The sequence below is a fragment of the Pelophylax lessonae genome (assembly GCF_965119305.1).
Source record: "Pelophylax lessonae genome assembly, chromosome: 7".
Classification (NCBI taxonomy): Eukaryota; Metazoa; Chordata; class Amphibia; order Anura; family Ranidae; genus Pelophylax; species Pelophylax lessonae.
In genome coordinates, this window is record NC_138774.1 from 150108456 (window position 1) to 151048455 (window position 940000).

At 42.7% G+C, this 940000-nt stretch overlaps 3 protein-coding genes across 3 annotated transcripts in view; 2 read left to right on the forward strand and 1 right to left on the reverse strand.

The window, feature by feature from the left end:
- Window positions 1-179400: 179400 nt before the first annotated feature.
- Window positions 179401-695624, forward strand: TRPC5 (transient receptor potential cation channel subfamily C member 5). Its single transcript, XM_082263564.1, has 11 exons — window positions 179401-179937; window positions 352529-352927; window positions 456655-457176; window positions 530973-531309; window positions 561310-561449; window positions 567552-567874; window positions 593583-593778; window positions 659079-659288; window positions 659464-659505; window positions 671276-671365; window positions 694284-695624. The coding sequence occupies exons 2-11, from the start codon at window positions 352550-352552 to the stop codon at window positions 694989-694991; spliced, it is 2946 nt and encodes a 981-aa protein (XP_082119690.1). The 5' UTR covers window positions 179401-179937; window positions 352529-352549; the 3' UTR covers window positions 694992-695624.
- On the forward strand, window positions 468726-479233 carry LOC309559815 (uncharacterized protein; the record flags this gene model as incomplete). The annotated part of the gene is made up of 3 exons (XM_082263250.1): window positions 468726-468739; window positions 470969-471080; window positions 478604-479233. The coding sequence occupies 3 exons, from the start codon at window positions 468726-468728 to the stop codon at window positions 479231-479233; spliced, it is 756 nt and encodes a 251-aa protein (XP_082119376.1).
- A 175232-nt stretch (window positions 695625-870856) lies between the features above and the next one.
- The window catches only part of LOC309559816 (UDP-N-acetylglucosamine transferase subunit ALG13-like), a gene marked incomplete at both ends in the record, with an annotated part of 487662 nt that continues 418518 nt past the window's right edge, over window positions 870857-940000 (reverse strand). Inside the window, 4 exons of the mRNA XM_082263251.1 lie at window positions 870857-871131; window positions 890447-890609; window positions 912958-912998; window positions 931202-931291. Coding sequence (XP_082119377.1) covers window positions 870857-871131; window positions 890447-890609; window positions 912958-912998; window positions 931202-931291 — 569 coding nt within the window. The remainder of the gene's footprint in view (window positions 871132-890446; window positions 890610-912957; window positions 912999-931201; window positions 931292-940000) is intronic.

Here is a 940000-nt window from a genome sequence, read left to right on the forward strand (position 1 = left end):
AAATGTGATTCAATATTTCTTTTATGAGCCTCTTGTCTGGACAACAATGAAGTTGAATGATAATAAAATATGGTAAGGACCGCGCTCAATAATTTTATGTGTTCAAATAAATAAATATCTATTCAAATAAATACGTGATGAAATTTGGATTAACTCTATAATACACCAATATGTGACAAATGGAAATTCATGTGACTATCTTATTTGTGATATTCACATGAATTTCCATTTGTCACATATTGGTGTATTATAGAGTTAATCCAAATTTTACCACTTCATCCATTATCATCCCTGGGTCTCTGTTTTCCTATATGCAATATAGACAGATCATGGCTGGTGGGAAAGACTGTCAGGGGGCTGTGCATAGCTTCTTGAAAACATCATAACACCCTGCCTCAGTATTCTTTGTAAAAAAAAATTTTTTTCCTACAGTGGTCACTTTTTTCTTCAGAGATACAATTTTCATGAAAAAAAAAAACAGCTTGTAATTACTCTACTTGCAAAAAAGCAGTAAAGAAGTACTGCAACAAGCTGGCCATTGAACATGTTCAGGGGATTTCAATGAAGCACTGTGCCAGACTGGTAACTTAATGCCCCGTACACACGTGCAGATTATCTGAAGACTTTTGTCTGCAGACTTACCAAAACCATATAATATGAGGTCAAACCTAAACACTTTAAATTTGTATGCAATCCGGCAGGCCCTTGCACTACATAGAAAAGGTAAATCTGAAGATAAAAGTCTTCAGATAATCTGCACGTGTGTACGGGGCATAAGGGCTTGTTCACACCATACCTGCATGGAAACTGATAGGAAAACCATGCAGATTTCACTTGCAGAGATATCAGTTTCACATGAGTTCACATCAGTTTTCATGTGTTTCAGTGAATTTTTATGCTTGTTGACATCAGTTTTCATGTGCGTTGGTTATGTGCCTTATTATTCACATCAATGTTGATGTCACATCAGTTTTTTTCCTGTGCAGAAAACTGCATACACTTCGCAGATTCCTGCGCAGGAAAAAATCTGCACGTTGTGGTGTGAACAGGGCACATAGAGATCTATTGTTGTTTTTGTGTCTTTGCAGAAAACATGCAGAAAAACTGACATCTCTGCGCCATGGTGTCAGCGAGGCCTTGCTGACACATGTGGTATTTTCTAATAGCTCCACTTTTACAAAGTGGCACTAATAAATGAACCAATTTAAAAAACAATTACCTTTAGTTTGTAGATAACGAAACTGAAGGTAATTAAGACTTATGCTGGCCATAAATCGTTCGAAAATCTGTCATTTGGTCCGTTCGTTTGTTTTTCCTCCAGTTAATGGGCACAAATAGAAAATCGGTTTTAACTTTTCAGAGCCGAAAAATCGACAGAACAGTTTGGAAAATTCTGCTGAACGAACGAGAAATTGAAAGGTTAATGTGTTTCTTGCCCAAACTGTTTGCACTAGGCATATGTGACAAACTAAAGAAAAACGAATCAACATATGTCCATTGAACGATTTAGCGTTCAAAATTTAGTCATTACATGATGGCACGATCGTCTGCTCTCACGGCCGATTTTTCGTTTTTCGAGAATATGGAGAAAATGGGGTTTTTATAACCCTACATTTTCTTCATGGGATGGGAGCAGGTTTTTTAATATTTTAAACGTTTTAATATAAGTCAGGATTCGGTTCTGATTAAGACTATTTCTAGTATGGTGAAGGTCAGGCTGAACTTTTGACCTGGGCAATGTCAGTTTCGAATTTCCCACCCAGAATAGCCAGGTCTCTGGGCAGATTTTTAAGTTTTCCATGGTTTCCCGCTCATGGGAGCAGTATCTCCAGGCAGATTAGCGCGTGGAGCCCGGCTCCCACCTGAATCTTCCCGCTTCTGGGGGCTAACCAGCCCCAGCCAGTCCCGATCCAGGGCTATTTAAGGGTGACTGTGGGGCTCCGAGTCACTTCATCACCTCAGGAGCCTTCAGGACGGTTCTCTCTCCCCCCCCCCCCCAAAAAAAAAAAAAAACCCTAGTTTGTCGCGGCCAGTTTATAAATTATTTGACTTGTTGCTGTCGCCTTAGCTAAAGTGCTTTGGTGGATGAAATTGTTTTACGATTTTGATTAATGAGATGTCGGAAAATGTTGGTTGTAAAAAAAATTAAAAAAGATATTTGGAAATAAAATTATTTTTAATGTTATTTATTGTCAGCCCGAGCCGTGGTGGCTGGGCTGGTTCTGGACGTTTTAAAGTGATTTCTAAACAAAGTCTAAAGTATGTTTTCATTTAAGAGTCAATAATAAAAAACAGCCGCGGCCTTTGTCCAAACCTTTTTCTTGTCTGGTGTTATTTATTTATTTATAAATATTTTAAAGTATGTTATAGGATTATTTATCTTAGGCTCCTTTCACACGGCCGCTCCGTGTGAAAGGTCCGCTGCGGGACTTTTTTTTTTTTTTTCCACGGAGCGGATGACATTTCTGTCATCCGCTCCGTGTGCCCGCATATCATCCCATCCGTTTGCGGATGATATGCGGACATAATGTATGTCTATGGCACTGCGGATGTCAGCGGATGACACCGCTGACATCCGATTTTCCTTCCTTTCCGTTTTTTACACGGAAGGAAAAATAGGGTTCTGTTCCATTCATAAAAACGGAACAGAACTGACAGGAGGAAAATCGGGTGTCAGCGGATGGTATTCCGCTGACACCCGCAGTGCAATTCACTTACATTATGTCCGCAAATCATCGGCAAAAAAATAGGATGATTTGCGGACACACGGAAAGCAGCGGAGCGGCCGTGTGAAAGGACCCATAGTTAGAAAAAGAACATCCTGCTTCCCATTCCCATGAGTCTGAACGATTTTTCGGCTAGTGTATGGCCAGCTTTACTCTAATTTAGCGTACAGAAACAAGCAAAGAGCCTATCCCTGTATGCCGTCCACAAAAGTAGCACATTTGCTGCCACTACCCTCTCCCTGTCTCTGGTTGTTAAGGATGCTATGAACTTTGCAACCAACTGCCTCCTAGCAAACAGTGATGCTGCACTAAGGGGAGCCCAATGTGGAAGCTGAGATACTAGCTCCCAATCAGGTCCATTCTCGCCTTGCAACTGACAGCAGTCAGTGGGTGGATTATATAGCCAATAGCAGGCTGTCTGTTGGCTAAGGAGCTACCCATTGCCCCCTGTCAATGACAAGGGAAGTGGAACTAATGGGAAACTAGTGTCTGTGAATCCCTATCAGGCTCTGCCCCCAAGGCACAAAACTCCCCACCGATGCACTGTCTGACAGGTGCAGTGGCCGGATAGAAGTGCATTTGCCTCAATGCACCTTCCAATATGGTGCATATCTCAGATTATTGTACCTATATACAATTGGTACATGAATCTGTCAGCTGCACCAACATTTATTGTGTGGAGGCACATCGGATTTCTAAACAGTGTCTTTATGAATTCCTCTGATTATGTTCTGAGGACAGAAGCTGGAATGATCAATGTGCTTCATGAGCTGATCAATGTGCCTGCAATTACTAGGTGAGTTTTCTTTCCAAATGTGTGACTAATCATCTTTGTTATTGTAGAGATTTATGGAAGCAGGAAGTCACTTGCGGCTGAAATATCTATGCTTAATTTTTCTTTACTGTACAGAGGGAAAGAAAAAAAAAAGTAGGCTGAAGAAGAAAATTTCAAACAACAGTAAGAATAAAAGAAAAAAATGGGATGCATTTTGCTTATATAATCAAACGAGTATCTCTTAGAAATTGAGGACATTGTGAGACGCTTAACTTCTACTTCAGATATCTTTTTGTGCTAAGATGGAAAAGCAAATGCTGCAGAATACAAGCACCGCAAGTGAAGTGTTCGCATGAAGTGCAATCTTGAAGCCTCTGCAATTAAAGTAATCCTTTTGGTTAAATGTAAGAACTCACATCACTAAAATAGTGGATTAAGTGGTCATAAGGCCTCTCTGTATATTGAAGTGCAAGTTCATGATTGTCCCCTAAAGTTTGTCCTTGCCCTTCTGGTTCATGGCACATCTCAAAGTGGCCAGAACGGAGAATTTAGTTTTGCCAAAATGTTGTACTAGCAAATGTACTGGCTGAAAATGTACAGAAAATCTGTGATGTTTATATGTTATTTTTATATACTGCCCAGGATCTGCATTGATGTTTTAACAGGACCAGGACCAGGATGTGAACTTCTAGTACAATCCATTATATATGTATTTTTTGTTTGTACGGCTATATTTATAAAGTTGCAAATGCAACTTTGACCGCACATTTTAACACATTTGCTAGTGAAGTATTCATTGTTTTTATAAAGCACATTCACAGGGAATGATCACTTGCACATTTACTAGATCTAGCAACATTTGCTTGCAGTTGTTCTTCAATGGTAGGTGGCTCTTACTGTACAATTTGCTTTATGTATAGCACATAGAATGTCAAATTCACTGCATATTCACCACTCAATATGTGACAGTACTAATTGGTCCAGTGCTGTCACATGTCGAGTATTTCCTTTGGCTCCTGGATCTAAAAAAAAGTGCACATGAGTTTAAAAAAAAATATGATTATATTCTAGTGAGAGGTGGTAGGAAAACCTGTTGCTTTGGCCTGGGTGGAAAAGATGTGGTAAGTACACACTCAGCTTCACACGCACAGATTTTCTAGTTCTGAGGACAACAATCTTAGCACCCGCAGACCGCAGAGTGATCATTGCTGGAGCAGGTTAACTGAACAGTTTACCCTTTACACACAAACACAGTGGAAGCCACAACATGTTTTAATGGGAAAATTTACTGATCACAGCACCTGCTGTTACAATTTTGACCTTGAAAAAATTTCTGTATCGCTTGCTGCCACACCAAGACAACAATGTAACAGAGTTTACATTGTGATAGCTTTTCAAAGCAAAGTGCTTTTAGACGAACTGGAAAACAGGGGCAGCAAAACGGAGTTACTTGAAGAACTGCGCGATAGCGATTCGTGGGAAAATTCGTCATCAGGTATGGAAAGTGACAACGACAGCAACGATTCTGCGACTGAGCTCAGTGATGTGCAGACTTGGTACTCTATTGACTGCGGTACGGATCAGGCAGTGCCCCCAAAATTCCCATTTACAGGAGCACCTGGTATAAAGGTTGATATTGACCATGACAACCCCTTGGCATACCTCCAATTATTTTTGACCGATGAGGTTATTGAAAAAATTGTTACCGAGACCAACCGGTACAAAGACCAACAATGCGCTACGCATCAGAGGTTTGCAAGATGCAGAAAGTGGGAACCAGTGACTAAAGATGACCTTTGGACATTTCTGGACCTAATAATTCTTCAGGGAGTGGTGGGGAAATCCCTGCAGAAGTGGTATTGGACAACCAATTCATTATTCGCCACTCCATTCTTTGGCACGGTCATGTCAGAATACTGATTTTCCCTCATAATGAAATATCTGCACTTTGAAAATAAGGAAGAATTTGATGAAACTACCCATCCTGCGCCAAAACTAAAAAAAATCTGGGAAGTATATCAAATGATTCTTCAGAATTTCCAACGGAACTATGTGCCAGAAAGAGACATCAGCATAGATGAAAGTCTAATGGCCTACAAGGGAAGGCTCCACTGGGTTCAATACATTGCATCAAAGAGGGTACGATTTGGCGTAAAATCCTACATGCTGTGCGAATTATCAACTGGCTACATTTGGAATTCAGTGATATACACTGGAAAAGGAACAAAATTTGATGAAAAATACAGTAATTATGGAATGGCAACATCTTCTGTTCTTTCACCGATTGAGCCATTGCTAAATCAGGGCTATTGTGTAACAACAGACAACTTTTATACGTCTCCTGAACTTTATGAGGTTCTACTGCACAACAAAACTGATGCCTATGGAACCGTAAGGGCTAACCGGTGGGACATGCCGCCAATGTTTGGCAAAAAGAAGCTGAAGACAGGAGAACTGGTTGTCTGGCAGAAAGGCAAAATTATGGCACTGCGATGGAAGGACAAGAAAGATGTGTGCCTAATGAGTACAGTGCATAACACCTCCACTGTTATGGTACGCATGAAAGGTGGGAAAGAAGTCATGAAGCCACAAGTAGTGATAGACTACAACAACACCATGGGAGGTGTCGACAGAGCTGACCAAGCAATAACATTCTACCCAGCTATGAGGAAGCAGCAGAAAAAAAATACTATAAAAAGATATTTAGACATCTTCTTGAGCAATGCTTGTGGAATGCATACATTCTGCTCTAAAAAGAGTGACAAGCCTTTGATTCATGCAGACATTACTTGGAAAGTTGCCGAACAAATCTTTTGGAGTCACCAAACACCATCAATGGCTGTGAACAGATCTGGACATCGTGCTGTGGGTGTTGCCAACCCAGGACGCCTGACTGGTCGTCACTTCATGGACTACATCCCACCAACTGAGAAAAAGTTGGCACCTACAAGGATGTGCATGGTTTGTTGCTCGAAAAGAGATGACAGCGAAAGGAAAATATGAATAGAAACCAGATACTATTGTCCCGATTGTGACGTCGGACTTTGTGCAGTCCCACGTTTCAAAATATTTCATACCCGAGATGATTACTGAACCTTTATTACAGTGACTAGTAATATCGCACCCCTTGTTTGTACATATTTCAGTGTTTTTGGTTTGATTATATTATTGGATAAAATGTATTATTATTATATTTTAATTTTATGATTTCGTGTTTCAAACTTTATCATACCTGGGATGTCTACTAGACTCTTGTTTGGACAGATTTAAGTGGGTTATTCCTAAGAATTACAGGCCTAAAATATAAAACAACAGATTTCCATGGAAAACAATGTACCGCTTTTAGTACAAAAATGATGACATAATCAGACCGCCAGTGAGGTTAATAAATACATAAGGCATTCTTCTGGACCTTGTAAATTAGGTGTTTTTCATGTCTTATTGATATCTTTGTAAACATTTGTATATCTTCTTAATACAATTATACACTGCTCAAAAAAATTAAAGGAACACTTTGAAAACACATCAGATCTCAACTGGGAAAAATCTCATACTAGATATCTATACTGATATGGACTGGATAATGTGTTAGGAATGAAAGAATGCCACATCGTTTGATGGAAATGAAAATTATTAACCTACAGAGGGCTGAATTCAAAGACACCCTGAAAATGAGTGAAAAACTGATGCAGCAGTAGTTTGTATGTCCCCCACATGCTTGTATGCATGCTTGGCAATGTCAGGGCATGCTCCTAATGAGGCGACGGATGGTGTCCTTGGGCATTTCCTCCCAGATCTGGATCAGGGCATCACTGAGCTCCTGAACAGACTGAGGTGCAACCGGATAGACCAAAACATAATGTCCTTGAGGTTTTCTATTGGATTTGGGCCAGGCGAATGTGGGGACCATTCAATGGTATCAATACCATCATCCTCCAGGAACTGGCCACATACTCTCTCCACATGAGGCCAGGCATTGTCATGCACCAGGAGGAACCCAGGACCCAATGCACCAGTGTACGGTCTGACAATGGGTCCAAGAATTTCATCTCCATACCCAATAGCAGTCAGGGTGCCATTGTCTAGCCTGCAGAGGTCTGTGCTTTCCTCCATGGATATGCCTCCCCAGACCATCACTGACCCACCACTAAACCGACCATGCTGAATGATTTTACAGGCAGCTTAACATTCTCTATGGCTTCTCCAGACCCTTTCACGTCTGTTACATGTGCTCAGGGTGAAATTGCTCTCATCTGTGAAAGGCACAGGGCGCCAGTGGCGCACCTGCCAATTCTAGTGTTAAACGGCAAATGCCAATCGAGCTCCACAGTGCTGGGCAGAGAGCACAGGGTCCACTAGAGGACGTCAGGACCTCAGGCCACCCTCATGAAGTCTGTTTCTGATTTGGTTAAAGACATTCACACCAGTGGCCCGCTGGAGGTCATTTTGTAGGGCTCTGGCAGTGCTCATCCTGTTCCTCCTTGAACAAAGGAGCAGATACCGGTCCTGCTGATGGGTTAAGGACCTTCTATGGCCCTGTCCAGCTCTCCTAGAGTAACTGCCTGTCCTCTGAAATATCCTCCATGCTCTTGAGACTGTGGTGGGAGACACAACAAACCTTCTGGCAATGGCAAGTATTGGTGTGCAATCTTGGAGGAGTTAGACTGCCTGTGCACCTCTATAAGGCCCAGGTATCACCTCATGTTACCAGTAGTGACACTGACCCTAGTCAAAAGCAAAGCTAGTGAAAAACAGTCAGAAAAGACGAGTAGAGGAAAAAATGTCAGTAGCCATCACTTGTAAAACCATTCTTGTTTTGGAGGTCCTCTCATTGTTGCCCATCTAGTGCACCTGTTGGTAATTTCATAAACACGAAAACAGTTGAAACACCCCCCTCTGCTACTTAACTGACCAGATCAATATCCCAGGAGTTTTATTGACTTGATGCTATACTCGGATTAAAAAGTGTTCCTTTCATTTTTTTGAACAGTGTATATTAGTGTAGCCACTTTTTTGGAAGATAACTCAATTACCATAGGAGTTAGGTATTGTGAGTTAGGGTTAAGAGATTGAGATGTATGAAAGGTCAGATCTAGGTTAGTATACCAGACTTATGTATGTTTTTTAAGCTACACACAGGCTGTTTAAAATTTGACCGTTTATGACAGGCCCTCATCAGCAGTCCTTTAAAGACCCTGTTAAATAAGGTTTATGATGCTTCTGCATTCCTTCTAACGTAGTCTGCTGTTTGTAAAATTAGTTTTAACATGGCTGCCTAACACAGCAGTGAGATTTAAACCTTACTGCCTTTGTTATTCATTTTGGGAAAATGAGGGTTGCACTGCATTCAGTACTACTTCCATATTCAGACCTCACTGTTGTTACACAAGACACTGGTTTTAGTTTACCCATAATTGATGACACAGTTTTAGGTGGATGTTGTTGGATTCAGTCACTCTTTGGCCTTTTAATCTAGTATGAATTCACAGCAGGGAATGTTTTCACCTGAAATGTCAGTAGACCTTCATAATTAGGCAATTTCAAAGTAAACCTGCTTTAACTACCAAAAAATTGACACAATCACATACTGAAATCCACCTGCCAGCAGCTCAGAAGTTTAGAATGCTGGTACTCAATCTTATAATCATCCACTCTGTTATATCCCCTAATAATAGAAAATTGGTTTGACTAGCTATTGAAATTTTCCAAGAGAATTTGAACTTAGTGTATGTGGATATGATCACCAAACTTGTTAGATCTACTGAAAACATAGATACATCATTTTTACGAATATTTTCATTATCTATACTGCTTGACCACTGCTTAGATAACCAACAAGGACAACCGTCAAGCAATATTATATTTCAGTATCTCGTCCTGGAATGACCTTAGTCCTCTCAATCCATCTGTAAAGATGCATCCAAAACCCATAGACAGCAAAAATACAACAAAATGTAAATACAGTAGATATGGTTTGCCTAAGTACATTGAAATGCAAATACATGCATGCGTTCCTCTTTTGCTTTAGATTTTTATTCAAAATTACTGATTAAGCCTAAGGCTAAACACTGTGTGCAGACATTCTCATTGCTACAGCAAGATTATCTACGTTGTTATAATATTTGTGTGGTAATAAAAGCACATAGCAATAAGAGTTTAAACAATTTATTTTGTATTTTATTTTTTAGATTATTTTGTTTAGGATCAAAGGAATAAATAAAAATTGATCTTTAACTGATGTTAACTCAGTAAACTCAAACCTGATTGCTGCATATGGTCTACTTAATTATGCAGTTTAGCTTCTAGTTATATATGTAATGTAATATGTTGGCACTAAATAAATACTTGAAATGTGTTAAAATGTCTAAAATCTCCTCATCAGAATTACTTACATTTGTCAAAAACAGATGCCTTCAAAGACCTTAGAATTATAAGAAGATTATTTATTTATATTGTTAATTGTTTTGACAATGAAAATTTTTAATTTTGTAGTAAAGGGTCATTTATTATTTTTTTAACTGCTGCTATGGCCTTTCAACTCCAAGGAAATACAGTCTGTTTTTCTTTATAATTAAGTTTGATGGGGCTTATTCAAGGTTATGGCAGCAATACCTCAGTCAGGAAGCACAGAGATCGAGTGAAGGTAAAATATAAGCTGATTAAATTTCAGTTTTAGGGACATGAGATACTTTCAAGCCACATCGACCTTGTTCATATCTGATCAGTGGTGCAGAATTCCATGTTAAATTTGGAATTAACCTGTTAAGGAAAATTTGTTAAAAATGTTAAAAAATCGGTAGCAATACTTATGTGGAGTTAATTGATGTTCCCTTGATACATCCAGCTTCTCAGGTTGAGTAAAAACATCCAAAACAACATGGTACAACACCGAAAACACATCTAAAATAGGACTTGCATTTATTAATGGTTTTATCTCTATGAAACCAAAAAGTATTTTTCTCTTTTTATCCTTACCACATAAACCTAATTTAAATCTGCATTCAGTGCCCAAACAAATAGCCAAGATATCTTTCCTGCTGCCTGTGCCATCGAACACCATTGGACCTTCCAGAAAAAGTTTTTTGTGAACTTCGGGGGGGCATTCCTATTGAATAAAGTCATGTTTTGTGGTGCAGATAGTGGGGAAAAAAAAGTATTTGCAGTTTGCTTTAGGGTTTGCTTTAGGGTATTTTCATGACAGGATGGTTTTACCTACTAAACTTAACCATTAAACCCAAATGAAATGTTACTAACCGAGGTCCAGACTGGGGAAGGAGGGAATTTGACCAAAGAAAGGTGAGTTTCTTAGGTAAATGTTTTCTAACACAACACCCACATTTTCCATGGCCACCAATCACTGAGGGACAGTTTGTGTGGAACACTTGCGATCGCCTGACGAAGGAGCACGGATGCTCTGAACGCGTGCAACCCCTATTTTTCTCCTGCCAGGAAGTGATGTCATCAGGGATCAGAAGTCGGCAGCCGGAGCCCTGTTGTGCATGCTCCGCCGTGGCCAGTGACAACTAGCAGCCCCACAGCGGCTCGGCTATACCTCTGGAACCTCACCACCTTCTCCTATGACCACTATCCTGGAAGAGGAAGATGGATGACCCTAACAGTCTTTGTGTACCGGTCTCACCCAACCTCGGACAGTGAGTCACCAATTTTAACAATAAACTTGTACTATACTAAGCTGGCGCCGCTCTCTCCTTTCTTTCATTTCAAAAAGGGTCCTGTGCGTTTTTGGGTCTGGTTCAGGTGCACCTGGCCGGTGAACAGGAATGCACCGTGACCAGACCCTGGACTGCAAAACGCAGCTGGAAATATGTGAACCCAGCCTCACACACCAACACTGTCACATGGGGGTAGAGGGGTGTGAATTACATGCTTCTGCCAAATTATATAGGGTGAATAAATGCTGCTTCTAAGACCACCATGAATGTGAACCAGGTTTTAACCCTATCGTAATGGAGAAAAGAGTTATGCCAAAATTGTCCAGCATTTAATTTATGAAAATAAAGAGATTTCAATTTTTTTTTCCAATAATGCAAACATTTTTAAATGTTCATTTTTAACCACTTTAAGACGGCTCACTGTGCTGCTACTGCGGCACTGCGGCTCTGCTATGTCCAGCGACGTAGACCTACAACGCTGGACTCCTAGTAGTCTCGGTGGCTCGTGTGAGTCAAGCCAAAGGAGGAGAGGCGATCGCCGCCTCTCTTCCCCGATTGTCGGGGAAAGTGTGAGAAGATCCACCCCCTTGTGTAAACAAAGCAGGCGGATCTTATCTGTGACAGACAGGGATAGATCACAGGATTCAGCATAGCTAAACCTGCGATCTCTGTCTGTGTCCCAGAACCCCCTCCCCCCACACACGTCAGTAAGCATGAGGCATACATTTAACCCCTTGATCACCAACAGTGTTAACCCCTTCCCTGCCAGTGTCATTATTACAGTAACAGTGCATATTTATAGCACTGATTACTGTAGTATTGTCACTGGTACCCCCAAAAGTGTCAAAAATGTCAAAAGTGTCTGTCTGCCGCAATGTCACAGTCCAACAGAAAAAATCACAGATCACCCCCATTACTGGTAAAAAAACAAAACAAAAAAAAACAATAAAAATGACATAAATCTTTCCCGTAGTTAGTGAACGCGATAACTTTTGCGCAAACCAATCAAAATACGCTTATTGCAATTTTTTTTACCCAAAATATGTAGCAGAAAACAGATTGGCCTAAAATGTTAAAAAAAATTGGGATTTTTAAATTTTTTTTTTGGAAATGTTATATCAGAATGTGAAAATATTGTTTTTTTTTCAAAATTGACGCTCTTTTTTTCAAAAATTAAAAATCGCACAGGTGATCAAAGAAAGAAAGCTCTATTTGTGGGAGAAAAAAGGACATAAATTCCATTTGGGTACAGCGTCGCACAACCGCACAATTGTCCGTTAAATTAACACAGTGCCGTATCGCAAAATATGGCCTGGTCAGGAAGGGGGTAAAATCTTCTGGTCTTAAAGTGGATAAAAATACGCTCATTGAGAATTTTTTTGTCAAAAGACATGTAGCTTAAATACATTTTGGCCTAAATATATGACAAAAATTGAATATGTTAATTAAAAATATATGAACTGATATATTTCCACGCGCCACTGGAAAAAAGGGTTGAATGTGGTATAATGTGCAATCTAATAATGATTTCTATTAAATAAATATAATTTTAATTAAATATAAAAGTGGGGTAGCAGCTGCTGTGGACAATATCAAAATAGTTGTAGGCAATTGGTCTAACAGACCAAATACAGCGCTTGCTGATAATCAATCTAAAAGAATTTGGTGGATATAAAGTGCAATAGTGTTGGATAAAATTAATGAATCACACAAATATTATTATTAATAAAAATCAATTGTGAATATATAAATAAACTAGATAAAAATTCAATTCCTGTGAATAAAAGGTGCATTAATGTTGAAGAAATAAATAGTATTTTTGGAATAAAAAAGTGATTAGTGGTAATTTCAAACAAACAGTGTCCTTAATAAAAATGATTGTCCAAAGTTCATACAAAAAAGTGCTCGTGCTCAGGCTTGATAAATATAATCTCGGCTGTTTCTTATCCCAAATGAGTGATGTAGTTGGGTCACTTACCAAATGATGTGGATACTGAATGCCATACGGCACCAGGACCAATCAGGCTTTATAAGCCCCCTGAGCTCAAAGGATCTCCTCAAGATATTATCCCATGGGCTGGCAACGGTCCCTCAGGCTCCCATAGTATACGATCCAATTCAATATGGGGGAGAAAGAATGCTCCAGATAGTGCAGTATTGTAGTTTAAGGCAATTTATTTACCCTATTTAGGGTTTTTCAGCATAAAAAATGACTTGTAGACATTACATTGGTGGCCAGCGGTGCGGGCTGCACGTCCTCTCGGAACTAGCTTCCGGCTTACGGCTTGCGCTCCAACCAACGTTGATGGAAGCAAATGCATATTTAAACTAGGTGGGCTGTGTGGATCTTTCTAGTGAGCTGATATACTCAAATTCTCCTGAATATGTGCAAACAAATTCACTCTACCTGCTAAGAATTATGCAGTTCAGGATTCTGGAATGCATGGGATTCTTCTCAGATGGCAGCAGTCAGCATGCACGTGAATAAGAGAATCTGAGAACTGCAATAATCATTGCACAATTCTCTTTTCTTATAAAGAGCAGAATCCGTCCAGTTTCCATCCTGTGTGAGTATTATAAATGCTCTCCATTAAAGTTAAAAGCATCATCGTTTACTGTGTTGTAAATTGTCTTTTTCAAGCAGCCATCTGCTGAACATACTCAACTACTGTACATTGCAGTGACACAAGGTAGATGCATACTCAGCGAGATAGATTCATAGACATGCATGCCCATGAATCCATTTATTTCTCACAGGTACTGTTAAAATGCATTGCTTGTATTACAGTCTAAGCAAGTGCTGCTGTATAAGATGACATATATAAGAAGGACATTGTGCCACTGAATAGTTTTATTCTACATAAAGAGGACTTTGTTTCAGTTAGGCCAAGCACTCTGTCATCCTAAAGCTGCCACCTCATTATTGTGGAACCTCAACTGAATTAAAAATCTGCTACTTAGAGCTTGGCAAAGTAATTCCATTAAATTCAGCTGCTAAAACCAATCCTTAAAATCAAGAAAAGCACAAGGAGAAATGCAAAGAGCTCACACATTAGCACGGTCGGAAGAAAGAAATGCTTAGACTAACAGCTGTTGCGGTAAATGTGTTTATCTCCAAGAAGGAATAAGTGTCAATAAGGAAGTATCTCCATGTACATTTCTCCAATTACTGAGCAACATCTGTGACCTAACAATTATAGGTGACAACACAAAAAATAAAAGTGTATAACCTTAACAAAATCACAGCAGCGTAAAACAATGCAATTCACATTTTCTTTGTGATCCTACAAGAAATGAATAAATACGAACTTATCCATGCATACACCATAAAAAATAAAGCAATATTTAACATTCTACCATTTTTAAGAACTAGAGCTAAAGGGAAATGGTTTTGGGATCATTTTATTGGATTTTTTTTAAGGTTATTAAATGCTTACGCTGATGCTGTATACCTTCTTCTGTATACAATATATGCTGATTTTTCATATAATCATTCAAAGGTTGCACATTTAGTGCACTTACTCTTAGTGAGTTTTGATGTCCTCCATAGCATCCTGGGCAAGTTACAAACTTACATGTCCCTTTTTTGGCAATATCTTCATTGTGCGGCTTTCTTGGTGCTGCAAGCCTCTTCCCCAAAATACACACTGTTGGGTCCTGCTCCTCCCATGCATGCAAACTGCAGTCTATGTTTACTTCTGTTAAAAGTCTGTACTAACATAACACAGGGTCTGATGTGGGTATAAGGCACAATTACATAACCTTTGAAAACGTCTTCTAGGACGAAACGTCGTTAGGTGACGGCGTGCTGACGCCATCCCTGGAAGCGTTCCAATTGAGCGGATGTGCCTTGTCGTCCGGCCGGCGGCTTTACATGCGTCTTGACTTTTATGGAATGTGAGTGTGTTTCCTTTATTTAAATAAAATAGTTGTTATGATTTTACACTATTGGCGTTTTCCTTTGCATTTGGGATTGGCCGTGGCTTACTTACTGGGATCATTATCTGACCTGACCCTTATCTATGAGAATAACCTGCTATCCTCGCTGAACGCTGGTGGAGCAGTTTTGTCCTGATTCCCTGCTACTCTGGGCGATCATTCAATCCCAATTTGGTAAGGGGCTCAAGTTGTCATTGTTGGCGGTTTTGTCATTTTCTGGGAATATTCCTTACTCTGCCTTTATTATCCTCAATCCGGTAAGGGGCTCTCAAATCGGTGGTGGTCTATCTAATCCACAATTGCCTTCTCTTTGTCATCAATTATTGGTAAGTGTCTCTCTGTGTGTTGATTTATGTCCTTATACAAGTATACTTCTGGTAAGCAGTTTCACAACTGGTGACGGATACACAAACCTTTTATTCACCTGGTGCACTCTCAGGGTGTTTAAGCAGAATATTTGCTGTGACGTTATTATGCTATGGCGTTTTTTCTTTTTTCTATGACTCCACGCCATCATATCTTGTGAGTTCAATTTGCGATCTTCTCCAATCAAGTCGTCTTTGCATATAATACTCTGCATACACTTATTGTTTATCTGGTAAGCGCATTACCTAAGGGATTCTGGATTCCTTGTGTGCTGATTACATTACCCCACATCACTTTTGGATTTTTGAGTGACCAATTTCACTTAATTGTATTATCAGGATTTAAGCTACAATTTTGGACATTGATTTGTGCTTTATCACTAAGCGCAACTTAATTTTATGTATTAGTTTAAGGGTGTGGTCACACTTGAAGTTGCTGCTTATTTTATTATTCACCTTTAGCGCGGTTATTTTTCTTTTTTTACATTTCTTTTTTTACAATTACATGTACAGCATATAGTAAGCTGGCACAGTACAGGGTCTGTTGAAGGTAGAGGGCACAGTACAGGTACAGTGTATGGTAAGCTGGCATAGCATAGGGTGTAATGAGAGCAAAAGGCACGGAATAGGTACAGTGTACAATATGCTTGCAAAATTGCAGGGCTTGTTAAGAATAGAGGGAACAATGCAGATACAGTATATGGTAAGCTGGCATAGCACAGGTGTGATGACGGTAGAGGGCATGGGACAAGTATAGTGTATGATAAGCTTGCAAAAGTGCAGAGTCTGTTGAGGGTAAAGGGTACAATGCAGATACAGTGTATGGTAAACAACCACAGTACATGGTATGTTGATTGATTGATTGTAGAGGGCACAGTATAGATACAGTGTGTAGGAAGCTGGCATAGTACAGAGTATAAAGAGGGTATAGGGCATAGTACAGGTATGGTAGATAGTAAGCTGACACAGACAATGTAAGGTGTAGGATAGAGGACACACAGAGAGGGCATGGGTGACTGGCATACACTTCGCTTAGCACACACTGCCATCTCCTACACATACAAAATGACACTCATTGGTCTTGCCTAGGCTGGTCACTAGCACCAGGTACAGAGTTTACATTCCCAGTGCAACACCTGTAAGACCTGCTGGGCTCAGTTCTCGTTCTCTATCTGGTCCTCTTGGTAGGTTGTTGCCACTGGCACAGAGCCCATGCCTCTGATTTTTCTTGTGACTACCCAGAGCGAACCCCTAAAATTGGCAGAGATGTCATGAAAGAGGGCTCCACCAATCAGAAGTCGAGCAGAGGCAGGTAAGTGGCATGATGCTGCACCCAAAATATCAGCCCTAAAATTGGCAGAGATGTCATGAGAGAGGGCTCCACTAATCAGAAGGCAAGCAGAGGCAGGTGAGTGGCATGATGCTGCATCCAACAAGTGCCCCCCTATCAGTGGTCCTGATTAATGAAGTCACCTTCTATATTTCTCATCCTTGTACCTTCTCTTAAAAATGTAATTTTATGCAAACTGGCCTGCCCCTCTTCACAAACATCCTCATGCACACTTGCAGATAGAGAAAGGGCATGTCTAACCAAGGCTGTTCAATTAAGAAGTGCACTGGACAGTTTTTTCAAATTCTGGCACCTGTTGTAATCATATACAGACTTGCCGCACATCACCTGTGGCAGGAAAGTAGAGATAACACCATGAAATAGAGATTGTTGAGACAACATGTATCTATCTATTTCCATGACTTTAACTAGATTTCAACTTGATCAGATGTTAGATCCATGTTTTATTTACAATTGTCATGAAATTCATGAATTCCACAGTTTAACTTTGTAACTGTTGCAAATACTTGACTTTTCGCATTGTGCAGAGGACACCACAGATTACACCGATGGACAGTGTTCAGTGCTATGGTGCAGTTGCACTGTAGGAACTTGCTCATGATCAGACCGAAATGGAGAGTTACATTGAAAAACATGCTCATCCGCAAGCCACCAAAAGGATGTAAGACCTTAATCTGTTTTGTTATAATAAAGCCTAGATTTTATATAATTATAACTGTTAGAAGTTCTGTATATAGCCCTACAGAACAGACAGACAGTGCACAGTCCACATGGGCTTTGCTGCTTAATTGGAAACAGTACCAGGAACTTTTATTACACAGAGAAAAGATATAGAGATTAACCATAACCAAGCTTTTAACCACTGCCGTATAAGAGAGAAGTGCTGATATATGTGGAATATGTAGGTGTCTCAGTCCCAAATTTGAACACAAAAACACAAGGAATGGCCCGCGGGACTTTTATAGAGACAGATACCCAATATTAAAATCAAACACATTTATTGCACATCATATTTTAAAAACAATGACAACAACATAGTGAATTAATTAATAGAAAAAAGCATTAAAAAATAATGAAATACAAATTCAAGCTATATACAACTTCATATGTGGATAATGATTGCATTGTAAAGAGCCTGTTGTACACAATATCATACAGGTGCGACAGTCTGTGCTGCATGAATCTCAATGCCATTCGCAAAATGTTAGATTTGCTTCATCAGGAGAAGTACAAATGTGTATCTAAAGGTAAACCTAATAAGAAACCTAGACTATTAAAAGGAAAAAAAAAAGGGGGGGGGGGGAGGAAGGAGAGAAAAATTGTTCCACTTATATGCAAATCTTAAAACTTACAAATAATGCAGCAATACGGATCGTTGCAAATGACCCAACAAGGGTCTAACATATTTCAACGGTCATTCCATCAAAATAAGTTGTTGATGGAGGTAACGGAAGAAACCCCCCCCCCCAAAAAAAAAATATATAAAGGTTGTGGACATGCCATTTTTTTTTCATTCTCTTGGCATGTAATTTGTCTATTATAATCCACAATGATTGTTTGCTAATTCATTCTTATAATAACCGATTGATAATCCATTTACTTGGATGTCACTTTTTCATAATTTACATAATCATTGTGGTGAATTTCACCACTTCACGTGTCTCCTTGCATCATTTTATTATTTTCCCATAGTATGCATTTGCAATATATTCAGATTCACCTTATCCATTTCTTTATGTGCACTTTGTTTCAAGTCCCTTCACCGGTTATTTTCTTTTTTTTTTGGGTCTCTTGGGAATCCATCACCTCTTCACTTTGGAGACCCCTTTCGCACACAGCACTTTTGCAAATTATTATTTTTCCATATTGTGCATTCGCAATATATTTAGATTCATCTTATTTATTTTCTATATGTGCACTCTGTCCCAAGTCCCTTCACGGGTTATTTTCGATTTTTTGGGTTTCTTGGGCATCTATCTCCTCTTCACTTAACCCTTTATTTTATTTTTTTTTTGGTTTATTATTTACTTTACATGGGTTTTTTTTCTTTAAGGGAATGCTGGCAATTTGCCTGTGACCCGACTTTCCTCCCCTCTCCAACTCCTGGGGGAAGATTCACACACCTTTATATATATTTTTTGGGGGGGATTTCTTCCGTTACCTCCATTGACAACTTATTTTAATGAAATGACTGTTGAAATATGTTAGACCCTTGATGTCCTATGAATGGAACAATTTTTCTCTTCCCCCCTTTTTGTTTCTTTCCTTTTGGTAGTCATGGTTTCTTATTATGTTTCTTTACCTTTAGATACACATCTATGCTCTTCTGATGAAGCAAACCTAACATTTCGCGAAACGTGTTGAGATTCATGCGGCACAGACTGTCACTTTTATATGATATTATGTGCAACAGGGTCTATACAATACAATCATTATCCATATATGAAGTTATATATAGCTTGAATTAGTATTTCATTATTTATTTATGCTTTTTCTATTGAGGGATTCACCATGATGTTGTCATTGTTTTTAAAATATGATGTGCAATAAATTTGTTTAATTTTAATATTGGATATCTGGTCTCTTCAAAAGTCCCATGGGCCATTCCTTGTGTTTTTGATTTTTAACCACTGCCATCTACTGGCTGATACTTGTGAGGGTAGGTAAAAGGAGCGCCCAGTATCAAAAAGATGAGGTGAATAAATAGACGTTTTATTGAAAGTGGCAAAGCATGATAAAACCAACGCGTTTTGGGGGAACAGAGACTCCCCCTTCTTCTGGGCTGCTGCGTGTGCTGTGAGGGGTGGGGATGTACCCAAACTGGTGTGTCTTTGACACTAGAATCTGGAAGGTCGTTGAGTAATCCGGAAGTGGCAGCATGCTCCTTTTACCTACCCTCACAATTATTTGCGGAAATGACCTCGAGGCCATACCCAAAGGTAGCAGCCCTAGTCCCTCTAAAGGACTCACCACCACGTTTCTGCCAAGGTGGGCTGGATCCATCGGGAAGCGAGCTCTCCCAACACGCCCCCACCATTACTTACTCACTGACCCTCAACCGAGTGAGTCAGTCCAGCATGGTCTCCCACCTAGAAGAGCTACTGGCTTAAGAATATATTGTAGTTGTTGGACAAAAATACATGAACAATGCATTCCAACAACCCCACTCAACAACTACTCCTTATATAGGTCCCAACCCGGATGTCAGTTTTATATACCTTTTTCTTGTAGACTGTTTTGTCAAAGCTTCTGATCCACTTTTGTTTCTCATGTGTTGGAAGTCTTTGTATCTCATCTCATGAATCTGGCTATGGTTTTTATGCTACGTGAGCAACATAGGACAGACATTTGACTGGAATGCCTTTATTGCTTCTGGTGGGTTTCCTGATTGAAGCCCTTTGTTCCCTGGTTTCTTCTTTTACAGTGTTTGGATTGTCTGCGTTAATTTCTATTTCTGTGTCACTTTGTTGCTTATCTTCATGTGCCACGGATGTGGAATTTTCCTCAGTTTGAAGTGTTTGTGTAAGTTCATGAAATATTGATTACACTAAAGTTTCATGAACAATTACACTTCTATTGATGGTGTTGAGATTCACTGTACCCCACAAGTACACCTCCCTTTGCGCAAGCATCCCATTTTGTATTTTTTTCTTTTGGGTTGTGCACAAAGGCTTTGCTTCCAAAGATTTTTAGATGATTTAAATTTGGTGTTTTTCCATTCCACAGTTCATATAGAGTTTTCTTAGCGGATTTTCCTGATAGTTGATTTTGGAGATTGCATACGGTCATAATTGCCTTCCCCAGCATGTGGTTGGCATATCTGCATCAAACAGCATGGTTCTTCCACTCTCAAATAGAGTAAGGTTCATTCTTTCTGGAACCTCATTTTGTTTTGGGTTGTATGGTACAGCGGTTTGAAATATTATGCTGTGCTTACACCTCGAAAATGTCTTTATCTGTCCTCTTCGAAATTAAATGTTGTTATTGTTTTGTCATCCGCGTGTTCCCACACATACTTATGTTATGCACAACAAGATATTGAAATTAATGTTCACCTTCTTTTTTCCTGCTGCTCTCTCTGAAAATTTGAATAAAACATTCTTGAACAAAAAATATTATGCCGTGCTTTCTGAGAATCGCCTGTGTGTTATCACCTGTATATTCAGTTCAATTGTCTGTGCGCAATACACTCAGAATTTTACCAAATTTGTTGCTTACTCGAGCCAATTACTGTTCAAGTTTCTCTGGTACTTCACTTTTGTTATGTAACAGATATGGTGTAGTATATCTGGAGTAATCATCTATACAAGTGAGAAAATACCTCTTCTTTCCTAGAGTCAGATTTTTCCATTGGATTGCGAAAACCTAAATGAATAAAATCCAGGGGTTTCTTAGCTCTGCTGCTACTCTGCTTCGGAAAGGCTTTTCTTGAAATTTTTCTTTTTATATTGCTGGTGCATTTCATTGTTTGATCACATGCAGTAATTTTTATTCCACTTGCATAGTCATTCTCAGTTAATTTCTTTATTATGCCAGGACTTCTGTGCCCAAGGCATCTGTGCCATGTGCGAATGCACTTTGAATGTTTTTCCTCTATGTCAGTATTAACCACTTCATTACAGTTCAGCTGATACAGTTCATCTGTAATTTTAAAGGGTTGGTGTGGTTCCGCGCTTCGGATAGGGGGTATATAAGGAAAAATTATGATACCACACCTAGCTGCTGCCCACTTCAAAAATGTCACCCTAAAAGGGGGGCATTTGAATATGAAAAGGAGGGAAAAGAAGTAATTGGCGCTGCTTGGTGGGGTATTGGGAATATAAATTATGGTTGCCGGCCTGTTAAATTATTTATATAAAAAACAAATATATTGTGATTTTAAACCAATAAAAAGATAAAACTAGGTCGATCTATATGTGGAATCAATGGTATGTCATGTGTAAATCAAAAACATCTAAAACAATCTTAAAATTTACAAACAGCCAGCATATACATACAATGTGTACAATCGGTGGGATTAAAGTGCAACAAAAGGTGCAATAGTGTATATCAAAAAGTGGGATGGTGAAATAATAAAATTAATTAAAATCTCCAATCATAAATAACCCACCATATCATCACAATCCATAAATATCACCATAAAATTCTAATACATATAAGTGCCAATAAAGTGCATATATATATATATAGCTGCCAAAAAAATATATATACGCGTGCAAAAGCGTGAAAAAGTGATCAAAATGATCTTTTCTGCTATACTGCTGTGAAAAAGAGAGAGAAACGGCAGCACAAAAAAAAAAAAAAATTTTTTTAGTGTCCTTATAAATTATAAAGCAAGTAAATTCAAAGCCTAGGTGCAGTCTCAGTGGTTCTGACAGATCCAAAGAAGTCCTAGATGGTATAGTCCATAGTGATTATGGTGCTCTTTTCTCTATGCCCAGGGTGTGGTGAATGGGCAGAAGGAAGAAGTGTTCCCCTGAGCCTGGGGTCCTGCGCTTACCAGATTCCCTTACCCCTACAGGGGTAAACAGCGGGTTGATAATAAGGGATCGCTCCCATACACTGGCAATCAGGATATCCCAAGATCTTGGTCTCTCTCCTTACAGGTGTCCGCTCAATAGGTATAATCAATTCCCATTCAGTACCAGGGTATGTGGAAGAAAAGGGAAGGAGCCTCCGATAGTGTAGTATCGTTTTTAAAAACACTTTATTAATAAAAGAAGGACATGTACTCACATAAAAGTATAACCTATCGTATGCCCGTCTGGCATAGGAACCGCAACCTCCTCACTTGCGGTGCACGCTAGTGGATGGCGTGCGCGTCAACAGCCGGATGTGCGTTCCAGGCCTCGGGTTCTGAAAACGGAAATGACGTGGTCACGCTCTCTACCGGTTTCGTCTCACTGATGTCATCTGGAGAAGCTTCTCCAGATGACGTCAGTGAGACGAAACCGGTAGAGAGCGTGACCACGTCATTTCCGTTTTCAGAACCCGAGGCCTGGAACGCACATCCGGCGGTTGACGCGCACGCCATCCACTAGCGTGCACCGCAAGTGAGGAGGTTGCGGTTCCTATGCCAGACGGGCATACGATAGGTTATACTTTTATGTGAGTACATGTCCTTCTTTTATTAATAAAGTGTTTTTAAAAACGATACTACACTATCGGAGGCTCCTTCCCTTTTCTTCCACATACCCTGGTACTGAATGGGAATTGATTATACCTATTGAGCGGACACCTGTAAGGAGAGAGACCAAGATCTTGGGATATCCTGATTGCCAGTGTATGGGAGCGATCCCTTATTATCGACCCGCTGTTTACCCCTGTAGGGGTAAGGGAATCTGGTAAGCGCAGGACCCCAGGCTCAGGGGAACACTTCTTCCTTCTGCCCATTCACCACACCCTGGGCATAGAGAAAAGAGCACCATAATCACTATGGACTATACCATCTAGGACTTCTTTGGAACTGTCAGAACCACTGAGACTGCACCTAGGCTTTGAATTTACTTGCTTTATAATTTCTAAGGACACTAAAAATTTTTTTTTTTTTTTTTTTTTGTGCTGCCGTTTCTCTCTCTTTTTCACAGCAGTATAGCAGAAAAGATAATTTTGATCACTTTTTCACGCTTTTGCACGCGTATATATATTTTTTTGGCAGCTATATATATATATGCACTTTATTGGCACTTATATGTATTAGAATTTTATGGTGATATTTATGGATTGTGATGATATGGTGGTTTATTTATGATTGGAGATTTTAATTAATTCTATTATTTCACCATCCCACTTTTTGATATACACCATTGCACCTTTTGTTGCACTTTAATCCCACCGATTGTACACATTGTATGTATATGCTGGCTGTTTGTAAATTTTAAGATTGTTTTAGATGTTTTTGATTTACACATGACATACCATTGATTCCACATATAGATCGACCTAGTTTTATCTTTTTATTGGTTTAAAATCACAATATATTTGTTTTTTATATAAATAATTTAACAGGCCGGCAACCATAATTTATATTCCCAATACCCCACCAAGCAGCGCCAATTACTTCTTTTCCCTCCTTTTCATCTGTAATTTTAGCCTTTGCAATTAGGATATTCCCATTTGTGGTCACACAATTGTCATCTTGGAAGGTCCCTACATTGCCTTGTTTTGTGAGCTTCCTCACTGACAAAATATTAGTTTCAAAAGCAGGGACAAAGAGGACATTTTCCACAGGTATCTTTCTGGTGACACACTGGAAAATAAGACAGTAAAGAAAACCGTCTCCTATTCCCTCTGATTCCATTATTTGCCCATTAGCTGTGGTGCTTTGTTTCTGTTTTACTCTGCTCTAGTCAAGGTGAATAAAGAAATTTCTGTAATTTGTCATGCGACTCGTAGCTCCTGAATCAACACGCCATACCTGCAAAGATGAGGTGCAACTTTTGAATTAAAAAAACATTAACTGAAGAAAAATCAGTTTCTTCCTTCACACTTTTGGCCTTTTGTAGTTTAGTTTGTTTTTGCATTCTAGCTTTTCAGATTCTGCAATCTACTTTTAAATGATCTTGTTTCTTGCACACAAAACATCCATGTGTTAGTTGTTGCATGTTACTGTTTTTATTCCTAACTTTTGTCTTTAAAGCAGACCCTGCAACAGAAGCACCATCACTATTAATGCTTTCTGTTGTACACTTATATTCATCCACAAGTTTTCCATTAACATATTCCAATGTCACTTTATCATCTGGACGCTCATCAAGTGTTGTAAAAAGCGTTTCTGGTAAGCTGCTAAGTACTGTAATAGTGCTGCGACACGAAAATCTTTTATTTCTTCTCCTATACCTCTCAGGTGTGTTTTTTGTAATCCTGCATATCCTGGCCTTTCTTTTGCTTTGTTTGGTATAGCTTTCTAATCAAACACAGTTTATTTCTGAGATTAGCTCTTTCATGCACCTTTTTCAATCCTTACCACATTTCTTTAGCAGTTTTACACTAACATATATGTATAATTTGATCATCTTCTACGCTAAGAGAGATTGTGCTCTGAGCTTTTTGGTCCTTCTCTATCCACTCATGTGAAGGGTGTTCTGGTCTGACTTTATTTATACATTTCCATGTTCCTTCTCTTATTTGCAGCGTTTTCAGATTGAATTTTCAAGACTGGTAGTTCTGGTTTGCCTTTTTTTCAAATGAAAGCTTTGTTGCGGCTGTGTTACTGGCCATTTTCTTTTATATTATGTTGCAGTCTTCTTTCTGTTGCTGTAGCTTGCTCTTACCTGCCGTAGCTGGCTAAAGCTGGGCTAAGATTGGGTTCTCCACTTTTCTCTGGGTAGGTGTTTGGTCTATGCCAGGACCCATAACCTGTTAGAAATTTTGTATATAGTCCTACAGAAAAGAAAGACAGTGCACAATCCACATTGGCTTTCCAGCTAACTGGAAACAAGAACAGAAACTTTTATTATACAGAGAAAAGAGTTCATCCATAGATGCAGCTACAAACCCTTAAACACTACCATCTACTGGCTGAATCTTAGTTTTTTTTACAGAAATGCAGTAGATTATCAATGTATTCCAACAATAACTAATTCTGAATCAGGCAAGGAATGTAATTGTCTAGTTTTAGAGAACAACTGTTTTCTTAATGGTCAAGCAATGGCATTTCAGATCCTAAATTCATCATTGTATCTCTGTAGTAGACTATCACCAACCAAATTGATAGATGGTATAGCACCACACCATACAATGTATAATACCTAATCTGGTGACTAATGTATTATATTATGTATTATATCTGGTATTGTATTATAATTAGTGATGTAAGCAGGGAACTTGCGAGTCACCTCTGCAGTACTCTAGGGCACCATACAACTTTACCTCTGGCTAGGCTAGTCACGGATGGTGACCATACATGCCTTTTTGATCTTATTGCTATAAAGGTTGATTGATCTTACGTGATCAACTACGTTTGGTGAGTTGGCAATCTACCTACCTCACTGACACCTTGGGATGCTTTCACCTACTATCTCTTCACCCACTGGGTGCATGTAGTGGTTAGAGCTGAAAAGGGGTGAAAGTGAGATGTGGATGGGGGATGCAGAGGTAAGCAGCTATGAAAGAAGGCTGAACTCTATACTCTGTTTGTAGCGCATCCCGAAATCTGCACGCAGCACACCCCCAAACTCTGTACGCAGCACACTCCCAAACTCTGAACATAATGCACTCATGGTATTTAATGCTTTTAATACCCTCACACTGTTAGTGAAATTGGACCACACCCACTATTTGGTGCGGTTTGGAGGGTGTGGGGGGCGGAATATCGAGGGTCGTGGTTGAGTTTCTGCACCTTTTTTCTGAGAAAAAACCCTGTGCATAACATTAAAAAAGCTTGAATGTGTTTTCTGTTGCATAGAATGTAAAATTAAAATTGAATAAACAATATTTTTTTTCAAGGTTTTCCAGCCTGATTTATTTCAGTCCCTACCCATTCTGCTCTAACCCCAGACTGTAAAATAATAGCATCCATACCTACTTTTTCAGCACTCTGTTTCTTCCAATACCACAACTTTGCTGCTCCTCAACTGTTGCAGGCAATTAAGACCTCTGGTAGGGTGAATACCTAAACCACCTGCTGCATTCTGTATTTGCTCTTGCTGGCTCAGAGATCAATACAGAACCAAAGTACAGGCAGGAGTGGGGTGCCAGAGTGTGGTGTCCAATGCACTCAGAAGCATGGAATACCTGCAATGGCCACAAAGCTGCAAAGTGGTGTCATTTGAATACACTGGTCACTGAAAAGGTAGGTAATTAGGTAAGCAAAAATATAGGTATAGCTGTTCCTATACATTTTATTAATAAAGTTGAATATTTGTGGTGAGATTCTGTAATTACAGTCACTCAGTTCTGTAGTATAACAAAAACATACACCCTAGTATCCTTTTTGAGGTGCAAATGTTTAATACAGTAAACTTTTGAACATTGCCAGACATCTGAAAGAGATTCTAAGCCTATTACTTGTTATAGCTGCAAAAAAAAAAAAAAAAAAAAAGCAATGCCATGCTGTAGAAAGAAGAAGGATATTAAAAAAAACCCTTTAAATCACAGAATGATTTGTGTTCTCAGCTATATACAGTATGTTACATCATTTTTAATAGAACTGAAATTTTTATTTAAATCGTTGTTTTTTTTATCTTGTCTAGACCATTTATTCACTCTGGACTTGAGAAAATATTTTGTGGCATTTGGTTTGGGAATTATTCTACCAGACCTCCTTTCCATAAACATTTCCTAGAATAACTTTCAATAAAAAACTACCTATTGTACTGGTGCAATGGGAAAGAGCCACCTGCTCAGCCAATTACTATGATGTGCTCAAGTTGATACTAATGCCTGCTTGTGCTGCTTTATGGATTATTACAAAGTCCGAGTGGCTGTATTAAACCCTGGCAATCTAGTATATGAAAACCCTATCACTCTAATGCTTCTGCTAAGCCACCTAATAGAAATGTTTTTGTGCATTTGCATCAATTTAATTGTATTGTTTTTATTTGTTTCTATTTTTGGGTGCTTTTAAATATGAGAGACTGACAGCCAAAAGAGTTATATTTCAGAGCAGATAAGCAGCTAGGGAAAAATCAGACCCATATTATGATAGCTGGATCTACTCTGCAGTGCATGAACTTATGGATTAGAGATGTGTGTTACAAAATTGGAAATTAAGTAGCAAACAGAAATGACACTTAGCTCACTTAATTTAGACACATACACACTATAGAGGGATGTGCTTTGTTCATAATTCATGTCTGAGGTTTACAACCACTTTAAACACACAATCATAGCACATCACAGAGGATTTGATCCTTCCTTTTACTATAAAGCTTTCAAGTTAGCCAAATGTGGCAAACTCGCTTATCTCAATGCTATTAAATGGGTTGAAATAGAATTGAATGCCACAATGTGATGTCATCGCTTTATAAACAGTAATATTTGTTCACACTAAGGATACAAAACAAAACCTATATATAGAGCTTATATACTTCAACCTTGACTTCCCCAAAAACATTCAAAAAATATTTTGCATAGCTTGTCATTAAAAGGGTGTGCACTTTATGCAATATCACAAATGGTATAAAAAAAATCCCAGGACAAATGGAGCTACCAGTGTTCTTTGCATACCTACATCTCAAAGTTTATGTTTTCAGAAAAGTCAACTTCCTTGTTCCAAACCATGTCTGAAAAGGAATACAATCAAAGTCCAAATAGGTCTAAATGCATTTCCACTGATTACATGGCAAGCTGAAATCTGTTCTTTCACTTGACTTATCTCTTCCCCACTAGGGAGTATCTCTCTCGCTAGCTTTCCTCCAAGTAATAGTAGATGCATTCGGCTACATGATCTCTATTTAAGGTCACTATCTCAATAAATATTCTATTTCTTTCAAAGACACGTACCATACTCATGCTTACAATAGCACTACCATAAGTTAAGAGGCACACAGCCATTCATGTTAATGAAAGGCTGTATGTTGCACCTGGACTTCTTGGGCAGAGAAAACATGGCCTCAGGCAATCTGTTTGCAAGAGCCCTAATTAAACTTTCCTTTAATGGGCTTGTTTTGAGGTCTGAGATTTCAATAATATCCATTTTTTAAACTGATATTGCAATATCTTTGTATGGTTGATGACAGAGTGAGGTTATGGCAATAATGTCAATAAAATGTCTTTGCTACTGAGAGATACTTGCTGCTTGTTGGCCATTGCTTCAAGTACAGCACACCAAAATCAATATGATACTACTGAGATGACTGTTAACAAGTAGTCAAATCTCTCAGTAGCAAAGAGATATAATGGATAGTGTAGCCCTAGATTTTGATAATGTTAATATATTAAGACAAAGCAGGACTTTCCAAGTACCTCTGGGTGAGTCTGTGGTCACTGGTTCTTAGCTGTGCAGTGGCTTTTTTAACACAAGGCTTCCTGTAGAATGTATTGAATATGAATCGAAAGTATGAACAACAATCAATTTTTTAGGCATGTACAGTATATATTTATTGAATATAGCAAGAAAATTAAAAGTACATCACATAGCATTTCCGTTAGTATTGGCATATGTTAGAGCTTCTTACATATACACAAAAGCTGGCATTCTTGCTAACATATTTTTCAGTATAAATAGTAACAGTCCACTACCCAATCCTAAGATGTACAATGAAATACAACGTATATAAAGAAAATTGTACTGTGTTAGAACTAGTAAAGTGTACAGCCATAATGCAGAGTATTGTTAGATAACAATAACTTCTAACAATATGAAATAACACTTAACATTCTAACCAGAAACCTAATTGCCTCGCAACATGCACAGCATTAAGCAGATTATCCAGTCCACAAATACACCATGTTGTTAACATTCTGCCTCTACACATATACCAAATAAAGGACATCTAGCTTGCCTAAAGTGTCCTGAAGCATCTCTGTTCTGTACAAGAAAGTGTATTGGAAAGTTGGCATAGTTTCTACCAGTTGGACTCTAGATATTTCAGAGCCTGAATATGTAGACCAAAATTTGAAGAATGAAAAACGGATTTCTCAGGGTATTAGCTTTTTTGATCAACATTAGATAACATAATATAGCTTGAAGGTCCTCCAGTTTATTAAATTAGTTGTCAGCCAGTGTGTCAATATGATTTTCTTGGTGACCACAAGACAATGGATTTTCAACCTTCCTAATAAGGGCAGCTTACTCCTGCCCCTTTCACTCTCTCTCTCCTGTGTTGAATATATAAGAGACAAATGGAGGAGCAAAGTGGCTAATATCTGAAACCTGTTGTCAGGGATCTAGTTCAGCTAATACTAGTTCTCGTACAGCTAATGCTAATTCTTTGTGCAGCTAATGTTAACCCTTGTTCAGCTAATGCTAATTCTTCCTCAGCTAATGCTCATTCATGTGCACTAGCACACAAGCTCAGGCTAATGCCCAGCGTGCACTGACATGTAGGCGCGTCTCCGCCAATGCGCACAAGTGCGCACGTCTTCGTGCATTGGCGCCAAACGGCCTATTTAAAGAAAACCATGATGGATGCTAGCTGCTGGATGTTCTTTCAGCTTCCCCTGATCCGTGTTCCTGTGTTCTTGCCTGTGCTAACTGATCTCCCATTGCTTACCCAGCTTGTTCTTAACCTCGCTCTGTGGATTCTGACCTCGGCTTGCCCCTCACTATTCTCTCTGCCTGATCTCCTGGTTCCGACTTTGGCTTGCTACTGGACCTTGCTCTGTCTGCTTCCTTGATACCGACCTGACCTGCCTATCCTGCTATCTTACCATGTATGACCCCAGCTCACTTTGACAACGTCCCTGACTGCGGCAGTCGCCTGCTATCAAGCTACCAACACTCGTGCTTGGCAGTCACCTGCTATCAAGCTACTGGCACCCATGCTTCTTTGAGCCTTGTACTTCTGTTCCCACCTCCAGGGGTGCTCGGACCAGAGCTGCAAGGGAAGCCCTCTCATCAACTCGGCCTCCAACCAAGGTACCTGACACCTGTGTATAATAGTTTTCCAATAAATTGTAATAATTGCTCCAACAGGTGTAGAACAAATTAGGGCCATCCATATTACATTTAGGACAACAGCTGATCCAATAAAATTATGTTAAAAGCTTGATAAGCCCCATCTATAAGTTTCAATTGTATTACATTATTTACATTATTCTTTATTGACTGACAGCCTGCTTAGTGCATAACCAGCTTTGTTGGAAGGATTGGCAGGGTTTCTGAATAGTGAGGTTTAAAAGGCTGCCCGCTTAACAATAGGATCTCATGGCAATAGTGGGGTCCAAACACAAGGCTGCCATTAGGGTTGAGTAGAACCATGATATATTCCTTTTGTCTGTGGTTTCTCTAGGACTCAAGTGAGGCCCGGTGAATAGTAAGGCTCCGGCAAGGGCAAATCTAGGTATATTGAAAATATTTGATTTGGGCATAATGTAGTAATTGTGTAGGTGGGACATAAACTAAGCATAGAAGGACAGCGGCCTACCTTCAGTGCCTAATACTTGCCTGATACTCTCTATCCCTTTTGATTGCTAGTATCTAAGTACTGAGGAATCAGATCTCTGGGGTGTAAGGGATTTTAACAGAGAGTTAGGACTACGGAACTGTATGATCTTGCCTATCTACTTCCAAACAATGAGAGCGGCCTCAGAAGGAGATTGTGCTTAATATATCTGGGTAATTCACCCAGTGAATTATATAGTATTCCTAACAAGAACCATGGTTCCACAAGCCTGGCTTCGAGCAATACATTTTGTATAGTGGAAAGTGTTGTTTACGCAAACATAGTTATGACTGGATAAATCAGACAATTTATATAGCCATATATTAGGCAAGTTCGCCCCCACAGGGACTTTGGGCAGTTGTAATTTAGTAAAAGATCAATTTATCTTCTCTAGAGTTTTAAGCCTCAATATATAACATTTTTATTGAGCTACTCTATGTGCAGCTTTTTATTTCACTGTCCAGTTACATGCTGGGGTAGGTCCGTGACAGCCTGGGTTTAGATTAAGTGGGTTGAAAGATGCTAAACATCAGACTATTTATAGTTATAGATAGCTAGTGTCAGAAGAAAAGTACTGTTAGGGAGAGCACTGGTTTAAAGGTGAATGTTGCTGCAAAAAAAGTTTTTTTCAAATGTTTTCTTTAAATGGGCTTTTCAGTTTTCTTTTAGTCTTATTTTGGGCTGGAGTTTCTTTTTAATTGTGCTAGCATTTAGTCATAACTAAACACAGTTTTTAGGTGGACTTAGGCCCCTTTCACACAGGGCAAACTCTGTTTTGATCAGCAGGGGATCTGTTCACTGATCCCATGCTAATGAAAGGAGAGCGGGAAAATGGCAGGTCCCTGTCTGCTCAGGTTCTGCAGAGCGGACACAGACAGAGCCAACTCTGCTCTATGGGCAGCCGGCTGTAAACTGACTCTGCTGTCCATTTACACCCAACTACCTCTGATCTGATCTGCCTAGATGGAAGGGGATGGATCCCTTTCAGTTTGTTTTTAGTGGAACAGAGTGGATCAGAGGTAGGCAGGTTAATTTATACCCACCAGTCCATAGGGGTAAATGGACTGTCAAAAAAGGTTTTCATAAAAAACTGACAGACGGACCTGATCAGAATGTTCGTGTGAAAGGGGTCTTCAATTTAATTTAAAGTTTAAATGCAGTGTTTTCTTTAATACATTGCTAAAAGTATCCAGAACTCACTGATTCTTTTTAAATCTGTTTTTTAGATTATTTAATACATGTTCAAATTTAATTGTATTATTTTAATTTCTGCTTTCTACATTCTTTCCTGTCACCAAATCTGTGTGACTTCTTCCACTGGGAACTCAGTCAATCTGGTTTTGCTCATTTCTAACATTTTCCTCCAAAGTGAGAATAACACTGCAACATCAAAAGATGCCATCTGCGTTTAAATATTATTTTATGTATGTAATTACATTTGCTGTGCTTTTAAAGGAAAACTCCATCAAAATATTTTTAGTGAATAGGAGCTAGGTGATACATATGGGGATACAGAGGAAAGTCATGTTGGCAATAGGTCTTAAAATAGTTACCTTTATGCAAAATCTGCAGGTCTTTTAACCGCTTGCCGACCATTTACTGCGGCGGTCAGCCCCTCGCAGGCAAAGTGACGTAGGGCTACGTCGCTAGCCTGTGAGGGTCAAGGGAGCGAGCGTGCGCCACGGGGGGGGGGGGGGGGGGGGGTCCTTGACCGCGCAGGAGCGCGCCTCCGGCGGCGCGCGCTCGATCCCTAGACCCTCACAGGCTAGCGACGTAGCCCGATGTCCCGCCGGTCACTCGCAATCGTCCGTTAGAGCAGGAGAAAGGCAGGCGGCTGATGTAAACAAGCCGCCTGTCATTCTCCCCTGTGTAGTAATAGTGAACATAGGGTTCTACTATGTAGGACTGTTGATCACTGTTCCTACACCTCAAGCCACAGCCAATCACAGTTAGAATCACGCCCCTAGGGACACACATAACCCCTCCCTCTCAAAAAAAAGTTAACCCCTTCACTGCCAGTGTCATTTTACAGTAACAGTGCATATGTATAGCACTGATTACTGTAGTAATGTCACTGGTAACCCCAAAAGTGTCAAAAATGTCAGTCAAGGGTCCGATCTGTCCGCCGCAATGTCACAGTACCGCAAAAAAATTCGCAGATCGCCGCCATTACGCGTAAAAAAAACAACAAAAATTACAAAAATCTTTCCCTTTGTTAGTAAACGCGATAACTTTTGCGCAAACCAATCAAAATACGCTTTTTGCAATTTTTTTACCAAACATATGTAGCATAAAACAAATTGGCTGAAAATGTTAAAAAATTTAGATTTTTACATTTTTTACGGGAATTTCATATAAAAAAATGTGAAAAATATTGTTATTTTTGCAAAATTTACGCTATTTTTTGTTTATAGCGCATGATCAAAAAATCGCACAGGTGATCAAATACCACCAAAAGAAAACTCTGTTTGTGGGAAAAAAAGGATGTCAAATTCGTTTAGGTACAGCGTTGCACGACTGCACAATTGTCCGTTAAAGTCACGCAGTGCCAAATCGCAAAATAGGCCCTGGTCAGGAAGGGGGTAAAATCTTCCGGGGCTTAAGTGGTTAAAATGTATTCCCAGCCAAACAGATGAATACACAGTTAAAATATCTATGTGTAAGCTGTCTTCCCTGCACTTTGGTTCAGCTGCTGTCAAGAATCTTGACAGATTCATACAGAATGAAACCAAGAATAGGAGTGGTTTCATAATTATCAATCAGCTGTGGCAGCTGAAGGGCTCTAATGAAGAAAGTGACAAGGTTTGCATCCCTTTAGAAGCGTTCCTATTGGGAGTATCTTACCAAAAATTACATTTTTGTTCCAGGGGATGCCTGAAATCTGACTTGTATCTTAGGCAGACTTCTGGGAAAATTGATGAGCCAATCACAAAAGCAGGAAATGAAGTTTCAGGGGTGTGTTCTGTATACATTCTGTGTACAGAACAGCTCCAGGTAGCCATATTACATTGCAATTTCAGAAAATTACAGCGGTTGCAGATTAAAAAGGAAAGGTAATTTTTAATAACATTCAATTACAATATGATTTGTGTCACAATTGTATATGCAATATTATTTTTTCTTTATTTGCTATTTTTTTCTCCATGAAAGTGGAGTTACCCTTTAAAGGCTAAATTCACCTTTGGGAAAAAATAATAAATGCATATATTTTTGCAGGAAAACAAATGTGCATTTATTATTTTTCCCTGCAGGAGCCTGCAAAGCATTTCTCCCACGATCAGTGGATCAAGGGTACAATGGCAGGCTCTTGCAGACAATCCCTGCAGCTTTTAGCCCAATACCTCTGTATGGGCTGTCAATTTGAAAGCTGCAGGGCTTGTGAATGAACTACAGGCACGTTCATCAACATCAGGGGATCATGGTGGTGGCAAGGAGGACATGTACTGGAGCATGCTACACATTACACGCTAAATATGGGTGTAATGTGTAACATGCTCCAGAAAATGAACTTAAAGACTACAGATGGATACCCTAATGTGTGGTGACCTCTTTTTTGTGCACAGTTCAGTGTTTGGAAATGAAGTTCAGTAGTTACTGCAAATGGGTATCGCTTCAACCACTTATACTGGGCAGTTTCAACCCCTTGTTGCCCAGGCCAATTTTCAGCTTTCCATGCTGTTGCACTATATTTTTTCTTTTGAGATTTTGTTCAACATTATGAAGGAAGCACTATAAAGGAGTTACAACAAGAGAGGACATCACTGAAGTTGCCTGGTCTGCATTGTACTTGTAAAAGTTTGAGAAAAAGATTCTTTGGAAGGACATTGTTTTTGATTGGGACTTTTTGAAGTTTTCAAGTAGTGAGCGTTGATTTTACAGCTTTTTAAGTTTTTCCCTATTGGGTTTGTGAGGTTTTTCTGCTGCTAGAACATCTCAGTAGATATTGGTATAGCCCCTAGTGCACTAATTTGTTCAAAAAGTTTTTTTTTTAAACAGACACGGATGACACTTTTGTGGGGTCTGTTCCGTATGTCCGTTTTTTATCAATCCGTTTGCGGATGAAAAACGGACATAATGTATGTCTATGGGATTGCAGACGTTAGCGGATTAAACCACTGACATCCGTTTTTGTGTCCATTCCATTTTTAAATGGAAGAAAAATAGGGTTCTATTCCGTCTCAAAAACCGGAAATGAACGCAAACAGATGGGAGGAAAAACGGACATATATGAGATATGTGTGAAAGGATCCTAAATGAGATATGCTGTTTTTATTTTTCATTTCAGAGGTTTACCACCATGTTAACTCTCTATAGTACATAAAAAAAAGATCAAAATAACAATAAAAAACAATACTTCCACTGTCTGATCTGCTTCCCTGGTATCGTGTGACATGCAATATTTGCTTAATAAAACAATGTGCTAAAACAAATTGGTTGCCCTATTAGGAATCTATTTTTTAATTGTGAATTTCAATTCAGCACAAAATAGAATGTACAGAAAATACCTTTGTGAACCCTTACTTATATTGTATGGCCATGTGTGTGCAAAAAGGGAGCATGACAAGAAGAAAGTACATTGTTCATTTATGTTGGAACCCTTTGGGTGATTACTTTTATCTCTGTTGATTAACTGAAGAAAAGCAAGCAGTAAGAATTCTGCTGTGTGAGAAGATCATGTACTGGGATGATGATATGAAGTCCTATGGTATTAATACATTTACTAATATTCTAACAGGAACAAATAAATGTATTCAGATTAAATCGCTCTAAATTTCTTGCAGCAGTTGCCTATTTATGGTCATGTGCTTCATTTTACTGTGTTCTATTTCAGGGCTACTAATGGTGTTTCATGCAGTGAAACAGAATACTCAATATTCATTGCAGTGTCTCCCTCTAACAGTCTCGGAGTAATAGAATATATATATAAACTTCTCATACCTTTCAGAACAGAACTAAATTAAATGACTAACTGATATAGGAAGAAGTCAGTAATATTCTGCAGACAATGCCATGATGACTAGTAATAACAAAATAAAAAAATGTACTTAATTATGAGTATTGTAACGAAAAATCAGTTCAGTTGCTATGAGCTGTAATAAAGAATGAATCCGAACTGCTCATATAATGCAGCTTACATAATGTACAAAATAACTGATGTATCCCCTAATATAATACCTTGTAATACCTATGAGCCATGTACTTAAACATGTGATTTGGTAGGTTAGGATATAAAACATATTTTATGTTTGCAATTATATGAAATCCAATGGAAGCAATGAAAATGTATTAAAGGTTTCAGTGATGCAGTTAGTTTATTTAAAGGAAAAATATTTTTTTTCATTTGAATAGAGTAGGGGACAGTTAAGCTGGCTATAGATGGGCTGGCCACATTTCGATCCATCTATGGCCATTTCTGCTTGAGAAGAGTCAACCTGATCAGCTGCAGCGCTGATCACTGTATACTTGCATTGGAGGAGTCCCACTGTCAGAATGGTGTGTGGATGGGGCAATTCTTTCAGTTTTTTTGATCAGCCTGCTGGCTAATCACAAGAAAAAAAAATCAGATTAATTATGGCCAGCCTCACAGAAAGTGAGGGGAAGTCCAAACATTTTTGAGTTGTCATCCGAACAAGAGGTGAAAGGAAGTCTTCAAATGGGGACATCTCTTCCTTTGACAACTCACTAAGATGAAATTTGCTTCACTTTGGAAAGATACCCTTATTTTCCTGTAGCATCTTTAGAACAGACAGTGAAGGGAAATCTCCTCAACAGTATACAGACAGCAAAAAGTATCTTGACAGGGGTTTTAATCCTTGATCTACAACTAGTAAACAGTAAGAGCATATTCCCTGCAACTCTCAGAAACCTGGAGACAAGAATGTTGTGTTTGTATTGATTTAATCAACCTTCACTAAGCAGTATATCTGACAAACCTTTCATGATCCACCTGACAAAACAATTTACTCCACCCCCATAATGTAAAACTGGTAAAGGGAGCATTTGGAGTTTTTTCCTGTTCACTTGTCCTCATCTAGAAGTGGGACTCTCTTTCAGGGAGTGAATAAAATAGCAGGAATACCCTAATCAAAAAATGTATAAAAAAAAAGGACTGTATTTGGGAATAACAGGACAAGATTCTTTAGTTATCATCTCAAAGCAGTAGTAATGCCCAGATAAGAATCAATGGACAATATTCTCTACAACCAAAGTAATCGCCAGTGTCAACAGGCTTTAAAAGGGAGGTGAAACTTGCTTTTAACATCAATTTTAGAGAATTCAGAGATCATTTAGAACTAATTGCAGGTGTAGTTGACCTGCATTTGACCTAATTTGTATGCATTTGCTTGCCCACAGACTTGTATGATGAGAGACGCAGTTCTGAAATGAACAAAAACCCATCACCACTGGCCCTGAAAGGGTAGACCTATAGTTTCTGTGTTTTGTGATGTTGCATTATTAATGGGGGACCTAGGATTTTCCATAAAAACCCCCCCACAAAATTAAAACATTTTAAATCGCTTGGCGTCATGAGGTCCACAGTCATATTAGACCAATGTCACTGACCTAATATGTCCATATGACAACAATAAATCAATAATGTCATGAGCATCCGTATTTCTTTGTATACACACAGCTGTGGGGCAGGGTTACTCTAGCCTTCAGTTCATTGGCCCAGAAATGACAGCTAACCTATAGGTTTGGACCAAATACTAGCATATACCTAAGAACTAGTAGCTTGAGTAGAGAATCAGGGACATGCGTTTTAAACAGTTTACACCTCTCTATCAATGAGTTAAGATGCCTTGTAAAGAGATCTTGTCACAAAAGGCCCTAAAAACAAATCCTGTGGGTAATATAGCCATTCAGAATTTATCCATAACTGTAATATGAGTTTTGAGCGGGCTTATACTTTACCAAGTTGTTAAAAAAAAAAAAAAAAAATGTGCAGTTGTGAAACTGTATTCATTTTTTGTCAACCCCAATGAAAACAAATTAACCAAAATGATTTGTAGTCCCTCACATGAGCTGAAGGGCACAATTGAGTCCTCCGGATCCTACACTTTGCAAGAGGCAAGTAACCTGCAATATTATTATTACTCTTCAGCAGTGGGCAGGTTAATGTTATCATCATGATGAATAAATCTTCTGCATATCTCTTGTGCGGTGTCTAATGGGAAAGGCTAATGTAAACTATACTTCCTTTTGCCAGGAGGCAGCAAACAATGCTGCCTACTTCTACAAACAGCTGGAACAGTAGTGACACTTGCACTTACATATTCAAGTCAGGAAAAAACACATCAGTAATAACAGGAGAAAGCAGTTATACTTAATCCCTGCCACCAGAAACAGATAATTGCTTTTGAACAGTAATATACCAAATCTCTACTTCGGTATCCTGCAGCTTTATTTGAGAATGTTTTGGGAAGTATGAATTTAAATCAGGCATTCCTACACAACATAATGCGTACACAATAACAAACATTTAATTTGGTTACTATACAAACATTGGCATACAACAGGCTCACATAAATGTGCTTATGAAATAAAGTAGAGAGGCATGGGGGCTCCAAGGTTAGCAATATGGTCTCTTAGCACTGGGGTTCTGGGTTTAGTTTGCACTGGTAGTTACAAAAAGTTAGCATGTTTTGCATGTTATTGCAGGCAAAAATCTTTATAGCCATATTATAAGTGCATTAGACAGAGTTTAGCAAATGCACAACTGGCATAAAAACTAGGATTCATAGTAGACCTTTATTTAACACTACCAGAGTAGCTGTAGTTGACATTGACAGGAGGGGCAGATCAAAGCTCCTGTTGGTCATCTAAAATTAGCCGTATTGCCCTGATTAAGAAGCTTCCTGGCTTTAATTTGCTGAAGAGGAGTTAGGACCAGACACAGGTTCTAATTTTGGTTATTTCGTCTACATCTGACTGTGTGTTCTACATCTGACATGAGTGTTAGAGGCATGGGATCTCAGAAAGACTAAGGCCCCATCAGTGTTTCAGTGCAGATCTATTCTTTTTTTTTGTGCATCGAGATTCCACTGCCAGCCCATTTAAAAAGAATAGACTATCTTTTAAGGTACATTTTTTATAAAAATCATAGCAATCTAGGTGGATGCAGCATTGGTCCGATACTGCATCTTTCCCCTGCCAGCTCTAAGAGCACAGAGCGATTAAAGACCGCTGATCACTCAGTGCTCAAAAATTGTGTTGCGCTGTGAATATTCTCAAACAAACATATATTCAAATAATCAAAATCAGATAGTGCTCATACACTGATAAGAATAAGGTGCTATAAGTACAGTGCCTTTGCGAAAGTATTTGGCCCCCTTGAAATTTGCGACCTTTTGCCACATTTCAGGCATCAAACATAAAGATATAAAACTGTAATTTTTTGTAAAATTATTCAGCCCCTTTACTTTCAGTGCAGCAAACTCTCTCCAGAAGTTCAGTGAGGATCTCTGAATGATCCAATGTTGACCTAAATGACTAATGATGATAAATAGAATCCACCTGTGTGTAATCAAGTCTCCGTATAAATGCACCTGCACTGTGATAGTCTCAGAGGTCCGTTTAAAGCGCAGAGAGCATCATGAAGAACAAGGAACACACCAGGCAGGTCCGAGATACTGTTGTGGAGAAGTTTAAAGCCAGATTTGGATACAAAAAGATTTCCCAAGCTTTAAACATCCCAAGGAGCACTGTGCAAGCGATAATATTAAAATGGAAGGAGTATCAGACCACTGCAAATCTACGAAGACCTGGCCGTCCCTCTAAACTTTCAGCTCATACAAGGAGAAGACCGATCAGAGATGCAGCCAAGAGGCCCATGATCACTCTGGATGAACTGCAGAGATCTACAGCTGAGGTGGGAGACTCTGTCCATAGGACAACAATCAGTCATATACTGCACAAATCTGGCCTTTATGGAAGAGTGGCAAGAAGAAAGCCATTTCTTAAAGATATCCATAAAAAGTGTCGTTTAAAGTTTGCCACAAGCCACCTGGGAGACACACCAAACATGTGGAAGAAGGTGCTTTGGTCAGATGAAACCAAAATCAAACTTTTTGGCAACAATGCAAAACGTTATGTTTGGCGTAAAAGCAGCACAGCTCATCACCCTGAACACACCATCCCCACTGTCAAACATGGTGGTGGCAGCATCATGGTTTGGGCCTGCTTTTCTTCAGCAGGGACAGGGAAGATGGTTAAAATTGATGGGAAGATGTATGGAGCCAAATACAGGACCATTCTGGAAGAAAACCTGATGGAGTCTGCAAAAGACCTGAGACTGGGACGGAGATTTGTTTTCCAACAAGACAATGATCCAATCTACAATGAAATGGTTCACAAATAAACATATCCTGGTGTTAGAATGGCCAAATCAAAGTCCAGACCTGAATCCAATCGAGAATCTGTGGAAAGAACTGAAAACTGCTGTTCACAAACACTCTCCATCCAACCTCACTGAGCTTGAGCTGTTTTGCAAGGAGGAATGGGCAAAAATTTCAGTCTCTCGATGTGCAAAACTGATAGAGACATACCCCAAGCGACTTACAGCTGTAATCGCAGCAAAAGGTGGCGCTACAAAGTATTAACTTAAGGGGGCTGAATAATTTTTCACGCTCAATTTTTCAGTTTTTGTATTTGTTAAAAAAGTTTGAAATATTCAATAAATTCCCTTCCACTTCATGATTGTGTCCCACTTGTTGTCGATTCTTCACAAAAAATTACAGTTTTATATCTTTATGTTTGAAGCCTGAAATGTAGCAAAGGGTTGCAAAGTTCAAGGGGACCAAATACTTTCGCAAGGCACTGTATATCCATGCAAAGCTGTAAACATGCACATTCATAATTGATATTATTCAATAAAGTGCCAGGTAAGGTATACAGATTGAATATTTTCAATCAAAGTGCCATTTTTTCTGTGCAAAGTTTAAAAAAAACTCAAATAAGTTCATTCAAAATGCCAAATCTTCAAATATAGCATAAAATTGGTGAAGGATATAGACAGAGGAATCCCAATTCCAAATACTGTTGGTGACACAGGTGCTCCACACGTGCCTAATTACAGTCCAAAAATACTCCATGTGATCCCTTGTCCGTTTTGTTCTTAATAGACGTTGTGTGATGTACATTTAGTCTCAATAGATGTCGTCCGTCACCACTGTCTGCTCTGCTCCCCCACACTCACTTGAGTGCTAGGTTGTGGGTGAGGGCGGCTGGCCCAGGCTCTGAGCAGATCGCCAAACATCTCTGTTATATTAGCGGACAGCAGGCTTCAGCCTGCTGTTGGCTGAAAAAGGGTCATAGGAGAAGTACAGCCAAATGAGCTTTGGCTGTAGTTCTTTTTAACATAAAGCATAAAATGAATCCAATCTACTAAAAGTGTTCTAATTTTAAACAAAGGGATGTTAAGCTTGGCTTTGTGTTAAGTTGCCTGTTTAAATGAAAAAAAAAATAAAATTTTTTGACAAAGATCTTTTTTTAACAGTAACCTGTTATACTATATAACTATAAAAAACCTTTATCATTTGAAAGTGGCAGAAAATCAACCATTTATGTATTATAATGAAATTTATATTTACGATTCAATTATGTGTCAATGTATTTTTAATGCAAATGGTACCTTAGTGTGAGCACTGTGATACAAAATCATTAACATGTTACTAACAATCATTAGCTCTATTCCTGGAAGGTAATGGTGTTCCAACAACTTTCTAGCTATGCAGAAATGCATGGACAACCCTTTTGTCTATATTTCAAGAAAAAAAAAAACCCACATATAATGTTTATGGGGGCTTTCATTTGTGTCTTTTTACATTTGAAAACATGTTAAATATATGTTGCCACAATGCTTATGTACTGTACCATATAATATGTTGCCATTTACCTGAAAAGTAAGTAATGCCATTAGCGTTTTTACCATAAGGGAAGCTGAAGAAAAATGATCGGTAAGGCTCTGGCTTTTTCATCATCAAAGGAAACATTACTTATAAAATTGCTAGAAAAAACCCACAGGTGGTGCATTGTGTAGGGAAATATCAGAATTAGGTATGCATGAGTGATGCATTTCCAAGTGTATAATTTATATAATAGTGCACATGCGGTTTATGAACAGAGCAGAACATGCCACCTGCATGTGGAGGTGTCACACAGATGTAATAATGCTTGCAGTATGTTTAATTCAAAAAGCATGAATCTGCTTCACATGCACCTACTATTTGCATTTTTTATGGTCATCTTTACCTTAAAGCACACCCTAGCCCAAAACCTGTACATTTCAGGTGCTTTATCACTCCCCTGGGCAATTATAGGATGAGGTTTTCCAGAGAAAGAAAGGATCCGTAGACAGAGTTTCCATGAGCAGTAAATTGCTTTTCTCTGTCTGCAAAAATTTCCCACCCCAAAGATGAAGCTCTCTCCCAAAAACACTAGCTTTCCTATACTTACATGAAACAAAAAATTCCTAAAAGGTATCATATTGGTGTGTGGGATAGAATAATTGATGTGCAACAGGTCTTTGAGAGAAGCTATAACTGAAATAATTTGTAAACCCAACATTTCATATTCCTGATATGTGTCTGATGTACCATTTACTTGTATGAAAAGGTATCCTATATTCTTTGTTTGCTTCCTTTATGTGAAACCTCTGGTGTTCCTGACAGTCCCTCTACATTCCTATTAAAAACTGACCACATCACATAGGCAGGAGAACACATCATGGTCAGTTCTCTAGATGTGCTGGGAACTCAGCCTGCTCTCCTCCAATGATCAAACTTGTCCTGACACCCCCCCCCCCACCCAGACAGCCATTCACTGGGAAGCTCAGTGTACTGCTTTTTCTTCTTCTCCAGTTCTTATGCAGGTGAGAACAGAGGGAATTGACTCAAGGGGGCACATTGTGGGCCCACCTACATAGGCTTGCGGCTGAAGCTCACATTCACAGGTGTGCCTTATTATTTGTTAATTTGCAGCTCAGGTTTGGGGAGCTATTTCCCCTCTAAACAAATTCACCTCACCTGCACAGGTAACCTTGATTGGAGGGATTCCATCACATGCTATTTGGATCCTGGTATTGAAGACAGCTTTTTGGAACAGCAGTGTGGCAGCCTCTGGTCAACAAGAACCTTTTTGCTGCGGGAGCAATTGCCAGGAAGAGCCTGGTCTGACAGCCTGTTCTAGAAAAGGCAGAGTGTGCCTGCAGTGAGGACTAGCTGTGGCCCTGTTTGGAGCTCACTGATGAAGGAGTGACTCAGCAGGGAGAAGACTTGGGAGTCACTGGGGGGCCTTCCAATGCTGGCCGGCAGCGTCATCCTGACTGCCTGGTGGAAGATCGATCACCTCTGTGGCTGCAGCAGAGCCTCCCTCCTATACGCTGAGACCCAGAGAGCTGCAAGGTGGAGCTGCATCAGCAGAAAGTGGAGCCGCATCAGCAGGGGGCGGAAGCTCAGAGTGTCGATGGTGTGAGACACTCTAGGCGTGGCTTGCGAATGAGGCAGTGGGCGGTCTCCCCGTCGTCATTAAGGATCGGCGGGAGGCAGGACATTGGTGGGTGCACGGCTGCCAGAAATCAAGCCACGTCCCCAGCTTCAGTCTCAGTTGCTGAGAAACAGGCCCCACAACCTACCAATTTTTCAGTATTAGTGGTGGCTGCAGCTCCTTGTATGGGTCATGAGCTACTGGTGGATGCCCCAGTGGCAGTACCCAGTATTACAGCCTCCTGATGCTGGTGTGGGTGATACAGATCCATTTAGTTTGCTTAATAGGTTCATTGTGACAGAACTGTCCCACACTCTGCTTGAATCATTCTGTCAGTATACTGCTTCCTCCAGTCTGAACAGAGATATCAGATATTAGAGCAGCATATTGCAACCAAGAACTAAACGCGACTCGTTTAGCTGAAAAACTGGAACTCTTTATTGAACAAGAATACAGGCTTGATATACACTACACACTGAGGTGAGGCTCATTCCATTATCATATGCAAATGCAACTGTATACAGAAAAAAATTAACACTATAAACATTAAGATAATTATGTATGAGGGGGGAGGGGAATAATGAGGATACGAAAAGGGGTAAGAAAGGTAATTAGGGGATCGGCATATAGGTAGAATCAATATAATAGTATAAATTATATCTATATATATGTGTACATAACATAGCATAAATATTGAATATTGTTCTTAGAGAAGCCGATACCCTATATATGTTTGTAGTGAGGTAAACCGGGAAAAGGGGGGACTAAGGCGGGAATTTGAATGAGGTGTGCGGAGTCGGTGGTCACAATAAAAGAATACAGTCATAGGGAGATAAAGATTTGAATGTATGTCTAATAGAAATTACATATATAGCATGAACACATAGGTACAAATTACATCAACACTGCATGTGTAAAATGGCACAACCCAGAGTAATAAAAGTCATCCTAAATACCAGATCATGACTCATGGAATACACAATGAAAAAAGTAGATCATTAATAAAAACATCTATAAAAAGTAACATGTTAATATTGGTAAGGAGTGCATCCACATTAGGCTCAACGCGTTTCGTGGATACATTCCACTTGTCAGGAGCCAAGTGCACCCCAAATCATCATTTCAAGGGAAGGTCATTTCAAACAGAGTGTTGTGGATGGGTACTCCCAACGGGTCAGAGAAGTCTGTTCCGGGAGCTGTAGGAGCCCAGACTGGGGCCAAAGGCATACCGCATAGGCATTCCATAATGTCATGAAGGTGACAAAAATGTTTAAAAGATGATATCAAGATATTGATCTCCAGAGATATCTATGGGTAAGAATATTGGATTAATATAAAGAAGGTTAAATAGGTATAGAAGTAAATCTAGAGGTAAGTATAAATACCTAAATGAATTAAATTGATCGAAGGAGATAAACTGGATCATCTGAAAAACTTCAAGAATGCTGAAAAAGGAAGAACCAATTGATGAGAAATAAAGATTGATGAAAGACCACACCCAGCGTGAATAATGAGTGAGTAATGGTGACTGAGTTGAAATACAATATAGGGAACAAAAGTGAGGGGGCGAGTGAAGGTGAAAAATGGAAGGAATGAAGAGGAAAAGTGCCCCAATGCTAAGTGGCGATCAGAAAAGAGGGAAGACCACATGTGAGAAATGAAGGGAAAAAGGTGTTGATTGTAGTCAAGACCACCAAGGGCAGTGATGGAGAATGTAAAGGACCAAGGTGCTCGAAAAAAAGAGTGAAAGGACAATTGGGGTGGCAATGGGGAATGCTAAGGGAAATACCTGAAGATGGCCACAGCAAAGGGCTCCTAGCGTCACGTCCGCGATCAAAAGTGGAGGAGGCGTTGTCACGACCGGGGTCAAGTGCCATCCCGGATCGAGACACACGCCACCTCCCTATATATGAGCGTGAGAATGGAATCACATGACAGAGCGAGGACGGTGACAATGGACGTCACACGCACAGCATGGATGACGTGGCGCTGAGGCGCAGCGGGGAGTCGCCCACACTCCCGCGCCCAATCAAAAGAAGGGCAGAGCGGGAGGAGGGAGGCCGGCGAAGCGTCTCGCAGTTCCCGGAAGTGAACAACAGACCATGGGATGTGTCCAACCATGTAATGACAATCTACATGATAAGACTGTAGTACTGCCCATGACAAAAGGGACATGATGAAAATGAATGTATAATAGTATATAAATTTTATCAATATATTGCATTGCCAAAGATGGTAGTGGCAAGCCCAAAAAAAAGAGGGGGGGGGGGGCCTGCATGCGGACCAACCGTAAAACAACTGCACACCTCCATCCCTATGAATATTCAAAAAGGAATAACAAGACACAAGACAAACAAAGACGAAACAGACAAAAAGACAGAGGACAGTTGGGACTTTAAATGAGGCGGTGCCTGCCCAAGGCTAGCCGCCTCCATCCCTATTAAATGTATGAGGGGGGAGGGGAATAATGAGGATACGAAAAGGGGTAAGAAAGGTAATTAGGGGATCGGCATATAGGTAGAATCAATATAATAGTATAAATTATATCTATATATGTGTACATAACATAGCATAAATATTGAATATTGTTCTTAGAGAAGCCGATACCCTATATATGTTTGTAGTGAGGTAAACCGGGAAAAGGGGGGACTAAGGCGGGACTTTGAATGAGGTGTGCGGAGTCGGTGGTCACAATAAAAGAATACAGTCATAGGGAGATAAAGATTTGAATGTATGTCTAATAGAAATTACATATATAGCATGAACACATAGGTACAAATTACATCAACACTGCATGTGAAAAATGGCACAACCCAGAGTAATAAAAGTCATCCTAAATACCAGATCATGACTCATGGAATACACAATGAAAAAAGTAGATCATTAATAAAAACATCTATAAAAAGTAACATGTTAATATTGGTAAGGAGTGCATCTTCCTTTTTCAGCATTCTTGAAGTTTTTCATATGATCCAGTCTATCTCCTTCGATCAATTTAATTCATTTAGGTATTTATACTTACCTCTAGATTTACTTCTATACCTATTTAACCTTCTTTATATTAATCCAATATCCTTACCCATAGATATCTCTGGAGATCAATATCTTGATATCATCTTTTAAGCATTTTTGTCACCTTCATGACATTATGGAATGCCTATGCGGTATGCCTTTGGCCCCAGTCTGGGCTCCTACAGCTCCCGGAACAGACTTCTCTGACCCGTTGGGAGTACCCATCCACAACACTCTGTTTGAAATGACCTTCCCTTGAAATGATGATTTGGGGTGCACTTGGCTCCTGACGAGTGGAATGTATCCACGAAACGCGTGGAGCCTAATGTGGATGCACTCCTTACCAATATTAACATGTTACTTTTTATAGATGTTTTTATTAATGATCTACTTTTTTCATTGTGTATTCCATGAGTCATGATCTGGTATTTAGGATGACTTTTATTACTCTGGGTTGTGCCATTTTACACATGCAGTGTTGATGTAATTTGTACCTATGTGTTCATGCTATATATGTAATTTCTATTAGACATACATTCAAATCTTTATCTCCCTATGACTGTATTCTTTTATTGTGACCACCGACTCCGCACACCTCATTCAAAGTCCCGCCTTAGTCCCCCCTTTTCCCGGTTTACCTCACTACAAACATATATAGGGTATCGGCTTCTCTAAGAACAATATTCAATATTTATGCTATGTTATGTACACATATATATAGATATAATTTATACTATTATATTGATTCTACCTATATGCCGATCCCCTAATTACCTTTCTTACCCCTTTTCTTATCCTCGTTATTCCCCTCCCCCCTCATACATTTAATAGGGATGGAGGCGGCTAGCCTTGGGCAGGCACCGCCTCATTTAAAGTCCCAACTGTCCTCTGTCTTTTTGTCTGTTTCGTCTTTGTTTGTCTTGTGTCTTGTTATTCCTTTTTGAATATTCATAGGGATGGAGGTGTGCGGTTGTTTTTCGGTTGGTCCGCATGCAGGCCCCCCCCCCTCTTTTTTTTGGGCTTGCCACTACCATCTTTGGCAATACAATATATTGATCAAATTTATATACTATTATACATTCATTTTCATCATGTCCCTTTTGTCATGGGCAGTACTACAGTCTTATCATGTAGATTGTCATTACATGGTTGGACACATCCCATGGTCTGTTGTTCACTTCCGGGAAGTGCGAGACGCTTCGGCGGCCTCCCTCCTCCCCCTCTGCCCATCTTTTGATTGGGCGCGGGAGTGTGGGCGACTCCCCGCTGCGCCTCGGCGCCACGTCATCCATGCTGTGCGTGTGACGTCCATTGTCAGCGTCCTCGCTCTGTCATGTGATTCCATTCTCGCACTCATATATAGGGAGGTGGCGCGTGTCTCGATCCGGGATGGCACTTGACCCCGGACGTGACAACGCCTCCTCCACTTTTGAGCGCGGACGTGACGCTAGGAGCCCTTTGCTGTGGCCATCTTCAGGTATTTCCCTTAGCATTCCCCATTGCCACCCCAATTGTCCTTTCTCGCTTTTTTTCGAGCACCTTGGTCCTTTACATTCTCCATCACTGCCCTTGGTGGTCTTGACTACAATCAACACCTTTTTCCCTTCATTTCTCACATTTGGTCTTCCCTCTTTTCTGATCGCCACTTAGCATTGAGGCACTTTTCCTCTTCATTCCTTCCATTTTTCACCTTCACTCACCCCCTCACTTTTGCCCCCTATATTGTATTTCAACTCAGTCACCATTACTCACTCATTATTCACGCTGGGTGTGGTCTTTCATCAATCTTTATTTCTCATCAATTGGTTCTTCCTTTTTCAGCATTCTTGAAGTTTTTCAGATGATCCAGTCTATCTCCTTCGATCAATTTAATTCATTTAGGTATTTATACTTACCTCTAGATTAACTTCTATACCTATTTAACCTTCTTTATATTAATCCAATATCCTTACCCATAGATATCTCTGGAGATCAATATCTTGATATCATCTTTTAAGCATTTTTGTCACCTTCATGACATTATGGAATGCCTATGCGGTATGCCTTTGGCCCCAGTCTGGGCTCCTACAGCTCCCGGAACAGACTTCTCTGACCCATTGGGAGTACCCATCCACAACACTCTGTTTGAAATGACCTTCCCTTGAAATGATGATTTGGGGTGCACTTGGCTCCTGACAAGTGGAATGTATCCACGAAACGCGTCGAGCCTAATGTGGATGCACTCCTTACCAATATTAACATGTTACTTTTTATAGATGTTTTTATTAATGATCTACTTTTTTCATTGTGTATTCCATGAGTCATGATCTGGTATTTAGGATGACTTTTATTACTCTGAGTTGTGCCATTTTACACATGCAGTGTTGATGTAATTTGTACCTATGTGTTCATGCTATATATGTAATTTCTATTAGACATACATTCAAATCTTTATCTCCCTATGACTGTATTCTTTTATTGTGACCACCGACTCCGCACACCTCATTCAAAGTCCCGCCTTAGTCCCCCCTTTTCCCGGTTTACCTCACTACAAACATATATAGGGTATCGGCTTCTCTAAGAACAATATTCAATATTTATTCTATGTTATGTACACATATATATAGATATAATTTATACTATTATATTGATTCTACCTATATGCCGATCCCCTAATTACCTTTCTTACCCCTTTTCGTATCCTTGTTATTCCCCTCCCCCCTCATACATTTAATAGGGATGGAGGCGGCTAGCCTTGGGCAGGCACTGCCTCATTTAAAGTCCCAACTGTCCTCTGTCTTTTTGTCTGTTTCGTCTTTGTTTGTCTTGTGTCTTGTTATTCCTTTTTGATTAAGTTAATTATATAACTAGCCACCAGGACAATCAGGGATCTCACTTCAGGTCAGACTTGCCAGCATCAAGCTCACAAAGTACAATACACATTATTACAAGTGTAAGCACCCCCAATAGTTTGTTAGCAGACAATAAGTGTGGTAATTAGCACAATTAACAATAAAACCAGTATTGCAGGAAGTATCCTGACAGAACCACCCCACATTCTGCTTGAGTGTTTCTGTCAGTATACCACTTCCTCCAGTCTGAACATAGATATCAGATATTATAGCCACATATTGCAACCAAGAACTAGACGGGACTCATTGCAAAACTGTAACTCTTTATAGAACAAGAATACAGGCTTTTTATACACTACACACACAGGTGAGGCTAATCACATTATCATATGAAAACTCAACTTTATACAGAAATATAATAACACAATAAACATAACGTTAATTAAATAACTAGCCAGACTAGTAGGCAACAGACTATAGCAGGAGACCTACTTACAATAAAAACATTATGGCAGGTGACCCCAGTGGTTTGAGCGGATTAACATCTACAGTCCTTGCTGTTTTGAGACATAGAGGCCCCAAAATTACCAGAGTCTGTGTGTTTTGGGAGACATGAACTTGAATCAGAAACAAGACCTCTCCACGGATCCCCCAGGCATACACCTTCCAAAGAGTAGTGTTCACCTAAATGCCAGGGTCCATAGTCATTGGATAAGAGGCTAGCTCCCAGTCCTCTCCTGTTCTGAGTTTGCTGAGGTTCTGTCTGCTCAACCTGCAGCGGTTAGTCCTCCTCCTGTCACCTTTTCCAATCCTGTGTCTTCCTCTTCCCCTGTACCGCTTGTTAAAGCTACTGTACCAAAAACATAATTTAGGGAGGTACTTCCATGTGAGGTCTCACCACTGGATTTACATTTATCCTTAGCTATCAAGAAGAAGATTTGGAGAAGGGGCCATGTTGACATATTGTCCCTGCTTCCCTCTTCCAAGCATTTTCCATTTAAACCTGACAAAAAGCAGGAGGATCAGGCAGAGGAGGATAGGCGGAGACCGGTTGCTAGGTCCTTTTACTTAGCTCCAGGCCTTTTGTATTTTCTCCAGTATCATTGGAGAGAAATACCCTGACAAGTTCAGCTGTCTCTTCCGCCACCTCTAAATTGTTTTGGAGGCTTATAGCATTTTTGTGGTTCTTTTATGACATGTCTTTCTGCCAAAATATATTAGTATATCCAAATTTCAATTGGGGCATGAAGGATTTGGGCCTATGGCTGAATGTAGTTTTGCCACAGATGTCTACTCTTTCAGGGCAGCCTACCCTTGGTTCTAATTAGTTACATAGTAGGTGAGGTTGAATAAAGACAATAGTCCATCCAGTTCAACCTGTGTAGGTGTGTGTGGCTGTAATCATCTCACATACCCCTGAATGTTCTGATCCTTGAGATGCACGTCCAATAGTCTTTTGAAAGCCACCATACTACCCGCAGAAACCACCTCTTGTGGTAGAGAATTCCACAATCTTGTAACCCTAACAGTAAAGAACCCCCCACGTTGCCTGAGGTTAAAACGCTTCTCCTCTAATCGCATTGTATGCCCCCGAGTCCTCATGCAACAGCTTTTTTTCTAAGCTGAGATCCCCATTGAGATATTTAAAAATTGCTATTATGTCCCCCCTTAGGCGTCTCTTCTCCAGGGAGAATAAATCAAGCGATTGCAGACGCTCTTCATAATCAAGGTCCTCCAATCCCCTAATTAGTTTAGTTGCCCTTCTCTGGACTTTCTCCAGCTCCAACACATCCCTTCTGAGAAAAAAAATGTAATGAGAGTAGGTTCCTTAATTGGCCTCTATAAAAATGACACTCTCTAGGGTATCTGAGAAGGCACCTATTGATCCCAATGGAGAAAGTCTGAAAATAAAACTTGGGAATGTGGATTGGATGGATCCAAAAGGTGAGGATCCAAAACCAATTCACCAGAAAGAGGTGATCAAAGATAGGTACCGATGATACACTAAAAATAATAGCCGAGGTGCTAGGAATAGTGAAAAATAGAACAATATTTATTTAGGCACTTATGCCTGGTGAAGGAACACACAACATATGTGAAAACAAGACATAATAAAATCAATTAAAATCACATAAGAACAATGGATATGCAGCAACTGGACCCAAAAACATTGATAAAGTGGTATAATGCACAGCATGTGGTGAAATCACCTTGTGAATAAGACAACATGGAAAAACTCAGCTCATGTGGGGGTATTTGCACAGTGAAAGATAATCCTGGGAAATAGGAATTGTGGGGCTGTAGCGCTGTGTCAAGACCAGCAACCAACTGGAGTAGAGTGAAATCCCCCTCAGGCGTCTCTTCTCCAGGGAGAATAAATCAAGCGATTGCAGACGCTCTTCATAATTAAGGTCCTCCAATTCCCTAATTAATTTAGTTGCCCTTCTCTGGACTTTCTCCAGCTCCAACACATCCCTTCTGAGGACTGGCGACCAGAACTGGACAGAATACTCCAGATGCGGTCGGACCAGAGTTTTATAAAGTGGAAGGATTATAGTCTTATCTCTGGAATACATCCCTTTCTTTATGCATGCTAATATTCTTCTTGCTTTGGCAGCTGCCGCTTGACATTGCATGCTGTTGCCTAGTCTATCATCAACCAAGACTCCCAGATCCTTCTCCATTTTTGATTCCCCCAAGGGTTCCCCTCCTAACGTGTATTGTGCTTTTATGTTTCTAGTCCCTTACACTTCTCTACGTTAAACCTCATTTGCCAAGTCGTTGCCCACTCCGTTAGTTTGTCCAGGTCATCCTGTAGGATATCTGCTTCATGCTGTGCAGTTATTGCCCTGCCCAATTTTGTGTCATCTGCAAAAACTGATAATGAACTACTGACCCCGACCTCAATGCTGTTTATGAATAAATTGAACAAGGTTGGTCCCAGGACTGAGCCTTGGGGGACCCCGCTTACTACCTCAGACCAGTCTATTACTGATGATGCTGTTGTCTTTAGCAAACTCTACGATATAGTCCCTTATCATCCCCTCCAGAAGTTTACATACTATCGATGTCAAACTGACAGGCCTATAATTTCCCAGGACATGCCTCTGACCCTTTTTGAATATCGGAATCACGTTAGCTTTCCTCCAATCTCCTGGTACATCTCATGTCCTAATACTCCTGTTCTAATGTTCAGTGAGCATACAAAAGAGATGTTTGTTTTGCCTTCAATGAGAATCAGTGTAGATGGAATACATCATGTCGCTATTGGCATGGCTCTGGGACTCATCCTTTGGCTAAGCGTTCAAAAAAACCTCGGCTCCCACTCAGCCTCAGAAGGATATTTTTTCCTAAGAGCCTGCATGCCTCTAAGGCTGGAAAGAATGCTTTTTTGGCTACAGCAGTATCCAGACAGGGAGAAGGCCAGCTTTTTAATTGATGGTTTCTCCAGTGGTTTTAAGCTTCTCATTTTTTCAGGAAGGGCTGTTCTATTGTTAAGAATTTGAAATCAGTTGACCATTATAAGCAAACTGTCAGGGATTAAAACATTTTAAGAGATTGTGGAAGGCAGGGTTGCCGGTCCTTTTAGTTCTTCACCTTTCCTGTATTTCTCCGCTGTGTATCATGCCCAAGAAGGAGTCTAACTCCTTCCAGGTTAATACACCATCTGTCTTTTTCTCCTGGTCAATCCCTAAATGATGAGATTGATGCATCATCTGCTTCAGTCTCTTGCACTACTTTTGACAATGCTGTTCAATTGATAAGGGAGTGGGGTCTGGGTGCTCTTCTAGCCAAGGCTGATATTAAGTCTGCCCTTACACTACTGCCTATTTCCCCCTTTCTTTTAGCTCACTTGTTTTTTACGTTGATGGGTTTTTCTATTTTGATATACATTTGCCCATGGGGTGCTCCTTGTCCTTTACCCACTTTGAGTCCTTTTCTAGTTTTTTTGCAGTGGGTGGTGGTACAGAAATCTGGTTTAAGCAGTGTCCTTTATTATCTGGATGATTTCTTGTTTATAGGTCCTGCAGACTCCCTTTGTTGCCTTTATTTACTGAGATTATTTTGCAGAATCTCTGATTATTTTGGGGTTCCTCTGGCTGTGGAGAAGATGGATTTTCCTTCTGTATCTTTAGAATTCCTAGATAACAGCATTGATACTGTTTTGTCATAATTTCGTCTCCCAGGTGCAAAAATTGAAAAGGTAAAAGTGACTATTGTCACAATGTTCCGTAAGAAGAAGGTGTTGCAAAAAATATTAGTATATCCAAATTTCAATTGGGGCATGAAGGATTTGGGCCTCTGGCGGCTGAATGTAGTTTTGTCACAGATGTCTACTCTTTCAGGGCAGCCTACCCTTGGTTCTAATGCTCAGTCAGCATAAAAAAAGAAAGAAAAAGAGATGTTTGTTTTGCCTTCAATGAGGACCTTCAATCCCTGCTTGGTCTTTTGGCTTTTGTTTCTCGTGTTATGCCAGTTGGCAGGATTTTCTCAAGACATTTATCTCTGGCCACTGCAGGGTTGAAATCCCCCTTTTCTCATATCCAGCTAACCTGACACCTCAGGAATGACCTCTTAATGTGGTACGAATTTTTTGTTGTTTATAATGGTCAATCTTTTCTCCAGGAGTACTTTGTTTTTTCCTCAGATTGGGAACTTTTTACTGAAGCAGTTGGATGCAAGGATTTGCTGCCATTTGGCACACTCATTGGTTCTGTGGTTCATGGCCCAAATCCTGGATTGAGAAGAAGACCCCAAGTAAGGGGTCATTTTTGCCATTAGCTGCCTGTCTTAAAAGTCTGTCCCTATTGTTAGGTTACTCCGCTACTTTGTCCTTCTTTGTCTTAAATTGAATATTTGGGTTAAGGCTAACCATATTCCTGGGTCTGTTAAAGTAATTGCTGATTCACTTTCTTGTTTGCAGATGTCCTGCTTCCGGCAAGACATGGTCAGCGTATTTCGCTGCCACGCTTCATTGGTTGTCATATACTACTAAGTCTGGTTTTCCTTCCTATGCTCCTTCTGAAACTTCTTTGTTATTTGTTGTTATGTTATTTAATGCAATGTCATTTCTCTCATAGTCATATTGTAAAGGTTTTAGCAGGGGTCTCTTTCTTTTTCAAGCTAAACAGCCTCCCGCCCTGTAATAGTTACTTTTCAATTAGGAAGGCCCTGAAGGGTTATAGGAAACTTACTTTTCAACCTGATAATTGTAGACCCATCTCAATCAGTGTTTTGAAGCAGCTTTGTCTGACTCCCTGTAACGCTCCTGCGTTTCTTATATGGTGTGGATTTTCAGCTGCAGAAATAGTTCCACGTCAGTAGTCATGTAAGAGATATGCTGAGATACCATTCCCAACCTCAATGACTCATCATGTGTGGAAGGTCTTATTTCAGCCAGTAAATACACAGAATTAGCAAGCTGGTTCCTAGAATGACTTTATGTATGTGGTAACACAATGATGAAGTTTGAGGGATAGGTTGAGTGGAGGTGATAGGTGATAGACACTTGAAGGTGAGACAGTAGCAGATGGATGCAGGAAGGTTTAGCAATGTTGTATGATAGCAGATGATAGAATAGCAGGTGGACATACAAAAGAGATCAACCCAGTGCAGAAAAGTAGCAGTAGTCTCAAGAGCTAGCAATCTAGTTTATGCAGATGTAATAAACAGTCTTTACTATGCAGAGCTAGATAGTGTAAGCTTAGTATAAGTTTATAGAGAATTCCCCTGCGGGGTACTTAGCACTATTAGCGATACAGCCGAAGGGTGGTTCAGGAGAGGCGGATGATCCAGTAGCGGGATAAAGGGATCAGCGCAGCGAGGTTCCGTCAGCGAAGTAAGCTTGCAAGCATGGAAGCTTCAAGCAAGGTTAGCATCCAAGTAAGGGTGTTTGAACGAACACATGTGAGTGAGAACCGACGCCTTAAATAGCCATCTAGTCCGGCGCTGAGTGATGACAGCCCCAGTCTTAAAGGTGTATGCGCACCTTTCCAAAAGTAAATAGTAGGGCGCATACACTTGTGGAAAGTGTAATTTAGGGTACCAAAGGTACCGGAACATTACAATACCCCCCCTTTAAGGCCTGCTCCTGAAGGCCTCTGGAGCTGGTTTGTCTGGGTATCTCGCATGAAAATTGCGGATTAATCTAGGGGCATGTATGTCAGAGGTGTTTAGCCAGGTGTCGTCTTGGGGCCCATAGTTCTTCCATCTAACCAAGTACTGAAGTCTTCTTCTGTAGATACGAGAATCCAGAATCTCTTTTATCTCGTATTCTTCTCCACCTTCAACTTGTACAGGAGGGGGAGGTGGAATATTAGGCCTTATTCCTTGGTCCGGAACATGGGGTTTTAGTAGCGACACATGGAAAATGGGATGGATTTTTAGGTCCATTGGCAATGTAAGCTGCACTGCAGCTTTTCCAATAAGTTTCTTGATTGGGAAAGGTCCCAAGAACAGAGGTCCAAGCTTTTTGCTAGGGATCTTCAGTCTCAAGTTTTTTGTTGAGAGCCAAACGAGGTCCCCGATAGTATACTGTGGAGAAGGTCTTCTACGAAGATCATAGTACTTCTTTTGTTGACTGTGAGCGTGTGCAATGGTAGTATTTAGTAAACCCAGAGAATCCTTTATTTGGGTAAGATAGTCTGAGGCTACTGGGTTATTTGAAGGAAGGATGCGTGGAGGGAGAATAGAGGGATGGAACCCATAGTTCAAGTAGAACGGACTCTGCTTGGTTGTACTGTGAGTTGCGTTGTTGTAGGCAAATTCTGCCAGGGGGAGAAGATCCAACCAATCATCCTGTTGGTAAGAAGTGTAACAACGTAAATACTGCTCGATGCATTGGTTGACTCTTTCAGTCTGTCCGTTGGTCTGCGGATGGTAAGGAGAAGTGAGCTTCCGCTCAATCCGTAGTATGTGACATAGTTCTTGCCAGAATTTAGAAATAAATTGGGATCCACGGTCAGACAGAAGAGTTTTTGGGATACCATGTAATCTGAAGACATGTTTCATCAGGAGTTCTGCCGTTTGTTTGGACGAAGGTAGTCTGCGAATAGCAATGAAATGTGCCATCTTTGTCAGATGGTCCACTGACACCAAGATGGTATTAAATCCTTTGGAAGGAGGCAATTCTACGATGAAGTCCAATGACAAAACCTCCCATGGAGTTTGGGGTATTGGTAGACTGCATAGTAGACCGGATGGTCTCGTAGTGTCAATTTTGGACCTGGCACAGACATTGCATGAAGAGATGAATTTTTGTATAGATGTTTTCATGTCAGGCCACCAGAATTGTCGAGAAATCAAATTGAAAGTCTTTGTCATACCCATATGTCCTGCCATAGGCACATCATGCGATAATTCCAAGATCTTGGTGCGTAGGGTAGGTGGTATGTAAAGTTTGTCGTTGTAGTAGAGGAAGCCTTCTGCATCAGTATTTAGTTGTGGTGGGGGTGAATCCAAACTTATACCATGCAGAACCTCTTCCTTTAAGGAACGGACAACTCCAATAATGCGTTTGTGAGGTATTATAGGAACGGAAGGGATTTCAAAGTAGTTTTCTTCAGTTAGTCGTGATAGTGCATCCGCCTTTTTGTTCTTATCTGCAGGTGTGTAGGTCACTAGGAAGTTAAACCTTAGAAAGAATAGTGACCATCGTACCTGTCGATGCGAGAGAGTTTTGCTAGTCTGAAGATATTGGAGGTTTTTATGGTCCGTGTATATAATTATTGGTAGTTGGGTGCCTTCGAGTAAATGTCGCCAATTCTCCAGAGCCAATTTTATAGCAAGCAGTTCCTTTTCACCCACGGGGTAATTTATCTCGGGACTGCTCAGGGATTTAGAAAAAAAAGCGACTGGATGAAGTGGTGAAGTGTGGGTAGGTCGTTGGGAGAGTATTGCTCCTACTGCCATGTTTGACGCATCTACCTCCAGAATGTATTGGAGGGATGGGTCTGGATGGCGTAATATGGGAGCGGAAGTAAACCTTGTCTTTAACAAGTGGAAAGCCTTATTTGCTTCTTCTGACCATTTAAATGGTATTTTTATGCTAGTGAGCTGTGTGAGGGGTCTCAAAATAGCAGAAAAGTTTTTTATGAACTTCCTGTAGAAATTTGAAAATCCCAGGAATCGCTGTAGCGCCTTGCGTGTAGTTGGTGTAGGCCAATCCTGAATGCAGGATATTTTACTCATGTCCATCTCGATTCCTGTTTTGGATATGATGTAGCCTAGAAAGAGTACCTCATCTTTATGGAACAAGCATTTCTTCAGCTTCACATAAAGATTATGTGCAAGCAATCTCGATAATACAAGTCTTACATGTCTTATGTGTTCAGACAGGGTCCGTGAATATATAAGTATATCGTCCAGATATACCACAACACAGACATCTAGTAAGTCTTTAAAAATATCGTTTAGAAATCGTTGGAAAACTGCAGGGGCATTGCATAGGCCGAATGGCATCACAAGATATTCGAACAATCCGTATCTAGTTCTGAATGCAGTCTTCCACTCGTGTCCATCACGGATTCGAATGAGATTGTATGCTCCTTTCAGGTCTAATTTTGAAAAATAGGTAGCTCCACACACCTGCTCAATGAGCTCAGGGATAAGCGGTAGAGGATAGCGATCTTTTATTGTGATAGCATTCAATTTCCTGTAGTCGATGATAGGTCTGAGACTTGAATCTTTATTGCGAACAAAAAAGAGTCCTGCTGCTGTGGAAGAAGTGGAAGGTCGAATAAAACCTTTTTCCAAGTTCTCATCCAAATAGGTTTTGAGATGGGCAAGTTCATCCTGTGAAAGAGGATAAACATGACCGAACGGCAATTTGCTATTTGGGAGTAGATCAATGCTACAATCATAGTCTCGATGAGGAGGTAATGCTTGAGCATTTTTCTCAAGAAAAACCTCAGAAAGATCCTGATAACATAGTGGTGCAATCTCATCTGTCACCACAGACAGAATCTTCCCGGAAAACGGGAGGTTACACGTTTCCTCGCAATAACAAGAAGGGAAGGTCAAGGACCGTTTTTTCCAATCTATGGTTGGTTGGTGTGTGTGCAACCAGGGAAGTCCCAACACAATGGTAAAGTGGGGTGATGGTATTAAATCGAAGGTAGAAGTCTCTCTATGAGACTCGTTAATAGTGACTAGAAGTGCTTGTGTCTGATCGGTGATCGGACCAGAGGATAACGGAACACCGGTAATAAGACTTACTGAGACAGGTTTGAGTTTAGAAATAATAGGAATTTTATTTAAAGCAGCAAAACATATATCCATATAATTTCCACAAGATCCTGTGTCAATCATGGCCTTAGTAGTAATCCTGTTCTGGTCCCACTGTAATGTCAAAAAAACAGAAATGTAGGGGTTAGTGAATGAAGTTGTCAATCCTCCTAGGGAGACATGTGAACACTCACCCTTCTTTTTGTTGACTAGGGGACAGACGTTTATCTTGTGATCCGGGGATGCACAGTACAAGCAGAGATTTTCATTTCGTCTTTTGGCTTTTTCCATAGTTGATAGCGGTGGGCGTATGGTTCCTATCTCCATAGGAACGGGGTCAACGGCCAGACTCCGAGAGGAAACCGATAATGGCATTCCCATCTTTTCAGCCTTTCTTTCTCGTAGTCTTCTATCTATGGTAATACTGAGTTGTATTAATGCATCCAGGGTTTTTGGCAGATCCGCTCGGGCGAGCTCGTCCTTAACGGCTTCTGATAGGCCAAGCCTAAATTGGGTTTTCAGAGATGCATCATTCCATTCTGAATCAAGGGTCCATCTCTTGAACTCTGCGACAAAGTCTTCTACAGGCTTCCTTCCTTGTTTCAAGGATCTTAACTGAAGATCAGCAGTACTCTGCCTATTGGGGTCATCATATAGGCTAGTGAGCTCTGCCAGGAACAAGGCATAGGAGTTGAGAAGCTGGTCGTTTTTCTCAAAAAGAGAATCTGCCCAGGCTCGAGGATCGCTTGATAGGTAAGAAATAATAGTACAAACCTTAATGTGATCAGTAAGGTAAGTACGAGGTTTTAGCAAAAAAAGTAACTCACATGCGTTTTTAAATTCGCGAAATTTTTTGCGATCGCCTGTAAATACCAAAGGGGGATTTATCTTGGGTTCAGGGGACTGAGCAGAGGTAAGTTGTGTCAGTCTAATTACCTGCTGCGACAGAGCCTGATTGTCTTCTTTTAATTCAGCAAGTGTGTGTATTAACGCAGATACTTGCTGTTTTAATTGTGTCACCTGAGTGGTTATTTCTGCTGAATCCATTTTAGGTTCGTTCAATCTGTAACGCTCCTGCGTTTCTTATATGGTGTGGATTTTCAGCTGCAGAAATAGTTCCACGTCAGTAGTCATGTAAGAGATATGCTGAGATACCATTCCCAACCTCAATGACTCATCATGTGTGGAAGGTCTTATTTCAGCCAGTAAATACACAGAATTAGCAAGCTGGTTCCTAGAATGACTTTATGTATGTGGTAACACAATGATGAAGTTTGAGGGATAGGTTGAGTGGAGGTGATAGGTGATAGACACTTGAAGGTGAGACAGTAGCAGATGGATGCAGGAAGGTTTAGCAATGTTGTATGATAGCAGATGATAGAATAGCAGGTGGACATACAAAAGAGATCAACCCAGTGCAGAAAAGTAGCAGTAGTCTCAAGAGCTAGCAATCTAGTTTATGCAGATGTAATAAACAGTCTTTACTATGCAGAGCTAGATAGTGTAAGCTTAGTATAAGTTTATAGAGAATTCCCCTGCGGGGTACTTAGCACTATTAGCGATACAGCCGAAGGGTGGTTCAGGAGAGGCGGATGATCCAGTAGCGGGATAAAGGGATCAGCGCAGCGAGGTTCCGTCAGCGAAGTAAGCTTGCAAGCATGGAAGCTTCAAGCAAGGTTAGCATCCAAGTAAGGGTGTTTGAACGAACACATGTGAGTGAGAACCGACGCCTTAAATAGCCATCTAGTCCGGCGCTGAGTGATGACAGCTCCAGTCTTAAAGGTGTATGCGCACCTTTCCAAAAGTAAATGGTAGGGCGCATACACTTGTGGAAAGTGTAATTTAGGGTACCAAAGGTACCGGAACATTACACTCCCTCGGTAATATGCGTTTTTTCCTACGAAGCTGTGTTATTCCACACAGCCATTATTTTGGCCTTCTTTGCTGCCTTACGTGTCTCCGAGTTAGTCTGGTCTCATGTATGATGGATGTTTCCGTCAGGTCAGTGTGTCAGGTGTTTGAATTCTCATTCACAGATTAAAAAAGGATTAGTTGGTCTCCGGAAATTGGGTCCACTTGAATGCCTGCCCTGACTCATCTGTTTGCCCAGTGTTGGCAGTTACTCATTATCTCGCTTTTAGGCCTGCTGTTGGGGGCAATTTTTTCATTCACATTAATGGGTTCCCGCCTGGTATATTTCAGTTTTTCGTCAGTCCTACAGAGTTGCCTGCCGAATGCTGGGCTTCTCTTCTCAGGTTTTCCACTCATTACTTACTCGTATAGGGGCTGCTACAGAGACTGCTGAGGTTGGGGTTGGACTTTGGCCTCATAGATCCAAAAGGACTCCCTGCGGCTAAGTTGGCGGACAAAATTACCGCCCCTCCAGTGATGATTGACCTTTTTTGGTAAAATTTTTAATTATTTAAGTGCACTGTGTGTTTGCAGCCACCTGGTGTCCAATCATGATATGGCCAGGGTCAATAATGACTATTAAAATATTTACACATGATTTAATCCATTTAATTGTTTGATAACCATTACAGAGCATATATTACATGCCTGGGTTGCGATTTGGCTATTATTCAAGTTGCACACATAAGATTAATTGCCCATAGTCTTATGATAAGGTTATTGAATAAGAGTTTTTTCTCATGCTGATAGCTGCCTGACGATCTTCCTGTTTGTGTGGGAAGCGAACGTTCCCTTGGTGATGGGGAGCACTTGGGGCAGTACTTGGGTGGAGCTGTAGTAATAAGAGCCAGGTCTATGGCACAATCCTCTATCCCCGCTGACGAAGTCGCGCCTACTAAAGGACGTAACACTTAAGTAAATCGAATAGACTCCATCTCGGGTAGGTTAGGACAATATATTGATCACTTCCTTCAGCCTGTTGTTCATCAGACAAAATCCCACCTCAAGGACATAAAGCATATTATCCAACTACTTAGTACCTTGTCTAGCTCCCCTGATAGTATAATGATCACAGCAGACGTGGGATCATTATATACTATTATCAGCCACACAGATGCCCTGGAGGCTGTTAAATGGTGTTCTGCCCATATTGGTCAAAGTAAGTGCTGTTACAGATTATACTGCAATGTTGTTGATGTTGCTGCCATCTAGTGGTCAGAGTTAGTTATTATTTGCCAGAGCTTATAGGAAGTAATGTTTTCCCTCATAGGAAGAGGCTGTAACCTTTAACCTGGAAGTGTATTTGTTAGAGCTTGACAGGAAAAGGTATTCCCCTCAGAGGGAAGGGCAGTAACCTTTAACCTGGAACTGTATTTCTTCCATTTCACAACTGATCTCCTGATACAGCAGACAGCATTCAGAAAAGCTGCTATCTATTCCAGAACTAATGAGAGAATTGTCTGTAAGTACATCCACTGATGGAGTGAGGCTGCTGTATAATGTTTAATGTACTGACACATGTTTTGTTTATGCTTATGTTGTAGTTTTACAAAGTTATTCAGAAAAAAGAATACATACAGATTTGATGTCTCACGTTTCTTGACTTCTGAATTATTGTTAAGCTGTCTGACTAGTGTTATACAACAGTTCAATAACACGAAGCAGAACAGTAAAAAGACAACCACGTCCGGTCTGGAATAAACTGAGACGCCATTACTGCAGCATGAGTCTAAGATCAGGAACAAAGTACAAGGCTGATGTCACGACACCGCCGACACAGCAAGGCAGGGAGAACATTCCTGGCGCCCAGCAAGACGATGCACAATCGCATGCATCCAGATCTTCACGGGCTAGCAAGATGTCCTCAGCAAGTTCCTCAGCGGCTAGAGCTTGTGCCAAGGTAGAAGCTGCCCGTGTCCAGCTACAGTACGCAGAAAAAGAAGCAAAGATGATGCAGGAGTTAGCAGCAAAGAAAGCTGTCACAGCACAAGAAGAAGCCAAGATGATGCAGGAGTTAGCAGCAAAGAAAGCTGTCATGGCACAAGAAGAATCAAAATTGCTCATCCTGCAGCGCCAAGCTGCAGTTGCAGTTGCTCAAGCAGAGGCCGATGCCTACATAGGAACAAGTCGATCAGGAAGTGAAAAATCATATAAAGGGGCAGAGGTTCCAGAAAAACCTCTATTCTCTGCAGATCGTACAAGTGAGTACATCCAGAACCTTACTGATGCGCATACAAAGGAACAGTCTCTTAAACCTGAAGCAAAGGAAGTCAGGCCGAGATCAACAGACCCCCTGAGCAGGCCCAATCAACCACATGAGGTCAGCGGCTGCCAGCAAATCAAGAATGAAGCACCAGAAACCCCTAAGAACAAAAAACAAGTGTTCCCATCGCCTCAACCTATAGATTACATGCGCGAACAACAATGTGCAGTGGACGTCACAAAATATCTCATCCGCAAAGAAATCGTTAGCTCAGGCTTTCTCCAATTCGATGACTGTCCTGAAAACTATTGGGCATGGAAATCTTCCTTTCTGAATGCCACTGAAGGCCTGAACTTATCACCAGCAGAAATGCTTAATTTAATGATAAAATGGCTTGGTACCGAGTCAGTAGAGCATGCGAAGAGGATGAGAAGAGCAAACCTGTTCAATCCTGAAGCAGGACTCAACATGACCTGGAAAAGGCTAGAAGAAACGTATGGATCCCCAGAGGTAATAGAAGAAGCACTGTTGAGAAAACTTGAAGTCTTTCCCAAAGTGGGCTACAGAGACAACGTGCGGCTACAAGAACTAAGTGATCTTCTACTAGAGATAGAATATGCCAAAGAGGATGGCTACTTACCAGGACTTTCATATCTAGATACAGCTAGAGGCACTAATCCCATAGTAGAGAAACTGCCCTCAAATCTGCAAGACAAGTGGATGTCTGTGGGAGGTAAATTCAAAGAAGATTATGGAGTTGCCTTTCCCCCTTTCTCTGTGTTTTCTAGGTTTGTCCGACAGCAAGCGAAAATCCGAAGTGATCCCAGTTTCGCCTTCACCACCAGCGGCAATCAATCACACAGACCTGAGAGACCTCACAGACCTCACAGTAGGACCTCTGTATCCACACACAAAACAGCTGTACCTTCAGAAGTCACAGACTACCAAAGCACCCACAAGGTACACACCATAGAAAACCCTGATAGACAATGCCCAATACACAAAAAACCACATCCACTAAAGAAATGCAAAGGCTTAAGAAGCAAACCCATTGCAGAGCGGATGTCCTTCCTTAAACAAAACGGCATCTGCTTCAAGTGCTGCGGGTCTACTTATCACATTGCCAAAGACTGCAAAATACCAGTAGAATGTACAGAATGTGGCAGTGAGAGACATATTGCAGCTTTACACCCTGGCCCTGCTCCTGCTCCACTAGAGACTGTAGAACCCAGGAAAGATCAGGGCAGGGAGCAACAAGAGACCCCACTGTCCTCAGTAATGTCTAATTGCACTGAAGTATGTGGACAAGGCAAGAGTGCACGATCATGCTCAAAAATCTGTTTAGTGACCGTGTATCCCACTGGCAAGAGAGAAAAAGCAGTGAAAATGTATGCAGTGCTAGATGAACAGAGCAACAGATCCCTTGCAAAGTCGGATTTCTTTGATATCTTTAACCTTAAGGCAAGTGCAGTTCCATACACTCTAAGGACATGTGCGGGGACAATTGAAACCACAGGGAGGAGAGCTACTGACTTTACCATTGAATCCTTCAATAAGAAAGTGCAGTTCCCGCTTCCTACCCTAATAGAGTGTGGCATGATACCTGACGACAAAACTGAGATTCCCTCTCCAGAAGTAGCCCATCACCACCCTCACCTCCGCTCAATTGCTCACCTTATCCCAGCTGTTGAGCCAGATGTTTCTATCCTTCTACTTCTTGGGAGAGACATCCTTCAGGTACACAAGGTGCGCCAGCAAGTCAATGGACCTTATAATGCCCCCTATGCACAGAGACTGGACCTGGGGTGGGTCATTGTAGGAGAAGTTTGCCTGGGGACAGTGCACCAGCCTGATAACATTAGCACTCTGAAGACGTCCGTGTTAACAAATGGACGTACATCTCTTCTCACTCCCTGTCACAACAGCTTCGTTGTCAAGGAAAGCTTTGGCGTGTCAACACAACACTGTGACTCTTTTACACTATATGGTAAAGAAGAAGTCAATTCCAACATTGAAACAGACAGTCTAGGGATTACAGTGTTCCAGAAAACTAAAGATGATGACAAACAGGCCCTCTCTATAGAGGATCAGACCTTCCTGCAGATTATGGATAGAGAGGCTTACCAAGATGACAATCACAGTTGGGTGGCTCCTCTCCCCTTTCGCACACCCAGATGTGTTTTGCCTAGTAACAGGGAACAAGCCATGAAGCGTTTGCATTCACTCAGCAAAACACTGCAGAGAAAGCCAGAAGTGAAAAGAGATTTCATTGAATTCATTAAAGGGATGCTAGACAACGATCACGCTGAAGTTGCAGAACGACTTGAGACAGACAGGGAACACTGGTATCTACCAATGTTTGGTGTCTACCATCCACACAAACCTAACCAAATCAGAATAGTTTTTGATTCCAGTGCAGAGTATAAAGGAGTCTCTTTAAATTACGTACTTTTGAGTGGCCCTGACCTAAACAATACTTTGCTAGGTGTCCTCATGCGCTTCAGAAAAGAGCCCGTTGCTTTCACAGTAGATGTGCGACAAATGTTTTATTGTTTTCTTGTCAGAGAAGACCACAGAGACTTTCTACGTTTTCTCTGGTACAAAGACAATGATATAGACAAAGAAATTGTCGAGTACAGAATGAAAGTGCACGTATTTGGCAATAGCCCATCTCCTTCTGTCGCTATATACTACATGCAAAAAGCTGCCCAGAAAGATGCAGAGCGCTATGGACAAGAAGCCAAACACTTTGTATTCAGAAATTTCTATGTAGATGATGGACTCGCTTCTGCTAGCACACCTGAAGATGCAATTTCCATCCTCAGTAAAGCAAAGCAAATGCTGGCAGAATCCAACCTGTGTCTTCATAAAATTGCTTCCAACAGCCAAGAAGTAATGGAAGCCTTCCCTGTAGCAGACAGAGCTAAGGACCTTAAAGATCTTTGCCTAGGTACAGACACTCTTCCCCTGCAGAAAAGCTTAGGCCTAAGTTGGGATCTAGAATTAGATAGTTTTGTTTTCAGAGTTTCCTCAGAGGAAAAGCCTTTTACACGTAGAGGCATTCTATCTACCGTAAATAGCCTCTATGATCCCCTAGGGTTTGTATCGCCTGTGACAATAAGAGGTAAGGTCCTAGTTCGGGAACTGTCATCTGGTAAAAGTGAATGGGATGCATTGCTTCCACAGGAGAGACTAAGTGAGTGGGTTCAACGTTAGAGCACCTAAAGATAGCCAGATGCTATGTGCCTGTATCTCTATCATCAGCTTGCAGGAAGGAACTGTGTATCTTTTCAGACGCATCCACCACAGCTATAGGTGCAGTAGCTTACTTGAAAGTAATTGATACAGAAAATGTGTGTCATGTTGGATTTGTCATGGGAAAGTCCAAATTAAGCCCTAAACCAGCCCACACTATTCCTCGTTTAGAGTTGTGTGCTGCTGTACTTGCAGTCGAAATGTCTGAGCTAATCACAGATGAACTAGGCACTGACTTTGATGCTGTGAAATTCTTCACCGATAGCAAGACTGTCCTAGGGTACATTTGCAACACCACTAGGAGGTTCTATCTGTATGTCTCCAACAGAGTGAATAGAATCAGGCAATCTACACACCCAGATCAGTGGTTCTTTGTATCTACAGAGCAAAACCCTGCAGATTATGCCACTAGACCTATCCAAGCAGTTTGCCTTCAGAACTCTATATGGTCCTCCGACCCAGATACACCTATGGTTCTTACCCCAGCAATGTTGTTGACTCAAAAGGTGAACTCTTTGTCTGCTCCATCTGGAACCATAAGTACAACCCAAGTCCATGCGAAACAATGGAAGCAAGTACAATGCTTGGCAGACACCTTTTGGGAAAGATGGAAGAGAGAGTATCTGTCAAACCTGCAACGCCGTAGGAAATGGACTAAGGATCGCCCAAATCTAGAAAGTGGGTGATGTTGTTCTGTTGAAGGACAGCCAAGAGAGCAGAAACGAGTGGCCCGTAGGATTTATTGTCAATGTTCTACCTAGAAGGGATGGCAAGGTTAGAAAGGTTGAGGTCAAGATTGTAAAAAATGAGACTGCCAGAATTTACTCAGACCTATAACAGACATTATAGTTTTTATCTCAGACTAACTAGGATTCCATTTTCCTGTTTATGTTTTTTCTGCATAGAAGTAATTGTTTGGGTAGTGACATAATAAATTATGCCAGACAGGGAGTGTTCTGCCCATATTGGTCAAAGTAAGTGCTGTTACAGATTATACTGCAATGTTGTTGATGTTGCTGCCATCTAGTGGTCAGAGTTAGTTATTATTTGCCAGAGCTTATAGGAAGTAATGTTTTCCCTCATAGGAAGAGGCTGTAACCTTTAACCTGGAAGTGTATTTGTTAGAGCTTGACAGGAAAAGGTATTCCCCTCAGAGGGAAGGGCAGTAACCTTTAACCTGGAACTGTATTTCTTCCATTTCACAACTGATCTCCTGATACAGCAGACAGCATTCAGAAAAGCTGCTATCTATTCCAGAACTAATGAGAGAATTGTCTGTAAGTACATCCACTGATGGAGTGAGGCTGCTGTATAATGTTTAATGTACTGACACATGTTTTGTTTATGCTTATGTTGTAGTTTTACAAAGTTATTCAGAAAAAAGAATACATACAGATTTGATGTCTCACGTTTCTTGACTTCTGAATTATTGTTAAGCTGTCTGACTAGTGTTATACAACAGTTCAATAACACGAAGCAGAACAAATGGTCTTTGACAAATTCAGAGCTTTCCAGGAAATAAAAGGTTCATATATAGGAGTTTAAAATTCTGCTTAAGCAGAAATTATTTCTGGTACAATCATTCCTACTACCTACAGACCAGAGAAGTAGCGATGGGGACTAAGTTTGCTCCCAGTGTGGCCAATCTGTTCATGGCCCACTGGGAGGAAGACGTTGTTTATTGTAATCCTCCCCCTCAGTTGAAATGCTACAGGCGCTATATAGATGATTTGTTCATGATCTGGGAGGGAGACATGAGTAGCCTCCAAGAATTCATGAACAAAATGAATAACAATGACAAAAATATTGTCCTTACCTGGAACTCACAAAGTGATAAAATTGTTTTCCTATATCTGGAAATATTCAAAGAGGAAGGTCTGTTCAAGACACGGAACTATTTCAAACCAACTGACCACAATTCTTTTATCCCTCTAGACAGTTGTCATAACAGATTGTGGTTATGCAACATCCCCCGAGTGCAATTCACACATCTTAGACAAAATTGTACCTCGGATGAGGAGGTTGTATTGCAATCTGAAATTTTGGCAAGGGGATTTCTGGAAAAGGGATACTCAAAAGAAAAGGTACAGAAGGAATTGCAACAGGTTAAGAATATTAATAGAGATAGTTTATTCAATAAAACAAAACCAGGAGGAGTGGATACTGATTTCCGGATTATTCTGCATTACAATATTCAGCATAAAAAGGTAGAACGTATCATTTGGAAGCATTCGGCCATCCTCAAAAAGGATAAGGTCTTGGACCCTGCTTTGTCCGAGCACCCTACATTTGTATATTGGAAAGCACCCTCCTTGAGAGATAAAGTAGCTCCAGGTGTGGTGGATCCTCCCTGGACTAAGGATAATCGGTTGTTTTCCTTTTTGTCCAGATTCTACGCATGTGGCAAATGTGCCACATGTAAAAATTGTAGAAAAACATCAAAAGGAGGAAAGAATTTGTTTCCACAGCCACACAAAAGAATTACAAAATACAAAATCTCATAGCATGTACCGCTCAAGGAGTAGTTTATATGTTAGAGTGCGGATGCGGTCTACAGTATATTGGACGAACATCACGGGCACTCCATGTACGAATATAAACATTATTTGTTTATATGTGGTCACCCACAGATTTTCCAGACATTTTAGGAACCACCACCAGAGAAATCCAAGTGGTTTGAAGTTCTGGGGCATAGAAAAGGTCAATCATCACTGGAGGGGCAGTAATTTTGTCCCCCAACTTAACCGCAGGGAGTCCTTTTGGATCTATGAGGCCAAAGTGTTGGTGCCATTGGGATTAAATGTAGATTTCGATCTCAATTACTTCATTTCAAATAGATAGTTATCAAGAGTGATGGCTCATGAAGTTTCCGTTTTTTTTATTTTATTTTTAACTTTTTATATAATAATTTTTGTATATTTGTTTAAAATTTTCTTTGCTAATTTTCTTTGCATATTTCTTGCAAATCTTATATGTATCTTGTATGGGGATTTTATAATGTGTATATGTGTATTTTGGTAAAAGTTTTAATTATTTAAGTGCGCTGCATGTTTGCTGCCACCTGGTGTCCAATCATGATATGGCCAGGGTCACTCATGACTATTAAAATATTCACATGTAGTGATTTAATCCATTTAATTGTTTGATAACCGTTATAAAGCATATGTTATATGCCTGGGTTGCTTTTTGGCTATTATTCAAGTTGCACACATAAGATTAATTGCCAATAGTCTTATGATAAGGTTATTCAATAAGAGTTTTTTCTCACACTGATAGCTGCCTGACAATCTTCCTGTTTGTGTGGGAAGCGAACGTTCCCTTGGTGATGGGGAGCGCTTGGGGCAGTACTTGGGCAGAGCTGTAGTAATAAGAGCCAGGTCTATGGCACAATCCTCTATCCCCGCTGACGAAGTTCCGCCTACTGAAGGACGTAACGCGTACGGGGGATGTCATGTGACCCGCGGCCATCTTGTGTAAAACACCATCAAGCAACTTAGTACGCTGCACGCTCTGCATTTGGCTTTTTTCCTTCTAATATAATGTGAGTGCACAATTTATCCTTTATTATTAAATAAAGTAAGTAGTTAACAGAGAGCACTAGATCCTGTATTATTTTTTTTTTTTTTATATTTCTTTATTAAAGATTTTCAAATACACATGATAAAAAGAGATTGTAGTACAATTCATTACATTCTTCATCCAAAAAAAGTATGCAGTTTTTCCCCATAGAACTCCCCATTCTCCCTCCCTCCTATTTTCCCCATCCCTATCTCCTCTCTGTCTCACCACTACCGACAATCCCTATTTTCTTTAAACTTTTGCCATGTCTCCCAAATCTCTATCCTATTCTCATATTGTTCTTCTCCCCACACCCTTAAAGCTTCCAACTGTCTCGTTTTCTCCACTCGTAGTAGCCACTCTTTAAATGATGGAGGTTCCTTCTCGTTCCACCTTAGGGGGATTAAACTTTTTGCAGCGTTTAACAGATGTGGAATCAAGGATTTTTTATAATGTTTTATCGACATCTTAGTCCCATGAAATAAACAAACCCAAGGATCTTCTTCGATGTTTATGTTGGTGATTTTTTTAATTGCATCTAAAACTTCCTGCCAATATTTTCTGATTTTTGGGCATTCCCACCAGATGTGGGATATTGTACCCGTCACCTGACATCCCCTCCAGCAATATTTTAAGTTCTCCCCATGGTATTTCCCCACTTTATCTGGGGTATTATACCATCGGGAGACCAGTTTATAATTAGTTTCTGCCATACTCATGTCTATTGCGGAGCTATGAACCAGTTTCAGACTTTTTTCCCATTGGAAACCTTGACTATGAGCACCTAAATCCATTTCCCACTTTTCCGCAAATGGAGGCAATGCCAGCTCTTCACCTTCATTAAGGATTTTATACACATTTGAAATACTATTTCGTATTTTCTCCGATATACATATCTGTTCAAACGGCAATAATTCATTTGCCTCTCTAATCGGCTGAGGAAGGGAATTAACGAAGTGTTTCAGCTGGCAGTACCTCCATTCCGTGAGGTTCCAGTCCCCCCTTTTTTTCAAATCTGCAAATGTAATAATTTTTCCTTGTTTCATAATATCCTTTAACCTTACATCCCCCTCTCCCATCCATTTTCCATATTCCTTACCGACCCCTGGTGCAAAAAATTTTGTGCCTTGGAGTGGGGTTAGTGGTGAGTTATATTTCCATTTTTCTCTAGTGTATATTATGTCCCAAATTTTCAATGCCTGTCGTGTGATGTCGTGTGTATTACTATTTAACTTTCTATATTTTGCTGGGATCCAGATCATTTTCCCTAAATCAGTGTCACTCATTGTGTTTTCAATTTTAACCCAATTTTTTTCACTCTCATTTTTTCCCCATTCCAACACCCGTGTGAGAATTGATGCCTGGTAATATTTTTTAAAATCCGGAAGTGCTAACCCCCCCTCTCTCTTACTTTTACTTAATGTCGTGTACTTAATCCTTGGTTTTTTATTTTTCCACACAAACTTGGTTATGAGTGCTTTTAATGTTTTAAAAAATACCCGTGGGATCTGTATTGGTATCATCTGGAATTTATAAGATATTTTAGGTAAAATTACCATCTTTATGATATTAACTCTTCCCATCCATGATATGGCTCTCGGTGTTAGTCTATTTATTTCTGTTTTGATTTCGTTTAATAAGGGCAGGAAATTTATCTTATATAGCTTTTCGGGATAAGGGGTTAGTTTAATTCCTAGGTATTTTAAATCTTCTTTTCTCCATAAAAAGGGGAACTCACTTTCTAGCCTATTCCTCTCCTGTGTACTCATCTTAATGCTTAGAATCTCTGATTTTGTTTGGTTGATTTTAAAATTTGAGAGTTCTCCATATTGTTTTAGGTTTTTTATTAAATTTGGCAAGGAGATTCTAGGGTTGGATACATAGAACAACAGGTCGTCTGCAAACGCAGCTACCTTATGTTCCTCTTTCCCCACTTTTATCCCTTTGATGTCTATGCTTCCCCTTATTGTTGCTAATAGTGGTTCTAGCGAGATCACAAACAACATTGGAGACAGGGGGCACCCCTGTCTCGTTCCGTTGTGCATCTCAAAAGGGTCGGATAATATCCCATTAATTCTTATTCTTGCGGTGGGTTGGTTGTATAATGTCCTGATCCAAGCCATCATCCTCGGCCCCAATCCTAGCTCCTCTAGTGTTCTAAACAAAAACTCCCAATCGACCCTGTCAAATGCTTTCTGAGCATCAATCGACAGAATCACATTTGGGGTTTTATTTTTGAGCATTTGGTTCATCAGCAAGATTGTTCTAATGCCGTTATCTCTACCTTGTCTGCTTGGTATAAAGCCTACCTGATCACTATGGATCCACTCTTTCATTAACCTTTTCATTCTCATTGCCAGTATTTTTGTGAATAATTTGGTATCTGCGTTCAAAAGAGATATCGGTCTATAGCTAGAACATAACGTTTGATCTTTTTCTTCTTTAGGTATAACTGTAATTGAGGCTAGTAGGGCTTCCTTACTCATATTAAATTTGGTACCTAGTCCATTCATATATTTTTCAAGCCTTGGGATAAGAAGATCTTTAAATTGTTTATAGTACCCGATGGTAAACCCATCGGGTCCTGGGCTTTTACCCACGGTGGTTTCTTTTATAGCTCTAAATATCTCCTGACTTGTAATTGGGGCCTCTAGTAATATTAATTTTTCCTCATCGATTTTCTGCATTTTTGCTTTTTCCAAATATGTTTTGATCTTTCCTTCTCTATCCGAACTATCCTCTTGTTTTCTCTCCCCTTTTACTGCATACAGGTTACTGTAGTATCTTTGAAACTCCCGTGCTATTTCAGTAATTGAATGGACTAGTTCCCCGTCTTTATTCTTAATTTTGTCAATATAATTCCTTGCTTTTTTTTTCTTAGTAATTCTTGCCAAATTTTTTCCTATTTTATTTCCTTCCACATATTTCTCTCTTGCCACCCTATTAAAATCTTGTCTGATTTCCTGTTCTAATAGTTCTTTTAGTTCATCTTTTTTCCTCTCCAATAGGGGGTTAAGATCAACCTTGTTTGTTTTTATTTTTTTTTGTTTTTGTTCTAAGTCGTACACCTCACTCATCAATCTATCTTTGTTTTTAATTCTCTCTCTCTTCCTTTGTACCCCTTTTGATATTAATATGCCCCGCATATAGGCTTTGTGTGCCTCCCAAATGATGTTTTTAGGTGTCTCCTCTATGTCGTTATTTTGGAAATAGAATTCTAGTTCTTTCTCAATTTCCTTCCCCCATATTTTATCCTTAATTAATTCTTCGTTGATTTTCCATGCATTCATTCTGGGTTGTTTTTTACCCAATTTCATTTTTAAAATAATGGGGGAGTGGTCTGACCAGGTTCTTATCCCAACCTTCGCCTCTGTAACTTTTTCTATCCAGCGGTGTTCTACCAGGAAGTAATCAATTCTTGAATATGTCCCGTGTACATTTGAATAATAGGTATAGTCTCTTTCTTTTGGGTGGAGGATTCTCCATATATCTGCCAATTGATTTTGGTATAATTTTCTCTTAATCTCTTTATTCTGGTGAATCGAGATTCTTTGGTGCCTCGCTGTATTATCTATCTTTGGATCGAGGCTCAGGTTGAGATCTCCTGCTAAGACCACCCCTCCCTTCTTAAAGTTTATTAATTTCCCCAAGGTTCTACCCAAGAAGGGCCCTTGTCCCTCGTTAGGGCTGTATAGGTTTGCTAATGTGACCTCCTCGTCATTTAACTTTCCTTTCAGGAAGAGAAACCTTCCCTCCGGGTCCACCAGCCTCTCCTCCAGTACGAATCTCGTCCCTCTGGCAAACCCAATTGCTACTCCTCTAGATTTTTTCTTAAATGAGTCCGCATAGTACCATGTAGGGTGTTTATGTGAATAAAACCTAATATTTGTAGAGTGCGTAATATGTGTCTCCTGTAGGAATATTACATCTGCGTTCAGATATTTAATTTCTCTCATAATTCTCTGTCTCTTAACCGGGGAATTCATTCCCCGTACATTATAAGATAGAAAGTTTACCTCTTCCATCCCTTTATCTTGTTGTTCCTATTTTCCCATATTTTAGTTTTACTCCTTCTCTTTATCTTTTCCTCTCCTCTGGGTTTGTTTGGCTGGTGTTCTCTACGGTTCGGGCTCTCCCTCTTATATGTGGGTTTTTGTCTTTCATATGAATAGGATATTCGGGATATTTTTATTTTTTATTTTTTCCTACTTCTAACCTCCCCCCTTCCCTCCCAGCCCACCCCCCATCCCCCCTCCCTCCTCCCCCCTCCCCCAGGCAAAACTTGCCTCCTTGGGCGCCTAGTTACCACTTGCCCCATTACTAGGCTAGTCGATTTATCCACCCTCCTTTCCATCGACATTTCCCGGGGGTTGAGCTCTGCTCCTGCTCGCCAATCATTCCCTTCCTCCCTGTCCTTGGGGTGAAGGTTGAGATTCACCCTAGTGCCTCCTTAGTGCCACCCTATTTAGACTCTTTATATAATGCTCCCTATCCTCCTCCCCTCCCTCCAACATCTCCCTCCCCCCCCCCCCTCCCCCCAGTCAAACCGCCTTTTCCCCAGTCCGAGCATCAGTCTTTAATTCTTCTCTTTACTCCTTTTCTTTTTCCTTATCTCTTCCTGCCACTCGTTTTCATCTTCAGAGTCCTCCTCCAGGGGGTCTTGATGTGTCCATCCCGGAATCTCCATTACTGGTAATTTCATAGCCTCGCAAAAGGTCAAGGTCTCTTCTGGGAACCTCAGTAGGGCCGTCCTTCCATCCTTTCGTGCTCCCAGACCTGGCGGATGACTCCAAAAGTACTGAATATTTTGTTTCTTTAATGCCTCTACCACTGGTTTTAAAGTGCGTTTTCTATTTATTGTATCCTGAGATAGGTCTGGGAATACTTGTATCGCTTCATCTTCATATCTCATTATTGGTCTGTCCCTCATCTTTTCCCAGATTTGAGCTCTTACATCATATTTATGAAATCTCGCTATTACATCTCTAGGTTTATCTTTTGGAGCATTCAGAGGTTTCCGTATTCTGTGGACTCTTTCAAATTCTATTTTATCAGTATTTTCTTTCCCTAAAAGAGGATTGAAGATACTTTCCAGCATTTCCTCTAGTTTTTCTTCTCTGCCCTTTTCCGGTAGCCCCCTAATCCGCAAATTCTTCCTTCTATTTCTATTCTCTTGATCTTCCATCTTGTAAGCCATATTCCTCTGGTCAAACTGCATTCTCTTCATTTGATCTTTTAGTTTTTTTAATTTTTTCCCATGATTGTTGATCTTCATTTCTGTTTCTTCCACTCTTATCAGGGTATGTCCTAGGTCCCTATATAGGTTTGACATTTCAGATTTGATTGACCTCTCCAAATTGGAGAACATTTCCATCATTTCAGATTTTGTAGGTGGCTGATCTCTTCTCCTCAGATCTTCTTCCCTTCCTGATTCACAGTCACCCATAATTTGTGTACTCTCCCTAGATGAATCTATAGTCTCCTCTACCGGAGGCTCCAGGTTTTTTGTACCTTTAGTCTTCTTATTCCCCTCATTATTTTGTTTTGGTTTTACCACTGGTTGATTTTCCGCTCCTTCATTTTGCCCCCTCCCATCCTGAGTCATATACTTTCTGATAGTCCCCGGGCTTGCTGTAATTTTAGCGGGTTTCTCCGTCCCCTCTCTTGTCTGTTTATTCTTTATTTTTGACATGATGCCCTCTTTCTGTGCTTACTTCGGGGCGCTGAGCAGATGGTAAAGAAGTACGTATTTTTCCCGGGTGGGTATTCTGGCCCAATGCGCCTTTCAGGTCCTCTTTTCTTTCTTTATTAAAGGCAGTGTCTTGCTGTCACACGAGTCCCCTTACTTTTGACCTAACTATCCAGATGTGCTTACCTCCAGCCTTTCCTAAGCGACCCAGGTTGCACAGTATTTATACTTCACACCGCTCTCATATATTATTTATAGAAAACTCTTAACTTGTATTGTAAGGACCTCTACCCCAGATGTATATATTAGAGGCCTCCCGTGGAGAAGTGTTTTAGGTAGTCGCGGAGAATCCTCTCTGTAATTCCCTTTTTAGTTGAATAATTTAGTGGTTCAGGGGGGAGGTTCCGTGATCTTGTATTTATTTATTAGAGCCTAAAGTTTCTGAAGAATTTTTCCAGAGTGGTCTATCACATAAACCTTTTTTGAAAGATCTCCTCATTGGGGTATATCTCCTAGGCCCGCTAGATCTTAAGTCCTTTCCTTTCTTTCTCTAGGAATCTGTGGGGTATCCCCTTTTTTAAGCTTCCGATCCGGAAAGGCCAGGGGTGTTTACTATCACTCCATATTACCGTCTCTTAGTACCTTCCCACCTGGGATTATCTTGATAGTAGTCCCTTACGGTAAAATAGATAATTAGGAAGCTTACTTATTTACTCCTTTCTCCCCCGGGGGAGATGCTCTATCCCTGGGCAGGGAACATCATAGGGGCCACAGGAGTTCCTTTCATAACATAGTTACATTCTACCCCCAGCCTCCCCTTCTCTCTCCACCTTATTTTTCAGTATATGTTTAGAATAGAGTTAATGGAGAGTTAAATGGCTCGCTTGTTGAATCCTTTCTCCACCTGTAGAGCCTTTCAATATCCTATCTCTGGCAGTTGGCCCAAGGGATTTACCTGGTCGTTATCCCATCACAAACAGTCAGTCAAACCTTATCACCATGGGTAACCTTGATAACAATCCCTTTCAGCAGAGCTTACAGTGTGTATTGAACAAGAGGAAAAATAAAAAAAAAAAAAAGAAAAAAAAAGTATATATAATTTGGGGGGGCTTTCACCCTCTCACCACTCCTTTGTGACCCAGTCTCGTGATGCCTCCTTTTTTTTACAAATCAGGGCTCCTTCACTGTATGCCTGTTCGTGTATACGGCATCCGCAGCGTCTCCCCTCTCGAGGAATCGGACTCCCGCTGCTCTCAAGTAGTGGGTGCTGCTCCTATCCCCTCTCTTTCCCGGGCAATGTTGCCGATGCCGTCCAGCTACTCCCTCAGTCTCGAACGGCACGCCGTTTTCATATAGGGGATCTCTCTCTGCCGACGGGCTCGAGTGGGGTTGGCTCGTACGGACAGTCCGAGCTTGCTGCTCACACGCTGCTGCACCCTGGTGGCCGTACGGGATCTACTTCCCCGGAGCAGTCCTTCCTTCCATCGGACTCCGCTCTACGGGGGAACCTGCTCTCGGCAGGGATCAACCGACTCTCCGGGTCCTTCAGCAGAGTTGCAGACGGTCACATAGGGGATCGGGTATGGGGTTGCGTCGTCTCGGACTAACTTCTCCTGGGGTCTGGAGGATTGTGAGCGTTCACCATCATTTCTCGGGTGGCTCCCTTGTCGGCACTAGCATGAACTCAGATCTGGCGCCATGACCAGGCTCCTCCCCCCCGTCCTGTATTATTTTTCTTACAAATTGCGGGAGGCACTCCGGAGTTGTACATCTGGTAAATGGAGGTGATATGCTGATTGACCCCGCAGGGTCTACCTGTTGATCAACTGTGAAGTTGCGTCTCACGACAGAGGATGTTTATGCTGCTTGACCCCGTAGGGTCGGTGCTATAAGGTTAGAGGCAGAGATTGCTTGGTGGTGGGATTTGTGAGCACCGAGGAAAGCACACATAATTGGATTTCTTCACCAGTCTGCTTTGGGTCCCTTTTTTCATCACCTGCAAGAAAAGGACTCTCCTTCTCTTATAAGGCACTTTACTAATTCCAATTGGACTTACTAATTCCAACTGGACTTTCATATATATTTTTCATTTATAAATATTGCATTGGTGGTTGTAATTAATTGTTTGTAAGACTGTCCTGCACTATACTATCATATATTTACAGGTGGTTTTTCAGGTTGCCCTTGATTGTTCAGCTGCTAGTTCATATTTTTATCATAATTTTAAGTTCAGCGCTGAATATTTATTTATTTTGTATATAGTCTATGAAGATAGTCAGCATCTACAGGGTTGCCACTAGGAGTGATTGTATCTTATTGACCAATTACTGCCAATGAGGTGCTCAAACTCCTGTTTGTTTCCTGTTTGTTTGTTTTTTTAAATGTTGAATGTGAGGTTTAAGGTTCATTCCATTATATCTTATTTTGATGATTTCCTATGCAGAGTTACATTTGGATATTCCCTGGATCAACTTTACCTATAAATGTTAGTATCCACTTATATTATGTACATTTAGGAAAGAATCCAGGCCTTTTTTAAAGCAATCTACTGAGATGGACAGAACTAGTTCTTGAGTGAGTCTATTCCACATTTTCACAGCTCTTTATTGAGAGGAAACCTTTACGTATTTGGAGATTAAATCTCTTTTCCTTCCAACGTAAAGAGTGACCCTTGTCCTTTGTGATGACCTTTTAAGTTCACTATATGGACCACTTTTGTATTTATACATGTTGATTTTATCTCCACTTCTCAAGAGAGCATACATTCAGTTCTATCTTTTCTCATAGCTGATCTCCTCCATGCCTCTTACTAGTTTGGTTGCTCTAGTCTGCACTTTCTCTAGTTCCCCAAAATCCTTTTTTGAAACTGGTGCCCAAAACTCAACTGCATATTGCAGATGAGATCTTACTAAGATTTGTACAGAAGTAAAATAATATCTCTCTCTCTGGAGTCTATATCTCTCTTAATACAAGAAGAGATTTTGCTTGCTTTGAAAACCACAGCTTGGCATTGCATGCCATTATTACGCTTATGATCTACCAGAACATCCATATCTTTCTCCACCATTGACTCCCCTTGTTGGACTCCCCTTCTTAGCCCCCAAGTGCATTACTTTACATTTATCAACATTAAACCTCGTTTGCCACATAGTTGCCCAATTAAACAGTGTATTGAGGTTAGCTTGTTAGTTGGAGACATCCTGTAAGGACGTTATACCACTTCATAACTTGGTGTCATCTGCAAAGACTGAAATGGTACTTTTAATCCCAGACCCTGTATCATTTTTAAATATATTAAAAAGTAAGGGACCCAACATTGAGGCTTGGGGTACACTACTAACCCCTAGATTATGAATCATTAATCACTAGCCTCTGAATATGGTCTTTTAGCCAGTTTTCTATCAATTTGCAAACTGATTTTTAGAAGCCATAGACTTTACCTTATACATTAGCCGTGAGTGGGGAACTATGTCAAACGCTTTTGCAAAATCCAAGTATACCAAGTCCACAGCCACTCCTTTGTCTAAGGTTTACTTACCTCCTCAAAAAAATAAATTAGATTTGTCTGACAACTCCTGTCTATATTTTTTTACAGCAAGAACTCATCTATGTGGTCTTTTATTAACCACTTGCCGACTGCCGCACGACTATATACTGCGGCAGTCAGCCCCCTACAGGCAAACCAACGTACCGGTACGTCTCTTGCTCCCGCCGCTCTGAGGCGCGCTCCCGCGTGCCCCCGGCACCACTGATGATCTGATTGGGTTCAATCAGATACTGATCTGTGCCTGTAAAATGTAAACACAGGCACAGAAAAGACCCGCTCTCCCCTCCCATGAGGGAGGAGCACATCGAAACTGTGAGTACTGCACCAGCACACCCGCACACACTTAGATAGGCACATTTAACCCCTGATTGCCCCCCAGTTAACCCCTACACCCCCTGTCACAACACACACACACTGTATACTGTATATAGCAGTTTCCTATATACTTGTATAAGTGTGGCTTGTGACCAGGTTTAGCGTTTGTGGCCCTTCCTTTTACACTTAGGATACCCGCACCCCCCCCATAAAGATTTAACCCCCTGATCCCCCCTGATCACTCCCAATTAACCCCTCCCCCCTGTCACATTGCACCCTAAAAAACAGGCAATATAGTGTTTTACTGTATTTTGCATTAGTGTGATTGTGACCTGAGTTAGCGTTAGCAAGTTAGTTACTGTCCCAAGGAGGTTTAGGGTCCCCGCCACCCCCCAATAAAGGTTTAACCCCCTGATCCCCCCCTGATCACCCCTACACCCCCTGTCACAACACACACTGCAGGCAGTATATAGCAGTTTCCTATATACCTGTATCAGTGTGACTTGTGACCAGGTTTAGCGCTTGCGGCCGTTCATTTAGGGTTAGGATACCCGCCACCCCCCAATAAAGATTTAACCCCCGTGATCACCCCCAGTTAACCCCTTTCCCCCTGTCACATTTCACACTATACACAGGTAATATAGTGGTTTACTGTATTTTTGTATTAGTGTGATTGTGACTTGAGTTAGCGCTAGCGAATTATTTTCTGTCCCAAGTAGGTTTAGGGTCCCCGCCACCCCCTCAATAAAGATTTAACCCCCTGATCCCCCCCTCATCACCCCCAGTTAACCCCTTCATTGCCCTGTCACAGTGTCACTTTTATAGTGTACAGTTTTTTTTCTGATCACTATTATTAGTGACACAGGTGACATTAGCTAGTGTTAGCGTCAGTCTAAGATAGCGCAGATCCCCGGCGCATACTGTATTTATCGGGGTATAACACGCACAGGCGTATAACACGCACCTTAATTTTATGAGGGAAGTTTCAGGAAAAAATTAAAATTATACATAAACAGCTTTGAAGCAAGATAAGGCTCAGTGAGCATCTGTAGCCTCACCAGTGCCCACCGTTGCAGCCTGATCTGTGCCCACCATTGCAGACTAATCTGTGCCCACCATTGCAGACTGATCTGTGCCAACCATTGCAGACTGATCTGTGCCAACCATTACAGACTGATCTGTGCCCACCACTGCAGACTGATCTGTGCCCACCGTTGCAGCCTGATCTGTGCCCACCATTGCAGACTAATCTGTGCCCACCATTGCAGACTGATCTGTGCCAACCATTGCAGACTGATCTGTGCCAACCATTACAGACTGATCTGTGCCCACCACTGCAGACTGATTTGTGCCCACCATTGCAGACTGATATGTGCCCACCATTGCAGACTGATCTGTGCCCACCATTGCAGACTGATCTGTGCCAACCATTGCAGACTGATCTGTGCCCATCATTGCAGACTGATCTGTGCCAACCATTGCAGACTGATCTGTGCCCATCATTGCAGACTGATCTGTGACAACCATTGCAGACTGATCTGTGCCAACCATTGCAGACTGACCCGTGTCCAACATTGCAGACTGATCTGTGCCAACAATTGCTGCCTGATCTGTGCCCACCACTACAGACTGATCTGTGCCAACCATTGCAGACTGATCTGTGCCAACCATTGCAGACTGATCTGTGCCAACCATTGCAGACTGATCTGTGCCAACCATTGCAGACTGATCTGTGCCAGCCATTGCAGACTGATCTGTGCCCATCATTGCAGTCTGATCTGTGCCCACCATTGCAGACTGATCTGTGCCCACCATTGCAGACTGATCTGTGCCAACCATTGCAGACTGATCTGTACCCATCATTGCAGCCTGATCTGTGCCCACCATTGCAGACTGATCTGTGCCAACCATTGTAGACTGATCTGTGCCCACCACTGCAGACTGATCTGTGCCCACCACTGCAGCCTTGCCATTGCCTATCATTGCAACCTGATCTGTGCCGGATTACACAGCGGGATCTCTTGTTTACTCTGCGCTCGCAGTCACACACAGTCCCGCCTTCTTGGCCGGCTCTTATGATAGACAGAACACTGGTCCAATGCTGGAACATGTGACGTCTATCCTAAGAGCCGGTTCAGGAGGCGTAACTGTGTGTGACAGCAAGCGCTGAGTACACAGTAGATCCCGGCTTTGTGTAATGCGGCGGCTCTCATCCCACCCCCTTCCCCCTCCGAGGCAGTCAGGCACAATATTGGCGTATACCACGCACACACGATTTGCCCTCTATTTTCGGGGGGGAAAAAGTGCGTGTTATATGCCAATAACTACGGTAGTTAGAAATAACCCCTTGATTACCAAATAAAAACACATACACACACACACACATACACTGCCATTACTAGTATAGTGTTTGAACAGATCAATATCTGATCTGATCAGAACTATACTAGCGTCTCCATAGTTTAGGGTTCCCAAAACGCAGTGTTTGCACGATCAGCACTGATTCCTGCCAGCACCTGCGTTTAACCCCTCCGCCCAGCCCACCCCACCCCACCCAGGCAAGTGTAGTAATCAATAGATTACTGTCACAACACACAAAACCGCTGTGTTAGCAGAGTCAGGCCTTATCCCTGCTAGCATTAGCATTTTTTTTGGTTGAAATAGTCCTTGACAACCATGTTCTTTTTTTACCTGTGAGTCACACTACTGTACCGGTAAATTTAGTTACAAAAATGACCAAACGTTGGTACAGTGGTGCAGAGGCTTACAGTATACTGACCATGTCAGATGAGAGTGATGGGGAAGCCTCACTGGCAGAATCAGGGTCAGTATACGAACCTGAAGAGAGCAGCGGCTCCCTGACAGACCGCTCTGATAATGGATGGGTCCCTGTTTGAACCAGGCATACCCGACCCCATTCTGGAGTTGCTGAGGTACAGAAATCGCAGCATGCTCGTATGGAGCAGAGTGTCGGTACTAGTGCCGCTCATCCTTCTGGTGGCCTGGCAAGCGCCAGTGGCCTAGTACACCCTGGACCTAGTACAACCAGCACTGCAGTAACACTTGGTGACGTGGCGAGTCCCATAAGTGCAGTTGAAGCTGGTGCGGTGGCTAGCACAAGTAGTGGACCGCAGCCACCGCGTATTCGAAGACAGGCCCATAGAGCCCATAGTGCCCTCCCTGATGCGCTGGCATATCCCAATTGGCAACCCACTGATACTACAGCGCCAGTACATCCCCCATTGACTGCCCAGACTGGAATCCACGTGGAAACAGCTGGTTTTACGCCCCTGAATTTTTATGAGCTGTTCTTCACTGAAGATCTTTTTCAGATCTATTGTGGATCAATCAAATTTATATGCACAACAATTCATCGCCGCCAACCCAAATTCCCCCCTTGCCAGACAATTCGCCTGGAAACCTATAACGGTTCCTGATTTTAAAATCTATCTGGGCCTTTCCCTCAACATGGGCATAACCAAAAAGAGTGAATTGCAGCAATATTGGTCCACTAGCCCAATTCACCATATGCGCATGTACTCCATGTCCAGGGCGAGATACGAGCATATTCTGCGATTTATGCTCTTCAACGACAATGAAATCTGTCGTCCTTGGGGAGACCCTGAATATGATCGGCTCCACAAAATTCGGCCCCTCGTAGACCACTTCAATCAGCGGTTTGCAGCCTTGTTTACCTCCCAACAAGTTGTCTGCGTTGACGAGTGCCTGATTAAGTTTACTGGCCGCCTTGCTATGAAACAGTACCTCCCCAGATACGTGCCAGATACGGGGTCAAGCTGTATAAGCTCTGTGACAGGGCCACAGGCTATACAGTTAGTTTCTGGGTCTACGAGGGAAGAAATAGCACTGTGGAGCCCCCAAACTGCCCAGACTACATGGGGAGCAGCGGCAAGATAGTTTGGGACTTGGTGTCACCCTTATTCGGAAAGGGGTACGATTTGTACGTGGACAGCTTTTACACAAGCGTGCCACTATTTAGTCACCTTCTTGAATTACAAATTGGCGCATGTGGCTTCCCCCAACGACTTGTAAATTCCCATCTTAGTTGGGGGGAGAGAGCCTGCTTGAAAACTGACAAATTGCTTGCAGTGAAGTGGAGGGATACACGAGATGTTTTCATTCTGTCCTCCCTTCATGCAGATACGACGATCCAAATTACTACAGCAACTGGCGTTATGGAGAAACCCCTCTGTGTCCACGACTACAACCTTAATATGGGAGGGGTGGACCTTAACGACCAGCTTTTGGAGTCGTATTTAGTTGCCCGTAAAGCCAGACGCTGGCACAAAAAAATTTCTGTTTATTTATTCCAATTGGCTATGCTGAACGCATTTGTCCTATACAGGGCGTCAGGGCGAACCGGATCCTTCCTAGAATTCCAGGAAGAGATCATCAATGCCTACATGTACCTAGGGGGTGTTCCTGCCCAACTTTCCCTTCCAGATGCAGTGAGCTGGCTGCATGAGAATCATTTTCTGAATGTCCTCCCGAGTACCCATACCCAAAGACCCCCCAAAGAAGATGTCGTGTCTGTAGCAGGCGTGACACCCGCTATTATTGTCCCAAATGTCCTGACCAACCTGGTCTCTGCATCGGGGCCTGTTTCCGTTGCTACCACACACTAGTGGAGTATTAGTGTAGGGTACAGCACGACATAGTGTAGGGCACACAAACACAGGGTCTCGAAAGATGTTCGATGGCTGTCGACATTTTGAGAGACCCTAAGCTGGAAAATTGCAGTTCACAAAAAAAGTGTTATAAAAATACAAAAGAATATAAAATAAAAAAGCCAAAAAAAGTTGTCCTGTCAGTTATTTTTATGTTCTTCTACTCTTCCTACTGTACTTTTACTGTACTTTGTTTTTCATTCTTTTGTTAACCTGTTTCTCTTGCAGGTACCCGTCGGCTGCCACACTGATTTTATATATTCTGACACAAACAGCGTTTGCGCTCAGCATATATGGATACCTCTGATGGAAGCAGCTGTGGTAGGTTGATTTCACCGCTGCAGTTACCTTTAGGTATATGTGGAATATTGTCATGTATACCCACCATTAAATCAGTGGGTTGGGTTGTTGGACGGTTAATGGTGTGTATACTACACAATATTCCTGTGGTGATTTCTGTTAGGTTCTCTTTTTTTTGTTCAGCCCACAGGCTGCATAAAAATAAAAAACCTACACTATATGCCAAACAAGGACCAGCAATGTACTGGTACGTTGCTGAACTTTGAGTGGTTATACCAGGATGATGCCTGCAGATTTAGGCATCACCTTGGTATCGTTTTTTACAGCCAGCGGTTGGCTTACATGTAAAAGCAATCCTAGCGGATAATTGGCTGCTAGACTGCTTTTACATGCAGTGGGAGGGGACCCCCCCCTCCCGCCACCTTCTGCCACCTTCCGTCGTTTTTCTCAGGCTCCCTGTCCCACCGGTTAACCCGAAAGTGCAGCCGGTGGTTCAGTTATCTAACCATAGAGCAGATTGGAGATGAGAATGGCTCCAATCATCTCTATGGCCTAAGATACCGGAAGCTACGAGAATTTCATGACTTCTGTTTCGCCAGAAATAAACAGCGCCATTGGGAAATTGGGAAAGCATCTTTTCACACCGATTTTGGTGTGGTCAGATGCGTTAAGGTCAGAGGAGAGATCTAGAGTCTAAAAGACCCCAATTTTTAAAAAAAAGAGTACCTGTCACTACAGATTGCTATCTTAGGAGAAATTTAAATTCACTGTGATAACAATAAAAATTATTTTAAAAAAAAAAGGAAAGGAAAGGTGTCAAAATAACATAAAAAACAAACAAAAAAAAATCAAGCCCCCCCCCTGTCCCCCCGTGCTTGTGCGCAAAGGCACACGCAAGCGTTGGTCTAGTGTCATATGTAAATTGCAATTGCAGCATGCATGTGAGGTATCACCACGAACGCCAGGTCGAGGGCAGTAATTCTTGCAGTAGATCTCCTCTGTAAGTCTAAAGTGGTAACCTGTAAAGACTTTTAAAGGCTTTTAAAAATGTACGTAGTTTGTTGCCGGTGCACAGGCGTACTCAATTTGTAAAGCAAGTCATGTTTGGTATTTATGTACTCGGCATAAGATCATCTTTTAAATTTTACCAAACAATTTGGAATTATATAGTGTATTTGTGCATTAAATTAAATTTCGCAAAGAAAATGCGTTTGGAAAATCTGTGCACAAATACCAGTGACAAAAAAATTTGCAACATCCACCATTTTGTTCTGTAGGGTTTCTGCTTTAAAGAAATATATAATGTTTTGGGGTTCAAAGTAATTTTCTAGTAAAAAAAAAAATATTTTTTCATGTAAACAAAAAGTCACAGAAAAGGCTTGGTTTTCAAGTGGTTAGAAGGGTGGTTGATGTGTGGCTAAGATTGAGCATAAAATGCCGGGACAGTTCAAACACCCCCCAAATGACCCCTTTTTGAAAAGTAGACACCCAAAGCTATTTGCTGAAAGGCATATTGAGTCCATGGAGTATTTTATATTTTGCCCTAAGTTTCGGGAAGGTGACAATTTGTTTTGTTTTTTGTTTGTTTTTTACACAAAGTTGTCACTAAATGATATATTGTTCACGCATGCCATGGGTATATGTGAAATGACACCCCGAAATGCATTCTGTTGCTTCTCATGAGTACAGGGATACCACATGTGTGAGACTTTTTGGGAGCCTAGCTGTGTACGGGACCCCGAAAACCAATCCCCACCTTCAGGTTTTCTAATGGCGTAAATTGCTTATTTTACCTCTACACTACCTGTCACAGTTTCAGAGGCCCTGAAATTTCAAGATAGCACAAACCCCCCCAAATGACCCCATTTTGCAAAGTAGACACTCTAAGCTATTTGCTGAGAGGCATGGTGAGTTCATGGAATATTTTATATTTTGCCACAAGTTTCGGGAAAATTATTATTTTTTTTTTTTTTTTACACAAAGTTGTCACTAAATTATATATTGCTCACACATGCCGTGGGTATATGTGAAATGACACCCCAAAATACATTCTGCTGCTTCTTCTGAGTACAGGGATACCACATGTGTGAGACTTTTTGGGAGCCTAGTTGTGTTCGGGACCCCGGAAACCAATCCCCACCTTCAGGTTTTCTAATGGCTTGAATTGTTTATTTTACCTCCGCACTACCCGTCACAGTTTCAGAGGCCCTGAAATTTCAAGATAGCACAACCCGCCCCCCAAATGACCCAATTTTGCAAATGAGACATTCCAAGCTATTAGCTAAGAGGCAGGGTGAGTCCATGGAAAATTTTATATTTTGCCACAAGTTCCGGGAAAATTATTTTATTTTTTGTTTTTTTACACAAAGTTGTCACTAAATGATATATTGCTTACACAGACCATGGGTATATGTGAAATGACACCCCAAAATACATTCTGTTGCTTCTCCTGAGTACAGGGATACCCCATGTCTGAGACTTTTTTGCAGTCTAGCCGAGTACAGGACCCAATATTGCTCCAGCCTCACCACATCTTCAATAAACTAGGTCCTCTTTCACACTCGCTTTGAGATCACTTCTCACATAGAAACAGACACCACCACCCTTCCTTTTTATCCTGTTTATCCAAAAGAGTGCATAGCCAGGAATATTTATAACCCAGTCATGTGAAGTATGAAGCCAAAATTCAGCTATACCAAATAAATCTTAGTTCTCTTCATGCACCAAAGCATCCGACTCCCCTATTTTTCTTTGCAGACTTCTGGCATTGTCGAAAAAAACACTTTAATGCATTGTCACATTTTTCACACATATTTTGCATATTTATTTTATTTTAGTACCATTAGCATAGGCACGTCAGGTTCCGCATTCTGTTAATTGCCATTTCATATTTTGGAAAAGGCTGCCAAGAGTTTTGGGATTCCCTTGGCACGTGCTGAAATTGAGGGCCCCTTGACTGTGATGAAGTGCGAGATATCAGAAAAGTTTTTTTGTGTGATAGACCATGCATGATTTTTGGAAAGCTCAGGTGAAACCAGATACCAGGAACCCTGTTTCTTTTGAGTTTCTTCTTGACTTGGTTAATGTGTGAGATGCAGCTCAAAGATTCTTTGTTTCTGACCACCACTGCATCCTGCTGTTAGGGGGGGGGGTGGGATGCACTGATGTAAGAAGGGTCTTTGATGTAAGCAGAGACACTAATGTAAATAGGGACTCTGATGTAAGGGGGGAAAACTGATGAATGGAGGGACATTATTGTAAAAGGCGGCTCTGATGAAGGGGGGGATTGATGGAAGAGGAGACAATTACTTAAGTTGGGGGCACTAATGTAAGATGAAACAGTGCTGTATAGGGTGGGGAGGCACTGATGTAAGAGGAAACACTGATGTAAGGAGGACTCTAATGTACGGGGGAAAACGAATGTAAGGGGGCACACTGATATAAGAGGGTAAACTGAGGTAAGGGGTCACTCTGATGAAAAGGGGGCACTGATGTAAAGGTGAACACTGATGTAAGTGGGAAAACTGATATAAAGGGGAAAACTGATGTAAAGGGGAACCCTGATGCAAGGGTAGGGCATTGATGTAAGTGGGGCACTTATGGAAGTGGAGAAGCTGGACAGTGGAGGGGACACTTATGTAAGGGGGAAACACTGATGTAAGGGGGACTCTGATGAAAGGGGGACATTGATGTAAGCCGAGACATTGATGTAAGAGGGGACATTAATGTTATGGGGTAACACTGATATAAGAGGAAACTCCTAATTTAAGGAAAGACTCCTGTATGACAGAAGGACCTTGTATGTAAGGGGAACTCCTGATGTTACTTGGAATTCATGTAATGAAGGAGAGCTTTTTATGCGAAGGGGGCTCCTGATATAAAGTGGGATTCTGATGTGACGGATGCTAACTAGTCACTGGCTATTTTAGGAAGTTCTCTAGTAAGGTAGATCGAAAAGCATATTTAATTGAAGAGTTTAATTTTTTTTTTCAATTATTGCGCTGGGACCTGTACATGTAAGTCTCATGTTGTGTTTAACTATGTGCCTTTAAGACCATTCAACTGCGTCCGCCGGCTGGATGGAGTCCCGATCAAAGCCAGAAATGGCTTTGATCGGGTCTCCGATGACGTAACCCGGAGGCGGCGTCCATGACGTCACTTCCGGGTTACTGGGCTGCAAAAGGCGGCAAATTTAAATATTTTCGGCGTTTTGCATACATGGAAGTGTAGTGGAGGGGTCGAGGGTCTTTTAGACCCTCGATCCCTCCATAAAGAGTACCTGTCACTGCATATTGGTGTCACAAGGGATGTTTACATTGCTTGTGACAGCAATAAAAGTGATCAGATTTTTTTTTTTAAAAACCTGTAATAAAGTTAAAAAAAAATAAACAAATAGGAAAAAAAAACCAAAAATTTAGCCGCCCCCGTCAGCTCGCGCACAAAAAAAAAACGTATACGGAAGTCGAGCCGCGAATGAAATCGCTGTTCAAACCACACATGTGAGGTATCGCCGCGATCGCCAGAGCATGAGCAATAATTAAAAAAAAAAAGAGCTACACTCTAACTCTAAACTTGTAACCATTAAAAAAATTTAAAGCGTCGCCTATTGAGATCTCTATTGACCGTAGTTTGTCGCCATCCCACGGGTGTGCGCAATTTTAAACCATAACATGTTGTGTATCTATTTACTCGGCGTGACATCATCTTTCACAATATACAAAAAAATGGGCTAAATTTACTGTTTAGTATTTTTTAAATGCAGTGAAATGTGATTTTTCAAATTTTTCAAAAAAAATGGCATTTTAAAGACCGCTGCGCAAATACCGCGTGACAAAATATATTGTAATGACCGACATTTTATTCTCCAGATTCTTTGCTAAAAAAATATATATAATGTTTGGGGGTTCTAAGTAGTTTTCTAGGAAAAAATACTGGTATTAACTTGTAAACAAAAAGTGTCCAAAATAGGGCTGAGGCTTAAAGCGGAGTTCCAGCCATTTGACTCACCTGTCCAACGGTCCAGCGATGCGGCCACCTGAAGCCTCGATCCTCTCCCTCGGCGCTGGCATCACTGCTGTGGACACCCGGCTGTTACAGTTTGCGGCTTCACAGCCGGGTACCCACTGCGCATGCGCGAGTCCTCTGACGTGTCCCAGAAGATTGCAGGGAGGGAGGGGGAGAGGAGAACTTCCGCTCAGGGCGCCGCGGCGCTCCGAGCGGAAGTGGGAGCGGGTACCTGTCAAAACTAGGTACCCGCTCCCCCCCCAAAAAAATGACATGCCAAATGTGGCATGTCAGGGGGGTAGGAAGTTCTACTTTTGAGTGGAACTCCGCTTTAAGTGGTTTAAAAACACACCAAAAAAGCACACAAACACACATGCGGAAAAGCACAGTGAAAGCAGAAATTTTGGTGTAAATCAGCCCATGCATGGGTTGCCTACCCATGCATGGGCTGCATGGGTAGGCAACCCATGGGCTACCCGCTCCCCCCCCAAAAAAATGACATGCCAAATGTGGCATGTCAGGGGGGTAGGAAGTTCTACTTTTGAGTGGAACTCCGCTTTAAGTGGTTTAAAAACACACCAAAAAAGCACACAAACACACATGCGGAAAAGCACAGTGAAAGCAGAAATTTTGGTGTAAATCAGCCCATGCATGGGTTGCCTACACGCAGCACCCGGCGGCTTAACCTACATAAACACACCGTCCACTCACAGTCTGTGGGTCACAGCACTTGCGTGGATCAGGCCTTAGGCCCCTTTCACTCGAGCGATCCGATCAGATCCGCCTTTCAGTTTTTCAGGCGAATCTGATCGTATCCCCCATGCATCCCTATGGGGCAGCGGATGTCAGCGGAGACATGTCCGCTGACACCCGCTGCCATCCGCATCCGATCCTGTCCGTGAAATGCGGATGGATGGAAACCTTATTTTCCATCTGTCCAGGGGATCGGATCGGATGGGATCGGATAAGAGCGGACAGGCGGTCCACTCTCATCCGATTCCCCCATAGAGATGCATGGGGCTCTGACATCTCCCTCTCTGCACACAGAGCGGAGAGGGAGATGTCACCTTCCATGTCAGCGGGGGGATCTGTGTTAACGATCCCCTGCTGAGCAGCACAGATCCGCCTACGGAGGCAGACTATGTGAAAGAGCCCATACTGCTAAAGCTTGTATATTGTATGAGGATGTTAAAAAAGGCACATGTGTACGTTGCTGAAATGTGGCAAGGCTCTCCTTGTTGTGGGCGCACAGGGGGGCCAATTTATGATCTTGCACATAGGTCCAGTGCGTTCAGAAAATGCCCCCTGCTCATTTTAGATACTTGCTTGTTCCTGAAAAACAATTAGCTCTGAGCTAAATCATAATTTAAAATTGACAAATTGCAGTTTTTAATTCTATTGTTTGACAAATGATGTGTTCTAAAATGAACACTGTATTATTGTTATCTGATGGCTGCATTAGGAATTGCACTGGTTAATCTAAAACCATTAAAAAAAATGTAAACCTATAATCACATCAACAGAAACTTTTACACGGAGGGCTACATTATATACACATTTAGTCACTGTCAATTATATTAAAATATTTATAGAAACATTAATTAAGTGATCATTACTAAGCCTCCTTTCACACGGGCGTTCTGTATGTCCGTATATCACCCCATCTGTTTGCAGGTGATATACGGACATAATGCATGTCAATGGGATTGCGGATGTCAGTGGATGACCATCCGCTGACATCAGATTTGCGTCCTTTCAGTTCTGTTCCGTTTTTAGGAACGGAACAGAACCCTATTTTTCTTCCGCTTAAAAAAAACGGAAAGGAAGCAAAATTGGATGTCAGCGGTGTCATCCGCTGACATCCGCAATCCCCATAGACTTACATTATGTCCGTATATCATCCGCAAACGGATGGGATGATATGCGGACATACGGACCGGATGACACAAGTGTCATCCGTGTCCGTGAAAAAAAAAAAAAAAAAGTGCCGCAGCGGAGGAAAAAAATTGAGCGGCCGTGTGAAAGAAGCCTAACAAAGTAAAGTTTAATTGAATAACCCCAATGAAAACTTGCAGGCAACCAGAACATTGAAAATATGGCTGCAAATAAAATCTGTAGACAAAAGGCAATTTATTTATGATTTTAGCCTGGTGGCTCATTTTGATGTAAATAGTATTGCTTGACCTAACGGCAAAGCTGTATACAGAAGGGTAACTATCGATCTAAAATGAACAGTGAGGCAAGTGATGAAACTGGCCAAGAAGCAGCAAGATTTAAACTGTAATTTTAAATGTTCTTTTCAGTAGTTCTGACTCTAACCGGTTGCTTTAATGTGGCAGAAACTGTTATTGTTAAAGCAATTTGATAGTTGCGGCCTAGTTTGTTTCATGACAATGGGCAATGGCCACACTGGGATGACACCAAAATTATGTTTCGCAATTTGTTTCTGTACTTTTAGATTGACTGTTCTTAAAGCAGTATTAAACCCAAAAATAAACATTTATTATATTGCAGTTTACCAATTCTTAGATATGATGGCTTCATTCATTTCTTAATAAGGCTTTTTTCTATTTTCATCTGGTGATTTAGCCAGCATGTCTGTTGTTTTTAATAGCACAAACTCTCCAACAGAATATTTCAGTTTACATTGATGAGACAAACACTGGCAGGGGTGATTAAAATGATCAGCTTTAATCTTAATGCAAAACCTATATCTCAAAAGGAAAAAACTGTTTGCTGTAACTGATACAGTGTGAGATGGAGTTTGGCTTAAAGTGGAGTTCCAGCCTTTTCACACACCTGTCCCACGGTCCAGCGATGTGGCTGCCCGAAGCCTCGATCCTCTTCCCTCTGGTCTCAGCGGTGCCGGCATCACTGGTGTGGGAACCCGGCTGTGACAGTTTGAAGCTTCACAGCTGGGTACGCACTGCGCATGCGCGAGTTGCGCTGCACGTCTTGATTGACATGTCCCAGAAGACTGCAGGGAGGGAGGGGGAGAGGAGAACTTCCATTCAGGGCGCCACGGCGCTCCGAGCGGAAGTGGGAGCGGGTACCTGTCAAAACTAGGTACCCGCCCCCCCCCCCAAAAAAAAATTACATGCCAAATGTGGCATGTCAGGGGGTTATTACTGCCTAAGACGGAAGTTCCACTTTTGGGTGGAACTCCGTTTTAAATTTGTTAGTGTCTTTAAATCTTCTAATGCATTTAACCCCTCCCCCCTCCTTCCCCAGATCCAATGCTGCTGTTGGCTGTGCATATTTCTCCAGGGTTGTGTCTCACTAATACCAGAGGGATGTTAGACTTCATGTACACTATAGCTCCTAAGCTTGAGTTTAGGAGCTTTTAGCGTTTTTTTGCCAAAGCTCCTAAAAAAAACTCCATAAAAGCCTATGTGTTCATATGCACATAGGCTTTTACCAGAGTTTTGGAGCTGCTGCGGTTAGGGGAGCTTCAACCTCCTTCAACCCCCCTCTACTGAGCGCGGAAAAATCGCATTCAGGATAGGAATGTTTTGACTGGCAAAATCGTGGCGCGATACAGCCACCACATCTAATGATTTGTAAACTGCAATATAATGCATTTTGGTTTTGGGTTTAATACCGATTTAATTTTTGCTTAATTTTTATACATTTATAACTAAAACAGGCTTAAAAAGATTATTGGTAAGAAAAAAAAGATGATCTGAAAAGAAGATATGTAAAATGAAGATGCTTTGTTTCCAACACATGCTTTCCTGCCATTCAGGTAATCCAGTAAAAGATAACAGCAGATTACCAGTTTTCAAATATTTCCCTGTTCTGAGCATGTACAATACATGTTAGAAGTATGACAGTCATGTGATGTGCATATTATACAGTTTTTGTGTGCGGTTTGATCCAGCATTTTTTGTGCTTTTTCAAGATGTACATTGCACTAATATCTGTCATATCATTTATGGCCATCCCACAACCTACATTTGCTAAGGTAACAAAATCTATCTTCACTTTGATTTAAAATGTCTTTAAATTAAAAGTATTTTCCCTTCAAATGAAAAGCACATTCATAAATTATTTACTGCTTGGCTATAAATAGTAGAGCCTGTATAGGCTTCTTCTGCCTCCATTGTAATATTTTCAAACAAAAACAGGACGGAGAAAAGGTGGTGTAAAATAGAAGAAATCCCATTTAAACACAAGCCAAGGCCTTGTGTCACTACCAAGATTACTTACTGTAGTGTTTCCATGACAACTACCAATCAGAAACCCTGACTAGGAGGCAGCCATCCTTAACATGTGCAGTCAATCAGCCTCTTGGCTGCTGTAGGGTCCATTACATTGCAGCTTCATGGATTGCTATGGTATATAAAAACACCATAGATACAAAACATTTTGACTCAATGTAAATGTTAAATAGCTACGAATTATACAGACAGTTGCATATTATCTGTAACAAACATCATGCTATAAAAGATGCTTTTGAATAAGCAGACTAATGCATGGGATAGTCAGACTGCTTTAAATAAATAAGTAGATTGCGGTATAATTTTTAAATGAAATGTTCATTTTAGATGTTTTTAATGTATGCTCTATTTTAAGATCCACATTTGAATTATCTGCATTAGCAAGCTCCAATGTCACTGTATGTCTGTGGCTTTATCTTTGAAGTGCCATTTAGTGCTTTTCCTTTGTGAGGAATCTGTGATGCTTTAGTGATGTTTGAATCTGTAATTATGCTTTGTTTTTGAGATGCTTTGTGCATTCATTGTGACTTGTGGCTTGATACATGAATGTTACTTTCTGCTCAGGTAAGCACCAACACTGAGTCATTAACAGCACTGTTTCTCAGCTGATTATGCAACAGAAAAAAAAAACACAAAGCAGTCAGGGTTGATGGCACAGCTTGCAGTCTCATGTTGTTTTGGTTTTTAACCTCACCTATATGCAAGAATACCGTATGATTTTAAATTTTTTTCTTTTATGATTAAAAAAGTTCAAAAAAGCTTGTGTTCTTGCTGGCATGGAGTGGAGTCATATCATCAGACAGCTAGGGCTACTGTTAGAAATCCATGGCCCCATACAGCCTACCTTATAGTATCAAAACAATATTTTCGCTAAAACAAAAAAACACCAAAATCATTATTAGCGGGCAATATCATTTATATTGAGTTAATCATTAAAGCTCTGTGTGTGAATGAGGTTTTGGGGCTCATTGAGGTGGGTGCTGTGGCCTGCACAGTCGAAATGTGTGTCTACGGGGGTGCAAGAGCTGCATGCTTGTCACGAATTGGTGAGAAAGGCATTGGTCTGACATTGCATTCATCACAGCACTTATGTGTCTTCATTGTTATGAACATTGGAGTATATCAGTGATAATAGTAGTGGGGAATACTCGGGGTACCGCTAGGAAGTAGTGGGCCACACTCGGGGTACCGCTAGGAAGATCGCTGGATCCTGGTAGAGGGGTTATTTACCTTATCACCGGGATCCAGCGATGTATGCGGGCGGTGTGCAGCAGCGGATCTTCCTCCCGATGCTCTCTGTGCCCCGGCTTCCATTTCCTGCGACGTGACGTTCGCAGGGGAGTGGAACCTGCGGCAAATTCAAAAGTAAAACATATACAGCATATATATATATATATATATATATATATATATATATATATATATATATATATATACACACATATATATATATATATATATATATATATTTATATACAGTATATATATATATATATATATATATATATATATATATATACATACTTTAACTTATTTATAGTTATTTATTATATTATAATTTATGATTTTGTGTTTCAAACTTACTCATATCCGAGATGTTATAAAGAAGAATGCACAGTAAAAAAAAATCATATGTAAATAGTTAGTTTGGGCTGCTCATTCTTAAGAATTACATGCAGAATAATGGTACCGCTTTCAGCGCCTAAAATCCGAAAGAATCATACCGCCAGGGAGGTTAAGGGCTGGTTCACACTGGAGTCGCACAGGAACAAAATAAAGCGATTCTTTAGGAGCCCTACCACCTATCTGGAGGAATATCTAAGTTATTATTGTGCGAGCTGAACAAGAGGATTTATGAAAGTTTTGAGAGTCGCTTTATTTCTCTCAATTCTAATTGCCCCAATTTTCAGGGACGATATATTTTTTTGGGCTTTTGTAGGCATGCACATTATCTGGCGTAAATCTGTGTTATTCACTATACTAATATGTCCCTACTTAGGCAACAAATTCCTTGGGTGGTCTCTCCTTGTGGTATGCTGATATCTTCCTAACAACACCTAAATTACCAATGTCTCCTTTATGTGTCTGATATATCTTATTGTTTGATGCATAGAAACTAAACTACTCTTTCCAGAGGACCTATTAATGTAAGCATCATTGTTTGTATATCACAAATGTTGATGAAAAGTTTGTCTTTTTTTTTTCTTGTAATGAAATCGTTTTTTTGTAATGTTTGCACATGCAGTATTCATAACTATCTCCTGAAGAAGCTAAATCATAGGGAAACATGTAGATTGGATTGGAAAAACTGCACAACATATATGTAAAGCAATGTTTCTTTTATTGTTGAATATTTTAACTTTGTATAAATAAAATGAAATATATTTACCTATAATATCTCTATTTATTGTTAGAGCCTAAAAAACTGTTTTCCTTATTTGTACAACCTTTATTGTAATCTTTACCAGAGCATAAAAGGGAAGTGCATTGTTAGGGTTTGCATGCACTTTAAAAGTAGATGGATGGACCCTAAAATAACTGCTGAACATTTTCAGCAGTTTATAATGAATACTTTAAAAGCATGCAGGATGGTATTCCCACAAGTGTGTGAATTTTCGCTGATACCATCTAGCATGTCCTTTAGCCATGGATATTTTCTTCATGAGAGGACTCCCTAGAACATGCCCTGCATAGAATAAGCCAATAGTTATAAACTCAAAATAATAATAAAAAAATCACCTTCCTGCTCACCAACTTATTTGGAAATAAAACATAATCCATGGCATCATAAATCTTTATCTGTCCACTAGCAGGTCTCCTTTGTGAAAGGAGTAACAAAGCAGAATGACTCTAACACTAAAGTAGCAGTAATTGAAATATATCTATGCAACAATAATAATAATGGATTTACCAATGTAAAAAAGGATAGAACAGGGCTATGATTTTCTATCTTCATGGAAACACTGAGCACTGATCATTTCTAAGGGGTTGGAGAACTCCAACATCCCAAAACAAGCATCAGTCACAGAGATTAGGCTATATCACCACATCCCATGCCTATAAGAAAATAATCTAGAACAGTGTAATAAACTAAAAAAAATACAATTTAACTAACCTACATATAAGCTGCTACATCTGATAACCCCCAATAAAGTACAAAAAAATATGAGCATATAAATATACTACTAATGCACTGCTTGAGCAGCGTCTGTACCTAATTAAATGAATGCAAAATAAAACAACAAAAACAGTGTAGTAAAATGTATCTAATTCCCAAATTGAAACAAAGATTTTAACAGAAACATCAATCTTCTTAAACATAATAAAATATTTTCTTCATAAATGTAAAACGCTTCCATTAGTGTTCATTACTCCTCTTTCAAATGATAATCTTCCTATTCATCCTCCACCCGACGTACACACATACCACCACAACAGTTATAATATTACTCAGCTTCTCACTTGCCCTTTCTCTTTCAAGACTGGTAACAGCACTCTGTTAGGTAGAACTCACTTAATCTAGCAGATTTCAATCCTGGCAGTAGAAAATCCTCTAAGGTGATTTCCTCGTAGCATTTCACTCACATGTCATCAGAAAATGAAACAAAATTGCAAATAGCATGACAAGACTCCACAATATTATAATGAATAAAAAGTAAAATGCACTCACGTAAAACTAGTACACACCCACACTATATGACAAAGCATGTAAGGCTGGCCATACATGTTCAATTTCCTTGTACAATTTTCCTTTAGATTTACCTCAAACTAGGTAGCGCAAGGGCCTGCCTAATTGGATACAATTGAAAGTTGTTTAGTTTTGACCACACATTATATGGTTTTTGGTAAATCTAAAGGAAGGTACAAGATATTTGAATATGAATGGCCAGCTCAAGAAATCGGAATCCACTCCAAATTTACTCTTTCATCCCTCACGTGCGGGTCTATTTATCTCTCTGCCTCTGTAGCCACATCGGATCCTGAACGTGGTGCCAGACTCTGTACCAGCGCATTTCGTCATGAAAGACTTTGTCAAGAATATTTCTTAGCTTTTTATTATGGCCATTAACCCCCTTTTGCTTCCCCTTTATGTATACAACCTAATACATGAAAATCCTCTACATCTTCCTAAAATTGCCGAAGAGATCTTTCTAAGTGGTGTTGTAACTGAACTTTTTTTATTATATCTACATACAGTATGTAAAGCCTGGATTTTTTTTTCTCTTTTTGGTTACCTGCAAAGTAAATGCATAATGTGCTAGTATGTGTTGCATACTAGCACATTATGTGACACTTACTTGCAAACAAAGCCCGCGTCGCCCCCCCCCCCCGCTGGAGGCCACATCCATCTTCACCCGTCTTCCTTCTAGGTCTGCAGACTCCGGCTGTGCTACTGGCACGGGAGCCGCAGTAGCGGGAGCTGCAGGTCATGGCACAGAGCTCTGCGTATGCGCTGATGACGCTATTGGCTGCATGTAGTATAAATATCTCCTAAACTGTGCAAGTTTAGGAGATGTTTACAGTACCTATAGGTAGGCCTTGTAGGTACAAACAATACAAAACAATAACTAAAAATATATATATATAAACATAAAAATGTAACCAAATAGATACATATACAAGAATAAAAATATATCCCAATATTATACTAAGATACAATTAGAATAACCATATAAACATATGCATAAATACATCCATGCAACCATGCATATACTGTATGTATATCAATACAATCAATTCTATTTACAAATAAATATCCAAGCTAATAATAATAACATTACTACATTAAAATACATAAATATTTAATAATATACAGTATAACCCATTTAGATATCACTAAAAAAACAATTAATACCCATGTCTATGTTCAGTCCTCTCGGGCATAAGCAATCCATATCAACAATCCATTTTATTTCCTTTTCTGCCATTTCCCTAATAATATTACTACGTCTCCAGTTGTGCTCATGTCACATTCTGACTGACAGACTCTTTGCCCCATGTCACCTCCAGGCGTTACAAGAGTGTTAGAGCCAACCCCCCCCCCGAAAACAGTTGCAGTGGACACAGAGTAAACAGCACACTAAGCAATCTCCAGTCCTGGACATTTCCCTTTCTGTTTCATGCCCTAGTGGTACTGACCAACATACCAGATTCAGTCCCATTCAGCTCCATTAAAGAAATGTTCAGTCCAAGATTGGGTCTAGTAACAATACTAAAATATTTGCTGAATAAAAAGACTAAATTTATAATTTACAGAGTAAAGTATCAGCAGTCCCATGCCAGCAATACAGATCCTCCTTATAGCTTCTATGCAACACACACAATGTATTCAGAGCTAGGGATGATCGAATGGTTTGGGTCGACCATCGGTTCGACCCGAACATTGGCTGTTCGAAATTCGGCCGAATTCCGAACTTTTTGCGGTAAAAGATTTGAATTCGGCCACAAGAACCGCCCAAAATGCAATGGTACAGGAACTAGGCTTTAAAATCCTGTGATTGGCCCAGAAACATCAGTAAAAGCTGATTGGAGTGACTAGGGGGTCCAGAGGCCAATCAGGAGTGAATACGCCCCCCAGTATATAACATAGCCCCGCCAAACCTCTAGCACTGTAATAGAGAGGCTGTGGAATAGAATGGAAGCATTTCTGTTACTCCTGCTGCTCCAGGGTCATTTTGCAATTATTAGTGTGAGGAAAGGGATATGCAGTGTAGTTAGGGTACTATATACCACTATAGTTAGATTCAATAATCTAGTTTTTGTAGGGAAAGTTTTAAGTGTCAGGGTGACCGTAGTGTAGAGGTATATACTCCCAAAGGTCTATATTCTTCGCGCCTATGGATGACCTAATCTATGAGGGGAATGTGAAGGTGATTTAATAAATAGGGGGAAGAACAGTGGTAGCAGCTGCTATAAGTTAAAAATATCTGGTGAGAGAAAACCCCAAAGTAGTTGGAATTGATATAGCGCTTGCTGTTAATATCCAGGGGTAAAACAATTGCTTGTTAACTACCTCAATACAGGGCACTTAAACCCCCTTCCTTCCCAGACCAATTTTCAGCTTTTAGCGCTGTTGCAATTTGAATGACAATTGCGCGGTCATGCAACGCTGTACCTAAACCAAATTTGTGTCATTTTTTCCCCACAAATAGAGCTTTCTTTTGGTGGTATTTGATCACCGTCAGGTTTTTTTTTTTTTGGTGCACAAATAAAAAAAGACTGAAAAGTTTGAAAAAAAAAAAAAGTTTTTTGGTTTAGGTTATAAAATTTTGTAAATAGATATGTTTTTTCCTGCACTGATGAGCACTGATGATGCCGCACTGCCAGGCACTGATGAGGAGACACTGATGGGGTGGCACTGGTGATGGGGTGGCACTGATGGGGTGGCACTGATATGCAGCACTGATGGGCACTGATAGGTAGCACTGATATGCAGCACTGATGGGCACTGATATGTGGCACTGATAGATAGCACTGATATGCAGCATTGGTGGGCACTGATAGGCAGTGCTGATGGGCACTGATAGGCAGCACTGATGGGCACTGATTGGCGGCACTGATGGGAACTGATGGGCACTGATAGGTGGCACTGTTGGGTGGCAATGATCGGCACTGATCGGCACTGATGGGTGGCACTGATCGGCACTGATGGGGGGCACTGATGGGCACTGATAGGCAGCACTGGTGGGCAATAATGGGCACTGGTGGGAGGCACTGATAGATGGCAATAACGGCACTGGTGGGCAGCACTGATAGATGGCATTGGTGGGCAACACTGATAGGGAGGGCACTGGGGGGCTCTCTGAGCCCTGCTTGCCATCCCTGGTGCCCATAGTGGGCATCCCTGGTGGTCATGGGTGGGCATCCCTGGTGGCTTAGTGGCACCCCTCCCCCCCCAGGGCTGCACTGGTAATCAATGTTCTGATTACCAGCACAGACCCCCCTGTGATCAGTGAGTAATTAGAAATACTCACTGATCACCCCTGCAGCAGCACCGATCATTCCTCTTCTTCTCACTGACAGGATCTGTCAGGAGGAGAAGAGATCGAAGCCGTTACAACGGCTCTATTTACATTACATGACGGCTGTGATTGGACACAGCCGTCATGTGATCAGGAGGGCCAATCACAGGGCCCCCCCTGCTGAATGATGTTGCTCTGTGTCCGAGTGCCCGCGGCGGCGCAATCTCTCTCCTTCTGAAGGACGTTCCGGAAAGTCCATTCAGAAGGACGAGACTCCTGCCCGGCCGTATATGTACTATGGCCGGGTGGGAGGTGGTTAATAACCCGGATAAAAATGTGTGGGACAAATATAGATGTGATATAAGTGGAACTAATTTTAAAACTCAATAAATAACATATACTAAATCACACAAATATAATAAAATAAATCATCATATATCAGGTGATAAACAATCAATCAATTGCCAAGTGCCTTAAAGTGCAAATACGTGCAAAAAATGTGCAAAAAAGTCTAAATAAAGTTCATATGTGGTTTATATAAATAACTTCAGTGCCAAAAGGAAAGAAAGTGCAAATGCTTGTGCCGGATCCTCCAGTGGTCCAGCTGTTGGTACTTATAATGTAAAGATATATTAATCCTCAGTCTCCCGCCCAAACTGTGTGATTAACTCTGCGCTCTAGGATGCACCAGCACCCAACTGGTAAAAATAATAATAATATTGAAGCTGCTACTTAAAACAAATATGGAAATATTTGATAACAGTGTAGAGAAATGGTAGTAGCGCTGGAACAATCTAAAAAGGTCCCTAAGACTATGAATGTCCGCCACACTGATAGTGCGGTTAATAACAGTCCTCACAGTCTTTAATCAAATAGTCCCATAGGTCTATTGGTGGATAAAAATACACATCAATCTCCTTTTCCCCAATCTTCAGTCACCATGAAAGACTCATATATGGATAACGACACTTCTTAGGTATATGATAGGGATACACCAAAACTTCGTGTTATCTGATAGGGTCACCACAGGTCCACCACCAAGTGTAAGGGGAAGTAAGAAGTGGCCACTCATGCACATGCTCACTTATTCTCATAAATGAGCTCACTTCGCATGTTAATAACAAATCCCAATGTAGCCATAGGACAGGTCAGAAGTAAGCAAACGATCTTTACACTCCAATGCAGTGGCACTCTTTTCACTGTTTCTCCCAAGTGTTATGGAAAACAAAAGAGATAACTTCCCTAGTGCAATATGTCTGATAACCTTTATTAAACAAAATGCTCATACATTGCACTCACTTGTAGTGTAGTAAAAACACGCTCATCACATAGTGTAAAGCAGTATCAGGGCCTCCATTCCTACTTCAACATGACTCCACGTCAAATCAGGTAGTCCCGGAAGTCCTTCAACTGTTGTAATCCACAATAGGGTTGGTCGTCTGGCCACGCGCCAACGCGTTTCGTCACTTCCTGACTTCAACTGGGGGCGCGGCCAGAACAGCGAACCCTTCCTCTTTATGCTCCGCATTGTCAGCGTCGGAGCCAATAGCACAACGAACTGGTCAACCGGAAGGACCTTATGCCGCCTTCCGCCGGAAGGTAAACATAGTTTTGCGAGTTCACCCGGAAACTGGTCTCCCACCACCTCTGCTGACAACCAATCGTGAGGGAGCTCCTCCCGTTGGTCACAGCAAGCAGACTTATCCCATCCAAGCATGTAGTCTGAGCGGGTGACCCGTTATCTGTGCACGAGCGAACTCTGCTGATAGTAATTACTGCAAGTCTTTGGCTCGATTGGCAGTGTTACATACATCTACACATTGACTTATCGCCTACGCTAGACCGAGCCCTCCTGATAATGATTAGTGACTCGATCTGCACTATGCCATACATGGGCCATATATGGGACTATTTGATTAAAGACTGTGAGGACTGTTATTAACCGCACTATCAGTGTGGCGGACATTCATAGTCTTAGGTACTTATAATGTGGCTTTAAGAAATAATGGGGGTTGCGCACTCACCAGAGTTTGTAGGTCTTAATTGCTGTATTAAGAGGTCCTCTGAAGACGTCACACGCTCTGACGAAACGCGATTCAGGTGGAACGCACGCTGCACGCCCTGTAGCCTGGTGGAACACAAGCCGGTAGTCACCACTCTCCACGCACAGGCTTAGCACAGCAGGCGTGATTTTTGAAATTCTAAAATCTTCTTGTATTGTACTATTAGTTATACCTATTAAAGCAATTTAATGGTACTGCACTATTGGGAGCATTTATTTTTCACTCCAATCGGACCCTGAGGATCCAGTCTATTGCGGAAGGAGATCCGGACCAAAGGGGACTACAAAGCCCAGCAGTCGCCATCCCTCTGGCCAGGAAGGCCACAAGGCTCTTATGGTCTTTTTGCCATACGGCAATTAAGACCTACAACCTCTGGTGAGTGTGCAGCCCCCATTATAAGTACCAACAGCTGGACCACTGGAGGATCCGGCGCAAGCATTTGCACTTTCTTTCCTTTTGGCACTGAAGTTATTTATATAAACCACATATGAACTTTATTTGGACTTTTTTGCACATTTTTTGCACATATTTGCACTTTAAGGTACTTGGCAATTGATTGATTAATAATCACCTGATATATGATGATTTATTTTATTATATTTGTGTGATTTAGTATATGTTATTTATTGAGTTTTAAAATTAGTTCCACTTATATCACATCTATATTTGTCCCACACATTTTTATCCGGGTTATTAACAAGCAATTGTTTTACCCCTGGATATTAACAGCAAGCGCTATATCAATTCCAACTACTTTGGGGTTTTCTCTCACCAGACAGTAGTGTAGTTTAGGGTGAACTGACTCTGCTATGCCAGGGTGACCAAACTCTTCCATGTCAGGGTGACCATAGTGTAGTATGTAGTTTAGGGTGAATTGACTCTGCTATGCCAGGGTGACCGAACTCTTCCATGCCAGGGTGACCGTAGTGTAGTATGTAGTTTAGGGTGAACTGACTCTGCTATGCCAGGGTGACCGTAGTGTAGTTAGTTTAGGGTGAACTGACTCTCCTATGCCAGGGTGACCGAACTCTTCCATGTCAGGGTGACCGTAGTGTAGTATGTAGTTTAGGGTGAACTGACTCTGCTATGCCAGGGTGACCGAACTCTTCCATGTCAGGGTGACCGTAGTGTAGTATGTAGTTTAGGGTGAAAACTGACTCTGCTATGCCAGGGTGACCCCGCTATGCAGATTCTGGGTTAGGGGTATACATATATACATACTGTATATATATATATATGTGTGTGTGTATATATATATGTATATACACACACACATATATATATATATATATATATATATATATATATATTGTGAGGGATTAGCTCGGTGGTAGGCGTGGATGACCCCTTTGGGGGTGCGTTTTCACAGAGAGATAGCCGACAAGTGCTTGCAAACAAACAGTGTGGTTTATTAAATGGTGTTTTCTTCACCAGGCTGTATGCAGCAAAACATCCAAAATAAAATAAAACACAAAATAAATCCTTGCCTCTGTGGGCGGCTACCTTCTCACAGCTGGAACCTACCTAAGAAGTCTTTCCAACCTACTGTTGGGCCGACACTGCTGATCCTACAGCAGACACTCAAATGTCCATTTGTTTGCTTTTCACACAGCACAAACATTGTCCATTGAACATGTCCCTTTACTCTTCACACTCTTCACATGGAACACTTTGTCTTCTCACCTTTGAGACGTCTTCACTCGTGGTTACCCTCCTTAGCTTCACATCGCTGTAGGGGGTCTTCTCCCATGCTCACCAGCTTGTCGGGAGGCACACATCCGACTGTCCCCCTCTCCCAGCCCACACGGCGACAGGCGGCAGCAGTCCTTCTCCCATGCCCACACGGCGTCGGGAGGTACACATATGTCTGTCCTCCTCTTCCCAGCTCACACAGCGACAGGAGGCAGCACTCAATAGATTTTCTCTGGACAAATTATAGAGTCCTTGATCTCCTCATTCTGAACAGCTGAATGGTTTTCAACTTCCTGCTGGCTCTCTCTGCAGCCAACACCCTATAGTATCAGTGAACTTTCAAAGCAGGTGGGAATGTGTCTCCTCTCAGTGACTACATTCCCAGATTTACCTGACTTCCTGTCACATACCCCCCCCTCTTGTTTCAACCCTAGGGTTGGGACACATATTTCCAGGCACGCATGTGTCAGGCACTGCTGACTCACTGATAAGCCTCCTATTATCCTCAAGCTTCCGGATGAAACTGTTTTGTCATCTTCATTGACGGATTTCTCATAAATGCCACACAGTTTGTCTCTCATCTCATATACACATTCTTCAACTGCATTTTTGGCATCATTTTGCTCCTTCTCGTTTCTGTCATCTTCATTGACAGCTTTCTCATAAATGTCAGACAGCTTGTCCCTCATAACCGTCTGTCCAATCCACCATGGAGGACCGTGATCCATAGGCAACTCAATTGGGCTAGTCTTAATGTCTTCAACATTCTTAAGACGCCTCTCTCTGCAATCCATAAATGTTTTCCACAAAACTTTGAGAACCTTTGCTTCACTAAGCTTTGTTCCAAGTAGGGACTCTTGACATCCCTCTGTGACTTGAGTTGCCTCTCCATACATCTGTACACAATCATTGACTTTTTGTTGTAAAAGGGAATGATCTTCCTTCTTGAGCTTTGCTTGCTCTAAGATGCTGTGCAGAGGATTTTCCAATTGAGACAACAGGCTGTCACACATTTCTTCAAAGTGACCCCTGTTCCTTTTCCCAGAGATATCAATATCATTCAAACATTTCATATTCATAGGCAGATCTGAAGCATTTGCACTCATCAACTTCTTAAACTTTTCGCCCTCCTGAGCGAGTCGCAGTAAAGGCCTACTATTTGATTTGATATTCAGTTTATATTTCTTGCCAAACTCTTCACAGAAGTAGCCAACCAGAACATCATCAACTTTCCTTCCACCAACATCGGGGTTAAAGGCAACAACACAGTTGAACCCAGCGGTCTGGGTGGTATCCATTATAGACCTCCTCTCTGCATCAGTGAAGAAGCATGGAACTGCAACACATTCTTTTACAGGTTTCTTCAATGCACTTTCTGCTGAACTATTTGACCGCTCAAGGTCACCTAGTTCCTTTTCTCTATCTGAATTCCACATGGAATGCATCTCAAGATCACGATCAAACTTCTGCCACCCGTCTTTCACCAGTTCCATTTTGGAAACACTCCCTGAAAGGCACTTATTCATTTGCTTCACGTTTTCACCAACAGCCTTAGTTTTCTCCACTAGGTTTTCAGCCTGAACTGAGAAATCATCACATTTCTTACTCAGCTCCTTTGTTTGCTGAAGTTCTAATGATACATTTTCCAATGCTTGAAGTTTTTGAAGGAACGGTTTATTCCAAAGGGGTGATTCAAGCCACATGTCGTCATATTTCTGAGGCTCACTCAGGACAGACCCCAAAACACTGATCCTTTTAAAAACTGCATCAGGCACACTATCCCCTCTTTGGGACAGATCCTCTGTTGCCTGGAATTCCTCTTCCAGTTCCTGCAACGGAATCTTCATCTCTTCTAGTTGCTGTTCTAAGGCTCGCTTAGACTTTTCTAGCTCCTGAACGCTTTTCACAACATCATCCTTGGAGCTGACCAATTCTTCCATTTCTGTACGCAGCTGTTTAACACTTTCTAGTTCAGCCTTACACTCTAGAGCTTCCTCCAAAGAGCGAGCCAAGAACAGGGCTTTGCTCTCGTTATCACGCACCTCCGTTTCTGCACGTGCGCGTTCTTCTGCATATTTTGCAGACACAGTCTTCTCTTCACCAAGCATCTGATCAAACTTCTTTTTCACATCTTCAACACACTGTAATGAACCAACGCTTTCTTCCATGCGTTTTTTCATATCCGCTATCTGAGCTTGCAATGTTGCGACTTGCTCTGATAGGTTTTTCTTTGCTTCCGCCTCCTCTTTTAATTGTTCCAGGAAGCCATTTTTCTCATCTTCCATTTGTTTGAGCTTTGTGCTAAAACTCAGCCTTTGACATCTCTCTTCCTGTAAGAGTTCCTGCGTGTCTTGCAGCTGCGATTCCAAGATAGAAAAATCTTCCGCAATTTCTCTAGATTTGCTGTCTGCTTGAGAAAGCTGATTTGTAACATTGTCCAGCTCAACCTGCAGTCGGTTTGCCTTCTCTGACAGCTTAGCACACAATCGGTCACCTTCTGACACCTTGACTTGCGATTCCAGAAGCTGTGCCTCTACTTTTTCCCTCTTATGTTCACAATCTCCTTTTCCCTGCATAAGAGCTTTCACCTCATTGGCTAGCTTCTGGGAATGAGACTGTAATTCTGCCACACAGGCTTCTTTCTCCTTTAACTGCTGCTGGAAACGTTGGGCTTCACCTTTCCAACTTTCACAGTCTGCACGTAATTCATCTACCACATTGCTCAAAGTGGTGAGCTCATACACAGTACTCAGTAATTTAGCCTCTCTTTCACTTTTCTCGTTGTCGCTGAGAGACAATGTCGTTTTCAGAGCGACATTCTGTTCCTGCGACTCCTGCAGGTCTATTTTTGTAACTTCCAAACACTGAAGACTTTTTTCCAGCTGATTACGCAACTCCAACATATCAGCCATACTTTGCTTCTGCAAAGTCTGAATTTCACTTTCCTTTTCCATGAGGATGGTATCTTTCTCCATTATAGTCTCTCTGCGTTTTTGCAACTCGACCAAAAGAAGAGCAGTGGATTCTTCCCACTGTAACACATGAGACTTGAGTAGTTCATTCATTTCCTGCAAGTTTCTATGCTCCATTTTAAGCAATTCCAAGGCTTGTTCCTTTTCTTCCATTTTCCGTTGCAAGGCATCCAACTTAGCCCTGCACACATACTCGGTTTCCTCCATACCGATGGCCTCCATTGGCTGCTGGCGTCTCTGTTTCCAGCCTGCCATGCTCTCTTGATGAGCCTTTTGTTGAGCTGCAAAGCTCTGCTGAAAATCCGCATTTGCCTGCTGTTGAGCTGCATTTGCTTGCTGTTGAGCTGCATTTGATATAATCAGTTGTTTCAACATCTCCTCCATTTTGAGCTTACTTTTCATCTGAGCACACTGCGTCTCCATAGCAGTTTCATCAGTGTTGCTAGGGACAACAACCTTCCTCTTTAGTAGACTCTCTTTAGGCATGGATGGGGCTGGTTCAGACGGCAACATCCCCTCCATCCATAGAATCCGGTCTCTCATTTCATCTATCTTTGCATTTTTCAGGCGTTTGGACCGCCCCATCTTCAATAACTCCACAAACAAATTTTTCACAGTCCAGCAAACAATTTTCAGACCACTGTCTCTTCAACACATGTAGTTTTTCTCTCTCTTGCAGGATCTCTTTTCCTGCGCACACAGTTTGTGCAGTCACTTGCACCAGACACAACAAAGTTCATCAAAAAATTTTGAGACCCCTGTCTCTTTAAAACACTTTTTTTTTTTTTTTTCTGTCAGGATCTTCTCTCCTGCACACATAGATTGTGCAATCTCATGCACCAGACAAAGTTCATCAAACATTTGCACTTCCTTGCAGGGATCTTGCTGCTTCTGCCCACTGCATACCTCCACCATATGTGAGGGATTAGCTCGGTGGTAGGCGTGGATGACCCCTTTGGGGGTGCGTTTTCACAGAGAGATAGCCGACAAGTGCTTGCAAACAAACAGTGTGGTTTATTAAATGGTGTTTTCTTCACCAGGCTGTATGCAGCAAAACATCCAAAATAAAATAAAACACAAAATAAATCCTTGCCTCTGTGGGCGGCTACCTTCTCACAGCTGGAACCTACCTAAGAAGTCTTTCCAACCTACTGTTGGGCCGACACTGCTGATCCTACAGCAGACACTCAAATGTCCATTTGTTTGCTTTTCACACAGCACAAACATTGTCCATTGAACATGTCCCTTTACTCTTCACACTCTTCACATGGAACACTTTGTCTTCTCACCTTTGAGACGTCTTCACTCGTGGTTACCCTCCTTAGCTTCACATCGCTGTAGGGGGTCTTCTCCCATGCTCACCAGCTTGTCGGGAGGCACACATCCGACTGTCCCCCTCTCCCAGCCCACACGGCGACAGGCGGCAGCAGTCCTTCTCCCATGCCCACACGGCGTCGGGAGGTACACATATGTCTGTCCTCCTCTTCCCAGCTCACACAGCGACAGGAGGCAGCACTCAATAGATTTTCTCTGGACAAATTATAGAGTCCTTGATCTCCTCATTCTGAACAGCTGAATGGTTTTCAACTTCCTGCTGGCTCTCTCTGCAGCCAACACCCTATAGTATCAGTGAACTTTCAAAGCAGGTGGGAATGTGTCTCCTCTCAGTGACTACATTCCCAGATTTACCTGACTTCCTGTCACAATATACACATATATTTATATATATATATATATATATATATATACATACATATATATATATACACACACACACACACACACATATATATATATATATATATATATATATACCCCTATACAGAAGTTAAAAAAAAACGCCCAAAAAATGCCTGAAAAACGCCAGAAACAAAAACACCCAGGTGTGAAAGGAGGGTAACACCATCCCTGCGTTACTGAAATTCTAAGAAAAATGATTTGTTTTTTCTGGTTCTGGATATGCTACAGAGCTGAAACTTCACAGGTACACTTTTTAGACCCCCCCAGACACTAAACCCAAAGAAATCTCTTTTTTTTTTCAATAATTTTTCAATAATTGGCTCTCTATCAAAAACGACAATTTTTAAGAACTTTTTTTGCCTTATTCATAGTCCCTGGGGCATGAACCAGAACCCTAGGCACTTTTTAGGGGGCATTTATTGGGTTTTAGGGCTTCAAAATGGTGTTTTTTGATTCCAGAAGTTCGGGTCCCATTGATTTCAATGGGGTTCTGGAATCCGAACCGAACTTTCGGGAAATTTGGGTGTTCTGGCCGAGCCAAACTTTTCAAAAGTTCGATCATCCCTATTCAGAGCTATTCTGGTGCTCACATGACAATGCAGCAGCATTTTCCTCTCTCCTTATGCTAGACTTCTCACACTTAATGACGTTTTTACTAAGGCTGCATTTACAACTTAGTGTTTTGTAGCTCAAAACTTAGATCTCGAAGCTCAAAGACGCTCAGCATGAAAAATCCTATTCATTTCAATGACTCTGTTCAAGCTCAAATGTGAATGGGGGCCCTTGAAATGAATACAATTTTGCTTCTTGAACGTCTTTGACCTTAAAGCTTCAAGCTTTGAGCTACAAAATGCACAGGTGCGATCAGCCTCATAGAGCAAAACTTGCAAACATGGTAAACAACTTTATTCTCTCCCTCTCCCAAAGACTGGGAATACCCTGCAATGATTACTCACATTATCATTCTCTATACAATTGACAGGAACCCTTCCTTAAAGTGGTATTAAACCCAAAAGCAAATATTTATTATATTGCAGCTTACCATTTTATGGATGTGACAGCTGCATCACTTTTCTTTTGTAGGCTTCCTTTTCTTCATTTTCACAAGGTGATCTAGCCAGTAAGTTTGTTGTTTTTCAACAGAATAAGCTTTCCAGCTGATAGAGCAGTTAGAGGGTTGAAACAAGCCATTTAACACTGAAAGGGGTGCTTATAATTATCCATTTTTATTTATTTGTGTAAAACTTTTATCCCAAAAGAAGAAAAAACTGTTGCTGAAACTGCTTAAAAATGTGTGATCTAGAGTTTGGCTTCAGTTAGTTAGGGACACAATACATTATAATATTATTAGTTTTGGGTTTAATACTGCTTTAATCTGTTTAACCACCTTTTAACCACCTTTTCACTACTGTCATCTCTTTCCTCCGGATCTATTTACTCCCTGACATTGGTAAGCTAGACTGTCAGGGCAGCCACCAATTAACAGTGGGTGTTCCCAAGTGCCCAAATGGGACCTGCACTCCCCTTAATTACTTTATGGCACATCCGTGTGCCAAGACTCCCACTACGTGATCACCAGGTATCCTAAAGAAAACAGTAAAATAACTCATTATGTTTATACAGGTACATCTCAAAAAACTAGAATATCATCAATATCATATTTGAATGCAGCCTTTAGCTCATCTGCATTGTTGGGTCTGGTGTATCTCATCTTCCTCTTGACAATACTCCACAGATTCTCTATGGGGTTTAGGTCAGGCGAGTTTTGCTGGCCAATCAAGTATAGTGATACAATAATCATTAAACCAGGTATTGGTAGTTTTGGCAGTGTGGGCAGGTGCCAAGTCCTGCTGGAAAATGAAATCCGCATCTCCATAAAGCTTGTCAGCAGAGGGAAGCATGAAGTGCTCTAGAATTTCCTGCTAGAGGGCTGCGCTGACTTTGGACTTGATAAAACACAGTGGACCAACATCAGCAGATGACTAGGCTTCCCAAATCCCCACAGACTGTGGAAATGTTTACATTTCATTTGGAAATCAAGATCCCAGAGTCTGGAGGAAGAGTGGAGTGGCCCACAATCCAAGTTACATGAGGTCCAGTGTGAAGTTTCCACAGTCAGTGAAGATTTGAGGAGTCAAGTCATCTGCTGGTGTTGGTCCACTGTGTTTTGTCAAGTCCAAATTCAACGCAGCCCTCTACCAGGAAATTCTAAAGCACTTCATGCTTCCCTCTGCTGACCAGCTTTATGGAGATGCTGATTTCCTTTTCCAGTAGGAAATTTCTGTATTAAAAATCCTTTTCTTATTGGTCTTTTGTAATATTCTTATTTTCTGAGATACTGAATTTTGGGTTTTCACTAGCTGTAAGCCAAAATCACCAAAATTAAAAAAAAGAAAAGCTTGAAATATATCACTCTCACTCATGTGTAACACTTTTATGTAAAATATATGAGTTTCACTTTTTGAATTAAATTACTGAAATTAATTTACTTTTTGATGATATTGTAATTTTATGAGATGCACCTGTATGTTAACAAAACTTCAAATGACCAGAAGCAACATGTATAATTTTTTCACATTCTGTTTAAAAGCTCATAATAGATAGAGGGCATTCCCTGACTAATTAACTTGTTCTAAAATAACTTTTGCATTTACTGTACAAAGATTTCTATGCAACCAGGGTAGTTCTGTCCAAGTAGTCATGCTAAATGAATCAATTACCAGTTAGAGTGTGGGAACTGACTTGCAAGAATCTCCAAAAAGACAAAAAACAAACTCCAGTTGCTAAAACCATTAAAAATGTTTGTATTTATTCAGACAAACATTTAAAAACTTGGTAACCAGGTTTTTTATCTTTTGTAAACTTCCCCTCATGGAAACTGGTAAAGGGCAAATGGACACTTTTACCAGCCCAAGGATAATAGTGACTTACCTAACTCCTTCAATACCACATCACCTTTCAGGATGCCCCAGTTTTTGAGACCCAATGCTTAAAGCACGCTCATAGCTCTTTAGCCTTAGAAATTCTATCCAATGTCTTCTTTATGCTAGGCTGCTGTTATTGTTTCATTACTCACCAATCAGGAGATGAAAACCTTGCAGATGAGACCACAGGGCAAGATCAATGAAAAATCCAGTGCAGCCAGTTTTAATTATTTGCTCATCTTTATTTCTAAGCCTTCACTGCATCTTCTAAAAATAAGTTTTGGTACTATTTTGGATTAATAATTATAAGACATTAGATTTGCTTTGGAATTCCTTGCAGACACTTATTTCTTTATTCTTCTATTTTCATTTCTTTTTCTGTTTCTGAAATGCAGGACTTGCACTGAAGGTTTCGAATCACCTTGGCTTAGATAAGAGTACGTTTATAATTAAGACATTTTGCAGAAGAAAGGGTTCAGCAGCTTCTCTCTGTCACCCACGGAAGTAGGTAGTTGTGAGAAAAAGTGTTTAATCTTTTGGTTGCAGGTCTAAAACTAAGAAATGTTATTCTTTCTTCCAAATGGAGTTAAAAAAAAGACATAGGAAAATAGCAATTTATTTTGCATACTTGTAACAGAACTTTTCCCCTTTTTGGTTGGAGTCCTTTAACTTTTAAGCTGTTGCAAATAATTATTTTTTTGTCATTCTGAATATAAAATTAATCTAGGTATATTTAAAAAGCAGTGAATGTGACATTCACTGCAGCTAAATGAATCACTAACTAAAAACACATGCCTCAGGAAGATACACTTGCAGTGAATGCTTGGTGAATGTCATGTTAATTACTATAAATATACGAGTACTGTATACAACTGGTAAAATAAGTATTGAACACGTCACCATTTTCTAGGTACTATTGACATAAAATTTTCACCACATGTTGGTAACAACCCATGCAATCCATATATACAAGGAAACCAAAACAAATAAGTTTAGAAATTAGGTTATGAATAATAAAATAGAATAACACAGGGAAAATGTTCGTACAAAATCCTTTGTTGGTAATGACAGCTTCAAGACGCCTCCTGTATGGAGAAACTGGTGGCATGCATTGCTCAGGTGTGACTTTGCATAGATTTTCTACTGGATTCAAGTCAGGTGATTGTATATATATATATATATATATATATATATATATATATATATATATATAAATATATATATATATATATATATATATATATATACATGCAGTTTATATCTATATATCTATATATATATATTTATCTATATATATATATATATATATATATATATATATATATATACAGTATGTATACAGTACAACACTGAAGAAATGACACTTTGCTACAATGTAAAGTAGTGAGTGTACAGCTTGTATAACAGTGTAAATTTGCTGTCCCCTCAAAATAACTCAACACACTGACATTAATGTCTAAACTGCTGGCAACAAAAGTGAGTACACCTCTAAGTGAAAATGTCCAAATTGAGCCCAAAGTGTCAATATTTTGTGTGGCCACCATTATTTTCCAGCCCTGCCTTAACCCTCTCGGGCATGTAGTTCACCAGAGCTTCACAGGTTGCCACTGGAGTCCTCTTCCACTCCTTCGTGATGACATCACGGAGCTGGTAAATGTTAGAGACCTTGCGCTCCTCCAGCTTCTGTTTGAGGATGCCATACAGATACTCAATAGGGTTTAGGTCTGGAAACATGCCTAGTCAGTCCATCACCTTTACCCTCAGCTTCCTTAGCAAGACAGTGGTCATCTTGGAGGTGAGTTTGGGGACGTTATCATGTTGGAATACTGCCCTGTGGCCCAGTCTCTGAAGGGAGGGGATCATGCTCTGCCTCAGTATGTCACAGTACATGTTGACAATTATGGTTCCCTCAATGAACTGTAGCTCCCCGGTGCCTGCAGCACTCATGCAGCCCCGGACCATGAGACTCCCACCACCATGCTTGACTGTAGGCAAGACACACTTGTCTTTGTACTCCTCACCAGGTTAACGCCACACATCACTTGACACCATATGAACCAAATAAGTTTATCTTGGTCTCATCAGGCCACAGGACATGGTTCCAGTAATCCATGTCCTTAACCTGCTTGTATTCAGCAAACTGTTTGCAGGCTTTCTTGTGCATCATCTTTAGAAGAGGCTTCCTTCTGGGATGACAGCCATGCAGACCAATTTGATGCAGTATGCGGTGAATAGTCTGAGCACTGACAGGCTGACCCCCCACTCCTTCAACCTCTGCAGCAATGCTGGCAGCACTCATACGTCTATTTCCCAAAGACAACCTCTAGATATGACGCTGAACACGTGCACTCAACTTCTTTGGTTGACCAAGCGAGGCCTGTTTTGCGTGCAACCTGTCCTGGTAAACCACTGTTTGGCCTTGGCTCAGTTTCAGGGTCTTGGCAATCTTCTTATTGCGTAGACCATCTTTATGTAGCGCAACAATTGTTTTTTTTTAGATCCTCAGAGAGTTCTTTGCCACAAGGTGCCATGTTGAATTTCCAGTGACCAGTATGAGAGAGTGAGAGCGATAACACCAAATTTAACACACCTGCTCCCCATTCACCCGGGGGACTTTGTAACACTAACGAGTCACATGACATTGGGGAGGAAAAATGGCTAATTGGGCCCAATTAGTATATTTTTACTTAGGGGTGTACTCACTTTTGTTGCCAGCGGTTTAGACATTATTGACTGTGTGTTGAGTTATTTTAAGGGGACAACAAATGTATACTGTTATACAAGCTGTACACTCACTATTTTACATTGTAACAAAGTGTCTTCCCTTAAGTATTGTCACATGAAAAGATATAATCAAATATTTACAAAAAATGTGAGGGGTGTACTCACTTTTGTGAGATACTGTATATAGTATACATACCCCTAGTTGTCTAGACCAGTAATTGCCCACTGTCATGATGAATATTAAAGTAAAATTAAATGTAAAAGCCTTTTGTAATTTAGACAGGTGAGGGATAAGACCCACTGTCAGGTTTTTATTGTTGTCTGTGCCCCTGTAAAGGAAAAATCACTGTCTTGAATTGTCCTGATCCCCAGTGCGATCATGAAGGAAAGTGATGGTAAATCCAAGATTTTAAGATGCTACCAAAACAGAAATTCACACCTATGCAGGTTGCATTTAAGCGTTTCCGCAGTGCTTTTGCATTTTTACTGCAATTTTACCACAATTTTGCAGTGATTTTGCCGCCTTTTGCCACAATTTGCGTTTTACATTTTTTATACTATTTTCTTTTTTTTGGAGGGGGGGGGGGGATATTGGAAAGATTTTCTCACACTTCTTGTTGAGACTACAGGACAGCAAGTGAAGGGAAATCCCCCTAATGAGACACAGATGGCAAAAAAAGGCAGTGGTTTTAACACTCCTCTACGCTATCCAATGAGAAAAAAAAATGGCTTTAGATATACAGTACTTTAAGGTTTTGAGAATGTGCTTGCAGTGATACTCAGATGGGATGTTTAAGGTAAATCCAGGAACAGCCTTATAAGAGACCTCCTGATTCTAAGTGCTCTTTTTTCCTGTGCTCAGTGATATTGAGTCATAGATAGGAACTCTAAATAGACCCATTTTCCAGAACACAGGTCTAAAAGTTTCAAATGCTTCTATCAAACTTTATCTAACCCCAAGGACAAACAATTTATATATTGCATTTTACAGGTCCTTAAATTTTTGTTTCCCTTATTTTCACCTGGTGATTATACAGTTAACACACTTCCTGTCCTCCTGTTACAATGGTCACTCATATATTTATTACTAGTATTTATATAGCGTCTGCAATTTATGCAACACTTTACATATTGTACACTCATATTAGTCCCTGCCCTCAAGGAGCTGACACTTTAAAGCCCTTATATTACATACACACACATACACTATATTAACAAAAGTATTGGAATGCCTGCCTTTACATCCACATGAACTTTAATGGCATCCCAGTCTTAGTCCGTAGGGTTTAATATTGAGTTGGCCCACCCTTTGCAGCTAGAACAGCTTCAACTCTTCTTTCTGGGAAGGCTGTCCACAAGGTTTTGGAGTGTGTCTGTGAGGTTAGGCACTGATGTTGTAGAGAAGGCCTGGCTCACAGTCTCTGCTCTAATTCATCCCAAAGGTGTTCTATCAGGGTGAGGTCAGAACTACGTGCAGGCCAGTCAAGTTCCTCCACCCCAAACTCGCTCATCTATGTCTTTATGGACCTTGATTTGTGTATTGGTCCAAATCATTTGGTAGAGTGGGGCTTATGGTGTGGGGTTTTTTTTCAGAGCTTTGGCTTGGTCCCTTAGTTCCAGTGAAGAGAACTCTTAAGGCGTCAGCATACCAAGGCATTTTGGACAATTTTATGCTTCCAACTTCGTGGGGACAGTTTTGGATTGACCCTTCCTGTTCCAACATGACTGCACACCAGCGCATGAAGCAAGATCCATAAAGACATGGATGAGCAAGTTTGGGGTGGAGGAATTGACTGGCCTGCACAGAGTCCTGACCTCAACCCAATAGAACCCTTGGGATGAATTAGAGCGCAGACTGCGAGCCAGGCCATCTCTCCAAAATCAGTGCCTAACCTCACAATTGCGCTTCTGGAAGAATGGGCAAACATTCGCTTAGTCACACTCCTAAACCTTGTTGACAGCCTTCCCAGAAGAGTTGAAGCTGGTATAGCTGCAAAGGGTGGGCCAACTCAATATTCAACCCTACAGACTAAGACTGGGATGCCATTAAAGTTCATGTGGGTATAAAGGAAGGTGTCCCAATACTTTTGTTAATATGGTGTATATATACTAGGGATAAGTTACCTACCAGCATGTCTTTGGAGTGTAGAAGGAAACTTGCACAAGCACAAAGAGAACATGCAAACTCCATGAAGATAGTGTCCTGACTGGGATTCTGCAAGGCAATTAGCCTTAGAAACCATTAAGTCACTGTGCTTCCCCATTGGACATACCCTGACTTATTGTTTTGCATTTACAGCATGTAGAAGCAACATTGGGTCACCAGAACTAGTGTTCTCATTAAAAGAATTCTGCCCCATATCCTGTTCTGGTGAGCATTTAGAATTTGGGATTTTCTTTCATTTTCACTTTTGGTTATAATGATGACCAACACAAATAATAATGGAGAATCTTCTTAATGGGGACACAAACAGCAATTAAATCCTAAAAAAAAAAAATGCCTTTAGGAATACATACTAATGCTATATTTTAGTAGAGTTATGTTATCACATTCTTCAATATAATATGTATGTGCTACAGATACAGTATTTAGGCATCATTGTACTAGTTGGTTAGGTCAGCATAATACATTGTGTCACCTGCACCAGGGCTTCAGAGAGACTGGCTATGCCTCTGCCTGTAAATAGGGATGATCGAACTTTTGAAAAGTTCGGTTTGACCAGAACACCCGAATTTTCCAAAAGTTCGGTTCGGATTTCAGAACCCCATTGAAATCAATGGGACCCGAACTTCGGTAATCAAAAAACACAATTTTTAAGCCCTAAAACCCAATAAATGCCCCTAAAAAGTGCCTAGGGTTCTGGGTCATGCCCCATTAACTATTAATCACACAAAAAAAAGTTCTTAAAAATTGTCATTTTTGATAAAAAAGCCAATTATTGAACAAAAAAAAAAGAGAGATTTTTTGATTTTGACTTTGGATTTAGTGTCTGGGGGGTCTAAAAGGTGTACCTGTAAAGTTTCAGCTCTGTAGCATGTCCAGAACCATGAAAAAAAAAAAAGATAATTTTTCAGTAGAACAGGGATGTGGGAACCTCCTTTAACACCTATATGATCTTTTTTTCTGGTTCTGGACATGCTACAGAGCTGAAACTTCACAGGTACACCTTTTAGACCCCCCAGACACAAAATCACACAAAAAAGTTCTTAAAAATTGTCATTTTTGATAAAAAACCCAATTATTGAAAAATTAAAAAAAAAAAAAAAGAGATTTTTTGATTTTGGATTTAGTATCTGGGGGGTCTAAAAAGTGTACATGTGAAGTTTCAGCTCTGTAGCATGTCCAGAACCATAAAAAAAAAAAGATTGTTTGTATTAGAACACTTTCAGCTCAGGGGGTTGGCTTCGCTGCTGTAACACCTTGCCGGTTTAATAGAAGGCATTTTTTTGGGTTCTTTGCAGTCAGGAAAAACATCTGAACTTGTGTATAGTGGTACTGTGCACAAGTTCTGATGTTTTGCCAGCCTCCAAAAACCCCCCAAAAATGCCAGCAAAAACACACCTGGGCATTTTTTTTTTTTACGCTAGCGGTTTTTTGGCATTTTTGGGGTTCTTTTGAGGCAGGCAAAACATCTGAACTTGTGTATAGTGGTGTATATACACACATCCATATATTTATATACACACCTAGACATATATAGGTGTGATAGTAGCAGAAATATATGCTTGCGCTAATGAAATCATTTACAGTAATATATTTCTGCTACTATCACACCTATATATGTCTAGGTGTGTATATAAATATATGTATGTGTGTATATATACCACTATACACAAGTTCAGATGTTTTGCCTGCCTCAAAAGAACCCAAAAAAATGCCAAAAAAACGCTAGCGTCAAAAAAAAATGCCCAGGTGTGTTTTTGCTGGCATTTTTTGGGGGGTTTTGGAGGCAGGCAAAACATCAGAACTTGTGCACAGTACCACTATACACAAGTTCAGACTGGGCATTTTTTTTTTTGACGCTAGCGTTTTTTTTGGGTTCTTTTGAGGCAGGCAAAACATCTGAACATGTGTATAGGGGGTATATATGCACATATATGTCTGAATATATACCCCTAGACATATATAGGTGTGATAGTAGCAGAAATATATTACTGTAAATGATTTCATTAGCGCAAGCTTTTATTCCTGCTACTATCACACCTATATATGTCTAGGTGTATATATTCAGACATATATGTGTATATATACCTCCTATACACATGTTCAGATGTCATGTCTGACATCAAACATGTCCTCAAAAAAGCACTGGCAGTGGCAGCCCCTGCAGCATAAAAAATGCTTGGCTGGTGAGAAGCCATATGGGTGTGCCGAAGCAATTCAGAGAAATGATCATTTCTCTATAGCGGTCACCCTGCTATGGAAGGGTTTTGTCACCCTGCCATAGCAGTCACTGCCAGTTAACCCTACACTACACTACGGTTCCCTTACACTTAACACTTTCCCTACAGAAACTGAATTTTTGAAGCTAACTTAAGTGTAAAGGAGCACTCTAACTACACTAGATATCCCTTTCCTCACACTAAAAATAGCTAAATGACACTTCTAAAGTAAAATTAACAGAACTGCTTCCACTCTCTTCCATGTCCAGTATAACAATGCTAGGAATATGGCGGGGGCGATCTTATATACTGGGGGGCGTATTCACTAATGATTGGTCTAGGGACCCCCTAGTCACTCCAATCACATTCCTAGCATTCTCCTGCCCCCTCAATTGGCTTTTGCTAATGGTTCTGGTCCAATCACGGGCTTTTAAAGCCCATTTCCTGAAGCATTGCATTTTGGGCGGTTCTGGTTGCCGAATTCCGAACTTTTTGGGCAAAAAGTTCTAAATTCGGCCGAACCTCGAACACCCAATGTTCGGGCCGAACCGATGGTAGTCCCGAACCGTTCGATCATCCCTACCTGTAAACAGCATACAATGTAGGCATTATGACTTTTAATATTTATGTTTGTTTAACAATACTTTCCTCCACGTAACCTGCACTAACTGCACATAATGCACCCTTTGTAATTTAAGCTTAGATATTAGTAAAGATTTTTTTTTTTATTCTGCTTCACAAAAAGGACTGTAGCTTACTATATAACATATCCTATAGGTATATAATTGAAGTTTTTAATAAGGCGAGTGCTGAATTATACATGTAGTAAATAGAGGGCTCAGTATTATGTCTTTTGTAATGTGGCAGTTGATTTAGACAATGCTATGATATAAAGGCTTACAGTAGAGTTGCTATGATACAAAAACTGTATGTTATATTATGTTATGCTATACTAATACAAAAGCCGTCATGAGTGACATTTAAACATCACAATCCCCTTACCTATCATCACACACACTCAAGTGGTTTGAGTGCTTTTCTTTCTTTTTTTTTTAGAAGAAATATATATATATATATATATATATATATATATATATATATATATATATATAAATATATATATATATATATTTGGTAAATGTAATTGAAATGTGCAGGTTAATAAACTGATGCTTTTTATACAAGATGTTTCCATGATGCAGAGTTTGAAGAACCTTCTGAGCTTCCTGTTAAGAAAGCCCAGCAATAGCTGCTCCTACAGATAGAATATGCAAACAGGCAGCATCTTCACTGGGTACAGATGGTGTATCTGTGTGACCCCCTGAATTCCCTGCAGATACACCTTTAAAACTGAAAATGCCTTCAGTTGCTCTCACTCAGGTTGTAGCAGCAGAAGCTTCCCTACTGTTATTTGACATTGCATTAATTTCATTACAAAAATATAGGAATGTTTAAAATAAAAATGTGTCTTTATTCACTATATAATTAGATTATTGCAATAAATAGGGAAAGACATAGCTCACGTCTTTTTCTGCTCTCTTTTGCCATAATCCAATTAAATAAAAGGACACAATTGTACATTTTTCCCAGAGATGGACTTTAACAGTCAGCTAATGGACTATTTAGCTTTAGCTTAGATTTCTGAATGGTTATTACAAAGCTATAGTACAGCAAAGTATTTTTATTCTGTTATGAAAGTGGAATGTGGTACAATGACCTGCCGGTTTATAACCCAATTCCAGGCTCATCCATCCCTTACATTTACTGTATTTTTCCTGGTTCCATGTTACAACACCGATAAGTAGGTAACATCTAAAAACACAACTGAAACACATTTATTTTACCTGTCAAAAACTATTATTTTAATCAGTCACTTCTTTAAAATCAAATCATCTTTTCAGACTATGTAGAGGGCCCTGACCTTTTTTTTTTCTTTGCTGACCACATTCAAAGAAAGCTTGGTCAAGACTGCAAATGGATAATGAAGGAATAGCAGCTCGCTGATGAGGATATCACATGCAGTAGAGCCTGTTTGGCTTACATTGCTGCTCTTCGTTTCCCAGTCTGAATGCTGACATACAGAGGATTACATTATATTAGGCCTAGTATTACATTATATTAGGCCTAGTACAGACTGAGGTAATATTTAAAAAACAGTTACACTTTAACAAGCAGTTTTAGTAAAATGGTTAGTTCCAACAATCAGAAATGTATTCATAATTTTTTATCCTTGTCCAGATAATCGACTGTCACCAAGACAGAAAATAAAAGGAAATCTTCCACCAGAGAAACAAAAAAATAAAACCATGACCAATGTTCCAACCCTTTCCCACTCTACCCAAGGGAGAAATCAAATGTTTATTATTTACCCTTAGTTTGCAAAGTATCACTGACCTAGGTAAAATATATGGAGACATACTGTAAATGCAGGTCCCACAATAGAATCACACTATAATAGTTTAAGAATTACACCTCATAATTTTATGCATTGTGCATTTAAGACTAAGAAAGCATTCATGTATTTCTATGGCCTGGTTGCTCCCCAACCTGCACGCAGTGTTGCCAATCCCCTGAAGGGAAATTTACTGACAGGACGCCAGGGCCGACTGGCCTACCGGGATACCGGGAGATTTCCCGGTAGGCCGACTGCCCTGGGGCCGCTTTGAGAGCAGCAGCACTCAGAGGGCCCGCCCGCCCACAAGTTCCGCCCGCCCATAAATTCCGCCCGCCCACAAGTTCCGCCGCTTTGTGATTGGGGGAGTGGCCGCCATTGTCTGCTCGCTGCTAAGGGGAGGTTGAGCAGTGTCACTGCAGACTGCCTATTCTCTCCGCCTTTAGCTTCAGAGAGAGAAGCTGAAGGCGGAAGCACAAAGTCAGCTGATCGGCTGATGACCAATAGAGTGAGGGGGATGAGCTCTGCTCTCTGCTGGGAGACCCACACGTCAGAAGAAGCATCCCTGCAGGCACGTGTTAAGAGGCACTGAGGCTGAGGGGGAATCGACTGACAAAGTAAGTAATAATCAGCAGTGCATTATCCCATCCTCCACCACCACTGCCCCCTTCTGATCTCACCACCCCCACAGACCTTATCCCTGATAGGATGGGGGGCAGCAGTGGCGGTGGGGAGGATGTCACCCCCCATCACCACTGCCACTAATCTCCCCACCACCACCACTGCCACTGATCCCACCCCCCTTACCACCACCACTGCCACTGATCCCACCCCCCTCACCACCACTACCAATCCCACCCCCCTCACCACCACCACCGATCCCACCCCCCTCACCACCACCAACACCACCGATCCCACTCCCCTCATTACCACCACCACTACCACTGATCCCACCCCCCTCACCACCACCACCACCGCTGCCACCAATCCCACCCCCCTCACCACCACCCCTGCTGCCACTGATCCAACAGTTCCGAGCCTGTCACAGCCATTTTTTACTGCCATTTTTCTTATGCTACAGGCATTTATGGCCAGGAGAAAAAATGCCCTGTTTTAACGGGCTGCCACACTGCCTGCATGTAGGCACAACAGAAATAACATAGCTACCTTTATATTCAAACAATACTTCTGACTACAACAGAATGCATCATTATAATTACTATCTGCTATATGTATCCAAGGAGTGTATCCTCTCCTGTACTTACTGTTACACACACTTACTACCCAGTCATACTGTGCAACATTTTAATATCATAAAAATGTTATCTTAGTCTTGTCAATTAAATTGAAAAAGAAATGATGCCTGGCTAGCCCATTCAGAAGGCTTATATTTATAACATTACTTTTTGACAAATGTTGTTTAACTCTAGTAACAGCTGTTAGACATCCCACAGTTTTAGAATGTATACTGTATAGTGTAAGTGTCATTTTCATTAAATGTAATGTCAGCTTAAATTGTATCTGGCTTTATTGTTTATCTTTCCATATACAGGAAGCTATCAATGTAATTAGTCTATTATTATGTCATGAATAAAAAGGTCGGTTTTGCTAAACATTCTGGAAATTTCAAAAAAATATATAATAATTCAGGTCTCATACATATTTCCATATATAAATATGAAGAAGATGCAATATCTTCATTCAATAAACCACCATCCATACACCTCACCAAAGTCATAAAAGTCAAAGTCAGAATACCAAAGTCAATGCTGCACAAATAATTTGATCAGTAGCTCCAGAATTTAAATATTCTAATTTCCAATGATTGACAATCATCTTAGTGTGTGCCACTTATGTGCATTCTGTTACAACTTAAAAGGGTGGAGGCTAGAAGCTGTAAAAACAGTTATTAAATAATGACTCTAATAAAAGCTGAAACTGACAGTCATAAGTTAAAATTCACTAAAACCAGCCACAGACGGTTCGAATCTCGGCCGGTTCAGCAGGGACCAGCTGAGATTTGAACCATGTATGGGCAGGCTGATTGTACCTAAGTTGATCCATCAATCAACTTGAGTACAACCAGCCCGTCATATTTTTCATGCAATTATTGCCAGCAGCTATAGACTCTAGCAATGATCACTTTGTGTTCTCCCGTCCCGGACGGCTCCCCCTTCCCCCATGCCACCCCGCTAGAACAAAATAGCTCTGTAGGAGGGATTGATGGGGGAATCGAGCAATATTCTTTCCTGAAACCCACGATTGCAGGAAAGAAAATTGCTCCATCTATGGCGGGCATAAGCTATACTGAACGTTATTTGCCCTAACAATCTCTATTGTTTTACTAAGCCTAGAAAATATCTATTTTAAATAGAATATAAATAAAGAAGTTGTTTGTCTTTTGTATTCCCTTAGGCGTGATTGGATGTTTAAAGTAAACTAGGTTTCCATTTGTAAAAAAAAAAAAAAAAAAAGACTAATTTATTGAATCACCCATACACAATGGTATATGTCAGTAATCATAAATCACTGTTATGGCCAGGGCCGTCTTTAATATTGATTGGACCCTGGACAAACATTTTCTTGGGCCCTTCTGAATCCACTTATTAACTATGTGCGGGCTCAAGGGGCAGCTTCTTTGGGCCCTACAACATTGACTGGGCTCAAGGCAGCTGCCCCTTTTGCCCTGCATTATAGACAGCCCTGGTTATGGCTGGGCTCATAGGTTCTATTGTTGACGAACATTAACAATATAGATTTTTGCCGACACATTACAAGCCTGGACCATAAAGATATTATAATCATTTTGTGTCAACAATAGAGATATTAAACTACTTACAAACATATTAAAAAAAACAGTCATATTAAAAAAAAACAGACTTCTTTATTGGATCACCCGCACACAATGGTATATGTCAGGAATCACAAATGACTGTTATGGCTGGGCTCATTGGTTCTATTGTAACCTGCAATACTATCATATTCTCTGAGCCTGTTTCTCTGTTATTGACGGCAGTGGGCACTGGGCAGCGGTCTTCCTAAAGGCCCCTAGAGAATTCAAGGAGGAGTGTAGTCTGCTTCTGAATGCTGCATGGGTCCATCTCTCTTGCTCAATTCTGCTATTTTTTTATGGAAGGTTTTAATATCTTTCAGAGCTGCAATCCCTATAACAGCTCGTTTAGATATTTAATACCAGTAACTAATTCTAATTACTGGTATTTTTTTGCAATTGCAGTTCCACAGTACTGTTTTGCAGAGTGAATGTTACTACCATCAAAATAATGATGAGGTCTTTATGCGATGAGAGGAACTGAGGTAGTAATTAGTGTATATATACTACATACTGTATATATTTAGAGTGCAACCTTTTCTACTTATCAGGCTGATATGATTTTCCTTTTACAGAAGAGGGGGGTGTAAACTCTCAACTTAGTTCATTGAACTGCTTAGAGGGTATTTTTGGGCTGGGGTATTTTTAAAGTAGTTTTTTTTATTTTTTTTATTTAGTGTTATTTGTATCTAATTTTTTTTCTATTTTGTGGAAATGATCTTTAGTTTTGTGTCTATTTTCTTTTTTTATTGTTTTTCAATATGCAATGAACATTAACAATATAGACTTTTAGGCCCCGTTCACACTGGGGCGACACTACTTGCCGGGGCGACCTCATAGGTCGCGGCGCGCTGCTCGCACCGCGACCTCGGAGCGGCCGGCACGGACTTCATAACATTGAAGTCTATGCAGGTCGCTCCGGGTCGCCCCAAAGAAGCTCCGGACCCTTTTTCTAAGTCGTAGCGACTTGTGTCGCTCCTATTAGAACGGGTCCGCAGCTTCTCTATGGAAGGCGACCTACGGCGACCTGTCAGGCGACCAGGTCGCCTGACAGGTCGCCCCAGTGTGAACGGGGGCTTACCGACACATTACAAGCCTGGACAATAAGGATATTATAATAATTTAGTCTCAACAATAGAGATACTAAAACAACTTACAAACATATTAAATCCATAATGATAATTGCCTCAGGAAGATGAGGAAAGGGAAGGGAACAAGCGGGAACTTACTTCCTGGCCAACCCCCCCCCCCGTATCTCTCCCTTCCTGCAAGCTCGTCTTTATTTAATTAGTAACCTAAAGTTCTCATCTGTCATTCTGAAACAGATATATATATATATATATATATATATACATACACAGTATATATGTATAAAAATGAAAGAACGAAGAACAAAACAAATCAAAATATAGTAAATAAAAAAAGAAAGAAAAAAAGGTTGAGGAGTAAAAAACTCCCCTGACCAACCAGCACGGAGGGGGACCACCTTCACCGACAAGGGGACAAGCCTAGCTCAATACATCTCCCTCTCTGATTGAGCCCGCCATCCTTGACATAGGTTTTATTAAACACCTGAGAGCATTTTACCCTGATAAGGAGTTGAGCCGGTAAATTTTCCCAGCTAGACCAAATGTTATGGAATATTTCCTCCTGGTTGTTTATTGTGGCTGTCAGTTGTTCCATCTCATACATTTTGTTAACTCTATTAAACCACATCCTCATCGATGGGATAAAGTAGATTTCTACAGGACTGGAACACATGCTGCTACCAAGAGTTGGGATGTGGTAGAGGACTTGTAATGCCTCAGTGGGACCTCATTGACATGCAACAGATAGCCAATAGGTTTGGTCCACTGTTTTACATTGATGGGTTGTTTTACGTTCTTCCTCCTAAAATGGGCAGATTTATGGACACTCCCAAAATATGTATATCAACAATCCCAGGCCTTACTGCCGGCAATTGGGGGAGATCTGAGGGAACTGCTTGTGAAGCAGCACCGGTACCTGATACAGGTCCGCCCTACAGGTTTCATCAGAGTGACGTCATCAGGAGCAGCGCCATCTTAGTCCACCTCACAGTCTTTATACCATGTGGTTGCCTGGCAACAACAAACACATAGGCAGCCATATTTGATTAAACTAGCAGAGCCAGCCAATCACAATACCATGGTCCCCTTGCATTAAAAACTGGGTAAACAACAACCGGGGTCACCGATATCCATAGTGCGTATATGGTAAATATATAAATAAAAATAAGGAAATACCGGGCAACTAGCACAGCACAAATATCACGTACACAGGCTAAACAATATTAGCAAATCCTACAGCCTCTGTAAATAATTAAAATTACATGAATGTAAGCAAATATTTAGTATGAAAAAATCTAAACATAAAACCTATATGAAAAATACATTTAATAGCACTAAAAAAGAAAATTAAAAAAAAAATGAAAAACAATAAAAATGTTTTTTTTTTAAATTGTGGTAAAAAAAGGAAGTCATATATATCACTTTACAAATACACCATATAGTGTTATGAAAAAAAAAAAAAAAATTAAGGGACATAGTTTATATGTGTATTACAAAAGTATACATTAAAAGAGGTGTATATGAAAATATTTATATATTATGAGGAGAACATTGTATACCTACAGAGTACTAGAAGTGTCCACCAGGGGACTAAAACTATTAAACAAATCTTTAAAAAATCATTTTATCTATATAATAACTTCAAATTAGAAATTAGATATAAAGCAATTCAAATCAATATCAATATTGAGACCCCCCAGGCTGTAGAGACCCTGACTGGTATATCCATCTGGTCTCGTTTTATGTTCAGACAAAAGGAGTGGCCATGGGAGCTCAATATGCTTTGAGTGTGGCCAACCTGTTCATGAAGAAGTGGGAGGAAGAACAGATCTAAACACCGATCGACCACACTTGAAATTTTACAGACAGTACATAGATGATATTATCATCCTGTGGGAAGGATTAGAGGAGCCCCTGAAAATCTTTTTTGATTAAATAACCATAATAAATATGGAATTTCATTCACTGGGAAGTGGAATTTCCAATTGATTACCTGGATCTCCAGAAATACAAAGGGGAGGACAAATTATACCCCAAAACCTTTTTCACACCAACGGATAGGAATGGATATTGTAGGAGTTTAGCTCGGTGGCGGGTATGGATGACCCCTTGGGGGGGGGGGGGGTGCGTTTACACAGGGAGATAGCCGAGAAGTGGTTGCAAACAACAGTTTGGTTTATTCATGCAATTTTCTTCACACAAGTGCAAGCGTCAAAACATCAAAAAAAAATAAAAATAAAACACAAAATAAATCCTTGCCACTGTGGGCGGCTACCTTCTCACATACAGGAACCTACCTACGGAGTCTGTCTCCAACCTACTGTTGGGCAAACTTTGCTGATCCTACAGCAGACACTCAATAGTCCATGTTTTTTCTCTTCACATAACAAATGTCCATTGAACATGCCCCTTTTCCTCTTCACATTGAACATGTCCCTTTGTTTGTCTCTTCACATAGCAACCATTCCTTTGCTTGTCTCTTCACATAGCAAACAGTTCGTTTATTTCTTTCCACATAGAAATAGTCCAAGACCTCACCTTGAGTAGTCTTCACACTTTTTACCCTCCTCAGCGCACATCGCTCCAGGAGGTCTTCTCCCATGCTCACACAGCGTCGGGAGGCACACATCTGACTGTCCTCCTCTCCCCACACGGTGTCAGGAAGCAGCCATCCTTAGACTTCCTTTGGACAAATTATAGAGGCCTTAACTTCCTCATTCCGAACAGCTGAAGGCCTTTCAACTTCCTTAAGCCAGTTCTGGCTACCTTTGCAGCCGACACCCTATAGTAATTGGTGAATCTTCTAAACCAGGTGGAAATGTATCTCCTGTCTGTGACTACATCCACAGATTAACCTGACTTCCTGTCACAATATATACCGATTTCCAGCTGCCACCATCTGAAGTGGAAAGGAAATATTCCCAAAGGTCATCTGATGCGATTGCAAAGGAACTTTGATAGTTTGGAGGATTACGATGAACAAGCTGAGGTGATGGTAAAAAGATTTGAAGAAAAAGGCTACCAAAGGAAGAATTTGGAGAAGCTGAAAACAAAAGTGAGGAATATAAGCAGGAATATATTACTGGCCAAAAGAGCTAAAATAAAAGAATATGGACTTGGCTTTCATTATGGGATTCAATAAGCAGTTCAGATCTATTGACCATATCGTAAATAAATACTGGCCCATATTTTTTATTCTATTATGATACAGCATGTTTGAGTAGATTTTTGGACCACTACTTGATTGGGAATGGTTTTCATGTTTGCCCTTTATTATCAATGTTTTCTTATGAGGTTTGTGTAAAGGGATAGCATTTTTTATATATTCATTTTTTTTCACTTATATACTTTTTTCACATTCTTTTGGTATCTTACTGCATGAGGATTGCACACACTACTACATAGGCAGTGCCACCTATACCTCTTTCCCATATTTATCAAACATACTTGTTGTCTAAATCCATTGAGTTTCGCTATTGGCAATAAAGTCATGTTCTTAGGTCCCAATTTCCAGACCCTGTTGTTCTAGAGTTCAACCCCGTGGAGTGCCTTCTGACCTCTAAAGTGATGGGGAAACCCTTGTCCTCATTATACCTCTGCTTGTTTGTGGCCCATGACATGAAATCTACCCCGAATATTTGACAGAAGGTCTGTGTCTCTCTCCCTATGTGCCCTATATGATTTTGGCTAAAGACAGATTCATACATTTAAAATTCCTGCATGGGGCATATAATACTCCTCAATGATTGGCCACTATTTGGCCTCAGGTTGACCCAAAGTGCACTAGATGAGCTGATGAACTTGGTACCTTTTGGTATATGGTCTGTTCCTGCCCTAGGCTTCGCCCCTATTGGTAATCAGCGGTTGACACATTGAGTGATCTCAAAGTGGTGTTGCGTGCCCTTTGATTCCCTTGTTTTGCTACTGAGTTGTATGGAGGATATTGAAGGAGATAGATACACCAAGCTCTGCCTTACTTTTACCCTGTTTTATGTGAGGAAACTGACCCTCCTACTCATGCTTCTTGGCAGAAGGCAGTTTATTTAATGATACCATTATATAAGATAATGTATGAGAGCAAAAATTGTCCTTAAAAGTTTGAGAAAATATGGTCCAGTTGGATGCATATGGTCAGGACCCCTTGGCAGATGTTTAACTCTCTAGCTACTCTCCTTGACAAGTTCCTGTTCCCCCCGTTTCTCCTCCCCCTCATGGTCCCCTTCCCTCTCCGTTCTCTCACATCCTCTGCCAGCACCCTTCCGCCTTCATCTTTTTCCCTCGATCATTTTTCTTATCCCCACTCATGAATTGTCAATGAGATAACACCTCCTAGAGGATTATACCTATTTGTTTTTTTTTCCACATGTTATATTGGATGCATTGGTACTGCTGCAATGTATGTTGCTTGTAACATGCACTTTTTTGGTGCTTCATGTATTCTCTCTATACTGTTCATTACAGTGTTTTCTCTTTTCTGGGTTGTATTGCGCCTATTTGTTTTAAAAAAAACTCTCTGTTAAAAAAAAAAAAAAGGCATCGTCTTTTAGAGGCAATCAGTAATCAGGCCACTATGCCCAGTGTCAGTTATGTAAATCTAAAAACTCTAAAACTGAACAGCTCCTATTACTGATCTAGGTGAAACCCACATCTCCTATTTATTTTTCAAAGGCAGACATGGTCCTCTGTACTCATTTACCATGCTACTCTTAGGATCCTGCTATTTATAGAAACATAGCTAACCTATAGAAACTGTATTATTTACTGTATAATAGTAATATATTAAACTTCTAATAAAAAAGGGTGGTTTGAGAAAGAAAAGAAACTTAATTTCCCATTACCTATTTTTTTCAATGATAAAGTGGACCTAAACATAAGGGAAAATCTTGAAATGTAAGTACCGTGAAAAATGTTTCTTTTGTGTTCAATTCTTGCTAAAATATGTCAGAACACTTCCTGGTATGTGAAAGTGCCTAGACACTCCTGTGCTTTCAGTTTCATAGCTGTATATTTGCAGAGTGAGATCCGAGGCTTCCTCCAACTGATTGCCTTAGGAGGTACGGAGTGAGATTTGGTGATGTACTGTGATGCTCATTGTTCTCGTTGCTGGAGGCCTAACATGAGAAAACAAAGCCCTGCTTCTACTAATATAGTCATCTTCACATAGAAACACAACGCAGAACAAGGCAAGGTTAGTCAGCATGATGGAAACATCAGGTGTAAGGATACCAAAGGCATTACTGGTAAGTAGTTCTTTGGGTCCTACCTGACATTTTTGAACACAGCGCTTAGAGTTAATTTTAACGTTTGTCAGCGGTCATACAGTACAAGGAAAGCATTTGAATTTTACAAGGAGATTGGCATTATGCAAATATTTTGTACCATAGATCAAAGCCATAAGTCAAGGCCTCTTTTGTCTATGTCATGCGACTGGAGTCTTAGAGTATCAACATGTGATTTCACGATACAGTAAAAACTCAACTCTGAAATACCAGTTTATATGATGGTATCAGATAGTAAGATATTAGCAGTATGTAGAAAATAAATATCTACTTGTACATGGCTGTAGGACTTTTTATTATTAATCACCATTTTGATATAAATAGGTGTACTTGTTTTGCCAAACCAATTTGCTGCTGTAATTGTATCAGAAAATAAATGACTCTATTTGTACCTTGGAGAGGTTAATTGCACTGTACTGTCTATCATTAATTTAACAAAAGAGATGTGTGCTAAAGGATCTGCGATCTTTAATGTAAACAAAAGACGTAACAGCATTCCCAAGGGGCTTGAAAGAAATTGCACACTTAAAGGAAGATACATGTATATGCTTGGTCCTCGGGCTGGTTCTGGACCTCCTCCTGGGAAATCATGGGGCTCAGATTGACCTCTGTTTTTCGTATACTTCTAGCAGGTGATAAAAGCATTTGTCAGCTCTTATTCGCAAGATGAAGGAGATGGAATTGGTTTCTGGGTGTCTGGTGGGCCTTGTGTGTCAGGACCTATCTCTAGAGCTTTCAGCAACCTGATAATTGCCAATCACAGCAAGAAATTCTGTTACAAAAACAGACATTTAAAGGAAAACTTGAATTAGGATAAAAAGCATAACTACATGGTAACACATAATATCAAGTTATGTATTCTGTGTATTTTATTTTAAAATATGACCTGAGAATTGCTCGTGATAAAGGCTAAAAAAGCAGTTCAATACAGATGTATGCTGTTAGGTTGGGTATTATGTCGATGTGAGCATGCCCACTACTGGTTCGAATTTTAATGTCTGGATCAGCATGTTGTACTTGTCAAAAGGCAAGTTTCTCTTTCTGTTGCAGGCCCAATAGGAACATTACTATTTCCACTGGAGAGCATATGAAAACACAAAACTGATATATATATATATATATATATATATATATATATATATACACATACATATATATATATATATACATACAGTATCTCACAAAAGTGAGTACACCCCCATTACATTTTTGTAAATATTTTACCTTTTCATGTGTCACCACTGAAGAAATTACACTACACTAAACACTTCTGGTTTTCAAATTGCTACATAAAATGGGCCTAGTGTCAGATATGTATTTACAGTATCTCACAAAAGTGAGTACACTCCTCACATTCTTGTGAATATTTCATTATATCTTTCTCATGTGACAACACTAAAGAAATGACACTTCGCTACAATTTAAAGTAGTGAGTGTACAGCTTGTATAACAGTGTAAATTTGCTGTCCCCTCAAAATACCTCAACACACAGCCATTAATGTCTAAACCCCTGGCAACAAAAGTGAGTACACTCCTAAGTGAAAATGTCCAAATTGGGCCCAATTAGCCATTTTCCCTCCCCAGTATCATGTGACTCGTTAGTGTTACAAGGTCTCAGGTGTGAATGGGGAGCAGGTGTGTTAAATTTGGTGTTATCACTCTCCCTCTCTCATACTGGTCACCGGATGTTCAACATGGCACCTCATGGCAAAGAACTCTCTGAGGATCTGAAAAGAATTGTTGCTCTACATAAAGATGGCCTAGGCTATAAGAAGATTGCCAAGACCCTGAAACTGCATTACTGCAGAGGTTGAAGGGCTGGGGGGTCAGCTTGCAGTGCTCAGACCATACGCCGCACACTTCATTAAATTGGTCTGCATGGCTGTCGTCCCAGAAGGAAGCCTCTTCTAAAGATGATGCACAAGAAAGCCCGCAAACAGTTTGCTGAAGACAAGCAGACTAAGGACATGGATTACTGGAACCATGTCCCTTGGTCTGATGAGACCAATATAAACTTATTTTGGTTCAGGTGGTGTCAAGCGTGTGTGGCAGCAACCAGGTGAGGAGTACAAAGACAAGTGTGTCTTGCCCACAGTAAAGCAGTGGTAGGAGTGTCATGGTCTGGGGCTGCCGGCACTGGGGAGCTACAGTTCATTGAAGGAACCATGAATGCCAACATGTACTGTGACATACTGAAGCAGAGCATGATCCCCTCCCTTCAGAAACTGGGCCGCAGGACAGTATTAAAACATGATAACAACCCCAAAAACACCTCCAAGACGACCACTGTCTTGCTAAAGAAGCTGAGGGTAAAGGTGATGGACTGGCCAGGCTTGTCTCCAGACCTTAACCCTATTAAGCAGCTGTGGGGCATCCTTAAACAGAAGGTGGAGGAGCGCAAAGGTCTCTAACCTCCACCAGCTCCGTGATGTCGTCATGGAGGAGTGGAAGAGGCCTCCAGTAGCAACCTGTGAAGCTCTGGTGAACTCCATGCCCAAGAGGGTTAAGGCAGTGCTGGGAAATAATGGTGGCCACAAACAATATTGACACTTTGGGCCCAATTTAGGGGTTTACTCACTTTTGTTGCCAGCGGTTTAGACAATAATGGCTGCATATTGAGTTATTTGTATGTGAGCTGTATACTCACTACTTTACATTGTAGCAAAGTGTCATTTCTTCAGTGTTGTCACATGAAAAGATATAATACATTTTTACAAAAAATGTGAGGGGTGTACTCACTGCTGTATATATATATATATATATATATATATATATATAGAGAGAGAGAGAGAGAGAGAGAGAAATAAATGTTTGAGTTGCATTTAATGCAACTCGATGATAAAAGGTAAAAGGAAAAAAAAAATCACATCCACATAAGGGATATGACATAGGAATTAAGGATCACTATACATGTCAATCTTCATATGTTGTATACATCATTAAATGCCAATGTGGCTTGTACTACGTTGGGGAGAGAACTCAGAAGGTTAAGGATCGTATTGCCCACCACAAACACTCAATCAGGGACAAATTAACACAGTTGCCCTTAGCAAGACAATTTTCAGAGAAATTACATTCAGTGTCTCAAATGCGGTTCATGGTTATAGACAGTATGCAAAGAAATAGAGAAATAGAAGGGGGGGGGGGGGGTAATAATGAATTACAGCTAATAAAGCGTGAGGTCCAGTGGATTAATTTTTTGGAAACTTTACAACCGAAAGGGTTAAATTCTGAGCTTGATATACATTTATTTCTGTGAGTACTCCTTTTGATATGAAATTTGCGAGTGAATGTGTTCTACACTTTCAGCAGTGACAACCATATTTAATATCTGAATACATGACTAATGTTGTGATTTTAATAATTAATGGGTGCGTTGTAGCTATCATGATGACAAATTTCCCCTTTTTTTTTCCAACAAGAACAAATTTCCCCTTTTTTACTAATAGGAAGGAATAAACTGGACTTTACTAAATGTATTGGGGGAAGGATCCAACATTTGTAACCTTATCTTGGTCTTCTTAATGACTGATTGGAGACACCTATTTGAATGAATTGATTATTGATGACTTGGTAGATTCCTAATTGATGCTAAGGATATATAAGTGTTTGTATGTTCTTGAGGATTTAGATGTATTTTTGTTTCGGTCTGAGGAAGGGCGACATCTTATTAGCCCAAAACTGTTACATGATGAAATACTCTGCATTTGTACTGGTATGTACCTTTTGGATGCTTTTCCAATAAAAGAAAATTATTTGTCCAGCAATCCCTGTGGACTTTTCTCTATATATGCAGCTAGTGGGATGGTTTGATTGCTTTGCACATGAATCAATGAAACAAATGCTGTAGTGCTGCTCACCGGATCTGTGATATATATAAACCCTTGTGAACAAGCACCAGCTGAATTTTGAATCTACAAAAAGATATGGCTACAAATGGATCCTTTTCCTACACAGAGGCTGATGCTTCACGAATCTTTACTGCTACATTGGGCCAGAGAGACTTCCTATCACAGACCTCAACAGTACAACTGGAGCGGAAATTGGAGAAATGACATCAGAGAGCTGTGTGCATGGAATTACATGAGGTAACACTGGCAAAATATTATAGACTCCAATTTATCCCCAGAGGTCTGAGAGTGCGTCTGGTCCCTACTCTATTTTCACAGAACACGGACTTCAGGACTAAGTTCACTCAAATTATTAACAAGTGTTCATTTGATATTTTGACATTGACAGTGCAATTTCTACAAGAGGAACGTATATCTCTGACACAACAGATTGCTAAAATGGAGAGACAACTAAGTGACCTTACCTCACAAGAGGATTTTCAAAAAATGAAGGAGAGTGATGATGAAAAAACAGCCTCCTTCAGGAAAACTATAGAGGTGTGCAAACAATCTAAATTGGAATGCGATCGATCGGGAGGATTAAATGAACAATCGGATCTACAATTGGACAGATATGAATTCCTATCGATCTAGACTTTTTAGGAGGGGACAACGGAACCAACAATTTTCTACTTCCTCTTCTTCCATTGCCTCTACTGGATCCTCTGTACATGCAGCAAATCCTGCTTTTTTATCTACAACTACAGGTCAAAGACCAGGAGGAGGGGAGGTAAACGATAATGGAGATCAAAGACCCCGCTGTGTGGCAACAAGATCAAGGAACCGGCCCAGGAGATAAAGGACGATGTGGTATATCATATTTCATCTGTTCCTCTATCTAAACCAGAGTTAGAGGTTTTGAATAAGGGTTTAAGTTTTTGCCCGAAAGAGAGAATAAACACATTTGTTTTAGGACAGGATTTGTATCCATTTTACCATCAATTTACGATTGAAGGCATACTATTCTATGAAACCTGATACAAAGAGTGTGCAGTCAGTACCGTTATCCGTCAAAAATTTGAACCTACAGTATCTCACAAAAGTGAGTACACCCCTGACATTTTTGTAAATATTTTTTTCTATCTTTTCATGTGACAACACTGAAGAAATTACACTTTTCTACAATGTAAAGTAATGAGTTTACAGCTTGTATAACAGTTTAAATTTGCTGTCCTCTCAAAATAACTCAACACACAGCTATTAATGTCTAAACCGCTTGCAACAAAAGTGAGTACACGCTTAAGTGGAAATGTCCAAACTGGGCCCAAAGTGTCAATATTTTGTGTGGCCATTATTTTCCAGCACTGCCTTAACCCTCTTGGGCATGGAGTTAACCAGAGCTTCACAGGTTGCCACTGGAGTCCTCTTCCACTCCTCCATGATGACATCACCTTGCTAGTGGATGTTAGAGACTTTACACTCTTCCACCTTCCATTAGAGGATGCCCCACAAAAGCTCAATAGGGTTTAGGTCTGGAGACATGCTTGGTCAGTCCATCACCTTTACCCTCAGCTTCTTTAGCAAGGCAGTGGTTGTCTTAGAGGTGTGTTTGGGGTTGTTATCATGTTGGAATATTGCCCTGCAGCCTAGTCTCCGAAGGGAGAGGGATCATGCCTCAGTATGTTACAGTACATGTTGGCATTCATGGTTCCCTCAATGAACTGTAGCTCCCCAGTGTCGGTAGCACTCATGCAGCCCCAGACCATGACACTCCCACCACCATGCTTGACTGTAGGCAAAACACACTTGTCTTTGTACTCCTCACCTGGTTGCCACCACACACGCTTGGCACATCTGAACCAAAATGGTAATTTGGTCTCATCAGACCACAGGACATGGTTCCAGTATGGTTCCACCGTTCACCCGATCAATCCACTGGTACGCCGTGTGGCCACGCCCCTAACATTTCGTCACTTACTGATTTTATCAAAGGGTAATCACAAAGGGGAAGTGACGAAACGTTAGGGGCGTGGCCACACGACGTACCAGTGGATTGATCGGGTGAACGGTGGTGAACAGCTGTGTCTCTCGGGCTGTCCAGGTTATCATCGCGGACAACACCAGAGCCCACGTGAGCACCCCAATCCCCTCCTATATGCTAATATGTGCTTTACAAGATATGTTAACTGTACGTGCAATATTAGAGGATAATTGATTTTAATAAAGGATATAAACGTTATTAGACTAGTGGGGCCCTTTTTGTTCTCTTTTATATATGAGCAAGAGAGGATTGCCTAATCAAAGGAGTGTCAGTGTTACCCTTGTCCTGATTGCCACAGTGGGATATCTATGCGCAGATGGCCTTTTCCATGAGAATGGAAGGCAAATAGCTGGGGTGAGTTGCTGGGCTGAGGGGTGTGCAGCACGGAGGTGGTGGATCTCTCTGGTGTCTCTTTAATTAGCACACGACGGGATTTCATCTGGTCATCCTATTATCACTATTCTTTAATGATATGTGAACACTGCACTAGTGGATGAGAACTGTTTATATGTTTCACCCATTGGAATGACAAACTGACAATTTTCCACTTGTTTATTATGATTTAATGATTTCTCACAGTGGAAGTGGAAGTTACTTTTGCTGGTCATTTTACTCTTGATCCATTTCACAGTGTTTGAATGCACACATATATTTATATATATTTTTTTGCGTGGCTAGTGGGATATTTTGATCACTAGTGTATATTGATTTATTTTTAAAGCTGCGGCACCATTTGTTGATTGCTTCACTTTTGTACACAATAGTTGGAAGCAGGACCTGATTTATTAGCGTGAGAGCCTGCCTGATTTTAATCCATAGTTACATAGTTACATAGTTAGTGAGGTTGAAAAAAGACATCCGTCCATCCAGTTCAACCTATGATGTGTGTGTGTGTGTTTGCTGTTAACCGTACATTGTATACCCCCGTATGTTGTGGTCTTTTAAGTGCCCATCTAATAGTTTTTTGAAACTATCAATGCTCCCTGCTGATACGACTGCTTGTGGAAGAGAATTCCACATCCTTACCGCTCTTACAGTGAAGAACCCCTTACGCACTTTAAGATTAAACCGCCTTTCCTCTAGTTTTAGTGAGTGGCCACGTGTCTTATTGTATCTCCTTTCACTGAATAGTTTGTTCCTTATGCTAGGGTCACCAGAACAGTATTTGTACATTGATATCATATCCCCCCTCAATCGTCTCTTCTCCAGAGAGAATAAGTTCAGTGCTTGTAGTTAGGGTTGAGCGGACACCTAGATGTCCGTGTTCGACGGGTTCGGCCGAACTTTAAAAAAAAGTCCGGGTCCGTGTCCCGGACTTTTACCGAACTTTTCCCGGACACCGAACCCCATTGAAGTCAATGGGGACCCGAACTTTAAGGCACTAAAATGGCTCTAAAACACCAAAGGAAAGGGCTAGAGTGCTGCAAATGGCAGCAAAACGTAATTAAGAGCATGGCAAGTGCTCTGCAAACAAATGTGGATAGGGAAATAACTTAAAACAACAAAAAAAAACAGAAAAATAAAACAATGTTCTTCTTCATCCCTGAAGGACGAGGCCCATATGGAGTAGGAGGGAGGTTGAGGTGGTGGTGGATGTGGCGGTGACATAGGCATGCGCACAGGGTGTGCCGGGTGTGCCTGGGCACACCCTAATCACCTAGGGCACATAGCATTGCCAGTGAGGAGATGGGAAAGATCTCCCTCGGACCTGCTCTGCTCTATTTCTCTTTGCCTACAGGTACATGGCCCCGATACATTACTCTCCCTGCTGGCAAACACATGCATGTGTATTTCAACTTTGGGGTGCACACCTTAATGCAATAGGCTGCGCACACCTATGGGCGGTGTAGGTGGAAGCGGCGGTGGAGGAGGACCAGGGCCGGATTAAGAGCATCATGGGCTTGGTGCTGAGGATTTTGAAGGGCCTTAAGGGCCGTGCCTTGCCATGCACCCAGAGGAGGAAGGGTGCAGCCATGCATGCCTAATTCAACATGGGATGCTGTCTCTGAAGCCCATAAACACATCCATGCATCGGCAACTGTCCCTCCTTATCTGGCCTTTGCGCTGTGTGGGGAGGTTCTGAGGGTGCTGCCTGGGGAAGCGAGCATAGAAGCCAGACTTCTGTGTTTACAAGTGACAGAAGAGCGGTAACAGTGAATATGGCCAACCCGGGGCCTATATAAAAGGTAGGGGCCTGGAGCTGCAGCTCCAATAGCCCCTACGTTAATCTGGCCCTGAGGAGGAGGACGAGGTAGCCAACACTGCTTCTTTTCACAAATTTTAAATGAGGGTACACCCCAAAAGAGTGAGAAAGAGCAAAAATGGAACAATGGGTGGGTAAGGTCGGTATCCATTGCTATTCTGCACAAGGTACGGAAAAGTCCCGTGGGATCCATGCCTGGTTCATTTTAATGAACGTGAGCTTGTCCACATTGTCTCTGGACAGGCGGCTGCGCTTGTCTGTTATAACGCCCCCAGCCGTGCTAAATACCTGTTCAGATAATACACTGGCTGCAGGGCACGCCAGCACCTCCAAGGCGTAAAGGGCAAGCTCAGGCCATGTGCCCAATTTGGAGACCCAGAAGTTGAAGGGGGCAGACCCCTCATTCACTACATGTAGGCGTGTGCACACATACTGCTCCACCATGTTGGTAAAATGCTGCCTCCTGCTAAGACGTTCCATCTAAACTGCTGGTGCTGCTGTTTGTTGTGGCGTGCTGACAAAGCTTTTCCACATTTCGGCCATGCTAACCCTGCCTTCTGAGGTGCTGGCGGTGCCCTGGTTGCGTTGGCGACCTCCTCCTCCTCCTCCTCCTCCTCTGCCTTGTGCTTCCACTGCGGCCCCGCTGTCAGATGGGAATGCCAGCAGCATGGCGTCTACCAGCGTGCGCTTGTACTCGCGCATCTTGCGATCGCGCTCCAGTGAGTGAATTAAGGACGGTACGTTGTCCTTGTAACAGGGATCCAGCAGCGTGGCCACCCAGTAATCAGCACAAGTTAGAATGTGGGCAACTCGGCGGTCGTTGTGGAGACACTGCAGCATGTAATCGCTCATGTGTGCCAGGCTGCCCAGAGGCAACGAAAGGCTGTCCTCTGTGGGAGGTGTATCGTCCGTGTCCTCTGTATCCCCCCAGCCACGCACCAGTGATGGCCATGAGCTGGCCTGGGTGCCACCCTGCTGTGAACATGGTTCCATCTCCTCCTCCAGCTCCTCCTCCTCCTCATCCTCCTCATCCTCCAGAACTGTGCCCCTGCTGGACAATTGTGTCCCTGGCGTTTGTGTGTGCAGGAACCCACCCTCGGAGCCCCTTGCGAATGACTGCCCTGAAAGCCTTGGAAATGTTACCTCTTCATCCTCCTCCTCATCCTGTGCCACATCCTCTTCCATCATCGCCCGAATTGTTTTTTCAAGGAGGCATAGAAGTGGGATAGTTAAGCTGAGAACGGCGTCATTGCCACTGGCCATGTTGGTGGAGTACTCAAAACAGCGCAACAAGGCACACAGGTCTCGCATGGAGGCCCAGTTATTGGTGGTGAAGTGGTGCTGTTCCGCAGAGCGACTCACGCGTGCGTGCTGCAGTTGAAACTCCACTATGGCCTGCTGCTGCTCGCACAGTCTTTCCAGCATGTGCAAGGTGGAGTTCCACCTTGTGGGCACGTCACATATGAGGCGGTGAGCGGGAAGGCCGAAGTTACGCTGCAGCGCTGCCAGGCGAGCAGCAGCAGGGTGAGAACGCCGAAAGTGCGCACAAACGGCCCACACTTTCTGCAGCAGCTCTGACATATCGGGGTAGTTTTTAAGGAACCTCTGCACCACCAAATTCAGCACATGCGCCAGGCAAGGGATGTGCGTCAAACCGGCTAGGCCCAGAGCTGCTATGAGATTTCGCCCGTTATCGCACACCACCAGGCCGGGCTTGAGGCTCGCTGGCAGCAACCACTCATTTGTCTGCTGTTCCATGCTCCTCCACAACTCCTGTGCGGTGTGTGGTTTGTCCCCCAAACAGGCAAGTTGTAAAACTGCCTGCTGTCATTTACCCCTGGCCGTGCTGAAGTTGGTGGTGAAGGTGTTACGCTGTCCGGATGAGGAGGCGGTAGAGGATGAGGAAGCGGAGTAGGAGGAGTTAGGAACAGGAGGCAAACTGAAGCGCCCTGCAATCCTCGGTGGTGGAAGGACATGCGCCAAATTGCTATCTGCCTCAGGCCCATCCGCCACTGCATTTACCCAGTGTGCCGTTAGGGAGATATAACGCCCCTGACCGTGCTTACTGGTCCACGTATCGGTAGTTAGGTGGACCTTGGCACAGATGGCGTTGCGCAGTGCACACCTGATTTTTTCCCCCACTTGGTTGTGCAGGGAAGGGATGGCTTGCCTGGAAAAGTAGTGGCGGCTGGGCACGACGTACTGTGGGACAGCCACCGACATAAGGTTTTTAAAACTGTGCGTCTCCACCAGACGGAATGACAGCATTTCAAAGGCCAATAATTTTGAAATGCTGGCATTCAGGGCCAGGGATCATGGGTGGGTAGGGGGGTACTTCCTCTTCCTCTCAAGTGTTTGGGAGATGGAAAGCTGAACGCTTCCACGGGACATTGTGGAGATGGTTGTTGGTGACCCAGGTGGTGGTGTTGCTGACAGATCGTCTGTTTGCGGGGTGGCAGGTGCCGGTATCACTACAGATGTGGCTGGGGCGGCCGAGACTGCAGCAGAAGAGGAAGCAGGATGAGCCAGAGACGTTTCTTGGTTTTGAAGGTGTGTACTCCACTGCAGCTCGTGCTTTGCACTTAGATGCCTGATCATGCAGGTTGTGCTCAAGTTGAGAAGGTTTATGCCTCGCTTCAAGCTCTGATTGCACAGGGTGCAAACCACTCGTGTCCTGTCATCAGCACATTTTCTAAAGAACTTCCACGCTAGAGAACTCCTTTGAGCTGACTTTGGTGCGCTCGTTCCCTTGCTGCGTTGGGCAGTAGCGGGCGTAGTGTCTAGGGCACGGCCGCTCCGCTTCTGCACCCTGCTCCCTCTTCTGCTGTGCTGGTGGCTCTGTGCGACCACCGCCTCTTCCTCCAAACTACTCAGGTCACCTGCATGACGTTCATTCCATGTGGGGTCGAGGACCTCATCGTCCTCCACATCATCTTCCACCCAGTCTTCACCCCTGCCCTCCTTGTCGGTCTCCACAATGCTGAACGCCGCAGCAGTTGGCACCTGCGTTTCGCCATCATCGGAGACGTGCTGCGATGATCCTTGCATGCACTCATCTTGAGAAATAAGTGGTTGGGCATCGCTGCACTCAATCTCTTCCACTTCTGGGGCAGGGCTAGGTGGATGGCCCTGGGAAACCCTGCTGACAGAGTCATCAAAAAGAAGAAGAGACTGCTGTATGGCTTGGGGCTCAGACTGCTTGCCTGATTTGCAAGGGGGTGAGGTGAAAGACGGTTGGACATCGGCTGCAGGTGCCAACTGTGACCTTTCTGCAGTAGACTGGGTGGGAGACAATGTGAAGGAACTGGAGGCACTGTCTGCAGCAAACCAATCTACTATCGCCTCCACTTGTTCTGGCCTCATCACTTCTAGGGGCGTATGATGCCCTACCAAATACTGATGCAGGTTCTGTCGCCTACTCACACTTGAGGAAGGTGTTTCACTTGTGCGTGTAGCTGGCACAGATCGACCACGTCCTCTCCTTGCAACAGGAGCTCTACCAGCAGCACCACGACCCAGGCCACGGCCCTTATTTGACGGTCTCCTCATATTTCTGTAATTTAAGATCTTGCCCTAGAAAGGTTTTTATTGAATAGCGGAATAGGAAATATGATCCAAAAAAGTGTATGTATCTCGCACGTACAAAACCACACTAGGCCCCAATTACTATTGTTTCTACCCCTAAAAGGATGGATGAGGAGTAGGAGGAGTATGGAACAGACAGCACCCTCAAATCTTCAGAAGTATGAGATGAACCTCAAAAACTTGGAAAGGTGGATCTCACACGTACCGACACAGACTATCCCGCAATTCAATTGATCCTCAAAGGTTTTTATTGAATAGCGGAATAGGAAATATGATCAAAAGAAGTGTATGTATCTCGCACGTACACCACCACACTAGGCCCCAATTACTATTGTTTGTACCCCTAAAAGGATGGTTGAGCAGTAGGAGGAGGAGTATGGAACAGGCAGCACCCTAAAATCTTCAGAAGTATGAGATGAACCCCAAAAACTTGGAAAGGTGGATCTCACACGTACCGACACAGACTATCACGCAATTTAATTGATCCCCAAAGGTTTTAATTGAATAGCGGAATAGAAAATATGATCAAAAAGAAAGTGTATGTATCTCACACGTACACCACCACACTAGGCCCCAATTACTATTGTTTGTACCCCTAAAAGGATGGTTGAGGAGTAGGAGGAGGAGTATGGAACAGGCAGCACCCTCAAATCTTCAGAAGTATGAGATGAACCCCAAAAACTTGGAAAGGTGGATCTCACACGTACCGACACAGACTATCACGCAATTTAATTGATCCCCAAAGGTTTTAATTGAATAGCGGAATAGAAAATATGATCAAAAAGAAAGTGTATGTATCTCACACGTACACCACCACACTAGGCCCCAATTACTATTGTTTGTACCCCTAAAAGGATGGTTGAGGAGTAGGAGGAGGAGTATGGAACAGGCAGCACCCTCAAATCTTCAGAAGTATGAGATGAACCCCAAAAACTTGGAAAGGTGGATCTCACACGTACCGACACAGACTATCACGCAATTTAATTGATCCCCAAAGGTTTTAATTGAATAGCGGAATAGAAAATATGATCAAAAAGAAAGTGTATGTATCTCACACGTACACCACCACACTAGGCCCCAATTACTATTGTTTGTACCCCTAAAAGGATGGTTGAGCAGTAGGAGGAGGAGTATGGAACAGGCAGCACCCTCAAATCTTCAGAAGTATGAGATGAACCCCAAAAACTTGGAAAGGTGGATCTCACACGTACCAACACAGACTATCACGCAATTTAATTGATCCTCAAAGGTTTTAATTGAATAGCGGAATAGAAAATATGATCAAAAAGAAAGTGTATGTATCTCACACGTACACCACCACACTAGGCCCCAATTACTATTGTTTGTACCCCTAAAAGGATGGTTGAGCAGTAGGAGGAGGAGTATGGAACAGGCAGCACCCTCAAATCTTCAGAAGTATGAGATGAACCCCAAAAACTTGGAAAGGTGGATCTCACACGTACCGACACAGACTATCACGCAATTTAATTGATCCCCAAAGGTTTTAATTGAATAGCGGAATAGAAAATATGATCAAAAAGAAAGTGTATGTATCTCACACGTACACCACCACACTAGGCCCCAATTACTATTGTTTGTACCCCTAAAAGGATGGTTGAGGAGTAGGAGGAGGAGTATGGAACAGGCAGCACCCTCAAATCTTCAGAAGTATGAGATGAACCCCAAAAACTTGGAAAGGTGGATCTCACACGTACCGACACAGACTATCCCGCAATTTAATTGATCCCCAAAGGATTTAATTGAATAGCGGAATAGAAAATATGATCAAAAAGAAAGTGTATGTATCTCACACGTACACCACCACACTAGGCCCCAATTACTATTGTTTGTACCCCTAAAAGGATGGTTGAGCAGTAGGAGGAGGAGTATGGAACAGGCAGCACCCTCAAATCTTCAGAAGTATGAGATTGTGTTCACTGTACCCCACAAAGATTGTGTTCACTGCACCCCACAAAGATTGTGTTCACTGCACCGCAAAAAGGATTTTGTTCACTGCACCCCACAAAGATTGTGTTCACTGCACCCTAAAAGGATTTTGTTCACTGCACCCCAAAAAGATTGTGTTCACTGTACCCCCCAAAGATTGTGTTCACTGCACCCCACAAAGATTCTGTTCCCTGTACCCCACAAAGATTGTGTTCACTGCACCCCACAAAGGATTTTGTTCTCTGCACCCCAAAAAGATTGTGTTCACTGCACCCCAAAAAGGATGTTGTTCACTGCACCCCAAAAAGGATTTTGTTCACTGCACCCCAAAAAGATTGTGTTCACTGCACCCCACAAAGATTGTGTTCACTGCACCCCACAAAGGATTTTGTTCACTGCACCCCAAAAAGATTGTGTTCACTGTACCCCCCAAAGATTGTGTTCACTGCACCCCACAAAAGATTTTGTTCACTGCACCCCAAAAAGATTGTGTTCACTGTACCCCCCAAAGATTGTGTTCACTGCACCCCACAAAGATTCTGTTCACTGTACCCCACAAAGATTGTGTTCACTGCACCCCACAAAGGATTTTGTTCACTGCACCCCAAAAAGATTGTGTTCACTGCACCCCAAAAAGGATGTTGTTCACTGCACCCCACAAAGATTGTGTTCACTGCACCCCACAAAGGATTTTGTTCACTGCACCCCAAAAAGATTGTGTTCACTGTACCCCCCAAAGATTGTGTTCATTGCACCCCACAAAGGATTTTGTTCACTGCACCCCAAAAAGATTGTGTTCACTGTACCCCCCAAAGATTGTGTTCACTGCACCCCACAAAGATTCTGTTCACTGTACCCCACAAAGATTGTGTTCACTGCACCCCACAAAGGATTTTGTTCACTGCACCCCAAAAAGGATTTTGTTCACTGCACCCCAAAAAGATTGTGTTCACTGCACCCCACAAAGATTGTGTTCACTGCACCCCACAAAGGATTTTGTTCACTGCACCCCAAAAAGATTGTGTTCACTGCACCCCAAAAAGGATTTTGTTCACTGCACCCCAAAAAGGATGTTGTTCACTGCACCCCAAAAAGGATTTTGTTCACTCCACCCCAAAAAGATTGTGTTCACTGCACCCCACAAAGATTGTGTTCACTGCACCCCAAAAAGGATTTTGTTCACTGCACCCCAAAAAGATTGTGTTCACTGCACCCCACAAAGATTGTGTTCACTGCACCCCAAAAAGGATGTTGTTCACTGCACCCCAAAAAGATTGTGTTCACTGCACCCCACAAAGATTGTGTTCACTGCACCCCACAAAGGATTTTGTTCACTGCACCCCAAAAAGATTGTGTTCACTGCACCCCAAAAAGGATGTTGTTCACTGCACCCCAAAAAGGATTTTGTTCACTGCACCCCAAAAAGATTTTGTTCACTGCACCCCAAAAAGGACGTTGTTCACTGCACCCCAAAAAGATTGTGTTCACTGCAGCCCAAAAAGATTGTGTTCACTGCAGCTCACACACAGAAAAATGGATGTGGATCACTGACACCTGCCTATCTCCTATCCCACACCACACAGCAATATCGATTGTAGTTTGTAGAACACAGTTTCCCTAAAATTCAGCAGCAGCCTCTCCCTAACAGGATTGAGAAGAGATCGTAGATCGGGACTAAGTGCAGACCCCACACAGCAATATCGATTGTAGTTTGTAGAACACTCTGACCCTAAAATTCAGCAGCAGCCTCTCCCTAACAGGATTGAGAAGAGATCGTAGATCAGGATTGAGTGCAGACCCCACCCCCCACACAGCAATAGCGATTGTAGTTTGTAGAAGACACTGACCCTATAATTCAGCAGACTCTATCCCTAAAATGCCTACAACTCGCCCTGCCTAAACACTCCGACCTGTCCCTCAATTCTATCCGGACACAAATGTTTTTTTCCTGCCTGTCTTTCCCTAATCAGCAGCCAGCACGTTGATGTGTGCTCTGTCCCTGATATAAGCAGCAGAATGAAGACGCTGCGGCTGCCTGGAACTTATAAAGACTTGGTCACATGCTTCAGACGGCCAATCACAGCTACTGAGACATTTGCAGGCATGGCTGGGATGGCTTAAGGCACACCAGTTAAACGATTGTTGATTGGCTGTTGAAAGCCCGCCATGAAAAGAGCGCCAAAGCATGCAAAACTCGGAAATAAAACGACCGAACACGGATTTTTACCCGAACATACAGTAAAGTGTCCGTGTCCGTGTTGGGGTACAAAAAATCCAATTATTCGGTACGAACACGAATAATACAGTCCGTGTTCGCTCAACACTACTTGTAGTCTTTCTTCATAGCTGATGTCCTCCATTCCCCTAATTATTTTTGTTGCCCTCCTCTGGACTCTTTCCATTTCTAGCACATCCTTCCTGAGGACCGGTGCCCAGAACTGGACAGCATACTCCAGATGTGGCCGCCCAGAGTCTTGTAGAGTGGGAGAATAATCTCTTTATTTCTGGAGTGAATCCCCTTTTTATGCATCCCAGTATTCTGTTGGCTTTGCTTGCAGCGGCTTGGCATTGCATGCCACTGCCAAGCCTGATGTCTACCAGTACCCCCAGGTCCTTTTCCATCCTAGACTCACCCAGAGGTTCCCCCCCTAGTGAGTAGCTTGCTTTCTGGTTTCTGGCCCCCAAGTGCATTACTTTACATTTTTCAACATTAAACCTCATCTGCCATGTAGTTGCCCACCCCGTTATTTTGTTTAGGTCCGCTTGTAAGGTTTCCACATCCTGCATAGAAGATATTGGCATGCTTAGTTTAGTATCATCCGCAAATACTGAGATTGTACTAGATATCCCCTCCTCTAGATCATTTATGAATAAATTAAACAGGATTGGTCCCAGGACAGAACCCTGGGGGACCCCGCTTTCCACACCCGCCCAATCCAAGTACTCCCCATTAATCACCACCCTCTGTACTCTCCCCTGGAGCCAGTTCTCTATCCAGGTAGTCATCTTATGGTCCATACCTAACTTCCTTAGTTTGTACAGTAAGCGTTTGTGGGGAACGGTGTCAAAGGCCTTTGCAAAGTCCAGATACACCACATCCACAGGCTTTCCTTTATCTAGGTGGCAGCTCACTTCATCGTAGAAGGTTAATAGATAGGTTTGGCAAGAACGATTTTTCATGAATCCATGCTGATTACTACTAATAATACCGTTTTCATTACTAAAGTCTTGTATGTGGTCCCTTAACATCCCCTCCAAAATGATGCAGACTACAGATGTTAGGCTGACCGGCCTATAGTTACCTGGGATATATCTCGGCCCTTTTTAAATATTTTAAAATATTGGCTTTTTTCCAATCAGCTGGCACAATACCCATCAGTATAGGGGTAATGTGTGTATCACAACCAGAGTGACTTCGGTGCAGGTGCCGTAAAAAATTCCTCAGGTGTGCTTAGTAAAGTATGGTGGTCAATTGGTGCTCCCTGCAATCCCAGGACCGCACTTACCAGAGGTAACTACCCCAACAGGGGTAACAAGCCTGTGTGTAGTAATCGGCTGTTCTGCTCCTCAGATCCAAGCCCTCGGTCTTCCTGGGTGGTCTGGTCAAACTGGGTTATCCCTCTGGATGGAGGCTGTAATCTGCCCGAATCCAGTCCCTCTAAAGATCACATTAGGCATTTGTGTATTTAGGGGCAAATATAAAGATCTTCACTTGTCTGCATCAGACCTAAAATGGCTTCTGTATCTGAGGTAAAAAAAAAATTACGGCACCTGCACCGAAGTCACTCTGGTTGTGATACACACATTACCCCTGGCACTGAAGTATATTTTCGGTATTTGGGAACATCCCAAGGATATCTGTCTTACATCTGGTGGCATGTACTTTGGACATTTTTTCCTTTGAGGAATCTGTGTTGTGGAATTTTGGGTCTTTTGGACCCCCATCTGCTATAGCATCTGTGCGTTTGGAACTCAAATCGCATTGTTTAGAGCATCTGTACTTTTAGAATTTTTATGGAATTTTTTACAGCATTTGTGCGTTTGGGATTTTAAAATTACTTGTGTTTTTCTCAGTCATTTTATCACAGTTTTAGTGTGTTTACACATGTATATTTATTTATTCAGCATCTGTGTACTCTATTGAGCACTTTATCATTCCGTTTGCACAATCCAGCACTTTGTTAGAGTGGTTTGGTGTGCATGCGATTTTGGTGAATCGCATCGTATACATTATCTTTTTTTGTATTTGTTGCACGCCCTATTGGGCCTACCTGCTCATTATAATTATCACTATAGCACTTTATATGTGATTTTCTTTACCAGTGCGGTGTTATCACACTATTCACTATCTGATTGGTTAAATCACATTTTTTTCTTCTCCTATTGTCACTGCACATTTGAGTTGTATCATCAACTCCTTCACTTCTTTTATTTTAAGGAAGCTGAGCCTATTTCTGGGGCTATTCCTTCCTTGCACAGTCACTTGAGCACTTTTAGATAAGGGTCCTAGCCCATCTTTGTACTCATTCACTTTATTTCATACAAATTTTATTGATAAAGCACTTTAATAAAGATCTTATTTTATTTTGTCTATTAGGACTGTATTATATTTATATTTATTACACACAGCTGTACATGCAGGCAGCGCCATCTACCTCACTTTTTACTGTTATTATTGATAGTGACACACACATTTATTTGATTAATGATTATCCAGTTACTCCGGTAATATATATATTATTAAAAATACACAAGGATCTCTTAAATCCACCAGGACATCCAATAGTTTCTGGGAAGGAGTCTGTCACAACACCCCTGGCCAAATATCTGGATAAATGCTTAACACCATTGGTAATAAAAACGAGATCATACATTCGTGATACCAGTGACTTTCTGTGTAAGATAAGAGAGGTTGATTTTGTGCCAGACTCTTTCCTGGTAACTTGGGATGTTGGTAGCTTATACACCATTATCCCACATGAATTGGGGATTGAAGCATGTTATCGTTTATTAATGCATTTGCATATATATATATATAACAATACTCAAATTTCATTTTTGTTGGATCTGTTGAAAGTGGTATTGGATGAAAACTTTTTTCTATTTAAGGAATAGCATTTTGTGCAGCTTAAAGGGGCAGCAATGTGATTCAATGTCACACCCCCATATGCATTCATGGATATGGTAGAAACTTCTTTCATTCATGTTAATATACAGTTTATGAAGCACTGTAAGTGCTGGTTTAGATTTGTGGATGATGTGCTTGCTGTCTGGGGAGGCGACATTGAATCCTTATCATTGTTCAATGATTATATCAACTGTTTGATACCTGATCTGAAGTTTAGTATGACATATAGCCGGGAGAGGATTGCCTTCTTGGATACAATGTTAATATTGAAGGATGGACGGATCATTGGTGATCGATATACTAAGCCGACAGATAAAAATCAACTTTTACATTATAATATCTTTCACCCAAACTGTGTTTTTGGATCAATACCTAGGAGTCAATTAGTAAGGGTTAAAAGGATAGTAACTGACCCACAAATATGTGAGACAAGATTGCAAGAGATGGGTGAGAAACTGACACAGAGGGGGTATCCTTTAGAGATAATTAATAAGGAACAAAAACAAATGATGACATTTAAAAAACTCACAGAGCTCCCAGAAAAGGATCCCATTTGTGTCACAGTTTCATCCATTTTCGCCTAACATACAAAAAATTATTAAGAAACACTGGTCTATATTGGGGGAAAATTACCCCAGTATTCTGAAATTTCATGTTACCCCCAATACCACCATATAGGAGAGGCAGAACCCTACATGATAGATTGGTAAAAACAGATCAGTACATTGAGCCAGTCCCGCTCCGAAAACTCCACTCCCATGTCGGCCTCCCATGCTGCCATGGAGGCCGATTTACTGCATCTAGATTGGTGTTGCAGGGTTTGATAGAACCACGAGAGGCCTTTCGGCTTGTGATAGCTGGTGAGCATATAGTCCCACACTTCAGATGGTACCTCAATTGTCGGGTCAGGATGTTTAATATGATAGTGATGCAATTGGGCCCAAAAAAAGGAAGGCTTATCAGTACAGGTAGAACGCAGTTCCCCATATGTGGCAGATCTGGATATCGCCCCAGGTGGAATTTTCAAAGATGGAATGAGAAATTCATAAGCTGCTAGTTTTAAGGTCATCTTAGTCCTAGGGATCCCCTTCAATGTTTGCACCTCCCCCCAGGCACCCAACGTAGCCCTAAGAGAGGCCAAATCCGGGGTATACACCTCACGTTTTGTCAAGGAAGCCAGTAGCAGGGCTGGGAGTTCCTTATTCGCCACTACTGCCTTTTCTAGGAGGACCCATAGTTTGTCTGGTTCAGGGTTAAACCAAGCTTTTGCCTGATCACACAGAGCCGCTGAGTGGTACTTCTTAAGGCACGGGAATCCTGTCCCCCCTGTGGCCCTAGACTTTATCAACATAGAGTACGGGATTTTTGGTACTTTGCCCCCCCCATAGGAACTTCCTGAACATCTTGTCCATGTTGTGAAAAAAGGATGCTGGTATCACCACCGGTAGTGTCCTAAAGTAATATAATATTGTTGTGGAAGTAGTGGTGCGCTTCAGGGGTTGACTCTTATAGATCTCTATTTAGGTTGATGAGTTAATTGTGTACAGATCTTGATCTAAAGGTGCTCGGTATGGTAAATGTGTGTATGTTTATGTATTCCAAAAAAATGTTGATAAAGGTGCAGGTGCGTAGTGCTAATCAAAGCGATATGTGTATCAATAGATAAATAAATATTGAATAAAATATCAAAATACTTCTTCTTTGCACATAAAAGCGTATCAATAAAATAATATAATATATAAATACAGTGTTAATCTTCAATCCAGTTCATAAAGGTAAATAAAATAAATGTGCAAAGAAGAAGTATTTTGATATTTTATTCAATATTTATTTATCTATTGATACACATATCGCTTTGATTAGCACTATGCACCTGCACCTTTATCAACATTTTTTTGGAATACATAAACATACACACATTTACCATACTGAGCACCTTTAGATCAAGATCTGTACACAATTAACTCATCAACCTAAATAGAGATCTATAAGAGTCAACCCCTGAAGCGCACCACTACTTCCACAACAATATTTTTTACTGTTTTAGTATCAGTCCCAGTGGTGCTGCAGCAGGGATTCTCTTGCCACCTCAGATAGCGCAGGGATCACACACACCTCTTTTTTATATTGCACCCTGGTAAAGTAATATAATATCTTCGGTAGCACCAACATCTTGAGCGCAGCTATACGCCCCAGCCACGATAGTTCATAAGACGCCATATGCGTTAGGACCTCCGTGACGGTAGATAGTAATTTAGAGAAATTGACATGGTATGTTTGGGATGTCGGAGCCATCAAAGATATACCTAAGTATGGGACTGATTTAGATGACCATTGAAAGGGATACTGAGCTTTAAGCATCCTCAGCTCCCTGGCAGATAGAAAGGTCGGCAGGCACATGGATTTAGTCACATTCGGTTTATAATAGGAGATTGCTCCAAAAGCATCTAGGTGGCGCTGCAGGCTTCGAAGGGACACCGTCGGGGAAGTCAAGGTAAGAATCACATCATCCGCGAAGAGCCCAATTTTATGGTCCCTGCCCCCCACTTTGATTCCAGAAATTCCCGGGTCGCTTCTAATGGCCTCTGCCAGAGGTTCCATTACTAGGGAGAAAATAAGTGGGGACAACGGGCACCCTTGGCGCGTACCGTTAGTGATTGCAAATTTGTCGGACAGCGCACTTGACATAAAAACCCGGGCCGAAGGTGTTGTATAAAGTGCCAAAATCGCAGAGAACATGGGTCCTTGAATCCCAAATTTAGTCAGCGTCGCCCTAAGGTACCCCCAGTGCACCCTGTCAAACGCTTTTTCAGCATCTAACGTCAGGAACACGGAGGGCACCTTTCTATTTTCCGCAATCTGCAACAGGTCTAGCATTCTTCTAGTGCCGTCCGGTGCCTGCCGACCCTTCACAAATCCCACCTGATCCGCTTTAATTAAGCTGGGGGTTACCTCTGCCAGTCGTACTGCTAGTATTTTCGCATATAGCTTGAGATCGGAATTTAGGAGGGATATGGGGCGAAAGTTTTGGGGCACGTCGGGTGGTTTACCAGGCTTGGGAAGTGTAACAATGACTGCCTGCAGCATTTCCTCCGGGAATGAGGAGCGCTGCGCAGCCGCATTAAACATTTTACATAGGTACGGGGTTAGGGTATGCTGAAACGCTTTATAGTACTCGGCCGAGAAGCCGTCCGCTCCAGGGGATTTATTTGGGGGCAGTGACAATATAGCCGTCCGCACCTCCTCCTCTGTAATCGGGGAGTTTAAGGTTTGCAACATCTGTTCTGACACAGAAGGAAGTTGCAACGAGTCTAGGAATGAAGCTATAAGGGAGTCCGAGGGCTGCGGGGTATTCCCGTCATCTTTAAGATTATATAATGAGTTATAATAATTGGAGAAGGCATTAGCAATTGCAGTGGGATGGTGCACTAAATTGTTCGTTTTGGGATCCTTGATAGAGGATAATTTAGCTTTTTGTTGCCTCTTCCTCAAGAAGTTGGCCAGCATCTTACCCGATTTATTGCCCTGGGTGTAGTAGCGCGCTTTGGTGAGGAACAGAAGACGCTGATGGTCCTCTAAAAGCTTGCAGCGGACAAGTAGTCTACAGGCGGTTAGCTCTTCTAGCCTAGGAGGGGTGGGGTCTGCTTTATGAGCGGCCTCCAGAGAGCGGAGCCTCTCCAGGAGTGACTTCATGGCCTGGGCCTTTTCTTTCTTGACCCTAGATGCTTGTTGGATTAATAGTCCCCTAGCAAATGCCTTGTGGGCACACCAAAGAGTGAAAATATCCATCCCTGGGGTATCATTATGCTCAAAATACTCCCGGATCCGACCATCCAGCCACTCCCGGTGGCCCACGTCCCGGAGCAAAGAAGCGTTATTCCGCCACAGATGGACTGGGGTACTCATATGGGGCTCCGAAACCACCACCGAGACCGGAGCATGGTCAGACCAGGACATTGTGTGAATCGTGGATTTTTCAACCACCCTCAGAAATTGCAAGTCAGCCACAAATAGATCCAACCTCGAATAGGATCCATGGGGGGCTGAGTAATAAGTGAAGTCTTTATCCGTAGGGTTAAGACATCGCCACACATCATACAGGTCAGATGAATGTAAGAATTTTTGAAGGGTAGCCCTTGCCTTTCCCTGGGCGGAAGAACAATCGAGCTGTGCATCCCCAATACAATTAAAATCCCCACAATACACCGTAAAACCCCTCTTCACACGGTCCACCTTTTTCACAAGCGCTCTCAAAAATCTAATTTGTCCCTGGTTAGGGGCATAAAGATTAACAATTGTATAAGTAATGTTATTAATATCACATATCAATATTAGAAAGTGGCCTGCTTCATCAGTAACCTTATCGTGCAGTTGAAAGGCCACAGAGCTTTTAATCGCGATGAGCACTCCCTTCTTCTTGGTATCACCAGAAGAAGTGAAGATATGAGGGTATAATCTGTCAGAACACTTAGGTGGCTTGGACCGTGCGAAGTGGGTCTCTTGTACACATACAACATCTCCCCTAAGCACACGAGCCTCCCGCCAGAGAGATCTGCGCTTGAAGGGGCTGTTAAGACCGTGAGCATTAATGGTGACTATATTAATAACCATTTATGGGTAGTAAAAAAAAAGATGGGCAAACATGGCAGTCCATAAATTTTAAAATAGCAAAAGAAAAATATCCTGCATTGGTGAGAGAGCAAAAATACCTCCCAGTAGGGAGCGGAGGGAACAAGTAGAATCGGAGGAGACAGTACCTGCAGTTCTCACAAACGGACACAGTCACAGACCCTTGCTGGTGCCTTGGACACGGTCCGGAGTCACTGTCCTTGGTCACTTGAGTAGTAGTATCCAGTTCATTGTAGAAATCATTGAGGCTAAAAAATTGTAAAACACAACAAAAGAGAACAAAAAAGGGATGCAGAACATTTAAGGAAGGGTACGGGGTAAACCCCGTCATGCGATAATATCGCAGGCTCAGGTGAAGGGGGTTCTGCTCCTATCACCCGGTCACTCCTGGACTCCGACTCATCCAGGTAGTAAATCCACAAAAGGGAAAAGAGGAAAAAAAACATAAGAAAAGGCAGCATCAAAAGGGGATCCATAATGGGCAGAGGATCCGCCGTGGGCCCCTAAGACGGGTAGCCCTAAAGCCCAGAGGAATGCCAGAAACTCATTTGTTGACCCATCGCCATTCCGGTTCCAGCCGAGAGGGTTCCGCCCTGGGAGAAGATTCCTGCGGGTCTGGTAGGAGACCCCATTTCTTGGTCAATTCAAAGCCGTCCTCCACCGATCTGATGACATGCGTGTGACCATCTTTGACGATGAGGAGTTTGGTAGGAAAACCCCAGGAATACTTCACTTGGTTGTTTCGAAGTAGCTTGGTCAGAGGAATCAGCTTTTTCCTCGCCGCCATGGTGAATTGTGATAGGTCAGCATACACTGAAAGTCCATGATACGGTTCCGGTAGTGGGGAGGTGTTCCGTGCAAATCGCATGAGGTCATCCTTAATGTGGTAAAAATGGATGCGTGCGATAACATCCCTAGGGATTTTGTCAGGTAGATGTTGCGGCTTTGGTAGGCGATGCGCACGATCCATATCTTGGTCTTCCTAATGACTGATTGGAGACACCTATTTGAATTAATTGACTTGAGTGATGACTTGGTAGATTCCTAATTGATGTTAAGGATATATAAGCCTTTGTAGGTGTTTGAGGATTTAGATGTATTTCGGTCTGAGGAAGGGCAGCATCTTACTAGCCCAAAACTGTTACGTGATGAAATACTCTGCAATTGTACTGGTATGTACCTTTTAGATGTTTCTCCAATAAAAGAAAACTATTTGTGCAGCAATCCCTGTGGACTTTTCTCTCTATATATGCAGCCGGTGGGATGGCTTGATTGCTTTCCACATGAATCAATTACACAAATGCTGTAGTGCTGCTCACCGAATCTGTGATCTATATCTATATATATATATATATATATATATATATAGGATAAGGCCTCCCTCCCTATGCCCACATATTACCTGGTAACCCAACGTTATTAATTAGACTTTTCAGTCCACTGGCCTTTTTGATATATAAGCTGACTAATGCTAAAAGCTCCCTCTCTGTTTCATTCTGTTTGCCATGAGAGTCTGATGTTGTGTGAAAAGGCTGACTGCTAACGAAAACTAAAAATATATCAGAGCTTCCTGTTTGATTTAGGGAACCTATTAGGGGATATCCTGTTAGTCTGGCCATACATGATTCATTTTATTTGTTCAACTAGCAGGTTTTGAGGGGGATGGGAGAATCCTTCCCACGGTAGTACTGCATTCTGAAGCAGGAAGCCTTCCCCGCCATTAGAATACAATGATCAATGTTGCTGGCTATGGCTGTGGCACTGATAGTTTGGGAAAAACTTGACAGGCTGGTTGTACACAAGTCGATAGATAGAACGACTTGTGTACAACCAGCCTGCCCACACATGGATTGAAATCCAGCCTTTTCCTGCTGGACTGGACTAATTTTGATCCATGTATGGTCAGCTTTTGTCAGGAATGAAGTTAGTTAGTTAGTTAGTTAGTGGCTTGGACAAGCAAAAGTTCTGTTTTATGCTATTGGCTTGCTGTGCAAAGCCTCTTGCATTGATGTTATTCTTGCCTACTTCCTTACTAAATAAAAGAGCAGGACAGATCTGCTTGGACTCGAGTGTCCCTGTCTTTCTTTTTTTTTTTTTCCAAAAGTTTTTTATTTGTATAAGCAAAAAAGATACAGATATCAACAATAACAAAAGAGTGTCTTGGTGTAAAAATTTGGAACAGACAATTTAGTTTTCAATATGATAATGGTATTGTGAACAGTGTAAGAACAATAATACTGGTAGTAATAATAAGCTGAGGCATATGAACATAAAAACAATGTCTAGTCTTTGGTTTGAGGGGAGTACAGATCAAGGAGCTGAAAATCTTAAGGAGTACTGTATTCAATGAATTTCTGGATAAGTGGAGGGAATTGTCCTTAAGGTTCCTTGACCCTTTCTGGGAGCTGAAGGACTGAATAGAGGTCGCATCTGGAGCTAGGTATTAATGAAGGTTGGAGAGATTGTGGTATCTGTAATAGGCTTAAATGTATTACCTAATATGTTTCGGTGGGTCAATAGCAGGGTTCTGGAAATGTTTCTACGGGACAGGGATGAAAAGGGTTTTAAGATGGGGATGGAAAAGAAGTAGGGATAGAGAGAGAGAGATAGTGAGGAGGGTAGAGAAAGGGGAGAAGAGGGGAGGGACATGGGGGGGGGGGGGGGGGAAGAAAATAAAAAGGGTTCCTGTCTTTCATATGGCCAATAGCAGTTGATCCTCCCCTCCCCCTACTGTTTATACAACAGTAGAAAGAGTTAGGGCTCTTTCACACGAGCTTTCCGTATGTCCGCAAATCATCCTATTTTTTTGCAGATGATTTGCGGACATAATGTAAGTGAATGGCATTGCGGATGTCAGCGGAATACCATCCGCTGACATCCGATTTCCTTCCTTTCAGTTCTGTTCCGTTTTTTGGAACGGAACAGAACCCTATTTTTCCTCCGTTCAAAAAACGGAAAGGAAGGAAAATCGGATGTCAGCGGTGTCATCCGCTGACATCCGCAATCCCCATAGACTTACATTATGTCCGCATATCATCCGCAAACGGATGGGATGATATGCGGACACACGGAGCGGATGACAGAAATGTCATCGGCTCCGTGAAAAAAAAAAAAAAGGACTGCAGCGGAGCTCTCACACGGAGCGGCCGTGTGAAAGAGCCCTAATACTGTGTGGGTGAATATATTGTATTATATTATATTATAATTAGGCAACTAGTGTTCTTATAAGATCAGTAATGGTAGCCTTCATATTTCTTCTAGTATAGGTTTCTTTTAAAAGTTATGTTGCTATGTATAGTTTTTATTCGATATAAACCTGAGGAACCTATAATTGCTTGTTACATGGCTGTCTCATTAGCTGATAAGAATGCATGTGAGAAAGGAAAGGGACTTACAAGCTTCCATACTACTACGAAGTAAAGAATCTTTGCCAGTTCAAAACAACCTGGATTGTAAGCTCTTATGAGCAGGGTTCCCTTAACCCTCTTCTATTTTATTGTATTGTAACTGTACTGTCTCCCTTTATATTGTAAAGCATTGCACAAACTGTAGTGCTATATAAATCCTGTCTAATAATAATAATAATAGTATATTAAAAAAGAATAGCGCAACCATGCAAAAGAAATTACTATTAAATATGGAGACAATCCATAAATAAAAATGGGGGTTTAGTCCCACCATATGGCCATATCGTGCTCAAGCCCACCACTGCGTCAAAGTACCCCATTATCAGTGGGTCCTACACTATCCATAAAAAAGGGGTGAATCCAGCCTCTCCAACCCTTGGAGACAACACTCCTTGCTGGGATGGATGTGCTAATGCACTACAAAGGACTCCTCCTATGTCTACTTGATGGTGGACTCTGATAGAGTACAGGTGTGTGTGGGGGGGTGGGATGCTGAACCTCAGAAGTCTGGTCAGACCGAATACATAATAAACAAGCAAAAAATTGGGGGAGCAAACCCTGAACATGTATATCTAAAGCCGGTGCAGCTATGGACCAAGCAACATGTATATTAAAAAAGAATAGCGCAACCATGCAAAAGAAATGACTATTAAATATGGAGACAATCCATAAATAAAAATAGGGATTTAGTCCCACCATATGGCCATATCGTGCTCAAGCCCACCACTGCGTCAAAGTACCCCATTATCAGTGGGTCCTACACTATCCATAAAAAAGGGGTGAATCCAGCCTCTCCAACCCTTGGAGACAACACTCCTTGCTGGGATGGATGTGCTAATGCACTACAAAGGACTCCTCATATATCTACTTGATGGTGGACTCTGATAGAGTACAGGTGTGTGTGGGGGGTGGGATGCTCAACCCCAGAAGTCTGGTCAGACCGAATACATAATAAACAAGCAAAAAATTGGGTAATGATAATGGGGTACTTTGACGCAGTGGTGGGCTTGAGCACGATATGGCCATATGGTGGGACTAAATCCCCATTTTTATTTATGGATTGTCTCCATATTTAATAGTCATTTCTTTTGCATGGTTGCGCTATTCTTTTTTAATATACATGTTGCTTGGTCCATAGCTGCACCGGCTTTAGATATACATGTTCAGGGTTTGCTCCCCCAATTTTTTGCTTGTTTAATAATAATAGTAATGCGCAGTAATTTTGCTTTATTGCCCCTCAGTATATGTTCATGGTTCTATTTAAACTTGAATGAATGGCTAAATATAACAGACTCTGTAGGTTGGATCATAATAATATTTTTCCTAATCAGACATATAGATAGGAAGCTGATTGTATTGTCTGGTGTACAGCTAAACATTACAAATCCTACAACATTCGCTAGTAAATGTCACTATGAAATCATGGACAGCTGTAAACAAATGAATTCAATCACATGAAACATTAATTTAAAATAATCTGTCATGGGGAAAAGAGAACAAAACTGCTGCAGGTGCAAAGTGCAGACACCTCAAGGTGTCTGCAGCAGCCTCTAAAGTCTTTCAGTCACATCTTGATCTCAGGCCTTCTGTCAGGCAGGGCTCCAACACTTCTTTGTAGTCAGGGCCGGGACAAGGGGTAGGTGGGAGGGATGGCTGCCCTGGGCGCAATGCTTTACTGTAGGATGTACTGTAGGAATAGAGGCGCTTTCCTGCTGTTACAAGGCTGACAGAAGTAGTGACAAAGCCATCACTACTCCTGTCAGCCCAGTGCTGGGAGCAGCGAGGAGAGGAGGAGAGAGCCGGGACGTGGTGTGTTCTCACTCCCCCTCCTCCTTCCTTTTTTTTTTTCAAAATAATTTTTAATGAGTCGTACATTTACCAATAAGTGTTATCTGACAATGCTTCATAAGAAAAGAGTCAAAGCAAGTACAAGAACTGTCGCATATTCCAAAGAACATAACTAGACTCAAACAGTAGGCTTAGTGTTAATAAAAGAAGAAGAATAAGAGGAAGAAGAGGAAGTTGTAAATAAAGTAGTTATACACAACATCGTTCTGATGCCATTATGCCGACGGCTGGATTCCTCTCTCAGTGCATATTGACAGCACATGGGACGGCCATGCCTGTTGGCGTGGGCCGTTCCCGGGCTGTCTTCTCTATGCACTGGCGTGAGGCAGGGCTCACTTTGCTTAGCCATTTCCTGGCGGATGTGTGGCACCATGTAATAGAGACTGGGTCCTACTCTCCGGTACTACTCTTTGGTCACCTCTCTTCTGATTTTTCATCTTCCTGCTTCCCCACCATTCTCAGGTCCTTCCCCTGGCTTTCTTCCTGTTTTTAGGTTCTCACTTTGGCTTCACTTTCCCTTATCCTCCCTTGTGGGTTTTCATTTATTCACAGTTGTTCACTTTGTCAAGTGGCTTCCCACTTACTCTCTTTGATGTCGGCTGGATACACTTCTCTATCCATTCATGCCACTTTTTTGCACATGCTCATTTCTCTCACCTTTTCAATTTCCACTGGGTAAGCAGCACCAGGGTACTTCAACAGAATATATGCCTTATTACCACTATATATATATATATATATATATATATATATATATATATATACATATTTTTTCACACTATTATTTCTTTGATAGATATCCTTCCACGCTGCCAAACGCTTAGCTTTTCACTTTTCATCTTGTCTATCCTTGCCCACACTTACCATGTGTGCAGCGTGTCCTGCCCAGCCCGCCTACCTTGTGTGCCCTCAGCTCCCGGGAGATAATTCGGGCCATATCCATTTCCCATACCACATACTATCTGAGCTGATATGTAAGTTTGGGTATGCAGGGGGTTTATTCTCTCCTTTCCTCCCCTCTTCTTCATTTATTATTTATCATCATTGTGCCATTTTTCTTATATTTTTTTTAGAGTTTTTCATACATCTACTCCTGACGAAGTGGCGATGGGCCATGAAACGCGTTGAGGTTACGATGTTTTGAATACACCAAATACTACTATTACTTTGAACTTGAATGTGTGATACTGTGAATATATTTTATGACTCTACTATTATTTGGAATCTCGCCTTGCTGATTTTTATGTAATTGAACTTGGGGACTATTTATCAGCTCTCCCAATATCTTGACTATTGCACATTTTTGTATGTTATGTTCTGATTGTGTGTACCAATAAATATTTTAAACTATTCCATGCCAGCTTCATCATGTCCCAACCTTCCTTTTTTTTATCCATTGAACAGGGATGGAGACGCACGGCACTCCCACTGTACGCCTTATTTAAAGTCCCACACTTCCCCCCCTTTTTACATGAATCAGGGATGGAGAGACATGACTTGGACTGACATGGATTTATTTGCCTTATCTTCCCATGACCGCATATGATGGCTTACATCCCCTTAGCCTAATTTGCTGGGTCTGGAAGACTCCCCCTGAACCAGGTGGGGGGGGGGGGGGCTATTTTTAGACCTCTCTTTGTACTACATTCAGACTTAGACAAATCATCATCATTATCCTCTTTTATAACCAATATTTTTGTCATATTGGGACACACTGGCTTAGTGCCTTGGCTTGCCTGCTGGTTTTCACCCTGGGAGCTGCAATGCGCGCGGGCTGTCCTCCCTTTCTCCCTCTTCCTCCGGGCATGGTGGATCGGGTGGGCGGTGCCGCCGCACATCAGCGCCACGCCCCCACACTGGTGTGGCGTCGTTTTGACGCCATTATGCCGACAGCTGGATTCCTCTCTCAGTGCATATTTGACAGCACATGGGATGGCCATGCCTGTTGGTGTGGGCCGTTCCCAGGCTGTCTTCTCTATGCATTGGTGTGACGCAGGGCTCACTTTGCTTAGCGGTTTCCTGGCGGTTGCGTGGCACCATGTAATGGAGTCTGGGCCCTACTCTCCGGTACTACTCTTTGGTCACCTCTCTTCTGATTTTTCATCTTCCTGCTTCCCCACCATTCTGCGGTCCTTCCCCTGGCTTTTCTTCCTGTTTTCAGGTTCTCACTTTGGCTTCACTTTCCCTTATCCTCCCTTGTGGGTTTTTATTTATTCACGGTTGTTCACTTTGTCACGGGGCTTCCCACTAAAGCCCCGTACACACGTACCGATCGTCGGCCGACCGATCGGCCGTCTTTTGTCCCCGGGCTGTCCTGTCCGCTGAAAAGTGCAAAAGACTGCACACAAATTTTGTCCGCCGATTGCAGAAGTGATGTCATGTGATGGTTAACTTTCCCTATGTTTTCTCTTTTCTGAGCATGCCCAGTCTTGCAAATCTGCTGTCTGTCGGCCGAAATCTGTACTGACTAGCGAACAATCGGCCGTTCTGGTGTCGGCATACAAAAATTTTAATGCTTGCACGACAGATTCTGTTCGGCCGAAAGTGCGCTGTCGGCTGTCGGAAGCATCATACTAACCATCTGAAAATCGGCCGACAATCTGCACGTGTGTACGGGCCTTTACTCTCTTTGATGTCGGCTGGATACACTTTTCTATCCATTCATGCCACTTTTTTGTACATGCTCATTTCTTTCACCTTTTCAATTTCCACTGTGTAAGCAGCACCATGGTACTTCAACAGAATATATGCCTTATTACCACTATATATATATATATATATATATATATATATATATACAGTACAGACCAAAAGTTTGGACACACCTTCTCATTCAAAGAGTTTTCTTTATTTTCATGACTATGAAAATTGTAGTCACACTTCAAGAGGTAGTCACCTGAAATGGTCTTCACTTCACAGGTGTGCCCTGTCAGGTTTAATAAGTGTGATTTCTTGCCTTATAAATGGGGTTGGGACCATCAGTTGTGTTGTGCAGAAGTCAGGTGGATACACAGCTGATAGTCCTACTGAATAGACTGTTAGAATTTGTATTATGGCAAGAAAAAAGCAGCTAAGTACAGGAAAACAAGTGGCCATCATTACTTTTAGAAATTAAGGTCAGTCAGTCCAAAAAATTGGGAAAACTTTGAAAGTGTCCCCAAGTGCAGTCACAAAAACCATCAAGCGCTACAAAGAAACTGGCTGACATGCGGACCGCCCCAGGAAAGGAAGACCAAGAGTCACCTCTGCTGCGGAGGATAAGTTCATCCGAGTCACCAGCCTCAGAAATCGCAGGTTAACAGCAGCTCAGATTAGAGACCAGGTCAATGGCATACGGAGTTCTAGCAGCAGACACATTTCTAGAACAACTGTTAAGAGGAGACTGTGTGAATCAGGCCTTCATGGTAGAATATCTGCTAGGAAACCACTGCTAAAGAAAGGCAACAAGCAGAAGAGACTTGTTTGGGCTAAAGAACACAAGGAATGGACATTAGACCAGTGGAAATCTGTGCTTTGGTCTGATGAGTCCAAATTTGAGATCTTTGGTTCCAACCACCGTGTCTTTGTGCGACGCAGAAAAGGTGAACGGATGGACTCTATATGCCTGGTTCCCACCGTGAAGCATGGAGGAGGAGGTGTGATGGTGTGGGGGTGCTTTGCTGGTGACACTTTTGGGGATTTATTCAAAATTGAAGGCATACTGAACCAGCATGGCTACCACAGCATCTTGCAGCGGCATGCTATTCCATCCGGTTTGCGTTTAGTTGGACCATCATTTATTTTTCAACAGGACAATGACCCCAAACACCTCCAGGCTGTGTAAGGGCTATTTGACCAAGAAGGAGAGTGATGGGGTGCTGCACCAGATGACCTGGCCTCCACAGTCACCGGACCTGAACCCAATCGAAATGGTTTGGGGTGAGCTGGAACACAGAGTGAAGGCAAAAGGGCCAACAAGTGCTAAGCATCTCTGGGAACTCCTTCAAGACTCTTGGAAGACCATTTCAGGTACCTCTTGAAGCTCATCAAGAGTGTGCAAAGCAGTAATCAAAGCAAAAGGTGGCTACTTTGAAGAACCTAGAATATGACATATTTTCAGTTGTTTCACACTTTTTTGTTATGTATATAATTCCGCATGTGTTAATGCATAGTTTTGATGCCTTCAGTGTGAATCTGCAATTTTTATAGTCATGAAAATAAGGAAAACTCTTTGAATGAGAAGGTGTGTCCAAACTTTTGGTCTGTACTGTATATATATATATATATATATATATACATATTTTTTTCACAATATTATTTCCTTGATAGATATCCTTCCACGCTGCCATACGCTTCATTTTTCACTTTTCATCTTGTCTATCCTTGCCCACACTCAATATGTGTGCGGCGTGCCCTGCCCGGCCCACCTGCCTTGTGTGCCCGGTAGATCATTCTGGGCCATATCCATTTCCCATACCACATACTATCTGAGCTGATATGTAAGTTTGGGTATGCAGGGGGTATATTCTCCCCTTCCCTCCTCCTTCTTCATTTCTTATTTATCACCATTGTGCCATTTTTCTTATATGTTTTTTTAGAGTTTTTCATACATCTACTCCTGACGAAGTGGCAATGGGCCACGAAATGCTTTGAGATTACGATGTTTTGAATACACCAAATACTCCACTATTACTTAGCGTGTATGGCGTCCTGTACCATCTTAATTGTATTTTTTGTGCTATCTCCCTGAAGTTTGAGCAGTTAGTGTATGTGTGGTTGAGTCTTATGGCTTTGAGCCATTGGTCTTGAGTAAAATTTAGTTGTAAATAATTTTCCCATTTAACTAATTGTTTTGGTTTTTCAAAGGACTTTTTGCTCTGTAATAGATTATATATCAGGGTTATCCCCTTAACTGGAGGGAACTTTCAGTATCATAAAGACACTAGCTGTTCTAATAAAGATATATGTTGTGTCCTAACGTGGAATAGGATACTTACTATTCTTGCATATGTCATGTACTCCTTGCTAGGCAAGGAGTGGCTAGAGCATAGTCCATGAGGGGGATGATATACTCCTGTCGCTAAAGATCGGCGATGTTCATTAGGCCATAATCTTTCCAATGTATTAGGTTCAGGTTTGGGGAAAGAAAAGACAATGCTGTTAAGGGGACAGGTATACCTTTATGATCTATGTGTGCATCCTTTACTCCTAGAAAGTATTCCCAGGCTCTCAGTGTCACTGATATAGTTGGGTGATGTTTGTATAGTGTGTGTGTTTCCAGTGTAGTGGCTAGTACCAAGTCTTGCAGTGTACCTTGGGTGACCACGGCTTGCTCCGCCATGCATCAATGTGGTGGTTGGGATGGGTTGAACCAGTATTTTAATTGATCCAGTGTTGCTGTGTTGCTGCCACATGGTAGTTTCTAAAATCGGTTACTCCCATGCACCCTACTTTGTTATGTTTTATTAGAGTTTTGTGGGGACGTCTCTCTTTTTTCCCCTCCCAAACAAATTTGGATAGGGTACGTTGCATTGTCTTGTAAAATGTCACTGGAACATGTATAGGGAGAGCCCTGAAGTAGTATAAAATTTGGGAAGGAGGATCATTTTGAAGGCCGCTAATCTACCGGACCATGTCAGATATAATTTTTTAAGTCTATTCATCTCTTGGGTGAAGGTAAGTATGAAAGTATCACAATTGAGTTTATGCAACTGAGATAGGGAATTGGTTAGCTTGATCCCCAAGTAGTTTATAGATTCTTCTTCCCATGGATAAGGCAGCAACTCCTGGATCAAGATTTTTGTCTTTACCAATATGCCCAATAGCCCAATATGCTAGATTTAGTTGTATTAACTTTAAAGTAGTATACTGAGTTAAATATTTGTAGTACTTCATGTTGCTGTGAGGGAGAGCTGGAGGATGTGATCTGATTGTCTCGGCCAGGGGTTCCATTAGGAGGGAAAATATTAAGGGGGATCGTGGACACCCCTGTCTCATCCCATTAGTTATTGGGAATTTCTCTGAAAAGATGTCATTGTTAAATACATATGCTGTATTTGGAGTCCTATATGGAGTGGAGAATAATGCAAAAATGGCCCCCAATAGGGCCCACAAAACCAAATTTCTACAGGTCCTGGGCTAAATATCCCCAGTGGATCCTGTCAAAAGCCTTTTCGGCATCCAATGACAGGAGAACTGTGGGAAGTTTTTTGGTGATGGCAGCATGTATTAGGTTTGTTAAATGCCTGGTAGCATCTGTAGCCTGCCGCCCTGCAACAAAACCACCTTGATCCTGTTTAATTAATGAAGGCCGTAATCGAGAGATTCTGTTGGCCAAAATTTTCGCATATACTTTCAAGTACACATTTAATAGGGATATGAGCCTGAAACTCTGGGCTCTGCCCAGCTCTTTTCCTGGTTTCGGGAGCGTAACAACTGTAGCTTCTAACATTTCAGATGGGAATGAGGCTAGGGAGGCAGTTCTATAGAATACTCTTTGCATTATGGGTGACAACATTTCCCTACATTTTTTGTAGTACTCCGAAGAGAATCAGTCAGGGCCTGGGGATTTATTTAGTGGAAGAGAAGATATAGTATCCACAATGTTCGATACATGGATCGGTGCATTTAAAGAACTCCAGATCTCTGGGTTGTAATTTGGGTAATAAAATCTTGGTTAAAATGTTTTCAATTAGTTCTGGAGTTGGTTGAGATGTGTCAGTATCATTCTTAAGATTGTAAAAAGAACCATAGTAAACAAATAAAGGCATATGCAATTTCTTTTGGGTTCATTAATTTTTCCTCAGAAGTGGGGTGTATTAAATGAGGAATTCATTGTTTGACCATTCTATCTCTAATTTGATTTGCTAATAATTTGCCTGCTTTATTACTATGGGCATAGAAATTGGCTTAAGTTTTATGCAAATGACGCATATGCTGTGCTACTAATAAAGTACGTAGGTTATCACGTGCTCGCGATAGTTGGTTAGCAATGGCCCCTATGGGAGATTTTTTATGAGTCACTTCTAGATTTTTTATGTCATTTAGTATTTTTTCCATTTGCTGCCTCCTGTGCCTATTCAGCAATGCATTTTTTTTTTTGCATTAGTATACCCCTCATGTAAGCCTTATGGGCATACCAGAGGATAAACAGATCAATTCCCGCTGTATCATTTATTCTGAAGAACTCCTCCAGAGAATCCTTGACATCTGAGGAGACTTCAGGGTCCCAAAAGAGGTGGATATTGTTTCTCCATTTGTTGGCTCTGGAGGAAAAGTTTGGGCTGCCCTCCATTATAGAGATGGGCGCATGGTCTGACCACGTTATGGATCCTATTTCTGACCTAATGATATGTTGTAGTAGGAATTTATCCATTAGAAACGTGTCTATTGTTGAGTAGGAGGAATGTGTTTTCGAAAATAAGGTAAAGTTCCTTTCAGTAGAGTGCTGATATCTCCAAACATCATGAAGATCCGAGGAGTGGGAGAATGTGGCTGGTGTAGATCTGAATAGAGATTTGTTACAGTTGTATGACGTGTCCATTTGGTGGTTTGAGTTTGAGTTTAGGTCACCACATAGGAGCACATGTCCCTTGCTTATGGTTTTGACCTTCTTCCATAGCTTATTCAAGAATGTGACCTGTTTGTGGTTGGGCACATACACATTGATCAAAGTGTAGGTCACATTATTGATTTCACAAATCAGTATTATCTATATACCCTCCTTATCGCAGTCGTGCGATATGTGTTTCAATGCAACTGTATTTTTAATGAAGATCGCCACTCCACACTTTTTTGCTGCTGCATTGGAAAAGTATGCATCTGGGTAGTGGCTGTTGGCGAGTTTTGGATGCCTCTGTAATTGATGGAATACTGGTTATATTGGTGAAATTGTTATATTGTTCAGGTACAGCGCCACTTAAATCTAAATTTCTAAATGTAAAGGAAATAGACCAGAGTCCATAAAGTCCGTCTGAAGGAAATAATTCAGGTGTAGAAAGATATGTTCGTATATTCCAACACCAATCATGCAAAGAAAGTTCCTGACGATCACCACGTGCAAAGAAATAAATGGTTGTCTCCTTACCAGAAAATTAGACCCCTGTTAAGGAAGGTCCACCAGGCATGAGGTGTAAATGGTCATCAGGAACAAACGCACCGAATCCTCCTCCAATCCTCTGCGGGATATCCAGACAGGACCATGGGCTCAGACAAATTCATATACCCCAAATAAAGGACATTGATGTTCCTATTTAAAACATAGGTACCTTTTCCAATCTTCCTCCTCCCTACTTTCAAGAGACCACCCAACTTAATGCACACCCAAATGAGCGTGTTTAAAAGAGCTCCTCCAGATATCGCACAGATTCCTTGTACTGCAAGTAGATGGTGGGACCTCAAACAGCGGGGCACCTTATTTCCTCCTGATAGCCTCAGATCTCTGGACACATTTAGATCATCATCCTCCAATATGCAGATGTATCTTGTACTGCAGCCTGCTCAGATCCACAGGACTGGGAGGTATAGGCCTGGTATGATCCCACCTGCTGATTCAGATAGCCATCCCCTATTTAGATTTAAGTGGCGCTGTACCTGAACAATTTTGCTTTATGGTCTGATATACTACTGTACCGGCAGCCTTCCAACCAGTTTATGTTTCGAGCGCAGCTTTCTTCCTTTTGTTTTGTATATTGGTGAAATGCCTATTTCACCTTATGGTGCATACCTTATGTATATACAGTATGTATATATGTTACTGCTGAGATTTACTACCTTACTCAAAATGCAGTTAGATCACCCCTCCTTTCGTTGAAGCAAGATGGCGCTTGAACAGGGAGACTACACCCAAAATAAGACCTCGTCATGTCCTGGAAGGAAGACATAGACACATAGATACTCCAATCATCCAATCACCACCTTATACGTATTATATATGACTATTTCTTGGAAATGACTTTCCTCAGTCTTTATAAAGATAAAAGAGGAACTAATAAAATCAGAACGAACTAATGGCTGAACTGAGTGTCAGAGTTTGCTTTATTCAATGTGCGCACATTAATTCTCAAATTGGGAAGGCAGTAGATATAATCTCGGACTGTTCTGGGCCAAATCCAAAACACCTCTGCTCCTTAAAGTGTGTCTCTTGGATACAGAGCACACTCCAATTTTGTGCATGGGCCTCCTTCCATAGCATACAGTATGTCTTTTCCGTGGACTGTTTAAGCCATTTACATTCAAAGACGTCACCTTGAATGACATCTGTGTGGCAGGTATGTGGTCTTGTGTAGGGATAGGTGAGTTTCCAAAAACCCTAGGCGGGCAGTCCTAACTGTGAAGGGTACCAACCGTGCAGGTTAGGATTGATGGGTATAAATCTCCCTGGCTTCAGTTGGGTGTAGTCTACGATGCAGCTGTGGAGACCAAAAAGTGTTTTGCAGCTTGAGGTTCCTTGAGGCGACTTGTGGTTACTCCTAAAACAAGAAAAGATCAGAAATAACAACTTTTTTAACAGAAGAAAATTAATAAAATTGCACTGATTGATATATCTGCAACTTTCTCTCCTTATAAAAAAATGTGATTTCCTCGGAAAGCTGTGCGGTATTATTTCCGCTAAATTTGGGGGTGCACTGAACAATGAATGGTAGCCGTTCAGAACCACCAGAGCTTCTCATTGGTATGTGAATAGATTGATAGGGCGTATTTTAGTCAGGAGGTGTTGCAGGTGTATTGGTTCCATTCAGTATCTGACCTCCCTCAGGAGACAAGATTTGCCACCTCTCAAGTAGGCGTATGCCATCTGCCAAGTTGATGACCAAAAAGTCATGTTCTCCCTTGGTTATTATCAGGTTTGCAGAGTAATTCCAGCAATAAGGAATATGGTGATTTCTAAGAGGTTAGGTTATAGTCGCTAAATTGCATCTGCGTTGCATGGTATGGGCTGACAGGTCAGCAAAAAAGGACAGTCCCTGTGTGCAGTCAGGTAAATTATCTGCTTTCCTCATCACATACATCAATTTTTCATTAACTTTGTAGTAGTGAAACCTGGCAATAGTATCTCTGGGCAATTTTGCTGAAATGTGCTTTGGCTTAGGAAGTCTGTGTATGCGGTCAATTACTAAGTCCTCCAGAGGTAGATCCAGTAGATTTTCTTTCATTATATTGGTAAGAAACACCGTCAGCTCCGATGGTTTTATTGATTCTGGGATTCTCCAGATTTTTGTGTTGTTCCTCATGGAACGGTCTTCAAGGTCTGCAACTTTTGCCTTAAGCCATGTTATATCATCTTAATGGTCATTATGGGCATCCATCATGTCAATAGATGTGTCAGTTAATTTTCCCATTTTATTTTGTATATGGGAGGCTCTTTCACTTACTGCATTAACCTTGCATTAATTCATAAGCTGCAGCACATCTGTATGTATGGAAGTTCTGAGAGACACTAACATGTCCTTTAGAACAGTCCTTGACTTGCTGTTTACTTGTGGATAAGTCAGCTATTGAATCCTGACATTTTAATGTATCATCTATGGCAGCTCCTGGTGTCCCTTGAAACCAAGTCTGAGATGTCCTCTGCTTGGATTTTACTGGGCTTTTAAAGTTAGATGATGGCCTGGATTCCCCCTGTCACTAGGGCAGCTGTGTCTGGTCAGTGTTGGCAGCTGCCCTGTATTGTTTGTTTGTGTGGGAATGGATGTTATGCTGTCTGTGAGAGGGAGAGCCCGGGAAGCCGCCGGTGCCATCTTGGTCGCTCGGCCTGCTAGAGGTAGTGAAGAAATCCGTCATATTACTGGGCTTGCTCTGCTCCTTTCTTTTCCGGAAGGGTCTCCAGCTTGCCTGGTACCTGGATGCTGCCTTGTCAGTCGCACTGCACCACTGTTAATTGCTCCGGGAGCTCTGTGTGGCGAGGAGCTGTGGTCTCACGCGGCCATGTCTCTCACTCGCCAGCTCCGCCCCCCTCCTCCTTCCTGACATTGCGTAACTCTTGTATTACCAAGCAGGCAGCGGTGTCCACAGACACATAAGAGCAGCACTAGCAGGAAGGTGGAGGGTGAGAGAGCACAGCCCACACCGCCAAGTGGAGTTCCAGAAGAGTGCTGGAAGTGGAGGAGAGAGCCGGGAGTGAAGGAGAGAGCCATGAGTGGTCGAGAGAGCCATCAACACAAGCATGTGCCCAGTGTTAAAACTGAGCTGCACAGTGATTTTGACAAGCGATAGACTGCTTAAAATACCTGCTTAAAAATACGCTTATGCCTCTCTTTTCAAAAAGTATACATTAAAGTAGATCTTGCCTGAAAGAAACAAGGAGGCCACTATTGGCAAATTTCTCCCCAAAACATTTAAATTAGCTGTTTTGCTGAGGTATTTGCTTCAACAGTCTTAAGCCCCGTACACACGATAAGAAATTCGTCCGACGACCGATCTGCCGATTTTCGGATTGTTAGTATGGTGCTTTCGACAGCCAACTCCGACTTTTTGGCTGACAAAATCCTGGTGTGCAGGCTATAGAATTTTTGTCCTCCGTCAACACACGTCCGATTTTCATCTCATTAGTACAGATTTTGACGGGGAAAAATCTTATGAGCAAGACTAGGCATGCTCAGAGAGAAATTACACATACAAAGCAATCCAACACATGACATCACTTCTGAAGTAGAATTCTGTCGTACGGGGAAATTCTCAAAAAAAAAAAAAATGTAAAAATCAAAGTTTTTTAACATTTTAGGCCAATTTGTTTTCTGCTACATATTTTTGGTAAAAAAAAATCGCAATAAGCGTATTTTGATTGGTTTGCACAAAAGTTTTGATTGGTTTGCGTTTACTAACTACGGAAAAGATTTACGTAATTTTTATTGTTTTTTTTTTTTTAACTAGTAATGGCGGCGAACTGCAATTTTTTTGCGACATTGCGGCGGACAGATCGGACCCCTGAATGACATTTTTGACACTTTTGGGATACCAGTGACATTACTACAGTAATCAGTGCTATAAATATGCACTGTTACTGTAAAAAGGACACTGGCAGGAAAGGGGTTAATTTTACTGGTGATCAAGGGGTTAAGTGTGTCCCTAGGGGCGTAATTCTAACTGTGGAGGAGCATGGCTTGTGATGTAATCAGAGACATGCAATCCTACATAGCAGGATCACATAGCCTCTGTGATTACTTTAGTGAGAAGACAGACGGCGGCTGTTTACATCAGCCGTCTGTCCTTCTCTCACTGCAGCGGGATATCGCGAGTGGCCGGCACCCATCGGAGCCACCGGTCACATGCACTGACTCCCCAGCCGACGAGCGGGAGCGAGCCTCCGAAAGCACGCGATACCCCCTAGCTCCTCCCAGGCTAGCGCCGTACATGTACAGCACTGTAACGCCGAGTGCTTCGGGTCCCGTGGCTTCCCCGGAGCACTCGAGGCGTCCCGCGGGCTGCAGCGCTCCGGTCATCGTCCCCGACCGTGAGCGCTGCTCCCCCACATCTTCAGTGACTCACCCGCCGGGTCCCGTCAGCTCTGCCTCCCGGCACACGCCGGGTTCCTTCATATCCTCCTACCGGCGCGCGCGGCCCCGCTCCCTAGGGCGCGCGCGCGCCGCTGCATTGAAATTTAAAGGGCCAGTGCACCACTAATTGGTGCCTGGTCCAATCAGTCCAAAATATATAAAAACCCACTTCCCCTTCCTGTCCTTGCAGGATCTTGTTGCCTTTTGTGCCTTGAGAAAGCGTTTGGTGTATTTTCCCTGCCTATGTATCTGACCTTCTGCCGTTGCCCCTGACTACGAACCGTTGCCGCCTGCCTTGACCTTCTGCTTCGTCTGACCCTGCCTTTGCCTTGTCCTTCTGTACCGTGCCTGAATCAGCTGTCTGTGAGGTTGAGCCGTTACCGGAGGATACGACCTGGTTGCTACCGCCGCAGCAAGTCCATCCCGCCTTGCGGCGGGCTCTGGTGAAAACCGGTAGTAACTTAGAACCGGTCCTCTAGTACGGTCCACGCCAATCCCTCACTGACACAGAGGATCCACCACCAGTGCAGTCACCTGCCGCCAGTCCGGACCCTGACAGTAGATCCGGCCATGGATCCCACTGATGTGCCCCTGCCTAGTCTCGCTGACATCTCTACCGTGGTTGCCCAGCAGTCCCAGCAGATTGCTCAGCAAGGTCAACAGTTGGCACAGTTGACCGCCATGCTGCAGCAGCTTCTTCCCGCACGGCAGCAGCCGCCTGCTTCTGCTTCTGCTTCCGCTCCACCTCCGCAGCCGGTGGCCGCCGCCTCCGCTAGAATCCGTTTGTCTCTCCCGGACAAGTTTGATGGTGATTCTAAGATGTGCCGGGGTTTTTTGTCCCAATGTTCCCTGCACCTGGAGATGTTGGCCTACCAGTTTCCTACGGAACGGTCTAAGGTGGCCTTCATGGTCAGTTTACTGTCTGGAAAGGGCTTTGCCTGGGCCACGCCGCTCTGGGACCGCAACGATCCTGCCACTGCCTCCGTCCAGTCCTTCGTTTCTGAAGTCCGCAGTGTCTTCGAGGAACCTGCCCGTGCCTCGTCAGCCGAAACAGCCTTGCTAAACCTCGTCCAAGGAGACGCTACAGTAGGCGAATATGCTATACAGTTTCGCACTCTGGCCTCCGAACTGACCTGGAACAACGACGCCCTCTGCGCGACTTTTAAAAAGGGTTTATCCAGCCATATCAAGGATGCTCTGGCCGCACGAGAGATACCTGACTCCCTGACGGAACTCATCCAGTTGGCTACTCACATAGATATGCGCTTCCTTGAAAGACGTCAGGAACTTCGCCAAGAAAAGAATCTTGTTCGCAACAGGCGATATCCACGCCTGGCACCTCTCTTCCAACAACCTTTGCAGCCGGTTACTGTGCCTTCCGCAGAGGAGGCCATGCAAGTGGATCGGGCTCGCCTGACCCAGCAAGAAAGGTCTCGCCGGAGGAACGAGAATTTATGCCTATACTGTGCGAGTTCCGAACACTTCTTAAAGGACTGTCCAGTTCGTCCACAGTGTCAGGGAAATGCTCGCACCTAGTGAACGTAGGAGAGGCGTCGCTGGGTGTCTCCCTCTCCACGCTTGATTGTTCCAGTACGGATTTCTTCTGCCGCTAAAGTCTCCTTCCCTGCAGAGGCCTTCTTGGACTCTGGTTCTGCAGGAAACTTCATTAAAGCCTCCTTCATCAACCGCTTTAGCATTCCTGTGATCTGTCTCGTCAAGCCCTTCTTCATTACTACAGTTAACGGAAAGAATCTGAACTGTACCGTGCGTTATCGCACAGAACCCGTGCTCATGACCATAGGGGTCCTCCACCAAGAGACCATTGAATTTTTTGTTCTACCAAATTGCACTTCTGACGTCCTTCTTGGCTTGCCCTGGCTCCAGCGCCACTCTCCTACCCTCGACTGGACCTCTGGGGACATTAAATCATGGGGGCCTATCTGCCTCACTCATTGCCTCAAGTCGGTACCTACTAGACAAGTCATCGTCTCCTCACCCTTGCTCGGCCTTCCTATCAGGACTTTACCAACGTCTTTTGCAAGAAACAGGCGGAGGTCTTACCACCACATAGACCCTATGACTGTCCCATTGATTTGCTTCCCGGTACCACACCACCCCGTGGCAGGATTTACCCCCTCTCCATTCCTGAAACCAAGGCCATGTCGGAATACGTTCAGGAGAACCTCAAGAAAGGTTTCATCAGGAAGTCTTCTTATCCTGCCGGAGCAGGATTTTTCTTTGTTGCCAAAAAGGATGGGTCACTACGCCCATGTATTGACTACCGCGGTCTTAACAAAATCACGGTAAAGAATCGCTACCCTTTGCCTCTCATCTCGAAGCTCTTTGACCGTCTGCGCGGAGCAAAGGTCTTTACTAAGCTTGACCTCAGGGGGCGCTTATAATCTCATCAGAATCCGTGAAGGAGACGAGTGGAAAACCGCTTTTAATACCAGAGATGGCCACTTTGAGTATCTCGTCATGCCTTTCGGCCTGTGCAATGCTCCTGCAGTCTTTCAAGACTTTGTCAACGAGATCTTCCGGGACATGTTGTATACCTGTGTAGTGGTCTATCTTGACGACATTCTAATCTTTTCCTCCACCCTGGAGTAACACAGTCCCCATGTTCGTCAAGTACTCCAGCGCCTTCGTATCAACCATCTTTACGCCAAAATGGAAAAATTTATTTTTGAACGTAGCTGTCTTCCGTTTCTGGGATACCTAGTTTCTGGACAAGGTCTTCAAATGTACCCCCCGACAAACTCTCTGCAGTCTTGGATTGGCCACGCCCCTCAGGACTTCGTTCTATTCAGCGTTTCCTTGGATTCGCCAACTATTACCGCCAGTTTGTTCCCCACTTCTCCATTATCGTGGCGCCTATTGTGGCTCTAACCAAGAAAGAAGCGAATCCGAAATCCTGGCCTCCCCAAGCTGAAGAAGCCTTTACTCGCCTTAAATCCGCCTTCGCCTCCGCTCCAGTCTTGAATAGGCCCGATCCTCTGAAACCATTCTTCCTGGAAGTGGATGCCTCCTCTGTTGGAGCCGGAGCGGTTCTTCTTCAAAAGTCTGCTAAAGGAAAAAACGTCACCTGCGGCTTCTTCTCAAAAACTTTTTCCCCTCCTGAAAAGAACTATGCCATCGGAGATCGTGAATTACTAGCCATTAAGTTGGCACTAGAAGAATGGAGACATCTTCTGGAAGGATCCCTTCATCCGATCACCATCTACACTGACCACAAAAATCTCTCGTACCTTCAGTCTGCCCAGCACCTTAATCCGCGCCAGGCCAGGTGGTCATTGTTCTTTGCCCGATTCACTTTCCATATCCATTTTCGTCCTGCTGATAAGAACATTAGGGCGGATGCCCTATCACGTTCCACCGATGCCTCCAAAGATTAAACCGTTCCTCAACACATCATTCCTCCTGAGTGTCTAATTTCAACTGCCCCTGCTTCACTGGCACCAGTTCCTCCAGGGAAAACATTTGTTCCTCCACGTCTTCGCCTACGGACTCTCAAATGGGGTCACTCCTCTCACCTGGCGGGTCACGCTGGAATTAAAAAGACGACTCAGCTAATTGCAAGACACTATTGGTGGCCTTCCTTTGAGAAAGATGTAACGGAGTTCGTTCGAGCCTGTACTGTCTGCACACGTGACAAAACTCCCCGCCAGAAGCCTGCAGGTCTTCTCCTCCCTCTGCCTGTGCCTGGACAGCCTTGGTCCCACATAGCAATGGACTTCGTCACTGATCTTCCCGTATCCCATGGCAACACAGTCATATGGGTGGTTGTTGACAGGTTTTCAAAAATGGCACATTTTGTTCCGCTTCCTGGTCTCCCTTCTGCGCCACAGCTGGCGAAGCAATTCTTTTTGCACATTTTCCGTCTCCATGGTCTTCCAACACATATCGTCTCCGATAGAGGCGTCCAGTTTATCTCAAAGTTTTGGAGAGCTCTCTGCACCCAATTAAAAATCAAATTGAACTTTTCTTCTGCCTACCACCCTCAGTCCAATGGACAAGTGGAGAGGGTTAACCAGATCCTTGGTGACTATCTGCGACACTTTGTCTCCTCCCGTCAGGATGATTGGGTCGACCTGTTGCCCTGGGCCGAATTTTCTTATAACTTTAGAGACTCTGAGTCATCCACCAAATCTCAGTTTTTTGTGGTGTACGGCCGCCACCCACTGCCCCCCCTCCCCATTCCCACCTCTTCTGGAGTTCCTGCCGTTGATGATTTGATCCTGGACTTCTCCTCCATCTGGAAAGAAACTCAAAAGTCGCTCACCCTGGCCGCTTCTCGCATGAAGAGACATGCAGATAAAAAAAGAACTCCTCCTGTCTTTGCCCCTGGGGACAGAGTGTGGCTCTCTGCCAAATACATTCGGTTTCGGGTTCGGGTCCCCAGCTACAAACTGGGTCCGCGTTATCTCGGGCCTTTTAAAATCAAAAGCCAAATTAATGCTGTCTCTTACAAACTCCATCTTCCTCCCTCTCTCCGTATTCCTAACTCCTTTCATGTATCCCTTCTCAAACCCCTCATTTTTAACCGATTTTCCCCCAAGGTCACCGTTCCTGCTCCTGTCTCTGGGTCCTCTGACGTCTTCTTAGTGAAAGAGATCCTCGCCTCGAAGGTCGTCAGAGGTAAAAAAATTTTTTTGGTTGACTGGGAGAATTGTGGTCCTGAGGAGAGGTCATGGGAGCCCGAGTCCAATATTCTCGACAAGGAGCTCATCCACAGGTACCTGGGCTCCAAAAAGAGGGGGAGACCTAAGGGGGGGTACTGTAACGCCGAGTGCTCCGGGTCCCGTGGCTTCCCCGGAGCACTCGAGGCGTCCCGCGGGCTGCAGCGCTCCGGTCATCGTCCCCGACCGTGAGCGCTGCTCCCCCGCATCTTCAGTGACTCACCCGCCGGGTCCCGTCAGCTCTGCCTCCAGGCACATGCCGGGTTCCTTCATGTCCTCCTCCCGGCGCGCGCGGCCCCGCTCCCTAGGGCGCGCGCGCGCCGCTGCATTGAAATTTAAAGGGCCAGTGCACCACTAATTGGTGCCTGGTCCAATCAGTCCAAAATATATAAAAACCCACTTCCCCTTCCTGTCCTTGCAGGATCTTGTTGCCTTTTGTGCCTTGAGAAAGCGTTTGGTGTATTTTCCCTGCCTATGTATCTGACCTTCTGCCTTTGCCCCTGACTACGAACCGTTGCCGCCTGCCTTGACCTTCTGCTTCGTCTGACCCTGCCTTTGCCTTGTCCTTCTGTACCGCGCCTGAATCAGCTGTCTGTGAGGTTGAGCCGTTACCGGAAGATACGACCTGGTTGCTACCTCCGCAGCAAGTCCATCCCGCCTTGTGGTGGGCTCTGGTGAAAACCGGTAGTAACTTAGAACCGGTCCTCTAGTACGGTCCACGCCAATCCCTCACTGACACAGAGGATCCACCTCCAGTGCAGTCACCTGCCGCCAGTCCGGACCCTGACAAGCACTTTGCCTGGGAGTGCCAGACTGCCACCGTACAACTGCGGCGGGCGGTCGGCAAGCGGTTAAATGCTAAATGAATCATTAGTGGGAATAAAATACATACAGTGTGTATATATATATATATATATATATATATATATATTTATAGAAAAAAGCTAATTTTTACAAGTAATCTGCCCGGCTTTACAATTATAAAGTCAATACAGAGTGACAAAGTGTGAGCAAGTCTGAAATTGAAAAATATATGAGGCACCCTGGGAAAGCACACAACCAAAAGCCTCACAGACACAGACAAACCTCAGGACAAAGGATCTTTTTTTAAAAATGAAACACCTCCATTACATATGTTTTTATGCACATGAAAAAGGATAGTTTTGTAGTACTGATCCCACTTGACCTTCATGCCTTTTTTCTGACACTTTTGCTTATTTAAAAATCAGTATTTTTTTGCTAAAAACATTATTTAACATTAGTTACAACCCTCAAACATGATATATTTTATAAGCCATACAGAATAAAATGGTGGGTTTTGAAATTTTTTGTATTGCCATCACAAAGAATGTAAACATCCTTTGTGACAGCAATAGGCACGTGACAGGTACTATTTATGGAGAGAGAATGGGTCTCTAAAACCCCAAATCCCTTCTCTGCTCTAAAAGCATTTGATCACACCAAGATCAGGGTGTTTGAATGCTTTTGATTTTTGAAAATGGTACCGTTATAAACCGGAAGTGATGTTAGGTCATCGCTTCTGGGTTACTATAGCTGAGAGCCGAACAATGCTGATCCGGTCATTGTTCGGCTCTCCGATCAGCTGGTATAAGCACCGGCTTAGGCGATTGGGACTCCTGTTGCAGGAGAGCTGACCAAGGACAGCTGCAGGCATCATCATCCCTGTATACCCACTTGAAGTCGTGCCATGTATGGGTACAATGCTGGTCGGCAAAAACCCACAGCTGTTCAGACAATGAACACCTTGGTCAGGTCTATGTACAGCATAATGTGTGCAGTGCAGGGGTCAGAAGTAAGTAACAGGATGAGCACCACATTCACATAGTAGTCCTCCATTACATTTTCCCTTACATGCGATGCACATTATAAATTTGCCTTGCAGGTTAAAATAAAAAATTTACGGCAGTTTACTACCGCTTTAAAAGGGAACAGGCAGAATCACCAGGTAATTGTAACGACAACACAACTAATTCATTCTATGCATTAAGGTAAAAACATTTCTGCAAGCTGCTCCACCCCCCCCCCCCCCCAGTACCCCCTAAATACTTACCTGAGCATGATCTCGATCTAGCAATGTGCACGAGAGCAGAGGCTCTCTCTCTCCTCATTGGCTCAGACACTGCAGCAGGAGCCATTGGCTTCTGGTGCTGTCATTAACAGCCAGTGAGGAGGGAGCGGGGGGCAGGACTAAGCTGCACTCTGTATGTCTTATGGACACACACATTCGACTCAGGAGCTAGTGCACCCATAGAAAGTGGCTTGCTTTGGGGGCACTCAGTAAGGGAAAGGTGCCAGGAGAGCCAATAGGGAACCTGAGAAGAAGCGGATCGGGGCTGCTCTGTGCAAAACCATTGCACAGAGCAGGTAAGTATGAAATGTGTTATAAAAATTAAAAAAAACTGTGCCCTTCCAATAACTTTAAAGCCAGAGGATCAGCATGACAGTGAAGCAACTAGCATTTTCACAAGGATAGGCTAGCAATGGCAGTCTCTGATGAAAGTCTGCTTCTTTGCAGCTCTCACAAATCTGCCTTCTGGACTCTAATTATGTTCTGTTTAGATGTAGCACACTGTCACTCCAATCATTTTAAAGCGTTTATCTTCTGCACAGTAACTATTGTATACAATGTAAATCGAGCAAGCGGTTTACTTTATGACTGGAAATCGCAATGCTTTCTTTGGATACGCGATCACAAATTGGCTTTGCACTGTATTATGCAGCAGACCTGTGCATTGTCATCCCTTACAATAAACAAGATGGTGTTTTTTTTTTTTTAGAACGTGTGACTCGTAAACACTTAAAATGTAAGGGCAGCTAAGCACACTTTCATGCCAGTGGCCCTATCTGATTAAAATAAGTGAACATTCAAAATCCCCCTTTTTATTTCCTGCAGGATGCCTAAAAGTTCTGAAGGCATTCAGCAGCTTACCCATAATATATTTCATTCTTTAAATGCACAACCAGCTGTCATCGCTATAGTAACCATAACCAACAGGACAGTCCCAGAGCCTGCTGATTAAATCCAAAGCTTGATGCTGTAGTGAAGTGACATTAACCACTTTTTGCCTGGTTTTATTGGATCCAACAATTCGCTGCATTCAAAGTAGTTAGTTGTAACCCTTAGCTGTCAGGCATTAACACAGTACAGACACAGCCTGCTTTTTTTTTTTTATCATACAAAGCATTAGCTTGGGCTGAAATACAATTGAAACAGTAATTGTGTCCGATTCTTGCAATTATCTGTTAAATAAACCCAAAAGGAAAAGGGTCAAACAGGTGGAAACGTAGTACCCTTGTTCACAATCATTAGGGCGCAAACTGGAAATTGCTTGTGAGCATGCATCTGTATTTGGTGCGTGTATATGTTTGCAAGGTGTTAGGCAGAGGCTGACAGAGGGAGAGATAGGGTGGGAGGGAGAGGATAGAGGGAGGTGCATGCATTTCACTGACTGCTGCTTCTGCTCCTTGAAACACACACACATACAAGCATCATACAACAGCATCCTCAGCCATCATCTAAAGGTAACCCTTCACAGGAAGCAGAAGCATCCTCTGATCAGTCTGGGAAATTACCACTCATGGCATTGTGCAATGCAACAGTCAGTTATTCTAGGGGTATGGTAAACTGCCCCCTCTTTTTCTAGAGGAAGATGCTTTCATCTCTAGAGGTCTATTGAATTAAAGAAACCATGATCTTGTTGCTGTATATTATCTCTAAATGGAGAAGGGGATATTGGTTCCTTGGATCGGGCTGAAGACACTATAAGGAGAATTTGATTGTTATATATGGTTTTTATTACGTATTAATTCTTTGGCATTTTACTACCATGGGGAACTTTGGGCGAAGATAGACAAAATGTGGGACTTACTGGACTTACTGGGCTGCTTCTCAGGTTGACAAGAGGATGTATAGAAGAAGTGGATGCGACACACACAAGCAGACCTTTGATCATGTAGACCTTAAGAGTCAGCCTAGGTAAGTCCACACCATTCACATCTATTGTTCTCCTGTGTAATGATGCACAGAGGGGCCTGGAATATATACGCTATAGATATTATTTGCCTAGAAAGATATTGATAAAACAATAAGATGAATAGTAATTTGTAATAGCTGTAACAGAATATCAGTTCATGGTGCAGCAGTATATGGTACATCCTAAACCAAGACAATATGTATAATCAACCATGGTGTTCGACAGCGGCTTAAGTATTATAGCCCAGCAGAAGGGAAAAGCCGGAGTTAAGGCAATTAAAGGAACCTGATGTTTAATCCACACAGTGATTCAGTGAATTATATCTGCTGCATTGCTGGAATCTTGAAATATTAGTTGAGCTTTTATCTGACCCAGTTTTCTGCTGCTTAGAAATTTGGTTTGTATAGTCTCAACCAGGGAACAGTTGTCATACCTGTAAATTATTTCAGAGTAATCTTTGACCTTTAAAATGTCAGGTTTACAATACAAAATCCACTACGGTGTCAGTGCTGCACAAATTCATAGTCATTTGCTGCGTGATGTAATGCCAGATCAGAATGATATAAGTTAGCTGACAGCTGAAGCTTACGTAGCCACATTTTTGTCAATTTTTTTTTACTATATAGTAATTCTTTTCTGCATAGTGTCTTTTATCTTCAGCAAAATTCAACTCAGAGATCAGTATTGTGAATATGTGATATACGTTGATCTGTAAGGCGCACAGATTCTGGAAGTGGAATACAGAGCATACGTAGAATTCCTATTTATTACCAAGTATAATTTGTTTAAATCTATCTGAGGATGAACTGGGATTGATGCTACAAATGTTTGTCTGTTCCTTTGATGCGTCTTAATCCTGTCTGCTTTCAAGTGCGGATGCTGGCAAAATAAATTAGGGCACAAATCTGCACCAAATGTTATCTCACCATATCGCCAAATGAAATACAAATGCATTTATTTTGAAATCCTCATATTTTATTAGTACAATTATACCTTTAGTATCCATGAATATTTGCAACAGGTACTGCACTTGCTTTACTTACCCAGCAAAATCAATCCTGAAATACAGCAGCCAAGCTAGCATGACATTTGCCTACATTTTTTTTTTTCTGGATCATTCACCAGAAGAGGCCATATTACAAGGCTTAATACAGTATGCCTCCTGGAAGCTTCTAAATGTAGGGTATTAGGCTTTCCAGCCCCACTGAGCATACAGACACAACATACAATGATGCTCACATCTTATTGGTTGCATAATCCTGGATCATTGCAGAAGCAAAGAACAACAATGAACGCAGTCCCTCGTGAGTGATAACACACATAGTGAAAAGTTTTCCAATTAATATGAAAATATTGATAACAGTAGTGGTTGCTGACAATTGATTCAAGAGCAAGGGGCAGTCCACAGACCATATTCTGCCAGTATGAGCTAAACGAGTTCTGAATCATTTTTGAATTATAAGCAGCTTTGGTAAATTTTTTCTATCGTATTGCATTTGACAGGCAACTTTTTATTTAAAATATATTGAAATATTTTTCATTCATTTTTAAAATCATAAGGTATTTTTAAAAGCAGTGTGTGGTCTTTTTGAAGCTAAGATAAAAATATGAATCTGATCAGTTTAATGTAAATAATTCATTTAATGTGTATTGATATTTTACTAACCATACATTACCATATGTCAGTAGGTGCTGCCACATTTGCTCATTGTATTAGGATATGGCACTTCCTGGTAAATAGAGCAGCATAGTGATTGTGTTCTGCTAATATTCTTACCTCACTGTACATCTATACGTCAGCTCAGGCTGACTGAAAAAAGACACCTTCAAAGCAGTAATAAACCCAAAACCAAAAATGTAATATATTACAGTTTACCAATCATTAGATGTGGTGGCTGCATCCATTTTCTTTCCTTATTTTTTATTCTCTGTTTTCACCTGGTGATCTGGCCAGTAACACACCTCCTATATTAGTGATACCGAACTCTGGAGGAATGAGCACAAGAGGCACAGCAGACAGCAGCATTGTCAGTATGTGGAGGAGGGTAATATTGAATATATTACCAGATTTAAATATACTAACAAATTAAAGCCAAACTCCAGCTAACATTTTAAAAACAATTACAGGAAACATTTTTTTTTTTTTTACTTTTGGGATAAAGATTTTACATGACTAATCACTCCTGCCAGTGTTAATTGGTTTGTCACTTTCATGTAAACTAATACATTCTGCTGGAGAGCTTGTGCTTTTGAAAAACAACAGACTTGCTGGCTGGACCACCAGATGAAACTAGAAAAAAGAAAGCCTAACAAAGGAAACTAGTGACATCATATCTAAGCACACTAATATAATAAATGTTTGCTTTTGGTTTTAATATTGCTTTTATACTTGCTGTGTACTTGATTTTACCTCAGCAGTTGTACAACTGGGATGCATACACTGCCTAAAATGCAGAAACACAAAAATTTAATCAAGGAAGAATCTACAAATCAATATTTTATTGATAATCATTAAACTCATATACAGCTAGCATGTAAAAGAAAAAAATGTGTGTGTGTATATATATATACATATATTTTAAGTAAAGTTTACAATAAAAATCAAAATGTGTACTTATTTCGTCCCGGTTCACGCTACCGGGCGACTGGTCGGCCTGACAAGTCGCGGTCCATTCTGTGCTACGGAAACCGTTCTAATAGGAGCGACTCAAGTTGCTCCAACTTAGAAAATTGTTCCTGTACTACTTCGGGGCGACATCGACTCGACTTGCATTGACTTCCATTATGTGAAGTCCGTGCAAGTTGTGCCGAAGTCACGGTGCAGGCAACTTCACAGGTCGCCCCCGGAGTCGGATCGCCATAGTGTGAACCGACACTAAATGTACTACAAATTTTTTCATTCACAAATATGCACATTAGGACAGCTGGATGGATTCATGGAAGAATCCTTAAAGCCAAATTAAACCCTGAATTAAAACCAGCTAAATACATTTCAGGGCTCTGTTAGGCTTTACTATAAAAATGGTCATGCTTATCTTTAGAAGATGTATATTTTTGAATTTTTTTTTTCTAGCTTTGCTTGAATCTGATACTTCACCTTACCGGAAGTTTGACAGTTGATTTACCTCACTTGCTGTCTTCCACTTCTATAAATGTATATCTATGCCAAATTAGATGGCCCGTGATACTATTACAGAAATGTAAATATGCTATATCTGATAGAGACACCTCCAATGGAAATAGCCAGTTTATGATTCAAGGGCTGCATTCTAGTTTGGCAGTCACCATACTGATGTAGTCACCTTACTTGTGCCTTTACTGCCTCTGAGAGAGTGGGTTGGCCTAAGGCATCTCACTCAGGCTTTTAGATCCTTGAGAAATTGCTAACAAAGTTGCCAACAGACCATTACCTCCACTAATCCCTGTGTTGGTGTGACAGCCAAAGAGTTATGCCCCATACACACGTGCAGATTATCTGAAGACTTTTGTCTGTAGACTTACCAAAACCATATAATATGAGGTCAAACCTAAACACTTTCAATTTGTATGCAATCCGGCACCGGCAGGCCCTTGCACTACATAGAAAAGGTAAATCTGAAGACAAAAGTCTTCAGATAATCTGCACGTGTGTACGGGGCATTATTTTGATAGTAAAGTATTTAGTTGTTGAGTCTCTAAAGCTCCCTGATTCCCCCACTGCAGCCCACAGGTCCTGTATTCTTTGTGTATTCTGATGTAGCAAATAAGAATCTGCTACCAGAAGCTATTAGAAGGAACTCTGGGTAAATTCGAAAATGGACTAAAACCGTTCAATTATCTAATGTACAATAATCACTCCAATACTACATTTATCTTAATACATCAATTTAGCCATGCTGCTGGCTGTTGTCAGTACACAAAACAACTCATGGTGTCGCTCAGGCCTCCTCACATTCTCCACATCCTGTGATTGACAGGTTAATGGCAAAAAAAGGACCTGTCCTATCTAATGTTTATCACTCCCTGGGGGTTCCAACAATTGTGAATTTGCGTGAGCCTCTTCATTATTCACATGTGGTTAGACTTTGGTCTTTCAGTAGAGACATAGTCAAATACCATAGGGCACTGGAACAAAATGTGAATGGATCCTCTACACATTATACCAATGTTGTTTATAATACCAATGGATTCTTGAGTTGCTATTTTTTAATAAAATGGCATATATAGTGTTTTCATCTGAAGATGACTAAAAGGGCCTACAAGAGTTTTTTTCTTTTTTGTTAGTGAAAGGACGTGAGTAAACGATTAGTAAAAACTAAAGGCCCGTACACACGTACCGATTGTCGGCTGTAAATATTCGATCTGCCGATTGTCGGCATGTTAGTATGATGCTTCCAACAACCGAATGCGACTTTTCGGCTGAACAAAATCTGGTGTGCAGGCTATAAAATTTTTGTAGGCCAACAAAGAACGGCCGATTGTTCGGCAGTCAGTACAGATTTCGGCTGACAAAACAGAGAAGAAAAAACACACGGAAAGTTAACCATCACATGACATCACTTCTGCAGTTGGTTGTTGTTGGCCAACAAAATTCGTGTGCAGTCTTTAGCACTTTTCAACCTACATGACAGCACCGGACAAAAGACGGCGGAACGGTCGGCCGACAATCTGTGCGTGTGTACGGGGCTTTAGAGTAACAGTTGGCTTCTTGGATTCTAGCATACCTGTTCAATAAAGACAAGAGCTAATCATGTTAATTTTTAAAATATATGTATGAAAAATAGTCTTGAGAAGTGATTATACAATAGTATCATAGAAAAAGGTAACCCATGCAAAGCCCTTGAGTACATGCTGCGGTCTGCAAGCACTAGAGGATCCAAGCACCCCTGTGTCTGTGAAAAATGTTTTGGGAAATATATCTTCTGTTGTGATAATATGGTGCACTAAAACAAAAGTGAAAAATGACCCAAATCAATGGGATAACAGAAATTAATCAAATTTGACATTTGAATAAAACTTCATCTTCACAAACTGGTGACACTAGTGATGTTCATAGTGATAAATCAACATAAAACTTAAAAAGTTCATAAGTGTCCATAAATGGGTGATGAGTTGAAATTGTGAAAAAATGAAAACGACGTGCTTCCAAATCCAAAGTGTAAATCCACCACCTAAGTGAAATTCCTCCTTACCAGACGGAAAAAGTAAGGTGCCAAAATATAACGAATGAACTGAAAATAAGACAGGAAATCCCACAGTGCTCCAAAACGCCTTGTGAAAACACCCAAATGAGTCTCTTACCAGATAGCAACCAATATGCGCTTGTAAATCACTCCCAGAGAACACTATCTTCTCCTCCTCATCCGCAATCAAGCAAATATCCCCAATGTGTCAAGCTGACGATCACTCTCCAACATATGACATAAAGATAGAAGCGGCTGATAGTGTATTACCTCTTAGACTTTATTAAAACAAACGGTATTGCACTTACATGAGTTGTTTTGTATTCAGCATAGGTTACAATTCATGCAGGGAATTTCTAAAGATGCTCGTGTCCGGCTGCAACATATGTGACGGGTACGCCTCCTTTCTGACACGTTTCCTCCTATTGGACTTCGACTGAGACAGGACAATAAATATTGGACTAACTTAAAGCAGAACTTGAACTCTTTAGGGAATTTATGAGAAAAGTATGTTATTTATTTATTTTTTTAAACTATATAAGTAAAACTACCCAAAACTTCAATGAAAGAAGAGTATCAAATTTGCCTAAGCCGCACTGAGCTTTTCCTCTTTTCTCCACTTTTCTATACTAATTTCCTATAATTCTTGCACCATTTTTCTTACTTCCTCTTTCCTTTACAGAAATTGCAGATCCTATCTTGTAATAATGTCAAAACTGAAATCCCACAAAGACATCAAAAGTAAAAGGCACCCCAGCAATTGATTTCCATGGTACCTTTGTTTGGAACATTGAGCAGAAAGCAGTTGTTATGATTCCATTCCTGAGCACCATTGTGGTGACCATAACATACATACTCAGCCTGTCATTGCAGCATCCTAAAGATATAGTGTTCTGAAGCACATCTTGGAAAGATTCCAGATGATGGAGATATAAGAGCATATAAAACCTATATTCCATGATCAGAATCAAGAATCCAAAGTGACAACATTTGTAAATGGTATAATGATCTGTGCTAGGTCAATTTTTCAGTTTTTTGACCTTTGTATGACCTTTATTGTCCTGTTTTAACACTTGTTCCATGGTACCAGGACCACTTTATGACACAAAAAGAATTGGGATTAGGAATAATTGATGGACCCCAGGCATATCAAACTGCATAGTGGGGGTTTGTAACATTTTTTTAAATAAATCACAGATTTGTTAAAGCTCTTAAGTTATGGTTATTAACTGAACTGAGTGTAAGACCATCCTTACCAAGAGCCAACTTGAGCACTTTGGAAGAAACACAGGAAAGCAAATTGTTAGTTTACGTAATATTTAGTATGCATATTGGCAAAAAAATAATGTGATTGTAAACACGGGGCCTTGTACTGTATGTGTTACTTTAGGCAGCACAAAATGCAGAGTCTCAAGATTATTTGGACTGGAAACTTAATTTTAGTATTTTTTTTTAATACAGCACCAAATACATTAGGTATGTTTAATGGTGTGTATCCGATTACCTACAGGTGACTGGTGCTTCTGCAAAAAACCATCCCTGCAGTGTCTCCCAGCTGTCAGATTCTGCCCTGTGTGTCTTCAGGCACTGTGTGATGAAATTTCACATCGCAAAGGATGCCAATCACATCTAAAAAAAAAAACAAAGTACTTTTGCTTTCACATGATTGAATGATGGAACTCAGCAGAGCTTCACTTCATTCAAAATTCAGCTTTAAAGCACACTGATCATTTTAAAGTGCAATTGTCATAAGAAAATAATGGGGATGTCATTGCTGGTCTCCTTTTGAAAATGCTTGTTGCTAGATTGTATCTGGCTTCAATACTTTTAAGTCACCCATCCTAAATAAGTATGCTGTAAATGATTGTAAGTAAAGAGTTGGGGTTCTTTATCTGTATACTTTTACCAGGTCAGTGATTTGGAAAGAAGTGAAGGCAAAGCATCAGTATGACAGGAATGCCTGGTACTCACGATGAGATCATCGGACGATTGATCATCTGTTTTTTTTGCATGCTACTCCCATATGGAAAAATTAAGAGTTTACTAAAGTTGTGAAAATTCTTGCAAGACAGAATGAAAATTTGGAAGTGATGTAATGTGTTGTAATATATTTGTATTGTATTTTTGAATGACAACTGTACTGATTAAATGAAAACCATACGATCTGGTATCATATGAGAAAAATGTTCGTGCTTGTCCGACTGGATAATATCAGATGAACTGTCATGATCACCTCTCGAAAGTTGTGTACCAATGATCAGATTATCTTAAGATCACGTTAAAAGCATTTTTTTTCGTACAATTTTCTGATTGTGTGTACGGCCATTAGGGCAGCTAACATCAGAAGTCAGCAAAAGCAAGCTTCTTAATTATCCAATGACAGGTGTAATTTAAATAAAAATCCCCATTCTTTAAAATATTTTATTACTATCTAGTGTTTTAGGGAACAGATAAATAAGTCCCGTTTCCTCACTAATTCAGGAGCTATTAACTTCAAGTCGATTGTTGGGGCCCCTTCCCTCTCCTTGCAGGTCCAGGTAAATGCAATTTTCTTCTTTAATAAAACAGCTGTGCACCCAGAAGGAGACTGTGAAGTTGCCTTTATAACTCAGCATTGCCTTAGCCCTCGTTCACATTGAACCCGGGTTTTAATCATGTGAGTTCAGCTGAACGCGTACAATTTCAAACCAGCATTTCAGTGCGAGTTTGGGGGTGATTTGAAAGACATCTGTGCAGGTTCATGCACAGATGTCTCACCCCAAAGTCACCAAAAGTAGTGCAGAAACTACTTTTGGAAATTGGTACGACACCACAAAGTCTGCGTTGTACCAATTTAGACAATGCCATTGCCGGCAATAGGCTGTGTTTTGGCATGAGATTTGACATGTCAAATCTCACCAATGGGAATGGGGGCTTAGATAGTCTGAGTAGTTGCTCTGGCTGCTATATCATTGGTAAATTCAGATTATTGAAGCTTAAACTAGGAATTCAGCCTTTATGGAATTTTTTTCACTGTTGGATAAAATGAGAAAGCAATAGAATGTAAACAGTCCAGTATTGCCTATTATGCATACATATTTGAATTTTTATGATTTGTTTTCTGGAGGTCTTTAAGGGTTTTTTTTTTTCTCCACAAATAATTTTTATTAAGAATAAAAAAAGTGGTACAATCCAGACAGGAAGTATATAACATCTTTGAACGAGAAAGGACCATGACAAGTATAGGTTTAGTAACAAATAACTGCCAACTGGCATGTGAATCAGAGACGATGTTCTGAAACAAAAAACATTATTGCAAATACAATATTTGTATGGTAAGCATAGTGATGTACCAAAAACTTCAAGACAAGGTATAGGAGTCTAGACGGGTGTATTTGATGCGTGGAGGAGAGTTTTTTCATATGAATATCGAACAGGCTTTCTTGTATTGCTTAAAGAAGGATGGGGCAAGATGAATTGGGATGGTCTGTATTAGGTAGGAGGAGGAAGTATAATCATTTTGATTAATGGCAAGTGGCCAAACCATGAGACGTTCAGGCCTGCCCATTCTTTTAAATCTGCTTGTACCTTAGTTAGGGCCATTTGAAAGTTCCAAATGTACAGGTCGTCTTTAAGACTTTTAAAGTATACCTATTTCAGCAAACAAATCAAATCTTTCAACTGTAATATATTACTTGATAGTTTATTATTTTTATTAGGCACAACATTTTAAAATACACAATTATGCTTTTAAACTAACATTTGCCATAGGCACCATTCACCAACCACAGTCTAACACATTTTGAAATGTCTCAGAGATTTGTTGACTGCTAATACAATGTGAGTTGCATAAATCGTTTTAAAGTAATGTGGTCCCATCTAAACATCCCCAGAGTGCCATGAATCCACTGCATGATTCATATAATTGATTACCAAATCTCCAATGGGCTTTTGCATCGCACTGAAAAACAATGATGATGCAAAGTGCAATTATAGCTTTTCATTCAAATTAATCTTAAAATGTTTCCAATCACTAGAGCAGCTACCAACAATTAATTCTCCCCAGTCAACATCTATTGCCTGCCTTTATAATTTTACATGTGAATGTTATTTTTGATATCTTTATAAATTACACCTGATCTTGAAGCTGCTATCAAACAACATTTGTTCTTTTTTACAGTGTTATACAACCACACCACAAGGCTGAGGAATAATTTAATGAGAAATACTAGACAGTATGAGACAACAAACATATAAAAACAAAGTGCACATGAATGTCTTTATAAAATAAAAGTGTTAAAGCGGAGTTCCGGGCACAAAATCGACCTTTTTTTTTTGTGCCCATCCGCTTGGTCTCCTTCACCTGAAAAGGAATTGGATAGTTAGGCATTTTTTTTTTTTCACTCACCTTGTAATTGTAGATTAAAAATACTCACCTATTCTGTACTTCCTCCCTCTGTGCCGCGGCTCCGCCGTCACTTCCTGTCTTGCGATGATTCCTGGGAGCTGAATGTCATTGCTCCCAGGAATCAATGCGACGGCACCGGCCCCGCTCGTCACTTCCGGGGCGATGCCGCATTTCCTGCTAAACAGCTTCTGGGCATGCCCAGAAGCTGTGGAGGAATGCGGCGCCGCACCGGAAGTGACGAGAGGGGCCGGTGCAGACGCATTCTGGGAGAAGAAGACGCGGAAGAGGATGCAGAAGAGGATTGCGCTGGCTTCAGCTGCCCACAACAGAGATGGCAACACTGGAGAAGAAATGTTAAAAGTGAGTATTTCTTCTTGTAGGTAAGTGTGAACCGGGACAGATCAGAGGCTAGCCATTGTGGAATGTACTAGCCCTGACTGTCCCGGGGGTATGTTCACTGAAAAATTGTTTTGTGCCCGGAACTCCGCTTTAACTGCCTAAGGGTCACCATACATGTTAAATCTTTGTACAATCAACTTTAAATTTACCAAAACTATGTAACATGAGCGCCTACCTAATCAATTTAAATCCAAAGATCCAGGGCCCTTCACTACATACTTGTTGGTAAAGCAAAATGGGATTGTACATTCAGATTGTAATGTGTGTGGTAAGCTTTGAATAGAGTAGAAAGGGATTAGAACACTTGTCAGTTTTTGTTGCTGTCTGTGCCCCTGTTTAAGAGATCCGCCCTCTCAATTTTCCCTGTTTACCATTAAAATTGAAAGTAAAAGAAATTCCAAAATTTTGGATTGTCCCCAGAAATGTAAAAGAGGGGAATCTTCCAATGGGGACACTAGTTCTGGCAAACTGGGGGTCCCCAAGAAATTCCTGTAATTTGCAAGGATTTATTCTCACTTCCTGTTTGGATATGGGACAGGAAGTGAAGGGAAATCTCCAAAATGGGACAAAGAGGGCAAAAAAAAAAAAAAAAAATTGACAGTGGTTAAAAGCCTCATTTGCTCTATCCAAAATGAAAAAAAATGCCTAAAGTGCTACTTTAAGTACATTACCTATAACCAATCAGAGGTTATCTTGCTCTGCTCGGTCTTCAGTATAGTGAATTCTGATAATTCCTAATTGAATAAGGTTACTTAAACTTCCATGAAGTTATATTCTTTAAAATTTATGAAAGAACAGCTGCATTTGTTTCTTGTCTCTACCCATATTTAAATATGCACTAAAAAAAAAAAAAAAGCAGAAGTTTGATGATGAAAGTCTATTAAAGGATCTGGTTGCTTGCAGAAAGGCAATACTGGTTTTATTTTAGGAACTTTGAGATTCTTTATTACTTGGTAAATATACAGTAATAATATGTAAAAACCAAAAAAAGTTTGCATTTGGCACCCTCAATAAGTGCAACAGAAAAGTAAGGGCTCTTTCACACGGGCGGTCCGATCAGATCCGCCTGTCAGTTTTTTAGGCGGATCTGATCGGATCCTCCATGCAGCTCTATGAGGCAGCGGGTGTCAGCGGAGACACCTCCGCTGACACCCGCTGCCATCCGCATCCGATCCTGTGCTGAAATCTGGACGGATGGAAACCCTATTTTTCCATCCGTTCAGTAATCGGAGCGGATCGGATCTGATGAGAGCGGACAAGCGGTCCGCTCTCATCCGATCCCCCATAGAGGGCAGCGGGGGCTGAGACACCTTCCTCTCCGCTCTCCGGAGGCGGACCGTGTGAAAGAGCCCTAACTCTCTATACCCCCTAACTCTTATCCACAATCTGACTCTTCTATCTTGCACACCATGCTCGCACCCAAGCCATTAAACTTAACCCATTCTCTGTATTAACCCACACCATAAACTTTCTCTAATGGTCAATTCTTAACTCAATCGTGGAAATGAACCCTTAGCACCAAACTCTAACCTCACTCTAACCTTGAAAATTACCCTTAGTGCTAGCTGTTATCTGTATAACCTTTACCCTAACTTCTAACTAGGCTTGACCTGAACGACCCCCATTCGATTCACACCAGAACTCGAACATCGTGAAAGTTTGGAACCAAATAATGGATTCCATTGAGGTCTATGGGACCCGAACTGGAAAAATCAAAATTGCTCATTTTGAAGGTTTATATGCAAGTCATTTGGCATACAATAGTTATGGGGGCCCAGGTACTACCTGGGGGACATGTATCAATGAAAAAATGTTTGTAAAAAACATCATTTTTAAATGAGCTGTGATTTACTGATTCTTAAAGTGAAAGCATCAAAATGAGAAATAACAATAAAAATGAAAAATTCCTTATAATATAGTGCCTGGGGGGGGGGGGGGGGTCCCCTTAGTCTACCTCTATAGAAGCTGCTGCAGAAATTTTTGCATTTATAAAGCCAAAAAAATTACATTTTCTCTGCAAGCTTTCTTTATTTTGTAAACAAGGACTTGGGGAGCCAGTCTGTATGATGAGGCCACAATGTAGTGCACTAGGAACAAGATTAGAGATTTTTTGGATAAATTCTGGTGTCTCATCCGCAGACTTTGGATAGAAGTAACAGGTGTAAAATTGGTCACTGGTGAAATCTTGGCTGTGGCTGGGGGAACATGACTGCCAATGTATGAGCCAGTGTTCTCCCCTCTCTGTAGGCTCATGTTCCTACTTTCCTCAACCTCAGAACCAACATATGAATCAAGTAATTGCTGTGCATCGTCAAGGAGCAAGTGCTGACGCTGTGTTCAAATAACTCAGCTGACTCCTCCATGCCTGATGCTGGGGCTATAGCTGTGGACAAGGAGGCAGATTTAGCCACTCTGTCAGCTGCAGTGGATTGCACACTAGTCTCTACTTGGGTGACGGAAAATGAGGAGGATGGTTTAGTAAGTCAGTCCACCACCTCCTCTACATGCTGTAGCTGGATAGCATGGGCAACATCACTAAACAGAGGAAATGATGCCCTGCCTGAAGACTGACCATATCCACCTTTGCCTGTGGACACATACGCTGCTGGCCCTCTCACAGTGCCATGAGAATGTCTGCCTCTCCTTGTTGGCCTCCCAGACATGATGGGAAGATCCTTTTTAACAAAATGTAAATAATATGTGCAAATATGTACATGGATGCACTTCAATCAATGGAAAGTGATGTTTGGTGCACTTTAACCTGAGTACTCACTACACAGACACACTCTACTGACACACTACAATATACTGCAGAAATCTGCATCAACGCATAGAAATATACTGCGTTAAACGTGCAGTAACGTACAGAAATATACTGCGTTAAACGTGCAGCAACGCACAGAACGATGCTGTGTTAAACTTATATACTGCGTTAAATGTGCACTAATGCATAGGAATATACTTTGTTAAACGTGCACTAATGCACTGAACTATAATGCAGTAAACCTGCCCTGCCAAAACAAACTGACACTAAAGTAAAAATAAGTGGTCAGGTCACTACACTCACACTGACTGAACTATCACTAAATTCACACTAAACTGATATTCTATACTCACAGCAGAATCAGAATAGCACACTAAGGCTGGCCATACACTATACAATTTTCTTATTCAATTTCCTTTAGATTTACCTTAAACTACGTAGTGCAAGGGCCTGCCTGACTGCATACAAATTGAAAGTGTTTAGGTTTGACCCTATATTACATGGTTTTGGTAAATCTAAAGGAAAGTTGAACAAGAAAATTGTATAGTGTATGGCCAGCCTAACTCTCTAGTAGCACTGGACAGAGCCCTGTTCTATCTCTCTATGCGCCGATATCACACTGCAAATGGCCCCTGTTGAAATAATACTTTTATAGTGTGGGGTGGAACTAATAGTAATGAGCCATGATTGGATAGAGTCATTATTACGTTCTCCAATCATGGCTCTGACATTGCTCTGTGCCCTGATTGGAAAAGGTTTCATTGCTTCAGCCAATCAGGGCTTCCAATGTACTGTGCGGCAGCGCAGTGCATTGTGGTTATTCGGCAGGCCGAATAAAAAACAGCTGAATGCCCCGATAATTCGGGTGTTCATCGAACAGCCAATGTTCGGCCCAAACTCATGCTCGGGCTAAACTATTCGCCCATCCCTACTTCTAACTTTAAACCCTGACACTAAATCAACCTCTTAAAACAAGTTCTACCTTGTCATCACTGCAAGCATCTATATCAACAAAGCAATTTGACCCTTTCCTTATGTTCTATGCAAGTGGTCTATGCACAATAAAAGAAAATGTATTTTGAATAAACTAACATATACGTTTTTCAAACAGTTGCTGGTATTAATGGAAAATGTACACATTTGTAATAATAAAGAAAAAGTCTATTGCCTTTATTAAGCTATTTATCAATGCAAGAAAAAACTACACATTTTAAAAAATAGTATGTAATGAGTTATTGCTATATAACAAACCTAAGTTCTACTAAGAATTCAATGTCCTTCTTAAAAAATATCAATCACAAATCTCCCAGAAAACAGTGATAATCATTCAAAACAATCTGATATATAGTGAGTGTATCAGTGAGCTGGGTTGTGTCACAGGGATATCTAAGTGTAGTCACTTCTGTAAAATGTCTTTATATGGTGAACATTGAGGTCACATGACTCTTTAAATGTCCTTCTTAAAAGAATGCATAAATGTCAATGGATTATAAACCTACAACTGTTGTAAAAATATATAGGCTTTGTATTCTACAGAAACATTTATAATGTTTACATATTTTGTCAAGTAGGAAACCATATAGAAACATAGAATGTGTCGGCAGATAAGAACCATTTGGCCCATCTAGTCTGCCCAATATATCTGAATCCTATGAATAGTCCCTGGCCCTATCTTATATGAAGGATAGCCTTATGCCTATCCCATGCATGCTTAAACTCCTTCACTGTATTTGCAGCTACCACTTCTGCAGGAAGGTTATTCCATGCATCCACTACTCTCTCAGTAAAGTAATACTTACTCATATTACTTTTAAACCTTTGCCCCTCTAATTTAAAACTGTGTCCTCTTGTAGAGATATGTAGAGATTCGCTATTTAGCATATATATATATATATGGCTTTTAAGGTAATTATATTAACAAAATAAAAATGTAGACTAGATGCAGCTTTCACAATGGGCTGGGTATTTTGTTTGACTTTCATGTGTCTAGAAAAAGACTGAGCAAATTATAGAACAAACTGTCCACTTTTTGCCAGACTTGCCAGAAAATACACACCTGATACAGATTATGGGGTTGATTTACTAAAACCAAAGAGTGCAAAATCTGGTACAGCTGTGCATGGTAGCCAATCAGCTTCTAACCTCAGCTTGTTCAATTAAGCTTTGACAAAAAAAAAAACCTGGAAGTTGATTGGTTTCTGTGCAAAGGTGCACCAGATTTTTCACTCTCCAGGATTAGTAAATCAACCCCTGAATGTGAAGAAAAAATATAAATAAAACTTAGAATACTTAGAACTTAGAATAAAAACCAGGCAAAGAGCTAAATCCACAGATGAAATGAATATACTGTATGGCAGTGTTTTACCTACCAAAGGAATTGTATTTCTGTCCATTCAGGTCTGATACTGCCACACAGCACAGCCCTGTCTGGCAGGACAGGTGGTGTCATTATTTTCTCTGCTGCAGGTAATACAGAGCTTGTCGCTCTCCCAGCTTGTCAGAGGAGAAGCAGCAGAACAGAAATATAATTTCTCTCTCACTCAACTATTTCATTCTATCGGCACATGCCTTATTCACACATAAGCTTTGCCACACACCTGAATGGTCCCTTGTGCTGTTTCTCCCCTTTCCCAGTCTGAGGTCTACTGTGCAAGACATTCCAAGAGGCTGATACCTAGACAGAAACCAGAAATGTACTCTGCTTGCATTAAAAATACATTTAATGATGTAATGATGAGAAAAACAGCTACAGTAATATGTTTACTTTATATTTGTCTGGAGTATAGTTTTAAATAGTGAGTTGAACAGCATGAAATAGGCATTGCTATGGGGGCACACAGAGAAGAGAATAAGCCCAAGATCTCTGGTGGGGGACCCCAGAAGAGGAGGTTCAGGGCCACTCTGCGCAAAACCATTGCACAGAGCAGGTTAGTATAACAAGTTTTTTTTATTTATTTATTTTTGAAGTTACCTTTAGTAACACTTTAAAGTAGCTGAGAATTTTTACAAAAAAAAAGTGTGAACATTCACTTCACTTCTTTTATCCAATCATGTTTAGATGCCAAATGATTTTCACATGACAGAACAATTGAAGTAAATATTTACACAATTTTTCAGTAAAGGTTCTCAACTCCTTTGGTAAATCAGTACAAAGGTCAAAACTTTTGTAGCTCAGGTTTGTGTCCGAGGCTTTTACTTTTAGTAAAGCTATGGTATGTTTTTTACAGGCGTTTTTTCAGGCATTTTTACAGGCATTTTACATGCATTTTTAGGTTGACAAGTGACCAATGAAAAAAAAAAAAAAAAACGCCTGTAATCTGCCAAAAAAGAAGCTCATGTACTTTTTTGAGCGATGGGTGTTTTGTTAACGGCGATAGAACGCTCAGATGTGAATGGTGTCAATTAAATTAATGCGATTTGTCTTGTTGGGCATTTTTAGAGCTGAGGCTTAGAGCAGAAAATTGCCCAAAAATGCCTAGATGTGAACTGAGCCAAAAATTTTTTAATTGGTGCCATATTAAGATGATAATCTAATCATGTCCATGGCTAAGCTCAGATGGGTGAGGCATTTCAAAATGTGGGTGAAATGTCATATCCACAATATAGATATGAGTGTTGTTTTAAACTACATACTGTATAAGACCTGAAGCTAATTGCCCTATGCAATATTTAATTCATAACTGGGAGTGCTGTCTCTGTAGGGATCGACCGATTATTGCCAAGGCCGATATGCACTTTCCCTGATATATCGTAATCGGCCCCGGAAGTTACCGATATTGCCAATATTTTTGTGACTTCATTCTGCCTTCTTAGGCCGCCTCCCTCGCCTGGAGTCGGGACTAGTCTCACTGGAGTGTATCACAGCCATACACCCACCCACACCCACAGGTCCTGTACCAGTGAGCCAACCACAGGCACTGTACCAGCCAGCCACCCACAGCCCCTGTGCCAGCCAGCCACCCACCACAGGGTGCCAGATAGCCAGCCAGCCACCACAGGGTGCCAGACAGCCAGCCAGCCACCCACCACAGACTGCCAGCCAGCCACCCACCACAGGGTGCCAGCAAGCCAGCCACCCACCAAAGGGTGCCAGTCAGCCACCCACCACAGGGTGCCAGCCAGCCACCCACCACAGCATGCCAGCAAGCCAGCCACCCACCACATGTTGCCAGCAAGCCAGCCACCCACCACAGGGTGCCAGCCAGCCACCCACCACAGCATGCCAGACAGCCAGCCACCCACCCACCACAGGGTGCCAGATAGCCAGCCAGCCACCACAGGGTGCCAGACAGCCAGCCAGCCACCCACCACAGACTGCCAGCCAGCCACCCACCCACCACAGGGTGCCAGCAAGCCAGCCACCACAGGGTGCCAGACAGCCAGCCACCCACCACATGTTGCCAGCAAGCCAGCCACCCACCACAGGGTGCCAGCCAGCCACCCACCACAGGGTGCCAGCCAGCCACCCACCACAGCATGCCAGACAGCCAGCCACCCACCACAGGGTGCCAGATAGCCAGCCACCACAGGGTGCCAGACGGCCAGCCAGCCACCACAGACTGCCAGCCAGCCAGCCACCACAGACTGCCAGCCAGCCACCCACCACAGGGTGCCAGCCAGCCACCTACCACAGCATGCCAGACAGCCAGCCACCCACCACATGTTGCCAGCAAGCCAGCCATCCACCACAGGGTGCCAGCCAGCCACCCACCACAGGGTGCCAGACAGCCACCCACCACAGCATGCCAGACAGCCAGCCACCCACCACAGGGTGCCAGCAAGCCAGCCAATCACCACAGGGGGCCATCCAGTCACCCACCACAGGGTGCCAGCCACCCACCACAGGCTGGCAGCCAGCCATCCACCACAGGGTGCCAGCAAGCCAGCCACCCACCACAGGGTGCCAGCTACCCACCCACCACAGCAAGCCAGCCATTAAGCATTAAACAAAAATTAACATGTTCAGTACCAGATTTGTGTCAAAAATTGTCTTTATTTTTCAAAACTTTAAATGTACAAAATATCGGCCCATATTGGCCGATATCGATATGGGATGGCGAAAATATCTGTATCTACAACGAAAAACCAATATCAGGCGATCCCTAGTAGAAAGCATGACTATGAACATTGTTATAATTTTAGTATTGACCATTTACAAACAATATTCCATCAATGCAATTAACGAGGTAATTAATGGCTATTATATGACCTCTTCTAAGTGACAAAGTGTAGACATTGATGCACTAGAAACAAGGAAATCAAATTAAGGTTCTTTCAAAGAAAAATGTAAGTAATGAGTTCCTTCTATTGAAAGTCTTTTTACACAGCTTTCATTTTTGATAGTGAAATGTGCATGATCTGTGTTAAAAAATAAGTAGTACTTGTACTTGAGACAACACTTCTTTGAGAAAGCTGGTTATATTTCTAAAATGTTGGGACAAGGTGGTCTGTTGAGGTCGAAAGTGATTCCACATTGTACCCACCGCCCTTCAATGTGCACACTACCTTATACCAGCCTGGGCTTAGTGATGGATTTACTATTAGATACAGTAGGCATGTGCCTATCGGAGGCAAACAAACAAAAAAATGCTTTTGACTGTATAAATTACTGGCCACACATTTGTTTTCCATCATTAGTTCCATCAAGGTTATTTCCGTACAATGGTATCATCCCAACTACAGGATCAGGTGATGAAAACCCAGCCCTGACTGGAATAAAATTTAAAGAAGGACCTTTACTGCTGCTATACTGTACTCCAAAAGGAATTGTTTTCAGTAGGGATTGTATACCTCCTCTCCCCTTGTGAAGAATTGTGATGGTATGCCACCCTAGTGCTATCCTTTCACTGAAATCCAGGTGAAGATGGACAATACTGCAGTATCATGAGATATGCAGGTATACTAGAATGTCAGTCTTTTACCTTTGTCTGATACTTTGCACAATATATTTTGATAAAATGGAACTGTTTTTAGCCTGGTAGCTGGTACTATGCAGAGTTGAGACAAAAATCTGGAAATATGAGTTTCCGGGCTGTTACGCTAAACCAGTGCCATCGGTTTTATCTCACTCACTGACCTGGAGTAAGTATACAGATCAGGGGATCAAATTTCTTTGTAACTTTCTAATCATGTTGTAGATCAGTGACCCAGAAAAACTAAAACCAAAGATATCTGGGCACTTGTATTCTTTAAAGACAATAGAAATAACAGCCTCCCCATTTCTCTCAGGGTAGGTTTTACTTTAAGGGTAAATTATAATTTAGTATAATTGATCATTTTGACTCGGTAGACCATATTTTTATTTTAAAATTTCATTAAGTTCATGAAAATTGCAAGAATTTTACAGTGTCCAGACTTGAAAATCTTTTGTTTGACCAGTAATCATTGCTCCGAGTAAATAAGTTGGTATAACAGAAAATACCAGCCACTGAGACCACGTGCCTAACTAAAAGAGAAAATATTTGGGGTTGTTAACATCAACGTGTCTTAAGTGTCATATAAACAGGAGGTTTTAAGTAATGTCTACAGTAGAGTCTGGAACGTTGTATGAAGACAGCTTTCTCCTGTTTTCATCCGAGTCAGCACTATTGAAGAGAGCTCAACATTCTACACATTCCTGCTATTAAAAATTTAGAAAGAAGGTCAAATATAGGCAAGTCACTGTCTGTGGTCATATAAGGTGTTGGTAAAAGACAACTTTAAACAAAGTAAGCAATTAAAGTGAAATGTCAAGAAAAAAAGTGGAGTACTGTACACATATGCAAACAATCTTTTGGGCCCAAGAATTTGTATTTATGTAATCACTTTTGTGACTTATACATCTATTTCTCTATTAGGAGATACTGTATAATGGTGATATTTCTCTGCCTGCAGCCTTCTGAGAGGACAATAAAGGAGTAGCTGAACACTAATAGCTCACTGTCATCATGTTCTCTCCCAGCACATGTGTATGGAGCACAGCCTGATTGGCTCCTAGTGCTGCCTCTTCCTCTATAATCCTCAGAAAATGATCACAGGGCCTAATCTCAACACCAGTTCAAGTACATACTGTATGTGTATATATATATATATATATATATATATATATATATATATATTTTTAAGTAATACACAATTACACAGATAAATACTCAGAAATATGCAATATACATAGAGTATATGTAAGCTGTTTTACCTGCCAAAAGATTATTTATATTTCTTTCCATCTAATTCTTAGATTTACACGACTCTGCCACAGCCATGTCTGGCCGAGCTGATTTTTCTTTGCTGCAGTTAAAAAACATTTATGACTCCTGTTCATCCCTCAGACTGTGGTTGAACAGTAAAAGGACAAAATGCAAACTGATGGGTTCATCCCTCTGTGACTTTGCTGCCTCTTATTATCAGTACCAAAGAGAACTGGTGCTCAAAGCTTGCAATCTGCCCATCCGGTTTCCGGTGGTGGGCAACGGGGCTTGGTAATGCTCCCCACATGGAATGAACAAACATGTTAGCTGAACTCCAATGACACCAGCCTTCACAAAGTTGTATTATTCCAGACTAGATCACAGAAGTGTCCACCCAGGCCAAGCTTCACTCTGACATATTTCACCCAAAGACAGCTTAATCATTAAATCTCTCTATATCTAAGCTTTTTTCTTAGTCATGCTAAGTGAAGAATGGTCTGGGTGGACTCTTCTGTGATCTAGTCCTGAAATATTACAGTTTTGGTCAGCCAACTTGTTTGTTCATTCCTCCTTTTAACATGTTCATTGTTAGCACACTGCAACAAGACAGACTCCTTAGGCTAGTTTTACCCCCTCTAGTTTGAGCAATGCTGTATAGGGGATTGCAAGATGCTTATGCCAGGTCAGATTCATGTACTTACTGCTTGCATTAAAAAAACATACACTTAATGAGGTATACATTTCTGTTCCTGAAATTCATGTTTGTATGCTTGGCCTCTATGTTTAAATACTATTGTTTTATTGTTGCTACTAAACTTTTACTGAGGTTTAAGAGTAATACCTTGTTAGGGGGGTTATTGTCACTGATTGGAATGATTATTTCAGCTGTGCATATTTCTGTGTAACTGGGGTTTTATGGCACATGCAATATAATTAGTTGCTGTTTTCTTAACAAAATTTGAATTGTAATGCGGGTTCCTGCAGAGAGGCTAAGGGCTGCATTGGTGGCCCCAAGAATGAAGCAAGTTGTGATAACTTCTGTTTCCTAAAATGTTTCGCCTTTTTCCTTTATTAACTATGCATGCTCATTATACAGCTTTTTAATAAATTTCATTACATTCTTTATTATTAATTCTGGAGGATAGTTTGCACCATTGAATTGATTTGTTCATTTGTATTTCAGTCAATACTAATTTCAGAACAACCAATGATGAAAAAGCATAGAAAACTACATTTGCCATGATAGGTGAAATACTAATTAGCAGTTTGCAGTTCAATTAGTTAAACTGCTAGCAATTATTGAGTCTGTTGTGAAGACGTTTTCAGTGTGTTTTAACACAATGTCACCTTTCGTTCTGCCTGTTAGTTGTGGCTTGCTGTATTAGGTTAATCTGCTTGTGAAATGACTCACAATTTAACAGCCTAGCCGGCAAAGTGGAATAACAAACACTGGCAATATCAATACTCTGCAACCTTGCAGACACATGAAATCTTGAAATGTTATAGCAATACTCCGTCCTTATTCATATAGGCAATCTATTATCATGAATGTGTTGCACTTGGGGCTTCCAGAAAATGTTTTTTTTTAGTAATTTGGAGTACCAGATTGATATGTGTATATGTATGTATATATATAGATGTGTATATATATATATATATATATATATATATATATATATATATATATAGATGTGTGTGTGTATATATATATATATATATATATATATATATATATATATAGAGAGGGAGAGAGAGAGAGAGAGAGAGAGAGAGAGAGGTATTCAGTACCTTGTCTCAATGCCACAGTACCTTGTGGCATTGAGACAAAGGTTTAGCACATAGCACATTATCACAATCTGCATAAGTAGTATAACAGGTTGTGAATTATCACTGTCAGACATCGGGATTCAGTTTGAGTTCATCTCAAATTTAGGTTCAAGGCAAGTCCTTGAGACTCACATTTGGACTAAACAGCCATCCACGCAACATCCTTTTGTCTATTTACAGGATCCTTATCGCATACATTCTTCAAAACTCTCTTACTCTTTACTTCACTTAATCCTCCTATCACTCAAATCAATCTCACACAACTTTTATTTAACAATACAGTATTTCCTTAACACACTTCCAATAGCATACTTTAGCATGCTTCCAGCCAAATTCTCCTCCTTACTAATCTTCACACACATACTCACATACTTCACTTCCAAAAACTTCTCAGTATTTACCACACCTTTTCCTCCTTTCGTGCTTCCTTTTATCTCTTTGTCTTTCCCCAATTTCTCCATCCTCGCCAACTATACAAAGGTGAAACATTCTTTTATTATGCTCTTTAATACTGTATCAGGAGTGGGAAAAACATAGAATAAGTACAGTAACATTTGCACAATAACATTTTTAGTGATTAATGCCTTCCCCTTAAAAGTTAGAGACTTAAATTACCAAAATGTATTTTTTTCTTAATTTTTGCATACACTTCCTCCCAGCTCTTTCCCCCATACAGTTCATTTTTAAACCTGACACCCAAAAATGTATCACCTTCTAGTAACATTCATTAACATCATTCTAGTCACAGAAAACTTAAATTCCTCCCCCCCCCCACTCCCAGGAACTATCACCCCTCCTCCACAAACACGTTTTACCAACATCTGCAACAAAGGTTCAATTAAACAGGACAGGGGACAGAGGACACCCCTGTCTCACGCCCAAACCTATATGTACTTTCTCTGTCATTTACCCATTCACCTGTACTTTATGAACCATCCCACTATATAAACATTTATTCCAACCCAACACTATCTCAGGCACCCACATTTTCCTCAGACGCTCGAATATAAACTCATGTGGTTTCTTAAAATCTACTCCCAACACTGCAATCGCCTGCTTACTTTCTTTATAATGCTGCAACACATCTATCAGACCTATCAAACTTTCTGCAGTAGATCTCCCAGGCACAGCACAGACTTGCTCTTCCTCCACCATTTTCCCAACCATCTCCCACAACCTATCAGAAATATTTTTTTCAATCAACTTAGCCTCCAGTTTCTAAATTCTCCTTACATCCTGTCTTATATAGCAATGCATAGGCTCAGGCAACCTATTTCCTTCCAAAACCTCTAAACATACTTTATGCATCCAATCACCCAACACCTCCCAAAATGTAAAATACAATCCCTCTGGCAACCCATTACTCCCAGGCATCTTACCTTTCTTCATATTTTTCAAACATGCTGCTATTTCTCCTTTCTCCACATCACCACACAACATATTCAATTCCTCATCCTCCAAATATTTCTCAACATGCTTCAAAAGTTCATCCTCCATACTCCAATCTTTCTCAACATATAATTTTGCATAAAACTCCCAAACTGTCTCTCTCACCTTTTCATTACCATATACCTCTTCTCCAGCCTTATTCAACACATTCAACATGTCCATTTTTCCACCATGCATTTTTTTAAAGAAAAACTTTGGACACTTTTCATTCTCCTTCTTAACCACTTAAGCCCCAGAAGATTTTATCCCCTTCCTGACCAGGGATTATTTGGGGATTCGGCACTGCGTGAATTTAATGGACAATTGCGCGGTCGTGCGACGCTGTACCCAAATGAAATTGACGTCCTTTTTTTCCCACAAACAGAGCTTTCTTTTGGTGGTATTTGATCACCTGTGTGATTTTTTTGATCATGCACTATAAACAAAAAAAGAGCGACAATTTTGCAAAAAATAACAATATTTTTCACATTTTTTTTATATGAAATTCCCCCCAAAAAAATGTAAAAGTCAAAATTTTTTAACATTTTAGGCCAATTTGTTTTCTGCTACATATGTTTGGTAAAAAAAATTGCAAAAAGCGTATTTTGATTGGTTTGCGCAAAAGTTATTGCTTTTACTAACTAAGGGAAAGATTTTTTTAATTTTTATTGTTTTTTTTTTTTAACGAGTAATGGCGGCGATCTGCGTTTTTTTTTTGCGGTACTGCGACATTGCGGCGGACAGATCGGACCCTTGACTGACATTTTTGACACTGTTGGGGGTACCAGTAAAATTACTACAGTAATCAGTGCTATACATATGCACTGTTACTGTAAAAATGACACTGGGGGGGAAGGGGTTAACTTTATTGGAGAGGGAGGGGGTTAAGTGTGTCCCTAGGGGCGTCTTTCTTACTGTGATTGGATGTGGCTTTGTGTGTAACAGCACAGATCAACGGTCCTACATAGCAGGACCGAGTGATCTGTGCTTTTACACAGGGGAGAGTGACAGGCGGCTTTGTTTACATTAGCCGTCTGCCTTTCTCCCTCTCTACCCGATGATCGCGAGTGACCAGCGGACATCAGGTCCGCCGGTCACACGCGTCGGCTTCTTCTGGTACGAGCTGGGGCGGGAGCGCGCCTCCGGCTGCGCGCGCTCGCCCCCTATTTGCTCACAGGCTAGTGAGGTACCGGTACGTCACTTTGCCTGGGAGGGGCTGACCGCCGCCGTATATAGTCGGGCGGCGATCGGCAAGTGGTTAAGCACAGCCTTAGCTTGCAATAGTATATTTTTTCCTCTTTGTTCCATACATTTATTCAATTTTGTTTCTCACTTCCTCCAATTCACACTTTACAACCTCTCTCAATCTTCTTAATCTATTTAAATATTCCAAATGCTTCTGCCATCCATCATACTCCTATTTCTCTCGTCTCGCCTTCTCACATCCTTTCTTAACATAAAAACACTTTGTTCTTACCTTCATCAACTCTCACCACTCAACAAAATTTTCCAAATCATTCATTCTTCTCATAAGTTTGTTAAACAAGCATACATATTCACTCCTTATCCCCATATCCTCCAACAAACTCACATTTAATTCTCATACTCCCCTCCCATACACATCTTCCCCTTTCATACTTACAACACAGCCAATTAAGTCGAAAGGCTCCTGTACAGCAAAGGCTTCCACATTCCAACACCTAGATAAAAAAACAAAAATCAATTTGTGAAGCTCACATCCCCTTTATCACTAAAAAACATAAACCGACCCTCCTTCCCTGCATCCTTCAGATTAAAAGTATTAAAAATATCCTCCAATTCCTTCCCAGATTTATCCACAACACCCCCCCCCCTCCACTTCCACCACCACACATTACCCCGGCCCTTAAAATACAATTAAAATCAATAAACATTACCATAGGTTCCCTCCCTACCAGAAGAAAGTTTAATTTATCAAACAAAACCACCCTTTCGTGTCTATCAGTGCTAGCATACACCCTCACTACCTTACACACAATACCCCTATGCTCAAAAGCCACTAACACACACCTCCCCCATTAACACATGAACTATTTTATTTTTCATTTTAATATTTTTCCTTTTGAATAGTATGCATAGTTCTGCACCAGAAAAAGCCCAAAGGTCTTTCGCCCAGGCTTGGCAACAATCAGCCTCACAGTGTTCAGAGCCTCTGTTGCTTTTTCTGCCATACCTCCATCCAAACTCACCCACAACAAGCCACAAGGACAAGTTAGGGACAGCGATAACTCCCATACAATCCAGGTGCCGTCCCTCCCAAAAGCAGCAAGGGGTGCATCCGAAAAAAAAAACCCAAGGCTGAGAGGGACCTGGCACCAGTCATTACCTCAGGCCAAAACCAGGTACAGTTAGACTGATCTGAGCAAAAGGTATCGGAGCCTTCTGAGCCTTGCTGTCTGCACCTATTGACACATAAAGAAGGACCCGCCCTCTACTCCCCCTCAATGGCTCCCACTGCTATCTCTGGGCCAATGATGAAGAGAGGTAGTCTATGCTTTTGTGCACATAACAGGATCAAGGTGGGTGGGTGGGAACTGCACTCAGAAGGTTTTTTTTACCTTCATGTATAGAATCCATTAAAGTAAAAAACCTCTGCCTAAAGAACCTATAACCACTATAAGTTACTAGCAAATCAGGGAATATGCCCATTAATATACTGTGTTATTTGGCTCCAGCTGCCTCATTTCATTGTTTAAAAAAAGTGGATAAAGGATTATGGGAAAAACAACAGAGAGGGCTGGTGGAACCATTGAACAATTTATTTTTACATATTTCAGTAATAAGCAATAAAGGAACTGGTAATGGTTCTTTACACTTTCAGTGGCAGTTCTTATTGGAAAAGTGCAAAGTGGTACCGGAATCATTTGCATTTTTGCCCCATACACCTGTTATTCTCTGTTGGAGTCATTTGCATTCTTGTCCAGTACATCAGCTCTCTTCTACAGGGTTGATCTGCATTCTTGCCCTGTACACTAGCTATTTTCTGTCGTGAGCATCTGCATCTTTGCCCTGTACATCAGCTTTCCTCTGTAAGAGTTATCGGCATTCTGACCCTGTATACCAGCTCTCTTCTGTAGGAGAAGTTAACATTTGTGCACTGTACATCAGCTCTCCTATGTATGGTTCATTTGCATTCCTACCGTACACACCAGCTCCTTTTTTTTGAATTGTACACCAGCTCTCCTCTATAGGGGTCGACTGCAACCTTGCTTTATATGTTTTTTCTATGTATTACCTGGTCACACGAGAGGAGTGTGATGAAGCAGAAACAGCAGTGTTGAGGTAAAAAAAAAAAAAAAAAAAGCTACCTCGCCAATACTTATAGTCACCATGTTACAATGTGTTATTGAACTGCCCTTCTGATACATTAGTATGCCATCCATAAATTTATACATGATCACACAGTCATGTTATGCTATCACTGGATTATCTTGCTTGCTGATTTATAGACTTTATATCACATGAATTGTCTTTGAAAAGCCTTTCCTTAAAGCGGAGTTCCACCCTAACATTAAACTTACCTCCACCTTCATGCCCGGGGTCACCTGAAAAACAAATGGATAATCACATTTTTTTTTACTTACCTGGTTTAGAAGAAAATATACTTACCTTACTTCCTCTTCCTCCCCTCAGCGGCCACGGCGATTCGTCACTTCCTGGCTTGCAATGATTCCTGGGAGCTGAACATCATCGCTCCCAGGAATCAATGTGCCTGCACCGGCCCCGACGTCAGTTCCGGTGCAGGCGCCATCATACCTTGCTAAACAGCTTCTGGGCATGCCCAGTGGTTGTCAGAATTCCCAGACAGTGTCTGAATCTATCAGATGCAGCAACTGTTCAACCATCTACTTTCTGTTTGGCTCATTTGATTTATCAGTTGACGAATGTAGGGCGAAGGGTGACAATAGAGCCATCAGGAACCTGACGGAAATCACATAGTGTGTGGCCAGCCTAATACTGACCTTAAAACAATATTCAGATTCTTCATGACTGTTACAATGAAGTGGTTAACTGAGAGCAGTTATAAAGGTCACTAAGCATTGGAGGCTCTGCGTACTGCTTCAGGAACTTTGGGTCACTGAGCTAGAAGTAAACAAAGGATTAATCTCTGATCATCTCAATCTACATACTTATTCTGAGTCAGTGACATAGTAAGTACTAAAGCCAATGGGTCAAAACTTCAGCCAGCCAACTAGCATTTTCAGATGAAGCCATGCAATGGTAGCTCACATATTTTTCTTGAAAGACAGAAGGATTGGGAGACAAGGATTTTTTTGGCACAACAAGGTTACTAAAATTAATTTTTATTTATGAATTCATATAAAATCAGGGGAATACATTCAATGTAAAAAGATGACCTAATATCAGGCCCACAAGTTATTTACAATTATGTAGCAGTTTACTTATTTACTCATTCCATATAAAATATACAGAGAGAATTGTAAGGCTAAATGTAAGCCAATACTTCACATCAGAAGGATCTTGACGGAGGGTGACAGAAAATAGGGACTGCCGTCCAACCAGATCAGCTGATGCTGTATTCAGTTATTCATAGATACATATTCAACATTGCTCAACATGTTTCGCCTTTTTAAAGCTTCATCTGGAGCGTTTTGGTAGGGTACTCTGTGTGATAGACATACATGTTTAAGAAAAACAATGTAACATATCCTTAAACAAGGATTTGGCACTATTAATTTACCTCTCATATGCTCAGAGTGCTGCTATCTGAGTGCATATTCCCTTCATTATCACATATTTTTCTGATGACAGGTTTACTTTGAAATTACATAAAAATTTATTTCATTATAAATATACCTGAATACATTTAGGGGAGCATATATTTAGTATATGGATGAATACATATGCAACCTCTACAAATATAATAAGGAATGTTTAGCATGTGCAAGGACATGACTAGTACCTTATAAAGATGGAACTAGTACATTATATACCTGGGTACCATCCATCCCCTTGTCTATATGCTGGAGTTGAATCTAATCCTAATGGCTCAGTACAGTTATGTGTATGTGCACAGCGAAGCAATTGCTGCACCTATTTAAATGCACAGAGCTTGCGTCCTCTTCCAGGCACTGATTCCACCTGACCAGTTCCCTAAACAGACTCACCAATTAAAGAGGAAGTAAGCTCTGCATTCTGTTTCTATTTTTTTAGATAATATTAATCTACAGGGTATTATCAATCACTGCACAGGGTAATCATAATCAAAATGCGTATTACTTACTATTTTTCTTTTATGGAATAAAATCGTCTTCCTGGAAAAGGCTGCGCCATCTTTAGTAATGATTTCTGCCTCCCCTGTGGACATAACTTCTGCCCTTCCTTGTTTCCCTACCCAAAATCTTGCGCATGCACGATTGTGTGCTATCCAAGGCTCTTTTTCGATTGGTTTTACTGCGGGAGGAGAACCAGGAAAAGGACAGTATTGCGAGTCTTCGTAGCTGTGCCGCTGTCAGAAGAACTAACATACACAGTTTGACGTGGATGGGAAAACGGCACACATAGGGTGCTGTGAATCAAATGACAGTCAGCGCATTCGCCGTAAGGAAATACTGCAGGGCGAATTGTAAGATTACACAAGTAAGGAGAGTGTCACGGGCAGCAATGAATAGTGTTACTAATGTGGCTTAGAATGTGAAAAAGTTTTGATGGAGAGTTGACTTCCTCTTTTTATGAACGAATATATCGGCCAATATCGGCCAATACCAATATGCGATGACCAAAATTCACACGTCAAATCGCATGTCAAATTGGACCAATGTGAACATGGGCCTAGAGCTAAGTAAAGCACACGCAAAATCTACTCAGGATTAAGGTCAGGTGGCCAAATAGCACAAGATCATTCTGGGTTATTGCCAAAAAGTTCATGAGGTCAAACCCCGAAGGACAGAAACTTTATTAACATAAAAACAATGTTGTACTATTTGTAGAAAATCCATTTAAATACTTTGAGTAACTTAAATATTTGTTGCTTTAAAAAAGGCCTGGATTCTTTCCTAGCTGTACATAATATAAATGGGTACTAACATTTTTTTTAGGTAAAGTTGATCCAGGGAATATCCGATTGCCTCTTAGGGGATCAGGAAGGATTTTTTTTCCCCTGCTGTAGCAAATTGGATCATGCTTTGCTGGGGTTTATTTTCGCCTTCCTCTGGATCAACAGCGGGTATAGGATTGTGTATATGGGATTGTATGGTTGGGTTTTCAATACTGTTTTTGGTTGAACCAGATAGACTTGTGTCTTTTTTCAACCTGACTAACTATGTAACAATTAAAACTCCAGCAATCTGCAACAATCTGCTCGTGTTTCAGCCGCGGGACTCGTTTGAATGTCCCGTACGTCACTTCCGGTGTGCGCTTTCCTACGCGTTACGTCACGATACCACGTGACTTCTTCGATAGGATGGAGAGTGATGTAAGGGACATTCAAATGAGTGGAACAACCACACTGGAAATAATACTTAAGCATATTATTTACAGCAGTAAGGTGAGCAGTTTGCACACCTAGAAGTGACTTAACTCTGAAGAGCATCAGCACTCACGTATTAAAGAGGTGTATTAGAGGGTACAGGATTTTACTGGGACATTATTGCATGTTCATAATACTGAAGTACTTTGAAAAATTTACCTATCTTAAATCAGAAGATTTTATGGACTTTTATTCATTTTTTCAACAATAACACTGTTTAATTGAGATTTTCTTTGATTAGCACTAGCACTATGATTAATTTATACACTACTTTTTTTAGATTGGCATTTACGCACAACACTACCTATGCACTTTATATTTATTTAATAACTTCCTTTATGTTTTGCATTATTGCATAGCGTATAACTCCTTTGAAGTCTTGCATTATTGCACAGCACCATAGTTTACAACTATTATATGCACCTTATATCAACTATTATTTGCACTGAAGTCACTGTGCACTTTGTTTTTATTGAAATATTTATTTCTGCTAATATTTATTGTTTTATGCATATATGGAAAGTTCCTTTTACACAGAGTGATATTGAAGATTTATTATGATAGTGTTATTTATTCATCTATTTATCTCATGGTTTACATATTAATAACAGTACATATGTTGTTATTATATTGACTATAGTAAATATCCTTGAAGCGAAGTATTCCCCCCAATATATAATTAAAAAAACGATTATGCCCTATCAAATGAATCCACTTAACCACTTAACCACTTAAGGACCAAGCCTATTTCTGACACACATTATTTACAAGTTAAAATCAATATTGTTTGCTAGAAAATCACTTGGAACCCCCAAACATTATATAATATATTTTTTTTTTGCAAAGACTCTGGAGAATAAAATGGTGGTCGTTGCAATATTTTTTGTCATGCGGTATTTGCGCAGCGGTCTTTCAAACGCAATTTTTTTGGAAAATATACACTTCACTGAATAAAAAAAATAAACAGTAAAGTTAGCCCAATTTTTTTGTATATTGTGAAAGATGATATCAGGCCGAGTAAATAGAAAATAGGTTTAAAATTGCGCACACTCATGGAATGGCCACAAACTATGGTACCATAAAATCTCCATATGCGATGCTTTAAAATGTTTTAACGGTTGCCACTTTAGAGATACTGAGGAGGTCTTTTGCTCTAGAATTATTGCTCTCGCTCTGACAATCGTGGCGATACCTCACATGAGTGATCTGAACACCGTTTACATTTGCAGGCACGACTTACGTATGTGTTTTCTTTGGTGCGCGAGCTTACGGGGAAGGGGGCGCTTCAAATTTTTTTTTCCTATTTATTTTGGTTTTAACACTGGTTTAAAAAAAAAAACATCTGATCACTTTTATTGCTGTCACAAGGATTGTAAACATCCCTTGTGACAGTAATAGGCACTGACCGGTACCCTTTATGGAGGGATCTGGGGTCTAAAAGACCCCAAATTCTCTACTGCACTTCAAAGTATTCAAAATGCCGATATTAGCATTTTTGAATACTGACAGTTTTTTTAAATCAACGCTGTTGGCCGCTGAGTAAACCGGAAGTGATGTTGTGACATCGCTTCCGGGTTTCATGATCTGAGACCCGATCGAAGCTGGGAGACGGAAGGTGGCAGGAGGGGGGTTGTCCACTTGCCGGGATAATGGACGAGTGGCTGCTGAGCCGCATTGGTCGTTGTCACCACCGGCTCTAAAAAACAGTACTGGGTTGATGCCTGTAGCTGCAGGCATCACCTTGGTACAACCACTTCTTCAAGCCGTCAGTTTGTGAGAAGTGGTTAAAACAGTTCAAAGGGCTCCACTCAAAACGGATATTTTTCTTTATATATTATATACCAACATTTTGCATCACATATGCTTCCTATATATCGTGGCAGGTCCTGTGGTGAGATATCTTTATCAGAAAAATCCATTCTCTCCACCTAGAGGCCTCTTTAGTACTTCTGGCCCCTTCTTCCTGCCAAGTGCCCCCACAGCAAGCAGCTTACTATGGGGGCACTTGAGCAAAGTCACATCTCTCATTCAGACACAGAGCCCCGTCCGCCTCCTTTCTCTTCTAATTGGCTCACTGACCAATGGTGCCGCACTGCTGCTTCTGCCAATGAGGAGGAGAGTCCCGGGCAGTCGAGATACTGCTGCAACATAGCTGGATCTAGATGGGGCTCAGGTAAGTTTTAGGGGGCTGCTGCACACAGAAGGCTTTTTATCTTAATGCATAGAATGCATTAGTACAAAAACCTTCTTCCTTTATTACCACTTTAATAATAATGACAGTATCTATCTTATTTGAGTTAATCTTTCTGTTCATACCCTAACCAATATTAACTCTTCTCTCTATTGATTCATTTATATTATCAGATTGTGTATGTGTAATTTTACATTCATGTAATGATCATAAACATACTCATAAGCTTTTTTAAGAGCAAAGAAAGAGAACAAGAGTGCTGTAAAAAACATTTTGATTGAAAGTCACATGGTTATAAACCTATAGTTTCCTAATCCTCCCGTAAGTGTTTCACAGTAGCCACGCTGACATCATTAGTTAGGATTTAAGCAGCTTAGTTCAAATAACGAGACCTAGATTTTTTGTTTGTTTGGTTGTTTTTTTCAATCTCTAAGGGTTTTATTTTGTCACACAATTAGCCGATGGATGTTTGAGCATTATTTGATTTTTATTTTATTATTTCATACCTGCAAAAGATCTGTATTTGCAACACTGAAACGAAAAGCGTGTTTTTTAATTATCTACTCCACTAATGTTTAGGTACACTACTAATCTAGTAACAAGCATACAACTGTGAAGAAGGATGATTTGGGAGATGGGGTTTAGTTGGTAACAAACACTTAAACCTTTGTAGTGCCCTCCTGACCCCCGGTATTAGGGAGGGCTAACATTTGACCTCAAAGTGCTAGTTCTTAGGTATAGTAGGTGTGTATAGTTGCAGAAAAGATGGGCGCCAGTCCCTTTTAAAATGAACAAGGTGAGTTTATTGCTCACAACAACAAAAAGTGCATGAAGTGGGGGTTAGTGTACAGGACACCCTTAGGATAGTAGACAGACAGATTTAGAAGATTTAGAAGATTTCAAAAACAAAAACCAGCCAGGTAGACAGCAAAACAGAACAAGGGACTTAGGCCTGTACCTGTATCTACATAGCAACCACTGTTTCTAATAGCAACCAAAAACTCACAGTACAATGCAGGGTTTCCTTGGATGAGTCCCTCTTGATGCTTTCCCAGCCTCTCCACAGTCCCTGGCTTTTGGAAGAGTAACCTCCAGTGCTCCATCTCATAACTCCATCTCCTTCCTAATGCCTCCAGGTAACAACCAGGCTCCCTCTGGCAGAGCCTCCCTCCTCTCTCCAGGCAATGAGCAGGCTCTTTCTGACTGAGCCTCAAGCACATGGCCAGGCCTTAGACTCCAAGCCTCATCCAACACAGCTGTTCCTCACACACTCACTCCAGACCAAGGTCTGGATGGAAGGATCCAGATCACCTGACTGCTTCCAAATATGTACTCTCTCCCAGCATGCTCAGCGGCCACAAAACTCTTACTGATTGGCTGAGAGAACTATGCACACTCATAATTAGGTTCAGTGCAGTTCACCATACTAATGCCAAAGGCAACAGTGCCCCCTATTGACAGAAGGGAGGAACCACAGCTAAAGCAGGCTTTGGAAAAAACCCACATGATCACAAAGACTACAAATCAACCAGGTTAGTTACCACCTAGCACAGCTAAATGTAATAGTAGCCCCTGTTTAAGACAAAGGGAGCTACACTTTGTTCTGGAAAAAGGTATGTGATATGATTCATTAGCTTATTCACTAAATTATAAAACTAGGGTGGGATACCATTCGTAAATACTGAGTTCTCTTTGACATCATCCCAACTTGAAATATAGACAATGGGCCAATATCTGAGGATTCACAGGAACTGTACAGATGAGGCTAATTTTGAAAAATAGACCCCATCTTAAAAAAGTTTTTTAAAACAGGGTACAACAAAAAGTTGCTGCAGAAAGCTTATAGGAAGGCAAAAAAAAAAAAAAAACAGAGGGACTTGCTCTTATTTCAAGGAGAGCAGGAAAAGGCATTACCTAAAATTAACCCAATTGCCAAATATAAAAACTAAGCAGACAATATTAGATGTATTTTCATGAAACATTGGCATGTACCTACAGAAGATCCTGCTATCTGCAACTATATAGATGATAGGTCGTGTTTGATCTTTACAAAAACAGATCATTTAGAGATATGCTTACATCTAGCCACTTTTCCCCAAGGATAAATGGGACCCTTGTGGGTCATGTCCCCTGGGGAACATTTAAATGCGGGACCTGTGACCATTGTCATTTCATCAATAAAAAAAAAAGGTTACATACTCCCTAATTCTGAGGTTTTCAGACTTAAACATTTTGTTTACTGCAACACTATAGGAATAGTATACTTACTCACCTGTGGCTGCGGGTCCTAATATGTGGGCAAAACAGTGAAAACATTTTCAAAATGGATCAATGATCATGTGACAGATATTCCCACAGGGATCCTAGAAAGTCCCATTGCAAGACATTTCACGGAAAAACATACAGTGCCTTGCGAAAGTATTCAGCCCCCTTGAACTTTGAGACCTTTTGCCACATTTCAGGCTTCAAACATAAAGATATAAAACTGTAATTTTTGTGAAGAATCAACAACAAGTGGGAAACAATCATGAAGTGGAATGAAATTTATTGGATATTTCAAACTTTGTTAACAAATAAAAAACTTAAAAATTGGGCGTGCAAAATTATTCAGCCCCTTTACTTTCAGTGCAGCAAACTCTCTCCAGAAGTTCAGTGAGGATCTCTGAATGATCCAATGTTGACCTAAATGACTAATGATGATAAATAAAATCCACCTGTGTGTAATCAAGTCTCAGTATAAATGCACCTGCACTGTGATAGTCTCAGAGGTCTGTTTAAATCGCAGAGAGCATCATGAAGAACAAGGAACACACCAGGCAGGTCCGAGATACTGTTGTGGAGAAGTTTAAAGACGGATTTGGATACAAAAAGAATTCCCAAGCTTTAAACATCTCAAGGAGCACTGTGCAAGCAATAATATTGAAATGGAAGGAGTATCAGAACACTGCAAATCTACAAAGACCTGGCCGTCCCTCTAAACTTTCAGCTCATACAAGGAGAAGACTGATCACAGATGCAGCCAAGAGGCCCATGATCACTCTGGATGAACTGCAGAGATCTACAGCTGAGGTAGGAGACTCTGTCCATAGGACAACAATCAGTCATATACTGCCCAAATCTGGCCTTTATGGAAGAGTGGCAAGAAGAAAGACATTTCTTAAACATATCCATAAAAAGTGTTGTTTAAAGTTTGCCACAAGCCACCTGGGAGACACACCAAACATGTGGAAGAAGGTGCTCTGGTCAGATGAAACCAAAATCAAACTTTTTGGCAACAATGTAAAACGTTATGTTTGGCGTAAAAGCAACACAGCTGATCACCCTGAACACACCATCCCCACTGTCAAACATGGTGGTGGCTGCATCATGGTTTGGGCCTGCTTTTCTTCAGCAGGGACAGGGAAGATGGTTAAAATTGATGGGAAAATGGATGGAGCCAAATACAGGACCATTCTGGAAGAAAACCTGATGGAGTCTGCAAAAGACCTGAGACCGGGATGGAGATGTGTCTTCCAACAAGACAATGATCCAAAACATAAAGCAAAATCTACAATGGAATGGTTCACAAATAAACATATCCAGGTGTTAGAATAGCCAAGTCAAAGTCCAGACCTGAATCCAATTGAGAATCTGTGGAAAGAACTGAAAACTGCTGTTCACAAACGCTATCCATCCAACCTCACTGAGCTCGAGCTGTTTTGCAAGGAGGAATGGGCAGAAATTTCAGTCTCTCGATGTGCAAAACTGATAGAGACATACCCCAAGCAACTTACAGCTGTAATCGCAACAAAAGGTGGGGCTACAAAGTATTAACTTAAGGGGGCTGAATAATTTTGCACGCCCAATTTTTCAGTTTTTTTATTTGTTAATAAAGTTTGAAATATCCAATAAATTTCGTTCCACTTCATGATTGTGTCCCACTTGTTGTTGATTCTTCACAAAAAATTACAGTTTTATATCTTTATGTTTGAAGTTAACTAAATTATACACCACTCTTTTTTTATGGATGTTTTATGTTTGAATGATCCATAAAAAAAGAGTGGTGTATAATTTAGTTAATATGTAAAGTTTAAAGAAAAAGGCAATTAATTCTTAAATATCTATATGCAGTGGTAAATATAAATAATCAACTATATGGTTAGGGAGCAAAGTCCCTAATCCACTCTGAGAATAACAGACAGAAGAGATATAATATATATACTATTAGAGGTTAAATCTGGTAAATATCATCAGACTCCGAGATCACATTTTTTATTTAAAGAAAAAAAAAAAATGAAAGACTGTTTTGCCAATTTTCAGACATAACTGTAATATATTATGTATGACAGACTCACTTGTAATAGGCAGATGGCTTGATAAAAGCTACCTGTGCCTGCTGTCACTTATGCTGGCCAAACAAAAACAATGTCTTCCTTCAAAAAAGGAATTGCGGGCAGATTGAAAACGCAAATTGTGACAAAAATGCACTACGTGCATTTCTGCAGTTTCTCCATTAAAGTCCATTGAATCAAAAATGTAAAAAAAGCACAGTTTTGCATTGAAAATTTACATTTCCTCTCACTTCCTATTTGGCTATGGGACAGCAAGTGAAAGGAAATCTCCGCAATGGAATACAGATGGCAAAAAATAATCTTACAGGGGTTATAACCCTCCCTTACTTTTTCCAAAGTAAAAAAAAGTTTTGCCTATAGTTCTACTTTAATATCATCGAGCCACTCTGGGGAGATCTCAAACATGCGGTTAATGCAAGATGACTAATACCTTTGCATGACCTGGAGGCATTTTGCCAAGATGAATGGGCACCTGTACCATCTACAAGAATTTGGGGGCTTATATACAACTAATAGAAAAGGATTTGTGGTGTCATTAATGCTAAAGGGGGCAATAGACACTATTAAGAACTAAGGGTATGCAGACTTTTAAACAGGGGTAATTTCATTTGTTTACGTGTTGCCATGATTTGTGTTATGATTGTGCCATTCTGGTATGACCTACAGTTGAATATGAATCCCATAAGATGTAAAAAAAATGTGTTTTGCCTGCTCACTCATGTTTTCTTTTCTTTAAAAGTGGTACACATTTTATCAGTTTTCCAAGGGTGTTCAAACTTTTGAGCACAACGGTATTTTACCTAATTGTATTTCATTAAAGCTTAAAATATTAAGTTGTCTATAGCTATAGTTTCCTTTTTTTTTATGTAATAAAAGCCCAAAATTTTAATCTGGATCCATAATCACATCGCAGGCTGGGTTGCAATTCTTCTTTTTCTTGGTCTATAGTGTTGAAGGGTCCTTCTTGCGGTATCCATGTGCTTCCTAGTTATGAAGCTCCTGCCCACTGGTTAGCAGCTTAGTAACCATTTTTCACCATTTGTCCATAATGGGGAACAATTTCTCTTTTGTTTTGACTGCCCACTGGTTGCCAAACCAGTGGGCAGTCAAACATTATTTTGACTGCCCACATTAACATTAACATTATTATTAATAATTATATTATTATTATTCAGGATTTATCTAATGCCAACAGTTTGCACAGCTCTTTACAACATGAGGGAAGACAGTACATTTACAATACAATTCAATGCAGAAAAAAATCTGCTTGTTAGAACTTTCAATCTAAAAGGGAGGGTAAAGTGAAACAAAAGGTAATAACTGTGGGTAGGTTTCTCTGGAAAGAAGGGGTTTCAGGGAATGGAAGAAGGGGCTGATTTTTGTATTCTGTACACTGGGTTATGTTCTTACCCCTGCATTCTCTACATTATGCACTCTTGACTCCAGTAATCTCTGCATTATTCAATCCTGACTCCTGCACTCTATCTGTTCTGCATTCTCTACATTATGCACTTCTGACCCCTGCACTCTCTACAATACCCAGTTCTGACCCCTGTACTCTGTGCAATGCCCACTGCTGAGCCCTCCACTTTGTGCATTATGCACTCCTGAGCCCTGCACTCTCTGCAATATGTATTTTTTTTCCCCCTGTACTCTGTGCGCCACACATTCCTGACTTCTTTATTCTGTGCATCACACCTTCCTGTGCCCTGTACCATAGACATTATGGGGTGGATTTACTAAAGACAAAGAGACAGTGGGCATATGTGTGCTGTGTATACAGTGATTAGGCTTATGTTTTATTTATGGCCCCCCATTTAAGCCTCTCCCACTGTGCATTTTGGCTACACCCACCATTTGGTGCTGTATGAATCATTTTTTGTGCATAGAGGAAGTGTTAAAACAAATATATTTGGCCCTTTTCCCCTTGGTTTTTGTGTGTGTGTGTGTGTGTTAATTGAATTTGAATTTCCAGGAAATACTTTACAAATCACACATGTCTGTTGATCAGTGTTTCTGTTCCCTCTGATCAGTAGGGAGTATAGAGAGATGCACTATGTTTGCAAATACAGGTGCTGTCTCAGTTTTAATGTGCATGCTGTGTTAAAGATGCTTGAGGGATGCTGTCTTTAAGCATTTCTGTGTCTCTCAAGATTTTGCTGCATTGATAAACTACAAAGATTTCACTTTTATAAAAATTATCCCAAGCACTGTATTTGTCTATGACTTAAGGCAAGTATAATTTCCAAGAAAAACACGTAGTCAAAACATCTAGTAGTTAAGAAACCTGAAAAAGCCGAGGCTGGCTGCATTCCTTTGTGTCTCCTGAGCTTCCCTATTGAATCAAACGTTAGAGGAGACTTGCATACAATTTCAGCTGCCCAAAATTCTAATGATCAATGTGACATACAGTTTACATTGGTGGTATCTTTCACTTATTTTCTCCCTGATACTGTGTACATTGTACTATTTAAGAGTGGTTGCCGTCCCTTTCTTAAAGTGTTACTAAACCCAGGACACTGTATTCACTATATCTGGTCTCCAACAGTACACAGAACATGGAAATGCAATTTTGTTTGTAAATATAAACTACTACATACCTTTTCCCATCAGCATTATATAGCAGTCTTGTGACTTCTATCAGTGTCCGGCCCAGCTTGTAGGGGGAGTTTTCATTCTCCTCCAATGAGGCTACATGATCCCTGACCCACTTTAATATCTAATATTAGCCAACATTTGGAATCAGTTGGACAAATTTGCTTCCACTATTTCCGGTACTCCTTTTACTCTTAATTTATCTCATTGTCTTCTATTCTCGTCCATTACAAACCTATCCATCTCTCATTTAAGGCTAGTGCATACAATAAGTGTTGCTATACACTGGTTGATAGCAGTACATTGGAAATCCCCATCGTTTCCCTCTTCTCAACTCAAAACAAGAAATAATGCAATCAGCCTCATGGAAAAAATCTTTCACACTCTTTACGACTCTACCCACTTCTATGACAATAAATGGGACCCCTGGTTTAAACATGCGGAAATTCTATTCCAACCAATTTAATTCAGATGATAACAATTTTGATAAGATGTTGATCCTTTGCCTTATTAAATTACTTTGCTGAGTAAAGATGCCATCAGAAATATACAATATACTGGGACATTAACCACTGAATATTTCTTATTTTTAAATATATTGAAATATTTCTATTTTTGTCTGACTGACAACTACAATGATTTTGTTCTTAGACTATATTATATCCTATCTTTTGTACACTGATAATAATCTATTTGTAATACCATGCTTGTTGATATACAATGTTCTTTTGTACCCCCATTTTGTCCCAAATAAAAAGTTTGTAAACATAAATATCTCATTCTAACCTTGGCCCCTCAGTTTTTCTATGCCCCTCAACCCTTAATGGGTTCTTTCAAGGTGGCATTGTGGCCTTAATAACACAAGACGAAGCAGATGTTTTTTTTTAATGCTTTAATGAACAGCTTTTGCCAGTAACACAAATTACTTTAATCATAAAGTCACTGGGATCAGTTGTATCATCTTTATTCCCTCAAGGTGCTGCGCCCACACAGAAAGATACAGGTGGCATGGCATACTGCTATATAATCAGACAGGCTGCAATCCAGCACTTGGCTGTAGCTCATCCTTAGCTTCCACTTATTCCATCTGAAAGGATTCAAGAGTGTTTAAAGAGTGTTTCACCCTTTTTTATGTTATGTTGTCTATGATTCCTGTCTGATTTTATATTATTACAAATGCCCTAATGCATATAAAAAAAATCCTTCCCAGTTGATGGTCCTAAAAGCTATGTTTATTGATGATCAAATAGAAAAGGTGCAACAGATGCAAAGAGCGAACCTATGAAGAGAGAAACACAAAGGAAATGATGACAGTAAATATGTCATTGCCATGATTATGGTCTATAAATTACAGCACAAAAGGGCAGAGAACATAATTAAAAGACACTGGCCCATATTAAAATCGAATAAACGTTTGAGGAGTGTGTTTCCTGATAAAACAAAATTTATTTATAGAAGAATACCAACATTGAGAAAATGTCTAGTGAAAAATGAAGTGGATCCCCCCATGGGGAGAACTTTGTCATTCTTTGAAGAGAAGGTCTTTTACGCCTGTGAAAGGTGTTTTGGCTGCAGTAGACACCTTTGGGCACAGGGGCGCCTTTAAACAAAGGAATTGTCAGTCTGGAGGGAGGGGAGTGTTAGATGTGCTGGCAGATTTAGATAAACTAACACATTGAAGTTGAACTCCAGCAAACATTTTTTAAGCAGCTACAGCAACAGTTTTGTTTCTTTTGGGATAATGGTTTTACATAAATAAACAAATAAATAAAAGTTGATAATTGTGAGCACCCCTGTCAGTAGTAAAAGTGACTCTGTGTTTGCTATATTTTCAGGATAGCTTGATGTTTTGAAAAACAACAGAATAAGTCCCCGTTCACACTGGGGCGACCTGTGAGGCGACCTGGTCGCCTCACAGGTCGCCGTAGGTCGCCTTCCATAGGGAAGCTGCGGACCCGTTCTAATAGGAGCGACACAAGTCACTCCGACTTAGAAAAAGGGTCCGGAGCTTCTTTGGGGCGACCCGGAGCGACCGTCATAGACTTCAATGTTATGAAGTCTGTGCCGGCCGCTCCGAGGTCGCGGCGCACTGCTCGCACCGCGACCTCGGAGGTCGCCCCGGGAAGTCAGATCGCCCCAGTGTGAACGGGGCCTTACTGGACATATCTAAAAATCAAAAATAACTTGCGCTGGACCCCAGTAAAGTGGTGAACTGCTGCAAACCAAATCCTGGAAATGTGGATAAATACAAAATACAATAACAAAATGGTGTGCTGTTCCTAAATTAATATGGAATTTAGCCTTAAATTATTTCTGACAAAAAACAATACTATATAAAAAGCAATAAAGTGCAAAAGGATGTAATGTTCCTTTAAAACAAACAAATGTAACATAAAACCTTATATTGATCTAGTATTAATATAAGGGTTTCATATTATTAACCTTATATTGATCTAACAATACTTCCAAATAGGAAACAATAAGGTGCAAGTGCTGATAATTTGTGCAAAGTGGACATGTAAAACATTTCAAACATTGCATTTAAACATATAATTGAATATAAATAAAGTCCACTGAAAAGGTGCCCATCTAATAGTGTGCCCAGTGCTTCACAACACAAAATCACTCCAAAGGTGATCCAGTGTGGCAAAAGGTGCTCCAATGTGTAAACAGATGGCCTCTTACCAAAACGTATATGGATCTCCATTGCAGAGATCAGAAACAGCCTGTGTTAAATCGCCACAGCGGAAGCCTCACGGAAAGCATGTCTTCATACGTAAATCACTCTTAGGATAAGAATCGCTCTTAAAGGCAGCATACAAGATATAGGGAGAAGCCTCATAGTGTGAACCAGTAAGGTATATTTTTTAACCACATCCCACCCGGCTAATGACATCCAGCAGGATAAGCCGCTCGCACGCGCCCCCAAGGTCACACAGCATGGTGATCAGTAATGTGGTGTGTCGCTCTGACACACCACATCCTTGATCTCAGTAAACATAGGCTCTTTACCATGTGATCAGCTGCGTCCAATCACAGCTGATCACATCGTAACCAGAAAGTGCTATTTATCGGCATTTCCTCTATTCACGCTGACAAGGCACGAGTAGAGGAGAGCTAATCAGCAGCTCTCCTGACAGGGGGGGTCCATGCTGATAATCAGGGATGCCAATCAGTGCCCATCAGTAATGCTTGTCAGTGCGTCCTCATCAATGCTGCCTTTCAGTGCCATCTATCAGTGCCGCCCAACAGTGCCCATCATTGCCTATCAGTTCCCATTAGTGCCACCTATTAGTGCCCATCAGTTCCACCTGTCAGTGCTCATCAGTGCTGCATATCAGTACCTCCTCATCAGTGCTGCCTCATGTGCCATCTCATCAGTGCCCGTCAGTGCAGCCTCATCAGTGCCCATCAGTGAAGGAGAAAACGTAATTATTTACAAAACTTTATAACAGAAATGAAGAAAAACTTTTTTTTTTTTCAAAAATGTGGGTCTTTTTTTATTAGTTTAGCAAAAATAAAAAACTCAGTGGTAATCAAATAACACCCAAATAAAGTTCTATTTGTGAGAAAAAAATGATAAAAGTTATCATATGGGTACAGTGTTGCATGATTGTGAAATTGTCATTCAAAATGCGACAGCGCTGAAAGCTGAAAATTGACCTGGGTAAGAAGGGGGTGTGTCACCCATCCAATCAGCTGTGATGACGTCACACGTGGTCTTTACCCGACGCGTTTCAAAGGTTACAAAGGCAAGTGGCAGTTTGATGTGCTATAGGAGAGCGTATTACCGGCCATATCACCAGATAAAAATAAAAGAAAGAGAGCCTAAAAAACTAAATAAATGCAGCCATCACATATAAGGATTGCTACAGTAAGCTGCAATATAATATATGTTTACTTTTAGGTTTAATACCACTTTAAAGACAAAGAGGCAGTAATAATTCAATTTGTATAGGCTGTTGCATGGCAGTTATCCTATATCTGCCGGTAACAGTACTAGGAGAAATGTCAATGAGTATAGTGAATGGTGAGTTGTATCAAAGAACAAGATAAAAGGGCAACTGTGTTTGCCTGCAGATACAACTGGTATCCAGCAGGTGCCCTGTAAAATCCTTGATGTGGACAGACTGGCATTATGGCAACATGGCATGCACATATGTAAAGCACCAATGATGAACAAGACTGCAGGATATTGATTTTCAAAGGCACCCTTTACAGCCTGTATTAAACATAATATGGATTGTATTTATGGAGCTTTAAAAAAACGTAGCTCGTTGTTGAGGTAGTTTGCTACATGGTGCATTTAAAATATGTTTTGGATGTACTTACCCTGTGTTAACACAGCATACCTATTGACTTGTGTAGAGGAAAAGAAGTGAGGCATGACAACAATAAACATTGCTCCACATGATCCAATTTAATATTAGACCATTGCATTTCTAAATCAATCAAAAATACTTCACATCTGCACGTCATAAGCAAATCATAAATGCATATGTAGCACACTAATCGTTATTCTGTTTTATTTCAATACAAACTTTAACAGAAAGCATTAGCTTCCCTCCTTTGCCAGAAATGACACGTGGGTTGGTATTTATTCTGAATGACACGTGGGCAGAGTTGTATAAAGTACTCGAAACCCATACTTGAGTAAAAGTACAAGTGCTCGATCAAAAAGTGACTTGAGTAGAAGTGGAAGTGCTCGATCAAAATGTGACTTGAGTAGAATTACTGTACTATAGTATTCAACGATTTTTGTACTTAAGTATTGCAAGTAGTTTTTTTAAAAATTTTGCTACTCAAGTACTGTGTTATGTAGTTATTAAAGAAAGAAGTCAAAAGTTTGAACAACATATTGTTTTTTATTATTTCAAATGCAGCTTTTATTTATACATACAGTAGCTTTTATTTTTGTATGCGCTGATAATACACATGTTTTGAGCTTCATGAAACCTGCCATCTACTGTTCTGGCAGTGGTCATTTTTATAATTGTAACGAGTAACTATGCAGCACAAAAAAAAAACATCGGAGTAGAAGTATTGAAATAATTGAAAAAATGTAGTGAAGTAAAAGTGGAAGTAGGAGAAAAAAATTATACTCTAGGAAAGTACAGATATCGCCTTTCGGTACTTAAGTACAGTAGTGAAGTAGTTCTACTTAGTTACTATACATCTCTGCACGTGGGTTGGTATTTATTTTGAATGACAAGCCCCTTCCCTTCTTGATATAAGCCTATACGGTCTTTACTGTTAGGGGGTACTTTAACAAAGCTCCTTAAAAAGGGAAACAATGCTCACTCTCTATACTGTACCTATAGAGTAGCAGCATTGTTACCCTAGGACAGGCAGGGCTGTTGTTAGAAATCACAGGGCCCCGTACAGCCTACCTAGCAGGGACCCCCTCCAATATATCAAAACAACATTTTCCCTAAAAATATACTAAAATCGTTCTTAGAAGACACAAAGATAACAGAGAAGCTGTGTGAATTGGCCCCCCTTTTAATTGTTTTTTACATTTTTGAAAAAAAACACTTTATAATTTTTTTTAAAAAAATGTTTAAATGTTTTAAAATTATTTTATTTTACAATTTAATTTTTTATTTTTACAATTTGTTATTTTTTTTACGGGACAGGGAAGCTGGCAGCTTCCGTGGGGGGCCCTGTGTCTGTGTCTCTCCCTGCAGCCGCTGAAAGCTGATGGGATGGAGAGAAAAGAGTTTTCAGCTGCTGCAGAGCAGCACAGGGCAACCTGTAATTGCCCCTCCGTCAGACCGTACTGATTCCCTATGCTGTTCAGGCCCCCCTCTGTGCCCGGGTCCCCTACAGGAGGACTGTTGTTCCCCCTCTATCAGCAGCCCTGAGCACGGGACTAAAGAACACCTTCCCTCTTCTCCAAAACAAAAGGGGAGACGTTCTGTAGTCCACACGGATAGATGAAAAAAAAATGTAATTGTTAAGCATGCAGTGCAGGCAGTGAAAACAAGAAGTTATCAGTTCATATGATTTCTGCAGGATCAAAAGGTTTTCTTTACCTATTGAACAGATATAGCAAAACATTTTCTATATTATCTTTAATAGACATACACCCTGATTACTATACCACAAACACATTTCTCTTTTACACCCGCTCACTCAGTTCAAAAGAGGGAGTAAAGATAATAATATTGAAATCATACCTAAAAGGAAGGAATTAGGAATATACAATTGTCATGCAGAAGATTTGAAGCCATGCAACTGCCATACTCTGTCATTTCTAATAAGACAGAAATAAATAATACATAATAAATTCTTGGAAGGTGAAGACTTTCCTTACACTGGTGAGAAAGGACTCATTTACATTGGTGGCAGCCCATGCCACCCCTCTGAAAAGTGATCTGTGACAGATGTTGTCTCCCCAGCACCTTATATTGTCACACTGGGGGTACTGCCCGTTGAATGCAACAAGGGCTATCATTTTTACCATGGTTGCAAAGTAAAACATCACAGCCGTGGCATATATACAGCCCCTCTGACCTCTGTATTGGGTAAGAGGGGTGGTCAGGGGTTAGTAATACCGCAGCTCAACTATCTATTTTACTGCCTCATCAGCTTCAAGTGTAATTTACCCAAACCAAGAAATTAAACGTGTCTAATAATCTGATAGGTAGGGTATAGTTTCCACCTGACTTCTAGTTACCAGCTGTGCTCTTAAAGTGTATGTAATCCAAAAAACAAAAACAATAAATATTGCAGCCTGACAATCTTGTAAAAAAAAAGTAGCTGCGTTTGTTGCCTTTTTCCTTTATTTTCCATTTCTACTCCTGTGAATAACACAGTCCCTGTTCCTGGGCGGCTACGTTTTCTTACTCCACTGTATTTATGGAGGAAACTATGGTTGTAACCCAGACTAGGCTTCAAACAAATCTCCATTCTATGGGTGGATTAGTAGTTTACAAATACATTGTTTGTGCTATTGGAAAATAACATTGTTTGTGTTATCAGTTCAGCTTATAGGAAATATCAGGAACACTGAATTTCTGGCAAGATCATTAGGTTTTTTTCCCATACTTGCTGGAAATGAAATCTAATGCAACCATCACATCTGAAGCTAGGAGTACATCATGCATATTTCAGCTGGTTCCTGATAAACTGTCCGAAATTTGGTACAAGGATGGTCCTGTCAACATCCATTCACATCTTTCACATGAAAAATTGGTAGAGCCGGTCAAAAATTGCCAGCTGAATAGACACTACATCCAATCAGATGCTGCCACTGTTCAGGTATTCTGCTAGTGATGAGTTTCAGAATGTAATAGCCATTGAGATTTGCCTATTTACTCTGGATATCATGGATGGGGGAATGTTTTTTTTTTTTTTTTGGCTAGCTAGCAGCTGACTGAGTATGGTCATTTCAAAGAGTTCACATTTAGAAAACATTAATAGTACATACCAGTGGCCCTCTTGCTTCCCTTTACATATACAGCGTGGGGTCCTCTCCACAGAAACTGCTGGCCCCTCGATCCCCCTCTTGCCAAGCCTTTGCTAGGTGCTACAAGTGTGCGTCCACCCTGTCCTGGAAACAGCAGGATGGAGGAGGATTGAGGGGTCATCAAGTTCTGTGGAGAAGCCTGCCATGGCTGCATATTTAAAGGAAAGGCAGGAGCATAGAAACATAACATAGAAACATAGAATGTGTCGGCAGATAAGAACCATTTGGCCCATCTAGTCTGCCCAATATATCTGAATCCTATGAATAGTCCCTGGCCCTATCTTATATGAAGGATAGCTTTATGCCTATCCCATGCATGCTTAAACTCCTTCACTGTATTTGCAGCTACCACTTCTGCAGGAAGGTTATTCCATGCATCCACTACTCTCTCAGTAAAGTAATACTTCCTCATATTACTTTTAAACCTTTGCCCCTCTAATTTAAAACTGTTTCCTCTTGTGGTAGTTTTTCTTCTTTTAAATATGCTCTCCTCCTTTACCGACTTGATTCCCTTTATGTATTTAAAAGTTTCTATCATATCCCCTCTGTCTCTTCTTTCTTCCAAGCTATACATGTTAAGGTCCTTTAACCTTTCCTGGTAAGTTTTTTCCTGCAATCCATGTACTAGTTTAGTAGCTCTTCTCTGAACTCTCTCTAGAGTATCTATATCCTTCTGGAGATATGGCCTCCAGTACTGCGCACAATACTCCAAGTGAGGTCTCACCAGTGTTCTGTACAGCGGCATAAGCACTTCTCTCTTTCTACTGCTTATACCTCTCCCTATACATCCAAGCATTCTGCTGGCATTTTGTGCTGCTCTATTACATTGTCTTCCCACCTTTAATTCTTCTGAAATAATTACTCCTAAATCCCTTTCCTCAGATACTGAGGTCAGGACTGTGTCAAATATTCTATATTCTGCCCTTGGGTTTTTACGCCCCAGGTGCATTATCTTGCACTTATCCACATTAAATTTTAGTTGCCAGAGTTCTGACCATTCTTCTAGTTTTCCTAAATCCTTTTCCATTTGGCGTTTCCCTCCGGGAACATCAACCCTGTTACATATCTTTGTGTCATCAGCAGCATTTTAAAATGAGAACCTCTGGTATATACTATTTATGGGATCAGGAATTGGATAGAGGAATTTTTATGACAAGATACCAAGGGTGATTTTTTTTTATTTTGGACAGAGTAAGAGAGAGTTACAACCCCTGTCAGGTTTTTTTTTTTGTTTGCCATCTGTGTACTATTAGGCAGAGTTCCTTTCAATTCCTGTCCCATAGCCAAAACAGGAATTTAGAAGAAATCCCTCCAAAGTGACAAAACGCCTGGTAGTCACTAGAGTCACCATTGGAAGATTCCCCCTGTATTACTATTCTGGGGACAACCCAAAATCACTTTTGGTGATAATAATATACAGGACAAATACGGCACACAGACAGCAAAAAAAAAAAAAAAAAAAGACAGGTACTCTAATCTTTCTCCAAAACTATGAAGAAAGTTTGCAGCTAAATAAAATGTAAGAATTTGAGGCTACCATATACCACAATTTTGCTATTGGGCTAATGGGCTTACTGTAGATATCCTTTAAATTAAGCTTGTTGGTAATATTATTATGAGGAAGGCTATCACAAGCTGTATTTTTTACAGAAAAAATGGAAACCTAAGAGGTAGGGCATGTAGGGCTGTCTTGTGTCTGAGGTTTTCCCTCAAACTCAAACAGCCTTAGTATGTGAGCCACCAAATTTTATACAAGTGTTTCCATCGACAGTACCTGTTAATATTATAGGAGTTAAGACATTTAGGCAGTTGTGCACTTTTGTTGCTCCCCTGTGTACAAAGCCAGGTCCATAAAAACATGGTTTGATGAATTTTGTGTAGATGAACTTGAGTCTATTAAACAACCAAGGGATAAAGTGGAACACTGACAGCGAGTCAGGTCTTCACGTCCAACTTTAATATCTGAACTTACACATGCTCTTAGCCTGAATGAACACAAATTCCCATATACGCTCTCCAAATCCTGTGGGAGGCTTTTCCAAAAGTGGAGGCTGTTTGGGGTCCACTTCAATGCCCATGGTTTTGTAACAGTGGTTCATGAAGTCCTTCAACTACATAACATTACAGTTATATACAGTGCAAAGCTAATTATTAATTATTATGTGATTCTCAGCAAATAAAGGTAGATAAAGCAGGGCTAAAAGTTGCAATGATTGTATGTCTATATTCTTTATACATATATTATTTAGAAAATAGATATTTTACATATTTTTGTGCATAAATGCTATTTCCTCAATATATATGAACTTATATCATATACTTTAGTCCATTCGTTTTACCATAAGTGATACTAATTATAGATTGTTAAAATACATTTGTTTCCAGATATTGATATATCATTCCATATAATATGAATGCCAAGGACTGGTAATTAAAGCTTAGTGTAAATGTGATATGTGTTATGCACTAATTAAAAATTTTCCTCTTTGCATAGCTGGGACTGACACATGTTTCAGCAATATGCCCATCTTTTTTTTTATTTTTTTTATTATACATTATAACAGGCAATAAAAAATAAGGTAGTTTTAGGGCATTCATGATGGCTAAGGATGAGCTGAATATACAGTACCCTAGGTTTGGTTTGAGGTGGGTTTTCAGAACATGACTAAAGTTTGGGTGCTGAATCCAAATACGATTAAATCCAATAGTAGACGAATGCTAAAAACAGCAATAAAGTTCCCTCCTATGGTGACACAATGGTTTGCCAGGGTTAACAATATACAATGTCTCAAACAATTGACCTCTGTTCCTGAGGAAAACAGGGACAGGTGGATCTATTGGGGCCTATTTTGCTTACCTGATGAATACCTCCAACACACATGAAGAGAATACCTGCATAACTTTATATATGGTAGGATGTATCCCGCCCCGGCAGCTCCCCCTCAGACCCCTTTTCCCAAACCCCTCCCTACTCTCCTGCTACCACCACCCCCGTGTCCCCCCTTTTTTCTTCTTTTTTCTTTTCTTTCCACACTTTATCTCTCTACTTTCCTGCTTTCTGGCTACATACTAGCCATTTGCCATTGTTAAAAATCATTATTATGGATTTATATAGCGCTAACAGTTTGCGCAGCACTTTACAACGTTAGGGCAAACAGTACAGTTATCATACAATTCAATACATGAGGAATCTGAGGGCCCTACTTGTAATGGATCAACCAGCACCCCGACCAGGTACCTCAGTTGACGGATGCTCCTAGTGCTTTTCCAAGGGCTCCAAGCACTCCACCAAACACCATAACCGCCTCAGACCCCACGAACCATCGCAGCTTGGTTAGGGTCTCGCCGTCTCCTACCCATCCTGGACCTACAACAAGGCTCCAGGTTCCCGTGGTGAACCTCTCTTTCCCCAGAGAGTGAAGCAGGAACAAGCTCTGGCACAAGCTCTTACAAGAGCTTAGTGATTATCCAAGGGAGTATGCAAGCATAGCAATCCCTTGTAGACGATTCCCCCAATGACAGACAGGACTCTAGATTGAGGGTGAACTAGATCTAACTTTATTGAACAAGAAACAGACTTATATACAGTTTTCCCCCACAAGGTTACCGCCCAGGTGGACCTTGTTGAGGACTGGACGTGACATTCACAATCCAATAGAAACAGGGTTTTACACGCAGTCATTCCCATACAATGTACACAAAAATATACAATGTGGGACAATCCCCCCTCCCCCTTAGCATCCAATCCACATACATATATACATCCCATAATAAGTTTCTCTTAAGGCAGACAGACAGAACAATGTGAGGTCATTAACATTTAATTATAATTATTGGTATACTGTACTGAAATAATACAGTTTTAACTTATGGCTGGGATTTACAGTCATACTTCAATTATCTGAGTCTGATTTACATTTAGGCCCCTAATAAATCATTTTTTGTTGGAAGTGCCTGTGGACGCATGGTTGCAGGTTTGGAGGGCATTTTGTGCATCAGATTAATATAATTGCCCTGAACTTACTCCATTGGCACTAAATGGCATTGGGGTATTTTCTTTTTGTATGTAAAGGAACCTAAAATAAAAAAATGATGATTTAAGCAGTACATTTTACTTATTTTACAAATAAATAGGACTTAATTCTAGTATATTTAATATTGCTGTTTGTAATTTACATTTAAGTTAAATAGAAGTTAAACAAGTATTGAGTATATTCTTATAAATACCTAAGACAAGGGTTTTCTGTGTATGTTTTAATAATATGAACAAACGGGTGTTTACTTTTTGAAATATATTACCTTCTCTCATTGTGGGAGTAAATGTTGCTAAGCCCCTGTTACCTTTGGAGGAAAGTTGAATATTAGGCATAATACCTATAAAGTTTTGCAAGTGTTAAAATGCTAAGGTTTCTTAAGTGATGAAGTTTGTTTTTAAAGTGACTACCTTTTTCTATATTTACTTAATTCATTACTGTTTTATTTTGCTGATGATAGTTATATGTTGCAAAGTTACATAACTAAGTTCTGAGACAGAGTATGTGTTTAAGAAGGGTATTCTGTTTTAGTAACATTGGTTCCACTCCTGCTGCAATATTGTGTTTGAGGAAAATGTTCAGTTGAATATAAAGTATATCACGAAAGTGAGTACACCCCTCACATTTTTGTACATTTTTTGTTATAGCTTTTCATGTGACAACACTGAAGAAATGACACTTTGCTACAATGTAAATGTAAAGTAGTGAGTGTACAGCTTGTATAACAGTGTAAATGTGCTGTTCCTTCAAAATAACTCAACATACAGCCATTCATGTCTAAACCGATGGCAACAAAAGTGAGTACACCCCTAAGTGAGTTTGGAAAATGTCCAAATTGGGTCCAATTAGCGATTTTCCCTCCCCAGTGTCATGTGACTTTTTAGTGTTACAAGTTCTCAGGTGTGAATGGGGAGCAGGTGTGTTAAATTTGGTGTTATGGCACTCACTCTCTCATACTGGTCACAGGAAGTTCAACATGGCACCTCATGGCAGAGAACTCTCTGAGGATCTGAAAAAAGAATTGTTGCTCTACATAAAGATGGCCTAGGCTATAAGAAGGTTGCCAAGACCCTGAAACTGAGCTGCAGCATGGTGGCCAAGACCATACAGTGATTTAACAGGACAGGTTACACTCAGAACAGGCCTCATCATGGTCGACCAAAGAAGTTGTGTGCACATGCTTAGCGTCATATCCAGAGGTTGTCCTTGGGAAACAGATGTATGAATGCTGCCAGCATTGCTGCAGAGATTGAAGGGGTGAGGGGTCAGCCTGTCAGTGCTCAGACCATACGCCGCACACTGCATCAAATTGTATTGGCTGTCGTCCCCGGAGGAAGCCTCTTCTAAAGATGATGCAAAGACTGCAAACAGTTTGCTGAAGACAAGCAGATTAAGGACATGGATTACTGGAACCATGTCCTTTGGTCTGATGAGACCAAGATAAACTTATTTGGTTCAGTTGGTGTCAAGCGTGTATGGCAGCAACCAGGTGAGGTGTACAAAGACAAGTGTGTCTTGCCTACAGTCACGCATGGTGGTGGGAGTGTCATGGCCTGGGGCTGAATGAGTGCTGCCGCCACTGGGGAGCTACAGTTCATTGAAGAAATCATGAATGGCAACATGTACTGTGACATACTGAAGCAGAGAATGATCCCCTCCTTTTGGAGACTGGGCCGCAGGGCAGTATTCCAACATGAGAACGACCCCAAACACACCTCTAAGATGACTACTGCTTTGCTAAAGAAGCTAAGGGTAAAGGTGATGGACTGGTCAAGCATGTATCCAGACCTAAACCCTATTAAGTACCTGCGGGGCATCCTCAAATGGAAGGTGGAGGAGCGCAAGGTCTCTAACATCCACCAGCTCCGTGAAGTCATTATGGATGAGTGGAAGAGGACTCCAGTGGCAGCCTGTGAAGCTCTGATGCACTCCATGCCCAAGACGGTTAAGGCAGTACTGGAAAATATTGGTGGCCATACAAAATATTGACACTTTAGGCCCAATTTGGACATTTTCACTTAGGGGTGTACTCACTTTTGTTGCCAGCGGTTTAGACATCAATAGCTGTGTGTTAAGTTATTTTGGGGGGGGACAGCAAATTTACACTGTTATACAAGCTGTGCACTCACTACTTTACATTGTAGCAAAGTGTCAGTTCTTCAGTGTTGTTACAAAAAAAGATATAATAAAATATTTACAAAAATGTGAGGGGTGTACTCACTTTTGTGAGATACTGTATATTGAATCTATACATGTTTAGTAATGGAAACTGATGTTTGGAAACATTTTTTCTCTGCATGCTTAACCCCCTTAGCGGTATCCCCGAGCGTGACTCGGGTGGATTTTTTATGCTAGGATTGGTAACCCCGAGTTAAGCTCGGGGTAGATGTGCAGAGCGTGCAGCGCTGTCCCTTACCTTCTCCTGGCAATCCAGCGATGATCTCCCATTGCTGTGATCACCAGCCGAGATCCCCGCCGCTCGTCCGTCCGTCTGATGACTTCCTGGTTCCGTTCCCTGCAGCAGCAATGCTGCATGCGAGCGGAACTGGGAGGGAAATTCAAACGTTGCACAAAACACAAACACATAACATTTATATATATATATATCTTATGTATATATATATATATATATATATATATATATATATATATATATACACACACCTATATATATATATATATATATATATATATATATATATATAAAAAACGCATTAATTATAATCTAATCAATAATATAATTTTATTATATAATATATATATTATATTATATATCATATAATAAAATTATATTATTGATTAGATTATAATTCATGCGTTTGTGTTTCAAATTTATCACATCTGGGATGTCTACTAGAGTCTTGTTTTGGTCAGGTTTAAGTCAGTAATTACTAAGAATTGTAGGCCTATAATACATAACGCCAAATTTCATTGCAAAAAATTGTACCGCTTTTGGTACATAATTCCTGACATAATCATACTGCCAGGGAGGTTAATGGATTCATGGACTTTTGTTTAAATTCTTAGAATGGCAGAACATTATTTTTAATACCTCCAAAAGTTAACAAATTTTATCTAGTGGTTTAGGTGATCTGTGGTTATTCATGTTGAGAGTATCCACCCTGCCCAATTCATATGAAAAAATGAGCCCCCACATTCATGCCCCTATCCGGATGCTCTACTTGAAGAGATTACTACATGGAAATCCATTGGATGTTCTAAAGCGAAAACAGGAGGTCCAAAAGCTTTGTCAAGCCATGATCCTGGTATGACATGTCTCCACTCTTCATTGTTTAGGGTTAAAGGAGGACTCCTGCCTGTAAAGGTTCCCGGGAAAGCCTAGAGGAAGAGCCACAATGCCAACCTGAAGTCTCAGAGTTCCAGTGAACACTACAAGAGAGATCTGAGGTACCAGCCCAAAGACCTAGCCCGGAGGACTCTTAGTTTCTTTGCCAGCCTGTATGCACATGTCAAGTTCTGTCCTTACCCTTACTGAGAGGCCAGTTTTGATGAAGGGGGAGAACCTTCTAATTGCATGAGTTGGTACAGAATCAAATTTTTGGAGATGTTGTAGAAGTTTAGGAAATTAACTTAAGGAGTGAAATAATGTGGACTTTGTAACTTGGAAATTTATGGACATTCGCAAGCCATACAAAAGAGACTCTTTTTGTGTCCTTTTCTATTTTGCTATTTTTATCCACCTAAAGACTGTCATGCCCCATTCCCCTTGTATCTTTCATGGACACTTTGCTAGACAAGATCTTGTCATCTACTAATTTTGGTATACAGTAAACTCCCGCTCCATTGCGGTTCAGTTTTTGCGGTCCCGGTATATTGCGGTTTGTTCTGTAATGTTATTTTACTATATAAATCATTAAAAATTAAGTATTTTTGTGTTTTCCATAGCTCTTGCTATGTCTCTCAGTATCTTTTATGTGTTTAAATGAGTTTCTATTGTTTTAAAAGTGTGTTTGAAGACCTTAAAATGCTTTTAAAGTACAGTGACAGTAAAAAAAACATGCCTACAGTGTATTTTAATAGGGTTTTTCTATTTTGCGGATTTTCACTTTTCGCGGCTGGGTCCGGAACATAACCCCCGCAATGTAGGGGGGTTTACTGTATGTTACAATCAAATTTGTTATGTGTCTGATTTAAAAAATGACATCTAGGAAGGTGAAGCAGGTCGAGGAAGGTATAAAGAATGAGTTAGATTTGTATTAGTGTTCCTTCTTCAAAGGAACAAAGGGGATTGATAGGATATTGATCTCTCTAAATATGGATGTTATGCAGAAGGTAATCCTTTACATGTATTTGCAATACTTTATGGAACTACTTTAAAACGTAAGACTTTGTGTAACAGTAGGAAGTCAGAAAATGGCTTGCATAAGAAAGAGGAAGTATCTTCATGTCCTAGCCCACCACAGATGTACAGACTTATACAATATCTTTAGTAAGCAAATTTTTTTGCCAGAATCTATAGTAATATTTCTGGTAAGTTCAAACACATAGATGGGGAGGTACTTTAGGGGGTAGATGCATCCACCCATAAGAAGGGATTATGTCCCATTAAAGGATATACCATGAGTGGGTGCAGCTTTCATTGTCATGTGATATCCTATACTGTGCATCATCATATAGTGTATTGTGTCATTGAACTAAACCCTATAAAACAGAGGAAACACGCAAATAAAAGTTGAGTGTTGTACCGACCTTGATTGTAATGTAATCTGTCTGTGAATCACACTCCCCGTGCGGTCTCTGAGAATGCTGAATAGAGATAATATATTACCTTCTGAGAAACTTACCTTAGATCAAAGCGCTCCAGTGCCACAATGTTACCGCTGAGAGGGCTGACATCTTCCCCCCATCTTCCTTCCCGGTTTGCAGCCTCCGCCTACGTGAGTGGCTGGGGGTACGTTGACTTATTATTACCTTAATATTATAACCTTACCTGTAGGTACAAGTGCTGTAACAATGTTTACTACCACTTTAATGTTACATATGTCAAGGGGTGATAAGTAGGAGCTACCCTTTCAACTGACATGTGCCACTTTGAGACAGGCCAACTCAAGTGTACATTGGTAAATATTTAGAGACAAATATATTTTTATTTGAAATTGCAAAAAAGTAAAAGAAGAGTGAACCTCAAGCAGAGTATTTAATGAAAAAAAGGGGGGTGCAGTCCCCACTGTAGAACAAAGATAACGTATAAATACCACTTGAGGAAGGGTTATCGTGGTAATACATAGAAAAGAACACTGGTAAATATTTAATAATAAAACTCTTCACAGCCATTCTATTTTTTTTTTTAAATCTCTGATTGCAAACAATACTATATACATTTGCAGACATATGTTGAGAGAGAAAAAACATTGACACATTTTCCTGTCTTTGTATTCAGGTCCTTGCTGCCTTGTCATATTTTCTGCATTGTGTCTGGCTGGTGATTTAATTATGCTTATATACTTTTGTTGTATAAATGCAAATACTGTACAGCATTATTCTTAGAACATTTTGTACTTGGATAGAGTTTTCATTGAAATACAGTATATCAACGGCCATATTCAGGATTTCCTCAAATTTCATCAACAATGACACTCTTAGCAGACCTTTAAAAAAAAAAAAAAAATCAAATTTAAGATAGTTTGCAACAAGGAATACAGTATTTTTTTTATAATCCCAGGCTAAGAGCTGCTTTTCAAAAATATTTTTGCCACAACTGACTGAGAAAAACTATCTACATGTTTTCCTTATTATTCACACAGTGAAGTTTCCATGAGTGGAATATCTCAGGCAAGCGAGGGGATGGTCACAAACTCTAGACTTATGGTGAATAGTACATATTTATCATAGTGCATAAGAAGTTTTTCTTTAGACTTCTAAGGCATGCAGGATAAGGAAACCCAGCCTTCTTTTTTTTTTACTGAACTATAATATGTGCACATCAAAGTTTGTCCGTAACAAACACTATATAGCAATGCAAAGATAAGTGGTATCGTGGTATCAGATCATCTTGTATCAAAGGTCCGGGTCAGTGTCTGAAATTGACCTGTCACCTGTGAATTAAGAATTAACAACTAGGGATGATGGAACGGTACGGGTCCACCATTGGTTCGGCCCGAACATTGGGTGTTCGAGGTTCGGCCGAATTTAGAACTTTTTGCCCAAAAAGTTCGGAATTCGGCAACCAGAACCGACCAAAATGCAATGCTTCAGGAAATGGGCTTTTAAAGCCCGTGATTGGACCAGAACCATTAGCAAAAGCCAATTGAGGGGGCAGGAGAATGCTAGGAATGTGATTGGAGTGACTAGGGGGTCCCTAGACCAATCATTAGTGAATACACCCCCAGTATATAAGATAGCCCCCGCCATATTCCTAGCATTGTTATACTGGACATGGAAGAGAGTGGAAGCAGTTCTGTTAATTTTACTTTAAAAGTGTCATTTAGCATTTATTAGTGTGAGGAAAGGGATATCTAGTGTAGTTAGAGTGCTCCTTTACACTTAAGTTAGCTTCAAAAATTTAGTTGCTTCGGGACAGGAATATGGCTTCTCACCAGCAAGCATTTTTCATGCTGCAGGGGTTGCCACTGCCAGTGCTTTTTTGAGGACATGTTTGATGTCAGACATGACATCTGAACATGTGTATAGGGGGTATATATACACATATATGTCTGTATATATACCCCTAGACATATATAGGTGTGATAGTAGCAGAAATATATGCTTGCGTTAATGAAATCATTTACAGTAATATATTTCTGCTACTATCACACCTATATATGGCTAGGTGTGTATATACATATAATTATGTGTGTATATATACCACTATACACAAGTTCAGATGTTTTGCCTGCCTCAAAAGAACCCAAAAAAATGCCAAAAAAACGCTAGCGTCAAAAAAAAAAATGCCCAGGTGTGTTTTTGCTGGCATTTTTTGGGGGGTTTTGGAGGCAGGCAAAACATCTGAACTTGTGTATAGTGGTGTATATACACACATACATATATTTATATACACACCTAGACATATATAGGTGTGATAGTAGCAGAAATATATGCTTGCGCTAATGAAATCATTTACAGTAATATATTTCTGCTACTATCACACCTATATATGGCTAGGTGTCTATATACATATAATTATGTGTGTATATATACCACTATACACAAGTTCAGATGTTTTGCCTGCCTCAAAAGAACCCCAAAAAATGCCAAAAAAACGCTAGCGTCAAAAAAAAAATGCCCAGGTGTGTTTTTGCTGGCATTTTTTGGGGGTTTTTGGAGGCAGGCAAAACATCTGAACTTGTGCACAGTACCACTATACACAAGTTCAGATGTTTTTCCTGACTGCAAAGAACCCAAAAAAATGCCTGCTATTAAACCGGCAAGGTGTGAAAACTCCTGTGCTGAAAGTGTTCTAATACAAACTATCTTTTTTTTTTATGGTTCTGGACATGCTACAGAGCTGAAACTTCACATGTACACTTTTTAGACCCCCCAGATACGAAATCCAAAGTAAAAATCAAAAAATCTCTTTTTTTTTTTAATTTTTCAATAATTGGCTTTTTTATCAAAAATAACAATTTTTAAGAACTTTTTTTGTGTGATTTTGTGTCTGGGGGGGGTCTAAAAGGTGTACCTGTGAAGTTTCAGCTCTGTAGCATGTCCAGAACCAGAAAAAAAAGATCATATAGGTGTAAAAGGAAGGTCCCACATCCCTGTTCTACTGAAAAATTATCTTTTTTTTTCATGGTTCTGGACATGCTACAGAGCTGAAACTTCACATGTACACTTTTTAGACCCCCCAGATACTAAATCCAAAGTCAAAATAAAAAAATCTCTCTTTTTTTTTTCAATAATTGGCTTTTTTATCAAAAATGACAATTTTTAAGAACTTTTTTTTGTGTGATTAATAGTTAATGGGGCATGACCCAGAACCCTAGGGACTTTTTAGGGGCATATATTGGGTTTTAGGGCTTAAAAATTGTGTTTTTTGATTACGGAAGTTCGGGTCCCATTGATTTCAATGGGGTTCTGAAATCCGGGCCGAACTTTCGGGAAGTTCGGATGTTCTGGCCGAACCGAACTTTTCAAAAGTTCGATCATCCCTATTGACAACATGTAAAAAACTGTGACTGTTAAAGAGGTTGTAAACTCATTTAAAAAAAATTTTTTTTTTTTACAACCTGCAAGAGAAAAACATAATGAGCTAGTATGCTTCGCATACTAGCTCATTATGAAATACTTACCTTAGAACGAGCCCCCGCCGTGCCGCTCTCTTACCTGTATGACGGGCGACATGACATGTCGCCCGTCTTCCGGGATCGCGGCATCCGGTCATCTGATTGGCCGGAGCCGCGGTGACGTCACTCCCGCGCACGCGCACGGGAGCCGACGGTCACGGCACGGGGCTCTGAAGGAACGGCACGATCAGCCGTTCCTTCAGAGCGCATGCGCCAGTGACGTCACTGGCTGCATTAAAGGTAAATATCTCCTAAACGGTGTAAGTTTAGGAGATATTTACAGTACCTATAGGTAAGCCTTATCATAGGCTTACCTATAGGTACAACTTCCTGAGGAGGGTTTACTTCCTCTTTAAGCTGGATACACACTATACAACTTTGTCGGTAGATTTCTATTAGATTTACCTTCAACTATGTAGTGCAAGGGCCTGCCTGATTGCATATAAATTGAAAGTGTTTAGGTCTGACCTTATATTATAAAGGAAAATTCTAAAGAAAATTGTATAGTGTGTATCCAGCTTTAGATTGAAGGCAGACAGATCTATGTGTAAATATTTCATAAAATGAAAAAGTGCATTTTTTTTAAACATTCATTCCTTTTGGATTCTAATGTGAGGAAAGATGCTGAGCTGTCAATTCATCACTTGATAGTAAGATGGGCTCAGAGACCCAACAGAGGAGTAGAGGTCAAATAAGACAGATGCAAAAATAATAGGAACATTCAAGACAAGCCTGAAGTGTTCTTATCAATTGTAAGTTGTATTTTAAGGGTTTGGGGGTTTTCTTTGCAATAAACATACATAAGTTACGCTATGAGTCCCCATTCCTGTGTTTCACTTACATGATAATTACCGGGAATGAGTTCCCTATCTGGCTAAGCATAACCTTACGCTGATTTATTGGTGGACAAGGGAGGAGTCTGATCTGGTGGTGAGCAGCAGGAGTTCCTTTTTCTTGGAGACACAAGTAATTAAGAGGTTTTGATCAAAGTGCATGGAAAGTTATTTCTGGTGAGTGTCCATTTTTACTGGAACTTCACATTGGTGCGGTGGAGGTGCATTGTAGATCGTGGAAGTATGGTGGTTCTGGGACTATTACACTTCATCTTTGCACTGATCTTCCAACACCTTTGAAAGTACATGCTGCAAAGTGATAGTACCTTTAATATATATTGTGGACTTTTTTCACAATTTTTTTTCATATATATGATTCATATCTATTATAATTTATGAAGCGCTGCTAGTGCGACCTTTGTTCCTTCATATCAGGTTTGAGCAATTTTTGCACCTTTGTTAACAATGTTTTTTTTTATATCTATACATAAATGTTTTGCCTTTTGTTTCAATTTTAAACTGAATGGGTTGTTTTACAGGGTGATGGTTTACAATCACTTTAAGAGAACTTTTTGTGAAAGACATATGAAGGCAGCCATAACTGACTTATTTTTCTGCATGTGCTACTTACCTGGCTGGGAAACTAGCAATATTCCTTCCATACTCTGAATGATTAAATCATCTACATACTTATTGTGGGTCAGTAATTCAGAGTATTCACTATAAAAGATCAGCATAAAAAATGGACAATGCTCATTTTAAGAGGAGAGTCAGCAATAGGGATGATCGAACTTTTGGAAAGTTCGGTTCGACCAGAACACCTGAACTTCCCAAAAGTTCGGGTCCGGATTCCAGAACCCTATTGAAATCAACGGGACCAGAACTTCGGTAATCAAAAAACACCATTTTGAAGCCCTAAAACCCAATAAATGCCCCTAAAAAGTGCCTAGGGTTCTGGGTCATGCCCCAGGGACTATTAATCACACAATAAAAGTTCTTAAAAATTGTCGTTTTTAATAGAGAGCCAACTATTGAAAAAATTATTGAAAAAAAAAGAGAATTCTTTGGATTTAGTGTCGGGGGGGGGGGGTCTAAAAAGTGTACCTGTGAAGTTTCAGCTCTGTAGCATGTCCAGAACCAGAAAATAAAGATTGTTTGTCTTATAATTGCAGTAGAGAAGGGATGGGGCTCCGCTCCTTTCGCACCTGGGCATTTTTGTTTCAGGCATTTATTGGGCATATATATACATATATGTGTGTGTGTATATATACCCCTATACAGAAGTTCAGATGTTATGCCTGCCTCCAAAGACGCCCAAAAAATGCCCAATAAATGCCTGCAACAACACACCTGGGCGTTTTTGTTGCAGGCGCTTATTGTGCATTTTTTGGGCGTCTTTGGAGGCAGGCATAACATCTGAACTTCTGTATAGGGGTATATATACACACACACATATATGTATATATACACATACACACATATAGGTGTGAAAGTAGCGGAACCCTATGCCTGCGCTAATTAAATTATTTGCAGGGATAGGGTTCCGCTCCTATCACACCTGTATGTGTGCATACTGTATATACATATATGTGTGTGTGTATATATACCCCTATACAGAAGTACAGATGTGTGTGTGTGTGTATATATACCCCTACACAGAAGTTCAGATGTCATGCCTGCCTCCAAAGACGTCCACAAAAAAAGCCCAATAAACGCCTGCACCAAAAACGGTCAGGTGTGAAAGTAGCGGAGCCCTATCCCTGCTCTACTGCAATTCTAAGACAAACAATCTTTTTTCTATGGCGGTCACCCTGACATGGAAGAGTTTGGTCACCCTGCCATAGCAGTCAGAGTCAGTTAACCCTACACTACACTACGATCACCCTGACACTTAACACTTTCCCTACAGAAACTAGATTATTGAATCTAACTATAGTGGTATATATCCCTTTCCTCACACTAATAATTGCTAAATGACATTTTTGAAGCAGGAGTAACAGAACTGCTTCCACTCTCTTCCACAGCCCCTGTATTACAGTGCTAGAGATTTGGCGGAGCTATGTTATATACTGGGGGGCGTATTCACTACTGATTGGCCTCTGGACCCCCTAGTCACTCCGATCACATTCCTAGCATCCTCCAGCCCCCTCAATTGGCTTTTACTAATGTTTCTGGTCCAATCACAGGCTTTTAAAGCCCAGTTCCTGTCCCATTGCATTTTGGTTGGTTCTGGTTGCTGAATTCCGAACTTTTTCCGCAAAAAGTTTGGAATTCGGCCGAATTTCGAACAGTCAATGTTCGGGTCGAACCGATGGTCGACCCGAACCGTTCGATCATCCCTAGTCAGCAATAGATGCTTCCATATTTTCACACTAAAGGCTCATACATACTATAAAAAAATTGGGCATACATTTTGTCCAAATCATTTTTAATACAATGTTTGTATAGTGTGTACACAACTTTGGACAGCCGTTTCCGACTTTTTGTATAAAGACAAACTCCAAAATGTTTCTCGTACGGGAACAGAACGAACAATTTTAATTCAATGTGTAGTGTTTTCGTACGACTTTTGCACAGAAAAAATCAGAAAAGAAAGACTGTGCATGATCAGAAAAAATAAACAACAAAAAAAAGCCTTTGTCGTACGAGAATTTTCATACAAATTTTAATTAATCGGTTCCAATTTGCTGTAAAACAACGAGGAAAGTTGGATCGTTCACCGGATTTTCTTATAGTGTGTCGCCCACTTAAGCTCCAAATGGTATATGTGCTGTGAATAGCTGTAATACCCATAAAATAATCAGTTTGACTTAAACTGCATACTCCTAACTGATAGTTCAAAGTGGTCTGTCAAGGACATATTTGATTGTATAGTTGAACTTCTTTGCTGTGATGAGTAGCCATTAAATATTCGGTATCTTTTACCAGTGAATAAAATTAAATTAAATTTTCCTCAATATTGGTTCATATCCCAAAATAACTTTGTTTCTTGAATAGAGACATATTACTAAAGAAAAAACTCCTCTTGCAGCAATTTTTTTTTGTGTGTTATCATTTAATTTTAGCACAATTAATTTAAGCTACCTTAAGCTGTCAAAATACAAAAGTGCGTATCTGATTTTTATGTTTCAATTTTTAAGTGAATTTTCTTTGGTTTTATTTAAAATAACAGGAAGTATGCCATCTCCTATTGCAAGTAAATTTCAAGATACTCCTAAATGACATACACATCCAGAAATGCTGCTAGCTAAGAGTGTTCCATATCAGGGGATTTCTTATGGACTCGGCAGACAAGTTGCCTTTGGAATTATTCATAAATAGCACACCTTGAATGCTTGACATATGCTGAAATTTGAAAGTGTCTCAAAGAGAAAAAAAAACGAAATAATCCTCATTGTGCATAGTATAGCAATCATCAAGTCAGTGCAATAATTTGGGGACATTGCATTTCTCTTCAATGCATTTGGTATACAATAGAAAAAAATATATATTTTTCAAATAAACAACCTTTGTCACTGTAAGATGTACAGAACTGCCTTTTTGCTATTAAACCAACTGATAATTTGGTTTCTTTTAAGTGAAATCATTCACTAACATGCTTTGAGCGTGTTTTAAATAAATAGATTGATCAGTCAATTACCTCTATAAAGAAATGAATGTAATGGTTTGCTGTCTAACGTTTGTTTAATAGTGATTAGTCTGAGGCTGCAAACGAGGCCCCAAAGTTTATCAGTTGGCCAATGTTCTACTAAATATTATAAATGGGTCCCTCGAAATTCATAAACATTTTGTTTAAATAAGCTATATTATCAGATTTTCTTATAATACTAAAGATATATTCTGTTTATCTTAAGGTTTTAGGAATTCAAACAGTCTGGTCTTCTGGATATTCTGCCTGCAGCTGTTTTAGCTTATTGCAGCCAATGGTTCAATTTACTGTCCTGCTTTTCTACTCCACTGTTTTCACAATAATGTTGTGTTTATTGCAAAATGATCTCATTTTATCATTACTGGTAGAACAGCTGATAGTTGGAGGAAGAAAATACGCTAGCATATATAAAGAGATAACCTGTTTTTACTTTATATAACTTTTTATGATAACTGTATTGTGTTGCTAAAATAGTGGTATGTACGAATTTAAAAACAATGTCCTAGTAAGAGTACAATGCATATATTAACAGAAGTGGTAGGGCCATGCAATATTTCTGAGATATAAAATATATATACAAATGTATGTATGCTTCTTTGTTGAGAGATATTTTGTTAAATATTTTTAATTGTTTATTTTCCATATGTAGCACTACTCCCTCAGGAGCTGCTGAAAAAAGGTCCCCCGGGGTTACTCATAGCAACAACTTGTGGATTCTTAAGACTTTAGGTTTTTGGCTTAGTCAGTAAACAGTCCAGGGGATTTGGATTTTGTTTGTTAGGTCCCCAGATGATGTCTACTTAGACAAAATACGTCGGGTCTACTGCTAATGCTGTTTTTTATCTACTTGTACAAGCGCTATACCATCAAGTCTGTGTAAGTGCGTTTCTTCTTTTTTACTACTAAATGTTTTAAAAAGATACACACTATGTGAGCTTTTTATTTTTTGAGCGTCCAGAAGAGGATTTCTTGCTGCTCTTACTGCTAGTGGCTATAATATTCCATATTAGTGGATGACGTTGAAGGATTGAGTCATTGATGTTTGGATGTACAGTGCCTTGCGAAAGTATTCGGCCCCCTTAAACTTTTCAACCTTTTGCCACATTTCAGGCTTCAAACATAAAGATATAAAACTGTAATTTTTTGTGAAGAATTAACAGCAAGTGGGACACAATCATGAAGTGGAACGAAATTTATTGGATATTTCAAACTTTTTTAACAAATAAAAACAAAAAAATAAAAGCAGTTTTCAGTTCTTTCCACAGATTCTCGATTGAATTCAGGTCTGGACTTTAACTTGGCCATTCTAACACCTGGAATCCTGACTATGTTTATTTGTGAACCATTCCATTGTAGATTTTGCTTTATGTTTTGGATCATTGTCTTGTTGGAAGACAAATCTCCGTCCCAGTCTCAGGTCTTTTGCAGACTCCATCAGGTTTTCTTCCAGAATGGTCCTGTATTTGGCTCCATCAATCTTCCCATCAATTTTAACCATCTTCCCTGTCCCTGCTGAAGAAAAGCAGGCCCAATCCATGATGCTGCCACCACCATGGTTGACAGTGGGGATGGTGTGTTCAGGGTGATGAGCTGTGTTGCTTTTACGCCAAACATAACATTTTGCATTGTTGCCAAAAAGTTCGATTTTGGCTTCATCTGACCAGAGCACCTTCTTCCACATGTTTGGTGTGTCTCCCAGGTGGCTTGTGGCAAACTTTAAATGACACTTTTTATGGATATCTTTAAGAAATGGATTTCTTCTTGCCACTCTTCCATAAAGGCCAGATTTGTGCAGTATACGACTGATTGTTGTCCAATGGACAGAGTCTCCCACCTCAGCTGTAGATCTCTGCAGTTCATCCAGAGTGATCATGGGCCTCTTGGCTGTATCTCTGATCAGTCTTCTCCTTGTATGAGCTGAAAGTTTAGAGGGACGGCCAGGTCTTTGTAGATTTGCAGTGGTCTGATACTCCTTACATTTCAATATTATCGCTTGCACAGTGCTCCTTGGGATGTTTAAAGCTTGGGAAATCTTTTTGTATCCAAATCCGGCTTTAAACTTCTCCACAACAGTATCTCGAACCTGCCTGGTGTGTTCCTTGTTCTTCATGATGCTCTCTGCGCTTTAAACGGACCTCTGAGACTATCACAGTGCAGGTGCATTTATACGGAGACTTGATTACACACAGGTATATTTTATTTATCATCATTAGTCAATTAGGTCAACATTGGATCATTCAGAGATCCTCACTGAACTTCTGGAGAGAGTTTGCTGCACTGAAAGTAAAAGGGCTGAATAATTTTGCACGCCCAATTTTTCAGTTTTTTTATTTGTTAACAAAGTTTGAAATATCCAATAAATTTCGTTCCACTTCATGATTGTGTCCCACTTGTTGTTCATTCTTCATAAAAAATTACAGTTTTATATCTTCACGTTTGAAGCCTGAAATGTGGCAAAAGGTCGAAAAGTTCAAGGGGGCCGAATACTTTCGCAAGGCACTGTATTACTGGTATAAAGCCCATATATTTCTTAGAAGCCTGAATGACCCAAAAGGTGTATACTTTATTGGGTCCACTACGTCTGGTAAGCCTTCATTACAGTTGTCCTGTTGGTGGTGGTAAAGCACCTGAATTCACAATAGAATACTTATCAGCACCTTTGCACACCAATGGTGGAATTTGTGGACTTTATGCTATGATGAGCATTTTACATTAACAGCAACAGCCACTTTATCACTTATGCACTTTTATATATTTATATATATATATATATAAAAAAGCATATATACAGTATATATATGCTTTTATGATTTTTTGGTCCATATCTAATTTTGCACTTTATTGCCTAGTACTGCAGTACTTTTGTGGTTCTTATGTAATTTTGCACTTTATGTATTGCAGTATTTAGATACTTTATAAGTTGCACATTTCAGCACTGTAATTATGTGATTTTGCACATAGTTTATGTACTTTATTTTTTGTTAGCATATATTTATATATATATACCATTGCACTTTATAACACAATCTAACAGCGCTGCAAATTTTTGCTTTTCCATTACTCATAGCAACAACTTGTGAATCCTTAAGACTTTAGGTTTTTGGCTCAGTCAGTAAACAGTCCAGGGGATTTGGTTTTTGTTGTTTTTATTTTATGATGGGATGGGAGAATGGATGAGTGGGATACTCCAACTTAGCAAACTATGCACAATCTTGAGGACTTCTGTCTATGTCAAATGCGGCAAGGCCGCTACTTCACATTGCCACTCAAGTGAAGTATTTAACAAGCGAACTACTTGGTAGATTACTCTTCAGGGTACTACTTGACACTCCCTTTATACTCTTCAGGGTTCTACTTGGCACCCCTTTTACTACTATCTGTGTGAGCTGACCTTCTGTCCACTGAACTCACTGGAGTGGTCCCCCTTCCTGGTTAGACCCCTTAACAAGCCCCCTGGTACTCACGGACACTGTTTTTCCCAGGTAGCTCTGTCTGCAGCTCCACTGTCAGCTTCTCCAGGACCTTCAAGGCCCAGCTCCACACCTAGCTCACTAGGCCAACTGCCTGTGACCACTTTCCTCAGACTGCAGAAGGAGAGACAGCCATCACCCTCCTCCTGGAACTCTGCTTTCCGACAAAAACTGCCCTGTCACATGTCCTCAGATTTTATTGTCAATCACAGGATGCACTGCGGTGGTGCCCTCTCACTGGGACTTCCACAAAACCCCATGTGTCACTGGCTAGGTTTCCTCCACTGTCCAACAGCCCCCCTATTGGATACAGTGGGGACACTCCCTCAGACCAAGTGACACACCTGGACACTTGTAACAGACATAACTAACAGATCAGGCTCCCCTGATAAGCAGAATGGGGCAAAACAAATGCTTTTTCCTAGCACCTATCTAGGAGGGTGCTACACATACATAAGACTACACATTGCCAAGGAAGAATCAGCTATGAGTCATTTAAAAAAAAAGTTTCTGACTGGTGTAGCACTACTCCCTTCGGAGCTGCTGGTTACAGGTTCCCCTGGGTTACCCATAGCAACAACATAACAGTTTAGCATCTTTAAAGTGCTTGGCTCATTTAAGAAAAAGTCTAGGGGTTTTGGGTTTTGTAGTTTTTTTTGAAAACTTGGATAGGAGAAGGGATGAGTGGGATACTCCAACTTTAATGAACTATGCACAATTTGCTGGGACGTCTAGATATAGCTAAGTGTAACAAGGCCGCTGCTTCCCCTTGTCACTAGCAGTGAAGAAGAATTTAATGAACTTGTATTGCTCTGTGAATCGTTTTTCAGGGCCCAGCTAGGCATCCCCTTTATCCCTATTCTTCATGGTTCTACACGGCACCCCCTTTACTGTAACTCTCTCTCTCTCTGTGAGCTAGCTCCTTGATCCCCTGACTTCATTGGAGTGGTCCCCCTTCTTGAGCAAACCCTTTGGCAAGTCCCTTAGTACTCACGGACACTGTTTTTCCTGAGAGACTCTGCCAGCAGCTCTACCGTCAGCTACACTGGATCCTCTGCAGCTCAGCTCAACACCTGGTTCACTAGGCTGACTGCCTAAGACCACCTTCCTCACACACAGCAGGAGGAGAGACACCCATCTGCCTCCTCCTGGGACTCTGCTTCCCACCAAAGACCCCCTGTCACATGTCCCCCCGGCCTTTATGAGCAATCCCAGGAGGCATTGCAAGAATTCCCTCCCACCGGGACTGCCACAAAACCCCATGTGTCACTGGCTAGGTTTCCTCCACTGTCCAACATCCCCCCTATTGGATACAGTGGGGACACTCCCTCAGACCCAGTGAATCACACCCTGAGACATGCAACAGGCAATCTAACAGATCAGGTTCCCCTGATAAGCAGGAGCAATAGATGCTTTTTCCTAGCACCTACCTAGGATATTGGCTAAATATTGACCTTTTTTTGAACAAGCATTTTTTCTTTCTTTCTTTATAATTGAATAACTGCACTTAAAGTCACATCTTAGCCATTTCTTCAGAGCTCCCAGCTATTACTGTGCTAGAAAAAGCAGTGTGCTACTGCAATAGCTCTAACTAGATGTTTTCTCTACCAAGACATCTTATATGATTGAAAAAAAAAAAAACAGTAGTTTGAAGTTTGGTAAAGCAGAACTCCACTTTAAGCACTTCAATACTGGACACTTTCACCCCCTCTCCTGCCCAGGCCAATTTTCAGCTTTCAGTGCTCTCACACTTTGAATGACAATTACTTAGTCATGCAAAACTGTACCCAAATTACATTTTTATAATTTTTTTAACAGATAGAGCTTTATCTTGGTGGTATTTAATCACCACAGTTTTTTTTTTTTTAATGTTTTTGCTATATAAGGTTTGAAAAAAATCAGCACATTTCTCTTAGTTTTCTCATATAAAAATGTGTGGGTAAATAATCGTTCTTCATAAATTTAGGGCAAAATGTAGTCTGCTATATTTCTTTGGTAAAAATAACCCAAGTTAGTGTATATTATTAAGTCCATGTGAAAGTTATAGAGTCTACAAGCTATGGTATATATATATATATATGAAAATAGATCTGTACTTATGTACTGACTGCCTTCAGTTTCTTATTTCATGGGGCCCTAAAATACCAGGATAGTAATACCCACAAAATGACCTATTTTTGGAAGATAGACAGTCCAAGATATTTTGTAAGAGGCATGGTGAGTTTTTTTGAAATTTTAACATGTTATTTCTTACACACAGCATAGGCTACATATAATTACACCCCAAAACACATTCTGCTATGTCTTCTGAGTTTGAGAATATTGCATGTGTGAAACTTTTTCACAGCCTAGATGCATAGAGGGAGCCAAATTCCAAGGGGCACCTTTAGGCTTTAGGGGAGCATAAATCAGGCATCTAATTTCCTGACTACATTTTTGGAGGCCCTGGAGCACAAGAACAGTAGAAACATCTACAAAATGCCCGCATTGTGTAAATTCCACACTCCATTGTAATTTCGAAAGGCAAAGGGAATATTTTGAAAATGTATTTTTTTTGCTAAAAGTTTTTGGAGAATTCAGGAAAGAAGATAAAAATTATTTTTTTTACACAAAGTTTAACTAGGATATTTACTAGGATATTTCTCACACAGAGCATTTGCATACTTAGAATTACACCCCAAAACACATTCTACTACTCCTTCTGAGTTTGGCAATACAACATGTGCAAAGCCTTTTTACAGCCTAGCCACATAGAGGGACCTTAAATCCAAGGAGCACCTTCTGGCGTTCTAGGGGTATAAATTATGCATCTATTAGTTAAAAAGAAAAGAAACCTTGCGAGCTACCATGTGTGTTCACAGGAGGCAAAATACACGCTGCTGACACTACTCACAGTACCATATACATGTTTAATAAATCAAATCAAATCTATATATGTGCCACGCTGTGCATACCTATCCAAACATAAATAATTGTAATTAATGTGAAAAATGAATATGTGTCAAATTATATAGTATCAATACTATAAAATAATATTATACAAAAATGACATGCAATTAACCAGCTCTGGACCGGAATGACCAGGCCATTTTTTGCGATTCAGTACTGCGTTAATTTAACGGACAATTACGCGGTCGTTCGACACTGTACCAAAAAAAAAAAAATTGATGTCCTTTTTTTCCCCACAAATAGAGCTTTCTTTTGGTGGTATTTGATAATCTATGCAATTTTTATTTTTTGCGCAATAAACAAAAAAATAGCGACAATTCTGAAAAAAAACAATATTTTTCACATTCTACTATATAACATTCCCCCAAAAAAAAATGTAAAAATCAAAATTTGTCATCCTTTTAGGCTAATTTGTATTCTGCTACATATTTTTGGTAAAAAAAATTGCAATAAGTCTATTTTGATTGGTTTGCACAAAAGTTACCGCGTCTACAAACTAGGGGAAAGATTTATGTCATTTTTTTTTTTTTACTGGTAATGGCGGCGATCTGCGATTTTTAGTGGGACTGCGACATTGCGGCTAACAGATCGGACCCCTAACTGACATTTTTGACACTTTTGGGGGTACCAGTGACATTACTACAGTAATCAAAATATGCACTGTTACTGTAATAATGACACTGGCAGGGAAGGGGTTAACACAGTGGTGATCAAAGGGTTAAGTGTGAGCCTAGGGGAGTGTTTTCTAACTGTATGGGGGATGGTCTAGTGAAATGACCACAGAGACCTGTAATCCTATATAAAAGGATCACAGGCACTCTGTGATAATTTCAGTGAGAACAACGGTCAGTAGTGTTAACAACAGCTGACGGTCCTCTCTGTGCAGGGAGCGATCATGGGTGCCCGGTGGCCACCAGTCCCATGCATCCCCGCTGCTTGATTGGGGGCAGGAGCTCACCTCCCAGCACCACTCCCGCGAACCGATGTACCCATATGTCAATTTGTGCAGCCGAGCCAGTCTGTCGCACCATATATGTGGTGGGTAGAGTTGAGCGGACACCTGGATGTCCGTGTTCGGCGGGTTCGGCCGAACTTGAAAAAAAAGTCCGGGTCCGTGTCCCAGACTTTTTACGAACTTTACCCGGACACCGAACCCCATTGAAAACAATGGGGACCCGAACTTTCAGACACTAAAATGGCTCTAAAACACCAATGGAAAGGGCTAGAGTGCTGCAAATGGCAGCAAAACGTAGTTAAGAGCATGGCAAGTGGTTTGCAAACAAATGTGGATAGGGAAATAACTTAAAACAACAAAAAAAAAAACAGAAAAATAAAACAATGATCTTCATCTGTGAAGGACGAGGCCCATATGGAGTAGGAGGGAGGTTGAGGTGGTGGTGGATGTGGCGGTGTCATAGGCGTGCGCACAGGGTGTGCCTGGGCACACCCTAATCACCTAGGGCACATTAGCATTATCGCTCTGTTTGCCAGTGAGGAGATGGGGAAAGATCTCCCTCGGACCTGCTCTGCCATAAGAGAAGTGCCACACACTTCTATTTCACTTTGCCAGCAGGGAGAGTAATGTACCGGGGCCATGTACATGTAGGCAAACACATGCATGTGTATTTAAACTTTGGGGTGCACACCCTAATGCAATAGGCTGTGCACACCTATGGGCGGTGTAGGTGGAAGCGGCGGTGGAGGAGGACGAGGTAGCCAACACTGCTTTTTTTCAGTCATTTTAAATGAGGGTGCACCCCAAAAGAGTGAGAAAGATCAAAAATGGAACAATGGCTGGGTAAGGTCGGTATCCATCTCTATTCTGCACAAGGTACGGAAAAGTCCTGTGGGATCCATGCCTGGTTCATTTTAATGAACGTGAGCTTGTCCACATTGTCTCTGGACAGGCGGCTGCGCTTGTCTGTGATAACGCCCCAGCCATGCTAAATACACGTTCAGATAATACACTGGCTGCAGGGCACGCCAGCACCTCCAAGGCGTAAAGGGCAAGCTCAGGCCATGTGCCCAATTTGGAGACCCAGAAGTTGAAGGGGGCAGACCCCTCATTCACTACATGTAGGCGTGTGCACACATACTGCTCCACCATGTTGGTGAAATGCTGCCTCCTGCTAAGACGTTCCATATGAGCTGCTGGTGCTGCTGTTTGTTGTGGCGTGCAGACAAAGCTTTTCCACATTTCGGCCATGCTAACCCTGCCTTCTGAGGTGCTGGCGGTGCCCTGGTTGCGTTAGTGACCTCTTCCTCCTCCTCCTCTGCCTTGGCCTTGTGCTTCCACTGTGGCCCCGCTGTCAGGTGGGAATGCCAGCAGCATCGCGTCTACCAGCGTGCGCTTGTACTCGCGCATCTTGCGATCGAGCTCCAGTGAGTGAATTAAGGACGGTACGTTGTCCTTGTAACGGGGATCCAGCAGCGTGGCCACCCAGTAATCAGCACAAGTTAGAATGTGGGCAACTCAGCGGTCATTGTGGACACACTGCAGCATGTAATCGCTCAAGTGTTCCAGGCTGCCCAGAGGCAACGAAAGGCTGTCCTCTGTGGGAGGTGTATCGTCTGTGTCCTCTGTATCCGCCCAGCCATGCACCAGTGATGGCCATGAGCTGGCCTGGGTGCCACCCTGCTGTGAACATGGTTCCATCTCCTCCTCCATCTCCTCCTCCTCATTCTCCTCATCTTCCAGAACTGTGCCCCTGCTGGATAATTGTGTCCCTGGCGTTTGTGGGTGCAGGAACCCACCCTCGGAGCCACTTTCACATACAAACACAGACTAGGCCCCAATTACAATTTTTTGTACCCTAAAGGCAGGATGAGGAAGAGGAGTAGGAGGAGTTCGGAACAGGAGGCAAACTGAAGCGCCCTGCAATCCTCGTCGGTGGAAGGAGATGCACCAAACAAATTTAAAAAGGTGTATCTCACATGTACCGATACAGACTATGCCGTAATTTAATTTTTTACACTCAAACAGGGTGTATATTGAATAGTGGAATAGAAAAAAATTTACAAAACGGTGTATCTCACACGTACAAACACAGACTAGGCCCCGATTACAATTTTTTGTACCCTAAAGGCAGGATGAGGAGTAGGAGGAGGTCTGAACAGGAGGCAAACTGAAGCACCCTGCAATCCTCAGCGGTGGAAGATGCGCCCCAAAATTTGGAAGGTTTATCTCACACGTACGGATACAGACTATCCCACAATTTAATTGTTTTTACCCCAAGGGTGTAGATTGAATAGCAGAATAGAAAATATGATATCAAAAGGTGTATCTATCTCACACATACAGACCCAGACTAGGCCCCGATTAATATTTTTTGTACCCCAAAGGCAGGATGAGGAGTAGGAGGAGTTCGGAACAGGCATGAGGCACACTGAAGCACCCTGCAATCCTCGGCAGTATGAGATGCGCCCCAAAAATTGGAAAGGTGTATCTCACACGTACCGATACAGACTATCCTGCAATTTAATTGTTTTTACCCCAAGGGTGTAGATTGAATAGCGGAATAGAAAATATGATATAAAATTGGTGATTTTTCAATAGCACATGTGAACACAGCAGTGTCTTATATCAGTCAGCTCTGCTGCAGGCTATGAAGGGGAAAAAAAAAGAAAATTCCCCTTTAAGTTTGTAATTTTTAAATAGATGAGTACAGACTATGCCACAATTAAATTTTTTTAACCCAAAAGGGTGTATATATTGAATAGTGGAATAGAAAAAAGTGTATACATTTTAAAATCACTAGCACATGTGAACACAGCAGTGTCTTATATCAGTCAGCTCTGCTGCAGGCTATGAAGGGGAAAAAAAGAAAATTCCAATTTTAAGTTTGTAATTTTTAAATAGATTAGTACAGACTATGCCACAATTTATTTTTTTTAACCCAAAAGGGTGTATATTGAATAGTGGAATAGAAAAAAGTGTATAAATTTTAAAATCACTCAATAATAGCACATGTGAACACAGCAGTGTATTATTACAGTCAGCAGCACTGAAGGAAAAACGCTGCACACAACTGACTGATAAAAAAGATTTTTTTCTCCCTCCTCCTCAGCGGGCAAAAAGATTGTGTTCACACCACCCCACACACAGCAAAATCGATGTAGAACACTGACCCTGCCTATTCTCCAGCCTCGCCCTAAAATGATCGATAAGATCGGTCACTGGCACTGCAAACCCCCCACACAGCAAAATCGATGTAGAACACTGACCCTGCCTATTCTCCAGCCTCACCCTAAAATGCCCTAATAACTCGCCCTGCCTGCACTCCGACCTGTCCCTGAATTCTTTTCGGACACAATATAATTTTTGACTGTCTGTCCCTAATCAGCAGCCAGCACGTATGATGTGTGCTCTGTCCCTATACTACAGCAGAATGACGCAGCGGCTCTCGGTCTCGAACTTATAAAGACATGGTCACATGCTTCAGATGGCCAATCACAGCTACTAATACATTAGTAGGCATGGCTGGGATGGCTTAAGGCACACCAGTTAAACGCTTGTTGATTGGCTGTTGAAAGCCCGCCATTAAAAGCGCGCCATTACATACAAACCCAGAAATAAAATGACCGAACACGGATTTTAAACCCGAACATACAGTAAAGTTTTCGGGTCCGTGTTCGGGTAACAAAATTCCAATTATTCGGTACGAACACGAACAATACAGTCCGTGTTCGCTTAACACTAGTGGTGGGCGGTCGGCAAGTGGTTAAAAGTGCTTATATGAAGTCCTCTGATGTGCAGTTTATATACTTCTTATATGCAGTGGCGGCTGGTACTTAATTTACTTGGGGGCAGCCCACAGCCTCCCCAGCCAGCCAACTACATAACCCCCCCATCGCTCGATCAATTGATCGCCTGTCAGGCCCCCCATCAGCCCCTGCACTTACCCCATGCAGGTGGCATCTTCACCCCTGCGTCTCCTTTGGAGTCCTGGCAGTCGATTCTCCTCCCAGCCAATCAGGAGTTAGGACTCACGACCAATTGGGTGTAAGAACTCCTGGCCAATCGGGACTCAGGACCCGCTTCCTGATTGGCCGTGAGGAGAAACAGGGAAACATTAGTGAATATTAATTCGCTAATGTCACACAACTGGGTGGGCTTTGGGCACAGTGCTCTGCGCCCCGAGCCCACCCTTTTTGAAGCCAGTTAGAGCCTCCAGGCTCTAATCATGTACTTCTAAAAAGAAATAAAAAGACCTATTGGAATCCATATGTCCAGCACCCTGCATGTAGATTAGGGGCCCGGGTGAATGGATTAGGGGGGCGGTGCCCCTGCGCCCTGTATAGACAGGCCGCCACTGCTTATAAGACGTGAACCCATCAACAAATCACAATCCATCAAAAACGTCTTAATCCAATTACTCCATTTATATACTATATGCTCCAAAGTAAAAAAAAAAGTGTCACCACACTCATGCCCCCCCACCCCCTCGTTAGGTGTATCCTCACCTCAATAAGTGCAACCTCACAATTAAGTTTGGTCAAACAGCGCTAGTAATCCTCTCCTGGGCTAAATCAGATTGATCTAGATCTCCCGAATCCTGTACTCTTCCATAGAGTGACTTCCCCATTAGTGGATAGTGTCAGGGTGCGTATGGGTATAAAAAGCTCCAATAGTGCCTATACCATTAAACACTAAAATTTAAAAGAGAAACCCCCTTATTTTGTGTGGTACTTTAAAGGTAACAGTTAATTCAACATGTAGAAAGTAATATGATATAGTGTTCTAAAATACTTTATTGAAAATTGATTATAATAGCTCTCAACCAATATCTATACTTGTATATTGGACATTATAATACAACACACATAGCCATAAACATAATGGCTCATTAATTACATTGCAGAAATATAAAAACAAGCATTGTGCTACTTATAGGAGTGGTACATAATCCAAAAACGCGTTTCGATAAATGTGCAATTAATAACATACAGATCTTCATCAGGGATTTTGGTTCCACTCCTGACACCCTGCACCCCGCTGTATTCCTCCTTTGAAGTGTATCCTGTGTTCTCAGATTGAAGCTAGAGCCACGTATAAATGATTCCTGCTTCTTATTCCTAGTATCCACAGTCAGGAAAAATGACGTTCAAGAAAAATATATATATATGGTATTCCGCTCTATTCCAGCGCATCAAGGGAGCATTTGCTCGTCCTCCATCTTGACAAATAATCTAGGTCAGGGAACTTGTATTAGTCCATAATTGGCCAGCAGTTATTACTCTTTGGAAAAGAAAGACCACCTATTAAAGAGAGGGGTCTCTTAAAACTTTCCCCAGTCCTTGTGATTCGATTCCCAATTTGTTCTCCTCTGCCTCGTCCCTACACCCTCCCAGAGCGGGAGTTTTGGTTGTCCGTCCAGTGGAGAGAAGTACCTCATACCGTTAAACACTAACCTTATTAAAACTTCTCTGATGATTAGTAAGCTGCAATATATTACATTTTTTGTTTTAATACTGCTTTAACAGGGTTAAGTAAAATCATTGCCTGCCTCAGGGGTTCAAAAGCCAAGTCATCAGCTACTAAGCAGAGTCTACATCAGAGCAGTCCACCACTCTCCCAAGTGTGTCCTGCCTCACACTTCACCTCACAGACACCTGCTGGCTGATTCCTCTTCTTTTTAAAGACTCCCTTGAAGGTAGGTTAACCCTTTTAGGAACAAAGTTCCTGTAATCACAGTTAAAGGCTCCAAAACTGCATTTAATCATCCCCCTTAAAGAGACCACAACCCAAATAACGGGGAAACAGACCTGCCTTCCAGGACCCATCTCTGATGTTCTGTACTGTGCGTGTGTAATATGTAAAAGCCACTTAAAAAAAATCATGTTTTATTAATATTTCAAAGAGCTGTTGTACCAGTAAATAGGAGTGGAACTCTATGACATTATTCTCTGTGACAAATACAGTTACATTGCTCCACAGAGAAAAGATGAGAAAGCTTAAAGGCAAGAATTATGACAGAAGCCCAAGTTAAATCTTTTTATGTGTGTGATCCATCCTGCCCTAAAATGTGTTTGAAAGATTTTTCTAGACCTTAAACCTGAAGCATAAAATCAGAGTGTAATCCTTTGTAGATAACTGTCACAAAGGGAAGTGACATCTAGTTCATTGTGCAGAAAAGTATTGCTGTAAGATCTGCAAATTGACAGGGAGCAGAAAGATTTGTTTTCTGTTTTTCCGATAGTGAAAAAAGTACATTTCCAAACACACACAAACAGAAGATCTTGATAGGGTCAAATGACACTGATGGACACAAGGGCAAAATGAGCTACAAAAAAATATGACTACACTGATGTGGTGTGGGAGCCGCATGTGATTTGGACAGGAATCTCACCGCATTCCTGTTGAAATCACATGCGATTCTGCAGCAGTATGATTTGAGCCATTCATTCTGTATGGCTCATATCGCACCAGATCCGCACCAAAATTGTGCCGCACCAGATTTAGATCACATGGCTGTCCACCACCCATGAGATCTGCTTCTGCAAATCATACTGCTTTTTCTGAACCTGATTTTGGGGTTTTAGTAACTTAACAGACACACCCGCAGTGGTTCACATGAACAGGGTGCAACGTTGATGCAATGCAGAAACCGCACAAAATTTGCTGCCAATTCCACACAGCATCAATGTAAACTGGACCTTTATCATTTTACAACCAGGCAGACTGTTTACGAGGGCAAGAAATTTAGCATGTTTACTGCTTTCAGTAGAAGTGGGCACCAGACAAGAAAAACAATCCTTAAACACATGACAAAAATAGGGGGCAGCTAGAGAACTGATGATGACACTCAAGCTTCATAACATCAGTCTTCACGAACAAGAATGATCATGTGTAGGGACGCACTCAAGGTTCGGTCTGAACACAAGTTTGCAGTGAACCTGGGCTATCCATGTTCCAGTTTGTCGGGAGCCAAACATTGTGTATAATAGCTGTATTACTACTGCTGTTATACATGACAACTTCCCACTGTCAGTAGTTGTTAAGGATGCCAGTGGGTGGAGTCCTTGGTAGCCATTAATGTCACCGGTCCCATTTATTATTTGGGCAGGAATCCCTGGCAATGTACCAAATATAGCCCAAACCATAAATCAAATAGGGCCATGTCCATAGTTGGCCCCCTTGTATATAAACCTCCTTCAGCACACTGCCATCTAAGTGCGGTGCTTTCTACCCAGAATTTTAATGCACCCGGAATGGACAGGTGCAGCATCCAGCCCCGCTGCCTCAGGCCATTCCATGTCCATGACAGGCTGTGGTTGGATGGAGCTAAACACTTTATTGAGTGGTACATTCATGACCTTATGCACCCAGAATGCAGTAGATGGGTGTCACACACACACACAGGGCCCAAAATGTAGGTACCACTGGAAACAGTGTTCAACCCCATCCAACCATATGGGATAGTAGGCAGGATTATTTCTATAATTGCTATAATAATAAATAAATACCATAAATAACTCTATTTATGATTAAAATAAAAGAGCAGACACCAAATTGGATATAAATTGGCCGCGGCCGTTTATTACTGGTTTAAAAATTCAAATTTCAAATATTTATTCAATAAATAATAATAAAAACACAATTTAAAACAGCCCAGCCACTATGGCTCAGGCTTCATCAAAAAATACATTCTTCAAAATTTCAATAAAACCCAGCATTAATAACATATACCACTAGTCCCCCTTTGTTAACACAAAGGTGACCCATAACGTAACAACAGCCGCGACAGGGGAGGGGGGGGTGGGGAACACCACAGCTTGCTGCCTTCTGAGGCGAATGAGCCCCACAGGAACGGAACGCTATTTTTTATAGCCCAGAATTCTCCACAACACTACACGTGCCACTGCAGGTGCAGCTCAGTCACCTGCAGTTACACGTGACTAGCCCCCTAACCACTACCTCAGGCTACTCATCCCACCTTTTTCCCTGAGGAAAAAGCCCGGGAAGGAGCCTGCCTAACCTAACCAGACAGCACCAGTTTTAATCTTCCCGCCACTTCTCCCATGAGGAAAAGGAGGCATATAGAAATGCCTACTCTTTCCCTGTCATTCTATTAAAGACTTTAACAGGCTGCAGCCATTGGGGCTGGATGCTGCACCTGTCCCTCCTGGGCGTACTAAAACGCCAGGAGGGACGCACTGTACCTAAACGACTCTGCGTGCATGGGGCCTAAAAGACATTTGTGCTAAATCAGTTTTGTATATCAGGTAATATTAATTAAAAATAAATGAATATTTGTTCAATACAAGTATGCATAAGTAAAATGATTCTTCTTTTTATCCTGCCTAATCAGGTATCTTAGGTTCCTTTCATTGCACCAATCCAGACGGGACTAGCACTGTCCTAACAAAGCCACCCAATAGAATCAACGAGACATGAAATATACAATGCATTAACCATCAAATGATCCAAAAAAGAAAATAATATGATACAAACCTAAAATTAGCAGTTTGATTTGGCTTCCATTCTGCACACCATTCAGAGTCTTCATCCATTACATCAAATCAAAAACTGCTGACCTTACACGCCATGCATCAGTTGGTAACCTAGGAGTCTCTTTATCCCTTACATCTATTCAAACACTACCAGTACCCGAATCATACATGTATTTTTAACCCAAAAACCCTTTTACTGCTCAAATTATTTTTGACACCAGCAGCCTCTATACCTCTGATATCACCATGAGTATATTTTACTGTAGGCCTACGTCACAGCATGTCAAGTTTCTGCACTTTCATTTACAGGATTCTCTTGCTTAACTGAAAGAAATATTATCTTGATCCTGGGTGTAATTATATTATTTCTTTCTGAACTAGGAAATATATTTCCCTCATTTCACCCCTAATGACTATAAATGTCAGATCTCATTGTAGAAGACTGTGCATTCATCCAAAAGCTCCAGCTTCAACTGTCAGTGCAGCCTGAGAAAAACATCTACAGAATAAATCTGCTACAGAAGTCTCAAGTGTCCATTGTGACACGTGATTTCACAAGCTGGTTTATTTATTTATTTTTAATTTTGCAAATAGCATTTTTACTTTCCATCTTTTGTGCAGTAAGATCTTCCAGTCTGTCTTAGCAGAAAATGGGTTAAAAGCAGATTATCTTGATGTTCTGCTGTGCAAGGTAATTTACTGCAAGCAATACATGTAGCCTTCATTGTGGTGGTTGATCTTTCTGGCTTCCCTGTATTGTCTAGGTTCTTAAGTTCACCCAAAGGATTTGCAGCTCCATATGTTTCCCTTCTATATTAGATAAAGTCACCTTGGATTTGAATAATAGTTTTCTGAAGTTCAGCTCCTTCTATGATAGTCTTGAACTCATATATAAATGGAAACCTACAAAACAATCATCTGTTGGCTGTTTTACAATGTCTATTAATCCCAAAATCTATAACATTTTGGGACCACAATAAATAAATGGCATACCTTTCATAAAATGATTTATGAAAAAAAAAAAGGTTTTAAAAACATTCTTCCATAATTTTTTATAGATCTCATAATTTTTTTAGAAGATATTTAAAACTAAAGTGTTATAATTGGGTGCGATGTAATACACTGGCTCTCATTAACTAATTTTGCCTAACAGGTTAGCTAACAGAGCAACAACATAAATAAATGTTATACAGTATATCTCAACTTCTGTGTAGGCATGTGCAAATATGCATACTCTTGTGTAAATATCACTACCCGCTTGCCTACTTGCTCTTCTGGACAGACTATAAAGATAGCTGAACTTAAATATTTTTACTCTGATGATTAAATAAACCAAGGGTAATACAGATAAGAGTAAGATAAGGGTAAGAAAAAGGTCAAACCAACTTGTACTCTACAATCCTGAAATAGGAGATCTGGTAAATTATATGTATGTGAATGTCTTGGGACAAATAAAGACATCCCGAAATAAGGGATTTTGGTGTCAAGAATTCAAGAATTAGGTTTTAGGGTTAGATTAAATGCTGAGTGATAGGGGTGATGGTTGTGGTGGGGTACATTTTCTGGGTTAATTTTAGTGAATAAATGTGGGGCAGTGTTTTTTTTTTTTTTTTTCTTTTCGGCACCAAAAATCAATGACGTATACTGTATATGTAAAAAGGATTAGTAACCGCGCTAAAGGAAACAAATCAAACAGCAGCAACTTCAAGTGTGACCACACCCTAATAGATAATATGTAAATCAAGTCGCACAAAATATAATTGATGGAGATATAAAGTCCACAAAAAGTCCAAAAAACATTGATGATAAATTCCAGGACCAAGCTCCCTTAAGGGTATATGCTTACCAAATTGAGGAATGGAAAAGGCAGTCTCACTACGTGGAATCTTGTCACCTTGACAGTAGATCCAGGCCTCTATGATCGATTAACTCAGTGGTCGTTGGATCATGAAAGCAAATAAGAACCGCAATAGCGTAAAACCCAACACACAAGAATTATTTGTGACTGACACCACAGTGTTGATGGAATGATGGGTTTAAATGTGAAATAAACTCCACCAAAGTGAAATTTGATTCTGATATTTTGAAGTGGAGAACTAAACCATGCAAAGGGAAAAAGGGGGGGGGGGAATTAGTGATAAATACCCCTTACCAGAAGAAGTTAAGGGTTAACACCTTTAAATGATTATAGTGTGCATCGGCTGGAGTTGCCTCTTACCGAACAGAAATTAAATAGTAGCAAATGTGAAGGAAGACACTGGAAAGGATAATATCGTGCTATACCACCACCAGCTGGATTCGCCTCTTACCCTGTAAAGATAAAGGCTAGCCAAAGTGTGCCAAACAAAAACCGATGTACCACTCAGGGGCCAGTACATCAGTTTTTGTTTGGCACACTTTGGCTAGCCTTTATCTTTACAGGGTAAGAGGCGAATCCAGCTGGTGGTGGTATAGCACGATATTATCCTTTCCAGTGTCTTCCTTCACATTTGCTACTATTTAATTTCTGTTCGGTAAGAGGCGACTCCAGCTGATGCACACTATAATCATTTAAAGGTGTTAACCCTTAACTTCTTCTGGTAAGGGGTATTTATCACTAATTCCCCCCCCCCCCTTTTTCCCTTTGCATGGTTTAGTTCTCCACTTCAAAATATCAGAATCAAATCTCACTTTGGTGGAGGTTATTTCACATTTAAACCCATCATTCCATCAACACTGTGGTGTCAGTCACAAATAATTCTTGTGTGTTGGGTTTTACGCTATTGCGGTTCTTATTTGCTTTCATGATCCAACGACCACTGAGTTAATCGATCATAGAGGCCTGGATCTACTGTCAAGGTGACAAGATTCCACGTAGTGAGACTGCCTTTTCCTTACCTCAATTTGGTAAGCATATACCCTTAAGGGAGCTTGGTCCTGGAATTTATCATCAATGTTTTTTGGGCTTTTTGTGGACTTTATATCTCCATCAATTATATTTAGCACGACTTGATTTACATAATAACATATACTGTATATGGTCTAGTGCAGTGATGGCGAACCTTGGCACCCCAGATGTTTTAGAACTACATTTCCCATGACGCTCATGCATTCTGCAGTGTAATTGAGCATCATTGGAAATGTAGTTCCAAAAACAACTGGGGTGCCAAGGTTCGCCATCACTGGTCTAATGTTATAGGTAGAGTGCCCCAAGGCTTACTTTTGGAGCATGTAGTTTAGAATATATATCCAAACTGCGCTAACTGTGAATAAAAAAGTGAAATAAGCTGCTGACACTACAACTGACATTAGTTGTATAAATATAAAAAGAAAACAGAGTGCAGCGCTAAAAATGAAATATGACACAGTGAAAATGCCACAAATATGAATCTACTGATGTAGTTCAGTGATAATCTATAAATGGTGAACACATAAATATGAGTCCAGTGAAAATCATATTAGTAAATATAAAGATAAGTCCCATGTGAAAATGAAGCATCCACAAACGTAATAGGGTTATAGACAGAGAAGATCCCCACACCAGCATAATGAACATGAATGCGCTCACTGGAACGTATGGACCCAGATTACCATGGAGTAAATGGGTCATACAGGCTGAATAACATAGATGCCCCCCAATGTGATTGGGTCACCGGATGTTCAACGGCAGGAGTCCCCGCAGTCTCCAATGAGGTTATCAGAAAATCCCATTCAGAGGTGTATACATAAGGATAAACCAAACAACACGAACATAGTGTAAAGCCATTATGGAAAATTTATTAAGAATACAGAAGTACGCTTACAAACATCCAGAAGAAATAATGCAGTCAGTACAGAGAATGGCACTTGTGACAGCTGACGCGTTTCATTACACATAACATAATCATAAGAAGTTGCCAAGTGCACAGCAAAGCAATAAATATATTTATAAGAGTGATAATAATCATAAATCACTACCAGCTATAGTAATTCCGCCGCCGCGTCATCCAAGATGTCGTTGGCGTGAAATTCAGGCCTCGGTTTGAAACCGGAAGCCATCAGAGTAACGGCGTCACTTCCGCTACTCAAGAGGAGGCGGTGAAAGGACCTGATCCCGGAAGCTGTCAGAGTGACCGTGTCACCTCCGGTACTCAAGAGGAGACGGTGAAAGGATGTGATCACTCCGCCTCTGATTGACATTCAGCGGCAACCAAACAACATGTGCTAACTGCACAAGCTGTCATCCCTAACACACCTCCCCCTCAAATAAAACCAGAAGTGTAGGCCAGATCACCATGACGACTTAAGCAATACACAGCCGCCCCTACAGCTACTTAGAACAATAGAACCAACGTTAAACATATAAACAGAAAGTTATAAGGAGATTCTACCAGAGTGAGACTTGATCGCTTATAAATATAAGGTACTAAAATCTAAATCAGACACAGGTGAGAATCAACTCAACTCCATGACTGTCTATAAATATTATGAATCAAATAAAATGCATTAAAATAAATGTAATAAAAGACTAGTCCAATCCAAGGACAAACCTGATTGGATATAGTATTGGACATAAAAATGTGGAGAATCAATAAAGCAAAATACAAATAGACTAGAGGAACGAGAACATACATAATGAATGAAAAAATAACCGTTCAAAAGATAAAAAAACATATGACCCATGCAAACAATTATTCTCAATAAATGAGAAAAAACAAGAACATTTTTTTTTTTTATATTTTTTACTTTTGGGGGCAGTTTCTTTTTAATTTGTACATATCTGTTATAGAGTTTGGGAATAAAATGACTACCTTTGTTATTGCCAATTACAGAAATCTATGCAGTAGAATGTCTACAACCTAAAAACAACCTAAAAACAGATCTGGATACCCTGGTTGCCTGTGATATGGAGAAGGTTAAACAGGTTACTTGTAATATTGAGCTGTGGTGGTCATCTTGGGGAAACCATAAACATTGCTCAGCTATGGAGTATTTCAATCCTGGCAACAGCCATCTTGGGTAAATCAATATGCATGCTATACAGACTAGGATTGACTTAGGAAGGAGAGACACATATGAAGAAATAGACAAGGGGCACAGGCAGAAAAGAAATGGCGACTTCCCCTTACCTTCTTGCATAAAAGTTGTTTGTGTCAAGTACAATCAGCCCTGGTTGGGACTGCACTGATTTGGAATGAATGTAAGGTACTACATGCTACGGCCTACCCATAGCTGTATGGATGGTGCACCACACTCTCAAAAAGGGATACTCTGCAGGGTACCCTGTGTGACCATCTTTGAATACTCTTTTGCTTCAAAAAAGAAAGTCAGCACAGTCACTGATTCTCTATGCTTCTTTTATTAAATATTTGGCTTACATTCAAAGCTTGACAGAGACTCTAACTCTTTTTGGCCAATGTGGCCTTACTCATAACTCTACTGCTTCACCCAGAGGGATGAACTGAAACAGCAAACTGTAAGTGCTGATGAAAAGTGTAATAACCCCAAACATTGAGCCAATATTAGAGACAGAGGGTTTGATTAACTAAAACTGGAGAGTGCAAAATCTGGTGTAGCTGTGCCAATCAGCTTTTAGCTTGTTCAACTAAAAGCTTTGGCAAAATACCCGGAAGCTGAGAGGTTTCTATGCAGAGCTGCATCAAATTGATCAGAGATCAGAGACTATGAGGTGTTCTTATTGCCATTTTCTTTGCCTGCTAGAAGTGTCCACGAAAGGCTTGTGTTTCTTCATATTGTGTATTATAATTTCCCCTTTTGGGAAAGAAGCGCTCCACTGTGAGAGAAGGACTTCTATGTTAATTTGGTTCATATTAAAGTTGCCAGAAGACAGTGTCAGATGCAGAGGTAGCTGTCCATACAGTATATGGGGTAGAAGTGACTCTCAACATTTTAACCATCATTTGGTCTTAGCAAAGAGTAGTATCACAGACCTTAAAGAGAACATCCAGCCACATGCTCTGAGTATATTGATTGATGTTTACTACCGTGAGTTTATCTTTTCTAAATTGTCTGTATTACCTGTCTGCCTTGTTTACCATTTTTTGTAACCCATTAAATGTTAATAAAAACCTCAGGGTGTGTCAGAGTGTCAGCAACTAGAGTGGGTCGTCTTCTGAGGGACAAAGGAATCTGATACAACCAATGGCTTTCAGGGGGTATCACCTCACATTGAACATATAATCTGTGTGTGACTGGCAAGTAAAATGGTATGTGTAATGTATGTACTGTATATTATAAATAATAAAGAAGGATCTGGGCATCTTTGTAGATCAGCCTGCAATCACAATCTCTATCTTCTAAAACAATAAAGAGGCATAGAGGTAACATACATAGTTACATAGTAGTTGAGGTTGAAAAAAGACAACAGTCCATCCAGTTCAACCTGTGTGGTGTGTGTGGATGTATTAATTTCCCACACTCCTGAATGTTTTGTTCTTGGAGATGTATGTCCAAGAGTCTTTTAAAAGTAGCCATACTCCCCGCACTTACCACCATTTGTGGAAGAGAGTTCCACAATCTTATTGCCCTTACTGTAAAATACCCCTTACGTAGCCTAAGGTTAAATCGGTTCTCCTCTAATCGCATTGTATGGCCTCGTGTCCTCCTACACTCCTTGAGTGAATCATTTTTTTCTATGATGAGATCACCGTTGAGGTATTTGTAAATCACTATCATGTCACCTCTCAGGCATCTCTTCTCTAGGGAGAATAAAACCAGTGCTTGTAAACGCTCCTCATAGTTTAGGTCCTCCAACCCCCTAATTAGCTTAGTTGCCCTTCTTTGTACTCTCTCCAGTTCAAGCACATCCTTTCTGAGGATTGGAGACCAGAACTGGACAGAATACTCCAGATGTGGTCGGACCAGAGTTTTATAAAGTGGTAAGATTTTAGTTTTATCTCTGGAATATATCCCCTTCCTTATGCTTGCTATTATTCTGCCGGCTTTGGCAGCTGCAGCTTGACATTGCATGGTATTGCTGCCTTAGCCTATCTTCTACTAAGACTCCCAGATCTTTCTCCATTCTTGATTCCCCCAGAGGTTCCCCCCCTAACATGTAGTTTGCATTTATGTTTTTATTCCCAAAGTGCAATACCTTACACTTCTCCACATTAAACCTCATTTGCCATGTAGTTGCCTACTCTGTTATTTTGTTCAGGTCATTCTGTAAGATTTCTGCATCATGATGTGAAGTGTTTGCCCTGCTTAATTTTGTGTCATCTGCAAAAACCGAGATTGAGCTAGCGATCCCGTCCTCGATGCTATTTAAGAATAAATTGAACAATATTGTTCCCAGGACTAAGCCTTAGGGGACCCCACTTAACACTCCTGACCAGTCTGAGTATGGGTTCCTTTTTACCACCCTTTGGACACGCCCCTTTAACCAGTTTTCCATCCAAGAGCAAACCTTGTGATCTTTGCCTGCAGACCTTATTTTTTAAATTAAGCGATTGTGGGGGACTGTATCAAATGCCTTAGCAAAGGTTCATTTACTAAAGGCAAATAGGCTGTTCACTTTGCAAGGGAGTATTTCCCTAGCTTAGTGAATGTAGTGGAAATTTACTTTGCAAATAATACCCAATTACGTGCAAGGAAACAAAATTGTATTAATGCTTGCACATAATTGGATGATGGAAGTAAGCAGAGTTTCACTTCAATCGCTAAGTTAAAGGAAACTTCCCTTGCAAAGTGAGTAGTCTATTTGCTTGTAGTAAATCAACCCTATATATTTTAATGAGCTAGACATAAACTTGCCCCTCTACAAAACATTTAAGATGACCTCCACCAATAATTACCATCCTTTTATCCAGTGAACGCCACTGAGGCTTTCTTGCATAGTGGGGCAATAGGTAGGTTAACATAAGTGACATTAAAGGTTCAGATTACAAAAAAAAAAAAAAATGTCATACTTACCTGCTCTGTGCAATGGTTTAGCAAACAGAATCCACCTCTTTTCTGGTCCCCTGCCAGCGCTCCTGGCTCATCGCCCTTGACCAGTGCCCCCAATAGTAAGCTGCTATGCTATGGGGCACTGAAATGCGTGAAGGTAAAAAACCTTCAGCCTGTAAAACCACTTTAAAGCATACAGCCCCAAGGTCACACCAGAATCAAATCAGAGTGGTACACAGCAATGGGTTTTCTGAAGGATAAATAAAATATATTGCAATGCCGCCTGTTGATTAATAGCTTCAGTTTTAAAATGTAAAAATAGAAGGCCACATGTATGTTGCAAATGTACAGAGATACTTTGATCTAGGCAGAAGACAGATCTTAACTATTTTCAGAGGGTGGATATAAATAAAGGAAAAATAAGTTTGTTGAGTGCTGTCAGATGTGAGTAGCAGTAAATCTTCATAAACCAGGAAAATAATTGACTGCATAGCAAACAAGCAACAAATAACTTACAAGAGGCAAACAATCCCATTCATCCCTTTATAAATAAAGCTGTAAAACTTCTGTATATATCAACAATCTCCAAAGAGAGGGGTTGGCCATGAACTTGAGATCATTAATTAAATGCCCAGCAGAATATAGCTAGCAGATACATTTGTGGGAATGTATTATATTGAAATGAAATCTATATTTCTTTAATGCATTAACTATAAATTTGATGAAGACTATGTACACTATGGGATCACCAGGAGCAGCTGTGTATTACAGTGCAGTAGAGCAGCTTCGGCTACAAGGATTATGTTTGCACTGGTTTTTGTGTATTAGTAATATGTTGCAGGGATTAGTGAGAGGATTTTTTTTCTCATTCTTCCATAAGCAATATAACTGTATCAGATAATTAGCTTGATTGTAAAGCACAGTTGTTCATAAATGTAATGACTGTATAAAATAAAAAATAAAAACTATTTATTTTCCTGCTTGATATTCGCTCCTGATTTTCTACCCAAGGACAATGGCATGTGAAAATCTCATATGTTGGTAGAATGAATTGAAAGATGTTATTGTAAATAAGGGACAAAGTTATTTAACCACTTGCCTTCTAGAAAATGTACCCCCCTTTATGAGCGGGCCATTTTTTGCTTTTTGTCACTGCGTTACTTTAATTGACAAATGCGCATTCATGCAACATTGTACATAAAATAAATAAAATGTGTATCCTTTTTCCCCCACATATAGAGCTTTCTTTTGGTCGTATTTGTTCTGTTTTTTTTTTTTTTGCGCTAAAATATAATATACTGACAATTAAAAAAAAAAAAAACAATATTTTTTTTATTGCAATAATTTTATTGGTTTATATTTTTTACTTTCTGCTATAAAACATTTCCAATTAAAAAAACATTAAAAAATCGAATCTCTTCATAAATTTAGGCCAATATGTATTCTGCTGCATCATTTTGGTAAAAAATCCCAATAAGCATATATTGCTGGATTTTTGCGAAAGCAGCAGCTTTTAGTTGGGCTGCGATATTGCAGTGGACAACCTGACACTAATACAGTGACCAGTGCTAAAAATATGCACTGTCACTGTATTAATGACACTGGATGGGAAGGGGTTAAACATCTAGGGTGATCAAATGGTTGGATGTGTGCCTAACCAGTGTTTTTTGTGTTTACCATGTGCTATTTTTACTAAGGGATGTGGTGGATTTTATTCCCTGCTTTGCAGGTAAAGAAAATGTATCACTTCCCTGCTGACAGAACAGAGCTCTGCCTTGTTTCCATAGACAGAGCTCTGTTCTGTGTCTCTCCTCACCGATCATGGCCAGCACTTGCTAATTGGCTTGTGCTGTGTCTAATAACAGCACAGCCGCGGTGCTGGTGGCGTACACGTGTACCCCCTACCTGGAAGTTCCAGATTATGTATTAGGTACAGGAGCGCCACTCTGCCACTGTATAACTAAGTTATGTGGTCTGCAAGTGGTTAAAGGAGAAGTTTTGACTATATATAAAAAAAAACTCCATGCTGCAGCATTGGTCCGATGCTGCAGCTGTCCCACGTTGGCTCTAAGCCCGAGAACTGAGCGATCACTTGACCACTGATCACTCAGTTCCCAGTCAGAACAGAGACTGGCTGCTCACTGGAGAGCTATGCTGGAGAGGGGGAGGATGCGGTTGGCTTTAGCTGTCAGCCATGTGCTGATAGCTGGAGCCAGCAGTGAGGCATCAGAGTGGATTCCAAGAATTTGGACAATATGGTACGGATCTTTCCAGGGCGTGGAATGGCCCTGTGAGGTCAGCTGGAAGCGGGTAACTACTAAATATTTGGAGGCAATATTTAAACAGACCATAATGCAACAGATATATTATATTTATGGTCCATTGTATGCTTGCAGACTGCAGTATTTTGCAACAGAACAAATTAAACTGATAAAACAATACAGGATAATATTCTTGCAGTTTTTGGCTGTATAACCCCTTTTCATAATATTAAAGTATATGTAAACCCCCACCTTGTAAAACAACCCATTCAGTTTAAAATATAAATGAAAGGCAAAACATTTGTATAAATAAAACACAAAGGTGACCAGCGCTATGGGGTGATTCAAATATAGATGAGATATAAATACAGGTGTAAGCTGCCACAAACCTAACCCTGAGAAAACAGGGGTGCAATATATGGAACAAGATAAAAGATGTTTGTATAGGGCGCTACCTGTTTGAGCAGTTATTTCAAAAAGAGAAAGGGTATGAAACCCCTACACAAGATATATGTGCACAAAAAGCTCAGTGATAAGTGAAGTGCTGAGAAAGCTCGTGAAAGGGGTGGGTTGACATACACCCCTTAAAAATAAAGTGCTCTTTGCAAAATAAATAAATTACTGTTCATATACATAAAAACATGGAATAAAAAAAGTGCATACAAAGTGTCATAAATAATTTAATGCCTGATGGCAGTGCCAGTGAAACACAAATAATATACAAGAACAAGTGAACAATGGTGTTGATTAAAAATGTCACTGACAAGTAGATAAAAAATATATATAAAAAACACCTAACAAGTGGTGTGTACAATCGTGATTGGGTGATACTAAACCGTGAAATAAAATTGATTGCAAAAAAGTGCCACCCGTGGGTAACACTCTCACCCTGTTACCCTCTTCTGGGCCAAGTGTACAGGAAAGCCACAGATAGGGGGGTTTCTTTGAAGATATTTCCTGGGTTCCTTCAGGCTAGAGCGAGCCGCTATGGGAGCTGGCTCCCTCCAAAAAAGCGGATCTGTGGTGCTCAAGCAAAGAAAAAAGGGGACCCCAATGGCGTAGTATATAATAGTGATATAATAGCAAGCATAGGCAGACTTACATTTCGGACCGATCACTTCAGCTTCAAACGAATGGACGCCGGGTCGCTTCCGCTTCCGCATTCCACGGCTCCGAACCACTAAACCGGAAGTGACGTGTGGCGTACGTAGCTCCGCCCTACGCATTTCGTCATCAGACGTCTACTGAGGCGCCGCTCCATGGCCTTATTTGGTCAGTGTTGTCAGCATTATTCCTGCTCATTTGTTTACATGAGCAAGGATTCCAGCCGTCAAATGAATGTGGTCAGGTGATGTCACTGGTTGCTAAATACCGGGAGGGTGCCAGTACTCACTGCTTGCTTAACATCCACTGACAGAGAAGATTTTCATAAATAGTAGAGGTAGAAGAAAATGATACTATAAATTAGATTTGGCTCCCACCAAATGAAATAAAAGTCCAATGTTCAGACACACACACAAGTTTTCCCAGTTAGCACTGAACCCAGAGCTCACCCCTAGTGACAATGGAGCTATAGAGCAGGAGGTATTGGGAGAAGGGAAGAGGACAGTTTGGTTGATATTTTGAGGTGAGACTGCTAATATACCTCAGGGCAGAGTTGTGAATGGCTTTGCATGTTGTTAGTATTTTGAATGTTATTTGTTGGAAGAGCATAGGCCAGTGAAGGGATTGGTAGAGAGTGGTGATAGACACCAAACAGTTGGTAAGGTACATGAGTGTAAAAGCAGCGTTCATTATAAACCAAAGGAAGAATAGCCTATGTATGTGTAGAGCAATGAGGCGGGAGTTGCAATAGTCAAAGTATGAGATAACAAGGTATACTGTTCCCCAACTTTAAATTCTTCCTTCCAGTTCCCCTTTAGACATTTTAGCATAAGCTGAAATTAAAATAACTTTTTTTCCTTGCTTTTCTATGCTCTGTTTTCACTGTGTAATGTGTGGCTTGTGGGAGGGAACTCTCCCACCCCCACACCCCCCATCCAACAATGCCTATGGCAGTAGGCGCTAGTGGGTGATGTCATTGCTCAATGGAACTCAACACCACTGTCGGCACAGAGAAGCCTAAGCTTTGCAGTCACATGGCCCCATAGAAAAACCTAGAAAAGGGCTAATTAACTTGCAATTTACGCTAAAATGTTTGAAGGACAATTGGAGGCAATAGAGAGGCAGTGAAATAAATACAAGAAGGTTGTAACGGCGCTACCTTTAAAGTGAATAAGTGCTATATGAGTGCCAATTTAAATAAAGTGCCAGTATATTAAAAAATATAAAATATAAAAGTTGGGTCCAAAGTAAAGTGCACTAGTGACTTGTGGTGTGACAAGGATAACCAATTATTTATCCTGGACCCAAGAGGTGCAACCATATAAAGTGCTAATGCTGTGCTGTATATATACTAGATCAATGGAGAAACAGTGGATTCCAAAAAAGTGCAATTTATTGGTGATAAATGCTAATTAACTTCAGCAAATTATAATTAGATACATAAATAAACAAGTGGTTGTAAATAATATCGGTGATGTGTGTGGTGTTTTTAAATTACCACTTGGTGAAAAGTGAACATTTAAGATAAAGAATGGGGTTGCAATTTCACATACGTCCACTAGATGTCACCCCTGATATACGACCTGTATTACTGTAGGTGGTAGGTTATTCCAGGGGTTCTCCGGCGGAATGAACGTAGCTTCAAATCCCTCAAATAGAGAAAGAGGGCCCCATGATGTCGTATACAATCTGCAGTTTAGGACAAAGAAAGCAAAAGACTCACGCTTAGACTGTCCAAGATCAGCGATAGCGGCCGGGAAGCTTCCGCGTTCCACGGCCCAGGCTCCAAAGCCGGAAGTGACGTAATGACGTTGCGACTCCATTTAAAAAGGTAATGTATGGTATACCCACCTGAAACTTGCACTTTTGTTGAGCTCAATATTGTAATCAGCTTCAATTATATATCTTTGTTATAAGCTATAAATCACAACCGAATATAAGAGAGATTTTTATTTGCAAGAAAACTGCTTGCATGGCATCAACCAAAAGCAAAGTGTAACAAAATGTAATTGTAAATGTATGTGTATACTAGCCATTCCACCTAAATAGGAACCATAACCTATGTGCGCTATTGATAAACAATATAATTTACTTTTGTTACAAACAATCAAGTACTTAAATGTTCTTATCCTGACTGGAGGCCTGGCTGGAATGGCTGGCTGGCTCTAATGACCCTATTAACGAGGAACAAAGACTAGATATTGATCAATCTGATCTGTCTGCAGGATGCATAATTATTAGTTACATTAACCCCTGTGTGCTGGGCAATAATCTGCAGAAGAGTAGAATAATCAGTATCATGAATGAGGCCAGAAAATACATTTTGTAATTCACATTATTAGTTACAGTGTCAGGTGCAGATAATCAGTATTGGTTTTCTGTGATTCAATTATTATAATTGGCAATATGAGTTACGTTGTTGCAGGCTAATGGAACTGTCCTTTACATGACCTTTAAACAGCTGAATATTTCTTCAAACAAATGGGTACATTAACCATGCAGGAGCTAGTATTGTCTTTCAATTAGTCCTGATTAATACTTGCAATAAAGCAAGCCAGTGTTTATTTTACTCTAAAGCGACCCAATCTAAGTAAAAATCATCCTCTATACCAGTAGTGTTTGGTAAACATCTGGGCCCACTGTATTCCTGCATCAAAAAATGGCTATTTTAGGGACCCTCATTTGGTAAGTTGTTAGCTCCTGTCAGGAGTCTGGGTAAATCTGGATCGGTTTTAGGGCTAGAGAAGACATTTAACTCTTGTTGAGTATTGAAAGAAACCTGCCTCAATGTTGTGTCATCATTTCAATAAAAAGCTGGCCAGAATCCAATTTCAAAATGTTCTACAAATTACAAATTTTATTTAGAAGATTACATTTTCAGTAATACCAACTATATTTACCTTATTTTGTATTCGATTATATACATGTATGTAAGTTACTACTAGACAGAATATGACAATATACAGTTTGCATGTTCTTCTATAGAAAGCAGTGTGTAGAAAAAAACATAATTCCTACCAGATACAGATTCACTCCGTCATTGAAAACAGTTAAACGGAGAGATTCCCGAGCTAATAAGTGAGCGGGGGACGAGAGTTTTGGCTTATACCGGGATCCCTTTTAAAACTACCACTTGCCTGTGCTAGACCCCAAGGGGTCATCTGGTAAGTGTGTGGGACATTTGGTGACGGATTCCTCTTTTTCTCCCTTGCATGAAGGATGCAATCTTTCTGAGCACCAAGCACTGTGATTTACTTGTTTATTGCACAAGTTGCACTTGCACTTTCAAGTTCTAAGGACTATATATAGTTTGTATTTGGACTATTTATTTATTTATTATTGCATAGTCACTTTTTGCACAGTCACTTTATGGTATATAATTTATTTGGATGATTTGTGATTTATGCACTGAATTTGCACAGTTTTTTTTTAGCGCTGTCCTTTTTGTTTCACATTTCACAAACACATTGTTGTTTTTTGACTAGCAGCTCATTTTTCGATTTATTTGAGGTTTTTAGTAATATATTTATTTACACTTAATAATCCTAGGCGCGGTCACGTGAATAACATCAGTTACTCACATTTTTGTTTTCAGTTAAACTGAAAAACAGACATTAAATTTACCTTTCCTGCTTTGCCATAAATGTTTTACTTTATTTCTATTCATTGAAACGACTGAAGTGTATACACCAAATAAATTGTCTAGAACAGCAGATATTCTGTTAGAACTATAATGTTCTGACAGTATGTAGTGGGTGCTTACCATGTAGTAGAGGCTTTGAGGAAACAGTTGAATTTTTTGCTTGAGTGTTTGGTTTATATAATAATAATAATAAGCAGTTACAACAAAACATATAGAAAGTTGTGCAAAATGTGCTTCCATAAGCATTTTTCCAAAAGGAATTCCGGTGGGGAGGCTAACTGAGAAGAGGACACTGTCCTAACTCTGCTTCCACTGGTTTTGGTATCTGGAACCTTTCCTTCCCTCTGCTGTCCTCTCATGGGTCAGACATCCAGGTGTGAAAAAAACTGCTGAATGAGCCAGTGAACCCCCGGGGACTATTCCAAGGTCATTAAGGTATGACTATTTAAAGCTCAGCTGCCCACACTCCAAATCCAGCTCTGAGGAAGAGGAGACACCCCTGGAAACGCGTCAGCTTCTTTTGGAGATATTCATTCCACAACTGTCACTGACTAGCAGGCCATGCCAGGTGTAAATCTGGGTTCATTTATACGTTTATCTGCTTGAATTGTCATTTTAATTTGTGAGTATGATGTGCATATATTTTAAATAAAACCCCTTTTTTGCAAAGGTAATGCGCTAGGCTGGTGCGCCCTCTTTATTCTTTCTTTCTAGAGTGCCATTCAAGTTTCCCCTGACCTGCTGAGAGTGGCAGCACAGCCCACATAGCGCTTTTGGTAGTGGACCTTCAGTTTCCATCCGTCACATTACCACCTCTCAATCGCAGGAGCATTTTCTTTCTTTTTTCTTCAGTCACACATCCAGGGCCTGAGCTCTCTGTCCTCAACTAGAAGAGAAGTTATCCCTCCCCTAACAAGAGGCCTTTCCCTGCTAATACTTCCAACACTGTGGGCGCACCTAATGAAGCAGGAGGGGCTATTTTTAGCCTCCCTGCATTCAAGATGGCCATTAAAATATCAAGAGAACTAGGTGTCCAATGAGATAAAGGCTCTTCTCAGATGGTACCCAGAGTCCATGGCAGAGGAAATATCGGCCCTAAGCAAGTCTCTAATAATGCGAACAGTAAGCAGCAGTCTCATGACTGCTTTATTTACTAATATGCAACAACCAGGAAGTAACTTAGCAATGCTGAAATGCTACATCACTCCCTGTTGAATTATGAAAAAATACTGAATTTGTGAATATCAGTGATTACATGGGATTTATATTTAATCTTTTACATGTGATGACAGGCTGGGGTTGTAAACTGATCCATGATATTTCTCAAACTGATCATGCACCTCTGTTCAACAACTGGGCAAAAACATTTAGCTACAACATAGATTTATATGTTACATAGTTACATAGTTAGTGAGGTTGAAACAAGACATCAGTCCATCCAGTTCAACCTATGATGTATGTGTGTGTTTGCTTTTAACCGTACATTGTATACCCCTGTATGTTGTGGTCTTTAAGGTGTCCATCTAATAGTTTTTTGAAACTATCAATGCTCCCTGCTGATACGACTGCTTGTGGAAGAGAATTCCACATCCTTACTGCTCTGACAGTGAAGAACCCCTTACGCACTTTAAGGTTAAACCGCCTTTCCTCTAGTTTTAGTGAGTGGCCACGTGTCTTATTGTATCTCCTTTCACTGAATAGTTTGTTCCTTATGCTCGGGTCACCAGTACAGTATTTGTACATTGATATCATATCCCCCCTCAATCGTCTCTTCTCCAGAGAGAATAAGTTCAGTGCTTGTAGTCTTTCCTCATAGCTGATGTCCTCCATTCCCCTAATTATTTTTGTTGCCCTTCTCTGGACTTTCTCCAGTTCCAGCACATACTTCCTGAGGACCGGTGCCCAGAAATGGACAGCATACTCCAGATGTGGCCGGACCAGAGTCTTGTAGAGAGGGAGAATAATCTCTTTATTTCTGGAGTGAATCCCCTTTTTTATACATCCCAGTATTCTGTTGGCTTTGCTTGCGGCGGCTTGGCATTGCATGCCACTGCCAAGCTTGTTGTCTATCAGTACCCCCAAGTCCTTTTCCATCCTAGACTCACCCAGAGGTTCCCACCCTAGTGAGTAGCTTGCTTTCTGGTTTGTGGCCCCCAAGTGCATTACTTTACATTTTTCAACATTAAACCTCATCTGCCATGTAGTTGCCCATGTTTGGTCAGCTAAAGTTATCAACAGCTATGTGTAGAGGGAGGGGTAAGGATGATCAAACTATTCTAGGTTCAGTTCACAAAATCTTGCTTAAAGTTCAGAAAGAACACTTAGTTTATCCAAACAAAAGTTTATAGTTTGTGAACTTGTAAATCCCAGAGAATCACCATGGTTGGGATGAACCCGAACCTCAACCTAGTGAGTAGCAACCCAACTGTATATGAACTAAATGCATAGGTAAGCTCTGGCACTACATAGCAATTGGGAAATTTTAATGGAAACCCTTCTACTAGGAAGGCTTTAAACAGCTACATTTCTTTGAAAAATGTACAAAGTTCAAAACATGTATCTAGGTGTTGCTATGCAAATAACACCCTTTATGCAAAGATAGAGTCATGATTTAAGTATTAAGTATCATTCATAAATCATTTTGACATGTAGAACTTGGTATTGTGACATATAAAATATGAATATGTCCAGAACACCCTTGTAATCCTTTTAGCGAGGGTATCACTACTGAATTTTCTAGCACTGTGCTGGTTCCTAGTGATTATCGCTTGCTATGTCAGATTGACGTATTAACTCCACAGTAAAGCAGCACTGCCGCTGGGAAGACAACCTAAAAATGCCCACTGCAATTTGTGGAAAAGTACTGCTGCTGCCTTGAATTCAATAAACAATCAAGAAACAGGATGGGAAAGAAATATTTGGTTCTCAAGTTTTTCTCTGAAATAAATATCTATATATAATTTCATATCCATAAAGCTGTGCTATAAGGATAGGAGATATGGTACACAATCAAGAATTGGCTGCAATGAACAACCCCTTCAGTCATAGAATACTTTGTAAGAGTTTTTCTACAGAAATAGTAAGTCATAAAAACTGAACTATATATAACTGGGACTGATGACCATGGTAATTTGTCAATTTGAGGATTTTCTTTTGCAACCAGCAGGAGAAAGTGGTCAGCAGGAATCTGAATTTGAGCTAAGGACAATCCCTTATTCTTTGCTTTGACAACATTTTTATTAAATGTTTTGCTCTCCAATACAAAACCTATAAACCTTCATACACTATAACCCAAAGTAATCAATAACAACCCATCCTTTTTTTGATCTGATCACGCTAACCTGCTAAAGACTAAAATCTGACTAGGTGTTTGCCTTATGTAAAGTGTATGTATAGGAAAAAAAATATTCAGTACATCTCTGTAATACATGCACATTTCTCCATGTTCTATCCCTCTAAAAACACTGTAAGTACAGCGAGCCCCAAATTTCCTGTTTGATGTGGCAACAGTGGGCCTCTTCTGCACTAAAACACCAAGAAGTGTTGTCAGATCTACCAGTTAACCCATTCTGGATTACAGAACTGTTGGAATACAGTGTTCATGTATTTTAGGCAACAACTACAAATATATTCTTCAGCCAGTAGATGGCAGTGTTTATAAGTTTGTAGCTTCTATGATTAAACCCCATGTATTTTCCTATAATAAAGATCCTGTTTCCTGTCTGTAGTTAAGCAGCAAAGACCAAGTGGTCTGTTCTGTAGGGCTATATGCAGAATTTCTAATATGTTATGGGCATGGCATAGCCCAGACAACCAGCCAAACACCTAGTCATAGCCTGCTACAGCAAAGAAGCGCAGGATACAGCAAGAAAAAGAAGTCTGCAGCAGAAAAAAAAAACAAAAGTGCTAGATATACAGATGCAATAAAGCTTTCATTTGCAAACCCTACAACCCAGAACAAAACAGGTTTGCAGAAAGAATTAACCACACTCTTTGTGAGAGTAAAAGAACCATGCTGTTTGAGGCAGATATGCCAACCACATACTGGGGGAAGGCAATTATGACTAACCGCATGCCATTTCAAAAATTGACTACCAGGAAAATCAACTTACAAAACTCCATATGAACTGTGGAATATAAAAGCCCTGAATATGGAAGCAAAGCCTATGTGCACATCCCAAAAGAAAAATGTACACAATGAGATGCTTGCTCAAAGGAAAGTGTACTTGTCGGTTAAAAGTAAATCCCAAAAGAGTTACAGAATTCTACACCAAGACACAAACAAGGTAACCATCAGTAACAGTGTAATTGTCGATGAAACTTGAGCATGTTCAAGATTTCATGATCTAACACGAACACTTCAAATTGAGGGAAGTTCCACAACAGTGTCACATGAAGATAAGCAAGAAAGTGACACTGAAATAAAAATTAACACAGACAATCCAAATGCCAGAAAAGAAGAAACCAGGTGACAAGAGACTTCAATCAGGAAATCCACCAGAAGCAATAAAGGCATCCCAGCCAAACCTCTGTTTTACTGTATGTTGCTTGCATATCATTAAAATCAGAGCCAGATTCATGGGATGAAATGCAAAGACTTCCAAATGATGAAAAAAAAAAGTGGATCAGAGTTGCTGATGAAGAGATGAGAGAAATTTTAGAAGAGAGAACTGCAGGCATGGACACTTTCAGAGCTACCTGGTAAGCGTGCAATCAGCTGCAAATGGGTTTTTAAAGCCAAATACGACTTTGAAGGCAAGGTCTGTAGGCACAAAGCACAGTTAGTGGCAAAAGGGTACTCACAAAAATGTTGTCAGGATTATGATGGTACTTTCAGAACACTGTTAACAGTGGTGGCTTCTCTGAAAAAGGATGTGAAGAACCATGATACCACAACAGACTTTCTTAATAGTGATATAATAGAGGAACTATATATACAACACAGCCAGAAGGATACGTGGAAAATGGAGAAGAGCATCTTGTGTGCAAGTTTCAGAAATCCCCAGGGACCGGGATTCTGAAAAGCCTGTGGTGTATGTGCCCCTGGAGTGGCAGTCCAGGGGTGCCATAATTCACGGTGGATGGCAACACTATGAGTGTGGCACCAAGGACACTGCACTTCCTACACACGTTTTTCACACCGGCCTCTAGGGCCGGGCCTTTTGGTCAGGAGGAATTTTTTATTCCTGGACGGAGGGCCTACCATAATATTGAAATGTGGCACTAACCTTGCACTTCTCCACTATCCCTTTCCCCACTTTTATGTGTTGTGTGTCTCACGTTTTGTGTTTTTTATTGTGGCGGCACACTTTATTTTGCACAGCGTGATTAGTAGGGTGTAGGTCCTTGGGCCTGTACCTGAAAATCTTGGGAGGGGGTGGATATGGCCTTCTGGCTTGGTTCGCCCTCTCTCATGGTGTACTTGGGGTGGTCTGTTTCAGCAGACCTCCTAAAGAACGGGGCTGCCTGGTTTCGGCCAGGTTAGCCAGTGTAAGTACCCCAGTCCCTGTCAGGAGCCTTTCAACTCGGGGGGGGGGGGGGGGGGTCAGGGACCATGTGTACACCCTGTGCACTTTTTCTGTTTCACTTTTTTGGTGTGCACTTTTTTATGCACCACCGGGTGATAGTCTGTATGTTCACACACCCCATGGGCTTAAATAAAGAAAAAAAAACAGCTGGTGGTCCTGGTTGTTGTGGCGTGCCGACAAAGCTTTTCCACATTTCATACATGCTAACCCTGCCTTCTGAGGTGCTGGCGGTGCCCTGGCTGTGTTGGCGACCTCCTCCTCCTCTACCTTCACCTTGTGCTTCCACTGTGCCCCCTGCTGTTCGGTGGGAATGCCACCAGCATCGCTTCTCGACCTTTTGGATAAGATCAAGTGTAGTATCTGTTGTTATCTGTTATCTGGGTGCCAACCTGCTGTGAACATGGTTCCTCCTCCTCCATCTCCTCCTCCTCATCCTCCACCTCGTCATCCTCCAGAACTGTGCCCTTGCTGGACAATTGTGTACCTGGCGTTTGTGAGTGCAGGAATCCACCCTCGGAGCCACTTGTGAGTGACTGCCCTGAAAGCCTTGGAAATGATCACTGCTCCGGGTCTGGAGGTGGTAGAGGATGAGGATGAGGAAGCGGAGTAGGGGGAGTTAGCAACAGGAGGCAAACTGAAGCGCCCTGCAATCCTCGGTGGTGGAATGATATGCGCTAAACAAATTTAAAGGGTGTATCTCACAGTAACATAATCAGCAAACGCTGCAAAATTATTAATTTCCCCCTAAATGGGTGTTTATTGAATAGCAGAATAGAACAACAGTATCTAAAAGGGTGTGTCTCACACGTACAGATACAGACTAAGCCTCAATTTAATATCTTTCTTTCCCCTAAATGGGTGTTTATTGAATAGCAGAATAGAACAACAGTATCTAAAAGGGTGTATCTCACGCGTACAGATACAGACTAGGCCACAATTTAATATTTTTTTCCCTAAATGGGTGTTTATTGAATAGTGGAATAGAACAACAGTATACAACGGTGTATCTCACAGTAACATATGCATACTAGGCCGCAATTTAATTTTTTTTCCCTAAATGGGTTTTTGTTGAAAAGCAGAATAGAACAACAGTATCCAATGGGTGTATCTCACAGTAACATATGCAGACTAGGCCGCCATGTTTTTTTCCCTAAATGGGTGTTTATTGAATAGCGGAATAGAACAACAGTATCCAAAGGGTGTATCTCACAGTAACGTATTTTTTATTTTTCCCTTTAATTGGTGATTTTTGAAGAGTAGATTAGAACACAGCAGTGTCGAAAGGCTTTATCTCTCAGTAACATATAAAGGAAAAAATGAAAAAAAAAATGATTTGCCTTTAAATTGGTGATTTTTGAATAGCAGATTAGAACAGCAGTGTCTAAACGCTGTATGTCACAGTAAAATATGACGGAAAATTTAAAATCTAGATTAAGCAGACACATATGCACTGAGCTTGCATTACATGGCCGCTACACGCCGCACGCCGCCCACCTAACAGGTTGGATACTGTTGTTGTTCTATTCCGCTATTGAATAAAAACCCATTTGAATGAAAAACTGAAAAATAATGATTTTTCCCTAAAAACTGAAAAAGAATTATTTTCCCCTAAAATTGGTGCTTTTTGAATAGCAGATTAGAACAGCAGTGTCTAAACACTGTATGTCACTGTAAAATATGAAGGACAAAACGTTTTTTTTTTTTTAAATCCACATTAAGCAGACACATATGCACTGAGCTTGCATTACATGGCCGCTACACGGCGCCCATCTAGCAGGTTGGATACTGTTGTTGTTCTATTCCGCTATTGAATAAAAACCCATTTGAATGATAAACTGAAAAATAATTATTTTTCCCTAAAAACTGAAAAATAATAATTTTCCCCTTAAATTATTGCTTTTTGAATAGCAGATTAGAACAGCAGTGTCTAAACACTGTATGCCACAGTAAAAAATGAAGGGAAAAAAATTTTTTTTTTTAAATCCAGATTAAGCAGACACATATGCACTGAGCTTGCATTACATGGCCGCTGCACGCCGCACACCGCCAACCTAACAGACTGAAAAAAATTGTGTTTTATTTCTCCCTCCTCCTCACTGGGCTCGGGTCAGGGCAAATAGTTTGTGCACTGCACCCCCACACAATAAAATTGATGTAGATCGCTGTCTGATTAAAGAAGAGTCTTCCTATTCTTTCCCTGAAAGCAATCTCCAGCCTGCCCCTACAATAATCTCCTATCTCTCCCTCAGCAGAATCAGGAACCTCTCCCTACAGTAGTTAGAGCAGAGTGACGTGAGGCACTACGTGACTCCAGCTTATATAGAGGCTGGGTCACATGCTGCACTGGCCAATCACAGCCATGCCATTAGTAGGCATGGCTGTGATGGCTTCTAAGGGCACACTAGTTAAACGCTTGTTGATTGGCTGCCCTGCAGCGGTTGAAACCGCCCATTAAAACCGTGCCAAAACATGAAATAAATTACCGAACACCGGACTGTATCCCGAACATACAGTAAAATGTTCAGGTCCGTGTCGGGGTACCGAACACCCAAAAGTCCGGTACGATCCCGAACAACACAGTCCGTGTTCGCTCAACCCTAGTAAACACACATTTTTCTTTGTAAACGTAATTCTTGTCACTTCATAAGAAGTATCAGGGCATCCCCCATGTGTGTTTTGCATTTTTAATGTTGCACTTTAAGTATTACTAAAACTGCTTCTCCCAGCCAAACAAAAGTAATTTTTGTATTTTTTTTTTTGTTGCTTTGGTACATATTCCCAAGGAAAGTGCCCAGTAGTCTATGCCAATTGTTTGACAGTCCCTTTGTCTATTAGCCTAGAAAAGTGCTAGAACTAACTCAGGACTATTTGGCTCATTACTAATTGTAAGGAGCTGCTATTGGGGCCTGGACTGGCCACACACTTAGAGGTAAGTGAGCTATAATATTTAAATATGCTGTACATATATTCAAATAGTGGTAAGAGCCCACCCACCCCATGAAAAGTTTCGTTCTCTTTTAATATACTAAAACCATAGAGTGCAGAATCTGGTGCAGCCTTTTATAGAAATCAATCAGCTTCCAAGTTTTTTGTCAAAGCTTAATTAACCACTTAAGCCCCGGAAGATTTTACCCCCTTCCTGACTCGGGGGTATTTTGCGTTTCAGCACTGCGTGACTTTAACGGACAATTGCGCGGTCGTGCGATGTTTTATCTAAACGAATTTGGCATCCTTTTTTTCCCACAAACAGAGCTTTCTTTTGGTGGTATTTGATCACCTGTGCGATTTTTTGATCATGCACTATAAACAAAAAAAGAGCGTAAATTTTGCAAAAATAGCAATATTTTTCACATTTTTTTATATGAAATTCCCCCCCAAAAAAATGTAAAAATCAAAATTTTTTAACATTTTCAGCCAATTTGTTTTATGCTACCTATGTTTGGTAAAAAAAATCGCAAAAAGCGTATTTTGATTGGTTTGCGCAAAAGTTATCGCGTTTACTAACAAAGGGAAAGATTTTTGTCATTTTTGTTGTTTTTTTTTTTTAACGCGTAATGGCGGCGATCTGTGATTTTTTTTGCGGTACTGCGACATTGCGGCGGACAGATCGGACCCTTGACTGACATTTTTTACACTTTTGGGGTTACCAGTGACATTTCTACAGTAATCAGTGCTATACATATGCATTGTTACTGTAAAAATACACTGGCAGTGAAGGGATTAACTTTTTTTGAAAGGGAGGGGCTATGTGTGTCCCTAGGGGTGTGCTTTCTACTGTGATTGGCTGTGGCTTCAGATGTATGAACAGTGATCAACGGTTCTACATAGTAGAACCGTATGATCATCCTTCATACACAGGGGAGAATGACGGGCAGCTTGTTTACACAAGCCGCCTGACTTTCTTCCTCTCCCCCGACGATCGCAGAGTGACCGGCGGACATCGGGTTTTTCATCGTTTTTAAGTGTTTTTTTGCTTTTTTTTTAGCAAAACTTTACTCCCACAAAAGCTCATGGCTCAAAAATGTTGATAAACATCGAATAGCCACGTTTTCCAGCATTTTTAAGTTTTATCAGAGTTAGAGTATTTTTACAGCTCTCAAAACCCACTAGTTCTGTTTTTTTTTTTTTTTGTCCAGCCAGAAAACGCCCCTGCCAAAAACTGCTTATAACAGCCTATATGTGCATGGACACATAGGATAACATGCTGGGAAGTTTATTGGCTGCAGAAAAAAATGTCTGACACCAAAAACAGCAGCTGTAAAAATGTCCAGTGTGCATGAGGCCTAAATCACCAGTCTTGCATGTAGTTGTTCAGCACTCCAAATGCCTGCTGCGCCCTTACAAAACTTGATTCAAATGGCTCAATACACACAGGTGGTAAACAAAACATATGCAAATAGGAATATTTTGATATATCTGTGTGAAAAAAGCCTTAGGCCCCTTTTACATGGGCTTTCCGATCCGGTCCGTCTGTCAGTTTTTCAGGCGGACCTGATCAGATGTTCCACGCAGCCTTATGGAGTAGCGGTGACATCTCCGCTGACACCCGCTGCTATCCAATCCTGTCCGTGAAATCCGGATGGATGGAAACCCTATTTTCCATCCGCCTGGAGCAGGGGTCTTCAAACTACAGCCCTCCAGTTGTTAAGGAACTACAATTCCCATCATGCCTAGTCATGTCTGTGAATGTCAGAGTTTTCCAATGCCTCATGGGATGTGTAGTTCCGCAAGAGCTGGAGGGCCATAGTTTGAGGATCCCTGGTCTGGAGGATTGGATTGGATAAGATCGGAGGAAAACTGCACACAGAGCGGAGATGGAGCTGTCATCCACCTGCTCAGCGGGGATCGGCGGAGTGATCCTCGCTGAACAAAACTGAGTTCGCAGGGCACACAGCCTGTGTAATAGGGGCCCTACAAAGGCAGATAATATTTTAAAAACAGTAACAATAGTTGATATTCAAACGATAATTTAATTGTGTATTAATACTTTTTTGCTGACCAAAAACAATGCAAGATATTGTGTTTTCTTCCAGCATGCAGAAAGCCTATTGGTTTGTTATTATACACAGTAATTTTTGCTTGCCATAAGTTTTGCCTGTTAATACTTACCCTTACACACATAATCTGGATTAGAATTTTCTTTGAATATACATAGTAAAATTAGTATATTAAATAGATAGAAAGTGTGTTAACAAACATGTATTCTTCTAGGCTAATTATCTCTCTCTCATTAACAAAGGAAACAGCAACCAACAACTTTTAATTCTGAAAACAATTAACTATTGAAGCAAGAAGCAATTTCCCTTTAATGGGTAATAAAAAAAAAGAAAAAAGACTCCAAGCAAAAAGAAAACATTTTTTCCAAGTGAATAGAGAAAATGAAAACTGAAATAATAAATTTCCATTTTGTTTCTGCGTAAAGCAAAGACTTGCACAAGCTTTATTTACTTTTGGTTTCATTCAGGGTTTTACCCTTCCATAGGTCACCTCTACTGTGCTGCTCTTCTCTTTACAAGTGGGTCTCACATTCCGATTGGAACTGCTGGATTTATCCTTAACTATACATTACACTGTAAACTATGGCACAAAAAGCTTACGTATCTTTTTAAAAAAATTAAAGAATATTTTAGGGTATATGTAACATTATCAATACAGATTTACAAACCCTTGCTTTCTAATAAAAAACAAATACATTTTTCTTTAAATATGCTTTTTCTGTGTCAAAGGATTCAAGGATTCATGCAATGTATTGTTATTATACAATCATAGATCAAACAGTACATTTCAGCTATAGCTCTACAAAGCTCTAGAAAAGAAACTACACCCTAAAAATAATTTACATTACCTTATCCTAACTATTTAACTTACTGAATTCGAAAACTGCATCACCCGAGGAAAAAAATATTTTTGTAATCTGTTTGTACAATCCCCAATGCTCCTATAACGTTTCCCCAACAGTAGCATCTCAAAACACTCAATATGACATTGGGCCAGTGTGTATTGCAGCCGATCTAACAGAAGCCGGCCAAACTGTCAATGGTGCATGACCGAAAAATGTCTGCCGATTGGCTCCTGGCTCAGGAGTGTTTTGGCCATCCCCCTGTCAGAACACAATAGCACAGCAGGGGATATCGCTGTATTAACATTGGATTGTTAGTATAGCTTCTCCTCCTGAGCTGTCAGTTTTTTTCTTTAGCTCTGCTGGGTTGAATGAAAAAAAAAACTACTAGTGTGTATAACGGATCAACCAGCACCCCGGCCAGGTACCTCCGTTGACGGATGCTACTAGTGCTTTCCGAGGGGTCCAAGCACTCCACCAGACACCGTAACCACTTGAGACCCCACAAACCGCCGCAGCTTGGTTAGGGTCTCGCCATCTCCTACCCACCATGGACCTACGACAAGGCTCCAGGTTCCCGTGGGTGAACCTATCTTTCCACAGAGAGGGCAGCAGAACAAGCTCTTACACAAGCTCTTACATGAGCTTAGTGATTATCCAAGGGAGTATGGAGGACATAGCTATCCCTTGTAGCCGATTCCCCCAATAAGAGACAGGACTCTAGATTGAGGGTGAATTATAACTCTTTATTAAACAAGAAACATACTTTTATACAGTTTTCCCCCCACAAGGTTACCGCCCCGGAGGACCTTGTTGAGAACAGGTCCTGACATTCACAATCCAATGAAAACAGAGTTTTACACTCCCATAATAAGTTTATCTTGAGGCAGACAGAGCAAGAGAGGTCATTAACATTTCATAAGGAGACAGGTAAACTTTAACACAATACACATTCCATTTCAATACACAAACAATAGGGAAGCCTGTCTGGCATGCAGGGACATGGAATACACACATTATTTAGGAGTCGGACTTCATTGCAATGTCTTTAACAGTCTAAGTCTCCGAGTGTAAAACCGCATTAAATATTCATATTTCTATATGAAGATATTGCTGACAAATGATACTGTCCCATCTGAAGCAATTCAAACCATTAAGTATCTGCTCCTCACCTCCAGTGATGGGGAATACCGTCACAGTGTGTACTAGGCTTTAAAAGGCATATCTGCTCCCTAATGTCCTTAATATCCAGCAATTTAATACTCTTTAATATTTTGTGCAATCATTATTACCCTCTGCATTACACTAATATCCCTGACAGTGCATATGTCCTGCCACAGAGTGTCATGAAAAGTCACAATACTCTCTATTGCATGCCTAAAAAATTAAGTGGTATTTCTTTTTACATCCCAGCTTTCTTTGGTCTGCTCAGAAAGTACAATCGCTGCTGCACCTTTTCCAAAAAACCAAATATGTGCAGACCATGAATGTTCGTCTGTAATTATTGTACCCATAAACATAAAACTTCTCACCATCTCAACCTCTTCTCCGTCTATAACCACTGGGATATGCCCCTAACCATCGTCCTAAAGTCAATAATCATCTCCTTAGTTTTAATTAATTAATATGTTAATTTTATTCAACTATTATAGTTTCCTAGATCCATCATTTAGTTACCTCTACTATAACCTACTCTATTCCACTATTTCACTTTTTTATTTGTTATGTGTACTTTTAACCTGAAAAATATCTGTAAAATTATAGTAAGATGAAACACTTAGTGATCTCTCAGTTAAAAAAATTTAAACAAAATGAATATTATGAATAAAATATCCAAATATAAAACAGTTTCATACATATTATATCGTTTTTTTTTCTGCAGTAACTAAAGAGCCTGTTTTATAAAGGTTTGCAGGTCGGATTCTTTAATGTTGAAGATTCCCCTTGATTTCTTACATTTTTTTTAACCATCTGCAACATTAGCCTGTTACATACATCTTTTTTACACAGGTTAGTTAGTATTGGTGTTAGGATGGGGGAATGACCAATTTTAAGACTAGTTTGGCTTAAGATGGAATTCTTCTTTAAGGCAAGAGAGCGTGCCTAATTTCACTATTTTAAGTATTTTACCCCTCATCAGTATATACATTTAAAAAAACAAGTAGACATGGTTCTTACAGTTTCTTGTACTGAAAATGTGGGAGCAGAGAACCACCTATGTTAAATATAAGGGTTATAGCAAGGTTCTACATTTCATTTAAAATAGAAAGCCCTTTTAATGGGGGTCCACTTATGTCTCCCCTTCCACACACTTTTTTACTATCCCTTCTATAGCTTTAGGACTGCACCATTGCCACTCTCTTGTATAAAGGTAGCAAACGTGTAGAATGTATAATCAAACAGAAAAATAAAACTCTGTTTTATGTTACTGTGCATAACTGGGAATGAAAAATATTAGTAATGGAACAAGGGCAGCCACTACATGCTTGGAATTCTGTTGCCCTAGGCTGAAATCTATGTGGCCTTTTCAGAAGTATTGGTTTGCATTTATATTGTTCCTTTTTATTTATATGTACATATTAAATCTGTCATACAACCCTCTCAAACATCTCTCAGAATGTCTACTGCTCCTCTTCAGCATTGCTTTATGGTGAAACAGAAATATCTCATCCACCACATTTCCTGCTAATCTTTTAGAGCAGGGGTGTCAAACTCAATCTCATTGCGGGCCTCTTACAGATACAACCAGACCTTTCAGGGCAACCATAATGCTGAAGACTATATAAATGTTTCTACTCGTTATTATATTAAATAATTGCTTTTTCCTTTAATTATTATTGCTTTTACTAATAACTTAAAAGAGAAGTGCAGGCTTTAAAAAACAAACACACATACTCACCTAGGTGGTCTCAGCTGCCTGTAAGAACAGGCTTAGTTCTCAATCTATAGTGAGCAGAAAGCCAATGACTGCCAGTTACAGGCTCTCTGCTCTGCCTCTCCAGTGCTCACTGGAGAACTGGGCTGTTCAGAGGGCGGGAGCGGATACCTCACTGAGAGGGGGAGCCAGCTGCTGGTCAGTCATCTGGGTGGATCCTGAAGTAGATTAATGCCTACAGTAGATTTTAGGGTCACAAATGTGCAGAACAAAGTATACTCCTGTGACCCACAGCAGAAGTAGGGCCAAAAGAGCCGTTGGCACAGTTTTCCATTAAGGAATAACTAACTCTGAATGTAGAAGTCTAGGAAAAATAATGGCAAGCAGATATTCAAGTGTACACATCTTGTAGAATGTATAGAAAAATGAACTTGCATCAAAAAGTTATTTTTTTTTAATCTTTAGACATTTATTACATTTCTTTGTTTAAATGTTTGATCCCAGCTGAGACAGGAAGAACAGTGGCAAACCAGTAATTGCTTTCTGATCTAATGTGCAATCTGCAGGAAGTGCAAGGTCTGGTGAAGGCCCAAAGCAGGGCTGGAGTCAGCTGCTGGAGTCTGCTGAATTCTGAGACCAGAGGAGAAGGATACAAGGGGGTCCTGCAATTGCACAGAGAAGTATAGGATCTGTAGGAGTTCTGTCCTCCTTTCTGCCAACTGCTGAGACAAGATGGGGGAAAAGATAATGGGGGTGCCACAGCTGTAGGAGAAGTGCAAAGGTCATTTGAAATGTCCTGGTGGGCCAGATTTGATATTCGGGTCTTGAGCTTGACACATGTGTTTTAGGATAAACAATAACATACATTTTGGGACTGAGAGGAAGATAGGGCAAATTGGTGATATAATTTGAGGTACGTTATTTTCTAGTTCTCTTACTGCTCTTGTTGGTGTATGCAGTACCATCTGTCCAGCTACAATTAAATATACTGCAGACTATGACTGTGGATATCACTTCTTATCTGCAGTGACAGATAAGAGAACAAAAGTCAATCATGATGTCATTATTGTGATGCATTATCATAGCAGCACAGCAGTAATCCAGTCTGCACTTGTGTAACACTTTTCTTAATGGAGACATATAAAAGAAGCCCCAAAAAGAGAGGCGATCAGTGTAAAAATGATATAACTGTTTTCAAAATAAATGGCATGGTTTTTGGGAAGGGGTCATTGACAGTAATATCTATTTTACCAAACAGTTGTTGAACCATGCACAGGTTATTTAGGGGTAACTGCACTGGCAGTGATGGTTCCAATTGTTTTTCTGAAACAGTGAACACAGTATTATTTCTATTGCATTTATTCAACAACAAATAGACATGAAAGGCTTAGTCCCCTCACAAAAAAAGCATTTCAGATAAGCAACTAATGTAAATTTGAAATGCATCTGTCCAAAGAGTCACATTATTAAAACAAAAGCAGCTGTCAAGAAAAGAGTCCAAGTGGTAAAATGAGGAATAGGCAAATACTGATGATTCAGGGTGACCCACGGTTTGTTTAGTTTACCGCTCAGGCTCGATCACTGTGGGGAGTAGTGTGGGGGATGCCGCGTCTGCTGCAGGAGTGCCAGCAAGGGATAGAGCTTGTCCCAGCTCCTGTAGGCACTGGAAGAAAGAGAGGAAAGATCCCTGGTGACGCATATCCATCGCACCAGGGATCTTTCCTCACTTTCTTCGACTAATGTTTCAGGCAAAGGCTAGCTATAGATGGTATTTTACAGACTTATAACAGTTGAAATCTTATTTACCAAAAACATAGTTTTTTCACAATCTACAAACGTAAGACAGATATTAACAAATGTATGTTACCAGGCACATGGCACATGCATGCTTTCTTTGTACAATTGTTTAGTTATCTTAACATTTAAGTAACTGCATGCAAAAATATTATTTGTCCACCAAAAAATGGGTACAAAAATTCTAGTTCTACACTTCATACATCCGTTAATGCTTATCTGAAAAACATTATATTTTAAAAAAAGATCATTTAACTCAAAACTATCCCCTTCTTCAGACCACTGTGGTATGTCCTTGGGTGTTCTAAATCTGCCTGTGTACACTTGACTACATGGTCAACTGTCAAACTATTTGGGATGAGGTAAATGGGATGTCTATGACATGTTTATTGGTCTTATTAGAAAAAGCATAAGAAATATTTAGGTTATTTGATTACTGAGCTGTTCCCTCATATAGGTGAAAAGTCTACAGTGCTCAAAAACATGCAGGCTTCTTCGCAAGCAAACACAGGCGTCTAGTTTGCAGAGTCTAGGAAGTCTTTTTGGCAGTCTCACCACCATCTCACATCTATGAAAATTTTAGTATCTTAATGTAGAGCTAAAACAAATTAAAATATCAAATTCCCTTTGTAAAAATGTATTAGACATGCAGTAAAAACTTTTAAAATTGTAATCACAAGATATTTTGTCATTTTCCTGTACACCATCTGTCACATGAAATAAATACCATAAAGAAAAACAGAGCAAGCACTTAGTTCTCAATTTCTTGTACTGAATCCTATTTAACACTTGACACAGGTCATGGATGGAATCATCTACCGTACCAGTGCTTCCACGCTGTCTAAAATAGGTAGAGAGGGATTTAAGCAGTCTTTAAATAGAGCAAGAATATTAGATTCTGGTGTTTGGCCAGAGGCGGCACTGAGAGAAACAAAGCGATAAGGCAATGATGCGTATCAAGAGCTGTAAGCATTTCCTAGCTATGCTTATGATCCTTAAATATATTCAACAGCACGTCTTTGAACACACCAACCCAACTAAAAAAATCAAACATTGAGCTAAAAGACAAACGAGATACTGCTTTTATTGGTCTGCCAATAATTATAACTGTTTATTACCTTTCTGAGAGTGTAGAAAACCCATTTTGCAGCCCAGAAAAAAAGAGACTTTGAAAATTGTTTTCCCTATTCCCTATATACTACAATGTACTGATTGATTGGATTTGACAGCAGAGTTAGCCATTCTGTCATTGATGGTTCCCACATACTCTTTCTAAGTTAATTGGTAGGCTGGAGACCACTCACATCACTTCCTGTCAATATTTCTTCTGAAGGATAGTAATGGTTAAAAACAGTTGTCTGACTTCACAGCTATCAGAATCTTTACCTCCAGCCTTGAAACCCCCTTATAGCACACCTGGACTGAAATTAGAATAACTAAACTGACAATAGAAATTCATTTCAGGTACATAGCACTACCTACCTCCCTACATATACCTCAATTCCTTCTCAGGGCCCTCAGAGAGTGCTCTGTAAATTACATTCTAATTTAATCTCTTGAACTTGGCACTTGACCCTAGAACCTTTAACCTAGAACCTAGAGCTTGTAGTCAACTAGTAGGTCTGTCTATATCACAAAATGGACATTATTGAGACTTCAAAGGGGAGGGGGGAGACTAAGTGCCAACTTCAACAGATAAAGATAAAATGTGCAAAATCAAGTATCATAGGTTCCATGCAGTTAAGGCTCCGTTCACATGTAGGCGTTTTGGGCGTTTTTGGGGAGTTTTTCTGCTCTAGGATCAGCTCTCAAAACTCCCAACAAGACAAATTCTATTCATTTCAATGGCCCCTGTTCACATCTGAGCGTTTTGACGCTGTGAGCAAAACGCCCAATGCTCAAAAAAGTACTTGAGCTTCTTTTTGGGCAGATTACAGGCGTTTTCCATTGGTCTCTATTCAATCTAAAAACGCCTGCACAAAAAACGCCTGTAAAATCGTGGTAAAAACGCGGTAAAAATCGCGGTAAAATCGCGGTAAAAACGCGTGAAAACGCTACGCTCAGGTGTGAATGTAGCCTTAAAGAATACTCTAGAGATAAGTCAAGATATAGGTTAGCCCATATTTAATTGGTCAGTTTTCTTAGTTCTTCCTTAGAATATGTACACTTCAAATATCATTTATCAGCCTTAAAACATAACAAATACAACATTTCACCATTTATGTTGCTTTCTCAAGATACATAATCTTTGATGAAAACATTCATTTGTGAGCAATAAGGTTACCATCAAATATGACTGTAGTTTTTGTCTTTGTTGGATGTTCTTTATAGTAAAATGTTTTTTTAACTCTATTATGATTTATGTTGTTTCTTCTAAAACTCACAGAAAGCTCCCTGTCTTTTATTATCTTATGAAGGTGTGAAGATCAATTTACTTGGTAAATTCAAGGAAAGATTAATGTCTATTCATACTGTTTCTTCTTCTCTCCTGATACAGCAAATCATTCTCTATTACTGTACTGCAATTCTCACTTCAGAATGGCACTACAGCATGACAACATCTTGCCAGACAATGACAGCCAGAGTGGCACCAATTATTTGGTGTCAAGTCTGGAGGATCAGTGTTGATATTTATGTTGTTTTACAATGAAAAACTAAAATGTCCATGTTTGTGAGCTGTAAAATAAAGATATATATATATATACTGAGATTAAATTACACACAGGTGGACTCTATTTACTAATTAGGAGACTTCTGAAGGCAATCAGTTCCACTAGATTTTAGTTAGGCATATCAGAGTAAAGGGGGCTGAATACAAATGCACACCACACTTCTGAGATATTTATTTGTAAAACATTTTGAAAACCATTTATCATTTTCCTTCACTTCACATTTACAGTATGTGCCACTTTGTGTTAGTCTATCACAAAATCCTAATAAAATAAATGTATGTTTTTGGTTGTAACAATGAAAAATGTGGAAAATTTCAAGGGATATGAATACTTTTTCAAGGCACTGTATCCACAGGTGCATCTCATAAAATTAGAATATCATCAAAAAGTTGGTTTATTTCCGAATTCAATTCAAACAGTGAAACTCATATATTTTATATACAGGGAGAGCAGAATTATTAGGCAAATGAGTATTTTGACCACATCATCCTCTTTATGCATGTTGTCTTACTCCAAGCTGTATAGGCTCGAAAGCCTACTACCAATTAAGCATATTAGGTGATGTGCATCTCTGTAATGAGAAGGGGTGTGGTCTAATGACATCAACACCCTATATCAGGTGTGCATAATTATTAGGCAACTTCCTTTCCTTGGGCAAAATGGGTCAAAAGAAGGACTTGACAGGCTCAGAAAAGTCAAAAATAGTGAGATATCTTGCAGAGGGATGCAGCACTCTTAAAATTGCAAAGCTTCTGAAGCGTGATCATCGAACAATCAAGCATTTCATTCAAAATAGTCAACAGGGTCGCAAGAAGCGTGTGGAAAAACCAAGGTGCAAAATAACAGCCCATGAACTGAGAAAAGTCAAGCGTGCAGCTGCCAAGATGCCACTTGCCACCAGTTTGGCCATATTTCAGAGCTGCAACATCACTGGAGTGCCCAAAAGCACAAGGTGTGCAATACTCAGAGACATGGCCAAGGTAAGAAAGGCTGAAAGATGACCACCACTGAACAAGACACACAAGCTGAAACGTCAAGACTGGGCCAAGAAATATCTCAAGACTGATTTTTCAAAGGTTTTATGGATTGATGAAATGAGAGTGAGTCTTGATGGGCCAGATGGATGGGCCCGTGGCTGGATTGGTAAAGGGCAGAGAGCTCCAGTCCGACTCAGACGCCAGCAAGGTGGAGGTGGAGTACTGGTTTGGGCTGGTATCATCAAAGATGAGCTTGTGGGGCCTTTTCGGGTTGAGGATGGAGTCAAGCTCAACTCCCAGTCCTACTGCCAGTTTCTGGAAGACACCTTCTTCAAGCAGTGGTACAGGAAGAAGTCTGCATCCTTCAAGAAAAACATGATTTTCATGCAGGACAATGCTCCATCACACGCGTCCAAGTACTCCACAGCGTGGCTGGCAAGAAAGGGTATAAAAGAAGAAAAGCTAATGACATGGCCTCCTTGTTCACCTGATCTGAACCCCATTGAGAACCTGTGGTCCATCATCAAATGTGAGATTTACAAGGAGGGAAAACAGTACACCTCTCTGAACAGTGTCTGGGAGGCTGTGGTTGCTGCTGCACGCAATGTTGATGGTGAACAGATCAAAACACTGACAGAATCCATGGATGGCAGGCTTTTGAGTGTCCTTGCAAAGAAAGGTGGCTATATTGGTCACTGATTTGTTTTTGTTTTGTTTTTGAATGTCAGAAATTTATATTTGTGAATGTTGAGATGTTATATTGGTTTCACTGGTCACTGGTAAAAATAAATAATTGAAATGGGTATACTGTATATTTGATTTTTGTTAAGTTGCCTAATAATTATGCACAGTAATATTTACCTGCACACACAGATATCCCCCTAAAATAGCTAAAACTAAAAACAAACTAAAAACTACTTCCAAAAATAGTCAGCTTTGATATTAATGAGTTTTTTGGGTTCATTGAGAACATGGTTGTTGTTCAATAATAAAATTAATCCTCAAAAATACTCATTTGCCTAATAATTCTGCACTCCCTGTAGATGCGATACATACAGAGTGATATATTTCAAGCATTTTTTTTTTTTTTGATGATTATGGCTTACAGCTATTGAAAACCAAAAATTTAGTACAAACCCGGTTCCAAAAAAGTTGTGACACTGTGCAAATTGTGAATAATAACAGGCATTGATGTGGAAGTTTCAAATTTCAATATTTTATTCATAGAAGACACATCAAATGTTTAAACTGAAAAAATGTATAATTTAAAGGGAAAAATAAGTTGATTTTAAATTTCATGGCATCAACACATCTCAAAAAAGTTGGGACAAGGCCATGTTTACCACTGTGTGGTACCCCCTCTTCTTTTTATAACAGTCTGCAAACGTTTGGGGACTGAGGAGACAAGTTGCTCAAGTTTAGGGATAGGAATTTTGTCCCATTCTTGTCTAATACAGGCTTCTAGTTGCTCAACTGTCTTAGGTCTTCCATGTCGCATCTTCCTCTTTATGAAGCGCCAAATGTTTTCTATGGGTGAAATATCTGGACAGCAGGCTGGCCATTTCAGTACCCGAATGCTTCTTCTACACAGCCATGATGTTGTAATTGATGCAGTATGTGGTCTGGCTTTGCCATGTTGGAAAATGCAAGGTCTTCCCTGAAAGAGACGACGTCTGGATGAGAGCATATGTTGTTCTAGAACTTGGATATGCCTTTCAGCATTGATGGTGCCTTTCCAGATGTTTAAGCTGCCCATGCCACACGCACTCATGCAACCCCATACCATCAGAGATGCAGGCTTCTGAACTGAGCGCTGATAACAACTTGGGTTGTCCTTGTCCTCTTTAGTCCGGAAGACATGGTGTCCCAGTTTTCAAAAAAAGAACTTCAAATTTTGATTCATCTGGCCACAGAACAGTTTTCCCCTTTGCCACAGTCCATTTTAAAAGAGTCTTGGCCCAGAGAAAACTCCTGCGCTTTTGGATCATGTTTAGATATGGCTTCTTTTTTGGCCCACAGAGTTTTAGCCGGCAACGGCGAATGGTACAGTGGAATGTGTTCACCGACAATGTTTTCTGGAAGTATTCCTGAGCCCATGTTGTGATTTCCATTACAGTAGCATTCCTGTATGTGATGCAGTGCAGTCTAAAGGCCCGAAGATCACAGGCATCCAGTATGGTTTTCCGGCCTTGACCCTTATGCACAGAGATTGTTCCAGATTCTCTGAATCTTTGGATGATATTATGCACTGTAGATGATGATAACTTCAAACTCTTTGCAATTTTTCTCTGAGAAACTCCTTTCTGAAATTGCTTCACTATTTTTCGCTGCAGCATTGGGGGAATTGGTGATCCTCTGCCCATCTTGACTTCTGAGAGACACTGCCACTCTGAGAGGCTCTTTTTATACCCAATCATGTTGCCAATTGACCTAATAAATTGCAAATCGGTCCTCCAGCTGTTCCTTATATGTACATTTAACTTTTCAGGACTCCTATTGCTACCTGTCCCAACTTTTTTGGAATGTGTAGCTCTCATGAAATCCAAAATGAGACAATATTTGGCATGACATTTCAAAATGCCTCACTTTCAACATTTGATATGTTATCTATATTATATTGTGAATAAAATATAAGTTTATGAGATTTGTAAATTAGGCCATTCCTTTTTTACTTACAATTTGTACAGTGTCCCAACTTTTTTGGAATCGGGTTTGTATCTCAGAAAACTAGAATATTACATAAAACCAATAAAAAAAAGGATTTTTAATAGAGAAATATTGACTTGCTAAAAACATGTCCATGTACAGTATAGTATGCACTCGGGGCTCCTTTTGCATGACTTACTGCATCAATGCAGCGTGGCATGGAGGCGATCAGCCTGTGGCACTGCTGAGGTGTTATGGAAGCAGAGGTTGCTTTGATAGTGGCCTCCAGCTTGTCTGCATTGTTGGGTCTGGTGTCTCTCATTTTCCTATTGACAATATCCCAAAGATTTTCTATGGGGTTAAGGTCAGGCGAGTTTGCTGGCCTATCAAGAACAGTGATACTATGATCATTAAACCAAGTATTGGTAGTTTTGGCAGGGTGGGCAGCTGGAAAATGAAATCATCATCTCCATAAAGCTGGTCAGTAGAGGGAAGCATGAAGTGCTGTAGCATTTCCTGGTAGAGGGGGGCACTGACTTTGGATTTGATAAAACACAGCGGACCAACACCAGTTGACTTGGCTCCCCAAATCATCACGGACTGTGGAAAATTTGCATTTCATTTGGCTATCAAGGTCCCAGAGTCTGGAAGAAGAGTGGAGAGGGAAAGAATCCAAGTTGCTTGAGGTCCAGTGTGAATTTTCCACAGTCAGTGATGATTTGGACAGCCATGTCATCTGCTAGTGTTGGTCCACTGTGTCTCATCAAATCCAAAGTCAGCGCAACCCTCTTTTAGGAAATTCTAGTGCACTTCATGCTTCCCTCTGCTGACTAGCTTCATGAAGATGCTGATTTCATCTTCCAGCAGGACTTGGCACCTGCCCACACTGCCAAAGCTACCAATACCTGGTTTAATGATCATGGTATTACTGTGCTTAGTTGGCCTGCAAACTCGCCAGACCTAAACCCATAGAGAATCTGTGGGGTATTGTCAAGAGGAAGATGAGAGACACCAGACCCAACAATGCAGACTAGCTGAAGGCCACTATCAAAGCTACCTGGGCTTCCATAACACCCCAGCAGTGCTACAGGCTGATCGCCTCAATGTCATGCCGCATTGATACAGTACAGTAGTTCATGCAAAAGGAGCCCCAACCAAGTAGTGAGTGCATACTATACTGTACATGGACATACTTTTCAGTATGCCAACATTTCTGTATTAAAAATCCTTTTTTTTTTTTATTGGTCTTATGTAATGTTCTAATTATCTGGGTTAATGAATTTTGGGTTTTCCCTCGCTGTAAGCCATAATCATCAAAACTAAAAGAAAGAAATGCTGGAAATATATCACTGTGTGAAACACTTTTTAACCACTTTAAGACCGGAAGAATTGCGTTGCTTTAACGGACAATTGCGCGGTCATGTGACGCTGTACCTAAACTAATTTCATGTCCTTTTTTTCCCCACAAACAGAGCTTTTTTTGGTGGTATTTGATCACCTGTGCGATTTTTTGATCATGCGTTATAAACAAAAAAAGAGCGTCAATTTTGCAAAAATAATATTTTTCTCATTTTTTATATGAAATTCCCCCCAAAAAAATGTAAAAATCTATTTTTTTTTTCATTTTAGGCCAATTTGTTTTATGCTACATATGTTTGGTAAAAAGAAATCCCAAAAAGCGTATTTTGATTGGTTTGCGCAAAAGTTATTGCGTTTACTAACTAAGGGAAAGATTTTTGTCATTTTTGTTGTTTTTTTTTTAACGAGTAATGGCGGCGATCTGCGATTTTGTTTGCGGGACTGCGACATTGCGGTGGACAGATCGGACATTTTTTACACTTTTGGGGATACCAGTGACATTACTACAGTAATCAGTGCTATACATATGCACTGTTACTGTAAAAATGACACTGGGAGGGAAGGGGTTAACTTTATTTGAGAGGGAGGGGTTAAGTGTGTCCCTAGGGGCATGTTTCTAACTGTGATTGGATGTGGCTACTTGTGTAAGAACAGAGATCAATGGTCCTACATAGTAGAACCGTATGATCTTCATTCTTACACAGGAGAGAATGACAGGCGGCTGTGTTTACATTAGCCGCCTGCCTTTCTCCCGCTCTAACGGACGATCGTGAGTGCCCGGCGGACATCGGGTCCGCCGGGCACACGCGCGGGGGGGGTCCGTGAGCGAGTGGGAGCTCGCCTCCGGCAGTGCGCGCTTGCTCCCCAGAGCCTCATAGGCTAGCGACGTAGACCTACGTCGCTTTGCCTGTGAGGGGCTGACTGCCAACATAGTCGGCAAGTGGTTAAAGACCAGGCCCTATTTTGCGATTCAGCACTGTGTTATTTTAACAGACAATTGTGCGATCGTGCGACATTGTATCCAAATAAAATTGATGTCCTTTTTTCCCACAAATATAGCTTTCTTTTGGTGGTATTTGATCACCTGTGCGATTTTTATTTTTTGTGCTATAAACAAAAAAACAGCGACAATTTAAAAAAAAAAAAACAATATTTTTCACATTCTGCTATAGGACATTCTTAAAAAAAAAAAAATAAAATCAAAATGTTATAACATTTTAGGCCAATTTGTTTTCTGCTACATATTTTTGGTAAAAAAAAAAATTGCAATAAGTGTATTTTGATTGGTTTGCGCAAAAGTTATCACGTCTACTAACCAGGAGAAAGATTTATGTCATTTTTATTGTTTTTCTTTTTTATACTAGTAATGGCGGCGATTCGCAATATTTTTTGTGGGACTGCAACATTGCGGCAGACAGATAGAACCCCTAGCTGACATTTTTGACACTTTTGGGTGTACCAGTGACATTACTACAGTAATCAGTGCTAAAAATATGCACTGTTACTGTAATAATGACCCTGGCAGGGAAGGGGTTAACAGTATAGGTGATCAAGGGGTTAAATGTGACCCTAGGGGAGTGATTCTAACTGTATGGGGGTTGGGCTTCTGAAATAATCACAGAGACATGTGATCCTATATAGCAGGATCACATGAGCTCTGTGATCAATCCAGGGAGAAGGATGGTTGGCTGTATTTGCAACAGCCAACCGTCCTTCTCTCTCAGCGGGAGCGATCGCATGTGTCAGGCAGCAATCATAGCCACCTGAAATCCGCATCGGCTTCCCCGCTGACGAGCGAGGGTGGGAGCGCGCCAGCGGCGTCGCGCGCTCCCCCCTAGCTCCTCCCAGGTGAGCGATGTAGATCTACTACTAGATCTGTACGAGCCAGCCTGCCGCAGTAAATATATAGGAGGCGGTCGGCAACTGGTTAAATTTATTTACTGAAATAAATGATCTTTTTGATGATATTCTAATTTTATGAGATGCACCTGTATTTGATACAAGGAAAGAGAAGACATTTAGTATAAGGTCCTCACTAACCATTGTATGTATCAAAGCTTATATCTCCATACCATGCCACATTGATGCAGTAATTCATGCAAAAGAAGCCCCGACCAAGTATTGAATGCATACTATACTATGCATGGACATACTTTTCAGTAAGCCAACCTTTGTGTTTTAAAAAACCCTTTTTTTGTATTGGTCTTATGTAATATTCTAATTTACTGAGATACTGAATTTTGGGTTTTCACTAGCTGTAAGACATAATCTTTCAAATTAAAAGAAAGACATGCTTGAAATATATCACTCTGTGTGTAATGCATCTATATAAAATATTTCAGTTTCACTTTTTGAATTGAATTACTGAAACAAATTACCTTTGAGGTGATATTCTAATAGATAGATGTAAAACTAAGCAAACCAGGGGAAAACCCCAATTTCCAAGCTACCTGTTCAAGTTGTGAGGGAAGACGTAGAAGTGATGATCACTGCTATTTACAATATTTATATCACTATTGTAAGTGGAGTAGTCTTTTACAGAATGTACTAACATATGTATAACTAATTAAGGGTTAAGAAAACAAATGTAGGCCAAGCGAACAATGTGCTCATAAAGTTAAAACTCCAAGAAGTAAAAGATTTTGTGATAATTTTGGAGACCAGTAAAAAAAAAAAAAGAAAACAAAAACACAAAATGTTATGCATTAAACACCAGATGTAAGTGAACACTGGAGTTGAGTATTTCTTATTATTGTAAGAATTTCTTATTATTGTAATAAAAGACAAAACATTACAAAGACTTTATCCCCCCAAAAATAAAATACCTTCTATTCATAAAAAACTCAGGAACTTCATCATAGCTCTAAGACAAAACATGAAATACAGAAATGAATGGCCTGGGAGCCCAAGATACACTAGTAAGAGACATTGCACCAAACATAGGATCATCTGCTTCACCTGTTTTAATGGAAAAGTCACAATTTGTGGCTTCTATAAATATACCATTATTAAAGCATGACAAGAACACCAGATCAGTTTCCTCCTGCCACTGAAATATTGACAACATTACCCAAAGAAAAAGTTTTTGCTGGACCTTGAATGAGCTTATCAACAGCTGCGTGTAATTGATTGCTGCAGATGCACAAAAATAAATACTCACAGAGGGTCTTTAAACCTATCTGCTGAATCTGCTGAAAATGTATTGTTTTCATAGCTCTGGGACTGTTCAAAAAATTAATGATCGATGATAGTCTTTCAAAATTTCCAGGTGTGGTGCTATATTTTGACAGGGTTTTAATTGGAACAGACTCTACTAAAACATTAACTAAATGGCGCAGATACTGACTAATGTTGGACTAACAAGTAAAAAAGAAAAATGTGTTTTTTGATGAGCTGCTGGTGCTGCTGCTGCTTCCAGAGATCTAAAAGTGATTGACATTAAATAAGCTCCTGTTCCAAAGAGGAAACTGTAACAGCTGGCTCTCCTAGAATCTTTTAATGTTTGCCTTTTTTAATGAAAAATAAAGACACCTTTCTGAAATTCATGTAGAATGATGAAGGACCACATAACAAGTCATTGGTGACAAAGCTTTTAAACCAACAAACTTTAACTTTAATGCAAACGCCAATCTTTTGGTTTCAGAAAATGTGTTAGTACACTATAATTTAGAAAACAATTGTTAGGTATGATACTTCTCTAAGGGGCATTGCTTCTGTTGAAAGTCACCTTTTTAAGTACAGCACTCCAGGTTTCAAATTTATTTTTATTATTCTAATACTTTTTACTGCTGAAGCACAGAAAATCTAGTGCAGTTGTGCCTGGTAACCAATCAGCTATTAGGTGTTATTGTCAAAGCTTCAAGCTGAATTTAGAAGCCGATTGGTTACTATGACCAGCTGCACCAGATTCTCTGGACTCCAGTTTTTGTAAATCTCCCCCACTGACCTTAAAGCTTAACTCTTAACATCTTTTGACATACTTTACATAGTTTGGGCCAGCTTGGCCCAAATGAACTATGTCCCTCACTAACATGTGAGGCAGCTTGATGTTCGGTATAAACTGTATGTAGCTGCGGCTACATACAGCATATCGCACTGTGTTCTGCGTTTGATCCAAGACTTCCAATCTCATACCTAGAACGTAGTAGAGTCTATCACTTGTCTCGAACCCGGAACATAGTGCGGTATGCAGTATGTAGTCGCAGGTACATACAATTTATACCATACATCCAGCGGCCTCACGTGTTAGTGAGGGACATACTTTGTTTGGGCCAAGCTGGCCCAAATAAACTATGTAAAGTATGTCAAAAGATGGAGTTGAGCTTTAACTGTGTTCTATGGTTTTCTTTTCCTGACCATCTTTTTAGAAGCTCTGCAACTGATGGGAGGGACACTGAAACCAGAAGATGCCATTAGCCATGTAGTAATAAAATAAAATAAAAACTTTTCATTGGCCAAATGATGCATTTCATCATGACGCATAAGGATAACTGCATTTTCATGTCAGTGTGAATTAAAGTGTAACTAAAGAAAAACATTGTTTTTCTTTTTTTTTGGTTTGGATAGAAGGTAGAGAGACTAGAACTTCTGTCAGTTTTTATTGCTGTTTGTGCCCCTGTTAGAGAGATTCACCCTCTCTATTTTCCCTGTTCACCTTTATCATCTTTGTTTTGAAATTTTTTGCTGATTTTAAGCTGTTTGAATGAACTCTGTGGGTTCATTGATACACATTGTATGTACAACATTCCACTTTTAGGATCAGTGTGTGCACTAGTGCTGCATAAAGATTGCTGCTATAATATTTCCGTAATGTGTTATCTATGTCATGTAAACTGCTATAAAATATGAAAATAAGACATTGCAAAGTAAAACTTTTTGTTTGATTGCTTATTATACCTGTAGCAAACAGCCCAAATTACCTAATTTTCCTCTTCTGCAAAATTACCTTAACCCATGAGGACGGCCTTACTGATCAATAAAAATGTAAGACAGGAGAAGCAAGGATTGCTCATACTGCCTGTAGGAAGTGCAAAACCTTGGTTACAGCAGCCAAGGATTTACAGGACTTGGATGCAGAAAGATGCCTTTAAATGTATGTGCAGGCACCATTTGTTGCTTGTTTCCTGAAATTGTTTAACACAATTCCAATACTAACAGGTTTATTTTAATCACTTCCATGTGAAAATCAGCATTTTCTCTAGAAAATTACCTAGCACCCCATAAAATTATGTACACATAATATTATAAAGTTATGAAAGCATAGGCTCTGGAGAATAAAATGGCTGTTGGCATTTTTTTATGTGACACATTTGTACAGCCATTTATCAAATGAGAGTTTCCAGAAAAGTTGATGTTAGATTGAGTAAATAGATACTAAAAATGACAAGACTCATAATTGCACGTGCCTGTGAAAAGGCAACAAATTATGGTACCTACAATTTTCAATGGGTGATGATTTTTAAGCCTTTACAATATATTATTGTAGAGTTATTTGTGAATGATAGCCCTAAAGTTTTTGCTTTCACTCTGATGTTCGCAACGATAGATACCTTACATCCGTGGTGCATTTGCTGTTTACATACATGTGCAAAACTCACGCTTGCAATTGCGTGTATGCATTGGGGAGGAGGGGTGGGGGCGCTTTTGAATTTCCTAAAAAAAAAATGTCATCAAATATCTTTTTATTTAATAATTTTCAAGGCACATACATTTGTTAGTACATTTAATTACATTAACCAAAGGTGTACCAATGTATTGGGGGGAAAGCCAGGACGTCTACGTAGTGCATACTTTCTCTGTATTGAGGCTATCTTCTGCCATCAGAGTTTTCATTACTATAATGTCTTTGAGTATTGGGGCCCATTCCAAGAGTTTAGAGGGAGAAGAAGTTTTCCAATTATGTGATATAACTACCCAGGCTGCTAGCAGATAGTGCTGTAGAATGCCCTTTTTGATTTTTGAAATGGATCCAGGAATCATCCACAATAGGGCAATTGTGGGGAATGCTTAAAACTCAGAAATGCACATAGAGTTATATGAAATGAATACACTCTGACAAAATGGTGAGAGCAGGTGGCAGCCCCACCTGATATGGAGATAGGAGCCTTCGGCTTTCGAACGTCTCCAACACAAACCAGAGGTCACAGGATAAGTACGGTGTAAGTTAGCCATCGTCCATTATCATAAGGAGACTATCTTGTAGCTCTTCTCCTGGAAATAGGAAGATATGGAGAGTTTGTAGGTCAAAATAAAGCATTTTCTCCAATTCTCTTCAGAGAATAAGGGGCTGAGGTATTTTTCAGAATTGATGTGAACGGTGGTTCCCCCCAGAAGTCCCCTCTCCCTGTAATACATATAGCTGGGATACAGTGTGGTCTGGGGGTGTGTCTAGTGAGAAAAAGTTCTCCAGTTTAATGTTGTCAGAAACTGGACGCTCTTCCATCCTAAATCTAAGAAGGAAAGCTGTAAGTTGAAATTGGGGAAGCCTTTACTTGCTATAAACTGGAGGGGAAAGGAAAGGTAGTCGGGCTTTGGAGACAGAGCAATCAGGATAAAAAAGGAGTAGTTTAGGCCAGTCTTTCCATGGTAAGAATACCTCTGTAGCAGTCTGAAGACCAGATCCAAAGGAAGGGTTATCAAAAATAGGTGTCAAAGGGCATGGTTTGTGAGATAGCTCACATAGAATAACAAACATATCCCAAAGAGAAAGAAGGTGTTGGGCCAGGCAGGGAAGGGGGGCCCGTGGCGGTCATTAGGAGAAAGGCAACCAGGTGAGGGCCTGTAAGTCAAAGGGGAGAGAGCTTGTCCCACTGGACCCTCTGGTCCGACCTGTGGTGAAACCACTCAGAAAATTTGGTCAGTATGGCCACTTTGTGGTAAAGTTCGAGCCTAAAACTCCAGCAGGCTTGGTTTTACTGAGAATTCTTATTTTAAAATTGGGGCGCAGAGATCCCCAGATAAATTCTAGAATCCAAGACTGAGCAAAGAGACTTTTGGGTAGCATTATAGAGATTGCATTAAATGAATAGAGGAAGTAGGGAGGGATATCAGTGCATTAAACCATATTGTTACCCATTATTATCGAACCATAAAATATGAGTATACCTCCAGCGTCCCCAGGTCTTTGGATACTTCTATAAACATTCTAAGGTAGTTAGATGATAAAAAGCCAAAAGGTCCGTCGGGATTCACATAAGTAATATGATCGCTTCTGACCTTGAAAGGAAACTCTTACTGGAGTTGAGTCCCTAACCAGGGAGGGAGGGATACATTTAGTATTTTGGATTTGGAGGCACTAACCATGACATTTCTGAGGTTTATGAGATTCTAGAACTCGGCCATGACAATGGGCAGATTAATGACTGGTTGGGTAAGGAAAAGATCATTTGTGAATAGAGCCAGTGTAGAGCAAAGGGCAAAGGGGACACCCTTCGTGGAAAGTGAAGAGGATGCCGTTCAAGAATATTATAAAGGGCCATCATTTTCTGTAGGAGGGTCTCCCTGAGGCCAGTATGATGCAGGGATTCCAACAGCCAATTCCTTTTTTGCATCTATGGTTGGAAAGCATAAAGACAAACCTTGGGAGTGAGCACGACATTGATGTATATGATGTTTAGCACTCGGGAGGTGTTGTCATAAGCTTCCCTTGCCCTTATGAATCCAACTTGGTCTGCGTAGATGAAGAGGGGAATGTGTGGTTGTAGGAGGTTGGTTATCAGTTTCACAAAGATTTTGGCATCAATACTAATGAGCAAAATAGGCGAATAGTTTTAGCAATTTGTCGGGTCCTTCCCTGGTTTGGGGATAAAGTGATCTGGGCCTCCAGCTTCTGTAGTAAAAATGGGCACTGTGATGAAATAACATTGAAGAAAGATGCGTGATAGCTGATCCCAGAGTGTCTTATAAAAACCTGGTAGAGAAACTGTCACGACCCCGGACATGGATTACTGGAACCAGGTCCTGTGGTCTGATGAGACCAAGATAAACTTATTTGGTTCAGATGGTGTCAAGCATGTGTGGTGGCAGTGAGGGGTACAAAAACAAGTTTGTCTTGCCCACAGTCAAGAATGGTTGTGGGAGGGTCATGGCCTGGGGTTGCACGAGTGCTGCCGGCACTGGGGAGCTACAGTTCATTGAGGGAACCATGAATGTCAACATGTACTGTAACATACTGAAGCAGAGCATGATCCCCCCCCCCCTTTGAAGACTGGGCCGCAGGGCAGTATCCCAACATGATAACGACCCCAAACACACCTCCAAGATGACCACTGCCTCACTAAAGAAGCTAAGGGTAAAGGTGATAAACTGGCCAAGCAGGTCTCCACACCTAAACCCTATTGAGCATCTGTGGGGCATCCTCAAATGGAAGGTGGAGGAGTGCAAGGTCACTAACACCCACCAGCTCCGTGATGTCATCATGGAGTAGAAGAGGACTCCAGTGACAACCTGTGAAGCTCTGGTAAACTCCATACCCAAGAGGGTTAAGGCAGTGCTGGAAAATAATGGTGGCCACACAAGATATTGACACTTTGGGTCCATTTTGGACATTTTCACTTAGGGGTGCACTCAATTTTGTTGCCAGTGGTTTAGACATTTATGGCTGTGTGTTGGGTTATTTTGAGGGGACAGCAATTTTATATGTTATAAAATCTGTACACTCACTACTTTACATTGTAGCAAAGTGTATTTTTTTCAGTGTTGTCACATGAAAAAATATAATAAAATATTTACAAAAATGTAAAGGGTGAGAGAGAGAGAGAAAAAAAGAGAGAGGGGGGACTTACCGGTGGAAGAATCCAAAGTGAGGTCCAAGACTAGGTTCCGGTCACCTCACACTTACCCTGCAGCAAAAGTACAGAGGTGGGAAAGAGCTGACAGGCTAAATGACACCTGACCCTGGTTGGGAAAGTAAAGATTAGCAACAGCAACAGAGGGTGTCAAAAACTAGGAGAATGGGGGAAGGGTAAGTGAAAGAGTAATAGAAATAAACAGAGAGAAACAACAAAGAAACTCTCACCAGGAGAGTTGGGTAACTAAGGGTTTCAAGGCTAAAGCCTGTATTTATCTCAGCTAGTCACCTAGAAGAGCCTATTGGGGAGAATGGAGGGCCTAGGGGTACATATAACCATCATGCCCCATCTCTGGCTCGTAATAGATAAATCATAATCAATGAAACACACAAATGAGGGGCCATCAGGGCTCCAAGGAAGTGCCTTTGCATTTTTGTAGGAGCTGATTAAAAATGGAAGTTAAGGCCGAAGAAAGGTTTTGTGGGGTATAGACACATGCAGGCCCTGTATATGGATATTGCTTCCTCTGCTCCAGTTTTCCAGATCATGTAGATGAGAAAGGAAGTCCTGGTACTGTATGGTATATTCATGGAGTATCCGGTCATGTCATTTGCACTTTTTTCACTTTTTTCTTTTCAAGTGTCACTAAAGATAAAACTAGTTTTTAGTTTTGAATAGAGTGGAGAGAGAATAGAACTCTTGTCAGGTTTTATTGCTGTCTGCCCCCCCCCCCCTTTTAGGGAGATACACCCTCTTTATTTGTCCTGTATATCTTAGAAAGTGAAAGTAAAATTAAATCCCAAATTCTGAGTTTATATCAGAACAGCAATAGAGGGGAAATCTTCTAATGGGGACACTAGTTCTGATGACCCTGGTGTCACAGCGGGCTTCCCTCACTTTGGAGGGATTTCCTTTCACTTATTGTTTTGGCTATGTGACAGGAAGTAAAGGGAAATCTCTGCAATGGGACACAGATGGCAAAAAAAAAAAAAAAACTGACAGAGTTATAACCCTCCCTTACTCTATCCAAAATATAAAAGTAGGTATTCCTCTATTGACACTTTAACTTTATTGCTATAACAAGTCCTGTATGTGACAGCTTTGGACAGGTGACAAGTACTCTTTATGGAAATATCAAGGAATTATTAGACTCCCAATGTATTTCCTGCCCTCCAATGCAGCTAGTCAAGCACAGACACACTTTTACTACAGTATAGGTGACTGGGTGTCTGTAGAGTCAAATTACACAAAAAAATGACACAAAGCTCATGGCTGCAGCCGTGTGCTTGATATAACCACTTGCAGTCAGGACATTTTTATACTTCGGGTTGTCTCCCTCTTGTCCATTAGCTAATAAAATACACTCTCATATATCACGGAAAAAAAACCCCTAAAATACGAACATTTTACTTTAGATTTAGAGAACAGTACGTAAGCGCGCATATAAATAAGATATAGCTTTATGTCCCAGTAGACCAACTAATTTAAATAAATATTTGATTAAAAAAAATATGGGATTTCAAATAAAGTAGCATATAAATATATCAGTTCAGTATTGCTAACTAAAAGAAGGCTACGGTCTTTATGAGGATCGCTCTGTAACAAATTGCAATGATATAGTGTGATTAAGAGAGACAGAAAATCAAAGTCTGTCGACTACCAATTAAAGGTTTGAAATCATAAATAAAACAGTAATAAGTACTAAAGGTTTTAACTCCAAGGAACTGGTGGATTTTTACCAGTGTTAAAGTTAAATGCTATGAGAGCTGCACAGTTTTCACCCTATGGTCTTCTCTGCTAAGGATTTTGATCACATGCAAGAAGCTCTTGAGGACCCCTTTTTATTTCCTATTTTATAATTTAATACATTTTTATAATGCAGCAGATGTATCCATTTTGTAATCCTGGCCACATTACTTTAGGATTGTCCAATATTCTTTAGATCAATGAACAACTATGTATTACTATGTGGCATACCTGATTGGATAGCTTTTTGAAGGATTGCTTAGTCAGGCTTCCACACCACATGGCTGTTGTTGTGTCTAAATGATGCTATAGGCAGATGTCAGATGTCACTACAAACGGCCCCTTCAGGCATAAAGACATAGGTTATCATACAACTATGCTATCACTAGGCATATGTTGATTGATCTGGCTAAATTGATCTTCCAGTGGAATAACCAGTTTTCTTTTGCAGAAATCTGTCTTAATTAGCCTTTAAATTTTGCCCTATGATTCGCTAAGGCAAAATTGGCTTACAGTCATATTAAAGGCTAATTTTTTAATATAAAAAGATGATTCCTTACCTCATCATTGGTGGTCCCCCGCTGGTGCCGCCTATGGCTCCTGCTGCCATCAGTGGTAAGAGGAGTCAGATAATTGTTTAGGAATGGGTAGGGTAGGATAAGTAGCGGACGTTTTTTACCTTAATGCAAGTAGTGCATGTTTTGGCGATTTTCTACTACCTTACTTATTCGCTTAATGATAAATATAATAAGTGATTTGTCTATAAAAGGATCTAACCAATGCTGTTGTGGCTTTTACCAATAAAATGAATAACAAATGATAACTGTGCTAAAAATAAAGATCTAATTTAATTACACATACTATTAATCAAATACAAAAGCAGTGATGTTACAAATAAAATACAAAGTAAGTAACACAAAAACACTGGTATTGCAATGTAAAAAACAGATTGTTACTAATACATAAAGGAAAGAAAGTCACAGAAAAAAAAGTACACAGAACAATAGAGATACATTACACAGAAAAACCTTACGTTCCCATCGTGTTCAGAGATTATTTAAGAGGCTGAAGGAGAGTTTGGCTTGCTTTTTTATACAACACTTTTGCCTCACTCCCACCCATCCAGGTAGACACACTCCCTTCCATATATCAACAAGGGGAGAGGGGGGGGGGGGGGGTATTCTTTGAATCTTAATACAGGTCCTCATTAAAACACACCAGCTACCATTTATGGTCAACTACTTCCTGTTCAATTCCCACCTCCCACCTCCTTTGAAGTGACATCCCACAGAGTCCATAAATTATGCAACCAAATGTTCTATAGAAAAGGCTTTTGTCAGCTAGTTGCTTCAGATAAAATTCCACAGCTGTGTATAGTGTCCATTTTGTTTCTCAGAATGTCCAAGCAGTATTCTGAAACTCTAGAGTCATCAGAAGTTCACTTTAAGTCCCATTAATAATACAGATTATCATTAATGTAAGCTGAAGGTGAAAATTTGCAGGCCTCAAATCTCCATTACATGCATTAGGGTTAAAAAACATTTTGAGTATATAACCATTTAATAAAATGTCATTCTAGCCTTTAAGTATTGACATGGTAATCTCATGGCTTTGAGAAAAAAACAATATCATGCAATATTTTTTCTTTTTTTAAGCCATTTTATTTTAAACAGACTGCAGGATGAAGTTTGAGGCTAAAGTAGACAACATTTCAGCGAAGGTGACTTTGGTAACTGCACAGTAAAATCCTAAAAAATGTAATGTGTCTGCACTGACATGGTGATAACATAGCTTTATTGATAAACATCTGGAAGCCCAGATCCTGGATCTAGAAAACAAGGTGACAACACTGCGCAGCATCAACAACCTGGAAAGGAGCTTTGATATTACCCAGCAGGTGCTGGCAGGTACCAGTGTAGAGGGCGTTGGAGACATGGAGACAAAGGAGCCAGAGGAAGGTAGCTGGGTGACAGATAGATAGATAGAAGGAGGGGTAGAGGAAATAGCGCTAGGGAGTCCAGTCCTGAGTTGGTACACCCCAGCAAATATGCTAAGTTGCATGATGTTGGGGATTTAAGCTCAGGGGTGGCAGTACTGGAGCAGGCGCCCTCCCCTAGCTGCCAGGGGAGTGGCTCCTCTAGTAGGGAGGGGGGCAGAGATGCAGAAAAGGTTAGACTGGATGGGCTGGACCTTAATGGGTTCCATTGGGCAGAAAGATGGCCACAAAGTATGAGGGGCTTTCAAACTAGGTGTTGGGAGGGAGGGTTTAGAGGAAGCAACAGCCAGCAGTGAACAAAGGACAGAGGGTAATATGGGAGTCAGTAGTGATAATATAAACGTAACGTCAAATGTCGTGGAATGAGTGGTCAAATCAAAACCTAAGCATGAGAAAACTTAAAGAGTTTAGCCACTCCTACAACACTGAAAGGAGTATACACAAATGCAAGGAGCCTAGCTAATAATGATGGAGGAACTGGAACTGCTATTACATGAGGAGGACTTATACTTTGTGGGAATAACAGAAATTTGGTTTGACAGCTCACACAACTGGCTGGCAAATATACAGGGGTATTCCTTGTATAGGAAGGACAGGGAAGGTAGAAGAGGGGGAGGGGTATGTCTCTAGATTAAGGGGTGGTAGAGAGGAGTGCAGACATAAACAAAAAGAGAAGCCGCTCAGGTGCAAGTTCAGCACTCGGTGCAGGTCAGATCCGCCATCCAAGCATGTAGAAATCCAAAAAGAGAGAGACCGCACTCAGAGATGTAAGTTGAAAATCAATGGAACTCCTTTATTCTCCATAAATACAGCAGACAGACAGTACAATACACGTCTGTCCGTGTATTGCACTGTCTGTCTGCTGTATTTATGGAGAATAAAGGAGTTCCATTGATTTTCAACTTACATCTCTGAGTGCGGTCTCTCTCTTTTTGGTAGAGAGGAGTGACATTGTGAATGGGTCAAGGGGGGAGGTGGAATCTGTGTGGGTAGAACTACACATGGAAGAAGTAAGTGGGAAATTAATAGTGGGGGTATGGTATAGGCCCCCCATCCTAATTGAGGATGAGGAATAGCTGGACCTCCTATCACAGCTAGGAATAGCGTCAAAGCAGGGACATTTTATCATAATGGGGGACTTAAATTATCCCGATATTAACTGGGCAGAGAAGACAGCTCACTCATTAAAGGCCCGTCATTTCATAAATGTCTTACAGCACAACTTCATGCCTCAATTGGTGGATTCTCCAACTAGAAAGAATGCATTCCTGGATTTATTAATTACAAACGATCCAAGTCTGATGTGAGTCTCAGATGTGGCAATACAGGACAACCTGGGATCTACGATCACAGGATGATCACATTTAGCATACATCTTAGGAAAATGAGGAGATCACAAGATCACTAAATTTTAAAAGGCCAAACTTTTCTGAACTGTACTCAATACTACAGGGCATCAATTGGGACCTAACTCTAGAAACATTGAACACAGAGGTAAAATGGGAATGCTTTAGGAACATATTAAACAAAGGTATCCCACAGTGCCTTCCAATGAGCAATAACTATAGAAGAGCGAAGAGTAAACCTGGGTGCCTAAAAGTAAAGTAAAAATTCTTATTAGAGAGAAAAAAAGGCCTTTAAAAATATAAAGCAGAGGGGGCATTTTCAGCATTCCAACAATACAAGGAATGCAACAAGAAATGTAAGAACAAAATCAGGGCAGCTAAAGAAGACTATGAGAGACACATAGCAGAGAAGAGTAAAAATAATCCCAAGAAATTCTTTAGATATATTATTGTAAAAAAGAAAACAAAAGAAACAGAGCGCACACCGCCCTAGTGTAACACCATTTAATGAAAATAATAGAAGCCATAAAAACAGGTACTCACAGACATGTATAGTGTCATGCATGGAAATAATATCCCCCGATCTGATGTGTACAGGGTACTCTCCTCCTCAGCTGTTCGTTCCCGCACTGATAAGTGGATAACGTCCAGCTAAGCCAACCACCTCAGATGACTCAAGTTAAGTCAATGCGGTGCGCCTGAGCATGGTTCAGCCGCCACTGCACACTCTCCAAGAGCCGGATGCTATAGCCGACAGTGCGGTTACACAGAGGGGAGATCCCCGATCTGGACCCAGGACATGACATTCATGGGGTTGCTAAGGACAACGTTTCGGAGGCGTGGCCTCCTTCTTCAGGTCTCAACACCTCAAAAATCTTTTGCCCTCATATATATAACGATATAGCGGCTCCTCCCCTCACAGTTTCTTAAAGGGACATGACAATAAAGAGCCTATAATCAAGAGCAATCATATCAAAACATTAATATATATCCATAAATTGTACAATTTTGATAAAAGTTGATAAAAAATGAATGAATAAATTCATAATACAATAAATACTATAAAAAAAATATATATATATATATATAAAAACTACATGACACTGTGGAAAACAAAACAAAACAAAAATATGATGCCCACCAACCCAAATTTACCGTACATGTATGCATGTGTATCTCAACATGCATCCGCATGAATTTACTGGGTGCGTATAAATGGTCACACATGCACACATGTATATATACTAACATTAAAAAACAATAGAAGTAGAAGAGAATATAAATGTATGCTGACAAACTGTTAACCTTAAAGGTATAACAATATATAGACATGAGACTTCAAATCAGGGTGCCAACCGCCAGTTCCTCATTAAAGCCATCAGGGGACATAGAGTTGAGCGTAAATATCCAATACGTTTCGCGCATACATAGACGCTAATAATAGATTGGGCAACTATATGGCAAATGAGGTTTAATGTGGAGAAATATAAAATAATGCACTTGGGGGCTGAAAACATAAATGCAAACTACTCACTAGGGGGGAACCTCTGGGGAGTTAAGAATGGAGAAAGATCTGGGGGTTCTAGAGTAAGACAGACTGAGCAATAGCATGCAATATCAAGCTGCAGCTACCAAAGGCAGCAGAATATTAGCATGCATAAAAAAGGGGATATACTCCAGAGATGAAACTATAATCCTCCAACTTTATAAAACTCTGGTCACATCTGGAGTATCCTGTCCAGTTCTGGTCACTAATCCTCAGAAGGGATGTGCTGGAGCTGGTGAGAGTCTGAGGCAACAAAACTAATAAGGGGATTGGAGGACTTCAATTGCGAGGAGCGACTACAAGCACTATATTTATTTTCACTGGAGAAGAGCTGCTTGAGAGGGGACATGATAGCAATTTACAAATACCTAATCTGTGATTCCAGCATTGGAAAAAAGCTATTCGGTCTCAGGAAATGTAAGAGGACACGTCGCCACACAATGAGATTGGAGGAGAAGCGATTTAACCTTAAGCTGCGTAGGGGGTTTTTCACTGTCAGGGTGGTAAGAATGTGGAACTCTCTTCCACAATTGGTGTTGTCAGTAGGGAATTTTGATATTTTAAAAAAAATGACTTGATGTGCATTTTAAAGAACAGAATGTGCAGGAATATGGGAGCTATCATCACTGACACACACACCTACACAGGTTGAACTGGATGGACTATTGTCTTTATTTAACCTTAACAACTACCTTACTATGTTACTATGTAAAGGTTTAGGGTTAGTGTTACATTAGAGCTGGGGTTGGGGTTGGGGTTAGGGTTTGTGTTAGAGTTTATCTGTTTCTCAATATCTAAAGTCTAATGTTGTCTTCTAACAGAAAGATGTTTTTGGTGTAGGAACAGGTCCCGGGTAAATAAAAGAGGCTTCTCTAACATTCAGGAGCCATGCTCTAATAAAAATCATAAAAACATAAAATAAAGAAGAGAAACCAATGAATGGCTAACCATCAGATACCCAACCCAGTGGACAGATGGAAAATGTAATCCCAAAACTGCCTATATTATAATCATATGTAAATTGGTATTAAACCCAAAAGCAAACATCCGTTATATTGCAGCTTACCAAACCAATTCTTAGAGGTAATGGCTGCTTTTGTTTTCTTTTTTTCTTTTTTAGGCTTTCTTTCTTCTATTTCCACCTGGCGATCTGGCCAGTAAGTCTGTTGTTTTTCAAAAAAAACAAGCATTTCTGCAGATGTAGCAGTTACAGGGTTGAGACTAACTGTTTAACAATGATGGGGTGCTGCCAATATGCAGCTTTTATTTATTTATGTAAATTACATCCTGCTGGGGGGATACCAGCTATTTCCAGCTATTGCAATTGGGTTATGAGTTATATTATTATCTCTGCATTTTGGGGCCCACTTTTGACCAGCCAATGAAGAAAGGACCTGTAATTTCAACCTTACAGGACTGTTTAGCTGGACCCCAGTGGTCACCGGGACCTGTTCATTTCCCCTCCCACTGCATCTGATACATAATATCCAAGCAGGACCAGGAACCAAGGCATGTTTTTTAATTTCATACGTTATAGTTGTTTGTTTTCTATTGTTCAACAAAGTAAATATGATCCTGCATCATTGATGAAGGAGCTTTTTCTCTGAAACTTGTCGGGTAACAGAAGACATTTACATTACACAGGAGAACACTAACTTAACTGCCCAAAAAACGCTTTAAGATTGATGTGTGATTCTAAATTGCTCCATGTGTATTCAAAAACAACTTTCTATGAATAATCTGTATGTTCCCAAGAGAAGACTAAATATTCAAGATTATAGGTACTGTTTACAACATATTTGCCAGGGTATACAACCAATATACAGTATGGCTTCTTCTTTAGTAACCAATCTAAATGTTATGCGATGACATTCAATATCCAAACCTTTTATATTTGATATAATCTAAATGACCATATATAAAGATTTGGCTATCAAATATTACATAACATGAAAAAGCAAACCCACAACAGAATAGTATCATATAAAACATAGATAGTTAAAAATTCACATATACATATATATAACTCAATACATCAATATAATGTCAAACATACACATACATTACAATAATTGTAATTGCTGTGACATGAACACTATGGGGTTGATTTACTAAAACTGGAAAGTGCAAAATTTGGTGGAGCTCTGCATAGAAACCAATCAGTTTTCAGATTTCATTGTCAAAGCTTAATTGAATGAGCTGAAGTTAGAATCTGATTGGCTACTATGCACAGCTACACCAGATTTTTCACTCTCCTTTTTAGCAAATCAACCCTTGTACAGGGCTGTTTTTAGCATGGGGCAAAAGGGACAGCTACCCCGGGACCAGTCATTGTTAAAGGGGCCCAAAGCAGCTGCCCCATGTCTATCACTGCCAGTGACAGAAGTACCAGGATCAGAAGTCAGGCCCTGGTGTTCTGCCATTGAGGGGGGGCCGCTGCCGGAACATAGTACACTCAAGTCACTGCTCCACAGCGCTGCTCACACAGCCTCTCTGCAGCTGCCGAATGAGTGCACAGATGCAGGCAGATTGTAGGTGTCACTGCAGACAAGTGGAAGGACATGGAAAGACATGAAGGGGGAAAATAGTTGACAAGTGAGTTCCACTCATGAGCGATAATGATGTGCAATAACCTATAACAACCAATCAGTGAGCTGTTATAATGTGAAATAATCTAAAGATATTATCAGTGAACGGTATGTGTTCTATGCCAAACTGAAAGGGAAAGTGCTGCGGAAGGAATAGAGTGTGACACCGCAGACAGCATGGAACAGACAGGGGGACCAGCAAGGAGGACTGTCTTTACGGCATTTGAAGTGTGAGACCTTGGAGCTGTGTTCCCTGATTCAATTGAGAGATACATGTGTTTTGACCATGTAGGGTCGCGTTATTAAGGTGAGAGGCAGATATTGCCTGGTGGAGGGAAGTTGCAAGCACGGAAGTCACTATAACTGTATTTTTCACCAAACCACAAGTGGACTATCTTTCTTTCCTTGCATCTCTTCAACTATGGACTGTCTCTCGCAATATTAATATCAATTATCAAAGTTTAATATAATGCTGACTCTGTCTTTTTGGGTCATCTATCAGAGAGTTTTATGACTGCGCTGCACTACTGTTTACATAGTTTGAGTGTAGTGACCGTTCATTTTTACTTTAGTGTCACTTTCGTGTGAATCTAGTGATAGTTTAGTCAGTGTGAGTGTAGTGACCATTCATTTTTACTTTAGTGTCATTTTATTTTGTCAGGGCAGGTTTACTGCACTATAGTTCTCTGCGTTACTACACATTTGACGCAGTATATTTAAGTACATTACATGCCGTTTAATGCAGTATATTTCAGTGTGTTAGTGCACATTTAGCGCTGTATATTTCAGTGCGTTACGTGCCGTTTAACGCAGTATATTTTAGCACGTTAATGCACATTTAACGTAGTACATTTTAGTGTGTTAATGCACGTTTAATGCAGTATATTTCTGTGCGCTAGTGCACGTTTAACGCAGTATATTTCAGTGCGTTACTGCACTTTTAATGCAGTATATTTTTGTGCGTAGTGCACGTTTAATGCAGTATATTTCAGTGCGGAGATGATGAGGTCACTGATAGGACTTGGGTGCCGGATAGAGCAGAGCAGGAAAGTCAGGGTGAGGCACAAACCCAATGAGGCAGCCATCATGGAAGAGTAAAGCGCAGCCACCCTATTCCATCACATTGTGGAGCTGCTTTCTGCCAGCACCCTTCCCACAGCTCAGCTGTCTGAGCCTTTTTTGGCACATGTGCAGCTGATCACACTGTTGCAATTTGCAAAATTTGCCTCAAGCACATCAAGCATGGTAAAAACACCAGCCATTTGGGTTCCACATGCTTGACAAAGCGTTTAACCTCCCACCACTCAGCCCATTGGCAAGAGCACCTGAAAGCCACACAAGAGGGATGCAATTTTGTTCCTCCTCCTTACTCACCTCAGTCTACCCCTGCTATACGTCATGACCTCTCAGCAGCCTCCACTGACAGGGATGATGGTATAGCACAGGGTGTCCCAGAACCTTGCAGAACATCTACCAGAAGCATACCACCAGCTGTAGACTATAGCCTGCAAATTTATCTGCCCCATCTGGTGCAGCATAAATAAAAATACAGTCACTGCGAACCACATGCCCAGCGTCTAAATTCAAGCTTGTCAAAGATCCTTGCTTTACAACTTCTGCCTTTCCATCTGGTGGATTCTGTCCCCTTCCATGAATTTGCAGAATGTGCTGTACCACAATGACAGGTTCGCAGTCGCTATTTATTTTCACGTAAGGCCCTTCCAGCTCTGTACCATAAAGTGGAAGGCAATATTAAGGAATTGTTGGGCAAGGCAGTCAGCCGCAAAGTCTACGTTACTGCTGACACGTGGTCCAGCAAGCATGGTCAGGGATGCTATATTTTATTCACAGCACACTGAGTAACTCTGCTTGTAATTCATAAGGATGCAGGACAGGGCTCAGTGCTTCAGCTAATGGTGATGATGGGAGATTTGTCAGCTCTACCCCCTCCTCCTCCTCCTCCTCCTCCTCCTCTTCCTCCATGCCCTCCACTGCTGAATTGTCCTACAAACCACAAGTACCCACTAAGCATTCAAAGGGCTAGTCGATGAGTACAGCTAAATGGTGCCCTACAGTGCTTCAGTTGGTGTGTCTATGGGCAGGAACCACAGCATAGCAGAGATTCTTGCAGCTCTGCAGAGGCAGGCCCAGAGGTGGTTCACACAACACCAGTTGGAGCCAGGAATGGAGGCGTGCAATAATTGCACAAACCTTCTGTCCTCCTTGAGACAGGGAAAGTTGACATGTGCCATGCCTTGCACATGTCCTCAATTTGATGGGTTGGAAGATCTGCTAAAGCAGGCCAGAAGAGTCTGTAGCCTTTTCAGGCGGTCATACACAGCCAGTGCTTGGTTGGCTGAAATTTAGCGGGAATTTGACCTGCCGTAAACCGCCTGATTTGTGACATGCCCACCAGACGGAACTTGACTTTAGCAATGCTGCAGTGGCTGCACATGCAGCAGAGGGCCATCAATGAGTACCCATGTGAGTATGGCACAACAACAGCCTCAGGCCGGCTCAGCCTTTTTTCCCCACGCCGATGGCTGCTAGTAAAGGATGCATGCACTGTACTGTCACCATTTAAGGAGGCCACAAGGATGGTGAGCCGTGACAATGCATCAGTGACACAATCCCTGTTGTGAAGAACAGAAGCGGTATTCAGTGGACTGGAAAACCAGCCATGAAACCACCAAAATTTTTTGTATACAATCCCTGTTGTGTTCCTGCTGGAGCAGACTCTGAGTGGCATTATGGACAGGGCACTCAAGGCAGAGCATTGAGGACTTCCTTTCCTTTCAAGGCCCGCTTTATACAGGCAACATTCTTTCTATGCCACAGAACACACAAGAGGAGAGCGAGGAGGAGAATGAAGAGGAGGATTTTGGCAGTTTTGTAGGCATTGAAGCAGAGGAAGACATACGTCAAACCTTAAGAGATGGTTTTCCATCCCCAGAACCCTTGAGAGTAGTTTGTGGCTGGGAGAGGCAGTTCCAGATACTGTAATCCTCAGTGACCCCAAGGAGTCTGCTTCTCATGCCTCCGCAAACTTGCGGTACATGGGCTCCATCATGCTTTGCTGAAGCCTGTGAAAGGACCCAAGAATACGTGAAATCAAGGAGAAGGATCAGTATTGGTTTGTAACAGGGGGCTGCCTAAATGATGCATTTCACAAATGTTTTAGTCCTGGCCACCCAGGGCTCTCAGCTTCCTCATCCCATTGGCAGTGTCTCCATCATATGGTGGATCATTATCTTAGGCTGAAAACAGAGATGGAGAGCTTTCCAGTTGACAATCCACTAGTTACTAGGTCATGAGAAAAAACTACTGGCCAGAACTTGTGCAGTATGCAATTGAGCTGCTGGGCTGCCCTGCATCCAACGTTCTTTCCAAATCAGCATTCAGTGCTGCTGGAGGTTTTGTTACTGATGATAGAACACGTCTGTCCACAGACTCCGTGGACCGTCTGACGTTTATCAAAATGAATCAGTCCTGGTTTACCAGCAGCTATGAAACCCCTGATACCGATGTCATTGATTAAGTGTTTTTGGGTAGTGGAATCTCTGCAAGACTTCTAGGCTATTTAGTGTTTTGGGTGTTGATTTCATCTGGAAGAATTTTTTTGGTGTAGATTTCATGGGCACAATTAACACCCAATGACCAATTTTTCCACAACTGTTTGGCAGGTGCATATCATTTCAATTTTTGACAGCAAGGCCAATTCTTGCTTTCATCAAGAGTACCTTTATAGGGTTACAGTGTGAAGGTGCCACAGACACCCAAACACTCATTTTTCCGCACCTGTGTGACAGGTGCATATCATTTCAATTTTTGACAGCAAGGTCAATTCTTGCTTTCATCGAGAGTAGCTTTATGGAGTTAAGGAGTGAAGGCACCTCCAACACCCAAAGACCAATTTTTCCGCACATGTTTGACAGGTGCAAATGATTTCAATGTTTGACAGCAAGGCTAATTCTTGCTTTCATCAAGGGTACCTCTATAGGGTTATGGTGTGAAGGTGCCACAGACACCCAAAGGCCAATTTGTCCACACCTGTTTGACAGGTGCATATAATTTACATTTTTGACAGCAAGGCCCATTCTTGCTTTCATCAAGAGTACCTCCATAGAGTTACTGTCAGGAAAGAGCTCACCTACTGGTGGCACTTTAGCTCCCAGATCCATAGGCTGCAGTTCCAGTGTCCACCAGCGGGTGTCTCTCAGTAGTCAGAAGCTAACATCTCATGCAATCAGTCATCACCTGATGCTGGTTGCAGGTAGTGTATTTAAACCTTGTGTATGCTTCCTCTCACTGCCTTGGTGTTGTCTCCATGTGCTCCTGACCTGGAGTCCTGTGTCCCTGCATCCTGATCCTGGACTCTGATCCTGATCCTGGACTTTGATCCTGATCCTGACCCTGCAGCCTGATCCTGGACTCTGATCCTGACCCTGCAGCCTGATTCCTTCCTTCCTGCTTGCTTACTCTGTCTCCTTTAACCCTCTCCTCTCTGTTCTGTCTTGTTCCCAGCTCCCTTTGTTTGATCTCCCATGTATGACCCTGGCTCTGTTACAATTACTATTCATTTATCCTGTTTTTTGTATATATTTGGTTTGAGCAGTTGTTTGCTGTGTGTCACTATTGTTTGGTTATCTGGTTGGATTTACACAGTTGTAGTTTTCTGCAGGTGCGTTTACATTTGTGTTATTCATTTATTTTTAAATAAATTATATTCTTTACACTTTAATCATGCCTAATATTCTCTGTGTCAGTCCACACATTTCTGGTCACACCTGTTGCTGACAGTTATGGTGTGCAGGCACCTCAGACACCCAAAGACCAATTTTTCCACACCTGTTACTTCTATCCAAAGTCTGCAGAAGAGACACCAGAATTTATCCAAAAAAATCCCTAATCTTGTTCCCAGTGCACTACATTGTGGCCTCATCATACAGACTGGCTCCCTAAGCCATTGTTTACAAAATAAAGAAAGCTTGCGAGGAAAATTTCAATTTTTTTGGCTTTATAAATGCAATTATTGCTGCATCAGCTTCTATACACAGTACAGATGTGCCACTTTACAGGCAATCTAAGGGGACACCCCAGGCACTATATTAAAAGGAGTTTTTAATTTTTTTTGTTATTTCTCATTTTTATGCTTTCACTTTAGGCATCAGTAAATCAGTTCTCATTTAAAAATGACATATTTTACAAACTTTTTTTCATTGATACATGTCCCCAAGGGTAATACACGGACCCCTGTAGCCATTATATTCCCAGTTACTTGCATATAAGCCTTCAAAATGGGCACTTTTTATTTTTCCAGTTTGGGTCCCATAGACTTCAATTGGGTTCGTTATTTGGATCCGAAATTTTGCAATGTTTTAAAGTTCTGGTGGGAACCGAACAGGGGGTTGTTCAGCTCATCCCTAGTGAGCAGTATGATGTGCAGTAACCTCTAGCAACCAATCAGTAAATGGTAATGATATGCAGTAACCTATAGCAACCAATCAGTGAGTGGTAATGATGTGCAGTAACCTCTAGCAACCAATCTTTGAGTGGTAAGGATGTTAAGTGACTCCTAGCAACCAATCAGTGAGTGGTAATGATGTTCAATAACCTCTAGCAGCCAATCAGCAAACAGAAATGATGTGCTGTAACCTCCAGCAACTAATCAGTGAGCCATATTGTATGCTGTAACCTCTAGCAACCAGTCAGTGAGCAGTAATGATATGCTGTAACCTCTGGAAATCAATTGCAATAGCTTCCTGATCTGCTGCAGTAAACTGATTTTGAGTCTAGCTGCTATTTATTGTATGTCTCAGAGAAGGTAGATAGCAAAACTGCATAGGGGCAGGGGCCAGGCCAAGGAAAAATGTTTGCTCAGGGTCTAATCAATATTAAAGATATTGCCACTGCCACTATATGTATATAACTAAATGTCATATCAGTTGCTTGATTAACTTGCATATTGCATTGCATATGTATGAATTTAGAAATGTTTCCTGTGGTAATTTCACAAGAATTATACTTTATTCTGTTGTGGGTGTTTTATTATATTATATTATATTATATTATATTATATTATATTATATTATATTATATGATGTGGATTAATATGGGAAACAATTTAGGGAAAAGCGAGCATCCCTAATCACTTTAATTTTACCTACTGTTTTGAGAAGAAGGTGTGGGATAACCGTATACAAAAAATAAAGACTTTTTCATCAAACAATAAGGCCAGGCAGCTTTTCTTGCTTGTAGAAGGTCATCTTTTTGCTCACAGTAAAGGCGCAATCCATTCTTATATTACCCACTGATGAATTCTATTAACTGAGTTAACTGTAGAACTAAGAGAACAGAATGCTATATTTGTTTTCTTATCACAAAAAGAAAACAAAAGCCTCTCTTTTTCCAGAGTGTTCCTAAATGACTTGTGGTTTGAACACATTGGCTTTAGTATTGGAGATCCTGCCAAATGTGGCCAGCAAAGTGCTGTCATATGTAAGGATCCCATGCATTTATTTTTTGCCAGCAGCTCAATTTGCACTGGAACACAGAGCTCTGCTGACTGCTGAATCTCCAGTAACTTCAGACCTAGGGAATAGCTAAAAGTGATTTAATAAATAAATCAGTTTTTAAACAAAAGAGCATTAAATAATAATGCTGCATAGGATAGGGAGAAAAAATACTCCACTCAGCTCCATTCTAGCTCTACAGAAATGTCTCTAATAAAACAAAACATGTAGGTCTAATGTTATAAAGTCCCACTTTAACACAGCATTGTTCACACCGGCAAACTTTGTAATATATAATGTATAATGAAAGGTCAATACATTTATTAGCATATTATGAAAATACTGTATACTTTAAACTAACAAAGATGGGCGCGGAGAAAACTGGAGTTTAAATAGAGCAGTTGCACCAAAAAACCTTTTAGATTCTCCTCTTTCATTTAAAAGATAAAAAAAACTGTCAACTAACATCACTTTTTCTATCAGAATTATAATCGGGGATTGTGTTATCTAATTTGATGACTCTGAACCAAAAGTGTTTGTTTATTTTACCATAAAATGATAGTGTCAGGCAGATATAAAAAATAAAGTCTGGTGGAGGACTAAGGACTAGTCACCAGTACTGCTTGTAGACTCTCTGCAACTGAACTTTTTGCCATTGCTGCCTTGCTCCATGCCATGTCTCTGTGCGGTGGCAGCCATCTTGCTTCCTCATGTCAGAGTTGCCCTTGATGACTGGTGGTCTGATAACTGTTGTTTGATGACTGATGGAGGAATATTTATGAAGCAAAATCATTTTTTTTTAAATACAAATACAGAGAATGACTGAAGCACAAAAATGAAGATCCTGGCACTGCAGGTTCTGAGCTGCATAATAATGACATCACTAAATCTCACTTCAAATCTTGATGAACTAATACTTAGAGGGCCTCACAAGATCTTACGCTGCAGAAAAACAGCTATAAGACTCAAGGTAAAGGGGTGAATAGGCACACAAATTGCACTGCTATTTTTTAGGAGAATTTCAAAACAACATATATCCAGGGCTGGACTGGCCTACCGGGATAGCGGGAAATTTGCCGGTAGGCTGTCTGTCCTGGGGCCGCTTTGAGTTGTGGCTGCGACCCCCTCATATTCTGGAAAGCACTGGTGATCCACCTCTAGAGGTCTAACAGCAGCCTGCAGTATTTGGGAGTCACCGCTATTTTGTTGTAGCCGCCAACTCAAGAAACCCAACAGTTTCTGCAGCTCTCAGCGGCGGTGGCGCGGTAAGGATCTTCAGAGTCCTGAAGGGATGTGGTGCAGGAGTGAAGTGGGCTCCGATTAGGGGCTCAATTCCCATGCAGGCATGTAGAGCACTCGGCTTATGTGGACATCTTCGTGGGTAGTCACCACGTGTCGCCCCTCCCTTCTGGGAACTATTGAATTTCAAAGGAGCATGGAATTCAAACTCAAATTGGGACTTTAAAACCAGTAAACAGACAGGAGGATTAAGGAAAAAGAAAACAGACACCATCTCTAGGAATGCTACTAGATGTCCTTACCTACCCTAGGGAGAATAACTAAAGAAGCTTTACCTTCATGGACTTTCAATGCTTAACCGCCTACTATATTAAAATAAATGCATATTAGCATATACAGTACCCAATATGTATGTACCTACCTAAGACCACCTCCTATACCATTTCCGCACAACCTCTGACATCTCTTGTACCATGTCCGCACAGCCTCTGACATGTCCTATACCATGTCCGCACAGCCTATGACATCTCCTGTACCATGTCCGCACAGCCTCTGACATCTCCTGTACCATGTCCGCACAGCCTCAGACATCTCCTGTACCATGTCTGCACAGCCTCTGACATCTCCTGTACAAGTCCGCACAGCCTCTGACATCTCCTGTACAAGTCTGCACAGTCTCTGACATCTCCTGTACCATGTCCCCACAGCCTCTGACATCTCCTGTACCATGTCTGCACAGCCTCTGACATCTCCTGTACCATGTCCGCACAGCCTCTGACATCTCCTGTACCATGTCCACACAGCCTCTGACATCTCCTATACCATGTCCGCAGCCCTGCATCTCCTGTACCATGCCTGCACAGCCTCTGACATCTTCTGTACCATGTCCACAGCCTCTGACATCTCCTGTTTCATGTCCTCACAGCCTATGAAATCTCCTGTACCATGTATGCACTTTTACCACTTTTAACCGGGATTTGCTCTCATATATATATATATATATATATAGATAAAGCCCTATATGCTTTCATATCTGTCTTATCTATATATAATACACTCTCCAAATGTGCTTTAAAATGCATGGTTTTCCCTTTTATGAACAAGAAAATAATGACGTTATGCTTTTGGGCTGGTATAATAATGCTATGGGGCTGGTATGAAATTATTTCCAGGGCTCTTTTTTATTCCCAGTTCGACCCTGCATATATCTGATGAGATATCTGACACATATCTGATTAGACTGCTGTGGCACTGTTAACATTTCTAGATATATAGAAAAAATGGTAAAGTGATACCCCTATTGTGATAAAAATATATGCTATATTACCAAAAGTATTGGTACACCTGCACATGAACTTTTCACGCACATGGACTTTAACCACTTGCCGACCGCTCACGTTGAGGGTACTGCGGCAAAGTGGCTCGTTATCGTCCAGCGACGTAGACCTATGTCACTGGACAACGCCCCCTCTTGGTGGCGCGCGCGCACCGCCGTAGGCTCGCTCCCGCTGTATTCAGACACAGCGGGAGTCGGACCAGGGGAGGAGAGGTGGTTATCCCCGCCGCTCTTTCTCGACCGTCTGGGATCGAGTGTGGAAATCCGCCCACTTGTGTAAACTTTTCTTTAGCAAGCATTCTTAGCATATCAGTTTTTCTATTTTTTTCTATACACTATAAGGTTACATGCACATAGGCAGAAAATGCTGCTTCTAGCAGAATTCTTTTAGTTGTTTTTATGCATAGGATTAGTCAATTTGGATGATTTACTAAAACTGGCAGTGCAAAATCTGGTGCAACTGTGCATGGTAGGCAATCAGCTTCAAACTTTAGCTTGTTCAATTAAGCTTTGCAATAAAACCTGGAAGCTTAATGGTTTCTATACAGTGCTGCACTAGATTTTGCACTCTCCAGTTTTAGTGAATCAACCACAATGTGTCTATACGCATGATGTTTATATTCATATTTTAGAGCAGTGTTTGGGGCATAAAAATATGCCCTAAACCTGTGTTCACAGAAAATTGTACTGGTGTAATTTACTGTATGCATATGCATGCAAACAAAGCCCATAAACCCACCTGTATGCACGTATTTTCAGTCTAAGTGCTAGAACAAATTTATGTTCTAACCTACAGAATGAAATTGTGTGCATATGCCTTACACGAATAAATGCGCACAAGTGTAAATATGTGCCAGATCAAGTATTTTCTTATGCTGCATTTTTCTGCCAGCTCTTGGCAGAAAGATAAATGGGCATGTGTGTATAAGGCCTAACAGTTACCTTACCTTTAAAAATTGCTTTGCCTGCCAACGCAAGGATTAAAAGCCTATAAATATTAAATAGGACCGTTATCTAAATGTCAAAACATTTATTAAATTAGAACCTACATCCTTTACACCATTATTGTTGTCTTTAAAGAAAATGTATAGTTCAGAAATATAAAGTTAACTTAAATTATAGAAAGAAATGGTTTTCAGCTTTCTCAAGTGAAGTAATCATAGAAGTGACCCACATCTCTGCATACATTTATTTTAATATTATTTTTCGCTTCATTGTGCTGTGCCATTCTGAATAATACATTCTGCAGTGTATAGATTTATGTATTAGGAACGTTACAATAATTTTGGCAGAGGTGCTATAAAATAAAATCTACTGCACAGATAGTGCTGTTTGATAAAATTGTGGCTCTGTAAAAGAACATCCAACCACTAGACACCGAAATTAAGGTTTTCCTGACCATTCGTTGGCGACTAGATGAAACCAGATGTAGTTGTTCTTGAAAGAAAGCAAGCAGTCTGTAGTCTGATCAGTTCTAAGCTGTAGAAGCTCTGAAATGTTGACAGTATCCAATGTATTTAGTTAGTTACCAATAATCATTACAAGGCAGCTGGCCATCAAGAAACAAAATGACAAGCTGAGTATCACAAACTAGGCGCTCCCCACAAACCTAATAGAAAATTCCAGGGGCAGCACACATTACAGAAGATCAGAAAGCAATATTTAATACCTATTTTACCACCTATAGAACTGAATATTTCCTTATAAGGCCAATCACTTTTTCATGAAAGTTTTCACGCAAATCTCTCTGTATGGATTATGCAATGGAAGCTGTGCAGCTTTCTTCAATTACTTTCACACACAATCATTTCTATTCTGAGGCATCTTACATTTGATGACATTACAATCTTATGCAATTGTTTCCTTGATTGAAGATGTTACTTTTGATACAATTACAAATATAGATGGCCAGGAGAAAAAACACTGGGGTTGAGTGCAAAATGTGGTGCAGCAGTGCATGGTAGGCAGTTACTAACTTCAGCTTGTTCAATTAAGCTATGACCAAAAAAAAACCTGGAAGCTGATTGGTTTCTTTGCAGAATTGCACCAGATTTTGCCATCTCTAGTTTTAGTAAATCAACTTCATTGTCTCTATATACACAGACAGTTTGGGTGAGGTTCAGTTTTTAGAATTATATAGGAAAAAATATGGGCTAAATTCCTTAACCTTCCTAGCGGTATTCCCGAGTGTGGCTCGGGGTTACATTTCAGTGCCAAAAGCGGTAACCCCGAGCCACACTCGGGGTACCACTAGGAAGATCGCTGGATCCCATTAAGAGAGGGTACTCACCTTGTCCCCGGGATCCAGCGATGTATCCCGGCGGTGTGCGGCGGTGTGCAGCGGCGGATCTTCCTCCCAATGCTCTGTGTGCCCCGGCTTCCGTCTCCTGCGACGTGAAGCTCGCAAAGGGGTGGAACCGGCGGCAAATTCAAAAAGTAAAACACACCAAACACTCTGATACATTGCAAAATAAAATAAATTCACATTAGTTTGCCCCCCAGTGCCCTTTCATGCAGTTTTACTGTACTTTGTATATATATATATATGTATGTATGTATGTATGTATGTATGCATATATACATATATATATATATATATATATATATATACATACATACATACTTTAACTTATTTATAGTTATTTATTATAATTTAATTTATGATTTTGTTTTTCAAACTTTATCATACCCGAGATGTTATAAAGAAGAACGCACAGTAAAAAAAAAATCATATGTAAATAGTTGGTTTGGACTGCTCATTCTTAAGAATTACATGCAAAATAATGGTACCTCTTTCAGCACCTAAAATCAGAAAGAATCATACCGCCAGGGAGGTTAACCTGCGCAATCTAGACAAAAAATAACTAAATTTAATACAGCCCATTGTATGGCTAATCTTAGCCTATAGGTAGTGAGTCAATAGATTATTAACCGCGCCCCCAAAAATAATGTCAAATATGCAAATAAAAGTGTACATACAAGTGCAATAACACTTAAAATTAAATTAAAATAAAACAAAAATTAAAATAAAATACAGTCATAGATAAGTGCAGTGTCCATAAAAGTGCAATGTCCATAAAACAACCACCAGGTGTCTGCAACCTGTAAAAATAGCCTGGAAGCCGGTTTGTGTTCCACCTGTGCTCCAAACAAACTCTACAAACGCGTTTCTCTCACATGACCCCTGATGACCTCAGATGTTTATGATGAAATCCGTTGGATGGGCCTTGCATGACACATCACTTCCACCATCGTTTGGAGCGCAGGTGCAATGCAAACCGGCATACCTGCTATTTTTCCAGGCCTTACATGATCGTTTTCACTGTAAGCATGATTTTTTGCTCATAGTTGAATAAATTTGATATACTGCACTGTGAGAGGCATTTGTTTCTCCTTTCCTATATGAATTGGAATTACAAGGGTCCAATTAATACTGGTGATTGTTGCAATTGACCCCTGTACCTGGTAAAAAGACCAATGAAAGTAGTATCCCTTATCTGCCTTGTATGACTGCCTATAATGGGGGTCATTTAGTTCTGGTGAGTTGGATGTGTGCCTTAATGTTGGTGAAAGAAGACACAGGAATATTCACTCATTTATGGTGGAATTTATAAGAAAGTTCACACTTGGTTGGAAACACCTGGTGATTGTTTTATGGACATTGCACTTTTATGGACACTGCACTTATCTTTGACTATATTTTATTTTATTTGTTATTTTATTTTAATTTAATTTTAAGTGTTATTACACTTTTATATACACTTTGATTTGCATATTTGACATTATTTTTGGGAGCGCGGTTACTAATTAATTGACACCAGTACTAGGTCCGGAGAGCTGCTACTGGAGGCACTGTGAAGCCAGGCTGAAAGTGCTGAGCAAGGAGGGGGATCGGCTCACAATGAGAACAGGTTTCATCGCATGATGTTTACATGTATGGCATTAAACTACATAGAAATAAAAAAAAAACCACAAAATCAAGTACAACAGGCTCCAACAAAAGGAAAGAAGAGGGAAAGGGGAGAAGCAAAGGTAGCAGAAGGGTAAAATGTTTACAGCAGAAACCGCATTGGTGAAAATACCAGTAGATCCATTTAAAGTGGAATATTGAATATCTCTCCGGGATCTTCACTGAGCCTTTTGTGACAGAGAATTATATTCATCATGCTTATATGGATCTCTGTAATGGGGGTTTATATCCTCTTAGAAGCGGCTGTGTGATTGGGTGCTTTTGAAGGCTTTTCCACTGAATCTCAGATCTACTTTCACCTACCTTTACATGGTTCCTTCATTATGGACTTTGGTTTTTAATTAATAATTTTTAGCGCTGCACCCCTTTTCTTTGACTCGCTACTAAGCTTTAAGATTTTTTGTATAGGTTTCTTTTATATATTAAGTTCATGGGATATATGATGCAATGGCCTGGATTTACTAAAGGAAAATAGGCTGTGAACTTTGCAAGGGAATGTTCCCTTAGCTTAACAAAGAAAATTAAAGTGATTGTAAACAATCACCTTGTAAAACAACCCATTCAGTTGAAAAAATAAAATGAAAGGCAAAACATTTGTGTAAATACAGTATATAATAAAAACACATTATAAATACCTTTTATTCCCTTTTTTAAGGGATCACATTCCCTCTGTTCTCAGCTGCGTAAGAGCTGGGTGGGGGGAGGAGAAGCAGCAGCACACTGAGCTTGCCAGTGAATGGCTGTGCAATGGAGGCATGTCAGGAAAGTCTAAACAATGGAGAAGAGCAGGCTGAGTTCCCAGCATAGCTAGAGAATTGACCACGGTGTGTTCTCTTGCTTAGTGTGGTCAGTTTTTAATAGGAAAGCAGAGGGACTAGCAGGAACACCTGGGATTTCTAACAAAGGAAGCAATACAAGGAGAACAGGATACTTTTTCATACAAGTATATGGTATAGTGGGCACATATCAAGAATTTGAAATGCTGGGATAACAAACACTTTAAGCTCTGTTGAATTATATCATCCAATCATGAGCAAGTAAAAACATATGTTTTTTTCTTTTCTTTGCATGTGATTGGGTATTCTTTGCAAAATGAATTTCCACCACAAAGTGAATTTTTACACTGACTAATGATATGGAGGGGGGGGGGGGGGATTAACTAAAACTGGAGCACTCAGGATCTGGTGCAGCTGTGGATGGTAGCTAATCAGCTTCTAATGGGCCATACACACTATAAGATTTTCTGAAGGCTTTTTCCTTTAGACTTACCAAAACCATATAATATGAGGTCAAACCTAAACACTTTCAATTTGTATGTAATCTGGCAGGCCCTTGCACTACATAGAAAAGGTAAATCTGAAGGAAATCTAACCACAAAAGTTGGATAGTGTGTATCCAGCTTAACTTCAGCTTGTTCAGTTAGGGCTCTTTCACACGGGCGTTCCGTGTGTCCGTATATCACCCCATCCGTTTGCGGGTGATATACGGACATAATGCATGTCAAAGGGATTGCGGATATCAGTGGATGACCATCCGCTGACATCCGATTTGTGTCCTTTCAGTTCTGTTCCATTTTTTGGAACGGAACAGAACCCTATTTTTCTTCCGTTAAAAAAAAACGGAACGGATGAAAAATCGGATGTCAGCGGTGTCATCTGCTGACATCCACAATCCCCATAGACAGACATTATGTCCGTATATCATCCGCAAACGGATGGGATGATATGCGGACATACGGAGCGGATGACACAAGTGTCATTCGTGTCCGTGAAAAAAAAAAAGGTGCCGCAGCGGAAGAAGAAATCGGAGCGGCCATGTGAAAGAGCCCTTAGACTTTGTCAATAAATCCTGGAAGCTGATTGGTTTCTATGCAGAGCTAGACCAGGTTTTGCACTCTCTAGTTTTAGTAAATCCCTCCTTTAGTGTATAAGGCTTTGGGTAAGCCAGAAGAGAAAGACCAGTTTTGTTTTTGTTTTTTTGATCAAGGGAATGTGTTGCAAGCTATAAGAAGTAAAAGACCCAGCTGAATATTAATGGAGGTACCCCACATTCCTTTTGTCATGTTCAGAGTGCCCCGGGAGGATATTCACTAACCACATCACTTTTGCTGCATTTTGCATATGGTTCTTGAAAGTAATTCACCCACATGTTACATGCTGTTTTATTAAAGGGGTATGTTAAAGGGTTGGTAAGTTCAATGATATCACTGTGTTTTAGGTACAATAGACTAGACAAATAGTTTCCCTTTAAAAGTCATTATACAATGAACAAACAGATTAGGAAATCTCTCTAATTGAAAAATCATTGAAAAATGTGCCAATGTTAATCCATCTGTCATCCGTGGGTGTAGGTTTGTGTGTTTAAAATCCCCCTGATGGAAATATTTGTATTCAAGGATAATTTCTATTGTTGCTGACTCCCCTGGTTTCCAAAAGGTTAACCTACTTTCTGAGTGGAAATACAGCCTGTGCTGCTCAGTGCGGGCGCAAAAGGATGTGATATCTATCAGAGAGTACAAGAGAACCCAATCTTTCAGCAGAAGAGGCTGCAGGCATTGCAACAATGCTAAATCACAACATTAAAGTCTACGTATTTTGTAAATCCCCTTGCCTTTCTCCCAGTCTTATACTCATCTATCCTCCATACAGCAAGATACTCCCGATAAACTCTCCATAAACACCCAATAGAACTGAATCAAAGCGCAGACTGTTGCTCTAGAATGGAACTCATCAGGGATGCTCCCCCAGTGTCTTTGTTCTTACACTAGAACTTCCTCTATGTACCATTAGCATGATTTGGGGCATCCTGTGACTGTCCTTTTTAATGCACATTATAAAGTATCAGTCAGCCTAATGATCCTCTCTTCTTTATTTCAAACCCAGAAAATGCACTCCCTATTCTACTCTCTCTTTCGTCCAGCAATATGAAGATCTCTCTACTTTTAAAATAAATATAACATATAAGAGGCTCTTCATATTTGCATCCTTCCTAGCAGAGTTTCAGCATTACAAAGAGATTTCCTATTACACTGGGACATGAAACACCTTAAAAATCTGGGAACATGGCTCACATAAAACCCAGGTCAGCTTTTTGAGGGTTATTTTCTCCTGTTACTGTCTAAGATTTGCAAAGATCTTCGACACTGGTGGAACCTGACTTTGTCTATATTGTGCAGACAGACAAGTAAACCAACAAAGCATCTCTTTATTTTGCCCTATAATTTTTGCCTCCTCTACCCTTCCTTCTTACATTATTGTCCTCCCTCTTCAAATTCTCATTACTTTGCCCATCTTATCCTATCCCATGCTTCCAAGGACCAGCCCCTTCTTCTTATGTGCTCTTTGGAACACCTGCTTTCTCTGGAACAAGTTCACCTCTCTTCATTAAGTTTTTTCCATCCAAACTCATTTAATCTACTTGCTGTTACTGAAACTTTTAAGAAACAAACTCAGTAAACAAAAGTGAGGTGGAGTTGGATTCCTCCTACAATATGCCCATTGAACACTTTTCAAGTTTTTTCAGATTTCTACTTCCTAGACTGGTGTTTTGCTTTCTTCACAACTTCTCTGCCTGTCTATGGTACTGTCTGGTACTGTCACTTCTCTGTAGTATCCACGGTCATATTGATGACTTTAACATTCCTGTCAAAGTTACAAGCCTGGCTATATCTAATTTTTTCAACTTAACCTTATTAAAATGAACACACACTCACACCCGCCCTTGACCTTGTATTCTTCCATCTCTGCACTCCTTGCAGCCTCTCCAACACTCCCTTTCCTCTTTCTCTGATTACCACTTGATCAGTTTTACAACGTCCCTGTCTCTAAGTACTAAACAATTAACCATAGAAACCTTCACCACTTTAACCCTTCCCTCGTCTATTCTGCTACTGACCACTCAGATGACAAACTCTCCCTCCTGTCTTGCCTTGACCTGACCACTTCTGTTCACTACAGCTCATTCTCATCATCCATGGACACTCTTGCTCCCCTCACTACTCACACATTTACGCCTTGCAATCTTGGTAAACTGACAACACCAGAAATCTCACGAGAGATAACCATACTCTTGAGCTACTATAGTGTAAAACTAAATCCCTGCAAAACTTCACCTCATATAAAACGCCCAATTAAATAAAATGTTTCCTTTCTGCTGCCAAACAAACCTTTTTCAGCACTCGACTTCCTCCCCACACCACCTCTGCCCACTAACTCATTCATTGCCCAGGAGATTGCCAATTACTTTAAAAACAAGATTAATACAATAGGTAGGCACATCTCTACCGTACAGATATCTCCCCCATTAAACCTACTCTGTCTACTAGCGCATTCAATAATTTCCCTGTTTGACCCTCTTACTACAGAAGAGGTTACCAAACTTTTCACAGATGCCTACCTTAACACATGTCCCCAGCACCCCATTCCCTCACAATTACTACGGCCACCTTCCTGCTCTATTCTATGCTTTCTTCAATCTTCAATCCCTCCCTCTCTACTTGCACCTACCCTCCCCTTTAAAGCATGCAATGGTCACCCCATATCTATAAAGCCCTCACTGGCCTAAAGAACTTAAAGTGTTTGCTACCCAAAAAAAAAAAAAAAAAAAGATCCTGTTCCCTTAAAGCATGTTATACGCCCCCTCCCCTCCTGCTGCTATTAAAACTTTTTTTTCTCTATAATCATCTCTTTTCTCTGGTTACAAGTGCTCCTGTCTCTGTGTTTTATAAAAAAAAAATGCCGCCTTTACCGTATTTCAGAGCGGATCCTGGCGATCATGTGACCGGATGGCTATCTCTCTGATGTCAGTAAGGGAATCTCAGCTCCACCCCCTGCATCTGTGTCAGTGTGCCAGGAAACCAGACCACTTGGAAATGCAGGTAAAATAAAGCAGTTTATTGGAGCAAACAGCAATAAACGCACAGAAAGACTGAGGAAGTGGGAGCAGGAGCAAGCCGGGGTCAAGTCCAGAAGGGGGTAGTCATCCAAGTCAGGGTTGAATCCAGAAGCAGGTAGTCTGCCGATGCCAGGCCATCTTCCGATGCCAGGTCATCTACTGATGCTGGATCCAGAGCTAGGAGAGTAGGCAGCCAAGCCAGGTCATACACAGAGGAACACAGAGTAAAGAAGACTGCTATCAGAGATTCACCTTGGAGCACAAACACAAGGGCAAGCACTGCAACCCATCAGGTGATAGATATAGTCAGATGTGCAGCATCATCACTATGCAACGCCCAGACAGCAGGCAAGGGTTGATGCAATCAGAGTCTATAAGAGGCAGTAGTCTGCAAATGTAAAGATGGCTGCCAACAGGAGGGCAAGGTAAGACCTTGACATTCTGTCAGATGGGGAGAGAGCCGGCCGATCAGATGATCTCCGGGAGCTGCTCTGAAAAAACAGAGACAGGAGCATTAGTAATTAGGGTACAGAGAGGATTATATAAAGTAGGTAAAGTGGGTTAAAAACCACTTTAAAGCAGAACTTCACCCAAAAGGAGAAGTTCCTCTTGTTTGCACCCCCTTCCCCTCCACTGCCACATTTAGCACTTTTTTTGGGGGGAGCAGGTTGCTGGCTTTGACAGGTACTCGCTCCTACTTCCGGTCAGATCGCCACGGCAATCTGTGCAGATGTTCAGTCCCCCCTCCTTCCCCCAGCAGCTTTCTGGGACAGATCAAAGGTCCCAGAAGACTGCAGGACCATTCACAAAGCACAGTGGTGCTTGGGCATGCACAGTAGGTTAGAAGGCTGGAAGGCTTCATTGCTGGTTTCCCTTACCTAAGATGCTGGCACCTGCACCTGAAGTCAATTAAATAATCAGCTCGAGTAAGGACATTGCTGGATCTCTGGACAGGTAAGTGTCCTATATTAAAAGTCAGCAGCTACAGTATTTGAAGCTGCTGACTCTAATTTTTTTGGGGGGGAGACTGGAGCTCCTTCTCCTTGCTCCCATTTAACTCTAAACATCTAGAACACCTAGTCTACAATGAACTGAACTTCAGTCTCACCAACAACAATCTTTATGACCCCTTACAGTCTGGAGTTTGCTTGTAAAACTTCACAGAAGCTGCCTATTGCCTAATAAAATGACAATGTAACTGCTAAGTTCAAGACATTACTTCATACTTATACTATTAGACCTTTCTGCTTCCTTTCATACTCCATCACTTGTTGACCCCATTACTCCTGCTCACAAAATTCCATTCTCTTGGCCTTCAGGATTCTTAAACTTCCTTGTTCTCCTCCAACCTGTCAAATTGTTCTGTCAGTGTCACCTACAACTATCTCTCCTCCCCTCCACTTCCTGTTTATGTAGGGGTCTCTCAAGGCTCTGTCCTTCGACTCCTTCAGTTATAAATGTACACATCCTTCCTTGATCTATGCTGATGATGCCCGAATCTATTTCTCTACCCCTCAACTTACCCCTTCAGTCTCCTCTTTCATTACTAAATAATACACCAGTATGGATACCACACCACATTCGAAAACTGAATCTTTTCAAAATGAGACTCACACTACCCACCCCAACTTTTTTTTTTTTTTTTTTTTTTTTTATTAAGAATAATAATACAACTATCAGTTCCTCTCCTCGGGCATTTGTCCCAATTTTTGATCAAGGCTGAATTTGAGTTTGGAACAAACCTTAAGCTTATCCCTACTAAAAACACCATACAGAGCCCTTCACAACTCTGCACCGAGCTACATCAACATTTGTGTCAAACTTTCCATCCTCTCTGCTTCTCCCAAGACCTCCTGCCCTCTATTTCACTTGGCTTCACCCCCTCACATCCAGAGCTTCTTAATAATCTGTCCAGATATCTCCTACTCCACCTTTAGGTGATCTTGAAAAACCTATTTCTTCAGAGAAGCCTATATTATCTCTACCTAACAAATTATTTTTCTTTCTTTATCAAATCATCCCCCCACAAGAATTACCTTTGTAACAATTGCCTTTACATATTGGGTTGTAAATACTCACGAGCAGAGCCTCCTAACCCTCTTCTCTTGAATTGTAAACAATGTTTGCTCCAATGTGAGCGAGGGCTAAAAGCTTGTTCACCCCAGGTGCGTTGAGCTGCATTGATCACCACAGGCTCAACACAAGAGCAGAAAGAAAACATTTTTTCTTTCTACGTGCCTTGTTCTCACCATACATGTGCGGTGATGTGAACTGTGTAAAAAAAAAAAAAAATGTACATGCCTGTACTTTACGCAGTGTATGCCAGCACACTTCCGCATGTTGCATCGCTCTGCAGTAAATGAGTGAAAGGAAATGTAAATTGTGACAATTCAATAAAGTTCCAATAAAGATACAAAAATTAAAAATCAAACAGCACTGTGCATTGTAATATAAAACACAGATGAATGCATTTATATATAAAAAATAAATAAACAAATATAAATAACATGCAACTAATACAAATATCCAACTTAATTTCATCATTTGGAGCAATGTGGGACAGGAAAAGAGAGACACAGTACTTGGGGCTGTTCTGCATTTACATGTGCTGGCATGGAACATGCTGACAGCAGAGAGGGGACTCAATCAGTATGATACTGCTTCTTCACTGGTGGCATTGAGGTGACCTAGCTGTGTTGTTTAACTACACCAAAGAAAAGTCAGGTCCCCTGTATATCTCAGGACTGGGTGGATAGAAATGTAAATACTTTTTTTAGGGAAAACTGTTTCCACATACTGTATGTATGCATTTCAAGTGAGTATTAAGCTGTTTGCTTAGAGTTTATTTTCAAGCAGTATTAAAGTGTTTGTTCCCTCCCACATTTCAAATTCCTGTTATGTGCCTGTTGTACCATGTACGTGTTTGAAAAGTATCCTGCTCTCTTTGTATTGCTTCCTCTGTGAGAAATCCCTGGTGTCCCTGCTAGTCTATCTGCCTTCCTATTAAAAACTGATCACGCTAAGCAGTTCTCTAGCTGTGCTGGGAACTCAGCCTGCTCTCCCCTAATGATCAGGCTTGTCCTGACCCCCCCCCCCCCCACACCCCCCCCCCACACACACACAGTCTTTCACTGGGAAGCTCAGTGTTCTGTTGCTGCTCCCCCCCCCCCCCTCAGCTGTTATGCAGCTGAGAACAGAGGGAACACAGGGAATTTGATCACTTAAAAAAAGAGAATGAAAGGTATTAAAATATAATTCTTATATTTATATAATATCTATACACAAATGTTTTGACTTTTATTTATTTTTTAAACTGAATGCATTGTTTTACAATACTGTATGATAATTTACAATCACTTTAAATCCCAAACCAAGCATTATATTGCAGTTTACCAGTTCTTAGATGTGGATGCTCGATTAGTATTTGCCTTTATTTTCACCTGTTGCTCTGACCAGTAAGTTTATTATTTTTCAACTTCCTTTAACAGACCAAGCTGTCCAGCAAAAGTGGCAATTACAGAGCTGGGACAAACCATTTACAACTGGCACTTTAAGTTAGTCTACTTTTGGTCTCTGTTTTAATTTGCTTATCTTATAATTGATTTTCTCATACTAACCAATCGGCAAGGATGCTGATTGCACATTTTAAAACACACGTATCCAATTAAGACCAGATTTTCAGCTACAGATAAAGTACTATATACTTTGTATAAATCATAAATACTTACGGAGATGTAAAAATGTATAAAAAATTTTAAAATAGTAAACTAATAATAACTCGAAATGTCTAGTGAAAAGACATGATTTAAATAGTTTCTCCTGTTTGAGGCATTGTGAGAGGTTTATGAACATCTGGTAAAAGAAAGGATAAAAGGATAAGGTAGGAATCAGATGTGATTTATTTCAAGAGGACCCATAATAACCAATACATGGCTTCTTTCTGCTGTGTTACACATTCCACTGGGAGCATTATACAGCAGAATTAGTTCAAATAGACAATGGCCTCTAAGCTGCTGCTGTTTCCACTCATGATTAAAATAATTCAGTGTTTCTGGTGTTTTTTTTATGTTTTTAACCACAGACAGTACATTTATTTTATCTCTTCGAGCAGGCAATCTCTTTTGCTTTTTCCATTATCCTGACTCCTTTCACCTACCCTTAATTTTTTGGTTCTATTTTTTATTTTACTTAGAAGCAGATATGGTACATTTTGTCCTAGTTAGACAATTCCTCACTGCTGCTCAGTACACACAGCCCAAATTAGACATTTAACTTATCCTGTTATAGGAATTGCATGGTTTATTATCACAAAACAAAAACTATGGATGGATAGAGCATATCTTTCTGTTTATGTGGTTGGCCTGCTGACTTTATATAGGCCCATTGACAGGTCCTTACTTAGTCCCCTTGTATGTCCTAACCCTAGACCATTGTTGAATTGGTACATTATTATAAATGTATTCTACTACACAAAAATAAACAGTCACTGATACATAATCAACTCTTGCAAACATTTACAAAGTGCTGATAAAAAAAAAAAGGTAAACAATAATAAATATCCCATGACACAAATGCAGGTCTGACCACTGCCTTTTTTCCCAACTTGTGGTAAATAGCTGGTCAACCTCACATCGCACAGTCACTGATAGACAACAATAGGTGCCAACAGACAGAGAGATTGTCATTGGATTTAGTTAACTAAGCAATTAACCTTTTAAACCCCAAACTGCCACCAGATAGCTTTGTGCCTATCAACCCTTTACAATAACATATGTACAGACCCTTGGAAATAAGTTGGAATTTAGATGTACATTCTAGGGTATACAAGACATCAAGTCATAAGATGTATAAAACATTACAATTTTATTCAACAACAAAAGGGTTAATAATAATCTGATAACCCTGATATTAAATAAAGTTGTAATTTTTTATACATCTAATGAGTTGGTGTCCAATATACACTAGAATGTACATCTAAAGTCCCACTTATTTTCAGGGGCCTGTCCCATATGTTTATTGGGGACGGTACCTTCTGGGGGTCGATTTAATTGCACACTTGTTCCCCACACCACACACCTTGTGACCCATTCACAATAACAGCAATGAGAATTATGAGTCTACATTAACGTCTGTAACAGTAGTGCTCTTCAAGAGACAGGGATTAATTAAACTCTGCATTAGGGCATTAGAGACAATTTAACACTTTTCAAAATATTGTTTAGTAATGAAAAGGTAAAAAATGGTGCAAATAAAATATTTACAGAAAAAAAGGTATTTTAAGGAAAACAAAGAGGCAGTAATGCAACAGAGGAATAAAATCAAGTTGAGGGTGAGAATATTTAACAATGTCCTGGTTCAGCAGACCTCAATCAATGAGTAAATTGGTACAGTGGCTCTCAAAACGTGACAGATCTTCCTTCTTTTGATGGTACACGAGAGCTGTCAAATGCGGTTACAGTGCCTCTTTCTGGACCTCGAGGGTGGTGCTGACAGAAATGGCTTGACCAATCACCCAGTCTAAGGTGTGGCTGCTGGGATGTCCCTGTGTTTATGACCATGTCCCACATACCATTTTCTATAAGTATTATTATCTTTGAATACCTACATGCTACAGGTTGCTGACTTATATTTTATTGTCCAGCAGGCAATTATCTTTTAAATGGATATAAATATAACAGGTTTTGAATGCCCAGTTTGCCTAGGAAAGAAATTGGGCTGGTTCTGCTCCTTCTAGGGTAGTTACGTTTGGGCTCAAAACACTACTAAATAACTGATGGAGGAAAATATGTCCTTATCCCTGCTGTACTGTTATTATTCTAGAAGTTATGAAATACACTGATGTTTGTTTCTGAGTCTTTGCTAATAACCAGTCAATCAGGAATGCGTATTGGCCATTCCACCAGCTGAACTATTTACGACTGTTAAACAACTGATACTCCTGAGACCAGGATGGATATCTGTTAAATATTCTAGTTGCTCAGGTTTGCAAGTCTGACAGTTTTATTAGGGCATTGTGGTTAGATTCTGCTAATCCAATAAAGTACTGATAACGGGTGTTTGGCGTGCAGCTAAGGCTGGCCATACATTATACAATTTTCTTGAACAATTTACCTTTAGATTTACCAAAACCATAATATGAGGTCAAACCTAAACACTTTCAATTTGTATGCAATCTGGCCCTTGCACTACATCGTTGAAGATAAATCTAATGGAAATTGGGTAAAAAAATTGTATAATGTATGGCTAGCTTAAGAGTTTGTTGATTGTTTAAACTGATGGTGGAGGGAGGGGGAAGGTCACTGTAGCTATGTCTCTTCTTATGACAAAAGGGCATGGGGGACTTGTGACCTGAACAACATGGCTACCGCATAAAGTTTTTTATATGCTCAATGCACAATATCATTACATCCCTTATAAACCTAAAGCAGATCACAGCAGTATCCTCTGGTACAAAGTTCTCTGGTAAATAATAATTAAAAACCACAGTAACTCAAGGTAGATTAAAACATTGTCTTCTGTGTGTAAACCATTCACTTTCATTGCATTGAAAACCTTACAAATTCAGTGACTTTCCAGCTTGGTGTATCTTTTCCCAGGGATCAATTCCTCTTTTTTTACCCTTAGCCAGGCCTTGCTCTGAGTTATATTTCTGGCCTTTTCCAGGAGCAGGTCTTTCCCAAATATGGAGGGGTAGGCATACCTTTCTGTGTACATGGTTGGCCTGCTGACCTCACTGGCCCTGAGTCCCCCTGTATGCCCTGTCCCTAGTCCTTCCTTGAATTAGTACAATATTACAAATGTTTTCTACTATATACAAATAAAGAGTCACTGATGAACAGTCTAGTCTATGATTCATATATAAGTGATGCAATGGAGTTGATTTACTAAGGGCAAATAGGAAATTCACTTTGCAAGGAAATTGGCCCTTAGCTTAGTGAACGTGGTGAAACTTCACTTTGCAATGATTACTCAATCATGTACAAGGAATTAAAAAGTAAACTGTATTTTCCCTTGCACTTGATTGGATGATGGAGGTCAGCAGAGCTTTATTTTGTTAATTAAGCTAAGGGAAAATTCCCTTGTCAAGTGAACAGCCTTTTTGCCTTTAGTAAATCACCTCCAACATATCTCTGTCCTGCAGAGACAATTGTACCAATCTGTCTGAAACCGAGACATTTTTAGTGGAGTTGAAAGTTGAGTGTAACTACTTTTATTCATGTAGCAACAGGATTAGCAAAACTAGAAAATTGCTACATGGTCTATAGCGTATGAAGGCAAAGTTATGAACATTCTTTTAACAGTTAAGGTTTGTTCATGTTTTTTGCTAAATAAAACAATCAATAGGTGTATGGTTATACATATACCATAAGGAATAAGGAGAACAGTGGTACCTTATCTGTTCATAAGGTTTCATATGAGAATGGGAGAAAGGGAGAAAAAGGAAGAAAAAAAAAAGGGCAGGGGAACAAGAGTCACTCAAACTCAGGAATGAGTAGGTTGATTCAGTGATTGACACCCAGGGTATGGATGCATCTCTAACACAGTTGTCGGAGTAGCCTACAAAGAAGATATGTATATTTACATATATATCTAAATTGTAGGCCCCTGTGCATTAATCCAGTTAGACCATATTTTGCCACATTTTTTAGGACAATTTTTGCTGGAGTATGTAAGTTTGCATAATGTTAGAGCCCCAGTAAATGCTGTCTGTCCTAAGTAGCGTAAGTGGAGTAGGCAGTTTTCATTTTTAGCAAATTCTCTTGTCTGGGATAGAAAACATTATAGAATATATATAACTTTAGGTGGTGGCCAGCCTTATGTGTTACAACCAGTAGCATGATTAATGAGTCTCCATTGTTAGTGTGGATCATCAAACTGTCTTTATAGTATCTATCACTTCCCTCCAAACGGTCTGAAGTATAGTATAAGTCCATACTACATAAGCGAAGATGCCTGCCTCAGTGCCGCATTTATAACATGTTGGGCCAATAGATGAGTAAATAGTTCAGGGTTTTTGTTGGGTATAGTACGCTTGATGCAGAAGTTAGGCTGTATAAACCTGTCTCTGTTAAGCCTCGTACACACGCGTCGAAAATCAGCAGGGAATTTTCATCCGATGACCGATCTGCCGATTTTCGGCTTGTTAGTATGATGCTTCCGACAACCGACTGCGACTTTTCGGCCGAAAAAAATCTGGTGTGCAGGCTATAAAATTTTTGTCCGCCGTCAAAACACGGCCGATTTTCGTGCAGTCAGTACAGATTTCGACAGGGAAAAATCTAATGAGCAAGACTGGGCATGCTCAGAGAAGAAAGAACACAAAGAAAGCAAACCAACACATGACATCACTTCTGAAGTAGAATTTTGTCGGGCGAGAAAATTTGTGTGCAGTCTAGAGCACATTCCAACCAACAGAACACCACTCTGGACAAAAGACAGACGATCGGTCAGCCGATAATCATTGCGTGTGTACTAGGCTTTAGGGATCATACACAAAAGATATTGTTGCAGTATTACTCCATCATGGCAGGTATATCTCCCTGCCACGTCTGCTATTAACATTTTAAATAATTTTCCTTCTCACAAGGGTATCATGAGGGTTTGCCTCACATTGCACATTGAAGCCCACAAAACATCATTTTAAAATCTCCTTTCTCAATTGCACTGTTGAAATCACTTGTCAATATTAAGGCCAGCTTTGATAACCAGCTATCTCATCTAAAATTAACAAGAAATGACACTGACAAACGATGTAGGGCTTGGAAAAGTCAAATGAGTGTGGTAAAGAAATATACAGGCTAATTTATCAGCGTCTTAAGGAATAATTGTGTTTGATAGTTTCTGTTAACTTATAGCAGCCCTTTTAAAGCTGCGCTGAAATTTTTAAAATTGGAGAAGGAAAGTTTGAATCGGTTTGGTTGCTATGGAACAATACAGAGTATCGGAGACATTTTTTCTATGAGACACTTTAAAATGACCCAGTTAGTGGATACCGGGTTAGCCAGAGATCGATACTAAACCTTCTAAAAGATGAGCACTGTTTCCTATGTATTGTCACCCTAAAGCCCAACTCCAGTACCCTTCCCCATACTGCAAAGATTAAATGCTTGTTAAGTTCTAGGTAAGCTAAAAAGGCTGTATTACACAGAGGTGGGATAACCCTGGTGGGATATGGTGCTCTCCCCCTTCAGCATTATGGGCTGTGGGTAGTCTGTCAGTGTTATCATGTACAATGCATTGCTATTGTATTGTACATGGAAGAGGCAAGCATGAGACATTGTCTGGAACTCCTAAACATTGAGCTTAATTCACAAAGTTTACAAGCAGGTAAAGCAATTTTTGCACTATAATTTACTTAAAACGACTTTTTCTGCTTTGTTTGCCTCTTTCCATCATTACCAAAAATCACTGGAAATAATATAAAATACTTGCAAGATTTGGAAACCCTAAAAGGCGCTAATTAATTTTCTAGGGTCATTTAAATTGCAAAAGGCTAAACTTTATTTTCATATAGTTCAACTTTTCAAAATTGGAATTGTCACTGTTCTTGCTTAATATAGGTATATTGGATAAATAAAAAACATCAAAGAACAAAGGGAAAAGGGAAGAGGGGAAGGGTATAAATGGGCGTTAAATGTTGGACCCTGGGTATGTCAATTAACTCCACAAATATACAGATATATAGAAAATTATCTAAATTATTTATTCATACATAGCAAAGTATATATAAAACTTCAGAATTACATCAAGGAGAAAGGGGGAATATACAAAGCTTTTTTTGGAATTTTTGGGTTGTGTTCTCTGGGTATTGGGCCGTGTAGGCACTTTAAATGGATCCCTATGATACGCCATATATTCTGTATTTCTATATTGGTTGAATCTTTTCATTCCCGTTTGGGAAGATAATGGTAAAGAGAAATTAGCGAAGAAAGGAAGGATTGGTCAATTTTAGTTACCAGGTTACAAATGAAGAAGTTCCACTATTACAGATAGCTGTTCCAAAGGTTATGTAGTTAATTTTTAGTCAAAATAACACACTTTTAATTTTTGCATTATTACTTCAAACACCTCATAATGAAATATTTGACCTGCAGAGAATACAGCCCCAAAATAGTTACTAACAGAATTTCCTTTTATAGTAAAATTAGCCCTAAATGACCAGTCTGTCGTATGTTGTTTCAGCCAAGGTCCCCTAGAACTATATTTGAGTCTATTCTGTTAATGTATCACAATCTTATCCATCATCCATTATAGTAGATCTGTGAAGTAAATTGCTCCTGTGCCAAAAAATGTATTTATTAAGAACACTAACAGTGTCACTGGAAACATTGATTATCGTCTTGCTGTCCAGATACTGCCAAGCATATGAGAAAAGAAAAATGAAATGGGCTGCTATCCAATGCAGTGTTTGCCTTTGCAAAATTACCATGTAAGCTCATCACTGAGTCTACTTGTTGATCATAGAAAACTAAATTCCAAGTGGGCTAATGGCCAGTGCTGCACACTTAGGTAACAGTGTGGTCTGCCAGCATACCTTGTATCTTTAATTAGCTTTGGAAGCACATCAAGGCCAACACTAGAGTCTCATAAATATGAAAAGGAAGGAACAGCTGGCAACATCCAAATGGCATTGAGTGTTTATAAATGAATGTCAGAATGCAGCAATTTGGGGGAAGACAACCTTCAGCTTTCCTTCTCCTGCTAAAAAAACAATCACCCTCAGCCACACTGCACTGTAAACCTAGACATGAAACCAACATTTTAATACATGTAATTATCTTAATCTTTTTAAAAATCGGATGTAATTTCAGGAATTTAAAACATTTAGTATTTTGCCTCTTGCTAGTGTGCCATATTTTATGTTCTATCACTTAGATTTTGAGCATCCTTGCTAAATGGTTCTATTCTTTAATCTGGCATTCATCTTCCTAAGCCCCTGTAGTTACTGGTGTTATTATGTTTTTTTGCCCTGAACATACAAATCCCAAGCCAAGTGTCAGGTACCTTGTTGGGAGCCTTGGATGACAAGGGCAGCCTCTCCTACTGGTTTGTGTTTGGGATGAAGGAGTGCCATAAAGGTGTTATTGGTGCTTATGAGCATTGACATTATGTGACTAGAGGTAACAGAAGATGCAGGTCACTGATCTGTGGAAAACAAGAGCAAGCTGAGGTCAGTAACAGAAGGCAAGATGGTACCCATACGACAGGTAGAGATGAAGTCAGGGACAGACTGAGTTAATAATTTACCCTGTTTGGTGCCACTATTCGGTTTGAGTGTGCATGCACTCCTGTGCACACACTGCAAGAGACATGCAAGAACATGCTCCCATACCTGTGCACAGATGCATGACCATGCACATACACATATGCATGCATAGGTTTCTTATGCTGGAGTTAAGCTCATCCCCCACAGCTATAACCTTTTGTTTCACTTGACCCTCCCTTCTAGATTGTAAGCTCTACCGAGCAGGGCCCTGGGATTCCTACTGTATTGAATTGTATTGTAACTGTACTGTCTGCCCTCATGTTGTAAAGTGGTGCGCAAACTATTGACACTATATAAATCCTGTATAATAATAATAAAAATAATAATAATTTAACTATGTGGAATGGCTTGAACTTCCTGACACCAGGTTTCCTGGTTTTAGGCACCACTGCACACATTTTGAAGCTTAGAATTATGCGACAAAAGGCTACATTCCCACTCAGATTCTCTGGAAAATTATTCTGTATGTAATGGTTTATGTTAAACATAGATTAAAGTGGACTTTCTGAAATTTTCAGTGATTCTAGATGAAAAAAGTTTGTTCTGGAACAGTTCAAAAAACACCTAAATTCTGAAAGAAATGACAATATATGAGTTAGTGCAAGGTTTACTTTTTATTTTGGAAGTGCAGAGATTCATAAGATGAAAAAAAAATGTTCATACCTTTTCAACAGTTATTATTTTTAATTGTGTCTTTCTGATTTAAAACGGAGTTCCAGCCTTTCTGTGTTTATTAAAAGTCAGCAGCTACAAAAACTGTAGCTGCTGACTTTTGATAAACACACACTCACCTGTCCCATGATCCAGCGATACGGCTGCCTGAACCTTCAGTTCTCTCCCTCTTCTCTCTGCGGCACTGGCATCACTAGTGTGGGCTCCCGGCTGTGACAACTTGCGGCTTCACGGTGTGCACTGCGCATGCGCAAATTGCTACGCGTCCTGAATGTCCAGGCAATCTTCTGGGACCTGTGACGTGTCCCAGAAGTTGTCTAGGCAGCCTGGGCGGAAGTGGGAGTAGATACCTGTCAAAAATAGGTACCTGCTCCCCCCCCCAAAAAAAAATGGCATGCCAAACGTGGCATGTCAGGGGGTCAGGAGTCCTTCAAGCAGGAGTTCCACTTTTGGGTGTAACTCCACCTTAAGTCAAGTTTCCCAATTTCCTGGGTAAAATTTGTAGTTCACTAATTCTAGTCTGTAAAAGCCTGCATGATGGTTTTGGAAGCAAAAATGTGTAACAGCACAGCATGTGGCATCATTATTATTATTATTTATTGTTTGATTCCCCCCCCAAAAAATCTAAACACATGGAGTTTACAGAGTTCCTTCCAACCAGAGATAAATGACAATTCTATCTATTCGCTGCTTTTAGAAGTGTAATTTCTGCATGAAAGCAAGGTTCTAAGATCCCCTGTAAAATTTTCACTGTAGTCAGGTACTATATTTTAAGGGCCTGGTAGCTTATTTTTATTAAAAGGCAAAATAAAACATTTGTAACATAGGTTTTCCCACACAGGGGTTCTTCTTCAATAAATATACATCTGAAAATACTAGCCCACTTGGCTCTCTTGCTTAAGCACTACCTCTGCTCTTTGTGCTGGTCACACAGACCACAGGTTCCTTCAGTGTGGACGACTTCACACTAACGCACACAGCTCCTCTAGTGTGGATGGCTCCACACTGATGCACACAGCTCTTCTGACCCCAGGCCGTTTACTGTCTCTTACAGACACACAGGCCTTGGCTGCCACATTGGGTGGAGTAGTCTCTAACTGGGAGCCCTGAGGTCTTCCTAAACCTTCATTATAAGAACTGCGTGCACCTGAGCACACACTCTGCTGGTCCTCCACAAAACCCAGACACAGGGTTGGAGATTCCATCCCACCCAAGACACTGTGGAATCTCCCAAATACAGAGCCCCAATCAGGTATACCAAAACATGGAGAAAGCTCCAAAAGCAGTTTTCTTCACTCCACAGCTACACTCTATAGTACTTCATGGAGCCAATGTGCACACTCTGTGCCCTTAAAATTAATGATTTTACAGTGACAGCGTCTCATCCTGTCACAATGTGTACAAAACTATCTGCCGTACGCATCTAAACGCAGCATTTATTTGCCCGTTTGAATAAGCTCTAAAAAGTTCTAATAGTTTATTTGAAGTATCTTCTTAAACGGCCATATTGACATTAATTATGTCACAATTTACAAGTGATCATGAACTTGAGTCGTCCTCCAATCTGGAAGCACTTTAAGGGCATAGTGGATTATCCAATGCCTCTCAGAAACATGGAGATAATATACCTGTACATTCTAAGTAGCAAAACATGTTTAATAGTTCTTCTAGCTCATTGCAACTCAGCGCTAGTTCACAGGTTAAGTTAATACTTAGACAGTACTCAGAGAGAGTTATTAGTGGTACCAGGAATTTATAAAAGGTAAAAACAAAATGTTGCATGAATTTATGTTTGACATTAACCTTCACCAACAATCTATATTACATGCCAAACCACAGGATCTAAAATAAAAGCCTACCTGTACTGTTGATCCCACCACTGAGCCAAAGTAAATGTAATAAAAAATGAGTATGTGCATGTAGCTGCCACTTTGAATAAAAAAGATATCAACACATCCACCAAAGTATAAACATATGAACACATATATACACATGATAAATAACCCAAACTAATATAGGCTAAAGCAAATTATTAGTGACATCATATCACCCAATGAACAAATAAGTTCAGTGAAAATAAGTCATAAAACTAACAAAACATAAAAATGTTCAATAGAAGTGTCCATGATGAATTGGTCTTGCCTGAGATCTCCCCACCACACCACGTGAAGATCGTGACAGTATTCCCCCATAGGGTATTACCACACCAAAGACGATTGCCTCACATTCTCATGCTCGGCAAATAAAGCATCAACCCCTCTAGGGTTAAATGATATTCAGCACTGATCTCCAATCTTCAATAGTCTCACAGACGATCCATATGTGTGAAACAAAAGGAAACTCATGGTAGGATCAGGAGAGTTCCGCCCTGAACTGAACTGAACCTGAACCTATGCTTTACCATTTTGATTATGCACTATAAAAGGATCTATATAGTTATATTTGAAACTTCACTTTCATTATTGCCACTCATTTTTTTGTACTGAAACCTAGATATTACAGGTATCAGTACCACTGGATAACACTGTAACTTGAATATTTGTTTTATACTTTGGGTTATATTTGAGTTGTGAGGTTATTTAGAGAGGTAGCACTTTGCTCTTTTTATATTATTTTTGATCAATACATGTGGGAACACAGTTGGTATAAAGTAGCAACCTCAAGCAAGTCTGTATAATTGATCACCTACCTACTTATAAAACCACACATAGTAGCCCTGAAGTCGCATTATCTTTTGATATTAGATACTAACACTAATAATGACATGCACTGTGGTGCATGTGCATCTCAACATTGTCCTTACCTCCCGGAGTTTCCAGGCCCCTGCCAATTTCAGTCATGAAAGAGAATATCAAACTGTGGCTAAAATGCTTGCAAAAGTATAGGATATGCTGCTTCTAAGCCCCAAATTAGGTAACCCCAAGGTCGGATGCTAAACATCCAGTGCTCATCTTATACCCCACAGACTGCACAAATCCAAAGGATAAGATCGGGTGCATGCCAAAATAAATTCAAATGCTGGTTACCTTTGACCGTGTACGCTTATGCATTTCACCCACATGTCTGGACCTAATCATAGAGGCTGTGGATGAAACACATCGGCAGACGAGGTCCCAGGCTGGAACTGTCTGCTCACGCATGCAGGATCTTAGGCACCAAAACCAGAATGCACTTCAGCATCACTGCTTAAAACCAAACCCCTGTCAAAATGTATTTTACTGTCTATGCCCCTGCTGGAGAGGTTATGCTCACATCCTGTTGCATTGATCACACAGAATGAGCGATAATATTCCCAATAGCACAAGTGAAGTTCTAACCTCTTATCAGTTTGCTCAAAGCTGAAAAAAACTATTTTGGTTTACTTTAGGTGTAAAACTTTTCATTACAGAACATAGACAGGAAACTATATACCTTTTTCTTTACTATTAAAACACTTGGGAAGGTGTACAGGCCCGAATAAAACCATAGAGAAATGTTTTGCTAAACTTTAGCTAAAAGATAAACCTCCCTTCAGCTAAAAATAATCACAATTACCGAGGTAAAATATTTTACTTATTAAAAATAATTTGTTATTACCTTGCAGTATTGAGGAGAAGACTACGGGCCAGTGTATCATGATGACACATTTCCCTAGATATAGGCAGTGCTGGCATTCATGTTCATTGCAGATGGCAAGGCTTATTTACTGAGCTGGCGTACAGCCAGGAGTATCCCAAGAGGATTTGTCTATCATTTCCCCTGTAAGCAACATGCACAGCCCTAGACTAAATTGTGACCATAGGTCATTGTAGACAAGAGACTATCCGGCTGACTGCATAACAATGAAATAATATTTCTAGAACAGAAAGCAGTAAAGTATCACTCTTTTGTCATCTATGGTCAGAATAAGTTATACTGAGGTACTTCCAATAGAATAATTTAAAAAGACATGCATATTTTTATATCTGCTTAATGTTTAGCTGTATGCATTTTATGTATTTACAGTTGATATTATTAAATGATTTCCCAGCATCAGTCATGAAGACATCATCCGTTTTATCATCGGAGTGAGCTACATCAGAATATTTTCTGCTCTCTGATATGCTATCAAATACTTTTTTTTTCCAAAGGTTGCCAAAGGTTTTTGCAATTTCCCCCTCCTGCTATGCTATCTTAAATGTGGACACTCAGACACTGACATGTACCATGCATTTTGAGTGTGACCAAAGATCAAATCATTTTGGATGGCTATAGTGCACAATGTGGCCTTGAGACTAATCAACTACTTACCCTTAACACCTGAATAGGCACTTTTTGTTTCTAAAGGCTGTAAGCAACTCCTTATTATCTCCCTGGTGGCTAAAAACACAGATTTACATTAGTTGATTTATCCTGATCGTCCCTCTGATTATCCCTCTGTTTCATTATTTCTTGAAAAATTGTTGTATGTATTCCACATGGAATAGTCTATCTAAAATGGTTGAACGACATTTTAATGTCTGGGTTAATATTATTATACAGGATTTATATAGCTCCAACAGTTTGTGCAGCACTTTACAACACAAGGGCAGACAGTACAGGTACAATACAGTTCAATACAGGAGGAAACAGAGGGCCCTGCTCATGGGAGCTTCTTAATCTAAAAGGAATGGTCAAGTGACACAACAGGTAATAACGGTGGGGGATATGCTGATGGAGAAAATAAAAGTATGGTTGTTAGGTGGAGGCAGGATAACCTTTTCTAAAGAGAAGGGTTTTCAGGAATCACATACAAGTAGACAGAGTAGGAATTAATAAGGCATATTTGGGTGGGGAATTCCAAAGGATGGGGGAGGCTCAGGAGAAGTCCTGGAGGCAAGCATGGCAGGAGGGAACGAGGCAGCTAGAAAGCAGGAGGTCTTCGAAGGAATGAAGAGAATCATTTTGTTAATATTTTGAGACAAGGTTAGTGATAAAGCTGGGGGGCAGTGCAATGGATGGCTTTGTAAGATGTGGTTAGTATTTTAAATTTTGTCAGAGAGGTGCAGCAGACACTGAACGGTTGGTAAGGAGGATGAATCTCTTTCATGATGGATTGAAGGAGGGATAGCATATGTAAGGTCCCATTCACACCTGAGCGATTTTCAGCTTGTAAAATGCTCAACTGTGAAGCTCCAATATGCCCAACAAGCAAAATCTGTTCATTTTAATGGCCCCTGTTCACATATGAGTGTTTTGTCGCCAAAGGCAAAGCACCTGAAGCTCAAAAAAGTACATGAGCTTCTCTTTAGCAGATTACAAGTGTTTTTGGCCCCATAGACTTTAAAAGAAATGCCTGATTTGAGTAGAAAAACTATTGTAAAATGCTCATAAAAAGCTCTAATAGCAGCTCTCCACCCCTAATTTTCTCTCCCTCTTCTCCCCCTAGTGCCTTCTATTGGCTAAACAAAAATGCCTGAAGCTGAAAAACATTTGTATTACACTTCTAAAACTCTTTAAAAAAGCTTGTACAAAGCTCCAAAAAAGCAAACACTTGAAAAAAAAAACACTTGAAAAACGCCAGTAAATCAGGTGTGATTGGAGCCGAAAGGTAATCCAATGAGGAGGGAGTTGCAGTAGTCAAGCTGAGAGATAACCAAGGGGTGAATTTGAAGCTTTGTTGTGTCATTGGTTAAGAAGGGAGTATTTTGGATGTGTTATGGAGGTTAAGGCGCAAAGATTTGGACCGTAGTTGCATGTGGAGCTGAAAGGAGAGTTCAGAGTCCAGGATTATGCCTAGTACCAAGCGGGGATGAGCTGATAGTTATGCCATCGATCTTAAAAGAGAAGTCCAGGGAAGGGGCATATTGGGGAGAAAATATTATGAGCTCAGTTTTGGATAGATTGAGTTTGAGCAAGTGGTGTGGCATTTAGACTGCTTTTTCTGTCAGTAAATTAGTATGCATGAGGAGAATGATGGAGTGAGTTAAGGGATAGAAAGGTAGATTTAGGTGTCATCAGCAAAGAAATGGTATTGAAAGCCATGGGAGCTTATCAACTGAACCAGGGAGGCGGTGTAGTTCAAGAATAAGAGAGGTCCAAGAACAGAACCTTAGGGACCCTGACAGAAAAAGGAAGAGAATAGAAGCAGGTAAAATTGTAAGTGACAGTGAAGGTGTGGTGGGATAGGTAGGATGAGAACCAATGAAGAATACAGTCACAGAGACCAAAGGAGTGGAATCATTTATACAATGCTTTTAATACTGTACTGTATATCCAATGGTTTTTAAACAAACTATTATATAATGACTTGCCAATTAACCATTTTCTGCATTAAGGTAAAAAATGTTCTAGTACCTGTATTGCCCCCTAACCCCCCCCCCCTCAAACGATGCAGCACTGTGCCCATTTGTAACGTCTCTCCCTGCTCTCAAATGCCATTGGCTCCCACTGCTGTCAGTCGAATCCTATGATGAGGGTTCAGGCAGAGCCACGTTGTCTGTGATCTACCAAGAAAAAAATGTGCATTTATTATTTTTTTTCTTTAGAAAACGTATCCTTTGAGCAGGTTGGGAAACACTTCTCTATGTAGTGACCTTGCATAGAGTACTTCGATTTTGGTAGGGTTATGGTTATGTCTTTTTTCACACCTGTTTACCTTTATTATTATAGTCCTGTATGTTGCCATTTGTGACAGATTTTAACCTGAAATTCCTTTAAAGTGGTTGTAAAGGAAGAATTGTTTTTTTTTCCAAAAGGAGGTTTTTTTTTTTTTTTTACCTTGGTAAAAAAAAACCTCTGCGTGCTGCTCTCAACCCACCCTTATACTTACCTGAGCCAAATCTCGATCCAGTGCTGTGCTCTAGAGCAGCAGCTCTTTCCACTCTCTCCCCCCTCATAGGGTAGATTGATAGCAGCGGGAGCCAAATCCTGTGATGGGAGTACAGCCAAGCCACAATATTTGTGTCAAAATACGGAGGCAGCATGGCTCGGGATTTGGCACACCAGGAAGAGAAGGAGCCAGGAGCACTGGCAGAGGGTCCAAAAAGAGGAGGATAGGGGCTGCTCTGTGCAAAACAATTGCACAGAGCAGGTAAATATTACAGGTTTGTTATTAGAAAAAAAAGCTTTACAATCACTTTATTACATTAACATTTAGTTTCTTCCTATGTCTGCAAGTTAAAGACAAGAGGAGGAGCAAGTAGTTTTTATGTGGTCCTATAAATGTGTAATTATGAGTTTCATGTCTATAATTCAGTCTTTTAATTTTGCTTCTCTTAATGATTAGCCTCTTCTACACTTTGTCCTACAGGTTGTAATGTCATTATGAACAATGGCCCAGCTGTACTACAAAAAGGTGAATTATTCACCCTACAGAGATCGGATTCCTCTGCAGATTGTGCGGGCAGAAGCGGAGTTATCACTGGAAGAAAAGGCCTACCTCATTGCCGTAGAGAAGGGAGATTATGCCAGCGTCAAGCATGCTCTGGAGGAAGCCGAAATCTACTACAATATCAACATCAACTGCATGGATCCACTTGGCCGCAGTGCTCTTCTCATAGCCATAGAGAACGAGAACTTGGAGATCATGGAGCTTTTGCTCAGTCACACTGTATATGTGGGCGATGCTCTATTGTATGCAATAAGGAAGGAAGTGGTGGGAGCTGTGGAACTACTTTTAAGTTACAGGCGACCAAGTGGAGAAAAACAGGTGGGTAACAATTCAAAGTTGTTAATGATGCTCAATGGATAAATATATAGAGAAGTAATCATTTGACTTAACAGCCTTTTAAAAACAGTGGGTACATCCTGCAGGTTGCTTTCAGGTGCATTCTTCTTGCATTTGACAACAGCCTGACATGCTTCTAAGATCATTTGCAGTTAATTGATTGTGAATTTTACCTGCAGTTGACCTCCTTCTGACCTGTGTTTGACCTCCTTATAAGCTGCATCAACTATTGAATTGTATGGAGAGAGAAGCAGAGCCAATGCAAAAAAGCCATCAACACAAGCCCTATTAGTGATAATTACCAGCATCATTGGGTGCACAGTTTACCCCAGTGGCATACATTTTTTTTAAATATTTTACATGGTTCCAGTCACTACTCTTAAATGCGTAATAAATCCCTCATATTTTGGTTTATGATGGAAGTGATGATGACATGTTATGAAGTCCTAACTGTGCTTCCAAGTGGTTTTCTGGAGATCTTAAATATTAAAGGCTCATAGTCTACTGTCTCGCCACAACCTGTCTACAAATCTGCACTATATGCAAATATATACATATATATATATATATTTTTGCTTTCTATCTCTGATGTATTCCTGCACATTTCTGTTTCCTCTTAATATTTGAAATAACTGAAAATGGATTTTGCTGTCAACAGCTTTTTTCTGGTGCTTGTAAATCATGTGCACAAGAAAACATTTCCATATACTCAGTCCGGTTTGGCATTAATAAGGACCTACAGTATCTAATTTTATTATAATGTGCAATAATAGGTTTTAGATGCATGTGCACGTGCAACAGTTCTAATTCGACCAACGAGACTATAAACAACACAAAAACATTTCCTAAAGCATGAAATTAAATCAAATTTTTTAATTTTTAAAGATAAATGGGATGTGGGAAGAGCGATTTAGAGCATTTAAAAATTAGATAATGGTTAAAAGCAAAAGAATATTTACCATTGAAATTCTGCCGGCCAGGAAACTGGAAATTTGGTCATTACATTGATGAGAAATTTCATGAAGTAATACTTTGTAAATATGCCAAAAGAGGTGTGAGCTGAGTGTGTACAGTTTTATACCTGGATATTAAAGGGTTTAGCTTGGGGCCCAGAAAAGGATATATGGGGATATCAGATTACTGAGGTGTTACAGAAGTACTTAACTTTCAGGACTTGGAGGCATTGATCTTATAGAGAGAGAGATCTGCCCAAATTAATTTAACAACAATTTTCTATAGTGACATAAGCAGATCAATTTAGTTTAGTTATCTGCATAGAGACCAGTTTTGATTCTACATTTCTGATTTTAAATCCTGATACTTCTGGATGTGAACCTTATAGCTTTAGCCGAGTGTGAATATTACAGAGTGAAGAGGGTACCCCTTTCTGGTGCCATTACTGATGTTGAACAGAATAGAGAGTAGTCCCAGGGTAAAACTTCTAACGTTGGGGAAAGAGTACATAGCCCATAAGGCCAAATTTAAAAAGGACCTCTCATAGGTATTTCCAGAGTAGGTCATACACAGAGAGAAGCAGAGTAGACACCCAACAGCCCTCTTCCACTACAACAAGTTCAGCATGTAATCTTTTATTGTCTGAAGTTTGACAGCCTTTCAATAACCCCACCTGATTATGGTGGACCAGCTGAGGGAGAATATCTTACAAGTGCCTTATAAACAGACCAAAGGGGACCAACATTCTCAATGGATCCTGAATTAAATTTAAAGAACTCTTTTATATGCATTTTTAAGTTGGAATTTAGGCACCCAGGGTTTATTTTAGCTCTTGTAAACGTATTCCCTGTTGGAATACACTGGCCAATACCTTTATTTAATATGTTCTTAAAGCACTCCCATTTTTCCTCTGTGTTCTTTTTTCCAAGAATCATATCCCATTTAATATCATCTAGCAAAGAGCACAGTTTAGGGAAGTTGGCTCTTTTGAAATTTAGTGCCCTTGTATTACCCTTGTGTTTACCATTTTTGTGATTTATACTGAAACTAATTGACTTGTGGTCACTGTTTCCTAAGTTTCCCTGTATTTATACATCCTCGATCAGGTCTGTATTATTCTTAATCAGTAGGTCTAGTAACGCATTGTTTCTTTTTGGTGCGTTCACCATCTGACCCATGAAATTGTCCTGCAAAACAATTAGAAAATGGCAAGCCTTAGAAGAATTCACGGTTCCTTCTGCCTAGCCTATAGCTGGATAATTAAAATCCCCCATTATAATGACATTTCCCATTCTTGCCGCCATTTCAAGCTGCGATAGGAGGTCCCCTCCTCCCTCTGGTTAGGGGGACTATAGCATAAGCCTAGTATTACTTTCTCCTTAGTTTCCTCCCTTTGAAGCTCTACCCATAAGGATTCCACCGCCTCCCTAGCTCTATTAGTAATATCGTCCCTGATATTCACTTGCACATCATTTTTGATATACAGGCATACCTAACCCCTTTTTTACACTTCCTATCTCTACAATAGACTCTGTTCAAGAGTTTTTTTTTAAAACAATCAATACTTATTGCTGACACCACTGATTGTGGAAGGGAGTTCAACATCCCTATTGCCCTGACAGGGAAAAAACCCCTACGCATCTTAAGGTTAAACTGCTTCTCCTCCACTCTTATTGTGTGGCCCTTCTTACACTCTCTGAGATTGAATAGTTTCCTACCTATGCTGGGATCACACTTGAGATATTTTTATATCAATATCATATCTCCTCTTGACAGCTCTTCTCCAGGGAGAAAAAGTTTAGTGCCTGTAGTTGTTCCTCGTAATTGAGTTCCTCCAGTTTCCTTATAAATTTTGTTGTCCTTCTCTGGACTCTCACTACCAGTTCCTGCACATCCTTCCTAAGGATTGGTGACCAGAACTGGACAGAATACTCCAGATGTAGCAGAACCAGAGTTTTATAAAGTGGCAGGATTATCGTTTTATCTCTGGAGTAAATTATCCAGAGGTTCTCCTCTAGTGAATAACTTGCGTTTATATTTTTAACCACCCAAGTGCATTAGTTTACATTTTTCAATATTAAACCTCATTTGTCCTGTAGATGCCTACCACATTAATTTATTGAGGTCTTCTTGTAAAGTTTCTGTATCCTGGTGTGATGTTATTGCCTTACCTATTTTTGTGTCCTCAGCAAACACTGCGCTTGAGCTATTTATCCCATCTTCTATATCATTTATAAATGAATTAAACAAAATAAGTCCCAGAACAGAGCCTTGGGGTATCCGAAATAACACTTCAGACCATTCTGAGTATATGTTATTTATCACCACATTTTGGACATGCCCGGTAGCCAGTTTTATATCCAAGAAAAAACCCTATGATCTATACCTGCAGACCTCAGTTTGTAGATTAAGCGTTTGTGGGAGACTGCAACAAATGCTTTTGCAAAATCCAGATACACCACTTCCACAGGCCTACCTTTATCTAGATGGCAGCTCACTTCCTTGTAGAATGTTAACAGATTGGTTTGGCAAAAACGACCCTTTGTAAACCCATGCTGAATACTACTAATGACTAGAGATGTAAGTTCGACTCGAACATCAGCTGTTCGTGTGTTCGCTAAACACACAAACAAATGGGGCGCTCGGCAGGAAGTTTGCCCGCCGATGAGCACCCCATAATGCACTCCGCTGGTGCAGTGAATAAATTACTGATGATTGGCCAAAGTATGCACATGACCTGTATGCTTTGGCCAATAACAGCACAGTGTCCTGTCAGAGCCATAATTGGCCAAAGGCAGGCTGCCTTAAGCCAATCTTGGCACAGGGGCTAAGTCCATGCCCTACACTATATAAGGCTGCTGCTTTCACGGCAGCCGTGTATAGTGTATGACAATAGAGGTTAGGCAGGTAGTTAGTGGATAGTGAGTTGAGTTAGTTTAGTGCAGTCAGTGTAGTGAACAGGCATATCCAACTTTTATAATGTATAGATATGTTGTAGTCCTGGGTCCCCTCTCAGTGCTCCCCAGGTTTTGTGTCCCTGTCACTTATAGTTTGTGAGCATGCCAAGCTGACGAGTTTTCCCATAGACACCAATGTTAAAGATAGGGAGCAGTGCCATGTAAGGGCTCTTTCACACAGTCCGGTCCTTTTGACGGACTCCGTTTCTCCGCCGATCCCCTGCTGAGCAGGAGGATGACAGCTGTGTCTCTGCGCTGTGTGCAGAGACACATCTCATCGGATCCCATCCGATCCCATCCGCTGGATTTGACGGATCGGATGTCAGCGAACATGTCTCCGCTGACATCCGATGCCCCATAGACATGCATGGGATGACGGCTCAGATCCACCAAAAAAACTGAGAGGTGGATCTGAACAGTCTGCCTGTGTGAAAGGGGCCTAAAGCTGACCGAGATTTCCCATAGATGCCAATGTTAAAGATAGGGATCAGTGCCATGTCAAGCTGACCAAGATTTCCCAATTAGCACTTAAAGCTGAAAATTGGTCTAGGCAGTAGGGGGGTGAAAGTTCCCTGTATTTAAGTGGTTAGGGGAACCCTATGACAGATCTTTAAAAAAATGGCGTGGGGTCCCCCCTAAAATCCATACCAGGCCCTTTGGGTCTGGTACAGATTTTAAGGGGAACTCCACGCCAAAATTGAAAAAAAAAATACCAGACCCTTATCTGAGTAAGCAGCCTGGCAGGCCAGGTTTGGGGGGGATGAGCGAGTGCCCCCCCTCATGAACCATACCAGGCCGCTTGCCCTCAACATGGGGAGGGTGCTTTGGGGTGCCCCCCAAAGCACCTTGTCCCCGTGTTGATGGGGAAAAGAACCTTTTCCGGACAACCCTGGGCTGTGGTTTTCGGGGTCTGCGGGTGGGGGACTTATTGGAATCTGGAAGCCCCCTTTAACAAAGAGGCCCCAAGATCCCAGCCTCCCCCCCTATGTGAATAAATATCAGGTACATCGTACCCCTACCCATTCACCAAAAATGTACAAAAAAACCCCAAAAAAGCCCGTTTTTGACAGGTCCTTTATTAAAAAATAAAAATAAGAAAATAGTGTCCCCCAATGTAAATCCCGATAAACAGAAAAAAAAAAAGACGCTCCTGCCTCTTCACACCCCTCCCAGCTAATGAGCCGCTTGAGCCATGACAGCTCTTTTATAGGAAATGGGGCGGGGACACCCGGTTACATCACCTAGTGGCACCGCGCTTTCTGATGTCACGTGACTTTTCTGTTTTGCTGGGAGCCGACAATATATTACAGCCGTAATGTAGCAAGTTTAAGAAATGTCAGTATTGCTGCAGTAGGCTACATACATCGTACAAATGTGCCACTTTACAGAAACATTAAGGGGACCCCCACAGGAGCAATATTTAACCACTTAAGCCCCGGAGGATTTGGCTGCTCAAAGACCAGACCCCTTTTTCAACTTGGCACTGCGTGAATTTAACTGAAAATTGCGCAGTTATGCAATGCTGTACCCAAACAAAATGTATGTCCTTTTGTTACCACAAACAGAGCTTTCTTTTGGTGGTATTTGATCACCTCTGCGCTTTTTATTTTTTGCGATATTAATAAAAAAAGAGCAAACATTTTGAGAAAAAATGACATTTTCAACTTTGTCTTTTAAAACATATCCAATATACTCAATTTATGTGATATATTTTGGCCAAAATGTACTTAGCTACATGTCTTTGACAAAAAAAATCTCAATGAGCGTATTTTTATTGGTTTGCGTAAAAGTTATAGCGTCTACAAACTATGGTGTAAATACTGAAATTTATGCAGCTTTTACTTTCTGACTGCCTATCTCATTTCATGAAGTGCTAAAATGGCAGGGCAGTACAAACCCCCCCCCCCCCATATTACCACTTTTTGGAAAGTAGACATCCTAAGGAATGTCCTGAGAGGCATGTTGAGCTCATTGATTATTTCATTTTTTTGTCACGGGTGTTTGAAAAATTACTAAAAAACTTTTTTTTTTTACACAAAGTTGTCATTGAAATGATATATTGCTCACACATGCCATGGGTATATGTGTAATTACACCCCAAAATATATTCTGCTGCTTCTCCTGAGTACAGAGATATCACATATGTGAGACTTTTTGGGAGCCTAGCTGTGTACGGGACCCCGAAAACCAATCTCCACCTTTAGAATTTCAAAGGGCATACATTTTTCATTGCATTTTCTCACTACCTATCACGGTTTAGGAGGCCCTGAAATGTAAAGATACCACAAAACCCCCCCCCCCAAATGACTCAATTTTGGAAATTAGACACCCGAGCTGTTTGCTGAGAGGCATGGTGAGTCCATGGAATATTTTATATTTTGCCACAATTTCCGGGAAAAATTTATATATATTTTTTGTTTTTTTACACAAAGTTGTCACTAAATGATATATTGCTCACACATGCCATGGGTATATGTGAAATGACCAGTGTTGGTAGTAACTGCGTTTAAGTAAACGGCGTTACTTTTGAGGGTAACGAGTAATCTATCAGATTACTCGTTCTCTCATTGTAACGCCGCTGCCGGTACTTTCGGCTGCGTTACCGCAATTACATCTACCGCCACTAGATGGCAGTAGATGTAATTGTAATTCCTCCTCTCAAGGAGCCCCGACGTCCCGCGCACCAGAGATAGTTCTATGTGCTGCCTGAAGGCTTGATTTCCTGTCACCTCCCCTCCACCAATCGCAGCAGGACTGCATACCGAGGCATCTAATTGGTGGTTCATTTGAGGAGCTTGTCTTTACCCCGGCAATCAGGAAGTGCGGTGGAGTGGCTCAAATGCTAGAGGGTCTCACGGCCATAGGAATTGTATTTTTTCTCACGGCCATAGGACAGCTCCTGATGCCTGGGAACAGGTTTGAAACTAGGGGGGGCATCTGGGGGTCTCATCCAATCTTCTCCTCCTGCCACTCCCCCAGCACCAGATCTCCATCACATCACATCACATCACAAGTCTATTGACATGGGATGGAGGAGGAGGGAACATGGGATGGAGAACATTGGATTGCAGAGGAGGGGGGCATGGTGAGGAGGAGGAGGGAACATGGGATGAAGGAGGAAGAGGACATGGGATGGAGAACATGGGATTGCAGAGGAGGGGGCATGGTGAGGAGGAGGAGGGAACATGGGATGAAGGAGGAAGAGGACATGGGATGGAGAACATGGGATTGCAGAGGAGGGGGACATGGTGAGGAGGAGGAGGGAACATGGGATGAAGGAGGAAGAGGACATGGGATGGAGAACATGGGATTGCAGAGGAGGGGGGCATGGTGAGGAGGAGGAGGGAACATGGGATGAAGGAGGAAGAGGACATGGGATGGAGAACATGGGATTGCAGAGGAGGGGGGCATGGTGAGGAGGAGGAGGGAACATGGGATGAAGGAGGAAGAGGACATGGGATGGAGAACATGGGATTGCAGAAGAGGGGGCATGGTGAGGAGAAGGAGGGAACATGGGATTGCAGAGGAAGAGGACATGGGATGGAGAACATGGGATTGCAGAGGAGGGGGGCATGGGATGGAAGAGGAGGAGGAGGACATGGTGAGGAGGAGGAGGAGGGGGGCATTGGGATGAAGGAGGAGGTGACATGGGATGGAGAAGGAGGGGGCAGGGGGTGGATGAGGGGACATGGGATGGAAGAGGAGGACATGGGATCGGGGGATGAGATTGTAAGAAAAGAACATGGGATGGGGGAAGATCTGATTGTAAGAAGAGGACATGGAATGGGTAGATGGGACTGAAGGAAAAGGAGGAAGAGGACATGGGGTGGAGGAGATGGGACTGGTGAAGGAAGAGGACATGTGATGGAGGAGTAAGGAGAACATGGGATGGGGGAGATGAGATTGTCAGAGGAGGAGATGAGATGGGGAGATGGGACTCAAGGAGGAGGGGGACATGGGAAGAATGAGGGGGAAATGGTATGGAATTTGGTGGGATTGTCAGTGAGCGGATTCAGTAGGATGGTCAGTGAGCAGGCCCTAGGGAATGTTCGTGGTCAGGCCTGAGGGGCCCAGACCTAAAGCTGTGTAAGGGGCCCCAAAATTTCTGATGGCTGCCCTGTCTGCGGTACTGGAGAGAGAGGAGGAGGAGACTCAGATTGTGATAGAGGAGAGATGAGCGGCAGAGAGAGCACAGCGCACCAGGCCCAGGAGGAGGGCATGCCAGAGAATACGGCGACCCTCTGCCACTTTGCCAGCCTGGCCGGCCATATAGATAGAGAAAATAAGTATAAAAAAATATAGTCAAGGACCAGGACTCCACCAGGGAAGCAGGAAGTCCACCACCAGTCCACCACCGCACACAGCCAGCCCAGAAGAGAAGAGACAGACGCAGACAGACAGGCCTGGAGGAGGACAGAGCCAGATGGACCCGGACCACAGTGTGCCAGTGCCTGGGCAGGCCACACCACCACAGCAGGTACCAAAAAACAAAAACCTCACAGTCACAGGCTCAGTCACAGTCAGCAGTCAGGACTCAGACCCCCACCACCATCAGTGTGCCACACCGCCACCACCAGTGTGTCACACTACCACCACCACCAGTGTGCCACACCACCACAACCAGTGTGCCAAAATGCCACCACCACCACCAGTGTGCCACACCACCAGCCAGCCACTCCAGGCAGCAGGTACCAAAAAACCCCCCAAAAAAATACAGTTACTCACACAGTCAGGAGGACTCAGACCCCCACAGTGTGCCACACCGCCACCACCATTAAAGATCAATAATTGCATTATAAAATGGTAAAAAAAAAGTCGCAGTTACTTTGCTGAGTAACTAATTACTTTTTCAATGTGGTAACTGAGTCAGTAACTCAATTACTTTTTGGGAGAAGTAATTTGTAACTGTAACTAATTACTTTTTTAAAGTAAGATGAGCAACACTGGAAATGACACCCCAAAATACATTCTGCTGCTTCTCCTGAGTACAGGGATACCCATTTGTGAGACTTTTTTGCAGTCAAGCATACAGGACCCGAAAATCAATCACCACTTTCAGGCTTTCCAAGGGCGTAAATATTTCATTTCACTCCTCATTACCTATCACAGTTTCGGAGGCCATGAAATGCCAAGACAGCACAACCCCCCCCCCCCCCCCGCCCCAAATGACCCCTTTTCAGAAAGTAGACACCCTAAGCTATTTGTTTTTTCTTCATTTTCCAAAATACTCACCATGCTGCAAAATACTCACCATGCCTCTCAGCAAATAGCTTGGAGTGTCTACTTTGCAAAATGGGGTCATTTGGGGGGGTTTTGTGCCATCTTGGCATTTCAAGGCCTTCAAAAGTGCAATAGGTAGTAAGGAGTGAAAACAACAATTTACGCCCTTAGACAGCCTGAAGGTGGGGATTGGTTTTCGGGGTCCTGTACGTGGCTAGACTGCCAAAAAGTCTCACACATGGGGTATCCCTGTACTCAGGAGAAAAAGCAGAATGTATTTTGGGGTGTCATTCCACATATGCCCATGGCATGTGTGAGCAATATATAATTTAGTGACAACTTTGTGTAAAAAAACAAAAAAACAAAAAAAAAATAATAATTTTCCCGAAACTTGTGGCAAAATATAAACTATTCCATGGACTCACCATGCCTCTCAGCTAATAGCTTGGAGTGTCTACTTTGCAAAATTGGGTCATTTGGGGGGGTTTAGTGCTATCTTGAAATTTCAGGGTCTCTGAAACTGTGACAGCTAGTGCGGAAGTAAAATGCACAATTTAGGCCATTAGAAAACCTGAAGGCGGTGATTGGATTTCGGGGTTCCATACACAGCTAGGCTCCCAAAAAGTCTCACACATGTGGTATCCCTGTACTCAGGAGAAGCAGCAGAATGTATTTTGGGGTGTCATTTCACATATACCCATGGCATGCGTGAGCAATATATATTTTAGTGACAACTTTGTGTAAAAAAAACAAAAACAAATTGTCATCTTCCCGAAACTTAGGGCAAAATATAAAATACTCAATGGACTCAATATGCCTCTCAGCAAATAGCTTAGGGTGTCTACTTTTCAAAAAGAGGTCATTTGGGGGGATGTTTGAACTGTCCCGGCATTTTATGCTCAATCTTAGCCACACATCACATACTCTTCTAACTACTTGAAAACCCAAGCCTTTTCTGTGACTTTTTGTTTACATGAAATTTTTTTTTTTATTTTACTAGAAAATTACTTTGAACCCCCAAACATTATATATTTCTTTAAAGCAGAGGCCCTACAGAACAAAATGGTGGATGTTGCAAATTTTTTTGTCACACTGTATTTGCGCACAGATCTTCCAAACGCAATTTCTGCGAAAAAAAATAAATGTTTTCTATTTAATGTACAAATACACTATATAACTCCATAATTTAAAAGATGATCTTATGCCAAGTACATAGATACCAAACATGACATGCTTTAAAAATTGTGCACGCCTGTGCAGAGGCAACAAACTATGTACATTTTTAAAAGCCTTTAAAAGTCTTTACAGGTTACCACTTTAGACTTACAGAGGAGGTCTACTACAAGAATTACTGCCCTCAACCTGGGGTTCACGGCAATACCTCACATGAATGCTGCAATTGCGGTTTACATATGACACTAGACCAACGCTTGCATGCGCCTTTGCGCGCAAGCACGGGGGGAGAGGGGGGGCTTGATTTTTTTTTATTTTGCTTTTTTATGTTATTTTGACACTTTTCCTTTCACTTTTTTTTTTTTTTTAATAATTTTTATTGTTATCACAGTGAATTTAAATATCCCCTATGATAGCAATCTGTAGTGACAGGTACTCTTTTTTTTAAAAATTGGGGTCTTTTAGACTCTAGATCTCTCCAAATGATCTTAACGCATCTAACCACACCAAAATTGGTGTGATAAAATGCTTTCCCAATTTCCCAATGGCACTGTTTATTTCTGGCGAAACAGAAGTCATGAAATGCTCGTAGCTTCCGGTATCTTAGGCCATAGAGATGTTTGGAGCCATTCTTGTCTCCAATCAGCTCTATGGATAGATAATTGAACCACCAGCTGCACTCTCGGGTTATCCGATGGGACAGGAGAGCCCGAGAAAAAACGCGGAAGGCGACGGGAGGGGGGGGGGGGAGTCACATCCCACTGCTTGTAAAAGCAGTCTAGCAGCCAATTATCCGCTAGGATTGCTTTTACATGTAAGCCGACCGCTGGCTGTAAAAAACAATACCAAGATGATGCCTAAATCTGCAGGCATCATCCTACTATAACCACTACTACCAGTACATTGCTGGTCCTTGTTTGGCATATAGTGTAGGTTTTTTTTTTTTTCATGCAGCCTGTGGGCTGAACGAAAAAAGAGAACCTAACAGAAATCACCACAGGAAAATTGTGTAGTTTACACACCATTAACCGCCCAAACATCCAATACATGACAATATTCCACGTATACCTAAAGGTATTTTAACTGCAGTGGTGAAATCAACCTACCACAGCGCTGCCATCAGAGGTATTCATATATGCTGAGCGCAAACGCTGTTTGTGTCAGAATATATAAAATCAGTGTGGCAGCCGACGAGTACCTGCAAGAGAAACAGGTTAACAAAAGAATGAAAAACAAACAAAGTACAGCAAAAGTACAGTAGGAAGAGTAGAAGAACATAAAAATAACTGAGACGACAACTGTTTTTGGCTTTTTTATTTTAGATTTTTTTTGCATTTTTTTTAACACTTTTTTTGTGAACTGCAATTTTCCAGCTTAGGGTCTCTCAAAATGTCGATAGCCATCGAACATCTTTCTAGACCCTGTGTTTGTGTGCCCTACACTATGTCGTGCTGTACCCTACACTAAAGCTCTGCTAGTGTGTGGTAGCGCTCAAAACATTCCCCGATGCAGAGACCAGGTTGGTCAGGACAGGTGGGACAATAATAACGGGTGTCACGCCTAAATCCGTGCCTGCTACAGACACGACATCTTCTTTGGGGGTATCTTTGGGTAGGGGTACTCGGGAGGACATGTGAAAAATGTCTCTCATGCAGCCGGCTCACTGCATCTGGAAGGGCAAGTTGGGCAGGAACACCTCCTGGGTACAGATAGGCATTGATGATCTCTTCATGGAATTCTCGGAAGGATCCGATTCGTCCTGATGCCTTGTATAGGACAAAGGTGTTCAGCATAGCCAATTGGAATAAATAAACAGACACTTTTTTGTACCAGCGTCTGGCTTTATGGGCAACTAAATACGGCGCCATCCACCCCTCCCATATTAAGGTTATATTCGTGGACACAGAGGGGTTTCTCCATAACACCAGTTGCCGTAGTAATTTGGATCGTCGTGTCTGCGTGAAGGGAGGACAGAACGAAAACATTCTGTGTATCCCTCCACTTCACTGCAAGTGCAAGTGGTATATTAAAGACATGGTGGAGCTCATGGTTGTAAATTTCTCCTGAACTCCCACTTCATTTGATTGCTATATATAATCCGCTCTGTAATAAAGAGATATGAACCTAGTTCAATTGCTGCCCATATTTGTAACTCATTTCTACATTATTAACTAAAACTTTATGGTTTAAATAGCTGTACCTTGCTTTTTACTTCATTACAGGGAGATTAAAACCTTTTCCTATTCCTTTTGTCCTAAGGGGTCCATTTTATTTGCAGTGGTTGTCTGCCTTACCTCCTCTTTATATACTGCATGTAGGTAATTGCAGTCTACTTTATCCACTGCACATGGCGCTCTTCTGCAGCAGCGCTGTTGTTGGAGAGGAAGTCATGAGAAACAGGGTTCCTCTATGGTTTCCTGGGTCACTGAGAGGCTATCCTATTGGACACTGTTACCCCATGTGACCCTAGTAACCTTCTTGGGTCAGGCAGAGCATTTTTAAGGCTCTGGCTCCCAGGCTCGGCATGCTTTTTGCAAGTTGGTAGAGTAGGGACAAGTACACCACCTGTTAGGGACAGTACGAGCAGTAAGGCCATTTGGGCACAAGACAGCTAGGCCGCATTCTGCTCTCTTAAATTCTGATGATACCTTTCCTCTTTACATTAATGTGAATTTGGTTGGGCAGCCTTCCCACCGGCTTTGTTGTGAACAGTTGCTGTACTGTTTCAATGCACCCCACTTACATACATATTGTCCCAGCATTTACAGCAGGTAGTAACAAAATATTTTATATGTAACAAGATATACAGTGGGTACGGAAAGTATTCAGACCCCCTTAAATTTTTCACTCTTTGTTATATTGCAGCCATTTGCTAAAATAATTTAAGTTCATTCTTCTTCCTCATGAATGTACACATAGCACCCCATACTGACAGAAAAACACAGAATTGTTGACATTGTTGCAGATTTATTAAAAAAGAAAAACTAAAATATCACATGGTCCTAAGTATTCAGACCCTTTGCTCAGTATTTAGTAGAAGCCCCCTTTTGATCTAATACAGCCAGGAGTCTTTTTGGGAAAGATGCAACAAGTCTTTCACACCTGGATTTGGGGATCCTCTGCCATTCCTCCTTGCAGATCCTCTCCAGTTCTGTCAGGTTGGATGGTAAACGTTGGTGGACAGCCATTTTTAGGTCTCTCCAGAGATGCTCAATTGGGTTTAAGTCAGGGCTCTGGCTGGGCCATTCAAGAACAGTCATGGAGTTGTTGTGAAGCCACTCCTTCGTTATTTTAGCTGTGTGCTTAGGGTCATTGTCTTGTTGGAAGGTAAACCTTCGGCCCAGTCTGAGGTCCAGAGCACTCTGGAGAAGGTTTTTGTCTAGGATATCCCTGTACTTGGCCGCATTCATCTTTCCCTCGATTGCAACCAGTCGTCCTGTCCCTGCAGTTGAAATGCACCCCCACAGCATGATGCTGCCACCACCATGCTTCACTGTTGGGACTGTATTGGACAGGTGATGAGCAGTGCCTGGTTTTCTCCACACATACCGCTTAGAATTAAGGCCAAAAAGTTCTATTTTGGTCTCATCAAACCAGAGAATCTTATTTCTCACCATCTTGGAGTCCTTCAGGTGTTTTTTAGCAAACTCCATGCAGGCTTTCATGTGTCTTACACTGAGCAGAGGCTTCCGTAGGGCCACTCTGCCATAAAGCCCCGACTGGTGGAGGGCTGCAGTGATGGTTGACTTTCTACAACTTTCTCCCATCTCCTGACTGCATCTCTGGAGCTCAGCCACAGTGATCTTTGGGTTCTTCTTTACCTCTCTCACCAAGGCTCTTCTCCCCCGATAGCTCAGTTTGGCCGGACGGCCAGCTCTAGGAAGGGTTCTGGTCATCCCAAACGTCTTCCATTTGAGGATTATGGAGGCCACAGTGCTCTTTGGAACCTTAAGTGCAGCAGAAATCTTTTTGTAACCTTGGCCAGATCTGTGCCTTGCCACAATTCTATCTCTGAGCTCTTCAGGCAGTTCCTTTGACCTCATGATTCTCATTTGCTCTGACATGCATTGCGATCTGGAAGGTCTTATATAGACAGGTGTGTGGCTTTCCTAATCAAGTCCAATCAGTATAATCAAACACAGCTGGACTCAAATGAAGGTGTAGAACCATCTCAAGGATGATCAGAAGAAATGGAAAGCACCTGAGTTAAATATATGAGTGTCACAGCAAAGGGTCTGAATACTTAGGACCATGTGATATTTCAGTTTTTCTTTTTTAATAAATCTGCAACAATGTCAACAATTCTGTGTTTTTCTGTCAGTATGGGGTGCTATGTGTACATTCATGAGGAAGAAGAATGAATTTAAATGATTTTAGCAAATGGCTGCAATATAACAAAGAGTGAAACATTTAAGGGGGTCTGAATACTTTCCCTACCCACTGTATATGCTGGCCTGATTGCTGGATATAATTTTGCATGAGGCTTTATTTATCTATTTTTGTAATTTTTGACATCATAAGTTATTTCTTCCTGAAGAAGCATGGTTTATCCCGCAAAACGTGTCAAAGATGTCTACATGAATTACACCCCATGAACATTAGGGGTTATGTTGGTAACCACTGGCTGCATATGTAACTGCAGTATTTGTAAATGGACTGGATGTTTTTGTCACGCTTAGCCTAAACGCAGGGGTCAGACACTATGGCTGGCTTCTATGTTCTTCACCTATAGTAGTCCCCTTTCCCATAAAGCAAGCAGGCCTCCCGGTATTCAGTTGCCCCCAGGTCTTATACACAATGCTATAGTGCCTGGCCATCATGCTGGGGCATGTGCGAACTAAGCAAAAGCTGAGCAAAGCAAACAGGTACTTGCAGTTGGCAGACAGGTAGAGAGGTTTAATGACAGTCCAGATACAAGGCAGGCCAAGTTCAGAGAATAGTCAATATCTGATCTGAGGTCAAAAACAGGGGAATCCAAACAATGTAGTAGGGCAGACAGACAGAGAGCTTGAACACTTATACACATGCTATCACAAGCTTGAGACTGCAGGCTTGACTAACTTAAATTAGGTTTGGTTTCCACCCAGGGACTGACCACATCAGTCAGGTGGACAGGCAGAGAGAATGTACCACAATCAAACCACACTGGAATGAAACCAGGAACTGCCAAAGAACAGGGGAATTCACAAGCTCCTGACAGCTTTAATGTATACTCTAACTTTCTTCTTGAGATTTTAATACCGTTGGTACAAATGAAAAATACAACTTTTTAATATATATAAGGATGTTGTGGTACCTTATTAATTCTGTTTAGTATATCTTTTTATTAGGGGTTTTCTTTATTTTTTATTTTTTCCTGAACCAAAAAAGAAGCATGATGTGATATTTGCATGAATCCAATCATCAAGGACACGGCCTGGTGCTTTTTTTTGGAGAGAACAAAGGGGAGGTGTTATGAACTACACCTCATTTGTGCAGTATTTTAGCAGCTTCTTCTGGAAATTTTATTGATTAAGTGCTACCCTCGTGGACAATCATTCATAAAGTAAGGTGTGCCCACTAGTACAATATCTTAGGCTCACAAAGAGTTTTGGTGACCTGGACAAATTATGTTGTGCTGTAGCTGCTGATATATCAGCGTACAGGGAGATGTGGGAAAAAAAATGAACTGATAGTTTTGTGCACCTGAAACAGCTTTGTCTTTATTATGGAAAAAGATTTTTGGCAAATATTATTCTGAGCACAGTAGAAGGACTTTAGGTTTATTGCTGACTATGATAAAGTCTTGCACCAGTTTAAATGGGAGCAATGTTGTTAATATTAGTTAAAGATATGAGGTAAGCTTCAGTTGCATGATTGGTTCAGAGATCCCTCTGTACCAGAAGAATTTCAGGTTTCTTCTAGACCTGTCCTTCAACTCTATTTGTTTTATTTTATTCTACTTAATATCAGTGGTTTGCTCATTTTGGCCATCTACTAGGTTGTTTTGGGCAGCTGTATATTCCCATAGTTTTCATTCATTATGGTCAGCCCTTTCCTCCACTTGTTCTACCCGAGTTTGCAAATTGGAGACATTGTGTACAGATCTTGCTGTATCTAATTTTTGATAAAGAGCAATATCTCCTTACGTATTTAGAAGCAGGCTAATCTGTGGTAGTGAATTCAGTTAGGGTGTCTTTTAGTATGTGCTGAGTGCTCTTTTCTATAAAGGATACATGCAACTTTTTAGTAACTGGGTTCCTTGATAAAAATGCGGATGAAGGTGAAGCAACCAAGGTGTTTTTCTACTTAAGATATTTACTGTTAAAATGTTAGTGGAGGAAATAGCAGATGCATAGACCAAAGTCTCGAGCATGAATTTTTTCCATGCCATAGTCTGCCTGCTGGTGCTCAGAAGGATTAAGGCTCTTATGTAACTGAAATATACATTATGCTATATCACTACATGTTACCACTTGCCAAGCACTGATGGGTAGTTTATTAATAAAATTACAAGATATAAATTCTGTTGTTCCCATTGACTCTTAATGACCATGTGGCAGATTTCTTTGACTGATAATCATGATTTTCACAGCCATTTTCCAATAGTTCATTGTGTAAATATAATAATTGTTAAAAAGACCACTAAATGCTAGTTCTGCTGAATTAAATTTGAGTTAAACATTTGTCATATATCGCCTTTGGTTTGTACTGTTTTATTACTAAAACAAACATAGGATTGTACAATCAATCAATTTTTTTTCTTTATGGCTTTTACCATGATAGCTGATGTTCAGTAAGTAAAGTTTAAATCTGTGGACTCCAAGCAAATAAAAAACACATTCTACATACTTTAGCACAAGGTTCATGCTTACAGGGTGAAAAAATGAAAAAGGCAAATTGTGCGTGTCCTTTTATTCTAAAATTGCCAAGATGCAGCTTAAAATCTATAAATAAATCAGAGCAGTCCCTAGCGAGGTCCTTTCTATTAGGTTTATTTACATATTTCTCATGCCATGGTGTAAAGCAACGCTAATTAATATCCGTAGATTGCATTAAAACTACTTTAATGAATGTTCTTGGATTGCATTGCAGGAGAATCCACAGAGATTCTCTCCACAGGGATAATTTTGAAACTAAGTCATTAAATTATACCTACCCGCAATGAGATAAATAAATTAGTTATTTAGGAAGAAACTGATTGGTCATGATATGTTATTTTTCTATTGTTCATAATACGATTTAGAGCTAGTGATTATGTTTCTTTTATGTTGCCTACAAAACAGATCAAGAAAATTCTTCCTTTCTGTATATTATAATAGTCAGAAAAACCCAACATGAAAAGTGTGCTAACTAAAAATAGGTTTCTCATTGCCCCTAACAATCAGTCAGAATCCTTGATTTAGGGATGACAGAAGAAAGCTGGTTTGCTGCAATGGGCAACAAGAAATTTTTCTTGACATCATGTAAACTTGAAATACATCAGTCACACTGAGGATAATTTATGAACAATGTACTGGGTGCAGTATTCCATACCAACCTATCAGCTTTCATCTTTCATTGTTTTTGACTGATTCAAACTGTTATAAGAGCTGAAAATAAACAATTTGATTACTCCACTGTGCTGTTTATCATTGATCTTTTGTCTGTTCTATTAAGTCTTATGTGCTGTAGTACTAATAATTTTAAAACCCAATTGAAACATAGAAATAGATATTAAGTCAGATATACTGATAGAGCTGGCCAAAGATATCTCTTCTACATTACAAGTCATTTGTGTTGATGAGTGTAGCTGTTATTCGGCTCCGCCACCATGGAAAAATGGAATGGGAGGGCAGGTAGAGAATATTCAATGAGAGAAAAATGCGTTTATGGCATTTTATTTTGTTTAACCAGCAGGTTGAAAGACAGAAAAAATAATCGGATTACCCCATGCACACATTCAACTGTGGTGTTGTATTCTCACAGTGAAGACAGTGTACAACCAGCTTGCCCATACATGGATCAAAACATTTCTGGTGGAACCAGCCAAATTTTGATCTATGTATGACCACCTTAAAGTAACTTTTTTTTTTTTAATTACCTAACATGTTATACTTACCTGCTCTGTGCAATAGTTTTGCAAAGAGCAGCTCCAATCCTCTTCTCAGGTCCATTTCTGGCGCTCTTGGCTCCTCCTCTTCTATTGTGGCACATCTTTAAGCTCAATCCCGAGCCTCACTGTATGTGTCTATTGACACAGACTGTGTGGCTTGGCCCCGTCACTGCTCTCATCACAGGATTTGATTGACAGCAAAGGCTCCCCTTGCTATTAATCTGTCCTGTAAGGAGGGAGAGAGTGGAGAGAACCACTGCTCTTGGCACAGCACTGGATTGAGATCAGGCTCGGGTAGGCATGAGGGGGGAGGGGGGGGGCAAGCTACACACAGAAAGTTTTTTTACCTTAATGCATAGAAAGGAGTTCCAAAGTTAAAATCTGTCACAAATGACAACATACAGGACTATATTAGATAGAAAGATAAAAAGGTCTGAGACTTCTATGAATCGGCTCCAGTAGCCTCCTGGAATATGTGATGGGAGTTTCCTAGGGGGCTGCAGAAGCAGGATGCATCATTCTGGCCTAGGGGGCCCTAGAAAAAAACCCAGATAAACCCCCCTAATTTCAGGGAGAAGTGGCAGGGGCCGAAACTTAGTTTAAGAGTAAAGTTCTACTTTAAATACTTTTTTGAGCTACTAGAATAGAAATAGACTAGAACAATTATGCAGTCAGTGAAGTCAGTGACAAGACAAAACGTAAAAATTATGGAAACTGCTAGGTCAACATGGCAGAAAGACAATTAGCTCTTTTAGAAGGAAGGGTTAGCAATGAAAGCTCCCCATACTTCTCTCATGGCAAGTTTTCTTTAAGGGGAAATATGTAAAAATTTAAGATAAAAAGGGCGTTCATTTATAGATTATGGACATATAAAATAATTGTAAGATACTGCATTTTCAATCTCATGAATATGAATGTGAAATACAGCTTGTAATAAATGAAGAGCAGTGGGCAAGCAACAAAGGGTCTTGTCGTTTACATATTAAATAACCACATTTTTTTAGTTTAAGCTTACATTTTTGTTACAGCATTGTTTTAACACAGTTTGTACTGCATTTTAAAAGACATGAAGAATGGAGAGCCTGAGGCAGCACAGTACTGGAAGGAGGGCAGATCTGTCTCAGTTACCCTTTTAAGTTAACCAGCAGGTTATTGGTTGCTTGGACATCAGGCGGTCCTAGCAACCAATCCCCAGCTTGTTGATATGAAAAGTTAACACTAGCAGCTCCTGCTCCTGGCCTCTGTCCAGTACTGTGGTGCCTCCTGCTCTCTGCTCTGCTGTACACTCTTTGTAAGGTAGAAGAGCGATACATAATAATGTGTGTTTGTGTGTGTGTGGGGGGGGGGGGGTGATGTGAAGGGGGCAAAGGACATTGCTGGGGGGGAAAAGAATACTACTGTAGGGGTCAGCAGACACTATTGGGGGGGCACAGGACACTACAGTGGGGGGGAGCCAGATGACACTACAGTGGGTGGGGAGGGAGGGTGATGTTTGGGGGCTATGTGGACGGGGCCTACTCACATTTCACGTGGGGGTACCTTTCATGGTGCACACGCTCATCAATGCCCATTACCAGGCAAGGCTGCATTCATGCATGTGAGAGGCAAACGTTATTGCAGGACCCTAGTTTAGAGATGAGCCGTACACTATGTGCAGTAGTAAAACATACAGAGTTCCTCTGAAAATGTGTTCCATTTTACTACACTCATTTCTGGATGTATGTTTCATTTAGGAGGGACACCGCTGAGCCTATGCCTCTCCAATCCAGCATACCTCTGCCACCTCACTCCCAGTAAGAAAAAAGGGTCCCGCTGAGCACATAGCGCAGACCTCATGTGTGCCTCACTTAACTCCTTCACTCTCCTATATCATGCTGTCATGTACTTGGGGTCATCCGTAATGTGGGTTCGATCCCAGTTACATTGGGGGAATCAACCACAAGAGAGGGATCCAGAAACAACCCCCTATACCAGGCACGACCATGCTTCTGACCGGCTGCTATTCCCTTTGCACTAGTTCCCGGTTATCTATGGTAACTGCATTCCTCCTCCAACTTGTATTGTTGAGTTAACCTTTAGTAGTGGTCTTGCTTCATACCCCAATGTGCCTTTCATGCCTTGTTCTTCTGATAGGCCATACTCTACCATACACCTCTTGAATTCAGATCAGGCTTAGAACATTTTAAAACTTTACTGATAACTTCTAGCGGCAAAGTCTAAAGCTGCCCAGGCATACCTTGATAGAACAAAGTCCATATTTGGCATTCTCCAAACACCTGATAGATTCTCTAGCATTCCAGTGTTCCATAAAACTGCATGGCACAGCAGCTCTTCTCAGTATCCCATGTCAATCACGGCCAAGAGCAGGAGTGGGGAATCTCTCTCTCTCTCCCTCCTTTTCTCTTACTATCTCTGAGATTATATCTTTAAGCTTGGCCTCCCTCTTCTTTCCATGCAGGCAGCAGCTCCCTCTCTCTCTGTGAACCCCGCCTTCTCCCCTTTTTTTAAAACACAGAGTAGGAAGGCAGCGCCCAAAAAGCCAGAGAAAGGAATGCAAACCCAGTTAACTTTTTCCCAGACTACTAGATTTAGGTGAGTATCTCATGAGTCAGAGGCTGCTCCATCCCTATTAGACTAAATACAAAAATGGTATCTCCCATTTGACTTTATGGCAGCTGAGAAAGTAGAAACAATATAGTCAGTGCTTTAAGTGGCCCAAAAGAGGTGCCGGTACTCTATTTTAGTGCCGGGTCACACTTGTGCGATGCGGGAAGGCTGCAAATTCGCAGCCTGCTCCCGCATCGCATTCGCACAAGAGGCAGTTCACAATGCCATATGCGATACGCAGGGGGTGTCAATTAAATGTTAACGACACCCCCAGTTTGATCGCATATCGCAGTGCAATCCGACAGTTCGCACAGGATCGGATCGCACAAGTGTGAACCACTGTGCGATCCGATCCTGATGCGGCTGTAAAAAAGGGTCCTGTGCGTCTTTTGTGCGGGTGCAGTGCGAATTTCAGCCATACAAAGTGTATGACTGAATTCGCATCCGCACAGGAGATCGCATGTAATGAAGGAGCAGTGCGCTCCGAATTACATGCGACATCCGCAGCCGCACTAGTGTGAACCGGCACGAAGCCAGGATATTTTGGGCCTGGTAATGGTAACTCACCTGATGTGTTGTGCTGGTGGCAGGAGGAAGGGCACGGCAGGGCACTGACTGTGGTGGCACTGGCAGGCCAGGCAGGTGCTGTGGTGGCAGGTGGCAGGCGGCAGGCAGCTAGGGCACTGTGAGGTGACAAGGAGCAGCAGCCAGGCTTTATTCTCCGGAGTCGGCAGACACAGGAGTCAGGACACCACACCGCGCAGGGCACTGCTAGAGGGGGTGGGGAATGGAGCACTGTTTAGGCGCGCGCGGAGGAATAAGTTCCTCCTCCGCTGTGAATGCTTGGGCGGCGGGCCGGGCGTATGACATCAGTGTTTGTGATACAGAGGGACACAGCAGAGGCTCTGGTCAGCGTTGCGGCCGGCATCGATGGATTTATTGTTGTGTCTGCAGAGCGGCTCCCCCCCCCCCCCTGTTCGTCAGTGGATCGGCCCTGCGTACCGGTACGCTAAAATGAGGTTCTGGGCGCAGGGAGAGGTGGCGGTAATCTCTACAGCTTTCTGCAGAAGTGGCGGTACTGAGTACCGGGGCGTACCGGCCCACTTAAAGCACTGAATATAGTTTAAAATAAAAAGACTTTATTTGCACAAAAAGTTAAAATTGCTTCCATGCTTAGAAAATGTCTGGCCTAAACACTATACATGATCATCTCGTTGTCACCCAGCTAAGGGTGACCATAAAATCCGTTTTACATATTATGGTATAGATATCCATAAATTCTTCTCAAAGTGTTTTGATTAAGCATAATCTTCAAGATGCAAAACAATCCTCCTGCGCTCGAGTGAAAAAATGATGGGGGGAAAGAGGAATACTTCCAACGGGCTTAGACGGGTATGACTACTGGTCTTGCTGCCCCCTCAGGACCAAGGGTATCCGAGAACAACTGTAAAACAACAAATGAAAGGGGTGCACCGACCTAGTGCATTACCACTAAAAATATTTATTAAAATAATAAAAGATAAACATTATACTCACAAACCAGATGTGAATATTGCACATAACAACATATTAAACATAGGGTCTCCAAGGTAGCCAGGGTACTATGCGATGCTGGATGGCACGCTGTGTAGCGCATGAAAACCACTGTGGCTAGGCTGATGCGTTTTGAGGGCGAACCCCCTTCCTCAGAGCAGCAAACCACATCTGGTTTGTGAATATAATGTTTATCTTTTATTATTTTAAAAAATATTTATTATTATTAATAATTAATTATATTAATAAATATTTAGTGGTAATGCATTAGGTCGGTGCGCTCCTTTCTTTTGTTGTTAAGCATAATCTTCCTCAGGGGATATCAGGTAGATCAAACATATGTGAATTAACCAGGTTCTAAATATAAATGATTCCTGCAGCACATGCCGAGGGGTACACAGAACAGGGCAGTGTGGCCAAAGATCCTCCATCGAGGGCAGGAGAGAGAAGGCAACCCCACAAGGCAGGCCCACCGCAGGCTGCTGGCCCACCAAAGTCTGGAGCAAGGGGGTTTAAATATATGAATGGCAAGAAAATAGAGGATGATAATCTTCATTAGATCCTGTATAGGATAGACCCCCCTGTGATTATATGGCTCAAACAGCTTACCTTCCCAGTCTTGGCAGGCTAACTTACAATAAAAAAAACACATTTGTAGGCAGCCTCCCTACAGGCAGAGGACAGTGCTATTGGGGGGGGGGGGCGGCAGAGGACACGTGTGTGTGTGTGTGTGTGCGTGTGAGGGGGGGCAGATGACACTACTTAGTGTGGGGGGGGGCAGAGTAGAAGAGGACACTACTGTGGGGGGCAGATTATATTATTGTGGGGAGGGGGAAATATTTGATGGGGACAGAGGAAACTCCTGTATGTGAGGGGCAGAGGACACTACTGTGGGGGGCAGAGTATATATAATTGTGGGGAGGGGGAATGATTTGATAGGGGACAGAGGACACTACTGTGGGGGTAATGGGAAGTGTTATGAATGGCAGGGCAGAGGATACTACTGTGGGGGGAAGTGATGTGAAGGAGCAGAGGACACTGCTGTGACACACTATGGGGGAGATTTACTGAAACTGGAACTCTCAGAATCTGGTGCAGATGTGCATGGTAGCCAATCAGTTTCTAACTTTAACTTGTTCAATTAAGCTTAACCACTTGCCTACAGTGCACTTTCACCCCCTTCCTGCCCAGACCGATTTTCAGCTTTCAGCGCTCTCACATTTTGACTGAGAATTACTCAGTCATGCAACACTGTACCCATACAAAAATTGTGTCCTTTTTTTCACACAAATAGAGCTTTCTTTTGATGGTATTTGATCAATACTGGGTTTTTTATTTTTTGTGCTATAAATAAAAAAAGACTGAAAATATTGTGAAAAAACGCATTTTTCTTTGTTTCTGTCATAAAATTTTGCAAATTAGTAATTTTTCTTCACAAATTTTGGCCAAAATTTATACTGCTACTTATCTTTGGTAAAAATAACCCAAGTAAGTGTATATTATTTGGTCTTTGTGAAAGTTATAGAGTCCACAAGCTATGGTGCGAATCATTGAAAATTGATCACACTTGATCACACCTGATGTACTGAAGGCCTATCTCATTTCTTGAGACACTAAAAAGTCAGGAAAGTACAAATACCCCCCAAATGACCCCTTTTTGGAAATTAGACATTCCAAGGTATTTAATAAGGGGCATGGTGAGTTTTTTGAATTTGTAATTTTTTCCCACAATGCTTTGCAAAATGAAGATTTTTTTTTTTTTTTTTTTTTACAAATTGCCGTATTAACAGGTTATTTCTCTCACACAGCACATGTATACTTGCAACTACACCCCAAAACACATTCTACTACTCCTCCTGAGTATGGAGATACCACATGTGTGAGACTTTTTCACAGCCTGGCCACATACAGAGGCCTAACATCCAAGTAGCCCCGTCCGGCATTCTAGGAGCACAAATTACACATATAATTTCCTGACAACCTATCGCACTTTTGAAGGCCCTGGAGCACCAGGACAATGGAAACCCCCATAAAATTACCCCATTTTGGAAAGCAAACAGCCCAACGTATAATTTTTGAGGCATAATTTGTCTTTTGAATATGTCATTTTTTTCCACAAGTTTTTGGAAAATGTGGAAAGAAAATGAAAACACATTTTTTTTACACAAAGCTGTCCATTTATGCAATATTTCTAACACATAGCATGTACATAGCAAAAATTGCACCCCAAAATACATTCTGCTATTCCTCCTGAGTATGGCGATACCACATGTGTAACACTTTTTCACAGCCTGGCCACATACATAGGCCTAACATCCAAGTAGCGCTTTACACAAAGTTGTCCATTTATCCACTTTAAGACTGGGCCTATTTTTGACACTTGGTGTTTACAAGCTAAAATCGTTTTTTTTTGCTAGAAAACTACTTAGAACCCCCAAACATTATATATTTTTTTTTAGCAGAGACCCTAGAGAATAAAATGGAGATCGTTGCAATATTTTTTATCACACCATATTTGCGCAGAAGTCTTCCAAATGCGATTTTTTTGAAAAAAAATTCACTTTTTTGAACTAAAACATAAGAAAACAGTAAATTTAGCACAATTTTTTTCCATAATATGAAAGATAATGTTACGCCGAGTAATTAGATACCCAACATGTCATGCTTCAAAATTGTGCATGCTCACAGAATGGCGCCAAACATTGGTACTTAAAAATCCCCATAGGCAACATTTTAAAAATTTCTGCAGGTTACTAGCTTAGAGTTACAGAGGAGGTCTATGGCTCAAATTATTGCTCTCGCTCTAACGATCGCGACGATACCTCACATGTATGGTTTGAACACCGTTTACATATGTGGGCGGGACTTGCGTATGCGTTTGCTTCTGCGCGCGAGCTAATGGAGGCAGGGCGCTTTAATTTTTTTTTTTTTTTCCTATTTATTTTATTTATTATTTTTTTATTTTTACACAGTTTAAAAAAAAAAATGTTTTGATCATTTTTATTCCTATTACAAGGAATGTAAACATCCCTTGTAATAGAAATAGGCATGACAGGTCCTCTTTATTGTGAGATCTGGGGTCAAAAAGACCTCACACCTCACAACTACACTAAAAAAGAAAAAAAAAAAAAAATTGTTGAAAGAGGAAAAAAAAAAAAGCAAAAAAAAAAGCGGCCCTTTAAACCGGTTGCTAGGCAACGTCTTTTGACGTAGCTCCGGTCCTCCAAGACCATAGAGTTGAGTGAGGGCCATCTTGCCCTCACTCGACTTCCTGTCTCTGAGGATCCGGGACCGGATAGTTTTCCCCGCTGCCGGCGGGTCCGGTAAGCTGGGAAAACGTCTGGGACGCGGCAGGAGGGGGGGGGGCACCTCTTCCCCTGCACCGTAAGGGTAATTCCGCGGCGAATCCGCCACTGGGACCACCCTTATCTGAAAGCCGACCGCCCGCCGTTTCAAAAAATACCGGGGTTATGGGGGCTATCTGCTGCCATAACTCCAGTATTTAGCTTTTAATGGCCGACGCATATAGTCGTTAGGCGGTCAGTAAGTGATTGCATGTATATGACAAACAGGTGAAGATGACTGATGGGGTGACAGGTGACAATGACTGATGGGGTGACAGGTGACGATGACTGATGGGGTGACAGGTGACGATGACTGATGGGGTGACAGGTGATGATGATTGATGAGGTGACAGGCGACGATGATTGATGAGGTGACAAGTGACGATGATTGATGGGGTGACAGATGACAATCACTGACGGGGTGACATGTGACGATGATTGATGGGGTGACAAGTGACGATCACTAATGGGGTGTCAAGTGACGATGATTGATAGGGTGACAGATGACGGTGACTGATGGGGTGACAGGTGACGATGTTTGATGGGGTGACAGGTGACGGTGATTGATGGGGTGACAGGTGACGGGCGATGGTCACTGATGGGTGACAGGTGACGGGCGATGGTGCACGGCGGTACTGATGGCAGTCTCTGGTGACCGGTGAACTTTAGGCTATGTTCACATGTGAGCGCAGCGATCACGGGCAGAATCACTGCGATTCTGCCCGTGATCCAGAAATCATTGCAAATGGCGGGACGCCTGTGCGTTGCCCGTGATTTGCAATAGCACCCCAAACGCTGTGCGATGTTGCTGCGATTTCCGCCTGCCGAATCGAGGTAACATCACGCAAACAACGCATGACGCCCCAAAGAAACTCTTGTACCTTTTTTGGGCGTCATGCGATGTTTGCGCGATGTTACCGCGATTCGGCAGGCGGAAATGGCGGCAACATCGCACAGCGTTTGGGGTGCTATTGCAAATCACGGGCAACGCACAGGCGTCCCGCAATTTGCAATGATTTCCGGATCGCGGGCAGAATCGCGGTGATTCTGCCTGCGATCGCTACTCTCACATGTGAACGTAGCCTTATGGGTGTCAATTTCTGGGCACTGATGAGGTGACTGTTGGGTGACAGGTGACATTGGGGGGGGCTGAGGACTGTGTGTGGGGGACCTTTATTTGTGTGCTTTTTACTTTTTACAGGGGTACAGAGCAGTAACTCAATGTTTCTAGCTCTTCTCCCCTCACACTGGAAGCTGTATGAGGAGAGAAGAGCTAGTAACACTGAGTTACTGCTCTTTGTTTACATTTTGTGATCGGCTGTGAATAGATTCACAGCCGATCACATAGTAAACAGTCACTGTCAGTGACTGCTTACTACCGCCGGTGACAGCTGTGTTCCTACGGAACACAGTGCCACCGACATGACCGCGCTGCGCGCTCCCGATCGCGCATGCGCGGTCATCTCCCGGCCGCCTCCATTGTGATCGGCTGTGTCATTGGAACACAGCCGATCACGTGGGAAACAGCCATGCCTATTGGCTGTTTCCCCCCTGCCGGTGACCGGCTGTGTCCCGGGGACACGCCGACACCGGCAGTGCACGGCGGCGCGCCCGCGATCGCGCGCCTGCCGTGCATTTACTGGGTCACGTCATATGACGTCCGCCCAGGATAATAGCCGCACCGTCCCGCCGTCATATGACGGCGGGTGGGCGGTAAGTGGTTAAACCAATAAACCTGGAGGCTGATTGCTTTCTTTGCAGAGCTGCAAAAGATTTTGCATGCCCCAGTTTTAGTAAATCCCTACCTATATGTTCCTCATGCTGTCTTTTTATTGGGAGCTTGATTTTTTTTTTTTTTTAAGGGTGCCAACCCTCCCAAAGATCTTTGATTTCCTCCTTGTTTTTCCAGGTAGATCTCAACCTCTCAAAGTTTGCATATCCCTGTTAGAGTATCTGGTTAGCTCGTTAACCGGTTGCCGAACACACGCGCCTTTTTACTGCGTCAGTGTGGCTCTCCCAGGCAAACCTAAGTAGGTCTACGCCGGTCGCGCGCCTGCATCTAGGGGGCGAGCATGCGCCGCCATCGGCGTGCTCCTGCCTCCACTTGTCAGCGGGGAAGCCGATGCACAGGGCAGGCAGCTCTGATTGCTGCCTGACACCCACGATCGCTCCCCCCTGAGAAAGAAGAACGGTCAGCTGTTGTAAACACAGCTGCCCGTTCTTCTCCCTGGAATGATCACATAGCCCCTGTGATCCTTCTATATAGGATTACAGGTCTCTATGGTCATTCCACAAGCCACACCCTCCCCACAGTTATAAACACGCCCCTAGGTATACATTTAACCACTTGATCACCCACACTCTTAACCCCATTCCCTGCCAGTGTCCTTAGTACCAGTGCATATTTTTAGCACTGATTACTGTAGTAATGTCACTGGTCCCCCCAAAAAGTGTCAAAAATGTCAGTCAGGGGTCTGATCTGTCCGCCACAATGTCGCAGTCCCGCAAAAAAAATGCAGATCGCCGCCATTACTAGTAAAAAACCCCAAAAACAATAAAAATGACATAAATCTTCCCCGTAGTTAGTAGACGCGATAACCAAACAAAATACGCTTATTGTGATTTTTTTTACCAAAAATATGTAGCAGAAAACAAATTGGCCTAAAATGTAAAAAAGATTATTTTTTTTTTTTGGGGAATGCTATATAGCAGAATGTGAAAAATATATATATTTTTTTTCTTCAGAATTGTCGCTCTTTTTTTGTTTATAGCGCAAAAAATAAAAATCACACAGGGGATGAAATACCACCAAAAGAAAGCTCTATTTGTGAGAAAAAAGGACATCAATTTTATTTAGGTACAGCGTCGCACGACCGCACAAGTGTCCGTTAAATAACGCAGTGCCGAATCACAAAATATGGCCTGGTCATTAAGGGGGCAAATCCTTCCGGTCCAGAAGTGGTTAATACTTACTCTATATGCAACTTATATCTTATTTGCTGGTAAAATGGTGCAGTCATCTTACTGATAGCACAACCAGTGCAGACTGTAAGTAAACACTATCAATGAGCATGTGTCATTTCAACTGGAGATATACATACTAAGGTATATGGGTGAATATCAGCAGGATATGTCTGTAGAATTGACAGATGAGTTAAATATCTGATTGTACATACTTGTTTCTCAAAAGCATTTAACTTTAATGTGAATACAAATAATATTTATCTCTTTTAGCCATCATTACTATTGTGAGCATCTGGTATGCAAAAATATGCAACTTGTAGTGAATGTGCTATCACATGGGAAAAACGTGTACATGTAGCACTTCCAGCCTTATGTGGTGTTCATTATGGTCTGAAATACATGTTTAACTGCTCAGATTTCTAATTTACCATTTGTACTTGATAGAGTGGAAGTAGAAGTTCTAATTTATTTTTTTCGGCCAGCATTAAACATTTCACTGAATTAAATCAGTATTAAATCCAAAAGCAAACATTTATTACAGTGGGGATCGAAAGTTTGGGCACCCAGGTAAAAAATTGGTATTAATGTGCATAAAGAAGCCAAGGAAAGATGGAAAAATCTCCAAAAGGCATCAAATTACAGACTAGACATTCTTATAATATGTCAACAAAAGTTAGATTTTATTTCCATCATTGACACTTTCAAAATTACAGAAAACAAAAAAATGGTGTCTGCAAAAGTTTGGGCACCCTGCAGAATTTATAGCATGCACTGCACCCTTTGCAAGGCTGAGACCTGCCAGTGTCATGGATTGTTCTCATTCATCATCTGGGAAGACCAGATGATGTCAATCTCAAAGATTTTAAATGCCCAGACTCATCTGACTTTGCCCCAACAATGAGCACCATGGGATCTTCTGAGCAGTTGTCTAGAAAACTGAAAATAGTTGACGCTCACAAAGCTGGAGAAGACAATAAGAAGATAGTAAAGCGTTTTCAGATGTCAATATCCTCTGTTCGGAATGTAATTAAGGAATGGCAGTCATCAGGAACAGTGAAAGTTAAAGCAAGATCTGGAAGACCAAGAAAAATATCAGACAGAACAGCTCGCAGGATTGTGAGAAAAACAATTCAAAACCCACGTTTGACTGCACGATCCCTCCAGAAAGATCTGGTAGACACTGGAGTTGTGGTACACTATTCCACTATAAAGAGATACTTGTACAAATATGGTCTTCATGGAAGAGTCATCAGAAGAAAACCTCTTCTACCTCCTCACCACAAAAATCAGCGTTTGAACTTTGCAAATGAACATATAGACAAGCCTGATGCATTTTGGAAACAAGTTCTGTGGACCAATGAGGTTAAAATTTAACTTTTTGGCCGGAATGAACAAAGGTACGTTTGGAGAAGAAGGGGCACAGAATTGAATGAAAAGAACCTCTGTCCAACTGTTAAGCATGGGGGTGGATCAATCATGCTTTGGGGTTGTATTGCAGCCAGTGGCACAGGGAACATCTCACGAGTAGAAGGAAAAATGGATTCAATAACATTTCAGCAAATTTTGGATGGTAACTTGATGCCATCTGTGAAAAAGCTGAAGTTAAAGAGAGGATGGCTTCTACAAATGGATAATGATCCTAAACACACCTCGAAATCCATGGGGGATTACATCAAGAGGCGTAAACTGAAGGTTTTGCCATGGCCTTCACAATCTTCTGACCTCAACATAATTGAAAATCTATGGATAGACCTTAAAAGAGCAGTGCGTAACAGACAGCCCAGAAATATCAAAGAACTGGAAGACTTTTGAAGGAAGAATGGGCAAAGATACCTCAAACAAGAATTGAAAGACTCTTGGCTGGCTACAAAAAGCGGTTACAAGCTGTGATACTTGCCAAAGGGGGCAGTACAAGATATTAACTCTGCAGGGTGCCCAAACTTTTGCAGATGCCATTTTTTTGTTTTCTGTTATTTTGAAAGTGTAAATGATGGAAATCTAACTTTTGTTGACATATTATAAGAATGTCTAATCTGTAATTTGATGCCTTTTGGAGATTTTTCCATCTTTCCTTGGCTTCTTTATGCACATTAATACAAATTTGTACCTGGGGTGCCCAAACTTTCGATCCCCACTGTATATTGCAGCTTACCAATTCCTACATGTTATGACTGTATTAGTTTCCTTTTTTAGGCTTTCTTTCTTCTATTTTCATCTGGTTATCCAGCCAGCAAGTCTGTTGTTTTTTACAGCACAAACTCGCCAGCAGAATGTATCAATTTACATGGATGAGACAAACCACTTAACATTGGCAGGGTTTCAAGGTCGTACCTTGCCCTCCTGTTGGCAGCCATCTTGGACATGTGCAGACTGCTGCTTCTTATAAGCTCTTATTGTATCATCACTTGCCTGCTGCCTGGTCGTCACACTGTGATGATGCTGCACACCTGACTATATCTATCACATGATGGGTCGCAGTCCTTGCCCTTGCGTTTGTGCTCCATGGTGCATCTCTGCTAGCAGGCTTCTCTTCTCCTTGCTCCTCCGTGTATGACTTGGCTTGGCTGCTGACTCTCCTGGCTCTCGATCCTGCAACAGCAGATGATCCGGCATCGGTAGACTACCTGCTTCTGGACTTGACCCCGGCTTGTTCCTGCTCTCACTTCCTCACTCTTGCTGTGCGTTTATTGTTGTTTGCTCCAATAAACTGCTTTATTTTACCTGCATCCCTGTGTGGTCTGGTTTCCTGGCACCCTGACACAGGGGTGATTAAAATGGTCATTAAAACTTTGCTGTAATTGATTATAAAATTTGAACTGGAGTTTGGTTCAATTTGTTAGTGGTTCTAAGTCTGATAATACATTTAAGACTACCCCCCCCCCCCCCATTTAGCTGACAATGCTCCTGGCTGTTGTGCCCCCTATGCTTATGTTTCCAGAATTGTGTCTATCTATATGATTTATAGACTATCGAAATACAACCATTTAAATTAACTACTGTTTAGAATAGATTTATATCACATGGTGTAAGCTTTCAATGGCCCACGCGTTTCATGGATGCTATCCACTTCCTCAGGAGCCAACAATATTTAGTACTGTTCAGGAAATGTTCTAAACAAAAACATAATATAAATAAATATACAAGAAGCGCAGAAATTCAGGGTGTTGTGATTATGCCTTGTGTTCCATCTAATGCAAATCTTTACCTGGAGGAGTGGGAGCTCCAGCTATTTGCCAGGGAGGACTTGTCAATGTATCTGTACCCAATTTTATTGTGTCACAGGTACATCAACAAAACCTGTTAGGTATGGACAGGCCCTAAGCAAACTTTGGACAATTTTTGGAGATTTTAAATGTTAATCATTTCAGTCTCACTTTTACTTATTCTGTGTATAAACAGATTACCTTTTTTTGATTTGAATATCAGCATAGAGCAGGAAAGCAAATATTCAGAAATACAACAGCAAGAAACACTATTTTGAGAGCCTATAGTGCCCACCCCCAGGCACTTGTACAGAGCATCTCGTATGGGCAATATCTTCAGAATAAACGCAATTGCTCTAATGAATTTGATTTTGTGAGAGACGCTTCTGCACTTAGAGATCGCTTATTATTGAGAAGATATAGCAAAAAAAAAGTTTAAAAAAAGCTTAATAATAAGGACACCATTAAGTTCATAAGTACTTATATGTATCATCATTATCAAGTTAGGAAAGTCCTTCTAAATGTTGGTAATTATTAAGCAAGATGGGCAAATATGTGAAGTCTAGTCCTAAGATAGTTTTCAGACATAATATGTCCCTGCGAGACAAGTTAGTGCACAATTTGGATCGGTCTTACCTACAGGGCCTTGGCCTTGGGGGACCTTTAAGTGTGGCTCTTGCCCTGAATGTCCATTAACCTGAGAGGGTACAGGTTGTGCACTCCCGGATGGTACTTGGTTTGAGCCGTGCTTCCATGTGGAATGCGCCACGGTGGGGGTTGTTTATTTGATGACCTGCGACTGTGGCTTATTTTACATGGGCAAATCCAAGCGCTCTTTCTACGATTGTATACATGACCATATTTACTATACACCCAAGATTAATACTCCAATTGGTCGGCATTTGGGCTTAGTACATTATTATGATGTCACTGAAATTCATGGCTCTGGACAGAGTCATGGAGAACCCCAAAGGAGGGGACTTTGATAAACAGGTATTACAACGAGAGACCAGGTGGATGCACCAATTAAAAGCTTTTAACCTCCGGCCCTAATGATGTTATTAGTTTTTCTTCTTTTTTTGTAAATAGGATTACTTCGACATTATTTATTTAGGCTTTTTTCTGGGTATTATCCAACTTACAAGTTACAGCCCAGGGCTATTTTTGTTTCAATGTTTTAGGTGATTTGGCACAGATACTGTAACATTATAAATGTTGGTATGAAATATATATGTTGTTTGCATACATATGTGCAGTGTTCCTAACCCCTGTATTGGGTGTATTTTTCCTTGTGGATGGGGTGGGGCGAGGGGCCACTGATTGGGCTAATTAATAGCACCGGAACCAAACACAGCTTTTGCTTTTATTAGGACTCCACTGCTCCTTTGAGTTACTGCAGCGCTATGTGCATGCCTACCTAAGGACAGGTAGATGCGCACTTCTGGTGCCTTCTGCTGTTTTCCATCTCAGGCAGCCTGGCTTACACTCACGTGGCATGCGTGCAAGCATGTGCAGTTGTCTCCGTGAGGCAATGTCGGCCATGTTGGAGTTGCCTGGACTCTGGTCAGCATTCTAGGGGATTATTTACCATCTGCAGGCCCATTAGATGGGGGGGGGGGGGGATTATGAGCGGTATACCTGGCTCATTAGGTTTGCATTTTCAGTCACTGCCTGGAGGTTGATGATGTCCTTAAGGAGGTATGAACTTTATATGGTTTTTGATTTACATGTTGGTATTTTTGTTCTTACAGAAAGCTATATTTGTGAGGCGATGAATAGACTTTTATTGATCTTGTATTTGTGAAACAGAGTTTCCTATGTGGGGATCAGCTGTTGAGGGATTGGGAAAACAAAAAAAAAGATAAAAAGTGCATTTTATATACAGCTTTATAGATCAGACCAAAATGAGGGACAAATGAAGAGGAAAGAGGGACAGAGGGACTTTGTTCGAAATCAGGGGCAGTTGGGAGCTATGCTTTTATATACACACACACATGCAGAACATACATACACACACACATACATACAGTATCTCTCAAAAGTGAGTACACCCCTCACATTTTTGTGAATATTTTATTATATCTTTTCATGTGACAACACTGAAGAAATGACACTTTGCTACAATTTAAAGTAGTGAATGTACAGCTTGTATAACAGTGTAAATTTTCCATCCCCTAAAAATAACTCAACACACAGCCATTAATGTCTAAACCGCTGAAGACTAGTGTTGAGTTATTTTGAGGGGACAGCAAATTTACACTGTTGTAGCATTGTAGCAAAGTGTCATTTCTTCAGTGTTGTCACATGAAAAGATAAAATAAAATATTTACAAAAATGTGAGGGGTGTACTCACTTTTGTGAGATACTGTACATATGTACATATATATATATATATATATATATATATATATATATATATATATACATACACACAAACACACATACAGTACATGCATACACAGGGATGTTTGGTGGAATCCGGATCAGCAGCCAGCCAACTCAGGAAGAAGCCTCCCCCATCCTCAGCTCTGCACCTTATTGTTGCCCTGATCAAGCTCCTATTCTGCCAACATACAGTTTGGCACCTCTCTGCCTCCCCTTTCTAATGCAGTCTTTCTTAACCAGGGTGTCACAGCATCCTGATTGAGAAAAGCTGGTGTAGAGTTTGTAAATCATTAATTTAGAAAACTGGAGTCACATCTAGCGCCAGGTACACAAAGGAAACTCTACAATTTTAAAGTGAAAATAAAACCTCAAAAAAAAAGTAGGGTCTTTGGTAGGGGGAACTTTAGAGGAGATTTTATAAATCTCTTCTGCCAACAAAGCTTGTTTACTTATCTGCTAGCAAAAGGTTTTTAATCTGTACACTGGCTGCGGCACAAATGCAGCACGGTGCACAGTTTCAGCATGAATGCCAAAATAATGTAAATCCAGTATACATAATTGGGAATTACATCAATGCCTGCTCTGTGTGCAAAGCAAAGAGGCTTCAGACTCAGAAGAAGCAATATGTTTTAGCAAGGCCTCTTGTTGTCTACCTTAGGCCCCTTTCATATATGCGGATGTTCATTTCATCAGTGCAGTCGGGTTTTTCAAAGCAAATAACCGATGAAGTTTACATCAGTTTGTCATCAGTTTTTACATCATTTTTTTTACATCTGTCTGGCTCGAGTCCCTAACCACTTCCTGGAAACCTTTTTCATTCAAAAATGGACCTATGTCCGTTTACATCTGTTTTTTGTCCGATCCGTTTTTTAATGGAAGAAAAATAGGGCTTTGATCTGTTCCAAAAGGCAGATGTTGACGGAAGCAGATGTAAACCGATCTAAATGGATGATTATCCATTTACATCCATTTTTCCATGGAGATGATTTGATGTCTGTTTTCCATCTGTTATTGGACTCATGAAAACCAACAAATGTTCTGCCTATGTGAAAGGCGCCTTAGGGATATGTGACACAGTAAGTGCCGAAACAAAGTTGGGAGCACTTGTTATTTTAGTTAAAGGTGCTGATAAAATATATATATATATATATATCTTTAAAATTAGATTTTAGTGATTGGGTTTACATGGGCTCTGAAATTCCATTTTCCTTTCAAAAGTCCAAGTCTATGGATGGAGTGAAAAGTAGGCTGACAAAGTTAATTTCTATAGGCTCCAGATATGAACATCTACCCTTAGTTTATCATTTGCTTCATTTTTTCCTTTTGTTTTTTTTATCATAATGCATTAAATACTGTATATGACAACTGATCAAAGAGAACTCACTTGAGTCAATCTGAGTCTGTCTTTAGCCTCCATAATTCTCTGATATGGGCTTCATTTAATCTTTCTGGAGGACCTCTTTAATCATAATGGAGATGTTCGCCAATACCCACAAAGCTAAATAATGCAGCTAGAACCTTTTCAATATATTATAGCACAGTTGCCAGAAATTCGTTTTAGCAGGAAAATCCCAGTGCCTATAACCCATGCAAGAGATCGTGGCCATTTTTAAATGAGAAGCTTGAAAGGAGTCAGAATCCAGCTTATGTTTAATGATGCTAATAATGGGAAAGTTAATTATCAGAACAACATGGGATTATATCATTGCTTGCATTTCCGAAAATAGCTGAAGGGCATTGTGGATCAGGCACAGAAATTATATCAAGTATTTTTGTGTCATGGAATTTCAGGCAAAATCATTGGCAAACATTTCTTTATAGAAAAAGGGCTATTAAAACTGTCACAGAATTGAAATATACAGCAAGATAATGTAGATAGGTATACCTTAAAAAAAAAAAAGAAAGAAAAGAAACAACACACACCCCTGGCCTTTGCATGAAAGAAAAAAGCATTATAGAACTACATACCTCTAATGCCTTAATGCTGTATGTGGTGTTACAGAACAGTACAGTACCATTTTTAAAGACAATATTAGCAACAACATGCATTTGCGGTGCATATTCAAATATTGAATTTTTAAATTGATTTTTGATTTTTCAATTAGCTTGGCTCACATACAGCAGCTGCCTTCCAATCTGCACTATCTCAGTTTCAAAAAGGCTTAATTTTAGGTAGTTTTAGCAACACATGCTTTTTTATAAAACAGTTATAGACCCATTTTGATCAGCAGATATTAATTGCCCAGTAGCTTTCCAATAATTGATCAGCAGAGGGACAATTTTAAATAGTAAGGCTAGGCTTAAATTTACTGGAGACAAAGAGAATTGCCTGGGGCTTTACTAAAATAATTAAAATTATTATTATTATTATACAGGATTTATATAGTGCCAACAGTTTGCGCAGCGCTTTACAGTGTGGGGAACAGTGGCGGCCCGTGCATAGGGGGCGCTAGGGCGCCGCCCCCCCCTACCCCTGAAAGGAAAAAGAAAAAAGAAAAAAAAAATACAAAACGAACAAATAAAGTTTTGAAAAAAAAAATTACAAATCGAACAAATAAAGTTTTGAAAGAAAAAATTGTGTTCGCCGCTACACCGGCCTATGTGGTGGCTATGGGGGGGGGTGGGGTTACGACCCAGAAGAGGCGCCGATTTGCTGCCTTCTGGGGGTGTAACCTGGGCGCAAGTCATTGCGCTTGGACACCCCCACTTTCCTGATATCCTGGCTGTGTGATTGGTCCAGTCTACAGCCTGGACCAATCATCATCCGTATAGCTCTGCATTGGGGGATGTATACTGGTGGTCACTGGCTGCACTGGAGGCACGCACGCATAGCTCTGCATTGGGGGACGTATACTGGTGGTCACTGGCTGCACTGGAGGCACGCACGCATAGCTCTGCATTGGGGGACGTATACTGGTGGTCACTGGCTGCATTGGAGGCACGCACGCATAGCTCTGCATTGGGGGACGTATACTGGTGGTCACTGGCTGCATTGGAGGCACGCACGCATAGCTCTGCATTGGGGGACGTATACTGGTGGTCACTGGCTGCATTGGAGGCACGCACGCATAGCTCTGCATTGGGGGACGTATACTGGTGGTCACTGGCTGCATTGGAGGCACGCACGCATAGCTCTGCATTGGAGGACGTATACTGGTGGTCACTGGCTGCATTGGAGGCACGCACGCATAGCTCTGCATTGGGGGACGTATACTGGTGGTCACTGGCTGCATTGGAGGCACGCACGCATAGCTCTGCATTGGGGGACGTATACTGGTGGTCACTGGCTGCACTGGAGGCACGCACGCATAGCTCTGCATTGGGGGGCGCATACTGGTGGTCACTGGCTGCATTGGAGGCACGCATAGCTCTGCATTGGGGGACGTATACTGGTGGTCACTGGCTGCATTGGAGGCACGCACGCATAGCTCGGCATTGGGGGACGTATACTGGTGGTCACTGGCTGCATTGGAGGCACGCACGCATAGCTCTGCATTGGGGGATGTATACTGGTGGTCACTGGCTGCTCTGGAGGCACGCACGCATAGCTCTGCATTGGGGGACGTATACTGGTGGTCACTGGCTGCACTGGAGGCACGCACGCATAGCTCTGCATTGGGGATGTACACTGGTGGTCACTGGCTGCATTGGAGGCATGCACACATAGCTCTGCATTGGGGGACATGTATACTGGTGGTCACTGGCTGCACTGGAGGCACGCACGCATAGCTCTGCATTGGGGGACATGTATACTGGTGGTCACTGGCTGCACTGGAGGCACGCACGCATAGCTCTGCATTGGGGACATGTACGCTGGTGGTCACTGCATTGGAGGCACGCACGCATAGCTCTGCATTGGGGACATGTATGCTGGTCACTACATTGAAAGGGGGCATTTATACTGGTCACTATATTGAAGGGGGCATGTACTGTGGGGTTTGTGCTAGGGGCCTGTACTGTGGGGTTTATGCTAGAGGGCCTGTACTGTGGGGTTTGTGCTTGAGTTGTTTGTGCGGGGTTTGTGCTGGGGGGGTCTGTACTGTGGGGTTTGTGCCACTCTCAGTCCACGTATCCCATAATAGGATGTCTCTCACAGTATATCCCATAAAAGGCCCCTGTTCCCTATTATGGGATATACTAGTACTGATGGACCCCTTAATATGTGATATATTGGGAGAATTGGTTCACGCAAGCAATATACAGGGGACAAAATGGGTGGAGTCTATAAGGGGTGGGGCTTCTGAGAAATGGGAGGGGTCAATGGAAGGGCGGGGTCTTGCGCCCCCCATCTTAAAACTTCACCAGCCGCCACTGGTGGGGAAGTCAATACAGTTACAGTACAATAATGCTGCGAAGGGTACACTAGTGTAAAATTGTAAAATGGACTCGATGCCCTGGGGAACCCCAGGTTCCACACTATCCAGAAGTGTCCTTTGCAGGCTCCCCCTGTGGAATTTTGGGGATGACTTGCAGACTATGGCTTGCAGATGTGGCGACCATCTCCCACTATCACTGACTGCTTCCTAGATAAAAAATGGGTGCGATGAGGTCCGACCACAACCAGTGGGAGGGCCACAAATGTGCCAATAAAGTTAATGGGATGGTAAGGAGGGTCACTAATATGGTGAGTCTAGGTTCAAAAGGAACAACACATTTCAAATAACGTCCATTTTTATTAATAATCAATAAAAGACAGCAAACATAGCATTAAAAGTTCAGGCTGATAATAGTCTAAATCTAGCATGACTGATAATACATCATACATGTAACTGTTTTAGTCACAACCGGATAGGGACGGGTCCCTACCTGGGGCTCTCCCACTGGTTGTGGTTGGACCTCATCGCACCCATATTTATTATCTATTTACCTTAACCAGGGATTGGAGGGTCATCTAAGGATGTGATCTATCCAACAATCAATTTGTTTCATATATTTCACACTGAATGCTTCCTGTATCACCTTGATCACATGGAGTAACGGAACCGTGACCCCACAGTGTGCTTGTGTGCTTCTGTCAGAATACCACTTTCTTCATTATTGAACATAGATATCAGATATTCTAACCGCCTCCATACAAAACTAGCCGAAAACAGCTTGTATAAGATCTGGAAAATGTATTAAACAAACTCACACCGAATGTATACCCCACCAGGTCAGGTGCCTGATTACATTATCATATGTAGATGAAATTGTGTACAGAAATACAATTAACATATCTAAGGAACAACCAACACAAACAGTATTCTACTTTCCCACTAGCAACTAAGAGATGACAGTGATTTAATTAACTTAAGCTAATTAACTAGCAGATTTGGCGTCATCGAGTCATGAAGTACAACACACATTATTATAAGTGTAAACACATCCCCACAATAGAAAATAGGTGAGTTAATCAGCACAATCAACAATTTGTGGAAGCCAGGTGGTTGAGCTGATGACATTAGCATCTGCCGTGAGTCTGACTGTGCAGAGCAGTACCCTATTGGCAATAGGCAGTTAGGCCTTTTAACATGGATCCTAGGTCTAGAGTCCCAGAGTCTGTGTGTCTTAGGGAGATGTGAACTTGAATCCAAAGTAACATTACTCCAAGGGTCCTGCCAGCATACACCCCACCCCCACCCCATAGTCAGTAGGCAAGAGGCTAGCCTGCAGTCCCCTCCAAAAACCCCTGTCCTGAGTGAGTTTGCCACATTTCTCCCCTTTCGGAAGTAGGCTAAAACCGGAGGAGTCCCCAGACGGGTTGACTTCGAAGTTAGTCTGTAGTTCAAGTCCCCCAATGCCCGTTCCCACACAGTACCTCAAACAAATTGTCCGGAACAGTGTTACTCACCCAGCCAACCTCTGCCTCTCTTGTAGAACATACCCGCCGCTGGGGAGAAGCGTGGACTGTCCCTTCTCCCTGGAGCTCTTTCAGCCGCTGGAGAGAAGACAGGGTGGCTGGGCTCACTTTGTCATGCTGTTGGGGATCTGGGCAGACTGCCCAGCATCCCTGGGGTATACAGGTGGAGACTGTAGTCATATTCATTTTCTCAGGAAAGCCATTCTTTGTTAGTTGAGGGCAGAGGCCAGCAGCACTCTGCTCTGTTGCCAGCTCTTCTGCTGGGTCAGTGTCATCGTTCTGGGGCACCATCTGCTGCTGGGAAGGGGAGTCGGTTGCTCCATCTTCCTTACTCTCATCTGGCTGTTTGGACACCCTTACTCTGGTACCATCTCCCAGGTGCATAGTTAATGGCTGGGGAGGGAAGACAGTTTCCTCCGCTCTGACTCACTGTTGGGGAGGGAGGACAACAATATTCTCTCCCTTCTCCCCCTGGATCCTGATGTGCTGCTGGGGAGTGACCGCCACCTTCTCACCCTGGGCCTCCAGAACTGCCGCAGGTGTGGTTGCAGGTGAGCAAAGCACACTGTTACTGTGAGATAGATAGAGTCCAGATAGAGGAGACCGCTCCAGGTGGGATAGATGTCAGGTGCTGGTCGGAACCGCAATCCAAAATCGTATGAAGCAAAAAGAGATGACCGCACTCCGATGTAAATCAAAATTGGAGTATATTTATTCCACATCAAACAAATAGGCAAACTGGAAACATCACACTGTGAGTGCAGGACACAAAGGCAGACGCGTTTCACGACTTAGAGATGTCGCTTATTCATTGCCATGTCCATTCTGTGTGTGAACCTGCCACAGATAAATCAGATTTATTTATCCAGCCAGAAACTCCATATCTTCCACTGCCAAGAACACTTCTGAGATATTCAGGATCTCTCTGTAATCAATAATTTCCTCTAACTGCCACTCTAGATTGCTCCAAAAGTTAGGGTCCCCTGACGGCTTCTTGTACAACAGTCCCAGACCACCATAGCCAAAAGCTTCCATTGGGCTGTCATCCCCTATCCAAGGGCATCCTTGAGATACATACCACCAGAGGGCTCTATAGCTCTCTTCCAAACGCATCTCTGCCCAGTTCAGCCTGCTTAACTCAGCTGTCTGCACCTTGTGAGGTTTATCTCCCAAAAACAGCACCCGCAATCCATACTGCGATGAGTGCCTTTCCTGGATGGAGAGGGAGGATTTTCCCTGGTGTCGCTGCTTACAGGCTAGTGTTTCCTTCCAGAGTTCTAAGCGGATTGAATCATACCATTCTAGTAGGACCTGCTCTGACGCTGGTCCCCTGTGCTGTATCCACATCTCTCACAACCTCATTCCGAATTCCCCTTCCATGGTGGCTGGTGTCTAAACCTCTCCTCTTTTTCTATCCAGACCTTGGATCCCAGTGGAGGTTTGAATGTCCCAGACTGCAGGAAGCATCCCACTGCTCGCCACCAGTGTAACAGAACTGCAACCCCACAGTGTGCTTTTGTGCTTCTGTCAGAATACTGCTTCCTTCAGTCTTGAACATAGATATCAGATATCTAGCCGCCCCACATACAAAACTAGCTAAGAATAGCTTGTATAAGATCTGGAACATTTATTAAACAAACTCACACCGAATATATACTCCACCAGGTCAGGTGCTTGATTACATTATCATATGCACATGAAATTGTGTACAGAAAAACAATTGACATATCTAAGGAGCAACCAAAACAAACAATATTCTACTTTCCCACAGGCAACTAATAGAAGACAGTGATTTAATTAACTTGAGCTAATTAACTTGCAGACTTGCCATCATCGAGCTCATGAAGTACAATACACATTATTATAAGTGTAAACACATCTCCACAGTAGACAATAGGTAAGTTAATCAGTGCAATCAACAATGTGTGGAAGACAGAGCATCAGCCGTGAGTCTGACTGTGCAGAGCAGTCCCCTATTGGCAATAGGCAGCTAGGCCTTTAACATGGATCCTTGGTCTAGAGTCCCAGAGTCTGTGTCTTTTGGGGAGATGTGGACTTGAATCCAAAGTAACATTACTCCAAGGGTCCTCCCCAGCATACACCCCACAAAGAACAGTGTTCCCTCACAAGCCAGGGTCCATAGTCAGTAGGTGGGAGGGTCGCCTGCAGTCCCCTCCAAAAGTCCCTGTCCTGAGTGAGTTTGTCACACATGGGTTGTCAGGAAATCATGTTACTCTGTTGTGTTAGGACTCAGGTTAGTCCTTTCCTCTTTAAGAAGAGCTGAAGAGTAGAAAGAAAATAGGGATATTGTGAGTTAAATTAATACAATAATGTGAGTTAATCTAAGTCTCTTAGATTGTAAGCTCTAATGAGCAGGGCCCTCTGATTCCTACTGTATTAAAGTGTATTGTATTTGTACTGTCTACCCTCAAGTTGGAAAGAGCGGCGTAAACTGTCAGCGCTATATAAATCCTATATAATAATAATAATAATTTTGAAAGAAAAAAAGCTTTAATTTTTTAACAGACACATTTATTGGACCTAAAATACAGACAAAAAAATTGAATTCTGCATTTGAATGCTTGCTTTTCTGTATGCTAATGTACAGTGTGACATGCTTAATTAGGCAGCTCTTTCAGATTGGCAATGAATAGCATTGCAATACACTGACATATAGTGTGTTACACTGCATTGCTGTAAGGCACACATTTTATATGTGTTACTGCAGCATGCTTGCTCAAACAAGCCCCAAAATATTTTAAATCTAATGTGGCTTACTGCACTTTTTTAAAATATTTTATTAAAAAAAATTCAAAGTTATAATAACTAATTACAGGTTACAGGTGGTGTTTTTAAATGGTTCTTGAATAGCGGCTATTAGTATAACATACAACATAAAATGTAAACAAGTACTTTGAGCCATACCAGAGTCTATTTGTAATAAAACTTTATTTATTGTGCAGCCGTTTGGACATGTTGGGTATTGCATTTGAGGCCCCTTCTAGTTACCAAGTTGAACACCACTGGAATAATTTATATTTTTTAAATGATTGGAGCAGTTTTATATTATGGAGAGGTCTTTGTGACTTGGGTTAATGTGCTTTAAGTTTTAGCTTTAAGAATAACTCCAAGCATCGGTATGTTATTAATATTTATCTTGATCCAACTTAGACCAATGAAGCTGTGTTTATACCATACCTGGCCAATGTCCCTGGAAGCGTGAAATCACTGAAGTAGATATACTACAGGCTACTTAATGATCTCCCTTTGCTTCCAGGCGACTGCTCTCCTGCATTGTTGACACAGGGCGTCAGTTACTCTGCACTGGCGCCCTTCCGAGAATGCTTTGTATGACATCAATGCCCCACCTCTCCACCTCGTCCAATTAGAGAACACTATACATTCTTTCAGAAAATGCAAAGCATTCTCTGAATGGCACTAGTACTTAGCGACAGACTTCCTGTGCTCAGTAAGCAGAAGGGAACAGGACTCAGAAGTAAGTGCAAATCATTGAAGTAGTGGAGTCTATTTCAATGATTTCCAGCTTCCAGGGGAATTCTTCAAGGTAACCAAGCAATATGAAGTTTAGGGAGGAGGAACAGTCAGCTCTGGATGGGGGTGGTGGTGGCCAGAAGACAGAAAGTCCCATTAGTTGAGTGATCCGGGAGACTGGACTAATATTATGTGGTTCTCAGCCACGACAGGGGCATATCCTAGGGACCTGGCCTGGAACCATGGTTTTACAAGGCCTTGCGAGTTTAATGATGTGCCTCCCTTCCTAGCCTAAGGACTGAAACTACCATCAGAGTGTGGTTAACAGCTGGTGGGAGAGATGGTGGTCAGCACTGTCACTCATGAATATTCACCAAGTCAGTGCCAGGACACTGGAGTCACTGGTAGGATATGTAAAGTGGATGTTTCCTTCTGTTTGTTGATTAGTCTAGATGACCTACGGTCAGAACAGGGCGCTAACCTACCTTCTAATAGTGTTTTATGAAGCAATACAATTATGTGGAAGGATGAGGTATTATATTATATAACTTTATATTACACAATTCATGTTATAATGAGGTATATTTAATGGCTAATGCATAGCTCCCAACTGCCCTGGTTTGGAGGAACTGTTACTCATTCGGAAAAAAGTCCCTCTGTCCCTCTTTCCTCCTCATTTGTCCCTCATTTACGTCAGAACTTTATAGCTGTACTGTATATAAAATGCACTACTTATCTATCAAAAAGTGTTTTACAGGGCTAAACCTTTCATCCAATTTCCAAATTGCTGCATTCGTAAATTCCAAATGCCAATATAAAAGAATTGTAGTGGTAAAAAAAATCACTTGTGGGTTTAACCAATCATTTATTTTTTTTATTTTTTGTACAATTCTTCTTTAACCACTTCTGGACCAAGCCTATTTCTGACACTTGTCAGAAATGTTTTTTTTTGGTTTTTTAGCAGAGAGTAAAATAGAGATTGTTGCAATACTTTATGTCACACCGTCACACCGCATTTGTACAGCAGTCTTACAAACGCAATTAATTTAGGAAAAATACATTTTTTTAAATTTAAAAACAAGAAAACAGTATTTTTCTATAATGTGAAAGATAATTTAACGCTGAGTAAATTGATACCTAACATGTCATGCTTCAAGATTGCCCACGCTCGTGGAATGGCTACAAACAATGGTACTTAAAAAACCTCCATAGGTGACACTTCAAACATTTCTACATGTTATCAGTTTAGAGTTACAGAGAAGGTCTAGTGCTAGAATTATTGCTCTTGCTCTAACGATCGCGGCGATACCTCACTTGTGTGGTTTGAACACCGTTTACATATGTAGGCGTGACTTGCATATGTGTTTGCTTCTGCTCGCAAGCTTGGAGGGACGGGGCACTTTTTTTTTTTTCTTTCTTTTCCGCCAACCTCTCCTTCCGCTAAATGTTCCTCTGGCTGCAGACCAGGCTGGCAACTGGGTCTGTACAGCTGCTGGGATCTTCACAGGTTGCCTGGATGGGTGTCACTCCACACTGCTTTGTATTACACAAAATATTGCAGTTCGGTGACAATTATTACATCCTTAAATTTAAATGTATTATTAAATTTATACTTTAAAATGGTTGCAGTGTAAGTATCGGAATTCAAGTTGGTATCAGCCTCTTTCAGCTCCTGTGCAGCATAGCGGGGGTGGGAGAAGATGCACAAGGAACAGTTGTCCTGCAGCGCAAAGTGCATACTAAAAATTGTGTGTGCGTGTGCATGTGTGTGTGTGTGTGCATGTGTGTGTGCATGTGTGTGTGTGCATGTGTATGTGTGCATGTGTGCGTGTGTGTGTGCGTGGGGAGGGGGGGTGTTTTGGCTTATTATTTTGCTGCTTTTACTTTTATTATTCAGTCAATTGCTGGGAAGGAACAAGACCTGTAAGTGTTGATGAACTGCTGCAGAAAAAAAGACAGGAGCTGTATGACTGTATAGGCAAATAAACAAATGCTTTGACAGTTAAAACAGCTCCCATATATAACAAACACTCTGCTATTTAAATTTAGAATTGGGACTGATATTTATGGAATTCACTAGAATGAAACAAATACCGTTGACCTGAAACTGTGTATTGATATCATCAATTAGGAATGTTGCACTGCTGTAGAAGTCTATGGAAGGCTGATCCTGCTTGCAGTTTGCTTTGTTGTGTCAAGTGTAGAACTGTAGCTGTGTAATAAACAGCTGCACAATATACAGTACGAGTAGGATGTTAATCCTATTTGTATGCTACAGTTTACTAAAAATAGAATGTGTGTTGTATAATAATCTGAAATGATTCTAGGTTATTTTTATATCTAAAGTGCAACAAACATGGAGCGCAGCCCCACACTATGCATTGCTGAATAACTGACATTTCAAAGAGGCCTGCCACAGTTCTGCTTACATTTAATATAGCACTTTCCATTTAATGGTTGTAACAGAATTTCAACACCTAGCCATGAAAAAAAGGGAATTAATAGGATAAGAACTTTCTAAGCTCTTTTGAGAGGCTTAACTAATATCGGTTTTCTTGAATGTTGTCTATTTTGGTTTTGTAATTCATCCTACGAAAATCTGCTGCTATCAAGGATCTTTAAAGAGAAATTATGCAATCTATGTTCAAAGTGAACTTATGCAAAATGAAAAATAATCTTTCATTAATACCATGGACCAAGTTTAAAGCAGAATTTCAACGCGCCATTACTGTCAGCTGTGAAATTCTTGGCCTATTCCCTGTAAATCACATGCAATAAACTACGTATTTAACCACTTAAGCCCCGGAAGATTTGACCCCCTTCCTGACCAGGGGGTGTTTTGCGATTCGGCACTGCGTGAATTTAACGGACAATTGCGAGGTCGTGCGATGCTGTACCTAAACAAATTTGACGTCCTTTTTTTCCCACAAACAGAGCTTTCTTTTGGTGGTATTTGATCACCTGTGCGATTTTTTGATCATGCGCTATAAACAAAAAAAGAGCGTCAATTTTGCAAAAATAACAATATTTTTTTATATGAAACTCCCCAAAAAAAAAATGTAAAAATCAAAATTGTTTAACATTTTAGGCCAATTTGTTTTATGCTACATATTTTTGGTAAAAAAAATCGCAAAAAGCGTATTTTGATTGGTTTGCGCAAAAGTTATTGCGTTTACTAACTAAGGGAAAGATTTTTGTCATTTTTGTTGGTTTTTTTTAACGCGTAATGGCGGCGATCTGCGATTTTTTTTGCGGGACTGCAACATTGCGGCGGACAGATCGGACCCTTGACTGACATTTTTGACACTTTTGGGGTTACCAGTGACATTACTACAGTAATCAGTGCTATACATATGCACTGTTACTGTAAAATGACACTGGTAGTGAAGGGGTTAACTTTATTTGAGAGGGAGGGGTGGTGTGTGTCCCTAGGGGCGTGATTCTTACTGTGATTGGCTGTGGCTTTAAGTGTAGGAACAGTGCTCAACGGTCCTACATAGTAGAACCATATGATCACTGTTCTTACACAGGGGAGAATGACAGGTGGCTTGTTCACATCAGCCGCCTGCCTTTCTCCCACTGTCACGGACGATCGCGAGTGCCCGGCGGACTTCGGGTCCACGGGGCACACGCGCGGGAGAGTCCGTGACCGAGCGGGAGCGCGCTTCCAGCGGCGCGTGCTCGCTCCCCAGAACCTCACAGGCTAGTGACATACCCATACGTCACTTTGCCTGTGAGGGGCTGACAGCCGCAGTATATGTACTTGTGGCGGTCGGCAAGTGATTAATTAAAGTGAACCTGAACCAAAATTGACTATGGGTAGCATTTTCTTACCTTCACTGTTGTCTCTACAACCTGTACTTAGCCCAATAGTTAGGAAAGCAAGTATAGCTGACTAGTGTTTCTTCTGCCTTTAGCAGCCCCATTCATTTGGGGAAAGCAGGCCTATTGGGTGCCCCCAGTCTTAGGACACAGTGCTATAGTTCCTGGCCAGGCAACACTAAACTGAACAGAGATAACAGAAAAGGGAACCGTTCAAGGCCAAGGAAGGCAGCAATCTGAAAAAAAAAAAAAGGAAAGGGTCAGCAACAAAGACTCCAAAGACATGCTAAACAGGCGGAAAAAAAGCAAGGCATGACAATGTAGGGAGTTAGGTAGCAGGCACAATCACAAGCCTAGAGTTCTGGGCTTGTGATGCTTCAAAGACCTAGAGTGCTGCAGCACCACAATCAAGCTAGTGAGGCAGGAACTGGCATGCATTACACCCAGCAACTCAGGCTGCAGTGGAGGGGGTGTGATGCCACTAGGCAATGAGTGTGAAGGAGGCGCCTTTCATTGAGAAGGGCCCATCAACCAGCAACATGGATGCCAGCGGGGCAGAAGACAGTGGTCACTGCCTATTAATAGGAACAGAGAGGGAGTAATCTCTGTTACCCAGTAGGTTGGGCCTGAGTGGCAGAGAACAGATAGCGACCTGAGCTTGAGTTACGCTTTTACCACCACTCTGGTCTACAGTCTGAGAAATATGAGCAAGTTCTGGAATAGGGTAATTGATACAATCCTTTGCCTCCAAAATTCAATACTGTTGACTTGCTCAGGAGCTTAAAACTTGCACAAGAACTTCACAAAGTATGGCAGTATATTAGATAAACAGGGATGGTGATTACGTATATGATCAATTATCTGATTCATACACTGTCAACATTAACCATTGCTTTTAAACTATATCCTAAAATCACTCAAACTATTTTTCCATATAAAATATTTATGTGATGAAAGCCAATGATTAAAAGGCTGTCTTCATAACATGGAAGTCATTCCCATGTAAACATGGGCTTATAATAATAATATAAATACCATAACTTGAGCAATGTGTATGAGCTCTCTGCACATTATTGCACATTATTGCAAGTAACACAGCTGTGACATTGGACAGAGCCTCACTTCCTTTATCCCAGATATGTCTGGATTATCTGCAACTTGGGCCATGCATGTATAAATCTGTATTGTACCTTAAGTGTACTTATGTCTTAAAGTGGTTGTAATCCTCAGCCATGAAAAATAAACAAAGCACGTCCCACTATAGTGTGTACTAACCTGAATGCAAAGCACCAGATCTGGCTCCTCTTTGATCTATCCTCCTTTATTTTTTCGTTTTTTTATTCAATTTATGTTTATTGAAAAAAAAATTTTGTAATAAAAAATAAATATTACAAAAGGACACATTGGATCAAGCATAAAATAGCAAAATTTTTGTAGAACAGAGAAAGGCTTGTGATCGATATACAGTTCTGAGCAGTTCATTGAAAGCCATACAGGGAGATCGGTCCTTGTAACTGCCATCATCTCTGACTGTGCATCCGATTTCCCTTACTTTCAGTACTCCTTTGGTCTCCCCTCTTCCCCCCTCAGTGCTGCCAGCTTCTGTCCTCTTCTCTCCCGCCGGTAGCTGCAGGGGATCTGTCAGGACAGGGAGCGAAGTAAGGGGCCGGTAATGATGTAATTTCCTGAACCCTTCTTTTTTTGAATGAGCAGAGTCAGTGATCACTGACTCTTTATATTCTTGCAGCTGAGGCTCTTTCTCAAAGGGGAGAGGTCAGGGGTCTGTTTAGACCATGGGCATCCGCAGGTAGGGGCAAGGGGGGGCAAATGCCCCCCCTGGAATCTCATCTTCCCTGTTCAAGTGGTGGTTAAGCCACTTTATACCATCCTGTCTGGTCTGTTTAATAATCCTGTGTGCCTGTGCCCCTGTGTATGGGTTTTAAAAAATAAGCTGTAGTTTACCAGTTTTCAGAGGGCCGAGTGCTGCTCACGTGACCCATCAGCTCTCTCCTCTCCTCGTCTGACAGCTGCCTGCAGCGGGCAGGCCGAGGATTCCTCACTGATGTCAGTTGGGAGGGGAGGAGGAGGGGAGGGGGAGAGGGGGAGAGAGGTGGCGGGTCACATGAGCAGCGCTCTGAAAACTTGTAAAGAATGGCTTATTTTTATAAAACACAGGCACAGGGGCACACAGGATTATTAAACAGACTGAAGACAGGATATGAAACTTTAAATAAAACTACAGCAGCAGGAGGGGAGGGGGTGGTCACTGACACAGGAGCAGACAAGCAGGGAGGGAGAGAGGACAGAGGAGGACAGGAGGGCTGCGGATGGCGGAGGCACATGAACGGACCACAGTGCCAGGGCTTAGCAGTCATGGTATACTGTAGTCAGTTTACAGATAGGAGGATCAGCCAGGTATTTTAGGTAATAGAAGGGGCCAAATTACACAGCAAAGCACTGTGCTGTATAACATGCTTTATTAGAATTTTTTTTTTGTTAGGTAGCAACTGATTTAAAAATAAATGCTGCTGTTTGTTTTTTAAATATAAATACTCAAAATAAGTATAATGACTTGGCCCCTCCCCTTCATTACATTGTTGAAAAGTGGCAGAGCATGGGTGACCTTAAAATGTTGCCCCCTCCTAAAAAAAAGTTCTGCGGACGCCCATGGTTTAGACCCCTGATATCTCACCAAAGCTCCCCAACAGGGCTGATAAAAAAAATGAATATGTAAAAGAAAGCCATACAGGCAGATGTATGTAATTTCCCCCACCACAGCACCGATCATCCCTGATGATCACTGACTCTGTATATTCATGACTAAAGCATCCTAAACTGTGTCTACTATGATTCAGTTTATGAATAAACAGAGGCCTCTGTCTCCTATTCATTCATCTTCTGAGCAGCTGATTCTCTTTCTCAAAAGGGAGATGTCAGGGATCTGTTTAGACCCCCGATATCTCACCAAAGCCCCCGAACAGGGCTGATAAAAAAATGAACTTGTAAAAAAAATAAAAAAAAACAATTGACACTGTCCACTGCTCTACTGACACTGTTCACTGCTCTACTGACACTGTTCACTGCTCTACTGACACTGTTCACTGCTCTTGCTCTACTGATGCTGTCAACTGACCCCCCCCTCCAAGAAGTCCTGTTAGAAAAACATATTTAAAAAATAAAGAAAATTATAAAAAATTCTGATACTGTCCACTGCCCTACTGACATCATCCTGCGCATACCATTCACCGCCATTAACTTGACACCCCTCTTCTGCACATACTACCCACTGCCGTACACTCCACACTGTACATTCCCTATTTAGCATTACCACATTCTGTAAGTAATCTCAGACTCTATTTACCGCGCCCATTTAAGCCACGCCCACTATGTAGCACAATATAAACCATGCCCACTGTGCACCACATTTTTTTTCTTATCAGTGCCTAGGGCCCACTTTTCATCTTGCACACGGGTCCACTCATTTCATGATACCCCCCCCTGGGTAGGATGCTGTATTCAAGAGGGGGCTATGGCCAAGGCACATTCCACATTGCAATTTCCCCTCCCCCACAAAGACAATAATTCATTTGGTGCAATATACATATAGTTGTAAATACATGCAGTGCATATATATACTGTGTGTATATATATATATATATATATATATACAGTATCTCACAAAAGTGAGTATACCCCTCACATTTTTTGTAAATATTTTATTATATCTTTTCATGTGACAACACTGAAGAAATGACGCTTTGCTACAATGTAAAATAGTGAGTGTACAGCTTGTATAACAGTGTAAATTTGCTGTCCCCTCAAAATTACTCAACACACAGCCATTAATGTCTAAACCACTGGCAACAAAAGTGAGTACACCCTTAAGTGAGAAAGTCCAAAGCTGGTGGATATTAGAGACCTTGCGCTCCTCCACCTTCCATTTGAGGATGCCCCATAGATGCTCAATAAGGTTTAGGTCTGGAGACATGCTTGGCCAGTCCATCACCTTTACCCTCATCTTCTTTAGCAAGGCAGTGGTCGTTTTGGAGGTGTGTTTGTGGTTGTTATCATGTTGCAATACTGCCCTGTGGCCCAGTCTCTGAAGGGAGGGGGATCATGCTCTGCTTCAGTATGTCACAGTACATGTTGACAATTATGATTCCCTCAATGAACTGTAGCTCCCCTGTGTCTGCAGCACTCATGCAGCCCCAGACCATGAGACTCCCACCACCATGCTTGACTGTAGGCAAGACACACTTGTCTTCGTACTCCTCACCTAGTAGCAATGACACACGCTTAGCACCATCTGAACCAAATAAATTTATCTTGGTCTTATCAGACAGGACATGGTTCCAGTAATCCATGTGCATAGTCTGCACAGCAAACTGTTTGCAGGCTTTCTTGTGCATCAACTTTAGAAGAGGCTTCCTTCTGGGACGACAGCCATGCAGACCAATATGATGCAGTGTGTGGCGTATGGTCTGAGCACTGACAGGCTGACCCCCCACCCCTTCAATCTCTGCAACAATTCTGGCAGCACTCATACAGTATGTCTATTTCCCAAAGACAACCTCTGGTTATGACTCTGAGCACGTGCACTCAACTTCCTTGGTCGACCATGGCGAGGCCTGTTCTGAGTTGAAACTGTCCTGTTAAACCGCTGTTGCAGCTTACTTTCAGGGTCTTGGCAATATTCTTATAGCCTAGGCCATCTTTATGTAGAGCAACAATTCTTTTTTTCAGATCCTCAGAGAGTTCTGTGCCATGAGGTGCTATGTTAAACTTCCAGTGACCAGTATGAGAGAATGAGAGTGATAACACCAAATTAAAAACACCTGCTCCTCATTCACACCTGAGACCTTGTAACACTAATGAGTCACATGACACCGGGGAGGGAAAATGGCTAATTGAGCCCAATTTCGACATTTTCACTTAGGGATGTACTCACTTTTGTTGCCAGTGGTTTAGACATTAATGGCTGTGTGTTGAGTTATTTTGAGGGGACTGCAAATTTACACTGTTATACAAGCTGTACACTCACTACTTTACATTGTAACAACGTGTAATTTCTTCAGTGTTGTCACATGAAAAGATATAATAAAATATTTACAAAAAAGTGAGGGGTGTACTCACTTTTATGAGATACTGTGTGTGTGTGTGTATATATATATATATTGATATATATATCAATTGATTTTACATATTATATTTATTCACCATTTGCACATTAATGGCTATTTTTGCACAGCATATCTACATATACAGTATCTCACAAAAGTGAGTACACCCCTCACATTTTTATACATTTTTTATTATATCTTTTCATGTGACAACATTGAAGAAATAATACTTTGCTACAATTTAAAGTAGTGAGTGTGCAGTTTGTATAACAGTGTACCTTTGCTGTCCCCTCAAAATAACTCAACACATAGCCATTTATGTCTAAACCGCTGGCAACAAAAGTGAGTACACCCCTAAGTTAAAATGTCCAAATTGGACAAAATTAGCCATTTTCCCTCCCCGGTGTCATGGGACTTATTAGTGTTACAAGGTCTCAGGTGTGAATGCGAAGCAGGTGTATTAAATGTGGTGTTATCGCTCTCACTCTCTCATACTGGTCACTGGAAGTTCAACATGGCACCTCATGGCAAAGAACTCTCTGAGGATCTGAAAAAAGAATTGTTGCTCTACATGAAGGTGGGCTAGGCTATAAAAAGATTGCCAAGACCCTTAAACTGAGCTGCAGCACAGTGGCCAAGACCATACAGCGGTTTAACAGGACAGGTTCCACTCAGAACAGGGCTCACCATGGTCGACCAAAGAAATTGGTGCAAAACAAAAACAATGGCAGCCAGGCTTTTTCTGTGCTATTTTAGTGTTTCTGATCATGCGCGGTCTTTGTTGATCGATTTTTAGCAGACGCATACTGTACCGATTAAACGATTGTCGTTCGCTAGGCTGTCATACAACAGAAGTTTTCGTGTTTGTCCCTTCGGATTTTGTTGAACAAACTGTCGTGATCGGCTGTCGAAAGCTGTGTACTAACGATCAGATTAACATGCGATCAAGTCGAAAGCGAGTTTTATTGTGCGATTATCTGAACGTGTGTACGAGGCATTGGGGCATGGATTGCTGGAACCATGTCCTGTGGTCTGATGAGACCAAGATAAACTTATCTGGTTTAGATGGCGTCAAGCTTGTGTGGTGGCAACCAGGTGAGGAGTGCAAAGATAAGTGTGTCTTGCCTACAGTCAAGCACGGTGGTGGGAGTGTCATGATCTGGGGGCTGCATGAGTGCTGCTGGCACTGGGGAGCTACAGTTCATCGAGGGAGCCATGAATGCCAACATGTACTGTGACATACTGAAGCAGACCATGATCCCCTCCCTTCAGAGACTGGGCCGCAGGGCAGTATTCCAAATGACCCCAAAAACACCTCCAAGATGACCACTGCCTTGCTAAAGCTAAGGGTAAAGGTAATGGACTGGCCAAGCATGTCTCCAGACCTAAACCCTATTGAGCATCTGTGGGGCATCTTCAAAAGGAAGGTGGAGGAGCGCAAGGTCTCTACCATCCACCAGCTCCGTGATGTCATCATAGAGGAGTGGAAGAGGACTCCAGTGGCAACCTTTGAAGCTCTGGTGAACTCAATGCCCAAGAGGTTTAAGGCAGTACTGGAAAATATTGGTGGCCACACAAAATATTGACACTTTGGGCCCAATTTGAACATTTTAACTTAGGGGTGTACTCCCTTTTGTTGCCAGCGGCTTATACATTAATGTCTGTTGTTGAGTTATTTTGAGGGGACAGCAAATGTACACTGTTATACAAGCTGTACACTCACTATTTTACATTGTAAAAAAGTGTCATGTCTTCAGTGTTGTCACATGAAAAGATAGAATAAAATATTTACAAAAATGTGAGGGGTGTACTCACTTTTGTGACATACTGTACATCGATCTACATCGTTTATACTTTTGATTAGCGCACTATTCTTATTATTTATACATCAATTTTACAAGCACATAGGTATTTGAATTGGTGAGAGCTGCTATTCAAGTTTAGGTATTTTTGGTGGGGTTTTTTTTACCATAACAGGGCACCTTTTCACGTTTTATTTACATCCTAAAATGTACTATAAAGGAGTTTAATACTGTGCTAGTGGAAGGGACTCAGGTATTGCTAAACGGGTGAGGAGGCGCAAATTACTTGCCCCAAGTACTGACAGCCCACGCTACACCACTGAGTATAAGGCAGCAATGAAGTCACATTCCAAACATACAATATAGTCAGGTTTCACAATAGGGGACATCTAACGTGAAATGAAGTCCGCAATAGTTTTCATCAACAATCAAATTTGGTTACCCAGTTTATTTATTCCAGATACTGTATGTCTGGATTATCTGCCATTTTGGCCTGCCTGTATAAATGTGATTAGTGTACCTTTATGTCCCCAGGGTATACTGTAAACATTTCACTATGTGGATTAATTTGTTCCCAAAGTGTAGGCAAATTAAGTTTGATTATGCAATTAATTCTTTAGCTAAGTATGTTAAAAGTGCTAATGCTGTTGCTGCCTTTCCCCTCTCATTGGTATTTCTAATTTCCAATACCTGCTTTTTTTTTTTTTTTGTAGAACTTCAACAAGAAAGTTTTGTTTGTTTAAAATTCCTCTCTATTTTACATATTCCCGATTTTTGCTGTACACCCATCAAAACTATTACATTAGAACTTACTTTTCAGTATAGCATATTTAACACTTTTTGGTTCATAATCAAGTTCTTAATGAAGGGATTGTGCCATTAGGAATTATTCAGTTAATACACTTTTAATGATTATAAATGATTATCTAATAAGTCCCATAAACTGAATTTGTTATTTGGAATTTATTTTTTTTCACCTTTGGGTTTTAGCCGTACTAAAAACTCAAAGGAGGTTATTTTTACAGCCAGTTATATTCATACACTATGCCCCCTTTATTATTGTTGTGTGAAGTATGGAGTGGTCTTGGGGAGGACGGAGCTTCCCGGTATCTTTTTTATGGGTCTGGAGGCTTAAAAAACCCATAAAAAGATACCGGGAAGCTCCGTCCATCCATCCATCCATCCCTCTGGATATTTTATCAAGTGTGGCCGTTTAATTGGATTCCTTGGTACCACAGTACATGCTCCACTCCCTCTCCATTGTTGTAAGAGTCCATTCACATCACTGGGTGTCACTTTAAGTTTACAGTTTTTGCATCAAGTCATGCTTTACTGGAATATTGTTTTGGTAAGAGGTTAATTCACCTATCACCAATCAAGGGTTCGTTTTGCATGTATCATCTTGGGAACACCCCTCTTCAGATGGAATAGACTCCTCATTGTTTTTGGATTTTTTCACATATGGACAATGTTTATTGTTTTATTGCTTAGTAATAGCGCACTTTTTGTTTGTTTCTGCAAACTGGCAATCTCTGGGATTGGAGGGTTTGTGTTCAACGTTAGCGGTAACCATCTAAAACAGCCGTGACACCGGAAGTGCCAAACCAAGGAATAACAGCCCTCCAAGAAAGAGATTACCTATGCAGGAGTAGAGATGTCTCAATATACACAGCGAGTATAAGTTAATATACATTATTACTCTTCAAATGATAAATCATAAAAACCAAAAACCTCAAAAACATAAACATGTCCTCATTAAAAATAAGTAGGTCAATGCAATCCTACACCGCAAAGCTCCTTCTTGTGGCTATATACATTAACAAAAATGAATAAAAAATGTACAAGCACCACATTGCATATGTATATATGAAAAAATGTTAACAAAAATTATTATTTAAAAACATATGTTGTCTGCAAGAAAACCATATGTTATAATAAGATAATGTTACAGATGGAGAGACCAAAAAAATCCTTCCAACCCTTTACAAAAATGAAAACTAATACAAAATCAGAAACTAAACCAAAAAACTAAATAGAAATGAAAATAAAAAAAAACATAAATATAAAAGATAATAAAATAAGAGGAGATAAAAATGAAAATAAAAATAAGGATAAAAATCTAAATAAAAAAGGGAAAAAAATAAAATTAAAAAAAAAAAGTAAAAAATAAAAATATATAGAATAAGAAATAAAAATAAAGGTGAAAATGTGAATAAGAATATAGCACCTAAAAAAATCCAAAAAAAATCCAAATAATACTAAAAAAAAAAGGGGAGGGATTGGGTTATGATGTACTGCCCATATGGGCTAACTATTATTAAGAAAGGCGTTCACATTCCATTAGCCATTCAACCCCCAAGGTTAAAAGGTCTAAAGGTCGAAAATCCATTGAATCTCACATCGAGAAATCTACCTTTTCACGCTACTACCTCTATACAGTAGAGAATATTTATCAAAGCCAATAACTTGTAAACATGATGGATTTTTATTGCATTGAGCAAAATGTTTTGACACACTGTGTGAGGGAAAGCTTTTTCTAAAGTTAGCTAAAAGTTCCCCAATGCAAACATTTTGCGGACGGGTAGTCTTTCCTACATATTATAAGCCACAAGTACAATGCAGGAGGTAAACTACCCCTTTAGTGTGACAAGTTATAAAATCCTTAATAGGATAAATCTTAGAAGTGGTACTAGAGGAAAACGTGGAGGTACGAATAGTTTGGGAGGTTTTACATGCTTTACATCTTTACAAGGAAAAAAAACCTTTAAGGTTTTTAAACACTTTATTTACTGGAGGAGGTTCTATCGGGTTAGGTCCTATTATATGCTTAGGAGTATGGGCCCCTTTGAAAATTACTTGTGGCATGTCGGTAAGTTTGGACCCAGAACATTGTCATCCTTAAGGAGGTTGCAGTGTTTTTTATATAGTGTATAGACACTGCTCAAAAAATAATAAAGGAACACTTTTTAATCAGAGTATAGCATCAAGTCAAGTAAACTCCTGGGATATTTATCTGGTCAGTTAAGGAGCAGAGGGGGTTGTTAATCAGTTTAAGCTGCTTGGTGTTAATGAAATAACAACAGGTGTACTATGAGTCAGCCTCCAAAATAGGAATGGCATTTTTTTCCCTACTCATCTTTTCTGACTGTTTTTCACTAGTTGTGCATTTGGCTTGAGTCAGTGTCACTACTGGTAGCATGAGGCGATATCTGGACCCTATAGAGTTTGCACAGGAAGTCAAACTCCTCCAGGATGACACATCAATATATAACATTGCCAGAAGGTTTGCTGTGTCTCCCAGCGCAGTATCAAGAGCATGGAGGAGATTCCAGGAGATAGACAGTTACTCTAGGAGAGCTGGACAGGGTCGTAGAAGGTCCTTAATCCATCAGCAGGGCCGGTATTTGTTCTTTTGTGCAAGGAGGAACAAGATGAACACTGCCAGAGCCCTACAAAATTACCTCCAGCAGGCCACTGGTACATAGTTACATAGTTACATAGTTAGTGAGGTTGAAAAAAGACACCAGTCCATCCAGTTCAACCTATGATGTGTGTGTGTGTGTTTGCTGCTAACCGTACATTGTATACCCCTGTATGTTGTGGTCTTTAAGGTGCCCATCTAATAGTTTTTTTAAACTATCAATGCTCCCTGCTGATACCACTGCTTGTGGAAGAGAATTCCACATCCTTACTGCTCTTACAGTGAAGAACCCCCTGCGTATTTTAAGGTTAAACCGCCTTTCCTCTAGTCTTAGTGAGTGGCCACATGTCTTATTGTATTTCCTTTCTCTGAATAGGTTTTTCCATATGCTAGGGTTGCTAGTACAATATTTGTACATTGATATCATATCCCCCCTCAATCGTCTCTTCTTCAGAGAGAATAGGTTCAGTGCTTGTAGTCTTTCCTCATAGCTGATGTCCTCCATTCCCCTAATTATTTTTGTTGCCCTTCTCTGGACTTTCTCCAGTTCCAGCACATCCTTCCTGAGGACCGGTGCCCAGAACTGGACAGCATACTCCAGATGTGGCCGGACCAGAGTCTTGTAGAGTGGTAGAATAATCTCTTTATTTCTGGAGTGAATCCCCTTTTTTATACATTCCAGTATTCTGTTGGCTTTGCTTGCAGCGGCTTGGCATTGCATGCCACTGCCAAGCCTGTTGTCTACCAGTACCCCCAGGTCCTTTTCCATCCTAGACTCACCCAGAGGTTCCCCCCCTAGTGAGTAGCTTGCTTTCTGGTTTCTGGCACCCAGGTGCAATACTTTACATTTTTCAACATTAAACCCCATCTGCCATGTAGTTGCCCACCCCATTATTTTGTTCAGGTCCGCTTGTAAGGTTTCCACATCCTGCCCAGAAGATATTGGCATGCTTAGTTTAGTATCATCCGCAAATACTAAGATTTTACTCCATATCCCCTCCTCTAGATCATTTATGAATAAATTAAACAGGAATGGCCCCAGGACAGAACCCTGGGGGACCCCGCTTTCCACACCCACCCAATCTGAGTACTCCTCATTAATCACCACCCTTTGCAACCTCCCCTGGAGCCAGTTCTCTATCCAGGTACTCACCTTATGGTCCATACCTACCTTCCTTAGTTTGAACAGTAAGCGTTTGTGGGGAACGGTGTCAAAGGCCTTTGCGAAGTCCAGGTACACCACATCCACAGGCTTACCTTTATCTAGGCGGCAGCTCACTTCATCATAGAAGGTTAATAGATGGGTTTGGCAATAATGATTTTTTCATGAATCCATGCTGATTACTACTAATAATACAGTTTTCATTACTAAAGTCTTGTATGTGGTCCCTTAACATCCCCTCCAAAATCTTGCAGACTACTGATGTTAGGCTGACCGGCCTATAGTTACCCAGGATATATCTCGGCCCCTTTTTAAATATTGGTACCACGTTGGCTTTTTTCCAATCAGCTGGCACCATACCCGTCTGTAAACTATCCTTAAAGATCAAGAATAATGGTCTGGCAATCACCTGGCTGAGCTCTTTAAGAACCCTCGGGTGCAAGCCATCCGGTCCCGGTGATTTATTTATGTTAAGTTTCTCTAGTTCAGTTCTAAGTCTATCTTCTGTTAGCCATGGCGGTATTTCCTGAGGTGTGTTATTTAGTTTGGCCTTACAAGCTGGGTTAGTGTAGCCCCCTGATTCTTTTGTGAAGACTGAAGAGAAGAAATTATTTAACAATACCGGCTTTTCCCTGTCCTCTGTGGCCAAAACTCCCTTATCGTCTTTTATGGGGCCAATGTGTTCTGGCCTTGCTTTCTTACTGTTTATATACTTAAAGAATTTCTTGGGGTTCTTTTTACTCTCTTCCGCTATATGTCTCTCGTGTTCTATTTTAGCCGCCCTGATTTCGTCTTTACATTTATTATTACACTCTTTGTAATGCTTGAATGCTGCCAATGACCCCTCAGCCTTGTATTTTTTGAAGGCCTTTCCTTTAGCATTAATATGCATTTTTATGTTGGAGTTTAGCCACTCAGGGTTTAGTTTTGCTCTACAAATGTCTCTGACCAAACAATCAGGAACAGACTTCAAAAAGGGTGGCATGAGGGCCCAATGTCCTCTAGTGGGCCCTGTGCTCACTGCCTGGCACCCTTAAGCTCAATTGGCATTTGCCATTGAACCCCAGATATGGCAGGTCAGCCACTGGCACCCTGTGATTTTCACAGATGAGAGCAGGTTTACCCTGAGCACATGTGACAGACATGAAAGGGTCTGGAGAAGCCGTGGAGAATCTTATGCTGCCTTGAACATCATTCGGCATGACCGGTTTGGTGGTGGGTCAATGATAGTCTGGGGAGGCATATCAATGGAGGAACACACAGACCTCTACAGGCTAGACAATGGCACCCTGACTGCCATTAGGTATCGGGACGTATTCCTTTGACCCATTGTCAGACCCTACACTGGTGCCGTGGGTCCTGGGTTCCTTCTGGTGCAGCACAATGGCCGGCCTTACCTGGCAAGAGTATGCAACTAGTCCCTGGAAGATGAAGGAATTGATACCATTGAATGGCCCCCACACTCGCCTGACCTAAATCCAATAGAACACCTCTGGAACATTATGTTTCGGTCCATCCGACACCGCCAGTTTGCACCTCAGTCTGCTCAGGAGCTCAGTGATGCCCTGGTCAAGATCTGGGGAGAAATACCCCAGGACACCATCCGTCATCTCATTAGGAGCATGCCTTGACATTGTCAGGCAGGTATACAAGCACGTGAGGCCAAACTACTGAGTACCATTTTGAGTTGCTGCAATGAAATTTCAGCAAAATGGACTAGCCTGCTGCATAATTTTTTCACTTTGATTTTTGGGGGTGTCTTTGAATTCAGCCATCTGAAGGTAATAATTTTCATTTCAAACAAATATTGTGGTATCCTTTAATTCCTAACAAGTTACCAAGGACATATCAGTATAGATATCCAGCATGATATTTTTCCCAATTGAGATATAATGCCCCGAGATCTGTTTTCAAATTGTTCCTTTAATTTTTTTGAGCAGTGTATATAAATATATATATTGTATATACACACTCACACATATATATCCTCTACAAATTGCTACAATCTGAGTATATTACTGTCCATCTGCTTTATTTCTAAAGATCTTTATTGCCTATAGATACATATTATTCTGATATAAAAAAAAAAATAGTTTGATGTACTTAGGTGCTGCGCATGAGTTGTACTCAAATCATTTATTTAATAATAGGGCAAATGTTTATGTTTAGTTATAGATATGCATAAATCTCTTTGTGATTCCTATTGAATTACACACCCCATGGCAGATGCAGGAGAATTATGGTTTGCTGATTCAGGTCATCCACAGTGGAATGGCGCAATTTATTTAGCCCGACAGGGGTACACGTGGGTCAGAGACAGAAGTAAAAGAAAGCTTTAACTGGCATTTAGAAGGTAATTATTTGTTAGACTGTGAAAGGGTTACATGTATGTGTCATAAAAAAATGTATACAAGAAAAAAAAAAAAAAAGTTATACAAAAGAGAAAATATTCCATTACAAATATTCCCAGCTGTGCCTCCAATTTACCTTTGAAAATTCACTGCTAGATAATTGAGTATAAACACCACTTATCCAAAGAAATAAATCCCTAAGAACTTGTGAGTCTGTGTTCATACGGATGTTTTTGTGCCTGTTAGTATACATTTGCTAGGCTCAGTCCCTCTGTAATTACATTAGTAATTTACTTGTAAAGCAATGTGCGTAAAGGGGGCTGAGCTGGCTTAGGTGATGCTCAGCAGCCTAGCACACAACTCTTTACCCGAGCCATTGAATAAATTAATCACGTCACAGCATCACTGAGAAAATATTGTCTTTGTTAAGGAAACAGTCGTCATTATCACCAACGCATAAAAGTATACACTCAAAAGATTATAAAGCATATACTGTAGTGGGTTCTGACAGAAAAGAGTGCAGATATAATATTTTTTCTGATCTTTTTCACTAATTAATTTGCCAGAGACAAAATTAAATTACTTTTATAAAAAAACAAAACTTTCAGACTGGAACTGTTTTATTGTATGAGGGTTGTTATGTTACTGGGAGTTGTGTTAATGGGATTTTCAAGGGTCCCAGGACAGTGACATCACTGCTATGTCATTGCGATAAACACAATATACTGTACTTAAAAGTGTTACTAAATCCACAACAGTAAAATCAGTCTGTATATGCCGTAAAGCTTGCTTGTTATACTCACTGTGGAACCGAATGGGTTAATCCTTTGCATTGTGTAAAAAGTCTGTTTGATCCTGTCTTCTCTGATCCTCCCCTTCTTCCACAGTCCCCTAACCATCTCCTGTTAAGATAGAGCCTTGTGGCACTCTGCACATACTCAGTTTGGTGTGTATTGCTAGAGAGTTTTTTTTGTTTCTTAGCAGTTTATATTTACTAAAACGATTGCATTACCATGTTCTGTTTAATGTGGGAGACCAGATATAGTAAATGCAGGGTCCTGGGTTTAGTAACACTTTAAGGAAAAAGCATTGTCAGTCCATAGCAACTAAATTTCCATGGACCCATTGTATTTCTTAAGTCAAGCCCCCTCCTCAATATTATACATTATCCAATCAGCCACAGAAATTGCATTAACTTTCTCATTAATATATGCTGTATTAACCTGCCTCTACTTTATGGACACCTGCTATAGCTATGGACGTTCAAATAATTATATGTGTAAAAAAAAAAAAAAAACATGATCATACCTCTATAACAAGCATTTCCTAACATAAAAAGGTGCATGAATAAATTCATGTGCACCTTCGCAGCCAGAGCAACCTGCATTGAAGTAATTCCCTCGGGCTCTCTACGTTTTTAGAGATTTAGGGAAAAGCCTGATGTCAAAAAGCAAAAAAAAAGTCTAAAAAAAAACCAAATTCGAACTGTGTGGCATGAACATCTACCTACGAGGGTATCATTTTCAAGATCAGTACGTTGGCTAAACAGTTGATTGCTGATCCAACAGACAAAACCTGAAATAAAATATGATCATGTTATCAACTTTAGAAATGCCCCTTGCCAAGCACCAAGCTGTATGCCCACATGCTACTATTGGCATTTAGGAAACAGCCCAGTGCAATGTTTTACCTGAATCTACTAAAGTGTACATGTAGAGCATATCCACACACATATTGTTATTGCTAGCTAGGTAACCCCTACATGGTCTGATTCTTAGAACAAATATGAATTTTTAGGTTTTTACCAGCAAGAGGCAGTACAAGATAAGGAGATGACCTTCTCTAAGGTTGTCCCTAGAAGGCACTCCCTAAGACAATTTTTTTACTTGGTAGGAAAGGCCTTTAGCCTATGGGCACTACTTTGAAAGCCCTGTGGAATAGCAGCCTTGGATTAAAACAACACTGAATAAATGTCTTCAAAGCACATTTTACTCTGCAATGTTTTACATCACAGGATGGATACAGCTGTTAATAAGTCAGTTGTTTTTTCCCCTTATCACATTAAGGAAGGTTATTTGACAGTGTGGCAGCCTTTCATGCTGACAACTCACTAAAAACCATGCAGACCAGACTGAATATTTTATGCAGTTTGAAAACTAAAAGTAACATTACGCTACTGTTTACCACTGTATTTTCATTACCATTAGAGCTTTCGTTTCTTAGATATCTAGCTACTAGCCGGTTGTTTATTTTTGGACCATATACAAAAGCGAGGAGATTCATTCCAAGTTTATACTCAAACACACATACAAATACATCTATATAGCATAATTTTCTTTTATGGTGATTGAAATCTAAGGTACAGAATGATTAACTGTTTAATTACAAGCAACTTCAAGGGCCCATGTTATACAAAGGAAGAAGAAAGTCATACTACAATTTGCCTTTTTTATATACTTTATCTTGTTGCTCCCACCTTCAATTCTCTGATACTCATGCGGTACAAATGCCTATAAAATTAATAAAGTCTGTAAGGGGTCAATACAAGAATTGGCCCTGGTGCTCCCCTAAGCACCTTGTCCCAATGTTGATGGGGACAAGGGCCTCTTCCCGACAACCCTGGGCTGTGGTTGCGAGGGTCTGCGGGTGCGGGGCTTATCGGAATTTGGAACAAGGAGGCCCCTAGATCCCGGCCTTCCCCCTATGTGAATAGGTATTGGGTACATTGTACCCCTACCCATTCACAGGGCCGTTTGAAGGAATTTGGGGGCCCCAAGCAAAATGGACATGGAGGCCCCCCCCGCACACACGCAAAGCCTACAGGAACCACAGCATAGCCATACAGTTTAAGTTCGCCCACACTTATTTTTTTATTTATATAGAGTACAGTGCAAATACAGCTTGAAAAAATATATTAGAAATTTGAACATTTTAAACAATTGAACATTTGCAAAAAACACCACTGTACCATAAAATCAAATATACATTAAAAAGTAAAGTGCACAATAACTAAATCTAACATACTTACACACACACGGACATTAACATTTTTCAGTTTTCACAAACATGTGCAAATTATCTAAAACTGTTGTTTGCGAGCCTTGTTTTCTGCAAAGGCAATCACAATGTCCTCCATGTCCAAAGACTGGCGAACATTACGCTCAATTGACATAAGTGCCAGTCCTGTGAGCCTTTCTTGGCCCATGGTGGACCTCATGTAATTTTTTATCAGCTTCAAAGCTGAGAAGCTCCTCTCACCAGAGGCAACTGTCACAGGGAGAGTCAGGAGTAGACGCAAAGCAATGCTTAAATTACTGTACAAATCCAGTAGCTTCTCACTGTATATGTAATTAAGCATGTCAAATGGGGAAGTGGCTACATGGTCTGGAAAAGTGTAGAGAGATGAATTGATCTCAAGTGCCAAGTCATCAGCATCAATGTCATGGAGGGTTTGTTCCAATTTTTTGCAACGTTCATAAAGCTTTCCATTCTTTATTGTCTGCTTCATGTTGTCCTTTGAGAACAGAAAGTCATAAAGGTCATAAACACCCTTCAATCTTGAAAACCTGTCACTTAAGCTTCTGAGGGCAGTGTCAACCATGGGCAGAAAGAAGTCTCTTCTGAAAGTCTCGTCTGGAGTAGACTGAGTTTCCTCTGTACCTTCATATAGAGACTGTCTTTTCTTTTTACGCTGCCTTTTCTCAGGAAGGGTCATTTCCATATCCAGATTTTCTGCAATGTCTTTTGCATCAGTTTGACAGGAAGCAATCCCATTTTCCCTGAAGTCTTCCAGGTAGTCTTTTACTCCTTCTGTTTCTGATCTAAGTGTTTCCATGGAAACATTTGGACTTTGTAGCAGCTTGCTGACATGATTGATCTGGTACAAAACATTGTACCAGGTCATTGCGCAAAGCAGAAAAGACCAGGTCTTCAACTCACCATGTAAGCTTTTAGCAGTGGACATGGTCTCTGAGTCCCCCTTCTGTATAGCAATTGTCTGGAGTGCAGACAATGCATCCAGGATCTCTGGTAACTGGTATCGCACCACCTTCACGCAGTCAATCCGAGCTTCCCATCTTGTAGTTGACAAAGGTTTTAAAGTGAACTGCTTAACATGTTCCTTTAGAACTGCCCAGCGTTGCACAGAGGAACTGAATAAGTTATAGAGTCTTTGCAACACACCAAAGAAGGAGATGGACAGCACAGAGGACTTGGCAGCATCTGACACAACCAGGTTAAGTGTATGACTGCTGCATGGAATGTAAAATGCTTTGCTGTTCAATTGCAAAATTCTTGTCTGAACACCCTGTTTATGGCCCATCATATTGCTGCCATTGTCATAAGACTGACCACGGCAGTCAGAAAGACTCAGGCTGTGTTTCTGCAGGTGGTCAAGCAGGACTTCAGTCAGGCCCTTACCAGTTGTGTCTTCAACATCTAAAAATCCAAAGAAATGTTCTGCAATGGACACAGATGGTTCGCAATTGACTATTCTCAGAACAATGGAAAGCTGTTCCTTATGACTGACATCAGGAGTGCAATCCATAATAACAGAGTAATACTTTGCTCTGTGTACTCTTCTCACAATCTCTTCCAGTACCTTGTTTCCAATTAGTGCAATTATTTCATTTTGAATAGTTCCACTCAAGTAATGCACTCTTCTTCTTGTCTCTTGGTTTTGTATCCTTCTTATGTGTTCAGCCATAACTGAATCGAACTGTGCCATCAGTTCAACTTGTGCCAGAAAATTCCCATTGTGTGGGTCATACAACTCACTTGTGGCCCCTCTTAAAGCCTGGTTGCGTTCTGCTAAGTGAAAAATTATGGCAATCACTCTCCTTATGACACCTTTCCAATACTCAATCTCGATCCGCATCAAGTCTTGTTGTCTTTGATCTATGGTTGTATTGGTTTGCAGTCTCCTCTGCAGCTCATGCCAGTTTGTCATATTGTCACAATGCCCCTTTGAATATTCGTGTTCTTTTAAATGATGAGCTAGGTTCCTCCATGTACGGAAGCCACTGTTGCTTAAGGCATTGTCACGCTTCCCAAAAACAGTGCAGGCAAAACAGAACACGGAGTCTGTGCTCATGGAATATAACATCCATGTTCGAAGAATTTTCTCACCATTTTTCATGCTTCTCATGTAATTGTCATTTGTGAATCTTCGAGGTGGATTCTCAGAATTTTGGGGGAAAACAATGTTTGTGAATTGCACTGGTCCTTTTTTAACAATTTGACAGCGCACACTATCAGTCAGGACTGCTGGCCACTGCGCAGGGTCATCTGCTATAATGACAGTGTTTGTGGTACCTTGAGCTGTAGAGGAAACCTCAGTGTTGGGAAGCTGTGCAGACTCAATTTCTGTTCTGGATGCAGTGTCTTCCACTGTGAGAGATGGTATTGACGGTGTAGCTGGGGAAAAATAATGTTTTTATTAATATAATCCATCTGTTCAGGTACAGAATGCATCAGTGACTCTGAATCAGAGTCTCTGATCAAACTCTGGGCTGTGCAGGATATCAGCTATAATTATAGAGCTCGTGGTACCTTGTGCTATAGAGGAAACATCAGCACTGAGAAGTGATGCATCTGTTGATGTTGAGGATGAAGTTGATTGTGTAGCTGGGAAAATAATTGAAAAAAAAAAAACCTGAAATTACCTGTGGAGTACATTTTACCATTTCACTGTTAGCATATTGAAAGAGGTCACTATTAACAGCTCAGTTAGAGAAATTCACTCTACCTTCATCAGTGGAGATATCCTTAGGAAGAGCATGAGGGCTGAGAAATTTAAGCAAAGCACCTTGAGGGAGAAAGATGGTAACACTTTATAAATTACACCATTTGTACAAGACTGACAAGTAGAGCTATTTTATCCAGTGTAATTTATCACTTACCACTATCTTGTTTTTTCTTATCCTCCTCTTCCTTTCTCTTCTTCCTCTTCTGGCTTCCTGAAGCATATGTCCGCTTCATGATTGGTACCAGATTACAGTTGTGTTCCTTCTTCTCCTTTGTGCAATGCCAACCCAACCTGTTGGAATGGGAGAGCCCAGGAAAACAGGTGCAAGTGGCGGCTGAACACAACCATGGGGATCTTTTTTTCTACACAAAAAGCATCATGGCCACATCATATGGTATCCATCCTCTGCTGTTCGCACAGGTGATCAAATACCACCAAAAGAAAGCTCTGTTTGTGGGAAAAAAGGACGCCAATTTAATTTACGTAAGGCGTTGCATGACCGCGCAATTGTCAGTTAAAGTCGCACAGTGCCGAATCGCAAAAAGTGGCCTGGACGTAAGACAGCAAAATCCTCCGGTGGTAAAGTGGTTAAATTTGAAGAGTGTACTATACATAGATAAGATAGATATGAAAGCATATAGGGCTTTATATATAAAAGAGCAAATTCTAGTTAAAAGTGGTAAAAGTGCAGACATGGTACAGGACATGTCAGAGGCTGTGCGGACATGGTACAGGAGATGTCAGGGGCTGTGCGGACATGGTACAGGACATGTCAGAGGCTGTGCGGACATGGTACAGGAGATGTCAGGGGCTGTGCGGACATGGTACAGGAGATGTCAGGGGCTGTGCGGACATGGTACAGGACATGTCAGAGGCTGTGCGGACATGGTACAGGACATGTCAGAGGCTGTGCGGACATGGTACAGGAGATGTCAGAGGCTGTGCGGACATGGTACAGGACATGTCAGAGGCTGTGCAGACATGGTACAGGAGATGTCAGAGGCTGTGCGGACATGGTACAGGACATGTCAGGGGCTGTGCGGACATGATACAGGAGATGTCAGGGGCTGTGCGGACATGGTACAGGACATGTCAGAGGCTGTGCGGACATGGTACAGGACATGTCAGAGGCTGTGCGGACATGGTACAGGACATGTCAGAGGCTGTGCGGACATGGTACAGGACATGTCAGAGGCTGTGCGGACATGGTACAGGACATGTCAGAGGCTGTGCGGACATGGTACAGGAAATGTCAGGGGCTGTGCGGACATGGTACAGGACATGTCAGAGGCTGTGCGGACATGGTACAGGACATGTCAGAGGCTGTGCGGACATGGTACAGGACATGTCAGAGGCTGTGCGGACATGGTACAGGACATGTCAGAGGCTGTGCGGACATGGTACAGGACATGTCAGAGGCTGTGCGGACATGGTACAGGAAATGTCAGGGGCTGTGCGGACATGGTACAGGACATGTCAGAGGCTGTGCGGACATGGTACAGGAGATGTCAGAGGCTGTGCGGACATGGTACAGGACATGTCAGGGGCTGTGCGGACATGATACAGGAGATGTCAGGGGCTGTGCGGACATGGTACAGGACATGTCAGGGGCTGTGCGGACATGATACAGGAGATGTCAGGGGCTGTGCGGACATGGTACAGGAGATGTCAGAGGCTGTGCGGACATGGTACAGGACATGTCAGAGGCTGTGCGGACATGGTACAGGACATGTCAGAGGCTGTGCGGACATGGTACAGGACATGTCAGAGGCTGTGCGGACATGGTACAGGAAATGTCAGGGGCTGTGCGGACATGGTACAGGACATGTCAGAGGCTGTGCGGACATGGTACAGGAGATGTCAGAGGCTGTGCGGACATGGTACAGGACATGTCAGGGGCTGTGCGGACATGATACAGGAGATGTCAGGGGCTGTGCGGACATGGTACAGGACATGTCAGGGGCTGTGCGGACATGATACAGGAGATGTCAGGGGCTGTGCGGACATGGTACAGGAGATGTCAGAGGCTGTGCGGACATGGTACAGGACATGTCAGGGGCTGTGCGGACATGATACAGGAGATGTCAGAGGCTGTGCGGACATGGTACAGGAGATGTCAGGGGCTGTGCGGACATGGTACAGGACATGTCAGGGGCTGTGCGGACATGGTACAGGACATGTCAGGGGCTGTGCGGACATGATACAGGAGATGTCAGGGGCTGTGCGGACATGGTACAGGACATGTCAGGGGCTGTGCGGACATGATACAGGAGATGTCAGGGGCTGTGCGGACATGGTACAGGAGATGTCAGAGGCTGTGCGGACATGGTACAGGACATGTCAGGGGCTGTGCGGACATGATACAGGAGATGTCAGAGGCTGTGCGGACATGGTACAGGAGATGTCAGGGGCTGTGCGGACATGGTACAGGAAATGTCAGGGGCTGTGCGGACATGATACAGGAGATGTCAGGGGCTGTGCGGACATGGTACAGGACATGTCAGGGGCTGTGCGGACATGATACAGGAGATGTCAGGGGCTGTGCGGACATGGTACAGGAGATGTCAGAGGCTGTGCGGACATGGTACAGGACATGTCAGGGGCTGTGCGGACATGATACAGGAGATGTCAGAGGCTGTGCGGACATGGTACAGGAGATGTCAGGGGCTGTGCGGACATGGTACAGGAGATGTCAGAGGCTGTGCGGACATGGTACAGGACATGTCAGGGGCTGTGCGGACATGATACAGGAGATGTCAGAGGCTGTGCGGACATGGTACAGGAGATGTCAGGGGCTGTGCGGACATGGTACAGGACATGTCAGGGGCTGTGCGGACATGGTACAGGAAATGCCAGAATTATTAGGGGCCCTAATACAATGCTGATCCCCCCTCCCCCTAATACAATGCTGCTCCCCTCCTCCTAATACAATGCTAACCCCCCTCCCCCTAATAAAATGATGACCTCCCCCTAATACAATGCTGTTTCCCCTCCCTACCCCTAAAATTTTTTGGGGGGGGTGGATCAGCATTGTATTAGGATGAGGAGGCCCCAGGGGAGGATGGCATTGGCAGATAAGCATTGTATGAGGGGGGCGGGTCAGCATTGTATTAGGGGGAGGGGGGGTTAGCATTGTAGTACTAGTGGGGGCCCTAAAATATGCTGATCCCCCCAAATGCAAGAGGTCCAGGTCCCCCCAGGCCCCAGCCCATTAACTCTTGCCTGGCTCAGATGGCTGTCTCAGGCTCTGCTCTGCTCCGCCTCCGCTCCGCTCTGCTCCGCCTCCGCTCCTTCAGACTGAAGGCTTCAGTCAGTCTAACTCACAGTCAGACAGACTCCTGTGATGTGATGTGAATCGATCCGATCATCATGCTGCTGCTGGCGCCACGTCTGCGTGCTGTGGGAGGGATCGGCGCTGTCAGTGAATGAACAACCGCCGCGCAGCCGCTCCAGACGGATGTGACGTCATGCCGCTCATAGCGGCTGACGTAGCAGGAAAGATCCATTACCGGAGCACAGCGGGGGCCGGGGCTGCAGCCGGCCCTGATGATAAATAATGTCAGTAGTCTGTGTCGGGTCTTGGGGCCCCAGGCCAGCTCGGGGCCCCAAGCAATTGCTTCGTTTGCCTCACCAAAAAAGTGTAAAAAAAAAAATAAATAACCACTAAAGACAGTTTTTGACAAGTCCTTTTTTCAAAAATAAAAATAAAAAAATTGTGTCCCTCAATGTAAATCCATCATCAATCACGACACATACCGCACCCGAAAAATAGAAAAAAATCTTCTGAGGCGCCCCGCCTTTTGCTGCTCTTGAGCTTTGACCATTTACGTCACCCCGTGGCACCACCCTCGTCTGAAGTCACGTGACGTCATGTGACTGCTGAACAGGCTGAATTTTGATCTATCTATGGTTGGCCTTAAAGCGGAGTTCCGGGCACAAAATCGACCTAATCGATTTTGTGCCCATCCACTGGCTCTTCTTCACCTGAAAAGGAATTGGATAGTTACTAGGTATATTTTTTTTTACTCACCTTGTAATTGTAGATAGAAAATACTCACCTATTCTCCACTTCCTCCCTCTGTGCCGCGGCTCCGCCGTCACTTCCTCTTTGCGATGATTCCTGGGAGCTGAACGTCATCGCTCCCAGGAATCAATGCGACGGCACCAGCCCCGCTCGTCACTTCCAGGGTGACGCCGCATTCCCTGCTAAACAGCTTCTGGGCATGCCCAGAAGCTGTGGAGGAATGCGGCGCCGCACCGGAAGTGACGAGAGGGGCCGGTCTGGGAGAAGAAGACACGGAAGAGGACGCAGAAGAGGATCGCGCCGGCTTCAGCTGCCCACAACAGAGATGGCAACGCTGTAGAAGAAATTTTATAAGTAAGTATTTCTTTTTGCAGGTAAGTGTGAACCGGGACAGATCAGAGGCTAGCCTTGTGGAATGTACTAGCCCTGACTGTCCCAGGGGTATGTTTATTGAAAAACTGTTTTTGTGCCCGGAACTCCGCTTTAAAGAGAGATCTTGCCTTCGTAAATGTAGCATTTAGCTCCACTCAAGCAGTTTATCCATGATGTGTCCTGCCAGTCTTGTACAATGTTCCTTATGTGTCTAAGAATATTGCGTGTTCAAAGCACATGACTTTCCTCTAAGCACAAAACACAAATAAATATTGTGACTGTAAGCTATTTCCCATCTAAAAGAAATATTTCCTACACAATTTTTTTTTTTCTCAGCTGTGTTCTTTGGTTATACAGCTTTTTGTTTTCAATAATGTTCTATTTCTTCTGTGTTAATTGCATGGACACTTATTTAATAATCAGTCTGCAGTAACTATTTGAACACTCTGTCCTTTTGGAAAGGGAAGACATAATGGGAATAAATTAGGCATCCTAGTGTTGTTCAGCATGTATTCAGCTGGCAAGAGCCAAACTACAATCTTAAGGTACTTGTATGATTGTTCCTTAGCAGCCAAAGGAAAAAGGCATTATTTTGGAATTCTTCAAACAATTCAAGGATTCATTCTGCAAAAATATGTTAATTTTTTATTTTTTCCTAAAAATTTTATGTAGCCTTTAAATCAGAAGACCCACATACAAAATCTATAGTTGAATACCAGCGGGTATTTTTATCACATCACTACATTGGCATTGCTTTTTTTTCTCGCAAGTGTGATAGTGAAAATAGCAATACGCTAATTTGAAGGATGGACACATTTTTTGGTTATTTTCCAGGAATATTATGAATCCAGAAATTCACAAATTAAAGTGGTATTAAAGTCCAAATTCTTTTACTTTAAAGCATTCTCTGCGTTACAGTAAAACTAATGCCCCACTACCAGTCCTACCTCCATCTATCAATAAACACTTACCTGACTCTATGTCAGAGCTCTCACCAGTTCCAGCACCGCTCCCTTCACATCCTGCTTTCACAGGAGAAGCTAAGGGCAGCAAAGACATACACTCCTGCTGCTGTCAGTCAAATTCCTATGTGAGGGGATCAGGGAGCATGGCTTAACGGCACTGTGTGTGTCCATAGGCTGACTAAGGCTGGCCATACACTATACAATTTTCTTATTCAATTTCCTTTAGATTTACCTTAAACTATGTAGTGCAAGGGCCTGCCTGACTGCATACAAATTGAAAGTGTTTAGGTTTGACCCTATATTACATGGTTTTGGTAAATCTAAAGGAAAGTTGAACAAGAAAATTGTATAGTGTATGGCCAGCCTTAGGGATACAATAGCATGGGTGCCTCTTATCACCCGTGTTGCTACAGGAGGTACCCAAAGGAGAAAGGAGTGGACAGGACAGCCAGGGACTGCCAGAAGAGGAAGAAAGCAACCTTTGCACAGAGCAGAGAAATATAACCTTTTTTTTAATTAAAAAAATATAGTCTTTAGTATTGCTTTAAGTTACAGATTTACCTGAGGTTGTATTACTGCTGTTACATTTGTGTGACTTCAAATGCAATACTACTTCAGACAGTGGTGTAAAATATGATAAATTATTTAATAATACATAATTATGGCCTTCATAGATACTGATTAGAGAACAAAATTTTAGCAGGCTGCATAAATGGTTCAGACAATGCTAAAAATTAAGTTTTATTAAGACGTTTATCACTGTGATCTATTGATTAATAATTTTGGCTATGGACTTACTTTGCTGCAAGCTCTGAAAAGCACTGCACCATGAGTTGGTGTTAAAGTATATGCAAATCCTCACCTAGCAATGGAACCCATTCAGTGTAAAATAGAAATGAAAAGTAAAACATTTGTGTACAGATATTAAAAACACATTTTTTTTTAATAAGTGATCACATTCCCTTTGTTCTCAGGGTAGGGGGAATCCAGAACAGGTCTAATCATTAGAGGAGAGGAGGTTCATTTCCCAGCACAGCTAGAGAACTGACCACTCTGTGCTCTCTGGCCTTGTGTGGTCAGTTTTTGATAGGAAAGCAGGGGGACTGACAGGAACACCAGGCATTACACACAAAGGAAGCAATACAAAGAGAACAGGATACTCTTTCATACAAGTACATGGTACAGCAGTCATATATCAGGAATATGAAATGTTGAGTATACAAATTCTTTAAATAATTACTGCATACCGTATATGTTCTGTAAATACCAGTCATCTATATGTTGTATAATATGTACAGTCCGATGACAAAAGGGTGCTTTGTTCTAACATTTTTGGTTTGTGCAGCTGGACCAATTGACTGCTGCAAGTTTATTACTGCATCAGTGATCTCTGCCTGACTAAAAGTTGAATACTAAGGCAGGCCATACACGGTGCAAATTTCTTTCCTACAACCACAGGTTGCAGGAAAGAATTTTTCATGATTCCCTCATCAACACTGACAGTGCTTACAGGGGCAATTGTTTTCCCCTGGTGGGGAGACAGGTGCGGGTGGGGGAGAATCTGGCAGGCTTGTTGTACCCAAGTTGATAGATCGATTGACTCGGTAAATTTAGCCTGCCGTTAACGGTTTGAATCTTGGCACATTCCTGCTGAACCGCTGGAGGTTCCAACCCGTGTATAGCAGGCCTATGTCTATAATGCAGTGTTGGCCCCATAGACAGTGATAAATGGGAACAAATATTGGCTGCTGGCCCACTGGTGTCTGTATCGGCTGCACAAAAGTTATCACCCTTCTTTATTCTTCACCGGGTATATTGCACGCTGGTGCAGTTGCATAAGTGGGGTAGGAGGGTGTAACGGATCAACCTGCACCCCAACTCGGTACCTCCATTGACGGATACTCCTAGTGCTTCCCGAGGGCTCCAAGCACTCCACCAGACACCATAACCGCCTCAGTCCCCACAAACCGACGCAGCTTGGTTAGGGTCTCGCCATCTTCTACCCACCCTGGACCTACAACAAGGCTCCAGGTTCCCGTGGGTGAGCCTCTCTTTCCCCAGAGAGTGCATTAGAACAAGCTCTTACACAAGCTCTTACAAGAGCTTAGTGATTATCCAAGGGAGTATGGAGGACATAGCAATCCCTTGTAGCCTATTCCCCCAATGAGAGACAGGACTATAGATGCAGGCTGAAGTATAACTCTTTATTGAACAAGAAACATACTTTTATACAGTTTTCCCCCACAAGGTTACCGCCCAGGTGGACCTTGTTGAGAGCAGGCCCTGACATTCCAATGAAAACAGAGTTTTACACCCCTGTACAGTGTACACATATACATCCCATAATAAGTCCATCCTAAGGCAGACAGAACAAGAGAGGTCATTAACATTTAACAATGAGACAGGTAAACTTTAACACAATACACATCCCATTTCAATACACAAACAATAGGGAAGCCTGTCTGGTATGCAGGGACATAAAATACACACATTATCTAGGAGTCAGACTTAATGGCAATTGTCTATAACAGTCTAAGTCTCCCAGTGTAAAATAGGATTAAATCTTCATATTTCTATATGAAGATATTGCTGACAAATATTGCTGTCCCATCTGAAGCAATTCAAACCATTAAGTATCTGCTCCTCACCTCCAGTGACGGTAAATACCGTCACAGAGGGATTCCCTTATTTGCCTGAAATATCAACTAAACCAGGGAAACTTAATCCAAATGCTATGGAAATGTCCTAAATTGGTACAGTACTGGCAAGAAGTTATTAGGACTAATAATCATATATACCAAGTGCAACTTGATTTCAACCTCAGTTTTTAGTGTTACTGTATAAAAATGCCTCTCTTGGCTTTTTTTTTTTTCAAAGACAAATCAGGAGAAAGGAAAAAGAAGGCTTTTTAGATCTATAGGCCATTCTTTTTAACTATGTGTGAACAGGGGGGGGGGGGGGAGTATTGTTTTATGTTGTATTAAATCATTGGCTATTTATTAGGATAAATTACTAATAAATAGCCAATGATTTAATTTACAATTATATGCCTTACCTCCTTTATCAAATCACTTCAGCCATTTAAAATCCTAATCTGAATTCTCAAAATGTACAGTGGGTACGGAAAGTATTCAGACCCCCTTAAATTTTTCACTCTTTGTTATATTGCAGCCATTTGCTAAAATCATTTAAGTTCATTCTTCTTCCTCATGAATGTACACATAGCACCCCATACTGACAGAAAAACACAGAATTGTTGACATTGTTGCAGATTTATTAAAAAAGAAAAACTGAAATATCACATGGTCCTAAGTATTCACACCCTTTGCTGTGACACTCATATATTTAACTCAGGTGCTTTCCATTTCTTCTGATCATCCTTGAGATGGTTCTACATCTTCATTTGAGTCCAGCTGTGTTTGATTATACTGATTGGACTTGATTAGGAAAGCCACACACCTGTCTATATAAGACCTTCCAGATCACAATGCATGTCAGAGCAAATGAGAATCATGAGGTCAAAAGGAACTGCCTGAAGAGCTCAAAGACAGAACTGTGGCAAGGCACAGATCTGGCCAAGGTTACAAAAAGATTTCTGCTGCACTTAAGGTTCCTAAGAGCACAGTGGCCTCCATAATCCTCAAATGGAAGACGTTTGGGACGACCAGAACCCTTCCTAGAGCTGGCCGTCCGGCCAAACTGAGCTATCGGGGGAGAAGAGCCTTGGTGAGAGAGGTAAAGAAGAACCCAAAGATCACTGTGGCTGAGCTCCAGAGATGCGGTCAGGAGATGGGAGAAAGTTGTAGAAAGTCAACCATCACTGCAGCCCTCCACCAGTCGGAGCTTTATGGCAGAGTGGCCCGACGGAAGCCTCTCCTCAGTGTAAGACACATGAAAGCCCGCATGGAGTTTGCTAAAAAACACCTGAAGGACTCCAAGATGGTGAGAAATAAGATTCTCTGGTCTGATGAGACCCAAATAGAACTTTTTGGCCTTAATTCTAAGCGGTATGTGTGGAGAAAACCAGGCACTGCTCATCACCTGTCCAATACAGTCCCAACAGTGAAGTATGGTGGTGGCAGCATCATGCTGTGGGGGTGTTTTTCAGCTGCAGGGACAGGATGACTGTTTGCAATCGAGGGAAAGATGAATGAGGCCAAGTACAGGGATATCCTGGACAAAAACCTTCTCCAGAGTGCTCTGGACCTCAGACTGGGCCAAAGGTTTACCTTCCAACAAGACAATGACCCTAAGCACACAGCTAAAATAACGAAGGAGTGGCTTCACAACAACTCCGTGACTGTTCTTGAATGGCCCAGCCAGAGCCCTGACTTAAACCCAATTGAGCATCTCTGGAGAGACCTAAAAATGGCTGTCCACCAACGTTTACCATCCAACCTGACAGAACTGGAGAGGATCTGCAAGGAGGAATGGCAGAGGATCCCCAAATCCAGGTGTGAAAGACTTGTTGCATCTTTCCCAAAAAGACTCCTGGCTGTATTAGATCAAAAGGGGGCTTCTACTAAATACTGAGCAAAGGGTCTGAATACTTAGGACCATGTGATATTTCAGTTTTTCTTTTTTAATAAATCTGCAACAATGTCAACAATTCTGTGTTTTTCTGTCAGTATGGGGTGCTATGTGTACATTCATGAGGAAGAAGAATGAACTTAAATGATTTTAGCAAATGGCTGCAATATAACAAAGAGTGAAAAATTTAAGGGGGTCTGAATACTTTCCGTACCCACTGTACACCTTTATTCACGGTCATATTACATGCTTGCTCTCTCTTACTTGCGAAAGATTGTTTTTTGAGTATCTATTGGCTTGGGGACATCTGGCCTAGCCTCCTGAAAGCATGCAGAAAAGTCACCTGAGGATCCAAGACACGGGCAACAAGTACAGCAGCTGACTGTTACTGTAGGTGGCAACACAAAATACAAGCCGAAGTGAGTTTTTTCGTTGCTCTATTAAGGAGATCTTACAGCAGTACATTCAGGATTATATTCCTGTTGAGGAGTTTCTGTTCAGAATCTAGTTACCCTTCACATTCGAGGGGGTGGTTCTCACCCTGAAGGATCAGATAAGTCTCCTCCATTACAGTTTGTTACAAGTTTTTTCGAGTATCTCAAGGCTAACCCTTATCCTATCCCAGTTCCTTCAGTAAAATAACTCCAAAAAGACATGTACAGCCTATTTTCTGACATGAACTACCGTGTGCTTGGCTTCTGTGTGCCTATCAGGGAATGAAAATCTGGACCAAACAGCCAGACCAGTCCCTGGTCTGTAATACAATTGTAGTTTATGCATATTTTAAGATCATGTTTAATGTAAAACAGCAATTTAGGCAAGGTATGTAATGGAACTTTCCATTTGGCAAGATGGTCATTTTATTATCTGCCAACCTAATTTTTTTTTTTTAAATATAGTGTATGCAAGTTCTGCAAAACAATTATTCAAAATCTAAAGTCGTTCCAAATTCTGACAATGCCTGCTTTAATCAACATTTCCTTATTTTCGTTATGTATTTCTGAAGCGTCTGGGCTTTTCTTTTTTACTACAATTGCTTGTTGTCATGGCAATCTCAATTTGCTTAATTTCTGTGACCAGGAGAGGTCAATTTGAATTCTACTGACAAAATATTTTTGTGAAAGGCTGAACAGACTGCAGTTGAAAAATATTGTTATGGGAAGAAAATTAATTGGCACAAATAGACTACATTTGTCTGACCCAATTTAATTATTTTCAATTTAAAGTGTGCTCGCTAATTACGCAATACCCCATGCCCTGAACTCAATAAATGTCCCAGTTCTAAGGCAGAATTCTCTATTTTCAGAAATCCTCAAGTCACTACATGTTGTTAGTTATTTTTCATTTTTATAGAATCTGAATTCTGTGCTGTGCTAAGCATGACATTTTTCTTTCTTTTTTTTTATTGTGCAAATGTATAATGATTTTCATGTGCTGCAATTAAAAGACATAAACAGAAACAGTAAAAACATTTTCATCAAGAAATGTTTGCAAACATTTGTGTACAGGTCACATTAACATACTGCTTAAAGCTACACTTTAAATTTGAAAATAAATGTTTTTTTTTTTTTTTACTCCACCTGCTTTTGTGCACATAATCTGTAGTTTTTATTTTAACAAAGGTTATTAGGAACTCCTATTTCTTACCTTAAACTGTGGTCATGATGCATGATTGCAGTTCCATTTTCTTCTGCATATAGTCCAGAAGGGTTCTTGCAGCGCCCTCAACACATTTAGGTGATATGCACACTGTCCCTTGGCTTTAAAAAAAAAAACTCTTTAAAAGGGTTCTGCAATGTTACAATGCTAGGGTATTAATATCATGATGTGACGACATGGAGGAGACTGGTAGACTTCTTGCCAGCCTTTATCACCAGAAAAGGCACAGCTCATTTTCATGTAACAGAGCATTCAGGTAGTAAATATGTAATTCTTGGCTTGACAGCTGCCATTTATTGAGAAGACTGACTTACTAAAAAACAAATCCCAATGGCCTTTGTGCGGCAGGAGGAGCCTGGAGGGCTTTATATTCTGTTCCAGGTAAAATCCCTCTCTCTTGGTGCCATGGGATCTGAGCATTCCAGACCTGTTGGAATGAGCCACTTGAGAGAGCCAGAGAGTTGGCCTGAAATTACAGAGAGAGTCTGGGAGTAGGCCTGAGTCGGAATCGATACTTGTTTGGTTCATATAGTCGAGAGACCAGCGCATCTGCCGGACCAGCTGAACTGTTATTCGCCAAGAGACCAGTGCATCTGCCAGATCAGCTGGACTTTCAGTCATGTCACCACCACAATGGGATCAGTTCAAGTGGGGGCCCCTTCAACCAACGAAGAGTTGGTGAGCAGGCTGCCGACCCATCTGTATCACTAATACCAGACATACCACTGAGGGCAGGATACCATTAGCATTTCCATCATATTCAGATACCTCCAGATGATATTTCAGCCACTTGAGTTTACATCACGTTATTTTAATCTTAGAGTGAAGTTATATTACAGCTTTGCCACACACACTGAGCTCACAAATGTTGCGCTTTGCCTTTTTTAAGCTGCACCTCTCACTGCCTAGAATATAAAGACTACATCTAGTGCATCAATGGTTATCTAAGGGCTGCTCCTTTTTTTTTTTTCTTGTTTTTTTTTTTTTTTTTTTGTTTCAAACAGCATTTTTTATGCTGTTTAACGTTGATCAAGTCATGCAAACAGTTTAGACCTAGCACAGCAATCATTAGGACATGCGGACAGTATAACTCTGGTTTTGTTAAATAAAAACTGCTCGCTGCCTGTTGGGTATGCTGGGTGCCACTGCTACTTTTTTGTGCAGATTTGGAGTATTTACACCATTTATGCCCCAGCCTTTCTCTTTAATGGTAACTACTTAGAATTGTGTAACTATAATTGTTGTTTTACATTTGCCTTACCAACCATCTTTCTAAATAATAATATACAAGTTTACCTTTGCCCATAGCCGTGGTGCTTCACTTAAGACAGCCTTAGTACTGAGTGTTAAGGAATTTCTTTGTGTTGCTTGCTCTTTTCCTTTATTACCTGGTGCGCTGGAAGGGCTCAGGCCTCTGAATGGTTGCGGTTAAAAACCAGCGGCTCCTACAATTAACTATGAATTATGACCAGAATTATTGCTCTCACTTTGGTATATGCGTTAATACCTAATATGAGGGGCATAACTGTTGTTTTCATACACAAGCACACCTCATGAGAATGTACATAGGGGAGGTTGCTTTTAAATAAATGTTTGGTGTTTAGTTCATTTTATTAAACATTGATTTTTTTTTCTTTTTACCTTCCATTATTGCTATCACAAGACGGCTGATAGCATTGTACAGACAATGAGTTCTTTTTAGGAAGATATCAGGGATCCGTTATAGCCCCAATGTCATCCTTGCAATTCATTGAAGCTAATGCCCCGCACACACGTACCGATTGTTGGCTGTGAATTTTCGGCCGTCGCCCGATCGGCCGATTATCGGCTTGTTAGTATGATGATTCCGACAACCGACTGCGACTTTTCAGCCGAACAAAATCTGGTGTGCATGCTATAAAATTTTTGTTGGCCGTCAGCAGAACGGCCGATTGTTCCTCAGTCAGTACAGATTTCGGCCGACAAAAATCAGTTGAGCAAGACTGGGCATGCTCAGAGAAGAAAAAACACACGAAAAGTAGACCAGAACATGACATCACTTCTGCAGTTGGTTGTTGTTGGCCGACAAAATTCATGTGCAGTCTAGAGCACATTTCAACCAACACAACAACACTGGACAAAAGACGGCCGATCGGTTGGCCAACAATCGGTGCGTGTGTACGGGGCTTAATGGTGCAAAGATTGTGCTCCATTAGCTTCTTCCCTGGCCAAAACAGCCCAGGAAATGACAACACTAAAACCACAAGTGATAAAAGCTTCTTGTTTCTGGATTCACTCTAGCTGGGGGAAAGTGGAGGGAGATCAGCAGATCTCAACTGTCCATGCTAACACTTGTTATAGATGTTCTGGGCACCCAGGAAGTATGGGGAAGCATAGTACACAAGGCAAGGGTGTAATGTTGGCGTCATTTTAATGCACATGCGGAAATGATTGGGTAGCTCTACACCAAAATCATCTTCTCAAGATAGAAGACACTCAGTAGCACAAATGTAAACAAACTCCCAGCTGTGTACATGCAGAGTTGTATAAAGTACTCAAAACCCATACTTGAGTAAAAGTACAAGTGCTCGATCAAAAAGTGACTTGAGTAGAAGTGGAAGTGCTCGATCAAAAAGTGACTTGAGTAGAAGTACTAAAGTATTCTACATTTTTTGTACTTAAGTATTGCAAGTAGTTTTTTTAAAAAATTTTGCTACTCAAGTACTGAAAGTAAAAGTACCAGTAGTTTTGAAAAAAAATTGCTACTCAAGTACTGAAAGTAAAAGTACAAGTACTGTGTTATGTAGTTATTAAAGAAAGAAGTCAAAAGTTTGAACATCATATTGTTTTTTATTATTTCAAATCCAGCTTTTATTTATGCATACAGTAGCATTTATTTTTGTATGCGCTGATAATACACGTTTTGAGCTTCATCTACTGTTCTGGCAGTGGTAATTTTTATAATAGTAACGAGTAACTATGCAGAACAAAAAAAAAATATCGGAGTAGAAGTATTGAAATCATCGAAAAAATGTAGTGAAGTAAAAGTGGAAGTAGGAGAAAAAAATTCTACTCTAGGAAAGTACAGATACCACCTTTCGGTACTTAAGTACAGTAGTGAAGTAGTTCTACTTAGTTACTATACATCTCTGTGTACATGTTCACACGGCTGCTGACATGTGACATACATCAGTGTCAGTGAAGGGGATAAAGAAGTTCACAAACAAGTTCTTGTTGTACATCAAAGTGACAGTCAAGTGTACCTGTTCTATTTCTAAGCCTGAGAGCTTGATCTGTTTGTAAGTGAGCTGAAATAGTTAGATAGATGCTGTCCCGCCTAGGCGGGTAGGAGTTACCTTTCCCAGTTGTTTGGTCTTTTTTACAGGTTCTTTTTTGGATCTGGCCCACTAATCCTGTGATATATAATCATGGGACAGTGGTCTGGTATGAGGAATTTTCCCTGGGGGTATCCAGTGGTCTGTTACAAGAGTCCCAGAGAGAACAGTTGCCCTTGGAGAAGAGAAGATCGATTACCCATAAGGAAGGGAGAGATGATACCTGTGAGGAGCAGAAGAAGGCCATGTTGGAATTTTCGTTTTGCACCTTAAGTCCCTGTGTGGTCTGAAGTTACTAAAGAGGTCTATTGCAAGTAACACACACACACTGATTGGGTCTTAACACATTGGGGTATGAAGAGATCAATGTGGAATGAAGTAGTATGAAGACACATGCCTAGGGTAATGGAAGTTTAACAAGCAGCCTGTCAATAGCGTGTTATAAGTGGCATGGCCTCTGGCAGCAAGGGAGATGTTGTCGGCACTCCTGTTTGTGGTCTGTCTCCCAGAGCAATGAGGGCAGATATAAAGAGGTAAGATCATTCACAAGGTAAGTTAAGTGCACATGTCGAGCCCAAGCAGAGTGCACAGCGGGGCCCACTCCACTACTGGGGAGTAGTAGTGAAAAACGCTGGACAGGTGGATGTGGAGAAGGCTCAGCATGTCCCTCCTAGATTGCAGAGAAGGTGTACATTGACACGGGGAACCGAGAGTTACCTGGAGAACAGTTGCAGTGTCAGTGTACATAGAGGTTGTCCATAGTAACTAGAAAAGTACATTCATTTTATAACCTGAACTAGAAAAACATATCAGGAATCTACATTTTTTTTTATGTAGAAAGAGTAGCTTTCCTATATGATTAATTGTTTTCTTCTATCTCTGCCTTTTTTTAATTAATTTTCAGCCTTTTTCTTTCAAAGAGGAAGCATTGAGCAGGATGTTGATTTGTTTTGTGCCAGGAGATGCAGTTAATAGAAAATGGATCGAATCCTGGATCATTTCATACTTGGTAATACATTGCTTACAGAGATCTAATGGTGTTGCTACATGTTTAGTGAAAAACCAAAGGGCTTAATATCGCCTGTCATAGTTTATGTCAGTAGGTACTGATAACTCCAAATTGTAGAGAATATGAAATACTATGAACACTGCAATCCACCACATGAACAGTATTTAAAAAAAGCTTCTAGAAGAAATAGTGACCTCTAGAGAACATCATTCTGATGAAGTCATCATGGGTTTGATCTGAATCCTGCAGGTTCGAGCTTCACAGTTTTGCCAAATTTATGTGCAGATTTATCAGAGAGAATTTTTTTTACCGCCATTTTTAAGCTTTCAGCGCTCTCACACTTTGAATGACAATTACTCAGTCATGCCAAACTGTATCCAAACACATTTTTTTAGAGAGATAGAGCTTTCTTTTGGTAATATTTAATCACCACTGTTTTTTATTTTTTTTGCAATATAGATGCAAAAAAGACTGATTTTTTTTTTTAGTTTCTATTATATAATTGTGCAAATAAGTAATTTTTCTTTAAAAATTAAGGCCAAAATTTATACTGCTATATTTCTTTGGTAAAAAAAAAAAAAAACCCAAATGAGTGTATGTTATTTAGTCTGTGTGAAAGTTATAGAGTCTACAAGCTATGGTACGTATCATTGAATATTGATTAATCCTGATGTACTGACTGCATATTTCATTTCTTGAGGCTCTAATATGCTAGGAATAAATGCCACAAATACTCCCTAAATGACCCCTTTGTGGAAAGTAGATGTTGGTGAGTTTTTTTAAGTTGTATTTTTTTTCCAACGATTCTTTGAAAAATTAAGATGAATTTAATTATTTTTTCACAAAATTGTCTTATTACCAAGTAATTTCTAACACACGGCATAGGCATACTTGCAGTTAAACCGCATAACACATTCTGCTCCTTTTATATGAACTTAGCCACATAGAGAGGCCCAACACCTTCAGGTGTTCTAGGGGAAAAAAATTACACATCTAATTTCCAGACTACCTATCACATTTTTGAAGGTCCTGGAGCACAGGGACAAAGGAATTACCCACAAAATGACCCGATTTTGGAAAGCAAACACCATAATGCATTTTCTATAAAGGCATAATACAATGGGTATAGAAAAGAATCACCACCCTAACCACATTTTGTTGCTTTGTAGCCTGAAATGAAGACAGATATAATGGCAACATGTCAGAAAAAAAATCACAAACAGAATCACTGAGTTGGAAAAAGGATCACCCCCTTGTGTCACTATTTTGTTGAGCCACCTTTTGCTTTAATTACAGCATTCAGTCTGTTGTGATAAGTCTTTTCTAACTTTTTACATCTGGACTTCGCAATATTTGCCCATTCTTCTTTGCGGAACTGCTCAAATTTAGTTCAATGTGTTGGTGACCTTTTGTAAACTGCATTCTTCAAGTCATTTCACAGATTTTTTGCAAATTCTATTTTTATTGAAGTTCCAGTAAAATTAACACAAAGCAAGTAACAGGAAAGCAGGGGTAAACATAAATGAGTATGGGGGGGTTACATACAATGATCCATCATCACATAAGAGCATAAATACAAGAATCGGCGTACAAGAGTTATGCAATAAGTAAATGTGCAATAAACAATCATTTAACGATCCATGGTAGCCAAGGTTCCCAGGCTCGTTGGAATGATGAAGCCTTGTTCAATCTATTGGCAATAAGACGTTCATTTTCATACGTGTGGTTTACGTATGTAATAACCTCTGAAACATTTGAGATAGATGAAGATTTCCATTTCTTTGTGATTTGAACTCTGGAAGCAAGGAGAATGTGTGCCACTATGATTCTGAGATGAGAGGGGAAGTTATCTATCTGTAAGTTTAGTAGGGCCAATGCAGGGTCAGGTGGGGTGAGAATACCCGTAACGGAGGATAGGAGCGTAAATATCTGATGCCAAAAGCTTGTAAGGCTTTTGCAGTACCACAACATATGGAGGAGATTTCCCACTTGACCACAGTCTCTCCAACAGAGAGGAGAATGTGATGGGTAGAATGTGTGTGGTTTGAAAGGGGTCAGATACCATCTGGATAACACTTTGTAAGAAAGCTCCCAGTGGTTTGCGCAGTGTGATACGGAGTGTGATAAGAGGATTGCCCGTCGCCATTGGTCTAAAGTGAAGGTCTTGTGGAGGTCAGTTTTCCATTTCAAAAGGGGGGCTTGACAAGGAGGTCTTTATGTTGGAGTGTTTGGTAGAAGAGAGAGGTTCCCTTCACTGTTGGTGGCCTATTGGTATGAAATTCCACAGCCTAGGGTGGATTTTAATGGTAGGTATAGGATAGGATTTAACGAAGCGTGTGATGCGGAGATAGTTATACTGCTTGGTTTTAGAGAGGTACCTTCTTGGATCTGATCAAGCCAGAGAATGTTGTTATCTAACCAGTGATGGAGGTGCAGGTATGGTATGAGGACTGTCAATGTTTCGAGGGGAATTCGGATTGGTGGGAAATCTATGGTGTCAGCATTGTGGAGGAGAAGGGATCTCCATGCGTGAACTGATGTCTGGGTGGTGGGCGGGTAATGAGATAAGACTAGAGGATGCTAACAATTTGCCATCAGGATGATAAGGGCACATTTGCTAGGGCTTGTTCTGCTAACACCCATTTAATGTCAGGGTGAGAGGAAAACCAGTGTTTCACGTGTGTCAGTTGCATGGCTAAATAGTAGTCATAAAGATCTACCATCCCCAGTCCCCCCGCTTTTTTATGTTTGATGATCTGGGACCAAGGACAGTGGGGTCTCTTGTCCTGCCATACTGTATGTAACTTTTAAATAAAGATTGTAGAGACGATAAGTAGGAGGTGGGGACCGGGAGTGGCAGAGCATGGAAGACATATAGCACTTGTGGAAGCACCATCATTTTTAGTGCGGCTATTCTACCCACCCAGCATAGTTCCTTGTACTGTTTCTGAGAAAGGATCTGAGACACTTTCTGGATCAGCGGTTTGTAGTTGCACTTCACTATAGCATCCAGGGAAGGAGTCAACTGAATTCCCAGGTATGGGATGGAAGAGGAGGTCCAGCAGTAGGGAAGTGATTTTTCTAAGTGGGCCCTTGTGGAGTGATGGGTACCCAAGTCTAAGATAAGGGATTTGTGAAAGTAAACTTTGTAATAAGAGATTCTACTGAATTCTTCTAAGGTTCAGTGTGCGAATGGGAGGGAAACGATATGGTTGGTAAGGGATAGGATCATGTCATCTGTGAATAGGCTGAGGATGTGGGCCGATCCCTCAAGTTTAAAGCCGTAGATATGGGGATTGGAGGGCACTGCCTCTGCAAGGGGTTCAATCATAAGGTTGAAAATGGAGGGAGAGAGGGGGCAGCCCTGCTGCGTCCCATTATATATACTGAAAGGACAAGATGAGAGTCCAGAGGTATATACTTGGGCCTTTGGGGATGAATAAAGGGCCATAATTGCGTCCAGGATCATGCCCTGGAAGCCAAATTTGATGAGGGTGATTTTCATGTATTTCCAATGTGTCAAACGCCTTCTCCGCATCTACCGAGAGAAGCATAGAAGGCGTTTTCGGGGAGTGTGCATAGTGCATCAGGTTTAGGATTCTCCTAGAGGCATCGGGGGCTTCTCTGCCTTTCATAAAACCCAGCTGGTCTGGTTTAATTAAGGACAGCATGAGCATTGCCAGTCTATTTGCTAGCAGTTTTGCATACATTTTGATGTCCACATTAAGTAGTGAAATGGGTCTGAAGTTCACCGGGTTGTCAGGGGACTTCCCCGGTTTGGGAATAGAGATAATGTGGGCCGCAAGGAGTTCATGAGGGAGGGACATAGACCGTGGGAGATCTTGGAACAATTTGAGAAGTTAGGGGATCAGAGTTTGGGGCCATGGCTTTGTAGTAGGCATTAGTGAATCCATCCGGACCTGGGGCCTTTTCGCAGGGCAGAGCAGTAATAACTTTTGTAATCTCTTCAGCGGTAAACGGTGAGTTGAGAGTCTATAATTGGGGTTCCGTAAGAGAGGGTAGGTGTAAGGACTCAAGGAAGTGGGCAATGTCGCCGTCAGAGGGATGATAAGTCGATTGTCATTTTTTAAATTGTAAAGGGAGCTGTAATAGTCCGCAAAGGTGTTGGCGATATCTTGTGGATTGACTAACTTGAACTTGGAGAAGGGGTGGAACACATATGGGATCTTTGATTTGAATTGTTGTTGTTTGAGTTTACAAGCTAGGAATTTGCCTGCCTTGTTATGAAGGTGGTAGTAGTTAAGTTTTAGGGAGCGGAGCATTTTGTCATGGTCTTGTATTAATAGCAGTCTCAGATCTGCTCTTAGTCTCAGCAAGCGTTCTGAAAGTGCTGTGGAGGTGGTAGTTTTATTTTGGGCTTTCAGCGTGTGTATTTCGGTAAGGAGCGATGAGAGTTTATGCTGACATCTCTTTTTTTCCCCAGCACTTAGTTGAATGTGAATACCGCGCATGTAAGCCTTATGGGCATTCCAGAGGTTAGTGTTAGAAACGTCAGGGATATCGTTGGTAGACAAGAAAATATCAAGTAGTTCACGTAGCAGTTTGGCGTGTTTGGGGTCTTGGACTAATTTATTGTTACACCTCCAAACGCGGGTGGTCGGGGTGGTAGGGTGGAGGGCAAAGGTAGCTGCTACCACAGCATGGTCCGACCACGTAATGACGTGAATGTCAGCAGATGACCCCTTCTGGAGGAGCCATTTGTCGACCAGTATAAGGTAAATTCTGGAGTAAGAGCTATATCTATGAGAGTAAAAATTAAAATTCTGTTCACTGGCATGTAGACATCTCCAGAGGTCGTACAGATCCTCTCCGCGCAGCAGGCCATGCAAGGAAGGCGCATGGCCCCTGCGCTGAGAGGATGAGTCCGACTCAGTATCTGGGACAATATTAAAGTTCTCCTTGCGGATCCTCAAGTCCCTCTGGAAAAGCCTTCGGAAAAAAAGGGTGAGCATTGGGAGCGTACAGTGATACCACAGTAAATAGCAAGTTGTCGATAGAACAGACAAGTATTATATATCTACCATCGTCGTCGATAAGGGAGTCATGAAGCACAAAGTCCACAGAGCCTTTAATGGCTAGAAGGATACCTCTCTTCTTGACAGGAGCTGTTGAAAAGAAAATATGGGGATATGCTGGGTGTTCACAGCGCGGTGTATCTGTTTGGAAATGAGTTTCTTGGATCGTTAGAATATCGGCACCATGTTTCCCCGTTTCCTTCCAGATAGTTCTTCATTTAGCTGGGTGGTTAAGGCCATTGGCATTTAATGTGAGGAGTTTAAGTCCCATCGGCGAGTCAGATACAGTAGATGATATTGGTTCGTAGGAGCATCTTAGGGAAGCGGGCTAAGTCTGCAAAGTTCTTGGCGAAAGGGTGGCGTTTTGAGGGAGACGTTGAGTCGGGCAGGAACAAAAAAGGAAGGCAGAGAGATAGCGTGGCAGCTGGCAGCAAATTGATGAAATTGCAGACGACTTGTTGATGGATCTGTAGTTGGGGGAAGATGAGCAGGTAACCCCATAGGAGAGGAGCGAAAATGGGAGAACAGGGGGGGGAGAGCCCCAAACAGGGGGCCTAAAAAAGGGAAGACCCTAAAAAATAGGGCTTCGGGCAGCGAAAGCTGTAACATGGTAAGGGGGGAGGTGAGCAAGATGCTCAATACAAAGTCTGTTGACCAGGACGTTCAGAGCAAGAGACCAGGGACTTTGCATGGTAACACGGTTGAGATATGGTTGTTCAAGGGACCTCGGGTAGAGAAGAAGGCAACATGGCTGGGGGATGGCCGGGCCTGCAGACGTTGGGTTGCGGCGGTGGGGTGGTCCAGGTGGGAACTGTGACTGAGGTAGGGTGTTCCAAGATTTGAGGAGGGCAATGCCTTCGTCAAAGGATCTAATCATGGAGGAGGAGCCGTCGTAGGTGGCTATTAAGGTCACGGGGTATTTCCATTTGTAGGAAATATTGTGGTTACGTAGAACCTTTGTGACAGTTGCAAGGTTCTGTCGATGGTGCATGGTATGTCGTGAGTAATCTGGAAAGACTTGGAGGGTTCTCAAATTTTCTGGGAGGGAGTCCATTTTTCTAATAGCTTCAAGTCATTTTTCTTTGACTTGAAAAAAATGGATTCTCATGCGCACATCTCTGGGTGTATCCTTAGTTTGGCCGGTTTGGGTATACAGTGGATGCGGTCTCTAGTTAGGTCAGCAGTAGATAGGTTAGGGATTGCAGACTGGAAAATGCCTTTGACATAGTGGGGCAATTGTGCTTGGGGAACGGATTCTGGAATTCCCCTCACTTTAGGGTTGTTCCGGCAGGAATAATCTTCCAGATCCGCAATTTTATCCTTTAGCCATTGTATTTCCTCAGAATGGGCATCGTGAGCGTCCACCATAGCATTAAAGGAGTGAGCACACTCAGAAATCTGTTCCTCCACCCTAGAAACCCTGGTGTCCAAGATGAGTACTTCTGATCTTTACTGGTTGATGCCTTGCAGCAGGTCAGTTTGGAGGGAAGCTCTCAAGGACAGGAGCATATCCTTAAGGGTGATATCGGAGATGGGTTGCCCAGTAGTGGGAAAAGTGGCAATGGGGTCTGTAATACTGGTGTCCATCCCTTGGGGATTGTCTGCATTCCCCCCTTCAGCCCAGGAAGAATGTGGATTGACTCCCCCTGTGTCCCTTCTGGGCTTGGATTTTGCGGGGGTACCCTGGGGGGAGGATACTGACTCCAGGTCTGGGGGGTCTCCCCACTCAGAGAGATGGCATCAGGGTTAATGCTTTCTGCTCCTAGTTCCTGGGTAGCCTTGTGGATGGAGTGGAGCAAGGGGGAGTCATTGCCACAAGAGCGGGGACCAGCCTGTATGTTTGGGAAGAATAGATGCAATTTCTGAGGTTGTGGGGCATCTCTGCGGCAGCGTGGCATCTTCAGAGTGAAGGGGGGGGGGGGTGGTATAGTGGCAAGCAGGAATAGACACGGCACAGAATAGGTCCCCTTAACTGTGGATCGCCCTGGTCTCTGGGGTGGGTGGACTTAAATGGGCCCGGATTCGGTGGTGGTGTCGGTAGGCCTGGAGTGAAAGAACTAAGTTTTTTAAGTTAGTGTAAACCAATTTTGCTAAAGTTTTTAATAAACGTATTCACGCTATGTCTGCCACTCTTGGTCTTTTTTCTATATGTGAACATCAACCATGAGGAGATGAGATCAAGCAGTGCAGAACTCAAAGCTCAGCAGTTCCAATTGGTTATCACTGTGGAGAACACTAGCACTAGAAATTTTATAATCTTATATGCCGGAGGAGCAAGTTGAGGATACATCATAGAGAGGAGGATTATAAGTCCCAGCAAGAACAGGATGTCTGCAATCTAAAGCACATCTGACTTCTAACCAGGGCCGTAGATAAGGGGGGGGGGGGGTTGGGGTGTTCAAACCCCCCCAGAGCATCCTGCCAAAACTGAAAAGCGTCTCTGCCCTGCTGCCTCTCACGGCGCTAGCGCCGCTACAACAGGCAGCACAGCAGTCGGTATGGTGAGCGAAGTGGATGCAGCAGGTTGGGACCTGTGTAAAATTAAAAGCGTCTCTGCCCTGCTGCCTCTCATGGTGCCAGTGCCACTGCAACAGACAGCACAGCAGTCAGTATGGTGAGTGGAGTGGATGCAGCAGGTCAGGACCAATGTAAGGCACACTGGCACAGGCACTCACGTCACTCTGTTACAGCCAGGCTGTGCTGGGTTCCCGGCTGACAGATCATAGGCACAGTAAGAGTGGGCGGCGCCTGTAGTCCCGCCCACCATGACCTACTGCCTCTACACTTTGTAATTCCCACCTTGGAATTGTCTTCGGAGGAGCATGGAGCAGAGAACACGCAAGGTAGCAGTGCTGCTGCTGAGAAGCTGAGCCTCCCTCTTTCCCTTTCAGCTTGCTGCCTGAGAGACTGACATCATATACCACTTACCACTGCTTTGCTGCCCCAAGGGGTAAGTGAGACTGTGGTGACTGGCAACATTTTTCACTAAACACTGGGATAGTGGGTTATCATTTTCCACTGCTAGTTTGGTACTGACAGTCCAGCTTGGCTCTGTCAGCCATGTTGTTGTGCTGAATGCAGAGCTAGAAGGCTGAGGTTTTACTAGGCACAACATGGCTGCCAAAACCAGGCTTGACTGTTTGCTAGCCTCAGTGCCGTGGCCCTTTTTTGATTGTGTTAAAGAGGCATTAATAAGCTTCAATTCACACTAGGATGTGATGCAGAAAACCAGCAATGTGTGTCCTGCACAAGGCTGCCTTTAACACAGGGCAAAAGGGATAGCTGCCCTCCTAGCCCCAATACTCTGCCCCCCCTGACCCTCCCTGGTGTGTGCCCTTCAAAGCCCCATACTGTGCCTTCCTATGTGCCCTCTTGCCCCCCCCCGTTGTGTGTGCCCTCCTGATCCCGATACTGTGCACTCCCATTCCCCATGGTGAGTGCCCTCCTGACCCTGTACTGTGCCCTCCCGACCCCTGTTATGTGCCCTCACAACCTATTGATATGTGCCCTAACGAAATCCTGGTATATGCCCTCCCGACCCCTAATATGTGCCCTCCTGACCCTAATAATGGGTGCCCTTCTGACCCCCATACTGTGTCCTCCAGACCCCACTGGTATGTGCCCTCCCGACCCTGTACTGTGCCTTCCAATCACTCTCGTATGTGCCCTCCCGACTTCCTGGACCCCTGGTGTGTGCCCTTCTACCCCTGCACTGTGCCCTCCTAGCCCCCATAATCTGCCCTCCCACCCCCGTACTGTCCCCTCCTGACCCTCCCAGTGTGTGCCCTCCCAAGCCCCATACTGTACCTTTCTGACCTCCTTGTGTGTGCCCTCCGTCCCCCATACTGTGCCCTCCTGACCCCCTGGTGTGTGCCCTCCCACCCACAATACTGTGCCCCCCAGACCCCTCTGCCCTACTGATCCCTGTACACTGTCCTACCTTATAATGACCTCTGTACACTGCTCTACATCCCACTGACCCCTGTACACTGTCCTGCTGCCCTTTGTCATCTGCCCCTACTGACCTCTGTACACTGCTCTACATACTAATGACCTCTGTAAATTGCAATACATCCTACTGACCTCTGTACATTGCAGTACATACAACTGGCCTCTGTACACTGCCCTACATCCTAAGGCTAGGTTGACACTTGAGTGGGTTTGAATGGGCTGTTGTGCCTGCGTTTTCCACAAAAGAAAGGTCCCTGTACCTTTTTCAAAATGCAGCCGCAAGGAAATCGCATGTTGCTTTTGCACCTGCAACCACCCGCTACAGTGTGAACCTAGCCTAATGCTCATAAACTCTCTTAAACTCTTGTGCAAGGTAAGCCACTATAAGCATTTTTATCCGCTTTTTCTGCCAGAATGTCTGGCATTTTTTCTGCTGCTAATGTGCATGTACCCTAAACCTTGGTTCACACCAGTGTGCCTTTTTTTCTGAGTACTGGTTTGCAGTATAAGTAAGTCTGCATAGATCAAACGTGTCCTCATTCAAATGAAAACAGGAGCCAAAATAAGCAGTGTAGCTATTTAAAATCGGCTGTGGTAATCAATCCTTCCAGCATGTTTGACCTTAGCATTGGCCAGTTTGATTATCTTGGAAGCACATCTGAATGGTGGAGGTATTCAGAGCACTTTATGGAGATATAGCGTGTCATGAAATGCATCAGTGGATGTTTCATTTAGCAGTGGATTTTTCACTGACACTGATTTAAATGGATGAACTTATCGTTAAAAATGCTTATCTGTATAAAAGAGATATTTTAGTGCAACACTTTTCAATATATATCTTTTATGTACACTGTAGCATTGGGTATATTTGTGAGTGCTGCTGTATTCATTAACGACTGATTAGCACTGAGCCCAGTTTACTTTACACTCATTTTTAGTAACCTATAGCAACCAATCAGTTAGCAGTAATGATGTGCAGTAACCTCTAGCAACCAATCGGTGCGCAGTAACAAAGTGCAGTAACCTCTAGGAACCAATCAGTGAGTGTGGACCAGTTCTTTATGTTAAATTAGAAAACTTTTTTGAGATAAGTCAATGTGTGGGTTTATTTATTTATTTATTTTGGGATGTTGGGTTGGAGAGCGAAATTGCATAGGAGGGGCCCAAAAAAATGTTTGCTCAGGGTTCAATCAATATTAAAGACGGCCCTGTCTATCTTTGCTGCCTTGATTGAGCTCTTACATTTCTTATTGCATTCTTTGTAATGTTGGAATGCTGACAATGTCCCCTCAGCCCTGTTTTTTTTAAGGTCTTTTCTTACTTGTTTTTAAATGCATTTTTAAGTTGGAGTTTAGCCACCCAGGGTTTGTTTTAGCTCTTTTAAACGTATTCCATGGTGGAATGCACTTTCCAATACCTTTATTTAGTATGTTTTTAAAGCACTCCCATTTTTCCTCCGTGTTTCTTGTCCCTAGGATTCCATTCCATTTAATATCATCTATTAAAGAGGGCAGTTTAGGGAAGATGGCTCTTTTGAAATTCCGTGTCCTTGTATTACCCTTGTGTTTCCTATTTCTGTGATTTATACTGAAACTAATTGATCTGTGGTCACTGTTTCCTAAATTGCCCCGTATTTCTACATCCTCGATCATGTCTGTATTATTCATAATCAGTAGGTTTAGTAACGCATTGTATCTTGGTGCGTTCACCATCTGACCCATGAAATTGTCCTGCAAAACATTTAGCAAATGGCGAGCCTTAGACTCGCGTTTCCTTCTGCCCAACCTATATCTGGATAATTAAAATCCCCCATTATAATGACATTCCTCATCCTTGCCGCAATTCCAATCTGTGATAGGACTTTGGGATGTATGGCGCTGCTGGTGGCTGCCTGGTTTTCAGAGCTCCCTACCCTTTTAGGATGGACCCTTTCCTCCTCCAGTTTGGTCGCTGATCCACTATTTGCTAACCGCTGCTCTTATCAGTCATACTAAGGATTTGAAACTCCTCCTCGCTAGTGTCAATTTTTTTGGACATGGCTGGCTTTTGACAATGGGAAAAGTAGACTGCTGATGGTGGCTTTGTGACAGGTACTTTGCTGATGGGCGGATGTGTTATGGGTACTTTGCTGATGGGCGGCTGTAGGATAGGTGTGAATGAGGTAACCCACACAGACACAGTTAAGTTTATATAAAGGCCAACTCCCCATAAATAAGGTTTAAGGACTTGCGCTGGAAGACCAATCAGATTACATATTGACTGCATTATAAAGAAAATTAATCAATCAGATTTTAGTTCACCGTAGTATGAGTATAAAGAAAAGTGTTGTAATTCTACAATGGTTCCATTCCACAGGAGGAACACATCGCCAATATGTTTCAGTTCACTGTAGTTTAAAAAGTATAGAGTACATCTGACTGGTCTCTATAGGTTACTACATGTTGCTTTTCAAAGAAATAGCAAAGAGTAAGGGCTCTTTCACACGGTCCGCCTCCGCAGGCGGATCCGTGTTGCTCAACGGGGATCGATCCGCGATCCCCGCTGAGCCGGGAGGATGACAGCTCCGTCTCCGCTTGCAGAGCGGAGAGGGAGGTGTCTCAGCACCCGCTGCCCTCTATGGGGGATCTGATGAGAGCGGACCGCTTGTCCGCTCTCATCAGATCCGCTCCGCTCCGATTACTGAACGGATGGAAAAATAGGGTTTCCATCCGTCCAGATTTCAGCACAGGATCGGATGCGGATGGCAGCGGGTGTCAGCGGAGGTGTCTCCGCTGACACCCGCTGCCCCATATAGCTGCATGGAGGATCCGATCAGATCCGCCTAAAAAACTGACAGCTGGATCTGATCGGACCGCCCGTGTGAAAGAGCCCTAAGGGCTCTTTCACACGGTCCGCCTCCGCAGGCGGATCCGTGTTGCTCAGCGGGGATCGATCCGCGAAGGGATCTTTTACACGGGCGGTCCGATCAGATCCGCCTGTCAGTTTTTTAGGCGGATCTGATCGGATCCTCCATGCAGCTCTATGGGGCAGCGGGTGTCAACGGAGACACCTCCGCTGACACCCGCTGCCATCTGCATCCGATCCTGTGCTGAAATCTGGATGGATGGAAACCCTATTTTTCCATCCGTTCAGTAATCGGAGCGGAGCGGATCTGATGAGAGCGGACAAGCGGTCCGCTCTCATCCGATCCCCCATAGAGGGCAGCGGGGGCTGAGACACCTCCCTCTCCGCTCTGCAAGCGGAGACGGAGCTGTCATCCGCCAGCTCAGCGGGGATCGCGGATCGATCCCCGCTAAGCAACACGGATCCGCCTACGGAGGCGGACCGTGTGAAAGAGCCCTAAGGGTTCAATCACACCTGCGGCACTCTCTGCTGTCCCTTTGAAAAGTGGTCTGGAGTGGATTATTTTTCATATGGCAGTAAAACAGCAGCTGCCAGGTCCCCTCCTTTTACAGTTGAATGGGGATTTTCTATGTAAATACTGCACTGCAAGAGACAGCCAAGCTTTTAGCTCAGAGTTCAGATGTGGCCCCAACATGAATAGGTCACTTTGGTGACAGTACTGCCAGTTAAACATGACCTGCTTTATACAGGCTCAGCTGCCTATTTTTATTACCCTGGTCATCCATATGAATGAGGCCTTACTGTACTTTTAGGCTCCATTTCCACTAGTGCAACTTGTCATGCAAATTTGAACACATAAAGTCGCATGACAAGTCACAGTTTAATGGCAACCATTCCAATCTATGTAACTAAAAGTTGCAGCGACTTTGAAAAGGTACCTGCGCTACTTTGATGTGACTTTGAGGCAGAGAGTGTAAAGTCAGATCAAAATTGCACTCAAAGATGCATCAAAGTCGCACTGCAAATTTGCATTTCAAATCGCACGACTAGAGGAAATGTACTGCATTTACCTTTGCCTTTTCTTTCCTTTAGAGCTGTTATCACAGTGTAAACATGTCATTGTTTACATTTAGGATGTCTTCACAAGGACTGAAAAAAAGCACAGCATCCACTACCCACACCTCCGATTTAATGTCTTCAGTTCTAGAAGTCAAACATAATGACTTCTGTGCTTCTATGCCATAATATAGGGAGACAGTAAAACCATTTCCTGTAGAAGAGTAAGAAGCTCTGTTAAGTTTATATTTCACTCTATTGGGAAGATTTCCTCTTACTTCCTGTGTGAGAGACGGTCATCATTGTGGGAGGAAATGAGGAAAAACCTCTCCAATGACGAATTTATACTGTAATAAAATGTAGGCAAATTAAAAGTAAGGGGTTCTAAACTTCCCACACTCTATCAAATCCACAAAAACATTTACATTTGGAGTTACACTTGTACATTTCTGTCCCTCACCTGTGATAAATCTGATCCTCCACAGTGATGACCAAGTACTGTATCTTATATATGGGTGTTTGGTACAGTAATCTGCCAATGTAAGGGAGCCTTTCCACCAATGACACAAGAGGAACAGGTAGCAGGGAATTAATGAATCACAATGCCATATTTCTCATGTTCATGTTAAAGATAATACGTGAAAAAATGTCACTAAATGCTTGCGTATCCTCTTGAAGTCACCTGCCAATAGTGAATGTTCAATGTATGAAAGTGCTCCAGTGCTCCAATGGTAGCAAAAAGGAGGGGGTATAATATGTCCCCCCCCCCCCTTTAATTACTGCAACCTGTCTTAAAAGCAAGATAGCATTTGTTTCTGGAATTTTGGTGGAGACATTAAATAACTGCAAGGCCAAGCTTAATAGAACCAGAGTCTATATTGCCAGTTACATATTCCGCTCCTAAGATGACAACCCTCTCCGTAACAAAGGAGTATGGAATTGTGTAGTTCACAGAAGAAAACTTAGAAAGCTGATAACACTGTTTGAGGTCTCAGTTCAGTGTGCAAGAAGTTACAGAAATACTGTATTTCTATTAGAATAAGCAGGTATTTTTCACAAAAAAATGTAGCCACTGCATTTATAGACAGGTAACCTGCAATATAAATGCTGTTCTTGTTCTTTGGCTTAGACATTTTAAAAAAACAGAGTATTTTATTCAGGCTGCATGTCTAAATCCTTTAGCAGATTTTCAGATTTCTCTTAGTACCATGTACTCTTGATGTCAACGAGAAGCATTTGTCAGTTACAGGAATGTCCAAAGACAATAGCACAGCAACGTAAAAGACCGCAGCCAAGAATTTTCCTCTACATTTCAGTACAACTCAAGTGTAATGACTGAGAAATTAAAAAGGAATTAATATATAAGGAATTAGTTATGGTTCCCACTTCAACTCCATAATTCTAATAGTTCTCTGCTTAAATAACCTAAAGGGTACTGATCTATTCTATAGAAGCAGCGAGTTCTACTGTACTGCCCCATTCAGCAATACATAATTTGGGATGAGACAAAGATTCTAAGATAAGAAACTGCAAAAATGAAATCCAAATCTGTCTTCAGGGATCACTCACGCTGCTCTTATCGCCCTGGATTGTGCAATGCAGGCAAAAATGCAGAAACCAATGCATTTAAATGGAGTACATTCTCATATACTATATGTACTGCATTGCAGCACAATACAGCACAAGAAAATCTGCATCTGACTTTGGGAGATTTGCCCTGTAGGTCTCATTCAAGTTAATTCAATCAGATCCTTTCTAAATTCAGGCTGCAGCATAGCACTTTCAAAAACCTATGACTGCACAGGTATTTGAACTAATCTTTCCTAGATGATTAAAGGTGCTCATGTTAATGGAGTGACCCTAGGGTGTTTACATTAAACCACAGTCACCTATCCACAGTCACCTATCTTACAACTTACGTATTCACTTATCTATAACCTGGTAATCCTGGAACATGCCTGCTGGTTATGTAAAATCATTTATTGCAGCCTCTCACAGAAAGGCAGATGTAAACACAATGTCAGTACCTAGATGGTACTCACAACCGCCAATGGCAATTAAACCTATATTGGATGTTTGATTGTGATTAGGGATCTAGGAAGCAAGGAAAATAATGTTACAAAGGACAGGCTTTAAAGGGTAACTCCACTTTCGTGGGGAAAAAAAATCAGCAAATAAAAAAAAAAAACAATATAGTGTATACAATTGTGACACAAATCATATTGTAATTGAATGGTATTAAAAATTACCTTTCCTTTTCAATCTGCAGCTGTTGTAATTTTCTGAAAATGCAATGCAATATGGCTACTTGGAGGTGTTCTGTACACAGAATGTTTACTGACCACACCCCAGAAACATAATTTCCTGCTTGTGTGATTGGCTCACTGATTTTCCCATAAGTATGCCTAAGTTACAAGTCAGATTTATTGCATTCCCTGCAACAAAATGTCATTTTTGGGGAGATACTCCCAATAGGAACACGTCTAAAGGGATGCAGGGCCAGCAGCTTTCCTCATTAGTGCTCCGCAGCTGCCACAGCTGATAGATAATTATGAAACCACTCCCATTAGACCCACTCAGCACAGAGGAACAACCAATGATTTCTTTAGAATAACAGAAGTTAGGAATCTGCAAAAAAGTTTGTTACAATCCCTGCGATGTACAGGGATCACCCAGAGGGGAATGTCTTTTTCTCAACAAAAGTGGAATTACGCTTTAAGAGTACACCCCTACTGCCCCTGTGAGGTTGCCTGTGTTTGCTTCGACTGTGGAGTAATGATAACTCAGAATAAAGAAACTTATGGGAAATATACTGTATGTTTTTTTTTACAGCCACTGTGTGCTGCAGTTGAATTCTTTGCTCACTGATTGGTTAATTTGCCTGGTAGTGTTTTTCAACTCATTTAGCTTTAAAGTGGATGTAAACCCCATTCAAGAAATCTGACCTTTGCACATATATCTGTAGTGTTTACTTATCTCCCTCCAAAGCCCTAAGTCCTGTGTTTTTCTGTTGCTCTGTTCCTCTGTTATCAGCATGACAACTTCTCAGTTTATGTGGAGGGGGTTTGTGTGCCTTTCCTCCAATCAGCTCACACACAGTGTAAGCCCAGACTCCCCTCCCACTGCTGAAACAGGAAGAAAAAATTCTAACACAATGTTCACTTTCTAAAGAGCCTAGAAAGCTAAAGACTGCAGATATACATGTAAAACCTATGTAGGAGAATTTGTTATATCTCTGTGTATCGTATGTTTACTTCACCGGGGATATGTGAGGGTTTACATCCACTTTAAAGTAGAATTCTGGGATACTACTATATAGTAAGTGCTCCCAGCCCCCTTCTAACTTCTATACAAATTTCCCTGTAGAAGAAAAATGCATATACTTACCTATTCTCAGGCCACTCCTGTTTGGTCACATGATCTCCCCTGTGTCGGCCAGTGGCAGCTACAGGGGACAAGAGAGAGCACTCCAGCAATGGCTAGAATGCCAGAGTGGTGACATCACCCATAGGCTTACTATGGGCCATCTATTGTCAGTGATATCTTCCGTCCCTTCATGCCACCACTAACTTGGAGAGGAGAACTGATCACATGATGAGTCTGAAGCGGCCTGAGAATAGATAGGTATAAACATTTTTCTTCTACTGGGTATTTGTATGTAGGTAGTAGAGGGAGGTGGAATTAGTTTAAAGATCAGATAGTGTAGCATTTTACCCCAGAGGGGTCACTGAATTAAACAGGTTCTCCAAATAATACAGAGGCTGTCAGCTACACAAGCACAGTCCCATTCACAAAAACACAGACTCAGTTTAGGGGGTGTCTTTTTAGGATTTATAGCTGAAAAACTTGAAACAGGAGGTGGGTTCAAGGGTCAAAGGATATTCAAAACAATAATGGCAATCAAGAGGAGGACATTCTTCATACTAAATCCTCATAACTGCAGTCACTTACAGTATGAAAGTCCCAAATCAGGTCCTACTCACAGTCTCCCAGGAGCCATGCACCACTCAGCTTCCACTGGGAGATCCTCAGTGAGAGAGACAAAAGATCCTTTTCCAGTCCAAGACTTCTGACAGTGCCTCCAGCACTGATCCTTTACAAGTTTTTCCCAGACCCTCAGCCCAGCTACTGCCCAGACTGTAACTCAGCCCAGCTACTGCCCAGACTGTAACCATATCCTCTTTTGCAATCTTCTCCAGGCCATGAGCCCAGCTCCTGCTGAGGCGCAAACTGCAATCCTTAGCTTCTTCAACTGTTTCTAGGGGCAGCAGTCCCATTGAGGCTTGGAATCCTTCTGGAAGGAAGAACAATCTGTGCAGACCTCCTGCACATTTATCACCTCCCCAGCCACCTTCCGGATGCTTCCTTCCAGGGATTGGCTCGGGCATAATAAACATTCAACTGGTCATTTGAATCTCCCTGCCCTACCTTCTGGAAATATCTTCCAGAGGCAGGGGGAAGTAATCAAACTCTCAGCTCCAGAATTCCTGAGCAGACCTACACAATCAATCATTGCTCCATTAACTACAGTGGAGCTAAAACCTACATTTACCTAGCAGCCTAACTAGGAGGGAGCTACATTAGTTATATACTTAAATTCTACTTTAGGCTCAATCTTGCTTTCTGTGTAAAAACAATGAACCCAATTCTGATTCTCCTTCTCCATTGTGAACCAAGAAGTACTCTGCTCTGAGCACTTCCAGATTTATTACCATGGAGAGGAAAGGAGCAAATTAGGTACTGTTTGTGTTCAATTTGTTTTAAAGCAGTGCAGATGAGACATCAGGGGGTCAGCAAAATACCCCTGTCTCTGTATAAAAGGATTGCCATGCTGAATGTACTAACACATATGGGTTTGGCAGCCCACTATGATAGTAATAAAGTGAGATAAAATAAAATCTAAAAAGATGCACATATGCATACTAAGAATGCACATTTGCACATAAACAGAGAGATTGAGGAATGCATATTAGAAATTGCCACACACCATAGTGAGAGGAATAATTCTTGTGCCATTGTTTATTGGTAACTCTAAGCTGATGAGCTGTAAAGATTTTTAAAGCATTATCTTTGGAAAATTTTGAGTATTGTAATTTGTGCCATTTCACATGTGCATGCAATTTTAGGACTTGACATACAGATTTGGTATCTGTTTTTTAATAAATACAGTTTTGTATTTTACAAACAAAAATGGGAATTATTTTGTGTTTGTGTGAAATAAAATTGGTTTTACTGTATTAGTATTGAAAATATAGGTTTGAATACAGTTCTGCAAATACTGGACAACAAAAAATTTGCAACTACCATTATTATTCTACGCGTTCTCTGCTTTCAAAAATACATAATGTTTTGGGGTTTTTAGTATTTTTAGGCCTAAAATGTGCAATTTAACATGTGTATTTAAAAGAAAAAATTCACAACTTTTTTTCAGGTTTTGCTGGGTGGAAACATTACACGAAGGAGGGTAACGGATTTCATAATTTTTAAATACATGCAAATAACATGTATACTCATTGCATACTCGGGCTGCGCTTCAGCCTTAGTAGCGCAGCTCAATAATACTACTTCCATCCTTTGTGTAATTATATAGGTTTGTTAACCGGCTGAAAACCAGGCAGCACCATAATAAATCTTTTCTTGTAATTGATTTCATTACAGGAGTTCTTTAGGCCACCCAATATCTCTAGTATGATTCCAATGGCTGCCCTCTACTCATTGGCCTGTATCATTGCAGACTAAAAAAATGGGCACCTGCAGACACCAGATATTGCCAACAATTTTATTTTAAAGAATAGGGTGGTCTGGTGTACACAAGTAATACTGCAAATTAAGCAGGGATCGACCAATTATCGGCAAAGCTGATATATCGAGGGCCGATATGCACTTTCCCCGATATATCGGAGTCAGCCCCTGAGGTTACCGATATTGCCGATATTTCAGGAAAGTGCTTGTACCAGAGTGATGCCTGCAGCTAGAGGCATCACCCAGGTACCGGCGTCCATAGCCGACGGTCAGCTGTCTTGTAATCACAGCCAATGCGGCTGAGAAGCCGCTCGGCTGTCATTCCAAGAAGCTGGAGGAGAGGTCCCTCCCCTCCCGCCGCCTTCCACGGCTCGCCCGGGTCTCCCGTCCCACCAGGAGACCCTGGCAATCAGCCTTCACTGCTGCTGAAGAGAAGACCCGATCAAAGCCGCATTCGGCTCTGATCGGGTCTCCATGTAAAAACTTGGAAGTGATGTCATGACTCATGACATCACTTCCGGGAACTCGGCACCAAATTAAAAAAATTACAGCATTCAAAAGAGCCAAACTTGGCGTTTTGAATGCTTTTAAGTGCAGAGGAGGGGTTTGGGGTCCTTTAGACCCCCAGATCCCTCCTCAAGAGTACCTGTCAAAAAAAAAATTTAACGTACGGAAATATCGGCCAATATCGGCCGATACTCATATGCGTTGGCCAAAATATCGGTATCGGCAATAAAAAAAAAACAATATTGGTCGATCACTAAAATTAGGGGAACTGGGCAAGTAGGTTGTGTTTTCTTCATGGGCCAAAATGTTACAGTTCATGTTTGATTAGAGTCTAACTATGATATAAATTTGTTCTTTAATTTTAAACTGTTCCCCTTTGAGATCCTTGAATGAGCAAGTTAAGATTAGTCTCATCAACATGAATAGTTTTACCGAATATAGTGGTTGTAATTCTCTTCAGTCACTGGTACTCCACCCTGCACTCCGCAGCTCATGCTGGATAGCCAGAAGGATGACACAACAAAAGATTCCCTTTGCCTGCCTGCCTGCTTACTGCACTAGGGATCAGCAGAATGCTAAGATCCTTACTATCTCCTCTCTTCCTATATGCTACCTAAATAGCTCCCATAGAATGATAGCACTGAGAAACACAGTAGAAGGCTATTTCACACACTGGTGCTCCTAAAGCATAAAGATCTCAGCATTAAAATACTTTAATTAATATTTTATTTTTTTTAATACATGCATCACATATGTAACGACACCCCGGGTATGAAAGGGGTTAGAGTCATTTAGGACATTCCATTCCCAAACACAAAGGCAGCTACCGGACACTCCACTACGCCGAACAAGAAACCCGTACGAATAATCCCCCCCCCCCCCAAATACGAGACGAGACTCTGTACTGAGGGTCAAGCAGGAATCAGACTCTTTATTGAAAAGGAATACACGCTTTATATACTCGTTAGAAGTAATGCAGTCACTACATGAACAATGACCCAAATCCTGCCCCCAACATCACACAATGGTTACATAATGAGCCACCAATACACATTACTCTGAGTGTCAATACTTCCCTTAGCAGACAACAGGTGAGTTCATTAGCACACTTACCAATAGGTGAATGGAAAGCCACCTCAGACAAGATTATCACAATTTACTTATTCAGACAAAAGCAACATCGTTAAGCAATAGACAGTTGGTCTCCACATTAAACTTCCTGGAATGCCCATATTAGGAGTTGTACTTCCTGGTCATAGACCTCACAATGTACAGGGGATAAAATCTTCATATTTCATGAGAGAAATCATTCCTGAATATCATTGTCCCATTTGGAGCAATCCAAGCCATACTCTTAGTGCTCCCCAGTTTCTTGGTCACCCTGCGCTTAAAGTGACTCCCGTCACAACCTAAATAATGTGATTTGTTCTATATTTGTTTTGAGGTCCTTGAAGTGTCTGTACATAGTCACAGAAACCAGTGATTCATAATAAAATAGAGTGAGAAATTATTGTTTTTCTTTTTTCTTTAGGTACCCACTTTAATGATGGACACCCAGTTTTCAGAGTTCACACCAGACATAACACCAATTATGTTGGCAGCTCACACTAATAACTATGAAATAATAAAACTCTTAGTCCAAAGAAGGGTGACTATACCTCGCCCACATCAGATACGTTGCAATTGTGTGGAATGTGTCTCCAGCTCGGAAGTTGACAGCCTCAGACACTCTAGGTCGAGACTCAACATCTACAAGGCTCTGGCTAGCCCATCTTTGATTGCCTTATCCAGTGAAGACCCCATTCTGACAGCTTTTCGCCTCGGATGGGAACTGAAAGAACTTAGCAAAGTGGAGAATGAGTTCAAGGCGGAGTATGAGGAACTGTCTCAGCAATGTAAGAGATTTGCCAAGGACCTGCTTGACCAAGCACGAAGCTCTCGAGAACTGGAAACTATACTCAACCACAGGGATGACCAGAGTGAGGAGCTGGATCCTCAAAAGTGTCATGACCTGGCAAAGCTGAAGGTAGCAATAAAGTATCATCAGAAAGAGGTAAGATATATTTTTTTTGCAATACTACAATTCCAAAAAGCTAAGTCCATTTTTTTTTGTATTTTTCACCATATCCACTGTACCTTTCCAGTTATATTTAATAACATTTCCTTTTTTCCATGTCTTGATTCAGACTTTAATATTCTGCACAAATACAGGCAATGTTTAAATGTTCTCTTTTCTGGTAAGATAAAAAGAAAAGTGTAAGGCCACTTTCACACATGCAGACCGTTCATTTCATCAGTTCAGTCACGTTTTTACATCAGTTTTTTTACATCTTACAGCCAGAGTCCTTAAAGTAAAAGTTCAGCCTAAATCTAAAATCTCTAAATCTACTTGCAGCCCCAATCTAAACCCTCATACACACGATCATATTATCGGACAGATTTTGCTCAGTTTTTTGATGCATGCTAGTCTCATATCGAAAGTGAAGAGGTTACTTTCATACGAAAATCCTCCTGCGATAGAATTCAACTTCAGAAGTGATGTAATGTGTTGAATTGCTTTGTATGTGTTCTTTCGTTTCCGAGCATGCCTAGTCTTGCTCTTACGATTTTTTTCAGGCGAAAACTGTACTAAGTAAATGAAAATCTGATGTTGTGTTAATGTACGATAAAACATTTTATACCCTGCACATCCAGTTTTGGTCATACGAAAATTCATAATCAGCTATTGCAAAGCACTATACTAACAATCCGTAAATTGGCAGAATTTTCATATCGTGTGTAAGGGCCTTTAGACTAACCTATCTAGCTCTGTAAAGCAAAAATCTCTATAAATACCTTTTATGGTGCAGCTTCTCTTTGTAGGCAGGTGCAGAAAAGGTATCCGACAATGGAAGCTCCATAGTGACTCTATGGGTGACATCCCAGGCATTTACCAGACGCTGTCTACTGTCTCCTGCACAGAGCTTCCACTGCTGGAGACTGGAAGCTTATGTAAACAAATGTAAATGGCTGATCATCCATTTACTTCTGTTTTTCCATAGAGATGCATTGATGTCCGTGTTTCATCTGTCAACGGATGGATGAAACACAGACAAAGGGGCCTTAGGAGTATATTAACAAAGCAATACAGTTCTCAGATCATGATTGAAAAATATGGCATTTAGGTTGTGTCATTGATCTGGAGCTAGTATGCAAATCAAAAATTCTGATTTTGCCCTGACTTTGCTTCTGCATGTTTGTTGTTGGACAATGATTCAGAAAATACAGAAGCCGAGTAACTGACATCTAGGTCAGCAATGCCTACATGTTTCTTTCAGAAGACATGAACACTAAACCAAAAACCTTACGCTTATTATAAATTTTTTCACGCAAGGTTTGCATAACCTTCTCCCAGGATTGCCACATTTTTCCAATTGAATCCAATGGGTGAATCCAGGGTAAAAGTTGTATGAATAATGTGTTAAAATTTAAAGGCAAAACTTTTTGCAGTTTTTGGGTAAAGTAGAGCATAGTCGAGTTTTTCTTTCTTTTTTTTTTTTGCTGTCTGCATTACATCAATGAGAATGGTCACTACGACAAATAGAACGATGACACCCCCAACAGTGACACAGACAGTATTCAAAACCCAAAAGGGGTTCTTAAGCAGGCCGAAATTGGATTAGATTAGCAGGGACTGGCCAAATTTTGATCCGCGTGTGTCCATGCCTGTTTGACGGAAATCGATCGTTAGAACAGGCCTATTGGAACATTATTTAAATTTAAATCTTTAAATTAACACTGAATTCAGTCCTAATACCTCACCTTACCCCTTCCCTCTTACCTTACAACTTAAAATTAACCCTCCCATCCCTGGCGCTAACCAAAAAAACTTTTACCCTACTCTATAACATTGCATAAACCCTTAAAACTGTATTCACCTTGTCATTGCTGAAGCCACACGAACCTGTACTGAGATCTAACAGTGTCAATATCAGCATTTGCATGTGATATAATTGATTGCATGTGAAGTGAGCACACTTGGTGCAATTTCTTGTAATAGTGTAATCTATAGGTGCTGGTTCCCTATTGTATCACATATCTGGTAGAGGCCAAAGTTATGGGAAGGCTTCCTTCACAGTTCTTTTCCAAATACCCCTGATAAACATGGAATGAGAATGCATAGATGCTTAAAGTTCAGTTCTCTTTTAGTAGAAGATTTGACTGTGAGGTGCTCATTCAGACCAGTCAGGAGTCACCTGAGGAGCAAGATCACAAAAGGAGTCAACACAGAGAAGCAGACTGGAACAGAACTCACAACAGGATAGAAGCGTAGTTGGAGACAAGTGGAGGTTCACAACTGTAACATTAGACAGGGTTTGATCAGGTGATAGGCCGGGGTCACACTGGGGAATTAACATAGACAAGATGTGATTAGGAAATATAAAAACAAGGAGAGAAGCGCCTCTAAGTGTACGAGTGCATACCTCTTTAAAAGAGTAAAAACAATTGGCAACTCACATAGAAAGTAGTAAATAGACACATCAGAATATAGACATCCTGTGTAAGCTGTCATCAGCGTCCATCAGCCATGGCGCCAGGTCCCGCCGTGGTAATCTTCCTCTTGTTACCCAGAAGTCGGCCGTAAGATGGAGCAGGTATCAGAGCAAGGCTTGGGGCGTGGCGCAGCTTACACAGGATGCCTCTATTCTGATGTGCCTATTTACTTGCTATGTAAGTTGCCAAATGTTTTTACTCTATTAAAGTGGTATGTACTCCTACACGTAGAAGCGCTTCTCTCCTTGTATATATAGCTGCTGTTCTTAGTTTGGAATCTGCCATTTGTGAATGGACTTTATTACTACTATAGGACTCTGAGACTGTCATGTCTCTTTATATGGACACTATTATTATCTCTTAGTCCTGTTTTTTCTGGTTTTATTTTTATCCAGGTCCCCATCCATGGTCACAACCCACTGGAAACTACCAGTGTGCACCACTATTTCTATAAATTTGTGGTCACGAACTAGTAAGTTCAACAACAGGCAGGCAAACAAAGAAAGAGTAGAAAACAAGCCAGGGCAGCAATAAATAAGCCAGTATAAACAGGTCTAAAGGATAACTGGGTCAATAACAGAGAAGCACTAGCTTAGTGGAAAGTAATTCTGCCTTGCCTGGGCCTTACTCATAGTAACTTGAAAACTAATAGCGTGGAGCAAGTGGTACAAAAGATTATAACTGTGGGAGATGAGCTGATGAAAGTGATAAAAGTGGAGTCAGTTGGAGAGAAGAGTTTTTGGGGATCGCCTAAAGGCAGCCAGAGTAGGAGATAGCTGGACAGATTGAGATAGAGAGTTCCAGAGGATGAGAAAGACACCGCAGAGGTCCTGGAGATGGTCATGGAAGGAGGAGACAAGAGTACTTGAGAGCAGAGGTCTTAAGAGGAGCAGGGAGGACAGTTTGGGTGGTTTCTGGAGACAAGATTGGTGTTATAGCTCGGGGCAGAGTTGTGGATGGCTTTATATGTTGCTAGTATTTTGAATTGAATTCGCTGGGCAATTGGAAGCCTGTGGAGGGACTGGCAATAGTCAATGCAAGAGATAATAAGGGAGGGAACGAGTAGCTTAGTGATTTCATTTCTTAAACAGGGGCAGAAGTGAAGTCTACTAGCTTTTGACAGCTTTCGACAGCGATTGGATTTGGGACCAAAATGACAGGTCAGAGTCTAGGATTACACCTAGTACCCTGGTGTAAGGGGAAGGACTAGTAGTTGTATTATTGATCTTGAAGGAAAAGTCATAGGGGGGGGAGCATGAGCAAGAGGGAATATTATCAGCTTGGTGTTAGAGGCATTTAGTTTAAGAAGTGGTGCGACATCCATGCTGATATGTCAGTTAGTAATGCAAGAGTAGACTGAAGGAGTGAGGTGAGAAGTAGAGAGATAAATTTGTGTGTCATCGGCATAGATATAATATTGGAAGCCGTAGGAGGTTATTAACAGAACCTTGGGGGACTCTTACAGAAAGAGGAATTGCAGAGTAGGAGACAGAGGTAACACAGAAGAAGTGCTGTGATAGATAGGAGGAGATTCAGGAAAGAACCGAATCTTGGAAGCCAAGGGAGTAGATTTTTTTGAAAAGGAGCAGGTGGCCAACAGTATCAAAGGGCACAGAGAGATGAAGTAGTAAGTGTATAGAGTATTGGCAATTGGTTTTAGCAGTTAGTAAATCACTAGTTAGCTTTAGTAGGGCAGTTTCTGTGGAGTGCTGGGAGCAAAAGCCAGACTGTAAGGGCTTAGCAAGGTTTTTTTCAGTAGGAGCTCAGACGGTTGTAGACTACGCACTCTAAAAGCTTAGAAGTAAATGGGAGCAAGGGGATAGGTCTTAAGATGTCCAGTTTGGTGTGTCAAGTGAAAGCTTTTTAAGTATGAGGATGATCTGTGCATGCTTTAGAGGGGAGGTGAAGGTGCCAGTGGATAGGGAGAGATTCAGGCTATGAGTGTGAGAGCATAGGATAGAAGAAGAAGGTGTCCCTAGTAGTTGCAAGGGAACAGGATCCAGGGGACAATTAGTTAGGAGGGCATCTGTGAAAAGTTTGGTAACCTCTTCAGAAGTAGCCAGCTCAAAAGAGGAAAGCGTTGACTGTGCTATTAGACAAGGTATGTTAAGGGGGAAGATGTACTGCATCATTTTTGTTTTTGAAGGGATTGGCAGTCTCTTGGGCAGTGAGCGATTTAGTGGGAAGAGGAAGTGGGGGACAAATTAGAGAGTTAAAGGTAGAGAAGAGCCGACTAGGACTGGATCACAAGGTATTAATAAGAGTGACAAAGTAGGTTTGCTTGGCAGCATGGAGGCAGAAAATGTATTTTAGGAATGTAGGTTTGTATAGGGTGAAGTCCTGCAGGGATTTGGCTTTTCACCACAGTCGCTCAAAGAGCACGGCTATGTTTATGAGATTTCAAGTGTTATCAGTAAGCCAAGGTTTTAACAGTCTTATTCTGCTTGTAGTTAGAGGAGCAAGTTTGTCCAGTGGGGATGTGAGTGAACTGATGTAAGCAGAAGTGACCAGGATAGAACAGGAAAGGGGAGAGATTTTGTCATATAGGTGGTCAATCTCAGAAAAGAGATAGAGAGTTAAAATGGTAAAGGTTTCTGCAAGTAATTGTTTGCTGCAGGATACTGTGAAAATGATGAGGTTGTGTTCATTGAGAGAAAAGGGGATGTTGGAAAGGTTGCCAGTAGTGCAGAGATGTGAGAATACAAGGTTGAGTGTATTACCATCAGAGTGAGTGGAAGTGTGTGACCATTGTGTTAGGTCAAAAGATGAGTTGAGAAGTTGAGCTGTAGCTGGGCTGCTAACATTACCAGGGATCATGCACAGCCAATAGCTTGTTACAGACAGAGCAGGCATTCCAGAGGGAAAATTAGATTGGGGGGGGGGGCTGTTTTTTGGAAGCAGAGGGTATTTAACTGAGATGATTGTGGCTTTTTCCAGACAAGGAAGGGTACTGGATATGGGGGTTAGAAAATTAACCACTTCAGCCCCGGAAGGTTTTACCCCCTTAATGACTAGGCCATTTTTTGCTATTTGGCACTGCGTTATTTTAACGGATAATTGAGCGGTCGTGCAACACTGTAGCCAAATACAATTGATGTCCTTTTTTTGCACAAATAGAGCTTTCTTTTGGTGGTATTTGATCACCTCTGCCGTTTTTAGATTTTTCACTATAAACAAAAAAGTGCGACAATTTTGAAAAAAATGCAATATTTTTTACTTTCTGTTATAAAACATTCCCAATAAAAAATTAGAAAAAAATAACTTTTTTTTATCAGTTTAGGCCAATTTGTATTCTGCTACATATTTTTGGAAAAACAAAAATCCCAAAAAAGCGTATTTTAATTTGTTTGCACAAAAGTTATAGCGTTTACAAACTAAGGGATAGATTTTTGGACTTTTTGTTTATTTTTTTATTAGTAATGGCAGCGATCAGCGATTTTTAGCAGGACTGCGACATTCCGGCGGACAGATAGGACCCGTAACTGACATTTTTGCCACTTTTTGGGGACCAGTGACACTAATACAATAATCAGTGCTAAATAACATGCACTGTTACTGTATAAATTACACTGGCAGGGAAGGGGTTAATACTGGGGGTGATCAAAGGGGTTAAATGTATGCCTAAAGTGCTTACTCACTGTGTGTGTGTGGGGGGTTCTGTGAGAGGCACAGAGAGATTGCAGTCTCAGCTTAGCTGAAACTGCTGATCTCTCCCTGCCTGTCTGACAGAAGACCCGCCTGCTTTGTTTACATAAGCAGGCAGGTCTTCACTCGGTTTCTCCAATGATCGCAGGAGGGCAGCGGCAATCGTCGCCGCTCTTCCCACGGCCCGCCTCCCACTGTGTCTAAACACAGCGCAACTGAAACCACATGCACTCAGTCACGTAGTGCTACGTGACTAGATGCAGCCGAGCCGCCCTGCCGCAGTAATATTATAGAGGGCGGTCAGAAAGTGGTTAAGGGCCAGGATTGCGGGAAATGTCCACAGAGGTTAGGAGAAGAATTAGGGTGAGGAAAGTAAGATGAGAGTGGGATTTATTTGAGCACACATATCTTACTGTCCTGATGTTTAGTTGAGCATGTGGGTTCAGTGCTTGCAGGAGGTGATGTGTGCAGTAATAGCGAGAGGGTAGGAGTGAGGGTAATATGAATAAGCTGTGGGGTGGAGAGGAGGGGGTAAAGTAAGGACAGTTTGAGGACAGAGAACACTATTGTGAGAAGGGAGAGTAGAGGGAACATATTAGAGGGAAGAAAGAGTGGGAATCAGACTTCATAGGAAATGATTTATCAAATGTTGATTTGCTTGCAGTCTTTCCGGTGTGGAGTTCTTCTTGGCGTACCTTCATACTGCTTTAGTTATCTTGCTTTTGTTAAAATTCTGTGTTGAAACTGCTATGACACTCGTTGAAGAAACAAGAAGCAATCTGTCTGCGACTGACCCTTGTCTGTGACTCTTTAATAGGCTGAAATAAATTAATGGGAAGATTAGGCAGAAAAGCATTTGTCAAATAATCAATTAGGAAATGATAACAGACACTTGAATAGAAGGGGAGATTACCCCGACCAGCCACAGACACAGACCAAAGTCATAAAAGGTAACTGGTTCTTTCATCACTAAAGGCAAGAGGAGATCAGAATCAATCACCAAAAATAAAAACAAAGTTTAAAGGATATTGCAAGCAGTCAATCACAATAAATCATAACAGTGTTAATTATCAGTCATACATGGCAAGGGGATTGTACACATGGATATTGCAAACAGTCATTTACCCCTGTAGGTCAATGACGTCACATAGAATACCCCAGCCCTTTGTTTCCATTCAGCTGCTTGGTCCTGGAGTTGCCATGTGCCTAGAGGTGTCTGTTGTGAGTGAATGTGTCAGTGGTCAATGTGGTTTTTTTTTTCAGTGGGATCATTGTTCCTCATAACTGATGTGGATCTACATCTCTGGACGACATGAGTGACAACTGATTTACATTCTGGACTGATGGATTTACACTATTTTCTTAAAGGACTTTTTCAAATGTGTGGCACTATGTACCCCTTACTTATTCACGTGGGGGTTGGGTAGTATCTGGGGACCCCTTATTTTAAATAGGGCTTTCAGTTTCTGATAAGTATCTTAAAGTATTTCCCTGCTTAATCACTTTGCCTCTGTGTGCATGCTTGACTGTGTGCATGCTTGACAATGTACTCCAGACATCCCTGTTCTGTAACATACAACACAAAAAATGAAACATGCACAGTCTGCTGGTGAAAATGTAATTTTCCATCTGTGCCACTGCAATTACCCTTATACAGTATTATGCATACCTCCACGTTTATATAGGGGATAAAGTCAACTAACTCATCACTATAGAGTGACTGCTGTAAGTGGTGGAAAGACACAATGAAGGTTTCAAATGTATCCAAAGAAAAGTCTACTAAGCACCAAGAGCATACACATATGCACATGCAAACAATATGGCACAAATGGCATTGACATGGGTATATAAGGATAATTCAAATTTGGGCAAATCAACTCACTTATCATCAACAGTCATCACTTGCCATAGCACAGGTGATACTTAAACTGTGTTTTTTCTTATGTTTACATTTTTTCTGTACAATTATGTATAAGTTGAACCTCTAACTTCCATCCTCCACCTACTTTGGTCCTTGCTATTTAAATCTTTTTGTATTATTACAATTATCTTCCTCCTCATTTCAGATAACACGCTCCCTTTTCTGCTAGAGTAACTTCTGCCCCAACTACCTACAGTTCCTTATTGTTTTGAAGAACCAGTTAACATTCAAGCTATGTTTCAGTTTCATCACTACTTTCAGGTTTTATCTTCAGTTTGAATGAGTGAAACTGAGAATTTGGCAAAATGTTGACATTTTGAAGGTCTGCAGCGGGGGCAGCAACATTAAATCAGTATTGGTGTTTTTAAGGGTGCAGTGGGTTTTAAATTGTTTCTAAAAGTTATGGAAGCTTCTTTAAACTATATTATTTATTATTCTCAGCATTTTCTCATTTTTTGTACAGAAAGAAAAAAAAAAGCGCACACAAAACAAAACAAAAAAAAAATGTTGTCATCTAATATACCTCAGGAATTCAAAGATTTGCAAATATTAGTTCATGTCTAAATCAGTTATTTAATTAATCTGCACTTTATACGTTTTATTATATAAACTTTAATTTAATTGTATTTGACTAAATAATATACAGGACTTAGGATGTTCATGAAAGAGAACAATTTCTAGTTACTAAATAAAAATATTTTTATTTGTGATCAGGCCCATTTAATCATACTTTTAGGGCCCCTTCACATCCTATGTGTGCGAGTGCACACATGTACAGTATAGTTTCTCTTTAAAAACACAATAAACTGTAGCACATAGATGTGAACCAGCCAAAGAAAAAAATTAGATTTCTACTTTGAATGTATTTTCATGCTAATAAATTTAGAGGCTTTACTGCAGGTAAACCGGTAAATTTACTATAAAATACTGTAATTTTCCTGATAGACTTCATGGCAGCATACATTTGAATAGCCCCGCCCTCGCTCCCACCCCATAGGACCCCACTCCCATACATTTTCAGGTTGAGACAGAGACCTGCGTTCTGTAACTAACCTACCCATGACTCTGGGAGGGAACTCCTGCTGCCATGGAGTTCATCAGCAAAGGAAAATTATGATATGTATTTGATAGTAAATTTTCCATTTTCCTGACAGACTTCCATGGCAGCATATGTTTGGGAACTAACTAGCCCAAAAAACAAGGGTGGGATGTCGGAAAAGTAGGGTTTCAATCATAGCCAACAAACCCTATGGATAGATTCTGACAGCATAAGGAAGTTAGCTACACCCCACAAAGAGCCAGAACAGATTTAATGGAACATATGTCATCCTCCAACTATTCCTGGTGCCCTTTCACAGGGAGCTTACGAAGCTTACACACTCCTGGATGAGTGTGTTGTGACTTCTTCAATAGGAAACAAGCCCTAAGCTTTATAAACCTAATGACTAGCTGGAATGACCCATTCAGCAAAAATTCTGGATGACATCTCTGTCCCGCTGATTAAGCTAGAGAGAGTGACAAATATGTCCTTAAACTCTAAGCAAAACAGTAGCTTGAGAGCATAAGGGAGGAACAGATCCTTTGTTCTCATAGAATGCTAAAACCACCTCAGAATACAGCCCAGTATGGATATAAACACTACCTGTACTGAGCAGAAATCCACAAGGATCCCACACAGCTCAGATCTCAGCAAATCTCCTGATTGAAGAGAGGAACTCATAGAAAGGCTGTCTTCAGGACTGAGACTTTACTCAAAACTGAACTGAATGAGATCCCACCTGGAGCACCCGAAAGTCCTGATTCTGGTCAAGCTTCTTGCTGAGGATGTAGACCTAGAGAGATTGACATCATGGCTCAATCCCTTCTCCAACTGGGCTGGAAGGGATCCCACCTGGACCCATAAGTCACCAAAGGATCCTTCCTAGCCTAAAGCTGTGATCTTGGCAAACATCCTGACTGAAGAGATAGCCCTTAGAGTGCATGTCTTCTTAGCTCAGTCTTTAGCCAGTCTGGACTGCAAAAAGATCTCATCTCGTGCCGGCAAGGAAGCCTGGAGCAAGAAGTAAACCCTGCCTTGAGAGACTTGGTTCTTCTTCGAGTCTCAGATGCAACCCCCCATCAAAGTATTGGAAGAGTAAGGGATAGTCTACCCAGAGGGCATTGGATATGACAGGGACTGCAGAAATCTTCCCTCTAAGAGAGCTTCAGGATCAGCTGAAGTCCAGAACACACCTGACCACAGGACTGAAGGAAAGAAAACAAAGCAGTTCAAACTTAAAACACTCTTCAAATCCTTTTGTAGGATTTATAGATATTAACTTAGAGAAACAGCCAAGCCTGATTAGTCTCTTCCTGCCAGGATGAGAAAGTGGAAGAGATGAGCAAAGGTGAAATATTGCCTGAGAGAAAGGGATTCAATCTGATACCCCGGTTTCAAAGGCAGGAACCAAGGCCTGTTTGGCCAATAGGGAATTACTGCAAACATTGCCACGGCCTTAGCAACAGACCCCACAAAAAAATTGTATATGGATAGAACTGGAAAGCATATGGCTTGTAAGACCTTTCCTGATCTGACACAGCACCCGCACCTAGGGCTTGGCCCAGGCCCCTAGGTAAAAGCTTTCCAGCTTGTAAGAGAAAGGAGATGGTACCAGATCTAACTCTGAAATCTTGTCCAGAGATAAAATCCACTTGGAGGGACCTGTATGTAGGAATCACTGTTTGCCCAATTGGGCCACAGAAAATGGATTCTTCCCAGAAATTCTATGTAGATTTAAAAGAGATAAGGAAGATTCTACCCCACCCAGATCAGTCATCTCTACCTCTTTTCAGTGGACTGACCCTGTGGGTTCTGACCTGCCCCCTGATGTAGATCACCACTGTGAAGTTTTTCAGCTTTACTGGGGACAAAAAAGCCTGCTGTTAGGTGACAAAATGCATTAAAGAGCTGGCCACAAAACCAGAGTGTTCAAACTAACTACCCAACCGGGGAGTTCTACTGGCAAAACAACTTCCTGACAGGGGCGTTCCACAGGCTATAACGCAGCAGCACAGAAGATTTATTACTGTGCCAGCACCCATGGCTTCATCTGCCTGTTTGCAAGACATGAATTGCTGGGTGCATGATCAACATTGGAGAAAAAAAAACCCTTTCAGGACAGGAGGCCTTTTCCATTGAGCACACCTCAATATAGGGATGGGAGAGACCATGGTCCTGATCATCAGGCATTTAGACACTGACAGGTGAAGAGAGTAAAGTCAGGAATACCCAGCATCCTACCACCAGTATGCTCTAGTGGCAAAAAATATGTATCCTGAACTGTGATGGATTAAGCTCTCAAATACACAAGGATTGTGTAGGAGTCACAAGACCATTTTTGAAAGACTATCCAGCCAATCTCTTGTAGGGTTCTGACCGTTTACTTCACAGGAATTCATGTCTAGAGGAGGAGTGGATTGGGAACCCAACCAGCAGACATATATGCTGCATGACGTCTTAATCCATGAAGAAACAGAGGTATGTCAGAAGACAGCTCTAGGAATTGGAAATCACATCTGTTGGAATTGGAATTGCCATGCCTAGAGAGCTTGACATTGTCAGAGTATAGAACCCTTGCACAGGGAGAGTTGTAACAGACTCCTTTAGAGTGTCTTACTACCCGTGGCAACCTGATGGTCACTGTCATCTTGCAACCTGGATGCCTGAACAAGGCAGGAAATTCATACAGGGTTTTACCAGCCAAGGCATGAGCAGCCCCCTCCAGCTATAACCTATATAGAGCAGACAAGGCATAGAGGTATAAGGCTGCAGAGGACTTGTTTCTGATATAAACAAATATCAGTAAGCTTAAGGGAGAACTCCACATTGTTAATAAAATAATTATTATAACATGTAAAATTGCTACTCAAGCCATGCAGCAATTTATTAAATAACCTTCGCAATACAAACTGCAGCTGCTGAAGTTTCTTAAGCTGTTTAAGCTGTTTAGAGAGACAATGTTAGGGTCCTTTCACACGGGCGGTCCGTATGTCCGTTTTTCTTCCCATCATGTATGTCTATGGGATTGCGGACGTTAGCGCATGACTATCCACTGACATCTGTTTTGTGTCCATTCCGTTCAGTTCCGTTTTTTGAGATGGAAGAGAACCCTATTTTTCTTCCGTTTAAAAAAACAGAAAGAACGCAAAATCAGATGTCAGCGGATGTCATATGCTAATGTCCGCAATCCCATAGACATACATTATGTTCCGTTTTTCATCCGCAAATGGATGGATGAAAAACAGACATACGGAACGGACCCTACAAAAGTGCATCCGTGTCCGTTTAAAAAAAAAAAAAAAAGTGACTGAACGGATAAAAAAAAAACTGAACTGACCATGTGAAAGGACCCTAACAGTTGTTTGTTAGGTGAGAGAAAACTCCTAAGGGCTCTTTCACACGGGCGTTCCTTTTTTTTTTTGCCCGATCAGGTCCTTTTTTTTTTTTTGTAACGGATACGGATGACACTTGTGTCATCCGGTCCGTATGTCCGTTTTTCATCCCATCCGTTTGCGGATGAAAAACTGACATAATGCATGTCTATGTAAATACGGATGTCTGCGGATGACACCACTGACATCCGTTTTTGCTTCCGTTCCGTTTTTTGAAAGGAAGAAAAAATAGGGTTCTCCTCCGTTCAAAAAAACTGAACTGAACTGAACTGACAGAAAACGGATGTCAGAGGATGATCATCCTCTGACATCCGTATTTACATAGAGATACATTATGTCCGTTTTTCATCCACAAACGGATGGGATGAAAAACGGACATACGGAACGCCCGTGTGAAAGAGCCCTAAGGCTTCTTTCACACGGTCCGCCTCTGCAGGCGGATCCGTGTTGCTCAGCGGGGATCGATCCGCGATCCCCGCTGAGCCGGGTGGGTGACAGCTCCGTCTCCGCTTGCAGAGCGGAGAGGGAGGTGTCTCAGCACCCACTGCCCTCTATGGGGGATCGGAGGAGAGCGGACCGCTTGTCCGCTCTCATCAGATCCGCTCCGATTACTGAACGGATGGAAAAATAGGGTTTCCATCCGTCCAGATTTCAGCACAGGATAGGATGCGGATGGCAGCGGGTGTCAGCGGAGGTGTCTCCGCTGACACCCGCTGCCCCATAGAGCTGCATGGAGGATCCGATCAGATCCGCCTAAAAAACTGACAGGCGGATCTGATCGGACCACCCGTGTGAAAGAGCCCTAAGGGTCTAACCACTGCTAAAGGAATACTACCGAAGCAGAATTCTCTACACAGGTGGTTTCATTAGACAGAGCATTCTACACAGGTGATTTCATTAGACAGAGCATTCAACACAGAAAGAAAAGCCTTGCTAAAACAAACAGATATCTGTTCAGGACAGAAAGCAACTGCACCAAACTTTAATAAAAATGCTACAATGCACATTGGAGTATTGGCATTTCCATAAGTTTTCATTTTGGTTATTATTTAGTTATTTTTCTTTTCTAACACAAGTGGAGTTGTTCCCTAGCAGCCCACATGGCATCTGGTCCCTTCTGCTGACCTCAGGCCAAACATACTCACATATCCTGGACCTTGTCCACAGAGCAATCGATGCATTTGCAGGGCGACCCAGATCCCAGGAACAGCAAAGCACATCATCATGCTGGGCACACTTTAGAGGTCACCCACTTTTAGCAGGGCATCAGTCACAGTGCAACTGCTCACCATTGGCAGAACTTCCATTATTACAGGTGTCAATCTTCTGTGCCATTTACTACCCTGCTTTTACTCAAGCATTTGGTGACTACTGGAGCCATCCTGGAACTTCTGGACACCACAGGACGCTCCCAATATCTGCACGACGTAAGACCCAAGTCACCACCTCTTCTAAAAGGTAGGGAACTTCATACAAAATGGTCCTTATGAGTGGGGAGGACAAAAAAGGAATGCGGCCTCTGGCTCAGCCTGAGAATGTATGGGACTGGTGACCTATGAGGTAGGAGCGGGGACAATGCTACCCAAACGTATGCTGCCATGGAAGTCTGTCAGTAAACAGACAAATGTGAATCGACCTTTTAAGTTATGTAACTGCACTATGTATGTTTCCTCTTAACAATAAAGTATCATAATTGCGATAACGTAGCCAGAAATTAACTGGACTGACCTGGTAATTTCACTGAATAGATTGCACACCTAATATATAGCTAAGCCATAGAATATGAAAAAAAAAACTCATTATTGACAAAGTAAAGCATTCTCAGATTCATGTTTTTGCCTATTCTGATGCAGTTTTATAGCAGGTCATTGTCAAATCTATAATGCCCAAAGTCCTAGCGTGGTGTTGACCCAAACCTAATTACCCAAAGGGTCAAAAATTAGGTACCTAGGTTTAAAACAATGATTTTTATGTGACAAGCTCAATGACATAATGAAGGATCATTCAGTACAGCATGCTCACAGAGCACTATTCTTTTGCATCCACTGAAATTTCAGTTTTCTTAAAGCAGACGAGTGAAAGATGTTTTCTTTTTGGCTGTTATGCGCTACTGCACTTTTAACATAATTTTTCTGTACACAGATTTATAGAAAAAAAACCAGCAGTGTTTACAGCTGTTTAATTCTGGAATCTTTAGCTTTGTTATAGGCAATATTTTAATGGTGAGGCTTCTAGTACATCTACTGTTGGTACACTGGAAGTGGCATTAAAATTGGGTTTCATTGCTAAAAAGTGTTTTATATTTGTTACCAGACGAGGTCCCAGAGTTCATGAATTACATGATATTATTTTTCTTTTACTGGATTTTATAAGACAATTACCGTATTTATCGGTGTATAACACGCACCTTTTCCTCCTAAAAATGGAGGAAAAAGCAGCAGTGCGTGTTATACGCCGATATGAAAAAAAAGAAAGTCCAGGAAGCAGCACCGAGAGCAGAAGGGGCGGGCCGGCCGAGGAGAAGGAAGGACAAGCTGTCATAAGAGCAGAAGGGGGCGGGCCGGGCCGAGGATAAGGGAGAACGAGCGAGCGCAGTCATCGAGACGTGTGACGTCTGTCATAGGCGGGACTTCCGAAGTCCCGCCTATGACAGACGTCACACGTCTCGATGACTGCGCTCGCTCGTTCTCCCTTCTCCTCGGCCCGGCCCGCCCCCTTCTGCTCTTATGACAGCTCGTCCTTCCTTCTCCTCGGCCGGCCCGCCCCTTCTGCCCTCGGTGCTGCTTCCCGGCTTTTTTTAAAAACAGATTCGGATAGCTCACTGCTGATGATGCTGCATATAGGGATAGGGACAGACACTGCTGATGAGGCTGCATATAGGGATAGGGACAGACACTGCTGATGAGGCTGCATATAGGGATAGGGACAGACACTGCTGATGAGGCTGCATATAGGGATAGGGACATACACTGCTGATGAGGCTGCCTATAGGGACACTGCTGATGAGGCTGCCTATAGGGACACTGCTCATGAGGCTGCATATAGGGACAGACACTGCTGATGAGGCTGCATATAGGGACAGACACTGCTGATGAGGCTGCATATAGGGACAGACACTGCTGATGAGGCTGCATATAGGGACAGACACTGCTGATGAGGCTGCATATAGGGACAGACACTGCTGATGAGGCTGCCTATAGGGACACTGCTGATGAGGCTGCATATATGGACACTGCTGATGAGGCTGCATATAGGGACACTGCTGATGAGGCTGCCCATAAGGACACTGCTGATGAGGCTGCCTATAAGGAGACTGCTGATGAGGCTGCCTATAGGGACACTGCTGATGAGGCTGCCTATAGGGACACTGCTGATGAGGCTGCATATATGGACACTGCTGATGAGGATGCATTGCTGGACACTGCTGATGAGGCTGCACTGGCACTGGTGAGATGTCATTTGATTAAAAAAAAAAAAATGTTCTGAGTTCAAAGTTGTTTATTTTAAATTTAAGCTTTTTTCCTGAAATTTCTCTCCAAATATTGAGGTGCGTGTTATACGCCAGTGCGTGTTATACGCCGATAAATACGGTAATCAGCAGTTTGACAGCTTAGCTTCTATAAAAAATAGCATCTTATCTATAATTGAAAAAGACAACTGAACAGTTGACAACATCCCCCTTTTTTCAGGTATATTGTTTAACTAGTTTTAGATGTAAGAGCATTCGGGTTCTGCTTGGTTATACATTTCATAATTGCACTATTTTTTCAGCTGGTTTTATTATACATACAGTATCTTTCCATTCTCCTCCTGGTAGTGTTATTCTCTGGTGTAGTAAGATCAGGTAGCTCTTGAACCTCAGCAGAAATCAGGAGTAGTTATGTGTCAAATAAATGCATGCGATGAATTTCACAACACTAACAGCGGCTAATTATTTATTTAGCAGACAGAAGGGACATAATTGTTATACATTTATGCATGGCACACATGAAAGATTAATTCAGACGACAAAAAAATCTCTTATTTCATAAAATGCATACTCGTTTTCTCACAGTTCACATAATTAACCCATTCATTGTCTTCAAATAATAGAGGAAGTAACTATGACAATAACAGGCTCCCTGTATAACATGGTGAGAGTTAAGCCCTGGCACCATCCTGTGCTATACGTAACTACATAATAACACTAATAACTCATGACTTAGACATGATAGCAGTGCAGAGTTGAAGGTCACCATAAGCATTCATATGGGACAGTAGAAATCCCATGTATCATAGAGCACTTGTGATTATTGCTCTAAGCCTATATACAAATGATCAAAAGGTCAATGTATCTGAATTGAATTGAAATATTGTTTGATGTATGGCGAAAACACTGATTAGAAAATAGCTTACTTCTTTAGAGTACAAGTAAAAATATATATATATGTTAATTTCATATAGTAGATGGAAAAGCATACAGAAAAATCATAGAACCAGTTTAATTGAGACAGCATTTGCTTGGATAACTGATCCCTTTCTCAGTCCCGGTTCACACTTGTGCGATGCGGGAAGGCTGCGAATTTGCAGCCTGTTCCCGCATCGCAAACGCACCTCTGGCAGTTCACACTGCCATATGCGATACGCAGGGGGTGTCAATTAAATGTTAATGACACCCCCAGTTTGATTGCATATCACAGTGCGATCTGACAGTTCGCACAGGATCGGATCGCACAAGTGTGAACCACTGTGCGATCCGATCCTGATGCGGCTGGAGAAAAGGGTCAAGTGCGTGTTTGGTGCGGATACAGTGCAAATTCAGCCATACAAAGTGTATGACTGAATTCGCATCCGCACATCCGATCGCATGTAATGAAGGAGCAGTGCGCTCCGAATTAAATGCGATCGCCGCACTCGCACAAATGTGAACCGGCCCTCAAGGTGGTCATATATCGGTTATTTTTTTAAGATTCAAAATTTGGTAGGCTTCATAGTATATATGTAGCACTACCCCCTTATGAGCTGCTGGTTTTTTCACACTTCTGGATTCCCCCGGGTTACCCGTAGCAACTGCATGCAGAATCTTAACTCTTTACTTTCTTGGCTCAGTCAATGAACAGTCTAGGGGTTGTTGTTTTTGTGGTTTTATTTAATATTGGGATGGGAGAAGGGATGAGTGGGATACTCCAACACCTGAACTCTTTACAATGCTGAGGACTTCTGTCAGAGAATGCGGCAAGGCCACAGCTTCATCCTGTCACTAGTTGAATCTAAGGTAATGTTCCTTTTAGTACTTATCTTCAGGGCACACACCTAGTACCCTCTTTCTATCCAACAGCTGACACCCGTTCACTGACTACTCTATTCCGGAGTGGCCCCCTTTCTGGTCAGGCCCCATAGGCACGATCCTCTGTACTCACGATACTGCTTTCCAGGTTCTCCAGTGCCTCAACTCCTTCAGTCAGCTTCCCTGGACTTCTGGGTTCAGCTCCACACTTCTGGCTCACCAGGCCGACTGCCTGTGACCATACGCAAACTGCTGCAGAAGAAGAGGCAGCTGCCACCCTCCTTCCAGGACTCTGCTCACCAGCCAAAGACATTGAGCCCATGTGCCCCTGGCTATATATTCTACACCCCACAATGCACCGAGACAGCAGTCTTGTGCCAATCACTGGGGCTGTATCAAAGCCTGTGTGTCCATTGGTCAGGTTTCCTCCACTGTGCAATGGCCCTCCCCATTGGACCAGTGGGGACACTCCCTCAGACCACATGAATCACACACTGAGAACATCGAGCAGACCTAACTCACAGATCCTGCTCCATGTTAAGCAGAGAGAATATAGAATTTACCTGCTGCTTTTCTGAAAGAGCCAAAAACTGTCTCTAGCACCTATCTAGGAGGGTGCTACACACATATATATATATATATATATATATATATATATATATATAGATAGATATATAGATAGATAGATATATAGATAGATATAGATATATTACAAGGGATGTTTTATGGGGAGTTTTTTTAACAAAAAAATTGCAATGTTGTGGCTAGTGCATTTAACATACCAGTCTACATCTGGTACTAATTTTGACCAAACCCCAACACAGAAGACCCCTGCCTTCCTGCATATCACATGATGACACAATCAGTGTCATCCTTTCAGATACATTAGACATGTAGCTTTGATTGATACATGAAATGTTTATACCTCTGTTCTGGGAGAAGCCCAATAATCAGAGGTTATTAGATAGCTGTCAGCATCTCTGTGGTTATTGAGTTGAGTAACATGCAACTAAAAAGAGGAGGATGACCCATTATAATGGCTTCAGCATAGAAAGTAGCACATCAGAACTCTTTAAAGAATATATTTATTGTTTAAGTCATTATACCAGTCACGTTATCTTCTGCATCAAGTATTTCTGTAATAATGTTGGAACTGCTGTGTGTACTATAAGCTCAAGGGAGAAACAACACATACATAAACATGTTGGTAGCTGTATTTGCCCTACATACACATTTGCAGGCTGACAAACTAAAATATAGAGGCTAAATACGATAGATAATGATGTAACCTGGCTGGCAATTGTGCGAAGCATTGCTAAGCATTTAGTGTGTATTATTTTGGTTGTGCCTAGATTATAATAATTAAGACAAGAGTAAAAGCTGTACATGTGTTGTGTTTACCTGATTTGTACGCCCACTCACTACTGCCTCTGGGTATCTTTCCTGTCTGCTTTTTGTATTACTCACTTCATACAAACTCATTACAAATCTCTAATAAATACATCTCAGCCTTCAGAGGCTGACTTGTATCTGTAATGTGTTATGAAAAGTCAGCAGAATCTCTCCATGCGATTTTACATCCTTAAGCAGCAACCATTAAAAGGCAAAATAAGTCCAATTTCTTATGTATGTTTGGTAATTACATTCAAGTATATTATGAATGGACACAGCTTTCACCACAGTCTGTTATTTTTGCGCGGGTCTTGCTGTAGAGTTGTAAATACTTAAATATGTATATTGTGCTTTTTATGTATAGTTTACTTATTTTTTTAAATAGCACACTAAAACTCGCAATGACAGGATAACAGCCATTTCACATAAAGGGTATTTATCCTTTGTCAAAGATGCAAGCCACGGAGGCTGTCTAACCGGGGATGAGGGCCTTGACTGGGGTAGGAGGGACTAAGCAGGCCAAATTAGGCCAAAAAAGTCTAGCTGTGATACACTTTCCACAGCCCGCACCACCTCTGTCCACCACTAGAGGGATACTCCACTCCAATCCATCTGGCTGAACACACACACAACCAAATACAAATCTTACATGCAATATGGTACACTCGAAGGGTTGGGGAGCAGTCTAGCAATTAACACACATGTCTAGGATTTGTCAAGTAATCAGACGAGCTAGAACACTTGTGTTATTTACTCTTCCCACTGTCCACACACACAGGCAATCATACACACTCAGATTTTTGTCTGGCAGATCTGTTATTTACAATCTGTATGCAGTCTGCCAATACACAGTGCAATTGTATACATATTAGCAAGGACCGAGCACATAGACACTACAATGCAACAATCTCTATAGGGATGTGAGTCCTAGCTTAGTACACAGAAGCCACTTAATTATATTCCCTAATATCCTGAAAGTGGGCAGTGCATAACATATATACAAAGAAAAAAATTACAAAAAAAAAAAAAAAAAGACAAAAAGGACATACAAAGCTGGTTATTATTTATGAAAATAAAAGGGATACAAAAACGGAAATAAAATCAGGAATTTGTAATTCACCACTTTCAAACCAGCTCCATGTGAATCACATCATCCATATATCCCATTCCTCAATTTATTAAAACAAGGATCTGGACTGGCCTTTAGCCCATGGATAGTCAATCCTTGGGGGAGGGGGGGGGGGTGTTACCTTCCCTGCCACAGAACAGTTCTGCATTCCAAAGTGACTAGTGTTAAATGGTTTCGATGGCTGGTTCAAGGATAGGTTTTCCAACACCAGTGCATCAGTCTGATCGCAACAAGACAAGTCACCACTTGCCTGTTATGATCAGGCTCCATATGACTGTGTGTGGATACCTCTTGGATTCTATATAGGCTGCACAAACTATTTTACATTTTACACATACCCCAAAAATGTTTTACTATCAGAAGAAATTATTATCTCTCTGCAACTCATATTTTAGTTTTTTTTTTTTTTGAGAGATAAAATAGATTCCTCTGATCCTTGACATAAATCAATAGTTGGCAGGCAATTTGGAGCTTTTGGGAGTGAACGGGCCTTGTCCTCTGCTGGGCTTATAGGTTATAGAGTTGGGCTTAGGCATGTTCGGGATCCTAGTCCCAACCCACCTGCCCGATCCTGCCAGGAAGCTGTGCAGCTGCGGACCGGGCAATGTCTCAATGCCTGTGATGAAGGTTGTGCAGTGTCAGCTTCCTGGCAGGATCAGGCAGGTGTGTTGGGGCTAGGATTCCAAACATGCCTGAGCCCATCTCTAGTAGTTGAATTGGCAAGATCTTCCCTTTGACATTTCAGGGAGGCAATAGTTAATTTTACACTGTCTCTACAAGGATGAAAGAATTTTATTGGCACCTAGGTGTCAATCGTGGCCAACAGGCAAGCTTGCTTCTATTAACTTGTTATTTGGGACTAGGGATGGGCGAACGGTTCGGCCCGAGCATGAGTTCGGGCCGAACATTTACCTGTTCGGCCGTTCGCCACACACCCAAATTTACAGGGTGTTTGCCGGGTGTTCGCCCTAATGAACATCCTGCAATGCTGCGCCCTGAATGGGCAAAGCGTTGCCCAATCAGTGTGCAGTATAAGCTGGTTGTTAAGGAGTGGGGCTGGGAAGCCTGCCGTGGCGTCCCTAACAATGGCTGAGTCATCAAAAAAAATTCCTTTAAATGTAGTGTCTGGTGATACACATTAATTCCACATGATTATGGATTAGCAGCCCTTGATTATTTCCTATCGGAAGACCCGAACATGTATTTGCGTCAGGCAGAATTTTTTTCTGGAGGCCACCCAATTCTGTCTTACACATAATTATTTTGTTTTTGATAACCAATTCTACTTGCAAGTACAAGGGACAGCTATGGGGGCAAACTTTGCTCCCTCATATGCCAATTTAGCTCTGGGCCTATGGGAACATAAATATATATGGAATAATAACCCCTTTTCAAAGCATTTCATTTTCTTTGAGAGGTACATAGATGATATTATCATCATTTGGGAAGGCAATCCATCAAAAGCTCTGGAGTTCGTAGTTCATTGCAACAATAATCCGTTTGGTCTAGCATTCACACTTGTATTTGACTTTTCCACATTGACCTTCTTGGACTTAGAATTGTATCATAAGGAGGGTACAATACATGCTAAGAACCACTTCAAAACAACAGCAGGGAACTCATTGTTACATTACAAAAGCTGTCACTATCAAAAATGGACTCAGAACATCCATCAAGGGCAGTTCTGTCGCTTGAGACACAACTGTACCTCTAAACAGAACTATATGGAACAAAGTACCATTATGGCAGACAGGCTTAGAGAAAAAGGGTATCCTGGATCCGGAATTCTCTAATCCTGTAACCCTTTTTTGGAAGGAATCCCACCCAAAAAAGGAGTGTGAACCCTTTGATGGGTCTACAGGATTCATCACAGGATTCCACCCCAAACATAAACAGATGGAACGAATTTTAAAAAGGCATTGGAATATACTTATGAAAGACCCCCACCTAAAATCCCTCTTGCCTTTACAACCCAGAATCACGTATATGAAAGCTCCCAATCTGAAAAATAAAATAGCCCCCAGAAAACTTAAATCTGCCCCATCTCTGGTTCTCCTCGACTTTGCCTTTTTCCACTGGTAGGAATGTACCAATGTAAAAAGGCCCTATGCAAAACATGTGCCTTCGTTACACATGGCAACAAGCAGTTCACTACAAAGGGTAAAACCATTCCATTAGGGAATTTCTATAATTGTTCCTCCGATCATGTCGTGTATTGCATCACATGTCCATGCAAACTTTTATATGTGGGCAGAAAGATATGCCCACTGAGACAACGTTTTGGGGAACACAGGAGATCTATAGAAAGTGGGAAGGCCAAAGAGAAACAAAGTATTCCCCGTCACTTCCAGTCATGCCACCAACAATCCACCTCAGGATTGGAAGTGTGGGTCATCGAACAAATGCCCAAACATCTCTCTGAGGCAGAAAGGTTCTTCAAACTGTGTGAAAGGGAGACCTTCGGGATCTACGCATTAGGCTCTTTGTCGCCAGGACGCCTTAATGAAGAACTGGAAGTCTCCACCATTTTATATTATCCATATTAATAATAATTGGTAGTATCTGTCACATCTCTATACATAATAATTATTTATTATTGTATATTATATTAAACATTTCCTTTTCATCCATATCTCACAGATTTTTCATTCATCTGTCTTTTTTATTCTTTGATCTATATGCATATGTGTATGCATGTGTGTATATATATATATATATATATACATACATACACCCACACACACACACACGTTCATTGGATCGTTAAAGTTCAAGCTTGTTTAATTTCAATTTATCTTAATTATTTTTGTTTTTCCATACTCTCCTTAAAATTTCATTATTACTTTTTATTTTTATGTATTACTAATTTTTCATTTGTACACATTTTTGGATCATTTAAACATTATACGTGTTTTTATTTAGAATTATTACTATGGAACACAGTTTTTATTTATTTATATAGTTATTAATTCCCCCATACAAGAGTTTTTACAATAATGTATATACTGGAAATATTTATTGCCCAGGTTTTTTAATGACAATGAAATGTATTAGCTAAAGGTTTCTGGTGTATATACACTGTCAGCCACTAGGTGGTGCCTGACGTGTGTATATATATATATGGAATCCTCCTCTTGAGTCCCATCACAGCTTGAGAAAGGAGCGCGCTTGTTCAGGCTTAGGCCATACGGCGCATGCTCCGAAACGCCTCACATCATCTTGACCTAACTGGCGTATCTGCGATCCAAGGTGCGGTTCAGGCCCCGTTTTCACCTCTACTCCCCGGAAGCCGGCACATACACAGAGAGAGCGGAAAACAGAAGAGAAGCAGCTCATCCATTTGCCAGTAAGCACCAGGACCCGCTGGCCAGGATGCTCCAAGAGACTCAGCTCATCATTCCCACTCAGACCCTTATTTATACATCAAAATGTGAGTGTATAAACACCTATATGTTTTAATACATTTTTGGATGGTCTACACTTAGAGGCGCCTCTGTCCTCTCTCTTTTTCTCTGCATACTGGGAACATTGCTTCAGCCTTCCCCCCATCTGCTGACAGCTGCCTCTGATACAGTGGACTCTCAAATGTTATGGTGCCCCCCATACTGCAGGACACTGTAAGTTCTCAATAGACTGTACACAGCCCATGAACTAGCGCTAATTTCAGTTGTTATTGTGAAGGACTGGTGTATCCTGGGTCAGTGATGTCATGAGGGGCGTGGCAACCAGATAACATCACTGGTGTGGCCACACCTATTCCCTATAAAAGAACTGTCAAACCGCAAATAGGCAGACTGCGGGAAGCGGGTGGGTGCGGCAGGTGGCATGATTGATGATGGATTTACATTGGGGGAACGCTATTTTTTTAGAGCACCCCCCCATATTGAGGGCATGTGGCCTGGCGGGCGCTCGCTCATCCCCTCTCCTTTCCTGACCTGCCAGGCTTCATGCTCGGATAAGGGCCTGGCATGGACTGGGGGGGACCCCACTCCGTTTTTAAAAAAAGTTTTAATAGCTGGGAGCCGGAAATTGTAACCGCGAGTCAAATGGAATTTGACTTGTTTTTTTTCTTTAGAAATGTGAATTTTGCTGTAGCAAGATCTATACATGGTACAGATGTGCCACTTTACAGGCACATTGAGGGGACCCCCCCAGGCACTATATTTAAAGGAATTTTTCATTTTTATTGTTGCAATTTAACCCCTTCAAAACCGAGTCATTGTAAAATGACGTCGGCAACATTCCTTTATCGATCCGGGCCGCCGTCATATGACGTCGGCCCGTTCTAGCTGCCAGTGCGCGCCCCCGGCGGCGCGCCCCCGGCGGCGCGCAGCGGCGCGATCAGGGATGAGGCTCGTCCCTCGGACATAGCCCATCCCTGATCAAGGTAAACAGCCAATAGAATTTGGCTGTTTACCACGTGATCGGCTGTGTCAATCACAGCCGATCACATGAGCGGCTCCAGCGCGAGCTGCTCGTTCCGGCAATCAGGGACGAGGCTCGTCCCTCGGACAGAGCCCATCCCCGATCTAGGTAAAGAGTCAATTAAATTGGCTCTTTACCACGTGACCGGCTGTGTCCAATCACAGCCGGTCACAAATGTCATCAGAGAACACGGTAACTAGCTGTCATCTTGTTATCCTCCTCACACACTGATCCTGTGTGAGGAGGAGATTGTGGTAACAGCTAGTTACCAAGTACAGTGCACCCCAACCACACTGATTGCCCCCCCAATAAAAAGCACCTGTCACTAGCCCATCAAAGTACCCGAGTACCTGTCACCAGCCCATCAAGGCTCTGATGACAGGTACTCGGGTACTCTGATGGGCTGATGACAGGTACTCTGATGGGCTGGTGACAGGTACTCGGGTACTCTGATGACAGGTACTCGGGTACTCTGATGACGGGTACTCGGGTACTCTGATGATGGGTACTCGGGTACTCTGATGACGGGTACTCGGGTACTCTGATGACAGGTACTTGGGTACTCTGATGACAGGTACTCGGGTACCCTGATGACAGGTACTCGGGTACTCTGATGACAGGTACTCTGGTACTTTGAGTACCCGTCACCGGAGTACCCGAGTACCCATCATCGGAGTACCCGAGTACCTGTCAACTACCCATCAGAGTACCCGAGTACCTGTCACCTACCCATCAGAGTACCCGAGTACCTTCCACCTGCTCATCAGAGTACCTGACACCTGAAGTACCCGAGTACTTGCCACCTGCTCATCAGTACCCATCACTACTCATCAGTACTCATCAGTACCCATCAGTACCTATCACCTATCAGTATCAATATTGATCATCCGTACCCATCAGTACAGTATCAGTATCACCTATCAGTATCAGTACTACTCATCAGTACCTATCACCTGCCTGTCACCTGCCCCATAAGAGTACCCGAGTACCTGTCACCTGCCTATCGGAGTACCCGAGTACCTGCCACTTGCTCATCAGTACCAGAGTACCTGTCACCTGCCCAGCAAAGTACCGAGTACCTGTCACCCTTCATACAGCCACCATGTCTAAGTCCAGAAAGGTTTATATACGTCCTCCATTTAAACCTAAATACCGGTGTTATGGCAGCAGATAGCTGCCATAACCCTGGTATTTTTTTAAAAGGTGGACGGTTGGCTTTCCGATAAGGGTGGTCCCAGCGGCGGATTCGCCGCGGGATCACCCTTCCGGGGTGGCGGAAGAGGTGCCCCCCCCCCCTCCCGCCGCATTCTGGTCCTTTTCCCCGCTTACCGGACCCGCCGGCAGCGGGGAAAAGGATTCGGTCCCAGATCCTCACAGACAGGATGTCGAGTGAGGGCAAGCTTGCCCTCACTCGACTCTATGGTCTTGGAGGACCGGAGCTACGGCAAACATCGTTGCCTAGCTACCAGTTTAAAGGTCCCTTTTTTTTTTCATTTTATTTAATTTTTTTTTTCTATCTTTTAGTGTACTTGTGAGATCTGAGGACTTTTTGACCCCAGATCTCACAAAAAAGAGGTCCTGTCGTGCCTTTTTCTATTACAAGTAATGTTTACATTTCTTGTAATAGAAATAAAAATGATCAATTTTTTTTTAAAAAAAACAGTGTAAAAATAAAAAATAATAAATAAAATAAATAGTAAGAAAAAAAAAAAAAATTAAAGCGCCCTGTCCCTGCGAGCTCGCGCGCAGAAGCGAACGCATACAGAAACCCCGCCCACATATGTAAACAGTGTTCAAACTACATGTGAGGTATCGTCGCGATCGTTAGAGCAAGAGCAATAATTTGAGCCCTAGACCTCCTCTGTAACTCTAAGATAGCAACCTGTAGAAATTTTTAAAGTGTCGCCTATGGGGATTTTTAAGTACCAAAGTTTGTCACCATTCTGTGAGCGTGCGCAATTTTGAAGCATGACATGTTGGGTATCTATTTACTCAGCGTAACATTATCTTTCACATTATGGAAAACAATTGGGCTAACTTTACTGGTTTCTTATTTTTTCATTCAAAAAAGTGAATTTTTTCCCAAAAAATTGCGTTTGGAAGACCGCTGCGCAAATACGGTGTGATAAAAAATATTGCAATAATCTCCATTTTATTCTCTAGGGTCTCTGCTAAAAAAAAAATATATAATGTTTTGGGGTTCTAAGTAGTTTTCTAGCAAAAACAACTGATTTTAGCTTGTAAACACCAAATGTCAAAAATAGGCCTAGGCAAGTGGCTAGGATGCATGATGATTCTCCTTGGATGTTGGGCCCCTCTATATGGCTAAGCTGTGAAAAAGTTTCACACATGTGGTATTGCCATACTCAGGAGGAGTGGCAGAATGTATTTTGGGGTGTCATTTTTGCTATGTACATGCTATGTGTTAGGAATATCCTATAAATTGAGTTTTTATTTTTTTCCCACATTTTCCAAAAACTTGTGGAAAAAAATGACATGTTCAAAGGACCCATAATGCCTCATAGAATATACGTTGGAGTGTTTGCTTTCCAAAATGGGGTCATTTTGTGGACTTTTCCATTGTATTGGTGCCCTAGGGCCTTGAAAAGTGTGATAGGTAATAAGAAAGTTTTATGTGTATTTATGCTCCTAAAACGCCTTATGGTGCTACTTGGACGTGGAGTCTCTTTTTGTGGCCAGGCTGTGTAAAAGTCTCCCACATGTGGTATCACCATACTCAGAAGGAGTAGCAGAATGAATTTTGGGGTGTCATTTTTGCTGTGTACATGCTATGTGTTAGAAATAGCTTATAAATTGACAACGTTTTGGGAAAAAAAAGAAAAAAAAATTTCTTCATTTTCCCAAGAATTGTGGGAAAAAATTATAACTTCAAAAAACTCACCATGCCTCTTACTAAATACCTTGGACTGTCTACTTTACAAAAAGGGGTCATTTGGGGGGTATTTGTACTGTCCTGACATTTCAGGGCCTCAAGAAAGGAGATCGGTACATCAGTACATCTGGTGTGATCAATTTTCAGTAATTGGTACCATAGCTTCTAGACTCAATAACTTTCACACAGACTAAATAATATACACTAATTTGGGTTAATTTTACCAGAGATATGTAGCAGTATAAATTTTGGCCCAAATGTATGAAGAAAAATTAATTTTTTGCAAAATTTTGTAATAGAAACTAAAAAAAGGGTTTTTTTTGCAAAATTTTTGCTCTTTTTTTGCTTATATCACGAAAAAAAAAACCCCAGTTGTGATCAAATACCACCAAAAGAAAGCTCTATTTGTGTGAAAAAAATGATAAAAATTTTGTTTGGTTACAGTGTAGCATGACTGAGCAATTGTCATTCAAAGTGTGAGAGTGCTGAAAGCTGAAAATTGGTCTGGGCAGGAAGGGGGTCTAACTGCTCTGTATGGAAGCGGTTAAGCATCATTGAAATCACTGCTCCTGAAAAAACAACTTTTTCTTTTTATTGATCCATGTCCCCCAGGGCAGTACCCAGACCCCCATACCACTTTTATGGCCAATTACTTGCATATAAGCCTTCAAAATGGGAACTTTTGATTTCCCCTGTTTGGCTTCCATAGACTTAAATGGTGTTCGCCATTCGGGCTAGAACATTTCCCTGTTCGACAGTTCTGCTGTGAACCGAACAGGGGGTGTTCGGCCCATCCCTATTTGGGACCATTTGTCTACTAATGATTACTGATTAGGAGAATACTGTATCTTTCATGCCACAGAATTAAACTATATCTACAATCACACTACTTTTACAGGTTACCACCTAGGTCAGCTAGTGATAAACTGTTTCTACTCTTAAATTTATGATACATCCTATTTAACCCCCTCTTCTAACCCAAAATAACAAATCCTACCTCCTGCGCAAGATTTCAATTTGATCATTTCAGCTTGATGGGGTCTTGTAAGCCCTCAAATTAAAATCTCTTCATGGACATGTGTAATTGATCCCCATAAATTCTGTGAATCTTTCTCCGGAGCTGGTTGACAACCCCACAGAACTCTATAGATATCAGTTGCAAAGGCATTGACAAAGGAAAAGGAAATTTCAGCTGGAGGCTCTGAAGATTCCTGCAATCTTGCGGTTTGGTTCAGGTAATGTATTCAGGGTAGAGGAGTGGGGATAGCTTAGGTCAAGAGTGGAAGCAAAAAGGATAATTGCAATTTGTGTAAAGGTACAATTATCCTTTACACTTTGAAGTGTGTAAATGGAGCAGAGCCTACATGCTCAATTGTTCAGATTTTCATTCAGACCTTACTGCAGTGCACCAGTCCAACAGTCTCTTTAGTGGTTAATCTGGTGATCTGAAAACATGTCTGTTTTGGTGCTGGATAGCTGTTCCTCAGCACATCCACTGTAGGCTCCTCATCCTCTCGCATTGAGAAAGCCCAATTTAAAACATGTAAATACTTACTGTATCTTAGAAGTGTTTTCATTATGTAAGAAAAAAAACATGTCAGGAAAGTAAAATAATCACAATTAGTTGGATATACATGTCCTAGGTACACTCTGGACAACAACAAAGCAAACCCCTGCTTCTCCATATAAAAAAAAAAAAACCTTGTTTTAATGTTTCCAATTTTAAAAAAGATCACTATCATAGCTGGCTGCAGATTCAGCAAAGAAGGCCAATTTAATAAATCTAAAGTGCAAAAAGGCTTATGTAGCAAGTATATATCATTTATATATATCATAGAGATATATATATCATCTTTTAACAAAAGTGGAATTAACCTTAAGGGTAAAGTGGGTAAACTTTCTGACTTTTCTGACAGCTGTGGTGCTGGATAGAACTGCTAACTCACAGTGGTTTACTTGTTGCCTGGAATGCTGGTTAGACTGAAAATATTTTGTATTCACTTATTTTTTAGAATTAGGAAAAAAAAAAGCAATAAGGGGTACATAGAAAGGAGTAGTAAATGGTTAGAATCCGGTTAATGACTTTTATTTTCTGTGACCAATTGGAGGATTTTCCTTCACTTCTTGTATCTGAAAAACAAGGGGAAGTCAAAGGAAATCTCTTCAAAAATGTTGGATATTTGCCTGCTTTTAAACCTGGTGGCGATTGTCGCCAGAACAAATGGAAAGGGTGAATGTCCCCAGTGACGACTGGAGATAGACAAAAACACTGGACAGGGGTACTAATCATTCTCTACTATAAAAAAAACTATAATAACAATAGCAATAAATGGCTTTAGATACATTTTAAAATGTATTTTTAGTTTGGATAGACTGGGATAGGTTTAGAACTTCTGTAAGACTTTAAGTTTTGTCTGTTTCATTCTGGCATCCTTGTGCTATGCTTGCACAAACATTATGTTTGTGTGCACATCTGCCAAATGGAAGGTACATTTCTGTTCCATAAAAATAGCACAAAGGTAGGTAACAATCATTTTATACACAGATTGGGAAAAAGGTTGCTTTTAGAAAGATCTTCTAATGCGTGTGGCAGGTAAGGTGTATGAATTTTTCATTTTACGTATTAAACTTATACCATTTATCACTTATAAAAGAAATAAGATGCACAGCTTAGGGAAAATTGTGTTTATCAAGATCCAGAGCTGTATTATAAACTATGGCTCTAGCTGATAAAGATGGATTTAGCCAACATCGCTGCATCTTAATCTTTAAGATTAGCAAGAAACGTTTTCCAAAGAGCAGGTAAAGTTAACCAGATCAGCACTGGAGAGACCAACAGCATACTCATTATGTCATCAGAACCTTAAACTTTTGCTCAACAGGCCAAGTTAAAACCTAGAATGCCTTGTTTTGTACCTCAAACCATTCTTAAACCATTTTTGCAATGTGCCAGGGTGCATTATCCTGATGAAAAAGGCCACTTCTATTGTGGAATACTGTCTCCATGAAGAGATGTACTTGGTAAGTAACAATGTTTTGGCAGGAAGTACGCGTCAAAGTAACATCCAAATGAATAACAGAACCCATGGTTTCATAGCAAAACTTTGCCAAAATTATCACACTGCCTCTGCCAGCTTGCCTTCTTCCTACACTGCATTTTGTGTCATCGTTTCCCCAGGTAAGCTATGCACTTGGCCATTCACATGATAAAAACGAAAACGTGATTAACCAAACCAGGGCACCTTCTTCCATTGCTCCATGGTCCATTTCTGATGCTCACGTGCCTGTTTTAGGTGTTTTTGGCTGTGGAAATAGGCCAGCATGGGAACCCTGACTGTTTTTTTCTGCTTCCAACACATCAACCCGAGGGAACCACATGTTTGCTTGTTGTCTAATATATCCTACTGACTTTCCAATGCCATTGTAACAAGATGATCAACATTCTTCACTTAACTTGTCAGTGGTCATACAGTTATGACTGATCAGTATAATTTTTGTACCACACTGTAAGCAATCCCTTTATCACAAAACAACGACTCAGTACTATGGTAATGGCTTGGTGAATTGCTTTTGCCGCAGATTTTATGAAGGGTCTCCTTGAGTAAAAAATAAAGCAAGTAACTACACAGGAGAACTAGCTCAGCATTAACAGTTGCTTATTTGATTATATTCTGGTCTGTGCTCTTGATGCTTCTACCAATAAACCTTCAGTAAATACTAAAAGAGGATCTGCAACAAATCACAAAAAACCGACTCTCTTTTTCTTTCAAAAGTGTGCCCTGGTTTCAGAGCCCCTATTCTTACTTTAAAATTATATTGTCATAACAATTTAAAATATCTATTGCTATAGAGGTACAAAGAAATGTCTTAGTCTCAACCTTTGATTGGGCAATGAAGGAGGCATGTACGTGATGTTAACAAATTAGCTTGTGCACATTCAGTAAAAAGAACCATTAAGCTTATTTTTTTTTCAAATATTGTCTTTTTATTTAGGAATTTATCAAGTTATACATAGCATTTCTGATATCTTATACATTTCCATCTTAATACCATCTCTTCTTCTCTTCTTGCTATTTCCTTAAATTCCCCTTTTTTCCCTTTTCTTTCTCCTCTTCCCTTCCCCTCCCCCCCACCCAACCAGCACAAAGAAACAAAAAAAAAAAATTTCTCTATCTCCTATCCTGTACTTTTTGCGGTCAGAGATGGTGGGGATCACCTCCCCCTCTCTATTTTACTTTCCTCTTATTTTATTTTGCCATATATTGTTTCCCTTCTTCAGAATTTATGAATTGATTCCATAATTCCCAGATTTTCCTGTATTTTTCTTGCCTATTCTGCGCTGTGGCGTCTAATTCTTCAAGCCTCCTATTATCCTCCACCCTATGTATCCAATCAGACACCGAGGGTGGTTGTGCTTTTTTCCAGAATCCTGGAATGCATGTCTTTGCCACGTTTATCAGGTGAGGGATTATCGATCTTTCCTATTTGTTTGCTGATATATCCGATAAGTTTAACAGAAAAAAGCTTGGGTTCTCTTCTGTTTCATATTCCGCTAATTTCTGGACTATATATTTCACTCCTGCCCAATATGTTTTTATCTTAGGACAGTTCCAGAAGATATGGTATAGTGTGCCCACTTCTTTTCCGCATCTCCAGCATAGATTAGATTCAATCGGGAACCAATTATGTAGCTTCTTGGGCGTGACGTACCATCTCGTTATAAGCTTATAGTTCATCTCTTGTATTCTGGTACATCTAGATGGCCCAAAAGCAAACCTCAGTATCCTCTGGATCTGGTCATTCGACAGTTCACAATTCAAGTCTGTCTCCCACTTTCTCACCCACGGTAATACTGGTTGTTTTTCTGGGTTCGTCAGTAGACCATAAGCGATTGATACGTTGTAAATTTCCTGGTTTTACACATACTTGCTCAAATCTTGTTAATGCTCTACCGAAATCCTTCGGGTTCGGTATAGATACTAAGAAGTGATGTAGTTGAATTGCTTGCCAAAATGGCATATTATATGGTCCGCCTCCATCAATCAATCTGGTCACTGAGGGCCACTTTTTTTGTATTAGGAATGATGAAGCCTGTTCCTGTCCTTTTTCCCTTAATATTGTGAACTGTCTGTTATCCAGTCCCGGCAGGAACTGGGGGTTACCCAATATTGGGAATAAAGGGGATCTATCCGTTGTCAGTTTAGAATATATATTTGGTCTTGTACAGATACGTAATGTATTTCCGATTATTAAGTGATGTTTTAACTTTTTAGGTATATCCTGATAGCACCATATAGCTCTCTTCAAGTTTACCTCCGTTTGTGCCTGTTCAAGCTTTACCCACAATTTAGAGTCCGAGTGGTGCCACCAGTCCAGGACTCTACTTACATGGGTAGCCTGATAGTATGCTCTCATGTCTGGGATTGCTAAGCCTCCCTTTTTTTTAGGTAGAGTCAAGATTCTCCGTGCTATACGCAGTTTTTTATGGGACCATATATACTTTACAAATAAGGAGTGTATCGCCTTAAAGAATCTGCTTGGCATCATCACTGGTAACGCTCGAAAGAGATACTGTATATGAATTTTGGTAATACGATCATCTTCAGCAAATTACATTTACCGAACCATGACTGCATTTCTCCATGCCATTGTTCTAGGAGTCTCTTAGTTGCTGCTATCAGAGGCATGAAGTTGAGATCATAAACCTGTACTAGTTTCGCCGGGATGTATGTTCCCAGGTATTTCACTGCCGTTTCGTTCCACTTGAAGTTAAAGCTGTTTTTCAGGGTTTGTATTTGGGCCGGGGGGATCCCCACTCCCATTGCCTCCGATTTCCCAAAATTGATTTTTTGATTTGATACGGCCCCATATCTTTTAAACTCTTGTATAAGGTTCGGCAGAGAGATACCTGGGTTAGTTAGGGAAAACAACATGTCGTCCGCGTAAGCGGCTATCTTGTATTGTTTCCCCTTTATTCTTACTCCTTCTATGTCTGGGTTTAAACGGACTCTACAGAGGAATGGTTCCAATGTCAGTGCAAAAAGGAGGGGTGATAGCGGACACCCCTGCCTTGTGCCATTTTTTATCGGAAATGCCTCTGATAGTATCCCATTAGCTTTCACTCTCGCTATTGGGTTTGTATAGACTCTGTTTATCTTGTCTACCATCGATTTTCCTAGCCCTATATATTTGAGCACAGCAAACAGAAAAGGCCACCCCAACCGGTCAAACGCCTTCTCTGCATCTGCGCTCAACACCACGCAGGGAGTCTTCTCTTCATTTACTATTTGTATCAAATTAAGTATTCTTATGGTGTTATCTTTTGCCTCTCTTGATGTCATAAAGCCCACCTGGTCTACATGTATCAATTTTGGTAATATTTTTGCCAGTCTGTCTGCTAGTACTTTGGTAAATATCTTCAGATCTACATTTAGCAGAGATATTGGTCTATAACTGCCGCAGGCAGCTGGATCTTTGCCTTCCTTTAAAATGAATGAAATGTGTGCCGCTAATGTGTCTCTGTTTAACTTCCCATCTAGCTCTGTTGCATTGTACAACTTTACCAGATATGGACCCAAAGTGGGGAACAATAGCTGGTAATATTGCTTGTTAGACCATCTGGTCCTGGTGCCTTCCCTGGCTTCATTGTTTTTATTGCCTGCTGTACCTCCTCTATAGTTATTCCTGCTTCTAGAGAATCCCGTTCTTCCACTGACAGTTTGGGTAATTGTGACTGATCTAAATATTTTTCAATTTCTCGTTGTGTAGGTGGGTTTCCTTTTAAGTCATATAAAGTGGCATAATATTTCTTGAATACTTCCGTTATTTGGTTTGGTAAGGTTTTCTTAATCCCTCCTGCTGTTACAATATGGGATATGTATGATCTCAACTTCTGCTCCTGGACAGTCCTGGCAAGTAATTTTCCGCATTTATTTCCTGCCTCGTAATTCAACCTACGACATCTCTGTATGTCTGCCTTAGCTTTGTATTGTAGCAAGTCTGTGATCTGCTTTCTAGTAATCATTAGCTCTGCCAATATTTTACTTGATAGTGTTTGTTTATGTTTTGTTTCCAATAGTCTAAGTCTGTCCAGCAGGTGTGTCATTTGTTCATTTCTTTCCCTTTTAATACGTGCTCCGTGCTTAATAAGAATCCCTCTCATTACCGTCTTGTGAGCCTCCCAGAGGATCCCCTTTCGGCAATCAGCTTGATCGTTAGTCTCAAAAAAAGCTTTCAACTCTTGAGTTACTTCTCTCAAAATTTCTTCCCTTTGTAGCAAACTCTCGTTCAGCCTCCAGCACTGCCTTTTCTGTAGGACATTCGTTGTCAGGCTGTATACTATTGTTATAGGTGCATGGTCTGACCAGGTGATACTATCAATATCCGATCTTTTTACTGCCTGTAGCTGAGCGTGAGGTATCACAAAGTAATCAATTCTGGAGTAGTTCTTATGTGGGATCGAATAGAACGTATATTCCTTTTCGGAGAGGTGTTGTAACCGCCACACATCAATCAGCTGAGATTTGTAGAGTGCCTTTAGTATTCGTCTACTCATTCTGATAGGGAGTGCCGAGGTCCCGGAGGAGGTATCTGACGCTGGAATCAGTGGGGCATTAAAGTCCCCTCCCAAAATCAGCTGGGCCTCTGAGAAGCTCACAAGGCTGGCCAGTGTTCTCGATATAAACACATCTTGCCTGTTATTAGGGGCATAGAGTGTTGCTACTGTTACCTGTACTTCGCCTATCAGTCCTTTCACAAATAGGAATCTTCCCTCTGGATCTTGTCTACTATCCTGTAGAGTCCACGGGACATCTTTTGCTATCAGAATCGAGACCCCTCTCGATTTTGCTTGCGTGTTTGTAGAATGATATGTATATGGAAAAAAACTATTTTTAAGGTAAGGTATTTTATCTGTCCTAAAATGCATCTCTTGTATTAATGCTATACTGACTTTATGCTGTTTTAATTCATTTAATAGTATCCGTCTTTTTTCTGGAACATTTAGTCCTTTAACATTATAAGAGGTAATTTTTAATTCCTCCATCTCCGATCGCTCTTATACCAACAATAGAAGAGAAAAAAAGAAAAAAGAAAAAAAAACCCTTCCCACTGATCGGCGAGAGGAAGAATCCGGTCCCGCAAGGTTCCTAATCCTCCCCTCATCGATTCGGATAGAAATCCTATCCTTTTCTCACACCGCACTACTAAGTGCGCCTTGTGTGGATTTCTTAAAAAAGGGGCTTACCCCGGCGTGACTCTCCGCCACTCTCCAACACCTCCCTTCCTTTCTTCTTTATTTTACCAAAAAAACAGTTCAATACTTCAATAGCGGATTCGTCCCCCCCTACTCCTTTTAAGGGGGGCTGAGTCGAGGGAGGAGAAGAGGGCAAGGGAAAGGGGGGGGAGGAAAAAAAAAGAAAGAGGAAAAATTACAATTGTCCCCCCTCCCCTTCCTCTCCTCGCCCCAACTCCCATCCTCTCACAAACCCCACTACTATGATCATTGGCACATCAAATAGATAATCCCCTCATACTTTCTTTATCTTATATATTTCTAATGCAATCATGTCTTAATACAAATTTTATATTATCACGATCTTTCCCCCAGAAAAAAAAAAAAAATCCCCACTCGTGTATTTAAGTGTAAAAAAAAAAAAATCTGACTCGTTCGTGAATGTGTGTAGTAAGGGGGGAAAAATATCCTCCCAATAGTTTTTTCAAAGTGATTACCCAGTAATAAATCAGTGAAGTAGTGTAAAAAAAAAAAAAAAAATCAGACTCGTTCGTGAATGTGTGTAGTAAGGGGGGGAAAAAATATCCTTCCAATAATTTTATCAAAGTGATTGCCCAATAATAAATCAGTGAAATAGTGTATGAGGAAAAAAAAAAATAAAAAAATAAAAATTATATCTCTCGTGCTTAACTTACAAGGGGTGTTAATTCCAAAAAGCCCACACCCTTATTTCACTCGTGCATATAAAAAAAAAAAAAAAAAGGAGAAACAAAAAGGGAGCAGGAAAAGTCCCGTCCCTCACTAAACTCTATGTGGAGCATGCTAAAAATTACAAGAGTCCCAGTCCTGTCATAGTTCTTCAAAAGTTGTTCATTTCCGTCTTAGGTCTTCTTCTCCCATTACATCTATCCCTTTCTCCTGTTGTTGGGGATACTCAAACGGTCCTTCTCTAGGTATACGACTCAGCCAGCTGCTGATCTGTATGGGTTCTGTCTCTCTATGAACCGAAAAAATGCCATTCGGTCTTGGTATGCCCTCAATTTGAAATATCTGCCATTTCTACGGAACGTTATGGAGAAGGGAAAGCCCCATCTGTATGTACACCCCGCTCTTCTGGCCAATTCCAGTAATGGTCTTAGGAGCGCCCTTCTCCTCAATGTTCCTCTAGAGAGATCTGCATATATTTTTACTGGTTCCCCTTCCACTGCTATGTCTTGGGCTTCCCAGGCTGTTCTCAAAATCATTTCTTTATGCGTAAAATGATGTATTTTAAAAATCACATCCCTAGGTCTCCTTTCCTCCTTGCTTCTAGGGCCAAGAGTTCTATGGATCCTCTCTATTTCCAAGTTTTCTGGATATCTGTCCTTCAAAACCTGTTTAAAGATCTCCTTCGCCACCTCCGCTAATTTTTCATTACTGATGGTTTCAACCAGTCCGCGTAGTCGAAGGTTACTACGATGACTCCTATTTTCTATATCCTCCAACTGTAGTTGCATTGCATCCTCTGTTTCTTTCTGTATATCACATTTTAACTCCAAGGCTGATAATCTTTCTTTTATCGAGCTAATTGAAACCTCCTCTTTTTCTAAGCGAGTTGTAATGTTCTGTATATCTTTTTTTACTTCTTGAATCTCTTGCTGGTGTTTCTCCTCTATTCTGCTGATCATTAATTCTATGTCTGCTTTTGTCGGTAACGCTTGTAGTAGGCTTATCAATTTTGAGTTTTGTGTAGCAGTCTGTGTAAGTGTACAGGGTATTGGAGTCTCTCTTTGGCTACTCATTGAGCTATTAGGCTCCCCTGTAATCGAGAGGGAGGTCTCTAGTGAGTTTGGTATGTCGCTAGCCTCTGGGCTTGTGGGTGCCATTTTTGTACCCTTGGAGGATTTCTGATTATTGGAGAAAAAAACGCTCAATTTCCCCCTCCGTTTTACTTGTCTGTGTTTTTCCTGCACTCTTTCTTCCTCTGCGCCTTTTAGTGAGTGTCATCCTCCTCTTTTATCCTCCAAATGATCAGGCCCCTTACCTTCCGGGTATATTTTAAAGAGTTAGACTACCTTATCCTCAGATGTTGGAGGTTCAATCTATTTTCCTTTCAATTAGCCCGATTTCTATCAATGTTCTTCGCTTATTCCCTCTCGTCCTTCAATGTATTTGTTCTAATTTATACCCAGAATGCCTGTTCTTTTATATCAGTCCTACACTTGCATAGGTATTGAAGATATTGAAGATAGGATTCTGCCCCTCTGACATCCAGACTTTTTGTATCCTAACAGTTCAGCTCTTTTCCTAGGGCTCCGTTTTCTCCTATTCCTATCAAGTTTTGACAGTCTATTATTCTCTCCTCCACTGGTATATTCAAGACATCAAATAGCATATATCACTTCATGCTTAACACCACTCCATATGCTCCCCAATACTCACGATTCCTGTTGTGATTTTCACCCACCTCAGCACCCTTTCTTCAGGCTGTGTGGGTCTCGGTGTTTTCAATCATCATTGATAATAATAAAAAAAAAGAACAAAGTGTCACTTTGGAGGGGGGGGGAGGGTAGCAAGTTTCCCAAGCTCTCCATGCTGTAATGAGTGGGGGCTATGAGTTCTTTTCAGGTCACAGCCCTCTCTACTCAGCCAGCACAATGTTAGTCCATGTATGTCTGTTGCACCCCTCCCGATGCAGTCACCCGGCACCTCAGGTTGCTCACCTCCACTCCTGCAGTCACCTTCGTTCGGGTGTTTGCCTCGCTCTCTGGGGAGAGCTAGCTCCGGTGGTAAGGGGACTATCCCAGCTTTCCCCGCCGAAGATGCCACTCCCAGCCGTTTGCAGTACCTGCGCCCCCGCCTCTCCGTCCGTGCCACTCTCTTCCGGTATTCAGTGCGGCTTTCTCCGCCGCCCGGAGTCTCCTCCACTCAGTGCCAGGCTCCCTTGCTGACCGTGGGCTCAGCCGATGGAAGAGGAGATGGGCCCGCCCCCCGGATCGCGATCATCCAGCTCCGGCCGATGCCCCGCGGCAGACGCTCAGCCGCCTCCACTCTTCCGGCTTCCCCAACTAGGACGTGAGAGCCTTCCGCTCACGTTAGCTGCGCTCTCCCGTGGGGTCCGGGTCTCTCGCTTCCCTCCTCGGCCTCCTGTATGCCTCTCGCTGGTGGAGGTGTGGGTCGTGGCGGAGCTCGTCACCTAACGGTCCTCACATGACCGCTTCCGGTGCACGCCCCCTTAGCCGTGTCCCACCATTAAGCTTATTAACTGTTTCTTCTAGTACAGGGAGTGCAGAATTATTAGGCAAATGAGTATTTTTGAGGATTCCTTTTATTATTGAACAACAACCATGTTCTCAATGAACCCAAAAAACTCATTAATATCAAAGCTGACTATTTTTGGAAGTAGTTTTTAGTTTGTTTTTAGTTTTAGCTATTTTAGGGGGATATCTGTGTGTGCAGGTGACTATTACTGTGCATAATTATTAGGCAACTTAACAAAAATCAAATATACAGTATACCCATTTCAATTATTTATTTTTTACCAGTGAAACCAATATAACATCTCAACATTCACAAATATACATTTCTGACATTCAAAAACAAAACAAAAACAAATCAGTGACCAATATAGCCACCTTTCTTTGCAAGGACACTCAAAAGCCTGCCATCCATGGATTCTGTCAGTGTTTTGATCTGTTCACCATCAACATTGCGTGCAGCAGCAACCACAGCCTCCCAGACACTGTTCAGAGAGGTGTACTGTTTTCCCTCCTTGTAAATCTCACATTTGATGATGGACCATAGGTTCTCAATGGGGTTCAGATCAGGTGAACAAGGAGGCCATGTCATTAGCTTATCTTCTTTTATACCCTTTCTTGCCAGCCACGCTGTGGAGTACTTGGACGCGTGTGATGGAGCATTGTCCTGCATGAAAATCATGTTTTTCTTGAAGGGTGCAGACTTCTTCCTGTACCACTGCTTGAAGAAAGTGTCTTCCAGAAACTGGCAGTAGGACTGGGAGTTGAGCTTGACTCCATCCTCAACCCGAAAAGGCCCCACAAGCTCATCTTTGGTGATACATGCCCAAACCAGTACTCCACCTTGCTGGCGTCTGAGTCGGACTGGAGCTCTCTGCCCTTTACCAATCCAGCCACGGGCCCATCCATCTGGCCCATCAAGACTCACTCTCATTTCATCAGTCCATAAAACCTTTGAGATATTTATTGGCCCAGTCTTGACGTTTCAGCTTGTGTGTCTTGTTCAGTGGTGGTCGTCTTTCAGCCTTTCTTACCTTGGCCATGTCTCTGAGTATTGCACACCTTGTGCTTTTGGGCACTCAAGTGATGTTGCAGCTCTGAAATATGGCCAAACTGGTGGCAAGTGGCATCTTGGCAGCTGCACGCTTGACTTTTCTCAGTTCATGGGCTGTTATTTTGCGCCTTGGTTTTTCCACACGCTTCTTGCGATCCTGTTGACTATTTTGAATGAAATGCTTGATTGTTCGATGATCACGCTTCAGAAGCTTTGCAATTTTAAGAGTGCTGCATCCCTCTGCAAGATATCTCACTATTTTTGACTTTTCTGAGCCTGTCAAGTCCTTCTTTTGACCCATTTTGCCCAAGGAAAGGAAGTTGCCTAATAATTATGCACACCTGATATAGGGTGTTGATGTCCTTAGACCACACCCCTTCTCATTACAGAGATGCACATCACCTAATATGCTTAATTGGTAGTAGGCTTTCGAGCCTATACAGCTTGGAGTAAGACAACATGCATAAAGAGGATGATGTGGTCAAAATACTCATTTGCTTAATAATTCTGCACTCCCTGTATATAAACAGTGCTTAAAATGTTTAGTTCATGAAGTTTTACATAAGGATAAGATTGTTTATTTTGTGAGTATAGTTCTCAAATCTCATTGGACTCAGTAAAAAATACCTAATTTCTTGAGCTTTTGTTGGCTAAACACTTGGCCTCTGTCAGGCGTGTTTATTCGAGGTAAAGTGGTTGTAAACCCCATTCATGAAATCTAACCTGGGAACATACCTGTATATCTGTAGTGTTTATTTATCTGTCTCCAAATCTCTAAGTACCGTGTCTTTCTGCTGCTCTGTTCCTCTGTTATCAGCATGATAACTTCTGACAAGCTCTTTGACGCACCTGATGAAAACAGCTAAAAATTTGTGACGGGGAGGGAGCTTTGAGGTAGATTAGCAGAGAGCTGATCATTCAGACTGCATGAGCCAAGACCCCACACCCACTGCTGGAAGAGGAAAAAAGATTTGTAATACAATCTTAGAAAGCTGAAGAGATTTGTTTAGTCTCTGTGTATCTCCTGGGGCCATTCACTTCACTGGGTATAGGAGAGGGTTTACAACCACTTTAAAGACATTCAGTGCCTGATCAAATGTGTTTGCTACCTGCCTGTCAGTTTTCATGTTTCTAGAAACTACTGTTTCCCCGTTAAAGTCATTGGCTTTTATCTTTTTTTTTTACAATATGCACTGGCAGGAGATTCAGTTTCTCCCAGGGCACATAATCTAAGTAAAAGTTGGTCCTGATGGGGGAAATCGGATAGAAACCCTATTGTTCTCAAAACTCTTAATCGCAACTGGAACAAGGTCATGGCCCCTAGAACTGCCCCACTGGGGGATAGCAGGTACCAAAGAGCTAGGGTGCAGAGACAGGAGGCCACAGAGCAGTTGGCACTAATCTGGCGTCTTGGCAGGTGGTAGCAGAGAGTAGACAGACAGTCTGGGTCAGTTACATGTAGGCAGTAAACTAGGATGGAGACAAGAGAGTTGTCAAGTTCTGGCAGTCAGTCAGCACCAGCAACAAAAAAGCAGAAGATTAGAGAGTAGTCAAGCAATTCAGGTCAGCAGCAACAGGTAACAGGCTTTAGTATAATTGCTCTTACTCCCAGGTAGCTGGTTTGAAGACACAGCAACATCCTCTTTAAACGCTGCTGTTAAATACCTTCCAGTCAACTCCCAGCATCATTGCTGATGCATGCTGAAAAACCAGCACTGAACTGTAGGAAAAGTTAAAAAGAAAACCTGGACTGTGGCAGGGCAGAGAGGGAACTAGAAAAAGATTGGAAACAAGCAATGCCTTAAAGAAGTTGTAACAAGTAAGTGGAACAAGGCTAGGAATTAGCAAAACCTCAAGCCAACTGCACAGAGCTGTAATACTTTGTTTTCTGCATAAGCTGACCTCTGGCTTGTCACCAAAGAAAAATGGAGCTCTGCATTAAATGATAGGTGATTATTGTTGCAGTTCCAGATTAACAGTTACACATGTGTCACATACAGTTGCACTGTCCTGGAGCATTGAAAAGTCTTAGAATATAGAGCTGGCTTTCATTGTAAGATCAAGCATGTGCTTCTTGAAGATAGAGTAAAAACACTGAACAATGGCATTCTAGGTAATATTTAAGTAATATTTCTGTCTCAATGAGGGCATCAAGGCATGAAACCACCACTGAAAAGCAAGCCAATGGGCGCACCAAAGGTGCATTTCAACAGAGAGGCTTGAAAGGGAGAAATGAGGACTTATTACATATAAATGACATCTGCCGCCTCTGTTCGGACAGACAGTATTGTTGGTACATTATTAGGGCAACATTAGCATTCCCCCATATAGCAGACAGATGTTATTAGCAAGGAGCTTGTGCTGCTTTTAATCTATCTTTTACCATAACAATGTAGCAAATGAAAGCGAACAGTGAAAGTTCCTTCCCACTTAAATTATATAGGAAAAATGAATGTGTTCCATAACACAACAACTTGGGTAAAGACAAACTGTTGTTTTGAATACTTCATATCTTTTTAATTATCATTATAAATTAGCGTATGCAAAAGAAAGTAGCTGAAATTATTGATCACATCAAACAACACTCATGGGAAGTATTTCCATAATGTAATACTTAATACACTCTCTCAAACTAAATGCATTTTGCAAGTTTGTTTAATCTGTGGTTCACCAACAACCATATCTGAATATGATGTCAAACCACAGGCATCACTTCTGAGGGTTGCTGCGGACTGGCGCAACACTCTGTAAATTTCCACCACATGTTCTACAGGACAAGCTTACTGTTAATTTGGGTTTATGAAACAACTCTGTAACCTGTTTCCATTTGCAAGAAGACAAGGCTGCTGACAGCGTTTTCAATAAATGTAGAGGCAAGTGTGGGAGATTAGCTCGGTGGTGGGTATGGATGACCCCTTGAGGGGGTTTGTTACACAGGGAGATAGCCGAGAAGTGGTTGCAAACAGTTTGGTTTATTCATGCAATTTTCTTCACCAGACTGCAAGCGTCAAAAACATCAAAATAAAATAAAACACAAAATAAATCCTTGCCACTGTGGGCGGCTACCTTCTCACACACAGGAACCTATCTAATGAAGTCTGTCCCCAACCTACTGTTGGGCAGACTTGGCTGATCATACAGCAGACTCTCAATAGTCCATGTTTTATCTTCACACAACAAATGTCCATTGAACATGTCCCTTTTCCTCTTCACATTGAACATGTCCCTTTGCTTGTCTCTTCACATAGCAAACAGTTCATTTATTTCTTCCACATAGAAATAGTTCATTTTCTTACCTTGAGAAGTCTTCAGTCTTAATTAATTTCCCCTTCACACAGGAAATGTCCATTGGTTTCTTTTCACATAGAAACGATCCAAGACCTCTCAATGTAGTCTTCACACTTGTTACCCTCCTCAGCGCACATCGCTTCAGGAGGTCTTCCCCATGCTCACACAGCTTCAGGGGCATCCCTTCTCCCATGCCCACATGGCGTCGGGAGGCACAGATCTGACTGTCCTCCTCTCCCTAGCTCACACAGCGTCAGCAATCAATCGACTTCCTCTGGACCAATTATAGAGGCCTTAACTTCCTCATTCCGAACAGCTGAAAGCCTTTCAACTTCCTTAAGCCGTCCTGGCTACCTCTGCAGCCGACACCCTATAGTAATTGGTGAATTTTCTAAACCAGGTGGAAATGTATCTCCTGTCTGTGACTACATCCACAGATTTACCTGACTTCCTGTCACACAAGATGCAATCACCTTATTTTTTAAATTGCTCTTTAAAATTAAATTTCTTTTTCTTCTATCAGGTCCATCTGGCACCCAAAGGGAAGCGTGTTCAACCCCCCCCCCCCCCCACTACCATCAACAGCTTCTTAAAGTGGAACTTCAGTCAAAAAACATGAAGTCCTGCTAGACCACTTCAGGCTGGCCCATTTTGCATGTATAGCTATGAAAAAAGTAATAAATAAGTGTCTATAATATTTAAAATCCAGTAATTCACAGCTACATTGCACATGCTCAGTTTCTCTCTATTTTAGGCATTTTTAGGCACTGCTGAGTTTGTAGATGCCAACCTGCTGACAGTCTTAAAGCGGAATTAATCCCTCCTATTTTTTACAGCCAAGGAAGCTGCATCTGTTTAAACTGCAACTGCCATGGTGCTGCACATGTGATCAGTTATGACACCAGACATTTCATGGTTTGACAGTTTGGTTGAGGACACAAGCAAATGTGGTAGTTAGCAATCCCGGCATTCCAGGAATGTAACTGTTTTTTTAAACCATTAAATCAGTGGGATTAGTTCTACTTTATGATTTACTGCTGTTTGGGGGTTTGGGTCAGCAAAATGGCAGCCTCCAGCAAGAAGCAAGTTGTTATGGGTAAAGTTCCGCTTTAAGCTTAAGCTCATCAGGATGAACTGAATGTTTAGACATTTTTGTCCAATCACTATTTTCTGTTTCATATGCTGGAGATATTAGTGTTTGCAATACCTTTACTCTGCCATCTCCCATAGGTTTAAACATAAATGACTACCTGAGGTCAGTGCCGGGACAAGGTCATCCAGCGCCCAGGGCAAGGATGCCAAACTGCGGCCCCCTTCCCTTAGGGTTAGGGTTAGGGTCAAGGCATCCCCCAATCCCTGAAATAAACCATTGCACCCAGGGCAACTGTCCCTGCTACCCACCCCTTGTCCCGGCCCTGCCTGAGGCAGTCTTTACAATAAAGCACCACACAATGAAGATGATTAGGCCTATAGGGTCATTCCTGTATGCCCATGCATACAGTAGCCAAGCCAGCACAGAGTGTAGAAATGGCCACTGTCCACAAGCCCCAGGGTTGCCAAATTTTGGTCCATGGAAAATCAATAAGGGAAAAACAGTCAGGAATTAGAAGAATATAAAAAAAAGCATACAAAATAAACAGGGTAACCTTGCAAGTAAAAAACAAAAACCAGTACAATATAGTATTACTGCACGGTACTGAAGGGTGCAATATTTGGCTGCATATATTAAGAATATACACATCTTATACAATAAATGTTATGCATAGTAATAAGAAAAGGAATTGAAAAAAAAAAAAGAAAAAAAAGAAAAGACCCTCAGAAAAGAAATCAATATCAGCCAAAAAAATTTAGGAATATATATATAGAAACTAATATATGGAAGAATGGTACATATATCTCAATGGTTATGTTTCTTTACAACATCAAATAGTTTATTAGCCTCTTGAACCTGAATAGAATTCAGTAAGGGTTTCCAGCAATCTGAAACAGAATGGAAATAGATCAATTCAATATTGAAAGATTTTATTACATTAGAGTAGTTCCCAGATATAGAGGGAAGTCTTTAGTCAAATGTGTAAGAATTATTTTCTTCAAATGTGAGGGGTTTGCGCTTAGGATCACTAGGTGTCAATATATGTGATATATTTTCTTACCTATTATTAAAATGTAATGGATTTAAGTTGATCCATTGTCACGGTTGAGCCTGTAGTTTCCTATCTGTGAAATTCTTACCTCCTTGCTATAGTGGTTCTGCTAAGACCTGTGATTCCAATCACATGTGCTACTGGCATCTGGCTTCACCTATGGTCGTCGCCTGCTCCACTGTGGATTTACAGGTGCATCTCATAAAATTAGAATATCATCAAAAATATTATTTTTTTAAGTAATTCAATTTAAAAATTGAAACTCATATATTGTATATAGATGCATTACACACAGAGTGATATATTTCAAGCATTTCTTTCTTTCAATTTTGGTGATTATGGTTTACAGCTAGCGAAAACCCAAAATTATGTATCTCAGAAAATTAGAATATTACATAAAACCAATAAAAAAAAGGATTTTTAATACACAAATGTTGGCTTACTGAAAAGTATGTCTATGTACAGTATAGTATGCACTCAATACTTGGTCAGGGCTTATTTTGCATGAATTACTGCATCAATGCAGCGCAGCATGGAGGCGATCAGCCTGTGGCACTGCTGAGGTGTTGTGGAAGACCTGGTTTCTTTGATAGTGGCCTTCAGCTCATCTGCATTGTTGGGTCTGGTGTCTCTCATCTTCCTTTGTTGGGTCTGGTGTCTCTCATCTTCCTTTGTGACAATACCCCACAGATTCTCTATGGGGTTTAGGTCAGGCATGTTTGCTGGCCAATCAAGCACAGTGATACCATGATCATTAAGCCAGTTATTGGTACTTTTGGCAGTGTGGGCAGGTGCCAAGTCCTGCTGGAACATAACATCAGCATCTCCATAAAGCTGGTCAGCAAAGGGAAGCATGAAGTGCTCTAGAATTCCCTGGTAGAGGGCTGCGCTGACTTTGGATTTGATAAAACACAGTGGACCAATGCCAGCAGATGACATGGCTCCCCAAATCATCACTAACTGAAGTGTCAGACATCAATCAGATTTCCTGGTCAATAATATGGCCCAGCTTAAACCCACCTCCTAAACTGCACTAAAGATGTGTATCACAGTAAAGGGTTAACAGTATGCTTTATAGGTATAGATGAGTGAAGCCAGCCTGTAGACTCTATACCATCTTTTTAATAAATTTATACCAGCATAATAAAAATAATAACCAAGCGGTCATACCCTGATTATGAATGCCAACATTCCTATATTTTTAAGTATGCAATTCCATATTTGGGTGGGACTTTCTATGTATTCTACATATACACTTACAGTATCTCACAAAAAAGTGAGTACACCCCCTCACATTTTTGTAAATATTTTATTATATCTTATCATGTGACAACACTGAAGAATTTACACTTTGCTACAATGTAAAGTAGTGAGTGTACAGCTTGTATAACAGTGTAAATTCGCTGGCCCCTCATAATAACTCAACACACAGCCATTAAAGTCTAAACCGCTGGCAACAAAAGTGAGTACACCCCTAAGTGAAAATGTCCAAATTGTTCCCAATTAGCCATTTTCCCTCCCCGGTGTCATGTAACTCGTTAGTTTTACAAGGTCTCAGGTGTGAATGGGGAGCAGGTATGTTAAATTTGGTGTTATCATTCTCACGCTCTCATATTGGTCACTGAAAGTTCAACATGGCACCTCATGGCATAAAACCCTCTGAGGATCTGAAAAAATTGTTTTTGCTCTACATAAAGAAGGCCTAGGCTGTAAGAAGATTGCCAAGACTATGAAACTGAGCTGCAGCACAGGGGCCAAGACCATACAGAGGTTTAACAGAACAGGGTAAGCTCAGAACAGGCCTCGCCATGGTCGACTAAAGAAGTTGGTTGCACGTGCTCAGCATCATATCCAGAGGTTGTCTTTGGGAGATAGGCGTATGAGTGCTGCTAGCATTGCTGCAGAGGTTGGAGGGGTGGGGGGGTCAGCCTGTCAGTGCTCAGACCATACTCTGTGCATTGCATCAAATCGGTGTGCATAGCTGTCATCCCAGAAGGAAGCCTCTTCTGAAGATGATGCACAAGAAAGCACACAAACAGTTTGGTGAAGATAAGCAGACTAAGGACATGGATTACTGGAACCATGTCCTGTGGTCTGATGAGACCAAGATAAACTTATTTGGTTCAGATGGTTTTCAAGCATGTGTGGTGGCAACCATGTGAGAAGTACAAAGACAAGTGTGTCTTGCCTACAGTCAAGCATGATGTTGGGAGTGTCATGGTCTGGGGCTGCATGAGTGCTGCCAGCACTGGGGAGGTACAGTTCATTGAGGGAACCATAAATGCCAACATGTACTGTGATAAACTGAAGCAAGGCATGATCTCCTCCCTTCGGAGACTGGGCCAAGGGCAGTATTCCAACATAATGACCACTGCCTTGCTAAAGAAGCTGAGGGTTAAGGTGATGGACTGGCCAAGCATGTCTCAAGACCTAAACCCTATTGAGCATCGGTGGGGCATCCTCAAACGGAAGGTGGAGGAGCGCAAGGTCTCTAACATCCACCAGTTCTCTGATGTCGTCATGGAGGAGGACTCCAGTGGCAACCTGTGAAGCTCTAGTGAACTCCATGCCCAAGAGTGTTAAGACAGTGCTGGAAAATAATGGCAGCCACACAAAATATTGACACTTTGGACCCAATTTGGACATTTTCACTTAGGGGTGTACTCACTTTTGTTGCCAGCGGTTTAGACATTAATGGCTGTGTGTTGGTTTATTTTGAGGAGACAGCAAATTTACACTGTTATACAAGCTGTACACTCACTACTTTACATTGTAGCAAAGTGTCATTTCTTCAGTGTCACATGAAAAGATATCATAAAATATTTACAAAAATGTGAGGGGTGTACTCACTTTTGTGAGATACTGTATATCAGCCTATAAAATGTATTTAATGTTGTATAAAAATACACAATAAGCATCAAGGCAACAATATTGATCAAGATACAGTATATCAGATATACGGTAATTCTCTTCATGCTGAATGTGTTTTGAACAAACTTAGTGCCTTCCTTAACGAAGATCTGCACATTAAACAATAATTAATAATTATCCAATAATATATATCATGTAACTTATGCATATACTGTAAATACCGTATAATCAACAAAATATACTCTTACAGATATCACAATGCATTTGAGGCCAAAATTATTATTGTGTTAACCGGTTGCCGACTGCGCACAGTATATTTACTGCGGCAGTCGGCCCTGGCCAGGCAGAGTGACGTAGGTCTACGTCGCTCGCCTGTCACTCCTTCTAGAGCCAATAGCGGGCGGGCGCGCGCCCGCTGAGGTGCGCGCCCGCCTCGGCTCATTCACAGAGGAGTGCGGGAGTGTGACTAGCGGACCCGATGTCCGCCGGTCACACTACGATCGCCGGTACAGCGGGAGAAAGACAGAGCGGCTTATGTAAACAAGCCGCCTGTCAGTTCTCCCTGTGTAATAGTGAAGATCAGACAGTTCTACTATGTAGAACTGTTGATCTTTGTTTTTACACCAGTAGACCTGTCCCTGCACAGTTAGAATCACGCCCCTAGGACACACTTAACCCCTCCCTGTCCAATACTGTTAACCCCTTCCCTGCCAGTGTCATTTTTGCAGTAACAGTGCATATATATAGCACTGATTACTGCAGTAATGTCACTGGTACCCCCAAAAGTGTCAAAAATGTCAGTCAAGGGTCCGATCTGTCCGCCGCAATGTCGCAGTACCGCAAAGAAAATCGCAGATCGCCGCCATTACTCGTTAAAAAAAAAACACCAAAAATGACAAAAATCTTTCCCTTTGTTAGTAAACGCGATAACTTTTGCGCAAACCAATCAAAATACGCTTTTTGCGATTTTTTTTTACCAAACATAGGTAGCGTAAAACAAATTGGCCGAAAATGTTAAAACATTTTGATTTTTACATTTTTTGGGGGGAATTTCATATAAAAAAAAGTGAAAAATATTGTTGTTTTTGCAAAAATTACGCTCTTTTTTTGTATATGTTGCGTGATCAAAAAATCGCACAGGTGATCAAATACCACCAAAAGAAAGCTCTGTTTGTGGGAAAAAAAGGACGTGAAATTCGTTTAGGTACAGCGTCGCACGACCGCGCAATTGTCCGTTAAAGTCACGCAGTAAAAAAATCGCAAAAAACCCCCTGGTCTTTTAGCAGGAAAATCCTCCGGTGGTAAAGTGGTTAAAAAGCTGACCAGCAAACAATCCCCAGATAAGCCCAAAGAGGGTGCCTCTACAGAACTCAGGGTGTCAACTCTATTAAAAATAAGCAAATAAAGAAAAAATTGAGCATTAGGAATCTAAAAATATCAGGAGTTAGTACACCCCCATCTTCTACATAAATGGTCAGTGTCAAAAAGCCTACCTTCTATATAAACATTATTTGGGATAATGCATAATATTCTCAAAATGATGATCATCCCCCAGCTGCAAACCATAGCCAGATCACCAGAGGACCAGCGGCTGCTAAAAAGCACATTTTTAAATATAGATAAGTATCCCCAAGCTAACATGTCACCATATATATATATTTTCAATAATTAATTCCTCAAGATTGCTTACATCGATGCAGTCATCAAGGAGGTAATTACCCGGAGCACCTTCCAGCCTAAAATCAAAAATTGAAAAGCCCCATAATGTCTCTGCATCAGTGTATTTATAGTGCCCACTAAATTGAGTAGTAATCAGCCCAAGTATTTCCACCTGGCAGATTGAAATACTTTCAAGCTTTTTTACATTCTAATGGGATAAGGGAGAGTAAGGTGGCGCCCACAGCTTCAGACCTTCCAACTAATAAACTGAAGTGCTGGCATACTTACAATGTATATAATAAAGGAAAAAAGAAAATAGAAATGGTGAGACACATAACGTCATCATGCCCTGCTGGCACTGGCACACTATGTATCCATTGAACAGAGCTGCATCATAACTGTAAACCAGAAGCCAGTGCAATGCCGCTGATGGATATAAGATACCCAAGGATGAAGCAGGAGAGAGAAAGGAGCAACCCACTGTATTACCTAGCAGGGTTCCACCCAAATATCCAAGCTACAAAGGTATCCTGGGTGCACAAGGTGATAGAAAACACCCCCAGAGCCTTTTTAAAGGGCCAGCCACAGCCAAACACAGTAATGTTACAATATGCAGGGCCTTATGTATTGACTTGATTCTTTATCTGTATTTTTATAAGTGTAATAAAATTTTATAGACTTATATACATGTATATGTAGAACGCCTGAAATGTCCAACCCAAATATGGAGTTGCATGTTTATGCCAGCGTGACCCAGATTTCTGAGCATCTTGGGAGCTGAATGCAGGTTTACTTTAAATGCATTTCCTCTAGCACTTATTTATTTATCACTTGGCAACTGACATGATGCATTCCTTTTTTAAGTGACATTACATTGTTAACAGCCCATTATCTTTTAATTTCAATTGTCATGTGACTGTAATAGTTGGCAATTGTTTAGACTACTGCTGATACAATTATGACTTTGGCATGCATAACTTTATTTTGAAACAGACATTTACAACATTTTTGAAAAATAGATCAGCCATCTAAAAGTGTGGCTCTTTTTAGAAGATTCAGGTTAAATTTACACTGCTTCCACCTATAATAGTGCCTACAGAGCAATAGGTGTCCTTGCAATCCTTTCCATTCTGGCTTTGCAGCACTGTTTCAAATGATTAATTACTGCCATGAATATTGAACAAGCTGTAGATATATATATATACGATTTCATTAATGGATAACTACACTTTCTCTCTAAAATCGTTCCTCCTGCTTTGAAAATATATCTTCGCATTTCCTTTTGTGTCCCTGGGACAGGAAGTGAGTAGAAATGTCACCTGTGTGGAAATACGCAAAAAAAAAAAAAAAAAAGAACCTGACAAAGGATGGACCCTTCCCCATTCGAATAAATAACCAAAAAGTGTAGCGCCAGAATTAAAATGTGCAATAAATCAAGAAATCAGAGGAAATAATTCCAAACAAACTACTCAAATAATAAGTCCAATAATATCACCAAAGGACAGGCATATTAATACAAACAAAATATTATAATGTGTACCAAATCATATCCATACTGAATTATATATGTACATATAAAATTGAAGTGCTCTTGGTATCCAAATAATGTGGATGGTGAAAGCAAAAACAAAGTCCTATTAATCCCAGAAAAGTCCAACGTTGCACCTCCGTGAATGTGCTCCAGTGAACCACCACCAAGAGATGCCAAGCCTCTCACCTTAATTTTTGACCCAAGAGTCACCCCGGGTCAAATACAGCTATGCCCCACTGGGGTCAGTAGATGGTAGGAGGGATTGTATAAGGGCTCCAACTGGGTTTCCTTGGACCAGGTAACACTTATCCACATGGAAGTATCCCAGGCATGGAAGGAACCAAAAGAGATCTAAAAGTCTCTGCTAGATGCTAACAAACCGTTTATGAAAATCCGTGCACTTACAAACATAGCACTCGATAGTGCATGTAAAATCCCAGTTCCGTACTGGGCTTGAGAGGATGTGACGTCCAGAAGGCAGGCCCCGCCTCTATACGTGTTACGTCGTCGTGCTAGGCGGTGACTTCTTCAGTAGAGCTTTACTGTAGTAGTAGCTCTACTGAAGAAGTCACCGCCTAGCGCGACGACGTAACTATTTTCACTATATTATTTCGCTGATAGATTTTTCTCTTTCCCATTCTAACCATCAAAAAAAAATGGCTGGACTTCTATTTCAGGGAAAGTAGCAGAAAGAGGCCCACATGTAGTGGCAGGTTCTATGAAGTCTGATGGCAATGCTTTAGATCATCTTACTCCTTTCTAATGTCTAGTCTAATGTATGTGCATATCTAATACAAAATGAACATTTCCAAGAATTCCTTTGTCTAAACAAGACAGTCAGATGTCCTTGGGCATGAGCCCTTCAGCCTTCCTACCAAGTCATCACGTTGCTAGTTGTAAAATCTTGTTAAGGCAAAATAAAAAACAATTGTAGAACTGAAATCTCAAGAAGGAAATTTGCACAATTAAAATGATGGATGTATTTGATCTCACCCTTATTAGAGGATTAAATCTTGTTGCAAAACCTGCTCTTAGTATTGACAACTTCAAACGGACGATGCAGCATATTGAAGCTGATAGCAATACAGCTTTAAAGTAATGTCTATTGAATAACAATAACTAAACACATTAATAAAGCTCACGTCACTTAATATTCTTACCATGCTGCTGATTTCAAATTTCTCCCAAGGTCCAAAGAGAAATGCAAAAGCTGCATATAAAGTGGCTGAAAGAAGGAGAAGTTATTTATACATGCTGACCACTGTAATTTTCTGTTCCATGGCAGACGAACCAGCTCTTTACAGCTTGGTTGCACACGCCGATCTTTGAAGGACATTCATAGACCATCACATGGCTATTTATGCTTATGCCAAAAATATTTTATTTGCTTATTTCAAAGCAGTTTCTTCTTTTGTTGCTTAACCCATTTATGACCAATTGTTATTGAAGTGTAGATGCCCAAATTCAATTTACAGTGTTTGTATGCATTTTGTTACTTGACTGTAACTTTTTGACAATTTTTCACATTTACTTTATAAAGGACATATAAGGCATTAATTCAGTTCACTGTTTTTACATGGCTCATATTTATTATAGGATGGCAAATCAACAAAAATATATTTAAAAATACATTTTTGGTTAGTTTATGCTTACATTTAGTATTTGTGTGATGGTGACCAAGACACCACATCCCCTAGATTCACACACAGAACTCATTCCTTTCATGATAACATTGGGAGTTTACAAGTGCCATATATACATGTAAGTCAATGTTTTAAAATGTATTATGTATACATTTTATTGAATACCAAAAAAAGTACCTACAGTGTGTAAACCTACACACAATTTATGTGGGTAAACCTATAAATTAGGGATACCTTCTTTTATCTCCAGTATCCACCTCTTTTTCCAGTATTTTATAACGATATATATTATATATACTCAAAAATAAAATGTTAGCTATTTGCTGTTTATTGCATTACCTAACTCAACTCCACTTCAGAATAGTAAACATGTAATCTAGGTTACAGTGTACAAATTAACATGCATTTAATTATATACTGTGTGTGTGTATATATATATATATATATACAATGGGTACAGAAAGAATTCAGACCCCCTTAAATTTTTCACTCTTTGTTATATTGCAGCCATTTGCTAAAATCATTTAAGTTCATTCTTCTTCCTCATGAATGTACACATAGCACTCCATACTGACAGAAAAACACAGAATTGTTGACATTGTTGCAGATTTATTAAAAAAGAAAAACTGAAATATCACATGGTCCTAAGTATTCAGACCCTTTGCTCAGTATTTAGTAGAAGCCCCCTTTTGATCTAATACAGCCAGGAGTCTTTTTGGGAAAGATGCAACAAGTCTTTCACACCTGGATTTGGGGATCCTCTGCCATTCCTCCTTGCAGATCCTCTCCAGTTCTGTCAGGTTGGATGGTAAACGTTGGTGGACAGCCATTTTTAGGTCTCTCCAGAGATGCTCAATTGGGTTTAAGTCAGGGCTCTGGCTGGGCCATTCAAGAACAGTCACGGAGTTGTTGTGAAGCCACTCCTTCGTTATTTTAGCTGTGTGCTTAGGGTCATTGTCTTGTTGGAAGGTAAACCTTCGGCCCAGTCTGAGGTCCAGAGCACTCTGGAGAAGGTTTTTGTCCAGGATATCCCTGTACTTGGCCGCATTCATCTTTCCCTCCATTGCAACCAGTCGTCCTGTCCCTGCAGCTGAAAAACACCCCCACAGCATGATGCTGCCACCACCATGCTTCACTGTTGGGGCTGTATTGGACAGGTGATGAGCAGTGCCTGGTTTTCTCCACACATACCGCTTAGAATTAAGGCCAAAAAGTTCTATTTTGGTCTCATCAGACCATAGAATCTTATTTCTCACCATCTTGGAGTCCTTCAGGTGTTTTTTAGCAAACTCCATGCAGGCTTTCATGTGTCTTACACTGAGGAGAGGCTTCCGTTGGGCCACTCTGCCATAAAGCCCCGACTGGTGGAGGGCTGCAGTGATGGTTGACTTTCTACAACTTTCTCCCATCTCCTGACTGCATCTCTGGAGCTCAGCCACAGTGATCTTTGGGTTCTTTTTTACCTCTCTCACCAAGGCTCTTCTCCCCCGATAGCTCAGTTTGGCCAGACGGCCAGCTCTAGGAAGGGTTCTGGTCGTCCCAAACGTCTTCCATTTCAGGATTATGGAGGCCACTGTGCTCTTAGGAACCTTAAGTGCAACAGAAATCTTTTTGTAACCTTGGCCAGATCTGTGCCTTGCCACAATTCTGTCTCTGAGCTCTTCAGGCAGTTCCTTTGACCTCATGATTCTCATTTGCTCTGGCATGCATTGTGATCTGGAAGGTCTTATATAGACAGGTGTGTGGCTTTCCTAATCAAGTCCAATCAGTATAATCAAACACAGCTGGACTCAAATGAAGGTGTAGAACCATCTCAAGGATGATCAGAAGAAATGGAAAGCACCTGAGTTAAATATATGAGTGTCACAGCAAAGGGTCTGAATACTTAGGACCATGTGATATTTCAGTTTTTCTTTTTTAATAAATCTGCAACAATGTCAACAATTCTGTGTTTTTCCGTCAATATGGGGAGCTGTGTGTACATTCATGAGGAAGAAGAATGAACTTAAATGATTTTAGCAAATGGCTGCAATATAACAAAGAGTGAAAAATGTAAGGGGGTCTGAATACTTTCCGTACCCACTGTATATATATATATATATATATATATATATATATATATATATAATCATATATTGTGTACACCTGAAATATAGGCATACCCACATAAATTGAATTTATAAGACACTTGACAGCTACAAATGGCTGGTTTGTTTGTAAAACAAACCTCATGTAGCATGATTGGCTGTCATGGTGATCACATGATTAGAAATGATTCACCACAGTTCTGGATCTTAGTGTGAGATCAACAGCTGTCAGTTTCAGAATTAGAAGTGCACACAAATGGTTGTCTGGAATAGAACACAGAAGGATCCTTCTCATCCATGTATTTGTCTGTTTACCCTCTGCTATCTGGGAGGCAGTATAGACCACACAGTTAGGTTAAGGAATAGTTTTTATTCTGGTACAGTGGTATAGCTGAATTGAATCAATCACTACATAACTAACAGTAATTGGTTATTATTATATAGAGACTATTTTGGTTTAATTATTATTATTGATGTGAATTTATTTTTTATTATTGTATAATAGTGTTAAATATTTAATGAAATTTGAATTTTAAACTATAGAATTGCGGTCATCAAGGTATTAATGCTCACTACCACACAAATATCATAAAAACCTAATTTCATTAAGTTATGTATTCCATCAATTATGAGCATACATACATAGGAGAAGAGCATAGGGATGATCTCACTATTGTGCTACCAATCAGAGGCTGACCCAAGACCAGGCTGTATTGATTAACTGCAATATCATTTGAAGAGGTTTATGGCTCGGCTATGTAGTGTGACAGGGGTGAATGCAAGACTAGATTAGATGATTGTCTGTAGTTTAGTTTTATGTTTAGTTTTATGTTTAGTTTTATGTTTTTAGTAAAATAACTTGTTGCATAATATTTAGTATTTTTAAAAAAGTGGTCACATTGTATAGTAGTAGATACTATAGTAGTATTGCTGCCTCCCCACAGCACCCTGCAACATCTTAAAGCAGTGGTCTCCAAACTGTGGCCCTTTGCTTTCCTTTATCTCGCCCTTGAGGCATTATTCCTGCCACTGACACAAACAATGGGGCATGTAACGGACCGTTTCAGCAGACAAGGGGTTAAAATCCATTTAGGCGAAATGCCCCTTTCTGAGAGACAGGCACAGCTACTTGCAGGACACCAAACTCCCGAACTGGATACAAAATAGCACTCCAACCTGGAACCTCACGAATAGCTGCTAGCAGACGAACAGGAAAAGCATAAATCAGCTTACACTCCTAGCAATCAGTCTCCAGCAGCATACAGTAAATCCCCCCAAGAACGAGACAAGGCTCCGTGTGAGGCTCAAGCAGTGGTCTGACTTAGAACTGTTTATTAAATCCACACAAACACATTATATACACTATCAGGTAATGTGGGTCTCATTGCATTAGCATATGCAGATAGATTTGTAAACAGGCACAAAATAACACTAAACTAATTATCTAGCCACCTGGCCAGAACAATGCAAGGTCATTAGCATGTAAGAATGGAACAGGAATACTTAGCACACCCGACAATAGGTGAATGCAAAGCCACCTCGGACCAAAAGCAACATTTTCATAACTTCTAAAATATGCATCACATTCAAATAAAACTTACATTTTCAGAATCAGCATACTTCAAATGCAAACATAACCAAAAATCATAGAAATCCCTCCAGGGGTTAAAAAGTTAGACGGAAGTCCTTTTCTGACCGACCGCAGGCACGTTTTCATGCCCAAATACAGTCTTAAAGGGGTAAAAGCCCCTAGGTTCATAGTCATATTGCAGGAGGCAAGCAACCAGGCTTCTCCAACGCCCAGTGGCGAGATTGGTCTCGTCACAGGGAACTATTCCTTCCACTGTCCTCCACTGACACCAAGGATGGAGCACTATTCCTACCACTGACAACAAGGATGGGGCATAATTCCTTCCACTGAAAGCAAAAATGGAGCACTATTCCTCCCACTGACACCAATTATTTCTCCCTCTGATACCAAAGATTGGGCATTGTTTACTCCCACCGGGCACAGTCCGGCCCCCCTAAAGTTGGTTGTCTGTTCGACCCTTACTCAAACTTATGCCCCATCATGTCAAAAGCAAGGCCAATCCTATGCAAATATTGACTTTTAGAAAGTCAGTGATATGTCAAAATGTTTCAGGGGCCTCCAGTGACTCAGTGATAAGTTGGTCAGACCTGATGGGTTAAGCTTGTGATTAACCACTTTACCACCGGAGGATTTTGCTGTCTTACGTCCAGGCCACTTTTTGTGATTCGGCACTGTGCGAGTTTAACTGACAATTGCGCGGTTGTGCGACGCCGTACCTAAACAAAATTTACGTCCTATTTTTACCACAAACAGAGCTTTCTTTTGGTGGTATTTGATCACCTGTGCGATTTTTAACTTTTGCGCTATGAACAGAAAAATAGCGTAAACTTTGAAAAAATAACAATATTTTTCACATTTTTTTATATGAAATTCCCCCCAAAAAAATGTAAAAATCAAAATATTTTTAAATTTTTGGCCAATTTGTTTTCTGCTACCTATGTTTGGTAAAAAAAATCACAATAAGTGTATTTTGATTGGTTTGCGCAAAAGTTATTGCGTTTACTAACTAAGGGAAAGATTTCTGTAATTTTTGGTGGGTTTTTTTTAACGAGTAATGACGGCGATCTGTGATTTTTTTTGCGGGACTGCGACATTGCGGCGGACAGATTGGACCCTTGACTGACATTTTTGACACTTTTGGGGGTACCAATATAAATATGCACTGTTACTGTAAAAATGACACTGGCAGGGAAGGGGTTAATTTTATTGGAGAGGGAGGGGTTAATGTATGCCTGGTGCTTACTAACATGTGTGGGGGGAGGTGACTGAGTGACACAGGGACAGATCGCATGTTCATCTATGCTGAACCCTGCAATCTGTCACTGTCTGTCACTTAGGAGATCCGCCCGCTTTGTTTACACAAGCGGGCGGATCTCCAAACTCGATTCCCTGACGATCAGGGAAGAGCAGCGGCGATCACCGCCGCTCCTCCCCTGGCCCGACTCCCGCTGTGAATGAATACAGCGGGAGCGAGCCTCCGGCGGCACGCGTGCGCCGCCCACAAGGGGAGGAAGTCCAGCGGCATAGGTCTACGTCGCTGGACGATAACGAACCACTTTGCTGCAGTAGAGCTCGAGTGATCGGTCGGCAAGTGGTTAAGCAATGTGTTGCAAACTGCGCCCACTTTCTGTGAATAACCACTGTCTTATGTTGCTGACTTAAAATGTTACTAAACCTACAACAGTAAAATCAGGCTGTATATGCAGTAAAGCCTGCTTGTTATACTCACTGTGGAATCTAAGGGATTAATCATCTGCATTGTGTAAAAAGGCTGTTTGATCCTGTCTTCTCTGATCCTCCTCTTCTTCCATAGTCCACAATTAATCTCCTGACAGAACAGAGTCTAGGACACAAGCTGCACATGCTCAGTTTGGTGTGTATTACTAGAGATTTATTTTTTTCTTGGGAGAATGCATGTGATTAGCACAGGGCCAATCAGCACCGTCCAGACAGATAGTCAGGGATACTGCAGCCTCATTGGACAATCATAGAATAATGAAAACTCCTCCTACAAGCCTTACCCAGACACTGATGAGAAAAGATATTTAGCAGTTTATATTTACTAAAACGATTGCATTTCCTTGTTCTGTGCACTGTAGGAGACCAGATATAGTAAATTGCAGGGTCCTGGGTTTAGCACCGCTTTAAAACAAAGCTTTCAGACACTGGATTTGTCTGTTAAAGATTACATTACTCAAATCTGTAGGCATGTAACCCTTACCAACCACTCCTCCCTGCACCCCTCACGAGAGTCACCTCTTTTTCTTGCTTATCTTTTCATAACCTGACCTAAAACATTGGAGCATAATGTAAATACACTTCTTTATAAAAAAACAATAAACCTTTATATAAAAAGGTAAAAGCCTGCTGCTAAAGAATTTTCCTCAACAATATGAGCCTCTCTTAATACTTTTTGTTTCTTTATGTAGCACCCCCCCCCTAGTTCAGAGTAGGCTGCTAGGCACATTTACTAAGCTTCTCTGTAAGCATGGAAACAGGGGCTGATAACTTTGGGCTGGTCAGTGTCTCACAGGCTGCTATTTTGCTACTTACCCCATATTCTGGATATTACTGGTAGTATAGTAGGTGGGAGAGTCGAGCAAGCAGCCTGAATATTTATGAGTCTCTAGCTAATCCCTGGTGAGGGTTGTCTAGTAGGTGACTGGGGAATCTATAAACATTCTGTGGCCTGGCAGCCATGGTGCAGAGTTCCAGGGTCCAGCATGCTGGAGGAGACCCCTGTTCTGGAGACTCTGCCCCTTTGGCAGAGAGAGAGAAGCTAGGAGAAGCCTCAGGAGTTCTGTGAAGACATCCAGACCCTGGCTAGACTTAGCTGGGGGCCCTACAAGAGGGCCAGGAAAGCAGTTGTGAAGAAACTCGACTGTACTGGGACTACCTCCTGCTACACAGTTAAGAAGTGACTGTGGGGTGCTCTACCTTACAAGCTTTGAAATGCAATTCTACCCAAGAGTGTCCGGTGCAGCCAGGTTCTGTGCAATGCAGCAATGCAGCCAGAGTTGTGCATTGTTGCCTAACTGTGTTCAGCATAGCCAGGAGCTGTACCATACAGCCATGAATTAGACAAGTTCAGCCAAGAGAAAGTACAGTGCAGTCTAAGGTTGTGTGATACAGCGAGCATTTTGTATTATGTACAGAGCAACCAAGAAGCCTAGCAAGTCCTCCGGTCCTCAATGTATACAGTTCAGTGTATCCAATGTTGCCATCCCTATCTAAGTTCCTCATTTCACAGTAAAAACAAAAATAAAACCCCTAGACTGAATCTTGAGCCTGTGGAAGAATGCTAAAAAGGCTGGGCATGCTGTGAGTGGGGGGAAATGGGCCCGATTACCAGTGGTTCCTGTGGGGGTAGTGCTACACTTATAAGAAAACTACTTTAAACTCAGAGCACCTGCGCTAGTCTTTATGTACCTACATAAATTCAGATATCCATATCTCTCTATATCTATTTTCCACTAAAAATAATGCTTTAGGCAAATAGTAATCATTTTTTTCTTTTTAATGATGACCCCTAATGCATTATATATTTTTTATATACAGTATCTAATGGGTTTTTGATTTACACAGACTGAAAAATATTTTTCTTTAGGTTAAAGTGTATAGGGCTAGCGCTTAGGATTATATCTGCCAAAATTATCATAAAAATATAAATATAAATATAAATATATAATAAGCTGCTGCTGGTAAAAAAGGGGGGTGCCTTTTTAAACAGATAAAATATATGAGTACCTGCAAATTACTTAAGTGACAACAAATATAATAAATGCATAAATGGATAAATAAATAAATAAGCAAAAATCTTCCACATTAAATTCTTGTGATAAAATTCATATATTCTTCAGTCATTCAAGTGATATGATAGTGACAGTCTTTGTGCCAAACCAAAATCCGAAGTGCTGCGTGCTCATATAAAAGTGCCGGTGCTCAATATTTACGAGTAGGTGCTCCCCTCTTGGTCCCCTACTCACCAGAAGCCAAATAATAAACTGCTTTAAGGATTATCCTTGATGGTGATAGCCTCGAGGGACCGCCAATCAATCAGCTTTATGAGATACTCTGCAGCTCACAACTTCCAGGTAATGCTCATAAAAAAGAAAGGTACTATCATCGTGCAGTATATCGGAGCTTTATTAGTTGCGCATATTAAAAATTACACTTACAGTGTTGAAGAAAATAAATCGCCTTTACACAATCCCACGGGCCGCCAAACAAATGGCCGTGCTCTCTGCTCGTGTCCCCGGAAACCGGAAGTCGGATGTGGCCGGACGTGACGTAGTACGTATTCGGACGGACGGCTTGACGCGTTTCGCTCCGCCAATCAGAGCGTTATCAAAAGCAGGTGCACGTACTACTATTTATATGCTTTACATGAATACAATATTGCGGACACCTGGAGGGCCCGGAAGTGGAACACCGCCATCTTAGTACTCTCATAATGACGAACTTCCTGTTAGTCGCCATCTTACTACACCCTTAACCCTTATACTACTCGTAACTTTATATATCATGAATATCGGGGTTTGTCTAGTTCCGGTGTCTCCTTACAGCCACTACATCATATATAAATACATGTGTTACATATTCACGAACCTTAATAATAAATATAAAATCAATTCATGTCATTGCACTCATAATAAACACCTATCAATACAAATACCTTGCAGACTTCCCTGCCTTCCTTTATGGGTTTTTTTATATATAATATATTTGAATGTACTAACGGCCCATGCCAATTATAAATATAATGTCGTCCTATATATTATCATTAAGTAAATAAATAACTAAATTCCTGGACTATAAAATATTATGGCTATAAAATTTATATGGGCACATTATTATTAAACAATAAATTATTATCTACATTAAAATCCACCAAATTTACATATTAGATTCATATACCAAAATACAATATATAAAAGAACATAGTCAATATCCAATAAACCTGCCACCAAAAATTATTTAAAATTATTTTAAAATTTCTTAAAAAATTATTTTATTCAAAATGTTATATTTCTTAAAAATATTTAATGTTTATATCTGTTTGTTTATCTTTAAAAAATTCAAAAATTATTAAATGATTCTTTTAAAATTATTAAAAATTATTAATAAAACAGTTGATGTCTAGTTCTACGTTCAGACCTGCGGGAACCATACTTTTTAACTGTTGTATCCACCATGTTTCGTTTTGGGACACTCCCCTTTTCATGTGTGTCCCTCTCCAATGGGGAGTAATTCTGTCTATCCCACAAAAAGTCATCTTTGTGGGGTCTTTATTATGGAACAGTCTGAAGTGGTTGGATAAGTTGTGTTTCCGGAAGCCCTTCTTTATATTGCTTATGTGCTCCCTTAACCGCACTCTCAATTCTCTAGTCGTGCGGCCCACGTATTGTAGGCCGCATTCACATTGTAATACATCTGTCACATGTGTGCTTCTACACGAGATAAACTGACTAATTTCATACTTCTTCTTCGTAGTCCAGGATTCAAAATTCTTAATACTCCTTCTTTTATCTTTACGGCAGGTCTTACAGGCCACACACCTGCCACATTTATAGAAGCCTGTTCTATCCAAAAAGGTTACCAGTTACAAATAAAAAAACTTTTGATATTGCGTTTTGTACAGAATTTAATGAGCAATACCGTCACATTGAGAAAAGCATAAAAAAACATTGGGGAATTCTACTCAGGGATCCCATATACAAGCAAATGTTGCCTAACAAACCAAAGTTCATTTATAGAAGACCCCCCATTTTGAAAGATAGAATAGTGAGAAGTATCCCTGACCCACCGAAAAAACTGGTAACCTTTTTGGATAGAACAGGCTTCTATAAATGTGGCAGGTGTGTGGCCTGTAAGACCTGCCGTAAAGATAAAAGAAGGTTTTTAAATTGTTATTCATAACACTATGAATTCTTATCTGCCTCTTACCTTTCTGCTTCCCTCACCCCAACCCCCCCCCCCCGAACCCACAGCTATCATGTACAGTGTTTATCAATGACAGTGGTTCTTAAAGTGGTTCATGGATCCAGCGCTGTGCACGAGAGCAGCGGCTTTCTCCCTTAATTAGCAGATTAATAGCAGTGGGAGCCCTGGGCTCCTGCTGCTGTCAATCAATTCTTGTGATGAGGGACCAGGGGGCAGGGCTGGGATGGAGCCTCCCACAGGTTCGTACATAGAAAGCAGCTTTCTGTGGGGGCACTCACAGAAGTGGAGAATCAGGGCTGCTCTGTATAATACAATTTCACAGAGCAAGTAAGTATTACATGTTTATTATTTTAATTTAAAAATAAAAACACGCTTATCACTTTAGGCTTTTTGCACTTAGACTTTTCATACTTAGCCCCAATGATCCTCCAAGGCTTCACCTATTTTCTATTCAGGATAAAGTGACAGCATCTCCACCCCATGACTGACTTATACTCACTTTCACCCCTCTTTTCAGTACAAGATGAAAATATCCTGTAATGAGACCTGGGCTTCCCTCAGCAGCAGACACAAAATCTGAAGAGTTTCAAGGGAAATAACCTCTTGCTCAGAGCTTCAGAACTTACAAAAGCCATATGGCTCTAGGGGTTATATAGTAAACAGAACTCCAGTATTGACATTTGTTCAAGACATTAATATCCTGTAAAGAGACCTGGGCCCCACAACAGATGAAAAATTCGACGCATTTCGAGGTAGATACCCTCTTCATCATAGCTTCAGCTTTGAGTCTGTTGCTGAGTGAGACTCTGGTTTCTTTATGGGAAATTGGCATATTGTACTTAAGTTGGTACTGGGGTACTATTTACTCTGTTTACTCTATAATACCTTCAACCATACCGCTTTTTTTCACTTCTTTTAACTAAACAATTTTAAAGTAAAGTAATGCACAAGGCCCTTTCGCTCTTTTTGCCAATGTTTCATTTAGAAGTAAATATTTCCCCAATCAGAGGAGGGCTATTTACCTAAACCATAACCTGCAACTGAAGTTGAGTTTTAGTTTTATAAGTTGTTTGGCTCAAGGCTGCTTTCTTTTTCCACACTACCTTAGTGCTGGAGTGTGTTGTTTTTTTTTTTTCTCTTTAATCATAGTATGAGGAGAGGTTAATACTTCTGAAAATGTTTTTATTGCTGTTAATGCTGATCTGTTACATTGACAGCTGCTATCCCCATTTCTTGTGTGGTGGGGTCACAATCAGTAATAAAGACCTGAAACAAATGGTACCTCTTCACTACTCCTAGACTTTAAGATGCAAATCAAACTTAGATTACGCAATATGCTTATTAAGAAAAAAAGAATAATAATTTTACAGGATCAGCTATCTTTGGCTGTCTGCTTTTGAGCAGTAGACCTAACAATATGAGTGAAATGCTCCACCAAAGAAAGGCATGCCCAACACCCTAATAACAGAAGGTCTATGACAACCAGGTCAATGACAAAACAATTAAGGATAGTGAAATAAAGTATACAGTGGATGCAATTATCTAATTTTGTAACTAATTAGGTAAGGCTAACCATACACAGCTAGATTTCTCTTGTACGGCCCCTATCCATGCTAAACAGCATAGATGGAGAAATCTCCAGTATTGGCAGTTGTATGGGTAACCAAACAATGTCTGCAGCTGATTGGATGTAGGCACTGTGCAACCAACAATTTCTCAGCTCCTTTGATTTTTTTACTTGAAGTTTGCCAAGCCAAGTGATCCTGGCAGGGCCACCCTCAGCTTGAATTTTATCCTTTTTGGCTGATATTAACCTCCTGGGCGGTAATCCCGAGCGTGACTCGGGGTTGATTTTTCATATCAGGATCGGTAACCCCGAGTCACGCTCGGGGTGGATAGGCAGAGAGCGCAGCGGTGTTCTCTTACCTTATCCTGGCGATCCAGCGATGATCTCTCATTGCTGAGATCGCCAGCAGAGAGTCCCGCCGCTCCTCCGTCCTCCGTCGGTCTGATCACTTCCTAGTTCCGTTCCCTGCAGCAGCAATGCTGCATGGGAACGGAACTAGGGAGGGAAATTCAAAAAAAAAAAAAAAAAACGTTGCACAAAACACAAAACACATTTTGTATTATATATATATGCATATATATATATATATATATATATATATATATATATATATATATATATATATATATATATATACATGCATATATATATATATATATATATATATATGCATATATATATATATATATATATATATATATATAAAATTATATTATTGATTCAATTATAATTCATGCGTTATATATTATATATATATATATATATATATATATATATATTGTGACAGGAAGTCAGCTAAATCTGGGAATGTAGTCACAGGAAGGAGATACATTTCCACCTGATTGAGAAGTCCATTAATTAATTTAGGGTGTTGGCTGCAGAGAGAGCCAGCAGGAAGTTGAAAACCATTCAGCTGTTCAGAATGAGGAGATCAAGGACTCTATAATTTGTCCAGAGAAAATCTATTGTTTGCTGCCTCCAGAAGCTGCATCCTGAAGCCATGTGGGCTGGGAGCAGGAGGACAGTCAGCGTGTGCCTCCCGACAGGATGTGTGGGCCTGGGAGAAGACCCCCCGGAGTGATGTGTGCCCGGGACGGTAACCAAGAGTGAAGACGTCTCAAAGGTGAGAAGACGAAGTGTTGTTGATGTGAAAGAAAACAAAGGGACATGTTCAATGGACAATGTTTGTGCTGTGTGAAAAGCAAACAAATGGACATTTGAGTGTCTGCTGTAGGATCAGCAGTGTCGGCCCAACAGTAGGTTGGGAAGACTTCTTAGGTAGGTTCCAGCGTGAGAAGGTAGCCGCCCACAGAGGCAAGGATTTATTTTGTTTTATTTTATTTTGATGTTCTTGCTGCATGCACTTGTTTGAAGAATAAACCTGTTGTTTGCAAGCACTTTTGGGCTATTTCTCTGTGAAAACGCACCCCCCAAGGAGTCATCTACGCCTACCACCGAGCTAATCCCTCACATATGGTGGAGGTATGCAGTGGGCAGAAGCAGCAAGATCCCTGCAATGGAGTGCATATGTTTGATGAACTTTGTCTGGTGCATGAGATTGCACAATCTATGTGTGCAGGAGAGAAGATCCTGACAGAAAAAAAAAAGTGTTTTAAAGAGACAGCGGTCTCAAAATTATTTGATGAACTTTGTTGTGTCTGGTGCAAGTGACTGCACAAACTGTGTGTGCAGGAAAAGAGATCTTGCAAGAGAGAGAGAAAAACTACATGTGTTAAAGAGACAGTGGTCTGAAAAATTTTTGCTGGACTGTGAAAAATTTGTTTGTGGAGTTATTGAAGATGGGGCGTTCAAAACGCCTGAAGAATGCAAAGATAGATGAAATGAGAGACCGGATTCTATGGATGGAGGGGATGTTACCGTCTGAACCAGCCCCATCCATGCCTGAACGGAATCGGCTAAAGAGAAAAGTTGTTGTCCCTAGCAACACTGGGGCAAATGAAACTGCTTTGGAGACGCAGGGTTCTCAGATGAAAAGTAAACCCAAAATGGGGGAGATGCTGAAACAGCGGAGCTTTGCAGCTCAACAAAAGGATCACCAAGAGAGCATGGCAGGCTGGAAACAGAGACGCCAGCAGCCAATGGAGGCCATCGGTTTGGAGGAAACCGAGTATGTGTGCAGGGCTGAGTTGGATGCCTTGCAACGGAAAATGGAAGAAAAGGAACAAGCCTTGGAATTGCTAAAAATGGAGCATAGAAACTTGCAGGAAATGAATGAACTACTCAAGTCTCATGTGTTACAGTGGGAAGAATCCACTGCTCTTCTTTTGGTCGAGTTGCAAAAATGTCAAGACACTATAAAGGAGAAAGATACCATCCTCATGGAAAAGGAAATTGAAATTCAGACTTTGCAGAAGCAAAGTATGTGTGAAATGTTGGAGTTGCGTAATCAGCTGGAAAAAAGTCTTCAGTGTTTGGAAGTTACAAAAATAGACCTGCAGGAGTCGCAGGAACAGAATGTCGCTCTGAAAACGACATTGTCTCTCAGCGACAACGAGAAAAGTGAAAGAGAGGCTAAATTACTGAGTACTGTGTATGAGCTCACCACTTTGAGCAATGTGGTAGATGAATTACGTGCAGACTGTGAAAGTTGGAAAGGTGAAGCCCAACGTGTCCAGCAGCAGTTAAAGGAGAAAGAAGCCTGTGTGGCAGAATTACATTCTCATTCCCAGAAACTAGCCAATGAGGTGAAGGCTCTTATGCAGGGAAAAGGAGATTGTGAACATAAGAGGGAAAAAGTAGAGGCACAGCTTCTGGAATCGCAAGTCAAGGTGTCAGAAGGTGACCGATTGTGTGCTAAGCTGTCAGAGAAGGCAAACCGATTGCAGGTTGAGTTGGACAGTGTCACAAATCGGCTTTCTCAAGCAGACAGAAAATCTAGAGAAATTGCGGAAGATTTTTCTATCTTGGAATCGCAGCTGCAAGACACGCAGGAACTCTTACAGGAAGAGAGGTGTCAAAGGCTGAGTTTTAGCACAAAGCTCAAACAAATGGAAGATGAGAAAAATGGCTTCCTGGAACAATTAAAAGAGGAGGCGGAAGCAAAGAAAAACCTATCAGAGCAAGTCGCAACATTGCAAGCTCAGATAGCGGATATGAAAAAACGCATGGAAGAAAGCGTTGGTTCATTACAATGTGTTGAAGATGTGCAAAGGAAGTTTGATCAGATGCTTGGTGAAGAGAAGACTGTGTCTGCAAAATATGCAGAAGAACGCGACCGTGCAAAAACGGAGGCGCGTGATAACGAGAGCAAAGCCCTGTTCTTGGCTCGCTCTTTGGAGGAAGTTCTAGAGTGTAAGGCTGAACTAGAAAGTGTTAACAAACAGCTGCGTACAGAAATGGAAGAATTGGTCAGCTCCAAGGATGATGTTGTGAAAAGCGTTCAGGAGCTAGAAAAGTCTAAACGAGCCTTAGAACAGCAACTAGAAGAGATGAAGATTCCGTTGCAGGAACTGGAAGAGGAATTCCAGGCAACAGAGGATCTGTCCCAAAGAGGGGATAGTGTGCCTGATGCAGTTTTTAAAAGGATCAGTGTTTTGGGGTCTGTCCTGAGTGAGCCTCAGAAATGTGACGACATGTGGCTTGAATCACCCCTTTGGAATAAACCGTTCCTTCAAAAACTTCAAGCATTGGAAAATGTATCATTAGAACTTCAGCAAATAAAGGAGTTGTGTAAGAAATGTGATGATTTCTCAGTTCAGGCTGAAAACCTAGTGGAGAAAACTAAAGCGGAGAAAACTAAAGCAAGTGATATAAATCTGGGAGGAAAAAGCAAACGCCACCTAGTGGAGAAAACTAAGGCTGTTGGTGAAAACGTGAAGCAAATGAATTTCAAGTGCCTTTCAGAGAATATTTCTAAAATGAAACTGGTAAAAGACGGGTGGCAGAAGTTTGATCGTGATCTTGAGATGCATTCCATGTGGAATTCAGATAGAGAAAAAGAACTAGGTGACCTTGAGCGGTCAAATAGTTCAGCAGAAAGTGCATTGAAGAAACCTGTAAAAGAATGTGTTGCAGTTCCATGCTTCTTCACTGATGCAGAGAGGAGGTCTATAATGGATACCACCCAGATCGCTGGGTTCAACTGTGTTGTTGCCTTTAACCCCGATGTTGGTGGAAGGAAAGTTGATGATGTTCTGGTTGGCTACTTCTGTGAAGAGTTTGGCAAGAAATATAAACTGAATATCAAATCAAATAGTAGGCCTTTACTGCGACTCGCTCAGGAGGGCGAAAAGTTTAAGAAGTTGATGAGTGCAAATGCTTCAGATCTGCCTATGAATATGAAATGTTTGAATGATATTGATATCTCTGGGAAAAGGAACAGGGGTCACTTTGAAGAAATGTGTGACAGCCTGTTGTCTCAATTGGAAAATCCTCTGCACAGCATCTTAGAGCAAGCAAAGCTCAAGAAGGAAGATCATTCCCTTTTACAACAAAAAGTCAATGATTGTGTACAGATGTATGGAGAGGCAACTCAAGTCACAGAGGGATGTCAAGAGTCCCTACTTGGAACAAAGCTTAGTGAAGCAAAGGTTCTCAAAGTTTTGTGGAAAACATTTATGGATTGCAGAGAGAGGCGTCTTAAGAATGTTGAAGACATTAAGACTAGCCCAATTGAGTTGCCTATGGATCACGGTCCTCCATGGTGGATTGGACAGACGGTTATGAGGGACAAGCTGTCTGACATTTATGAGAAAGCTGTCAATGAAGATGACAGAAACGAGAAGGAGCAAAATGATGCCAAAAATGCAGTTGAAGAATGTGTATATGAGATGAGAGACAAACTGTGTGGCATTTATGAGAAATCCGTCAATGAAGATGACAAAACAGTTTCATCCGGAAGCTTGAGGATAATAGGAGGCTTATCAGTGAGTCAGCAGTGCCTGACACATGCGTGCCTGGAAATATGTGTCCCAACCCTAGGGTTGAAACAAGAGGGGGGGGTATGTGACAGGAAGTCAGCTAAATCTGGGAATGTAGTCACAGGAAGGAGATACATTTCCACCTGATTGAGAAGTCCATTAATTAATTTAGGGTGTTGGCTGCAGAGAGAGCCAGCAGGAAGTTGAAAACCATTCAGCTGTTCAGAATGAGGAGATCAAGGACTCTATAATTTGTCCAGAGAAAATCTATTGTTTGCTGCCTCCAGAAGCTGCATCCTGAAGCCATGTGGGCTGGGAGCAGGAGGACAGTCAGCGTGTGCCTCCCGACAGGATGTGTGGGCCTGGGAGAAGACCCCCCGGAGTGATGTGTGCCCGGGACGGTAACCAAGAGTGAAGACGTCTCAAAGGTGAGAAGACGAAGTGTTGTTGATGTGAAAGAAAACAAAGGGACATGTTCAATGGACAATGTTTGTGCTGTGTGAAAAGCAAACAAATGGACATTTGAGTGTCTGCTGTAGGATCAGCAGTGTCGGCCCAACAGTAGGTTGGGAAGACTTCTTAGGTAGGTTCCAGCGTGAGAAGGTAGCCGCCCACAGAGGCAAGGATTTATTTTGTTTTATTTTATTTTGATGTTCTTGCTGCATGCACTTGTTTGAAGAATAAACCTGTTGTTTGCAAGCACTTTTGGGCTATTTCTCTGTGAAAACGCACCCCCCAAGGAGTCATCTACGCCTACCACCGAGCTAATCCCTCACAATATATATATATATATATATATATATATATATATATATATATATATATATATATGTGTGTGTGTGTGTGTATATATATATATATATATATGTATATATATATATATATATATATATATATATATATATACACACACACACATATATCTATATATAATATATAATGCATGAATTATAATCTAATCAATAATATAATTTTATTATATATATTATATATTAAATAATAAAATAATATTATTGATTCGATTATAATTCATGCGTTTGTGTTTCAAATTTATCACATCTGGGATGTCTACTAGAGTCTTGTTTTGGTCAGGTTTAAGTCAGTAATTACTAAGAATTATAGGCCTATAATACATAACGCCAAATTTCCATGAAAAGAATTGTACCGCTTTTGGTATGTAATTCCAGACATAATCATACCGCCAGGGAGGTTAAAGCCATGTATAGCCAGCATAACTATTCACAAAATAATATCAACCACATTAAGGATATAGTCAATGTCCGAATTTGTTAGGCAAAAAACAGAACCAATTTTAAAATCAAGTATACAGCTTTTTTTTTTTTGCCATATAGCAGCAAGGTGGTAATATTTATTATTAATTTCAATTCTACACTTTTGACTTTCAGAAAGATAGGTTGCTCTTGAGTAAATTGCCTGTTTCGACAGGAAGTGTGAAAAGCTTTAACTAAACGAGAGATATGCAGGTGGAAAGGTCTTGTGAATGTGTCATACTCAATGTGTGACTTCAAGCTATTTTCCTGCAAAGCGCCAGTCACAATATTTCCCTACAAACCAATTATGATTTACCATTAGAGTAGGCTAAATGTTGTAAGAAACATAAATATCCAAGTGTTGTTTGTAAAGAGATCATCAGTTGTGGCACATATTAACAAAGTATAAAATATATAAACACTAGAAAAGGTTAAAGATGATTAACCATAGCAATATCATCAGGCCAAGGGACAAGGGACAAACTCTGCTGAGGATAGTCGCTTTGTTCTCTTTTTCTCCATTTTGTAAACATCAAAGTGTTTGGTATTTAATCCTGAAAAAAAGAAGGTTTCTTCTGCATTCTAGTATAGGAGAGGAACTGAATGAGTTTTCACTCTATTTACTTATTTACCCTTGTTTAATAATTGTGACTTAAGTACTGATCGAAGTATAATCCATGGACTCAGCTATTATACTTTTGTGGTAACATTTGAATGGATATGTAATTTTTGCATTATGCACAATTATCAACCATGCTGAATCAGATATAAGGAATTTAAGATGGAATAAAAAATGTTTGGTTTCACCTTACAGCACCTACTGTAACCTGACATTTTCTTTCTCTCTAAATTGCCTTATAATTATCAAAGTCTTGACTAGTTAGAGTAACACTGCATTTTTTTATATCCCACCTATGGAATGCTCTTGCATTTGTTTTGCGAAATTAAGAAACCTTCAAAGGGACTCTCTCGCTAAGATAAAACGTTTTTAAAAATGTGACTACCATAAAGAAAGTGAAAACAAAAAACTGACCAGCGCTATGGTGTGTGTAATACAAAATAATATATATTTAGGTGTAAGCTGCCACAAACCCACCCCTGTAAAAACAGGGGTACAAATGTTAAAGAAGGGAGAAGTTTGTATAAGGCGCTACCTGTTGATCAAACTATAAATCGTTTCCCCCATAAAAATCAAACATATAATAAATAAACAATCTGTCGGTGATGAATAAAGTGCTTGTGCCAAAAATAGCTGTTGGGTGGGCTAAGAAGCAAACCCCTAAGAACAAAGTGCTCAGTGCCAAACAGTATAATAAAATGCTCAGTAAATAAACAAAAGTGCACACAGTGTCATAGATTTTATTATCTGGTCGCAGTGTTAAGTGCCAGTGAAAAACGTATTGTTGAACGGATATTATAAGTAGGTGGCTAAGTGCTTTTGTATGACTTATGCAAATAGATAAATAAATAAATGGATCAATCCACCCTATGTGGTAAAACAATAGTAGTGTCAATGACAAATGGTTAAAAAGTGAGTATTGGTGAGTCTAGTGCCTATACCAGTGATGCCCACTAGGTATCGCACTCACCCTTTTATATCTCTCATAGGCAGAGTAAATGGATGTTGGTGTATTCCACCACAGAGAGAAAGAGAGATGACTGGTCCGGGGTTCCTTTTATAGCTGTTAGGAGCCATGCTGGGAATGCCTCCACAGAGATGTTCAAAGATCTATGATGCTCAAACAGATAAAAGATCCTAAAAAAAAAAAAAAAAAAAAAAGATCCCAGTGGCATAGTTTACAGTAATCAATGAAAGGCAAGCAAGTATCACTCACAGTTCAGACTGATCACATTCAGTTCCAGACGCCAGGATGCTTCCGCGTTCCACGGCTCCACTCTTCAAAACCGGAAGTATGACGGTTACATACATACATATGACGTACGAGAACTCCGCCCTATGCGTTTCGTCATTCTGATTACTGTATACTACGCCAATGGGGTCTTTTATCTGTTTGAGCATCAATGATCTTTGAACATCTCTGTGGAGGCATTCCCAGCACGGCTCCTAACAGCTATAAAAGGAACCCCAAACCAGTCATCTCTCTCTCTCTCTCTCTCTCTGTGGTGGAATACAGCAACATCCATTTACTCTGCCTATGAGAGATATAAAAGGGTGAGTGCGATACCTAGTGGGCATCACTGGTATAGGCACTAGACTCACCAATACTCACTTTTTAACCATTTTTCACTGATACTACTATTGTTTTACCACATAGAGTGGATTGATCCATTTATTTATTTATCTGTTTGGATAAGTCATACACAAGCGCTTAGCCACTTACTTATAATATCCGTTCAACAATACGTTTTTCACTGGCACTTAACACTGCAACCAGATAATAAAATCTATGACACTGTTTGCACTTTTGTTTATTTACTGAGCATTTTATTATACTGTTTGGCACTGAGCACTTTGTTCTTAGGGGGTTGCTTCTTAGCCCACCCAACAGCTCTTTTTGGCACAAGCACTTTATTCATCACCGACAGATTGTTTATTTATTATATGTTTGATTTTTATGGGGGGAAACGATTTATAGTTTGATCAACAGGTAGCACCTTATACAAACTTCTCCCTTCTTTTTTACCATAAAGAAAGTGTTTTGCAACCATCTGTGCTGCCATTGCCTCTATTGTGCTTAAGCTACCGCCAGAAGAACAATATGAACTGACATTTTATAAGGGTGTTGTATTAGCACTCCCTTGCAAACACTCTGGTTCCTCCATCCAGCCATGTTACTAATATGTCTGTTAGTGACATAGGTGCTGGTGGAAGGAACCACAGAGGCATGTGTAGTAAGCACCTTCCTCGCAGGGACCATGTTTCTTAAATGTTTTATTTTATGACAGAGCCCCTTTAAGAGTTTATGATGTTCTGTGTAACAAGTTCATATTATTATATTGCATTCTGGAGATATGTTTTTGACCCTTTCATAATTCATTCTGCAAAAAGAATGTTAACATCTATAGATTATGCATTAAGACATGCTTGTTAAAGCATTATCTAAATAAATAAATAATGTGCATCTGTTCAATAATATACAGAAATGCTCCTGATTATTATTACTGAATTAAATGTTATATTTTTCTTTTAGGATAAAAATGAATTAAATGAATGCTTTGAACAAGTCCTGATGATATATTTGTTTTTATTTCTAGTTTGTGGCCCAGCCAAACTGTCAGCAGTTGCTGGCTACACTGTGGTACGATGGATTCCCAGGTTGGCGCCGGAAGCACTGGGCAGTGAAGCTGTTGACTTGCATCACAATTGGACTGCTTTTTCCTGTGCTGTCTTTGGCATACCTGATAGCACCCAAGAGCAGGCTGGGACTGTTCATTAAAAAGCCATTCATCAAATTTATCTGCCACACAGCCTCATATCTCACGTTCCTCTTCTTTTTGCTTTTGGCATCCCAACACATAGTTCGGACTGACTTACACATGCAAGGGCCTCCACCCACGGTAGTGGAGTGGATGATATTACCATGGGTTCTAGGTAAGTGACAATTTTAAGTGTTTTATAAATGTATGATAAAGTAATGACTACCACTGTGGTAGAAAATGGCATGCCTTACAAATAAACTTGTAATATTTTATAATGGACTACTGGGTATACATTTCCACTGTCTTTGGCTTTGCTTTGACATTTTCATAACATTTGCATACAATTAAATTAAGTGCACATTTGTAAGCTATACTGAAGAATAAAGTTAATTTGCTTCATTGGTGTACTTACAAGCATCAGCCTGTCAAATCTGCCACTGCAACCCTATTGAAGACCAAATTGCCAGGTATGGTGCACACCTGTTCCCCCCTCGCATAATACAGCGTTGAGTGCCCGAGTAACCTATAACTAGGTTGGGGCATTGTCAAGTGCAAATATCACCAACTGTCTCACTGTCTGCATTTCATAGTGTTTGCAGAACACTAAAGCAGCAGATTGGGAAGAAAGGTCAGTACTAACAAGTCATTTGCCGCCTCCTTGGGGTGCTAACTATATAGTTGATGTGGAATTTTGTTACTATAGTGATACTTCAAGTTTGCTTCACCAAACCTTTAAAAGTTAAATATCTGAGAACACGTGACCAAACAAATTAACTGTGGAGACACTGGCTTTCTCTTCAATATAACCTATTCTTTATTGCTTTTGCATCCAGTGAAGTTAAAGAAAAAAAAACCAAAGCCATTTTAATTCTGTGTGTTATCGCTCTTATGTGTACACTTTGATTTTCTCCATAAGAGGGCTGCTCCTCCCTCTGGGAGGACAATCTTCTCAAAATGGGTAGATAATATTAACCACTTGCCTACTGGGCACTTTTACCCCCTTCCTGCCCAGGCCAATTTTCACCTTTCAGTACTGTTGCACTTTTAATGACAATGGTGCGCTCATGCAAGACTGTACCATATAAAGTTTTTATCATTTTTTTTTAATTGATAAAGCTTTCTTTTGTTGGTATTTAATCACCACTGGATTTTTATATTTTGCTAAAAAAAAACAAAAAAAACGTTTTTTTTCTGTTAACAAATTTAGCAAATAAGTAATTTTTTCTCCATCACTGACATGCTATCACGTACCTGGAGATGAGCCTGATACTGTGAGTAAGGCCTCTCTTGCGCCTCCGACTCGGGACCCCTGATAGTGCAGACAGGGGGCACCGGAGTATAGAGTAGCATGAGCGACTGGAGGTTTGCTTGAAGCGGACGATGGCCACTGGTGAGGGTCACCAGGGAAGTCCGGTGAGCAGGGTGATGAGCAGGCAGCAGGTGCTGGAAGCAGGAGTTCCTGGGTAACAGGAGGAGCCTGATGAGCCTCCTGGGCAGGATGGACGGATCTGGGAATGACAGAAGCGTGGTAAGACAAGCCGGGTCAGGAGCCAATTGGTAACGTAGAAGCCAGTAGGAGCAGACAGGAAGAGAGGTCACAGGACAAGCCCAGGTCGGTGCAGGCAGAGAGTAGAGAATCGTCAGGACAAGCCGAGTCTGGAACTAGGAACAAGATGCAGGTAAACAGGTAACAGGTATCCAAGGCTGAAGACAAAGCAGCACTAGAGCAGTGTAAGGGCTGGGTTTAAATAGTCCCTTTGGCGCCAATGTCTAACGCACGTTCGCGTACTTGCGAACATGCGTGCACGGTTGCGCGAGTTCGCGCATGCGCATTGGCCATTGTCAGGTTTCTGACGGGAACACGTCTTTGCACAGCAAACGTTCTCTTACACATGCACTGATGAGGCTGCACTGATGGTACTGTTGGCCAGTGATGAGGTGGCACTGATGGGCACTGATAAGTGGAACTGATGAGCACTGATGAAGCAGCACTAATGAGGCTGCACTGATGGCACAGATTTGATGCACTGACATGCTGCACTGATGGTCACTAATATGCTGCACTGATGGGGCTGTACTGATAACCAGTGCCTGATTATTAGTGTAAATGTCCCCTTTTAAAGGAAAGCTGTGCTGAGGAAAGGAAATGCCGATAACCGGCATTTGTTTACATGGGATCAGCTGCTATTGAACACAGCTGATTAAATGTTAAAGACCCAATGTCACTGGCTCTTTACCCTGATTGGGGATGTGCTTTGTCCCGAGGGACGTGCAGCATGACCACGAGGACATCATATGATGTCCACCCGGAAGGAGAAGCATTTCACACATCCGTCAATCTGATATAGGCTGGCTGGAAACTGGTTAAAATCCAGAAGAAGAACAATCAATTCCCTATTCAGTTTAAAGATTTTTTGGGGACAATCAGTTGAGTTCTTGTACTAGTGGGACAAGAGATCTGCAGCCAGATTGGAGGCCCTACACTGTCAGCGCTGGAATGCGGGTAGCCGGACAAGGGCCTTATCATACGCAGCACTTCTGGAAGACCTAGCTACTGTGTTCTACCAGATTACTTCTGTGGGATAGGGTATAGATATGCCCAATGTAATTCCTGGTTTAGCCATTAGATGTCCCTGTCCCTTAGTTGAGAGTGAAGAGAGGTTTAGGTTAAAGCAGAACTAAACCCTCCTATCCTTTTTCAGCCAAGGATGCTGCCATCTCAACTCCTGTTTGATCTACAACTGTCATAGTGCTGCACATGTGATCAGTTAGGAGGACTCCAGCCATTTGATAATGTGACAGAAGCACAAACAAATGTGACAATCATCATTCCCGGATGCCAAGAATTAAACTGTTTTTTGAAACCCTTAAATTGATAGGTTTAGTTCCACTTTAAGGTTAAGGCTAAGGTTACAAACCTTCCCCACTCTAAATCTAATATGTAAAGTATATCTAAAACTCAAACAGTTTTCATTTAGGATTGAGAAGAGGGGGCTATAACTTTTTTTTTTTTTTTCTTTTTTTTGCATTTTCGTCTTTTAAAGAGATTCTCTTTCACTTCCTATATTGTAGGCCCAACAGGTGAGAGAATATCTTCCTAGTTTAAAGAAATCTGCTATCAGAAATTTGTCACAGGAACAAATGTCCTTATTGAATGTTTTCTACTCTATTTCTCTTCTGGGGATAATTTCCGATTTTACGATTTTACCCTTGCTTTGCTTCCCATTGACAATGGTGATCAGGACACTTGGAGAGAGTAAGGCCTCTTTCACACCATGTGCAGAAATATCAGTTTTAATGCATGCATTCTACAAGGGCACAAAAAAAACAATTGTTCTCTATGTGACCTGTTCATACCACAACACTGGTACCACATGCAGATTTTTTCTGTGCAGGAATCTGCAATGTGTATGCAGTTTTTTGCGCAGGAAAAAAACTGATGTGCCCTTAACACTGTGGTTGAGCATGGAAACTGTCAAATTGCTGTGGCAGGGCAAGCCCATGCCACTAATAAATATGGCCGTCTGGGCTAGGTTTTGCAGGAAACAGGCACGCTAATGATGCAGGAGTGTGCTGCATTCATGTTAGAGCCAGAGTTAGAGGTCAGTGGCCAGTGTGGTCAGTGTGTGAAAGGAGCTATGAGGTGCAAGTTGCACCATGCTGTCCAGGTCAGGACAGACAAAGGCCCGAGCTTGTGAGGATGTACCACCTGGAAGCTTCAGGAGAAACAGTCAAGCTGTCAAAGGTACATTGTTTTGTGCACGAGAACTGGGACTGTGTGTTGGCAGTCTGGATGACCAAGGCAGGAGGCCTGAGCAGTGAAGCTTCAAAGAGAGCCACGAGGCTATATTTTGTTGCATTGATGGTAAGAACCCCCTCCATGGGAAACTATTTAAGTGTGGACTTTTTGCCTTGTTAAAAATATAAGTGGGCAGAAAAAAACCTTGAAAATGTACTTCTGGAGTGAAATAAACCTACTGTTTGCCACTACCAATGAGTTATAAATTCCCCAACTTGTCACTGTGCATAAAAACTCACTGAAACGTGCAAAAAAAACTGTTGTAAACTGATGTTAAACTGATGTAGTCTCTGCAAGTGAAATATGCGCAGGTTTACCATCAGTTTTCATGCAGGTATGGTGTGAACGAACCAAATCTCCCTATTGGAAACACAGACACCAATAAAAAAAACTGACAGTGGTTCTAACCCCTCCTATTCAAATCTTAAAAAGAGTTTTTGCCTTTAGTTATACTTTAACTGGATGACTTGAGAGAATGTGTATGGCAAAAGTGCTGGCTAAGTCAGCTAAATCCAGCAACATTGTAACACTTCTTTCAATGACTAAAAACGGACTGTGCATATTAAAGACACTGAGTACATCATTTGCAATTACAGATCCAAGTGTTGTGTTTCTGCTTGAGTAGATTTTTTAAATTTGTTGTAAAATGTGACATGATGTATAATTCGGTTGCATACTGCATGCTAAATCATGATAAATTGTGTTTTTTCTAACAGTGCTGTTTCATTATGTTAATGTACTGTATATCTTGTGCATATAAAACTGCTTACCCTTGCAGTTAAAAACAAAATCAAGAAATGTGGAAAGGTTTCATTATTGTCTACCACAGGTTTGCAATCTGTTGGGTAGTGGTGCTGCCAGAGAAATGGTATTGATATAATACGTTTCTATTGTGAAACCAATATCAATGATCCAAGAAAAATGGCAAACTGTTACAACACAGAAGATTCTAACAGCGATTTTAAGATGTTTTGGAACTCCATGTCCCATGAACTCCATGTTTCTAATTGCTATATGAAAAGGACGAATTACAAATCATTTTTAAAATGTAGTTTTAAGAGATTTAATCTCTTAACAGTTTTATTTTTTAAGAGCAAAATATTGTAACCAAAGGTTAAACTACAGGCATTGCAAATGGTGGGGGCAATCCATGTCTTGTAAAATTACTGGCTTAGAGGTAGAGAAGTGTAGACTTTTCTGAGCATAGATTTCACATTTATCCACCTGCCAAAAATAGCTTAGTTCCAGCTGTGAAGGAGAAGCTTCTTTCCTATGGTACACTGCATAGATTAAACACAGCAGCAACTCATGAGAAGGAAGCAAAGTCTTCCAGTAGCACTGCCAGCACCTGTAGCCTGATACAGATAGCCTGACAATAAGTGTTACATTTTAGTAACCAGTAGTGTTATGTTAAGTCATTGTAAATACAGATGCATTATATGCTGCTCCCTTTTTATCACCAGTGTTAAGGGGTTTAAATAAAGTACATTATATGTTACCTACAATTGATGGGGCCCTATCAAAATCTTGCTGTTGGGCCCTTTGATCTCTAGCTATGCTCCTAATAACAACGGTCACAGGCCACAGCAAATGTAAAATTACAGGAATGTGTGTTTGGAGAGACTGAAGAACATTCAAAAACTAAATGTTCTAATTTGGGGGGGGAAAGACATACTTCCCAGATGGCCATAATAGTCATTTACTCAATACTTTTATTTTTAGTTTAACACAAGTAGTGTGCAGTTGTATTGAAAAGGAATTCCCTGCACCCTATTGCACTCAAATGCAGTTACAATTCTAAGGGTCAGAACTAGTAATTCTAAAGGTGAAAACTTTAATGTGAGAAATACATATAGTACATACATACAGTCCAATCACTTTACATGTTGGTAACTTTGTTGTCTTTGGAGTCAATACTTTGAGACACTAACCAGACCTAAGGCAGACCTTCTAAACAGTTTTTAAAGCCAGTGACTTTAAAAATACTGAAATCACTGGTTAGGTATGACAGCCAGGGTGCTGGTATTTTCAAAAGGAGATGGCATTGATGCATGCTCTATATGCAACTGAGAAAACACTGGCATTGTCAAGGTTCCCTTTGGGACAGAGGTTTTGGTATCATCGAATCAAGAACTCATATTCCCTATGAATGTCAACTCTAGACTTCAGTCTCTTTGTGAAACCCTTGCCCTCAGGAGTGGCTCTATTTTGTCAGAAGGACCCTCACAGTGGACTGGCAAGGTATGGTACTAGTTAGAAACCATGACACCAAGATTCCTCCACTCCACCTGCTCCCTGGGGCAGTAGTGGCTGAACTGACCACATTCATAAATTTGAGTTCTCTCAAGATGGGGTACATAGAGCTCTGAGAGTTTAATTCTTGTTGCTACCTGCTAAGAGTGAATATGACTTGGTTGACTGAAACAAACCAAGATTGGGCATTAGAGCAAATACTGACACTCCAACAACTGACAACAGAGAAACTGAAACTTACTCAGTTAGTAGTTAGAAGAAAACAATCGGGTAAGTGGTCAGAGATTTTCTCACAGGGGGGACCATGAACGGGACTGTAGTAATGTGCTTAGGTGTGAGATACCACTCGTCTGAATGAGATATCAAAGCATACCTGCATACCTTTAGCAAGAAGCAGGTATTGGCAGATCCCTGTTGCCAACATGGACCACTTTCATTACTCCCATCTGATTGTGCCAGTTCAAAAGGATTCTCAGGGCTGAACAACACACCCTCCAAATTCAAGAGGACAATGTAGCACTGCCTTGTGGACATTAACCTAGATAGTAGATTGATCTACAGTATATAGAAAATTAAGTAATGTTTTCTGGCACATTCTAGCACCATTCTGCCGGTCTTAATGGTCTCTGTGAGGGACACTGTGATGGTCAGCCTGACATTCTGTTGTTATAGGGTCTAACAGAAACTATACACCGATCAGCCATAACATTATGACTAAATGAACACAACAAAAAAGACCACATTTGAGCTCTAGATGAACCCAATAAATGATGGGTGATGGCAGCAACAGTTATTGTAAATGATGCAACACCCTATATGTGAATGAGATATAAAGTTTATTAAAAGTCAATTCCAAAATGATAATAATGGAGACAGTAGCAAACCTGGTGTAGAGTTACAGGTGGCTATGTTGTACCTCAGGCGGTGAAGATGGCGATAAAGAGGTGTCCCAATGCATCCCAAGGAGGGCAGCCCGGTCCCTGAAGTGCCACTGGAAAGGCAGGGAAGGAGTAGAATGATGATGGTGTCCATGACAAGCTGAAGGGGCTCTTCCTGCCGGGCGCACAACAGAAGGAAAGCCAGTCGTGACAATAATCTGAAGAAGAGCCCCGTTCTAAACGGTTTTAAGGACAACAGACGGAAGTTGCAAACTTCTTCTGCTTCCCCTCCTGTCCATTTGCGCTCCACCGGTACTCCAGGCAGCACTGAGGTCATATCGGGCTCTCTTTCCGCTGTGCGCCTGGCAGGAAGGGGCCCTCTGGCTTGTCAAGGCTGGCCACAGGTGTACCATCATTGTTTTACTTCTTCCCTGCCTTTCCAGTGGTACTTCAGGAACCGGGTTGCCCTCCTCCGGGACACATTGGCATTCATCACCATCTTCACCGCCTGAGGTACAACATGGCCACCCGTACCTCTATACCATCTTGTTTGGTCCTATATCCTTACCAGTGAACCTTCTGACAACCATACTGTGAGTTATTTCTGCCCCTGTTTGTTGCACATCATAGCATTGGGGTTTTTGCACAAGATTTGCTACTGTCTCCATTATTATCATTTTGGAATTGAATTTTATTAAACTGTATACCTCATTCACATACAGGGTGTTGCATTGTTTACAATAACTGTTGCTGCCATCACCCATCATCTATTGGGTTTATCTAGCGCTCAAATGTGGCTTTTTTTGTTGTGTTTTGTTTGTGTGTGTGTTGTGTGTTGTGTGTTCATTTGCCCGTTAAGCACCCATCCTGGTGCAATACTTCCACATAGCTGCTTTATGACCCTTATGTGCGAATTGTATCCCTACATAGAGGGGGTGCAGGTCCAAGTAACTTAGTGCAGCACTACAACTGTGTTTCAATAACATTATGACTACCCACCTAATATTGAGTGAAGCATGGACACCAAGGTAACATCCACATAAATGGCAGGACCCAAGGTTTCCCAGAAGAACATTGCCCAAAACATCACACTGCCTCTGCCAACCTGGATTACCTGTTCCCTGCACTGTCTGTTCACATTTTGATTTGAAGAATAAAGTATTCCAATTGTTTTCATCTACCTGGGTGCGGTTCCACTACTTCTTTTGCATTTATCCGGATGGCGGGTCTTACCAGCACCAGGTTGGACTGATACACCTGAGCGGCTCCATTTCTCTCATTACATTCATCAGACTAAGCCACCTTCTTCCATTGCTCAGTGGACCAGTTGTTATGTACATGTGACCATTGTAGAAGCTTTGGGCTGTGGATATGGGTCACCATGGGCTTCCCAGCCCCATACAAAACAAACTGTGATGCCCATTTTCTTCTACTTTCACTACATCAATTTCATGGACAACATGTTCACTTGCTGCCCAATATATCCCACCAATTTTCAGATGCCATTGTAGTGAGATATTCCCTTTACCTGTCCAGTAGTTATAATGGTATGACTGATCAGTGTACTATGCAGCCAAATGTTATACCGATTGAGTCGCAGAGACAATGCTGTAAAGAGTCCTTTGCAGCTTTCTCTGCACTATACTGTATGCATTTTTTTCCATACGAATCCTGTTTTGCATTATTTCTTCTACCTTTGCACCTATTTAGTAAGCTGAAAATTAAATTTACTCCCAGTCTGATCATTCGACAGATTACCTATTCCGTGAAAAAGTTCCATACCTAACAATTTAGTTTGATCTTTTATTGAAAAAGTGTTAATAAAATACCTACAACACAATAGCCCCTAGCCCTTCCTACAGCATGCCTGAATCAGTTCCTAGGCACATAGGCTTTCTAATGAACAAATGTCTTTCAGAGCTTACAGCAGTTTCAATCCCCATGCAGTTTGATTTCCATGTATGACCATTAATGTTAGCCAGAAATAGAACTTCATATCTGTTCATAGCAGGGTTGCTCTTCTGTCGTTGCATATTTGTCTCTCATGATTGATGTACATATGTTTATTTTATTAGTATATGCTCCTCCAAGCTAGCATTTATGTTTATTTGATTTTCAATGTCAAATAGTTATATTAATGTTGAAATATTTGCTGGGGCATACATAGCTGTCACTGATCTTTGCGCACAGCAATGACCTGGTTTCCATGCTGTCGTTTTCACTGTCAGCAGTAATGTGATTAGAAAACGTATATGCAGCATCACTGTGTTAAAAGAATATAATTCATTTTATTATCATTTCATTCTGGTAAATATTGTTTTTACAGCAAACCTGAAGTCCATGCTGACAAGGCAACATACAGTTAGGTCCATATATATGTAGCACTGCAGCCTTGAGGACTGCTGGATAATACACTGTTGGGTCCCCCGGGTTACCGTTAGCAAAACTGGCATTCACAGAATAACTCTTTACTTCTTGGCTCAGTCAATGATCAGTCCGAGGGGTATGTAGTTGTTTTTGGTGTTTTATTTTAAGTAGGGATGGGAGAAGGGAATAGTGGAATACTCCAAAATAACTATTCACAAGTTGCAAGGACTCCTATCTGATGATGCAGCCAGGCTGCTGATCCACCTTGCCACTTAGGCAGATTGTTAGGATTGAGTTCACCTGCTGGTGGCACTGTGTTGCCCTGGGCTGTATGCTGCAGTTTCAATGTCTACCAGCAGGTGTCTCCCAGAAAACAGCAGGCTTCTATGATCACTTACAACTGTGTTCAGCTGCCAGGTGGCTATTTAAGGCGGCTCCTCCCTTTCCCAGGCGCGTCACTATTTTGATTGCCTCCTTGCTGCCTGAACCAAGTGTCTGTGATGCTGATCCATACCCTGATCTATCCTGTACCCCTTGCCTTGCTCCTGCTCTCTGCTTTGTATCCAGTCATCCAGTCTAGTTTGCCCTCTTCCTTGCTTCCCTGTTACCCTTGTCTCTTATATTGTATATATTTGTAGATAGTTGGTTCTTTAGTTATTGCGTCTTTGGGGTTGGGTTTTGTTTACTGGCATTTGCTTTGTTCACTGTTGCTGTGTATGTTTGTTTTGTGGTTCACTATAATAAATTTTACTATAAGGCTATCTATATTGTTTTGGTGTGTAGCTACATGTGTCTGGTCTCCCTAGCTGCTGCTGAACCCTGACACAGATATGGGTTTAAGTCCCTTGCCAGAAGACTTGGTGAACTACATTTCTCTTCTGGACACTCTCCTTAGTATCCCCTTTCTGGACTGCTGACACCCGTCCGCTGACTATCCTACTTTCGGGGTGGCCCCCCTCGGGTCAGGCCCCTTGACACGATTCCCTGTACTCACGATACTGTTTTTCTAGGGTATCCAGTGCCTCCCCACTCAGTCAGCTCCTGGACCACTGGGTTCAGCTCCGTTCCTCTGGCCCTCAGGACGACCTCTTTAGGCCAAGTGCCACTGCTACAGAGGAGGGGTCAGCCGCCATCCTCCCTCCGGGTCTCTGCTCTTCAGCCAGAGACCCTGCAGCACATGTGCTCCTGGCTTTTATACAGTATTCCCATAATGCACCGAGACAGCTGGTGCCGTTCAATTACAGTGCCTTGCGAAAGTATTCGGCCCCCTTGAACTTTGCGACCTTTTGCCACATCTCAGGCTTCAAACATAAAGATATAAAACTGTAATTTTTTGTGAAGAATCAACAAGTAGGACACAATCATAAAGTGGAACGAAATTTATTGGATATTTCAAACTTTGTTAACAAATAAAAAACTAAAAATTGGGCGTGCAAAATTATTCAGTCCCTTTACTTTCAGTGCACCAAACTCTCTCCAGAAGTTCAGTGAGGATCTCTGAATTATCCAATGTAGACCTAAATGACTAATGATTATAAATAGAATCCACCTGTGTGTAATCAAGTCTCCGTATAAATGCACCTGCACTGTGATAGTCTCAGAGGTCCGTTTAAAGTGCAAAGAGCATCATGAAGAACAAGGAACACACCAGGCAGGTCCGAGATACTGTTGTGGAGAAGTTTAAAGCTGGATTTGGATACAAAAAGATTTCCCAAGCTTTAAACATCCCAAGGAGCACTGTGCAAGCAATAATATTGAAATGGAAGGAGCATCAGACGACTGCAAATCTACGAAGACCTGGCCGTCCCTCTAAACTTTCAGCTCATACAAGGAGAAGACTGATCAGAGATGCAGCCAAGAGGCCCATGATCACTCTGGATGAACTGCAGAGATCTACAGCTGAGGTGGGAGACTCTGTCCATAGGACAACAATCAGTCATATACTGCACAAATCTGGCCTTTATGGAAGAGTGGCAAGAAGAAAGCCATTTCTTAAAGATATCCATAAAAAGTGTCATTTAAAGTTTGCCACAAGCCACCTGGGAGACACACCAAACACGTGGAAGAAGGTGCTCTGATCAGATGAAACCAAAATCAAACTTTTTGGCAACAATGCAAAACGTTATGTTTGGCGTAAAAGCAACACAGCTCATCACCCTGAACACACCATCCCCACTGTCAAACATGGTGGTGGCAGCATCATGGTTTGGGCCTGCTTTTCTTCAGCAGGTACAGGGAAGATGGTTAAAATTGATGGGAAGATGGATGGAGCCAAATACAGGACCATTCTGGAAGAAAACCTGATGGAGTCTGCAAAAGACCTGAGACTGGGACGGAGATTTGCCTTCCAACAAGACAATGATCCAAAACATAAAGAAAAATCTACAATGGAATGGTTCACAAATAAACATATCAAGGTGTTAGAATGGCCAAGTCAAAGTCCAGACCTGAATCCAATCGAGAATCTGTGGAAAGAACTGAAAACTGCTGTTCACAAACGCTCTACATCCAACCTCACTGAGCTCGAGTTGTTTTGCAAGGAGGAATGGGCAAAAATTTCAGTCTCTCGATGTGCAAAACTGATAGAGACATACTCCAAGTGACTTATAGCTGTAATCGCAGCAAAAGGTGGCGCTACAAAGTATTAATTTAAGGGGGCTGAATAATTTTGCACGCCCAATTTTTCAGTTTTTTATTTGTTAAAAAAGTTTGAAATATCCAATAAATTTCGTTCCACTTCATGATTGTGTCCCACTTGTTGTTGATTCTTCACAAAAAATTACAGTTTTATATCTTTATGTTTGAAACCTGAAATGTGGCAAAAGGTCGCAAAGTTCAAGGGGGCCAAATACTTTCGCAAGGCACTGTACCTTTGCTGCATTTAGCTGCATGTAGGCTCACAGTATATCTCTAAACACTGCAGAATTTATCCGGCTGCTTCTGTCTTCTGTCACATCATCAATAAACACCAATGACCCAGTGCCACTGGAAGCCATACATGCCGATGCCATCACACTGCCTCCACCATTTTACAGGTGACGTTGAGCGTTTTGGACCATGAGCTGTTCCAAGCCTTCGCCACACTTTTTTTTTCCCTTCATTCTGGTACAGATTATTCTTAGTTTCATCCATCCAAAGAATGCTTTTCCAGAACTGGTCTGGCTTTTTAGATGTTTATTGGCAAAGTCTAATCTGACTTTTCTGTTCTTCAGGCTTATGAATGGTGGTGAACCCTCTGTATTTACTCCCGTGAAGTCTTCTCTTGATTGTAGACTTTGACAATGATATGCCCACCTCCTGGAGAATGTCCTTCACTTGTCTGGATGTTGTGAATGGGTATTTCTTTACCATAGAGCGGATCCTGTGATCATCCACCACTGTTGTCTTCCGTGGATGTCCAGGCCTTTTTATGTTGCTAAGCTCATCAGTGCGTTCTTCTTTCCTCAGAATGTACCATACTGTTGATTTGGCAACTCCTAATATTGCTGCTATCTATCTGATGGATTTGTTTCATTTTTTAAGCCTTACAATGGCCTGTTCTACTTGCATGGACACCTCTTTTGAACGCATGATTTAGGTTCACAGCAATAGATTCCAAATGCAAATACCACACTTAGAATCAATTCCAGACCTTTTACCTGCTTAATTGATGAAGACATAATGAAGGAGTAGCCCACACCTGGCCATGAACTAGCTTTTGATTCAATTGTCCAATTACTTTTGGTCCCTTGAAAAAAAGGGGGATGGCTATTCTTAACCACTTGTCGACCGCCGCAAGTACATATACTGCCGCAGTCAGCCCCTCACAGGCAAAGTGACGTATGGGTACGTCACTAGCCTGTGAGGCTCTGGGGAGCAAGCAAGCGCCGCCGGATGCGTGCTCCCACTCCCGTTCGTCACGGACCTCCTCGTGCCCGATGTCCGCCGGGCACTCGCGATCATCCATGAGAGCGGGAAAAAGGCGGGCGGCTAATGTAAACAAGCCGCCTGTCATTCTCTCCTGTGTAAGAATAGTGATAATACGGTTCTACTATGTAGGACCGTTGATCACTGTTCCTACACCTCAAGCCACAGCCAATCACAGTTATAAGCACGCCCCTAGGGACACACTTAACCCCTCCCGCTCAAAAAAGTTAACCCCTTCACTGCCAGTGTCATTTTACAGTAACAGTGCATATGTATAGCACTGATTACTGTAGTAATGTCACTGGTAACCCAAAAAGTGTCAAAAATGTCAGTCAAGGGTCCGATCTGTCCGCCGCAATGTCGCAGTCCTGCAAAAAAAATTGCAGATCGCCGCCATTACGCGTTAAAAAAAAAACAACAAAAATGACAAAAATCTTTCCCTTGGTTAGTAAACGCAATAGCTTTTGCGCAAACTAATCAAAATACGCTTTTTGCGATTTTTTTTTTTTACAGAAAATATGTAGCATAAAACAAATTGGCCTAAAATGTTAAAAAATTTTGATTATTACATTTTTTTGGGGGATTTTCATATAAAAAAATGTGAAAAATATTGTTTTTTTTGCAAAATTGACGCTCTTTTTTTTGTTTATAGCGCATGATCAAAAAATCGCACAGGTGATCAAATACCACCAAAAGAAAGCTCTGTTTGTGGGGAAAAAAAGGACGTCAAATTTGTTTAGGTACAGCGTTGCACGACCGCGCAATTGTCCGTTAAAGTCACGCAGTGCCAAATCGCAAAATAGGCCCTGGTCAGGAAGGGGGTAAAATCTTCCAGGGCGTTAAGAGCTACACATTGTTGGTGGTGGAAGTTCACTTCCTACTTCACATTTTTATTTAGTTTTTGGTTGGATTCCAAATTAACGCTTTTACTGATTTTGGACTTTCAATCTTATATTTATCTTTATTAATTGTTTGGATTTTATATGGGTTATTCACTTAGCGCTATATTGTTCAATACAACACTTTATTTTTTATACTATACTTTAATCACTATTTAGTAATGATTTATCACAGCGCAGCTTTTGTTTTTTGTATTTATATATGTAGTGTTATCTCACTGTAAAGTTGCAGCTTTGGAGTTCTTTGTGTTATTCAGTGCATTTAAGTGTGATTTATTGTTCTTAAGAGCAGTACTTCCTAAACCATTCCTCCGATTTTCAGGTACATACCCTCAAATTATAGCTTGAATATGTTTTGGTAAATACCTGAAAAAAAACCTAAATTTGTGCCTGTGTCCAAATATATATGGACCTAACTGTATGTCCCTTAATCTGTCTTCACCAGCATCACATACTCATGTTTTCTACCCTCTCCAGCCCTTTTGTAAGTGCAAAAATTGCTCTAGTCAACACAAAACCTGCTCTTTGCCACATTCTAAGACTATTCTATTTAACCCTGTAAAGCAAAAGACACTATACTTACCTTTTCTACACCAGATTTGCTGTTTTGAGGCTGAAGAGTGGGAAATTTGAGTGGAGAGTGATAAACAGTTTTGCTTTTGACTGCTGGTGACTGTTGCTTGCATTTAATAGGCTCTTTCCTTGCAGTTTTTTTCACCCATTTTTCTGTCACTTTTTAAATAGCCTTTTTTTTCTTTCTTTTCTTCCTTTAGACTACTAATTAAGGGGAGTGGTTAATGGGTCACATGTGCTTTTAGGTGCTATTTAAATTTCTGCAGGACTCCTGTCTGAGCTTGCTCTTTTTTGAGCTTGCCACTTTTTTGCTTGCTGGATCTCTGAGCAAGTGGGCCTTGACTAAGTGGTGAGTTAAAAACCAAAGTTTAAAACAGGAGATTTGAACAGGAGTCTTCTGACCAGTAAGTAACATCTGAAATTTCTATTAGTTGCATTATTGTTGTAACCAGGAAAATGTGTGCCAGGAAGATTGAAGGTTTTGTGCAGTGCGCAGTGTGCCACATGTATACAATAACTGAGCAACCAATCCAGAATGGATACCACTGTGACAGATGTGAGCGGGTTGCCCTTCTGGAAGCTCACATTAGAGCTCTGGAGGAGCAAATTGTAACACTGGGCAGAACTGGCAACCTTGAAAGGGGTCCTCTGCTAGCTGAACAGGTGGCTAGTGGAGTTAATGCGGAGGGTGGAGGGGTAAGTCAGTTTTATCAGGTAGGAAGATGGGTTAATACAGTCAGAGGGAGTGGTAGGGGCTCACAGAAAAGGAAGGCCAGCCCTGGGTTTGAGCACCCTAACAGATTTGCCATGTTGGGTGAAGATGTGGGGGTGGCAAGCTCAGAGGTGGCAGCCCTAGATGTCACTGCTATCCCTAACAGCCAGGAGAGCAGTCCGTCTAGTAGAGGTATTGAGGGGACTGTAGGTAGGCCTAGACATTTGGTGGTAATTGGGGATTCTATAATCAGAAGGACAGATAAAATAATTTGTCACCAGGATCACCTCAACCGAATGGTTTGCTGTCTCCCTGGTGCCAGGGTTGGGCATGTGGTTGATTGGGTTGATAAATTACTGGGAGGGGCTGGGCATGACCCACCTGTCTTGGTCCACATTGGAACCAATGACAGAATATATGGAAGGTGGAGACTCCTTAAGAACCAATTTAATGTACTAGGCTGCAAGTTGAAGGGAGGGACCTCCAAGGTGATATTCTCTGAAATATTGCCTGTGCCATGGGCAACACAGGAAAGACAGGGGGAGATTCGAGAGCTGAATGCTTGGCTAAAGACTTGGTGTAAGAAGGAGGGATTTGGGTTTTTAGAGCTCTGGGCTCACTTTTCATTGGGTTGCAACTTATATGCTAAAGATGGTTTGCACCTAATTTGAAGGGGGTCTTTTGTGCTGGAAGAGAGGTTTATGGGAAGACTGGAGGAGTATTTAATCTAGGATTGAGGGGGGAAGGTGAACTTGATTATAATGGGGCAGACAGGTCAGACAGCTGTTGGCCCCTATTGGTGGGCGAAATGGGGAAAGATGGGGGGAGAGTTATGACAGAGTATTAGAAGGTTCCGATGTTACAAACAACCATTTGAAATGGTACTATTTGTACCAAAATTAAAAATATGCAAAATAAGTGTGCAAAATGTGACAATGAATTAAAGTGTTTGTTCACCAATGCCAGAAGTCTGGCAAGCAAAAAAGGCGAGTTGGAAGCTCTGGTGCACGAGGAGAACTATGATTTAATTGGTATTGCTGAATCTTGGCTTCATTCTTCACATGACTTGGCTATTAATATTCCTGGCTATGCTTTCTTTCGGAAAGACAGGGTAAAATTGAGGGGTGGTGGTGTCTGTCTCTATGTGAGAAGTGATCTCAACGTGAGTGTGAAAGAGGACTTAGTTGATGGAGAGTGTGCGGAGTCTGAAGCAGTATGGGTTGAAATGTACATGGGTATGCATAATACAAAGATTATCATTGGAGTTTGTTATAGACCTAGTAAAAAAGGGAATTAACCGCGCTAACAATGTAATGTACTAAAAAGCTGCAGCTTCAGGTGAGATAGCACCAAACACAAGTAATAAATAGAAAAAAGCTGCGCTAATGAGAACTGATGGGTATATGTCCTACACCAATCACAATAGCAAAAAATGGAAATCACCTAAAAAAGACAGTAATACCATCAGGTGCCCGGTGGGCAACCAAGGCACTGGATAAATAAATAACAGGTGTCTACTAAATAAGAAACCTTGAAGGGTAGACCTAAGCATGGATGAATGCAACACAATACATTGTAAATTGATTGTGACCAGAAATCACAAACACACAAAGTAAATCAGTTCATATTAAAGTCCCAGAAGTGAATTCCAAAATCAGTGGAGTGAAAGGAAAAATCCAGTAAGGCTAATTGCCACGGTGCTCCCACACAAGTGACATGCATGTCTCCTTACCAGATTCTGGTATAAATGAGCATCTAGTAGTTGATTCCTCACAGCACCACTCAGAAAGGATCACAGCAGCAACAAACCTACAGGTCACAGCCAAGTGGATGGTATTACCGATGCTGATCACAAGATGGGGCTCAGTGCGCTATGCAAAACAGTCGTAACTAGCAGTTTGCTTTCCACCAACCCTCAGCCCGCACAGACACAACCTGACTTGCGCCCTCAAGTCAGGTTGTGTCTGTGCGGGCTGACAGTTGGTGGAAAGCAAACTGCTAGTTACGACTGTTTTGCATAGTGCACTGAGCCCCATCTTGTGGTCAGCATCGGTAATACCATTCACTTGGCTGTGACCTGGAGGTTTGTTGCTGCTGTGATCCTTTCTGAGTGGCGCTGTGAGGAATCAACTATTAGATGCTCATTTATACCAGAATCTGGTAAGGAGACATGCATGTCACTTGTGTGGGAGCACCGTGGTGATTAGCCTTACTGGATTTTTCCTTTCACTCCACTGATTTTGGAATTCACTTCTGGGACTTTATTATGAACTGATTTACTTTGTGTGTTTGTGATTTATGGTCACAATTAATTTACAATGTATTGTGTTGCATTCATCCATGCTTAGGTCTACCCTTCAAGGTTTTTTATTTAGTAGACACCTGTTATTTATTTATCCAGTGCCTTGGTTGCCCACCGGGCACCTGATGGTATTACTGTCTTTTTTAGGTGACTTCCATTTTTTGCTATTGTGATTGGTGTAGGACATATACCCATCAGTTCTCATTAGCGCAGCTTTTTTCTATTTATTACTTGTTATAGACCTCCTAGTATTAATGAGGAGGTGGAGAATCAGCTCCTGGCACAGATAGAAAGGGCTGCAAGGGCTGGGACAGTGTTAATAATGGGGGATTTTAACTACCCAAACATTGACTGGAGTAATGGCACTGCTAGAACAGTTAAAGGGCATAAATTTATAGACCTATTACAGGACAATTTTATGGTGCAGTTTATTGAGGCCCCCACTAGAAATGATACTCTGTTGGACCTGGTAATCTCAAACCATGCAGAGCTTATTAATATTGTTCATATAAAAGAACATCTGGGTAGCAGTGACCATAATATGATTTAATTTAATGTTAGCTGTAAGCAAAAAACGCATACAGAAAATACAAAAACACTTAACTGTAAGAGAGCAAATTTTCCAAGAATGAGGGCTGCTCTCCAGGATTTAGACTGGGAGGGAATATTGGCATCGATGAGCACAGAACAGAAATGGGAAATTTTCAAAAAGACTTTATGCAAACTCACTGCAAAGCATATTCCCATGGGTAATAAGTTTAAAAGGCTCATGGCCAAAGTTAAAAAAGCTATAAATAAAAAGAAAAGAGCTTTTAAAAAATATAAAAATGAAGGAACACTATAATTGTTTAATTTGTTACAAAGATAATAACAGAACTTGTAAACAGGAAATCAAGGATGCAAAAATTCAAAATGAACGACAGATTGCAAAAAATAGTAGGACAAAGCCCAAAAAATTCTTCAAATATAGTAATAGTAAAAAGGTTAGGTCTGAGCAAGTAGGTCCTTTACAAAATAATCAGGAGTGGGTGACTGGGGACAAAGAGAAGGCAAATGTATTAAATACTTTCTTCAGCTCTGTGTATACAAAGGAGCATGGGGGATGGTATTGACACAGCCCCAAATGATCCACAATGGCTCTAAAGTGATATGGTCCATAAATATTTAGACAGAATAAGGTTGGATAAAGCGCTTGGACCAGATGGCATCCACCTACGCACCCTACAAGAATTGAGTGATGTAATTTCAAAGCCTTTGTTTCTAATTTTTAGGGACTCGTTAAGCACTGGAATAGTACCACTGGACTGGCGTAGGGCCAATGTGGTGCCTATATTTAAAAAGGGATCAAAGTCTTTGCCAAGCAACTATAGACCTGTTAGTTTAACTTCTATAGTCAGGAAGATACTGGAGAGTTTAATAAAAGACCACATAGATGAGTTCTTGCTGGAAAAAAAATATTTTAAGCAACAGACAGCATGGATTCATGAAAGACAGAAGTTGTCAAACAAACCTGATTTATTTTTATGAGGAGATGAGGAGGTAGGTAAAACCTTGGACAGAGGGCAGAGGGGTGGCTGTGGGCATAGTATACTTGGATTTGACACAATTCCCCACATATGGCTAATGTGTAAGGTAAAGTCTACAGGCTTGGAAAAATCAGTTTGCAAATGGATAGAAAATTGGCTAAAAGATAGAATTCAGAGAGTAGTGGTTAATGATTCTTACTCTGAGTGGTCTAAGGTTATCAGGAGTGTACCTCAAGGTTCAGTGGTGGGACCCTTACTTTTTAATATCTTTATAAATTTTATAGGGTCTGGGATTAAAAGTACCATTTCAGTCTTTGCAGATGACACCAAGCTTTGCAGTGCAATAACTTCTTTTCAGGATGTATCCAACTTACAAGCTGACCTAAATGCACTGTTTCATTGGGCAACTATGTGGCAAATGAGGTTTAATGTTGATAAATGTAAAGTTATGGACTTGGGGGTTAAGAATATGCATGCATCATACATACTAGGCGGAGTAGAACTGGGGGAATGCATAGCGGAGAAGGATCTGGGTGTTCTGGTAAATCATAATCTTAATAATAGCATGTAATGCCAAGCTGCGATTTCCAAAGCAAGCAAAGTCCTTTCTTGTATTAACAGCAGTGGCGGCTGATGCGTTGGGGTGCAGGGGCGCCGCCCCCCCATCCATGCATCCGGCCCCCTAATCTACATGCGGGTCGCCGGACACATGGAGTTCAATGGGTTTTTTTTTCTTCTGAAGCACGTGATTAGAGCCAGAGGCTCTAATAGGCTTCAGAAAAGGGTGGACCCGGGGAGCAGAGCAGTGCGCCCTGAGCCCACCCATTGTGTGACAATAGTGAATGAATATTCGCTATTGTCACATGGATCCTCCTCCTGGCCAATCAGGAAGTGGGTCTGAGACCCGTTTCCTGATTGGCCGAAAGGCGAACCTTTGCCATTGGCCAAGGAGGAGGACTCAGGAGATGCGGAGGACGGAGGAGAAGCTGCCGCTGCATCAGGTAAGTGCACTGATCTCTCTGCACGCTGGTCACTCTACATTGAAGGGGGCACGCTGTGGTCACTCTACATTGATGGGGGCACGCTTTGGTCACTCTACATTGATGGGGGGCACGCTGTGCTCACTCTGCATTGATAGGGACACGCTGTGGTCACTCTGCATTGATGGGGGCACGCTGTGGTCACTCTGCATTGATGGGGGCACGCTGGGGTCACTCTGCATTGATGGGGGCACGCTGTGGTCACTCTGCATTGAAGGGGGCTCACTATACTTTGATTACTGAAGACCCCTTTCACACTTTTGTGACCTCAAAGTCATGCAATTTTTTGCCACGTTTTTTGCCGCAAAGCAATGCCTATTACATTTTTTTGTTTGCGCCCATAAAAAAAAAAATTTTGAGCACTAGCCGCCACTGATTAACAGAGACATGTACTCCAGAAAGAGAGATATAATTTTGCCCCTGTACAAACCATTAGTAAGACCTCATCTGGAATATGCAGTTCAGTTTTGGGTACCAGTTCTTAAAAAGGATATCAGGGAACTGGAGAAAGTGCAGAGAAGGGCAATCAAACTGATAAGAGGCATGGAGGAGCTCAGCTATGAGAAAAGATTAGAGGAACTGAATTTATTCTCTCTTGAGAAGAGGAGATTAAGGGGGCATATGATCAACATGTATAAATACATAAGGAGTCCACATAGTGAACTTGGTGTTGAGTTGTTCACTTTAAAGGTCAACACAGTGGACAAGGGGGCACTCTTTACGTCTAGAGGAAAACCGATTTCGTCTCCAAATACGGAAAGGTTTCTTCACCGTAAGCGCTGTGAAAATGTGGAATAGACTCCCTCCAGAAGTGGTCCTGGCTAGCTCACTAGATTGCTTTAAAAAAGGCCTGGATTCTTTCCTGGGTAGACTTAATATAAGTGGGTACTTATATTTATAGGTAAAGTTAATCCAGGGAATATCAGATTGCCTCTCGGGGGATCAGGAAGGATTTTTTTTACCCTGCTGTAGCAAAATTGGATCATGCTTTGCTAGGGTTTTTTCACCTTCCTCTGGATAAACTGCGGGTATAGGATAGTGTATATGGAATGATATGGTTGGGTTTTCATCACTGTTTTTTTATTTTTTTATTGGTTGAGCCAGATGGACTTGTGTCTTTTTTCAACCTGACTAACTATGTAAGATCTGATCTGCTCTGCCAGCAGTGGCTTCAGCATGGAGGTGGGTACAGGAAACGCACTCGACAACAGAAGCCCCATAGTAAGTCTATGGGTGAATTCACTTCCCATTCATTTCACAGCCGTTGCCGGTCCTCTCCTGCACAGAGCTTCCGTCGCTGGAGACTGGACTGGATCAGGTGTAGAAAAGGTAAGTACAGTGATTTTTGCTTTACAGGGTTAGATAGAAAAGACTAAAGCTGGATACACACTATCCAACTTTTGTGGTTAGATTTCCTTCAGATTTACCTTTTCTATGTAGTGCAAGGGCCTGCCAGATTGCAAACAAATTGAAAGTGTTTAGGTTTGACCTCATATTATATGGTTTTGGTAAGTCTGAAGGAAAAAGTCTTCAGAAAATCTTATAGTGTGTATGGCCCTTTAGAATGTGGCAAGGAGCAGGTTTAGCATTAGTTTTTGACTGGACTTATCCTTTAGGCTAACGGTATTAAAATGCATATACCATAACTGTATACAATCGTGTCTTTTTACATTAGCCCTTTGATTTGCCTGGGGTTCAACAATTAAAGTTCACACAGGGAAGTGCATGTGAGCATAAAATTTACTATAAAGTCCCATACATGCGGGCCAAATGTCAGGCAGTATCCGCTGGTCCAATAGAAACCGGCCGACATTTGACCTGTGTGTACTGCAGCTGATCCGGCCGACTTCAGCCGAAGGGTTATGACCAAAAAAGGCCTGCCAATTGGCTCCAGATCAGTGATCTCAGCAAATGGTAGAGAGCACTGGCCGGAGTGTCTTGGTGGGGGGGGGGGTCCAACCCCTGTTAGAACACAATAGAACAGCAGGGTAGATAACTCTACTAACCTTGGATTGTTAGTACAGCGGCTCTGACCCTGAGCTGTCAGTTTTTTTTTTCGTTTAGCCCGCTGGTTTGAAAAAAAAAAAACCTAGCAGTGTGTACTAGTGTAAAAGTAAACCAATATTAGACTGAAAAGATACTGTATGCTATAATTAAAATAAAACAAAAATACTGTAACAGTTGTGGAAAAGAGGCACCTAGATGTGTCCACCTGCATCCACGTTTGGCATAAGCTGTTATTTTTAGAGTCTTTTTTTTATTGTTGTCAATGGCAGATAAAACAGGTATGCAATTTTTGACTGATGCAGCTGAAAGCATAAATTTTGTGGTTTTGTTGAAGTTTTGTTAGGTGCCTCATTGTGCATTGAAAACTCACAGTGCTATCTGCCATTCCTTATAGCTGACACCTACTACTGATCAAAAGTCAACCTAATAAAACTCATGTTTCCAACCATACTTTGTCATTCTAAACTACTAATACTAAACTGCGTTTTCAGGCATTTTAATTATTTTGTCTATTCCTGTACATAAAATAACTCTTATCCACGTAGCTCCTGATCTCTGTATAGCAATGATCTACAGCTAAAGTAAATTGGCAATAAAAAAAAGTGTTTCAAAATGTTTGTATGTTTTAGGACTTGGCCTGCATTTTCCACCCTTTTGTCCTTGATTAATTAAACAATTTGTACCAAATATGTAAAATGGTGTGTGTTGTTTGTATAACTGTTGATTGGAACAGAGTGCAGGAATAAAGAAGGATATACATGAACCAAAAAATCATACCCCCTGACTGTTCGGATTCAAACAGTCATGCTGGAAAACCAGAATTCCATCACTGCTTTCAGCCAATGGCTGAAAGTGTATTCTGACTAGGGGGTGCCCCCTCTGTCAGAATATAATAGCTCAGCAGGAGAAATCCTGGTGTCACACATCATGTATACCCTATGTAGGACCACTGAAAACCTTATAGGCTGCTTGTGTGTAAGAGCAATGGTCTGACTCTCAAGCGTTCTGCTAACCCGGGTTATTTAAATCCTTGTTGTTACACTACGTATGTAAAAATACACAAAAAGAAGAGTGTATTTTATACTGTATCGGCAGCCTAACTGTATTGCAATACCAATTACAACGGCTCTTTAGTTAGGCTTTAAAAGTCTATACAGTATATAAATGTTTCCACCCATATTTTCTAAAAATGTTCCCTTTGTAACTTGTTCTTTGCTATTATTCTTTTTCGGGTTTTATTTTTGTGTGCTCATATTTCTTAGGTTACAAGTTCAAAATTGCAAATTACATCTTTCAGTTGCATTCAGCAGGGATCTTGTGATGTTCAAATATCGTTGACGCTATTGTGCTTTTTCTTAGCAATCACAGGGTGATCCGTAACTCCCATTCGTTTTCATAAAATTTTTGTAAGTTATTGTCTAACTGTCTATAATAAAGGATCAAGGAACTATAACTAGGGTGCCAACCAAATTCATAGATAAAGCCAGCTAGATAATGTGGTGCAGTATTATAAATAATAATTTTTTTCTTGTTCACATAAAGTGGTTCTAAAGGATGAAGATTTTTTAACCTAATTCATTCTGTGCAGCCCCCCTTATACTTAATTGAGCCTGAACTCGATTCAGCGATGTTTATGTCTATGGACATACAGATCTGGCTTGGGATCAAGCACGCATAAGTGCCCCCATTGGAGGCAGCTTACTATGGTGGGCACTCGGCAGGAAGGGAAGGGGAGGGAACCAGAAGCGTCAGCAGATAGGGACCAAAGAAGGAGGAGGATCAGGGCTGCTCTGTGCAAAACCATTGCACAGAACAGGTAAGAATACCATGTTTGCTATTTTTTTTTTTAAAGGGTTTACAACCACTTTAACCTTTATTGTTAAGTATTTAGTTTAAGTATATTTAAAAATTATGTATTTTATTGTGTAAAAAATCTGTAAATGTACGCAATTAGCCATGTTAGTCCCATTGATAAGTATAACTGACAAAGCAGTTAAAGGTATGTGACCTTTAGCAGCCAATAATGATTTTTGAGTGAACACAGTCGGGCTTAAAGGTAGAGGAACTACATACAATAATAACAATGAAATTCTATACACATTGGTGAATTATACCTTGTGCAGCTTTGTGACCCTGCAAAATAAATGTGAAAAGAGAGAAGATATTTAGAGGATGATGTGAAGGTGAAACTAGATTAAACCACTGTGAAATGATAAGACTGCTCAATACTTCACATACTGGGTCCTAGAATAGATGTGTATGGAACATAACTAGGTCAAAAACAGCAGTCTGATTTCAAGCTATGGTGTGATATGGAAGAATATTTTGCTGTGGGACACCAGGGAACAGTATTCTGATACTTAATGCTAACATGGAAATTCTGACTGTACAAATATTTCATTCATCAGTCAACATGATGCTAGTTTGGATATTTTCTCATATATTTTATTTTCATAGCTATTTATTTCAGTATAAGTTGGTGGCTGCCTCAATGGTCTTAAGCGTCAGTGATGTTCCCTGTGTATCATCCAGATTTCCTTAAAGTGATATTAAAGGTTTGCATTTTTTCCCCTAAAATAACAAACATGTCATAACTACCTGTTCTGTGCAATAATGTTTTCACAGAGCAGCCCCAATCCTCCTCTTCTCAGTTCCCCCACCAACATTTCTGGTTTCTCATGCAAGCTCAATCCTGAGCCGCACAGTGTCCAGTTATTGACATACATAGTGCCGCTCGGCCCCACTCCATCACTGGATTTGATTGACAGCAGTGGGAGCTAATGGTCTCACAGAGTCCAGTGAGGAAGGAGAGACAGAGCAGCACTGTTGCTCTTGTGCACAGCGCTGTACCAATATTGTTTCAAGTAAGTATTAAGGGGGTGGGGGGGGGCACTTAAAAAGGTTTTTAGGTGAGCTGCACCTAAAAGGTGTTTTTACCTTAATACAGAAAATGAACTAAGGTAAAAAAAAAAAAAACTTTTAGCCTTTAGAAGCACTTTAAGTTCTACTAGCAAAGCCGCCTCACTCTCTACAAGATATACAGCCTCTCTTCACACCTTATCACTCTAGTTATTTTACTGATTGAAGGAGATGAACATGTCATGTTAAAGTGGTGTCCTAAATGGAACACTGTACAAAACAGATACCTTAGCACAAGTCGTTGACCAGTTGTTTCTTCTGTAATGTTTCAGAGCGATTCAACTCAAGTGGTGTATGCGATTTGAAGATGTAGTGCCAGTCCAGACTGCATTTTTAAGGGCACGGCAAACCCACTTTTATTTAAAGGCATAAAGAAAGTTCACAAAACAGCAATTTTCCCTCACAGGGGTTCCACCATTACTGTATATTTGTTAAATTCAGCCTCCTGGCTTACTCACATGCCACAGGGCTGCTTCAGGCCTCACGCCTAGGCCAAAGGTCTGATCCTCAGACCTACACAAGTGTCCTTTGGTCAAGCTCCCTTAAAGCTTCCTTGGGATCAGCTCCCTACTGCGCTGTTGCAGACTACATCTGCCTCCTGCAGACCTGTAAGCTGGCTGCCAACTGTGGCCTCTCTCTCTCAGGGATGGTGGGAGCCCTCCTGACTCCCATACACAGATCTCGTGTCTGCCCGGGTGCAGCTATCTCCAACTGGGAGCCCTGATTGCTAACCCTGGAAATAATATGAACCCAGCCAACAGGTGTTCAATCAGCAGGCCTGTCTTAATCAAAACCAGACGTAGATTGCTAACACACACAGTGACTCGGGGTCGCCTCTCTACACTTTCTAAAGACTTAACTAGAAAAATAAGCATTTGCAACACAAAACGTGTTGTGAAGTCTTATAACTTGGAGCGAACTGTGTTTTAAAGCAGATTTGAACTTTGCCTTGCCCAGGAAAATTAAGATATTCACTGGATAGCAGGCTTACCACAGAGTCAGTTCTTACCCTTCCTATGTTCTCACACTGACCCAGTTTGCTGCTGCTGTAGTCCCCAAAAACAACTGTGCATGTTTTTTTTTTTTCCACAACATATAACCTTGATCACAACTATGAACGTTTCATCTTATTTCTGTGTAACAGCTCTCAGTCCTGGTGAATGGGTACATTTTGGAAGGCAGGTGGAAATTTCTCATAGTCCCTATACCCTGGTTAAGAAAGCAACATCAGTGATGTCACCAAACGGAAGTTCGTTGGAAACAGGCAATCACATCTACAGCCACTATAGAGGAAGATAAAAACATTTTGAATGTTAACCAAAGATTTATCATGTTGGGGGTATGCCTGCTAAAGATTTATCCAGCCAGGCATCCAATGGCTGTCCTTAAGAGTCATCCATATGGGCTGTGGTCATCTGTCTCTGGTTCCTCTCTCTTCAGTACCTGGCAGTGTATCTCTATCTAGGTACTTTGTGGCTTCCTCTTTTTTCTCTGTGCCTACCTTTGCTGCCCCTGAATCTCCTTGGTTGTTCTGCTAGCCTGCATATGCTCTTGTGTCCCAGCTTGCCACACATAGACTTCTTATGACCTCAGGCACATGGATGTATTTTTGCACATACTCATGCAGAAGGACACTTTAGAGCTATGGCTACTCCCTTAATGAGAATCGGACATTAGTGTTGGCTTACCTGTTGTAGTGTTTGCATGGCTCGTGAATGGGACTCTATTACTTGTATTCAGATTGCTCTCTTTGCTGACATTGCACATCTGACCTGAACTGGAGTTCATCTGCTCAGATCACTCCTGTTCAAACAACAATAAATCATCTTTTATGGTTATAAAAGTTTGCCATTTGTTTAGATGAGATATCTTTCAGGAAGTTTTATGTACTTGCACCATGCTTTAGCGCCATCTGGGTTCTTACATGCCAGATTTCAAATTTCATTCATTAAGGCTGTTCCTAAAGAGAGTGTTGGTGATAGGCTACACAAGCTGTGTTGGTCAGTCAAAGGATGGTTTGGGCTAGGCAGAGGGTCCAGCCAGCCATTTGGAAACAGTGGCAGAGGTTAGAATAGAAGCATAAAAGGTGAGTGAGTATCAGGATGGCCAGGAGCTGAATGTTTGTGCAGGACAGGTTTCAGAGTTGAGAACTGTAGAAATGTGAGAGCAGGCGCAGTATTAATTTAGTCAATGAAAATATTTTCGTCAACTAAATTAACTTTATTTTGTTCAACTAAAATATGACTAAAACAATTCAGATGACTAAAGTATGACTAAAAGTAAATATGGCATTTTAGTCTAAAGACTATGACTAAAACAAAATAAAAATTAACACTGAGCAGGAGTTCAATAAGATATTCTATAGAGTGGAGAAGGATTAAATATATCTTGCTGTCTGTTACCATGTTGGAGAGATTTCCTATCACTTTGATTCAGTGTCCCTAACAGAGACACAAACAGAAGTAAAAATGTAACAGCAAATTGAACTCTTCACTCTGTCCAAATTTTAGGGTTTTTATTTTTGGATATGATTTTAAGAGTTTTGGTTAGAAAGATTCACCCTCTCCAAATGTCCTGTTTACAGGTATCACTGGAAGTGAAAGTGAAAGAAAATCCCACATTTTGGAGTATCACCAGAACAGGGCACTATCTTTGATGCCCCTGGTGATAATAAGGGATTCCCTCACTTTGGAGGGACTTCCTCTCACTTCATGTTTTGGCTATGGGACAGAAAGTGAAGGGCACAGATGGCAAAACCCTCCCTTACTCTATACAACAGTTTCACTGTAATTCAGAATCAGTGTATTCAACATGAATGTAAATATGTTCCCAGGTAGGCAACAAACATGTTCTGTTCTGTACAACAGTTTTCTATTAGTGTTTTGCCTATATCAATTTTTAAATCAATATTTCACTGAGTGGTGTGCCTATTTTAAATAACATTTACGTTTTATAATCAAGAAACTGAACATTGCTCTGAGTTTAGTTGCTGCTACTCTTGCCTTTATCATGCATTTGTGCTGTTTAGCTTCTCTTAATGTGTCTTTGGTTCAAAGGAACCCCCTCACTTCAAAATGTTCTGCAAGCAGCTACATCTGACAACCAGTACTAATTTTCCAAACCACTGGTCACACATCACTGGACTTGTTGGCACTGTAAATAAATACAGGGCTGTAGCTTTCCACTGAATTTGATAAAATCACACAAAACAGTTATGTTCTAGAAATCAAAACGACATTTATATTTGTGTAAAACATTTTAGGTAAAAAGCATAGTATGCTTTTAAAAAGCTAAGTTATAAAGCTGCAATTATGAAATTCAGTAATTAAGAATTTGCCACAGCTTTTATAAATAACAAAATAATATCAATAACATGTAAACACCAGTTCTTCAAATGCATATACATTGTAATACAACCTTTATAGCCAGGTTCTTGATAGCATCACCCAATGCCATGCTCTGTTGTAAACCCATACCAGCCACCAGCAATTTACAACCAGCTTGGTGGATATCCATTAGTCATTTTCCATCATTGTTCACCATAATTAAACCCTAATGTAGAACCTTCTGTCCCAAAGAGGCAAGTGAGGGACCCCCACTGTGAGGGCTAAGTCAATGCTAGTAACGTACGATTTAGAGGTTATTACTCCAAAGTCCAAACACACAGGAAGAGAGTGTTGAGGGCTCTAGATAACCATAATAACACTTACAGACTTTAAATTCACTTCTTAGTGCAGTGAAAATGGCATTTAAGCCAATCTAGGCACCACTGTAGATAGAAAACACCAGGCCTCTGTGAAAGTCCAGCTTCTTTCAACATCCTAAGGAAGGGGACCGTAGATCTCTGAAACTGGCAGATGAGTGTAGCTGTTGCATGTGCATGCGCTGGAACTTTCTTGGGTGTTGCTGTCTGGCTGGCCACTAGACAAGTAGCTCCTGAGCCCTGAATATTTCATTTGACTTCTAAACTTTGTGTCAAGCATGGGGAAACCTAATGCAAACCTGAAATTACACCACTCTGAACACTCCTGCTATCCCCCAAGGTAATCAGCCAATAACTGCACACACTGCTTTCTGTGTCCTGTGGTAGTACATGATTCATTGAGCTGTCAGTTTGTACCCAGAAACAGTTACACTGGTTCTCGTTGCATTTATCTCCCACAGGCAAGCACAGGCAAGTTCTGCTTATATAGGTAATATTTTTTCTCTTCAAAGGCTATTGGAGAGTGCCTTGAATAATTTGTGAACTCTGCAGCTGCCACACACTGCCTATATCTCTAATTTGTGTGCGCATTTTGTATTTTATCTACTAGCACTATAAATCAACTTGAGCTGTTTAGCAGTCAGAAAATGTATATAGTCACTCCTAGTTAGGGCAGAGTGGCTACAACACCACACAATCCTACATATTTGTGACCATCATGGTTAAACAACCCGACCAAACATTACATACAATCTAACTGTTGTGGCACCATCAAGGACCTGCTGTGACAAAATTACAACATACCCCAGACATTTTCCACTCTTTTCTCATACCTCTGTTCTTCATTTCTTATGATCCTCTAATCTTTCTTATCAACCATATTGTTACCAAGTGGGAGGGCAAGTATTCTAAACTGCTTCAATGCTGTCTGTTCTTCTTCTTCCCTGTTCCCTATGTCAAATATGTGAACCCACCCTTACCTAAGACTTTTCCTTCCTTTCTGCTCACCCTGTCATGTGTCATTTCTTCCATGTGCTTGAGGCAGCCGATATAATACAGTAAACTCTCTCTTTCTTGCATAAGTCAAACCTCTGGCTTCAAATTACTTTCTGAAGTGCACCTGGTTTCCAATAGAAATGTGTAAGGGAGGAGGCAGTTCAGACATTAATCCCAGTAACCATGGTTAGCGGTTATAAAAGCTAGTTAGTTAGTTAAAACCATAGAGTTACTTAAAAATATAATTCTTTGCCTTTGGATCTAACTTTTTTGTGTTTTCTTTTTTGCACAGGTTTTATCTGGGGTGAAATAAAAGAAATGTGGGATGGGGGATTTACTGAATATGTACATGACTGGTGGAACCTAATGGATTTTGCGATGAATTCACTCTATCTTGCAACCATCTCTCTTAAAATAGTAGCATATGTAAAGGTAAGAATATTTCCTTGTCCACAAACAATATCCTATGTTGTTCATTTATGTGCAAACCTCATAAAACGTATCTCCTATATGTGTTCCTTAGTTGATTATGTAAAAGCCTTGTTTACCTGTTATTGTGTAATGGACACATATAAATAGTTCTTATAATAAGAGTTTAGTTATTGTTTAGTCGGAAGCCTTAGCCCCCATCCTCACCAGTGTGTTTGAAGCTTCAAAATGCTCAACAAGCCAAATCCCATGCTTTTCAATTGTCCCTGCTCTCATTTGAGAGTTCAGGTGGATGAAGCTCAGTGGCTGAAACTGAGAAAGGTACATGAGCTATTTTTGAAGCAGAATTGGGCGTTCTTGGACCCACTGACACCAGCGGGAGCGTGCAAACATCATTGCATTGAATGTTCCTGCTAAGTTGGTTTAGCAGTGTTTAGGAGCATTTAAATGTGTTTATTTGTGTTTACATGCATTTCACCACATTTGGAGTGTCTAATCAGTTCATAGGCACACAGAATTCTATTTCTCTAAGTGCAGGCAAACTGACTATACCTAAAAGCCAGTAAACACTCACACAAAACAGTGTGAATGACACCATTAAAGAGATCATTACCTGCATTTACTGTACATGCATTTAGAAATGTCCTTTAACACATATAAACACAGATTTTTATCACTAAGTGCACTTTATATTATTCATTATTGGAGGATTGTATTTATTTATTTATCACTTTCCAGGTAGCGCTGTTATATAACGTTTTTATTTTATCTTGGTTTTTACCTAAGTGGGCAGCAGCTCCAGGTAGCACTATTTTATACAATATAACTTTTAACGCGGGTTTTAAGTTTACGTCTTCACATATAAACACAGGCTTTACAATGTCAGTGTGGATGAGGCATTATTCCAGCATTGTAGAATAGGTTTTGTTCTTTGCATTTTTAGAACATTTAAAATTCAACACAGGTTCAAAGTCAGCTAATCCAGGAAATCAAGTGAAAGCCATGGGTATATTACACTTCTTGTCCCCATTCTTCTGATTTCTTCCTTGTAAGAAAGTGATTACGTATAATACATAGAATAATTTCATTCTGGTAGGTTCTAAGTGGTGTTCAGTGAGGAAAGGTCAGAGAAATAGGCGTATAAAGGATGATATTATTTACAAAGGCTGCTATGAATAACATAATATCACAAGACAGTACTAGGGAATATATAATCTTTTTAATGATTTTTAGATTTATGTGTTAAATAGATCAGCTTTTTGTAAATAAAGTTACCAATGTGTGTTAATGTTTTAAAATGCTTTTTGACTATTTGTAGTTTGCACATGTACAGAGAAGCCACCATATTTTTTCATTTCCTCATACTAATGGTATGCTACATGCTATGCACTCTACTTAGTGGTTGTGCCGTACTGCTCCTTCTCACAATGCAGGTCTACGAGATGGCTAACTATTTGACAATAATTCACTTCCTATATGGGTTAGATCATATCTCATTAGGTATTCAAACGATTATATCATAAAGAGAAGTATGGAGGCTGCCATTGTGGGTCCCCTTGTTAATATGTGAGGTGCTTTTCTGTGTCTGACTGTAAATTTCAGTCAAAGGTGAAGAAAAAGCTTACTCTACATAGTCAAAGCTGGAAAACCAGAATGACAGCTGGAGAAAGAGCATTTTCAAAAGAAGCGTTTAGTAATGGCAGCTCCTGTTATTCTCTCATGATTGAATCCCTTTAAGCAGGGGACCTAAAGCATAAGTTCACATTCAGCAATATTTTCCAAGAAGCCCAGTATACACTTCCATATCCTTTAAATAGAACATACCAGTACTCCTGCTTTTTCAAATGCTGCACCTGCTCCCATTACACAGGCAACTGTGGGGAAAACTTTCAACAAGAACTGCTGACCCCTTATTTCCCCCCTTTGTCCTGCCATTCGCAGAATGCTACAATTTTGTGCATCCATATTCGGGCCATTGAAACTGTGTGCATGCAAAGTGCTTGTGCCCACAGTTTGAACTGCCCAGAGTAACCACTAAGGGGCGCACAAGTGTAGCATCCAGCCTGTCTTGCATATGACAAGGTGTAAGGGAAATGAGGGAGGAGCACTGGTATGCTCTATGCAGTGGGGCTTTTTAAAAACGGTTACCGAAGTTTAACATGCACTCTAATGATGCTAGGTCACTACTGTAGTTTATATACAAATCTCTTAAATACATAAACAAATTATGGAAGAACAAGCATTTAAAATACATTACAATAAAATAAACACTATCATATTGCAAAATATATACTCACTAGAATTACAATATGCTTTCCCTATAACTAAAATATATTAGGGCCAAAGGAAAATTGGACAGCGATCAAAATGGGCTTAAAGACAACCTTTTACATCTAAGCCCAAGGACAAAAAAATTATATATTACAGCTTATCAGTTCTTAGATGTGGTTGTTGCATTTATTTTTTTAGGCTTTCTTTCCTTTATTTTCACTTGGTGATCACTCAGTAGCACACCCTTCATCCTACAATGACAATGATCATGCACCATGTTGTATATATGGAGAAATAGTGTTGTCACCCTAGGACAGGAAGTGTGTGTGTGTGTGTGTGTGTGTGTGTGCATAGACCACAGAACACCTCCCATAGGGGTAAGGTTTTGTAGTCCGCATAGACAACTGTAAACAATGATTATTGATGATAGTGCAACATAGGAAAGAAACACAGGAAGTTTGCAGCTCACAAGATTTTGCATGTATGAAACAGGAATAACAAAAGGCTTTCAATTATATTTTTAGAAAAGGTTGAACACCAACATCACCTCTTAGAACATTTTATTGAAAGCCGAACATGGACACAGAACACATAGCACCCTTACCAAATGTCTACCCTCCCACAAGGCAAGGTTACAGGGGTCTCACACTGTGCCTGTGCCTCCATCTTCTTCCTTACTTGCTATCGGATCCATAAATGTTTTTGGAAAAATTCTCTGCACCCAAAGATCAAGGTTAAAAAAAAAAAATACACTCCTAATGCTCAAAGGTCCTCCTCTATGAGATGGCTACACAGGCGACATGTCACATGGACGGCCCAATGCTTGGTGGATAGGGGAATCCAATGTGGAACTACAAAAACAAAAAAAGGGAAGGTGCAAACACCTAGTGCATTACCCGAGTAAAAAGGTATTTTATTCAAAGTCGATAAAACCAATAAAATGCATACTCACAAAGGTACAATGATAAACAGCATGTAGGTGGGAAGATGCCATGAAGCGCAAAGTACAAATGCTGAAACAACCTCACGTAACAAGCAAGCTGATGCATTTCGGGGGCGCACGCCTTTCCTCAGAGCTGTGCTGACCAGCACTGCCATATGCCTAATGTTTAAATGCAGGCACGTACCCCAAAGTCCACCCCCTGACAGGAAGGGCTTAGTGTTAAATCATATATATATATATATATATATATATATATATATATATATATATATATATATAGTATAATTGGAACCATGCATTGCATAGAGAGATTGATGGAACAATAGTACCTACTTGGATGTTCAGCTTACTTATTGCCCCACATGTAACTAGCTAGCATGTGATGTGGTATGGACCAGTGTGAGCTGGTCCTCACATGTGTGTCCCCAAGATACTGCCAATTTCACTGAATGGCCGCCAGCTGTCTCTGGAATGCAAGCCACTGGGACCCGCAAACCAGGTTCCAGGTAAACTGCTGCACTCACTGCTCTGTTCCTCACAGTGACAAATCACAGGGATGAGAGGAAGAGATGCCTGAGAGGCATTGGCAGGCACACACAGGGGCTGGTCACAAAAAGAGAAAATTAAACAACTGAAGGAATACATGAATCCAGTGTGTGGTCCGCCAAACGGAAGTGATGTGTCACATCACTTCCGGTGGAGCATGGTGCCCATGCTGGTGTCCCAATAAGGGTATGTCATACCAAAAAATTATTAAATAAATTAAAAAATTGCGATGCCTAAAAAAATAAAATTAATGAAAAATAATTCTTAATATAATTACTGTGACGTGCAAAAAAATAAAAACCTTTTTATTACTTTGCAGTGAAGCCTGTAAACTGCAAACACTAGTCATATTGGGGTTTGTTCAAGGATTTTTTTTTCTGTGGCTTCACCATACCTGTCAGGGGATGGACTTTGGTGTGTGTGCCTGAATTTAAACAATAGGCATATGGTAGTGCTGGTCAGCACAGCTCTACAGAAGTGGGTGTGACCCAGAAAAGTGTCAGCGTGCTTGTCACGTGAGGCTGTTGCAGCATTTGTACTTTGCAACTCATGACATCTTCCCACCTACATACTGTTTATCATTGTACCTTTGTGAGTATGCATTTTATTTGTTTTATCACCTTTGAATAAAATATCTTTTAACTTGGGCAATGCACTAGGTGTTTGCGCCATCTCCTTTATTGTTTTTGTACTTCCAAAGATCAGGGTGTTTGCAATAGCTTATTGTTACAAATTGTACTACATGAGGTAACATTGAAAAACTAGCCTTCAAGCACCCATTTCACATCTTTCTGCCTAGTGCTAAACCCAGCCAACCTACAATCCCAGATGTTCCTGTCACTATTACCAATAAAGTTTCAAATCTATACACGTTTCCTTAGTGCACATATGATTAGGAAGTAGCCCTGGTACCAGTGGACTTTGCAAGAATCTTGTCACATACCAGCCCTAAACATACTACGTGAAACAAAATTCTTTAGAGAAGCCCTCACCGGTCCCAGAAACTGCATTTTTGCAAGACAGCTCGGGTATCTGAGACATATGGGTGACAGTAATTCACTGCTCCTGTGCCCCCTGCTTGATACTTCAGCTTGAATTTGCCTTTTAATATAATTTCAGACAAAGTTAGGCACACAAATGCACCTTTTCCCTAGTTAGTTGTCATATCTTAAGAACTTCACAAGAAAGCATCCTCTGAGAGCAAGTAAAAAGAATGTGCTCTACATCAAGAGTGAGTTCCTATGTAAGTATTTTCCTATTGGCTGTGAGCAGCATATTCAATAAACAAATTTATTCTTAAGTTGTCTTGACAAGGCGTTCTAGGGCCAGAGAATAAAGCATATCATGAGCATAAAAGCACTCACTGAAGTCAGAGCCAGTAAACTACGCATTAACAGATTCAGTGGCAAAAAATGAGATGGTGCTTCTTTTCAATCAAATGTATTGTAAGCTCTAAACCTATAGGTTGGGCTAACATATGAAGAAGCTGAGATAGTTTGTATTTCCATTAGTATACCATAGTCATATTTTTTAAGAGTTTTGTTTTAGGTTGTATGACCGCACAGCTGTTTTTCCTTTTTAAAACAAGCTTGGACGTGTTAGAGATCCTGTAAAACTGATAAAAGAACAATTTAATAGAACGTGAAAGGATTGGAACTTTGTTTTTTAGGTCATTGCTGTTCATGTCTTCCTGTACCATTGACAAACATATATACTCCTATATTTTAATTAATTTACATTTTGTACCAGAGTTGTGTATAACAAAGCTCATATAACACATCCTTTTTGTTAGACCACAATGCAACTACTCCTTAAAAAAGGGAAAGAAATCCATAACTGTAGGTCCTACCCATTCTCTAATCATCCAGATAGTCCTCTATTTATAATTCACTGTCCAAGTGCTATTTATTGGTCCTGTCATATTTACTTATAATAAATATTAATTAAAAGTAGTATTTTTATTTTTTTTTATTTTGTAACCCAAGTTACTGTATTCTTTCAACTGTTTTACTGTGTTTGAACTGAATGTAAACAGCTGTCATGAAAGATAATTCCAATGTCAGACAAGATGTTACCTGCCTTAGTACAGTTCCTGTTTTAAAAATCCAATATCTGCTACTAAGCTGAGTTGGGATTTTAATCTACTTGTTGTTTTGACCTTGCAAAGTGGGCACACTGAGAGAAGTCAAATCAAGTCCTTCATTACACGTAAAAGATGACATTTCCTGAGGAAAAAGGCCAATGCTACCATTGATTAAATTCACCATTTGGCACAAGCCCTAGGACAGTTTCTGTGTGACTCAGTCTTGATAATTTACAGCTTGTTCTTGTATTTATTCCCTCAGTACAATGGCTCACGGCCAAGAGAGGAATGGGATATGTGGCACCCCACACTGATTGCCGAAGCACTCTTTGCAATATCCAATATCCTGAGCTCCCTTCGTCTCATCTCCCTGTTCACTGCAAATTCTCATCTTGGTCCCCTGCAAATATCACTAGGGCGGATGCTGCTGGACATTCTCAAATTCCTCTTCATCTACTGCCTGGTGCTTCTGGCCTTTGCCAACGGACTAAACCAACTGTACTTTTATTATGAGACTAGTGCCTCTGAAGAACCTAACAACTGCAAAGGAATTCGCTGTGAGAAACAGAACAACGCCTTCTCCACGTAAGACAAGTCCCGTTTTATTCCAATTTTATTATGTCAAACAGAGAATGTGTTCATACTGTTTTATATTACAACCCAGATCAAGTTTTCTACTTTCTCCATTTAGGTGAAAAAGCTGCTCCATTTGCCATTTAATTATGGTCAGCATGGACTAGTATCCCATGTCTTTAAAAGTACAACGGAGGTTGAGTGACCCATCATTGCTGCTTGCCCTTTTTTAGTGTGCTTTTAACATATTTTAGCAAATGCAAAATTGGAAAATTCACCACATTCATCTGCTTTTTCTGGCTATAATAATATATGCTGTAATGATTGATTACAGCATAAATAGAATTGACATCAGAACTTATAGAGCCCCATACCACTGTGTTAAAAAAATGCACATTTGAGTGCATACATTAGAGTGTATCTTTAAAGTATAACTAAAGGCAAAACTTTTTTTTTTTGTTTTGGATAGAGTGGAAAAGGATTAGAACACACGTCAATTTTTTGGGTTTTTTTTGCTGTCTTTGCCCCGTTAAGGAATTCATGCTCTCTATTTGTCCTGTTTACCATTATAATTAAAAGTGAAAGTAAAGAAAATCCCAAATTTTGGGTTTTCCCCGGAAAAGCAAGAGAGGGGAAATCTTCCAATGGGGACACTTGTTCTGGTGACCTGGGGATCCCCAAGGTATTCCCTTAATTTGCAGGGATTTCCTCTCACTTCCTACACAGCAGGGACTCAACCCAGAAACTATAGTTTTAGGAATATATAGCAAATGCAAAATTGGAAAATTCACTACATTCATCTGCTTTTTCTGGCTATAATTATATATGCTGTAATGATTGATTACAGCATAAATAGAATTGACATCAAAACTTATAGAGCTCTTTGTCTTCTAGTTTGCTACCTATAATGGTTTTCAATACCACTATCAATAACACTATTAACAATTAAGAAAGGGGCTGTGCACATCTATAGGTGTTAATGAATTCTGTCTCTGCTCCATTTATTGTTAAACAGCAGGACAATGGAGAGACAGAAACTCATTATTGATCTATATGGGTAGACCTCAGGATTTCCAAACTGTATTTTGGCTCCAATCTATTTTACAAGATGATAATACGCCCCCTGGCCATACTACTCTAATTCTTAGATGAATTCCGCAAACTTGTTATATCGTGACCATATTAAAAGAAAATACCCCACAAAGTATATTACAGTAAAAGAATCCCTTCATTTTATTTCTAAAATGATACTCACAAATACAGAGGTTCACAAGCATAAAACACAAAAGCAAATTCACGATGCCCATCATGCATGTGTCATTACTTTAGATCGTTTGCTCTGTCCGATGCATTTCATCACAATTGATGTCATCAGGGGACAGGAATGCATTTCTCATAAATGTTTTTTTTTTACCGTTTTATTTTTCTTTTTAATGTCAACAGTGAAATGTGCATAAGCAATGTGTATCAGCACAGATCCTTTATGAAACCATGTGACAAGGGGATTTACAGGCAGGAGATTGTGGGAGACAGAGGCAGAACTTTGTCAATCTATAACAAAAAGTGGCCAAACAAGGAACTTTATATCAGTATCGTGAACCATTGTTTTCAAGGAAGCTAGCAATTAAAAAAGAGAAGGATTTCCAAGTGATATTATTATGGTAATTACTACTTTAATGAACTACAGTATGCTTGAGTTATTTAAACTGCAGTGCTGGGGAACAGATCTATATTCCAAAAAAATCCTTTTAAGAACAAATATCTTTCCACAACAACTGATTGATAATTATTTCAAGTGATGGTAGGTATTTTTTTTAAATAACAAACATGCCATACTTCCCTTCTCTGTGCAATGGTTTTGCACAGAGCAGTCAAAATCATCCTATTCTCGGGTCTCCTGCCAACTATTCAAGCTCCTCCCCCTTCTAGTATCCCCCCTCCCCCTAGCAAACAGTTTGCCAGAGGGGGTACTCATGCAGACTCAATCACAAGCCACACTGTCAGTCTATTGACACACAGAGTGGCTTGGTCTTGCCCCCTGCTACCTCATCACTGCATATGATTAACAGCAGGAGGAGAGAGAAAGCAGTGCCACTGCTCTCAGGTAAGTATTTAGAGGGGTGGGGGGGGGCTAACAATAGAACGTTTTTTACCTTAATGCAGCAAATGTATTACATGTATTTAAACCTTCCACCTTTACAACAACTAAGTTGCAACAACTTTTTGCTAATATTTTTTATTTTTTTATATGTATGATCTGTAGCTTGGGGTGATTAGTGTGCATCAGACAATTGTTGCTGAACCATTCAAGAGTTGCTTTAATCTCTACAACACATCATGTCTGGAAAAAAAAAAAAAAAGTAAAAACACTGTGCACCCAAAATATCATACACATTGACCCAAGGCACATTGCAAACCACTGCCATGTCCCCTGTGACGAGACCCTTGCTCGCTCGCTTCCACTCTCCCGACACTCCTCTATTTCTAGTGAGTCAGCTTGCAGATCGCAACGTCTGATGGTTCGGTCAACCAAGGATCCGGGATCCGAACTACAGCTATGTGCCGTCCGGAATCCATTAGAACAAACACCAAGCAAGCTGTATGTAAGTTCAAACAGGAAGACAATTTATTGGAAGAACACAGCACACTTTTATACAGAATTTGGAACATCCTGCCCCCAACAACCGCCCTCCCATTGGTCAATTGCAAAGTACCTGCAGTTCCCATTCAGGTCCTCTTTTAGCCATGCAAATGAGGAATTGAAAATGAGTCAGCAGTGATTGGTCAGATTGACCAGAAGGACTTGCATGCAAATGAGGACTTGAAAATGAGTCAACAGGGATTGGTCAGATAGCTTTGACCAATGCAAGGAGACAGAAGCCCCAGGGGGCAATCAATGTACACAATAGTCAGACACAGAACACTGGTTCCCTAACGAGCCCTCAATACACATTACTCTGAGTGTCAATACATCCCTTAGCAGACAACAGGTGAGGTCATTAGCACACCTGACAATAGGTGAATGCAAAGCCCCCTCAGACAAAAAGCAACATTGTTAGCCAGCCCGTCTCCCCATTGAACTTCCTGGAATGACCATATTAGGAGTGGACTTTCTGCTCAGAGACCTCATGGCAAAGGGAACAATTGACCTTGCTGACAAATATGAAGCAAATCAACCCATCTGTCCTTAAATTCCAGTGATGGTGAACACCATCACATCCCCATAAACCAAGTTTGGTCTTTTTTCAGTTAAATGTATAAAAAATATATATTGATTACATCAGTAACATCTGTAGTAGAGATGATCGAACGGTTCGGGTCGACCATCGGTTCGACCCGAACATTGGGTGTTCGGAATTCGGTCACCAGAACTGCCCAAAATGCAATGAGACGGGAACTGGGCTTTAAAAGCCTGTGATTGGCCCAGAAACGTCAGTAAAAGCCAATTGAGGGGACAGGAGTCTGCTAGGAATGTGATTGGAGTGACTACGGGGTCTAGAGGCCAATCAGGAGTGAATACGCCCCCCCCCCAGTATATAACATAGCCCCGCCAAACCTCTAGCACTGTAATACAGAGGCTGTGGAAGAGAGTGGAAGCATTTGTGTTTCTCCTGCTGCTTGTAAAGCTCCAGTGTCATTTTGCAATTATCTTCTGCTGTATGGAGCTGTTCTTTTAGTGTGAGGAAAGGGATATGCAGTGTAGTTAGGGTACTATATACCACTATAGTTAGATTCAATAATCTACTTTTTGTAGGGATACTTTTAAGTGTCAGGGTGACCGTAGTGTAGTTTAGGGTGACCTGACTCTGCCATGTCAGAGTGACCGTAGTGTAGTTTAGGGTGACCTGACTCTGCCATGTCAGGGTGACCGTAGTGTAGTTTAGGATGACCTGACTCTGCCATGTCAGGGTGACCGTAGTGTAGTTTAGGGTGACCTGACTCTGCCATGTCAGGGTGACCGAACTCTGCCATGCCAGGGTGGCCGAACTCTGCCATGCCAGGGTGACCGAACTCTGCTATGTTAGGGGGACCGTAGTGTAGTTTAGGGTGACCTGACTCTGCCATGCCAGGGTGACTGAACTCTGCCATGTCAGGGTGACCGTAGTGTAGTTTAGGGTGACCTGACTCTGCCATGCCAGGGTGACCTGACTCTGCCATGCCAGGGTGACCGAACTCTGCCATGCCAGGGTGACCGAACTCTGCCATGTCAGGGTGACCCCACTATGCAGATTCTGGGTTAGGGGTATACATATATATATATATATATATATATATATATATATACACACGCACACACATATATATATGTATATATATATATATATATATACACACACACACACATTATATATATATATATATATATACACACACACATATATATATATATATACACCCCTATACAGACGTTTAGATGTCATGCCTGCCTCCAAACACCTTCAAAAAACGCCCAAAAAACACCTGAAAAACGCCTGAAACAAAAACGCCCAGGTGTGAAAGGAGGGTAACACCATCCCTGCGCTACTGAAATTCTAAGAAAAATAATCTGTTTTTTTTTTCTGGTTCCAGACATGCTACAGAGCTGAAACTTCACAGGTACACCTTTTAGACCCCCCAGACACCAAATCCAAAGAAATCTCTTTTTTTTTTTTTCAATAATTGGCTCTCTATCAAAAACGACAATTTTTAAGAACTTTTTTTTGCCTGATTCATAGTCCCTGGGGCATGACCCAGAACCCTAGGCACTTTTTATGGGCATTTATTGGGTTTTAGGGCTTCAAAATTGTGTTTTTTGATTCCCGAAGTTCGGGTCCCATTGATTTCAATGGGGCTCTGGAATCCGAACCGAACTTTCTGGAAATTTGGGTGTTCTGGTCAAATCGAACTTTTCAAAAGTTCGATGATCCCTAATCTGTAGTGGGCGGTTTAGTATTACTGTGATCAAGGTCTGATTTGCTATTAAAATTAGGCTTGTTAGTCACAAAACCATTCTAAAGGCTCTTCCTGGCATGGCAGGTGCAGCAAAGCAGGCTGGTATGCAGAGTATATATTAGATTCTGTTCAGTCAGTGGTACAATAGATCACTGACACCCAGTAGTCCATGGATGTGATCGCTTATATGTATTTAGTTGCAGCATTGTTGTCCCTGTACCCGTTTGCTTGTTCAGGACAAAGATGGCTTTACAGGAAAAATAGTGATGGCAGGTGGGATAATGTAATGGGAAAAGGTGGTACTGCCCAGGCCATAAATTAGAGGAACGGGGCTGTCACCAGCTGATATGGAAGCAGTTGAAGCAAGAAGCTGGCATACAGATGGCACTGGGCAGGTGGGGGGTCCGGGCCTTTATCTTTTTTCTGTTCCAGCAAAAACTTGGCATGAGAGAGTTGTTACTTGAGACAGTGGGAAGGAGGAAGGAGAAGAGGAGTGGGTGGTAGAGGATAAAGTGTTATTTCATATATAGAAACAACATTTAGCAAACAATTCCACTTTTAATAAAGTGCTCGATATATAAAATATTCAAATCAAAAAACGACATCAATATACAATATCCAAGTGTGCAAAAAATCAGTGCCAACACAAGCTAAAGTGCAAAAACACAATCCATAATTCCCTGTGCAGACACTAGATTTAGGAGGTGCAGACACCTCACCATCCCTCTTGGGTGTACTCCCACCTTCAATATCTGACCTTTATTACAAAGGACAGATAACACGAGAATATGAACCATATTCTCAGGCTCCAAAACACCAAACACTTCCAGCAGGGATGGGTTCCTCTCCACTATGAACTCCCAGCTTGCACTCACAAGATTAGTAGATGGAAAGGTCAAGCCCAGTCATTCACAGAAGTCAAGTTCAGAGAAGGCAAATTAGAGAATATGCTTTTTTGCATGTTTCACGTGCATAGACCAGCCGGTTTAAAATTATGATGCTTGAGAACAAGCAAAAAAGTGCACACACTAGGATGCACCTCCTGGTGTAAATGAGTCCTCAGACTGGTATGCCCTGAGATTGTGCACAAATCTAAAGGGTACCTTCATTGAAATGGTTAAAAAACACTGATATACAGTGCATCCGGAAAGTATTCACAGCACTTCACATTTTCCACATTTTGTTAAGTTACAGTCTTATTCCAAAATGTATTAAATTCATTATTTTCCTCGAAATTCTACGAAAAATTCCTCATAATGACAGACAACATGAAAGAAGTTTGTTTAAAGTCTTTGCAAATGTATTAAAAAAAAAACAAAACAAAAAAATAAAAATAAAATCACATGTACATAAGTATTCACAGTCTTGTTTTCCCGCTCAAAAGAACTAAGGTGCACCCTGTTTCCACAGATAATCCTTGAGATGTTTCTACAACTTGATTGGAATCCACCTGTGTTAAATTCGGTTGATTGGACATGATTAGTTACAGTGCATGTCACAGCACAAACCAAGCCACGAAGTGCAAGGAATTGTCTGTAGACCTCCTAAACAGAATTGTATCACAGCACAGATCAGGGGAAGGATACAGAAAGGTTTCTGTAGCATTAAAGGTCCCAGTGAGCACAGAAGCCCCCCTCCTGAGCCATAACAGGTCACATGCCCTCAACATGGGTAGGATGTTTTGCCAGGGGAGATTTTCCTGCACTGGATGTAAACCTTTTTTATTTCCCACTTTGTGAGGGTATTTGTATACTGCTTTTAATCAAATTGAAAAGTTCCGCACAATCAGTGCACTCTGAGCAAGTGGCTTTGCTCCTAGATAGTTGCTGTGTCCTTACTGGATCTCTGTGTGGATTTAACATTCGATACTTTGATCTTTTTTTTTTTTTTTTTTTAAGCTAGATTGTGTATGTACTCTCTGGCTACTCTTGTGTTTGATCACAACAGTCTGCCATACTGCCTAACTTTCTTTGATGAGAAAGAGGCCACCATTCAGCACAAAGTATATGGGCAAAGGACACGCCTCTGCAAGTATGAATTCAAATGCTAAACAAGTGCTTTTTTTACCGCTACTTTTTCTTTTTTACTACCTTTACATAGTTGGTAAGGTTGAATAAAGACACCAGTCCATCCAGTTCAACCTGTGTGTCTGTGTTCATGTCAAAATAAAAAAATAAATCATATTCCATATCCCTGTATATTGTGCTTGCTAAGATGCCCATCTAATAGCTTTTTTGGAACTATTAATACTTCCCACGGACACCACTGATTGTGGAAGTGAGTTACACATCCTTACTGCCCTAACAGTGAAAAACCCACTACGCAGTTTAAGGTTGAACTTCTTCTCTTCCAATTTCATCGAGTGGCTCTGTGTCTTTTTAAACTCCCTGAGACTGAATAGTTTATTCCCTAGGCTAGAATCACCAGTGAGGTATTTGTATATCACTATCATATCTCCTCCCAAGCATCTCTTCTCCAGAGAAAATAAGTGTAATGTTAGTAGTTGTTCCTCATAACAGAGGTCCTCCAGTCCTCTTAATAACTTTGTTGCCCTTCCCTGGACTCTCTCCAGCTATGCTTTCTGAGGATTGGTGACCATAACTGGATGGAATACTCCAGCTGTGGCTGAACTAGAGTTTTATAATATGTCAGGATTATAGTTTTATCTCTTGAGTAAATAGGAAATATGAGAAAATTAGAATATAACATACAGTGTTTCAGAGATTGAACAAACTGTGCTGAATTACACTTTTGTTAGTTATTGTGGTCTATGCAACAGACTAAAAAGAGACAATTAAGGAGGAAATAGGGACAGAGGAATTTGGTTACAAAAGAGGGACATTTATGAACTATGGCCTGCTTGTTGAATATGCTAGCTGTGTAGCCAGGAAGGCATTTGCCATGTATCTCTCATTGTTTTGCTAAAATTTCCCTTTAATAGAAACCACAGGATTTAGTGCCATGTTTTTCTCTGTGTTTCAAGGTGTCTACACAACATGATTACTGACAGGCTCTAGTGGAAAATGAGACTCACAAAATAGATTCTGTACACCAGCCATATATATTGACTAAGGTGTCATTTCTATTAACATTGTAGCAGTTTGTCAGCCAAATGAGGAGACTATGAGCAGGTTCGGTATAATAAATCACCAAGCACCTCTAAAGCGTTGATAAACTGCTCACCTTCAATGCTATTTGCAGACTTAAGAGATATATGGTGGTGCCATGATGGGGAAGAAGTAAGCAATGTGCTGACCTTCAATGCAAATTTGTGATTTTTTTTTTAACAACAAAGCAATATTAACCTGTGTTCATTTATGCCAGAAATTATCTTTTTTATTACCTCCTTTCCCCTACTAGAAGATTGAAAGGATCATCAAATGATTGGTTTCTTGGCTGACCATCCATACAAAATCTGTTAGACTTCTAGGCAGCTTTAGAGCTTAACTTATAAATATCAGTGAGCTCAATGTGTTAACTGGCCTCAGAAATCAAAATTGAATAGCCTGTGGCATCTGCACATGCCCTCACATATTTGCTCATGGGCCTCTCATGTGCAAATTATCACATTTCATTTCAGTGTTGAGATTTGGTCACCCATCTCATCTCCTTCACTTTTCTATTGGTCGGTAAGGTTGTCTATAGTGATGTGGCAATGAGACATGTGGCAGGTAAAAATAAATGAGCCAGCTTTCAACTTTTTTTTTCAGGTTTTGGGGTACCATCAGCCCAGTCCCCCTTTGACCCCAAAGCAGACATGAAATTATTTGTACGGACACCTGAAGGTGTCTGCTTTTGACTTATCTGACCAGTTAACTAGTTGTCCACCTTTATATATATAGCTTCATCTCAGTGGCTTTCAGCAGCAGGACAGCTATTGGCCCACTTCTTTTCTACATCTACAATACCTCTTTTGGTCACTTGATAAACTTCCACGACTTACAATACCATCTCTATGCTGATGACACCCAACAATACCATCTCTATGCTGATGACACCCAAATATATCTCTCTACTCCTCACCTCATCCCTTCAGTCTCCTCTCACATTTCTAGCTTTTTAACTAACATATCATTATGGATGTCACACCACTTTCTTAAAACTCAATCTTTCTAAAACTAATTTCATATTACCCTCCCTGCTAATGCCCCCTCCCCTGACTTTTCCATCAAGATCAAAAATACAACTCTCAGTCCTTCACCTTATGCCAAGATGCTAGGTGTAGTCCTGGACTCTGACCTGCCCTTTCAGTCCCAAGTTCAATCACAGTCCAAATCCTGTAGATTTCATCTCTGTAACATCTCTAAAATATGCCCCTTTTTAACTAATGAAACCATCAAGCAACTCACTCACTCCCTTGACTATTGCAACTCCCTTCTCATAGGCTTACCTCAACACATGCTCTCCCCTTTAGTCTATCATGAATGCTGCTTCCAGACTCATTCACCTTCCAACCACTCAGTGTCCATTACCCCTGTCCCCTGTCTACCAATCCCTCCACTGGCTTCCAATTCCCCAACAAATGCAATTCTAAATACGAACGACAACATCAAAAGCCACTTACAACTCTGCCCCAAGCTACGTCACCACTCATGTTTTATTATATCACCCAAATCATCCTCTCTGCTCCTCCAAAAAAAGTCCTGCTTTCAAGCTCCCTTTTCTCCTGTTCCCATGATCATCTCCTGGCCTTCTCCAGATCCTCTCCCATCTTCTAGAACTTTTTACCGCAATCTGTTTGGCTACCTCCCACTCTGTCTACTTTTAGGTTATCCCTGACAACTCATTTCTTCAGGAAAGCATATGCCACCTTCACAAACAACTGAATCTTTTAGTTCTCTCATCAGTTATTACCTTTTGTTCCACTCACCCCTTCCCATTAGAATGTAAGCTCTCAGAAGCAGGGCCCTCCTAACCCTTTTGTATTGAATTTATTCTGTAACTTTAATGTCTCGCTTCATAATGCAAAGTGCTGTGCAAACTTTTGGCACTATAAAAATCCTGAATAATAATAATAACAATAGGGTTTTTAAAGCACTATGGGTCATATACAGAGACAGCAGAACATAAGCCATAGAACATAAGCCATGAGATTAACCTCTGAACTAAGCCATCATTTTTGAGGAATCTGTGCAATAAATAATTTGTGTGTGTAAACTTCACCTTGAGCTATTGAGCATTGTAAAGTACATGATTTACGTTAAAAAGAAGAAAAGAGGGAGCCCAGAAAACAATACGTGGAGATTAAAGCACCATTTTGTGGCTCAAATGGAGAATTTAAAGTATCATTGTGTGGTATTAAATATGTAACTGACTAGAAAAGGATAATACTTTTAAATTACAGTTTAATTACAAAAAGGATTATGTTAAAAACCACTACATATATTAGCAAACATGAGATTCTCTCTGAAGGCAGACTAAAAATAAGATTAAAAATAAGAGGGAAAAGATCATACTGTGACTCTTATTAGATTGTACTCTATAAATATACAAGTATACTGCATGTACAATATGTGGTGAGACCCTGATTACAGTAGACATCAACCTTTTACTTAAAATCTAGCAGCACTAGTATAAAATAAATGTGCTTTCTTTCATTTATTTATTGTCCTCAGTTCATGAACAAAGAGCCCTCAATGCTTTGGCTCTGCTACCTCATTTGTGCAGATTCCTTTACACCAGAAATGATTGCTAGCATAAGAAGGTCTTTCACACTAAATAGGAGGGGTTACGCAGTGCTCATTGAGCTTGTACAGACATGGGCCGATTTCTGCCAAACATTGCTCTTTCCTTTTTAGCAGCTATGAAATAACATGACGTTGGATGTCTCCGCAGACCTTTGTCACTTTAGCTTGCAGTTTTCAAGGAGAAGACGTCTGTGCTGACAAGCGAACTCTGTTTCCAAATCTGCACCGTCACAAACTGTTCATAGCAAAGTGAGCAGACGCATGACACAAAATATCAACCTCTTGCAATGCTGCTGCAGAGATGTCTAAGACAAAATGGCAGGCCACTCACCCATGACAGGCAGAAGGATGCTGAGCTCACACTTTTCCTCACTGCTCAGCAGTAAATGTGTCCAAGACAGCTTGTTTATGTCTCAGGCTAAAATGTAATGTGATACAAATCACCATGGTTCAATGTATTATCTGTATTTACGCCTAACATGATTTATATTTACATAAAAAAAATACAAGAAGTAAAAAAAATAGCTAGGTCCTCGCTTCTTACACAAAGACTTGAACCATAAGCGCTTTTTAAAACAGACTATATTGTACAGCATTTTAAAAATAATTCCAATAAAGGTTAATTATCAAAGTGGTTTTAAAGCCTAAAGTTTTTTTTACCTTAATGCTTTCTTTGCATTAAAGTGTTACTAAACCCACAATAGTAAAATCAGTGTGTATATGCAGTAAAGCATGCTTGTTAAACTCACTGTGGAACCTAAGGGGTTAACCTTAAAAAGGCTGCTTGACGCTGTATGCACAGACCCTCCTCTTCTTCCACTAAAGCCCCGTACACACGTAGCGATTGTCGGCCGTAAATATTCGGCCGCCGAACGATCGGCCGATTGTCGGCTTGTTAGTATGATGCTTCCGACAACCGACAGCGACTTTTCGGCAGAACAGAATCGGGTGTGCAGGCATTAAAATTTTTGTTGGCCAACACCAGAACGGCCGATTGTTCGCCAGTCAGTACAGAATTCGGCCGACAAACAGCCGATTAGCAAGACTGGGCATGCTCAGAAAAGAAAAAACACACGGAAAGTTAACCATCACATGACATCACTACTGCAGTCGGCTGTTGTTGGCCGACAAAATTCATGTGCAGTCTTTTGCAGTTTTTAGCCGACAGGACAGGACAAAAGACGGCCGATCGTTCGGCCGACATTCGGTACGTGTGTACGGGGCTTAACTCCAAAACATGTCCGAATAAGACAACCTTTGGGGTCAGGCTGCACATGCTCAGTTTGGTGTGTATTGCTAGAAAGTTTTTTTTTTTTTTTCTTGAGAGAGTGCATGTGATCAGCACAGGGCCATGTCCAGCCAGAGGGTAAGGAGCCCTGCAGCCTCATAGGAAGGACAGCTCAGGCTCAGTGCAGTGTGAAAACTCCTCCTACAAGCTTCACCAGGAACAGATAGAAGTCACAAGACTGCGATATACTGCTGATGAGAAAAAGTATTAGGCAGTTTATATTTACTAAAATAAATGCATTTCCATGTTCTGTGTACTGTGGGAGACCAGATATAGTAAATGCAGGGTCCTGGGTTTAGTAACACTTTAAAGTGAAAAAACCTTGTGTGCTGCAGCCCCCCCTTTTACTTACCTGAGCCCGATCTGATCCAGCGATTTGTACAAGCGCAGAAGCTCCAGCGGCTGTCTCTCTCCTTATTGGACAGAGTGATATCAGTGGAAACCATTGGCTCCCGCTGCTGTGACATGGAAGCAGGGGCGAGGCCGAGTCTCTCTGTCTGTGCCGAACGCGGCAGTGGGGCTCGGGAGCAAGCAAGAATGGATGGAAACTAGATTTCCATGGGGGCCCCCAACAAAGGGGGGGAGGGGGCAGAAAAAGAGGATTGAGGCTGCTCTGTGCAAAACCATTGCACAGAGCAGGTACATACTGTATAACATATTTGTTCATTTAATGCAAAAAAAAAAAAAAAATGCTTTAGAATCACTTAAAATAGAATTCTGTGCATACAGACCCCTTTAAAAATGGCAGGTTTTGGACATGAAAAAACGAGACCAAGATAAATCACTTTGGAATTTTTCCACCTTTAGGGACATCCAAGGGATGTCCAGTTGAACAATTATCAGTATGCTCGTTCACTTATGAGAACTGTATAGCAATTGTTCTAGACTGTTAGCACTATATTTTGTACTGTTGTGTCATTTATACATTTTATTGTTTAGAGGGATTGTTTCCCTTCACTCTTTTTATACTATAGATTATAAATAAAATTTGTATCTTTTTACCTATCTCTATAACAAGTACTCTGGTACTTTATTTGTGTGTATGCCTCGCTCATACCCCAATGGGACTTTTTGCGCTTTTGTTTTAAACATTTTTCGGGGGGTGGCATGACACTGTTTTAGCCTTTTTCTTTCACCTATAACCTTGTTTATCCAATACATTGTTAACGGAACATCAAACACTGATCATAAACGCAGTGCGTTTGCAGGCAACAAATCACATGATACCACAATACCATATGATTTGGTGTGATGCGTTTATGAAAAGTAATGCATGCACTACTTTTACTGCGTTCTGATACAATTTGAAGCCAAGGGGCTGCAAAATCTCGCCACACAGGAATGCGCAGGAATCTCACAAAAAAGGTGTTCCTGTGCGATTTAGGTGTTAACTGACCCTTAATGTGACCTATATTCTGTACAATTAAAAAAAAAATTAAAAACAGACTGAAATTGCTTAGTGGGGAAAAAAATAATTACAAATAAAATAATGCGGCTGCCTAAGTGTACATACCCTCTTACGATTAGGGATATGCCTGTATTCAGAATTCACCAATCACATTCAAAGTAAAGTTAATAGTAGCCAGTACACACCTACTATTGTTTAATATTACTCTGGTTAAGCCCATATAAAGTTTGGCTTGTCTAGAAGAATTTTACCAATATTTACTTAGTTACCTATTTCAGAAAAAGACAGTCTGCAAACTGCTTACAAAGCATCAAAGGGATCTCATTGTTGGTAGGTATCAGTCAGGAGAAAGGTGCAAAAAAATTTCCAAGGCATTAGACAAGTGGAGAAAATATGGCACAATATTACCAAGAACTGGACGTTCCCCATAAATTGATGAGGAAAAGAAGAAGAAAACTGCCAAGAGGCCTACAGCAACATAAAAGGAGCTGCATGAATTTCTGGCAAGTACTGGTTGTGTACTACATGTGACAACAATCTCCCATATTCTTCATATACTGCATCTGGGCTGTGGGGTAGGAGGGCAAGACAAAAGCCTACATTTTGCAAAAACCTGTTGGAAAAAGGGGTCATTTTTCTTCAGATGAAAGTGGGCCCTAAAGTGTTAGTAAACCCACAACAGTAAAATCAGTCTGTGTATGCAGTAAAGCATGCTTGGTATACTCACTGTAGGACCTAAGGGGTTAATCCTCTGTATTGTGTAAAAAAGCTGTTTGATCTTGTGTGCAAAGATCCTACTCTTCTTCCACTGACTCCAGAACATGTTCGGATAAGACAGAGCCTTTGGAGTCAGGCTGCACATGCTCAGTTTGGTGTGTATTGCTAGAGAGTTTTTGTTTTCTTGGGAGGATGCGTGTGATCAGCATAGGGCCAATCAGCACTGTCCAGACAGAGGGTCCAGGGTTCTACAAGCTTTACCAGGAACTAATAGAAATCACAAGACTGCTATATTCTTGTCAGAGAAACCTTCAGCTGTAGACTGGTCGTCACATGACATGCACCACATGACTTCCACATGACTTCCTGGCTGCCTATAAAAGCTGAGCAAGTGCTCAGAGGAATTGCTGGTTTGTCTTTCAGCTTCCTGTACCTGAGTTCCTGTTTCCTGTGTGTTCATTTACCTGCTGTGACCCGGATTGACCCTGACCTACTCTGCTCTTCTCCTGGACACGACCTTGGCTTGTTTTACGGACTTTGCTTTTGCTTACCTGTGTTTGACCCTCTGCCTGCGACCCGGATTTACCTTCAGTCTCCTGTACCTTGACCTTCTGCTTGTGACCTAGTCTTGTCTCCTATCTCCAGTGCCTTGACCCTCAGCCTGTGACCTGGATTATCTGCTTACCTGTGTTTGACCCTCAGCCTGCTCCGGACTTCTACTGCTGGATCCTGATCGGTCTCTGCTCCAGTTGTACAGGACCTCCACGCAAGCTCTACCCTGCCTGCTGGTAGCTTGTGCCTCTTTGTGCCATCCACCCTCTGTATCACCTCCAGAGGGGCGGAGTGCGCTTAGACGCAACAGCGAACCGCTCTCGGCATCTCGGCCTCGGTGAGTACCTCTATTCTGATAGTACAAACCAGCCATGTCAGAGGCCGACAGAGCGCGTTCTCCTCTTGAGATCCTGTGCCAGCAGGTCACAACCCTCACTGAGGCAGTCCAGAAACTGCAGGAAGGCTATGCCCAGATTGGCGGTCGTCTCCAGCAACTTTTAGGGTCACCTGCATCAACAGCCGCAGCCCCTGCGCCCACCAGCGCAGCCTCCTCTTCTCAAGCTGCATCAAGCCCCACAGTGATCATGGCTACCCCTGAGCCCAGGGTTCCCACGCCGGAGCGTTTTTCAGGCGATCGCAAAAAGTTTCGGGCCTTCAAAAATGCATGCTCCTTGTACTTAGCCCTTCAGCCCAGGACTTTTTCGTCCAAAGTAGTTAAGATGGGATTTGTCATCTCCCTGTTGACCGAAGAGCCGCAGGCCTGGGCCCACAGCCTGATGGAACAGAGGAGCTCTCTTCTGAATTCTTTGGACCTCTTCTTTGAAAGTATGTCTCAACTATATGACGACCCTCAACGCACCGCTACTGCAGAAGCTGTGCTACACTCCCTGTCTCAAGGAAAGAGACCAGTGGAGGACTACACTGCTGAATTTCGAAAATGGTCAGCTGACACAGGGTGTAACGAACCCGCTCTTAAATACCAGTACCGCCAGGGGCTGTCAGAAGCTTTGAAAGATGAGTTGGCCAGGATTGAAACCCCTGCCACTTTGGAGGATTTAATCCAATCCGCTAGACAGGCGCATGCGCGAGCGGCGCTCTGAGCGCTCCCAGGGTCTCCGACCTAGTTGGATGCTCCCTAAACCTTCTCCCGTTCACCCATCCTTTCCAGGGACTCCTGTCACCTCTACTCCAGAGGCTGAGCCCATGCAGCTTGGATTGGTCCGTGCTCCTCTTACCCCTGAAGAGAAGCAACGACGGCGACAGGCCAATCTCTGTCTGTACTGTGGGGGAACTGGACATTTTCTGCGTACCTGCCCCGTGAGACCCAGTAAGTCACGCTCGCAATTTTTCATGAACTTTCAAAACCCTGGTTTATCCCAGACTTATGTCACCCTCTCTGTCTCCTTACAGCTAATGGAAAAGGAAGTTCATCTACCAGCAATTATTGATTCCGGAGCCTGTAGTTGTTTTCTAGACACTTCACTGGCCCAAAAACTACACATTCCACTGCAAACCAAAGAACAAGGCCTCCAAGTCTACCTGGCTGATTGGTCTCTCCCTCGCTCTGGATTTGTCACATAACAGCATTGCCTTCCTCCAGCTCCAGCCACCTGTTTAACTGTAGCACCTACACCTGACAATCTCCATCACGTCCCTCCGGTATATCTTGAATTTAGAGATGTCTTCGATAAACAAAAAGCTGATTGCCTACCACCTCATCGGTCTTACGACTGCCCCATTGATTTGCTACCTGGTTCCGAAATACCCTTTGGCCGCATCTTTCCACTATCAGAGACTGAACTAGCGGCTCTTAAGATGTATATTGATGAGAACTTGGATAAGGGTTTCATTCGTCCATCCTCTTCACCGGCCGGAGCCGGCATCTTCTTTGTGGAAAAGAAAGATGGTTCCCTAAGACGATGCATAGACTATAGAGAACTGAACAAAATAACGATAAAAAATCGCTATCCTCTTCCACTTATCCCAGAGTTGTTTCAGCGTTTCCGGTCTGCCCAAATTTTCTCTAAGTTGGATTTGCGAGGTGCCTATAACCTCATCCGAATCAGGCCTGGAGACGAATGGAAGACTGCCTTCAGGTCCAGGTTTGGACATTATGAATATTTGGTAATGCCCTTTGGGTTGTGTAACGCCCCGGCCACATTTCAGCACCTGGTAAACGACATTTTTCGAGAATATCTGGACAATTTCCTAGTTGTTTACCTGGACGACATTCTTATTTTTTCTGCCACCATTGAGCTACACCGGGTTCATGTAAAGACAGTCCTTGCAATTCTCAGGAGACACAAATTGTACCTTAAAGCAGAGAAATGCGAATTCGAAAAATCTGTTGTGCAATTCCTAGGCTTTATCATTTCTACCAACGGGGTCGCAGTGGATCCACAGAAGGTCAAGGCAATTCAGGAGTGGCCGGCTCCAGTAGACAAGAAGGGGGTACAGCGGTTTATTGGATTTGCTAACTTTTACCGGAGGTTTATCGTTGGCTTCTCATCCATTGTTGCACCCATCACCCAACTAACCCGCCAACACAGTCGTTTTCAGTGGTCCCAAGAGGCCCAGGAAGCTTTTACCAAACTCAAAGCCCTGTTCACCTCTGCACCAATCCTACGGCATCCGGATCCAGCCCTGACATTTGTGTTGGAGGTAGACGCCTCGGAAACTGCCACTGGAGCCATCCTCTCCCAGAGACAGGGCCCCAAGGCTCTCCTCCATCCCGTAGCTTTCGCATCTTGGAAACTAAGTTCCCCGGAAAGGAATTACGATGTGGGAGATCGGGAGCTGTTGGCCATCAAGTTCGCTCTGGAGGAGTGGAGATATCTGTTGGAGGGTGCTTCCCATTCCATCATGATCTTCACCGATCATAAAAACCTAGAATACCTCAGGACAGCCAAACGCTTAAGACCCAGGCAAGCCTGGTGGGCCCTCTTCTTTTCTAGGTTCAACTTTCATATTTCTTATAGACCTGGCCTCAAGGATGGGAAAGCAGACGCACTCTCCCGGATGTTCCCTGAATCTCCCCAGTCAATGGAACCTAGCACCATCTTATCTCCACAAAACTTCCTTCTGCTCACACACGCTGATCTTATGACCACCATCAAGTTGGCATCCAGCCATTGTACTGACCCGGAAATATCCTCCTTGGAGAAACAAGATGACTTGTTCTGGTCCCAAGGAAGAATTTTTGTCCCACCGGAGGCTAGACCCATGACGTTAAAGTTGCTTCATGACCATAAACTGGCTGGTCACTTTGGGACTCAAAAGACTTCAGAATTGGTTGCCCTTTCTTTTTGGTGGCCTGGTTGGAGGCAGGACTGTAAAAAGTATGTTCTCTCTTGTATTTCTTGCCAGCGCAGTAAAGTGGCTAACACCAAATCTTGGGGATTACTTAGACCTTTACCCATTCCAGAACGCCCATGGACTGAAGTTTCTATGGACTTCATTGTTGATCTTCCTCCCTCGGAAGGTTTCACCTCCATTCTGGTTGTTGTCGACCGCCTTTCCAAAATGGCACACTTCTTGCCCATGGTGGGCACCCCCTCTGCTTTGGAGACAGCTAACATTTTTATCAAAGAAATAATAAGGCTACATGGAGTACCCGACAGTGTTGTTTCTGACAGAGGGGTTCAATTCACCTCCAAATTTTGGAAAGAACTTTGTAAAGCACTACAAATAAAGGTCTGCGTATCACCCTCAAAGCAACGGCCAGACAGAGAGAACGAACCAAACTCTGGAGCAGTATCTCCGCTGTTTCTCTTCTGGCTCCCAGGATGACTGGTCCTCTCTGCTACCCTACGCGGAGTTCGCGTATAATAATTCAGTTCATTCAGCCACCAACCAAACGCCATTCTGGTCTAACTTTGGGTTTCACCCTTCTTTCCTTCCAAACGCTACCCCTGAATTATCTGTTCCTGCTGTCCAAGATCGAATAGCCTCCATCCAACAGAACTTTCAAAGGATTCAAGAAACCATGCAAAAGGCCCAGGATGACTATAAAAAGTACTACAACAGGGGAAGGAAGGAGAACCCGGTTTTCAAGGTCGGTGAGGAAGTTTGGTTATCTTCAGCTAACCTCAGATTACCTTTTCCCTCACGGAAGTTGGGCCCAAAGTTCATAGGGCCGTTCAAAATCAAGAGGATGGTTAACCCTGTGGCCTTTGAATTGGCCTTACCCAGCTCTTACAGGATTCATTCTGTTTTTCATGCATCCTTACTAACACCAGTGATTCCTAGCCCCTTCCAGGGAAGAGAGGAGCCGCCTCCTCCACCGGTCCAGGTGGATGGAGAAAATGAATTTGAGGTTGAAGCCATACTGAACTGCAGGAAGAGGGGTAGACTTCTCCAATACCTAATCAAGTGGAAGGGGTACCCACCTGAAAACAACTCTTGGGAACCCTCAAGAAACATACACGCCCCTCGCTTGATCCGAGATTTTCATGTGAATCACCCGGAGTTGATGTCCAGTTTGGGCGTCTGGAGGCCGCCCCTCGGGGGGGGGGGGGGGGGGCACTGTCAGAGAAACCTTCAGCTGTAGACTGGTCGTCGCATGACATGCACCACATGACTTCCACATGACTTCCTGGCTGCCTATAAAAGCTGAGCAAGTGCTCAGAGGAATTGCTGGTTTGTCTTTCAGCTTCCTGTACCTGAGTTCCTATTTCCTGTGTGTTCATTTACCTGCTGTGACCCGGATTGACCCTGACCTACTCTGCTCTTCTCCTGGACCCGACCTTGGCTTGTTTTACGGACTTTGCTTTTGCTTACCTGTGTTTGACCCTCTGCCTGCGACCCGGATTTACCTTCAGTCTCCTGTGCCTTGACCTTCTGCTTGTGACCTAGTCTTGTCTCCTATCTCCAGTGCCTTGACCCTCAGCCTGTGACCTGGATTATCTGCTTACCTGTGTTTGACCCTCAGCCTGCTCCGGACTTCTACTGCTGGATCCTGATCAGTCTCTGCTCCAGTTGTACAGGACCTCCACGCAAGCTCTACCCTGCCTGCTGGTAGCTTGTGCCTCTTGTGCCATCCACCCTCTGTATCACCTCCAGAGGGGCGGAGTGCGCTTAGTCGCAACAGCGAACCGCTCTCGGCATCTCGGCCTCGGTGAGTACCTCTATTCTGATAATTCTGCTGATGAGAAAAGGTATTTAGCAGTTCATAATTACTAAAACAATTCCATGTTCTCTGTACTCCAGGAGACCAGATATAGCGAATGCAGGGTCCTGGCTTTAGTAGTACTTTAAGCAAAGCTGGAGGGACTTAAACACAGATCCATATTTCAGTCGATTTTGGTACAAAACCTTCAGGCCTCTATTAAAAAGCTGAAGATGAAGAGGAATTTCACGTTTCGGCATGACAACGACCCAAAGTGTACCTCCAAATCAAGAAAAGAATGGCTTCACCAGAAGAAGTTTTGGAATGGCCCAGACAGAGCCTAGACCTCAATCAAATTGAAAAGCTGTGGGGTGATCTGAAGAGGGCTGTGCACAGGAAATACCTTGTCAATCTGATATATTTGGAGCACTTTTGCAAGTAGGAGTAGCCAAAGATTCCTAAGGCAACATGTCCCATGATGTCATGCTGTCATAAAATAAAAAAGTAATTCAACAAAGTATTAGTTTAAGTGCATATTTATGAAAGCACATTATTGCATTTTATTTTTCCCACTTTAAGGCTCTGTTCACACTTGTGCAATGCGGGATCCAGCGCAATTCCTGTGTGGGTTCCTGCATCGCACCTGAATCACCGGATTTTCACACTGACATCTGTAAACCCCTATAGGTGTCAATGTAAAGTTAATGACACCCCCCCCCCCCCCCAGATTGGTTCGCAGATCGCAGTGCGAACTGTGAAATGGTGCAGGAATTGGATATCTTAGGTGTGAACAACCATGCGATCCGATTTCAGTGCAGACCAAAAAAATCGTCCTGCACCATTTTGGTGCTAATGCGCTGCAAATTCAGCGAATTCGCACCGCACAGACATCGCATTTGATCTGCCCCGCAATGTGGTGCAAATCACATGCAATGTCTGTGATCGCACAATTGTAAACCCAGCCTAATGGTTTCAATTTGTTTTTTAATTAAATTGCACAGATTATATGCCACATTAAAGGTGTGAAACATTCAGAAGTGATTTTTTTGGTCTGTTTTTTACATCTCAAATACCTGGAACTTTTACAGGGGTGTGTAGACTTTAAAAGAAAAAAAAAAACCTCTAGATATTATTAAAGCACACAATTATGATTTATGATCAGACATGTATGTTTTACTCATGAATAGTTGTAAAACCATGGTTTATATAGCCCTATATAAAGGCTTGCCCCTGGTCTCAAACTGGATAAGCGAGAGACAGAGACTACCCAGTTGGGTTGGTAGTAAAGGACTTATCTAGTACATGGTTACACATTGCCTAATTAATGTGTGTTGGACCCTTCTGAATCAGTAAAATGCAAGATTCAAAAGCCAATACTATTGGGTTTATTGAATATATTGCACCTAAAAGTATACTGACACTCATTGTTAAATATAATAATAAGTTAAAATGGTGTATTCAGTATACACTAACCCAGCCTTTTTCAACCAGCATGCCCAGGCACCCTGGAGTGCCTTGAAGTTTTTTCAGGGGTGCCTTGGCAAAATTCCTAAAAATTGCCCAAAAGTTGTATACGAGTTGGCGCGTGGATGAAGCCTGCCTTTTAGTTACACAAAGCCACAGGTTTTCATTGTGCACCATTACAACCTTCTAGCTGCCAGCGTCCTAACAACCAATGACATCATCAGCTGATAAGAAGGATGTCGGTCGGCTGCATAGCATCCTTGTTTGACCCTCACCTACCCCTCTCCATCAGCTTTGGGGTCACATTAGCCGTGGGATTGATAAAAACTAAGGGAGAAGAGAAACATTGGAATACTAGTCTGTAACAGTGTGCAAAAGTGTATTTGTTTTGAAGAATATATCACCTATAGCGTTGGGTGTCCTACTTGGACTTGTGGATGTTGCTGCATTATGTAAAACTATTAGAATAGTTTTTACATTTTAGAATAGGTCGCCTCAAGATTGTCCATAATTTTTGCCTTGACTGAAAAAAGGTTGAGAAACACTACACTAATCCATTGAAGTAACTTTGTAACTCTGGTAGCAGATAGGAAGGAGCCGACAATCCAGTCGAAACCTAGGTTAAGTCCAAACTTTGGTTGTTCTTTCGTTCGGACAACCGCCCACAAATCTGCCTGCTAGCCCCCGTTTGGTGGGAACCTAAGATCAGACAAAGATAGAGGGGAGGTATTTCAACTCTAAAAGTCAGCTTCCCAGGGTCACTGGTTCATAAGGTTCCGCATGCCTAGGAACCGATGATGTCACATTGCCTTACATGGCTGGGATTCCCTAGCCTACTTAACAACTTCAGCACCGGAAGGTTTTACACCAATAATGAACTGGCTATTTTTTGCTATACTGACAATTGCACAGTCGTGCGACGCTGTACCCAAAAATAAGTATGTCCTTTTTTTCCCCACAAATAGAGCTTTCTTTTGGTGGTAATTGATCAGCTCTGTGTTGTTGTTTTTTTGTGCTATAAACAAAAAAAGCGCAACAATTTTGAAAAAAATCTATTATTTTTACTTTCTGCTATAAAACATATCCAATAAAAAAATGTAAAAAATCTAAATTTCTTTATCAATTTAGGCCAATATGTATTCTACTACATGTTTTTGGGAAAAAAAAATCCCAATAAGCGTACATTGATTGGTTTTCGCAAAAGTTACAGCATCTACAAATGATGGGATATTTTTATGAAATTTTTATTTATTTTATACTAGTAATGGCGGTGATCAGCGACTTAAAGTGGGACTGCAACATTGTGGCGGACAAATTGACCGCTTAACTGACACGTTTTTGGGGACCAGTGACACCAATACAGTATTTAGTGCTAAAAAAATGCACGTTCACTGTACTATCGACACTGGCAGGGAAAGGGTTAACATTAGGGGCAATCAAATGTTAAATGTGCTCCTAGGGAGTGCTTTGTAACTGTTTGGGGGTTGCTCTGACTGGGGTAAGACCGAGATCTGTGTTCCTGCTTAGCAGAAAAACAAGATCCTCATCTTCTCCCATCAGAACGGCGATCTGCCTTGTTTACATAGGCAGACCGCCGTTCTGCCTCTATCGGGACCGGTCGCGGGCTCTCTCAAATTAGCGTCCTATACGGTCTCCAGCGGCGCACATGCACCACCTAGAGGCTATTGCGCTAAATGACATACAGGTTTGTGATTTTGTGCAATAGAACCGACCTCCTGGAGTAAATGTAGGTTACGTGGTGGACAAGTGGTTAAGCAAAGGGGCGGGGATAGTAATGAAATCACTACCCAAATGTGGCTACTGGCCATATTTGAGCAATTATGTCACCACCCCCCCCCCCCCATCCCTCTTGATGATCCCCTTATCTTTTGCCAGCTCAGCGAGCTGTCATTTGGCTAGTGGCACCATCTGAAACAGGCTTGTGCTCCAAGTTGTTGGGTTTTTAATTTTTTATGAGGGGTTTATTTGCTTTCAGCCCCTTCCCTTCAAGTCCCCAGAACCACAAGCTAGGGTTATGGAGAAAAGGCCTTTATCTTCATCAACATAAGGGACATGGTGCTTTGCTAAGAGGGGCTGTCACTGGCAATGTTTACCCCCTGTTAAGGCATGTGGCCTGGTATGGTTCAGAAGGGAGGGCACATACTAATTTCTCCTTTTCCTGGCCAACCAGGCTCCATGCTCAGATTAAGGGTCTGATATGTATTTTGGGGGGCACGCAACATTTTAGTTTACTCTTGCTGTAGGATGTGCTACAGCAAAATTTACATTTGCAGAAAATTGCTAGCAAATGACACTTTTTGCCAACTTCTTGGAAAAAATGTCCCCCAAAATAGCAAACCTTTGAAAGGGTCTTTGTGCTTTTTTTTAAAAAAAGAAGCCAAGAATAAAATGTCAATTGTTATTTTTTTCCCTTATATAAATGTAGCCAACAGGGCTTCAGAAGATAAAATCTATGGCTTAATATCTGTTTATATTTCAAATATGTTTCACTCCCTAGTACGGTTAACATGGCTATCCTGTTCACTCATTCACTTGCATAATTTTCAAGCAGCCTGTTAACGTCAAGAAAATGCAGTAGTATGCTTTATAAATAAGTTGTAAAATGATTACCTGATGCACCTTCTATGAAGGTCCTAGTACAGAAACTTCCTATTATATGTTGACAACTCTATCTAACAATTGCGTTCTTGCATTGTCACTCTTTCATATTATGCAGGTATAGTCTATTGTTGTCACTATTCAGAAACTTGCCTTGAGAAATACCATGCAGAGCTAATGGGCTGGGGTGAAAATACTGCTTGAGATTTTAGTACAGCCAAGGCAGGTTGCATTAGAGGTTAGAAAAACACTGTTTTTGGCCAATCAAATGCTCTTTTTCTATACTAGAAGCAATTTAAAGAGATAAAACATAACTTTTAAAACTTTAGTAATTGTCATAGATGAAGTATATCTTTGTAACTCCAGCTGATGCACCTCAGAGCTGGAGCTCCAAAGGGTAATTACGCAGTTAAAAATACCATGCATTTTTTTTTGATGAGTTTAATTTGTGTTTGTCTAATAAACCTGTAAAAGAAACCTGTAAAATTGACAGAAATACATTTAATGCATTTTGCAACTTTAAGTTTTTATTTAGTAGAAAAGTGGTCTTGTATTTCTGACTTTCCCTTTTTATTAACTGACTCAGCGCACACACCTGCTTATAAAGTAAAGCAAGTAACAATATTTTTGAAGACAAACAAGGCATTTTTTGGTGATATTTTCTTGTGAAAATGGTTTTATTTTTAAGCAATCTATAAACAAAAATGTAAAAAAAAAAAAGTGTTAATTTAAAAAAAAAAAACTCTGTTCCCTTATGTCTGTGAAGTGGCACATCTGTACGATGTATACGACTTACTACAGTAAAACTGACATGAGTTGAAGGGAAACCCCACAAAAAAAAAATAAACATCCTTACCAGACCATTATCCAAGCATGCAACTTTGCTAGCATGTGCCCCTCCCCACCAATCCTGAATAAAATCAGCCCACATGCTCTCAGCATGGGGAGTACCCTTTTGATGAGGACAAGAACCTCTTCCCCACACACTGGCCCAGTGGTTGTTGGGGTTTGTTATCAGGCTTTTAAAAATCTGGAAGCCTAATTTAACAATAAGGGGGCTTCCAGAATCTGGCTCTTCTTTCTATGCGTTCATAAAACCCTTACTCATTCACACACAAAAAGTAAACAGTGAATAAAGACACTTACACAAGTTTCTTATTAAAAAAATGTCCAATGATGTAAATACATCATCAATTATGTGATCCGGTGAAGCAGATCCACGTCAATCACAATTGATACCCAAGGTCCGGGAAAAGAAAAAATACCACCAACCTATTGACACATTAAATCCCATCCTTGTCTTATGCCAAGTTTCTTAAGTCCCTGTTGCTGAATGTAAATAAAGGGGCAGGGTCTCCTAAGTGATGTCATTGACTAAAAATTTGGGTTATTGCCCAAATATGTCCGTGTGACCATAAATTGGTAAGTAATGTCATTGACAGATACTGTATGAAGCTTTCATTTATAGTATTTTAGAAATACCACTACTATATATGCTGTTAGGCACCCACCAAACAGTCTAAAGGTCTACAGGATAAGACTAATGCCAAAAGTTTGATCTAAACTTCTGTTCGTAATGAACCTTGATCTAATTCAAAATCAAAGGTCCAATTTAACATGGAAAGGAAAAGTCATACCTAAAATGTAGAAGGAAAAATGCACTCTTGCCAATTAATTCTCTTCCAATTTTACTGTTTTATAGAAATATCTATTAATCTATTTATTATATTTTTACCAATCATGTTATTGATTTCCCAACAGAGTGTGATCACAAAAATGAAATACCTTAATTTGCTGTTGTGTGTCTGCTGAAGAGTCAAGGCTTCGGTTTCCTTTGCCAATGAATGTATATATATCATGCTTTAGAGACATCTGTTATATAATAGATGATAGAGATACTATACTTGTTGATGCAAGATTAGATTTATTTTTTTTTTGTTTTACAGCCTTTTTGAGACCCTTCAGTCCCTGTTTTGGTCAGTATTTGGTCTCCTAAACTTGTATGTTACCAATGTGAAAGCACGCCATGAGTTCACAGAATTTGTTGGAGCCACCATGTTTGGAACATACAATGTCATCTCCCTGGTTGTCTTACTCAACATGTTGATAGCCATGATGAACAACTCATACCAGCTGATTGCTGTAAGTATAAATTTGTTTTTACGCTACCTCCATTTTTAAACATTTATTATCTTTGCAATTGTTTACAGAAACTGCTGACTAGCATGAACTATTCGGCTTATGAACAAATTACCAGTGAATAATCATTGAAAAACGACTCTCGCATCTGTCCTCTGATACCCAGACATTCCCTCATTGGTTTAGAGTAGTAGGTTAAGACAACATTATCTTCATTTGTAAGTCATGGGTCACTCTTTTCTGTATACAACAGAAACCAGTGGGAGTGGTTAGAGATAGAGATGAGTTCTATTAGTCTTAATGAAAAAGTTAAAATTGTATATAAATATCAGTCTTGTTTAGTCTGCTTAGGCTGCACATTTTGAGGAAGGCAGTGAATCATGAACTGTGCTTACACCATGATTACATGGTTTGGAAATTGAAAGGTTCACTTTAAACATGAATAGGCCTAAGAACTATTTGGATTTATGGACTAATTGATATAACCTTTTATAAATGTAAAAAAAAAAAAACATCTGTGAAAGGGTATCTGAGCCTTTACTGTATACATGACACACATATACCACAGTCCTTCAGCACCCAGCTTTAATTACTCTCACAAGTGAGAGTCTTACAGACATAACCCTAACCTGGAGTGGATGTGTATGTGCCTCCACACTTTGGCAGTCCACGTGCCTCTTTTACATTGGAGGATGGTGTATGGTTCCCTTACATTGGTGGTCAGCATGCCCTTCTTTTGTTGATGGTCAGTGGGAACACCTGATTTACAGAAAAGGTTGGACAAAAAAGGAAGAACAATGGCAGCAGAGAGCTGTGATTTGTCGGCATCATCCTGCAGGAGATGCCCTAGGTGCTCAACACTAGTTTTACCCCTGCAGATGAAGATTTTCTGCCAATTTATTGCACAAACAATAAACATAGAAAGGTGTATATTGGAGATATTTAGTGATTCCAATAACCTTCAGTCCACCTCACTAAAATGTTGGTAATCTTTTAACCTGAGAATGCCTGCTAGCAATGCAGGAGAACTATTGCTAATCACACCCTATGCAGGCTCCTTAACACTGAGCTGCAGCATATCTGCACACAACCAGCATTAGGCCCCTTTCACACGGGCGTTACGTATATCACCCCATCCGTTTGCGGGTGATATATGGACATAATGCATGTCAATGGGATTGCGGATGTCAGTGGATGACCATCCGCTGACATCTGACTTGCGTCCTTTCAGTTCTGTTCCGTTTTTGGAATGGAACAGAACCCTATTTTTCTTCCGTTTAAAAAAACGGAAAGGACGCAAAACGGAAAGGACGGTGTCATCCGCTGACATCCGCAATCCACATAGACATACATTATGTCCGTATATCATCCGCAAACGGATGGGATGATATGCGGACATACGGACCGGATGACACAAGTGTCATCCGTGTCCCTAAAATAAAAATAAAAAAGTAACTGAACGGAGGAAATAAACTTAGCGGCCATGTGAAAGAAGCCTTACTTGTTAAGTTGGGAGGGAGCTCACTCAGTGTCCCATGTACAGTGACAGTGCAGTCTGCTGTCTCTACTGTAGGAGTTCCTCTATGGTTTCCCGAGTCACTGGGCTGAGATCTGATTGGATGCTGGCCACCAATGTGACTTTGGTGCCATCTTAGGTGTGGCCGAGTATTTAAGGCCCTGGCCCCTGGGTTTGACACACGCTATGAGAGGGGGGAAACAAATCCCACCTGTTAGGGACGGTGCTAGTGATAGGGAATGCGAAGGGTCACATCTCTCTGGATACCTTCCTGATTGGGCACAAGACAGCCAGGCCAAATTCTGGCCTCTCTCAAAAAATGCTGTCTTCAACATGTAATTAGAAGCTGTGAGTGTGCCCAGCTGGGTAGTTGTCCCACTGGGTTATTGTAAACTGATGCTGCCTTACTTCAATTACTTCTATTTCTACCAGCTGTGTGAGTTATTGCCACAGTACCACACTGCACCTTACCTACATGTCTGTCTTATTGTTTATTTAAATAAAAAAGCAACATAATATATGATTGAGGCTGAGCTATTGGCTTGCCAGGAGCAGGTCGCCTAGATCCCTGAAATCCAAGATGAGAAGCTGGATTAATTGTGGGAATAATTTGCAGAATCTAAAGAAACAATAGCAGTTACCCATAGCAGTCAAACAGGGTTTTTCAATTAAATACAATAGGGAAATTAATTGGTTTCTGAAGGTGACTGGTCCAGTTGCTTTTGTTTTCATTCCCTTAAGTACTTTTTGTCCTTTGTAGCTAAACTCTCCAGAAAAAAAAAAAAAAAACTAAAATAGACCATTAAATATTTAACATACTATTCATAGTAAGCGTAAGAAAACTGGAACCTTTCAGAAATTACAGTAAAATTGCTGTACTAAGCAAATATTTAACTGCAATAGAGAGTTGGGGTAGATGAGCACAGGAGCAACCAAAAGCAATCTGTTTTTTGTGCTGGTTTTGCTCACCTTGCTATTACCCTTCAGGCATTTGTTGTCATCCATATGGCCTTCTTTTCATGTTCTGTCATTTTTTTATTTGTTCATAGCAGGTTGAGAGGAGAACTGCATGCAAGTTTCATTAAACCCTGTAGGGAAGTCCCAGGATGGGAGCCCAAGCTCTCAACGTTTAGGACATGTTAATAAACTAATAAGGTGATACTTCCCTAACAGCTGGAGAAATTATTTTGTGAGTTTGTAAAATATTTCAGTCTGTTGGTTGCATATAGATACACTTGGACAGAACATTTCCACGGTTCCACAGTGGGACATTATTAATAAATAGAATGCCTGGAGCAGCTTGACTTAATGGTTTCATTCCCATCTTTATTTATCTCAAGTGAGCACTGACATTTCCAGATAAGACAGCCAATAATGATGCTGCCTCACAAGTTATTCTGTTCGTTTGAAAATTGACATTTCCAAACTTTAAGTTAATAGAATATTTTTTGTTGAGATGGGAGTTGTGCTTATGTTACCTGAATTGAATGTTTATGATTAAATGACTAGTGATAACTAATGTATGCCACTGTGGGGATTCCAGTCTATTGGCGTCACCAGCTCACTGAGGTCAAGTGGCCTGTGTTTGGGTTCTATAGAAGCATTTTTCTGATAAATTCTAAAGCATTGTAGAGCAGGTTAAGAACTAAAATGATGGTATTCAGGTAATATTAAGGTTACACAATCTTTTTTCCAGCAACCGCTCAAATTACTGGAAAAGCCATTATAAATTATGTGATTCGTATTAAGCTTATGATGACAATATACACTAGCAAAGGTTGCTGTCAGTAAAAAAATGCATGTAATAAAAAAATGCATGTAAAAATGATCAGAAGATCCACAGCTGTACGCAGCGGACATTAAATGCAAACATTAGCTTACAAAGTGAGTGTGGTATGCAGGTAGTAAGTGTGCATTTTCTGTGATTGGTTATTCAGGTGGATTGATCTTTTGGTTAATGGCTGCCATGTCTTTCACCTTTTAGTTAGGTAACTAGTGCCACCAATGATCTATCCACCAATGATCTATTCAGCTGACTGTAAGGTAGCACTGTTCCCTCTATCAATCTAAGGGGATATTTTTCATACTGAACTTCAGTGTAAGGGGGTATTGTTTTCTCCCACCACTTAACACTAAGGGAGCTTTTCTTTTAATGACGAGATATGTAGGGAGGCCCTTCTCTCACCAAGAAAATGGATATTCTTCCCCTCATCACTAATATAAGGGAGTCCCTGTCCTGTTGACCCCTGATGTCAAGAGGGCTAATCTTCTCAATGACCACAAATTTTGGGGGCTTCTAATCACTGACTGTCAGTGTTAAATGTTAAAGATATTATTTTCACTGGTTACAAATGTAGGGAGTATTTCAATCACCGACTACCAATGTAAGGGCATTCTTCCTTCCCACTGAACCCCAAACGCCAGGGGCATTTTTCTCACTGCCAATGTAGAGAGGTCCTTCTTTTAGTGTTTGGAAATGGAGATATGCCTGTGTTCCACTGCACAATGCTAAAGATTCTGAGAGCTACAGACTCAGGTCTGGTCAATGACTTGCACTATGCAATAGAAATGGTGATATGCCTATGCGCAGAGATTCTTGGTAAGCATATATAGCAATACATGTTCAAACTGTGTCAAAGTGATCAATCTTTGGCCAGCCATTACTCTTCTGTGAAAAATGCCAAAAATGTACTTGCTTATAGCATATTTTAATGGACATATAGGGGGGGATTTACTAAAACTGGTGCACACAGAATCTGTTGCAGATGTGCATAGTAACCAAATCAGCTTCTAACTTCAGCTTGTTTAGTTAAAGTGTTACTAAGCCCAAGACCCTGCATCCCCTATATCTGGTCTCCCACAGTACACAGAACATGGACATGCAGTTATATTAGTAAATATAAACAGATGAATTCATTTTCACATTAGCAGTATATAGCAGCCTTTTGACTTCTTTCAGTGCCTGGTTAAAGCCTGTAGGAGGGGTTTTCATACTGCACTGGCTGTCCTATCAGGATGCAAGACCCCTAACCTTTTGTCTGGACAGTGCTGATTTGCCCTATGCTAATCACATCCAATCTCCTAAGAAAAAAGAAAAGCAATACACACCAAACTGAGCATGTGCAGCCTGACTCCAGTAACTCCGTCTTATCCAGACATGTTATGGGGAAAATGCAAGAGGGGGACCTGTGCACACAGGATCAAACAGCCTTTTTACACAATGCACCCACTGTGAAACCCTTAGGTTTCACAGTGGGTATAACAAGAATGCTTTACTGAATATACAGACTGATTTTACTGTTGTAGGTTTAGTAACACTTTAAGATTTTGACAATAAAGCCTAGAAGCTGATTGGCTATAATGCACAGCTGCACCAGATTCTGGGTGCAACAATTTTAGTAAATCACCCCCATAGTGCCAATATAGGGAAGACAGTCACAGTTGGGGGAGAGATATAGACTCGGAACACTCACCTGAACTATGCAATAAAAATGGTAATATGTTTGTTCTCACTTTCACAAAGCTTACATATAACACACAAAGTGCTACAAGCGTGTAACCACATGTTGACACTAAGTATTATGAGTTACCATATGTATACCACTATACACTCAAAATTTTGTATAAAAACAGGGTTTCTTGGTTCACATATATTGCAATACATGTTTAGGCTGGTCAGCTGCGGCCAGCTCTCTTAACGACTAGAGATAAGTGAATGTGCCCATGTTCAATTTGTGACTGAGGACCACTGCAGAAACGTGTGACCCTTTTAGTACCTGGGCACTGAACTAGGCTGCAAACTTTGAAACACAAATAATTACACAGGCCAACAAATATTCTGATGCCTTGAATGTTATACCTATTCCTGGGTATATTTGGCCTGCTAATTCCAAAAAAGGCACTAATTGTTCCCTATTAGCTCTAGTTTTTAAGGTACAGCTGTAATGTTCTGGTACCTCTGGTATCCTTATTCCACTTTCCAATTCAGTGTATGCGTCCCACCATTCTCTTCTGGTGAGTGCGCATACACCTTTAAGACCGATGCTGTCATCACTGAGCGCCGCAAAGGGGCTATTTCAACCGCCGGCGTTCTCACTCACATGTTCGTTCAACCTGCCTTGAAGCTCATATGCTTACAAGCGTACCTCGCTGTCGGAACCTCGCTGCTGATCCCTGTATCCCGCTACCGGATCACTCGCTCATACCGAACCTCTCTACTACTGCTTTACTACTGCTTGCTATTAGTGATAAGTACCCCGCAGGGGAATCCTCCATAACCTTCCTACTAAGCTTACACTATCTAGCTCTGCATATTAAGGACTGTAACTATCATCTGCACTGTTGTTTTAGATTGCTAGCTCTTGAGCCTACTAACATCTATCCTTGCACTGGGTTAGTCTCTCCTGTATGTCATCTGCTGTCCTACCACCTACTACCATACATGATTGCTAACCTATCTGCATCCTACCTGCTACCATCTATACTCTCATGAACATTTCTCTCAAGTGCTGTTCACCTATTTGTCACTGTTCATACCCGTCTCTTCAACTCATCACCACTATACTGCTATATACATCTATCACTCCAGGAACATCTTATTGAGTGTGTATATTTGTATGCTGAATGATACAGACCACAGTGATGAGTCTTGGGAGTTGGAATTGGTATTTCAACGTATCTCTACATGACTACTGAGTGGAGTTTTTCTGCAGCTGCAAATCCATCTTGTTTCAGAAAACGCAGGAGCGTTACAACAGCATAAATGCCATATACCACTCTTCATTCTGGTCGCCCATCAAAAATCATGATATAAATATAGCAAAATTTGTTGTAATGATTGAGGCAGCACTGTCATGAAGTAGTGGCAATATATACACACCTCCTATATGATCATAACTATAATAAAGTTAATAACTTACACTTCAGAATTTATTGTTTCTGATGTAAAATTATTTGGAAGTACAAAAACACTCCCACTATATCTGGTAAATTGTATGCAAAAACACAAACTAGGTAATAGAAGAACAAGTTGATCAGCAAGATATTTAAAAAAAACGGACTAAAAATTATATAAATTTAACCATTTCTTAGAAACTGGAAGTGATGCAGTTTAGCCAATGTGATTTTCGGAATCGGCATCCCAAATAACCCCAAGAACAGGTCTAAAAAGCAAGGCACCAAGAACAAAAAAAAACATTTTTGTTGGGCTGTTTTATTTACCCTGCAGCAAACATTAGAAGTTTGGCATTTGAGATCCAACATTGAAAACATTGTGTGGCACCTTTATGGTGCTGGGGCACAGGAAATGGCTACAAACTTTTGGGGCACAACACAGGAATTTTTTTGCAGCTAACATTAGAAATTTGGTAGCTAGAGTCCATGTGCCGAAACATAGTGGGGCATTTTTATAATGCTAAAGCACTGGAAAAAACTGCAACTTTGAGGCACAACCCAGGAATTTCCCTGCAACAAATATTATAAGTTTGGCACCTAAGGCTCAGCTAAAGAAACATTGTGTATGTCAGGGTACCAGGAAACCAGACCACCCCGGGATGCAAGTAAAATAAAGCAGTTTATTGGAGCAAACAACAATAAATACACAGCAAGAGTGAGGAAGTGAGAGCAGGAACAAGTCGGGGTCAATTCCAGAAGTGGGTAGTCATCCAAGCGGGGGTCGAGTCCAGAACTGGGTAGTCTGCCTATGCTGGGTCGTCTGCCAATGCGGGGTCGAGAGCCATGAGAGTCATCAGCCAAGCCAGGTCTTACATGGAGGAACACGGAGAACAGAATACTGCTAGCAGAGATGCACCTTGGAGCACAAACGCAAGAGCAAGGACTGCAACCAATTAGGTGATTTAGTAAGGTGTGCAGCATCCTCACTGGGCGACACCCAGGCAGCAGGCAAGTGATGATGCAATCAGAGTTTATAGGAGGCAGCAGTCTGCACATGTCCAAGATGGATGCCAACAGGAGGGCAAGGTAAGACCTTGACAGTGTGTAAATTTATGAGAGCCTCCATAGTAGAAGCACATGCACTCTATTGGATATATAGAGGACAGGTGAGCCTGGAGGGAGCCCACCCCTCATTTGCCTCTGTGAGAAAATCTCCTGCTGCTCCAAAGACCTTCTCACACAACACACTGGCTGCAGTGCAGGCCAGAATCTCCAACACATGCTGTGGCTGTGTAGCATGGGCTATTCTGAGGGAGAACAGGCAGATATGCCTTGCCCCTAGCTGGCCTGACCAACGCTTTGTTCTTTAGAACCTTCCCACCCTCTGTTACATCTGCATTCAGAACTTCTGCCTCACACTTTAGACCTGCCTGACATTTTTAATAAAGGTGATTGCCTATATTTAATAGCAGCTATGAAAATAGGAGGAATAATTATGTGGGGCTTTGGTAAAATAAAATAAAAAAATACTTAGTGATATGCTGAAAACAAAGGGTATCTATGCCTGTGTCAGCAAAAAGTTTACAATGCAGACCCTGAAATAAAAAAGGCCCCAGCAAAAAAAAAAAAAAAAAAAATATATATATATATACATACATACCCCCAAATCCCCCGCCAAACCACACCCTTTCCCGCCCCAATGAAAATATAAATGAATAAAAAAGGGGCCCCAACATAGCAAGTACAGTTGTTGCTAACACACACTAAAAGGTAGTCCAAAAAAGAGCTGTTGGGTCTGTGAACAGTGAACACAGAGGGTACACAAGAATATGTAGCCCACCACACTGCAATCCCCAGAATAGTAACGCAGTATAAACCAGTGATGGCAAACCTTGGCATCCCAGATGTTTTGGAACTGCATTTCCTATGATGCTCATGCACTCTGCAGTGTAGTTGAGCATCATGGGAAATGTAGTTCCAAAACATCTGGGGTGCCAAGGTTCACCATCACTGGTATAGACCCATATAGCAACTGATTCTCCCTACACAAACTATCCCTAAGTTACTCAAACACACACTGACAAATGGCTGTTGGGAACCCACCATTTCATAGTGAAGGGGCTGGCATGAAAAACTATATTATTGGCCCTTCTAAGCCAGTTGACTTACGTTCAAAGGGAAGACAATGCAAATTTTCACATTTATTCTCTGGGACCACAACATTTTAACACCCTGAAACTGCCCCACACTCATGGTAGCAGTGAACCTGAACATCATAACTACTAATGACCACCAATGTAATAAAAACCTTTTGTCTCTGATCACCAATGTAAGAGTCACTCTTTCACCCACCACCATTATTTCCTAAAACAACAAAGGTACATTAAGCCTTGCTCTCTCACTTTAGTCATTTCCCCTTAACCCAAAAAGCTTTTAGAGAATCCTATGGCCCTATTTACACTCGTGAATGAGGCGATTAGTAGTTACATGCAGGAGACCGAGCAGGGGTTTTGGCGACAAGCTGTGGGTGTTAACCTGTATTAAAAGCAATGGTAGGCTGACCGCTATTGCAGCTAATTTCAGACGGTTTGCGTCCAGGGCCAATGATTTGCTGGTACTTGCTCCATAAGCAATTACATGCGAGCTGTCACAATTACTTAGGGGACCTATTTGCCTCTCATTGCTTTAAATAGGGCAGTCACCCACAGCTAATCACCAGAAATCCCTACTGGGTCTGCTGCTTGTAATTCACACATTGTGTGGCCTTAGCCTTCACCCCCCAACCTCTTAGTTGCTAGAAGAAAGTTGGGGGGGGGGTGCAGAGTGTGCTGCACGTGGAGGCCAATTTTGTGTTGCCTATCGTTACATTTTTGAGACTTAGTACATTACATTTTATTCCACCTCCTGTTATGCAGTAGTAGACCCGCCATTAGTTGCCATTACTTGTTTCCCCATGCTCTCTTTACATATATTAGAAGTCGTGTTGTCCCATGATTCTCTTACACCTTCAACCAAATGCTGAGAAGAAACCCTAGTAGCCTGCAAAGTTTGGAATAAACTACATTGGGTTTTACTCTAAGTCTTTTTGATGAGTTGACATTGCCTATGGATATCTGCCAGGTGAGCAAGTTGGCATACTGTCCACAAAGACTGGGTCCCAAGAGGTATGTTCAGTTGCATAAAGTCACATATAAGACAGGACACAGCACTATATAGGAAGGAAAGTGGGTGATCATAGTCCTGCTCCTAGTATATTACTCAGCCAAACAATGCCAGTCAAGCTTAGAGTCAATTTCACATGAAGTGGTACTAAATGTCAGTATCTGCTTGACTAAACTGTGCACGTGACAGAAAACTTGGTAACATGGTACCAGGTGACGCATATCTCCCAGCTTTTTAAATGAGAATGAGGGACACCTATTAGCAAAGGCACGTAGGCATAGGACACAACCCCTGCCATGCCCCCCTAAAGGAGAATTCTACAAAAAAAGTATTAGTGTAACCCACAAGTGTTTTTTTCCCACTTCTATTAATTTATACTGGCTTTTAAAATGTACAAATACAGCAATTTAGAAATCAGATAAAAGGTTTAGCACTGGGAAGCTTTTTGAACGATAAAAAGTGCATTTTTTTTTACAACGGAGTTGCAAATGAGGTGAAAAGAGCAACAGAGTGACTTTCTTCTAAATCAGGGACAGTCCCCCAAGATTAGGGACAGTTGGGACCTATGGGTAAAGTAATACAGATGGAATCGCTGCTTTCCTGCTGCTCCTTTAAAGCTGACCAGTCAGTGTGTATAATGCAGCAGAGGAGCACTTATATCTGACACTGGAAAGCATGGAATGTATATTCAATGTATATAGTATAGCATTTGTTGGGTAAATATGGTAATTGTAACAACTCCTCGATTAAAATGCCCTGCTTTTTTTTTTTTGTTCTGGTTTGTTTGTGAACATTAATTCTCTAAAATGAAGTTGTGCTTTAAGAAAAAGAGTAATAAGAAAAATGAATATGTCTTCAGCACCATCTGTCTTTTATGACCAGGGTGCTCAAAGCCTAGCTGGTATCTTGTTTCTTACACAAACACGGCCTGTCCACAGCATGTAAAGAGAGAAGGTGTGATTCAGTGATCAGCTTAGTATTGACATTTCACACTGAGAAGGAAGTCAGGGTAATTATTGTGAAAGTTTTCTTCTGGAAACAGAAAGCTAGCCAATTCATCTCCCTTCACTGTATGTATAGTGTTATCCATGTCTGTTCAGCTCTTCTATACACACAACATCAAACAAATCTTTATTTCTGCATGGTTTGTTTTAATTGCCTGACCTCGTTTGCATGAACAACCAAATAATACCTATTTTCCCCTATTCTCCAGTAGCCATCTCTTATAACATATGGATGGATTCTTATTGGCACAATTCCCATGCACATTATTTGTGCAGAATCGGGGTAATGGCTAAAAATACAATTTATCCGAACAAACTGTGTCTTTATGGAGAAAGAATATATGCTAAAGAGAAAGCTGTACCTTTATTAACACAAATCAACTTAAATGTGATAATAATTGTGTAGCTTGTGAAAAGAAATATTAGTTCTAGAAATTTACACTGTGGGGTTGATTTACTAAAAGTAGGTACTGTTCACTTAGAGAATTTATTTTCACTTTGCAAGGATAAAATCGCTTTTATAAATGAACAGCCTCTATACACTTTTAGTAAATCAACTCCTATAATTGCAATATGCAGCAAACAGCTTGAAGTGACCCTGTCACACCTAAAAATATATAGAAAAATAAGGCAGTGCTTCTAATAGAGCACAATTTTTTGCTTTGTTGCGGAGGCCTGCCTGAATAATTTTCACCACTTGACACTTTCAGAATGAGTGCTGGATATCTGGCCCACCTTTACCGAGAATTGTAGTTCCTCCAGCACCATAGGATGCCATTGTGCTGCAGAGGTTGTTAAAATGAACCACAGAGTTCAGCAGAGTGGCAGGCATCCAACAAACACAGAAGTATATTAGATGCAGAAGACTCATTGCCAGTGAAAGAACCTAAAGAATGAATAGACAGAAGGACGGGTAGGAACTAATTGCACTATTGAGTTCTTTAATTATTTTGGGAAATATCAGAGTTGCCATAAAGGCAGGCATCCTGTGTTCAGAGAAATGCATAGGTTGTCACTGCATAGGTGTGACCTCTCCTGAAAATGCTAACTGCTTTGTTGTCTGCCAAATCCAGTTGTTTTAGTGCTCTCTGTTGCTGATCTAAATCACGGTTACAGATGAGAAGTTCTGATTTTACTTTGCCCTGACTTCATACTTGTGTCAAGGTTAAAGGTAATAGACTGGTCAGGTTTCCTTATACAGTGCCCTGAAAAAATATTCACCCTCTTGACCCACTCTTGACTTTTTACCTATTTTGTTACATTACAGCCTTAAGTTCAATGTTTTGTTAATCTGAATTTTATGTGATGGATCAGAACACAATAGTCTAAGTTGATGAAGTGAAATGAGCAAAATATATACATAAAACTATTTTTTAGAAATAGAAAACAGAAAATCGGCATGTGCGTATGTATTCACCCCCTTTGTTATGAAGGCCATAAAAAGCTCTGGTGCAACCAATTACCTTCAGAAGTCACATAATTAGTGAAATTATGTCCACCTGTGTGCAATCTAAGTGTCACATGATCTGTCATTACATACGCACACCTTTTTTGAAAGGCCCCAGAGGCTGCAACGCCTAAGCAAAAGGAACCACTAACCAAACACTGCCATGAATTCCAAGGAACTCTCCAAACAAGTAAGGGACAATGTTGTTGAGAAGTACAAATCAGGGTTAGGTTATAAAAAAATATCCAAATCTTTGATGATCCCCAGGAACACCATCAAACCTATCATAACCAAATGGAAGGAACATGGCACAACAGCAGCAAACCTGCCAAGAGACGGACGCCCACCAAAACTTACGGACCGGGCAAGGAGGGCATTTATCAGAGAGGCAGCACAGAGACCTAAGGTAACCATGTAGGAGCTGCAGAGTTCCACAGCAGAGACTGGAGTATCTGTACATAGGACGACAATAAGCCGTACGCTCCATAGAGTTGGGCTTTATGGCAGAGTGGCCAGAAGAAAGCCATTACTTTCAGCAAAAAACAAAATGGCACATTTTGAGTTTGTAAAAAAAGGCATGTGGGAGACTCCTAAAATGTATGGAGGAAGGTGCTCTGGTCTGATGGAACTTTTCAGCCATCAAAGAAAACTCTATGACTGTCGCAAACCCAACACATCATATCACCCAAAGAACACCATCATGCTGTGGGGATGTTTTTCAGCAGCCGGGACTGGGAAACTGGTCAGGGTTGAGGAAAAGATGGATGGTGCTAAATACAGGGATATTCTTGAGCAAAACCTGTACCTCTCTGTGCGTGATTTGAGGCTAGTATGGAGGTTCACCTTCCAGCAGGACAATGACCCCAAACACACTGCTAAAGCAACACTTGAGTGGTTTAAGGGCAAACATGTAAATGTGTTGGAATGGCCTAGTCAAAGCCCAGACCTCAATCCAATAGAAAATCTGTGGTCAGACCTAAAGATTGCTGGTCACAAGCGCAAACCATCCAACATGAAGGAGCTGGAGCAGTTTTAAAAGGAGGAATGGACAAAAATCCCAGTGTTAAGATGTGACAAGCTCATAGAGACTTATCCAAAGTGACTTGGAGCTGTGATTGCCACAAAAGGTGGCTCTACAAAGTTTTGACTTTAGGTGGGGTGAATAATTATGCACATTGACTTTTTCTGTTATTTTGTCCTATTTGTTGTTTGTTTCACAATAAAAAAAAAAAAAAAACAGAACATCTTCAAAGTTGTGGGCATGCTCTGTAAATTAAATGATGCAAATCTTTAAACAATCCATGTTAATTCCAGTTTGTGAGGCAACAAAACACGAAAAATGCCAAGGGGGTGAATACTTTTGCATGGCACTGTGGGCTCATTTGTATACGAGTCTTGGTATGCATTGTTGTAGGATACACGGGTGGATTATTGAGTTGGTGGAAGTATTTGGGATGGTTGTACATAGAAAAAGACTTTACTGGACACAACATTTAAAGCCATGTATTTTGAGGGTTTTTGCACCCTCTTCATTAGAACATTTTACTAATAACACACTCCTAGCTGTTTGGTCTTAAAATGAACAAAGACCATTATATTATGCATTGACAAACCACCAACTGTATAAAAAACAGTATAACAATAATAAATATAGACTCCAACAAAAACCATCCCCTGGTTTCATGCTTATCCCAGGTCAAATGGTGAGCATTGAGTTATCTTCAGATACTCTAATTTCTCCCATTATCCAAAAATATTGGTTGGTAATTGATTTCCATTCTGGAGCATGTGTAGGACTAATGAAGCTACATTGATTAGTAAATGGGTCACATAATGATGTGAATGATTTAATGTCCTCTCTTAAAGCTTCTCTAAGTATGTCATATACTGTAAATATATAAATGTGTTGCAAGATCCTTTATTTTATTTCAGTAATGGGTGGCTGTCTCTTTGTTGCTGCCCTCACCAAGTTATCAGGAGGATAGGTTCAACTGTTGTTGGCAACAATAAACAATGAACAAGACAGGGACACCCAGGAACAGTCTAGGCAGGTTTGTTCTTTAAGGCCTCCTTCACATGGGAGCAGAGGCCCTTACAATGTAATTGATGCATTTGTTTATACTCCAACAGCCACCTGAACCTGTTTGCAGGCAGGCCACTTATGTTCGTAACTGGAGAAGCGGTGTCTGTATGGACACAGTGTGCATTCAGGGCCATGCATCCACCCTTTCCATGCCTGTTAAACACGCATGTGACTTTGTCCATATAGCCACTGCACCACCGTTCACTAGAATAAATTGCCTGTATGCAAAGCTAGGTAGCTCCAAACATGTTAAACAAATGCCTCATTTACACTGTACGGACCCCTGCACCCAGGTGAATGAGCCATTATTCAGTAAAGGCAATAGAAAGTTATAAGAGATATATCAGCGTAGGAGAGCCTTCGACAGCAAATCCTAAGCATAATACAAAACATCTGCTTGCCCAACCCACTAAATCAACTTGAGTCTGTTCCTGACTAAAATGTGCCCCCTATTAGGCTCCCCTAAACTAACAACAAGTTCTGGTAACATTTTAGTGTTCTGTCATAGATATATTACTTAAAAAGACCTCTGGACAACTGAGAATAATAAATGAGGTCTGGCTAGCAGGTAGGATGTGGACCTAGAATGGGAAGCTATATTTCACCCAAAGCTCTAAAAAGCCTCCAGAATCTGGGACCCAGACCAGAATTTATTAGAATCAGAGAAAACAACAAAGCTTGTTTCCTCCATAGAAGATACAAAGCTGAGATGTAAAACACCAGAGATGAGATTTGGTTTGGTCAGAACACAGAAATTAGCTGTCTTTGCTGGTCCAATGAACTGTGGGAAGGAGATTCCTCACCCCACATGGACCTAATATAGCCATGTGCCCATATTAGCTCAATGATATCATGAACATCCCTGCCTCATTGTGTACATCCATTGTGGGGCAGGGAATCCCCCCTTCCCAGATAATTGGCCATTGGCCAATTGATGACAGCTAACTTCTGAACCAAACCCAAATGCACTGTGATCACCTAGGGATGTTTGAAAATCAGAATTCCTGAGGTTGGGGACAGAGCATGGTATGGAACTAATCTGAATAATATATGTACAAAAATTGAACTAAAAGTTAGAGGGGATTAAAGAATAGGATCTGGAGTCTACTATAAAATACAAAACAATGTATAAAAAAAAGCTATTATAATATAGGCCATAGGCTAGACCCATTCTTTCTTACCCCAAAAGAACCATGATTTACTCTGCTTTTGCCTAATTGGCCACAGATTCTTCCTCCAGTATCTCCTGCAACCTTCCTCTTACATCATTACCCTCAGCATTACCATCCTCTTACCCTAAAGCCTCTAGTAAACATTATTTTGACCGTGCATCTATCTCAAGTTAAGGGGGCACTGGCTCCTCAGGTATTGGTAAAACAGGTGCAGTTCAGGACATTCCTCCTTTTCCCCCTCTGGACATAGGTATTGGGGTATCCAGTTTGTATATATGCTGTGGCAGCTGCTGTGAGTGAAATATGAGTGTGGTCACGCCGTTCAGAGAACCTTTGATGGATGTAGAGGTGTGCTCGGTGTAAAGGTCCATCAAACTTGAATTAAAGTTTTATTAGTTTAAAAAGTTTAATAAAATTGACAGTTCACAGGTAAAGAGGAAAGCCAACTCATTTGAGATGTACCTGCCCCTTCATCAGGGCCAGTGATACAGGGAAACATTAAAAGCAATAAGTATCTAGAGATAAAGGTATTCAGTGATAAATTGTTAGTATTTTATGCATTGATATAGATCACCTAAATGACAAATAATTTAGGTAGGATAAATAAATACAGTAAAAAATCATCATGTACAGAAGCAAACAGAAGCATAAGATCTTGAGCACAAGTCATCTTGTAAAACGTCAGATAGTATTAATACTGGACTTATAATATTCCTGGATAGTTATGTGTTGACTATAGTAAAGTACATGTATCAAATAGATAGTTAAATTAAAAAAAAAATACAGAAACATAAGTAAAAATACAAATAGAATTGCAGAGTCATATATTTGAATCTAGACCAATGGGCAAGAAGGCGGGACTGACCTGTAATGTTGGATGTGGTCGGGACTGACTGGGAACAGAGAATCAACTATGAGTAGGGCAATAAGGTGCTGTGGGAGATGGATAAACTATCAGGAAACCACACATGCATAAGTACAATGGAGAAGGTGAAAAGAAATGTAAAAATAATTGAAAAGGTAAAGAAAGGGGATGAGGGGAAAGGAGAGGGAAGGTGGGGAACATGGTGGGGGGAGCAGGGTGAGTAGAGGGGAAAGGAAATAGGGAGGGGTATTATTGAGATTAGAAGTAAATGGATGGGGACTTGATTGTGCTAATATGAAGCCCTAGGCTGAGGATGCAAACAGCTGGGGCAAAAGAAGTGTAAAAACGATGTTAGATGGATGGAGAAATATAGATGGAGACATGGTAGTGTTTGCATGCAGTGCTAGGCAGTGGATGCAAACAGCTCAGCACTGGCCTCTGGATAAAAGCAGCTGCTGCATGCCTTACTATAGAATTGATTGGGGGGGGGGGGGTTGGGGTGTGGACCAAATGGTGTATCTGGAGAGCAGAGAGGAGGAATATGGCTGTTGGCAGGGGATGGAAGTAGAGATCGGGTGTAGCTGGACTGGGTTGTGGGGGTGGAAGTTAGAGGGAGGAAAGGCAGACTGGAGCGAGGGAAAATGGATGGGCATTATGGCGGTACCAGAGAGAAAGGGAGAAATTGCTCGAAGAAGGGAGTGTGTAGAAGAGATGCAAAGGGACTGCAGGGGAGGCTGTGTGAGAGGATGGTTTGGGAAATGGTGCAGGAGAAAGCAAACCTGTTGGATGGCAGAGAACTGGCATGTCAGGAAGTGGATGCTAGTGTCAGAATTTAAAATGACAAGGGGTGTGAGATGCTGACCAAAAGATGTGGAGGCATGGTACCATTGTATGGCAAGATCTGAGGTATTTGAGAGTGTAGGAGACAAATCAGACTTGTTGTAAATATAAACCCTGTAGGGATTGGCACTTAGAGGCAATTTATGAAAGAATATTAAGAGTTTACATGTGGGAAAATAATGTAAAAATGTAAAGTGAAGTGACAATAAATGATGAAAAATGAAGAGACATAAAATTATAATATAATAATGAAGAAATGCATAACATAACATAATAATAAAAGGGAAAAAAATATACGCTTAAAAAAAAAATTGGAATCATAGAGCCTTTGAACTATCCATGTGGTCGGCCAGGGGATAACAAAACACTTACTTATAATAGAGAAAAAAAGGGAAAAAGGAACTCCATGATACAAAACAAGTTTGCTCAGGGAGATAGAGACACACTTACTTATAATAAATGCGTAGGCTGTGACTGCTCTTAGAAATGTCTATCAATTTGTGGTATGTGTAGGATGTAGGAGAATAGTAATGGACACATGGTTGTGAGAAACATACAGAAGGATCTATGTATAAATGATCATAATACAAACATTGTTGTGTTCAAAATACTAATAACAACATTATTAAAATTATAATAGTAATCATGATAGGATTGTGATGAATAGTAATGCAAACTAAAGGACAGATGACCTGATGGTGTATAACCAACTTGTGCGTCTATAGCTACATCAAAACAAGGCATAATGTTTCTAGTTATACAGTATATAGGGCTAAATCCAAAGCTTTCAGTGAACATCCAGAGAAGGTACTCTTAGATTCATTGTAATATTAGTGTATTAGGCCTTTCCTTATTGGCTGCAGTTACAAATGGTCCGATTAGATACTTATTGCATTGACTGAACAATACCTTCTTTAATTGGGACCACCAAAATATGTTTACAACTATTCTGGGACATGCCTTATATTTTACTAATTCAAATAATAACCAAGCATCCAGATCACAATTACGACAATGCCAGATTCATTCTAGTAAGTTCCCCGGTATGCATACACTATATACCATCCACAATCCAGACAGCCAGTGCCTCACATTATCTCACAAAGTGAGTAAACCCCTCACATTTTTGTAAATATTTTATTACCGTATATATTTTCATGTGACAACACTGAAGAAATTACACTTTGCTACAATGTAAAGTAGTGAGTGTACAGCTTGCATAACAGTGTAAATTTGCTGTGCCCTCAAAAAAACTCAACACACAACCATTAATGCCTAAACCGCTGGCAACAAAAGTGAGTACACCCTTAAGTAAAAATGTCCAAATTGGGCCCAATTAGCCATTTTCCCTCCCTGGTGACATGTGACTCGTTAGTGTTACAAGGTCTCAGGTGTGAATGGGGAGCAGGTGTTTTGAATTTTGTGTTATTGCTCTCACTGGCCACTGAAAGTTCAACATGGCACCTCATGGCAAAGAACTCTGCGAGAATCTGAAAAAAAAGCATTGTTGCTCTACATAAAGATGGCCTAGGCTATAAGACGATTGCCAAGATCCTGAAACTGAGCTGGAGCACAGTGGCCAAGACCATACAATGGTTTAACAGGACAGGTTCCATTTAGAAAAGGCTTCGCCATGGTCGACCGAGGAAATTGAGTGCACGTGCTCAAGGTCATATTCAGAGGTTGTCTTTGGGAAGTGCTGCCAGCATTGCTGCAGAGGTTGAAGGGGTGGGGGGGATCAGCCTTTCAGTGCTCAGACCATACGCCCACACTGCATCAAAATGGTCTGTATGGCTGCCATCGCAGAAGGAAGACTCTTCTAAAGATGATGCACAAGAAAGCCCGCAGTTTGCTGAAGACAAGCAGACTAAAGACATGGATTACTGGAAACATGTCCTGTGGTCTGATGGGAACAAATAAACGTATTTTGGTTCAGATGGTGTCAAGCGCGTGTGGCGGCAACCAGGTGAGGAGCACAAAGACAAGTATGTCTTGCCTACAGTCAAGCATGGTAGTGGGAGTGTCATGGTCTAGGGCTGCATGAGAGCTGCCGGCATTGGAGAGCTACAGTTCATTGAGGGAACCATGAATGCCAACATGTGCTGTGACATACTGAAGCAGAGCATGATCCCTCCCTTTGGAAACTGGGCTGCAGGGCAGTATTCCAACATGATAAAGACCCCAAACACAAGGTGTGGAGGAGCTCATGGTCTCTAACATTCACCAGCTCTGTGATGTCATCATGGAGGAGTGGAAGAGGAATCCAGTGGCAACATGTGAAGCTCTGGTGAACTCCACGCCCAAGAGGGTTAAGGCAGTGCTGGAAAATAATGGTGGCTACACAAAATATTGACACTTTGGGCCCAATTTGGATATTTTCACTTAGGGGTGTACTCACTTTTGTTGCCAGCAGTTTAGACATTAATGGCTTTGTGTTGAGTTATTTTGAGGAGACAGAAATTTTACATTGCTACAATGTAAAGTAGTGAGTGTACAGCTTGTATAACAAAGTGTAATTTCTTCAGTGTTGTCACATGAAAAGTTATAATATAATATTTACAAAAATGTGAGGGGTGTACTCACTTTTGTGAGATACTGTATGTACATTATGCAACATGTTAGAACTGCCATTTTACTATGCCAATACACATCATGAAAAAGACTGGCAGTCTAATGTGCCTGTTCAATCTGAACACCAAACAATCTCTTTTCTTACGTTGCCCTTACAAAGGCATGAAGATCCATCATCTTAACACATGCAATCATGCACCAAATTTGGCAGCGGATGAAGACTGTCAATGGACCTCCATTCATTTCTGTGATGGATGGAGGTTCCTGCAGGACACAGAATGTGTCAGCGCAGATCCACACGTTAGCAGACGCAAATGTAAGGGCAGCCTAATGTCTATGGCCATTGTTAGTATACTTTGTCATTTGTGTTAGTCTAGTGAGTCAGAAGTTCCTAATGCTGTTAATGTTATTATTAAATACTAATCCTGCAATTTATATCTAAAGTGAGACTCCAGTTTTCCTCAGAGATCTCTCAGTAGATTTCAGGTGTAAAGATTTAAAGTGCAACTCCACTTTTTCCACACAAAAAAAAAAAAAAAAAATCCTTTCCTGGTCGGTTATAGGTATTGCAAATAGATTAGCAAACTATACAGAGTCTTGCCTGGTTCAGCTCTATAGATATTGAGAAAGTCCATGCTAGTGCATTGGCAGAAAGTGAATACTAAATGGGGCAGTCATTCTTCTAGAATCATATATGTTTTTTTTTTTTTTTTTTTAATACATTCTTTATAAGATTAGATTTTGCATAGAATGAGGCAGGTAAAAGAAGTATACAGAAAAAAAAAACAATGAGTACATCATGGTCAGGCAAGTACAAAATTGGAACAAGAAACCTCATTTTAAATTTGACAAATTAACCAATTAAAGACTGGCATGCTTTAAAGTGGTAGTAAACTCTTTTTGCGTATTTGTATGTAGATAAAATGAATATTTCCTAAATGTGCACTGTTTAGGAGATATTCCAGTGAGCAGCAGCCAGTGATGTCCCTGACGTATGCGCTCTGAAGGTAGGGCATACCCATGCCATTCCTTCAGAGCTCTGTGCTGTGGCCATGACTGAAGGCAGGAAGGAAGAAAGAGCGAGTGAAGATGGAAACCTCTGCAACTGTGACAGCACGCTGCTGGAGGGCTTCATTTTAAAGCGGAACTCCACCCAAAAGGGGAAGGACTCGTTCCCTGCTCCTCTTGCTCTTTTTCTATAGCAGAAAAATTGTCACTCTTTTTATGTTTATAGTGCAAAATCCAAAAACTGCAGAGGTTATCAAATACCACCAACAAGAAAGCTTTATTTGTGGGAAAAAAATACATCAATTGTAATTGGGTACAGCGTCGCTTGTTAGTTAAAGTAACGCAGTGCTGAATCTCAAAAAATGGCCTGGTCATTAAGGGGGTAAAACCTTCTAGAGCTGAAGTGGTTAAAGAGCTAAAAAAATAAAAAAAAGGTGACAGGGGAGGAAACTTCAGCTGATTGATAGCCTCAGCTCTGATCATGTGTACTGTGTGAAAGGCGGTCTGTCTCTTCCCTCCAATCAGCTCTCAGAGCTCTTGTACAGTGTGTAACTACAGCTTCCCATCCCCTGCTTTGGGATTCTGTGAAAAATTATTTTCATCTCTGAGTTTTACAGGGATGTACAGGCTGTGAATAAACAGCTACAACTTATGTAGGAGGATTTGTTTTATCTCTGTTTATCACCTGAGGTCAATCACTTCACTGCGTATAGGTAAGGGTTTACAACCACTTCAACTGGTTGTTCTGGTTGCTCTTGGGAATTTTTACTTTGGTGAACACTAACAGGCATTCTGAGAGAGAATCAAAGCTGGACCCAAGGCAGGAGAAGAAAAACGGAAAATTTATATCAATACTTACCGTAATTTTCCTTTCCTGATAGAACTCCATGGCAGCACACGTATGGGTAGGCTCCGCCTCCTCTCCTACCCTATAGGACCCCACTCCCATAAATTTTTGCTCCAAGCCAGGAGCCGTGTTCCATATATAGACTACTCCAGCAGATGGGAGGGAACTCCTGCTGCCATGGAGTTCTATCAGGAAAGGAAAATTACGGTAAGTATTGATATAAATTTTCCGTTTTCCTGACAGACTCCATGGCAGCACACGTATGGGAAATAACTAGCCATACACACCCGGGTGGGCAACTGCTGGTCAAACAGAAATAGGTTTAATTTGCACCGTCAACAGACAAAATTTTTAAACCAAAATCAACTGAGGATAAAGAAGCAGGTTCAACACAATAGTGTGACATGAAAGTGTTAATTGAGGACCATGAGGCCGCTCTGCAAATGACATCTGGTGCAACATGAAGGGAAGCCGCCCAAGACGTAGAAATCCCTCTGGTGGAATGAGCCGTCACCACTTCCGGAGGAGCCAGTCCCTTGGCTCTATATGCCCACTGGATGGTCTGAACTATCCAGCTAGAAATTGTTCTGGAAGAAGCCCTCTTGCCTCTGTTCTTTCCATAAAAGAGAACAAATAGATAGTCTGACTTGCGAAAGGAAGCTGTGAACTTCAAGTATGTTTGAAGGACTTCGCCCACATCCAACGGATGGGTACTCTGGTCATCTTGAGACTTGAATGTAGGTAAAACAATCTCTTGGTTGACATGAAAAACTGAATTTACCTTCGGATTGGACCCCAGCATAGGGACCAGGACAACCCGATCAGGAAAAAATGTCAGAAAAGGTTCTTTGCAACCTAGGTCACTAATTTCAGAGACACGTTTAGCCGATGTGATGGCTACTAGAAAGGCCGTCTTCATAGACAGATTCTTAAGGAAGAAGGAATCTCCATGTTCCAAAACTGTTGTTGAGAGAAACTCAAGGACTAGTGGAAGGTCCCATTTGGGGAACCTGGGTTTCCTGGGAGGTCTCATTCTTGACGCACCTCTGAAAAACTGCCGGACCAGAGGATGTTTTGCCCATGAGGTCCCCGTGAAGGCAGAGATTGCTGAGATCTGTACTCTGAGAGAGCCAACAGCCAGAGATAGGTCTAAGCCTGTCTGGAGGAACCCCAGAATGTGATGGATCTTAGGATTAGTGATGAAATCGGACTCATTAGACATGTAATCCTCAAACTTAGACCAGATCCTCTCGTAGACTTTGTTGGTGCCCGGTCTCCTGGCACTCATCATTGTGGACATTGCCGCACTTGGACAGCCAAGAGCTTTTAGTCTTTCCCTCTCAAGGACCATGCCATGAGATGTAACTGCGCTGGGCATGGATGCAGCACTGGACCCTGAGATAGAAGGTCCGACCTGAATGGCAGGGGAACAGGATCCCGAAAGCTCAGTTGGAGCAGCAGAGGAAACCAGGGCCTCCTTGGCCAAAACGGAAGAATTGCTATGATTTCTACCCTCTCTCTCCTGAGTCTCTGCAGGAACTTGAATATCACTGGGACCGGGGGAAAAGCATATGCTTTGTGGAACTTCCAGTGGTCCGTCAGAGCATCTACCCCGTAGGCTTGGGGGTAACGCCATCTCGAGTAGAATTTCGTCAGTTTGGCATTGTTTGGAGAGGCAAACAGGTCTACTTCCGGAAGAATCCCCAGAGAGATGACCCACTTGAAGGTTTCTGGATGAAGAGACCATTCGTTGTTGTCTAGATTGGTTCTTGACAGAAAATCTGCCTGAACGTTCTGGACTCCTGGAAGATAAGCAGCTGATAGATTGGCAAGATTCCGTTGGGCCCATGCCATGATCGGTTTCACTTCTTCCAGAAGGGAGGAACTGCGGGTGCCCCCTTGCCTCTTGATATATGCGACTGCCGTCGTATTGTCTAGCCGTAGAAGGACCGAGGACCCTTTCACCAAGTGACGGAAAGCCATGATGGCACGAAAAGCTGCCCGAAGCTCCAGGACATTTGAGACCAACCCGAGGGTGGGAAAGTCCCACCTGCCCTGGGCCACCTCTGACAGGCAGTGCGCACCCCAGCCCGTCTGGCTGGCATCCGATGTCACAACGATCCAAGGAACGGGAACGATCGAATGACAATTCAGGAGATTTTCCCGTTGTAGCCACCAAGACAGACTCGCCCTCATAGAGGATGTTATCCGTACAGGAGTGTCTGGATTCCCAGAGCTCCATTGGCGGAGGAAACCGATTTGAAAGGGCCTCATCCTCCACTGTGCCCACTTGACCATGGGGGCCGTGGAGACCATGGTCCCTATTATTTTCAGACACTGTGATGCCCGAAGATAAGGAGTTGACATTGCCGGTTGTATTCTGCTGTGGATCACCGGAATCTTCTCCACTGGAAGAGAGATGGTGCCTCTGGAGGTGTTGAAGAGTGCCCCCAGGAAGATCAAGGATTTTGACGGATCCAGATGGCTTTTCTCCAGATTCAAGAGCCACCCGAATTCTTGAAGGGTGGAGATTACCTGAGATCTGTGTTGCAGAATCTGTGCTTGGTCTTGAGAAAGAAGAAGCAGATCGTCTAAGTAGTGAAACAGTCGGATCCCTTTCGATCTGATCAGAGCTACAATAGCCAGTAAGATCTTTGAAAAGACTCGAGGTGAGGTGGTAAGCCCGAAAGGGAGACAGGTAAACTGGAGATGCACTTGACCCACGGCAAAGCGAAGAAACTTTTGTAGTTCTGCTGCCACTGGGACATGGAAATAGGCATCTTTTAGATCTATGGAGATCATCCAATCTTCTGGTTGCACCACTTGGCGGATAGTGAAGAGTGTCTCCATCCTGAACCTCTCTTTCTTTATGAAAGAGTTCAGATGAGTCAGGTCTATGACCGGTCTCCAAGAACCGTTTTTCTTTAGCACCATGAATAGAGGTGAATAAAGGCCTTGAAACCTTTCTTCGGCCGGAACTGGGATGACAGCACCTTGAGAGATCAGGGAATCTACGTATGACAGAAGAATTGACTTCTTTTCTTCCACGCGAGGTAGAGCCGTAGGGATGAACCGCAGAATTGGAGTTTCTTCGAAAGACCAAACGTGACCATGAGACACAGTCTTGACGGTCCACTGGTCTGTAATCGAGGCTGCCCAAACGTGCGCAAACTGACGTAGACGAGCGCCTACTCGCAACGCTTGAGCAGGCCTGATATCAAAAAGACTTTGTGGTCTCCCGACCACTAGAAGGTGTTCCCTTGTTGAACTTCTGACCTGTAGGTTGAGATCTTTTCCAATTCTTTCTGAACTCACGTCCAGGCCTGTAAGAGCGAGCTTCTCTGGATCGATCCGAACTTGGTTTGTGCTGAAATCTTCTGCGGTCAAACAAACGGCGATCCTGAGGGAGGAAACCTGATTTACCACCAGTGGCACGGGTAATGGCACTGTCCAGCTTGTTGCCAAAAAGGGATGCACCCTCAAACGGAATCCTGCACCAGGCTTGTTTGGAAGCAGGATCGGCCAGCCAGGGACGTAACCATAAAGCACGTTTGGCCGTGACAGAAGAGAGCATGACCCGCGCCACCAGGCGAATGATATCAATGGAAGCCTCTCCCAAAAAGGCCGTTGCTAACCTTAGTTCATACACAGCCAAGCTTCTGGCTGCTTCTTCTGAGACACCTTTCAGTGTGGTCTCCACGTTATCTACCCAAGCCTCCATAGCTTTGGATGTGGCTGCAAGGGCTAGGGCTGGCTTGCAGGTCATACCAGCTAACAGATAGATCTTTTTGAGATCCGTATCGATTCGTCTATCCAGACCATCTTTAAATGAGACGGAATCTTCCAAAGGTAGGGTAACGTGTTTGACTAGCCTCATCAAGGCTGCGTCTATTGTAGGTGCAGAATCAAGATGCTTCACTTTGTCGGTCTTAAAAGGATATAACCTGGAAAATTTGGACGATAAGGAATTCTTTCTTTCAATTCCATGCCATTCGTCTGTAATGATTTCCCCCAGCTCATTCAGAAAAGGGAAATGATCCCGTTCTTTCTTGAGATGTTTAAAGTATTTCTTCTGTTTTGCTGGGGAGTCTGCTGGCTCTTCCCATTTTAACGCCTCTTTTACCGCTCTTACTAGCGGAGAGATCATGGCAAAATCAAAACCTGAACTTTGGTCTTCTAGGTCATCCTCACTTTCAGAGGAATCCGAGAAGCGACTCGGCTGGGAAGTGCCTGGCTCTACGTCTTCCCTCTGAGGGAGAACTGGAGTATCGGTTGTATGACCAGACAGCCGGTTGGAATCCCAATCCCTTAAGGATTCTTGCACGATCCGCCTGACCAGGGTTTCCACTGGTGGATCTGGGACTTGTTTTTCCTTGATTGCCCGAGAATAGCAGGCATCACACAAGGATCTATCCTCAGGGACTACAGCCCTACAACCCCAGCAAGATTTGTGTGCGGGGCGGTCAGCATGTCGGGAAGACCGGCTTGGACAATCATCATGGCGCCTAGACCTAGACCTGGATCTATGGTGCCTGGATTTGGATGATGCATGGTGATGGCCTGAAGGTGATCTATCCTTTGATCCCGATGCAGGACGTTGGTCAGACCTAAAAGGGCTGAAAACAAAGGAAATAAAAGCTCAGGCTACAGTAAGCCAGCTGGCAGACAAGCGAGAGTTAAAAGCTAAAGCTCACCTGTTGCGCAGGGACTGGCCACCGGGGGGCGGTGAGGCATCCATTGCAAATCACAGCGAGATAACCTGCAATAGGAAGGATGTAAGAACTCAATCTTACCTTCCCATAGCCGCCTTTCCCCTCCCCCATTCAAGCAGGACTGACCCAGCACAGGACTTACCAAACACAGGCAGAGACACAGCGTGGGGAGGCCGCCGCAAAAGCCCACAGACATCCCAAGAATGACAGCTCCATCAGCTGTTTAAATTTCCCGGGAGCCGTAAAGCCACGCCCCCCCCCCGACGCCACCGCGTCATGGAGGACCGGAAGTGGCGTGCGCACATGCGCAGACCACTTAGGAACCAAGCCTCGCAATGAACACCCAACTGGGAATCAGGAGGCAGGGGGAGGAGCCGAGAGCGACGGCCTGGAACGCAGGAGCGCTCCAGCCGCCATACTAACCAGGAAGCAAAACGATATAAAGTATAAAGTAAGCAATACATTACCACCAATACTGACAGAAGGACCTGGAACGCTCCTCAACCGGAGACTAGCGTGTGCGTCAGGGCATAAGGGCCTCCCGCTAGTAGCAAGGACGTTTGGCCAAGCGATGCAGCCCACCTCTCATTCAGGATTTATGGCATCTTCCGGCATCATTTCAAATTGCCCGGGTCCACCCAGTAGTACTGAGATTGCTGGACTAAGGTAGAAAGGCATCATCCAGGAAAGCCACACGCCACCAGGTATGTAAGAAAACGCATCCTATAAGGTAAGACTTCTCTTGCGGAAGGAGGACAAAAAAGGAACACGGCTCCTGGCTTGGAGCAAAAATTTATGGGAGTGGGGTCCTATAGGGTAGGAGAGGAGGCGGAGCCTACCCATACGTGTGCTGCCATGGAGTCTGTCAGGAAATATAAAATACACACATTTATGCAGCTCTGTAATTTGAAACATGAATTGCTTGTATTTCTTCCACATGCTGATAAGGATAAGAGCCTCTTCCCCACATTCCTGTTCCAGTGGTTGGGGGGAGGGTGTCTGCAGGTGGGGGGACTATCGAAATCTGGAAGCCCCCTTTAAACAAAAAAAGGGGGGGACCATATGCCCCCCATTTGAATGGGAGAGGGAACAAGTGATTATATATATATATATATATATATATATATATATATATATATATATATATATATATATATTATAATAATTAAGGACACATTTTAATGAGTTGTTTTTTTTTTAAATGTCAATCATGTCCACCTGTGATCACAATGAACTATGCCTGCCGACTGGGCAAAAGGAAAAAAAAAAAAAAAAAAACAGCCATGCCAGCTGGCATGTCTAAACTTAATATATACAAAAAATAACCGTGCTAGACACACTGTAAAAAATAACAAACAATACTCAACCTGTGTTAAAACAGTGAAAAAATATTGAATGTAATAAAGCTGCAGCTGTAGTGGGAATACACCAAATGACAAATATAAAGAATAGAGCTGCGCTAACTTGAAATCTATGTAATCAAAACATATGCATGAAAGTGGGTAAGAAATAAAATTAAACAGTGAATAATTTGATACAAATTGCAATAACACATCTGTATGAAAATATAGTGTTCATAATATTTCAGAAATCAAAAAAGAGAAAGATAAAGGTAAAGTCCAAATAATATGTGCAGGGTGCAGAAACTGGAAATCATCCACCGCAATAATGTGACTTCCTCTTCAATCCGTGACAAATGCCAAAGCCACTCTAAGCTCTTACCAGAAGGCAGATGCAGTAAAGCCCTTCAGTGCATTTAAATCCTGCAAGAAATCCTGGAGGCAGAGAGAGGGTTCATGTTGGAGAGTGTTGGACTCAGGTGGTCCGTACTGCGGTGCTGTTCCTGATCGGGGTTGCCGCCAGGTTGGACCAGCCAGAGGGGTCAGAGTGTTGCCCATTGGAACAGACTGGAGTCACACCATTTAAATGTACTGAAGGGCTTTACTGCATCTTCCTTCTGGTAAGCGCATAGCGTGGCTTTGGCATTTGTCACGGATTGAAGAGGAAGTCACATTATTGCGGTGGATGATTTCCAGTTTCTGTACCCTGCACATCTTATTTGGACTTTATCTTTATCCTTCTCTTTTTTGATTTCTGAAATATTATGAACACTATGATATTTTCATACGGATGTTGTGTTATTGCAATTTGTATCAAATTATTCACTGTTTAATTTTTTTCTTACCCACTTTCATGCATATGTTTTGATTACATAGATTTCAAGTTAGCGCAGCTCTATTCTTTATATATGTCTAAACTTAATACTCACTCTCCACAAGTGACAGTTCCTGGGCTCTACCACTAAATGTAGACAAAGGGACTGGATCTCCAAGGCGACACGCCATTGACCAAAGGTGGACATGACTATATTTGGTCAATGATGTTGTAGAGGTCTTTACACCTTTTTTTTCCTGTTGGGCCTCCTTGAAATCCATACCCCATAAGCACTTTTTCACACTATCCCACCCCCTTTGTTTACATTCACCTGTCCACTGGAAAACTCCAGCCAACAGCTGAATGGTCTGGGCAACTATACATCTTTGGTTGTAAGGACATTTGCAATACCCAGCTGCCCTGAACAGACAGCTGTCACATTTAGCAGGGTTGTAATACTGCTGCTAAAGGTTTCACTTTCTGCTGCAGCTAGAGATTTGGCTCAACTCCCATTTAGTTCAGGTGTTCAGCTGTTCGCCAAAACCCATATAAGTAAAATTTGGTCGGAGCAGCTCATTCCTAATGAGAAGCATCTCAGCTTTCTCCCTCCTACCACCTCTTTCACTGCTTTCTCTTCCAAGTGTGCTTCCAAAGCCAGATTAGGACCTGGCCTCCCCTAAGGAGACACTCTCCAATCCCGCTACACACAAGCACAGCCTGAGCAATGTGCTAAATTGCCTTGGAGGGGGAATGGGAGTGGGAGTTACATATGAATGAACTCTGGGCACAGTGTAACAGGGGCAAGGTTAGGGGCAAAGCTACTGACAGACAGATTGAGTAACCCTCTGCTATAATCTCAGAACACAGCCTTCGAGAAACAGTTGGTAAGTATGCACATGTAACAGAGAGCCTCAAGGCCTGTTCTACACACAAAACAATTTTTGTGAAACTTGGATCTGTATAAATAAATAATACACAATAAAATGTAAGTATCTGAACCAAGTCATGCTTGCCAGATACACCACTAATTCTGTGCTCGATCATGGGTCTGTACCAGTGGTCTCCAAACTGCGATGAGGGGGCCAGATGTGACCCTTTTCTTGCCTTTATGTGGCCCTTGGGACACTATTCCTCCCACTGACAGCAATGATTAGGCGCTATTCCCTCCACTGACAACAAAGATGGGACAGTATTCCTGTCACTGACACTAAATGGTGAGGCATTATTCTATATTCCATTTTCTACTTTCACGGCCACAGCCTGGCCCCCTGTAAGGCCAGTAAACTGGTCCTTTGTTTAAACCTTTGGAGACCCTTGGCCTATACAAACAGCAGTAGTATCTGATTTTGTCACTACAATTACATGTTCAGAAAACACTTCATTAGCAAGCATGTCTCTTCCCTCCTGATAGGTATAGAACAACCGGTGCAAAAATGGTGTCGATACATCAGGTATTTGAGGCCCAGTTTTTATGTTTCCGTGTTTAAATGTTGTCACTGTATTATCTTCTTTGTGTATGATTTCTATACATGATTATGTTGACTACACTGCCACCAGGTGACAGAATAAAATATTTCTTTGCAATTTAGAGTGGAAATAGTGTACAGAGTTTCTTTTGTAAGGTAAACTAGTACTGAGGAAATCTGATGACTGCTACAGCTGATCTCTCCTTCTAAAATGCTTCTTGGATAGCTGATATGTTGAATCACTGCATTAGCATTTTCTAAGTCACTGAGCTGGAGCAAGTATGCAGACTAGTAGTTTGGATCTTACTCTCGGTTTGCTTAGAAAATGCTGATTTCAGAGGCTGCCAGATGACTTACATTTCCAGAGTAGGTTAACAATATTATCCTATATATTTCTGTTTATGGGTTTCCTTTCAAGGAGTCATTCTGTAATTTTACGAGTCAAGATTTCCAGTTTTAATGGTCATTAATGAGTTTGTGCCTAAACAGTTAGTGACATAAGGGGTTGGATGACAGCAAGAGGTTGCACCCAAGGCCTGTTTCACACAGGCTTCAGCTTGTATAAGTGCAGTGTGAATAGCAAGCTTTGACAAAGCATTTTCAGAGTTTTCGGCATTTTTTTTTGAAGCTTTTAATGTACCATTCATCTCCAGTTTGTAAATACTGAACGCAGATCCTAATGAAAAAGTGTTGATTGTCACTTTAAACAAGCTGCTAGCAGATTTCAGAACTTTTTGAAGCTTATTGAAAGCCCAATGAAGCTATGGGCTAAGTCATTTGGGAGCGCTCACAATACTAAGTTCAAATGTGGATCTGTCCTTGGGATCAAATAATCTGAATACAGTACTTAGTTTTACCCTTCTGCCAGAAAAGTTGTGGCCCTTTGATGTTGACATGCATGAATAAGATATGTCTGTGGTGTAAGTAGTTAAAGTCTTGCACCCATTGGGCTGGGCTGGGAGATTTTAGGAGTTTCAACAAGTTGGAAAATGAAGCAAAAGGGAGAGGCCAGTTTGGGCCTAGTTCAGCAGAACACTAGGGCAGTTGTATGTACTGAATAGAAGTCACAAATACCTTGAAAGAAGAATCGTATAAGCACTGTCAGTTCTCAACATAACTGTGGGTCCCAGACCCTCTCATTGCTCTCCCTTGGTATCGCCTCAGCAACTAGCCAAGCTGACTGGCAGAAAGTACGATGTAGGCTGTAGCGGTAAGACACCTCTGTCACAATCTGGATCAATAGTTGATGGTTCAGGCTAGCACCAGAGCAACTGACAGGGCAAACTTTGTGTAACTCAGTCCAGCAGTCTGTGAAGGAATCTGGCAGCATTCAGCACAGTATTGGGCCATTGGCTACATTTCCCCAGCAAACCACGAACAGCACTCCCCACTCCTCAGCAGCTCTGCAGTTGGCAGCAATCAACCAGCTTCTCTCCACTCTCTTCCTAGGATTTTTTTTTCTTCAATCCCTCCACTTGTGAGCTCCTCATTCCTCCTCCAATGTATACTTAGGAACAGTAGTTCTTTCACCCAGCAATGGTAATGGCTCTGCTTACTGCCCAAACTACATTCCCCAGCATTCTGCATTCTAAGTTCAAACCCAACAAAACTGGGATTTTTGTCCTTACCATAAAATCCATTTCTCAGAGTTCATTGATGGACACAGCGCTCCATAAATCATAACTAGTGGGTTATATTACCTCCTTCAGGAGTAGGACTAGGCAGAACAAAAAAGAAAAAAAAACCTTGCTACGCCCATGGGCCATCCTCAGCTGGTATAATCCCCCTCTCTGCTCTGGGCAATCATTTTGGTAGCAAGCAGTATTGGAAGTATCATAACTCCAGAGGGGCTGGTGCTTTGTCCGTTGATGAACTCAGGGAAATGGAGTTCACAGTAAGTACAAAAATCCCATTTTCTCTTTCATTGATCGATGGACACAGTGCTCCATAAATCCTAACTAGTGGGGTGTCCAAAACCAGTGCCAAAAAGAAAATGAGGGGAGGAGAAAATACACCCGAATCGCACGAACCACATCCAAGGTATGCAAAGTAAATTCCTTGGGATGAGCCAGCTTGGGACAAAAGGAAGGCAACATGTCCTCATTCAAATGGAAGTCAGAGACAACTTTGGGCAGGAATGATGGACAGGGACGAAGAACCACTTCATCCTTATGGACCATTAAATAGGGACTGCGACAGGATAATGCCGCCAATTCCGATACCCTGGGGGCCGAGGTAATAGCCACCAAGAATGTCACCTTCTGGGATAACGTAGGCAAGGGAATCACCTGAATATTCTCAAATGGAGGTTTCTGGAGAACCGAAAGTACAAAATTTAAATCCCATGGTGGCAAGAGAGACCATACACGTGGAGCCACATGTCAAACTAAAGAGTGCCTGGCTAGAGGTCTGTTAGATATTATTCCAAATTCATAAATCGGCACTTATTGGAATTATATTATATTCACAGCAAGCTTGCAAAATATATGTGGTTTTATGATTAATCATAATATTAATGTGTGAATGACCTTGTTGCGGTGATTAGAAATAAAAGTTCTTCTTCTGAGCTGAGGCAGTTAAAATGTAGCTAGTTGGAAGATGACATATAAGGTATCTGGTATAGAATGTCATGGAAGTCAAGAATAGCCATGATCCATGTAATACTAGGAATTATACATATATTAGTTTAAATAATGTTAGTTAGGATTAGTGTAATCCCAGTCATAATTAATAGTATTTGTATGTATTTACTTAATGTTATACAACTTGTATAAGTTGGTTATATGTGTTACTTTTGTGTAAGATAAATGATGGTTATATGGTGTAACATGACATCAGCCACATTAGACGTTACAAGAATAGAGTGTTCCATGTGGGCTTGTCAATCAAAGTCCATATATGACTTTATGAGTTTAGTACCTCCTCTTGTATAGAATAACTGAAGTTAGCAGAAATTATGTATGCCATACAAGGTTTGGAGTGTTGAGAGTTTTATGACGTCTACATGTAAGATATATTGCCTAGGGATCGATAGGGATCTTACACAAGGACTCACAGACACACAGACTCAAAGAGATCACACACACATCACTTCTTCACCACAAAAACTATACATAGACTTTTTGACAACTTAAGCAGGTGTTTGTTCTCTGAAACCTAGAGACGTAATTTCCTGCTTCTTTCTGTACTTGAATAATTACACTGAAGGACATAGAGAAACACAAATGTCTATACAGCCATGATTTCAAGCTGGACACATTTTTCAGAAGTATTATTTTTATTCCTTATATTTTTACCTACACTGAACTGAACTGTTATACCTTTTACATTGTATTGTTGATGCCATTTTGTGTGATTGAATAAATTCACACTTTGTTTTTAAGTCAGTCTGGCTATCAATGCTAATCATCCAGAAAAGCCTAAAGATACTAAAATATTAGATATATTCTATATTTTACAAGGTAGCTGAAAGAAGATTGCCAAGGCAGACACCTGGCCTTTAAATGGTACTCAAGGGCAATTTCTGATCAATGCCCTGTTGAAGAAAGGTTAAGATCTGAGCCACAGAAGAGGATCTAGGATGAGCGCCAATCGACTCACACCAAAAAATGTACGCTTTCCACGTACAATGATATATCTTGCTGGAAGACAACTCCCTCGCCTTCCCCATAGTAGGGGTCACTGATCCAGACAGACCTCTCTCCCTCAGTACCTGGCTTTCAATAGCTAAGCCATTAAAACCAGCGACTGTAAAGCAGAATGATAGACCAGCCCTTGGGACAAATGGTCTTCTCTGAGAGGAAGCCCCCCAAGGGACGTTTACAGCCACCAGACTGATTGGAAGATACTCGCCCTTGATTCCTCGCAGGAATTGCGGAAGAAGCCTGTGCCGAGGATGATACTGGCCTTACAGTGGAACTAGGAAGCCTGCGACATCTGCCAGAGGAACCCGTGATCTCGCCATGAACCTCGGTATCCTCCTGTGGAGCCGAACCTGCTAAAGGAGCTGCATGTAGGACTGTGCAAACAGAACTGTCTTAAAGGTGGATAGCACCAGACTCAGAATCTGTATGCAAAATGGGAGAGAATTGTCTGTGTGACAGCAGCCGGAGAATCATGGCATGTGGTCCCTGAAGTTTGTGCAGAGGAAGGACCACACTGGTCAGAAAAAGAATCAGACCTAGGTGAATCAATTTCCTGGACACTGATAGGGGGGACCTTAGGTAGTTCAGACATCACGTGAACCTATGCAGGAATTAAATCCGCACAAGGAGACTCAGGACCCAAAAAACCTGAAAAGGACAAGCTTTGTCCCCCTTTCTGGGTACCCCAAAAGAAACATTATGCAGAAGAAGTCCCAGAAGCTCGAAATATATTTTCCCCCTCCTGGATTGTGGCAGGAAGGTACTCTTTCCCCCCCCCCCCATGATACCTTTAATGATGTCATCCAGGGTAGCCCCAAACAAGCGATCGCCTTGAAAGGACAGATCAATGAGAGCTTTCTTAGAGGCTTAGTCTGTGGACCAATTCTTAAGCCACAGCACGTGCCTAATCACCACCAATTAAACAAAGTTTGGACAGCACAGGAGCTGTATCCGAAGCTGCATCACAAATAAACTGCAGCCCATGGACCAACTGGTCTGCTAAATCAATTCAAAACGACACAGCCACGTCCATGGCTACATCAGCCGCATCCTCCATTTTTAAAGTCTCACGCACTGCAGTGATAAGTGCGTCTACCAGCGGTTTTTCATTCGCTGCTGCAACCATGGAGGAATCATCCTATCAGATGGAACAGGGGATGTGATATTAAATCCCCCTGGATGGATGGCATCCATGGCGGCATCAGGTTCAGAATCAGATGAGACAGCCTGATCAGGGGAAGGCCAGGGCCGCTTCCTTTGCCCACACGCCACTTCCACCCGGGATACGAAGGACTGCAGGATCGCCGTCAGTGCAACCAGGTTCTGAGGGACCTGCCATGTCCATGAGGGGGTCAGTGAGGGAGATGTGACCCTGAGGCTCCATAAGGAAAGGAAGACTTTTCTAGTACAAAAATGATCTTTGGCACCACTAAAGGATCCCCTCAAGGCTCAGGGTACATATCAGCAGGGAAAGCGATAACAGGGACCCCCAAAGACTCACCCTACTGACTGAAGGAGCACAGAGAATTCAAACTCAGCATCATCATGGACGCTATCCCTGTTCATATGTCCCAGGGACAGGAAGGGGAAACTAGGGAGGAAGAGGAGGAGCTTTGGCATCCCCACGAGGCTTCAGTTGTTTCTGACATCATCTGGCTACACAAGCATGGCCGCCAACCGGAGACCAACCAGACTATGGGAAAATGGCCTCCATCAGCTACAAACACTGAAGCATGCTGCCAGGATCTTTCCTGCATCCTCTGTAATGATTGCCAGCTTCTCCAGCAGTCCAACAGGTATGCGTAATGCATATTTATATTGTTTTCAATGTAAGTATGCAATTAATTATATATATATATATATATATATATATATATATATATATATATATATATATATATATATATACATACACACATACACACACACAGTATCTCACAAAAATGAGTACACATTTTTGTAAATATTTTATTATATCTTTTCATGTGACAACACTGAAGAAATTACACTTTGCTACAATATAAAGTAGTGAGTGTACGGCTTTTATAACCATGTAAATTTGCTGTCCCCTCAAAATAACTCAACATGCAGCCATTAATGTCTAATCCACTGGCAACAAAAGTGAGTACACCCCTAAGGGAAAATGTCCAAATTGGGTCCAAAGTGTCAATATTTTGTGTGCCAACCCTTATTTTCCAGCACTTCCTTAACCCTCTTGGGCATGGAGTTCACCAGCGCGTCACAGGTTGCCACTGGAGTCCTCTTCCACTCCTCCATGATGACATCACAGAGCTGGTGGATGTTAGAGACCTTGCGCTCCTCCACCTTCTGTTTGAGGATGCCCCACAGATGCTCCATAGGGTTTAGGTCTGGAGACATGCTTGGACTGTCCATCACGTTTACCCTCAGCTTCTTTAGCAAGGCAGTCATCTTGGAAGTGTGTTTAGGGTCGTTATGTTGTGATACTGCCCAGCAACCTAGTCTCCAAAGGGAGGGGATCATGCTCTTCTTCAGAATGTCACAGTACATGTTGGCATTCATGGTTCCCCCAATGAACTGTAGCTCCCCAGTGCCGGGAGCACTCATGCAGCCCCAGGCCATGACACTCCCACCACCATACTTGACTATAAGCAAGACACACTTGTCTTTGTACTCCTCACCTGGTTGCCGCCACACACGCTTGACACCATCTGAATCAAATAAGTTTATCAGTTCATCAGACCACAGGACATGGTTCCAGTAATCCATGCTCTTAGTCTTCTTGTCTTCAGCAAACTTTTTGCAGGCTTTTTCGTGCATCATGTTTAGAAGAGGGTTCCTTCTGAGACGACAGCCATGCAGACCCATTTGATTCAGTGTGTGGCGTGTCTGAGCAATGACAGGCTGACCCCCTACCACTTCAACCTCTGCAGCAATGCTGGCAGCACTCATACATCTATTCCCCAAAGACAACCTCTGGATATGATGCTGGGCACGTTCCCTTAACTATTTTGGTCGACCATGGTGAGGCCTGTTCTTAGTGAAACCTGTCCTGTTAAACCGCTGTATGGTCTTGGGCACCATACTGCAGCTCAGTTTCAGGGTCTTGGCAATTTTCTTAAAGCCTAGGCCAGTGATGGCGAACTTTGGCACCCCAGATGTTTTGGAACTATATTTCCCATGATGCTCAACTACTTGTGGAATTTTTCCTCAGGTACAAAATACCTGTTACCTGTTAGTCAGTGATACCAAATCAGACAATATATAGCTATATATATAATGAGATTAGACAAGACTCAAGATGGCTGAATCATAGTGACCTGATTTATTACAACATTGCTGGAGTTTATATATACTCAAATATGGGTTTGTCATTACAATCTGACGTACAGAAATGGGTTGTTATTAACATCTTTTATCCAATCAAAGTTAACAACTAATTATAGTAAGCATTATGTCAATCTAGATCGTGATTCTCTGTCATAAAGGGAAATTTCTTGGTGACACACAATAAAAGTTCCAAAGGGGCTTTTAGAAGATATTATTGGCTTTGTGGTCAGCTGTCCAGACAGAGTTGATATTCTGAGAGATAGGGAATTTCCACTGTTTCGTTCATCTGATATATTCTTAGCCTTTGCAAGCTCAGTGACACATGTAAAGAAATCAAAGTAAAATGAGATTAACTCGAAAGACATTTTGTTTAAGATAACCATTCTAAATGCCAGTCAATGTATCCTGTAAAGGCCAATAAGGTATCCAGAAAATAGGTATGCCACGACAACTGCATAGTATAGGAGCATCATGGGAAATGCATTCCCAAAACATCTGGGGTGCCAAGATTCACCATCACTGGCCTAGGCCATCTTTATGTAGAGCAACAATTCTTTTTTCATATCCTTAGAGAGTTCATTGCCATGAGGTGCCATGTTGAACTTCCAGTGACCAGTATGAGAGAGTAAGAGCGATAACACCAAATTTAACACACCTGCTCCCCATTCACACCTGAGACCTTGTAACACTGATTCACATGACACCTACATCCCCCCTCCACCAAACTGAGCCATGTCCTCACAGGCTCTGGGCATCCACCCTACAGAAATACCTGTACAAAAATTTACAAGGAGCATCCCACAAACTTGGAAAGGGGAAAAAGGGAAATAACATATGTACAGGGCCATGGCACATACCCCATATGTGGCCAGTGAATACAATAAATTAGGTGAAAAAAAAATGGATTTTTGTAAAATCTTACCGTAAAATCCTTTTCTCTTAGCTCATTGACAGACGTAGTCCTCTGTGATTCAACACCCTCGGGTTATGCTGCCCTCTACAGGAGTAGGACTAGACAGGAAAGAAAACGTTCTGGCCACACCCTAGGGGCAGTCCCAGAGGGTATATCCTCTCACTTCCTGCTCTAGCAAATCAGTTATGTCACAAAGCAGTGTTTAGAGAATTTAACCCAACCCAACTCAAAAACAGAGGGGCGGGTACTACGTCTGTCAATGAGCTAAGAGAAAAGGATTTTACGGTAAGATTTTACAAAAATCCATTTTTCTCTATCGCTCATTGACAGACGTAGTCCTCTGTGATTCAACACCCTCGGGACGTCCCAAAGCAGTACCACAAATGAGGGGTGGGAAAATGGAAATCAAATCCAATCTAGAAGGCCCAACCGGTGCCAACTAGAAGTTTACAATGCTCATCCTCAATGATGAGACTCAACAGAAATTTTTCAACAGAAAAAAACCCCCGAGGTAGACCACCGGTCTCCTCAAATTGCGGCCTGCATAACCTTGCGGCCAAATGAGGCATCCGCCGATGCCATCACATCAATCTTATAAAATTTTGTAAAGGTATGTACCGACGACCAGGTGGCCGCCTTACATACCTGGACCACTGACGCCTGATGGCGATAGGCCCAGGAAGTACTGAGCGCTCGAGTGAAGTGCGCCCTAACAGGGAACGGAGGATTCCGACCCTTAATAGAATAAGCCTGTACCACCGTCTGACTGATCCATGTAGATATGGTCGTGGCAGACACAGGCAACCCCCTTCAAGGGCTATCCGTGATCACAAAAAGTGAGTCCGTCTTACGAAAACAAGTTCGTAGTAGTCAAGTGTATCCTTCTGAACCCCATCCAAGGAGTGTAATGCAAACTCCCAAGGATGGCTAGTCTTAGGACACGGGGAAGGTAACACAATACTTTTATTAAGATGAAAAACTCTGAAAACCACTTTAGGAAGGAAGGATGGATTCGGAAGAAGAACCACCTTATCCCTATGAACCACCAGATATGGGGAACGACAAGATAATGCGGCCAGTTCTGACACCCTGCGTGCAGAAGTAATGGCCACCAAGAAGGCCACCTTCTGGGATAATGTAAGCAAGGGAATCTCCCTAATATCTTCAAAGAGAAGTTTCTGAAGAACCGACCACACTAAATTAAGATCCCAGGCGGTAAGGGTGCGCGCACTGGCGGAGCCAGATGTCGCACCCCCTGGATGAAATTCCGCACCAAGGAATGATTAGCCAAAGGTTTCTTGAAAGAAGATTGCGAACGCCGAAAACCTGACCCTTGATCGTGCTCAAGGATAGTTTCTGCTCAACCCCTTGTTGCAGACAGACCAAAATTCGGGTCACCGAATAGGTATGTGGGGGAAATCCAATAGATTCACACCATGCAATATAAGACTTCCATGTGCTGGAAGTCGCTTTCCTTGCTTTAACTGGAGGTAGGAATAACTGAAGCTGACACTCCCTTGTCCTTCAGTACCTGGGTCTCAATGGCCAGGCCATTAAGCCAGCGACTGTAAAGCAAGATGGAAGATCGGTCCCTGAGACCGCAAATCCTCCCTGAGAGGAAGTCTCCAAGGAGCGTCCGCGACTAGCCTCACCAAGTCGGCGTACCAGGCTCGACGAGGTCAGTCTGGAATTTCCAGAATAACTGGAATTCCCTCCACCTCTATCCTGCGAAGAAGTTCCCCCAGCAACTTGAGAGGATGGAAGGCATGCCGTAGCTGATACTGCCCCCACGGGGCGATCAGCGTTTCTGCTGCGTCCGCTAGAGGATCGCGGCGCGAGCTACAAACCTCCGCACCTTCCTGTTAAGCCAAGGTGCCAACAGATCCACATCCGGGATGTCCCAATGAAGGGACAGCTAGTGAAAAACCTCTGGATGAAGAGGCCATATGCGATTGGATCCGAATTGGGCTGCTCTAGAGCTGCTCGATCCAGTAAATCAGACAAAATCTGATCGCTCTCAGTTCCGATACCCTTATTGGTAATCTGGATACTATCGAAGAAATGACTTCCCCTGGTTGAGCATCGGAGACTTCCTGGTCCGCTCGCTCAACCGGATCCGATTGTCCAGGGAATCGGAATTCTGATTCCATTAAAAAAGAATCTCCTTCAGGAGAATTCGGGTATGAGACTGGGTATACGGTACTGCCTCTAAGAAGGCCACCATCAGTCCCAGCCAATTGACGGACAGCAACATCCGAATCGTTGACTGAACCTTCTGGAGTTTCTCCGCAAGGAGAAACTCTCTTGCCCAGGATGTATCCAACCTTAGGCCCAGAAAGTTCAGTCTCCTGGTGGGAACCAGGGATGATCTTTGGGAAAGCGAAAAAACGCTGATGTCCTGCGATGATGGGGATATAAAGATAGGCCTCCTAAATGTCTATGGACGCCAGGAAATCCCCCTGATGCAGGGAGGCCGCCACTGTACGGATGGACTCTATTTCTTCCCAAGTCCAGATTTGGACGCACCTTGCCCTCTTTCCTGGGCATTGTGAATAGGTTCGAATAGAACCCCTGAAACCGTTCAATGTTAGAAGGGAAGAATCGCACCGGTGGAAGTGATCGAAACTCGATCCTGTGTCCTCCAGAAACCGGTGAAGACATCCCCCCCACCCCAGAGATGGGTAGGGGCGCATCAGGCTGTATCTTCAGGCTTGGCTGAGCCGGACTTTTTGTTTAGCCGACCAGCGCCCTTTGAAACCCCTCTAAAGGGGCTTTGGAGGGTTTCGCCTTATCGCCCGCCCTCGCGGAACGAACAACTCTTTATGAGCAGAAAAGGAAGGTCCTCGTTAGTTACGAGGTCCTTTTATCCTAACAGTCTGTGGCAAGACAGCAGGTGGTACCGTCTATCCTATAAAGAGGAATTCCTCAAACGGATAGCACCTAGCCATGCATTTGGAAATAACAGGGGTTCGTTTCAAAACGACCCCATTTGGGTAAAGGAAAATCCTTCGCCCTTTTGGTAGGCTAACAAGTACCAAAAAGGAATCTCAGTCTCAGCTACCTCTGCCGGTGTAACCTCAAGACTAAAGGTTTCCCGGACGGACACAACTAGTGCATCCACCACTCTTGTGCTATGGCGGAGGCAGAAACGTGCTCCTCACTGCTGAGGAGATATTACCTGAGACAACAGCCCCTGAAGTATCTGATAAACAATAGGGGTAGGCGGGGGTCGCTTCTTGACCCCCATCCCTGACAGGCCACCTCCACCCGGGATACCAAAGACTCCAAAACTGCCGATAATGCATTAAAAAGTGGGGTACTGGAGGGTCCTGCGGCCACCTTGAGGGGATCAGGTGGGGATACCTATGCGGCAGGGTCAATGATTATACAAGACACTTGCCAGCGACAAAAAATGACAAAGTAAAAAACTTTTTTTTTTTTTTTTGTGTCCCCCAGTCGCAACAGCGCCCCTCAGTGTTACCTGCATTTTTGGACCCCCCAGAGAGAGAGAGAGACCCCAAGGCTCATCCCTGATGCACAGAAGTTTTCATCAGCTTGCTCAGTGCTTGTCTTGTTACAGACAGGAAGCCTTTGGCCCTATTTCCTGGGTAAAGGAGGCGGCTCCGCCCCTTAACACGCCTGCCGGCGCCTCCCCCTGGCTCCATGAGGTGTTTGAGTCACCTCAAACATGGCCGCCCCCATGCTGGAGACACGAGGCTACACCAAAATGGTGGCCTCGTGCGATCTACCAGACAATGGCGGCGGCCTGCACAGAATAGCGGCATGTCTGCAGAAGGATCTTGGCCTCACAACCCTTCACCCTCATGGTGGTCAGCGTGGTTGGCGGTACCGGACCCTGGCGGGCCGTATGCGGTCCGTGGCCGTCGGGAGGCATCTGCTTAGCTGGAGGAATGATCTGGAATGCAGTATACATGTATAGACATCGCCCTGTGGCTTCTGACAAGTAGGATACCTTATACTATCACAGTAAAGTTCTAGTACTGCCACTGACTACAATCATTTTCACATTTTTACAATTAGATTGTCAACTCCTAAACCAAGCCTCCTGGCTTCTTGTACACAAAAATCACACTCAATTAGGGGGATCTGTGACATGTTATAGGATAGAGGGGAACCCATCCTTACCATTACAGAGAGGGGCCCGCGTTCACCACAAGACCCGTCAGGGGGAAAGGGGGAACATACTACTCACCATACCGGAACCAGGCGGGCGCCAACTCCTGACAGTACCCCTCTCCACCGAGGTAGGAGGGCTGTCGACCAATACGGACGCCGTAACTCATGGTCTTTGGCATTTCAGCGAGACGTTTAACTCGCAGGGTCAGTCCCCGTCCAGTGGGACTATGTCGCGGCCGACCCAGCGCGGAGCTATGGCCTGCACGCGCTCGTAGGCTGAACTGGGGTGACCACTGGATCTCAACATCCAGCCCGTCGCCCAGTTCAGCTTTCTTGCTTGAAGATCTCACAGGAACACTGGAGAAAAAAAGCTGTCTAAAAAAATCTTTTCTAAGAAAAAAAATCCTGCCAGGACCGAAGATCCCAGCAAGGTATCTAGGTCCTTACTCCTAACTAGACAGAAAAAAACTGATTTGCTAGAGCAGGAAGTGAGAGGATATACCCTCTGGGACTGCCCCTAGGGTGTGGCCAGAACGTTTTCTTTCCTGTCTAGTCCTACTCCTGTAGAGGGCAGCATAACCCGAGGGTGTTGAATCACTGAGGACTACGTCTGTCAATGAGCGATAGAGAAATATATATCTCTGCTATACAATATTTACACATTGAAGATTATCGGGTACATTTGAACCAATGCACCCCGCCAAACAAAGATCTGCCTGACTAAACTACAAATGCAATTTTACATATGTACAAACAGACAGTAGAGGTCCTCCGCAAGCCTGCAAAAGAAAAAAAGATAAGTACATCCTACATATTTACGGTGAGACTCTCTCCTCTCCCCCCCCCCCCCCCGACTTTAAAAGAAGAATTTTTATGGAAAAAGTTCTTTCTCCCAGGAGAAGAAACTGTAGAAGTTTCCTCCCGCTGTCCAATATGCCTCCCTATTGGACCAGTGTAAAACACTCTGCAGACAGAATGAGTTTCACCTGAGCACATTGAGCAGACCTCACTAACAGATCCTGCTCTCTGGTAGGCAGAGAATAAAACATTAATAAAACAATAATATTGAAAAACAATATTATACCATCTGGAAGCCTTTTTATCTTCTTTCCAACTTAACATCATGAGCTGCCCTATGGAATGGTAAGGAAGAAAACCACCATCGGCACAAGAGGATCTTAAAGGAGACTTGCCAACAAGCGTGGTTGGTCTCAATATTGTAAGGTATATGAGACCCACTATATTTGGTAAGTCACCCATTTTATAAATTGCTGCACGGGAAGAAGGCACCCAGCACCTGTACTTTACCAGTCACTAATTGAATTATTTTAGAGCACCTGCACAGTTCCTAGGATAAGGAACAATCACTGAACATTGTTGTTTTTTATGATTTTGCATTTCTTGGAGATGGATTTTTACTAATTTATTTATGAATTGATTAACATTGATATTTTGATTGGCACAATATTTTGCACATTTGCACTTATATTTGTGGATGATACACAGTTTATGTACATACAGTATAATAGCACATATTTTGTTTAAATTTATATAAATTTAGCAAGCGCTGTAGATAGTCCTATTATTAGGACTATTTTTCTTTTCACAACTGCACAAGCACACACTTGTACACTTAGATAGGCACATTTAACCCCCGATCGCCCCCCCCCCCCAGTAAACCCCTACACCCCCTGTCACAACACACACTGTATACAGCATATAGCATTTCCTATATACCTGTATAAGTGTGATTTGTGACCAGGTGTAGCACTTGCGACCCCCCCCCTTTTTCACTTAAAATACCCGCCACCCCCCAATAAAGATTTAACCCCCTGATCCCCCCCTGACCACCCCCAGTTAACCCCTTCCCCCTGTCACATTGAACACTAATACAAACGTAATATAATGTGTTTTTGTATTTTGTATTAGTGCGATTGTGACTTGACTGAGCGCTAGCGACTTAGTTTCTGTCCCAAAGGAGGTTTAGGGTCCCCGCCACCCCCCCAATAAAGATTTAACCCCCTGATCCCCCCCTGATCACCCCTACACCCCGTCACAACACACACTTTTCAGACCGGCAGGTGGTGCTGTGGAGCAGAGCAGAGCAGAGCGCGCAGGATCAGTGTCTGCGTGCGAGTGAGAGGAGCGGGTGTGAGACAGACCGGGTGTGTGAGTCCCCCCCCACCCCCCCTCAGAAGAGCGGCGGAGTCCGGGCTAGAACCCCCCCTGAAAGGAAGCGGGCGGCGAGCGGATCGGTAACCCCCCCCTCCATTGTTGCGGCGGTGGCGTCCGGTGATAAGAGCCCCCCCCCCACCGAAGTAAGAGCGGGCGGCGAGCAGTGCGGTAACCCCCCCTCCCCCCCTTGTTGAGGGCGGCATGCAGTAAACTGTCCCTTGCGGCGAGCGGTGCGGGAACCCTCCCCCACAGAGAGGAGCAGAGGAGACTAGCTGACCGGGTAGGGACCGAGGGAGGCGGGTGCAGAGAGGAGACTGACCGACAGAGAGGAATCACCGCCAGGAACTGCTAGTGACAGGCTTAAAGGGACACACACTAGGTAAGTAAGACTGGTGACTGGTGACTGAGATTGAACAGTGACTGAGGGTGTAGTGTAGTACCTGAGTATCTGGGAGTACCTGTTGCTACCTGAGTATCTGGGAGTACCTGTTGCTACCTGAGTATCTGGGAGTACCTGTTGCTACCTGAGTACCTGAGTATCTGGGAGTACCTGTTGCTACCTGAGTATCTGGGAGTACCTGTTGCTACCTGAGTACCTGAGTTTCTGGGAGTACCTGTTGCTACCTGAGTATCTGGGAGTACCTGTTGCAACCTGAGTACCTGAGTGTCTGGGAGTAGCTGTTGCTACCCGAGTATCTGGGAGTAGCTGTTGCTACCTGAGTACCTGAGTGTCTGGGAGTACCTGTTGCTACCTGAGTATCTGGGAGTACCTGTTGCTACCTGAGTATCTGGGAGTACCTGTTGCTACCTGAGTATCTGGGAGTACCTGTTGCTGAGTACCTGAGTATCTGGGAGTACCTGTTGCTACCTGAGTATCTGGGAGTACCTGTTGCTACCTGAGTACCTGAGTGTCTGGGAGTACCTGTTGCTACCTGAGTATCTGGGAGTACCTGTTGCTACCTGAGTACCTGAGTGTCTGGGAGTACCTGTTGCTACCTGAGTATCTGGGAGTACCTGTTGCTACCTGAGTACCTGAGTGTCTGGGAGTACCTGATGCTACCTGAGTATCTGGGAGTACCTGTTGCTACCTGAGTATCTGGGAGTACCTGTTGCTACCTGAGTACCTGAGTATCTGGGAGTACCTGTTGCTACCTGAGTATCTGGGAGTACCTGTTGCTACCTGAGTATCTGGGAGTACCTGTTGCTACCTGAGTACCTGAGTGTCTGGGAGTACCTGTTGCTACCTGAGTGTCTGGGAGTACCTGTTGCTACCTGAGTGTCTGGGAGTACCTGTTGCTACCTGAGTATCTGGGAGTACCTGTTGCTACCTGAGTATCTGGGAGTACCTGTTGCCACCTGAGTATCTGGGAGTACCTGTTGCTACCTGAGTATCTGGGAGTACCTGTTGCTACCCGAGTATCTGGGAGTACCTGTTGCTACCTGAGTATCTGGGAGTACCTGTTGCTACCTGAGTATCTGGGAGTACCTGTTGCTACCTGAGTATCTGGGAGTACCTGTTGCTACCTGAGTACCTGAGTGTCTGGGAGTACCTGTTGCTACCTGAGTATCTAGGAGTACCTGTTGCTACCTGAGTACCTGAGTGTCTAGGAGTACCTGTTGCTACCTGAGTATCTGGGAGTACCTGTTGCTACCTGAGTATCTGGGAGTACCTGTTGCTACCTGAGTACCGGAGTGTCTGGGAGTACCTGTTGCTACCTGAGTATCTGGGAGTACCTGTTGCTACCTGAGTACCTGAGTGTCTGGGAGTACCTGTTGCTACCTGAGTATCTGGGAGTACCTGTTGCTACCTGAGTGTCTGGGAGTACCTGTTGCTACCTGAGTGTACTGTGAGTGTTGTGCGTCTGTCCGGGCTGTGCGACTGAGAGTGTTGTGCGTCTGACCGGGCTGTGCGACTGTTGTGCGTCTGACCAGGCTGTGCGACTGTTGTGCGTCTGACCGGGCTGTGCGACAGAGTTGTGCGTCTGACCGGGCTGTGCGACAGAGTTGTGCGTCTGACCGGGCTGTGCGACTGAGAGTGTGTGCGTCTGACTGGGCTGTGCAACTGAGAGTGTTGTGCGTCTGACTCGGCTGTGCGACTGAGAGTGTTGTGCGTCTGACCGGGCTGTGCGACAGAGTTCTGCGTCTGACCGGGCTGTGCGACAGAGTTCTGCGTCTGACCGGGCTGTGCGACTGAGAGTTGTGCGTCTGACCGGGCAGTGCGACTGAGTGTGTGTGCGTCTGACTGGGCTGTGCAACAGAGTGTTGTGCGTCTGACTCGGCTGTGCGACAGAGTGTTGTGCGTCTGACTGGGCTGTGCAACAGAGTGTTGTGCGTCTGACCGGGCTGTGCAACAGAGTGTTGTGCGTCTGACCAGGCTGTGCGACTGAGAGCGTTGTGCGTCTGACCAGGCTGTGCGACGGAGTGTTGTGCGTCTGAACGGGCTGTGTGACTGAGAGTTGTGCGTCTGACCGGGCTGTGCGTCTGACCGGGCTGTGCGACAGAGTTGTGCGTCTGACCGGGCTGTGCGACAAAGTTGTGCGTCTGACCGGGCTGTGCGACTGAGAGCTGTGCCTCTGACCGGGCTGTGCGACTGTGAGTGTTGTGCGACTGACCGGGCTGTGAGATTGTGAGTGTTGTGCAACTGAGTGTCAAGTGAGTGAAGCGGAGTACCAGAGGGTGAGAAGGTAGAGTTAGGAAGCCAGGAAATAGCCACATAGGATAGACTTAAATCGCTGAATCCCCATTAGATTAGATTAGTAGGTACAATGCCCGGCGGGTGTGGAGATGCGACTCGGTGTACATCTTGTGGTATGTATGCGTTCCTCAGACATGTGATCGAGGGCGAATACAAATGCGCAAAATGTAAGCACGTTGCTTCCCTGGAAGCTCAGGTCCTGAATCTAGGGAAGCAGCTGGCAACACTGAGACGAATGTCCATACTGGAGGAGAGCCAGGATCGTACCAGTCAGGTGCAGACAGGGGTCTGCACAGAGGTGGGCAGAGTATTGGAGGTGCAGGCATCAGAGCAGAGTAGAGGGGTGACAGTTAGGAGGGGTAGAAGGGGACAAGGCAAGGAGGCTGATCCTGGGCTGGAGCACCCCAATAGATACGCCCCGTTGTGTGATGTTGGGGAAACCAGTCAGGGACCAGCAATGCTGGAGCAGAGCGACGCCCCTAGCTGCCAGGGGAAGAACTCCTCCAGTGAGGCCGGGAGAAAGGGAAAGGAAAGACAGGTGCTGGTGGTAGGGGACTCAATTATTAGAAGGACAGACAGTGTAATCTGTGACAAAGACCGTGTGCGCCGAACAGTCTGTTGTTTGCCGGGCGCTCGGGTTCGGCACATCGCGGATCGGGTGAACAGATTATTGGGTGGGGCTGGGGAAGACCCAGCTGTCATGGTACACGTGGGTACCAATGACATAGGCAGAGGAAGATGGAGAGTCCTAAACGATTTCAGGGACTTAGGCGCTAAGTTGAGGACTAGGACCTCCAAGGTAGTATTTTCCGAAATACTACCTGTACCTCGAGCCACGCCAGAGAGGAAGCGGGAGATTAGGGAAGTTAACGAGTGGCTGAGGAGCTGGTGTAGTAAGGAGGGTTTCGGGTTCCTGGAGAACTGGGCCGACTTCTCAGTCGGCCACCGGATCTTTGGTAGGGACGGATTGCACCTAAATGGGGTGGGTGCAGCCGTACTGGGTGAGAGGATGGCCAAAAAGTTAGAGGGGCTTTTAAACTAGGGAATGGGGGGGAGGGTACAGATGTAGAATTAGCCAGTGGAAAGCAAGATTCAGAGGGCAGAAATGGGGGCATTAGCGGTAGGGTGTTCGGAGCTCCTATACCCAGGGTGGGTATGGGGAAAAATCAAGAGAGCAGCCTGAAAACATCAAAAGAGGATATAGGTAACCGGTCAAAATTAAGAGGTTTGTATACCAATGCCAGAAGCCTGGCCAACAAGATGGGAGAGCTGGAGCTGCTGATGTTTGAGGAGGACTTAGATTTTGTGGGGATAACTGAGACTTGGTTTGACAGCTCCCATGACTGGATGGCGACCATTCAGGGGTATTCCCTTTATCGCAGGGATAGAGAAGGTAAAAAAGGGGGAGGGGTATGTCTGTATATTAAGAACAGTATACAGGTAAATATGAGGGATGATATTAATAATGGAGCTAAGGACGAGGCAGAATCCCTATGGGTAGAGCTTCAAAGGGAAGGCACGGTGGGGAAGGTAATATTGGGCGTATGCTATAGGCGGAGGCGGACCTAATGTTACAGATAGGATTGGCAGCAAGGATGGGAAATGTCATTATAATGGGGGACTTTAATTATCCAGATATAGACTGGGCAGAAGGAACTGCGCACTCAGCCAAGGCTAGGCAGTTCCTAAATGTTTTGCAGGACAATTTCATGGGTCAGATGGTGAATGCACCGACAAGAAACAATGCGGTACTTGACCTACTGATTACCAACAATACAGACCTGCTCAAGGATATAGAAACACGGGACAACTTAGGAAACAGTGACCATAGGTCAATTGGTTTCAGTATTAATTACAGTAATAGGAAGCACAAGGGTAATATAAGGACACTGAATTTCAAAAGAGCCAATTTCCCTAAACTGCGCTCGCTGCTAGAAAATATCAAATGGGATAGAACCCTGGGAACAAAGAACACAGAGGAAAAATGGGAGTGCTTCAAGAGCATACTTAACAAGGGGATTGGCCAGTGCATTCCAAAGGGAAATAAATTTAAAAGAGCAAAACTAAACCCTGGGTGGCTAAACTCCAACATAAAAATGTATATTAGTGCTAAAGAAAAGGCTTTCAAAAAATACAAGACTGAGGGGTCATTGGCAGCATTTAAGCATTACAAAGAGTTTAATAAGAAATGTAAAGATTAAACCAGGCCGGCTAAAATAGAACACGAGAGACATATAGCGGAGGAGAGTAAAAAGAACCCCAAGAAGTTCATTAAGTATATAAACAGTAAGAAAGCGAGGCCAGAACACATTGGCACCATAAAAGATGACAAAGGAAATATGGCCACTGAGGACAGAGAAAAGGCGGAAGTGTTAAATAATTTCTTCTCTTCAGTCTTCACAAAAGAATCGGGGGGCTACACGAACCTTGCTTGTAAGGCCGAACTAAATAATACACCTCAGGAAGTGCCGCCATGGCTAACAGAAGATAGACTTAGAGCTAAGCTAGAGAAACTTAACATAAATAAATCCCCGGGACCGGATGGCTTGCACCCGAGGGTTCTTAATGAGCTCAGCCAGGTGATTGCCAGACCATTATTCTTGATCTTTAAGGATAGTTTACAGATGGGTATGGTGCCAGCTGATTGGAAAAAAGCCAACGTGGTACCAATATTTAAAAAGGGGCCGAGATGTATCCCAGGTAACTATAGGCCGGTCAGCCTAACATCAGTAGTCTGCAAAATTTTGGAGGGGATGTTAAGGGACCACATACAAGACTTTAGTAATGAAAATGGTATTATAAGTAGTAATCAGCATGGATTCATGAAAAATCGTTCTTGCCAAACCAATCTATTAACCTTCTACGATGAAGTGAGCTGCCACCTAGATAAGGGAAAGCCTGTGGATGTGGTGTATCTGGACTTTGCAAAGGCCTTTGACACCGTTCCCCACAAACGCTTACTGTACAAACTAAGGAAGGTAGGTATGGACCATAAGGTGAGTACCTGGATAGAGAACTGGCTCCAGGGGAGAGTCCAGAGGGTGGTGATGAATGGGGAGTACTCGGATTGGGCGGGTGTGGAAAGTGGGGTCCCCCAGGGTTCTGTCCTGGGACCAATCCTGTTTAATTTATTCATAAATGATTTAGAGGAGGGGATATCTAGTACAATCTCAGTATTTGCAGATGATACTAAACTAGGCATGCCAATATCTTCTATGCAGGATGTGGAAACCTTGCAAGCGGACCTGAACAAAATAATGGGGTGGGCAACTACATGGCAGATGAGGTTTAATGTTGAAAAATGTAAAGTAATGCACCTGGGGGCCAGAAACCAGAAAGCAAGCTACTCTGGGTGAGTCTAAGATGGAAAAGGACTTGGGGGTACTGGTAGACAACAGGCTTGGCAGTGGCATGCAATGCCAAGCCGCTGCAAGCAAAGCCAACAGAATACTGGGATGTATAAAAAAGGGGATTCACTCCAGAAATAAAGAGATTTATTCTCCCACTCTACAAAACTCTGGTCCGGCCACATCTGGAGTATGCTGTCCAGTTCTGGGCACCGGTCCTCAGGAAGGATGTGCTGGAACTGGAGAAAGTCCAGAGAAGGGCAACAAAAATGATTAGGGGAATGGAGGACATCAGCTATGAGGATAGGCTACAAGCACTGAACCTTTTCTCTCTGGAGAAGAGATGATTGAGGGGGGATATGATATCAATGTACAAATACTGTACTTGCGACCCTAGCATAAGGAACAAACTATTCAGAGAAAGGAGATACAATAAGACACGTGGCCACTCACTAAAACTAGAGGAAAGGCGGTTTAACCTTAAAGTGCGTAAGGGGTTCTTCACTGTAAGAGCGGTAAGGATGTGGAATTCTCTTCCACAAGCAGTCGTATCAGTGTAACGCTCCTGCGTTTTTGTAGTAGGCTGGATTTGCAGCTGCAGAATCTCCACTCAGTAGTCATGTAGAGATGTGTTGAATAACCAGATCCAACTCTCCAGACTCATCACTGTGGGCCCGTCAGCTTCAGCATACAGATATACACACACTCAATAAGATGTTCCTGGAGTGATAGGATGTATATGATAGTATGAAGGTGATGTGCTGAAGGGACAGGTGTGAACACATGTTTCATCAGTAGTTCCGCTGTTTGTTTAGATGAAGGTAGTCTACGGATAGCGATGAAATGTGCCATCTTTGTCAGGTGGTCCACTGACACTAGAATGGTATTAAAGTTATCTTCGGTTAATCATGATAGCGCATCCGCTTTTTTATTTTTGTCTGCAGGCGTGTAGGTCACTGGGAAGTTGAATCTTAGGAAGAATAATGACCATCGTACCTGCCGGTGGGAGAGAGTTTTGTTAGTCTGGAGGTATTGAAGGTTTTTGTGATCTGTATATATGAGTATTGGTAACCGGGTACCTTCAAGTAGATGTCGCCAATTCTCCAGTGCCAGTTTTATGGCAAGCAACTCCTTTTCACCCACTGGGTAATTCACCTCTGGGCTGCTTAGTGATTTTGAAAAGAAAGCAACTGGGTGGAGTGGTGAAGTATTTGTTGGTCGTTGGGAGAGAACTGCTCCTACTGCCATATTTGACGCATCTACCTCCAGAATATATTGGAGGGATGGGTCTGGATGGCGTAGTATGGGAGCAGAAGTAAAGCTTGATTTTAACAAGCAGAAAGCTTGATTTGCTTCTTCTGACCATTTGAATGGTTTCTTTATACTTGTCAGTTGTGTGAGAGGTCTCACAATAGCAGAAAAGTTCTTGATGAACTTCCTATAGAAGTTTGAAAATCCAAGGAATCGCTGTAATGCCTTACGAGTTGTTGGTATAGGCCAGTCCAGAATACAGGATATCTTGCTCATATCCATCTTAATTCCGGTTTTGGATATGATGTATCCTAGGAATAATATTTCTTCTTTATGAAATAGGCATTTTTTTAATTTCACGTATAGATTGTGTGCGAGTAATCTGGATAACACAAGTCTTACATGTTTTATATGTTCAGACAGAGATCGAGAATAGATAAGTATATCGTCCAGATATACTACAACACAGAAATAAAGTAAGTCTCTAAAGATGTCGTTTATGAACCTCTGGAAAGCTGCGGGAGCATTACACAACCCGAATGGCATCACAAGATATTCGAATAATCCGTATCTGGTTCTGAATGCTGTTTTCCACTCATCTCCGTCACGGATTCGGATTAGGGTGTATGCCCCTTTTAGGTCCAATTTAGAGAAGTAAGTAGCCCCACGCACTTGTTCGATGAGTTCAGGGATGAGCGGTAAAGGATAGTGATCCTTTATCGTAATCGTATTTAATTGCCTATAATCGATAATAGGCCTAAGACTTGAATCCTTATTGCGGACAAAGAAAAGTCCTGCAGCTGTGGAAGAAGTAGAGGGTCTAATGAACCCTTTTTTCAAATTTTCATCTAAGTATTCCTTGAGATGAGAAAGTTCATCCTGTGAAAGAGGATAAACATGACCGAAAGGCAATTTGCTGTTAGGGAGTAGATCGATAGTGCAATCATAATCCCTATGGGGAGGCAACACTTGAGCATTTTTCTCAAGGAATACTTCGGACAGATCCTGATAGCATAATGGTGCAATCTCATCTGACACCACAGACAGGATCTTTCCAAAAGATGGGAGGTTACACGTAATCTCGCAATAGTGAGAAGGGAAAGTTAAAGTCCGTCGGTTCCAATCTATGATTGGTTGATGTGTGTGTAACCAAGGAAGTCCCAAAATAATGGGGTGAAGGTAGTATATCAAAAGTGGTGGTCTCCATATGAGACTCGTTAGCAGTGACAAGGAGTGCTTGTGTCTGGTTGGTGATTGGACCAGAAGATAGCGGAATACCGTTAATGAAACTAACAGAAACAGGTTTAGGTTTTGAAATAATAGGTATTTTATTTAAGGTAACAAAACATGTATCAATATAGTTCCCACAAGATCCTGTGTCGATCATAGCCTTGGTGGTAATCCTAGTCTGGTCCCACTGTAATGTTAGATGAACAAAGAAATAGGGGTTAGAAAAGGAAGTCGTTAATCCTCCTAGCAAGACATGTGAACACTCACCCTCTTTTTTGCGGACAAGGGGACAGACGCTTATCAAATGATCCGGGGATGCGCAGTACATGCAGAGGTTTCTGGATCTTCTTCTGGCTCGTTCAGTAGTTGATAAAGGTGGGCGTATAGTTCCTACCTCCATGGGAGTAGGGTCAACGGCCGAAATCCAAGAAGAACTAGACAATGGCATTCCCATTTTCTCAGCCTTTCTTTCTTTCAGTCGCCTGTCGATGTTGATACTGAGTTGTATTAAGGCATCCAAGGTGCCAGGTAATTCCGCTCGAGCGAGCTCGTCTTTAACAGCTTCTGACAACCCGAGTCTAAATTGAGTTCACAGAGATGTATCATTCCACCCTGAATCAAGGGTCCATCTTTTGAACTCTGCTACAAAGTCTTCTACAGGTCTCCTACCTTGTTTTAAAGCCCTCAATTGAATATCAGCAGTACTCTGCCTATTGGGGTCTTCATATAAACTAGCGAGTTCCGCTAGGAATAAAGAATAGGAGTTGAGAAGCTGATCATTTTTCTCAAAGAGAGAGTCTGCCCAGGCCCGTGGATCACCCGTTAAGTATGAAATAACGGTACAGACTTTAATTTGATCAGTAGGGTATGTACGAGGTTTTAACAAAAAAAGCAATTGGCATGCGTTTTTGAATTCACTAAATTTTTTCCGATCACCTGTAAACACTGGAGGAGGGTTTATTTTAGGTTCAGGGGGCTGAGCAGCAGTAAGCCGTGAAAGACGGGTTACCTGCTGTGTCAGAGTTTGATTTTCTTCTTTTACTTCAGTAAGAGCAAGTATTAATGCATTTACTTGTTGTGTTAATTGTGTCACTTGAGTGGGTAATTCTGCTGAATCCATTTTTTTAGGTTCGTTCAATCTGTAACGCTCCTGCGTTTTTGTAGTAGGCTGGATTTGCAGCTGCAGAATCTCCACTCAGTAGTCATGTAGAGATGTGTTGAATAACCAGATCCAACTCTCCAGACTCATCACTGTGGGCCCGTCAGCTTCAGCATACAGATATACACACACTCAATAAGATGTTCCTGGAGTGATAGGATGTATATGATAGTATGAAGGTGATGTGCTGAAGGGACAGGTGTGAACAGTGACAGAGATGGTAAGCACTTGATAGAAATGTTCAGGAGAGTATTAGATGGTATTTAGGTAGAATGCAGATAGGTTAGTAATCGAGTATGGTAACAGGTGGTAAGGACAGCAGATGACAAATACAGGATAGGCTAACCCAGTGCAAGCATAGATGGTAGTAGGCTCAAGAGCTAGCAATCTATGTAACAGTGCAGATGATAGAATTAGTATGCATAGATAGTAACAGTCCTTAATGTGCAGAGGTAGGTAGTGTAAGTTAGGTTATGGAGGATTCCCCTGTGGGGTACTTATCACTAGTAAGGTTAGTAGTAGAGGTGTCCAGTAGTGAGGGAGTGATCCGGTAGCGAGATACAGGGATCAGTAGCGAGGTTCCGGTCTGTTCCAGGTAAAAGCAAATAGCTGGAGGTTCCGGCAGCGAGACAAGCTTGTAAGCATGTAGACACACAGGCACATAAGCACAGGCACAGGCACATTGAACGAACAACGTGAGAGAGAACGCCGGTGGTTGAAATAGCCGCTCAGAGCGGCGCTCGGCGATGACGTCATCCGTCTTAAAGGTGTATGCGTACCACCTAATTAGAAAGGTGGGACGCATATTGAAAGGAAATGGAAATTAAGGGTACCAGAATCTTACAAACAGCAGGAAGCATTGATAGTTTCAAAAAACTAGTAGATGGGCACCTTAGAGACAACAACATACAGGGTTTTTTAAAAAGATATGTGTTAGAGACAACAACATACAGGGGTATACGATGTACGGTTAAAAGAAAACACACACACACATCATAGGTTGAACTGGATGGACTATGTAACTATGTAACACACTGTATACAGTATATAGCATTTTCCTTTATACCCGTATAAGTGTGATTTGTGACCAGGTGTAGCGGTTGCGGCCCTCCCTTTTTCACTTAAAATACCCGCCACCCCCCCAATAAAGATTTAACCCCCTGATTCCCCCCCAGGTAACCCCTTCCCCCCTGTCACATTGCACCCTAATACAAACGTAATATACTGTTTTTCTGTGTTTTGTATTAGTGTGTTTGTGACTTGAATTAGCGCTAGCGACTTAGTTTCTGTCCCAATGAGGTTTAGGGTCCCTGAAACCCCCCCCCCAATAAAGATTTAACCCCCTGATCACCCCTACACCCCCTGTCACAACACACACTGTATACAGTATATAGCATTTTCTATATACCCGTATAAGTGTGACTTGACTCTTGCGGTCATTTCTTTTATCCTTAGGATACCCGCCACCCCCTCCCAATAAAGATTTAACCCCCTGATCCCCCCCCCCCGATCACATCCAGTTAACCCCTTCCCCCCTGTCACATTGCACACTAATACACACGTAATATAGTGTTTTTACTGTATTTTGTATTAGTGTGATTGTGACTTGAGGTTGCGCTAGCGAGTTCGTTTCTATCCCAAAGGAGGTTTAGGGTCCCCGCCACCCCCCCCAATAAAGATTTAACCCCCTGACCCCCCCCCCCTGATCACCCCCAGTTAACCCCTTTATTGTCCTGTCACAGTGTCACTTTTACAGTGTACAGTTTTTTTTCTGATCACTATTATTAGTGACACAGGTGACATTAGCTAGTGTTATGCCCCGTACACACGTGCAGATTATCTGAAGACTTTTGTCTGCAGACTTACCAAAACCATATAATATGAGGTCAAACCTAAACACTTTCAATTTGTATGCAATCCAGCAGGCCCTTGCACTACATAGAAAAGGTAAGTCTGCAGACAAAAGTCTTCAGATAATCTGCACGTGTGTATGGGGCATTAGTGTCAGTCTAAAAAAGCGCAGATCCCCGACACATAGTTAGAAATAACCCCTTGATTACCACACACACACACACACACTTCCATTACTAGTATAGTGTTTGAACAGATCAATATCTAATCTGATCAGAACTATACTAGCGTCCCCATTGTTTAGGTTCCCAAAACGCAGTGTTTGCACGGTCAGCACTGATTCCTGCCAGCGCCTGCGTTTAACCCCTCTGCTCAGCCCACCCCACCCAGGCAAGTGTAGTAATCAATAGATTACTGTCACTTACAAAAAAACACAACACATAAAACTGCTGTGTTAGCAGAGTCAGGCCTGATCCCTGCTTGCATTAGCAGTTTTTTTTGGTAGCGCTTGAAATAGTCCTTGACAAGCAGGTGCTTTTATTACCTGTGAGTCAACACTACTGTACTGGTAAATTTAGTTACCAAAATGACCAAAAGTTGGTACAGTGGTGAAGAGGGTTATAGTATACTGGCCGTGTCAGATGATAGCGATGGGGAGGCTACACTGGCAGAATTAGTGTCAGTATACGAACCTGATGACAGCAGCGGCTCCCTGACAGATAGCTCCGATGACAGATGGGTCCCTGTTAGACCCAGGCGTACCCGACCCCATTCTGGAGTTGAGATGCAGGAATCGCAGGGTGCTCGTTTGGAGCAGAGCGTGGTTACTAGTGCCGCTCATCCTTCTGGTGACCTGGCAAGCGCCAGCGGCCTAGTACACCCTGGACCTAGTACAACCAGCACTGCAGTAACACTTGGTTACGTGGTGAGTCCCATAAGTGGAGTTGAAAGGAGAACCCAGGCGCCACTCTAAGTTAAGTATATCGAGATTTATTTAGAGTTGACCAATAGAAAGGTACTCACAAGAATGTATGTAAAAGAAGCATAACAGACATCATAGTGTGCAGGCAATAGCTCCCGTTGTCCTGATTCAGGATGGCTCGAGCGGTCTCAGGGCGTTGGGTTGTAACCGACGGAGGAGCGGAACTTCCCGATCGCGGGGACACACCACTGACCGTCCTGACGTCACTTCCGGGATGCGTAATGGTGCCGGCGATGCATTGTCGGAGCATGCGCTCCTTCTTCAGGCCGATCGTTGTCGGAACGCATGCTCCGACAACGCGTCGCCGGCACCATTAAGCATCCCAGAAGTGACGTCAGGACAGTAAGTGGTGTGTCCCCGCGATCGGGAAGTTCCGCTCCTCCATCGGTTACAACCCAACGCCCCGAGACCGCTCAAGCCATCCTGAATCAGGACACCGGGAGCTATTGCCTGCACACTATGATGTCTGTTATGCTTCTTTTACATACATTCTTGTGAGTACCTTTCTATTGGTCAACTCTAAATAAATCTCGATATACTTAGAGTGGCGCCTGGGTTCTCCTTTCAGCTCGCCACAAGCCCCTTCTACTTGCCATCAGAGCAGCCTACGGAGTGTGGTGGTTTGAGATTTAATTTATATGGACTTTATTAAGGACTTTTAGTACAGTTACCATTGTGATGATGATTTTACTGTATTAGTGCATGTTCCTGTGTTCACAAGTGGAGTTTGTGAGGTTTTGGACACTCCTTCCCCCGCTGTGCGCCAGTTTTTATCAGTTTGCCCATAAGTGCAGTTGAAGCTGGTGCGGTGGCTAGCATGCGTAGTGGCCCGCAGCCACCGCGTATTCGAAGACAGGCCCGTAGAGCCCATAGTGCCCTCTTTGATGCGCTGGCATATCCCAATTGGCAACCCACTGATTCTACAGCGCCAGTACTTCCCCCATTCACTGCCCAACCTGGAATCCATGTGGAGACAGCTGGTTTTACGCCCCTGAAATTTTTTGAGCTGTTCTTCACGGAAGATCTTTTCAGATCTATTGTGGATCAATCAAATTTATACGCACAACAATATCTTCTGAGTACAGGGATACCACGTGTGAGACTTTTTGGGACCCTAGCTGTGTATGCTACCCCGAAAACCAATCCCCATCTTCAGGTTTTCTAATGGCGTAAATTGCTGATTTTACCACCGCGCTACCTGTCACAGTTTCAGAGGCCCTGAAATTTCAAAATAGCACAAAACCCCCCCAAATGACCCCATTTTGCAAAGTAGACACTCCAAGCTATTAGCTGAGAGGCATGGTGAGTCCATGGAATAGTTTATATTTTGCCACAAGTTTCGGGAAAATTATTATTTTTTTTTGTTTTTGTTTTTTTACACAAAGTTGTCAGTAAATTATATAATGCTCACACATGCCATAGGTATATGTGAAATGACACCCCAAAATACATTCTGCTGCTTCTCCTGAGTACAGGGATACCCCATGTGTAAGACTTTTTGGCAGTCTAGCCGCGTACAGGACCCGGAAAACCAATACGCACCTTCTGGCTTTCTAAGGGCGTAAATTGTTGATCTCACTCCTTACTACCTATCACACTTTTGAAGTCCATGAAATGCCAAGATGGCACAAAACCCCCCCAAATGACCCCATTTTGCAAAGTAGACAGGCACTCCAATCTATTTGCTGAGAGGCATGGCGAGTATTTTGCAGCTCTCATTTTTTTGGGAAAATGAAGAAAAAACAGGAAAATGCATTTTTTTTCCTCTTTTTTCAATTTCCAAATCTTTGTGACAAAAAGTGAGATCTGCAAAACACTCAACATGCCTCTCTGCAAATAGCTTAGGGTGTCTACTTTCCGAAAAGGGGTCATTTGTGGGGGGGGGGGGGGGTTGTGCTGTCTTGGCATTTCATGGCCTCCGAAACTGTGATAGGTAGTCAGGAGTGAAATCAACAATTTACGCCCTTGGAAAGCCTCAAAGTGGGGATTGGTTTTCGGGGTCCTGTACTCGGCTAGACTGCAAAAAAGTCTCACACATGGGGTATCCCTGTACTCCGGAGAGGCAGCAGAATGTATTTTGGGGTGTCATTTCACATATACCTATGGCATGTGTGAGCAATATATCATTTACTGACAACTTTGTGTAAAAAAAAAAAAAAATGTATATATATATATTTCCCAGAACTTGTGGCAAAATATAAAATATTCCATGGACTCACCATGCCTCTCAGCAAATAGCTTGGGGTGTCCACTTTCCAAAATGGGGTCATTTGGGGGGGGGGGTTGTGCTATCTTGCAATTTTAGGGCCTCCGAAACTGTGCAGTGGTGACATGCACAATTTACGCCATTAGAAAACCTGAGTGTGTTGATTGGATTTCGCGGACCTGTACACAGCTAGGCTCCCAAAAAGTCTGACACATGGGGTATTCCTGTACTCAGGGGAAGCAGTAGAATGTATTTTGGGGTGTCATTCCACATATACTCATGGTATTTGTGAGCAATTTATCATTTAGTGACAACTTTGTGTTAAAAAAAAAAGATTAAAAAAAATGTAATTTTCCCGAAACTTGTGGCAAAATATAAAATATTCCATGGACTCACCATGCCTCTCAGCAAATAGTTTGGGGTGTCTACTTTCCAAAATGGGGTCATTTGGGGGGGTTTCGTGCTATCTTGAAGTTTCAGGGCCTCCGAAACTGTGATGGGTAGTGAGGGGTAAAATCAAAAATTTACGCCATTAGAAAACCTGAAGATGGTGATTGATTTTCGGGGTCCCGTACACAGCTAGGCTCCCAAAAAGTCTCACACATGGGGCATCCCCATACTCAGGAGAAGCGGCAGAATGTATTTTGGGGTGTCATTCCACATATACCTATGTCATGTGTGAGAAATTTATCTTTTAGTGACAACGTTGTGTAAAAAAAAAAAAAATAAATTGTCATTTTCCCAAAACTCGTGGCAAAATATAAAATATTCAATGGACTCACCATGCCTCTCAGCAAACAGCTCGGGGTGTCTACTTTCCAAAATGGGGTCATTTGGGGGGGTTTTGTGGTATCTTGACATTTCAGGGCCTCCTAAACCGTTATAGGTAGTGAGAAAATGCAATGAAAAATGTACGCCCTTTGAAATTCTGATGGTGGTGATTTGTTTTCGGGCTCCCATACACTGCTAGACTCCCAAAAAGTCTCACATATGTGATATCCCTGTACTCAGGAGAAGCAGCAGAATATATTTTGGGGTGTAATTACACATATACCAATGGCATGTGTGAGCAATATATCATTTCAATGACAACTTTGTGTAAAAAGTCATTTTTCAAACACCTGTGACAAAAAAATGAAATATTCAATGAGCTCAACATGCCTCTCAGAACATTCCTTAGTATGTCTACTTTCCAAAAAGTGGTAGTTTGGGGGGGGGGGTTTGTACTGCCCTGCCATTTTAGCACTTCATGAAATGAGATAGGCAGTCAGAAATTAAAGCTGCGTAAATTTCAGTATTTACACCATAGTTTGTAGACGCTATAACTTTTGCGCAAACCAATAAAAATACGCTCATTGAAATTTTTTGTCAAAGACATGTAGCTAAATATATTTTGGCCAAAAAAAATGACATAAATTGAGTATATTGGATATTTTTTAAAAGACAAAGTTGAAAATGTCATTTTTTTTGCAAGATTTTCGCTCTTTTTTTATTAATATCGCAAAAAAATAAAAAGCGCAGAGGTGATCAAATACCACCAAAAGAAAGCTCTGTTTGTGGGAAAAAAAGGACGTAAATTTCGTTTGGTTACAGCATTGCATGACCGCGCAATTGTCAGTTAAATTCACGAAGTGCCAAGTTGAAAAAAGGGGTCTGGTCAGGAAGGGGGTAAAATCTTCCGGGGCTTAAGTGGTTAAAGATAAAAGGAGGTACATCAAATAAAAAATTGAGAATGAACATTTCAAGAGAATAATAGAAAAACAAGAATTCTCACAGAATTGGACACAGGGAATTATACTGCAATAAGGGTATTACAAAAGCTATTCAGGAAAAGAAACAGTATTGAAAGTCTTACGTTACAATGAAAGGAATGAACAGGACACCAACTTGGGCCATAATGGTCAGGGTTCTGGATACATGTACCCCAGTGGTATCAGTGGCTTTAGAGTATGGACAACAAGGTTGGGTGATAATGTTAAATCCTGTGGTCTGAAAGATCCACGAGACTAAAACTGGGGTTCCAGTAGTATGGATGTAGCCCGTGGGTGTGCGGGTCAGTAGGCTATCCTTGTTTCTATTTTTAACAAACAGAAAACATTGGACCAAAAAAAAAATAATCCCCAGTATGTTCTTACATTGAGGATTGATAAAAACACATGGACAGGACCTAAGCATCTAATAAACGCAATAGCATGCAAACTCCATGTTGAATGTATCACCAGTAGGGATTGAATCCCAGACTCCAAAACTTCAGGGCAACGGTGTTAATTACTAATTAATTTCTTGTCCTATAATTAAATGATCCGCAGTGTGAGCCATTCTTGATTCAGCTAAAGATGAAATGATATACAGTTCTTGAGTGTTTGAGTGTATTGAATTTCCCTATTATAGCTAGCAATAATTAATTAGTCTGTCGTACTTAATAAATGTTTTTAAACTTGTGCTAATGCATGTTGTACTTGTACTATTCAACATGATGTAGTCAGTGACAGTCTGAGGAAGCATACAGTTGTAATTGTCATGAGCAGGAGGTAATCAGCCAATATTTTCACTAAAATCTTTTTTTGTAATAAGGATTATGTTACACTGAAAAATTATGGTGCAGTTCACATTGCCATTCTCTCACAACCTCAGCTGTTCACACAGTTGCTCTGCCACCAGGCCTAAACTGAAAATCTATCCCCGTTGGCATTTACCAAAAAGATTGGTATGATACTTTAGTATAGTAAATAAGCATATAAAGTAACTCACTGGTTGTAAGCATCTAAATCACTGCTTATCAACATACTTGATGAAGAGAAGCTCAAATATGGCCCCATACATTACCAAATAGCCACACATAATATTCAGTGATGTAATGCTACCAAAAGCTGTGAGAACCTGCAGACATGCAACAGAAGATAGTCAGAGACTATGGGGTGCTACAAGAGATGGCCAAAGACCGTGGACATGCAACATAAGATGATCAAAGACTGCAAACATGCTATGGGAGTTAATGGAGACTAAGTTCACTTAAAGTGATGCCTTTATTGCCCTGAGCCTCATTCAAATCCCAAAATTCCTTTTTCTTGCTGCTGTGATCCAACTTCCTGACAGAGGGTGACTATATATGTTCTCCATGGTCCCACTCTGTGTAGGAATATAGCCATCCTCTCTTGCTTGCTCCTAAGATGAACTATGGAATTTATAGAGTGCATAGAGCATGATCGTAGCCAACATGCACTACTTGTTACAAGCAAATGGAAGAGAGTGGACAAAGGAGGAATTTGAAAGCTCACAGAGGACATTACAAGGAAGCAGAAAAAACACAAAAAAATATTTTCATTAAAACTAGTTCACAGGGCTATTAAAATAGTGGATGTCTGTGGAATTTTGAAGTATTAGGATATTGTTTAGTGTCAATTTAAGGAGATATTCATAAACTGGGGTTACATCCCATTAGATTTCTAGAGATCCCTGCTATTACACCTTTACAGATCAATGCTTCAACATTTGTGCTTCTTACAGCCCCCTAAAAATGACTTGTGCCACATCTGATATTTTCTCATTTCACCTCTTATCTCATGATAAATCACTATTATAAATTAACTACTAGACCCCAGTCAAATAAATAATAAAGCTGGACATACACCGGTGTTTCTCAATCTTTTTTCAGTCAAGGCACCCTTAAAAACTCCACACAATCCCAAGGCACCCCTTTCTTAATTTTAAAAAACTAAACAAATAGTTTTGCATGATGTAGCAACATCCACATGCGTAGGACACCCAACATTAATGGTGATTTTTTCTTCCAAAGCAAGTACACGTTTTGACACTGGTACTGATTAGTATTTCAATGTTTATCTTCTCCCTCAGTTTCTCTCTCTCACTCAGCTATTGTGACCCTGGTGCTGAAGGAGAGGCGCAGGGCAAGGGCAAACAAGGATGCTGTGCAGGGGCCCAAAATCTTCCTCATCAACCAATGACATTATTTGTTGTTAGGACACCTAACCTTTGGCTTTGTGTAACTAATAGGCAGGCTTGAGCCACCCACTGACTTGTACACAGTTTTTGGGTAATTTCTAGGTATTTTGCCAAGACACCTGAAGGCACCCCAGGGTCCCTGGGCTTCCTGGTTGAAAAAGGCTGCCATACACGGATTTAAATTTAGCCAGTTCAACAGAGGCCGGATGAATTTTGACCATTGTGTGTCCGTTCCTGTTCAATAGAAGTCTATTGTTTGATCGACTTCTGTCAATATGTTAAAAAGTCAATCTTGATCAGTGGCTGCAGCTTTTTCAGCTGTCAGAATTAAACATTCCTGCAGTGGGATTCCTCCATTCACCTCATTTGTGTAGATGTAGAAGTCGGTTAGTTTTTTTTTTGCTTTTTATTTAAATTTTGCCCCTCCTCATATGCTAATAATAAAGATTAGAGTAAATGCTGATGAGTTCATTGACAAACAACAGATCTCTATTATATACCATAGTTCCTAGGCTTGCCCATCTTTTATTGACATTATTAATGGAGGAATACGAGGAAACCCAATCATAAGCCACGACTGTCATCAATTTACTTAATTTATCATAGTCATGTGAATCAATAAATAATTAAATGGGTGTAATTGATTAAAAAAAATCTTACAATCTTAGTCTATGGTATTTTTAGCTATGTGGTTTAGGTGGATACAAATCATCTGTGAATTCTAAATTATTTTTCTCTTTAAGTTTAAGAGATAGCAATATAGGTGGATTAAATAGGTGGGCTTGAGAAGTGGGCATGTACAGTGACAGAACTCATTAGTTGCCTTACCTGAACACCACATTGCCAGCAGTTTTAAATAGTGGGGTGGCTTGGTGGATCCTAGGAGACACTTTGGATTGTTATGGCCCTTGTATGCAGTCAAAGGCTTACATATGCAGACCAAAGTTTTTTTTATTAGTTTAGAATGTTGGAAAGTATTTGAACCCCTGTTGGCTTTTACTGCTTTCCAGTGCTCCAAATGATTTCTCTTCCCTTACTGTCACAGTGACAATGGTTTCACAGGCCTGCAAGTAAAGGTAACTCAAGCTTTCTAAAAATGAGCTCATAATATTCCCCCAACCCATGTCCCCTCCCCTGACTTCTCCATCAAGATCAATATTACAACTATCAGCCCCTCCACTCATGCTAGGTGTATTTCTGGACTCTGACCTGTCATTTTAGTCCCAAATCCAATCTCTGTTCAAATCTTAAAGACTTCACCTCTGTAACATCTCCAAAATATGCCTTTTTTTTAACCGACGAAACCACTAAGCAACTTATTCACACCCCTGTTATCTCTCACTTTGACTATTGTAACTCCCTTCTCATAGACCTACCTCTACACAGACTTTCCCTCTTTTCAGTCTATCATGAATGCTGCTGTCAGACTTATTCACCTTACTAACCGCTCCTGTTCTCCACCCCTCTATGTCAATTCCTACACCGGTTTCCGATTGCCCAAATACGTCGTAAAATGCAAAATACTACCAACAACAAACCATGCCATTTACAATTCTGCCTGATACTATTTTACCAATCTTGTCACACATACTCAAACAGTCTTCTCCATTTCTCCCGAAACGTTCAGCTTTCTAGCTTCCTTGTCTCCTCCTCCAATGCTTGCCTTCAGAAGTCTCCAGAGTCTCTCCCATACTCTGGAATGTTCTACTCTAAACATTCTTGCGTTCTCCTACTCTGTCCACTTTTAGGCAATCCCTGAAAACTCATCTCTTCAGGGTAACGTATCCTGTCTTCAGCTTTTATTTCTCCCATGAGCTAATTTCTCACAGTTATTACATTTTATTCCACTTTTCCTTCTCTACTGGATTGTAAGCTCTCAGGAGAAGGACCCTCCTAAAGCCTCGTACACAAGATCTTGCGTCCGATTTTTGTTGCATAATTGTCTCATATTGAAAGTGAAGAGGTTACTTTCATATGAAAATTCCCGTACGACAGAATTAAATTTCAGAAGTGCTGTCATGTGTTGAATTGTTTTATATGTGTTCTTTAGTTTCTGAGCATGCCTAGTCTTGCTCTTACGATTTTTTTTAGACGAAAACTGTACTAACTAAACAAAAATCGGACGTTTTGTTGACGTACGATAAAAATTTTATAGCCTACACATCCAGTCCAGAAAATTCATAATCGGCTGTCGAAAGCACTAAACTAACCATCTGAAAATCGGCAGATCGTTCTTAGAACTAAATTTTACTTCCGATTTTCGTATCGTGTGTATGGGCCTTTACTCTTTTCCATTGAATTGTGTTGGTATTGTACGGTCTCCTTTTATAAAGCCTTGTGCAAATTGTTGGCACTACATAAATCCTTTTATCATAAAAATAATAATAATAATTCAGAAATAAAATGATAGTACCACTGTTTTCTTGCTGTGTCCCTGTTTTCTTGCTTTTCTCTCATGTCCTGTTTGATGGAAGTGAGAGGAAATCTCTAAGGATATAATTAAAGACCCATTCTTTTGAAAACTGAAAAAAAAAAAAAAAGTTTTGGCTGTACGTGCACTGTAATTTGACTGGAGTGTACATTTCATGGCAAAATATTTTATATTTGTGAACTCAAATAAGAAATGATGAATGGCAAAGTTTGGTTCATGGTGTGGACTGTAAAGAGATGTCCTGACTGATTTCCTTTTATTCTCCTGTAGGATCATGCTGATATTGAATGGAAGTTTGCCAGGACTAAACTGTGGATGAGTTATTTTGATGAAGGCGGCACTCTGCCACCCCCGTTTAACATTATCGCAAGCCCAAAGTCTATCTGGTACCTTTGCAAATGGATCCACTATAAGTTGTGCCCACATAAAAAACGTGAAGAGGAACTTCAGAAGCAGCATGAAAACCTAAAAACCTTCACGGTAAAGCCCGATTACTGATATTTTCCCCTTACAATTTTTTAATCAAGGACTCCCATGCTTCTTAATTTTTAGTATCTTAACGTTCTGCCCTCTAGAAATTCAGCTGGGGATCATGGAAAACATCTTTGCATTATGCTGATACATACATAATTAATATATTCACTTTTAATTGCAGGAGCGGCACGCTGACAACCTGATTCAGAATCAGCACTACCAGGTAAGAATACTTCTTGTAATAACAGTCTTGATAAGGTGTGACTCAAAACAGTTAATGACAACCTTGAAGAACATTAAATTCTGTGATAAAGCAATGACATCGTAAAATATGTATGACTTCTCTACAAATGTTGGTGAGTCATTTTTTGGCATTTTTCCTCCTTATGTCCAGATAGAAATAAGGAAGCTACCATAGCTACATTTTTTATTCATTAAAATAGGAATCTATGATTCAGAACATCGGGTGTCCCTACTCTTTATATGTTGATTCTTGTTTGAGACGAAGATGCTTTAAGATTTAAGAACAAATCAGCAGCGGTAGCTTTCATATTTCTTTTTATTTGGGAAAATCTTTATTGTGCCAAGAAAAAATAAATACAATTCTACATCCATGAGGGATTAAGTACAAAGGAGACTGCAAGCTCAATATTGGATAATCACACAGCATAACCGGGTTACAATACCCTGTCTAAAATGTAACTGGATAGGTTTCCCTAAATGAGCATAAAAAGTCTCGATGGCACAAAAGTACCAAAAAGGAACATCAACAAAATAACATACAGTTAAAAATCAATAATAGGACAATGGCCATGAGGCTGTGCACAACATACAAATCTTCTATCCAGTGATAGGAAAATGCAAACAACCCTCATATGGGGTAATAACAACAACAGAGTCGTCTGTTTTCATACGCACATATTTGTATAAGAACCCCTGAGCGTGACTGAGAACAATTTAAATAGAACAGACCAAGGGCCAAATGACCCTTTACACTAGAGATCGACCTATTATCAGCGGGGCCGATATGCACTTTCCCCGATATATCGGAATCGGCCTTTTGATTTACCGATATTGGCAATATTTTCGTGACGTCATTCCGTATATTGCGTGCACACATTCTGCCTTCTATCACCGCCTCCCATGCCTGCCCAGCCCGTATGTGATGCCATTTCACCACTCGCACTGCACTTAAGACCGCCTCCCACAGCCTCGTGTTACAGCCAGCTGCAGTCTGGTCCGGTCATGCTGCCAGTCATCCATCCACCCACCCACAGACCCTTTCCTGCAAGCCAGCCACACAACAGGGTGACACCAATCCAGTCACCCACCACAGTGTTCCTGAAAGCCAGCCACCCATAACAGGGTGACACCAAGCCAGACAGCCACAACAGTGTTCCTGCAAGCCAGCCACCCATAACAGGGGGATACCAAGCAAGCCAACCAGGCACCACAGAGACTGTTCCTCAAAGCCAGCCATCCACAACAGGGTGACCCCAATCCAGCCAGCCACCAGTGCTCCTGCAAGCCAGCCATCCATAACAGGGTGACACCAATCAAGCCAACCAGGCACCACAGAGACTGTTTCTGAAAGCCAGCCCCCCATAACAGGGTGACACCAATCCAGCCAGCCACCACAGTGTTCCTGCAAGCCAGCCACCCATAACAGGGTGACACCAAGCAAGCCAACCAGGCACCACAGAGACTGTTCCTCAAAGCCAGCCACCCACAACAGGGTAACCCCAATCCAGCCAGCTACCAGTGTTCCTGCAATGCAGGCACCCATAACAGGGTGACACCAAGCAAGCCAACCAGGCACCACAGAGACTGTTTCTGAAAGCCAGCCACCCATAACAGGGTGACATCAATCCAGCCAGCCACCACAGTGTACCTGCAAGCCAGCCACCTATAACAGGGTGACACCAAGCCAGCCACCCACCACAGTTTTCCTGCAAGCCATCCACCCATAACAGGGTGACACCAATCCAGCCAGACACCACAGTGTTCCTGCAAGCCAGCCACCCATAACAGGGTGACACCAAGCAAGCCAACCAGGCACCACAGAGACTGTTCCTCAAAGCCAGCCACCCACAACAGGGTGACCCCAATCCAGCCAGCCACCAGTGTTCCTGCACGCCAGGCACCCATAACAGGGTGACACCAAGCAAGCCAACCAGGCACCACAGAGACTGTTTCTGAAAGCCAGCCACCCATAACAGGGTGACATCAATCCAGCCAGCCACCAGTGTTCCTGCAAGCCAGCCACCCATAACAGGGTGACACCAAGCCAGCCACCCACCACAGTTTTCCTGCAAGCCAGCCACCCATAACAGGGTGACACCAAGCCATCCAACCAGCCACCACAGACTGTTTCTGAAAACCAGCCACCAATAACAAGGTAACACCAGTTACCAAGCCAGCCAGACATCCATAACAGGGTGACACCACCAAGCCAGCCAACCAGCCACCACAGACTGTTCCTGAAAGCCAGCCACCAATAACAAGGTGACACCATTCAGCAAGCCAGCCAGCCAGTCACCCATAACAGGGTGACATAAAGCCAGTCAGCCACCACAGTGTTCCTGAAAGCCAGCCACCCATAACAGGGTGACACCAAGCCAGCCACACTGCCAGGCGTCAGCCACCAACCCACAACAGGGTGCCAGTGCCAGCATCAGCAGCAGCTTCAGCAAGCCATTTCTTTAATCTTTTTTGTGTCTTTCAAGTTGAAATGGAGATGGATGAGGAGAGAGAGTAAAAGTGTGGTCTGGGACTATTTCTCGTCTCAACAATCTCCAGGAAAAGCAGCAGTGTGCAACACATGTACAAACATAACCATGGGATCAGTAACTGCAAAAAACAAAAATACATCAAATCTTTGGGCCCATCTAAGGGTTATTAGATATTAGATACATATTTTAGATACATATTGAATTGCATCATGCAGCACAGAAAAAACAAAATGAATATCATTGCGATTTTGATTCAATACCTCCTCCACTATCCCAGGCAACAATAACAGATATGTTTGTGGAAAAAAAACAGATGTCACTATCTAGATTCAAATGGAAGATCCCAACTGCTGGACAGAGTAATCACAGAGATGATTGTCACTGATAACCAGCCATTTACAATGGTGTCTGACTCAGGATTTAAGCTGTTGATGTCCATGCTTTGAGCCAAGCTACACACTGAAGAGTGAGAAGTATTATCGAACCAAAATGCTGGCAAAGCTACACCAAAAGGTAGTTGACAAAGTAAAGGCTATGCTGCAACCAGAGAATGCTGGCAAATGGCTCTCATTCACGATGGACTGCTGGTCACAAACAGAGTCCGAGTCACTGCTCATTCTTATATGCCACTTCATTGACAGCTGATGGACAAAAAGGCAATTGGTGTTGAATACAAAAGTGAAGCAAGGATCCCACACAGCTAAGTACAGTAGAGAAATGTTTATAGGCATGCTTGAAGAATAGGGAATCAACAAAGCCCGAGTGATGCTTGCGCAACTTAGAGACAGTGGAGCAAACCTGCCTAAAGGAATGAGGCTTGCTGATACGTCAGACCTCTGTGTCATCATGGCACACAACACCCTCCAACTTTCAAATGATGGTATGTCAAGCCAAAGAGCTTTGATTGATATATGTTTTGAGAAGCATGAAGAGATTAAACATGTTGTGCTTGCAAGTATTTTGAATCCTCGATACAAGAACCATGCTTTCTCTTCTGATGATGTATTGGCTAAGGCGAAACAATGGCTGTCAGAAGATATGGAAGTGCAGGAGGTTCCTGCCGAAAAGAAAAGTCCAGAACACTACTTTTATGAAGAGCAGCATGCTGAAAAAACAGACAAATGTCCAAAAACACATTGAACAGAAGAGAATCTGCTTCATTGTCGTCTAATTGATCAGGACATTTTCTGTGTTTTATTGGGGCCTCATGCAGAGGATTCAATTTCTTCTGAATGTGCAACAATGAGCCTTGATGATTTACTTCATCTCTATTTGAAAGAAGCCCTAATTGACAGAAGTCATCCTCTTCAGTGGTGGAGAGAAAAATGAGGCACGCAACAAAAGACTTGCTTCCCATGCTGGAAGATATCTCTCTCTCTCTCTGCTCCTCTGTCCTCCACTCCTGAGCAGGTTTACGAAGTTGCAGCATTGTTTGAACAAAACAGAAGACCTTTAACAGGTGACCATGGACATGCTGAAATGTTCTGCTTTCTGCATTATAATATTGTTCTACTTAACTGGGAGTATTAAAAAGAGTAGTCTCCACTCCACTGTCTAACTGTTGCCTACCTTCTTTTCTAGCAGTTTTGCACTGACTGCTGTAGTTGCAGGGAGTGCCCTACTGCTAAGAGTCCAATCCAATCCAATGTGTAGCTGTTGCCTAGCTTTTTTCTAGCAATTTTGCACTGACTGCTATAGTTGCAGTGAGTGCCCTACTGCTAAGGGTCCAATCCAATGTGTAGGATAGTGTCCCAAAGATGAATGTAGTTCGCCAAGTCTACTAGCAAGAGACTTAAACCCAAATCTACCTAAGTGGCAAGGTGAATTAGCAGCCTGGCTGCATCATCAGACAGGAGTCCTCGCAACTTGTGAATAGTTACTTTGGAGTATCCCACAATTCCCTTCTCCCATCCTTATTTAAAATAAAAACACCAAAAACAACGACATACCCCTGGACTGATCATTGACTGAGCGAAGAAGTAAAGTGTTGATATGTGAATGCCAGTGTTGCTAACTGTGTCCCAAGGGGACCCAAAAGTGTACTATCCAGCAGTCCTCAAGGGGGCAGTGCTACATTTGGGGGCATCATCCGGGATGCACACCTGGGTTACTGCAACGGTTGCTAATGGCAACGGCCGAGAAGTCCCATCAAGTAACATTATGCTGTCCAAAGTAATGTGCTGGAGTGTCAGTGAAGAGGATAATGTCTGCCTTACAGTGATCAGTGAAAGTGTACTGACAAGTCAAGCTAGTAACGGTGGTTGCCATGGGCAACGGACGGACATTTATCTAAGAAACAGTATGTGTTCTCAAGTGAAATGCAGGAGAGTTGATGGAGAAGAAAAGCATTGTATTGTACAAAAGGACTGCGTCTGCTTTACAGTAAGGGTGCAAGCGTGGATGAGGAGAGCAGTGACCCGGGACACAGGGATTAGTGTGTTGGGGGTCATGTCTGTACAAGTACTGTGAAGAAAAATGTTGACCGTGCAATTCATGACAGCGGGACAAATTTCCTAGACAGTATGGGAGGTCAGCTGGCTTGGGAAGAAAGAAGTGCAGCTGAGGCCCAGGTACAGACAGAAAGGACAGATATGTGTGTGTCGGTGAACACAATCTGCCACACAGTGACATTCATGCTGGCTAGGCAGAGTTGCGGCAGCAGCGGAGGGGGTTGCTGTACTGCATGGTGGAGCACAAGCTGAAGAGATCTGCCTAACAGGAGGAGCCACCGCCAGAGTCAGCTAGTCTGCAGTTGTGGGCAGGGTTGGTACCCATAGACTGCCAATCCAAAAGGAGGAAGAGAGCTGAGACATCACTTCCACCTTTGGGTGTAGCCGAGGAGCAGACACGTGCATGGAAGAGCAAGATGGCAGATGCCAGAGTGAGCTGGAGAGCAGGGGCTATCCCACGTGTTGGCAGAGTACCTGAGAAGCTGATGGAATTAACCAGAGTTGGTCCTTTGGGACACCGGAGTTTGGTTGGTGCCCAACGAAAGACTGGTGCTGTGCAGTGGAGGCGGCAAGGAACATCTCAGGCTGGTATGTGGCCGGTGCTTGAATGTGTCTTTGCGGCTGCAGGCATGGAGTCAGTGTGGTCACTGCGATGAACTACTTGTGCAGGCGATGCAAAGTGATTGTCAGCTCAGGAAGCTGTGTGTGAGTTGGGAGACAGGATTCACTCAGGAAGCGCTGGTGCCTATAAGGATCCCTGTGGGCAGAGGAAGGGGAGTACAGAGAGCGCTACTGGAGCCGAGGCCAGTGTAGCAGACTTACACTGTCATATGCCAGACCTGGGAGACTCACACCTCAGAGGTTAAATGTACCCAGGTGACACAGGCCGAGTTGTGGCCAGGAAGAGGGCCAGCTATACCTGCACGGGCAGAATCCACAGCTTCAATCAAGGCAGAGGGGAATCAATGGGCTCCCGGGAGAGAGGCCTCCAGTGCGTCCAGTGGAGAGGAGGTCGGAGCCAATGATGTAGGATCACCTAGGTTCCAGCATCGGTTCGGGTCCTTGGAAGAAGGAATGGATGTGTGGAATTCGGAGGAAGAGACAAGAGTGGGACTGGGGAGCAGATGAAAGGAGCAGCTCTGCAAGTCCCAGTTTACCTGATGAGGAGACAAGGGATTCTGTGGTACGCATGCAGTGTGCCAGGAATTTGGGGTTCTGTTTGGCCTATGCTACGAGGGTCCCAGATTTGTCCCCACCTCGTACCTACACCTGGGCTCAGGATCAGAACGAGGCCTACTCAAAGCTCATCAGGAGAACAGAGACCATATACTCCCCACCTGTAAGAGGAAATCGACAGACCCTGCACAGGTTCTCAAGATGTCAATGTTTTATACAGAGGAAGGGGGCCCTGGAGTATGGGTACAAATTACCCCTAAGCTCCTTAGGAGATTATGTTGGAGATCAAGGCCAGAAGGGGAGAGTGGTGCAACGATGCATTCTGGGAGTTCCTTTACATCCCCAAGCCGTATCGGAACAAAGTAAGGCCTGAGCTATGGGACACCTTCTGCTCTGTGAAGACCAACTGGAACCTAGGGCGGGCCATCTACATAGACCGTGTGGAGGTCCACCGCCCAAACTGAACTGGCCAGGCTTGGTCTGTCAGTTTCCAGGACTCTGAGGGGAAGTCTGTCTGGATCTCTCATGCTGACCATTACTGCTAAGGATGTAGGCCCTTGCAGAGGTACTGTTATAAGGCTGGCTAGCCTAAGAGATCTTTAAGAAGCAAAAGGGCTGTTGAGCCCGAAGTTCCAAGTGCAAGTTCCAGCACAGGTTCAAGTTGTTGTTGCTAGGGCCAAAGCCCTATTCCCATATCCCCCTTTCCCTTCCATCCTTGCAAAAAGGATTGGGAAATCAGCAGAACTGCTACCACTGTGTAGTACCATCAAAAGAGGGCCGACCCTCTAACACACAAGACACTTTCTGTTCAGAGGACTTCAGTAGTCACTTGGGGTCATGCTACAATTGCCATCAGACGTTTTATTTACCAAATGTTCTAACAAGATCCTTTGGGCCAATGGGCCAGGATCAACTACTGGAACAATTCAAGAGATTTTGGGAAGAAGCTTGGGCCAACGGGCCAGGAGAGAGAGTACAGAAGAGAAGAATTCCTTTACAAAGATAATTTGCTCAAAGGACATTTTGTCAAGATCCTTTTAGGCCAGTGGGCCAGTTGAGAGAACTTTATGTGAGTTGCTACCTCGGACAAGGAGGTAGAGACTTATTGTCTCTTCAGAGGGGGGGGGGGGATGTCAAAGTGAGGGACCCCTTGAAGAGATGTTTTAAACGCACAAGTTGGACAAGCTTGCTCAGGCTCCAGCAATATAGCTTGTCGCAGAAGAAGATGTGTTGCCTTAGTGTTACAGAAGGAAAGGACACTGAATACCAGTCGTGTGGACTCCACATGTCTTCATTCTGAACTTGTGGGTCTGACTATAATAGGAGGAGAGTCAGTGCCCTACTATTGAGGAGGGACTGTACCTATTATCTAGTCAACAAAAATGGTTCGCAGAGATGAGCTAGTTAGCTTGGCAAGGTTTATTTTTTATCTGTTTCAAGAGTAACAATGGAACATCAAGTCGAGTGTGCCCTGCGGGGGGGAGGAACTGAAGAGAATCTTTGCGAGAATGTACAGTTAGAGATTATGTGGTGAGAAGGTCGCCTCTGAGGAGAGGGCAGTCTCACTGACGTAAGTAGCTATGCATTTATCCATGCTTAATCTACATTCCTTTGGAGGCTTGCTTTGGATTTCCGGGTCTGGCTAGGCCCTCCACTACCTCATGCAGATTCTTATGCAATGTATATATTGTATCTAGTTAGCTAGACAGGGTAATGTGTTCTCACCCGTCCAAGCAGATTTTTGTTTGGCGAGGGGGGGTGCATTGATTTAGTCATATATATTTTTTAACGTAATTTATTATATCTACTGGCCACATATGTGGTATGCCCCATGGCCCTGTACATTTGTTACTTCCCTTTTCCAGGTTTGTGGGATACTCTGTAGAAATTTTTGGCAAAATAATTTTTGCAGGGGCGGCTGCCCAGAGCCAGTGAGGACATGGCTCGTTTAGCCGGGGGTGAGTGTAGCACCCTCCTAGGTAGGTGCTTGTGAGAGAGTATAGATTTTGGCTCTGTCTATCAGAGGAGCAGCAGACAAATCTATATTGCTTTCTGCCTACCAGAGAGCAGGATCTGTGAGTTAGGTCTACTCAGTGTGTGATTCATTGGGTCTAGGTAGTATTTCGCACTGGTCCAATAGGGATGATTGGCAGAGACCGGCTGTCTCGGTGCATTATGGGATACTGTATAAAAGCGAGGAGCACATGTGCTGCAGGGTCTTTGGCTGGTGAGCAAAGTCCCGGAGGGAAGGTGACGGCTGCCTCCTCCTCTGTAGCAGTGGCACATGGCATCAGGAGGTCATCCTGAGGGCCAGAGGAACAGAGCTGAACCCAGAGGTCCAGGAAAGCTTACTGAGTGGGGAGACACTGGAGACTCTATAAAAACAGTATCGTATCAAGGGGGCACCCCAAATGTAGGACAGTCAGAGGATGAGTGTTAGCAGTCCAGAAAAGGGATATTGAGGAGAGTGTCCCGAAGATAAATGTAGTTCACCAAGCCTTCTAGCAAGAGACTTAAACCCAAATCTACTTAAGTGCAAGGTGGATCAGCAGCCTGGCTGAATCATCAGACAGGAGTCCTCACAACTTGTTTATAGTTCATTTGGAGTATCCCACAATTCCCTTCTCCCATCCCTATTTAAAATGAAACGCCAAAAACAACCACATACCCCTGGACTAAGCTAAGAAGTAAAGTGTTGATCTGTGAATGCCAGTGTTGCTAACAGTGACCCAGGGGGACCCGAGAGTTTATTATCCAGCAGTCCTCTAGGAGGCAGTGCTACACATATATACTGCAAAAATAGTATCGGTTACAGAGTTCTAGTACCGGGATAATTTCGTGCATTGCCACAGCAGATAAATTAGGTCAGCATCTCAACAGCATTTAGGGCATATAAGATTATCTTCTGCTCCGTCAGAAAAGTTGCACTAGGATGTGATAGGCTCTATGTAGCAACAACAGTTGTGATAATTTGTATGAGAGTGAGACCGAGATAGAAGGGATGGACTGTAAACACATCTCCCAGGTCTCACTCCCAAAATCTCCCAAATCCTGCTCCTATCTATCCTACAAAGCAATTTTGCCGTATCCTTTATGGTTGAGACGAAGGTAGAATAAATCTGAGAAATCACGCCTTTCTTGTTATTTTCACGCATTATTTCACGCAGTAATGGATGGTCAGCTACTAACATGGAGATAAGCAACAGGAGTCGGTGAGTCCCAATTCTTTTACTGCAAATTCTGTGTTCACCCCCGTGCGTGCCTGGTACTGTTCCCTCAGCTCCCGGGCCAGACGATATGGAGGTCCTTCTATGGCAAATTCCTTGAGGCTACAGCCTTTACTCTATTTTAATTCATTGCACCAGCTCCTGAGGAAGTGTTACAAATACACGAAACGCGTCCAGCATACATGATGCAATTACTATGGAGTATCTACTACTTTGTTACGGAATGTTTTAGAATCCAATTTATACTTTTATGCTATGTTATTGGGATTCAATGTATGTCATTATTGCATTTATTATGTCACCACTGTGCATGCAAAATAAATCAGATTACATGTGTACCCTTCATGTTTTTTGTTTGGACATGTATGCACATATATTTTTCTATATATACAATCTTTTTGGTCATCTTAACCACACGCCTCATTCAAAGTCCCACACAATCCCCCTTTGTTCCAATTGATATTAGGGATGGAGATACAATAATTTGTTACCTCATTTAAAGTCCCGCCCCTTTTTCCCCCTTTCCTTGCTACTAACATGGTGGAATGGCGAGCTTGGGCCTGCAAGGCACGCCTCAGTTGGAGATACAAGTAAAACTGTTGTCTAGGCAAGGCAAATTCCTCTTGTAAATTAGTAAAAGATCAACGTGTTTTGAATGTATAATTCTGATACATAACGGATACCTACATCCTCCCAGAACTGAAACCTCTCCAATTTGTGTATTTTTGGGATTACACCATAGGGGTGTTTCCTGCAGGAAGGCTGACAGTCCCAAGCTACTTTTAACTATGAAAGAGTTTCTTCAAAAGAGACACTGTGCGATTCTATAACAAATGGAAACCCAGTCTCCAACTGAGACATAGCTGCATAGTTCGAAGCCCCAGAAAGCAAGAGCCTACGAATCGGATCAGAATAATCTAGGAGTCCCCACCCTCCAGATGCTGGAGCTTGGAGGCCAGGAAATAAAATCGAAGTTTGGTTACTGCGAGTGTGAGGCCCCTCTGACCCTTACTATACTGCAATGTAGGTAATCATATCCTAGCTGTTTTTTCTGCCATATGAGATCTCTAAATAGGGTGTCAATGTGTACAAACCATATAAGGTGTATCCATAACAGGGAATTGTGAAGAATGTATAACAATAATGGTGACCATACCATTTTGATTAGGTTCACTCGGCCAACTGACAAACGGGAGTATGCACCAGGTAGTGCATTTGGCTTGGAAATGCTTAAGTAAAAAGAGTAGATTTAATTCAAAGTACTTAGAGGGGTCAGGAGTATTCTGAACTCCCAAATATTTAAATTGAATCCACTAGATTGAGGAAACTGCTTTCATATTTAAAAAGATTCAAGCTTCCTGGAGATTGCACTACTGAATAATTCTATCTTTGAACTTAGAAGGCAGTCATTTGACATCACCATGGATATAACACATATTAACTAAGGCTTTTTTTTTTTTACCCAGCAGTAAAATGTGTGTTTTACTGGGGGCAATGAGCCTGTGCTTCACGGTACCTTTAAAATAAAAAAAAAAAGGTGGTTCAGGGTAGTGTTTTTTTTTTTTTATTAATTGCTGTGCACTGACGACCCATTCCAAGTTAATGGACTGCTTTCATCCACCTCACTTTAACCCGCTAAATGCCGAAATACAGAATCTTACATGCTTGTAGAAATCCACGACAACAGACCACACGTTTTCTGAAACCTGTAAAAAAAACTTAGACTCTGATTTAAACATATTTACAGAGAATATAGATAGTATGATTCTTCAGCACTAAAAAATGTTTATGGTAAACAGGTAGGATAAATAAACTGCAAGTATTTTTTCTACTAGCTAAGCACAGTTGGGACTTTTAGTGCTTGGATTTCACTTACAAAACAGTTTTACAATGTTCATATTTTCTCCCTGTGGGCTTTGTATTCAATTCTCATTTGCCTGTTACATGATGCAGAAAAACAAGGGAGCATGCTGTGAAGTAATGAATAAGAATTTTATAATGTTACTGTACATAAGCACATTGTTTAGCTATGCACTTCAGAACAAAAGAACAGCACTCTCAAAAAAGCATCTTTAATAATTTTACCCTGTAGCTCTGAAAATTTGTTGTAGAGACCATTCCTTTAGTAAATTATGAATGCGACCAACATATTTTAGTTTTTAGAGTCGTATGTTTGGGTTAGGCTCAAGCAGTATGATCCTCAAGACAAACACAAACTTTGTACCACACTTCCACAGACTGCACGTTACAGAATCAGCTTGATCAAATTGCGTTTTATATCATGTAAAACTAAAAAAAAAAAATCCAACCATCATTTCTAATTTGCACTGTACAGGCACATGTGAAAGAAAATTACCTTCTAACTGAACATTCAGCCTCCTAACATTGTACAATTTGTTTCATTTCAGGAAGTTATTCGAAATTTGGTGAAACGCTATGTTGCAGCAATGATCAGGAATTCAAAGACCAATGAAGGATTAACAGAGGAAAATTTTAAGGTATGACATATATAGCAAAAGTTACAAGTCTGAGGTATCAGTTTTTACTTTTAGTTACTTTGTTAAACTCCAAGAATGGAAAAGGAAAGTGGTTAAAAGCACTGTAATTCAAGAACTAAAGTCACCTTGTAATATTGTCAATGAAAAGTACTTGCACTGTCCCTAGAAACTAGCAACACAGAGAATTGCCTTTTACTGTTTTGAACGAAGTTCAGTGTAAGTAACTACATAACAGAACACTTACATACATAGAAAGTGCTTTTTTAAAGTGGCGCTCAATACATGCAGGCATTTTTAAACTTGGCTTCCTATATGCAGGTAAAGTCTGCTAAAGGCTGGTTTAAAGTACCAACCAGCACTTACGAGGTGTTTAAGTTATTTTTATTATGCATATGAAGGTAGATGTAAAAACATGTAAATAGTTTACCTGTGGGTTAATGTTTTGAAAACCTTGTTTATATGCATTACTTGTAATTCTATATGAACACAAGAGCAGCCATGTTGGCTTATTACATAGGCCCTGCTTCTTGATTTGCAGTGCTACATAATGGCTGTGCTGATTTTTCCCATAAAAGATTTTATTTTAGAAAGATCAGCATATTTGATAAAGACAGGTACAGTAGCCACAATATTAAATGAGGTGTTACAAGCATATCCAAATAATGCAATCACTTTCCAAGTGTCATCAAAATTAAAAAACACAAATCTAAATACCTCTTCCCCAAAGAAGGTACATTCAGTACTAACATATCAGCATTTAAGTAAAGTGCATCTCGGAGGAGTTAAAAAGAACAAGAGGAAAAACGTGAGAATTGCACATCTTAGCAAATCTAGTGAGGCATATCACCCTTCGAGTTAAATGTGTTGCATGCATATGATTAAAGGCAATTCTCTTACTTTGTTGAATGGTAAAGTCTTGAAATGCAAAGGACAGGCTAATTGCAATACATCAGGAGTTATTTATGTTCTAACATTTATATGCGGGGCATATTATATTGGAGAGACAATAAGGACAGTTAGGAGAAGGCTCCAGGATCATATATACAGTGCCTTGCGAAAGTATTCGGCCCCCTTGAACTTTGCGACCTTTTGCCACATTTTAGGCTTCAAACAAAGATATAAAACTGTAATTTTTTTGTGAAGAATCAACAAGTGGGACACAATCATGAAGTGGAACAAAATTTATTGGATATTTCAAACTTTGTTAACAAATAAAAAACTGAAAAATTGGGTGTGCCAAATTATTCAGCCCCCTTAAGGTAATACTTTGTAGCGCCACCTTTTGCTGCGATTACAGCTGTAAGTTGCTTGGGGTATGTCTCTATCAGTTTTGTCAAGCAAGAAGGAATGACCGCACTATGTCTATCAGTTTTGCACATCGAGAGACTGAAATTTTTGCCCATTCCTCCTTGCAAAACAGCTCAAGCTCAGTGAGGTTGGATGGAGAGCATTTGTGAACAGCAGTTTTCTGTTCTTTCCACAGATTCTCGATTGGATTCAGGTCTGGACTTTGACTTGGCCATTCTAACACCTGGATATGTTTATTTGTGAACCATTCCATTGTAGATTTTGCTTTATGTTTTGGATCAGTGTCTTGTTGGAAGACAAATCTCCATCCCAGTCTCAGGTCTTTTGCAGACTCCATCAGGTTTTCTTCCAGAATGGTCCTGTATTTGGCTCCATCCATATTCCCATCAATTTTAACCATCTTCCCTGTCCCTGCTGAAGAAAAGCAGGCCCAAACCATGATGCTGCCACCACCATGTTTGACAGTGGGGATGGTGTGTTCAGGGTGATGAGCTGTGTTGCTTTTACGCCAAACATAACGTTTTGCATTGTTGCCAAAAAGTTTGATTTTGGTTTCATCTGACCAGAGCACCTTCTTCCACATGTTTGGTGTGTCTCCCAAGTGGCTTGTGGCAAACTTTAAAATGACACTTTTTATGGATATCTTTAAGAAATGGCTTTCTTCTTGCCACTCTTCCATAAAGGCCAGATTTGTGCAGTATACGACTGATTGTTGGTCTATGGACAGAGTCTCCCACCTCAGCTGTAGATCTCTGCAGTTCATCCAGAGTGATCATGGGCCTCTTGGCTGCATCTCTGATCTGTCTTCTCCTTGTATGAGCTGAAAGTTTAGAGGGACAGCCTGGTCTTCGTAGATTTGCAGCGGTCGGATACTCCTTCCATTTCAATATTATCGCTTGCACAGTGCTCCTTGGGATGTTTAAAGCTTGTGAAATCTTTTTGTATCCAAATCCGGCTTTAAACTTCTCCACAACAGTATCTCGGACCTGCCTGGTGTGTTCCTTGTTCTTCATGATGCTCTCTGCGCTTTAAACCGACCCCTGAGACTATCACAGTGCAGGTGCATTTATACGGAGACTTGATTACACACAGGTGGATTCTATTTATCATCATTAGTCATTTAGGTCAACATTGGATCATTCAGAGATCCTCACTGAACTTCTGGAGAGAGTTTGCTGCACTGAAAGAAAAGGGGCTGAATAATTTTGCACGCCCAATTTTTCAGTTTTTTAGTTTGTTAACCACTTGCCTTCTGTGCACTTAAACACCCTTCCCATCCAGGCCAATTTTCAGCTTTCAGCGCTGTCACATTTTGAATGACAATTGAGCGGTCATGCTACACTGTACCCATTTGAAATTTTTATCATTTTTTTCACACAAATAGAGCTTTCTTTTGGTGGTATTTAATCATCTCTGGGTTTTTTATTTTTTACAAAAAAAAAGAATAAAGACCAAAAAATTTTGAAAAAAAAAAAAGTTTTTCTTATTTTCTGCGAGTAAATTTTGAAAATAAATTTTTCTCCTTCACTGATGTGCGCTGATGAGGCGGCACTGATGGGCACTGATAGGCTGCACTGATGGGCACTGATGAGGTGGCACTTATGGGCACTGATGAGGTGGCACTTATGGGCACTGATGAGGAGGTACTAATATGCCGCACTGATGAGCACTGATAGGCGGCACTGATGAGCACTGATAGGCGGCACTGCTGGGCACTGATAGGCGGCACTGCTGGGCACTGATAGGCGGCACTGCTGGGCACTGATAGGCGGCACTGATGAGCACTGATAGGCGGCACTGCTGGGCACTGATAGGCGGCACTGCTGGGCACTGACAGGTGGCACTGCTGGGCACTGAGAGGCGGCACTGAGAGGCTGCACTGATGGGCACTGGCGGATGGCACTGGACACTGACGGGTGGCACTGATGAGTGGCACTGATGGGCAGCACCATCAGTGCCCACACTCAGTGCCCATAGTGCTGCCAGTCAGTGCTCATCAGTGCCTAGATGAGCAGGCACTGATGGGCACTGACTAGCAGCACTATGGGCACTGATTGTGGGCATTGATGGGGGGCACTGATGGCGGGCACTGTGGGCACTGATGGGGGGGCACTGTGTGTGTGTTTTTACCTTGTGTAATCAGGGCACTGGTGATCGGTGCCCTGATTACATTCTCCTGTGTCCCCGGCGCTGGGCAGCTCTCCCTCCTTCCTCACACTGCAGGCTCCGTGTGAGGAAGGAGCGCCGGCGATGAGAGATGATCTCATATGTTTACATATGAGATCATCGCTCATTGGACGGCCAGATCACGTGGTGAATGGCCGCTGTGATTGGCCATTCACCACGATCTGTTTGGCCATTCACACAGATTTTCCCCGCAGCGCGCTCGCGGGAGCGCGCTGGGGGCGTGTCACTGGGAGGCCGTTTAAAAACGGCCTCCCGAAAATTCGAGTCCGCGCTGCAGCCGTATATAGGCTGTAGCGCGGATGGGGGGTGGTTAACAAAGTTTGAAATATCTAATAAATTTGGTTCCACTTCATGATTGTGTCCCACTTGTTGATTCTTCACAAAAAATTACAGTTTTGTATCTTTAGGTTTGAAGCCTGAAATGTAGCAAAAGGTCGCAAAGTTCAAGGGGGCCGAATACTTTCGCAAGGCACTGTATGACATTGCTACATATCTAAAAGCACCTGTAGCCAGACATGTATGTCTATAGCCTCATATACACGATCAGATTATCAGACACATTTTCTTTAGTTTTTTGTTGCATGCTAGTCTCATATGGAAAGTGAAGAGGTTACTTTCATATGAAAATTCTCATACGACAGAATTCAACTTCAGAAGTTATGTCATGTGTGGGATTGTTTTCTATGTATTCTTTAGTTTCCGAGCATGCCTAGTCTTGCTCTTATGATTTTTTTTCGGATGAAAACTGTACTAATTGAACAAAAATCGAACGTGGTGTTCACGTACAGTACAAATTTTATAGCCTTCACATCCAGTTTTTGCCGTACGAATATCCGTAATCGGCTGTCAAAAGCACTATACTAACGCTCCGAAAATCGGCAGATCGTTCGTCGGACGCAATTTTACTTCTGATTTTCTTATAGTGTGTACGGGCCTTTAAGCTCCATTCACACTTGTACGACTGCAAAGTTGCATTGACTTTGGAGTGCAAGTGCAAAGTTCTTTCGTTTCCAAGCTTTTAGGCTCCATTCACTCCAAAGTCAATGCAACTTTGCAGTCGTACAACTTTGACACAACTTTGGATGGGTGCAACTTGGATACGACTTTGACCAGTGATAATGGATAACTGTTGCACACAAGTTGCATTGTATCAAATTCAAGTATGACTTTCATGCAACTTCTGAGGGTTTTTTTTTTTTTAAATCAGAAAAAACTTTTATTGAGAAATGGCATAGAACAGAAAAAACACTGTACAGAAGATATAAAAATCAGTGCAGATGTACATACAACCATAAAGGATCACAGAAGACAATGCTGTCCAGTGCAAAGAGCATAACCGCAAGGGAATAACAATGCCATGTCATATGCAGTATGAAAGAATAAAACTAAAAAAAAAAAAGAAAAAAAAAAAATTTATAACAACAAACCTAACATAGTGTGCTGCAATCGTCTCAACTGCCAACAATTCACCACCACCTACATAAGCAATTGGTTTAAGATGAGTTGAGGGGGAGCTACTCCAGGAGAGGCTAACCAGGAGCCCCATATGCTCTCGAATTTCAAAGGAGATTTCCTATGGTAATAGGTGCGTTTCTCTCGTGTCAAAATAGAATTAACAGAATGGATCCACTGCGCACCAGTGGGGGGGCTAGAAGACATCCACAATCTAGCAATAAGCTTCTTAGCCAAATACAACAGTCGAAGTAGAGCCACAAATATATGTGGATGATAAAGCGTCTCATCCAACCCCCCTAGTAGGCACACCAGCGGATCCAATTGAAGTTGAACCTGATATACGTCATTGATAGTGGATATTACAAATCGCCAGTAGCATTTCCAGAGCATGTGGATAAAATCACCGGTGTGCAGTTTACATTTATTTAGGACACAGGGGTGAAGAGCGTCTGCCCCATGCGTGAAGCTGTCTCGGGGTTCTATATATATGATGTAGCACAAACAAGTGGGACAATTTATGGCTAGCAGATACAGAAACCAGGGGGGCCGCCTCAAGGATTTGTTCCCATTTAATACTGTCAATGGGGCCAAGATCCCTTTCCCATTTAGCCCTACAGGGGAGCAGGGAATAGTCCTGGAGGGAGGCCAGGAGAGTGGTATATATTCTAGAGATAATACCCTTTTTCTCACTATCCCGAAAGATGGATTCTAAAAATGGAGATTCAATCAGCCGCAGAGGCGTATGACCCTGGCTCCGAAGTGCATGAGACAAACGTAAGTATTGGTAGCGGCAATTTCCAAGCTGCGGGTATTCCGCTTGCAGTTGGGCCAGAGGCTTAAAAATTACGGCCATACAGCTGGGAAAAATATTTAACCCCTGCCCGGACCCACCCAGGGAAGGCTCCCAATCTAGCAATCTCCCCGCATAGACGGTTATTCCACAGGGGGGTACGAGCGAAAAAGCCAGAGAGACCCAAGTTTAGTTTAACCGCCTTCCATAATCGAATAAAAAGATATGAAGTAGGGCAGTGTAGGGTTAGTTCAGGGAACCCCATCTCCATCAGAGAGAAGGAAGTAAAACCCAAGTCAGACAGCGCAAGCAAAGCCCGGGAGGGGTCCGCGCAGTCAGGGAGGTCCCATCCCGTGAAGTGTTGCAGCTGCGACGCAAAAAAATACATCTCTGTATGGGGGAGGGCTAGTCCATCCCTGTCCATAGGGTATTGCAGAATTTCAAGTTTCAGACGGGCCACATCACCCTTCCATATAAGTGCCTGAAACTGGGAGTCCACCCTATCAAACCAGTATTTAGGTATCCACATCGGGGAATTATGCAGAATATAGAGTAACTGAGGTGCCCATATAATTTCAATTAAATTCAACCGACCCGTAACCGTAAGAGGAAGCTTGCTCCAACTAGCACATTTAGCACGAAATCGAGTGAGCAGGGGTTTGAGATTCAAAGTGATATAATCTTTAGGGTTAGCGGATATCACGATGCCCAAGTACTTAAAAGTAGAGACCACCTGCAGCTGTGAGGCAACAGACGGCAGCGTCCCCGGGAGGGGGTCCAGGGGGAGCAGTATCGACTTGTCCCAATTAATGGCAAAGACAGAAAATGTACCAAATCTGGTGATAAGGGACATGACCTCCTGCAGAGAGCCTCCCAAGTCCCCAAGATACAGTAGAGCATCGTCTGCATAGAGGGAGAGTTTGTCCTCCCTATCACCACGGCAAAAGCCCACTATAGAGGGGGAGTTCCTAATCAGTATCGCAAGGCTCTATCGCTAGCGCAAACAGTAAAGGAGAGAGGGGGCAACCCTGTCTGGTACCCCGGTACAGAGAAAAAGGGTCAGAAAGAGATCCATTAATCCTAATACGCGCTTTAGGCCCAGTATAGAGCAATTGAACCCATGAAATGAATGCAGCACCGAGTCCGAACTGACGCAACACCACCCACAAGTACCGCCACCCGACACTGTCAAAAGCCTTGGCAGCGCCAAGCGAAAGAATAGCCCTGCCCCCCGGATTATCAACTGGGAGCTGAAGGTTTAAAAACAGCCTGCGAAGATTCAAAGAAGTCAACCTGGCAGGGATAAAAACCGACTGATCAACATGTTCCAACCTGGAGACAACCTTCGCCAATCTGTTAGCCAGCACTCTAGCCAACAGCTTGACATCCGTGTTAAGCAAGGAGATAGGCCTATATGAGTCCGGGAGCAATGGATCCTTTCCAGGTTTGGGGAGAACGACCATTATCGCCTCCCGCATAGAGTCTGGCAATTCTCCCACCCTGTGAGCCTCATTCAGGGTAGTCAGCAAGGCCAGAAGGAGGGTATCCCCGTAAGTTTTATATAACTCGGTAGGGAAGCCATCAGCCCCGGGCGACTTATTGTTTGCCATCTGGGAGACAGCCACAGACAGCTCCTCAACAGGTTTACCCAACTCCCGCCGCTAAGACCGCGAAATTTGAGGGAATTCACAATCGACCAGAAAGTCCTCCAGGTCTGACTCGGAAGGACAGACCCGAGAGGAATATAGGGCCCTAAAGTATTCAGAAAACACAGAGGCAACCTGGACAGGGTCCTGAGCCAGCGTGCCATCAGGAGCCTGAACCGCTGCAATGTGGGAGATACCCTGTTAAACCTTAGCAATAACAGCCAACAGATGACCAGTATTTTTTCCTTCATTAAAATAATGTTGCTGTATAAAAAAACATTTATTTTCCGCAGAATTAATAGAACTCTGTCTATATAGGGCCTGGGCCTCCAGCCAATGCCGTTCATTAACAGGTGTGGGGTCTGACACAAATGCCCGCTCTGCATCTCCCGCCCTAGCGAGAATCTGATTCTCCCAGTCCTTAGTCCTAGATTTAATCATTGAAATTTGAGTAATAAGGATCCCCCTAAGATGGGCCTTCAAGGCATCCCACACCACCAAGGGCGATGCAGAAGCCTAATTATGTAAGAGAAAATCCCGCAAGGCCGGCGAAATAGGGTCACTAGCAGGGAGGAGCGGGAGCCAGAAGGGGCTGACCTTTGACAGTCGGGGGCCTTCTGGTTGGAGACCTCCCCAGCCGAACCACGAGCGGGGAGTGATCTGAAATATTTCTAGGGGCATGAAGTACAGACTGAATCACCGAGCAAGCAGCAGCATTACCCAGACAAAAGTCAATGCTAGACAGACCATTATAGGCAGATGAGAAACAGGAGAAGCAGCGTGCTGTTTGTATTCTTACTCCTCCACACATTTTGCAAGCTCAGTTCGGCCAACAAATGGGAGAAGGGGGTAGGACCCGAGGCGCCCAGGGAGCCGGTCCCCGAGCGAAACCTGTCCAAGCCCCTGTCCAGCACATTATTGAAATCCCCCAGGACTATAACAGGTATAGCAGAGTAGGGACTCATAAATTGAGCCAAGGCCTGGAGCACCACTGGAGAGAAGGGCGGGGGCACATAGATGCAAGCCAGTATACATTGAAAATAAAATAGCTTACATAATAGAAAAATATATCTACCACGGTCATCAATTTTAGAAGACAGCAATTACAAGGGTGCAGTGTCAGAAATCAAAATACTGACCCCCCTAGAGTAGGCAAAATGGGTGGAGTGAAATTGGGTACCGTAATTATGACGGCGCTACAGAGGAAGAGTGGCAGGCTGCAGGGGAGTCTCCTGGAGACACACCACAGCAGGAGTATATCGTTTTAAAGTAGAAAACAGCGCCACCCATTTCACACTATCACCCAGTCCACGAACATTCCAGGAGACCACAGTACAGTGATTAGTCATGCTCGAGATAGATAATGGAAAACCAGGGGAAGCACCTCACACCATAATGGGGACTAGCCTGAGACAGAGCAAATGGGAAAACCATGGCATACGTATTAGGGGCAGACAGAGTCTCCCATAGAACCCAGGTGGAAAACCACAATAGCACAAAAAGCAACATGAGCAGCATGTAGGTGGTACAGGAAAAAGTGTTGGCATGTACAATGTCCACATATAGGTGTAAAACGGTTGGCAGCAGCAAAAAAAGAGCAAATAGAACAACAGCCAAGTACTCACAACAGGTGAGGTAGTCATCAAAAAAAACACTTGTGATAGCATTCAAAAATAGGATGCAGTCTGTAATCACAGAAAAATAGAAAAAAAGGGGAAAAAGGGGGTCAAACCCCATAGCAAGCGTCCACATAGGACAGAGCAATGAGGGGGCCCCAACGTCACAGCAAAACTGGATCTGAAGGAACTTACAGTACCGACAGTGCCGTTCAAAGTAAGAAGAACAACTGGAAACGTCACTTCACACCCTCCGCCATAAAAAAAAAAGGGGGAGAAATGGTGCAGAATTTTTTCAGGTAACTTGACGAGCACATACTTCCTCCCAGGGTATAGGGGACATAAAGGCAGTCCATTAAGCCGGTTCAACACGAGCCCGATCCAGGGTAGGTTCCACTCTCTCCAGCCAAGTAGATGCAGCAAGCGGTTATCAAAAAAGTGGGTTTCATGATTCGCCACCACCCTCAGGCGGGCTGGGTATAACAAATCATAGTTAACCGTGAACTTCCGCAAGCGTTTCTTGACATCAATAAATTTGGCCCTGCGGCGTTGCACCTCAGCGGAAAAATCCGGGTAAAAAGAAATGCGAGTATTATCCATCTTCATAAGGTCCCCTTTAGTGCGGGCAAGGAATAGACAGGCATCTCTATCCTTATAGTTAAGAAGCTTAAACAGAAACGGGCGTGGAGGCTCTCCAGGTCGCGGCGGCTTGGCAGGTACTCTATGGGCCCTTTCAATAGCAAACATATGAGTAAAGGCATCCCTGCCAAATGAGTTGAGGAGCCAGTTTTCCATAAAAGTGACTGGGTCTTTCCCCTCCGCCTTTTCATGTATGCCCACCGCCCTGATATTATTACGGCGGAGCTTGTTTTCCATGTCTTCCAGGCGAGAGGAATGTCCTGATGTGAGGAGTTGCATATGATGGACATCCCGCTGTAATGGCGCCATTTCATCCTCTACAGTGCCCAACCTGTCCTCAACAGCAGCCGTGCGGTCCCGCAACTTTTGCATATCCTGCCTCACTAGATTCACCTCCATTTTCACCCCCTTAAGCTCCGATGTAAGAGTAGTAATGGCCTTATTATTGGATGGGACAACCGCAAAGATATCCCGCAGAGTAGGTTCCGGGGTGTCCGCAACTACCACACCCCGGTCCGACTCAGGCCTAGTAGGGGGGGGCAGTACTCACTGTATCCCAGGAGGCATTGGAGGCTGCATCCACAGGCCAAGGGTCATCCATTCCCACCGACAGAGCGCCGGGATCCTCAGGGCCAGGGGGAGACTTATGTGGGGTCTCCTTAGAAGACGGTTTGCTGAAGAGCTTCATTGCGGCCTCCCTGGCGGAGCGGGGCGGTCCGGTGCCATCTTGTATTGCGGGGTCCGCAAGTAGTGGCGTATCTTTACCCCTCCGAGTCATCTCTCCAAGCCGGGAAACACAGCCAGCAGATAGGTGGAAGATACAGGAGATCGGGGAGGTAAGTAGAAACGATGGATGGTATCGGATTCTGCATGGAGCAGGATAAATGTCAGGATCAGTGGCGAAGAGAGCGCACAGCGCGTCCGTCTACATCAGCTGCAAGCCACGCCCCTCCACTTCTGAGGGTTTAAGATTGAAGTCTATGGCCCTCAAGTTGCATGAAAGTCGGACCAAAGTAGTGCATGAACTGCTTTGAAGTCGTCGCAACTTTAAGTCATGCATATATAAATGGGTGTCGCACAAGTGTGAATGGAGCCTAAATCATAACAGAGATAGCACATCATTAAAATGCTGGGTGTTGGAGGCGATTCATCCCAAACCCAGAAGAGATAATTTAGATCAAACTATTTTACAGAGGAAAAACCTGATGGATTTGGAAACTGGGGGCAGGTAATCCCCCAGACTTGAAAAACAGTTTGTCCTTTGTTCCTTTTCTTTTTTTTATCCTTTTTTAGTTTACGTTTGCTTTTGTATGTATATTTGAAGGTGTTTGGTCCTTAACATGTGTCTCTCCTGTATGTGAATGTAGATTGTTCATTTTTTGGCACCTTTATGGTGATGATATGATATTACTGACAAAAATGTATGATCTGACGCATACACAGTGATCTACCTCCATCTCTATATATATATATATATATATATACACACACACACATATGTATATGTAAACAAACAAGGCAATGGTTATGAGACTTAAAACTTAACATGGAGAAATCCATATATGATAAAACACTACATGTATAATAATGTTCATAAAATTCCGTAGTAAAATACACAGTTGGTCTGTAAATGAACAGATATATCTTGGCATCTCTGGAGCTCTACGTGCTTCATGGATCCTAGTAAGGTCCACTCATCAGGAGTTTGTTGCAACAAGGCGTCTATAAAAGGAGTAAAAATAATCTCATGTAAGATTTAGATGTAGAAAGGAGATGTAATGTATGGTACTTCACAAATAAAAGGGAGGATGTCAAACGAGTAGCCTTACTGCTTACATGTGGGCTCAAAGAGTGGGCCCAGCATCTGCGAGGGGAAGTGGAGGCGCTGAGACAGATGTCCATCCCAGGGCTGAGGCGGGAATAAACTGTCCAGGTCCAGCCAAAGGGGGAAGCAGCCACGGGGCGACCCAGGACATCAGATGCAGTACGTGAAGTGTGGAAACACATATAGACCGAACAATACTAAAAGAGAAGTGTGTATTAGGGTATATAACGTAATAAAATATTGGTAGTAAGTCTCAAAAATATGTTCAGTGGGTCCCAGAAAATGAACAATGTGAAAGGATGACTAGTAGAATAAACACCGGTGTACCACAAATTATTTTGTGTGGCTGGTGAGCAAGCTACATGGACACTTCGCTCAGGGGCTCTGTACAACGGCTGGGTTTACCAACGATTTCCAGAATTCTGAGGCACCCTTTTCTCCTCCAGCGAGTGCCCACTCTCCTGCACAACACCGCCGATATCCCTCCCAAGTGGAAAGAAGAGAGACACCCACAGAAATTGACAGCCTCTCTCTTTCAGCCAATAAAGAGGAACACGCAAGATGTTGCAGAGGCATCTTCTGTGAAAAACAGCTTGTAAAAGTCAAGGGAAGTAAAATTGGCCTTTTCCACCTGAATTCTGGGTTGGCCAGTGAATGGGGGGGGGGGGGGGGGGGAGTACGGGCGCTGTAGAAGTGGGGGGCTCCCAATCAAGGTTTGCCAGTGCATCAGGGTGGACACTATGGGCTCTACGAGCCTGTTCTTGAATCCTTGGTGGCTGCTGGACACTACTTGTGCTAGCCGCTGCACCAGATTGAACTGCACTTATGGGACTCGCCAAGTCACCAGGTGTTACTGCAGTGATGGTTTGACTACGAACAGGATGTACTAGGCCGCTGGTGCTTGCCAGTTCACCAGAAGGTTGAGCCACACTAGTACCGACACTCTGCTACATACGAGAACCCTGCGATTGTTGCACCTCAGAAACAGAAGAACGGGGTCGGGTACGCCTGACCTTAGCAGGGACCACTACTCCATCGTCAGAGCCATCTGTCAGGGAGCCGCTGCTCTCTACAGGTTCATATACTGAGCCTGATTCAGACAGTGAGGCTTCCCCATCGCTCTCATCTGTCACGCTCAGTATCCTGTAGGCCTCTTCACTAGTGTACCTCTGACTTGACATTTTGGACAATAAATTTACAGGTACCCAGTGTGACTCACAGGTAAAAAAGCACCTAGTTGTCAAGGACTGTTTGTATCGCTACAAAAAAAAACTGCTAGTGCTAGCAGAGATCAAACCTGACTCTGCTAACGCTGCGGTTTTGTATGTTGTGTTTTGGAAGTGACCGTAATCTATTGATTACTGCAATTGCTTGGATTGGGTGGGCAGGGTGAAGGGGCCAAACGCAGGTACTGGCAGATGTTGTGGCCGATCCTAATGCTTCACTTTGGGAACCCTAAACTATTGGGGATGCTAGTATAGTTCTGATCAGATCAAAGATATTGATCCTTTCAGACACTATACTAATAATGGAGGTGTTACTAGTATAGTGTGTGTCACTGGCAATCAATGGGTTAAATTATATTTCTCTATCGCTCATTGACAGACGTAGTCCTCGGTGATACAGCACCTTCGGGTTATGTTGCCTCCACAGGAGCAGGACTAGACAGGAAATAAAAATGCTCTGGCCACACCCCAGGGGCAGTCCCCGAGGGTATATCCTCTCTCTCTCCGCCACAGCAAATCAGTTTTTTTCTGTCTAGTCAGGAGTAAGGACCTAGATACCTTGCTGGGATCTTCGGTCCTGGCAAGATTTTTTTCTTAAAAAGATTTTTTAGACAGCTTTTTTCTCCAGTGTTCCTGTGAGATCTTCAAGCAAGAAAGCTGAACTGGGCGACGGGCTGGATGTTGAGATCCGGAGGTCACCCCAGTTCAGCCTACGAGCGCGTGCAGGCCATAGCTCCGCGCTGGGTCGGCCGCGACATAGTCCCACTGGGGGACTGACCCCGCGAGTTAAACGTCTCGCTGAAACGCCAAGGACCATGAGTCACGGCGTCCGTATTGGTCGACAGCCCTCCCGCCCCGGTGGAGAGGGGTACTGTCAGGAGTTGGTGCCCGCCTGGTTCCGGTATGGTGAGTAGTATGTTCCCCCTTTTCCCCTGACGGGTCTTGTGGTGAACGCGGGCCCCTCTCTGTATGGTAAGATAGAGTCCCCCTCTATCCTATAACATGGCACAGATCCCCCTACTTTGAGTGTGATTTTTTGTGCAAAAAGCCAGGAGGCTTGGTTTGGGAGCTAACAATCTAATTGTATACATGTTAAAAAGATTGTAATCAGTGGCAGTCTGGGAATCTTACTATGATAATAATAAAGTACCTACCAGTCAGAAGCCACGGACATGTAGACTGCCTTCCTAGTCAAATCTCCAGCTATAGCAGGCCTTCCGAACGGCCATGCGGTCCGCCAGGGCCGGTACCGCCAACCACGCCAAAATCCCCATGCAGAGAAGGTGTTGTGTGTTCTGCAGCACACCGCTATTCGGTACAGGCCGCCGCCATTTTTTTTTTTGCTGGATCGCACGAGCCGCCATTTTGGCGTAGCCTCGTGTCTCCAGCATGGGGGCGGCCATGTTTGAGGTGATCCAAACACCTGTTTTCACCGGTATTCAGGATATTAGATCGAGCATCGACTACCACTACCGGTGCGATTCTTCCCTTCCAACATTTAAGTACTACAGGGAACGGTAGTCACCGTTCCCTGAATAGATCTTTTCCTTTACCTTTTCCTAAGATTAGTCTCTATTCTCCACAGGAATCGGATCTGGTTGACCAGACAGACCAAGAAGCCTCTAGCCGGGTGACTTCGGTCCCTGAGGTTCAACCAGAAAAGATCACCCTTCCTGATAGGAATCAGGTATCTGATAAATGTGTGGGAACAGAAAACGACCAGACTTTCTCGGATGGTCGGGGCCAGATAGCTCTAGGGACTCCTGGTTCAGATCCAGTCAGCGCCAGTGGTCCTAGAAATTCTAGGCTGGCCTCGTCAAGCCGGCCTGGCCGACTTGGACATGCTAGTCGCAGACGTTCCGTGGGAACTTCGTCTCAGGGAATGTCTGTGGTCTCAAGGACCAATTTACCATTGTGCTTTACAGTCGCTGGTTTTAATGGCCTGGCCATTGAGACCCAAGTACTGAAGGACAGAGGGTTGTCTACTTCAGTCATTCCTACCCTTATTAAAGCAAGGAAAGCGACTTCCAGCAAGGTCTATTATCACACATGGAAGACTTATATTGCGTGGTGCGAATCTTTAGGATTTCCTCCACGTACCTATTCGGTGACTCGAATATTGGCTTTTTTGCAAAAAGGGGTTGAGCAGAAACTAGCCTTGAGCACCATCAAGGGTCAAGTTTCAGCATTAGCAATCTTCTTTCAGAAACCTTTAGCTACCAAGTCCTTGGTGCGGAATTTCATCCAGGGGGTGCGGCACCTGGCTCCACCAGTCCGCGCGCCCTTACCGCCCTGGGATCTTAATTTAGTTTTGTCGGTTCTACAGAAACCTCCCTTTGAAAACATCAGGGAGATTCCCTTGCTTACTTTATCCCAGAAGGTGGCCTTCTTGGTGGCTATCACTTCTGCTCGCAGGGTGTCAGAACTGGCTGCATTATCATGCCAGTCCCCATACCTAGTGATTCATAGGGATAAGGTAGTACTTCATCCTAAGCCATCCTTTCTTCCTAAGGTGGTTTCAGATTTTCATCTGAATGAAGATATTGTACTACCTTCCTTGTGTCCTCAGCCCAATCATCATCGGGAACATGCGTTGCATTCCTTGGATGTGGTTCGGGCAATCAGGGTATACCTGAAAGCTACGGAATCATTCCGTAAGACGGATTCACTTTTTGTGATCACGGATGGCCCCAGTAAGGGGTTGCCTGCATCTGCCGCGACCATTGCCAAATGGATTAGACAGACGGTGGTACAGGCTTATTCTATTAAGGGTCAGAGTCCTCCGTTCCCTGTTAGGGCGCACTCCACTCGAGCGCTCAGTACTTCCTGGGCTTTTCGCCATCAGGCGTCAGTGGTCCAGGTATGTAAGGCGGCCACCTGGTCGTCGGTACATACCTTTACAAAATTCTATAAAATTGATGTGATGGCATCGGCGGATGCCTCATTTGGCCGCAAGGTTTTGCAGGCCGCAATTTGAGGAGACCGGTGGTCTACCTCGAGGGTTTTTTTCTGTTTGAAAAATTTATTTTTGTTGAGTCTCATCATTAAGGATGAGCATTGTAAACTTCTAGTTGGCACCGGTTGGGCCTTCTAGATTGGGATTTGATTTCCATTTTCCCACCCCTCATTTGTGATACTGCTCTGGGACTTCCCGAAGGTGCTGTATCACCGAGGACTACGTCTGTCAATGAGCGATAGAGAAAAATTGATTTTTGTAAAATCTTACCGTAAAATCCTTTTCTCTTAGCTCATTGACAGACGTAGTCCCCGCCCCTCTGTTTTTGAGTTGGGTTGGGTTAAATTCTCTAAGCACTGCTTTTGTGACATAACTGATTTGCTGTGGCGGAGAGAGAGAGGATATACCCTCGGGGACTGCCCCTGGGGTGTGGCCAGAGCATTTTTATTTCCTGTCTAGTCCTGCTCCTGTGGAGGCAACATAACCCGAAGGTGCTGTATCACCGAGGACTACGTCTGTCAATGAGCTAAGAGAAAAGGATTTTACGGTAAGATTTTACAAAAATCCATTTTTCTGAATATGTGGCGAGGATCTGACAGTGTCCTGGATTGACGCCAACTAGCGTAATGCTAACTGATGTCCCCTGTGACACTAATATAGTGATCATAAAAAGATCTGTACACTATAAAAGTGACACTGTGACAGGGCAATGAAGGGGTTAGCCAGGTGTGATCAGGGGGTTAAATCTTTATTGGGGGGATGGTGGGTACCTAAACTGATTTGGGACAGAAATTAATGGTCGCTAACGCTAAATGAAGTCACAAGGCGCACTATTACAGTAATCAGCAAAAAAGCTATATACTGTATATAGTGTGCACTGTGACAGGGAGTGAAAGGGTTAACTGGGGGTAATCAGGGGGTTAAATGTGCCTATCTGAGGTGGTGTACTCACAGTTAGATGCTCTCTCCTCTCAAGCTGGAACAGTTAAAGGGCTCCACGAGGGGAGAGAGCAGCATTTCCTGTGCCTGTTTACACAAAACACAGGCACATGACGGTCTGACATTGGTCAGAACCGATCACCAGGACCAGGTTCTGTACCGAATCAGACCATCGCGGGGACGGAGGGCGCCCTCCCGAGCAACCGAAACCGATGCAGCCCTACGTTGGTTCGCGCAGAAGGGGCTGCCTGTCGCAGGTTAACTGTGCACATTGAAGTCCTTACCCAATCCTATGCACTTTACTTTCCCTACTGTATTAACAATTTACCCACTTTTCTTGTACTTTAGTGGAAGAACTGGTACAGCCTGTGTTTTAAATATATATTTTGTAAACCTTAAATAACTTTCAATAATAATTTATTGAAGATAGAAAAACAAAATTATGTTTGATCTTTTCCAACTCTTCTACAGTATGTAGACGGCAACAGTATGTCAGTCCCATGCAGGATCAATTTCTAATATTTTTTTTCTCTTAATGCTGTTTACATGAAAGTGGGCACACAACCTATTCATTAGAAAGCTAAGTTATTCTTATCTAAAGCAAAATTTTTTTGCTAAATTAGATTTACAATGTGTAATTTTTCCATTCAAGTTGGGAATTTATTAGAAGATAAGTGTCATTTATTCAGACTAATTCACACAGACACTTTTTTTAAAATTCTGGAACAAAGTAATAGGAGAAGAAAAGTGAAAGTCGGCCACATACATGAAATTTATGGCATTTTTGACAATGTAAGTATAATAGTGTGCCAATTATTAATCAGCAGTCTAAAGGGAAGCATTTCAGCTGGTATATACCTGTATGTTGTGTCAAACCCAATAAAGGTTAATCATCCCTAAGACAGCCAAACACAGACACATAAATCCCACAGGAAGCAATTCATCTTCTTCACTGCTGACCTTCTCACCTTAGCCTTACTGATGAAAGCATCACACTGCTTTGAAATCTGCTATTTCCTCTGTTTATAATAATTTTGAAAAATGATTATCTCTTAAGTTTGGCTAATGAGCATACATGTGTAGTATATGTTTAGATGCATACAATTGTTCGGTTTGTAGGGGTGTGTACTGTTGGGTCTGCATTTGGTACAATAGATGTGTAACTAGATGCTACAAAGGACATTTTTATTATCTTTTACATTTAATAACTACGGAAAGAGAAAACAAATGTACTGGCACACATACACACATACAGTGCCTTGCGAAAGTATTCGGCCCCCTTGAACTTTGCGACCTTTTGCCACATTTCAGGCTTCAAACAAAGATATAAAACTGTAATTTTTTGTGAAGAAACAACAACAAGTGGGACACGATCATGAAGTGGAACAAAATTTATTGGACTTTGTTAACAAATAAAAAACTGAAAAATTGGGCATGCAAAATTATTCAGCCCCTTTACTTTCAGTGCAGCAAACTCTCTCCAGAAGTTCAGTGAGGATCTCTGAATCATCCAATGTTGACCTAAATGACTAATGATTATAAATAGAATCCACCTGTGTGTAATCAAGTCTCCGTATAAATGCACCTGCACTGTGATAGTCTCAGAGGTCGGTTTAAAGTGCAGAGAGCATCATGAAGAACAAGGAACACACCAGGCAGGTCCGAGATACTGTTGTGGAGAAGTTTAAAGCCGGATTTGGATACAAAAAGATTTCCCAAGCTTTAAACATCCCAAGGAGCACTGTGCAAGCGATAATATTGAAATTGAAGGAGTATCAGACCACTGCAAATCTACGAAGACCTGGCCGTCCCTCTAAACTTTTAGCTCATACAAGGAGAAGACTAATCAGAGATGCAGCCAAGAGGCCCATGATCACTCTGGATGAACTGCAGAGATCTACAGCTGAGGTGGGAGACTGTCCATAGGACAAAAATCAGTCGTATACTGCACAAATCTTGCCTTTTATGGAAGAGTGGCAAGAAGAAAGCCATTTCTTAAAGATATCCTTAAAAAGTGTCGTTTAAAGTTTGCCACAAGCCACCTGGGAAACACACCAAACATGTGGAAGAAGGTGCTCTGGTCAGATGAAACCAAAATCAAACTTTTTGGCAACAATGCAAAACATTATGTTCGGCGTAAAAGCAACACAGCTCATCACCCTGAACACACCATCCCCACTCTCATACATGGTGGTGGCAGCATCATGATTTGGGCCTGCTTTTCTTCAGCAGGGACAGTGAAGATGGATAAAATTGATGGGAAGATGGATGGAGCCAAATACAGGACCATTCTGGAAGAAAACCTGATGGAGTCTGCAAAACACCTGAGACTGGGACGGAAATTTGTCTTCCAACAAGACAATGATCCAAAACATAAAGCAAAATCTACAATGGAATGGTTCACAAATAAACATATCCAGGTGTTAGAATGGCCAAGTCCAAGTCCAGACCTGAATCCAATCGAGAATCTGTGGAAAGAACTGAAAACTGCTGTTCACAAACGCTCTCCATCCAACCTCACTGAGCTCAAGCTGTTTTGCAAGGAGGAATGGGCAAAAATTCCAGTCTCTCGATGTGCAAAACTGATAGAGACATACCCTGAACGACTTACAGCTGTAATCGCAACAAAAGGTGGCGCTACAAAGTATTAACTTAAGGGGGCTGAATAATTTTGCACGCCCAATTTTTCAGTTTTTTATTTGTTAAAAATGTTTGAAATATCCAATAAATTTCGTTCTACTTCAGGATTGTGTCCCACTTGTTGATTCTTCACAAAAAATTACAGTTTTATATCTTTATGTTTGAAGCCTGAAATGTGGCAAAAGGTCGAAAAATTCAAGGGGGCCGAATACTTTCGCAAGGCACTGTAGGTATATCAATAAATATGTGTACACAAAATTGTACAGGGGAAATTATAATTGTGGCCAGAGTCTTCTCAGCACTTTCAAGTGGTATTAAAATGGCAGACAATTATTGGGTCAGTGTGTTTAAGTCATAAAGTTGATACTTTTATCAGCTCTTCCAGAGCCAAGCAATCAATGGGAATTAATACCTAAATGTATTAATGATTTTATAAATGACATGGTCTGGTCAAAAAGAGTCCAAAAATTCCTAAACCCTCTGATGATTCAGATAGTAGCTGTAAAATCTCCAAATTGCACCAAAGGGGATAGAATTAATTCTTGATTCATAAAAGCAATTGGATGCTCTCTGAAACAGAATTGTACAATGCTCTTTCATAAAAGAACTTAAAGATATATCCAGCACATTTAGTTATCCTTAAGCTGAGCTATAGCCAGATTAAACACAAATGCAGATCTGTATCCATTATTACATCATTAAATGCATTCTCCTAAATAGGAGTATACAGTCAGGTCCATAAATATTAGGAAATCTACACAGTTCTAATCTTTTTGGCTCTATACACCACCACAATGGATTTGAAATGAAACAAACAAGATGTGCTTTAACACTGACTTTCAGCTTTAATTTGAGGTCATTTACATCCAAATCAGGTGAACGGTGTAGGAATGACAACAGTTTGTATATGTGCCTCCCACTTTTTAAGGGACCAAAAGTAATGGGACAGATTAACAATCATAAATCCAACTTTCACTTTTTAATACTTGGTTGCAAATCCTTTGCAGTCCATTACAGCCTGAAGTCTGGAATGCATAGACATCACCAGACGCTGTGTTTAATCCCTGGTGATGCTCTGCCAGGCCTCTACTGCAACTGTCTTTAGTTCCTGCTTGTTCTTGGGGCATTTTCCCTTCAGTTTTTTCTTCAGCAAGGGAAATGCACGCTCAATCGGATTCAGGTCAGGAGTGACTTGGCCATTGCATAACATTCCACTTCTTTCCCTTAAAAAACTCTTTGGTTGCTTTCGCAGTATGCTTCAGGTCATTGTCCATCTGCACTGTGAAGCGCCGTTCAATGATTTCTGAAGCATTTGGCTGAATATGAGCAGATAATATTGTCCAAATCACTTCAGAATTCATCCTGCTGCTTTTGTCAGCAGTCACATCATCAATAAATACAAGAGAACCAGTTCCATTGGCAGTCATACATGCCCAGGCCATGACACTACCACCAACATGCTTCACTGATGAGGAGGTATGCTTTGGATCATGAGCAGTTCCTTTCCTTCTCCATACTCTTCTCTTCCCATCACTCTGGTACAAGTTGATCTTGGTCTCATCTGTCCATAGGATGTTGTTCCAGAACTGTGAACGCTTTTTTAGATGTTGTTTTGTAAACTCTAATCTGGCCTTCGTGTTATCAATTGTCACCAATGGTTTACATCTTGTGGTGAACCCTCTGTATTCACTCTGGTGAAGTCTTCTCTTGATTGTTGACTTTGACACACATACACCTACCTCCTGGAGAGTGTTCTTGATCTGGCCTTGACTGGCCGTCTGTTGTGAAGGGTGTTTTCTTCACCAGGGAAAGAGTTCTTTGGTCATCCACCACAGTTGTCTTTTGGTGTTGCTGAGCTCCCTGGTGCATTCTCTCTTTTTAAGGATGTTCCAAACAGTTGATTTGGCCACACCTAATGTTTTTGCTATCTCTCTGATGGGTTTGTTTTGTTTTTTCAGCCTAATGATGGCTTGCTTCACTGATCGTGACAGCTCTTTGGATCTCATATTGAGAGTTGACAGAAACAGATTCTAAATGCAAATAGCGCACTTGAAAGTAACTCTGGACCTTTTATCTGCTCCTTGTAAATGGGATAATGATGGAATAACACACACCTGGCCATTGAACAGCTGAGCAGCCAATTCTCTAATTACTTTTGGTCCCTTAAAAAGTGGGAGGCACATATACAAACTGTTGTAATTCCTACACCTTTCACTTGATTTGAATGTAAATACCCTCAAATTAAATCTGAAAGTCTGCAGTTAAAGCACATCTTGGTTGTTTCATTTCAAATCCATTGTGGTGGTGTATAGAGCCAGAAAGATTAGAATTGTGTCGATGTCCCAATATTTATGGACCTGACTGTAATTACCTGATTTTGGTATCAGCCTCTTGCAATACCCTATGCAGCAGAGCTTAGAACAGGGTGGGATAAATGGCATAGGGAGACAGTCAGTTGTGTTGCAGTTTCAGGCTAGTTTAACATTTATTCATAGTAAATTAATGTTAATAAATATATTTGTTATCAGGTAGCCTGTTATGCAGTAGTCTACGTAGATTTATACAGGTGAACATTATCCTCTGCCCAGTCACTGATATAAGCCCTAGAGTTTCTGCTGTTCAGTTGCTCTTTATAGTGCTGGAGGGATAAAATGTGCAAATTGTTCGGTACATATAGCTCTCAGGAGCACGCTTCCTAAGTGAAAATTCAAAGACATAAAAGTAGAAATTACAAGACAGCAAACTGTCTTCATATCATGCTTCTAATGTGTGTATGTGTTTGTAACCTTAAAGCCAGCTAGCCTATTAAAACTGTTGAAAATAGGTAACAATATTAATGAAATCATTGTCTGGTGTCTCAAATGGTGTTAGACTCTCTGAGAATAGTAAACTGTGAGAGATTTGCAAAAAACAGAGCCCTTGGGATTCACTGCAGATTGCCATCCAATTTAGTCTGCAAACAGGCCAAGTGTAGAAAAAGGTACAATGACTGAGCCAACCCAGCGTAGGATGAAAGAAGTGCTAGAAAGTATTTGATAGGCACCCCCCTACAGGCCAATATTTTTGAATGAAATTCAAACCAGTTAAATGAGCGGTGCCCTCACTATTCAGTTCTATGGAGAGTTTCTACTCCATGAGAAGATTAGGTCACACATGAATATTATTTACTATTGCACACAACCAATGCCATTTTAACATCCTTACTCTGCAATTGACAGCAGTTCACACTTTCAGTTTTGTAACTAGACAATTAAAACACCTGTCCAGAGTTTATAGCAAGGGGTTTGGATATAGATTAGAACAGGGTGTTTTTATAATTCTCAACATAGTCAATCAACTTATTGACCTATTTAACAAACACTAGATTAAGGTTGCCCACATGGGTATAAATGCTGGGGAATGTTAAATTGGAGGGCGTCACCTGGATAAGTGCCAAAAAAAAGAAATGAACAGCTATAGGTATTGTTGAAGAATGTTGTCAACTCTCAAAAGGTCAGACATGTTAGACTTCAATATAATTTGTTTAACCCCTTAAACAAAAAAAATGTATTTATAAATGATTGGGCAGTGCATTTCTCTTAGTGATAAGCATACAAAGTAAGTTAAGCCTGTGTCATATATAACCATTAAAGCAACATATTCCCAATTGCTCAGTCAGCTTTAGGATTACCTTTCTATTATTTTGTTGCAGGAACTAAAACAGGATATCTCCAGCTTTCGTTATGAGGTGCTTGATCTTTTGGGAAACAGGAAACCACCCAGGAGAAGCTATTCCACCAGCAGTACAGAGGTATCACAGAAGGAAGAAGGGACAGAAGAGAGACCCAAATCAAAGAGTGTTTCTTTTCATGTAGCCAACAAGAAAAAGGATTTTAATGTCTCAGCCCTTATTAAAACTATGTCTGGGGTTGAAATCGTGGATAATGCACCCAAAAGCAATGGCATTAGCAAGCGTTCCTTCATTCGTAACGGAAACAAGCTCCAAAGGCTTTCAAGTTCCAAAAAGGAATCTTTTAAAAGACTGGGCTTACTTTTCTCTAAAATGAATGGACATATGCCAACACCACCAACTGAACCAGTATATTCTATTTCTGATGGACTTATTCAACCTCACTGCATGTGGCAGGACACAAAATGTAGCGAGCAAGAGCCAGAGTGCTCTAGAAGTGAAATTAACCTCAATGAGGTGAGTCAAGATGGGAGTATTGGTGGTCAGAGTCATGATCATTCTCCTATTTGTTCCAACTCCCTACACTGTGCTTCCGACCTCTGCTCTTCTAATACCAAGCTAATAGACTCGACGGAGGATGTGTTTGACTCATGGGGCGAAGCATGTGACCTGCTCATGAACAAGTGGAAAGAGGGACAGGAGGAGCAACAGGTCACAACAAGACTATAAAATAATTATTTAGAACTGCTGTATTATTTAGCAAAATATAGATTTGTAACAATTTCCTTTTACATAAGGTAGGAAACCCTTCCTGTTCACATAGATGAGTGTGGACGTTCATTAACAGCGATCTATTTTGCAATATTTTTTTACCATGTTTGTTTGCTTTTTATATCAAGGCTTACTAAACTGTCTAAGCTTTCATGCTAATCTTTTCAGCATCAGCAAGGCTTTCTGACTATAGAAGAACATTTAGGGGAATGCATGTGCAGGTAACACTTTCTGCACTTGCATCCTAAAAGTTTGTCCACTGATACACTCCCCCTGCTGTTTCCCAGAAAAAAATTTCTTCTAAAATATTGTTATGGATTTTTGTATTTCAATTTCCACCAGCATGTGGGATTTTGACCTTTTTGCACAAAAACTATATATCGGGATAGATATAGATAATCTGTGCATATCTTTTAGCATTTCATCACCTTCCTGCACTTTTTATTTTAACTGGACAACCGCTATAAAGTAAGCATTAACTCTACACTATGGTCATATGGCATTTTCATGCATTCTGTGATAGTATTTATACAATAAAAACATACTGCAACTAATTATGCACAGTTAAGTGGGAAGATTCCTAACCGCATTAAAACAAAGGAGAAATAGTTTTTTCATGTAAAGTGCAAGTCCATCTGAACTAACAACTTAGATGGCTGACATTTCTTTGTCTTATGAAATTCATAAATATACGGGGAGACATATCATCTTCATAGCAGCACTCATGCTGGGAAAGAAAAGAAGTAGCACTAGGAGTTAAGAGTCCTGATGACAGAGAGCCCTCACCAGTCAGTTCTTGCTCTTTCAATGTTTAGTTACAGGCTTAAGTTAGGAAGGTTAGCTAGCTGTATTGCTTAACTGCAGTAATGAAAAGTCTCATCACTAGGCTGTCTTTGCAGGATTGTGTAAATCTCAGGACTGGAAGGACAAAAATGCAAAACGTTTTGTAGGTAAACGGTTTCTATATATGTATTTTACTGTCTGGAGTGCAGATTTAATATTGTGATCATACTGAGTGATGTGGCCAAGCTCTCTCTCCAAGATTGCTCATGTAGATATGATGCCAAGGTTTTCTTCAAGATAAGTTTTCAATCTGGCACAGTCTTACACAGACCATTAGGCTGGGTTCACACTGGATTGGGAAGCGGCCCACAGCAGGCGGTCCAGTGCATCCCCTTTTACCATTTCAGGTCCAAATTCGGTCCGAATTTGTGGCTGAATTCAGGCCTAAAACTGACTGGAAGAAGCATGCGAATTTCCTGCAAACTGTTCTGCAGCTGTCCCGGAGCTGTGTGAACCGGCTCCACTGGGAGCCGATCACAGGATCCTGAAATGCGAATTGGATGCAGGGAAACCCACATCCAATTGGCACCAGTGTGAACCCAGCCTTATAGTGAATATGGGTCCTGTCATTTATTAAGAAACTATCAATAACAAATATGCATACAAGTTTCAAAGTAGCACTAGATTTGAAGAATTTGATATTTTTGTGGAGAATTTTCAGACGCATATAGCTGGCAACAGCAGTTAGTGTCTACACAGTATGAAACAAATAATTTTTATAAACATTTAAAACAAATGTAGAATTAGGTGAAATATTGCATTCTCCAGTCAAACTCCAGGAAATATTTACCTATATGTTTGTGAATGTCATGGATAACTTATTTTATATAAGGCAACTTGCTTTTAAAAGCAGACAGTTAAATGTTTATTTTTGCAATTTGAAGATCTCAAAAACTATGGTATCATTTGTAAAATTTCTGCCAATTTACAAAAGATATTTGAAATCTTAATTTAACACGTAGCTGTGTTCAATTTGAATACCCAATCATGTGCAGATGAAATAAACAGGAATTGGTTTTACACATGATTGGATAATTGAAGGGACTCTTCACTCAATTTATTTCTCAATTTTTTTTGTAAATCAATTATCTCGTAATATCACATAAGCCTAAGTAAGGTATTTGTATTCTTGATCTAAATTATGTAAAGCTCAGGGGCAGGCACAGAATATTAAAAATAGTTGTTTTTTTTTTTTATCCAAATGTATTATCTACATATATAGTAGAATTACTAAAAATGAATTTTAAAATATAATATTTATTCTTTATATTCTATATGGATATGTACTGCTGTACATTTGCACATAGTCTTAAAAAATCTTTCTCCAATCAAACACCTACTAGTAAAAAGTATGTGAACTAAAAACTAATAAATAACACCTTAAACCGTGGAGGGGGAGGGTGGTTTTGTGCATATTTCTTTATGCTAAATAAATATAGTATTCACTATAAACATATTAGTATTATTTATATATATTTAATTATCTCAGGAATGTATCAGAAGATAAGGAAAGATAAGCACCATTTGAGAAAATTAAGCTTAATTTAATTTTGAAGTATTACATAGACGCTGTTTGTAGTGATGGCAGCAGGATACAACATTTTTCAGTACCTAAAAGGGGTTTTCAGTTTTTAAAGTTTGTTTATTTGCTTCCCCAGGGAAAGAATTTAGATCAAACTGGTTTAAGCAAAGTAAAGTTAAAGGTTTTGCTTATAGTTACAATTAGATCCCCTACAAAGTCATGTGAACTGCAGATACTCCACTATTATCCCAGAAAATCATTTTTTTTGGATGAAAAATTACACCATCAGTTTATTTTTACTGATCTGGCGGCAGCAGGCATTTAAGTGCCTGTGTGTATAGGCTCATTAAAAACAATGGGCTGCATTTGGATCAGTGTGATTGCCTAAAACATGGTGTTTTTAGGCTCCTGTGCACAAGAGGCCAGTTGACTTTTTCTGAGATTTAATGGGCAAGGATGGCTTTTGAGATTTAAAGTGCCAGTCGAGTCCTAACAACACTAGCATGATTGGGCAGTGTCCACTATCTAGTGGAGCATCTACATTAGGAAACTACCATCTACTGAAGATTTACATTGAGAAACTGCTGCATAGCAAGAGATACATTTTAAAGCAAAGATAGAAAACATGTTTCCTTGTCTGTTCCAGCTATTTGGTACAGTTTAGGAAAAATAAAATAAATCTATAAGCAGAAATAATAGTACTCCATTCAGATACATTAGTGATTGTCATAGTAGTCTATAGGAATGATCTACTAAATAGGTTGTTCACTTTGCATTTAGCAAATAGGCTGTTCACTTTGCAAGGAAATTTTCACTAAATGGGAATGTGGAAAAGTTCACTTTGCAAAAAATACTTCAATGTTGAAGGAAAAAATAAATTAAAAATGTATTTATAAATACACATACATACATATAGGTTTACTTGGACATGACCTCATTCACAAAGGTAAGTGAAAATTCCCTTGCAAAGTGATCATACTTGCCTTTAGTAAATCATCTCCAATTGTGGCTGGAAGGCTTACCTTGTTAAATTCAACTTCTGAAAATCTATATATCCACATTCTTGAGCTTTACAGGCCAGGAAAAAACCTCAAACAGTTCAACCTAAACCAGATAATGCATACTTACATACATACGCATTGTGTAAAGCTCATTATAATTTTAGGTTGCTCTTCCTCGTATTCTTCTTATCCTGGTAAGCAGAGCTTCTGAGTTTGAATATGTTGGCTTTCAGATAGACTGCATCCTGTAAACAAAGTATGCATAGAATAGTAGCATTTTGTACAACACTTGTGAATATATAAGGTTTTGAAACATTATTTGCATGAAATGCCAATCTGTTACAATCCATATCTTTTGCAGAAGAAATTGTTTTTCTCTTAACAATGTTAATTACATGTTAAACAAATTTACTGACCCAGAAGGGACATTTCTCAGGGTGACTGAGCCTTTGCCAAAATAAGATGCAGATTTAACTAATTCAATAAATGCACCATTATTTTTAAGATAATGTTCTTTGTTTTCATTTTGGACATGTACACCAGCAGTAATGCCAAAGAATAAAAATACAGGGCATATACAATATTAGAGCATACAAATCATGAAATGACATCACTTTAATCAGGGGTCTCCAAACTTTATAAACAAAGGGCCAGTTTACGGTCATTCAGACTTTAGGGGGCTGGACTATGCCCAGTAGGAGTAAACAATGCCCCATGTTGGGTATTAGGGGAGGAATAGTGCCCATTTGTTGGCATCAGTGGAAGGAATTATGTCCCATTGTTGGTGCCAATGTGAGGAATAGTGCCCAATTATAGGTGTCAGTGGCAGGAATTATTCTATATTATTGGTGTCCATGCCAGAAATAATGCCTCAAGGCCCAGATAAAGGCAAGCAAAGGGCTGCATCCAGCCCCAGGCCACAGTTTGGAGACCACTGACCTAAATCATCATTGTATTGTCAGGTAAATACATGCAGATTTCTAGAATTTGCACTTTACTAACTGACCAATGAGCAGATGTAAACTTTATCCTTCGGCTCAAAAAACTCAAAATTCTGAACTTTAAAGGAAACCTTTTATTGGCGATCATATAGGCTGCTCCCATGAACTTCATCCTGAGAATCCCAATTACCTAGCTGATATACTGATGCTTTTCCTTCAATAGCCTCTGAGTTACTGATTCAAAGTCATTATATAGGTAAGAAAAATCTGACTTTATTTGCTAAATGCTTGGTCTGGGTCTGTGACTCAAATGTTGAAGCCATAATCAGGCAAGTTAGGTAACTAGCATTTTCCAAATAAGCCAAACAATGACAACCCCCATATTACTTTTTACTGGAAAATGGCACCTATAAATTATGATAATGCAGAAGCTGTAACACTTTTGCGAAAATAATGATTGTGACTGTTACCTAAGAGAATGGAGTGTTAGGAGAGACAGGGGAGATTAATGAAAAACATCCACCTATGCTAGTCAATCTTTTTGGTTTTTCACTAAAACTAAAGAGTATTTTCTGTCCCACTTTCCTAAAGACGAAAGTTCACCAGCAACATGGGATGCTATCTCTATAGCAAAAGGGCTACATGTGTGCTCCTTGCCACGTTCATAATAGCCCATATGCCCTTCAGGCTAATGTTAAAAATATCAGGCTTCCAGGGAAATGGGTTATACTCCGAAAACATCAGGTAGTACTGATAGACACTGGGCTCTCCTGTATCTCATGGGTCAGCTAGATGTGAAAGTAAAGCAAGATATTATGTATGGGAATGGGAAGGTAAAGAGATATGCAAGAAAGTTCCTGTTCCTGGATTTTTAATCTGTTTACTACAGCAGCAGTTACAAAATTGTATTAAACTTATTCTGAATTGGTTAGGCTACTCTCTCAGATTCAATTTAATCATTGTCAAAAGGCCTGGAGTGAGATTTTTTTTTTTACCTAAAGTCACAGCAACATTGTCCCAATTACTGCATATATCATCAATGGGTTATGGATCCAAATATAGGTAAGCTGCATATGGCCTCTACATTCACGCATCTCTTCCTGATCTGCAATCAGACCAGTAGTATTCCATTTTAGCTCCAATAAGTTTCTCTCATAGTATGAGTGGGGAAAAACAAAGTTGAACGTGGTAAAAATGTTATAAAGCAGGCCATTTTGTTTTTGTAGTGGTTTGTGAATGAATTAACATTACCTGTTGTAAGAATGGAATGCTAATTACATGTAGCATATTTTGTCTACACCACCAGAAAGATAAAAAATATCCGATGTCAAGTCCAGCTGTATGTTTTTCCTACTGTATTGTGCTGCATAGTTAGTCTGCCCCGAACTATCAGTGCATCTGCAGAGCTGTATCACTTGATTCACCAAGTAATATTTAAGACTAAAATGTCTCACAATATAAAATTTTCTGCATAGGCATTAACACACCGACACAGCCTAAATTAGCGCTGTTTCAGCCCAAAGGGATCCTCAGAAATTTTAAAAAGATGTATAGGGTATAAAAAAAAAAAGATGTATGGGGTATATAAAAAAAAAACAAAAACAAAGAAACATACTCACATCTATGTCGCAGCATTACTGTAAATGCTGCAGCTGTTCCACGTCAGCTCTAAGACTGAGCGATCACATGACCGCTGATCACCCAGTTCTCATCTGCTCAGAGTGGTGACTGTCAGTCACCGCTCTCTGCTCTGCCCCTCCAGCACACACGGAGAGCCAGAGCCAGCTGTCAGACAGCTAAGTGGGCCCTGACAATATGACCTGGAGCGGCTCTGTAACCTCAGCTGATAGTGGGCAATAGCCTGCTATAAGCTGACTCAGGGGTCACAGGAGTGCACTTTTGTTCTCCTGTAACCCAAAGAGAAGCATGGCCAAAAAAGCTTTGTGATACTTCTCTTCTAACAAGTTATTTATAGACATGTCCACTTCTGATGTTTTAGAAATACCAAATTTAAAGGTCTTTTAAGAGCCAATTTTATAGAGCATTCTGTTTGCTAGAGCTCTAATGTGTCAAAGAAAATGTTATTCACACTCAGCATTGCATTGTTATACAAGCATCGGTTTCCTTCAAACAAGGAAATACAAGTATAAAAACATGCATCAAGCGGGTAATTTCAGTTTCACAATTAAAAAGTAACAGCATACAGTACAGTTCTGTGTAGCAAAAGAATTTTCGGCTTTATCATGCGATCACATATACAAACTGAGATCTCACTTCTGAGAGGTGTAAGAAAACATTCACTTTATCCGGTTCACAGCAATACTAGTGAGTTATAAACATTACAACACCTGAGAGCACGAGTGTGCCACAGCATTCAGAAGTACAATTCCTGTGCATATAAATAATGAAATGCAGCTGCTGACGTTCAAATTAAAATTAGAAGATGACAAGCAATTACAAGGTTGAGGTAATTTGAATTTAGCAGTTTTATAGCATATGATAAAATATTACTTGTTTTTTTTCTTTTAAGCTGTGAAGGACAATATAAAGATGTTCAACACATTTTGGGTTTCTGAGGTGCAGTAATAACACAGCACTTAAAGCGATACGCAAGGATCCTTGAGTATTTAAAGCTGTACTCCAGAAAAGAGCAGCTTACAAGCATTGAGCAGAAAAAGAAAGATTTTCAAATGTAAATGCGTTAAACTGTGATTTATGAGTTAAAGTGGAACACATTGATTTTATGGTTTCAAAAAAACAGTTATATTTACGACGTGCCAGGAATGCTATCTGTCACATTTGCTTGTGCTTTCAACCAAACTGTCAAACCATCAAATGGCTGGAGTCATAACTGATCACAGGGACATCATGGCAGTTTCAGATCAAACAGAGGCTAATATGGCAGTTTCCTTGGCTAAAAAGGATAGGAGGCTTTAGCTTTGCTTTAAAGCTGTATTACACCCAAAAACAAGCATTATATTGGGCTCCATTCACAAAGCAGTATCTTACTGCATCCGAGTATGCAGTAAGATAGTGCACAGCTTTTTTTCATGTTATGCGGTATTTTAGTAGCATTTTTTAGTGAATGCGAAAAAAACATAGAAGTTATTTTATGAAGTCATGTAGTATTTTAGTAGTGAAAGCCTGCGGTAATTTACAGCCAGCGGTAGCTTGCGCCCTTAACACAGTCTTATATACAGTGCCTTGCGAAAGTATTCAGCCCCCTTGAACTTTGCGACCTTTTGCCACATTTCAGGCTATAAACAAAGATCTAAAACTTAAATTTTTTGTGAAGAATCAACAACAAGTGGGACACAATCATGAAGTGGAACGAAATTTATTGGATATTTCAAACTTTAACAATACAATAATAATACTTTGTAGCGCCACCTTTTACTGTTATTACAGCTGTAAGTCGCTTGGGGTATGTCTCTATCAGTTTTGCACATCGAGAGACTGAAATTTTTGCCCATTCCTCCTTGCAAAACAGCTCGAGCTCAGTGAGGTTGGATGGAGAGCGTTTGTGAACAGCAGTTTTTAGTTCTTTCCACAGATTCTCGATTGGATTCAGGCCTGGACTTTGACTTGGCCATTCTAACACCTGGATATGTTTATTTGTGAACCATTCCATTGTAGAGGATAGAGAACTCGGCGCTTATGGAGTATTGGATGTATTGGGCAATATAGACTGCGGCCTCCCTATATTATAGTCAAAAGACTATATAATATGGTGAAAAAGGGGGGGTAGGGGGTGGCGCTGTCTGTTTGCTATTAGGGATAGATAATAAAGTGCCAAGTGTGGAAATACTATCAACATGTGGTAAAAAATAGTAACAAATATGATATATAAAAACGATATATAAAATGTGGTATATAAAAATGGTATGATGAACAGTGAATCAAAGTGGCATGTGCATATACGCACCCGTTAAGGTGACGTGTGCTGTATTGGTAAAAATGGTGATGTTGGTATAATATAGCAATATATGTCTAACAGTATATATACACTCAACAAATGATATAAAAGGTGATATTATCAATGAATAAACACAAATAAATATAAGTGCAACAGTGCATAAAGTGATACAAGTGACAGCCCCAATTTAAAGTGACATATGCTAAATAGTATATAAACTGGATGATAACAAATCCTCCTCATAAAATATACGAAAGATATAAATATATGTGTCTAATATGTGAAGAAAAAAATGAAGAAAAAAATGGGGGCTATATAGTGACACGTGCGTGAAAAACCAAGGTCTAGTGGCCTGAACCATACCAGGCCACTAGACTCAACATGGGGGTGGTTGTGGGGCAGGGGGGCTCCTTAAATGTTGCATGACGGGACCACTAATTTACTGCATACATTTTTTTTTTTAATTTTGTGAATTGGCTTTTATTCCTGTTTTATGGGGTAGTTACTGAGTGTTTTTGCTTTATGCAGTAAATAACAAAGAAAAAAGAGGGGGTTGGGGCTTTATATGAGGCAACACAAAGACATGTGCCTCCATCCCTATTATCGCACGATAAAAAAACATATTGAAGTTTGGGACTTTATATGAGATGTGTGGCCCTATGTGACTGATAATTGTGCAACCATAATAAACAAAACAGATCATGGTAAATCACGTTTTATTATACTCGAATCCAAGGTGATGGATGATGATAATAGCAAAACATGTGAAGAACAGCATTGAAGGGTATGGATTATACATGGATGTACAGCAATGGCAAAGCAATGGTAACATCAGTACATGCATGTTGTGGAACAACATGAATGTCAACAATAAATACAAGTAAAGTAACAATACAGTAAAATACATAATGAAACAAAATTGATGATATAAAATTTGCTTCATGAAAAGCTCGACGCGTTTCGTGTAAAAACACTCATCAGGAGCAGGTGTAGTTTGTGTATCTAGAAAAAATGATGTATATAAATACATGTATATATAAAAAATCATGTATATGGCTGTAAGACAGCTCTATATACCCAGCCCTTATATTGAAACTCACAAGTTTGTTCCAAGTAGAGTTGCAGGATGTTTAAAGATGTGCCATTGGAGGGTATGCCTGACACGGGAGCTGAGGGGGCAAAGCCTGCACACGTAGGTGACTGTAGTGTTGGATCTGTGGATGCTATGAATCCTCATATGGGGACCACCAAAATCTCCAATTGACCACAATGGGTTTCTAGAATGATAATATCATGGTATCATAATAAAATATTAAAAATATAAAAAGCTTAGCACGTATGCAAGTAAGGAGAGATGGTGAATTGTCCATGCCAGAGAACCAAGCCGCCAAGGCCAACAGCCATGGAGTGAATAGAGTGAATAGAAAAGTAATGGATGAAGAGTAGTTGGAGTATAGAAGAGTGCATGAGCCGTGAAGCAGACTGAGAAAGAGAGAAGAGAGTGCCAAGATTGCAAGGGTAAATGAAAGGCAAAAGTGATTGGTGATAGACCAGTGAGAGTGATTGGTGATAGACCAGTAAAATGCAGTAAATAAAGCAATAGTAAATTCACATTTTCAGGATCGCATAAAGTGTTTGGGAAAACAGATTGGCAATGTTGCTGTGCAAAGGCGTCTCTGTGTTTCCTCCATACAGAGAAGAAACACCCTACGGCTGGCCATAAATTATGCAATTTTCTCTCCTTCAATCACAAGGTGAAGGAAAGAAAATTGCTCATTTACCGCATAAACATAGTCCGTGTTGATAGGGTAATCCATCCTATTGTGCTATTGTATTCTGACAACAGGTGGTTTCCCCGCCATCAGAATACAATGATCACTGCTAGCAGCTGGCTAAGATCTGTCTGTCCATATGGGAGATCTGGTACCACAACATTGTGGGACTGGCAGCAGGAAGCAGAAAGACAGCAGGCTCCCCTTCATGTAAACAAGGAAGATGGCAACATGAGAAAGGACCTGTAGTAGGACAGCAGAGGAGAGATGAGGACAATGCTGATGCTGCTGGGCTTGTAAATATAGTATTACAGCAGTAAAAAGAGGTAAGTGGGAAGAAGAATGAAACTTTAATTTCAAATTTTCCTAGAGAAGGTTAACTTCCATTTTAACTCACTGTCCAACAAGAGAAAATTTAGAATTCCTGACTTTCCTTTCTGTATACTTATTTCAGGTCAGTATCCCCATGTAAAGTAGATGGTGGCAGCTTGACATCTAGCAACCTCCGAAAGAGGACAGTCTCCTTTTCCCTCTTTCTGGATAGGCTTATTTAATAAAATTCTAGGCAATAGGGAAGATGTCTAGGGGAAGCAAAGCTAGTGTTGCTTTCTGTTTTGCGGTTTCATGCTCGGGAAATTTTTCTTTACATCCGGTCCTAGAATCCCAAGAGGAAGTGGGAGAAAATCTCAAAGTTATTGTAGTTCTTCCCTTAGTTGCTACTGAACAAATATCTGCATCAAAAATCAAAAAGTTTTACCTCCACCTCATGTTCTTGGGACAACTGTACAATGTTGCATTTCCCATAACTTTTTGTCTTTCCAGCAATGGTGACACAGCCCATAAAAATTGACAGTGGTTCCAATGCTTCCCTTCCCTAAGTTTTGGCTATACATTCAACATGAAAAGAAATATGTTTTTACCACTAAACTGAAAAAAAAAAAAACATGTGCGGCTCCCAGTTTTGCATTTTTAAACTAGATTGGCATGCACTGGGATACATAAGCAGAGAATATATATATATATATATATATTTTTTTTTTTTTTTTTCCAGAATAACGGAAGAAGAAAAAAAAAATGAATAAATCAATTCAGCCAAAGTTTATTTCACTTGACTACACACCAAACTGAATTTGACCATGTAGGTTAGGGTGCTGCAGTAACTGCCAATTAGTATTGGTATAAAAGCATAGAAGAAATATGCTGCAGCACCCTTTGGATCTTGGTTTAAAAGTTCAATCTTTTACTGAGAGATGACGTCACAGTGCAATGTTTCGGAGCCATATAGGACCCTTTTGCCACATGCCTGATGAAGCGGTGATGTGTGGTTCTAACATTGCACTGAACTCCACAGTGATTTCCAAATAAAATATTGGACTTTGCACCAAAGACCAGAGATGTGCTGGTGACCTTTTTTTTTCCTGGAGTTAATTATACTTTGTAGGAGTGATTTTGAACGCTTCTCTACCTCATACACATCATGGCTGAAAAGTTCTGATCGAAAAGCTTCTCCATTTCATATTTCGATGAATCTCTATGAATCTTTTACTGCAACCTTTCTATTTTGACAGCAACATACCCAAACAGTGGCTACATTATCTGATGCAGCTACTGTTCAGCTGATAATTTTCCTCCCGCCTCCTTTAATTGAATGCCAGATAGGAAGGGGCAACTACTAAATTAATTTTACACAGTGTATGGCCACCTTAAGCCTGATAAAAGAAATAGAAAAACATGACCAATGGCCCACACCAACACAGAGACTCTTGAGTTACTTTCAACTACAGTGAAAAAAACAGTTTAGTAAACAAAATCATTCCTTACTTGCCTCTTTACCAAATGAGTACAATCAGATTAAGGAGAATACACCTGCACATTTTTCATTGCAACCCAACCTGGGATGATACTCCCTATACTCTAAACAAACAAGTTTGTTAATGCTACATGCTTTATTCAATACATGTACATGTTAATGTCAAGAATATTAAGGTTATTATGCTTCATTTTTAAAAATGTTGTAGTAAATGAGCCAATGGTTGCTCATTTAAAAAAAAAAAAAAAAAATGCATTTTATTACTAGACATATGCATTGCACCCTCTAGCTTTATTCATTGAGGAAGAGGCCCTTGGCCCCATCAACATGGGGACAAGCTGCTTTGGGGAAGAGGGCAGAGCCCCCCTGCCTAGAGGCGCCCCTCCATGTTGAGGGCATGTCGCCTGGTATAGTTCAGGAGGGGGGGCGCTCGCTTTTTCCCCCCCTTTTCCTGACCTCCCGGGGTGCATGCTCAGAGTCTGCATGCTAAGGGTCTGGATTGGATTTTGCAAGGGGACCCCCACAACTTTTTTTTTTTCATTTTGGCGTGGGGGTTCCCCTCAAAATCTGTGTGTGTAGAAGATATTTTGCTGCTCTGTACTATAATAGCTTAGCCAAGGTTTTTTTTAGAAGGATGTAAAGTAAGCTTAAAGTAGCTTAGCTGACCACTATTTTGTAGCAAAGCTGTAGGTAGACTAGGTGTAAATTTCTTCTTAAATATTGCCAATCCAGAGAAAAATAAATAGAATTAAGCCAAACTACAGCCAAACATTTTTTACAGTTTTTGAATAGAGAAATAAAGTTAGAATAAACTTTCTTAGTTGCCTGTGTCCACGGTGAGAGACATTTTCTATTTGATTTGTCTTGGACAGGAAGGGACTGGAATCCCCTTTAACAAGGACACAGGAAGCAATAGAAACCCATTTCTAGTACTATGAGGGAAAAGGTTCTGTTTAGATTTTTGGCTGTGTCCCCAAGGGAAAGATTGGCCCTCACATCCTGTTCAAGTGAAGGGTGTCAAATAGAATAGAATCTCTTCTATAGTGAAACAAAACATTTTAAACCCAACAAAGCCTCCAATGGTTCTCTATCTAAACCCCCAAAAAATTTAGGCTGGGTTTCGTGTCAAGCCCCCACCCAAGCACCCAGACTACAGTGTTAAAGGATTGAATGTATGCCAACAACTACTGCGTTTCAGCCTGTAAAAAATCCCATACTATCAGAGGACACTTGCATTAGGAGTTCAGCTTTGGGTATAGAGGTCAGTCTTTATTACTACAGTATGTCTAGAAAATGTGTTCAATGTAGGTTTAATGTAGCACTGTGCAAAATAGTAGCCAAAAAGCCTTTTGCCCATCTTGTTTATTTATATAACGCAATAGGAATTCTGCAAACATGCATGGGTGATACCAGAACTGAATATCTCTGGGAATTTAGCAAATATATATGAATATATACTGTATGTGTGTATAAATATACTGTATATGCTTATTACATTGAAAAGGTACATACATTTCTGTACATAGTAATTTTTTACATTTTTATAGAATGGCAGCAATATGCACCAAAATGGCATTTTGCCTGCACATATAGAGCAAGCAATGAATATAGTGGATTCATAGCTCCTAACAATCTGGGAGGGTCAGAGTTAATAGATTTAACATGCCTTGCCAGTCCTTCAGCACAGACAGGTACCAGTACTTTCTGAATGTCCATTTAAAATACGCAAAATAGAATTCACTTAAGAGTGCACTTTGGGTTATACAACATTAAAAAAAAAAAAAAAAAATCAGATCGCTATTCCTGCAAAGAAACTTTGTATATAACAAATGTATTTATTTCCATGTTTTTTGTAACTTACTTGTACATTGAAATATATAATTAAAGCTTATCTTTTTTTCTCAAAAATGTATGCTTACTCAAATTAAAATTTTTATTCTTTCATACAGTATGAAAACTTTAAGTTGCCAATAAACCTTTATTACTACAAATGAATCTGCCTGTAGGATTACTTTGTAATTTGTTTAATGCTTTTCTTTTGTAATCAGACAGTAAGCCAGCAATATTGTTCAGATAGTGATACATCTGGTTAAAAGTGTCACCAATCAAAAACTTTTGCAGCGTTTATTGCAATAATAACACATGAGTTATAATTACATGTATTGAATTTTTATGGTTGGTGAGATAACAATTGCACTTTAGCAAAATAAGTGTTAACCATCTACGGCAGGGATCTCCAAACTACAGCCCTCCAGCTGTTGTGGAACTACACATCCCATGAGGCTTTGTAAAACTCTGACATTCACAGACATGACTAGGCATGATGGGAATTGTAGTTCCTGGACAACTGGAGGACCATATTTGGAGACCCCTGCTCTACAGGTTACATAATTCAAGGGAAAATATGCTCCTGGTCTTCCAAAGGAAAGGGCAGTCATGTTTGTACTATGTGCTGTTAAGAATAATTTTTACATTGATGCATGGGATGAGGAGTGTTGCATAAGCATCTGTGCACTGTATGCAGCAAAGATGGTCATCATAGCTGCAAAGTGGTAGAGTGTCTGGTAGCACAGATTGTACAGCAATAGCTGTACGGAATCTGGGAAAACAGAGATTCTAGGAACTCAAAAAGAAAGGAGAGTGACTCTAGTAGCACAAAGTTGTAGAGAGGGAGAAGAAATAGGTTGGGGTGGGGAGTAATTGAAAAATAGGGGAAAAGAAAGCAGAAAAGAGAAGTCAGAAAAAATACAGTACAGGACACAGGGGGACTGATTTATGTGCTGGAATTGTGCATTTGTGCAAATTCACACTGCCCAAAATTTATTGAACTGTTGATCAGTTGCACAAATTCACCAGAGTTATCCAATTTACGAATGTCCAATTTTTTAACCTGTTTCAGAGTGTGCACAAAAGAAGCGCATCTATTGCAGGTATGTCATGGTGCAGGACAGTTTCAAATTGATTAAGCAAACAGGTTTATTCTATTTCAGCACAGATCTCATATCTGTATAAAGTGTAAGTTGAACACACATGGAAATGTCTGAATGAAATAAATGTAAATTAAAAAAAAAAAAACCTGAAAAACATACTGGATCTAAAAAAAAGAGTCCATGTAAAGTAAGAATGTCTGAAACCTACATGCAGACACAGTAAGTGCTTAGCGGATTGTGTTTGATTTTGACTCACCAATGGAACACACTTTTTTTGGTAAATGCCTAATGTACACAGAGATGTGCTAGGTCGACATAAAGGTACATTCTTTTGCTTTATTAGGCAACACTTAGTTTGTTTTAAATTTTGCTTTTAACAATTTGACATTTTTGTCTATTTGTACAGTATTTCTATGCTTGATGTTATATCAGTGCTAAACATTTTTACTTATGTATTAGGCAACTTAGAAAGACACTAAACCAACAAACACCTGCGCCTAACCAAAGAAAGTTTATTGCACTACGGTAGTATATGTGTTGTTGCCGCTTACCACTGTCATGTGTTCCCACATCAAAAGTATTAAAACCAAAAGAATGTGTAGCGCAACCAAACACATTTTTTTAAACTATAACCAATATACATCAACACATACAAAATATATTACAATCACAAAGTGCATCAATTTACAAAAAAGGTGCATATAGGATAGTCCACCTCTGTGCAGTCTATTACCACACATGTGTTTCCTTGCCAAATTACAGTCCACTCCTGATATATTCTTCTGTTATGCTGTGTCCTGTATCCACACACACACATGCTCTCTTAATATGAAGTGCTAGATAGTGATCACCTCTGTGCTTCACCACCTATTCAAGCTGCCTCTTACCTCTTCTGGAGACCCCCAAAAACGTAAGGCCAGCACAAGCCTTCCCAGATCACTGGGCATAATCACTGCAGGAGCACTCCAGGAGAGAATTCAGACTTCAGGATCAGATTACATCACACTTCTCACTCTCACAAAATCCAGAACTCAGCCAGGGATAGATCAAATAAAAACTATCATGGTGTAGTATATCAAAATACAGAGGCGTCTTGTATCATAGCCCAGCTATTTGTAACTGGTTAAGACACACAAAACTACTGCAATTTATTGTACATTGAATATTGCTTTAAGATAACTCAATAAAAATTATTGAAGTAAAAAAAAAAAAAAAATACAGAGGCATAACTACAACCTTCGATGCAAGAAACCATGAAGAGCCCCCCGACCCCATCCCGGGGCCATTTCCCATGTTCTGATGCAGACCTCCTCCTGCTGTCTTGAGGCCCCCATGTGGTAATTTAATGCCAGGGCCCAGTCGCAAGTGCGACCTTTAGGACCCTGGTAGTTCTGCCACTGACCTTAATTTTACTAGTGGGCATTTTGGAGGACTGTAAGGGAGCAATCTGGAAGAGTCACTCCTGAGTGCCCCCTTGGGATCAGTGGCAGTAGTGGTTGTGTGTGTGTGGGGGGGAAGGATCAGTAGCAGTGGCTGTGGTGGTGATGGTGGTGGGTGGGAGGGAGGGATGGGATCAGCGGCTATGGGGGGGGGAATTGGATCAGTGGCAGTGGCGAGAGATGGTATCAGTGGCAGAGGGATGAAGTCAGTGGCAGAGGGATGGGGTCAGTGGCATGGGGTCAGTGGCATGGGGATGGAGACAGAGGCAGGGGGATGGAGACAGAGGCAGGGGGATGGAGACAGAGGCAGGGGGATGGAGACCGAGGCAGAGGGATGGGGTCATTGGCAGAGGGATGGGGGGACAGTGGCAGAGGGATGGGGATAAGTGGCAGAGGGATGGTGGGAGGGATGGGATCAATAGCGGAGGGATGGGATCAGTGGCAGAGGGATAGTGGGGGGATGGGATGGTGACAACGGCACTCACCTGTTCTCAGTATCAGTAGATCCTCCTCCATGATCAGTGCTCTTAGTCTGGACACCTTCACCTCACGCAGTTGAGAGCTCCTACCCCTTCAGTGCCTAGAAGCAGCAGCAGGCGGCCCCCCTACCGTGGCGGAACGCAAGGGTGCAGTCGCAAGTGCAACTGCTGCGACCCTGGTAGTTCCGCCACTGTCAAAATAAGGAACTATGCGGTACTAGACCTACTGAATACCAACAATACAGACCTGCTCACGGATATAGAAATACGGGGAAACTTAGGAAATAGTGACCATAGGTCAATTAGTATTAATCATAGTAATAGGAAACACAAGGGTCATTTAAGTACACTGAATTTCAAAAGAACCAATTTCCCAAAACTGCGCTCTTTGCTAGAAAATATCAAATGGGATAGAACCCTGGGAACAAAGAACACGGAGGAAAAATGGGAGTGCTTTAATAGCATACTAAACAAAGGGATTGGCCAGTGCATTCCAAAGGGAAATACATTTAAAGAGCAAAACTAAACCCTGGGTGGCTAAACTCCAACATAAAAATGCATATTAGTGCTAAAGAAAAGGCCTTCAAAAAATACATGACTGAGGGGTCATTGGCAGCATTCAAGCATTACAAAGAGTGTAATAAGAAATGTAAAGGCGAAATCAAGGCGGCTAAAATAGAACACGAGAGACATAGCGGAAGAGAGTAAAAAAAACCCAAGAAATTCTTTAAGTATATAAATAGTAAGAAAGCGAGACCAGAACACATTGGCCCCATAAAAGACTATGAAGGGAAGCTGGCCAGAGGACAATAAGAAGGTGAAAGTGTTAAAAAAATTTCTTCTCTTCAGTCTTTACAAAAGAATTGGGGGGCTACACTAACCCAGCTTGTAATGCTAATAATACACCTCAGGAAGTACCGCCATGGCTAGCAGAGGTTAGACTTAGAACTAAACTAGAGAAACTTAACAAATAAATCACCGGTACCACATGGCTTGCACCCAATGGTTCTTGAAGAGCTCAGTCAGGTGATAGCCAGACCATTATTCTTGATCTTTAAGGATAGTCTACAGACGGGTATGGTGCCAGCTGATTGGAAAAAAGCCAATGTGGTACCAATATTTAAAAAAGGGCCGAAACATATCCCGGGAAACTATAGACCTGTTAGCCTAGCATCTGTAGTCTGCAAGATTTTGGAAGGGATGTTAAGAGACTAAATACAAGATTTTAGTAATGAAAACTTTATTATTAGTAGTATTTAGCATGGATTCATGAAAAATCGTTCTTGCCAGACAAATCTATTAACCTTCTATGATGAAGTGAGTTGCCAGCTAGACAAAGGAAAGCCTGTGGATGTGGTGTATCTGGACTTTGCAAGGCATTTGACACAGTTCCCCACAAATGCTTACTGTACAAACTAAGGTACATAGGTATGGACCATAGGGTGAGTACCTGGATAGAGAACTGGTTCCAGGGGAGAGTCCAGAGCGTGGTGATTAATGGGGAGTACTCTGGATTGGGCGGGTGTGGAAAGTGGGGTCCCCCAAGGTTCTGTCCTGGGACCAATCCTGTTTAATGTGTTCATAAATTACCTAGAGGAGGGGATATCCAGCACAATCTCGGTATTTGCGGATGATACTAAACGAAGCATGCCAATATCTTCTATGCAGGAAGTGGAAACCTTACAAGCAGACCTGAACAAAATAATGGGGTGGGCAACTACATGGCAGATGAGGTTTAATGTTGAAAAATGTAAAGTAATGCACTTGAGCGTCAGAAACATGAAAGCAAGCTACTTACTAGGGGGGAACCTCTGGGTGAATCTAAAATGGAAAAGGACCTGGGGGTACTAGTGGACAACAAGCTTGGCAGTGGCATGCAATTCCAAGCCGCTGCAAGCAAAGCCAACAAAATACTGGGATGTATAAAAAAGGGGATTCACTCCAGAAATAAAGAGATTATTCTCCCACTCTACAAGACTCTGGTCTGGTCACATCTGGAGTATTCCATCCAGTTCTGGGCAACGGTCCTCAGAAGGGATGTGCTGGAGTTGGAGAGAGACTAGAGAAGGGCAACAAGAATAATTAGGGGAATGGAGGACATCAGCTATGAGGAAAGACTACAGGCATTGAACTTATGCTCTCAGGAGCAGAGACGCTTGAGAGGGGATATAATATCAATGTACAAATATTGTATTGGTGATGACCCTAGCATAGGGAACAAACTATTCAGAGAAAGGGAATACAATAAGACATGTGGCCACTCACTAAAACTAGAGGAAAAATGGTTTAACCTTAAAATAGGGTACTTTACTGTCAGAGCAGTAAGGATGTGGAACTCTCTTCCACAAGCAGCAGTATCAGCAGGGAGCATCAATAGTTTCAAAAAACTATTAGATGGACACCTTAAAGACCACAACATAGAGGGGTATACAATGTACGGGAAACAGCAAACACACACACACATCATGGGCTGAACTGGATTGACTGATGTCTTTTTCCAACCTCACAAACTATGTAACTACTTTATTTAAGAAAAAAAAAAGAGTTATAATGTACTTACAAGGAGAACTCACTCTCCAATCTAGTGCACTGATCACAAAAGGCAGGTTTCACAATCTCCAGAAATATCCTTTTACATGGAAACATCCATCCAGTTAAGAGCTTGAAATAGCGGCTTGCTTCCAATCGGGCATGCTGGCGTCACGTGGCTCTGCCCCATGATGCGTTTAATCACGTGGTACAGTGGCTTCTTCATAGAGAAAGTATAGGTTTAGGTCTACCTTTACCTATTAGTACCTGTAAAACACTCTAACCCTATACTTTATCTATATTCTCTGGTTAACCTCTTACCTCTGTTCAATTTGCTCAGAAACCACGGGAAACCCCACACACTTACAAAGGAAGTTGGTATGATGTTCAAATTTTATTTCCGCATACAATCATCTTATACAAAACCAGATTACAGGATGCAATGCACAGGATATCACATGAAAATTAAAGTTGGCAATCATAGTATCCCTTGTTAGGATATAATTCCCCTCCCATAGGTGGGTAAATGAACCCTTCTAACCACCTCCCACTCTGTGCTCATCTTCTCAGAATCTAATTCTAACCTATTGCAAACTATTGCTAAATATTGCTTACTCGCAGACCTTGCAAACATAATATCAGTCTGCACATTTGCGGTAAGCTAGAACATGAAAACACTTCCTCATTCCTAATCAAGTAAATCTCTCTATGCACTGTTACACATAGTCTCATGATAGCAAACTGGTATTCTAATCCTCATCTTCATAAAGCATTTCAAATACATGTCATTTATCAATTTCTGCATAAAATCGATATTCACAGAGATCAATATCCTATCAATCTCTTCTTTGTTAGTGAAAGGAACACTAATACAATCTAATTCACATTCGTTATACCTTTTTCAACCTGCTTCACCTTCCTATATATCATTTTTGAAATCATTTACATAACAAGTTTTATTGCAACATATACCAATATTAGTAGATGACAAGATCTTACTTGTCTAGCAAAGTGTCCATGAAAGATTAAAGGGGGGAAGGGGGCATGACAGTCTTTAGATGGATAAAAATAGTCCTCAGCAAAATAGAAAAGAACACAAAAAAAGAGCGTCTCTTGCATGGTTTCCGAATGTCCATAAATTTCCAAATTACAAAGTCCATATTTCACTCCAAGTTAATTTCCTAAACTTTTACAACACCTCCAAACTATGATTCTGTACCCACTCATGCAACTAGGAGGTTCTCCACTCTCAGTCAGGGTAGGACAGAACTTGCCATTCACCGACAGACTGACAGAGCAACAAAGCATCCTTCGGACTAGGTCTTTGAGCTGGTACCTCAGATCTCGCTTTGTGGTGTTCGCTGAACTGTCAGGCCTTGGGTTGGCATCATGGCTCTTCCTCTAGGTTTTCCCAGGAACCTTTTCCAGCAGGAGTCCTCCTTTAACCTTCAGCGATGAAGAGTGGAGACAGATCATACCAGGATGACGGCTTGGCAAAACTTTTGAACATCCTAGGACCTCCTTTTTTGGCTTTTTCAAACATCAACATTGCCATGTACAAGATGTAGTCATTCCTTCAAGTAGAGCATTCAGATAGGGGCATGAAAGGGGGGGCTCATTTTGTCACAATGAATAGCCACAGAATCGCCTAAACCACTAGATAAAATTTATTAAACTTTTGGAGGTGTTAAAATAAAGTTCTGCCATTCTAAGAATTCAAACACAAATCCACTAAGCATGCAGAGAGAACATGTTTCCTAGCAGTTTCCATTACTAAACATGTATAAATTCAGTACATATTCAACTGAACATCTTTCTCAAACCAAATAATGCAGCAGGATTGGAACCAGGGGGTCCCAGAACAGAACACCCAACTTAACACAAATCCTGACCCAGAATAAAACAGTATTGAATTAGGAAGATATAGAAAAAGGTAGTCACTTTAAGACTATTCAAAAAAAACCTCCCCACAAAGAAACTTTAGCATCTTAGCGCTCTGCAAAACTTTTATACAGTCAGGTCCATAAATATTGGGACATCGACACAATTCTAATCTTTTTGGGTCTATACACCACCACAATGGATTTGAAATGAAACAAACAAGATGTGCTTTAATTGCAGACTTTCAGCTTTAATTTGAGGGTATTTACATCCAAATCAAAGATGTAGGAATTACAACAGTTTGTATATGTGCCTCCCACTTTTTAAGGGACCAAAAGTAATGGGACAATTGGCTGCTCAGCTGTTCCATGGCCAGGTGTGTGTTATTCCCTTATTATCCCATTTACAAGGAGCAGATAAAAGCTCCAGAGTTAATTTCAAGTGTGCTATTTGCATTTGGAATCTGTTGCTATCAACTCTCAATATGAGACCCAAAGAGCTGTCACTATCAGTGAAGCAAGCCATCATTAGGCTGAAAAAAACAAAACAAACCCATCAGAGAGATAGCAAAAACATTAGGTTGGCCAAATCAACTGTTTGGAACATCCTTAAAAAAAAAGAACGCACCGGTAAGCTCAGCAACACCAAAAGACCCGGAAGACCACGGAAAACATCTGTGATGGATGACCGAAGAATTCTTTCCCTGGTGAAGAAAACACCCTTCACAACAGTTGGCCAGATTAAGAACACTCTCCAGGAGGTAGGTAAAGTCAACAATCAAGAGAAGACATACAGAGGGTTCATCACAAGATGTAAACCATTGGTGAGCCTCAAAAACAGAAAGGCCAGATTAGAGTTTGCCAAACAACATCTAAAAAAGCCTTCACAGTTCTGGAACAACATCCTATGGACAGATGAGACCAATATCAACTTGTATCAGAATGATGGGAAGAGAAGAGTATGGAGAAGGAAAGGAACTGCTCATGATCCAAAGCATACCACCTCATCAGTGAAGCATGGTGGTGGTAGTGTCATGGCGTGGGCATGTATGGCTGCAAATGGAACTGGTTCTCTTGTGTTTATTGATGTGACTGCTGACAAAAGCAGCAGGATGAATTCTGAAGTGTTTTTGGGCAATATTATCTGCTCATTTTCAGCCAAATGCTTCACAACTCATTGGACGGCACTTCACAGTGCAGATAGACAATGACCCGAACCAAACTGCAAAAGAAACCAAAGAGTTTAAGGGAAAGAAGTGGAATATTATGCAATGGCCAAGTCAATCACCTGACCTGAATCCGATTGAGCATGCATTTCACTTGCTGAAGACAAAACTGAAAGGAAAATGCCCCAAGAACAAGCAGGAACTGAAGACAGTTGCAGTAGAGGCCTGGCAGAGCATCACCAGGGATGAAACCCAGCGTCTGGTGATGTATATGCGTTCCAGACTTCAGGCTCTAATTGACTGCAAAGGATTTGCAACCAAGTATTAAAAAGTGAAAGTTTGTATATGTGCCTCCCACTTTTTAAGGGACCAAACGTAATGGGTCAGATTAACAATCATAAATCAAGTTAAAGCTGAAAGTCTGCAGTTAAAGCACATTTTGTTTGTTTTATTTCAAATCCATTGTGGTGGTGTATAGAGCCAAAAAGATTAGAATTGTGTCAATGTCCCAATATTTATGGACCAGACTGTAGGTATTAGACTTATTTCAACTTTCCTCCACAGGTAACAGGGGCTTAGCAACATTTTACTCTTACAATAAGAGAACACAATATTTCATGAAGTAAACACCTGTTTGTTCACACTTTTTTTTTTTTAAAACAAACAAAAAACCTTTGCCTTAGGTATTTAACTGATTAAATGGCAGATCTTGTGAATTCATTGAACATAAACACCATTGCATCATTATTCTACCTCGATTTGTGTTTTTAACACAATAAAACACTTCATTAATTTGGCCATTTCATTCATAACCTTTATATGTCAAATCCATACTATCGAAATATATATTTTGTTCTTCAACATTAAACCAAGACCTACATTACACAATGTCAACATTAAGTTAATTTCCCTTTTCTTTCTTAACCACCACTTCTGGACATTATGGCTGAAAAATATTTCCACCCTTCTTGCTATATTTATTTTTTATAACCAAGCCCCTTCCCCCCCCCTTTTTTTAAATCAATATTGGGGGGTGCATACACAGATTTTAGAACTCATAACAGCTGAAATACCATTTAAAAAGATTTTTACAAATAAAAATTTTTTGTTGGAACTGCAGGTTTGGGGGGCATTTTGGGACATTTTCTGTATCAGATTGGTATAATTTTTCTAAACTTACTCATACGTGTACACTGAATGGCATTGGGGTATTTTCGTTTTGCATTTAAAGGAACCTAAAATGAGTAATGATGATGACATTTGATCAATTTAGCTTATTTTACAAGTAAATAGAACTTACTTTTAGTATATATAGATTATTGATCCTTATCAATACAATCATCTAAATTTGTCTACATGTTCTACCCATGCATTTTACTGTGCATATATCACTGTATAATACATATTGGTAAATTTGAACTCCCTATAAAAAGTTGGTTATGAAAAAAAAAAAAAAAGAATTTATGTTTTGAGTTACAAAACATCAAGAAAAGAGGAACCTGGTATTGAACAGAGATATTGTCTGTTACAAAACAGAGGAAATGGTTTATTAGGGGCTTAGATGTAGATCAGACCCGAATTGAACCATGCCTGTAAATCTCAGCTATTAGTAATTCACTACATCATACTCAAATTCACCCTTTGATTTATCTCTAGCCTAACAGACATTTTTGCAAAAAAAACATTTTGTATTTTTGACACCTTAGTTCAGAGCTTGTCACCTCTTTTGTGGTTTAAAAGCAACTGAAACAAGTAACTTCTGCAATTAGACAAAACATTTTATATAAAGACAGACATTTTTAGGGTGAACTCTACACCTTCATTAAAACATTATTTTACTCTCAACTTCTCCTTTAAATTGCAATTGAATTTTTCTAAAGATTAAAATGTATCTGATCAGGTTCCTCTGGAGAGGAATTTTGGTACCATTAAATACCTAGAAATAAGTAGTGACATCACGTTTCCAATATATAATTCCAATTAAACTGTGCCTTTGGTATGGGCTTAATATGTGCCCAACACAATCCATATTTACCAATAGTTGTTCAAGACCTCGCAATAATCAGAAAATAATCAAAACCCAGACAAAGTATAACATGTAATAAAACATACTGTATATATATATATATATATATATATATATATATATATATATATATAGTATATATATATATATATTTTCCCTATTATAGAAACCGGTTTTAAAATCATTAGCTCTGCTAACTAAATCTTCAGTGAGTTGCAGCCTTTGTGGTTACAAGACTTCCTCTTTCTCTAAAAAAAAAAAAAAAAATTCTAAACTTCTGACTCTACAAGTAATAATATATTTTTTTTAAGGTGTACTCCAACCTTGGGTTTCAATAATAGTACAAAACAGTGTAAATGTTACTGCATTATTTTATTAATCTGCATCTGCTCTACAAATACATAACAGGGCTTTAATTTCAAAAAGCTCTTAGAGAGCAGCTTCTGGCATTCTGAGCAAAAAAAAAAAAGAAAATATTCTATATTCTAATACTGACCAATCCTGGGGTCATGGGTGTACTAGCATGGGTACATTCAAAAACGTGGTTAATTTGAGGGCTTTTAATATCTCAACATATTATTCCATTACTCATACTGGGCAAGTGACTCTCCAATTATATTAAAAAAGACATTACTTTTAATCTGTACTAATGGTAGCTGATGGGTAATGGCACGAATCAGGACTATTTTTTTTTTTTTTTATAATGGTCGTTTACCTCTTGACTATCCATTGGTTTTAATACAATATCATTACGCATAACAATATTCTTTAGTTTATATCTTTTAAATTGTAAGCTCCATGACAAGGGCCTTCACATCCCTTTTGTATTGAACTGTATTGTAAATTGTGCTGTGCCCCTTTTTATTGTAAAGCGCTAAGCAAACTGTTGGCGCTATAAAAATCCTGTATAATAATAATGGAAATGAAATGTAGTTCCTTTTTTTAAAACTACCTGTGTTCTTGCTGTACAAACTGACATTTGGAAGGGGCCATTGAACACCAGGCTGCACAGCGTAAGAGCCGAGACTGGGCATCCCCTGAATGCACCAGAACACGAGGGGGGATAAATAATATTTCTATTATGTCCATCACAAGTTCAGAATCAACTTGGGATAAGTCAGGTAAGTGAACTGATTAAGGACTAGCTTCCTGTCTTATAGAGGCTTCAGAAACCTAAGACTGAACATATAGTCTTGACTGTTGCTGACATGCCCTAAATGTTCTCATGATTTGATCCAAATCATATACCCTTGATAGATCGGGATACATCGGAGTGTATGGGGGTGGCTGTTTAAAGGGGTTTGTGGGAATCAAACTCCATGTCCCAAGCTGGATCAGGGCCAAAGAAAGGAAATATCCTTCTTGCTCCAAAACATAAATCTATTATCATGTTCATGTGAAATAAATAATTAGATCCATTGTGGGAAATTGATTGAAGGATCCAATACTTTCACTCTACTCTACCATGGATTAATATAAAAATAGTCACAAAATAATATCCTTTGCAACATTCCTTTTATATTTCATTTTTAGCAGGCGGCACTGTCTGTGGTGACTTAGAGAGTGATGTTGCCTTAAGCAATTAATACAAAAACTTTATACTTTTGTTTGTCAATTCTTAACACTTTACACACAGACTTCGGTGGTATAGAGGGGGGGATTAATCCCTTTACCGTGGGATCTGTCCATTCTTAAAGCAAAAATAGCAGATTATGCGAGCGTTATGCGTTGTGCTATGTACGTCTGTGTGCTTTGCTAAGCTTATATTTTGGACTGGAGTCGCCACTGAAATTGCAACTGCGAAACCATGCCCAAACTTGTGATTCAATCCTCTTAAAGCACTACACACAGAAGAGTACACTATTATTCAACTACTTAGCCAATCTATTAGCATGCAAAATTCAAGCATTTATTACTCTAAATATAAACAGGCAATGCACATGAAATTATTGGTTTATCTGAGTATATTGAAGAGAGTTCCCTAACCTATACTGACAAATACTTCTGATAATAATAATTCTGATAAATAATTACTCCCTATTATTCTTATTCCCTACCTATAAAACCTGTATTCACGAGCTTCTAAATATTACCCATGATATTCCTTGTGTGCACACATTTCCTGAATGCTCCAAGCTTTCGAGGCACCTGTCCTAAAAGGTGGGCAACCCCCAGGTGCAACTTAGGAGTTAACCAACTCTTTCACCAAGGCAGTGGTCACACCCTTCCCAAAGTACTTTAGTCAAACGACTGTTAAGTTCTCATTTGCTAAGCACATTATTCTGACACCATCTAATAGGTCTACCTTTACCTACTGGTACCTGTAAAACACTCTAACTCTATACTTTACCTATATTCTCTGGTTAACCTCTTACCTCTGTTCAATTTGCTCAGAAACCACGGGAAACACCACACACTTACAATGGAATTCCGTATGATGTTCAAAGTTTTTTTCTGCATACAATCATCTTATACAAAACCAGATTACAGGATGCAATGATGCAAAGCACAGGATATCACATGACAATTAAAGGTTGCACTCAATTATGGTATCTCTTGATAGGATATAATTCCTCTTCCATGGTGTAGTATGGTAAGCAACGGGTTAAGTTGCTGTCTGTAAAATGTTACAATTATGTATATGTCTGGGAGCTTAGTGTGGCTGAAGTTAGTTGCATGCGTGATGTTTAGTGAATAAAGAAGCAACCTGTACTGCCTGGTCTGTGTTAATACACTACATTTTGGCGACGAGGATGGCTAGCTTTCTGGATTTACCGGCTATCGGACCGTTTGATGTGTCTGGAGACCACACTAGTCTCTCACAGCGCTGGGACAAGTGGAAGAAGGGATTTCAGCTCTATGTTATAGCCACGGGAGTGACTGCACCTGCTCAGAAGAGAGCCATGCTGCTGCATCTAGCTGGACCTCAAGTTCAGGACATTTTTGAAACCCTGGGAGCAACAGGGGACGATTCAGACTATGAGACAGCCATTAATAGACTGAGTGAGTACTTTGAGCCAAAGAAAAATATTCCCTATGAAAGATATAAGTTTAGACAGGCTGTGCAAGAACTGGGAGAAACCACAGACAGTTATGTGACTAGGCTGAAATATCTGGCAAAGTCTTGTGATTTTGGGACTGTAACTGAGGAGATAATCAGAGATCAGTTCATAAAGAAATGCACATCTGTGCACCTCAGGAGGAGATTATTGAGAGAACCTAGTCTCACGCTTACTACACTGCAGGAGATTGCAAGAGCCATTGAACTGTTGGAGCTCCAGGCTCTGCATATTGAAACCAAGGACACTGCATCTGTCAATACAGTCTCCAAACCTACCTATAATAATAGGAATATCTGGAGTAGGAAAGAGAGTTTTTCAAAGAGGACTTTACATGTAACCTGCAGTAAATGTGGCAGAGAGGGACACACAAGTCAGGACTGCACTGTGGTACAGAATAAAATGTGCTATGCTTGTGGAAAAACAGGTCATTTTGCAGCTGTGTGTAGAAGTACACCCAGAGATAACAAAACCAAAGGACCATCAGCACAAGTAAACGTTATAGCTGAGGATAAAGAGAGTGCTCCTGACTGTGAATTTATATTCTCCCTGTGTTCTCTGCAAGCTGGGACATTAACCATTAAGATTGGAAATACAGATGTGTCAGTGTTGATTGACTCTGGAGCTACATGCAATGTTATGGACTTCGCTTCTTGGCACAGTCTTAATGGCAGAGAAAATCACTTTAAATTGTGTAACACCACTAAACAGATTTATACTTATGGCTCCAGTACACCACTACAACTTAAAGGCAAATTTTATACCTCTGTTCAAACACATGAGACTGGTCCTCCATTGCAGACCGAATTCTATGTTGTAGATGGCACAGGGTCGCCTCTGCTTGGTCGTCAAACTGCAATGGCACTGGGGGTGTTAAGATTGGCCGTGATGTAGGCAGCGCAAGAGTGAATATGGTGTCTCCTGCTATTTCTGCATTGACAGAGGAATTTAAAGATTGCTTCTCTGGGTTTGGAAAATTAAAGGATTTTCAGTTGGAGCTTCACATTGATCCACATGTAAAGCCTATTGCACAGCCAGTACGCAGACTTCCTTATAGCCTGAGATCACCTGTTGAGCACAAACTGGCAGAGCTGCTAGACCTTGACATTGAACCTGTAGAAGGACCCACTCCGTGGGTATCGCCGTTAGTTGTTGTACCAAAGGGCACAGATATTCGGATTTGTGTGGACATGAGATGTGCTAACCAAGCTGTGCAGAGAGAGAGACATCCAATTCCCACTATTGAAGATGTTCTACATGCAATGAATGGGGCAAGTGTCTTCAGTAAACTGGATTTGAAATGGGGTTATCATCAGATTGAATTGACCCCAGCATCTAGAGTCATCACGACATTTGCAAGCCATAAAGGTCTTTTTAGATACAAGAGGTTGATGTTTGGCGTATCGTCAGCACCGGAGGCCTATCAACATGTGATTCAGCAGGTGCTACATGGTTGTGAAGGCACGCATAACATTTCTGATGATATAATTGTGTGGGGAACAAACACACAGGAGCACGATGAACGTCTCCGTGCAGTGCTAAATCGCTTGAAGGAGAAAGGGTTAACATTAAATGAGAAGAAGTGCACATTTCAAATTAATAAAATGACTTTTATGGGCCATGTGCTGTCTGACAGGGGCATTGGTCCGGAGGACTGTAAAATTAAAGCTGTGTCTGCTGCCAGAAATCCTGAAAACCCTGCAGAAGTACGCAGTTTTCTTGGGCTAGTGAATTACTGTGCCAAGTTTATTCCAGATATGGCGACTGTCAGTGAACCTTTGAGATTGTTGACTCGCAAAGCAGTCCCTTGGAAGTGGGGCCTTTCGGAACAAGGTGCATTTGATGAACTTAAGAGACGGCTGACTTGCGCCACAACTTTGGCTTATTTCAATCCTACTGCACACACCCAAGTTATTGTCGATGCTAGCCCTGTGGGGTTAGGCGCCATCTTGGTTCAGAGACAATGCACAGGCGATTACAGGCCTATTCAGTATGCAAGCAGATCCCTTACTGATGTAGAGAGACGTTATTCTCAGACCGAGAAAGAAGCTTTGGCTGTTGTTTGGGGATGTGAAAGGTTTCACACCTATCTCTACGGCCTTGATTTTGAAATCATCACAGACCACAAGCCTCTGGAAGTGATATATTCGCCACGCTCAAAACCATCCGCCAGAATTGAAAGATGGGTTCTCAGATTGTTACCGTATCGATTTACAGTGCGGTACAGACCTGGACCGACTAATGCGGCAGATGCACTTTCCAGATTGCCTCAGTCTTCAGTACCTGTCCATAACCTAGCAGAAGAGTACATTCGTTTTGTGGCTACTAACGCCATGCCTCAGGCATTGACACCGCGGGAGGTTGAAGAATTGTCATCTGTGGATCCGGAAATTGCTCGGTTGAGAAAATGTGTAAGACAAGGGGTTTGGGTGGATTGTACCCAAGCTATCACAGAATCAAACAAGAGCTGAGTATTGCAGGACAACTAGTTTTACGTGGCAATCGTATTGTGATGCCTAAAGACTTACGGAAACGTACATTACATTTAGCCCATGAGGGCCATCAAGGCATTGTACGCACCAAACAAAGATTACGTGAGAAAGTCTGGTGGCCAGGAATTGACAAGGATGTGGAACGTTTGGTTTCTTCATGTCGAGCATGTCAGTTGGTGGGCAGCAAACCAAAACCAGAACCAGTAACTCACACTGTTCTACCTGAAGGACCATGGGAAGATTTAGCCATTGATCTGTGTGACATTCCATCGGGACACCATCTTTTAGTTGTTGTGGACTATTATTCAAGGTGGCAAGAGGTGGTAGTTCTCACTAAAGCTACATCATCAACTGTAATTGAGGGGTTGGAGAGCATTTTTGCGTCTCATGGGTTGCCTAAACGGATTGTGAGTGATAATGGTGCCCAATTTACTTCTAAGGAATTTCAGGATTATCTGAAATCAAATGCTATTGAACATCATCGTACAACTCCATACTGGCCACAGGCTAACGGGGAAGTGGAACGCCAGAATCGAACCTTGCTGAAAGCTTTGCGGATTGCTCATTTAGAGAGAAGAGACTGGAAAAAGGAACTGTGGCGTTTTCTTTTGGCTTATCGCACAACTCTGCATACTGTCACTGGAGTTAGTCCTGCGGAACTTCTTTGTGGTCGCAAATTCAGGACAAAATTGCCAGACATTGGGGGTCCTCCTACGAGTCAGAAACCTTTTCGGCATATTGATGAGGAAAGGAAGATCCAGGCTGAACAGTATGCAAACCACCGCCGCCAGTGTCAACCTAGTGGCCTTCAACAGGGTGATAAGGTGTTGCTTCAAAATGATCGGTTTAACAAACTGGCTCCGTCCTTTGAACCTGAGCCTTATGTTGTAAAGGAGAAAAGAGGTACTCAAGTGGTTTTAGAGGATTTAGATGGACACACAAAAGTGCGTAATTCCTCATTTGTGAAGAAATTTATTGAGTCAGAAGGTCAAGTATCGGAAAACGGCGAACAGGCAAAGAGTAGTGATGATACTGCCAGTGATCCAGACTTCAATCCACAACCATCCACATCGGAATGGCCAAGAGAAAAACGAGCAACTAATCCACTGGCCTACCTTAAGGACTACGTGTATAGTCAGGAGTTTATAGTTTAAATTTTTAGTTGTTCATCCATGCATTTTGTTAATCTTATTAATACGTTGTGCATGTTATGTTTTATTCAAAGAGGGGAGGGAATGTAGTATGGTAAGCAACGGGTTAAGTTGCTGTTTGTAAAATGTTACAATTATGTATATGTCTGGGAGCTGGGTGTGGCTGAAGTTAGTTGCATGCGTGATGTTCAGTGAATAAAGAAGCAACCTGTACAGCCTGGTCTGTGTTAATACACTACACATGGGTGGGTGAATTAACCCTTCGCTCATCTTTCCAGAATCAAATTATAACCTATTGCAAACTATTGCTAAACATTGCTAAATATTGCTTACTCGCAGACCTTGCAGAAATAATGTCAGTCTGCACATTTGCGGTAAGGTAGAACATGAAAACACTTCCTCATTTCAAAGCAAGTAATTCTCTCTTCACACTGTTACACATAATCTCATGATATTAAAGTGGTATTCCAACCCCTTATCTTCATAAAGCATTTCAAACACATGTAATTTAACAATTTCTGCATAAAATCCATATTCACAGATCAATATCCTATCATCCTCCATCCTCAGTGCTCTCTTAGTCTGGACATCTCCACCTCACGCAGGGGAGAGCTCCTCCCCCTTCACTCTACTGGCCCATCAGCTGACTTTCTCCTGCACTCCAGTTTCCTCCACCCGACAGATTTGCTTGGAGGAATGGGTGGAGCGCTGCGCCAGTAGCAGTGAGTGCTGCTTGTAATGATGCCTGTAATAAGCGGTGGCCCCCCTCCCACACCTCCCCTCCCCCACAAAGTATCACCATGTCTGGGACATAATGTCCTGATCAGTGCCTAGAAGCGACAGCAGGAAGCCCCCCTACAGTGGCGGTATGCAAGGGCCCAGTCGCGACTGCTGCGACCTTGATAGTTCTGCCACTGTCAAAATAAGGGACTACTTTATTTAAAAAAAGAGTTGTAATGTACTCACAAGGAGAGTGTTCTCTCCAATCCAGTGCACTGATCACAATAAGTAGGTTTCACAATCCAGTGCACTGATCACAATAAGTAGGTTTCACAATCTCCAGAAATATACATTTACACGAAAACATCCATCCAGGTAAGAACTTGAAATAGCATCCTGCTTCCTATCAGGCATGCTGGCATCACGTGGCTCTGCCCCTGATGCATTTCATCATGTCATACAGTGACTTCTTCATAGAGAAAGATCAAGGCTTAATGCCACCATCTCCAGCCTTATATCCCCATCCTTCAGCCCATTTAGGTTTTCACTTCTATATATTTCTTTGTATTTACTACCTCCAGTATAGAACTAAAGATTTAAAATTTTTAGCAAAAAAAAAAAACCTGATCTTAGCTTGTAAACATTAAGTGTTAAAAATAGGCCTGGTCTTAAAGTGTTTTACTGGCATTCATTTATTTCATGATATTATGTTTTGCTTTTGTAATCAAACTACTTAGAACCCCCAAACATTATATATTTTTTTTTTAGCAGAGACCCTAGAGAATAAAATGGAGATCGTTGCAATATTTTTTTATCACACCGTATTTGCGCAGCGGTCTTCCAAACGCAATTTTTTTGGAAAAAAATTACTTTTTTGAATTTTTCCATAATGTGAAAGATAATGTTACGCCGAGTAAATAGATACCCAACATGTCATGCTTCAAAATTGCGCACGCTCGCAGAATGGCAACAAACTTTGGTACTTAAAAATCCTGTAGGCGACATTTTCAAAATGTTTACAGGTTACCAGCTTAGAGTTACAGAGAAGGTCTATGGCTGGCCATACACTATACAATTTTCTTCTTCAACTTTCCTTTAGATTTACCAAAACCATGTAATATAGGGTCAAACCTAAACACTTTCAATTTGTATGCAATCAGGCAGGCCCTTGCACTACATAGTTTAAGGTAAATCTAAAGGAAATTGAATAAGAAAATTGTATAGTGTATGGCCAGCCTATGGCTCAAATTATTGCTCTCGCTCTAACGATCACAGCGATACCTCACATGTGTAGTTTGAACACCGTTTACATATGTGGGCGGGACTTCCGTATGCGTTCGCTTCTGCGCACGACCTAACGGGAACAGGGCGCTTAAATTTTTTTTGTCTTCCTATTTATTTTATTTTTAAACCATTTAAAAAAAAATGATCATTGTTATTCCTATTACAAGGAATGTAAACATCCCTTGTAATAGAAATAGGCATGATAGGTTCTCTTTATTGTGAGATCTGGGGTCAAAAAGACCTCACAACTTCACTAAAAAAGAAAAAAAAATCGTCCCTTTAAACAGGTTGCTAGGCAACGACATTAGATGTCACTCTGGTCCTCCAAGACTATAGAGTAGAGTAAGGCTCCGTTCACATGTAGGCGTTTTGGGGCGTTTTTGGGGAGTTTTTCTGCTCTAGGATCAGCTCTCAAAACGCCCAACAAGACAAATCCTATTCATTTCAATGGCCCCTGTTCACATCTGAGCGTTTTGACGCTGTGAGCAAAACGCCCAATGCTCAAAAAAGTACATGAGCTTCTTTTTGGGCAGATTACAGGCGTTTTCCATTGGTCTCTATTCAATCTAAAAACGCCTGCACAAAAATCGCGGTAAAAAACGCGTGAAAACGCTACGCTCAGGTGTGAATGTATATAAAACATGTAATTGCTGCGCTAAGATATAATAAAAATAATAATAAATATGCGAAAAGCAGCCAACACAAATCTTTGGAACAGAAAGATCAATAATAATAAAAAATACAAATGTGGCGCTAATCTGGTAGCTAAAATCAAAGAAATGTCCTTGATAAGCGTGGGTGAAAAAGCAACAGTTCAAAATCTTTCTCGTGTATCAACAAAAAGACTTTCACAAAGAAGGGAAGAAATGTGAAGATCCTCAGCATGGGAAACCACCACCAGGCACCCGCACACACTGATCCTTACCAGATCGCATTGACCCTCATCACAAAGGTCAAAAAACGCCCATGGTACAAGCACTGGAAAGCCGGGATCATTCACTCCTCCTCCTTTAAAATCTTCCACCAAACGGACAATCCTTAGGTCCTTACAGGGTCCCCATGTGAGGAAACAAAATACCAACACATAGTGTACACTGCTAATGAAGTTTATTGCTCCCCAAGGAAAATAAGTAAACTTACAAGATAGCCGCACTTAGAGAGCGTTGCTTTATCCACCTCCGAACGGTCGGGTGCTCGCGCATCCCACCAAAAATATGGCCGCCGTGTCTCTTCCTGGTGTGGCGTGCGTCGCCACAGGCTCCACCCGACGCGTTTCGTCAGAGTTGACGTCGTCTAGGGGTGTGGTCCTGCGGCGTCAGCGCCATATATATAGGATCGAGACGGGCGGAAGTAGTTCAATCCACCAACAACCGGAAATGGCCTGCTTGCGCTCCACCACCCGGATGTGGGAATTTTCAGAGCGGAACATAGAGGCACAATACCCCCAACATTCCAATCACCACATAACATGGGATTGAATCGCGCAAAAAAGAGAAAAAAAGGCTTTTACTAGTTAGACTTCAATGGCGTTAGTTCTCACCATTAAAAGTCAACACGCCAATTAGTCGGAGAACACAGCGCCATCTGGTGGTCGCAATTCAGACCACAGGAGGGGGAAAAAACAACAATCTCTTCACATTGCGGAAAAAAACCCAAATATAAAAACAACATAAAATACATCAAATTAAAACAGTTGAAAAAACTGGAAAAACTAAAAAATGAGGACATTTCTTAAATCTACCCAAAATAGGTCACAGCACAATATCCACAAACTGGGGAACACAGTAATGGGACCATGTTAGGAATTGTTGATAAACGCATTCAGATCCCATTCTATGTTCAGACCCAATGGGGTATAGGACTTAAGCCTATATATCCAGCTGGTTTCTAGCTTGGATACCCCCCGGGTCATATTACTACCTCTCCAGTTTTTGGTGAATCTGTCTATCCCAAGGAAGATGGTTCCCTTTGGATCCCTTTGATGACACTGATCATAGTGTCTCGAGACACTATGTTTCGGGAACCCCTTGACTATGTTGGCCACATGCTCCTTGAGTCTGACGTGGAGCTCCCTTATGGTGCGGCCAACATAGTCAAGCCCGCAAGGGCACCTCAACAAGTAAACTACATATCTCGTAGTACAGGATATAAAAGGCTTGATCTTAAAGTCTTGGCCTGTAGAACTAGAGGTGAATGAACAAATTCGTCTACTTCTATTGTGGTTCAACTGACAGATGGCACATTTTCTGCAAGGGAAAAAACCACCCATAGTTTGAAAGAAGGACATGACCCTAGGGGGATCCCTAACATTAGGAGCCACCTGGAGTTTCAATGGTGGAACCCCTCTGAAGACCACCTGGGGCTGGTCAGGAAGGAGGGGGCCCAATACTCCATCACTTTTTAGAACATGCCAATGTCGTCGTATAATCTTTTTAACAGAAAAATGTTGTGTGGAGTAGGATGACAGAAACGCAAAACCAAAAGAATCATTTTTCTCCCTCTTCTTAGGTTGTAGCAAATCATCCCTTTCTCTCACATCAGCCTTCGCTATGGCCTCGTCCAAAAGCTGCTCCCCATAACCTTTTTCAAGGAACCTCTCTTTCAGGATGGAGGCCTCTCTGAGAAAATCACTCCTCAGTGAGCAATTGCGCTTAAGGCGCAGGAACTGACTGACAGGAACGGACTCTAACCACGCAGCATGATGGCAGCTGCTGGTGTCAATGAATCCGTTCCTGTCAGTCGCCTTGAAAAATGTAGATGTCAAAATATGGCCCTCTCGCACCATTATCTTCAGATCTAGGAAGTGGATCTCAGAGGTGCTGAATTCATACTGCAATTGAATGCCTCTATCATTCTGATTGAGAGTAACCATAAATTCCTGTAGGGAATCAGGAGAGCCATCCCACAGGAGGAGGATGTCATCGATGTACCTACGCCAGAGCACAAGCTCCGGCCTAGGTACACCTGTGACGACATCCTCCTCCCATTTGGCCATAAAGAGGTTGGCCATACTGGGAGCAAATTTAGCCCCCATGGCCACACCTCTATTTTGGAGATAAAAATCCCCCTTGAACCAAAAGTAATTATGGCTCATGGCAAAACTCAGAAGGGAAATCAGATAGTCCTTTTGAAATCCCAGAGGGATATCCTGTCCTAAATAATAGGAAACAGCTTCGAGGCCTTGATCATGTGAAATAATTGTATATAGGGACGATACGTCCGCTGTCACCAGAATATATCCCTCTTTCCATTGAATCCCCTTCAATTCGTTCATAACATGCATAGAATCACGCAAGTAGGATGGCATTCTCGACACCAAGGGCTGCAGGAAATAATCAATATATTTGCCCACCCGGGAGGTAACGGAATCAATACCGCTAATAATAGGCCTCCCGGGTGGGCAAACAGGATCCTTGTGCACCTTGGGTAGAAAATAAATAACCGGGATTCTGGGGGTTTTGGGTACCAAAAAATCTTTCTCTTTTTTGGTGAGAAGTTTTCTGTCGAATCCCTCTACCACTACCTCTTCCAATAATCGCTTATAGTTTCTAGTGGGGTCTCCCCTCAAAGGGATATAGGTCTCACGATCCGATAAGAGCCGCAACATTTCCTGATCGTAGGCCTCTGTATCTAGGATCACTATACCCCCTCCCTTGTCAGCGGGTCTGACCACGATGTCTTTACGCTCCTTTAAGGTCTTAAGGCCTCTACTGAAAGCAGGATCAGTCCCGCATTTTTTAATTTGCAGCTGATCCAAATCTTTCGCCACAAGGTCTCTAAACACCGTTAGTGAGGGCGCCAAGGGTCCAGGGGGATTAAAGGTAGAAGCGTTGGAAAACTGAGTACTCCTTACTCCCATAACATATTCCTGTTTGGGCGGAGCGGGATCATTGGCAAAATGTCTCTTAATGCTCAATTTCCTAATATATTTTTGAAGATCGATAAAAGTATCGAATCTATCAATTGGTCTGGGAGGGGCAAACTTCAACCCCCGATTCAACACATGTCTTTCATCGGAGGAGATGGTGGCTGAACTCAGATTGAAGAGTCCATCATCTTTTAAAGCCGCCTTTTTTTTGAATTGAAGCCTCCTCCCCCCTCTTGGCTTTTTTTGTCTTTTGTTTTTTGGTGTGGCCCCCTGAAAAAAACGTTGTTGGGGTCCCTGATTATACTGATCAGAGGGGTATCCATTCCCCTGGGTATTCTGCCCAAAATAGGGGAAGGGGGTTAATTGACCATTTTGTTGGGAACTTGTCATCTGATTGTTAGGCCGTGACTGAGCTCGCTCCCTTTCATAGGGGTGATTGGTTATGTACCTTTCCGGTTCAGGGGGGTTATAAGTCAGAGGGGTAAACCTGTTGGAAACAGGCAAAGCATTACTTTGTGCCATCGCCTGAGATGGACGTCCTCTTCCTCTCCCTCTCCCACGTCCTCTACCTCGTCCCCGACCATTTAAATGGGCAGGTTGAGGATGGGGCGTAAAGGTTCGCATAGTATTTGAGGCTCCAGGTATTGGAGTATCCGGGGTCTCCACCGGAGTAACCTCCATAGGTGCCAAGGAATCCTCATTAGCCTGTTCCCTTTGTTTGGTCACCTGCCACTTGAACACATTCCCTGATTGATAATCACCAAGATCCCTATTAAATTTTTTCTTTTTTTTATTTCTCTGTTCACTTTCCTCTTTTTCTAAATGTTTTTTCAGGGCTTCCGATTTAGTTTTATACTCGTCCTTCTCCTTAAAGGCCACCAACTTTTCTTTAATTAAATTAATGTCCTCATCCAATTTTTTCAGCTTTTGTCTTTTGTTAGACAACATAAAATTCAGCAAGCTGATCCCAGCATTGTTGAAAAATAAAAGCCAATCGTTGGTATTAGTACAATCACTTTGTGGAAATACCTCCCACCTCAGGCTCCTGGGAACCATGCCATCGGCAACATACCTCTCAAAGAAGGCAATGTCCCAATTCGCATGGAGCTCAGCCGTCATGAGGTTTTTCAGTCGCAAGAATAATCCCCCTATATCATCTAGGGTTCCATCTATAGGAGTGAACACCCCTTCAGCATTGATAACATGTTTGGACCGAAATTCGAAGATATCCATGATGTTAGATGAAATAACCAATTTCACAATAAAGTGAAAATATAAAAGCAGCAGCACCTAATAAAATTCCTTATTAAAGACTATAAAACATGTAATTGCTGCGCTAAGATATAATAAAAATAATAATAAATATGCGAAAAGCAGCCAACACAAATCTTTGGAACAGAAAGATCAATAATAATAAAAAATACAAATGTGGCGCTAATCTGGTAGCTAAAATCAAAGAAATGTCCTTGATAAGCGTGGGTGAAAAAGCAACAGTTCAAAATCTTTCTCGTGTATCAACAAAAAGACTTTCACAAAGAAGGGAAGAAATGTGAAGATCCTCAGCATGGGAAACCACCACCAGGCACCCGCACACACTGATCCTTACCAGATCGCATTGACCCTCATCACAAAGGTCAAAAAACGCCCATGGTACAAGCACTGGAAAGCCGGGATCATTCACTCCTCCTCCTTTAAAATCTTCCACCAAACGGACAATCCTTAGGTCCTTACAGGGTCCCCATGTGAGGAAACAAAATACCAACACATAGTGTACACTGCTAATGAAGTTTATTGCTCCCCAAGGAAAATAAGTAAACTTACAAGATAGCCGCACTTAGAGAGCGTTGCTTTATCCACCTCCGAACGGTCGGGTGCTCGCGCATCCCACCAAAAATATGGCCGCCGTGTCTCTTCCTGGTGTGGCGTGCGTCGCCACAGGCTCCACCCGACGCGTTTCGTCAGAGTTGACGTCGTCTAGGGGTGTGGTCCTGCGGCGTCAGCGCCATATATATAGGATCGAGACGGGCGGAAGTAGTTCAATCCACCAACAACCGGAAATGGCCTGCTTGCGCTCCACCACCCGGATGTGGGAATTTTCAGAGCGGAACATAGAGGCACAATACCCCCAACATTCCAATCACCACATAACATGGGATTGAATCGCGCAAAAAAGAGAAAAAAAGGCTTTTACTAGTTAGACTTCAATGGCGTTAGTTCTCACCATTAAAAGTCAACACGCCAATTAGTCGGAGAACACAGCGCCATCTGGTGGTCGCAATTCAGACCACAGGAGGGGGAAAAAACAACAATCTCTTCACATTGCGGAAAAAAACCCAAATATAAAAACAACATAAAATACATCAAATTAAAACAGTTGAAAAAACTGGAAAAACTAAAAAATGAGGACATTTCTTAAATCTACCCAAAATAGGTCACAGCACAATATCCACAAACTGGGGAACACAGTAATGGGACCATGTTAGGAATTGTTGATAAACGCATTCAGATCCCATTCTATGTTCAGACCCAATGGGGTATAGGACTTAAGCCTATATATCCAGCTGGTTTCTAGCTTGGATACCCCCCGGGTCATATTACTACCTCTCCAGTTTTTGGTGAATCTGTCTATCCCAAGGAAGATGGTTCCCTTTGGATCCCTTTGATGACACTGATCATAGTGTCTCGAGACACTATGTTTCGGGAACCCCTTGACTATGTTGGCCACATGCTCCTTGAGTCTGACGTGGAGCTCCCTTATGGTGCGGCCAACATAGTCAAGCCCGCAAGGGCACCTCAACAAGTAAACTACATATCTCGTAGTACAGGATATAAAAGGCTTGATCTTAAAGTCTTGGCCTGTAGAACTAGAGGTGAATGAACAAATTCGTCTACTTCTATTGTGGTTCAACTGACAGATGGCACATTTTCTGCAAGGGAAAAAACCACCCATAGTTTGAAAGAAGGACATGACCCTAGGGGGATCCCTAACATTAGGAGCCACCTGGAGTTTCAATGGTGGAACCCCTCTGAAGACCACCTGGGGCTGGTCAGGAAGGAGGGGGCCCAATACTCCATCACTTTTTAGAACATGCCAATGTCGTCGTATAATCTTTTTAACAGAAAAATGTTGTGTGGAGTAGGATGACAGAAACGCAAAACCAAAAGAATCATTTTTCTCCCTCTTCTTAGGTTGTAGCAAATCATCCCTTTCTCTCACATCAGCCTTCGCTATGGCCTCGTCCAAAAGCTGCTCCCCATAACCTTTTTCAAGGAACCTCTCTTTCAGGATGGAGGCCTCTCTGAGAAAATCACTCCTCAGTGAGCAATTGCGCTTAAGGCGCAGGAACTGACTGACAGGAACGGACTCTAACCACGCAGCATGATGGCAGCTGCTGGTGTCAATGAATCCGTTCCTGTCAGTCGCCTTGAAAAATGTAGATGTCAAAATATGGCCCTCTCGCACCATTATCTTCAGATCTAGGAAGTGGATCTCAGAGGTGCTGAATTCATACTGCAATTGAATGCCTCTATCATTCTGATTGAGAGTAACCATAAATTCCTGTAGGGAATCAGGAGAGCCATCCCACAGGAGGAGGATGTCATCGATGTACCTACGCCAGAGCACAAGCTCCGGCCTAGGTACACCTGTGACGACATCCTCCTCCCATTTGGCCATAAAGAGGTTGGCCATACTGGGAGCAAATTTAGCCCCCATGGCCACACCTCTATTTTGGAGATAAAAATCCCCCTTGAACCAAAAGTAATTATGGCTCATGGCAAAACTCAGAAGGGAAATCAGATAGTCCTTTTGAAATCCCAGAGGGATATCCTGTCCTAAATAATAGGAAACAGCTTCGAGGCCTTGATCATGTGAAATAATTGTATATAGGGACGATACGTCCGCTGTCACCAGAATATATCCCTCTTTCCATTGAATCCCCTTCAATTCGTTCATAACATGCATAGAATCACGCAAGTAGGATGGCATTCTCGACACCAAGGGCTGCAGGAAATAATCAATATATTTGCCCACCCGGGAGGTAACGGAATCAATACCGCTAATAATAGGCCTCCCGGGTGGGCAAACAGGATCCTTGTGCACCTTGGGTAGAAAATAAATAACCGGGATTCTGGGGGTTTTGGGTACCAAAAAATCTTTCTCTTTTTTGGTGAGAAGTTTTCTGTCGAATCCCTCTACCACTACCTCTTCCAATAATCGCTTATAGTTTCTAGTGGGGTCTCCCCTCAAAGGGATATAGGTCTCAGGTGTGAATGTAGCCTAAGGGCCATCTTGTCCTCACTCGACTTCCTGTCTAAGAGGATCCAGGACTGGATTGTTTTCCCTGCTGCCGGCGGGTCCGGTAAGTGGGGAAAACAGCTGGGACGTGGCGGGAGGGGAGGGCACCTCTTCCGTCGCACCGAAAGGGTGATCCTACGGCGAATCCGCCGCTGGGACCACCCTTAACTTAGAGCCGATCACCCGCCATTTTAAAAAATACCGTGGTTATGGCAGCTATCTATTTAGTGTCAAAGGACCGACATAAATAGGCAGTGGGCGGTCGGTAAGTGGTTAAGGTTAAAAATAGTCTAAAAAATAATTAAAAAGATCTATTTGACTATATAAACAATGAAACAAACAACATGAACAAAGGGGGAAAAAAGAAAAGCCATAAAATACAAAATATTATTAAAAATACCTTTAAGATCATAATATATAGATGTATGAATCTCATTATCCTCTGTTAATAAACTAACTAATCTCAAAATATCCATTCCTGAACGGGGATAATCACTTAACCTCCCTGGCGGTATGATTCTTTTGGATTTTAGGTGCTGAAAGCGGTACCATTATTTTAGGTGCTGAAAGCATGTAATTCTTGTGAATGAGCAGCCCAAACCAACTGTATACATTTATTATACATATTATATATATGTATATATATGTATACATATATTATGTATACATATATTATATATATATATATACGTATATATATATATATATATATATATATATATATATATATATATAATGTATACAGTTGGTTTGGGCTGCTCATTCACAAGAATTACGTGTGTATATATATATATATATATATATATATATATACGTGTGTATATATATATATACATATATATGTATATATATATATATATATATATATAATATGTGTGTGTGTGTATATATATATATATATATATATATATATATATATATATATGTATATGTGTATATATATACGTATATATATATATATATACTGTATATATATGTATATATATATATATACTGTATATATATGTATATATATATATATATACATATATTTACATAAAAAGTACAGTAAAACTGCAGGAAAGGGCACTGGGGGGTAATGTAATGTGATTTTATTTTATTTTGAACGATATCAGTGTGTTTGGTGCATTTTACATTCGAATTTGCCGCCGGTTCCACCCCCCGGCGGACGTCACGTCGCCGGAGACGGAAGCCGGGGCTCGCAGACGATCGGGAGGAAGCTCCGCCGCCGCACACCGCTCGCAGACATCGCTGGATCCCGGAGAAAAGGTAAGTAAAACCTCCTCCAGCATCCAGCGATCTTCCTAGCGCTACCCCGAGTGTGACTCGGGGTTACCGCTTTTGGCACTAAAATCTTACCCCGAGTCACACTCGGGAATACCGCTAGGAAGGTTAAAGAGGAGTTCAAGCCCCAAAAATTAAAAGTCAGCAGCTACAAATACTGTAGCTGCTGACTTTTAATATAAGGACACTGGCTTCTTCACTGAGAGAAATGGGAAGTGAAGCCTTGCGGCTTTACAGCCTGTTTCCTACTGCACATGCACAAGTCACGCTGCACTTGCCCAGAAGCTGTTTAGCAGGGAATGCCGCGCCTGCACTGGAAGTGACGAGCGGGGCCGGTGCAGGCGCATTGACTCCTGGGAGCGATGACGTTCAGCTCCCAGGAGTCATCACAAGCCGGAAGTGACGGCGCGGGCTGCAGCTGCAGAGGGAGGAAGTGGGAGGAAGGGGAGTATATTTTCTTCTTTAACAAGGTAAGTGAACCAAAAAAAAAAATCGGGAGCATCCCTTTCTTTTTCAGGTGACACTCAGCAAGCGGATGGCCCAAAAATCTATTTTTTTGATTTTGAGGCCGGAACTCCGCTTTAAGTGGCTTTCAGGAGAAAATCTAAGGAAGGTCTGAGAATGACCCTTTCTTCATAAATTGAACAAAAGGGTTTTCGAGTGCTTAGGGCCTGGAACTCAAACACTTCCATATCTATTTTAATGTGAGATACCACCATGAGACCTCCGACAGAGGTCCAACAGTTGACGCCATAAGACTTTTCAAGACTATGGAAAGACCTCACTTTGATAAGTTTAGTTTTCTAGGTGGTCATAACTTTAAGAGAGTTCTAAGAAATGGTGCTACTAGCAACTCTTTGCCCAGTGGAGGAAATCTGATTCTCAAGGCTTGATGTTGAAACTGTTTCTTTCCAATGTAAACTCTATAAATTTCTTCCAGGCTTTAACATATGAGCCGTCAGTTGAGGTCTTCTGGGAACTCAGAAGAGTGGCAATGATAGTATCCGAAAGGCCTCAAGCCCTTTGTTTCTCCCTTTAAATCTCCAGGCCACCAACTTTAGCCTCTCTGGGCAAGGGTGGTGTACAAGCTTTCACTGAAAGAGAAGATCCTCGGTCGTGGGAAGCAACCATGGATCCACAAATCACATTTTCCACAGAAGTAGAAACTAGGGCATGTAAGGCCAGAAAAACAGGATGACAATAACCTCTTAATACTGGACTTTCAGGATCAGATATTCCTTCCAATCCTCTTTATATAATGATGGAATGTCAGTATGCCATACTTCCCATAGCCTATCAAACTTAGGGGTGTCTGTTCCCAGGAGTGCTCCATATAAAGTCAATAGGGGGTTTGCCTAGGTATCCTGGAGATAATAGCTTTTCTATAGGTTTAGCTTGGAGGAGAGGCAACTGAGGAAACTGAGATCTGGTGGCATGCTGTAATTGCAGGTATCCAAAATGCATCCAGGTGGGTAGATGAACTTAGAGTGAAAGCTCAGGGAATGAGAGCAAAACACCCAAAGGCATATCTATTAGGGACTTAATTCCATATCATGCCCAGACCTGCGAGTACGGAAGTGGAATAGGCTAGGATTCACCCACAGGGGGTGAGTGGGTGACTAGGGATGATCGAGCGGTTTGGGTCAACCATCGGTTCGACCCAAACATTGGGTGTTCGAAATCCGGCCGAATTCCGAACTTTTTGCGGTAAAAGTTTGGAATTCGGTCACCAGAACCGACCAAAATGCAATGGAACAGGAACTGGGCTTTAAAAGCCCGTGATTGACCCAGAAACGTCAGCAAAAGCCAATGAGGGGGCAGGAGTCTGCTAGGAACGTGATTGGAGTGACTACGGGGACCAGAGGCCAATCAGGAGTGAATACGCCCCACAGTATATAAGATAGCCCCACTTAACCCCTAGCACAGTGATACAGAGTCTGTTGAAGAGAGTTGAAGCATTTCTCTTACTCCTGCTTTGTCACACTACGTTTTCTGCATAGACGAGTGCTTCTAAAGCTCCATATAGCAGAATTGCATTCAGCTTACAGCCAGTCAGTGTAGTTAGAAATACAGCGATTGTGCTGTTTTTTTGAGTTAGGAAAAAAAAAAAAAAATTTAAAGGGACAGTGTCAGTCTTCTGCTGTATGGAGCTGTTCTTTTAGTGTGAGGAAAGGTATATCTAGTGTAGTTAGGGAACTTTTTACCACAGTAGTTAGATTCAACAATTCAGTTTCTGTAGGGAAAGTGAAAGTGTGAGGGTTCTGTGTAGTGAGCAGTGAGCACGTTGCACTGCTGATATATATACAGCAGGTATACATGCTTGCTAGTCAGCAAAATACATTGCCTCAGTGACAACTTAACGCCTGTTCTTGAAAGCGTTAGGTCCACTGTGCAAAAGGCTTTGCAACTGTGCGTGACACGCATCTGCTGTATTCAGCGACAACTGTGGGTCGCATAGCAGTGTGTGTTTTTCACCGCACAGAGTTGCCAATGCCTCAGTGACAAATATGCCAGGTAGACCAAGAAAAGGCATACGTGGCCCTGCTGCGGAAAGGGGCACAGCTTCTAGGGTGTCTAGAGGCAGGGATGGATGTGGTGGTCAGTCCTCAGCCAGGCCACCATTTGGATTGTTCTCCGGCAGTGGCCAAGCTATACGTCCACAGCACGTACAGGTGGTGGTGGACTATATTACCAAAGCCTCATCATCGGCATCATCTGCAACTACAGTGACCCAGGCAGAGAAAAGTGGTCAGTCTTCTGCAGTTGGCAGAACAAATAAAGATGAGTCCATGTCCACCTCACGACCTCCCTTAGACCCAACTTCAGACATGGCAGAGGAGTCAGCTGAGCTGTTTGACCACAGTGTCAGCCATCTACTCCAGCCTTATGCTCAGTCCTTTATGGAGTCTGATGTTGGGTCTGAGGTTGAGGAGGAGGCAGAGCAAGCAAGAGGGGAGAGCAGACGGCCCGCTCCATCTAAGGCCGCACCTGTTATCTCCCGGGCCACGTCTGATGCTTAGTCCTTTATGGAGTCAGATGTTGGGTCTGAGGTTGAGGAGGAGGCAGAGCAAGCAAGAGGGGAGAGCAGACGGCCCGCTCCATCTAAGGCCGCACCTGTTGTCTCCCGGGCCACGTCTGATGCTCAGTCCTTTATGGAGTCAGATGTTGGGTCTGAGGTTGAGGAGGAGGCAGAGCAAGCAAGAGGGGAGAGCAGACGGCCCGCTCCATCTAAGGCCGCACCTGTCGTCTCCCGGGCCACTATACACACGCTGGGCCTTTTTTGAGACATCCCATGCAGACCTGCAAGATTTGTCAGAAGGGTATAAAACGTGGCAAAAATGTCAACCACCTGGGTACAAGCTGCCTAAACAGGCATTTGACAACCCACCACTTGGCCTGTTGGCAGGAGCATTTGAAGAAGCCACAAAAGGGTCAAAGATCGGTCAGTTGGCCTCGTAGTCCTCCTCGCGCTCCACCTGCACATCAGTCTGTCTCTGCTATAGCCACTCGTCAACTGTTGGCAGCCTCCACTGACAGGGATGATATAGCAGGCAGTGTCGCATCTACCTCCAGCACACCACCAGCTGTAACATCTAGACGCCAAATTTCGATTCCACACCTGCTGGAACGAAAAAAAAAATGTATACTCCCCGCCACCCACATGCCCAGCGTCTAAACAGTAGTTTGGCAAAACTACTGGCTCTGCAACTGTTATCATTTAACCTGGTAGAATCTGCTCCCTTCCGCGACTTTTCAAAATGTGCAGTTCCACAATCGCAGGTGCCAGGTCGGCATTACTTAGCCCGTAAGGCCCTGCCATCCCTATACCAACATGTGGAAGGCAATGTAGTGTCGTCCCTGGCCAAGTCAGTCAGCCGTAAGATACACCTGACGGCTGACACTTGGTCAAGCAAACATGGGCAGGGACGGTACATTTCTGTCACTGCTCATTGGGTGACACTGCTTGCCAGCGGAAGGGATTGTAGCCAAAGCTCGGTGCTGCAGCCAGTATTGCCCCCACGTCTGCAAACAGCTGGTGGTGTCGCTGATCCGGGTAGATCGATCACTTCTACCCCCTCCTGCTCCTCCTCCTCATCCTCCTCCATGCCCTCCTCTGCAGCATGGTCCTTTGAATATGATGAGGTACCACATAAGCGTTCAAAGGGCTATTCTTTGTCTCAGGCCAAAAGGTGTCACGCAGTGCTGCAGCTTGTGTGTCTAGGGGACAGGCAGCACACTGCCCCTGAGATTCTTGGGGCTCTGCAGGCACAGGCCCAGAGGTGGTTGACACCACGCCAGCTGCAGCCAGGAATGGTGGTTACCGATAATGGGTCAAACCTCCTGGCCGCCCTTCGGCAGGGAAAGTTGACCCATGTGCCATGCCTGGCGCATGTCCTGAATCTCGTGGTACAGCGGTTTTTGAACTCGTACCCGGGAATGCAGGATGTGCTAAGGATGGCAAGAAGGGTGTGCAGTCACTTCAGGCGGTCGTACAGTGCCACTGCACGTTTGGCCGAAGTGCAGCGCAAGTTTCACCTGCTGGTACACCGCCTCGTTTGTGACATGCCCACCCGCTGGAACTCCACCTTGGCTATGCTGCAGCGCCTGTACACGCAGCAGAGGGCCCTCAATGAATATCTCTGCTAGTACGGCACCAGCACTGGCTCAGCGCGCCTGGGCTTCTTTTCGCCACGGCAGTGGCTTTTGATTAAGGATGCATGCGCTGTCCTCTCGCCATTTGAGGAGGCCACAAGGATGGTCAGCCGGGACAGCGCATGCATCAGTAACACCCTACCGGTACTTTTTTTTGTTGGAGCACACTCTGCGTGGCATTATGGACAGGGCAATGGAGGCAGAGCAGCAGGAGGAAGAGGAGGACTTCCTTGCCTCTCAAGGCCCCCTTTATCCTGAGAATCTTGACCCCATTATGCCTAGCTCCCAGAGGTCCGAGCAGGATCCAGGGGTGGAAGAGGAGGAGGACGATTCTCCGGGAACTTTTGCAGGCTTTGAGGAAGAGGAGGAAGACATGCGGCAATCTGCAAGGCCTAGTTTGACTCCCTCGGGACACTTTGGAGTAGTACGTGGCTGGGAGGAGGAGCACGTTCAAGATAATGTCGTTTTGAGTGACCCCGAGGTGTCCGCTTCTGAGGCCTTTGCTAATTTGCGACGCATGGCAAACATCATGCTTCAGAACCTACGAAAGGACCCCAGAATGAAGGCCATTAAAGAGACTAACCACTATTGGTTGGCCACCCTACTTGACCACCGGTACAAGTCAAAAGTCTCAGAGCTTTTCCCATCCACCCAGAGAGTCCACAGGATCAAATCCCTTGAGGACAGTCTCAAGAGGATTCTGGTGAACACGTTCCCCAACTCCAGTAGGGTGCAGGGGCGGGGACAACCTACCATGGACTCTACTGCGGGTCACGAGAGGAGCGTTGGAGAAGGCGTGCGGTTGACGGATGCCTTTCGGTCTTTTTTTAGTCCTCACCACCCAGGCCTCTCAGCTGCCACATTGCATCGACAGCATCTGCATCACATGGTGGACGATTACGTCAGGTCACAAAGTGACACAGAGGGCTTTTCATGTGATGAATCAGATCCACTGGCATACTGGGTCTTAAGATTAGACCACTGGCCAGAACTGGCCCAGTATGCCATGGAGTTGTTGGCCTGCCCTGCTTCCAGTGTCCTATCAGAACGGGCATTCAGCACAGCAGGAGGATTCGTCACAGACCATCGAACGAGACTCTCCACCGACTCAGTCGACCGTTTGACATTCATTAAAATGAATCAGTCGTGGATATCAAGCTTTGATGCACCCGATGCAGACCTTGTAGACTAGTCTATCGTTGCGATGTGGCTGCTAAGCCTCAGTTTAAGCCAGGACCATGGTGCCACCCTCCTCTCATTCTGTTTAGGTTCACAGAACCTAATTTTAGTTATACCAAAAATACCATGTTTGCACACCTGTTCCACAGGTGCACATCTTTATAATTTTTTGGCCTCCTTCAACACCAGCTCTTTGGGCTTACAGTGGGGAGGCTACGCTAAACAAAAAATACCATGTTTGCGCACCTGTTCCACAGGTGCACACCTTTATAATTTTTTTGGCCTCCAACACCAGCTCTTTGGGCTTGCGGTGGGGAGGCTACGCTAAACAAAAAATACCATGTTTTCGCACCTGCTCTACAGGTGCACACCTTTATAATTTTTGGGCCTCCTTCAACACCAGCTCTTTGGGCTTACAGTGGGGAGGCTCCGTCAACACCAAAAATACCATGTTTGAGCACCTGTTCCACAGGTGCACACCTTCATCATTTTTAAGCCTTCTTCAACAGCAGCTCTTTGGGCTTACAGTGGTATGGCTCCGCCAACACCCAAACAACAATTTTTGCGCACCTGTTTCACAGATGCATATCATTGCAATTTTTTTCCTTACAAAGGCAATTATTGCCTTCATGACCAGCACTTTCATAGGGTTATGGTGTCAAGGCATCGTCGGCACCACCAAAGGCCCAATTTTTAAGCATCCTTTACTTCTATTCAAAGTCAAGAGACAACAGTATTCATCCAAAACATCTCTAATCTTGTTCCCTCTGCACTACATTGTGGCCCCTACCCCTAACCCTCAATGTATCCGTGCATATATGTCTGTTTCTTGTGAGAATTACAGTTAAAGTGCACCAAACACCATTTTACATGAAATAAAGTGCATCTGCATACATCTTTTGACTTCTTGAAAACATTTGGTACTAATAGCCCCATTGTGAAAATACACCCGTTAATTATATGCACATTTAAAGAAACAGCACCTTTTTCCAAAAAAAAACTCTAATCTTGTTCCCAGTGCACTGCATTATGTCCCCATCATACACAATGGCTGTGCAGTTGATTAGGAGCAAAAGAAAGGCGCGGTTAAGCAAAAAAGTCATTTTTGAAGGTTTGGCATGCTATAATTCTGGTTCTGGACATGTTACAGAGCTGAAACTTCACAGGTACACTTTTTAGACCCCCCAGACACTAAATCTAAATAAATCACATTTTTTTTTTCAATAATTTTTTCATTAATTGGCTCTCTATCAAAAACGACAATTTTTAAGAACTTTTTTTCGTGTGATTAATAGTCCCTGGGGTATGACCCAGAACCCTAGGCACTTTTTAGGGGCATTTATTGGGTTTAGGGCTTCAAAATTGTGTTTTTTGATTTCAGAAGTTCGGGTCCCATTGATTTCAATGGGGTTCTGGAATCCGAACTTTCAGGAAATTCGGGTGTTCTGGTCGAACCAAACTTTTCAAAAGTTCGATCATCCCTATGGGTGACCACTGGTTGCAACGCAAGAAACTTCACCGAGCAGCCACCCATACTTCTATGTTGCACATGTCGGACCAGGAACCCTGTCATATGCCTTCAGCCCTCTGTACGTCCAAGTTTTGCAGATCCGCCAACGAGCCTAGGAAGGCCACCTCTAGGCATGTTGCTACATTAGATGTAGAACCCATCAACCAACACTGTACTGATTGTAAAAAGATAAACGTTCAGTCACTCAACCAACAGCACCATCACCCCTGGACTGAAAGTGCAAAAAATTAGTTGGAAAGCTAGTAATTGGGGCTATAGCGGTGCTGTATACCCCGTCCCTGGAGACAAAGGATAGCAAGACAATGTTTTTATAAAAAATAGCTTTATTTCAAATTACAAATATTAAAATGACAGACTAACAAACATACATTAATACAACCACCATCACATATCAATCAAACCATGAATGTGGGCCTCTGTAGACCACCTTACCCACACCCAGCTCCACATATAAATAGGGCTTGCCTATAGTGGTGCAGGGTATGGATTACCGATGCATTTCGCCTATATGGCTTCTTCAGGGCAAAATAGGTGCCGAAGACTCACAGAGGCTCATGGGGTTGTTAGTACTAATATGCAACAAAAAACATAAAAAAGAAGAAAAATCAATATATTGTAAACACTGTGCAATTTTGTCTGGCATTTTCAAATTTTTTTGCAATACATACATCTATCAAATCAATCGTAGATATAGTTTATATTATGTAAGAAACAATCCCACATGTTTATATATCCAAGCATTCACCCAGAGTTTACAAAAATATATAAATACTCACAAATCAACTCAAAAGATGGTCACACATATGCAAGGGCAAGTGGGGCGTCCAAAGACAATTGTAGATTGAATCATCCACAGATGGAGTCCAGTTCCCTCAGATAGACTTAATATGTATTGCCAAAATTGTAATCAGTTTAAATCCATGACTGCCCAAAACGGGGAGGGGAAACATAGAAAGATGGCCGGGGTTAATTAGGTCAAGTGAATTGATCCACAAATAGAGCAGAACCCCAATCCTTCTGGGGACAACAATGTCCCTGGAAGATCCCTGTAAGTTTGAAAAAAGAACATTAATTGCAATACTGCTATCGGCCACATGATGCCAGCAGAGGCTGCTCATTTCATATTGTATAAAAAAGCATAGCCTACCAGTTCAAACTCTCACTGGGTAATGGGATTGCTAGTGTGGACAAGAATGTCCCATACAGCAAGTCATTCCAGCCACTCCAGTGCCCAGCGACAAATAAATAGGGGTTCTAAAAGGAGGTAACTCTGGCAATGGAGAGAGCTCACAATGTTTGTTGCCATGCCTGATAATGGTCTCAGTCTGGATTGGAAACATATGCCACCTCAAGCCTAGCTGCCTTTTCCTCCAGCTCATCCAAGGAGTGGAATGTCTCCCTATGAATATGCGCAATATGAGAGATATATTCCCCCCTAGCCCATGACTTACAGGAGTCCCATAACAAAGGGAGAGGTAGAATTAGCATTAAATACCCAGTAGTTAATAGATGCAGTCAGTGGTTCCTGCAGCCGTTCATCTATTGCCCAAAACCTAGAGAGGCGCCACAACCTGGATTCAGAGGGAAGAAGGAAAGGGATAACATAAAGGGGCATGGTCTGACACTCCCCTCGGAAGTATAGACACTTTTTGGGTATAACGTAATGCAGAATAGAAATTGTATCAGAATTTTCATAACTGTATGAAGGACCTGGGTGGAAGCCAGAGGTGGAATATACACCCCAACAATCACCATATTTTTATCATGGATGCAAGCATGTAGGATAAGGTATCTACCCTCCGGATCCATGTTGACCTCAAGGGCCTGGAATGGAAGAGTTTTTCTAATCAGGATACTGACCCCATGAGCATACATACGTAGCATGATCATATAGGCCCACCCAAGATCTTTTGAGACTGATCGTTCTAGATCCTTTGAGATCTGTCTCTTGCAGAATACATATATGAGGATTATGCTTCTGGAGGAAGCGGAACCCCAAGGAATGCTTGACAGCCAAATTTAGACCCCTGACATTCCAGGAGATTACCGTAACCTGGGACATTGGGGATTTAGAAAAATAATCTGGAACAACGAATAGGCTCGTGGGGACAACTGCCCAAAAATATAATTGTAAAGTCAGAGTCAAAAGACCAGGGTATCTCTTGGATAGTTATATACATCAATCATTGATAACATTTTCTCATGTCAGGTATAGAGAACGAGAAGAAAGCACCTTTGAAACTAAAAAATGGTTAGTTCCACTCTAAAGTTACCAATTGTGGTGTCTATCCCAAGAACGAATATAGAAAAATAATTCCAAAAAAGGAATTAGACATGGGGAACAGGACATTGTGACACCAGAAAATTATATTAGTAATAATGATAGGAAGTGTGGATGCAGAGTAGATAAAATTAATATTTTTATTTAGATTCAATTTAGAAGCATTACTTTAGGTAGAAATAATGCTGATATAACAGCTAATTACAGATATACACAAAAAGAGCAGTTAAAAAGTGCATACATTTGAGTATAACATAGACAGAAAAACTTTCACAGAGAACTTTTTAGTCCCACTTAGTTTGGCAAGGGTAACACGCGAAAGAACCCCTATGCATTTCGACCATAGGCCTTCTTCTGGGGGTAAGTTCATCCGCAGGTATTTGTTCCATTCTATATACAGATATGGTCTGATAAGTAACAGCAATAGCACATAGAAAATATACAAATTACATCAACATTAATACATTACAGCAATACATCTGCTCCAAACTATAAATATTTGAAAGATTTTTTGTTTTTTTCCCCAAAAATATAAAGCACACCTACATGCCAAAGAAAAGGTACAGTCAGGTCCATAAATATTGGGACATCGACACAATTCTAATCTTTTTGGCTCTATACACCACCACAATGGATTTTAAATGAAAAACAAGATGTGCTTTAACTGCAGTCTGTCAGCTTTAATTTGAGTGTATTTACATCCAAATCAGGTGAACGGTGTAGGAATTACAACAGTTTGTATATGTGCCTCCCACTTTTTAAGGGACCAAAAGTAATGGGACAGGTTAAGAATCATAAATCAAACTTTCACTTTTTAATACTTTGTTGCAAATCCTTTGCAGTCCATTACAGCCTGAAGTCTGGAATGCATAGACATCACCAGATGCTGGGTTTCATCCCTGGTGATGCTCTGCCAGGCCTCTACTGCAACTGTCTTCAGTTCCTGCTTGTTCTTGGGGCATTTTCCTTTCAGTTTTGTCTTCAGCAAGTGAAATGCATGCTCAATCGGATTCAGGTCAGGTGATTGACTTGGCTATTGCATAATATTCCACTTCTTTCCCTTAAAAACTCTTAGGTTGCTTTCGCAGTATGCTTCGGGTCATTGTCCATCTGCACTGTGACGCGCCATCCAATGAGTTCTAAAGCATTTGGCTGAATATGAGCAGATAATATTGCCCGAAACACTTCAGAATTCATCCTGCTGCTTTTGTCAGCAGTCACATCATCAATAAATACAAGCGAACCAGTTCCATTGACAGCCATACATGCCCACGCCATGACACTACCACCACCATGCTTCACTGATGAGGTGGTATGCGTTGGATCATGAGCAGTTCCTTTCCTTCTCCATACTCTTCTCTTCCCATCACTCTGCTACAAGTTGATCTTGGTCTCATCTGTCCATAGGATGTTGTTCCAGAACTGTGAATGCTTTTTTAGATGTTTGGCAAACTATAATCTGGCCTTCCTGTTTTTGAGGCTCACCAATGGTTTACATCTTGTGGTGAACCCTCTGTATTAACTCTGGTGAAGTCTTCTCTTGATTGTTGACTTTGACACACATACACCTACCTCCTGGAGAGTGTTCTTGATCTGGCCAACTGTTGTGAAGGGTGTTTTCTTCACCAGGGAAAGAATTCTTTGGTCATCCACCACAGTTGTTTTCCGTGGTCTTCCGGGTCTTTTGGTGTTGCTGAGCTCACCGGTGCGTTCTTTCTTTTTAAGGATGTTCCAAACAGTTGATTTGGCCACACCTAATGTTTTTGCTATCTTTTGTTTTTTTCAGCCTGATGATGGCTTGCTTCACTGATAGTGACAGCTCTTTGGATCTCATATTAAGAGTTGACAGCAACAGATTCCAAATGCAAATAGCACACTTGAAATTAACTCTGGACCTTTTATCTGCTCCTTGTAAATGGAATAATGAGGGAATAACACACACCTGGCCATGAAACAGCTGAGCAGCCAATTGTCCCATTACTTTTGGTCCCTTAAAAAATGGGAGGCACATATCCAAACTGTTGTAATTCCTACACCTTTCACCTGATTTGGATGTAAATACCCTCAAATTAAAGCTAAAAGTCTACAGTTAAAGCACATCTTGTTTCTTTCATTTCAAATCCATTGTGGTGGTGTATAGACCCAAAAAGATTAGAATTGTGTCGATGTCCCAATATTTATGGACCTGACTGTAGAAGGTATAAAATGCAAAGTCCTTTATAAGGGATGTAAAATAAGATAAGAGATATGCGAGGGAAACAGCTGGGTTACGGGAACCACATTAGAATCCACAAGGGACTATTGCATGGGAAAGAAATTGCCCCTAGTAAGACAAATATAGAATGAGTGTTGTGTATTATAAAAATAGCTAAAAATAAAAAATATATTGTAGGGTGAAACAAGGAAGTAGCTCTGGACAATTAGAGTATAATTACACCGATGTTTTCCGAAGGAATAAGGGATTATATATATATATATAGAGAGAGAGAGAGAGAGAGAGAGAGAGAGAGAAAAAATCCCAGACTACAGACACACAGATATCAGGGAATGAAGCCCAATGGATCTTATTCTTTTTCAATCTAATCAGTGTAGAATACAAAGAAGAGAAAGAGGCCAGTAATATTTAAAGTTTCAAATAGAGATATACAATAATACAGATAATAGTAGTCATGGGGTTACAAGTACCTGTGGTGTTCGATAGCAGTGTGCTTCCTCCCAAGTCAAAAGGCAGAATGGGAGAGCAGAGGCAAGAAAGCTGTATATAATCACAAAGATCCGCCCAAATTGAAATTAATCATTCAATTGATAATTAGGGAGATTCATGACACATGCTCCTAGAGCGGAGGAAAACACCTCCGATTGTCCCCCGCACTGGCATCATGGCAGTCACTTCCGGCCATGACATGGGGAAAGGGTGGAAACGCCAGTCAGCTTAGCTGCCTCCCATCCCCAGTCATCTATATGGAATAGAAAGCGGCCAGAGCATCCATTGAAACAGGATGGATGCTGAGGAAGCGGCGGCCATGTCCGAGAAGGGCAACCATGAGGGCAAGTGAGCAGACACGGAAACCGGCAGAAAACAAGCCGCCGGGTAGAAGAGGGTTAATAAACATGCCCTCTGAATGCCCCAACATCAAGGAAGGGGCTACACGTGACGGGTGGAATCTAATGTGAAACCCATGCCAGACTGTGAGAGCCTCTCCAAGGCTAAATATGTCAAAGATCAGTAAAAGGAAAATGAGAAAGGATATTTAGACAGTTACAGAGAAGGAAAAAAAAAGAAACAAAGAAAAATGCATGTCACATTGGATGTGTTTTAGAAAACAAAACACGTGACACATTAGATGGGTTTTAAAAAATAAAAATGCATGTCTCATTAGATGCATTTAAAAAAAAAAAAGCATGTTATATTAGATGTTCCGAACGTCCAGAAACAAATCCGTCTAAAAAAGGTCTGTAACTCAATATCTCATTTAGACCTGGGGGATGGGTAGCTCTTAAAATTATAAATCCATCGAGATTCTTTTTGCAAAAGAGTCTTATTCCAACCCCCCCACCATCCTGTTTAATTGTTTCTAGAGCCCAAAAGGTTAGATGGGACATATGGTAGCCATGGGCTTGCGCTATATGTCTACTAATGGTAGTATATATTTCACCCATTTCGGCTGAGGTAATGTGTTTTTACTCTCCTCCAAAATTCTCTCTTGGTTTTTCCTATGTAGAAAGCACCACATGGGCAGCTAAAAAGATAAATGACCCCCACTGTGGTGCAGTCTAAATAGTGATGAGGTCTGTGTTTACGTCCGTTGGAGAGTATAAAGTAGTTTGAGTCAACCAGGTAACGGCACCATTGGCACTCTTTACAGGGGTGTGTACCTTGATTAGATTTATTTGTAGTGAAATGTGTATTAAAGGTACTTGAGACAAGTTTAATTCTAAGTGAGGGGGCTCTTTTGAATGTTGTTAACAGTTTAGGGGGATTCATTTAACTATTTTTTTATCGGCTTGGAGAAGATGCCAGTATTTAGAGATCTGTTTACGGATTGCTTTGTGTTTTTGCTGTTTTGTATAACCCTTAAGTAAGAGGCGTTCTCCAAGTTGAGAGGCTGTTGCTCGAAACCTGTCATCATCACTACAATTGTGACAAAGTCTTAAGAATTGCGAATAAGGAATAGAACAGATAAGGGGTTCTGGGTGGAAACTATCAGCTCTTAAAATAGTGTTGCCAGCTGAGAGCTTACGGTATTGGTCGTTCACCAGTAAGCCCCCCGGGGGCATCTTCTACTGAAACATCCAAAAAAGTAACCTTTTCTACATTGTAAGACATGATAAATGACAAATTGAAATAGTTGGAGTTCAGGGGGGGATTGGAATACGACTCTTTTACAAAAGCATTCTCGATGGATTTATAATTTAAGAGCTACCCATCCCCCAGGTCTAAATGAGATATTGAGTCACAGGCCTTTTTTAGATGGATTGGTTTCTGGACGTTCGGAACATCTAATGTGACATGCTTTTTGTTTTTTAAAACGCATCTGTGTCATGCATTTTTTGTTTTTTTAAATGCGTCCAATGTGACATGCATTTTTTTTTCCCTGCAACTGCCTAAATATCCTTTTTCATTTTCCTTTTACAGATTTTTTGACATATTTTTTGAATGTGTGGGGGCTCTCACAGTCTGGCGTGGGTTTCACAATAGATTCCACCCGGCACGTGTAGCCCCTTCCTTGATGTTGGGGCTTTCAGAGGGCATTTTCATTAACACCCCTCCATTCCCTCTTCTACTCGGCGGCTTGTTTTCTGCCGGGTTCCGTGTCGGCGCACTTGCCCTCGTGGTTGCCCTTCTCGGACATGGCCGCCACTTTCCTTAGCGTCCATCCTGTTTCAATGGATGCTCTGGCCACTTTCTATTCCATCTAGATGACTGGGGATGGGATGGCTGCAAAGCTGGCTGGTGTTTCCGCCCTTTCCCTGTATGATGGCCAGAAATGACGCTTTGAGAGTTGCCATGATGCCAGTGCGAGCGGAGGTGCTTTCCTTCGCTCTAGGAGCATGTGCCATGAATCTCCCAAATTATCAGCTTAATGATTAATTTCAATTTGGGTGGATCTTTGTGCTTATATACAGCTCACTTACCTCTGCTCTCCCATTCTGCCTTTTGACTTGGGAGGAAGCACACTGCTGTCTAACACCACAGGTACTTGTAACTAGGAGTGCACCGATCCGACTTTTCTTGTCCCGATAACGATACTGATATCTGGCATTGTGTATCTGCCGATACCAATCTTTTACAATATAAAAAAAAAATTGTAATAACTTTACTGTTTCGTTTTTTTTTTTTTTTTTATTCATTAAAGTGTATTAATTGCGTTTAAAAGACTGCTGCGCAAATACAGTGTGACGTAAAATATTACAACAATCGCCATTTTATTCTGTAGGGTCTCTGCTAAAAAAAAAAACTATATAAATGTTTGGGGGTTCCAAGTACTTTTCTAGCAAAAAAAATGATTTTATCTTGCAAGCAACAAGTTTTAGAAAAAGGTTTAGAGCCGGTTCACATACAGGCGACCTGACTTGCCGGGGCGACCTGTGAAGTCGCGGTGCACAGCGCGCACCGCGACCTCGGAGAGACATGCACGGACTTCATATCATTGAAGTCAATGCAGGTCGCCCCAAAGTAGTACAGGACACTTTTTCTAAGTCGGAGCGACTTGTGTCGCTCCTATTAGAATGGGTCCTGTGCTAATCTATGGCAGGCGACCCACGGCGACTTGTCAGGCGACCAAGTCGCCTGACAAGTCGCCCCAGTGTGAACTGGCTCTTAGTCTTTAAGAGGTTAAACTTCCCTCCTCCGGAAGGAAAAGATACATTGAATTCATTGTGTTTATACTTAACTGGGAGACTGATGCTGATAGGCATTTGCGGGAGGCTCTTTTTTTTTTTTTTTCTTTGACAGATTTTCTCTGCTCCCTCACAGCAATGTAAAGAATCGAGCAAATGTCATGTGCAGCTCTACTACTACACCAAGTTAGGGACAGCTGAGCTGGGACTCAGAAAAACCGGATCGGCCTGTGGATCGGTTAATTTTTGATCCCCGAACCAACTATTGTGGCAGTATCAGGGCCGATATCCGATCCTAATATCGGATCGGTGCATCCCTATTTGTAACCCCACGACTACTATGATCTGTATTATTGTATATCTCTATTTGAAACTTTAAATATTACTAGCCTCTTTCTCTTCTTTGTATTATACACGGATTAGATTGAAAAAAAATAGATCCATTGGGCTTCATTCACTGATATCTGTGTGTCCGCAGTCTGAGATTTTTTTCTTTTTACATATATTCCTTCCTTTTTATCCTGGAAAGAACTGGATTTAATCCCTTATTCCTTCGGAAAACATTGGGGTAATTATACTCTACAATTTTTCCAGAGCTACTTCCTTGTTTCGCCCTACAATATATTTTTTTATATTTTTATAACACACTACACTCATTCTATATTTGTCTTACTAGGGGCAATTTCTTTCCCATGCTCTAGTCCCTTGTGGATTCTGATGCAATTCCCATAACCCAGCTGTTTCCCTCGCATATCTCAGTCAAGGCTTTATACTACAATCCCTTATAAAGGACTTTGCATTTTATACCTTCTACCTTTTCTTAGGCTGCATTCACACTTGAGCGTAGCGTTTTTTACCGCGATTTTACCGCGATTTTTACCGCGATTTTTTCAGGCGTTTTTCATTGACATCTATCAAAAACGCTGGTAATCAGCCCAAAAAGAAGCTCATGTACTTTTTTTAGCTACAGGCGTTTTGCAAAACGCTCAGATGTGAACAGGGGCCATTTAAATGAATGGGGTTTTACTTGTTGGGCGTTTTGGAAGAGTTTCTTTTGAGCGTTTTTGGAGCTGAAAACGCCCAGGTGTGAATGGAGCCTTAGGCATGTAAGTGTGCTTTATATTTTTGGGGAAAAAAAAATAAAAAATCTTTCAAAGATTTATAGTTTGGAGCAGATGTATTGCTGTAATGTATTAATGTTGATGTCATTTGTATATTTTCTATGTACTATTGCTGTTATCTATCTGCTGCATTCTATATACAGATATGGTCTAATAATTGTGGATGAACTTACCCCCAGAAGAAGGCCTATGGTTGAAACGCGTAGGTTTTTTTTTGGAGTGTTACCCTTGCCAAACTAAGTGGGACTAAAAAGTTCTCTGTGAAAGTTCTTCTATGTTCTACTCAACTGTATGCACTTTAACTGCACTTTTTGTGTAAATCTGTAATTGTTAGCAGTTATACCAGCATTATTTCTACCTAAAATAATTATTTTAAATTAAATCTAAATAAAATTATTACATTTTATCTACTCTACATCCAGACTTCCTATCATTATTACTAATATAATTTTCTGGTGTCGCAACGTCCCGTTCCCCATGTCTAATTCCTTTTTTGGAATTATTTTTCCACCTTTGAAACTAAAAACCCAGAACATAGTGAACAACCCACCTCCCACCCTGCATCCCCAAACCCAACAGAGGAATGCTTATGTCCCCAAACCAGTAAACACCCAAAGAATAGAGGCATAGACCAATGGGCGTAGTCCTGTAACTAAAATATACAGGTACAGTGGAAAAGCTGGAGCTACATCATACTAACTCAAATAATAAAAAGGGCTCTCCTATGAAAGGGAAAAATTAACAAAGTTTAAAATCCTCCTCAGAGCAATGCAGTGCCATCAGCGTTTGTTGAGCAGGCCCTGGAAGAGCACATAAAGGAAATTGGCAATGTCTCAGTATGAGGGAGAATGAGGTAAAACCCGATATTCTGCAGTAATGCCACCAGAATCCACCAATGTCCAAGTTCCAGAGCAGGAATAAACAGACAAGCAGGTAAAGGAGAAGATAACAGCTGCATTAGAAGCTGTAGCATAGGATCCTCAACAGATTAGGTAAAGTTATAAAGTTGCAGGAATCACCTGGGCAAGCCAGGGGCACATCACTTGGGTATGTTACAGCATGTGAACAGGCACAAGACGTGCAGGAAGTTGTAAAACTCACAGTGTCTCTAGGTATTGCACTTTCAATCTCACCAATACAGGAAAGGTATATAGAACCAGAGGAATCCGTTTCTAGCTGCAGCTAGTAACAAGGGGTTGCAATCGGTTTTAAACCCTTAAGAGCTTTTTATTTTGGCTCTGGATCCCAATAGAAGACTTAGCATCCTGTCTAGTCTAATTTTGTCACAAAGCACAATGGGTTACACATTGTACTATTCTATCCTTAAAGCGGAAGTATACTCAGACAACCTTACTCCAAATCTGCAATATGCAACTTCATATTGCGCTTTATAATCATTGTGCCGCATACAGTATGCAAATAAAACATTCTTACTTGCGCCAATAAACTTTTTCTGAATGCTCCAGCTTGCAGGGCCGGACTGGCCTACCGGGAAAGGCCGGCAAGTCCCCCCCTGCCCTGGGGCTGCGAACACCTGAAAAAAAAATTACCGCAGCCAGCCCGACATTCGCACTGCACATACGCCGCCACTCAGGAAAGCCTGTACATGTTCGGCTATTCCCGTGCAGACGGTGCATGTGCGGTGACGTGTTGGCGCCGGGCGGCGCCATTTTTAAATGTAAGGCTCCTTTGGTCCAAAAGGTAAGTGAGACTTCTCCTCAGGAGATGCAGTGCTGCGGGCAAGGTACAGGAGATTCTCCTGTACCATGCCCGTAGCACTGCATCTCCTGCACTATGCCTGCAGCCCTGCATCTCCTGTACCATGTCCACAGCCCCTGCACCATGCCGGCAAACCTGCATCTCCTGTACCATGTCTGCAGCCCCTGCACCATGCCCGCAGCCCTTGCATCTCCTGCACCATGTCCACAGCCCCTGCACCATGCCAGCAACCCTGCATCTCCTGTACTATGCCCATAGTCCTGCATCACCTTTACCATGTCTGCAGCCTCTACACCATGCCCACAGCCCCTGCATCTCCTGTACCCTGCCTGCAGCCCCTGCATCTCCTGTACCATGTCCACAGCCCCTGCACCATGCCCGCAGTCCCTGCAACTCCTGCACCATGCCTGCAGCCCCTGCATCTCTTGCACCATGCCCACAGCCCCTGCATCTCCTGCACCATGCCCGCAGCCCCTGCATCTCCAGTACCATGCCCGCAGCCCCTGCACCATGCCCGCAGCCCCTGCATCTCCTGCACCGAGCCGGCAGCCCCTGCATCTCCAGTACCATGTCCACAGCCCCTGACATCTCCTGTACAGTGCCCACAGCCCCTGACATCTCCTGTACCTTGTCCGCAGCCCCTGACATCTCCTGTACCTTGTCCGCAGCCTCTGACATCTCCTGTACCATGTCCGCAGCCTATGACATCTCCTGTACCATGTCCGCAGCCTCTGCATCTCCTGTACCATGTCCGCAGCCCCTGCATCTCCAGTACCATGCCCGCAGCCCCTGCATCTCCAGTACCATGCCCGCACTGATCACCAGTGCCCTGATTACTAAAGGTAAAAACATACACACATTGCCCCCCCATCAGTGCCCACAGTGCCCGCCATCAGTGCCCCCCATCAATGCCCACAATCAGTGCCCATAGTGCTGCCAGTCAGTGCCCATCAGTGCCTGCTCATATAGGCACTGATGAGCACTGACTGGCAGCACTATGGGCACTGAGTGTGGGCACTGATGGTGCTGCCCATCAGTGCCGCTCATCAGTGCTACCCGTCAGTGTCCAGTGCCATCTGCCAGTGCCCATCTGTGTCGCCTATCAGTGCCCATCAGTGCCGCCCGTCAGTGCCGCCTCTCAGTGCCCAGCAGTGCCACCTCTCAGTGCCCAGCAGTGCCGCCTATCAGTGCCGCCTATCAGTGCTCATCAGTGCGGCATATTAGTACCTCCTCATCAGTGCCCATAAGTGCCACCTCATCAGTGCCCATCAGTGCAGCCTATCAGTGCCGCCTCATCAGCGCACATCAGTGAAGGAGAAAATTTTATTTTCAAAATTTACTCGCAGAAAATAAGAAAACATTTTTTTTTTTTTCAAAATTTTCTGTCTTTATTCTTTTTTTTTTTTTTGTAAAAAATAAAAAACCCAGAGGTGATTACATACCACCAAAAGAAAGCTCTATGTGTGTGAAAAAAATGATAAAAAATTTCGTATGGGTACAGTGTAGCATGACCGCGCAATTGTCATTCAAAGTGTGACAGCGCTGAAAGCTGGAAATTGGCCTGGATGGGAAGGGGGTTTAAGTGCACAGTAGGCAAGTGGTTAACAAATACAAAACTGAAAAATTGGGCGTGCAAAATTATTCAGCCCCTTTACTTTCAGTGCAGCAAACTCTCTCCAGAAGTTCAGTGAGAATCTCTGAATGATCCAATGTTGACCTAAATGACTAATGATGATAAATGTAATCAAGTCTCCGTATCAATGCACCTGCACTGTGATAGTCTCAGAGGTCCGTTTAAAGTGCAGAGAGCATCATGAAGAACAAGGAACACACCAGGCAGGTCCGAGATACTGTTGTGGAGAAGTTTAAAGCTGGATTTGGATACAAAAAGATTTCCCAAGCTTTTAACATCCCAAGGAGCACTGTGCAAGCAATAATATTGAAATGGAAGGAGTATCAGACCACTGCAAATCTACGAAGACCTGGCCGTCCCTCTAAACTTTCAGCTCATACAAGGAGAAGACTGATTAGAGATGCAGCCAAGAGGCCCATGATCCCTCTGGATGAACTGCAGAGATCTACAGCTGAGGTCGTCTACTGCACAAATCTGGCCTTTATGGAAGAGTGGCAAGAAGAAAGAAATTTCTTAAAGATATCCATAAAAAGTGTAGTTTAAAGTTTGCCACGAGCCACCTGGGAGACACACCAAACATGTGGAAGAAGGTGCTCTGGTCAGATGAAACCAAAATCGAACTTTTTGGCAACAATGCAAAACGTTATGTTTGGTGTAAAAGCAACACAGTTCATCACCCTGAACACACCATTCCCACTGTCAAACATGGTGGTGGCAGCATCATGGTTTGGGCCTGCTTTTCTTCAGCAGGGACAGGGAAGATGGTTAAAATCAAATGGGAAGATGGATGGAGCCAAATACAGGACCATTCTGGAAGAAAACCTGATGGAGTCTGCAAAAGACCCGAGGCTGGGACTGAGATTTGTCTTCCAACAAGACAATGATCCAAAACATAAAGCAAAATCTACAATGGAATGGTTCACAAATAAACATATCCAGGTGTTAGAATGGCCAAGTCAAAGTCCAGACCTGAATCCAATTGAGAATCTGTGGAAAGAACTGAAAGAATAATTTTGCACGCCCAATTTTTCAGTTTTTGATTTGTTAAAAAAGTTTGAAATATCCAATAAATTTTGTTCCACTTCATGATTGTGTCCCACTTGTTTTTGATTCTTCACAAAATATTACAGTTTTATATCTTTATGTTTGAAGCCTGAAATGTGGCAAAAGGTTGCAAAGTTCAAGGGGGCCGAATACTTTCGCAAGGCACTGTATATACAGTGCCTTGCGAAAGTATTTGGCCCCCTTGAACTTTGCAACATTTTGCCACATTTCAGGCTTCAAACATAAAGATATAAAACTAAGTTTTTGTGAAGAATCAACAAGTGGGACACAATCATGAAGTGGAACGAACTTTATTGGATATTTCAAACTTTTTTAACAAATAAAAAACTGAAAAATTGGGCGTGCAAAATTATTCAGCCCCCTTAAGTTAATACTTTGTAGTGCCACCTTTTGCTGCGATTACAGCTTTAAGTCGCTTGGGGTATGTCTCTATCAGTTTTGCACATCGAGAGACTGAAATTTTTGCCCATTCCTCCTTGCAAAACAGCTCAAGCTCAGTGACGTTGGATGGAGAGCGTTTGTGAACAGCAGTTTTCAGTTCTTGCCACAGATTCTCGATTGGATTCAGGTCTGGACTTTGACTTGGCCATTCTAACACCTGGATATGTTTATTTGTGAACCATTCCATTGTAGATTTTGCTTTATGTTTTGGGTCATTGTCTTGTTGGAAGACAAATCTCAGTCCCAGTCTCGGGTCTTTTGCAGACTCCATCAGGTTTTCTTCCAGAATGGTCCTGTATTTGGCTCCATCCATCTTCCCATCAATTTTATCCATCTTCCCTGTCCCTGCTGAAGAAAAGAAGGCCCAAACCATGATGCTGCCACCACCATGTTTGACAGTGGGGATGGTGTGTTAAGGGTGATGAGATTTATTGCTTTTACACCAAACATAACGTTTTGCATTGTTGTCAAAAAGTTCGATTTTGGTTTCATCTGACCAGAGCACCTTCTTCCACATGTTTGGTGCGTCTCCCAGGTGGCTTGTGGCAAACTTTAAACAACACTTTTTATGGATATCTTGAAGAAATAGCTTTCTTCTTGCCACTCTTCCATAAAGGCCAGATTTGTGCAGTATATAACTGATTGTTGTCCTATGGACAGAGTCTCCCACCTCAGCTGTAGATCTCTGCAGTTCATCCAGAGTGATCATGGGCCTCTTGGCTGCATCTCTGATCAGTCTTCTCCTTGTATGAGCTGAAAGTTTAGAGGGACGGCCAGGTTTTCGTAGATTTGCAGTGGTCTGATACTCCTTCCATTTTAATATTATTGCTTGCACAGTGCTCCTTGGGATGTTTAAAGCTTGGGAAATCTTTTTGTATCCAAATCTGGCTTTAAACTTCCCCACAACAGTATCTCGGACCTGCCTGGTGTGTTCCTTGTTCTTCATGATGCTCTCTGCGCTTTAAACTGACCTCTGAGAATATCACAGTGCAGGTGCATTTATACGGAGACTTAATTACACACAGGTGGATTCTATTTATCATCATTAGTCATATAGGTCAACATTGGATCATTCAGAGATCCTCACTGAACTTCTGGAGAGAGTTTGCTGCACTGAAAGTAAAGGGGCTGAATAATTTTGCACGCCCAATTTTTCAGTTTTTTATTTGTTAACAAAGTTTGAAATATCCAATCAATTTCGTTCCACTTCATGATTGTGTCTCACTTGTTCATTCTTCACAAAAAAATTACAGTTTTATATCTTTATGTTTGAAGCCTGAAATGTGGCAAAAGGTCGCAAAGTTCAAGGGGGCCGAATACTTTCGCAAGGCACTGTATATTCATTGTCTTTTTCTCCATTGATAGATCCTCAGGGTCGGACTGGGAATACAATTCAGCCCTGGAAATAATTTCATAGCAGCCCCATAGCATTATTATACCAGACCAACAGCATAACGCCATTATTTTCTTGTTCATAATAGGGAAAACTATGAGTTTTAAAGCACATTTAAAGAGTGTATTATATATAGATAAGACAGATATGAAAGCACATAGGACTTTATATAAATAAGAGCAAACTCCTTTCCAGGCTCCCTCTCAGAGACTGCAGACACAACAAAAGACAAGAGATGGTCAGAGGCTGCGGACATGGTAAAGGGGATGTCAGAGGCTGTGCAGACATGGTACAGGAGATGTCATGGGCTGCGGACATGGTACAGGAGATGTCAGAGGCTGTGCGGACATCATACAGGAGATGTCAGAGGCTGTGCGGACATGGTACAGGAGATGTTATGGGGTGCAGACATGGTACAGGAGATGCCATGGGCTGCGGACATGGTACAAGAGATGCCATGGGCTGCGGACATGGTACAGGAGAGGTCATGGGCTGCGGACATGGTACAGGAGATGTCAGAGGCAGTGCAGACATGGTACAGGAGATGTCATGGGCTGCGGACATGGTACAGGAGAGGTCATGGGCTGCGGACATGGTACAGGAGATGTCAGAGGCTGCGGACTTGGTACAGGAGATGTCATGGGCTGTGGGCATGGTACAGGAGATGTCATGGGCTGCGGACATGGTACAGGAGAGGTCATGGGCTGCGGACATGGTACAGGAGATGTCAGAGGCTGTGCAGACATGGTACAGGAGATGTCAGAGACTGTGCGGACATGGTACAGGAGATGTCATGGGCTGCGGACATGGTACAGGAGATGTCAGAGGCAGTGCGGACATGGTACAGGAGAGGTCATGGGCTGCGGACATGGTACAGGAGAGGTCATGGGCTGCGGACATGGTACAGGAGGTCATGGGCTGCGGACATGGTACAGGAGATGTCATGGGCTGCGGACATGGTACAGGAGATGTCAGAGGCAGTGCAGACATGGTACAGGAGATGTCATGGGCTGCGGACATGGTACAGGAGATGTCATGGGCTGCGGACATGGTACAGGAGAGGTCATGGGCTGCGGACATGGTTCAGGAGAGGCCATGGGCTGCGGACATGGTACAGGAGATGTCAGAGGCTGTGCGGACATGGTACAGGAGATGTCAGAGGCTGTGCGGACATGGTACAGGAGATGTCAGAGGCTGTGCGGACATGGTACAGGAGATGTCATGGGCTTGCAGACATGGTACAGGAGATGTCATGGGCTGCGGACATGGTACAGGAGAGGTCATGGGCTTTGGACATGGTACAGGAGATGTCATGGGCTGCAGACATGGTACAGGAGATGCCATGGGCTGCAGACATGGTACAGGAGAGGTCATGGGCTGCGGACATGGTACAGGAGATGTCATGGGCTGCGGGCATGGTACAGGAGATGCAGGGGCTGCAGACATGGTACAGGAGATGTCAGGGGCTGCAGACACGGTACAGGAGATGTCAGGGGCTGCAGACATGGTACAGGAGATGTCAGGGGCTGCGGGCATAGTACAGGAGATGTCAGGGGCTGCAGACATGGTACAGGAGATGTCAGGGGCTGCAGACATGGTACAGGAGATGTCAGGGGCTGCGGGCATAGTACAGGAGATGTCAGGGGCTGCAGACATGGTACAGGAGATGTCAGGGGCTGCAGACATGGTACAGGAGATGTCAGGGGCTGCAGACATGGTACAGGAGATGTCAGGGGCTGCAGACATGGTACAGGAGATGTCAGGGGCTGCAGACATGGTACAGGAGATGTCAGGGGCTGCAGACATGGTACAGGAGATGTCAGGGGCTGCGGGCATAGTACAGGAGATGTCATGGGCTGCAGACATGGTACAGGAGATGATCAGAGGTTGCGGACATTGTACAGGTGCCTGAGAAGGAGAGGGGGGCAACTAGAGCATGTTACACCCTGAATACTGGTGTAACATGTGCTAAAATTATGAATCATTTATGCTGATTCTTGCATCCATACAAGTGATGTGAATACAGGAATATTCAGGGGCATTGTATTCTGACAATGGGGACCCCCCACTGTCAGAATACATGGATTAGTGCTGCAGCCAATTGGCTGCAACCGGCTGATTGAACAAGGTTTTCCAGCAGTCCTGTTCAACAGACACTGATCTAATGCTGTTCCCTGCTGAACTAGACAAATTTCTATGTGTAGCCAGGTTTACCTTATTCCTTGCTCTTGTAGGCTTCCTACAGTGCTGTGACTTGTCTCCTTTAGCTTCTATGTAAGTTACTGGCTGTGGTCACACTCCAGCCTCCCCATCATACTATACAGGGTTAATGTCCCTGTATAGTATGTGATGATGTCAGGGCTTGGTGTGAAGAGAGCACTGGAGCTGGCTGCTAAATGGAATAAGGTAAGAGCAAGAGGCCATTTCTCCCCCTCCCCACACCTACCCTGCAAGGGTGGACTTTTTTTTTTACTTTCCTGGAGTTGGCTCTGTTATGCAATTACATTCATTTTTGTTTATACTTCGATTTTCTAATAGGTAAGGAATATGCCTGGACTTCTGAAGTGATACATAGATGTATTCCATATACATACTATATCCTATTATAAAAGATGTGTGTGTGGAATACATCCATGAATCACCCAGTATATCCCTAACCTATTCAAGGAAGTTACTCTCTGTCTCTCTCAGTAAAGCTGCAATGTAAGGTGCAGGGCAGGTTTACAGACAGCATAGTAGACGGTGGAAGGCAGAGAAGGCCAGGACTCACAGGAGAAGCTGAAGGCTGCCATCTGTCCTCTCAGATCTTCACTCACGGAGAGGCAGTGTGCTGGGCAGGAAGCATTGATCGGGGCTTCTGTGTAACCTCTTCCAGCTCCACCCACCTGGACTGGAGCTCTTACTGTGAAAGCCCCGACTCAGCCAGCTGACAAAAAGAGGCGTGACTGCACACCAAAGTATCACTCCGCCAGGCACCAGTTCTAATGGAGTGGGCGTGTGAAGCCCTACATGCTTTCATATCTGTCTTTTCTATATATAATACACTCTTCAAATGTCCTTTAACCACTTAAGCCCCGGAAGATTTTACCCCCTCCTGACCAGACCCCTTTTTTCAACTTGGCACTTTGTGACTTTAACTGACAATTGCGCGGTCATGCAATGCTGTACCCAAACCAAATTTACGTCCTTTTTTCCCCACAAACAGAACTTTCTTTGGGTGGTATTTGATCACCTCTGCGCTATTTATTTTTTGCGATATTAATAAAAAAAGACATTTTCAACTTTGTCTTTTAAAAAATATCCAATATACTCAATTTATGTCATATTTTTGTCCAAAATGTATTTAGCTACATGTCTTTGACAAAAACATTTCAATGAGCGTATTTTTATTGGTTTGCGCTCAAGTTATAGCATCTACAAACTATGGTGTAAATACTGAAATTTACGCAGCTTTAACCACTTAAGCCCCGGAAGATTTTACCCCCATTCCGACCAGGGGGTATTTTGCGATTCGGCACTGCGTGACTTTAACAGACAATTGCGCGGTCGTGCGACGCTGTACCTAAACAAATTTGGCGTCCTTTTTTTCCCACAAACAGAGCTTTCTTTTGGTGGTATTTGATCACCCGTGCAATTTTTTGATCACGCGCTATAAACAAAAAAGAGCGTCAATTTTGCAAAAATAGCAATATTTTTCACATTTTTTTATATGAAATTTCCCCCAAAAAAATGTAAAAATCAAAATTTTTTAACATTTTCGGCCAATTTGTTTTATGCTACCTATGTTTGGTAAAAAAAAAAATCGCAAAAAGCGTATTTTGATTGGTTTGCGCAAAAGTTATCGCGTTTACTAACAAAGGGAAATATTTTTGTCATTTTTGTTGTTTTTTTTTAACACGTAATGGCGGCGATCTGCGATTTTTTTTGCTGTACTGCGACATTGGGGCGGACAGATCGGACCCTTGACTGACATTTGTGACACTTTTGGGGTTACCAGTGACATTTCTACAGTAATCAGTGCTATATATATATGCACTGTTACTGTAAAAATACACTGGTAGTGAAGGGGTTAACTTTATTTGGGAGGGAGGGGCTGTGTGTATCTCTAGGGGCGTGCTTTCTACTGTGATTGGCTGTGGCTTGAGCTGTAAGGACACTGATCAACGGATCTACATACTAGATCCGTGTGATCAGTGTCTTTACAGCGAGGAGAATGACAGGTGGCTTGTTTACACAAGCTGCCTGACATTCTCCCTCTCCCCCGCCGATCGCCGAGTGACCGGCGGACATCGGGTCCGCTGGTCACACCCGCGGGGGGGGGGTCCGTGACCACGCGGGAGCGCGCCTCCGGCGGCGCGCGCTCGCTCCCTAGACCCTCACAAGCTAGTGACGTAGCCCTACGTCACTTTGCCTGTGAGGGGCTGACTGCCGACGTAGATCGGCGTTAGGCAGTCGGCAAGTGGTTAATTAATGACTGCCTATCTCATTTCATGAAGTGCTAAAATGGCAGTACAAAACCCCCCCAAACTACCACTTTTTGGAAAGTAGACATCCTAAGGAATGTCCTGAGAGGCATGTTGAGCTCATTGAATATTTCATTTTTTTGTCACAGGTGTTTGAAAAATGACTTTTTTTTTTTTTTTTTACACAAAGTTGTCATTGAAATGATATATTGCTCACACATGCCATGGGTATATGTGTAATTACACCCCAAAATATATTCTGCTGCTTCTCCTGATTACAGGGATACCACATATGTGAGACTTTTTGGGAGCCTAGCTGTGTACAGGAGCCTGAAAACCAATCCCCACCATCAGAATTTCAAAGGGCGTACATTTTTCATTGCATTTTCTCACTACCTATAACGGTTTAGGAGGCCCTGAAATGTCAAGATACCACAACCCCCCCCCCCCAAAAGACCCCATTTTGGAAAGTAGACACCCCAAGCTATTTGCTGAGAGGCATGGTGAGTCCATGTAATATTTTATATTTTGCCACAAGTTTCGGGAAAATTAAAAATTTTTTTTTAACACAAAAGTTGTCACTAAATGATAAATTGCTCAAACATGCCATGGGTATATGTGGAATGACACCCCAAAATACATTCTACTGCTTCCCCTGAGTACAGGGATACCACATGTGTGAGACTTTTTGGAAGCCTAGCTGTGTACAGGACCGCGAACACCAATCAACACTCTCAGGTTTTCTAATGGCGTAAATTGTGCATTTCACCTCTACACTACCTGTCAGTTTCCGGAGGCCCTAAAATTCCAAGATAGCACAAAACCCCCCCAAATGACCCCATTTTGGAAAGTAGACACCCTAAGCTATTTGCTAAGAGGCATGGTGAGTCCATGTAATATTTTATATTTTGCCACAAGTTCCGGGAAATATATATATATATATATATTTATTTATTTTTTACACAAAGTTGTCACTAAATTATATATTGCTCACACATGCCATGGGTATATGTGAAATGACACCCAAAAATACATTCTGCTGCTTCTCCTGAGTATAGGGATACCCCTTGTGTGAGAGTTTTTTGCAGTCTAGTCGAGTATTGGACCCCAAAATCCAATCCCCAATTTCAGGCTTTCCAAGGGCGTAAATTGTTGATTTCACTCCTGACTACCTATCACAGTTTCGGAGGCCATGAAATGCCAAGACAGCACAACCCCCCCCCCCCCCCCCAATGACCCCTTTTCAGAAAGTAAATATAGGTTAAGCTCGAGTGGTGGTGTCCGGATGGAGACCTGCCAACATCCCTAATTGTCACGGAACCATGAACCAGACGTACAACAACAGATGAGTGAAAATAAGAAGGCTTTATTGAAAATCAAGCTGTAAAGCAAAAGTCCAAACGGATGGCAAGACCGAAGCAGAGTCTTTGCGAAGCCAGAGGTCAGGAGCCAGGAGGGTAGTCAGACAAAGCCGGGATCAGGAACCAGCAGGGTAGTCAGACGAAGCCAGGATCAGGAACCAGCAGGGTAGTCAGACGAAGCCAGGATCAGGAACCAGCAGGGTAATCAGACGAAGCCAGGATCAGGAACCAGAAGCAGCAGCAGTCTTAGAAGCATGTGAACACAGGAGGACCAAGCAAGGAACTGAAGCCACAGACCTCCTTATATATATGAGCTAGGCATCCAGCTCCTTCCAGTGGGAAGGAGGAGCCGCAGAGTGGGAGGCTACAAGAAACCCAGAAACCAAGATGGCCGCCAGCACATGTCAAACGAAGGAGACCAGCAAGAAGGTAAGACCATGACAGTACCTCCCCCTCAAGGGCCCCTCCTCCGCGGAGTAAAGAAAGGTTTCTGAGGGAAGCGTGCGTGGAAGGCACGGAGCAAGGCAGGAGCATGGACATCTGCGGAGGGAACCCAGGAACGCTCCTCTGGACCATAACCACGCCAATGAACCAAAAACTGCACCCGACCACGGACCAGGCGTGAGTCCAGGATATTGCTCACCTCATACTCCTCACGATTGCCCACTTGGACCGGACGAGGCCGAGGAACCGAGGAAGTGAAACGATTACACACCAGTGGCTTCAACAGGGAGACATGAAACACGTTGGAGATCCGCATGCCAGGAGGAAGCGCAAGGGCATAGGCTACCGGGTTTACCCTGCGAAGCACTCGGAAGGGACCAACAAAGCGAGGCGCCAGCTTGGGAGTGGGCACTCGAAGGTTGAGGTTGCGGGTGGACAACCATACACGGTCTCCGGCCTGGTAGGAAGGAGCAGGCGCTCGTCTGCGATCAGCCTGGAGTCTCTGGCGCTGCGCAGAGACCTCAAGGGACTTCTGGATCTGTACCCAAGAAGCACGTAGGACGGAAAGGTGATCCTCCACAGCCGGAATATCCTGGGGAGAGAATACCTCCGGTAACACGGCAGGTTGGAACCCATAATTGGCCATGAAGGGAGACGTCCCAGAGGAAGAGTTCACCGCCGTGTTCCTGGCAAACTCAGCCCAAGGCAGGAGGTCAACCCAATTGTCTTGGTGATCGGAGACATAGCAACGAAGGAATTGCTCCAAGGCCTGATTGGATCGTTCTGCGGCCCCATTGGACTGAGGGTGGTAGGCCGAGAAGGAGAGATGAATCCCCAACTGGGAGCAAAAGGCGCGCCAGAACCTGGACACAAACTGACTCCCCCGATCCGACACAATCTCCTTGGGCAAACCGTGCAACCGGAAAACCTCCCTGGCAAAAATCGTGGCCAACTCCTGTGCAGAGGGTAACTTCTTGAGAGGAACACAGTGGCACATTTTGGAAAACCGATCCACAATCATGAGAATGACCATATGGCCTCGGGGTGCAGGGAGGTCCACAATGAAATCCATCCCCAGGTGTGACCATGGGCGCTCCCCGGTGGCTATGGGTTGCAGAAGGCCCAACGGAAGGTGCCGAGGGGACTTACTCTGGGCACAAACGGAGCATGCCGCTACATATGCGGCGATGTCAGAACGTAGGGAAGGCCACCAGAACAGACGTGAAACAGCCCAGGACAGCTGATTCTTTCCAGGATGCCCCGCGGTCTTGGAGTTATGGTAGGTTCGCAACAACCGAGTGCGCAACTCCTCAGGCACAAAACATCTGCCGTTGGGTCTCCCAGAGGGAGCACCAGATTGAGCCGCCAAAATCTGCTCACCCAGGGGAGAGGTCAGGCTGGTGCGAATGGCGGCCAGGATCTGATTCGGAGGTATGACCGAAGTCGGAATCGACTCCTCCCTGGACAGGTCGGAGTACTGCCGTGATAAGGCATCCGCCCTGATGTTCTTGGAACCGGGTAGGTAGGAGACCACGTAATTAAAACGTGACAAGAACAGAGCCCATCTGGCCTGACGTGGTGTCAATCTCTTGGCCTCAGAAAGGTAGGTCAGATTCTTGTGGTCCGTCAGGATGAGGACCGGAACCACCGAACCCTCGAGCAAGTGCCTCCATTCTTTAAGGGCCTGCACGATGGCCAATAACTCCCTGTCACCAATCTGAGTTGCACTCCGTGGAAGACAGTTTCCGGGAGTAAAACCCACAAGGAAGCAGAGGACCCTCTGGTGTTCTACGCTGAGACAGAAGGGCGCCTACTCCCGTCTCAGATGCGTCCACCTCGAGGACAAAGGGCAACCCAGGGTTGGGATGCGACAGAATCGGAGCTGAAACAAAGGCGGACTTTAGAGCCTCAAAAGCTCGGATGGCCTCGAGCGGCCAGACCTGGGAATTACTGCCCTTCCTGGTCAGATCCGTGAGAGGCTTGGCTAGCATGGAAAAGTCCCTGATGAACTTCCGATAATAATTGGCGAAGCCCAAAAAGCGCTGCAGGGAGCGAAGACCACTGGGCTGGGGCCACTGTAAGACAGCCGAAACCTTCTCAGGATCCATGGAGAACCCCTCAGCGGAAATGATGTAACCTAAGAAGGTTACCTGGGATCGGTGAAATTCGCATTTCTCAAGCTTACCGAACAGCTTGTTCTCTCGTAACCGTTGCAACACTCGTCTGACATCCAGAATGTGGGTCTCCATGGATTCAGAATATACCAAGATGTCATCCAAATAGACCACCACACACTGCTGCAACAGGTCACGGAAAACATCGTTGATGAATTCCTGAAAGACTGCGGGCGCATTGCACAACCCAAAGGGCATAACCAAGGATTCATAATGACCGGTCCTGGTGTTAAACGCGGTCTTCCACTCATCGCCCGCCTTGATCCTTACGAGGTTATATGCCGCCCTCAGGTCGAGTTTGGTAAAGACCGTGGCCCCTTTAAGGCGATCGAACAGCTCGGAAATCAAGGGTATCGGGTAAGCGTTCTTGATCGTGATGCGATTGAGACCCCTGTAATCGATGCAAGGCCTCAACTCACCGCCCTTCTTTTTCACAAAGAAAAATCCAGCCCCTGCCGGGGACGAGGATTTGCGAATGTGTCCGCGTGAAAGCGCCTCCTTCACGTACTCCTCCATGGCCTCATTCTCCGCTACCGACAGTGGATAGACCTTGCCACGAGGAGGAACGGCACCAGGTTGTAACTCGATGGCACAATCGTATGGGCGGTGCGGAGGTAGGGCAACCGCGCGCACCTTATCGAATACATCCCGGTACTCCTCGTATTCAGGAGGCAACAGAGAGTCCGAGGAAGTACACAGCAACTTGACAGGCCCATGGATGCAACTAGCCCCACACTGTGGTGACCACGAGAGGATCTCGGCCGATCTCCAATCGAAAGTCGGATTATGCTTCTGGAGCCAGGGTACCCCAAGACCACCGAGTAGTGTGGAGACGAAATAACCTGGAAGCAGACAGACTCTCTGTGAACGGCACCAATGGCTATCCCCACTGGAAGGGTCTCATGAGTCACGTGTGGCGGCAGAAGGGGTCTGCCGTCTATCGCCTCAAGAGCCAGTGGAGAACCTCGGGCCTGCAGAGGAATGGAATTGGCGGCAGCGAACACACTATCAATGAACAAACCACCAGCACCAGAGTCCACCAACGCCTGGGTCGTCACTGAGCCCCCGACCCAGGAGAGGACAACAGTGATCAGTGGTTTGTCAACACGGGAAACCGGGGACGAGGAGACTCCACCCAAGATCTGCCCCCGACAGGATCTCAGGTCCGAGCGTTTCCCGGACGGTTCAGACATGCCAACCGAAAATGCCCACCGAGACCACAGTACATGCATCGGCCCTCGCGTCTCCGGAGTACCCTCTCCCCCTCGGACAGGCGAGCAAAGCCCAGCTGCATGGGTTCACCCCCAGCCAAGTCATCCCCAGGAGGCGTGGGAGGAGAGGGAGGCACGGGTGGGACAGCAAAGGTAGGCGCCGATCTGTTAGGAGGCCTCCGCAGACTCTCCTTAAAGGAAGGTCTCTCCCTGAGTCTGGTGTCAATCAAAATCAGGAAAGAAATAAGAGACTCGAGCTCCACTGGTAGGTCCTTAGCTGCAACCTCATCCTTCAAGGCATCCGAGAGACCATGAGAGAAAGCAGCGACCAGAGCCTCATTATTCCAGCCCACCTCTGCTGCCAGGGTACGAAACTCAATGGCGTATTCAGCTACGGATCGTGAACCCTGTCTGATGGACATAAGGAGCTTCGCAGCAGAGGCAGAACGAGCCGGCACATCGAATACCCTCCGAAGAGAAGCAACAAAACCGGAAAACTCGGCAACCACCGGATTGTTGTTCTCCCATAAAGGGCTGGCCCAGGCCAAGGCCTTGTCCGAGAGCAGCGAAATTAAGAAGCCCACCTTTGATTACTCAGTAGGAAAGGCATGTGGCAGCAACTCGAAATAAATGCCCACCTGGTTAAGGAAACCTCGGCACTGAGTTGGCTCTCCCCCAAAGCGCTGTGGAAGGGGGGCAGAACCGGTCATACCCCGAAACACCGCAGGCGCAACAACAGGTGTCGGGGTAGACTCTGGCGCAACAACCGGAGCGGCAGTAGGAGCGGGCCCAGGAGCGACAACCGACCCATCGGCAACGGGAGCGAAATGAGCCGTGCGTTCAAGCAGGATTTGCAACGCCACGGCGAACTGACCCAACAGGTGATCCTGCTGATCAAGTCTGGCAACCAGCGTGGGTAGCGAGGATGGCCCTGTACCGTCAGAATTCATGGCTTGGTCCTAATGTCACGGAACCATGAACCAGACGTACAACAACAGATGAGTGAAAATAAGAAGGCTTTATTGAAAATCAAGCTGTAAAGCAAAAGTCCAAACGGATGGCAAAACCGAAGCAGAGTCTTTGCGAAGCCAGAGGTCAGGAGCCAGGAGGGTAGTCAGACGAAGCCGGGATCAGGAACCAGCAGGGTAGTCAGACGAAGCCAGGATCAGGAACCAGCAGGGTAGTCAGACGAAGCCAGGATCAGGAACCAGCAGGGTAATCAGACGAAGCCAGGATCAGGAACCAGAAGCAGCAGCAGTCTTAGAAGCATGTAAACACAGGAGGACCAAGCAAGGAACTGAAGCCACAGACCTCCTATATATATGAGCTAGGCATCCAGCTCCTCCCAGTGGGAAGGAGGAGCCGCAGAGTGGGAGGCTACAAGAAACCCAGAAACCAAGATGGCCGCCAGCACATGTCAAACGAAGGAGACCAGCAAGAAGGTAAGACCATGACACTAATGTAATTGTAGTGAAAAGAAAAGGGTTCCCCTGGATTCAAAACTTTTTAGACAGGAAATCATCCAAAAAAGTAATGAGAGTATATGCACGAATGTAAAAAGCTAAATATATAAATTTATTCAAAAGATAGAAAATAGTTTCAAGTTACATATAGTGTGAGATACAAACAAGAACGATACAATATACATTCGGTATGAATACACCAAACAGAAAACGGAAGAGACGAAGATCATGAGTGATCTCCCAAAGTAAAACCTTTACGCGTTTCGGGTAATAACCCTTTGTCCGAAAGGTCAGTTTGGTGTACACTTCACGTATCCAGATTTCAGGGGTTCATGATCGCATTTATAAATAGCTGTTGCGGTTAAAGAAGCCGCAGTATTAAATGAAAGCGCGCCAAAATGGGGTAAAGGGCAGAGATCAAAAAAGCACCCCCCTACATAATAGGAGGGAAAAAAAGAAAAAATAATAAAGGTGGAAGCAACAAAAATGTGACCAGCTGGAATGGGTAATTTTTTTTTCATGAGCTTAGAAGACCCTCCGAAGCCTATCCCGCAAGGATCTCATTCAAGGCCAGTGGCCAAAGAAGCACGCACTGACTTAAGGCCCAGGAGACACTAAGCGCCCTCGTAGAATGCGTCTTAACAGGGAAAGGAGGAAGCTGACCTTTAATGGAATAGGCCTGCACCACCGTCTGCCTGATCCATCTGGAATTGGTTGCAGCAGATGCAGCCTGTCCCTTACGAGGACCCTCCATAAGAACAAACATAGAATCCGACTTCCGAATTGACTCAGTCGCCATTAAGTACACCATGATGGCCTGAACCACGTCTAAAGAATGCAAAGCAACCTCCTTGGGGTGCTTAGGCTTAGGACATAAAGGCAACACGATGTCCTTATTCAAGTGAAACCTTGACACAACCTTAGGAAGGAACGACTGACAGGGACAAAGCACCACCTTGTCCCGATGAACCACCAGATAAAGCAACCGACAGGACAAAGCAGCCAGCCCAGAGACCCTGCGTGCAGAAATAAAAGCCACCAAGAAGGCAACCTTCTGTGACAAGCTAAGTAAAGGAATTTCATGAATATTCTCAAACGGACCGACAGTACTAGGTTGAGGTCCCACAGAGGCAATAAGGACCGCACCAGTGGAACCAAATGAACTCCCTGCACGAATGTGTGAACCAAGGAATTCAATGCCAACAGTCTTTGTAAGAAAACTGCCAAGGCCGAAATCTGACTGTGACGGTGCTAACCGTCACTATGTGTGACGGATCACCTTGTCCCTGGATTGTAAACCCCTTTGTGTAATTTTCCTATGAGTTTGGGACATTGCACTTTTATTGCATTTTATTTCCTCTTTATTCATCCTCTGAACAAAGGAAGATGGCAGGACTCATGCCATTGAGTAAATGTAATGTAATGTTACAGCCCATCCCCCCCCCCTCCTCCTGTTCCTGTGTCTAAGTGTGTGGATTCATGATACAGACAATAGCCTGAGCTGGGCTGGAGACATCTCTCCGCAGGGGGTGTGTATTAAGACTTGCAGTTTCAAATGTACAAATGTTCAGTTCTCATTGGTTGTTGGTTGGTCCTTATCTCATCCCCCCCCCCCCTGCAAGGCTAAGGGGAGTGCCCCTTAGCAGTATGTAACTGTATGTCTTGGAATGTAATAAACAGTTCCTGTTTTTACCCTCAACTCGGAGCTTTGTCTAGTTTTTGGAGGGGGATTTATTATACAGAAAGCCGTTTGATTGTTTGGGGCTCTCTTTGGATGATTATTTGTATGCTGGCGTGCTACAGGGGTAATTCGTACATGCTGCAAAGGTGGTACATCCACTAAACGGCGGTTTCATTCTTTTTTACGCTGAGGTTCGTAACAATTGGTGGAAAGCGACGGGATGAGTCCCACCGCCCAGAACAGCTACCGATGCAGTATGAGGAGCTGAAACGGATTACCCTCAAAAAGTTATTGCAACGTAGAGGACGACCAGCAGGTAATTTAAAGAAACGAGAGATTATTGCTCAATTGTTGGAGATGGATGCAGCACAAGAAAGGGAGAGAGCTAATGTGACTGGCATCTTGGATTTAACACCCGAGGAAATACAATTTAACCGGGCAGTGCAAATAAGGCTGGCACATTTTGGCCCCAACCCTACAGCTGATATTGTGGAACGAGTGCAAGCAGCGGTAACAGCCCAACTGCAAGGAAGAGGAGCTGCAGCAGCGGAGGCACCCCATAATAATGTGGGAAGAAAGAAGGTACCTTTTGCTGCGTTTAAAACTTTTGTGGAATCTGAGGGGGAGATTGATGGATTTTTGGCAGACTTTGAAAGGCAGTGTACCTTACACAGGGTGCCCACGGACGAATGGGTCACCATCCTCTCTGGGAAATTGTCCGGCCGGGCCAGCGATGCTTTTCGGGCCATCCCAGAGGAGGACATTATAGATTACCAGGCCGTTAAAGATGCCCTGTTGGCCAGGTATGCAGTAACGCCAGAAGTATACCGGCGGAGGTTCAGAGAGACCCCCAAGCAAGCCAGTGACTCCTATATGGAGTGGGCATGCAGAGTACACCGTGCAGCAACCCACTGGATGGCAGGATGCCAAGCTGTATCTGGGGAGGAGATCTTACAAGTGTTTATGTTGGAACATTGCTTCAACAAGTTACCTGCCGGGGTCAGAGAATGGGTCCGGGACCGTAAACCCTCCACTTTCCCGGAAGCCGCTCGATTGGCAGATGAATATACAGACGCTCGTAAGCTGTATGATAATGTGCCCAAAGCTCCTGCCAGGGTGGAATACCGACAAGCAGCACCCACCAATACTACTATTTACCAGGCTCCAGCACACCGCACCCCAGCTTTGCCTGAAACCGATAGCTATGCCCAGCCACCCCGTTTTAACTCCAGGGATTATTCGCAACCCATCCGGTGCTTTGGATGCAAACAGCTTGGGCACAAAAGGCCGGAGTGCCCGTTGAACACAGCCAACCAGGCGCAGTCATGGAGACGGCCAGCCGGCGGAAATCTACGCAACTACCAGCCTGCTGCTCACTGCATTGAGCAAGAGGAATGTCGGGGTGTCCTCCATGAAGCAGACCCGGTCCAAGCCGTCCACTATTACCATGGCCACAGGCAGCAACAACCTAGCCTCAGACCAATGCTCAAGCCCCTGATTACCAATCTTGGACCACCCTTACCACAGAGAGGGGGGGGACTCCTCCAACTCGCAGGCACGCAGATACCAATCCAGCAGTGGGGTACAGTGCTACAGGTGCAAGCAGGTTGGGCACTACCAACGAGACTGTACCCAGAGCAGGGACCAAGCTGCATGGATCCGACCAGGGTCACCCCCTCCAGTAAAGACAACGGTCCCCTACTATCACGCAGAGGCTCCCCCAGTCATACCAATATTCAAACCCACCGAGATGCAATTGGGTACCCTTCACGAAGCTGACCCAGTGAAAGCCGCTACAGAGAACCGCCAGCACCATTGCCAATCTGTCCAGTTAAACGGAAAGCCTGTGCGAGGTCTCCGAGACACGGGAGCCACTCTCACTTTGGTCAAGCGACATTTGGTCCCAGATGCCGCCCGAACTGGAGGTTCAGTAGTGGTACGGGTAGCAGGGGGAGGGGTGCACCAGATACCCACTGCGAGGGTCCACTTGAATTGGGGTGCTGGGTCAGGTATGATTGATGTGGGGTTGATACAGGAGCTCCCCACCGATGTCTTACTGGGGAACGACCTAGGCCACTTGACCTCAGCGTTCCTGCCAGTCCAGATCCTGGGCCCACATCACGGAGACCTACTTACATTCTGAGGTCCAGATGCTTGAATGTTTGGATGGAGTGCGGTCATATGGGATAGGTTTTGGTTTGGGAGGGGAGGGCCATGGCAGATTTACTTGGAACTCCCTGGATTGACTCTTTGGGACTTGTTACCTGACTAATTCAGGCACAGACCAGTTGGAGGTCTGGTACCTGGATTAGTCTACCTTTGGGGGGAAGAGATGTGACGGTGCTAACCGTCACTATGTGTGACGGATCACCTTGTCCCTGGATTGTAAACCCCTTTGTGTAATTTTCCTATGAGTTTGGGACATTGCACTTTTATTGCATTTTATTTCCTCTTTATTCATCCTCTGAACAAAGGAAGATGGCAGGACTCATGCCATTGAGTAAATGTAATGTAATGTAATGTTACAGCCCATCCCCCCCCCTCCTCCTGTTCCTGTGTCTAAGTGTGTGGATTCATGATACAGACAATAGCCTGAGCTGGGCTGGAGACATCTCTCCGCAGGGGGTGTGTATTAAGACTTGCAGTTTCAAATGTACAAATGTTCAGTTCTCATTGGTTGTTGGTTGGTCCTTATCTCATCCCCCCCCCCCCCCCTGCAAGGCTAAGGGGAGTGCCCCTTAGCAGTATGTAACTGTATGTCTTGGAATGTAATAAACAGTTCCTGTTTTTACCCTCAACTCGGAGCTTTGTCTAGTTTTTGGAGGGGGATTTATTATACAGAAAGCCGTTTGATTGTTTGGGGCTCTCTTTGGATGATTATTTGTATGCTGGCGTGCTACAGGGGTAATTCGTACATGCTGCAAAGGTGGTACATCCACTAAACGGCGGTTTCATTCTTTTTTACGCTGAGGTTCGTAACACTGACCCTTAATGGTGCCCAAGGCCAAACATTGATCAACACCTTTTTGTAAAAACTCCAAAATAGGATACTGAGAAGAAGCGGGGGGAAATTCCCCGAGACTCACACCAAGAAAAATGGATTTTTGTAAAATCTTACCGTAAAATCCTTTTCTCTTAAGCTCATTGACAGACGTAGTCCTCGTTGATTAATAACAACTCGGGTTATACTGCCCTCTACAGGAGTAGGACTAGACAGGAAAGAAAACGTTCTGGCCACACCCTAGGGGCAGTCCCAGAGGGTATATCCTCTCACTTCCTGCTACAGCAACTCAGTTATGTCACAAAGCAGTGTTTAGAGAATTTAACCCAACCCAACTCAAAAACAGAGGGGCGGGTACTACGTCTGTCAATGAGCTTAAGAGAAAAGGATTTTACGGTAAGATTTTACAAAAATCCATTTTTCTCTGTCGCTCATTGACAGACGTAGTCCTCGTTGATTAATAACAACTCGGGACGTCCCAAAGCAGTACCACAAATGAGGGGTGGGATAACAGAAATCAAAATCCAGAAGGCCCAACCGGAGCCAACCAGAAGCATCAAGGACTCATCGAGCAAAAAGGATGAGACCTAAGTGAAACATCCAACAAACCCTTGAGGTAGACCAACAGTCTCCTCAGATTGCGGCCTGCAGAACCTTGTGGCCAAAAGAGGCATCGGACGATGCCATCACATCAACTTTATAAAATGTTGTAAAGGTATGAACCGACGATCAAGTCATCGCCTTGAAAACCTGGATCGCTGACGCCTGATGGCGGAAGACCCAGGAGATACTAGGTGCCCGAGTAGAGTGCGCCTTAACAGGGAACAGAGGATTCCGACCCTTAATAGAATAAGCCTGTACCACCGTCTGACTGGTCCATCTAGATATGGTCGCGGCAGACACAGGCAACCCCCTTCAAGGGCTATCCGTGATCACAAAAAGTGAGTCCGTCTTACGAAAACAAGTTCGTAGTAGTCAAGTGTATCCTTCTGAACCCCATCCAAGGAGTGTAATGCAAACTCCGAAGGATGGCTAGTCTTAGGGGAAGGTAACACAATATTTTTATTCAGATGAAAACTCTGAAAACCACTTTAGGAAGGAAGGGTGGATTTGGAAGAAGAACCACCTTATCCCTATGAACCACCAGATATGGGGAACGTCAAGATAATGCGGCCAGTTCTGACACCCTGCGTGCAGAAGTAATGGCCACCAACAAGGCCACCTTCTGGGATAATGTAAGCAAGGGAATCTCCCTAATAACTTCAAAGAGAAGTTTCTGAAGAACCGACCACACTAAATTAAGATCCCAGGCGGTAAGGGTGCGCGCACTGGCGGAGCCAGATGTCGCACCCCCTGGCTGAAATTCTGCACCAAGGAATGATTAGCCAAAGGTTTCTGAAAGAAGATTGCTAACGCTGAAACCTGACCCTTGATAGTGCTCAAGGACAGTTTCTGCTCAACCCCTTGTTGCAAACAGACCAAGATTCGGGTCACCGAATAGGTATGTGGGGGAAATCCAAAAGATTCACACCACACAATAGAAGACTTCCATGTGCTGGAAGTCGCTTTCCTTGCTTTAACTAGAGGTAGGAATAACTGAAGCTGACACTCCCTTGTCCTTCAGTACCTGGGTCTCAATGGCCAGGCCATTAAGCCAGCGATTGTAAAGCAAGATGGAAGATCGGTCCCTGAGACCGCAAATCCTCCCTGAGAGGAAGTCTCCAAGAAGCGTCCGCGACTAGCCTCACCAAGTCGGCGTACCAGGCTCGACGAGGTCAGTCCGGAATTTCCAGAATAACTGGAATTCCCTCCACCTCTATCCTGCGAAGAAGTTCCCGCAGTAACTTGAGAGGATGGAAGGCATTCCGTAGCTGATACTGCCCCCACAGGGCGATCATCGTTTCTGCTGCGTCCGCTAGAGGATCGCGGGTGCGAGCTACAAACCTCCACACCTTCCTGTTGAGCCAAGGTGCCAACAGATCCACATCCGGGGTGCCCCAATGAAGGGACAGCTAGTGAAAAACCTCTGGATGAAGAGGCCATACCCCTTGATCCAGAATCTGACGGCTGAAATAATCTGCCTGCCGATTTCCCACCCCCGGAGTGAACACTGCGGGGAGATCCGGAACAAACCGTTCCGTCCCACGAAAGATGCTAGTCGTTTCGATGGCCACCAGGACACTCTAAGTGCCCCTTTCTTGACATAAGTCACGACCGTGGCATTGTGCGATTGGATCCGAATCGGGCTGCTCTAGAGCTGCTCGGTCCAGTAGATCAGACAAAATCTGATCGCTCTCAGTTCCGATACCCTATTGGTAACCTGGATACTATCGGAAGGAATGACTTCCCCTGGTTGAGCATCGGAGGCTCCCTGGTCCGCTCGCTCAACCGGATCCGATTGTCCAGGAAATCGGAATTCTGATTCCATAAGAAAAGAATCTCCTTCAGGAGAATTCGGGTATGAGACTGGGTCTACGGTACTGCCTCTAAGAAGGCCACCAATCCGTCCCAGCCAATTGACGGACAGCAACATCCGAATCCTTGACTGAACCTTCTGGAGTTTCTCCGCAAGGAGAAACCCTCTTGCCCAGGATGTATCCAACATTAGGCCCAGATAGTTCAGTCTCCTGGTGGGAACCAGGGATGATCTTTGGGAAAGCGAAGAAAACGTTGATGTCCTGCGATGATGGGGATATAAAGATAGGCATCCTAAATGTCTATGGACGCCAGGAAATCCCCCTGATGCAGGGAGGCTACCACTGTTCGGATGGACTCCATCTTTCCCCAAGTCCAGAAATTGGACGCACCTTGCCCTCTTTCCTGGGCATTGTGAACAGGTTCGAATAGAACCCCTGAAACCGTTCAATGTTAGAAGGGAAGAATCGCACCGGTGGAAGTGATCGAAACTCGATCCTGTATCCTGACCGTATGATCTCGCGAACCCCTTCGTCCGGGGTTCTGGCAAGCCATAGATCCGGAAACCGGTGAAGACATCCCCCCACCCCAGAGATGGGTAGGGGCGCATCAGGCTGTATTCTTCAGGCTTGGCTGAGCCTGACTTTTTGTTTAGCCGACCAGCGCCCTTTGAAAACCCTCTGAAGGGGCTTTGGAGGGTTTCGCTTTATCGCCCGCCCTCGCGGAACGAACAAACTCTTTATGAGCAGAAAGGGAAGGTCCTCGTTGGTTACGAGGTCCTCTTTATCCTAACAGTCTGTGGCAAGACAGCAGGTGGTACCGTCTATCCTTTAAAGAGGGATTCCTCAAACGGATAGCGCCTAGCCATGCGTTAGGAAATAACAGGGGTTCGTTTCAAAACAACCCCATTTGGGTAAAGGAAAATCCTTCGCCCTTTTGGTAGGCTAACAAGTACCAAAAAGGAATTTCAGTCTCAGCTACCTCTGCCGGTGTAACCTCAAGACTAAAGGTTTCCCGGACGGACACAACTAGTGCATCCACCACTCTTGTGCTATGGCGGAGGCAGAAATGTTCTCCTCACTGCTGAGGAGACATTACCTGAGACAACAGCCCCATAACAGGGACCTGCAGCTGCATTGACCAGCTCCGAATCCGTATCTGAAGTATCAGATAAAAAATAGGGGTAGGCGGGGGTCGCTTCTTGACCCCCGTCCCTGACAGGCCACCTCCACCCGGGATACCAAAGACTCCAAAACTGCCGATAATGCATTAAAAACAACTGGGGTACTGGAGGGTCCTGCGGCCACCTTGAGGGGATCAGGTGGGGATACCTATGCGGCAGGGTCAATGATTATACAAGACATTTGCCAGCGACAAAAAAATGACAAAGTAAAAAACTTTTTTTTTTTTTTTTGTATCCCCCATCGCAACAGCGCCCCTCAGTGTTACCTGCATTTTTGGACTCCACAGAGAGAGAGAGACCCCAAGGCTTATCCCTGATGCACAGAAGTTTTCATCAGCTTGCTCAGTGCTGTCCTGTTACAGACAGGAAGTCTTTGGCCCTTTTTCCTGGGTAAAGGAGGCGGCTCCGCCCCTTAACAAGCCTTCCGGCGCCTCCCCCTGGCTCCACGAGGTGTTTGGTCCCCTCAAACATGGCCGCCCCCATGCTGGAGACACGAGGCTACGCCAATATGGCGGCCTCGTGTGCTCTGCAAGACAATGGCGGCGGCCTGTTAGGATAGCGGCGGCTTAGCAGCGGCCTGCTGTATTCGGCCTAGCGGCCTGCGGGAGTTCCCGGCCCCCCAACTTCACCCTGGATGGTGATCAGCCTGGCCGGCGGTACCGGACCCTTGCGGGCCGCATGCGGTCCGTGGGCCGTCGTCTGGACTGCAGTTATACATGCATAGACATCGCCCTGTGAACCTCTGACAGGTAGGATACCTTATGCTACCACAGTAATATTCTAGTACTGCCACTGACTTCAGTCATCTTTACAGTTTTGAAATGACATTAGATTGTCAGCTCCCAAACCAAGCCTCCTGGTTTCTTGTTCACAAAAATCACACTCAAATAGGGGGATCTGTGACATGTTATAGGATAGAGGGGAGACCCATCCTTACCATTTCAGAGAGGGGCCCGCGTTCACCACAAACCCGTCAAGGGGAAAAGGGGGAACATACTACTCACCATACCGGAACCAGGCGGGCGCCAACTCCTGACAGTACCCCTCTCCACCGGGGTGGCAGGGCTGTCGACCAATACGGACGCCGTGACTCATGGTCATTGGCGTTTAAGCGAGACGTTTAACTCGCAGGGTCAGTCCCCGTCCAGTGGGACTATGTCGCGGCCGACCCAGAGCGGAGCTATGGCCTGCACGCGCTCGTAGGCTGAACTGGGGTGACCACTGGATCTCAACATCCAGCCCGTCGCCCAGTTCCAGCTTTCTTGTTTGAAGATCTCACAGGAACACTGGAGAAAAAAAAGCGGTCTAAAAAATCTTTCTAAGAAAAAAATCCTGCCAGGATCAGCAAGGCATCTAGGTCCTTACTCCTAACTAGACAGAAAAAAACTGATTTGCTGTAGCAGGAAGTGAGAGGATATACCCTCTGGGACTGCCCCTAGGGTGTGGCCAGAACGTTTTCTTTCCTGTCTAGTCCTACTCCTGTAGAGGGCAGTATAACCCGAGTTGTTATTAATCAACGAGGACTACGTCTGTCAATGAGCGACAGAGAAATATATGTTTTCCAAACTCGATGGTAAATTTTATGACAAGTAGACTTCCTAGTTCTTAACAGGGTAGGAACCCCAGATTCTGACAAACCCCTATCCTTTAGTACCTGGCTTTCAATAGCCAAGCCGTTAAAGCCAGCGATCGTAAAGCAGGATGGAAGATCGGTCCTTGAGATAGAAGATTTCCCTAAGAGGAAGCCGCAATGGGGGCGACGGCTAACAACCTTACCAGGTTCGCATTCCAGGACCGATGAGACCAGTCTGGTGCCACCAGAATCACTGGAATCCCTTCTGCCTCGATTCTGCGCAGAAGTCTCAGCATAAGTTGTATTAGAGGAAATGCATATATCAGACAATACCGGCCCCAAGGGGCCACCAGAGCATACGCAGCATCTGCCAGAGGGTCCCGAGACCTCGCAATGAATCTAGGACCCTTCCGGTTGAGGCGAGAGGCCAACAAGTCCACATCTGGTGTCCCCCACCGAAGGCACAGTTGATGAAAAACTTCTGGGTGAAGAGCTCATTCTCCCAGACACAGAGCCTGACAACTGAGAAAGACCGCCTGCCAATTTTGCACCCCTGGAATGTGCACTGCGGACAGCACCATAACAAATCGCTCTGCCCTTTGCAGCATACGAGCCACTAGAGCCCTTCTGGTGCCCTCTTGGTGATTAATATATGCCACAGCTGTGGCATTGTCCGATTGGATCCTCACCGATCACCCCTGCAGACGATCCGTCCAACGGAGTAGGCAAAGTCTGATGGCTCGAATTTCCAGGATGTTGATCAGCAGACTGGACTCTGAGGACCAAAGATCCTGGACTGAATGCATGCCCAGGAACCCCCGCCGTCTGGACAGACTGGCGTCCATAGTCACCACTGTCCAGAACAGTGGGAGGAATGACTTTCCTTGTGGAAGTGCCGAGGAGTGGAGCCAAAGCAAAGACCCTCTTGCCACACGACTCAACAGGATCAAATTGTCCAGAGACTGTGGATGCTTGCCCCATTTGGCTAGAAACTTTTTGCAGAAGTCTGGTATAAACTGAGCAAATGTAACGGCCTCGAAAGTCGAGACCATCAAACCCAGCACCTGCATGCAGGTCCTCAGAGAAGACTGGCGATTGGATAACAGGAGTTGAATTGCCTGCTGCAACTTCAAGAGTTTTGGTTCCGGGAGAAACACCCGGGCTGACGCTGAATCCCAGAGTCAGCCCGGGAAAGTCCAACTTGTTGAATGGAGTCAAGGCTGACTTTTGAAAATTCAGAATCCAGCCGAACTCCTGCAGAGCTCTAACCATGTCCAGGTCCTCTTTCAGGACCAACAACAAGTCTGCCCTCGAAAGAAGGTCGCCCAGGTATCCCAGAACCAAAATCCCCCGTTGCCTGAGTAAGGCTAATACCGGGTCCAACACTTTCGTGAACACCAGAGGAGTGGAGACAAGACCAAAGGGTAATGCCACGAACTGATAGTGCTTCCCGCCTATGACAAAAGGAAGACGACAATGTCCGATGTAGATCGAAATATGTAGGTAAGCGTCCTTTATAAATCGATGGAAGCTAGTAAGTCCCCCTTGATGGAGAGAAGCCACGACTGATCAAATGGATTCCACTCTGAATTTTTGAACCCCCACAAAATAGTTCAGGGCCTCGAGATCAAGGATAGGCCGAACCTTCCCTTCCTTTCTGAGGACCGTGAAGAGGTTGGAATAAAACCCCTGAAAGAGGACAGACACAGGAATAAAACCCCTGAAAGAGGACAGACACAAATTGGTACCGAACCAACCCGAGAACCCATTTGTCTTGGATGAACAAGATCCATGGATCCAGAAAAAATGAAGACATCCCCCCCCCACCCCTAGATTGGGTGAGGGCATCCCTTCAGGTAAAGGAGGGCTTCTCCGTGAGGCCGGAGGAACCCGCCTTGGACTTACCACCCCAGGATCGCTTGGAACCAAACAGACGGTCACCCACAAAGGGAAGATCAGTCAGAACCTTTTTAGAAGCCTGGTCTGCAGACCAGAATTTCAACCAGATCATGCGGCGTAAAATCACCGCCGTTACCGATGTCCTGCAGGCTAACAGAGCTGCATGCAGGGAGGCATTGCAGATAAACTGCAAATCCTGAATTATTTGCTCCACCAGCTCCGCCATTTCCTAAGGGTGCTGACCCTCCTTCAAATCTTAGCGTAAAAGCTTCGCCCATTCTGTCAAGGTCTGGGAGACCAAGGTAACGGCAAACACCGGTCTCAAAATTGATCTGACAACGGTGAAAAGATGACGTACCAAAGCTTCATCTTTCCTATCTGCAGGATCCTTAAAGAACGGAGTGTCCTCCACAGGCAATAAAGTGGCTTTATGCAATCTAGAAATCTGGGAGTCCACCGGTGGTACCAGTCAGTTTCTTTACCAAGGACTCTTCAAAGGGATATCTCCAAGCGAAACGCTTAGGTATCCCAGCCATACGTTTTGGGGAACCCAATTGACTATTGACAATCTTATCTAAATAGGCAGGCAAAGGAAACACTTTAGTCACTTCGGAAGGTCTGCGGGTGCCAAAATTGCACCGACGTGGCCGACGCGGCATCCGCGGCGTCCTCCATTTGTAAAGTTTCCCGCACTGACACAATCAGTGCCTCAACCAGCGCTTTCCGTTGCGCCGAGGTGGAAGAAGAGAAATCATCCTCACTGTCAGAACAATCGAGATGCGTGGACACAGACCACGTGGGGCGACTTACGTCCGTGGCAGATGCATCCATCTCAGATTCTGAGAAGGCAGATGAAACGGGAGGACAGCGAACGCTTTTTGGCAGGTCTCTTTCGCAAAACCATGTGCACTTTTGACACCAACTATTGTAGGACCGCCGTCATGGCCGCAATAGCAGAATGGGATCACGAAGACCAGAGTGGGTCTGGTGGTGAGACATGTTCGGCCAGCTCCATCCTGGTGCTGCAATGGGAACACAGTGAAAAGTTTTAAAAGAGCTGTATTAATATTAAAAACCCCAGCAATATAGATGCCCATGGGACTACAGGTCTCAGAACAGTTCTACTGGCCTGACCAGGCAGAGAGAGACTCACTACCACCACCTGCATTTCCGCCGTATGAGGATTGAGGAGAAGAAGAGGCGCCTATTCCCTTGTAGCACACCGCTCAGACTGAGGAGCGTCGGTGCTGCCACCAGAGGCCGCTGCCGTCTGAAAGGAAATGCGGCTACTAGAAAAATGGCACCGCGCATGCGCAGTTAACTCCGGACTTCGAGAAAATGGCCACTGCGCATGCGCAGTAGCCACTGCCGGACTACAAGAAAATGGCCGCACATGCCCGATATGGCTGCACTTGCGGGCATGAAAAAAGCCAGCCAAAGCCATCCAACAACCCGCCCGGGACCCCCACCCCCCTTCACTATGCACTCCCGGCCCACAAAAAAACCACGGCAACTAGCCGTAGGTCACCCTGCACCCCATCACCGAAAAAAAGGCACCCCTGGACGCACCCTTTAGGGGGCAAAGATGGGGGGGGATGCGAGGGGAGAAGAATGCGGGGGGAGCAGGAGGGGGAAGGGGGATGTGGAGAAGGATGGAAAAGAACCTCCAGGGAGAGTAATGAAAAACTTAAGGGAGGGTAGCATACTGTAGGACCACCACCAGCCCCTAATTTCCCAAGGGAGGAAAAACAGGAGGGCTTACTCACCATACCATTGGATACTCTGCGGGATTCACTACATGCAGATCACCTCATCATCTTGGAACAAGGGGTGCTGCTGGCCCGAGGAACGCTGCAACTCCAGTCGCGACCAGGTCGTGTGCGTCCGCGCGAGGTGTCCCACTCGCAAGCCAGTCCCTCCAGTGGGGGCATGTCGTTGCCGACCTAGAACAGAGCTGAGGTCAGCACACGCTCGCTGGTCAGGCTGGGATGACCATCAGGATCTAGAATATTCAGAGCGTCACCCCAGCCCAACAGTTGATTGTAGTTCTGACAGGAACAAATAAAACTAGAAAACAAGAGAAAAAAAATTGTTTAAAAAAATGACAAAAAAAGCCAGGACCAGAGATCCCAACAGGGAGATGGGTCCTTACTCCTGACTAGGCAGAAAAAACTGAACCCTAGAGCAGGAAGTAGGAGTATACCACCTGGGACTGCCCCATAGTTAAAAGTTCTGTTAACACTTTTTCGCCTAGTGTCCTGCTCCTAGAAAGCGAAGCATAACCCATTCAACTAATGAAGCTATGTCGCTGTGTCTGTCAATGAATGAAAGAGAAAGTAAAAAATGATATTTAAAAAAAAAGGGAAAAATGGCAGAACCGCAGATCCCAGCAGAGAGCCAGGTTCTTACTCCTGACTAGGCAGAAAAAAAACTAAAGTCCTATAGCAAGAAGTGTTGGTATACCCTCTGTGACTGCCTAAGGGGCGTAACCAAAATGGTTTCCATATAGTCCTACTCCTAGGCAGAGCAACATAAAGAACAATGGTCTAGAAGACATGGAGCTGTGACCGTCAGTGAACGAATGAGAAAATACTTTTGAATGAGTATGCGCATAAATTTGTGTACATGTACATAAGTATCAAATCTATTTAGGTTTTTAATGAGAGCATACTTCAATCCCTTGTCTAAAACCTTGATTTCCTCTCTATCAAATTCTTGGCCACTAATATTGTAAATACCCATACCTAATGGTATTTTCTTTTGTTCACTTCTCCCTGCACTCCTCCCTCTCTTTCTCTTCTTTTGCCTCCAAATGAATTTCCATCTGATCCCTGATCGTTCCTAATATTTGGTGGCTTCTCTAAAAACATTTTTGGCATTGTGATACAATTGATGTTTTAAGGGTGCAAATCTGTTATTAATAGGGATATTGTACCTATTATGTCCCGGGGTGCGATCACATGACTCACTCTCTGGTTCATAATCGGTCTCTTGGTAACAAGTCCCTCTGATAGATCCCTCTCCAATTCCTCTGATGGTCCTCAAGGGTGCGTATACTGCTTTTATCCCCAATTGTTCTCTCCCCATCACCTCCCATGGTCCCCTCTGAGATACTTCTCTTCCCAGTTGTCTACCTCTCCAGTTACCCCTAGGGGGAAAAGGAGGGATCGGCCGGGAATAACCACCAGTATTTCCTCTGGTCACCTTTGGGGGATTGGGGTACCCGAGCTTGGGGAGTGGGTAGAATAGGTGAACCCTCCCTAGGGGGGGAGCTCTCCCTAGAGAGTATTTGGGTATTACCTTTTTAATTTATTTGCCATTTAACCGCTTGCTGACCGCCACATGCAGATTTACTGCGGCAGTGTGGCTCAGCTGCGCATAATCACGTATATCTACGTGATTATGTGTACATTGTTTCGGCACTGCGCTCCCGCTGTGATTAGACACAGCGGGAGCCAGACTGCGGGAGGAGTGGGGTTGATCGCTGCCGGCCTCCAGCGATCTCCGGCTAGAAAGTCAGAAGAGCTGCCTGCTTATGTAAACAAGGCAGTCGGCTCTTCTGTCAGAGAGGCAGGGAAAGATCAAGTGACTAAACTAAGCTGAAACACTGATCTCTCTGCCTCTATCAACCCCCCCCACAGTAAGCACAAAAGGGAAAACATTTAACCCCTTGATCACCCCCAGTGTTAACTCCTTCCCTGCCAGTCTCATTTATACAGTAACAGTGCATATTATTTAGCACCGATTACTGTATTAAGGTCACTGGTCCCCAAAAAGTGTCAAAAATGTCAGTTAGGGGTCTGATCTGTCCGCCGCAATGTCGCAGTCCCGATAAAATTGCTGATCGCCTCCATTACTAATAAAAAGAAAAAAATAAATAAAAAAGTCCATAAATCTATCCCGTAGTTTGTAAACGCTATAACTTTTGCGCAAACCAATAGACGCTTTTTGGGATTTTGTTTACCAAAAATATGTAGCAGAATACAAATTGGCCTAAACTGATAAAATAATTAGATTTTTACTGGGAATGTTTTAGAGCAGAATGTAGAAAATATTGGTGTTTAAAAAATTGACGCTCTTTTTTGTTTTTGGAAAATCGCAGAGGTGATCAAATACCACCAAAAGAAAGCTCAATTTGTGGGAAAAAAAGGACATCAACTGTATTTGGGTACGGAGTCGCACGACTGCGCAATTGTCATTTAAAGCAACGCAGTGCCAAATCGCAAAAAAATGGCCTAGTCATTAAGGGGGTAAAACCTTCTGGAGCTGAAGTTGTTAAAAGCTGCTCTTAAAACCATTGGTGTCCCCAATTAATTTTTTCCTTTTCTTTTCCCGAGTTTCCTTATCCAGCTTTTCTCATTTCTTTTTGAGTTCTGATAATCTAATAACTTCTGGAGAGTCTTTAGAAGGTCTTGATAGGTCACAAAGCCATTAATGTCTAAACTGCTTGCAATAAAAGTACACCCCTAAGTGAAAATGTCCAAATTGGGCCCAGTTAACCATTTTCCCTCCCCAGTGTCATGTGACTGTGGCAAAGAACTCTGAGGATCTAAAAAAACAAATGGTTGCGCTGCATAAAGATGGCCTAGGCTATAAGAGAATTGCCAAGAAACTGAGCTGCAGCACGGTGGCCAATACCATACAGCAGTTTAACAGGACAGGTGCCACTCAGAACAGGCCTCGCCATGGTCGACCAAAGAAGTTGAGTGCACGTGCTCAGTGTCATATCCAGAGGTTTTCTTTAGGAAATAGACGTATGAGTGCTGCTAGCATTGCTGCAGAGGTAGTAGGGGCGGGGGACAGTCTGACAATGCTCAGACCATACGCTGCACACTGCATCAAATTGGTCTACATGGCTGTTGTCCCAGAAGGCAGCAAAGATGATGTACAAGAAAGCCTGCAAACATTTTGCTGAAGACAAGCGGTGGTTTAGACATTAATGACTGTGTGTTGAGTAATTTTGAGGGGACAGCAAATTTACACTGTTTTACAAGCTGTACACTCACTACTTTACATTGTAGCAAAGTGTCATTTCTTCAGTGTTGTCACATGAAGATATAAAAATATTTTAAAAAATGTGAGGGGTGTACTCACTTTTGGGAGATACTGTGTATATTATATATGTACAGTGGGTACGGAAAGTATTCAGACCCCCTTACATTTTTCACTCTTTGTTATATTGCAGCCATTTGCTAAAATCATTTAAGTTCATTCTTCTTCCTCATGAATGTACACATAGCACCCCATACTGACAGGAAAACACAGAGTTGTTGACATTGTTGCAGATTTATTAAAAAAGAAAAACTAAAATATCACATGGTCCTAAGTATTCAGACCCTTTGCTCAGTATTTAGTAGAAGCCCCCTTTTGATCTAATACAGCCAGGAGTCTTTTTGGGAAAGATGCAACAAGTCTTTCACACCTGGATTTGGGGATCCTCTGCCATTCCTCCTTGCAGATCCTCTCCAGTTCTGTCAGGTTGGATGGTAAACGTTGGTGGACAGCCATTTTTAGGTCTCTCCAGAGATGCTCAATTGGGTTTAAGTCAGGGCTCTGGCTGGGCCATTCAAGAACAGTCACGGAGTTGTTGTGAAGCCACTCCTTCGTTATTTTAGCTGTGTGCTTAGGGTCATTGTCTTGTTGGAAGGTAAACCTTTGGCCCAGTCTGAGGTCCAGAGCACTCTGGAGAAGGTTTTTGTCCAGGATATCAGTGTACTTGGCCGCATTCATCTTTCCCTCGATTGTAACCAGTCGTCCTGTCCCTGCAGCTGAAAAACACCCCCACAGCATGATGCTGCCACCACCATGCTTCACTGTTGGGACTGTATTGGACAGGTGATGAGCAGTGCCTGGTTTTCTCCACACATACCGCTTAGAATTAAGGCCAAAAAGTTCTATTTTGGTCTCATCAGACCAGAGAATCTTATTTCTCACCATCTTGGAGTCCTTCAGGTGTTTTTTTAGCAAACTCCATGCGGGCTTTCATGTGTCTTACACTGAGGAGAGGCTTCCGTCGGGCCACTCTGCCATAAAGCCCCGACTGGTGGAGGGCTGCAGTAATGGTTGACTTTCTACAACTTTCTCCCATCTCCTGACTGCATCTCTGGAGCTCAGCCACAGTGATCTTTGGGTTCTTCTTTACCTCTCTCACCAAGGCTCTTCTCCCCCGATAGCTCAGTTTGGCCGGACGGCCAGCTCTAGGAAGGGTTCTGGTCGTCCCAAACGTCTTCCATTTGAGGATTATGGAGGCCACTGTGCTCTTAGGAACCTTAAGTGCAGCAGAAATCTTTTTGTAACCTTGGCCAGATCTGTGCCTTGCCACAATTCTGTCTCTGAGCTCTTCAGGCAGTTCCTTTGACCTCATGATTCTCATTTGCTCTGATATGCATTGTGATCTGGAAGGTCTTATATAGACAGGTGTGTGGCTTTCCTAATCAAGTCCAATCAGTATAATCAAACACAGCTGGACTCAAATGAAGGTGTAGAACCATCTCAAGGATGATCAGAAGAAATGAAAAGCACCTGAGTTAAATATATGAGTGTCACAGCAAAGGGTCTGAAAACTTAGGACCATGTGATATTTCAGTTTTTCTTTTTTAATAAATCTGCAACAATGTCAACAATTCTGTGTTTTTCTGTCAGTATGGGGTGCTATGTGTACATTCATGAGGAAGAAGAATGAACTTAAATGATTTTAGCAAATGGCTGCAATATAACAAAGAGTGAAAAATGTAAGGGGGTCTGAATACTTTCCGTACCCACTGTATATATATATATATATATATATATATATATATATATATATATATATATATATATATATATATATATACACATACATACATATACATACAGTATCTCACAAACGTTAGTACACCCCGCACATTTTTGTAAACCTTTTTTTTATATCTTTTCATGTGACAACACTGAAGAAATGACACTTTACAATGTAAAGTAGTAAGTGTACAGCTTGTATAACAGTGTAAATTTGCTGTCCCCTCAAAATAACTCAACACACAGCAATAATGTCTAAACCTCTGGCAACAAAAGTGAGTACACCCCTAAGTGAAAGTCCAAATTGGGCCTAATTAGCAATTTTCCCTCCCCGGTGTCATGTGACTCGTTAGTGTTACAAGGTCTTAGGTGTGAATGGGGAGCAGGTGTGTTAAATTTGGTGTTATCGCTCTCACTCTTACACTGGAAGTTCAACATGGCACCTCATGGCAAAGAACTCTGAGGATCTGAAAAAACATTGTTGCTCTACATAAAGATTGCCAAGACTATAAGATGATTGCCCAGACCCTGAAACTGAGCTACAGCATGGTGGCTAAGACCATTCAGTGGTTTACCAGGACAGGTTCCACTCAGAACAGGCCTCGCCATGGTGGACCAAAGAAGTTGAATGCACGTGCTCAGCGTCATATCCAGTGGTTGTCTTTAGAAAATAAAGGTAAGAGTACTGCCAGCAATGCTGCAGAGGTTGAAGTGGTGGGGGATCAGCCTGTCAGTGCTCAGACCATACGCCTCCCACTGCATCAAATTGGTCTGCATGGCTGTCATCCCAGAAGGAAGCCTCTTCTAAAGATGATGCACAAGAAAGCCTGCAAACAGTTTGCTGAAGACAAGCAGACTAAGGACAAGATAAACTTATTTGGTTCAGATGGTGTCAAGCGTGCGTGGCGGCAACCAGGTGAGGAGTACAAAGACAAGCGTGTCTTGCCTACAGTAAAACATGGTGGTGGGAGGGTCATGGTCTGGGGCTGAATTAATGCTGCCGACACTAGGGAGCTAAAGTTCATTGAGGGGACCATGAATGCCAACATGTACTGTGACATACTAAAGCAGAGCATGATCCCCTCCCTTTGGAGACTGGGCCACAGGGCAGAATTCCAGCAAGATAACGCCCCCAAACACACCTCTAAGATGACCACTGACTTGTTAAAGAAGCGGAGGGTAAAAGTGATGGACTGGCCAAGCATGTCTCCAGACCTAAACCCTATTGAGCGTCTGTGGGGCATCCTCAAACAGAAGATGGAGGATCGCAAGGTCTCCAACATCCACCAGCTCCGTGATGTTGTCATGGAGGAGTGAAAGAGGACTCCAGTGGCAATCTGGGAAGTTCTGGTGAACTCCATGCCCAAGAGGGTTAAGGCAATGCTGGAAAATAATTGTGGCCACAAAAAGATTGACACTTTGGACCCAATTTGGACATTTTCACTTTAGGGTTGTACTCACTTTTGTTGCCAGCTGTTTAGGCATTAATGGTTGTGTGTTGAGTTATTATGAAGGGACAGCACATTTACACTGTTATACAAGCTGTACACTCACTACTTTACATTGTAGCTAAGTGTAATTTCTTCAGTGTTGTTACATGAAAAGAGATAATAAAAATATTTACAAAAATGTGAGGGGTGTACTCACTTTTGTGAGATACTGTATATTTATATACACACACACACAGATATAAAAAAAAAAGTACACGTCCCTGTTCAAATATCAGGTTTTTGGGATGTAAAAAAACGAGACAAAAAATAAATCATTTAAGAACTTTTTTCACCTTTAACCACTTCAGCTCCGCAAGGTTTTACCACCTTAATGACCAGGCCATTTTTTTGCGATCCGGCACTGCGTTACTTTAACAAAAAATTGCGCAGTCATGCAACGCTGTACCCAAATACAATTGATGTCCTTTATTCCCCAGAAATAGAGCTTTCTTTTGGTGGTATTTGATCACCTCTGCGGTTTTTAAGATTTTGTGCTATAAAACAAAAAAATAGCGACAATTGTGAAAAACACAATATTTTTTTACTTTCTGCTATAAAACTTTCCCAATAAAAATGTTTAAAAAAAAAAATCAATTTTTTTTATCAGTTTAGACCAATTTGTATTCTGCTACATATTTTTGGTAAAAAAAAAAAAATTCCAAAAAGCGCATTTTAATTGGTTTGCGCAAAAGTTACAGCATTTACAAACTATGGGATAGATTTTTGGACACTTTTTGGGGACCAGTGACATTAATACAGTAATCAGTTCTAAATAATATGCACTGTTACTGAATAAATGACACTGGCAGGGAAGGGGTTAACACTGGGTTTGATCAAGGGGTTAAATGTATGCCTATTTGTGCTTACTGACTGTGGGGGGCTCTGTGACAGGCACAGAGAGATCGGGGTTTCAGATCATGATCTCTCGCTGCCTGTCTGACAGAAGACCAGCCTGCTTTGTTTACATAAGCAGGCGGATCTTCTGTCCGTTTCCCTGAAGAGGCCTCCTCTCCTCCCGCGGTCTGACTCCTGCTGTGTCTAATCACAGCGGGACCGCGTGGAAAAAATCACGTAGATCTACGCGATTATGCGCAGCCAAGCCGCCCTGCCACAGTAAATCTGCGTGGGGCGGTCGGCAAGTGGTTAATGTGACCTTTAAATTACACAACTAAGTTGAACAACAAACTGAAATCTTTTAGGTGAAGTAAAAATAGAAAACTAAAAATATGGTTGCATAAGTGTGCAAACCATTAAACTAATACTTCATTAAAGCATGTTACAGCACCCAATTTTTTTTTTGAGTACGAGTCTATCAGCATGGCATATCGACTTGCCAATATTTGCCCACTCTTTGCAAAAAAACACTCCAAATCTGTCAGATTGCGAGGGCATCTCCTGTGCACAGCCCTCTTCAGATCACCCAACAGATTTTCAATCGGATTCAGGTCTGGGTCATTCCAAAACTTTATTCTTCTGGTGAAGTCATTCCTTTGTTGATTTGGATGTATGCTTTGGATCATTGTCATGCTCAAAGATAAAGTTCCTCTTCATGTTCAGTTTTCTAGCAGAAGCCTGAAGGTTTTGTGCCAGTATTGACTGGTATTTGGAACTGTATAATTCCCTGTACCTTGACTAAGGCCTCTGTTCAAGCTGAAGAAAAACAGCCCCCAAAGCATGATGCTACCACCACCATGCTTCCCTGTGGGTATGGTGTTCTTTTGGTGATGTGCAGTTTTATTTTTTGTGCCAAACATAGCTTTTGGAATTATGGCCAAAAAGTTCAACCTTGGTTTCATCAGACCATAACACATTTTCCCACATGCTTTTGGGAGACTTCAGATGTGACTTCATAGCCCACACATATGAAGAATACGGGAGATTGTTGTCGCATGCATCACACAGCCAGTACTTGCCAGGTATTCCTGCAGCTCTTTAATGTTGCTGTAGGCCACTTGGCAGCCTCCCTGACCAGTTAACTTCTCGCCTTTTTATCAATTTTGGAGGGACGTCCAGTTCCTGGTAATGTCACTGTTGTGCCATATTTTCTCCACCTAATGACTGTCTTTACTTTACTTTAATGAGATCCCTCTGATGCTTTAGAAGCTCTCTGCGGACCAGGGCTTTTGCTTTAGGATGCGACTAAGAAAAAATTAGGAAAGACCTACTAGAACAGCTGAACTCTATTTGGGGTTAATCAGAGGCACTTTAAATGACAGGTGTGTTCTGACTCATATTTAACATGAGTATGAATATGATTACTTAATTCTGAACACAGCTACATTCCCCAGGTATGAGATGGGTGTGAACACTAGTGCAACCACATTATTTTCGTTTTTTATTTTTACTCCCCCCCCCCCCCTAAAAGATTTTAGTTTGTTTTTTAATTGAGTTGTACATTTTATAGGTCACATTAACCACTTTAAGACCGGAAGATTTTGCTGCTTAATGACCAGGCCCTATTTTGCGATTTGGCACTACATGAATTTTTTTTCCCCACAAATAGGGCTTTCTTTTGGTGGTATTTGATCAGCTCTGTGATTTTTTTTTTTTGCGCTATAAACAAAAAAAGAGACAATTTTGAAAGAAAAACAAAAATCAATATTTTTCACATTCTGCTATATAACATCCCCGCCCCCCCCAAAAAAAAAATGTAAAAATCAAAATTAAACAACATTTTAGGTGAATTTGTTTTCTGCTACATATTTTAGTTGAAAAAAAAAAAAAATCGCAATCGCAATATTTTGATCGGTTTGCGCAAAAGTTATTGCATTTACTAACTACGGGAAAGATTTGTGTCATTTTTATTGTTTTTTTTTTTTTTTACTAGTAATGGTGGCGATCTGTGATTTTTTTTGTGGGACTGCGACATTGCGGCGGACAGATCAGACCCCTGACATTTTTGACACTTTTTGGGGGGAGGGGACCAGTGACATTACTACAGTAATCAGTGCTAAAAATATGCACTGTTACTGTAATGATGACACTGGCAGGGAAGGGGTTAACCCTGTGGGTGATCAAGGGGTTAAATTTAAGCCTAGGGGAGTGATTTTAACTGTGGGGGGGGTTGGGCTTGTGAGATGACCAGAGAGACATACGATCCTATATAGCAGGATCGCATGGTCTCTGATCATCTCAGGGAGGATGGACGGCTGTGTTTACATCAGCTGTCCATCCTCCGTCAGCGGGGAGAGATCACCGGTGTCAGGCTGCCATTGGATCCGCCTAACACTTGCGCCAGCTTCCCCGCTGAAGAGTGAAGAGCCGGTGGCGCGCGCTTGTCCCCTAGCTTCTCCCAGGCGATTGCCGTACATGTACGGGACTTTGCCTGGGAGATCCAGCCTGCCACAGTACATCTGCAGCGGCTGGACGTAAAGTGGTTAAAGCGGAGTTCCACCCAAAACCAAAAAAAATACATAAAAATACCCCCGGGACAGTCAGGGCTATTGCATTGCACAATAGATAGCCTCTGAACTATCCCAGGTTGCACTTACCTTTTAGAAGAAATACTTACCTTGAAAATGTATTGTCCAGCGCTGCCATCTCAGGTGTGGGCAGCTGAAGCCAGCGCGATCCTCTTCCGTCCCACGATGCACTGCACCGGCCCCGCGGTCACTTCCGGGGCTGCAGCGTCATCCCTGCACAGCTTCTGAGCATGCCCAGAAGCTGTTTAGCAAGGAATGACGCGCCTGCACCCGAATTGACGTTGGGGCCGGTGCAGGCGCATTGATTCCTGGGAGCGATGACGTTCAGCTCCCAGGAATCATTGCAAGCAAGGAAGTGACGACGGGCCGTGGCCGCAGAGGGAGGAAGAGGATGTAAGCTGAGTATATTTTGTTCTAAAACAAGGCAAGTAAAAAAAATAAAATTGCGATTATCCATTTGTTTTTCAGGTGACCCGGAGCAAGAAGATGGACAGAAGTTACATTTTAGGGTGGAACTCCACTTTAAAGGTGTAAAAAGTTATGAAATTATTTAGCTTTGTCTCATTTTTGTACATCACAGAAGTCTGACATTTTAACTTTTTATATCTACTGTGTGTATATATATATATAATTTGTATTTTAATGTTTTGACAAAAATCAATGGCCAAATATATTTTTTATTTTTCCCAACAAATCTTCTTCATTATGAAGGGCCAGTGTAAAAAAAAAACACTGTATCTAGCAAGGTTTTTATGCGTTCTTATTTATTGTGCTAGTGAAAGTTCACCAAATAGAATCACCTTTAGTGCAAATGTGATACACCAATTACATAAATACCCACATAAAACAGAAACCACAAACAAAACACACCTATCAAATGGTAACACACATATGGACATACATTGCTTTAGTACTAAAATGCAGATAGGTAAAAGAAAAAGTTCAAATTATACTATTGCAGTTTTGAGTTTTAGAAATTGAATCCAACTGGGTTTTAATATTCTGCACAACATTTTGCATATGGAAGTAATGCTGAGATGTAACAACTGGTGAATTCTCATGTCATGTTCGATGAACAGTGCGGATGCAGAAATTCCAAGATAGCATGTCCTTTTTAGAGCACTGGATCTGAGACCCATCAACAGATGCAGGATATTGGTATGGAACAGGTTTGGAATCCCAATCGTAATGGTTATTGAAGATGGCTATTGAGGTAAAACAAAAAGCTATTAAACCAAGAACTTTGATTTAGTTATTCACAGTAAAAATGGAGGTTGCAGTTATTCTAAATCCAGCCCTTTCCAACAATTTAGTCCAAAGGTTAAAGTGTATGACATAACCTTTTTCTGGTCCATGGTGGAAAAATCGGCCCAGTTTTCAAACAAGAAATACTCCATACCTGTAAGAAAAAGTTTTTTTTATGCAGCACTGAAACTGACTGTATTCTGTAATAAGAATTAACAATGACTATTTACTCATCAAACTGACGTTACAACAATGCAACATTTAATATGCAACCATAATATAAAGAATATAATAAGAGTAATTAATGTAGCTCAATTTTGTTCTTCAGATAATTCAGTAAGCCAAAAGGTAATCACTTTGCTGTATGACCTGCCTTGTCAGACATCTCTTTCAGAAGAGTGGGTGAAGGCTGTTTAATTGTACAAAAAGAACAAGCTATAAATTCAAAGAGTGGGTGAAGGCTGTTTCATTGCACAAAAACGAACAAGCTTTATTGTATGTGTGACAGTATTCACCGTCACTGGAATTTAAAGACAGATAAGTAATGGTTTGGATTGCTCCATATTTGCCAGCAATATCTCCATATATGAATATTAAGATTTATTCCCGTTTGCCATGAAATCTGTAATTCCTAAATGCTGGGTATATTACATGGCTTTCAATGTCAGACAGGTATTCCTTTTGTTGTGTATTGGGAGGGAATGTGGATTGCCCTTTTGCATTGTTACGTGTTAATGACCTCCCATTGTTCTGTCTGTCTGCCTTAAGATAAACTTATAGGAATGTGGATTGGATGCTCAGGGGGAGGGGGGATTGCCCCACATTGTAAATTTTGTACACTGTATGAGAGTGTAAAACTCTGTTCCTATTGGATGGTGAATATTATGTTCAGTCTTCAACAAGGTCCATCTGGGTGGTAACTGTGGGTGAAAACTGTATATAAGTCTTGTTCAATTAAAGTTGTGGAGAGTTCATTCAACCTCAATCTAGAGTTCTGTCTCTTATTGGGGGATATGCTGCAAGGGATTGCTATGGTCTTCCATACTCCCTTAGAGAATCACTGAGCTAAGAGCTTGTTCTGCTGCACTCTCTGGGGAAAGAGAGGTTCACCCACAGGAACCTGGAGCCTTGTCGTAGGTCCAGGGTGGGTAGGAGATTGCGAGACCCTAACCAAGCTGCGGCGGTTCGTGGGGTCTGAAGAGGTTACGGTGTCTGGTGGAGTGCTTGGAGCCCCGCGGGAAGCACTAGGAGCATCTGTCAACGGAGGTACCCGGTCCGGGGTGCCCTGTTCCGTTACACCTTCCCTTCAGATCACACCAAACACACCTCCAAGACGACCACTGTCTTGCTAAAAAAAGATGAGGGTAAAGGTAATGGACCGGCCAAACATGTCTCCAGACCTAAATCCTATTGAGCATCTGTGGGGCATCCTCAAACGGAAGGTGGAGGCGCGCAAGTTCTCGAACATCCACCAGCTCCATGATGTCAGGGAGAAGTGTAAGAGGACTTCAGTGGCAAGCTGTGAAGCTCTGGTGAACTCTATGCCCAAAAAGGTTAAGACAGTGCTGGAAAATAATGGTGGCCACACAAAATATTGACACTTTGAGCCCAATTTGTCACTTTTGAAAACAGTGCGGCGCTCTCCCCCCCCCCCCCCCCAAAGCCGCATCATTAATTTCGTTTCCTGTGAATCTATAAACTATAAGTACCATATACCACAGTGGCAGATGGCTTGTAGTTCTCAATGAACTGCAAGGGTGCTGGTTAGCGCTCTTGTAGTTAATTGATTCTTCCTGTTCTTCTGTAACATTCCACCTATACGGGCAGACAGCTGACAGAGTCTGCAGGATCTTGGCATTGCACCCATGATCTGCACGTACCATCATTTTACAGGCTTCTAAGAAAAAAATCATGAGTGCACATTTTTTAACTGCAAAAATATGTGCATGTATTTTTTTTTTTGAACGGTGAACTGATCCATTAACCTTTTATTCACTAGGAGGAGATCTAGGTGGCTTCTCACATTTCCTGGGCTCAATTTAAATGTATACAAAACTGAAGATGAATGACTCCCTTTGACATGCTCTGTAGAGCAGGCAATTATTAGAGAGAGACCGTAAATGGCTTCTGCTTTGTTCTTTTAAAAAACAATAGTGTGTGGGTGCACAGTGCATTAAATAGTTTGCAAATGAAGAATTTACTGACACAAGCCCACATTTGTTAAAAAGTGGAGCCATTAACATTTACACTTTACATTAAAACAGTCATATTAAGTAAAAAAAAAAAAAATCTGTTGTCCCAAACCCTGGACATCAGGTAAAACATAGCTCCCAACTGTCCCTGATTTTGAGGGACTGTCCCTGATTTGGAACAATGTCCATCTGTCTCTATTTCCTACACATTTGTCCCTCATTTTGGTCTGATCTATAGAGAGGTATATAAAATGCATTATTTATCTTTCAAAATCTGTTTTACAGTGCTAAACCTTTCATCCAATTTCTAAATTGCTGCATTTGTAAATTCCAAGAGTCTATATAAAGGAATGGTAGTGATAAAGCACTTGTGAGTTTAACCAATCATTTATTTTTGTGCAATTCTCCTTTAAGGGGCATGGCAGGGTGTGTGTCCTATGCCTGCATACTTTTGGTAATAGGTGTCCCTCATTCCCATCTCAAAAAGTTGGGAGGCATGGGTAAAATAAGGTTTTTTTTTTTGTTTTTTGTTTTTTACCAAATCACTCAGCTCATCCCTACTGCAGCATACAACAGGTTGGATATTTTTAAACAAACATTTTTATAGTGTGATAAACTGAATAGTATTGAGGTCTAGTGACTGTTCAGAAAAAAGACCTACGTTTACTGTTTGTGTACATCTAGGCCTGAATGTATACACCAAAAAGTGATTTTGTTGAGTTTGTAGAGGCTTTTAGGTTAAATTAATCTTGCCTATGAGCCCCCATTCACACTGGGGCGACGCTACTTCGCACCGCGACCTCCGAGGTCGCGGTGCGAGCAGCGCGCCGCTACCTCGGAGCGGCCGCCACGGACTTCGTAACATTGAAGTCTATGGCGGTCGCCTCCTGGTCGCCCCAAAGAAGCTCCGGACCCTTTTTCTGAGTCGGAGCGACTTGTGTCGCTCCTATCAGAACGGGTCCGCAGCTTCCCTATGGGAGGCGACCTGCGGCGACCTGTGAGGCGACCAGGTCGCCTCACAGGTCGCCCCAGTGTGAATGGGGGCTAAGATGTAGTGGGTTATGTCAGCGCATGGGCATGGACAGACTAACCTCTCTTTTGAAAAGATATAGTAGAAATTTAATGGAGATATTAGCCTACGTGTCTCCCTGCTTTCCTTGTGCAGCCTGCTTAGTCTCTCTGCCGGATGTCCTTTGCACTTGCACACCCCAATCTTCATCCATTCCTAGGCATGACCATTTTGTTTTTTAAATCTCAGAATGGAGGCAGGTAGGTTTAAGCAGGGGTATCTAAAAGTACAGCTATCCTTTAAAACTTTGAAATTGTCAGGTTTTTTTTCTAAGAGACAGCCGTTTCCCAGTGTGCACTGCTATTCAAATCTCAATCCGCTTTTTTGGTTGAGAGCTTATATCTTAATGCTGGTTATTAAGGCTGCTCATCATAGCAGCAAGCCAATAGTGAAGTGTGGGAGGGGGCAGGGCTAGGCTGTTTTATCAGGAGTGCTGGTCCGTTTGTGTCATAGCACACTCCTGGATTAATTTAAAGCAGAGTCCCGGGCACTAAATCGATCTTTTTTTTGTGCCCGTCCGCTAGTTCTCCATCACCTGAAAAGGAATTGGATAGTTAGGTTCTTTTTTTTTTTTTTACTCACCTTGTAATTGAAGATCGAAAATACTCACCTCAGGGTACTTCCTCCCTCAGCGCCGCGGCACCGCCATCACTTCCTGTCTCGCGATGATTCCTGGGAGCTGAACGTCATCGCTCCCAGGAATCAATGCGACGGCACTGGCCCCGCTCGTCACTTCCGGGGCGATTCCCCTGCTAAACAGCTTCTGGGCATGCCCAGAAGCTGTGGAGGAATGCGGCGCCGCACCGGAAGTGACGAGAGGGGCCGGTGCAGGCGCATTCTGGGAGAAGAGGACGCCGAAGAAGACGCAGAAGAGGACCGCGCCGGCTTCAGCTGCCCACAAAAGAGAGATGGCAACGCTGTGGAAGAAATTTTATAAGTGAGTATTTCATCTTGCAGGTAAGTGCGAACTGGGACAGATCAGAGGCTAGCCATTGTGGAGTGTGCTAGCCCTGACTGTCCCGGGGGTATGTTTATTAAAAATGGATTTTTGTAAAATCTTACCGTAAAATCCTTTTCTCTTAAGCTCATTGACAGACGTAGTCCTCCTTGATTAATATCAACTCGGGTTATACTGCCCTCTACAGGAGTAGGACTAGACAGGAAAGAAAACGTTCTGGCCACACCCTAGGGGCATTCCCAGAGGGTATATCCTCTCACTTCCTGCTACAGCAAATCAGTTATGTCACACAGCAGTGTTTAGAGAATTTAACCCAACCCAACTCAAAAACAGAGGGGCGGGTACTACGTCTGTCAATGAGCTTAAGAGAAAAGGATTTTACGGTAAGATTTTACAAAAATCCATTTTTCTCTGTCGCTCATTGACAGACGTAGTCCTCCTTGATTAATATCAACTCGGGACGTCCCAAAGCAGTGCCACAAATGAGGGATGGGAAAATGGAAATCAAAATCCAATCTACAAGGCCCAACCGGTGCCAACTAGAAGTTTTAAAGGCTCATCAATCACACGATGAGACTCAACTGAAATTCCAACGGAAAAAAAACCCTCGAGGTAGACCACCGGTCTCCTCAAATTGCGGCCTGCAAAACCTTGCGGCCAAATGAGGCATCCGCCGATGCCATCACATCAACTTTATAAAATTTTGTAAAGGTATGAACCGACGACCAGGTAGCCGCCGCCTTGCACGCCTGGACCACTGACGCCTGATGGCGGTAGGCCCAGGAAGTACTGAGCGCTCGAGTGGAGTGCGCCTTAACAGGGAACGGAGGATTCCGACCCTTAATAGAATAAGCCTGTACCACCGTCTGTCTAATCCATTTGGAGATAGTCGCGGCAGATGCAGGCAACCCCTTTCTGGGGGCATCCGTGATCACAAAAGTGAATCCATCTTACGGAACGATTCCGTAGTCTTCAGGTATACCCTGATTGCCCGAACCACATCCAAGGAATGCAACGCATATTCCTGAGGATGATTGGGCTTAGGACACAATGAAGGTAGCACAATATCTTCATTCAGATGAAAATCTGAAACCACCTTAGGAAGAAAGAATGGCTTCGGATGAAGAACTACCTTATCCCTATGAACCACTAGATATGGGGAATGGCATGATAATGCAGCCAGTTCTGACACCCTGCGTGCAGAAGTGATAGCCACCAAGAAGGCCACCTTCTGGGATAATGTAAGCAAGGGAATCTCCCTGATATTTTCAAAGGGAGGTTTCTGAAGAACCGACAAACACCAAATTAAGATCCCAGGGCGGTAAGGGCGCGCGCACTGGCGGAGCCAAGTGCCGCACCCCCTGGACACCAAGGAATGAGTAGCCCAAGGCTTCTGAAAGAAGATTGCTAATGCTGAAACCTGACCCTTGATAGTGCTCAAGGATAATTTCTGCTCAACCCCCTTTTGCAGAAAAGCCAAGATTCGGGTCACCGAATAGGTACGTGGGGGGAAATTCCAAAGATTCACACCACGCGATATAAGTCTTCCATGTGCGATAATAGACTTTGCTGGAAGTCGCTTTCCTTGCTTTAATTAGAGTAGGAATAACTGAAGCCGACAACCCTCTGTCCTTCAGTACCTGGGTCTCAATAGCCAAGCCATTAAAACCAGCGACTGTAAAGCACGATGAAAGATCGGTCCTTGAGACCGCAGATCCTCCCTGAGAGGAAGTCTCCAAGGAGCGTCTGCGACTAGCCTGTCCAAGTCGGCGTACCCGGCTTGACGAGGCCAGCTCGGAATTTCCAGGATAACTGGAGTTCCCTCCACCTCTATCGTGCGGAGAAATCTCAGCAGCAATTTGAGAGGGGGGAAGACATAGTAGCTGATACTGCCTTTACAGGCCGTTCAGCGCGTCTGCTGCGTCCGCTAGAGGATCGCGGGTGCGAGCCCTGTTGAGCCAACCTACCAACAGATCCATATCCGGGGTGCCCCAATGAAGGGACAGCTGGTGAAATACCTCTGGATGAAGAGACTATTCCTCTTGATCCAGAATCTGACGGCTGAAATAATCTGCCTGTCCACCCCCGTGATAAATATCGTGGAGAGAACTGGAACAACTGTTCCCCCAATAAGAATGTTGGCCACTTCTATGGCCGCCAGGGCACTCTTGGTGCCCCTTGGTGATCAACCTAAGTCATGACCGTGGCATAGTCCGATTGGATCCGAATCGGGCTGCCCTGGAGCTGATCGGTCCAGTAAATCAGACAAAGTCTGATCGCTCTCAGTTCCAACACATTTATCGGTAACCTGGAATTTATCAGAAGAAATGACTTCCCCTGGCTGAGCATCGGAGACCGAAGCCACCAGACCAGAGCCTCCCTGGTCCGCTCACTCAATCGGATCCGATTGTCCAGGGAATCGGGATTCCGATTCCATATGAGAAGAATCTCCTCTTTGGAGAATTCGGGTATGAGACTGGGCAAACGGTACTGCCTCTAAGGAGGCGACCATCAATCCCAGCCAGTTGACGGACAGCAACATCCGAATCATTGACTGAATCTTCTGCAGTTTCTCCGCATGGAGAAACACTCTTGCCAAGGATGTATCCAAAATTAGGCCCAGATAGTTCAGTCTCCTGGTGGGAACCAGGGATGATCTTTGGGAAAAGCAACGAAAACGCTGATGTCCTGCGAAGATGGGGATATAAGGATAGGCATCCTAAATGTCTATGGACGCCAGGAAATCCCCCTGATGCAGGGAGGCCACCACTGTATGGATGGACTCCATCTCTTCCAAGACCAGAATTGGACGCACCTAGCCCTTTTTCCTGGGCATTGTGAACAAGTTCGACTAGAACTCCTCCAAGGAATGGGAACTACCACTGCTTGTTGTATCAAGCTGTCCCCCGCAAAGCTTTTAAGCGACCCGGGGATGTCGACTATTGGAAGGGAAGAATCGCACCGGTGGAAGTGATCGAAACTCGATCTTGTATCCCGACCATATGACCTTGCGAACCCCTTTATCCGGGATTCTGGAAAGCCCTGGATCCGGAAACCGGTGAAGACGTCCCCCCACCCTAGAGATGGGTGGGGCCCATTCTGTCAATCCAACGGGATAACAGTGGCTTTATTTAGTCTGGAAATCCACTATTGGTGGTACCGTCCATCTTTGTAATGAGGGATACCTCAAAATGATAGCGCCTAGCCATGCGTTTGGAAATAGCAGGGCTCATTACGGACGACCCTATTTGGGCAAGGGAAACCCTTCACCATTTTGGTAGGCTTGCTAGTACCAAAAAAGGAATATGAGTCTCAGCTACCTCTGCCGGTGTAACCTCAAGATTTAAGGTTTCCCGGACAGACACAACTAGTGCTTCCACCAACGCTTCTTGTGCTATGGCGGAGGCAGAAACGTCCTCCTTACTGTCTGAGGAGACCGTACCTGAGACAACAACCCCAGAAAAGGGACTGCAATGACCAGCTCAGAATCCGTATCTGAGGTATCAGATGACATAGGGGTAGGCGGGGGTCGCTCTTCTTGACCCCCGTCCCTGACAGGCTACCTCCACCCGGGATACCAAAGACTCCAAAACTGCTGATAATGCATCATCACAAGTGGGGTACTGGAGGGTCCTGCGGCCACCCTGAGGGGATCAGGTGGGGATACATGTGTGGCAGGGTTCATGTAACAAGACACTTGCCAGCTAACACAAAAAAATTAATTGCAAGAAAAAAACATTTTTTTTTTTTCTTTTTTTAACTTAGTCCCCCAGTGCAGTAGCGCCCCTCAGTCTACCTGCTTGGACCCCTCAGAAAGAGAGAGAGAGAGAGAGAGAGAGAGAGAGAGAGAGACCCCAAGGCTCACCTGATGCACAGAAGTTTCTTATCAACCTGCTTCCAGCACTGTCTGTTACAGACAGGAAGTCTTTGGCTTGCTTTGCCTGGGCCAAGGAGGCGGCTCCGCCCCTTTACACGCCTTCCGGCGCCTCCCAATTACTCCACGAGGTGTTTGGTCACCTCAAACATGGCCGTCCCCATGCTGGAGACACGAGGCTACGCCAATATGGCGGCCTCGTGCGATCTGCAGGAAAATGGCGGCGGCCTGTGTAGGATAGCGGCGGCTTGCAAGTTAGCAGCGGCCTGCGGGATGTGTGCATTCGGCCTGTGCGGCCTGCGGAAGTGCCTCGGCCTGCGGGGCCTGCGGAAGTGCCTCGGCCTGCGGGAGGTGTCCTCGGCCTGCGGGAGGCTGTGCGGCCTGCGGGAGGCTGTGCGGCCTGTGGAAGTGACGGGCTTTCTGGAGGGATGACGATCTGTGGCTGCAGTAACTCAGGCATAGGCATCGGCCTGTGTACACACTAGACAGGTAGGATACCTCTATACCTCAATAGTAATGCCTTTTAGTAGTCTGCCACTGACTTCAGTCACCCTTACAGTCATATAGTGACTTTAGATAGTCAGCTCCCAAACCAAGCCTCCTGGTTTCTATTCACAAAAATCACACTTAAATTGGGGGATCTGTGACCTGTTATAGGATAGAGGGGAGACCCAGAAATTGAGTGTCCGACCATCCCAGAGAGGGGCCCGTGTCCACCAACAAACCCGACAGGGGGAGAGGGGGAACATTCTACTCACCATACCGGAACCAGGCGGGCGCCAACTCCTGACAGAACCCCTCTCCACCGGGGTGGGGGGGCTGTCGACCAATACGGACGCGGTGACTCTGTTGGTCATTGGCGTCCAGGCGAGACGTTTAACTCGCAGGGTCAGTCCCCATCCAGTGGGACTATGTCGCGGCCGACCCAGCGCGGAGCTATGGCCTGCACGCGCTCGTAGGCTGAACTGGGGTGACCACTGGATCTCAACATCCAGCCCGTCGCCCAGTTTCAGCGTACTTGCTTGAAGATCTCACAGGAACACTGGAGAAAAAAAGCTGTCTAAAAAAAGTATTTCTAAAAAAATCCTGCCAGGACCGAAGATCCTAGCAAGGAATCTAGGTCCTTACTCCTAACTAGACAGAAAAAAACAGATTTGCTGTAGCAGGAAGTGAGAGGATATACCCTCTGGGACTGCCCCTAGGGTGTGGCCAGAACGTTTTCTTTCCTGTCTAGTCCTACTCCTGTAGAGGGCAGTATAACCCGAGTTGATATTAATCAAGGAGGACTACGTCTGTCAATGAGCGACAGAGAAAAAATGGTTTCTGTGCCCGGAACTCCGCTTTAACCTTAGGAAATGTACTTAATAGTAAACCAAGTGTGCATGCATTTGGAGATAGCCACAGTATGCCAGTGTAATTTTCTTTATGGTGGGCACAGGTTTGCTTTATTAAGCATACAGCATAGTTTTTTAAATGTCATACTGTGACGGTACTAACCGTCACTATGTGTGACGGATCACCCTGTCCCTGGATTGAAAACCCCTTCGTGTCATTTTCCTATGAGTTGGGACATTGCACTTTTATTGCATTTTATTTTCCCTTTATTCATCCTCTGAACAACTGAAGATGGCATTGAGTTAATGTAATGTAATGTTACACCCCCCCCCCCCCCCCCGTTCCTGTGTCTAAGTGTGTGGATTCCTGAAGACAATGGTCTGAGCTGGAGACATCTCTCCACAGGGGGTGTGTATTAAGACTGCCAGTTTCAAATGTACAAATGTTCAGTTCTCATTGGTTGGTCCTTGTCTCATTCCCCCCTCCCCCCTGCAAGGCTAAGGGGAGTGCCCCTTAGCTGTGTGTAACTGTATGTCTGGGAATGTAATAAACAGTTCTTGGTTAGACTCACAGCATAGAGTGTCATCTCATGTTTGTGGGAGAAAGCTATACCAGCTTTATCTCGCTTGGGTCGCTCAATCACTAGCTATGGTGAGAGTGATTCCTGCTCTACTCTACAGCATCCCTCACACTAGGGGGAAGAGAACATCTCTGGCGGCGAAACCCCTCTTTCCATGGGGGCGGCCGCTACAACTGGTGGCAAGCGGTGGGATGGTTCTTTTCCCCTAGAGGAGATGCTACAACTGGTTCCAAGAATGGAATGAGCAGATGGAGAATCGCTACGGAAGCTTGAAGAGGTCAACCTTGAAAGATTTGTTGGAGAACCGTGGCTGACCAACAAATAACCGTACCAAAAAGGAACTACTGGCCGAGCTGATGGAAATGGACCGAAACGACGGTGTGATTGAAGCAGTAGCCCCAAATCTGGAGGATGAGTTGATGCGGACTGTGCGTATGCGGTTAGCGTTGTATAGACCCAATCCTCCTGCAGACATTTCCCAGGTGATGAACGCCGCTATCGCTGAGAATCGGGAGAAGCGACAATACCAGTTGCGCATGGCGGAGATCCAGAGACCAGTGAGCCCAACTGTGGAGAATGCTCCAGCCCCAACAGAGCGGAAAAAGGTACCATTCGCAGCCTTTAAGAGTTTCCAGGAATCAGAGGGGGGAAATAGATGTCTACTTAGCCGACTTTGAGAGACAATGTGCCTTACACAAAGTACCCACAGACGAATGGGTCACCATCCTGGCCGGGAAATTAACAGGTAGAGCTGCCGAAGCCTTTAGAGCTATACCTGATGAGGAGATTCACCTCTACCCAGCAGTCAAGGAGGCTTTGCTTGCCCGGTACTCAGTTACCCCCGAGGCGTATAGGAGACGGTTCTGGGAGTCCAAAAAACACAGCGGGGATTCCTACACAGAGTGGGCCTGCTGTCTTTACAGAACAGCCTCCCCTCTGGATTACCGGTTGTCAAGCCATATCAGGAGAGGATGTGTTACAGCTGTTCTATTGGAACATTTTTTCAATACCCTGCAGCCAGAGATACAGGTATGGATTCGGGATCGGCGACTGCTCACCTTACCCGAAGCAGCTCGTCTGATGAGTATATTGACTCCAGAAAAACGTAACAAACCTCCATAAGACCTGTTCCAGGACCCGTGGCACCAACCCGAAGCCCAGGTACCTGCAATCGCCCACCACCACGCTTCCAACAGCAACGCCAGGTACAGTGCCATCGGTGCAAACAGTTCGGATACTACCAGAGAAACTGTGACCAGAGAAGGAACCACGATTCATGGCTTCAAGCAGGACCACCTTCCCCAGCACGGACAGCCGTCCACTACTACCATGGCCACAGGCAGCAACAACCTAGCCTCAGACCAATGCTCAAGCCCCGGATTACCAATCTTGGACCACCCCTACCACAGAGAGGGGGGGGGACTCCTCCAACTCGCAGGCACGCAGATACCAATCCCGCAGTGGGGTACAGTGCTACAGGTGCAAGCAGGTTGGGCACTACCAACGAGACTGTACCCAGAGCAGGGACCAAGCTGCATGGATCCGACCAGGGTCACCCCCTCCAGTAAAGACAATGGTCCCCTACTATCACGCAGAGGCTTCCCCAGTCATACCAATATTCAAACCCACCGAGGTGCAATTGGGTACCCTTCACGAAGCAGACCCAGTGAAAGCCGCTACAGAGAACCGCCAGCACCATTGCCAATCTGTCCAGTTAAATGGAAAGCCTGTGCGAGGTCTCCGAGACACGGGAGCCACTCTCACTTTGGTCAAGCGACATTTGGTCCCAGATGCTGCCCGAACTGGAGGTTCAGTAGTGGTACGGGTAGCAGGGGGAGAGGTGCACCAGATACCCACTGCAAGGGTCCACTTGAATTGGGATGCTGGGTCAGAACTGATTGATGTGGGGCTGATACAGGAGCTCCCCACCGATGTCTTACTGGGGAACGACCTAGGCCACTTGACTTCAGCGTTCCTGCCGGTCCAGATCCCAGGCCCACATCATGGAGACCTACTTACATTCTGAGGTCCAGACGCTTGAATGTTTGGATGGAGTTCGGTCATATGGGATATGTTTTTGGTTTGGGAGGGGAGGGCCATGGCAGATTTACTTGGAACTCCCTGGATTGACTCTTTGGGACTTGTTACCCAACTAACTGAGGCACAGACCAGTTGGAGGTCTGGTACCTGGAATTAGTCTACCTTTGGGGGGAAGAGAAGTGACGGTACTAACCGTCACTATGTGTGACGGATCACCCTGTCCCTGGATTGTAAACCCCTTTGTGTCATTTTCCTATGAGTTGGGACATTGCACTTTTATTGCATTTTCTTTTCCCTTTATTCATCCTCTGAACAACTGAAGATGGCATTGAGTTAATGTAATGTAATGTTACACCCCCCCCCCCCCCCCCGTTCCCGTGTCTAAGTGTGTGGATTCCTGAAGACAATGGTCTGAGCTGGAGACATCTCTCCGCAGGGGGTGTGTATTAAGACTGCCAGTTTCAAATGTACAAATGTTCAGTTCTCATTGGTTGGTCCTTGTCTCATTCCCCCCTCCCCCCTGCAAGGCTAAGGGGAGTGCCCCTTAGCTGTGTGTAACTGTATGTCTGGGAATGTAATAAACAGTTCTTGGTTAGACTCACAGCATAGAGTGTCATCTCATGTTTGTGGGAGAAAGCTATACCAGCTTTATCTCGCTTGGATCGCTCAATCACTAGCTATGGTGAGAGTGATTCCTGCTCTACTCTACAGCATCCCTCACACTAGGGGGAAGAGAACATCTCTGATGGCGAAACCCCTCTTTCCATGGGGGCGGCCGCTACAGAAGGGATCATGCTCTGCTTCAGTATGTCACAGTACATGTTGGCATTCATGGTTCCCTCGAGGAACTGTAGCTCCCCAGTGCCAGTAGCACTCATGCAGCCCCAGACAATGACACTACCACCACCATGCTTGACTGTAGGCAACACACTTGCCTTTGTACTCCTCACCTGGTTGCCACACACACGCTTGACACCATCTGAACCAAATAAGTTTATCTTGGTTTCATCAGACCACAGGACAGGGTTCCAGAAATCTATGTCCTTAGTCTTCAGCAAACTGTTTGCGGGCTTTCTTGTGCATCATTTTTATAAAAGGCTTCTTTCTGGGAAGACAGCAATGCAGACCAATTTAATGCCATGTGCAGTGTATGGTCTGAGCACTGACAGACTGACCTCCGCCCACCCCTTCAACAATGCTGGCAGCACTCGTACGTCTATTTCCCGAAGACAACCTCTGGATAGGACGCTGCGCATGTGCACTCAACTTCTTTGGTTGACCACGGCGAGGCCTGTTCTTAGTGGAACCTGTCCTGTTAAACCACTGTATGGTCTTCGCCATCGTGCTGCAGCTCAGTTTCAGGGTCTTGTCAATCTTCTTATAGCCTAAGCCCTCTACGTAGAGCAACAATTGTTTTTTTCAGATCCTTAGAGTTCTTTGCCATGAAGTGCCATGTTGAACTTCCAGGGACCAGTATGAGAAAATGAGAGTGATATCAAATTGAACACACCTACTCTCCATTAACACCCGAGACCTTGTAACACTAACGAGTCATACGACACTGGGGAGAGAAAATGGCTAATTGGGCCCAATTTTGACATTTTCACTTCTGGGTGTACTCCCCTTTTCTTGCCAGTGGTTTGAACTTTAATGGCTGTGTGGAGTTGTTTTGAGGGGACAGACAATTTACACTGTTATACAAGCTGTACACTCACTACTTTATATTGCAGCAAAGTGTAATTTCTTCAGTGTTGTCAAATAACATAAAAAGATAATAAAATAATTACAAAAAAATGTGAGGGGTGTACTCACTTTTATGACTATATATATATATATATATATATATATATATATATATATATATATATATATATATATATATATATACACACACACACACACACACACACATATACATAGCAGGGATAGACCGATATGGCTTTTTCAGGGCCGATGTCGATATTTTGGTCACAAAGTATTGGTATCGGACGATATTTTGTACATTTAAAGTTTTGAAAAAAAAAGACAATTTTTGACACAAATCTGGTACTGAACATGTTAATGCTTATTAACATTTTTAACATGAAAGGCTCGTTCTTCACACCTTACCTGCATGAAAACTGATAGGAAAACCACACAGCTTTCACTTGCAGGTACATCAGTTTCACATCATGTGAACAAACGAGTCCTAGAAGAGTAGACAACTGTAGACAACTGTGAAAAATAAAGTGCTGGGAAAATAACTAAAGGCTTCCCAAAACAAAATTTACATAAACTGTTGCAGTAGTGCACTCACTGTCTGCAATGATTAAATCTAGTAGCTGCAGTGCAAAAGACAGTGGACTGGACACTAGTACTACTCACTTTCAATACTCCCAGTTAAGTAGAACAATATTATAGTGCAGAAAGCATAACATTTCAGCATGTTCACCAGTTAAATGTCTTCTGTTACCATATATTGCTGCCACTTCACTAAAAACACGCTCACTTGGTACCGAGGAAGGAGGAGTAGAAAGGCATCTTCTAGCATGCGAAGCAAGTCTTTTGTAGCGTGCCTCATTTTCTTTCCACCACTTTTGTCAATTACTGTTTTTTTCAAATAGAGATTAAGTTCATCATCCAGGGTCATTACTGCGGATTCAGAAGAATCCTCTGCATGAAACCCCCCAAAAAAAACACTGAACATGGCCTCTATTGGACCACGGTGACGTTTCTTTTCTGTCCGTCATCTTTTTGGACATTCTGTTTTTGCAGCATCCTGCTCTACTAGATGGCTGGCTGGCACCCTGTAGTGGGTGGCTGGCACCCTGTGGTGGTGGGTGGCTGGTTGTCTGGCACCCTGTGGTGGGTGGCTGGCACCCTGTAGTGGGTGGCTGGCTTGCTGGCACCCTGTAGTGGGTGGCTAGCATCCTGTGGTGGGTGGCTGGCTGGCACCCTGTGGTGGTGGGTGGCTGGCTGGCACCCTGTGGTGGTGGGTGGCTGGCTGGCACCCTGTGGTGGTGGGTGGCTGGTACAGGGCCTGTGGGTGTCTGGCACAGTGCCTGGCTGGTACAGTGCCTGTGGCTGGCTGGCTGGTACAGGACCTGTGGGTGTGGGTGGATGGCACCGGGGTGCTGTGGGTCCTGAGAGACTACCAACAAGGCTGTTCAAGGCGAGGGAGGTGGCCTAAGAAGGCAGAAGTTTGGTAATATCGGCAAGTTTTGGGGCAGATACTGATATATCAGGAAAAATGAATATCGGCCCTCACACATATTCTATATAGTATATATACACACACACACACCCACAAACGCGGTTCCCAGGTTACAAACATCCAACTTATCTCCAAACATCTCACATTCGATGGCATCTGGCACTTTGGAGAGGTGTTCTCCTCACGGATGAATCCCGGGTTTTAACTGTACAGGGCAGATGGCAGACAGCGTGTATGGCGTCATGTGGGTGAGCAGTTTGCTGATGTCAACATTGTGGATAGAGTAGCCCATGGTGGCGGAGGGCTTATAGTATGGGCAGGCATGTTATTGACAACGAACACCGATGCATTTTATTGATGGCATTTTGAATGCACAGATATACCGTGATGAGATCCTGAGACCCATTGTTGTGCCATTCATTCACGACCCATCACCTCATGTTGCAGCATGATAATGCACGGCCCCATATTGCAAGGATCTGTACACAATTCCCGGAAGCTGAAAACATCCCATTCCTCACATGGCCAGCATACTCACCAGACATGTCACCCATTGAGCAGGTTTGGGATGCTCTGGATCGGCGTATATGACAGTGTGTTCCAGGTCCTGCCAATATCCAGCAACTTCGCACAGCTATTTAAGAGGAGTGGACCAACATTCCACAGGCCACAATCAACAACCTGATCAACGCTATATGAAGGAGATGTGTTGCACTGCATGAGGTAAATGGTGGTCACACCAGCTACTGACTTGTTTTGCGCCCCCCCAATACAGTAAAACTGCACATTTTAGAGTGCCCTTTTATTGTTGCCAGCCTAAGGCACACCTGTGCAATAATCATGTGCTGTCTAATCAGCATCTCAATATGCTTCACCTGTGAGGTGGATAGATTATCTGGGCAAAGGAAAAGTGCTCCCTAAGGCCCCTTTCACACATGCTGTCCGTTTGTCCGTTTTTCATCCATCCGTTGACGGATGAAAAACGGACATCAATGTATCTCCATGTAAAAACGGATGACAACGGATGATCATCAGTTAACATCCGTTTTCATCCACTTCCGTCAATGTCCGTTTTTTTGAATGGATGAATGCCCTATTTTTCATCCGTCAAAAAAAGGGATCGGATGACAACGGATGAAAAACAGATAACAACTGACGAAAAATGGATGAAAAACGGATAACAACTGATGAAAAACTGATACATTTTGAAGTGACTGAACTGATGAACTGAATGGACCGTATGTGTGAAAGGGGCCTTACACAGATTTAGACAGATTTGTGAATATTATTTGAGAGAAATAGGCCTTTTGTGTACATAGAAAAAGTCTTAGATAGTTCAGCTCATAGAAAATGGAGGCAAAAACAAAAAAAGTGTTGCGTTTATAATTTTGTTATATATATATATATATATATATATATATATACTGTGACAGGAAGTCAGGTAAATCTGTGGATGTAGTCACAGACAGGAAATACATTTCCACCTGGTTTAGAAAATTCACCAATTACTAAAGGGTGTCGGCTGCAAAGGCAGCAGGAAAGGTAGCCAGGACGGCTTAAGGAAGTTGAAAGGCCTTCAGCTGTTCGGAATGAGGAAGTTAAGGCCTCTATAATTTGTCCAAAGGAAGTCTATTGAGTGCTGCCTCCTTACGCTGTGTGGGCATGGGGAGAGGAGGACAGTCAGATGTGTGCCCCCTAAAGCTGTGTGAGCATGGGGAAGACCTCCTGAAGCGATGTGCGCTGAGGAGGGTAACAAGTGTGAAGACTACTCAAGGTGAGGTCTTGGACTATTTCTATGTGGAAAGAAATAAATGCACTGTTTGCTATGTGAAGAGACAAGCAAAGGAATGGTTGCTATGTGAAGAGTGTGAAGAGATAAACAAAGGGATGTTTTCTATGTGAAAGGAAAGTCCAATGAACATGTGCTGTGAGAAGAGAAAATAAATGGACTATTGAGTGTCTGCTGTAGGATTAGCAAAGTTTGCCCAACAGTAGGTTGGAGACAGACTCCGTAGGTAGGTTCCTGTATGTGAGAAGGTAGCCGCCCACAGTGGCAAGGATTTATTTTGTGTTTTATTTTATTTTGATGTTTTGACGCTTGCAGTCTGGTGAAGAAAATTGCATGAATAAACCAAACTGTTTGCAACCACTTCTCGGCTATCTCCCTGTGTAACAAACCCCCTCAAGAGGTCATCCATACCCGCCACCGAGCTAATCTCCCACATGTGGTGGAGGTATGCATTGGGCAGAAGCAGAGATCCCTGCAAAGAAGTGCATATGTTCTATGAACTTTGTCTGTTGCATGAGATTGCACAATCTGTGTGTGCAGGAGAGGAGATCCTGAAAAAGAAAAAAAAAACTACCGTATTTATCGGCGTATAACACGCACTTTTTTCCCCTGAAAATAGGGGGCAAATGAGGTGTGCGTGTTATACACCGATATAGTGTTAAGAACCCATAGAACATACCCCATAGCAGCGCAATGTAAGGCGAGTGGATGTCATCTTTAACAGCGCAGTCCTCCGGCAGCCTTCCTCTGCTGCAGGAGAACATGTCACACATTCTAAGGCGAGTGGATGTATGGTAACGGCTCGCATTCCAGGCCTCCGGCAGCCTTCCTCTGCTACGGGGAATAGGTCACAGCAGACGAATTCCCGTGGCCGTCCGAGCGCAACCCTGGTAACGCTCTGCACTGCTCGCGAGACTTTGCAGACTCGTAATAGTTTCACTGCTAACGAGGAGAGAATTGACTGATTGACTGAACTTGTCCCGGTCAGGTACAAGTAGTTTTCATGCCATTTTAAAGTATATGTGACAACAAGTACTGCACTAGTATTCGTTTTCATGCCATTTTAAAGTATATGTGACAAGTACTGCACTAGTATTGCACACAAATACAGACACTGCCTTACTGCCTTGCAGTGTTTCTTTACTCCTCCCTGGCAGACTTCTTTTGATACTCTGGTCCACTTTAAGATCAGTGCACACTGCTGCCTTTGGGGTGCCTGTCAGCTAGTGTATGTCTTTTTTTCCTGTAATTTCACTCTTAAAATGAGGTGCGTGTTATACGCCGATGCATGTTATACGCCGATAAATACGGTACTTGTTTTAAAGAGACAGTGGTCTCAAAATTTTTGATGAACTTTGTCTGGTGCATGAGACTGCACAAACTGTGTGTGCAGGAAAGGAGATCCTAAAAGAGAGAGAAAAACTACTAGTTTTAAAGAGACAGTGGTCTCAAAATTGTTTGCTGGACTGTGAAAAATATATTGTGGAGTTATTGAAGATGGGGCGATCAAAACGCCTGAAAGATGCAAAGATAGCTGAAATGAGAGACCGAATTCTATGGATGGAGGGGATGTTACCGTCTGAACAAGCCCCATCCATGCCTAAAGAGAGTCTACTAAAGAGGAAGGTTGTTGTCCCTAGCAACACTGAGGCAAATGCGGATTTTCAGCGGAGCTTTGCAGCTCAACAAAAGGCTCGCCAAGAGAGCATGACAGGCTGGAAACAGAGACGCCAGCAGCAAATGGAGGTCATCGGTTTGGAGGAAACCGAGTATGTGTGCAGGGCTGAGCTGGATGCCTTGCAACGGAAAATGGAAGAAAAGGAACATGCCCTGGAGTTGCTTAGGATGGAGCATAGAAACGTGCAGGCGCAGGTGTTACAGTGGGAAGAATCCACTGCTCTTCTTTTATCCGAGTTACAAAAACGTACAGAGACTATAATGGAGAAAGATACCATCCTCGTGGAAAAGGAAATTGAAATTCAGACTTTGCAGGAGCAAAGTATGCGTGATATGTTGGAGTTGCATAATCAGCTGAAAAAAAAGTCTTCAGTCTTTGGAAGCTACAAAAATAGACCTGCAGGGGGTGCAGGAACAGAATGTCTCTCTGAAAACGACATTGTCTCTCAGCGACAAGGAGAAAAATGAGAGAGAGGCTAAATTACTGAGTACTGTGTAGGAGCTCACCACTTTGAGCAATGTGGTAGATAAATTGCGTACGGACTGTGAAAGTTGGAGAGATGATTGGAGAGATGAAGTCCAACGTGTCCAGCAGCAGTTAAAGCGGTTGTAAACTCTATAAAAAAAAAAAACCTGCAAGACAAAAGGCATAATGAGCTAGTATGCATCGCGGGAGTGATTTTTCCGGCAAGCTCCGGCAAACTAATTGAAGTTCCCCCCCCCGGACCTTCAGAGCGCATGTGCGAGCGGCTGCATGCACTGTATATATCTCCAAAACCGTGCCGGTTTAGGAGATATTATTTGTACCTACAGGTAAGCCTTATTATAGGCTTACCTGTAGGTAAAAGTGTCAAAAAGCGGGATACTACCGCTTTAAAGGAGAAAGAAGCCTGTGTGGCAGAGTTAGTCATTCCCAGAAACTAGCCAATGAGGTGAAGGCTCTTATGCAGGGAAAAGGAGATTCTGAACACAAGAGAAAAAAAGTAGAGGCACAGCTGCAGGAATCGCAAGTCAAGGTGTCAGAAGGTGACCGATTGTGTGCTAAGCTGTCAGAGAAGGCAAACCGACTGTAGTTTGAGCTGGACAATGTTACAAATCAGCTTTCTCAAGCAGACAGCAAATCTAGAGAAATTGCCAAAGATTTCTCTATCTTGGAATCGCAGCTGCAAGACACGCAGGAACTCTTACAGGAAGAGAGGTGTCACAGGCTGAGTTTTAGCAAAAAGCTCAAATGGAAGACGAGAAAAATGGTGTCCTGGAACAATTAAGAGGAGGAGGAAGCAAAGAAAAACCTATCAGAGCAAGTCGCAACATTGCAAGCTCAGATAGCGGATATGAAAAAACGCATGGAAGAAAGCGTTGTTTTATTAGAAAATGTTGAAAATGTGAAAAAGAGGTTTGATCAGATGCTTGGTGAGGAGAAGACTGTCTGCAAAATATGCATAAGAACGTGACCGTGCAGAAGCGGAGGCGCGTGAGAAAGAGAGCAAAGCCCTGTTCTTGGCTTGCTCCTTGGAGGAAGCTCTAGAGTGTAAGGTTGAACTAGAAAGAGTTAAACAGCTGTGTACAGAAATGGAAGATTTGGTCAGCTCCAAGGATGATGTTGGGAAAAGCGTTCAGGAGCTAGAAAAGTCTAAGCAAGCCTTAGAACAGCAAGTAGAAGAGATGAAGATTCCGTTGCAGGAACTTGAAGAGGAATTACAGGCAACAGAGGATCTGTCCCAAAGAGGGGATAGAGTGCCTGATGCAGTTTTTAAAAGGATCAGTGTTTTGGGGTCTGTCCTGAGTGAGCATCAGAAATGTGATGACATGTGGCTTGAATCACCCCTCTGGAATAAACAGTTCCTTCAAAAACTTCAAGCACTGGAAAATGCATCCTTAGAACTTCAGCAAACAGAGGAGCTGTGTAAGAAAGGTGATGATTTCTCAGTTCAGGCTCAAAACCTAGTGGAGAAAACTAAGGCAAGTGATATAACGCTTGGAGAAAAAAGCAAACGCCACCTAGTGGAGAAAACTAAGGCTGTTGGTGAAAACGTGAAGCAAATGAATAAGTGCCTTTCAGGGAATATTTCCAAAATGGAACTGGTGAAAGACAGGTGGCAGAAGTTTGATCGTGATCTTGAGATGCATCCCATGTGGAGTTCAGATAAAGAAAAGGAGCTACAAGGGAAAAGTAATGCAATAGCAGAAAGTGCATTGAAGAAACCTGTAATAGACTGTTTTGCAGTTCCATGCTTCTTCACTGATACAGAGAGGAGGTCGGTAATGGATACAACCCAGATCGCTGGGTTCAACTGTCTACGGCTAATTAATGAAGCTACTGCCTTTGACCCATATGATGGTGGAAGGAAAGTTGATAAAGTACAGACATTTCTTGGAACAAAGCCAAGTGAAGCAGAGGTTTTCAAAAGTGTTGTGGAAATCATTTGTTGATTGCAGAGAGAGGAGTCTTAAGAATGTTGAAGACTTTAAGACGTGCACAATTGAGTTGCCTATGGATCACGGTCCTCCTTGGTGGATAGAACAGACGGTTATGCCAGACAAACTTGAGAAGGAGCGAAATGATGCCAAAAATGCAGTTGAAGAATGTGTACATGAGATGAGAGACAAACTGTGTGGCATTTATGAGAAATCTGTCAATGAAGATGACAAAAACAGTTTCATCCTGAAGCTTGAAGATACTAGGAGGCTTATCAGTGGGAGTCAAAAGAAGTGCCTGACACATGCGTGCCTGGAAAACTGTGTCCCAACCCTAGGGTTGAAACAAGAGGGGGGGGGGGTATGTGACAGGAAGTCAGGTAAATCTGTGGATGTAGTCACAGACAGGAGATACATTTCCACCTGGTTTAGAAAATTCACCAATTACTATAGGGTGTCGGCTGCAAAGGCAGCAGGAAAGGTAGCCAGGACGGCTTAGGGAAGTTGAAAGGCCTTCAGCTGTTTGGAATGAGGAAGTTAAGGCCTCTATAATTTGTCCAAAGGAAGTCTATTGAGTGCTGCCTCCTGACGCTGTGTGGGCATGGGGAGAGGAGGACAGTCAGATGTGTGCCCCCTGAAAGCTGTGTGAGCATGGGGAAGACCTCCTGAAGCGATGTGTGCCGAGGAGGGTAACAAGTGTGAAGACTATTCAAGGTGAGGTCTTGGACTATTTCTATGTGGAAAGAAATAAATGCACTGTTTGCCATGTGAAGAGACAAGCAAAGGAATGGTTGCTATGTGAAGAGTGTGAAGAGACAAGCAAAGGGATGTTTTCTATGTGAAAGGAAAGTCCAATGAACATGTGCTGTGAGAAGAGAAAATAAATGGACTATTGAGTGTCTGCTGTAGGATCAGCAAAGTTTGCCCAACAGTAGGTTGGAGACAGACTCCGTAGGTAGGTTCCTGTATGTGAGAAGGTAGCCGCCCACAGTGGCAAGGATTTATTTTGTGTTTTATTTTATTTTGATGTTTTAAAGCTTGCAGTCTGGTGAAGAAAATTGCATGAATAAACCAAACTGTTTGCAACCACTTCTCGGCTATCTCCCTGTGTAACAAACCCCCTCAAGAGGTCATCCATACCCGCCACCGAGCTAATCTCCCACAATACATTATATATATATATATATATATATATATACACACACACACACACACATACACAGTGCCTTGCGAAAGTATTCAGTCCCCTTGAACCTTGCAACCTTTTGCCACATTTCAGGCTTCAAACAAAGATATAACACTGTAAATGTTTGTGAAGAATCAACAAGTGGGACACAATCATGAAGTGGAACGAAATTTATTGGATATTTCAAACTTTAACAAATAAAAAACTGAAAAATTGGGCGTGCAAAATTATTCAGCCCCTTTACTTTCAGTGCAGCAAACTCTCTCCAGAAGTTCAGTGAGGATCTCTGAATGATCCAATGTTGACCTAAATGACTAATGATGATAAATAGAATTCACCTGTGTGTAATCAAGTCTCCGTATACATGCACCTGCACTGTGATAGTCTCAGAGGTCCGTTTAAAGCGCATAGAGCATCATGAAGAACAAGGAACACACCAGGCAGATCCGAGATACTGTTGTGGAGAAGTTTAAAGTTGGATTTGGATACAAAAAGATTTCCCAAGCTTTAAACATCCCAAGGAGCACTGTGCAAGCGATATTGAAATGGAAGGAGTATCAGACCACTGCAAATCTACGAAGACTTGGCCGTCCCTCTAAACTTTCAGCTCATACAAGGAGATCACTGATCAGAGATGCAGCCAAGAGGCCATGATCACTCTGGATGAACTGCAGAGATCTACAGCTGAGGTGGGAGACTCTGTCCATAGGACAACAATCAGTCGTATACTGCACAAATCTGGCCTTTATTGAAGAGTGGCAAGAAGAAAGCCATTTCTTAAAGATATCCATAAAAAGTGTAGTTTAAAGTTTGCCACAAGCCACCTGGGAGACACACCAAACATGTGGAAGAAGGTGCTCTGGTCAGATGAAACCAAAAATTGAACTTTTTGGCAACAATGCAAAACGTTATGTTTGGCGTAAAAGCAACACAGCTCATCACCCTGAACACACCATCCCCACTGTCAAACATGGTGGTGGCAGCATCATGGTTTGGGCCTGCTTTTCTTCAGCAGGGACAGGGAAGATGGTTAAAATTGATGGGAAGATGGATGGAGCCAAATACAGGACCATTCTGGAAGAAAACCTGATGGAGTCTGCAAAAGACCTGAGACTGGGATGGAGATTTGTCTTCCAACAAGACAATGATCCAAAACAAAGCAAAATCTAAAATGGAATGGTTCACAAATAAACATATCCAGGTGTTAGAATGGCCAAGTCAAAGTCCAGACCTGAATCCAATCGAGAATCTGTAGAAAGAACTGAAAACTGCTGTTCACAAATGCTCTCCATCCAACCTCACTGAGCTCGAGCTGTTTTTCAAGTTGGAATGGGCAAAAATTTCAGTCTCTTGATGTGCAAAACTGATAGAGACATACCCCAAGCGACTTACAGCTGTAATCGCAGCAAAAGGTGGCGCTACAAAGTATTAACTTAAGGGGGCTGAATAATTTTGCACGCCCGATTTTTCAGTTTTTATTTGTTAAAAAAGTTTGAAATATCCAATAAATTTCGTTCCACTTCATGATTGTGTCCCACTTGTTGATTCTTCACAAAAAATTACAGTTTTATATCTTTATGTTTGAAGCCTGAAATGTGGCAAAAGGTCGAAAAGTTCAAGGGGGCCGAATACTTTTGCAAGGCACTGTGTGTGTATATGTGTATATATATATATATACACACACACACACACACACACACACACCAACACATACATATACAAATACATACACACTTACATACAAGCGGCCAGCCATCTGGGGAGAATTCAAAGACATGGTACTGAATAGGACTCCTTAACCTAGATCTGGCACAAATCATTCTCCTGGGTCTGGAAGCAAACCCCATTGTTTGGTGAGACGGAAGCCATCATCGGCTGAGCGGATGACATAGGTGCGTCCTTCCCTTGTGATTAGCAGCTTGGTAGGGTACCCCCAAGAGTAGACCACCTGAATATTGCGTAGTAACTTGGTCAAGGGTAAGAATTTCTTGTGGGCAGCCATTGTGTACTGCGAGAGGTCTGCAAAAACAGAGATCCCATGATATGTGTCCGGTAAGGGAGTTTTCCTTTGCAAAGCGCATAAGGTCATCTTTAACATGGTATGCGAGCGATGGAAAACAATGAGCTCTATCCACAACCACCTCGCCTACTGGCGTGTCAGGTAGCAGGGCCAGAATCATGGTTTACACATATGCGCAGAGCTCAGAGGGGGGACGACTGACTCCGCCACCCCCCGCAATTTAACATTGTTCCGTCGTGCCCCATCTTCCAGGTCCGCCAATTTACTTTTGATGTTATCTAGCTCATCTTCCCGGTCATTATGGCCATCCACTAATTCATTATGTGACACTGCGAAATCCGCTGTCTTGGATTCAATATGATCCACCCATACCCCCATTTCTGTCAGGTCAGATTTAATGTTGGTTACACAGTGCATAAGATCCCTATGCAAGGATCCATTAAGAGAAAGGAGCATTTCTTTCATGGTGATATCTGTAAGCGGCTGGCCCGAAGTAGGGAAGTCCTTAATGTGGTCAAAATTCCAGCGTGCTATTCTGTGAAATGTCCCCATGCACTAGTTCTCCGGCAAATTGGTGGTCAGAGGAGAGTTTAGGGGCTGATTTCAGTGGGCTCTGGGACAGGGACACCCCCACAGAGGATCTGCTGCTGCCACTAGGGGAAAGGGGTCCTGTGGGTTTACGCTGGCAGCGATCACATACCCCTGATGTCCCTGCGCCTTCCCGCTCTGAGCAGGCCTCGGTGCCATGTTGGGACCACGGCGTGCTCGCAGATACAAAAAAGTCGGTCAGTTTACAGGGGCCCCCGTTCTTTCTCTTTCCCATGGGTGCTCCAGATGGTGTAGAGGTACAGGGGTCAAGTTATATGCTGGTTCAGCTTACCCGCGTCGCTGATGTAGGATCGGAGAGATCAGGGAAGACGGAGCTCAGCTCCCACGCGGCCATATCCTCCGGCTGCCGGGCCACGCCCCCAGGAAAAATCATTCTCAAGCGAACACAACCACAAAACAATGCCAAACCTCTCCATGAATCCAAAACACAAAAAACTGAATTTTTGTAAAATCTTACCGTAAAATTCCTTTCTCTGAGTCCTCCGACAGTCGCCGCCCCTTCCCAAGTCTTCACCAATGGGTATTGACCTTTGCTCCGCAGGAGTAGCTAGGCACAAGATTTGTTAATAACAAAAGCTTTTAGCATAGACACACCCCTAGGGGCTGCCCTTTTAGTCAATACCTCCCTGCACCAGCATTCCCAACTCAGTTTGGTAGCATAGCAGTAAGAGTACACAAAAACCCCAAAAGAGGGGCGGGGGCGGCTACTGTCGGAGGACTCAGAGAAAGGAATTTTACGGTAAGATTTTACAAAAATTCCGTTTTCTCTTACGTCCTCCGACAGTCGCCGCCCCTTCTCAAGTCTTCACCAATGGGATGTCCCAAAGCAGTGTAGACCTGAGGGGTGGGAGACGCAGCCGCAGAAACACCAACGCAGTACCCACGTCAGAGAAAGGAACCTTACACACAGTAAGAGAACCAACTGGGCAACAGGAAAACATGCTCAACAGGAGCAACAACCCAGGAAAAAACAAGTAACCCAGGGGTAAATCACCCCAACAGCCAAGGACCCAAAAACAAGGGTCCCTAAGGCACTGCCGCACTGAGAACTTTACGGCCAAAGGAGGCATCGGCCGATGCCTGAACATCCACCTTATAGAACTTTGAGAAGGTGTGAACGGACGACCAAGTCGCCGCCTTACACACCTGGGCCACAGAAGCCTGATGCCGGAAAGCCCAAGACGTACTCAAAGACCTGGTAGAGTGCGCTTTTACAGGGAAGGGAGGAACCCTCCCCCTCAAGGCATAGGCCTGCACAATGGTTTGTCTAATCCATTTGGCGATAGTCGCGGCCGACGCCGCCATGCCCTTCCGAGGTCCCTCAGGAAGGACAAAGAGGGAATCCGACTTGCGAAAAAGCTGGACGACAGGTAAACCCTGATTGCCCGGACAACATCCAAGGAATGTAAGGCAACCTCCTTAGGATGCTTCGGCTTCGCGCAGAGCGAAGGCAAGATAATTTTCTCATTAAGGTGAAAATCCAAGATCACTTTCGGCAGAAAGGACGGGTTAGGTCGCAAGACCACCTTATCCTTGTGGATCACCAAGTAGGGAGAGCTGCAGGACAAAGCCGCCAGCTCTGACACCCTGCGAGCCGACGTGATCGCCACCAAAAAGGCCACCTTTTTGGACAACAGAGGCAACGAGATCTCCCTGATCTTTTCAAAGGGAGCATGTTGCAATGCGGACAGAACCAGGTTCAAGTCCCACGGAGGCAAAGGCTCCCTCCGCGGAGGAGCCAAATGGCGCACCCCTTGAACAAAGGTGCGGATCAACGAGTTTGACGCCACAGGGCGCTGAAAAAGAACGGCCAGCGCAGAAATCTGGCCCTTAATCGTGGCCAGCGCCAAACGCTGGTCCACTCCAGTTTGGAGGAAAGCCAACACTCTGGACACCGAGTATGAGCGAGGAGAAAACCCCCTGGACTCACACCAGGCAAAGTATGCTTTCCAAGTACGGTAGTAAATCTTTCCCGAAGAGGCTTTTCTAGCCTTGATCAAAGTGGGAACGACCTCAGGGGAGAGACCCCTGTCCTTCAGGACCTGGCTTTCAACAGCCAGGCCGTTAAAGCCAGCGACTGTAAAGCAGGATGGAATATCGGCCCTTGAGACAGAAGGTCTTCTCGAAGCGGCAGGCGCCACGGAGCGTCGACTGCCAGATTGACGAGGTCTGCGTACCAAGACCGGCGAGGCCAGTCCGGTGCCACCAGAATCACCGTGTGCGATTCCGAGGCTAACCTGCGAAGAAGCCTGGACAGCAGCTGAAAGGGTGAAAAGGCATACATCAGACGATACAGATGCCAGGGCGCCACTAACGCTTCCGAGGCGTCCGCCTGAGGATCGCGCGTTCTTGCCACGAACCTTTCCACCTTGTTGTTTAGACGAGACGCGAACAGGTCCACATCTGGGGAACCCCACTTCGCGCACAACATCTGGAAGACATCCGGGTGAAGGGACCATTCTCCCTGGTCCAGGGTCTGGCGACTCAGATAGTCCGCCTGCCAGTTCTCCACCCCCGGAATGTGAACTGCCGTTATGGCCGGGACGTGCGTCTCGGCCCAAGACAGAATGTCGGCCACTTCCCGAGCCGCTCGGGCACTCCTGGTGCCCCCTTGATGGTTCATGTAGGCCACCGCGGTGGCATTGTCCGTCTGAACCCGGACTGGACGGCTCTGAAGCCGTTCCGACCAATGCCGAAGGCAAAGCTTTATCGCTCGCAATTCCAGAATGTTGATCGGAAGGGAGGACTCTTCCTCCGACCAAGTCCCCTGGGCGGACAGAACGCCCAGGACACCACCCCAGCCCAACAGGCTGGCATCCGTGGTGACTACCGTCCACAACAAAGGACGCAAAGACTTGCCCCCCGACACCGTCGGAGACTGGAGCCACCACAGCAGACTGTCTGGTACGGTGACATGAGATCCGCAGATCCAAGGACTGTGGACGCCCGTCCCACTTGGCCAGAATCTCCGCCTGGAGACCCCGCGTGTGAAACTGGGCAAAAGGAATCGCCTCAAAGGCTGAGACCATCAACCCCAGACATCTAATGCATACCCGGAGGGACGAGCTTCGGTTGTCCCTGAGGGCCCAGACCTTGTCCTGAAGCATCCGGAGTTTGTCCTCTGGAAGGAAAACCTTCGCCTGAACAGAGTCCAGAACCATCCCCAAATAGGGAAGGCGAACCGAAGGACACAGAGTCGACTTCGGAATGTTTATGGTCCAACCGAACTCTTGCAGCGTCTGCACCGTGGTGGACAGGTCGGCCATCAGGCTCTGGCTGGCATTGGACCGTATGAGGAGATCATCCAGATACCCCAATACCGCAATGCCCTGTGCCCGCAACAGGGCCAGGACCGGCGCCAGCACCTTGGTAAAAACCCGCGGAGCCGAAGCAAGACCGAAAGGTAACGCCACGAATTGGTAGTGTTCCTCCGCAATGGCGAATCGAAGGTACCGTTGATGACCCTCGATGATGGGGATGTGTAGGTATGCATCCTTCAGGCCATGAACTCCCCCGGACTCAGGGCAGCCACCACTGAGCGCAGGGATTCCATGCGGAACTTGCGAACCCGCACAAAGCGGTTCAGAGCTTTCAAATCCAGAATTGGACGCACCTTGCCCACCGTTCCAGCAGAGGAGCAGAGCGTGGGATCAGAGGCTGACAGGGCGTGCAAGAGAGAGGAGTGTGTAAGGAGTGTGTGCGTGACCGACCGCGTGTGAGTGTGTGAGTAACCCCCCCCCCCAGGAGAGCAGCGGCGGGGAGCGGCGCTCGAACCCCCCCCCAGAAACGAGCGGTGGGCGGGCGGCGAGCGGGTCGGTAACCCCCCCTCTCTTGTTGCGGGTGGCGAGCGGTGCAGTAAACCCCCCCCTTTTGCGGCGGGCGGCGAGTGGTGCGGAACCCCCCCCCCAGACAGAGAGGGAGCAGAGGAGACTAGCGGAGCAAAGGCTGACTGGGAAGTGACAGAGGGAGGCGGGTGCAGAGCGGAGACTGACCGTCTGAGGGAAAAAAAACAGCCAGGAACTGCTAGTGACAGGCTTAAAGGGACACACACTAGGTAAGTAAGACTGGTGACTGAGATTGTACAATGACTGAGGGTGTAGTGTAGTACCTAAGTATCTCTGAGTACCTATTACTACCCGAGTGTCTGGGAGTACCTATTACTACCCGAGTGTCTGGGAGTACCTATTACTACCCGAGTGTCTGGGAGTACCTATTACTACCCGAGTGTCTGGGAGTACCTATTACTACCCGAGTGTCTGGGAGTACCTATTACTACCCGAGTGTCTGGGAGTACCTATTACTACCCGAGTGTCTGGGAGTACCTATTACTACCCGAGTGTCTGGGAGTACCTATTACTACCCGAGTGTCTGGGAGTACCTATTACTACCCGAGTGTCTGGGAGTACCTATTACTACCCGAGTGTCTGGGAGTACCTATTACTACCCGAGTGTCTGGGAGTACCTATTACTACCCGAGTGTCTGGGAGTACCTATTACTACCCGAGTGTCTGGGAGTACCTATTACTACCCGAGTGTCTGGGAGTACCTATTACTACCCGAGTGTCTGGGAGTACCTATTACTACCCGAGTGTCTGGGAGTACCTATCACTACCCGAGTGTCTGGGAGTACCTATCACTACCCGAGTGTCTGGGAGTACCTATCACTACCCGAGTGTCTGGGAGTACCTATCACTACCCGAGTGTCTGGGAGTACCTATTACTACCCGAGTGTCTGGGAGTACCTATTGTGCGACTGACAGTGTTGTGCGACTGACAGTGCTGTGCGACTGACCGGGCTGTGCGACTGACCGGGCTGTGCGACTGACCGGGCTGTGAGACTGACCGGGCTGTGAGACTGACCGGGCTGTGAGACTGACCGGGCTGTGAGATTGTGAGTGTTGTGCAACTGAGTGTCAAGTGAGTGAAGCGGAGTACCAGAGGGTGAGAAGGTAGAGTTAGGAAGCCAGGAAATAGCCACATAGGATAGACAAATTACTGAATCCCCATTAGACTAGTAGGTACAATGCCCGGCGGGTGTGGAGATGCGACTCGGTGTACATCTTGTGATATGTATGCGTTCCTCAGACATGTGATTGAGGGCGAATACAAATGCGCAAAATGTAAGCACGTTGCTTCCCTGGAAGCTCAGGTCCTGAATCTAGGGAAGCAGCTGGCAACACTGAGACGAATGTCCATACCGGAGGAGAGCCGGGATCGTACCAGTCAGGTGCAGACAGGGGTCTGCACAGAGGTGGGTGGAGTATTGGAGGTGCAGGCATCAGAGCAGAGTAGAGGGGTGACAGTTAGGAGGGGTAGAAGGGGACAAGGCAAGGAGGCTGATCCTGGGCTGGAGCACCCCAATAAATTCGCCCCGTTGCGTGATGTTGGGGAAACCAGTCAGGGACCAGCATTGCTGGAGCAGAGCGACGCCCCTAGCTGCCAGGGGAAGAACTCCTCCAGTGAGGCTGGGAGAAAGGGAAAGGAAAGACAGGTTCTGGTGGTAGGGGACTCAATTATTAGAAGGACAGACAGTGTAATCTGTGACAAAGACCGTGTGTGCCGAACAGTCTGTTTGCTGGGCGCTCGGGTTCGGCACATTGCGGATCGGGTGGACAGATTATTGGGTGGGGCTGGGGAAGACCCAGCTGTCATGGTACATGTGGGTACCAATGACATAGGCAGAGGAAGATGGAGAGTCCTAAACGATTTCAGGGACTTAGGCGCTAAGTTGAGGAGAAGGACCTCCAAGGTAGTATTTTCCGAAATACTACCTGTACCTCGAGCCACACCAGAGAGGCAGCGGGAGATTAGGGAAGTTAACAAATGGCTGAGGAGTTGGTGTAGTAAGGAGGGTTTCGGGTTCCTGGAGAACTGGGCCGACTTCTCAGTCGGCCACCGGCTCTATGGTAGGGACGGATAAATGGGGTGGGTGCAGCCGTACTGGGTGAGAGGATGGCCACAAAGTTAGAGGGGCTTTTAAACTAGGGAATGGGGGGGAGGGTACAGATGTAGAATTAGCCAGTGGAAAGCAAGATTCAGAGGGCAGAAATGGGGGCATTAGCGGTAGGGTGTTTGGAGCTCCTATACCCAGGGTGGGTATGGGGAAAAACCACAAGAGCAGCCTAAAAACATCAAATGAGGATATTTGTAACCGGTCAAAATTACGAGGTTTGTATACCAATGCCAGAAGCCTGACCAACAAGATGGGAGAGCTGGAGCTGCTGATGTTTGAGGAGGACTTAGATTTTGTGGGGATAACTGAGACTTGGTTTGACAGCTCTCATGACTGGATGGCGACCATTCAGGGGTATTCCTTTTATCGCAGAGATAGAGAAGGTAAAAAAGGGGGAGGGGTATGTTTGTATATTAAGAACAGTATACAGGTAAATATGAGGGATGATACAGGTAAATATGAGGGATGATATTAATAATGGAGCTAAGGACGAGGCAGAATCCCTATGGGTAGAGCTTCAAAGGGAAGGCACGGTGGGGAAGGTAATATTGGGCGTATGCTATAGGCCCCCCCACCAGAGGGAGGAGGGGGAGGTGGACCTCAATTTACAGATAGGATTGGCAGCAAGGATGGGAAATGTCATTATAATGGGGGACTTTAATTATCCAGATATAGACTGGGCAGAAGGAACCGCACACTCAGCTAAGGCTCGGCAGTTCCTAAATGTTTTGCAGGACAATTTCATGGGTCAAATGGTGAATGCACCGACAAGAAACAATGCGGTACTTGACCTACTGATTACTAACAATGCAGACCTGCTCACGGATATAGAAATACAGGAGAACTTAGGAAACAGTGACCATAGGTCAATAAGTTTCAGTATTAATTACAGTAATAGGAAGCACAAGGGTAATATTAAGACGCTGAATTTCAAAAGAGCCAATTTCCCAAAACTGCGCTCACTGCTAGAAAATATCAATTGGGATAGAACCCTGGGAACAAAGAACACGAAGGAAAAATGGGAGTGCTTCAAGAGCATACTTAACAAGGGGATTGGCCAGTGCATTCCAAAGGGAAATAAATTTAAAAGAGCAAAGCTAAACCCTGGGTGGCTAAACTCAAACATAAAAATGTATATTAGTGCTAAAGAAAAGGCCTTCAAAAAATACAAGACTGAGGGGTCATTGGCAGCATTTAAGCATTACAAAGAGTGTAATAAGAAATGTAAAGATGAAATCAGGGCAGCTAAAATAGAACACGAGAGACATATAGCGGAGGAGAGTAAAAAGAACCCCAAGAAGTTTTTTAAGTATATAAACAGTAAGAAAGCGAAGCCAGAACACATTGGCCCCATAAAAGATGACAAAGGAAATATGGCCACTGAGGACAGAGAAAAGGCGGAAGTGTTAAATAATTTCTTCTCTTCAGTCTTCACAAAAGAATCGGGGGGCTACACAAACCTAGCTTGTAAGGCAGAACTAAACAACACACCTCAGGAAATACCGCCATGGCTAACAGAAGATAGACTTAAAACGAAACTAGAGAAACTTAACATAAATAAATCACCGGGACCGGATGGCTTGCACCCGAGGGTTCTGAAAGAGCTCAGCCAGGTGATTGCCAGACCATTATTCTTGATCTTTAAGGATAGTTTACAGACGGGTATGGTGCCAGCTGATTGGAAAAAAGCCAACGTGGTACCAATATTTAAAAAGGGGCCGAGATGTATCCCGGGTAACTATAGGCCGGTCAGCCTAACATCTGTAGTCTGCAATATTTTGGAGGGGATGTTAAGGGACCACATACAAGACTTTAGTAATGAAAACTGTATTATTAGTAGTAATCAGCATGGATTCATGAAAAATCATTCTTGCCAAACAATCTATTAACCTTCTACGATGAAGTGAGCTGCCACCTAGATAAAGGTAAGCCGGTTGATGTGGTGTATCTGGACTTTGCAAAGGCCTTTGACACCGTTCCCCACAAACGCTTACTGTACAAACTAAGGAAGGTAGGTATGGACCATAGGGTGAGTACCTGGATAGAGAACTGGCTCCAGGGGAGAGTCCAGAGGGTGGCGATTAATGGGGAGTACTCGGATTGGGCGGGTGTGGAAAGTGGGGTCCCCCAGGGTTCTGTCCTGGGACCAATCCTGTTTAATTTATTCATAAATGATGTAGAGGAGGGGATATCTAGTACAATCTCAGTATTTGTGGATGATACTAAACTAAGCATGCCAATATCTTCTATGCAGGATGTGGAAACCTTACAAGCGGACCTGAACAAAATAATGGGGTGGGCAACTACATGGCAGATGAGGTTTAATGTTGAAAAATGTAAAGTAATGCACTTGGGGGCCAGAAACCAGAAAGCAAGCTACTCACTAGGGGGGGAACCTCTGGGTGAGTCTAGGATGGAAAGGGACCTGGGGGTACTGGTAGACAACAGGCTTGGCAGTGGCATGCAATGCCAAGCCGCTGCAAGCAAAGCCAACAGAATACTGGGATGTATAAAAAAGGGGATTCACTCCAGAAATAAAGAGATTATTCTCCCGCTCTACAAGACTCTAGTCCGGCCACATTTGGAGTATGCTGTCCAGTTCTGGGCACCGGTCCTCAGGAAGGATGTGCTGGAATTGGAAAGAGTCCAGAGAAGGGCAACAGAAATAATTAGGGGAATGGAGACGATTGAGGGGGGATATGATATCAATGTACAAATACATTCACTTGAAGGGCTTGCACTTGGATTTGTGACCGAAAGGCACGAAAGGACCCCTGGGAGGGCCTAAACGAGGAATTCCGTTTGCCACGGAAAGATTTGTGCTTGGGATTCTGGGGTAAGAGTACTCTTGCCCCCAGTAACACCCTTAATCAGAGTATCCAAATCCTCGCCAAAAAGGCGAGATCCCACGTAGGGAAAATCCGCCAACGTCTTGCGAGAAGATTGGTCCACAGACCAATTCTTCAGCCATATTAGGCGACGGTTGAGCACCGCCACGCCAGACAGGCGTGCAGCCAAAGGAGCTAAATTCAAGTCCGCATCACACAAGTACATGACGCCTTGATAGATATGATCCACCATGGCCAATGTGGTAGGCGGAGCCGAATCAGCCACCAGGGTGCGACTGAGCACCTTCGTCCAATCGGCAACCGCCTGGGCCGCCATAACCGAAGCAAAAATAGGTTTTAGCATAGAACCAGCAACCATATAGGCATGACGGGCAAGAGACTCCAACCTCCTGTCCGTAGGGTCCCGGAAAACCGGGGTATCCTCAGAAGGAATCGCAGTAGCTTTGTTTAAAACGGCTACCGCGTGATCCACCTGAGGCGCCACACACCAACGATCGTCGGTGGATGGTGCAAAAGGATAAAGCAGTTTAAACTTATTCGGCACTGTAAAGGGCTTCTTTAAATTGCGCCACTGCTCATTAACAGTATGGTGAAATTCTGCAGGGCAGGGAAAAACCTGCGCTGATTTGCGGGTCCTTTGTGTCCCAAAGGAGGACACCCTAGCAGGAGCAGTGGGCTCATCCTCCAAGTGCAAAGTATCCTTAATGGAGGCGATCAGCTCATCCATGAGTGCAAGCTCTTCAGGCGAGCCAGGGGGAGAAGCATCAACCCCTTCCACCTCCGCCTCCCCCTCAGACCCCATGAGGTCCAGAGATGAGCGAGACCCTGAGAAGGGCACGCCAGCCACAGCAGCCACATCACCCTCTGATTCAGAGGAAATGGATAACCCTGGATATAATGGATATGGCCCTTTTTGCGGATCGTTCAGCCATCAGCATATGCACCTGAGACACCAATGATGCCACTACCGTGGCCAGATCAGCCCCCTCGGGGGTGCAGCAGCCCCCTGGTCCCCCACCAGGGCGGGGGGAAACTTGCTATCCTGAGAATCCATGCCCACAGCAATGAAAGGAAAAAAAGGTACTGGCCCTTTAACACCACGGCGAGCGCAGCCCACCGTACACTACTGTATGCACCGATCCCGCAGGGATAGAGAACACTGAGCAAGGAATGACAGGACAATGAAGGAAAAACCTGGAGAGAGCACAAACAGGCTGCTGCCACCGATCGCTGTCCCAGAGAAAGAGGAAGTGATGCAATCACCGGCTGACTTACATAGCCAATGAAGGCTCCGCAAAAATGGCCGCTCGGCTGAGGGATCGAGGCTACAAGAAAATGGCGCCGACATGTGCTCGAACAAGCGCGGCCCGCCAAAATGGCGGCTATTGGCGCCAAAAACACAGCGCTGTATAGGGACAGGGCCGTCCATAGCAATTTCTGCAAAAAAATGGTGGGCCGCAACAGCGGCCGCCGCTCAAGCATGTCTGTCCAATCTGCCCCACAGAATTCACAGCAGAGCGGGAGGGCCCCCCCCCCCTCGTAGCCCACAAAGGCATGCATCCATACAGGGATCCGACAGGGAGCCCGCATAGTACACAGACATGGGGGTACACACAGCCACAGACTGACACCCACACAGATGGTCCCCACACAGAAGGTGCTTACCATACCGGATGGCGTGGGGAGCCGTCTCAAGCGACAAACCGCTATCAGGATGACAGGGAGTGCCGCAGCCAGGACGCAGTGGACTGCAGCACGAGACCGCAGAATGGCGTCCAGTGAGGTAGCCACCTCACAGGCAGCATCCCTGCAGCGAACAGGGATGGGTCGTTCATGGCGCCAGGGCGAACCATAGCTGAACGCTCGATGGCAGGCTGGGGATCCATCTGGCCCTCAGCCCTGGGATCCAGGGTGGCCAGTCCGAGACCCAGCTCTGCATGATCATCTTCATCCGAAGATCCCTAAACTAAAGCTGACAAAATAACAGCTAGTAAAGAAAGAAAAAATACTTGAAATAAAATCAAAAAAAGGGTAGAAGGCTGAGACTGAAGCCCCAGCACAGGAAAGCCTGCTACTCCTAAGCTAGGCAAGATCAAACTGAGTTGGGAATGCTGGTGCAGGGAGGTATTGACTAAGGGGACAGCCCCTAGGAGTGTGTCTATGCTAAAAGCTTTTGTTATTAACAAATCTTGTGCCTAGCTACTCCTGCGGAGCAAAGGTCAATACCCATTGGTAAAGACTTGGGAAGGGGCGGCGACTGTCGGAGGACGTAAGAGAAATATAATCAACCCAAAAACAGGGATAAGAAGTTGGTAAGAATGGAGGAAACCACCAGCACCAAGATGCAGTGGCAAAAGCTCAACCGTCTTTCACCAGGGGTAAAAACTCAGTTTGGCGCGCACCCCATCTCCATTATGATAACCTCCTATTCCCTATTCTGATAAAGCCTCTATTCGGATAGGGCCTCCATTCTCCATTTCGATAAACCCCCCCCCCCATTTTGATAAAACCTCTATCCGTCTTTCTGATAAGGCCTCCATTCCCCATTCTGAAAAAGCCCTCATTCCCTATTCTAATAAAATCACCACTCCTAATCCCCTCATTCCACGTTCTGGTAGCCCCCCATTCTGATAACCCCCCATTCTGATAACCCCCCCCATGCAAGTCTGATTTTTCTCCCCCAGAGTCTGAAATGCTTGTGTGGAATGGACCCTCCATTAGGTATCGAAATCCCCCGCACCGGTACTCCACCACTTAAGACGACCACAAAGCAGAGAAATGGAAGAGTGGAGGACCCTCCTCATCACATTAGACCGCAAACTAATGTGACTGAGCTGAAAAAGCAATAAAGACAACAACAACCACTCATAATTTGGTTTGTTCCAGGTAATTAGCCCATTACAAGGTATATAAAACACAAAATTACATTACTAGTTGTCAGTAGCTGGACATTCAAGGCTTTAGCCTTTGGAACCAAACTAAATGACCCAGAATTCACACAGATTACGCAAGATTGACATTCAAATCCTCCTGGGAACATGGATCCCGGCACAGGATAAACCTTTAGCACCTACTGGCTATAGGGAATTATCTAATCCCACACAGAAGGATAGAAACCTTAAACAGGGTCAGTGTTCAGGAGGAACACTAGTTCGGCATAAGGAGGAGCTACAAGAGAACAGCAGAACAATCAAAAAAAGGAGAGAGCCACACTTGGATAAGAATAAGCAGTTCCATCCTCACCTCTCAATCAAACATCTACCTATGTGCAGCATAAATTGCCCAGAGAGAGTCCCCATACTTCGAATCGGCACCAAGGAAGACTCTCTGAGAGGATGCACATTATGCTCCCACGTAGGGTACAGTGTGGTGGACTTTGCCATCACAGATATGAGCCCTGCACTCATCAATGGTTGTCAAGGAACCAATGGCAGGAAAAGGACTCTAGAACCCAGCATCTGTCAGGGCACCAATGGCAGGAGAAGGACTCTAGGACCCAGCATCTCCACCAGTACATCACATGGGCCTTTATAAGGAAGCGTGTCAGGGGTTGAAGTTGCTCATTGATCCTTCGGCTTGTTACCTGTATTCCCTATTTTCTGATCTTTTTTTCCTGACCTGTCTGCCTGTCTCTAGTCTCTGACCCCAGCTGGTCTTATAGATACCCTATGCCTGCTTCTTGTGTTTGACCGTGGCTTCCACTTGACTTCGTCTGCTCTGCTTCTCACCTGGTTCCTGATCCTGGCATTTGTTGACTATCCTACTGTCTCAGTGATTCTACAGACCTGTCACATCTCACAGGCTCCACCTGCCTGCAGACTCTGCTCATCACATCAGCAGTGTTCCTGAGTCCATCTGCTAGCAACACCGCAGGCGACCTGTGCTGCTTTGTGCCCAACTCCTTCTGTCTCACCTCCCGGGCAGTCTAGAACTTAGCCGCAAGGGAAGCCCTCTCCTCACTGACCTCCAGCAGCCAGTACCCGCTAATGGCTTTACAGTCACTGAAAACACACTTCTGTATATCAAATACTTGCTGTATATCAAATCTTCAAACAAACCATCTCAAATTCCACCAGACTTCGCTCTGCAACTTACCACCATCATTTAAATGGTCCAAACTGCCTACCATAAAATAAAGAGAGGTAAGTGACAGACATGAATAAAAAAAAAAAAAAAAAACTTTTAAAACACCACCTATGATGTAAACCCATGTGGCGTGAATCAAAAGACTTCCACAAAATAAACACCATTGCAGAAACATCCCAGCTGAGAAAAGTAAACTACAAGAAACCATCCAGCAAACAAGCTAATAAATGGTTTGATTGAGAATGCAAAGCACTAACACCTTATGGATAGTCTCCAATAACCAGCACAGAGACCCTAAAAGCACTGATCTAAGGACAGCTTTTGGCATCCTATAGAAAAATCAAAAACAAACCCTTAAAAAGAAAAACACAAAAACGTCATATCCAACAACCTGCAACAGTTCGGAGAGGAGCTTCAGAAAAACTTTCTGGGAAAGAAGGAAGAATATGGTCTCAGCTCCCAGGAAAAACAACCTCCACATCAAAAATGGCGACATCTTTCTAGAGAATTCAGTATACCCATTTTACACAAGTATGCAGTTAATAGATGCTATGTAGATATTTTAATTGAATCATCTTGTCTTCAGCTGCTATAAACCCAGAATGCTGGTTCCCAAACACTTCCACCCAGGAATCATCCTGTAATGTTGGTATATCTGCCTGCCACTGAGTTTTAATCAAATCTATACGTGAAGTAGGACGATATGAACAATGAGTAATATCTAGAAACCAGCTTGGAATGATCATTCTCAAAATAACAAGGTTTCCAGTTCAGAAGGCTGAAGTAGAACATCTCACAACCCAAATTGGGCTGCTACTGCATGTCGTAATTGTATACAAGGGAAGAAATAAGGGCTAGGTTTGTCCAGTTCAGCCCTCAATGTTGAAAATGATTTAAAAGTCCCAGAGGAGAATAGCATAATACTTCTGCAAGCTTAGTGAGCATTGCCAAAAGCTGGGTAAACCACACTCAGAGATTGGCTAAGAGGAGCCATTCATCTTGAGATTACAAATGACAAAAAATTTATAGGAGAGCTTCAAAACATGACCACACCAGTAGAAGGGTAGGGTCGGTTTCTGTAAAGGAAGTTGATCAGAGTTTCATACGAATGCATAAGGGCAGCCTGGGATGCCACCGAAACATTATTTCAGGGAAGAACCACCCATGGATGTGGGTTAGCTGAGCAGCCAAACAGTAGCATTGTATGTTGGGTAGTGCTAACCCGCCTCCATGTACCTGCAACTGAAAGGTTTATAGGGATATTCTAGGTGTGGCGGAACCCCAGAGAAAGGAGGTCAACAGTGTATTAATATCTGTAGAAATCTTCTTGGGCAAAAAAATCAGAGTGTGCCGGCCTAACTTTAATAACCTCTACAAAGAGGTGCTACCTGTAGAACAAAGGACGACCAAAACCCCCTAGATGTACCAGTTACACTACAAGAAATAATTGGAGAAAATTCAACACCTGCAAACTAAAAAAGCCAGTGGGATGGATGGAATCCTGCCAGAGGATTAACCACTTCAGCCCCGGAAGATTTTACCCCCTTCCCGAACAGGCCCTATTTTGCGATTCGGCACTGCATGACTTTAACGGACAATTGCACAATTGTGCGACACTGTACCCAAATTAAATTGAATCATTTTTTCCCCACAAACAGAGCTTTCTTTTGGTGGTATTTGATCACCTGTGTGATTTTTACTTTTTGCGCAATAACAAGAAAATAAACAATATTTTTCACATTTTTTTTATATGAAATTCCCCCCAAAAAAATGTAAAAATCAAAAAACTTTTAACATTTTAGGCCAATTTGTTTTCCGCTACATATGTTTGGTTAAAAAAAAAAAAAAAAAAAAAAAATCGCAATAAGCGTATTTTGATTGGTTTGCGCAAAAGTTATTGCGTTTACTAAGGGAAAGATTTTTGTCTTTTTTTTTTTTTTTAACGAGTAATGGCGGTGATCTGCGATTTTTTTTGCGGGACTGCGACATTGCGGCGGACAGATCGGACCCTTGACTGACAGTTTTGACACTTTTGGGGGTACCAGTGACATTACTACAGTAATCAGTGCTATACATATGCACTGTTACTGTAAAAACGACACTGGCAGGGAAGGGGTTAACTTTATTGGTGATGCAGGGAGAATGACAGGCGGCTTTGTTTACAATAGCCGCCTGCCTTTCTCCCTCTGCACCGGGAGATCGCGAGTGATCGGCGGACATCGGGTCCGCCGGTCACACGCGCGGACATATCAGGGAACGAGTGGGGGCGGGAGCCCCAATAGAGGCTCTCAGGCGAGCGACGTAGTACTACGTCACTTTGCCTGTACGGGGCTGACCGCCGCAGTAAATAGTCGTGCAGCGGTCGGCAAGTGGTTAAACATGTCTCCCCAGATGCACATGCTGCAATATATGAAGTTTTCAATCTGGTGCTCAGTGCTGGCTAGTACCCTAAAGTATGGAACCAAGGCCTCATAACACCCATTCATATGAGTGGAGACAAGTATGACCCAGCTAACAGAAAACGACCAGAGAAGGGCACACCGACCTTGTGCATTACCACTAAAAATGTTTATTAAAATCAAAGAAGGTACCGTACAATATACTCACAAACATAGGATATGTACAAGCATGTAGGAAATAGGGACTGCTCGCTTCCAGGACACTTCTCTACTGCTGGATAGCGTGATGGCGTCCTCACAACCTTGTATGGCTTATGCGTTTCGAGGGAGGACCCTCTTTCTCAGAGTCAAAGTTGCCACTGACCCACCATACACTCTCAGGAAGTTATATAGCCAGTATGCACCGCCCACACCACCCGCCCCACCATGGGAGGGGCAAAGGTCAGGGACATGTGTAGGAGTAAACAAACTGGGGTGCATGCCCCAATGAGCAGGTGCATGTAATAGATGGTGTTCATGACATAACATAATACTGAGTACAGACAACCATGGATAGTACTGGTGGCAGTGGCCAAATAGCACAGTACGATTGCTTGTAATGCAGGAGAAAGAAATACATGTACACATACATAATAAAAAGGATAAAAACATCATGCTGAGAAATATTCTTTAAAAAAACCAAAATATCAAAGACCAATGGTAATTAATCGATCAATGTATGATCGTGTGGATAACACAATTGGTAACAGAAGAAGTAAAGGCCAGGTGAATCGGTACTAAAAATGGGATTCATTCAGAATCACATAACATGTCCAGTAAGTGTAACAAAAAGTGTGGGGGGGGGGGGGTGAAGATGATCAGTAAAAAAACTGAATTTTTGTGAAATCTTACCGTAAAATTTCTTTCTCCGAGTCCTCCGACAGTCGCCGCACCTCATATAGTCTTCACCAATGGGTATTGACTTCCTCTCCGCAGGAGTAGCTAGGCATAAGCATTTAACAGACACACCCATGGGGGCTGTCCCACTGGTCAATACCCCCCTGCAGTAAGCCATCCCAACTCAGTTTGGTAGCATAGCAGTAAGTGTACAAGAACCTCAAAAGAGGGGCGGGGGCGGCGACTGTCGGAGGACTCAGAGAAAGGAATTTTACGGTAAGATTTTACAAAAATTCAGCTTTCTCTGACGTCCTCCGACAGTCGCCGCACCTCATATAGTCTTCACCAATGGGATGTCCCAAAGCAGTGTAGACATGAGGGGTGGGAGACGCAACCGTATAAAAGGCAACGCAGTACCCACATCAGAGAAAGGAACCTTACACGCACAGTAAGAGAACCTTCTGGGCAACAGAAAAGGCTCAACAGGAGCAACAGCCCAGGAAAGCAAATAACCCAGAGGATAAACAACCCCAACAACCAAGGACCCACAAAAAAACAAGGGTCCCCTGTGGCACTGCCGCACAGAGAACTTTGCAGCCAAAGGAGACATCAGCTGATGCCAGAACATCAATCTTCTAGAATTTGGAAAAGGTGTGCTATCACGTACCTGGTGGAGACCAAGCTGTAGAGGGGGCTTCTCTTGCACCTCCTGTCCAACACCCCTGATAGAGATGACAGGCGGTGTAGGACACAGAGTGGCACGAGGGCCGGTATAGCAGGTGATGTCTTGGCAGAAGACTGATGGCTGTGGATCACCGGATGAACACCTGAAACTGGAACTCGGTGATGCTGGATGAGAAGGCAGGAGCGAAATCGGAACACAAGCCAAGGGGTTGTCAACAGCCGGACAGCACGGGTACAGGAACGTGAGGCAGAAGCGGAGTCAGGATACAAGCCGAAGTCGGTACACAGTCTGGCAGCAAGGTACAAAGGCATAAGGCAAGGCAGGGTCAAAGACAGGCTGAGGTCACAAGGCAGGCAGGAATCCAAGGAGAGTCAAAAGGCAAGCCGGGTCGGTGTAACGGGAAATCCACAAGCAGGTCAGGGCACAGGTAAACAGGAACACAAGCTGAAAGACCACTCAGCAATGTGCTCCTGTCACCGCCTGGTATAAATAGGCCGTTTGGCGCCAATTGCGTGCGCACGTTGCGTACGCACGTTCGCGCGTCCGCGCATTGGCGCGTTCGCGCATTGGCGCATGCGCATTCGCACATTGCTTCCCGTGTGCCTGGGCACGCGCACTGAGCGTCTCTTACATTGCCCCCCCCCAATGGGCGGCCTCCGGATGCCCATCTGCAACATCTTCTCAGGATGAAGCTGAAAAAAAGTTTGAATTAGATCCGTAGCATGGAGGTTGGCTTCTGGTTCCCAAGAATTTTCTTCCGGGCCATAGCCCTTCCATTTAATTAGGTACTGGACAGTACCTCCTCTTTTCCTACAGTCTAATATTGCTTCAACCTCGTATTCTTCGTTGCCATCAATAGTTTCAGGCGGAGGTGGATCCGACTCTCGGTCAGGAAATGGATTGGGTCTGGTAGGCTTCAGTAGGGACACATGGAAAACAGGATGAATTCTGTATGTTTCCGGGAGTGAAAGTTCATAGGCAGCAGGATTGATTTGTCTCTTAATAGAGAATGGACCGATATATCTAGGCCCCAGTTTCTTAGACGGACATGACAGTTTTAGATTGATAGAGGATAACCAAACCTTGTCTCCCGGTCTGAGGTTTAGATCTCCCCTCCTCTTCCTATCAAAAAATTTTTTGCTGTCTTGCTGTGCTCTGACAATGGCATCTTGCAATAATTTGTTGTTGGTTTGCAAAAATGTAGCTTTTTCCTGGACTGCGGGAACCAAGGAATCAGGTATTACGTCAGGCATAAAGGCTGGGAAGTACCCATAGTTTGCAAAAAACGGGGCTTGACCCGTGGCTGAATGTACTGCGTTATTATATGCAAACTCTGCTAGGGGTAAAAGTGATGCCCAGTCGTCTTGTGAAAAAGATGAAAAACACCGGAGGTACTGCTCCAGGGTCTGGTTTGTACGCTCCGTTTGCCCGTTTGTTTGCGGGTGATAAGCTGAGGAAAAGTATGTGTCAATTTTTAATGTTTTGCAAAGGCCTCTCCAGAACCTCGAAGTAAATTGCACCCCTCGTTCTGAAGTGATATTACTAGGAACCCAGTGGAGCCGAACCACTTCCTTGATGAAGGTTTGGGCAGTTTCCATTGCTGAGGGAGTTCCCAACATAGGGATAAAGTGGGCCATCTTTGTTAGTCTGTCGACCACCACAAAGATGGTCGTAAATCCTTCAGAAGGAGGGAGCTCAACGATAAAGTCCATGTTTATCATTTCCCAAGGCCTCTTGGGAATGGGCAAAGGTCTTAGCAAACCCCAGGCTTTGGCCTTGTCATTCTTGTTCCGGATGCAGATTGTACAGGTGCTAACATAATTACGGCAGTCGGACCTCAGACCAGGCCACCAAAAGGACCGTTGTACCAGGTCAACCGTTTTAGATATCCCAAAGTGCCCTGCCAAGGGGTGATCATGGCACAGGCAGAGGATCTTGGCACGTAGACCTGGAGGTACAAACACTTTTTGGTTATAGAAAAACAGACCTTCTTTTTCCTGAAGGCACATACCTGATGGTAAAACATCCCTTGTGGACGCCTGCTTCAGCTGCGTTAACAGATCCGCTTGCAAAAGTAGAAAACTTTGGGATGGCAGGATTGTGTCTACTGGGTGACACTCTTCGTCCTCTGGGTACATGCGGGAAAGTGCATCAGGTTTGCCATTCTTGGAGCCTGGCCTGTAGGTGATATGGAAGGTAAAACGAGAAAAGAACAGTGCCCACCTGGCTTGACGTGGTTTCAGTCTCTTAGCTGTTCGGAGGTACTCCAGATTTTTGTGGTCGGTAAAGATCAGGATAGGGTGAGATGCTCCTTCTAATAGGTAGCGCCATTCCTCCAAGGCCGCCTTGATGGCCAGTAATTCCCGGTCTCCAACATCGTAGTTCCTTTCTGCTGGGCTGAGTTTCCTGGAAAAGAAGGCAACAGGATGAAGAAGAGATTTCGTACCTGAACGCTGTGACAGGATGGCACCTATGGCATTTTCTGAAGCATCCACCTCGAGAACATAGGGCAGAGCGGGATTTGGGTGTCGTAAGATAGGTGCAGTAGTGAATAGAATCTTCAACTGGTCAAACGCAGCTTGTGCTGCCGGTGTCCATTGGAAACGGGTGCCTTGCCTTGTTAGCTGGGTGACTGGAAGCATAATGGCGGAGAAGTTCTTGATAAACTTGCGGTAAAAATTAGCGAAGCCAATGAACCTTTGTGTGCTCTTCCTGTCTGTGGGAGTGGGCCATTCGAGGATCGATTTGACCTTTTGGGGGTCCATGGAGATCCCAGAAGTGGAAATGACGAGTCCCAAGAATTGGATTGATTCCTTTTCGAACTCGCATTTCTCAGCCTTTGCGTATAATCCATGGTCTCTTAGGCGGCCGAGAACCTTCTTGACATGTTCACGGTGCATTTCAATGGAACCTGAAAAGATAAGAATATCGTCAAGGTAGACAATCATAAACAAATCAAGGAAGTCTCTGAAAATATTGTTCACGAAATGCTGAAAAGTAGCTGGAGCATTGCACAATCCAAAGGGCATGACAAGGTACTCGAAGTGGCCGAATCTTGTGCGAAAGGCGGTCTTCCACTCGTCGCCCTCACGGATCCGTACTAGGTTGTATGCTCCACGTAGGTCAAGTTTTGTGAATACCGTGGCTGCCCTGAAACGTTGGAAAAGTTCAGGAACTAAGGGCAGGGGGTATCTGTTTTTGACAGTAACCTTGTTCAACTCCCGATAATCAACACAGGGGCGGAGAGAATGATCCTTCTTTTCAACGAAGAAAATATCAGCCCCTGCGGGGGACGTAGAGGGCCGGATGAAGCCTTTTTTCAGGTTTTCGTCGATGTAAAGGCGTAATGCCTCAAGTTCTAGTTCAGAGAGGGGGAAGATACGCCCAAACGGTATCTCAGCACCTGGTAAAAGTTCAATTGGGCAGTCATACGACCGGTGAGGTGGTAGGATGTCTGCTTTCTGTTTATCAAAGACTTCCAAGAACTCATGGTAAGCTGCAGGCACAAGTTGGGATGCAGAGGGATCAGGTTGCAGGCCCAAAAGTGATGCAGGTTTCCCTGGACTGGGCTGGAAGCAGTTTTGTTGACAATAGGTGGATGGAAATGCCACTTCTCCTGACTTCCAGTTTATCTGAGGATTGTGTGCTTGTAGCCATGGGATACCGAGAATGATAGGGAACAGAGGAGATGGGATAATATCCAAGCACAAGTATTCTCGGTGGCCTTTATTAGAGATAGCCAGTAATGGGCAGGTTTCTTGGGTTATAGGCCCGGACTTGAGATGGGATCCGTCAGCTAGATGGATAGATAACTGACGGGTTTTCGCTTGCAGAGGGATCTGATGACGCTGAGCAAAGTCACTGTCCATGAAGCAGCTGCAAGCGCCGGAGTCAATAATGACTGGGACTTGGATGGTCTTTCCGAGAATCTGTAGTGAGAGAGGTAGAGTAATGTGAGTGGACAGATCCTTCCCAGAACTGTTTGCAAGGTAAGAAGGAAAAGCAAACTGAGACTTACTAGGCCGCACCGGGCAGGTCTGAAGGTAATGTCCGGCTTCCCCACAATAGAGGCATAAGTTGTTTCGGCGTCTTCGCAATCTCTCCTCAGTGGTTAGTGGAGAACGTAAAAGTCCGAGTTGCATGGGCTCCACACTGGAGGTTGTGGGGAAAGCGACAGGTGGACGAAAAGCCGGAGGTGACGGCACTTGAGGCAACATCCAGGTAGGTCTGGAACTTCCAGCTCTTTCCACTCTCCGCTCCCTGAGCCTGCGGTCAAGCTGGATAGTAAGACTAATAAGGTCATCAAGAGAATCAGGCGTACCCACTCTGGCAAGTTCATCCTTAAGGCCCTCTGATAGGCCGAGACGGAATTGATGCCGTAAGGCTGCATCATTCCAGCCTGTATCGGAAGCCTATCTGCGGAATTCGGCGACATAGTCCTCAGCAGGGCGGCGGCCTTGTTGTAATGTATGTAGGGTTGCTTCGGCTGTAACAGATCTCTGGGGGTCGTCATAAAGCTGCGCCATCGCTTCGAAAAATGATGAGATGGTGTTCAAGGCTATATCATTTTGTTCCAGGAGACGGTGGGCCCAGGATTGCGGCTCTCCGAGAAGTAGAGAGATTACGAACCCCACCTTGGTGGATTCAAGTGAGAAAGTCCGTGGCTGCAGGGCAAAGTATAGCTCACAAGAATTCCTGAAAGCCCGGAATTTGTGTCGGTCACCCGAAAATCGTTCTGGAGCAGGTACCCGAGGTTCCGGTGGTGGCAAAACCACTGAAGGTGTGGATAGAGCCCGTTCGGGCATGGAGGTCCCAGGTGCCGGGGTTGCCGGGGTAGAAGCCATGGATTGGATGCGACCCTCTAATTGGAAGTAACCCTCTTGCAAGGATTTGACTGCTTGGGTAAGCGAAGCAAGTTGCTGGCATACTGCCTCTAGAGGTGAAGCCCCTCTCTCGGTCTCCGACATCTGGCTGAGTGGTACTATCACGTACCTGGTGGAGACCAAGCTGTAGAGGGGGCTTCTCTTGCACCTCCTGTCCAACACCCCTGATAGAGATGACAGGCGGTGTAGGACACAGAGTGGCACGAGGGCCGGTATAGCAGGTGATGTCTTGGCAGAAGACTGATGGCTGTGGATCACCGGATGAACACCTGAAACTGGAACTCGGTGATGCTGGATGAGAAGGCAGGAGCGAAATCGGAACACAAGCCAAGGGGTTGTCAACAGCCGGACAGCACGGGTACAGGAACGTGAGGCAGAAGCGGAGTCAGGATACAAGCCGAAGTCGGTACACAGTCTGGCAGCAAGGTACAAAGGCATAAGGCAAGGCAGGGTCAAAGACAGGCTGAGGTCACAAGGCAGGCAGGAATCCAAGGAGAGTCAAAAGGCAAGCCGGGTCGGTGTAACGGGAAATCCACAAGCAGGTCAGGGCACAGATAAACAGGAACACAAGCTGAAAGACCACTCAGCAATGTGCTCCTGTCACCGCCTGGTATAAATAGGCCGTTTGGCGCCAATTGCGTGCGCACGTTGCGTACGCACGTTCGCGCATTGGCGCATTGGCGTGTTCGCGCATTGGCGCATGCGCATTCGCACATTGCTTCCCGTGTGCCTGGGCACGCGCACTGAGCGTCTCTTACATGTGCACTGACGACCAAGTCGCAGCCTTGCACACCTGGGCAACCGAAGCCTGATGCCTGTAGGCCCAGGACGTACTCATCGATCTGGTAGAGTGCGCCTTAACATTGAAGGGTGGAACCCGTTCCTTCAAAGCATAGGCCTGGACAATCGTCTGTCTGATCCATTTGGCAATGGTCGCCGTAGATGCAGCCATGCCCTTCCGAGGTCCCTCAGGAAGGACAAAGAGGGAATCCGATTTCCGAAAGGATTCAGTGGACGACAGGTAAACCTTGATCGCCCAGACAACATCCAAGGAATGCAAGACAACCTCCTTAGGATGCTTAGGCTTCACACAGAGCAAAGGCAAAACAATGTCCTCATTAGGGTGAAAGTCAGACACCACCTTAGGGAGAAATGACGAGTTAGGTCGCAAGACCACCTTATCTTTATGAACCACCAGGTAAGGGGAGCGGCAAGACAACGCCGCCAACTCCGACACCCTGCGAGCTCAAGTGATCGCCACTAAAAAGGCAACCTTCTAAGACAGCAGAGGCAACGATATCTCCCGGATGTTTTCAAAGGGAGAACGCTGCAACACGGACAGAACCAAGCTCAAGTCCCATGGAGGTAAAGGCTCCCTCCGTGGAGGGGCCAAATGTCGCACACCTTGAATGAAGGTGCGAATTAAGGAATGAGATGCCACTGGGCGTTGAAAAAGAACAGCCAATGCAGATACCTGGCCCTTTATCGTGGCCAGCGCCAGGCGCTGGTCCACACCAGACTGGAGGAGAAAACCCCCTGGACTCACACCAGGCAAAATAAGCTTTCCAGGTACGGTAATAAATTTTACCAGACGAGGCTTTTCTAACCTTGATTAAGGTAGAAATGACCTCTGGGGAGAGACCCCTGTCTCTCAGGACCTGGCTTTCAACAGCCAGGCCGTTAAAGCCAGCGACTGTAAAGCAGGATGGAAGATTGGTCTCTGAGACAGTAGATCTTCTCGCATTGGTAGCCGCCAAGGAGACGCGACTGCTAGGTGAACGATGTCCGCGTACCAGGACAGGCATGGCCAGTCCGGTGCCACCAGAATCACCAAGTTCGGTTCCAAGGCCAACCTGCGAAGGAACCTGGACAACAACTGAATCGGAGGAAAGACAGTTTGATCGCTCTCAATTCCAAGATGTTGATTGGAAGGGAGGACTCCTCCTCCTCCGACCAAGTGCCCTGGGCAGACAGGTTGCCCAGGACTCCACCCCAGCCCGACAGGCTGGCATCCGTGGTAATCACTGTCCACAGTAACGGACGGAAGGACTTCCCTTCCGACACAGCCGGGGACTGAAGCCACCACAGAAGATCCATTCTGGTCCGGCGACTCAACGAGACACTCAGATCCAAGCACTGAGGTAGTCTGTCCCACCTGGCCAGGATCTCCGCTAGGAGAGACCGTGTGTGAAACTGAGCAAATGGTATCGCCTCGAAGGCTGACACCATCAACCCCAGGCACCGCATACAGGCCCTGAGCGACGAGGATTCATTTTCCCTGAGGGACCTGATCTCGTTCTGAAGGGTCCGGAGCTTGTCCTCCGGCAGAAATACCGTCGCTTGAGTAGAGTCCAGAACCATTCCCAAATAGAGAAGACGAACCAAAGGAGACAAGGTCGACTTCTGAACGTTGATGGTCCAACCGAACTCCTGGAGCGTCTGTACCGTAGTCGACAGATCGCGCAACAGGCTCTGACTGACACTCGATCTTAACAGGAGATCGTCCAGATATCCCAAGACCGCAATGCCCTGTGCCCTCAACAGGCCCAGAACAGGCGCTAGCACTTTGGTAAAGACCCTTGGAGCAGAAGCGACACGAAAGGTAACGCTACGAACTGATAGTGGTCCTCCGCTATGGCTAACCGGAGGTACCTCTGATGACCCTCGAAAATGGGGATGTGCAGATACGCATCCTTTAGGTCGATAGAGGCCAGGAATTCCCCTGGACTCAGGGAGGCCACCACTGAGCGGAGGGACTCCATGTGGAACTTTCGAACGCGCACAAAGCGGTTCAGAGCTTTCAAGTCCAGGATCGGACGCACCTTGCCCTCCTTTCTGGGCACAGTGAACAGATTCGAGTAAAACCCCCGAAACCTGTCCCGACGAGGCACCGGGACAATCACCCCCTGGGCAAGGAGGTCCTGCACCGCTTGATGCAGGTCCTGTAGACGCCCTGGGGTCAAATGAAGATTTGAGGGAAAGAATCTGTCCGCCGGCCGTGAAAGGAATTCGATCTTGTATCCTGATCGAATGATTTCCTGAACCCACTTGTCCGGAATCCGGAGCAGCCAAGGTTGGAGGAAACCGCGCAAATGTCCCCCCACCCCTGAAACAGGTGAGGGCGTCCCTTCAGGCAGAGGCAGATTGAGCCGCCGCACCGGCATGGCTGGACTTCTGCTTGCCCGCCCAGGGCTTCTTCTGGCCACCTTGGCCCTTGAAAGGTTTGCCCTTGTTTTGTGGCTTGAAGGCACGAAAGGACCCCTGATTGGGTCTAAAGGCGGGACCCCGCTTAACGCGAAAAGGCTTGTTCTTCGGATTTTGGGGCAGCTGAGTGCTTTTGCCCCCAGTGACTCCTTTCACCAAAGTATCTAAAGCCTCGCCAAAAAGGCGAGACCCTGCATAGGGAAAATCAGCCACCGTTTTCCGTGACGTCTGGTCAGCCGACCAGCTCTTCAGCCAGATCAGTCGACGATTAAGTACCGCGACACTAGACAGGCGTGCAGCCAAAGGGGCCTCATTCAAGGCCGCATCGCACAAATACATGACCCCTTGATGAATTTTGGTCCACCATGTCCAGCGTAGCAGGTGAGGCAGACTCAGACACTAGTGTGCGTCTAAGCACCTTAGTCCAATCCGCCACCGCCTGAGCCACCATGAAAGAAGCGAAAATAGGTTTGAGCATGGAACCCGCCACCATGTAGGCATGGCGGGCAAGAGACTCCAACCTCCTGTCCGTAGGATCCCGGAACACGGGGTCTCCTCAGTGGGAACCAAAGTAGCCTTGTTTAACATGGCCACAGTGTGATCCACCTGGGGAGCCACACACCAGCGCGAATCCGTAGAAGGCGCAAAGGGGTAGAGCAGTTGAAACCATTTAGACACCGTGAAGGGGCATTTCAAACTGCGCCATTGTTCATTCACCGTGTGATGAAACTCAGCGGGGCAGGGAAAAACCTGCGCCGACTTGCGGGTCCTATGTGTACCAAAAGAGGACACAATGCCCGGAGGATTGGGCTTATCCTCCAAATGTAGTGTTTCTTTAACAGAAGAAATCAACGCATCCATAGCTGCGTGTTCTTCAGGCGACCCCGGGGGAGAATCATCTACCCCCTCCACCTCCGCCTCCCCCTCAGACCCTAGCGGGTCCAGGGACGAGCGAGACCCTGAAAAGGGCACGCCAGCCACAGCAGCCACATCACCATCTGAATCAGAGGAGAAAGACATTCTAGGCCTTTTTCTAGCAACTCGTTCAGCCATCAGCCATTCCATTTTGGACACTAAAGTCGCCACCACAGCGGCCAAATTAGGTATAACAGGGGGTTCAGCAGAACTGGGGTCCTTCACCAAGGCTGGGGGGAATTTGCTGTCCTGAGATTCCATTGCAGAAAAAACGGTACTGGCCCTTTAAGAGCGCTGCGGGCTGCGCAGCCCACCGCTAGACACACTGTGTACACAGACCCCCCAAAAGGGACAAAACTGAGCCAGTAGGGAGAAAACCGAGAAATATGGAAGAGTCTGCACAGCCCCACAGAGTGTTACCACACCGATCGCTGCTCCAGAGGAAAAGGAAGTGAGGTCACCAGATTCTGAACTATATGCTGCAAGGCTAAGGGAAAATGGCTGCCCATAGGAATCAATGGGAGGCTTCGGCAAGATGGCAGCCGACATGTGCTCGGAACGATCGTTCTGCCACACACAAGATGGCGCAGGATGGCGCCAAAACCATTACATAGCAAGCTGTTGCAAAAGCCCGCAGTGAAGCCAGACATGCTGCCCACACCTAAAATGGCAGACCGCGCGGTTTTTACCCGCTGCGTCCGCTGCACACAGTCTGCACCTCCAACACACCGAAGTGACACAGGAGAGGGGCCCCCAAACCCACACAGCACCAGCAGTGTAACAAAAAGAGACCCCCGCAGGGATCGCATCAGGGAGCCCCACAAACGCACAGACATGGGGGAACACACAGCAACACAGGAAGTGTCGGACTCCACCGGCACAGCCAGGACCACGGCCGCCACAGTGTACTTCCCAAACATCCCTGCAGTGTTGCAGAAGAACTATTACCATTTGCTGATCAACGATTTCCTCTCTGTGAGTTACTATGTTGTTTTTATGTAATAAATAACCTTTTAATCTACACTGAGGTGGCGCTGCTTTTCTTCTCCTACCCCTTTTTGTCTGTTGCAGAGTCCCTCTAGCTCTGTATGAAGCCTGCAGCCACCTCCACCATCCATCTCCACTAACCCCAGGGATTGATCTATCCTGCATACTTCCTAAAAAGACTAACTACAGCCACAGTTGAAACTTTTTTCATAAGATCGAATGTACTTGACTCTTTCACTGGCACAGGTCGAACGTTGTGTATATGTACCTGTCTTGTTTTTTCCAAATAGAAGCGACCTTTTGCTGCTGTGAAATCTCTGGTACCTATTCTACTGTAGTCCATTTCCTTGCTGTCTGTCCAACATATGTGAATACCACTGCAATGTCATGTGTGATTTGTATCTGATGCCATGTACCCATTGCTCATGATACATACTCATGTTACTAGTAATTTAAACACTGCTTTAATATTGTTTTATATATTGTTTTACTATACACCTTGTTGCTACCACTGCCCCTACACCTCCCTCCACCCAGTACCTCCCCCCATACCGCCCCCAGTCCCCCCCCCCCCTCCCCCCACACACCTTTTTCCAGATGGATATTATTGGTGAAGTAGAAGCATCCAAATTTGGGATATTAGATGAACTATATACATTATTCCCATCAGATTTCTTTATAGCCAGGTATTCAGCACCTCGCCCCTCATACAGGCCATTATGCACACAATTCTGGAAAATTGAAGATACGATTAACATGATTAACTTCCAATGGTGGGACAAATTCTTCCTGCAAAAATACTCACTGCACAAAATCAGCCCAAGAGGTTTAAAGAACACCAAGACATGTTCCTTCCTATCCCCCTCCCTCTCAACGGAATGGTCCAGTGTGGCTGAATTTTGCACACAAAAATGGATAACGATTATCACTCAACAAAGAGAATTAAAATATACAGAACTTCTAAAGAACATTCAAAATCAAGTAGGTTCTCTCATTCAAAATACCCGCATCTACCCATCTCCTGGCTTAGGAAACTCAAATGGCACACAAAACAATACGAAGATTCCTTCTTAGGCATCAAACTCAAGAAAATACGTAGAGACTTTGACGATTACAACTTCAACCGCGTCTTCCAATGGAAACGCACAAATAACACCACCACCACACATCCCATTACTGAGGGAAAACCGACCCTCCCCCCCCCCTCAGCCTTTACTTTCCTTATCTTTCCCATCCATTCGCTCTACAGAGCAACCTTCAACACACCCCTCTCAACCTAAATCCAAACCCACAGCATTGCTCCCTAAGTGCACTCGTCCAATCCACGTCAGCAGTCCGAAAATCCACCCTAAGAAACATTCTACAACTACTAAATTATTGCCTGCATCCAGCCACAGCTCAACACCAAAGTCCAAAAACAACAACAACAAAAAAACCTCCTCATCTTCCTGTGACAACCCTAAACAGAGGACAAAGGATAATCATCCCATTTCTACCCAGACCTCAAAGGAACCAGACACCAATGTCGCAAAAGGCTCAAATTCAGCTCAACCCACACTACCCAGCTGTCTGGAAAATCTGTCTTTTTTAGTCCAAACCCCCCGTCCGTCTCCAAAAAGAAAAAACACAGAAGAGGCAAACGGGGGGGGGATGCAAAAGACAAAAAACGAAAGACCAGATGACCATTAAAATCTTCAATCTATCCAACCACACCCTAACACCCCCTGAAGTATCTCTGCTCAGCAGGGGTCTCACGTTTGCTCCAACCGCTGGCCCCAACCCGTTTCAACTTTTCATAGACCTTAACCGGTTTATCAGAAATCTCACTGTAAAACGCTTCTTTCATATAAAAATCGAAGAAAAAAACAATGACAACAAGATTACAGAAGAAACGCTTGATTTTGACCCTATCCCCGACTCCGAGGACCTAAATTCAACTCCCTCCGATCTAACAGCCCTACTACATCTTGAGCAACTATACACCGAGAATGAGGACCTATATGTCAAATTTCTTAGCCAACATCTGCCTACCTCTCCACCAGTGTCGCACACGTCACTTCGCCCACCATCCATCTTCAACCCCACCTCCTCCAAAAGGGTCCTACATACAAACTTTCTACCAGGTAGTTTATAAAGACATCCAAAAACTTTGCCAACAAAACCGTACCACTCGAGGTTCCCACTCCAACCTTTCCACTGAAGAAAGTCTAGCCATGGCTAATCTCACCAAAAACAACAACATCATCATTAAGTCTGCCGACAAAGGTGGTGGGATCGTGGTCCAAAATAGATCCAACTACCTTCAAGAATCAGTCAGACTATTGTCAGATGCAAACACCTATACCAAATTAGAAAAAGACCCTTTACCAGAATTTACCTCAGAAGCACACCAACTCATCAATAATGCTGCATCAGAAGGAATTATTAACAAAACAGAAACGGCCTTCTTGAAACATGATCTCTACAGCAGACCATATTTCTATCACCTACCGAAGATTCACAAAGACCCAATCAATCCACCTGGCAGACCCATCGTGGCAGCCATGGAGAGTGTCACTAGCTATTTTTCTATTTATATCGACCAGTTTTTACAACCACTGGCACAAAATCTTCCATCTTATGTTAGAGACAGTTTACATCTTCTCGACATGCTAGCCAACTACACATGGGAACCCTCCTACATGTGGCTGTCACTGGACGTCTGCTCCCTATACACATCAATACCGCATGATGTAGGCCTATCAGCAGTCAAACATTTTCTAGAAGAAGACTCAAACATGAATCCTCGCCAAGCACAATTTATCCTGGAAGCCACGGAATACTGCCTAACTCATAATTATTTTGAGTTTAACGGCGACTTCTACCTACAGACCCATGGCACAGCTATGGGTACGAATTTCGCACCCAGCTATGCCAACTTGACCATGGGCCTGTGGGAAAAGAGATACATCTGGTCCAACAATCCTTTTTCCTCCCAGATTATATTCTATGGTCGTTACATCGACAACGTAGTGATTATCTGGGATGGTACACCCCTCACCATCCAACCCTTCATAGATCACTGCAATCAAAACAATATGGGCCTTACCTTCACTTCAGTACAAAATCAAGACTCTTTAGCCTTTCTAGACCTCCTACTCTGCCACGACCAACAAACAATATTCACTGAAAATTATACCAAACCTACAGCGGGCAATTCCTATTTGCACTTCAAAAGCTGCCATCACCCCCGCTGGATAAACAACATCCCAAAAAGTCAATTTTGCCGACTCAGACACAACTGCACACGAACCGAGGATTTCACCACTCATGGCAATCACCTGACAAAAATTTTTTTAGAAAAGGGATATCCACCAAAACTCATAGATGACGCCTTCACGTTCTATCAAGAAAATGAACCAAGAAACAACACAAAAGAAGGAAACCTCCTCGATCCACATACACAACCACTGAGATTCACCACCAAATTTCATAACCGGTACAAACAAATGGAACACATTCTCAAGAAACATTGGCCCATTCTCCAAGCTGATCCACATTTAAAAGCCAGTATCCCTGACCGCCCTTTGGTGTCATACAGAAGAGCTCGGAATCTAAAGAACAATATCGCTCCAAGTAAAATCCAAAAATCTCCCACTACACCAAGTGCACCCCTAACCTTTCTAAACATCAAAGGCATGTTCCAATGCCGCAAAAAATCATGTCTCACCTGCAAGCATGTTACACACGGCCTAAAAGAATTTTCTACAAAAGGAAAAAAATATACCATTCCAGATTTTTTCAACTGTTCCACGGAGTTCGTAATATACTGTATGTCATGTCCATGCGGCCTACTTTACGTAGGCCGCACCATCCGCACTCTACGCAAAAGATTTGGGGAACACAGAAGGTTTGTTGAAGCTGGCAACGACAAACGCAGCGTCCCCAAACATTTCCTGCAGCACCACCACCAATCTTCAGCGGACCTAAAAGTGTGGATTATTGAATCCATACCGAAAAATCTCCCTCCAGCAGAAAGGTTTAAACGCCTGTGTGCTCGAGAATCCTATTGGATATATCGCCTGGACTCCCTGACACCGGGGGGCTTAAACGAAGAAATTGAGGTGAACCCACTACTTTAAAACTACTACTGATTATCCTAAATATAGCAATACTTCACATCCTGCATTATTTCTCCAGAATACTTCATATTCTGCTTTTTCCTCTACCTTTAAATACCACCACCCTCATCTCAATTAACTATGAGAAGCCCCTCTCCGTCATGGACTTATCTCATTCCCATCTTTACGTGCCTATACATAGTAGTATATATGCATTATTTCTTATTATTTTTTCTAGGTTAAATATTATTAGTTTTTTCATAATTTTTTTTTTTTTTTTTTACCTCTAATTTTATTTTTATTATTTCTATTTTTATTATTATTTTTTTTTTTTTTTTTTATATTTTATTTTTATATATTTTTTTTTTTTTTACAACTGATTGTATACACCACATCTCCACAGCAACAGGCCCCCACCCCCGGAGACTCTCTGTCACATGACTTCCTTTTTTGGCCAGATTACTCATTGTATATACCGCATCTCCACAGCAACAGTCCCCCACCCCCGGAGACTTTGTCATATGACTTCCTGTTCTGACCTGATGACTCATTGTATATATCGCATCTCCACAGCAACAAGCTCCCGCCCCCGGAGACTTTGTCATATGACTTCCTGTTCTGACCTGATGACTCATTGTATACATCGCATCTCCACAGCAACAAGCTCCCGCCCCCTGAGTCCCTCAGCTATAAAACCCCCAGTCTGTCACACAAATCAGCATCGCCTGAGGAAGGAGCAAGCATGCTCCGAACGCGAGCACCCCCCTGCCACTATTGGATGTAAGCCTGGATACTGAACGCTGCCAGAACCACAGGAAGTGTCGGACTCCACCGGCACAGCCAGGACCACGGCCGCCACAGTGTACTTCCCGAACATCCCTGCAGTGTTGCAGAACAACTATTACCATTTGCTGATCAACAATTTCCTCTGTGTGAGTTACTATGTTGTTTTTATGTAATAAATAACCTTTTAATCTACACTGAGGTGGCGCTGCTTTTCTTCTCCTACCCCTTTTTGTCTGTTGCAGAGTCCCTCTAGCTCTGTATGAAGCCTGCAGCCACCTCCACCATCCATCTCCACTAACCCCAGGGATTGATCTATCCTGCATACTTCCTAAAAAGACTAACTACAGCCACAGTTGAAAGTTTTTTCATAAGATCGAATGTACTTGACTCTTTCACTGGCGCAGGTCGAACGTTGTGTATATGTACACAGCAACGCAGGACTGCCACCCCAGACAGAGGCCCCACACAGAAGGTACTTACCTGTACCGGATGGCGTGGGGTGCCTCTATGAAACGGAAAGCCGCTGTCCTCAGATGACAGGGAATGCCGTCAGCCAAACGCAGGACACTGCAGCACTGAACCGCAGATGTGTCCAGTGAGGTAGCCACCTCACAGGCTGCATCCCTGCTGCGAACAGGGATGGGTCGTTCTTAGTGCCAGGGCGAACACATAGCTGAACGCTTGATGGCGGGCTGGGGATCCATCTGACCCTCTGCCCTGGAGAGCCAGGGCGGCCAGTTCGATTCCCAGCTCCGCAAAATCCATCTTCATCCGAAGATCCGACAAACGAAAGCCGACAAAATAAACAGCTAGTAAAGCAAAGAAAAAACTGACATCCTTGCAAATAAAAATCATAAGAAAGATTAGAAGGCTGAGACTGTAGCCCCAGCACAGGGAAGCCTATCTACTCCTAACGCTAGGCAGAGACAACCTGAGTTGGGATGGCTTACTGCAGGGGGGTATTGACCAGTGGGACAGCCCCCATGCGTGTGTATGTTAAATGCTTTTGTTTTAACAAGTCTTATGCCTAGCTACTCCTGCGGAGGGGAAATCAATACCCATTGGTGAAGACTATATGGGGGGCGGCGACTGTCGGAGGACGTAAGAGAAAACAATATATGCAATCACTAAATTAAATCAGGTAAATAATAAATCATGAATTGCATAATACACAGTAACAGACAATTCAGAGAAAAGAGACGATATTCAAAGTAAGGGTTAAAAAATCATGCATAGTCAGACATCAGTGCAAAGGAAAAGTGCCACAGATTCATACACCAAAAAAGCAAATAGTGGAGGAATAATGGTAATATGCCAGCGCTGAATACTGCAAAGTAGATGCTGCATGTTACCATTACAATGTGTGCACAGTGCATCAATATACCATAGAAGCCCATGGGAAAAGTACTCACATAGGGGCTATGAATGCTGCTGAGTGAGGACTCCTTAATGTTGGCGGGTGTTTGTGAACCAAGGAGTGGATTCAGGCAGGTCCAGTGTAGTGAGCAGCGTACCAAGCTGCATATAGTATGGGTCCTGGAACACCCGCAGGACCCGCCCATCCGGAAGTGTGGGCAGGCTTGCGTTCCATGGTGTCTGGGGCTACTTCTGGGTGTACTCTGACACCACTTCCGGGTACAGCTGAATTCAACTTGTACTCCAGACACAAAACTCTTTGTGCTGGGACTAAATTTGACTTTTTCAAGATCAGGAGTCAACCCGGGCCCTTCAAATACCCTCTCGCCAGATTTAGATCTTGGGACAGCCAATCTGCGGAGTTTGAACAGAAGGACATTGTCCAGATATGCCACCACAGAAACACCTCTCAGGCGAGGATAGGCCAGAGCCTTTGCCATGACTTTGGAAAACTTCTAAGGGAGGAGAGCCCAAAGGGCAATGTTCCAAACTGCAGATGAGTCGTTCCCTCTGGCATACACACTGCGTGCCTGAGAAACGTCTTGAAAAACTTTGCGCAATGAGCATGAGTAGGCATCCCTTAAATCTATTGAGGCCAAGAAGCAGTTTGGTGTAAGAAGAGGCCTAACTGAGAAAACCGAGTCCATACGGAACCTCTTATGCAGTCAATGGCCTGAGATTCAGGATGAGACTTCCATGATGGCTTCCTGACCACAAAAAAAGTGTGTATAAAAATCCCCTGCCCATCTCCAAAGTTAGAACTGCATCCACTACTTCCTGCTCCTCAATCTCGCAAATCAGCAAGCAAGGCCAAATCTTTCTCTGCACACCTCAAACTCTGACTAACACTCTCTGCGGCAGGGTCTTGAAAAGTCCAGGTGGTACCTCAATCCCTAGGATAAACTGATTGGAGGAAACCGCATCCTACTGTAGGAGAAAGCCCCAAACCTTACTACAACTGCAGGAAAACCAGCATTGAGATTTCTGGGGCTGTTCAGGACTCCTTTGCCCTTCTGCTCTACTGGCCTGAAAACGTCTGAGAACCAAACTTCTTACCCTGCTTCAAAAGGTTTTCGCTTAATGGGAAAGGCCTTTTTATCCGCAGTGCGATCTCACAATTCCTCCAGACCTAGCCCAAACAGCAGATCACCTGTAAACAGGATTCTGCATATTTTGACCTTTAACTGGTTAACGCTACAGATCAGGCCAACATCCTGGCTCTGCCGAGGAGCCCGCAATGTAATCAACCCCTTGCAGCAGAGTGGTAAAAGATGACATAATTTCCTCCTTGAGTGAACCTGCAACAATATGGGCCTGTAGCTGTGTGAACCAATATGTCATGTTCCTGACAAACACTGTAGTGGCCATAACTGGCTTAAAATTAGCGAACGTGGAGCTCTAAGACTTCAAGAGGTAATCCATCCTCTTATCCATGCTATTCATCAGCATTCCCATGTCTTCGAAGGCCAAATGAGACATTTAGTCTACATTGATGCTGCATCCTTGTCAGAGGGGAACCTGCGCTTTAGTATTTCAAAAAGAAAGGCTTCCTCAAGAATGGCAAGATCCTGAGAGGAAGCCTTTCTTTAATAGACTCCAACACCACTTCATGCATGGAAAAACACTCTGTTTTTGCTCCTCCAGACCCCTGATACATATGATCATATAAGGAAAAGGATTTATTATCCTTAATCACAAGGGTGAGATATAGTGCACCCAGCAAATTAACCACCTCCTCCAGGTATGGTTTATATCTGGAGGAGCTTATCGACTTACTTTCTAGTCCCTCTCCCTCGGATTCTACCTAGGAACCCAAGGTTTTGGAATTATCCTCCAGCCTGGGTCCCATCAGTTCCTTCCCACTGGCTTACATGGAAACGTGGAGGTCCAGTGCCAAAGTCTGCTGGACTGGTGGGGACATTTTGAGGCTGCGGAAGAAAAATGTTAGCCATCAGCATTTGAAAATCACTCTCAGGTCGCTGATAATTCCTTCACAGAGTTAACAAAGTTGCTGCATTGAGAAGGTGACTGTTCCTTAACCAACCCTTCAATACAGGCCCCACACAGCTTCTTGGTCCAGGAGTCCCTTAGCATAGCCCTGCATGAAGAGCACTTTTTGCTTCATGATGAGGTTTTGCTTACTCTTGTACTTTAGCCTAAGACAGGCTGCTACTACAAGAAGCGACTACCCCCCACCCACCACCACCACAGTGCTACACCACACCAGTTCATGGAAGTCCCCAAGCACTGGACCCTCCATGTCATAGATCCTCTGACCACAAAGAGGAACCACCACCTGTAGAGTTAGGATTACAAGCAGGCAGGTACAGCTTCCCTGAGTTCCTCATCTGTGTATGGCTGGCACTGGCATCGCCTGGTTCCGCTGTCTCTGCCTTAGACAGTTATCGGGCCCTTCTGGGTGGTCTGCTACTGGGGAACCATCCTCTGTCTGCCACTGGGGCCTGCAGTCTCCCACATCAGCTCACTTCCCTACCTGCTTTCACAGGGCTTTCAGCCATGAAACCAGAAGCCGCATAAACAGGGGAGGTCCTGCCCCCAACTGGAAGCAATGTCATCCGTCATGCAGCCTAAAGCCAGGCTCCACTGTCGGCCGCTTTCCCTATGAAGGGAGGCAGCTCTTTCCCACATACAGACTCCCCTGCATCACTTGGTAAATGGACCCCCAGAGATTCCTCTCCTCCCCAGGTGAAAGCTAAATGGACCCCAAGAGCTTCCTCTCCTCCCCAGGTGAAAGCTGAGGAGGGACCCACACAGGAAAAAAGGTAACCCTTCTCCCTTCACTCAAAGCACAGCCGGGCCCTCCTCTGCTACCCATGATAGACCAAAGCCTCCCAACATGCTGACTAGCTTAAGCAGCCACCTTGCCCAGGTTTCCAAGCAATGTCTACCCACTGGAGGAAATACCAGAACTAAGTTCTGGTGGGGAGGCTGCATTTTGAATTTGGTGGAAGCAGTGTTTCCTGAAGGGAGGAGTCTTAGTGTCTTTCAGGACAGCACCCATGAGAGACCAAGGGGGAAAAAAAACAACCTAATGCCAGAGGTGTGAGGGTATGATGTGGCCCTGCAAAAAAAAGGGAAAGCATCCTTTAGAAGGGCAGAGAGTAGACTGCAAGGTCCAATGTGACAGGTTGGGGTAGAAACAATCTTCACAATCTAATCTAGATCTTTATAACCTAGGGTAATGATCAAGAAAAAAACTGTATTAATTCCAGAAAGAGTTCTGGCCTTTAGTATCATAAAGGAATGGATCAATATTTGAAGTGACCATAGGTCCATACATTTTATTGAGTGCATTTTGACATAGAATGAACGGTGTCAGGGGAAGAGGTACATATTCTACACTTTAGGCAATGTATAATGAGGAATGGGTCCTCCAAGCTATTCAGTAATTTGCACCATAGATCAAGAGATTGTTGGGCCACATCTCATCATATCAACAATGATAAAATCTAGCAGTAAAGTTGCCTGACTCCGGGTTGGGAGGTGGGGGTTAATTTTTGAGGTAAGGCCTAAATTTAAAGGAAAAGCATAAGCTACCATGAAAACAATTATTGGAGAGGATCCAGAACTTAACTCTATACTCCAGCTAGGGCTGGGAATGTTTGATAGTCCCAGAATCTCAGGGAATATCCCTTATGCATGGAAGGAGTTATCCCTGGATTTACCATATATAAACAGAGGATCAGGGTAACAAAGATATAAAAATTCTTTCATAATTCATTATGAAGTTGAAAAAAGTTGGGCATATCTAGGAGCCGTAAAAGAAGAATCCAGGTAATTATGTGGAATCACCCAGAACTGTATTTAGAAAAGGAGATAGCCCTGGGACTTTAAATGAGGTGGACACAACTTGGCCATTGAATGTAGAATAAATAGGTTGATAATTTTATTGAGGGTGAAACAATCATCTTTAAAAGCATATACCTACGCCCAATCAGACAATCACAGTACATAATAGTAAACATATTTATAAATAGCATTGAAAGTACATGATGATATAGAAGCATCTTGGAACTCGTGGTTTCGTGAGTCACAGCTCACATTTTCAGTAGATGCGCATAATAAGTCTAGAAAATACAACATAATATCAATTTGGGAGTATGTAGAATAGTGAACAATGATATAAAAACTGATGAGGGATCCACACTCACAAATAGGCTGAGCCGGATTGACAGACTGTACTACCGTTCGGTGGCGGCATTAAGGGCTTGGTCCGGGAGCTGGAGGCGTGGGGAACACTGGGGAACAGCTGGAGGATAGGTGTCACATATATGTGTTGGAAAGTGTCCCTTAATGTCCATGAGCGTACATGTAATTAGTATAATATGATTTAAAAAAAAAAAAAAAAACTGCATCATATGATGCAGTTGATATTATGTTGTATTTTTTAGACTTATAATGCGCATCTACTCTTGAAAAAGTGAGCTGTGACTCACGAAACGCGTCAAGTTCCAAGATGCTTCCATATCATCATGTACTTTCAATGCCATTTATAAATATGTTTACTATTATGTACTCTGATTGTCTGATTGGGCATATGTATGATTGTTTCACCCTGAATAAAAATATCAACATATTTATTCTACATTCAATGGCGAAATTGTATCCACCTCATTTAAAATCCCAGGGGTATCCCCTTCTCTATGTATTATTTAGTGATGGAGGTGTGTCACTGGCAAGATCGGACCGTTTTCATTTTTGTAATGAACCCAGGTGGAAGACACCTACTTGCCCACTATGGTCTGATACTGCCTCGGCCTTATTTTCAATTAATACTAATTTCTGATGTTAATTTATCAATTCTGGCATTGTCTGTTTACATGCATCTGCTTGGGCCTGCTTGGCGACCGGCGCTCCCCCTGGTGGTGGTTTGGTATGCTTCGGGAGCTGCGATGTGTTATTAGGGGAGGTGTCTCTTCCCCTGCTATCTCCTCCTTTCCTTGTGAAGGGCGGGGTTACCTACACAATCGGTGCCATGCTTATGCATCTGACGCCCGTTCACACCCAGTGACCTCATTGCGTCGGTTCCGCACCACGTCATCGTTCCATGGCCTAGGGATGCCGATGCTTTTGCGCCGTTCACCCCAACGAGGCGGCATATGCCGGAGCGGCGTCTGCACGCTCTCTCCAGCCATAGGGCATGGTGTCAAGCGTGTAACCAATCACACCCCATTTGGGCTACATAAGGGAGGTTCGTGTACAGGGAGCTCTTGTATACCACTTGATCCATATGAAGGACACTTCACATGACTGACCTTTCACTATATCCATGGTGGGTACATACTCACTTTAAAATATTTAGACATATCTCACCAAATTTTTCACATTTCCAAACCTCTTTATACACTTTAGTCACTGATCTACTTACCACCTTTCACAAGGTTTTCACTGTTTTTATTTTCCTTTTTATTCTTTTGGTTTCTTCCTTCATTTCTTTGGTTGCACTTTTTCCCCTTTGCTCCTACATTCATGTCTCTGCTGCAGTATGCTTCTACGCTAGAGATACCTCTTCAATCCTCCTATCATTCTCGTATGATGCAGTTTTTTTATTTTGTTTATCATATTACACTATTCACATGTACATACATTTGTTGCAGTCAGCGATCGTGGACATTATTGGACATTTTCTAACACATATGTGACACCTATACTCCTCCTGTTCCCCAGTGGGGTGGTTATTGGTCCCACGCCTCCAGCTCCCAGATCAGGCCTTCAATGCCACCACCAGACGGTAGTACCGTTTGTCAATCCCAGCTCAGCCGATTTGTGAGTATGGATCCCTCATCAGGGTCCTTTATGAGTTTTTATATCTCATTGTTTACCATTATACATACTCCCAAATATATATTATGTTGTATTTTTTAGACTTATGTGCATCTACAAAAAGTGAGCTGTGACTCAGGAAACGCATCGAGTTCCAAGATGCTTCTATATCATCATGTACTTTTAATGCCATTTATAAATATGTTTACTATTATGTACTCCGATTTGTTATATGTATATGCTTTTAATGACGATTGTTTTACTCTCAATAAAATTATCAACATATTTATCCACTTAGGCCCCAGGCCTGTTTTTCAAACTCCGTGTTTACAAGTTAAAATCAATTTAAATTCATTTTTTTGCTAGAAAACTACTTAGAACCCCCAAACATATTTTTTTAAGAGACCCTAGAGAATAAAATGGAGATTATTGCAATATTTTTTATTGCACCGCATTTTGCACAGCTGTCTTCCAAACGCAATTTTTTTTGGAAAAAATTCACTTTTTTGAATAAAAAAATAAGAAAACAGTAAAGTTAGCCCAATTTTTCCATAATGTGGAAGATAATGGAATGCCGAGTAAATAGATACCCAACATGTCACGCTCACGGAATGGCGAAAAACGTCGGTACTTAAAAATCCCCATAGGCGACACTTTAAACATTTTTTCAGGTTGCCATCTTAGAGAGTTACAGAGGAGGTCTAGGACTCAAAATATTGCTCTCGCTCTAACAATCGCGGTGATACCTCACGTGTGGTTTGAACACGGTTTACATATGTGAGCGGGGTTTCCATATGCGTTCGCTTCTGTGCGCGAGCTAACGGGGACAGGGCGCTTTAATTTTACACTAAAAGATAAAAAAAAAAAAAAAAGGACCTTTAAACCGGTTGCTAGGCAACAACGTTTTCCGTCGCTCCGGTCCTCCAAGACCATAGAGTTGAGTGAGGGCAAGCTTGCCCTCACTCGACATCCTGTCTGAGGATCCCTGACAGGATCGTTTTCCCCACTGCCGGCGGGTCCAGTAAGCGAGGAAAAGTACCGGGACGTGGCGGGAGGGGGGGTCACCTCTTCCGCCACCCTGGAAGGGTGATCCCGTGGCAAATCCGCCATTGGGACCACCCTCATCGGAAAGCCGACCGCCCGCCGTTTAAAAAAACTACATTCAATGGCCAAATTGTGTCCACCTCATTTAAAGTCCCAGGGCTATCTCCTTCTTTTCTATGTATTATTTAGGGATGGAGGTGTGTCACTGGCAATATCGGATCTTTTTAATTATTGTACCAAAAGAAATATTCGTTTTTTTGGGACAGGAGTAAGGCCCCCTTTGCATAAGAGCTCCAATCAAGTCCACCTGACAGTTTTTCAGCAAAACACTATAAAAAGTGCATTCATCCCTATGAACAGGCAAGTGTAAAATGGCTCCACGGGTCAGTAAGGAAACTGAACTAATCTACAGAATTAGAGTATGATGTTCTGTGAGTGACTCAGCAAATCAGAAGGAGATAAAGAAAACAGAGGGCATAGAGATGTAACTTTATACAATTCTCTGAGCCTGGGATGGAGTTACAGATTAGGGGCACCTGTGTCATAGGAGCATACAGAGCATAGCACACATGCTGTCACCCCAAGCTCACTCCTAAGAGTGAGGAAGGGCCTTTAGAGAGCAGAAGGCATCGTAAAAGAGTCTTAGACTTCTAAAAGCTGTAAATGGTTATGTGGTTGGGTTTTAATGCCAAGCTTGAAAGTTTACACAAATGTGAAATGCATTCCAGTCATCATGTCTGTTATGAAAGAAATGGTCAGAATACAGGCCAAGATTGGCCTTCCTCTCCATGCTGCTCATCCCTGCAAAGAGGTCAGGACTTCTCCCATTAAGTTGACATAGCCCTCAAGGGGTCTTTAAGAGCCGGGTTCCATGGTGCAGGACCATGGCCACGCTACAACTGACTACAACCTGTTGCACTAAGTGCCAAGGTGAGTGCCCATCCAGGATCCAGTGCCTAAAGCAACATTGCAGGTCTTCCCCACAGCGTGGGGCTGGGTATAGCTCCCAAAGTTTTACCGAAGTTGAACCAATCCAGATGCATGGTTTCCTTTGTAATATATAGAAAACAATGGGAAGTTGATTGAAAAGTTGACTAAAGATTCCAAGGGGAGAAAATAATAAAGGTATGAGGGATTTCTCCACAAGGGAGAAGAGGTCAATCAACTTAGGAGGTATATGAATACAATACTAGGCCTGTGTCCTGTCCAGAACACATATTAAAAATGTGTATTTCTTCTAAAAATGGAACAGTGCTCTGCTAATCATTAGGTCAAAAAAAAAAAATTAGAAAATACATAGAATTTAGATACAGTAAAATTATTTTCTTAGAAACCTTGGAAGGACACAGCTTGATGATATTGAACATATGATTACACTGCCCCACCTACAGGAGAAATTGCCACTAGGCACATAATGCTAGCCCTCTTAAGGCTATAACCCCCCACCCCCCACACCCACATTTAGCTATAGCAAACAGTCCAAAAAGAAAACTATAGCATAGGAGTGAAGTGAGCTGTGTACCTTATTTGACTCAGAGACATTTTTTTTGGGAGAGTATAAAAATCCTGCTCTGAGGGGGGAATGGCTACCACACAGCAGTATAGACGCCTGAGTCTGCAGCTCAGCTCCAGGGATGGTATATAAACACATTTGAAGTGCCCTCTTTCAGCCTCTCACACATCGACAGCCAGGGAAGTCATTACATGACCACCGGAGATGCCTCGGAAGTGAAAGGAAGCTGTACAGCCGAGGAAGCTTCAGCACTTCTTCCCTCTGGCGAGCTGCGGCCTTTCTAAAGATGGCGCCGGCGGGCAGTCCCCGGACTTCTCTGGCAGCTCCCTCTCTTCCACACCAAGCCGGGCTCCTGGAGTGACTCCACGCGGCACTCTGGACGCATCAACACCCTTATCCCGCAGTCCAGCGAAGTCCAAGCCCCGCCTAGAGCTGGAGAACCTTTTAAACAAGGTGAGCAATGGGCAGGACTCTTTGGAGGACACACGAGAACTAGCAGACACCATCAACTCATTTCCTACGGCTAATCAGCCCCTCTCCGACACCACTCTCCAAGACATGCTTTTCTCCTTGCGTAGTTCTCTGCATGCAGACATGATGGATTGCATGAGAAACTTTAGGAATTAAGCGGGTGAGCAGGCTGGAAGAGTTGATCACATCGAAAACAAGATGGGGGAATTTGCCTCCTCTCATAACTCTGATTGATGCGCATAATGATCAATCCAACGAGGTGACCTGGCATACAGCCAAAATAGCGGATTTAGAGGACAGATCACGCAAAAAGTATGGAAGCTTTCAAAAGACTCTTAGATGTACATCTCAAGGATCAGGACATTCAGGGCTATGTGAGATGATTACAGCCACACACACCTACACAGGTTGAACTGGATGGACTATTGTCTTTATTCAACCTCACCTACTATGCAACTATGTAAAAATAATGTAAAAATGGGGGGTATTCCTGAGGCCATACAACCTGCGCAACTCCAGCAGTATGCACGTGCATACTAGGCCTCCAGCAGTATGCACGTGCATACTAGGCCTTCCCCACCTCAATCCCTGACTCAGAATTGATCACTGATAGAATACACCATTTGCTCAAACCGGCCCATCTTCCTGACCTAGGGATGTGCTGATGAGAATGCATTTTTTTTTTTTATCATGTAAAGGAACAATTTAGGTCAGCTTTTCGTAAAAAAACAACAACCTCCTGAAAAGTATTTCGGCTATCAAAATTTTTACAGATCTCTCCCAGCACACAATGCAAGCGCAGAAATCTTTTACCCATAACTAAAGCGTAATGCAACCACAACATTGTGTACTGTTGGGGATATCCTACCAAGCTGACCCTGACGGTCACTGCTCTCAATGAGGGCCTCATTCTGCTTCGTTACTGGGACAGAATACCTGCTCAAGATCCGGAGAGATGATCTTCCATCCCAACATTGAACACACAGAACGACTGGCAAATGGTGTCTCATAAAAAGAAAAATAAGAAAACGATGACCTGAGCACTTCTGCATTTTCAATCTGCAATTAATCTTTCCCGAAATGCTGAGGAGCCCTTAGAGCATGAACTCCCCCCCCCCCCCCCCCCACTTGAGCTATGTGCAGTTTTCCTGCCACCAGATTCCCATTGGAATCTACCTTTTTACCTCTCTGGTTTCACCTTAACGGTTTATATTCTTTTGTTTACCATTTTTCTTTTTTGTTCTTCTGACCTACATGTTTGGGAATATACTCCATTTGAAAACTGCTCAACTGGAATACGCCTAAACCCTTTAATTCCACAATGATGCTTGGAAAACCATCTCTTCCACCCTTCTGGAAACGCCAGAACTTCCCTGAGGTAGGTCATCAATTTTACTTACCTAATCAATATGGTATTCACTGTAACATCCTTTAACGTACACGATCTTAACCACCCCGTGAAGAGATGCTTGGTCGGGAAGGAAGCTCAAAAATTACACAGTGATATATTGTGTCTACAAGAGACACGCTTTATGGCCTCAAATACCCCCTCTTTCCAACATAGAAACTATCCCCACATCTACATGGCCTCTTCACCCACAAAACAAAGAGGCGTATTAATCGCTATCAAAATTCAGTAGCTTTTACACTTCAAGAACCCTACCCTGACCCAGACGGGAGATTTTTAATCCTAATAGGAAAACTGAACAACAAACTTTACACGATTGTCAATCTGTACGCACTGAATAGTCGCCAACTCAGTTTTTTAAAGAAACTTCCACAAAATCAACTCTACTAAGAAAGGTGCCCTGATCGTTTGTGGAGACTACAACCCAGGGGTAAATCACAAAAAATGGACACTACCTCCAAATCTAAACATTCACCTATATTACAACCTCTTTTCCATGCTGAGGATGTACGTCTGGAGATGTCAACATGCCAGTGAACGTGATTACATCTTATTCCTCCAGACAACTCCTACTCACGCATGATTCTGGTTGACAAGTTGTTGCTTCAAGCAGTGTCCTCCTCCATCAGTCATGATATTTTATGGTCAGATCATGCTCCTGTTTCCATAACAATGATGGAGGGGAATACTCCGAATCAAACATACATATGGTGAGCCAACTTATGTAATGCATATGCCCACCCACTCCGCCACTATCACCAAACATGTGAATGAATATTTCTCACTGAATACTCAGTCAGTATCTGATCCCTTTTCCCTGTTGTGTTCCCACAAGGCGTACATTAGAGGAATTTTATTGCAAATCTGCTCTAGGGTAAAAAGGCAGGGGACACAGAGGTTAGACCGACTTACTAACATACATGAAAAGCCTAGAAGACCAAAACAAACTACATGCAGATGCTAGCATAGCAAATAAATGATTCCAACTCCATACTGACCTCAGGCTTACTCTCACAGTATAACAAACACCTAACCTCCCTAAAGATGTTCCATTATTCTTCTGGTCATCAAGCTGGCAAATTCTTAGCCCAAAAACTCATGGAATGCAAACCTCAAAAAAAAAAAAAAAAAAAAAATACCTTACTTGATCCATCCGATAAGAGTAAAATTATTATCAACCCAAAAAATATAGCGGACTCCTTTGCCGAGTACTACTACTCACTATACAACGTTAAGGAATACCCCTTCACCCCGCAACCTACAAATTAAGCCATTTAAACTTTCCTTTCGGGTCTTAACCTCCCTGGTGGTATTCCCGAGTTTGGCTCGGGGGTTAACTTTTAGTACCAAAAGCGGTAACCCCCGAGCCACACTCGGGATTACCCCGCAATGTTACTCACCTTCCCTGCGCTTGTCCGTTGTCCCCTCCGGCATCCTGACAGTCTCTCCCTGCTCTGTGCACGGCGGATTGCCGGCATTTGCCTTCCGATTCCCTTCTGCGAGCGTTGCGACGCAGGGGGGTGGAACCGACAGCAAATTCAAAAGTGTAAAAACACAAATTACATGATACAAAGCTGTGATCCTAACAGATCACACTGTATCATGCCATTTCAGCACAGGATTTCTAGTGCCCTGCCTGTGCTTTTCCAGTGCTTTGTGCCTGGAAAATTTTGAATGACCATGGCGTCCGAAAAAGCATTTTTTGCGCAAAAGGGCTTTTAAACGAACTGGAAAACAGCGACAGAGTTACTTGAAGAACTGAGCGATAGCGATTCGTGGGAAAATTCGTCATCAGGTACGGAAAGTGACGACAGCGACGATTCGGATGTCTCTTTCTGGCACATTAGCTTGTGGAATTTGGAAAGTATATCAAATGATTCTTCAGAATTTCCAACTGAGCTATGTGCCAGAAAAAGACATCAGAATCGTCGCTGTCGTCACTTTCCGTACCTGATGACGAATTTTCCCACGAATCGCTATCGTTCAGTTCTTCAAGTAACTCAGTTTCACTGTCGCTGTTTTCCAGTTCGTCCAAAAGCACTTTTGCGCAAAAAGAACGCTTTTTGGACGCCATGGTCGTTCTCAATTTTCCAGGCACAAAGAACTGGAAAAGCACAGGCAGGGCACTGGAAAAGTCACCAGATGCAATCCTGTGGTAAAATGGCATGATACAGTGTAATCCATTAGGATCACAACTTTGTATCATGTCATTTACTGTACTTACATTTTTTAAATTGCCGCCAGTTCCACCCCCCCTGCGTCGCAACGCTCGCAGGGAAGGGAAGCAGAAGACCGGTGCCGGCATTGGCCGAGCACACAGCGGGAGGACGGCGGGGGATTGCAGGGGAAGGCGAGTTTTAAAATGTAAAACAACAAATTTCCATGCAAAAGAATGTACCGCTTTTAGCACAGAAATCTGTACATAATCAGACCGCCAGGGAGGTTAATCCCCCCTCATCATCATAAACACAATTATCGGCCCTCAATATGCCCATCACAAAGTCAGAAATAGAAAGAGAAATTAAAATGCTACCGTCTGGCAAATCAACCTGCCTGGACGGATTAATTCATGACCACTACAAATTTTTTTATAACACCCTGTCTACAACATTGACATTGGTCTATTCTGAAGCAATGTCCTCTGCCTCTTTCAGTCCTGAAATGTTGAAAGCATATGTAGTTACCTTTCCAAACCCAGGCAAACAACCCACCTCTCCACCTAACTTTCAACCTATTTCACTTTTAAACACAGATGTAAAGATCTATGCTAAGACTCTGGCCTCTAGACTTCTTCCTAAACTTCTATCTTTGTTCAAGCCCGATCAAACAGGGTTCACTGCAGGCAGACAGGCGTCAGACGCCCCAAGAAGGGTCATTACCATCATACACTATGCTAAAAGCTGTTGGGTCCCTTCCCTTCTCTGCCCCTATCCCTGGATGCGAAAGAAGGCCTATGACAGGATACATTGGGGATATATGATACAAACTCTCAACAAATTTGGATTTACTGGACCCATCCTATCCGCAATCCTAGCCTTATACTCCTCCCCATGTGCGCAAGAATGCACATCAAATATCTTATCTTGGCCCTTTCCATTAAGCAATGGAACTAGACAAGGATGCCCCCTATCTTCCTCAATCTTTAACCTCTTAATAGAATTCTTAGCTGAAGCAGTAAGAACACACCATCACATATCAGGATTCTTGCACCAAAACAGATGTCATAATATCCTTTTTGCTGACGATATTATTCTATTTTTTTAATACGCCCACCATTTTGCTACAACATACCCATGAAATTATTAAGACTTTTAGTAAAGTATCTTACTATAAAGGGAATTTCACCAAATCGCTTATATTAGGTTTGGGTAGATCTCCCACTCTCCAATCTAGACTACAGTCCTCATTTCCCTACACAGAGTCGATCAAATATACCATACCTTGGACTGCAAATAACGTCAGACCCACTGCAACTTGCAGACGCTAACTAAAACCCACTAATAGAGAAAATTTCTAAAGAGACGAAGCACTTGGCCAAAACAGAACTCTCCTGGTCTGGGCGTTTAGCCTCCTTTAAAATGCTCCTTCTCCCTCAAATATTATACATTTTTCAAAACACTCCCCATTCCCTTGAAGAATACCCACTTAAAAGCTCTAAACTCCATTCTTAAACAATTCATCTGGCGTTCTGGATGTCCCAGAAGTCCCAAGTCCTAACTGATTAAACATCGATCGGTGGGAAGGGGGGGGGGGCATGGGGATGACGGATCTTTACGATTACTACTGTGTCTCTTTACTTACTCAGGTTAACAGCTTCCGGACCACCTGCTGCACTGTGGCAGGCTGGCCCTACTGTGCGAACCGACGTAGCCCTACGTCGGTCACGTGCTTGGTGCTGGGGGGGCAAGCCGGCAGCGCGCTCCCTTCCCCACTAGGCAGCGGGGATGCCAAAATACGGGACTGGCGGCTGCGATTGCTGCCAGGCACCTGCGATCACTCCCTGCTGAGAGAGGATGATGGTCAGCTGTTGTAAACACAGCTGAGTGCTGTTCTCTCTGAAATGATCACAGAGCGCCGGTGATCCTTCTATATAGGATCACAGGTCTCTATGGTCATTTCACAAGCCCCTCCCGCCACAGTTCGTAAACACTCCCTTAGGCTCACATTTAACCCTTTGATCACCCACTAGGTTAACCCCTTCCCTGCCAATGTCCTTATTACAAGAACGGTGCATATTTTTAGCACCGATTACTGTAGTAATGTAGTAGTAATGTCACTGGTCCCCCCAAAAGGGTCAAAAATGTCAGTTAAGGGTGCGATCTGTCAGCCGCAATGTCGCAGTCCCACTAAAAATTGCAGCTCACCGCCATTACTAGTAAAAAATAAAATAAAAATGACATATCTTGACATGCGCAAACCAATCAAACCATCTCTCTGCCATGGCTCTGATGAAGAGGGTTCTCCCTTGAAACACGTCAACCCCATCACCACGGATGCTTTCCAGCCCTCCTGCTTTACCAAAAAGCTTCTTTGTTTTGGAGGTCTCCTGATTGCAAAAGGAATCTTCTTTTATGCTTACTTTCAGCATACGTTTGAGCATGTTTGAGCAATGTATGGCATGTTTTTATTTTCCAATAAATATCTTGTGATATTGTACTAGGTCGGTGCACCCTTCTCTTGTTTTCTATGTTTTCAGCCCATATGGATACCAAAAGTCCTGAGAGGGCAGCAAGATCCTAGATGCCAGCAATATAGCCGTCCCTTGAACACAGCACTTGAGCGCAGGAGAGTTTACTTGTTTTTTTACACTAGAGGTATTATCTAGATAGATGATTTATATAACGATACTCTCAAAAATTTTGACACGCTTGGGGATGAATTCAAAGCTCCCAACTAAGGAATATTACAAATTTTTACAAATATCCCACTTTCCAAAATCCTTGAAGACCCACCATATATACCTCCAGGAACCAGTATGGCAATTCTTCACTTCCACCCACTCTGTAAAAAGGTATTTCTCTTTTTTATAATATACTTCAAAACAAACTTTTCCTAACCAAAACATCTCCCTTCCAAAAGTGGGAAGCTGATCTTGGTAATATATACACAGATTCCCAGTGGAAATACGCATACAAAGTAGTCTACAAGGCCTCTAGATGTGTGTCCCACTGGGAACTTTCACAAAAAATAGCTTTAAGATGGCACCTTACACCTTTTAAAATGTCCACATTCTCACAGACTTCCTGTTGTGTTGGAGAGGCTGTAGAGCAGTAGGTAACATTATGCACATGTTTTGGCCTTGCAAGCATCTCACTAGTTTCTGGAAAAGCGTCTTTCAATGCATTTTCAGTGTCACTGGAATACTTACTTCACCGAAACCCAAAATGGCAATTCTGAACTTCACTATCGATAATTCCCCCTCCTATCGTATTGTGGTTACATTTTGTTAGCAGCTAGATCACTCATAAGGAGAAGCTGGAAATCCGATAAAGTGCCAAACCTTTCAGAGGCTCTTGAAATTGTACAAACACACCATCTATATGAATCCTTACAAGCTAGCAAAAGTAGTCATAGAAAAATCTGAATCACAATGGAATATATGGAAAACTTGGTAAAAGACGCAACAGTCTCTCTCCGAATATTTATCTTTTCACTTAGGTACTGGTCAGACATTGTCCTTTCTCTTCCTCTTCTTGTCTCTTATGGCTCTACTTTTATTTTTGCCGAACCCCTTTATATCTTATTGCCAATAAAAGCATTCCTAAGTGTTATCGCCTTTGAAATGTTCAGATTCAAACTCAATGTATTTTTTATTTTTTTTTGTATTTTTGTATTGTATTTTTTGTATTGTTATTCCTTTGGTAACTGTTGTAATTTGTATTATGGGACTGCTTTACAATTTGTTTTGTATTATTCAAAAATACTTGAATAAAAATTAATGAAAAGAAAAATCCTGCTATATTGCCCATTAAGGAGAACACAGCTTGATATCCAAACTAAGGGTCGGGCACATCAAACAAATACAGGCAGAAAAAAAAAAAAAGGCATTAATGTAGCCACTTGCAGAACCTTCCCAAAAAATGAGCATCTACAAAAGCAGACATGTTGACAGTATTTGTCACTGTGGTACAAAAATGACAGGCCTCAGAACAAAAGAAAACACACTGCCAAAGTGAAGCAACTTTAATTAAAAAAAAAATGGAAAAATTGGTAATTTATTACCTCATAGGCCTGCACTAAGCAATAACTGAGCAGGTGCGAGGTGAGAGGGGCCATAGCCTTAAGGGGGCTGGCCTTCAGTTTTCTATGTGCCTAGTGTCCATTTTTCTGTAGGCAGCAAAATAACTCTAAGTTGCTTAATTATAGGCAATGCAGAAATGTATTTAGCATCTTCTTTACTAGAGCAATCTGTAAAGTGCAAAACAAATCCATACATACCCATGACATATCCATTATTCCTCATATTGTTTGAGGAACGAAGTGAGCAGGCGGAGTTGGTGCAGTCAGGTAGCTTACTTGGTGAATATGACCAGGGTTTACTGTATTATGTATCCGAGGGGAACTGCTATAAGGTGGGCTTAGAGGATGCCATGGTCCTACATAGTGATATGTAGGCACAAAAGGCACACATGAGTCAAAACCAGGTAAAGGAGGCTGGCTATATGGATCCGGCATAAAAGGGTAATATACTGGTCCAGGTGGAGGAGGCAGAGAGTCCACATTAGGAAATTGTCCTGCAAGATACAAATAGATACATTTTTTTTTGGGGCAGGATAAGGATACTGCCAGGCTTATTATATAAGAAATAAAGCTGTAAGATTACAACTGTAGCCACACAGTGTTTCATGCATCTGCTAGGAGGCTTAAAGTGAATGTAAACCCTCACACATATCCAGTGAAGTGAACAGCCTCAGATGATACACAGAGATTAAACAAATCCTCCTACATAAGTTTTACTTGTATATCTGCTATCTTCAGCTTTCTAGACTGTTTAGAAAGTGCACATCCTGTTAGAATTTTCTCTTCCTGATTCACCTGTGGGAGGGAAGTTTGGCCATACACTGAGATAGCGGATTGGAGGAAAGGCACACACCCCCTTCTCCACACAGGCAGAGGAAGAAAGAACTGTGCTGTGAATAGGCCAGCTCTCTGCCAATATATTTATAGCACCCACCTCGAAAAAAATTCAGCCTGGATTTCTCTCAGTTGACGGAGAACTTGGCAGAAGGGATCATGCTGATAACTGAAGAATGGGGCAGGAGAAAGCTACGGGACTTAGGGCTTTGAAGAGAGATTGGTAAACACTACAGTTATATTTGATCAAAAGGTCAAATTTAATGAATCAGGTTTACATCCACTTTAAGGCTGTCTGGCTACACAGTGCCCAGTGCTATTGCTACCTGCATAAATCAAATGCATTTTGATCAAATATCCGTACATCTGGAAAACTCTACACAATTTTTATTGAAAGGAAAACAAAAAACCGAATTTTTGTCTTACTGTAAAATCCTTTCCTTTGAGGTTCACTAACGGACACAGCTCCATGTCTTCCTAGACCCTTGGGCTTTTTACTGCTCTCTCTTCAGGAGTAGGACCAGGCGGAAACAATTTTGGCTACGCCCCTAAGGCAGTCCCAGGGGGTATACACCATCGCTTCCTGCTATAGGACTTCAATTTGTAACAAGCAGGGCCAGAAGAATACATAACTCAACCCAACAGGATGGGGGGGGGGGGGGGGGAGGGTGCCGCGTCCATCAGTGAACCTCAGAGATGAGGATTTTATGATAAGACAAAAATCCAGTTCTCTTTCATTCACTGACGGACACAGCTCCATGTGTTCTTAGACCCTTGGGACGTCCCAAAGCAGTGTCAATATGAGGAGTGGGAAAAACACAGCAATATATATAATTCCCAACAAGGGCTAAACATAGCCAACCAGGTAAAACAGGAGCTCAACAAGGAACATCTGGAGCTCACCACCAGGAAATAATACATCCTCAAGAGGCAGGAGCCTCAAACCGCAGCCTGCAAAACTTTTTGTTTTCGCCTTCCTCTGGATCAACAGCGGGTATAGGATTGTGTATATGGGATTGTATGGTAGGGTTTTCAATACTGTTTTTTTTTTTTTTTATGGTTGAACCCGATGGACTTGTGTCTTTTTTCAACCTGACTAACTATGCAACTATGAACGCAGCATCTGAAGATGCAAGTACATCCACCTTACAAAAAAAACATTGTGAATGTGTGTACAGACGACCACGTAGCCACCTTGCACACCTGAACCACTGACCCCTGATGACGGAAGGCCCAGGAGGCACTAAACGCCCTCGTAGAATGCGCCTCGACAGGGAAAAGAGAAACCTGACCCTTAATAGAATAGGCCTGCATCACGGTCTGCCTGATCTATCTGGAAATGGTCGCAGCAGATGTGGCCTGCTCCTTACGGATGGACCTTGTAAGAACAAATAATCGGAATTCTGAATCGACTCAATCGCCGCCAGGTACACCCTAATTGCCTGAACTACATTCCAGGGAGTGTAGAGAAATTTCTTTAGGGTGTTTCACTTAGGACATAAGGACGGCAACACAATATCTTCATTCAAATGAAACCCAGAGACAACCTTAGGAAGGAACACCTAACAGAGTCGGATCACCACTTTGTCCCTGTGAACCACCAGGTAAGGCGACCGACAGGACAACCAGGCAACTACGACACCCTAAGCGCAGAAGTAATAAATGCCACCTTCAGCGACAGAGTGAGCAGAGGAAGTTTACAAACATTTTCAAAAGAAGGCTGGCTTTTGAAGTACCGACAGTACCAAGTTGAGATCCCAGGGAGGTGCCAGGGATCGCACCGGAAGAGCCAGATGGCAAATCCCCTGCAAAAAAGTGTGAACAAAGGACTTTGTCACCAATGGACTTTGTAAAAATACAGCAAAGGCGGAAATCCGGCCCTTGATAGTGCCCAGAGCCAAAAGGCGAGACACAGAAAAAGGAATGGGGAGAAACCCCCCCCCCCCCCCCCCCCCGAGACTCACACCAAGTAATGTTTGCCTTCCAAACTGGATGATAAACCTTCCTAGAAGTAGATTTCCTAGCTTTTAACAGAGAAGAAATTACTGACTTCCAAGGAACGTCTACTACCAGCCTTACCAGGCCTGCGTTCCAAGACTGGCAAGGCCAGTCTGGCACCACCAGAATGACTGGAATCACTTCCACCTCGACTCTGCATAGCATTTTGACAGAAGTTGTATTGGAGGAAAAGCTTAAATCGTCTGATACTGACCCCAGGGGGCCACCAGGGCATCTGCAGCGTGGACCAGAGGATCCCCAGACCTTGACACAAATCTTTGCACCTTCCTGTTGAGACGGGAGGCCAACAGGACCCCATCGGGAGTCTCCCACCGAATACACAGTTGATGAAACACCTCCGAATGGAACCTGATCACCCAAATCTCCAGGATGTTGAGCGGCAGACTGGACTCCTCTCGGGTCCCAACACCTTGAGTCGAGTTTACTCCCAAGACGTCTCCCCACCCAGACGGACTGGCATCTGTGGAAAGTACTGTCCAATACAGGGGAAGAAAATACTTTTCCAGATGAAGCGCTGAAGAGCCACTATATCAGAGACCCGCTCGTACCCCAGCTCAACCAGATTAGATTGCGCAGTGACTGCGGGTCCTTGTTCTATTTAGCAAGAATCTCACTTTGCAGAGGTTTGGTATGGAACTAAGCAAACCGAACCACCTTGAAGGTGGAGACCATCAGACCCAGCACTTGCATACAAGTTCTGACCGACCATTTGACAACAGGAGCCGAATTGCATCCTGCAACTTCAGTAGCTTCGCTGGTGGAAGAAACACCTAGGACGAGGAGGAATACAGCGTCAGACCCAATTAGTCCAGTCAGGTGGACAGAGTCGGAGCCGATTTCTGAAAATTCAACGTCGATCCGAATTCTTATAGAGTTTGCACAGTAATGTCCAAATCAACTTCTAGAGCTGATGAAGACTGCACGCAGAAGCAGATCATCTAGGTAGCCTAGTACCACGATCCCCTTCTCCCGAAGCAAGGCAAAACCGGGGCCACCACTTTTGTAAACACCCGAGGAGCTGAAGGGAGACCACAGGATAACGCCAAGAATTGATAGTGCTCCTTGCCCACAGCAAAGGGAAGAAAAAACAGAATTTTTGTAAAATCTTACCTGTAAAATTCCTTTCTCTGAGTCCTCCGACAGTCGCCGCCTCTTCATATTCGTCACATATGGGGTATTAGACTTTGCTCCGAAGGAGTAGCTAGGCAACAGAATATGTTAACATTAAAGCTTTTAACATATCCCACCCTCAAGGGGTGGTCCCCTCAGTCAATACCCTCCTACTTCCTGCAACCATATCTCAGTTTCAGTGGAATAGCAGTAGAGTATACAACCAAACCCCAAAAGAGGGGCGGGGGCGGCGACTGTCGGAGGACTCAGAGAAAGGAATTTTACAGGTAAGATTTTACAAAAATTCCGTTTTCTCTTACGTCCTCCGACAGTCGCCGCCTCTTCATATTCGTCACATATGGGGACGTCCCAAAGCAGTGCAAACATGAGGGGTGGGAAACGCATCCGCGCCGAAAGGCAACGCAGTCTCCGCATCAAAGAAAGGAACCTTACCAAAGGAAGGAAACCAGCTGGGCTACAGGAAAAATAATTGCTCAACAGGAGCAACAACCCAGGAAAAGACAAAGAACCAGGGGATAAAAAACTCATCCCAACAGCCAGAGGTCCCCAACAAGGGACCCTAGGGAATTGCCGCACTAAGAACCTTGCGGCCAAAAGAAGCATCTGCCGATGCCTGAACATCTACTTTGTAGAATTTTGTGAAAGTGTGTACGGTCGACCAGGTCGCCGCCTTACACACCTGGGCTACAGAAGCCCCATGACGACAGGCCCAAGACGTACTCCGAGATCTAGTAGAGTGCGCCTTCACAGGCACAGGGGGAACCTTCCCCTGCAAGGCATACGCCTGTTCAATGGTCTGCCTGATCCATTTGGCGATGGTAGAGGCCGAGGCCGCCATGCCCTTCCGAGGACCCTCTGGAAGAACAAACAAGGAGTCCGTCTTTCGAAAAGACTCAGTCGATTTAAGGTAAACCCTTATCGCCCGAACAACATCCAAAGAATGTAGTCTCACCTCCTTTGGATGTTTAGGCTTCGCGCACAGCGAAGGCAAGACAATATCCTCATTAAGATGGAATTCCGAAACTCACTTCGGAAGAAAAGAAGGGTTAGGTCGCAAGACCACCTTATCCAAATGAACAACCAGATACGGAGACTTGCAGGACAAAGCCGCCAGCTCCGACACTCTGCGAGCCGAAGTGATCGCAACCAAAAAGGCGACCTTTTTGGACAACATAGACAACGAGATCTCCCTGATCTGTTCAAAAGGAGCACGTTGTAACACAGATAGAACGAGATTCAAGTCCCAAGGGGGCAGAGGATCCCTCCTAGGAGGAACCAGATGCCGCACTCCCTGAACAAAAGTGCCAACCAAGGAGTTGGAAGCCACGGGACGTTGAAACAGAACGGCGCAGACACCTGACCCTTTATCGTAGCCAGCGCCAAACGCTGATCGACACCTGTTTGAAGGAAGGACAGCACTCGGGAAACCGAGTACGTGCGGGGTGAAAACCCCCTGGACTCACACCAGGCAAAATAGGCCTTCCAAGTACGGTAGTAAACCTTCCCCGAGGAAGACTTCCTCGCGTTGATCAAGGTATGAACGACCTCTGGGGAGAGACCTTTCTCCTTCAGGACCTCGGTCTCAACAGCCAGGCCGTCAAAGCCAGCGACTGTAAAGCAGGATGGTATATCGGCCCTTGAGACAGGAGATCGTCTCGAAGAGGCAGACGCCACGGGGCGTCGACCGCCAGATTCACGAGGTCTGCGTACCAGGACCGGCGAGGCCAGTCCGGTGCCACAAGAATCACCGTGCTGCGTTCCGAGTGTAACCTGTGAAGGAACCTGGACAGCAACTGAATCGGTGGAAACGCGTACATCAGCTTGTACTGATGCCACGGGGCCACTAACGCGTCCGACGCGTCTGCCCGAGGGTCGCGCGTCCTTGCCACGAACCTTCTCACCTTGTTGTTGAGACGAGACACGAACAGGTCCACATCTGGAAGACCCCACTTCGCGCACAACATCTGGAAGACAGCCGGGTGGAGAGACCATTCCCCCTGATCCAGGGTCTGGCGACTCAGATAGTCCGCCTGCCAGTTCTCCACCCCCGGAATGTGCACCGCCGTTATCGCCGGGACATGAGTCTCGGCCCAAGACAGAATGTCGGCCACTTCTCGAGCCGCTCGGGCACTCCTGGTGCCCCCTTGGTGGTTGATGTAGGCCACCGCCGTGGCATTGTCCGTCTACACCCGAACCGGGCAGCCCTGCAGCCGGTCCGTCCAGCGATGAAGACAGAGATTTATCGCGCGCAATTCCAGAATGTTGATCGGAAGGGAGGACTCCCCCTCCGACCAAGTTCCCTGGGCGGACAGAACGCCCAGAACACCACCCCAGCCCGACAGGCTGGCATCCGTGGTGATTACCGTCCACAAGATAGGACGAAACGACTTGCCCCCGGACACCATCGGGGACTGGAGCCACCACAGAAGGTCTCTTCTGGTGCGATGACTCAACAAGATTTGAAGATCCAGAGATTGAGGTCGCCCGTCCCACATGGACAGGATCTCCGCTTGGAGACCCCGCGTGTGAAACTGGGCGAAGGGAATCGCCTCGAAGGCCGAGACCATCAATCCCAGACATCTCATGCACGTCCGCAGAGACGAGTGCGGAACGTCCCTGAGGGACCTGACTTCCTCCTGAAGAGTTCTGAGTTTGTCTTCCAGCAGGAAGACCTTCGCCTGCACCGAGTCTAGGATCATTCTCAGGTAGGGAAGACGAACCGACGGACTCAGTGTCGACTTTGGAAAATTTATTGTCCAACCAAACTCCTGCAGAGTTTGCATCGTGACAGACAGGTCCTTCTCCAGACCCTGGCTGGTCGCAGACCGAACCAGAATGTCGTCCAGATACCCCAGGACAGAAATGCCCTGGGCTCTCAATAATGCCAGAACCGGTGCAAGCACCTTGGTGAAAACCCGCGGAGCCGAGGCGAGACCAAAAGGCAACGCCACGAACTGGTAGTGATCCTCCGCAATGGCGAATCGAAGGTACCTCTGGTGACCCTCGAAAATGGGGATGTGAAGATACGCATCCTTCAAATCGATGGAGGCCATGAATTCCCCCGGAACCAGGGCAGCCACCACCGACCGCAGGGATTCCATGCGGAACTTGCGAACCCGCACAGAGCGGTTCAGAGCCTTCAAGTCCAGAATTGGACGAACCTTGCCCTCCTTCCTGGGCACGGTGAACAGATTGGAATAAAACCCCCGAAATCTGTCCCGATGAGGCACCGGAACCACCACTCCCTGAGCCCTCAGGTCCCGTAAACGCTCTGGAGACAGTTGAAGATTTGAGGGAAAAAATCTGCTCTCCGGCCGAGAGAGAAACTCGATCTTGTAACCAGATCGAACGATCTCCTGAACCCATCTGTCCCGCACGCGGGCCAACCAGGGTTGAAGAAAACCGAGCAAGCGTCCCCCCACCCCAAAACTGGGTGAGGGCGCCCCTTCAGGCCGCACTGTTATGGGCTGCGGATCCGGACTGACCGGACTTCTGTTTCCCAGACCAGGGCTTCTTTTGAGAGCCTCGACCTTTGAACGGTTTGCCCTTGTAGTGCGACCGAAAGGCACGAAAGGACCCCTGAGGGGGCCGAAAATTAGCATGCTTCTTCCCAGAAGCCCCCTTAGCCTTGGGGAAATGGGGCAAGAGAGTGCTCTTACCTCCGGTGATCCCCTTAATCAACACATCCAAGGACTCCCCAAAAAGGCGAGACCCATCATAAGGCAGATTGGCTAAGGTCTTACGTGAAGATTGGTCCACTGACCAACATTTCAACCAAACCAGGCGGCGAGACAACACCGCCACGCTGTGCACACGTGCAGCCAACGGGACTAAGTCCAAGTCCGCATCACACAGATACATGACACCCTGGTGGATTTGATCCACCATATCCAGGGTCGCCGGCGAGGCCGAATCGGCCACTAGGACGCGCCTAAGCATCTGCGTCCAACTTGCGACAGCCTGGGCCACCATGAGAGAGGCAAACAGAGCCTTAAGCATAGAACCCGTAACAGAGTAAGTATGACGGGCAAGAGACTCCAATCTCCTATCCGTGGCATCACGGAACACTGGGGAATCCTCTGCAGGAATCGCAGTGGATTTGTTTAAAACCGCAATTGCGTGATCCACCGGGGGTGGCACACACCACCGTTCATCAGTGGAAGGCGAGAAAGGATAACGCAGCTTGAACCTACTTGGCACAGCAAAAGGTTTGCGTAGATTGCGCCATTGTTCCTTAACAGCGCGCTGAAAATCATCATTGCAGGGAAAAACCTGCGGCGTCCTGCGTTTTCTCTGCGTCCCATAAGCCGCCAAGGCAGCGGGGGGACACACTTCATCCTGCAAACGCAGCGTTTGTTTTATGGAAGCAATCAATTCATCCATGATTGCAAGCTCTTCAGGCGAGCCAGGGGGAGAATTATCAACCCCTTCAACTTCAGCCTCCACCTCGGACCCCACTAGATCCAGGGAGGAGCGGGACCCCGATAAGGAGACCCCCGCCATAACAGCCCCATCACCTTCACCCTCAGAATCAGAGGAAAGAGAAACTCTGGGTCTCTTAGTAGATTGAGCAGCCACCAGCATCTGCACCTGAGCAGCAAGGCCAGCCACAATAGTGGCTAAATCCCCCCCTGGGGGGGAAACAGCGGTCCCCTGGCTTTCCACCAAGGTGGCAGGAAATTTGCCCTCCTAAGAATCCATTGCCCCAATATCAAATGCCGGATAATAAAGGGTTAGCTGCCCCTTTAACAAGTGCGGCGAGCGCAGCCCACCGCACCACACACAAGCACAATGAGACCCCCACAGGGACAATAAAACTGACACAGGCAATGGATAAGAAGGATATAACCTGAGGAGACCCTCGCCGCTGCTGCTGCCTCGATTGGTGTACCCAGGAGAAGAGGAAGTGATGAGACCAGGGTGCTCTATTAAAGCCTATGGGAGGCTACAAGAAAATGGCCGCCATGCATGTAGAACATGCGGCCGGAGCGAGTGTAGGCAAAATGGCGCCGTTTGGCGCCGAAACCGCCGCTCCACAGTACAGTAATGCACACATTTTTCCATATATAAAAAACATGGTAGATCGCCGCAGCGATCGCTGTATAGTGCCCAAACATGCCACAAAACATGCCCCACAGCACACAGCTTCTCACACTGACAAAGCTGACACACATAGTGTCACACAGCTCCCCCCCCCCCCTTGCAGCCCACAGCATGCAGCAGAGTGATAGGGAGACAAACAGTGAGAACAGAGGCAGGTTACACAGTCCCAGACTGACACCCCCCCCAGACAGACAGGTCCCCACATAGATACACTTACCTCACAATGGCGTGGGGGACCCGCACAGGCGAACAAGCCGCTGCACATGAGGCAGGGAGAGTCGCATACAAGACGCACAAAATGGGGGTTAAGAAACCGCACAGCGTCCAGTGAGGTAGCCACCTCACCAATCATCCCTGCACCAAACAGGGATGGGTCGTTCACTGTGCCAGGAGCGTTACCTGGCTGAACGCTCGATGGCAGGCTGGGAAGCCACTGACCCACGACCTGCGACCAGGGGGATCAGCCCGAGACCCAGCCTGCATGATCCTCTTCATCAGAAGAACTAACTAATGCTGACAAAAAGAACAGCTAAGCAAAGGTAGAGAGAAAACTCAAACAAAAAATCAAAAAAGAAGAAAGAGTCTGGGGCACAAAGCCCCAGCACAGAGAGAGCCAGCCACTCCTGACAAGCTAGACATTGAAACTGAGATATGGTTGCAGGGAGTCAGGAATATTATACAGAAATTCACGGAACATAAAGTGGAGGAGGAGGACCCGGGTTTTTTTTTGCTACATCTATCAGATATACCGGTAAAGAGATATGAAAGTTCTATCATCCCCTTCCTGGTTAATGCGGCTAAAGCATGCATTCCAGGCAACTGGAAGAAAACACAACCACCCGCATTAGCAGAATGGATAAATAGAGTAGAAGAAATGAGAAGAATGGAAGAGTTAATTGCTTTTTCACAAAATAGACAGGAGAAATACAAAAAAATTTGGGATCCATGGAACCACTTTATGGTTTCTGAAGAGGGTAATAATATGTTATAGGATAAGTTAGGAGGAATAGATCTGAGGAGAAGATGACTTCTAATCGACAGCCGTGGTTCATAGGGGTTCAGAATTTTTTTTTTTTTTTTGTGTTTTTTGGGTGGGACGGGAAAGGGGAAAAAAAGTGGGCAAAAATATTATTTTTATAGATTATAGGATAAATAAGATATAAAAAAAGTAAGTAATGATAATTATTGCAATAGAGATGGCTTTTTATGCTGAAATGTTACATGTATGCATTGTTGGAAAATCCTGAATAAAATTCATATTTGAGAGATATGGTTGCAGGAAGTAGGAGGGTATTGACTGAGGGGACCACCCCTTGAGGGTGGGATATGTTAAAAGCTTTAATGTTAACATATTCTGTTGCCTAGCTACTCCTTCGGAGCAAAGTCTAATACCCCATATGTGACGAATATGAAGAGGCGGCGACTGTCGGAGGACGTAAGAGAAACACTGGTTCCCGACATATTGGAATATGAAGGTAAGCGTCCTTGATAATGATGGAGGCCAAAAGATCCCCCTGATGAAGGAATGCCACTACCCTGTGAATGGACTCCATCCGAAACTCCTGAACCCGCACAAAGTGGTTTAGAGTCTTGAGGTCCAAGATCGGGCGGACCATGCCTTCCTTCTTGGGAATGGTAAACAGATTTGAATAAAAACCTTCAAAAGGTTCTGACTCTGGAACCGGTGCAATGACTTCTTGTGCTAACAAATCCTGCACTGCCCCGTAGAGGCCCTGCAGCCGATCGTGAGGCAGGTGTAAGTGGGAAGGAAAGAACCTTGGCCTGAGGCAAGGACTGAAACTCTATCTTAAAACCAAACCAACTTGTGGACCCATTTGTCCTGAATAAACAGGGTCCACGGGTTCAGAAAGAAATTAAAGACAGACCCCCCCCACCCCAGATACAGCGAGGGTGCCCCTTCAGGCTGAGGAAGACTAGTCTGCGGAACCAACAGGGCTCGCTTTTGACTTACCATTCCAGGGTCTCTTGGAGCCACCCGTGAAATTATGGGTGGATCTTAACCCCTTTTCCTGCGATCCAGTCGGATGAAAGGGCGACGAGTTTCCTTGCCCCTAGCAACCTGCGGAAGTAAGGTACTCTTACCTCCCGTAAGGCCCATAATGATCTCCTCCATAGAGGCACCAAACAACCAGTCACCCTCAAAAGGTAGATCAGTCAGCACCTTTTTAGGCCAGTACTTCAACCAAATCATGCGGCGAAGGACCACCGCTGTTACAGAAACTCTGCCAGCCAAGGGGTCTGGATTCAAAGATACATCACAAATGAACTGTAGCGCCCTCAACTGATCCGCCAGCTCAGGAAGGTGTTGACCTCCTTCCAGATCCTGGTGTAAAATTTGCCCATTCTGTTAAGGTCCGGGATACCAAGGTGATGGCAACACCGGCCTCAACAATGAACCTGCCACAGTGAAAAGGTAACAGACCAGAGCCTCAGCTCTCTTGTCCATGGGATCCTTAATGAATAGAGAATCCTCCACCGGCAAAAGTGTGGCCTTATTTAGCCTGGAAACCTGAGAATCCACCGACGGTGAAACTAAGTTTCTTCAGGAGAGACTCCTCAAGGGGATATCTCCTAGCGAAACACTTAGGTATTCCAACCATGCGTTTCGGGGAACCCCACTGACTAGTGACAATCTCGTCAAAATAGGCAGGAAAGGGGAACACCTTAGTCACCTTGGAAGATCTGCGGGTGCCAAACTGCACCAGTGTCGCTGACTCAGCATTAGCGGAGTCTTTCAACCTCCACCAGTGCTTTTTCATGCGTGGCTGCAGAGGAGGAGGATTCCTCCTCACGGTTAGAGCACTCAGGATGTATGGACACAGACCCAGTGGGCTGACTTGCGTTTGCGGCAGGAAAATCAACCTCAGACTCTGAGTAGTCAGAGGATACAGGTGAAGGGGCCATATCAACCTTTGACACAAGTGACTGCAGGGCCGCTGTCATGGCCACCAGGGCAGACTGAGACCCAGAGGGTCCCGCAGTTTAAAGGAATGGGTCAAGTGGTGATACACGCTCCAGGGCCGCCATGGTTAAATCCAAGCTGCACTGTGCACAAAAGAAAAAGTGTTTTATTTTTTATTTTTTGAAAAAAAAAAAAAAAACCCCACACACTGCTCGGACAATCCCAAGTACCAGCACACCCACGACGCTGTATACCCACAGAGACTCACCACCAAAGCTGGAGAGTGCCAAACAGCTTGCCACACTGCGATTAAAAAGGGAAAGGAAGCGCCGACACTGACACTAGAGACCTACGCTGCACAGCACTGCACTACAAGAAAATTGCCGCCACTATAGATTACAAAGGGAAACCCAAAACATGGCTGCTGAACTACACAAACATCGCTGCCGAGGCTAGGGAAAACATCCAACGGAAAAAGGGTAGCGCCATGCGGAACCCGGGACCCCAGGGAAGTAATAGTCCACCAGGGGGGATGCCCCCAGGACCCCCCCCCCCCCTCCCACAGTGCAAAAAGAGCAGGCACCACTAAAGGGGGGGCCGCCAGCGGCACACTCCCACCACCCTCCAGCCCAGCACCAATAAAGCCCCCTACCCCAAAAAACACCAGACGACCAATGCAGGGGAAACCCCGCTAGGGAGAGGGGGAAAAGTTGAGGGGGAGTGACACGGGGGGCTTACCATCCCCAGGGAGGGCCTCCAACCACCCCAGCAATTCCCAGAAAAAAAGAGAGGAGGACACTACCCAACACACCTGGCATTAGGCGGGCACCACTCCTGGCAGTCCACTGCACCATCTTGTAATGGGGGTGCTGCGGCCAAAGGTATGCTGCGACTGATCGTGACTGCAGTCGTGACCAGGACCTATGTGACCTCGCGGGGTGTTTCACTCGCCAGCCAGCCCCCGTCCAGTGGGGCTATGTGGCGGCCAGCCTAGGGCGGAGCTAATAGTTGGGTCACGCTCGCAGGCCAGATTGGGAAGACCATAAGGATCTAGGACATCCAGTGCGTTGCCCAGTCCAGCTGTTGATAGTTGGTCACACAGGAACAGAAAATAAGAGAAAAGAAAAAATTTAATTCAAAAGGAAAAAATGCCAGGACCACAGATCCCAGCAGGGAACAAGATCCTTACTCCTGACTAGGCAGAAAAAAACGGAAGTCCTATAGCAGGAAGTGATGGTATACCCCCTGGGACATAGCAAAAATGGTTTCCGCCTAGTCCTACTCCTGAAGAGAGAGCAGCATAAGCCCAAGGGTCTAAGAAGACTTGGAGCTGTGTCCGTCAGTGAACGAAAAAGAGAAAACGGGATTTTTGTAAAATCTTACCGTAAAATTCCTTTCTCTAAATCCTCCGACAGTCGCCGCCCACTCATACAGTCTTCACCAATGGGGTATTGACTTCCTCTCCATAGGAGTAGCTAGGCATAAGACTTATTAAAACAAAAGCATTTACATAGACACACCCATAGGGGCTGTCCCACTGGTCCAATACCCCCCTGCAATTCGCCATCCATACTCAGTTTGGTAGCAAGCAGTTAAGTGTATAAGAACCCCAAAAGAGGGACGGGGGCGGCGACTGTCGGAGGACTCAGAGAAAGGAATTTTACGGTAAGATTTTACAAAAATTCAGTTTTCTCTTACGTCCTCCGACAGTCGCCGCCCACTCATACAGTCTTCACCAATGGGGATGTCCCAAAGCAGTGTAGACATGAGGGGTGGGAAACGCAACCGTCAGAAAAGGCAACGCAGTACCCACATCCGAGAAAGGAACCTTACGTGAACAGCAATGGAACCTTCTGGGCAACAAAAAAGCTCAACAGGAGCAACAACCCAGGAAAACAAATAACCAAGGGGGTAAACAACCCCAACAGCCAGGGACCCACACAAAACCAGGGTCCCCCTACGGTACTGCCGCACAGAGAACTTTGCGGCCAAAGGAGGCATCAGCTGATGCCAGAACATCAATTTTGTAGAATTTGGAAAAGGTGTGCACTGACGACCAAGTCCCAGCCTTGCACACCTGGGCCACCTGAGGCCTGATGCCGGAAAGCCCAGGATGCACTCACCAATCTGGTAGAGTGCACCTTGACAGGGAAGGGTGGTACCCGTTCCGTCAACGAATAGGCCTGAACAATTGTCTGTCTGATCCATTTTGCAATGGTCGCTGCAGACGCAGCCATACCCTTCCGAGGTCCCTCAGGAAGGACAAAGAGAATCCGATTGTCGAAAGGATTCAGTCCCTGACAGGTAAACCCTGATCGCCCTGACAACATCCAAAGAATGCAAGGCAATCTCCTTAGGATTCGCACAGAGCGAAGGTAAAACAATGTCCTCATTGAGGTGAAAATCAGAAACCACCTTTGGAAGAAAGGACGGGTTAGGTCGCAAGACCACCTTATCCCTATGAACCACCAGGTAAGGGGAGCGGCAAGACAACGACGCCAACTCCGACACTCTGCAAGCAGAAGTGATTGCTACCAGAAAGGCAACCTTTTTAGACAGCAGAGGTAACGAAATTTCCCTGATGTTTTCAAACGGGGAACGTTGTAACACGGACAGAACCAAGTTCAAGTCCCATGGAGGTAAGGGCTCCCTTTGAGGAGGGGCCAAGTAATGCACACCTTGAATAAAGGTGCGAATCAAGGAATGAGACGCCACAGGGCGCTGGAAAAGAACAGCCAGTGCAGATACCTGGCCATTAATGGTGGCCAACGCAAGGCGCTGGTCCACACCAGACTGGAGGAAAGCCAACACTCTCGTCACCGAGTATGAACGAGGAGAGAAACCCCTGGACTCACACCAGGCAAAATAAGCTTTCCATGTACGGTAATAAATCTTACCAGACGAGGCTTTTCTAGCCTTGATTAAAGTAGGAATGACCTCTGAGGAGAGACCCCTGTCTCTCAGGACCTGGCTTTCAACAGCCATGCCGTTAAAGCCAGCAACTGTAAAGCAGGATGGAAGATCGGTCCCTGAGACAGGAGATCTTCTCGCATCGGCAGCCGCCATGGAGGCTCGACGACCAGGTGAATGACGTCCGCGTACCAGGACCGGCGTGGCCAGTCCGGCACCCCCAGAATCACCAGTGTTGGTTCCGAGGCCAACCTGCGAAGGAACCTGGACAACAACCGAATCGGAGGAAAGGCATATATCAGATGATACTGATGCCAAGGCACCACCAGCGCATCCGAGGCGTCTGCCAGAGGATCACACGTTCTTGCCACGAGAACCTTTCCACCTTGTGGTTTAGCCGAGACGCGAACAGATCCACATCCGGGGATCCCCACTTCGCACACAGCATTTGAAATGCCTCCGGGTGCAGGGACCATTCCCCCTGGTCCAGGGTCTGGCGGCTCAGATAATCGGCCTGCCAATTCTCTACACCCGGAATGTGAACTGCCGATATCGCTGGGACACGAGTCTCGGCCCAAGACAGAATACTGGTCACCTCCTGGGCCGCCCGGGCACTCCTGGTGCCCCCTTGATGGTTGATGTAAGCCACCGCAGTGGCATTGTCCGTCTGCACCTGTAAAGGACGGCCCTGAAGATGATTCGACCAATGGAGCAGACACAGCCTGATCGCTCTCAACTCCAATATGTTTATCGGAAGGGAGGATTCCTCCTCCGACCAAGTGCCCTGGGGCGACAGGTTGCCCAGGATGCCACCCCAGCCCGACAGGCTGGCATCTGTGGCAATCACCGTCCACAGTAACGGCCAGAAGGATTTTCCTTCCGACACAGCCGGGGACTGAAGCCACCACAAGAGATCCATTCTGGTTCGGCGACTCAGAGACACTCTCAGATCCAAGGACTGAGGTAGTCTGTCCCACCTGGCCATGATCTCCGCATGGAGAGATCGCATGTGAAACTGTGCAAATGGTATCGCCTCGAAGGCCGATACCATCAACCCCAGGGACTTCATACAGGTCCTGAGTGACTAGGATTCGTTGTCCCTGAGGGACCCGACCTCGGACTGCAGGGTCCGGAGCTTGGCCTCCGGTAAGAACACCTTTGCTTGATCAGAGTCCAGAACCATTCCCAAATACGGGAGACGAACCGATGGAGACAAGGTTGACTTCTGAACGTTGATGGTCAAACCGAACTCCTGGAGCGTCTGGACCGTAGTGGACAGATCGCGCAGCAGGCTCTGACTGGCACTCGATCTTAACAGGAGATTGTCCAGATAACCCAAGACCGCAATGCCCTGTGCCCGCAACAGGCCCAGAACAGGCGCCAACACTTTGGTAAAGACCCTTGCAGCCGAAGCGAGACCGAAAGGTAACGCCACAAACTGATAATGTTCCTCCGCGATAGCGAATCGGAGGTACCTCTGATGGCCCTCGAAAATGGGGATGTGTAAATACACATCCTTCAGATCGATGGAGGCCAGGAATTCTCCCGGACTCAGGGAGGCCACCACCGAGCGGAGCGATTCCATGCGGAACTTCCGAACGCGCACGAAGCGGTTCAGAGCTTCAAGTCCAGAATCGGACGCACCTTGCCCTCCTTTCTGGGCACAGTTAACAGATTCGAGTAGAACCCCCGAAATCTGTCCTGATGTGGCACCGCTTGCCAGAAGATCCTGCACCGCTTGATGCAAGTCCTGTAACCGCCCTGGGGTCAAATGAAGATTTGAGGGAAAGAATCTGTCCGCCGGTCGTGAAAGGAATTCGATCTTGTACCCTGATCAAATGATTTCCTGAACCCACCTGTCCGGAATTTGGAGCAGCCAAGGTTGGAGGAAACCGCGCAAACGTCCCCCCCCCCCACCCCTGAAATGGTTTAGGACGCCCCTTCAGGCAGAGGCGGACTGACGCTCCGGCGTGGCCAGACTTAGGTTTGCCCGCCCAGGGCTTTCTCTGGCCACTTTGGCCCTTGAAAGGTTTCCCCCTGATTTGGTTTAAAGGAAGGGCCCCGCTTACTGCGGAAAAACTTACCCATAGGATTCTGGGGAAGCAGAGTGCTCTTCCCCCCAGTGACTCCTTTAACCAATTCATCCAGGGAGTCCCCAAAAAGGCGAGACCCCGCATAGGGAATGTCAGCCACCCTTTTTCTGGATTTTTGGTCAGCCGACCAGCTTGTCAACCAGATCAGTCGACGGTTAATCACTGCGACACTGGACAGGCGCGCAGCTAATGGGGCCTCATTTAAGGCCGCATTGCACAAATACATGACCCCTTGATAAATCTGGTCCACCATCTCCAAGGTAGCAGGGGGGGCAGAATCAGTCACGAGGGTGCGTTTGAGCACCTTGGTCCAATCTGCCACAGCCTGAGCCACCATGACAGAGGCAAAAATAGGTCTTCGCATGGAACCCGCCACCATGTAAATATGGCGGGCAAGTGATTCCAGTCTCCTATCCATAGGATCCCTAAATATCGGAGAATCTTCGGTGGGAACCAGAGTAGCCTTGTTCAATCTGGCTACAGTGTGATCCACTTGAGGAGCCACACACCAGCGCAAAACTGTAGTAGACGCAAAAGGGTAGAGAAGTTTAAAACACACCTTCACGGTGCCTAAAAGGTTTCAACTATGCCATTGCTCATTCACTGTGTGATGAAACTCAGCGGGGCAAGGAAAAAACCTGCGCCGTCTTGCAAATCCTGTGTGTACTAAAAGAGGACACAATGCCCGGAGGATTGGGCTCATCCTCTAAATGTAGTGTTTCTTTAACGGAAAGAATCAGCTCATCCATAGCTGCATGTTGTTCGGGCGTCCCAGGGGGGAATCATCCACCCCTGCAACCTCCGCCTCCCCCTCAAACTCTTTCGGGTCCTGAGAAGAGTGAGACCCTGAAAGGGGCACACTACCTATAGCAACCATGTCACATTCAGAATCAGAAGAAAAATAAATCCTAGGCCTTTTTCTAGCAGCACGTTCAGTCATCAGCACATCCATTTTGGACACCAAGTCGCCACTACAGCAGCCAAATTTGTCAGGGCAGAGGATTCAGAGGAACTTGAACCCCCCACCAAAGCTGGAGGGAATTTGCTGTCCTGGGATCCATTGCAAAAGTTTTTTTTTTGTAAGGTACTGGCCCTTTAAGCGCGCCGCGGACCCCCGCAGCACACCGCTACAATGACTGTGGAACACAGACCCCCCGCAGGGACAAACTGAAAGCCAGGAAGATTGCACAAGGGAGGAAAAGAAGGACAGCAGAACAGAGCCCCACAAGTGTGTTACCACCGCAGTCGGTCGCTCCTGAGTGAAGGAAGGAAGTGATGTCACCGCCAGAGACTGAACAGAAGGCTGCAGGCTAAGGAAAAATGGTTACCTATAGAGAGTAATGGGAGGCTTCGGTAAAATGGCCGCCGACATGTGCTCGGAACGATCGTTTGCCACACACAAGATGGCGCCATAAGGCGCCAAAATACACTACATACTATGCTGTATAAGCGCCCATAGTGAAGCCAGACATGCTGCCCACACCTAAAATGGCAGACAGGAGGTTTTTAACCCCGCAGCGGTCGCCGTACCTCCAAGCACCCTAAAGTGACACAGGAGAGGGATCCCCCAAAACCCCACACAGCGCTGGCTGTGAGAGAAAAAACCCCCGCAGGGACCGGGATCAGGAAGCCCAAAACGCACAGACATAGGGGACACACAGGACTGCCAGCCCCAGACAGAGGCCCCACACAGAGTGTACTTACCTGTACCCGATGGCGTGGGGTGCCTCATATCAAACGGGAAACCGCCCACCCTCAGATGGCAGGGGAGTGCCGTCAGCCAAAAACGCAGGACACTAGTAGTGCACAGATGAACCGTGGATGTGTCCGGTGAGGTAGCCACCTCACAGGCTGCATCCCTGAGGACAGAGATGGGCTGTTTGCGAGGCCAGGGCGAACACATAGCCTGCTAAATGCTCGATGGCGGGCTGGGATTCCATCTGACCCTCTGTCCTGGAGAACCAGGACGATCAGTCCGATTCCCAGCTGCGCAAACGCCGTCTTCATCCGAAGATCCAACGAACGCTGACAAAATAAACAGCAAAGAAAAAATGACATTTGCAGAAAATAAATCATAAAATAGAAGAAGAAGGCTGAGACTGTAGCCCCAGCACAGGGAAACCTATCTACTCCTTGACTAGGCAGAAGAAACTGGGTTGGGATGGTTAATTGCAGGGGGTATTGGACCAGTGGGACAGCCCCCATGGGTGTGTCTATGTAAATGCTTTTGTTTTAACAAGTCTTATGCCTAGCTACTCCTATGGAGAGGAAGTCAATACCCCATTGGTGATGACTGTATGAGTGGGCGGCGACTGTCGGAGGACGTAAGAGAAAAAGTGTTTTTTCACTAGAACATTTGCTTTTGGATGGAAATTAGGAAGACAAATTAGGAATTAAATTCAAATTAGGAAGACTTCATGGTTTTCTATAATCTCATCACACATGTTACAGCCCCGTAAAGCAGTGACCCAGAGTGTTCAAGTTCTTGTGAAATAGATGCACCTTTTTTATGGGTCATCAGTGAGAGGATGGTCTGCACACACATTATAATATATTATATATATATATATATATATATATATACATACATATATATATATATATATATATATATATATATATATATATATATATATATATATATATATATAAATATATAATATTTTAGTACCAAAGTTCAGCAGTCTCATAGTATATTATTTCCCATTAAGCCCTTATAGGGTCTCAGGGCTCATAACCCAACCTTACTTCCAAATTAAACCAAAAAAATATGGTGATGCTTAAAATTTTACATACCACCCGATTCCAGTGTCTGTGGCCTGTTTTCATTGCACACTGTTATCACAGATTGGTCAACTACAGGAACAGGTTCTGGAAAGCTCTGATATGGCTCAATGTGTGGTGGAGTTTGGACAGGCTGCACATAGACCATGGAATGCCAAAAGCTCTGATGATAACACTAGAAAGAAAAAGCGAGCAAGATGTGTGGTTATATAAAAGTCTTGAAATATGTTTTCATCTGGAAGAAACCCCCCCCCCCCCCTTGTTACCTGGTCAGTGCAACTCCAGTTAATGTCTACATCTCCCCTTCCCCCTCCCCCAAAAAGCCTTCTTGCTGCATCTTTTAATAAATTATCAGCACAGTTAGCCTCCACCATGTGTACACTTTGAGATCATAGCATGGAAGGAGGTCACAGCAGAACTTTCTCTCTCTTTTTCAATTAATACAGCACATGCAGTCAGAATACTTTTAAAAACTCCCTACAATTCACAATGGGGGTGTGTGTTTCCTCTTAACTCTCCTCTTCTTCAGATCTGTTTACTGCAGCCAAGGCAAAGAGCCGATAAAGAGAAGCCATTTGTGTCTAATGAAAATGATAGCTTTGTGGCTGTCATGTAGTTCAGGGGTTCTTACACATTTTAATCCGACGATCCAAATTAAAAAAATGTACACAAACTGGGGCCCAAAAATATAATTATTACAAATATGGCAGTGAAGACATAAAAAGAAAAACTTGCTGTATAAAAAAAAAAAAAAACGACCAGTAAACATTGTTTCCATTACATCTAGTTCTAAGAATTTTCCAAGGCAGAAAAGTAAAAAAACTACCATTATTAATAAAACAATACATACAATTTATGCAAAACCTACAGTATATTCCTGAGCATCATGCCAATGTAAAATTGCTAATATACAAAAACTGTTTAAAGGGTAAGTTTACCTTTAGGCACTTCTGCTCCAGAAGGTTTTACTCCCTTCACGACAGGTCATTTTTTGCTATCTAGCACTGAGCTATTTTAACTGGCCATTGCTCAGTGTTGGTGATATAAATAAATAATGTTTGGGTTCAGCATTATGTTGTTTCACACAAATAGAGATTTAGCTTGGTGGTATTTGATCACCACTAATCTTTTATTTTTGGGATATAAAGGAAAATACTACATTTTTGAAAGAAACTGGATTTTTGTCTTACTGTAAAAATTGGATTTTTGTAAGATCTTACCGTAAAATCCTTTTCTCTTAGCTCATTGACAGACGTAGTCCTCTTTGATTCTCATCAATAGGGTTATGCTGCCCTCTACAGGAGTAGGACTAGGCAGAAAGAAAAACGTTCTGGCTCCACCTTAGGGGCAGTCCCAGAGGGTATATCCTCTCTCTCTCTGCTACAGGATGTTAGTTATGTCACAAAGCAGTGTCAGAGAATTTAACCCAATCCAACTCAATGATAGAGGGGCGGGTACTACGTCTGTCAATGAGCTAAGAGAAAAGGATTTTATGGTAAGATCTTACAAAAATCCAATTTTCTCTGTCGCTCATTGACAGACGTAGTCCTCTTTGATTCTCATCAATAGGGACGTCCCAAAGCAGTGCCACAAATGAGGGGTGGGATTGACAGAATTCAAAATCCAATCTAGAAGGCCCAACCGGTGCCAACTAGAAGTTTAAAGGCTCATCAGACAAAAAGGGATGAGACTCAAATAAAATTCCAACGGAAAAAAACCCTCGAGGTAGACCACCGGTCTCCTCAAATTGCGGCCGGCAAAACCTTGCGGCCAAACGAGGCATCAGACGATGCCATTACATCAACTTTATAATGTTTTGTAAAGGTATGCACCGACGACCAGGTAGCCGCCCTGCACACCTGGACCACTGACGCCTGATGGCGAAAGGCCCATGACGCACTAAGCGCCCGAGTGGAATGCGCCTTAACAGGGAACGGGGGCTCCCGACCCTTAATAGAATAAGCCTGTACCGCCGTCTGTCTGATCCATTTGGAAATAGTCGCGGCAGATGCAGGCAACTCCTTTTTGGGCCCATCCGGGACCACAAAAAGTGAATCCGTCTTGCGAAACGAGTCCGTCGTTTTCAAGTATACCCTGATCCCTGATCGCCCGAACCACATCCAAGGAGTGTAAAGCAAACTCCCGATGATGGCTGGGCTTAGGACACAGGGAAGTTAATACAATTTCCTCATTCAGATGAAATTCTGAAACCACTTTAGGTAGGAAGGATGGATTCGGACGTAGAACCACCAGATATGGGGAACGACAAGATAATGCAGCCAGTTCTGACACCCTGCGTGCAGAAGTGATAGCCACCAAGAAGGCCACCTTCTGGGACAACGTAGGTAAAGGAATCTCCCTAATATCTTCAAAGGGAGGTTTCTGAAGAACCGACAATACTAGATTAAGATCCCAGGGCGGTAAAGGTGCGCGCATTGGCGGAGCCAGATGTCGCACCCCCTGGATGAAATTCCGCACCAAGGAATGAGTAGCCAAAGGTTTCTGAAAGAAGATAGCTAATGCTGAAACCTGACCCTTGATAGTGCTCAAGGCCAGTTTCTGCTCACCTCCTTGTTGCAGAAAAGCCAATATTCGATTAACCGAATAGGAATGTGGGTGGAACCCCAGGGGTTCACACCATGCAATGTAGGACTTCCATGTGCGATGATAAATCTTTCTGGAAGTCGCTTTCCTTGCTTTAACTAGAGTAGGAATAACTGAAGCTGACAATCCCTTGTCCTTCAGCACCTGGGTCTCAATAGCCAGGCCGTTAAAGCCAGCAATCGTAAAGCAGGATGGAAGATCGGTCCCTGAGACAGTAGGTCTTCCCTGAGAGGAAGTCGCCACGGGACGTCCGCAACCAGTCTGACCAAGTCGGCGTACCAGGCTCGACGAGGCCAGTCCGGAGCTACCAGTATTACTGGAATTCCTTCCCCCTCTATCCTGCGAAGAAGTCTTGGCAGTAACTTGAGAGGAGGGAAGGCATACATTAGCTGGTATTGCCCCCACGGGGCGACCAGTGCGTCTGCGGTCTCTGCTAGAGGATCGCGGGAGCGAGCCACAAATCTCCGCACTTTCCTGTTGAATCGAGATGCCAACAGATCCACATCCGGGGTGCCCCAACGTAGGCACAATTGGTGGAAAACTTCTGGATGGAGGGACCATTCCCCGATCCAGAATCTGACGGCTGAGATAATCTGCCTGCCAATTCTCCACCCCCGGAATGAACACCGCGGAGAGAGCTGGAACAAACCGTTCCGCCCAGCGAAGAATGCAAGCCACTTCCCTGGCCGCCCGGACACTCTTGGTGCCCCCTTGGCGATTGACATAAGCCACGGCCGTGGCGTTGTCCGACTGGATCCGAACCGGGCTGCCCTGGAGTTGCTCGGTCCAGTGAATCAAACAAGTTCTGATCGCTCTCAGTTCCAATACATTTATCGGTAACCTGGATTCTTCCGGGGACCAAAGTCCCTGGGCGGATAATCGACCGAGAATTCCTCCCCATCTGGATAGACTGGCATCCGTGGTCACAATCGTCCAATATATTGGCAGAAATGACTTCCCCTGGCTGAGCATCGGAGATCGAAGCCACCAGACCAGAGACTCCCTGGTCTGTTCGCTCAATCGGATCCGATTGTCCAGGGATTCCGGATTCCGATTCCATTTGAGAAGAATCTCTTCCTGAAGGATTCGGGTATGGGACTGGGCAAATGGTACTGCTTCGAAGGAAGCCACCATCAACCCCAGAACCCTCATGCAAGTCCGAAGAGAAGGCCAGCTGTTGGATAGTAACAACTGAATTGCTGATTGAATCTTCCGGAGTTTCCCTGCCGGAAGAAATACTCTTGCCCTGGATGTGTCTAGAATTAGACCCAGATATTCGAGCCTCCTGGTGGGGACCAGAAATGACTTTAGCCGGTTCACCAGCCACCCGAATTCCTGTAAAGAGATCATAGTAATCTCTAGGTTTTGTAACAGGGTCTGCGGAGACTCTGCATGAAGCAGAAGATCGTCTAGGTAACCTAGAATCGATATGCCTCGTTGACGCAGCAGTGCCAACATTGGGGCCAACACCTTCGTGAAGACCCGAGGAGCCGTGGCGAGACCGAAAGGTAACGCCGCAAACTGATAATGGTTCTCTTCTACGGAGAAACGTAGAAACCGCTGATGTCCTGCGTAAATGGGAATGTGAAGATAGGCATCCTTGATGTCTATGGACGCTAGGAAATCCCCCTGATGCAGGGAGGCCGCTACTGTGCGAATGGACTCCATCCTGAATTTTCTTATGTTGACAAAAGAATTGAGTGCCCTTAAGTCCAGAATTGGACGCACCTTGCCCTCTTTCCTGGGTATTGTAAATAGGTTTGAATAAAAACCTTGAAAACGTTCTGCCCAAGGAACGTGGACCACCACTCCTTGTTGCAGTAAATCCGTGACCGCCCCCCGCAAAGCTACTAGGCGATCCGGGGATAGTCGGATATTGGAAGGGAGGAATCGCACCGGTGGAAGAGATCGAAACTCGATCTTGTACCCTGACCTTATGACTTCGCAAACCCATTTGTCCGGGATTCTGGAAAGCCATGGATCCGGGAACCGGCGAAGACGTCCCCCCACCCCAGTTATGGGTGGGGGGCGCACCTTCAGGCTTTAGTAGTCTTATCTTCAGGTCTGGAAGAATCGGACTTTTGCTTGCCCGACCAGCGTCCCCTGAAACCTCCCGAAGGAGCTTTGGAGGACTTTGTTTTTTCACCCGTGGGACGAAAACATTTCTTATGAGCGGAGAAAGAAGGCCCCCGTCTTTGACGAGGTCCTTTACCCTTAGTACTTTGTGGTAAAAAAGTGCTCTTTCCACCAGTGAGATCCTTGATGATCTCATCTAAGTTGGCTCCGAATAGACGCTCTCCTAGAAAAGGGAGATTAGCCAATGCTTTTTTGGAACCTTGGTCAGCTGACCAACATTTTAGCCACAGTGTACGCCTGAGGACCACTGCTGAAACTGATGCTCGCGCCAACAATGGAGTGGCGTCTAACGCCGCGTCACAAACAAACTGTAACCCTTGTATCATCTGTTCCAACAAATCTGATACCGCCTGAGGGACATCTTCTAAGTCCCGGCGTAACCACTTGGTCCCTTCAGTTACAGTTTGCGAAACCAGCCCAATAGCAATTATTGGTCTGAAAGCTGATCCAATCAAGGAAAAAATGGCGCGAGACATAGCTTCTATCTTGCGATCCACCGGATCCTTAAAAGACGGAGCGTCTTCCAATGGAATGACCGTAGCTTTATTTAATCTAGAAATTGGTGAATCCACCACCGGTGGTACTGTCCATTTCTTAAGGAGGGCTTCCTAATAATGCGTTTGGAAATAGCAGGGGTGCGTTTTGGCTGACTCCATTCTTCCTTGATCGGATTACCGAAACATTTGGGCAATGGAAATACTTTCGCCATTTTGGTGCGTTTTTTAGTACCAAAGGGAATTTCAGTCTCAGCTACTTCCGACGGTGTAACCTGTAATCTTAAGGTTTCTCGGACAGATACAATTAGTGCGTTTACCAACGCTTCCTCTCGGGCTATGGCTGATGCCGAAACATCCTCCTCACTGTCTGAAGAGACAGTACCCGAGACACAAATCCCAGATGAGGTACCTGCAACTGCAGGAACAGGCTCAGACTCTGAATCTGAAGTTTCAGATGAAATGGGGGTAGGCGGGGGGTCGCTTCCTTGCACCCTGTCCCTGACAAGCCACTTCCATCCGGGATACAAAGGTTTCCATAACTGCTGACAATGACTCAATAGTAAGCGGGGTGCTGGAGGGTCCTGCAGCCACCTCGAGGGGATCAGGTGGAGATACATGTGTGGCAGGGTCCATGTTAATCCAGGATACTTGCCAGAAAAATTTTTTAAAAAATAAAACTTTCTTTTTTTTTTATCTGTATCCCACCAGCGCAATAGCGCCCCCCAGTGTACCTGCTTTTTGACCCCCAACGAGAGAGAAAGAGAGACCCCAAAGGCTCACCACCCGATGCAGAGAAGTTTTCCTATCAACTGCAGTCAGCGTTTGTCTTGTGCAGACTGGGAAGTCCTGTGCTAGGTTTCCCGGGTAAAAGGAAGTGGCTCCGCCCCCTGTGTACGCCTTCCGGCGTTCCCAGCTGCTCCTCGAGGTTAGCTGGGCACCTCAAACATGGCCGCCCCCATGCAGGAGACAATAGGCTCCAAAAAAATGGCAGCCGGCGTGACCTGCGGGCGGCTTGTGTGGACCTGGTCTACAGCAAAATGGCGGCGGACTGCCGATGTAGCGTTCTCAGCACAGCAGCCTACATGCTCCAAGCTAATGGCGGCCTGTCGGCCTGCGGGAGTCTGACGATCCACTACAGTCAAGGTAGGCTATACCTCCTATGTATGCTATAGTACTGAAGTCAGTTTGCAAACCAAGCCTGCTGGCTTAAAATGTTAGCTCCCAAACCAAGTCCGCTGCCCAAACTGAGCACATTATCACTGAGGATATGTGAACTTATCATAGGTTACAAGGGGGACTTTAGTGTCAGAAAGGATCCGACCATGCATAGAGGGGCCCGTATCCCAAAACGCCTCACAGGGAGGAAAGGGAAACATTTACTCACCATACCGGACTGACAGGCACCCTCTCTTCACAGTACCCTCTCCACCGAAGTGGGGGGCTGTCGACCAATCCGGACGCCTTGACTCTCTGGTTCCTGGCGTCCAAGCGAGACGTTTAACTCGCAAGGTCAGTCCCTCCAATGGGACTATGTCGCGGCCGACCCAGCGCGGAGCTATGGTCTGCATGCGCTCGTAGGCTGAACCGAGGTGACCACTGGATCTCAACATCCAGCCCGTCGCCCGGTCCCGCATACTTGAATGTGTTGCGGCCGACCAAGCGTGGTGCTATGGTCTGCGCGCGCTCGTAGGCCGGCTGGGGTGACCACTGGATCTCAACATCCAGCCCGTCGCCCAGATCCGGCGTAATTTGCTTGAAGATCTCACAGGAAAAAACTGGAGAAACTACCTAAAAAAAAAAAAAATTTTTTTTTTTTTCTAAAAAATCTTGCCAGGACCAAAAGATCCCAGCAAGGAACTTAGGTCCTTACTCCTGACTAGACAGAAAAAAACGAACATCCTGTAGCAGAGAGAGAGAGGATATACCCTCTGGGACTGCCCCTAAGGTGGAGCCAGAACGTTTTTCTTTCTGCCTAGTCCTACTCCTGTAGAGGGCAGCATAACCCTATTGATGAGAATCAAAGAGGACTACGTCTGTCAATGAGCGACAGAGAAATCCTTTTCTCTGAGGTTCACTGACAGACAGCTCCATGTCTTCTAGACCCTTGGGTTTATGCTGCTCTCTCTTCAGGAGCAGGACTAGGCGAAAACCATTTTGGTTATGCCCCCTAAATCCCAGAGGGATTTACCATCACTTCCTGCTATAGGACTTCAGTTTGTTACAAGGAGTGTCAGAAGAATACATAACTCAACCCCAACAGAAGGGGCGGGTGCTGTGTGTCAGTGAACCCCAGAGAAAAGGATTTTATGGTAAGACAAAAATCCAGTTTTCTTCTTTGTTCACTGACTGACATAGCTCCATGTCTTCTAGACCCTTGGGATGTCCCAAAGCAGTATCAACAGGAGGGGTGGGAAAACACAGCAATACATCCAATTTTTAACAAGACTAAACATAGCCAACCAGGTAAAAAAAGGAGTTCAATCAGGAACAACTGGAGCTCACCACCAGGAAAAAAAATACACCCTCAAAGGGCAGGAGCCTCAAACCGCAGCCTGCAAAACTTTGCGGCCAAAAGCATCATCCGAAGATGAAAGTACATCCACTTTATAAAACTTTGTGAATGTGTGTACAGACAATCACATAGTCGCCTTGCACACCTGAACCACTGATGCCTGATGACAGAAGGCCCAGGAGGCACTAAGCGCCCTTGTAGAATGCGCCTTGACAGGGAAAGGAAGAACCTGACCCTTAATAGAATAGACCTGCACCACCGTCTGCCTGATCCATCTGGAAATGGTCACAGCAGATGCGGCCTGCCCCTTACGAGATCCATCGGTAAAAACAAAGAATCGGATTTCTGAATTGACTCCGTTGTCACCAAGTACACCCCATTAGCCCTGACTACATCCAAGGAATTTCTTTAGGATGTTTCGGCTTAGGACATAAGGACAGCAACACAATATCTTCATTCAAAGGAAACCCTGAGACAACCTTAGGAAGGAACGCCCAACAGGGTTGTAACACCACTTTGTCCCTGTGAACCACCAGGTAAGATGACCTGCCAGGAAAATGCAGCCAACTCCGACAAGTAATAGCAACCAAAAAGGCTACCTTCTGCGACAGTGAGCAAAGGAAGTTCACAAATGTTTTCAAAAGGAGGCTTTTGACATACCGACAGTACCAAATAGAGATCCCACTAAGTTACCAGGGAATCGCATCGGAGGAGCAAGATGGCGAACTCCCTGCACAAAAGTGTGAACAGAGGACTTCGCCACCCATGGTTTTGTAAAAATATGGCTTAAGTGGAAATCTGGCCCTAGATGGTGCCCAGAGCCAAACACTGACCTACACCCCCACACCCCCTTCCTGAGACTCACACCAAGTAATGTACGCCTTCCAAATCCTATGGTAAACCTTCCTGGAACTAGATTTCCTAGATTTCAACGGTGTAGGAATCACTGACTCTGACAGCCCTGTGTCCTTCAGCACCTGGCTTTCAATAGCCAGGCTGATAAAGCCAGAGACTGTAAAGCAGGATGGAAGAATGGTCGCTGAGACAGATCTTCTCTGAGAGGAAGTCTTGCAAGGGACGTCTGCTACCAGCCTTATCAGGCCTGCATAACAAGACCGTGCCACCAGAATGACTGGAAACCCTTCTACCTCGATTCTACATAGCAGTCTTGACAGAAGTTGTATTGGAGGAAAAGCGTAGATCAGACGATACTGACTCCAAGGGGCCACCAGGGCATCTGCGGCATTGGCCAGAGGATCCCGAGACCTTGACACAAGCCTCTGCACATTTCTATTGAGACAGGAGGCCAACAGATCCACATTGGGGGTCCCCCACCAAAGGCACAGTTGATGAAACACCCCTGGGTGGGGAGACCATTCTCCCGGATCCAACGTCTGCTGACAGATAGTCAGCTTGTCAATTCTCTACCCCTGGAATATATGCACAGCAGAGAGGGTCGGAACATATAGTTCCGCCCACCTCAGGGCACACCTTGTGCCCCCTTGATTGACATATGCCACAGGCGTAGCATTGTCCGATTGTACTCTCACACAGGGCATCCCTGCAGATAATCCCGTCTCCAATATGATGATCGGCAGACTGGACTCCTCTCGAGTCCAAACACCTTGGGCCGAGTACACTACCAAGACACCACCCCGTCCTGCACTTCCCCATAGAGGCCCTGCAGCCGAACGTGAGACAGGTGTAAGTTGGCAGGAAAGAACCTTGCTGGAGGCAAGGACCAAAACGCGACCTTGTAACTGAACCAACTCATGGACCCATTTGTCCTGAATGAGCAAGGTCCATGGGTCCGGAAAGAAGCAAAAATGCCCCCCCCCCACCCCAGACACGGGTGAGGGTGCCCCTTCATGTTGGAAAAGGCTTGGCTGCAGAACCAGCAGCGCCCGCTCTTGACTTACCATTCCTGGGTCTCTGAGCCTCCCACGAAGATACGGGTGGATCTCAAACCCTTTTCATGCGATCCAGACAAATGAAAGGGCCGCTTATGAGCCGAGAAAAAAGGACCACGTTTACGACAAGGTTCCATGCCCTTGGCCACCTGTGGAAGTAAAGTACTCTTACCTCCTGTAAGGTACTGAATGTTCAGTGCCTCTATGGAAGAGATCAAACGGTTACCTACAAAAGGTAGATCAGTCAGCACCTTTTTAGAAGCCTGGTCAGCCGACCAGTACTTCAACCAAACCATGCGCCAAAGAATCACCGCCGTCAGATACCCCACCAGCAAAAGGGGCCACATCCAAAGATGCATCACAGATGTACTGTAGCCCCAGAATAAACTGATCCGCCAGCTCAGGAGGGTGTTGACCCCCCTTCCAGATCCTAGCGTAAAACTTTAGCCCATTCCATTAAGGTCTGGGATACCAAGGTGATAGCAAACACTACCCAGCCTCAGCATTAAACCTACCATGGTGAAAAGGTAATGAACCAAAGCCTCAGCTCTCTTGTCCACAGGATCCTTGAAGGACGGAGAATCCTCCACCGGCAAAAGTGTGGCCTTATTTAGCCTGGAAACCTGAGAGTCCACCGACAGTGGAACTGTCAGTTTCTTCAGGAGAGACTCCTCAAGGGGATATCTCCTAGCGAAACGCTTAAGTATTCCAACCATGCATTTCGGGGGAACCCCACTGGTTAGTGACAATCTCGTCAAAATAGGCTGGAAAGGGGAACACCTTAGTCAGCTTGGAAGATCTGCGGGTGCCAAACTGCTCCTGCATCGCTGAATCATCCAACTTTAAAGTTTCCCACGTTGACACAATCAATGCCTCCACCAGCGCTTTTTCATGCGCGGCTGCAGAGTATTTATCCTCACTATTCGAGCACTTAGGGTGGGTGGACGCAGACCCAGTGGGCTGACTCGCGTCTGCCAAATCCAAATCATACTCTAAATAGTCAGAGGATACAGGTGAAGGCGGGGGGCGCTTCTTGCTTGGTCCCCTTTGCAGGGCAGTATCAACCTTTGACACAGGTAACTCCAGGGCCACCGTTATGGCCACCAGGACAGACAGACCCAGAGGGTCCCGCGGATTCAAGGAGTGGGTCAGGTGGTGATACACATTCCAGGGGCTCAATGGTTAAATCGGAGCCGCACTGTGCACAAAAATGAAAAAAAATAAATTTTAACCCCCCCAGCGCACTGCTTGGAACACCACAAGTAGCAGCTTGCCCGCAGCGCTGTATATACCAGAGGAAGGATTGTATACCCACAGAGACTCACCACCCCAGAGCTGGAGAGCGCCAAACAGCCTGCTAGACTGATCAAAGAGGAAGAGCCGACACCAGAGGCCCCCGTTGCACATCACCACACCAGTCTACAAGAAAATGGCCGCCGCTATTGATTATACAGGGAAACCAAAAACATGGCTGCGGAAGACAGAGAAAAGCATCCATGGCAAAATTGCGGCACCATGCAAACTCCAGGGAAGTAATTGTACTAATGGGGGGGCCCTGGGGGCTCCCCCCTGGTGGACTACGAATGCAGGCACCCCTAAAAGGGGACCACCAGTGGCACAATACCACTGCCCTATGGCCCAACACCAATTCAGCCTCCTCCACCACAAAAAAACGCCCGAACACCCCAAAAGGGGAATAGAGTAGGGGACAGGTAAGGACGACCACTGCGGGGGGAACCCCGCTAGGGAAAGGAGGGGAAAAACATGAGGGGAGGAAGGACACGGGGGGCCTATGGTACCACCCTCAGGGAGGGCCTACGACCACCTTAGCAATTCTTGGAGAAAATAGGGGGGACATTACTCACCACACCTTGGCATTAGGCAGGCACCACTCCTGGCAGTCCAACACACCATCTTGGAATGTGAGTGCTGCAGCCAAAGGTACGCTGCAACTCTGATCGTTACTGCTGTTGTGACCAGGGCTATGAGACCTTGTGAGTTGTTTCAGCACCCGTCCAGTGGAGCTATGTCAGGCCAACCCAGCATGGAGTGAATAGTTGGGTCATGCTCGCAGGCCAGACTGGGAAGACCATAAGGATCTAGGATATCCAGTGAGTCGCCCAGTCCAGCTTTTGATTGTAGTTTCCACAGGAACAGAAAATAACAAAGAGAAAGAAAAAAATTATATTTAAAAAGGAAAAAAATGCCAGCAGGAAGCCAGGTTCTTACTCCTGACTAGGCAGAAAAAAAACTGAAGTCCTATAGCAGGAAGTGATGTAGCCAAAATTGTTTCCGCCTAGTCCTACTCCTGAAGAGAGAGCAGCATAAGCCCAGGGGTCTAGAAGACATGGAGCTGCGTCCGTCAGTGAACGAAAGAGAAAATTATATTTTCTACCTTATGTTATAAAAAAGATCGTAAAAAAAAAAAATCTAATTTTGCCATAAATGGAGGCCAAATGTATTCTGCTACATGTCTGGTAAAAACAAAATCCCAAGGAGTGTACATTAATTGGTTTGTGTAAAATTATAGTGTCTACAAACTACTGTTTATATTGTACAGTATACTGGAATTTATGCAGCTTTTATTTTCTGGCTGCCTCACATTTCCTAAAGGTGCTATAATGCCAGGGCAGTACAAAACACCCCCAAAGTAATGCCCCCCAAGGTATTTCCTAAGAAGCATGTGGAGTCCATGGAAGATTTTATTTTTTGCCACAAGTTTTTGAAAATGTACAATATTTTTTTATATGTCAGTTAAAGGAGATATTTCTCACACCATAGGTATACATGAAATTACACCCCAAAACACATTCTGCTACTTCTCAGAGTTTGGGGGTACCACAGGTGAGAATTTTTGGGAACCTAGCTGCAAACGGGTGCTGAAAACCAATGACTACCTTAAGGCTTTCAAAGGGCACATTTCCCTCACTTAATTTCCTGACTACCTATCACAGTTTCAGAGGCCCTGAAATGCCAGGATATTCCAAACAACCCCCCCCCCCCCCCAAAATGACCTCTTTCTGAAAAGTAAACAATCCCAGGAGTTTGATAAGAGACATAGTAAGTATTTTGCAGATCCAATTTCAGGGTTCATACACATTTTCACCAATGAAATTCCATGACTTTTCCATGACTTCACGTAAATATTCATGACCTAATGTTTCATGAAATGTCTATGTATACGTGTTAAATAAGAATAAAATCTATGTCACACCCAGCATATTTTTACTAATATAAATGACAAGCTTTGTAGTGTACAGTGGAATATGAAATATTTATTTAAATAACGCTTGCACAGTAACGACGTTTCATAACAAACCCTGAGAACCGCTTAGAAATGGATTAACATAATCCACAGGAGATATAACATAAATCAAGGGGAAGCAACTAAAAAATAAAAGTGTCCAGCAACACTGTTCTGAACTTAAAGTGCAATAAATTGACCCGATAACAGTCACAAGTTAACTTAAACATTGCCAAAAAACAATCAACAACATTTAATTTTTCATTTCTGAAAGCTTCTCATCAATCTGTTTTTCAATTTTCAGCAGAGAATCTTTCTTTTCTTTTGCAGTACGGCGGAAACTGTTGGATTTGCTGATAAAGGTCAGATTGCCTGAAGATTCAGCCTTTTCAGCAAATTCATCCGCTGATTTCTCGAGAGCACAAATGTCCGCCTCCATCCTAGCCCTCTTTTTTTTCAAATCTTCCAGCTCATCTGTGAAAGCCTTCCTCTTTAAGTAAACAGCTTGTTCTTTCTTTCTTTTTTCTTCATCCAGGTACCCATGGTACTTCTGCCTGGCTCCTGCAGCTGAAAGGAGCAGCTCCTTTGTGATTTCTACCTTGGTTATGCCCCCTACAGATCTGACATGGTCAACAATGAGCCTCTGAGCCACCAGAGATCTTTCGCTCTGATTCTCAACTATCAATTCTTTGTTGATTGAAAAACCTCTTTCGACGCTTGCCTGACCACGTGATAACACAAGAAGAAGCTTCACCACATTCCACACTCTGGAAAGTGATGGTTTTGTTCCCATTGTCTCATAGAGCAGGGTGTCCACTCGATCAGTTTTAGGGTCAAATTCCCTGAACTTCACCTGAAGAGCAGCCAAATCACAAAACTCTCGAAACTCCCTAAGGATATCGTCGCACACTGCCTCATTTACATGTTTAGCCTCAACAAGTATGTGCAACATCCTTCTCATTTGCGTTACGCAGAGTTCCTTATTACTTCCAGCCATGCGTCTCGGGTCAAGGCACTGCATGCTTCTCACCAACATGTGATGCACTGGAGCCTTTTTCAGCAACTTGTCCAGGAGTGTGATCAAAAATTTCTTGCAGTCCATCTTAATCTCTAGGTTTTGCCTATCTGAAATTTTTTTGGAAGACTTGAGTTGGGTCAGGGTGGTTTCTGCTGCAAACCCAATGTCAATCTTTGAACAGTCCTTGTGCAGACTGCTGTCTTGATAAGGGACATGGAGGAGCTTTAGAGTGGATGTGGCCTCTTCCAGATGCTTTTCCTTTAGAAATCGTCTCATGATGCCTATGAAAAAGTAAAATTAAGTGTTTTTTGCTAATTTACAAGCCAAATTGTAATGCACTGCAGTGTATATCATATTAATAAACATTATTAGCAAAAACAGAATTTATGTTTATCCTTACCTTTAATCAGTTTGTACATATCACCGGAGAGAAACGGCAGCATTGGTTGGTCAGACTGATACATAGTGAGGAATGGGTCGACTTCTCTTGCAATGCTGTTGAATATTCCCACTTTCACTGGGAAGAGAGGATCAGCACAGCGCATCTTCACCTCTTCAAATGACTTTATTTTTGGATTGGGTAATTTCCCTCGCTCTACCATCTCAATGTATTGTTTGACGTGTGGCCAGAGTTGTAATCCTCTTTCTGAAACATTGACATTCTCAATCCACCGGTGCTTACAAAATTTAAGCATGGGAGTTTTACAACCGGTTGCTGTCATAAAATCCTCGTGACGTGCAGGGCAATCATGGAACAGCCAATACAAGCTAGAGAGCCCGTGTTCAACTTCCCATCCGGTGGCTTTACATCCATCTCTGAACGCATTGTGCAGTATGTGCAACCCGCATGAACCAATGTTAATTAGGGACTTTCCAGCATCTTCCTGCACTTGCTTCTGGAGTATTTTGAATACTTTCCAGTTGACGTGCGGTCCATCCATTGAGATCTGGACAAGATTCTTGATTCCGATCTCTGAGAGCAAGTTATTCATTTTTTCAGCAATGTCTTGAGCTGATGAATGGCCCATGAACTCTGAGCCGATGTATTTCGTTTTCACCTCGGAACCGTTCCACAGCCTGACATGCACGTCTAACTGTTTAGACTGTAAATAGTGATTGAGACTTTCATCAAAGAGCATAACATAGACGCTTTGCTTCGATACATCTGTCAAAGTCAGTTTCTTAAAAAAAGGAGCCAGTCCAAAAGTTCATAAATATGAGCACATACGTTCGCCGCATGCAAAGCTGGCCGCTATCTTGCTGTCTGGGAACATAGTCTGGAAAAGCTGACCTGTGTCTTCACAAGACTTGTATGAATAGTGTGAATTAACCACCTTTAGAGCCCACAGTACCTCTGCTGTTAGAGTTTCGTTTCTGGATACAGCGTGACTCAAAATGGTCCCTTGTTTTACAGAGGATGAGGTGGAAGCACCGCTGCCGCAGCTGGGAGCCGGTGTCACTTCAGGCGCACGGGTGAAAAAGCCAGCGATCGGATTGGAAGCTGTCGAGCACGCAGCTGCAGACTGGTGCTTTGCACCTTTAGCGTGGCTAGACAGCGCTGCCTCTCCCATGTTCGAAATGTCAAATGTTTTACGACACACTGTACATTTAACACGTCCCGGGTCCTAATCTTTCTCCAGCCACCTCTCATACTTTTCGTCATGAAGCCATACATTTTTAAAGCTGCATTTCCCTGGCATTGCTGTAACTGTGAACGGACTGGTATGGATGGCACAAAATGCAGCACTTTATTTTTTTTAGGCCCAAGCAACAGTCATAAGGTGCAGGCGGACTGGTATGGATGGCACAGACAGTGAGATGCACAAAATGCAGCACAGTAATCTTTTTAGGCCCAAGCGACAGTCATGAGGTGCAGGCGGACTGGTATGGATGGCACAGACAGTGAGATGCACAAAATGCAGCACAGTAATCTTTTTAGGCCCAAGCGACAGTCATGAGGTGCAGGCGGACTGGTATGGATGGCACAGACAGTGAGATGCACAAAATGCAGCACAGTAATCTTTTTAGGCCCAAGCGACAGTCATTATAAGGTGCAGGCGGACTGGTATGGATGGCACAGACAGTGAGATGCACAAAATGCAGCACAGTAATCTTTTTAGGCCCAAGCGACAGTCATGAGGTGCAGGCGGACTGGTATGGATGGCACAGACAGTCAGATGCACAAAATGCAGCACAGTAATCTTTTTAGGTCCAAGCGACAGTCATAAGGTGCAGGAGGACTGGTATGGATGGCACAGACAGTGAGATGCACAAAATGCAGCACAGTAATCTTTTTAGGCCCAAGCGACAGTCATGAGGTGCAGGCGGACTGGTATGGCTGGCACAGACAGTCAGATGCACAAAATGCAGCACAGCAATCTTTTAGGCCCAAGCGACAGTGTCATGAGGTGCAGGCGGACTGGTATGGATGGCACAGATCTGATGGTGCACAAATGCGGCACTTACTTTTGGGAGAAAGAACAGTGGTGCTCCTGCTTGCCCAAATAAAGCTGTTCAGGTGGCAGTGAGTCATGAAGGTGCAGCTGGACAAAATGCGGCCCTTACTATTCTTAGGCCGAACCTAACTGTTAGTAACAGTCCCATGAGGCAGAAAAGAGTTCTCACAGAAACGAAGGCGACTCAGGATTGGATGCTTAATTATTTATTTACATTTATTTTTAACATTCCCGTAGGACTGGTACAGTAGGTGCTCGCAGTTTGCCCTACGGTCGGTCACTGGCCAGCAGCAGCCGAGGAAATGATCGTGCACCAATGACAGGCAGCGGGGAGGGCCGGGCCGCGGTTTGCCTGGATGTGACTGGCCAGCAGCAGCAAACCAATCACAGGCAGCGGAGCGTCACTGGAGAGCGGGCCGGCCGCATGAACGTGATGACGCAGGGGTGCGGTAACTGAAACGGTTACCGCCCCCTTCCGCGTCATCATCACGTTCATGCGGCACGCCCTCCAGTGACGCTTCCGCCGCCTGTGATTGGTTTGCTGCTGCTAGCCAGTCACATCCAGGCAAACCGCGGCCCGGCCCTCCCCGCTGCCAGCGATTGGTGCTTGGTGCATGATCTACTCCTCGGCTGCTGCGGACCCGGAAATCAATGTGCAAAAGCATAAAATAAAATTATACATTTGCAATAATAAAGTTTTAAGCATCCGCTCCCCCCGCCGCTCCCCCCCCGCTCCTCCCCAGATTTCCATGACTTTTCCAAAACATTTCTAAAATCGTACTTTTCCATGACCTTTCCAGGCCTGGAAAGTGTCATCTTAAAATTCAATAACATTTCCAGGTTTTTAATGACCGTACGAACCCTGCAATTTGTTTGTCACAAGGTTTTAAAAAAAATGAAAAAAGTAAAAAAAAAAAAATTTTCATGGTACAGTAGGCAGAACACCCAAGGAAATCACTTAACTTAACTTTAAATAAAGAAATAATAACACCAAAAATTATGGATTTGAAATGGCCACGGCCCTTTATTAGCATTGATATAAACCAGCAACGTAAGTATAAATACTTATACACATACTTTAGCTTAGCTAAACAGCTCAAGCTAATAAATAACTTTAACAAAAAATACATCCAAGATATGCACAATAAAGGACCGCGACATGGGAGGGAGGGTGGGACAATTCTTCTTACTGTCCCCGCCGGCGTCTGTAGATCCAGTGGCGCAGCAAGCAGTTTATAAATGCATTGAACTAAAGAAAAACCTTTAGTCCTGCCTATAAAATTTCCTAACCAATCAAATAAATATTTTAAATACATTTTTAATGAGCTACTTTCCTATAGGTCTGCCACTGCCCCATAGGTGTAGGTAGCGCAATGAATGCCCTCCCTCACCTTATATTTTCCTTCTTTATATTCCAAAAACTTGTGGTAACAAATGAGATCTTCAAAATACTAGCCAAACCTCTTCGCAAATATCTTGGAGTGTCCACTCTCCAAAAAGAGGTCTTGGGGGCCGGCTTAAGTTGCTAGGCTACCAAAAATTCCTCACATTGTGGTATCCTCACACTTGGGAGAAGTAGCAGAATGTGTTTTGGGGAGTTATTCCACATATCCCCATGGCATGTGAGAAATATCTCATTAAAGTGACAACTCAGAAAATAAAAAACAATTCAAAAAAACTTGTGGCAAACAAAATCTTCCATGGACAACATGCCTCTCAGCAAATTCCTTAGTGTGTACTTTCGAAAAGGGAGTAATTTGGGGGGTGTGTGAACTGTCCTGGAATTTATTGCCCAACATTAGAGGCCTCTGACACACACTGCGCAATTTTCTAACCACTTGAAGACCAAGCCTTTATTATATTTTTTTTAAAACTGAGGTCGTGGAAGATAAAATGGTGGTGTTGCAATTTATTATTTGTCTCAGTATCTGCGCAGCGATTTTTCAAAAGCAAAATGTTTGGGAAAAAAAAAAACAAATCTTTTCCTTCCACTTCACAATGGGCCATTTTGTATTGGTCTATCACATAAAATCCCAATAAATTAACATTTTTGGTTGTAACATGACAAAATGTGGAAAATTGCAAGGGGTACGATAACTTTTTCAAGGGACTGTACATACCAACATGGAACTGATGCGTGCTTTCGCCTTTATGCGTGAGCACAGAGGGATGGGGGTGTTTTAATTAAGTATGCCCCCTCCCCCCCCTTCTGCTTGTAAAAGGAAGCCAGTGTCCAATTAGCCGGCTGAGAAAAAGAATACTGGGATAATGCCTGCAACTGGCATCATCCCGGTACGTTGCTGGTCTTTGTTGAGCATAAATATAATGTTTGGCAGCCTGTGGATCAATGTGGATGAAGAAATTATGCCAGATACGCCCACCATTATAATATACCATCCTGCATCCACCCACTTCTAACATTGGGCATACAGTGGGCAGAACTAAAAACAGAACCTAACCGATTCCTTCATTCACATCAATCGATCAAAATCAATCAAATATCAAATCAAAGCTCTGCCAAAAAAAGTGAAAAAATATAGGAGCGTCCCGCCCACTGAACACCCCAGGCCCCTCATGCTTAGGCATAGTTTTTTTTTTTTTCAACTGTGGATGAGAAAGGTCTTCCTGCAGAGATGCAATCACTGATGTAGTTATTCAAAAAGCAACACCCTGCTGCCTTCAGAACAAACAGATCAGTGCTGCAGCTGAATGGCGTTCCTGCATGCCAGCACATCAACTGTTGGCCACTTAATACCTGGCCACTGACACTACCCATCTATTCCTCTTAGGCTAGCACGAGCTTGGTAGAATTATACCCAGAAACCCTCCCTCTTCCCTGTCATCGAGACACACAATCTCGTACCCCCTCAAGGTTCTCCTATTACCTAGCAAGACAAGTTAAGCATCTCTCATTGAGGCTTCTCAAAAGCTTATGCAGCAACAACCCTCTCTTGATACTAATTAGATACTCCTCTTCCCCCTCCCCTTCAGGGCAACGGTGGAACTCCAGCTCAGGCACTCATGAGTACCTTATTGAAAGTTATAAGTAAGTAGCTGCTTACTGCCCCTATACACCCACACTGGAGAATTTACCTACATATGTACACATACAGTGCCTTGCGAAAGTATTCGGCCCCCTTGAACTTTGCGACCTTTTGCCTCATTTAAGGCTCCAAACATAAAGATATAAAACTGTAATTTTTTGTGAATCAACAAGTGGGACACAATCATGAAGTGGAACGAAATTTATTGGATATTTCAAACTTTAACAAATAAAAAAACGGAAAAATTGGGCGTGCAAAATTATTCAGCCCCCTTAAGTTAATAATTTGTAGCGCAACCTTTTGCTGCGATTACAGCTATAAGTCGCTTGGGGTATGTCTCTATCAGTTTTGCACATCGAGAGACTGAAATTTTTTTCCCATTCCTCCTTGCAAAACAGCTCAAGCTCAGTGAGGTTGGATGGAGAGCGTTTGTGAACAGCAGTTCTCAGTTCTTTCCACAGATTCTCGATTGGATTCAGGTCTGGACTTTGACTTGGCCATTCTAACACCTGGATATGTTTATTTGTGAACCATTCCATTTTAGATTTTGCTTTATGTTTTGGATCATTGTCTTGTTGGAAGACAAGTCTCCATCCCAGTCTCAGGTCTTTTGCAGACTCCATCAGGTTTTCTTCCAGAATGGTCCTGTATTTGGCTCCATCCATCTTCCCATCAATTTTAACCATCTTCCCTGTCCCTGCTGAAGAAAAGCAGGCCCAAATCATGATGCTGCCACCACCATGTTTGACCGTGGGGATGGTGTGTTCAGGGTGAGGAGCTGTGTTGCTTTTACACCAAACATAACGTTTTGCATTGTTACCAAAAAGTTTGATTTTGGTTGCATCTCACCAGAGCACCTTCTTCCACGTTTGGTGTGTCTCCCAGGTGGCTTGTGGCAAACTTTAAACAACACTTTTTATGGATATCTTTAAGAAATGGCTTTCTTCTTGCCACTCTTCCATAAAGGCCAGATTTGTGCAGTATACGACTGATTGTTGTCCTATGGACAGAGTCTCCCACCTCAGCTGTAGATCTCTGCAGTTCATCCAGAGTGATCATGGGCCTCTTGGCTGCATCTCTGATTAGTCTTCTCCTTGTATTAGCTGAAAGTTTAGAGGAACGGCCAGGTCTTCGTAGATTTGCCGTGGTCTGATACTCCTTCCATTTCAATATTATCACTTGCACAGTTCTCCTTGGGATGTTTAAAGCTTGGGAAATCTTTTTGTATCCAAATCCGGCTTTAAACTTCTCCACAACAGTACCTCGGACCTGCCTGGTGGGTTCTTTGTTCTTCATGATGCTCTCTGCGCTTTAAACGAACCTCTGAGACTATCACAGTGCAGGTGCATTTATACAGAGACTTGATTACACACAGGTGGATTCTATTTATCATCATTAGTCATTTAGGTCAACATTGGATCATTGAGAGATCCTCACTAAACCTCTGGAGAGAGTTTGCTGCACTGAAAGTAAAAGGGGCTGAATAATTTTGCACGCCCAATTTTTCAGTTTTTTATTTGTTAAAGTTTGAAATATCCAATAAATTTCATTCCACTTCATGATTGTGTCCCACTTGTTGATTCTTCACAAAAATTTACAGTTTTATATCTTTATCTTTGAAGCCTGAAATGTGGCAAAAGGTCGCAAAGTTCAAGGGGGCCGAATACTTTCGCAAGGCACTATATATATATATGTATATATATGTATATGTATATCTCTGCCACCCACCAACCAAGTCTATGTATTTTAGGCCCATGCCAAAACCCAGGATCTTGTTGCAGCACCTGGGGTGCAGGTAGGCGAACCCGCCCCCCGCCTTCCCACTACAAGCATCAACGCACAGCAAGGTACACTGGAGAGTGTTTATGAAGCTAAAAATGTTTAAAACTGTTTGCAAGTTTTTTTTAGTGTCACTTATTTCACATTATTTGTGTAACTTTTTAGAATTTTGGTGATATCCTTGAAAAAGGCTTTTTACATAGCCGAAACGTGTCGGAAACCCTTGGTTTCACTCACATCCTCAGCAATTTTCAGCATGGATGTCTCCACAGTAAACATCGGGAATCACCATTTCTGCACAAAGTAATATGGAACCATGCGGCCCAGCCGCTAAAGTTTGTCACAATTGTATAGCACTTGTCAAAAAGTATTTCCAAATTTTGTAATTTGTACAATAAATTCTATTGTTTTATGAAAATACCTTGCCTACACAATCCCATCTTTTTTGGTTCGAGGAACCAACCCAATTGCTCTGTTATATATTAGGGATGATGGCAACTCAAGGCAACCTCTAATCACTTTCAACTTCTTAGCCCCATACATTATTTTTTCTTGTCAGTTTCTGTGCTACTAGGATACACGATCGCTAAAGTATTGAACTTTTTCTGTAGCTATACTATACAAGTGTAGAAAGTAATTTTAGCATGTTCACATGGACGCTCAGCTCTGTACAGGTTGTAGAGCTTTATTTTTTTCTGTACTAGTGCTGAGCTGCATTCAGGCAGGCCATTCAAGTGAAGGGACAAGCATTGGCTGTACAAACTTGCATGCATAGTTGGGTTTAACAGGTACGCAGGGGAAAAGGTGCATGGTTCCACACAGAAGTTCTAGGTTAGGGTCCATGCACTTGTCCCTGTGTACCATGTCAAACCCAACTCTGTAGAGGAGTCTGCATGTCTATCCACTTAATTCAGTGGTTCTCAACTCCTGTCCTCAGGACCCACTAACAGGCCAGGTTTTCAAGATAACTGAATTACATCACAGGTGATATTATTTGCTGCTCAGTGAGTGCAATATTCTAGACTGCATCTCCCCAAGGTAATACCTAAAATCTGGCCTGTTAGTGGGTCCTGAGGATAGGAGTTGAGAGCCACTGACTTAATTTGACAACCTTCATGCAGCTATGCGCTAGTATAGAGAAAAAAAAATGAACGCCTCTTCATGCTGTACAGGGCTGAACATCACTGTAAACAAGCCTTTCAATTATTTCCACTAAGGCATAAGTATTTGCTCAGTTCTTTAAAAGCAGACAGACCATGCAATACAATTCAACCAACCAGTTACACTCTGTACACTTCTGTTCCAGATCTAACATTTACTTACTTGTAATCCTAGGTTAAAGTAATACTGTAGTACTTTTGTGTCTGGCAGACAAAAAAAAATAGGTGTAAACATCTTACATATACAATCTTAAAGTGTGAAAACACATTTTTATAGAATGTAGCTTTACATTTAGTGCTTCTTCAAATAAAATTAATCTCTCAACAGCTCAAAATTATGTGGTTTAACTTAAAGAGGGTTAAGTGGCTAAACGACTAATCTCCTTAAATTAATCAAATCTGTGGAAGATAAAACGCCAATTCAATTCTGAAGTAAAAGCCAATTGTGGCACTGTTCAAGCACAGATTATTTAATGAAATACATGATTGAGTAGCAGTTCATATTAGTACTAGATGCAGCATGATGCATCTATTGCAGTCGAACACAAGAGATATTAGCTGCTCTGTTAGTTCTAAAATATAATTTTCTTTTAAAATCTTTTAACAAAATTTTTCTTGTTTCTAAAACATTAAGAATTTTTAGGAAAAAAAACTGTGGATTTTTGACTTACCGTAAAATCCTTTTCTCTGAAGTTCACTGACAAACGCAGCTCCACATTCTTCTTAACCATTGGGTTATGCTGCCCCCTACAGGAATAGAACACTAGGCAGGTTTTTTACCACACCTATGGGGCAGTCCCTGAAGGCACACACCCACTCACTCTGCTATAGGATTCAGTTTTGTTGCAAGCAGTGTCAGAAGTAAAAAACCCCAACCCCCTCAGAAATAGAGGGGTGGTGCTGCATCGTTCAATGAACTTCAAAGAAAAGCATTTTACGGTAAGTCAAAAATCCAGTTCTCTAACGTTCAACTATTGGGATGTCCCAAAGCAGTATTTGCATGAGGGGTGGGAAAACAACGCAGAGAAAGAAAGTAATTCCCCAAAGGCTAAACGTAGCCAATCAGGTAAAACGGAGCTCAACTAGAAACATACACCCTCAAAGAGAAAAACTGCTCTTTTAAACAGCAGCCTGCAAAACCTTGCGGCCATAAGAAGCATCCGAGGATGCCAACACATCTACTTTGTAGAATTTAGTGAACATGTGCACAACCAACTTGCCGCCTTGCAAACTTGTATTACTGGCACCTGAAGGCAAAAGGCCAAGGGGCAATCAGTGCCCTAACAGAATGCGCCTTCACAGGGAAAGGTGGAACCTGACCCTTAAGTGAATATGCCTGTACCATCGTCTGCCTGATTCATCTGGATATGGTCGCAGCCAATCCCTTTCGAGGTCCTGAGAACAAAAAGTCTGATTTCCTGAAAGGCTCAGTAACCACCAGGCAAACCCTAATTTCCCGAACCACAGCCAAAGAATGCAATGTCTTCATTCAATGGAAATCAGAAACCACCTTAGTAAGAAACAACTGATTAGGTCAAAGTACCACTTAATCTCTGTGGACCACCAGAGAAAGAGAGCATCAGGACAGCACAGCCAATTCAGACACTCTGCGGGCTCTGAGGTAATAGTCACCAAAAAGACTACCTCCTGTGATGGTGTAAGCAGAGGAATCTCCCTAAATTTTCAAAGGGAGAACAGACAGTACCAAGTTAAGATCCCATGGAGGTAACGGGGACTGTATCGGAGGAGCCACATGACAAACTCCCTGGGTAAAAGTGCGAATCAAAGAATGCGTAGCTAAAGGATGTTGAAAAAACACAGACAAAGCAGACACCTGGTCTTTAATTCAAATCTGTAAAGAAAAGCGCATGCAACCTTGGGCAATAATGCTTTAATAAAGGACAATAACACAGTACATTGGAATTGCACTCACACTTTTCCTTTAAGACAATCGCTTTACAGCATTCCAACAGGAGCTACTCGCTCCTCCCGTCCCTCCAGATGGTGACTCTGCGGTCTCCTCATTCGCGGCTGCCGCCGCTATATCCCCGCTCTCCTTCACTTCCTGTGTTGCCTGGTCACCGCATGCCGGTTCTAGTGCGCCTGCGCACTATACCAACGTAATCTACAGTGCCTCAGGAGAGCCTCAGCCAAAGCCGGAGCCACAAGTTGTACGGAGCTGCGAGGTGGGAGATTCAAGACACGGGTGCACTGCCTCTGCTGTTACTACGGACAACGCGTTTCGGAGGCGGAGCCTCCTTCCTCAGGTCCCACCTTGCTTCCTGCTAACGCCCCTCCCTATATACCCGGGATACCATTGGCCCTAATTATTTAATTGTGTATTCTTAAAGGGGCCAGTAACCAATAATCCTTATCCACCTTGGCTGGGACGGGAGAAGCAAGGGGCTATCCACTTTTAAAAAACATATATTAAAAAACATATATTAAATAACTTGTGGCTCCGACTTTGGCTGAGGCTCTCCTGAGGCGCCGTAGATTACGTTGGTATAGTGCGCAGGCGCACTAGAACCGGCATCCGGTGACCAGGCAACACAGGAAGTGAAGGAGAGCGGGGATATAGCGGCGGCAGCCGCGAATGAGGAGACCGCAGAGTCACCATCTGGAGGGACGGGAGGAGCGAGTAGCTCCTGTTGGAATGCTGTAAAGCGATTGTCTTAAAGGAAAAGTGTGAGTGCAATTCCAATGTACTGTGTTATTGTCCTTTATTAAAGCATTATTGCCCGAGGTTGCGTGCGCTTTTCTTTACAGATTTGAATTGTTTTGATCCGCCCCCCCCCCCCCCCCCCCCCCAGTGGAGTGAGAGAGGAGCAGCAGCAACCAGGACATTTCAGCTAAAAAACATACAAACAAAGGAGGTGAACACATGGACAGCGCCATGGGCTGGTGAAGTACTCCTCTTTGTACTTGTATATCAGCATGTGCAGGATCTGTCCTTTTTGATTGTTACCTGGTCTTTAATAGTACCCAAGGCCAACTGCTGTTCAACCCCTTCTTTGGAGGAAAGCCAATATCCTAGCCACTGAAAAGGAGCATGGATGCAGCTTAATCGATTCACTCCATGAGATGTACGATTTCCACGTACGATGATAAATTTTCCTGGATGTAGATTTTCTAGCCTTCAAAAGTGTAGGAATCACTGAGTTAGAAAGACCCCTATCCTTCAACAGCTGGCTTTCAACAGCCACGTCGTTAAAGCCAGCGACTGTACAGCAGGATGGAAGATCAGCCTACCTTCTCTTGAGCCGAGAACCTAACAGGTCTACATCGTGTGTCCCCCACTGTACACAACAGGTGAAACCCCTCCGGGTGCAGGGACCATTCCCCCTGATCCAACACCTAAAGTCTCAAGTAATCCGTCTGCCAGTTCTCCACTCCGGGTATATGCAGGGCGGAGAGGGCTGGTACAAACTTTTCTGCCCATATTAAGATCTCGGCCACCTCCCAGGCTGCCAGGACTTGGTGCCCCCTTGATGATTGACATAACCCACGCCCGTGGCATTGTCTTATTGAATCCAAACTGGACAACCTTACAGACGATTTGTCCAGAGACTCAAGCAAAGCTTTATCTCTCAGAGTTCCAGAATATTGATCCCCTGGAAACACAGCTTTCCGAGTAGTCCCCCCCCCCCCTCCCCCAACCAGACGGGCTGGCATCCGTGGATACCATGGTCGTCCAATACAATGGAAGGAAGGGCCAAGGAACAGAGCCACCACAGAAGAGCACTTCTTGCGTTTTGACTCAACCGAATCCGACTATCCAAAGATTTTGGATCCTTGTTCCACTTGACAAGAATACCCCTTCTGCAGAAGTCTTGTGTTAAACTGAGCAAACGGAACCGCCCCAAAAGGTAGACACCATCAGGCCTAGAGGTCGTATGCAAGTCCGCAATGAGGACAGAGTGCTGGATAACAGCAAACTAATCGCCCCCTGCAACTTTTGCAGCTTTTCCGGGGGAAAAACACCCTCGCACAGGCTGAGTTCAAAGTCAGTCCAAAGATAAACAATTTTGGAGGCTGGGACCAGAGCAGATTTTCTGAAAGTGATGGTCCAACCAAACTCTTGCAGAGTCCATACAGTGATTGACAGATCACCCACCAGAACTGAGTGGGGGCCTGCACTTAAAGAGGAGATAATTCAGGTACCCCAATCCCCCGCTGTCACAGTATTGTCAATAACGGAGCCAACAAGTTGGTGAAGACCCAGGGGGCAGACGCGAGACCAAAGGGTAACACCACAAATTGATAATGTTCCTCTCCTACACTGAAGTGAAGAAAAAACGCTGTGTCCAGCGTAGATAAGGATGTGCCAATATGCCTCCTCGATATCGATAGAGGCCAAAAAGTCCCCTTGGTGTAGGAACGCCACCACTGTGCGAATGGACTGCATTTGAAACCTCTGTTCTCACACAAAGCGATTTAGAGCCTTGAGGTCCAGAATTGGACGCACTTTCCCTTCTTTTCTGGGAACAGTAAAGCGGTTTGAATAAAACCCTTGAAAGCGTTCCCGAGAAGGAACCGGCACAATCACCCTTTGCGACAGCAGATCTTGTACCTCCTCTCGTAGATCCCTTAACAGATCTGAAGATTGGCATAGATTGGACGGGAAGAATCTGTCCGATGGTCGGGACCCAAATTCAGTCTTGAAACCTGATCAGAGCAGCTTGTCGTCCCATTTGTCCTGAATCAAGGAGGTCCCTGGTTTCAGACAGAAAACAAAGACGTCCCCCCCACCCCAGATACAGGTGAGGGTGTCCCTTCATGCAGATGGAGATTTGTCTGCAGATCTGGAGGGGCCTGTTCTTGGCTTAACCGACCACAGATGACCTAAATGGCTTAGGACCTTACTCCTGCGTGCCGAAGGGGCTGCCTGTGTGCTGAAAAATAAGGGCCTCGTCTATTACGCGGTGACATGCCCTTAGCGGATAGAGGGAGAGTACTCTTCCCACCTTTGAGTTCTTTGATAAGTTCATCCAACAAAGATCCAAACAGGCGATCCCCCCATAAAAGGGAGATCTGATAGAGCCTTTTTAGAAGCCTGGTCCGCAGACCAACTTTTTAGCCACACCATGCGTGGTTACCATTATTGCGTTTAGAACAACTCCACTGACACGTGACAATTTTGTCACAGTAGGCGGGGAAAAGGGAGTACCTTTGCCACTTTTAGGGGATCTGCGGTGCTCCCCAAGTTAAATTTTCTGCACCGATACAATCAGTGCATCCACTAGCGACCTTGCATGTGCAATAAAAAAAGGAATCATCCTCACCGCAGAGCACCCGAAGAGCATGGATGCAGATCCAGTACCCAGAGTCACTATATGCTGAGCTCACCCTGAGAACATAAGCAGCAGTGGAGGTCGCCAACCACAGTCACGCAAGGAGACGCTGGCTAAAGTTCCACAAAAAGACCCCTGTTAGACCTAAGGGTCGCCCACCATAAATGACATAAAAGGACATAGAACACTATAAAAGGGGAAGAGGGGGCCCGCTGTGACGCAGACGCGCAGGCAGAGTACCCCCACACAATGCCCCCCCCGCTTCAAGGGGGGTGCCAGGCAGTCCATATGTCCACCCCCCTAAGGGGGAGGGACGCCCACCTGCTGCTCTATCACCCCGGTCAGCAGCTCAAACAACCTGGTCAACAGCTCAGCCAGCAGCTTGGACAGCCAGCCGTGAGTAGGCCGCAGCTTATTTGGGACCTGATCTGGTCACGAGTCCGCCGTATGCTCTGTCCGCTTGATAAGCAGCTCAGACAGCCTGATCAGTCAGACAGCCAGCTTCATCAGCAGCGAGTAGGCTGCAAACCACTGCCTCAATTTTTGGTCCAATCCGGCTGCGTGAGGCATCCACCGGTCAGCTTGGTCAGGCACCCGAACAGCCACAAATAGGCCGCAAAGCCGCAGACTAAATTTTTGGCCTGACCAAGACACGAGGCGCAGACCTGCAGATGAAGAAAAATCTGCTCCCCCCCCCCCCAAGCCTATTACCATCGCAGGGAGCACAAAGGATATCCCTGCCCCAGTCACTAACCCCCAGGGGGCCGGGAACTTGTTCAAAGACCCCCGGGTCCGATCTGGACAGCCCAGTCAGCAACAACCACATCCACCCCCCTTACTGGAGCAAGTGACAAAGCCAGCTCCTACCTTACCCCGGAAGGGGGGGGCATGGGGGTAGGTTGGGGCCAAAAGACCACCATGACTGTTAGAGGGGCAGGGGGAAATGGAAGGGAACTCGCGGGTCTGACCATCCCAAGGAGGGGCCTACGTCCACCCCGAGACCGCAAGAGCTATGGGGGGGACACTACTCACCATGCCAATGACAATCGGGTGGGTGCCATTCCTATACAGACTACCTCTCCACTTGGGATGGGGGTGCTGACGGCCAAGGGGCACGCTGCGACTCAGGCCAAACCAGGTGGTTTGCATTCCGGTGAGGTGTTTTACTCGCGGGCCAGCCCCCGTCCAAGGGGGCTCTGTCATGGCGAGGCCTAGCGTGGGCTATAACCTGCACACGTTCACTGGCCGGACTGGGAGACCTTAAGGATCTAGAATATCCAGTCCGGCTATTGATTGCAGTTCTCCCAGGAACATAACCAAAGGTTCCCTTAAAAATAAAAAAAACAAGCTAGGACCAAAGTCTCAGACGGGAACTAGGTCCTACTCCTAAACTAGGCAGGTACAAACTGAATCCTATAGCAGAGCGAGTGGGTGTATGCCTTCAGGGACTGCCCCATAGGCGTGGTAAATTTTTTTCCTGCCTAGTGTCCTACTCCTGTAGGAGGCAGCATAACCCAATAGTTAAGAAGAATATTGAGCTGCGTCTGTCAATGAACGATAGAGAACTGGATTTTTGTAAGAACTTACTGTAAAATCCTTTCTCTGAAGTTCAACAACAGACGCAGCTCTGCTTAATCATAGACTATAGGGTTATGCTCCTCCCACTAGGGATAGGCATTAGGCGAAAAAAAGGCTTGTCCACACCTATAGGGGCTGTCCCAGCAAGCATAACCCCTCAGGCTCTGCTATACGCAAACAGTTGTGTTGCAAGCAGTGACAGAAAATACGATTTTTGTAAGATCTTACTGTAAATCTTTCTCTGATGTCCGTCGACAGGCGCAGCCTCATCTTCATGAGCCAAGTGGGTTTATGCTCCTCCCATCAGGAGTAGTCTAGGTAGTAAAATTTGAATACACACGCCCAGGGGGCTCTCTCTCTAGGAATAAACCCCCACTGCACAATCCAGCACATCAGTTTAGTTTAGGAGCAGTGAAGACAAAAGAACCAACCCCAGAGGGGCGGGTGCTTCGTCTGTCGACGGACATCAGAGAAAAAGATTTTACGTAAGATCTTACAAAAATCGTATTTTCTCTATCGTCCGTCGACACGCGCAGCCTCATCTCCATGAGCTGAGACACAGCCTCATCTCCATGAGCTGAGTGGGATGTCCCAAAGCAGTGTAGGTATAGGGGGTGGGAAAAAAACGCAACCAGATAGTAACGTCAACTCCAAAAGGCAAAACTTAGCCAACCGGGCAACATGGAGCTCAACCAAACAGGAGCTCACCCAGAAAAAATACCCCGAAGAGCAGTACAAAACAAACAAACATTCTATTTTGAAACAGCAGCCTAAAAAACCTTGCGGCCAAAAGAGGCATCCGAAGATGCCAACAAATCCACCTTGTAAAATTTGGTAAAGGTGTGCACAGACGACTAAGTCGCTGCCTTACAAACTTGTACAACAGAGGCCTGATGGTGAAAATCTCATGGAGGCACTCAGCGCTCTAGTAGAATACGCCTTCACAGGGAAAGGAGGAACCTGACACTTGATTGAATAAGCCTGAACCACCATCTGCCTGATCCATCTCGAAATGGTCGCAGCGGACGCAGCCAAACCTTTGCGAGGACCAGAAGGACAAAGAGTCTGACTTCCGGAAGGACTCCGTAACCGTCAGATAAACTCATCGCCTGAACCACATCCAGAGAGTGCAAGGCAACTTTATGATGTTTAGGCTTAGGACATAAGGAAGAAAACACGTCTTCATTCAGGTGAAAATCCGACACCACCTTAGGAAGAAAAGACGGATTAGGTCGGGCGACCACTTTATCCCTGTGGACCAACAAATAAGGACAATGCCGCCAACTCAGACTCTGCAGGCAGAAGTGATAGCCACTAGGAAGGCAACCTTCTGCGACAAAGAAAGCAGAGAATTCTCCCTAATATTCTCAAAAGGAGGCTTTTGAAGAACAGACAAAACCAGATTAAGATCCCACAGAGGCAACAGGGATCTCCTCGGAGGGGCCAGATGACGCACCCCATGAATGAAGGTGCGAATCCAAATGAGTAGCCAAAGGACGTTGGAAGTAAATAGCCAAGGCGGACACCTGGCCAATGATAGTCCCCAACGCCAAGCGCTGCTCAACCGTTTTTTGCAAAAAGGCCAGAACCCTAGCAAGGATGCAGCTGCAGCGATTCACACCATGAAATGTACGATTTCCACATATAATGTTAGATCTTCCAGAGATCGATTTCCTGACCTTCAAAAAAGGTAGGAATCACTGATTCAGCGAGACCTCTATCCCTCAACACCTTGCTTTCAACAGCCAAACCATTAAAGCCAGCGACCGTAAAGCAGGGTGGAAGATTGGTCCTCGAGATAGAAGATCTTCCCGCAGAGGTAGACGCAATGGAGGATCCACGACAAATTTTACCAGTTCTGCGTACAAAGACCCCAGAGACCAGTCTGGAGCCACCAGAATGACCGGAATGCCTTCCATCGCCACCCGGCTAAGAAACTTCGGCAGGAGAATGAGAGGAGGAAAGGAGCCAACAGAGCGTCTGTGGCGTCGGCTAGAGGATCCCCCGAGACCTGGCCACAAAGCTCTGAACTTTCTTGTTGAGGCGAGACGCGAACATATCCACCTCCGGAGTCCCCCACTGGGCACACAGGAGATGAAACCCCTCCGGATGCAGGCACCACTCCCCCTGATACAACACCTGACTCCTCAGGTAATCCGCTTGTCAATTCTCCACACTCGGGATGTGGACCTTGGAAAGAGCCGGAACATTGTGTTCTGCCCATACCAGAATCTCAGGCCACCTCCTTGGCCACCAGGGCACTCCTGGTGCCCCCTTGATGATTGATGTAAGCCACAGCTGTGGCATTGTCCGCCTGGACCCGAACCGGAGAGCCACATAGCCGACTTGTCCAGTGAAGCAGGCAGAGCTTGATCGCTCTCAGCTCCAGGATATTGTTCGGCAAGGAAGACTCTTCTGTCATCAAAGTTCCCTGGGCACAGAGCTTCCCCAGCACTCCACCCAAGCCTGACAGGCTGGTGTCCATGGTGACCACCGTCCAAAACACTGGCAGGAAGGACTTGCCCTGGCATAGGACAGGCGACTGGAGCCACCAAGAGAGCTGACTGTGAGATGGCTCAACCGAATCTTCTGGTCCAATGTTCGAGGATCTCTGTTCCATTTTGATAAAATCACTTTCTGCAGCTGCCTCGTGTGAGACGGAGCAAACGGTCTCGACCATCGAAGCGGTCCCATCAGACCCAGGGCCCTCATGCAAGCCCGCAAGGATGACTGATCAGCCTCTATCAGCAATCTGACCGCCCCTTGCAACTTCTGAAGCTTGTCCAAGGGAAGGAAGACCCTCACCAGAGAAGAGTCGAGGATCAGCCAAAGATAGGTGACCCACACAGACTGAGTCAGGGCATATTTGGCGACATTGATTGTCCACCCGAATTCCTGAAGAGTCCGAATGGTGATGGAGATGTTGTCCAGCAGATCCAAATGGGAAACTGCTCACAACAGATCATCCAGATACCCCACAATGGAGATATCACGTTTACGCAACAAGCCCAGCACAGGGGCTAGGACCTTGGTAAAAACTCTGGGAGCCGAGGCGAGACCAAAGGGCAATGCCATAAATTACAAAGTGCATCTCTGTCACCACAAAGGGGAGGAATTGCTGGTGTTCTTCGGATGTGGGGATACGCATCTTTGTGATTGATGGAAGCCATAAAATCCCCCTGATTGAAAGATGCCACCACTGACCGAATGAACTCCATTCAAAACTTCTGCACCCGCACAAAGCGGTTGAGAACCTTGAGGTCCAGGATTGGACGCCCTTTGCCCTCTTTTCTGGGCACAGTGAACAGGTTTGAATAGAAACCTTGAGAGCATTCCTGTTGGGGAACTGGCACAACCCTTTGAGCCAGGAGATCTTGCACAGCCTCCCGCAGCTCCTTCAAACGCTCCGCAGACAGGTGAAGATTTGACTGGAAGAACCTGTCCCCTGGCCAGGACCGGAATTCAAACTTGTACCCGGAACAAATGAGTTTGGGAACCCTATCGTCCTGAATGATGGAAGTCCAGGGTTCCTGAAAGAAGCGCAGATGTCCCCCCCACCCCTGAGCCGGGTGAGGGCGCCCCTTAATGCTGAAGAGGACTTGTCTGCCGCACCGAACTGACCAGCCTTGGTCTTGCCCCAGGGCTTTTTAGCACCTCCAGAAGCTCTGAACTGCTTACCTTTTTCTTGCACCCCAGAGGCATGCAAAAAAACGTTTGTGAGCAGAAAAGGAAGGACCCCGCTTAGGACGGGGTGTCTTACCCTTGGAAGATTGAGGAAGAAGAGTACTCTTCCCGCCAGTCAGTCCCTTGATCAACTCATCCAATGAGTCGCCAAACAACCGGTCTCCCAGAAAAGGGAGAACCGCTAAGGCTTTCTCAGAAGCTTGGCCAGCTTTTCAACCAAACCATGCATCTTAAAACATTGCCCGCAGCCGAGACCCTGGCTACCAGGGGAGCCGCATCCATAGACGCATCACACAGGAACACCTGGTTCAACAGTTCCAGCTGTTCCGGAGGAACAGTATCGGGGTCCATGGACTCCCGCAAACCCCTAATCCATTCGGTCACCGTCTGTGACACTAACACAGACACAAAAACTGGTTTCAAAATGGAACCTGCCAGCACATGAAGATGGCGGAAAAGGGATTCCACCTGCCTGTCCACTGGATCCGTAAAAACCGGGGAATCCTCCACAGGCACAAGGGTAGATTTGTTCAATCTGGAAACAGGTTGGTCCACTTTAGGTGGCACCATCCAACGGTTGGAGACCTTTTCAGAAAAAGGGTACCGGCATTTAAAGCGTTTAGGCACCACTAACACATGCTTAACACGCCGCCATTGGTCATTCACAATATTGTGAAAGGTGTCGGGACAAGGGAAAACCCTGTCAGCTTTTGGAGACTTCTGAGAGCCAAAAGCCAGCCACGTCCCTGCCAGTGTGGGCTCATCAGCCAATTTTAAAGTATCCCGCACTGAAATAATCAGGACCATCACTAAGGCACGTTCCCGCACTGCAGCTGAAGACGTCAGGTCCTCTTCACCATCTGAATGCGAGGACAGTGACCCCTTAGGTAGGGGGGCATCCGGGCGACCCCATGGGTCTCTGAATCAGAGGACACCTCCATAGAAGGAGAAGGCAGCGGCCATTTTCGGGCTATCAACTTTTTTCATGACCAAATCAACTTTTGTCGCCAGGCTTTCCAGGGCCGCTGAAAGCGAGACCAGCGACTGCGATCCAGACTGTCCAGTAGTCTTACATTGTTGGTCTGAGGGTGATTTTCCAGTTTGGGCCTCCATAGTGCAAATCGCAAAAAACGGAGTACTGACGCTTTAAGAGTGCCGATCGCAGTATCTACCACCGATCGCAGTGGTCTGCAGGAAACCCCTTTAAACCAAACTGATAGCAAGAAATTGTAAGGATACGCCCGCGTAGACCCCCAATACATTACCACCTCAGACACACTTCCTCCTGAATCTACCACAGCATGAAGACAAAAACAGGAAGTGACCTCTCCAGAGAGAGAGATATCATTTTGCCCCTGTACAGATCATTAGTAAGACCGCATCTGGAATATGCAGTCCAGTTTTGGGTAGCAGTTCTTAAAAAGGATATCGGGGAACTGGAGAAAGTGCAGAGAAGGGCAACCAAACTGATAAGAGGTATGGAGGACCTCAGCTATGAGAAAAGATTAGAGGAACTGAATCTATTCTCTCTTGAGAAGAAGAGATTAAGGGGGGATATGATCAACATGTATAAATACATAAGGGGTCCATATAGTGAACTTGGTGTTGAGTTTTTCACTTTAAGGTCAACACAGAGGACAAGGGGGCACTCAAAGTCTAGAGGAAAACAGATTTTGTCTCCAAATACGGAAAGGTTTCTTGACCGTAAGAACTGTGAAAATGTGGAATCGACTCCCTCCAGAGGTGGTTCTGGCTAGCTCACTAGATTGCTTTAAATAAGGCCTGGATTCTTTCCTAGGTGTACATAATATAAATGGGTCCTAAAAATTTTTTAGGTAAAGTTGATCCAGGGAAAATCCAATTGCCTCTCGGGGATCAGGAAGAAATTGTTCCCCTTGCTGTAGCAAATTGGATCATGCTTTGCTGGGGTTTTTTTGCCTTCCTCTGGATCAACTGCGGGTATAGGATTGTGTATATGGGATTGTATGGTTGGGTTTTCAATACTTTTTTTTTTTTTTGGTTGAACCAGATGGACTTGTGTCTTTTTTCAACCTATGTAACCTCTGCACAGCAGGAAATGACCACACAGGAAGTGATGTCGCCTGATAGGGAAACACTGCCGAGTATAGCACCAGGGCTTCACAAAGATGGACGCCCATAGAAAACAATAGGAAGCTGCAGGGAAAATGGCTGCCCCATACAAGTTTATGGGGAAAAAATCTCATTGCCCAAATTTAAGATGGCGGTGCCCACAGCGCACCATGCGGCTAGGGGCCGACACATGAAGGCCACAGGGACCAGCAAGCCCAAGGTTAACATATCACATCCCCCCCCCCCCCGCCCATTGCGCCAGAGCTCACCAGACACACAGCCCCGGCAGGGACATGGAGAGGGAAGGACACACAGACCGGGTACCGGGCAGACCAGGGGGATCTCTTGGGAGGCACAAATCCCATTAACCCCAGGGGAGGGACCACATCCCCCCAATGCCAGCAGGGGCAAGGGGGGCACATTTACTCACCATACCATGGACCGGGTGGGCTCCGCTCCAGGCAGACTGTCTACCACCCTAAGTGGGGGTGCTGCCAGCCGATGGGTACACTGCGACTCAGGGCGTTCCAGGTCAATGCGTCCTGGCGAGACATCCGCTCGCAGGGTCGTCCCCCTCCAGGCCAGGGGGCACCATCGTGGCTAGGCCTAGGTCGGAACTATAACCTGCTTACGCTTTTAGGCCAGACTGGGGAGACCATAAGGATCAAGATTATCCAGTGCAAAGCCCCAGCCGACATTGTTGCTTGTAGATTGCCAGAAAATTCTCCCCTGAACATTAGCTAGCGGTAAAGATAATAAAATAAAATATTGTGAAAAGAATAAAAAAAACTGAGACCGGAGTCCCAGCAGGAAACCTAGGTCCTACTCCTTCTCTAGGCAGAAACAAACTGATGTGCTGGATTGTGCAGTGGGGGTTTATGCTTAGAGGGACAGCCCCCTGGGCTTGTGTATTCAAATTTTACTGCCTAGACTACTCCTGATGGAAGGCACATAAACCCACTTAGCTCATGAAGATGAGGCTGCGTCTGTCAACGGACGATCGAGAAAAAAACACCATAACTCAAAAGTATAGGGCGGGTTCTGAGTCTGTCGAACTTCAGAGAAAAAGGATTTTATGGTAAGTTCTTACAAGAATCTAGTTTTCTCTATCATTTGACAGACGCAGCTCTGCCTAATCATAGACTATAGGGATGTCCCAAAGCAGTAAAAACATGAGGGGTGGGAACAAGATGGGAACAAAAAACCTGAATGCCCCATTGGCCAAATGTAGCCAACCAGGTAAAACAGCTCAACCAGAAACGGGAGCTCCCGTGGAACAACGAACCCTCAAAGAGAAACCAAAAAAAAGGGGGTTCTCTCAAACTGCAGCCTTCAAAACCTTGTGGCCAAAAGAAGCATCCGCTGATGCCAGGACATCTATCTTGAAGAATTATCTAAAAGGTATGCACAGACGACCAAGTTGCCACCTTGCAAACTTGTAGCACTGACGCCTGATAGCGAAAAGCACAGGAGGCACTCAGCGCTCTAGTAGAATGCACGTTCACTGAAAAAAGGAGGAATCATGACCCTTCAGTGAATAGGCCTGTACCACCGTCTGTCTGATCCATCTGGAAATGGTTGCAGCAGACTCAGCCAACCCCTTACGAGGTCCATATGCAAGGACAAAAAGAGCGTCCGATTTTCTGAAGGACGCAGTTGTCTCTAAGTAAACCCCGATAGCCCAGACCACATCCAAAGAATGTAAAGCATACTCCTTAGGATTCTGAGGTTTAGGGCAAAAGGGAAGGCAGTGCAATGTCTGCATTTAAATAAAAATCAGAAACCACCTTAGGAAGGAACGACTGATTAGGTCGAAGTACCACCAGATAGGGTGAGCGACAGGACAACGCCGCCAATTCAGATAGTCTGCGGGCAGATGTGATTGCCACCAAGGCAACCTTCTTAGACAAAGCAAGCAGGGAAATCTCCCGAAATTTCTCATAAAAGAGGGCTTTTGAAGAAGAACAGACCGCACCAAATTGAGATCCCATGGGTAACAAGGATCGCCACGGAGGCGCCAAATGGAGCACACCTTGAATAAATGCCTGGATAAGGGTGTGCGTGGCTAATGGGCAATGAAGCGAAACGTGGCCTTTGATAGTACCCAAGGCCAACCGCTGTTCAACCCCTTTCTGTAGAAAAGCCCAGACCCTGGCAATAGAAAACAAGTGCACTTTCAACGATTCACACGATGAAATGTACGATTTCCATGTGCAATGAGATCTTTTGAGAAGTAAACTTCCTAGCCTTCAAGAGTGGGGATTACAGACTCAGAGACCCCTATCTCTCGACAGCGGACTTTCAACGGCCATTCCGTTAAAGCCAGCGACTGTAACACAGGGTGAAAGATCGGACCTTGAAACAGATCTTCCCTGAGAGGAAGCCTCCAAGGGGTACCGAAGGCCAGTCTTATGAGGTCTGCGTATCAAGACCGACGAGGCCAGTCTGGAGCCACCAGAATGTTTTCCACCTCTATCCTACGCAGAAGACGTCGCAGAAGTTTAAACGGGGGGAAATGTATAAATCAGCCTATACTGACCCCATGGAGCCATTCGGGCGTCTATGGCGTCGGCCAGAGGATCTCGAGACCTGGCTACGCATCTCTACACCACCTTGTTGAGGCGGGAGGCAAACAGATCGACCTCAGGGGTTCCCCACCAAACACACAGTAGGTGAAACACCTCCGAGTGTAGGGACCACTCCCCTTGATCCAACCCCTGACAACTCAGGTAATCCGCCTGCCAGTTTTCCACAACTGGGATGTGTATAGCAGAGAGGGCTGGAACAAATCTTTCTGCCCAAGTCAGACTCTCGGCCACCAGGACACTCCTGGTGCCCCCCTGGTGATTGATGTAAGCCACAGCCGTGGGGTTGTCTGATTGAACCCGAACCGGACAATCGCATAGGCGAGTCATCCAATGACTCAAACGACATTTGTCCGAGGGGAGGAAAACCCTCGCTAAGGCTGAATCCAGAGTCAAGCCTAGGTACTCCAGTCTCAGGACTGGAGTCAATGCGGATTTTTTTAAATTGATGTTCCAACCAAATTCTTGTAGAGTTTGGACAGGGACCTCCAGATTCTCCAACAGAACCGAATGAGAGACCTCAACCGGAGATCATCCAGGTATCCCAGTACTGCATTCCTCCTCCGGCGCAGCAATGCTAACACCGGAGCAAGAACCTTGGTAAAAACCCTGGGAGCAGAGGTGAAACCAAAAGGGTAACGCCACAAATTGATAATGCTGCTCCGCTATCGCAAAGCGACACAGTCGGTGTCCAGCGTAGATAGGGATGTCCACTACTGTACGGATGGACTCCATCCGAAACCTCTGTATCCGCACAAAGCAGCTAAGGGCTTTGAGATCTAGGATGTTGTGCACCTTGCCTTCTTTTCTGGGTATGGTGAACAGGTTTGAATAAAACCCGTGAAAGCGTTCCAAAGCTGGAACCAGCACAATCACCCCTTGCGACAGCAAATTGTGTCCAGAGAGGCTCCACATAGCTTCTCCCCCATAAAAGGGAGATTAGCAACAGCTTTTTTTTTTTATAAGCCTGGACAGCCGACCAGCATTTCAGCCATATCAGGCGTCTAATAGCAACCCCCGCTGCTGACGTCCTGGCCACCAATAAGGCCAAGTCCAGGGACGTATCAAACATGAACAACAGGGCTTGGACCAACTGGTTTAACAGTTCCAGAAACGCAGGGGGAAGCGGTGTCATTTTCAAGTAACTCTTCAGCAACTTCACCCATTTAGTAGCAGTCTGTGCTATGAGAACGCTCACAAAGTTAGCTTTTAACATGTGACCCGTCACCACATGTAAATGATGGGATAAGGATTCCACCCGTCTATCCACAGGATCCGAAAAGGTCGGCGACTCTTCCACCGGCACCTAAGTCGCTTTATTAAACCTGGCCACTGGGGAATCCACCTTTAGTGGTACAGACCACCAGGTATCCACCGCCTCCACAAAGGGATAACAGCGCGGAAAATGCTTAGGCACCACCAGCATGTGCTTAATGAGTCGCCATTGTTCATCCACAATGAGTGAAACAAGTCAGGACAAGGGAATACTTTATCCAATTTGCAATATTTGTGGGAGCCAAAAGACACCTGCATACCTGACGCTGTGGGTTCATCAGCCATTTTAAGAGATTCCCGCAGAGAAACTATCAAATTTTCCACCAAGGCGCGTTCTTATGCGACAGCGGAGGAGGACAGATCCTCTTCACCATCAGAATGTGAAGACACCTACCCCTCAGGGTGGTCTGCGTCTGGGGCAACCATATCTGTGTCAGAATCCGAAGATCCTGCAGATGGAGGGGACGACAGAGGACGTTTGCGGCTAGCAGCACCAGAACAAACCGACTGCACTTTTGACATCAGGCTTTGCAGAAAAACCGCAATCTCTGGTGGCAACTGCAAGCCAGAGGGTCCCACAGTCATTTCCAGGGGGTCTGCAGGGGATATTTTATCCTGGGACTCCATTAGCAAATAATAAAATCAAATTTTTTTGTGCACTGTCCCTGTAAGACCGCAAAAAACACTGTTTCCTAGTTATTACTGCGGACCCCAAAAACCAGAGCAATGTCTAAATAAAGCAGCAGGATACCTACAAGGGACCCCAAGAAACTTTCCTGGTCAGTGTCAAAACAAAAGTAACACAGAAGAAACAGGAAGAGGAAGCAACTCTGCCTCAAGGATAGAAAAAAATGTGCTGCATGCCAGTCCTGCCTTCGGACCACAAGAAAATGGCTGCTATACATTCTCAATGGGGAAATTCAGGAAATGGCTGCCTATACAAATTAATGGGTACACAGAGGTCATGAACCAGGGCAAAATGGCAGCCCCCATGCGGTCTCTGGGACCTTTAAAAGAAAAAAAAAAAATCACAAACTTTCCCTGTTACAGCTAAGACCGAAGTCCCAGCAGGGAACTAGGTCCTATCCCTGTCACTAGGCAGAATAATCTGTTTAAATATAGAGGAGCCTGAGGGGTTATGCTTGCTGGGACAGCCCCCACAGGTATGCCAATCCCTTTTCCCATCTAGTGCCTATCCCTAGTGGGAGGAGCATAACCCTATAGTCTATGATTAAGCAGAGCTGCGCCTGTCAAAGAACGATAGAGAAAAAAGATTTTCAGTCATGTTATATGAACATACTTGCAGCTGTAATGCTGTAAAAGGAAAGATTAAACTTGAAGTAGTTTTAATCCTCTCATATAAAATATGAACAAAAGCACATCATTTGAACAGGTCTCAATCCAGAGCACTAGGGGGCGGGGGGTCTCCAGCACAGAGCATGTTATTGACAGCCTCAGCGCTGTTCCAGTGTGCTGTGTGAAGCAGGCCGTGTCCCTTCCCTCCAAGCCGCTCTCCCCACTGAGCTCTGCAGAGTAACATCAGCTCCCTGCCTCGTATTCTGAAAGCTCAGACAAGCTGTAAACATTTTGCACTTCTGAACTGTAGAAAAGGGAAGACTGCAGATAGACAGGTACAACTTATGTAGTAGTATTGATTTAATCTCTATCACCTAAGGCTAGTCACTTTACTGGGTATATAGAGCAGTTTACAACCTTTTAACGTTAGTTGGCCCTGTTTTTTAGGTAAACAATTGTAAAGTAGGAAACAGCTCATTTATAAGAACAGGCAAATCCAAGCATATGCGAGTCATCTGTATTTGCTGGTCATTATAAAAAAAAAATACAAAAATGTCAAATGTGTTTAAGCATGTGATGCATAAATATAGCTTTTCCCACTTACCTCTTGGCAGATCATTTCCATTTGGGTCACAGGAATAAGGAGGAGGTGGAAGAGGAACTGTGCAGTCTATCTCACCAGATCCAGGGAGAGCTATTAAAAATATAATGTGCATTGCAAATATAAATGTCAATTAAGATGTTGGAAAAAAAAAATAAAAATTACCAGCTTCTCCAATGTAATCAATAGGTTACTGAATTCCTTCACAAGCACGTTTTATTCCAGTAAGTTCACCTATATCATTGTATGTCTTTCACCTCAATTCACTGGTTGCTGCTATAGTAATATTTAGAGTCCATTCACAGTTGTGCGACTTAAAAATTGTATGATTTCCATGGAGACTTTACCCTGCGACTTGATGACAATTTGGGTCAGAGAGACTTTGACCAATGTTTTGTTTGGGCTCTACAAAGTTGTTAGACATGTGGAGAACTGAAAAATGTGTTTTGTTTAATTTCTTCCTTTATTTTCTAATGAATTCCAAAATTTCAGACTGGTTTGAATTGGCATCAGTCGAAAATTGATCGACCGATTTGAATTCTGTGTAAAGAATAGCTTCGGTTATTACAAGGGAGCCGACTGTCCACTCTAAACATTGGTACCGGGGTGATGCCTCCAACTTCAGGCAACACTCCGGTACAAATACTTGAAGCTAAATGACGTACCAGGTACACGATTTGAAGGCAAATGCTTAACCACTTAAGCCCTGGAGGATTTGGCTGCTAAACGACCAGGGGGTATTTTGCGATTCGGCACTGCGTGACTTTAACGGACAATTGCGCGGTCGTGCGACGCTGTACCTAAACGAATTGGACGTCCTTTTTTTCCCACAAACAGAGCTTTCTTTTGGTGGTATTTGATAACCTGTGCGCTTTTTACTTTTTGCGCTATAAACAAAAAAAAGCGTAAATTTTGTATTGTATGAATGTATTAAGGCCGTTCTCTGCCCCGCCTCCGCCCCGCCTCCTCTGCCCGCCTCCTCTCATTGGGTTGTATTCATACAATACAACTCAAAGAGAGGAGGCGGGGCGGAGGCGGGGCAGAGAACGGCCTTAATACATTCATACAATACAACCATTGAGAGGAGGCGGGGCAGAGAACAGCCTTAATACATTCATACAATACAACCAATGAGAGGAGGCGGGGCGGGGCGGAGGCGGGGCAGAGAACGGCCTCAATACATTCATACAATACAACTTAATGAGAGGAGGCGGGGCAAAGGCGGGGCAGGCACGGCTCACTACAGCTCAGCTACTGCGAGATTTCTGGAATAGAATACATCCCAGCAGACACTGCGAATCGCCGAATGACGTCATCGCCGATTGGACCCGGAAGTGAGGAGAGGAGGAATAAAGCAGAAATTAAGGTATTTACTAGCAAAAAAAAAAGTTTCCATTGGTAAAAGCCGTTTTAAAGGGGATTACATAGATCTAAAGTTCCAAAAATGGGTGGAACTCCACTTTAACCATCTTGGGCATGGAGTTTACCAGAGCTTCACAGGTTGGCACTGAAGTCTTCTTCCACTCCTCCATGATGACATCACGGAGATGGTGGATGATAGAGACCTTGCCCTCTTCCACCTTCTGTTTGAGGATGCCCCACAGATGCTCAAAAGGGTTTAGTTCTGGATACATGCTTGGCCAGTCCATCACCTTTACCCTCAGATTCTTTAGCAAGGCAGTGGTCGTCTTGAAGGTGTGTTTGGGGTCGTTATGTTGGACTACTTCCCTGCGGCCCAGTCTCCGAAGCGACGGGGGATCATGTTCTGCTTCAGTATGTCACAGTACATTTTGCTGCCACACACACTTGACACCATCTGAACCAATTAAGTTTATCTTGGTCTCATCAGACCACAGGACATGGCTCCAGTAATCCATGTCCTTAGTCTGCTTGTCTTCAGCAAATTGTTTGTGGGCTTTCTTGTGCATCATCTTTAGAAGAGGCTTGCTTCTGGGACAGCCAGCCATACAGACCAATTTGATGCAGTGTGCGGCCTATAGTCTGAGCACTGACAGGCTGACCCCCCACTCCTTCAACCTCTGCAGCAATCCTGGCAGCAGTCATACATCCATTTCCCAAAGACAACCTCTGGCTAGGATGCTGAGCACGTGCACTCAACTTCTTTGGTTGACCATGGCAAGGCCTGTTCTGGGTGGAACCTGTCCTGTTAAAACGCTGTATGGTCTTGGCCACCGTGCTGCAGCTCAGTTTCAGGGTCTTGCCAATCTTTTTATAGCCTATGCCATCTTTAAGTAGAGGAACAAGTCTTTTTTCAGATCCTCAGAGTTCTTTGCCATGAGGTGCCATGTTGAACTTCCAGAGACCAGTAGGAGTGAATGAGAGCGATAACACCAAATTTAACACACCTGCTCCCCATTCGCATCTCAGATCTTGTAACACTAATGAGTCACATGACACCGGGGAGAGAAAAAGGCTAATTTGGCCCTATTCGGATATTACCTCTTAGGGGTATACTCGCTTTTCTTGCCAGTGGTTTAGACATTAATGGCTGTGTTGGGTGATTTTGAGGGGACAGTAAATATACACTGTTATACAAGCTGTACACTCATTACTTTACATTGTAGCAAAGTGTCATTTCTTCAGTGTTGTCACATGAAAAGATATAATAAAATATTTACAAAAATGTGTGGGGTGTACTCACTTTTGTGAGACACTGTAAATACCATAGTTTATGAACTGTCCTACAGACTAAATATACACCAATTTGGGTGCATTTTCACCAAAGAACTGTAGCAGAATATATTTTGGTCTAAATTTAGATTTGCAAAATGTTATAACTGAAACAAAGAAAATAGAATTTTTTGTATGAACTTACCGTATAATTATTTTCTCTGAGTCCTCTGACAGTCGCCGCCCACTCAGTCTTCACTACTGGGTATTCGTCTTATCCACAGGAGTAAGCTAGGCAGACGATTTTGTTAGAAACATTCACAAAAACTTTGCATAGACACACCTATAGGGGGCTGTCCCTCTGGTCCAATACCCCCCTGCTAACAGCATTCCCAATTCAGTTTGGTAGCAAGCAGTATATAGTCCATGAACCCCAAAAGAGGGACAGGGGCGGCGACTGTCAGAGGACTCCGAGAAAATAATTTTACGGTAAGTTCTTACAAAAAATGCTATTTTCTCTTACGTCCTCTGAAGTCCCCGCCCACTCACTACTGGGATGTTCCAAAGCAGTGTAGATGTGAGGGGTGGGAAACGTAACCGTCTCAAAAAGGCAACGCAGCAACCAGGTCAGAGAAAAGAACCTTATCTGAACAAGAAAGGCAACCACTGGGTAACAGGAAAGCTCAACAGGAGCGAACAAACCCAGGAAAGCAAAATAACCAAGGGGGAAAAAACCCCCAACAGGAGGGGACAGGCTAAAAACGCCATGTCTCCCCTAAGGCACTGCCGCACTCAGAATCTGCCGATGCCAAAATATCAAGTTTGTAAAATTATGTAAAGGTGTGCACGGATGACAAGGTCACCGCTTTGCACACCGGGGACACCGATGCCTGATGGCGAAAGGCCTAAGACGCACTCACCGCTCAGGTAGAGTGCGCCGTGACAGGGAAGGGTGGAACCCGTTCCTTAAGCGAATAAGCCTGTACAATCGTCTGTCTGATCCATTTAGAAATGGTTGCCGCAGACACAGCCGTACCCTTCCGAGGTCCCTCAGGAAGGACAAAAAGAGAATCCCACTTTCTAAAGGATTCAGTAGACAGGTAAACCCTGATCGCCTGGACTACGTCCAAGGAATGCAAGGCAAACTCCTTAGGATGCTTAGGATTCGCACACAGCGAAGGCAAGACAATGTCCTCATTGAGATGGAAATCCGACACCACCTTTGGAAGGAAAGATTGACGAGGTCGCAAGACCACCTTATCCCTATGAACAACCAGGTAGGGAGAGCGGCAAGATAGGGCCGCCAACTCCGACACTCTGCAAGCAGATGTGGTCACCACCAGAAAGGCGACTGTGACAGCGCAGGCAGAGGAATCTCCCGGATGTTCTCAAATGGACAAACCAAATTCAAGTCCCAAGGAGGCAAAGGTGCCCTCCTAGGGGGAGCCAGATGACGCACCCCTTGAATAAAGGTGCGGATCAAGGAATTTGACGCCAAGGGGCACTGGAAAAGAATGGCCAGCGCAGATAACTGACCCTTGATAGTGGTCAGCGCTAGACGCTGGTCCACACCAGATTGCAGGAATGCCAATATTCTCGCCACCGAAAAGGAGCGAGTATGGAAACCCTGCGATTCACACCAGGTGAAATAAGCCTTCCAGGTACGATAATAAATCTTACCAAACTAGGCCTTCCTTGCCTTAAGTAAGGTAGGAATGAAGGCGAGAGACCCTGATCTCTCAAGACCTGGCTTTCAACAGCCGCGCCGTCAAAGCCAGTGACTGTAAAGCAGGATGGAAGATCGGCCCCTGAGACAGCAGATCGTCCCGTAGTGGGAGCCGCCAAGGAGGCTCGACGACCAGTTGCATGATGTCCGCGTACCAAGACCGGCGCAGCCAGTCCGGGGCCACTAGAATCACCAACCTTGGTTCCGAGACCAACCTGCGAAGGAACCTGGACAACTGAATCGGGGGGAAGGCATAAATCAGACGATACCGATTCCAAGGCACCACCAGCTCGTCCGAGGCGTCTGCCAGAGGATCGCGTGTGCTTGCCACAAACCTTCCCACCTTGTTGTTTAGACGAGACGCGAACAGATCCACGTCCGGTGTTCCCCATCGAGCACACAGCATCTGAAACACCTCCAGGTGTAGGGACCATTCCCCCTGGTCCAGGGACTGACGACTCAGATAGTAGGCCTGCCAGTTCTCCACTACAATCTCGGCCACTTCCTTGGCCGCCGGGCATTCCTGGTGCCCCCTTGGTGATTGATGTAAGCCACGGCAGTTGCGTTGTCCGTCTGCACACGCACAGGGCGGCCCCGAAGCCGATCCGACCAACGGAGCAAACACTCTGATCGCTCTCAGTTCCAAGACATTTATCGGTAGAGAGGATTCCTCCTCCGACCAAGTGCCCTGGGCAGACAAATTGCCCAGAACGCCACCCCAGCCTGACAGGCTGGCGTCCGTGGTGATCACCGTCCATAACAACGGCCGGAAGGATTTCCCTTCCGTCAGAGCCGGAGACTGGAGCCACCACAGAAGATCCACTCTTGACTAGGTGGCTCAAAGATATCCTCCTTTCCAAGGACTGAGGATGCCTGTCCCACCTGGCCAGAATCTCCGCTTGCAGAGATCGTGTGTGGAACTGTGCAAATGGTATCGCCTCGTAGGCTGACACCATCAATCCCAGGGACCGCATGCCAGTCCTGAGCGATGAGGATTCGTTGTCCCTGAGGGACCTGACCTCGTCCTGTATAGTCCGGAGTTTGTCCTCCGGCAGGAAGACTTTTGCTTGGGCAGAGTCCAGAACCATCCCCAGGTAAGGGAGGCGAACAGAAGGAGACAATGTCGACTTCTAAAAATTGATGGTTCACCCGAACTCCTGGAGCGTCTGAACCGTGGTTGATAGATCGCACAACAGAGTTGGACTGGAACTCGACCTTAACAGGAGATCATCCAGATACCCAAGGTCTGCAATCCCGTGTGCCCGCAACAGGGCCAGGACAGGAGCCAACACTTTGGTAAACACCCTTGAAGCCGAAGCGAGACCGAAAGGCAATGCCACGAACTGATAGTGCTCCTCCGCGATTGTGAATCGGAGGTACCTCTGATGACCTTCGTAGATGGGGATGTGTAAATACGCATCCTTGAGGTCGATGGAAGCCAGGAAATCTCCTGGACCCGGAGGCCACCACCGATCTGAGGGATTCCATGCGGAAATTTTGAACCAGCACGAAGCGGTTCAGAAACTTTAGGTCCAGAATTGGACGCACCTTGCCCTCCTCCTTTGGCACCATGAACAGATTCGAGTAAAAACCCTCAAAACTTGTCCCGATGTGGCACCGGGGCGATCACCCCCTGGGCGAGGAGATCCTGAACCGCCCATTGGAGATCTCAAACAATCTGGGGTCAAATGAAGATTTGAGGGAAAGAATCTGTCTGCTGGGCGTGATCAAAATTCGATCTTGTACCCTGACCGAATGAGTTCCTGAACCCATCTGTCCTGAATCTTGGCCAGCCAAGGTTCGTGAAAACAGCGCAGACGTCCCCCCACCCCTGAAACGGGTGAGGGCGCCCCTTCGGGTCGAGGCGGACTGGGCCGCCGTGCCAGTGTGGGCGGCTTTAGGCTTGCCCGCCCAAGGCTTCTTCTGGCCACCAGAGGCCTTGAAGGATTTGCCCTTGTCTTGTGCCTTGAAGGCACGAGGTTAGGTTAGAAGGAAGGACCCCTGGTTAGGTTAGAAGGAAGGGCCCTGCTTACCGCAGGAAGACTTGCCCCTGGACACCTGGGGCAGCAACATGCTTTTACCCCAAGTGACCCCCTTAACCAATTCGTCCAGGGAGTCCCTAAAAAGGCGATTCCCTGCATAAGGGATGTCAGACACCGTCTTCTTGGAAGTCTGGTCGGACGACCAGCTTTTCGACCACACGATGCGACGGATCGTCACTGCAACCGCAGATAAGCGGGAGAGTAAAGGGGCCTCATCCAAGGCCGCGTCACACAGGTATAAAACAGCCTGAATAATTTGGTCCACCATCTCCAGAGTAGCAGGAGGGGCGGAATCAGCCACAAGGGTGCGTCTGAGCAGCTTAGTCCACTCCACCACAGCCTGAGAGACCATTACTGAGGCGAACACGGGTTTCATCAAGGAACCTGCCACCATATAGGAGTGGCGGGTAAGTGATTCCACCCGCCTATCCGCCGGGTCCCTGAACACTGGAGAATCCTCAGCGGGCATCAGAGTGGCTTTGTTCAACCTGGATACTGTGTGGTCCACCTTAGGGGCCACAGTCCAGCGCGAATCCATCGGAGACGCAAAGGGATAACGGTACTGAAACCGCTTAGGTACCACAAAATTGCGCTTTAAATTGCACCATTGTTTGTTCACCGTTTCGTGAAACTCAGCGGGACAGGAGAACACCTGAACCGACTTCTGGGTACTGCGGGTCCTAAAGGAAGACCGCTTACCCGGCGGGTGGGGCTCATCCTCTAAATGTAGCGTGTCTTTAACAGAGATAATGAGGGCAGACATTGCAGCGCGTTCTCTGGCCGACCCGGAGGGGGAACCCTCCTCCCTATCCGACTGAGAGGACTGAGACCCCTCAGGGAGTACACTGTCCGTGGCAACCATATCTAGCTCCGAATCAGAAGATTGAGAGAGCCTGGGCCTTTTCTTTGAAGCCCGCTCAGACATCAACAGATCCACTTTGGACGCTAAAGTCGCAAGTGCAGCAGTTTAAGTGAGACTATAGCAGAGGATTCAGGAGTACCTGAATCCTCCACCAGAGCTGGGGGGAATTTGCTATCCTGGGACTCCATAAAACACACTTTTATGGCGCTGGCCCTTTAAATTGGCGATAGTGGCGGTTCCCACCGCAATGAGTGACTAGCCTGTGCTACTAAGCACTAAAGGATATAACTGCCAGCAGAGATCTAAACCCGAAAAAATAGCAGAAAAAGCCCCCCAGAAGTGTATCTATACAATACCACACTGCCAGCTCGATCTGAGTGCCTGGAGAGAGGAAATGATGTCACGCCACTAGAGGCCGAACATAGGTCTGAGCCAAGAGAAAATGGTTGCCATTGTAAGTCTATGGGGGAGGCTCAGAGAAAATGGCCGCCGAGCACATGGGGAAATACACTGCCCACACTAAAGATGACGCCCGAAAGGGCGCCAAGCATTACAGAGAAAATGGCTGCTGTCCTTACATGAGGCCAAACAGCCTGCCCACACCCGAAATGGCGGCCCCGCGATTTTACACCGCTACGGCCCCCACAAACATGTCTGTACCCCCAAAAAGTTGCACAAGCACCACAAGGGACACAGGGACCCCCGCAAACCCCCCACACCGCGGCAGGAACGCTATAGCGCCCCCGCAGGGTCCGTGAGGGACACATGGGAACCATACAGACAGACATGAAGGGGATATCACAGACTCCAAATAGACTGCCATCCCCATAACAGAGGCCCCACATACACCCCCCGACAGAAAATGCCATAGACAGAGGGGGAGCATGGTACTCGCCGATCCAGTGAAAACGTGGGTGCCACTCTGTGATGGAAAGCCTCCCACTGTGGGTGGGGGTGCCGTCAGCCGAACAGGACGCTAGCAACACGTGGTGTACTGCAGTTGAGACATCCTAGCGAAGTAGTCACTCCGCAGGCTTTGTCCCTGAGGACAGGGACAGGTCGTTTGCGAGGCCTGGGCGTACGCATAGCCTGCTAACGCTCGATGGCAGGCTGGGGTTCCATAAGGCTCTAGTACAACCAGTGTGATTCCCAGCTCCGCAAACGCTGTAGTCTTCCGAAGTCTGACTAAGTGCAGGAACAAATAAAAAGCTATCAGTGTAAAGAAAAATCACTTAGCAGAAATAAAAATGAAGAAAAGGCTGAGACTGCAGCCCCAGCCAAGGGAAGCCTGCCTACTGGTAACTAGGCAAAAGACAAACTGAATTGGGAATGCTGCTAGCAGGGGGGTATTGGACCAGAGGGACAGCCCCCTATAGGTGGGTCTATGCAAAGTTTTTGCGAATGTTTCTAACAAAATCTTCTGCCTAGCTTACTCCTGTGGATAAGACCAATACCCAGTAGTGAAGACTGTATGAGTGGGCGGCGACTGTCAGAGGAGGTAAGAGAAAAAGGCTTTTCTTCCTGCATTTTTTTCTTTATTA

Coding starts and splice junctions, on each gene's coding strand:
- TRPC5 (XM_082263564.1), top strand. CDS start 352,550: ATGGCCCAGCTGTACTACAAAAAGGTGAATTATTCACCCTACAGAGAT. Junction 457,177..530,972: donor TAAAGTATCATCAGAAAGAG/GTAAGATATATT, acceptor TTTTATTTCTAG/TTTGTGGCCCAGCCAAACTG. Junction 561,450..567,551: donor AAATAGTAGCATATGTAAAG/GTAAGAATATTT, acceptor TTATTCCCTCAG/TACAATGGCTCACGGCCAAG.